Genomic DNA, 1,076,475 nt, shown 5'->3' on the forward strand with positions numbered 1-1,076,475 from the left:
ATAGATTTTCACTCCCTGTGTGTTATCATTTGTTCCTATACATTATTGACTGACTGGAATGTACAGCAGCTAAGTCTGTAAGGGGGGAGGGAACAGGGATGGACTCATCATGGTGATAATGAGACACACTGCTGTATGTCATACAGTATTTACAAGCTTTTTTGTTTTTGGTTTTCTTGCATTATCCATATTGCAGTTTGCAAAATGATGAGCTCAGCAATCTAAAAGTACCACTGGTACACTGGTATTAGTTGAGATTTAATAATAACAAAGTGAATCTGAGGCATTAGAGGGAAACACAAAAGTATCTATCTATCTATCTATCTATCTATCTATCTATCTATCTATCTATCTATCTATCTATCTATCTATCTATCTATCTATCTATCTATCTATCTATCTATCTATCTATCTATCTATCTATCTATCTATCTATCTATCTATCTATCTATCTATCTATCTATCTATCTATCTATCTATCTATCTATCTATCTATCTATAGGGGGCGTTAAAAGACCATAGACAGCAGCCGGTGTCTGCACAGTACTATACGTGTATATGTGTGTGTGTTGGCAGGGGGAAAGTGATCGTGGCAGAGCAGAGATGTAGCAGCGGAGCTCACTGGGACTCCGCAGCCTACCGTCTGTTACTTTTACCAGTAATCATCTGTCTGACATTACCGCGCAATGGGAGACGCTGGACGCAATTTTCCGTACAGTCAAACTGTATGAATGTGCCGCGCAATGCGACCGACAAGAGCAGCCTCTGGGGAGATATATTTCTGTTTCGGGACAGGATCGTTGGAGTAGCTAGTGCTAGCGCAGGCAACGACTGTGCTGGCCGCTTGGAACGTCTTCTGCGAAGATGCTGCGGTGGATACGACAGCAGCTGGTAAAAAAAACTGCTGTATATTTCTATTGACGTTAGCCTCCTTTAATTCGACTAATGTAACACGAAGTTTAACGCACGGGGAAATCTGTGTTAACTTTATTTGGCTAAATGTAACTTGCTAACCTAGCCATTTAGCTGTTGCTGATGTGTTCAAAACATTGCTGCCTGTCACGTCTTGATGACAGTCAGGTATACGTTACGTTAGCTAACAGTTGCCTTCCCAGCTAGCTGGGAGTTGGCGGTATCGCTAACTAGTTTAAACCTGTAAAACCGTAAAAGTGTCGAGTTAACATTTGTGTTATGAGTTTGATTCGAAGTTTTCTTGATTTTTAACCGCATTTGCACTATTTCCTGTTGCAAAATGTACCTGGAACTTCATTAACTGTGCACCAGCTAGATGGCTAACAACCTAGAAGTAGCTCAGGGAAGTTAACTCAACCTTTAGTGATGACATAGTACACCAACACGGAGTTGTTGGTAATGCATTTTGGTATATCAAGAGGACAAATGACTAATCTAGTTCTTGGGGTGTAAGCTTTAGCTCCCAGAGGTGTGAACTAAAGTTGACTTGCTTTAACTTTTAGAATATTCTAAAATATTCATTACCTACTGTGAATCTGGCCAAAATATTATGTTAATGTCCATGAGAACATCCGGTTTTTGTTACACACCCATTTCAAACATGGCTGTTTGGTAAAGCAATTAAAAGGGTTAGTCAGATTTTTAAAAATTGAATGAAATAACTAATTTCAACTGAAAAAAAGGTGCAAATTAGCGATCCAGGATTACTTGATAACGTTTTGATTACATTTAGGGGGGAAAAAACCGTATACCTATACACATTCATGCCTGCATGTTTTTATGTATATAAACTGATCTAAGTACTTATAAATACTGCATGTTCTCCTCTAAAGTTGCCCGTTTTGGTAGTAAATGTCCCTGATTTTGAAAACAGCAGTAATAGAAACATTTCACTGAATAAATGTTGTAGAATACACAGAGTACATTTGTAACTTGGGTCCCCATTTTTATATTGATATGTTTAGATGTATTTGACTGTATTTCACCGTGAAACAGTCTAAATCTTCACATTACCTTGTAATTGGATACATGCCTGTACAATGTAACCTAACGCAGCTCATCAACAGGTAAAGACAGCAGTGATGTTAAACCTCAATGCCAAGGAAATGAGTCTTGTCCTATTCAGATTTGAACTAATGTTGCGTGTGCAGGTGAGTCACATAGGCTCTGAGTTAAGGGATGCCTGCATATAAAACTGCTCTCACATTCAGAGTCCAGTAAATGAGTGAGTTGCGACTGGTACAGTTGGTATGTGAGCACATGTGGGGTGTATGATTGTATTTTATTTGATAAGCCACACAGAGTTAAACCACTGAAGTCACTGTAGTATTAAACTGCGTTTAATCAATGTTACAGTGGTTTTGACCTCTCACGTCTTAATCATTGTGGGTTCTCCTTGTATTTGAGATTGGGTTAGAGTTCTATCAATTCCTTGATTAGTCTCGGTACAAAAGTTTTTTCTGCTTTGAGACTCACCTTTTTTTGAACCATCACAGAGTATTTGGGTCCATTCAGACCATTAAGAAGTGGTAGCCTCCTACTAATTTGTGGTAGCTCAGCTCATTTGACCCATCCCATACAATTGACCTGCCAAGTTAATTAAAAGTGTAATTAAAAGGCGTCTTGATACACCTGGCCTAATGCAGACGTTTGTTGGAGGGCATTTGTCTGGCCTTGATACCAACTAGAAGCTAATTTACTGATATTCGGCTTTTTTCTGCAACATAGGGAGTCGAAGAGCTGTGTAGGAGTGGCAGTTTGACAGACTTTTGTCTGGTCTGTTGTCACTTACATTGCTGACATCATGCTAGAAACTTCTGCATTTACACCATCAATACGTTCTGTAATTACGGCTTATGTAACAGTAGCATCTTGGCGAACTCTCGTGACGTATTTTAATATTTAACATATTTAGCTTTTATCTTCTTCTATCTTCAGCAAAGCTCTGCATGAGATTTTAGATATAGCTATCATAGTTTCTGCTTTGTTAACAGCGCTGTTGTCAGTCTTACTGCTGTGAATCTATAGCTCGATATAAGGAGTGGGAAGTACAGGATCTCTTGTGGACATTGCTGCAGCAACCCAAATAATCCACTCTCACGAGGGAGTGAGACATCTAATAAATAACTATCCCATCCTTTATAAAAAAAGAAAGTCACTTCCTCGGTCCATAGCTCTTGACTATTTTTGCCTTGCCACATTTGGTTAAATATTGGTTTAACATAGCATGTCTGCAATTGTGCTATTACATTTTTTGTCAGCCCTGCAGTCAAAAGCAGCAATGACATCATCTGTCTACTTATTGGCATAGTCTTTATTCTTCTTTGTGAAGCAGTTTCTCTATCTTGCTGCATACTCTACATGCATCTACCTCTCTGCTTTCCCCATTCTCAGTTAGCTTATTGGTTTTGATTAAAAGCCTCTTGGTCTGTAATACAACTCTGTGTGTTGCTTTGGTTGTCTTTCATTTCATTGTTTAGAAGCAGTGATTCAACCAAGGCACTGTGGGACTTGTAGGCTATATTCAGGTAGTAATTACCTGTCTGCTTTCAAGTTGATGTGGGCATTAGAGTCAGTGGACAAAATGAAAGAGCTACAGTGCATTTACAAGTTGGCAACATTGCAACTTCTTGTCATGTGTATTTTACTTTTATTGTCATTGTTTTGCTACTTATTTACCTTTTGTAGATTATGACCAGTGTGAACTCAACAGCTGAAAAGGAAGAAGTCAGAAAATGTTTGAATTAAAAGTATGACACATGTTCTTAATATTCAGTCTTTTTATTTGCATCATTTTGATGGTCTGAAAGCTTTGATATCCATCTTCAACTCATCTGCTACCCATTAAATGCAGCAAGAGATTAGTACGAATTTAGTAAATGAAATATAACAAGAATAAAGGCTTCTACTGTTTTAGGTTTTCAGCTCAGTATCAGCTTGGTTTTCTTTCTTTCTTTTTTAAGAACATCTCAATTTTCCCATAATCTTCTGTATGCTACATCGTAACAGACTGCAGTGAATGACCTCGGCACAGTGGATCCGCTCATGTATAAGTTGATTGGCTGTTTTGGGAGTGATTTTAATGATTCAACACTCTTCAGTTAACATGTCTTATTTTTCTGTGGGTGACAGTGAACTCTGTCTCTGGTTTGTAGTCTCCGGACAAAGGTTTGGAGGATGTGGGAAATGTTCAGTCAGAGAGAATAATTGTTTGCTGTACTTCTAAAGCACAGAGATGTAGATGATGCTGCTTTGGTGGTTTGTGTAATAAGTGCATTTATCAGTCTTCTGTGGACTTTATTGATGGTTTGCATGCTTTGGGAGTTGTTTTTAGTTGCACTGTGTTTAGTCCATTGACAGCTTGTGTTTTTCTCTGATATTTTTCACGGCTTGAAGTGAAAACTAGTCTGGCTACCTGTTGAAACTAAATGCAGCTCTTTCTGTGTAACGCACAGTTGTCTTTTTATTAGCATTTTATGCAAGTATGACTAATTGAACCCTTTAAGACCTGAGATGCTATCTAAACATGGAAACTATTATAACGACATGTTGCGTCCCATCTTGATAACTAAGATGTTGTGCATGATCCGGTCAGTAAGTCATCTTAAAATCTTTTTTTTGAAAAGTCTGAAATACGTCTTCAACGTAAAAAAGGAAAACGATGTGGTCTGCAATTCTTTTGTTTATCGTGCAGTACTGAAAACGTATTTAGGTAGATACCAAGCCAGAGGTGGATGTCACTCCAGGACAGAGTTTTAATGAGTTTTCTTGGTGCTGGGATTTGGGTTGTTGCCTTATTGAAGTGTGAACTTTCGTTCAAGCCCGAGATCCTGTTCACCCTGTGTTTTTTTTTTTTTTTTCTTCCTAAGTGCCTGCTTAATTTTGTGGATTTGAGCTCATTTAAATGAGGCTGGACTCCAGTCAAACTGTAGAAATATCACACTGATCAATGTCAGTGATTTACTATTGTTTTTCTAGGTGTTTGTTTTTTAAAATCAAGTTTAACTTGATTTCTGTGTAATTGTGCCTGCTTCCTAGCAGTGTTCCAGCAGGCAGTATCAAACAGTGATGGGTTTGATGGTCTGTTAACTTATCTTTGTAAAACATCTTTCATGCTGCAGTGCGACACATTAGAAAGTTTTAACCAGAGCTTATTCATTTACTTAAAATGTGTGAGAACTTCCTTTTTCTACTGTAGCTAGGACGTGTTGCCTTTTATAAATGGTGAGATCAGTGTTGTCACAATGAGTTAAGTCTATATTTTGAAACTATGCATGTCATATGAACCATTCAGTTCTTTTGAACAGATGCAGTGTTGAATTTGCTTTGATTTTCACACTTTTGTCAAACAAGCATCACTTACTGTTATATCATAGATGTCCAAGACAGTCCTATCTATCCTAAATGCCCGCAGTACTGTTGAGAATGGGAGTATTGGTTGAAAATAGGTTGTTCAAATATACTTTATGGAATCTATCGGTGCTTCTCAATGTCAAAGACTTACCTGGATTAAGGATTAGATGTGACTTTGAAGGAAAGTACTGTGCTAATGAGAGGGCAAGCATCCTACTTTTAGTTACTCCCTACACACAACAGCTGGAAAATTGGCCTGGCTGTTAGATAGGAAGCCATGCAACAGCTATGATCTAACAGCTATTTATATTTCGAGACAGAAATTGACCATTGATACCACTTATCAGTACTGCTCATCGATCTTCTTTATCAATTCCTCGATTCTTTACCCAATATTCAAGTTCTCCACAGAGGTTTTCAGCATCTACTGCTTACTACATGAAATACCGAGGTCTACCATTGAGAAAGTGTGCAAGGCTTTCACAACAAGCTTTGTTACACCACAGTGACACTTTTTCACCCTTTCCTCAGACAGCACTTTCTCTGGTTTAGTAGCAAGTGTGAAGGAGTTTAGCTGCGCCGTCATTAGCCTGAGAGCTAACGTAAGCTCTGCCGCTAACCTCTTGGTCAACATCTGATAGAGAGCACATGAGTTTGCCAGAACCCCTTTTTACCGCAGCATGTTCAGATGTACATGTATGATGTTGATTTGCAATCTGTGTGCATCTCCAGCATCGATGAAGCAGTTAATAACCTCAGAAGTGTAGGACTCCAGTACTTTAGAAAATGGGATACCGGTTCTCAGTTTACATCCCATTTCATAATGAAAATTTTTACTTTAATGTTCTTCAGTAGAGCACATTACGATGCTAATAACTTAATGATGACAACAAAGGCATTAAAAAATGTAAATGCATACTGCTCCGACGTTGATCCATCTTCTGCCAGTGGTCTTCCAGATGCAGACAAAGGATTCTGGGAGCTGAAGATACACAAGAGTATCCAATAAACCTCACATCATGAAGGATGAAGTCCCTTCTAAGGACCTCCTGACATTAAAGTTTTCCATTGGAAAGACTTGAGGTGGTGAGGTGGAAATGCTGCCATTAAGGGCACTTCCTTGACTTCAAGATGGACCCGATGATGATGATGATGATGATTATTGTTATTATTGGTCCTGATTGTATCATATTGTCTTTTTTTTTTATTGTCACTTGTTGCGACCTTTTAAACTAAATTTAATTTATCTTTGAGCTAAGAAAAAACATCTGGCTGTAATAAATGTCAGAAGAGAGTTATAGATGCATTTGAAACTGAATGCTATTTTGAGTTTTCACCTTCTTTTTGTTCTTCTTTTGTTGTTGTTGTTTTATTTAAAGGTGTTAGCCAAGTGGATAAGAAAGTATCCGTACAAATGAAAGATCCTGATCATGTAGTTTTCTGATGACGGACACGGTGGAGTGGCCTTATGGTAGCCTTGAAAATATGGAAAACAAGGACCTTCTACAGTAGTTCTTGCATCTTTTGATAAATTCGCTCACATAAGCATGTTGACAAATTTTAACAAATGTCCTCTTATTGAGCCGTAGTTTTGGGTGTAGGCAGTTTATTTAAAAAAACAAAAAGACTGCAACTGAGAACGATGAGTGTGAGAGAGTTTTACAGACAGTCTCTGAACAGTGCTAAATGTGTGTGGGAGTGATTGATGTAGTCTCATTTAGCATAAATAACAACAAGCACCTGCTTTGACCTCTCTAGCTCAGTTGTTGGGTGGCTTGTTTCACAAAACCAGATTGAAAATGACCATAGTTGCTTGGTAATATTAAGCAGGTCTTAACATGTAAATATCTGCTATTGTTACAATAGTATGAACCTTCACATGCCAAAAATAGCCACACCTTATTTCTAAGACTGTGACCAGTCTGGTGACTCTGTTGGGTTGAATAAAACTGATCAGTGGCATCTACTTTAATCCATGCAGCATAGTATAAAGTGTAGTTTATGCTGGGTTGTTTTGTACATAACATTAGTGTTTTGCAAGCCTCTCTAGATCCAGTCTGAAATTAGCTCTGAGCCTAAAAAGACTCTTACTGTCATTAGCTTTTTTAAAATGACCATATGAATTTCTTCTTGTGCTAAAACACTTAAACAAACTTTGTTTTATCTGCCAGGCAAAATCTTTCATTCAAATGGAAACGCTTTTCTAATGACTGATGTTGAAAGGATACGTATAATATATCAGTTATCACAGTAGTTGTTGTGTAGTTGAATGATTGATTACCTGATTGACATAGATCTAAATAGTTTGTGATTGAAGGTCAGAAATGAACATTCATGAACTTTGATACATAGTTGTATTTGATTTCTTTTAAAGTATGTACTAAGAGTCGTCTTTGTAACATTTTTTCATCCTCTTTTACTTCCTTTTCTTTCCTTATTTCTACATCCTATCCTCTCATGTCTCAGGGCTTTGACCCCCCTCATCAGAGTGAGACCAGGACGGTTTATGTAGCAAACCGCTTCCCACAGCATGGCCACTACATACCTCAACGCTTTGCAGACAACAGGATCATCTCATCCAAGGTAACAAAGTTTGTTTAACCCACGTCTGGGTTGCATTTTATGATACTTTACCAGATACACTGCAATTATAAAACAAGGTTATAAAAGTTGAAAATTAGAGGTCCACAGATTTCATTGGTTGAACTAATTAACTGGCACAAATTAGGGAAATTATCAGAATGGAAAGGAATTTATAGCTGATGGTTGTGCAGGTTCTTTCAGCTAAACCAGTGTTAGACGGACACACCACTATCTTTGAATGGAGGCTGTAAACATACAGGGTAGCTTTTAGGTGCTTTCGGTAAAAGATGAGAACTATAACATTTTCCACAAGCAGTGACAGCAACTATGGCTGACAAGTCACCGAGAGAAAACTCTGCACTCATGACCTGATTTCTGGCACCATCTTGTCTTTGGTTGAAACAAATTGGTTTGGAGTGGTGATGTGGTGGGGAGAGAAGTTTCAAGCGTGGTTTGTTGATGACGAGATTGGCACGGACAAAAATCTTTTGTGTTGGTGAGAGAATTAGGAGGTCAGTTGGAAGACTAACTGGAAAACATGACCAGCAACAAGCTGCTCCCTGCCATAAACAGTGATGATTGTGATTGATGATTATTTAATCGACAGTATTTGTGTACGTATTTTCTGGACTATAAGTCGTGCGTCATGAAAAGGAAAAAAAAACATATATATAAGTAGCATTTATTTAAAAATTTATTTCACAAAATCCAAGACCTGCTTTTCAATGACCTCACGGAAACTGTTGACCTCGGCTTGGAAGTCTGCTGGCAGTTTCTGACACACCGTTGTCCGTGCTCTGATAGAGAGGAGGTTGTGTTGCATGAAGCGGCAACACCAAGAAGGCCCGCCTGCAAAGTCATTTCTATTGGTCTCCTTGGCAAGTACCGGGCGTGGAGATGTAACTGCACCGTAGACGAGCCTCTCCCGGCAGTACGTTGTTCAAGCATCCACCTGTGGCTCTGGTCATCTCGTGTTCAGCCTGCGATTAGCTTTCTTTGTTTTCCTCATCGCAGTAAGATTAACCTTTACTATTCGCCATTCTCTCACAAGTTTCTCACTCACTGCAAACTTTCTTTCTGCTGCTCGATTACCTATAATGCTCGATGGCTACAATAGGGTTTTCTTTTTGGCAGCACTTTGTTTGTGTTCAGTCTTTCTCAGTTGTCTTTAAGTTAATGTTTCAGTTAATTTTTTCAGTGGTACAGGAGCAGCATATAGTTGTCCCAAGCCCAGAGTGTCCTCTGCGGCTGTTTACTCTTTGGTTCATGTCAGTCAGTATGAATTAACATTTAAAAACATGTTCAATTCTATATATTTTGATATATAAGTCTCATCTGCCTATAATCACAGGACCAGTCTATGAAAAAAAGTGTGACTTATAGTTTGGAAAATACGGTCATAACTTACAATTTTATTTCAAGTCATGTTTGATAATATCAAAAATAAATTTGGTGTGTTTGTTCTGATTTACCTTTGAGTCACCTTTTAATGAAACTAAAGAAAGTTATTAAGACTTAACCATCAAGTGACAGTTTTCTGTGTGCATATGTTTAACTGTATGTTTTTCAAATGTAATTCCACATGTCTGGCTTTTTCATGCATATGTGTAACCTAAATAATCTTTCCTGTGCCATTGTCCTCTTCTTTTTGTTGTTTTTCTTTCTCTTTCAGTACACAATTTGGAATTTTGTCCCCAAGAATCTGTTTGAGCAATTCAGAAGGATAGCGAACTTCTATTTTCTCATCATCTTTCTTGTACAGGTAATGTAACCCACAAATGCACATAAAGAATTCCTTTTTGCAGGTACACATTCTCTTCAGTTAGATGGTGATGAGTCATCTGTGACCTCAGCTTTCCTGTACCAGACACAAGTGTGTATGCATTTGCTTCTGCATGAGTGAATGACTCATTCAATTCTAGAGACCAGAGGAGAGAAGGGTCTGCCTCAGTATTAAAACAGCATGCCCACACATTTAGTAATGCGTGTGTCTTTGCAGCCAGCCCAAAGCGTTAGGCCTTCACTATACATCAGCTGTCCTGTACTGAAGCTTGTACATTTTTCAGATTTTCAGCTGCCATTTGATGTATTTGGGACTGTGTAGTGAAGCCAAAGCAATTGACTTGACTTTGTTTGAAAAGGCTACCTTTTCACCCACTCAAGTTGTCAGTGCTGTTGAAGTCAACTTGGTCTGAAATGACAGAAAAATGGGCCTTTTTTCATCTCTACATCGTGAACACGACATTTTCTTAGATGGCCAACCTCACATGCGTCCCTAGAAAACTGTTATAAATTGTTATAAATTTGCTTGTAGAGTCCAGAAAATATTGTTTTGTTGGTTTTTGATTGGTCAGGTATTTATTTTCTTTAAAAACCAACAAAACTTACATTCAGCCATCTCACCCAAACTGAACATCATGTGAATGAAAGAAATCACATTGAGAGTCCACTTATCTATGAAGACTGCATCAGTCACATAACCCGTCGCCCTAAGTGTTTGATAGATCATTTATTTATTATTCATATTGAAAGATTTCTGTTGTCTATAGCATCTCAGCCTTGTATGCAAAGCCTGTGATTTAGCAAAAGCACCTTCAGTGATACTAGATGTGGTGCAAGCCATTGCACTGTTCATATAATCCAGGAAGTAAAAAACACTTTACTCAGTTAGAGTTGGTGATTGAGTGACACGATATAACAGTGTAAATAAAACTGCATGCTTTGGACAAGGACCTTTGCATGTCATTCACCTTCTCACTTTCTCTTCATTTCATATCTTTAACAATGACTTTGTCTGTCCAATATATGCAACTTAAATTCTTAAAAGCAATGTTTGCAAAAATGACTCGACTGTAAAACGTAAAGTGTATTTAAATTACACTGTGAGACTGTAAAACAAAGGGTTGTTTATGGAATAATTTAAGGTTAAACTTAGACATATCTGCAGGAAATGTTGCGTTTGAGACTTAATGTATTTTTCCTGTGTTTATGCATACTTGTTTATCTATTTTGTCAGCACAGCGTTAAGTTTTATTTACTGGATGTGAGGACATTTGTAGAAAGTAAGCACTTTTTGGCTCATTCTCCCTTTGTGACATGCATGCATGCAAGTTAAGCTTAACCAAGTGTTTGGACTTTAAAAAGAATAAAAGTGGTTTCGATCCGGCAGTTAACCTTTGAGGGAAGTTGTTGGGATTTCCTGTTTGACACATAAACCACAACTTCTCGTTGCTGTTTTTCTAGTTGGTTTGTAAAACAGGTCACACCCACTTTAACTCAACCCTGTTTTTTTGGTTTGTTTGGTTTTTTTTACACCGCACCTCAGATTTGGTGACATGTTGGTGTGTTTTCCTTTGCAGTTAATGATAGACACCCCGACTTCCCCAATCACCAGTGGGCTCCCTTTGTTCTTTGTGATCACAGTAACCGCTATAAAACAGGTGAGAACACAAGCGTATGAAAGCATCCTCTTAAGTGGGATAGAAATGTGGAACAAGCCTACTTTTATCATGATTGTATCATTAAAAGCTACACTTTAAACCAACTCAGTTCAGTATTCACTTGCTATGTAAGTGCTATGTAAAAATCAGAATAATTAAGTGTGTTTAGAATAACATAAGGTATAATCACTTTCTATAATCAATGAGTAGTCATGCCAGCATCGTATGTCAGTTAATAACATTGTATTAACCAGCTGTCATCTGCAGTAGTTCACAGGCTACTTGAATGGCTTTGTTTGCAGGGCTATGAGGATTGGCTGAGACACAAGGCAGACAATGAGGTGAATGGAGCTCCGGTGTTTGTGGTTCGCAGTGGAAGTCTGGTCCAGACCAGATCCAAAAACATCAGGGTAAGACTGCAAAAGCAACGCCGTGAAGGAACGTTTATCCCAGTTAGGATCCCAGTTAGGATCCCAGTTAGGATCCCAGTTAGGATGTCAGGTCCTTGTACACAGTTGCTTTGTAGACGTGTAAAACAAGTACATTATCTGGTATTTAAAAAAAGAAAAATGCTTTCAGCAATTAACTTTTAGCTTGATTGTTTAATTCCTGTTGTTTCTTTTAACACACATTTTCTAGATAAAGTTATAATGCTGTCAATAAAAGGAGCTTTGTTTGAGAAAAAAGGTTAAAGGAAACTGAGACATCTATTCTTACGATTGCAAACATGACTGGAATGTCGGTATAAATGTCACTGGTTCCTGCTCATTTTTCACATGTGTTTGTCTTACAATTATACCTGCAATCTCATTATATGTCGCATATAATCATAATGAATCTTTTCAAAGTCTAATTTGCGTGATGGAGTTCCAACTCAGGTGGGAATCTATCAGGAAATGTTTTACTGTCTGACTGGCTCACAGTTTAGGAATGATGATCATATTTCCAATTCACTGGTTGGTTGAGGAACCTGCTGCATATATATATTTCACACTCAAATAGTTTTTACAGTAACTTCAGATGGTTGTCCAGGTTTGGTGGCAGTGAGATGTTTATGGGTTTATTTTTATGTCTTGTTGCAGCCTGTTCTTGTTATGTTCTCAAATAGTGCCGATCTGAGTTAGTTCTGAGATGCTATGATTTTCTACATTCCTCTGTTTTATATTTAGTTAAACTTGTGAACCTGCAGCCTGAATTTTAGCATGAACAACTCTTGCTGCCCCCCAATGATAATGTCTCTGATGCATGATTGTCAGAGAAACTATCTCGATGATGTGTTTGCTGTAGAAAAAGGCAAATTAATCTCTCGAGCTTGAAAAGCATCGTTAATATAGTCACAGCTAGGAGTGTCATTATCAACAATGGTAAAAAAGCTTGGTGCGATGGCACAAAGACATCCATAGTGACTGCGTGTCGGTGGTAATCTTAAATGCCAGGAGAGTCTAAGTTATAATGTCTCAACTTCTAACTTATTACTCATGGAATGCATTACTCGGCTTTCAAGGAAATGTCAGTAACAAATGAAGTGTGGGTCCTGGTTTACGACTCAGAAGGAATTGACGGAATATGTTAAAACCAAAAGACAAATTAAGGCAACTAATTTTGTAGGGAGGCAATTTTCTAATGGAACTTCTGACATTTAGACCACGGTAACATTTATAGCAAAACATTCATATTTGCCAACAAATTACCAGCCTAACAGTTCCAATACTAACCTGGCTGTAAAATCTGGACTTTACTTTATTAATTTCCTGTAGTTTTTAACCCACTCTAACAGCAAGTGTAAGTGTAAATTCTCCTCTAAACCTAAAGTTGATGGTCCTTAACTTGGACAGCATTACCCTGTTTCTGCTCATCCATCTAGGTGGGGGACATTGTCCGTGTGGCTAAAGATGAGACGTTTCCAGCTGATCTGGCGTTGCTGTCGTCAGATCGTGCAGATGGTACTTGTCACATCACCACAGCGAGCCTCGATGGAGAGACCAACCTTAAGGTCTGTGTGCATGATGTTAGTCATGTTGACATTCATGCATCCTCATGTGCATGCAGTACTCAAACTTAATCCTAAGAAGACACTCAGAAAAACATAATGGTACCAGTGGTGTAAAACTTCACCGGGTACCTTTTAACCTTGCAACTGTTTGGTCTGCTGCACTACATCAAATTAAGTTTTATGACTGGTTTCACCAGTTACAGCAGTGATGGTGCACAGGAGAAGCAGGTTGGTGATATTCCGATAGCCTGGAAGGTAAGGCCAGTGGAACTCATATTAAAGCTCTATGCATGAAAAGATTCTCTTTTAGTCATTTTTAAGCGACCTATGGGGAGATGTATGCATTTATTTATTAATAGTTTAAGTTTATTTGACAGAAAATTGTGTATCTTTTATTTGATTAATGTCTGCTTTGTGTGTTTGTGCCATATATACAGTAGCAGGCAGAACTCACATACTCGCACATTCATTCTGTGTGTCCAGACTTTTGACTGATACTGTATGAGTACTCCTAAAATGTTTCTTGATTGACATGCATATGATTATATTAATTTCTGCATTAGACTCTTAGTTTGGAACTTAATTCCCCCCCACTGCACTACTCTTGAAGTCTTAAAGTTTGCATCCAGCTGTTTTTGTTAGCATTTCATATAGCATGTTTGCTTTTAGTGGTTAAGAAATATGTTGTAACTATGAGTTTGCACCTCAGTCACATCTGTCTGTGTTATGCATTTTGGAAAAATACTGTAGACTTTTACTCTCAGTGAGATTTTAAAATAATGTTTTAGCTTCCGGTATACTTTTAGAGTTTATCAATTAATAATGTAGGATTGTATTACACAATTCATGTGATGTTTGAAAAGAAGAGCAGAGCAGAAATTCAGTCGAGGTTCAGGCTTCAGTTCTTCTCTTTATTATGTTTTATGTTGCTTTAAAAACTGTTAGTGATCGTGCATTTCAGGATTTTTCCATATGTATGGTCAGATTAATTTATATCTGTTATTTTATTACTGTGATTTATATGAAGCAGTCCATTATCAGACATTCTCCCTTCTTTGTAGAAGCTTTCACCTGGCAGAAGAACCATTCATTTAATAAGTATAGCTAAAAGCTTTTAAAGCAGACCGTTTCTATTTATCGATGAGTCCTAATTTTCTTTTGGATTGAAATTCTCTCCATATTATCTCAAAAGCATCTTTGTCCCATTTAAAACAATGCTTAGTGTCCATCAGTCTTTAACCATGTGCTTTATTTGTAGACCCATTTCTCTGTGCCAGAGACATCGGTGTGTCAGTCAGTGTCCCAACTGGAGGCTCTGCTGGCTGTGGTAGAGTGTCAACAGCCAGAAGCTGACCTTTACAGGTAATCTGCATCCAGGTACACACACACACACACACACACACCTTTAGGATAAGAGCACAAAACCCACTCTGGAGTCCAGTGAAATCACACATTAGATCAGGGTTGGAAAACCTAAGTTGGAGGAGAGAAACATCGAAAACATGCAGGGCGGTGGGTCCCGAGGACCGGAGTTGAAAAACACTGCATTAGATGCATGCAACTGTGAACTATTATCAGAAATAAAGATTCTGCTTTGGAGAGCTCATCCTGAAAATATTTGTTTCTTCATTTTATTGTAATGTTTCCTTATTTCATAACTATCAAACCCTCTCTTAACAGAGAAACGGTTTTGAAAAAAATGAACGATATAATTAATGGCGAGGCTGTGTCCAGTACATGGTAGAAGTGTCTTACCAAAGGCTTAGAAGATGGATGATAATGTGAAATGGGTTCATTACCCCAACAACAGCCCCTCTTCCTCACGTCTCTTAGCTGTCTGCTTTAGGATCGATCTTGAAGCAGCCCCTCCCCCTTACAAGGTTGCTGTTTCCCTCTGTGCGTTCATTGTTGTCACTTTCCCACATTCCCTGCAGCACTGAAAATTTCTGGACGTTATTGAGGGGACATCACTGCACTTTGTACTGCTTTACCCTGTCAGTTGCCTTTTTAAAATGCTCACTTAAAAGCCATTGGTGAAAATATCTGGAGAATTCCCATTCGCAGTTTCCTTCTCGTTTATTCATGTAGAGTAAAATATTACATTACATCGTGTCCCGCCTCCTGTATAATCCAGGCTTTCTGTGTTTGTTTCCAACATGGGAATAGGTCAGAGAAACTACTCCTGCAGCGGAGGCATTAATCTAAAACACTGTCCTGTATATCTGCACAAAGCATGTATTTTACGTTCCTTTACTTAAGTGCATCTAAAAGCCTTCCTCAGATGATTGTGCAGATAATTTGATTCAGTACCCAACGGGCATGTGAACATATTGTTGGCCTTATTCAGTCCACTAAACTAAAATATTTGTGATGTCTCTCAGATTTGTAGGCCGTATAACTGTGACCCAACATGAGGAGGAGATTGTCAGGTAAGATCAGATTTATTTGTATGAATTGAATTGCACTGAATTCAAACATATTGAACACACTTTGATCTATATTTGTATTGGTTTCTCTTATTTCAGACCACTGGGTCCAGAAAACTTGCTGCTCCGAGGGGCCAGGTTGAAAAATACCAAAGAGATTTTTGGTGAGTCATTAATTTATTAATTTATTCTAACAATGGGAACTTCCCATCGAAGTGACAATGAAAGAAAAGTAAAATACAACAGCACTTAAGCTGTTGTTCAGTGGACATGGTAGTACAACAAGTTGATGGCATAGTCCCATCCAAGCTGTGACACGAACAAGCTGAGCTCAGTGGCTTTTATAGATCATTCATTATCATAGTGCTGAGGTCTGATTATTCAGATGACTCTTTCTTTAGTCTTAAAGTGCATTTATCAGCAGGTTTTTTTAAAGTGAGCCAGTGCTTAAATAATTTGTGATGTTTAAACCGTTTGCGAAGCTGCAAAAGTCTGCTATTGCTTATGAACACAACAAGGTGTCTTCGTTGGCATGACTTTAAGCATGAATCGACCAGGAGTATACTGGACAAGCCAGAAGGCTGATGTAATGTTTACACAACTGTGATATTGCAGGTGTGGCAATTTACACGGGGATGGAGTCCAAGATGGCACTCAACTACAAGTGCAAGTCCCAGAAACGCTCTGCTGTAGAGAAGTAAGTAGTTGTAGTGTTTCAGTAAGCAGAACATAAACATGGGTTTAATGACACCTTCAACATTATGTTTTCCTGATGGCAGGTCAATGAACACCTTTTTAATCATCTACCTGGTCATCTTGCTGTTCGAGGCCATCCTTAGCACCATCCTGAAGTACGCCTGGCAGGCGGAGGACAAGTGGGACGAGCCGTTCTACAACCAAAAGACTGAGCTAGAGAGAAACAGCAGTCCGGTTTGTCTGCTTTACTTTGTGTCGGAGGAATGCTTTCGGATTGTTTTCCTTTTGTTAGCCACTCGGAGCCACAGAGATGAGATTTGTTGATTTTTAGTTAACATTCCACATATTTTTCTTAATTTTTTTTTAACATCTGCAACTTAAAAATTCTTTCACTTGGCTTTCCTCACTAGATGATAAGGATCTTGTTTTCTCAAATGCAGAAGCAGATTAATGTTTAAGAGGCCTAAAGGAGAAGGACAGCTTCACTGTCTGTACATTCTGTGATAAGGTGTAAAAATGGAGAGTCTATCACTGGACCGATCTGTTGGCACAGCAGCGCTAATCAGTCCGTCTCTATGTATTAAGACACAGAGAGACAAAACAAACATAGTTGTGCTCAAGCCTTCCTGAACCCTGGAGACAGTCAAAAATACCAGCAATAGATTAGGAGCCTTCTTTTTAGATTTGGTTTAATAGGTGCTCCAGAAACCTAATAGTCCAGTCGTGTGTCACTGTGACTGCATTTCTCAACATCAGTTGTGTACATGCTCCAGGGAATAATGGTCCTTCAAAAATCTCAATTCTCTGTTTACCATAGCCTTGAAATTATTGTATCTAAGCACAATCTACTAAAAATATTCTAGCATTCCACAAACCTTTTTGTCCAAATGGTTTTTGTTTTCTTGAGTTCTTTTTTATTTCTTCATTTTTTTGCTGCATTTTGTGAGTTCGTCCAAAGTGGAACAAGTCATAAAGATGACTTTTTGTGGAAGTGATCCCTCTCTCCACACCCGTGCTCAGTCTCCTTTCCTGTCACCTAAAGTAATTAACTATTTAATAGGAATAAATCACCCTGCCTGATTTGATTTAGAAGGATAAGTGCTGAGGCTCCATCGTTCTGTGTGGCTCAGTTGTACAGCAGTGACAGGCAGCCTTAATCTTTTTATCGAGTCGCTTTTCTTTTTTCTGATTCTTTCTTACACTTTACTAATTCAAATACAAGCTATTTACGTTGGTTAGACTTCAATTTATCAGAGTTAGCTTGACCTCATACCATTCTGAGAGCCAGTTCAATAGAATTTCTCTTCTTTATCTAATTCCCCTTCAGATCTTAAAGTTCATCTCAGACTTCTTGGCATTTCTGGTCCTCTATAACTTCATCATCCCCATCTCACTCTACGTTACCGTGGAGATGCAGAAGTTCCTGGGTTCATTTTTCATTGGTTGGGATTTGGACCTGTATCACGAAGAAAGTGACCAGAAAGCTCAGGTCAACACATCTGACCTCAATGAAGAGTTGGGGCAGGTATGGAAGCGGATTGACTATACATACAAATACATTTCTTCCATATCTGTACACTAAAACTAAAGAAGTGGAACATTTGTGTCATTTATGTTTCTGTGTTGTATATAAAAATGCCGTGTACTGTAACCTTTAAAACATGCTTCTGTATGTTTGTGTTTCCTAGGTAGAGTATGTGTTTACTGATAAGACGGGTACGCTAACAGAAAATGAAATGCAGTTTCGTGAGTGTTCAGTAAATGGAACCAAATACCGGGAAGTCAATGGGAAACTGGTACCAGAGGGAATGACGGACGACTCTCCAGATGGTTCTACGGCTCACTTGGTAACTAGCATGTACAGCATACAGGCATTACATACATTTTCTTATGGCAGACATATACACACACACACTGTCTGTATACACCATACTTACATGTGCAATGTGCAATTAAAGAGGCAGAATTGGTGTATATGAACAAGTGAACACAGTGCCTTGCTTTAGGATTAAAAACGCTGTAATGATAGAGCAGGTGTGTGAATCCCAGTAAAGTCCTTTCCTATTTAAACAACCTCTGTGGCTGTTTGAGTTCACCAGGGTTCCTGATTTTACAAAGTACACCTGTGCGTATAGTTAAAACTCTGGTTCTAACAGCCTATGGTATATGCTTTTAAAATGAATGTAGTACTACAATCTTATGTTTGAAGCTTTAAAGTGGACTTTAGGTAGTGTCCAAGTGCTTGTAGTACACTTATGTGTTGCTGCAACCTGCAATTAGCTGATCCAATTTTGGCCACATCCTGCTCAACTGGTTAGGGTTAGTGGGGGCGTGGCTCCTAAAGTAACATGAACAGAGTTAGATGGTCCAATGCCACCACCATGCAGATCGCAGCAAGATGCTACTCAGATAGTGTGATTAGACTAAAGGATTAAAGCTCAGAGGGAGGGCAGTGAATATACTGCAGTTCCGTGCACACTGCTCATAGCAGGTGTAACTTTGTTTAGCACATTTCATTACACGTAAACACAGCTAACATAATAATGAATTTTACACACCGTATGTGATTTGTACCTTCACTTGTGAATCGGATAAAATGCTACGATGATACGCAGTACTTCACTTTCTGGAACAAGATTTGACTTTTTTTTTTTCTCCCCCCCTTCTTCCTTCCCTGTTGTCTGTCCACTCAGATGGGAGAGGAGTTGTTATTTCTCAAGGCAGTGTCGTTGTGTCACACTGTTCAGATCAGCTATGACCAGCCAGATTGTCTGGTTGGAGGAGGAGATCCGTTCTCCCATGCCAATGGTTTTTCTTCCAATCACATGGAATACTATGCCTCTTCACCAGATGAGAAAGCTTTAGTTGAGGCAACGAAGAGGTAAAGTAACTTTATGGTAGAAACTTACTAAAGAAACAAATGTGTTTAAAGAATAAGAATGAAGTTTTAAACAAAAATGGCCTGTGTCTTATTGTTTGAATCGTCATTATATTTATGGGTGGGCAGGAAACGTTAAAGCTTTAAAGGGGACCTCCGGTATTTTTAAACCTAGACCTTATCTCGTTCTTACCGGAGTGAATGAGCTGTGCAGCAGCCATGCGTGTCGATGAAGTGGTCCCAGTAGAGGTGTGTGTAGAAATCCCTCCGTTACTCTCCTATAGCTGCAAGTAGCCACATAACAGTAGCTATGTGTTAACCGAGCAATAGTACGCATTCGTTCAGTCATTCTTCTTAAAGTATTGGTGAAATAAAGATGGATAATGCCTTATTTAGAGGCTGCATCGTCTTTGCCCCGTTCACTCCGTCATATGCATCGCGAGTTATCTAAATAGCTTCCGAAGGACGCCGACTTTCGCCAAACTGTTCTCGGTGAGTAGATAAACGTATTTCATACGTCAGAAATAAGGTCTAGGTTTAAAGATACCAGAGTTCCCCTTTAACTAATTTAAGGTTATTGTCCACATACTTCATTGTTTAGACCCCTTTATCATTAAGACAGGAGCTCTGGATTTACTTTATTTACATTACTTGTACATTTTATGCATGAGACCTTGCTTTTGACATGATGTTAAATCCTGCTAGCTGTGCAACCTTTATTGTGTAAGGGCGATATTAAAACATTTATGGAGGTTGGACTGCTGGTCCCTTATTTCTCTTAGTGTCACTGAAATTTAGCACAAGCAGCAGTTCAGTGTCCCAGGAGTGGTTAAAAGACTCAGGCAGACCTGTGTGGAAAATGGCTTTAAAGGGGGGAATGAGATCAATAATGTTTGAGCAAATTCTGTTTCATTGGTGCAACTTGAAGGTAGCAGGAAAAGGTTAAAAGAAAACTTAACCCGGTGTCACAAACATGCAGTGGAGGATTAGTGATTCATAAATGGAAGAATGTTGTCTAAATTGTTACTGTGTTTAATTATTTATTGAAGTGATCATGGTGAGGGCTGGTATTATGAAACTTTGTTTGATGATAGATTGTCATCATTAACTGCAGTTTATGACACTATAACAGAAAAAGCCTTGTAATAACATTTGTACACCTTTAGAAAGAATAAAATTCATTTATTGACAACAACTTCTACTTACTTTTGCCTTTTAGGCTTTTTAAACAAACGCCTAAAGACAGACATACATGGCAAGATGTAATTTAAAGTGTGTTAACTCCATCCTTTAGTCAACTTTAACAAATGATAGAAAACCATGTGAAAAAATAACATTTCTATGAATGTTACTAAAACATCAGTTCAACATTCCCACAATAAGTCTTATGATTATGTCATGTCATTATGTATTTCTTTTTCTTTTGAATGTGCCGCCATTTTATCAAAGTACAAAACACACATCATAAACTAGTTAACAGTTAACTCAGTCGATTAATGATTAGTTATACTGAGGGAAACGCTATAGCTAAAAGTAAAACCTCCAAACTGGTTTGCCAAAAGTCTTTATGTTCGGTGTCTTAATAATTGTAGCTTTGGCTGTTTTGTTCAGGATTGGAGTGGCCTTCACTGGGAGCAACGGAGACACCATGGAAATAAAAACGTTTGGCAAGTTTGAAAAGTACGTGTCCCCGTGCATCACTTACCTCATAAATACTTAATGAAATGAATAAATACAAAGAAAGGTAAGTTAAGAAAGAAGGAGAAGATGTAATCCACATGGCAAATGACGAGTGAGGAAAAAGACTTTCCAAAAGAAAAAGATAAATAGATTCAAGTTAACAGGAGTGTGTTTCTTTGCCCTGAAGGTATAAACTGCTCCACGTGTTGGAGTTCGACGCTGACCGCAGGAGGATGAGTGTCATTCTACAGACTCCCTCAGGTGACATTGACTGCTCTGACCACACAGAAGTCTTTTTTCAGTTATTGGAAAGAAAAACGTTGATTTCAGCCTACACAATCAAAGTGAAGGTTAAATCGCTCGTACAGCCCATAATAATACAAGAAACTTAATTTCACATTTATGGAGTTTTGTTGAATGAGTTCAGTGAACGCCATCAGAATCATATGACTTATGGTTTGAGAAAATCTTAATGTTTTTATGATGATTTTTAAGCATTCTTAATGTTTTCTATTTGTATCTATTTGCCATTTATGCCTTCGTCTTGTTCTTGTTTTTAAGGAGGAAAAGTGCTATTTACCAAGGGTGCTGAGTCGGCCATCTTGCCTTTCACCACTAGTGGAGAGATTGAAAAAACGAGACTTCATGTTGATGAGTTTGCTCTGGTGAGGAAAGCTTTGTGACACCTCCACAGTTTTGTGTCCATAAATCCGGGAGTTCCCAGATCACTTTTTGCTCTGTTGCTCTCTGTGCCCTTAAGACTATAAATTCTTTACTATAATAGTCACACAGACACATATTCATGTTCCACTTCAAGTCATCAGACATCTGTAACCAGACATTGTTCTCTGGACTTCGTTGATTTGTAGTCTTCTTCCCTCCAGCTGGTTCTGTGAAATAAAATCTTTTTGTTTTGTATTTTCTCTACTTTTGTTCATCTTTGTGTTTTATCTCCTCATCTCTTACCCACATCCTTTTCCTTCACATTTGCTTTTTTGTTATGGCACATCTATGCTGTCTCATTTTTATCTGTATTGCTCTGACACCACCATGCTTTTTTTCTTCCTCAATCTTTTTCCTCTGTTTTCATCTGCGCCCATCTTTTTCATTCTGTTATAGAAAGGTTTGCGGACCCTGGTGGTGGCATGTCGACACTTCAGTCCAGAGGAATACATGGATGTGGACAGGCGCCTGACAGCAGCTCGCACTGCGCTGCAGCAGAGGGAGGAGAGGCTACATGAAGCCTTCGATTACATCGAGAGAGACCTGCAGCTCCTGGGAGCAACTGGGGTGGAGGACAAGTACGGACACTTGAATACGAATGAGAATATTGGTGTTTTCTCTCCTAAAACAGTTCTCTTCATATTCATAATTCATCTCTGATTGGGTATGTCAATGATGATAAGTGTAGAAGAAGCAAGATGAAGCCACTTCAGTAACATATTTAAAGTAGAGTGTGGTGACATTCTTAGCTTGCTTTCATCACAGTTCTGTTTGTACAGTCTAGATTTCCTAACCAGTGAGGTATAGTTGTTTAAACCTTGTGTCACTAATTATAGTACCGTAAATTCCAGACTATAGAGCGCACCTGAATATAAGCCGTACCTTCTAATTTTAAAAAGAAAATCCATTTTGTACTTGTATAGGCCGCACCGGATTATAAGCACATTGTAATATGAGATATTTACACAGAAAGATTTTTAAACTTTTAATTAAATGCGTATGGTAACATAACCAAATGCATACTGCAAATGCTTTTTTCCGTTCAGTACCATCCATGGTTTTAACTTAAATGCCTATGGTAACGCACAAATAGGTGGCATAAATTCTTTTTTCCGAACAGTGCCTGTAACACTGCTGGTTTAAAAAAAAGAAAAAAGACCATAGTCTACCAGGAAAAGTCATCGATCGCCTTTTTCATCTTCCTCCTGCACACTAAAACCATCAAAGTTATCTTCTTCAGAGTCTGAATTGAACTTCGTCACTCACTTCAGTCTCTTCGTTGTCGCTCTCACAATCTCATCTCATCTCAGACTGATCGCCTTTAAAAGCTGCATCATGCATTTCTTCATTTGTTTTCCATGTTGAGGGTGAGTACAAATGATCGATTTACAATGACTGAACAAACTATTCGTTAATTCTATTGGTCTAATGTTACAAGGCGAAATGTTTTTGGCGGCATGAAAAAAAAAGAAAAAAACATTAGCCACACCGTATTATAAGCCGCGGTGCTCAAAGCCTGGGAAAAAAGTAGCGGCTTATAGGCGGGAATTTACGGGAACTATTGTATTTTTTATGATCAACTACCCTTTCCCTCAGTGATGTCAGCAGAAAGACTGGATAAACATTAGCTAACATTAACATTATTTTGCTGTCATACCACCTTTCATCTGTCTTATGACCAAACATTTAATTACTAATTACATTCCAATTAGCCTCAGTTGCACTTTGGGTCATCTTATTAGAAATGGAAAAAATTCAGAGCGTGAAGCTGAACTGGATAAATGTAACTGTCCACCTGCTGCTCTCAGGTGCAGCCTCACTAAGCTGCTTCTTGTTAATTTCTGTAAACTGTTAAGTCACTGGAAAAACCTAGCATTCATTTATCTTTTTCCTTCTTATTGGATCACACAGTAAAAAACTTCTTTGCAGCTAGCTAAGTGAATATTGACTAAATTAATATGTATTGTGCCGAAAGTGTTATGTTACTAAAATTAGAACATTTTAAAACATAGAGAAGACACGTGGCTAAAACTGACATATACAGTAAAAGAGAGCCTCCAACAAATAAACAGTGGATAGTCTGAAAGGAGAGGCAGACATCTCTTCATTGAGCATCTCTGGAAATTAATGTTGCTATGTGTTTGCATCCACTCACCATCTGCTCCTCACATAAGCCTCAGTTTCTCACACTTTGTTTGTCTCTGCTCTCTCACTGCTCTATTTCTGTGTCTGAAATGAATTGCTCCCGGGGCACACATGGTCACGATCAAAGGATCTCCTCCGTTATGGAAGGGATGACTAACATTTCCCTCTGTGTTCAGTCTGAATATAAAGAGTACATTGCTGAAAGGCATGGTTATTTCAGATCATTTCAAATGTTTGTTAATCTTCTGTGGGATATAAGCTGTGGTAGGGAACTCTTCCTGGGGATTGACCTAATGCAATTCTATAGGAATCATTTGACCTCTTGCACATGCAGCATGTGTTTCAGGTGTGCTCTTGTATATATTATCTCCCCCTTTGTTTTGCTTAGACTTCAAGACAAGGTCCAGGAGACCATTGAAGCTTTGCGGCTGGCAGGCATCAAAGTGTGGGTGTTGACGGGGGACAAACACGAGACAGCAGTCAGTGTCAGCTTGTCCTGTGGCCACTTCCATAGAACCATGAACATCTTGGAGCTTCTGCAACAGTGCTCTGACAATGAATGTGCGGAGCAGCTCCGCAGACTGGCCAGAAGGTAGGTGTGTGTGTGTGTGTGTGTGTGTGTGTGTGTGAGAGATTCTCGTTTTTAAAATGGAAATATTTTGAGTTCATGAGTTTTTGTTGAATTTTAATTTAATAGTAATTAATAATAATACTTGAACCAGTTCTCCACAAATATGAAGGTTTACTGTATTTCTGTTTACTGTATAAGAAAATGTTTGTATAGTGTTGAATCTTTAAAATGCAAACTTAATGAAAACAATGCAAAGGTACATCTGTGTGTGTGTGTGTGTGTGTGTGTGTTTTAAGTAATTAAAGACTAAATTAGTCTAAGCTGGTGAAAGTCAGATCCAACTGATCCATCTTTTCATTCATTCCCAGGATAAAAGAGGACCACGTCATTCAGCACGGTTTGGTTGTCGATGGGGCCAGTTTGTCTTTAGCACTGAGGGAACACGAGAAGCTCTTCATGGAAGTTTGTAAAAACTGCTCAGCTGTTCTGTGCTGCCGCATGGCCCCACTGCAGAAAGCTAAGGTTATAAGCTGCTGCCAAATGCACACAACCTATAACACATGAGAAATGTTAAATATTGACAGATGATAAAATTCCTCACCTCAAAGAAGCATTTACTCCACGCTCATAGCTGTCATCCAATCACAATTAATATTCAACCCACCCAAATTCCACGGTGACGTCAAACCAGAGCCAAATGACATCAGCTTTGAACTTTTTCCCATACTGCAGACTACAGCTAGGTGCTCGTTCCAGCCGAGGTTATTTAGACAGTGAGTCTCTTATGACGAAGGAAGCACATCTGATAGCTTACAAACATTTCTCCTTTTGATGGGTACTCTGTGTTGATTTATGTCAAAGATTTTTCTAAACTTTCTAAATGTCCTTCAACATATCAGTTCTTTGCTCTGTTTAGGTTGTGCGTCTTTTAAAGACCTCTCCAGAAAAACCAATCACTTTAGCTATCGGGGACGGAGCCAATGATGTCAGCATGATCCAAGAAGCCCATGTGGGCATAGGTACAAACATACACTGACAGCACGGCCTTAAACTCTGCTGTGTTTGTATTCTGAATGTTCACTGTGAATGTGTGCACCTTCAGGTATCATGGGAAAGGAGGGCCGTCAAGCTGTGAGAAACAGTGACTATGCAATTGCCAGGTTCAAGTTTCTGGCAAAACTACTTCTGGTTCACGGTCACTTTTACTACATTCGAATAGCTACGCTTGTACAGTACTTTTTCTACAAGGTAAAATCATTTTCTTTCTCTATAAAAGTTAAGTGGCCATTTTGAATTGTAGAAATGGGCTTTTACATCAGCTGTTATCACGAGTGTACTCGGCTGTGTCTGCTGTTCCATGTTTTTAATGTGTCTCTCCTTCGCTGTGTCTTTTCTAGAATGTGTGTTTTATCACGCCCCAGTTTTTATACCAGTTCTTCTGTTTGTTTTCACAACAAGTAAGTCTCTTTAAATCTCCATTTCACTTACTTCTCATCTATCATTGTCATTTCTGTTTCTGCTTTTCACATGCACCATTTTACTCAATTAGCACTTTTTAAATACTGTTGATTTTCTTCCCAAAACTCATGTTGAAAGAAGTCATTGTGATATCCAGTTTGAATTCAATTTAAATGTTAGCAAATACCAGCCATCTTTTTGAGTTGCTGTCATCTGTTATATGTTACATAGCTGGAACTTTATAAGTCATTTCTAAATGATAGAAATGTCAGGTAAAGATTGTATAAGTTAATATATTACACATATTGTAAATTTTGGTTATAACTGACTAAGTTCAGACTCGCCGTCTTATTGTTTCATATTTTTATGGATAAGTTGGAGATGTCACTTCTACCCACAGTTTGGTGTTGAGTGAAATGCTGTTTCTGTCCAATCTAGACTCTGTATGACAGTGTGTACCTGACACTGTACAACATCTGCTTCACCTCGCTCCCCATCCTGGTGTACAGTTTGTTTGAACAGCTGGTTCATCCGCATGTACTGCAGAGTAAACCTGGCCTGTACAGGTAAGGCCACGTGGAATTATGCACACTTTGTTGCATAATATCATCCACTGTTAGCAGAAAGCAGCTAAGCAACTTTACTTGGCTTTGTGCTAAGTCTGACAAAGACTGATTTTTATGTAAAATGTAAGATGAGCTGTTGATATCTGAAGTCTGTTTACTTACAGTACTTATATAAGTGTTGTTCTGTTCATTTAATTAAAGCATGAATGTGTGGTTTAATAAACTATATTGATGTAGAAATTAAGCAGAACTTTGTATCATTAACAGAGATATCAGCAAGAACTCGCTGCTGTCCTTCCGGACTTTCTTGTACTGGACTCTGTTGGGCTTCTGTCACGCATTTGTCTTCTTCTTTGGATCCTACATTTTAATGGGGGAGGACACGACACTTATGGGCAATGGGCAGGTGTGTATCTGACAGAATGCACATGGTGTATGTGTTAACACCATGATTGAATCCCTAGAAACAATACTGATGAGAAAACATTTTTAAAAATCATACTTCAAAATGGTTTTGGACATGAATGGTAGGTAGCTGTGTTTTTACAGTTATTTTTGTTTGCGTGCGTTTTGTGATGATTGGTGCTACTGATTACTGGCTGTTACGTCTGTGATTTGTTTCCTTGATCTTTCTTCTTTTTGTCTGTTTCTCATTCTTTCTGTTAAACAATATAACACATTTTCTCTTTTCTGTTTCATATCTTGCCATCTCTCTTACTGTCTGAAGTTTGCCATTTCTGAATGCATTCACTTTTATTACTGTTGATTGTATTTTTTCTTCCATCTTCTGTTGATTGCGACTTTTTCCTTCTGCCTTCACGCTGTGCATGTCTTCAGATCTTGCGAGCTAACAGGCAGCTGGTAAGAGTGTGTTCTACCGTTGAATGCATGTCTCCCTAGGAGGTTAATGAGAGGACTCAAGAAGATTCATTAACATGTTTTCTGTTGAATAGGATGAACTTCAGTACTTCTGCTCAGTGATGTATTTACATATTGGCTTATTTCAGAAATGTATAGCACAAATGCAGGTTTAGCTGCTAAGTGTATTTAGAAATAACGGGTCTGATTCCTTCATTTTTGCTATTTGTGCGTTCCGTTTGCAGTTCCATTCATTTTGCCCAAATGCCATATTTGTAATTGATTTTTATTCCAATTAATTTTTCGGGGAACATTTAAAGCCTACAGGTATTCAAAAATAAATCTAAAGTTACTCTGAACTAATAGCACAAAAGCTTCAGACTGCAGATTTTAATATACATTGTAACTTGTTTATAGATAAAAATATTTGAGTAACTCCTCTGGAGGCTTACTTGCATCAGTACTTTAATGATGTAACATTTTTAATATCTTTTTGTGGACTACAAGCGACAGGTTATTTAATGAAGGACGCCCATATGATCCAAGCTACCACCCCTTGGAAGGGGGTCCACAATCTGTGTTTTCTTCACTCACGTCTTACGCTGTATGAGCGTCAGTGTTTAGACTCCAGCAGGCTTTTGAAGTGGTTGTCAACAATACTGTGCCTCCTGCAGCTTTCACTGTTTAAGTAGCATGGGAGCTCCTGAGGGTAGTAGTACAGGCTTCAATGTAGACACCATAACGCCAGACGGCTCATTAACTAGGGGCCGCTTTCTAGGTTCATAAAAGAGAGGTTCGCTCACCTTTTCTAACACTTCATTACTTTAGACGTTTGTGGTTTTGCTAAAATAGTTTAACTTAAAGTTAGAAGAACTGTGCTTAGCTTTTTTATCATCCAATGGATCAGTGGAAGTAAGCTCAGGTTGTTGGAAGTGTGCAAAAGAGGCTGATCCTCTTATCAGTTATCCTGCCACTAACAGTGCATGTGCATGTAAACAAAGCTTCTTTTTCTTTCTAGTCATAAAATCTCGTCAGCTTTTGTGTGACACTGTTGACGGCTAATAACTGCATATTGTATGTTTCTGTAGATGTTCGGGAACTGGACGTTTGGAACACTTGTCTTCACGGTCATGGTCATCACGGTCACATTAAAGGTAAATTACATTGAACATTGCTGTCAGAACCAAGCGGTTCTTTTCAGTAATGAAATAATATCATACACTTTTTCAGACAAACAAACAAGCACCACAAACAAGCACAATAACAGCCGTTATTCAGTGAGTATAAAAGAAGGGTTTGTGGAATAGACAAAAGCTCAACATCTTGCACACATCTTGAAACCCAAATACTTGGCTTAGACTTTAAATGGACCAAGATCGCATCCTCAGGTGGATACTAAAATTGTAAAAGCATGTAACACTCTGTTGCTGTTTGCATTTACTAAAAGCTGGGCAGCATGCTTGGGTCCAAAGAGCCACACTTGGTTTTCACACCAGTGTGAAATACAGTATGTTGTGAAAAGGATGATGTCAGTGGCCATTAACTGCAGAGGATTATTTGTTACAGGTTGGGGGTCAAGGCCTCTTTTATAGCACAGAAGCAGACTGATGTAGTTTATTGTTGCACCACCTGTCACTATTTTAGTGTTTTATACCTTATTGCGTGTGTCTGTGTGTGTGTTTTGTGTAATTACAGCTTGCTTTAGAGACTCATTTTTGGACGTGGATGAACCACTTTGTGACGTGGGGCTCAATTGCTTTCTATTTCATCTTCTCACTCTTTTATGGAGGCATTATTTGGTAAGTAACAGCTGTCATCTTTTGTGCATTTATTACATTATTTTTTAATAATTTCCCTTCTAAGCACTGCAGAGTGCAGCTTAGAAGAGAACAGCTCTGAAATTAGCTACTTAATTTCTAAACAATTAAATTATATGGACATTAAACATTTCAATACTGTGCAATGATAACTTCATATTTATTATACAGGGTGTAACTTAGTCTGCAGGGGTACGGAAGCAGCCTACATTGAACCTGAAAGTGTCTGAAGCACTTTTTAGTCTAATGTTTTCTGAATATATTTACTGAAGAATATTCTACAATAGTTCATGTTTTTTCCCAGGAAAGGCATTCATCTACAGCGATGCAGCTGTGTAAAGGGACTAGTGCAGTTCTCTTTTTCTTTTTTCTTTTTTTTCTTCTTCTTCTTTTTTTTTTTTGCATCTTGATGAGGCCTTGGGTGAAACAGCCAATCTTGTGACTGCAGCAAAATCACTGAGGCTTTGTTAAAATCCTCTGTAAATATCTGCCAGAAAGTTGGACCAATCAGATCAATCTTAACCACTTTATCCAGTCTGGTCAGCTTCCAGACTTGTGGGGGCCATCCTGGTGATATTGGGCCATAATTGATATTTGCAGTCTGACATCTGCACCAGTCATTAAACTCCCCCATCGGGGAGTAATAAAATCATTTGAAGAGCACAACTCCAAATGCCAGCCACACTTTAATTCAGAGTGAACGAGGCAGAATGGGTCAAGTCTGGCTGTCCAGCTCTTATGTTGTTTTTGAAGGTTTGCTCGAATGTCACAGTCGCTTTTATATGAGACGACTAATGGTGTCCACCGCTGATGACAAGCATTGAAATGGTTATCTTTCCCTTTTCTCTTGCACAATTAACTAGTGTGCTGTTTTCACTTTCTACAGGCCGTTCCTGCATACCCAGGACATGTACTTTGTCTTTGTGCAACTGCTGTCCAGCGGTTCAGCCTGGTTCGCCATCATCATCATTGTCATCACTTGTCTCTTTCCTGATGTAGTGAAGAAAGTTCTCTACAGACATCTGCAGCCCACCAGCACGCAGAAAAGTCAGGTAACGATTGAAAGAGATGCAGAAGCAAAGAAAACAAGTGGAAAGTGATGGCAAGATGTCTACAGATTGTTGCCTGGAAACATTCCTGAAGAAGCCAATTCACATTCTCACACTGATCATGTTTACATTCTCGGGCCACTGTGGGCTGGAGCTATCATTGAGCCAATGCAGCTCATAGCTGGGCCTTGAAGGCTTTTAGCCCTTTTGTATTGCCTTAAAACCCATCCACAATATACTCGCTCAGCAATTTTCATTCAATAAAAGTAAGAATTGTTCAAATGCAGACATTTTGAGGTAGATGGATGTGTCAAAAGTCTACCGTTGAACATAAAACATGATGCATACAACATAACAGATGTGTCCTAATGTTGTAGCTATATGACTTAGAATAATGTACAGTTAAGGCTCACATATCCATCTAGGATCTCTTTATATGAAGCTTTGGTCAAAATGAAGTGGCTACCACTAATTGCAGATTGTTTTTTATTTTTGTCATAGACAGACTTTCAGTTGAATCATTTTACTCTTTAGCAAGCAGGATAAATTACCGGACAAAAAGACCAAATGACAGAATCTTTATCTGATGGTAAACTCATGTCTCAGGGAGCCTCTTTGCTGATTGCACGACAATTACAGCAGACACCATTGATCTGTCTTTGTACATTATTGTTAGAGGCCAGTGTTTAGTACAATTTGTAATAACTGAAAGAAACAGTGAGCCAGTAAGTTGCTGAACTTCCTTGTTCCTAAGCGACCGGTCTAACAGTCTAAACTCACAGCTAAACCCTGCTTTTCATGCTCCTCATTCCAGAGTAGCCCTGTCTGGCCAAAGGGTATTTGTCAGGCCAGTAGCCCTGGTCGCCAGCTCTGAGGGTGCCCCCCCTCTCTTAAGTTGAACATGAAATTACCTCGCTTGCCTGCTTTTGACCCAATAGTATAAACAACCCTTTTAAGAAAATAACGTGCCTTATTTTTTTTGTGAATAGTGAAGGAATCCAGCTCAACTTTCCTGGGGTATAGAGAGACTTTCTTAAGTTGCTTTCATACGTGAACACTGGAGATGTTCAGGAGAGTGTGCCGACGACATGATCTGATCTTTGTCTGCAGTTCGCTCGATGATGCGATGGACGGGTCGTGAGGGAACGGGAATGTAGAGCAGGCAGGCAGCACATGATACAGACATCTGTTTGTGGAAATCCCTGCGTTTTCTTTACAACACGTTAAGAATAGCAGCTACGGCTCCTTATTAGGGATGGACTATGATTTCAGAGTGGAAAGTCAAAAGATAGAAGTAGATCTGCATGCATCTGTATATATCTACAATATTTTCAGCAGATTTTACTCTGGGGACTGTGTTGAAAATCCCTCACAAGAGAACCAGAGCAATTACTGTGGACATTTGCATTTGAAAAGATGTATCGTAGTTACTCTTGGTCACAGCACGGTAGTGGCCTTTTTTGGCTCGCGCTTTACAGTGTGTCTAATGGTTCCACTTTGGAAAGCAAATGTTTTCCTCTTCCCATTTGCCTTTCCTTTGTAGAAATGTACGTTTAGTGGTCTTTGAATAAGTAATGGGAATTCAATATAATTGAATGGAAGCTGATCTTCAAGATAAATCATTTTGTAAAGATGAAAGACAAAATAGAGCAAAGAACAGAAGTTAGAGAATGTATCAGAAAACAAATTCCAAAAAAGTTAATTGGAAACAGAGAAAATGAATGTATCTGCAGAATAATATCCAGAAACAGGAGGTTGTTTAGGTTTATACATTTAAATAAGCACAACCATTTAGAGGACATTAGCAATGTTATCCTTGAAGCCAGTTAAAAAAGGAAAAATCTTGATTTCTATGTCTGAGTTTTCTTAAGGTCTTTAACTCAACCATAAATCTATTGAAACTTGTTAAAATGGCAGGAAGAACCGACCACTGTTCAATTGTTAAAATGTCTTCTCTGGGCAATGTTGGATTTATTACGTATTCCGACATGTATCACAAATTATTATTTTTCCTCTAACATGAGAAGAGCCTGGAGGTAGAAATAAACTATAACGTCAAAGAAAATCAGAATCGAGACGACAGCAGAAATGGGTCTGTGTTGATTTTCAGTAGTTCACTATTTTAAGCCTCAGTGGTCATGAGTAACCCACTTAACAGGAGCGTCATGGTGTTCATGTTTACACCACATGACTTCCCCCTGATCAGTACACACACACACACACATACACACATCACCAATCAGGAGACCAGCATCGTTGCTCCGATTGGTTCATGTTTTGTTCAGGAGCTACTTTTTCATTCCTTTGGGGTGTTTGGAGATTCTGCTCTAACTTTTGTCCTGTTTTGTGAGTGTGTGTGTGTGTGTGAGAAAGTAGCCTCGGTATGAATTGTGTGTTTAAATGCGCGTACGTCTGCGTGTGAAAGCGCTGGATTTCTAACCTCTCTGTGTGTTCTTCATTCTGCCTTTTGCCCGTACTCTCCTGGTGTAGATGTATTCCAACAGAGTGGTGATAGGTGATGACTTCATCGCTCTGCAGCCTTTGTCCAGAGCCAAGAGCCAGCTGGGCAAAATTAGGTAGAGGATTTGAGATTTATTCAGCCCGGGGCAAAACATGCACCGAAAAAAATAGAGGTGGGGGGGGTCAACCAATTACAGGAGTGCTTTATCCAGAGGCACTATTTCTGTACTCAAAATCAATATTTTTAAACAAATTTTCATTCTTTAAAGAGATTTTAATTGCAACATATTGCAGAAGACTTATCATCTGAAGTAAAGGTGTTGAAATGTATAAATAAAGAACTCAATTTAATATGGTTGGTATATATTTTACCATGACAAATGTTTTAAACCTTAGTGCGTTGTATTTATTTCCTTTTGTATCACCTGTACTTGTAAAACAGAAGTCGGAATGTCTTTGACATTTTGATAGATGATCATCAAAATTTAGATTAAAATCTCATTTAGACAATCTGGCTTCTGAGAAGAGGAAATATTGCTTTAAAGGATAAGCGCTCCTGTTTATTCATTCATTCACGTTTTCTCCCAGGTCTTGACTTTCTGTAGACCTCCTCAGGCTCTTCTCCAACACTGACAGCACTTCTGAGTTGTGTGCTGTCAGTTTTGGAGCAAAACCTTTGGTTTTATGTCCGTGACTGCATGTTCTTGACAGCCAATCAGCATTCTCTGTAGTCGGGATGGGGAAAATGTAAATGTGCTTGTGGGATTGGAGATCATGCAGAAGAATGTGATGTAGAGTATTTTAGCTGCTGCATGTGTTGCACATTAGTGAGAGACATGCATGCATTCTGAGACTCACTGCATGGTGCCTTCATTACCCCACCCACTACATGAACAAGTTGATAAGGGAATGAGTGAGCGAATGTGTGTCCAGCCACATTAGAACCCTCTTTGACCTGATATTGTCTCTACCCACTGCACTCCCAAAAATGTGGAATAATGTTGGAATGTGCGGACCTAGTTTGCGGTCATTGTTTTAAAAGCACTTTTCTGAGCGGAGCATCCTTATTAGTGTGGCTGGTCAGACCTGCCTCCTTATATTTATCAGGTTTGTTCTACAGTCATACATACAGTCCTTCACTTTTAAAGTTTGACATCAGTCAGATGCATGATGCATCCTATCAAACTTCTTTATCTTCACATCATGGTGCATCCTTTTGTTGTTTGCCCAGCCAATAGTCCTCAGACTGGTTTTTACCACTTGAGGCTGCCTTCTCACCTCAGAGTTGCTCACCTGCATGGGTTCAGCAGTTTCACAGAACAAGACTGATAACTTACTCCTCTGCATGAGTGCCCCTTCAGTTGGACAAGATGGACCAGAACCATCTTCTGCAGCATGGTGCTGTCCTGTTAGAAGCATGACAAACTGCTGAGTCGTTGCACATAATTTAGAACGGGGATTTCAAAATATTGCCTTTTGATACCTGATAAAATGCCAACAACGGAAACATATTATTATGAATTATCAAAGATCATGTGAGCAAACTTTTACCACGTATAGAATTTTGTGCTACATGTGATTTCAAAGGTTATAATGCTGCATGCGTATCTTAGCAGCTATGGTACTCGGGCACTTGCATGGACATGTAAATTCATATTGATAGAAATAATATGTTGTATGTTTTTACAGTGCTTTACAGCTCTTTTAATTGCCGGTTTATATTCCACATTAAAGCTAACGAATCATACCGTTAGCCTGATTGCTACACAGAGAGGTGCCTTAAGTCAATCCTCACTGATAAAAAGATGGGACAAAATATTCCAACTATCCTCAAACTAAACAAAATGATTTGGTGCATGGATTGCATTTATTTTATCTTCTCTTGTAATGTGTACTTAATAAACTGGCTTCTGAATGTATATTTTAAGCTATAAATGATGCAGACAAAGCAGATAATTTCTCAGACTCCATCTCAATGAGGATGTACAAACTATAGAATTTCAGATCACAAGTGTGCTGTACATGGTGTTAAATACGGGTACAAAACACATTATACTAAAGGGGTCCTATGTCTTCAGTTGAAGTAATTTGTTAAAACTCGTACTGCTTTCAAAATCAAATCAATATTTGAATATCCTGTCAATGTGCTGTATGAAGTCATTTATTCAGCGCCATGTTTCCAGTACCTTTCAGTCTTTTTTTCTTCCCTTTGAGATGAGATGGAGGTAATCACAAAAGAGTCCAGAGGGCTCTCTTGGGTTCAGCTGTTGTTTGCCGACTCTGTAGCTCTGATAAATTCAGCTGCAGGTTAATTGCCTCACATGCTAATAGATTTGCTCTTACGTGCACTTCCCTCGAGAAATATTCTGAATGCCTGAAGCTTCTTTCTTTACATTTATTACTTAGTTTTACATCTACTTCTGAGCTTACCTGCCAGTGTGCTTGGTTGTCTTTTTTTCCTGCTTTTGAGGGAAATTAAAGACCTCCCTTAGTGACCTCATCAACTCAATTAAATATTCTGAAAGACTCCAGATTACCCTTCAGTCTCAAGAAGAAAGATGTTGAAATCTAAAGTAGGGGACCTTGTTCTTGTTGACATCTTGTTACTGAAGCCAGGAAGCAGAAATAATTAGCTTTGTGTGCCCAAATTTTGCACCCCACTCGGCTGCCATGTTGATAAGGTCATTTCTGAAGGGCTTTAAAATAAGACCAAAGTTGCTTTGGTTTTTATAGACTGTATGCATACATGTTGTGAGCACTGTGGTTTGAGGGTCACAGATTTTCCCCAATCAACTGGCCTCCTACACTGCCGCCGGACGGACATACTGACTGAGTGAACGCTTGCCTACTTATTGAGTAATTTGCTAGTCATTCAATTAGTAGCACTGAAAAATATATCCACTCTATGGTTGTTAAGTCTTTATGGATTCATTGGGGTAATGTAAGATATTGCCAGATGCTTGAGACAATTTCTAATTGACTCAAAATATGGATGGCAAATGGACTAGATTTAAGAAAGTTCCAAAAGATGTAGAATCAAGTCGTGATCTGAACTGGAAATTCAAATAGTCAGTTTGTTTCAGTAAACATTCTAAGAGTGAAAACCAGACTGAATGACAAAGATGGATATTTTTTTGCACTGTGTTATGATGCTTTGTCGATGTCCGGCCTACCAACAGCCTTGCCTGGTTGACCGATGGATGAGCTGTTTGATTAGCCAGCAGGGCTCACTGTAAGCATCTTGTGTTCTTCAGATGGAAGAGGGTGAGGGTTCAGTCGGCCCAGAATATGACCCTGTTAAAGCCCAGCGGAGCCCAGGGGAGGACAATTGGCACCTGCTAGCTGCTTATCCTCCCCCTGCTGCCCCCGGCCCAGACCCATGCTCCCCTAGGTAGTACCATACATGTACTTCACTCCCATTGTCCTCATTGTACTATCACTCCCCTGATTTCACCTGAGGACCAGCCAACCAACCCTCTGCACCACCCCACAGCTGCAGCAACCTGCACATGACCTTATGTTTGGTTACAACAACCTGCACCTTCAGTCATTCCCCCACGGTTGTATGCGACAGCTACTCCACTCTGCCCTTTAATTTCACATGTTAGTAATGCTGCTTCTGTGTGTCTTTCTGTCAGTATCACTTTCTATATGAATGACCTCATACTGTCCCGCCCAGTCATGATTTAACTTCATCCTTCCCTACCCTTCTATGAAATACCTCATCCTTCCCAGCCCAGATGTGACTGACACTGTCCTCCCTTACCCAACCATGATTGTGCCTGACTTTCCCTAACCCCTCACTGTTATTGATCAGGTATGGGTTCAGAGTTAAAACAAAGAGAGAATGCTGTTGGCATGCTGGCTTCATTGTCTTTGACATATTTTCATTCACCATCTGCTGTCATTTCACTCAGTGATATTTCATTGTTTGCTTGTAAGTGTTTTATGGCTCATGTCTTTTAATTTTAGCTTTCTTGTTTTTTTCTGTTATTTGCTTTCTCTACATAGTGATTGTGAGCACCATGTGTATATGCTACAGAAAATCAGAGATGAGCAAATAGTTTGATCCAGACCAGGTTACAGGTTAGAGCTTCTTAAAGATGAACTACTTTCCTTCTGCTGTTGTAAACCAACGGAATGCTCTGTTGTGCTGAATGCTATGTCTGAAGCAATGAGTCAGCCAGAGGATGACGTCACCCATAAAGCTGCCACTGAGGCCATTTTATGGCAAAGCATTGAGTTCTGGTATGCGTTTCTCAGGAAACCTAATTTTGTCGGAGAACTGTTAATCACATTTACTGGTTCAGCTCTACTGGAGGCAGGATGTAGCTTTTGCCTCGCTGTTCCAAAAGGACGAATTACTCAGATTGTCAGAAACGGTACATTTATGAAATGACCATTGAATTTGATACTTCCTCTAGATGTTAATGGGTTTGGTTTCCGTTTTAGCAGTTGATGTAATGGCTCATGGGCTTGAGCAAGCACAGATGGTGTTAGTTACTCTATGACCATACCAACATGGGACCTTTTGCACTCTGGGATACTTTACAGTCAATGGCTACAGCTTTGGCTTGACTTCCACTGCTTTGCACAGACAGTAATTCATATTCAATTTTATCAGTCAGTATTTTGCTGTGGCCAGCCAGAAACACAAGTCTGGTTCCAAGCCAATTGTGTCTCAACTTTCTGCAGCAGAGAAGCACAGCCAACATTATAAGTCAAAGTACAGTAGAATACATGGGTCAACACTAACAGTGGACAGGTCGTACCAGATTACAGGAGACTTCATGGATACATCAAATGAGAAAATTAAAAAAAAAAATTAATTTGGAAACACTTGGATACTATGGATGCTTTTAAACTCCACAGAGACTAAACTTCCCTTTCAACAGTACTAGGAAGAATCATATGTTCCTGAACCTCTGAGTAGTTCTGAATCATGTAGATCTCTTATGAAAGTCTGGTTGATCTGTCATTTTGTGCCCCTGTTTGTTTTATGAAAGAATGATACAGAGTGCACACTCCATGAGTATACATTTACTCCACTCCTTCCTGTTTCTCTTTCTGATCTGTTCTTTGTCTCCTCTCCATCACACATTGTCTTTCAGGCACTGACTTGGATCATTTTCTAGGCAGCAACTTTTTTATCCACCAATGTATCGCTTTCTCATCTGATTAGTCATAAAACACATTTTTAGCCTTACTATAGTCAAGTAGAGGATTTATTATCTTATAACCGCTTCCATATTAACACAGATAGTATTTTGTATTATTTTGACAATGTCTACATATTCTTGTTTATTTATCATTTGTATTTGTGGATATTCCAGACACTCACTTTGTCTAACTGCCAGTAGATAGAGTGGATTATCTAAGTGTAAGGACCTAAAGGAAAAGGAGTTTGGCTTCTGTTGCTTGCTCATGAATCTGATCATCTGGCCTTGGTTCAGGTTCGTAATTCCTTAACAAAGCAGATTGAACACTGAGCGATGTGGATCAGATGCAGAGTGATTCATCACGGATTTATGGACAGGCAGAGAGACCATAGCTGAGTTTTAGAGGCTTTGCAACAGATGGAGGCCTTAAAAGATCACTCTGAAATCCTTTAAAAAATGAAAGAAATAGAAAAAGGTCTCATCTTGTCTGCCTGCTTGGCACAATCATTTTGCAGTATAGATCTTGAATAGTGAGAATAATAACTCAGCTGAATAATCTTCACTTCATTTTGGATTCATCACTTTGAGCTTCTTTGCGTGTTTTCTTCATTTGTTTACAGGTGAAACACTTTATGTATTTATTTGCAACATTTCATTCCCCAGTGAAGCATGTGTTGAGTGTGTTCCCTGTTCTCCATTGTTGCTGTAACAGCATGCAGTGTGTCATCCTCTAGTTGCCCTTATCATCCTTTCACTGGAAGATGAGGCACAGATGAGACAAATGAAATGTCACTCAGGTTGTATTGGTTTTAATTTTGTTGTTTTCTTCTCTTTCTCCTTTTACTTCTTCTGTTCCTCTTTCCTTCATCTCTTTTGCCCTCTATTCTCATTTCTTTGTGATTCAACTTATCCTCCTTTGCGCCTATTCTTCACATCATCATTTTACTCGCCTTCTTTGGCTCCTCTTCTACGCTCTCACCATCTTTTCCCTCCAACAGTCTCTATCAGCCTCCCAGGCGCAGGCCCTCAGCTGTGTGGAGTCCCTGTGCTGCTACCAACATGGGCAGAGCGGCTGTTCCCGCCTGGCCCACCTCCTGGAGCAAATGACCGGGCAGTGCAAGGCCAGCGCTAGCAATTGCCACGCATCCAACCGCAGCAACAGGTGGGGAGGACGGAGACGACAAGAAACAATGATTATGAATCCTAATGAGCCCTCGCCATCTCTTGGTGTCAAAAATTTGGGCTGCAGTCCTGACTGTTATAGCCCATGATGTGACTGGCTGTGAGTCTTATCTTGTTCAGATTTGTAGTAGTTTGAACATGCGGTTTTCAGATGGTGGTTTTAGTGTTTTTGAAGAGTTACTCTGCAGATACACAGCTCAAGCATCATGGACATGTGATTTCCATCAAAGTTAATGTTGGAGGAGTCTGGATTTGGGACATTTGTTTAATCACAGGAAGGTGAGCTTTACCTCCCGTCCACATGAGTCCGAATGAGTTGAAACCAAAATCCTAAAGATGAACAACTGAAAGCATTGTGATGGCCGTGCTGTCACCGTGGTGTAAAGATGTTTGTCTGGCAGCCACGATGGGGAAGATTTTGGTTGCAGTATTTTTTTATTGAAATCCTTTCAATGCTCAGTGTCTGCGCCCAACAGATATCATGCTATGTGTTGTCTGCAGCTGACACATGCTACAAATGTATTAGCTCATGTGTCTATGTCTTGCTCAAGTGCTATGATCTGTTGTCTGTTTGTCTGCCTTTTTATCTCCTCTGTTCTCTCCTGTGATGCCGCCACAAAATCAATGTTTGGTGTCCAAATAAGAACTTAGTCTGATCAGCCAGTTTCCAAAGAAAGCTGTCTAATCTATAATGCACTTTAACAGATGACACCACAAATACGTTCAGCTGACTTGTTAGCTTTTGGTCCACCCTGTATTGTATAATACGTCCTCTTGTTTAGGGCAACTCCACTTGAGATGAGTCCAGATGGAGGTTTACAGGTTGAAGCCCTAAATAACAGCTGTAGTGAATCATGATGTGGGTGTTGCTGCAGAAAGCCACCTTTCAGGTTTAAGTCCACTTTGTGATAAAATATGATGAAACCTAAACAGTTAGGCTCTTCTCAGAAAGCTTTTTGCACGGCGCAGCTTCAGACGGGTAAGCTGGGTGCACAGTCTGTGGGCCTGCCCCGTCTGCACTTTCTGTGTTACCGTGTCTTCACCTGAAGCCCAGTGACTCTGTGGGGTCATTGATTAATTGACCCGATCAGCCCTTTCTTGCTGAGCAATCAATATTTCTCAAAACATCTCGGGACACACCATATTGATTAGATCGGTAATGAAGATGTAGCATTCTTGTTCTTTTTGTGCAAGCATTTTGCAGTGTAGCTTACACAGATTCGGGTGGTGTTAGCACGCCTGTTTGTTTGTTCGTTCATGGGTGTCTGAGATTATGTAATCATGCAGGGAAAATAAGGGATGCATTCTTTTTTGTGCCCTCGGCCCTTCTGGAGAGCTAGCTACAGACTCTGGTCAAGCAGAGGACTGTGTCATCACAGACAGTCGGAAAACAAAAATAGTCCTATAGGGACTGACTGTAATGACGTCTCTCTGTAACCACTTTTATATGTTGGTCCACAGAGAAAATAATACAATCTGTGGTATTGGATATTCATTTTAAAATTTGACTCCACCGGTGGACAGCATAAATTGTTCTGTTATTCAATATATCTCCCCTTCACTCACATTCGAGTGTGGGAAATAACAGCATTCATGGAATGATCTACTTCAGTTGCTGTCAGGGTCAGTTCACTGAAAGAAATACAAACCTTCAGGGTGAAATTGCCACTTAATGCATGATTCAATTTAGATGAATTCCTTCCTGTGGGGATGATTGATCTGTTTTCTGACCTTGGCAAAAGCAGCCAATTGGTTTCCTCGAAGGGAGGACACGGCAGCCAATTGTCTCCCCATCAGGTAAAAATAAACGGCGAATATACCATAAAATGCAGAGGTCTGCTTTTTACTGTGACCAGAACACAGAAATGGGGCTGAATCAGCAGTTACTTGTGTGTCTGTCCTCTCCTCATCTTTCTTCATATAGTCTCTATAAGCCACATAAATTTTTCAAGCCCTCTTCAAACTCTTTGGCACATCTGAAGAAATAAGCAGTCGACTACTAAGAACTGAATGAGTTGAGACTCCTCCCAATTTTGGCCTTAATGCTAGGATACTGCCGTAGGTGGAAGGGTATCCACCCATTCCTTAATTCTGTGTGTAACGACTGGAAGGAATGTATAGCAAACTTATTTAAGACTTATATAATACATGAAGTATTTATTCGATATTTATTGGAAGCCCAGCTGTAGTTGGCTGCTTGCCTTTGCCTGTTACTGCAGTGTTGAATGCTGGCCATAGCTGAATGATGGCTGGGGACACCAAAGCAACACTCACGCACGGATGTCAGGAGTTAAAAATGTTTTTCAGTATAACCAATATAGAGTGTATGCCTGTGTGTAATTGTCACACCAATGCAGCTGAGCCTCTGTCACACAAAGAGATTTTTGACACATGAATACAAAAACAACAAATGCTGTTTAAAATGGAAAATCTTGTAGACTTTAATATTTCCATTTTCAAGAAAATGGACAGAGATTCAGCTGGTGTCTTGTTCCTCCTGTTCCTGAGTCTAAGAGCCTGGTTCTGGCCCCTTTTGTTCTGGTTCTGAGAACAAAGGCTCTGCATCTTAAACCAGAGGTTGCTGGGAATTGTCTCAGAATCCTTTTCCCTGCTCTTTCCTGTATCTACTAACCTTTTTCTATTGGATCCTGAAGCCTTATATGTGCTTCTGAGAAGAGGCCAACATTGAGGGCGTGCTTGTTTTGTACCTGCTGGTGTTCCATTTGGGTGGAGTGCTCTACAGCTTTTGACTTAGAGCAGGGATGTGCACATCCGGTCCTCGAGGGCCGCTGTCCTGCAGGTTTTAGCTGTTTCCCTGCATCAACACACCTGATTCAGATCAAGGCATCATTAGCAGGCTTGTGCAGAACTTTTGAAGAGATCCATTTCATCTGAATCGGGTGTGTTGAAGTGGTGAAACACCTAAAACCTGCAGGACAGCGGCCCTCGAGGACCGGAGGTAGACATCCCTGACTTAGAGAAACTCCTGTCATCCACAAGAAGCCACAAAACAAGAACGCCCTGATTCTGTCCTGTTGCATGGGGGCTGCTGCTGCTGCCTTTGGTATTTTGTATACAGTGTTATATATTTGTTCCCCTGTCACACACTTCCCCTCCTTTGTGTCTTTGTCCTTCTGTGTCTGAAATCTGCATAACGTAGTTTGACCTTTCAGATTAATAATTCATGTGCTGTTAACATCTAGTGTGAGCTTGATCTTGTCAAAATCTGACTGTTCTGTTCTAAGTTCGTCTTTCCAAAAGTATGTTGGGTGCTGATGTCCTTTTAGCCTGTTGTAACCCAGAGACCAACGATGGTTTTAGAGCACAGATGTTTTCGTTTCACCCTTGCCTCGGTAGACAAGCTGAGCAATCGACTTATCACGTGAGGGTGCCTCCAGTCAAACCACCATTTGAGTCATGAGCCTATTTAAAGTCCCTGGGTGGCCTTGTTTTTCTGTTTACCAGGTCTTAAAACGGTTGTCTTCATCTACAAACAGTTTTGAATTAAAGGTGATTCACAGCAGAGAAGCTGACATTTAGAAATAAATGGAAAGGAAAATGTGGAAGCAGCAGTGTAGTCAAGTAAGACAGCTCTCACTTTGTAATGTTTTCAACTGCAAAACAGTTGAGCGTGTAAAAGCCTTCCAGGCGTCATGCTTCCAGTCATGTGCAGATCAGGTAGCAGTCACACTGTTTATGCTGAAGCTGGGATCTTTTTTTTCCACAGAGGTAGAGGCTCTGATCATCGGCTCTGGTTCATGTTTGATGCGAGTCGGCGCAGTGGAGGTTACTTTGCTGTGACCTCAGACAGTGGGTTCAAACAGCAGCATTTGTGTCGTGTCCAGGTTTTTCTTGTCCAACTCCAACTTTGACCAGTCAGTTTGAAAAGTGGGATCTGCACGTGGTCCATCTTTGTTAAGCTGGCTAAGCTGATAACAGGAACGGCCCGTACCTCTGTCACTTTATACTATATGCATATGTATTTAATGTGGTGGAACATAGTTCAGTATGATGCACATTTTCCTCAGAAAGATGCAAAGATATTTAAGTAGTTACGGTAACTAATCTTTAGGATGTTTATTCTACCAGCAGAAAAAAGTGGATAAATGCTGCCAATGCTTGTTAATCATGATTTTTTTTTTCCTTCTTCTAATTGTCTTCATTTATATTCATGTGTTGAGTAACTTAAGTCTCATCTCAAATCCCTGTCATGTGTGTAAAATGCAATACCAGGAAAAATAGAAACTCTGGAATCTGTCATGTTTAATAACCCATAATTCTCTCATTTTAGCAAATAAAAAGTGGGTTCTTGTTGGTTCCCTTCATTAAAAAAAAAAAGAAAAAAAGGCTTTTAAGTTAAATTCTCTTTAATGTGGACCAAACCTGATGACATCATTAGTTGAGTTAATGAGGAGAGACTTTTGATACTCATCACACTCTTCACTCATCCATCCTTCCATCTTCTCTGCTTCTACCAGCTTGGTTCTGTAGTTTGAAATCCCAAAGTTTTTTGATAGCTAGCTGAAGCTCAAACCCAGCCGTGCGTGCGTGTGCGCACACACACACACACACACACACGCACGCACGCACGCACACACAGTTAGTCTCTAACCATCAGTCACTGCTGCCTGTTTTCAGGTCTTGGAGCGACACAGAGAACTTCTCCAATGATCGCAGCATCCTGACGCTGTCGCCCATCGAGGCCACCCACTGCTGACTCCCGAGGCCACTGACTAACACACACAACTGAGAGAGGGAGAGCTACCACTCAGTTAGGAGTCATACTCACACCCCCGCCCCCATTTTGTGAATCTACTTCAGTTTAAAGTCGGTGCATTCTCAGCTGGATGCAGTCACTCATAGGATAAGGAGCTAAAGGACTCAGCTCAGTGCCGCAGGCTGCCTTACCTGTCACCTTTTTTATCAATGAGACAATAAGCTGTTTTGTTCTACATCTGAACAAACTCATTTGAAGAGTTTGAATTTACGCATCTATTTGGGATAAGGCTGAGTGAATCGATTGTTAGAAATGCTGAGAGCAGCATCGCATGGGAGCTTCAACTTTAACAAAAATGAAAGCCTTCAGCCTGGCTTGACGTCTCTGGAGCTGCAGAAGATTTATTCGGTACATAAGGAGGAAGAATCTGATTCCTGCTGCCTGCAGTGGGTCTGTAAAATAAACCCCATACCCTTAAATGGTCAGAGTTTATCTGTGACCTCGTGGAGCTTTTTTTTTTTTTTTGACCTTTCTTTGCAAATCAGTTGTCAAACATTTTTCTTGCAACTGACAAAAAGCAGACCCTAATCTAAGCAGACAGAGATTTCCGACTGGCCAAACTTTTCTCTACAAATGTCAGCTAATGTCAGTCATTAGTCCTGCTCAAAGCATGGCACTGTAAAAAATAACCCAGTTGACCAATCACACTGCAGGACTGAGCAGATTTGACAGATCCACAATCCGGCGGCATTCATGTAGCACCAGAAGCTCAGATAAGTTGGACAAGAACGTCTCAGAGGTGTCTGCGAGCAGCTAAAGCTCAACATCTCGTTGTTCTATTAAACTGCTATCTCTGAGCTGTCTGCATTGTCATTTCTCATTCCGACTGAAGGGGAGGAATCCTGGACCCCCTACAAGTTCTGCTAAGACCTACGGTACGGTAGCTGTCCCCAGAGCTTCATCTCAAATGCGGAACCAAAGGATCCAGACTGGAGTTTATAAGGAAAAATGTTTATTTTTGTGCCTGATTGTACAGAAGCTTATATTCTTAAAAAGACTTGTTTGTGCTGCTTTGTCGTCCGACTGTTCAGGCCTCCGTGTCCCTGGTGTGTTGCTCTGAAAGAGGCCAGATGTTTAAAAAAAAAAAAAAAAAAGCCATACATTTTGAAGAAGTTATATTATTAATAGTTAAGAAAGGGTACTGTGGGTAGATGCTGTGTGAACCTGTTGTTTATTTGTACTTATTCCCCTTGAATGCCTTTTCTCCATCAGCCCGATGACCAAAAGTGTCTCAGCATTACAGTCCATGATGCCCAGGGATCATTCCAAAGCGCGCAAGGCAAAAAAGTTTGTGTATTTGGTGAAACAACTTCTCTACAAATAGAATTAGAGGTAGAAACAACTGTCTATAGGCTGCTTAAAAGTAATCCCAAAGTATCGGCTAATGGTTCTGTTTCATGTCGGTGGGACAAAAATGGCTTTAATGGTGAGCAGCTTTGTGGGATCGTGGCTGGTGTATGTTGACCCAGACAGCAGAATGTTTCCATGTTCTGAAGATAAATATGTTTCACTTTCAGAGAGGAAAAGCAGAGCGTTTGCACAAGTCACATTTCAAAATCACTTTTTCCATGATCACCCATTTCCACTGAAATCATACAAGCCATGTTTTTTCCCCTGACATTGCTTTTGCCACATGTGTTTCTGCTGTTAAGGTGTGCGTGTTTGAATGTCTTAGTTTCTTTGTGTGGCAGCCATGTTGTTCGATGGCTCGTAGCGAGCTCTCAGCGGACACTTGCTGCCTGCGTCTGTCTCGGATGTTCAGTTTGTCGTCTTTTGAAAGCTCTTAGAGGAGAATCCAGAAGGTTTCTGAAGTGTAAGGTCAGATCCCTCCCGAAAGACAACCGTTTTAAACTTGACACCAACGACCACACAACACTGACCAGTACTTGCCTCATCGAAAGCAAAGTCACAGGATGTGTCTGGTATGTGGTGAAGATGTCTCTCGGCAGCTCAGAATTCATTCAGGCTGTTGGTGGAATATTTCTGTACGGTACACCTTGTTGTTCTCTGTTCACACAGGTGCAACTGACAGTGGGGGGGGTGTATTTATTATTGCTGTACTTTGTTTTGTGTTGAGCTTTTCCTACATTTCAGTGTCTGTAATCACAATGTTAGTATGTTACCTGATATTTAAGAGGTAAAGGATGCTTCCAGGTCAATCACTCCATCCAGCAGAAAGTGATCACACCGTTCTTTAGGTCTCATTAACATAAAAATGTGTTTTAATCAACCAAGATGCACCTCAGTTCTGTACTCGCATTAAGACGCATATTAGTTAATGCTTTTTAAATGAGCAGCTTATGTTAGTTACTAAATGTTAGTTTATATCTATGAAAGCAATCATATGAAGTCTTAAATAATCGTTGTCGTGCTGATTTTGGCTTTAAAGAGTTAACAGGAAACTTGAGTCAGGAACTCAGAGCTTAGAATTGAAGAGGAAGCTTAAATCTAGCATTATATGTACTGTTGGAGCCATATACAGACTGTATTAAAAAAGCAGATGTTGCCACCATGATGTTACCATAACCAGCACACCGATCAGGTGTGAATCTAGTTAATGACACCATGACTAGTGGGAAGAGTCTGCTTACTGAGCGGAAGAGGTTTGCACTTATCAATCAGCATCTGTTGGAGAGTACCACTAATTACACCCGGTGGCTGCATCCTTCTTTTCTATACAGTCTGTTTATGGAGCGTAGAGGCAGAATCTCTCAGCTGCTGTTTATTATGGTGTGTCTGAACAGTTTCTAGTCTTATTGTCGGTGCATATTAAATCCTGGAGTATTCCCTTTAATACTTTAACAAACAGCTAATGCAGCACAGTTGAAGAAATGCTGAAACCTGAATTCAGAAACTGGACTCTACAGTTTCCATCATGCAGCTCAACGGCTTCTTTTCCAACTCTATCCTTGTCTTTTTACAAGATTTCTATTAAAGAGTGGATCACCTTTTCCCCCTCTGCCTTATTTTAAAACATTCTAGTCCTAAACATATCACACGTCAGAGGAACGATCACTGTGATAATCCCTTCTGTTTTTACCTCAAATCACTGTTACAGCTTCGGCACTCTGACTAAGTCAAAGGGTTTCTCCCTTAAACAAAATCCCATTTTGATTCATTTGTGGATTTTTAAAGCATCTCTCAGCATTTTTACCCCCCTTTGTATGCATTTGCAACTGATTGTTTTAAGATATGAAAATTGTGAACCTGTCATATCCTTAATGTGGAAGGATAGAAAAGAACGGCAACAAATCTGGTGATGCTGCTTTTGTTCATAAGGACTTCATCATCTGTGTTTCTCCAACATCTTATGTGCATGGTAACCAGGCTGTGCCATCAGCTACCATGCACTGCATTCATCAGGATAGTTCCTCAGACATCTCAACATTTAGGATTATTCCAACACATCGATGCTGTGACACTGCAGAGTCTCTGCATAACTCGAGCAGATGGAAGACGAGTCCTTCCTGCCCACAGGAAGAAGTGCAGTGCTGGTGCGGATCTGATGCCCCCTTGTGCCTAATGTGGTCATATTTTATGTACAAAGAATAATAAAGTACGTGTTTAAAAGTAATGAAAAGAAATTGGGATATTTTAGAATTCTTTCAGCTCCAAATCTGACTTGGTGAGGGTCTAAAATAGAAAGTATCCTCCAGCTATTTGTCCAAACCAACAGTAAAAATACAAGTAAATACCAGAGACCGTTACATTATTTTTTACATCCATTTCCTTCTGTTCCAAACAGCCACGAGAGCAGGTGTAAGAACCAGATCCAGATTCTCTGCAGCGTCGCAGCACTGACGTCATCCGATCTGTTACTGGTGAGCAGCAAACCAGGTTTGGAAATGAGGCCTCTGGGGGTATTTCTAGAAGCAGATTACTCAACCGCATAATTCAAAAATGGTGATTTAATATTTCATCATGCATCAACCCCTGATTACCATTATGTCATCCATCAGAGGCACTATCCAGATTTAATTGGACACCTTATTAAGAGACAGTCACGCGGTTGCATCCATTAAAACCTGTCCACACGTGGTCCTGCTGTCGGAGAGACTGACCATTTATTAAACGTCATCTGTGTCCAGACCAAGGGCTAAAACTGACCTCATGATGGGTGACGGCAAACTGATTATGAGCCACTCGCCTGATATTCAGGAACTATCCTGAATGATGATTCATTAATGATTTGTGGTTGTTGAACACACACAAAAAAAAGCCTTGTTTAGAAGAAAAGTGAAAAACTTTCGGCTGCAGACGGATGACATCAGTGCAAAGAAATGCATTATCAAATAAAAGCTGACTTTATCAAATCAGCTGAACAGCCGGAGCCTCAATTAAAATGTCAGCCGATCGGTCATGTGACTCATCACCCAATAAGACACCAGATCATGTCAATGGTTTGTAATCAGTCTTCCCTCCTCACCAGTAATTTGTCCTGAAGCGGACGATACACCATCATCACTCTTTTGTCGACTGCTATCTGATGCCGTGTCACTCTGTCTGTCCTCCTCCTGTCTGTAAATCTGTCTTATAGCTAAAGAGTCTATTTACAAAATAAATACATTTTTACACATCTGGTCTTTGGAGTTCAGTCATTTAAATGCTGATGTGAGAAGTGTACGTTAACGGAGCAAATTCAGATACAGGCAGGGTGTTTTTTTCTTTTTTATTTGTTTGGTTATCGGCTGAAATACCGAAACTATAGATCACACCCCAGATAAAAGCACATTCATGTACAAAGGGAAGAGTTGGCTCCAGATGAACAAAAATGGGTTTAGAGCCACAAAGTGCTCACAGGAACAAACTAATCGAACTACGTTAGAAATAGAATTTGGGTTAAAAGCAGCAGAAACGCTGCAGCCAAAGCCAGAAAGCAAAGCCACCAAGCTGAGTGAAGAGGTTTAATAATAATGCTCGTAACACACAAATGATCAGGAGTGTCAGGTCACCACTCAGGTTGCTTTTTAGATCTCTTTACAAACAACTCATTAGAAGAATATTTTCTAAGTAAATTCTTAAGCTTAATTTTAAAAATCAATTCAAATTTCACGAGGCTGAAAATGTTACAATGCTTTAATTTAAAACGACTATAAAAACACCAAATGGGTTACTTTACTACTGATAGGATTTCCTGACATTAACACATTAGTTCACCATCATGGGTCACTGCAGCCAGCCGGGCCAAGGTCGCTCGCTGTGTGAACCGCAGCTCTGGTGGCTATTCTCCACCCCCACAACAGATATGGAAACTCAACTCTGCCGTCACTTCCTCATCTCCCACAGCCGTTGGCCAGATCAGGGGCTGCTTTCAGTAGAAGCTTCCCAAACCCTACAAAACTCTGTCACCAAGTCTTTCAGCGGAGAGAGAGAGACGCTTTTCTATGGAACAGGTGGCAGGGAAGAAGTGGAGGGTGTTTAGAGCTTCTGTGTAACCCGCTTTCACACCACATTTGAGGCTCTGTGCAGCCGCACAGCTGTTTTCAATTAATCTCATTGATTAAACCTGCAGGTGGAGCTGCCAACACGTAGAAAGCCTTACGAGAGAAGGCTGGAAAGTTGCAGATATAATATTCAGTTCACAAGTTGCCTTCAAACGCATCAGATATGACATGAGGCTGTGTATACTTCAAAAATTTATTACAGTATTTGACAGTAAGTTCAACATCAGGAAACAAACACAGACTTACAGTTTAGTCTACAAGGCCTCTGAGCACACTGTTAGTAAGAAGAGAGTGATCCAGCTCGCATGTCATCTGCGTGGTGATCATTTGTTAGACAGATTTAAACAGAAGCAAACATCTGTCCACTAAAAGCTCTCTGTGGCCGACTTTTCATCCTGCAGTCACAAAAACACTGCAGATGTGACTCCTACTTGTTAGAATCATCTGTGCTGCCACAGTACACTCCGCTCTGCTCGGACATCATGATTGGTGCACGTTTCAGATGTAAAGGGCAGTCTGGACTCAGTCTGGAATCTGGGTATAAAACCCCACCCAAAATACAAAATAGTTTTGAATGCCAAAGATAATTTCTTTTGTAAATTTAAAAAAACGTTGAGCTGCTTTAAACTTTGAGACAGAGCATTTTTAAATACCTGCAGTTTTACAGTATATACAAGCAGTAGGAGCGTTTAATACTTATCAATGCTTTGATTTACATGGTTCCATGGGGTTCAAAGAAATAAATCTAAGTCATTCTGTGGGTGAATATGTAAATACGGGTCTCTCCCACAGATCTCAGTAACGATTCGTCGTCCACAAAAAGCAAAATTCAGTCAGTTTTAGAAAATGAGGAGAAACTGCGTCACATCATCAGCACTGTGTGATAAAGCTCTTTAACTGACACTAGAGGTGCTTTTCATTTCGCTCATTTATGAGTCCCCACTTCTCCCATGACTGAGAAAAATCCCACATGTAGTTCATGTGTCTTTGCTTTGGATAGAAGCAAAAGGACCGAGGGCCTTTCCCTCCCTCATTATGAGATCAGATGCGAGGACTCTTACTGACAGGGACCGACACGCAGGAAGAACTTCAGGACCTGAAGCTCAAACGACAAAAAGATTGATTCTAGTTCTGTAATCAACATAACGCAGCACTCGATTTTTTGTTGCCTCTTAGTGCATTTAGGTACCAGCTGGGATCATTTTCATCCCATCTGTTCCAGACTGACCCAAACAAACGATTTCGGTCCCGAATGTCGGAAATATTTACTAAAAACTCAGCTCGACTCCGTCTCCCTAACACCTTCCAACTCTCTCCTAAATGTCAGTGTGCGTGTGTGTGTGTGTGGAGGTGTTTTACTGGCTGCTCCCCTCCCCCACTTCCACCTCCTCCTCTAGTTCGACCAGAGGAGCGTGGCGATTGGCCTGGGAGCCCTCGCTGAAGAAAACCTTCTTGATCACGCCTGACTTTGGCGCCCGGATCGTGTGCTGCAAAGACACAAACAAGGGACAAAGGTGAATGTGTGTGTGTGTGTGTGTGGAGTGGGGGGGCAGAACCAGCATGGGTCCCTTACCTCCATCTTCATGGCAATCATGACCATCAGCGGATCTCCTACAGCCACTTTATCTCCAGCTTTCACCAGCACCTGAACACAAACAGCAGCTGTTTGGAAACCAATGACGTGACTCCAACATAACGCAGAAGGACCCATGTTCTTTTTAATATTGTGGCTCAGTAGTCTTGATATTCTTTTAACTTGTTCGCTCTGACCTCTTCATAAGTGCTCATCACACCGGAGGTTAGGATTGGATTACCAACCAAATGTCCGGAGACCAAAAAGCTGTTCACAGTCGGTTGGAACATGCCTCCCGGATGATCCGATCATGAGTGGTAAGCCCTTAATAGGATGGATTTAATAAGCACTCAGATCAGATCACTCAGGTGCAGAAGTATTTGTATGTGTTCTGGGCCACGTTAAAGGACCTCCGTCTGACCTGATGTGGCTTCACACACGCAGCAGTTACCACTAGGATGTTTTCACACGCCTGCTTCTGGAAAAAATACGCGCTGTTAAAGGCAGCATCAAACTTAGTCAAAGATGCAGCACTAATCTGTGGAAATGTGTTGAAGGCATGGTTTATTTAGGAGCTAAACGTTTTAAAGGTGAGTTGCCTCAATGGTTACATTTTTGGCTTTGATTGTTGTTGGTGTGGATTGCACCTGCTGTGGTAAGCATATCGTACTCGCTTTGCATGGAAAGCGTTGCATGAGCTGCCACTCGTACACGGCACAGCGAAGTGTAGAACAGCTGAGGGGGTTTAGATCCACAATCTGTTTATTTCAACTCTCCTTTCTCTTACATCACATCTGTTACATAACTAAGCTTATAAAATCATTTTCATCTGAAATGTGTGACTCTAACGCAGTTACTGAATCTATCTGTACAGGAACATCCGTAAAGCTGCTGAAGTCCGGTTTGTTGCGCAGCTGACCGTGTGACACAGGCTGTACGAGCGGGTAACTTAGCTCTGATCAAAAGAGCTCCCTCAGGACGCATGTGGGGACGCATATTAAGTACCAGGTACGAACGCATTGACTTAAAGATGTCCACTGATGATCCAATCACTCTGGAAGCATATCAACACCAAATATAATCATCACCAGAGTGACCAGAGATTTTTAACTCAAAGCATTCAGAGTGCATCTTGTAGACATCACGACTCAGATAGGGAAAGCAACAGGACACATTCGTGTGTCTAAATCCCCTTGCTTCTTCTTGATTGTCTTGATATTAAGCATAGCTGCAACCTAACTTAATCCTTAAACAGAGAAATAAATGACCATTTTACCTCAAATGACCTCATATTCTAAGAACAAGGCCAAATTCACCTTCTCTATGGTTCCAGTCATGGGGGCCACAGCTCCTCCCTGAGCTCCCGACCCGCTAACACCAGCCAGATACTTTGGCACGGGAACAGACACCTCGGAGCTCCCCTCCTGCAGGAGAAATGCACAGATGTCAGAAAGTGAGGTGATAGATAGGAAACGTGCGTCAGGTTTAAGTTTGAGACATCCCACAGATCCCTGCAGACTTCAGCTTTTATCCCTGTTCTAACTGTGCTGTTCTGACCAGCTCTAAATGCAGATTAAACCACAGCTCTTTGTTTTTCTCCTTCCTTGGATGGAAATGGTAACGATCAAAAACTAATGCAAAAAGTTTCTAAACTTTACATTTACTGCAGCTTTTTTTTCCTTGAACTGTCTTCTTCTGAATTACAACTACAAGCAACATAGCCTGTGCTGCCCCACCCCCTTTACCAGTGAAGGAAAACCCAACTACTGAGTGATCTTTTGCTTAATTTTTAATGCTAAACCAGGCTAATTTGCGCTGTTCGTATTTACACAGAAAGGTGTAGAGCGGCAGGGACGTACCGTGGAGAACAGGTGCACCGTGTTGTCCAGGATCACCAGTTTGGGTCGAGACTTCACTCCATTTACTGAGCAGTGCAAGAACGAAGCTCCACCTTCCATCTCCACCTCCCCTGTTACACGGTACACTTCCTCACCCACCTGAACGGAGAGCGTTGACATGATGAATGTGATCGAGCGAAAACTAGAGCAGCATCACCTACTGATAATGACACAGATTAGACCCCTATGTGACAAATGTCTCATCAGGACTTTGGGACAGAGGTCAACTATTCTTTTTACTATTAGTACATTTAAGGAGTGCGAGTGTACGGATTGAACAAAAAAGTTTATAAAACTGGGTTTCCAGAAATGTACTTCTTTAAAACTTCTACTAAATAGTTTTTCTCCAGCTCACCTGCATACTGTAGCTGCCGTCTTTGTTATAGGTGATGACCACACTGACTTCTAGAGATAAAGACAAGATGAAATGCTTTCAAAAAAGGTTTGAGATCTAACACGGTGGAGACGGAGAGATCAGTCATCGTTATCATCATCAGCACACATACAGAGCTCTTTTTGGGCTTCACAGTTCATTAACAAAGTGTCACACACTGGATCAGCCTTTAACCTGAATGAATCCACCACATCTGCACTGCTAACGGCACCAAACCGATCCAGTTTGGTGTGTAATACCTGACGAACTGAATAATAACGCACAGGGACTGTATATGTTACCAGTTTAACCGACAGCTGGAGAATCTCTCAGATTAACAGCTTCTAACTTCATCATAGAAGTTAAAAAGCAGACAGCTTTAATCAATGATTGATCACGCAAGTCATGGTTTAGCATAAAGATTCTTCTTCCTCCAATAAATCTTAATTGATTTTCCTTCATTTAAATAAAATGGAACCCTGGTGCTCATGTTAGTGGTGGTATGCGTGTTGCTTACTCTTGTCTCCCAGCTGAAGAGTCATGTTTCTGTTAAAGTTGGTGTTGTTTCTCCAGCCACTGCTGGAGCCAAATGGGGAGAAAGGATCTGAAAATCACAAACAAATCCACGCTCAGTTTTTCATCTTAAATCTGCCCCCACACAGACTGCTATCCCCACCCCCCTCACCGGTGGCGGTCTGTGTGAACTCCTGAGTGTGTTTCCTCTCCTGGAGCACCAGGCCCAGGGCTGCCTGGCAGATGGTTGCCCCAGAGGGCGCATGCGGAGTGGGGAACAGGTCAGCGTAGTGCTGAGGGATGAAACTGGTGCTCACATTTCCAGCCTCAAACTCCGGGTGGCCCGAGAGGCTCAGCAAAAAGTCAATGTTAGTGTTCAGACCCACAATCTAAAGACATGACAGAGAAAAAAAAAGAGCCCAGAGGATGCAAGAAATGTCAGAACCAGAACAGACAGTTTCCACGTACAGTAGGAATGCATATAAAGAGTCATCTGATGTGAGTCTTACGTTGTACTGTCGTAAACAGTACCGCAGTTTCTTTAAGGCAGCACATCGGTCCTCTCCCCACACTACAAGCTTGGCGATCATTGGGTCATAATGTGCCGACACCTCGTCCCCTGTAACCAAACACACCTGTAAAGCTTCCATCATTTTTTTTACTTATAGATATATATATATATACAAGTATTCTTTATCATCTTGAGTGTTGTTCATTGTTTGTTCCCCACCTTCTCTGACTCCGGTCTCTATGCGCGTGTGTTGGTCCGCTGGAGGCGTGGACAGATGCAGCAGAGGCCCCGCCCCTGGAAGGAAGTCATTGTTTGGGTCTTCGGCGTAGATACGAGCCTCAAAAGAGTGTCCCTTTAAGATTATGTCATCCTGAAGGAGAGGGAGACGTTCCCCTGCTGCCACCTGGAGGAGAGTTTCATAGAGCATAAGCGCTTTCTTTGACTTGACTTGTGGCAGTAAAAACTCCAGGTCCCACACATATTTCTGCACTTTCAGCTGTCTCCTCTCCTCTCACCCTGAGCTGCCACTCCACAAGGTCGGTTCCAGTGATCATTTCAGAGACGGGGTGCTCCACCTGCAGCCTGGTGTTCATTTCCATGAAGTAGAAGTTGTGCTGGGCATCCATTATGAACTCCACCGTACCTGCAGGAAGACAAACAACATGATATAACTGTGTTTAGGAACAAGTCGCTGTGGAGCAACGCGTGCAGGTGAGTGAGTGCGTGTCGCACCTGCCCCGACATAGTTGACAGCTTTAGCTGCTCTGACGGCTGCCTCTCCAAGTTTCCTCCGAACTTCAGGGCTTATTCCAGGCTGAAAAAGTACACCAGGCAGTGTCATGACTGAAGTAAGACATGAGCTAATATCACCTCTGCATAAGCAAAGATCCTTTTGAACAGATAAGTCAGTCGACAGTTATTCACCCAAAAGAAACTGACCTTTAAGACATCTAAGGTTTGTTTTGACTGATGCAGTTTTAAGTCCACGCATCTCTACAACAACCACTCATCACTCACCCCTGGTGCTTCTTCTATGATCTTTTGATGTCTCCTTTGGACGCTGCAGTCCCTCTCAAACAGATACACAGCGTTACCGTGCATGTCCCCAAACACTTGCACCTCCACGTGTCTGCAGAAGATAAGAGCGATGTTTATAGACAAAATGTCATTTTTATAACAAAAAAGGTTTCACAGTTCAGCAGCTGAGCTGCCAGGCGAGTGTCGTCACACCTGGGATCCTCTACAAACTTCTCAACCAGCATGACATCATCATTGAAGGACTTCCTGGCTTCTCGTCTTGCTGACTCCAACTGCTCCAAGAAGTCTGAGTCGGACCGCGCGATACGCATTCCCTAAAAGTCCCATTATTACACATGTTATTTCAGGCTCGCAGCAGTTAGACTGTGAAAGTTATTTCAGCTTTTCCACTTCCTCCCACCTTCCCGCCTCCACCACGAACTGCCTTGATCATCACAGGGTAACCAATCTGCGCAGCCTCTGCCTGCAGCTTATCATTTGACTGGTCTTCTCCGTGGTAACCACCGATTATTGGCACCCCGGCCGCTGACATAATGTGCTTGGAAGTGCTGAGAAAGGCCACAAATGGATACAAGTAAGTTGAGACACATTATTCCTGTGACATCTATGTTGATTCCACAGTTCCTTTCTTTTTAACATAAAGAAAACCCTCTTTAGAATTTTTCACAGCTGCAAAGACATCCAGTCCTCAGCAGGTAAGGACCTGAACATGAAAATTTGAATATTTGAATATTAATGGGTGTCACCTCTTAATGCCCATGTCTCGGATTGCAGAGGAAGGAGGCCCAATGAAGATAATTCCTTCCTGTTTACATGCCTCTGCAAACTCTGTGCTTTCTGACAGAAAACCATAGCCAGGATGGACCGCCTGCACACAAAACCACAACATCAACAACAGAAGGAAAGTGGACATTTTAAGAAGCGATATAGGATATTCAGTTAAAGAAAATCCCCTTTTAGCAGGATTACTCACATGTGATCCCGAACTCTTGGCAACTTCCAAAACTTTCTCCATCGACAGGTAACTCTGCTGCGAGGGAGGAGGACCAATGTGGTAGGCTTCATCTGCCTGCAAAAACATGACAATATAAAGGCTGATAAAGCAGTTTAACATCAAGGAACCTTGTTGTGTTAATTAAAAACAGCTGAACACAGATCTGTGTGCTACACAAACAAATGATTCAGTGTCTCACCATGGCCACGTGCATGGAGTGTCTGTCTGCATCACTGTACACCGCCACAGAGCGCACGCCCATCTTCTTAGCTGTACGCATCACACGGCAGGCAATCTCTCCTCGATTGGCGATCAGCACCTTTTCGATCCTTCCTGCCCCTGCAGAATAAAGTTGTTGTTTTTTTAAAAGCTTAAAATAACAATGAGTATTTATCTCAGTCATTAATCAAATCACTATATTTATATAAAATGTGTGGATGCTGCTTTTCTCAAAAATGAATTGTATCTTGGTGGAAAATAAAACTAATACGGCTGTGACGTTAGCTTATCATAATCTTTAAAGACCTAACATTTGTTTGTTGGCATGTACGCAGATACTGGCACATCAAAAATCCAGTATCCTTCATCTTCCCTAGTCAATGTGTTTATTTGAAAAGCAATGCATTCTGGGTCAAAAGAGTAGTAAAAACATATTCATTTCACTAGAGGCAGGACTTGATGTATGTGATAATAGGTGCGATCAGCCACAATGAGTTGGACTACAGGAAAAGAAAATCACTATCTTGCATCCAAAATAATTTATTTGGCAGATAACAATTAATTGATAATGAAGACAAATTAGGTATATCAACAAGTGTTCTCCAGAAAGGAAACGAGAGTTACCCCTTCCTCTGAGTTTTAAGGACACGCCTCTCTACAAGCAATTCAGCCCTACAGATACATTATAGGAGAAACCACCGTAAAAGATTTTGACGAGAAATGGCAGGCTTTAATTTGTCATTTCTAATACAGAGCAACGATTGTTTACTCACTTCCAGAAACGAACCTCACGCCTCTTTTGGTCCATGACAGCTTTCTGAGGAGAGGAGGAAAAACATCCTCAAATGCTAAGGTGACTTTTTAGTGTCTGAGCAGATGTTAAACGATCACATTGCTGTAGTAGGGACGCTAAACCACAGTCACTATGACAGTAAACCAAGTAACCTTGTAGTGGCAGAAGTACACAAGTTGTAGCAGCCACGCTAACTGTCAGTTTGCTACCTTTATTTAACCTTGCTCACATCATATCTCATCAGTCTAGCTAACACAAAGAAGAATGTTCCAACCATGTCTGGATGCTGGATGGAGAAATATAGACATTTCGAGTAGGTAAAGAATCATGACCCAAAGCAGATTATTTACAGTCTTACATATCGGATTGGTGAGATCAAACGCAGGATAAACAGACCTGCAAACTTGGTAAGCTAACGTTAAAATTAAGCTAATAACAGATCATCGACATGGTGCAGGATTTCGCCAGATTTGACAGCCTATTTTCAGACAAAATAAACTCCTAACGCATTTATATACTCACTGTGTGAATATCCTCAAACCCTGCAAAGTTGGAAAACTCAGAATAACTGCAGCCATAGCTACCAGCTACTGAGGCTAGCGATGCTTGCTAGCAAACTGACTTCGTGACCGGTAGAGGAAGCAAAAGCGAAGGGGTAATTTCAAATACAGTATGGTTCTTTTTCAGCGGATCTAAAACACCCAGTTTAAAACAACAAAGGCAGTCTGGGCGAATAAAATGTCACACTTGAACTAAAAAGCATGCATACACTTTGTTTAATTAATTAATCTATATATTTGTTTCTTTTTTACCTCACCGAGGACTCGTAGTTGCGACAGCCAATGAGGAAGAGGGATATAGAGGCGGGGAGGGAGGTGCTGTTACCAAATAATACCAGCAGAGAGCAGTGTTTCTCCGTTAAGAATATCAGTTGATTAAAAAAGGTCCAGTCTTTTAACTTCATCTGCTAGTTTGGACTTTTAGTAAGTAAAAACAGACACAGACTATCGGAAATTGTCAAGTGTGTGCAGCAAAATTACCAAGTACAGCTATAAGTAACCTCAGTGACCTACTAAAGGTGAGGTCAGTGAAAAAGGCCAGACTGATCCTGGCAGAGCCACACCACCCACTGCATGAAGAGCTCGGGTTGCTTCCATCCAGACGCTAATACTTGCTGCCACGATGCAGGACAAATAGACTGAGCTACTCATTTATCCCCGCTTAAATGACTTATTATGATTGTGATTTAAATTATACGTGTCACGTGTGTTGTTTTAAATTTTAACTACTGACTGTGAAACTAATTGCCCCTGGATAGTAAAGATACTTGAACTTGAACATAAAAAAACTAAAATATTAGATAATATGAATAAATTCAGGTGTAAAACCACAACAGGAAGTCAGGCTTTACAGAATAATACAAGAAGCAAAATGGCCTATGATATTAACTAGACCAGAACATTAAATAGAAATCACAGACCAAAACAAATGTATTTTCATTCCACCTCCTTTTTTTAATCAAAGAGCCAATATGCAGCAAATTTGAATACAGTAACACTGAAATACAGCAAAAAATATGTACAAAGACAATTTTTAAGTTTGAGAATATTTTCCTTTGACTGTTCTTGTTAGATAAAAAACAATATATATTGCATTTAAAGCTTGAATTTAAAGAATATAACCAATAAAGAAGTCTTTAACATGTTACACGCATGTTTTTTGTAATGGTGTATAAGTTCTTTAGATGGAGTAAACCTCCAACTCGTTTCATAACCAGATCAAAGTGTCTCATATCCTTGTCTGCGGCGATCTCTGATGAACAGGAAGCTCAGTACAATGATCAAGAAGAGACCCACCACAATGGACCCGATGATGATGGGAATGACTCTCTTGTTAAAATCAGCCCAACATTCCACCTCTGCAACAAAAGACAGGAGGGCAGAAAAATGAGTAAAGACACAGTCTATTTTCTCCTTTTTCAGTCCTCTTAATCATCTCGTGACTCAACAAATGTTAAGCTCAGCCACCTGTTCCGTACTGTCCTGTTGGCACGCTGAAGGCCTGAATCTGTAGAGGAACCAGCTTGATCCTGAGCTCAGACGAAGCCAAAAGCAAATACTCTGAATTGCATTTGAAACTTTGACCATTAGCCGTCTTGAAAAGACTCTCATGGTCCAACAAACCCGAATAAGTCTTATCTGTGAGGAAAGACAGAAATAGCTACAGCATTTTCAGTGTTCTTTTTCCAGGTAAAATCTTATGTGTCTTTCTGAAATCTGCCCATGAGCTCTTACTGAAACATTCTTTGCAGACAGGCTGTGGAGATAAATGAGCAGTCAGTTTGGTGACGAAGAAATTTTTTCTCTCCTGGAGACGAAAATGCAAAAGTTGAAGCTGATTCAGAAGTCAAGACACGCAGTATCACATCCAAAGTGAACAATTTGATTCAGATGTTAGTCCAAAACAAAACATTGCCTTTGTTATATTTACAGCAGCTGAATTCTTTAGCTTGATTAGTCAGATAACAAGCAGATTCTACATGTCTTAATCAGCCTTTGTACATGCGTGATTCATGTCTTCAGTTTTCCTTTCACATCTTAAACAAACTGATATAACCTGAACAATTTTTCTACTTTTACATTACATAAACACACAAATTGTTTGTATGTATTTAGTGGGATGAGACAGATTACACCCTTTAGAGATTGGTTTATTACAGCATAACACATCCCACCATGAACAAATTACCTTCTTGAAGGTGAACTGCAGACTGGCAACATTGTCGGGCAGCGTGAGGGACAGAACAGCTGCCTCTTTGCTACAGTAACCACTGATCCTAACTCTTGATGGGTCCAAGTTGAAATACCAGGTCTTCTAAATGTGCGAGGAGAGATGTATTATTTTAATCACAAGTCGATTAGTGCACTAAATCTACACAAAACTGCTTCATTCTGTGTTCTAACAGGGTATTTTCTTTCCAGGTTTATGCTATGGGAACAGCAGTTGTAGATGTTTACTGTTTAAACTTTTGACACCTCGGAAAAAGATGCTGATGCAGACACACTATATATATAAAAAAATAAATAAAAAAACCGCTGACATACGACTCAAAGCTGAAACACACAATCAACAACGCTGACAGATGCAAACACACACAGATTGCTGAGCCAGCCGCAGCTTCTGACCTTCTTTTCGATGACAATGTACTCTGCTCCCATGGTGGTTTTGATGCACGGTGTCCCCAAAAGGTTATTCAGCATGTAGGTTCCTGCACAAAAAAGAAAACTCACACAGGCGTCTAAATGTGAAGTATTCAATGTTTTATGGAACTTACAAATCAATGTGTCATGTGTGAATTTGTATCATCAATTTGTATTTTTTTTTCCCTGAATCAGAAACTAACGAATACTGAGGGACAGACCTTTAATGTACTTAATAAACTCTGGACATGTCAAACAGCAACATGTGGTTGTCTTGGCTAAGAGACTGTGGGATTAAACAGGCGTCACATTATAAGCATTCAGGAAATGAACAAAAGTGAAAAGGTGGGGAGAGATTTTCTTTTTAACTTAAAAGTTTTGTGTTTGTATTTGCTTATACAATTTTCACAACACCAAGATGCTTCATACTGTGTGTTAAGCTGTGTGTGATTCTTTGTAGATGGAAGTTAATGACATATATCAGTGATTAAATTTACATTTTGAATTTGATTTAGGAGATACTTTTGTCCTAAGCAACTTACACGTGAGAAACAGATTTTTCTCATGGCAAGTTTATAGTTATAATAATGTAAATATATTGTATATATTACCAGAAGATTAACTGGTATAACTGGTATTGCAATGTGAGCCTTAGTTGATGTTGTTGTTTAAGTTAGTCTTGGAAGGTATTTTTTCCGTGCAACAAATTGACAACCAGTGACTGAGGGGGGTTGGGGGGGCTGGGGCCATAGGGTAGGTTTGATGATGCAGCCAAAGCCACGACACAATCTTGAATTGGAAAAATTGTTGCAAAATTTGCAGAAACAGAAATAACATATGATCAACTTCTCTTTCCAAAAAACCTTTAATTCCCAAGATATTTAAAAATATATTCCATAGGCTGTGATAGTAGCAACACTATGTGATAAAAGTGCTCCTCTCATGGTCAGACCACCCGTTTTCTTAAACCACAGTGAGCAAGAGTGCAACTGTGGGACCACTGAAGAGCACTTAACCAATGTGTGAGATAGGAAACCAGAACAGCTGTATGACACTCATGCCTCTGAACAGATAGCAGCCCAGCACTGTTATAAATAAACTGTAGTGAGAGTGGGTTGTCCAATAACCTGAAGGTTGGCAGTTTGATTTGATTGATCGGTGAACTGACAGCTGGAGGGGTGGCACTCCACCGCCTTGCCACGGCCGAGGTGCCTCTGAGCAAGTCACTGTACCCTCATGCTCCCGGGCGCATGAATGGCTGCCCACCGCTCCAGTGTATGGCATCTGTCTCTATGAGTGTGTGACCCTAAGCATATGTGTTCAACAGGTGCCAACCTGGAGTAATTTTGTGTATTTCGTGTGACAATGACTACATTTAATCTCAATTAAAAGATCTGTGAGCCCACATTTTACAAAACACAATTAGATTTTTTATTATATTCAGTGTTTGGTGACTACATTAAAAAATGACTAATCTGTTACAGGAAAAGCTGCATCCCCTTGTAGCTTTTTTAGAGATTTTTAATGACATGATCAAGTTCAGGTGATCTTTCTGATCACAATGGTTAATGTCCAAGTTATCCATAAACTTCATGTAAATACACTAACGTACGCCTACTATTGTTCAGCCTCTATGCAGATTGACTTCAAATCTCACAGCTCCTAATATGAAACATTAGTCAAACCTTCTTCAGCTTCATTAACAGATTTCATCCCTGTGAAGCTCTCTGATGAGTTTTCAGGCTGTGAAAACCAAAATGCTAAAAATTTACACCCCTATTTCAACATACTTTGGATTCATTCGTGCAGTCTATGGCCAACAAAACTGCTTATTTTGTTGCTCTGTTTGCAATAGATGTGGTCTTGTGTTTGTGTGTACCTTGTGTCGGAATGGCCTCCGAGGGTTGCAGGACGGGCCGGTAGATCTGAGCCTCGGAGGGCTGCTCAGAGTCCGACGCAGGCTGGACGGAGCTGTCATTTCCCTGGAGGTGGACACCTGGTGGAGGGTGAGACCTGTCAATCTTATGATATATTCATCAATAAGTTTTTAATGCTACATTCATAACAAATTTGAATGTAACAAAATGGAAGATTTGGTGCTGCAATGCAAGACTTGAAAAGGGATCTGTTGGCTCATTGCAAATATAACTATGGTTGAGATATCACAACAGGTTCTCTATAAACTCTGCTGCAGCTTCCCAGAGCATGCTGGAGCCTGCATGTAATTTCTTTACCCAAAGACCTAGATTTTTCTTTTACATGACTGTTGTTCAATTTGCAAGTCTTTAGTAAGAGTCCTGGCATCAATACAGTCGTAAGATTGCAAAAACAATATGATTAAACAGTATCCACAAACTAAACAAAACACAATGAAAACACAAAGGCTGCTCAAGAAGAGCCCACTTATGGATATACATTTTTAATTTACAATATGTTCACAATTATTCTTCGTCTAAAGTGGAAAGTAAGAAAATTAAGGATACAATGATGAGAGTGCGACTGTGCTTTAGTAATGAAATGTAAGGATGCATAATCCGTCTTCACTTTGAGTTCTGTTTTGAACAGTCTGTATCATCATCAAGGGAAAGATTTTGAGAAGAATATGAACTTTGTTTTCTGAGCATTTAAAAGTGATTTTAAGCTCAGAGTAGAATGTAGAACACTAGAAATGCAATCTGAAGCTCTAAGATTGCACGTGTTTTAGAGGGAAATACACTGTGAATAGAAAACAAAAGAGGTCCCAGAATAGAACCATGTGGGAAAATATTTATTAGCACTCTTATCCTTAACAACGTTAACAAGGAATATTCAACATTAGAGTACAGTCCAGACTCTTAGAGTCAGGGCCAGAAGATTAACATGTGAGCCTTAGTTGATGTTGTTGTTTAAGTTAGTCTTGGAAGGTCTTTTTTCCGTGCAACAAATTGACAACCAGTGACTGAGGGGGGTTGGGGGCGCTGGGGCCATAGGGTAGGTTTGATGATGCAGCCAAAGCCACGACACAATCTTGAATTGGAAAAACTGTTGCAAAATTTGCAGAAACAGAAATAACATATGATCAACTTCTCTTTCCAAAATACCTTTAATTCCCAAGATATTTAAGAATATATTCCATAGGCTGTGATAGTAGCAACGCTATGTGATAAAAGTGCTCCACTCATGATCAGACCACCCGTTTGCTTAAACCACAGTGAGCAAGAGTGCAACTGTGGGACCACTGAAGAGCACTTAACCAATGTGTGAGATAGGAAACCAGAACAGCTGTATGACACTTATGCCTCTGAACAGATAGCAGCGCAGCACTGTTATAAGTAAATATTACTAATTGTTGAGATTTTTAAAATATCTATAAGCCCACATTACATAAAACATATGTAATTGTTTTTTATTATATTCTGTGTACATTTAAAAAAGACTAATCTGTTACAGGAAAAGTTGCAGCCCCTTGTAGCTTTTTTTAGAGACATAAACACTGGGCAGTGAGGGTGTTGAACTGTTCACTGCAACTTTACAGAAGTCTACCTTTACACTGCAATGTTTGAAATAAAGTGGAAAGACAAACAGTGACCTGTTTCCATAGTTTAAAGTCAGTAATCTGAGATGGGTGGTGTAGAATTTGATGATCATCAAACTTACCTGGAATAAAAGCAGCCAGGAAGAAAAGAGACCATCCACTTGTGTGACCATTTAGCATCATAGTAGGAGATGAATGTAGTTGGGGGCTGCTAACAGAAAGGAAGTGCAGTAAGAGACGGCAGCTGTGGTGTGACTTGTAAATGCGAGAATACCTTAACACCTACCAGGCAGAGGAAGTAAGGGAGGCGGAGCAGCTTCCATCAGCACTGACAGCTCTGCTGGTAAAAAGTCAGTTTAACAGGGAAACCAATGACCTTCTCACCTACTGAGTCATGTGTGCATAACGGCATGGCTGTAAAATTTAGTCTAACACAATGGATTTGAATGTAAAATTTGATGCAGAATTTATTCTAGTTTAAAATACAGGAGAGACACACTGGTTTCTTACAGATCAGCTAAAATGGTTGTGTTTGAGTTTCTGAACCAAAAAAGATGATGTTGCAGTGTTTCTTGCCTCTTTTGGAAGGTTTGTTCTCATGCTTTATTTCTTCTAACCTCATGTAACTTGTTGCTGTGTGTGAGCTGCAATACAGAGGTACATTTTCTGTACTGTGTGGGCTTGAGAATCAGTTTTGATTTACTTGGGTTTTACTTAAGTATTTCTATTCAAATGTGGACACTCCTCTGTATTTAGAGTGAAACACCATCATTTTTGCAGTATTACACTTATTTGACACTTCACTTTTGATAAAACAAGCTTTAACTTTAAAGCTAAAACCTTTTTGGTTGTGACGATCGCACTTCAGCGGTCTGTACATTGTCTATGACTCTCTAAACATCGACTAATCTAATATCATTTCAAAACTTAACAAACGAAAAAACAAGATTGCAAAAGGTAATGGTGTGAGTTCTGTAAAAAAAAAAAACAAGATTTCCCATCCTCACAGGTATCATTGCATCTAAAGCTTTGTGTGATTTTTAATCCAGCAGCTTCAACAGTGACACTGAAACCTCAGCATCCATAAGGCAAATAAGCACATTATTTTAACTACATTTTGGTCTCAATTGCTGTGTTGGAACTGTTACTTGGGACTTAGATCAAAGCACACGAGTGTATCTACTAAACAAACAAAAAACAGCATGGGAAATGTGAATGGTTTTAACTTCTGCTGTCCCTGCAGATCAATCCTCAAGTTACCCATGAATATTAAGTTTGTTTAGGAGGATGGTGCTCTTGGACTGTGAAGTTCACACCAAAGATGCCCATAAAGACAGAGGGAAAAAATAAAAATAAAAAAATCAGAGAAGCACTTCAAACCAATTGAAAACATTAATTAGTAACCTCTGACATTTGGAAACGAGACACGTGTACTTATGACAAGAATTACCATTTAAAAATCTCAAAGTGAAATTAATTTGTTTTACTTGTTTAAGTCCAATAGCATCAGGAGAGTGGTGAACCCCATCTGCACCCATTAAGTTTTACCTTCTCAAGTTTAACCAATTAAAAGTGATGCGCATGTGCTACACATGCAATTCCACCAAAAGGCCAGTGGGGGGCATAAAACAGGGACACACTTTTATCCCCACATGACTGTGACAAACACCCACAGAGTGGAATATTTCTCAAATCACTTATATATATAATAAATGACAGTATACCAGAGTTCCTGCTTTGTCTGTGCAAGTGGAAGCAACACTGGTGACAGTGCAGGTTGGACAGATGTTACAATAAGCTCTAAAATCTGAGAATCATTTTGTTAACCTTTGTTGAAGTTTTAACAGGGTTTATTGTCTCTTGCATGTTGTGACCCTCAATAATTCACATGTAAACACATTAACATGATCCCAGTGTTGATTCTGGTTTATAAGTCTCACAAAATGACATATTTTGGATTTATTTGTATTCATCATTACCTGAGCGGGGCATATGTGATTTATTAACTGAAATGGAGCAGATGAGCAAATGAAGAGTGCAGAGATGTCAATGTTATTGTGTCACATCTGACCACATCTAACCTTGTTTGAGAGATGAGCTGTGGGGAAATCAAAATGGCTGAGGCTAAAGATCGACAGGGCAAAGTACCACTTAAAACACACACATGGAAAAAAAACACCAACCAAACACAACCCGGCCTGTAAAGATGCACAGAGACATGTGCTGCCACAATTATTGCCAATGAATTCCATGTTTGTGTTTTGATGTGTGAGTTGATGTGTGTCCGTGGTCTCTGAACATAATGAAGAACTTATTCGATTTTCTTTCATGTTTTCTTTGTCCCTGATACTGATATTGACTGTGCAGGTAGGAGGGCAAACAAAAGAGCAAACATTTACTCTCCTTTTACCGACTGAGCATGCTGAGCATTATTGTGTGTGTGTCCTTTGCGCCCTCCTGTCCTCTGTGTATGTGTCACCCAGTGTGTCATCATCTTTCTCAGGATTCCTTTCCACAGTTTCAGGAGAACTTCACTCATCCATTGTATAGGGAAAAGCTGTCAAGTTTTCGTTCTCTGAGCCCAGCAGGATTGATCGCTGGGATACACCTTCACAAACTGTAAGTAGCTGCTCTGTACTTATAAAAATCAGTTTCAAGTCAGAAAGTATTTTGGAGATGATTTGATTTTCGTTTGGTTATCTGTGACTGAAAGTGTTCTTCCATTGGAGTGTCATTTGTGTTTTTCTATGATTTGTAGCAAGTCAGAGCCAAGCCTCCTTTAGGACCAGACGATGAGGAGTGGAGTGAAGCTGTGTGTGCTGGGCCTGCTGTGCCTCCACACCTTTGCATTCGGGCAGGTAAGGAGAGGGGACCAGACACCATGATGTGCAATTCGATTTCTGGATTTCAAACCAAAATTGTGCACTTAGTACAGCTGAGCGATTTGGCTGCTAAGGGTTGGAGAACTGGTGAAGGTTATAGTTACATAATAACAACAGTCAAAGATCCAAGAAATCCAGCAATCCAGAACTAAACGTGGTATGGTTAACATCAGAGCAGGGCTGTAAATTCCTCTGGAGATTGGGAAAACATGTGACCCCGAGTTTTCAAGTTTCTGGTTGATTTTCTAATGAATGTCTTTCGAATTTTATCTCACCTTTCAGATATGAGACTTGCGTTGATAATAATGTAACAGCAAATAGTCAGCGCTCTCTTGAATCACAGGCATACAGCTTTATGCACTCATCTGACTTACACAGGCTGCCGATGCTTATCGGTGAAGGTTGTTAAAACTGTAGGAAGACACAACTCAGACAGTCATACAATGGATGTCTTATTTAGATTTTTGGGTGGTATTTATTGTTAAACGTCAGATAAAAATAAGTAATAAGTATACAAGTATAAGTATTAGGTAAGCTCCTGTGAAATATATCATTATATATGGCGTAAATGATCAGCTAACATCACTATTGTACGTAAGCATTTTACATTTTTAATGATTTTGTTTTTCTCGAAAGGCATATAGAGCTAAGACGTTCACTATTTTACCAATAAAAGTTTAAGAAGAGCCATTATTTTCCTGTCTTGTTGATCATTTTTAGCCCATTGGTTTATCCAGCTAACCCTTTAGGGAATCCTAATCACTTGGCTGGTTGTTAATAGTCAGAAATTGTTGTCTTCTCCTTGTCCAGGAGGCAGTGGAGGGCCAGTCTGGTGTCCTGATCTTTTGTGATGACCCCACTGTGGAGAAGGCTGTCACCAGCGCCATACGCAAGTTCAATGAGGGGTTGAGCTCCGGTCACAAGCTGGCTCTGTTTCAGATACTGTCAGCCAGGAAGGTACAGTGGTTATAAAAACAATGTGACTCTCTTCGTACCTGACCACTATCCAATTTATTTTGTTCTTTATGAGGTTGCTAAAGATTATTCAGGTTTGCAGTATTTGTTTATGCACAGCTCAGGTCGTATCAGTCAGATTGAGGTCTGGACTTTGATTGGACCATTGCAACAACTTGATTCTTTTCTTTTCCAGCCTTCCTGTTGTAGATTTGTTGTTGTGTGTGGAGGCATTGTCCTATTCCACAGCTCAGTTTCAGCCAAGCTGCATCTGTCAGACAGATGGCCTCACATTTGACTCTAGAATACTTTAGTATCCAGAGGAGTTCATGGTGGATATCAATGACTACAAGGTGCCCAGGTCCTGTGGCTGCAGAACAAGCCCAAATCACCAGCCCTCCACCACCGTGCTTGACAGTTGGTATGAGGTGTTTGTGCTGTTGTGCCAAACATCTCCACTTTGGTCTGGTCTGTGCAAAGGACATTGTTCCAGAAGTCTTGTGGTTTGTTCAGATGTAAGTTTACAAACCTAAGCTGTGCTGCCATGTTATTTTTAGAGAGAAGAGGATTTCTTTTGCAACTATTCTGCATAAGCTATATATTTTCAGTGTTTTTCTAATTGCACTGTCAGGAATTTTAACATTTAACATGCTACCTGATGCCTGCAGAGTCTGAGCTGTAGTTTTTTTTTTGGCAGTTTCTCTGAACATTGCATAGTTTGACCTTGTGGTGAACTTGCTGGGACGTCCTGTTCTGAGAAGACTGTCAGCTGTCTTGGATGTTTTCCACTAGTGAATATCTTTCTCAGTGTAGAATGACGGATGTAAAGTAGTTTGTAAATGGCCTTATTCCCCTTCCCAGATTGATGGACAGCGATAATTGTTCCTCTAAGATTATTGCGGATGTCTTTCCTCCTTGGCATTGTGTTGAAAAACACTGAACGAGATTGAGATTGAGAAACTCTTCGTGCATTTTGGCTTCGTTTTTGTTAAATAAAAAATGACATGGTGTAATTATTCATGGTTTTTTTTCATTTGAGGTTGAAGTAATCACATTTCAAGAAGTCTGAAGGACCAGATGATTTATGCTTCTGTCCTGATGTGTAAAATCTCAAACTATTAAATGATGTACTTTCTTTTATAACATGACGATGACAGTCAGCAACATTTGCGCGTAAAATTGCACAAATTGATTAGATATAATAGCATTCTAAAGTCATTCTTTAAGATGCAATTTACTTTTTTAAATAAATGAATTAGCCACTGTTACTCCTTTTAAAGTCTACATGTTTCAGTTTAGCAAACTCATGCAAACAAATGAACAAAAACCCTGGGGGACTGTGACTAAAATATTCTTGGAAAACCTTTTCTGATCCATTGATCTTTGGCACACGAATGATTAGTATGTTTGTTTGTGTTTGTGTGTGTGCATGTGTGTGTGTGTGTGTGCGCGTGTGTGTGTGTGTGCAGTCAGAAAACGGTTCAGACACTGTGTATTCGCTGGAGTTCACCACCAGGAGGAGTGATTGTCCAGCAGGGAGCAGCAAATCCTGGACAGACTGTGACTATTTGCCATATGGACAAAGGGTAACAACACTAAGATGCTTATTTTCTCCACATACATCAGTGTTTTCCATTCAGTTATGTGAAAAAATATCAAGAACAAACTACCTTAAACCCTCCAGTATAAACCTGTATAAACATTTGAAATATGACTGTCCTGTTGTTCCTCCAGAAGCCAATTTCATGCAACGCTACAGTCCACATAACAGAGACGGATACTGACACTAAACAGGTGGACTGCCTGCTTGGTGAGTGAATGAATAAACAGGATGATCTTATCAGATCTGGGGTGAATGACCTGGCTTTTAACACTAAAGGCACATGTAAAAGCAGCAGAATTATCACAGAGGGCGACGCTTACATTAAATAAATCATGTAATGTATATATATATATATATATATATATATATATATATATATATATATATATAAATAAATAAAAGAGAGCATTCTTTTAAATTGATCCCACTGTAAAAGTCTATTTTGATATCTTTCAACTTTGTTTAAGACAACAGTAGCTTATTCATACTCATTACTTCTTTTGTCCCATTGGGAATTGGCAAAGTAAGACTCTTCGCAAATAATATCTTGAGATCAGCAGTGAAATGAGCCATATCCACAGTTTATTCATGTAAGGATGGTTGAATTACAGCAGGAGTCTCTTGTGCTTCATTATGACCTTGTTTATCAAAGAAAAACCTTTTTTTTTTGTAACATAACAGTGAGTCAGTGAGGAAAATGTGCAGTTGTGGGGGCAGGAGAAACAAAGATTATGTAATATCAACACTATCTGCAAATCAGAAAAAACACAATATGAGGTTATCATTCCACAGAGGGCAGTAGCACCATGTAGACTTTAATCTGTTTGTCTCATCAGCCCCAGTGTAGCTTTACAGTAAACAGATTCAGTGTTGCACAACTTTTGAGGCCCAATTAAAAAAATTCCTTTGGAGATAAAAGGATTGTTTAACCGCTTCAGTGTCATCCATACTTAAAGAATTAAAAGTGATGTTGTTTTATCGCCTTGGGTGTGAAGAATTTAAGTAAATAGGCCGGGCGCAGCGTCAGCACTTCTCTACAGTAATGAATCTGTTATTTCCTTAGCTTTCCCCCATGCTGTGAGGCACAGCAATACAATTAGACAAGAAACAACCACACTGATTATTATTATTTTCTTTCAATCATAAATTAAATAACTTTAAATTGACACATTTGAAGTGAAGTTGGAGGTTGTTGGCTACTAGTTTTAAAAACTTTGCCACGGTTTCCATTGTGTGTTCACAGAGAGAGACTCAAAACACAGAAAGGTAGAGAGGACCGTGGCAACAAAATTACCTGACCTGGGCCGAGACTGGCTGCTTGGCGTCTCCCAGAGGCTTTTTAAATCATTTTTAAATCATGTTTTAAATCATAACCAATAGAAATAAAACAGCTTGTTTTTACATACGAAGAGCTGTGAACTGAGTTAGTCTCTTGACTTATTGTAGAATTTAGGTATTATAGATTATTATATTATAGACTTTACATTTCATCCTTCAGCTCATCCCTAGTGGCAGTCTGAGGGTTTCTGATCCTTTCCTCTTTATTCATCTCTCTCGTCTTCAGATGATTACATTGTTCCAGAGAGGGCTTCCTGTTTGGGCTGCCCTCAGGAAATCGATGAGAACTCAGAGGACCTCAAGGTTCCTCTTCTTGCCTCCATCTCCAAGTATAACTCCATCTCCAACTCGACTCACCTCTTCAACCTAAATGAAGTCGGCCATGCCACCAGACAGGTAAGGCAGGTGGTATAATAGGGGGATGATATGAAAGGGGATAATGTCAAAAACAGTTCTCTCTCCTCTATGTCCTGTATATTGGGATCTCTGTAGGTGGTTGCAGGGTTCAGGTTCAAGATGAGATTTGATATGAGGAAGACCACCTGTGCCAAGACCGAACACAAAGACCTCAACATACTCTGTGTTTCTGATGAGGAGAACGTGGTGAGTATGATTTCCAGGCTATAGAATGAGACTGAATCCAGGTTTGATAAACTCGATGAAGTTCCTGTTGTGTATTTTGCACATTGCAGGAATTTGTTAACTGTAACTCTACAGTGGATGTAGCACCATGGAGATTTGAGCAGCCAGAGGCCCATATAGCATGTGAAGAAGGTGCACTGCTTCCTGTGGTGAGTGGCTTTTCATGTAATGACCAAATATGAGTGCGTACTTTGCTTGTTTCTGAGTCTCGAGTCTTGTAGTGTAGCTCTGATGCTGCTTAGGACGTCTCCTAAACTATGTCTGTTATAAATTACTAATGTTTATTTTTGTGAGGTAAGGGATAACGAGAGGAGCTTACAGTAGTAGCTGGTCTTATCTGTGACATTTGAAGACAAACCCGCCCTGCTGTGCTTAGTTATGGTTTCTTAGCAACGATTTGACAATACCTGTTTAATGGAAAGGTTGTGGTGAAGGTGAAATCCACCTTAGAGCTCTAATAGTGTTTTTTTAATGGCCATTTGGAGGCAGAGAAACTCAAAAGTGAGCTGTTAGTCTGCACACGACAGAATTTTCCCTTTTTCCATTTCTTTTTACACACACACTGTAATTTGACTCCCGCCTATAAGTTGTAAGTAAAAACTCTAGAATAAGTGTGCAACCACAGGCGATTTAAGCCTTAAGTAATGTAGCAGGACAGTGCTGGTCACATTGCAGGAGCTGAACCTGTAACCTCTCATTGTCGAGCCACTTCTCTACATCTAAGTTATGGCTGCAAGCAATAAGTCCCAGTTTAAGGACACTCTGTGAGGGGCAGTAACACTCAGTTGAGTAGTTTCTAGCTCTACAAATTCAATAATCATGCTTATTTTTATACTCTACGTAAAATATTTCGGTCTTACTGTGAGGCGACTTTGATAGCCAGTCATATTACTAATATTGGCTTTAAAGCATCTGCATCTATTAAAAAAGCTGTCCAGGAAATAAACTGCTGATTTATTTTCTTCCTCTGATACAACTAGTGAACAACCAGTTAAAAGTATTTTTGAATCAAAAGTAATATGATATAAAAAGAAAAGTCACATGTAACATAAGATATACAAGATCTTGCTTGCAGTCTTGGAAATTTAGACTATAATAGCGAGGCAATTAAGAGCATGCAGTTCTGATCAGTGAAGTCAGGTTATTTATCCATCTACCCATTCATTTACATGTTGTTTGACTTTTCTTTAGGTTTTCTCGAGGCGTCGTCCTGCTGGCTGGTCTCCACTTAGAAACTTTATGTTTAGAGTTCCTTCCACTGACTCAACTTCCCCGTCATCTCCACCCTCACAACTCCCCTCCACGGCTGCAGTCAAAGAAGAGTCATCTGAGGAGGATACCACAGCCTCCAAACCCATCGGCTTGCCTGATGCTGATTCTGTGAATGACAACCCCTTCCACTGCCCCTCCAAGTCCTGGAAACCTTTCCAGCCGGTTCACCCCGCAGCTCCTACGAAGGCTCCCACAGAGGTGATTTCGCCACAGCCTTCTGTAGAAGGAGCCTTCCGTGATACAGACCTGGCATCTTAAATGGGCCACATTTATGCAAAAAAATCTCATTTATCTCTCAAAACAGATTTTTATTTTGACGTTTGTCTTGTTGACATTTTCAGCCCAGCCTCACCAGAAAACATGTAATTGGTACATTTGTCCACATCCCTAAGACCTAGACGTCTTGCAATCCATGATGAGAAATTATAACATATTTAGAAAAGGAAACTATTCTGGACAATGCTATCGGTACAAAGTTTAAGCCTTGTGAACCTGCAAAGTTTTGCGTTATGGACCAAATGTAGCTGTTACACGTTGTGGCGTGAGATCGGGTTGGAATTTTTTGGAGGAATTTTCTTCAGGGATGTTATCCAGATGAAATTACGAGAAAGAAAAAAAACACTTGCTAGAACAGTAATCAATGTAAGTTTTTAAAAAAAAATACAAGAAAAAAAACAAACTGTATATTCAAAAAGCAACCTACCTTTTGACCCTGGATTAAAAGCTCTTCTCTTAATTGCTTGATTTGTATTAAAAAGCCGTTTAGTTTCGATTTCCTTCGAGAAATCAAACGAGTGAGTGATTAAGTTCTCCTGAAAAGGGGAATAAGGACATTTAGCATTGTGATTCCCAGAGGAAAAAGAAAACCTCATGTTAGAAATAAACTTTTGTTCTAGTTTTATGTGTGAATTGAGATGCTTCTCCTTTTTTTTTAAATATACCATGTGCACCTACTTCCACTGAAAAATACTTAAGATTCAGAGTTAATGCTCTTTTTCCCCAGGACACAGTATTCATAAACCATTTTCACAAAATCGTAGCAGAATTTCTACAGGAATGAAAAGCCAGACTGATTAACAGTTGGACTGAAACAGTAATGCAGTAATCTTATCACTGGGGGAGATTAACAGTCCACATCCTCTACAGGAAACTAAATTCCCAGAAACTCCATTTAAAGGTATTGAAGTTAAATATGTCATCACGTTTGAAAAAAGCAGATCAAACGCTCAACCATCAAAAATGCTCTCATCCACACATCAATGTTATTAATAAAGATTTTGTAAAGAGGCCTCGAGTGCAGAGGAGACACGGGGAAAGTGAATGTTGAACAGATTTATTTGTACATCTTCATGGAACACTCAGATTACCAATCAGTCAGGGTACAAACCTTAACTCTGACCAGTGAGCCAAAACGAAACACAACATACGCTCATAAATAAAAATAAAAAATACAGGTTACTGCAAGTCAGAGTAAACTTGTCCTAGAACTACACAGAGCAAACTTAAGGCTTTGTTTTAGAAACATTTGTATGGCTGCCTAAAAAAAAATGGACAAAACTAAATGTAGCAAAAGGAATATTCAATCTTACCCAAACTCATGCAGGTAGGCTGTGACTAACAATACATTGGCCCGTTGTACATTCATTCAGTATACGGTAAGGTTCTGACAGCATGGTAAATTCTGAAAACACGTGTGACGCAGTGTAGTTTAGCTTAACAGGAATCTACAGATCATTCTGTCCATATTTCTGAGAATCTGAGACCCATAAAGAGCCTAAAATGGGATAGGAAATGAAGAATGTCCTGATTTGATACAGTGTTTTTAACAAATAATCAGTCATTTGTTTGTTATGTAACAAACGGTCTTCATTACCAGTTTCATGCAGTGAGGGACAAAATAACATGAACACCTGGCTTTTAGAACACATTTTGAACAAGAATTGTCCGATAGTCACTAAAAACAGTACACTCAGCTTCATAAAGGTAGCATTAACTGCACGGATATTGCACTGGATTGAGTTACATTTTCTGAGTGTTCATGTTTGTCAGGCTCGCTCAGCTCAGCTTGAACGGCAGGTTTCCTTCCTCTCTATTCAGTGTCATCAACAACTACGCCCGACTTTAGTAAAATAACAAACCTTTATGTATTATGTATGTTCTCTTTCTCCTGGAGATTACTAATCCATTGATTAAAGATGGATTTGTAAACGTATGCCTGTGTTGTCACTGTGACTTTCAAAAGAGAACGGATCACGTGAGCCATCAAAGCCTTTATGTCGGGGAGACAAACTTCCACGCCAGCAACAATGCCGGGGCCCGGGAGAACTTTTCAGAAAACATGCTTTGAAAAGATGTGAGATCTTACACAAACGGTTCATAATGATATATTGTAAAATGGTATTGATGCCTATGAGATACTCTGTCACATCACCGGATCCTAAAAGTTTGGACTCAAGCACAAGTCTTTCATTAGTTCACAAAGTAGTCTTTCTGAGTCTTCACTCTGAAATGTAGGATTGTAGCATCAATAACATTCATCACTGGAATCAGACACACAGCCTGTACACAATGCTTCAGCAATAGTACAACACACACACATTTTAATATCAGGGCCAGTCTCTATAAACCAGTCTCTAAAGCAACAAAATACAGCTGTGGTTCCGATTTCTTGAAATTTCAAGTAAAACATACAAAGTTTCTCAGTTTGAGCCTACGCAAAAAACTTTTCCTCTTCTCTGGCACAAATCTGCCGGGGGGGGTTGTTACAAAACATAAGGACACCATGGTCGTCACACACAGAAACATGAACACACCATGTGGGTTTTCATTGGAACCTGCCAATGAAGCTCTGCAGCCTGCACAGCAAGACAACAAATGCACATGCAAACACACTCACATCATGTGAGGAATACATGGAAAAAGATAGCACAACAGCTTTGTCACACGTTAAGCCAACCATAGAAAAGGGATCAGACTGCAACTGTACATACATACTGCTTCAAAATGTACATCACACACACTGGTTATGCTGCTTGAGAAACATGCATATTAGCCTAACTTTTTCTGTTGGACAAAAAAGGCAAAACTATGCATATCTCAACCATTTACCCCCTTTTTTCTTTATTTTTTCCCCTCGTTTGAAAGTCTGGAACAAGCGCACCTTACAGCAGGAATGCAGTTCCAAGCATGAACTTTCACAGGACTCAGTGACGCCCGTTTTGACAAAATGAGAAAAACAGTGAAAAAGCAAAGAGCTCTCAGCTCATGATCTACGATGTGTTTAGAGACTCTTTAAAAAAAAAAAAAAAGTCAGAAACACGAATAGATGAGTGCATCCAAGGTCGACTTTAGCAATTAAATACATTCAAGCCAATAACGCTGCACAAATACGACCGTACACGTGCACATCAGAACAGACCACAACTTTGGCTTCAGCTGGACTGGCAAAGCACAGACTTTCTTTTCCACTGACGGATCCACTTTCCCGCTGCTCCAGGTATCAATTTATAGCCAAATGCCTTTCTACATACACCGTGACATCACAGGGTGTTCATGAAGCTACACCGAAGCACCATTTCATGGAAAATACTACTTTATCTCCTATGCAGAGTGCACCATATGAGAAGTTCTCAGTTCAGCTGATAAGGATGTTTACGATCACCTATCAAGCTGCATTTAATACCAAAAACATCAGGCAGGCATTTCTCAAGCCACAATCCTGCGTTAACTATTAGTTAGCACTTATGCCAAATACATAAAAAAATACTCATTTTATATCAAAATTCCCTTTTTTCCTTCCTGAACAACACTAAATCATTTAGATGACTCTGGTCAAATGGTGATTAGTCATGATTGTGCTGCCCCAGGCATGCTGATGTAAAAATGTTTAAAAATCCAGCTAATGCAGATGAGTTCTATCAACTTATTTCACCTTTTTTTTTCCTGATGAAGGAGGTGGAGCGTAATCCCACATAGTTTCGGTATGGCTCTATCTTTTCTAAGCCATGCTCCCTTTAGGGCTACCCCATCAAATTTTAAGGATTTGTTCGAATCACTTTCAACTCGCATGGATCCCAAAATGCAGCAAAAATGTTAAGTTTTAGGCTTTTAAGTAAAAGATGTGGAGCATTACTTTAGTGTTAACTTGCACAAGAAAATCAGGCCCAAATAGCGCTGATCTTTTTTTTTTTTTTTGCTTTAGAAATAATCCACTAAACATCTGATAAACAAATTAAAATGCACTTTGTTCATTAGTCAGACAGGAGACAAGCTGAACTCCTCAAACCCAACGGTGTCAGAAATACAAACAATGACCAACTGTGGTCAAATCAACATTTTTCCTGAACATCGTCATACTTTTTGGCTTAATAGTCCTATCATGGTCTGCTTCCAACAATTTGCTTAGGCCAGAGTTTGTGGGGGTTAGTTTTCAGCGTTGTGGAGTGTTGTGCTGTGACGCCAAGGCATTTCATCAAGAGGAAGACATGACATTCCCCTGGGCCTCTGCTAGCCAACAAAAAGAGGCTATTATAGGCCCCGTTACTCATTTAATGTGAGACTGGAACTTTCACTCTTCCTGTACTGCATCCCAAAACAAATGGTTCTGCGTAGGGCTGCAAACAAGCCACCATGACAAAAACTAGGCTATCGATAAGGCCAAACTAGATGCTTAACTTAGAAGTGATAAAAGATAAAAACAAGGCATCAGCAGTCTAGATTTGAGTGTGAGCTTAGCTCTAATTGAGAAAAATGGAGTAACCAGCGGTAGTCTGACTGTAAGTAACACAAATGCATAAAACTCTAAACACATTTAACAAGTTTCTGAAGTTTTTTTTTCTTTGTTCAAAACTGAAATTAACCAATACATAAATAAATAAAAAAAAAAGTCATAACAAATCTGTATATCATTGTAATATTTTTAAGTGCTGTTTTCGATGGAGGGGCATCATCACCCTGAAATACATGTAAGAGTCTAACACTGCATTGTTAATGTTCCCAAAGTTGGAGTGCTGTTTCACTGAGGCCATGGGAGGCTGTGGAGCTGTGCACAACAACCCAAAAGACTTTTCTTCAGATGGGAAAACTGCGGCCAAATCATCTGTGAAGGGCAGCTTCGCAAGAATGGTGGAAGACATCATAGAAGCTCCCATAAACCAGCAACGCTCCGCTGTACATGAAAGCAACATGTGTATTACATAAAATTATTTAGACAGTTCCTTGTGCCCGCTGTCTTCTCAGCAGTGATGCAATCGAGTCAAAGTGCCGCCCTGCTATGGCCAAAGGGTTGCAGGTTCTACTTCCTGTGAGGCTACATTAATACCTTGGCAGATGCAGCTTCTTTAAGCTGTGTTGTCAAACTTGTGGTTTTCTTTTAAGAGCAGCAGCGAAAGGGACAAAATTTGTTGGTTGTTAAAATTGTTCCGGTAGGTGAGAAAAAACGAACAAAAAAGACAGTAGATGCATAGTAGCCATGGATACAAGCATCATCCAGGTAAGACCCATCTTCACAGGGTCGTGAGGAAAATGTTCTCATCAAGACCGCACAGTCAAAAAAAGAAAAAAATCCCATGAAAAGACAGAAAACCAGGAACCCTGTTTAACAAAAAAGGTGCTTCAAAAAAAAGAAAAAGAAATCTTCCATCATATTTGAGCTGTTGGTGTTCGCTGTAAAGGGCAAACTTAACTCTCTGAATGATTACGTTGTTTCTCTGAGTGAAACAAATGCTCCACGCTGGAACTGGTAGGTTTTGTTTGTGTGTGAGGTATCAGTTTAGTGCATGCTGTCTAATCGTGTGGAATATCCAGTCCATCTTGGTGGTCCACCCTCCATGGTGAGCGTCGTTCATCTGTTTCATAAAATAGTCCAACGCCTCCTGCACAACACGGAAAATAAAAACAGATGCTCAAAAGTTATCGGATTAACTGCCTGGAAGTCTTTAAAAAGGACAGAACAGAGCAAGCCTACTCACCTGCTCGCTTTTCTCCAGGGCCAGCGTCTTTCTGATGTAAGCAATGTCATCAAATGACTGCAGCTCAGGCATCCCGGAGCCCAGCATCATGGAGAACAGGTTGATGAAGAGGTTGGCGTGTTGTCGGATGGCTAGATAAGCTTTGTAGCACATCTCCTGGAACCTGGTGTGAGAAAGTTGATATGATCATAGTGAGCTAAATGTTTTCACATATATATTTAATTCACAACAACAGAAGGAAAGAAAAAATCTTTATCCAGACTTGGATAATAAATGATTTACTAAGTTCAGCCTTGAATCAAGATGGGAATCTGTAGCAGATGAAAGAAAACTCCCAGCAGGCATTAGACTTATTTGCAATCAGAAGTCAAAATGACCACGACCACCAAAATCTAATCACTTCATTCTTGAGTATTAAATTAGTAAATTTAAAATTCAGAGAAATCATACAGGAAAATGTTCCAGACAAACAGACTTTTAACCAGAATAAAGTCACATTCCAACAGCAATGAAAAAATGACAGGAATGTCTGTTGGAAAAGCCGAGTGGAGGATTCAACTGTGTTACATCCAATAAAAACTTAATGATAACAAGAGTTCCAGCTGCTTGCCGACATACGCGCAGATGTGCTCGGAAAGCTGAAGAAGCTGAACTATTGATATAACAATTTGAATAAGATACTGGTATGTATCATATATCGCCATTTGGCCTAAAAAACAGGGATATGAATCCTGGTTTGCAGCGCCACACCCTATACTGGTGCCAGGTGGCAGACAAAAAGATAAGAGAAAAGCAGTCGTAGCACCTTTCAAACTCTTTGGTCTTCGTGCACTCCTGGGATCCTTTGCTGATGACAATGAGAAAGTCTTGGGTCAGAACGAAGGGCACTCGCTCTCTCTTGTAGCCAAATTTTTTCTTCTTATGATCCAGGAAATGGCCAAAATCTATATGAAACAACTGAATGAAAGAAGAACCTGTTGCTGTTACTTGGTACTGGCTTACACCGTGACATTTTAAGTACATCGGACTGTAACATGAATAAAGCAGGCTTGCTACAGAAGCAATTTCTAGCTGAGCTGTATCTTTTGTTTTCTGAAACAGAGTCTGTAGGCTGCGGTTTGAAAAAAAAAAAAATTAACTTCTACCACTGAAACATGACGAGGAATACCAGAAAACTAATGTGTGTAAAGATAATGAACAACATAAATGTATTCAAACAGAAAACATCTGAATCTCTATCAGATCGTTCTACAGTCAAGATGATCCCTGAAGTGGATCTGAAGTGTGAGTAAACAAGTTACCTGCCCATCATCTTTGACCATAATGTTGCTGTTGTGCCTGTCTCCTATCCCCAGGATAAATGTAGCTACACAGTAGCCAGCACAGGACCTCGTGAACAAATCCACAGCCAAGTCGTACCTGCACACAGAGAAAAATATACTTAACATGTCAGTAAGCAATGATCCCATTAAGACAGGAATTTAAAAATAAATCAGGAATAAGTAACATTCAGATGAAAATAAAGAATATAAGCTGAACTACATGCAAACAGTAAATGGGCTGTAACTGTCAGGTCTTGTGTGGATAGGAACGGTCATATAATGAACATTAGCCTATAATGTCTGTAATATCAGGAGAGAACGCACATCTCCCCCTTGTTCTTGTCCTTGAGCCACTGATGCAGCGTGTTTGAGTTGAACTGCAGGGCTCCTTTCAGGCCTCCTTTACACTGGATCTGCATGATGGTGTGGGAGCTGCGAACCACCTCAATGAGACCTACGCAGTCTCCTAATGACAGACAGCCGTAGGGCAACATCCTGCAGGAACACACAAAGCACATTTGCTTAGCCTTACATGGTGAAACAAGAGTGAGCACACAAAGAAACAGACGCAGACAAATATGCAGAGAAACAGAAGCGAGATCATTACCGTAGGTCCAGTCCCTGGTTCTGCCAAATGTTTTCCATAATCTTTATAATCTGCAATGTCAGCATATCCTGGCGCAAATCTACAACACACAAACAATACGGCCAGTTAATATATCCTGGGATACTTCCAGATTAAACAGATACACAATATAAAGAGGAGTTATTGTGATTATAATGGACAACCAATCTTGACAAGAAGCACTCTAAACAGCACTTTGTGCAATCATCTGAGAGTATAAAATAAGGTACTCCACTTTGTAGAACAAATCAGGAAGAGTGAACAGTTCTTCCTGAGTAAACCGAGCCAAAGCTTTCATAGTTTCTTACTTTAAGGTGAAAAACACCTTAAGACGAGAACTCCAAACATGTGGAAGTGCATGTTGTTGCTGAAAATGAACACAAGTTAACAACAGAGTTTAATAGGAAAAGTATTACCGTCTCCATTTTTGAAGATGATCTCATTGTTCTGAAAAAGCAGCTCTGACATGATGTCAGGATTCTCCCAGTTCAGCCACAAGGGCCTCTTTGCTGACGACATGATTCTGCATTCATCTAGCCTGTGCACAAATTCAAATTGTACCAAGTTATGAGGAAACGCAAGCTTCTTTTCTCCCTCTGTGAACACAAACATTCCTAATGCCGTCTGACCTCAAGTTTCCCAGTTGATGTGCAGGGTTGAGAGGAGAGGTGAAGTTCTGCAGAGCATCCATGTAGTCGGGTCTTTTCATCTGGTCCACAAGGAACCGCATCTGGACCTGCACAACACACAGACACACAACCAAAACGATAAAAAAAACTTTGTGATGAAATGAAAGGGATGGAGTAGTAGAATAAGCAAAATAGTTTTAATAAGGAGAAATTCAGCAAGGATCCGTTTATCAGGCCATCTTAAAAACCTGTGGTTGTAGAGATGAACCTTTTCAAGCTTTGAATCATGATGAAGAAGTATCACCACACTTCATCTCACATCATGCACACTAAGTTCCTGTGCCTGTGTGTGTCTTTAACATCTTACCTTTTGTGTTTCATCCTTCTTTTCCTGTTTGAGGATGTCAGTGAGGTTGATGAGCTTCTCCATGGCCTCAGCCTGCCTGCTCAGGTGTTTGAGGTACATGCCACACGCCCTGCAGTAAGCCTCTAACAGCAGCCCAAACCTCTGACTTACAGTTTTGTTGTGCATTTCTGACCTGTGACGAAAGACAAGGATAAGAGAGAGATGTGAGATACAGGGAGTACTGACACGTTTTAATCCTTCTGGGAAGATACAGAGGAAGCCTTGATGACTCACTTGAGATGCCAGAAGAAGAAATGTCCTATCTTCTGATTGGTCAGAGCCTTTTTGAGGAGAAAACGGGCCAGTGGATTGTCAAGATACTGCTCATATTTTAATACCTAGAATGGACAAAGGAACAAGACAAAATGAGGAGGTTCATTTTCATCATTTAAGATGTTTCGCACCACAGAGTTGGCGTAAACTGAACATCAAAGACCTGCAGCATTTGTGATCGCAAGTCTTTGATTAAAGTTAACTTCAAAGGAGATTTTCATAGTTCCTATAAATGCTGGAGGAAGCGCCCCCACACCGCAGGAACTGAAGACAGAAAGAGTTCTTAGGAATCTGGTTCTTCTTCTTCTTTTTAGCTCTTTGCTAAAGGTAGGAACGCACAAATGCAGCACTGCTAGCATCTAGTAATGGACGGACTGCAAAGGCCGCACGTTGTTTAACAGATAATCGAGTGGAACTTACCTGTACAAGCTGGATCAGGTACTGGGACAGTTTATCATCAGTCAAGTATTTGTCAAGGCAACGTACAGCAAAGTGCCTGACCATGGGGTCTGGATAATTACAGTCCAACAGCTCCATGGCCTGCTCAGGACGGATCGATGGCCATTCTTTCAACAGACAGTACATCTGGGGAACAGAAAAATTATGAGTAGAAGTGCTTTAACCACAGATGACGCAAGTATTTAGACATTTTAATTGACATATGGCAAACTTTTAAAGGAACCGAAGTACCTAAATTTCAGAAGTGCAAACAGAGCAGACATATGGGTAGGCCCAGATTAGCATGATGATTGAACGATGTGAACAGGGATTTTATGGCTTTTAGATTTTCTTTTCATCCCAAAACTTTGAAATGCACAATTTTGAGGAATACAGATAAATTCTTAAAACATTACATGCATTTTAAATTTGTGGAATGAATGTTACAGGTGATAAGATCTTTCTACAACATATTTTACAGAAAGTGGCGTTACCTGCGCCACTTCATCTCTGGAGTTCCATTTGACAGCAAGAAGGATCTTGGGAAGGATCTCAGGGATGTTCATACAGTAGTGCCTGGCCCAGAAAGAAAAAGAGAAGAAGTGAAAAATCATACACATAATCTATGGCTCTACATCTAAATGTTCACAGTGTGGTTTCTTATTTGCTAACCTGTGTCTCCACAAAAAGTCTTTCTCTTGCTCAGTGATTTCTGACAGAGGGTCCCTGTTACTCAGCTGTCTTAGCTGTTCAGTGTCACTCTCTGTAAGGGCGTGATCTCTGGCCACACGATTGCTCTGAAACACAACAGAAATCAAACACTCTAAAGCTTCTAATGTAGCAATATAGTGTGTCAAACATCTAACTAGAGCAGTCATTAATAAGCTTTGAATAAAATTGTTTTTTACCCAAAGCAGCTTCATAGGTTCATCCTGATGATTAGGTCCTCGAATCTTGCTTAATTTATCATTTATTTTTGTCAAAGCCTTTGTAAGAAAATCATGAAATCTGTAGAAACGTTTTTTTTATCCTCTGCATGATAAACTACCCTCAGAAAAACACAACCATGATGCTAATTCAGATGATATCCTGACCAGAAAATTATCAAGATCAAATCATTTTCTGTAAAGCCACATGATGCTGTCATTACTCTACTTAGTTCAAAACAGCCTTCCTCAAACTTCACACACAACATGAAATATTCAACACATCATCTCACACTATTCACATTCTCTCACGTGGTAAAGTATCTTCAACTGCATGTTACATTAAAACCACAGAAGTCATGGTTCTCAAATCACACATCATCTAGAAATTTGATAAGACAGAGCATCACCTACACCATCATGAATAACTGAAGACAGTAACTAACACTGGCACAACGGAGTCACGAGCCAAGTGCCGGGAGTAACTCCCTTAAAGTTAGGTTTTATTGTAAATTATCAGTCTGACAAGTAACCATGCTACTGATCATCCTATATCCATTTTCAATCAATTCAGTGTCAGAAATAAACTGTAAAGAGCTTCACTGTTTCATTCATTTAGCGCGTTTCCAGGGACAGATAAACCATACCACACTGATCCCTCTGCTCGTTAAAGACACCAACATGGACAACCCATGCTGACCCCTCTCCTATCTTCGAAGAGAAAAATCTTTTATGTTACACCCCTGAACTTTAGTGGCATATCCCCGAAAGTTTAGTGGGTTTGAAGTTATAAAATAATGAGGAATGAGTGAAGCTTCAGTGGCTTGCCTGATTTCAGCGGTTCACAGCAGAGTAACAAATGGTTCAGATAAGCTGCTCTTAAATTGCCTTTAATGCTAAATGCAACCATACATTCACTACAGGTAATAGAATGCTGTGAATAGACATATCCAATTTTAGACGCTAATACAAGACACCAGAGATGCAAAAAAGCACTCAACTATAATTACATGAGTGGGTGTCATGCACAGCACAAATATCTGTGCTTACACTGCACCATGTGAGAGGTTGTAAATAGTATGAGATGATGTTATAAGTTATTCTTATTGTGTTAGCGTTTTAAATGAAGGGAGTGCCTGATTCATGCTATGTGGGGTGATGATAATATGTTCTCTTTACTATCACAACTAATTTAGGAAGTTGTCCAAATGGATGTATGGTCTTCAACATCACACAGTGTAGCATGCAAAATGTATCGATCCATTAACGGGTCTATTGGAAAAGGAAATTCAAACGCCATCAATAAGCTATTCTTCTCTTTTAAGTAATTCTATATAGTTTGAATTTCGGTCTATTTTATGTCAGTTTGTGAAACCGAAGCAGGCTGGTTTAAATGAAAACAAAGATACTTTTTAAAAACGCAGTAGTTATCATACCTGTCCTGAGAGGTTGTAGTTAAACCCAAGTTCCCTGGAGATAGTCCAGTTTGCATGATCTTCCACAGCATTCATATCTGGGTATTTGACAGGACTGCTAAAGTGGTCAAACTCTAGCTCAAGACATGGCGTTTCCTGGTAACACAGATTAGAAAATATATATATTTTCATATTTTTTAAACGCAGTAGCTCACAAACCAGTAAAACTCAACTTCATTAATCTAATCATTCATTTACTTTTGAGGACCATTTACCGAAATTTGAATACCTTATTGGGGTTAGATCCAGTGACCCCTATGGGATTAAGGAGGTCTTCAAGGCCATGAGGGACGGGCCAAAGGTTCAGAGCCATCTTGTTGGCCACAAGAGTGTGGGTGTAATCAAACAGGTTAATATTACCCCAAGCTAGCGGACAGTGCTCCTGAGAAAAAAACAACACACACAAATAGAGAGTAAATTATCAGATATCGCACTGACTTTTAAGGAAAAAAAGAATTCTGTAATTCTCATGGTTTCCTGAAGGTTTAAACTGATGTTTACACAAAATAAAGCTTAATGCAATATTCTTATTACTATACTCAGAGCAATAAAGAGCAAGAGTTTTTCTAAAGTAAATTCAACACACACAAGAACAAAAACACATTCTCATATAAGCTCATCTAATGACTGCAATGCTTTTTCAAATTTTTAAAAATCTTAGTTGAAACTGATCATTTAATGTTCATGCTGTCAAAACCTCTAGTTGGGTTTGGAGTGATTGCCTCCCAATCCTAAAAACAGGTTTCCTTCCTAGTTTACAGATAGATGGAAATGCTCTTATGGGGATGCTTTGTGGGTTGGTTCACAGTCATTGATAGGCTGTTTACATAGATTCTATTACGCTTTAAAAGATTTTTTATTGTGTTGTTCCTGTTTCAAAGCAATAAAATAGTTCTAATTAACTTTATGAAAGGCGAAGGCTTTTACAGTTTAAACAAGATGTTCATAACGACAGTTACATGGCTGCAATAACTGACCCTGAAAGGTTGATATATGTAAAGAAATGTGGCTTTTTATCGGTTTGACCGTCACAACTTTAATGGCATAAATCTATTTAACAGCACCAGTTCAGTCAAGGCTGCCATGTAAGCCTTCACTTCAACTTGGAAAATGTTACGAGAACATCTCAATCTTCAGAGTGAGTTTCACTGAGGAAGAGTGATGAAAACTGAAGAGGCCAGCAGACAGAGCTACATCCAGACAGCTAGTCAAAATACACCTGTTTATACCTGTCTATAGTAACACTGGAACAAAAGGCTGCTGAAGAACACAGTTTATTTCTAATTCAGATGGGGCACGAAAGAGCATCCGCTAACCTGACATCAATCTAGCATCACACAGCAGAAAACAGGACTCACCTCAGGTGTCTGTTACAATATCTATGTCTGGTATTCATTGATACACCACAAATACACACACACACACCTCTCTTCCAGCTATTCAAGGGGATGTAAATGAAAGAAAAATCCACCATAGATGTCTGTTTTTAAAGCATAAAAACCAATTACATCAAAACACAGACGGATTCAGATTTCTTTGGATTGGTGTCATTGTTTTAGTTTAATTGTTTTGAGAGAAAACACGTCGCCATCTTAACCACAAGCCGTCCACATGGCTTGTACAAGTGGAAAAGTCTATCCTGCTGGTTGTGTCCCTGTTGGTGTATTCTGCCACCCCAGTGCCCATGACTGATTAGTAATTAAACAGAGCCAAAGATGACACCACAGCTTCCATTCACCGCGGACACAAATACTCAGACTGACGCACAGAGCGAAGCGCTTTCATATGCGACACACAGGCACACCTATAACTACAAGCTCCTCCCAGATGGTTTAACACACCATCGGTGAGACACTATATGCAATCCTAATTAATTAAATGGTTTTGCTGTTATAGATTCAGTAAGAGCTCAAAGGACAAACTGGAAGCAAAGCATTTCTCTGTTTTTTAAAGCCAATTTCCTGTAAACATAAGTCACACAAGGGTGTCATTTCCCTCACTGTGTTCTATCCTACCTCCTTGGCTCCCTTTCTGCCCTTGACAGAGCAGATGGAGAGGCAGAGTCTGGCAGCTCGGGGAATGTCTGGGATGTACATGTCATAGGTGAGCCACTCATTCCACCTACAAAAAGAATAATAGAGATGCAAAGACAACTCATCAGACAAGCTTCTATATGATACAGTGAAAATCATCTAATGTGTAAACGGCTTAAAACAAATCTCCATGATAATAAACTGAAGGCTCATGAACACTAAAACAGTTCACCTTATGCTGAGCTGATCTGATTGTGTTTATAGACACAACGTTTATTCAAACGATCACTGCAAAACACATTTCAGATGTGTCGTTACCACAGTTGTTTTTCTTTTATGAGACTGTTCTCATTAACTTCTATTAGCTCAAGTGTAAGTGACAGTGAAGACAGGTTAAACTGTAATACAATACAGGAGTTTAGTGTTACTATCAGCAATAAACCGTTAACTTACCCTTCTTGCCCTGACCGTTTCATGTACATTAGGACTGCATAAATAGGACTATTTCAGTGGCATAACAAGAAAAATATAAACATTTAGTTCCATTATCAGGTACAATACTTGATTTTACTGTAATTGTCCTTAAGACTTATAAAAGGTCAGTTATTTAACGTCCACTGTGGAGATCTGTAGAAACTTTTTTTTTTCTGAAGGGCAATTATTTACCTGGGATTAGAGCAGGGTACTCTCTGAGTGTTGACATTGTCACACATTTGTTCACCTCCATGGTAAATGCCTGTTCTCACATAGATCTATAAACAGAGAGGAGATATAAAAAGAAATATATCAACACTATCAAAATATGATATCTTTAGAAATGATCTATCTTTTCTGACACCAGCCTGATAAACTGTACTGTCACACAAAGTGTTGAGTTATTTTAAGGAAGTTTAGTCACAACAACTCCAGAAAACAATCCAGCATCAACTAACAGAAATACTTCCCTTTGGTTAGGTTGTTCACACGAAATCTCAACAATCAACAATGACTGTTTGTTTCAACAGGATGTGAGGAGGTGAGAAGATGGGATATGGTGAACAACTAAAAAACAGTCAACTGATGACTTCTCCGAAACAAATCTTAGTTTTACTAAGATTCATACATTCTTCTACAGAGATTCATCTTTTGGTGAATCTTCACAAAATTAAACAATTAGTACTACAACTATATTGTTGTTTTTCTTCTTCCACCATCCATATCGACACATTATGGATTTTATAATAAATTGTGGGTTCAAGGATCTGTTGTTTAACGTGACTGATCTTAAAGCGGGTATGTTTCAGTAAGCACTGGTTGTTCCCACCTTATCTATGTCCCGTATATTCACATTAACATAGGTGGCACAAAGGATGCGTATTCGTAGAGTCCCATTGATGGTCCAAAGTGACTTAGAGGATGCCTCGCCATTCATATATGATGTTGCCGTGGAGATGCGTCGAGAGTATGACGGCATGACAAAGTTATCTGTAGGCAACTGGGTGTACAGGCTGTCTTTAGCCATTAGCATCAGGTTAGGCATCCTGCCCAGCATGATGCAACTGCGGATATACTAGAGGGAGAGACACAGAGAGGAACAGTTGGTACAAAGTCAGGGCAGGGATGATTGAGTTACACCGTGCCTAACCTGTAAGCAATGATGTCACTTGGTTATTCTCCTGCAGCTGCTGAGTGATCATAAAGAAACCAGTGCCACATGGGTAATTTTCTTACTTTGATGCAGCTCTGAGCACACAAAACTGAGTATAAATAAATGTGCCAAATGCTTTAATGAAGCAAATGTAAAACAGAGCAGCTGAAATGATGTAGGCATCTGAAGTGGAACCCCAGATACATATTAATTTAATAGTCTGGAATCACATACCCTACTTCACTTTTATAGACTTGCAGCATTTGATCAAAGTACAGATTTATGGATCACTGTGGAGACACAACTTATCCTTACTGCCTCTCTGTCTGAGATTTTTTAAGATTCTACACTCTTCATTCATGTGAGCTATCAATGGTGAGTCATTTCAATCTACGCCTGAATAACTGAACGGTATCTTACCTTATACTGGCTGATGGGATACTTTTCCAGCAGGTATTCATCACAGCCACAAACTTTGAGGATGTATTTACCCTGATACTCCTGAACACACATCTTTAGCTGCTCTGGGGACAGCAGCATGCTACGCGTCTTCTTACGAATGGCCTCTGCAATCACCTTTAGGACAAGACACATGCAGAAAGCCAACATTAGCAGTTGGAGAGGAAGTATTCATTGCTAAAAATTGTAAAAACTCCTCTAAGAGATTTAAATGTCCAAATCAAAGTGGCACAAAGAAGCTCTAATGAAAGTTGAAATACATATTTATCCCACCTGTTCAGGCACACAGTCATGGTTGATCTTCAGTGTATACTTTTGCTTGTCATTGTTCGGGGAAACAATGACCCATATTACAACAATAATCTGACCTGCAAACACAGTCAGAAAAACAAACATGGATGCTGGGAAACAAAAAAGTCAATGAAGCAAAATTTCTTGAAACAACTACATAAAAAAACACAATCCAACATTAATTACTCTACAACTTCAAGCATTGAATACATTATGGTGCTTATTTACTATTAAGTTCACACAATAGCATCAAATTGATAGCACTTCAACAGATCTACTGAACGTCATTTGTTACAGATTCTTTGCTGGGGGAAAAAAACGTAGACAGAAGCTGTTGCCTACCTTTGTCAAGTTTGCTATAGATATGTTTGGGAAGTTCCTGTGTCGATTCTATATTGGGTGGGTAAACATACAGCGCTCTGCTGTGGGGCCCACTGGCATCTCTTAGCTCCACAGAGTCTTTACAAACATTGAGGATGTTTCTCCTGAAATCCTGAACCTCAGGATCCTTCACAAGATCAAACTCACATACAGGCATACCAATGGCAAAACCTGACAAAACAGAAAGAAGACCATTCAATTTAAGTACTTATGGCACATCAACTGTAGTTGTTTTACCAGCTAAACTTAACTTGCAGATAAATGAACCGGATGTTCTCTGTTATTACTCTTTATCCATAAATAACCAACTGTTCTGGACATCGTCAAATACTGATATTGACTAAAAAAAACATCTCAGGTCTATGCAACAGTGACCATTCACAATCAGAATGAACTACTTCACTCGTGTGAAACTCCCAACCTACTGACAGCAGCGTTTTTGTAAACAGCAGAACTGACATTATTGGAGGAGGAGACCCTCTCACCAATCTCTCTGTTGAGGATCTTTTCCTCTCTGTTACCAACAGGTTCAATAACTTTGAGGAAAGGTTGGAAGAGTCGGAGGTCACACAGCCTGCGGGTCTCATCGTAGAACTCCTCCCGCTCTGCTTCCTGATGGGATGGAGGAAAAAAAACAAAAAAAAAAACATGGCATGGTCAATATTTCACTTTTTATTCGTGAGGCCGATTATTAAATTGCTACGGGAGCTGACTGTCTTTCTCCAGGTGCAAAATGGATGCTGGGAAAGGGAAAACATGTTTTTTAATGACATCAGTTTTAATGACTTCCAGCTGTAACAAAGCAGATTTGCACGTATTCTTAAAAAAATAAGAACCCTTTGCAGCGTAAAACAGTATCCGATGGCAGCTTGTTTATTTCTATTAGCAGTTTAGGCTGGAACATGAATTGCTCTCCTTTAAAAACATCTGTCTGGGGTCACTCCAGAATTCGCACCTGTGTAACACTGACAAAGATGTAGGATGTCTCCTCCTGTAAGAGGTGATGAAGAGGATATTTTCTGGCCTCCTTGAACAGCTCGTGTTTGATGGTGATCAGCGTGGCCTCACGGAGACACTCCAGAGTCAGAATCATTCCATTGGGCAGCAGGCAGTCCACCAGGATCCTGCAGAAGCACCAGTCATAATCACGTTAAAGACACAATGGTTGGGCCAATCAAATTATTGTGTTCATAGGAAAACAAACACGTGCATTTACAGAGGAATCAAGACCAACGTACCTGGGAGGCATCAAGTGGATGCCCCACAGCTCCCCTGAGGACGGCCTGGGAGGCATCTTCCTCTCAGTCTCTCAGCTCAGTTACACAATTAAGCTGCTGAGTGCAACCTGAAAGATAACAACATGTTAGAGTTATTTTTACTTTTTCTGCATAATTCACAGGCTGAATGCTCTGTTCTACTTCAGATCCAAGGGTGATGCGGATTTAAAAACAGCATGGTGTGGGATTTGATTATTGAACAAAGTTATGTGATGCTTATGTTGAGACTTGGTATGTTGTTTGCATAGTCCCGTTAAGAAGTGGGATAACTGACACACGCTGTTCAAAAATGTCAGTGTATCGTGCTGAGTGTTATGAAGAGGAGCTTACCACATGTCATTTATGCTGTGTGACAAAAAAACTTTTTATACATGTTTTCTTTATTTTCTAAAGTTTGGTAAATGACAGATATATGGTGACTTTTGGACCAGTGTGATCAGCTTTGACCAGCCATCTGCATTCATGCTGGTCAGTTTATGAATGACCCAGACTGGTTCCAGATCTCTGATTCTCTTCCCACAACTTAGTTTATTTCAGCAAAGTTTCCCCATTCAGGTGCATTTAGATCAACCAAACACGTGGTTTGTTGTGTTAGTTGTGTCATTCTTCACACTACATTTTGGGTCAGCTGTGCTCTGGCTTCAAAACCTGGGCATCTACAGTAAGTTGCAGTGGTGTGGATATCAGCTATTCTTCTGCAAAGTCTCTCCTCAAGCAAATGTCCATAGTGTTCTTCTGCTTCTTGTCTTTCTTTGGTTATTTTATTTTGGTTTTTTTCAGGCTGGCAGTGTGTAACTGACGCACTCAGTCCATGCATTACAAATGTGAAGCCTGCATGTGGTCGGTTGCACAGGGACTTGGTGAACTCTTGCGGACCAGAGAGAATGATGAAATTCAAAAAACACAGACTTTTTTTGTGTATGAGGAAACCGTGTATTTCCTTTAACACCGTCTATCTTGTCACAGTGAAATGTTTTGTTAGGAGTGTTAGGTTGTTAACCCGCCACTCTGTCTCTTTGGTAATTCACACGTCAGACAGAGGAAATTCTGCCCTGTATCAGTGTGTATTTACACAAATCATGCTCCCACAGCTCATCAGCTGAGTGACGACAGCATCGTTGGTTGGTACAGTTATTTCCGTGACTCTGGCTTGACCTTACACATATATCCTACCTCGACTCTGTTACTGCCTCCCTTGCCAGCTCAGAGGCCTATCAGTAGCAGATCAACCAGGTCGCCTCTGTATTTTCAAACATGACACCAATGCACAACGAAGGCACATCAGTCCTGGCTTGTAAGGCATGTGTGAAAAAGCCTTCTGACTGATTTACAGCTCGTTTGATATTCTGAGGCAGACGGTGGGAGAGGAGATGATGAGTGAGAAGCTACAGCCAATGAAAATGCAAAATACAGAATACAGGAAAAACACGAGCAGAATTTGGTTAAACCTTGGCGAGAGCACATGTCTTTTTGACACTTACAGCGTGAAATATCATAACAGACTAAAAAAAAGAGATACCACGAAGAGAAAACTGACACCTTTCTCAAAAAAAAATCAAGATGTGTTTAATGAAAAGGGAGAGACTCGCCTGCATGTCAGCTAGAACTACTTCATAAAGACCAGGCAAATGAGTCAGGAGTCGAGTTTGGTGGAGATTATTGAACTGGGTGACCCCCTGTCACAGATCACTCATGTAAAGTGAACTTCAAAACTCAAGATCACAGTCATCTGACGAGACTGAAATCTTGAAGTCAGAACTTGGCTTTAAAAAGTAATAAAATAATACCACAAAGAGTCTGCAGTGCTCACCAAACCTCCAAACTACCCAGATACCAATATGATGGGGTCTGTGGGAAGCAAGCTCAATCCAAAAAGTCCCCACCCCACAACCCACAGGACTGAAAAAGGACCAGAAAAGATTAGCTCATTCAGCTTTCTCTCATGCAGCACAGAGAAATGAAGAGTCTCCGGGGGCTTCAGTGACTAAACTACTTTAGACAGCCTGCTAAGGTCCAACTCTCATAAAACACAACAACACAGTGACTCAGCTAAAGATTGAGACACAGTCATGGCAAAGTGTGCGTTTGTGTAAGCTCTTAAAATGTTGTGCCTTCATTTTAATTTAATCAAATTTACGACCTTCATCAACAAGTATCAAGACATTATTAGTATTTGTAAAAGGTCCGTTTTTCTCTTATTCTCTTTTTTTTTTTCATATTTTGTTAGTGTTTATGTGTTCAAAACTAGATGCTTCTTCGTATGAATTGGAACAACTGTTTAAACTATAAAAACTGACAATGTACCACAAAGGTTTTATCAAAATGACCAGTTTAGGTAATCTGAAAGCTAAACTCACCCCTTCAAAACATCCACGACACGCACATTATTCATGTTTCTTTCATACTGATAACACTTTTATGACAGGATCCAGGAACCATAAACCTTCCTACAACAACATCTAATCTTGTCTCCTCAAGAGGAAGTCGTGTGTAAAAAAAAAAAAAAACATTTATAATGAGAATGCAAGGTAAACAGATAAGGTTCATTTCATACAAAAGTAGCACTCAAGTATGTTTAGGATGTTGTGACATCTAATGCAGATTTCTAACCAGGCAGGAACAACATCGAAGATTTACCAATACAATCATCTGAATCCCCGGTGAAATCTAACCTCATTTTCAGTGCCAGTGTAACTTTCACATCCCCTTGCTCTAGTAAACAGGTGACTTGAGACAATACCACAAGAGATACCCATGCCATGCAGAAAAGTTTAAATTTTTGGAGCATTTTAGACTCCAAGTCACTGCCACTACACCTTATTTCTTCCTAAGTAATACAAACAGGCCTAAAGGGTGTAGCTCCCAACAAAAAACCTCTGCCTAAGCCACTAAGTTTGCCCAGATGCAAATACAAAACTAAAACTAACCTGCTTAAGTATCCAAGGAGTGCCCAGTTAAAACAGTAGGATGTATAAATAGTAACAAAATAGAAGCGTAGAACCCTCTGATGGATAACTGTGCATCCAATTGAAGTTTAGAGACAAAAGTAAATAAAATAAAATAAATCAACAGTTTGAGAAATTGGCAAATACCAGTGATACTGACTATATATAAAAACAAGCTAAAAACAGAAAATCCTATGCTTGAACAAATCACCCATTGAGCAGTTCTGCGATCTGTGATCCTGATCAGGATGCAGCTAAGCACTTTAGGACAAAAGAGGGAGCTTCCTCAAAACACAGGATGTGGGGAGTGGGGAAACATTGGCCTAGACACAAGCTTTGCTTTGAGTATTGACACACAACTACACAATAGTTCTGTGGGCAGGCTGGCAAGATCAAGCATTCGCTCAATCAATACATCACATAGCTCAATTTATTTGTGGTGAACACTTTGTTTCGCCGCTTGCATCACACTGCACAATTAAAAAGTGGTTTAATCGAAACACTTGTGACAAAATGATCGAGTTACATTTTGTGAATAAAATTAGCTTGGAAAAATCAAGTGGGTTTGAACGATAACTCTGGATATAACGTGTGTTTGCTGGACTGTCAACATAATACGTGTGACTGAGGCAGAGAATGTGTGAAACATACCTTTGAGAGACACCCTCCTATTTGGATGATGGGACAGTTCCACCCTTCATGTTTCAATCCATCTTCACGCTCTCACTGAAATATGTGTTGTGAGGAGAGGAAATTAAAACCCAAACAACACCACGCACAGCCTAAACAGCAGCTGGGGTGATTCACTCTGGCTAGCAGGTTAGCTAACGATGGGGGTTTGGAAATAACAACTACACAACACAAATCCAATGAATAAAACCGTTGAATAATCTAGTTAACCACTTCACTGCCAGTCTAATCATGGCGCCCCTGTCGTTGTACAAATATATATTTGGACTAATATCCACCAGTTTAAGAATGTAGCTAAAGGCAAATGCTATGCCTGTCATCATCTCCCTGTTGGAAAACACATTCCCCAACGTACAAAACAGGGCATGCGTCGACAGAACGGTATAAATATAGCAGATTTAGCTAAATAACTTACTCATATGACTGGGCGTCAATGCTGTTTGAGGACGCTGGACTGAAATGCTATTCCTGTGCCAGTTAGCTTCCAGCTAGCCAGCCCCTCCTGTCCCCAGCGGCCGCTTGGCGGCTCCCGGCGCCGGGCAAAGCAAGCTGTTATCTGTCTGTCAGCTTCTGCGTCAGCTATCCGTTAGAGCAGCCGTTACTCCGAGCTGCCAGTAAACCCTCTTGTGTTGTGGACGTTGAGGTTTACAGATGAAGTGGACAAAAAAACAGATCAGCATGTCCGGTCAGAGAAGACTCAACCTGTGAGGATGTTGTGAGGAGCTGGTCGACCGGACAAGTAGTTACTGCGACAATGCAGCCACGCTGTCTGTCTGGGGCCCTCCTCCCTTCCTCAATATCACACAAACACACACCGACAAAGAAAGTGACTGGTGTGATATTCTAGTGTTATGAGCTGTGTTTTCCGTCAAGGTTTCAACCACAAACCACATATTTATGTTCACAAATTTACATATCATGACACCATCGCAATAAACGAGAAAAATGGTCCGAATAAAGTACAATATATTTTTCACTCTCTGTGGGCGTTGTTTTTACTCGTCTTTGTATAGCCCACGATTTTAAAAAAGGCGAGGAGGAAAATGCAGTCTTTACAGCATCATAAAAGACAGACCAGGAAACAGATATAGCGCTATTCAAATTAAATAAATGATAATATTCAAATAAATTGACTAAAATGTATTAAAACATGTGGTGTTGTGTTGGATGTAACCACATCCATCAATCAATCAAACTGTAGTTGTTTACCACTCTAGTTTACAAAAAGTAAGAAAACAATGATAATCATCACCTGATAATCATGTGGTAAGAATAAAAACAGGACACCAGTAGGAGTTAAAGAAACACTATCATTAGTATATGAGGAAACACAGAAGACTTCAGAAGTAAACATATCTGAATAAATCCATTGATAAATACGTAGTAAACAAGTAAGTTCTAAGAGTTGAGAAGAGAAAATAGTGCAGAATGTAGACATAGCCTCTAAAAAGATAATAGGTAAATAAAAAGATAAAATTGTTCTACTATAGAGACTCAAAGGCGAGATTAAAAAGCATATCTTGAGATTCCTTTTAAACATCTCCTCACTCTCAGCTGTTCTCATGTCTTCGTGGTGGTCACTGGGAAAATTTAGGAACTTGCTACCAGATAAGTCCATTCTGAAGGAAACAGGTAGCCAGTGCAGATACTGGTGTAGGAGCTGTCATGGTTTTCTGCAGCAGCGTTTTGGACTAACTGTCACTGTATCTATTTATTCATTTATTTTGAGAGACCAGAAAGAGGAGTAATCTTTTTTAAATTAAAGCACACCAATGTCTCTGTCTTGGCTCATGAGAGAAATGACTTTCAGGAAATGCTTTTCAGGTGATAAATGTACTCTTTGTAACAGATTTATTGTGGGGCTCAAAACTGAGATATGAGTCAACAATGGCGTAACATAAATTGCATGATTGATTGGCTTTAGCGCCAGGGCTCGCAGCATCAGGACAGACTATTAAGATCTCAGTTTTGCCCTGACTGAGCAGTTAAAATGTTTAAGCCATCTATAACTTGATATCTAAAAAGCAATCATAAAGGTTGCTGAGACACAGCATTACAAAGCTGCTTGTTGTCTTCATAACAATGGAAATTAATGTGGTGCCTCCTGATGACGTCTCAATCAGGAAGTGTGTAAAAAGTTTTCGACTTATGATGGAATCCCAATGAACACCACAGCTGATTTGATACTTTTTAGACATGTAGTGATTGATGTTGACAAAAATTCTCTGTCAGTGGGATATGATTCAAATGACTTAACAGTGCCAGAGTGGCTGAATTATATCCAAGAAACACTAAACAACCAGATTGTGGCTTGAAATATGACACATAAAGAAGCAGTTAGGCCCTTGCAAGTGATTAATCGCTTGACAGCTGTGAGATTAATCAGTATTAACCACTTGAAAGCAATATGTGAATACATACATATATCTTACTGTCAAGTGGTTCAATATTTAACATTAAATAACTGCAGTTCTGTAGTTAATCGAAGTTAATCACACATTTAATTTTACCTAGCAATCTATTCAAATCACGCTCAAATAAAACTTTTTGAAAGGAAAATACTGCATGCTTAGGACAAATAAGCCGTTACTACCTCAACCTTCTCCTTTAAGAAAGCTGAAGTCAGACGGTTCATTTTGTAAATGGTTGAAAAGAGAGAGGAAAAAATGGAAGTAAATAGGTGAAAATGATGAAGTCCAAAACGAGGATTGACCAGCATTCAAGAAGTTAAAGAATCTTCAAAGTGAGACACAATATGATGAGTGAAGTGACCAGTAAGATGTGCAAAATGACCACAAAAAGATGGAAAAAAGATGAGCTGGAACAGCCGAAATTAGAGGACAAGTGAAGGATATTAGAGAAAAATAAGAAACACAATAATACATAGAACAGATATAAGATGTTTAATGAAACATACCAGATGAGCACCAGCCAGGATTTACCCGTTCAAGTTGAAAACTGGGTAATACACCATATTAACAAGTCATTAAACTGTCAAATCCGTTTTATAAGTGGTGACCAGTATCGATAATATTGAAGGTACTATTCCAAAGTCATTTCGCACTTTTAGGTGGGTGTGGTCCACACAAAGGCATTGCGTGATTTCAACACAATATGTTTCTAATTAAATGTTATAAATGTACAAGAATGTGTGCTGCCAGAAGGAGATCTCAGGAGGCACAAAGTCACTGGTTGTTGTTGCAAGTTCTTCTTATTCAAATGTCTTTCCATCTGAATAATATGCACTGGATTGTAAGCCATAAAACGACCACAAGGAAATGGACAATGGTTATGAACAGTAATGACCACCATGAGATTAGGAAAATGTACAGAGGAAAAACAGCCAAAATGGATAGAAAATAATTAAACTTGGTGAAGATATGCAAAATGACCATTAGATACACATCTGGAGATACAAGGCAGCTACAAAATGTGGCTTGGGTTTGGTTGGTGGTTGTTTTGAGTATCTTAAAGACTGACTTCCTTGTTCTTTATTAAGGCAAATAGAGCCCATAGTTTTTTTATCATCTATACCTAAAACATGAGGGTTCTGCATGAGTGCTTGTACACTGATACACTATATGAGCTCAAGTATTTAGCTTTTTTCCTCTGGAATTTTGAACTGTATTTGTATTCAGTAACATGAAATGCAAGTAAAATGTAATATGATAGAAATAACAATTGTAATAAGAATAACAATAACAATAATGACGATAATAACAAGAAGAAGGATACTCGTAATTACAGGCTATTTTTGTCCCATAGCTGTAAGGTTTTATTTGTCCCATTCTATTTTTACACAACGTCAGCTGTTTTACACGCAGATTTGAGACTCATAAATTGCCAGCTCGAGTGATCTTAGTGTTCCACAGAGTTGTAACATATTTATTCAATGTGTCATTATTGCCACCCATGCAAAGAAGCAGCAGTGGCATCGGAAATGGACTGTACCAAGGAGGAAAGGGACGCTGGAGGAACCCTGCCAGCATTGAAGAGTTAAAAAGTCTGGCTTCGCGAATGGCACGATCTTTAACGATCTTCCGTGTGAGAATAGTAATAGAAGACGTTTAAAAGTTTGCGATTAAGCAGCATTCTTGTTGTCTGTCACTTTCCAGATTTCGCTCTCCTCTGGAGGTTTCCCCTCCGGTGAACGCCTCGGTGTCTGCGCGTTGGTAGGGGCTGTCATCCTGACTGACCGCCCGGTTTTTGGAGAGAAGAAGTTGGCAGAGAGATGTTCCTGCGATGATGGCGTTGCAGCTCAGGACCGGGGATGCAGCATACTATCAGAGTGCAGAATACTGCAGAAACTACTCTTCGCCTCCTGTCAGCTACGGTGACAGCAGCCATTATCTTGCACGTTTGCCAGGTAAGGAGAGGTTTGCCAACCGGGAGCCCCCTCTTTGACTGTCAGGAGTCTCATGCGCTAATGTGCAAGGATTAAGAAAATCTGACGCGAGACGATTGCAAATGGAACAGAGGAGGTTTGGTGGTGAGAGGGGTTGCCCTGGCGCTGCTGTCATACTGTAATGTCGGGTTGTGGGGTGCACCAGCCATGATTCTGCTCAGGAGCATGGATGCAGCGATGCAAAATCTGAGGCTGTCGATACTCAGATGGTCTCCTGCACCGCATGATAGCTCTATATCTCATGTTCGAAGGCTACTTCAGGTTTGTATCTGACTGTAATATGAAACAGCCCAAATGCAATGTTGTCTTCCGCCTCAAACATGACAGTCACACAGTCAAGTGGTCAGAAAATCGTTGTTGCACTGCTTGATCTTCACAGCTGACGGTGACATGAGGCACTTATACAGAAAGTGTTCCCTCATGCACCTGCGAGGTCGCTGCCAGAACGCTTTCCATGGGTTTTAGATACGTGGAACCCTACAGCTACATCCTATGGACACAATTTACAGCTGGAGAGGAATCAATTCACTTTAGAATTTACATTTTAATGAACAGTCGTTTGTCATCTTCATCCGGATTTGTCTGTCATTTTGAATAAACCGTATTGCAGTCTGATTAATCACACAATCAACAGAAAATGACGATCATGTTTTGTTCCAATAATCACTCAAGCAGTCTAACAGCTCAACATTTGTTGGAATGAGCTTTTCAAATCTTAGTGTGTAATCAGTTTAATCTATAGGCCTATTTCTATCTTACAGTCTAAACCCTAAATCAGCTTTTAAAAGATTATATCCTGATGATTACAGCTATGGATATGTTTGCTATATGCTTGTTTTTTCAGCCAGACATCTATCTGTGCAGAAGGTAGATGGCTAGAGCTGTTTTATTTTTTTCTTTTAAGTGGGGGTTGGATAATGATCAATACAGTAGTAGCAGCATAAAGCATAGGCCAAGTGACTTGTGCAGTCCTTAAAGGAGAATAACTATTACTATATGTATAAATGAATCCCTGGTAAAAAGCACTGATAACAGGATCTATTCTATAAATGATGACACAAATAAAAGATAAAAGTTCAATTTAGGTATAAAAGTGGAAGCTGTAGGCTTTGCCTCAATAACACAGTGAGAGATGTCCAAAGTACAGAGAGACAGATTTGGTTTTTGCTGTGAACTGTTCTTGTCCAGCGAAGCAGATGGAATAAGTGCAGGAGGCATGTGCTTCTCATCGCTCCATAATTGATGTGACACAACACAGAATGGCAAGAGGAACTCTAGAGAAAACGAACACTTGGCCTATTTAAAAATTCTCTGTGGAGACCATGAAATTAAAAGGCTTCGATGCGAGCATGTTTTGTTTCCGTTTCCTGAAGCTGCAAATTACAAACTCTTGAGTCAAACTCAAAAAAATCTGATGAGTGACTGATTCATGAATAGCCTATGTTCAAAAAAATTTTTTTTTCAAGCTGTGATAGGCTCTTTTGAGACTTTGAGAACAACATCAATAAACATGGGATGGATATTACAGTGCTAAAAATCTACTGGTCGCTTGCAACGATGGGCTTTGGGGTAATATTACATAAGCATGATTTTGACTTGCAAAGTTGATTCTGTTCTCTCCTAAATCCTTGGATTCAAAACAACAAATGTGTATTAATTAATCTAATTTTGACTTTGCAGTGCTGTGATAATGTGAATATGTTCTGCAGCTTTACGGACTGCACAACGTGACTACGGATATGTGTCTCTGAATAGAGGAGAAAGCTAACCTTGACCTATCTAGCACACATTAAACCTACGAGAGGCCAAAAGGGACAAAATTAGAGGACATTTTTGTTGTTTGTTTGTTGTATGTTTTAAAAGGACAAGAATTTGAAATACTCTGAGTAAAGAGAAAGCCACAGTCTGCTTATGATCATTGGCACTGATAGGCCTGTTTTGTAGCATACTATTACTGTATTCATCAGTGATTTTGGCTGCACATTTTTACAGTCTGCAGACTCATAGCTTATGATTGCTGCATATCACATTTGTTTTGCTGATTCCAGGTTTCCTCCTGATAATGCTGGCCCCAGGCCATCACTGCAAGACTCCTCACTTACTAGAAAAAGAAAATGTTTTCACAAAAGTAATAAAAAAAAGAAACACGCAGAGATGAATTCCAATTTGCAAAATGATCATTTTGACTATGTTATGAAGGATTTGGAATCCAGAACAAAAATGGGGACCAAACAAAAATGAAGAAAAAGGCTAAATGTGAATATCAATATTGACTGCTGAGTCTCAGCTTGAGTCAAGGGGTGCACATATAGGCAGCAAGATATCTCTCATTTGTGTTGTTTTCTATCATGATAATTGTGCTTTCAAAAAAGAAAACTTAATTAAACCAATAAAAACCTACATACATATCTCAAGGACTGTCTGAATACTGTCTGATGGCACTATCTTTTGAATTCTAACAGACTGACAGTAAGTGCTGCAACATGTGAACATGTTTTAAGAGTTATGCCTTGGAAAGGTGCAGCTTTATCTTACAAATGTAGGGGTTGAGGTCGTGATGATGTGTAAGTTCAGCCAAACAGAGTGTGTGAACTGCCTAGAAAATAAGATTGTAGCTCATGATTAATGTTCACTAAGACTCTAAATTTAAAGCAGAGATGTGACACTAGCAAACAGATGGAAATGTACTTCATAAGAATTAGCCCAGATACATTAGAGCAGAATAAAAAGCTAAATGAGTTTCATGAGTTTCAAAGGCCATGTGACCAAAAACTGTTGGTTCATGTTGACCTTGTTTTGTTTTTAGACACAGTATCAGCTTCACGATATTAAAGTGTAAAGTTGTTTTGAAAATACAAGACAGTTCCTAAGAGAGAAAATGAGCAGCTCAGGAAAAGAGGCACAATGACAAGATATTACCTTACAGCACCCAAATGTCCACCCATATATTTTACATTGACGCTGATATAGAATAAATGCAGTCTATCTAGTTTGATGCTTAACACAAGTTGTCTTTATGTACTGAACTGATTGATGGCTAAAGCAAAAATGGGTCACTTTCCCTGCAGTAGAGTTTCTGAAATGTTGCTGATTTAGTTGGGGATGTTAGGTTCAGATGAGGCTGCTGGTCAAAAAAGCTGTGATCAGTGGATCTGGCTCTGGATGCTGTAATTGAGATTACAGAGATTGTGTCTTCCATCAGCATTTGGGAATCTTGAACATTTGAAGAACAAAGGCCTATTTTGTAATGGTTATTGGCAACTCTGTGTCCATTTATTTGAATTATTCATGTTTATTGCAACATCAAAACTATGTTTTTTCCAGTTTTTCATCCATCTGTCATCTAAAACCTGCCATTTGTTTGGTGTATCTGAGGTGCACTCTCAGTTAATGAAAGCTGAGGACTTGTTAGAGCTGCCTTTCTTTACCTATCCACTCACTAACTCCTAGTAGCCAATATTAACCTTAATTTTTAGTGTTTACAACACAGAAATCACTGATGATACTCACTACGGAGGATACCTCCTCTAAAGGGGCTCGAAACACAGGACTGTAAAACCGTCCATGTGCAAGATATAAAAACAAAATTTTAATGCCAGTAAGTGGTGAAACTGCTGGATCTAGCACAGGGTCATCTTGCCGTTGATATGACTAATAGTAAGGTCAGTGTGTTGTCCAGCATACCTTTCTACTGAGGTCAGCCAGGCCAGGTGACAGACAGACAGCTGGACAGATTAGACAGACAGTCTGACAGCGAGCAGGAGTCAGAAACATAAACACCCCGGGGTGTTATTTTGGGTCCATGATTCACAGCCATTGGGCGTCCGATTGGATTCCAGATGAAAGATTCCAGCACAGTGCTTTTTGACACAGTTGTTGGCCTATGACTGACCTGACAATACAACCGGTTATAGACACAGACACACTCACATGCCCACCCATACACACAGTGGAGCATTAGGACCACCCAACACACACAAATCAGTGCCATTCCTAATTTTATGGCTTTCCTTCCTGTTTATACTACAGGCTACAGCACATACTCATAATCACACATTGTGTCAACTTATCCAAGTAGTCTTACTCTAGGCTGTGCAGATTTCGTTGTCACGCCCCCTATGCGTGTATATGTGATGTCCTGCATGCATGACTGCAGGCACTGCAGGCTTGGTAAGATCTTGGTGATGCCCACTGGAGTGCAAAGCTCCTCTGTCCGAGAATGTGTTTCTATTCTGTCATCTCTTCATTTCTCTCCTGCCTCAGGATTTCAAGAAATCTGTATTGTCCTTAATCACTGTACATCTGTCAACAGACAATATCGACATCATAAGTCACATTTATGATTTTCTAATCCAATGAACAGCAGATTTTTCTGTTAGAAAAAAAGGTGTTGTGTTTTTTTATACTGTGATTGTGTAGACATTTACAGCTATGTGACATTGATTAACATGTGAAATACATTTTTTTTTATTCTTCGCTTTGAGATAGACCTGCCATAATAGGTCATTCAAATTCTTGCCAATATCATGAATAATTACATTACTCATTTGGCTGAGTCTCTAAAAGGTCCTTTTTCTGACACGTTGAACATTGGTAGAATTCATATTTGCACAAAGCCTTGATGTTTAGCTCTGTGCTTTTTATGCTGAACCAGATAGGGATCACAGCCACTGTAGCTACTCTGCAAGGCTGTATTTAGGTTCAGCTGTCCTAAGAGCTAAATGATAACATCAGCATATTAAGATGCTCATGATGGAAATGTTGAAGTGCTGATCTATACAGAGTATGGCCTTTACATTGTTTATCATCTCAGTTTGCAGTCACATCTCTCTAATATTTGTTAAAAGTCAGTGGTGTCCTGAATTTACGACTATTCATTCTGAGAGGAACATGACTGTCTAAACAAGGATTCATGGCTGTCTTTGTGAAAATACAAGCTTGTGGTCTTGCTTAAAGAGAATACAGATAATCCCCAATACCAAGAGGAAACATTGTCCTGGAACTTTGAACCAAAGAAATTTCAAAATGGTTCATCCAAAAGCTGATCAAATATTTGTTATATGTTTAAACAAAAATTAGCATGATTTAAGAAAACTGAGATATGCCCTTATATTGTAGATAGTCTCTGAAACATATCTAGTTTTCATTAGTATAGTGTGGCAAAAGTCCACACAAGTAATTAAAAGTCAATGAGGCTATCAAGCCTTAATTTACAAAATACAAAAGCTGTGTTAATTCCAGATGAACTTGAATGATCACCCTGCCTCTGATGCTCACAGGTCCAGGAACCATGCTGAAGCCCCCCCTGAGTCTCTTCAGCCATCCCCAGCAGCCATTTCAACACATGGACTCTCTGCACCACTTTGGACCTCCACCAATGGTGCCTATGCAGCCTCTCGGCCCACCACCTATTGTCCCTGCTCAGGCAATTGGGCCCCCAACTATGGCTCCTCCTCAGAGTCTAGGGCCTTCTCACATAACTGCTACTCATACATTAAGGCCTCCACCTATTACCCCAACACATACCATAGCCCCCCCACCAATGACCCCAACTCAACCCCTTGGACCTCCACCAATGGCACACACTTTGGGCCCCCCACCTGTAGATCCTACACAAGCAATAGTACCTCCCACCATGGACCTCACACAACCACTAAGGCCTCCACATCTCAACCCTGCTCAGGCACTGGTTCCCCCACCTGTAGTGGCACCTGCAGCTGGCCGATTTCCCCTCCCTCCCAGTCCCTTGTCCTCACCTCCTGCTCCAGGCCCTGACCCTTCACAGATGCCCCCAAGGCCCCAAGGACCAGGTATCATCCCAGCCCCAGTTTCCAGCCTTGTCTGTGGTCCTCTTCCAGGTCAGGCAGCGCTAGCCAGCAAACATCCCCAGGATGAGGGCTCTTCCCTGGGGATGGAGGAGCAGGAGGACCCTCTGGGGCTGGAAGAACTGTGCAAACCACTGTACTGTAAACTCTGCAACGTTACGCTTAACTCCGCACAGCAGGCTCAGGCTCATTACCAGGTCAGCTTAAGTACACATTCACATATAACAAACTTGTGTAAAATATGAAGATACATAAACACAACTTATGCCTCTTTCTATTAAGGGAAAGAATCACAGTAAAAAGTTAAGAAATTTCTACGCTGGCAGTCAACAGCCGCCAGCCATCAGGATCCCAGAGGTCCTCGAGGGGGCTGGTCAGACGGCTGTCACTTCAGGATCTGGTGATGGTGATGCAGGCAGGCAGGTGAGGCCCAACTGCAGTAACTCAGTACTGACTTACCTGAATGTTAGCTGAGAATGTGGGTGTACTGCTGCTGAGGTCGCCACTGTGCTGTTAGAGGTTGTTTCCTCTGAGGAGGTGGAAGGGAACTGCAGAGCCACTCAGCTGTGGACTGTTCAGCACTGAACAGTTCGCTATTTCTTCAAATTGTCTGCATTTTTAAACAACCAATAAGGTGTTTATTTTTATCATAATTTCCTCAAACCTGAGTTAAAGCCTTATGTCAACATATAACAGCATTACAAATATGTCAAAATGTGTAACATCTACAGTTTTTCCATTTGATCCCTAATATTTCATCATCAGTGAGTGAATTCAAACTTATATTTAGACAGCTTGTAGATAAACCAGATAAGCCAATTCATTTCTCTTTCTTACTAATTTATTTTAGTGATCAGTAATTTTCTTGCTAAAAATTTTGACTTGATGGTCCTAAACATATCTCTCTCCTCTCTCAAAGTTTTTAGTCCCTAACTCCTCTCACCACAAACACTGTACTCCTTTGTCCCATGTCTGCAGGCTCTGTACAAGGGGGCGCCCCGGGTCATCTTAGCCACAGAGAACGACTATTGTAAATTGTGTGACGCCTCCTTCAGCTCACTAGCAGTTGCTCAGGCTCACTACCAAGGCAAGAACCATGCCAAGAAGCTACGACTGGCTGAGGCCCAACAGAACTCCAATAACATGTGGGTCTGGGGAGAGAAATATTTGCTGTATTGGCAGCAGTTTCCCTCCTTATTCAGCTTTATCAAAGCTTATGTCTTGCAAATGTTCACACTGACAACCTGAAGGTTCATGACAGATTTTCATCTTTGTAATTATATGTAAATAAAATACATTGTTACAATGATAAGAACAGTATGTTTGGGCCATGCTTTTGCACATTTGTTTTATTAGCTTCGTCAAGTCATCAATTAACCAAATAGTCATGCTTACATACTCATATAAGATAACTGTTCTATGCATCTTGGGGACCAACCTAAAGAGATTTTGTCTTCGCCTGTTACAGGGAAGGCAGTACTGAGGCAGCTCCAAGAAGAAACCGTAAAGATGGGAGTGAATACCGACTGGTGAAAAACCGTCGCAGCCCACAGATGCCCACTGCCATGACAGGTGAAAACGTATTTAGATAAACCTAAAGGGAGATTTTCATTCCATTCACATTTTTGTCATTGTTAAACTCAAAGTAGCAAAACAGCTTCTTCATGTGTAACCAATCAGCTCGTGTTAGCAGCTAAATATGCCACTTTTAGCAAACACAGGCAGACCAAACACAATGAAGTTTATGAAGAAATTAACTATCAGCTACCTCCGTTTCCCTGTGACACTGATCAATTCAGGTTGTTGAGTTAAACTGAATTGAATCCCAAAAGGACAGGTGTATTGTTGCAGTATAGATAAATACACAATAGTCATTAGCCATTATAACCATTCATTGTGTAAGACTACTGCTGTGGGCAGGGATGACCTCCTGTAACAGTCTTTGTTGTTGTGGAGCTGAAGAAGCCTCTGACTGAGGCCGCTGCTGTTTGATCATATCCTTTACACTGTTGTTATTGCTTTAATCAACATGAAGCTTCCTTTAAAGTTCACAACTTTGTTTGCATTTGGGTTTGGGGGTTTTCACATTTAATTTTTCTCATAAAATGTGATACATGATGTATAATGCCCCCTCTGTGTGTAAGCCTACATATTGAAGGTCAGTTTTTCCATGCAGAATGTCATGTTTAGCACCCATAGCTGACTTAGCATTAGCGAACGCCCTTGGGGCACAGAGAGAGAGAGGGGGGAGGGGGCATTTTTTTTCATCTGCTGATGTCAGTCAGTAACAACAAACAAGAAGGCACTCTTTAAGTCTTGCCTTTTCATGAGTGTAAAAAAACAACAACTAATGGGATATCTGCCACTTCATCAGTGGTTATTTTCAACGGCCTTTGATGGCTGCATTTGTTTGCTACAACAAAGGCTAACAGTGCAGAAAGAGTGAAAAACAAACCTAATTATGCGCATTCTTTACGACTTCACATACATACACATACATAAAAGTGTATGATAATATGACCCACCCTCTAAGTTGAGAAGTTAAACATTTTCCCAGTTTACTGTCTCACCTGATAGGTTTACGTGTTCTTTAATTCAGCTTGATGTTCCCCCTGTATATTATGGTCATATTTATATTTAGGCAAAAAAGTTGATTGAAGGCCCACCGCCTGTGTTGCGATCCTCAGTAATATCCACCATTCACATCACAAACAAGCAAGATAGCGACGGCGAAAGTGTCAAACTTGAAATTTCCCAATAAGGGCACACAGACAGATGGTTGATGTCTCAGTACATTAAGCTGACCAATCAAGTAGTTGGCATTTTGGAGATAACAATGAGTTTCTGAAAAAACATTTGCCAAGACGTCCTGCACAGTACAGATGATGTGTTTTTTGAACATTGATTAATGTAAACCCAAAGACCGATGGGAATGTCATTACTTTTGTGGATCTTTGGTTGTCAATTACCAAAAAGAAAGAAAACTCGGAGGACCACCAGATTGTCTACCATTCCTTCCTGAGATCTTTTTCTAACCATAGCAAAGTATTATTGTAAAAATGTTTTATTCCAGTTAGTTGGAGCAAAGGTTAAAAAACAGAAACAAACAACTCATGCTGGAGTAACAAGATACAGAACTGGAATTGGTCAATGCGAAACAATGATGAAGATCACATTTGTGCATTTTGCATGAATGTTTGCTGAGATTACAGTTACAACTAGTTAGCAACTAGTTTAGATAATCCATCTAACAGTTAAAAAAGTAGAGACCATTTGAAATGGTGTAAAAAAAAATGTATTGATCGCCAAAATTAGAAATGGTTTAATGATCAGACTTCAATGAACCTGCTGGAGCAGGTCATGCTGTAGTGAGGCACTGATGAAGGGAGGGTTAGAGCAGGACCCTGGCGTTTTGATGCTGGTGATGGATGAGCTGTGATAAGAGGAGGCAGAGACTTCTGATGAGGCCCCTCAGGCATCAGATAGAGGTGGTGAGGGGGAGGAGGTGGGTTGCACAAAAACAGGTTTGGAGGGAGAATGACAGAGCAGCTCTGCTCTGTGATTTAAAGAACCGGGATCTGACTGATTAGCTTGAGAAAACAGCATGCAAGGAGAATATTGCGCGAGAACAGTGCCATAAAAATTAAGAATGATGTATGTTTGACAGTAAGAAGTGACCAAAGTAACAGGAGGGAATACTGAACAGCAGGGAATAAACAGGCAAGAGAGAAGAAATCTTCCTTAATAAACTTATGTAAAAGCTACATTTGAAAAGACTTTCAAAATCAAAAGTCAGAAGTGAGGGAGTGAACTGAAGGACTGCGTCTGTTAAATATTTGATGGCTCTGGTTTCCTAAAAGAAAGAACTCAAAATTTTGAAAATATTTTAAGAACATTTAAGAAATCAGGATTTTATTGCAATATTCATTTGACTGAATGAATTGGTTAAACAAAAAATATATAAGAAAAATAAAAATGATTATTTCCAGCCTTTAACAAATCTTTTTGTCCTTCCTGCTGTCATAATAGATAAATCACAAGTGCCTCACCCTCTTAATTTGTAGTACTGACTCCTCTTGTCTATTTTCTTTAATTGTCCTCCCTTCAGGGCCATACTACAACCCCAGACCAAGGCAGCGCATCCCCAGGGATTTGGCCATGTGCGTGACTCCCAGTGGACAGTTCTACTGCTCCATGTGCAACTGTGGAGCTGAGCAGGAGACGGACTTCAGGCAGCACCTGGAGAGCAAGCAGCACAAAGCCAAAGTGTCGGAATTAAGATACCGCCATGAGATGGAGAACCTCGGCTACAGCTAAGAGACATATAAGGGGAGGGATGGAAAAGACAGATCTAGAGTGGGGCAGAAAAGATTGACAGAGGAAGCACACAGGGCAGTGAATGTAACACTTGCTCATGTTTGAGGAACATATTCAGTGAGAGCAATTAGCCCAAGCGGCCACCAGATCTTGTTGCAGCTCAGTTGATATACGGATGAAACATTAAATCTTGACAGGAGCATAAATATAAATGGATGGCTTTAGCTCAAGTGGTAGATCAGGTTGTCCACTAAGTTCAATTTTGACAGTTTGATCACTAGCCCCTCCTGTTTGTATATTAAAGTGTCCTTGGGCGAGACCCTAAACCCCAAGTTGCCGCCGACAGGCACACATCCTCTGCCCATCCCATCTGCTCCAACATAGGAAACTATAATTGGATTTGAAATTGGTATTATTGCTGTTTATTGAATCTGGTGCAACACACAGAAAATATTTTCAAGACACAGCTCAGACAGAAAAGGAAAATGTCTGTTTGACGCAATATCTTTTGGAATACTTTTTCTGGTCTTCTCACCTTCAAAGCTTTGAGTAGGTTTCATTCTGACTCAGGTTACAAGTGAATGCAAATGAAATGCAAAACAATCTTTGGCTTGATGGGCAGTTGGAAGAGAATCAGTGGTCATCAGAAAGCCTTGTGAAGAAGAGAGCTTATGGATGAATATGAGGCACGCAGAGAGTTAAAGCATCAAAAGAGATTGAAAAACACAGATAAACTGGTGGTCGTAGTGGAAACAACAGGAAATACTGGGTCAGAACATCTTGGAAAAACAATCGGGACAAAGGTTTTATTTTGACGGTATTTTTTCAGTCATCACTACAGGTATTTTGTACAGGCCCTGCAGCAGGCCAACTGTTGGCATATTTAGCATCTTTACAACACAACATAGGTGATAAAATTCAATGCACTACTTGCTGATAAAAAAGAAAGCACAATAAACTACATGTGGTATAGCTGTGTTATACAAATCTGGTAGTCTTAGCTGAACTCAGATCAGTCCTTTGGTGAAATTCAGGCAAAAGGCTAAGCACTGGCTAGCCTTGTTAATGCTTTTGGAGGGGAAATGGGCTATAGCTCTGGCAAGCCAGTTTGGAAACCAGTCTGTGGTGTTTTAGGTACTTTTTAAAATTTTGTGTCATCTATACATAAGCTATATAAATATTCTTAGATTACATTAAATATGTAAATATAGTGATAAACATGAATCCTACTGATCCTTTAGTTGATATTAGCCTACTTATATATTGTAAATTTCCATAATCAGTTGGATAATTATCAGGAATCTTAAACCATGTGTGCACTGACTGAATGTCTATTTATCTGCACTGTTTGTTTGTGTGGGGATTGTACTGTAGGCCCTTCACACCACCTTTGTTCATCAGTGAAGAGCTATTCCTCTGATACCATCAGCATGTGGTGAAAAGCTGCTAATTTCTTCATCTTGAGTGCATTTTCTGGAAGATAATGTGCTAGGAGAGGCTATCTCTCAAGCTCAGACTACTTTTGATGCTGGTACAAGCTGAATCTTTGTCTTGAGAAATAGCTAAACTTCAAATTAGTTTGCTAATTGCAGTGCTCCTGGAATTGTCTGGTTGTGAGACATATCGTTTGATTCTCTTGATCAACCTTGATTCCCACACGGGACATAACCAGGTTTTACTGCTGCGTGAGACGGCAGCAGCGGGGTGTATGGAACGACTCTGGATTTGCAGGCAAATGTGTTTTGTTGTTGGTCTCATCTTTGTATGACCCAGGCCCAGCTTTTTTCTCCTTTAGCCTTAAATACCAGTTATAATTTATTATATAATTTGCTTTTCTGTTCCAGTTCAGTAGGACTCAGCTGCACTCACAAGGCATTTCGAGTTTTCAGTCATTCTAAATTACTAAAAATGGGTACTGTGCCTTTAATTTTGGTTATGATCTCTACGGGATTTCAAGATGACAATGACAGTATATAATGCCCATATTTATTATATTATTATTATTGACAGAGTGATAAGTAAAGAAATGTTTCAGTATGGCTAAAACGATAATTTGTGGGTGTATTAAACTGCACTTGTGTTGACTGAAGGTAGATTCAAAAGATAAAAACCTTCACTTTTAATTTGGTTTCCCACTCTTCTCTCGAAAACAACAATTCTGCACACACAATTCGTCATCATAAAATTACTCAAAGTCCCATCGCTTACATAATTAGACGTGTTGGAGAGTGTTGAAAGCAGCATCCTGGCTTTCTCTTTTCTCGGTTTAGTTGGCTTTGGGGAGCAGCAGCTGCTCACATGTTTTATTTGTCTCGGGAGCACCAACACACCACACACATGAGTACACATAGGAGAACAGCACTGTGAGGAGAAAGTACTGTGGTGTTTGGGGGATTAAAAGACAAGAGAAAGGCAGAGACAAAGAAAGGGCAACAAAATAAAATGGTCGACTGTTTATCGGCCCGTGGGCCCGTGGGCTGTGCAGTTTAATCAAAACGGAACAATGGGAAGCTGATAGAAGAAGAGCTGTAACCAAAGCTGTGGGTGAGACAGCTAGTCAAGGAGTTTTTACGTTAGACAGAGTTACAGTCTGTTAATAGCACTCATCCCCCTCCTCCTAGAAATAACATGCTTTTGTTTCTCATGAAAGCACTGGTAGCATAACCTTTTACTGTGTTGACAGAATCCTGGATTGAAAATGAGAGTCACACTCCACTGCAGCTATTGAAAACCCTCAGCAAGAAAAACTAGGAATGGAGGAACAGAGGAATGGTGAGGATGAGGGGATCATAGGAAACTAACAAGCGATGCTCTGAAAGCCCCCTTTGGTTCTGCTCAACATGCTTACACCCTTTACAGTATCAGAAGTTTTATTTATTTATTTATTGCTTTTTGACCATTTAAAATGACTTGTAACAGTATCTATTTTGGCTCCAGCCAATATATTGGTTATGTGCAGCTTAACCAAATATTAATATTTTTTTGCAAGATTTATCTGAACAAAGTTTGACTATCCAGGAAAAACGGGCATTCAATGGATTAAAATAGATAATTTTTCATTTTCCTAAAGGTGGATGTGAATTACATGTTGCTAATTTTTAAGTGAAATATTTTAGACATTTAAAAAACAATCTTTCTTTACTAAGGGTTCCAAAGAACTCTGGCCTGTGTTGAACCCGAGCACACAATGCAGAACTTGTTTGTTTTCGGTCAAATAATGCCACGAGAGCAGAGACGAGTGTTGACTAGTTCCCATGGCAGCCTCGTCGGAAGGGCACACACGTGGATAATATTGACTCTTAATAAAGGAATGAAATTAAGAAACCACTGTGAAAACAAATGAAGCTATTCCATTACCCGTTAACAGGTATCAAACTCTGGCAATCTGCACTTGTACTTCATGTGTGGTCACTGAAATTGATTAGATTGTATAGATGCTTATAAAGACAGGATTTATTTGTCGTCTGGTCTGTTTATGTATTGAAATACTTCAAATACATGAGGTACTTCTGTTTCATTCTATGTTTTCTTGTAATAGTCTTTAGGGGTTGAGAACCGTAATATACAAATAATTCTTGGTTTTACTGTTAATAACCAATAATGTTATCTAAATGCTGATGAGTTTCAGCAGCTATAGTTATATGCTGTACTTCACTGTTTTGTTTTAAATGACAGAGAAGTGTTCCATATTGCCACTTATAAACTGTATCTGGTTTATTTCATGCATGAGTGAAGTCGTACTTGATAACTGCTGAGATGTTTCTGCTGCTGAGTGAAAATATGAGGTTTATAAGACTGGATGGTTGTTTGCGTGCTGCAGTGAATATACAGAAAGGTGCTGGAAGAAATCACAATTTTTGCACTGCATAACATGTTTATAAAGAAAGTATTCTAGCATATCTTGTTAAGTTTAAGTGAAGACTTTGCTATTTTAATGTTTACAAGGTGAGAAGTTGAAGCTGTCACGAATGTGTATCATATTTGTGATTCTGCGTGTTTATTCACATGCTGCACTGTTGGACTGAGCAAATCAGAGTAGATGGTCAATGTTGTGAGATTAGGTTTAAAAAAAAACAATGCTGTAGCCTTAGAAACAACTTCATTATATAATTTATTTGTTTATTATACTGCAGTAAAAGGTCTGACATCACTCAAAGAGATGAGAGACCTTTCCTCCCTTCTTAAGGGATTTAATAAAAAAAATCTAAATCATTTGGTTATCATTTCTCCAGATTACTCCAGTCTGGCGATTGTGAGGAATGCCACTGATATTAGACATCCATACTCAGTAGCATTTGATCATCTGGTGCTAAAATGAGGGCATGACTCTTTACATCATCAGTAAGAGCTAAAGAAGCTTTCTAAAGAAAACGGGGCCATTATCAAAACTCTACTCATTTTGATTTACCCAGATGTTGTTATTTGTTTAATTGAGATTTTTAAAGTAGCATTTCTTGGACAGTTAAACATTTCAAGAAATTAGTATTTTGCACTTTTTGGCAAAGATTTTAGTGAGAAGATAAAATTCTTATATTGTTGCCACAAATCTAGAAGATGATTAGCATAGCTCAGTGCAAAAACAATGACAAAACGGTTACTTGAACACATCAAAAACTCGCTATTGGTATTTATGTCTGTCTTGTGGCCTATTTCATGCCATTTGTAGTCTTAGGAGGAAATAACTCATGCAACTTACTTCTTAGCTGTGTCCATCATCCCAGAACATGTCCACTAAAGAAATGGTAACTTTCTCCCATAAAACCCAGAAAGGGTTAAGGTTCTTGCTCTTCCCTGCGGTAGCTGCTGAAAGCTTTAGGTCAAAACCTTTGGGAAAACCTATTTTCAGTCTACAGATAATCACAACACAAAACTATTTTCACAGAAGTGTTGAGCCAAAGTCAGGAATTTAGGCAGATGGATGTCTGCCCTGAGCCTCCCAGAGGTATACCAACTCACATTGAACTCACACTGTAAAGTGATGACTTTACTATGTAGTTTTCTGAGATTACATGTTTAGCTTTGGTGCTATACAGTATAAATAAAACACATTTTAATATGATTCAGAGTCCTTATTACTTTAGGGATTCTAGTGATTTTGTCTACAATAAAATTCTTTCTTGGATTTTGAATTAGCTCCGGCCACTCAAGCCGAGCATTTTGAGCAGACTAGGTTTTTCAGGGCCTCCCTTTGCTTCTGTTTTGACAGGAAATATGTGAATATGCAAAAGTGGGTAGTAAGTGGAACCTTCAAGAAGCTGTAGGTAGATGTTAGAATGACATTTTTCCAAATTTACATTCTTTATGTTAAGATATATTTATCATCTCCTGATTTCAGATTCAGCACACTTATAAGAGAGTTACATTAAATGCTCCAAAATGTAGTTTTTTCCTGCATTTATTGTGTCTGCTATATTGGTTTCTAGTAGTTTAACGTATTGTAAAAAAAATAAGATGGCTTATTCTTGCTTCACATAAAAGCTTGTGTATCCTGGTCTACACACTGAGTCAGTTTTGTGCACTGACAGAATTCAGGTTGTCCCTCCTCCATTTACTGTCTGCGGCCCTGAATCTTTTGCAGCGCCCCTGCAGGACATCATCTACTCCTGTAATAGATGTGAAAACCTCAGCACACTTTCAGTGCCTCTGGACAATGTTGCCAACACACCACGGACTGATTGAATGGATCCATGCACGACAGATGCTCTGATTTCTGAGGCTGTATGTGTGTTTTCTGACAGAATAATAAATGTGCAGATGAAACTGAGCTGTGTTGATGATTATTACAGTGAATCAGCATCTCAGTTGTTCTCCTCTGTTGCCGTGCTCGCACTGCTCTGGGGGAAATAAGCATTCTGTTAGCTAATGCTGTTCTTGGTTCACATAGAAAAGATGCACTGATAACCAGGCTATATCCATTATTGTTGATATTACTTCTGCCACTCCTTCAGTTTATCTGTCAGCAGGATATATCATGAGCAGATGGCCTGAAATATAATGTGCTGGCCTCAAATTTGAGCTATTAGCTTTCAGGAGTACCTATAAACTGGATTATTATAGGTGGTTCTTATGATACTCAAATCATTCATTTAAGTTGTGTGACAAAACAGCCCCCAGGTACAATTGGAGCAGAACATTTGGCAACAAGGACAAGCACTCGTTTCTTGTTGCTGTCAGTTTGTAGTTTCTGACACTGTTTCACAGCTGCGTATGCATTTAAGTCTTTCTTTGCAATGGCAGTTTTCTTTTTTCGACTCTTTACTCTTTTTGCTGGGTGACATATTTCTCATTTCAATGTAATCTTATGCTTGCATCATTCTTTTGATACATTTAGGGCCTCCAGAAGCAAAGACAAGAAAACAGCCCCAGACCATGACCTCCACCATGTAAACAGCTTTTTGACTGAAACTTCTTCATAATGTTATGAACAGTTGAAATCGCTAAGACCTTGCATTCATAGCTTTATAAGTTTTATGATAATACCATTTATGAATATCTATGAAGTTCTGCAGTCTTCACCTTTGGGAAAAAGAAACCAGAATCTACCAACTCTTTATCATGTAGTGAAATTGAGCCCAAGTCACTGTTATTTTATTGTATTTAAATTTTTCACTATATGCTTTTCTTTATATGCTGCTGCTCTTCAATAACTTTGTTATGAACATGTCGCAATAATTTGTTCAAACAAATTTGGTTAATTTACTTTTATTACCAGGAATTTTTATAGATTTGTAAATACATCTCAGAGGTGCCACTAAATGTGACTATGACCAATTCCCTCCTCAAATAACTGAAGAGACTAAAATAAAAACTTAGATTTATGCTTTCACTTCCCAGATTCTGAACTCTGAAATTCTCCCGCATAATTTGTGCCTTTAAATGCACAAATGACAGTAGAATTAACAATCTGTCACTTAGACATCAACAGACCTCAAGACACCTGAAGTTCAGTATGGACTCTAAAGTGAAACAAGGTATGCTTTTATGAAAGGAAAAGCCTGAAATCTTGACCCTTACAGTGAGGGTCTCTGTTATGCCATGATGGCATATTGTTGGCATTGGTTGGCTGAACTTGTCCCTGTATAGAGAAGACATGACAAATTTCTATCCTGATGGGACTGTTCTCTTGCAGGATGATAATGCCATAATTTCTTGCACATGATGGGTCGTGAATGGCTTGAAAGGTAAGAAACTTATGTGAATGTGCTTTGGACCTCACAGTGAAGCTGATATGTCAGCACATGGTGGCCCAGCACCTTTGGTTGTGTTTTCCTTAAATTTGTCATCCTGTCATTGTAGAGCAAATATATGTGTACACACGTTTATACATGTATACACATTTTCTCTCTCACATGAACCTCAAAGAGGCCTGACCAACACAAATACAATTCAAGCCATGGTTACGGTCCCTCAGGCCCCGTTAGGGCACTGCGGGTCAGTAAGGCAAACAGTTGTTTAGACATTTTTGAGGAAGTGATGACCTCTGTGTGGAAACTGGATCTTTCCTGGAAGAGACACAGGAACATAAGCTCACTGACTTCATATGAGAGACAGCTGTGGACTTCTGATCATGTCTCAGGCAGCCTGGGGACATGCAGCAGGGGTCTTTGTTCCACTGTTTTGACAGAACAGTCGAGGAAGGGAGGGGGAACGCTTATAAAAACAGGAAGTCAATGTGTAGGCAGATACCGAACGCCCAATAGCTACCTGAAAGCTGTTGTTTCAAGGGGGACTGAAATGTGTAAATACTGTGCAGTTCAGTAATCTGAGGCCTCTGCTGCTACTTTCTGATGTGACTTTCAATGAATAAAAACCAACCTTTCTCCTGTTTGCTTTAAAGTGACATTCAAACTTATGTCGTTTGTCTCATAGCCTCAAAATATTTCAACTGTAAGGGTATAGAACAACTAAAACTGGAGCAATTCATTAAGTGCTGCACTATAAAACCCCTTTATAGTACCCTCTTTTGAAAATACGGTATACATAGTCAACGCTAATGATATTAGCTATAACATTTTAGGGGTTTGGACCGATGGTTTTATAAAAACCGAACATTTTTTTAATGTTATCCATTACCTTGGGCAGTATTTGCTGATTTTATATATAGAAATCTGATAAAGTACTTGAGGAATTATGTCTCTATATTATCAAGGTTTGTAAGAGCACTGCTTTGGTCATTCTTGTTATTTAGTGCCATCTACAGATCATGACACAGTACAACACGCAGTATGTGACTCAAGGGATTCAGTTGAATATCTGAAATTTCTGACTGCAAAATGAGTCTCCATATTTTTTTCCTTCATCTCTGAGCCTGTTTGTAAAAGCCTGTTTATATTGTTCACAATTTCATAGAAGATTTAGTTGACTACATTCCCTCTGATGAAGTGGTGCAGTACGTAGATAAGAAACACTATCCAGGAAAAAGATTGTCTTGAAAGCATTAATAGACTATACACTGTACATTGTTTTAAAAGATGACCATCTGAGAATTTTGCGACCAGATTTCATCTTGTTTATTCAAGTGCCTTGTGTGAACACAATTGAGGACAGTTACCTAAACTTATCTCATTAATCACAGAACTCCTCACAAATGTGCACTTCAAACAGAAATGAAAGCAAGAGAGGAAGTAAAGCCCCAATAATTTAGACGGATGTAGCTAAGCCATATAGCAAGAGCCATAGCTCTGTGGAGTATGGAGCTAAGTATTTTAGCTCCCAGAAGTAATCACTTCAGGAGCTTCTTTACAAATTGTACTGTATTTGTTGGAGAAAAAAAATCATCACAATCTTTGAGTAACTGTCACAGATGTACCAACAAGTAGCTTAGTAGTAAGTAACTTTAGAAACTACTGCAGAGCCTGATTTATTGTTAGGCTGCTTCTCTCCCATTGATCAGCTTTAAAAATCTCTCCATCTAAATAACCAAAATGTGTTTTAGACCCCACTGCAGCTGCTTACCTTGTTTAAAAAGTTATTTGAAAGATAATGGCCTTGCGTCATCTCATGGTTACAGCTCAGCGCTGCGTTTGATGCGACTGATCACAGCATTCTATTGTAGACACTGGAACATGTTAGTGGATTTAAAGGAGCCATAAAGTGTCCTAAAAATCTGTTATGTTGTGAACTGGTGCTATATTACTAAGGTTGCATTTATCTACATTAAACTGGGAAAAAATAAATATACATATAATATATATATATATATATAAAAATATAATAACTGTTTCTTGTGTACAGCTCTGTTGAGATGACAGAAAAACATATGCTATTATTATAATTTCTTTAACCAACTTGAAGTTGAGTTTTATATGTATCATCAAGTGTTAAATTGTATAAAAGAAGTGTTAAAAAGTCTCCATTCTCCCCATAGCTTGAGGTAAAAGTATCTGAAGGATTACATAGATAAGCTTTGGAGGCAGTATCTGAAGTGTGGAGTCAGTCCCAGCAGAAGGGCCGATGACACTGAGTGCAATACATGTGGTTACATCCGCCATTCTTCTGCAACACAAAACACATCATCATATGTGTAAACAAAGACAGGTGAGCGTAATGCAATCAGAAACAACTGTGAACTAATTTACTGTTGAAATAAAATACCTCTATTGGGCAGAAGCAGTGAGGACAGGCCTTGGTATTGGCAGCCTTCCACTGACTATTCAGATTTGCCTCAGCAGACAGAAGTATTTTGTGGCCGTATCTGCTCATCAAAAGGCGCCGTCTCTGCTTACTGCCAGTCATATAGTCATCCAGAACAGCCTTGAGTCCCTCTGAAGCACACAGCAACATGGAACATTATATCAGACACACAGCAGCACATACACAAACTGAACATTCAACCAAGGAATGCCATATATATATATGTATAAATATACCATCTAGTAATGGTTGCAATAGCATATTACAACCAAGTCATCCCCATCCACTGCTGTAAATATATACATTGGGGTCTTCTATCATTTTGATTGTGTATCGACTCTAAAACTTTAAATCTAAGACTTTAAATTTCGACATAAGAATGATTGGTCACCCCAGCAAGAAAAGCTGTTAGTTATGCACCTTTTCTGTTGTTTCAGAATATGATCCACTCTAATAGATTTGTGAGAATAACGTAAATATTTCTTAAATTTTAGGAAGAGAAAATATAGTCTCTATTGTTTACCTCAACGATGCTTTCCAACTTAATGTCAAAGTACATTTACAGCATGCGCATTTGTTGTGTACCTTCTGATTGTGGCAGGGTTTGCAGCACATCTTCATTAATCTGCTCTGCCATCTCTTTATGACACTCGTTTGGTCCATGGTAGGTCTTTTTACAGGTGACACAGAAGGCAAAGCTGCACACAGAGCACAAAGCTGCACTGCTGGATTTATCCGCAATGACAACCGAACCGCAAGAATGTCGAGGACAGTACGTCACATCTGAGAGGAGAGAGAAAGTTGTAAGTAAGATGGATCTAAAGATATTGCTTCTAATACAAGAGAAGCCCACCTGACATGCGGTCAAGTGTAGACTGAAGAAGGAGACGATCGTATCGGCTGAATAACTTCTCCCCTACAAGGCTTTTCACCTACAAAACAGGAGATCAGAGAAGCGAGATGCATGACTTTTTACCTATTTATAATATTCTGATAAAAGTGTGTATATCTGCATAAAAGAAATATGTCCATTTCCTCACATACAATCTTCTAATGTCCTAACTCTTACTCTGAGTGTACCTGTGCAGGGGTTGGGGTCGCAGCGCAGCCTGCCTGAGGACAGGTGACACCCTGTATGTTTCCCTCTGTTATTTGGACCTGACAGAACTGCCTGAGACAGGCCTGGCAGAACATGTGACCACACTCATACAGCTGCATACACTCTGACCCAAGCCAACCCATATAGCAAATACCACAGTCAAACACTGTGGTGGCAAACACTTTCTGTTTCTGTGCTGCATCATGGATCAAAATCTGGGATAGAAGATGTTGCGATGGAGTTAAGGAGAGACCAGGTAGGTTTTGGGCTTTGTATGGATAGGTGGGCTTGATGGGTAAAGAGGCTGCTTCTTGCTCAACTGGATCTAGAGGGCTTGAGGAGCTTGAGGGAGGCAATACTACAGCTGAAGAATCCCCTTCACTTAAGACATCCTCCTCGCTAATTTCAGACTGAGTAAATGGAATAAGTTCAGATTTGCCTCTTGCTGAGAGGGGATCATCCTGGTTGTCGGACTTAAATTCAGAACTCTGAAAAGCTTTTGTATCTGGGGCATGTGCAATTTGGTTTGGTTTGGTTTGGTCAGTCTTGTAAGAATGATTCTTTGGATAATCTGCGTTTAGGCCGATCTGACTGTGGTAGGAAGTTAAATCATGTTGGTCAGCTTTGTAGGAGTCTCCATGAGAGTCGGTGGTGCTTCTGTTTGAGGCTGAAGAATTTAGTAGATTTTCTCCAGATGGTACCGGCTGATCTGGTCCACAAATATCTGACACATTAAAACACTGGTCAGACGTTGGTTCTGAATTTGGAGTGTGTTCATCATCTTTTGCTTTTGACGGCTCAGAATCTTGTTTGCTCTGGTTACATTGCAGAGTGCTGCGTTCATCAGAAGGAAGCTCCAGCAAAGTATAGATGTCCAAAAACTTCAGGGCATCTCCTTTCAGAAACTGTATCCAGGAGAAGAGCACCACAGCGCCCCCAGTGGCCTGGTAGATGTCGGCAAGCTCAGCACTGAGTGCAGTCAACTGAGGGGGAGAGTTCAAACAAACTGATGTAATCTTTAATGAGTTTCTGCAATCTGTGTCACTGTGATTGCTTCTATTATTTACCTGTGTGGGATTAAGCCAGCTGCAGGTGAGGGTGAAGGAGGGAGGAGAGGAGGAAGGATAGTCCTCAGGAAGTTCAAAGGTCAGAAGCAGTGGTGGGAGGGAGGAGACAACATACTGCCTCAATGTGTCACCTTATAGAAAGAAAAACAACGAGGTAATATAGCCAAAGCTCATCATAGAAAAACAACACACTTCTGAACTTTTTAAATAAGATAGTTTCAGGTTATGCACATACAAATAAAAACTGAAATATAATGGTGAAATGATGGTTTAGAGATAGGCTAAGGTTTCTTTTTGTACTTGTTGTAAGATTGGTTATTCTTTTATTTATGTTAAGCTATTGGAACCAGTGAAATAGAGCTAGTTGGTTTTAAACCTTTACAGATGAGATTAAGCTAGTTTGCATTGAAACAAATTTAGATACTCATAAATAGCATTCATAGCACGAAATAGAACATTTTGCGCAGGATCAAAGTATCTGTTCAATTAACGTCTACTTCATGCTATTAGTTGGCATATTTACCGTCTTTCAGAACCACAATGAAATCTGCAGGAATCTCTGCAGACACTCGGATGTCTCCGGCAGATTTCGACTCATCCCGGACAAACTCCTCGGAACTAAAAATACTCTGTAGGACGAGCAGTTCGTTTACCTGCTCCTCCAAGTCCGTATTCATCCCCCTAATTCAAGATAATCTGTAAAACACGCTTTGTCCCTTCCGAATAATTTTCCTACAGACGTAAATGGATAAATTTATTTAAACAACGCTAACTAACTATATTACCACGTTGAAAACGCTTGTTCAAATCCCAGATATCCACTATGACTGCAGTCAGCTTTCTGGTCCATATGAGTCCGTCCCTCCGCTGACGCATTAAAAGCTGCAGACTTGTATTATGTAAAGACGAAGATACGGCGGCAACCTCATTAGTGCTGCTGCTGATAATGGAAACATTATGGACAAAGGGCGTGGGCCATGTCCCAACTTTATTTATTTTCAAGCATAAGAAGGTACATTTCACGAAAACTTTCCTCACATATTAAATAGAAATCCCACTAATAATGTTACAATAGTATTAACTACTAGCTGCACTTGTACCAGATTGTTGGAACAACACAACTAATTTACTGACTGCTATTTTTCTGTGTATTCATTTAAGTAATATCTATAATTCAGCACTTATGATCAGGTGTACTGTACACATTGATTGCACACTTTTATTCTTCTTCCACCACGGAAAATAAGGTGTAGCTTGTTGTAAAAAGGGTATGACTGTACAACAACAATCACATATCTCTCCTTCAGCTTGTTTGGCACTGGGAGTGGTTTGGTGTGTGTGCTGGTAGAGGGATTTCACAGTTGCTATGAGCCAGTGGCTGTAGTTGGGTGTTGATTGAACACAGGTCCGTATGGTCTAGTCTATTTAGTCACTTGCAGCACAACACTAGTGACTTTCTCTTGTGATCTCTGTGTGCAGATGTGATGTGAATGCTGCTATCTAGACATTACATTAATTGACTAAGTAAGTCTGTTTGGCAGAGGCGTGTATGCAAGATGTAGTTTAACATGAGCAGTAACTCTTTCGCTTTTAATCTGTATGCCAAAGAATAAATGTGTTTCCCTGCTTTTGTCCAGAGTGTGGTGCCACCGGGAAGAGGATTACAGTTGAGCCAATACACCAAAAATAATCTGGTTTCACTTTTTCCCATAGGAAAGTAAATGTATCCTTGATTTAGTGTGTCATCGGTCTGATGGTGTGCTAGGAGCACAAACACCAAATGCCATTATGCTTTAGCCTGTAGTTATTACATTATATCTGGCTCTGGGTCAAATAATCTGACAGACTCGAGAAAGCAGCAACCATGTAATATCAGCAAAGAAAGCTTTGGAGATATTTGCAATTCGCAACTCATCATGTCGTATGAAAATAATCAGGCTAAATATGTGGAATACTTTCTTCATGTTTGTAATGCTAAAATCAGTGACATAATTACCAGTCCAGAACTAACAGACTGGAGAAAGGGTGAGGCAAAAATACAAGTCATTATTGTTGAGATAGGTATGTAAACAGGACCACATATGCCTAACTACAAAGTAAGAAACATTTCATTTAAGATTACAAGTTTTTTTCTTTTTTTTCCTTGAGAAACAGTAGTAAAGGTATGGGATAAATGGATGGCTAACATGTTCATTAAGAAGCTTTTAACCAGCATCTGTTTGCCTCTGCCATAGTGAACTGAGTTTTTGACTAGCTGCCAATGAAAACCTTGTTCATAAAGAGAGCTACAAGAGACCAGCTATGATTAAGAATAATAACTTCAATATCAGTTGCAGCTATGCTTTTTTTCAGGTTAACTTGGCTCTGTATGACCATATGTGCACTATCTCTGTTTTAGTGTGTGTAAACCTCTGTGTTACTGGCACTTAATTGCATTCAAATGGTGCTCAAACAGACATTATAATCTACACCACAAACATCTTCAACATTATAATCATATTTGGTTTTCAAAACGCACACTGTATGGACTATTCAGTGTGAGTTCATGTCATCTGTTCCCATGTGGGCAGCTCTCTGTCTCAACAAATCTCTGAATCGGGAAGTTTTCATATTTCTGCTTACCTATGTTTATATGTTGCAAAAAAGCCCATAATGCTATATTGACTGCTTATAATATGCGGTTCACATGAATAATAATATATATTTTTTATTGCTTTTTAAGTGCATTGCCGAGTTTAGAAAAAATTGACTACAGAATTTGTTCACTCCACTCGCTCCTTGGCTGTTAGCTTAAAGTAAAGCATTTAGATTTAGAACAGACACTCTCTGATGCAAGTCTTTCAAGTTAGATCTAGAAGAAGTGCTGCCTACACCGAGTGTACCACATATCACACCTCCTGTCCTTCTGTGACACAAAACACAAAAACAGATTTTGAAGCAGATTTGGGCCAAACATAACAGGAGCATTTAAAATTCTGTCTTAACTATTATTTGATGTGACTAATATTTTATGTGATATTTGATATGACTAAAACTTGATGTGAAAATGTGTCTTTGTGCATAAGTTTGTGTGCATGTAAACACCAGTATTTTGCAGAAGCAGTGAAGACAGGCCTTATTGACATCTATTAACTTCTTGTTGTGTTTGTAAATTTCATATTAATCTTCAAAGGGGGCAACATCACACTGTGGCTATATCTGCAGAAGATCCCGCCTCTGCTCACTGCCACTGATGTCATCATCTCAAAGAGCCCCCACACCCTCTGAAGCACACACAGCAACACACAGCGTTGCTTCAGCAACATAACAGCAGCATTCTCATAATGAATTGACTTATTCAATGTTCTTCTGTACATTTACTCTCCATTTAAACTTTAAAGGCATAGATTTATATTGAAATCACCCAAACACAACTCATTGTGAATGACTGAGTTAAATTTCTTTAGCACTGAACACAAATATTAGAAATATTCAGTCATAAATATTCATGCTTTGTTGTCTGTCTGTTGCCTCTGTGGTGGAAATTTTAGTAAGGCACAGAAACAGTTATTTCTTTTGAGGAGAAAAGCGGCTTTTAATAATAATATCTTGCAAGAGAGAACAATACAGTACAAAATACAGAGTTGCTCTGACCACTGAGGCAAAGACACTCAGTTATAATGCCCACTTGTCACATCATCCTTCCTTGGGTATAGTTGATCGTTCTTATCTAGTCTACCTTCCCTCCCCAAACAACAGTTGAAGTTTCCCAGACACAGTCATAAATATCTGCTTCATCCCTGTCCCCCTTAAAGTGCAGCTACTTCATTATAACAAGCCCACCATTGTAAAGAGGAATTGAATAAAACAGGACAGGATGGTGCCTTGCAGCTCAGTCATTTGCAGGTTATACACAGTAACACTCAATACAATGCATATAAGAATACATTTTCCATTACACCTCTTTTAGAGACTTAACGGATCACAACTAGGTCCCTCTGAGATTCCAGGGAAATTGCTTCTGGAGTTTGGGATATCAGGGAAGCTTTGGCATGCTGTTAGGTCCCTGTGAGGTGATGGTGAGAGCTGTTCAGTGTGAGCACTGGTGCTGAGGAAGGTAAACAGCTTGAGTATCAGGTGGTCACAGCTCTGCTTTTTGCAAATGGTGTCCGTCTGGCACAATCACAGGGTAGCCAAGATGCAATGTAGATCAGCATCTCTCCTGGAAATGGATGGTATGAGGTCTTCAGGTGAAAGGGGAGAGTCTATTCCAGGTGGAAGAAATCGAGTAACTTAGGGTCTTGTTCCCAAGTGACTAAAATTGGGTGCAGCTTCTGCAGTGATGTAGTAATTGTACCAAAATTAAGAGGCCATAAGAAAAAGCTGTTGATTTACCATTAAAGTCTGTGTTGCTACTCTCAACTATGGCCATAAACTTTGGCTAGTGACCAAAAGAAAAAGTGAATACGAGCAACTATAACAACTTTTAGATTTGGACAGGCCACCGTGACCCTGACATGGACGAATCAACTTAGAGAATGTTTGAAGAATGGATTTTTACACAAAGGCTCAGTAGCAACCCATTTGGACTGGTTGAAATATGATCAAAGACAGAGATAGATGTTTCATCCATTCAGCTGATGAGAACCTTTATAAAGTTTCCTGTCCTTTTACAAATGGCTCCTACCAGGTGCCGCACAGATAGCTCTGTGAAACAAACCTTAAGGTGAATGAGTTCATTCCCTTGTTGGTATTGACCACAGAATGTTATTGAAAGTTATGGAAAAGTGGAAAGTCAAACTTTATCTTACTTGTATATTAATCAACCAGAGAATATCATAGCTATGAAGACAATGAAGTAACGATAGTGTTGGTAATGTAATTTAGTTAAGAAGACAAATCCAAAAATCGACAAACATTATTGCACTATAAATACTAATCTCCAGATATAAATGTGCCAAAGGAATTTGTTTATGGCACAAACACATCACAGAGTCAACAAAAGAGCTGTTGTAAGACTGGTGTGAGGTTATATTAGGTAGATAAAACCAGCTCTTTCTATGCATGTTGATTTTTAGGACCCATCAATTGTAGCTGTAGTTTTCCTTCAGGTTGACTTGTTTCTCCAAGAGCTTCTCTGCCATGCTCGAGGGCTTTGGTGCCCTTTGAGATTTCAACATGACACTCAATCGCAGGGGCGAGGTTTTGGGTTTCATGATAGTCAAGGGCCTGGGAGTTCTTTTGGAATTAAAGGCAACACTCTTCGGGATGCCATCAGCAGATGCTGCATTGAGAGAAACAGATAGACAAAATATTCACATGTCTACAAAAGATAAAACCACATGTATGTAGAATAAATAATTAATAGACAGACACAAAACACACAAAAAAAAAGTAATTTTATAATCTAAAGTTTATTAGTGGCATTTCTGGTCTAACCTTTGGGGCTAAGCTTTGAGGGCTGGTGTTGTTTGAGCTTGCTGGGTTGTAGCTGCTGGGGGAAGAGACTCTTCTTTCCACTTAATACTCGGATACACTCTTCCTTGTGTCTCTCATCCCACGCTTTGCTTTTGCAGGCCTTGGAGCAATATGAGACCTTGTGGCAGCGGTTACAAGCAGTCAGCTTCACAAACACAGAGCGACCGCAGTGATAGCAAAACTTAAACTCTTCTTTCCTAAAAAAAGAAAAAAGAAAAAAAAGAAAATGCACACAGCTGAAAACAAAGTGCTGAAAATGTATCTTAAGAAAGTAAAAGAAAATATGAGAGCACGTTATATGAATGTGTTTGTGTACCTGTGGTTTTCTGTTTCCTCTGACATCCCATTACAGGTCGGGAGGAGCCCAATCGAGGAAATGGCTTCTGTGCCTGTATGTGCAAATCTCTGAGTTGCTGCTATTTGTTATTCACACGATTTACATATTTATTCAACAGAAAGAAACATGCTGCACTGACTATTCAATGTGAGGAGATGTCGTCTCTCTGAATTCTCTCTCTCCCTCTGGCCAGTGGTCTGTCTCAGCAGATCTCCCATCATGCTGAGCAGTTGCCGCCGTGCTTCTCTCTCTCTCTTGTTCCGGGCATTAGATGGAGCGTGGGCCACAGAAATGTCCTAAACCGTAACATAAAGGAAGGACACATCTATTTAGATGGAGGCATAAAAAAGAAATGCTCCAAGCTTTTTCTCTCACTGTAATTTATTTTCTGAGGAGTATAGATTAAACTCCTCCCGTGTCCACTAGGTTTGACAAACATGACAGGTGCAAAATAAAAGGACAAGTCAACAGAATGAGGTCCAGTGCAACACCACTACTGGCACCCAAAAGAGCAAATGTATATGATCCATATAGGTTTACACATGCATTACAGCATAAAAGATAAGCATTACTATGATTTATTGCAATTTTTAGTGTATTTACAACTGAACTGGGATGTTACCTGAGTGAAAGAGTAGTGTGCATAGTCGACTGCACTTCCAACAACATCGTTCACTTTAACTGGCATTGCGACATCTGCACCAGCCTTAGCCAACATGTCCAACTATATCACAGAAACACACAAATCAACCTCATATATTTGAATGAAACAGCAGATGTTTTGTTCTCTAAGGATCCAAGCACAGAAAAATGGAAAAAAAAACATTTGTTCTCTTGATAACTGTGACACTGACGCAACCTTTAATAGCAGGTTTTTTAATTTGGGGCAGCCAAGTACAGAGTTATGTTTGATGCATTCAAAAAGTTTAGAAATGTCTCCCCACTGTAGCCATTATTCTACAAAATAATTTGTCAATTTATGCTGACAAATTAGTTTATGGGTGCTGTGGGATCAAATATGTCTCTTTGGTATGCCTCATGCATGTTCGGCAGTATGGCAAACATATTCAGCAGCATATATTCTACTGTGAACCTGTAGTTCTGTGTGTGTACCAGTTTAATTCTGTCGCCACTGGAGCGATAGTTGATATTGACCAGGGCACAGAGAGCGCTGCCCACCCTGAAGCCCAGTTGTATGTTGGGATCAGCACCTCCATTCAACAGTTCTTCCACTGCCTGACCAAAGAAATGAGAAAGGTTCAGGACAGGGTGAGGTTTAGCACTTATGTGAATGGATGAATTTGTGTGTGCATGGGAAGTGGCTGTACCAGGTCATTGCCACTTGCTATAGCAAGGGACAAGGGTGAGTGTCCACTCCAGAGGAGGTCCGTGCTGGCTCTGTGGGAAAGTAAGAGGGCCACCACTTCACTGGCATTCTGGAAAGAAAAATTGCAATCGAGTGGCTGTTAGACAAGTCACTCTTACTGTGTGACAATGAACTTAGTAGTATAACATTCACAATTAGTTAGAATGTCCATAAATTTTCTCTTTGTCGGTGCTGATTAATTTATTACTTATGAGAAGCACATTTTACATGCAGGGAACATCAACAATCACACAGTTGTGACAGTCTTCACTGCTTTCACAATTATGTACCACACCAGGCAACATCAGTTGAGCTGTCAGTAACGGAACATTTATGTAAATTTTAAATTATTTTTCATTAATGGATCTCCACAAAAAATATAATCATTCCATCAATCAAAGTAGATTGTTTACTCAAAAGCAGTTTATAAAAGACAGCAATTCTCACTTGCTCTTAAGTAGTATCTCAAAAACAACTCTGGCTCTAAGTCAGTAACTTCACAGGTCAAAATGATGTCATGAGCTGGATTCAGTTCTCCTGATCAGTGCGTTGGTGGTCTCTTTAAAAAGTAATCCATAATAGATAAATTATATCTACATCATAGATACTAGTTCTCAAACATCCCTCCCCTGCTCTACCTTATGCTAAGTCAGGTTTTGGCTCCGTTAAGACCAAGATTGCAACATCTGAATGCTGAACTCAAAGCACTCTAATGGCAGCTTATAAACCATTAGGTGACATATGGTTTGTCATTGTGTGACAATGCGTAAACAAATTAACCAGTTACATCAGATGCAACTGATTCATTCTTTTAGCATGGTGTTTTATATGAGTGATGGTGTGTACAGCTGTGACTGTGTGCACAGTACTCACTGACCTGATGGTCACTGTGTCTCTGGCAGGCCACGTGCAAGGCTGTGCGGCCTCCCTCTTTAAGATGTGGCCTATCAATGGTGAGTTGAGTTTCCTTACCCATTAAGGAAATCTGTAAAATATCAAGACTAGCACAGTTCATTCACCAGTTCCATTACCACCAATACATTCACTACTATGGGTTCTAATACACTGTAATGTTCAAATATTTACCCACCTTATCTGGTTCATAGATCTCATCCTGATCACATGCCCGTGCGTCTGGGTCAGTGGCAGCATGCAGCAGCAGCTCTGTGATTCTTGGACCTGCGGGACCTGGAAGCTCTGCGGCCACATGCAGGGGGTACAGGCCTTTTTTCTACAAAAAGACATAACTTCTCTTTGGCTTAAAAATCCTCCTCAATAAACTATCCATTATTGACATGGAAGATACTGAAAAAAACTTTTCAGGAATTAAGGTGGAGATTTTTACCTCTGGTGGAAGACGAATGTCAGTGCGAGCGCCACACAGCAGGAGTCTCTTGACAGCCTCAGTGTCAGCTGCCATGATGGCAAGAAAGAGGATGGGCATGGGGACCCTGGCCATGTTGGGGTCAGCTCCCCGCTCCAATAACAGCTTTAATGTTTTCAAACGCACACTGGTAGGACAGACAACCCACAGAATTGACACATAAACAGGAAATATAGCACAACTACCCTCAGAATAGATAGAACACACAGCAAATAACAAAAATGGGAAAGGAGAGAAAGACAACTGACTCAGTTTTCACAGTCGCCTGTGTGTCACAGCGATGAGCAGTTTCTGTGCCACTCGGCACTTCTGCTGAGCGCCGCATCACTTCCTCTGAGACCTGGACACTATAACTGCTGACCGAGCAGGCAGAGTCAAAGGTCTGTTTTGGGGTCGGTTCTTTGTCTATTCTCTGCCACAGAGAGTAGAAAGTATATCAGAACAAGTTCCATCAAGTACCAGGTTGTGGGATCTCTGCGCTCTTCCTCTTACCTTTACTCCAGTTTCCTTCCACTGTTCACTGCCCAGTGCACTGTGGCCATCCAGCACATGAATGGAGTGCTCCAAACTAGCCACGTCCTCACTTCCTCTTCTCTCCTCTCTCTCCTTTGTGTCCTTCACATTTTCCACCAACTTCTCCTTCCGAACCATATTTTCTTTTCTGTTGTCAACAAGCTCAACATCTTCCCCATTTCTTCCACCCTTTTTTAATTCTATTTTCATATTTGTGTCTTGACTCCCTCTATTTTCCCTTGCTTGATTACATCTGCCGTCTACTTGACTTTCATCACATTTGCTCTTCTTCTCATCCTCTCTAATGCTCTGTTCTTCTTCCATCTTTTCTGTGTCCTCGCAGTCTTCATCCACTCCTTCCTTCTCTTTTCTCTCCTCCTCCCGAGAGTGTTCTGTGTCAGCAGGGGTCTCAGGTTCATAGAGACAAAGCCTGCGCCCTGTGGTCAGCTCACTGTGATGGGACACTTTACTGTCATGATGTAAGATGTGCTCAGTTAGTTCTTTAGATGTCCTGATAAATACAGTAAATTAAGAAAAATAATGTAAATTAATACATCAGGTTTTTTTTAGGCAGACTTCATAGCTACAGTGTGGTAACATATGTTGTAAGAAGTGAGAAATGCATAAATACAACATTTTAAAGACCATTTTCAGTGAGTGTGTGTCGTACATATTCAATAGTGGGGGATATCAGGTGTTCATAACAGGATATACTAGATATGCAATTTATACTGAATAATGTTTCAGAGAGATTAAGTTAACTGGAACAACTCTAATCTCCTGGTATGCCATCCTTTAACTGGTTAACCCACCCACCCATCCTAGTAAAGTGGTATTTGCAGCATTCTTACTGCTCAGAGTGGTGGCTGAAGTTTGATTGGTTCCTCGCAGTTGTGTCCAAGGTATGAGGTCCGTTGTTAAATATAGGTCTGATGGAGGTTAAATCAACTTGGCTGATCTGGGGACCTTTCCCACGTGAAGATAGAAACAACATAGCCTGACAACACATTACAGTAGCAGAAAGAAACGGTCAAAGGATCAGCAATCTCTATGGGAGCACCATCAAAACATTACATGCTAGATCAAAGCAAGGCACACAGATTCATTCCATGAGGAAAAATAAATTATTGTAAATCATTTCATTACAATTCATCAGAGAATTGTTGATATACTTCAGTCTCGACCACAGTCGTAAAGTGACTGAGAGACTTTTCATTATACAAATACCTATAAACTACATTAACCATTTTCTTACTGGAGTTTTGGTGGGTGGTTCGGTTAAAGCTGTGTGAAGAGACTGAAAAGGGTAGAAGAGGACATGGCAGACAGCCAGGGCAGACATGCCTTCACCACTCAACTTGTCAATATCAGCACCCCTATCCAACAACATGTGGATCACGTCATTATGGCAGTTTACCTGACAGAGGAACAAACAGAGCCAGCATAAAACAGTTAGAAGAACCACATCAAACTAAAACTAAATATTAATTCTACAACTTAGGATTCAGGCATTATAGAAACGTGTTATTTTCTGTTGAATAATTAAAGATCAAATAATTACAACTGAATGGAAGGAGCTAGAAAATAAAATGATCAAACATTACAGTGGCAGCTATAAGTGCAGTGTGTCCTCGTGAATCTGCTACATCAGGATGGACCGAACCGGCCTGGAGGATTTGTGACACAGCCTGGAGTTCCCCTCGAGAGCTGTGCTGGATAATCAGCTCTGAACTGACTTCCAAAGGCCCTTTAGGACCAAAACCTTCCCTGTTCAGAGAGAGAACAGCTGCCACATCCCAGCCCACATTTTCAGCCTGCAGTCTGAGAAGACAAAACACAAACAATCATGATATGTGGGTATTTTCTTGATACACTGCACTTTTTATTATTACATATTTTGTACCTGTTTTTATGTATATGAGCCTGCATTCGGGCCTGTAAGTGAAGAGTGGAGAGTGGGTCCCTTTCATAACCTTGGTGTGGATGAGCATCTGGCTCCCACAGCTCGCCATAAAAATGTTGGTCCAATTCTCTTCTTCGGCCAGGAGGGAGCGGCAAGTGGTCGCCATCTGTGGAGTAACTCTCCATGCCGGGGGGAATGATGAAACTGTCATCTGACAGCAGATCACCATCTATATTCATCTGAAGGACGCCAATAGATCTGAACTGAGTTAAGTCAAAAAGCTGACAGTATAACTGTTCATTGTAGCAGTAATTTACCTTAAAGCCTGTCCTGGTTTTTGTATGTAGACCACGAGAGGGAGACTAGAATACAGGATGAGATAAATTAAGAAATCTGATCAGTGCAGATACATTTTGTGACTTCTAACTTGCCAAATTTTCTTTCATAAACACCACATATTTTAAACAAGTCAAGTTTAAAAGTTTTCAACAATTTCAGTTCTACTTTGAGGCACAACAAATGGCACGTATTAAAAAACATAGGGCAAGCAGCATGATACATCCTAAACAGGAAGTCGGTGTGTAATGTCTTGTATTATCATAGTCTCAATATTGAGTTTTGCCATAATTGAGACCTACAACAGCATGATCAATTGCCAATCATATTTTCTTACAGACAACTTTTTATAAACTACAAATATTAGATTAAAATCACACATATTTGGGCTAACTTCTGGTTATAGTTCAATGGTTCAGAAAGGCTCTATGGGGCTTTATTTTGTCCAAACTTTTTTGGATAGTTTGTGTTTTTTGTTGTATGCAAACAGAAAAAAAATATCCACTTTAAATATGTTGGAAAGCTGAGTATCATTTTCAAGGAGATATGATTAGCAACTGTGTTTCCAATAAATATATTTTCCTGCTTGCATGTACATGTTTCTGGACCACTGGCCAACAATGACATGTTATTAAATAGAGTTATACTGAGTTTTGATTGGAATTAAACAATATCAATAGACACAATCTCCTCACATATATGCTGTATGAAAAGGATGATGTTTTCAACTATTTGCCTGTTGGTGAGACAGTGATCATCACATACCTGAGTCAGGAAGTCTGTACTGACAGAAGACTCCATGTAGGCAGCGTACTCAGGAAAGTTGTTCAGACTAAAGCCTTCTTCTACAGAGGTACACAGCCTTAGCAGACGCTCCCTGAGCCACAGACCAACATCCTGTCGCCCATCTGGATAAGTAACTACACCCGGACCAAACCTCTGGTCGGAGTGGTACAAACCCTGAAAGAATGGCAGTGCCAAGTTTTTATATATATATATACAAATGATGATCCAAAAAGCTGTCCCCAGTCCTTCCAGTTTACCTGAAAGGTGGCCCCGTCTGGAAAGATCTGTTGACCATATCCCTCCTTTCTGTTCAGGTAGAACTTGCCAATGAACTTGTGACCTGTGAGCCAGCAGTACAGTCCGTCCCCATGCTTGTAGTCTTTGTAGAAAGAGCCCTCATAATACTACACAAAGAAAGGCTTCAGTGACTTGCTTTATTTAATTCAAATAAATAAGTACATTCTCAAATGGCATATCTAACTTTTTTTCGTTTTAATATCACATTACCTCTCCATTTTTCCAGCTGTACCTTCCTTTGCCGTGTTTCAAGCCGTTGACAAATTCTCCGTCATATTTTGATCCGTCGGGCCACTCTTGAACACCGAGCCCTTCCCGTCTCTCTTCACCAACCTGTGCGACAACTTTGCCGCTGCATCGTCCGCCTGCACCCGATTTTGGGCCTCCTTCTTGCCCCGTAGTTTCCGCAACACCTTTGCAGGTTGCCGTCGGCATCGTGACCAGGTTGTATTCTCCCTTAATATGATTAATCTAAGTCTTTTTGAGTTTAACAATATATTATTTCGGGTAAATTAACCGTTAACGAATATATATACTTAGAGGAGGAAACTTCTACTATCAGAGGTCAGATTTGTGTTTTCAACTTTGCTGTCAATGTTGGTTGACATGACAACAAGTAGAGCACGAGGACGGTTTGAGTTCACCGCTCACGCATGCGCAGAATGTTTCTTTAGAATATTGTTTATTTGTATTGTTTTGGCGTATCATATATGCATAGAGTTGAAATGTCAATGTTTTGTATTAAAAAAAAGTTAAACCACTCGATTCTATCCGTTAAAAGGGATCATTTTTCCAATGTAGTTAAGACTGTTGACTTAAGACATAGTTCAAACATATACTCAGTTACTTCTGTAGAGACCAGGTTAGCTTAAAAATTAAGTCATTGTTTTGCTGATTTTCACATTAAAAGTAGTTTATTCACAATTAGGATTATCAATTTGCTTCCGTGTCAACCACCTTGTTGATCCAAACAAGCAGAAACATGCAGTTGGCACCTAGTAGAGACCCCAGACATTGAAACAGTTGCACCAACTTTCAAACTCAAAGCAGCATGGGATGATTAAATATAAATAGAAGTGAAAAATGAAAGTGGGTCATTATTACAGGGCAGGGTTATCATTGTAATTTGTAAGTGTTCCTGTATATAGGATCAGTGAACCACGACCACCTGAGTGTTTGTGTTTATGTTACCTGACCTTTTTTCCTGTAACTGACACTGCTGCACCGTGTTATGGAAGTTAAGCAGTGGAGGACTTATCAACACATAATCTGACTTGCATTCTAGTAGCATATCTTCCCTGAAATATGTTACTTGTTGTACCAAATGAATATCAAATGTAATGTTAATCTTGGAGCAGCTGCAATGGCCTTGATGCCAAGACCTCTATAACTGACTTAATGTGGTACAGGAATATACAATAGCTTTAATGAATAATCATAATAATAATTTACTCTCACAGTTTCAGCTAGAAAATATTTACCAAGTTCGGAATGTTTTCTAATAATAAATGTTTTTAATTCATTCATCACCTTTTTATTATTGATCAAATCAGAAAATATAGTAAACGTCTCTCCAATCATTTCCTCATCAGGTCAAGCCTAACCTATCTATGGTGTCTGTTCCATAATTGTATAATCTAGAACACAAAGCTCCCTCACTACTGAAAGGAATCAACTCCCCTCATAGTTTTCCTTTTGAAAGCACAGGAACTATGTATTCTGTATTGTGTATAGTCATAAGCATGTTGTTAACCATCTAAATGGCATGTAACTGGAGCACAACGTATGCATGAAAATAAGGCCAGATGTGATCTATACCACTGACCCTCATCATATCCTCCCTAAAAGTTCACCCATTGTCTATTTAGCAGCTACATGTGCAGAATGTTCGCTTGACTCGCTGCTTCCGTGGATTTGCCAACGTAATGTGTTTTTGTTTATTAGAGATTATCTTGCCTTAATATTGAATATTATGGTATTTCTGATGTAATGGGACAAGCTAACTGAGTTCTTTCACCATATTCTTTAAACAAACTATTAATCGATACAAAAATGTGTATTTAGAGTATTTCAAGCACCATTTCAGTCATCAAATGATGTAACATTATTATTGGGTATGGAGATTTGAACCACTTCATTTATTCATTTGTCAGTCGTTCAAGTCAAGGAAAATGTAAATACTTTGTTAAAAACACTCCCCAAATTACATTAAGTGTCTATAAACCGCAGTGAACAGTAACGTCAAAATCCATAGCAGGGACTCAGTGCATACAAACAATATATACATCAGCTTTGTGCTGTTTCCCACTACCACACGGTTTCTGACTCCTTCCTAGAGGCCTTTCACTTCACCTATAACATTACAAGTATTGTTCATTAAGGTTAAAGACAAGCACAAATGTTAGACATTTACATTTGACAAAATGTGATTTATATAATTAAATCTCAACACAAACACTATATATGTCATAAGAAGGCCACATTCTTACGAGGAGAAAAATCTGCTACGTGAATGAAGTTAAAAGAAGATGTGTCCTCATACCTTTTTCTATAAATGTGCACCAGGTATGAAGACATAAAGATAGATAAGCAAAAGGTAAATTCCCTTCAGTAGTCCATTTAGGAAGTTGAGTTGAGTGCACTGTGCTGAATGATATGACATGTAGGAAAATGAGAGAGTTTGAGGGGATGTTACATGGGGGGGGGGGGCAACGTTTCTCAGGCGTTGCTCCTTTCCTCGATTGTAAAGGTTTCCATCGGGCCTTTGCTCAAGGCTTTGATGTTGTTCAGAAGACTGGTGGGTGTCAGGATGTGGGAAGACCCTGGACACAAATGATTAAACACGAGGTCAAAAAATACAATTTGCTAAATTCTGACTGGCTCCTGCAGGGGGCGTAAAAAAGCCAGCAATAAAAACAGCCAATACAACTCAAAAGGAGGCTAAAAGGCCAATTAAAGCTGTTTATCAGCTGAAGTCTGGAGTAATGTAGAAGTGGTGTTAATGCTCACCTATGATGACCTCGCAGGATTTCACGGCCTGGGTGACTTCATAGGCACAGCGCATCTCAGAGTAGCTTATTCCTCCAACAACAAAGATGATGAGACGTGAGCCCGACCGGCGTTCGTCCTGAGCACTGGGTTTGTGCTTCTGGCGGGCACTGTGGCATCAGACACGTATTAAGATGAAATTTAATGGAACAAGTAGGAAAACAAGTTGTTAGCATCCTGACGTAAGAGTAGGTAGACAGATACAGATACATTTTCACACAAAAACTTACCAGCCTCTTATTGTTGTCTATAGATTCAAATTGGGATTGTCCATGTGTTTTATTATAATGAATATGACAAAAAACGTATAACTTTGAGCACAGTTGTAGCACCAGAAAATAAGGCAAAAGTGTCAGCTGCTGTTTTTTCTTGTATATGACGCTTTTGACATGAATTAAATGGGTTGAATGGAAAAAAGAGCCTATCTGAAGTATCTCTTGCAGAATTTTGCATCAGAAACTGTTTTGCACAATCACTTTAAACACCCACCTGACAGCCCCAGAGCCATTCCAGGCGGCAGGACACTCAGACAGGTGCGGCCATTCTCTGGTGTCCAGTTTGTTCTCCACGGCATCCTGACGGTAACAGAGATTGAATGTCAGTAGTTGATTACATGTTGTTACGTGTGATTCTGTCAAGTATACTACATTAGCTCCAAAAATGTTTTGCCATTAGATCCGTTTGAACAAGTTTTCACTTGAATGAAATAAAAACATGTACAAAGTAGCAAAAGTAAAGTAGAAAATCAATTCAGTCATCTAATTTCAAAGCTGAAGTCTTTATTTACTGCAACTTGAGCAAAGTAGCAAAGGAACAAACATGGCTTTATATTCCCAAACTGGAATATAAAACTAGATGTGCTTATTGAAATAGGAACAGTACAAAACTGCTGTACATGTTTATTAACTGCTGTTAACTACAAGATGCATCCATGATGTCAAAACATATTTTAAGAACAAGAAAACAATCTGCTGTGAAGCGTTACTTTGACCCAGAGGCTTTTTTAATCAAATTATATGGCTCAATATTTTCTATTTTGCAACTTTTTACTGTCACATACAGACTGAGACAGAGGAAGCAGTTTAGTTTCAGCTTATGATTTCATACAACCACACATCAATAACGTGTCTTTTCTGCTGCAAAAGGACACGCATGAAGCACATGTATAGGACAGCAGGTGCCAAGGTGGTGAAAACTGCTAAGAAATTATCTACAAGGTGACAGGAAGACACAAAAATCGAATTGTTACAAATCGCTATTTTCAATTTAAACTGGAGAGATGCAAATTCTGCTTTTTTAAAAACTGATCTCAGTTTAAATAACCAATAGCCTTGTTTTAATCTAATCATCTTCATAAGACGACCAACGTGTAGAATAACAGAACTGTGATTCAGCAGGGGAGTTTAATTAAAACTTCTCAGTTCCCCAACCACTTCTGAGAAATGAACTCAGATTTTAAATGATTTAAATGAAACAACCACCAGAAAACGTAGCCACGAGACAGAGTGAAAATGCAAATGAGAAATCTACATTTTCGACATGGATGTCTTCCTTTCATAGCTGAAGTGTTGATAAGGCTGCAGATTACATCTGCAGTGACATCCTACTGCAGTTCCTACACAAAACTATTTTTATCTTATTGTAATAATCTCTTTATGGAACCTTTTCAACGTATAATAAAAGCAATTGAGCATAAGTACCGAGGGATGTTGGAATGGAAACAGAAGGATCATCCACAGGTCTACACAAAAGTGGTGCCTTGTTGTGCTCTATAAATGCAACTGGTACATAATAACATATACACAGATGCGACACTGCCTATCAGATGACCTGAATGTGATAACCTGCTTTTGTTCTGCTGTCACAGTTCTGTTGGAGACCATTCAGAGGGGCTGTGATGGCCCACATGAAGCCGATGAGGCTTAAGCTGTTTAAATAGCACTTAACTGTAAGAGCATAAAGACGTTAACGCTGCGTGATCACACAACAGCTAATGGCATCTATTGTCAGAATTTTCTCACTGACCTCCATCACATCTTTTATAACTGGAGTCCATCTCGACAGGTTGTACTTCTCCTCCTGGGAACGATCCCGCCGGGTAGCTTTTCGAGAAAAGAAACTCGGCTGCAACCAAAAGTACAAAAAGACCATCAACATGATTAAAATAAAAAAAGAAATTACAGTGTAGAGACCCAGCCTTCAGCTACAACCACTTTTGTGAATGAAATAATCCTCTCATTTGCTCCTCTTACCGATGTGATGATGGGGACGCCCAGTTCTTTCCAGTTCAGGATAAACTCTCGCTCGTCCTCAATCTTAACATGCTGGATAAGTTTGTTTAAGTTCTCATCTGTTGTTCCTGTTTTTACACACACCACATGGTTTACTAGAGCTACAACCTTTTAATCAAATAACTGATTATGAGTGACTTTAGTCAATAAAAAAAGGTTTATCGAAATTTTGTGTTAAAGATAAAAACTGACTGAAAGGTCAGCAGGAATTGAACACATTTCATTAACAGAGGTCGGCTTGTTTTTCGTTTTACCGCTGAGGCTGAAGATGTAGAGCAGCACGGCTCTGATCTTGTCGTGGGTGCTGTATGGGTGCAGCAGTACAGGCAGCAGAGTCCTCATTGGATCTTTAACCTTCACTCCGTCCACATCTGAACCAACAGCAAGGTCCTTCACAGAAAACACAAAGCATAATTCACATCTGGTAGATTACCGTTACGGCTGACGTAGGTCAGTAGTGAGAGCTACAGAAAGGTACTCATCAAAGGAGATCATGAGGAATCAGAATCTGACATTTCAAAGTCTGTGTCCAAGTCCAAGCTGTCATACTATTAATTCTTGAAGAGAAATGTTGAAATTTCAAGAGACAGGTCACAGTGGTCACTCCTTATTTTGCATACAATTGAGATTACTTTGTGTAATTAAAGGACGTCTTTCCACCTCTTTTCCATGTCTTTCCACTTCTTTTGGGAGTTTCCACTTCTGGAAACTCACAAGAAATGGGCCTTTTAGATCTAAGACGTAGACATACTCATTAAGTGAATGTCTAACTTCTTGCCTCAAAGGTTTTCCAAAACACATTTCACAGAACTAGTTATGTAACATAACAGAAGGTTTGGAAATGGGCCGTCTTCCCATAAAATTAAATGGCTAGTAATGCCTTTTCCCATAACATCGAATGTCCCTTTCCCATAACATTGTGTGGCCAGCAAGCATAAACAATATAAATAGCAAGAGCACCATTTTGTTGGCAGACAACTCTGAGCCAGCTTCCTGACAGGTTGTGCGGACTTGTCTCTTTCTTGCAAGAAATAAATGTTTTGTGTTAATTGTATCCAGCGACTCTGAGCCTAATTTTGAGAATTTTTCTAACAGTAGGTCAAGTCAGAAAGCCAACTGCGAGCTCTGTGGACAGGTACCATCTGCACAGTGCTAAAGAATAGGCCCTTTCTGCTTGGAAAATGTTGCATATACTTGAACAAGCAGTGGTGAAAAAGACAACAGAGCGCAGACAGACCTGTTCAGCTTTGCAGAGTTTCTCCACGTTGTTGGAAAAATGTTTCATGCAGTCTTCAGCCAACTGCAGATGAATTGTTTTCTAGAATTAAGGCAGACAGAGAGAGTAGTTAAAAAATAATCAAAATATATATAATATATCTGTCTACTTTGCTGCTAAATCATGACAAAGCCATCACACATGATAACAGGCTGTGGAGACACCACACCCAACCACAACATAATGATCACCTACATCTGTAATCATCTGAAACAACTGCTGGAAGCAAATATTGTTAGCGTTTCATTTGTCCTAGAATTAATCTCAAGGCATAGTCCTTGAAGAAATTCAGTAGCAATTTCAAATCCAAGCTGAATAGATGACATTATGATAAGTGCAATTCAGGTCTTAAAGTTATTTTAAGTGGTGCCTCATACCTCTGTCACCTGCTTACGGAATGAAGGCATCTTCTTCATCATTTGGGCCAAGTTGCTGATCGTGATCTGAGGAAAAAGTAAAATCAGCGTTTGATTAAGATATGATCTTAAGTATATAGGGGATATTTAAAGATACCAGAGAAGCAGCCAAGCAGAAACACCAGTACTTTACCTTCTCATCTGGCTGTTTCTTGCTAGCAGATATTTCCTTAAGCATCTTGGGGATTTGTCTATTGTAAGAAAATAACAAGGTTAAGCTCTGAGTGACGACAAAAGAACAGGATATTGCACTCACCCGAATGTTGCACACATACTCTGAAACCTCAGCGATGTGTTTGTGCCTGAGCTTCACCCAGAGCATGTCATCCTCATTCAGCAGGGCCTGCTTCTCCGAGTCATTTTTGGACTTGTACCTGGCCACAAGTTAACCCAGATAATTAGTTTCAACTAGCATAACGACAATGTGGCGCAGTGGGGTGACTGTGTGTAATTCTGAGTACAGGAAGATGCAGAAAAAGGTTTACTTGTAGGTGTCGTTTTGGATATCAATAAGGTCGTATGCCATGGCCTGGTAGGTGAGCTCATGCAGGATTGGGCTCACGGGGTCAAAACCTCTTTCCACTATCAACAGCTGGGCTTGGGTCTTTCCCTAGAGATGGAGGGGAAATCAGAGGTAAAATACTGCATTTTATGTGAAAAATGTTTGATAATGACACGACTTTCCTCTGATTTTCTGTGATAATGCTTAACTTTTCAAACTTTTCAAATTTCGGGTGAATGAACAATTCTATCCGCTTAAGGCAATAAAAGGATGCTTTTCCTTTTCCTTTCACACAATGACATTCGTTAAGCTGTAAGAGGAAAATAACACCAGACTTCAAGGTTCCCATACTCCCAAGACTAAGACTCAGTTTGTCCTGTCAACATTCTTTGTTAAGCAGGTGTCTCACCTTCTTCTTACCGCTGTCATCCAGCTCATAATGTTTCGCCAGCTTGTAGTCGACCAGCTCAGCAAGAGTTTTGGCGTTCTCCATGTTGCTGTCTCTATTTATGATAAATTGAATTCCAAGAGTTATCACAGTGGCGTTATCACAATCCATATTGATGTTTCAGATACCAGAACTTGTTAATCCAGCAACTGTAACATAACAGACATCAAACTGACTCCTATGGTGTTTTTTAGTTGCCACTTAGAGAAAGATTTTAGTTATTTTTCATCATATTTTGATGTCAGAAACTGTCAGTCGTTTCTTGCAAGCTGTTCTGATTTGATATCAATGATTAGCTTTTTAATGGACTATTTACTTATTTATCTATGTTTCATTTTGTAGACAAATAAGAGCAACACATTTTCCAAGCTCTACATTCAAATATAATCTGCTGCCTATTAAGTTAAAATAAGAGCAAAGTGAGGTGCTTTATATAATCTTCTGCCTATTAAGTTAAAATAAGAGCAAAGTGAGGTGCTTTAAGGGGGAATGTCTGCTCCACTTAAGGTGTACACTGGACGATCAGTAAACTGTAGAATCGACCACAACCCTACCAACACCCATAAGTCTCTGACATCATTTAATGGGAGACCGGGCCTGACAATTTCCAGATTATTTTCAAAACTTGTCATTCACGATTACGATTTACAGTGCGGTCAGACAGCAAGTAATTTATTTATTTTTTTATTCTGACTGCAGCCTAAATCTCATTTTCTGCCACAGTTAGGTAACACTAGGTAAGGTGAAAGTTCTTCTCATAAAAAGCATTCTTCTGCTTTAGGGCAGTGATGTGCTGTAACCTCAGAAACTAAATCTTCTTTGGCTTACTTCTTGTATCTGACCCCTGGGTATTCGTCCAATGTAGCACAGAGTGTGACAAGCTGTTCTGCGAGTGTCTCCAGTGTCTTCTTTTTGTCCTGACTGTGAGGACTGTAGATGCTTCTGAATCCCTCTGGATTATCACATGTGAATACCTGAAATATGCACAGGAAATCATTTGTATGCAAGCATACAATGAATAGTTTTTAATCTCTGATAATATCCCCAACCTCATGACTAAAGGGAATACGCAACAAATTTTGAGAACAAGTAAGATGTTTTGTTATTTTCAAAATTTATAAAAGAACAAGTTAAGTTTAGTAGCTTGAAGCAGCCAACACTTGTGACTGATTCACTCAAGAGTATTAAGGCTTTCTCTCTGTCAGTAGCAATAACCTAGAACAAATTTTGGATTAAAAACAGGAAGTGGGACATTGTGAAACTAGAAGAACAAACTTTGCCAGCTGTAACCACTCACTTGTGCCTCTTGTGGCAGGAAGGAGATGTTAATTTCTTTGCAGACGCGTATGTACTTTGCACAGTAGAGCTTCATGTTGTTGAACAGGTCATCAGGGCAGTCTGTAGAACCAAAATAACTTTTGATTAGGTTATTTGTCTTTTTGTCTGATAATTTGTAATTAAAGTTGATTCAAGGGACAATTTTAAGTCACTTACAGTCAGTAAAATAAACATATGCTGATTTGTATTTGGGTTTGGGCTTGAAGTCATCTATAAAGGCTTGCACACACTGTGAAAACAAATTCAGATATCAAGGGAGAACTTGGCAGAAGATTAATATGCAACAAATCTGATCGTTGCAAGGTTATGATGGCAAACCTTCGAAGTTGGTGTCATGAAGTAGATTGCCTTCATTTCAGGAACAGGCTCTCTGTTTTTGTACAGGTCCTCCACAACTAAAGAAACAAAACACTCCCTTTAACAATAGCTGTGTCAAAATAATCCACATACAGATTATAATTAGTTCCAACTGATGCCTGTATTTTAAGAAAACAGTCTGGTTTTACTGTAATGGAAACCTCTCAACCTACTTGTAATTTTCTCTGCCATCAGATCGGACATTTTGCAGCATGATGAGAGGAGCTTGGTGGTAAAGGGGTCCAGAATTAATATCTGTGAAGATACATATGTAGTGATTGCACAGTTATGCAACAAAGCCTGAAAATTAAGTATTTTGTCAGTCATTGTGCATGAATAACAGGTCATCTGTAATGTCAAGCTTTTTTTGTTTATGCAGTAACAATCTTGCGGTTTCGCCCTACCTTCCATACTTCAGATTTTCTACAGTCTGTGATAATGTTGTCTTTTATTCCTGTAAGAAACACAAAGCACAACAACATGAAGAATAGGAGTAAAACCAGTAGGCATTCACGTTCATGATAATACTATTAAAAATCTGTCTTGGATATTATGCTGAAACCATAGGCTTAATATAACAGATGGACACAGTCATGAACACATTGCATAACAGTAGTCAAAACATCTCAGAACACTCAAGCAAAACCCTTTCAAAAAGCATCAAATACTCTCATGAAATAACAGGTCTACATATCTTCCCCATAACTCATAAAGGTTGCATTAGCTAGATTAAAAGAGATTATTGCTTTTCCAATCAGAGAAATTCTCTCCAACCTCGTCCTCTTGTTCAAACAAAGTTACTTCTGGCAGAAAACAAACCAATGAGATGACTGCCAAATGTGTGTAGGCATCAGTGGATAACTATTAACAGTCCATTACAAAACAAAATACACAAGAAAAAAACATTACTTCTTTCATTAAGTTTAGAGTATTTTTTTCAGAGACAGAAAATCTCCAGAATCCGCATTTGTGATTATCTTTCATTTTCAACTATTTATGCAAACAAGAGTTTATTTATTCTTATTTAAATATTCAAATTTAATAATTCAGAATACCTGTATTCTACCAAATAATTATTAATGAAAGGCAATTAAGCACTGAATAAAAAAAAAAAGTCCATAGTCACCTCTGTAAAAAACTCACTAAAAAACTTACAAACCTGCTTTTATCAAATGGTTTTATCTTTATTGTTGTGGAAATCTAAGCAAAACAGCAAAGCAATCATATTTAATTTACACATTCAAAACATTTCAGAAAACTTGTAATTTAGAAAGTAAAGGCTCTAATGCAAATAAGCAAAAAATAAATGTACTATTAGTTAAAAACGTTATCCTGGTAATATTTGTATCTTTGATCAAGTACATTTAAAGGATTAATTAGCTTTCTGGTGGGAATCAACTTTGATTTTATTTAGAAAGCTATGAGTTGTGATTTGTTATGACTACTCCAACATCAGCATTAATACTATATCCATCATAAAAACTCTCCTGTTAGACTTTATGGAGATATTAAAGATTAGCTTAGGCCAGATATATAACGTATACAACGCCTTGTGTACCACACTTTAGCGTCCTACAAAGCCATTTCGCTCTACAACGTAACTAACCAGACGAAAGTCGTTATTTGGAGCATGTTTGCGTCAGTAGTTGATCCAATTCAAACAGTGTTAGCATGCATGGATGAGGTGGAGCTACAGGCGATACAAGTGACCTCACGTAGACAACTGCCACAAAAAGTATGCTACAGAAGTCGGGAGAAGTATGGCAAACAACAAGTGTTTAGCCAAGTTTAGTCGGTCGTTGTTTACTCTATCATCTGATCCCAAGTTTGTGAACTTCCGTTGCAAAATACAGTAGAGTCAAACTGAACTTTTCGCGACACTCTCGAAATGCCAAGTCACTCAATAAGAAGTTATTAATAACAGCACGTAATTTGTAACCCAGCAACTTAATAAAAAAAGCTAAACTTTACAATGCCACGAAACGCTCTACGAAATTAACTTACTGTTCCAAACTATTCTTTTCAGCCCGTAGTCTGAACCCGCTGCCATCTTGATTTCTTTTTTTCCTCAACGCCTCTTCTTCCTGTTGGTCCGGTGTCAGTGGAGTCTGACGTCAACTGCGTCATCAAGTGTGCGACGGGGCGTGGTTGTAGTTTTTTAATACTACAGATAGAAAATGCCTTTTCTGTCCGGTAGTGCGGTAGATGGAGAAAAATTAAAGCTGTTGGTGAAAGAGATGAATATAAAAAAGACAAACAACTGGTGACTCATGGTAAGGTAGATAGATTGTAAAGCAGTTTCACTTTTAAATTCACAACTAAATATTAGAAACTAATAAAGATGTATAAATATTAGATGTTAAAAAGACGAAATGCGTTTAGTGTTTCTTCAACCATTTAGAAATAAATTTGACTCCTTACAGTGTCAAAACTTTGTCATGAACATTTTTTTTAAAAATTCTTTTAAAGATTATTCTCTTGGAATGATCAGGGTTTCTGCTGCTTTTGAGTATCTCTATTTGTATGTGAAATACATCTGAAACTCAAGTAAGGGGAAGTCCAGCTTCTTTGCCAAACCAATGTACATGGCAGATTTGGTTGCTACATCCCTGAATATATAATATCTTGCCAATAGCAACAAAGATGTTACCCTGTCATGCTACTCAACACTCACTTATCCCAAGCTGTATCTCCCTGCTTCAGTATGATTGGATATTTGCTCTTCACTAGGAGGAGCCAGATGCTGGTATTTCATCTTGCACAGACACCACGTATGATTAGAAAAAAAGGTGAAACCATCAAAGAGAAGTGTTATTAGGAATCAACCAGAAAGTGTACAACCATTAGAGGAGTGTTTCAGAGACAAACCTGAAGAATGGGTGTTATGAAGTGGCTGGGAATTTTTGTTTTGCTGAGCATATGGTCACAGGTACAGTAATGATCTTGATTTACAGAGCCTTTTCTTAAAAAAAAAATCTGGCACAAAAATAACGTTAAATGTAGTTAACATAGCATGACCAGATTAGGGTAAGTATAAAAAAAAACTTTGATTTTAAACATTTACATACAACTATTATGTCATAATACCCTCTTCTCTAAATTTACAGGCTGCAGCCCAATCAGGTACTGTACTGTATTTTTTTAAAACCATAAATGACTATGTTTTATCAAATGAGAATAAAGAAAGATAAACCACTGATTGCATAGTAAAATTCACATGTAGAAGAATGTCTGTTTAAGTATGACAAACATGTGGTATAATGATCTGTACTTTTTGCATCACTCTCATCAGATATCCAGGTATCCATCTTCTCTGCAACATCTAAGACTGTGATTCTCAGATGGACCAAATACCCCGGAGCTGCCTCATACAAGATCACTGTGGCCTTCAAAAGCTCACCAAGCAACCCCATCGCTTTTACCACATTTGGTCCAAACATAGTGATGGGCTCTATCAGCTCTCTTTCTCAAGACATGTTGTATATCTTCACTGTTGAAGCTCTGGATGCTTCTGAAGCAACACTGAGCTCTGCTTCTACTGAAACATCAACAGGTGAGGCTCTCTTTCATCCATTTTTGTACTATTTAAGCACTTGATAACATTTAACGTTTTTAATATTAATTGTTGTTAAATTCTTTTTAACCTTGTATTATTATATTCTACAAAGTTTGTGTAGTACAGTTTAGATTGCAATCTGCTGTCTTAAATATGTAGTGTATAAAAAAAATCAAATATGAAAAGTTAGGCTGGATCCAGGATAGCTAACACTGAAATGAAAATGCAAATAAATCTAAAGTTAAATATTAGAGACTGAAGTAAGCAGGTGCCAGAGGAGGACTGAGCAGAGGAGAACAAAAAGTAATTGCATTGCTCAGGCTTTATAGACTGTACTCATCAGTTATAATAGCATTTTCTTCAGTTACATCTTTGTAATTATGTTCAGTGAGTTATTTTCTAAAATGTAGCAAGAAGATTCTGTGGAAAAAGCTTGTTGAAACTTCTTGAAATAGGTGGATAACAGGGGCAAATGGTAAGAATATGGAGAACGCTCCTCCGTTAACTTTACGTGTCGTGTTGATGTGTTGTTATATCTGATGTCATCTTTGATCTGAACTGTTATGATTGTTGTAGCCCCTGATATGATGGATCCCATCACAACCGTTAAGCCGAAGGATAGCAGGACCTTGATGGCAGAGTTTACTTTGAAATCTGGGGCAACTCATTACATCATACGAGTTCAGAACACCAATGGCTTCTTCAGAGAGGACAAAGTGTTGACCTCCCCTGCTCAGATTAAGTTTCTCACCCCCTACACTGAGTACTCGCTCAGCATCATGGCAGAGAACAACATGGGCCGCAGCCAGCCATCGGCTCCTGTGACTGCAAAGACAGGTACTTTTTTTTAAATATTACAGTATCGCTATTATTTTGAAGGATTTTCACTTGTTTCATTTTCACAGCTGGGAAACAAAATACAACAGAAAAAATAACTCCGGAGGGCTGGTCTATGTGAAGAAAAGAGTCATATTTATTAAGAATCACAGAACACTGTTCTCATCACTTCCTTTTGCCCTGCAGAAGTCACTTGATCTGCTGTGCCATAGAAGGGGCACTATATACAGTTTTGTATACACAACTCATTGGTGAATATCTTGGTTTGCCTTACCCAAGAAATGCATCAGCACCCCTGAGGGGCTTCTCCTGTATCGATGGTAACTCTACCTGACCCTCTCTATCCCCAACACAAAGAGTTGACCTCATCCTTAATACACAGCTCTACACAGTTCATCTCCACCTGCTCCTCAGGGGAACATTTGATCCCGTACGAGCCAAAAAACAAAACAAAATCAGTTTGACACTTTTATTCTCACTGTTTGACATTAAAGAGCTTATATTTAAAATAGGAGCTTCATATTTCCAGAGTGGCCTTTGACACTGCAGCTCAGATCTGAGTCAAGACCAAAGTCACATACAATAGGGTTAAAGCCCCTGATGTCTTGGCTTCAAAAGTTTGTTCATTCTTTTGAGAATAATAATCAATAAATAGACAACAAACAAAGTTAAAAAAAAATCATGTTTATGTAATATTAAGCATTATCATTACAGTTTGTAAAATTAGATTAACTGTTTAACTTGTTTATCAGAAATAGGTTCTCCCCCTCCTCCACCCAATATTACATCTGATCCGTGAGGCTTTCATACCAATTCCACGTAAGAATTCAACTGTAGATGGAGCTTGTAGAGATTTTTACCACAGCCCTGTGAAGTTACACGTTTTCAGATTCTATAGAACAATTATGTTGACCTCTAAAAGTTAAACTATTGCTGTCATAATCTTTCAGATGATCTCACTTGTGTTAAAACGTGTGAAACTTTCTTTTCCTCCACAGTTCTGCCTCCTCCTCAGCTCTCCACCTCCTCTCCCAGCAACGACAGCATCGTTGTATCCTGGAGACCTGTTGCTAATGCTGTCCAATACACCTTGTCCATATACAAGTTTGGCTTCAACGATCAAGTTTCACACAACACAACCAACACCAATCTCACCATCCCTGGCCTGGATGCCGGTTCCATCTATGTCATCAAGGGTTTCGCTTGGGACCCTGAGGGCCGAAAGGGAGAGGGCAGTTTGTACACCAACCAGACAACACGTAAGGAGACACTGAGACACTTCTATGTCCGGGGCTTTATCGATGTGTTTACAATAACAAATTCTATTAAAATACAATAATATGTCCATAAAGGTGTCAGGTGATATCCTAAAAACTGCTCTAAAAAAGTTCTACCAACTGCTGTTACAATATCTGAGTTTCACTGCATATTTACAGTTGCCAAACTAATTCATCATCACAGTATTATTACAGCATTTTTAGAAATTTTGAAAATAACAACAATGATACTGTCAGTGCTTTTGGGCAAATGAATGTCAGAATGTGAGCGCAGTAAGGTTGAGTTCAACTTCAACTCGATGAAAGAACATCGGCGCTTAGTGAAAAGACAACCAGATCCACTCATGAAATTAAGATCCAGAGGGTTTTTGCTATCATTACAGAGTTAAAAAACCCAAACATTCTAATCATCTGTAAATTACTACCACAATAGTCATAGTTAATTATCTATTCATAGGTAATAAACAATACTGTTATATCACAATTAATCGATAATGATCTTAGAAGGTGCTCCATCATGATTTGCATTCACTGAAGACTGTTAGCCTTGAAAACCAAAAAAGTATTAATCAAAGAGTATTAATTCATTATTTTTTTATTGTATTATAGGAAATTGAAAACACGCTCTTATGAACACAGTAAATGTTTAAAGCAACGGAAGAGTACTGACTTACAAAAGTTTAACTTAAAGCTTCTATGTGTGGGGATTTCTGCATCAACATTAGCTTAGTTTTAAAAGGCCTAGAACAGCCACAGCCATCTAAGAAATACATGGAGGAAACAGCAATACTTTTCACAAAATGCAAAATGTATAACATAAAAAAAACAGTCTCAGAAATATGTCAAAACGGTATCAACATGTTTTCAATTTTTGTCCTTTATCGGCTTTGTCTTCACTGTATTTTATTCTTTAACCAGGACCCCCAACGCCATCTTCTGTCAATGTGTCTGTGGTGGTGAATAATAACGTGGCCGGACTTTCTGTGTCCTGGGAACTGGACACAAATGTTGATGGACCTATTGAGTATCATGTGATGAGTGACCAGAACATCACATGTAACACCACTTCCAGCTCCTGTACTCTGCCTGCAGTGGGCTGTGGAGAAGTACACACCATCCATGTTATTGCCTCAAACGATGCTGGGCCCAGCCATCCATCCAACTCTGTGACCTTCATCACCTGTGAGTAGTTGTGATATGGATATGTTGACCTGCAGGTTCTGAGATCAGATAGATACTGTTTCTCCATTTAACTGGCTAGTAGTTGCAGGGAGTTGAAGGCAAATTTCACAGTGCAGCAAGCTAAAGGGTAAGCAGTACACTGCAGTGTGAAGCCAAAGTGACAAAGCCACAGAATATTATGTTAGATCAGGCTAAAATAATGTTCAGAAACATAATGTTTCAGAAACATATATGCACCTATCTGTGATATGTAGAAATGTTATGTACCAACATTGCAGTAAGCAGACATACATAGATTCACAGCAAATACACAGATTAAGACAGCCAGACCGACTGTATCCACACATGAAATTTAGCTAAAAGCTATTGAAATTATAATGGAAAACCTCTGAGTGATTCTGATGAACAAAGATGAGTTTAAATGCAGCTGTGCGTATTTACCAGGAGAAAACAACTATTTATTTTTATTACCACATTCTCCTCAAACATGATAAAACACTAAATGAATAGTACCACTAAATACATTTACTAGCTGCTTGTTTCTGATTTCCATTGTTATCAATTTCATGATTTAAAACAACAACATACAGGAATAAAGATGCTTTAATATACAATAAAGCATTATGATATCTAGAAAAATTGAAGTAATATATATGCTTGTGGTTACTACTGACAAAGGCTTTCTTGACACATAAAAAAAGAAAAGAAAAAAAACAATACGACACTTCCAGAATATGAATATGGCTGAACTCTGCTGTGTTGTGCCGTCAGTTCCCTGCCCACCAGAGTCTCTTGTTCTTGTGGAGCCATCTGAAGGAAACTGCACACTGACATGGAACACAGTACCTTATGCTGATAGTTATGCGGCCTTCATCAAGAAGGGAGATGGCAGTGAGGAGACCTGCAACACCACTCACAACAACTGCACCTACCACTGCCAGTGTGGCTACACATACCTGATGTCTGTGTTGGCGGTCAACAGTGCAGGGGGCAGTCCTGAAGGAGAGGTTCTAAACCATACCACCGGTAAGTAGCAGCAGAGGTGGTATCTTAATGAGACTTAACAGTCATATTTGCTTATGCATGCGTTAACCTCTGTGTTGCAGTGCCCTGTTGTCCAGAGGCCGTGTCTGTGTCTGTGGTGAGCACTGATACTCTGGAGATCATGTGGGCAGCCTCACGGGGGGCCGAGCTGTACGAGACTCGGGCTGCAGACAGTTCAGAGGTCATCCTCTGTAATGACACAGCGCCGGTGTGTGCCCTCTCTGATCTCAGCTGTGACAGCACCTACAGCGTGGTGGTGACTCCTTGCAATGAAATTAGTGGATGCAACCGTGCTTGCAAAGCTCATACCAAAGATACAGGTAGAAAATCATTATACACTATCTCCTTAACATCCTGCTGCATTTTTCTCTTAAGTCATGGCTGCCTCCACTGGAGAGTCACTTTGTTTCTAATGCTATTTCCTTACCAAAATATTAAATACGGTACAAATGATTTATCTATATAGTATATTCAAAAAAGCTCAGTTCAGTACAAAAGGACTTTTACTTAATGCTTTCATCTTGTGCACATTAGCGCCCTGCATGCCCACAAATCTACTGCTGGACCAAAGAAACTCTTCCATCAGTGTCAGCTGGACAGCAAACAACAGGAATGCTACTTACACTGTGAGTGCAGACGGAGATCACAGCAAACACACCTGCACCACCACTGGAAACAGCTGTGACATAACTGAACTTCCCTGTGGCTCAACCTACGAATTCAGCGTGATCGCAACCAGCACCGCTGGCCAGAGTCTACCCAGCTACTCTGCCTCATTAGAAACAGGTGAGAATTGGATCGAATCAAATCAGGTGAAAAGTGTGACGCATGGGTCATAAATCCAAGGAAAATGGTTATCCAATCATGTAAAAGATGATAAAAATCAATGAAAAAACACGTCCAACCTTAAGGCCATGACTGCCTAAATGTTAAATTAACTTCCTTAGGTGGAGATATTTAATTGAAAGAGTTTTCTATATTCAAAGGCATAAAAATACCCCTGGAGTGTTTTCATTTTTGTGTAGCTGCAATTATTGATGTTAAATAAACCTAATGCTAACAATTTCCAACCAGTCTAATTTATTTTCTCATTTATTGAAAAGCGATGTTTAAAAGTCTGTAAATGTGAATCCACATGTATTATCTTCTTACAGAGCCGTGTTGCCCGGTGAATCTAACAGTCGATCAGGTGACTCAGGCGATGACCAACGTCTCATGGTCTCACTCTAAAGGGGCGCACTCATTCATCACCTCTCTGATGTCACCACGTGGTTATGCCCGCTGCCACACCCAGGATTCTCACTGCCTTATGGGATGCATCACCTGTGGCACGAACTACACTGTCACCATGGAGGCCTTCAGCCACAGTGGGAGCGTGTCTAACTGCACTTATCAGGGCTTCTCATCCAGTGAGTGACGTTTTCTACTGATGGTCAGGATATAACAAGCACAGTGTATACTTTATATAATAGCGTCTTTTTTGTGCATTTACTTCCAAAATTTCAGAATATGTGAGTACAATAACTTGAAATGAGGAAGAATTGATGGTAAAGCCTGGATAAAGGATAATTCATTTCAAGAAAACATGACTATTGGAATGTATTCATATTAAGTTCAAGCTGATTCTTTTTGCCACAAAATAAAAAAGATGTATTCAGTCATTTCATAAAACAATTTTTACAATCCTTATACACTAGATTTAGTTTCCTATGAGAATGTTTCAAATATTTTTGGGTTTTTGTCCCAACATGTCTTTTAAATCAAATGAACATTTTCATTCTGTAGCTATTTTTACAGTTAAAATCTTGCTAGATAAACCTTTTATACCTACAAATGTTTAAGTAAGAAAACAAATATTAGTTACATATCTGTAAAGTAGTTTAACAGTTTCCCAAAATTCCTCAGCCTTTAGTGATTTGTTTCGACCTGTTTTGAGTGACTGTATCCGACAGCATTCTTACTAAATTGTGAAAAACTGACCACAGTCTATAACCAAATATCTGCCAACATAAACACAATAACAGGTACTCTGCTAAGGAACCATTCTGAATCTATTACTCTGCTTATTGATTTAACCAGTTATGATCTGAGGGGGTGTATGAATTGACACAGTATTTAGATTTCTAAAGATATTTTGATAAAAATGAAGGCAAAACCAGTAATTTATTACATACTGTTATTAATGATAAAGCCACAACAAACACGTCACTTCATCAGAGCGTGTCTCCCATAGGTGCCTGTTGCCCGTCGGGTATCAGGCTGTACAGGATGGCCGAAAACTCCCTGAGGGTTTACTGGCGCAGCACAAGCAGCAGTCACAGCTCCATCGCAGAGATGGTGGGTAGCAGCAACAACTACACCTGCACTGCGTCTCCTGGGGAGAACAGCTGTGACGTTGACAACATCCAATGTGGGGACGTCTATCATGTAATGGTGTCCCCACTCACGCCAGAGGGCAGCAAAGTCCTGTTCTGCCCCCAAAGACTGTACTCAGGTATCACAGAGCAATCTAAAAGTTGTAAAGTCTGAACCCTTTTTTAAATTTCCATCTGGAAAATAATTTGGCTACAAATGACGACAATTAACGGAATTTTTGTGTTTCTTCCCTTTAAGTCACTTGTTCAGGGAGTAATGTTGGCACAGGTGAGTGTGTGACCTCACAGAAGTTCTAACAGCAATTTCAGATTCATTTTTAAATCCTAAATGTCTTTTCTAATGTTATTTTAATCTCTTGTTCTCCAGTGATTTACAGAGGGAAGAGGAGTGTCGACTAGCCAATGGTATGTTTTACCTAGATTTAGATTTAGAATGCAATGAGGCACCATTTACAGCTAGGTAAGAAATGTTTGGACGCCCCATGTATGAAGGCTGGGAGTTCTTGTTGAAGCAGGTGCTGAGTTGAGCTCTGACCTGTGGACTTTGCTACATGTCATCCTCCTTTTTCTGCAAGGTTTCTTGATCTCTGTGCTTTTAAAGTCCATCGGAGCCCCCAAAAATCTTAAAAAAAAAAAAGTCTTATTTTTAAAGAAATTGGTCAACAACAAAAATAAAACATGTAATTTGCTCACTGATTGTCTTCTCATCATGCAAATCCCAAAAAGTTACCAAATCCTTGGATGTTCTGTGGGTCTTTCAGAGTTTCTGCCATCGTTTAGTAAAAGCAAAAAAGACCCTTTATGTAAACACAAATGTAAGAATGTATTATACATTTATTAAGACACCATAGCTTCTTGTAGTAGTTTCTTATTCCACAGCAATTCTAAAACTCTTCAGTTCATTGTTTGAACAGACATGACTGTTTCTTGTAAATGGTAAAGTCAAAATAAAAAATCATGTGAATATTAAAGCCATTTTCACGTTTTGCCTTTATGTTCCTTGCAGATGCAACATCATCATCTTCACCCTGCATTACCCTTTCTCAACTGGATTGAAACCCCGCTCATCGTTAAATGAAGGAACTGTTAATTAAAAAACTAATCATACCATGTTGCCATGATACATAGATAAATAAATAATAACAAATGCAAAATTAAATGGTTTTTTTTAAGCACCACGAAAAACACAAGTGTCCATGTCCAAAGAGCTGATGCTAGTTTATGTACTGTGAAATTAAATCAAATGTTGATTTAGAAAAGATATGTTACAGAAAAGAGGACTTGTGTCATTAGGGCAAAGAATTGGTTGTATCCCTTAGGTATATGGTGAAAAATAATAACAATGATGAACCTCAAATTAAAAGAGAAAGATTGACAAAACAGTAGCCATGTCCCATCAGACATTTAAAATAATGTGCATACATGCTCTATCAATGTTTTTTACAAGAATGAATAAGACAGCTATCCAAAAAAGGATTTCTTTCGTAGGTTCAGCCCCAAGTAGGAGGCCTCCTGTTGATGAAGCAGTGGACACTGATCTGTGCACCTTTAAGTAACTCTTCAGTTTGCTGTTTCTGATTCTTAGGATGTATTTAAGTTTTCTGAATATGTCACAGTGTCAACCTGATACATATTTCAGTCATTAAAGAATTCCCAGCATCAATGGTTTTGTTCCGTGCTTTGTTTTGCATCCAGACATGTTATTCATGAACCAATTGACTTGAATACAAACTTAAATTAAATTATGATGTGAGTTGTTTAAATCTCATTGATTTACTTTGAAAAATACACATTTTGAAAAATAACATGTTAATGTTTAAAGTATGGTCTTTCACTGACATCCCAGTGGCCTGTGTCGCAGACACCATGAAAACCCTGGAGAGACTCATCATGGGTAAACCCCTGTTCATGGTCAGACCACTTCTGGACCCCTTTAGTTCACCTACCTGCTCAAACAAGGAGTTAATGCCATCATCATCCTGTTTAACCAAATCTATGATCACCTGGACCATCATGTGAGCACTCCAGCATATTTTAGATATCCATGATACTATTCATCCTTTTAAAAATATAGTACATTCTAACTAGTCAGAATGGTGATTAAAGATTTCTGAAATCACATTCTTATTTGTAAATATTAAACTTATAGATATATAAAACACACATTGTGCTACTTTGTGCCAGAACACTTGCTATTATATGAGTTTAAGATATCTAAAGTGACTTTCTTAACATGATCGCAGGGATAGGCTCGAACGATCAACTATACCCAAGGAAGGATGATGTGACAAGTGGGCAACATAACTGAGTGTCTTTGCCTTAATGATCAGAGCAACTCTGTATTTTGTACTGTGTTCTCTCTTGCAAGATATTATTATTAAAAGCATCTTATCTCCTCAGAAAATAACTGACTCTGTGCCTTACTAAAATTTCCACCACCACACCCACTTTTCACCCACAGTGAAAAGCCTGATTCTCCCGCTGGACTGGATACACTTAACCAAAAAGGGAAATGATGTCTATTTTTAACCTGTTGTTTGGTTCAGCTTCTTATGTAAGGGCTCTTTGTACACTGCAAAATTGAGTCCTATTGCACATGGATACAATGTACGTTGGAGTTGGCAGTAAGAGGCTGTCTTTGCTGTGTGTTTAAGTGCCTCCAGGTACCCAACTCTCCCTTCTACTCCCTCTAGTGGAAGCACAGGGGATCAGAAGTAGGAAGTCCATTGTTCCATTTAAAGTTTAAAAAATTGTTGAACTCAAATAGTAGGTTGAGCTTTACCATTGAAGTCCATCAAAGATTAGAGATAAATTTCATAAACATTTAACCACTGCTTCCATTTTAGTGTGAGTCTCTGTGGCTATTTCACAAAATGACAATTGAGACTGGAAACAACGAAATTAGACACTTTCTGTGTCTAATCCTGCTCAATCCAAGATATTTGGCAGAACCAAGTTCCTGAACAGAGATGACAAGGCAGTTAACTTCATCAATCAACAGATAAAAGACAGATGGGACGTGTGTAAAACTGCAAATGACAACCCTTTGCCAAGACAGAGACTGTGCCGTTCACATAAACAAATATGCCATTATGCACTGTTTGAAATTTTGCTTTACTTTGAAGTGTGAAAATAAAGGAATCTTGAATCAAATCTGCAGATAACATGCCCAGCAACCAGCTTGAAGAAACCTTTTTCATTGCACAGGTTTCAGTTGGCTGAAGTCCCTCAGAACATAAAAGGATTGTTTCTGGTATTATTTACAGTGAACAGTAAGGGCCAGCGATAACGATACTGTGCTCCTCTGTAGGGAATAGTTGCCATTGAAGGCTAATCCATGGGAGATGACTAAGCCAAAAAGATTGCATTTCTTTGAGACAGTTAGAATCTCTGAGATATTTTGACAACTTATGTAACATGAAGGCAAGGCAAGTTTATGTGAAGAGCACAATTTGTATACAAGGCAATTCAAAGTGCTTTACAGCTACATAAAATCACAAGAAGGCAAATAAAATAATTCCATAAAACATAATCATTAATTAATTAAATTAAAAGAAAAGATAAAATATTTTCAGTTGTCGTATGCACAGCTAAATAAACTGTTTTCAGCCTGGATTTAAACATTGTCAGAGTTGAGGCCTGTCTCACATCTCTGGAAGACTGTTCCAGATTTTAGGAGCATAAAGCTGAAATTCAGCCTCGTCTTGTTTAGTCCTGACTGTGGGCACAAGCTGGAGACCCATCCCTGAGGTTCTCAGAGTCCGAGTTGGTTCATATGGCTCTAACATGTCAGAGATGCACTTTGGCGCTAGACCATGAAGAGACTTGTACACAAGCAGAGCTGTTTTAAAGTCTATTCTCTGAGCGACAGGAAGCCAGCGCAGAGACCTGAGTGCTGAGCTAATATGGTCATATTTCCTGGTTCTAGCCAGGACTGAACAGCAGCGTTCTGGATGTACTGCAACTGTCTTACAGCTCGTTTAGAGAGCCCAGTGAGCAGGCCGTTACGGTAGTCTAACCTGCTGGAGACAAACGCATGGATTGGTCTTTCTAAGTTTGGTTCAGACACTATTCTTTTTACTCTGGCAACGTTTTTTAGATGGTAAAAAGCTGCTGATGTTATTGATTTAATGTGGCATTTAAAGTTCAGGTCTGAGTCCAATATTACCCCTACATTTCTAACCTGATTATAAGGTTTTAGAGAGAGAACATGAGGGAAACAAAAATGGCTAATAACCCTCACTTATATATGAATCCACAACCAAACCCATCATGAATGTCTAATAACTTTTCCAAAATAATTCAGTCACGTCAACATTTGCAGAGTTCTTCCAATGCTTGTGCTCCACCACAACACCAAGTTTCTCTCGTTACAAGCTGCCTGATATTTTTATGATTAATATGTAAAATAGTATATATGCAATATAGTATAATATAATGACTATAATGACTTCTGATTAGACACATTTTACTTAGTTTTTCATCAAAACAAAAGTAATATAAATATATTACTGTTTTTCTTGGGACTCTTTTTGCCTTAGAGGAGTTCTGTTTTAGGAAAGTTTTAAATGTTAAGTGAATGACTTTGACAGCTAGTAGCTCAAATTCACAGGTATTTTCTTTGACGCATAGACTGTGAATTGTGATTTCACTAAATGGCTTGCAAGCATCCATTTTGAAGTCTTGAGCTGACCATTGTCAATCACCATCTTAGCCTTGTTGTTCCCAGAAGTTACTATATTTGAACAAGTGGTTGAAGCTGCAGAAACCTGATTGAACTGAAAATATGTCTACTTACAAAGACACTGGCTCTTTGGTGAGGGGTCTGACCCTGGGCTCAGAGTTGGACTGGGCTTAAGAAATGTCTTTGAACTTTTTCACCCTGTTTGACCCACTACAATCAGCCACGTGGTTAATCCACCCCTCCTGCCCCATCCATACAAATACTCCAGCTCAATTCAGCACACCAGCTATTAAAGCCCTGCTTATAAAACAATTAATGAGTACTTTAGGTCTTTGGATCTATGGAGCTACTTAAAAATACTGAAATCTACAAAAGACCATTAGTCCTGATGGCCTGGGTATCTCTGGTCATGCTGAACCATGCCTAAACATGACACAAATAAAACACAAATAAATGAAAAGTTGTACTTGACTTAAAAAAGACTTTAGTAAAATTCAGAAAGGCTCAACTTTAATCCAAACTGAGATATTTTTAAAAACGTAATCAAAGAGATAAATGTGTGACTGAAAACTGCAAAAAGGAAAACTTGAAAATAAAAAGTAACAGAAGTGAATACTGTTTGAGGGTTCGAAATGGGTCACAAATTCTGGTCTATTGGATGAAATTCCTGTATCTAATCCATTCATCCATCTTAACTTTGTGTTTACATGGACTTTGTTACGTTTTAAAAAACTTCACCTGGCTTCCTGAAGATACATTTTTCCCACTGCTCTGAAAAGCAGGACATGTGCTGACGCATAACGAAAGTGGGTCGATAGCTTATCTCTCCCGCTTTTGTTTTTCTGTTAGGTGCTGTCCATTGGGATTTCTCTAAACAGCAAATGTGGCTATACCAAAGCTTTGCCGAACAAGACGTCACTTGATTTCTCTTTTTAGTGATCATATTCAGAAATGGTGGCTGGAGATAATCTGCTCAGAAAACAGTGTACAGCCCTCAGCTGGCGTGAGACTTGAGAAATTTCTGGGAAGGTGCATCACAAGATGCTCAGTGCTTGTGACCTGTAACACAGTCAGGACAATAAAACAGTTGCATGAAAATACAAAGAAATATCAAGGTGTTAACATCGCTTGCCCTTATTCAGCATGCTTCAAAATTGCTCTTTTGTTTCCATGGGGAAGATAAAGTTTCTTGCAAGGTTTACAGCTCATATCCACTTTCACGTTGACGTTCTTTTTTTTCTAATACTGGGAACTAGGAGGTGAACTAGGAGGTGGTAGGCCTTTATTCTTCTGTGATAAAAGATCAATTTCAGTCCAGTATGTAGCCAACTTAAAGCCACTTTACAGATTAGATTATCGAGGAGAAAATTAACCTCACTTTTCATCTATATACAGTAACAAACATCTTGAAAAGTTTATGAAAGATACATGTTGGTAACAATTTAAGCATGATGTGTTTTGTTAGTCAAGCCCATTTATAGATGAATTCCCAAGATTGCATTCCTGACTACAGTTTCAGTGGTACTTGTCTTCTTTGCTTAGACAGCCCCTCCCAAGCCTTTATGTCTGTGGGTCAGGTCATTCACTGTGTTCTCATGTATTGTTGCAAGGATGACAAAAAACTGTAAACTCATAAGTATGTGTGAAGTCACATGTCTTTAGAGTTCATGTATTTTCTGTATTTTCTCTCATGAAAAATTAAAATTAACATGAGGCCATCTGACTTAAGAGAAATAATAAAATAAGAATAATTAGATTGAATTTGTGATGTTTTGAGAGTATAGAATATGCCCTTGCTTTTAGGTTGATGTAATATGTGATATGACATGAAGGGGGAGGAGTTGTGTTAGTAGGTCAGTAAAGTCAAGTTGAATATTAACTATGACCTCTCAGGACTAAAGTTATGACATTGCTTTGATAAGAGCAGTGTTGGTCAGGCCCCTTCAGTCAGCTTGAACTGAGACACTGAGGTTTAAACTGGATATTTAATATTTGAACCCTTCAGCCTTATATCCATTCAACCATTTTTTATACCCTCTTAATCCAATTCAGGGTTGACCATGGGAGCCTATCCCAGCTGCTATTGAGTGAGAAGCAGGGTAAATGCTGGAAGGGTTGCCAGTACATCACAGGGCCACAGTGAGACAAACAACCCTGCACACTCATACTCAATTTGGTTCATAGTTTGTTTATAAGTTGGACTAATAATTTACTTCTTGAGCATTTTACAAAAGTCATTACATTCTAACTCAACTCATAAATGACAGAAAATCCAGTGCCCCAAAATATCACAATAATATTTACAGATGTAACTGAAAGTTTATAATATCAAGAGCCCTCCTGCAACTCAGGAGACCTACAAATATATCTCCATACCAGCAAGAACACTGTGATCATAATGCAGCTATGCAAACTACTTTATGTACAAAGCCTTGGACTTTACAAGGGTAATACATGAGAATGAGAGTAGCAGTTAATCCAGAAACTGTATCTTAACAGTATTTTAAATACTTACATTTTGGGGCTTCAAAGTGAATTGCACTCTACTTACTATATTCATTTTTCCAAAAAGAATGGCACAATGGTAACCATTTGCTCCACAAGCTAGATTTGACCATTTGGTGATGACACAATAAAGAAATACACATTATAAGGAATAATAATAATACACTAAATTAGGAACAGTGTCATGTTTTATAAATCTGTTACCCAAAAAATTTAGACATGTAAAATGTAATAAAACACAATGCGATGATTTGTAAATTATTCAATAATTCATTATTATCAAATTGATAATAGTCAAAAGCAACTTGTCAAATCTGACATTTTTAAAACATACAGCATGTTCAATTTGTACTTGCTACCAGCAGCATATTTCAAAAGAGTTTGTCGACCACCATGTTCCGTTGCATCTTCTTTTAAGACTTTGTGAGTTAATAAGAAGAGCAGCTGCTGAAGCTTTCAATTAGTCTCCCCATGCTTGTTTGATATATGATTTCAGTTGCTCAACAGTTGCGGACCAGTTTAGCAACAGGATTCTTTTGTTACAGAATCGTGTGGTTTGTCTTGCTGAATTGAGCAAGGACGGAAGATGGCAGGAGATGTTAAAGGGGCCTTTTTTAGATGTGAAAGTTACCCTTTTCATGGGAACTAACTCACTTTACCATTTTTATATCTTATTCTGAGATCTTTTTCTATATCCAGTCATGCTATTGACACGGTTAATCAACCTGATTGATTGTTAAATGTTACAGTAGGTGCTTTCTTGGCTTCATACATCTTCTCCTATGACACATGTGTCCCCATGTATTCTTTTTTTTAAACATGTTGCTTGCGTGTTTTAAATAAACAATGAAGTCTCTTAGTTTTAGCATTTGAAATGTAGTCAAAGTTCTAATTTCAGTCAAGTATGGATTTTTCATTATTTGCCAATTGTTTAATTTATTTATCATTTACAGTTTTCACAGTGTCATAGCTTGTTTGGCTATAAGATTATATACTTACATGTCATTTGCACTAATACATATATTCCATTATGTTTCCCAAAAAGTAATTCACATATAAAGACAAATAAAGAATGTTTTCCTGCATGAAGATGCAAACCTTAATGTACATCATGGAATTAGAGTTCTTACAAACTCAGTATGAAGAAATCAGAACAGATTACTGACACATGTGTGCACATGTCTCAGATTGAGGAGGGTGAGTATTTCAGCGTTTTCTTGACTAAGATCCGAAACTGAACTGTTGTTTGTGGCACACTTATGAAACATCCTCTTACCAGCAATATCTGAACAATTTGAAAGATGCATGATGTATTCATCAGATGAAATAATGATGAGGTTGTTTTCGAGCATCTGAAAAGGCAGTAGGTTAAATTTAAATTGACTTATCATCTCAAACAATAAGTCAATTTAAAGTTCTAATGAGTAATGTTGTTTAATCTATGTTAGGTTGCTGTCAGAAAAAGACCATAAACTGTTCAATTTTTTAAATAGTCAGAAATCATAAAAAAATATATAGACATTTGTCCTTATGGAAACTACCAGGAAAACACTTATGAAAGAAAACTACCTAATAGAGATTATGCAAACTCCATCTTAGGTAAACTCTTATCCATCCATCCTTCCTGCCCTCCATACCTCCCACCTGTTGTGTTGTTAGGGCAGCTCTGACTGCCTGGGGCTGCTGCTGGGACCGCCTATCCCCAAATGGGGAATACTGATTGGTTCCCACACAAACTGAGCTGAAGCTCAAAAGTATCCAGCACACCTTTTGTATTTGACTCCCTCGAAAACTAAACTAATTTTATTTCCTGTGTTGATGTCAAAGATGGGATTGTTGGGAGCCGTAGGCTTTTCTGTAGCTTTGGTATTGCTCGCGCAGGTAAATCTAACTTTACTTGTTAATATTTATAATACATATCAACTTCATGCTTGTGAATAATTTGTGAAACATTTAAAGCATATTATTGACTGCATTGTTTTATTTACAGATCCCTAAGTGCAATGCAGAAGGTAAGATAAGGAAGAAAGTCAATTTAAATCATGTTGAAAAATAAAAAGATAAGCATTATATATCAGTAAATATCAGTAAATATCTGTAAAACGTAAGAGGTCGCATTGGATGGAAACCAATGTGTGAGATTTGGAAAAATAAAAATAATCCTGCCATGGCATGATTGTGTAATATTACCATTTATGTATTTACTCTCTCAGAAACGTTTGATGTGTCTAAAACACAGTTCTGTGTTATGTGTTGCCATTTCTTTCAGGGTGCAAAATCTTGTCAGCAAATTCTGTAAGTGCCTCTTCAATTCTGGTGAAATGGGAGAAATATCCTGCAGCAACAAGTTATCTTTTGGACATCAGAAAGAAAAATTCTTCAGATTCTGCACCCATCATTATTATTGTATCCGGGCAAGTGACTGAGAGGACTATCCAGGGCCTATCACCAGGAACAGAGTACAATGTGACGCTCAAAGTCATTAGGTTCTACTTTATGGAGTGTGTGAATACGACTTTGGCACTCACAGGTAAATTCAACCTTCACATAACAGTGATAGTAGAAGTTATTTTTGTGTTGGATCTCTCAGAAGCATTTGTAAATATACTTAGAAATATTTGCTAAAAGTGTTCATTAAACAATTACATTTCCATCATGCGAGCTGCACCGAGAGATAGTTGATCAGAGCTGCACCTTTATGTGGAGGAATGCACAACTGTGCACAAATACACTTGTGCACTAAGGTATGTTTTGCTCTCTGCTTTTACTTTCTAGTGCCTGACACATCGCAAATTTTAAGAGGCTGGTCATCATCGAGTTCTTCAATCACTGTACAATGGAGTGAGGTACCTTCTGCACAGTACTACCTCCTGCAAGTGTACTCTCAGGCCACAGGAAACATGCTAAACTTCACATTCACCAACAATACAGCTGTGGTACAAAACCTGCAGCCCTCTTCCAACTATGACTGTTACATCTACACAGTCAACCAGGCAGGCATAGGAAGCAGAAGCAAAGTCAGGACTGTTTTGACACGTGAGTGACCACTTTCATTTTGTAAAGTAACTAGAAAACTGTGGATGCATGTTATATTGTGTCCTGTTTTTATCTGATAACAAGTGAGTCCCTAAGTCTTTCTTGTTTTCTAAATCATCCATAGATGTTCTTTCTCTTTATGATTAAAAAAGCTACATGCAGTTATGTTTTATTCTCATGACAGCAATTAAATTACTCCATATGTGAATAAAGTCTACTGAACTATTATAGAAATACAGCATGGTGACGAACTGCTCCCTTGCCTTTATCAGCAGCCATTTGGAGGAGAGGCAGGAGAAACCCTGGATAGGTTGATAGAACATCACAGGGCCAAAATCAAAACAAAAAGAAATTAAAACTTTGAAGTGTTCTGAGTGAATTTTTCACGGTTTTGAAACATTTTCATATATATCTACCTTCTCTTCTATCTCAGAACACTAGAATGAAAAGACTGATACGATTTAATAATTTACATCACAGCAATCATTGTGTGTCAAGTTTTGATATTTCCATGATCTGTTTTCAGTGGTGGTGCCGCCGGTGGGTGTTACAGCAATGCAAATTGACAAAATAACTGCCAGAGTAACGTGGCAACCGGTGGAGGATGTCCTGTTGTACCAGGTCACCATTCAGGATCTTGATGAACCCACCAACCAGCCGTCTCTATACAATGTCTCGGACACCAAGTTGGATGTTGGAGACGTCCACCCATGTTCCAACTATTTGATATCAGTGTCCTCGTTCAGCGAGTTCCTGGTGCCAAGCGAGCCCACAAACTACACATACACCACCAACAGTGAGTCAGCAGTCAAACCAATATCAATAACTTAAAGATAAGGATCTAGGTCAGCTATTCTCTCTGAGGGCTTTCTTTCAGCCATGCAGAATACGATCCTCAGGGTAAGAAGAATTCAGATGCTCTGACAACCTACTTATTGTTATGGCTCTCACGAAATACACAGACCTGAGAAAATGTCATCTAAAGGACAATGTTTTGTTCTTAGTTAAATTTTTCTAAACACGGGATACACATTTAAATGTCATTTTGGCCACTAGAGTCAGGTTTTATTATAAAATGGTACAATCAGTATTGCTTTCCAGAGTGTTTCTGATGTAGAATGCAACACCAACATATCTAATTTACTATGCTGTGCTATTTGTAGAACTGTCACCAGTTTCATCAGTATCAGTGGACTACACTTGCACCACTAACTCCGTCAGGGTGTCTTGGTTGCCTGTTTTTGGGGCCGACTCCTACATGGCAACAGCGATGGGCAAAAATGGAACACAGATGGAGTGCAGAAGCCAGAGCTCCAGCTGTCAGATCACCGGACTGAGCTGTGGTCAACACTACGAGGTGTACGTAACACCCATGTCAGACAACTGCAAGAACTCGGTCAACGCCACCAGGGCCACTTTTCAGACCGGTGAGACACAAAAAACATACATCCCAAAAATGGAAAAGAAAGTAACAATGATATCCAGTTTATCCATTTTTTTTTCAGCAGAGAATGTGTCACTCCATGATAACCATTCCCCTGAGCCAATGATCAGAACTGAGTGGATGTTTTCTGGTGTATAAACCGTAATAATCCATCTCTCTTTAAAACCTACAAGATGCTCGGTATGAGCTAGACAGAGAGCTGCCTGTTTACACCAACTAAATAGCCTGACTGAAATGATTACACCAAACGTGAACTGCCAATCAAAGTTGATAAACAGAAGAGACACCTGACCTTTCTTTAAATATGTTAAGCCATTTCTCATTTGGATTCAGTCAAAGCCTTTGTTCTGCAGTGTTAAAAATCCTAAACTCCACGTCAACAAGAGTTATTCCCTCCCGCTGACACTGCTCATCAACTGCCTCATTTGTTGTCCATGCTTTTCTTTCTTTACTTAATGGCATCAGCAAGAAACACAGGATCAAAATGTTAGCTTTGAGGTAACTTTGATATTCCCAAAACAAAGAATGAGTAGGTGTCTGGATCTTTGTCATTTTTCTACTTAGAAAGTTAGAGTTAGAAAGATGTGTTTCAGCCAGACGGTGACAAGAGATGCTGCAGAGAAGTGATGCTATCTGAAAAGTAATGCGATTTATTAACTTTAAAGCCTAATTTTAGTGGATCCTAACAAAAAAGGTTACAAGCCTATAAAAGAGCAAAATATGGACTCTCTGAAAAATGCTGAAAAATTAGGCTAAAACAAAATGTGGATATATGCTAAAATGGGTATTTCAATTAGATACTGTAACATTGTTCTCCACAGTACTTTTACAGGCATTTTCATAAGTAAAAAATGAAGACAGTAGAGGCAAAAATAGCCAAAAGACATCTTTCATTAAATCTTAGTGATATCTTACTGATAAATGATTCCATCTTTCAGCATCCACAGTTCTTCACACAAAAGTGAGTAAAATATGTCCAGTCAAAGTAGATTATGCTTGACAAAAAGACCAGTGTTACCACATCAGTAATTATTTAATCTAAGTAGAAAAAATCTGATCCCTCAGTGCCAGGCAAATGAACAATGATGTTCCTGTAAATTCTGAGAAGATGAACATTTTCACTGCTCCACCCTGGCATCTTTTTGTGCAGGCAGTTAATCCTTTCATCTCACATATCACTCCATTTTGTTTGAGAGCCTGAACGAGACTTGCTGTCCAGCCCCACCCACCTGGTCACATAGGGCACTTCTAAGCTGTTGTGACCTGAATGATACTCAATGTGTTTTAGTTAAAAATCCATATTGAATAGCTATAACATACCTGAAACTGAAACCTAAGATGATTCAATTTTGTGAGCGCGGAGACAGAAGATCCTGTTTTGGAATCATACAGCTGTTAATGAGCTGGGGACTTGTGGACTGCAGCTTAGGACAGTCACTATTAGGACACTTACACTATTTTGATTCAAAGAATGTGGAATCATTTTCCAAATTTGATCTTAGACATTAAGTTTGAAATGAAAAATCCTATTTTTGACAAATCAAATAAGATCTTTTTGAAATATACTTAAGGGCTTGCCCTGGAGTCATCAGGGAATACTTGTTTACAAGTCTAAATTTCCAAGTTTTGTTTGTTGTCCAAGTTCACTTGTCTCTTTGAATGATCTTTGAAAACTGGGACTCCCATTGAGCTCTACTATCTATATCATATTGTATTATGTTCAGTCTGCTAAGAATAGGGCCATGCTTGAAACCTGAATGGAGTGAAAAGCAACACTAGAGTGTTATCTTCAGTATCAGGGTGTTTTAACCTGAAAAGGGATGTGAGACATTTGTCTTTGATTGTGATATTTAACCTCATTTAGTTTTTTGTTTGTTTTTCTCTTTACACATCCTGTCATCCATTGATCCACCTGTCTGTACCCTACATACAGTATATGATGCATCTCACATAATTGAAATGACTGTATGGACGTCTCTTCCCCTCAGTCCCCTGCCCTCCCAGCAATCTGATGTTGTTGCGACAGTGTAGCAGTGACGTCATCGTCTTTTCATGGAATCACACAAGCAATGTGGACCACTACATGGCCAAAGCAGTCGACTCCAAGGTAGTAGTCTAAGCTTAATAGTAAGGTACTAAAGATACCCTTTCTCAAGGAAGAACTATGAGTGGAATGTACGTACTATCTTTTTGCCACTGTAAAGATATGAAGGCTATTTCTGTTACCAGCCATTTGTTTAACTTTATTCCAGTATACTTTGCTATCACACTCTAATGTGAAGTTGTGATGGTGATATTTCCTAAAGAGAACCTCGGTCTGGAGTCTTATGAAGTCTAGCTCAGACACTAACCCATGAATACATCTGTTTGGAACATGAAAAATATTTAGTTATACGGCAGTACACCTCTACCTATTCAAACCTGAATCACAATGTTTTCCTCCACCATTTTGTGATTTCTCTGTAACCAGGGAGTTGTCCAGAACTGCCTGACTCAAGACAACTCGTGTTATTTCACACATACAGTGTGTGGACGACACTATTACTTCACAGTCTACTCCATCTCAGAGGGATGCAGAAGTGAGATTAGCTCAACTGTTGATATCCGAACAGGTAAGCGAATATACATCTGTATTACAATTGTGTCGAAAAATTTACATTTGTTTATTTAGCTTTTTCTACCGAATTTGTATATAAATATATCTTCTTAAGCCTTTAGTATAGAAAAGAATATGCCCGCAGCTTTTTTATAGCTTTAGGATAGGTGTCAACTGTCATATTAGCGCCCTCTGATGGAAATCTAATCTAACTTCTTAGGTCACCCAATGATAGAGATGTCTGTTGTGTTACAAAAACCATCAGCGATAAATAGTGCTCAACCTTTATTTCACCTCTTTTTAATTCTACACATAGAACATTTGAGATTTGGTAAAACAATTTAAGGTTTTTTAATCTGTGCCCAGCACCCTGTTTGCCCACAAATCTACAAACATCAGCCAACTGTAGCACTGATGTTCTACTCAGTAAGTGGGACCATGCTGAGGGAGCCCATCGGTACACTGTAACGGCAGAAGGAAACTCTCATAACAGCAGTTACAGCTGCAGCTCACAGTCCAACAGCTGTGCTATGCCTGGTGTCCACTGTGGAGAGAGCCTGACAATCACCATTACTGCTTTTGACGATGAATGTGCCAGTCCGCAGATGTTGGGGCTTCCTGCCAAGACAGGTGAGGAAACAATGTTAGGTGTTGTATTAGCAATAAAATGTGCCACATAGAAAATCAGAGAACAGAGTTATACCTATGCACAAGATTATCATTAATGATACTTTAATGTAAACTGTCCCCTTTCTTCCAGCCCCGTGCACCCCTCAGAATGTTTCTGCTGCGAAGCAATGTGGAGCAGACTCCATCAAGGTGACCTGGAGCATGAGTAACGGAGCGCTTTTCTATGTCGCTATGGCAAAAGACAGCAAAGGCATCATTCATAGTTGTAACTCCTTTAATGTGTCCTGTGAGATCAGTGGCTTGAAGTGCAGCACAGACTACAAAGTCTATGTCATTGCTTCCAACTTCATGTGCAACAGCTCTGAGAGCGAGATGGTCACCATAGAGACAGGTACAGTGAGGAAGCTTGTTATCTTTGTTTGACTTACTTTATCTTATCCAAAAGCTGCATAGATGTGTGTTGGAAGCTGCTAACTGTGAAGACAGATACCAATCTTTTAAGAGGCAGTAAAAAAAGTCTTTAATTATATCTACATATTTGAAGTTTTTGTTTAGAAATGTCTTGCAAATGCAAAAGAAAATTTTCAAACTACACATGGATGTCGATTCTTGAATCCTGTTATTTCAGCTGCCTGCCCACCAGACAACCTCACTGCCACTCTGGATTGTGCCAACAATGAGGCTCTGATCTCATGGTATGGACAACCTTCAATGAACTCCTTCACTGCCACTATCACTGATGAAGGTCAAGGACTTCTCAGCTGCAGTTCCACTGCATCCAGCTGCAAAGTGCCGAACCTCAAATGTGGCCAGCGGTACACTGTCACTGTCAGCCACCATGATGGCATCTGCCCCAGTATGCCCTCCAAGCCCATCTACTTGGATTCTGGTAGGAACTCGCTCTGCTAAAAACATGTTATTAGTACAACATAGCTTGAACAACATTTCTTTGATCCACAGTGAAGATTTCTAATGCACTTAAATACACAAATAAAACGTTGTGTTTTTTTCTTTTTCAAACTGCAAATTTTAACATAGCTGACACAAAAAGAGTAAATCTGTAAATGTGCAGAGGTGAATAGCACTGTAGTAGCTGTTGCAACGCCACATTCCTACATACAGAATATGTGAAACATCTTCATTGTTACAAAGCCCAAAATCTGCACTTAAAGGAGAAAAAGAGACTACCAATGAACATCTTGAAATGTATTGCTTTAACTCAAAGCCAATTACCATGAAACACAGTGCCAAGATGCCTGGCAAGTAACTAATTTTAAGTTCAAACAAAGAATGAACACCTGCCTCATTTTGACCAAAGGACTGACAAATCAGAACATATTAGGCCTTTTTAAAGGAGACCTTAAAGACACAGTATACTGTGGAACCATACTTGTGCATAATATGGACAATACAGTAATTTTAAGTTGTAATACATTTTTATATATTTTCAGATAAAACAGACTAATTTCTTAGGTGCCTTCACTCAGCCTTCTTCTCTCTGTCCAGTTCCTTGTGGGCCAACCAATGTGCATGCCAACGTGGACTGTGCATCGGGTGCTGTGAACATCAGTTGGAGCGCACACAGCAATGCACAGGGCTACATCACTGTAATATCAGACAGTAACAAGCAGATGACTCACCATAACACCACAGAGTCTAAATTGAGTGTGAACTTGAAGGAGTGTGGGCAGGAGTACACCGTGAAAGTGATGTCCTTCAATGAGAGCTGTATTAGTTTTCCATCAGAATTACACTTCAAAGAAGGTAAGACAGGTGGAAGACTTTTGATTTCTCATCTGACACTTGTCTGTACACTGCATGGTGCATGGAAACTGTGTACTGATGGTACTGAATATAATTACAGTGAGAATAAAATGTAATTCCCATATATGTTGACAGTAATGGTGCAGTATAAGACTCTGCTTAGAAGATTTGTAACTTAAACAGTTAGCCTAAATGTGCTGAGCTTATCAGAGGTTTTTGCTTCCCCAGGACCATGTGTGCCCACTAATGTGGTGGCAAAGAGAAACTGTGGACAGGGATTTGTGGAGGTGACATGGCAAGCAAGCCGTGGTGCCAAAAACTACACCACAGCTGCCCTGGATGGACATGGAAATCGCTTAGAGTGTGTATCCAATGAGACATCATGCAGGCTGGAGGGCATAACATGTGGCCAGGTTTACAATATCAGTGTGGTTGCTATGGATGACAAGTGTACCAGCATGAGGAGCACCACAGAGAAACTAATGATAGGTAAAAATTGTGTGCTTTGTATCTCTCAAATATACAGTATCAATGTGCTCTCACTGTTTAACTCAAACCCTCCTCTCCAGAACCGTGCCCTCCCTCTCAGCTAACTGTCTCAGTGAACTGTACCAGCAACTCTGCCAAGTTAACCTGGAACAGCAGCCCAAATGCTGCCTCTTACACTGGCAGAGCAGTAAGCACAGATGGGCATAATGTGACCTGTGCAACAGAGCTGCAACAGGGTTGTGAGTTGGAGGGTCTACATTGTGGCAAGGAGTACACCTTCACTGTGTCAGCATCAGATGGTGACTGTCAAACGTTAGACAGCAAACCAGTCATCCATACAACTGGTGAGAACCGCCTCTGCTTTCTTCTTTCTTTCTTTTATCCCTAATCTTTACAAATCCTTGTTGGTGTCTCCCACTCCAATGCGTACTCTTCCTCTTCTTTACTCTTTATCAGAAGTAATCAATACGGTTTGTTTGTTTTTTGCCAGTCAGTCTTAATCAAAGTAACAAAGTAACACAGCCAGAGATCTTACACTGGTTGTTGCATCTCTGTGACAACAGGGCCTGAAAGCTCTGAAATCACCATATATATATTTAGTGTAAGAGAAGGCAATAAATAAGATGTTAGGATTGTATAGACAACTGAGTCTGACTCTTTGTCTTCTGTGCCAGCCCCATGTGCTGTTCAGAGTGTGATGACCACCCTAAATTGTAGTACCAACATGCTGAGCATCAGCTGGGCACCTGGCTCCATCCCAGTAAACTACAGCGCCATCGCTGTGCCTGAAAATGGCACTGCACTGCACTGTGTCACAGAGGATTCTAGCTGCAAAGTAGCTGGTTTACAATGCGGACAGCAGTACGCTGTGTCAGTGAAACCTGTCAGCAGCATGTGTGAAGGCCACAGCAGTGTCCCAGAGACTGTAAATTCAGGTATGGTTGTCAGTTCACCCATCACAGCAGATCAAAATAAAGAAAATATGGTTTCCTTCTCAAACAACTTTTAATGCCAGCATAATTTTTTTTTCTAGTTCCTTGTGTTCCCAACAATGTCCAAGGGGTTGTGGAGTGCTCCACTAACACATTGCAGGCATCCTGGGATGTAGCTGCCGGCGCTGTGTCCTATGTCTCCTCACTGAGGGGAGAAGGAGGCTTCTCTGCTTCTTGTCCCACAGCTGACAGAAACTGCCTGTTCCCTGCTCTGCAGTGTGCTCAGACATACATGTTCAGTGTGGTGGCCCTCAATGACAGGTGTAACAGCTCAGAGAGCATCATGGTCGCAGCAACAACAGGTAAGTGTAACGTGTTTAAGTAAAGCTGTCCCGTCTACATTATATTACTAACTCTCTTGGTGTTTGATGTTTTCACAGAAATGCCAACAAAGTTCAAAATATAGAATAATGTGGAGAAATGGTTGTCTTATGTCCCTATTTTTTCCTGCTTTCTTTGTTTCTTCTTATATATTACACTTTGCAATAAAATTCAGGCATTTTTTCAATTTCTGCATCATACTACAAGGACCAGTTCAATCAAACAGCATGAGGTCTACTGTTGAAAATTAAGTTATTTTTTAACCCTGTATGTTTTATGAGAATGCAAAAGATTAGAATTTAGCATAAGCTACAGTATATCAGACAAAACCGAGTATCTGCGAGAGGTAGCTTACAACAGTAAAACCAAACTTCTTTTCAATCAGTTTGTTTTGGGGCGCTTCTGGGATTCAGCATGATATTCATTGGAGCTGCGCTTTCAATGTGGTGGTATTTAAAAGAAAAGGAAAAATAGAAATAAACTAAAAAAAAAGAGTGCTTTACAGAGTTTTCTTTTACATTCATAATCTATTTCAAGTTGAAAAATAGTTAAAAGGAATCAGTTTATCAATGCTTGTTTTATTCCATCAACCTCCAGCTCCCTGTGACCCCACAAATGTGTCCGCTTCTCTAAACTGCCTCTCCGATGTGGTGACGGTGACTTGGAGTACCAGCTCTGGAGCAAATTACTACACAGTCCTCGCAGAGGCCAGGGGACATGTTGATTCCTGCAAGTCTGCTGGTACTTCCTGTGAGCTGACCCAGCTGCAGTGTGGGGAGAACTACCTGGTGACTGTACTGGCTGGGGACACAAAGTGCAACAGCTCCATACTTGCAAAAACCAATGTGACGACAGGTGAAAACTGTTTTCAGGTTTACCTGATGCAGACACGCACATGTATTATTAATATTAGTATAAACTGAGTGGATAATCCGATTGGCTCAAGAGCATAAATTTCAAATACATCCAGCAACACAAGGATTTTTCATTGAGTATGTTGTGCAAAGGTATGTTCATGTGTCCAGGTGAACCAGGATTTTATAAACATTGATGTCAAAAATCCCCTCAAACTCCCTCCTCATTACTCTCACAAATCAAGACCTTTACAAATCTAAAATTAATTTTAATTTATTTGGTTAGGTGCTAATCGTAGTGTATATTAGCCAAAATAAAACAGATAGACGCTAAATTATTAATTTATAGTTGTCTAACTTTTAAAACATAAATTATAAACCCAAATATCAACCAAAAGAGATTAATAAAGAACACCTGTATATCTAATTTTATGCCTTAAGAAGCTTTCCATACATGATAACAGCTTGATGAAGAGCTGCAGGAAGTGAAACAAGAGTGTGGTCTGATGATTCACTAGCAGTGCAGGAATTATCTTTTCTGGCAGTAAGAATGAAGTGGTTTTAATTTGAGGAAAATAAGTCAAAAATAAAACTTAAAGCAAACACAAATTGACATAGTTTTATTAATAGTTTCATGATGGTGCTGAATTGTCATTTTTAGCTTTCTTGCAAAGGAAAACAAAGAAGGAGCGATTTTTTTATTCTCAGACATCCTCTGAAATTTTGACAGGTCTGAAGACTATAGTGTGTTAAATGAACGTCTATGCGCTCCATCTTCCCGAAATATATCCTTTAAATGACATGTTTGTGTTGTTTGCCATTTATCCAGCCCCCTGCGCACCAGTGATCCAGGACCACTCACACTACTGCATCCACCACCACACCTTGGTCACTTGGGCTGAGGATGAGAATGCTGTGAGCGTGACGGTCAATGCAACATCCAGCCTTGGACACTCACTGTTCTGCAGCTCCTCCGCTAACAACAGCTGTGTTCTGGACAATCTGCTGTGTGGACACACCTACACTGTCCAAGCTTTGGCACAAGGAGTCCACTGCTCGAGCAAACCCAGTTCTGCTTTTCAGATTGTCACAGGTATGTTATAAGGTAGAGAATTTGTATTTTGTACCAAAGAAGTATCTTTTTGTGCTCTACAGGTGGTATTTTCTGTATTTTATTTTTGTTTGCAGTTATCTTGCAAAAGAAAAAAAGAAAAACAAAGCTTTTGTACTGCAGAACTAGTCAGCTTTTGTTTTACAAGTACAGCCGGGACATAGATAGGATCACATTCTCATTTCCTTTTTTGGAAATTAAAAATAGACAGAAAAAATAATCTTCTATTCATTAATGACCAAGTTTACATAAATGGTTAAAAAATGTGGAAAGTCTTCAACAGTGAGGACAGATATCATATGGTTCTGGAAAATAAGGTTAATTTTAAGTCAAAGTATTCAAGAACTGACTGTCCTGTCTTATATAGCACCCTGTACCCCTGCAAAAGTGGAGTACCAATATTCCTGTGGAACTGGCATTGCCTTCGTGAGCTGGGATGACACTCTGAGCAGGAAAAGTTTCTACGTCCATGCCCACTCTGGAAACCACTCAGTCTCCTGCAGCACCAGCCAAGGGACTGACTGCTCCCTGCCTTCGCTCGAGTGCAGTCGCAGGTATACTGTTGAGGTCATCGCTGTGGCTGACAACTGCAACAGCAGTGTGCCTGGTGTAACACACATACAGACCGGTAAGAGCAGTAGAGTCTATAAGTTGTGTTTTACAGGCGATGTGTGGGTCATCCAAAGTGTCTATGTGTTCATTCTTCTCTTTTCTAAATTTCAAATAGGTATATTGTTGATGCAGAGCTTCAGATTTTTAGAATTTGGTTTCCCCTCATGCCAGTATTGTATGAAAATCTGTTAGATTTTTAATACATAAATATATTCTATAACATAAAATTCTAAATATGACATTTGATGTTATCTTGTCATTAATTCCTCATGGTTGGCTTGTAAGCAGTTAAACGCAGTTAAATAGCAGACTGAATGGAAGAATAAAGTTTTTTGAAGCTGCAGATTTCATGTCATACTGACATTCATGAAAAAGGTCACTGGTAAGGTCATTTATATGAAGAATCCTGCAAACTGCTAGGGTATGTCATACTGTACACATAAACGTTCAGTAAAGATTATGGGTTTGTGTAATTTGTAGATATTCATGTATTTATTTAGGTATACTTCCATAAAACATTATCACTCATATGGGCTCAGTATATTATTGTCAATCTGAGAGACCATAAGGCAAATCATTCCTAAAAAAGAAAAAAAAATCTAATGTTATATTGTGTATACCTACCTATGTAGACTTAGTGGCATTTCTCCTTTTGTCTTCCCATCAGCCCCATGTCCTCCTATGAATGTCACTGCTTCCCTGTTGTGTGAAAACAACACAGCAGAGGTGAGCTGGCAACACAGTTCCGGTGCAGTGTCGTACAATGTGACTGCGGTGGGTAGAGATGGGGACCTGAAACGTTGCAGCACAAACAGCTCAAGTTGTCAGCTACCCAACATGCACTGTGCTCAGACCTATATTATTACTGTCGCCCCCTTCTCAAACCATTGCAGGGGCCATGACAGCCAACCATACACCTATATTGCAGGTAAGGACGAATCAGCAAAAAGCTCAATTAAGAGCCCGATTTTATTTTGAAAAAGTACTGATATAAGTCTATTATTTAAAAAAGAAGGCAAGAAGTGATAATACTTTAAGCGTGGTGTGTCATTCTTCTTGATAAATGTCAATGCAGTTCCTCCAGTCACTACTAAAGATGCTCTTATCTCACTTCTGATGTGTTTGTGCTCATTTTGAACTAAACTCAAATCGAATATGGAGTAACTGCATTACACATATATGCTGTTTTTTTTATATTTAAGCCCTTTCTGCACCAGCTTATTTTATCTAATTTCAGTTCATCATCTCATGTAAACAACACAGAGCTGAGATTAACGGCTTAAACTAAAGAAAACTGCTTTGTCAGTGAAACTAGAGATATAGATTACTTAATTTATCTGCATGAAAATGTAAGTCATTAAATATATTTTTCTAATTAAACAAATACTCAGTGAACATTCCTTTAGATGAGTTTGAATGTGATCATTTTGTTCACACTTGAATAACCACTCACTGGGAACACTTAAGAGAGAGGCTAATATTAAGACCTGGAAGTTTTGAACATGATGAATACTTTTCAGCATTTTCTAAACACACTTCCTTGCCTCTTTTCAATGTTTTACTTGCAGGTCCCTGCCCTCCCACAAATATCCATGCAGCTCTGCAGTGCGATGGTAACCTGGGCCACGTGACCTGGGACGCTGCCCTGTATGCAGATCTATATGTGGCCATGACTCTGCCTTCTGTCATGGATGAACATGTCCACAACTGCTCCTCTAATGGAACAAGCTGCTCCCTCACAGACCTTCACTGTGGCGAGAAACTCGCTGTCACTGTGATCACCACAGAGAGAGGCTGCCAGAGCGAACCCAGTGAACCATTCACTTTCAAAACAGGTCAGTGAGCTGAACTCAAGGAATACTTTGACCTTTTCACTTCCTTTCGAATACTGCAACACTTTAACAACAGTATTTCTTAATGATTTATCCATCCACCCGTTCTGAGAAGCAGATTGTTGTAAATCAGGAATGGCATGAAATTCTGACAGTTACTGCACAATAACTCTCTCCAACTGACTTCAAAAACACTATGGTTGTTAATCCTGATCCTGAGTTAAGAAGTTCACCTAATTTAACTCATCACAACCTAAGGCTTTTGTTTCAAAAAGCATTGGAAAACCTCAGGGTTTTCTGGAAATTTAAAGCTGTCCATTAAAACCATGTTTTTCTCAACCTCTGAACCTGTAAAGAACTTAGAAACAGGAAATCAAAACCTCTTGAGAAAATAATTGTTATTTTTTTTTAAAAGGTAAAAGCACAGTATGATTATCATGTCATAATAGGTTGAAAGAAGCCTTACAGTTTGTTTGGAATTGGTTCATTAGAAAATGTAAGATATTTTTTCCTTGTGATTAGAAGGTTATTAATAAAGCAATGATGGATAATGTTTTCTCTCTTTATGCTAAGATGTACACCAAGGAGTGTTCTCAAAAATGGTCTGTTCCTTTAAGTGGTTTGATTTATATGTGATGATTTTTAAATCAATATATGATAAAATAAAATACATATGACTTATGACTGCAAGTAATCTTACATACTCAAATTTTCTTAAAAACAAGCACGGATTATAACAACATTTAACCACAATACTACACCTGCATTTGAATGTTTAAATTATACAAAATGATCCAATTATCTCTTTGTCTTTGTGTCGCTCTCAGTAATCTGCCCTCCTACTGATGTGACTGCGATGACAACTTGCCGCAACAATGACATCACCATGAGCTGGAGCCAGAGTGCAGAAACTGGAGTTGACTACTTCATTCACTCCCAAGATGATGGTGGAGCCGATGTAAACTACACCACAACTCAGACGTTCCAAGTGATAACCGGGCTGCAGTGTGGCGAGCTGCATACGTTTGCAGTCGCTGCCAAGGACTCTGAGTGCACCAGTGTCTTCAGCAAGCAGATACAAACTGAAACAGGTTAATATCTGAGTATATTATGGTTTCTTACCAACAGAAAGAACTGTACGGTAAAAGAAGTCATTCTCCCTGTGGTTCATTGGAAAATCACGAAAAAGGACCTACATTATTTCTCGTTTTGTTAATCCAACAAACTGTTCAAAATCCAAATATATCCCATTAATGATGATATCAAATAAGAAAAAGTTTATATTTACGAAACTATTAAAAATGGAAAAAAAGTAATAATAATTTCTGCTTCATAAATTACTGAGTGACTCAGGAATCAGCAAAGTTGTTGGACATCTTTTATAAACACTTTATTTTTATATATATAGTTGATTTTTTAACTAATTGTGCAAATTCTTCCATAACATGTCATTTTTCCCAGCTTCATCTTAAAATTTGATGGATTTTCTTTCTTTTTTTTACTTCTGTAATTATTTGCTTATTTTGTCTCTCTCAGCTCCGTGCCCTCCAACCAACCTGACTGTGAAAACTGAATGTGGCACCAATTTGGCAATACTGACCTGGGCTCCAAGTACATACGCCATCTCCTACACAACTACTTTAACTGGTACCCACGGCCACGTAGTTTCTTGCACTGCCAACACAACCTCTTGCTCTATGAAGGTGGACTGTGGACACCAGTACTCAGCAGTTGTGGTTGCTTCTACTGCAACATGCAACAGTACTGCATCACCTACTTTAACTTTTTACTCAGGTAGATGACTCCTGCTTTCAGTCCTTTTTTTTTTTAACAATCAAATTAATTACTCAATCAATTAATCAATTATGTTTCCATCCAACAGCTCCCTGTCTGCCTGACCAAGTATCAGCTGAGTTGGACTGTAATGTCAACTCCTTTTTGGTGCGGTGGAGGGGGAGCATCGGCGATGTAGGCTCGTACACCGCAATCGCCATCGGCAGTGACAACACACGTGAAAGCTGTGACTCCACAAACACAGAATGCACCATCCAGAACCTAAAATGTGGCTTCCTGTACAGCATTGTTGTCACCACATCATCTGTTGACTGTGGCAGCATCGACGGCTCCGACTATCAGATGTACTCAGGTAGAAAAAACTCTCTGTGAGACGGAGATTACTGAATATTTACTAACATAACAGTGAAGTCATGGCTGTTCATGCACATTTCCACTAGTGGGAGAGGTCTTAAGAAATTAAAAGTGTGCAGAGATGGGATAGACACAGGCTTTTCAGCCTTTTTCACTACAAATCTAGCAGTGCCACTTTTTGATGTCATTAGAACATGCTGCAATAGATCAATGGATGTTACTGTAGCATCGAGTGTGCCTTAACTATAGGTCACCTGGGCAGCATGCTTTGTGAGGGATTGTTTTAACCTAAAAGAAAGTATGAGACCTTTTTATTGGTGGATGAATATGAAGCAACGTCAAACAGCTAGCCTGGCGCAGGTCATGAAATACACCAACCATCAATGCTAAATTTGCACACTTAAAATAATTGTTAGAGACCAATGGCAAAACAAGCAGTTTCACTATTGCGTCTTAGATGGCTCTTAAATAGATAATATTTCACATTTTAGATTTGTTTGTCACTTAGTTCCTAAAAGATGGTCATATAGTACCCAAGTTTACAAATGCAGGAACTGTTTCTTTCATCCCAACAAAAACTGTTAATAAAACACTATATGGTTTGACAGGTGTTTTTATATGTAACTACTACTTCAGATACTCTTCAAAGCAGACAAAGAAGTAGTAAATTAGAAATAAAACTGACATAATCCTGTGAATATCATAATAAATGCAGAACATGACTTTTTAAAGTTCCATTGTGTAAATTAATGATAGTTGTGTTTGCAGAAATGGAATTCAATATCTTAAATTGTGTGAAAATAAGAACCTTTTTGTTTTTGTTACCTTTGGATGAGCCATTCATTTCTGCAGATGGGATTGTCATTTTTATATGTTTTTAGAGGCCACTGTAGTTTTTCCCACTAGCTTGGAATTGGGGAGTGAGTATTCAATTGGTCTCAGTCCACTACTTCACAGCTGGATGTCAGTTCATCCTTCACACTGATCCTTTAAGACAATTATTTTCTCGCCATAAATAGTTGAATGTACATAAATGAGAGCAACATCCTTTATAGCAACTCTTACATCTTACTTTTGTTTATCCTCCTCTTCATCATCAGCTCCATGTAAGCCAGACAGCGTGTCGGTGAATTTGCAGTGCAGCTCTAACACGGCGTTGGTCACCTGGGGAAACTCTGGCCCAGACCAGACTCAGGTGGTGACAGCAGTGGACAGGAGAGGACTAATCACCAGCTGCAACTCCAGCAGCTCAAACTGCACCTTTGATCAGCTGAGCTGTGGGAAGACATACGTTATCAGTGTGGTTGGCCACACCAACACATGCGGCAGTGAACCAACTGTTGGTCAACAACTCATAACAGGTACTTTGTTCTTCAAAGAGGGGTCATGTACAGCTGGCTGCTTAGTATTGTTTAGTATTTCAATTACACAGCTTTTTACCAAAGATGTTTTCACAGATTTCATTACGAGTTTCGAGACTCAGCTACATTTTGGAACTTAGAAGCTCCTCCATGATATGTAATTTAAAAAGATTCTATCCATTATTTATTGAGCGTTTGATGGAGGAGCTGGGTGAGAAAAGTGGGGTGCACGCTGAACAGCTGATTAGTTTGGAGATTTGATATAGTCAATCATAGCAAAGCACTTTACAATCATGAAACATATTTGCTAATTCTTTGGAAAGATTTTTTCTCAGACCATGATCAGGTTTTTTGATAAAGAAAATTCACAAACTGTCATGAAAACAGCTTGATATTCAATGTATTAAACCAAAACTGTTTGAATATTATTAATAACGCATTTTTATGTTGAAGTTGGTGAAGGCGGAATTTAGCTTTGATTTTCCTTTTTATAGTTTTAATTTTAGCAGAACATCAGTAACATCACTGGAACAAAAAAAAAAGACCCAATACGTATGAACTGCAGCATATCACCAACCTAAAGGATGCGTGATGTGTATTCAAATAAAGAAAAAACTTCTATCTGTCCCCCACCAGCTCCATGTGTCCCCACCCACGTCACAGCACGAGTGGACTGCAACACTGGTATCACCGTGGTAACATGGGATGCCGGACTTGGCGCCACATTGTACACTGTCTATGCTCAGGGAAACCTCGGCCACAACGCTGAATGTAACAGCACTGACACCGTCTGCCACTTCCTCAGCCTAGCATGTGGGCAGGACTACAACATCACAGTGGTGGCTCGCCACGACACCTGCGTCAGTTTGGCCAGCGAGTCCATCTCTGCTACAACAGGTGAGACGATTCAACCAGATTTAAACAAATGTTGACATCTGCCTTATCTTCAGATAGACAGGAAATATTATGTCTGAAACACCTTGATCATAAGTAAAGAGAAAACATAATCAAATCCAGACACTAACAGATGTTTATATGAATGTATACGACTCCTACTCACAGACCCAAACACAGACCACACAAGATTGACTTTTTATGTATGGTAAAGATTTGTTATGAGTTGAAGAAATACATTTTTCAAACTGGCTTTAAAGAATTTGTGAATCAAGCTCACTTGTTTTTACTCCCGAGTGGATAATTTTGGTTGATTATGACAGTAAATGTAGCTATCGAATACAAAGTGAACAATAGGTAAGTAGTGCTTTTATAGGGTCCTCCTCCGAAACTAATGTGCTATGGTCCTTTAGCAAATACAGAACCAGGAAACATTACTGATTTGTGCCAGTCATATGGCATATACATTTGAAGAACATACAATAAGACTCTTATAACATATATTAGCAGAGACTCCTTTTGGGAATGCAGGATCTTCTACGGATTTGTCTCTTGGGTCCAGCTCAATGATTGATGTTTTATTTATTTTCAAGGGGATGTGTAGAGGCACAGTTATTCTGGAAGGATGTGGTTGAATGTTGAGACATGACGAGATCTTACTGGCTTTCTGTCCAGGTCCTTGTCCCCACAGTGGACTGAAGACAACACTGGACTGTGACACCAATACAGCTGTGGTGTCCTGGACTGCTGGCAGCGGCATCCTATACTATAACGCCACAGCTGATGCATTTGACATCACACACCAGCAGACCTGCTCAACAAACAGCTCCTCCTGTAATATCACTTCTCTGCGCTGTGGAGAAACTTACAAAGTCAACGTCAGGGGACAGGGCCAGAACTGCCCCAGTCCTGCTCAGGACTGGAACAGGATCCATACAGGCAGGTTCACTTTGTTTTTATATGAAGTTAAGTGGAATAACTTAAGTGGAAGACGCTAGAGCTCATGTTTTTCTTCACAGAGTTTATTGAAGATGTCAAGTTACACTTAACTTGATACTTTCTTCATTCAGCTGAATTATCAACTTTTCATATTAAATAACATTTCTCCTGCAAAGTAACAATAATAATAACAATAATAGTAATAATAAAAATCATTCCTTTAGTTTTTAGTATCAATCTCATCAGTGTACATGTTACTTTTAGCTATTATCATATATAATATAGACTATTATTGAACACTACACCTGGTATCTATGTATTAACTACACAGCATGCAAGCTGCCAATCTAGCAGCGGAGAAAAGGATTCTTATGTTGATTTGTTTGGAAAATGTTGAAATTTATTTTCCTCATCTGACTCATTACTTGCCTGTCACTCCACCAGCTCCCTGTCCTCCCACCAAGCTGAGGGTAGACTCCTCCTGTAAATCAAACAACATTTACGTGTCATGGGAGACCTCACAGGGCTCGATGTCCTACTTTGCGGTCGCTGAAAATGCACAGGGCCGCCTGTGGTCTTGCAACACCAGCAGCACCACCTGCCAGATACCTGGTCTGCTGTGTGGACAGGAGTACAAGGTTTATGTTGCTGGTGTAGATGAGAACTGTATTGGAGCCAAGAGTGAGGAGAAAATAATTCACACAGGTGAGTAGATAATCTTAAGTTATATCTTACGTTGCTATGGTTACAGTGAAAAGCAGCTTCACTACATGCATTCACAGAGGATACTGTGAAAATCGTGATTAATTCAAAAATGGACTTTAATGGCACTTCCAAGTAGTATTTATTCATTGATTTAGTTAGTTAGTTCGTTATTGTTGAGGACAGCATAAAATGGTAGTTTTTCATAAAAATGCATAGATAAAGCAGAACTAAGAAGAACCTTTTAGATGTATCTGCATCAGACATTTACATTTGCATTTACCAGATACTGTGGGAACCATTTGTATCTCCAATGGGCCCTCTTCCTCTAAGCTCGCCACATTTCTGTAGCAGCATAAAACAGACAAATCACTGGCAGGTCTTTCGTACTTTTGGTTCCAGTGTAGTTTTTCCTACATACCTAGAAGAGGAAGATCACATGGGAATGATGGGTCGGTTGTAATCTAGAACTTTGCCACTAGATATCAATAAATCCTACACAGTGGCTTCCAGAGGCCTCCAGTGTTAAAGGGAAAACACACATGGCTTTTTTGTGAATTTATGTATTCCTTTTTACTTCTATACATGTGCAGAGAAATAAGTAAACAGAGTAATGTGAATACACCATAAAGTAAGCCTAAAAGAAGGCAATTGAACTAAAACATTTTATATAAAATTATGTATTAAAGTGGGCTAATAATTTGTCATCATATGGCACCTTAGACATTCAAGCCAATTGATACATTTTTATTGTTTCATTGATAGTTTGATTTATTTTTTCTTAGTCACTCTATTACTCTTATTGAGTAGCTGTTTGAGCGTTATTTTTCCTTGCTGTTGCTATCATGATCAGAGACTAGCAGGTCACTATCTAGCTCAATAAATCCTGACCACACAGTGGCGGGACATCTTTTCTAACACCCTCTCTTTGCTCTTTCTCTCCAGCGCCATGTGAGCCAGAGAACATACAGAACCACCTTGACTGTTTGTCTGGTGTCCTCAACGTTACCTGGCAATCGACAGGTTCCTACTTACAATTTCGCACCTCTGTGGTGAGCAGCAAAGGTCACGTCAGTGTCTGCACAACAGATAAGCATCACTGCGTTGTACGTAACATGCTGTGTGAGATGGTCTACAACGTGACAGTGATGGCCCAAGATGAGGCCTGCAACAGCTCCATCAGCCCCATAAAGCGAGTTACTACAGGTAGGTGGAGGTCATAGTGCAGCTGAATACGAATAAATACAAGTTGAACTATGTCATTTTTTTGTGCTGACTGATTGTTGTTTCCCCTGTTCTTATTGTACATAACAGATGTTTTAATGAAAGTAAAGAAATAATTTTTACTTCTCTCTGATAATCATCTTTAATCTTCAACTCATCATCTCTTCTTCTACATTTCCACTTAGCTCCCTGCCCGCTCTCTTCCTTCCTTCCTGCTGTGAATTGTGACACAGGAATTGTGTCAGTCACCTGGAACAACAGCGTTCCAGGGGTTGATTACACGGTGTCTGCAGTCGACACTATTGGTGGCAGACATAACTGCAGTGGCACAAACAGTGGCTGTGATCTTAGCACTCTGGAGTGTGGGACAGAGTACAATGTCACCATCACACCATCCAGGAGCGGATGTGTGGGCAGAGACAGCCCTACAAAAATGATCAGGACAGGTAAGGATACACAGGATATTTCAGTTAAATGAAAAGGCAGAAGTTTTTCAGTTTTGCATTAGCTGCTTTATTAGATTGACATATGTATTTAACATTCTTTATTATTTCATTCTCCTAAAACCCTATTTACGTGCCGTTTAACACTGAACTTTGCATATCATCTTTTGCTAATTGTAATACTGTATCGCTCTGCTCTACTGCCACACAGTTCAGCAATTTAAATTTAAAGTCATTATTTTAACAGAAGATTTTACCCAAATTCATAGATGCCAGATCTTTAATTGGTATTCCAACCTCTGAAAATTGGAAATTTAATGGTTCAGTATTTAAGCGTTTTACACTTTAATACAGCTGCAATACTGCTACATGTTGCCTGGGAGTCCCTGACCTGCAGTCTGGGGTAGAGAAACTTCCAGGTTCTTCTTTACTACATAAACTATGTAGCATAGCTAAAAACCCTGTCACAAAGAGATGCATAAGATCAGATTTCACATAGTCCAGGTTTTACTATATTAAAGACATTTGCGAGCTGCTTAAAAGACTCCGCGAGGGGTTTGACTTTCAGATTGTGTTTGTTTTGCTTTGGCTTGAGACTTTTTAATTGCCTTGTGACAAATAGTTGGAACCCTATTATTGGATCCCTAATCATTTCTGGAGCAGAAATGCACTCCTAAAACTTTTTTTGACATTGCCATCCTCCAAAATTGATAAATGTTGCTGCCAGTTTATGGAAAAACATCCAAAGAGTACTAATTTATAATACAAATAGACTCTGTTTTGTTTTAAATTCAGATTTCTCTCCATGATCTGGGATACCAGGTGTATTTATTTCTAAAACTACCAAACTATTCATTTACCTCTACAATGGGGATCTAGACATCTATAAAATATAGTTTAAATGAAATATTCTGTACTCAGTAAGGATGTCAAAAAGATAATAAGTTTTGTATTACTACAATGTATTTGTGTGTGTGAGAACTATGTCTAACTGATTTTCTGATCTGTCTCTTGTTACCTTCAGTTCCCTGTGTACCTCATCTGTCGGACGTTGAGATCGACTGCCTGACAAACTCAGCATGGGTGATGTTTGATGATTCAGCTGGAGCTGAGGACTACATCGTTGTGGTGACAAATAGCCAGGATGACATCCAGACATTCGAGTGTAACTCCACATCAGACGGGACGTGTGCTCTGCCACCGCTGATGTGCAGCCAGAATCTCACCTTTAACCTGAAGGCACACGACCAGCAGTGCAGCAGTGCTCCCAGCAATACTGTCGCCGCTGAAACAGGTAAACGAAAAATACAAAGAAACTTCAAGAGTAAATGAAGATATTCTTCTTTTAATCACAAGAAAACAGGAAGTCACTTCAAAAAACATCACTGTGCACAGAGCACTTGTGCTCCAAGTAGACAGAAGAAAGTGTAATATATCATTTAATTATTTTCAGTAAAAGTTTCAAAAGGTCAAAAATCTGCTGATTTGTAGCTGTAAAACACACAGAACCAGAACACACAGAACCTAATCTGTGTTAGAACACAGCTCTGTCTGCTTATTTGAGCTCCTTGTTCACAAAACGTGATGTTTAGTTTGATCAGACTTCCATAATTTTTCCGAGAGGAACGTTTATTTGCAGGAAAGGTTTTGTGAGATAATTGGATTCAAACTATCCTTGTTTTTACTGAGGCAAAATGATATACTGCCCAACTTTTGTATTTTTTTGTATTTGAGTAACACGTATTAACATTTGAGTAACACTTTTAACACTTTGCAATTTACCTTCAATATAACATTTCATACCTACTCACACATCACACTTCATATTGTTACTGAATATTTGTTATTTTAAGTATTTGGTTTGAAGGTTAGTGAACAATAAGTTATATAAATCTTCCAGAGGGCTTCTCAACTAAAATGCTTGTCCTTTTCTTGTCCTCTATGTACTTGGCTTCTGTGACTATTTCTGATTCATTTAGTATCAGAAAGTAGTATCTGATTTCATCAGTATTTACGGTGCCTGAAAGAACAGCCACTGTTAGTTCAGGAGCATGATGATCTAAACACTCCTTTTTTTAATGTACCCATATTTGCATTTCTTTCCACAGCTCCCTGTCCCCCTAAGGATGTGAAGGAGTCAGTGAACTGTGACAATGGAACCATCTCGATCACCTGGTCCTCTGTTCCCGGAGCAGTAACTTACACTGCCACGCTGGAAGAGTTAACTGGAGGCACACCCAGCTGCTGCACCACATCTGGAACTGACTGTGATATCACTGATCTACCGTGTGGAGAAATGTACATCCTGCATGTCATAGCTGAGGGGCGGACCTGCAACAGCTCAGAGAGTGAAGGGCACATCACCAGGACAGGTAAGACACATACAGGACATGACACTTGTTCACACACACTCCCGTTGTGAAGCAATGAAAAGAATTGAAAACAAAGTCTGAACATTTTTAGAATCTCAGAGATAAACACAACACAATTTAAATAAGAAAAGCACAATTAATTTTTTCTCCCTCTTAGTGGCGTGTGTCCCTGAGAACCTCAAAGCGAGTCTGAGCTGCAGCAATAATGTGGCCTCCATGTCGTGGGGCTACAGCAAGGGAGGACAGCTTTACAGTGTGAGAGCAGTGAGTACCGATGGCCACGTGCACGAATGCAGGTCGCCTGACAACGAGTGTGATCTGACAGATCTGCACTGTGGAGAGCACTATACAACCACTGTGACAGCAGAGGACATAGAGTGCAAAAGCAAACCAAGTGACAGTGTTACGATCAAAACAGGTATGTTACAGACTGCTGAATTCAGAATGAACTCAATAGATCAGAAAGATACTCTTAATGTCGTCCCCCTACTGTCGATTTAAGCAAAAGCTACAATCTGCACACACACACCTACCTCCAGAGAGCTTATGAGCAGGTTTTTCTTGAGTAAAATACCACTTTGAAATCTCAAATGAAAATAATAAATTAGAAGATCCTTTTTTTGTTTCTAAGCATAGTTTGTGCCTGGCATTTGAAATGTGCTATTCAAGCAAAGAATGACTTCTGATAATAGGAAGTTCAAAAAATAAAAAGCCTTTCAATCACAGAAGTAATTATAAAGCTCAGAAGAGTGTATGACAATAACTTTTTCCCTTCAAAGAGTTTTTAACAGGCAGTGTTATCAGTCAAAATAAAACAAGTAAGGTATGTTCTAATTCTTAACTCTGTTTTTTTACAGTACCATGCACTCCTGAAAATGCCTCCTCTGTGATGGACTGTGAGGCCAACTCTCTGATTGTTTCCTGGTCTGAGAGCGCAGGAGCTGATTCCTACATCGCCACATTGCAGGACAGCACCGGTCAGAGTACAACCTGTCTGGGCTCAACAGAGCTCTCCTGCAATGTGACAGGACTCGGTTGTGGTCAGATCTACCACGTCTCTGTGGTCTCCTCTGATGGATGCTGTGACAGTCCGCCCACTCCTGTGGTTGACACACCTTCAGGTAGGACAGACTGTGTTCAGGAAGCAGGCTAGAAACAGAAATGAAGAGGAAATGAGTGTGGAGATTGAGAGAAACTAGACAGGAAAGAGCTGAACGGATACAATTAGTAAGAATGCATGTTTATTTGAAATGATCTACATTGTTTTGCTTTAACTGTGTTTCCTCTCCATCTCTCAGCCCCCTGTAAACCGAGACATGTCATGGCAGTGATGGACTGCTACATGGAGACAGCCCAGGTGTCTTGGTACCCGAGTGATGGAGCTCTGTTGTACATGGTCGTGGCCACCACAGCATCTGGCCACAATGATACCTGTGAGACCAACATGACCTCCTGTGAGCTGGAAGGGCTGACCTGTGGTCAGAGCTACTCTGTGTCTGTCAAATCTGTCGGTGAGACCTGCAGCAGCGTTGCTGAGATGACAGGAAAGCTGGTCACTGGTGAGCAACACAAAACTGCAACTGCAATTATCAAGTTTTGTCTAAATTCAAACGGTTTAAGTATTTAACAAGTTTTAAAACATCTGCATGTGATTGTCGTTTTTTATTGTGTGTGCAAACTTCTTCAACAGAGTTAACAAAAATACACTTAATTTGAGATAAAAAACACAAAATATGGAATATTTCAGAATTGTGTACAAATAATCTTTTTTAAACCTCACTGAAATACAATCATAGAATTTGTAAATAAATGTAAGAATGTTTTAATGCATTTTAAAGTTAAAGTTTGTTAACTTTAAAGTTAATGACTGTTATCAGTTTATTATAACCTCATTCAACTAGTAAAGATTTCTTTTGCAAACAGCTAAAGCAGAGTTGCAATCAACTACACCTGCAACAATCATGCTTTGAAGTCTTTCAAGGAGATCAGCTTCTTTCATTTTAAGCTATTTTGAAGTTGATTGCATGCGAAGGGAACAGCATAATTAAAATCCTTTTTCTTAGTTTAGTACAGGCTCTGGGAAGAGAACACAGGAATAAACCTTAAGGATGAGAAAAATACCTTCCCAAAATTTTTTTTTAAAAATGTTGGTCTGAAAATGTAGACATGAAAGTAACAGCTAAAGGTCTCATTTTGGCCTAGAATGAAAGACATGACTTGACTCTGAAATAAAAACCTAATTGTGGTTAATATACAGCAGCTTGTCTTGATATTCACAACATAAATACAGGACATCACCGTCTTCCAGGCAATCAGTAAGATACTCAGTAAGATCTTAGTTTTCCAGCCTGTGGCACATCGACATTTAAAAGATTTTTGGGTGCACTATTTGACAATGAAAATAATTTTACTGAATTGAAATATGTATCATTTACCCTTTCCCGCATTATTTCTTTTAGAGCCTTGCATCCCTGAACACATCACCTCTCAATACAGCGTGACAATCGGCCAGGTGCAATGGGACATGACTGCTGGTGCTGATTACTATACGGTCAAGGCAGAAACAGACCAGGGCCTCATGGTCTCCTGCACCACCAACGACACCTACTGTCCACTGTATAACATGGACTGTGGACAGATGTACAACATCACAGTCACAGCACACAACCATGTGTGTAAAGATGTGTCCCCCTCTACTGAACCAGTCACAATTATGACAGGTGTGGAAAAGATGTTGATTTCTATACTTTCCTTATCAGAGAGAGGATGTGTCTTTGCAGTGTTCATTTGAAATATCCTGTGTTCTTTTTGTGTTTCTGTATTCAGAGCCTTGCCCACCTAACAATGTGCAGACAAATGTGAACTGTCAGAGGGATCAGGGAACCGTGTCGTGGGAGGCCAGTTGGGGTGCTGTGGGCTACGTGGCACAGCTGGCCGGGCGCGACGGCCACTCACTGACCTGCCACACTAACGACACTTTCTGCAACGTAGAGGGCCTCAACTGTGGAGTCATCTACCACACCACCGTCATTGCTATTGGGGAGGCACTCAACAGCAGCAGGTCCATCACTGTCTTGCTGGTTTCAGGTAATGTGCATTCACACACTGGCTTAATTTATTCAAATATTCTGAATCCTTTTTCCAACATGTTACATCTACAGTTTTGCACTCGAGTAGTTTATTTCAAATCATAATTAAATTAAAATTTCTCTTTAACATGTGTTTTGTTGTAAGTTTTCTGAGACTGACTCAAAGTTTTTTATGCAACAAACAAAATATAAGCTTATCTATCTTGAACTGCCAGCCAGTGACAAGGAGAAGGGAACATCATTTTCACTAGTTAAGCCCAGTTTTGCCCAAACTGTTCATTTATGATATTTATCATGAGAAATTAATGAGATATTTAAGTTTAAGGCCACAAAATGATCAATCCATGAGAGGGAAGCCTGGAACGATGATCTGGAGCCACGTATGATATGTATGAAGATCTGTACATCTTTGTCATGCCTCCTCTGCTTTCTTTAGCCCCCTGTGCAGCTGGAAACGTGGCAGCTAACTTGGACTGCTTCAACAACACAGTTGAAGTGTCCTGGAGCTCAGCCAGTGGAGCCAACTCCTACATGGTAACTGCTGTAGCAACAGATGGTAATCGGGTGTCCTGTGAGACTGATGAGCTCCACTGTGACTTGACAGAGCTGCAGTGTGGTCAGATTTACAGCATCACACTCACGGCCATCAGCGAGCACTGTCAGACTGTGACACACACTGACGTTGCCTTTAGCACACGTGAGTGGAGAAACATTTCAGGAAATGTGATTGAAATTGTTACGTTATTTTGTCTTTATAAACTGAATTTGTTGTCCAGGCCCCTGTAAACCACTGCGTGTTGGAGTAGACTTGCAGTGTGGAATGAGTACAGCCAACATCTTTTGGGAGGAGAGGGACGACGTGGAGCTCTACATGGCCACTGCCACCTGCAGCACGGGAATTACTTTGCACTGCAACTCCACCAACTCCACCTGCCAGTTCTCTAATTTGAAATGTGGAGAAACCTATGAGTTCTCTGTCACTGCATACAGTAACATGTGCTACAGCGAAATCAGCAGCACTGTGGAGATTCAGACAGGTGACTGACATTACTTGATCACCTAATTGGTTGATTGAGATATTTGTGGTTTAGTTATTTAGTTAAATCTCTTCAATTTTTTCCTTGTCTATTATTATCTTCCCCATGTTCAGATATAGCTATGGATTTATTCTACTGATTAACCAAGTTCATCATCATCACAAATTCAATTGTTGTTTTAATTTTTAGTTTGTATCATTGGTCCCTCTTATCTTCTGAAGATGTTAAGATCAACTACATTAAGCTAAAAATTAATTAAACTATTCCATTTAAGTATGTTCTCAAGATATTTTTAATATTGACAGTTCATTTATTTTTATCTCCTACATCAGTGTCATTGTCATAATTAGATTAGATTCATTAGAAAATGTATCTACAATATATGCTTTTGAAACCAAATTCTGATAATCTAACTTTTAAAGTAAATATTTTTCTGTCAAGGACAAGTAGATCATCATCATGTATCAGGTATGATACTAAAAGAAACCCTTCTATTTTCAGAACCCTGCCAACCTGCTGGCCTGTCAGCCACTGGATCATGTAACAATGAGACAGTTGTGTTGGACTGGTCTGAGGCTGCGGGGGCATCAGTCTATGTGGTGACAGCCACTGGAGACCTGGGATATATCACATCTTTCCAAACAAATGACACAACCATAGAGGCTGCTTTGCCCTGTGGACAGCTGTTCAGTTTCACTGTAATAGCTCAAGATAATCGATGTGAGAGTGCTGTAAGCCTGCCTGAACTATACAAGACAAGTAGGTGTCTCTGATATTTTTGTTTACCACATATCATACCACATAGTATGTAATGAGTTGTGATTCAACAAATGACACTCTCCTAAGGTCCCTGCATCCCTGAGCACTTGCAGAGCTTCACACACTGTGAGGACACTCTGGGCTCAGTCAGCTGGGCCATGAGTGCCAGTGCAGAGTCATACTTGGCCATTGCGACTGGGCAGGACGGCCACACTCACGAGTGTGCCTCAAACACCACCAACTGCACCTGGAATGATCTGCACTGTGGAGAACTGTACACCGTTCATGTCATTGCACTTGACTACATGTGCATCAGCATGCCAAGCAACAGTACTACGATTCAGATGGGTAAAAAAGCTTTGTTAAGTTTTGTGTGGACATTTTAAAGGCCATGCATGACAAATAACTAATTCACAAGCCACAATACATTTTGCTTGATAAAGAAAACTGAAGGTTAGGTAGATGTCTACTGAGGACTTAGTGAATAAAGAAAACATGAGTGTTGCTCAAGGGTGTTATTGCAATGATAAAGGTACAATTACTAAATTGTGCACTATCTTCAAGTAATGTTTTTTTCATTATCTTGAAGTTTTTATCTTTATATATTTAAAATATATATATATATATATTTATAGAGTAGAAAATAAGATTATCAGCACAATAACTGACTGTAATAATAAACTTTTGCCCTCTCTTTTCAGCACCATGCATACCCCAGAACTTGATATCATCTCTAAACTGCTCAATGAAGGTGACTGTTTTTTTATCCATTTCTCAGTAAAGTTTCAGTAAACAATAAATAGACTTTTTTTTTTAGAACTTTAGAAAATTTCACAGGTTCTTCACAAATCTAGGGACTAAACAATATTCTTATATCTTTGTAAGGTGGGATCACTGACTTGGAATGCAAGTGAAACCGCTGAGTTTTACATTGTGACTGCAGAGACCAACAGTGGCCACAAAGTGCAGCTCAGCACCAATGAAACCTGGACTTTCATTTCTGAGTTCCTGTGTGGTCAGGAATACTTCTTGTCTGTTCAGGCGGCAGACTCAGTTTGTACAAGTCGCCCCAGTCGGCCCTTGAAACTCATGTCAGGTACATTCTTGTCGCATACCCCAAACCACTTGTTTCAAAGAAACCTATTTATTCCCTAAACATAGATGATCTAAGTGAATGTAAAAATAAATAAATGCACACAAATGCAGGTTTAAGGTAAAAATAAGTTAATTGTTATTGATTTTAAAGTTATTTTGTCTAATTTGAATGTAATTTTCTTTAATGGTTCGGGAACACCATAGAACTTTAAAATCAGAGCATTTTCAAATCTGTTCAACCTGCAATCCTACTATCTCAGAGTAAACTCCGAAACTCTTGCATAACATGACAAAAAGACAAACATAAACTGATGGATTGTGCTCAAGACTTAAAATAAAATTAGAATGCCGACATCTAACACTGATTTGAGCCCTTTTTAACCTTTAATCCATACACCTGGACACTTGTGCTTACTTTGCTTTTTCCTTTTCCACAGTAACTCTTTGGAAGTAGGTCACATACTCAGTATCATGTCCTCTTCATCTTCACTTTTCCTTACTTCCTGCAGAGCCCTGTCCACCCACAGGTGTCTCCAGCCTCATGAACTGCATCTTCAACATTGCCGTGGTGTCGTGGACTGGCTCAGCTGGGGCAGAGTTCTACACCGCCACAGTGACTGCAGAAGATGGTCAATCAAAGAGCTGCTGGTCTGACAATGAGCAGTGTGCCATGCCTAATGTCCCCTGTGGACAGAACTACACAGTGACTGTCCTCGCCTCAAACAAAATATGTGATTCTGACCCCAGTGATGCTGACATACTGCAGTCAGGTGACTATCTTATTTGCATTCTGTAAACTAATTGATAGGAAAGCAGATACAGAGCTTTTTTTCTTCTTTTTCACTCCATATTTCATGTTGTTTCTGTGCTGTGTTGCCTTTTGATTACCTTTACCCTGATTCTTCAAAGGACTAAACTTGACTTATTCAAAATAAAGGCTTTCTATTACGACAATTGTTTAGATTTTGATACTTTAAAGTTTGATAATGAAACTGTTGCTGATTCCCCATATTTTCATCCAGTTCCCTGTGTTCCCACTGATGTGGAAGTGAAGATCAACTGCTCCAAAAATCAGGCTGTTGTGTCCTGGAGTGCCAGCGATGGGGCTCTGTCTTATAAAATAACAGCTAGAAGCACACAGGGAGCCGAGTCCTTTTGTGAGACTTCAGACCTGGTGTGTACTTTGACAAACCTCACCTGTGGACACCAGTACTTCATCCAGGTGGTGGCCCAAGACGATATCTGCTCAAGTCTGCCCAGCCCAGCTATAGAGTTCCACTCAGGTAGAGCAACTGGATTTACATAAATCAACTTTGGATTTCGTGAATGTGTCACTAACTTATTTCTTTAAAATACCGAAGTATCACTACAATCAATGTTTCTTCAATCTGTGTCTCAGTTCCCTGCACACCTGACATTGGCTCAGTGATTTTGGACTGCTACACCAACTCGGCCCTCTTGGATTGGATGTTTGCTGAGGGTGCTCATCATTACATGGCGATGGCCGAGTCCTCGAACGGTCATGTTTCCACTTGCACCTCCGACTTCACCAACTGTGAGCTGCAGAACCTGCAATGTGGGCAGTCCTATAATGTATTCACTGTTGCCTCAAATGAACAGTGCAACAGTCCCCCCAGCACCAGTCTTCAGGTGGAGTCAGGTAAACACAATTCTAAAAAACGATTTGCTATACCGTACCGCTAACTCTGTCATTTTCAAAAATATGCTAATACTCACTGAAAATCTTGTTTTTTACAACAGCAAGCTGCAGAAATTTTAATCTTGGAGCTGTAACATGTACTAAAGGAGTATAACTAATATAATATAATATGATCCTGTACATCACTGTTAAGATGTCCATAGTTTTTTCTTCAATCGGGTTAGAAAGTGCTCTTTATAGTTCTGCCAACTCCATAATTCCTTTACAGATGATCCAGCATTTACATCTACAGTTACACCTATTCCATTTTCCCCGTCATTTTTCTATCAAACAGTCATAGATCAACAATATGAAATGGGTGGCTGTAAATGTCTGTCTTTATCACCATATTCTAACAATATGACATCTTTCCAACATCTCCATCTCAGTCTCTGGCTGTTCCGGTCAATACTTCATCATAACCAAAGTATTTGCAGAGACTAAAAACTACCAAACCATTGTCTCTATCACTTTGTAGCGTTTTAGAAGGTTACTGGAGTTAATCCCAGCTAACATGAGGTTATTGGCATGGTACATCGTGGACACGGTGTGAAAGTCAAATACCCAGTGAAAACTTAACCAGACACAGGGAGGGAGGGCCAGCATGTTAAACTCAGGGGACACCATCAACCACTTCTCACTTTAAGTTGATCATCAAGTTAATTGATTGAGTATTTTATGATGGCTATCAGTAGAAATGAAAACGATTGAACCTTTACATACAAAAACATTTAATATTGTCAGAAAAACATTGGACTGCAACCAGAAGAGGTCATTCAGTTATCTTTTTTAACTTGATGTCATGGTATTAAACACTTGAAAGTCAGATGAATCATTTGAAACCCAAGGTTAGAAATTGTCCTTCTTTTAAGTTATTGAAAGCCACAAGTTGTTACACTTTCCTAAATACATAGATGGTTACCAGTCCTAATCAAAAACCTCCTCCTTCCCTTTCTCCAGTGCCTTGTCCTCCTGGAGATGTTGTTCCTCTACTGGACTGCTTTAGTAACACTGCACAGGTGGAGTGGCAGATTGGTAGGGGGGCTGACTCCTACATTGTCCAGGCCTTCGGCATCGAGCAGGATGAAACTGGCTGCGAGACAGACTCACAGTCGTGTGTCCTCTCAGACCTCAAATGTGGCTTCACCTACAACATCAGTGTGATTGCCGTCAACAATGTATGTAATGTGTCAAAGAGTGACGTGAAACAGTTGCAAACAGGTGAGAAACAGGGCGAAGTTGATTCCTGGCAGCATGACAGTTGTGTTACAGATTAAGCTTCAATAAATGCTTTTGTGTGAGCAGCTAAAAATATTCTGGAAATCTATATGGAATTGTTTGTACTGTTGTACTGTCAGCTATGCAAGGCTAATATTTATTCTCCTGTGCTCTTGTAGTACCCTGTGTACCTGAACAGGTGGAGTCTCGGGTGGTTTGTGAGTCTGGTGCTGTGATGGTTTCTTGGGAGCCAAGCAAAGGGGCGTTATCCTACGCCACAGTGGCCCAGGGTAGCGCTGGCTATGCTTCAACATGCAACAGCAGTGAAACAACTTGCCAGTTAAATGACTTGCTGTGTGGCCTTAACTACACAATCACTGTCAGTGCTTCAGATGACACGTGTAGCAGTGCTGGAAGTTCTGCTGTGGAGATCAGCACAGGTAAAATAAAGATTTATTTCATCAACACAGGACTTTGAATTGGCAGCTTGTTTCAGCCTTTGCATTTTATGCGCCATATGAGAGCTCTGTTAACACTCCTGTTTACCTATACCTGCGTGTCTGTAGTACCATGTGTACCACAGAAAGTTACAGCGGAGATGGTGTGCAGCAGTGACACGGGTGTGGTGTCGTGGGAGGAAGGAGAGGGTGTATCCTCCTACAAGGTGCAAGCTTTTGGACCTGATGGTCACAAAACTGAGTGTCACAGCACTGAAACCAGCTGCGAGCTGCCCAGCATGCATTGTGGCCAGCTCTATAACCTGACAGTTACAGCTCAGGATGGACGATGTGATAACAGCCATGCATACCTCAACCTGCAGTCAGGTAAATATTACCATTTAGATTTGTTTGAATAAAGTGGGGTTTTTTTGTTTTTTCATTGTGAAAAAGTATTGTAGGTTGTGGCTGTTATGAGCTGTCAGGGCAGAATATTGATGGGGATTTTGCATTTTTTTATCATACTTTTTTGGCCCCTTATCTTACAGATTGAGAGGAATTTAGATCAGATGCATTTGGTTTCATTTGGTGGAAATAGATACTTAGAAGTGTAATAACAGAAGAATATTACTGGAAATTAAAGTAGAAGCTGTACAAAAAAACACTTCTATTTACAGAATGTACATCTCTATAAAGGCTGAATGAAAGCACTTCTGCAAGAATAATAAATCCTAAATTGAGCCTTGTCACAACTCTGGTGACAAATCAGTCAAATTGATGCAGTACATTGGAAACAATGTTTTGAACTGTTTTGTGTATTTTGTGTCAGTTTTACAATGAATTTAATCTTAGTTACAACTAACGATCAGTCAGAAATGGACTGAAATATATATGACACTGGGTTTCATAGCATTTTGCTCCATTCACATTCCCTTTACTTATTCTTTTCCAATAAATTCTTCAAACCAATTCCACCTTGTACTTATCTAATGATAGTAGGACACACTCCTTAAACATTTATGAGGGTTCAATCTGATTCACAGAAAAAAATCCCCATTAAATCTCACATATTTACTGCCAGCTAGTACAAGGTGCATTTGGAGTTAATGTAACAAAAGAGTTTTGAGAAGTTTGATGTATTAAACATATTTTTAGAGAATTATGCATTGTCAGTGTATAATTGTCGTTGCTCTCATTTACAGTATGGGCATTGTGAAAGCAACAGTTCCTCAACATTATTGTATATATTTCTCTCCCAGTTCCTTGTAGGGCGACCAGCGTCAAAGCTTCTCTACGCTGCCACTCAAACTCTGCTGCAGTCACATGGGAGCGAGCCAGCGGAGCGCTCTCTTATGTTGCAGTGGGTGTAACAGCAGATGGAAGCCACCAGGCGGAGTGTAATAACACTATGACCTTCTGTGATCTGAGCGACCTCCAATGTGGACAAACCTACAACGTGAGCCTGTTCAGCCAGGATGAGTACTGCTCCAGTGAGGAGAGCGACAAGGCCCGTGTACAGACAGGTACTGTAAAAATGTCATGGTCAAATATGATTTTGGTGTTCCTTGTTGTGTGCTCTTTAGTGTCGTGAGTGGTGTTGCTGCGTCGTTTACTTATTGAAAACTCTTTCATCCCTCAGCCCCCTGTCCTCCCCAAAATGTGGCTGTTGATGCTCAATGTGCTGAAGGTAGCATGGTTGTCTCCTGGTCTCCCAACCCTGATGCCCAGTACTTCCATGTAGCAGCAGTGAGCGACACTGGGGCGAGGCTGTACTGCAACTCCACAGGCACCCTCTGTACTTTTAACGACTTGCCATGTGGACAGCACTACAATGTCACTGTGCTGTCTGTAAGAGATGCTTGTGAGAGCAAACCAAGTATAGTGGTGGAGACTTCTTCAGGTAAATGTAAACAGTCAAACAAATGTTTGAATTAAAAATGTACACATAATAGATTTGGAGACACGATACACTTCATACATGTGTCGAGTTAGATATAGTAAAACCCGTTCTGAAAGTTCTCAATGTGTAATACATTCAGTTTAATGCATTTCAACTCTATAGACCTTCACAACTCAGAAAAAGTTTGAACCTAAACAATAATAAAATTTTCCTTAAGATAAAGACATGTCAACATCTTCAGGCTTAGATGTTAACAACTCCAATGAGAAACAGATCATTCTTCTGTTATCTGCTGTCTGAACTGTCGCTGTGGTCAGTGTTCTTGTTTACACAGGTGGCACAGGCAGTGTGATTTGTAAACTGCATATATATATAGCCATCCAGCTGAGAATTCATTATTAGGAGGATTTTTAATGCTGCCTAAGAAGAAACACACTATAATTGGTTTCTTGGTTTGAATTTTAAAAACAAATCCACAGCCCTTTCTGATTCTTTAATGGTTCAAAACTAGATATCCTCTCAGGCTGCATACTCATCCATCTGCTTGTCTCCCTCCCCAGCTCCATGTGTGCCCACGAACCCCAGCGGCCATCTGGACTGTGTGTCAAATGCTGGTTGGGTGTCCTGGGACAACTCAGCAGGAGCAACCAGCTACTTTGTGCTTGCCCAAGCAGCCAGCGGTCACAACTCCAGTTGCACTGCTTCTTCCTCGCCCTGTAGTGTCCCAGATCTGAAGTGCGGAACACTTTACACCTTCCATGTCACAGCTATCAACAAGCAGTGCAGCAGTAATCACAGCACTACCTTTGAGATTGAAACAGGTATTCAGTAAAGCTATAAAGTTGTTTGAGAGCTTATTGAAGACTTGGTAGATGGGTAGAGTGCATCATTTGACTTGGTTTTAGGTGATACTGGCAGCTGTTTAAAAAGTATTTTTGAATAATCTTGTATTTTTTAAGCTTTTTTTAAAAAAAAAATTTCCTATACTTTAGGTCCTTGTGCTCTAGAGTCCATCAGTGTAACTACAGAATGCAATAGCGACACAATCCTGGTTGAATGGGAGTCAACATTGGACACACCCCTCTACCTGGTGACAGCAGAGGCTGACGATCAAACCCAGATTTCCTGTAATAGTTCATCCGATTCATGTATCCTCCAGGATGTCCGTTGTGGCATGCACTACAGCATCATAGTATCAGCTTCCTCTGATAAGTGCAGCAGCCTCAGAAGCCCTCCAAAAAAGATTAAAACAGGTATTTTTTTAGTCCAGGAATATAGTCTGACTTGTTTGAATACACATGGAGTTTTCAGTGGGTATGTTATAGTAGTAACACTTTATTCTGTCTTATTTAGCACCATGTGTCCCAAGCAATGTGACAGTGATGCCACTATGTGAAGAGAATGGAGCTAAAGTGATGTGGGCAAACTCCATTGTGGCCTCATCCTACCAGCTGACAGCCACAGGACAGGATGGACACGTTGCAACCTGCAACACCTCAGTGAACAACTGCTCCCTGACTGGTCTTCACTGTGGTCAGACCTATGGCTTAAGCATCACTGCCAGCGGAGAAAAGTGCACCAGCAGTCCCAGCACATCATTCTTCAAAACAGGTATGGACAATGACAATCAGCTGGCGCTTTCAAATATTTTCATTATGAGAAAAATATATATGTGGTCATCTCAGACTCAAGGGACATCTACAGTATAATTCAGTTTATCCGTGGCAACACTTTCAATGGGCACACTACACTTTGGAGTACTCAGCAACTGTTTCTTTTACTTTTCATTTAAATTCCAACAACTATGATTGAAGATGATCTAGATACTCAATTTGGAAGCTGCAGACTGGCTTCAGGCCTGATTCCCTGACTGGAGTCCTTGTCTCTCTTTCCTCTCAGTGCCCTGTGCGCCCTCTGATCTTGCAGTGGATATTGACTGTCACAACAACTCTGCTGTCTTGTCTTGGAATGCCACTGAGGGTGCTGTTAAGTATTTTGGCCTCGCACAATCTATGGATGGACTCTCTCTCTATTGTGACAGCAGTAATCCTTCCTGCACATTCGACACCCTGAAGTGTGGGGACACTTACAATTTCACAGTTAAAGCCTCTGACACCATCTGCAACAGCTCTTATAGTGTACCTCTGCAGGAAGGAGCAGGTAATTATTAATTTGAAAGACAAAATAGCAGTATAGAGTTACAGAAAAACAATGTTTGCATTATATTACCTCAGTGTATATAATTTCACACAGTACTAAGTCTTGAGTGAACCCTCATTTCTTTACAATCGGTTTGCATGGAGTCAGACTTTCTTGTAATCTTTTAAAGTGGTCTTGGGCAATAGTTCCCCAGGTTCTCTGAACGTCTTTTACAGTCAGTACTTGACCATTTTTTGAGCCATTTAACACTTATCTATGAATCAGTCAAGCATAAGAAAGACTTTAAACTCAAAAGATGAAGCAGTGTTATTTCTACTCATAACAGACAACTTAGCAAAGAACCAATTTTAAATTGTGCCTTTAATATCTTTGTTACTAGCACCCTGTTGCAAAGACATAATTTGTTACCCTATTATTAGCTGCATCTATGAAAAATGCCAAAGATAACACAATTTGACATAAAGCAATGTTTTTGCACCAATAAGGGGTTTCCAAAGAGCTGTTAGCTGAAAACTTGGTATATCTTGGCAAGGTATGCAATGTCTCCAGCAAAGACCTGATACAAGAATGAATCTGGACCTTCAGTGGATCCATCTACTGTTCACTGAAGCCTCATCAGAAATGGCCTCCACGCAAGGGTGGCTGTCATAACACCATTCTTAAGGAAGAGACACAGGAAAAAAAGGCTGAGATATGCCAAATTACACAAGAACTGGACTGAAAATCAGTGGTAATGGGTCTTATGAAGTGATGAATCCTCTCTAGAGTCCAAACCTCAAAATGATTGAAGCAGTGTGGGATCATCTCTATGGAACAAAAGCATTGGGATGTCCTTCAAGAGGCCTGGTGAACTATTACTGAGCACTACTTAAAGAAATTACAAGAAAGCTTATCCAAGAGGGTTCAGACTGTGCTGAAGACTTTGTTTTTCATTTTTTCCTCTGTTTGGTTTTCCATTTATGCACATATTTCAGTAGGTCACTATATCCATGTCCAGTTTTCAAGACAGTCTATAAAGAAAAAAGGGCTGGCTCAAGACTTTTGCACAGTACTGTAAATGTAAAGAATATAAAGAAACAAGCACTAAGTGTTGTTCATAGTTCTACATAAGTGCAGCTTTATTCCGTTATTCAATTTCCAATATTACTAACTAATCTCTTCTTCTTTAGCTCCATGTCCTCCAGCTCATCTGAAGGTCCGCATGCAGAGGATAGGCCAAATGTACTGGGCCATGATATCATGGGACACGGTCATCTGTTCTGATGTCAAGTACTTGGCAGAAGTAAAGGGTCAAATCGGAAACAACCCACAAACACTGATGGCTGTCTCGTCTTACTGGCTACACAGACCGTACTTTGAGTTACCAATGCCTTGTAGCACAGCTTATAATGTGACTGTACGTTCCAAAAACTCAGCTGGAGTCAGCAACCCATCCAGTGTCTTCACCGGAGTCACAGGTATAGAAAGTTATTCGTAACATTCTTTTTTTTTTTGGGTAAAAGTGAATATACTTTAAACCTCAAATGTTAGCATTAAAAACCAGTATACAAACACTTTATTAACAGTTTTTTTTAATTGAATGTGTTTATCATTGTAATTATTAAGAAAAAAGGGATTTGTGTACTGTATGCCATAGTCTGAATTACAAAATAGTAAAGCAATATTGATGTAACTGCTGTCACAAAATATGATTCATTTGATAACTTTATTTGTCTAGATCTACAATTCAGTTTGCCTTCAACACGATGATATGAAATAACATGCAACCTAAAATTTTGCTCCTGGCTTATTCAGTCTCGGTGCATGTTTTGAACATCAAATCCCCTGTTGCTTTGTTAACAGAACTGTCTCTGTTTCTCTCATAGTCCCCTGTGCTCCACAGAGTGTGAAATATTCTGGTAACAGACAGTCAGCTGTGCTGTCCTGGGATGCATCAGTGTTTGCCACAAAGTACACGGTCTACAACATGTCAGGTGGAAGTCGTTTGAAGCTCTGCAACACCACCAAGCTCTCCTGCCAGTTGAGCAACTTCGATCCTGATGCCACTGAAGTGACAGCTAGCAATGAAGTGGGGGAAAGCAACCCCAGCCAACATATTACAGGTCAGACACAGCACTACAGTCTCCTGCCAACACAAAAAAACAAGAAAACACTCTATCCATAAAGTGGTAACAGTAAACTATGTAAATCCCGCTTTATGTTTATTCAATATAAATTCTGGACTATCGTAACATAACAAAAGTGTTTGCACTGTTGAGTCAGAACTTTGAAATGCAATCATCAAAGGTTTTGTTTTACATCACATTGGTCTACAAGCTACAAATGTAAAGAAATATTTGCATGTAATCAGAACCAGAAACCTTTCAGTTATAAGCCAAGTTATCACTAAAATTACAGTCAAGTTTTCACTTTAGGCAACAACAATGTAGCACCTGTTAAGAAGCTAAGAAGAGCTAAGAGTTAAAATGTATCACAGGAAACTAAAACACCCAATCATGACTCTTATTCTGCCTCAGGTCCAGTGGGAGCGCGAAGACGAAGAGATCTAAGGGCCACTCAAGTCTACACACATCTAATGGAAGGTAAGTGTAGTGTTTTACATGATTACAGTGATTTATAGATATGATTATTTAGCTGTTTCCTCACTTGTCTCTGTCCCTGTTAGATCTTGAGATCCCAGAAGTGTTGACTGTAACAGTGAGGAGAGGTTCCTTGTATGTGAAATGGAGGAAAGTGAAAGAAGCGACTGAGTACATACTGGTCATTGAGGAGGAGCAGAGAGAGGAGCAGGCGAGCCAGCCACCGAGAGTGAGAAGTGTGGAAGGTGACTTTTACATAGAGACTGACCTCAAACCCTGGACCACCTACTGTGTCAGAGTGGCAGCCAAGAACGCCACCAACCAAAGCAACCACTCCTGGCCAGAGTGCAGAAACACCGGTGCCTCTTAATGAAACACATGCACACATAATTAGTCACTACAATAAAGAGAGATATCATTATATGGTTTATATATTTGTCTTCTCCACTCAGTAGCATGCATCATGTTGTTACTGCTTTGATCTAAATTAACTTTAGGAGAAAGTAATCATAACTAAAATACCACAACAAGATTCTTCTGTTTGGAATGCATCTTACATGTGAGAAAGAGATTATGATCAAACTTAACAAGAGTCTTTAGATATGAATGCCTATGAATTTTAGCTTTTTATAGTGAAATTATAGCTGTCGTGGTATTGTTGAAATTATATTTATCAAATATTGCTTTATTTTTGAGATAGGTCATTAGATTCCCTGGATGATTGTCAAACCAAGAATATGTAGTGTAAAAAAGATTAAACAGATAATTTATCGAGCCATGTCTTTAAAACCATGCAGTATATTTTCTCTGCGATGTACTATGACTTTTCATTTTGTGATATACCTATTTTTAACTGTACCAGAAACAAGAGAATTAAAAGAATATGTCAAATGTTCAATGACATCTCTGTGTTAAAATGACTTTTGTGTACAACATTTACAGTATAAATCACACAGGACTATTTTGTTGGGCTAGTTGTGATAGATGCCAAAAAAATGGAGCTATAACATATCTTAATTATATATGTTTAATTTTCTGATTCTGACTATCTTAAAGCCAGCAAAGAAGGGGTTGAAAAAAATGGAAATTAAATTTGCGTCTTTGTGACAGGCTGAGGTTAACAAAGTGCTTAAATTTACCATTTAAAATGGGTTCCTTTCTAGATTTTCTGTTATTTGTAGAGACACTGGGTCTCACTTGAGTTCGGTTTCTTTTTTATGCTGTAATGATTCAGTATTAAGTGGATTAACAAACCAAAAAAACACATTCTTCCCAAATGTTCAGGTTCAAAGACTATTGAAAGTGCACAAAAAAGCAGTCTATGTAAAAAAAAAAACTCTGAAAGACCCTCAGAAAGCCTGGAGAAATAATGCTCAAGATCATTTTAAAAGATTACAAGAAAATCAGACTGTTTAGAAAGAAAATTTCAAGAAATGAGGGGTGGCATGAAATTGTTGCACAGCACTTTGGAAATGAAAAGAACAGAATTTGGTAGATTGTGAGAATAAGCAATTAACCGGGATACAAGCAAATCCATGCCTTTTGAACAACTTCAATCCCGCATTTTTATTTCTAAACATATAACAAAATTTATCTTTTGGAAAATTATAGACAAACGATAAGATAATATTAAGAATTGGTGAAGGCCTCTTCTAACAACGATTGGCTATATCAAGTTCCTGAATCTTTTCCAAAGACAATTGATATATTTTTTCTCTCATTTCATTCAACTTGATACCATTATCAATTTATTGGTCTGGACAGATAAACTCACTCTAAAAAGCAAATTTTAAAGAAAGATGTTAACAGAGCCACATGAATACAGAAAGGTCCTCTCTGCAAGGGAACCTTTCTGTATTCAGGTGTTAATGCAGAGCTGCAAATGGAAGAGCTCCCAGTTTCTGGTTTCCTGATCTGTGCCCACTTTGATTAAAAATCAAATCCATGTTAGCTGTTATAAACCTTCTCTTCCTTTGGTCTTCTTAAAACCATAGCTTTCTACAAGTCTCCTGGTTCCACAGCAGTTCTTTTAAACCTTGGTAATTAAATGTCCCTCATGTCGTAGCTTGTTTATATATATACCTTGAAGCATTAGTAAGTTTACCATATCATTTAGCTCACTTAAAATTCAGAATTCAATTGGTGAAAGTAACTTTTCCTGATGTCATGTGAACGATTTACATTCCGTGGAAGGTGGAAAATAGTCGGCCTGAGGTGGACCTACACCTCTAATCTTTCTCTCCCCTCCGAGTGCCGCTCTAATTTCGGAAACTCAAATTTAAATATCTCGTGTAAAATAACATTTGACAGGGCGACTTTCAGATGTCCAAGTTTGTATGAATGCAGCACGTAATGCTCTTTGAAAAACAGCGCCAACGCTTGATTAAAAACAGCGCCCCCTGGTGCTCGATGGGATTAATCGACGGCCATGAAAGCTAAAGATGGATCCCATTTTCAGTCCGCCACTTTACAGGCAAAGACAACAATTTGTCATCGATTTTGTCAAGAAGACCAAACCCAGAAAGGTAATTGATGTCTTAAAGAAATGTATATAAATGCACTTCAAGCTTCAATGCCCACGGCGGCTGCAGCAGCAAACTTTTTCATCAACATCACCGAGGTAGCTAACACGAAACGGATTCATTAGTTTTCTAAATAAATCAGTTGCGCTGGATGTTCACCGTGATCTGGGTATGTTTACTGGCTTGTAGGCTGAGCCACTAGTTAAACGTTTGCTATGTCCTTTCTTCCAGGTGATAGATTTGGGCTGCGGTGAGTGCAGCCTCCTCAAAAAGCTCAGGTTTCACCGTGAAATTGAACACCTGGTCGGCGTGGACATCAATGGCGCCAAAATCAAGAGAAAGATGTATGTAAAGGAAAAGTGCTGCTGAAAACTATTTCACATGGCTGAAACTAGTTTTCTTTTTTTTCACAGATGCTATTTAGGGTAAATCTGTATGTACAATATGAGAAAGGAGTTTACTTCTTTTAGGTTTAAAGTAAACAGTTCTTAAGCCTCTTTCCTTATAGGAATAGTTAACCTATTATCCAACTGTTTCCACGTGTGATAGGAAAGAACAACACTCATCATCTCTAATAACATCTCTTCCATCTTGTTTGTGAATACTGAACTAGAAAGATTAACTGATGACCAAAGCTACTCTTGACCTTTGCTTCCTCAATTACTGATTTTTGTTTGAAAGCTGCTATTCTTTTTAGATGCCTTGGAAATCCCTTGACTGTGCTTGTATGTTCATTCAGGCATGAATTAGCTCCTGTATCAACTGACTATCTCCAGCCCAGTTATGATCAACTGCGTGTTGAGATGTACCAAGGCTCGGTCACGCAAAGAGATGCTCGCCTCAGAGGATTTGATCTGGTGACCAGTATAGAGCTGTATGTGGATGTTGGACCTTTGAGACCCATTCTTCTTCAACTTCTATACTTTGTTAATCAATATTAATCTTTGCTTCTGAATGCTTTTTTTCCTTGATCACTTTGTGCCATTACCATTCACAATGTGCTTCCCCTTCGGCCGTGTACAGCATTGAACACCTCACTCTTGCTGATGTGGAGCACTTCTCTGCAGTGGTTTTCGGTTACATGACCCCAGTGACTGCTATTGTCAGCACCCCAAACTCTGAGTTCAACCCCCTTCTGCCCGGACTGTCTGGTTTCAGGCACAGTGACCACAAGTTTGAATGGAGCAGAGCGGAATTCAGATCTTGGTACATTACAAAACTTTTAATGTCATAAAAAACACTAAATTACCTCTATAAAATGTCTTTTATTGAGCATCTTTTATTGTACACATACCCCTGGATGGTGTGCCATTTGTGTTTCACCTGCGCTAATCAATTTCCATTGGCAGGTGCAGTGTGATACGTGCTGTCCCTTATCATCAATATCTATCCATGTATTTTCTATACCAGTTTAATCCAGTTCAGTAGGGCAGGAGCCTATCTCTGCTGTCATTGGGAGAGAGGTAGGGTACAACCTGGAGAAGTCGCCAGTGTACTGGCCACAGTGGCTTGGCTCATCTGAACAAAGGACTCTAGAAAACTAGTAGTATTTATGTTCCATTCATAAGTTTTTGAGGCATTGATTATGTTTTAAATTCTGCTCTGTTGGTGGTCCATTTATTGGCAGTAAGTGTCAGATCAGTATTGTTTAATGTTCAATATATAGATTTTTGAAAAAAAAAATTTGTTTAGTTATATGGCTCAAGTACTTTGCTGTTAGTTAAACAGTCTGTTTAGGTGCGATGAAGTCACTTCACAGTCTGACAGTCATTGTCATCAAATATATGCTTCATGCCCCCATCTAAGCAATGGCCAGCCACTGCAGAAACAACACGCCCTTACAGTAGGAGCAGTATATCACCAGGCACTTTCAGACCTCTGTGTCTCTCATATTTTGTTAATGCTGCATGTCTTGTTAGGGCTCTGAGAGTGTGTTTGGAGTACGGCTACGAGGTGGAGTTCACCGGTGTTGGACAAGCACCACAGGACCAGCAGCACAGCGTCGGCTTCTGTTCACAGATTGGTGTGTTTCAGCGGCTTGAGGGAAGAGACCGTTTCAGAGCTTCACTTAGCGATGATGAAGAGGATGTATTTTCATACACTTTGGTGAGTACATTTCTCTTTTTTTTTGTGTACATAATAGGTTCTTATTTCGTTTCCTGTTGGCAACGGCTTGTCTTGTCTGTTTGTTACATTAGCGCATCATGCAGCAGCTGCTGCCACATTTTGATGACAGTACGCAGTGCTCCGAACGGTGGATGTGCATGATGCACATTTAAAACTATTAAAATGTTTGTTTTAAGACAACGGGAGAGACAACGAAATAATGAGCAAAAAGGTGGAGCGCAATACGAGGGGATAGGTGGAAGCAACAGTAAAATAAGACACCGGTTATGGGTAGGGGAGGTCATAAGCTTGGGCAGGCGGTGGAGGGCTTTGAAGGTGAGGAAGAGTATCTTGAAGTTGATGCGCTGTTTAATGGGGAGCCAGTGGAGATAGCGGAGAACGGGAGTAATGTGTTCGCGGGACCTGGCATGAGTAAGGAGGCGGGCAGCAGAGTTTTGGACCAGTTGGAGTCTGGAAGGAATGGGAAGTGATGCCAGTGAGGAGGGAGTTGCAATAGTTGAGGCGGGAGGAGATGAAGGCATGGATGAGGGATTCGGCACCAGGGGGAGAGAGGCAGTGTCTGATTTTGACGATACGACGGAGGTGGAAGTAGGAGGTCTTGACAACAGAGCTGACATGCGGGTCAAAGGAGAGCGTGGGGTCCAGGGTAATGCCAAGATTGCGCGAAAGGGGGTAGGGAGTGTGGTCGAGGAGTCGATGGTGAGTGAGATGGGTCCTGTTTTATTGAGGGTGGATTTAGTGCCTAGGAGGAGGAGCTCTGTTTTGTCACTGTTGAGTTTGAGGAAGTTGTGGGTCAGCCATGTTTTTATTGTGGAGATGCAGGTTTCGATGTGGGTGAGGGGAGGGTTTTGGGTGGGTTTGGTGCTGATGTAGATATGGGTGCCATCGGTGTAACAGTGGAAGTCCAGGTTGAGTGTGCGGATGATGTGACTAAGGGGGAAGAGGTAGCAAATGAAGAGGAGGGGTCCGAGGACAGAGCCTTGAGGGACCCCTTGCTTGACTGGAGAAAGGGTGGATGTGTGGCCAGAGAGGGAGACGAACTGTTGCCTATTGTTGAGGTAGGAGGTGAGCCAGTCGAGTGCAGTGCCCTCAACACCCTGTTGGCGCAGCCTTTGAAGGAGGATGGAATGATTCACAGTGTCAAAGGCTGCGCTATGGTCCAGTAGTAACAGGATGTTCAGGGCTCCGGAGTCTGCAGAGGTTAGGAGATCATTGATGACTTTGACAAGGGCGGTTTCGGTGCTGTGAAGTGGGTGGAATCCAGACTGAAGGGGTTCATAGAGGTTGTTGGATTGGAGATGGGTGTGGAGTTGGGCAGCAACTATGCGTTCCAGGGTTTTAGAGAAAAGGTACGATGGCAGTCAGAAGTTTGAAAACAGGTGTGTTCAGACTTGGACTGGAATTGCTGTGGTCAGTAGATGCTGCTAAGCTACATGAATCTCACTCAGATTTGTCATACTTTGTAAATGTTTCTGTGGCGATTCATGTTTGAGATTCTCGGTTCTAAAATCTCGATTTGTGTCTTTCTCTTATAGCTGTACTGTATAAACTACCCCAGCCTGCGTGACAACAACACCTTGCGCAGAGTCGTTGTGAGTGAAGTGTTGTACTGGGCAGAACACATAAAGAATAAATGGATGGAAGAGAAGACTGGGAAGAAAAATGATGCCTTTAGTCTTTGCCAGACTGAGGGAGGAATGGACGAATTACACTTTGAACCGCACATGGAGATGGAGGAGAAACAGACAGGTAGTAAAATGACGTGAACACTTTGGATTGCCTTAAATTTGGTGCAGTGAGATATGCCTGTTTTAAGGTGGTTAAATTATCTGTTTGAACGCATGATGCTTTCTACTGCCACCACGTCACGAAGAGATGACTTGTCCAGTGCAGCATTGTTGGAGAGCTTTGTCTGTCAATGAGGGACCGGAGGGGGATGAGGTGCCCTGGACAAACCTGTCAAACAGGTGTGTTTCTTTAAGAATGATGATGATTCATGACACCTTATCAGAAGGTAGGGAGTCTGTTTTTGTGTGTTGTGTGGACACTTTTTCACAATCACAGTAAACTTCAACAATGACACTTACATATTTCCTTGATTTGTAGTTTTGTGTCTTGCTTGATCAAAAGTGTTTTTTTCTTTCCTGGTAGATGCGTCTCTGTACCACTAGCTGTGTTGTGGTCCTTCTGTCCGAAGATCGAAGAGTTGAGTGGAAGTCTCAGTAATCTCAGGCATCTGCTGATGGATGAACCTGGCGTCAAACTGAGTCAGGACGGTTCTTCTGTACTTGTAAAATATCAAGAACAAGGTACTCTGTAATCACTGTAATATCTTCTTAAAGAGAGCGGTATGTTTGTGTATCGTAATCTGTGATAATAAATAACTTAATGAGAAGTGCACATCTATTGCATAAAACGTCATGTATGTACTTTCTCAACCCTGGTGCTTGGAGAAGACACATTTATACAATACTGCCCAAGAGGCAACACTACCACAACGCTTGTACTGCAAGTGCATCGTAACCTGCAGTGTAGTCTTGAATACATGATGTGTAATAAGTGCCTCCCTCCCTGCATTCATGAGCTTTTGAGTTTGGTACTTGTTTGTACAAGTGTAATACCAAAGCATGCCCAGCAGATGTCACCGTTGTGGCTATAGTTTCTGTGCTAGTGACCCATTTATGGCAGAGCTGAATCTGAGGGAGAGGTAGGCATCTTCTCATTAATGCACTATGCATTGTGCCACATTTTCAGGTGGATGTATTTAGTCATGAGTACTTTTATATGGTATGGATGATGGACAGTTTTTGTGCCCATCCAAAATGCAGACGGCGTCTTTGAAAATCTCAAGTGTCGCCAAACATTTAGCTCTTGCTGCTCCAAGATGAGCCCGTAAACAGGCAGACATTCCTTGGCCTCGGCAGCATGTTAAAATGCAAACTACAATGTAAAATTAGCACATTAAGGGCTGAGATGTTCTGCTTATAGTTATGTAGAAATAATGTTTTATATCATTACAAACGGTTTCAGTCTTAACTTTAATTCAAGGGAATTAGTGAATCTTACCACTCCAACCACAGTGATTCTGTCAATTCCCCTTAGTGGCTCTACACAACTCAGCTGACTTCCATCTCATATTTCTTACCTCTTCTGCTCATCGAATGATTTTGTGGTTGTGACATTGTCCTTCATTCATTATCTCAGATCAGGAGGAAGAGGTTGAGGATTTTGAAGACAGCAATTATGCAGAGTGCTCCCATAGTGCTGAGCAAGAGGAGGACTGGGAAGTTTGATTTTGAGGTGCAGTTTTTTCAGGACAAGTAGGTGACTTGTTTAAATCTAACAAAGGGAATTAATGAAAGTGGAAACTGTTTGCTCTGGTTACTGCTGGGCAGTACGGTTTGTAAGAGCAAATTCCGCCTGCTTGCTAACTTTAAAATGTTGGATTTTCTAGTTTTGAACAATGTCTGAAGACAAAAAAAAGGAGTAAAAGTTATTTAAAACTCTACATGTAAATGGTATAATAAACCTACAGATGTGAGAGAGTGTTTCTGTTATTGTTGCACAGGTTGAATTCAGACACACTGAGCATTTTAAACTGTTTTATTCAACAGTGCCAGGTAGACATTTTCGGCATCAAGTACAGTTTTTAGGGAAGCAAATGTTGGTCAAAAGAACGAGTCTGTAACAGAGAACACTTGACCGTGTCAGAACAGGACAGAACATCACTTTACAGGAGAATACAGTTTTTTATAGACAACAACTTCACAGAAGAGAAAAAGCAACCATGTTTGTAACAACATGTTAGGTACCGAGATGAACATACCTGTGTCACACAGGTAAAACAAGTTATTTTCATTACAAAAGACCAGAAAAAAACCAACAAAAATAAACCACTTAGACATTTTGTAGCCAAAAATCATACACTTAAAACTAGGTTACTATACTGTGTGGAGAAAAGACAATTCTCCCAATAACATTTATCAAAAATATGGCACAACATCAGCAACAGAAGATTAAAAACAAAGACAGTTATATCCTATAAATATGATGTTCAATGTAGGCGTTCAAACTCAAAAACAGACGATGAACACACTGATTTGTAGTTACTTCATACATCAACATTTGTGCAGATTTCTGCTTTACATGAGAACGAAACGAGTTGAAACACTAAAAGTAGGCAAGCAAAATTGTTTCTTTCGGTGTGAAATAGATTTTTTTTCCTTTCTCTAAATTGCAGAACATATAAATAGGAAAAACCATTAAGATGTGTCCAGCTCTGCAAACACAATGTGGAAATCTGCTGAAGCAGTTATCTTTAGATGGGCACCATATCCATGCAGAAGATGGAGAACACTGACGTATAGTTAAAACAACAAACACTGACTTGTGCAGATATTGATGCAAAATGTTGATAGTTTGTCGATGAGGTATTTTATCCGACCTCTACCATGACTTACAGCAGGAGACAGAAGGTTTAAGGATGCTGTGCGGTCTGTTTTCACCAGTTATGTCTTTTTAAGCATAAACCAGTCAGGCTTCCAGGTAATAACAGCGTTTTGTGGCTAATTTGTTCTCATACAATATGCACTTAAAACTCCTAAGAAGCTAGAAATGCTTATCGACATGCAGGACACTATGAGGATTTCAAAACTCTGAATTTATGTTATCTGGAGCACTAAACAGAGACTTATCTGACCGCTTCAGTGGATAAAGGGCAATCCTCAGCTCTAACCTTTAATGTGAAGCAAGGAGATATACACACAAAAACTGCAGTATTACTCTGGACCTTCATAAATACAGGTTTGGTTGAGTGTTTTCTTCTTGGCAGTGGATCACTTAACTAGTCCTTTTCTATTCAATGCTTTTTTAAAAAAAAATTTTAAGCAAACTACAGATTATGGATCCGATGCATCATAAAGGAGCTCATCTGTTCACTGATGTAAGCTCCCCGATTAACAGGCCAGCTCACAGTGATGTAGCACAGCTGTTCAGCATAAACACACAACAGGTATACATCTGAAATGGTAGAAATCAGTCAAATACCCTTCAGTGTGAATATCCATCATAGAATCAACTATTAGCATTTACCGCCCTCTAAATGCAGAGCGCAGTGACAACAGGAAAAAAAAAAGTTTGTATAATGGACAGAGGTGACAGCTTTATATCCATTGGCTGTCCATCCTAATTGTTGTCATGCCCTCCCTTTTTCTGTGCCAGTACCAACATAATATTACTTACGGGAGCTTGTATCCCTTCACTCATCCAAGATAAAAGGAATTATGGTGACTATGAATGAAAGTGGTCATATCACACAGTGAACATAGAAGCACATACACTCACTCAAAGTCCGTTTTCACACATCAAATAGCTTCAGACTGATGTATTCGTTTAAAAATAGTCTCATCTTTAAAAACACAAACAGCTGTCAGAGTGCTAACAACAATAGCTTTTTAGCAGCTTACAGGCAAATTTTAAGTGGAACGTCCAATTTGAAAAGCAAGTCAAAAATCAACAGATAAAGGAATGTACTAAAACACTTTCTTCAGTGTAGACTTAAGCTCATTTTGACTTTGCACCCACGGAGCTCATCCTCCTGTCGCCAACAGAAGTGAGGTTATTAATATTTTAATTTCTGTTCAACTGACAGGAGGTGATGTGGGCTTTTTAATGCATTTGAGGTTCTTTGAATGATTTGATATTTATTTTCTCCTGATCTTCAGCCGGTGATGATATCTGTCCCCTTCTTGCTCCTGAAAATGTCTGAGCAGCTGCAGTGTCGTGTAGAAGATATGAACACAGGAGGGCACTACCGTAATGTGGAGGGTATCGAGAGTGATCAGACTTGATACAGCGCTGATCAGGTACTTTGTGTTCTGTAGGAATGAGGGCGAAAATGAAAACTGACTTGTTTCCATTTTGTTTTCGGACGTAATCGCCATCAGTAAGTCACAGAGGCTTTAACGCTTAATCACCACCTGCTCATATGCTCCAGCTCCAACCCTGAGAAGACAGAGAAGACTTAATTAATTGTTGTGTGTGATGATAAACCCACATATTCCAGACTATGGCTGAAGAATGATGGGAATTCCCTCTTGCACCCCACCAAGCAAGGTCCAAGACAAGACAGGTGAACATCAACAAAGAAGTGACAGTGTATTCTAAACCTAATGTAGCTTTGTTTAGCAACCATTCTAAAAAAAGATACTGAAATTATATTTAGCAGAACCTAATCGGAGAGTATGAATTATTTTATTAGCCATTATTTATTCATAGGGAGACAACAGTGCTACCACTGCATCACACCAGGGGAACAATATTACCCACTGTTCTGCATACCATTTAAGGAAAAGGGAAAACAGTATTTACACCATCTGGATTTGACTAAACAAATGATCTGGGGCTGTTTCAGTCGGTCAGGTCTATGTTCAGCACTATTATGTGGCCAAAGAATGAGGTCAGCTGACTACCTGAACATCCTGAATGACCAGCTTCTTTCACCTGATAGCACAGGCAGATGGAGTATGAGATGGTCTGAACCTTGACCCGATTGGGAATCTTTGAGATGTGCTGGAGAAGGTTTTACACATGTCTGACTCTTGGAGAAAAATCAATGCAACTCTGGATGTCAGTGAACATTGTGACATTGTTTAAGTTTATCAAAATGACATCTTGGCAAACGCTTGCTGTAATTAAAGTTAAAGGTGGTCCAACGAAATATTTGTGACTTTTTGGCCAGATTGTATTTTTTTTAATTTTATTTCAGTAATACTGAAATAAGTTATTTAATGACACAGAGTATAATGGACTGCATTTAAAGTCCCAGAGTGTAGGATTAGGGGGTTTACAGGCAGAAATGCTATATAAACTTAACATAACTGTTTTTATAAGAACAGAATTACATTAAAAAGGAATTTCAGTTAAGTTGGAATGAGTCTTTTATATCTGGATGCTGCTGGTTTTCTTCCACCGAATTCAGTGTGGATGTGCCCAGTTTTTTTTATAAAGTTTTTTTTTTTAACAGTAGTGTAGAACAATGGCTACAGAGAGGGCCTGTTGGATTTTTTTAGCAGCTATTTAGAGAAGGAAAATCCTTCATACTGTCTCTGTAAGAGTTAAAAACAAATCAGGGAGAGACTGCATGCAGTGAGATGAAGCTGCTTCAATAAAAATTGTCATTGCTGTTTATTTTTAGACCATCCCACAGACTTTGCCGCCATGGATGTGTGTGTGTGTGTGTGTGTGTGTGTGTGTGTGTGTGTGTGTGTCAGTCGACAACTGTTCAAGCTTGATGCTCACCTGGTGGGAAGGTGATGGCTTCCAAGGGCTGTACTTCCTCCTGGCCCGACAAATAGACGCAAGCCTTCCTCTGAAGTAGACAACAGTTGCAGTAACATTCAGTCAGTACACAAAGCACCCAGCCTCCTGTATAATTCCTGTTATGAGGAGCAGCCAGTTGCTAGGCAATCTAAAAATAATCGTGTATTGACAGCAATTCTCCTTTCTTAGCTTTGAGCTGGATGAAACCTTGGAAAGAAGCACAATGCCCTCTTAAAAATACACACACTGACTCAGACTAACACAATAGTATCAGCCTAATTATTGTGTTATGCAAATGAGAAGTGCACTTAGCACAGATGGTTGTATTCCACAATGGGGTTTTTTTTTTTTTTTTTACAATAAATACTGTAAGAGGCAGAGGCAACACATGATGGGGAAATATGCCAGAGAAGCTTGAGGCTCAAACCTACACAAATACCAGTTATGTAGAGGATGTTTCTCACCTTCAGTGCTGGAGTCCAGTAGGCTGGGTGTAAAATCTTGGCTCTGTAGGATTTTTTCCACAACATCGTCAGCATCAACCCTCGTATCATCCATTCTCTTTAGCTGAGACTCCATGGAGTCCTGTTTCACAGGGTGTCTGAGGGGAAAGAACCAAGGAGTTCAATGTAAACTGAAAATGCTGCTTTATTCGTGCCTCCGACATTTAATTTTGTGTGAGGAAATGTTTGTTTAGTCATCGAGCCTTAGGCTTGCATTAAATTAGACAACAATAATTTGATTAAAACATTGTTATCACGTTTTTGGAAGCATCCGTACACTTGCAACCCTGGCATTTTGTTTTGGGAGCCATGTATCTGAAAATGTGTCTTCCTGTTGAGTGAGCAGATTTGAAAGGAAACGTACCTTGTCCTAAAAGGTTATCCAGTTTCCTTGTCTTTATCTCTGCCTAGCTTCAACTTCAGATGATGCTACATTTGCCGTACCTCTGATGTGGGACAATGAACAAGGAAAATCTGACTTCTAAGTGCTTTCATCTTTTACCAGTCAGATGATGGGCATTCAGATAAAAAATTAAGTTATTGAATGCATCGGTACAGCATTGGTAACTGCCGTGACAAAAACAAGAATCTGTGAAATATTGGCCATATGAACAACAGTTCTTAATGGTGGCTACCTAAAAAAAAACAGAGGAATGGTGCAGCAGTGAAGTCCAGAGTTTATTGAGCTGATATGTGATGGAGGAATTATGACACGAGTTCAACAACTTGGGTCAACTCAACACATGCGGTGAAATTGTGCCTAAAAGAGGGATCAGTAGCCTACCAGCTGTCCCTGGTCCAAGAGATGAGGGCAAATGTATTTAGGAAGAAAAACAGTCAAGTATTTTTCAGTTTGAGATGTTGTTTGCTCTCTCATACAATAATAGGAAGCTGTACTCCAGATCTCCAAAGAGGCAGACCCTGAGGAAGAGAGCGGTGGCGTTGAGTTGTGAGGGTCACTCCGTGCTTTAATAATCTCTTTGAATGGATAATGTCTCTAGTGTTATAAATAGTGTTATTTTGTCAAAGTATGGCACAGACATTTCATCAAGGCCTCAGGAAAGTGTGTCAAATTGTGAAAAAGGGACATATTTGACGACGTGATTTCGTGTCAAGTGGGTATGTTTTATGTTTCTTCTCCAATGTTTTTGCACCGTTTATGCTGTAGAGGCAGAAACAGCTGATCATCCACGTGATCAGTCATGTGGGATGTTAGAAACCCAGATCATTTACTTGGTGAAATAGTGTAGATAGGAGTTAGTATAGCATAGAAGGGCGAACAACTAAACTGTTGCCTCGCCATGATAGGGGAAAACAGCTACCGACAGTCACCCACAAAGATTTCTTATTAACACATTCAATCCCATTTGTTTAATCCTCACAGGAATAAAAAAAAAATGAAAGGGGTATAAGTCCAATTGTCTTGTTGACACTAAAGCTTTCAGCAACCAGTAATAATTCAAGCTACTTTTATATTTACATACACATGAATGGAATCCATTTTCAATGTAAATTGTCCTGAAAATGCTTAACTTGTTTAATTTAAATGTAGTACTCAGAGTTTAAATGTGAGGCTGTAGTAACACAAGAGCTGTATGACAAGATATTTCACTACATCATAGTTTGTCCTACTTAAAATCATCCCCAGGGAATTACTTAATAAATAAAGAGCTCTTTTGACGCCACATAATGAAAAAAACATATGCTTCAGCTGCTCTGCCACACAGCTTTTACAGCTTTAGTCCCATTTGTGACTTTTGGAAACTTCAGTTTCTCATCTTAAATAAAAACAACTTGTTTTACATCTCCGTGGACTTAAATGAATTACATGGCCTAAGTATATAGCTCCATTTTTTTAGCTCCACTGCTTGCAAAACTACCCAAAGACTCACCTGTTCAGACGTTCATAGGACGAAGCACTCCGCACTGGTGTGCCTGGTGGGTCTCTCGTGGTGGCTGTGGCGACTGGGTATTCAGGCAGAGCTGGACAGGGTCTGGACTCTCGGTCCTCACTGGGCTCAGGTATGCTTCCGATGCCTGTTGAGGCGCTACCTACAGAGTGATTTCTTCGGTGGCTGAACTCTGACATGCTGGACGAGCGGGAGTGACCTGTACTGTAGCCTGAGACAGATGTGCACTGATGTTATAACCACACAAAAGATTAATCTATTCATATCTTACCTCAGGGGTGCGCTGACATTTTCAGATGAAGTTTTCCTTTCTAAAAACATTTGACCAGCGGCTCTTTTTTTTGCCATTCAGTTAATGCTGCTGATATGTCAATATCGTTCACAGTAAACCTTAAAAAATACTGCACCAGTTTTTATGGCATCTAAGGGATTTCCAGGAACTGCAACTGAGATAGATTAAAGGGCTAAACTCATTTGATATAGTTTTAATTTAATAACAGTTTTTATGAAGTAGCCTATAGAAATACTACTAAAATATAATTAGATGTCCAGCGCTGCAGATGTGATTAGTTATTCAGCAGTTGATGCTCCATTCATGTCTGCAGGAAGCCTGTGGAAGCAAGAGACATTAGATCACTGGTTCACTGCTGGAAGAGGAAACTTCCCACAAACTAATGTGAGGTTAGAATAAATCTTTATAAGAGATGCATGTGGCAGGAAGTACATTTTTAAATTCTACATGAGAGAGCTATTAGAGCTGACTGACTTAGTGCATTTCTCCATTTCCACCGATCTTTTATTTCTGTCATCTGATCGGCCTGTAATGGAAACTCAAGCCCCCAGTTTGAACTGAACTGTTTCTCCTCCACAGTCTGAGGACTTTTTGTTTCTCCAGTTTAACCTTGTACATCTCTTATTCTCCAGTACTTGATTCAGCCGGACAAAGGTTAAAAGCTTTGTGTGGCTTGGCCATCTGTTCATATATATTATTATCTGCATCTCTGGACAACAGGGGATGAGGAAAAACTTGCACAGTTTATAAAAATGTCGGATACCTCTACCTGAGAGCTTGGACTGTTGGCTGGCATAGCTTGATGTTCGGGAGTGGCCGCAGCCCCCCAGCTCGTCCGACACAACAGGGCACTTCCCTTCTCGACTCTCTCCTGGATTAGAAAGAATGGAGGGGGTGACTAAAGCTTGAAAGCTCTACAAACATCCACTGTAGTGATGGAACCTGCCAACATCTGAATAAAGAGCCTTATAGAGCTTTTATAAAACCTCCTTTCAGAGTCAAAACATCTGTTACAACAGCAGAAACAGCTCAACAAAGTAAAGAACTGTGTTATCTCTGAGGGGCCTATAGTTAGTTATAGGAAATAAATGTATACAGCTCAAACACAATCCAACTCTGCAGAACGTTTATCTTAGTAAATTCAGTCCAAGCACGGTTGTGTTACTGGTTGCCGATTTCTAGCTTATTCCTGTTAAGTGGCAACAGCTACAACTACGTCCTCACTCACCTCCCACACAGTGTTTAGCATACGAGTTAATCAGCGGGCGACTTCTGTTGGTAAGTGCGACGCCAAAATAAAGCTACTCAGAAAATAAATGAATGAAAATCGCTTGGCAGTCCTGATACAAGTCAGTCCTAGATAAAGAGAGCAGTGTGTGCAAATCACTTAAATTTGAGCCATAAATAAGATGAACACATTCTGTACCCCCCCCCCCCCCCCCCCCCCCCCCTTGGTGACACATAATGTGTGCAACTCTCACACTACAGTATATCACATCTAAAAACTACTATATCTTTTATTAACTAAATTATTTGAATATATTCAAACGAAAACTATCTACAAAATAATAATGTGCTTCTAAAAGACCAGACCTCCCATCTGAATGTGTTCTGCACACATAACAAACATGAACCTGCACATAGACAGAAAGAAGAGGTGGTGACCAATTATCATACTAACACACATCAAAACTCAACCCCCCTGAGACTGACCCGTATACAGTCCTATTTTTAACCACGAGGAAGCCAACAGATCAGAACAGATTGCGGTTCATTTTAAAGAGAGCTAGTTTAAATTATACATGAAAGAGCTCTTCTACTCTCTGAAGCTTGCAGGAAGAACAACCATTCAACATTGTGACGTGCTCACACATGAACAGACGCACGGAACAACAGAGGGAAGAGGAAAGAAGAGGTGAAACAGAGGAATGGGACAGCTGGAGGAGCAACAAACTGTGCCAGTGGGTGGACAAAAAGCTGTTCATTTAAGGATGAGAGACATGAACCAAATCCATATTTGGACAAATACACTTAAGTAGTTAAAAAAAAAAAAAAATCTTCCAAAAGGATTTTGAGCCATTAAACCCTTCTAGAGATTTACTCACATAAAACCTAATATCTATTAATATTAATCTCTTATTAAAGTACTGAACAATATTAAGTACTACTAAAAATGAGTTGCATCGCCACCTTCTGTGTATTTAGAGGGAATAGCCTCTAAAGTTTACTCAAATAAACTCTTATTTAGTTCATATTTATCATCAGCATTTTTACATGAGGTAGTATTGAATGATTCTTGACACACATTGAGCTTTCTAAACATTGCACAGTGCAGATTAACCAACCTCGCCAGATGGTTTGTTTCAGAACTCAACCGCTGTGCTAAAATGCTTTGGCCCTGAGGCTACTGATGGTAGCAAAATCCATGGATTACCAGCGTGTGAATGGCACTTTTATTTACTTATCTAATGAAACGATTTAGCAGATTCCTCTGAAAAGCAGATCATGTGCCAAATTAGGACCAACTCTTGCTGTGCATGCATAAGTGACTGGTGTCTGAATGACTGGACGTCAGTATCGCTTAACAAACATATAGAAATGTAACAAAACTCCAAATCCAGAGACAGGTCTGTCACAGCTGAAACATTATGAGCCAGGTGCTTGCAGATGTTCGGGAAAGCCTCAGAGACGATGAGGCAGAGCTGAAACAGTGTGATTGGCCTCACCAGAACAGGCTTTCTGCGAGTCTCCTCCCCTCCTCTCCTCCAGCAGGCTTTCTCCGTCACCCTGAATCCCAATCACTGTAGCTGTGGAGGGAGGTCTGATGACAGAGGACACGTGTGGCTTTAGCTTTCCAATTTTTTTAATAATTCAAATGGTTTTCAAGGAGAAAAAAAAAAAAGGTAAAGCAATAATTCATGCAATGCTGATGAAAGATTGGAAATGACTGATCTAAGAAAGGGCAGAACAAGAAATCAGAACAAGAGTAAAAATTAATTACTTTGGAGAATCTCCATATTCTTACACACGCTGAAGAGATGCAGCTTGCAGCATCAAAGATTGTCTCTCCAGTATTTTTTAGGTCAAATTGTATCCTTGGGTAAAGAAGCACTTCTCTTCCTTTACGCACAGTCTTACTGACGAGCATATTTCTGCTAGCACACAAGTCGGTCAACCATAAGCGTATTACCTTCTAGATGACATCAGCCACAGCTTTTTACATAGAAATAATTTGATTGTCTAACAGTAACCTGACCTTTGGAAGTCTGACATAGCACATTCTTTAGTTAATTGTTGACATCTTGTAGAAGCACACTCGGAACTAAAGCCATAGTTTGGCACATAATACTGTTTAATTTGGAAAATAGAAATCATAGAGAATACAATGAACTGCTGCTCATAATGTATTATTAAAGAGAAGAAGAATGGTAATTAAACTCACGTTTTGAAACAGGGATCCCCAGACATGAGCTGTGTACTGATGATAACCTGTTGAAACAAGCAGAAAACATTGTTTAACGGTTTTATTTGCAGTCAGTGTTCCAATTAGCTTGTATTCATGGTTATTTTAAAAAAAAGGAGAGGTTACACAATAGCCTGGTTTCCATTAATTAGTGAATGAAAGGGTTCGGGGTTAGATGCTGACAGTTGGGAGCAGGTGAGTTGTGTTATTTTAGGCTTTGTCAGGTCAGGTGCGGTTTCTCAAAGGTGTTTCCATTCCCCTGATGTTTACCAAGTCTTCTTCAAAACGTGTAATAACCAACTCTGGGAAGCAGAAGTTTAAGTGGGAGTTTTTCTATTTCTACTATTTCCATTTACCTTTCCATATTTGCACCGTCTAACTGCAGATAAGTGAAGCACAAGAAAATGTGCACACCATTAAGGACTGTGTAATCTTAATGGAATGAATTTTCCACTGTCTTTTTGATTATGTCATTTGATTATTTCTGACCCCAGTCCAACCAGAGGTCAGTACAACAAAGCAGATTAAACATACCAAGGGTATATATAGTAAGGCAAGTCGGACTAACTAACCTCTACAGTGGAGATCTAACAAGGTGGGACTATGGTGCTGGTTCAGCTCAGGAACTCAGCTCTTGATATGTGCACGTTCTCGTGAAAAGAGTGCAGCTGTCATCAGAACAAAAATCAAAATCATATATTTCGAGCAAGATGACAAATTAACACAGCTGCTTGAGCCAAAGCAGGAAGTTCCGCAGCTGACAGTGTGAATGCATGAATTAACAAACTGATCAATATCCCTGTGATGGCACGAGTAGATCCAAAGAATATGCAGCTGTGCATTGTGTCTACTTATAAAATATGTAGAACAGTCTGATTCTGCCAGATACAGCCTGGACAACTGAGGCTAATGAACAAGCATAAAACTAGTCAGTGGGCTTTTTGTAAATGTTGCAAACAAAGTCAATTTTCTGTCATCTAGGTTCTAAGATGCTAAACAAAAAGCGCTTCGGTTGGCCTGTGATTTTATTTAGTATTTTAAACATTTTTAAAGATGTCTGTAGATACGAATGTTCATACAGAAACGTCATTTGACACATTTTGTAAGTTTGATATGCTGCACACACACATAATGTGTGAGAGAAAAGCAAAGACATCCTTTGTATTTTCAGTGATGATTTTGATAAGTAATTTATATAAGTTGCTGATACTTAAGTCAGGTGGAACAAGCTTTAGAGTAACCGCTCTCTGTTTAGACTGCAGTTGGTAAGAGTTGGACAGAGACTCTGCATATGCTGATTTCTTATATGAAAACCCAACCAGCTCTGGAGCAGCTTAGGTTTACAGCAAAAGTTTCCATGTTGACACAACCCAGTTAGAAGCAAACTAGCTTTGTAATACTAAAAATCCAAAGCCGAACCTGAAGTTTCCCCAATAAGCCTCTAATCCTCCTTTGTTGTACAGTCCGCTGGACAACTGGGAGTCGTTGTTGTGAACAATACTAAAACTTTTGCTTGTATTCACAGCACTAAGGTGTCCTCACTGAAGTCAGGTTGTTGTGGGTGCTCCAATGTTACCTTGAGAATGGAGTTATCCTGCCGAGTATTTTTGGTATCATAGCCTTCCAGCAGACATCTGCGGGTTGTATTCCCTGAGCCGGCAAACTCTGCTAAATTCAGATCTGCAAAACCAAGCTGAAGGAGAGAGAATGACACAGGGTGAAGCTTTTTTTTGCTCCCGAAAGACTTTGTTTTTTCTTCCTGTCAGCAATATGATGATATCTGGATGCAAAAATGACAACATGCAGGGACATGAGAAGAATTCAAAATATTCTCAAGGATACCAACAAAGTTTAAAGCCAAATTTTCTTCAATGACAAGAGGATAATCTTCTGAAATGGTGATAAAAAAGGGATTTTAACAAGTCTAGAATGGGCACAAGTAGAGGTTCAGTGTGCTCAGTAAATAATCAGAGCAAGCAAAAGCATGACATGATGAGGAAACCCACAGGCACTGAAAGCCATCTGTTAGCTGCAGGCTCACAAAGCTATCGGCATGAATAAGGCTGTTTACTTTAAATCAGGGACACTTGGAGGGGTTTTTGGGGGCAATCTGGGTGTGATAAGATAAACATGTGAGAAATTACCTTTGCATATGCCTTTCCACCCTTCAGCTCCTGGGGAAAAGAAACAAACATTTCAATTATAAAGGTTATGTTAGAAATAGTTTACAAATAAAGTTAGAATAGACAGAAAACACTGAAGAAATATTTATAATTACCGTTTGTGTCCCACATTTTATTATTAAAATGTCAAATTAAATGATTAAATTACAAATTTAAAGAATCTGTTCGCTATTATTGGTGCTTTTTCAGTTGCTTTATACCTTTCTGACAGACACGCGACACACACAGGGGTCCAGTACACCTGTTCCCGCATTGGCGCTCATCTTGCAGGGGAAAGAGAACCGCTTCTTCCATCGCACACAGTTGGCCTGGACTGGCTCCCTGGGAGGGTAAAATCACAAAGAATTAGACCCCCTTTAAGCACCATGGAAGGTCAGACAGAATTTGTTGGTGAACAGGGGCTGCACGCTGGAGTCTTAAAGGCCAAATGTTGACAGAGATTTAGATAATGCTCACATTATGGCTTGACATCGAAACTATAACCCATCATATTATTTAAATGGGTAAAGTAATGTAGTTTTGCATTTGTTACCAACACAAAACTATTGCATTGGAAGTAGTACCACCACACTTGCACGCATGTAACCACACAAACTAAAACCACTTTTTTTTGCAGTGTTGGCGAACTTCATTAATATATTTCATAGTGTCTTATTACATAACAAATAAAACCTCTTAGACTGAACGGCAGCCGGATTAACATTCCCCACACCTCATAGCTGCGGGCACTGAATCCAGCTGCCAATACAAGCTTATGTGATTATCCTCCTTTTTTTCTGGGTGCTTAATACACAAGTTAATTAATTGCTGTCCTGATTTCTCCAATTGATTCTTGTCACTGATGAATTCAGGGGTTACGATGGCAGGTGTGCTGCGTATTAGCGTCCAAGTAGTGGAAAAAAAACGCACATCCTCCTCCATCTTGTGGTTAAAATAGATGTGACTTGCAGCCTGCTCTCAGTAAAAGGATGAGATGAAGTGAAAGAGAAAGACTGTGCGTGGGGAGAATTACGATACCACAGATGGCCTCTCTTTCACTGGCATCCTCTCCTCTCCCACTCACCTAACCAACTCCCATCTGTTTATAGAGCCTACACGCAGTACATTTTGCAGAACTTTGCTGGATTTAAATACTAAAAGTGTTGAGGGGCTTCAGGTTAAATGCCGCACAAAAGAAAATGATGCAACAAGTAAAAAAGAAACCATTTTTAAGGCTTTGCAACTGGAGCAGTGACGTGGAATAACAAAAAGAAAATGTTGCAGTTAAAGGCGTGTTGGGGACATGGGACTTAAACGATTTACAGGGTGAGCAGATCCTTGTTAAGACCTTTCAGATCGGCTGACTGAATATGCAGGCTTGTGTTTTGAACCACATCATTGCCTTACATAACAAATAAAAAAAAGCAGATGATGTGTGAGTAATGTTTTGCAAACGCTGACTTCATTTGAAGGTTGATGAATTTCTGAGAGTGAACTCCCAGAGTCAGAGAGGAAACTCCGAGCCAGTTGGACATTGTGTGCTTCGGGAATTCTGGCTTAAGTTCATGTGCGGTGGCTCACAGCGCTTCTCTGCGCTGCAAAATCCTATTAGTCAGTGTGAGTAAGTCTTGTTTAAAGCACAAGCAGAGGCCATCTCACTCTCATCTCTCTGCACGGTTCAGATATCTTGTTAAATTACAACTGCTCTCTACTTAAAAGGCAGCTGCAGTCAAACTTAAATGCCTACATTTAAAACAATGCAACAGAAAATACTTTGTTATTCCAATGCAGGGCTTTCCCATGCCAAGCAGCAGTGAAAAGATTAAAGCTAGATTTTGAAAGACTCAATGTGCTTCAAGGTTTATGTAATCGCAAAAGAGTAAATACATTTAAGAGAGAAAACAAAAAGCCACACACCAAAAGAGGAGGCTCACAAAGCAATGACGGCAAACTTTCCTTATAAAATAAGGATCATTATGAGCCTAAACAGAATGCATCTAATAAGAAACATCATTTTAGTATCTAGAACTTATTCTACAGTGATAAAATGATCATACTGCAAGCACCTCAGAAGCATCCCTCTGCAAACTGTCCAGCATGGATTGAGACTTTTTATTTAACAACTGTATATATTAAGCACAACAGAGGGTTTGTTGCATTAAATCAGGGTGTAGCCATCTAATCGCTACAGCCTCACTCCCAAACAATGCTTTTCCTCTGGTCCAGTGTTAGAAACCGGTCTCATTTGGACGTGACAGCTCAAAGCTGGCTCCAGAGAAGACAGACTTTGCTTGTGTCATCTTGTCATCAATAGCAACATAACCATGAATCAATTCATTCAGGGTTACACTGAATAATCGGTATGGGTAATTTCCCCTCATGGCCAAAGACTGAAATATCATCTTTCAACTCCTTGTAACAAACACTTTTACATTATGCTGTCCTGGACTATATTTCAAGTACCCCTTCATCACTTCCTCTGTTCAAAATATGCCAATTTCAATCAATTTCAGCATTGAATTACATCCACGGATACAGTTCCAACATTTTTTTTCATACATAATGTATATAATACATTTAGGTTTTATACAAGTATGAATTTACATCAACTATCACTTTAATAGATGAAAGCTGCACATTTAATGCCATTAAATTCACCATTTTTCACTCATAATTACAGCTTGTGGTAACAAGCAGTTATAATGTCAAAGGCGAACTGCATCAAACGGGATTCTCCCAATGGTCAGCCAATGGGAGAATTAATCTGTAATAAAAGTAATCAAAGCTGCAGGTTTTACTTCTATTTCTCTTCTTTAAGATTATGAGTTACAGGAGTCATTTTAACAGTTTCCTTTGAGTAAAAGTGAGCGTATCATGTATGAGCTACAGTATATTTAGTCAGGCAAAACATGTACAGTAACAGTGTTTCATATAGGAAATGGTATTCATCAGTGGCTTCAGGATCCTGCCTCAAAACACCACGATCAAAGTGAGCCCCCTCCAATTTCCCATCACAATGCATCATATCTGTTTTTTCTTAATATTGTATTGAATTTCATAGCATTCATTTACCAGAAGCTTTTATCCTAAGCAGCTTACAAGTAATGTGGGGTTCAGTGTCTTGACCATAGATAATTCAACATACTGGATACTTCTTTATTTAGAAACGTACTAATACAATTCTCATTTTGCATTTTGTTTGGTGACCTAATGAATGGTAAAAACCGTGAAACAAATTATTATTAGCTCCAGATATCATAGGTACACATTTCTGTATGCCATACCGACACAGTTGAACATTTAAAATAAGAAGAATTTGGTTGAATAAACTGAATCAGCAGAGACGGATCACAGACATAAAACTATTGAGACGGAAATGCAATTAAACACGATTGTACTTCCGTGAATTACTTTAAAATGGCTTACATTGTGCACAACTCTTGCATAAAAGTCGACGACAACACAGTCAAAGGTCTTCCAACTATTTTAGTAAAAACTTTAGGACCAAACGGTGACAAAAGCCAAGTCAAGTCTCAACTTACACACAAAGCACCATAAAGCTAAAGGAGTCATTATTTAGCTCTATGGTCGTTAATGCTAGCTTCACTAAGTACGCCTTAAATGCGAACACCAACTAATTAAAGCGATTGTGCTACTAGATCTAGTTTAACGAAGTCATGCAGAGATGCAGGCTTGAAATTAGCATCGACTGGAAGTAAAAACAAAGGTTAATATTACAATCATTATGTTACAGTTGACGAAACTAGCTTGTTTTTAACGTTAAATTTTTAGCCCCCTAGCTAAACGTTAGCGCCTAACGTTTCCAAACGAATTCAAATGACTAGTTTAACCTGCGGACTGAAGACCAACCGTAAGGTCTTCTGGCAGCATTTAGGCTAAACATCCTCACCGAGAAGACTCCTCGGAGAACCCGCCGTCCAACAGCCTGACTTTACAGAAGAGGACACCGTTCACGAAGGGGACCGACGACAGTTCATCCAGCTCAAAATCCACCCTGAACTTGAATTTCTTCTTTTTCATCATCATTAGATCCATACACAGTCTCAACGCGCTCGAGAAAATGCTCCGATGTCAAGCGTCGCTGACATTACTGCCCCATTGTGCTTTGCCTCCGATTCAATGTAGTGTTGTGTTGTGGGAGGACGGTGATGCTACGGATGACAACAAACCGTAAATGTGCGACATTAACTGGGAGACGAACGGGACCACTTCCTGTTGGTTCTTCCAAAAGAAAAACACGCTTTACGCCCATCGACATGAACTGCTGTGTTCCCGAGTGTTAAAATCTCCACTGCAACAAGTTAAAGGATCTTAAAACAATATTCATATGCTCACAAATACATTGCTTTAATCACTCCTGCTGCTCTTCTTCTACACTTTCAACCTGTCTAATGTAATAATCAACCAGTCCAATCCAACCTCCTCATTAAAGTATATTCCAAAGTTTATTTGAGGTTAATAAAGCTTCTTCATGCTTAATTCAAACAAAGTCCAAAGTTGCAGCCTGTTTTTACTCCTCAGAAAGTGTTGGCTTGCTGTGGCAGAGTATGACACAATAAGGTCCTAGTTAAAAGACTGTAATACCCAACTGACTGTACCTCATCACTTCAGCTGGAAGATCCATTTCCGATACCCGCTTAAGGGTCGCCAAGGGGCTGGAGCCCATCCCCGCTTCAGCTGGAAGAGGATTTTCAATTAACACTTTGAACAAGAGGATTGATTCTAGCAAATAAAACCTGTTCCACAGTTCTTACCCCTCGAATGTTAAATCAATACATCCTCCGAAAGAACATTAATCATTAATGATAGAAAAATCTATTTGTTGTCCCTCAAACAGGGAATCTTGCACTCTCGTAGCAGCACTATGATGCACCAAATATAGAAATAAATACAGATTATACAGGTAAGATACAAAATTACATTATCATGCACAAACACAAACATATAGAATGCAAATATTATTTTGGATATGAAATTTGCACGTAATATACAACATGTTTTTATCAAATAAAAAGTATTGTGCAGTGAATGAGAAAACTAAGGAAACAGAGCGACGACCAAGCAAACAGATTGATGGATGTAAAGCAGTTTAGTCTTTTTGGGTATTTATGTGGGAGCATAATTTGCATTATCTGATAACAGCAGGAAGCAAGAACTTGTCTTGTTTGGGGTGTAGGAGTATCAGAAAAACCTTTAACGGGAGTTATTTTTGTCTTAAATAGTTTTGCCTGAATTCATGACTGAATAGAATAAACCAAATCTGCTCAGGAAAATGTGGACATTTTAAAAAAGTGTAAATTTCTCAGAATAAAAACAATAGATCTTACTCACTAAGACATAAATCAGTATTTACTAATGTCACCTTTTGTAACTTATATACAATGCTTTAATCACTGTATTAGGAATTTCTATTTTACTACAGGCAGTGTGTTGCCAGTATTTGTCTTTCAAATATACTGGACTTGCACATTTCGTTACTCTTTTACTTATATTTACTCAACAATTTGAGAGTGTACGCTTTATACACAGTGTGGACAAATGTTTCTATTCCAACATGCCAGCCTTTTTTATTGAGCTTTACTGGCTCTACTCTTACTTTGAAGTAAGGAGTGATCAAACGGATATACAGCGATGACAACTTTAAGTGAGACGAGCTCTAAATAAAGCCCGCCTCTTCCCTTAATTGCCCCCTGGCGGTCAGACAGGACACAGCAGCGCTGATTGATCATATTACATCAAAGTGAAACCAGCTGCGGATACGTAATGTCGCCATCACGTGGTCTAGATTAATTACTGCAAGTATTTACAATTTGATCAATCATTGGTCCGTGTTAGGTTGTTTTGATGGAGACATATTTACAGAGATACTCATAATCCTGCACAATTTCATATGTGACATATGACATTATGTTTTATTAATTTATTTCTTGTTCTTTGCAGTTTAGACGAAGGATCAGGAGTTCGTAGCCTATTTATCCGCTCCTTTGGTGGTATACTTCCACATCTGGGAACCACAAATAAGTTTGAATCAGCACAAAGAACTTAACGCATAACAAAGGGGATTATTTGAGGAGGTGAAGCAGGTATTTCTTCACCTCACCTGTGAAGTTTATGAGGGTATGAGCCAAGATAAACGAGCAGCAACACTGTTGCTCACAGAGCAGTTGTGAGTGTTGCATAGAAGGGTGTGTCTCTGTAATGTGTGCGCAGTAAAAGAAGGAGGTCCTCTCCGGCGGACTGAACCGAGTCTCTCCTCCCTTCTGCTCCGTCCTGCCAGCCTACCTCATCCGCACACGATTCCCCGCAACTTTCTGTCAACCCTGTCACCGTTTACTGGCTGGATTTCACACTCCACCGACCCATAAGGATCTGCTTGGACTTTTTCTTTTAGCTGCACTGCTGAAATAATTTTGCAGTCACACGGGATTGCCACTTTGAAACCAGAAGTGCCAACCACGGGAGGCGGTTTGCTTCTTCAGCAGCGTAATTAGCCAATTTGTGTGTCTACAGGCCTCTCCGCCTTTTTTTCAGTTTAACAATGTATCCGATCGTGAGGAAGCTGTTTTTTACGGAATGTCGGTGCGCAGGAGATGCGTCGAAACCATACGAGGAGCTTTTCGCCAAGCTGGACACCAACAAGGATGGAAAAGTGGATGTGTCCGAGCTGAGGGCAGGCCTGGCTGCTATGGGCATCAAAGCCGGAAAGGGGGCTGCTCAGGTAGAGCAACACATACAGTAAACACTGAACAGAACATACAAATAACTCGCATTTCGAAACAGACAGTCACAAATATTCTTTGATATAGTGCTGATGTTTTTAGAGCAGGAAGAAGTTGCAGTTTCTCAGCATGAACCCCGAAATAGCTTAAAAGTATAGGCCTCAGTGGAGGTAAGGCAGCACATTCACTCAAGTATGGTCTATTATGAATTCGGACTCCGTAAGATAAGAGAAAGGTGACACAAAACAGTCCAAAGTACTTTATCCAAAATAACTTCATATGAAACTTCATGCATTAATATGAATAGACAAAAGTAGCCATATTTAAGCAACTGGAACCAGTAGATATTTTTTTCTCCTGATGATTCCCTGAACTGTCATTAATTATTTGTGTCAGATCTAATGGTGTTTATAGAAGTTATGGCATTTATTTGTTGGTTATAATCCAAACTCTGAAGACACAGATTCTCAGTTGAACCACATTTCAAACAGACCATAAGAATCTTGGATTGTAATGCTTTCTGAAATCTTGAAGCAGAAACAAACAGAAATAATTTTCTGCTGGAGGTTTGTGTTGATGAAGTTTGCCCAGGGGTCACTGGACAACAGATGATTAAATGACCATGTCTCAGTGCTCCCTGAAGACTGGTTTGTAGAGTTGAGCTTTCGAACACCAGCTGACGGATTCACTTCTGTGTTTATTTAGAAGCAGCCCTGAAGCTTCTCTGAATGTGCCCTGGAGCAAGGCAGTAACTCCCATTGCCTTTTTTTCTTTCTTAAATTAAGGTAAAAAAATAAACTGCCAAAAAAGAAGAAACAAAAATGAGTAGATGTAGACCGAACAGTCTTACAAGCCTTACAATAACTCTGTGTAGAACCCATCATGAGTCAGAACCTTCATTTCTGTTTGATTTTTTTTTTAATGTGTCCTAAAAATCTTGGGAAGCAAACATCTTAACAATGTAGACAACAAACAGCCCGTATTTCTCTGCAGTAACAGCAGCAGGCTAAGACTGGTACGTGGGGGGGTGAAAGGATTCTCAAGAATTTCTGAAACTGTTGCACAGTTCAAGCTGGTGAGCTCTTATTGTGACTGGGGAGCTCTTATTGTGACTGGGGAGGTGGGTTCCACCTTTGCTGATCTAATAATGCTGCATTCCTCACACTCATCAGTGAGGCTGATAACTAAGGAAGGGAGAGGCCATGTCTGTGCCTTGCCAGGTTCTGTAAAACTGGAGCTTTCCCTTTGCATGCAGTGATATAATAATGGGTAATACATGTGTACTGTGGCTGCTTTTGAGACAGCCTTATAATTCTCCTCTTAAGATTTTGATGAACCTGTATTGACTACCCGTCACAGTTTTATTTTAATTTGACAACAGATTAAATTCTCTCTTGGCCACAGAGAATCTTTACAAAATGAAGATCATCCGTATTTGCATAACACTTGACAAAAGAATAGAAAACAAACAAAAAAAAAATGAAAAGCAAAGCAGAACGTTTAGAGTCTGTATGGAAATGGAACGTGACACATAATTAATCCAAATACAAGAGGGCACAAAGAAAGAGTGTTGTGAAGAAACATATTTGCAGTTTTCTGCCACCAACTGGTAAAGTGAAGCAACTGCTGGTGGGGATGAGACAATAGAGCCCAAACCTCTCCCTTCACCCAGTGAGGAGGTCAGACACTCTGCAGCACACAAGACGAAAATGGACTGCTAATATTCTGTCTGGTCTTCTTCAGAAAATCATTTCCTCAGGAGACAAAGACCAAGACGACAGACTCGACTTTAGTGAGTTCACCAAGTACCTGAAAGAGCAAGAAAAGAAGTTGCGGCTAACCTTCAAGAGCTTGGATAAAAACAACGATGGTACAGTACCGCATTACGATTTCAAATTTACCCAAAAAGTAAAACCGATGCTGTGAGTCTCATTATCTGTGTTAACATGCTTATTCAAGTTGGGGCCGCTTTGTTTTTTTTAAAATCAACAGGTCGAGTAGACTTCATGGAGATAAAGCAGTCACTCGCTGATCTGGGACTGGAGATCAGCAAGGAGGATGCGAAGAAAATCCTTAAAAGGTATTTCAGCCAGACTTAATTTTTTTTTTAATACAGTCACGTCCTTTTCTGGGTTTCAAGCAAAAATAACTCAAACTAAAAGTGACACAAAGCTGCCTTAATGGAATTGAATAATACTTTTAATCCTAAAAGGACATGGCTTTTGCAGCATAAAGAATCAATAATTGTTATTCGTAATTATAAAATAGTGTTTGTGTGGAGGCATTGCTGTGGGCAGGAAAGAGGATTAAGCACCAGAAGTTAAAGGTGGGGACCAGTGTGAGGGACTGATAAGTAGTTTTTTTTTGAGGGCGCACATGATAAGGAGCTGTTGAGATGGAGACAGAAGCCTCGCATGAAAGAACTGCATCATCTGAGGGTGAGGAGGGCTGCACACAAACTGTTGACCAAACCGTGTTGGTTTCTTATGCAAATTTTACACAAATGAGTTTAACTGCCTTATTAAGAGTAGAGGGTTTTTCATGCATTTGTTAAAGTTGTGAAATAGAAAAATAAGAATAGGGACTGCATCCGTGACTGAAAGCACACAGTTCTGTTGGATGAAGTGCTGATGTTAAAGGATATAAGACAGATATTTTAAGACAGATAACACTTAAATGTTTTGACAACTTGTTGAGTCACAGAACCTGTGTCCCAGTCCTACTTCACTTTTAAGAGCTCTTTTGGAAGATGCTTAAACCTTTAAATAGTTTGTTTTGCCGTGAGCTGCTGTCTATTTTAGTCTACAGTTTATTTGTTGGCAAAATCAAAATACGAGGATGAAAATATTAAGTTTGACATCGGAAAGAAACCAAATGAGCTAATGAGGATACAGACTGAATATAGAAAAGGCCTTTTAGAGGTTTGGTTAATTAATTAGATGTTAAGTAGACAAATTTATCAGATCTTTTTCTATGTTAGATTAACATCAAGATAAGAATGGATTAAAATCATCCTCTGCTAAAATTTAATGGGAGGCTTTTTTGAACTATTGTCTTTATGACTTCTGACCTACTTTTTGCTTCATGTGCGCTGCATCTTTTTTGCAAATCAGTCTTGCCTTTACAAAGTGGGTCACTGGTCCTCATCCACTCGTACGGATTCCTCTGTTTAGGACTTGATGATATAATGTGAAGTTTGATAGATGAATGCTATATAAACTCTCCCTTTTATCTTTTTGAATGTTGTTTAAACTTGTTGTTGTTACTTTCTTCCTTCTCCTCTTATGATTGTCCCAACAATCACATCATGTTTATGCATTTAGCAGACGCTTTTATCCGAAGCGACTTACAGGTAGGCAGGTAGGTAAGGGTGTCTTGCCTAAGGACCCCTACAGGAGATGGAACCTTTCATGCAGGGGATTTGAACCCAGGTCTCCCACACGAAAGGTGGCAATCTATCCCAGTCTCCTGTAATGTAATAAACCAAATTGAGGAGTGACTCATTTCTTCGACCTTTGGTTAGATGCTCTTTTGTTTGAGATTCTGATAACATTTTAAAAAAACCCTGCAAAAGTCCCTCTGTTGTCTGAATGGGTCAGTGGGATGCGTCACATCGATGCTCGTCATAGCTGCAAAATCTGCATTTAAACACCACACTGTTACTAGTATATACAGACTGATATATCAACTTTCTTATTACATTACTTCAGCCTATTCAGTGCACATGTATGTGACATTTCTATGCCAGAAAATAGAAGTGCTACAAAAAAAATAAGTTTACAGATAATCCAAATTGTACCAAAAGTTGTCAAAATGTGAGAGGTACATATCTTTTGGAAGTGCTGTATCTTATCTCTGATCTAAGCTGACTCAGTGTCCAAAGAATTTCCTGGAAATCTCTCCTCTTACCAATATACCAAAGTACTTTAATTTAACAGCCATTCTAACCTTATAAAGTACTATTTTCTGGTGTGACAGCTACAAAATAAATAAACTCATAGCAACTTATTGTACACCCAAATTAGCTATTAAGTCTTCCAAGTTACTTTATTGGAATTTGTTTTCCTGTTCCACAGCATTGACGTGGATGGCACAATGACTGTGGACTGGAATGAATGGAGGGAGCATTTCCTGTTTAACCCAGCCGGCAACCTGCAGGAAATTATCCGCTACTGGAAACACACCACGGTAAGGGGAGGGCGTGTCACTGTACCTGTCCTCTAGTGTGTGTGAGAGTGAACACTGGCTATAAACGATTTTTAACATTTAAAACCCTTCTTTTGGTTAAGTAAGGCTACCATGAATGATTGATAGGTTCTCTGTATAAGGGCAAAGAGGGGCTGTTTCTATCAAAGTAATCTTGCAATCACTTACAATCTACAGTAGCATTGCTACAGTCCAAATGAGATGTGTTGAGGATGAAACATGAATGCGTCACTGTCCAATCATGGCAGGGAGAATGTCATGATGACAGTCGTTAGCTGATGCTGGATTTGTTCGAGAGCTTTGGCAGCTGATTGTCTCCTTTGAGAAAGAGGAGAGAAGAGATGGAGGCAGCAAGAAGAGAGGAGGATACTGAGGCAGCTGTCATTACTAAATAAAAATACAGTCGACACTGGAAAAGAAGCTGGAAATGACTAATTCATGGTGTTTCTCTAGATATAACAGTGTACAACTTTTCCAGTTCTAGAAATTTGATGACTATTAACTACAGAAACAAAGACATTTCCAGTTAATGGCTAATCTCTGACGTATGCTGCCTCTGTTTACTGGCTCAGCCTCGGAGGTTATATTAACTTGTGGTTTCTAAACTAAGCTGAGATGAGCTAAATTTAGTCTGACCTGCGTGTAGATTAGACCATCAATGGGATTTGGTTAGGAGGAGGAGAAAGGAAGTGAGTCTAGACCAGTTGAGAGCAAGAGAGTGGGCGCTGAGATGAGGCATCAGTAAGGCTGAGGCAGTTGTTAGTGACATCTATGGCAACTAGAGCTTCCCATCATCGCCTGTATTCAAACCTTGGGTTGCTGGCCACTCAGGATACAGCATTTGGATCTGCAGACGCTCAGTGTTTGTTTAGACTCTTTATTAGAATTGGTGTGTAGGATCCTCGTTAGTCTAAAGTGGAGTTTGGGAGGGAGATTAAACCACACTGGGATTGCATTGCACTCCGGCTTGATCAAAGGCTTGGGATGGCCATGGCTCTGCTGCAGCCTCAGCAGCAGCAGCAACTTCAACAAGCAAACTGGTTTTTCATTGACTTTGAAGAGGATGGGGGAATCTATGAGGTGGAAGTGGACATGGTAGGTCCTTGTATAGGAGTGGTTAAAGGACTGGCTGACAGAATAAACCGATAGAAAGACATGTTTTAGGTAATTTGGGTACCATATAAGCATAATATAGCCCTGGGAGTATCCTGATCAGTAGATCATCAGTTTGTCAAAAAAACAAATTGTAAGTTATCGTTGTTGAAATATCTGTTTCTATTAAGTGTGAAAAGAATATTGGTCTAATTGTTTTGGGTTTTTTTTCAACTGAGATTGGGCTCAGCAACAGTAAGCAATGGTCTGGTTTCCTATAAGCTGAAACGTATTGTGTTCATTATGTCATCACTAGCTTGTCTACAAAGAAAACCGGTGTACTAAAAACTGAAATGCTAAAAAAAACATGTTGACACCCCAAATTAAAAGCTTTTATTCATGCTTTATCTTGTGTGACTTGGGTCTGAGGATGTGTTGCTCATTGGTTGCTGTTTTAAAATGTTCTTTATGTTTAAAGTTGGCATTGGCTAATATTTATCCACATGTTCTTTAGACTGAACAGATAAAATCAAGGAGAGCATCAATATTTGAGTATTTTTTATTTATTTATTTTTTTAAACTGCATTATCTGCACTGTGCTGTGATGTAATTGATGGCTCAGCATTGACCTGTTGTTATGTAAGGTTTTGGATAAGGAGATGCTGTGTGTACTGTCCTGACAGGCGCTAAGTACAAGGTGAAGCTGTGATTATCTTTATTTGTGAAGCCTTGTTAAATAAAAGTTAATCTAATAAAAGCAGTCCAGTTGTTAACAGTTGTTTGATGTGAGATAATGCTTGTATGAAAACGCCAATTTTTGTTAAGCAGCCATATTAGAACAAACCCGTTATGTTTTGGATGAACTTGAGTCTGCATTTTCTTTTACGATTGTTGATTTGAAGAATATGTCTTTATTTTAGTGATATGACTGCACTGTATCGCTTCTAGGTTCTGGATATTGGCGACAGCCTCGCCATCCCAGATGAGTTCACAGAGGAGGAGAAGACGACCGGCTTGTGGTGGAAGCAGCTGATGGCAGGCGCCATGGCAGGTGCAGTGTCCCGAACAGGAACTGCCCCGCTGGACAGGATGAAGGTCTTCATGCAGGTAGGCCAACATTTATAATTCAGTTTGTCTTTACTTTTAGGTGCTGCTGCCTGGCCTTATTAATAATATTTATGATAATGTTTTAAATGGTCACAGGATCAGATTGGTATGGCAGTGATGATATTTGTGTTGGCAAATACTGTTAAATTCAGTAAAAACGGCTCAGATTTGAGACTTCACTATCACATTTGCAGTGGTCTTGACTTTTATATGAACACTTTTATATGAGCCCACTCTGGAAAAACAGATTTGCGTCACTTCAGCTTTCTAATGGTGCATACAAGTAGGTGTCCTTGTAAGAGCTGTGACACATGGTGCATCTTTTTTGATTTGCAGGTTCACGCTTCTAAGAGCAACAACATCAGCCTGGTGGGTGGTTTTAAGCAAATGTTAAAAGAAGGAGGAGTGACATCTCTATGGAGAGGAAATGGTGTTAATGTGTTGAAGATTGCCCCCGAAACAGCCATTAAATTCATGGCTTATGAACAGGTAAGCACATTTCACCCCTATGAATAGATTCCAGTCTGCAGCTCAGATTTTGTGTTTGGTGATTCTGAATACACGCCTAGTTTTCATGAATCTGTGTCACTCTCTCATCAGTATAAGAAGCTGCTGTCCAGTGAACCGGGGAAGATCCAAACCCATGAGAGGTTCATGGCAGGATCGCTGGCTGGAGCCACAGCACAAACCGCCATCTACCCCATGGAGGTGAGCGGAGACACGCTTTAACAATGTAAAAACACTTGGGTGTAATACTTCAAAAACACCCACAGTGTGTAGATCCTGTAAAATAGTCCATCCTTTTTCTTCTGCTAACTTGGTATGGGTTGTGGGGACAACAGTCAAAGCAGGGATGCTCAGACCTTCCTCTTCTGCACCACCACCAACAGTCCTAAGCCAGCTTAGAGACACGTTGTGGGTCTGCTCTGGGGTTTCCTCCCAGATATGTGCCCTAAATACCTCACCCGTAAAGTGTGATGGATGCATCTGAGACAGATTCCTGAACCACCTCCACTGACTCCTTTTGATGCAGAGGCGGAGCAGCTCTTCTCTGAGCTAAATGACTGTTTCTGAAGGTGAGCCCAAGCAGCCTTTGGAGGAAGCTCATTTCCACTCCGGGCATCCTTGATCTTATGCTTTTGATCACTATCTAAAGGTCATGACCAGAGATAGTAACTTCACCTTTTGACTTGGCCTTCTTTTCATCACTGCAGACTTTGACAGCCCCTGCATCACTCCAAACACCCCATTACAAAAAAAATGAAAAATAAATAAATAAATAAAAAAGTCCATAAAATCTCTAACCACTCAAAACCAACCTTTGAGTCATTAGTTGTTAGAAACCTTTTTTTTGTACATCTTCATTTCCATTACATACAGATCAGGTGCAGTTGTACGTAAAATAAAGTATTCAGAACAAAGCAGAAAAGTTGTGTGTGAGTATGGGGAAGTTAGAAATATCCAAATTGACATGAATGTAGTTCTATAAATCTAAAATGAGCATTAGCCTTATTTGTTGGAGAAATAAAAGCTTTGCTGATCACTTTTATCTCTGCAGGTGATGAAAACCCGACTGACGCTGAGGAAAACTGGACAGTACTCAGGAATGTTTGACTGTGCCAAGCAAATCCTGAAGAAGGAGGGTGTGAAGGCGTTCTACAAAGGCTACATTCCCAATATTCTGGGCATCATCCCCTATGCTGGAATAGATCTGGCAGTGTATGAAGTAAGTGATGATGAACCATGTTTGATGAATCTGAATAGTTGAAGATTTAGACAAGATGCCAGACTTTCATGTTCAGCACCATCTTCATTTCTAAATATGCATTGATTTAGTCAATACCATGCTTCTACAGTAGCACTCTTTTTGCACACACCTGTATCATCAGAGCTTGAAGAACTTCTGGCTGTCCAAATATGCCAAAGACTCTGCAAACCCAGGTATTCTGGTGCTACTGGGCTGTGGTACTATCTCCAGCACTTGTGGCCAGCTGTCCAGCTACCCTCTGGCTCTGATCCGCACCCGAATGCAGGCACAAGGTAAGAGGAACAAAATCTCTAATTGAAATGATTAATTTTGCTTAAATTCGCAGCATTTTGCTGTTCGTTATATGGTCAGGTAGATGGATTTCAGTGCTTTATGAAATAAAAATGAACTGTACACACCTACATTAAAAAAAACCTCTTCAGTGTAAGTATGCAGAAACACAAATGCACACGAAACAAAACCGCAGCTGAGACTCTCCCAATGAGCCAAAATGGAACATTTGCACACTGATATTGAGCCTTCTACTGGATCATGTTCACACCCACAGCTGATTATGTGTTAGTAAATTTTGACTTTAGATAAAACTTACTCTTGATTGTAGGCTACATCCTGCAGTTTTATGATATTAAAAGTTTTTTTTCTTTCAAACAGATGAAATTGACAGGTTGCTTCCATGATTTAGAAACTGTCATTGGTACACTTTGGTTTTAAGGTGGAAATGCTCCATCACTGTGTTGACTGCTTGTTTCACTCGTGATATAGCTTAAAGAAAACACCCATATGGACAAGTGCTCTTTCTGCAGTTAAATTCTTGGGAGTATGTTTACTTTACTCTGAACTTAACTACTATGAGCTATGAGTTTTATGTGAAGACTCTCCTTAACATTTTTACATGGAAAACTGATATGTAGCCTTTTGTCTCTCAAGTCAGTTTCACCTGAGTAAGCGTCCGCGATGAAGTGAAGAAGAGATTCTTTCCACTGAAACTCTTGAAGTTAGAATGTAAACAAACACAAACTGTGTTTCGTGTCCGACCCCATAAAAAACAAAGTTTGATTTCTATTTTACTTCTAGAGAAGTACTTTTATTGACCATCTGACATGAACTCTGTCTTCTCAGCTTCTATCGAGGGCTCGGAGCAGATGCCGATGAACCAGATGGTGAAGAAGATCCTGGAAAAGGAAGGCTTCTTTGGACTTTATCGTGGTATCCTGCCCAATTTCATGAAAGTCATACCGGCTGTCAGCATCAGCTATGTTGTGTACGAGTACATGCGATCAGGCCTGGGTATCCAGAAGTAGGCAGCAGAGCTGTATGTCTCCATGAAGAAGTGCAGCAATCTTTTTATTTCACACTTTTTTTATTATTTCATCCAGCATTTAAAGAAGTTCTTTTCCTGGAAGTCACCAAAGTCTGGCCTCAAACAAATGCACATGGAGTCACTGTAGAGTGTTTAAAGTGACAGCAGGACCTGGATAACCTACAGGGCCTCTATAAGATACAATATGACTTGAAAACCCTGCAGCGCTGACGCAGGGGTGACCAGGACATCTCTACAGGGTTTCCAAATGCTTTTTTCCAGGCTGTGTTTACAATGCACCCACGAGCTTAAAGTGTACTGTTACACTTTGGGCCAAGTGGCTTTAAATTTATGAAACACTTTAAGAGGATACTTTTTATTTGGTTTGAGTAGAAATACCATTGTTTCATATCAGAATTATATTTTGTAACAGAATGTGTCACATGTTCTTGATTTTTATCCAAAAAGCACCTTATTGTACCAGTTTTGATCCTGATGTGAAGTCCAAGCCATCACCTGTGTAAGTAATCAGACCAAAAGTTGAGAAGTCACAGTTTCACAGCTTTATGCAAGCACCCTGGACATTATGCAAGATCAAGAAGAGCAAATCTGAGGAAACTTAAAAGTGCAATACTGTGTTTACACATTAGCTGAAACGTGGAATATATTTCACCAGCTTATTCCATAAAACTTGTTGACATTGTTGCGCCTCTTCAGTTGGGCTGTTGAAAGGAGAAGAAATGTGCCTTGTTTTTTTTTCTCTCAGATGTCTGTTGACTTCTGCACCCTCCCCTTTTTCTTGCCTTTCTTTCCAACATTTGTTTAATAGATGCTGGTGTTTACATGAATAAAAAAGACATTTAAATAAAAATAAAAGGAAATTGTGAGCACGTTTTTTTTTTTTTTTTTTTTTAAATGTATTTATTTTGAATTAAGATAATTGATATTTATCTTTCAGTGGCACAATATAACTCCTGATGCTCAGTCAACGCCAATATATTCTAAACCGAGTAGACTCTATGACCTTTGTGTGTCAGATGATGGTGTGTGGTTAACCCTTGAGGATCTAAGAACGGATTACTCTAGTTTAGATGTTACATAATATCCTTTTTCCCCAGTGATAAGGTCACTCTCGACTTTAGCTGTCTGATCCCAATCGTGGAAAGGACTCTGTTACAATGGATCTGAGAATTAGTTGAGCAAAGAACCAAATCACTGCCTTACAGAAGCATAAATCCCATTTAACAACTCGAATTCTGTAGTTTGGTCAAACTGCTAGTTGTCTAGGAAAATTACATTTGTTATAGTTTAAGTGTGTATTCTCTTCTGCTTTTCTGTAAACTTAATTATCTTTGCAAATCTTCATAAAATAGACCAATTCAAAGAATTCTTGTGATCATAACATAAAATAAAATCTAGTAATTTTTATTTTATTAACAAGCTGTTAGTTTTTGTCCAATTTGTTGTTTTCCTTCAGGTTGCCATTATTGTTGTTCAACCTGTTCTATAATCGGAGGAGAATCCATTCCACTTTGTCCCAGGCCCCAATCCAATCTAATACAGTCATATCACTAAATAATTACATCCTTGACTAGGGGCAACTTCCAGTGATTGTTTTTAACATCACTGGAAACTTTTTTTCCCCCTCTCTAATATAAAAGCCTACATATTCCTGTTAACAACTCCCCCATATAGTCTTTAATAAATTGCTTTGAAGTGGAAAACAAAATTTCAGCTAAATAACCGGAAGCGTACTCTGGATGTACCTCACAGCAAAAAAGAAGAACATAATGGAATTCCACCAGTTTCTGAAAAATTTGCTGCACGTGAAATAAATGTTTATATTTTGCATTTACAGAAGTCAGTTTGTGGGATGACATATGAAGCACAACTCTGATCGAAAATCACCCACTGATGACAGGATCAAAGACAACTTCAAGTTGAATCACCCACATAAAAATGGAGGAACTTATAGAAGGAGACACATGTCAATCTCCAAAAATGTACTTTTCTGGATATAAACCATTCATTATGACGGTACCAAGCAGAGAAAAAAATGCCACAATGGTCATGATGGCACGCAGGGCTTTAAACCAGCTTGGGTAAGTTGGAAGCAGAGACAGATCATAATGCAGGGAGATCCCCAGTCCCATGATAACCATAGTGGTAGCAGGAACAATGCTGTCGCTCATCAGCATGGTCACCCAGGCTAACAGGGAGGGAACCACACTGTTGGTCAGATTTATCCAGTCGGGTTTGGCTGGGCTGCTCTCAGGAAGTGCAAATCCCCACCGAGCTCCACCCAAGAAAGAAATGATAGAAGCGGCGTAGGCTAACTGTGCATAAGCCAGCTGCGGGTAGTAGGTCTCAGTCACAGCCATGAGCAGAGTAGGGGAGACAAAGGGGATCAGCCCCGCGAACCCCAGGTACAGGGCTGGTTTGGGACCTTTCAACAAGTCCCTCATGTCATAGCGCAGCAGGTCTAGTTCTCTGGGAGGAGGTTCAGGCTGTGCTCGCTTCTTCGACCTCACAGCAGAATGGTGGAAATATCGGTTCTTCGCCACAAACAGAGCATGATGAGTCTGGGCCCTCTGGAAGAGTTCAGTGCACCTGCAGCCACAGACAGCAGGAGGTTGAACTTGTTCAGTGTATCTTTCTGAGAATGGGGGCCTGATGAAAGAGGTGCAGCTGAGGGAAGCTCCACCATCAGTCAGGGCTGATGTCCAACTTCTTTGAAGAGGACCTGCCCATTGCAAAACCTATTAAGAAAATCCAGATTAAAATGTAGTTTCAAAATGATAAACAATCAAAATATAAGCAAACAAGTATTTGGGGCTTTGAGATCCCGTGTGTGTTACCTTCTGGGTTGCAAAGGTGCTTCCTCTGAATACAACAGACAGCATCTGAAGGAAAATGGAGGTCATTTAAAGAGGAGCAAAAACACACAGAACCCCCCAAAAGGCCAATTTTCAGTGTGAAAGAAAGAAAATACTTTTTTTTTTTTTTATTCTACAAGAGATTAAATTAAATGCAATTTTCATTAATTGTAACTTCTATTGATCAGTATTACATACAGGTAATAAAAATGGTAATACAAACATATGAAATCAACGTTTGAAAAAAAATTTAAAAAACAAAAAATACGTCAGGTCCAAACGGGACTGTAAGCAGCTATAAAAATCATTCCTTTAATTATAATAGTTGTTTTAAACATCAGAGACTGAACATAAGCGGAGGCGCTACTGAAACGTCACAATTCACTGCTTACGTCAGACTGCTGAAACTCGACCGTTTGCATGATACAAAACCACATTCCTCACATTCAGACATTACCTTGCTTTAGTTAGAAATCTTCATACTTTAAGCTGTTACTCCAAACCAGGGTCAGTCAGCCAGCATTGACCTACTATTCAGCTGGTAACACATTGGTGCGCGATTTATTTCTTCCGTGTTCGTCAGAGTACAAAACTTCAGTTCCACGACCCAAAACGAGACGTATTAGGTCCCACACAGCTTTAAAAAAAGAACGTATTTTCTTTCTTTCTTGTCAGAGACTAAGGATCATCGACTCCAACCAGTTCTCACTCTCCAACTATTATAATCGTTCAATTTATAAGAAAGAAACTTAGATTTAAACCCTTCTTACCCACTTCACCCATCTTTCCAGTTTCTGCCAATCGACTCTGTGTATGTATGGATGGATAGTGGTTTGCCTCCTCATATAGTGGCACAGTAGAGCAGTACTCGATTGGTCTATTAATCCTCCCTGATTGGGTGCTTTTTTGTCAAATGTGTGGCCTTTTATTGACTGCAGCTTTCTAATGCTGCTCGAAGTGCTGCTTGGCGTCTAAAAAAAAGCGTTAGGCCGCACCAGGCAGTTTATATTAGAGACACCAGGTGGCCCCATACACTTAATAAACTTCACCATAAGGTTTTGATGGCGTTTTATATACAGCAGGCGTCGTGGAAAAGTAGAAAAGGTGTGACTCATTTGGCTATCGATAGAATATTGTACAAAAACGAACAAACAAACAGAACAAACAAAAGCAACAGCAAATCTGGTAGGTAATTCTAAGGTGGAAGATAAATGATAAATACCTTTTCTTGGACATTTATTTAATTTCAGCTTAAATCAAAGTGTGGATGAAGACTTCTTTAAGAATAACTTGATGTATTGGAGGGGTTTTCCTTAACTGAACAGTTAAATTATTCATGAAAAACAAAGGAGAGCTTTACTCTGCTGCTGAGCTTGAAGGCCCTTGATTTTTCAGCTAACTAACTTATGGTCTTCGGTTCTTGTCGGCGACAGCACAGAATGAGACTGTAGGTTCAGTCCTCAAAATTTAAAGGTCCTTCCTGTGCTTCTGGGCAATAACCAAGGGACTCCTATGATCTATATTTTTTCCAACACTTTTTGTGAGACTTCAGCTCTTTTTTTATTTATTTATTTTTTTAAATAGGTACAATACCTCTGATTTCAGTGCGTAAAACAGAACTAGAACCAATCTGACCCCAAGATGCAGTAACTAGTACTGACAGAAGTCAACACATACACACCATATTTTTTAAATCAACTTGTGAAATAGCATGGCTTACAGAAAGATCATCTTTATTAGCTCACCATCAGATCAGAATCCCAGAACAAGGCAGAACTTAACAAAAAGAAATGCAAATGTATTTTATGCAAATAGTGTGGCTTTATGATGCATGCATTCCTGTAAGATCACAACATACTAAAAAAAACAAAAACACCTCAGTTCATCCATAACACTTCTAAATAATGTGAGATATGATTGGTGGTGTGGACACCAAAGGGTCTGTCATACATAAGACTCATGCCAAGGACCAACAAGGGGGAAGCCATGAAGCTTGAGTACACAATATAAAAGTATAACCAATTAGGTTACATTTGTATAAAAGGTAGGATCTATAAATTAGAAAAATGGACTCACAAAAGAAAAGGAAAAAAAAGGAGATGCATTTTGCAAGTGGGAGATTTGTAAATACAGTGGTTAGTGTTGGAAATTTGAGATTCATTAATTTAAGTAACATTAAGATGTAATAATAATGAGAAGAAGACAGATGAGACAGTCCTCAATGTTTGCTAGAGAGTAAATCGGAAAGCCTTAAGAAGCTCTGTCATTTCTGTAATAATTTCTTCGCTGTAATCGATGAGCTGTTCCAAAAATGTAGTAATACAGCAAGATGATTGTTGTGAGAAACGAACATTGGAAGCAGAATGAATACAGGAAAGACAAATCCCTTCAGCCACAGGAGGTGCTTACACAGCTCCATCGTTCTGAAAGACAAAAATGAACATTTTCATGTGTTTGGCTGTCCAAGTTGAAAGCATTTTGTTAACGCAGACGCTAAACCTTCAGTCCACAGACAAAGTGTCAAAAGGTGATCAAAACATTCATGACATTTCAATTATTTGAAAGAACTGAGCCGTTTTTGTTGATATATCACAACTTTACGCATCAAGTCTTCGTGTTGATATTTCATAGCATTTTCTTTTTTCTTTGGTTTATCTGAATCTTCCTAATTTCATTTTCTTAATCATAATCATATGAAAATATTTACCAATTTTATTCCGTATTTGCTTGTAATATACAGCAATAAAGTAATCACCAATGTACTGTATTATCCGTTTTCTGACCATAGTGATATTGTTTAAGATTTATCGGTGGAAAAATGAATATGTGAATATATGGGAGTTGACTTCAGCTTTTCCTCCACAATATTTTGTGTTAATCTCGACTCAGTAAAAATTAATTGAACTCCTGTCAGGCTGGTTACTGACCCCACAGCAGCCACAGCAGTCTCCACACAGAGCTCCCACGATGCCGTTCACCACCTGCACTGCACATAGTGCAGTCTGGATCAAACCCATCACAAGCAGCACGGCAAACAGAGACAGATTCCAGGACACCACATTTTTTGGCTCTTGACATATATCCCAGATAGAGTGATTAGACAGGTAGTCTCTGCAGGGAGGAGAAGAGAAAGATTTTTTTTTTCAGAATTTAGACACTGAGCAAAATAGCAAATTAATCACTAAGTAGTCTACCATGACAAACTACATCACCAATTAGCTTAGATTAAAGAAGAAAAAAACAGTGAAGCTGGCACCAATGACATTAGTTTCTTAAAACATTATTTTGCGATGGACTGGCGACCTGTCCAGGGTGTACCCCGCCTTTCGCCCAATGACTGCTGGGATAGGCTCCAGTCCACCCGCTACCCGATTAACGGACTGTCGGTATAGAAAATGGATGGATGTTTAATGAGCACCAACAATATAGAGAAGGTGAATGGAATATATATCTTCCTTCTCTGTATTGTCATAGTTTGGAAATTTTAGTGAGCAATATTAGAAAACCTGTCTGAGAGGTGCACAAAAAGGCTTTGGAACCATTTCATGTTAGGTTGTGAAAAGTTTTTTCATCTGTGAATCCTCAGTTTACTGAGTCTTGTGTATTGTGTATGTCCTTTGCTGTCTTTCTACTGGCTTTTTTTGTTTATTGTCTTAAAGTTTTTTTTTCTCATATTGTATTATACTCTGAAGCACTTCTGAGAGAAATGCTGTAAGCTTGACTTACTTTTTAGCTGAAAGAAATTGCAACCCCATTATTGGTGTCTATACATACACACAAATATGTGTGCTTTAATACTTCAGATTATTTTTAGTCTCACCCATCTGAAAAGGGATAGCCCCAATCTGTTCCATTGGTGCCGTTGAAGAAACACAATGGTCCTTGGTTGATGGACACAGCAGAAATTATGACTGAGTAACCAGCACCTAAAACACCAACAGCTGCAAACAGAACTGAGCTCAGCATCTACAGAGAGTGAATGGAGAGAAGAAAACAGTCAGACATATTGGCAATCAATACATTCAACAATATCTCTAAACTTCTTAAAACAATTCAACTATTCTCTCTGTTTGATGAAACCAAGTTCAGGGTCATGAACCCGACCAACACAGATCAACTGGGATGGTGTGAATGCATGTGTTTAATCTGGCAGACTTATGTTTGCTAATTCTTCATCACGTCTACAGGTTCCTTGTTTGACCAGTGTGTGTATGTGTGTGTGTGTGTCTCTGACAGCACAATACCACCTCTGTGAAAGAAATTCACGTGGAACTCCCTTCAGGGGAAATCGCTTTTGACAGATATCAAATTCTCACTATTTGTGAGTATGTACTTGTTTTTCTGTATTCATAATGTCTAAAAATAGAGAACCCACGATAGCTTGTGGGATCTAATGTGTTTAGTGGGAACCAAATTATGGTGTTTAAATGGTCAAAACTTCGATTTAATGGTTATGGTTGAAATGAGAAATTATGGTTAGGTTTAGGGAAAGGGCTAGGGTTAGGCATTCAGCTGTGATGGTCAGGTTTGAGAGTTTTTACTCAGTGGTCCTCCTGTGAATCTTGTTAGCTGCTAAAGAGTTTGTTGTAGAAACCGAGGGGGTGCACACTACAACTCGAGACCTGGCAGCTAATTGCTGCGCAACTTATTCAAATTATTGATGTTTTAAGTGGTAGCTTTGGGGAGTGGGACTTAGGTTTAGGGCCATGGTTCTGTGACTTTAGGTTTAGAATAAGAGTTAGAATAAGGGGCCAGGGAATACATTATTCCAATGGTAAATCATTATTGAGATAGAAAAGCGAGGTTGTTTTAGTGCATGTGTGTGTTTGAATTTATGGCTGTGTAAATCATGAAAAGTGTGTACACAATGTCATGGTGTTTGTTTTCCATTACATCCTTTGGGTGATTAGGCTGTAAAGTTAACAGGTGATATGCAGTAAAACATCATCTGACAGAGATGGTTTGTACAGGGCAGCTCCAGTCTATAATACAGGCTTTTATTAATTAATTAATTCATTCTGGAAAATAGTGAAAAATATTTCCTGGTGTTGCAGAAAATTGCAACAAAGCAAAGGATATTTTCCAGCTATGATGTTCCCATATAGTTCTTACTTTTTAGACAGAATACATGACTGTAACACCAGTTAACTAGAGGGACATAATATTACAAATTATAACCATTAAAATGATATTCTAGATTGCAATTATCAAATATCATTTGAAAACATTTTTTCCAGTTTAAGCAAAACATCTAGAAGAAAAACAACCGTTTGGTGTCATGTGATCTTAATTTCTGATTGTGGCTGTATCTTACAGCTTGTTCTGTAAGAACAAATAATGCCCTTCCACAGATCAAATATTGATTTACACACTGGCTTCATTCCATTTAGTTTCTTCACTTTATGGAACCTGATTTGTCACATCTAGGGAGCTGCATCCCATGTTGCCCAGAAATTGCAAGGCTAATTGTTTGATGCTCATATATGCACCCCTTCTACGATATCCTTGTGCAAGACGTAGAACCTAAGGCACTGACTGAATACAGATGGACGTAACCACTGTGACATGATTCGTAGACTGCCATTTTGAAGCCTTGAATTCAACTTTTGACTCTCACCCTCTTGGGTCTTAACCAAAAAAAACATACAGAGGATTACTCTGAGAATCTGAGGACTTTTTGTACAATTGTTGGTCATAATAAAGCATCAAAGTCTGCAATTGTTTAAAATCCAGCAAAGGCTGTTTTGCAACAAGGTGAACCACTGAAGGTACATTTAATAAGTCTGAGTCAAATAATTTTCTTTCACTGAGACCAGCGGCTTGACCGCACTTGACCAGTCACACCCTGTTGCAAGCATGCGCCATTCAGGCCACGTTTAAGACATTATACACTCAGATGTTTTACCACTTTTGTAACTGAAGTCTACTTCTCGGTCATTAAGCTGTTTAATCTTATTTGACTTTATTGGTTGCAAAGTAGTGAATCTTGAGGCGTTACCATAAAAAAAATAAATAAATAAAAATTCTGCTGAATGATTCGGGGGACTTAGTCCAATCTGGGTTTTCATCCAACCTTTTAAAAGCAACTGCTGTAAATGATCATTTCGTTATAGTGAGATGTTGAACTGAAATGTCCCCTCACTGCAAATCTCTGCCCACAGCTTTTGTTTCCACAGCAGCCGAAGCAGTCATTGTTCTTCAGACCCAGGAACACCAGAATTGGGAAGATCATCTGTCACCCAAAAAAAAAAACAACAACAAAAAAAACACCCTGAGTTCACACATGCACAAACACACACAAAGAATTGAGCATTTTTGGATTCATTGGTTCATTTACTGTGTACAACTCTGCTCAATGCCCCACCAGGATATAACCGATTTCACCCGGATTTTCTACTTTTTCTATAAATGCAGTATCATGTTCATTTGAAGCAGACACATCAGCTTTAACCCGGTTCACACATACTTGAAATACTTTACTTTGATATATTTAGCTACACTGAAGAGATTGTCGTTTAAACCAAAAATGTTATTAGAAATGTAGAACTTTGTTTCCATCTATTTAAACGTTTTCAGAAAATGAACTCATGTAGTTATCAAGTTATCAATCTAAAATAGTTGAACCTTTAAGTTAAAGTATCTCAAATGTTAGACTACTTGTCTCAGTCATGATTTGTGTAAATGGAAACAGCATGACTTCACTTTGGATTGTTAATGAAATTGATAAATCATCCCACATTATGTCTCAAACGTTTTCCACATTTTATAGAATAAAGAAAATCAATTAATTAAGACAGAAACAGTCAGATTAAAGAAAATAAAATGCCAATAAGTTAAGAGACTATAACATCATATATTGCATATAATCATTATTTTTCTAAAACACTAACTCACCAGCACTCCTGATCCAAGAATGCCTCCAAAGTACCAGACCTGATCTGTGATGTGATCATTCTCAACAGGCTTTCCACCCGGGAAGAAGAGCAGGATGTTGCACAGCACGCAGACAATCGCCAGAGGTATCAGGGTGATGCCCAGACATTTGGCAAAGCTGCCTGAACACATTCTGACACTGATAATTCGATTGCGTCAGAGAGCAACAGCAAACTTTCCACTGAAACAGTTGAGTTATCTGAAAGATATTGTGAAGTTGATTATTAAGTCCAGTCTTTGTCCAATTCAAGCAGGCCAGGAGATGGAAATTAAGACCTGTTTGTGTAAACCCACAATTTATCTCCAACTGTAAATTCAACAATTTTTCATTACAACCGTTAAGCTTTGCTGTTTTTTTTTTAGGAAAAACCCCCCTCTGAAAATTCACTGAATGACGCCGTCTGCTTCTCCTGTTCTGAATCTGAGGGCGGACGGCTTCATTTGAGCTTTTATATCTTACCCCCGCCTCTTTCTCTGTGTGATCTCATTACCTTTTTACACCAACCACCTGTAATATGGCAGAATCTTTCACACACATACACACAAATTGCAAACACTAATGCGCATGCTTGTAGCTGAATAAAACGCACAGAGAACCATTAATATAGGAATACATACCTGTGTGTGCACACAAACCAGTGGCCAGAGTGGTTAATGTTTTACTATGTGTTTTGTGTACATGGAGACAGAAGTAAGTGACAGACGGTTGATCGATACAGCAGGACCTTCATGCTGACCAAAAGTTCAACCTCTTCATTAGTCAGGAATGTCTCGTGTACATGCTGACAAACGTGATAAAGCAATAAAATTGTCAGAAATATCACTTAGTACATTAAAAGATAATTTAACAACAACCCCACCTGGTGATTAATCACCAGTGGGTGTAACCAGAAGGCTTGTCAATAAAGGCTTAAAGTCAAAGCATTCGCAGATCACTTATCTCATTATTCATGTAGGCAGTTACAGGCTATTATTATTTTCAAGATATGTGCAATCTTTAGTGGTCATGAGAGCAAGTACATATAAAAGGGTAAAAATAGCATTGATTACAGTGACGGTTGACTTTTAAAAACAATGTTTTATGGTCCTAAAGATGATTATTCTCCAACCATCCTCAAGTAGTATTGATTTCTAACCCTAACCACGGGATGTTACTGCCCAAAGGCAACCAGAAAGTGACATGTCATTGTAATGTGCTGCGTTTGCATGCCACCAAGGCAAACAGTAAAATGGCGTCCATGTCGATGAAGGTAACGTTGATGTGTCATTGAAAGTAGGTTGTTTTGCATCTCACGTCACACAAAGGCCCAAGCCCCCCTCTATCCTATTTATGTAAACTTTGTGGTTTTTTACATTAAAGGCTTGAGAACGATGTCTTCTCTGATATGAAAATGCTCATATGAGTTGCATTTCTCTTCTGCTCCTTGAAGGGATAGTACTTTACAAGACATCATAGACAAATGACCCACATCCCCCTTTTAGTTAGGGGATTTGTACAATGACGTCTTCAGTATTGCTCTCATAAAGTGTTTGGTGTTAATGATGATTTAATGATGCATTAAGAATCTTGCTCCTGCTCCCAAGATGGCAAGTGCAAGCCATATATTTATCTCAAGTAATGTTTCTACTTTTCATGCTGCAGAAAGGAACTTCAAGGAGAGATTTATCTTTGACTGAATGAAATTGTAATCATAGCTACTTTTCACTGAACACCAAGTAACACAAGGTATTCTTCTTGCTTTTGGAAGCAGTGGAACAAGTGTCTGTAGAAACTAACTCTAGATTTAAAAACAGATGTTATTCTGCAGCAAAACGCTCTGAGCCGGGACTCGAACCAGACAACGGCTGCTTTGAAGAGCTTCAGCCTCTGCAATTGGAACATCTGCTCAACCAGTTGAACAAACGAGCACCCCATAATGTCCGTCTTTTACATGTTGTTATTACTTGTTAGTTTGTACGTACATGCCTGAAATTAAAGCATATAATCTAACAAATTTTTTGTGATAGTTTTCTGTGGAACCCTGTTCATACCTCTGACTGTAATTGTTTTCTCGATTAGCCTGCTCGTAGTTTCAAGATAAAACAGGAATGAAATGCTCAGGAACATTTCTGAAAACAATTGCCAGTGATTACAGTGTCACCACATCCACAAATGTTAAAACCCCATCGTGCAAAGATGTAAAGAAGATTAAAAATTGATGCCACCTTCTCTGGGCCCAAACTCATTTAATGTACAGGGAAGAAGTGGAAAACTGTCCTATGTTCTGACAAAATAAATTTTTTTTAATAGTTTTTGGGAATAATGGAGAGATTATGATACCATTTGTACAACATCTTTTTCAGGGAAGGCACTGGTTGTCTCAGAAAGAGATAACACTCTGTGTGCACATCTGCATTGCCCTGTAGTAGAAAAGCATGGGTGCTCAACTGGGCTGCCTGTGGTCCAAAGGTGTCACCCATTAAAAATATATGGCACATTATGAACAGAAACTACACCAGCAGAGACCTTATAAAGCAGTTGTATTATGTATGAAGCAAGAATAGGAAAACATTTTGCTTTCCAGACTACAGAGGTTGGCCTCATCAGTTTCAGAATGAGTGTTATGCTCTCAAAAAAGAGAACAAGTGAAAAGATTATGCAGTTATGCAAAATAATGACAAATGTACTCAGCCCTATTTTAACAATGAAGCATTAAATAATGTTATTATACAGTTATTTGTTAGCTATATAAAAAGGATTTGCTAATTATTTTTTCTGTCCCTGCTTCTTGGAAACACGCTTGATAGTTTCCCTGTAACCTGTACTTCTTCTTGGCACCGTTTCCAAGACTAAACGAATTTATTTATTGTTTTAGAAATTAAAACAACGATTTTATATTCCTAGAATAATAGTGTAAGCTGTATGTGGTTATTCCTCTCATAAACCTAATTCAACGTGCTTTTCAGCCGCTTTTAACCCATTTTGACCGAGACCTAAGTGAGTACATCGATGAGATCTGTGATCTCCCTCAATCTGCTGCCGTCCTTTTTGAGCCAAAATCAACCAATAACCGAAAAATCGATCTGAGGTTGAAAGTCCAGTACAGGTTAATTTTATCCCATTGTTTTGATCTGTTTCTTGCCCATAGTTGCTGGTAGTTACAACAGCATGGGCACCGACTTGACTTTCTCCTCTCGTCGGTCTCCTGTGGTGTGTTTGCACGGCTGTGTGGCGTCCAGTCAACCGTTAGCCTCGGCTGTGGGACTGGGTGAGTGTGAAAACTGTTGCCATGGAGACCTTGAACGGACGGGTAGCAAAATGTCAATCTTCTTGAAAAGTTCAACTTTTTTCTGCGCAACATTTTCATATATACTTCGTTTTATATCTTATATTTACCAGAATATTGCAATAAAAAACAACGAGACAACCTGTATCTTGTTAGCTAACTTTTTCCTGTTCCTCTTTCATCAGCTGCAGCTGGAGCTGAAAAGTCTGTCTGAGAAAGCTACAGAAAGTGTATCAAAGTAACGAGACATGACTGGACTTAAAGACATTTTATTTGCTTACTTTTCCTGTTTTTATCCTAATTCTAATGCCATAGGATTGTCAGGGTACGTGGTGCGGGAAGGAAGGATGCAGTCTAGATGCAGACTTAAAAAAAACTTGGATTTATTAACAAAAACTCACAAGGCAAGAACAAAAGACGTGGCTGAGCCGGACATAAAAAAATACTTAGTCTAACAGTCTAATAGTCTAACAAACAAGGCAAAAGAAGACTATGGATAAATAAACAATTTTTGACTGTGAGGCAAAAACCTGACCTGACAAGACTGACAAAATGTGGCATGAAAGGTAAAGTGAGGATTTTGCAATGACTGATGGAAACCTGGAAACTAAATACTGTGGGGAGGTGATTAGTGACGAGGTGCAGCTGTGGAACAGAAACAGGTGACTTGAGTGAAACTTAACGTGACAGGGGAAAAAACATGACAGAAAATAACCTAGAACCTGAAAACGTGACAAGGTTCACACATACCATAGTGCACCTTGAGGATCAACGTTACTTTTTTTTATAAGATTTTATTTCTAGGTATATTCTGATTTATTACTTGTTTTTCTAATCCAACTATTTAGATTTAAGTTTAGTTTACCATCATATACGTTTGGCATCAATTTGACAGGATTACTATGTAGTTTAAATAATTTCAGCTAGCCAAAGCTTCAAGTCAAGGGCATTTAATAATTACCTATGCTGATTGTGAAGTAAGGTGATGTTGCTGCTGAAACTGCAAATTACTGTAAAAATGCTCATACATTTCATAATATTTATATACAATAGAATCAGCATCTAAGTCTGCATGTCCTCCCATTATAGAGCTGATACTGTTGAATGTAATTTTGTTTGATTTGTGTTTATGGCTCTGAGATTTAAGATTTGTAAATATAAGTAAATGTAATGATGTAATGAACCCAGAAGCTACACCTGAGCAATTTCAAGAGATAGATTTCTAAAAAGCAGGGCTGGAAGCCAAAGTCTGTGTTATAAAGGTTGGACACCAACATACAAGATGTATTTTCTTTATTTATCAGGTATAAATTGAGGGAAAATTCAAAGATTTTTCAGCAATTTCTTCATACCTGTGCACTGGTCCTAATCCTCCTTAATCCTTTAACCAATGACATTATTTTACTGCAAAGATTTTGATATGTTATATTCTACTACTGGCTGTTCAACAAGTTTAACTATTAAATCATAGTCATACAATTAACATGGGCCATCAAATACCAAGAAACAAACCTACACCAATAGAAAACCTGAAGTTTACTGTTTAATGAATATAAGTGCATTCATAATGTTTTTGCTAGGTGAGACAATATTTTTGCTTACAATTTGATCTTTATCATATCTGTAAATGTAATAGATCAAAATATTCCTTAGAAATAGATTTTAAAGTAGGACTACTTTTGTTGAATATGAAGTTATTGACAGTCCTGGCTGCGCGTTTATTTCCAGATGTCCTAAAACGTGGCGGCAATGCTGCAGATGCTGCCGTTGCCGTAGCAGCAGCTCTTGCAGTAACTGAGCCGTGCAGCACAGGCCCTGGTGGTGATGCCTTCTGCTTGTTTTACAGCGGAGACACTGGAGAGATCAGAGGGATTAATGGCAGGTGGAGACTTTTCTGTTGCCTCTGTTTCCCTTTCTCTCATAAAGAGTCATTTTCCGAGTCTCTCTCTGTGATTTTAGCGGTCGTTCACCTCAAGCTCAAACCCTGGACTTCCTGGAAGGACGTGGTTACACTGCAGAAGCCCCTCCTTCAGCATTTGATGCTGTACATGCCACGGTGCCAGGGGCCCCAGCATGCTGGTGTGATACTGTGCAGTTGTTTGGAAGCCAAAAGGTTTGCCTCTTTATTGTCTGTATAGATCTGCATATACTGTGTGCTTTGTGTTTTATGCAACACTGAGGTAACCAATGACCCATCTAACATGATCATTTACATGGTATAAACTTGAGTGTAAACATTGCAAAAGTTACTGTGTTCACAAGCACAGATACACACAAATAGACCTGGACGGAGGAGACTTAACTTTGAATCAAGGAGATTTAAATAAGAAAAGACCTATTCCTGGGCTCTGTGGATTTTTCCTTTATTTAGTCAAAGCTTTTTAACAGCATTAACAGCATTAGATGAAGTGCTTTCTGTGGGATATGTTTTAGTGATAATCTGAATGGGTTCTTGTTGTAGAACAGCTGTGTTTTCTCTAGTTATTAATTTCTTTGACTGTCCTTTCTTAACCCGATGTTTTCCATCAAAGTTAAGGAAAAGACTTTCAATCCTGGTCTCATTCTGTTTAAATCCAGAGATTTTTTTTCCAAGCTCACGATTTATACATTATGAATCAACATAAACTGTTTTAAAACTGTCTCCGGGAGATCTGCTTGCATCGTGTCAGTTTGAAATACTCTTACTGCACTACAATCATATCAGCTGTGACATGCAAATAAATATGAATTAACCATGTTTATTCTTCACCAAAATATATTTAGAAAAATGTGCTCATTAACTTAACTTTCCAGTAAGTAGGGCGTACATTTTGACTGAAATTAGACAAATTAGAACAACTCTTAAGACTTAATTTTAAGATTTTTTTTAGTGTGTCCTCACACTTTTACAGATTGGTAACAAAAAGATGAACTGAGGGATTTTTTTCCTCTTTAGAAAACCCTCAGTGAAAATCAGTTTTAGTGTCTTTCAGTGTTTTAGACATTTCCTCTCGACACAATGACTCACCCTTCCTCCTCATCAGCATTTCCTGAAAGACACATCTATTTCCTCTGCCTGCTTTCCCAGCTGTCCTTGCAAGAGGTCCTGAGTGGGGCAGTGCAGCTAGCAGAGGTGGGGTTTCCTGTTGCGGAGGTAACAGCTCACCACTGGGCGAACTGGGTGGCTGCTCTTCGAGATGCTAGGAAGGAACTAGGTGGAGACTTGCTAATTGGCGGTCATGTGCCTAAATCTGGACAAGTATTCAAAAATGCTGCGCTTGCTCAAACCTTGAAGGTAAATCTTTAAACTGGAAGAAAAGTGAATGTGTCATGCTAGCAGCACTTGGCCATTTTTTCTGAAATCCAATTATTCAGAGCAAAGTAAAGTCTCAGCTTTAATCAAATCTAGCAGTGGCATTTTTTTATTGCAGAAGAGTATAATCTATACATCATCATATAGATCATACATGACTGTTTTGATCTTATTTTTCCAGCATTAAAAAAAAACTTATCAGAACTGGACTCAGTCTGGCCACAGCGGTGCACAACTATGCAACATTAGACAGATGGTTTTAATATAATGGTTAAAATTTTTTAATAAGATGGTCGTTGCTTACAAACGTGTAATTCAACATATCCTAAATGAGAATTTCACTTAATTGTGGAAAGAGCTCTTTTACCGTTCTGTGTTAATATTCAAATAATTTACAGTTTTAATTAGCAATAGTAGAATAAAGAGGACTCTAAAAGAGTCTCTGAGAGCTTGAGAAAATCATTTGAAACACAATTTTGATGTTGTGACGTGACAGTACAGCTTCTCACCTAAACTGAGTTAATTTGGCTCTTGTTTTTCCAAATACTCATGTTTCCTGTTTTGCCTCGATGCATAATGTTATATTTATAAAGCTAATCGCATTCTGCAGTTTCCTGCCAGTGAGAATTGTCTAGAACTGTGGCTAAGGTCACACTGACTCACACAGTGTGCATCAGTGTGTGTCACAACTGAAATATGCATTGATACATTTTCTACAGTCTTACTACAATACATCAAACACTCAGTTGTTAGTAATGTAGGAAAACAGCCAAGTACACCCATGACAGCTCTTCATATTTCCACACACACATGCGTACACACACACTCATGTTTTTGAGACAGTAAAAACAATAGGAATTACCTCAGCCTCATTTATGGGTGGTCATTCCTCAGCGATGATGATGTGGCACTTCCTTAATCACTCATTTACACACTGTGTGATTCATTTGATAACATTGATGAAAACATACAATGAGAAGTGGTAAGCCCCACCAAACACAGGATCCCTGTAGCATTACATCATACTAACCATCATATTTTAAGTTCTTTTTAAAAAGATAAAAAGAAAAAATGCCAAGACAAACTCCCCATAGTTTAATTGATTAAAGGACTGATTTATAGATTGATTGTAATACTGCTTAGACTGTAAAATGAACGGCTGTATCAACAGGAGCTTGCTGAAAATGGCAAACCGGGTTTCTACAAGGGCAGAGTGGCCCAAGCAATCGTTGACATCATCAACCAAAATGGAGGGATCATGACTTTAGATGACCTCAGTTGCCATGACAGCGAGGTCGTTACCCCCATTAGTACAGAGTACAAGGTCAGCAAGCAGACCCCTTGTCATATCTGTGTTCTAATAATGCAGCCAGCAGAGGGGATGACTCTGTTATATGTTTAGGGTGTGCGTCTGTGGGAACTTCCTCCAAACAGTCAAGGACTGGCTGCCTTGCTGTTGCTCAACATCCTGGAGAATTTTCCTCAACTCAAAGGTAACCACTGATAAATATTTCTGAACTGAAATGCACGTGCTAAGGAGAATAGACTTCAGGATACCATGAAACAAGCCACATTCACAAAGGCCCCACCATGCCCAATGGCCCAAAGAATTCCCTTTTGACATGCCATTGATGATGAACATCACAGAACACTAAGCACAAGTGGGATTTACACAGTATTACGCAGCGTGGTATAAATGCTACTTTGTGTAGTGTGTATATACAGAAATCTGAAAATCTTCTTGACTGCTTTTCTGGACGAAAAAAAAGAAAAAGGGAATTGATAATTGAAAGATTAAATGTTTAAGGAAGGGTTATGACATTTGTGTGTTAAAATATTGGCATGTGTGTGTGTTTGGCTGTGTAGCCGTAGGCCATAACAGCTCTGACTACATCCACATATTTGTGGAAGCAGTGCGGCTGGCACTAACAGATGTTCTGCGTTACCTGGGTGACCCAGCCCATGTGACCATCCCTTTGGAAACCTTACTGGACAAGAGCTACAGTCAACAGCGAGCGCAGCATATCAACATGGACAGGTGTGTGTTACTGTTTGTGTGTCTGCTGGTACCAGTGTGTACCAGGCATTCTCTGTTGACTTTAGATAGGACTGTAGACTTTTACTTCCCCTGACCTTAACGGCAATCCCTTTATGTCTCATCTCTCATACACAGGGTGTGTGGTTATATATTTTGTCAGCAATGTGTATTGAATGGTCAGTACTGTGGACTTTAGTCTTATCTGTTTTAGGACAAACTGTAAAAGTATAAAACAACATTATAATCATGCATTCATGACTACACACACACACGCACTCTGTTGCATTAAGTCTTGATGTATATTTCAATAATGTATATTACATAATATTTAGATATATTTCTCTTGTTTTGAATTTCAAAGGAGTGACTTTATATTACTGAGCCGGACAGTATATGTAAGCTTTTATTAATTTGTTGGTATCTCACTTAACCCAATCTTACTATCTGCTGTCTTCACGGTTTCCTCACAGTTTCAGTGTTAACAAATCATAATAAACAAGGTAAGTAAAAAAGGAATTTGTTAAAACAGGAAATTACAGATAAGATTTACTGCACTGCAATAATCTGCTTATTGCAAAAATAAATTAGAAGGTGCCTGGAAGGGTGTTTGAATCAAGGAAAACCCCTCATCCTTCATTTCATGTTTCTGGCAACAGTTGTTGCGTGAGATTGAAGGTTTGGACCTTATTTACCGAGTTTTGTTTTGACATAACACCAGTACTCCTCTCACTTTATCATGACTTACAATATGAAACCTGTCACATTAACTATCAACATGTTTGTGTGTGAATCTGCAGGGCCAAGGAGCGAATGGACCCCGGCCTGATGACAGGAAGTGACACAGTGTATTTCTGTGTGATAGACAGTCAGGGAAACGCATGTTCATTCGTCAACAGCACCTTTATGGGCTTTGGGACTGGGCTGGTTCCTAAGGACTGTGGATTCTCACTACAGGTCTGTGTGTGTGCATGTGAGGATGTGATCATTTTGTACCTTTTGGATTGAAAGTCTTAAGTATGTTTGTAAATCACAGAAAATACTAATAATCTGCTATTTTAAAAATACATTTTAAATGAAACTGAAATATGGTTAGACTTCAAATAGTAAGATCAGGAGACATAAATGAGAACTGTGGTCACCCCACACAAGCATTGCCAGATGTTCAGCTTCTCTCTACATGATACTCTGTAGAAGCTGTGACTAAAAGGGTAATGTTGATCCTAGTATGTAAAAATTTTCATATTATCACTGTTTTGCATGGCGACATGCTTTAAAAGAGCAGGAATGAATGGACCGCTTGTGTTTGGTAACTACAGAGATGTAATTACCTTATTGTATGTAATGAGCATTATATTCACACAGCTTTTTTTTAAATTACATAAAAACACTAAAAAATAGATAGAAAAATGTATGCTTGAAAACTTTTTGCTGTGCTGGTGAAGTCTCTTTTTCTCTCTTAGAATCGTGGTGCCAGCTTTTCTCTGCGTCGTGATCATGTTAACTGTGTTGCTGGAGGGAAGCGGCCATATCACACCATAATTCCGGCTCTCCTAACTGCCTCTGCAACCAATGCCCAAAAACCACAACTCCTAGCTGCACTTGGGGTGATGGGGGGTTTTATGCAACCACAAGGACACATCCAGGTATGCAGTCATTTATACTGACAGGCAGAGGAAGAGCATCAGGAGGGATGGAAATTTAGTAATACATTTCTGAGTTTCCCTCCACTGATCCAGCATCACTTTCATTTGTAATATGACTGAAATGGTTTTTAATCACAGATAAGCAACCAACTTGAGTATACCCTATACCCCCTGTTTCAGGCTTAACTTTACATGCGTTAACTTTATATCATGCCCATGTGTTAAGGTGCTGTTGAACATGATGGAGTTTGGAATGAATCCCCAACAAGCTCTGGATGCACCACGAGTCTTTGTGCAGTATGACAACAAAAGTATACCTGATATTCCTTATATGTATTCACTAATACACACAATTCAAACAAAGTGTTTGTATCATTTCAATGGTTAAACTGTTGAAATGATACAAAAACTTTGTACTTTGACACTCTGGTCTCACAGATTATTTGACAAATATACAAAAGAGTTAATCTGACCAATACACTTGGCTGTAGTAACGTACACTTATTACGTTATATGGCTCATATAACATGTCAAAATGTTTGTTTTCTTGACTGTAGAACATGTGTCAGTGTACATTACTACAGCCAAGTGTATTGGTCAGATTAACTCTTTTGTATATTTGTCACTTAATCTGTGAGACCAGAGTGTTGTGGAAAGAACACAGTTCATGTCCCATGAGGCGCTTTGAAAAAACTGAAAATCATACTCAATTTGGGAATGTGTCTTTGTAGCTGATCAGTGGTTGGTTAATTTGGAAGAGGGGATTGACCAGGAAGTAGCCGAGGAGCTGAAAAGACGGGGCCACAAAGTCAACTGGCCAGTCACAGGTACTTTGTTTATTTATACAAGTAACTGTTTTTAATGGCTTCATAGTATTTATAGTGATACTTTTGTGTAAAAAGAAAAGAAAACAGGAGAAACAGAAAAAAAGCAAAAAACCTTTTGCTTCAGTAATTCGTTTCAGTGGTAACAGATTTTCAACAAATACAGGTTGTCCATTTGAGTTAATGTGTCACATTAATTGTTATATTAAAAGATACAGTACAATAACTTCCACAAACAAATATTAACATTGCTAAAACAACTGGTCATAAATGAATGGTAATAGACCATAGTTTCTATAAAACGCCTGGATTCCTGTTGCAAACAGGATGTTTGTGTTTGTTCCTCTTCCCTTCCTTGAGTGAGATACAGTAGCGTGACTACTTTTCTAAAGGGTGAGAACATATTGTGTGTGTAACAGATATTAGTGATTTAATGTCTCTAAGATCTGCTCTACTCTGAATTACCTTTATTAATTTCCTAAAACCTGCACAACATTGTCATTTCTTCATAGGTGGATTTCATTTTGTGTATTGCATCTAATAACTAAGCTGCTATCATGTTCCCTATGTTGAATTAATTGTAGCTTGCTTAATTCCTTATATTAACAGTGTGCATCTTACTTGGTGCCAGAGTACCACTTTCATATCCTTGTCTGTACATGTGTCTATTTTCAGACAGTTACTGCTAAAACTATGAAACCTTTATTGCACAATGTTAACACTAGTGAGATGGGCTATTTTGTTTAACATTATAGTGCCATGCAGATAGATTACTGAACAGTTTTTTCAGCGTAGCTTTCTTTTTACACACAGGCCACCAGAGGTCTCAGTTTGGGCGGGGACAGATCATCGCAGTGGGTGATTGGTGGAATCCCAATCAGTCTGTGACTCAAGCCAATTGTCCATCCAGGGTGCTGTGGGCAGGATCAGACCCCAGAGGAGATGGTTGTGCTCAGGGATACTAGAACCACAATGATCAGATAAATCAATCAAATCAGAGAACTTTTTCTGCACTTATTTTGCTTTGATGTTTTTTTTTTTGTTTTTTTTTTACATGTAAGACAGCCACTGATTTTAATGTTGGTTGACATTTGGCAAGTTTAAAACAAAGTAAAAATCCTGTGCTTTAACAGTGACCTTGCACCTTCAAGAAGTGCCTTATTTCATCATATCATTAGTTGTTTCTGTTGCATATTACAGTTCACACATTTACTGGATGTCAATCCATAATTTATATATCAGAAGAAGAACGCGACATGAATTAAGTAATGTGATTGTTTCTCCTAAAAATTTGAGCCGATTCTAGAGATTGTTAAAAGCTTCTTAATTCTGGAGCAACAAATAGGATGATAAATGTGTTACAATACTGTCATACCAGTACTCATTCTGTTTTCAAGGAAAACAGTTAATTTCATGAATAAGTGACTCCTCAATAAGTGAGTGGTTTCATTTTTTACTCCACTAATAATGTGGTGAAAATGATTAATGTATCTCTGTTCAATTTAATTTAGCAAAACACTGTATTTGTTTCTGTTCTGTTATTGTTGGAGACTTTTAAAGCACTTGAAATCAATGGAAATATATTTCATCTTTTCACATTGACTTCACATGTTTTCAATGCCAAATAAATTTATTTGCTATAAATTGTTATTTGCTATAGATATAGTAAACTGTAGTTAAAAATAATGCTTTTAAATGTGTTTAACTTGGTCAGCTGCAGTTTGAAAAAATAAATGCTAACTAGATAAAAAGCTGTTCCTGCGAAACAGCAGCCAAGAATGCGGATGAATGGAGTTAGCTGACAATGCTAAAAAAAGCTAAAACTAGTTTAATTTCAGCAGTAAAAACTGTTGCTGAGGTCTTGGTTGAAGGAATTTGAAGTTGAAAAAGAAATAAGTGAAACGATTTGAAGCTGATTGAGAAAAGGCAGAATTGTACATTTCCTTGAAATTTTACTAAATCATTCTAAAAGAATTAAATGGAATGGATATGCCAGCTTAATTGGAACCTTAAAATAAATAATAAAAGTCCAGAAATTACATCTGAAGATGATTTCAACACAGAGATGAACAGTTCTCATGAAAAAGGTCAAAGGTTAAATGGATCACTAGAACACTGAAATGGGAAACAGAAACAGAAGAAAGAAAGAAATAGTTTAATTCAAAGCAGCTGATTTGAACAATGGGCTGGAATGAAATGGGCTCACATTTTACTTCAAGGTTGAAAGGTAATGAAGAAACCTGAAGATCCCAAAGTAGCAATTTTTATGAAAATAAAACAAAACTGTTGCTAAATGAAGGGGTGAAACATTTTGAATGTTAAAAGACAACAGTGGAATGATTTCAAGCTATTGGAAGAACTGAAGAATTGATGAAATAGTTGAAAAAATGCAGAAGGCATATAGCTGAAATTCTGTAAATGTCAGCTCTTTGGTAGTTACATTGGCTGAAAGAGGACACATTTTCCTACATTTTAAGGTATAATTGGTTTCTGTAAGTCTAACTTTATGAAAGTTACAGGAATTTGTTTGAAAAAAATAGTATCAGATAAGCTGAAAATTATCAGTGCGTCACTGTTGGCTCCCCATTCATAAAAACCAAGAAGGAGCAAAACTAAAAGTTTACGTATTTTAAAAAGTACAACCAAAAACCATAAATACCAAAATTAATAGCATAAATCCCCTGAACGAGCTGAATGTTTTGAGACTAAAATTGGTGAAATTGGTGAAAGTATGCAGAAGTGGTTAAAGAACAAAAAAACATATGGAAGAACTAAGAATAAAGAAAAACTAGAAAAAGCTGATCCTGCAAAACAGCCATGAGAATGCTGATGAAGTTGAACAGGGATAGCTGACCATGCTGAAAAAGCAGAAAAACTTTAAATTGTAGGAAAAAACAGTTGCTGAACTCTTGTTTGAAGGAAGTTGAAGTGAAATGACAACAGTGAAATGATTTCAAGCTATGCAGAAATCTTAGCCAAAAAAAGGTGAAGGAGAAGATGAAAAGAAGGGAAATGCGAATTTAGCAGAGAGTTAGTTGCTGAAGTTTCAAAAGGCCTGAAAGTTATTTTTGAAAGGAGCTGGAGCTAGATGAAGGCAGAAAACTACAGAAAAGAGAAAAATGCAAAAAGGAGTGGCAGTTGGAAGGTACTGCTGTGATTTAGAGGCTTCTAATTCAAAAAGTTAAGTTATGAAGGCTATGAAAGTCACATTGGCTGAAAGAGGACAAATTTTCCTACGTTTAATGTTAAAACTATTTCTGTGGTTTAAAGATTTTGGACACAGTTAGGTTAAAAACTTTTTTTCTGAAGAATCTTTCTGTATTCTTCCACTCTGTCAGTTGAGCCTCCACTGCACACACGGACATTCCGTCTCATTGAAATGCATTGTAAACTCAGAAATCATCACTGATTTTACTACATTATTCAAGCGTGATAGTGCAAAATTGGCAAAATATTTTAAAAAACAGCATCATTCAGTAATGGCTGAATGTCTTGTGAACATTTGAATGGTGTCTGTAGCTGAAAGTATGCTGAAGGAGTTACATTTCAAAGACGAGGAAGCATTTTTGATGATTTGAAAGCATTTACATTCATTTTCAATGAAAGGAAAATTTAATAAAAACCATAATAATTTAAAAACTATAAACGTTAAAAACACCAACAGAGCACGCATCTCCAGAAAGAGCTGGACGTTTTGTACAAAAATGGTTTAATTTGCTTAAAGTATGCTGAAGTAGTCAAATTGCAAAAAACGTACGGAAAATAGGATAATAATGCTTAAAACAGCATTCTCACAATCAGAAGGATCCTCATGTATTAAACAAACAGGACACATAAAGGGAGAAGCGCACATACAAGATATTCTGTTACAGTAAACACAGCAGCATAATTTTCACTAAAACATGAATGTGTTGGTAAACAGCTTGATAACCACGTGGACCCTATAGCTCACTGCTCAAACATTTTCCACTTAGACACAAATCTCTCAGTGTTGGACTTTGTTATGGTGTTGATCTCCTTACAGCTACAAACTTGCGCTGGTACCACCTGTTTGCACTTGTAAGGATGATAAATCCTGTCACCCAAACACATTGCGTGTTTTTTGGTATAATCTACCTTAATCAACGCAGCTCATTAGCAGAGGGCATTAATGTTAAATTCTGGCTTAATTTGCAGTTTATCTGGCTGTGTTGCGTTCCAGCAGGATTATAAAACAGCTCACAGTGAGCCGGGCCCCTGATCTTGTAAACATTTGGGAAGCACTGTTCCTCCAGAAACAATTTTCTTTTACATTAAAAAAAATATTAATTTTGTCATGCTGTTATTGTTACAGAATAGCTAGATGTTTTTTCATAAAGAGTGAATAGTCACTTGCAATGTGTTTACAGTGGAGTGGGCATCTGGGATTTCTGTCACAGTAAATGTGAAATAAAAATCCTTGCATCATTAGGAAAGACTCTGCAAACCTTTCTTTATGCACCAATACATTTTGAGGTTTGGTTTTTATGATAAATATTCAATGACGTTTGTTATATGTACACCAACAAAACATTTGCCGGATATATTTCAAGTAGTGGATAATTGAAGATTGGAAGACATCATTTGCGATTTTCTTCAGTATATTTGGATCTATTTTTCAGGGTGTCCAGACCAGACGTTATAGATCAAAAAGTGTGGTCTGTGAACAAAATCAACCCTGTTCGACTGGACATTGAATGACCCGATATTGAAGGACTGTGGTCTTTGACTTTAAGCTCCAGTTGAAGAAAAACTAAGCTGAATTTATAGAAAGAAATATGGACAAACCAGGACACCAAAAACCAACTGTGATGAACAAATCTGGAGATCAAACAGAATTACCAGGATAACAAAAGGAACAGGCTCAAGACCACTAACAACTGGGGTATAAGAAGATATGGTGAGGATCTGGCAAAGACTGAGTGAATGAAACCAAGGTGAGTATATAGTGAAGGGAACTAATGATGAAGTGACTGCAGCTGAGAGTAATTGATTGGGAAGCAGGTGTGTAAATGGAGCTGCGAACCAGACAGGAGGGATCACAGGAAACTAAGAATAATGACTGGGATAAAGACACAGGACCGAAAGTGTGAGAAAACAAGAACAAAGGACTAAGAGAGTGTTATTATAATTATTTGACAATGAAAAACACCAGAAACTAAAAAGACAACAACAGAACACAAAACTCCAGATCATGATAGTTTGACACTAAAACAGTAAAACAGACTAATCTCTGTTGAGAAGTAACTGCACGTGCTATGGAATTTATGAGTGAATTTAGTTGGAATTTTTTCAAGTTTTTCAAGGAAGGCTTTGTTCATTTTAAAAGTACAATTCCAAACAACATTCTGCAGGTATTAGAGCTCCGTGAACCACATGCTCGACCTCCGGTTAAAAAAGTTTGTCACGTTATGATGGCAGAGGAGGCCTCGATCTTTCAAATGAAATTTATCAAACAAGGATGGAAAAATATTTTACTTTCCAAACTGAGGTAATTGATATCGTCAGTTCCAAAATGCTTTAGATGTTTAATCATTAAAGAAAGATATGCAACTCAGTGATAAACGTACCCTCTTCACAACTTGATGTTTCAGATTTAGTCATTTTCAGCATTTTGAATAATGTTTTTGGCAATGATTTGAATTTACTATATGGTTTGAATATCGGAAAATTTTTGCATTCTGTTTTGGATCAGCTCTGATCTGATCTGAAAATGTTAATTGCTGGACGTTTGTATTTACACTACTACTTAACTAGTGTGTACACCATACAAACAAAAGGGATTAGGGAAAAGTGCACTATGTATTTAAACATGTTGACTAGCTGTTGTGACTGAGTCACTCAGAGGGAAATTAAGTCCTTAGAGTGCTTTGTATGGCCCTGCTGTCTAAGCGGCTGTGAGAAACACAGTCACATGCACACACACACTCACTGTTGGATTTTCTTTTTAGACTCGTGAGTGCTGTTCAGCCATTGGTCAGCCATCCTGTGAGTTCACTTCTGCACGTTTGGCGGAATCCCTCCTTGTAAGAGAAGGGGAATTTGTCATACACACTAACTTGTACACACATATAGGGCAGGCCCACGTCATTTTTTTGTTTTCTGACTCCACAGCTGCTCTGACCCTTTCCTCCGCTCTTGCGCTGCCCTCCTCAGCCCATTCTAACTCTGTCCTCTCCTCTCTGTGGTTGTGATTGTGTTTTCGGGTTAGCAATGTGTTGCTCGGTGGGTTTTGCTCGGTCCTTGGGCCTGGCTCTGCTGCCGCTGGCCCTTTGCTGTATCCTGGCCAACCTGCTGCTGCTATTTCCCATGGGGGGAATCACCTACATCGAGCAAGACCGCCTAACCATCTACATCTGGTACTTTGGTGGACTAGGAGGTGGGGGGCTATTGGTAAGTAAAAGGTTATCATAGGATTATTTTCAATATCATTCTGTATTTTTAGAGTTATACTGATCAGATTTAACTTCAGTTATTTAAAGAACATATACAAAACTTTTTTTCTGTTCATAATGGGGACAATAAATTGAGGAGGATGACTTCACACTGCACACCCACAATTTCATGTTAATACCCACTTCTTCACATTTTCTTCAAGCACAGTATGACCATTTGTTAAATATTAGGTATAAACTTTGAATATATCCAATCAGGGGTTACTATCATAGCTTTTCCTTCCGATTGTGTTAAAAAAGCCTGTTGAGTGTCTGAATTTTCTGGAATATGTATTGTTTGATCGTGTGACATGAGATTTTAGATATTTTTTAGATATGAGAATATGAAAATAAGTTGTTAATGAAAGATGTGACAGATTTACAAGTCTTTTACTCTTTTTAAACTTTCACTGTAATAGGATACTTTAGGTAAGGGTGATAGTAACTCTTTGTTCCAAATGCTAGTCATCTGTTAGTCACTGCTTTCAGTGCTTTCAGTGACTAACTATGATGAAATTCACTTTACATCTGGAACCAAATTAAAAATCAAATGAATGAGATTCTTTGAGAGGATTAAAGTCATGTGACTGAGTCTCTCCACTCAACAAGCATTGATGACAAAATCCTTTATTAGAGCTCCATGGTGCCTGCCTTATCCAATGGGGACTGTTGGTACACGCAGATACAACAGTAGCTTTGTCAAAGTGTGTGCACTGACCCTTCTCTCTATATGATTTTAACTTGCCTCTTTCTTCCACTTGAGTTGTTTAGTCAGTTTGCAGGATGAATTTTGCCTCAAAATATTGCTTATTGTTAATTGTGTCTCCTTTGACACCATTCAGTCTGAGTGAGCTTGCACTTGTTCATAGAGAACAATAGAGTGTTGTGTGAGTCCACAGTTAATCCGTCAGCTCTGCATGCTTCTGATCTGATGGGTTTATGCTCTGACTGAGCAGAAAGGAGCTGTTCTTTTAGTTTGTCTCATTGAGCAACAGAGGATAGATTGTATATTTCAGATAAAATGAACCTTGTTGACTTGTACAGAAAATGCTCACACTATGCTCTGAAAGTGACAAAAAAGTAAATCTTAAATATTCCACAATATGAAGAAGCCTAACATAGTGTGATTGGAAGCTTTTAATTTCTTTATCAATTATTTAACAGGTTTTAAATGAACAGTGCCTTGTCATTCCTGCTGTGTGGAGAGTTTTTTTCATTCAACAGTAATGAATTGTTACAGAAATGGGTGACAGTTTCAGTTTATTAAATCAGGGTGCTAAAATAATATCTATTACTATCAACTCACTTCTTTTGTTTTTACTCAGTTACTTTCTTTGTATTTCAAGGTGCTGAAAATTTACATTTATTATTTGTTTTATGAAGATAAGAGGATTTGTGATGTTTTCACTTCATAAAAAAAATAAAACTTTGAAAGTAGGTAAGTTTAGAAACGAAGGCCTATAGAATGCACCACTCTCACATAATGACTTAAATCTTTAGGTAAATAAAAACATTGCTTTTTACAGGAGGAATGCAAAGATTATAGATTATTATTGTAAAGATCTAAATATTCAAATATCTAATAATGATAATCTAAGACTTAAGTACCCTGATCTGTGTTTGTTGGAGAGGTTTTCATGCATCCATCTATCCTCATTTTAGTATTTCCTTTATCAGAGATAACATATGAGATAATTTTTTCCCTCTTTGGACTTCTTATTTCTTAAGGAAATGACAGGATGCCCAAAAGTCAAAGAGCAAACTGAACCCCTCTGAGAGAAAATCTATCTTTAGCTGACTCCCATCCTCCCCTTCATGTTTCCTCCCTCTTTTTGCCTTCTCTCTCACTTTTTCACTGTGCTCTTCTCTTTGAGTTATCAGTCTCTCTTTTAACCTCTGCTTTAGGGTGACATCCAGGATATGTAACTGTGCTCTGATGTTATTGTATCTGCAAGAGTGCAGAACCTTGAGGATTTCCGTCCTTCTGTTAGGATGTGGTTTAATGTCTATGGGAGAGAAAGATAGCAAGACAGGGGAAAGAAAAAAGGGAGAGGAAGAGAAAAGCAAAATGGTAAATATCTGAGACAAACACTTGGAAAGTGGGTATGAGGGCCAGCTGTTCTTTAGTTCAATAACTTGAAAAGATACAGTGTTGTATTTTTGGCATAATATGTGAAAACATTAAATTAAATTAAGTTGTATTTATAAAGTGTCAGTTCACATGACAATATGTACACAGACACACACACACACACACATATATATATATATGTACATATATGTATGTATATAAAAGTGTACTTAACATAAAAAACTCAAAATTCTATCTGATAGATGGAAAAATGATCTTTTAACAGGAAAACACTTACAACAGAAACAGAGTCTTGATGAGTTGGGGGAGCGGGAAGAGGAAGGAATTATTTTTTTTTTTAATTTGTAATTAGATAGATTTTAGTGACACAATCAACTGATTGGACATGTAACAACAGCCATGATCCACCAGCGGGGACTTACTTCAGGATACCTTTAAGTCAGCCTCAGCTCAACTTTGTGATTATTGTTCCAATAACAAAAGTACGTAATTGGCACATTTTAGCGTTTTGGTTTGGCTCTGAACAGTTGACACTAACAAATGCCCTGCTGTAGATTCTGAAAATATAAAGATGAACTTAAACAAGTTTGCAATATAAAACTACAAAGTATAAACCACGAGAGTTGGATTTTGATGAGAATCGAGCATCATACTTTCATCCAGCTTGTGTTGTTATTGACATTTTCCCTTTTACATCATGGATAATTTTGCTTTATGAACAATACGTAGCAGACTGTATGTTTTTTTTGAGTAAAATATGTGATTTCAAGTGCTGTATAGATAGAAATGACATGACTATAGAGCATTCAATTACTCTAGCAGCTTTCAGTAACCACCCAAACTCAAACCTCTGCACGATAACGTTTGTCCATTTCTTATTATTACGTATTATTCATTGCATTTAAGCAGCAAAAAACAAAAACAAAAAACAAACAAAAAAACAGACATAAAACTTAAAAGGAACAACAACAAAAACATAATAAATCCTGTTGCTAAGAAACTGCAGTGAAGCAATGTATCGTTATGTTCTTCCAGATGCTGATTCCAGCTGCAGTCTTTATCACGCTGGGGAAATGCAAATGCTGCTGGAATGAGAGTTTAATGGTAAGAGACTTTTCATGTACCCGATCATGTGAAAAAAGGACAACACAGACATTCTACACCAAAAAATTTTTTATACTATCTATGTATGACATTTTGTTCACAACATACAGGCCATCCTTTTTATTAAGCCGTTTCTCAACTGCTGTTTCTTGAACATATACTTATATTTACAATGCTGTTGTTTCACTACAAATAAAACATTTTTCTTTTCTCACCACTTGGAGAATAATACTCTGAAGTTGTCATTAAGCAAGACAACAATCTGTTCTTACGAGCTGGAGTGCTAATACTAATCTGGCTATGAGTATTCAACAAGGGTCCCATTGTTAGGTAACACGCCACAAAGTAAGCTTGGCTCACTCAGTTCAAGCCACATGCACAGCTGCACTTGTGTATGTTTAAGTGTGAGTGTGGCAGCTGCCTCTGTGTGTCACATAGGATAACATTCACTCATACAGACAGAATGTCACAGAGGTACACATTCACTGAGGTGTCAAAGCATGTGCTAATTCTTCTTAAAAATCTCTTTGTGTGTTGCTCCGCAGATGTGTGGGTCTGTGCTAGCAGCTGTCATTGGCCTCGTGGGTTCAGGCTACTGTTTCATCATATCAGGGTTCGCTTTAATGCAGGGTCCCCACTGCTTCACCTCGCTCGGGTGGACGAATCCCTTTGCAGACCAGGGTGGCAGGTAAGCACATACTATACTGTGGGGCCAATAGAATCATGTTGCTAAATGAGATAAATAATCAGCGAGGGCACAGTATGCTTTTGAGGTTTTTTCACCTTTTCTTCAGTATGTTTTGCTCATGTAAAACGTATCATAGTTAAAAGCTGCATTTCTACCAGAAGTTCCAGTTACTCTTAGCCTTTGGGACTTTTTTCAAGAAACTAAATCAATGCTTAAGAATAGGGTTGTCTCCTTTTTCTGTGTGGTCTAAAGTTCTGAGAAGATTGAATAAGTTATTCTGACTCTGAGCTGCACATCTGTCTGAGAAGCAGGACTGAAATACAGTTTACACAGAGACATAGAAAACCACAGTTAAAAGGAGGAGGTGCACTTCAGCTGCAGTCATACAAACTGGCAATGTGTATCGTTATGTGAAAAAACAAAGTACACCTTCTTTTAGTTTGAAGGTATTATGTTTACTTACCTTCTCTATTGCTATTAATTGCTTTTGCACTTTGGCTTAGTTTTGGTTCATGAATAATGTCACAAAGCAATATGTAATGTTTTGTTTTTCATCTGAAATTTATTTACTTAGTTTTAAGGGGGGAGGGGGGGATATCAGGGGTAAAGGAAAGAACCCTTTAAATTTCCTGTTTTTTCCAGGGAAAATTTCTGTGCTCAAAACACAGCTATAATCTGGAATCTACATCAAAAGGAGCAGCAGCACATGCTTTCGTCACAAGTCTTATTCTCTGTTTTATTACTTTGAGAGTGATTCTTTATCGATCATGTAAAATTTGTGTTTCAGGTATCTTTTGCAGCCAGAGACTTGGTCACGGTGCCTTCAGCCATCTCACATCGTAGAGTGGAACATCACTCTGCTGTGTGTGTTACTGGGCCTTGCTGTGCTGGAGTTCATCATCTGTCTCCTACAACTGGGAAATGGTTTAGTCAACGCTATTTGCCGACCCTGCTGCTATAAGCAGGAGTACAGTCTTAATGCTTAAAGAGGCACATATGCACGTAGACTGACCAACGCAGGCACACTCCACGCAAGCATGTGTGTGCATCACAAAAACAGAAAAACACACAACATATATTAACACAAACATCAATGGACATATGCATTCATGGAAGTCTGGAAACATGGACTCATCACATCACCAAGTGTACGTGTGTGAGTACAGCACAGACCTTCCACTGAGACACATACAAATGCGTTATCGTGAACATGTAACAACCATGTTAGCTATATGTAATCATTGTATTTTCAAGTTTCCTGTGAAAAGTGGCACAGTACAATTGCAGTTAACAATGACATGAGGATATTGGTGAAAGGAAGTTCAACCGGCAAATGTGAAAGAAAGAAAAACAACATCCTTGATCATTCATAGAAATTATTTAAAGTCTTCTGGATCATGGAGTTGTGATATAACAGTGTGTTAAACATAGTGCATACGCGCTGCTCTCTTTTTATTATTTCTTCATACTTTGTACAGTATTCTTAAGACCCAATAATTACACTACCATAGTCACTGCATGAGCAGAGCTCCAACACTTCATCAACATGATGGAAAAACCCCAATCAGTCACGTACAATGGCATCAAGTTATTGTTTGGCTGCTCGGAAATTACATTAGTTTTTTTTAATGCACCATCTTGTATACCCTAAAGCACACTGAAGTGTCCTGTCTGTTAAGTTTATTTGGGTGTGTTTCTACATTTGTTTGAACTTCCCGTACATTTTGTTGTCATTTTTTTCTTTGATGTCTTACGGTTGTTAGTTTTGTCTGAACGGACATTTTATATCTAGTGACTTATTTTTATAATGTGTGGTTTATTTGTGCTGCCTTAAATAAAAGATCTATTTCCATTTTATATACTCAGCGTTTGATTATCTTATTTCTACTTCTCCTCATCCAAAATGATATGTCAGACATGTTCTTAGCTGAATAACCCTAGAATCCTAGTTTCAGTGAAAGAGTGAAGCTGTGAATGTATATTTGTATGGAAACTTTACCCCTGCACTCTTTTAGAGAAGCAGACTGATGCAAATACATTATTAAAAGTTATAATTTAGTTATATTAGTTAGAATTATTATTTACTTAAGTACTTAAGTATGACAATTCTGTCCCATCTGTCTCATCATTCCAAAGACAAATGACAACACAATTAACAAAAACAGGCAACAACAGGTAAACATGGAAAACTATCATTATAAAAAAGTTGCATGCAACCATAAATATACAAGCAGAAATACCCATATGGAACATGTACTGTGTACATACTGTAGGCCCTCATAGCTCTGACTCAATTGTTTCAATTGTTTCTAAAGGTTAGTTGTTTTTTTTATATTGTCTTAACCTGTATCTTCTATCAGTAAACAGTTGAAAACTTCTTTATCCTGTGATATAATCTAAATTTTCGAGATTTCATGACTTGTGTCTTCCTATCTGTTTGGTGAAGGAAACGTGTGTTTTAAGCCAGGTCTTTTGCTAAAGTGCTGCTATTTTCAGGAAGTAACTAAAACAATACTTAGCTGAGAGATTAGCTGTGGTGAAATACATCACATGCTTCAGTTAAATGTTTTTGCAGATTTGGATGGCAGTAAAATTAAGCAGGAGATTTGTCAAAATGCAGTTTTTTTTACATAGCTGCCTGGTGTGGCATAATCAGTTTCTGGGCAATGTGCAGTGCTGGACTTTCCAGACTTGCCTGTTATTGATTTGAACCAGGTTCCAAAGTGAGTTCCAAACTGTTGCCTCTAACCTTGAGAGCCAAGCAAGTTTTTAACCACAATGTGGCGCGGGAAGGTATTTCCCTTCATTATCAAGAATAACATTGTTTTACAACTATTTTAATATTGATAAATCTATCTAAGAATAAGATTAATTCCAGATAGACACTACATATCAGTGGTTAGGAAATTATATAGTTTATTATTGATATCCAGAAACTCTACTGATTAAATTAAATGGACTGTGATACATAGGCAAAATAGCAGTCATCGTCATGGTATTTTTATCACTGGGTTAATATTTTGACCCCGTTCTATTGCTGCATATCTGCAAGCACAGAACACTGATGGAGAACATCTTCTTTATTCCAAAGAAAACATGATGTATACATCATTTGTTTTTAGGATCCTCTTTCAGTTGAACAGGTATTAGATTCAGTCAATCTAAAGCCAAGCATGGGCCCAGGAAACATTGAGTGGCTGTATTTAGAAAGACAGTGGTCCACTTTATATTTGACAGCATGAAGTCTCAAAATCTCTACCATTTAAAATAGGCAGTGGATGTTGAGGGGTTAATGTTTGGTTGTCTTTTCTTACATAAGCCCAATCTGACTATTGTACCTCTTTGTACCTTTTTGTTAGTTCAATAGCTTTTGATGTCTGTGACCCTTTCCCCCTATTGGCTAATTTTGGCTATACGTCAGCTCCAGCTTTTAAAAACACGCAGTGAGTCTTTTTGCCACACTGATTGACTAATGACTGTCAGTGGTCAACACCATCGTGTCTTCATCTTTATCATCTGCTGAATTACTGGACAGAAAATAGAAAGAACTCATCGTTGTCTCTGTTAGTTTATCACTGTACTTGTATTGAAAGAGGCAGTAGCACTATATTTTCAAAATGCGAAAACTGGAGTTGAGAGCAGTGTTACTGCTGTGCTACTCAGTAATATGTGTTTCTAGTATGAGAAGAGACTATTTTCTCAAGATAGAGGAGGTGTCTTGGAACTATGCACCAAGTGGGATGAACATCATTCAGAACCGCTCAATTCAGGATGATGAGTAAGCTCACACACCACACTGTCTTTTATATTTTTTGTCTGTGCTTAATTACTGTTAAAGCATTCAAGTATACTGTAGAATGTGGTGTCATTTCCAGGAACCCTGTTTGATTTTAATGGATCAAAGTGCTGATGAGATATGGACTCAAACTTTGGTTCTGATTAATTTTGATCGACATCTGCATGTTAAAAAAATGGAGACAAAAAATATTTTAAACCTTCATAAAATCCAATATTACAGAAGGTTTTTTCACATGGTGCCTTAAATACAGCTCAAAATTAGGCATGTAGTTTAAAAGATACATGCATGAAGGTACTTCTATATTTTAAACACTGGTAGTGCTCTTGTACTTGAAGAGCAGAGACCAAGTTGTACTCAACAAAGTTATCCTAGAACTTTCGTGACAATTAGCCAATCAGTGTTTCAAGGCCCTTGTTTTGTGATGAATCACCACTTTGGTTGCCAGTATGTTTAGATAAATACTTGTGATTGTGATTGTCCTTCTAGTTATTATGCATATGCTGGAAAGAGCTTATTAGAAAATGATAAAAACCTTGAGGGAACTAGTAAAAGTAAAGTTCACCCCCAAATAATCTTTTCCTCCTCTTAACTAAGGAAAGAAAGTCACAAGGAAAACTGGTCATAATAGTTTGTGAAACTCCTTTCTGGACAGAGATTTTAGTTTTCAAATGTTTTTTTTTCTGAGATTTCAGCCATCACATGCTGATTATTATATTCAACACAAGACATTTCTAATGCTGATATCTCCAAAACGCAGTAGCTCATACCAACACAATGTAAATAGAAACAGCCTGCATGATTAGTAGACACTTAATTTGTTTCCTTTCTGTCTGTATCTCTTTGCAGAGAAGCCTCAGTCTTTTTGGCAAAAGGCCCCCAGCGTATTGGCTCCATCTACAAGAAGGCTGTTTATAAGCAGTACAGTGACGCCACCTACAGGACAGAGGTGACAAAGCCAGCCTGGCTGGGTTACCTGGGACCTCTGTTGATGGCCGAAGAGGGAGACACAGTGTTCATTCACCTAAAAAACTCAGCATCCAGACCTTTCAGTATCCACTCACATGGGCTTAACTACAGCAAAGGCAATGAGGGTGAGAAAAAAACAAACAAACTGATGAAATATTGATGATATTTTGTTAGTTTTATGAATACATAACTCTGTGTGTGGTTTCCCACAGGAGCCCTATATCCAGATGGCACAAGTCACTTGTTGAAGAGGGATGACTCAGTAGCTCCTGGTGCAATGATGATCTATGAGTGGACCCTCCCAGAATCCCATGGCCCAGCATCTGAGGACAGTAACTGCATGACCAGGTTCTACCATTCCCACGTTTCCCCACCAAGAGATATCAACTCAGGGCTGATAGGACCCCTTCTCACCTGTAAGAAAGGTAGTCTTTAAAGCATACTATCCAGTGGAAAGGAAATTCTTTTGGAACGCTTTTCTCAGGCACTTTGGAGATATTTAACTATTTTCTTTTTTTTCCATCTTGTGACACTTCTATAATTTTAATTCACAGTGTTTTGGAGAGAAATAATTCAACAAAATAGTATGACAACTATAGTTACTGTTTCCCATGTAAATAAATGCTTGTCATAGAAAAAAATCATGTAATAAAATATGCTATGTTATTACATGAGGAAATCATTCAAGAAGAGTAAAAATAGAAATTATAATTGACTGCGAGTCAACATAGTTCAATGTTAACTTATGCCTGAATAAAAAATCATTCACGCAAATCTATAACATAGACAGAGTTAATTCTGCCTGATGATGAATTATTTCATATTAATACTTCGGGAAATGTCACTCACTGCATTTTCTTAGGTAATACAAATGTAATGGAGAAAAAACAAAAAAAAAAAAGTCTTGGGCTTTTTGGGTTTTATTAAACAAATCAAAAGCTAATCTTTGTTAGCTCAAAATGAAATATATACAATCTCTATGATTCTTTCAAATAAGGAAATATGGTTTGTAAATGCTGATCTTAGTTTAAGCTTTTTGCCAATTGTTAGCTGTGACAAGTTTAGCAGCAGCAACATAAAGATCTGTCATAACATTATAGTATTTATCTTACTTATTAACTTATTGCTTAAAAACACATTTATGATATTTGATGATTTTTTTTCAATGACTATTGACTATATTTATGATTTTAACTGCTACTAGATGTATACATGTGTCACAACATATTATTTCCACTTCTTTTACTGTGTAGGAACTCTGGATATAGATGGCGACAGGACAGCAGACTACACCTATGCTTTGTTGTTTATGGTGTCAGATGAGAACTTCAGCTGGTATCTGGATGACAACATCAGGACATACATCACCAATCCTGCCAGAGACCTGAAGGAGGATGAAGATTTCATTGAGAGTAACAAGATGCATGGTAAGGGGGGGGGGAATCATTACTTCCACACACACGCACATGTGTGTGCTTATGAATAAACAAATACACTATTTGACACTGTGTATCTGTGTTACAGGAATAAATGGTTTTCTGTATGGTAATCTACCCGGACTGAGCATGTGCCAAGGCAACAAGATCAATTGGCACATGATAGGCTTAGGAAATGAGGTAACAATAATCCTAACTATAAACCAGACTACCTGAGTCTGCAGGGACTTTTTGCAGGGAATTCAGGGGCCACAGTGAAATCATAGTGGGACGTAATTTCCTAAAGCGTGCAAAAAAACACAATGTAATCATGTAGATTGTAAATAAACCTGTTAACATAATGTTGTGCAGCCTTTAGTCTTATGTTAATATTTGCAAACTAACATTAATGATCAAATACTTGTATTTATAGGCCTTAGAGTTCAAAATAATGTGCTTCTTTAAAACTTTGTCAATTAACTTTTTTTTCCTACCTATAATCATATCAATGATGATTTGAGAAAACATATTCAAGTAAAAAAAAACAAAAACATGAAAAAATGTTGCTTGTACCTTATTTGAATTGAAAATGGGATTTATATTAACACACATAATTCTGATGCAATCTATCGACAGGTGGACATGCACTCAGTTCATTTCCATGGCCAGATCCTTACCACTCTGAACCACCACACAGACATGGTCAATCTTTTCCCAGCCTCCAGCACTACTGCTGAAATGGTGGCTGACAACCCCGGGCACTGGCTGCTAACATGCACTGTCAATGACCATCTGATGGGTGAGATCACTTACTCCAGACTCAATATAAGGCTGATCCCTCCACCAACCTGATGGAGCTTGATTCAAGACAAGAATATTGAGACCCCTTTTGCTTATATTCACAGTTTTTTGGGTCTTTTTGTTTGTGGTTGAATTTAGCTGGAATGCAGGCTCTATTTGAAATCAAGAAGTGTTTCCCCAATGTCCATAAAGCCCGGCCCCACGGTGAGCTCAGACAGTACTTCATTGCTGCTGAAGAAGAGGTCTGGGACTATGCTCCTACAGCGCCTATTGATAGGTTGGTTACTTCAGATATCCACACAGAAATGATGTCAGTTTTTCTGTTGAAATCTAACTCAACTCTTATCTGAACTTTTGACTGTGGACAGTGAGGCAAAAACATTTGTAACCAGAGGTCCAAACCGCATTGGAAGCCGTTATAAGAAGGTTCGCTATGTGGAATACACCGATAAAACCTTCACAACAAAAATGCTACGCAGCCCAGAGGAGAAACACCTTGGAATCCTGGGTAATCATACCTGGATCATTATTCTTTTTCTTGTTCTTTCGCCCAATCCCACCTTTGGAATCTTTTCTGGTTGCAGAAATAAATGAATCAGTCAAATCTCCTGCAATTCCACAAGACTCAACAGGCACTTGTACTTGAGTATTTGTTGTTAATTTAAAGTGTAGTATGTCAGCTATCATTTGAGTAATTGCTCTGACACTTTGATTACATTCAAGAAGTTTTAAATTTGACAATTGGCTTCAGTGGGACAGACGACACAGCAGGAGGGGACTACTCTCAGATTCTGTGTTAGATTTAAGGTGTTTGGAGCTTTTTTATTAGATCTAGAGACTGGTATAAGATGTACTCAGATGTTATACCTAAAAGTAGAAGAACCTGTGCATAAAAGTACTTCTAAAAGTTTCAAATTGTAGTCCAATAGAAGTATCGAATAGTAGAAAAAGAAAATACTCAATTAAAGACAACTACAGAACTTGAGCACAGATTATGGCAACATATCTGAAACTTGATATATTTTGACAGATTGTAAATGCTCCACAGACTTTTACAGCACATTTTTAGTCTTAATTTCTAGAAAGCTATGTATAAAATTGATACAATGACTCTTGTATTCTATGTGCAGTGCTTTTACTCCACAATCAGTCAATAATGAGCATATTGAGAGCAATGTGGGGTTCAGTGTCTTGCCCAAGGGCACTTTGACATGTACAAAGGCCTAACAACAAGACAACCACTCTGCTACTTTTTTGTTGTGTTGATCATCCTCTATTGTCTTGTGACGATTTCTTAATTTCCCTGATTTTGAAAACTGCTTGTTAGAACCATCTAATGGGCCTTTGACCCAAATTTTCATAACCATTTTGTGTGTGTGTCTTTGTTTGTTGGTGTGCCTCCAGGTCCTGTGCTGCATGCTGAGGAGAAAGACACAATTAACGTGGTGTTTATGAATAAAGCCAGCCGCCCTTACACAATTCAGCCACATGGAGTACAATACAGTATAGAACAAGATGGGACACTCTACTACAATGAGCTGGAAGGTTATTACATGCACAAAATACAGTGATCAGTTTACTAGATAAATCTTTATGTTTTTCTAATATCTACCACCTTTATCTGAAATCCTCACTCTTCCTTCTGTTAGAATCATATACAGAAAAGAAACTACGGGAGCTCAAGAAACAGCCGAGTAAGTTAGAATCTGCATGAAGATGACCAGTTGGAACATTTTTCATAAGATTTAGTCATTGCTTTTTTCATTAATGATAACTCTTTTTCTGTGTAATTGTATTACTGCAGGAATTGTGACTCCTCCCCCTGCTGCTCTCGTCAGACCTGGGACAGTGTACACCTATGAGTGGTCAGTACCTGTGGGTGCTGGTCCCGTACAGGGAGAGGCAGACTGTCTGACTTATCTTTACTATTCTGCGGTGAATCCTATTAAAGACACCACCTCTGGGCTTGTAGGGCCTCTTCTCATCTGTCGACCTGGATCGCTGAAAAAAGGACAACAGGTAAAGGAAGAGAGGGATTAAATCAGATAATTCACATGAAAATTACTTTTGCAAGTTGAGTCCCATTTACTGTGGCATTTTCTGTCCAAATTTTTGGGATTTGGGTGGTGAGATGGTTAGCAAAGTTGCATCACAGTGAGCAGTTTCTGTTTCCATCCTGCTGATCAGCTGTGATCTGTCTGTGTGTTATGTTCAAAGACATCCATGTTGATGGTTTTTGAATTGTCCAAAGGTGTGATCATGAAAGGATGCGCGGTGACTTGTCCATGGTGTACCCCACCTCTTTCCCAGTTCCAGTTGTGACACCCCCAAAAAATGACCCAGTTTATCGGTGAAACCCTAATTTGACAAGTTGTGCTTGTTTTGTCTCTCGTTTCATGTAGAAAAACTATAATAAAGAGTTTCACCTCATGGCCACAGTGTTTGATGAGAACCTCAGCTGGTATTTGGATGAAAATATTAGGACTTTCACCACTGCTCCCAACACTGTCAACAAGGAGGATGAAGGCTTCATGGAGAGCAACAAAATGCATGGTAGATGGAAAAGAAATGTGTCCCAAGGGAAAGAATGATGATCTGGAAAATTCTTTGAAGTGATGATATAAATAACAGTAAAAAAAATACACCAAGGATTTTGACTCTGTGACTCAGAGTTATGACCCAAGTGTTGCGATCAGTTAATATCAGAATTTAAAAGAAAAACATTAGAAAGCATCCAGTTTTTGATAGTTAGGAGCAACTGCTCTAAGCTGTACATCTGCACGTCATCAGCATAAAAATGAAAATCTATTCCATGATTAAGCCTAATTTGGCCAACAAAGATCATGTCTAGGTTTGGTTCAGTTATTCTAACCATACTTTATTAGTAATATAAATGCTCAACTGTTGCAATAATTCAAAGGTTTTTCTGATATGTTGGACCATATTTAACACAAGCCTCGCTTGTTGTATCTCTGTGACTTTCTTTTAGCCATCAATGGGTTTGCCTACAATAACCTCCCAGGCCTGACCATGTGTAAGGGGGATAAAGTCTCATGGCACCTGTCAGGGCTGGGTTCAGAGAGTGACATCGTAAGCCTTTACTTCCAGGGCAACCGCTTCCTCTACCAACAGAACAGACGAGACACCATCAGTGTTTTCCCTCACATCTCACACACTGTCACTATGGAGCCAGACAGCATGGGTATGTTTATTTTTCTCATGATGTTTTATGTCATGAAAACATGACATAAAACATCTGCAGCACACTTAGAAAGACTTTTTGAAAACATTTATTTTTAACTGATAACAGCCATGCGTGATGAGGGTGTGCATCACATGTTATAGTCAGGATACATCAAGAAAACATAATGACATGTAACAGAAAGAATAGCAAAATATATGAAGCATTAGCTCTGCTTAACTCCTACATAGAACTGGCAAGATGACTGAAAATCAGGTTAATTCATTTTTGCATTAATACTTAATACTAAAGGATATGTTACATCAAATGTAATATTTGTGTGGGTTTTAGGACAGTTTGAAGTCGGGTCTGCGACAGTGGATCATTATCGTAATGGAATGCGAGCCAACTACTTGGTGCAAAAGTGCGGTCTGTTTCAGCGTCAGGGAGAGGTTATGCTCCATTCAAAAACTTACTACATCGCTGCCATGGAAATGGACTGGGACTACTCTCCAAACCGCACCTGGGAGGCAGAGATGTTCCATGGGCATGGAGAGAAGTAATACCTACGTAACATAAAAAAAAACTGAGCTACAGTGGAAGCAGAACAGTGCCTTTTGTCATGAAACAGTTGTAAAATATTGACCTTGTTTTTAAAAAACTGAATCCATATATTTATAAAAAGTTCCTTCTGCACTTTAAACCTTATCAATGATTCAAGGTCAAATAAATAATTTCCCTCAGCGTCGTACAGTACATGAGTGTCACGCTGCAGTGTTAGTCAACACTTTAGAGTTATATTTAGAGTCATTACACCATCCTGCTTTCATGAATGTTTACAAGAGCAACATAACGTGTAATTCTGCAGATCAACTTGTCCCAGATAAGCCCAGCATTGCTTGAAGTAGTAAAGCAACAAAGCAACAAAACAGTTATCCTGGTCATTTTAAATTGGTGACTACTTTTTAAATAACAAATTATCTCCTTTTTTTTGCAGTCCTGCCCTTGTCTTTGTAGACCCAAGTGGTGGGTTTATAGGTTCTCGTTACACGAAGGTTGTCTACCGACAGTTCACTAATGACAAATTTACCAAGCAGATGGAAAGAACAGCGGATATGGAACACCTCGGCATTATGGGTGAGCTGTGAGGATAGCAGTGAAATGTGTTAGTTCATGTTTGTCAGTGCAAACTTGCTCTGACAAAAAGGAAATCAGTGTATGTGCAGTAAACATGAATGGATTAGGAAACAACAGACCCCATGGCACAAAGATGTGTGAAAGTTGGTCCTACTGTAGAAATATGATTTTGTGTCTCTAGATGTTAGAGAAATGTTGTATTATTTTATGTATCTAACATCTCTCCTTCTTTTGGCTGGTTTGTTTCTTGATTGTTTTCATTCTTAGTTTATTTTGTGGTCTAATTCAAGTTGTTTTGCATTTCTGCTTATTTTAAACAACCTGTCACATTTTATTTTTCAGTAATGTTTTTCATTTTCTTCTTCACTTAATTTCTTTTTTAAGGTGACTTATTCTGACACAGTTAGTAATAAAACTGAATCCTTTTCTTTTAGGTCCAATGATTCATGCTGATGTGGGTGACAAAGTTAATGTGGTTTTTAAGAATATGGCAACCAGGCCTTATTCTATCCACGCCCACGGTGTTAAGACAGAAAGTCCTGATGTCTACCAAACTAAACCAGGTACAGGAATGTTTTTTAGAATTGGTTTTCAGTTAGTTATCATTATATATTGTTGTATATTGTTTTCTATGTCTTTGTAAATGCTTTTGAGTCTTTAGCTGATTAAGGAAACACAAAATGACAAATTAAAGCATTTGTGGCTTTATTTTTCACAGGGTATTACCATTTAGCTTCACTGAATTGTATGCAGCTTTTTAACATATGTATGAAAGATAAAAATCCTTTAAAAAAAAAACTGTCTGTCACAGGTGAAACTCACACATATACCTGGTATGTCAACAAGAATACGGGACCGACCACGGAGCAAGAGGAGTGCTCTGTTTCTGCATATTACTCCACTGTAGATGTCGCAAAGGTACGCTGATTTAAACTAGAACAAACAAAAACCATGCGCAAGAAGTCCAGCTAACGCAAATGTTTTGTCTTTGCCTGTCAGGACCTTTACAGCGGGCTGATTGGTCCATTAGTGATCTGTCGCCGTAGCTGGGCCAGGTGAGTGTTTCTGATGTTGACGTGTTGACCGAAGACTTTAAGTGATCTTTAACTTTATAATCATTTTTCTTTAAACTTTACATGTTTTACACTGAAACACCATAACTATAACAGAACTGTGTTGATTTCAGGAGTCTTGGACTGAAAAAGGAAGTTGAAGAGTTTGCGCTGCTTTTCATGGTCTTTGATGAGAACGAAAGCTGGTAAGTTTCCACACTTCATTACAGTTACAAATGAAGCAAAGGGTTGTGTCATTGCATCCAACCATGAAACTGTTGTAGAAATTACTACATATTTGCATTATACTTGACTGAGTGCCAAAACGAAAAAAAAATTAGTTAACCTCACAGGTTCAGACCTTATTTCAGCATTTTGTCATCCTCAGAATAATATGTTGTCAATTTTGACTCCTCTATAAACACACATATTGTGCAACAGAGGTTCACAGATGATTAAAATGTGACCTTAATTTTCCTGCAGCATTTTCACTAACAAACACTGAAGACCTCTGTTTAACTTATACTCCAGGTATCTGGATAAAAATATCAAGACACACATACCCAACCCTCGTCCAAACCTGAAGGATGATGAAACCTTTATAGAGAGCAACAAGATGCATGGTGAGATAAGCAAATGCACAAATCACAAACTGCCATTTTGACTGTAGGATCCATTCATAGAAACTCCCTCAGACCAATATGTCCTGGATGTTCTTGAATAAATTAAATGAAAACCCCAGAAATTCACAAAAACTTTGTAATCCTAAAATTCTTCTTCAAATATGTTGCAGGTTTGACCTTGATCATTTTTACTATTCTTTCCAATCTTGAACAAAAACTGATTTATTTATTTTTACTGGATTGGGTTGGAATTTGTGTTGACCATCCAAAAAAAATCCCCCAAAACAGTGAACAGTTATTCCTAAAAATTGTACAGTTATCGACCAAAGAAATAAAAAATCTTTACCTTCAAGACCTATATCTCCACATGATTTAACTTTTTTTTCAACCAAACTTTCTGTGGAGCATTAATTTGGTCCTATTATATTTGTTTATTTTTTTATTTGGTTTTATTCTAAAACAAAGGAGCAATTGATATTTTTAAAGATACTTTAAGAGATTGATTCCCAAATAAACTTTATTTCCTAAGATGCTTTTTCTTACAAGACATTGCAAATAACTGAAACATGGTATATAGTCCACCACTGTTTTCTTATTCCTCACACTTTCTGCTGTAATATTACAGCCAATGGTTTTATTTAATGAGTTAACATTCCCAGTCCTGTGCAACACACCAGTTTATCATTCAGTTCAGGATCATTACACCCTGTAACAGCTTATTTATTTGTTACAAAATAGAGGTTATCTCATATGGACAAAACATTTACTTTAGTTCCTTGCGCAATGCAATTTCAAACTTTTTGGTGCTAATTTCTGATGCCATGAATTATGCAATAAGTACTTTAAAAATGTGAACCGAAAGAAAAGTTGCATCAAGACGGAGAGGTGAGCTTTTATGGAAGGATCCTAAAAGATGTTGTGCTGATATTGTCATGGCTTCTTCTTCATATAAAAAATGTATCAGCTAAACATTTCTTGACAAAGTTTATATGCTGAAATGCTTTTCTGTGTGTTTTTGTGCAGCCATAAATGGTTATGTCTATGGTAACCTGAATGGCTTGAACATGGAGGTGGGTGACAAGGTGTACTGGTACCTGATGGGAATGGGCAATGAAGTGGATATACACACTGTGCACTGGCATGGGCATAGTGTGGAATATAAGGTATATGAAACAAACAAACGAATGCTGCATAGGACGAGCCACACCATTTCTAATAGGATACAAAAATGACCCTCCATTATTCTTTTTATTCTATAGTTGGGTGGAGGTCGTCACCGTGTGGACTCATACGAACTGTTTCCAGCCATCTTCCAGGTAAAACATCAGAAACTCCACTTCAAATTGTTGAGAGAATGAGAGAATTAGTCTTTGTTTTCTCTTTATCTTTTATTTTCCACAGTATATGCTGTATTTCATCTCCTGTAATCCTCTTGAAGGCAACAAATCCAAAATAATTACAAACAAGTGATTCATGTTTTTCTCAAATACAGATGAACGTTTTAGAGACGTTGTCCCAGAGCTTTTACCAGGTTGTGTTTTCTTCTTCTTCCTTTCCAGACAGTAAAGATGCGCCCTCAGTATCCCGGCACTTGGCTGCTCCACTGTCACGTCATCGACCACATTAAAGCTGGAATGGAGACAATGTATACTGTGACTGAAAAAGGTAAGGAAGACAGGAAGACAAATTCAGACATACAGATAAAAATGTTGATGTTGAATATCTTTTTTACCCCTCTTCAACAGCAAAGAGGAACGGCTGAAAAAAGGAGGCTGAACTGCTGAGTAAAATGGATCCAGACAGAAGCAAGCAGAAACTTTAATGTTAATTTCTGTGCCTAATTAGAAGAATGCCCACGTTCGAAAAATATGTTTAAAACTGAATAGCTCCAGGCAGAAACTGAACACAGAATTAATCAGTCATTCTATATTAAAATGTGTGTTTTTAAGTATATGTTTTGATATTTTACAAATGACAGTAACAACTGCCAAACTAATATCAAATATTAATAAATAACATAAAATTTACATGAATTCTTTAGGTTTTGTCTCTGTGTTCTGCAGTGATATGTAGATGTTTTTGATCAATAATCTATCTATCTATCCATACATCCATCCATCCATCCTTGATTTGGTGTAATCATCCAGCTTTTATGTTTTGTGAGTATTTGGAACAAGCTCATCTTTTCTAAATTCTCATTATTCAAAAGAGAGATTTAAAAAGGTTGCGTGCAGCTGAGGTTGTTGTTTGTTGAGGGATAATGTTTGGAGTTGCATTGAAATAAATTATGCAGTATACAACAACAACACCAAAAACATATTTACAACGCTGTGGTTCTAATACTAAACTTCTACAGGTGTGTTCAATAAAATGCCCAAAAGACTTAAGTATGAAGTTGACAACATTTAGGCTGTAGTGTTGCTCTAATCCACCACAAGATGGCAGAAAGGGCATTTAAATGCAAGCAGGAATTTGACAGCAGTAGTTTGACCTGGCAGGTTTACAACAGTGTCAGGTTCATGTGAAGCAGCTCAGATGATGCAGATTGTGGCTGGACAATCCTATCAGGTGTGATGGTTTCATGTCCTATAACCATGTATTCAGTACATATATGGCAATGAACACAGGATATGATACAAAAAATAAACTCCAGTATTTAGTTTTCTATGAAGCTGGCTGATAAGACCCCCTGTGTATTTGTATTGATGACTGTTTTTTGGACAGATATCTGTACTGGGTCTATTTGGACATATCAACAATGTGGATAAACAAGTGAAAAGATATGTACAGGCTGGAAAAAAACTGAGGAAGCAACTTTAACTAGTTATACACAACAAGACTGATGTGAATTCTCTGGAAAATTACCTGCTCTACACACACACATTTTCTAGACTTAATACCAGCGGGTTGGACAGGTAACTTTTGTACCTAGTCAATCTAATATGCCATTTGTATGCAAGCCCAAATGCATATGTAAAAATGTGAGAAGTGTTGTGTAGAAAGAGATGTTAAACACAGAGATCACTTTGTGAGTAAGTGAAGTAAGCAAGTTAAGTGGATTTATTTAGCATCTTTATCAGATAAAAATCATAATGTGCTTCACAATAAAGGTCCTGTGATGGACTGGTGACCTGTACCCTGCCTCTCGCCCAATGACTGCTGGGATACGCTCCTGCCCCCCCACGACCCGACCGATGGATTAAGCAGCTATAGAAAATGGATGGATGGATGGATGGGCTTCACAATAAATACCAAACATGAAATGAAACCATTAAACAATAAAAAGGCAATAAAAGACATAAAAACCTGCAGACTTGATGGTCTGTATGAGGACAAAAAACTAAGACAAAATGCCAAAGCTGCTCTCAAAACAAGGTAGTTTGGTGATGCAGACACCTTAGATACACCAGTTTATTAGATACAACTCAACTCGGATTTTCTCTTCTTTAGAGTTAAATTGCCAGCAATTTAACTCTAAAGAAGAGAAAAGCCAGCAATTTAACTCCAACTGCTGGCAACTGCTGGCAACGTTGTTTGGGAAAACAATCATCACAAGAGTCGTCATATGTCATGCTATTTGTCTGGATTTGTTGTCAGACAGTTTCAGAAAGACAGAACTTCAGATGAGATTTCAGGACAGGTCACGACCTCAACTAGTCTTCACTGTAGTTATTTTTTTCTGTTTTACTTGCAACTGAATGTTTGACTTGTACCTTGTATTTTGTTGCTTGTTGTTGTTTCCTTCTTGATAGCTGTTGGTGTCATGATTCTTTTCTGTGATTTGTGGGCCATCAGATTTAAGACAAAAATAATTCTTCAAACATTCTCTGGTGTTCATGTGTGAAATCAGCTTCAATTAGGCCAGAAAACTAATGACAACATAATTTGATGACAGAGTACTGCTATCACCACTTCTTTGAAAAAAAACATATTAGATGTGCTTTGCTTGGCCACAATAAAACAAATCGAATGCATAAATCAAACATTTCATATCATTAAATGTTAAAGATTGTGTGATTTGAGTGTTCTGAGCTTCACAATGTTTTGTCATTCGATCTTTCCCATGAAAAAACATGCATCTACTCCCAATTTCCATGGACGCTGAAGTACCTTTAACTAAGTATTGTTGTTTCAGTGTCCAGGCAAGAAAAATTATTTGGTTAACATGGTTTACAGAACTCAAGTCTTAAATAAATTCAAGTCATCCCTGTTAGTTTTCTCACTGTACTTTGGTTTTGATTAAGCCTCTGTCTTGGTGCAAGTGGTCCTGACAGCACTTGCATGTGTGTACCAACAGTGTCTCTACAGTAGCGCTGAGCTCCTGTGTACAACCCCAAGTTGTTATACTTTGACAAAAAATAAGTTTAACCTATTTCTACTCAGAACAGATTGTGTTCTCTCGTCTTTTCTGATAGACTTGTGGGAAGTTTGACTTCGCTGCCTCCAAACAAGTAGGATCACATTGAATTGAGATGTACTGTTCGGAAACAAAACCTTTCCTTATTAGACTAAAGGTCGCCACATAGCCAGCACACCAAAACAACATGCATGCTGTTGTTCCAGGAGTCTATAGCTACAGAGAAAATAATTGAAAAAGCAGCTTGGTAAAACAAGCAAAGATGCAATCAGTCATTTCAGATGTTCCAGACTCAGATCATATGTTCAAAATCATTTAGAAATTACATATGCAGTTTGACAGGCTTCTGAAGTTTTTAGGAAGGTTTTTCATTGGTGAAGGAATATGAGATGAATTTTCTGATTTCACCAAATACAGAATCAAACAACAAACACACCCACAAACCTACACACATCAACTGTGTCTCTCAAACACACACTGAGGACAGCAGCCTGCAGTACTTCATTTGCTGGCAATGAAATAGAATTTAGAAGATTCAGACCATGAAATGTGGGCAGTAATAGCAGCTCTGATCTAAACATGCTCAGAATCTCAATTTTGTGGCAACAACTCTGTTCCATTCAGCCAGTGACCTGACACTGGACTACATTTTAGGGTGGCTTTCCCCCAGAATGTTGTTCTTAGTAACTGTGTTGACATAAGCTGATCAGGGCACAGCTGTCCAACTGATGCGGCTCATTTAACGCTGGAGGACAGAATTTTACAAAAAATAAGCGGTAATAAAGTTATACTAGTGGCATATAAGGTTCTGATGTTTGAATCATTATCAGTTTATTTTTTATCCTTCTATTATTGGAGTATAGAGAGGTTAATAATGACTTTATATATAAAAACCCATCATCACATGTATGTTTTTTTTTGCAGGAACACAAAAAACAAAAATACGCCTTCTCACTTCCTCTAACATCACTTGATAAAAGCAATATTGTTATCTTTTGGCAAACCAATAATTCTGCTGGTCAATGCACGAGCACCATGGGGCTCCTAAAAAATGCTGAAATTAACATATAAGTTAAATAAGGACAATTCACAGCCTAAAATAATATACACTAGATTGTACCTTTGACAGATTTAAAGTTAAGTTATCATCTCCTATGAGTATAGCTGCATGTTTTGGCCTATATAAGCATCCTTGTACATTTTGTTGAGTCTCTCTGGCAATTTACAGAAGGATGGTAAATATATTCTTGTTATGGCTCTGCCTGGACTACAGGCCTGTTTCTACTGATTGGCTGCAAGATCAGCATGTTGGAAGCAGATGGCAGGTGGTTCCTGCAGTCGAATCTCTCTCCCATCCCAGTCTCTCTAGGTAGATTTGACATAAGCTTGATAAATGAACACAGGCATAAATTCCAAAAGTAAAATGTAAAGGATTTCTAACCACAGCTCTCCTTTACCCTCGTCTTTCACACCAACAACTCTGGTTTGGCCCAGTTGAGCTCTACAGCATAGTAAGATTAAGAATTTTTAAGCACTTTTCAGTAAAATGGAAAATATTAAACAATAATGTATATGAAACTCACTATATTAATTCCTTGCTCTATTATGAGAATATAACCCCACATAGCCACATGTCAGCAAAAGAAAGTCCTTTCAGGGCTGGTATGAGTCTGGTATGAGCATTACTCGACATTCAAAAGGTATAATCACCCTCAGTGTGTTGGCTGGAGTATTTGGCCTGAAACTATTCTTCCACTGTATCTATGCTTTTGCCCTGTTTTTGTGAAAGTCAGCTGTTGTCAGTTTGAAGCTACAGTGTGCTCAAACAAGTCAAATACTCTTCCTCATTTAGCATTGGAGTCATCACCAGAATTCACATTAAATAAATATATTCAGATTGGGTCAGTATCAACCAAGGAAATGCAGAATACCATTTCTGAACACGTCGAGCCTTGAAGAAGATGGGCTACAGCAGCAGAAGACCACACTGGGTGCCATCCCTGGCAGCTAAGAACAGGAAACTGAGACGACAATTCACACAGGCTCACCAAAATTGGACAATAGAGGATTGGAAAAATGTTGCCTGGTCTGACGAGTCTCGATTATTCTCAAATATAGCTACAACATCAGTTTTTCAAGAAATACCTTGGAAGCTGTATACCTTCAAGCAGAAACTTTGAGGACATCACAATGGTTGCATTTATATGTACATACTATATTAGTAAATATTGTAACTTTATAAATTGCTTGTAGAATCAGAGAAAAATCGAGCACTCAGATCTTTGTATGAGTAAATATAGTAGCTGGAAATAGTCCCAGCGGTTGATATAGCTCAGTCATATGATAATTTGTCTGAAGAGTATCAGAAAGATAACAAGACGGACCCACAGGTCCAAGTGGTGGGACAATATACTTTCTAGATATAACAACTAAATATACACACACCTTGCCTCGTGTACACACTAGCATCACCTGCTGGTTTTCACAGACTTCACTTTCTCAGGTGCTCGGGAGGGTGGTCCTGCAGGTTACTTCTCATCTATCAAGAAGAGTTTGCCAAAGCACATGAAATACATTATACTTATTTAAAAATGTATATAACAAAACCACGTTTTTTTTGGTGCTGGTGTCCTTATTCTTTGTTCAAGTGTCCACATGCTTTTAGCTCTACGGTGAAACTTGGTATGTGGTACAGACATGTAAATGTATGAAAATGTGGCGCATCACCTTGTTCACATGGCAAGCAGTAATTCCTGGAGGATGATTGAAGATGATATAATGATATGAGTATCCCCCCAGAAGAAATGCCAGTGAAGAATTTTGAGTGTTAAGCATATTGGTGCAACAAGTCTAATTAAAAGATTAATTTTAGATAATGGCAAAAAGAGGCAACAAACAAATTGGAGAGATGAGTTTATTTTCACAGGAGTCAATGCCAGATTGCTACCACCGGGGTACATTTTTAAGGCACACAAATATTGATTAATACACTTTTCCCTTTAGGATTTAACTTTGTTATCCAGAGTTACAGTGTGGCAGAATAAGACAGAGAAGGAAATGTCTGGGGTATGCTATACTCCGGCTGGAATTTAAAACCTTCCTTTTTCTTTTTGGTTTTCGGTGCCAACTGGTCATTCTGTCTCAGCTTTAGCTGAGGATATTGATGCATGCAAACATTTCTATCTTCTGTAGTCAAATCTCCTGGTGACAGCCAGACACACAGACACACACACACACACACACAGCTGAGAAAAACAACTCTTGTGTTTCTAGATGACCTTGGGTTTGTTTGTAGCTGTCAAGCTCTGGATCAATGTGCTAAGGAATCATAGGGCTTTGCTCTTAAGATTTTTCAGCTACAATATTCAACAGACCAGGAACCCACATGGATGTGAACATGGAGCTCTTTCAATTGTCTGTTTGAGGACAGAATGGCTAAATGTTCCTTTTTTCAGTGAGTTCCGAATATTCAGACTTAAAAAACTGCTATAGATGACTATGAATCTCTCTTCAAACAGGCCAATATTAATGTAGACCCTGCTTGACAGAAGCATCACCTTGTATCTGCTCAACCCCTCATTAATCTCTGCCAGTTTCTTCAGATATAGTCACTGAGATCAATGACAAACCTCCAGCCTAACTTTGAATAATGAGGAATTCATTGTTACAAACTCTTTAAAGTTAAAAAGTCATAGTCCATTTTTGTCCATTGCACTAAGCTTTCTCAAACTCAATGGGACGTATTTGGTACAGAGGATTTGCCTCTTTAAATCCAGCAAATAAGGCGGGAATATTAGAGAGGATTTGATTAACACTGAGCCGAAGAAATGACCTGAGAGTAGATTTAGTTAAAGCAGGCTATGTGGCTGAGCCAAACGATCTGTCCCATGATTGATTTTATTCGCTCTGTAGATTGTATGTCCATCAACCTGTGTGTCTGGATAACACACTTACATGAGGATATTGAAGTTAGTCTTCTGGTTCTGTATTAGCACAATTAGCTCAAATAACTGCAATCCATTTATTTCAATAAATGCCTGTTGCATAAACTATAACTACTTTATGTGGGGACAAAACAGGCAATAATGTAATGTCACTTAATACATCTACAAAATTAATCATCAATTTCTTGAGATTCTACATGGGATGATTCAAAATGTTTCCTCTTTTCAGCCAACTGCAAATTTCCTTGAACAATAGTCTTGTTCCCATTCAAGTGATTGGAGACAAACACAAATGCCAAACATAAGTATTTTGACCCAACTGCTTTCCAAAGTCATCTTTGTGCCTAAACTTATTCAGATTTTAAACTTAACATCATTGTAAGATTTTTTTGCAGTAAGTATATGTGTTAAATTATTTCTCCTCCAAGCATCTCTTCACAAATTATGTCAACTTTTACCGATTCATTTTTCAGTTGAAATAATTTCCAACAACCCAGGTTTTTTTTGGTGGAAGACAACAACATCAACAACAACAAAAAAATACAATGCATTTGGCAAAATCCCCAGGTTGCTTTCTTAGTTGGAACTCCACAAAGACTGATGCCATCCCCGTGTTTATCACTGGCAAGAAGCAACAAAGTCCTCACTGTACGATGGAAATGACATTTAATCAGGTTTAAATGTTCATCACACAACCTTTGCATAAAGATTAAAATGACAAAGAATTTTACTTTCTGTCGAAACCATCCATGTAAACCCTTTAAAGTGCAAATATAAACTTGAAATATGACAGCAGATTAGCCTTCTATTTTCCCCAAACTAGCTGTAAATGTGTAACCTTGATCTGTTGTTAAGCAATTGATCACATGACAGAACATGTAATAGCTTTGTAACGACAGTGATAGGAATTGCCTCAATAATTACAACCTTCCCTTTTGTCCTTGGTTCATCCCTTGAGGCTCATTTTTTCAATAACACACTCATACTTTTCAGTAACAGTTGTCCTTAAATCAAGAGTAATCCATTGTGGAGGAGTATAGGGAATAATCAAAAGGTTAACTTGCCACGTGAAGCTCTGTGTTTGCTTGTCTCTTGTTTCTATCTGGGCAATCTTTTGATTTAGTTTCTTTCCAAACCACAACACAAAGACATTGTTCAAGTCTACAATACAACAACTGGCATTGAAGCCAACTTTAGTGTCACTAAGCAGTCTTGTAATACAGGCTGTCAAGCTTCTTTCTGTGCGTAATTAGCAAATGCTCCTAAAAAGAATGTCCATATGTGCTGTTGAAACCACTTTAAACACTGATGCTGATGTCTTTTTCAAAATAAGCTCTGTTACATTTGAAATATGAAGAACATTTCTTGAATTCTAACTTGAATTAATAAGAATGATAAGAATAATTTATAAAAATACTAGAAATTAACTGGCCTAAGATAATACAGTTGGACAGTACAATACACAAGTTTTTGAAAAAGCAGATGGCTGTCCCAAAGTCCCCAAATACCATTGCAGAAACCATCAGTTATGGCTCAAATTTAAACTATTGTGGAGATGTGTTTTCATGCACATTTTTGTTCTCAAGACGCTACTTCAAAATATTTCATTTAAAATGAAACAATGAATGAGATGTTACAGTGTCAAGTCTTAGCTTTAAGGAAGAATGACATATTTTCCTTTCAGTTACAAAGAACCAAAAATGTGGAGCGGAACTGACCATCTGATGTTTTGTCAAAAGGTTAACAAACATTTTATTGAGTTATTTAAGACTCTGGAGTACAGTTCTAAAAGAGTACTAATACAATTTCCCCTTTCTGCTAACTACAAACAAACTGACTGAATGAAGGATATAAAGAATTACAACATATCATATCATTGTGGTATTTTTAATCTGAATTGAAATAGATACATTTGATTCAAAGAGGCTGACATCATCTCTGTTTTTCATGTTAATGTTTTGTCAAGATCCTCTGGTTAATCTTGTTTTACTTATGTTAATTGCTTTTTGTAAGCTGCTGTTCTGTGTTTCATGATATTGGCTTTTTCCTTTTATATTGTTTTTAATCAGTTTTCCCTTGAGCGAGTCTTTGTATTCTAATTCTTTTTTTCTGTTATGGATAAGGGTTCTCTGTTGAACTTAATTTGCCTAGAAATTGTCATGTCACCACCTGTTTTCTGTTCCTCATATCACCACCTTTTTTATGTTCCTCATTTACTCACCTGCATCCACTTACCCATTCACACTTCCCAGTATACATACTATGATTATTATTTGTCATGTTTTGCATTTCATCTTCTGTCATGATCTGTGTTTCTGTTTAGTTTCCAGTTTGGCCTTGCCATTTCCTCACCTTCCTCAGTGTCTCTCTGGTCTGGTCATCAGTTCCACTCCCCTCACCTGTGTCATTGTCATCAGCTGCATTCACTCACCAATCACCCTCCTCTGTATTTAATCTCCAGGTTTGTTCAGCTTCATTGCCAGCTCTTCACCATCATCCATGCCATCATTGCACATGTTTATCAGGTTTGGGTTTGTCATAGTCAGTTTTTTTGGTATACCGGCTCAGCTGTGCTTTTTGTTTGGATCGTTTAAATAAATCAAGTTTTCAGTTGGAAATCTACATCCGGGTCCTTCCTTCACCACCACGGCACTCCCTCATTGTGACATTATTAATTTTTTGGTCCTTTGTTGATGCCCTGTTGTAATTGCCTGATTCCTATCAGTTCTGTTTGTAGTTCAGTTCCTTCTGACTGTTATGCTTTAAATTTATTTTGAGAACTTCGTGTTTGAAGTGACTTTTGTTTTGCCTTTTATAAAGTTATTAAAAGTGTTTATTATTTTATGTTTTTTTTCCATGTTTCTTCCATGTTTCTTCCATGTTTAAATCTGTACTTGGGTGCTCACCATATCACAACATGTGAGAGGTATCTTAAATATGAGTGAACACGCAGTGTAACACAAATTAATCAAACATTGAGACCTAGAATCAGTATTTGATACCAATACAAGAATACTATGGATTGCTCTCAAATTAGCCTTTTTCTTTACCTCATTTAAAAAAAACTATTCAGTGATCCACATGGAGACATGTGTATCAGCCAACAGTTTCTTAAAACATTGTTGAAATGCTGATAAGTTTTACTGAATTGTGGGGTTGGATTGTCTAATTCTTTTTTTTGTGACCACATCTAATCTATAATCTTGTATCAGAAGAGCCCACCGCATGAGCTGCTGGTTATGGTTAAACGTGTGAGAGAAATAAAAATGGATGGTGATCCATGTAGACTCTAACAGGCAACAGAAAAAGTATACACCACAGACCCAAGATACACCTCGAAGTGTTGAAGAACCAACAAGCAAGGCTAAACTTCCTGTTTTAGTCATAAAATATTTGATTTGATGTTTGTTAAACTTGCAGAAAAAAAGTAACAAACTGGATGGTTAGCCTCCAACAAGTCCTTATTCAACAGCACTGGCATCAACATATTATTCAGAGGGATGGGATAGATCAGGAGTGGCAAGCATGTGTACGTGGCTAAATTTTTGGATTAAGCAGGTTAGTTAATTGGTGGACAACCGATGAGAAGTTTCACAATTATTGAAGTAGGTATAAGATACCCATTCACCACAGCTTTAGAGTTTATGGGTGGTATCTCCCCCTCCCCCACTTCTCTTCCAAAATAAGCCTTGATGAATTCACACTTTACTTTGTAAAGAAAACCAAAACAAGAATATAACAACACCTAACATAGAAAAAAGTTAGATTGTGATTTGCAGTAGAACTAAAAACGGGAGATGCAAGTCCTTAAAAAACATTTTTCTACATCTTAAAAGACCTTAAAACAGCTCTGCTGACATTCTTTAATAAAAGAAGATAAGTCTTAGCTAACGTGAAGTAAATGCCTGTCTGTTCTGTGCTTGTCTTCTTGGTGTAACGAACCCCTTGGTGGACATATCTGCATGCCAACACATTCAAACCATCTGGCTGCTGGCATCCCCACTGGGTTAAAAGCAGTGAGATGTGCTGTTGAGCATAATACAAATTACTGTAGAGGATGTAATCATCATGCAAAGCTGATCGCAAGAGGCAAAGGGACGGTTTTGTCGGGTTGTGGATACAGTTTGTGAGCAGGTCAAGTTTCCCTGGGGTGGTTAATTAACCACACACACACATGCACACACACTCTCATATTTGTCCACCAATATCTGTTCTGTTATTGATGCTAGTCATATCCCTCCATCCATCAATGTCATGGGTTGTATATCATGAAACTGTTTAATGAAACATAAACAGATGTGGTGGTGTACAATAACATGCCTCTCTGACTTTGACAGTGAATCCTGATGGTTCGAGAGCCGAGCTGCTGCAGCTGAATGGACGGGCAATAACGTACCATAAATAAAACATAATATCTGTCAAGGACCTCCAAAAGGCTCTTTTGCTCTGAAGATATTGAGATGTAAATCATTAATTTCCCCCTCACATCAAAACCTAATTGAGACTCTTTTAAGATGTCCATTATTCATTTTTGGCAAAGCTGTGGTCAAGCTCCAGGCAGGCCGGGATCCAAAGATCAGTGTAATTCCAGTATGAGGAATGACCAAGCAATGCAGTGGACAGAAGTCATTTTCTCTCAAGGTCCTACAAATAATTATGCCACTACTTTCTCTGGCTATCCCTTCATAAGGGCTTCCTTCTAAAGCACAGTTCTATTGAGGGAAAAGTGAAGTAATACTTTCTTTCTAAGAATAATTATGGGCTCTTGAATAGATCCTGGTTTCCAATGCACTGACAGAGCAAAGTTAAGAAAAAATAAGGGTTTGTAACCTCACATGCAAGCAGCAGTGGTTTCCTGACTGAGGGTGTGGGTCACTGCAAGCATAAGTTTCTATGCAAGCCATCAAAAATTAACATAAAGGAAACATAAAACATTATAAATATACAATGGAGATCACTGGTCACATAAACATGATGTTGTAGTTACTGAATGGTCTACAAGGCCATTGTGTCCCAGTTCTGGTAATGATACCAAAATTAAAAGAATTTTGAAAAAGGTCACAAGTTAAAGCCCTATCTCCAAATTCCCACAAATCGAGAACAATCAATTGTTCATTACATTGTTGATGGTAATGAACTTAACCTATTAATGGTCTATGCTGCATATAGAGAGAATTATACAGGAAATCAACAATGGCTGGAGACGGTGCAAGGATCCCATTAAACTTACCTCTTATTTTGGACTTTAAATTTATCATTTTTACAGGAATGACTGCATGTGGAGACTCACAGAGTAGTATCAAACCTGTATGAAAAAAGAAATAACATTACACTTATGCTGGTTAGTACATACAGATGTTTTTTGAGACCTCTCTCTCTACAATTAGACAGCCCATCCATCATCATCCGTTATCTTTGGCACAAAAGTACAGGGAGAGAAATATTGTTGGTAAAACTGTTCTTAGGCTTATTTATCAAAAAGAATAATTAAACTATTTAATGTTATGCTTATGTATCCGTTTTTCTTTAGCTGCTGTAAGCCTGAGTTTGCAAGCATGCAAACATAGAAGAAGTCATGGTGATTTCCTGCCTGTGATACTACCTAGCTCAGCTGCAAGCCTTCACATCAGTGCGAATCAGATCCCAGATATCACTTTGACGGCTGCGAGCTTGACGCCACTCCTGTGCTCATTCACAATCAGCACCTATTCTGTCAGAGTAGCAGCTTCACCCCTCATTGTGTGTGGTTTTGCATTACAAAAAATTGATCAAGATGGTATGTAATAATACGCTTTAATACGACTGACCTGGAAGGATGAGCCTTCATATTAAACACATAAAGCTGATGTTGTGGAGGTTTCAGTATAATTCCCAAGCTTTGTCCTGCTAATCTTTGAGTGACTATTTTTCTGCATGGATACATTTTATCGAAGTGTCTCAGATGTAACTGACAAGAAGGGCTACTACTGTCCTACACATCCTGAAGATAATCTTAACAACTTTCTTTCACTAGTTTGAAAACCTAAAAACCTTCAACACTAAATCTCTTTTGTGCTGGTGGTGTCATACAAAAGTAGTTTAAGTAGTTTAAGTCGTAGTCTTAACAAAATCTCACAAAATGTCACTTTTTCTCCAACATATCTCAGTGGAATTCAAAATTTCACGTCTTTTGCCAGTGATAGCTCTCAATAGGAGATACTTAAGTTTATTTGTGATTATCAAATGAGTGTCTTGGTATCTGTAGTAACTGTAGTACAATCATTTATTCTCCTTGCATTTCACAGGTAATACTAGAAAGACCTGTAACTATAATAAACCGTAAAATCAAAGAATCACACAAACTGACTTGTCCATAAATTTAATCATGAAAAAAGTAAATTGTATATAGGAGTAAAAATAAAAATCCAAATAATCCTAGCTGAAATCTCAACATGACACTTTAAGGTAAAAATGAAAATGAAAATCATCTTGAAATACTAACATTATCTTGTTCACTTGCTGTATAGCACTTTCCTTAAAGAGCTCTGATGGAAGGACTAAAAATTTGAATCATTTGAATCATTGACTTCATGTGAAGTCTTTGTGAAGCTATAATTCTCTAAAGCTTGGTGATCTAAGGAGGAATGTAAGTTGTTAGGCATGAATACAAAAGCAGACATCTAAATTAAGTTATTAATAGTTCACCTAAACTTTTGCTCTGAGAGGGGCAACTTTTACTTGTAACCACTTCCTGCACACAACCCACCAGACCTAAGTCTTTCAGCTTGTCTCTGAAACAAAGAGGATTAGCTCACCTCTGTTCTCCATGATGACCACCTCCTAAAAGGGGACCAGGCTGACTCAGCTGAACTTGCCTTCCTAAGCTCTGATCGCTGCATTGCCTGACAGCAACCACTGAACATGTCATGCAGCAATACAAAAGCTTGTAGAGTTCCTCGTTAGCTTGACACACTGCAATGAGAGGCATGACCGGATTTCTCCAAAAGCAAACACCAAGCATAACGAGTCAAAGTGTATCAGACACTTGAGCATTTCCAGCCTGTATTACTTGAGACAAACACATCAGAGTGGCCAGAGGGACATACAAGGACTGTGGTAACAAACTCATGCTGAGCAGTAGCAGAAGAACAGACTCAGGGCTAATTATAGGACTGCTTAACGTGTTCTTTTTTTTTTTTACATGCATCTGATTTGTTGTCTTTAAACTTGTTGTGCTAAGTTATGTCAGACTCTTGAATGTGGACTAATACTCTTCATCTGTTTGGCCTAGTATCTAATACATGTATCACACAGATTCTATCAAATTTACTAAACAAGACACACAAAGAGGGCTTCAGAGGTCCTGCTCTTCATATGATCTTTTGTCCTGCTGTACCACTTGTATTGAACACACGGAGACAACACAAAGATACAGTCATAAATACACGGCTAACATCTTGTCCCTCATTGTCTAAATTTAAAAGTGATTGTCGCCATTTTGATTGTGCTCGACACAAACACTAATATGTATTTTTATTTCTCTCAAAACATTTATATTTGCATGATCACACCACCATTTAGATTTTTACTTGAAAATGGATTGGATATAATTTTGCACATAGTTTATTAGAATTGCTCACAGTTTATTGTTTGAATAATCATTGACTGGTGATCATTGATAGTGAATTTAATAAATTCTATTGTACTATTAAAAGACTGAGATGCAAGCCTTCACCATCTGTCTTGTTGGTGTCGTATCTGTCTAATACTGGCACAGACAAACAGTCAGACACAAGACAGATACAATTGTTCAGTTGTCAATTCCTGAGCCAGCCAGTGATAGGCTCTCATAAATTGCTTTCATAATTTGATCAACTACTGATAACTGTCCTCGGATACCACTTAAAAATGGTTAATTACGAGACATTCATAAATGCAAATCAATCACAATAAGGAAAACAGAGATACAATAAAAATTCAAGTTTTGCTTCATTGTCTACTGGACCAATCAGGGCTGAGCTTGTTGGTACTGTTTGTTTTAAAAGGATTAAAGCATAAAGCTATCAAAAGGTTTAAAAGTTAATGTTACACAAAAAACTTCCCAAAATAACATTAACACACAAATCCTAATCAATTATTGTAAAGTGCCAGTGGCAGAGTTTGATGCTATTTGCAATACAGCTCTTGTCATTGGAGATCGAAAACACTGTTGTCAGCTTAGCCACGACACACTGTATAATATTTCCTTACTAAAAGCTTATCAATTTTCAAAGGGAAGAATACATGGGATTGCAGTTGCAAGTAAGTGCCTACTGCAGAGCTATTTATTGCAGAACTATAAGAGGTCAAGCTTAAAACAGATTTATTTTTTTTGTTCTGCTTTGACCAAATGATCGAATACAACTAAGAACTGATAACTCTCTGTCTCTTGCTTGTTTTTTAAACCACATTAAACCCAAAAATTTAATTGCCTAGCTTTTGTGCAAACTTATAATAGTACTAGGCTGAAGGAGCTGGAGGAACTTTGAAGATTCAAATCCATTTTTAAAAGTAGCAAATATTTGATCACAAATACAGCTTACTTCTCTGAATATGCACATCATCTCTCTGTACACTCAAGAACAGCATAATGTATGCTATATATTCAGCTAATGTACATCCTCAACCTTCGACTGGTCAGGAGGATGGTCAGCTGTGGTCTCAGAAGAGTTAATTATAAAACCCCTAACAAACAATCTAACATAAACCTGTCAATCTGTCTGCTTGTCTTTCTGATTTGCTGCCTATCTCTCCTCCTCATTAGACGACAAGGTAACTCAAAAGGGCATAAATAAATGTAATACTAAATTCAGACTTTGTTAATAGTAAAATGTTCTTCCGCTGCAGCTGTATATTCAGATGTGTTGATGCATGGGAACGAACCCTACTGTGAGGGCTGAGCCTCTGAAAGCCTCTGTTTAAAGATATTCTGTACAATGGGGAAAAAACACACAGTTTGCCATTCTGCCCCTGTTCTCCACAGCCGTGAGTTGTGTTGCAGCCATTGCTTCACTTCATACCACTTTCTCATTTATATTCACCGAAAACATATGAGGCGGCAAAGTTTTGCTCCAAAACGCTCAAACACGAATAATTTTGTAATTTTGTTGTTCGAAGATGGAGGGTCTTTGGTGTCCTGTCTTGACAAACCAGGCATTAAGATAGCTACATGAATACTGAGGTCTTACACTACATTTGTTACATCTAGACTCAGGTACCAACTGGTGATCTTTTCTGTCCATGGAAAAGTTCCCCAGATATCCTTTACCTAAAATTAGATTTATATGTCCTGATGTATCCTCGACATCCTAATTTCTTTGGGTGTCTGAATTTCCTCTTTTTTGTGGCATCTGGCCAAGATAAATTATGAGTGCACATAGAAAGGCTAGTGTTGGAAAAATGCAATATGAGATATGAGGTAGTGCAGTAATATTCTATCAGAACAAATTCCAACTTTTAAATAACCTTTTCTTTTTTGACACAAGCCTGTTATGTGAAGTTTCTGATGAACCACAGTGGTTCTTACATGACTGATATTTTTGAGCTTCTTCCCCCTGGTTCTTTATTTGCCCACATTTTATAACCATCTTTGAGACTTACTATGATCCCTTCCAAAATCTTCTGCATAAATATGAAGACAGCAACAGATTTTCGTGTCATTCACAAGACACGAAGTGCCAAAATACCTTTTAAATTCACATTTAAATTGAAAGTGAAATTAAAGTACATTTATGTTTGAGCTTGTTTGAATAAATTGCTGCACCTACTTCCTGTTTTCCTGGCAATATAGAATAATAACTTTTATTAACAAGCTAAAAAAGCGGGGTAGTAAGAGGTTCATAAAGTAAGAATAAAAAATACAGAACTTAGTGAAGAACTAAACTTAGCATTAGAGAAACAGACAGAAGAGACGAAGAAAAGGATCTGGCACACACAAAAAAAAAACTTCAAGTATAAAAATGCTGAGGATGAGTAATGACTCAGGTGTTGTCTCATCCAATAGCGATGAGAAGTCCCCCTCTGGGTTTCTTCGCATCAAAAGCATCTGAACAAACAAAACAGCACAAGGACACACAGCAAAGATAATGCCAAGGGCAGAATGGGGTGGTAGTATGTGCATTGTACATTAAGAGAAAACAGAGGACAGAATAGATATAAAGAAACAAACAAAAATGGTGGTGTGAGCTTTGTGATTTTCAGTAATTTCAAACTGGGCTGGCATCTTTTGAATCAACTGATCTTCATTTTTTCAGGCCACACAGTATTGTTGTGGAAGGGCTGTTTGTTTTGGAGAAATTAAAACAAAAGATGAGAAAAAATGTGTGAAATGTTAATTCAGCCATTTGCTTTCTGTCTTCAATGCCGTCTCCCTTCTTGTGCATTCATCCACTTCATTAACAGTTAGTCCAGTTGATGTCTGTCATAGAGAGAAGCATAGAGGAAGTATGACAATGGTGACGGTGTGCAAATGCTGAAAATATGTGACAGTCAGACGTTCACAGAAGCTCCATATGTGCCTGACAGTTGTTTGTTGGCTTGGTGTCTAATATACTTAAAGTAATGCAGAGGTGGCAAACTAGGACCTGGTATGAAAGCAGACGTAAAGCTAATTTCAACAAAATACACAAGGGTGCAAGTCCCACAAAATATATCAGGAAGTAAAGTTTACTTGGATAATAAACATATGACAAAATTTACAATAGAATACAAAACAAAGAAAACAAAAACATGGAACAGAACAAGATCCGTAAACTATAGTACATAAATCCATCTAACTAACTTCTAGAGATCAGAATTAGCCTTTTAATAGGCTGGTAGGCTGTTCAGGGTTTTTCTGACATGTAGATGGTACCTTGCCCCACTTTATTTAGCTTTATGCTGCTAAGGAAATCTTGACCTTTTGAGGACTGAAAAAATATGGGGGTGTCTTTCAGTATGAGCTGACCTTCTGTCCCAGGTTACAAGGTAAACTGCCCATAAAATCTTTTAATGACTCATTCAACAGCAATTGTCGATCACTGACCTTTGGACTAAGGTGGTCTGGTATCAGGTACACTTATGAATCACCTTATGTTCTAACATGGTCATTGTAATGGACAATCCATCCATCCATCCATTTTCTATACCGTCAATCCGTTGGTCGGGTAGCGGGTGGGCTGGAGCCTATCCCAGCAGTCATGGGGCGAAAGGCGGGGTACACCCTGGACAGGTCGCCAGTCCATCACAGGGCCACACAGAGACAAACGAGACAAACAACCATGCACGCTCACACTCACACCTACGGACAATTTAGAGTCACCAATTAACCTAACATGCATGTTTTTGGACAGTGGGAGGAAGCCAGAGTGTAATGGACAATCCATGGCGAGTAAACAAGACACCGCTCAGATTCAACCAGTTCTCCCAGTCACGCCTCTCCAGGTCACTCCATCATTGCCATCATAGGCATTTAAATCCCCCAGAAGAACAATGGAATCTCCAGGTGACATCGCCTCCAGGACACCATCCACATACTCCAAGAAGGTAATCTGAGCTGCTGCTCAGCATGACTATGAATAATTATTGAATGAATAATTCAAAACAAAATTGTTTGGTGATTAGACTGAACACTGGGGATGAACAGAGTTAGGTGGTGGCAGACTTCGGATCAGGCTCCTTGGGTATCAGTAAGAGGAAAAAGGATGAGACGGATTGACTCAAAGTAGGAAGTAAGAAGACCATTGGACCAGAGTAGTTACCAAAGCATTAAGAATGAAGTGAGTTTGACTGTATAGGAAATCAGAGGTGATGCAGAGTAGCAGGATTTATTGTTCTATCAATGATGGCACCAAAGCGATCCCAAAGCCTGATGCTACTTCCACCATGTTTCACAGAGGGGACACGGTGTGGAAGCTGGTATACAGTTTTTCTTTCTCCAAAGATGTTTCTAATTCAAACAAAAATATATTATTCTCATCCAGTCCCCACGATGCTGTCCAAACAGTTTTCTGTCTTTTCCAGTAATTTTTGACAACCTGTAAGTGGACGACAATGTTAATTTTGGAGAGGTGTGGCTGTTCCCTTGCAGCATTATCATGCATGTCATAGTTGTTCAGTGTTCTACTGATGGTGGGCTCATGTTCATTTATGTTAGCTAATGTTAGTAAGGCGTATAATTACTTTGAAGTTACCTCAGGCTCCTTTTTGACCTTACAGACTGTCAAACACCTTGCTCTTTTGTAGCTCTTGGTTAACACTCTGGAGAGTAGTCATTCATGACACAAAGAGCATTAATGCAAATGATGTAAACTGTAACTAATTTGAGAATAAAAAGCACAAATTCCTGCATAAGTCAAGTCAGTTTGACATAACATTTTACCCTGATACTTACTTGACGGTATACTGGAGAGGAAGTTTATTTATTTTATCCATCCATCCATCCATCCATCCATTATCTGCCGCTTGTCCGAGGGTTGGGTCGCGGGGGCAGCAGCTTTAACAGAGAAACCCAGACGTCCCTGTCTATCTGTGTTTATTTATTTTAAATAAACAAAATACCCACTCCTCAGAGTGCCTGAGTGCCTGAGGGTCTCTAACTTGTAATGCTTTAGAGGTAAAAAGCCTCCATCTATACCAGTTTATTCAAGTATTTCGTCAAATGTAGGTATGACTTAGAATATGAAGCTAAACATTGGGTAGAGTAAATTCTGAAGAGCCAGACTGTAATCACGTGCATGTTTAGTCTTGCAGCTGCTGCTACTATCTTCTCCAAGTGTTCCTTGATTTAACTTTTTGGTCTTGGCGGGATTAATTTAAATAATAATAAAAAAAAAAGCTTAATCGGCATGAAAAGCTGGTGAAACAGCAGAATAGTTGGACAAATCCATGCTAAGTAGTCAAAGGGTTTGTTATCCAATTAGGATAATACTTTGTCAGTTTCTTCTTGTTTCCCTGCTTTCATGCTTATCAGAGCGTCCACTGATTAATCTGCCTGCCCACAATGAGAGTTTATCTGTGTTTTAAGGTAATTTCATATTTTGTATGAGGATACAAAGGACGAGTGGACACAACAAGTTTTGTCCTGATCAAACACAAGCACCAGGTAGATAAAATGTTTTAGAGGAATCTTAAGATCACCATATGAGCACTGTAGTTTAAAATAATTTTGTTTTACTGCTGGATCTCTTCCCGTTACATTAATATGTTATTTTTTCTTCATGTGTGGTGGTGGACCTGAACTAATATATGTTTCATTTGTATGTAAAGCTACATCTACATTTTTTTGTACAGAAGATTCATTTTGCTGTTAGAGATAGAAAAACTGATGTTTTAAACAAAAACTAATTGAAAGTAAATGTATTCAAACAATATTTTATCTTAATCAGGAGACAATAAAAACGTGAAGGAAGCATAAATCTCCTCAATTCACAAAATGTCAAGCAAATATTAAAGGCGAAGAAAATATACTTTGGTACAGTGCTACTCAGATATTCATATACTCTTTGTGAGTTTGTGGGGCAGAAATTTCATTAAAACTCTACTAATGAGCTCTGTTCTTTGAAAGAATCCGCCTCTGACATCAGCGCACTGATGTTTTCAAGTTTATTCTCATGGCCAAAAACTTGGCCCGTAATTTGACATGAAAGTGAATGTCCATGATGCACAACTTTCTTTTGAGTCCAGTGTTTGTGTTCTGACTTGCATATAAATACAAATTCAAAGACTCCATGATTGAAAGATAGAGCCAGAACAGAAAGCAGCTTTTGTACTCAACACTGATAAACTTTTTATTTAGTTTTGGGAAGAACATTTTGACCTTGTTTAAAAGATCATTATGCACCTCAGAAAAAAGCAATTTCACTGAAAAAAAGCTGAATGCAGTATTTTTAACAGCATCTCGTGATCTTCAGAAGAAGGAGCTCTTTTGGCAAAGGTCAAATACAGTAATTGATTGGATTGGGGAGCTTTCATTATATCAGCACTAATACAAAGCATGTACAAAGTACAAAGAAATTACTCTCATAGAATAATTTCACATTATCAAGTCCTCTGATATATGATATGGATGATAAGTAAAACATACATCAACAGATACTGCACAAAATTACAAAGCATTCTCTGATATAATATGTACAATACAATTTCAACAAAGCTCAGTGTAGACAGCATACTCTAACTACTGTTCAGAGAAACGCACTAACCTATTCAATAAACTCCAAGGCCTAGGTGGCTGATTCTAACTTCACCTGATCTAGCACAATAACTCTGAAGAGGGAAGGCCTTCACCTTCAGTGGATGCCTATAAATTCACAGATTAACCTCACAAGTGGTCCACACTGTTGCCTTGAAGCTTTTATTCCAAAACATTAACCAAGAGTGTGTTCTTCGTCACTGGAAATTACTCTTCTTACTGCAGCGTCTTTTCAATGGGACTCCACTTTTAGCACATTGAGCACAACAGTAAACAATGCTCACACCTCCCCACAATGCACTTCTCCTCTCATAAGGGGTGCACCATAACCTCATGAAATATGTTTATATTAACTCAAGCAGAGGAGCACATAAATTTTGGAGTCTGAAAGTTATTAAGGTGTGCAAAGTCAGGAGTATATGAGCTATGTAAAACCCTTGTGGAAAATAATAAATAGAATGGTCATAAAAAGTAAGTACAGTCAGCATTATAGTGAAATAGGAGAGACACATACTTTAAATACATTCATATACCTTATTCGTTCTATTTAAATAGATGTAAATATGTGACTAATTATACACAAGCAGATGCAAAAGGCTTTATTTTTATAGTTCACTCACACAGAGACATCTATGGTTTGTTACATGGCAAATACTCTAATTGCGGTGGACAGGAATTAACTGGGGACTTCATGTAATGCAGAAATTTATGTCCAGTAGGGATTATCCAGGACCAAAACTGAAATGTAAAATGCAAATCTAAGCTGTGTTTATGAGTTCTTCTAGTTTATTGGAACAAAATGAATTATTTGTAATTAGACTCTGGGATCCAGGATTGCTTATTGTTACAAGGTTATCATTTACTAACCTTACACCAGCAAAGGTTTTGCTGTTTTTGATCACCCAACAGAGAACTTTGACACAGGCAGACAGCAGATGTTTAGAAAGTTGGGACGTTGCTCGGCACATTTTGATAACACTGCCTGAACATGAGAAGAGCTCATGAATAGTGCATGGGATCTTATGACTTCATTAAGTGTGATATATGCAACTTTGAGTCAGCCGGCATGAAATTATGCAGTTTAATGCGACTTAAAGGAGTATTTATCATGTTCACGTCAGGGAGCTCGACTATAAGGTGTGGCTGTTAAAAGATAGAAAGTCACGAAATTAGGCTTTTTAACACAGATATGGGCCAACTGAGAGAATAAGATTTCTATAAACAAATTTGAAACTCATGGTGAAAAAATGTTGGTAAGCTTGCACTAAACATGAATGTCCAATGAAAATATATTAAATAGAGAGGAATCTTCAGCTTTTTTCCAGCGCCCTCAAGAAAAGCTCAGATGAAATATTCAATGTGGCAAATTGTATTACATGCACACCTATATATGACTTTGGATGTTGTAAATCATTGCCGAAAGTACGCTGAACACCGGATCCAGATATAATTTACACAGTACATTTGAATGCACATTGTGTGCCAATTTGAAACGGTTGATGTATTTTGCTCATCCTCAAAGTAGCTCAGTCAGTGTTCTATCAGAGCAAAACAAAACAAAAACAACCCAACTGTACAAACTGGGTAATTAAAGTTAATTTCACGCATCTGTAGTTTGTGATCCACCAGACACCGAGGCATTAATCACGATTAGTTTAGATTCTCGGATGCCCTCCACACCTATCAATCAACAGGCCACCTCTGGCCCTGATGCCAAGCTGCAGAGTGTTGTCTGCATTGCTGAATAGATCATAAGCTGTCAGCCGGCTCTCTAATGCCACTGGTGAAAGGGAAGGTGCAACAAGGACTGTCACTAACCTTTTCCTGTCCGGCAGCCACCTGTTTAAAAAGCCTTCCACTGGGAGATTGTAACTATTCAAAAGGACCACGTCCACCTGCCTCTCCGAATCTTCTTGCCAAATACTGCCATATAACTGACATTGGCCCACAAAGGATTCACCTAGCACAGGTCAGTTTGCCAAGTTACTGTCAAAAATGATAATCCTTTTTGTTAACAGCATTACCCACACCTTTTGTAAGTTTCTTTTATTCTCTCTGCCCCTGCCCATCTCATAAAGAGTCTTCACAGTACCACATTCATTAAGCATCTTAATAGTTTTATGAAAATTAAACTTTGTGATAAAATAAACTCAGAAAACAGATTTCAAGGTGATGACCTCCTTGTTTAAAGGGAGAACGGATGCTCTCAGACAGCTTGACCGTTTTGAGAAACTGACTGCACCTTCATGCTGTTAAACCATCATTTTTAGGCTAACTTGTGTTATGTAAAGAAAAAAATAAGTATATACTATGACCTTAGCTTTTTGTTTTCTTGAAAAACCTTTCTTGGTTGTTTGTATGCTGATTTTACAGAATTTTTTTCTATTTAAACTTTGAAGATGCTGGGAATTCTGTACTGGGTGAAAGGGCTATGGGACTAAGTTTGCACGTTTCTACATTTAATCTACAGGCTACAGTTAAAACAGGACATGCCTATAATTGCTTGCGGACATGCACACAAACAATTTCCATCACCACAGTCATGCAGTTCTCATTAAGGTTCTCTGATGGATTCTGCTCAGATCCTCGGAGGATGTGCTCCACTCATGCACAGTAGATCAACATTTATCAACAGAGATTTAACTCATATCCACTGCTAATCACACCTGTAGACAAGTCACAATAAATTTATGGTGGATATCCCACAAAGTTTTTATATAAGTTTGGTTCAGCTAACCACCATCACCCATTGGTTTGTGGAGTGCCATTTGAAGTCTCAGGTTTCCGATTTAGCTGTCGGCATCCTGGGTTTTTGGAGCCAGAAGTAATGTGGCTTTGACCTGTTGCCATGGCATTCACCTGTTGCTCAAAGTGGGCAAATTCCTTTTTTGCTATAAAGTTTGTCATTTAAACAGGTTGAAAATATAATATGCAGAGAAACAGTGAGAACTGAGACAAGTGGTTCTTTGTCTGCTTTTGTTTGCTTGTTCTGCGTTGAGGATAAAAGCTTATTCTCACACTGATCATTTTTACTTTTGAAATCCTCCTCTAGGGAATAAGTACCCAGTTATAAATATTACTTTTTAATCTTTTAAACTGAAACTATAACATTTTCTTAGCTAATACAAATCACATCGTGTCCTCAGTGTCAGCCTCTCACAAACAGACACATGGTGTTCAACCTTTCATAGCTCAAGTTAAATTGTTCTACAACTGCAACAAGGAGCCTAATAGATAAAGGTTTCAAGTGTGCAGTTTATAAATTAGCATTTTTTGTTCCCACTGCAACATAATGTCAAAGAAAGGACGCAGGGGACACTACCATGCTGCACAACAGGCACATTGTTTTGATCTAGCTTCACCTGTGGACTAAAACACAAACCACAAAAAAGACTTGAGTTGTACCTCACCTGGGAGCACTGCTGTAGATTAGATGGCAGACACCTGTTGTGAACATTGTGTGTTATTTTGTTCCCCATTGAGAGGGTTTGTAGAAGTCATTAAAATAGCTGCTGGGGAGTAAACTAAGTTTCTTTTGTGTTCCCTTTTGTCAGTTTCAAAAACTGCAGTGCTAAGTTTCATCATGCGGATGTGATTTTGACTGAATGTCTGTCTCTCTGCTGTAGGTCTTAGCAAACAGAAATTGCAATGTGCTTTACCTGTGGTTATGACGGTCATATTAGTTTTAACAAAGAACACTGCATAGCTATTTTTCCACTACATAAAGTATTAATACTACTCATTCTGCTTTACTGGAACCATGCTTGAGCTTCAACTTTCTACCTTGCAATTCAGCATGCTGCACAGATTGAGAAGAACAGGATAATTAATGACTTGCTGAAAATATCCCATTTTTTAATAGTCATCAGTTTTAACTTTGTACAAGTAGGTTGTACACTCATGTATGATGGGTTTTCTGCAGGCTCACTCCAGCCTGAATTGCTATTGACTACCAGGACCATCTTTTGTGTCACAAAGTCTTGTAACATTCACTTGATAACAAAACATGTCGAGAAAACGGATCTCACACAGTACTCACAGAAACAACTTCATTCTCTACAACCACTGTTACTAATACTGAAAAAGTGACATAATATACTAATACTGAAAAAGTGACATAATATAGATCTACATTTGAAATTATGGATTATTTTCAATGACGGTTAGATCTTTGTTTCAGATGTCTGAAATAACTTGCAGATTTTATGTTTATCTAAAGACACAAAGGTTTGTCTGACCAGCACAACAACTTGTAAATAGTTGTTCTCCTTGGAGATGAGATAAAGATGCATAAGAGCTGGTGCAGGCAGAAATCTGGTTAAGAATGTAATCTCAGACTTGTGTCACCAGAGATTGTGAAATTAGGATTATTTTTCCACATGTCCAATGAGTAGTAGTTCCAAAACTCAGGCTTAAAAATTGTGAAATGTTAACATTTTGGTAGGCAGTTGTTCTATTCAGGATGCTGTTGCATCATGTGATGGAAATCGTGACCATTAAGAATTAATCTATGTAGTTCCTGAAAATGTAGTTTCCTACCCTAGCCATGTGTTTCTCTAACCATATTCATTAACCAATGTAGGAAGGTGAATTGACTGTATTAAAGATTGTGCAGGATCTAAAAAGGGATCGTATCTAATCATCTGCAAGATCATTTTAAACTGTGTAATAATTGAGTAATCAAGCTCATCAGGGTTCAGGTATGTTAATTTACCCCATACATACCCTCTTAAAATGTAATGACATCACTACAGGACTTAAACAGTTGAGTGTGATTATGCCAATGAGGTTTGGACTGCACACCAGCAATGCAAAAACTTGTAAAATGAATATCAGCATGCTATAAACAAAGTTTTACTATGTATCATTTTATAAAGGTAGTTCACTGTTCGAATAAACTACATATGTAGCCTCTGCATCTACTAAAATGATGGCGCAGACAGACAAATCAGCCAGTGACTGGTTAAAGCAAAAAACTGATGATTCAGTCTGAAGATTTTATGTCATCAGCCCTTTAAAGAAACTTTGCTTTTAAACGCTTTCATGAAAAAAAGTATAATAAAAAACCACCTTGTCTCTCTTCACACAGACTTTATTAAACTGTGTGGAGGAAACACTCCTGAAATCTTCGGCAGGAGAGAAGGACGAACAGTGTATAAGAGTAGAAGGATGAGCAGCATGTATAGGTATCTGTGGAGTCCAGGAAAGCCAGTGATTACTCTTATGGTAGTAGGTATAAAAAACATATCAGTTGCAGAGACAGGAGTGTACGTCTTTTGAGAATGTGCCTGTGCGTACACAAAGGTATGCATGCATGCTATGTATTTTTTTACCTGGATGTCTACGAGCGAACTTGTGCTGTGTATATTTGCAATCAATCACCCTCTTCTGCCATCTCTCCAGGTATCAGATTTATATATGTGGCTCAGTGTTTGACAGAACAATTTATAATAAATCTGGTCCAACTGACTTTAGTTTTTTTATCTGTCCCAGTGAGTAATTTTCAGAATGCAGCCACACTCTCCAGTCTGAAGACAAGTGACACAGAGTGCTGCTATGTCGTATGCTCCAAAGATTTTCAATGCATTGTTCAGTTCTGGTGAGCGCCTGAAACAATTGGGGGGGGGGGGGGGGGGTGGTGGTGGAGCCTACCCCAGCAGTCATCAGGCAAGATACAGGGTACACCCTGGCCAGGTTACCAGTCCATTACAGGGACACACAACCACAAGGAAGCCAGAGTACCTGCAGAGAACACAGGGAGAACATGCAAACAGACAGAAAGGCCCCAACCAGGAGTTGAACCTGGAACCCTCTTGTTGTGAGGTGATGGTGCTAACCACCACACCACCATGCTGCCTGCAACAGTTATTTTATTGAAATGTAATGACTTTAGTGCCCAGAAAAAACATGAGAAACATAAGAAAAACTTAAAAATTGTGAACTATGGTTTAAGTTTGATGGATACAAAAGTAAGAGATGGAAATACAGATATGCTCAAAGATATGGAGATATGCTAAAATGATGAAGTCTCTAAAATGTCTTTGTGTTTGTTGGGTGCTTTTGAAAAAAAAGAACAAAACAGATGTTCACAATGTTACAGCATACTTTAATGAACAGAGAAAAAAGCTGATAACACGCATGACAAATGACGTGTTAAACCTGGAGGTGCCCTGATAGGCCCGATGGCTCATTTCAAGTCTTGTTCCACAACACAAAAACCCCATCTTTACTTTCTGGTCTGAATCCAGCGTCAGCTCTCCCCAAGGCCAAAGTCTCAATTTAAACTTTTGCCCTCCTTCATTCCTCACCCCGAGGCTCTCAATCAGCCTTTTCTTTACACCCCCTGCTTCCACAGTTTCATTGTTTTGTCCCAAAGTCCCAGTTTCATCTTGACCCTCAGTCTATACCTCTGGCCCCACACTTAGACTGCTCTACAGAGTGTTGTCTGAATCTCTAACCCTCTGCTTTTATTTTCCTCAAAATGTGCCCACAAAATATTTTTCAATTGACCCTTGCCATCTTGGGTCAAGCACAGAGGGCACAAGTCAAGAGGGATTATTGTGTTTGTTTGTCTCTGAACTGAGGAAAATTGTGTTGTTTGTTCTTTCTGACTTACAAAACTGTATTCATTCTCAGCTTATTTCAACATCTGAACATCCCATTGATTATATGATATTGAGAAATTGTCACATATATGTATTGTAGAGGACCAAACTGCTGAAAGGCAGGCGCAGAAAGGAAAATAACAACTTTTCTTAAAAAAAAACAAAAGTGCAGTAGTAGGAAGTCCATAAAAATGACTACTTAACTGCTTGTAGCAGGAGCACAAACACAACTTTGTGAGAGATGGCAAAATAGACAACAGAAACAAAGACATAAGTCAGGCAATGGACAAAGGAACCCAGGGAGCACTTATATCAAGCTAATGGCTAAAACAATGCAGATGTGAGAATCAAAACCTGATGTGAAAGCTGAGATCAAGCTAAACTTGGGCAAATAATACAAAATAAATTGGAAAGTTTATGTTTGTGTTTATGTCTGCTCCCTGCTGCAATGCTTTTATTTTATGTAAAGAACTTTGAATTGTTTTGTACATGAAATGTGCTATACAAATAAATTTGACTTTGACTTTAATATACAGAATATAAATCAGTTGCCAAAGTTAAAACTAGTACAAAAGTATAGAAAATACAAAGAAACGTAGAACAAAACTAAATCCATAGTTCATGGCACAAAAACAATGACCTCAACAAGAATATGTTAACAAAACATGTCCTGTTGAAAAATTAATATCATAAATTCTATGATTCTTTCATTCACTTTGGACTTGTTTTTCATGGCTTTTATGGGTAGCAGAGATTAGGACAACTGAAAAGGTTATTCAGTTTTACCTGGACATGAAAAATGGCACAGAGTGGTGCTGATAACAGGTTCATGGTTGGGGCACCTTAAGAGTATCGGCTTGCCATGATGGACAGCTGTGTCATAAAATCTAAGGGAGCTTTGTCTCTGGATTTTCTTGAATTTCACTCCAGAGTATAGATGTATCACACTGGATAGAGGAATAGAATTTTAAGCTGTGGCATATTGTGTAAATGATAGATTGAGTTTTTATGAAGCTGCACTGGTCAACAAAGAACAAATAGATAAAATAACAGGTGCTCGGTCTTCATACTCTCCCATTTGCTGCCATCTCTTCTGTGTCTTCCCCAGTTCCTTTGTTACTGAACAAAGGCTTTAATGCATGGATATGCGGAATGATATCCATTAAATTATTTTTAGCTCTAAACTGATGCGTTTTTATTTCTTAATATATGTATATATATATATATTATATAAAGCCTGTTTGAATGATTAATCAATATGTTGGTTTAATGCTTTGAAGTTGTATATTCCCTCCATACCCAAATGTTTTGGTGCCTCAATATATCAAAATAATGGGAATGCACTCAGGTCTCGTGATGCTAAATCCTGTGACTTTCTGTTCTCCTCACTCTGACTCTTGTTGGGGCCCTTATGTTGTTCCATAAATAAACATACCAGAATGATTTGAAATCATCTGCTCAGAGAGTCTTATATTGCCATAGCAGGGGAGTCAGGGAACCAACACTGAAACACACTGTGTGGATTTCAGAGATGCCACAGGCTTTGACATTACACCATTGTTTAATATTATGGGAATGAGAAGAGGATTGATGGGCAATCATTTCTGGTAGGCAGTTTGTCTGTTCTGATTCATGCAAATATTATTATTATTAATTAATGCATGAGCAATAATTTGAGTTTCACCAGATGAGCTAAATGTTTATGCTTCCTAAGTCAGTCCATCCATTTTTATGTACCCATTTCATCCCGCTGAGTGTCAAGGTGGGGCTGGAGTCGATCCCAGCTGTCATTGGTGGGGTAAACCCTGTACAGGTTACAGGGCTAACAAAGGGACAAAACTAAAACCTTGTTGCTGAAGTAACGTTACAATATACGTGAAATGCCTAATGAAAATTTAAAAAATTTCATAGTGACTTAGATTAAAAAGCATCTGTCTAATTCAACTAACACTGGGAGATGGCCAGAAGAGTTTTTAAATCTATTAGTCGTGGCAAAGCTGATAACCAGCCTGTTTGACGAATATCTGCTGGATGAAGACAGATTGGCCAAAATGACTCATAGACTTAGAATAATAGAAATCATGGTTTGGGTACAGATGTAGTTTATGATGTCAATGGTATGTTGAAATAACCAGAGGTGATACTGAGTATGTTGCCAGTCAGAAATAACTAATAATTGACAGTTTGGTGGCTGATGGGTTTTCAACTTCCTGTGTGTTACACCAAGAGTATAACTCTCGCAGAAAATGCGAACAATCACTCTTTCTTTTCTGGTCACAGTTTACAAAATAATAAAACAAAAACTTTTTTAAGTAAGACTATAGGATTGACCAAGTTGAGTCACTTAATGTTTACAGTTTGAGAAGGCGGAAATCACAATGTTCTCTGAAAATCCAGTCGTCAAAATTAACTGCTCAGTTGAAAGGGGTTGATGAGAATAGAAGCATCACATTTATCCATAATTTGACAAGATATGACTTTAGCAAAGTTTTGCTGGGGCATTATTTACAAAACAATTGCATAAATAAATTAGTTTTGGGAAAGAGCCCTACTTTACCAAGCTCCAAAATGTAAGCCCCCATCACTGGAGAATGTTTTCAATTTGTTGGGACCTACATGCATTACGCCCACTAAATTCTTATTGGTTTCCTGTTTTATTGCACAGGTTGCAGGTTTTGCATTTTCTATGCCTGTATTTAATTGAAGCAACATCTGCTTCACATTATCTGGCACTGTATAATGTCGGGGCTGTAACCACCACAATAACTTGTATGCGCCAAAGTATTTTGTATAGACACAGCCCCAACACTAGTTCAACTCCTAGGGCCCCCATCATCTTTAATCTAGCCCTGTGTATCCTACTTAAGAAATCTGTTTAGACAAGAGGTTTTTATATGATGCACATTCTGGTCAACCTACACCCTTAATTCCTTTCTGCCACAATCCTCTACCTACTCTGTTCCATAAAAAGCTAAAATGTGGAAATTTGTGCAGATATTCAGATTTGCATAAGTGCTAACACAATTCATACTGTTAGTGATATAAGTGTTCAGTACCCCTTGAATTTGTTTAATGTGAAAGCCCCCAGCTGATGTGATTGTCATTTTGCCAGTGTTAAAGCAATAAAAATAGCCTTTTCTGTTCATAAATCCATCCCACTCCTTCCTACCAGCTCACTTACAAAAGAATAAAGATAAAACATGTAATCACTAAGTTCTAATCATGCAAAAGCTTGACAATAATTCTATTGCACCATATTCATATACACATTGTGCACCATATGAGATTTTGGAGGTGATTTTGCAGTAGTTGTTGGGTGCATTATTCATAAAGCTGTCAAGCAATGTCCCTGAGGGAAATCAACAGAAAAGACAGCAAAGTGTAGCTGTGCTTGCTTTTGGTGTTTTCTTCTTCTTTTTTTCTTTTAAATCAGTGTAAATAGTAGTTAAGCCTCAGGTGGGTGGGATGTTCCAAGGCAGCTGAAAATAAATGTTATATATACATAAAATATATGATAAATTGTGCTGTACTGAAGTAAATAAATGCCCATGGATGTAGTGTATACTATCAGCCATAACATTATGGCAACCAGCTGGCCACCTATTGAGTAGGTCCTTCTCATACCGCCAAAAAGAGCTCCGACCACTCAGGGCATTGACAAAGAACATTTGACGGTGTCCTGTGTGTCTGGTATCTGGGCATTTGCAAAACTTTGCATCATGTGGGCTGTGAAATGGGGTTTCTGTGGATTGGATTAACCTCCCCCAGTTTTTGCATTCCTTGTTTAGGGGTAGGGAGGCTTCTACTGTTGAAGAGTGCTGTTGCCATGCAGGGCTGTTCTGCACCAATGTCTAGGCAGGAAGTAAATGTCAAGGTAACATCCATGTGATTGTCAAGATGCAGGTTTTCCAGCAGCTGAGACAAAACACGCACATTCATGCCAAACAACGAGGCAGGTTAGCCCAGCAGAACATTGCTCTGTAACATGATAAGCAGTGTTACTCACTTTGCCAGTCAATACTTTTAAATTCACGGCTGATGCTGAATACAAGAACTCATTAAATAGGTCTCTTACTTTTGCATAAAAAAACATTCACTGGCTGTAGAAGCTTACAATTTTTTCTGGATTTCACTTTGCATGTTTCACAGCACATTGCTCTCTCTAGCACAGCTTGCTTTTTCTCCCCTGGAGTCTTTCTGCCTTTGAATCTTTCCACCTCAAAGAAACTAAACTTTTTGTATGGTCTCAAATGCCCCTACCCACACACACACTCAAAATGTATCACCAATTATCACCTAACTAACTCTGGATCATCAAGACTTAGCATTTTCTCAGTTGTTAAGACAATATAATTATGATTTTCTATGCCAGACAAATTCTTTAAGTCATAAATGCCGGAAGATATCAATCTGAAATTCAGAATTAACACATGAGATCATTCCCTTTTGGTTCTTTTTTATTATTGAAATATATGTAGTGTATAACAACAAATCAGCATTTTTTGTCATTTAACTTAAAGTCAAACACACACTCACACATATCTATACAATAGTTGTTCACCTTGTAGGACAGAAATGTTTTTGTGCCATGAGGACCTTTGTCATTAAGAGTAGATATGTAAGAAGATAGATTTTATATTCTACTTTGATTACACAGGAAGCCAGGCAATGAGAGGCTGTGCACTCTGGCAGCATTACTCTGCTATTTCTTCATCACAATAATACTGAATCCAAGTTTGACTGACGTGAGTGTGTGTGTGATTGATGGTTCCCTAAAATTAATCTCTGGAGATTTATTGATGTGCTGATTGCTTTGACATCACTGCCAATTATTAATGTTTCAACTCAAGTCCTGCAGGTAGATAAGGAAATTTAAATCGCAAAATAGAGGGAACCTCTATAATTAAGTTTTGGCAAGAGTGAAAATCCCACCCCCCCATTCCTGCGACCCGGCCAGGTCTTTCATTATTTATATTATTATTATTAGTCTTGTTGTTAGTGTTGCTCTGCTCAGATTCATGGGAGACATGCTTCTTTCCTGCCGTTTCCATAGCGATAGCATCATGCCAGAGAAATTTATATTATACTTTTTCATTTCAGCGTGAGAAATGCCATGTGTGGCGTGTGAGCGTGAGAACTTGTTGAAATGCGTGTGAGAGCCCTGTTATAATGAAGTTTTTTGCAAACGCCTCCTATGACTTTTTCTCCAATGGGCTTCAAGAGGAGAGTTACCAGAGATTCAGCAGACATACCTTGAGAGATTCAAAATGACACGTTCAATGTCAACAAGAACATTGCTTAATGATTGTAGAAAGAGCTGCACTCACTTGGCGTTCATCAGTTGAAAACCGTCTCGTTCAATTCAAAATTTGAAGAAAACACAATTGCGCTCATTTCAACATGTTCATGCACAACACTGGTTACTCTATATTGTTCTGTTATGTTAATTCAGTTGCCCATGTTGTGGTTTAATTACCTTTTTGTCAGACTATTGAACTTGTGTTGTGCTTCAAATACTTTAACTGCCACAGAAATTTCTAGAAACTCCAAAAACCTGTTACTCTCTTCTTATCAAGATGTCCGTCATGTAGATCTATCAAATCTAGCACGGCCACTGAACTGTGCGAACTCAGGTTAAAACCTAGGGGACTGCAACAACAAACAAATCTAAACTGCAGCAATGCCACAAACCACCAAGGAGGATGTTTGAGGTGGGAGTAACAAGATGCTTTATTTTGTATGTGCATTCAACTGAACCATGGCTGAACAAGAAGCCTATTGCAAAAACAACCCTTCAACTTCACTGTGACTGTTAAGAGATCTCTTATGGCATTCAGAAAATCTTTTCAGGTGAAACTCAGTTCAAGGACTGATTATCCATGAACAGAACAATCAATAGTCCAAGAATCGGATTTTGAGGAAGAATGAGGTTGAATGATTTTTTTTGTTGAAAATTAAAAGTGCAAGGCAAAATCATTCATGGCTGAACTCTATCAGTGTTCTTGGCCCTCAATAGCAAACAGGAACTAGATGTCAATAATTACAAGGATAAATATACTCATCAGTTGGTAACACAAGTCAACATATCAAGTTTTAATCGGTTATTTGTGATTCCAAAAAAGTACAATTCATTGTGACTACTTTCAACATTAGAGATGTGTGTGGTTTAGCTATATGTTTTCAGGCACTGTTCAAACACAGCTTAACATTCAGGAACACTAATGCTATTTTCCATTAAACCTATTCCAAGTGTTTTAGAAAAAAGGCCACTTCTCGATCTGGTGTAATGTGTCATTGTTGAATTGAGGGTTTAAAGCACTGCAAACCATGAATCCATCACTGGCTCCATGGCCCTCCTGAGCTGACCTGGACATTGAACATCATCACCAATGTATAACAGAAGCAGAGACTAAATAATTACATGGTGGAGAAGTGGGGATTTGTTACACAGGCCGACAGGCTGACTCATACTGAGGATACAGTTATAAATGTTAAATGCAATTTGAAACTAATAAACGCTGACTAATTTTATTCTGTGGAGGGCAAAAATCAGTGAGACAGTGTGAATGCTGGTTATTGTAAATCCAGACCAAGGCATTAACTAGATATTTCGCTGCTGTTTAGCATGACCACTTCATGATTACGGCTGACCATATGTTAGAATTTACATTTGTAAAATTATTTGGAAATTTCAACTTTTGTCAGTTTTTTTGCAACTACCAACTAAGAGCTTTAAGCAAATTGAAAGTTTTGCACTTTATTATACTAAAGCCTGTAAAAGGCGTGCCATTTTGCTGTACCTAGATGTAAAAACTTCTCATTCATTAGAGTGTTTAATAAAGTAGGTGCCACAGGTGAATTTCTGTCTAAATCTGAACAATAAGTTTTGGTGTCAAAATCTAATGGAGTTATGAAACAGAGTGTAAATCATTGCTATAGGGATGAGAGTCACATTTGAGCTTATTTGATTTATAAAGACACATTGTTTTGATTGTATTGTTTTGATTCATTCATTTTTTAAATGTTTCTACAACACAACATTAGCTGCCATGATAGCTTAGGACGATGTCATGATGGCTGATGATTTAGCAACATTGAAATTATGACTCAATGGGAGAGGGCGAAAACCCTTGTTAAGGTGGGCAAATGGCTATTTCCTGGTTGCAATGCCTTCAAGTGTAAACTGGATTTACATCAAAACTTGCCAGAATATTGTAAAGATTTGATTGTTCCTTCATACTATTTCAATTGTTCACAGATAGTTCTAATACAAAACAATGTGCAATAGTGTCCCTTTTCCAGCTTGTTCACTGTTTTCTATTTTCAACAACGAGCTGTTAGATTCTACGCAAATAAATATTGTACCAAACAAATGATAATCTCATTAGTTGCAAACATGATTATAATGTAATGAAATTCTCTTTCTACATTATGTTTACACAACATGCTACAAGATACTTGTTACCAAAGGTTCTTTGTGTTTGTACTACTTGTGTACATGGCCAGAAAAGATTTATGTCCAAGCAATCCTTAAAAATACTGAAAAATACTGCAGTTCAAAATAAGCCTCACACTTACGTAATTATTTTTGTGATGTCAGTTGTGGCTGGTGAGCAAAGAAAAATTGAACAGAAAACTCCAGCATTTCTGCGCCTATAAAGATGTGACCCTCTCTCCTCCATGCTTATGAAAAGAGCAGGATCAGCATACACTGTGGCTACAATTCAATCTGCCTTAGATTAAATGACCAAAAATTTTTCAGCCCCTTCTGGGCCAGTCTTCTTGTACTGCTGCGCCTCCATGTCTGATCAAATGAAGCAAACAGACTCATCTTTATTAATACATTTCTTTAAGTTTAAATGTGACTGCCTCTTAAATTCAATTAGGTGACCCCACAGCTTGAATGAGATCAGTAGAGGCAGCAACGGGCACTGCAATTCATAGGAATTATGAAGTGTAACATGATGCTAAGACTTTCTTCTTTTTTGTATGGTCATAATATTTTCAAAATGTGAGAACTTTCCTGAAAATGGGTGATGATTTTATTTTCCATGGAAACTTTGTATAATAAGATGATTTGGTGCTGACTCACATCCTAGTTGTTTAATCTGACAGTGACAAGATATCATTGTCATTTAGTCCTTTTCTAATGGCATAGATGTCTGCGATTTCTATTCCAAAAGTTGAGATCTCTTAAATCAGGAGGGTATGGCAAGGGCTACTGCAAGAAATCTGCTGCAATTCTGATGAAAAATGCAAAAGCAGCTACATCATAAGGATTATCTGTGAAAAGTTGAGTTCAGCAATGTAAAGTTCAGTTCTCAGACCATTTGAAACATGGACTTCTTTAGAAAAAATACTAAAGCAGAACTCGGTCCACACCTCCACCAGCTTCAGCTACAGCAGTGACCGAATGGGAAAGAAAAACACTGTGTAATGCCTAAAGGCAACTACTTGCAGTCTGATTTCAGCTTTCTTATAAATTCAGTGCAAGCCACATTGGGCAACAGGCATCAAATGAACTTGTCCACAACATCTTGTTTGATGTGTGCACACTGTACAACAACGATACCTGCTGAATCACAGTGGGCTGCGACTATGACAAACACAGATTTTTAAGCATTCTGTTAATGTTAAGTTTCACAAAGTGACAGACTGAAAAACTGTTTCATGAGATGTATTAATTTGTTAGCTGGTTTTCTTTTTTTTTCACTCTTTTTGTCACAGTCATGGTCTTAGCGAGAGGACACAGCATATAAACAAGACTTCTCGACTTGTCTGTATGCTTGAAGTCTGATTTGATTTCTTTGTCTGAATTCCACAAGTTACATTTAGTTTGTTAGAATTCTATCTTGATTGTTCAGGTGTGTTTTGGTTTTTATACAACTGCACCAGTGTTGCAGTGAGCAACATTTCATTCTGTGCTATGTTCCTACTGGTTGGTTAGGAAACATAGATGATACAACAAACAAACTGCAGGACGATCATCCTGAATTTATCAGATATTCATCCCTTGGCTATCTTTTGTCGTAGGGCCGCTGTTGCAACCATAGCCTTGCAATTAAAACATATATATGTATGGTCTGTAAAATGTATGAGGTGCACATACTCTTACCACACATTTCTTATTCAGAAATGCCTGTTTAAGTATATGGAAAAAAGTGCAGGCATGATTTGTTTTTTTATGCATAATTTATGCATCTGGCCCTAGGACACAGGGATGTAGGAGCTGAAACTGCCAAATGAAAAATGCTTTGTTCCTTTATGCCAGTGTAATGCAACATTAAAATGTGTGCTACGTGTAGGATAGGATTAATAAACATCACATTCTGCTGCTAAAAAGAAGAGTAGGAGATGTGTACTATATGGTTTTTCCCTTTTGTTCAAATAAGAAGGTCCTATTCAAGTTTTGTGAGCAGGTGTAAAACAAGTGCCAAGGACGTTTTTTTGTCATTTTGAAACATTTTTCAAAACAACAAACCCCAGCTTTTATCATCATTCAAAACATGTGGAGGTTGAAGAGGTGAGACTGAGGTCCTCCTGACATCCTGAGAGATGAGCTGAGGTGGTAAGCGGTCTGAGGGATGAACCTCATCCCTTTGCATGCAGTTTATTAATAAAACATGAGGTGTTTAGAGACTGTGTGTCCACCAGATCACTTTTATTTATGGAGCTTTAGTCTGAATAATGCTGCTGAAGATGTAATCAGCAGAGCAGCAAATCCCAGTGATCTATGTCTGTAGTCTTATCAGGTCACTGAGGCGATGAACGCTGGCCACATAGCGACAAATGCTCCTAATTATTACTGGACATGGGGTAAACGTTGTTGTGTCAAAAAAACAACCACAGTCCTTCACCTTCATCTGCATCAAAATTTGCCATGCTGATAAGAGACAAAAGTTACATTAAAAACAGTCAATAAGAAGGTAATCTATATAAACCCTGTCTCTAAGGTAATTAGGTTGGAATTGCCTCTTATGATCTCAAATATAACCTTTGTGATATTCTGCATTGGTACTGTGTGATGGCTGCACTGAATTTGGACTTGTTGGTTATTGGAAATAAAGGAAAATGTAAATGGCACAAGTAGAAAGTATAAAAAAACATGCTGCATAAATAAACAACAAACTAAATTAGATCATTTCCATTTCAGTTTACAATGACTGGGAGGTTATCTACTGTAATTGAAGGGTGTGAGAGGAATATCAATATAATTTCTAAATGCCACAAGTTTAAATAAAGCTCAAGTGGGAAATTCTAATATAAAGTATGATATAATAAGTAATCCCTCTCAATCATATCTAATATTAATTGCACATTCTCTGTTTGCATTATTGGATTTTCTTCTTACAGTTACTGAGTTCAGGACATTTATATCTGCAATGTTGAAGCAGTGAGTGCAGGGAAACTATACAAACTGTTTGATTTTCCTTCAGAGTGTAACATCTGTAAAGCAAATCTGAAAATTGTATTATAGATTCACTGCTTTACTGAGCTGGCTGGACAAGAACATTGTACACATTTTTTTGGTCATCCCGCCCATTGTCATCCCGCCCACAGTGGTTGCTCATTAATGCGATTTTAAAGTGAATTCTGCTGGTGTAATATACTGTATGGCTGGCCAGTAAAGCTTGTGATTTGGAGAAATTCTTTGTTGGTTTTACAGCAACACCGCATCTACTGTTGAGGAGGGGAGACTGAGATACTGCTGACCTCCTGAGACATGAGCAGATTTGGTGAGCATTCAGAGGGATGACCCAAATCTGTGTGCCTGCTGAATATCAATAACAAGTGGCGTTTTGAGAGATTGTATCTGCCAGATCCCTTTTATGGAGCTTTCTCTGCACAATACTGTTAGAGATATAATCAGTGAAGAAAATTACGGGGATTTACTGACAAAATAAATATATTATATTCACCATGTGCTGAAAAACAGGAAAGGGGATATGAACACTTTGCTTTTGTCAGGCAGTTTATGATAATGAACATCAGAAAAAACATCCATCTTACCAGATGCCAAAAATGTTGTACCATATAAGGTGTATACTAAGGTCAAATGAAAAAATGATTCTGACTGTGAACACAGTTCAGAACCTTTGATGACGAACTATGAACATGACCTAGCTCAGTTTTAATCTATGAGAACTGAACTTTAAACTAGTGTTGTGAAGTGTGAACTTGCAAGACATTGGTCCTGATGCTTAAAACCTCTGGAGTGAGAGAAGGTGTACTTTCTTTTTGTCTGACTAGATGCTTTTTGGGATCAGTTATCAGCACAGGACAATGTATCTTTATTATTTCCACTTGAGGGTTCCATCAGTGGAAAAAATGTTTTTCCTCCTCTCCTGACATGCTTTGTTTAGACTTTGATTTTATCAAATGGCTCAACGCTAAAGCTATGATTGGTGGATTCTTATGATCTACACATAGATAATCTTTCACTTTTAATGATTTCTGCTCATATAAAAGAAAGAAAGAAATTCAGTGGAAAACTTCCTTCATGGTCCTGTGTAGTAAGCCATCTAAAGAGTCAGGTCAGTACATACTGATATATCTGGTTACATTTACTGTATGCTCCAACTAAATAACTAGATATGACTGTAATACCATGACAGGCAACAGAAAGCTACTTCACATCTCTTACAACAATGAAGGCCACATTCCTATTCCAGAACAATTCTCAAGAACAATTATAATAGATAGAAACTGACAACAGGGGTGTGCTGTGTCATGTGTAATCAGACATCAGGCGGTGTGGTTTCTGCCTGCAGTGCTGCAGTCTCATCAGATCACTAATCAGGAAGGAGGCTGCTGGTGATTATCTAGCCCACCTCCACAGTGGAGCAGACAACAGCAGCACACTCTTCACTTGTCTTTCTTTTACCACTGACTGCTGCTGTTTCATCTGCATGAACAAGCATTAATCAGCTCTCTTCATTCAGGTGAGAGCACACTTATTTTCAACACCACGGTTGAGACATACCTTGATTGAGCAGCATGCTTAATTCGATTATGATTCCAGTGAGCTGTGAAATGTTTTTGCCCACATTTACATGTCAGACTAGCAGACATTCTAATGGTAATTTGGCGACTTTGAATTATGCAAGCATGCAGTGCTGTACAACTGATCCAAAATTATTGAGGAAAATTAAATCAGTTGATGGCTCTGAATGATTGTATAACTATGTAAAAAAGTGTCCCAGTACAGTAAACTACAATGAGAAAGTGTAAAATAAATACAAAGCATACACTGAATACAGAGAGATCCGAGAACTACTTTGAAAGTGTCATTTGTACATGGAGACAATTTGTAGAGGATATATCAAATAAAAAGTTCCAGAGAGTGTCAACAGAAGACTCAGAATCCCTCCATCATTAACAGTCAAATAACAGACTTTCGCAGAACACGATGAAACAAGTAAATACATTTGAGGAAAAAGTAAGTGTGATGTCAGTCATCAGATATTTCTCAGCAGGTCATGAGTCATTTTTTACAGTTCACCATCCATCTGTAATTATGATTACATTGACTAACAAATACTCCCAGGAAGCCACTGATGGGATGCTTGAAATTCTCCCCTTTGATAAATAAAACATCTGGAGATCCTTAATGTAAGTATTCTCCATCATCTGATGAGGGTATGATTCTCTGCATACAAACACAGGCACAGGAGGGACAGTGCTTATTCTTCTGCAGCTTCAGGTGATGTCCATACATTTTCTATACCTGCTTAATCCAACTCAGGTTCGCAGAGGGACTGGAGTCTATCCCAGCCGTCATTGGGTGAAAGGCAGGGTTCATCTTGGACAGGTGGCCCAGTCCATCACAGGGCAACATAGAGACAAACGAGTCAAACAACCATGCATACTCACTCCTGGGGTCAATTTAGAGGCACCAATTAACCTAACATGTATATTTTTTGGCAGTGGGAGGAAGCTGAAGTACCCAGAGAGAACCCACGCATACACAGGGAAATCATGCCATTGGTTGAAAATACGATCACGATATATGCTGTTAACTGATGTAATTTCTAAGAAAAACGACTTTCATCTGCAGTTTTGCTCAGGGCACCTCTCAAAATCGTAAATAAATCAAATATTAAGAAAGCCCCGAGGAATTACAAAGATAAATTGCACAGGTATGGGGAACTTGACCATGAGGTTAAGCCAAACTAAATCACAAGGCAATTGTTCAGAGGGAAACTAATGTCCAAGAAGTTCAACAGAACTGTTTGGTCAGTGCTGATACTTCTAACTGAAAGTGGACAAAAGCTGTTGATGACAGAGCAGTTACCTTTTAAAGCGTTTAGACAATGCTCAGAGGTGTATGCACTGTCTTGCAAAGACTAGTCATCAACTCTAACCAACTGCAGCCTGAAAGGTTTAATCAGATTGAGAGAAAACCCCTGAGTGAGCATACTGGTTCTTGAATGAGTTTTCATCTGTCTGACCCCAGCTAGTACTAATCACCTCAATAAGAACTTGTTTGTCTCACTCTGAGTAGAAATGTGATGCTAATGCACATTCCATAGTGGGAAATCTTTTGAAAGTTCAATAAAATCGATCAGTGGCATATTCTGGATTTTGACAGTACTAATAATATCTGCCAGAAAACAGTAAATTATATGACTTACTGTGATTCATTTGATTCAGTGTAACTGAAATTTCCATCGTCTCTCTAAATCATGAACTGTGACAGAACCGTATCTGATCATTTCACCAAAATGCCACAATGTTCAGAAGAATGATGTTCTATTATATTACAGCCAGGACTGAACTGCTTTTTATATGTTTTGAGAATGCAGAGCCAACTGCCTGTATCCTCCTACCTGGCTCCTACCTGATATGGGCCTCAGCTTCTCCAGCAATCTTGATATATTGGCCATTATGTAAACCTTTCTCACCTGTAGTTTGGGGTAGCAGTGATTTAATGTGAGTGAATGGTCAATATGCCTCATGCTGTTTGTTTTTTTTGGTTGTTTTTAATTGGTTCTATTTGTATTGCTTACTTTGCAGACACTTTAAGTCCCATGAGCGTGTACTCACCTTCTTTGGTACAACCAAGGTGTTTGTGTTCATTTTGTTATAGCAGTATTGCTGTGCTTGTTTGATACAACCTTAATGTGTGTCTTGTGTTGAGGCATTTGGTTTCCACTGTCTGGAATAGGGCCAAGCTTAACTTAGTTTTAGTACACTTCCCAGTCCCATTAGTTTCTCTTTGTTAGACTCACAAGGACAAGGGCAGTTAAACTGTATATTTATGTTTGGATTGGCAGGGTGGTCTTTGATTTATTAACTTTCTTATATTGGAACCATATCAGTTGGCTATGTTGGCATCCAGTTTGTTCTACTAATTGCATTGATTTGTGAACACCCACAGGCCCTGATTTCAGGTGCAGTTTTTCTCGTGTTATTCTATACTTTTATTTTCTGTCACTAAATAATAAATTACTTCTTTGTGACCAATTTAATCAGTTCTCTGTTACTTCCCCCTTTCCTGTCTGAACTGGATCATAACTTATCCTTGTACCTTTTTTCTAATAGTAGGAATTATACAGAGGTTTGATGAAGTGTCCAGGGATTTATAGCTGACACATGTATTAATGTACTAATATTTAATTAAACTCCTTTAAGCTGTTTTTTGTCATTGTCCTTCTTCTCATTTAGTTCCTCAATGCCTTGCACTTTTGTCTAACATCACAATCCCAAGCTCCATGGTAGATTGGATGTTAGACACTAACCCTTGTGATATATTCATATGAAGCAGAACATACACCTTCTGTCAGTTCAATGGTTTTACATAGCAGAAGCTAATAAATCATCTGGTCCGAACCAGTCCTTAAATTAGGTAATTACAACCTCCAATGAACAACATAGGGCATTACACTATCGTCATTTATTCAAAAGAAATTAAGCCAAAAGAATAAATCACCATGTGGAAAAACTCTTCATGCTTCCATAGAAAGTAAGAGAGTAAGTAGCAGCCAGGTACTACTTATCAAATGCTTTTAATTAACATATTATCAAGTGTAACCACTTCCGTGAAAGGAGCAGTTTTGGCAGTTTGCTGGTCTGTAGTATTCAGCTGTGTGTTAACACAGTGCCAAAGATGAAAGACATGCAACGGTCTGAGAAGAGCAATTGTTGCTGCCAATCAATCTGGGAAGGGTTATAGAATACTTCCAAACAATTTGGAGTCCATCATTCTACAGTGAGACAGATTATCAACAAATGGAAAACATTCAAGATAGTTGCCAATCTTCCTCAATATTTAGTTCAAGGAGCAAATAGCTGTCGAATACATTTTGAGTCTTAGTCATGCAGCTCAGAGAACATGTAGAAGGACTGAGGCCACATTCCCAATATTTCTGTTTTACTGGAGAACATCTCAGTTGTTTATGGCAAGGTCCTGTAACATTTGGCTTCTTTGGTGATTAACCAAAGAAGCCAAATGTTACTTAAAAAAAAAACATAAATCAGAAAAACAAAAAGCAATCAGTTCTTGCAGCTCATAATTCATAGTTCTACTGTCGGGAGCTGCGTGACACCACAAACATTTCAAATCTTGGGAGATATGAGTTAGTTTTTCTCAAAAGGTTTTCATGCACAAGATCCCCACTTTTTATTTCCTCCATATGAAGCCGTCACCACTCTGGTTATTTTGCTAAAAACATTTTGTCATTCCAACAGCAACTATTGATCAAATTCATTTTTATATTGGTGGCACTCTCTTTTTTTCTGTTTTCATCTCTTAACTAAGAGAAACATGCATCACTTTATTTGTGCCAAATATATTTTCATTTTAAATTTTGGGGCTTTGGAAAGAAATTAATCAAAAAGAAAATCTGCATTTGGTAATAAATTGAAACTCAAGGATGAACCCATATGGAAATTGAAAACAAAACAAACCTCAAAAAAATTTTTGATTATTTTTTTTAGCTCCTGTCTAAATCTTGCCTGTGATTGAAATTCTTTTCAGACAACATAGTTTAAATTTGATCAAATTGTTCCGAAGGTCATAGTCCCTAACAGGGAAATTGAAATGTGTGTTAAGCAAAAACAAATCAAATGTCTGCAGAGCAAATAAGGTGACAAAAAGCTATGTTTTATGGTCTGTGCTTCTGTGACAGTTCTAGTGTTGGCTGACCACTGCAGGTGGTAGAGTACAGGCAGGAAGTTAAAATAAAAGAAAAAAAGAAAACCGTAGTCTCATTGTAAAGATTCTTTTTATTTTTGTCCCATTACAGAGAAAAAACTAAATGAGGAACATAAAAGCTTGTTGACATGAAGTTTCAGAGAGTCTTTTACTCAGGATGAACAAATACATTTTTTTGTTTTAGAAATAACAGATGGATTTAATTTGATTTTACAACTTTCCTTTGGCAGGGCCGTTTAATGAGAACCTTGCATATCAATACTTCTGTCAGCTCTTTCTGTGGTTTAATGGCTCTGAAATTTCACATTTTAAAGGTTTCAAAGGTTCATCATCCTCCTTGAAAAGTGCTTCTTATGAATTTGGCCCAAAATGATTAACTGTAACAAAGTTGACTGAGTCATCACTTCTATTCGTCATTGTTCTCTCTAATAAATAATTTGTCACATTGTCATAACCACACAAATCACCAATTAATATACATTTTTAAATATCTACATCTTCAAAGGGACGGCATTACCAACTTCTTCTATCAACATCTGCCAAAGTCCAAATAATTCAAGGGAAAAACAAAACAGAATAGATAAAATCATTTGTGGTATCCTGTAATGCACTGTTTGGTAAGTCATCTCATTCTGTTCAGTCAGGTGCTGCTGCTAAATGAAAAACTCCTTTTGGCTTTCACTGGGTGCGCTCGGAGAGTCTGCCTGGCTGCTGAAAGGGAACTCGTGGCCATCTTCAGGCTGTGCTGCTTTTACTTCTGGATTCCGATATGTACCTTTCCTGCTGCATATGAATCTTACCATAAGTGCCAAAACAGTCACTGTAACAAAAATCACCACAGCGATCACACCTAGAAGACATAAAATGCAAAATGGTTTGGGAAAAATTAAATCTTACTCACTTTATTGATTTATCTATTTTGGTAAAAACTCTCTTGCATGTCAATGGTTAAGCAGAGGGAAGTAAGCACTGCTCTGTTGCACATGTTTCGGTTTTAGATGAACAGAGATGTAGACATGATAATGTGTTTATAAGCACTGTGCCAAACGCTGCAGTCTGCAGGAAGGTGATCTCTCAGGCTTTAGAATTGCATCACTGAACTGCTGCCCGGGTTTTTTTACACTATCAACCTTTCTGTTGCAACAGCACAACTACTGCCTGCACAGTCTTTTCACAAAGACCTGGCTTTAGGCCATTACTAAATAAAGTTTTATGTAGTCTATTGTTGATACTGTATAATTCTAAAAGTGAAGACATGAAATTCGCCCAGTTGTAATTTGAAAACAATCAAATTCTATTGCAGAAAAGGAAAATCATTCATTATCATCAAGCTAAAATTTTAATGTCTGTGAAATATTGCCAACACGCTGAAACAGTTGGTGCACTGTTGCTGGTAAGGGTTAAATATGACGTCAACACATGTCTGTATATTTTACTGAGAACCGGTTCTTTGATGCTTGTTGTACCTGAGGCGTTGAAAACAAACAACACACTTAAACTCTAGAGTACATTTAGCTGCAGTGTGGTTTGACCACACATCACAGTGTTGCTGCACATGTCTAATTTGTTAACATTAGAGCTAAACTGAAAATCATGCTGTATCGCACATGCAACAAATCTGATGTGAAGTCTGCCTTCGAGTCACGTTACTGGGGACATAATTGGGGTGCAAAATCAGAAAATGTGGTGTCCCAAGAAAGATTTCTGTGGGATTATAGTGACTTCTCTGACATGTCATGAGGTTTGTAATTGACAGCTTCACGTAGACACATGCATGACTTTTTCGTTGAGGACAGTAGTGGAGCAACACTATGTCAAATGTGCTAAATAAACTGACAGGGAAGCCACGCAAATAGAATTGGCAAAGATCTGATTGAAGTTTAGTTTAGAATCACATGTCATAATTTAATTATTATTATTCTTGCTGAGTTGGAGACTGCAACTTTACCTCCAATTAGTGCTGAGTCGTTCCTGATGGTGTTAACTAATGGCTGACCTGGATCCACTGAGCCAGGTTGGTCTACAAAAAGTTGAAAAGGGAGAACGTACAAGTGTAGATGTTAAGGAGAGAAAAAAATTGTAGGAAAAGAGAGAATAAGGGAAGGACAAAGTAGAGGAGTCGGAAGGTGGAGTTAGTGTAAGAACCATTAGTAAGTGCATATAGAGCTTGTTAAAAGCCTCTACACAGCCTTAAGGACTTCCCACCAGTTGTCTGGCTAATCTCATCTGTCGCAGTGACATCAGTCAGCCAACAGAGGAGGATACTTAATGCTGAGAAGATGGGATGTTTAACCAATGAAATATAGAGTAAGATAGGATGCAAAGGCTGAGTGTGCTTCTTGTACTGTACCTGATAAGGAGTGTGTGGTTTCTGCCGCGTAGGGATCAGCGAGAGCAGAGGAAGCACAGCTTGATTGTACCAGAGGGCCAGTGACTACAACACGGCTGTCAGGATCGAGCAGAGCAGCTTTCAGAGGACTGATGGAGTTAAACTGAACACCTGACAGGCAGCCAGTGAACCCAAGAGTGGACAACCCAGACAGCTCTACATCCAATCCATCAGACTCTAAACACATCAAGAGAAACAGATAATAAGGGAAGGCACACTTGTTCTCAGTGCAATGCAATTTCAAGTTTGAAATATGGCAAGTATTAGCAGTTATCTTGAGAACAATCATCCAAACAAGATGTTATTTATCGTCTGAAGAAAATAAACCAAAACATCAATGAAAATGCTGTATCTACAGACAATTCTAAGGAGCTTGAAAGTAAATATTTGGTATGACCACCTTTACTCTTCAACATAGCCCAAATCCTCTCAGACAAGCTTTCTGGGATTTCTTTGAGTCTTCAGGAATCGTTTTCTTGAAGGACATTCCGAAGTTCTTATTTGAATGTCGGGCACCTTTTGTTCCATTAAGATGTTCCAACAATGCTTCAACTAAAATTGAGATCTGGTTCCTGGCAATGATTCATCACCTCATTAAGACCTGTTTCCACAGTCCAGTTGTTGTGTTATTTGGCATGCCTTAGCCTTTTTTTTTACCCGTTTCCCTTCCCTTGAGAGTGGAAACTCAACCCAAAAGTAGTTTAACCGGTGTAGGGCAGATTCAGCCAAGCTTTCTAAGATCTCTTTGCAGTGTTCTCTGTTCTGTTCAATAAGAAGTATTAGGAGTAGTAGCATTAGTGCAGAGCAGTGACAGAGCAACAGCTATCTCTGATCTTGATGGTACCATACTGGCCCAAAGGCCATGGATGGCAGAACTGATGACTCTTTATCCCACCAGTGGCTGTCACACTGGCTAATAGAGGCTACGAGGGAGTCTTAGGGTGTATTCTGGACAGGGTTTAACTTTGGACATTTCATGGCATTTCATGTGTCTCTTCTGCAGTTCTTTGACTTGAACGTATTTGGGACGGACTTCATTTTTCCCCAGTCGTCCATGCTAATGACTAAAAACATTTTACACAGTTTGCATTTTTGAGCCTTCTTATTGACGGTCAAAATAGGCTCCTCCATTTGTGATGATATCAGACTTACAGTCTCACTCTGTTGTTTAGTTTCTGAAAACAAATCACTTCATCCCCATATGGTTTCGCTAATGTCTCTACCTTTTTGTTTCTATAGAGCTAGCCCTACATGCAACAAACTAACGCCAACATATAAAATGCTAACTTTGAGAGTGATGAGACTGTGGACAAAGGCCGTAAATTGACAGAGGAGTACAATGAAGAAGTAACCAGCAACACTGCCAAATGCAAAGAAGTTATCGCTGTGTTAAAGATCTTTCCTTCATGAAGTAACAAAAAATTATAGGTGCATTTGCTAATGAAGGCATGGGATGCTGTCTTCAGAGTGGAAGACAGGGTATGCACTCTGTTGAGCTTGGTCCGTGCTTCCCAAGGAGATTGTGGTGGTAAGACGCATGTATGCAATAAAAATACAGAAACTCTGTGACTGTGAGTTGACTGTGGAAAATATCAGTCGAATGTGACAGGGCTGATGAATTAGAAGACCAGCCAGGGAGTTGAGGACACTGACATTTCTCATCCTAACTGACACAACTTTTTTGCATACTCTGAGAGGGAAGAGATATACCCTCTCCACCATCTGACCTGCCAGTTGCTGTCATCAGCTCAGCTGAAACTAGAGGGACCCTGGCTAGGATCAACTCAAGGAAAGCATCTTTAACATCCCTCTTAGTTAAACCATTGTCCCCAGATTCTTCAAAACCTCTACAATAACACCAGTTGCAAAAAAATCTGTTGTGTCTTGCTTGATTGATTATTGCTCTGTCCCACTGATCCCCATCGTGATGAAATGTTTTGAGTGGCTTGTCAAACCACACATCACAACCAGCATCCCTGCATCATTGAATATGCACCAGTTTGCCTGTCATACCAACTGCTCCACAGAAGATCCAATATCTACAGCACTGCACACACTACTCTTCCAGCAGTAAAATAGAGACAACTATGGTGGAATCCTGCCAATTGAATTTAGTTTTGCAAATTAAAACCATTATCACCAAGAGACTGGATGGGTTAAAAGCGGAGGAGAAATTTTGTGTATTTCATACAGTGTGTACATGACAATAAATCTAATCTTAATCTTATGGAAAAATGTCTCCCACTGGGCCTGAACCCCACCATCTGAAAAAACATCTAAAACTCAATCAAGCTGAGTTATGGTTCCCCTCGAGGCTACGGGCCTTGTCCATTGCTGTTTACATTGTTTGTTCATGACTTTGTGCCCAGACATGACGGTAATTCAATCATCAAGTTTGCAGATGATACAGTAGTGGGACTCATTCACGGAAATAAAGACTCATTGAGTAGGGAGGAAGTCAGACAACTTGATAGCTGAGAGCTGACGCAGGGACAACCTGGTGCTCAAAGCAGACAAAAGGAAAAAGATAATCATCGAGTTTCAGGGCTCATGCCCTGAGTAACATAACCCTCAGCATCAGTGACTGTGTAGAAGAGAGAGTGAAGAGCATTACGTTCCTCAGAGTACAGATTATTGACAACCTCACCAAGTCAAAGAACACCACAAGGTTAGTGAAGCAGAGTCTACAATTTCTGAGAAAATACAACAGGCTTCACTCCCCACCAGCATCCTGATGATGTTCTACAGAGGTGTAGTTGAGCATGCTGACATATTCCATCTCAGCATGGCACTCAGGCAGAACTGAGTCAGATAAAAAGTCCCTAAGGAGGATTGTTAGAACGGTATAAAAAGTCATTAGAGAGTCATTCTGAAATCCAAGTAATATTACAGAGCCACCAGAGAAATAGAGCCCTGAAAATCATTAGACTCTTCACACATTCTCCACATCCTATTGCAACTGCTGCCCTAAAAAATAGACAAAAACAAAACAAACAAACGACAAAAAAAAGCTAGAATGGCTGCATTAAATGTAGAGCCACCAGACTGCTCAACATATTCCAGTCCCAAGCTGTCAGGAGATCTCAGAGAAATGCTCTCTTGTTTTGCATGTAATTACTGTTTTGTAAAGCAAAATGACAATAAAATTTGATTTGATCACTGTTCAACAATGTTTGAGACATTGTCATTGTATTTTGTCCTAGAAACCAGAACATCATACCATTTCTACTGGATAAACTTGAGGACAAGAACTGTTAAATCAAATTATGTCTTCTCTGTACCAGCTTCCCATGCAGTGTTAATCAATGCCTGCATAGACTGCAGTAAACCAAAACCCCTAACAGCCAGAATCATAATCAAAATCTTGCCAATTTTCTTTCCTCATATCACTGTGATGGTTGACCCATTTTTCTAGGCTATCTGAGTGTAAAAATGGATGAGAATTGTAAATGATTGCATCCTATTTCTAGGTACATTTTAAACAGCATCCCAGCCTTTTTGAACATGGCCTTGTATTACTCTACACTGCACCAAGAAAAAATTATACAATTAAAAAGGTATAAACTCGGCTCAAGACTCAGATTTAACACATCCCCCTTTTCAATTTGATAAAGTTGTCATCTACTATTGACATTAAGACACATAACAAATCACTAAAGTTGATTAAGTAAGTTTGATCAGCATGTTACATATTCACACATATGGAACACTTTCGATCAGCATAGACTGACTCATTTATTCATTCTGTGTCTTTCTAATGCTTTACACAAAGAAATAGAGCTATATGCTACTGGCTCCAATGCAGAGGGGCGAAGGATGGCTGCACACTTAGGCTAGCTCAGCATGGATACACACTTAGCATGGGTGTTTGGATGGGATTTGCAAACACCCTGAAAAGCAGTGATTGGCTCTTGGTTTCCCTCCTACCCATTACCACTTGTGTCTGCACATCTCCTTCCCTGCTGCCGGGTACTTACACAGAATAATCCCTGAAAATGTATTGACATGCCTTTCAAGAACATTCAGCCACACATTTACTCTATATGGTCTCCTTTGGCTTTCATATGTCTAGTAGTGAGGAACAACATTCCAGCTTTGGTACAGCAAGAAAGCATGGAGTAACCATTAAGTATTGGATTTATTTGAAGGCCAGAGTTCAACAAGAAGATAAAAAGCAGTGCAAAGTAAGCACAAGTGAGACTTGCCTCAATTAATCCCTGCATCACACTAGCATTTTGCAGTGGGCATAGACCAAGTACTGCAGAATCTGACCGTTTGCATATAACTTGAAGGGAAATCAGCTGAACTGTTGGCTTTTGAAACTTCTTTCACTGAGTAAACGCTTGAGAGAGGGAAAAGGAATAAAGGAATTAGGTTATAAGGATTTATTCATCTTAGTGTGGAGCAAATTCTTTGAAGAAACTGCTGTTTGAATAAAAGCACTTGAGAGAAAAACACTGCCAAAACATAGAACTGATTCTGGGGATGCAGCAATACCACATTTCTTTAAATTGAGTACAAGTACAACTATTTACCTTTTAGTACCTTTTAATACAGAGTATCGATATGAGTACTAATCAAGACGATTACAGTTCTTACAATTGAACACATTTTCTTTTCTTTAGGCATATTCAACAAAAATATAACTGCACTTTGTGCATTTTAGTAATATGAAACTACTCTTAGAGCAACATATTGTTTTAACATTTTAACTTTCACAAACACATTGCAGGAAAATTAAGCTCTTGTCACTTTGGTATTGGTTCTGTACTATCGGAACATTTTAATAAATACTGAGTAAGAATACATGCACATGGTATCTGTACCAATACTGGTATCGGTATCTGTGCATCCCCAACTGATTAAAAGGAAACATGAATATCCAAAGCAAAGTTTTGATAGATGATGGCTGACAGATGATGAAAGCAATATATTTCTGAAGACAATTTGTGTTAGCTCACCTAATCAAGAACCTATCATAGAATCTAATTAATGTGTCAGTACCCCAGAAAATGTAAGAGCGAGTCCTAAATAGAATCTTAAGTAGCTACAGAAACTGTTTAAATGTCCACAATTAAACCACAATTATTCCTGCAGAGCAAAGTGATAACGCAACACATCATTGCCCATCATCAAAATTATTACCAGGGAGGAAGACATCTTTTAAAATGTAAATACGCAGTGTAGCCTGGCTGGATAGGGTGTTTTATCGGCTGCATACTCAGTCAGGCTATGAGTTTTAAATTGAATGTGATAATCAGGGCAGCAGGAAATATTTTGCCCTTGATTTATACATCTCATGACACATTCAGAGTGGGAAAAGAAAATTAAATGCAGCTGTAAGGAAAGATTATCTGGTTGTGCACTGTGCACATTTAGTCTGTTTTACATTATTGCAATATTGTTATACATTAAAGCTTAACCAGCTACTTTATGTTAAGATTTTTTCTGATTGAAGGATATCAAAGACCATCATGCAAAAAAATGTAGGCTGAACAAATAAAATAAAATATTAAAAATCCTTGAATGGGGAAATTTAAATTCAAATAAAAATATGAAATGAAGGATTGGTGTTTGTTCAGGAAGCCAGAGACAAACAGTGGCAGAATTGGCCTTGAATTCATGACCTGAATATGTCTGGCCATTCTTTCCTGGTCTATTAGTTAGGCTGATGGATGACAGGGCATACGGGGAGTGACAGTACATCAACTACCCTGCTGCCTCTCTGATGCTGATATGACTATCTGAGTCCTCTGGCTCAGCAGGGGTGGCAGCTGGGTCACATGCTAACATGGCCTGGGTCAGCAATAAAAAACTCTGAACCTAAAAACAACAACAGCACCAAGTTTCTTACATGTCAACCATGTACTGGCTGAAGTAAAATCTTATTATTATTTTTTTTTTCATGATCAGAATTGCTGTTAAAAGTTTAATATTTTTAACTCTAAAATATGTATGTAAATGCAGCTTCCAAACTTTTCTGCTTATCAGGTTTATCATCTACTGATTAGATTCAGATGCTTTCAGCATTTTCTTTTCAGGAAAACAAGGAACCATGGAGACACACAGCAGGATACAACCGGGGGAGAATAAAGTGTGAAACAATGGTTAATGAATATGATTCATATTGGGAAAGATGAAATAAATAAATACTTTGGCTTTCTTATGCTGTCATGCTAACCTTTATTTTACTGTTTCATAAGTAACTTTCAGTCAGTCTTTTATAATAGCAAACTCACATGGTGACATTTCAGGAAAAAGAAGTTATAGCAGAAAAGAGTCAGCGCAACTGTCAGAAAGTCTTTTGTCTCTTATACATCTTTTCTTCACATACATCTTTTCTGTAGGCAACGGAAGAAATTATGCTGAAAGTGAAGTGTTCCATCATGCAGATAACGATGAAATGTTCTGTTTGACTTTCTGGTTTACTTTGACCCCAGCAGCTGAGACATATGAGTTAGGTTGAATTGTGTGAGTGCTGACTCCAATCTTATAAGTAATTTGTTCCTTTCAATATCTTTTCATTAGCATACAAAGTGAAGGACCTCTTTAGAAGTTATAACAATTACAGCTGTCTGAAGCTCCACTCAGACTCAGACAAGTATAAAGATTGAATTACTCACTGCTTCAATGACAGAGATAGCACAGAAACATAAATGGTACTTTCTCAACTTCTATATATCTTTTTAAACATATGGTGCAATTTACACAAATATTCAACCCACTGTTTGAGCTTTCTGAAATGTATCTAATGTCAAATAACTGTTGCATAAGTGGGTGGCTCCTTCCTTTTCAGTTTCTAACATCTCCAGGACAAAATAGTCAATTCAATAACATTTAACGGTAAATATGGATCTCAAGTTTGTTTTGCAAAGCATCTAATCTCTTACAGAGAGTACAATTTATAAGCTGCTCTTCTCAAAATGATGAACAAAATGAGGCCCAATATCTCAGTTCTGTTATTCAAATGTGTCTGTCTATAAGTGCTGGAATCTGCTCAGAAAGACCCTCACTTACCCTGCACTCTGCCCAGAGTGAGTGATTTGATGCTGTTGAATTCCATATCAGATGTCAAGTTGAAGTCCTCTATGGCACTCTGGTCGATCTAAAACATGATTTATGTCAGACAAAGACCAATAGCAATGATAAACAGTCAAGGACAAAGTTGTTAATGTTAAGTATTTAAAAGACGGGACGTCTAGTATGTGAAGAAACTCCAACATGTTGCTGCAGCAAGGGAAGCAACATGGAAACTTAGCAAGAAGCTGAACTTTTACACCGATTTGCAGATTGAAATGCGGTACAACCCTAAAGCTGGAAACAAATTGACTTCAGAGTCTTTGTGGTGCACAGCAGCTGAGAAGAAAAGACTATGTGGAAACATTCTATAGACTCAAAATAAGTAAACAAGTGATGTACATGATGTTCGATTAGTGTAAAAAGTCACGCATATACCTGATAGAAGGACATCAAACTGTCAACCAACAGAACAGCAAGTTTACAAGGGACCATGCCTCAATCGTATTTACAAATTTTATTTCACAAGGCTGTGATGAGGGTGACAACTGCTCCTTATTCCTTCACTTGTCATCTTGAATTTTAATACTTTGGGACAGTGACTGATGTCTTCTCTCTTAACTTGATAATTTGTTGTTGCACACAAAGGTCCAGCAGGTTCAGTTGGTACCAATTTAGTTTCAGCAACACAAACTGAAATATAGTTTGTCATTTTTAAACAGTGATTATGAATGCTATTCATGAACAGTGCTGCAAACATGATTTATATAGATTGTTTTAAGGGGGAAGAATAAATGTCAGCTGACAACATTATAACACTTTTTTTCCCTTCTATCCATGCTGAAGCTCTTTTTTTGTTCTCTCTTGTATAAAGCAGACTAAATGCTACTCTAGATTTGGATTTTTAACCAAAATGAGAGCAATATTTTGATCTGGTTGGTGTCCATAACCTCACCCTTGCCCCTGACATAAGCAGTTCTTTGCTCTGGCCCTGCAAAGAGCTGTTGCATCTCACCAGTATTTGAGGCTGTGCAAAGAACTAGAGAACTAGTGCAAAACAGAAAAAAATGGTTCTAAGTTAGGCACAGACTCCAGGTTTGGTGGAAAAACCCCAAAAGATACTTAGAGTGAACCAACCAAAGGTCGCAAGACATCAACCATGCATGATCCCAGCCTCCAACATGTTAAGTCAATCTGGTGTGTAAATGAAGCAGGTTCCCAGTCAGCACTTGTGTGTCACAAGCCTGTGCTTACAAGACCACTGGTGGCATGCAAGGCAGGGACACTCCCCCAGGCTCCACAGGCCTGTCTGCTTGCTAAAAACATTTTGTGCACCGATATAGTGGACATGCACTTGGTTTTCACATGCAAGACTTCTCAGACTAATTAGGTGCAACAGATGTATCACTTGACACATATGTAATTTATCAATGTCACATTTGTTAATGTTGATAAAGCAAAGAGTAAAGCAGAGAAACACAAATTATCTTGACTACAGAAAAAAAAGATCTATAGTTTATTTAATCTAATTCTGCCAAGTTCCCAAGAACATTCATGTAATTAGGGTCAGTTATGGCTCCATAGGCAAGATGTCTACTGACACCCATCCATCCATCCGCCCATCCATCATCTGCCGCTTCTCCACCCCAGTAGAGAATATGCTTTTCACGATTTTGCTGAAATGTGATAATTTTCTGATTAATGCTGCCTGATGCTCAACAATAAGTCGAAACTGCTGCTTCTATATGTTGTAGCCCTGCAAATTACCGTTTTAACAGTGAGACATTCTGGACAGCTGTCAGTCACACATCTGGATGTAATAGCTGATGAGTAAAAGCCTGAATTAGTCTAATCTATCTTCTGTGGACTGGTTCAGGACATCCTTAATTTTCTTTGCAGGGTGTGAATGGTCATCAATTCATCTTCTGTTGAGGAAACGTGTATAAAGAGTGTTTCAGAATGCAGTGTAAAATGATATGATTGCAATGAATGTAAGTAGGCTGTATTGTGTATTTATCTTCATTTGTTGCAAGTGACTGGATCACCACATTGCAAAAAAGGAACGACCATCAGTTTCAGTTAAAGATATGACTGCAAGCATCGGTCCATAATAGTCTTTTTGTACAGGGTCTGACTGCAGACGCCTTTTAGGAAGTGTTTGAGAGGAGTGAGCAGTGGTTAGTTTACAGTCTGATGTACACTGTAGATCTTGGTGGGGCAGAATTTCAAAAGGTAAATCAAACATTGAGAAAAAAGCTTAGGTGTCCTTCCAGCATTTGGCGACAGCTCAGCAAAGTTTAATTTAAAAGACAGCCCTGACCTGTGTGAAAAAGTGTGAAATATGTGCATATTTACCTGTACAGAGACGGCAGCTGCCAGTCGCCGGATTGTCACTGTGTGTAGACGCCCATCGGCTAAATTTGTGACTCTGCTTCTTAACGGCTCAACATCTCTGTTGCTGTGCAACTTGTACCTCAATTCCAGCTCATCTTTATCAACACAAAACAACAATGCTGTCATATAAATAAAAAAAATTATCCAGTCTATGAAAAGACTGAGACTGGAAAAATGTTATTATAATCTGTTTTCTGTGACACTGACAAAACTATATACAATATATATATATATATATATATATATATATATATATATATATATATATATATATATATATATATATGTATATATATGTATATGTATATGACAAAACTGGTTTATCTTAAGTATTATTCAGCAACAATCAGATTAAAAACAATATAACTAGATACTTGTTTAATGAAAAAATCTTATAAATGAATGTAAGTCCTCACCTTGATTGTTGACAAGTAGGATCAAGTATTCATGGTAAAAAGAGCTGATATAGAGCAGCAGAGCGGGACTCTGACTGGTTCTAAAGCTCAGGGAGATGTTTTCTCCTCTCAGCGTGATATCTGAGTAGATGGATGAAGGCAGGGCGCTGCGGTTGTTGCTCAGCTCGTATGGCTCCTTGAGGATGTAGGTGATGGATGTTGTCGACTTGAATCTGGCAGAAACCTCTGAGAGATAAAAACAAAAATATCAGAGGGAGTCCTGCTGACAGGTCTTCCACAAAAATGTAGCCACTCGCAGCAACGATTCAGGTTCAAGTAGATTTAGAAATATGTGATAAAAACCATTATCACTTTTTTACCTTAGCAAACACTTAACTAACATGTCAAATTCATTCAAAATTTACACTGTTGACATGGACTACATGGACAATAGTATTTTTATAGATGATTACTGATTACACAACTGAGGAGACATGGTTTATCACAATCCTTCTCACACACCGCAGCATAGACATGACAAAAAACTTCATTCTTTTTCCAAAATCACAGATCATTACATTGGTTTAATTCTAAAATGCATAATTTAGGACCTATGAATCATTTAGACATGCTTGACGAATCTGAACACCACTTGAAACATTTGATATCAAGTGTCCAAAGAATGTTTGTATCAACCTTGTTAGCATCTGTGTAATATATATATATATATATATATACATAATATATGGGGACATAATGTTTATTAATTTAGTTTTACCACCTATAAACTAAAACTGTCGTCCAAATGTCTGATTGAGACGTGTAAACTGAATTGATTTTGTTGCTTTAACATAAGCATAACAATGTAAATTATTATTGATCATTATTCAGTTAATTTATTTAAGTTATGTGTTGGTTATTGTTATCATGGATTACAGTGATGAATAAAGAATAATTTCTTCTTTTGATATGTAGAGTGTCTTAGATTTATGATGATCGTGAGTATGTCTGCAAAAGCAAAAAGTAGAGAATTAAATTCATCAGCGCAAAGAGCGACTGTTAGCCTTTATCATCAATAGCTTTTGTTATGTCTTGGTTGTTTTTTGTATGTAGTTTTTTCCTGAACAATGTCTTAAGTGTTAAGTGTTCAAACTGTTTGAAACTGAACACAGAATAATACTTTACTGTCTGACTTTGATACATTTGGTCATAATAGGCATAAAGTCTTGGTTGGCTAGAGAAGTCCTTAGAGATAATTCTCCCTCTTAACCAGCTGTAAAGAATAGATTCATTATAATTCTCTCAAAACAAGCCTGAGGAGTCAGAGAGCAGGATAGATTGTGAGGGTCAGTAAGTGATTGTGCTGCTCTTCATCTAATAAGAAAATCTAAAGCTTTCAACATTTGAAGAAAAATGTTTGTGAAAGGATGACACTTTTTCCAGGAGCTATTGCAGAGGAGGCAATGTTCTCCATGTTATGCACCCAATTCAAAAGAGAGCCACCTTCATTGAACACAAAACTCAGACTCCACATACGTTAATAAATGACTGATAGGTTTTTCTTTTTAAATTCCCAGCAAGTGAAAGTGTTACGAATGGATTATTGTCAGTATTACTAATTGGATCACTGAATGCATTTGCCTGTGCCAGGAGTTCACATATAGGACAGCGTTACGGTGGGTATGATGTAGGTATTATTCCTCTCAGAGGTTAACTTATGTCACTCCCTGCCAATCTTTATTTGGAAAGCTTCTGAATATCATGTTAAGAGTGATATTTCAAATATAATGCAATAGAATGCTGTAGAATAGGCTACTATTAGAATAAACGTATATCAAGCTGACAGGAGAGAGATAAATTCATGTTTGAGCGCTGAAAATAAGCTCATGTAATAAAATGATTAAAAAAAGGAAGATATACACTTTTGAGGTATGCTTTCAATATTAAGAAAAGGGAAAGCAGATAGAAGTTTCCTCCCAAATGCTTGAAAAATTTTTGTTTTACTTCTAAAATAGAACTGTGGATTATTTCTGGGTCCACTGATGTTATTGAAATATTAGACAGTTTGAATAACTAAAACTGTTTCATGTTTCCTTTTCATTCTTTACACTACTAATAATTTATAGCATTTTCATTTATACGGATTTCTATATACTGTTTTATTGCCTTCTTTAGACACACATCTATACTGAATTTAATGTTGAATTAGTCTATCATCTCCGAAAAGAAAAGAAAAGAAAAAGTAAAACTTAAGAAGTAGAAGAAGCCAAATGAGCCAATCTGTCTGTCGGCAGGTGGATCTTGAAATTTCTAGTGATCTTAGTTTTGTGAAGTCATAAAAAAGAGTTAAGAGAGTGCACTTAATGGAAAAGGCGCAGATCATCAGCAAACAAGTTCGGCTCTGTGTATTCACGAGCAGAAAGTCTTCAGTGTGTCAGTGCCTGTACCTTTATGGCAGAAGGCTCCCGTGTAGGCAGAATGGCTGCAGTCACAGGAGATCCCTTGGGGTTTTTCCACACAGCGTCCCTGGTTCTGACAAAGCATGCTATAACTACTGCAGTGGCCCGGGCATCCAGGTCGGACTCCAGGGGTGATCTTTGCCCTCTCCTCCAGGTCCAGGGTGACACCGTTCAGTTGCAGAGAGCGAATGCAGCCCAAAAAGCCTTTTTGTCTGGATGCGGTGCCTCCTGCAAATTAAAATAAGAAATGTTTTAAAAATCTAAGATGATTGCTACTTTTTTTTTCTGTATGTCACAGAACACCAACTGAACACACCGTATCAACAGATCTACAGTATTTATACTGACTGAAGAAGGGTAATAGCTGGTAAATTAACATATGGCACCTTTTTTTTATTTTCTTCTAAATGCAAAATGTCACCAAAGTCATTGCAGTTTTCTTCTTATTCAGTCTCTGTAATGTCTACAAGCAAATTTTTCCTTTGCAATGAATTGTAAGTGACAGCCACATGTTTCCACAGCAGCACAACATGGCTGTGTACTCTGCAGGGCATTAATGATGAAAGATATGCTGCTTAGAACAGGTAGGGCTGTTGATTGCCCAGCTGCTTGGCTCATGAGCCATCTGGTGTCTCATATTCACTCTTTACACTGACAGGTGAGAAGGAATCTCTTTCTGTTCTCACCTGACAATTAACATTCTATTATAGCAACCTAACACACAGTTTAGCATTGGCAAAATACATTCCTCCAAGCCCGCAACGTCTCATTCATATTAATGATTAAATTTGGCAGGGTATTGCGCAAATAGATTGAGTTTGGAAAAACTTCATCCCACAAAAAAACCAACCTGCACGGGACATTTGTTTCCTTTTTCAGCAACTTGTAGAGTATAGAGAAACATTAAGATCATACCTGCTAACAAATTAAAGTAAGCATTCTCTAAACGACCGAGTAAAGATAAATCTGACAACATTGTAGAAAATCCACTCAAAGAAAATTCTATATATTGATAATATTTCAACAGAAAAAGCTAAAATGTGAAGAATCAGTAAAAAGTGCTGGTTGTGACTGTAAAAGAGGGAATATATCACAGTGCAGTCTGGGAAAAAAAGACCAACAAAAGCTTCCTGACAGATGCAACCTCTGATGAGTGAAAGAAACAAGAGACTGTCAGAGAGACATCCTGTTGTAGTCAGAAAAATCCTGCATGAAAGGAAGAATTTCAGACATTTAAACATTTCTACTTTTTCACTTCAAGAACACAAACAAACAAAGTGGAACTAAAGATGCAAAGCGCAAGGTTTTTGTACAAAAGTTCATGTGAGGGCAGCAGGGTAAAGTCATAATGAATATATACAATCGTAACCAATGTTATCTCAAGTCATTTCTTTACATTAGTTATGTCAATCAGAGTGGCACCTGAAGACAAACACTTAATAAACAGGGAGATACTTCTCCAACTCAACACTGCAGCACCTCAAATCTGCAGCCAGAGGCAGTTGTGTACATTCAAATTTGATTTGTATAATGCTGATAGAGTAAGGCACATCAAACTCATGTACAGGACATGTATTTTACTTTGTGTCTACATGTCACACCATAAATGGTCACATCAGTCACTAGAATATCCCAGTATTGTCAGTATTAGACCAACATTATTAAGAACAACATATGAAATGGTAGTTTTAATGACACAGAAGTTGGAGAAGAAGTCATACTCAGGATTGACAAGCTTAGCCAATATGACATCTTCCACATCAATGCTCTAATAGCCTATAATCTCTACATGCACATAAGACAATACAAGTAATTAACACATGCATTCTGCTTCTTTCAGAAGGCTGTGGGGACTTAAGTTACAGACAGAGAACCATTTAATGCAGCATAAAGCAGCTGTAGACAGGTTGTACAAGAATGACTCAATCAATAAATATCTCTGCAACATTCTGATTTAAGAAAATGTAGCTGATAACCATTCCCTAAAAGCATCACTATTCTTCCCTCCCACAAGTGCGGTGTACGCTTGGAATCAAACCACTGCTGCAGAGTGACTGCGGCATGCACATGAAAAAAAGTCTACAGTGCATCATTAACATAATGTCAGGGATGGAAAGACTTTTAACATTTTAGCCAAGCAAAAGCAAAATTCTTTATTTGAATATTATTGTTAAAAGGTAAACATTTAGTTCATGTTCTATGCAGCAAAATTTGTCTTTACAGGGCTGATAGGAAGGCTATACAAAAGAATTTTAGGACATTTTAAAAAAACTTTTTTCTAACCTAAAACGATAAAACTGGAAAGAAAATGAGCCTCGGCAATTACACAAAACTGAGCAACAGAAAGTGACAGGGTGGTTAAGAACACTTGTAAAAAACTTTCATGAATTTATAACCTCAGTGCCTGTTACTAGATCCTACCCTCTGGGAGGAAATATGCTGGCCGTTTTCAAAACAAACAGGGGCAGAAAACCACCTTTCTTGTGCTTCATAGCAAAAACAACCCCCAGAATTTAAAGTACCTACACAGCTTGAAAAATTGGACAAGTTAGACCGACACTTTCATATGAGTACACAAGTTCCATGCTCAAACTATGCACACATATACAAACAGATTTAACTGAAAGCATTTCAAATGTTTAGATCCTGTTCTCAAGAACTAAGTGTGATGTTTGTTGATTGTTTATCTGCCGTTTTGTCAGTACCACGAACTGATCTAAGTAAAACATAATATCAGTTGGGAACACTGAAATGTATTCTAATCAAACCACAGAAATGTGAGAACCTGACATTTCAACCGCAAAACATGTCATGCGGTTGAAATATCAGTCCCTGTGCGTAGATGAGCATGTGCCAGTGTGCTCACCTGGCGATGAATTAGATCAGTTACTTTTTAAAGATATTTACATATTAACTACTAGACAAGGCATATCCTCATCAATGACTGTATTGTAGTGAGTTAGTCTGTTCAGAACTGCGACTCCACCCATAGTTTGGTCACTTCTTGTACCTTCTGATCCCTCCAACTCAGCTACCGAAAGTGAAAATGTTCATTCAGACACACATATTTTACATTGTCAGCTGACTTTAGAAGTTCTCCTCTCTGGATAGGAGCTCTGCCCTTATGGAGCTACAGACAGTCCTGATTCTTTGCAGCTACTGTCAGTTTGGTTCCTTTATGACCTTTTATGTGTTTGGCAATGGATATGATTGAAAAATTGAGAATAATAAGAAACATGAAAAGTAATTTCATTACACCATCCATCCATCCATCCATCCATCCATCCATCCATGGCTGGAGCCTATCCCAGCGGTCATGAGGCGAGAGACGGGGTACCCCCTGGACTGGTCGCCAGTCCATCACAGTTATTACAACAACAATACATATCATTTTATTATCAAGAGTAGTTAATTCAACTTCATACTTCATACAGGGATGTGAGTGTATATGAATTAATTCAGTGGTGATAGACTAAATTGAAACAGCATGAATTTGCATCATATGAATTCAGTCAAAGCAATATAATGGCTTGCTAAGACAAACAATGGAATACCTTTTTAATTTAGCTATACACTGCAGAGCTTACATACTATAAATGGGAAAAGCTTTATTTATTTTAATATGACTTTTTCTGCAGTATCGCGACTTATGATTTAAAAGAGGGCTTGCTTCTAACCTGATGAATTAACAATAACTCTACAGGAACAGAACAGAGAATCCGAAATTGTGATATTCTGCAGTGAATCATGTCTTTATCAAACGCATAAGCACCCTTTCACAAAGCAATCTGTTTCATTTTCCCCCAAATCACATTTCCATCCTCCCATTGCTGGCAAAAAACAATCAGGACAATCCTGCTCAGAAGGGAGAAAGTCTTATAATCATGTCTTTTTAGCTGTTCAGCAAGGATTATCGGCTTAACACATCCAGGCAGTCATTTCTGCATCTCTCTGGTCTCAATATTTGTTGGTTTCCCTTCAATTTTACCAATAAACATATGTTCATAATATTTGCAAAGAGATAGAGCCTCGTAACACAAGATGGATTTTCATCCTCTCAAATTCACTTAAGATGCATGAGTGGGAGACAAATGAGTCTGTGGATGAGTTTAAGAAAGTGAAGAATTTCGGAGGAACAGAGATAAAGTTTGTTAATGATTCTAGTGAAGGCTCCCTAGAATGACAAAATAACTTTTTATTGCTGCAGAATTATGACCACACCCCTTTCAAGCACAGTGCCTCTCAGCTTTTGCTTTCAAGCTGAAGTGGACTACAAGCAGGCTTTCTAAAAGCTTAACATTATCCATTCCACAAAAAATCTTTGAAGTGTGTTTTGGGTCAGTATGCACTAAGAAGGTCCAAGTGTGTCTTGATTTAAACTCCCTTGCTGATAGGATGACATTTTGGAGATATTACGCAATCTTCCTTTCTTTAATTTACCACCTATTCACATCCACTGCCAGCAAACCAACCCCAGAGCTATTCCCACATATGTCATACTCTCTATGTAAATTTTCAACAGAACACCAAATGTGTGGTAGCCTTATGGTTGCAAGCAGTCTAAACAAATTCACAGTTTTATCTGATTCATTGAAAACTACAGTGTATACACATTTAGGGTAAATATGCAGCCATTTGTCTTTAACCACAACTATTCACTTTGACCTGTCGGTATTGACTGACCTTTTGAGATAACCACTAACATAATGTCAGCTTTAGCTTCTTCATGGGATTTGCTAAACATCAAAGACTGACAACCCTTATCTTTAAGCTGAAAAGATTTGGAAGTCCATGTGGCATCAGGTCAAACACTTACGCAGAGTTAAAGAGAGATCAAAAGAGAGTTAAAGTTAACCATAGTCTGGTCCAATGTGAAATGCAATTATTCCTGTTAGACAAGTTGAAAAGTCAAAATTTTTCTGTTGAGATGTAGGTATAGCTTTAACAAAGGCATACTGCAGATTTCATACCAACAGAACACCATTTCACATTATCTATTTGAAGAAATAATTGTTAAGATGTCAGGGACTGATTATGTCCTCAGCAAAGAAAATCATATATTTTTGCAAATGCAATGCAAAAATAAAAATGCAAAAAGAAAATGCATTCAGTATCATCAGCACTAATCATTACTGCTCTCAACGTTTAAGCACATCCGACCAGCAGGGTTATAAAAGGCCTCTCAAGATTTATTTTTTCAAACATACAGGATGTATATGTGACTGCCAGCCTGAATGGGACTTTCTGATGCAGAAGTGGAATATATACAGTACATATCTAAGTACTACCTAATAAGAATACATGGCAAAGTGTGCAGAATTTGCAATATTTAAGAACAGTATACTGATTCTAAATTGGAACCTTTTATTCTCCACATGGCCTTGGGCTGTGGGTGTTTGTGTAAGAATTCCCCTTCTTGTGTGTTTTAGACTGTGATAACATCAAAATAAGGGTACTACTCCTATACTCTTTCCATAAAGTGCCTTATGGAAAGCACCATACAAATACAGTAATGCAAACGAACTGTTACTCCATTAACCTGAAATGTAACATTACACATCCCCCAACATATTTTCACTTCATGAGTTAAATGTTTTGGAGGCATATGGAAATACTGAAACTTTTGCTCCTCACCTATAAATAACTGGCTGTTGAGCTGCAGATGAATGTGTCCGTCAGCAGGAGCTTGCTGTGTGGCAGCAGGGAAATTATCGACACGTAGAGATGCCTCCTTCACGTTTCGCTCAGCTTTCACGCTGTGCCACCGGTTATCATTCAGCGGGACGTTTGTCCCCACTCGTACTTTCAGAGGTCCATTCCCCACATCAAAAGAGAAGACGACCTCTGTAGAAGCTGATGAAGAGTAATGCAATTTAAAAACAGAAATACGCAAAAACAATTATCATAAATACAGTTTAAGAAGCACACCATGCCGAGATATGCTTTTGGCTAATAACTCTTTGGGAATCACCTTGTTGGAGCAAAACTACTATTTTAAGTCTGTCAAACAGTGTTATCGTTGGTACTTTTCATAGACTTCACAGAGCTAAACAAATGGAAACAAATTGTGTCTTTGAGGCAGGTTGTAAGTAATAAAGTACGAAAGGATAAAATTTGCTTTTGCAAAGCAGTCAGTGTCAAAGAAAAACTGAAAGATCTTCAGAAAGGCTGAAGAATTTGCCTAAGACCACTTTATATTTTGCTTCCAAGATGCCAGACTTTCTTGTAATCTTTTAAAGAAATGAGGGGTAGCTCAAGAATTTTGCAGCTTTAAAATTTCTTTCCTCTTTCTCCCACTCTGTTGTGCTTTAGCCCTGCCTCCAAAACCCCAACCTCCAGAACAACCTTTACCAACTGCAAAAGAACACTGTATCTTCCTGCCTGTACCATAAACTTTACAGTCACGGAGCACACCATAAGCTAACATGCTAAAGTTCCCAGTTTACTCTTTCACTGTACAGTTTAATAGATCCATGAAATAAAATAGGATAGTAGCATTTTGAAGTGGTTGAAGGTAACTCTAGCCGTTATCAGCATAAACTGGATTAAAGCTGTCCTCGTGTAAAAAAGATGAATGCTGTATGACCTTACGTAAACTAGGTATTGCCATCACTTCATAAATGAATTGATGAATAAATATTTTTCCATGACAGCAGATAAAAACAAAATAATTAGGCCAGACACCATACAGGCTGTCCTGTGAATTATTTGCGTGCAGTTTCCTGTGCATGGAGTAGAATGACTGATATGTCACATTATATGTATCTTTTACTTTCAAGTTCAAAAAAGTTTGTTTTCCAAATGTATTTGTATTTAATCCTTATAAGATAAAATATATATGACAAAAGATAATGATTTTTTTCCCTTTCTGGCTTCAAATTGTGCCACTTTTCTATAAAACTATTTGGTTTCATTCCTCCATAATCATATGTTGGCAGAGAGGTGAACTGACTTCCTCCCACCCGTCCATCTGTTGGCAGCATGGACAAACAGCTGGACAGAGATCTGTGATCATTTAGAGACAAGTGAGGGGCAGCAAAGAGAGACTGCAGCTACAGACTTGTATTTGTTTGTTTCTCTTTGTGTGCGTCCATCAACTGTACTGAAAACCAAGTCTCAGCACCGTTAAAAGGTCATTCAGCTGTTCATTGTCAAACATGTTTATGACTCCGTAACACCCAGTTCTTCACACACAAGAAACTCATCAGTTACAAACATTGGAAATCCCATTTCATTATCATATTCACAAGCAGTAATGAATAGGAGTGCTCACGTGCTTCGACGGTAAACAGTGTAATTTGGCTAGAATTTGCATATCTTACTTTAGTTGGCTTTTTTTTCTTTATTGGACTTTACAGAGTGAAAAAGACAAGACAAGATTACAGGTTATTCCCTGTAGCCTGAACATTAACTGTCACTGAGAGATATCAATTACTCCTACATCAGCCAACTGACACTCGCTGTTTCTTCATGTTCAATATTTGCTTTAAAATTCTGACCTGAGACTCTCTCTACTTGGTCAATATCGCAGACATAGTGACAGCATCCCAGTTTTTTCAAATTCTATTTTAAGAAGGCATTTGAAGATATAAGAATGTACAGTCAACTGTACTTTGTTGTTTAAACAATGTGTGCTAATGAAAAGCTAATCTAATGTAGATCTTTGAAGGCCTTTCTGCTGTACTGTATTGGTTACATTAAATATTTTACCTATACTGACACTTTGTAGACCAGATCTGCCCCTTAATCTATCTTTTTATTGGCTAAGCCTTAAGTACATGTAGGCATGTGACATATCATTAAACTTTCTCATTTTTTAAATATAGTAATTTTTTGTGCTGCTCATAGATTCAATTTATAAGAGCATCCTGGGGCATCTTGCTAGTGCTCTAGGAGTATTTAAGATCTGGTTGTCTCAGCATGCAGTCTATTCTTGCAATCTTGCTCCACCACACCTTTGTTTGGTTGACTTACTGTAACACTTTCAATTTTCATACATCTCATCTGGCTGCTAACATCTGTATAACACTAATGTCGTGTCTGCTTCTATGCTCTTCTGAGCCTGTGCAGATTTGCACACTATTTAGTTTAAAAACATTTGGTCATGGCTCATAACTTGTTATCATAAGTCCTACCAGCATGTACTTTATAATGATAAAGCGAGGTGAGCTGAATTCTACACTGTAGCCATTCATCCAGCATAACACTGTCTGCTTGCCTGCACTATACATTATGGGAAGAAGTTAGCTGAGTGGTTAACACCTGTGTCTGAGCGAAACATCATTCCTTTGCAGTAATGGAGAAGCTGTGCTCGTGCAGAATCGCAGGATTGCTTCAGTTATGTTAGAAGTTAAATAATCCCAATCATCTCAAGTCATGCTGGTGCAGCAATAACGTACATGCTGAGCTTTAACAATGATAAGGGTTCTTTATGGAAGAGTGGCAGCATTTGACTGACACTGTGTGTGTGTTTCCATATGATAACTGTGTGTTTGCTTGTATATTAGAGTGTGAACGTGTAAGAAATAAGAAGAAAGTGTAATAGTATGGCAGGAAAAGAAATTAACATGAAAATCATGTTCGGAGAAATAATGCACGCTTATCATTATAATTTATGTGTCACAGAAGATTTCTAGTTTTCAACAACTTCAAGAATGTTAGCTTGATTGCTGCCTTCTTTATCCAACTTACTGGCACACAATGCCATTTCTTTTTCAGATTGCTGCTATGGGAATTATGCAGCACAAATAGTTGAAACAATAAAGGCATCTGTTGTGGTCATTTGTGAAAACGTCATCCATAACGTTATTTCATGATTTAGTCAGTTAACACAGTGATTTAAAACAGTTCAATCTCACAGAGAGGTTTGACAGGTAGAAATCCCTTAAAATGAGGTTTTCCAAAGAAAAAAAAAAGAATTTGTCATTTCACATTTGTAAATTGTGCATTAAACCAAGGTTGAAAGATCTTGTATCTATGCAGTGAAATATAACTCAAAATTAAGATGAGCAGGCCAAAACTCTTCTTGTTCAGCAGATCAGCATTAAGATAAACATATTCTCATGTTGTCATTCTGTATAACCTCACGCATTAGACTGAACTAACCATAATGCTGTTACAGTCTCCCATCACCAAGTATTTGGAAGAAAACACATTTTTATAACATTGAGGCAAAACATTATTGAGTTGTCACTTACAGCTGAGTTCTATCCTTATGAAGTCCTTAATGCCCAGATTTTCAAGGAAGACCCCAGAGGAGAATGTTGTTTTAAAAAGAAAATATATGTCTGCATTCAGCTCTCCATGAAAGGTTGGGAAGTGAAGGTAGGATGTCTCTTTGTCAAAAAATGCTGCCTTCCAGAAGTTATCTGCAAGAAAGTAAAACTGAAATGTTTCTGCAAAGCTTTGCAACCTTCTTATTTTGTTCTCCAACATAAACAGCTGTAAAACTTCCCTTTTTTCAGACACTGAATCTAAAACTCTGGAAAGAAAGTTCACATAAAAAACTCATAATGATGATTACATAATGAAAATCATGTAGTAAACAAATTAAGCAACTGTTCAACTAATTATCCAAGAAAAAAGTCACAGTCCCAGCTATGTCACCTCATTTGTGTTGATTTATCTTAAGGTATTTATTTATCTACTCATTAGACTCAACGCTGTAATCATGAGCAATTAAAAAAAGTGAGTTTATCACATGAATCTACAATATATATCGTCATTACTGGTTGTTATTAAGAGCACAAGGAGGGTCATATTTTAACTGTGGGCTCTGCTAATTAGGTAGTTTAATTAGCTGCCTTTCTAAAGTTACATTAACAAAAACAAATAGTAGGAAGAAGGTTGAATAAAGATTATTGAATTATTGTAAAGTATTGATCAGTGAAACTGACTTACTGTCTCCACGACAACGGAAGGGTCCCACCTGGTAGGCTGCCTCTGACCCTGGTCGCTGGATGTCACCCAGCACCAGAGACCTGACTGGGAGGGTCTCCTTATGGGTGAGTAGCCCTGAGTCATCAGTCCTGAGGTGCATGGTGGATTAGAAAAAGAATGTCAAAGAAGAGCAGAAGGTGTATTTAGAACACTTACGCTGTCTCTCAACTGCAGTCATTTGTTCTCAGAGGGTTACTTGTGAATATGCCCACAGGAGAAAAAAAACTAAATTCAACTAAACTGTCAGCAAATTCCGTCATAATTTGCCATATGATAGGCACAAAGAATTAGTAGATCAAGGCCTTGCAATACTCTTAATATGACACAGAATTTATTAACATTTCCACAGTTTTATGTCATGGATATTTAGGGGCACAGTAGCAAGGCAGGGTACAGTACCATTTATCATAGTCAGCATCACAATTGCAGTAGTAATTTGAGTCCAGGCAGCTGTCCTGCAGACCACAAGAACACTGCTGGCTCCCAGGCAGAGCTCCACCCCAGTAGGTCTGGACTTGACCTGGACCTGGACCTCCTACCCACCAGCTGAATGGAGCACCATCTTAAACACACACACAATCATATAAAACATAACCCACTTTTTCCTTGCAGGCAGGAGTTATACTGTAAAACTCGTGAATTTCAAATTAATTCAACACAGGCAAGAAAATGAGTCATGTGAGGATGGTGATTGAGAAATGCTTGTGACATTTCGTTCTGACAGCTTTTGTTTACTTTCATACCAAATGTAAAGACAGAAGATTTATCATTTCCAGCTTTCTTCTTCTTCCTTTTCCATATAACTGTACCAACACACTCCTTTAGAATTTCAGAAAAACTCAACAACCCTGTGCCTGCCCGGCCTGAAACAAGTACAACTGCTGTTTCCCTGATAAAAATAGACAGATAATAAGAACCTACACTCTCAAGACTTCTCTCCTCCACATTCATCCTGATAAGTGGGCTTTTTAGTGCATAAAGTACTGGTTCATGGACCAAAACAAGATTGGTTACTTTCTCTCCTACCTGCATCTCCCTGAACCATTCTGTGTTGTGTGTTCTAGTCTTTATTTAAAGGGAGTATAAAAAAGACATAGAAAGGGATGCAGTTGAAGATTTACTTGAAAAAATAAGTTTAGGCTTTTAGCTACAGCAAAATGTGAAGGAGATGATACACAATGGAATTGTTATTTGTGTTTTAATTAGTACCTAAATTGACTACATAAGCAATTCACACCACTCCATTGTGGTCACAGATATAAATCTCACTCATCCAAAAAACCTTGCATAGTGAAGAAGTTGCCTGTGGCCATTTTTACTACATTTCTCCATCCACATACACACTCAACAAAAGTGTGTGAGTCCTTCTAGTCAGAGGTTTCAGGTCACTTTTTCAACTATATAAATACTTGTACTTATATCTCAATCTCAAGCTTTTTCCACAAAACTCACCCAGGGTATTGAGGAGGCGAGACCTCCTGCAGTGGTAGGATAGCTCCTGCTCACAGTGCTCTGACTGACTGATGATGGATGCAAGCTGCTCCTCCTCAGAAGAGTAGCCAAAATGGGCAAAGTATTGGTTTATTTCAGGGGAGGACTGAACTCTGGTCAGCTCTGTGTTATTGTGCTGGATCACAGTCCATGTCTCATCCTCTGGTGGAGAGGCATAGAAAGATAAAGAGTGAAGTAGTGAGGTCTTTAACAATAGTTCATACTAACAAATATCAAGAGTTTGTAAAAAATTTAAATGATTTTTACCTGTCATGTTGCAATAAACGAGCTGAGGTTTAACTGGTCCGCTGCCATCAACATCTATGTAATAGTGCCCAGAACTGTTGCCTTTGTGTTTGTATATCTCACATGACTTTTCATATGTTGCTGAGGGGGGAAACATTAAAAGAATATTAAGTACGGTATCACAAAGTCTTTAATAAATAATGACAACTATCCAAAAAACTTTAGCAATCCTAACTGATTTTCTGGAAACAAAGTTTGGGACCACTGTACTACATTTAAGTTCCCAAATCTGAGGCTAACCGGCAGAAATATATTCAGATTCAACTGACATGATGAAAAACGAAAGGTTGAATGATACACGTTCACAACAGATTACATACATTTTGAAAATACTTAACAACCTACAGAAGAAACACTGTCAGTTATTACTTGGTTAAATTTAGTCAGCCATAGCATGCATATTTGTCACAAAGCACCACCATGTGACAAGGTAGAGGATAGAAGAGACGCCATACTCTTTTGACTGGAGACATTCTATTATACTCATTATAAGCACCCAAAGCTAATAGCTGCCATGTCACAAACTGTTTCGATCATTTGTTTTCACAGAGATATCTGTTCATGTAATATGAAATTTGGTGACTGCAGAAAAATCTTTTTTTATTGTCAAAGAAGGCAATCCAAAGAGTGAGAGCACATTTGTCATATGTGAACAGCAAACTTCTATCTTACATGACAGAAAATATTCATATTCCTACACATTTTTGCTTGTGATAGACTTTTCCACTGCCAAGAAACTATAGTGCAGGTTGTTTGTTCATGTTGTTATCAATACCTATATTACATTTTGAAATGAGGTGACCTCTGGCAGTAACCTGAACAAGTGCAGATGAAAACTGCAAAGGACTATTAAGCAATAATGTAACAATTAAACAGACAGGCAAAGATATGTGAAATAAATTTGAACACAAAGGCTTTTGTTTAGTAATTTTTGCTCTAAAAAAATAGATACCATGAAAAATGAGCACATTCTTCTGAGAGTTGCTAAACTCCACTTATAGGCACATTGTGCATTTTGCTTTTCCTTTTCTTCACTTTTCCCAAGACCTTTACTTGTGAATTGGTCATGATCCAGCTCAGAGATGATCTCACCACTAGAGTATCCAAATATTTAATAAATGCCCAGCAGTATAATCAAAGCCACAGTCTTTTCAATTTCAAATTGAACTCACCTAAAACTCTGTAGGCAGTCTCAACGATGAAATCAATTTATTTGGATAGAACAAAGTGCCTTAGGACTCACTCTCCTTTTGTGTCATGGTTTCTAGTTCATGCTTAATCCCAAAACCACATTTTGTCTCTATTTCTCTTTCCCCCAAACATTTCTGACATATTTCCAAACTTTGTTCCATCAAATTATTTCCCTGATAACATATAGGAGGGAATTAAATATGAAGCCTGTTTTGTGTATTTGAAATGTGCCGACCTTTATAACAATGTTTACATGGGAAAAATATTTCAATTTTAAATTTAATTTAATTCTGCAAGGAATAAACCCTTACAAAAACTCAAATACTCTCTGTGGCATTTAGACTTTGTTCTGTTCTTCAGAAGAAGAATTTGCAGATTGAATTACTTAAAAGTTCAGCATCACTGAAAGCTATTATTTTTCTGGCTAATTTTATGTCAGAGCACAGATCTAGTTGGAGGTGAAGTTGGTTGGTATTGTTCAAAGAGCCATCTTGATGCAGCTCTACAAGACCTTTGTCAATCCACCAACTATTTCAATGATTGTTTTTGACATAAATGCAGCTGTGCATCTCCAGTGTCACCTGTGGCCAACCTCTACACAGTGGATATGAAAAGCACTAAACTCTCAACAACACCAAGCCACTGGTTCAGATATCAGGAACAACATTTGGGTTAAAATCCAGACCCAGAAGGCCACTGGACACATCAGCCCAATGAACTACAACAGCAATTTCATTGTGGGATGATGCAAAAGATTGCAAGCTGCCTTCTTTATACTGTTCTGTGCACGTTGAGGAGGACAGAAGACTCCAACACAAAGGTAGATCCACAAACCTCAACACACAGACAAATACCTGGGTCCAGATGTATGAATGATAATACACACAAAACCAAGGGTACACGTGTTTCTCCCAGATAAACTACTATTTATAAAGAAAGAATTTGGAATAAGAATCCTTTATTCTTTGGACCGTGCAAACACACATTTTTAGAGCAAATGAAGCCTGATACGATGAATTGGAAATGTAAAAAGAGGTGACATAATTTAAAATATTAAAAAAAACACACAATTTCACAGATCTTGACCAGTATGACAGTGATTTCTGATTTTGTTTCTTGTCAATAATTTCTATAATATTCTCTTGTGCGAGTGCTGTAAGTAACTGCAGTCATGCATTTGCTCGAAGGTTAGTGCGTATTGGCTGTAGAAGACCTCACTTTTGACAATTTGAAAAGAGAACAAGTATTAAGATAACTGATTTTTTTGGCATAGGATCCTGCTTCCAAGGGCTTCTTAAGAAAACAGTTAACCAGTTAAAATGTCATGATACATCTGTATAGTTACCTTCCATCTAATAATCTTCAAGCTAAGCTGCTTCCTATGTTGGTTATATGTTCATTCATTGCAGATGAAGCAGAGGTTGCTGCCTGTCTTGGTGCAACCAACTCATTTAGATCATGACCAAAAAAGTTAACCAGGAGCAGTGAAAATAAATTGTTTTATGGTTTTGGATCAGACAGCATGCACAAGTGGAGAAGAGCCATATTTTTACATGTAATAACAAAAATTAGGAAAATATTTCAAACTTATCAATCAGCCATCTAACACTGCAGTCTACTGTCCACCCCTGAGATGTCATATTCTTCCAGAAAATTAAAGCATGTGACAATAATTTTGCTGGTGCATTTTTGGAACATTACATTCCTCTTCATTCAAGGACAACACAGGTAAATATGTTAATGATGAACTCTCAGCTACACAAATTGTGGTACATGAAAAAAAAGGAAGTAATAAATAAAATAAAGAATTAAACAGGAAGAGCTGCAAAAAGTTTGGCTGCTTCTACTTAGAGATTCCAGGTTGCCTTTTATGTACAACGATCAATTAAGAATAATGGGTTTGACAATCAATAAGTTCTAATAATGTCTTCTTCTCACATTTCAAATAAATTTATACTAATAGAGAATCTCTGTCTTCACACAGTCTCTTCCCTCAGCAGTGTTGCACAACAGCCGTGCCTCTTACTCACAGTAACTATGACAGCCACTTTAAAACCTAAAATAGGCTTTTTCACGCTGATGAATAATGGTAAAGTCACCAGTGAATCAAGTGATGCAAAGTTTAGTAAATCAGTCTGCATGATTCATTTAGATAATACCCTCCATAAATTTTGTAGTCTGAAAGGGAAACTCCTTTGGATTAATTTGCAACATGCACCAACTTATGACTATGCTTCCTTAGCAAATGTCTGCAGTAATAATTTAAATACCAAAACAGAGTTTGCGACAGGTGTAAAGTGAAGTGAAGTTAAAATACAAGTCAGAATACTCTTTCATACTTTTAAAGTCTTGATGTCACCATGGCCCTTTGCTTCAGCAAAAAGCAGACCGTTACATCACTTCACAGTGAACCCAAGCCACAAAAACCTACATGACACCAAAACACATTAAAAATTAACAAAATAATAAGCTTAGTGATAGCTGACCATCTGCAGGTGTCAGGGAAAAAAAGGGACCTTTTAGGACTTTAAATTAAACAGGATTCTAATTTACTGAGCATAATGAAGTACAAGCAATATACTTGGTCTATTCCCAATTGAACACAGCTAATTAAAGTTTTGAAACAATGGCATAAAAAAAAAATCACACAAGGAAATTGAGTGTTGGGGGACATGCAGCCTCTGTCTTATTAAAGCAAGTGTAATGAAAACATGCCTGGAATATTAATAGGAACCTTATTTCATTACATTAAAAGACATAGAACTAAGATTATTTCCATTAATCCTTACTATATATATATATATATATATATATATTTGTAAACTTTTACAGAAGATGAGCTAAGAGCAAAAAATGACATATCATAACATAACATTGTTTGGTAATTCTTTAAGCATTGCTAAGTTTAGTTTCATGCAGTTCAGTCATATCATCTTTCTCTCTTCTCTCCTGCTCACACACAAACCATTTGTAAGCCTTCTTAATGCAAACAGACACACAATAAATCAATACGATCATGCATGAGAGGAAAGCTTGTCAGTTTACTGAATCGCCTACAAGTGGTTGCTACTTTTCAAACCCTTTTAGGCCTTTACATGTTGCAAAACCGAAAACCAAACTTTGATGGTAATCTTTGGGCCTACAGGTTGTGCTGCATTAAAAATGACCTAATTCTATGGAGACAATCACTGTATGGGCAAACAATATCTGTCAGATCTAAGAGCTAAGAAACTTTTTAGCTATTCAACCAGTTCCAAAGCCTTAATCTTTGATGAAATAGAGGTGCATTGGTGCAGTAACATGCACATCTATGAGGAAACCATTGATGCTTAAGAATGAGCAACATATACGACCATCCAGCCAGGGAAGACTTTGCTCATTTCAGGAAGACTGTGTTAAAACACATTCTCTTTGTGTTACAACAACAACAACAACATGGATCCATAGTACCAGAGTCCAGATACTATTCTGGCCTGCCTGCAGCCAAGATCTATTACGTAAGCATTTGGCTCATTATGAAATAAAAATACCATGAAGGGATTGTTGAACACAAGAATGTGAAATATTTCCCTTTCAAAACCACTGCAGTTGGTTCTCTCAGTATCCTCCCAAACAAAAAGTGTATTATAAAGAAAAGAGATGATGCTACGCAACAACAAACATGCAGCTATGCCAATGTTTTTTTGAAAAGGTAACAAAGAAATCCCCATTTATTTTTCCTGTTAGTTTCCTGTTAGTTAATATCTGATATGAGGTGTCATTTGGTGGCTGTTTATCTGTTTTTCTTTGTATTACATGCTTACAGGTGTGGCAGGTGGCTCCTCTGTAGCCGCTGTTGGAGCAGTTACAGTGGAAGGTGCTCCACGACTGAGTACATCTACCTCCGTGTTCACAGTGACTTGGGGAACATCTGAGAGACAAACAGAAAAGAAATACAAACAAGAAAGAGAGAGGCTTACTATCAGTAAAAGTTCTCTTAAAGTTTCTCAAGGTTGTCCATAAAAAAGGAAAATCAGTCTTCAGCACACCTGACAGTGATTATGAGGAGGTCTGTATGGGGAAACTCAGTTAAAACGCTGCATAAAAAAGAAAGTTTCAGCAATTTGTGAAAAAATTAGATTGCTGCATATTCTGAGACAAAGATAATTTGAAACATGATTTTATTGGTTTTGCATCCACAGACAAAACTCCCGTTTATAGTTAATAAAGATGGATAATTCTTTCCATTCTTAAGTTTTTTTTTTAAAGTTATGACCCACATTCTCTTCCAAGAGATTTTCCAAACATGTCTCTCACCTCCCCTCTGATCATTTTCATTCATATTCACACAGGTGTGCCTGTCATTTCTATCTTTTTTAAAAAGAATTTTGACCAACAAAAATACTCTGCTTACTTTTCTTTGTGTCATGGTTTTATATTTGGTTGTTCTGGTTTCTTTATTAGGTTTTGTTAAGTTCAGGTTGGACTTTCTGTTTTGTTTAAAGATTTGTGTGTTTTTGTGTTTCTCCAAGGTTAGTTTATATTCATTGCTTTTGAGGATATCATGAGCTTGACCCCTCAGATTTTCTGTTAAGCGTACTTTTTGTTCTTGTTCGAAATGTGCTGATTGCCACACCTGCATCTTGTTTGTTATCATTCTCCCTCAGAATTTACACAGCAGGTTTTCCTCCATTCTTTGCCAGGTCCTCATCATTGTGAAATTGACTCCCGTCTCGTTCTTAGTCCGTGTTTTGTAAAGTTTATTCCATGTTTTTGGTTTACATGTTCCAGGGTTACCTTGTGGTGGACTGTAACCTGTCCAGATCCTCTTGCCCAGTGCAGCTGGGACAGGCTTGAACCGCTCTACAGCCATCAATTAGATTAAGCAGATATAGAAAATGGATGGATGAATGGCTAGGTGGATGTTTCAGGTTGTTCTCTGCCACTACAGTGCTTTTGATTTAGTTAAAAAGTTAAAATCTTCGTTAACTAATGGTGTAAGAGTTGTGATGATGGATGCATATAATCCAGTACTGGCAACAAAACAACTGCAACAAGACTCCTTTCGGACAAAAAATAGGCATGACTTCATTCTCAGAGAAAAACCTCATTGGGTGTGAGGCATGTAAGAAATACTTAAATTGAGAGACAGACTAAATCGCATGCCAACTAATAAGTCCAGACTTCTCAGCTTTGTTTTATTCTTTGTCACTGTTTCCAAGACCCAAACAAAATGCAACCACAAGAGCAAAGAAACGCATTTCAGCTCCTGCAGTGCATCTTCTTAGACAGTGCTACTGGAGGTAAGTGTGGTGAAGCTGTAGCAATTTGAGAAACAGCTGCAAAATAGTGATTTTTAGCAATATCTAGCTGGGACCAATTTCATTTAATTAAACAATGATGAGCTACCTTGGATTTGCAGTGCAGATGCTGACATACAACACACAAAGGCGCTGTGCCAACAGTGTTATGCAAGTGTATTTTTTATTTTTTTTCCAATTGCATGAAATTGCCCATTATTGATTGATTCTTGCATTTTCAGAGGCCCAGTCCAACTTTTAAACTGTGCCCTTGAAAGATTAACAGATTAAGAAACAAATAACCACCAATGATAACAAACAGCTATAAATCTAATTAGTATTAAAACGACCCATAATAGCATTATCCATAAACAGTTTGAGTTTATTTCCCAACTTTTTTTTACTCACTTCATTTGATATTACACTGCTGTGAGCTTTACTGACATGTTGTTTTAACCTCATCAGGGCCCTTCAGCATGAAAAGCTTGGGGTGCTTGGGGTTTATATAGAAAACACTCTGACCTCAACAATCAGTGCAGGGAAATTGTACTCGCACATCCAGCAGAGATTTAAGTGTAGCGAATAGAACAATCAGGCCTTAGTTGTGTTTCTCAGTTTTTTGTAATCTTGTAGAAATTAGGCATGCTTTGGAAACCGGTCACTGCAGCTAAAAACTGCCTTACACAGGTTATAAGAGTTAAATATGTCCTGGATCTCCCACCTACACATGAGGAGAATGTAATTTGTTAGGGAGGAAAAAATCATTTCTGAACCCTCACACACCCTTCACTGTGATTAGCTGGTCCTCCTTTAAGTGCAAGTGTTGAAGATAAAAACACTCCTGTGTCCCTCAATCCATTAAAGTTGTAATCAAAAACGCTGGTAGCAAGCACTGATTGATCGATATTGTTATTATGATAATTATAGAGTAATGCTCTGTAAGGAGAATGTAAACATGAGCCTGTGAGCAGTAAGCATTATGGTCTGGAGGGCAAGAAAATCATTTATAAGCATTCTTGGGTGTTTTTTCAAAGATTGACTTGTATAAGCAATCACTTCAGGAAGAAATAAACCTAACTGTCATTAAAAACACTTAACTGTGAAATGATGTAGAGAGAAATTGTGTTTTTGATTCTCAAGTCAGAAAAAGCTCTACAACACATCAACATACATTTCTTTTCTACCCCAGGCACAAGTATTACAATATCCAAACACTTTACAAACATATTCTCAGGCTTAAAGTGACAAAATCTTCCTGAGATAAAGCGCCAAAAAGATGAAAGAGATGGCAAGATTGGGAGGATTTAGAAATTAGGAAGGGTGACTGGTGCACAATGGTGGGAGAGAGCGTCAGAAAAAAGATGGGTGAGAGGAGGTCAGACTGGGTGTCACATAGGATGGAAGGAGGGATTGAGGAAAAGAGCAGCAGAGGTGGAAACAGTGACTTGATTTTAAGTGTATTTGAACAATGAACCAGTGGAAATGAGTTCAGGAGACAACGACTACAAAGAGCAGCACAGAATTGTTCATACTGAATCTTTTCTTGCACTGCAAACTTCCTCACCTGTATCACTGCAAATCTCTTCTAATTGAAATAAACTATTATATTCTTAAACACTCATTTCAGTTAAGATGACTATTATTCCTCTGGCTGATTGAAAATATATTTTCACATCAGATGTCATACTCCTGCAGACTACAAAATGAATAGCCAGGCAACCTTAGTTGTTCATTCACCTTTTATATTTAAGTATTCTCACACTAAAGGCGCAAAACAGAACAGCATTTCAGAAAACACAATGTTTAATTTGAAGAAAATGTAGTGAAAACAGAATTAGACAGAAATGACGGTCTTAGTCAGATGCAAATGATGCAGTTCTGTTGGCTTCTTCAAACGATCCAAAGACGAACCCAACAATGAAGGTGAATGTAATTCACACTGTGTTGCAAGCTTGGATGGGAGCACCATCTTGTAAGGATTGCTCTCTTTCCATCCTACTGACTGCCATTGCTGCCTTGTTAGTTTTTGATTTGTTGGACTAAAATGGTCAAATTTAAAGAGAAATGAAGAGGCTGAAAGGATATGAAAGATGGACCTGATGGGAAGTAATGGAATCGCAATATCTGCTGATTAACAAGCTGTTATAGTGCCAAAATCTGATCCCCCACAAGTCTGACTCCCCTTTTTTGGCCTGTTTTAGTCATGTGTTGTGGACTTTATGTTAATATATTGATAATAAAGATATGATTTTATCTTGGAACTTGGACTGAAATATTATTTGAAAGATTGGTCCACTATCCTGAAGTCAGACATTTCTACATACAAAAGGTAAAGCAGGAATACAATATGTCATCAAGACAAACCCACGTGTAATGTAAACTTCGCATTCTCTACAGAGTGAAATGGTATAATTAAAATAACAATATGTTTTTGTATTTTTTGGCAGAACACTCTAATTCTGGAGCAACAACTCAAACATGAAGGATGAAAAAAAAAATTATATTTGAATTTGAATTTTAGTCCAGGAAATAAAATGTTACTTGTTATGATGGACTGGTTCTGTTCAATCACAAATAATATTCTGTCTTTACCTTTTTTATTAAGTTAATTCTGTCATTGTGTTTTGTGACATGTAAGCCCGGCCTCACCGTAAAATACATCATATGTACTTTAGTTGTATGTTGAGCAGGGCGAGGCTTAAACTAGAGATTTCTTGAGGTACGCTCCATGTATTAGTACCTTCTGCACTCACCTCTTTCCCCCCTCTGAGCTTTTTGTGGCTGAATGAACACTAAAGAGATGTGGAAAGTCAAGGAAATGCTGAACATCGACATGCTTGGGAATCAAAACTTAAATTATCTCTGTGGGGGACATAGTAAGAAAAACAAACTATACAATTTTTGAGCTTCTATTAAGGAACTGCAACATTTTACATCTTGGATCAACAGCTATTTCAAGTTCAGCATGAGATTATGTTGGAAATGCTCACTGTCTCACTTGTCTCACTTCAAAATGTGTAAAAAGCGCATTGGTCTACATCACAAAATATAGAAGTTTCACAATAAAGGCTACGATAACATGATGACTTTTCAAGGCTGAACTTTTTTTTTTTTAACATACTTACATACAGTATCTACTTCTGTTTGACTAAAAATATATTTTGCATTACAAGATGCCCTTCTAAGAAAAGGGAGTAAAAGGAGAATGCTCTTCTCGTGATGTAAATGTACAGACTGTCAAGCCACAAACCTGAGCTCGAGCCCCTTTTGGACTAAACATTTTAATCATAAATATTCCAAAGTTCTGTCATTTTTCTACTGTGCTCTTATTTGTGTTGGTTAGGTTTAGGTAAGAAGATACATGGTTATAGTTAGAAATTACCTTTTGAAGTCATGTGAAGGCTGTATATTGCAATGAGGACAAACATAGCTGTTCCATGTTCTGGAGAAAGACTGGGCTCTACATTTTTGTTTTGTTGATGTGTTTTATGAAATGTTGTTTTTTAAAATTTGTTTTACAAAATTTTCTTCAAAAAGTTTTCCAAACCTTCCCCTCCAAAGTTGCTTTTTTTCCTGTTTTGTTGTGGCTTGTTAAATGACTTTGTTCTTTGCACCTCAGGACCACCATTATTTGTGGGAGGAGTTGTAATTCAGGAGGTAGAGAGGTCATCCCTCAGTAAAAAGATTGCCTTTGATGTATCCTTGTGCAAGATACTAAATCCAAATTCTGTTTCCTGGACAGTAATACATGGCTAGGACATAGTGAGCAGCACCATAGCCCTTATTAGTAGCCAAAATCTGAAATAAATCAGGTTATACTTTTGCAAAAACTTTGTAATCTATAAATCTCCAACAGGTTTCTACAGTAGCTTTACTAACAATTTCCAATTCAGTGTGCTGGAATTCTGCACCACAAGTCCGATTACATGACTTGCTGAAACTTTCTAGCTTGGTGTGACAGTGTGCCACAAAGCAACTTTGATCACAGGGCTTGCAGGAATCCAATCTATCCCTTTTCATTTTTTGCCTGTGGCCAAAGCAACACAGGCCACCAGCTCCCCCAATCTGCACACTATACTGGACAGGTAGACCTAGATGTCCTAAATAAAGACTTCAAATGACTGCAGTCTGCTGAACAGCATGAGCGAGGTGGAGAAAGGGAGTGCATTGTCAACCTTTCAGTCTGCTCTGCACCTGCTCCTGAGTAAGCTGCCACATCTCTCTCACACATGTGCACACACACACATACACACATACAAGCACAGTATTGTGTGGTCCAAGGCCACATTGAACAACAGGCGTGTCATAAAGTCAGTGGCTGACAGACCAACAGATACAGACAGTCAGACACAGACTCACCCCCTTGGCGACCTGTGTTTCTTTTTATTTGAGAATGTGTATGTGCTCTTCGACGAGGCATATTATTAAGTTGTCAAGTGTCTGACAGAGGCAGAGGTCAGAATTACAGCCTTTTGACAGGCTCATCTATTGAGCTTGAAAACATTTAGTCTCACAAACTCACATACAATGAAGACAGAAGAAAGGTGGCATAGCAGAGTTTTGTCTGAAACACCCTTTCCCCCAAAATGTTTTCCAGATCAGATTGTTATAACAACTGTACATAACTTTGGTTTCATTAATCCCATATAAACACCAATTCCTAACTGTTTAGCAATGCCCTGTTCTGTATTCTCACCACAACTATCTTGGCTATTTGCTATTTTAAGTTAATAATAACCCAAAGAAGGAGCTGGAATGTCTGATAATCAAACCACTTAGCTGTGCATACAGTAAGCCTGGAAGGCTAGAGAGTTTAAAACGAATTGGATTAATAAATAGTAAGTTTCAAAGGGATGTGACTGTGCTACAGGAATGGATTTTCTTTTAGCATTATACCACTTTACAAAAACAGCCAGTTGGCCACTCCTGAGAGATTTTTCAGATTTATAGACATAGGTTTTATGTGTAAGTTTTATTTATAAGATTTATTACATAAATGCATGTGGAAGAATGTCTGTGGGTTTAAGCTATCCTCACCATGGGCTCATTTCCTTCAGTCAAAAACCTCAGCTGTGTGTCAGAGAGATTACACAATTTGATCTAGCAATAATCCTCAAAACTGTTACTCCCTTGGTGGTTTAGGAATATTTTATTTGTAGTTGTCTGTCCATCTAAGCACACTTTTTATTCATAAAAGCACCTGAACGAAAATGACGCACCTCTACAAAAGCAAATGTACTTAATATTGCAGTCATAATGTTTAATACATTTCCAATCCTACAAATGCAGAACCCTCTGAAAGAAACTAAAAAAAACAGACTAAATGCTTTAGTAAAGTCCTCCATAATTACCAACTAATCTACTAACTATATTAAGAACACACAGTTTCAGAATAAGTAGTGTATTGGTAATATCAATTTGCACTGAGGTTTAAACTGCTAATAATACTCAAACTAAGAAATTATAATCACAAATTTTTAAAAAACTAAACTGACAATGGAATTTTGAATCAAAACAACACAGGGAAGAAACACTTGTTAAGATATTAATGAACATAATCATCTTAATTAAAGTGAAACGTTTTTAAGTTTATTGTCTATTGTTTGTCACAAAACAATTCAACAACGGAGGAAATAATTGAGGTGGTACTAACCTGTCAATGATGCCACACATATCAATCTGCAGTTGGCTGTAGTTTCCCAGGAGTCTTTGCTGCACTTTGATCAGATCAACAAGTTGGTCATCCAGTGTGAGGAGACGCATGCATCCCTGAAACACACTGAAGGAGTTTCTGCACTCCAGAATGCCCCTCTGAGTTGGACAACCTGAGGATGGAAATGCATGACAATACTCACCCGATAGTTGTATTCACTAATATACCAAGGATTGTAGTTTGGGATGATCATCGAATAAAACACAAACTGTAATCAATTCATTGCAAAAACAAAAAACAATCAAGAAAGAAGAATCCACAAAATAGTGGCTCAAGGTAGTTCGCTAAGTTGAGCAGGTGTCCCTGAGGCTCAAAAAAGTCCTAATTACAGCAGCCTAGACCAAGTCTGTGGTACTTTGGTGCATGTCATTCCCCTCCATATGCCTGTTATTCTGTCTTCTCTCAACTGGTTACAAAGTACACTATAGAGCCCACAAAAAATATATTAGAAAATAGATTAATTTTAATCAAGTGTCTCCTTTCCTTGTGTTAAGCTTATTTTCATTCAGGAACATAAAACGTTTTTTGGATTCTAGACACTGGGCAAAATGCATCATGCATGTATGAAGAAAGCAATCCAGTCAAAAGCAAAAATCAAAGGTGGAGAAACGGAAACACAACCCTGTTCAAAAAAGAAAAAAAATGCCAAAAACGTGAAATAATTAGAAAAACAAAGTCTTTTATTAATCCAGGATGAGATGCGACATGTTGTTACAATGTTTTTTAAGGTAAGACACAAATTATTTAAACATATTTTCTAATGTGTGAAACAAACAGCATCTAAGGCACAAGGAAAGAGAGACTGCAGTGAGAGGCTGAAGCTCTTCAGCTTAACAATCTTTTCTGTAGCTCATCCCAAAAGCCTTCAAACCTCTATATGCAGACTTTTGGGTATTTTAAATGTTATAAGCAATATTTAGTGACAATTTGATAACATTCCTTGAGACTATATTTGTCATTGCAGTTGCACTTGTATCCAGTAGCTCTCTGAACACAAATCAGTAGATCAAGTTTTCATGCCAATTTTTCTTTTCTTTAGTCTGTGACTAAAGATATCAGAGTTCTAGGAGACATCCAAGCATGTGATAATGACAAAATAATCATAACTGCAAACACCGACTTAGAATTTAATTGGAGGAATGGGCAAGAAAATCATACATCTGACAGTTCAAATATTTTTGACTCTGGAAAACAGATTTTAAAGTAAAGTGCTGTAAAATTGAGATAGAGCCCAGGACTCCTCCTCAGGGCTGCTGGTGTGTAATGGCTAATCTAACTGTAAAACCATGACTGTATGTGTGACAGCCTATCTAGAATTACATTTAGCTCCTGACTGATCCTATTTCTGTGTTAGATATAATCAATACGTGGTAATAATTCATACTGTTGGGACACACAACTGCATAATTTCCAGTTATAAAACTCAGATCACACTTTGAGTGTCATTAGTAATGTGTCAGAGACAGACTTGTCTTTTGAGTTGACTGGTCTTACGTTATATATCGATGTTATGAAGGTTAACCTTATATTCAAACTGTATCCTGTCCGTTCAACCCATCTATATCATAGTGGAGCAGCTTTAAGAGTTCCTGATGAGATTTTGTTTGGACATCAAAAGGATTTTGTGGGAGACAGAGACTGAGGTGGGCATCTAATACCAAAGGCGTGAGAGTGGGCCACTCGGATTTAATAAGGTCCTTCGCTTAGAAATACAAATATCAACCAGATGGTCACATCCAACTGGGGTCATTTGCCAGAATCCTTACAATCCTGTGCAGACCATGAATGTCAGAGTAAAATGTGTGTAAGTTGACATACATTGGATAGGATACAGGATTTCTCTTAATTGTATTAAAATTTTTGTTGTGGCTTTTGGGGACCAGGACAATAAATGCCCCCCTTTATTAATAAAAAAAAAAAAAAAGGTGGCTACAAGCCTTTTCCTCACAGAGCAGTCATTCATTTGACTTCATTATATAACCATGACTGGATTTCATCTTATTCAATTATCTTGGTCTGTATGACGAGCCTTTACATAGAACTTTATCTCTTTTTGTTTATTCTCATTTATGCTCCCAGCATAGGCTGACCAAATCCCATTAATGGGCTCAATGTGTCATCCATCTGTGATTCATGCTCTAAGATTACGTTGGAGGATGATATTCTTAGGCCAAATACAGCATTTCTGCTCCGGGCAGAATTGCTCCAATTACAGTCAGCCCAAAAGGCAGAGAGTTCAGCACTTCCAAATAGTGTGAAAAAGATGATTCACTGTCCATTGTCATCTTTAATCTTAAAAGCACCAAAGAACATTTTGTATCAGTTGTCTTTAGTGCGGTGACAGTGATGAAAGAAAGAAGGTTTCAAAGTTTATAATTTTTGTTGTGCTCTGTACAGCACTTCGGCAATAAATACACTGGTCATAATCATTTAACTTTTCAGATGTAGTCAAATAAGCCAAATAAGTGTGACCTTTTCATTATATTCAGTTTTATGCAATGAATTTCCTTTGACTGCTCTGTGAAGTATTCTTAAGCAATTATATGCAATATAACACACTTTATGTGGTTGTAAATCAGTAACTGTTTGGAAATACAATGCATGAAAACAAAGTGGAACACAATATCCAACAACAATATCACATTTGTACCTCATAAAATATAGCCCAATGTTTTTTTGGGGTTATCATCAAGACTGAGGACTTTATGCTTTTATTGTCTTATGTTAGTATGTTGACACAACTGCAATTTGTCTAATGGAAGTACAAGTTTGTGGAGCATTTTTTGCTCAAACTCCTTAATAGACAATGAGGCATTTGTAGCAGGTTAATGTACTGCATAAATCTATAAACTGATAGTGAGAAGGCCACAAAAAAATGCAGACAGTAGAAGTGTAATGCATCAAGTAAGGAGAAGCAAAAAAAAGAAAAAGAAATTCAAAAGCGAGGAAAAAGAACAATCAGTTTAAAGAAGTGTCAAAGAAAAAGAGTGGGGAAGAAGAAGAGAAGTCATAGGAAAGAGGATAGTAGATGAATAGGGAACAGAGAGGCAGAGAGAACTGAGCAGTTTTATGATTTTATTTCTCTCTATGTGGTACAAAAGGAAGTGGTAGAGACAGTGATTATTACTGAAGTAACTGTATGAATTTTTACTTGCACTCAATGTCCATGTCAGCAGTTTCTTATCTTTCACATGACAATACTTAGTTTATAGAACCAAACATAAAAGAGAGGGCTTCTAGAATTTCAAGTAATGTCTTAGTAGACCTGTTTAGATAGCAAAAAGAAAAAAAATAAATAAAGCACACATTAGGCACATATTCTTTAGTTTCGTCTTACCACCAAAGAAGAGTTGACTGTTCAAGGTTAGAGGAAGTGCAATGCTGGTGTGAGCGGTGGCTCCTTTGTCTTTGTCCACTGTTATGCTCAGATGATCTTGTTTGGATTTCAGCTGTACAGAATGCCACTGACCATCATTCAGAGCTGAGCCTGAAAGAATGCACACACACACACACACACAAACGTTTCAAGATGGTGGGACAATTCCCTAGGAGTGAGCGTGACTCAAATCCCTAGAGTCACTCAATCAATCAATCACTCAATCTACCATGCACGGTGGGAAGAAGCCGGAGTACCTGAACAGAACGTGCAAACTCCACACAGAAAGCCCCCCAGCTGGGATTCAAACCAGGAACTCTATAGCCTATAAATGGACTAATGACTAATTTGTTAAACAAAGTTAATACCTGATAAGTTAAAAGCTGGATTAGTGTCATAATGTAATAATTACTTCTGAGACTATGCTGCCAGTCTCCTAAGGGGACATATCAGAGGTAAAATCCAGGCAAACAGTTTGCAGTTTGCAAATGTACTTTGCAAAGTCGCAAAGTAACTTTTTTTGTGTATAAACTGAGGAGTCCAATGCATTCAAGTCTTGTTGTGTGTCCTTTTTTAAACCTTTTGAATGGTGATGGTTGGTGTATGATTGAGCAGCTGACACATTACTATTCCCTGCATGTATGATTAAAAAAATGCTCATTCTCTTACAGAGGCAATCTCAGTTATGTAGAAATACATAAAATCTCATTCTTTAAAGCCATTTGAGTAAATGCAATTCATTAAGTTCAGCTTTCAGAGTCCTGAAAACATCTTTATATATGAAGAAAGTTACTGATACTGGGAAGCACAGATGTCTGTGTCTGAGATATCTGAAGCTGTCCTATCATGGCCATGACTGGACATACCTGTTCTGAGCTCCAGGAGTGTCCTGCCAGGTTTACTGATCCGAAGACGAAGCCTTGCCTCACTCAGGTACAGGAAGACTGAGCCTTCCTGCTGCGGGAGGTCAAAGGTCAGGAGCAGCCCTGCCTTGTTCCATGTCCTGAATTGTAGTGTTATAGAAACAAACCCTGACGGCCACGATGTTAGTCCAGGCAACTGAAGGAAGCTGCGTATGTCGGTAAACGTCACAGCGACTGAAACCGACTCAGCACACGTAAAGGTCACGTTGCCCTGTGAAAGAAGGGAGGGAAGAGTGAAGGAGAGGAAGAAATGTTTATGAAAGAGATCATAGAATATGAATATTCATCAGCTGCAGAGGCTGACTCAGTTTGACAGTATGTCACAGAGGTCTCATCAGCACATCTCAAAAAGAGGACAACTATATTACCATATTGATATTAGATTCCATTAAAAAACTGAAGCATAAGGGCCACAGAGCTTTAGCATCAACTTCACAAATCCTGATCCCTGCATCGCTTTGGGAAAGAGAAATGATGCAAATATCAATATTCTGCCTAAAAATTCTATAAAACAATTGCAAAAAAATATATATCATGCTGCCTGTGGAGGAAAATAATGATGTTATTGTTTAAAGTATTATTTAATGTAAGGGGCATAATGTATATGCATTTCTACTGTCATGTCACCATTTAGAATAATTTATACCACATAAACTTCCTTAATTTTTCCTTTTTCCATCCCTCTCAACTTGTTTTGCTTTCGGCTTTATAGCCCTAAAATGTGATAATATCAAAAGAGATTATGATGATGCTAATGATGCTGATGATGACAATGAGTGTCAAAATATGATGCAAATGATGAACATGATGAAAATAAAATTCATGACAGTAAACATTAGCATAATAAGCACACTGGAGCAGAAGAGGGAGGAGAATAAAAGAAAAATGGGTAGAGTTGCAGAAAAAGCCTGATAGGAAGAGAAGAGCTTCACAAACATCTGCATCCGATTTCATTGCTGATGGATGAAGGATTATATAAACTAACAGATATATTTATCACTATTGGACGGTGGCCAAGAGCAACAGGGGGATTTTATATGATCCTTGCGAGGTATGCATATGTGTTTTTGTAAAAGCAGCATTAATCTATGAAAAATGAAATAATCTAAAGAAACTTTCAAACCATCGATCTTTACACACTTACATAGAATGAATTTATGTACAAAACCAACAAAATGCCATTATAGTATCATCTGATCAACAAGCTGAGACATTTAGAAAAGTGATGTTTTTAACCACTTCAATCCACCACAAGCAGCCATCCAATCTCAAGTCATACTAGTTTCTAAATCAATGGTTATAAGTAGTGAGAGGGCAATGTGTCCTAAGCTGTTGTTTTCTGTCAGACAGTTATCTTGTGACATAACAGGAATTGCAACCTATGAACAGAATAAACTAAAAGCCTGTAGATGTAACTGATTAAGCATGCATTTAGACCTAACCATGCACATTAAGTCTAACCCTAACCATCTGCAGGTGATTGCAGGATAGAAAAGAAAGTGGTCGCGAGTGGGAGGAATGTAGAAAAGTGCAACGAACAAGGAAAATGCTTTGCAGTGCCATGTAATCAAAAAGTCAGACTATCAATTTGTCACATTAAAGTCTGCGAGTTAGCTCTTTCTGACATTACTTCATTTCTCCTATGACCATTTGTGACCAACATGGAAAGTTGACTACATTATGTATAAGTATGGAGACATAGCAAGTTGACATAGTAAAGAATCAAAGCAGATACAAAGCTGTATCTGTGTGAGGAATATTATTGTCAAACTGTAATGTTAAGATCTGTGGACTAATAATTCTTTCACTCTCTGTCATGAGATTGGGCTGATAGCTTAATTGATGTAATGTTCAGTTTTGAGGGACTAATCTTGTTTGTGAAAATCATGGTCACACTTTCGCTCTCTGTCATCAATGTGGATGTGTGTGAATGAAGATGTGAATGAAGCCGTGGAGATCATTAATGTAACAGTGACCAATGATTGAATGACTAAATGGTGTGAGTTTAACAGCTTGATGAAGGCTTTAATGTTATGCCTCAAAAGGATATCTCACCATAAACAGTACAGACTGACAACATTAGGTACAGTGATACAAGATAGAATCATCTCGTATGAGCTTTAGATGCAAAATATAACTTTACAATGTTCAGAAAACTTTGTTTTATAATAAGAGAAAAACAACCAACAAACATTGCTCATCCAAAATTGATCCAGAATCCAAATTTGAACTGATTCAAACTCCTAAATGTATAAAGAGAAGTTTGCAAAGCTGACTCTTGGACTTGGACTTCTATCCTCACAGAGCAGAGCAGTTTTATTCTATAAGCCTTCAGGCATCTCTGGGTTTTCCATTTGACTTTTCTGATGCAAACTGACATGTCGTTTTTAGTGAAGATGTAGGTGCTATGTTGCGTGGAAACAAACATTATCTAGGACAGTAATGTACAACCTTGAGCTGTAAACTGGCAAATATTTGTAAAACAAATCTACGTGGCTCTATGACACAGAAATGTTTCCTTTTCTTTTTGCTTACTTTTCACCTCTACAATAATTTCTTTTGTCAAATCTAACTATAAAAAAACTCATAGCAGCATGTCCCATGACTAAAATGTCAAGAAAACACAATTTGTGGAACTATTGAAGTTGTGAGTAGATAGTGATCTGCTAAAAAAGCAAAAGCTCTCCAACTTTGAACTTATATCTGTCCAAAAGCACACGTTTGTCCTTCCGATGAACTCTGATTGGCAGATTACCAAAATGATGCTCCAAAAAATGCAGAAACACAATAACTTACCACTACAGTGGCCTGTGGGCTGTTCTGTTTCGCCAGGTCTATCAGGTTCAGGTCACTATATAGCAGGTTTTCCAGGCAACCATGAAAGTTCCTGTTGGACAGAATGGGTTTCTGCAGTCCATGGCTCTGGACAGCTGCCAGACTCAGCTGCACAAGATATCAACAGTAATAATCTACAAATCACTGATTAAGACCATCAAGACCAATAAACAAACCAACCCCAGCACCATGCTAGCAGAGACTTAAAGCTCACAGTCTGGAGCAATATGTAACAATAAAATCCCATTAGCAATATAATAATGGCTGCTTATAACTATGTTAAAAGTAAAGGCACTTGCTATTTATTGGTTGGTACTACAATGGGTTAACAGAAGATATCTGTATTAAACATATCAGGGAAAAACTATTTTGCAACACTAGTCTGCTTTACAATTTTTTTTAAAAAGAATAAATATGAACATAGACTGACATGAGAAAATAAACAAAATATTCAGCTAAAAAACAATCCTGAAGACATCTCTAACTCTTTATCTTGTGTATGGCTCAAGTCACCAGTTTTGTTGAGTTTTCTTCCTCAAGATTTAGACACAAGCCTGCATATGCATATGTTACTAGCATACATATTAAAAGTTTGCATCACATTTACCTGGCAGTTAGATTAAAACATTAGACTAACATTGGCCACACAGTCCACTGTTTGAAATGGCCTTGTCTGTCTTCTCACCGTGTGAATATGCCAGTGGCTGAGTTCAGGTGGTAACTGAACTTGCTGTGTATTTTTATCCACAGTGAGGTTGAGGTGAGTGCTGAGCCGCTCCAGCTTTACAGGGTGCCAGTGCTGGTCATCAAGCAGACTACCAAGAGAAACAAGAAGCTGACCACCAGAAGATGAACTCACACCTGCAGCACATTAGGAATGAAGAGAAGAGGAAGATTACTGGCATGATGCACATTTGAAAGAGCTGTAATGTCTCCACTGATCATAGCGATCTTTTTATGAGCTCTACCTGCTAAAAATCCTTGATCTATTTGAAACATATTTGATATATATATCATATACATATTGAGTGAGCATTCCTTGTTTGCCTCCATCAAACATATTTAACAAGAACAAACTTAAAGCCTTAAAGGGTCTCTGCAATTTTACCTCTAAGGGAAGGTTTGTGTTTATGTTCAGCTGATAGAGGATAAACTAGAGATACACCAAGTAATTCATTATAAAGTGTATATTCTTCAGATAAACACACATACAGATTAATTCAAGAGAAATAACTGAAAAATGTGCTGCTAGAGACAAACGGCAATTAGCTTAGGTTTAAGTGTGGCACAAGAAGGGAAACGGCGTCCCTCTGATTATTTTACCCTCGCCTTCCTTTTTCATTATGATCTAAGCCATCCAGATCATTCCAAGTTCCATTTCAAGTTTGCATCTGTAAGATTTACCAAACAGAGTTGGGTTAAAGGTTAAAAATGTTGAGCCGTCAACAAAAGTTAAAATGAGGAAGCTTTGTAAAAGTAGGTATTGTTTAGGATCACACACAAAAAAAAAACCTGAATCCAATGTACATTTACCAGCTTGCAAAACAAGAAGAGTCTCTCAAGAGGCAGAGGGACAGTTTAAACAAAGTTGCCCAGACATCCCTTTCTTTGGCTCCCTAATAAAGCTCTTTTGGGAATGACCCAAAGTGTGTCCCAGAGTCTGTTCAAAACAACACACGTCTATTTAGGATGCCTCTTTTCCATCACTGCCTTCAGCTTGTGACCACAACAGACTGGCAGAAAGATCACATCTCTGCAGTTGCTGTGCCAACAAACTCATATTCAGCCCACAGCAGATAATTCGCCCTTTTTCAGCTGAGAAAACTGGTCTCAGACAGGCGCTAATTGTCCTCTGAGCCATATCACCCAAAGCAAAAAAGACTGACTCAGTGCACACTGCATGTCACAGTCTGATTAAGCTAACCAGGACTGCAATATCCAAGGAAAGCGAAGGTGCAGCCTGAACCTAAATGATAAGAGCGAAATCTATAACTTTTTATTTTTCAACAATATACAGTGAATTATACTTAAATAAATAAATACACATTTTTTCCCAAAAAATAGAGGAATTGAGATGGAATGGAATAACCTAATTGCTATTCGGCACAGTCATCAAAGTGGTGGTGATAATTTTGAATTTTCAAGAATGTTAAATTATTCCTTTGAATATTGTTATTGCTACTGACATTGGCAAGACATGTGGTTACAGTTTGAGTAAGTAAAATTACTGGGGGAGAAATCGACAAAGGAAGTCTTATGACAAACACTAAGAGAAACTCTTAATTTCCAATTCTGAAACGCTCTGTCCCTTCCTTACGCTCAGTGAGTCCCTTATTCATCCTCTCATTGGCTTCCTGCTTATGAAGAAGTTGTGAGGGGGAAGTATGTTAAGTTCAAAAGCTTTCAAACCTGCCTTGCTTTCATTGTCCAAGTCCACACAAGACAGCTACATGAGACTACAAAAGCCCGCTTGATCTATCCACACTCAATGGAATTATATTAAATGCTCTTTTGATGAACATTTGAACAGAAGTTTAATGTTCAAAACAGTACCCTGAGGTAGTATCACTTAATAACTAAAGTCTGCTATTCCATCCATCCATTTTCTATACCCGCTTAATCCGCCAGTTGGTCGGGTCGCAGGGGGGCTGGAGCCTATCCCAGCGGTCATTGGGCAAGAGGTGGGATACACCCTAGACAGGTCGCCAGTCCATCAGTCTGCTATTCCATTACAGATATTCCCTCAACCTCTATGTCTGTTTACTAAGGATGACAGTAACAGGTGTTATCAGGAGATACACTGCTGTAACAGTCTAATTATTCTAGCTTCAAGTTGTGCCAGTACTTTAAATAAATTTGAAACAAAGCTTTGCTACAAAAGATATGTACTTCCTCTTCTTAACCGCTTATCACCTTTAGTCAGTTACAACCCCAATTACAAAAAAACTGGGACACCGTGTAAAACGTATATACAAGGAGGATGCAATGATTTGCAAATCTCAAACCAATATTTAATTCACAAAAGAATGTAGAAAATGTATAAAATGTTCAAAGTGAGACATTTTATTATATTGAGAAAAATATTGGCTCATCTTAATTTGATGGAGAGCAACACATCTCCAAAGAAATGTTGGGACAAGGGCAACAAAAGACTTAAAAATAAAGTGGACAAAGCAAAACACCTCTCTGCACAAGGAACATAGTCGGAATATCAATATTAGAAGCTCATGATATTTTTGGTACTAAGACGGTACTACAATAAAAGCAAGAATTATTCTGTCATGGATATTACGATACAGGTTCCAAAAAAAGAAAATTGTCTGTGAACACAGTTAACTGTAAGTACATAAGTAGGTTAAAGATATCATGCAAAGAAGAAGTTATATGAGAACATGATCCACACACCCATCCATATTCTCTAGCCCAAGCTCTCCTAAAATGGAGGCAAAGAGAGGAAAACTGCTCTGTGAGGTGAACCGAAATATTAAATTCCTTTTTGAAAATTACAATAGCTGTGTTCTCTGGATTAAAGAGAACTGGCAACTGCTATTGTCACTCATGTTATCAGGTTTGTCTTTGTTATCCATGTCAGGTTTCTCACAGTTCTAGTCAGGTTTTTGTTTTGTCAAGTTTTTCATAGTTAAGTTTTGGTATACCGACTCAGCCGCGCTCTTTGTTTTGTCTGGATTGTTAAATAAATAAAGTTTTCAGTTATCTGCAGCCGAGTCCTATCTCCACCACGCCACGCACACCACCCATTCCCGACGTGACAAAAACCACATAACCTATGTTATACAACCTGGGATTGACAACTAAACCAACAAAAAAGGCCAGAATGCAATGATTTTCAAATCCAAACCTTATAGGAGCTCAGGGATATTTCTGAAAAATGAACACAGCTGGTCTCTGAAACCATACTAGTTAAACACTCTACTATGTAAAAGAAAACATGAACCAAAAACAAGAGCAAGAAACAGTGCAGCCTCTGATAGGTCTGAGGTTCATAGAACACGGACTGAGTTGAAGTGTAAAACTGTCCTGTAGTGTTGCCACTCAATTTTTGAAATTCTTTAGGCCTATCAGTTGGCTTTAGCCCTCCATTTTACAGGAGAGGTTACAATGCCCCTTTACTTTTAGGAATCAAGAAATGGGGGTTAACACACACTTAAGTTGGGTCTATGAATGCCATTTAGACGACTAGATGGCCGCTACTCCTTGGTATCCAACAGAAAGCTGATATAAGCACGTTTGTGCCTCCCTATATCCAATATATTCTATGAGGCACAGGAAGAAGAGAGTGGAAATTATCTCTAAATTGTGTAAAATTCTAAATCAAAACAGAATGAAATAGAGTCAAAGCATTTTCCTTAAAAAACTTTTCTTGTCTTCAACCAAATTAGTTAGCATTTATGTTTACATTTAGAATAATTCTGTATACATATATATATAAAAAAATAAAAAATGAAAAAAATAAATCAACCTTCTGTTTTAGGAACACTTTATTTCCTTTTTAGCATTATGTTAAGTATCAATTCAGTTAAATTAATTTAAACAATTGAGCCAAATAACTCCTCTGACTGTCGTTAAGTGTGGGTGAAATTTGTCAGTTTACATATTACTTAGATCTTAGGTTTATGGCCATGTGATGTGAGTCCACACCACTTGTGGTTTGAGACAGGCCGGGGACAGACATTTATGTTATCATTCACTTTTTCTCGCTCTATCTTCAAACATTGCTGAACAATGTTCACTTTTAAGTCTTTATCTCATTTCCACACATTATTTTAGGATACATATTGTATTGACGCAGCACTTACACAGTCAGCAGTAAGGAACCTATTACACAGCAGTGCTGTGCAGTGCAGTAAGACTATCTTCAGGTTCCTTTTAACAACCTGTAGGCTGTTTACAAGAAAAAGTCCAAACGGCTCCCTATAAATCACTTTACCGTTGCAAAATGCTTCACTTCATCTAATCACCACAGTTCATTGTCTTCTTTTTTCTTTGTCAACTGACAAATAACTCAAATGCCAAGGGGGAAGATCTAGTTAAAACTTTTGTTGTACTGTGAGATAAGCAAAACACCCGATTGTGGTGGTTTTGTTACTTAAAGACTTGAATTTTCTGCATTTATTTCTTCAGAGCGTAGCCAGCAGCCACACAGCAGGTCTTTAATACTGAAAATGGAAGGGGAAAAACTAATTTACTTAACATGCAGCTTGCCCTACATGCTCCTCTGATGCCATCCTAATTTAGTCAGCAATACTTAACAGCATTTGTCCAGAAGGTAGTGGACCAAGACACAGTAGCCCTAACTGTATTCACTGCTGTGTATTACAGCTTCCTGAAGACAGTTCACAATTTAACTAAATTATGAAGCAGCATGCGAGATCATAACAATCTGACATTTTGATAAATGTAAAGCACTGGGGATATTAGGTGGTTTTGGAAAGAGGACATAAATCTTAATGAGACAGTCAATTTATTTAAACATCTTGGGGAGCTACAGGCTGACAGAGAGGCTTTAACTTTCTCATTGTGTTTTTTTTCTTTACGTGTCTTGTCTGCTCGCTTACTGTGTGTCAGTTTCTCCGTGTCTTTTCACTGAGCCATTAATTTAAGCTAATATATGTTACCAAGAAAAAACCTCTCGGGCTGAGCTTTTCATGTTTTTGTTTTTTTGAAGCTTTACATTTCTCTGAGTCCCATTCTTAGCCATAATAAGCCACCTGTAGCTTTTTTTGTTCTTCAGTCGGCCTGTTTTTCTCATGATGTACACAGATCTCTGCTAAAACAGGAGCGGGACTGACAACATCAGGTTGCCAAATGGGAAAGATAAATAAGAAAAGTCTCAGAGAATATTTCACACTCTCCAGTGAAGATAGTACATCTAAGCCGGTGGGTATTATCTTTGCTCTCTGTTAGTTTGATCTCTCTTCACTTCACTTCTCTTCCCTTCCCTTCCCTTCTTGTCTAGTTGCCACTGACAGTGCCATTGACTGTGGAGGGACATGCTGTAGCTCAAGGTAGATACTCTGAGCTATTGATCTAAATTACACCGTCTGCAGACTGCAAACTCTGGGGAAAGTCAGAGGGAGGGAGGGAGTTGTGTGAAGTGAGAAAGAGAAGAGAACACAATTGAAAAAAAAAGCTAATAATCACCTTTGAATTAAAAAAAATCCAGTAGGGTAGAATTAGGGCAGCATATGAGAAAGGCTATCACAAATAACAATGATGACAAAGAGAAAAAATATATAGGCATATCTGCCTATATATTTTATATAAATATAGCCACATTATCAAAGCTCAATCACATCTCTTTTGTGTCACAACAAACTTTTGTTTATTTTCTTTCAAGCCTTTTTTTTCTTACAGTCTAGCTGGAAAATATAACAGATGTCAGTCAAACAATCGAAGTCAGTACAGATGAATAGACAACATAGTGCCATCAGGGAAATGATGCTCTTCCCCCACAGGAGGGAATTGGACAAAATTAGGGTTTGTATAAGACTGTATAAAGAGTAATACCAGAGGGAAATTAAGGCAACTGTAAAACCTTAGTGTAGAACTTTGGTCTTTTAATAACTAATTATAATTTCAGTTACAATCAAACACACAACTGCAAACTCAAAAATCTTGTGTATATATTACATATTTACAACCCTGTCTGAAGCCACAGCTTAAGGCACTACCCTCCAGTGGAACTCCACACTGCGGTTCTCAATGGGAGGCTTGTACATAGACCTTTGGCTGCCCCTAGGGGAAGAATGTGGTGCAAACATGCCCACCTCAACCCCCTCACGCAAACTAGCAAAGCTCTGTTAAGAACCTTTACACGTAGAGCATAGAGGGCTTTCTTTGAGGCAGTAGAAACATGTTTTAGCTCTGATGTTTGAAAAAAAAGAAAAGCTCCATTTCCCTCCTCTATTTCCATTGGAGCTCTCATGCACAGTTTTGGAAATTCAGACTATATCACAGGTTGTGGCTCTGAAGATTGTGCAGTTAAAGCTCTCCTAAAGAGATTACGGAGTGCAACCATCACCTCCGTCAGCGACATCATCAGGAGACACGTCTTAATTTCATGATCAAGCACGGTGGCAGTTTTTCATTGATGTCCCCATTCTAAACCCTGCTGGATTTGTCAGCCCAGATGTTTCAAGAGTTCTTTGCACACTAGCAGAGTTGAGCAACCTGAACTGAATAAGTGGTTAACAGAACAGTCTCTGTGATTTTGAGATAGTTTTTAATTAGCCTATGTAGTATTTTGAACTGAAATGATTTTTAAAAAGTACTCCATAGAGTAATCTAAAAGTAAAAATAGATCGACAAGTCAACAGTTTCTTCTTTATTGTCATGACAAATCTGCCAAAACAACATGCCAAAATGATTGCATGTGAACTGTTCTTTCTTTCTACAACAGCAGTAAAATCTATACAGATATTAGTAAAAAACTATATGAAAATAATACTTGATATTTTCACACAGTGACATGGGCCCAAAGTTGGGAAAACAAGGAACCCCAGGTCTCAAAACTAATATCTGTTTTAATTTATTACCAGGTCCCACAGTGGAATATCATAATGTGGCATCACATCCGACTATGTGACAGATCACATCATTGTCAAACTTTAATCTAACCTGCTCTGTCTTTCAATTTTTTTTCTTGTCTATGCAAAGTGCAGGCACTCAAGAGTCTTGACCCAGTATAGCGTATATTGCTATTTTATTTTTCATGCCACCTTCACACCTCTGCCATTGCTCTTATTAATCTATAAATAAAGGCTTCTATTGAGTGTTTTCAAAAAGAGAAAATACAGCTGCAACATGCTTGAACTGAAAGTTTTTGATAATCATGTGGTCTGACTTTGTCATATCACAGGAAAATTCATTCTTAACCTCTTCGTCAAATCTTAATGATTAAAAAAACAATATTAAATGTACAACATAGAAGTAATAATAGCAATGAACAGTATTCTTTGCTTTGAGACAGTGGGTCAGTGCTCACTTTAGGTACTTACTGGCAGCTTTCTCACCAACCCAAAGGAACTGCAATGGCCTGGTTTTCACTAGACATGGTTGCAACAAGTTCGAGGTGAGATGTCAATATCTTAGAATAAAAATGCATGCCTGGTCAATTTTTGATGGAAGCTACTTCAAGTTGTACAGAGCAGATGAAGTAAGATATGAGAGTGTTAGAGAGGATTCGTTAAATCTTTTACAAGGAAGCTCCTGAACATAGCATATATTACATCACTCCATCACCAGTAGTCCAAAATTAACAGGTCAGAGGATTTTAACTATGAATGACAGTAGCTGGTTAGTTGGAAAACACAAGGTGATGAAACCATAGACCAGTATTTGTCCCTATAGTGAAGCTTTGTCAGGGACACATTGGGGGCAAATAATGAGTCTGCATGAGAGAAGAAAAAACAAACAAAAAAAGAAAACCATTAGGTCACACATTGATTGCACTGGCACCTCTCCTGATGCAGACGTGTACTTGTTGACTACTGGAGAGAAACATTGAGGTTACATTCATATTTTTTGCTGGGAAATCTTGGGATTACATGTATATGTTGTTTCTAGAGATGTAACATAGCTACACCTTATGTGTAATTGCATTACACATAGGTTTGAAAGCTTGAAAATTCCTTGATTTCCTGATGTTTGGAACCACCATGAATGTTTACCTTGATTTCTGAACAGTTAGTTTTGTGTCTTATGAGGTCAAAGTTAGTTTTAAGAAGATTTTTAGTTCTGTTGTATTACCATAATCCTAGACCAATCATTAAGCTCCATATAAAAAATACAACCATACTGAAGAAAAATTTCTGTATAAGAGTTGTTTCGATTACATGGAAATCTTCAGCCCACACTGAAATGATGGAAAGGTTGCAAAAGTAAAGTCTACTCTAACATCCAGATGGCATGGCTTATGAGAGGTTTGCTGTATGGTGATTAATGCAACAGCTCAGCTTTACACTCGTTTATACACACACACACACACACACACATTTCCTCTAATAGCCTCCAAGGCGTTCCAGTCTTTTCAGGAAAAGGATGAAGGATTTGGATCATGTTATACTGTAGCAGCCCACTTTGATCTGTAACATTTATGCTTATGTAGGTATTATCCATTATAGATTAAAATGAATCTGAGTGAGGATGTCAAACAGTGAGAGAAATGGTGTGTGAGACAGACCTTGACTAGATTGAGAAAAACCAAGGAAACAGTCTCTGTAAGAAAAATAAAAGCATCTAAAGAAAAATGAACAAAGTAAACATGTTTCTCCAGCAAATAACTCTTTCTCCCTCAAGTTAATCTGCAACATTTCTTTAACCTGTAACTTAGTGCATTCAGTGGCAAAATCTACAAAGTCCCCAAATCCCTCAAAAATCTCATTAGTTTTCTCTGGGACACTGCCTGAGATATGGTTAAACACAAACACTGCACCGAGTTAACTGGCAAAATAGGAAGAGGCATAACTTTTCTCAAAATTGGATCAGTGGTATCTTACAAAATCACATGTGACAAACACCACACCAGCAGATGGATGAGACCAACTTGAAGCTCGCTCAATTTAATTTAAGGCACAAAATGTGCTAGATATTAAATTTAATCTATGGAGACAAGATTGAGGAAACTCTGGAGCCTGAGAGAGTGCATAATTACGCTGTACGGTTTGAGCATTTAGCTGACATTTACACAGAGCTATGAACAATGCATGAACAGGCAGACAGTGTTTGCCAAAATAACTTCTAAACCAATTAAATTCAAATACACAAAGTTTCAGAAAGCTTACAGCTGTCATGAAGAAGTTGACTGTTGCTTTTTTCCCATAAAACAAGATGTAACCTTGTGATTAGTGTATAACCTGGTTCACCACCTGACCCACAGACTGCTTGTTATCATTCACAGTGATGAAAAGGACAATCTGCTTTTGAAAGCTAGATTCATAACCCATCCATTTGTTGGGTTATATAATCTGTTATAGGGCAAGATTTGGGGTTCAGCGGTAACAGCTCCCCAGTCCAGGGCTAACACAGAAAAATACCCATGCATGCTCTCTTTTACAGTGAGCAAAAGATGTGATTTTAACATTGCATCTGTACGTAATCCCCACACTTCTCTCACCCCGAATTTAGACCACTTTTAGCCATGGTAGTATGAAAATGAATGATTTAAGGTCTGGATATGATGTTATTACGGTAGTATAAGTTGATATGGTATTATCTAAGGAATATGTGAACATTCAATCAATTTCTTCAGTAAGACCTAGAAATTTTCACTTTTACACCAAATTTAGCCTAATTTTAGCCTGGACATCTAAAGACCTTTTAGAAATCTTTCCAACCAAAAATGCCTATCTTGGCATGCATATTTGTGGACTTTGGAAGAAAGTTTAAGAAAGACCACATAGACAATTCGGGAAAAGAAGCTAAACAAGGAACATTTTGCTTTGGGGAAACAATGCATCCAAACCCCAGACCACTACACACTAATTTCATTTGAACAAACAAGCTGGAATAAAGTTTGGTTTGGTTTAAATAAAATTGTATTAACATTTATAAATTACAATTGTTGGTCAGTATGCCACAGTTTAGTTTTATCATCTACTTTTTCAAATACATTTTTTTACCATAATTCCATGTTTATCTTATTGCCACAAATAAAAGTAAAGTGTCTATGAGGATTTTTAGTTCTGCTAACAAGATGGCCAAAGAGGCAGTCTTTACACTGAATTTGACTGAATATAATTGTATTGATTTGGATTAAACTGGCTTGTAACACCTCTGGACTTAAAATGGCATACCTCCTTACTTTGTCACGTGCCTTTAGATAACTTCTTTTGCCCTCACTTCCAAAATGTGCAGCAATTTGCAAAGGGGTGCTCATTTTTGACAATGCAAAAGCACTCTAATCAGTTGCTTTTTTTTTAGCTGGGAATGCTGGAAATTACTTTTTTTAATGGCAGTAATCCTTACCTCTCTTACCAGGAAGAGTGTTCCTTTATTTAGTTTAGTCATTTTGATTGTGTATCACTGTGTTTGTGTCAATCCTGTCTACCCAGAGAAGGCTGAAATATGCCAAAAAACAGCTGTGTGGTAGAATAAAACTAAGTTTGTATAAAATGCAATACAGAAGAACTTATGGGATGTAGTGCATTCTATAAAATTGTAGTCCAGTTTGAGAGATCATTTGAAAAACTTCAAAAATGACAATTAGGTATTATGCTTTATAACTCAGAGGTCAGTGCTGTACCTTGTTGATGGTAGAGCAGCAGCTTTCCTTTCTCCAGCACAAGATTGAGGCTGTGATCTCTGTGTCCTTCAGCATGCAGCAGAGTCCCTGAATTTTTCAGGGTTTTAAACTTCAGAGAGATGACCTCCATCACTGCCCAGCTCGGCCTGACGCCCAGTCTGTAGACGAGGCTGCTGCTGCCATCAAAGCTTGCAACGTCTGAAGCTAGGGCATAGAAAAAGTGGGGGAAAAAGCTTTTTTTCTGCACACTTCACTCCTCTCATTGAATAACACACAGTTCTGTGCCAGAGGCTGATAAGAAATTTATGGTCTCAGTTCAAAAATGAAAATACAACCTGATATGATTCCGAGTCACATGATCATTTGCAACTCTTATATCAAACATTCATGGTGAGATTTATTGGCACCATTTAATTTCAAGTACAGATTTCAGAATACCTTCAAAATTAAAGGGAAATTAATCATTTTGTATAATTTTTAAATAGAATGTCCAAAGTTATTGAGCAAAAGAAAAATCACCAAATAGTGAAGAAATAATACACCCCTTACTAATAAGCAGCTACACAGCCTTTGGCAGCACCAGGCTGCTGATAGCTTCTGCCACCTTTGCTATACATTCATGCTCTTTGAATTTCCTGGTGTCCTTGAAGATTGCACCACATATCAGCTCACTCCAAGAGTTTTTAGGAGGATTTAGCTGCTGTATGTGTGTTTTAGGATGCTCTGCCACCAAAACATAATCCAAAATGCTTCGGTAGCAAAGCTACAAGACATGATTGAACCACCACCGTGTTTTACTATAGGCAGTGTGTTTTTTTCTTGAGGTCTTCATTTAATTATCTTTAACAAACTGAGGCTCCTGGTGTCCTTCCTGGTGTTATTTTATGGTATTCTTTAAAGGTTAATTTCATGGTCTATGAGTTTTTGTGCTTTGGTTTTGACTTTGTCCATCAGTTTATTGGTTTCTAATCTCATGTTATGTTAACACTTCTTCTTAGATTTACCTTTGTTTTAGTGTCATCATTATTTCAGTTTATGCCTGTTTGGTATTTAGTTAGGTTTTCTCCTGTTTCCACATTATTTTGTAGATCCTGATTATTTGTTCATCTCAGTCAATTTTACTGCTGTCCTTTTTGAGCCTGATTTCTGTTGTTGATTAACTCTCACCTGTTATTTTTTTTTAATTAGTCCCTCTGTATATAAGAAGCCCAGTTTTCCTAGTTCCAGGCTAGATCTCTGTCATTATCTTGTCTTTGCTCAGTCAGTCAGTGTGGTATGTGTCATCTTAGCTTCCCCTTTCAGGCAGTCGATCCATCTTCTGTTGTCACTTGAGTTTTGTTAATTGTTAGTTTTACAGTTCCTGTCTCTGCAGCATCCTTTGTTTCTTCTCAATAAAATCACTGTTACCTTGAACTGTCTGCCTTCAGCTTCTCCTGTAAGTCCTGTGTTTGGGGTCATTTCCCTTCCTCCCATGAATCTTGACACTTCAGAGAGCCTTTTTTTAGTGCGTAGCATATAGCATGGGCTGAAATCATCACTCCAGCTTGCTCCAGTTAATCTTGAAGCTATTGTTTTCCACAATCCACACAAACCTTCACATTTTACTCTTGATGCCACATTGTTGGAACCGTTTGTCGCTGTTGCCGTCATTATTGTAAAAACTGAATAACAAACAAGTATTTTATACTATATTTCAGTAAAAATAAAGTATGGTAAAGTATCAGTAACAATTCAAATTGTGAACAGTTTATTTTTGTTTTATTTTCACTCATTATTTAATAAAAATATTTTATTATTCGATTCAAATTGTACTCGATTGATTAATTTGAGCTTATTTGTGAAGATATCATACTTACAAGTAAGGAGCAATACTCGAGCTTCAATATGATAACAAAATAGTTATCAGTACTAAACCTGGAGTAGAGTTGTTCTTTAAAGTGAGGATTCTCAAGGAGATCGTTTAAAGAAGGAGAGTGACGCTCCTGCTCTCGTAGCATTTGGTAGTTTGTTCCACTCGTGTGGAACCACAAATTCAAACTCCCTGGATTCAGACTCTGGGGGGTACACAGTTGGTAAGAAGGGGAACAAGCCTGTTTTCTATCCATATAAATAAACAGGAAAAATTTAATTCCAGATGCATCCTCAACATCTTTAAGGAGCTAGATTTCTTTTTTTTGTTTGTTTTGTTTAAACAGAGAAAAAACAGTAGCAGCAGTTGAATGATGACAGCATACTTACTATATCTGCAGCCATAAATTTCCATTCTGAGTCCAATCCTCCCAGTGGGGTTCCAGTCCAGAGGGATCAAACGAAGATAGCGAGTGATCACTGACTGCTTCAGTTTGTACAGGACCACAGTGTCAGCGTTACTGTTACCTGGAAAAGCCTGAAACAGCACAAGTATTTTAGTTTGCTTCATTCTTTTTATACCAGAAGGAAAGAAAAACAAATTAATTACAGCTGATGAAAAAACAATTTCTGGTATATGTGCTTCAGTCAGGATCAGGGGTACTATGAATGTACTTTGTTACAATGAACATATCTGTACTCTTTAAAATGCTTTGAATATTTATGGAGAGGCTAAAAGCTTCAGTCTCTGACAGGTCTTGACTAAAAACAAACTATGCTGATAGAACCACTGAAAGATCTTTAGATAAAAATGCTGCACCATTTCTCAGTTTCATTCAAGGTCAGTATAAAGAAAAAGGCTCCTTGACCCGTTCAGTCCTGAAACAGTCCCTCTGCATTTTCAAACTTAGAGCTCACAAAGGCCATTGATCCTATCTGCTCATGTTGTCTCTGGCCCCCACCCCTTTATCCAATGATCAATAATCCTGGTCCTATTCTGTGTCCGTACCAAACCTCTCTAAAAAGACTAATGGCATCCATTTTCCCCAATCAGCTGCCTGAGGAAATCCAGGGAGACGTTCTGGTTGACAGGCACACACAGAGACACAACTGCATTAGTGTCTGTAAGGACCAAACCAACAAACAAACTCACATAAGCAAGCTAAATATATGGTCATGCGTACATATATAAAGGCATTTCCTTTCCTCGCGTGTTTCCTCCTTATTCAAGAGTGTGTGACATTGCCTGTCTGTGTTCAAGTCTGCTGAATGTGTACTGATGAGGCTTTGAGAGTAAGATTGGCTTCCCCGTTGCTGCATAATTGTGATCTCAGTGCTCTCTTCAATGCTTCGAAGGACTGAGCCGGCTGGGCAGTGGAGCGTTAAGCTCAACAAATGGCTGTTTCCTGCTGAGAAGGCTGAGGAGAACAGCATCTCATTTACTCGCCCAAGCACCTTTTGAAATATGAGTAGCCTCTGACAAGCTTTCAGCCAAGGAGAGAGAGATGGGGAGAATGAGACGATGAAGAGGAGGAGAGGATATGAGAATGAACTATAGAGCAACAGTGGCTGACAATGTATTTTCTCCATAGTAACGCTTTTTTTTTTTCCTACTTTACATACAGTGCATTGAGGTGTAGTTGAGTTTCTGTTCATGTATATCTACAAAGGAGCTGCCATTTGTCAGACAAGTTTGAAGATCTACTTTCCTATTGGATATCTACTACTTTACATCTTTGGGCTGCTAACATCCACATGTACTGAGGCATTTTTTGTACACATCAGTATGAACAACTAATGCTGTCCAGGTATTTTATTTAGGATTGGATGATGGACTTTACTGCATATGCCCACCTACCTCATGTAAACAAAGGGGATAATGGAGCATAAAACTGCATTTGTGTGTAGATGAAAGGCCAGAACATTTGTAAAGACCTGTGTCTACAAAACATTTTAACTTAATCTTTGTCTCTAGCCTAATGAAGACTTATGGTAGATTTCAGAGGGGGTTTAACATCTTATACAGTAGATTTTGTCTTTGTATATTCTTTGTATAGTTGTCTTATTTTAATCACTGAAGGGTAAAATAATGTATATAAATAGGATGAATTGATGAGTCATGATTTTGTTTTAAGGACTGTCACAGAGATAAGGTATGTATGTGCTGCATAGTCCTACCTTACTTTTACAAATTAGTGGAAAAATAAGCGCACAAAGTGCATCAGATGTGGTTTTGCACATGCATCTACAAAGGTAGGAACTAAGACAATGAGGTGGTTGGTACACACACAGATGGCTAGTTCTGCTCTGATCATTGTTGCAGCTTCCATGCTGATTAACTCTGTATTGAGCTGTTCTGTTTTGTTAACATCTGCTAAGTTACCCGACATATTCATAAATTTGTAGATCACTTGTCAGATCCTATCTAGAAGAAACAAGTGTTTCTGTGTTTTCATATGTCCATATGTATATAGCACAGATGGAATTTGATTTAATTGGCTTATAACTGGTTTATAATGTCTTGGATTATAATTGGCTGGAATCAGATTGTATTGGTAAAGCACCTTGAGATAACACTCTCTCCAAAATCCACTCCAAACGTAGACACAAAAACAGAAGGAATAATTTTGTTGGAAATGATTAGCCAGCCAGATGACTCAAATATGACTACACGTGTATGTAGAACAAGGTGTAAAAAGCTGTACTTAAGTACTTAATTTTCCACCAGGAGATGAAGGAAATTTCAGTAAGAGTCAGTTGGAAACCGTGTGACTGATTCAGTTGTGTTTGCACTGAAATTTCCATCTTCCCTGAGACACTAAGCTGCCCTGACAAATACCCGAAGCTTTAAACACATTCTGGAAACTAATCTGGATTCAACTTTCATGCTGAGAGTCACATCAACAGGTTTTTAAAATGAAAATGTTGCACCTTATTCCTGTTTAATGATTACCCTCAGAGGATGAGTTCCTTTACACTGAAACATCTTGTATCTTATCAAATTTGATTTAAAAGTTCCACATCAGGCTAATATAGTATTAGGAACCATAAACAGACATAAAGCAACTGAAGTACTGTGCGAAGTAGTCACCACAGGCCTGTCACAGCCAGCTTTGTACTGTCAAAACTGGCTTACACTGACTAAGCTGACTCGTGTTCATTCACCAATATACTTGGAGACTAGTGATGGACACCACTGCTTCAGGAATAAAGGCTGTGACATTTTCTCTGGTAGGCATTCTTTCTAACAACAGCAACAGCCTCCTGTCTGCAGAGGTTAAACTGTCTGACGGCAGCTCCGTGCCACTGTCAGAGCCCTGCCTTGGCTCCTTTTACTGCTCCGTCCACAGTAAAAGTAAAGTAAAAGGTGAAATGGTGAGCAGGCTTCCCCCTTCAGCCAGTGAACCCCCTGGGTAATCGTAATTAAGACTATTACAGTGAAAAACAATGTAATCCGATGAGAATGAATACATATTTTCCACTGGCCTGAAATTATATCAAACTATCCAAAAAATTGTGATGATGAAAAAAATAGATTTCCCACTGAACTAAATCTGTGTACCATATCATTGCACAGACGGAAGTATGAATCTGCTAACACAAGCTTGTGATTGAATAAACTGTTGTACCGTCTTCTACTGCTGAAAACCATCTTCTATTTAGCTGTAAACTTATCTTCAATAACAAGACATACAAAGAGGACCTTGTAAACTATCTATCCAGTCACATCAACTAAACCAGAGAACTGAGATGAATCCACCTCTACAGTTAACATAAGGTTGCTGGTACAAAAGATGATTGCCCCCACCTGCACCAACACCCAGCATAGGTTGACATTAATGGCACAAAAAAAGCAAAGAACAGAAGAAAAAACACCCAAAGGCAGCCTTGACCAGAGAACCATCACACTTGTGATTCTTACATTATTTTTACTATTATACATTTGCATTTTACATCAGAAAACCATCTGTGTTGAAAGAAAGACTATTATGTGTTTAATGTTAGAGCTCAGCTGAGAAGGATGCTATGTTCCTGTCTTCCTCAGCCCAGTTAAATAAAACAGTGAAGTATACAAGCCTTGTCTTATCGCTTGTCCCTACAAAGCATTTTGTATTTTTTGGATACTACTGCAAAATATTTGCTGCAAATGGATAACATTGTACCCTAACCTAAACTTTTGGTGTGCTATCTAAATAATGCTTATAAATGATACAGAAAATGTGCCAGAGATGGTGCGCTAAAAATATACAATGCTATGAGATCATGTTTGCATATTTCCTCTGTGCAGAGATACACTTGCTAATTGTTGTTAAAAAAATTAAAAAATAAATAAATTAGTTTCAACCTGAAATTAAGCACATAAAATTGAGGATTCTCCGATTAACTAGGTCATGATTGCTGAACAGAAACATTGCTGTATGTGTTTCCAATTGTATTTTATATCCTAGTGCCAATTGGTTTATTCAGTCCAACTGAAGGAAGACCTCTCCATCACCAATATCTCCACATTTCACTAACCAAAACATTCTAGATGGAGAAATGGCACTAATGAAAAAAAATGTAGAATTTATTTGGGGGTTGAGTTTTCTCTTTAACTTTGGTGAGAGTCAAGACCACAGATTCATATATATCTGTGGTCTCTAAAAGGGGGAGCTTTGAGACTTTGGTGGTGACGTGACTTTTCACTAGAGATACTATATCACTGTATAAACATAAAGATTAATTAAAATAATTCAGAAAAGGCAACCAGTGCCTGCTTGTTGTCCAGACTGTATTTCTTAAATTTATGTAGTTGACTTTTCACATCTTTGCCCACCTTGTTCCTGCACAGATGTTTTAAAGTGGTTATTTATTAGTTGCAGAGGAGTTACCCCTAAGCTGTCTTCCTGTCGGTGCTTTCTCCAGTTGTGTCCTGTGTCACTGAACATCAACAGGTAGGCCGTAAGCCAATCAGAGCTGCCATAACGGCCCTGCGTGGCAACAGCTGTAATTTGTGTTCGCCTCCCGAGATCCACCTCCAGCCACTGGTACCTGTCTGAGAGCAGAGGAGACCAGCCTCCAGCTCCTGCACAGGGGACAGAGACAAACAGTTTTAAGTTGAATCCTCTTGGTGTCAGTCTCACTAATGATGGGTTGGGACATGGAATTAGACAAGAAGTAGAAGGGTAAGTACCTAGAGGGAAATGTAAGGTAACATAATGTCCTCTGAAATGATGGAAACCTGACTGAGTGTGTGTGTGTGTGTGTGTATATGTGTATAAGTGCTAGGAAGCATGATACAGAGGCTGGCAGAAAAGATAGTGAGACTCAAGAGTGAAACCATTGAAGTAAAATGTGATTCATTACATTTTAATCTCCATGAAAGGAAACTTTAAATTTTTGATTTATCCCTTGAAGCAGACACATAGTGTGGTGTTTTTGAAAGGGAATCTATCATGTTTATCTGTCTCCAGCTCTATTTTCTTATTCTCAGAATCAGTTAGCGTAGTTTTGTATGATTTGCAGCCTATGAAGCCCCTTGGTTTATCCATACAATCCAGAAATCAGCATAATATGCTTTAAAATCATTTAAGGTCTTGTTAATTAACTATTCTACACTGATATTATTGCAGTTATCAAGCTGAAACAGTCTTTTTCACAGTGATTTGCAGAGCATGATCATGTCTCTCAGGGGTATTGTGCTCCATTTTAGTCCTGACAACAGCTGCTGCTGGAAAGGACATCCAGGAATGTAAGGGATTAACTCACAAACAAGCAAAAACACAACAAGGTTAAAATTATTTGTTTTTCATACCAATACTTTTCTATTAAAATAGACTATTAGTTTGGGGAATCTGGAAACAAGAATGTCATTTTTTTTTTTTTTTTATAAAAGAAACAACTTTTAGAAATCTTCTTTGGAATGCAAGATTAAAATTCAATACTGTGTGATATTTTATTTAGTTTGAGAAGTTCAGTGTTGTAGCTCCATCAGCAGAATAAAGATGCTTTAAAACAAAACCATGCCTCGAAATATATAATTTTTATCTATTCACTTAACAGTGGATCAACTCGATGTATCATGTTTTACATCAACATTATTCAAAGTGACAATAGATCTCTACAAATGACCAACATTAAAATCGCTTATACTGTATAATGCATAATTCTTGCCAGCTCAAGTATTTAGAGATGCCTGTGTGGATGACTCTCCATCAGTTTTGCACATCTAAACACTATTTTTGAGAATGAGACTCAATGTCTCAAAGAAATTAGCTGTATAAATAAAGCTGGAATGAGAATAAGTAAAGTTTCCTAAACAATCTCCATAAAAATTGAATCAATGATAAAAGATCACTGCATATTCTAAACTAAATCCCTGCACAGCTAATATGTTTTTATACTGAGATATTGTGACAGTGAAATCATTGAAGATTTTCTTCAGCTCATTTAAAGTTGATTGTTTTAAAGGGATTTTACATCTGCAGGTTTCAAACAGCTGTACGTTCTGATTAAAGAGGGAAATATTGAGGTTTGTAGTAAATTGTCATAGTCTGTGGAAAAGAGAAAGAAGAAAGAGGTTGCAAATGCAGGACTCAGCAGGTGGGAGACAAGCAGGAATCAGGACTAGATGTTTAATAAACCAACACCAATCCTGCGGTGGCAGGATAACCAAGAAGCTTATTAATGAAACAAAACTAGAAACAAAACTGAGGCAACAATGCAAGACAGGCTGACATGGAAAACTACAACAGGAACCAAACAAAGAAAAACCTAAACAAAGGAGAATTTATAGCAAGGGAAATAATACCACGCAAGGAGCATGTGCGGCAATCAGGAACTGAAAACTGAATGCGATGTAAACACAACCAAATACACGTGAGCAAATTTTAAAAGAAACCAAATGACAAAGTAAAACCAGAGCATAAAAAACTCTTAGACCACAACAGTAAACACTGCATGCCTTTGATGAAATGAAAATGAGATAATGAGCTGAGAATATGCTTCTGCTATAGAAATGGAGGTGGCAAACAAACTGCATTAGAAAATATGTGTGAAATGATAAGAGAAGTGGATAAGCTTGTGTTTAAAATAGGTCTTCGCACTTTTGGTTGCATTACATTGATTTAGCTTTTATCCTAACTAATTTACAAGATTTGACAATTTGTTAGACAAATAGTGTGATAAACAATTCAGTTGTCACTATTGATTTTGTTGTCAATAATTATAGTATAACACTATTGATAGTTTCAATAATTCACCCAAAACTTAGATAATAACCATTTAATGGATACAAGAGCATAAACAAAAATATGTCTATTTCCCTTTTAAGCTCTAAAAACAAATCTTCTGTCTGTAAGTCAGCCATTTCCTAACACTGAAAAACCAAAGGAAATATTATGTTATTTCAGTTTCATGTGGCTGTTTATAAACCCTTGAATAAAGGTAGTTATCGATAAACTTCGGGAAATTTCAGGATAGGCACATTTGTATATCACCTTGCACATTCCCAGGCTATGTCCCGAGCTGCAGTTTTTAATTCAGTCTTTTGGCATGTGCATCCCTTTAAAAGCTGAAATGTTGGTAGGGTATTTAAAATCGATGGCTCTGCAAAAAGTAACAAATTACAAGTATCTAAATAGCTGGATTTGAACATTGAAAGGTCTTGGTTTTGAATTAACCTCAAAAAGAATTGCAACTGAAAATAGGAAACATGCCAAATACAACCTTTAGGCTATACACAGCATTGTGCTATAACTGACCCTGTTGCACAAGATTAGCGGGTTGCTGATTGACAGAGGAGAGGTGAATTGAGCCATAAAGACACAAAGAGTTCTGCCTTAATACAGTCGCTAACCTTTGCAGTGACATTCCCAAAACTTACCTAGCTGCAATTTCATTCCTACCTTGGATGCTGCTGATATTCCCAACACAAATAAGTGTTTGTGCGTGTTTGTGTGTCTGTATGGATGTTTAATTAAAAAAATATGCTGAGTCAAGGCAAAGCAAAAACCATAATGTCAGATGGAGGGAGTTCTGTCCCACAGAGTGCACACATGCTCGCATAACAAAACAGTCAACCTAAGAGGACTTGAGATTGTCTTGTCAAGGTGATGTCATGCTGACATAAGGACTATACTAATCAATACTACAAACAGCCTGACACACAAACACAATGGACACATTCTGTACTCACATTGCATTCTATCTATCATAAAGCCTGTTTGCCGTAATACAACCGACTCTGAACTTCACTCAAGTCCTTCCACACCTCAGTGTAGTCTGACATTGTTCATGTGAAATGACAAAAATATGCTGAATAAAATAAACATTTGGGGACAATCAGAAATAGTAGTGACAGTTTATTTATGTCTCTTATGTAATTGCATTTTATGGTGTTATTCCATAACTGTAAGTACAGTGATGGAGTTAGTTGAAAAATAACTTAAAAACTTGTGAAAGTACAAAGGTCCTGCTTATATTTAGAAAATTAGGACAGAGAAAACAATAAGTGTGGGACTGATTTATAATTCTGAGATATTTTTACTGAATTTTATACTTGGATGAATAATATTCATGGGCTTTTAGAGAGGAAACATTTGCATATAAATGGCAGAGAAAATGCATAACAACATTAAAATACTGTAAAATTCTTTACAATTACAAACTTTTTCGCAAAACAAGATAAGAAACAAAAACGTGTAGCTCATTCTGCATTAACAACTGACAGCATGGTTCCCATTCCCATAACTTAATACACAATCAACTCCTTGTTTTACTTTAACTACAAAGCTTCTTTGGTGGCTCAATGTAGGGGTCAAGAGGTTTGAATACTCAATCAATTCCTTCAGTTAAGAATCTGCAAGTTAATTCAGCATTGAATTGTGTTCAAATGAGCAGATTTCTTAGTTAAGATTAAACTCCATGTTGGTCAGATGTTTACGATATTAAATCTTGTATAGATGTCACTGAATCAACATTGTATTGCAGTTGAATTTGGAAATGCCAACATTTAATCAACATCTAAATGTGGAAGACTGGTTGACTTTGAAGATGTCAGGGAAATTATTGATTTTCAAATATATGTTAGACATTTCACAAATTGGAAATATTTTCAGTGTCACTTATGAGTTTTCAATTTTCAGGCATCAATTTTCAATTATTCTCCCGAAAGACATTTAAATGTTTCAATCTCAGTTCCCTGTCTGACATATCATCAGGACGAGAATTAATGAAATGATGATGCTTTTTCAGAGAAATCAATACAAAACTCTGAGCATAAACTACTTCAAAGCAGGTTGAGTTCAGCCCATGGCTCAAAAGATGTTGTAGCAGCCGATTGTCCATGGTAAAACACGGCCATGTTAGAGTTCTGGAAGAACATAAAAACTTCCTGAAATTCTGCATTTCATTGCAAATTATCCACAAAAATCAATAAAAAGATTTAAAAAATAAATGCTCTAACCAAGGACTAACAACTGTGTCAACTCAAAATGTCTGAAAGGGAAAAAAAAATTCTCAAACAGCATCTGGAAGTGCAGATGTTTCAAACAAACAAACTTCTTCACCTACGACCCTATAATATCTTTGCTGAGGCACAGCCTTTGAAGGTTGAGGCACATGTTTGTGCAGGTTTCTTGTTGAGGGAACATGTATCGGTGGTCTCCAGAAATGTAAAAGGTCAATGTTTTAATCGTTCCTGGGTTGGCTACAATCATATTTAAAGTAAGGCTGCCAAGAAATTCCACTGATGTTTTACTGTTTTGAAAGCTTTTTCTTGCTTTCATGTTTTTGAGCAAAGTGCTATAATATTAATGAAAACAATCATTTCTAATAATTTCTCAATAAAACAACACACCAAGACATAAAAAACCGAAGTCCTTTGGGTTTGATTAAGTTTGAGGCAGTTTCTTCTCCTCCTGCTGAGCTTTCTGCTCATTATGACAGAAGCTCAAGGCCAGAGCTAATAAGTACCTCAGAAACAAACAGGGACACTGACAACACAACTGAAGAGAGCAGACACACTGACCTTTACTTATTACAGCTGAACTGGAGAGGTAAGAGGCAAAGGACACAGACAAAGGAAAGAAAAGGAGTGAAGGACTGACAAAAAAGGAGATAAACTGACATCTACAGGACTGCAGAGGAGGAAATAGGAGAAAAAATGACTGATAACACTGCTTGTTAAACTGAGAAGAAACAGATCCATAAAGGATGAGAAGAGAATGCAAACATGGAAATGTGTTCACTGTATCCAGGATGTTATCCATATACTAGTTGTTTTATCAACACAACAAAGGCTTTTTTCAATGACTGTTGGTCAGCCCTAAAGCAATAAAAAAAATTGTTTTCTCTCCTTAGCTGTCTGTAATGACACCAAAGCTTTTTCACCACTCTGAAAAGTAATTGAGGTTAAAAACAGGTCAAGAACATTGCAAATCCTCTCTGGTAGAGATTTAAATTATCACATTACCACAACAAATTAACTCATCAAGATGGGATTGAGAGGCAGTTGGTCTGACGTTGTAAAAGTTGGTTAGAGGATCATCAGTCCTAATCTGAATCTGGGTGTACTATTTCTTCAAATCTTTAAATCAAAATTTTCCAAATGATATTTAGTAAAAGCTTGCCTTTTTAAAGCCCTTTTGTTTAAACTGAACACAAAAGCCTCTTTGGCAACACAATATATAAAATGATGCAGTTACACTGTTTCATGCATGCTGTGTTGGACCACAATTTCTGATTAACACAATTCTCTGAGATACAGTGATTGGGCTAGTTTATTATTCTTTATACAAACTCCCCACAGTGGAAGGGAGTGTGCTGCCTGCGGTCTCGCTGACAGTAGAACTGATCAATTTCATCTCTTTTTGTCCACGAGATGTCAGTTTTAAGAGCCCACGTAAGACAGTACAGTCAGCTAACATGGGTTTCTGTAAAGAAAATGTGAGCTGCGACCACAGGGTCATCAGTGAAAATTAGTGTGTGCACCCAGGAGTTGGGTTTCCACGGATACTGATGAGAGCTGCTAAAACCTACAACTATCATTGAGTCATTTTACACAGGACTGAAATTAAATTAAATCAATCAATAAACACTTTCATGTTGCACTCCGCTCCAGGTCCTGGCTTGGGCCTTTCTGTGTGGAGTCTGCATGTTCTCCCCATATATGTGTGGGTTCTCTACGGGTACTCCAGCTTCCTCCCACCACTCAAAAACATGCATGTTGGGTTCATTGGTTACTCTACCTTGTCCCTAGGAGCAAGTGTGAGCGTGGATGGTTGTGTGTCGTTTGTCTCTATGTGGCCCTGTGATGAACTGGCGACCTGTCCAGGGTGTACTCTGCCTCTCGCCCAATGACAGCTGGTATAGGCTCCGGCCCCCCCACAACCCAGTCGAATCCTAATCTGAATTAAGCGGGAATAGAAAATGGATGGATGTTGCACTCAAAAGCCAGATGTTAGTGGGTTTTGTTGAACAGTGTAAAAGAAGCATAGGTTCTGTATAGCATAGAAAACCTGTAATGTAACAGTTTCTTATCTACTGGGGGTGAAACAGTATGTGTACTCATTCTGAACAGTTCAACTCAGCCTCACAGTAAAACATTAAATGGTCAGATGAATTTTATTCTATCCATTTATTTGGAATGTTATGAAATAGAAATGGATATTTTTTAAGACTGATAGAGGACATTAACTTTGGTTGTGACTAAATAAAATCCTTTTTAGCTGTTTAGATAAAATATGCATTTTAATCACTGAGCAACACGAGCCAAACACTGTTGAGTTGTATAATACTCTATAGAAGACAGACATTCTGCAGATCCTTTGTTTAATCTGTAAAGTACAAAAAGTCCTTTAATGTTTAGACAGTCACTCAAGAGCTCTGCTTAACAGTAATCTCAAAGCAAAACAAGAAACCTCAAGAAAAAATATGCATGTCATCAGAAAGTAAATGTCAGATTTTAATACCTAACAGTTGTCTATGCTTGGTGGTAAAGCAGCTTTTTTTATATTTCACATTTCAAACACAACAAGGTGGAATAAAAAAAGTACTGCAGCATGATACACAACCAGGTTAATCTGATACAAGACAATAATTAAAAATAAAGAAAATTTTCTTTTTTAAGGATTTTGGATGATATTCTTTGCAACAATTCTGCTAAACCATGAGCTTAATGACATGGTTTGGAGGTGGAGGTGAGGAAGGTGCAGACAGGGAGCTGGAGCCAGGAAGTAACTTAAACAGTTTATTTATAATAGAAATGAAAATCACAGGCAAGCTGGAAATACCAAAAAAACTAAAACAGAAGAAATATAATAAACACCTAAAGAAAATAACAAAAAAAAAAAATCAGACTGTACATTACATGACCCAGACACCCGGGAAAAACCATTGGAGGATCTGACAATGAATGACAAGAACTGGGAGACTAAATACTGTGGGGAGAGTGATTAATGAGAAGGTACAGCTGAAGATAATTAACACAGGTGAAGGGAGTGGAGCAGATGAATGGCAGGAGGGAACTGAGGAAAGGTGAGGAAATGGCAAGGCTAAACTAACTGGGATCTGGAGACTAAACAGAAAAACACAGAATCTGACACTCAAGAGCATATTTTACAAATATGTGCAAGTATGTAAAAGAAAATGTAGCTAAAATTAGCAGCATTAATCAGAACATGGTTGCTTACTGCAGACAAATGTTAAAATAAAGCTAGAAAATATGTTGTATTGTGTGCAGAATATTTAAACACTTGAAAAATGTGTTAATCTACAAGGTCAGACCTGCCCATATTCCACTGAGGGTGCACTTAGTTTACTTTTCCTCAAGTTCTCCAGTTTTCCAAAATTGAGTGCATTTCTTCAAATAAGTAAATATGTGTCATTGCTGCTAATCATACATCGATTTATTTGGGCCAACATTAAAGCATCAAAGGGGATGTTATTTTGGATGCCTCCTCCTGGCTCAGAGCTAGGACACAGGCCAAGGACACACAGTGTCAGCGATGGATTATGACTTCTTATGGCAAGATGGAACAGAAACTTAATTTCCCTGAGAAGTGAGTTTGTGCCCATCAGAAACTGAGTATTTTTAAGAAACTAAATCCTATACCTGGAACAGTCATGCAAGTCAGGAACTCTTCCATCTAAGGCTCATTTAAACAGTTTAAACCCCTATGCGCAGCAAATTAGGAGAAATAAAAATGGTTGCCATGTTTTAACCAAAGACACCTTGTCAGGACTGTAGTTAATCACAAAAAAATGTGTAAAGATTGACATGAAACTGTGATAAGACCTTAACACATCTCCAGATATTAGCATTAAAGCTATAAAACTGACACAGCCAACTTATTCTACATTAACAAACAGCTTGTTCTCAGTTCAGTTAAATATCTGACATTTCTCAGCTGAATGCATTAAAAGACTTCTGCAACACTGCGAAGCTGTGAAAGTAGTAATTCGTATGAGATGCTTTGAAATAGATACAAGACTAAGAGCTCATGCTCATCCTGAGCTGTCTGCAGCAGCTCTTCATAAGTTAAACTCTACCTAGTTAGAATGTAAGTGTACAACGTTTGTACGTTCGAATGTTTCTACTACATACAATGACAGTTTAGTCTTCAAAAATAGCCTTTTTTTTTTACCCTGTTCTCATTTCCAGGGTGTAAAATGCTGCTGTTTGGTGGTATCTCTAAAATACACACAATGCGTATGTTGGAGTTGGTGCTCTGCAACAAACCGCAACAACATCAGACTTCAACAACAAATAGAACAAATGTCAGACACAATAAACCAGTCCCTCCTGAAACAGACAGAGTTCTATCCACTTTACAAATTCACTTCAGTTTTCTCTCTGAAAATAGGACATTTATAGAGCCTTCAACACATTATTCTGTCCTCACTATTCTACAAATTCCACCACTTTGGAGTCAGTCAGTGCAGGTGTATATAATAGGTGATGCAACATTTGTCAGGACAATGTGGATCCACCAGGAGTAGTAGATGCGTGTACCACCTATATAGTGTTTCGTTAGCTAAGGTGAAAAGTTTTTCCACCTAGTGTCAGGTGAACAAAAGGGGAAGACACCAAAGGGGACATGAAGACAAAAACAGGACTGATGGGAAAAGGATACAACGCATTACAAGTGAAAAAAAAAAAAAACTCCTCCAAAGTCAACAGATCTACAAGAATGCAATAAGTCACAGATAGCCAGGCAGAAAGATATGGCACCAATATCAGGGCAAGATTTGAAATTGCATCTGTGTGAGCTTGGGGGAAATTTAAAAAGTTTCTTAGTAGATTTGACTGGGACATCTTATATAGTTCAAATATACTCCAGGTAGAGCTAAAACTGATTTTCTGAAAACCTGAGAGACAATATGCGGTTATATACTAAATGTGACTCAGCACTCCGGAAAATAGATATATTAACAATCTAGTAAATAGCTAAAAATGGCAGGTCACAGCTGCAGTCAGTCTGTTATCAGGACCTTAAAAACAGATAGAATAAATCCAGCCTTGGCATCTGACTGCAAAAGAATGAAATTAAGACCATCTCATGAAGTTGTATGCTTCTTTTCAAAGGCAAAGGGCTGCATATTTGGACTCAGACTAGAAGCAGGTTTCTAAAAATCTGTGAGGTTTGCAAAGACATTAAGAAGCAAGTGAGCTGCAATTTCATACAACGGCAATATGTCATCACACTCGTGCAGAAGACAATGCTTTCCCACCACCCTTATAGAGCCTTTTATACATCTAAAACCCTTAGTAGAATAGGAAAACAAAACAAAACAAAAAACCTGTCTTATCGTTCAAGAACATTTTAAGTAAATATTTTGGTCACACTATTGTTGGTTGCTCATTCTCAGGTTTTACTGCAGCAGCAGCCAAAAAGCTCTAAAAACCTACTGAGCACTACCTACTCTGACTACAAACGTAGACCTTTATAGTTAGAAATTAGCTCCTTAATATCCTGGAATATTTAGTTGAAGTTCTAGATATTTTCATTTGGAGTTGCTGGAGACCCAAACTAAGCTGGAGGACAGTATTTGATTTAAATTTTCATGATTGCCCAAAATAATTTCCCTCCTCCACTGATTGCCTAAATAAAATAATATGATAACATGTTTGCCATGTAGTAAGTGTAGAATGCATTATTATTTCTCCATGGTCAAATCCTGCTCTATAGGATATTAAATAAATGCAGCACATTCTCTGTTGACTTTGTTTTTCGATTAAAATTGAAATACTTGAAAGAAGGTTCATTCTTGGAACAAGATACCAAATACACAATAACAGTCATTTCTAAAAGTGTGGCGTTACCTCTTTCTGTCACATTCAGTGACCTTAACAAAAAAAATAACAACTGAAACTTACAAGCAAAGCAGCTCATAAAAGAAAAAGAAAAGAAATATTGGCATTGGGTTCCAAGTTTAGTTTTTATGTAGCAGTGTCGTCCATATCACATTCTGATATTTATAGTAAGCAGGTAACTACATTTATGTGCAAACAAGCCCTGTTCAGAAGGTTAGCACCGGAATGTCTTGGCTAGGACCACCATTGCCATGTACAAAGGGGTGACTGGTGCATATTCTGACACCAAACAAAGGAAAGAGTGGCACACAATATGATGTTGTAAGCCAGAACCCCAAGTTTTACAGTCAAATCTTCAACCTGAAAGGTGTATTTAAAAAAAGATTTTTTTTCACTGCCCAAAACTGCATTTGCATGAGAAAGATGGCATAGAAGAATGTGCCGTCATCAAAATATTTGTATTCATGTGTGCTGGCTGGTTTTCCAATATTAGCACTAAAGATTAGTGATATCTGCATTTAGAGCTACAGTTGGAGAAAGACATCAGTAATAAGCCTCAGAAAGTGGTTGACAACACATGTCTGATGACCGTATGAGAAATGTGAGGAAAAACAGAAGAACAGACTCTTCTCAGGTGACTGAAAATGTCAGTCCAGGACACAATCAAAGTCTCAGCATGAGCAGATGACCTCCTGTGATTATCACAGGAGGGCTGCAATCCATGTACCAAAATAAAACGTGACGTTCAATGCAGCCAAAACCACACACAAAACGTCTAAGTAAATTCTGAAAAAAAAGTTGTATGATCAGATAAATCATCAAATTTTAGACATTTAGGTGAGAACATGTTTGGTATTCACAAAGACATTACTATAGTGCCGGGAGCAGAAGTCTGTATGCTGTTGAGGGAATTTTTCCCACCATAAATCAATAAGTTGCTTTCGAATGTTTACCTTGAAAATTCTGGGAAGAAACCTTAAACAACAGTTTTGCCAACTCTCCATTTGGGGTTACCTGCTGTCTTTCCAAACCATTTTAAAATCCATACATGAATATGCACAATCTTATTATCATATATGCATAAATGTGACTGAACAGTTAAAGTAGACATTTGGACCACAGATAGTTTAGTTGGAGAAAAATTGGGAAAGACCCAACATAAATGTTTTCTTTCTGCCATAAATTAGCAATTATTGTCTGGTAACTGGTGGTGAGGTAGGACCCAGATGCAGCTCTTTTCCAAAAATCAAAAAGGTTTATTCCAAACAAAACAGGGAGAAAAAAAGCAAGAACAAAAGGCGCGGCAGAGACGGATTCAAAATCACTTAAACGTGGACAAAAAAGACTATGACAAACAAAATAGGACTATGATTAACTGACTATGAAATAAATACTATAAGCTATGACTAAACATAGAAACGTGACTATGGCTATGAGGCAAAACCAGCCTTATCTCTGTGGCAAAGCATGAAGGGATAGTGAGGATTCTGCGATGACTGAAAGCAAACCAGGATACTAAATACTGTGGGAGTGATAAGTGAATGAGGTGCAGCTGTGAACAATGAAGCAGGTGACGTGAGTGAACCGAACGTGACAGGGGAGAAACAAGACAAGAACATAACCTGAAAACACAAGATGATTAAACACAAACTGTGACATGAAACCTAAACTGTGACAATTATGGATATTTTTAGGTGGTAAACTAAGAGAAAGATGCAGAAGCAATTTTAAAAGAAAGCTAAGATGAGATACATTTAGCTACATTTTGAAATGACATCAGGCAAGATTTACCCATTTAATTAAATTTGTGAAGAGACTGACTACCTGAGATTAAGAGGATTTAAGTGGAGGCACTGTGCAATCTCATCAGATATGGTATTTAAGAGTGTCTTTAAATTACTACCTGAAGATGAAGAGGTGGAATATAAACATCACACAAAGATCAATTAGATTCTATGGCTTTCTCCACACTGTTAATTTAAACCTACACCCCCTGCTAATGTTATGACCCCTTTTAAAATCTAAATTGGCACTTCCAGAAAAAGATTACAAGGGAGTGATTGTATTCCAAGCCTATTTAAGCATAATTGAAGTGGTTTGAATGTCCAATTATCAGTATGGCCCTCTGAAAAACAGATTTACATGTTGAATACAGCTATTAACATTTGCCTAGAAAAGTTAAAGGCTGTCATTAACATTTGACCATAAGTTAGAATTAAGTTTAAAGGGAAAATTAAAGGGAAAAAGTCATATCCATTGATTAAATAGAGGCCAAGACTCCATTGTTATCATATTTTTCATGTACTTTGTCACAGACATAACGACTCTCCTCAGGAGGAAATCAGAATGCAGGGACCTTACAGTCTTTGTCTTTAACACGCAAAACAACTATTTCCAATGCTGCAACCTTGTTTTGGAATTCCACTCCAGTATCAGACTCACCGCATGTTGAATGGAAAAAGCAAACTCCCTGAGGACTCAGCAAAGAGCACCTGCAGCTAACCCATTAACCTCTGTGAGAGACAGGCTTTCACAGTGCAGTAAATTTTCAGCATGGCTGACCTCATTATTTTAAATTTGAAGGGTACACAATATACTACCTTGATATCAGTTTTTCAGCTGCCATAGGCGGTAGAAGTAACCTCAGTTGTTGTAATATATGTTATCTTAATTAAAAACTGAATCTGAGAGACAGGACAGAGATAATCAAACTTTAGCTTCTGTAGTTTTTAATGAACATTTTTATGTTGTATTTTCTGTGCTGTATTTCTGGTGAAACTAATGTGTAATTAATTAAATGCTTCCACTGGTGAAGTGGCTGAGCCTTTGGATAAGGTTGTTATACTATATATTGCTCCCCTTATGGTGGTCTTATTCCTTCTTAACACAGTACAGTTTAAGATGTAAGTTCTTACGGAAGGTTTTTGCATTTTTTCAACTTTTTTACCTTATTATTTTCAATCTGCATGCATTATTTCACAATGACAAACCAAAAATACATTGAAGTGTTTTGATAATTCATCAACATCTTGATCACTGGAACCCTCTGTAGCAGCTCTGGATGTCCAGTATTTGTTGGGAAAAAAACACTGATGATAAGGACAATGAGATTTTTTTAAAACTATTCATTCTCTTCAGGGATTCTTGTTCAAAGCTTCCAAACCTGTTCTTTTTAGAAAAGATCCTCCAAACCTGGCTCACCTTTCCTTCAAAGATACCTCCCATTTTTATTGGCATATCAGTGATGCTCCTTTCAGTATTGGTCCAGACTCTGGCTGAGAAATTTTAGGGCTTTCAAGGAGTTCCCCAAAGTCACTGTAGTGTTTTCTTTGAGATATGCCTTGGGTTGTTTGTCTCTGGAAATGTAAATCTTTGCGATACCTTTCTATATTTCTCTTAATCTTTATCTCTATCCTGACTTGTCTTATAGTACCTTTTGCATAAAAAGACCACCACAGATGGATGTTGCCATCAATAGGTTTGACAGTAGGGATGGGATTATTGAGTTGATAAATCATGCATGGAGGAAACTTGATACTAAGGAATAATCCAGTTATTTTTAATCAGATCAGATGATTTTGTTTCTTATGATCTGAGAAAGTTAATTTATCGAACTGATGGTTGTTGATCAGTAGGTTCTCTCATTTCCACAAAAGAATATCATCATAGGTGTCTTCTTGCTTACTTTTCTCCCCAAGGCTTTTTTCCCAATGATTACTCAGTAAATGGGTAAAGATTCTGCTGCAAAAAATTTCTTTGAGTTTCTGGTTTTTATACACTATCACATATACCACATATAGGCGATTGTCTGCCTTTCCCTAATTGTGTCCAACAAATTCTGTTATGCACAGACACACGATATATTGTAGAAGATTTACAAGGATCATTAATAAAAGTAATTTGCATGCCAGCTCAGTTGAAATAGTTATTATAATGCGATTAAGTAAACTGTGACATGCAACTGTGTAAACAATCAGTCAAATCAAATCAAATTGTATTTCTATGGCACCTTTCATACTTTAAAAGCAGCACAAAGTGGCTAAAAAAACAACAATGATAAAACATAGCAACGCTCCCACCCCCATAAATACCCAGAGAGACACAGAGACATACAGACACACACACACACACATGCAAACACAAACACACAAGCTCAGACCCACTACACCTATTTGAGAGAGACATGGCTGGGCACTGAGACCTAAGGCAAGGAAAAAGTCACCCCTGGGGGCTGACCACGCTTAGAGGACTCCCGTCCCACGACGACAGGGAGCGCCGCCACAGAAACAGCCCCGACCCGGGCAGACAAGAGGCCCCATACCAAAGTGCAGAGCCCTCCAGCCACCTGGGCCAGAGCAGTCCACAGGACAGCCGTCAGTGGACCAAGAGAAGCTCCCAGTGTGGAAACAAATAATTTAACAAATAAATAAACTGAATTCATTTTAAGATGAATTCAGAAATGTTATATAGTGTGAAAAATTACTTGATGATAAGAGCTGCCCACATCCAATCTTTATGGACTTCAACAGGGTGAAAAGAAGAGCATTTTTCATTGCTCGGCCACTTCCAGGTTTAATTAATCATTTACTTTACACAAGTGCATGGCAGTCACTTCTCCTATTCCTATTGGCTATATTCTGCATGATGCCAAACAGGGCATATACAATGAGACACAGCACTGGGAGTGGAGGAAGCGCTTTGAAGCATTATTAACAGACCACCACGTGTGAACAATCCAAACAGTACCAGTCCCCATATGGGCTGAGCAGTCAGGATAAAACTAAATGGCAGCATTGAGGGCAGAAGAAGCATATAGGGGTTCTGTAACCTCTACATCATAACTGTCTGCTTCATGTCTGAAAGATAGCTATTTCATTTTGAATATGAAACTTTAAATGGCTTTCACTTTTCACTGACCCTGTTTCCTGACAAGAGGGAGTCGGTGATGATTTAATGAGGTCAAAATCCTGAAAACCTGGCATCAGAGTGAAATAGAATGTACAGATGTGACGATGTTTCTGTTTTACAAAAAGTTAATTGAATAGACGATGGAGTGATCTCCAAAAGGCACGATGTTAAAGTGAAACGTTCTTTTAAACATTGTAATAAAAAGACTAGTACAATATTTTGATAATTTTCAGTAAAATAAGGAAATGTGACTAAAACACAAAAAGTTTAGGATTGTTACAAATCAAAGGTAAACTGCTAAAATATTTCCACTAAAGCACAGAAAAATGTTAACACAATTTTAAGGGTTTTTTCCTGTTTTCGAGGACGACTCAATATACTGCGGTGGAAGAGAAACAATTTTCTAATTCACATTAGAACTGGCAAAGGTATACATGACGTGACTCGCCTGCTGTTTCTGGTCTGAGGTAAATGACGATGAATTAACTGATCAGCATGGCAGTGACTAACTGCAAATTTTCCAGAAGTAATAACCCACATTTTAAAGTAATTTGAAGAAGAAGAAAGAACTGTTTATATTTGTCTTTCGAGGAAGTTGACAGCAGTTGTAGGTGTTTATTTCATTGAGGTTTGTTTGTTAGGAGAGCTACTTCCACTAAAAACTATCGCCCTTCAGTGAAAGTTCAAAGTCAAGGTTACTTGCTTTAAACCAGTCAGTAGGAACATGTATGCTTCACGTTTTTTTATAGGTTTTTTCAAAAGCTTCAGTGAAGGGAAACCTGTCAACAGAAGCTAAACATTGTACATGTTGAGTCCAAGTTAGGAAGATTAAGACAACTCACCACACAACCGCTTTTATGGAATGATTTAGATCTCTTTTACAAAGTTGTGTCTGTTTTATATATTTTTTCTCCCACTCTAACATGGATGAATGAACATCAACCTTTGGTTTCCAACAAGGCACATTTAGTCTCACATATGTATTGTATTCATCATAAGAACTGAATCAGATAGGCTGTGCCTGTGTTAAGCAAAGTGCCTGCATGAACTGGGGACCGTCTATACACTATCAGTCATTGCAGAACATTAATTTGACACATAATGCTTGTGTCACTGAAAAGTCAACAAATCAAGGATTTAAACTAAATAAGTTTATTCATTAGTTCATTCATGCCTAAATTAGGGACAATGTATAACAAAAGTTAAGATTTCTATAAATGTAGAAACATTTTACCAGGTTTGTCCAAACCTGCATGGAGTGTTATCATTATTTTGGGCATACTCTGCTGGGACTGGTAGAAATTGATCCATTCAGTAATTTATCCACCAAATTAATAGTCTGCATTTGTTAACAATGAAACTGTGACATTTTCTTTTACAATAAAACTTACACAGGTAAAACATTCTGCTGGGTCATCCTCTCTCCATGTTGTCTGATTTTTTTTTTTTGTGGGACTGAAAGAAAACCCAAAGTCCCTGATGATTGTCTGCTCTGGGACAACAGGCAGCCATAGAGAGCAGTAAAAATTGAAAGCTTGCAAAATGGTACCTCACAGAAGATGCAAAACAAGCCATGAGAGCTCTTCACAAAATCTGAATCGGCATCCTATAGAGAAGTCTCTTAATTTTTACTGCCGTTGGTGAATCACGACTCAATTTTATGCCTCTTTTGAGATGAAGTACAGTTTTTGATTTACTGGTCTAAAATAATTCCTAAGTATTTCTTTATGCAACACTTAATTGGCGGTAGTGCCTTTATTTGTCTCTCTACCTACTCATGTTAAAAAAAGTACACCCTCTTTCAATTCTAAGCTTTATGTATCCGGACAAAATAAGAAAAGTTAATATGGTCATTTGGTCTGGTGATCAAATTAGATAAATAAAGCTCGATGAACAACTACAAATAACATATTTCACTGTCCTGATATTTATTGAACAAAAACTAATCTGAAATGCAGAAGCAGAGCGTGAAACACTGCAGTAATTACACCTCATGACTCAGGCCTGCAAAACTTCAGTTAGCAGCAAATAATTGAAGTACCTTTCAGGTTATGAAGTCATCAGTCTCACATCGTTGCTGAGAAAGTTTGGCCCACTCTTCTTTACAACATTGCTTCAGTTAGTTGAGAGTTGTGGGCATTTGTTTATGCACTGCTCTTTTTAGGTCACACCACAGCATTTCACTCCAGCTGATTGGGCCATTGCAACTCCTTGATTCTTTCCTTCTTCAGCCTTTCTGTTGCAGATTTGTTGTTTTGATTGGGATCTTTGCTGTATTGCATTATCCAATTTCAACCAATTTCTTTTAGCTGACAAACAGTCTCATTCTACAACAGATAGCTTGGTGTACACAGGAGTTCATTGAGAACTCATTGACTTCAAGGTATCCAGGTCCTGTGGCTACAAAACAAGCTCAAGTCATCAGCTCCCCACCACTACGCTGTGTTTGTTTTTCATCGAATCTGGCACTGTCCATTATGGCCAAAAACCTCAACTTTGATCTTCTGTCCAAATGTTTTTTGCAAATTTTCTGAGCATTGCACTGTCTGACCTTGAGATGAACTTGCTGGAACATCCACTGATGGGAAGATTGGCATTTTGAATTTTTCTGCTTGTGTATGATATTTCTCACGACTGAGTAAAGGTATTCAAAGTATTTGGAAATCATCTTGATTTGTATGGAAGCAGTATGATCTTATTAGTTTTCCCACAAAACTGCTTCTGATTTTTTTTTATAAATAATAGCTTGCTGTAAGATGTCTAAACTTGCATTTCCTAAATTTCAGACCTGATTAGGAGAATCTTTTATTGTGTTCCAATCTGATCTGTAAAACCTTATTATGGCATGAAGATGTAGTTTCTTTTTCATGACTGTACATATCTACTTACATATTAGCCTTAATGTCCTTACAGCCATCATCGAGATATTTCTCAGATTTTTTTAATCTAGCTCAGTTATGCCTTTGATGAATTGGGCTCAGTGTCTTGGAGAGAGACTCAAAATCTCTCATGAACCTTGAGAAAATGCACAAATGCAATCTGTGGAGCAGAAAACACCGTATGACAAAGGCTGATATTCAGTCAAGCTATACTGCTTTTTCCTTAGTCAGTTCTGACCATTATACTTGCCTGAAGGTGCTTCTTGAAAGTTGCTGTCAACAACTGACCAAGCGCATAGAGTTTAAAGTGCCATAAAAAATTTTATGGATTGCCTTGTTCCCAACTCTCCACTGTTCATGCTTTCAAACACTGTGAAAAATGTAAAAGGGCAATGCTTTGAGGAAAAAGGGTAAAGAAGAGTGATAACCATGCAGCTTGAGCTAAAAAAAAAAAAAATTAATTTTGCCCTTTCTAGTCACACTTTAAAGGAAATAGGGAACTATTCCTGTTTCTACATCTGAATAACTTTAGAGATTATGAAAATTACACCAATGATGGATTAAAAACAACAAAAAAATAACAGTAAAGCCAACAAAGAGCCATCCTAATGCTTTCTTTGAAGATTGAGTTTGAATTTATTTATACACTGCATCTTCTTCAATTTATTATGAAACATCAGTTTATTTTAGTGCTGATGAACTAAGAATGTCCTATACTGGGTCTAAGTGCACCCAAGCTTTGGAATGAGCTGAATTTAAATGTCAGACAGGCCTCCTCGCTTCCTGTTTTTAAATCCGTTTTAAAAACGCACTTTTACTCCCTCGCCTTTAACTTGTCTGTCATTCCCTAAAAAACACTTGCAGTGAGCTTGTTTGTTCCTTTATTCTGTTTTTTTTTCTTGTTTGTCTGTTTTTTTTAAGTGATTTTGTGTTTGTGTCTTTATCCCATTTATCTTAATTTTAAACCTATTATACGTCTCAATTTAAAGCACTTAGGCTTCCCCTGTGGTTTTTTAAATGTGCTATAAAGTTGATGATGATGATAATTTAATTACTAGTCATGTGATATCCTTACATTTTCAGTGTAAGAAATTGAATGCATATTATGTATGTTTGACCATCAGCCCTGAAAATACAAGAATTTACTTTTTTGTAATGTCACTCTGGTTTACCTTTATACCTAAATACAAGTAATCCAGTGTGCAGGTTGAAAAGTCTCTCTTTAAGACAAAAAAAAAAATTCAAATTTCACCACAGCGGTGGCTCTCATTTGTGCAAGCCCGGACAGTTGTGAATGTTCTCCTTTAAATAAAACATGATCTAAATATATTAACTGCTGAAGGTGATGTGTCAAACAATAAATGCCTCCCAAATACTCCAGCTTTATGTTAAAGCACTTAACTGCTATGACAGAGATGAATTTTGAGTAATATGATAATTGCTTTTTTTTAAAAAAAATTTTTAAAATCAAATGCAGATGGGTTCGCTAACATGTAAAGCTTCCTCTCTTATCGACTCCATCATCAGCAGTTACTCACCTTCTCGTCTGTTGACTTTAGCAAAGACTGGTCCATGGCTGCTGGACAGCTGAGAGGAGCTTCTGAAGGATGATGGCGGAAGACTGGATACCAGTGGGTTGTCACATACCTCTGTTAACCAATCAGACAGCAGAACAGACAGGAATCAGTATTTAGAAATATGGAGCATTTGGAACTCACAGTGTGGACCAGTATATCAGAGAAGGTTAAAGTAAGTTTTCTCCTCTTTAAAAGGTTAAACTTGAATGATTGTGCCTGCCAAATAATATAAACTGAGGTAATTATAGGTTTGGGGTGATCCTTAAGGCCACTGTAGGAATAAGACAGTGTGGTTTCATTGGAAGAGAAAAGTCAGACAAGACCTTTTCATTCCTCACACACTTTAATGTTTATAAATGTCATAGACGAGAAATGGAGTCGAGTACGAATTCAATATGAATAAATGTCTCATGCAAAGCAAATATCTGCAGATTAATTGATGTTGCATTGCGTAAAAAAGAATGACGGATTCATTTTGAAGTGATGTAGTTTGCCTACGCAAAAACAACTTTATGGAAATAATGCATAAGTGGGGACTTCATCAGAAAACATGTTTATGTTTATGTTTATGTATTTATCAGACGCTTTTATCCAAAGCGACTTACAAATGAAGATATAACAAGCTATATAAAAAGCTAACAATAAACTACATTGAAGGAACCCACTAGTCAGACTCTGTCAGATGTGACAGAGTAGAGATAGGGTGCAGGCATAGAAGGAAGTGCAGAAAGATAAAGTGCAAAGATAGAGGGGGGTAGGGAAGTACAAGGTAAGTGCTAGAATAGGAGATGCTCTCTGAAGAGCTGGGTTTTCAAGAGTTTCTTGAAGATAGACAGGGACGCCCCTGTTCTGGTAGTGCTCGATAGGTCATTCCACCATCGTGGGACAACACATGAAAAGAGTTTGGATCGTCTTAGGCGTGGTGTAGGCACTGCTAGACGGCAATCCTGGGACGAACGGAGGGACCAAGTTGTGACATATGGGATGGGAGCCGTTCCATTAAGCACTTTGTAGGCTAACATCAGTAACTTGAATTTGATGCGGGCGGCTAAGGGTAGCCAGTGGAGTTCAATGAACATAGGGGTGACGTGTGTTCTTTTAGGCTGATCGAAGACCAGATGCGCTGCCGCGTTCTGGACCATCAGCAGAGGTTTCATAGTACAGGCTGAGAGACCAGTTAGGAGAGCATTGCAGTAGTCAAGGCGGGCGATGACCATGGCCTGCACCAGGAGTTGGGTGGCATGTATGGTCTGATCTTTCTTATGTTTGGTAATGCAAAGCGACATGAACGAGCAACCGAGGTAACGTGATCTTTGAAGGTTAGGTGGTCATCAATCATGACACCCAAGTTTCTAGCAACCTTTGATGGAGCAAGAGATAGGGATTCAGTTTGTTGGTTTGGCTGGAAAGACAAGCAGTTCAGTTTTTGGGAGGTTAGGTTGGAGGTGATGGGCTTTCATCCATGTTGACATGTCAGAGAGACAGTCTGTGATTCGTGCTGAGACCGTGTGGTCGTCAGGTGGGAATGACAGATAGAGCTGGGTATCATCAGCATAACATTGGTATTAGAAGCCATGTGATGGGATGATCTGTCCCAGTGAGTTGGTGTACATGGCAAAGAGAAGAAGTCCCAGTACTGAACCTTGGGGGACCCCTGTGGCGAGGTGGTGCGCTGCAGAATTGTGACCAAGCCAGGATACTTTGAAAGACCGACCAGTGAGGTATGATTCAAACCATGAGTCTGCTCTCCCTGTGATGCCCACGCTAGAGAGTATGGACAAAAGGATACTGTCGTTGACAGTGTCAAATGCAGCTGATAAGTCGAGCAGGATAAGTACAGACGACTTAGCTGTCGCTCTGGCTTCTTTTAAGGATTCTGTCACAGCCAACAGAGCCGTTTCGGTGGAGTGTCCACTTTTAAACCCAGATTGGTTTGGGTCAAGGAGGTTGTTATGTGAGAAGTAATCAGTGACCTGCTTAAAGACCGCCCTTTCAACGATTTTAGACAGAAATGGGAGGAGAGAGACCAGCCGATAATTCTCCACATGAGTTGGAGGTAGGGAAGGTTTCTTGAGCAGCGGTGTAACCTGAACATAAATCTTGAATTATCAAAAGAAAGAATACAAGCATGGGCATGTTAAAAGTCTTAGAATATCAATCATTCAAATAGTCTGCTGAGACATTAATTTGTATAGAGAGCTGGATGTTTACATTGTAAAATATATTGCATATTGTACGCTTTTAAATTAAAACAAAGGTCTCCTGAAAATTAGAGGTGGACACTTAGTTAATTGCCGTCAGCATCTTGTGGCACATGCTTGTGCTCCGTTTTTTCCAGTTAGTACTGATAATAGTTTTTACTCTGACAGTGGTCATATTCTCATTTATTTTCACTAGATAGTGTTCTCTTTTGCAAGTGTTCTAAGCAACTGTTATAAATAGTTGCACACTGTTGGACATTTAAGCAAGACAGCAATTTTTAAAGAAGCATCAATACATTCTTTGCTACTTCACCCTGAGCTCTCAACATTTTATCTAAGCCACACACAGCAACTTGTGCTCCAAAAAGATCTACATCCATAAAAGATTAAAATTAATTTAGAAATGCAAAGAGCATATTGCTAAATGTGTACAATAAAATAATGTGGGAATAAACAGAACATTTTAATTATGAATACATGTATTCATTCAAACATACATCATTTCTTGACATCCATATCTAATTGTTCAGTTATGTCCAGGGCTTCAGACAAGGAATGTACTTTTCTACAAACTGAGAATGAACCATAGCTTTGTATAATTGTTTTTATAGAATGAACCATTTTGATAGGATTCACAGATATATCGACCCAACATTGGTATCATCAGGTATCAACCTGTTGACGGCAATTGCCCTTTCGGCAAATAAGATACCATTTTTCCAGGTGTGTTCGGATTGTGTCGGATTGATTTGCTCTCAGACTGACAAGATTTCTTTACATTTAATTGTGCTGGGTACAAAATAATTTTGTTGGGCCTTGTAAGCTCTGAAAATTCATTCAGTTGGTTTCACGAAGGAGCACTTTGTCAATAAATACCTATAGCTCTTTAGGCAATTCACCCATTTGCACTTTAACCAACATTTTGCACTTGAAGTTTGCAGGGACTTGCACAAAGAACACAATTTAATTTATTGGAATATTCACTGAATATTCACTGAACATTTTAACAATATTTATGAAGTTCTGTCTTCCACAACCCACACAATTGCTGGTTTGATTGAGTGGCAGGTGTCTGCGAAAGAAACATCTATTAGTGTCAGGAAGTAAAATGACCATGCTTTGGTGAGACAGAGTGAATGTGTGTTGTACAACAATTGTTGGGATGCACAATGTGAGGTTGACGTTTAAATGGTCCGTTTTACCCACCAGTCTTTTCTTCTGTTCTCTCCAGGGTGTTGGAAAAATGCTCCTTTTGTGTCTGACTGACGTAAAGGTTCCAGGAGAGGCCATGGACATTATGGATGCATGCAAGCTGGAAATGTCAACTGACCATTTATATTGTTTACTGAGGCACTTATTACACAAAACCTTGATACATTTAAATACAGTAAGTAACTGTTCACTGTTGCTTGAAATTGAAATGAGGTGTTCTCTGAATTCAGTCATTTTTTTCACCTAAATACAGCAAAAATACTAGAATCAAAGTTGCACATATCCTCAACCATGCAGGCATGCAGCCATTTCAATTCAGTTTATTGTGTGCTTAAAGCTGGGACAGGTTTAAATATTCTGAAGGCTAGAAGTTTGATAGACAACCTGACATTATACTCATATTTATATTTTGTGGTTATTTAAAATCTTTGGTGTCTTGTGAGAAAAAAAAATAGAAATCCCTGTCTTCATACAATCAAATTGTTCTTGCAAAAGATTATCAATTTTAAGGCACAATCATAATAAGACTAGTCTAGTGACAAAAAAATAAAAGCTTTGTAGAGTTTGAAATATCAGTTATGGCTGAGGTATCCTATAATAAATACTGTGTTACCATGAAAGATGTGAAGGACAGACTCTAAGAGATACTGGACAGATCACACATTGCTCTATAGATGGAACCCATATCTTGAATTAGGTCTGAATGGGTTTAAAAAATAAATAAATAAATAAATAAATAAAATAAAAAAATAAAAAAATCACCTGCATATTTTATAGTTGTAATGTGAGATCAAGTGATGCATACTTTACTGTGACTCTCAAGCAGTGTTGATAGCAGGTGTAGAGCAGTAAAGAGACTCAGTCTGAGTGAGATTGAATTTGTTGCATCATCTCTGCTTGTCAATATGTCTCAACAACTGTCATACATCAGAAATTATTGTTGTGTGGTCTACAAAAAAATGCATTCAAGTAAAGCGTTTTTTAGTCTGTCTCATAAGTACTTCTATGAATGATAATGCCAGCTGGTGGCACAGACATGCATATCTCAGTAAATATTAGATAAATCAGCATGGCTTTTAGTGTCTGCCATGCAGCTTCTAAACACATCCGATCATTTTCTTGCTCACGACAAAATAAATCCTTATCATACAGATCAGCAAACACTTTTGCCATCTGGCTACTTAATATCTCTTGCAGTATTGGGATCAAAGATTCTCTAAACCAACAAAATAAAACATTTAAAGTGGTATGACTTGTAGGAAATGGTATGGATATCTGGTCTCCTGAGTGAGATAAAGTACTGTTGATAATGTGTAGATGGATGAGAATAAGTTTTAAAGTATGGTGTACAATTGTATCAGTAAAGGTAAAAAGGCTAATGATTCAGTATTGACATCAAGTGTTATTTGGGTCATGCAATTAGCTTCTTCTTTGCTTGAGCTAATAGTGTTGCCAAATCTTGTACGCATATATGCTCCTGATGAACAGAAGGGTACTGAGCCAAGTTAATTTCCCTCTGATAAGTTTGTCTGAAAAATACTAATTCAGTCTCTGAATGTTCAGAAGATGTGTGGTTCATGTAAAAGAAGTCCAACATTTCCCTCAGAGGTTGGTGGATGGAAGCATCAATTAAAATCTGTGCTTAGGTTAATGTCTCGAAATGAAATGAATAGAACCTAATGAGGAGGAGTTCGGTGAGACCATGGAGAACGACTTCTGGATGGCCTCGAAGAGATTCTGGTCCACCATCCAGCGTCTCAGGGGGGTGAAGCGGCTCATTGTCAACACTGTATGGTGGGGACGGGGCTTTGCTGACCTCAACTAGGGATGTTGTGATTCGGTGGGGGGGAATACTTTGAGGACCTCCTCAATCCTACCAACACATGCTCAGAGGAAGCAGAGTCAGAGAACTCGGAGACGGGTCCTCCCATTTCTGGGGCTGAGATTGCCGAGGTGGTCAAAAAGCTCCTCGGTGGCAAAGCCCCAGGGGTGGATGAGGTCTGTCCTGAGTTTCTCTGGATGTTGTAGGGCTGTCTTGGCTGACACGCGTCTGCAGCATTGTGTGGACATTGAGGACAGTGCCTCTGGACTGGCACATCAGGGTGGTGGTGCTCGCCCTATTTAAAGAAATTAATAAATAAAAAAAATAAATAAATTTTTTTTTAAAAAAGGAGGACCGGAGGGTGTGTTCCACCAACAGTAGGAAATCACACTCCTCAGACTCCCTGGTAAGATCTATTTGGATCTTACCAGGGAGAGATCCAGGGAGAGAAGGATCCGTTGGATAGCCAAATCTTGAATTCAGGAGGTGCAGTGTGGTTTTCGTCATGGCTGTGGAACAGTGGACCAGCTCTATACCCTCGGCAGGATATGGAGGGTGCATGGGAGTATGCCCAACCAGTCTACATGTGTTTTGTGGACTTGGAGAAAGCGTTCGACCGTGTCCCTCGGGGAGTCCTGTGGGGGGTGCTCCGGGAGTATGGAGTGCCAGACCCCTTGATAGGGGCTGTTCGGTCTCTGTATGACTGGTGTCAGAGTTTGGTCCGCATTGCCGGCAGTAAGTCGGACGTGTTTCCGGTGAGGGTTGGACTCCATCAGGGCTCCCCTTTGTCACCAATTCTGTTCATAATTTTTATGGACAGAATTTCTAGGTGCAGGCCGGACGTTGAGGGGGTCCGATTTGGCGACATCAGAATCGGGTTTCTGCTTTTTGCGGATGATGTGGTTCTGTTAGCGTCGTCGGGCCGTGACCTTCAGCTCTCACTGGAGCGATTTGCAGCCAAGTGTGAAGCGGCTGGGATGAGAATCAGCACCTCCAAATCCGAGACTATGGTCCTCAGCCAGAAAAGGGTGGAATGCTCTCTCCGGGTCGGGAATGAGATCCTTCCCCAAGTGGAGGAGTTCAAGTATCTTGGGGTCTTGTTCACGAGTGAGGGACGAATGGAGCGTGAGATTGACGGGCGGATCGGTGCAGAGCCCGCAACACTGCGGACGCTGCACCGATCCGCCCCTCGTTGTGAAGAAGGATCTGAGCCAGAACGTGAAGCACTCTATTTACTGGTCAATCTACGTTCCTACCCTCAATTATGGTCACGAGTTGTGGGTAGTGACCGAAAGAACGAGATTGCGAATACAAGTGGCCGAAATGGGCTTCCTCCGCAGGGTGTCTGGGCTCTCCCTTAGAGATAGGGTGAGAAGCTCAGTCATCCGGGAGGGGCTCGGAGTGGACCCGCTGCTCCTCTGTATCGAGAGGAGCCAGATGAGGTGGCTCATGCATCTGGTTAGGATGCCCCCTGGACGCCTCCCTGGGGAGGTGTTCTGGGCACGTCCCACTGGGAGGAGACCCCAGGGAAGACCAAGGAAACCTTGGAGAAGCTATGTCTCTCGGCTGGCCTGGGAACGCCTTGGGGTCCCCCCGGAAGAGCTGGAGGAAGTGCCCGGGGACAGGGACGTCTGGGTTTCTCTGCTGAAGTTGCTGCCCCCGTGACTCGAACCCCGGAGAAGCGGTAGATAATGGATGGATAGAACCTAATGAGAGTCTAAAGGGGGCATGTCAGTCATGAAAAATAAAAAACATGATGAGTGTAGAAAACAACTCTTTAAGTATCTCGCTATTTCTTTTATGACAAAAGCAAAAAGATTAGATTCCCATGACAACTGCAGAACTACAATTGCCAATATAGACATTGCCAACACATACATACAATGATAATATCAATATCATCATACTTTTACAGTTAAGTACAATATTTTTAGTTTTTGATAGTCTTGTTTGGTCATGATGAACACTCAAACCTTTAAGGGGAAGTGTTAACCTATGACTTTCCTCTAACAGTTGGATTTTGTTACAACATGCATTACAGTCAGTATAGTTTTTTTCAAAATTAGTAACACTCAAAGTTTCTGATTTCTTCTGTAAAAACAGACTACATTATGTTTATTTTCACTCAAATCTTGCTTCTCCATTTATAACTTTTCTTCTCTCTTCTCCTTTTATTCCCCTTTAGACTGTTGAGTCGTCCATAATCTTTACTGTTTTATGATGGTGCAAGTTCCTCTGGTAATGATTGCAGCCTGACAGCTCAACTGAAAGATACACTGCAGGGCTTGCCACTGACAATGCAATAAATGTTAGTTCCTTCTGTCCATCCCTCTGTTAACAACACAGAAGACATCCCAGTGATTCTAGAAAAACTATTCTTTGAAACAAAATTACCTACTTTCCTCTGATATGAAAGCACTGCTGCACTTTATTCAGTGCCAACTACATTAATATGAAGCTTTGTGGGATGCAGATCTAATTAGGAAATTAAATGGCCATGATAACAACTGCACTGCAGCACAGCAGAAATAAAACATCACCTTGAATCTATTTGGCTTAATTCTCATTATTTATACAAGTATGCTAGGTGCTAAACAAATAACAAAAGTATTTTAATATTATTATATAAAATTAAATATTTCTGTCTTATTCTGATTTGGAAGAATTACTGCAGGTAACATCTTCTACTAATGGATCCAATGTGGAGCTGGATGAAAGTTCCATGAAAATGTTCTCAAGTAATCATACAAATCATAGCACACATTTGTGTATGACTTAGACCTTAAGCTGACCTTTTTTATCCCAACCTTCTCCATTCTCTAAAAATGTATGTACACTTCTTTCTTCGTTATCACTGGGATTATACCCAGCAATCCTGAAAGTCTCTACTTTGTAGGCATCAGTGGCTTCATTTCCAGATCCTCAGTCAGCGGAGGCGACACTGAATTTATCTGCTCTAGAACCGTCATTCAAATACTAATGACTGTTGCTGACCCGAATCATGTCCTGAAAAGTCAGTTAAGTCTTGAGTTAATGAGGTTCTGAGATTTTATGATTCACAGCATGGTCAAACCTTTGAACTTTTTATCACAACAGGCAGCAATGAAATTAGTGAAATTAGTATTTCTGTCTCTCAAGGAATGAAGTGATCCATCTATTTACAAGAATCAATGGGTCTTTTAGGATTCATGAGATACCCTCAGGGATTTTGTAATCACAGCTATGCAATTAGATCCTTGGCAGACTGCTATTGGTTCCCCTAAGTAAGCAATTAAACACCTTTCAGGACTCACCGTTTTCTTACTATTCTTGGGTTCAAGTCCAATCTGTACAAAGCGGGCAACACTCTGAGGATTGTGTTCTTTCATTTCTCCAGTGTCTTTAACGCGTTTCTGCCTGTTCTGTTGTGTGAGAAGCTCTAGAAAATACAAGTGGATGTTTACACAGTCGCCTGAATATCTCAGTACCTGACAAACAGACCATAATTTGTGTATTTGAGCCATTTTGTTTGAACAACTGGTCAGGAGCACCAGAGCACCGCAGAGGACTGTAATCACACCATTTCTCTTAACACTAGAGTCCTGTCAACTGCAGAATTACTCCAACAACTGCAGTTGTGCGGGGTATCGGTGGACAGGAAGATAAGTACAGAAAACACAGGGGACCACTTTTTGACATGATGTGGCAACAAGACAAAGGATTGTGGATTTCATAAAGACCAATAATAACTATCCTGGGAAAAAAAGTGGAGGTGGTGTGGAACTTCAGATATCTGTGTCTTTACCTGAACAACTGTGCCACAAAGAACTGATAAAGACAGATGCCTGTGTGCTGGGGGACAGGTCTTGAGCCCCCAGAGAAAACTGCACTTTCCACAACATATACTGATAAAACAAGTGACCTTGCTTAAATTGTTACTACAAATGTGCTGCAGCAATATGTTTTGCCTCATCTCAGCCTTCCAACAGCTTGCAAGCAAACATAAAATAAATAATTCCCCAATATATACCAAAAAACTAAACTTAAGATAGCAAAATCTTTCACATAAAATTTAAGAAAGAAAGAAATGCAAATTAATGTTTTTCCTGCATCACTCCAAGCACACTGCATCAAGTATTTAAAAAAGAAAAGCTGATAAAATTAATTAATTTTCATTCTCACTGGTCATTCTTTAAGAAATAACCTTTTCATATGAATTTAGTTATTTTTAATGTTTGTCGGGCAGTTTCCATAGAACATGCTTTTCTTCAAAGAACAACATGTTCAAAAGGGTGTTACAGTAATGTCACCCTGCATGCAAAAGAGTAAGACTGAAGCAGGAGAGCACAGCTTTACTGCTAAAACTTGTGTTGCTGTGCAAAAACGAGAAGGCAAATGCACCACACAACACACACACACAAAGAAACTCCACTGATGGGTGAAATTAGAGAAGGAGTGTCACTGCATGACTTAAAGATAGAGGGCACCAGCAATAAATGTCCATACAAAGCCCTGAGCCAAACTCCTCCACATTGTGTTCACTTTTCATTTGTTCTCCTACCCCCTGCTGTCCTCTCATTTCTCTTCCTTTTTTCCCCCTCCCACAACACTGACATAAATAGTCACCTTAAACTTCTATCTCTGACGAGTAACTGGTTACGTAAAATCACAAAGAATCCTGAGCATAACTGCTGAAAATACATTTCAGTGGCTGATGATTGGCTGGTAATGGGTATATCACCAACAGCTATTAATTGCACAGAATCATCCCGACAAACATTTTAACAAAATTACACACATTTATCACTTGCACTAAAGAGCAGATGGATATTGATTGACTTGCTGGAAAACATATTCAGATATTTAGGATCTTAAGAGACAGATGAAAACAAAGCTAGCACAGAAATTTCACTGGGGAAAGCTGAGACGCTCATTCCGGCCACTCAACACAATCCCTGCAATTCCACCTGACATCCTGCAGCCCATTTCACAAATATTCCAGAGGCGTCTTCAAGCTAAAAATATACACCTAGTCCAATTTTGATAGAAGGCAGGTCAAGCTGCACAGAGTAGATAAACCAGGCAGGAAGTCAGTCACTGGAACAGCGTACAGAATCCTGTCAATTACACAAATAGGCATCCTGTGCAGACTCCCGATCACACATTACAACACTGCACCAACATGACCTGTGGCCCCAGGCCAGAGGCCCCCGGGTCAGAGGATTTTTACTGTGGATGAGAAGTTAAAATTTACAAGAGTTTGTCACAGGTATTTTTAATGAGAACAAAACCATAAAAGACAAAGTGGGGATTGTTTTATAGAACTAATGGAAAGTCTGCAACAGAAACTAGTCTGCAACAGAAACAGAAACTATAATATTTGAAATATAGCAGCCACAAAAAAAGTACTCTGTAGATGATCTGTTGAAGGGTCCATCTATCAAAATTGTGAGTGAACTTCAGCCAGTCAGATAAAGCATGCAGAGTCTAACAGGACCAGTCAGTAATGTCAGCTAAAACCCCACCGCCATAGCAATACCCGTCTTAACACAGCCAATCCATGTATAGACTCAGTTTAGTCGTTCAACACACCCTCTCACTGTATGCCTTCATTTTTACACAGCTCTGATTTTAGTAAAGGTGACAAGTGTTCAAGATTTATTAAGTCAAACATGCTACTGAAGCAGTCTTCTGTTGATTTTGTTGGAAATACGAAGAAAGTCAACACAGCAGGATAAAAAGACCACAGTATGTTGGCAGGGAAGTTGCAGAGCAACACAAGCATTCCAGTGCCAACTGGCTGTCTTTAGAATTCTACTCCAACGGGCGGAGAGTGTACCTACTAAGGTGAGGGAACAGACAACTGGACCAAACAACACTGGTAGAGAAGCGAAGAAGAACAGATGCAAACATACTGTAATTCCATATGTGGAGTCTCAGAGAAACTTAGAAGGATCTTCTCTAAACATGACATTCCAGTCCTTTTTAAAGCCAAGAACACCCCCAGACAGACTGGTTCACCCAAAGGACAAAACACCCAAATAAAAACAGTGTTGTCATGTATGCAGTGCAGTGCAGTGCAGCGAGGAGTGTGCAGACCTCTATATAGGAGAGACCAAATAACAGCTTCACAAGCGCATGGCATAACATAGAAGAGCTACCTCACCAGGTGAAAGACTCAGCAGTGCACCAACATCTCAAGGAGAAGGGACACTCTTTTGAGGACAGTAATGTACACATGCTGGACAGAAGACAGATGGTTTGAGAGAGGAGTCAGGGAAGCCATCTATGTTAAACTGGAAAAATCATCTTTGAACAGAGGAGGTGGTCTCAGGTATCACCTTCCCAGCACCTACAATACAGCATTGTCTCTCCTCCCCAGGCAGTTTCACAATCATTTACACCTTGGATCCTGTGACCAAAACTCACCCTTTCAGGCAGGTAGACAATTCAGAGGTGATAATAACTAATGACACGCACGTTGGTCAGGGGTTCAGTGACACATGACTGTAATGACCCTCTCTGCTTAAAAGCTGATGCTCCCCACCATCTAGTTTAGAACTGAAGAAGCCTTTCAGATGAGGTGAAATGTCTTCAAGATCCAAGCAGAAGTCCTGTTGATCTTATTCAAGCTCTTAAGATTTGACTTTCACTGTTCTAGAGGCATAGAACTACCGTTCTTGAGGATTTTTTGTTTTAATTTAAAATATTTGTCACTGTTTGGAAAAGGAGAAATATAACTGGATGTAGAGAAAGCGAAATACAGACAGATCCTCACAGCCAGACGCAAACATAATGTTCTTTACACAGGAAAGGACAGAGCCGTCTGTCCTTCCTGAGAAGGCTTGGGTCCTTCAACATCTGCAAAAAATGCTGCAGATGTTTTACCAGTCAGTAGTGGCCAGCGTCCTCTTCTGCGCTGTGGTTTGCTGGGGAGGCAGCAGCATGAAGAGGGACTATGCCCGACTGGTGAAGAGAGCTGGTTCGGTGGTGGGCACAGAGCTGGACTCTCTGGTGACAGTGGCAGAGAGAAGGACCCTGGACAAACAACGCCCACCACCCTCTGCACAACACCTTCATCAGGCAGAAGAGTGTGTTCAGTGGCAGACTGCTGTGTCAATCATGTTACACCAACAGACTCAAGAACTCTTTTGTCCCTCTTGCTATCAGGCTGTACAACAGCTCTCAATGATGGTACTTCTGCTACTTCTGTCACTTTACATTTGTAAATAATTTATAGTTGTACAAAATATTTTATTTCTACAGTAACTTTTTTTTTTTTTTTAAATAGTTTTTGTATAGACCCTAATGTATGTTATGTTACTTTTTGCTACTGGATGCTTGAATTTCCCTCGGGAATCAATAAAGTATCTATCTATCTAATTAAATGTGTTCAGTTAAGTTTGTTTTTGCTAATAACTGGTGCTCACAGTTTCTATGTTATTGCTGCTTTAGAAAGTGGCAGCAGAATGTCGGCAATTCTTAGACTGATAACAAGTCAGGATATAATGACGGGGCCATTTGATGAATGGGTCTTTTTTTTTTTTTTTTTTTTAAGAGATGCAAACTTCCAAAGGGAACCCAGCCTTGGGCAAACACAAATCCCCACAGGTCACAAAGGCAGATAGATGGACAGCAGTTCTGTCATTTTTATCGCTTAGGTATTTGTCCCTGAATTAATAAATCTAGATTCATCACTGGCAGCTCCAGGCATACAACACCAGTCACCACCTTTATCTAACCTTGACTTAATCTGAAACTCTTTATGACTCCATCTCATGATGAAGAATGAGGGACAGGAAGGCTTTGCAGACAACACGTCTCTCACATTTCAAATCAAATAGGATTTATTCTATTTAATGTTCTCTAAGTGCAAACCATGAGCTCAATGAAAACTAATAAACTCTCATGAGGAAGGGCTCTTCGGAAGCAGGGGGATAGGCCTAAATTTAAATAAACCTCTTTGCCAGCATCTCTTTTTTTATTTTTAAATATCAATTTAAATTAACTTATTCTGTGGACTGGGTGAGTCAAATTTTGAGCACGATGAGAAAACATGTTAAAGTGACTTCCTCATCCTCAGCTTGTTAAATGATGAAAACTCGAACAAGCCTACGGTCTCAGCCACCCAAGAGATAAAGCATTAGCCAAGCAATCCTGCTTCTGGCAATGTGATAATCAAGATGAAGACAAAAATAAATAAAAATAATCACCTATATCTAGTGAAGGTTTCATGTTGCAATATAACTGGTTAAGATTAGGCATTGAAAACCAAACAGGTAAAGTCAGGGAGGAGGAAAAAAAAAAAAAAAAAAATCATGGCTTGCGTTAAAACACACATTGTAATCATGTATCAGATTAAAATTAGCTCAACACAAAAACCATATTAGAGATGGGTAGGAGTCACAGATTTTATGAAGAGCTCCACCTTCTGGTCCTAAATGTCAGCAAGACCGTGGAGATGGTGGTTGATTATAAAAATTATAACAACAATGGTGAGGAGGTTGGTATGACAGACTAGACTGATGGACCAATCTCAATGCAGTGTACAAAACAAACAAAAAAAAAAAAAAAAAAGGATGAGAAGACTCAGATGTGCCGCAAGATGTTAATTTTGCCAGTCTGTGGTGTTGAGTGCCATCTGCTGTGCTGTTGAATGCTAGGACAGCAGGATTAAAAAGATAAATAAATAAAATAACTCAGCCCCAAGGCTGGGAATGTCATTGTTCAGAACATGAGGACACTTGAGTCTGTGAGGAAGAGAAGGACAGAGAAGAAATTGTTCTGCATCCTGTACAATCCATCCCATCCTCTGACCCACAGACGTAGCAGGGCTACTTACTTCAGTCGTGCTTTCTTATTGCTCATGTTACTGCACCCCTACTGTTCTTTAGTGGCTGAACAATCAAAATGCACTTCTGAATGTGAAGCAGCTAATTGATGAAAGTGTTTGAATGTGTGTTTGAGTGAAAGTATATTCACAGGGAAAAGAGAGATGAGTGTGATAGTGAGAGAAACATTCTGTCGTCTACTCACAACTTTGGATTAAGAATAGAGCTCCTCATTGAGCTGCAACCTTTTTATTAGATAGAATAGTCAGGGCAGAATAAGTTTTCATCCACATGGCATAAGCTCAAACTTGCATGCGTCATGCTGTGGAGAAAAGTATAACAAATAGTGCGTTGTTAAAGTAAATTTGCCCTTTTTCTGATTTTCTGATTCTCTTGCGAGCTAATACAATTTACCTAGTTAATCTGAACTCTTTATTTAATTCATTAATCTTTCTAAAAAGCTGTAATATTTCCCAAACAGCTGAGAAAAAAAAAACAACAGTACCCGTCGATGCCTACCTTCACCCTGATCATCCATATCTTTGAGCTGGTTTAGTATGGGAGTGGAAATGATCTGGTACTGTAATTACGGAAAGGAGGACAGGCGTGACATTTCATGAGCTGCTTTAACTCTGCATCTCCTGAAGCTATTCATTAAAACCTCCCTAGAGGAAACTAACAGCTCACATCTACTCAGGGACTCAATAACAGAAGGGAATCTGAGATCACATTCGTTTCAGAGACGAGTTAATGTGCCATTTTCACTGCTTACTTTTTTAAACCATCCACTTACTCAATACCCTACTTTCTTGGATTTTTTATTTTTTTTGTATTTTAAAAAAATAAATAAAAAAACTGGAGCAGAAGAAGCAGCATTCCTTTGGGAATTTTTCCAACATCTCCTTGGACAGATCAGTTTCTCTGCCCCTCTTTTGCTTTCAAGAAAATATCCAAATGCAGGAAAAGATAAATTGAAAAGGCAACTTGTGGGATTTAGCATCTCTTAACCCTCTAAGCGCCATGGTCGAAAGACAGTCATTCCACAGAGGAGGAGTACTCCTTAATAACAGCAAGCTCCTACTTGGGTTGAATTCAACCCAAGACAAGTCTCTATATGCACAAGCAGAATAGAGAATTTATTTCTTTGCTAATCTGGAGAAACAGGTCACACAGCAGATCAAAGCCATATGTTTAGTTGTGCAAAAGTGAGTGCTTTTAGGATATAGATAAGAGGACCATTTAAAACATTTTATCTGGCATTGACCAACTTTTCAACATATGAGTAACTTATTTTTAAAACCAAAGTTACGGATTTATCCACTGTGAGAATACGCAGCTTTTCTCTGCTGTCAGTTTTTGTGAACTCTTTCTTTAGCGTTTCTCAACATTGTGTAGACGGTTATGAATAACATAATAATTAGCAGATTAATTAGTAACGATTGTATTATCTTAAACATTTTAGATATTAATCTCATTCTAGCGTCAAGGAGTATCAGGAAACAATCTGTCAAAAGAATGTGCAACAATAAAGAAAACAATTAAAATCTCATTTGTTATTCTCCATCACTTAAGACTTGCATTGTATTTGGTGCCTGCTAAACACAAAGTGTGCCCCATTCTTAATCAATACCCTTTCAGCTTGCCGAGAGAAATTAACCATTAGGTTCTCCTTCAACAAAGAGAACCCTCAACACCCCACTCAGGCATCACCAGAAGCAACCGAGCTTCTCACCTTCTCCATCTGTCCCACAAGAGCCAAGCAGCAGTGAGGCGACGAGTGCAATAATCCCACTTTTACTCGCTGGTGGCATGTTGAAGCCACGGGATGTTGCAGAGTGCAATTCCGCCTGTCGGAGGATGGCTGTGCCGTCCTTCCACCTCCTCCTAGGTCCTGTTCGCTTCTCTCCTCTGCCCCTCTCCAGCTCCGCTCTGGTGCGCTGCAGTGAAGTCTGCAGCAGTTTGTAGAAGCTGGCCGGCACCCGGTGAGAAGGAAGGGTGCTGTCACACTGCCTGCTTTCTGTCAAGCGATGAAGGAGAGGGACCGGAGCAGCGAAAAGAAGCAGGAATGAGGCTGTCGCAGGTCTGAGTCCAGCACACCTCTCTCACTGAAGAAGCTCAGATATCCAGGAGTAGTTTCACAGCACGGTGCGAGCATGTGGGTATGATGCTTAACTGTTTAGGTAGCCGTCCGCTATATGTCCCGATAAAATAAAAGCAAGCAACTCCTGTAGGGTAGAAACTTTGAAATCAAACTTGAGATCAATGGGGACGTCAATGGCTAAAAACAATCAAGCAACCACAGGGTTAAAACCCATCTGAAATATTGTATGAATACTGACTTGCGTTTATCCTAACAAAGAAACTATCAACACATATTTACTAATTCAGTATTTGAATGGTCAGCGGTATGAAAACCGTCATGGATTTCCTTTGACAAGTCAAAATCTTAACAGATTGGGCTGCAACTTGCCTCAAAACTAGTTCTGACATAAAAGGATGATGGAGAGCATTTTCCTTTACCACTTAGTGCCTGGGTTATTTCCACCTCAATTAACATCCCACCATTTACTCAGTAACACCTCTAAGACAACAATGCTGTCATTTTAGGTTATTAGAGGCCATAGATAAGTAGCATGTAACCCCATATCACTTACAGTTTGTTTAGATTAAGGCTATGGAACTATTTTCTAAGAGTTAGGAAAAGATCATGGTTTGGCTTGAAATACAGCTGTTCAGAACCTTGCACATTACTTGAGTCCTCTGCCTTTTTTTTCTTCTTCCTAGCAGATGTGGCCAATAATTACCTTAAAAGAAAATCTGACATCCAGTGGTCGTGAATGTAACTGCACTTGTAAAATTGTGGTGGTGGGGGTTTAGCCCTCACCATTTTGTCTAATAGTTGCCTAGTAGTTAGATTTTTTTTTAACCTTAACCAAGTTAATTATTTTTTAGCCAGTCAGAAAGTGCCAACATTTCATGGTAATGTTTTCATGTAACTAAAATCATCCAGTAGAATTGCAATCATGGGATGATGGTCTCATAAAAAGAATGTATTTCAGCCCATGACTGTTTCCTCACCCTAATTAAATTTGGTAGTTTGTAATTTGAAAGATAGAAGCATCTATTCTGCCATTCCTCCCTATTTTATAGTTCCATTATTGACCACAAATCTGAATTTTTTCCTGGAGGAAAAAAAAAAATTGTTTCATGTTTCCAAATAAAACATAGTTTTGCTGTTGTCTGTGTCAGTACTTATGTTGAAGAATATTTTATAATAGAAAGTTATATTTTTTGCTTTAATTCTTTATAAAATACTTTTTGCAGTTAACTTAAAAAAAATGAAAACTGTAAAATGTGGGTGTAAATCAATAAAACTAAATTCCTAATAAAGTTGATCTCATTCATATAATTGCTTATTTTGTCAGATGGCTAAACAGGTCATAAACCATGACTGAGAAGCGGCCCATTAAAAGTATGTGTCAAGTCACATTCACTTAAAGCATTTTAAGACATAATGCTGTAATAAAATCCTGATGTTATAACCACAACAGCTTCTGACAAATATTCCCATACAATTGAATTAAAGATAACTATGCAGTGATTTCAGCTGTACTTACATGTACAATGACACAGAGAAATAAGTCCCAGAATGTCTTGAGTGTTTCCTCACACAGTCCACAGCTTTCAATAGCACTTCAATTCAATTCAGTTTTATTTATATAGTGCCAGATTACAACAATTGTCATCTCAAGGCACTTAAGTAATATAGTCCAATTCAAGCCAATTGGAATTCAATTCATTGTAATCATAATCCAATTAATTCATTTGGAGCCAATTCAAAAATAATATCCTAGCTAAGGAAACCAACAGATTGCACCGAAACTTGTCTTTAGTCCAATCTCCCGTCCTGAGCGTGCCTGAGGCGACTGTGGAAAGGAACGACTCCCTTTTAACAGGAAGAAACCTCTGGCAGAACCAGACTCAGGAAGGGTGGCCATCCGCCTCGACCAGCTGGGGTTTGAGAAGACAGAAAAGAGGGGGGGAAAACACCATAACACCATTCAAAGAATACCTGTTGGAACAGGGAAACACAAGTTAATAACCACAATAATGTCACATGTACATAAAATCATTTGAGAAATTAAACAGGGGGAAAAAGAGGGCAAAGTGAGGAAAGGTGTGACAGATGAGGTCCCCCAGCAGTCTAAGCCTATAGCAGCTTAACTATGGGATGTTTCAGGATTACCTGAGCCATCCCTAACTATAAGCTTTATCAAAAAGGAAAGTTTTAAGCCTAATATTAAAAGTGGAAAGGGTGTCTGCTTCCCGGACATTTACTGGCAGCTTATTCCACAAGAGAGGGGCCTGATAACTGAAGGCTCTGCCTCCCATTCTACTTTTAGAAACTCTGGGAGCAACAAGTAAACCTGCAGTTTGGGAGCTTACAATGAGATCTTTAAGACTTCTATCAATAACCAATAGAAGTTATACTGAAACAAGGACAATTGATCCAGTTTAAATAGCTCTAAAAAATTAGCTCTTGTCATTGCTCAACTCAGCTGTGCTTGTATCATGCTAATTGTCTTAATTGTCTCAAATGGCTGCACCTGTGTGCCCATTCGGATTAACGTGACATATTTCATACTTAGTTTGTTATTTCTTGCAAATCTATTGTTGGAGTAGTAACTAGCATAAGAAATTGCAGTTGTTCTGCTTATTTGTCGCAGTCACACACTTTTATTTAATTAATTAATTAACTTTTTTATTTATCTTGTTTGTTAAATTATGAATTGTGTGTCGTTTTGAATCACATGCAAGAGCATTCGTGATTGTGCTGTGGCTCTTGCCATTTCTCTGGCTTGTTTTTAGCTTGGAGTTTTCCTCCTGTGTCTGTTGCAGGGGAGTCATACTAAAAGTGATGCAAAGGTGCAAGGCTCAAGCGACATGCACAGCTCTCTGGATAACAATTACACCTGGGAATGTTAATTATCTGAAGTTTTCAGGAGCTCAGAATAAGGAATACAACGTTTCCATGGGGGTTCAAAGCCGGCCTTGTTCACTCATGTGTGGTGTATAGTATCACTGGCCTTTCATATTCCATACTGTTTTTTTCTTTCTTATGTTGTTGGTGGGAGGGATCAAAGTCAGAACTAAACTACATAGGGGTTTGTTGTCACCTCTGAAAGTGTTATAATCTTCTGCATTTCCTTATTTTCCATATAAAACCTTGAGTTTATTCTGTGGCCCTTAAACTGCTTTGTAACACTACATTTTCACCAGTTTTTACTGGACTCACTTTGGAATATGGTGACTGTTACCAACGGACTGAAAGAGCATAAATGCATGGAATCTGTGGGGTGAATTTGACGTTTTTTTAATACAATGTCTACAATTACTGGCAATGTTAAATTAATGGCCATGTTATCTTCTAAACTGGGGCTTATGTTGAAATCTCTTGCTCTTTCCTCTTAAGTTGGATGATTACCTGACTATCATCTTTCACAAGCCATTGGCAGAGTGTCTTAGCAATGATCTTCTTAATAAGACAGAGCAGGGGATTTTTGGGCACTTCTTTCTTTATCTCATTCCCCATTAGCATGTTTCATTTATGTTAGATCTAGCTTTAGTATCACTTCTCACTTGACCAAATTTTAATTTAAATATTTGAAGGCAATCAAATTCAAACTGTTAATGTTCTTTTTAAGTTGTTTCAATTACTTTCAACGAACAGTCTTAACTTGTTATTCGTGTTTATACACGTGCAAACAATCATATTTAACACTGCCACATGTGGTTGTGCCACATTGTGTGTGTACATCATGTAAACAATGGGAATGGAAAGTCCATTTGAGGCTCAAGTTTCAGGCGTAAATATTATTCATTCAAGAAAGGAGATATGTGTTCAGTATGAGCTTAAATGCTAAATGGATGATAGAAACCATTGCTCTAAGAGAGAAATACCTTGTTTTGAGGGGTCTACTGGAATTATTGCTTTGAGTGCAATACTAAGTTAAAATCCTAGCACATCTTTTTCTTTTTTTACAACCGGTTTTGTCAGAGCCAGAACCAACAAATAAAATGTATGACTGTCAGTGTAGCCTTATTTAAAGAAACTCCACTACATCTTCTTCCATCCTTCGTTCAGTTTTGCAATGTGCTTGAATGTAAATAAGCAAACAATTTTCAAGCTACAAAGAATTCATTGTGGATATATTTTGCAAAATGTACCTGAACTTTAGCAAATTTTCATCATTTAGTATTCTGCTTTGCTCCTCAACTCACTACAGCATCTCCTTTTGAATTATCTCCCCTATGGCTCCTGTACACAGCACACACTCACACACGTAGGGTTTCTGCTGCCATAATGCTGGACAGGACAAGGAAAACAAAACAAAACAAAAAATTAAGAGCTATGCTCATAAACAACCAAAGTATGATCTTTATCACATCCAGAACAGCTTTGTTTAGGAACAGAGCCCTGGTCAAATGCTAAGAGCGGTGATCATCTTTTTGTCTTTAATAAAGAACTGGGACACCTAAACAATAAGGTGAAAAAAACAACAACAAATGAGGGCTCCAAAGCCATTTCCCACATACAGAAGGAAAACAAATTAAAATAAATCTTGTACATTTGTCAGAAATAAATGGTCTGGATCATTGCATCTGTTGACAATCAATGATGGAATGAAGTTATTTCCATTTTGTCTCTGCTATTTGGTTTTTATGGGTAACTCCTTCTTTTAAATGTAGATTATGTTTTGTGTAGATCCAAACTGCAGGAAACTATTACTGACTTTTTTCTTTATTAGTCTTAAGAGCTCACAGGTGAGTTCAAATCAGCAAAGTATTAGCAGGCGTCAGTTTTGAGAGTCTTATGCCATGAAGACTTCAAATTTAATGCATGGCTCCAACTTAGGAGAAAACATGATACGTTTTATATTTCTCTGCTTTGCTGGACATTTAATTGCAATTGCAATTGCAATTATTTGCAGACATATCCATTTAATACCATGTGTGCATTGTAGTTTATTTGAACTGTTCATTCACATTTCAGCTTATATAATTCCTTTTCCTTAAATAAGTAACACAATATGGTAATACAGATTCTCCTATATGCACATAGGACAAAAGATGACACAGCAGATCTCCTCATGCAGGGAACTGTGGACAATTTGACTTTCCCTAAAAAAAAAAAGGGAATAGGCAGTCAGAAAATTAACCAGACGCATAGACAGCGCGAACTCAGGATAATGGGATGTAGAAATTAACATCTTTGGTCAAAATTTTCTTAAAAACATTTTATTTAAAAAGAAAGAAAAAAAAAAGAAAAGTAAATACAACTTGTGACAGAAAGCTTCATTCGTGTAAAGCAATAAGAAGAAAATGGCATATTTCTATTATTTCAGGTCACCTGATCCTCACAGAGACTAAAGGCCATTTGTCACCAGGTTATAACAGAGCCTTTCCAGCCTAAAGAAAAAGAAAGAGGGTATTTCTATGTTTTCCACACGTTTGGCCTGTGTTATCATTAGGCCGACAGCAGTTTTGGTAGCCATGGTAATAGTTTATGTCTTCCACTCGGTCTGTTTCCAAGTTCTGGATCCAGTGGTCCTTGAGAATTAATCCAGTCCATGGCTGAGGTTCTGTGCAGTCCAGGCTAACCACTGATGGAATTCAGTCTAAAAAGTGTTGCGTGCTTCTGTGGGTCGATGTTGCTGAGACAGCTTACCATAGCCGCCTCTGGCCGGGTCGTAATCCTGCCTGTACTCATCTCTCACCTACACAGCAACAAAACAGACCCAGAGGCAAGAGTAAACGAAAGAACTACAAATGGAAGCACACAAAGGAAACAAACAACACATTATCGAACAATGGTGCTAAGCACAATTTCAGGACTCGGAACATTTTCATGTCAAAACACACGCACGCACACACTAAATTGCTCGAAGGACTAAACTTCAGCTCAAAACAAGTCTAACAACAGATAATAATATTTGGAAAAGATAATTCGGTCATATTTAGAGAACCTTAGGCTGCACTTGTTTTTATAACAATCTGAAAATTGATTTGCTGACTTTAATGCAAGATTGTTCTACACTTTCTTAAAAGAAAGAAGAAAGCACATTTGGAAATTTAATCTCGACTTTCGATTATATGATTGATTGTGGGCAAATTGACACGATATGTTCTGAATAAATCCCCCCCCCCACCCCTCGGATAAGTGGCAGATGATGGATGGATAGATGGATGGATGTTCTGAATCCATAAACTCGAAGAAGGTCTGACTGAAACAGGAATAAAGACTCAGCCGTAGGACAGATGAGTCGCATTTTGTATAGAATTTCATTCAGCACCCATATCAGAATTAAATCTAAATTTAATCTAAAATTACAGATTTTCCATGATTTAAGACAGTCGCAGTTTTGTATGCGTTTCTTTTCAAAGAACGGTAGCTAATCATGATTTCATCATGATACCATACTTTTGTGATAAAATGCAGTGAAACAGGGTATTAAATACCTGGATGCCATTTCAGTTTGTGTCATTTCTCAGACATTCTGCATTGCTGCTCTTTATAATGTTGCCCAAAATGCTGCAGTACAGAAAATAAAAAAGCTTTTCCAATACAACAAACAGACAGGTGAGGCCGATCGTCATGCGACACGGGTTAAATTGGGCAGAGGACTACGCCTACACTCCAGTCCACTGAACCATGAAACTTTTCATTTCAGTTTGTGTTGATATTTAATAAAGTTTAATTGTGAGTTCACCTAATATGTTCTTTGTTGAGCATCTAACAGCAGACATTACAAAGTGCAGCCAGCTTAGTACCTCGACCCATATGTGTTATTAACTTTCATTTGCGTGTGTGTGACATGTTATGAACTTTTCATAAAATTCCTGCAGCGCAGCAGAATTATCATACATGCGACAAAGTGTCATAATCCTCACCTGTCCTCCAGATTTGCCGCGGCCATACTGCCGTCCCTCCTTGAAACCAGCATCCCAGTCTGTCCTGATGATCCGGTCATCCAGCCGCGTGCCGTTAACAAAGCGCATGGCATTTTCTGCATCTCCTCGTACATAATATCTGGTAGAGCATGAGTTAAAGCGCTATAAACACTTTATGATCAGTCTCATAGTAATACATGACACTTTGACAACAAACCAAACAGAAAGAAACGTTGTTGTGTTTTTCCTGTACATAAAAGTAAGGAAACCACTCGTAATTTGAGCCAGATGTTCAAAAGGATACTCTACAAAGCAGAATCCGCAGGCAGTTTTCTTGACTTTGTCCAAGCCGATGATGATGCGCTTGACATCTCCACATTTAGCAAACAGCTCATGAACCTGTTAATCAGTTGCAAAATCAACACATTCAGAGAACGGACGTCATCATTATCAAAAGGGAAAGTCTATTTCAAAAGTAAACTGTGCTAAAATTCACAGAGAGAATATGATGAAAATGAATTCCCCAAAAAGTGCAGAATGTTTAACTAATGATCTTACCTGCTCCTCAGTGGTGTAGAAGGAAAGGTTACCGACATACAAAGTGTTGCTCTGCTTCAGCAGCTTCTCTTGTTCATAGCGGTTACCCTGACACACAAGTAACATTTAAAATATGAGTAAAAACTACGAGTAACAAACTAAGAACATATTCAGCTGGACCCTTCACAACATGCGATAACATATGTAGCCAACTCAAGTGTGGAATTTAATACAAACTTAAGATTTGAAATGACTGCAACATTCTTTTGTGGGGATGGTCAGTGTGGAAATACCAGATGGGGGATTTCTACATCAAAGAAGAGACATTTAAAACAACCTTTGCCCACAAAAGCATTTTGGGGGAGTTTTCTCAGCCCCTCTTTCCACAGACCTGTGCCATAAATTTAGATAAATGCATTAATAGCTTGGTGCTAACTAAGCTGAACAAACTCCCCACCCCCCCACCCCTCCGACCATATATGGTTCAAAGTAAACAATGGTGACAGTTTGCCCTGACTCTGACTCAAGCCAGAGACAGTCGCAGCATGGAGCTCTCAAAAGGATCTCACCCAGAATCACTTTTTAACTGAATCTTGAAACTGTATTAAATGCGCTTTGTATCTTGGTACAAGTTCTTTCATGTTCTCAGTGATATCACAAGCTGCATTTTAATACCTTTTTCATGATCGTACGTGGAATGATACGGAAGATATTATTATTTTGGAAAATTACTAATCATCCTATGGAGCCACATTGCCCCCGAGTGGTTCATAGCACTGAATAGTTAAACCCAAACTAATCAACAACTTGCATATGACATGTGACATTTATATGAAATAATGCAACCAATTCTTCAGCTATTTCTTATTGTATTCTGTGTTTAACACAGGAAAATAACATTGGTTGGTTCGTTATTCATACTTCATAACTCTACAGATATCCATCTGAATTTTGAGACTCATAACCATCATGTTATGCTATGTTATGTTATGTTGTTTTTGCTGTCGTTATATCCTAAGTTTATGCTATATCTTTCCCTTTACATCTTAACAAGTTATGGTGTTTTAGAATCCTCTGAACAAATGTTTATGAGACGGAAGAATGCAGGAGTCGAATTGCTTTGAGGGAAACCTCCTTGCATGTCGCCTTACAAAATACGCCCAGGCAGACGTCACAACAGTTTCAGGCATACCATTGGCTGAAAGTGTAGCGTAGGCCTACGTCATGACCCGCCTCCGCGAATCAAACTCTGGAACCCGCGAGGAAAAGTTAGTTATTGTCCAGTTATGGCATAAGAGTTATTGCCCAGTTCGCATATGTTCTTGAATAGAACATGGACGAAATATTGAAAGAGAATATTGAAGGTCCAGATCAGTAGAGAAGATGAAGAGCAGAGAACTCTAATTGATGGAATGAGAGTCTGGTAGAGAGTCTTTGAAAATGGCAGGAGAGGAAGATGAGATGTGTGAGTCCAACAAAACGAGAATTCACGAGTAGCAACTATATGAGACTGGAATTTATTAGTTATTAATTAATAATTGATTGTTAATTTAACATACCAAAATTGTAAGATTCTGTCTTTTTCCTTCGATTGAAGGTGGTGCCCTAAAACGAGGTTAAATAAGGCTTATTCAGATAGTGAGAACTTTCGGATAAATCCTTATATCTTATCACATCACGCTACGTGTGTCCGCTACAAATATATATTGTTGGTGCCTTGTGTGCCGGCGATATATAATTTGGCTACATATAGCACCTAAACCACAAGTTCAGGTAATTCTGTGAACGACCTGAGAGCTTGATGAATATACTTATATGAACACACAAACTTACCAAACGTTAGCCTAATATTCACATCTTTAGTCAGTTAAAGGAATAATTAAGAAAAAACATGCCCTTTAACATTGTGGCCAGTTCACTCTTTTTAGATCCACTTATTGTTGTCCAAAGATGGCAGACACTTTAAACAAAGCTTTAACAGATTCATCTTATGAGTTTTGAAAGCTCAACAAATGGGGGGGGGTTAAAGCATTAGATAAATGCATCCTAGTACACCACCATCACCCACTTTAACCTGAAGAATACGCAAAGTATAAACATTTTGACAAAACAAGGCGTTCCCTGTAAAAAGGCTGAAGAGAGAAGCTATCACTTCAAGTAAATAGTAATAACATTAAATTATAAAGTCAGAAATAAATAATAATCTTCATTATCATTATTATGGAGAGTTACTATAATTATTACAACATTTATTAAAGTTGAAGAAGTACTGCAACATATTAATTTGTATAAATCTGTAACATGAGGTAAAGATTTTCAAATAAGAAGTTTATGGGTATTTAAAAAGTGGTGAGTTTTCCCACTAAGACCTGTGGCTGTTACAAGTGCAAGAACAAATAACACAACTTGTGACAGACATATGAGAGCACCACACAAAAAAAGTTTAGTTACAGTTCAAAACCTTGCAAATATGACGACATTTAGCTTTTAAAAGGCAACATTCGATAAATTCTTGGAGTAGAGCGCAGATCTGAAAAGTTATGAGTCTATCATAAAGCTGCACTGAGGCCTGATCTTGTTGCAGTTACAGTAAAGCTTTTTCTAAACAATATTTCGGATTTTCTTTCAGACAGACGGTATCCAACCAATACTGATTTTTAACAAACGGTTAACAAACTTTTAAAAAATGCCGCTTATCTGGATTCTCCATAAATCAACGGAATCAGAACAGCTAAAAACTAAATCTACTTGTTGAAACATTCAAAACTAATGATCGTAATAACTCGAGTAAATGTCAAAATTGCTTTTAACACGTTTAACCACGTAAAGTTGACCCGACGCGGCATTTGAAATTTCAGAGGTGCCTTAAAATAATACACGTTTCTTTGTATGTTGGTGCAAAATCGTACAGAGGACTACCAACGGTACACAGTCGTGTTAAGATTGTTTTAAGCAGCGGTGTCTAATATGGCAAGTGGTCAATAAATCTATTCAAAGCTCAAGCTGCCAGCTAGTCTCCCAACGCCTGCTGACTGTTAGCTAGAAGCTAACATTTCACGTTACGGTAAAACGGTTTTACGTGCTGACTGATATTAGCGTCACGTTCTTACTCACCTTAAAGTGTTGATCTCTATATTGACTTATATCGATGTAAGAATCACTGTTCAAAGCGTTCAGTTTAGCGGACATTGTGGACAAATCGTAGATAAGCGCTCTACTACTACTCAACAAAAAATGCTGAAAAACGACGAAAGTAACTTCCGGTTCATCTGTCCGTTCACTTAACTGCACCGAGTGGAAGCACTTCATTACACGGTACATGGGCTTAAACGTGCCGCCTGTCAATGCCAGAGCATGTTGATTGTGTGCTGAAGAGCTTGGTGTGCTCCGATTGCAAATTAAATTTATATATAATATATATATATATATATATATATATATATATATATAAATAAATTATATAACACATACATGAAGAATCCATGTCACATCAATAGAAGCTCACCCTATTAAAAACCTTTTTTAATTCAACATTTAGAGACTGCGAAACTCGTTACAACTGTCATTCCTTTCTTATAGTTCATACTTTTTAAAAGACAATGTAGAAGTTTATATTCCAAAGTCTTCGGCTTTCCAGTATGAGTTTATTTATATTCCAACAGCTCAAAATCATAACCAAAAACAAATAAGTTTTTTTAATTCATGGCTCATATTTTCTTCTTCTGTCAAAAAACTAAATACTACATCCATTTTAGTAATATTGGCATGTTAAACTGAATAAATCACATGACCATTAAAGTGGCTGATGTTCAAGGCTATATCTCTGTGTGTGTGTGTGTGTGTGTGTTTGAAATGTGGAGCCATCCAATTGGCTGGAGTCACACAGTCGTTATTGGCTGTTGACAAGACTGCTTCCTCTGTCTGAGGTTTCTCTCTTGTTATTAATCACACATAGTTTAGCATTCTAAATATGCCAATTAATTGATTAGTATTCATACACTATAAATTTTTTCTTATATTTGACAAATATCTTTATTACCAAACTTAGCAGATTGTTTTATTTAATCAATACCATGTGGTGGAGGTTTGTATGGACCATTATATATACTTATTGATCTCTGTTTTGAATTTATCACTTTGATGAAAAGACAAAGACTTGTTACTATTGTCAAGCAGAAGGGTAAATGTTAGAGTAAGTTTTTGTAATTTATTTGAAATTAGTAAATGCTGTGCAGTGTTTCGTATACTGGAGACATCCTTACGCCTGGCATCCAAAAATATAAAAACAATAGAATTATAATGGAAGAATAATAATTACAGACACTTAAAAGTTCACCGTGAAGTAAAAATTTTATTACCATATTTCAAATACTCAAAGTTAACAAAATCCTTGATTCTAATCAGTCTCTAGCCGAACTTCTGACTTAACAATGTAAATGATCTGTGGAATAAAGAATAAAAAAAAAAAGCAGAAAATGTGAACAGACCAGCTTACAAAGTCACAAGAAATTAAAAACAAAAGATAAACTGAAGCAGCATGGCATGATGTAGTCGTCAGCTCTCAGCAAAATCTGGACAGTCAAATCTCTTTGAGTTTAGAAGAGACATACCATCAGTTCCTGTATCAAAACCATAACCAAATACATCAAGTTATACAACAACAGTGGCTCTGCTGAGCAGTGTTAACTTGACACTCAGATTTCCATTTAAATTTTGATCAGGTCCCCACTTTATGCTGCAGCATTTCCTGGAACCTGAAACAAAGACAGGAGACCAAACATTTACATAACAGAAGGAGCAACTGTTAAAGATGTAAAAGATGTAGGATTCATTCATTAGACCAGTTTATGCAACTTTAAGGACTGATATCTTTAACTTAATCCTATATTATTGAAAACTGAGCAATCATACTTTTGGTGAAGTAATACAGCTCAGGGCACAATTTCTGCAGCAGAATTCTCAAAACAGTTTTCAGTCCGCTGATTTTTATCGTTTAGGCTGATTGCAATCTTCATCGATTGTACAGGCAACATAAGGGGAAGATCTGTGCCGCTACAACGACTACCAATCTAACTTCTAAGATTAATTTCCAGTTAAAAAAATGCTAAATTAGTTTAGGATAAAACAGCATGATCTCTATCTATTACTGAATACATACATGCATTAACACTTATTTTAGAATATTTTGCCATATATATATATAGTTTTAGAAAAAATGTATCTCTTACTGTCAAGAATAAATATTAAAAAGGTCTCATTGCCTTAATAACACTACCTCTAACAAAGCTTAGGATGTGCTTTTTCTGAGGAACTATGCACAAAGACGGTATGGAGATAAGTTCCTTACATTCAGTTAACCCTCAGGGCCTCCAATAGATTCTAACAGCATCAGGCAAGTTAAAAATAATTAATACCTTATTAAAGCTGCCTTCTCTCCCATCTCTTCTTCGTCAGAGCTCGGATCTCCTCTCGATACTCAGCAGCTCCACTTCAAAAATGAGCGTCGCTCCTCCGGGTATCTTCGGGGGAGCTCCCCGGTCTCCGTAGCCCAGCTCGGCGGGGATGACCAGCTTCCTTTTCTCGCCCTCGCACATGCCCAGCAGGCCCTGGTCCCAGCCTTTGATCACCTGGCCGGTACCCAGGGTGAAGGTGAAGGGTCGATCTCGAGGAATGCTGCTATCAAACTCGGTGCCGTCCTCCAGCTTGCCGGTGTAGTGCATGTTCAGCACGTCACCCTTGCGGGACTTGATGGGGCAGTTGTCCACTCGCTTCTTGATGCCGATCTGCAGCTTCTTCTTCTCGGCTCCGTGAACCGCTGTCGGGCTCAGAGACAGAACCGCGACCACGACCAGCAGGTACACCCGCATGACTGCAGAGTTCAACAGTTTGACGCTTTATGGGCAAAATGTTGACAATGAATCAGGGAAGTGAGCTTTAAACTGCTACCGAAAGCGGATAAGCGACCAAAACAACCGGAAGTGATTCATCAATTGGTGCCACCAGACAAAAAATCCGGAGAAAACATCTGACAATTAGTGTTGGGAACTTTGACTCTTTTGGCTGAATCGGATCATTTACTCTCGAACAGTAAATTGAACGAATCTTTGAACGAATCATTTCGTTAATTTTTCCAGCAGGTGGCGCTGTAACCCTACTGTTGGCGTTGCACAAAACGGCCACGGTTCTAAACACTTAACACTGAAGGAAACATAGTTTGCTTCAGCTGAGCTGATAAAGTACAATATACAAAATGCCACAAACAATTCAAACCATGTGAAAACCTGGGAAAGCAAATACACAATAAGGTGACTTGTGTCTGTATCCTCCCTGCCATTGTTGTTTAAAGCCCGACACTGACTCAGTAGCTGTCACGTGACAAATTAACGAACGAGAACTATCGTTCAGCCCTGTCACGTGACAGCTGGTAGAGAACAAGTGAATGTAAAACTCACATTGATTTTGACAATTAGTAACACAATTAAGTGAGAAAATGATAAATAGTGCATTTATTGTGTCTTATTATTATTATTATTATATTATTTTAAGGTAGAGTATAACACAAAATCAATATGTTGATATAATTTTCAAAAGTACCTATTCACATTATTACATTATCATTTATCTATTTACACACAACACTATACATATCTACAAGAACCGAAGACCACTAATTAATTATGATTTCATGACAAATGAATGAACGTCACAAATCAGACATCATTCATTTCCTCCTTCGTTTCTCAGTCCACAGTAGAGCCCTGTACGGGACTGTTTTCTTCACCCCGCTCCCGCTGAATTTCTGACCATTACCACCGCAACGTGTGTGTTACACTCCTGCCCGCAGCCGCAAAAATTTCAAAATTTATGCCCGCACAATAAAAGAAATGCATTGATTTTGTGTCTTCTCCCGTCCCGCAGGAGAAAACACGTCATTTTATAGGCTATTAATAAAGAGGTTCACGGACAATTGAGAAACTTCTCCAAATAGCACACTTGCCTTGCTTTGTCTTTGTGCTGTAAAGACCTTCTTTGAGCTCCCTTTCCACATCATTTATTGACATCCTGTCGATAGGCTACATCCCGATCTCACAGTGTTTTTAGCTGCCAGCAGTTGACTCGTGAACGAATCAAAACTGTTTCCTGTGCGAGGAGCCATAACCCGAGGAGTTGACTCGTGAACGAATCAAAACTGTTTCCTGTGCGAGGAGCCATAACCCGAGGAGTTGACTCGTGAACGAATCAAAACTGTTTCCTGTGCGAGGAGCAGTAACCCGAGGAGTTGACTCGTGAACGAATCAAAACTATTTCCTGTGCGAGGAGCAGTAACCCGAGGAGTTGACTCGTGAACGAATCAAAACTGTTTCCTGTGCGAAGAACGAATCAAAACTGTTTCCTGTCCTGCTGACTGAGCTTATGCAGCTGCCGCCTGTCATGTGGCGAGAGAGGGTACTGCATGGAAATGAATGAATCATTTCTGTTTCCTGTCGTGCTGACTGAGTTTATGCAGCAATCGTCTGTCATATGGGGAGGAAGGGTACTGCGTGAAAACGAACAAATCACTTACTCAGACTACTTGTTACTCCCGAGTCATATAAACGATTAGTTAATATTGAACGAATCGTTCGCGAACGACACATCACTACTGACAATAATAGAGCAGATAAACCATTACACATAAACTCCAAGATCTTTAGATCTCAAAATGTGAATAAAGCATGTTATTGCTTGTGTGATTTCAGTGTAACTATTCAAGCAATTTTCCAACCATTTGACTAGTTTATTTTCACATTAGGATTTAAATTAAGAATATCGTGTCTAAAAAAAAGTTACTTAAATTAAGTGAAACGAGTGAATGCCAACCTCATATTGGCCATCCTCATTACCCACAGCATCTTGGATCAACTGAAAGATCTTCAGGAAATTGCTTGGACAGCCAAAGTTAACTTTTAAAATGCTAAATCAAGCATTAGGTTTGGGTACATCCATCCATCCATCCATCATCTGCCGCTTATCCGGGGGTCGGGTCGCGGGGGCAGCAGCTTGAGCAGAGAAACCCAGACGTCTCTGTCCCCGGCCACTTCCTCCAGCTCTTCCGGGGGGACCCCGAGGCGTTCCCAGGCCAGCCGAGAGACATAGTCTCTCCAGCGTGTCCTGGGTCTTCCCCGGGGTCTCCTCCCAGTGGGACGTGCCCGGAACACCTCCCCAGGGAGGCGCCCAGGTGGCTCGGGCATCTGGTTAGGATGCCTCCTAACCAGATGCCCGAGCCACCTCATCTGACTCCTCTCAATGCGGAGGAGCAGCGGTTCTACTCCGAGCCCCTCCCGGATGACTGAGCTTCTCACCCTATCTCTAAGGGAGAGCCCAGACACCCTGCGGAGGAAACCCATTTCGGCCGCTTGTATTCGCGATCTTGTTCTTTCGGTCACTACCCACAACTCGTGACCATAGGTGAGGATGGGAACGTAGATTGACCAGTAAGTAGAGAGCTTCGCCTTCTGGCTCAGCTCCCTCTTCACAACGACGGGTCGGTGCAGAGCCCGCAACACTGCAGACGCCGCACCGATCCGCCCGTCAATCTCCCGCTCCATTCGTCCCTCACTCGTGAACAAGACCCCGAGATACTTGAACTCCTCCACTTGGGGAAGGATCTCATTCCCGACCCGGAGAGAGCATTCCACCCTTTTCCGGCTGAGAACCATAGTCTCGGATTTGGAGGTGCTGATTCTCATCCCAGCCGCTTCACACTTGGCTGCAAATCGCTCCAGTGAGAGCTGAAGGTCACGGCCTGACGACGCTAACAGAACCACATCATCTGCAAAAAGCAGAGACCCGATTCTGAGGTCGCCAAATCGGACACCCTCAACGCCCTGGCTGCGCCTAGAAATTCTGTCCATAAAAGTTAGGAACAGAATCGGTGACAAAGGGCAGCCCTGACGGAGTCCAACTCTCACCGGAAACGTATCCGACTTACTGCCGGCAATGCGGACCAAACTCTGGCACCGGTCATACAGAGACCGAACGGACCCTATCAAGGGGTCCGGCACTCCATATTCACGGAGCACCCCCCACAGGACTCCACGAGGGACACGGTCGAACGCTTTCTCCAAGTCCACAAAACACATGTAGACTGGTTGGGCGAACTCCCATGCACCCTCCAGGATCCTGCCGAGGGTATAGAGCTGGTCCACTGTTCCACGGCCAGGACGAAAGCCACACTGCATCTCCTGAATCCGAGGCTCGATTATCCGACGGATCCTCCTCTCCAATACCCCCGAATAGACCTTACCAGGGAGGCTGAGGAGTGTGATACCCCTATAGTTGGAACACACCCTCCGGTCCCCCTTTTTAAAGAGGGGGACCACCACCCCAATCTGCCAGTCCAGAGGCACTGTCCCCGATGTCCACGCGATGCTGCAGAGGCGTGTCAGCCAAGACAGCCCTACAACATCCAGAGCCTTGAGAAACTCAGGACGGACCTCATCCACCCCCGGGGCCTTGCCACCGAGGAGCTTTTTGACCACCTCGGCAACCTCAGCCCCAGAAATGGGAGGCCCCGTCTCCGAGCTCTCCGACTCTGCCTCTTCCGAGCACGTGTTGGTAGGATTGAGGAGTTCCTCGAAGTACTCCCCCCACCGACTCACAACATCCCTAGTTGAGGTCAGCAAAGCCCCGTCCCCACTGTAAACAGTGTTGACTGTGAGCCGCTTCCCCCCCCTGAGACGCCGGATGGTGGACCAGAATCTCTTCGAGGCCGTCCGGAAATCGTTCTCCATGGTCTCACCGAACTCCTCCCAGGCCCGAGTTTTTGGGTACACTGGTCTTAAAAGTAGGCCACGCATCATGGTAAACACAAAGCTAGCTTGTGTCAGAAGAAACAGAGCACCAAAGTGTATATTGTCTTCGGTACGAAGTGAAAAGATTAACAAAACAGACTAGAATACCAAAATAATCCAATCAGGGCTCTTTCCGATCTCACTCCAATCCAGGAGGTGGCAGTATTGCATTGTACAGCTGTTTGCCAACCGTCATCATACCGCAGAAGAAGAAACTTTTCTTCCTCTAATGTTGCGAAATTTCCGCCACTGTTATGTCATTCAACGTAAGAAACCGGTCATTTGATTCACCTCAAGTAAGTGAACTTCATGAGTATAGTTACTTTAATGTAATTTAATGTAATTAATTTACATGCTTGTATACAACAGCTGGTGAATATATATATTCAGTTAACTAACTCATGATAATTATGTTATTACAGGACTGAAATCTCCCGAGGCAACAGTTAACTGGCTAAGCTAACATAAACTGGACAAAATGATCTCGCGCATGCTAGCGTACCTCATCAACAACCTGCAAGTCGTCGAGAAGTTGGCAGAGTCGCGTCCTATTCGCAGGGCTGCCCAGATCACAGCTTATGCCATTACGAAGGCTCAGATTGTAGGTCGGGATACCTCGGAGCGGGTCCTTCGGTCACAGACGCTACGGCAGGTCCGGCATGAGACCGGCAGAGTCCCCGGCGACCTGGAAGAGATGACCAGTCGCCTCAAGAGAGTACGAGAGACATTTGTTAACGAAGTGAAGGAGGGATGGAAGGATGGCTCAAAGCAGATCAAGAAATAAGCAGATCAAAGTGACTGTTGACAATATCTTGTGAGTTTGTATGCCTTGCGTATTGGACTGAGGGAGCCAAAATGAGAAATTACGTGTAAACAGGCACTAAACACCCTGCAAATGACTACACGAGCAGAGTGGGTGGTGGTAATGTGTGGAAAGGTGTACCCGCATGCAGTAATAATCTATGGCAGTCACGGTTTTCATATTTTTAGAAACACAACAGTTGGACGTGTGCATTACGTTTTTTAGCCTATGGAAAAGGAAGAAACGTCTTGTGGTTGTGGATGGAATGAGTGCACCTCTTGAAAAAATGAAAATAAATAAATAAATCATGGCACTAATACAAACAAACTTTTAAAAATATATTTTCTCCAATGTGCAAATGTTCATCTATGACACTGATCCTGCCAAAGAGCTTGTTTTTTGGTCATAGGAAATGTACATATGTTGAGAGATGTGTATGTATATATGTGTGTATAGAAAGAATATGAATTAATCGGTTGGGTGTGACTATGAATAAATAATTTATAAAAGAGACTTATTGTATTTATTTTAAGTCATTATGTACATGACATGCATTCTGTTTAAAGATAAAACACTTTTTGTTTGTGGGCTCAGTGTCAGGGACTGACACACAAAAATACTTTGTTAATTTGCTTTCACAAAATCAAATAGGACATTAACAAAGATGGGAAAGCCATCACCTCACAATTTCTAGTGAGGTAACAACATTTTATTGCTCCCATATCTTTAGCAATAAAAGTAGATGTTAAAAGGCACAGGACAATAAAATGATCCAGCTTTTAGTTTAATTTACTATTAATTTTCAAACACCTGTGTGCATGTTAACTATTGATACTGTAAATTAGAGTTCGATTATCTTCCAGGACATAATCCAACAACACATCTGATGATTAATATCAGCTATTGTACAACTCATTTTGTTTCTCAATGTGGGGATGTGCTGCCATCTCTTATAAAATGTCTGTAATGTGAGTTTTGGACTGGTGATAAGTACATAAGTTAGTTAAGTTTACTTGGTGCTCCAGAAAATTAAATCAGAATATTAATATCTACACATTATCTTGTTGTAATATCTTGATATGTCAGATTGATTCTAAAAGTAAAACAAAACTGTTATTTTGTATTTGATTCTTGCACAGCCCTCCACATCTTACAGGAAATCAGTGGAAAAATATTCTCATTAGCATCACATGATCATTGTATTTATTCATGGTAACTGTTACAGATTTCTCTTTCTGGCCACTTCAGATATTAGAAAAATAATTCTAACTTAAACAAAGTTGAATTAATGAACTGCTGAGTTCTAATCCATAAAACACAAGCATCATTATCATATTTTCCCCGATATGCAAAATCTAATCTTTTTATTTTGAGAATAATTGATGGTGGAAACTTGCTGTCTTAAACATGTGCCAATTAAATCACAATTTAACCTTTTATAATGATAAAGGTAATACAAAAAGTTCACTACCTAATCTTAAATCAGATGATTGTGCGAAGCCTCATGTGTTTTTCGTGATGGTTTTCAGCACAGATAAAAGATGCAGGAAGAGTGACCAAAATCCAAGATTTGGTTTCAAGCCATGGTCAAGTACAGAAAGGCAGTGAGACAGGCAAGCAAACCATGCAACAGTATGCATATGTCAGGGATCCATAATCAATCTTAGCTTCTTTTTTAATTTTTTTCTTAAGAAATTTAAGCGAAGATTAAAAGAGGAAGAATATTAGCAAACTGAATGCAGGTGCAGAACAATTGGTTAAATGAACACAGATGTGGAACAAAACTAGGCAGATAGAAAAATAACTCAATTGTATGAAGACAGAACATTTCAAGCTAATAATAGTAGACAAGGCCTGATCCAGTCCTGACAATTTACTGGGTGGAGTTTTTTGTGTTCAGTGGGAGGAACGCTTGAAATGAGAGGCTAGACAAAACCATAAAATAAGTTTTTGCAGTCCTCACAGTGCAACATTTGACATTTTTTATTTTGTTTTTCAGTATGTACCTTTATGACTTTTAGAGGACATAAGAAGAATTTTACAGAACAGGCTAAAATAAAAATAAAAATACCTCTATGATGAAGTTATTCTGACATACATTAAGACGAAATGTATCTAAACTTCATCAAAAAGTTACAATTCTGCAGACGGCTAATAATGAAGGGTCACTGGGCAGAGTGGGTTCTGCTGTATATAGCTTTATTTAATTTGAAAAAGCACAGTAAGGAAGCGGTTTTATGTAGCAATACCTATGCAGACACACTGGCCTGGCAACTAAATATTAGTCACATGTTACATCATTTCACATTGAAATAAATCTCTATCAGGAAGAAGAGAAGGCATTAGTTTCTGACAGCATGAGTCAGTACATATACACTGATATGGCACCTGAACTTCATATAAAAATAAATCTCTCAACATAGGAAAATACACATCAAATCATAATTTTAACACAGGAAACAGCAACAAGCAGTAGAAGTTGCAATACGATAGAATGAGAACCAGGAGATCTGAGTTCAGGAGAGGTATTTCTGGAGTGAATTGTTTTGGGTAGAAAACGTGAGATCTAATCATTCTTTTTAATTAGTTAAAAATCTCTTTCCAAACCAAAGAGGAGTACATTTGATTTAAAGAGAATTTTAATTGAATAGATTAATTTCGAACTTACCTCTTTCATGCTAACACTAACTTATCTTTGACTTAAACTATCCAACACAGGATGTTTCCTTCAAGTTCTCCCCAAACCTGATGGAACCTGACACGTGTCAGTTTCACTCACTCCATTTCTGTACAGAATATTATGCAAAATGTGTGAAAAAAAGCAGCAAGGCAGAAAGCATGTTGTCTATCTGCCGACAAGTTAGTTTTAGCTTAAAGTAATTATTAGATTATAATAGCACACATGAAAGGTAAAAGTGTTCAATATCATCTGGCAGGCTTGATAGAATCATTTATCCTAATTCTTTTAAGTATTTGAGGAGAATACATGAAGCAGACAACCTATGGACAAACGCTCAGTCATGGGTGATACAATTCCCACACTAGTGCATATTTACGTATAAGGTCCGATTTTAGGAACACAACCCGAGGCAATAAAAGGATGTGTTAATTTTCAGTGTTCAAAGGGTAATAGACAGCAGAGAAGCTACGTGATTTCTACATTTACACAAAGCTCTTGAAAGTGAGAGAGCTTTAAAGATTTCAGGGGGAAGACTTTCTTTTCCAGATGAGGTAAACTTGATGTGAAAGAATTGCCAGTAGCTTAAGTGAAACAAGTTTTTGAGAGGCAGTGATGCTCTAAAGCAATGTAACAGGTGGCAGCATACTCACTGATATGGCAGTTCACCCTCAGTAAACAAATGGCAGCAACACCTTCCCTTTTATTCACACTGGCTGTATAGCTAACTCACATCTTTACTATAAATACAAATTGTGCTTCATATGCTTTAACGCTCACTACATTTAAATCCAAAGGTAACTCCAACATAATGTTCTCTCATATAGTAGCCTAAATGAACAAAATCAGGCAGAAGGCAGAAGGCTAAACTGCACTACAAGCTATGATGCACGATTCAACAAATCAGGATAGCTTAAAACTTAACATTAAAGCATGAAAATTGGTGACAGAAAAAGAGAAGGACAAGCAGATACGAAGTATCTGAAAGTGGAAAGAGGAAGGGAAGGGTAAATTAAATGTAGAGGAAAAATTAATTGATAAAGGATGGTGCAGAAGAGACCAGCACAAAGTTGTAGCTTTACATCAGGAAGTTGGTCAGCATGATGCTCAGCAGGGTCATCAGCAGCAGCCACACAGAAGACACCACTGTAGGAGAAGTTAGAAAATATTAGAGAGGCTATGTGTAAGACTCTGGCAGCCATTTTATGCATCAAAAATTGCCGAAGCTTCCCTTATCACTGTTCTTACTGATAGATCCTCATCGTTCATCCTTTCAGTCTGTCAAGACAACTTAATGCACCAGACACATTTTCTCGGACAAACTTTACCACAGTTAGTTATTTCACTGCTGCATTTCAGCGTTTTCAAATATTTTTGTGAGCCACAGGGGTTATTATGCTTTTAATACAATTGTTTTAGTTAAAATTTTATAGCAGTTGTTGGAATGGAAAAAAGAGACAGGTTTGCTGCCTTTGGATTGGCCACAGGGTGGCTTAATTCATAGATCAGTTTTGTGTTAAATTACCGTTACCACAAACGAAAAACGAGTGTCGAAAAATTCCCGTATCATGAGGAGGGAAGAAAGTTTGTTTAGCTTAGCTTAACCAAAGAGTGGACGTGGTGAACGGTTGGCTTTATCCAAAATGTACAAAGTACGGTGTGTCAAAAAGCTAGCTACTGATTGTAGCTCTCATATTTTCAAATATATATATATACACACATTTTTATCAGAAAAAAACTATTCCCCAAAATTGGCAAACTATTCCTTTAAGGCAGCCAAAAAACTTCTCTTAATTTTCTTATTACCTGCGCTGGATGAATTGCACTCCATGTCAACCAGTGAGTCCATGTAGCCCTGACCAAGCCACTCCTGGTAGGTTTTTCTCTCAGCAACACCCACCATGCGAATGGTGGAGTCTTTGAAGATAAGATCTGTGCCACTGTAAGCCTGAGAGTCAAACATCTTGAAACCAGCACCTATATGGCTGCCAAAATGTGCCTACAGAGTGCGGATAAATGGGCAAAGAGGGGGATCAGGGATGAAGAAAAACTGAATAAACACAAGCATGACAAACAATATTGATTTTATATACTAATTAGTCTTTGATGATCACTCATTAAACTGTGAAATTCATTTGAAAAAGTTAGGTTGCGGAGATATTAAGTTATTGTTAATCTATCATAGTAGGTATTTTTGACAGTGTAAAAAACATACATAGTCCAACAGTGAGATGCTTTTAGGCAGTCAAATATTAATTATTAGATATCAAGGCTTCCAAGCAGCACCTATAATCCTGAATCACTTAGTTTCATCCTAAAATATATTCAAAATATTAAGATAAATTTCCAATATATTTATCTTACACAGATGTCAGGTGCCGTCAGTTTGCATCCCTGTTTAAACCACAGTTCAAACATTTGAACGTTCTCACCTGTGCACGGTCCAGGAGCCCATACACAGCATGGATGTTGGTGTCTGGTCGTACCATTACAGCATGAGAAGGGACTCTGGCCAGGTTACAGTATCTGTACTGTGTGACCTCGGCTTTGGTTCCCTGGGAACAGAGCAGCTGAAAATCTCTGGACTGCAGATCTGCAGCCCATGACTCAGATGATTGACCTGAAAGCAAAGTCAGGGTATTACTGACTGAACTATCTGACACCTTTAAAAAGAAATCTTAGAGGAACTTTTCTCACCATCAGTGTTTTGAAAGACAGTTGAATGCTTGACAAAAGCCACATCTCCACTGCCACCAGCCAGACACCTGAATTAACAAATAACCAAACTCAGTGGTGTTCAAGTAACTGTCCTGCTCTCTACCTTTAACATTAGGCTTAAAACTTTCCTTTTTGACAAACCTTAGAGTTAAGGGTGGCTCAGGTGACCCTGAAACATCCCATAGTTATGCTGCTGTAGGCCTAGATTGCTGGGGGCCATGATGCACCTCTCCTCACTCTGCTCTCTTTTTTGTCTATGTGCATATTACATTATTGTTGTCATTAACTTGAGCTTCTCTTTCAGCAGGTATCCCCAGTCTGGTGTTATGGTGTTTGTTATCCCCTCTTTCCTGTCCTCTCAAACCCCAGCTGGCCAAGGTGGGTGGCCACCCTCCCTGAGCCTTTTTTCTTTCCACAGTCGCCTCGTGCATGCTCAGGATGAGAGATTGGATTGAAGAGAAGTTTCAGGGCAAATCTGTTGGTTTCCTTAGTTACCTTTTTTTAATTGGCTCTGCAGGTATGAACTGGACTAATTTGGAATTTATTGAATTGGATTTGATTGGATTACGATTGTATTACAATGAATTGGACTCTTTAAAGTGCCATGATGAGACGACATTTGTTGTGATTTTGCGCTATATAAATAAACCCGAATTTAACTGAATTGAATCTGGTAGGATCAGTATAAAACTTTCTAAGAATAATCATCAGCACAAATATGACACAGATGTAACATCAGTTTTTTTATATAAACCAGGTGTGTTACATGTAATATTATTCTGATATTTCATCAGCCTTTCCACGGTAAGCATTGCAAAGGTTCATGCATATTGCACTGTTAAGGCTGTAATTAACTGAAGAGGTTAAAACATGAGGTCACTGCAGGGAAAAATGGCTTCCTAGGTGCCATAGTGCAGCCGACGTGAATTGTTCCTCCACTGGCCCCAGGTATGATGTCCGATTCAGATCAGTGACTTTTCAATGAGAATGTGCCACACAAAATGAATAGGTTTTCTTACCCCAGTGAAATTTATCAAGAAAAAAAACTTAGTTGGGAGTTAGTTTTATTACCTGAAAGCTCCATTATATCCATCGTACAGGTCTTTTCCCTTCTCACATTTGTTCTGTCCTGAGCTGTCTCCAACACACATGTCACACAGGTTGCTGGGGAAACTGGGTTGATTGGCACCAGGTACGCAGCTCTGCTTGAAGAACTCTCCTACCGCTAAGCATTATGGGAGATAAGGAAAAGAAAGTCAGAGTGTTGAACGACAGTATAGGCTTTTAAATCAAATACATTTTAGAAGCTGTTCTGCCCAAAATACACAAGACAGTGGGATCTAAGTCCCTTTGAGGATTTTACAGATTTCAGATCAGCTCAGTGTGGGACATGTAGTTCTGGGAAAGGCTACAAGACTACAAACATAACGCTGATGTTGTAATTATCAATCAAGGACTTGAAAATTACTGTGAAGTAGCAGTACACACAAAGCAAAATCTGAATCAGGATGGTCCACAAAAGTTACTTTTCATTCTCTGCACTGCACAAATAATCAGTTTTTGTCCCAATGTACAAACTTTATGGAAATTCTCCCAATATCTCAAACTTTCTTGTTAATCAAAATCCTATTTTGTAACTGCATGCTGGCTTTCTCTGTTTGTTTGTTTTTGCCACTGTAATCTTGGGTTTCTGTGTGCATCAGAAACAAAAGTTGTCATACAAACAACATAAACAATATAAAGACAAATTTTGCAATTTTATTTAAAAAAAAATCAAATTCAATTCAATTCTGGTGAACTCACACAAAGAGATGTTTAAATTAATAAAAATACCAGCTCGCACCTCTGTGACACAACCACTCACTCATACTGACCTTGTGGTATCTGACAGTGCTGAGGACGGATCAAGCCTCTCTCCATTAGAGACGACACGGGAATGTTCCAGCCAGCCGTGCGTCCATATCCAGTGTGACAAGAGCTTTGGCCACGCAGGTCATCAAGGCTACGGATGTCAGTGCGACTCTTTTTTACCACTGCGACTGCATAGTACATGGAACCATCGCGGTCATCTAGACAGGAAAAAAGAAAGAAAAACGTGTAAGGGCTCACTGTACGTGTAGTAAAAATTGGTGAGCATATCTTGTTAGTTTTTTACCTGTATAACTCTCAGCAGCAGCAGGGACCAAGCCGTAGTCTTTGCCTGCGGTGTAGATGTAACCTCCATCCAGGGTGATGGTATCGGCCTCGTTGTTCTAAACAAATATGAAAAGAAAGATTTGGACAAGATTCAATCATTGCTAGAAAAAAATTGAATAAGGAGATATGTCATCTCATGATGTATAAACCTAACTCTGTTTTCATAGTTATACTACAGTATATATTATAACTCCTTATTAAAATAAGAAGAGGCATACAGTGGCAGAAGAGATAGCACACCACAACAGTTAAACCAGCAGTTAAACATCTGACCTTGATTCTCTTCATGCAGTCAGTAATGGAGTCCCCATAGATACAGCTGATGCTCGGAGTCAGACCTTTACTTTGGAAGGCCACACCCATATCAGCACATTTCTGCTGCTCACCACTGGACAACACACACCAACGCAGGACACTGGGGATATCTGTTACAAAGATAGAGAGATTGATAGATAGGAACTTAGTCAAATCTCACTCATCTCTGTGCCTTTCTTAGGACTGTTTCTGCAAGGCAGAAGGTCACTTCAAAAAGTTTTATCTGAACAGTAATCAATACCATATTAAATTTGATCATAAATAAATTCTAATTGTGTTTAATTCGTATGGAAAAGGTTGAAATGATGTAAATGCATTATTTTGAAAAGTTATTTTGAAAAGTTTGTTAGTGACATTTCGTAGCACTGCTTAACGAAAAAATTTACGTAAATGGTCTTGTATAGCGCTTTTCTAGTCTAACTGACCACTCAAAGCGCTTCTAACACTACATGCCACATTCACCCACTCATACAGCACGTCTTAGGATACACATAACTACGTGCTTTCTAATCATTCATACACAGATTCATACCCTGATGGATACATCAGGAGGCAACGTGGGGTTCAGGGCCCAAGGACACTTCGAAGCCAGGCTACAGTTGAACCACCGACCTTCCGATTGGTGGGCGACTGCTCTTCCTCCTGAGCTACAGAGCTGTGAATCTCAGTATTTACTTTACCATTTGTGCACAGTGAATTTTGTTCCCTCAAAGTGATTGTAATACTCTTGAAAAAAACTTGAAAATTAGACAAGAGCATCGTTACTCTTGAGATGTTAAGTTTTGAAACTGTACATAGCAGACACACTTCACCTTCAGGTTTACAATCCATGGCTTTCATAACGTTATGATAGATGCCACCCATCCATCTGTTTGGGTCTTCTGACTCAACCCCCGCAAACGTGGTAGTGGACTCAGAGAAAAGAACAGTTCCTCCTCCGTAATTTGCAGACGAGAACATGTTGAAGTTTGACTTTTCCTGCAAACAGAAGTTTCCCTTAAAACAGGCATCACAGATCTATTTTCAAAGGGAGAATGCATTATGTTACAAAATGTATTTTTTTGTATGTATGATTTTTTTTTTTGTCGTTAACTTAGAATGAAAAAGCTGGAGAAAGCAGGGTTTATTCTCTCTGGATCTCTTGTTTGTTGTTTGCAACAAAAAGCAGTTCCTCTGCTTGGCCAAACTGTTAGCCGCACACCTCACTTTTACAGATTTAAGGGATCAAGACTTAGTGGTCATCTAACCCATCAGAGAGGGTGTTTTGGGCCATTAGGATGGCTATATGCCTACTACTCCTTGATTTCCAAAAGATCAGAAGCACCTTACCTCTGCTAAATAGATAGGCAGGGCCAAGGGAAGAAAATGGGATCGGGCCAAATTCTGTAATTCATTCATACAACATAGCCCAACTTTCAAAGGAAATGTATTTCATTAGGACAGCTGGTTTTCATGCCCAGAATGTTTAAGATTAGCCAAGGGTGCAGAATTTAGCAAGCAGTGGTCCAGGGAGATAATATTTTCATGTAACACATTATTACACTGTCTGTTATAATGTGTGCTGTGATGTTATCTTGGACTCAGATGATATTTGGAAAATGAGGTTCTGCTATTCACAATGTGCAGAAACATGACCATTTGGTTCAGTGCAGTGTTCCTGATGTATGCACAGTGCTCCTGTTTGTAGGTGTTGCTACTTTGAGTTTATTTGGACGTACCTGACCTTCCTTTAACATGTTAAACACCACAGAGGGAGTGATGTCACTGCCAACCACAATGCCACGAAATGGGATGCGCACCAGGTGGCATCTATTCCATTGAGAGACAGGAGCTCTGGTGCCATCACGACATAACAGCTCATAGTCCGATGACATCAGCGCTTGTGCCCAGGCTGGGCCACGACCTGGGAAGGACATGGCTGGTTAGCTGATAAACTTGCAAGACACCCTACCTGACTTCACCTGAATAAGACACTAGATGCTACAAAGACTGATTCATTTTTGTCTGCTGTTAATCAAGACTTACCATCAGTGTTTTCCTCAATAGTTGTATGTTTGATGAAAGCCACCTGTCCTGCATCTTCAGCCAAACACCTGCAGAAACCACAGACAGAAACTGCAGATGCTGAGATTTCAAACTCACAGTATGTGCAGGATTTCACACCCGCCAAAGTTTTTTTGTTTCTCAAAAATATCCTGAATCTTTCTTCCATAAATAGGCTGCACTACATCTGTGCTTGTGTCTGAATTAGAGTCTCAACTTGTGCTTTAGGGTTCTGATAACATAATATAATCATCGTAAAAATTATTTGACAATGTGGGACAAAGGATTATTAAAATTCTTCCAGCGCAATAGATGCGTACTTCAGTTGCACTCTCATATTTGTACACCATTAATTTGTAAAATATTCTACCTACCGTTTGGTAAAAACTACTTTTAAAACGATAAAGTTCCCTGTAGTTTTCTGAGGGTTATAACTTCTCACCGCTTAAATTATGTTCCACAAACATTTTCCAAAAGGTTCTTTGAGAAACTCATAGAGAACCATGAGGAAATGTTTTGCGAATGTTTCTTAATTATCTCCTTAGATTTCATAGATACAATCATAACAAAACGTTCATCAAACATTCCCTGAAAGATCTCAAAAGGTTCCACCTAAATAAGTTAACATTAGTTAAGATAACAGGAATGTTCAAAAGTAAAAGGTTGCAGCCTTTGTTACCTTCAGAGAACATTCCCTCAGTGATCTTGGAAAGTTGTATAGCTACATACTATGAGCAGCTGCGTATTAGTTTAAAATAAAAACAGTAACCACAAAAAGTTTTCCCTAAATTGCGCAGCTAAAGGTTTTTATCTTAGTTACACAGACCCTTTGTGAAACAACATTTTATCTTTCAAGTTCTGGTTCCTCTTTCTCCTTTTCTTAAAGGTCTGTTATTTTATTTAGTTATTTTAGTAATAAAGTGCAGCATACTAAAAATACAAAGAGTAAACTTTAACTGTAACTACACTGCATATATGTCCCGTATTTAGAGCATGAATATGTCTTACCTGAAAGCTCCCTCATAGCTGAAGTACCTCTCGTTGCTGCTCATCTCACATTTGTGCTGCCCGCTATCGTCACCTTTGCATAGCTCACACAGCGACTCAGGGTCACCAGGCTGGTTAGCTCCAGGGATACAACTTGCATTGAAGAAATTTGCCACACCTGATCAAACACACATACACACACACCCATATTTATTCACGTATTTATACACATTTAAAAAAAATATATATTTTCTATTTGCAAAAGCAGGAGTGGCATTGGATTCTCGTTATATGTATATATATAATGACAATAAAGGCTATTCTATTCTATTTTACATATCCTTTATATGTATGCTAATGATTTATAATATGGAAATATACATATACTGAACTGGCTGTTTTCTCTTATAAATGCAAAATAATTTTTTTATGAATGTGATATGTGTGTAAGGGAAATGTACACGAATCCCCCAAAAATATTCTTTAAGAAACTAATTTTACTGATGTAGCTCATTGTGTCAGGTCCAACTGAGCAAACAAACTCTGTCACAATATGAAACAAAAAATTTAAATGAATTACTAGCAAATGCATTGAAATACATTGAAACCTTAAACATGTCTTTCATACCACGTGGGATGTTGCAGCCCATCACAGACATGTAGCCCTGGTCTATGAGATATCCCAGAGGCATATTCCAACCAGCAGTTCGTCCTTTTCCAGTGTGGCAGCTCCTCTTTCCTGCCAGGTTGTGGATATTGATGGCAGAGTTTGCTTTCTTCACAACAGCAACTGCATAGTAGGAGGCAGTTTCTGGGGAAATAACAGCACATTTGAAACATTGAAACCACAATTTATGGTTTGAGTTGTTGATTATGTACTTTTATCATCAAGGAATGGAAACGCGTTCTAAAAGGTCAAAGTACAGCCTGCCACTCCAGTTTTGAAATATCAAACATCCAAATATAGTGATCGCTGTTAGTGCAACAGGTGACACAACGCCAAGGTGACACTGTGCTTGTATGAATGTCCTATGAACTTATTCCTTACAGTTAACTCTGGCTAATGTGTTGTCATGATAAATATTACATGTTATCTTTTCTGATTTGAAAAAAAAAATCAAAGAGAAGTGGGAGTAACAGACTGTGATGAAGTTGTCAGATCTAGAATACTAATTTTGGACAGAAGATGTAAATCATAAAACAAGACTTCATATAAAAAAAGGATTAGAGCTGAACATGAGATCAGAGGGCTTTACTATCCTTAAAATCTTTGGTTTTGACCACATGAACTGTATTCTTAAATACAAAAAAAAAAAATTAGAACGTATACACACTTACTTATGGAGTTAAATGAGAAAACTGATAATGTTCTCATGCTTAATGAGGCTAAAGGCAATAGTATATTAGCTTGACTTTACAAAGCACATTCATTCACATAAGCTCCAGTATCATGACCTCTTTTCCTCACCAAATGTCCAGCTTTTATTTAAACAATTAAACTAAAGCTCAACTAAAGCTTTTTTATTGGTCATTCATATAGAATGAAATAAAATCAAACAAGCCTTGTCAAAACTAACTTCATACTCAAACAGATTAACTCAAAAGCTTTCTAAATATACAGTTATGGTGAATGGAAATAAAAATGTTTTAAAAAATCATCTGGTCTTCAACAGGTCTTAAAATTTGTTGAAATACAACTTTAGATGAACAACAACACATTACACAATTACACGTTACAGGAATAGCATTATTCATTGAAAAAAAACAAGGCTAAACTATATTATACTTACAAGGTTCCACCACAGCATTTCAGTTAGGTTGAGAACTGGACTTTGACTGGACCATTGCAACACCTTCATTCTTTCTTTTTTCCACTCGTCTTTTTTTTTTAACAGTCTAGAACTTAATATTTAACATGTAAACTGAAGCCTTTGGTATAGCACTGTACAGTCTTATCTTGGGAAGATGAACAACTGTCTTTAATGTTTGATTAAACATTAAAAATGCTTTTCATTTGTGAATAATCCTTGCACTCCAAATTATCTTATAATCCTTCAAAGATTCATCGGCGGTAGCAATTACTTCCCGAAGATCTTTGCTGATGTCTTCCCTCCTTGGCATGAACACACATCTGAATCCTGCAAAATCTGCATATATAGGGGTGATCACACTTGACTCTTAATTACTATGGAAGCAGTGAGAGTGAATTTAGCTTTTCACACACTGCTTCTGCATGTGTTGTTGTTCATCAGTGCTTGTATTTACTTACTTTTATAATCTGGTCCAAGACCATATGATTTTTCATTATGTCCTAATATGTGAAGTCTAATCATTTAAAAGGGTGTACTTCCGTTTTTTACCATGAATATGTATCCTTAACCCCCATACAATATAACCTACCAAACCTTGTCAAGCTAAAGTCCCTGAGAGTCAAAAGTTGGGTCTTACCCCCATTCTTTGATTCACTTGCAGCCATCTTGAAGGAAGCCGTTTTCCCTGCATTGTAGATGTCAGATGCAGACATGGACAAAGCATCAGCTTCTTTTTTCTGCAGACAAACACCAAAGGGAAAAGATCAGTGATGTTAAGAATGAGGGAGAACGTTAGAAAAAAGAATATTACATGGAATACTTTCATTAATTTCAATGCAATAGTTATTTGATTGAAATGTATGCAGTTACAAAAAGAATTGCTCAACCAATCTTCAGTGCAATGCATGACAGCATTTATAGCTGCTTCAAATCTCTATTGCCCACTCTAAAAAGGGCCTTAACAGCCTTTACTGAGCAACAAGGGCTTGAAAATGGGATTGAATTGGATGTTTTACAACAATAGAGAGCACATATCATGAAATATAACATAATTCCCAGAAACATAAATGCACATACACATTATGCAAAAACACATAATTCTAAGTCTCAGTTAAGTTCCTATTAAAATCTTTACATACACAATTATTACAAGTTAATCGACAGCTTGTTAAACAACCCAACAGAAAAATTATGTCAAGTATCTCTTCTGTATCAAGTATCTCTCTTCTGAAAAAAAAAAAAATCTCCTCCCTGATAACAAGTGGTACTGTTCTAAGGGGAGTGGATGAATGATATCGGTCAAAATGGCCTTTGGCCTCTGCGTGGCTGTGGTCTCATAAACTGCTCCAGTGCTTCTGAGATTTGTGCTTATGATTTTCTGACAGATATGAGAATTATTTGTTCTTTGTTTTTCACTCAAAAGTTGCCAAACCACCAACTCATAGCAAAAGTAAAACAGTCTCTGATTGTCCTTTTTTTTAAATAGATGCAGCCCAAATTGCACAAAACAAAATTTACATTAAGCCAGGCTTCCAGGTCATCTTCATACTTAGACATCCTATGAGAAATCTCAAAATGTGTATTTGTCATAAACAACCCAGCACACCTTGTGCTCCCTGTTAAAAGTTAATCTATTAACAACTTCAGTGCCATTTTTAATCTAGTTTATCTTATCTGTCACCTGATTGCGTGTCTGGCACTGGTATTTTATTGCCTTTTATAGTCACATGTGGTCCAAAATAATACAATTTAATGGTTTATTTCAAGCAGGCTTGAAGATTTATCTGACGTTCTTGTTATTCAAATCCCACCTGCAGTTTCTGAATGCAACCTTCGACTGTTGGCCCCTGAACGCAGCTGACGGTGGGACGGATGGAGACCTCAGTGAAAGCCTGCGACATGGCCTGACATTTCCTCTGCTCAGGGTCTGAAACGGTGCACCACCTGATGCTACTTTGGCAACACACTGTGAGAGTAAAGACAGATGTGAGACAAGATATTATTCTGTTTAACCTAGATATGAAATCTAATGCTTTAAGAAAAACAGAATTTCTGTTTCAGCACAGAAGTTCCTAACAATGATCAGAATGATCAATATTACTTGGAAAATGATGACAGCAAACCTGCAGAGTTCTCTCAAGAGGGTCATAATGCAGAGGTAATAAAAGGTCAATTAATTGTGATTATTGTGATGTTTACTGAATGTCTTCAGAAAAATACAAGTAACATTAATTATCATTTTAATTTTCTTATTTTTTGCCCAAGAAATGTTTTTCAACTCGAAAATTTCCCAGGTATATCTACACAAAATGTCTAGCTTTATGTGACTACTTGCTCTGCTGTATACGATGTCTCATATATAAAAAAGATATCAACATTAAAGAAAGCCTGTTAAAATGTTTGTTAATTTGCATTTAACTTTAAAAGTATTTCTTCTTACCAGCATGTGCTAACAGCAGTAAAGCTCCCACTGTCCTCCACATGGCCATGGCTTCGCTCCCTCTCAGTTTTAGATAGAATGGCCTCTCTGTCCCTTTCCTCCACTTTATATAATGACTCGTGTCAAAGTCCTTCTTGTATCTCCAAGATCCAAGATTAAAGATTAAAGTCCTTGCGTGATTCCCAGATGAGTCTGTTGTTTAACTGATTTACAACTCTGTCACTCTACAATATGTCTCTACAACATGTCAGTCAGGGAGTTTTTGAGGCTCAGTGTATGGTTTATGAAGTGTGTCTGCCTTGTTTACCTGGTGTGACACGTCTCTGCTGCTGCCACCTGGCTGCAGGCCAAAGCTGGTACAGAGGTGCCTTTTACAGAAAGTACTCCGCCTCTGCTGTGCTCTCACTCCTCTCCACCACTGGTGTGGTGCTTTTCCACCGTTGTGCTATATGAAAGGAGGGACTCAGGCCAATACAGTGAGGCTGTTGGTGACTGACTCACTGCTCTGGCTGCTGAGAAGAAGACAGAGACAAGGAGTCTGTGTACCTATTTACCTTGACAACTATAAGCCCATCTCTGACAACAGGAAGTGGATTTGTGTGTTTGAGTGTGTGTGGCGTGTAAGCAAAAGCTGTTAAGCTTTCTGCAGCTCAATACTTAAAACATCAAAGAATTAAAAAAAAAACCTGTGATATTGTGCATTATCAGCAGTAAGATCAAAATGAATGTATGCACATCTCATTGTTTGTTGATAGTTGGCTATTTTCTTGTCATTATACATGATATTTTCAACTTCTAAAAGAGTTTAAACAACTTCTAAAAGTCACCTGTAACTTCTTAACTAAGGGACTATAAAGTGCAGTGTTTCTTCAGTAGTGTGGCGGAGTTTTAGTACAAGAATCAAATGAGGTGCTGAAATACTACTAAGGATAAAAAGGAAATTTACGTTTAAGTTACATCATAATCAATATAAACAACAATTATTTCCCTAAAAATTATTCTTTTTCAGATACAAAAGATTGTCATCATCAAGGAGAAGCTGGGCTAGTTCTATAACTCTTTATTTTCTGTTCCTTCACAGAAACTTAACACAAATGACTCAAGAGATATGACTTTTCCATCAATGTTTTAAAGTTCCCATAGGAATAATAATATTGTAACTTCAACTTGAAATCATTTTATCTTTAACTTTAGATTGTTGTTTTTTATGGTAAACAAGTTTAAAGAGAGTTCATCCAGCTACTAGACGTATAACAGATGATTCTTACCATAATTCCTTGATTTATTTGATTCTATAATCAACACAGCTGCAACAGGTTATAAAAAAAGTTTAGGTAAAAGGTTGTTTAGAACCTGAGTATTCTGCTGTCAATATGAGAACAACTCAGGAAAAGTACTTTAGGTCAGTTAGAATAATAATAATAATAATAAAAAATACCCCATACTGGTTGATAGACAACCTGAATAAACTATAAAGCATCAGCTGAAACGATAATTCAGGAAATGAGGATACATGAGTGAGGTCATAAAATATATCTGCAACCTTTAGTTGAAACACAGGAAGGCAGCCTGGTCATAAAAACTACAATTGTGCTGATTGTTACATTTTGTTCTAGTTCAGATTTCAACGAGGAATGTTTCTGAGGATTGCTGAGAGGGGTAATAAAGACTGTGATGGCACAGTCATGCTTTCAGCCACATTTGTTCACTACCTATTGATTAAGTGAGGTGGAATCTAGCTTTTTTTTTTCATTAATTTCAGTTTTTTATTTTAGTCTCAGGATTTATCCTAAGATAAAAGTGTCCTGTTCTTTTGGATTAATCGTCTATGAGCAGCAGTTTCATATCTTAAAACAGTAAATCCAGCAGTTTTTGACAGTCTAGTCTTGTGGATATTCAGATAATCTGATACAAATAAAAATGCCACGTAGTTACTGATAAAGAGCAACATCAGTTACAAGGTGGTGTTATATTCACAGGGCACATATGTGACAGAGTAAAGAGGTGAAAGCTGAGCCGAGGTGTTATTATGGTGATATTTGTTTCTGCTGTTCTTCAAGCAAAGCTTTTCTTATTGGTCACGTACTGCAGGTCTTGCATGGTTTGGGTAATATACTTATAAAGACATTTTTACAGATTTTAGGGCAGTTTCATTTTAACAGAAATGTCTTTTTCTCTGATCCTGAGTTTGACAACCAGCCAGATTTGTTTTATGAGTTGTACCTTTGTTTACTCCGACAGTAGTTTATGGCAGGATATTTACCCCTCATTACAGGATCATGAGACACTTGAACATAAGAACCCGATGAACTGAAGGAATGTTACAATATAAACTTTGGACATGTGTCGACATCTCCTCGTAGCTTGACCTAACTTCTCATTTAATCGATTCCTCACAGCAGGTGCAAATTAGCTGTACAGTCCTAACCAGCAAGTTGTAAGGACTGTTGTGTCCAGTGTATGAAAAATGTTTTAGTTTGAATGTTTTAGAGAAGAAAATGGAACATGGAAGGCAGGAGTACTTCTTGGAATCTATTTAAAATGAGGACCTTCTTTAATTAATGCATTTTATATTGTATTGTGGAAGGTCTATGCCAGTAATGTGTGGAGGCATACAGGTTGACCATCGCATAATAAAATCAATGAATAATAATGAATGAATTAATAATAAAATAATTTCAAAAACTAAAAATACTATAAGCTTTGTGTTGTTCTCATTTTTCTGTTGCTTTGTGTGTGAATGAAGTGAATTAAATATCACATCAGGCATTAATCAACACAGAGCACTATAAACCCACAATAGAGGTGAAAGTAAAGGAAAATATATTAATATTTACAGATATAGAATATTCATACACATTCCACAAAGCAAAAAAGACCAAAAAAAAACTACAACTAAATAATAATAGTAATACTCATTATCTTTTATCATTGGTCGAGAGAGTTCAATAAATCTCAATAAAGACTTTTATTTATTCATTTTTTGTACCAAAATAGGCAGTTAGAGCAGGGATAAATATTATAATATGTCAGATATAGATCCATCTCTGTAATAGATTCTTTGCATCGGTGCTTTACTCTAACAGACAACGGCATTGTCCCCTGGCTAAAACACACATCCAGAGTCATACAAAGAGTCAGGTTCTGTCAGCTGACAAATAACACTCAACTACTGGAAACAGTCACAGATTGGAAACATGGAAAGAATTTCAGTTTAGCCCAACACTCTGTGAGGAAACATTAAAGCTTCAAAACGCACAAGTTTCTCTTCTCTGCTGGCAGAACATCCATTTTGTATGTCTCTGGTCCTCCAATCAGTTTGGAGGAGACACCTTGGGGGCTGAAGGTGGAGATGGGAAGAAGGGGATGGACAAGGTCAAAACAGTAGCTGAACTGTGCAGCACTGAAAGCGTCCTGATCGTGATTATCATCACATTTGAGTTTCGTCTGATTCATGACCTCTGCACTCGGTGTGTTAATCATTCACTGTTAGCAAGCAGAAGGTTCCCAAAGATGTCAATTCACTGCGAGATTACAAAAACACACTTGAAGATAAAATCTTTGTTGTAAATTTGTAAATTAGGTAAAAATAAATCCTCAATATAACTGTACTAAACAGTAATGTATGTGAAGCGCTGAGGTCACACATGGAACAAGTTTCATGAGTGTTTTTTGAGTGTCGAGGCTCAAATTTATGAATGTAGCATGAACACAACCTGTTGGCCAACGAGCCATGCAGTGGATGAATCGATCAAGACAGAGGATTTAACCAGCAGTGTACACTTGATGCCAATATATGTCTTTAAATACGAGACATAAAGCAAATGAGATAACTAGGAAAACCTACATTAAAACTGCTTCCTGACCTGTTTTATGATCAATGACAGAAATGTGTGATTGCCACATCAGGTCTAACAAACAGAAACACTGAGATGCTATCAGCTTCTGTTGCATAAGATGCTTTTTGGAAACCAGCCCTCATTAGTGCAACTATAGTAAGACGGAAAGCTTTAATAGTGATGCTGATGATTAACATCATGATGATGCGTTGATGAAGGAGTTGATACACAGTTATGGTGAGAGAGCTCAAATAATGTCACAGAGAGTGGAAGTAGACAGAGATGAAGGTGTGAGACAAGGAGGAAGAGTAGAAAAGAGAGGCAGAGAAGCTTATGTAAAGACTTCAGACACAGCAAATCCAGATTTCTTAAACAGAATAACTGGACCTGTATTTATCAAATTTTTGAGTATATGTTTGGTTTTAAATGAAGATAAAATAAAAAATCTTTTAACTTTATTTGCTCATTATTTTTGAGCAATTGCACCACGAGTCAGAACAGGTTGTGTAAGCCATTTATTTGCCTTTAACTTGAACATTTAATAGAATTCAAGCTACTCCTATACATTCATTTAATTGTTTACATTTACGAAGCAAACAGAAAGACTTCGAGCACACTGATGTTTTTTTTTAAATGTACATTTTATCTTTATTTTGTTTTCATGTTTCCTATTGCTCTACCTTATTTGTTTATCATGAATCTTGGAATAGTTTTTTAAATGAGGATTTTGTAAAAGGGGCAGTTTTGTCTAAATCATTGTCTTTGATGGTCTATTCCTGATTTTACTTGTGATTAATAAGGTGATTACTTAGACTTCTTCCATAGAAATAAAGTTTTAAACCATTTTAACAGTTTTATATGGTGTTTTTTTAATATAATGGGCAATTAGTGATGAATAAAAAGGGCAGTCAGGACTGTGGTTGAGTATTTCAACCTCTGAGCTGCAACAACGGTGGCTAAAAAGAAAAAGACAGGTACTTCTGCCACACTGCAGGGTGGGGCTACTCAGGGATGATGATCAGGAACAAATACTGTGAACGTATCTTGAATTTTTGTATTAACACTTGTCCTTTGAGAGCCCAAGCTCGCACAAACATAACAGCTATATATACTTTACTCTGAGTACATAGATGCTGAACTCATGACAGTCAAAAAATGTTATTTCAACAATTCAATTTATCATGCTTAACTGTCACAGTCTTGACTACAGAGTGGGCAGGGAATTATTGTTTTGGCCAGGAGGAAGTGCTGCTGGCAATTGTGAGATAAGCTAGCTAACAGTGACATATCTCTATTAGGCACTGATGTTTTTAATAACAGCCTGACAAGCTTAAGTTCTAACACAGTGCTGTAACTGGTGCAATGGAGACCAAATGGATGGCATGAAAGGATTATTATCATGGAAAAATATATAACTCTGTTGTATATAGATACGTAAATGCCAGGAGATGCTTTTTATTTCTTTATTTTTTTCACATTTGGCTGTAGCTGGGAATTAAATGTCTGATAAATCTGTCCTGATATGAAGCCTTTGTTTGGTGTAAAAGTTTTACTTTCTCAAATATAACCGTCAGAAATATGACAAATACAGGACCAGAGCAGAAAATAGTCTCCACCATCATTATGAGGTTTGTTTTAGACCCGCAAAAAAAGAACAAAGGTAATATGACACTATTTTATGTGAAAGCTATCGAGCTCAGTTTTCTATTCATGTTTTGAAGTTCTGCTTGTTATAATAACTGATAACAAGTGTCTCAGTCCCAACAATTCTTAATTGATCATTAATAATTATTTTAATGTTACATCTCTAAACAGTAGCTGCTATGTACTTTGACCTTTGATTCTAAAATGCTGGGGAACGTTATTACAATAATTACTTTCACCTCATATCTAAAGGCTGTGGACAGTAAAAAGAGGAAAGGAGGAGATGATGGGATGACATATCAGAAAAAAGATGGAAAGAAACAATAAAGAAAAGCTCTAAACAGAAACTATGCCATGAGAAAACACAGACAGACAGACAGACCGGGAATTAGATCAAGATTTTGTCCCAAAAACATGCTCTTAAAGCTACAGCGTGCAAAAGTCTGCCTTTTGGTGACGATATTATCATTACAAACCCATACATGAATGCATTACCCTTCGTTAATATGAAAACAACAACGACAACAACAATAAGAAGAACAGTAATGAAATAAATCAGATAATGGTACATGTCGCCTTGATTTGAACCACCTCCTTAAACATTAAGGAACTGAGCTGTAGGAAGATCCACCAATAGGCTGCTGGACAGACATGAGCTCCTTCCACTTCAGTATGGAGCAGTCCCAGATAGTCCCAGCCTCGTCAGCTTCATGTGCTTGTGTAAATACATGTGTGTAGCAATGCAAGAGAGAGGAAGCAGGCTGATAATAGAAAATTAGACAAGGAGGAAGTGTTGAGAGAGTGATGTATGCATGAGTATATCGTATGTGTGTGTTAATTCAAAGTCGATCCTTTGTGGGCACCCAGATGTAAGGACCAGACTGCTCCTCGATGATCTGCTTCACTTGTGAGTAAACTTCCTCTAGAGACAAACCCTGGACTATAGCTGCAAAGACACATACAGAGAGCAATGAGTGGCCTATACACGTGTTAACAAATTAAGTTTCACATTTAGTAATTATTTGATGAATACAGTTAAAAAAGTAACCGCTAAAGAGCAAAGGACTCATTTCTATAGTAATGCAACTTTAACCCAGATCACTGTTTTAAATCAAAATCAAATCAAACACTTTTTAACATTGTTTTACAAAATCCTGTCACAAACTATATAGCCCTTATGTCATAAAGACCTGAGTCAGAAAATGGATCCCTAGATCTATTTTCTGGCTCTACTACCTCTCAGGGTTTATTTGATATCCTGACAATAACAGAGAAAATTGTTCTTAATGAAAATATTCTTATCATAACTTTTAATAATGGTGGGCTGAGCAACTCTTCACACAAATTGTTACGGTTTTTGTTATTATTAGAGATGTGGTGGAAAATATTTGGAAATCTCTCCCATTAACAAAATGGTAATAATACATACTGGCCAATGGTACAGCTACAATTACTGCTTCTCTGCCCATATTCAACTGCCACATTACTCCAAACATGTATTAGTTAGGGTCTCTTTCACAGGCAGATTTTGTTAATGCTTAACCAACACACTGACAGCACTCTATATTCTTTAAGTACAGCTGTATTTACCAGCTACACACAAGATTTTGAAGCCATGTTGCTCTTGTCAACATAATTTCCCTTGCATCACCAGGTAATGCACATCCAGTATGCATATGTACTTTTACATGACTAACCGGTGAAGTACTCCGTGAACTCCTGCTCCAGTTTGACAGCTCTGTCAAAGGTCTTCCTCGCCTGCTCCTCAGTCAAACGCTTATTCATCTCTCTGCAGCAAGAGAGGCGGCAGTTGTGACAAGTTACACAGGTTCAATATATAATTTCTGACGTATTTTCCATTGCTAAAAACACTCAATAATGTCGCCAATGCACTGTAATGTTCACCAGTGGTAAAATGACTGCATTAGCATGTTCTGGTGAGTAAACAAGAAAGCACCCCAAGACAAATGGTGTAGTCAGCCATAAATGTGGTTGAGGGTAGTTATAAAATAAACAAAAATATGAAAATATACACATTTTCTATAAATAAAGAAACTATCTTATCTCTATGACTTTTGTTGGTCGTTAACAATTTGGATGAGTTTCCTCTAAGTGTCAATTTAACAACAAAGTTCTGGGGATTCTGACCAAAGGACATCCTAGCAGAGGTTTCTGAATAGCACAAGTGTGCAGCAATAAAGCTGGATCTTTTGCAGCAGCTAAAGGTAGCTGGCTTAGAGTTCAGGTTAATGTATACTGACTCCATCCAACGGTGTTTAATGGTTAAATAACAATCACACCAGTTTTACAGAGACACCTGCCTCTTATTATTAGCAGATAGGAGACTGCTTTATATTTTTTTATTTGTGTTAGCCTCACTGTTTAACTATGAACTGCATTTCCTGGCCAAAGGCATCATTTAAATATGGTCCATACTTACATATCGCCTTTCAACCTGATATAGATTCTACCAAGCACGTTACTTTGTGTTTTTCATTTACACAAAGTAATATTTGCACTCTTTATATGCAGCACTTTATATGCTACACTTTCTGTGGAGTCACACAATGATGAGTACTATGGGGTCAATGTAGGATTCTGTGTCTTGGCCAATAACACCTGGACACATGGAGGGGCAGGGATAACCTAAAACCACAGATCTTCCAACAGGAATGGACATGGTCGCCTTTAAGTTCATTCATAAAATGGAGTTTATTATGACTTAGCTTGAAACAACATCTAAGTTGTTATTTACAAAACCTTATTTAGCATGGAAATAATCTCTAAGCAAACTATAGACTTGCTGTAAAGAATTTTACTGCTGGTTATGTAACTGACAGATATGCTGGTATTATGAGGAAAAAAGGCAGGACATGCTGTTTTTTAGCTGATGTGACATTTCTTTACCACAGTTGCATAGGTTACAAATTAGATTTAAGAAACCTGTTTAATCAAGATTTCTTTTATACATTTTGGACAAGTAAACTTTGAATTGATTGATTAAAGTCCCCAGACATTTACATTTCAATGACAGCTGAACAGCCTATTGCCTTCCGATGAGGAACACAATACACTTAAAAACAAGTCGCTGAATGCACCTTGTAGTAAAATTGTATGGTTCAAATACAGGGTGCTGTCTTATCTCAGATGGTGGGGTTAATATCTCTGTCACTTACAGAATGTTGTCGACATTGCGTGGTCTAATGAAGATAGCGATGGGATGGAGGCCTGCCATCTGAAGACGTTTGATGGCATTCCCTGATACGTCCAGTATGCAGTGTTTACCCTGCGAGAGACACATGGAGTCGAACAATTAATTATCGACTCCCTATGTAGTGCTTGTCCTCTCTTTCCTGCCATGCTCTTTCCTATAATCGTCTGGTGTCTCACCTTGTCAGCGACCTCTTTGACAGACTGTATGCTAGTTCCATACAGATGGCTGTTATATTGTCCCGCCTCAATGAACTTGTGTTCCTGAATCTCTCGCTCCATAAGCTCTCTGGACGGCATGAAGTGGTAATCTCTGCCGTCCACCTCGTAGTCTCGTCGCGGCCGTGTTGTGTCTGAGGATTATATATTTCATGCAGATTCAGATAAAATGTCCTCAGGTACAACTCAGCACACACATTTGCCTGTAACATTCAGAAAAAACGTCAAAACCACAATGGTACGATATCAAATAATGGAAAGACTGTGATACTTAGGATCTGATGAATCTTGTTCCTAAATTCATTCAATGTAATACTACATTTAAGGAATTTACTGTCATTCATAGTTTTCAAAAATAAGTTTTTTTAGCTGTAAAGTATATATAAAGAATGTGAGGAAAACGAAATCAGTTTATCATGTTGTGATTCTTAATGCTCATAAAAGTGTTCTGTCATAGTCTAAAAGAAAGACTGATTAAAAGTATCCTACAAAGCCATTATGGGAGTATATTACTTTTATCAAGAAGGTTTTTTTTTTTCTGTTCAAAAGCAATCTCCTTGAAAAAGCTTAATTTGAAAAGTCCCTGCCTGTTGCTAATATGCTCTGTTGTAGCACACAAACTGTGTTTCTCACATACATATGAGCAACAAGCAGGGACTTTTCAAGTGTGAGGGGAGATTTCTGAAGGTGAACAGTACAATATCAGAGCATGACAATACGGAATCTTGTTCTCAAAAAAATACACTATTCAATGAAGAAAGTAACATTCTCCCGATAACCCTCAGTTTGATGAGTCTGCATCATAAAAATTATTTTACAGTTTTCACGCTATGTTATATCAAGGCCAAGGTTATAATGTTGCCTTCTATTCAGGTCCACTGTAATTTACAAGCTGCTCCTTTATCATAAAGGCAGAGAAACTCACGTGGGACGCAGGAGCCAAACTTATCAGGGAACTCAGAGATGAGGTCATCGTTGACTCTATCTTTCATTGGTCCAAGCACGATGACTGGCCGTGTGTAATTGACTGTAAATAGACAGAAACAGGTTGATACCCTCAGAAAGACACGTGGAAAGTAGAGTAATGCATTTTCAACACACTAACAGAAACAAATTTAGCCTTTGATATCCTTTGATAGCCTTTTATGTTTCAGTTTTTGTAGCATTGAAGGTGAGCCAATTCTATTTGTCTGAGTTACTGTTGTGTTTAAAGTTTGCAGTGATTTCCAGCTGAAGTGGTTTAAAAAAAATTAATGCAAGTTTAAAATGACGGAAAAACAGTTGTTTTAAGTCCTAAAACAATGTCCCAAAATTCAGTCAAACAACTCTGCAATGTCAGGCTCATGAACTGTTCAAAGGTTAAAAGACATGAGAAATATCTGAAAAACAGTGGTATTTAGACTTCCTAGTCAAGGTATGACAAATATGACAAAATGTCACATCGATCGGAGCAGAGATGAAGTGCAATGAGTGCTAAATTAATAATAGTAAATTAATAGCATGCAACCATTAATGAATAGTAATAGCTATGTTTTAACAACAACAAAAAAGCCACAATTGGTTCATGAGACTCCCGACAGTAAGAAATTAAAGATCAACCACTGGCACATTCAATGACAGGTTATAAAAAATAAAAGTAAAAATAAAAAGTTCATAAATAAATACATAGATAAAGATTAAAATAATAATAATAAAAAAAACTTGAACATGAATGTGATGTTGATTTTTCCCATAAAAAATTTACTTCCTTAAAATGTTTAAAAGTGCTTCTGCTGCATCCTCTGATTAGCTCCTCCCAAGAAGATTATTAGTGATTAAAATTTTGGATTAATAAATCCAGCGAAAGGCCTTGAATTCAGGTAACGTTTCTCAATTAAATTTTTCTACTTTCAGCTGATGAATTTTGAAATGGCCTTCGGGAATCACCATAGAAATGTCTGCAAAGTGAAGTCCACTGTAAATGCTGGTGTGTGGATTCTGGGTTTATACCTCCCAGGAATTACTTGAATAAATCAAACTAAATTACAAATCAGGCACTGACCTTCCTGCTGCATGACGGGTTGGTATGTGAGGAAGGTCTCCTCCTGGCCAGCTGCTTAGACAAACACAAATAACATAATTAGAGGCCCAGTGGTTGTTTTACTGACACCACACCCTTTTCTACTTTTGGATTAGACTTCTTCCAAAGCTCTGGAAATGCAGAGATAAGTAATTTACACCTGCATGCACATAAGACTACCATAACCAAGACTAACCATCACAGCACCCAAGAACACATGTGCATGTGTGTATGAAACACCCACAAGCACACACAGATTTTAAACAAAACTGAAAAAAAAAATAAAGAAGAAGTAGAGCGAGTAGCGAGAGAGAAGAGGAACAGGAGGGAGAAAGGGGGAAAGACAGATGAGGGTCTACACTTACAGGAACTATCACTATCGCTGGTGCCAGAAATGACCAGCTCTGGAAGGACAAGACAGGTCAGAGTCAGCAACACACACATACACTCACAAACACACACACTTACATTCCTTCTGTCTCAGACGAACACAGTTTCACTTAATAGAAATGAAAAAATAAAATCATCCCATCTGTCAATGTTCTTTGTTTGCTTTCAGTTGAAGGCATTGTAACCAAAAATACCAACAAAAAATGGAAAAAAAGCACACATGAACATCAAGAAGACAACAGCTAAACACATCTTCTAAGACACTGAAGCCCATCTGGAGCAGTTAGAGTGAACTTTAGTATTGTACATTTCCCGATGTAATAAAAGATTTATTAGACTTCTCTTTATACTAATTGCCCACTCCCTCCTACTCCTCCACATAGTTGTGCAGTTTTTCTGTTAGAATTTTTTAGTCTCAAGCCAAAGCTGTGACTAAACATGACAGGCTGTCTTTTTTCAGAATCGACAGCACCCCTCCATCAGCACGGTAGATGTTATACAATAATTCTCTCATACTGAATAGTTTTAGTGGAACAGAACATATTGTGTAAAACATAAAGTTAAAGGTGTTGCAAGACTTCAAGTGGCAGAAATAAAGTTCAATTTTGTACTGTGCTTGTTGATCTAATACGTGATGGACATGAGGATTTTGCTCTGCTGAACAAGAAAATCTTTCTCTAAACTGTTTCCAAAAAGTTGAAGCCACATATATGATTTAATATCACTGTATGCTGTAACACTGGGATTTATTTACTTAACTGGAACTAAAGGTACCACAATCATACCTTACAAAAGAGACTAAGAGTAAAAAACTGTAACCTTTCAGCACAAACACCATTATACTCTGTGGGTCAGGGAAGCAAAGCAAAGGATCACACTCAAACCCATCACTAATCTACAACATCTTATGAAATGAATATCTGTAGCATCCATTACTTTCAGTGAAAACTGATATGTCAACCGAGTGACTGGATGAAGAAAAGCCAAACTGAACAGGAGCTTTTCTTAATCAATACTTTCTTATTTTTCTAAACTGATATCAGTTAAAAGTAATTATCATGCCATTAAATGTTCCAAGTTTGTATAGGAGCCTGTGATAATGTGAGATTTGTGAAATAATAGTCAAGATTACATATAATGACCAGTAGGTGTCAGTGATGAAGAGGACACCTACCTTTATCATCCTGATCCTACAGAGAGACAGTGAGAGAGAGGAGAGTGTTAATTTATCATTCTGAAGAGGATCACAACATTGTGTGTGTCAGTTATCAGCAGAAACCATGCTGCATTCACACAAGCACACGCACACACACAAATACATTCACATACACACAGTGAGTGAGCAAGATTAATTGTAGTCTCAGTATGTACCAAAGGATATATGGTGTTTGTTAGTGCGTGTCTGGGTATGTGTGTTTTTGATGATTTTTAATTATCATTTCTTCATCACGCAGAGTCGCTGATTCACACAGTGTGAAGAAAACAGGAGAGTGAGAGCAAGCTGACAACACAGTGATATCAAAAGCTTGTGTTAAACTCATGTGTCAGCCTCATCATCACTTTGTGTGAGATGTAGTTAAAATTATGCCTGTAAACTCACAATGGAACTTGCTAGAGTTCAAATATACAAGTAACAAACTGCACTTTGTCTTTCATTAATAGTTATCCTACTCACACTCATATTATCTCACATAAGTGATGTCACTGACAAGTCAAATTGGATCTCTGTGGTTCATTGATGTGTTGACAAATTAACAATCAGTCAAATAACTGCACACTGAAGACTGTGCATGACATTGATTATTTGAACTCTGATTACCAACATGATACTTTTTTAAGGTCACAAATGTAAATAAGCTAATTCCCCATAATTAGAAAATAACAATTAGTTGATTCATCAGTTGAGGAACAACTAAATATCAGCAACATTTCTCTTTCACCTTTATCAGAAAGTCTCTCTGAAAAGCTTTATGCACTCCGCATCTTATATTCAAGCAAATAATTGAATTGAAAATACTAACTAATGAAATCACCATGATACAGCTACATATCTACTATAAATAGTAGTTTAAATTACCTCTGAGTACACAATACCTATATAATTCTTTAAATATGGTCGATGTAGTGTTTTCTAATTTAAAGTCTATAATTTCTTTACAAACCATCATGCTAAATAAATAAAATAAATGATCAATTGATTGATTAAACAGGGTTTAGTATCTTAAACTACTATAGTTTAGTTATATTGATTTTTAAGTAAAGTTTAGGCACAGAAGCATGCAGACAGAGGTTTGGGTGCAACCATTGACTTAATTTAAATAAATCATTGTTGATTAACTGCTTATGATAGCAACCATGACTCCTTTTGTTAACTCAAGCTCTACAACATCACAAAAAGAATTTGGGAATCCTCACATTTAAAAAGCAGAAACCAGAGGATGTCTGGCAAATGTTTTGGACACTTATTTATTTTCCCTTTTGCTTTAATTGGTATTTCCTGGCATTTCATACCAAACATCTTAAATTGATGATAAGGATGCAGAGTCAGTTGAAGTGGTTGTTAATATCCCATCTCACAGCAGGTAGTTTAGCACAGACAGAGAAATCCCACAAAAAAAACTGATTTTTGTGTGATTTATATGATTTTATGATTAATTTCTTTGATGATGTATAAAATGCACTGCAACATTCATTTCAAGGGGCGGTGGACTGAAAATTGTGTTTTATTGAGAAAACAGGTCACATACTCACCGATCTCTCCTGAGACCTTGTCACTCTGACTGTCTTTAGCCTTGACCTCTCCTTCTTCTCTGCTCTGTGAGTCACACAAACAAAAGAAATGAAGCGACATTCAGAGACAGGATGTAAACATGATCCTCAAATCTAGGAGATCAGAACTGTGAACTCAACATTATCACAAAACATCTTAAACATCTGGCACCTTGAAACTCTAGAGCTACAACCTCACTTCCAAAAAGTATTGGGAAGTTGGGTAAAATGTAAATAAAAACAGAATGCAATGAATTGAAAATTCCATCAACCAGAAACATAGAAAACACCAAATATTGAAAGTGAGGCATTGAACTACTTATAAAATATTACAACTAGAATATTAAATCATCTTGAATTTGATGGCAGCAACACCAAAAAAAAGTTGGGACAGGGCTGTTTACCATTGTGTAGCACCACCTTCTTTTTTAACAACAGCCTGAAAGTGGCAACTGAGGAGATCCATTTCTGGACCTTTAGGAGAGGAAAGTTGTCCCATTCTTATCTGATATAAAATTCTAGCAGCTCTACAGGTTTCTGTCATATTTTGCATTTCAAATGTTTTCATTTGGTGAAAGCACCAGAACTATTTTACTACAAAGCAGTTGCTCTTAGAATAAATGCAGTATGATATTTAGTCTTCCTGAAAAATGTAAGGCCTTCCATGAAAAAAAACAAGGAGCAAGTGTTGTATATAGTATATAGCTTTTCCGTGCACAAGTTGCCAGTTTTATAGGCACTAATGCACCCCCATGCATTAGGACCACTTATTTTTGTTGCCCTGTCCCAATTTCTGTGAGACATGTTGCTGCCATCAAGTCAGCATAAGCTTATATTTTTCAGGAAACAGTAAAATATCTTACTTTCAACACATGATGGTAATCAATTGCATTTGTACATGTCCCAGCTTTTTGGGAATTGAGGTTGTATTTTAACCTCACAGCGTGTGTCAGACGTGTCACATCTTTTAGGATCTAAAGAAATGTGAACTAAGCCAAAATATTACACAAAATTACTTGTTTTGATTACTTACTTTTTAAGAGTTTTGAGTTTGGATAACTTTAAGAAACACAGTGAAATTACACGTTTTTTAAACTGGCTGAAATTTTATAGACCAGATATATATCCAGATATTTTGTAACTTGACAGGAAAGAGCAAATACCATGCTCGCGACCACTAATCCATATAGGCCGTGGTAGCCATAAACAAATATAAATCAATGAAAGACGGAGACAAGGTTGAATTACTCCATGTTGCAAAACAGGGCCATGCTCCTGCTATGGAGACATGGAGTTCATTTCCTGAGTTTAAATTTAGATTAGTCACTTCGTTCTGGCTGATGACCACACGCAACAGTAGAATTTCAGTAGAATTTCTTCCACTCCATCACAATGCACATCCCTCCATGTCACTTCCCTCTGAGTCACGGATGGCAACATGACTAAATAGTCTACTCACACCCCAGAAACCTCACAACATCTGTCTGACACCTCTTCCACGGGGGAAAACAACAAGAGAAAGAGAGCTGAGAGGAAGCAATGTTTCTATATCCCCAACATAAGATTACATTTAGCAGACTCTACATAATTATGATGCTTGCATTCATAAGTAAACAAAAAAGATACTTCAATGTAAAATCTGAAATTTATGTGAAAATTAGTTGATAGTCTTAGAGTACACCAGCAACAAGGATCTGAATTTGTAGCTGTATTTAGTCAGTTCTTAGTATGCTGCACACAACTTTTCCCAGTATACATGCACATTGTTGACTGATGTATGTCTGACACTGAACTGTGTAAAAAAATAAAAGTAAAAACAAAAAGAAACATTCAAGATATTCTCCCTCTTCAACATTTTCTGTAGAAGTTAATTTAGGTATAGCTGAAATCCCTTCGGAGATGTTGCCCTTGGGTGACTTATATGGTGATTTTGTCAAATGATGCTACTATTGTGAAATTGGGATTTTATTCGAGCCTGACCATGAGTTAACACATAGCCTTAATGGGCTGATTTTAAGGCCAGAACTGTGTTTCTGAGATTGATACATTCTTTACTTACTTTTTCATTTATGTTATTTTCATTAAAACTAATTTACAGTAAAATGGCACAGATGGAGACAGCACCACAGACAATCCAAAGACAATGGACAAGAATTTATGGAGCATAAGCTAAACGACTCATGTGAAATAGATTATGTTAATGTGGATTCATGTTAACGACTATTTTAATAAGAACCAACTTAGGCCCAGAGTCCTCAGGAGGATAACAATATGTAGCCAAGACTTTTACATGGCTCTTTGAACTGCAGAAATCATGCTATCACTTTCAGATGATTAGCAGACAGATGTATGTGGTAGTGAGAGGAGTATAAGCCATGTCAGCACGTGGACAGATAGATTTGATTGCCTAAAGTTGTACAAGTTTATTTTTAATCAAAAACATAAAGGTGAATACTTAATCCCCTACTCCGATATGAAACTCTGAGAAATCTGACCTCCTGCGGCTGGGGATGACCCCAACTTCAGGGCAGTTTGGGGGCGGGGGGCTAAGGTGACGGGCAGGCCACCACTCTTCTTCGCCAGCGCTGCTCACGTGTAGGATGTCCCCGAAATGAAACGGCAAGGCCTGATTTGATGTGGTCAGATCTGCCGCACTTCCGTCATAGTCGAACAACGCCCTGAAGACAGAAGCAAACCACACATGCGGTCAAAAACTCAACTTCAGCACAGCAGTGACGCTCTCTCCTGCTGGCGGGGGCACACATAGGTTAGTCAGTCATGTAGCTACAGTGATGATGAATCAACTAAATAATGCAATATAGTAAGAAATGACACAAGACACAATTTATAAGATATCAAAAAAGAAATACATTCACGGATAATACACAAAATGTAAAAAAATTAAACAAATTCATAAAAAAAAAAAATGTGTAAATGAGCCGAAACAGATGAGGACAGCTTCCTACACTATTCATTTATGACCTTGTCTGGGTCTACGTGCCTCTCTGTACAAGCAGGCAGTTGTACATATCTGTGTGTGTGTGTGTGTCTGTCTGTCTGTTTGTGTGTTGCAGTGCACGTTTTGTGTGTGTTTGAACAGTGATATGTCTCTGTGACCACAGATTCAAACCAGTCCAGAGGGAAAAGACCTGGAAAAGTAGGCCAGCAATGTGTGTGCGTGTGTGTGTGTGTGAGCGCAACGTAACTAGAGCTGAAATAACCAGCATCCCCTAAAGTCCCTACTGCCTTCATCAATAAAACAGAATGGAGACAGAGAAGGAGGAAATGAGAGAGAATCAGACAGAGAGGTACGCAGATAGGCCTACAGAGGAGAAACACACCACCTCATGGGTTACTCAAAAGAAGGATATGAACATAAAAGAAAAAATTTGGGTGCTGGATGATAATGTGACAGACTGCATTAGACTAAACACATAGAAACCTGTGAATTACTGTAATATACAGATGCAGTCTCATAGGAATAGGATTTTTATTCAATAAAGTTTAAAGTGGTTGAGTGGGGTTGTAATAACATTCATAGCTCTTATTGATATTTATGGTGAAAGAAATCTGTGTCATAGTGCAATATTATGTGGTGTTTAAGTGCTTGTTGTGCAGGTTCGTACTTGCCTGATGGGAAAATTTGGTAATAATTAGGGGTAACAATTAATGAAAATCCTTGATTCTAAGTTAAACTGTCCAGATATCTTCCTTGTAAACTACCCTGATATTCTCCTTGTTTTATCATAAGAAATCACATGTTCTAAAATAGTAAGCTATAATAGAAAGAAAAAGGTTAGAAAATATGCTGTAAGCCTGAGTTTCCTTTGCATTAGCAGTCCAATGCATAACGTAAGCTGTCAGATATGTGCATGTATATAGTATTTTTTTCCTTTTTACTGTCACCATTTCACATAGTAATTCCCTAAAATGAGCACCACACATCCCACATGACCTTGTTTAAAGTCAACAAGGCCAAAGCCATGAACATGCAAGTCTAAATGAATTACAAACGCTCAGTGTTACAGTCAATTAAGTTTTAATCTTACAGTTTAATTCCTCTTTGAAAAGCACTGATATACAATTATCCAAGTGCGGGGACACATTTATTACTACACTGAGACACAGAAATACACTGTGACATTTCCACACACCACAAATGATTTCCTCACCAGCACTGATGAATTGTGTGCAGAATTATTAAGGCTACAGATGTAAGTGTGTCTATAATTCAATTACCTGTTTCAGTATTACAGTCATTTTAATTCCAGAGTGGGAATCTCACAGGAATTACTCCATTAAGAGAACACAATTAATTACTATAATATGTCTCTGACAGAAATACAATTACATTTTAAACAATCTTTTGTAAACATTGTGCTGGAGAGGGGATTTTTGCTCAGCCAGCAGATTACTCTCTAAACGACAGAGCGGTTCTGCTTTACACTAAAAGCACATGTAGTATTACTGCTTATGTGTGCTTTATTCCAGAAGATAAAACACATGGTGACAGAGGTAATATATTAGTGTTGTGTAATACAGAGCAGTAAAACTGAAATAGATCTCCATTCAGATGGTGTTAACAATACAGAGAGGCAGGGATACAAATAATTTACTTTAATGCTTTAACTCACTCTTAAAACAGTTTTTCTTAATTTTGGAGTCTGTAATAGAACATTACTGTTTCGCCTGTCCTTTACAAAAACACATTCAATTAGTCTGATGGCTTTCATTTTGTCTGATATCACTCTGGTTTATAAACAGAGCTACATGTTGCTGTTCACCTGTCAGATCATGAATAACTTAATTTACTTATATTTAAAGTTCATACTGAACCAATAAGGCGTTGTAAAAAGAAAGCAGTTTTTCCAAAGAGGAAAAATCTACATTCACGCTACTGAATATGTGTGATATTTATTAAGAAAGCCCAAACTTTGCTTTAATTTGGAGACTATACAAACATATAGTATCTTCTATAATTAGACTATAGATTTAGAGGAAATAACCAAAAACTGTTCAATTTAAAAATAGATTATATTCAATTAAAAAAAGCTCTTAGGCTATCTGAAAAACAAAGTTTTATTTCAAGAAGCTCATGTCCTGAAACATGCTTCAAAATCAATATCTGCATTAGGAACAGCAGCAGATATCACTTTTCAGAAAACTACAATACATAAACTCTTTAAACATGTCTCAAACTGCACTGGCGAATCGATGCATTACATCTAGTTATAATTCTTATAGAGTATAATGAAACCAGCAGGGTACAACTGACTGAGCATCAATTCTTTTGAAATGAGAACTCTTCTAGAGTTCTGAAAGAAAATCAGTCCTATTACATAAAGTACACTGCATTAAAAATAAAAAGTATGCCTAAAAATTGTACTTGATAACACATACTTTGCAGGAATCTGTTCCTCTTAAGGGGAATCTTCCTGCAGTAAAATATGCAATTACAAAGCCAAGCTACTGAGCCATGCAGTGTGTTTAAAATAGACCATCATGGTGGGAATTTAAAATGAGCCAATAGAGAAAAGAATGGAACAGGGAACAAACACATGCACACCTTCACCTTTCACACAAAGGACAATTATAGACACAGTACATACACAGAGACAGTACATACAGTATGTCACTTTGTGTCAGTGACATTTCCACTGAGGAGAGAGGAAAGGTTAACCTGTCTCATGCACATAATACAGTTGCGTATTGTACAAAAGCTCCACACATACACATATACATGCATGGACACAGCAGCAGCCCTGAGCACCAGACACCCCCTATCTGCCACACACCAACAACTACAGCTTGACCAATCAGCTGCCAGTTTGAGAGTTGCTTTTTAACGTTTTCAGTCTGATTGGTTATTTCGGGGCAATAATATATACATACAGGAACTGTTTCTCTGACAGGGATTCATCATATGGGTTTTTGGGATTACTTCATTATTCTATATTACCTTGAAATTATCCTGGTCAGATTTTGGTCAAACTTGTCATCAAGAGTCAATGTGGGAACTGATTACCTTACACAAGGTTTCATTAGTTCTGTTACACATGAAAACATCCTTAAAGGTATAACTGTACAGACCTCACACAGCTTAATGTGTTGTATTTGTCTAAAATTCATTCATTAATTTCCATTTCATTCATACAGAGATGGACATGTTTGTAGTCTCAGCGAAATTCACAAATGATTAGACTGGAATGATCAGAATATCTATCAATAATTCTTTGACAGGGTTTTATAACTTAATATAACTTAGTATAACCCCCTCCAATTTGTTTTAATTTTTTAAAAAAATTCACTAAATATTGATTGCCCAAAGTCTGACGCTTTTACTGCCACCAAGTTGATCTTCAGCTGTTCCCCATGAGTGAGCAAGCGCCAGTCACTTAAGGAGAACGGTTCATTTCTGGCCATGAACAGAGATTTCATGCACCTGGATACTGTAGTTTTCACCCGGTTTAAGTTAACCAGTGAAAGCAGAATCAAACTGGGGGGTTTATCTGTGTCCTTTTTATCTCACAAATTAGCAAGAAAATCAGATTAACCCTTAGAGCTCAACTAATTAAGCATTTCTTAAAACTTAATCTCACAAAAACTCCATTTTAGTCAGTCAGGTATCAGTGTAGTAGGATGAGCCTTGGAAAATGGGTTTACAGTTTCCAGATGCTGGGACCTTTGGCGTCTAGTTCCCTGTACAGGCTCTGACCTGTTCTGTCTTTATCAAGATGACAGTAGCTCCCAGCTGATTTAGCCTTTTCCTTTTCTATACTGGCTTAACAAACATGAAAAACAGTGAAGCCCAAGTTTTTTGCTGTTCATGTCTGACATGTTCTGTTTTACCTGTATTCAACCCAACTGAATCCATTACTCTAAGTTGCAGTTTCAGTCCGCAGGTCACAGCTGCAAAACAGTCAAAACTACTACGAGAAGTTAAGTTCTATTATCTATTGATTTCAAATGGTTTATGTTATCTGACACTTGACTTTTTGGGGGCCATCTATGCACATTTTGCTGATTCATTACTTTATCTTATTTCATGGATTTTTTTGGTGATGCTTGCTTAACAGTTAAGTTTTAAACTTTCTTCTGTGGAACAGCTACCAAACTTAATTTGAGTTGACTGGTGATTTTATGCATGCAGTTCTGATGTCTCAGCAGCCCTTGACCATTGGAATCTTGGATATATAATATAGAATATAGAAACAATTCAAGCTCCTAAGTGGACCTACCTGGAAATGTGTGTGTAAGAAAATGCAGGAGGATGAGAAAATGACATGGAAATCTTTCATGGTGAAGATATTTTTTAAAAAGTGATGTTATGTGTTTTAGATCAACGTTTTCCTCCTGTGGAATATTGTTGTTTCAAACTATTTAGAGAGAAGGGAACAGAAATAGATTCTCACTATCCACACGCCAATGTCTATTTTTATTCATTCATTTGTTCAATTTATTGTCTAAGAGAAAAGACTAGCCTTGAGGAGATGCTTTTGTACGTATTGAATTCTTCTCAAGCTCTGGAACAGGTCTCCAGTACAATTTGTCATGGTGAAACCATGAAAATTCTGTTAAACCTGAAGTTACTTTGATTATCTTCTGTCTTGTTTGCCAAGGGCTGTTAACCAAGATGGCAGCTGAGTGGCAATACTTTTGATGGATGCTATGATCTATACAGGCAAAATATGGGTTTTGTGTTTGTATTTTACACAATATCAAAATAAAGATACTAAATTTGTGGCTGTTCAAAACAATGTACCTCTGTTCTTGTTTGCGATGAGGTTGCTACACTGCATATATTCAGAAAGAGTGAATGTGTCCTCTTTTATTTTAATATGTTGCGACAGGTTGATATCATATTTTAATTTAAAAAATTTAAATAAAAACTTTTAATCAACTTTGTATATCTTCCTTAAGCCTAATGTAATATCGGTATTTTCTACCAGATGGATCTTCAAAGAGCTCCGGTGTGACCACTGTGGACCGAATGATCAAGTGTGCAATAAATATTTCAAATTAAGAGAGAACATTAAAAGTGTGGTTGGTTTGGGGTTTCAAACTTCTTCTGGGCTCCACAGATGGATACAAGGGATAGACGTGGTAATTCAGAGAAGACTGAACAACCAGAACAAGGATAAGAATGCCACAAGGACAGAAGGACACTGAGAGTTGACAGGTGATGGATGCATTTATGTGAGACAATATGATCCACATAATATCATTGCAATTTTATGTGATAACCACTCGTTCAGCTTCTCACACACACAAAATGTGAATAAGACAGCTGAGATAAGGTCTCCCAATAAACCTTCCAATACACCTTGCAATACACCTTGCAATACACTGGAAAATCTGTCTCCTCTGTTGACTGTGTGGGTGTGTATGTGTGCGTGTGTGTTTTACCTGACGTAAAGTGTGCGTTTCTGAGTGGAACGAAGCGATGTGGAGCTGGAGCTGACACTGCTGGTCATCATCTGTTCCCTCAGGTCATGGATCTTTGCCTCAAAACGACTGTACTCTACACAAGGAGACACACAAAGTGAAGAAACATTGTTAGACCCAGCAGACACTTTTTCTGTTACATATTCCTTTAAAAATAATCCAGAGGTGAAATCATTAGTTATTCATGTAAGATCTGGTTTAGGCTATTTTTAAAATCTACCTGCTGTTCCACATTAGAAGCAGCACTTTTTACACTTCAATCACCTTTGCTCAGTAGATGAAAGAGAAGAGAAGAGCATGAAAAAAAAACAGCCTTAATGATGATGGAGGTTTATTCTTAGTGATAGTCATGTTTACAACAAATTAATGTAGTGCAACAAGTACAAATTTACAACAAGTTTAATGTCTGTGTTCATAAAGGATTAACTAGCTACAAAAATTAAAGCTTTAATACATACTTCTACAAAAGCTCATGAATATATACACCCTGAGACATCAACAGATCCTCCACGGACATATTCTGAATATCAACTCCTGATCAGATCCATCTCAGTAAAAAAACATGCCATAGATTTTAACAAAAAAAACAACAACAAAATACCGCTGATGGCCACTGCTTCAAATTCACTGCTTAAATTTAAAAATATCAACTTCTCTCAGGAAATACTTACAATATATATATATATATATGTAATATTTTACAATATAAGTACAATATTTTTTCTGTGAGTTACTATGGTCTTCTTAGCTAGATTAATCCCTTCTGATCACAGAGCTGTTTGTCCTTTTCAAAAGCTATAACCCCTAACCATAGTGCACATGTGTAAACTTCTTTGCTGTTGATCACTTTTTAAACTGTAGCCTAACACTAAACTATTTAGACATCCTGGCTATATCTGCAATGTCAACTGCATTTTCATCTCTTAAGTGCATATTGTTTATTAATTGTGTCTACTCAGTGGTGACTTCTATTCCAAATTTATATTACTAATACTTTATAATACTTACTGTTTTGTATTTATCTGTGACATTTATCTGTACTTTTCCTTCATATCTTCCCTTGTAGAAAACTACTAGGCAATAAAGATAATTCTGATTCTAAAATGTTCTAAAATTCTAAAATGAACAAGTTGTTATTCAATCAGCTTTCAAGTATCACCCTCCATTTCTACCCTCTTGTCCAAATATGTTCACTTCTGTCTCCAAAAAGACCAAGATGGTTATGACCGAATGTCAAAGTCAAGGCGTCAAAAGGCAGTTCACAAACCTATGGTTCTGTTCACCTTTAGCTACAGTCAATGAATCATGCACAAACAATCACTACCAGCTCTTGACAACATATCAGACTTGTATCATCAGAACTCACGGTTTATGCTGGATATAAATTATTTATAAACACTTACTTTGAAAAGGATTATTCTGATAAAAACATGCTATGTTCATTGTCTTTTGACATGACATGATCTAAAATTATAATAATAATAATAATACTTCCAAAATAACTAAATTTCTATGCAAGAGAAGGACATTGCCACCCTTAGTCATAGTCACTTAACACTGATCATCTAATTGTTTGTCTGGTTGGACAAGACTGCTTTCAGTGGGCCAAACATTAGACCTATTTGAATCTCAGGGTAAATCTCTCAGATTCTTTTCAGCAGGCAGTCTGGAACAAGGGCATGATTGTCCTTGGTGTTAACCATGCCTTCCCTCCTTCCCTTCATCTTCCTATCCTTCCTCAGATGGCCTGCCAACAATTTGTTAAATCTGTCATGAAACTAAATGATCAAACAACTTAAAAAATCTGATGTGATTTTAGTGACATACTAAACTTATGTGACTAAGATGAGTGCTGTCATGGAGAGAAGCCATTCATGTTTGTGAGATCTGACTTTTTTTTTATGTTGTACTGAAGTTAGAAAATATGTGATTCTGAGCTGAAAAGTTCCATTAAACATGCACCATGGATTAACACAGTGACGTTCAAGTGGCTCAGCAGCGGAGTGATGCAGCACCACGATTGCAGCATTTAAAAAAAAATTCATTAAGCTTTTATTGGCTCTGTGGCTGAAATGTTACAGATGAAAGCACACAAAGTAAAAACAACTTTATCGAAAGGTGATTTCCCAAAAATGTCCTGATGTGTTTCACATTTTACCCTTGGAGATCTCAAAAGATACATAATTACACAACAAGCACTTTTGCTTCTTAAATCTGTGCATATTCACAGCTACAACAGTGAATTTTCAAACAGTACTTTCAATTTCATCACCAGAAACAACTGTAGATTTGTCTCCCTTGAATAACAAGTGGTAAGCTTAGAGTATCTGGTTGGCCAATCAGTGCAAAGTGCAATGATTTGCTCATACACTCAGCACAGCTGCCCAGTGCTTTAGGATCCTCTTGCTTATTGCAGCTAAAACACCCGAATCTCTGACCCATGTATTTTCTTGTGGTTATAAAAATGCCATTATGCGTCTTTAAGTATAAATGTTTAAATGGACTAGTAGTCTAGCTGACCACTCAAAGCACTACATGCCACATTCACTCTCACACTCATACAGCATGTCTTAGTCTATACAGCTATGTGCTTCCTACCACATTCACACACATTCATCAGTAGGCGACGTGGTGTTCAGTGTCTTGTCCAAGGACACTTTGACCAAGTGACCTGGGGAAGCTGGAGTTGAACCTCTGACCTTCTGATTAGTGAGTGACTGCTCTTTTTCCTGAGCTACAGCCACCCCCAAAATAAAAATGATGATGGAAATGCTTAAAGTGAAAAGACTAATTACAAAATGTTTTTAGCTTAAGTGCAATCATTGATTTTATGATAGCGGCTTAGTATCAGCAGATAAGGAAGAATATATACATTTAACCAGCACGTTGTGGTTTCTGTGCATTAAACTGTATCCATAATATCTGTATCCAGGGTAGCATAACTAAGAGCAGATATGTGTAATAAATCCTTACTGACTCTGCTCAACACCACACAGCTTCCCAGAAACCTCCGAACAAACCCACGGATGAAAACACTGCTGGCAAAAAGCCTGAAAAAAAACCTCTGAAGGATGTCCCTGCGCATGTGTGGTTGAGCCATTACTGTGGACTACAGAATCTAATTAACCCTGAGTAATTCAATCACACTCGAGGTACACACTGTCATGCACTCATATACTCATGCACACACACACACCACACACCAACACACACACCTGCAGTAACTCTTGAATTTTCCTCTTTCCCCTTATTTCTATTCACCCTTCCTTGAATTTCTAATGGACAGAGAACACCAAGATCTCAGCTGATTTCCCATGAAACACACTTTAATTTGACACTATGATAAAACGATTGAAATGTGCTGAACAAGCTGAATTCACCTCTGAAGTAAGTGTAACATGATCTGTAATATAATTACTTCTCAGCTATACATTTATTACAAAACAAGTGACCTTGTGCTGAAACATTATTACTTCTTTATTCCTTAAACCGTTAATACGGCATTTTGGCATATTCTATTTTGGACCAAAAATACCTATAATCCATCACAAACTGATGGATTAAAATATATCATGTTGCTGCAACATGGACCTGGATCACCAGATATGAACTTTCACATCATCAGCATCAAACTGTCTGTCAGGACATATCATCTCAATATAGCGTTATATTACATAGAGCAAGAAAGGAAAAGGAAAAAATGGAGAAGGAGGCTTAGAAAAAGACAGAATGAGTGAAATGGAAATAGGATGACAGGAGACATGAATGGCTAAATGTGATTTACCTTCGGTGTAGTGCAGTAACAGCATTTATGATCCACTGACATAAGAACTTACATGTATCAAACAATGGAAACAAAAGCAGAGAAACTGTTGAGCACTAAGTTGCTTTTCTTTTTGATCTAGAGAACAGCTGAGATGTCAGAGCTGATTAGTCCTGAGAGACAACGCCTTTGCTGACATGGATACAGCAAAAATCATTTCTGTTTAAGAAATCTGTTTAATCTTTGCATTATTTTTAGCCTTAAAAATCTTGTGATCAACCAAAGCTTGATATCTAATCACTATTGTTTCTATGTTTTCTATGTTACTTGCTTTTCAATCATTCCCAAAAAAATCCTAAGTTGCGCAATGTTTTCAGAAAATGGAATATTACCAGAGACAAGATGTTAACATGTAAATTACTTCAGCTCCCTCTCAGCTGTACTCACACACTGCTGGCAGGCAGGCAGCCTCAACGTCCACGATGTGATGCCGGCACAGTGGCTTTCGTATCAGTGTCTTGATGTGTGAGAGTGAGGTTCGATTCTCAGAGTGAATGAGGGAAAAAGTAGAGATGCTGGAGACGATCTAATGCCAGCTCCACGTTAGATTCAGCATGTGAAAGAGCCAGAGTGGAGATATGCGATTGTGTGTGTGTGGAAACAAGTGTGTGTAAGTATGGAGTTTATGTGTGGCACAGAGAGAGAGAAAAAAAAAAAGAAAACAACCCACAAACGTGCGTGTGTGAAATCAGTCCAGTTCTGCTAAGCTGCCAGAGAAACAACAGATGCTAACTCCCTCTCTCTACTACACTCCTCTCTTTCTCTATCTCTTGTTCGCTGGTGTGTTCATTTTGCTCCTCCCCCTCTTTTGACAGCAGCTTGCTGTAGGGCGGAGACACACACTCACAAATAGACACACACAGTGTTCCCTCAGGTCGCTCATGCAGGAAGCTGAGTTGATGCCAGGCTCTCCTGCCCTACTTTGGCCTTGGGAATTGCTCAACACACCACACACACACACACACACACACACACACACACACACACACACACACACACACAAACACACACCTACACAGAGCTGAGCTTGACCAAGCATTTTTAAAATTGATCTTTGGAAAGCTTAAGTAACAGCTTGATTCATATTTTCTAAATGGGTGTTGTATTCACTTTATATAGAAGCAGCAAAATAAAGACATTATCATTTACCTTCATAAGAACTTTTTCTAGTGTGCATGATTTATGTTTGCCTGTGTCTTCATCTGCTTCTATTTCTCTCCATCTCCAGCAGAGACTAGCTCAGTTTTCAACAGACATGAAACTCCCTGTGATAACACACATCATCACCACATATGAAGTTTCATATGATCAGCATTTAACGGTCTCTGTCATCACACATCAACTCAATGCAGCCTTATCAGATTAAGAGCAAGAGAGAAACGCAGAGAAGGACAAAGAAAACACAACATACCAGAGGGAGAGAGTGATGGAGAAGAGAAAAGTGAGGAGGAGACCAGGAAAAAAGAGTAGGGGGGAAGGGGTGAAGACAGAGACAAATAGCCCTGGTGCTCATATCCCTGCTCCGCTCCCCTCCCTCCTTTCCACCCCCACCCCACCTCCACTGTCCTCTCGTCTCCTCTTCTCCCCTCTCCTGTCCTCCAGTCTCCTCTCCTATACTCCCCTCTCCTCTCCTCTCCTCTCCTCTCCTCTCCTCTCCTCTCCTCTCCTCTCCTCTCCTCTCCTCTCCTCTCCTCTCCTCTCCTCTCCTCTCCTCTCCTCTCCTCTCCTCTCCTCTCCTCTCCTCTCCTCTCCTCTCCTCTCCTCTCCTCTCCTCTCCTCTCCTCTCCTCTCCTCTCCTCTCCTCTCCTTCCCTCCCTAGAGGAGCATTGTTTTTCCACTGAGCAGCTGGCCTTTTCTGCATTATGTGCAGCTTCAGTGCGAACCAAGAGAAAACCACTTGAGATTATTGGCTCACCTTTAGTGTGTGCATTGCACTGATATTTTCCATTAAGAACCTAATTTTCTCTACTCTGTTACCTGTTTACACGATGTTTACTTATGATAGCCTACTTAACTGTGGGACATTTTGAAAACACACAGAAAAAGTTAAAACTTAATAACCAGTGTGTCTATGTCCTCTGTATGTCTCTATGAGTAGATGACTATCTATAGATGATGTTCCCCCTTTTTCAGTGCTGCATGAAGGAGTATGAATCAAACATGCTTTCATGTTCTATTAGATATTTTATGTTAATGTTTGATTTAAAATGCACTTCTTTTTTTATCAGTAGAAACACTTTGTAGCAAAGTATCCACAGATCCCCAGATATCCAGGTAATTATAATTAAAATATCATAAACAGAAAGCAGCTGAGCTTCTTTTTTGGTCTTGGAGACATTTCACCTGTCGTCCAAGAGGACTCCTCTCTTCTGACAACTTTCTATGATTTGTCATCAGATCTGTCACCTGACAGATGGTTGGTGAGAGGAGCGAAGTAAATCATTCATGCACAACTTTTCGCCATCCAGATGAACAAAGAATCAGAGACAATCTCAGACCATAATAACACGTTTCTTGCTTTGTTGTACACAAACACACAATGGAAGAGGAGCAATAGTAAAAAGTAAGACCGTGTCTTTTCATCATTTAACAAATAAGGACTCTTTCAATGTAAAACTAACATTGTCTACAACAAAATTCCACAAAATATTTTAATTTTCAGATTTTTCCTGACTGAAAGCTTTTTAACTAACTTGTGCAAAAAATTATTTTTTGACTGGATACATAAACTCTCATACCTACATTTTAGAGTCATCATTTGTTCAATGGGTGAATAGATATATAAACAGGTGTGTGAATGTAAAGCCTAACTGTAAGAGAACTTTGCTTGTGAGAAGTTATTAGAACGCTTTTATGAAACTACCTGATACATTTGTAAAAACAAAAACCCGTTTTAAGTAAAAGATCTTTCACTTCGTAAGTCTCTTTTACAAATATAAAACACTCGATGCACTATGAGTTTCTTGCTCTATAAATAGCAGTGCTGGCTGAGGCTCATCTATAATTTAAACAGTACAGTATAGTAATCTATACTGGAATTGATTATCAGGTTGCAGGAGGGATGTAAGGAGAGAAGGGGACACTTTTCAATAAAATAAATATCTCAAATTAATTTGCTGAATTCAAGTAGTAATGTCAAAACTGTAAATTGTGGTTCACCTCAGGCAGTTGAGTGCCACTGGGATGAGGCGACACACTGCAAATCTCAAATCAGTGAGCTTACTGTTACCACCGACGCCTGAAATCCCCCAGATCACTTTTTGTGGGTGGTGAGTCAGACCATTACCACAGAAACCACAAACACTAGGGAGGGCAGGAGCTGACAGGAGGAGAGGAAGAAGACACACGAAGACAGAAGCCAGAACCAGGCAGGAAAAGAAAGGAAGGGACGTCAATGAAAGTATGCAGCAAATGATGCTCTAACAACTTTTTGTGTGAAAGCCCAGCAATGAAGTTGCTATTAATCTGCTGCATAATAACTGATGTACAAAACACACACAAACACACAGAAAGTTTAATAAGCAGGCTAACAGAAGTGAAGATAATCCTCTCTGCATCACCTCAGTAATACTGCTGACAGACACCGCCTCTGTGTGTGTTGTGTAGAAGTGTGTTTGTGCGCATGAAAGAGGTGTGTGCATGTGACAGTTGTGTGTAATCCCAGTGACTAATACTGCTGTGAACCAGCAGGAATTATAGACCCACATCAGGAAACTTGAAGGCACAGGAGAACATCATGCTCAAAGGTCACTACTGCAACATTTAGTCATTATTAATGAGCACTCAGATGTTCTTATGATCAGCACAAACAACAGCTGCATTGGACACTTTAGAGCTGGGAAATTATGCAGCGATGCAGAATTCTCTGTTATGTAAATAATTATAGTGAATATAGGAAATTAGCTTGAATGTATTCCAACTAGCTAGAATCTAAGCATGCTATATTCTTAAATATAAATGTATTTATATGGATTTCATTTTGCACTGTGTATAAAAGCTTTGTCATCTTAAGATGACACCTTCTTGTGATTGTAAAATGATCTTTTTTTCATAAACTGAATTCTCTTATGACTATAACATTATAAGCTTCTGGTCTGTTCAGACTGTTACTGAAAGTGGCTCATGGTGACTAATACTAGCTAACTTTAGAATAAAACTGCTGACATAACACACTGCAACTTTAAACATCTCACCTGTCAGGTAACTTGCCTTGGCTTTAAAGCAAAAGACACAGAACTGTCAGGAACTAGGTGTAAACTCAGGGTTCCATTATCCTGCAAATAAACCCTGCAATCACAAAGGAAACTTACAGCAAATGTTAATTTATACACCAAGGGCTGTTTGGGGGCTTTTCCTCTTATAAGTGCTTGAAAAAAGTTGCAACTCTACAGAGAACTGTGAGAGACTGGAGGCAAGAGAAAAAGAGATTGATATATTGAATACATTTGTCGTTTCTGCCGGACACACTGATCGTTATCTGATTGAAGTTTGTTGAACATAGTGTAAATAGCCTTGGGTATTATAAACCTTGCTATGATATGTGCTGATAAATCCAAACAGCTGTCCATGCTGCTGATGTAGAAGCTGGATTTAATTTTTTTCAGTTTCACATTTCACTTATTTTACTGTAACTTGGACCACTCAGGTGAAAAAGTAAAAAAAAAAAGCAACTGTTCAACCTCTAGTGACGAAAAAAAACTCGGAAATCATAACAGATATCTGACATTTCTGTTTGTTTCTTTAACTTGTTCTTATGAAAGTGAATAGAGACAATTATAGCAATTGCACATAACAAATGTGGTCAGCTTAAATAATTGTGATCATGTGATTTTGTGAAATTGTAACAGACATAAATATAACTCTGTTAATTAACTTGCACTGACAGCGCCAGACTCAGCTGCAACAGTTTTATTACTCGTGGGAAACTTTAGCATGTTAAAGTATTGTTGTATTTTGAACGATAATCATGATTAAAATAGTTATCATGCCCAATATAATAATAGGTTCGGGATTTTACATAACAGGAGTTCTATTAGACCAAAATTATAATCACAAATATAATATTAAATATTTGGCCAATGTGTTAGATAAAGCTGATCTATGAATACAAGAAAATAGCCAAACAGCGATGTTAGAAAGGACGACTTCATGTGTTACTCCTAATCTCTGCCATGTAAAGGGTACAGAAAAAGAGCAAAAAAAAAAAAAAAAGATGTATTGACAGATATCCGATTTCAGAACCAATAGCATTAAAAGTTATTATCAATCTTACAAACACAACAATGAGAAGGAAATAAAAGATTGACAGAGTTCACCGAGCTTTCAACACCGAGCATGTTCCACGGGTGCATTCAGAGTTGGGTAAAACTGCTTTCTTCTATGATGCTTATTATTATTATCTACAGAATGAGCTTCAAAATATCATCAACTTACAGACACTTCCTTCTTTACATACTTTCAGGGGTATTTTAAGAAATGACCCAATGTAAACTTGCTGCTGTTTTACATAATTTGGAACTGAGAACTTTTTGATTTAACTAATTTCTTTATCCCCCATTAACACCCAAATTAATACTATCCTGCATCATTTCATAATTAAAATAACATTTTAGATAGTTGCTTTATGTTAAACCTATAATGTGAAACTGTTATTATTTATCTCATGCTGCCATTTTTGACCACGACTCCTTTAAATAGGAGATATTGTATCTTAATGGGATCTAAAATAGGGTTTTCACACAAAACAGAGGACTTAAACTCAGTAAAACTCCACAGAAGTACCAAATAAAAAGACAAAGACAACACAATTGTAAAATAAGACAAAGAAAATAAATAATTAACCCTAAAAATTTTCTATTGCACTTATACTGTGCATTCTCTCATTAACAATAGGACCCAGGTACTGAAAAGGGCTGAACACCAGATGTGTTGTCTGATCAGTGTTTTCTATAAAACTGATCAACTTTGTAAGGACCATAAATCTGGCCTTAAGAAGAAGTTAACACAAGGATAATAATAATGTGTGCTTTACAGTGACAGTCCATTGTCCAGATATAATTCTTATTATTGCAGTTGGTGCGCCTTGGTTGAAATCTATTATTGTCACTAACATCTGAAGACAAAAAAACACTAATCTCTGCTGTTTGTAAAACTGTGGCTTGTGGGTTCTTATTTCCATTTGTTGTTACTCAGCTTCTTTCAGGAAATTAAAATTTGTACAATGACTTATTATACTGTGAGAACAAGATCCATTTTATCCACTCATATCTAATTGACCATGTGATGCTCTATTGTAAAGCCATTGCCCACATATGCTGAATGCGCAATAGCACTAGAATCAGAATCAGAATCTTTTGTGCACCCATTATGCCTCAAATGGCCACAGCACAGTGGACAAGACATGCTTTGCATACTCCTTAAAAAGAACGTGAAAATTAAATTATTAGGGATGTCATCTATTCCAATAGACAGACCTGGTTAAGTACATATTAATTGCCTAAAATGTTACGGGGGATGTTTGCACTTCCAATGTAACATGACAACTATTTTACACACAATCCATCTGCAGTACTAACAAACAGATGCTGTATCAGCTGAATTCAACTATTGTACTTTTTTTCTCTCAGACACACACACACACACACACATACATACACACATAGCCTTTCAGTTCTGTGCTGCATTTGGCTGCTGTGGACACCATATCTAATATAAATAACAGGAGGAGACCTGCACACACAGACAGTTTTCCTATCCTGGTGGTGGTTGTTATGAGTTGCTCTCTTATTGGCAGGAAGTGTTTGTGTGAAACAGAGGGAGCGCCGCATGTTATCGCCGCAGGAACGGGACAAACATGGACCTCAGATGCGTACACACATGCATAGTGCTGACCAAAGCACAGCATGGACAGAAGGTTTGATACACAGTTCATTCAACAGTCACTAACAAAGTCTGTGGGAGAGTCACGACTCAGATATAAAATCATTATGGGCTAATGGATTATTTTTGGAAAGCAAAGACTATAAAAATTAAGGTGAAGGGCAGTCCTTCTATGATACCTAATGAGTGAGGTCTCAGCAAGCATCCCAACACAACATTAAATAATGCCAAAGAAGAGCTGAACCAAACCAAACCAAGCCAACTCAAAAGACTCAGAGTCACCTTGGTTTTTGAATAGTTATTCGAATAGCCAAAAACATATTACTGACAGAATCGGTAGATTTATTAAATAAAACAAGGCTTAAAAGTTTGGTTTGATTCAATTTTAAAGATAATTAGAGATTATGTAATTTCATGTTGCATTTTTGTGAGCTACATGTATGCTGACAGGCTGTTTTATTATTTCAATACTATTTTTTTTACTTTAATACTTTTATACTTTTATTCTAATCCTTTAATACTAGGTTTAATTTGTGGGTAGGACACAGTCAACATTTGAATCAATGACAGAGAATGGGACTGAGAGCCTCAAATAGACATTTTGATCTTCTTAATTTTGACTTTCTTGTAACTGCCGTGAGTCAAACAAATTACAAGGGTTTGACTTCTATAAGTGAACAAGATGCAGAATTTTAAAATCCACCTTTGAGCCCTACATTCTGAGAAGCTTTGATATGTTTTTGCTGGAGTATTCCTTCAGAACATTTTAAGGGCTTACGGCGCTGTCCGTGGTGCTGATCCTACTTAACACCCAACAACAGATTCTGGAAATCCAGATCAAATTCCCTGGTGGTCCTGCTGTTATTCAAAAGCAGTGTCGGGGTGCAATAAACTTCAGGACGAACATCAGATATCAGCATCATTACATTTTTACTGTGTGCACCCTACATAACCCCAGTCCTCTCTGTACTTCCCTGCAGAGAGACAGCAGTGTATTGAAAAGACCCCTGGGTCATATTTCAGATTATACATGTGTAATACACTACTACTAGTCAGAAGGCTTAAATAACATCCATACACTTGTTTCCACTTTATCTTTTTGACACCTACGTGCTCCCAGTTGCACAGATTATGAAAGAGAGCAAAACAAATTACCATAATTATGCAGACGACACACACATTTACATTACTATATCGCCTGGAGATTATAACCCTTTTTAAGATCTCTCTGAAACCTGGGTGTCAGCTTTGACTCAGACCTAAATTTCAACAGCCACATTTATTTACAATCTTCTCAAGAATATTTCAAGAATCAAAGGACTAGTTTGTCAGTGTGATTTAGAAAATTGGTTCATGCATTTATCTTCAGCAGACTGGATTAATTTTTTATTACATGACTTTTATCTTCATTTTTTATTACAAGCCTTATCTGTGCTATATCTTAACGTCTGCATTGGTTTGTCTTGTTTTTTCTTTTTGTTTAATGTGTATTGTTTGTGCACTTTGAACAGCTCTCATTTGGAAAGTGCTATATAAACAAGGTTTTGTTTGATTAATTAAAATTCCGAGATTAGACATCTAATGAGTCACATGTCCAAACAACCAAATATTCTCACAAAGATGAGTAGCAGGAACCTTATTTTTCAATAAAAGGCTTTATTTATCTCTTAGATTAGTTACGACACAATAAATTACTCCCATACTGCTATATTACCTGTGCTTTAAAACAGATTGCAATGCTTAATAGGAACTATTTAAATACTAGTTCCTTAAAATAAACTGATCAACTATTTTGATTTGAACCTAACTTTGTCTCCTGCAATTTGAAATAGTAATCCATAAATCATGCTTGCACAACTTTTTAGAATTCATAAGCTATACATCATAACTTTTAGCTTAATGAAAGGATTTGGTCCATGTTGTACCTAAATGTACTTCCAAGACATTTGCATACTTTAGCTAATGAGAAACTATTACGTTATGACAGTGTCTAGTGCTCCTTAATGTATTTTGCCTTCTTACATATGACTTAGGCGAATATAAGTTTGACCTGCATACTAAGCCCTCATCTAAAGCTCAATTACTATGCATTATTTTATACAAGATATTCTGGTACAGACTCAAATGTTCTACTCCTACTAAGTTCTTATACAATATTTATTGCTAAAAGTTTCTCCCTCTTTTTTGAAACTCTCCACTAATGCAGTGCATGCACGATATCCTTGCCAGAGAGAACCTGATTTTTTATGACTTCAAAGCCTTTCCATATCAAGGCTATAACATACAAAGTGAAGAAACAATATGCTTCCAGCCATTCATACTTTATATAAATTCTTCAACACCTAAGGGTATTTACACAATGATTTTTGATGAGTCTAAGCACTTCAGTATTTAGCAGAAAACCTTGAATTGGCCTGAATAAATAAGACCTGAAAACAAGTGGGTCTATTTGCTTTTTCTGGAAGTAACCTTTTTTTAATTAATCTTTCCAACACACTTCTTATTTCTTTTCTAGCATTTTAAAAACTTTGCACTGCATACTAATGATGGATTATTGAAGGATTTTTATTTATTTATGTCTTCAAAAATAAAACTTCTTTAAATATCTTATGAGGTCCACTTCATTTTTACACAAACTCTTTAAGGACACGTGATCTCGTGTGTTAATCACTTGTCTTACCTATAAAATCTTCAAGCAGCTTTTCTGGAAAAAGTCTCACACAGACACATTACACGCTCATCTTCTTCCAGAAGAAACATTTCTTTAGTGAAGCAGGGATTAGTGCCGCGAATGCAGTGTTACTTTGTGTGTATGTGTGCGTGTGTGGGAACTAAGTTTAGGCCACCTCAAAAGCATCCCATTAACCGAGCCAATCAGCTTTTATAACCTGGTTTCCTTAGTTACAACCTTCTTACTCCCAGTGTACAAAGATCCAGGATGGTGCTTGTTCAGCACCATCCTGTGAGTCAGTGTGTAAAGTCTATCTTTGTGAGGACAGATTTAAATGTTACAACATTAGGCTGGAACCTCAAACATCTGTCTGAAGGCTTAGTCTTGGTTTCAGCGGTATGGTCAGGATTAGGTCTAGTCAAGCACTGATTGTGATGACTATGTTCCAATCAATAATATGTAAATATCTTAAAGGCTGGACAACATGTTATATTATAGAAGAGGACAAACACTGGTACATGCTTTTAGGACATCACTATACTGAATGACAATTCTGTTGCTTTATCTGCATTTTAAACACATTCTGACCACATCTACATTTAGTTTCTGACAGCATAATTTTTTTTCATTTTAGGGTTTTCACACAAAATAGAGGACTTAAACTCAGTAAAACTCCACAGAAGTACCAAATAAAAAGACAAAGACAACACAATCATTTAAAAAAAAAAGTTTTCTCGATGAATACATTTATCAAATATATCATGAGGAATTCGCTCATTATCATATCTTATGCACTATTTCAATACTGACACGTTTTAGGTTTTGATTCATGTCTTGTCATTTCCTATTTTATTTTAAAATACTAACTGCTCCTCTCGTTTCAGGTACCTTGCCCTTCCTCTTGTGTCAAGAGTCTGATTGTCTTCCCTGATTCCAAAGTGTTTCCAACTGTTCCCCATGGCTCCTCATGTGTTCAAATATTTTGCGTCTCCCTTGTCTTGGGCCAGTGTGTTGTAACTCATCACGTTCCTCACTCTAGCGCCTTTGTTCCACAGAAATCCATAGTCCTGAATCCTTGAGCCTGAAGTTGAGTGATCCTCCTTCAGAGCTATCTTGATTTGTAAATTATTCCATAGCCATAGTTTAGCCTTGGTAAGTTTTTCATAGTCTGTTTTGTTTCCTCCATTAAGGAGTGGTTTTTATTTCTTGCTAAATGTTTCATAGAACCTCCGATAGTGGAGTGTTGCGTCTTTGATTTATGGTTAATGTTTCATAGAGCCTCCGTTAGAAGGAGAGTTTTTGTTTCTTGTAACGTTTCATAGTACCTCTGTTTTCGAGAGAGCGTCTTTTGTTTGGTCCGCCTCAATAGCAGAGTGTGTAGAGTTTATTTGTTATCTTTTCATAGCCTTTTCTGTTTTCCTGCTAGAGTGGAGAGAGTTTTTGGTTTTGATCATTTTCATAGCTGCACCATCCTCAAATATAGTTATTGAGGCGAGTGCTTAAGGATTTTCACAGCCCCTTTGTTTTGCTCTGTCTGGAGATCCTTCGACTTGTTTACAGTGAATAAACACTCTTGTTCTGAAAATTCCCTGCATCTGTGTCCTGTGTTCAAGTGGGCCATGACAAATACTCACCCTCTGGTCGGTACTGTGCTACTATGGTAACGGTCTGTCCTGCGTTCTTCAGAGCTGCAGCTGCCTGCTCGTGTGTTGCACTGGACAGGTCCACACCATTCACCTACACAAACACACACAATTAGACCTTAGATTGAGGCAGATGAAGAGTAATATATGTATAGCATGCCTTCAAAACACATCTTAGTTGGACATTATCTCACACATGTAGCATTTTTGTACTTTGTCCTCTTCAATACATAAAGTAATCTTGTCTGCACTTGCATGCATGAATAAATAATATACTAATTCTGCTGGGACTGTCAGTGTCTTAGCAGTCTGAGGATTAAATCCAGCTTGACTCCCTGCTGTAGAAAATTAAACCCATATTTTGTTCTTGAGGAACAGAAATGACAGCTTCTACACATATACATCACCAATAAAGCTTTAACAGTCCCACACAATGCAGACTCAACACACACATCATCTGCCAGCCATTTCTGATTGCCGGCTGAATGGTAATATACAAACAAAACAATACCATTTTTAGCTTGCTGTAGACAATGCAAATCAATAAAATTATGCATTCTGCAAGAACAAATGTTGAGCTTCAGCAGAAATCTCATCGTTATTCTTGATTGTATGACTCAATGTCATTATTGTAAAGAGGCAGACAAACAAAATGTAGATGGGCTCTTGAAAAAAATAAACTGACAAAATAACTCCCTCAATGAGGTGCTATATGTAAGCTATGCAGTAATTAAAGTAAAATTGGAATCAATAATCTTAAAGGTGATGGCAATTGTGTTACAGTTCTCAGTGTACTTGACTGAGGTGTTTGCTCATACCGACAGAATGCGATCTCCCTTTCTAAGTTCTCCACAGAGATCAGCTGGACCCCCAGCAAGTATGAATGAGATGAAGATTCCCTCTCCATCCTCCCCTCCAACAATGTTGAATCCGAGACCTGTAGAGCCCCTCTGCAGCACCACTCGTCTGGGTTCCCTGGGGGCAAACACAAATCACACATTCACTGCATTAAGGTAAAGATGATGATGGAATCCTCCTTCTTTAAGCATCGATAAATCGTGCATCAATGTTTACATGTAATATGTAATAAAGGTTACAGCTCAGTGGGAGTAAAGATCATTTTCTCATTAGGATTATTTAACTTGTTCACCAGCAGATGTCAGTATTGCACTTTCTCAATTACGTAGCAGCATCGCAATTTGAGTTAATATGCACAATTGCAGGTGTAGGGCATGCCATACACTTAGAAAGATTTCATTATTTGATTCTTTTACCATTCCACACACCTTAAATGTCTTAAGGAAAAGTAAAGAAACACTGTTTCCTTACTTTTGTTACTGCTTCAGAATATCACCTTAGCCTCTGACTAAAAAGGTTCTAACTATTCATATGAAGTATTTGGCTGAATCAGCCACATGTGACATATCCACTCTGAACATTGTTCTTCATCAAGATGTGCTGGTAACTCTGGTTTTAGCACCACAGGAAACTCTGGCTTCCTTGCAGAATGCAGTGCTGCACTATATAATTATTCAGATATATAATGCTATATTAATTTGGGAAAAATAACTACTGGCAAATAATTTAGGCAAATATAAGTTAATGTGCTGGAATTTGTATTGTGGTAGAAAAGCTAAATTAGTGTATTCCTTGGTCACATATTACATAAAAAAAGTATCAAATGTGTCACCTGATGACACCAGTTTAGAAAAAAAAGAATGTAAAAATGATGCTCATTCAGTGGTCATTTATTATTATTCATCTTTTGCATGACTAATCAGAGAGAAAAAGATGAGAGAATAAAATTGGAAAAAAAAAGGAAGGGCAGACGTCAAAATGACCATCCTGCTGTCCGCCAGAAGCTTATCAGATTTATCATAATCAAAGCATCCTCATTGGCCCAAATGTCTGTGACGAAATCAGTCATATTCTGGTAACCAGGGTGATGCCAGTCAAGTGACGAGGGCTGTTATAGGCAGTAATCCCTCCATTAAAATGGATTAAAGACAGTAGAACAGCACTGAGTGTATCTGCACGTGTGTGTGTGTGTGTGAATATGTGAGTTGAGTTTTCATGCCAGGCAAACTTCACAGAGCCATCTGCCTTTTTCTGCCAAAAACACACTCATATACAAGCCGCAGCATATCAAGCAGAAAAGGACAGAGGTCAATCAGCATATATTGGGACCTCCACAACTCATATCATTGTATTCAATGGTTTTATAAAACAGCACTGAAGACCTTTTTAAGGGTCATTGAAGACCTCTGAGAAGAACATGAGACAAGCGCTGAAGGAAGGAGCAAAGAACTTTATAGAAGAAAGAAAGACTTTATACCAGGTAAACATTATCTGCCAAACTAACAAAATCTGCCTGATAAATAAACCAATTTGTTAGTGCAAAAGATAAACGTTAAAACGCAGCTTTTCAAAAGTTACCTTCAAATATTTAGTCAAACATTTGCAAACTTTATACTGAATCAGAAAAAAATGAATATAATAACTATTGAGCTCTCACCTGGTGACATCCTCATCTCCGGTCATGGTCCTGGGCAGCGGTGAGTATCGTGGTGTGGTCAGAGGGGCGGGGCTCACAGACTGGCTACCACTCATGTAGGGGCTTATATGGTTATCCTGGTGTGGGGAGTATGCTGGATGAACAAAGAACAATTTTATTTCATATATATTTCTTTTAAAAAAACAAATGGCTACTTCATTTACATCCTGAATTTGAACCATTGCTATGATAGTACTGTTTTTGGTTATGAGATTTACACTTATTGTTAGATTAATCACTGTTCCTACTGTGTCAAAACTATTGAATAAGACTTTGTAATTAAATATTTTACTTATACACTGAGATGACGAGTGCGTTATGTTTGGTTTGATAACATGTTTGAGAGCAGTGATAAATGTCAAGCTGTAAGATAAAATGCTGATTTGGAAAAATGGTGGCCGTAAGCCTATGAACCGAATTCACCTTCTCTGACATCAGAATTTTATAAAACAAATTGACAAGAGGAAGAGATTGATGTGGAACATATTTAAAATATTAACATACATATTTTTAAGCAACTTTAAATGCTTTTAAAACTCTCAGACTTTTTGTTCCAATAAATTGGACAATTAAATGGCCATAGTTTTCTGGAGAATTATATTCATAATTTCATTATTATCCAGAAAGTCTTATTTTTTTCTTATTGATTATCCCTCTGTGTCCCAACAACTTTGTTTCCAACTCTTTAAGATATTGTATCAGCATTTTAGTTACATTTGATGATATATTTATTGAGCGACATACTGTTAATACTACTTGAAAATATCTGATGTGCAGTGTGGAGTATGTGTTATTAATCTCTGCCACACTTTGATATCAATTCACAGTGTTTAGTAAATGTTTTGATTGACAATTTTCATAAAGAAACAATGGTAACACATTTTAACAAACCCTTTACCTTTAAAGGCTTGATAGAGGACATTTTACTCTGGTTGATTGTAATGATGACTGTCTGAGATTTTATGATTCATGAGTGAGTCACTCTGAAGTGGACTCTTTTCTCCACCTCACGGCTCAAGGAAAAAAATTTAGCTTTCTTCATGAGTGTGAACAAAAGTTTTAGTTTTAGTTAATAGGCATGTACTGAAGAGCTGTCAGGTTTGTACTCACAATTAGTGACATCAGGTGGAGGGAAGTTGTCGTTGATGAAAAGGGAAGTTTGTTTGGCTACACGGAGGTACACAACATCAGGAGTGGACTTCAGTGCGGCAACTGCCTCCTCATGAGTCACCTCCTCCAAACAGGAGCTATTTACCTAGAACAAAAAGTAAGTACACCATATATGTAGATGAACAGACACACACCAAACACAAGATTGATAAAATACCCGAATGCCAATACAAAAACATCATCACGCAGCTTTGTTGTGTTGCGCAAGAATGCATCAAAATGTGTGAGTTAATGAGAGGCGTTCATATTTGCAGTATATTTTGAACTGAACATCGAAGATTTTAACTGACAAATGTGAAACGAGCCCTGCTCTCTTTAGAAGAAAAAAGGATGTTCTTTAAGGATGTTCTTGATGGGTGCAAGCTCCTGTGGGGGCCACAGATTTCGCAAAGATTTCTGTACCAATAACATAACAGTAACCATGCTGTGCACACCATGATTTCATCCTGTCCTTTCTTGAGTCATACACAAAGTTTGATTTAATCTGTTTTCAGTTTCTTTTTGGTGTATGACGTGTTGATTATTTTTAAAATTTTTTCCACAAACTGCTGAAGTTACCTTTGACGTGATAATAATTGTCAGACTAAAGCATTTTTCACAGGGCCTCTGCAGGGTAATATTCTTTCATCGGGCGGGTGAACATGATCTAATAAAGTAGGCTATGCACTGAAAACATTTTATGAACTTGTTCATTTGGGGACAATGAACTAAAATCACAATTTCAAAAGGAGAATTATGAACTTGTTCAGTTTTAATCCGTGTCAACAGTTCTTATAAAGTTCTTATAAAGTGTGAAATTTCACAGTTTTTCATGGAAACTATATATATATGATTTGTGTTATGTCACGTGTGTTTTGATGCTTTTTATGAAACATCCTTATCTGTATTTCTATTTATATTGTTGTGTTAAAAAATAAATAAATAAATTGTACACAGTTTAACTACTTAATTTTACTCCTGATATGGACTATGGTCTACAGCAAATATCTGCTTTTGTGTGTACAATCAGAATCTATGATGAAAACAAGAGAGAGCGCTGAGTTGTTTCTTACAGCAACAAGTTTGTCCCCTATTTGTAGCCGTCCATCCTTGTGTGCAGCCCCTCCCTCAATGACTTTAGTCACATAGATGCTGTTGTCGCCAGGAACATGCTGGTTTCCAACACCACCTGCTATACTGAATCCTAAACCTGAAAGAAAACATCGATGGGTCAGATTTCTACTCTTTATCAAGTTACTGGAGAACATTCTTAACATGAGATATCTTCTTTTGGGTCTTTTATGGCTTGAATAGTTCCAGTTGCTCAATCATTCCTCTCGCCTCCCCGCTCAGTCATTTTATTGCACATTTGCTGCTTAAACATGTCAATTATGAGACAATTCTAGCCCACTGCTAAACATTGTACAGTTTTACTTTAAAGCATCAGCTGATACGTTAATTTCTAAAACATTTCTTAAAAAAAAATCAACACTAAACCTCATCGCCTATTCGAAATGTGAAATCCAAGGTCCTAATATAGTACCAAAACAACTAAACTATAGTATATATATATATATGTGTGTTAAAACTCAAAGACCCCAAATCAATGTGCATGTATCATTTTCTTACCTTTGGGCCCTTTGACCAGTTTGATATCCATGACTCTCTCAGCAAGGCTCCTCCTGCGTCGTATACACAATCGGACCAGACCTCCGGCCTCCTTCAGTGCCTCCACAGCCCCGCTGTGAGTTACCTCCCGAACATCCGTCTCGTTCACCCGGACTATACAGTCATTAACCCTGCACAGTAACATCACATACAGTAGAGAAATTCTTTGACTTGTAAATGGAGATAACTGAGGAGAAGCAAAACATTCTAAGTCATTTTCTGTTATTCGACCAATAAAGGGACAAAATTATAAAGAGGACACTTTTGGTAACTTTACTTTATTATGAAAAATTATTAAAAAGGTTAACGAACATTGGAGACCTCATTAATAGATGAGTAAAGTAAAATAAGACTCTATTCCGTTAAAATGCAAAACTCTTAGGAACTAGATTTTCTGTAGTAAGTCAAGTGTGATGTCATACAGGAACAAAAAACAAGTGTCTGTGTTTGTACCTGAGTCGTCCATTCTGTGCTGCTGCTCCTCCCGGTATAATCTTGGTGATGAAGATCGAGGGGTCCTCTCCAATGTGGGGGTTATCGGTGCCTCCAGCAATACTAAACCCCAGGCCTGAGTTACCCTAAACATACACACAGATACAAGGAGTGTCTGAATGCTGAAAAAATCAACATCCTCTGAGCATTATTACCGGTTTGAAAATATCACTTGTAGTGAGTGAAGCTACTTTCCGTGCAATTGCTGACAGTCTAGGATTGAATTTACAAAAGCATTGATTGTATATATCACCCAGAGGCCAGACACATTTTTTGCAGAGAGGACATATTATTCTTCTGCCAAAGTTACAAAGCTCATACTCCACACCAGAAGAAGTTATTCTCTCCCAAAGGAGACACAGCTCCTGAACTGCCTGGAATACTTGCAATCAAGACTCACTTGTCCACATCTCCATGAAACACATTTGAAATATGCCTGTCAAGTGGGTCGTTTGGCACACATAAGAAAAAAAAAAAACAATAGGCTGCTTCCTCACACTCCATGATTTTTGACGAATCATCGCAGATTTGGCCTTTAGGGAGGAGGGACTTAAAGAGACAGAAGCTAAGACAAAGTATTAAGCAGAGTATTTCAGAATGAATGAGGCAGAGATGCTTCAGCAGTGTGAAAAAAAGTTTCTGCGAGTTAGGTTACATAGGGTCCTGTTAGTCATACTGGAGTAACGTCTTCCCTTAGCTGAGTGTAATGTGTCCATAAGATGAATCCTTCTTGTTACCAAAACCTAACACATTATTAATATACTTCTATATTGCATCTAATATACCAAATAGAATTTCTCCAAATCTTAATTATCACCAAAAACCACCGACAACCTCTAAATGCTATTTGCTTACCAGCTTCATTCAATATCATCCAAATTCTTAATTCTTGGCAAACTAATAAACATAATATGAACAAATAGCATGTCCAACACATAACATATCAATCCTGTTACCTCTACACACACAGCAAACACATTATCTGAAGACATTCATTGCTTGGTGCCTCATTCACTCACTACTCATGCTCTGTCATGGGCTTCAAGCTAGAGTAATGTCTGCGCTTGTGTGTGCGTGTATGTCCATGGTGACTTTAAAGCAGATCCAGTCAAGCGGACAGAACCAGGTCACAGGAGAAAAGAGTGATGGAGAGAGACTGGGCTACAGCCTCAGGGGTAAGAGAAAGGGGAATATAATGAGAGAAGAGGGGTTTTAGAGGGCCAGGAAAGGAAAGTAGGGAAGGATGGACAAGAAATGGAGAGGACAAAGAAAGTCAGCAGAATCAGATCAATGCTCTGGCTGAGTAAGGGAAAAGAAGAATGATGCGATGATGGTCGAGGGGAAAGATAATGGAGGATTAAGACAGCTGATACAGGGCAAATGGAAGTTTTATTTCTAAATCTATGTGGCTGTAAAACCTCATCTCTTTTAAACTAACATTTTAATGGTACTATATGCCCCTTCAAAATGTTTGACTTTCTAAAAGAACATTAAAATAATCACCTTAATTCATTATGTGGCACACACGCATCTGTTCATGACAACTTTAAAGGGCGCTAATGATTCAATCAGCATCCTACTGGAGCAAACAGTGCATAAACAAACAACTGGATGTTTTAAGGGTCACACTGCAGAGCAATAATCAAGATTAAGCAACACTTTAATCTAAATATTAGCTCATAATAACTGTACAATTTTCAAATTTCAACTTTTAATTTAATTTGTAATAATAAGATAGTTAAAACTTATCTTTTCTTTTCTGCTCTTGGCAGTTCTAATTGATTTTCTTGTGATTATGTGAGTAAGTACTTCTGTAGTGTGTACAGCAGAAACATATTTTGATGGTGTGTATGCTGCAATGTTTTACCCGCTCCAGTGTGATTTCTTCATACTCATAGTCTGCTTCTGTTCCATTGACCTGTCAGAAACAGAGGAACAGGGGGAAAATAAATACCAAATACTGAAAAGATTGTAATCACTTTCACCACTTCAGTAAAAATGTATAAGTATAAGTTGCAATATACACACACATATGTATATATAGATAGATATTATTATCTGATATATATCTATCTATCTATTAGGACTGTCAAACGATTATTATTTTTTTAATCACGATTAATCAAATCTCTTCCACAGTTAACTCAGGATTAATTTCTATATTAAAAATATAGACTTAGAATCAAATAAACACAAAGACAAAATGTCTTTCATCTTTTATTTCTTCTTTTAAATGAAAAAATCCATTGTAGGCCCACTTGACATGTTCATTTCAAAAACACAGCACATAAAATGCCACAACAATCTGGTCTTAAAACTGAAGCGGTAGTAGACAACAAACGTATCAACACATCAGATTCAGAACTCTGAGCTCTTTGTGACTTTTCTCCTATTTATTAAACCAATTGCTCAAATAAATCCCTACGATCAAATAAATGAACGTGTTCATTTTTTTAAATTAATCACATCGCCATTAACGCGTTAACTGTGACAAACCTAATATATATTTTGATAAATAAATAGGCTGAAACTACTCGAGAAACTCCAATCACTCAAACAAAAAAATACGTTTTTGTTAGTTGAGTAGGATATAAATAGAAAACATAGAGCTGAGGCCTGAGCTCAAAGCACTTTTTAATTTTTTGTCCTGTATTTTTTCAAAATAGGAACATATATAAATGTATATGCCCTCAAGCACATCACATGTCCCTTTTAAACATCAGGAGGCATTTAGGAGCTTCAGGATTCAAATCTGAATGGAGACAATTATCTTTCTTAGCCAAATCAGATAATTTAAAAGTCTTATTTTTGAAAAACAGGAGGAAACACTGCTGCAAAACTCTTCCAACAGAGCCAAGAGAGGATCGCACTTTACTACAGTTTTATAATCTCTTCATTGTTTTTCTAGGATTTTTTTCACTGACTTAGTAATAGACTGTAGTTGTGGGTTTTGCATGCAGAAACCCCCCACATTTCAGACTTGTTAAATCTTCTACTCAGAACCCGATTCATAAACCAGGGAATCATTCCTTTCAAACAGTGGTAGCTTGACTGCTGAACGCACCTCTCTTATTTTACAACTTTTAGAATCGAAAAACCAGCTGAAGAGTTTTTTTTTCGTTTTTTTAAGTGACAGAGCTGCTATGTATGTGCAATATTTTGTTTATTTTTCGACTATTGATGTTGTTGTTTCAATGATTTAGAGTATTCTATTGTTAAGTTTATCTGAGAAATATGCTGTATAAGTAAACCTCACTCGCTTAATCCAAAGGCTGACATGATTATCTGATTGTTTATGCACTGATCAGGTCAGTCAAGCCACAACAAAAATCAGAAATGTGAGTTTACAACATTCATGAATGACGCACAAATCCCAAAGATTTAACTTGTAATGCGTACTTAATGATGATGCATGTCTGATGTCATATTTAAGAGCATCCCTGCTGAATTTCCCATGAGCCAATCAAAATGCTCCACCTGAACTGCCCTCACGATAAAGCATATTAACATCTACAGTACATTTTCGGACAGCATGAAAAGGGCACAGAGATAAATCTGATAAGACCATCATATATGCTGTGCTCCACCCAGTTTATAATGTTTTGTGTGTCAGATACAGCTGCTGCAGGCGAGCACTCCCACACACAAACACTGTGGTCGACTGGCATCCCAGTGGCCCGTGTAATCCGCCTGGCTGTAATCTGTGTCTCTGTGAAGTCAGATTAGTTTAGATTTTGAATTTCTGCTCTTTTAAACCGAGGACATAGCTGTCTGACAACTACCATGTACTGTACTGTGCGTCTGCGATTATAACAAAACACACTCTTTAGATTCAGACTGGGTGGCATCTGGTTATAAACTAAATCAGTTTACTGAGGGCATGATGAGAGGCAGATGTGTGTTCAAATGTGTCCCTATTTTGCATAATATTTTTGCCCTAAAGTAACCTTGGCTTTATAAGTAGTATCAGTGAACACTGATCCAGCTTAATTGTTGAAAAAAATTTTCTGCTCGTGTTTTATTTCAGTTTTAGTTCAGAAAGGAGTAATTCACAATAATTATATCACAAACTTATCCAACAACAGAACACAGGGATTCTCGCCAGCAGCTGGCTACCAGTAAGATAACATCTGGATTCATTAAATTCAAGACTGAGAGTTTTTTCAAACTAGGAAGCTAAAATGGTGTAAAAAAATAGTCAAATAGATACATAGTCTCAGTTGAAAGTTGAGGCTAATAGAAAAAAAAATAAAATCACCCCACATATTACATTATTGCTTGCACTGTTTTTAGAAAAAAAAAGATTTGTTATAAGTAAGGTGCATGATTTTAGAATCCCATAACACAATTAGAAATATATTGATTGTACTATGAAAGTGTTTTATATATTTTGCAGGAGAGGGAAACTCACAGACTTGTGTCACACCTGGGTTTCCTGTCTCTGCTGACACTGTCAAAAATTATTCTTTACAATAAAAGTATGTCAACATCTCAAGGTCTGTGATTGGTCTGTAAGGCCTGGTTGATTTTTGGGCCAACTGTATCCAGTGACTGTAATGTAAACCAATACTGATAACGTGGAGCAAATCAAATACAGGCAAAGTCATGTCTAAATTGAAGTAATACAAGAAATGAAAATGTATTTTATCAAGTGCATCTCTAGTTCCTTTAAAAAACTTTAGCTTTGATGACTGTAAAATTTATTAGAAAAATCAGAAATAAAATGTATTCAGGTTAAAACTACCACAACATTACAATGCATTCTACTTATTGATGTGTGCTCTGAGCCTCAAAAGAGGCGCTGTGGTCCACACACAGCCACTAAGATCTAATTCAATGCTTCTGTTGAATCAGTGTGAGTAAACATTTTTGTTTTTTCTCAGGAACATTCTCAAAAAAGAATTAGGGACACAAAAAATGTTGTATATCAAGAATTGGCCACTGAGAGGTTAAAGTAGGGTGTGATTTAAGCAATTAATGAAACCTTGCATCAACATCTTTGAAGCAGTACTCACATATGGCGGCGTGTCGACGCTGTCGGTGTTGACCACCACTGGAGGGGGGTTGGCCTGAAAACAAAAACAGCAGAATTATTAATGACTTTTATTCAAGTAATATTACAATGAAAAAGAAGCTCGAGAACCACCATGAGACTTAAACAGAAAGCAGAGGTTATGACTTACTCGTCTCAGGTTTTGGTACAGCATGTTGAGTACATCTGCTATGGATTACCACCATGAAGCGACTGCATACACCGCATGACATACTGCACAGCCCTTTTAGTGGACAGTACTAATGTATCACACTGCAAACCACACTATGTAACACTTTTATCAAACTCTGCTCTACTGCCATAAAGTACTCTTTGCAATTCAGTGCTGCACTACAAAGCACTCTAACACCCTTTAATGATACATTTCTAATAGAATTCTAATAGCAGAACAACGTACTGCATGATTTTATGACACTATATAATGTAACACTATCATACTGTATATGTTGACCAAACTGAATCTCTGAAATTAAGCCAACATTCTATCAGAATTTAGTACAGTGATCATCTGCAATTGATGATCTGCCATCTCTCCTCTCTCCACTGCACAGTATCTCCTATTTTCTTTTCTCTTTCACTCCTTCTCACAAGTGATTTTACTCTAAGCTTAATTTTCTCCCTGGCCTCGTTCAAGATCCCAGGCCTTCACATTTCACTGCTAAAAAAGCTAGTGCCAGAGTAGCCACCAATGACTAGCATTAAATAGTATTATTTGGTTCCTAAGCAAGCAAATAACAAACCTTACATCAGCTAATAAAGAACCCTGGGTTGCTTTTTCTCCTCATATTTGCAAGTGAAGCATAAATCTTTAGCCCTATGTCCTCTTGTCTACTTTCACTTTCTCTCCAGAAAATATTTAGTGCCTGCAAATTCACCGTCTGCAGCTCTAGTCATGTCCAACACACCAGCTTTGCATGTGCTTGTCCATTAAAAGCTCCAGCACTTGCTCTGTAGAAAAAGGTTAACAAAACAGCCCAGCTAAACCACAATCAAACAAGCTAGAAAACCAAACACTGACTTCAGAGTATGAATGCGCAACAGAGCAGCAACATCATCTATCCCCTGCACTAATCTCTTTCTCGCATCCACCCTGTTGCAGCTTTTATCTTTTCTCTCTCTCTCTCTCACACACACACACGCAATCTCACTCCATTTTTCTCTCCCACTGCCACATGTGCAACTGTCTGTCAGTCAAGCTGAGTCTATGCTTGATCCCACATGGGAAGAGAGAAGGGGTGGGGATGATGGGGTCACAGGGATTATAGGTATGGTGGGAGGAGTGAAATCTGCCTGCTCAACAGCAACAACGAGGAGGAGCAGTGCAGGGAGACAGATGCACACAAACAAAACGCACATACAGGAATAAAAAAAGGACAACAGCAGGTTGAGAGCAGAAGTGGAGAAAGGTTCAGGCAAAGAGGAGAGGCTAGAGGCTACAGTGCAATTCATGGATGCTGAGACAGTGAGGACATGCTGACAGATGCAGCTGCTATTGTCAACGTGTGTGTGTGTGCGTTACTAGAGGAAAGAGATTTAAAAGGGCTACTTACTACCAAAAACATTGTGTTTTTTCAACATCAAATAAATGTTATAGAACAACAGGCTAATGTTAGATAGTAAAGGGGTCTCAAAGTGAATAAGAATTAATTTAAGCATGAACAAAAAAAGTGTTCCAAACAGAAGGATTATTTTCTAACAGGCAATATGGTGGCAAAATTTGTATGCTTGACAGCATTTCTAGAATACAAAACTATCACATTTGAGGGAGAACAGACCAACAAAACATAACACACAACTGCATCTTAGTACAAAAAACATTCCAAAAAAGTATAATTTCATAACAGTAGAACATAGAACACAACATTTTAAAAAACACAACATAATCAATACCACAGCTTTAAAAAAACTCAGCAACAAAACATGACATTGCAGAAAAACTGACAAGAAAATAGAAAACAAGACACTGTGTGTAGTACAATGTTGGTTTCTAATAAGTTTTAGTGTGTGTATGCTTTCTAATTTCATTCTTGGTTTTATTGACGTGTTTTGGGGCTGCAGGGTGGTGTGGTCATTCGCAGTGTCTCCTGACAGCAACAGAGTTGTGGCTGGGGCATTTCTATGTGGTGTTTGCATGTATTCCCCATGCACACAAAAACATGCATGTTAGGTTAATTGGTGATTCTAAATTGACCCTTGGTGTGAGTGTGCATGGCTGTTTGCTCCTGTGTGGGCTTGTGATGGACTGGTAACCTGTCCAGGGTGTACACTTCCCTTTCGCCCAGTGGCAGCTGGGATAGGCTCCAGCCCCACAGTGACCCTGAATTGGATTAAGCGGGTATAGAAAATGGATGGTTGTTGTGTTTTGTCACATGTGTCTTTTTTCACCCTGCGGGTTCACTGTACTAATTAAATAGAGTTGTCCACAATGTGCTGAATGAAGAGCACATTGAAGAGCTTGCATCTGAGGGGTGTGCTACGGAGTAGGATTAATGGCTTAGCGAGGTATGTTGAACCTAAAGTCAGAGTTTTCACCACCATGAAGGTGGATCTCTTTTAATCTGGGTACATCACCATAGTAATTTAAGATGAAGGCATAACCTTCTCCGGAACAGTTTATGTTAATAATTTTGGATTAAATTGTCTGTGAAAAGCTCTCTCTTTTCACCATTTGTTTTTCCCAGATGATATCTCAGACAACATAATGTTAAATATACATCAGATTCACAAATAACTGCCAGAAAGTAACTTTGGAAGTTGGTTAGTGTACCCCATTTAGACGTTGATGGAAAGTTGGTGCCTCAATCACCAAACTTAATCCCAATTAAATATAAAAATAAATATATTACATCTTTTCAAACCTAGAATTAGTTAAATAGTTGAGCCACTAATGATTTTTAATCAACTAAAAATAAAACCTTCTGATCTAAGATCAATATTGAATGAACAATTAGCATGATTCTCAGCTAAGGGAAGACGTTAAATATTGATTTGTACTTTGTGGCACCAAAGAAACTTACAATGCAAAACAGGACCATGGACCGTGAAGACACAGGACACAGATGCAGGGTCGTTTCAAGGCAAGTGTGTTTATTTGCAAAACAAATTGAGGATCTCCAGACAGAGCAAAGCAAGGGGCTGTGAAATTCCTGAAGCACTCTCCTCAATAACTATATTTGAGGAGGGTGCAGCTATGAAAATAATCAAAAACAAACTCTCTCCACTCCCGGAGGACAACAGAACAGGCTATAAACGATTACAAAATAAACTCTCACTCTTTCCTATTGAGGCGGACTGAAACAAAAGATGCTCTCCCAATAAACGGGGCACTGTCAAGATAGAACATAAAACTCTCCACGAAGGGAGGTACTATATAACTTAACTCTTAAATCTAAGCACTCCTTTAACAGAGGCACAACAGGAACACTGAAAATCAAAACTCAAAATCACTCCACTAGCGGAGGAACTATGAAACTTTAACCAAACACAGGACGCAACACTCCTCTTACGGAGGTGTCTATGAAATAGTTACAAATCAAAATCACTCCAAAAATGGAGGAACAAAACAGACTATGAAAACTTACCGTGGCTAATCTATGGTTAAGGAAAAAATTACAAACAAAAGATAGCACTGTAGGAGGATCGCTCAACTACAGGCTCGTGGATTCTATGATTATGGATTCTGTGGGACGAGGACGCGAGAGTGAGACAAGGGGAGACGCAGACTATTTGAACACATGAGGAGCCATCGTGGACAGGTGGAAACACTTGGGAATTAGGGAAGACAGTCAGACACTTGACACAAGAGGAAGGGAAAGATACCTGAAACGAGAGGAGCAGTTAGTATTTAAAAATAAAACAGGAAATGACGAGACAAAACATGGATCAAAGCATAAAACGTGACATTTTCAATATTTTTACCCAATTTGTTGTCAAGACTATTCTGTATTTGTGATATCTAACACCACTTTGAAAATTTGTCAGTACATCAGAATAATCAGTCAAGAGAAATATTTCACAATTCTTTTTCTAAGACTTAGACAACATGATTGTCAGGATATTATGGGACACCAAACTAAATGCATTTGTGTACCAGATTAAGCCTTATGTGCAGCTATCAGCACAGGGATTCTGTAACTTAACATCTTAGTGACTTGATTATTATATTATTCATGGCTCTCCATTCAAACAATCTACTCTTCTTATGAATGAAATGTCAGATCATGTGTATATTTTCTACCAAAGGAAGGAAGCATATGGAAAGGAAAGCCCGACTCAACAAAGAAAAACCATAATGGCTCTCATAGTTGCCGTTACCTCTGACTGGAATTTTATGTATTGTAGAGCCAGCTAACACAAACAAGGCTTGGCAATGTTGAACTTGCATTGTAGTAAACCCTTCAGTAAACAATCATCACAATTACTATTTCATGAAAAACAAATTGAATGAAGCTATTTTTTATCACGCACTAAACACTTCCCACCCAGACAAAACCATTGCAAACTGGAGACTAGAATTTTTAATAATGAGTCACATGCAAATACTACTTTATTGCACTTACAACAGCCAACAATTATTAATTCACTTGCAGCTGCTAGATTCCCAAAATGTTGTCAATATTATTCAGTAAAAAATCTTTATCTCTTTGCTCTCTTGAAAAACAACACAAGTATCCTGACTGATTTTGCTTGTTTAAAAGAGCAAAGAATGTTTCATGAGTCATCTCAATAGATACTATAAGCTACACCTGACAGCTAGCTGTAATACTTTTTTACTATCCACATCTCCTAGTCTATTTTCTTTTTCAAACTCTGCCTGACAACCTCAACATTTTAACAGCAATATGCAAAATACACAACTTCTGTATGTATGTGTATATGTGTATGTGTGTCATTCACAAAGTGACATATCCAGCTGGTCAGTCAGCTGGTGATTCCATTGACATGCCATGTCAGACTGCACACTTATGTAACATCAATATGTGTGTGAGTGTGTGCATGTGGATCAGGTTGTGTTACATGAAAAGGCCATAAGAACAAACGTGCAAATAAACAACATCCATATCCAGACAGTGTTCTGTTGCTCTGTGCAAGTGATTTTTAGTTGTTATATAATTGCTGTTACACCAGCTTTGTTAACACTGCATTATGGCCTGGTTCAGCCCAGCACAGCTTAGGAAGAGACTATCCCTAGGTTGACTTATCAGGCAGAGACAAAGACACAAACAAGTGATTAAGTCCTTCATTCAGAGCTCTCACGCTACCATGAAGAATATAGGAGGGCTGTGTCGACTTGTTGAATGACTTGTGTGCATGTATGTGTGTGTGTGCATGTGCAGACTTGGGGGGAAATGATTTTCAGTTAGTACAGGGCGCTCTGTTCAGCTTCTACACCAACAGAAAAATAATTCAATCGCCAATTCCCACACAAATAGAGATTGTATAAATAAAAATCAAGAATCCTATAACACTGAATGATGCACAGAAGCTGTTCAGTTAAATAATCAATCAATACAGTGCAACACACATGCACACACACTCGCACAAAAGAAAATTTAAAACACACATGCAAAAAGTGAGAAACGATCACTAAACAAAACATCACGTATTTATCAGATTTCTTTTATAGTACTGCATACTAGTCTACACCTTTTAATATGTGGCTTGTGTTGAGTAGTATAAACTAGTGGGAGCACACATTCATCCAATACTTCATCCTAATATTACTACTCCTTCTGTCTTCATAATGCACAATGAAACTCCATTAGACCAATGAGTTGATAGGATGGAGCAGGACTCTAATCAAATCAGAATGGTCAGGCTAATTAGGTTAATCAGACTATCAGTACCTGCTATCTCTGATCACTCCAGCCACAGTACAGTAACTTATTAACAAACTGTTAGTAACGGGCAGCTGCTATGTTTTTCTATTCTCCTCAGCTCACCATAGTATAGATTTTATAGCACTATTACATGTGGATATATATGTTCTTTTGATGAGATCACTGCAAAGGTCAAGTTGACCACCATCACTCTCAGACTTCTATCATCATGATGTTATGATGTCCCATTTATTTCTTCCTTTATTTTGAGCCATTTCAGTAAACCTCTCATTTAGCCACAATCTCTCTTGTCTGTTTTCTATATTGCTTTCAGCATCCCTTAGAGAACAAGAGGGAGTCACATCCCACTCAAGATACTAATGTATGACAATTCAGTTGACAGCCTCGAGTGCAGCTTTCAATGGAAATCGTCAGTGAAGCACCGCAGGCTTTCTGTGCTTCACTTAAAAGGGCAGTTTGACAAATAAAATGGCAACAACACAATGACTGTCATGGCCTGTACTTCAAAAAATACCAGTATTTACAGTGAGGATAAATACTTAAAGCTTGCTTATTGCAGCCTGTGTTTTATGTGGACTTCCCTTTTCATTGAAATATTGCAAGTTAAATGGAGACTGATGTCATGATCCCTTCAGGGCCTTCTTGGTATGCCCTCACTGCAGCGGTACTTTATTCTTTCCATTTAGTGGAATTAAAGCAAATTTTTAGATGTTATGACTACAATAAAAACTAACCCATAAACACTTTAAAAACTACTGAAAGTGTGATTATCTACAGCCCTGTGATTTTCTTTCTGATGAAATTAGGAATTAATTTATATAAAGGTATTTATTTTCACCGCCCCTTAATATTCTACTACCCTTAGCTGTTTAGAAAGGCCAGCAATGAGATATCAACAGAATTTGATTAATCCAGCTGTCAACAAACTACATAGATTACAAAACAAAAGTGTTGAAAACTGTCTAAATCTGTTTGTTCAAGTTAAATGCTTAATTATCTCTGCTATGGTAAATAACACCTGTAATGCAGGCATATTAAATCACTTCTAATGTCTAAATATGCATTGTGCCCAAAATGCAGTAGATATTTCCATTTCTTGCCAACACTGTGCAGCCTTCTTCAAACGCACACACTATTTCCCCCCCTGAGCATCAGTGGCTCCAGATGGCATGCATCCATTTCAAACCTACCTGCACATGGGCCTGTATTTGTGGAAAGTGGGGTGTCAGGGGCAGATTTCGGGGTGCTGCCATTGAGTGTGCAGTCCAGATATATGTGTCATTGGGCCACAGTCTGCAACCAAATTTGCCTTTACTCTTTGTGGGACTCTTTTTCACACTGTCCCTCAGGTTGGGAAACTTCCCTCTTGAGCCCCTGGTGGTTAGGTTGGTGGGCAGTGTGCTCCACCCATAGCCACCCAGCCCTGCACACAAGGACAGCTGCGCTGAGTGGAAAGGATGGATGGACAATGACTGGGAGGCATGAGGAAGAGGAGGAGGGCAGTGGTGGTGGTGCTGATACTGCTGGTACAGTGAATGGTGACTGGGTGAATGAAGCTGCTGTTGCTGGTAAATTTGATGAGTCAAGGGTGAAGAAAGCAAGTGACTTGGCGAGGCTGGTGGATGGTACTGTTGCTGAGTATGATGCTGCAGGTGATGATGGCTTGCTGATATGTGAAGCTGGTTGTGGCTTGGTGCTAAGTGAAGCTGATGGTGGCTTGGTGATAGCTGCAGCTGGTGGTGGCTTGGAGAGTGCAGAAGGTTATTTGGTGACTGCGGCGCCAGCTGGTATGCCGGTAATGGTGCAGCTAGCTGATGACCTGGAGACGTTGGTGCTATGTGATAGTAGCTAGGAGACGGAGAAGGAAGTAGGTGTTTTGGAGAATGGCAGTTGTGTTTTGAATGGCGATGGTGCAGCGGTGAGCGTTGCATTTGGTGATTTGGTGTTTGTAACAAATTCTGGTTCTGCTTCGTCTGAGAGTGGCTCTTGCCCGACTTGGCCTTCCCTTTGCCAGATTTGCCCTTTGAGGAGCTGCTGCTGGGCTTTTTAGGGCTACAGCAAAACTCATGATTGTGGAAATAAGTGGTCATTGTGAGAAATATATATAAAAAGAGAGATCGTCCCGCTGTCTTTATTGTCTCAGTATTCCAATCTTACCACGCTGTCTTCTATACCAAGATGACAAAAGATTGCTATCCTCAGAATCACTGGTGTCCGGATAATATAGGTCAAGCCACATAAAATTAGCCAATCCTTCTCTGTAACCAGAGCAAAGTTGGTATTTTCCAGTTCAGAGTTGGTTGTATTTCTTCTCCTTGATAGATTAAAGCATCAGCTACCCCCAGAAAGCAAAGCATCCTCCTTTCGGGCGATACTCAACAGCCCTTGTCTTTGATTTCTATCCTTAAGAGCACACTGGACCTCTCGATATTTCTCAGTGTTAAGGGGTCAATGGAAAGATAAAAGTTTAGTTCCAAAGAGAAGCAGCAAAACCCCTTGGATGAGTTGATCCTCCAGTCAGTCTTCTCTCTTGGTTTGGATGTCAGATCTGTCACTCCAGTTGAAAATAGCAATCTCTCATTGGGCGATGACACTCCACTCCAGCAATTAGTCACTCCTAAAAGATTATATTACCCACCCATGTTATTGCATACAATTGCTTCAGTCAGAGATGCTTACCACGCAGAAGATATTAAAGTCCATACATTGCAAAAATTGTAAACCGTAAAAAAAAACTAAAAAACTTAATTCAGATCAGATTCCCCTATTTGATTTCCTTTAAAGATTTGTGGGGTTTTTTTTCCATCCAGAATAAATGAAGGTAGGAAACACTTAAATCCTCTTTGTCCTCCTACTTTCATCTTGTCTTATTTTGTCTCTCTTATGATAAAGTAAAACCGGCCACATCTCCATGCACAAATATTTCTCCTAGCCTCTCTCATCTTTCCATGCTGCCTCCCTTTGACAGTGGCTGCCCCTATCTGCCTCTTTCTGCCTCTATCTGCCTCTGTCGTTCCTGGACTGGCCAATTAGGGACTTCCCTGGACTCCTGCACATGACAGCAGCCAGGCATGACTAATCGATAGGCAACTAGGGACAGTGATACAACCCTCAGAGCTCACAGCCAGTGTATGTGTGCATACAATGGAGGGAGAGCTGTGATTGGTGGAGGGTAGCCGCTTTCAACAACCTTTGTCTTGTTCTTGTAAAGCATTATAAGGCATGCCGGGTGAGCTGCAAAATAGTGTTTGTGTGTGTCTCTATGCATTGGCCTATTTCCCTAAGAGACTATACCTCCATGTGAGTGTTCGCACATCCTCATGTGTTTGGCTAGCTTGTGGTTTTTTTCAGGGATTAAAACACACAAATAGGAATATGATGCCAGGTATAGTGCAGCTATCTTTCAGTAAATGGTGGCCTGATGAGGTCTCGTGAATAACAATAAAGAGGAGAAAAGTTGTACTGTATTTGATGTTTTGTTTTGAGATAAGAAAAAAAGAAGAAAATGTTCTGCGCAGTAACACCTGAGGACGGTTGCATGAGCCTGGTCTCACAAATTGTGCATGTTTTTTTAGATTTTAAAAGGAATTGTACTTCAGTGGGTTTCTTACGTGCCTTCATGATTTGAGTCATTTGCAAATGTAACAGGAGTTGTCACAGCAGTTTGGAGACACATGCCATCATACACTTTACAGAAACAGCGTTAATTGCATTCTATTGAAGTAAATAAGTCAGTGAAAGCTAGTGAAATGTCAAATGTGTATAGTACTGAGCTGGGTCACTCAGACACAGGTATGGAAAAGATGCAGTTTTTAATTTTTTTTTTTATTGAGGATTTTAGTAAAAACAGAATTGTTTTCATTAACGAAAAAGAAGCTATGTGTGGTGTGGTTATGTAGTAGTTGATTATTCAAGACACTGAAATGCATCTTCGTATGCATAAGATCAAATAAGTAAAAATTCACAACTCTAGAAAATGAATGATTCTCCTGAATGCCTGCATTTCATTGAAAGCCTCTTAAAACTTAGTGGTCTCCATTGTCTGTTTTTCAAATCTATGTAAATGAAATTGATTGACCACAAATCAATAAATTTTGTTATGTGAGAGTTTCACGGATTGCCTTGAGATACAGTTTGTGTACACTCATAAGTTGCATCAACTCTTAAAGGGTTAAATGTTAATTTTAAACTTTTAATCTTTAGTTTGATTAATTTCTATAGCAGCACAAATTTAGTGTAGCCCCTGACCATCTGTAAACCCACACAGATGATAAAACTTTCTTTTTAAATCTTACCATTTCTCAGCATTGTACAGAAATGTAGATCCATTGTACAGAATTGACATATCCCTGGTTTGTTTGTTTGCTTTGTTTTACCTGTTCAGAAGGGACCTTTATTACGGTGACCTAACAAAAATTGCAGCCTCTCAGTGAACACCTTTTCAAGACTTTGAAGAAAAGATTAAACATTAAGTCATCTGTTCATTTTGTTTAAAAATGTGGCAATGCTTGCCTTTATGTATGTTTATGTTACACAAATAGTTCAAAAGACCTTGGTACCTATAACATATTAATTATTCATCAGTTGATTGATTGATAAGTGACCATTTAGACATAAAGAAATATGACAAAAACAACTGGTATTGATTATAACAACACAGAAACAAAAGCTCAACAGGGGAAAATTTGTTTTTGTATAGCTTCTGGGTGCCTGTGGCTGATATTTAGGGAATGAACAATAGCTGCCATTTGTTTATACCTCAAGCTGGAGAGATGCACTTACTCATACCTATCTGATTATAGCTATGAGGTCCATGTTTTTATAATGTCAAGTAATATATGCCACAACTTGCCCCAAACCAAGCTGATAAGAGAAAGAGGGGCATATAGACACACGAGGCACATTAAAAAGCAGCATAAGCGTAAAAAGCTCCAAGAGATGCAGAGTGTGAGGGTGACTGAGAGAACGCTCAGTAAGTTAGTGGATATGTGTATGCATGTCAGTGTGTGCGTTCCCTGCGTAAAGTGCTCCTATCGCTGCAGGCAAACCGCTCAGTCAGGGGTGGATGAGCAGGGAGAATAGGCTGTTAGCATCACTGCGCTAAATGAAGCCAGCACTAAAACATCGAGTGAGGGTGGAGTAGGAATGGGTGGAGTATGCTGGGAAGTGAAAATAAAGGGATGGGGTTGAAAGTGAAGACAGAAACGGGGACAAGAGAGTCCACTAGGGTGCATTGGAGGGTTAGACCCAAGAGTTTTATCCCAATCTTATCAGAGAAAATCCTTTTTATAATCTATCAACCAGTTTTTAATGCCTGGTTTGAGTCCTAAAACAATATCAAATGCGTGATGAATTCAATTTGCTCTCAAATATTTTTAAGAAACACCAAAGCAGCCATGTCATATCTGCTGTAATTCCCTTTGGCATAACTGAAATATTCCATAAAGAAATACATTAGGGAATATATCTTCATGTCTTATGTGTGACTGTCTCTGATGCTGACTTTGTAACATGGTTTGCATAATAAAATCATTATTTTATGATCTGGAACAAAGTGACCTGGTTCTTCAGAAAAAAACAAAAACACCCTAATTTTCCAAGTGTTTTTTTTTTAAAAGCTCTTCTATTTCTCATTTATCTTGTGTAATGGATCAAAAAAACTAGCCCAGTTCACACACATCTTTTGGGGGAGGGGTGGGGGAGAGAGCTGATTTATAAATTCAATTCAGACAGTCCTTTCCTGTTTGGAGGTGAAAGAGTGTGCCATCTTCTTTTTGTTTTCTTATGTTGTGTTTTTACTCCTTATCTCAAAACATCATAGCATTTAATCAAACGATTTCTTATTTCTGGAGGAAGAAGAAATTTAATAGGTTAGGTCTTGGGTCTTGGCATTGGGCAAATATGAAAAGCGACAAAAGCAAGAAAGGAAAAAAAAAATAGTCCAGACACTAATATTGAAAGTTACCAGCAGGGGGCCTCAGACTCCACAGACAGATGGAGCATTGAAATGACTGTTGAGTTAAACAGTGGTCTACTGTTCCATTTGTCACCATGAGTTTTTTGTTGAAGTGGACTGACGACACTGTCACTGTTTGAGAGCCATCATAGAAAAAAGGTAGTGTGGTACTGGATAGTGTTGCTAAAGGGGAAATAATGTTTACAGAGTGTTAAATGGCTAATAACAATCTGAATAAAACAATAGAATGATTAAATTTGATCCAATTCATCATCCACAATGTAGAATGTTAGAAAATGTTATAATTCAAAACAGTTGCTTTTCTTGTTGATTGCTTGGCTACCTGGCTACTTGGTTTAATCTAATCATTCCTTTACACTTAAAACAAGGCACTTTCAGAATTTTGTTATTCTATTTCCATAATCTTTAATTGGCTGTATTACAATTTAAAAATTGCTTTCCTGTTTATTTTAAACATCCCCATTTTTCAACTATCCATGGATGCTTCTGAACCAAAATTCTTATTCTGTGTCAGCAGATAGATTGATACCATCTAAGGCTTAAATAAATGGCAAGACTGCATCTCTGCAGAGCAGAGCTGTGGTCTCCATGGATCCAGTGTGTCATGTGACATGTGAAGTTACAGCCTGAGATCTTCATTATCATATATGACACCAGCAGCCACACACAACATGGTAGAATAAATCAGCAATAATTCATAGTTAGTTAAGATCAGAGCAGCACAGGGTTGAAAGGTTGTAGCATGGTCTTGAGGGTACAACATTAATTATATTTCTAAAATTAATAGAACACCTTTGAATAATCTCAAGAAAATAAAAAGCTGCAGCAGGATGATTATAATAGCACAAGACAAATAAGTTCATGTTTGACTTTAAAATCTCCAAAATTATGTGACATCCTGAGAAAAGATCTCTGCTTCTCCAAAGCAAATTCCTGTAAAATGTTTTTATGTCTTGATGTGGCCTCACTTGCATTTCCCAATCCTAAACTTCAAATTCACAACATACCAGTGAAAGAGTATTGCATAACTGACTGTAAAAAGTTATATTTAGCCAACTATTTTATGTAGAAAGCTTAACCTCAATCCCAGTGACTGTAAGTCTTTTCAGCATTTATGTAATAGAATATTTTACGATACGAAATTAAAAGTCAAAGAGATATTCTATGACTCATGACCTGAGAGAACCCAACAATTCTGGAAAAACAAACTGCAATTGAATTCATCATGGGACTTATTTTTTTCAGTTCATATTTTTGTCCTTTCTAGTATACAACAAGTTTGTGCCTATAATTTGAGTTCAACATACTTATTACTCATTATTTCTGACCACAAAGATACAATATGAAAAACGAATGATGTGTGTAGCTGTATCCTGAGTTTTGACTCATTGCATTACTCAAGTGGATGATTTTATTTTTGCAGTTTTATTCATCGACACAAAATAGATCTTTGTGTGGAGACGTTGCTGTAATAGTCAGTTTAGTCATTAAATCAAAGCAGAACTATGTAAGAACTACTGTAAGCAGGACTATTACACTGAAAGCAGAAATGCCAGTAGTGGGGTCAAAATATTTAGAGTTGAGTCCTCATCTCTAAGAGGAACCCCCTCCTCTCACACTCATTGGTGAGCTCAGAGGGTGATTCTACTTGTGGGATGGATGGGTAAGATCACCTCCTCAGGTCAGCTCACAAAGTTCAACAATGACTGCATGGCTCCTTCACTGTGTTGTTCACACAATGATACTCTTTCCTAATCTATTTGTGTGTGTGTGTCATCCTCTGTCAATTGCACATTGTGAAATGATGAAAGCCGAGCTTGCAATCTGTTATTCTGACTGACTATTCTTCAACTGTGAGTTAGAGCATCATGCTGTAAAAGTATCTCTGTTGAGAAAATGGTCTCAGTGTCTGTTGCAGATGAGTTTACTACTCTTTATCTGGGTGCCTGCCAAGCTGGATATCCCTTCCTCCATGACTTAATTACAAACTCTGTACACAATTTGTGGAGATGACGCTTGCAGCTTTTGATTGGATGAGATTAAAGAACCTGTAGCCATTCCTGAAATACAACACAAACGTGAATTAGCTATTTAGCTACATAGGTTATTAAACTGATATGGCCAATAATTTCTATTTCAGTTTGCGTATTCATTAGATAATACAGTGGGTTATTCACTTGCTCATGTTACAGAAATAATGATCAACATATAGTGCCCAGAAATGCCAAGAATGTGTTACAACTAGTAACCCCCCTTGTCGATGCTAAAGATTTCAGGTGAAAACATTCTGTCCACATGTTTGAAAGTGAAATGAAGAAACCCATGTAATAATTTTTTAAAACGCACAACAAAAAAAGGCTACAACAATAGATTATAGGCCTCCCAAACAGCCCAGTCTGCTCTGATTGGTCTGCTGATTGGTCAAACGTAGGCTTTGGGCTTTGGGGCTTTGCAAGCCATGTCAAACATATTTAAATCTCTAATAAGAAATACTAGACAAAAATGTTTAGAAACAACAAGTCTTTCCTGTGGCAGATGCCTCTCATTCTTAGAACCATTGGTGGTGAAATCATTAATTCATGTAACAAGATGCCTGAGAAAAAACACACACAAGCACACACTATTTTGATTGACCTACAATGAAGGACAGCAATTATAGGTCAAGGGGGATGGAAACACTTAGATGTGAGAAAGTGTGCTGTTTACTGTCTTCTGTAGCAATGAAAACATGAAAGGAACATAAGATAATCGTGACTGCAAGACAAAGGTACTAATCTCATGCTTCCTGGTGATATTGCATAAACAGACATAGCTTTTGTAAAGTATAAACCTGACTAGAATAAAAAAACAATGCTTTATGAATCAAAGCTTGTCATTTTCATCACAATCATTACTTATATCCATTTATTGAAGTGGAGTCTTCCCTCTTCACCCTTTCCATAATAATCCCAGTAGGATAGATGGAGATGTCTTAATGATGTGTGCAGCTTCATTAGTTAGTGTTCTTATTAAGTGATTGTTGGTGGTCAGTGTTGATTATATCAGCATAGACAGAACAGGCTGGGAGTAGGAGACTGATGGAAAGGGAACAGAGAGAGCGTTTGTGTGGAGCAGTCTGTGTGTGCGATGTGTGTGGGAGCGAACTGATATGCATGCATCATCCCACACACAGAAAATGACGCAACACCTCACACACTCTCAGCATTATATATCCAATGGATAACTAGTTGCTACAGTGGAATGTGTGTGTGTACAAATGGGTGACAGTGTGAACAAATATATCTTAAAATTTTAAGTTTATCAGCATACACTCATCTAATCTTTCTTTTTTCATGTCTCACTCTTACACTTGCACATTCACACACACACACACACACACATCAGCATCGCAGTATCACCATGACAACAGCTGATGCCACCTGCAGCATTGGCGAGTATCAGAGGTGGAGCTCATTGGTTACAATGGGACCCATGGTCCAGACTACAAACATGTGTACTGACTCCACCCACTGATGACATCACCTCCACATCAGTACTTTTTTAAAATATAAAACATGAAGCTGTTTAGAACCTCTTGCTTTGGGATAACTTTTAAGAAAACAAACAAGACTACTCCATTGAGACATTCTCTCCACTGCAGCATACAAGGAAGTTCATATGTAGCTTTTGAACAGAACAAAGCAAACAGGCAGCGCGTGTCAATCTAGGTGTCTTGAGAGTTAGAGACAAGTCTGAACACATTTGTGTTTCCAAACCATTGCTTTCTACCTTTAAGTCGATGCCGTATTTATTCCCATGTGATGTGAGCACGGCGCAATCATGTAGGAACTAAACAGAACAATTCCTGCGCTGTTTCAAATATGACATTGGTCATTTTTGTCCTAAATCTGATGGCTATTGTCAAATGAATTGTATATCATTGCAAACAATCCACACTCCTGACTCTTGCAGCTTTGCATTTGTATGTGGCTAGGTTCTATAGTTTCTGAGTGCTCAAAAGTCTGTGGGAGGTGAAATTCACAGCCGAGGTAAGAAGGCTCACAAAAATAAAATTTGCCTCAGTTCATTACATAGTGCCCACTCAAATTTTGCAACTTAAACTGACAAAGTTTCACAGTGTGTAAGTAGACATGTGTCCAATATCTGATGGTCAGGCGCATCTAGCTATGCTATTTGCTGCAGATCCACCCTGAGTGTGATGAGGTTGAACAACAGATATAAATCAACAGGAAAAACGCACACAGTAGCATCCAATAAAACACAGGAGGAGAAGACAGTTTCCCTGGGCACGATGAGGGCAATGAGCCCTTCTATAAGAGGAACAGGATTTGTGCTGGGGAGAGTCCACTGAACTTTACCGTACAAATGTACAACAGATTCAGTTTGATGATATGACATAGAATCCAGCCAGGCAGCTAATTATTAGCAATACTTGCTTATAGCTCTTGAAACGCTGAAACCCTTCTCAAATGACGGTGGGTGAGAGGTACCCCATTTAATTGATATCTGCATAAACAGATCCATAATTTCAATATAAGAGAAAAGATTTTGGAGGTGTGAGTTTTATCATTTCAGATTGCTCTCAATTAATCTGTAATATGGGAAGCATTGACTATTATATGAAGATGTTTTAGCTTTTTTTAAATGTGTGTACATTGATATGCAATCTTAGTATGTTAATCCACTAATAACAGATGAAGCCCTGACACTGCAATGAGATTGGTCATTGCGAAACAGTGCTAAGTTATCAGACAATAACCAACTAATTCCCAGAATCTATTCCTAGGCAACATTGTCAACAACTGTACATAAATGACATTTGCAGGCTTTTTTCAAGCAAGAAGATACGTTCCTTATATTTTTATACTTTTAACTTGTGTAATTTCTTTGCTGTGATATTGAAATACAATTTTAACTCTTTCTGCAGGTGAGTTAAAATATGTACAAGATGCAAGTAGTGACACCAGCCTTACTTATTTAGATAGATGAATTATTACTACAGTATATACAGTCATGTCAAAAAGAAAGTACACTCTCTTTCAAATCTTTTCACAAAATTATTTGATTGGGTCATTATCAGGTTTTAAAATTAGTTACATATAACCTCAACAACAAAGCATGACATACCATGCCATGTAATTAATTTTACAAAAACTAAGTCTGATTGTAATTCAGAGAGTCAATGGCAGCTATATGTGAACATCTCTGTAAAAGCTTGAGTTTTAGCAGTTTGGCTGGTCTAAAGCCAATAATATTCCACTATTTTTCATCAGTGGAATATTAAAAACAGTTGCTTGTCTTCCCATGTGTGGCATCCTAGCAAGTTCACCAAAAGGTCAGACCATGCAATCCTCAGAAGAAATCCAAAAAAACTCTAGAGCTCAGACTCTGCAGGTGTCAGTTAGTGTATTAAATGCTAACTGACTGAATCTTCTCTTTGCAAAGCAGCATCTGAACAAATTGCAAGACTTCTGTAACAGGAACAATCACAATCCCAGCATTAGCAACAACTGCTCAAAAAAGGTAGACAGAATCATCAGAAAGAGGTAAAAAGAGCCTGACAACAGATGGATTAAAATGCTTGTAAATATCTGCAAATCCTTTCACTGATGGAGAGAACTATGTGATTACACTGGACTAAAGATGGTTTCTGAGCTGGCATGCACCTCTAACACCATGTTCTAAATTCTACACGCAATTTTTACATGTTACACTGGTTTACTGCAAACTCAAAGCTGCAATGCCTGAGTCCTCTGTTTCTAAAAGTACATCATTCTGTTAACCAGAGATGCTGTGGTGGCTAATCTGTCAATTTACCTCATGTTGAGGTTGCAAACATCATAAAGATGATCCACAGCATTTCAGTTAAAATGGTCGAACACTATATAAAGCATCTTAAAAAAGCACATGAGAAGTCTGCTGTGTAACCTCAAATGATGACTGACGAGCATGCCTGCTGTACAGAAAACTGTGTGGTGGATCATAACTGTTTGTCAACATGATCAGTGAGAAAGAAAATAGACAATGTTTGAAAAATTCTGGCAGTTTTTTCTTCTTTGGAAAATCTATTAATACTGCAGCCTTAAGAGAGCCATGCAAAAACAAATGTCCATAAACTTCACTGAAGTGACAGTGAAGTGTAAAGCTGAGGGAAAAAATAACATATCAGTAATAAGTTTAAGTTATTGCTCTCCAAGCTATTAAATCATGGGGTTCACTAAGTTTTTCACCCACTGTTTCTGCATTGTCGCTTAGTTTTTGTTCAATGAGCAATGACACAGTGTAATACATAATCTGTTGTTCTTCATCTAAAGTAAATTTTGCATAATTATAAGACCTTCTAAAGACCAGATGTTTTTTTTTAAATTATTATCATGTGTAGATGTGGAAAATCTGAGAATAGAAAGATGATGTACTTTCTTTTTTACTTGACTGTACCAAGTAACCTCTGAAGACTTGAAGTGAGTGTGTTACAACTGACTTGAAATTTGTTTCTGTTGGGTGGATATTTCATTATCTAAGAGAGCTAATGGGATCAGTTTTATCTTACTATCCTTATAAGTCATAAATCCTGTCTTCCTGTGTCTTAATCTCACTCTGTATCTCCCTAGCTCCCCTACTTCCCTCTCCACTCCCATTTCCTGTGACCACTAAACACCTCTTCAAGGCTTTTAGAGCCCTTCCTATGGGGCTATGATGACTTCCATACTGTACTTTACCGCTCATCAATTATAAAAGAATAAGGTGCGGAAAAGAAACAAAGGCATGTATTTTGTTGTCCACAACACAAACATTGTTAAAGATAGGAGTTAACTCATTATTTAGTTTTACAAAACTAAAGCCCTAAAACACACAAGCAATTATAACACTTCTTAGATCACTACATAGAGCATAGTTCTTGAGACAACACAATGTCTACATCTTGTCCGAAACAATAAGTAAAACTAAAATCACTTGGACTCTAATATATCTAAGGATATGTGACAATCAAGCTATTTTACTCAACTGGTTCCAATGATAGAGAAAAACAACAACAATAAGTAATGTAAACGATGACTCTGTGCTTAAACAAACCATCAAAATCAGATCTGTCCATGACCCTCCACACTTGCGGACTACATATACACAAAACACACAAAAAATGGTGTTTGTATGATTTATACTATGTAGCTCAGATCAAGTGATTGAAAATATCTTCATCTGAAAGTTGCAAAAAACCTTTGCTTCTTCCATCAACAGGGGGACACCTTGGGAAAACATTGGCCAATATGATAACTAAAAGAGGGTATATATATATATATATATATATATATATATATATATATATATATATATATATATATATAACCAACCAACAATCTTTTGTTCTTTAGTTATACCTGTCCACCAAGATCTGACAGATCTGCTAACTTGAAGCAAAATGTAATTTGAAAAAATTATAAATTGCATTTGCTTTATACTCTTTGCATATTTTAGGGAGTCATGCTGTGTTAATGTACAGGACCCTGGGGGTCTAAGAAGTGACACAAACACAATCAAAAATTCAACATCAGCATATGACAGATTTTTTTTTTCTTTTTTCATTTTACCTGAGGCTTCGGCTTAATTTTAGCTGATGCTATATTTATGGTTAATACACAGCATCAGCAGGTGGGTTGGACTCACTAATGGCAAATCACGTAACTTCACAGCAGCAGCTTCCAAATGGACTATGATTTCAAGACAGTTTGTCCTCAGAGAAAATTAGTCTCCTCAAGGAGATTTTTCTGTACAAAACCCAACTTCTTAATCTAGTTTCTTTTATTAACAAGCAAGACCCCAAACACTCTTGGAAAAGACAGGGAATACACATTAAGCGTAAACAATGTTTTTATACTAAAACATTGAGCCAGTCCTTATAAGTGTCAATACTGAGAAGAATACACCACTACACCTATGGGATATGACTGAAAGTGTAAATGTACAGGACATCTGTAAATCAAACTAGCAGTCTTTACAGTTTCCTGGACAACACATATGTTCTAACTGTTACAATAGTCTCTGTCCACAGGTTCTAAGTAATGTTGTCTATTAATGTCTATGCTCTTGCATTAGTGTGGAATTGTTCATCTAACTTATACATGCTTATGGTAATGATGATGTTACCTCTGACATACAAAGGATGGTAATAGTGAGCAAAAACTAAGGTTTTGTATTTGAATTCAATATGGATGATATTAGTTTATGTGAAATAATTGTTACATATTATTTAGTAATAAGTGGTAATAGAATTATGTTGTAAAAAATCAGAGATACCTTGTAATGAATAATGAAGACAGTGATTGTAGCAATTGTCAACATCTGGGAGGCCCCGTGTGGAGATCCTCGTGATTGAAGTAGCACCCTTGCGGGTTCTTTGTGGGTTGTTGAATTGTGTCAGTGGTTAGTCAAGCAATTATGCAAGCTGATGGCTGGAGTTTAACATATTAATGGTGAAAATACAATCATTTAAACTTTTTAGTGAATCATGTTCTGTGTTAAAAAATAGAATTTGTAGGAAGCTATTTTGTCCACCTCCATGCACTGGACAATTTATCTGACAAAAAGCAGGATTATAGTCAATCAAGGGAGTTGGTGACAGTACCATCATATAGTAAACAGATACAGCATAAGTTTTGGGTTTTATTCAATCAGTCTATTCCACTCAATAAAAGCACCACTATATCATCTATGATATGGCTCTATTGTCCATTCTCCATGGTAAATATGTATACATTGTTTAACCAACTATACTGATGTGAGCAACTGAAGTCAACACAAGCACAGTTACAACCAAGCAACATTGGTTTCATCTTGTTTCCTTGATACATACGAGACTCTTTCCACTCATACATATGTGTTTTAAAAAACAAAATATCATAAAAAAGTCTTTATTCAACTATCCCTACTGTTGTGCTCATGATTAATCTGTTCTGGCATTTGGATCTATTTGAGCAAAGAAATAAAGTAAAAAAAAGACCAAACAATCCCAAACTAATTAATCCTGGTTCTTACAGTATTAAAGAGGCAACTTCATAAATAATGACGCAATTATATATTTTTGAGGAGGTATAGTGCCTTCATTTATATTTTCTACAGCTCAGCCATTAAAAGAATTAATTTTTTGTTTGAGGAAATACAAATCTGGCCTATGGGTCATACTGTAGTGATGTCAGAAATAACTACACTCATGACAACAGAGATACCTCTGCCATTAGGTCAGGCACAAACCTTTCCATTGTAAGATTTTGATTTCAGTGTAGACTCTCAGTGTGAAGACAACTCCACTAAATGATGTCTTTGCCATGGCAACACACTGGCTCTCTGGGTCGTGTACATTTTGCCAGGGCTCATTTCCATGACAACATTATCAAAATTCTCAATCACAAACACAGAACTGTTTCAGCTTTCATTTAAAACCTTCCAGATGCCCGAAGCACATCCGTGTTTTGGCAAAGAAACTGAAACTAGATACACAAACACAGAGACATACATACAAACACAACGAAAACTCTGGTCAAGTTACATTCTTCCCGCCCTGATCCTGAACCATCCTCCAGCATAACACACACACAGTATGTGACATATGTGTTACCTGACTAGAAGCGATACAATCAGTGAAGGCACTCCTCCTGGAAAAGAATGTAAGGAGCTGCTGCCAGCGAGAGGAGGACGTGGAAGGGGAGGAGGAGGCAGGAGAGGAAGTGGAGGGGGATGAGGTATGGGGAGGTGCGAGCTCTTCTGAGGAGCCCCGCTTGGGCCCCAACTTCTGTTTGACTCCTAGCCCTGCCCCTTGACCCCCAGATCCCCCGCCTACCCTTGAGCTGCGGGGGTAAAGGGTGTTGTTGCCAAAAATATAGTTCATCGTCTCTGCTGTCTAGTCTTTCCTTTGGCAAGCTAGAGTTTATGCTGTAGACTTTCTCCACTGTTTCATTTCCAGTTTCTCCTTTGCTGCTTTGCGATTTCTTCTCTTCTTTCCAGCTCTTCAGGTGTTGCTGTGAAATGTACAGTCTGACTTCCCTTGTCTCTTAAGATTATGTTGCTTTGTAAATATCTTTATCCTCCTATCCCAGTTTTCTCTTAATGATGTATTCTTGTTTTTTTTTTCTTAATCTTTTTCAGCTCCCTCAGGGATGACAGAGCAGCTGGCAGATGGAGAGATGAAAAGAAGGAGGAGGAGCTGGAGGAAGAGGTAGAGAGTCCAGAGCAGGTAGACAGAGTCTGTTTAGTGCTGGAGCATGAGTCTTTCTGTCAGGGTCTTTGTGCATCAGTCCACCCATTAGTCCATCTGCCTGCCTGTTTTTGTTGTCCATCATCCCATTTTCTCTCTAGCCAGGCGAAATGTCCAAAATCCACATCTCTGAGAGTCCAAAATCTCCTCTCCTCAGCTCCTTTCTTGCCTCTCGCAAGAGAGACGACAGAGTGAGGGGGAGTGAGGGCCAGGCAACGGCAGGATATGAGGATTGATTATTTCAGAGAGTTCACTCTTCCTCTCCGTGTTTACCCACCCCACCTCTTTTCCCTACCTCCTTTTCTCTGAATCCAAGGAGATGACCAGTCAATCTTCTCAGTGTCACTGTGCCTACTCCCATTAAATATGGAAGGAAGAAAGGAGGGAGTGATGGGTGGCTGAAAGGATAAAAGGAGGGAGGAGGAAGGATACAGGCGAGGAAGAGAGCATCTGAAGTAGGTGGATGGTTAGAAGAATCATTCTGCAACTCTTCTGTTTCTCCTCCCCTCCCCTCTACATCTCTGTTGCTGTTCCAAGTCTAATTCTCTCTTCTCGTCCATTTCACTCAGTACACTATTCAGTCTCTTCTACACCATGTCTTTTTTTCTTTTCAACTCCTACCCACCCTGTCTCTTTCTGCCTCCCTGTCTCTGTCTGTCTTTCAGCAAATTGTCTTTTCTAGTCTTTTATTGAAGCTGCAACCCGATGCTTCTCTCTCCCTCACTGTCAGATATCATTACTGGTACAAGCCCCGCCCCCACACTCCAGTCATCCAATAATATAACACCACCACCCCTCTTTTACTCGTTATACACTCATCCTAAAACATGCATGCACCAGCAAGTGCCTGTTGCAGGTAAGGGTAGACACATGGGAACAAAAACACTGCTTCAATTTTGCACAGTAAAATAAAGTCAATGGTGATTGATGCCATGCACATAACAGGATAAATATATATGTGTGAAGCTGTGTATGAATGAGAGAGAGAGAAGAAGCAAGTAAGCAACAGATACTGAAGCATAAATGTAACAAGCATTATTCTAATGTGTGCATGTGTGTGTCTCAAAATGTATTCATCCATTTGCTGTTTTCATGTGTTTTTGTGCTTGTATTTGTGCATACGTGTGGAAAAGAGAGATCTTCTCCTGAGGCTGTTTCCAGACAGTGCAGCACCCAGCTCTCCCACACACTCAAACTCACCAACTCACTTTCTCTCACATACACACACACATAAAAGTATACACAGACGTACATGCATAGAGTGCGACTCCAGAATGGAAAACAACAGGCTGTTGCTGTGCACCAACTGAGATAAAAGAACAAAAAATAGAGGAGAGGAGAGAGATACAATAAGACTTGTAAATGCCCTAACAGCATCACTTGTTTACAGCTTAAAGGCATGCTTTAAGTTAGCGTGTGGCTCTGGCCCAAAAACAGTCAGGTTGTGTATAGGCAACTCTGACCAACCCTAAGAGAATTTACCACCTCACGACTTAAACTAAATAAACTCATAATAAGTGATATTCACTTTGAGTCATACAGCAAGGCTACATAGCTATCTTAGCCTCTCAGAGGATTAGCCACAGGTGGAGTGGGACCCCTGTCACAGCTTCTTCCTGTGTTTCCTTGGGAACAGTTTCTATGGCAACAGCTTGCAGTGGCCTAAAATACACCTGGCACTGGCTGGCTAGTGTGTTATTTTCTAATATCTGAATAGGTAAAGATTTTGTGTGCTTTTTATTTGCCTACTAATCAGAGCTGTCCCCAATATGACAGACAAATACAGCAGGCTAGATTTTCTTCAGTAGTATCTGTCTAAAATCGGCTTGAATCACCCCCTCTTTGCACTTGACTTCTGTGAAGTCACAAAATAAAAGAAACTATGACAACAAATACAAACAATCCAATAAAATCTTAAAACTGTTTCTTTTTTTTGACTCCATATACACACCACAATCACGTCAAGGTCCCTCACCATTAATTTTCCTTTAGATTTCGCTGAATGGGCAGTTACCAAACTTAAATGATTTTGATTGCAACTGTGAGGACAGCAACTCATATCAGAATTGATTGCCACAAAAAGAAAGGTTCACATTCTGTTAAGTGCAAGTTTTCAGTTGACGGTCTTGACTCTAGATTTTAAAACACAGCAATTATTGGATGACATTTTGTGCAGACATTCATAGCCCCCAGAGGATACTTCAGAGCTCTCAAGTTGCATTTCCATTCTGCTTTGTGCCAGCCCTTTAAATCTGTTTGCTTCCCCTCCTACTCTCTGTGTCCATGTTTGCTGTCTATCAATACAGCCAGATTACCAATAAATCTGCAATGATTCATATATTTATTCACATAAGTCTGAAGTTGTGAGCAAAAAGCGTCACTTTAAGACAATGTTTCAACCTGTAGTCTCTATTAAAGGAGTTCAGGACTGCTGCTCTTCTCTAGTGAAATCCTGATTTTATAACTGAAACATCATCTGACAAAATCACTGTCAAAGTAAGTTAAAGACCACATCTGTACAGCGATTTTGGCACAGTTTCCTAACATATCACAAGGACAACATTTGCATGTGCAAGGTTGTCATAAGAACTGCTGCCTTAAAATAAATTCATGACTTGAGCAGCTGTGAGGCCTGTGTGATTGTCATCCATGCCAGAATTCCCCAGTTTCTTCAGCAACTGACTTCATGAAGACCAAGTATGTGTAACTATGTGGACTGAGCTTGATGACAAATGACAACTTAATGCACCTGGATCAATCTCCATTCAGAAAAACAATATAACAAAATAATGTTTGTTTATGATCTGTGTCTTAGAATGCACAGCACATCAACATTACTTGCAATCAAATAAGCATACAAATAAAATCTGTCAATTTCAAAAAGAAGACAAGGAGTAGAAGAATAAGATGGACACCTGTTTTGGGGAGAGACAGTGACTGTCACTGAGAGGTCTTCTTGCAGAGACACACCTAAGGGGATGTAATGGGACACTGTTTTTGGACAAAAATATTTAAAAAGCCTTGTATGGTGACAAAGGCAACCAGGATTCTGATATCCTGTTTTCATGTGATTATTTTTCTTTGGTTTCCAATTTTAATTTAGCAATAAGTAGAATGTACAACAAACAAAAGTGTTTTGATAAGAGGAAGATACAATTAGCATTAATATCACAATAAACGTGAATTACAGAATGCACCCAGCTGCTTAAGCTATCACAAACATTAACTAATAACTTAGCACTCCTTCCAAATATGCTCTAAAATCCCAAAATGATGACAAATTGCAAAACTCGAGCCAGCAAAACAATAGTCCACAAACAAATGGGCGATCTCACAGTAGCGACATTTATCTTTTATATACAGTAGAAATGTATGCATGATAAGATCACAAAACTCCTCCTTTGACTTGTTCCCTTAAAATACATTTTCCAGTGTAGTCTTGGTCAAGTCTTATTTAATACAAAATTGTAATTTTATAAATTATGGTACCATTAAGAGTTAAACTGAAGAGAACAAATTACAACCACAATCCTGTCAATACCATTTAATAGTCATCTTTTATAACCAGCCTGACTGTGGCTCACCACCGTAACAAAAATACTGTACTAAGACATGTCAGCTGATACAGCAACAATGCAGTGGCACAATAACCATATCACAACCCTTAATGTACCTCTCTCTTTCACTTTTCACTCCTCTCCCTCCAGTCAAATGTCAGCCAGTGAATGCCAACTCTATAAATATTTCAGGACCAATTAAATAAAAGCACACATCATACATGTTTAATGCATGACTGCTGAGAGAGCCTAATTTTCCACTCTATCCTTTACATGCAGTCCATGGTGGTGACAGACAGTCTATCATACAAATGTCATGTTTGCTTCTTTAAAAAAGGATTTGCTCTTTTTTCTACCCTGACTGAGGGCCCAACATAGACTGAGCAATGACCTCCTTTGTGTTCAAGCTCAACTAGCTCTAGAAAGTCTGAGTCTGATAGCAAAGAAACCCAGAAACAATGCAATCATGTATGTGTAGCTAGATTCTATAATTTTCAATAAGTTCTATAGACAACCAACGGTGAAGGGTCTCTAGGTTAATTTTTGGAACAGTGGTGGTCAACCAAAAACTGAATGATAGTTGTGTACTGTTCATTTTGACAATGCATTAGCTACACTATCGCATGACTCTTCATAAATCAGCAGTAAATATTAGTTTTACATATTGTCAATATCCATAAGGAGGATGAGAGACAGTTAGAAGCACTGTAAACTAGACACCACACAGATCTATACTGTGGTCTATTCAAGCAGTTCCTGATCATTTTGGCTCCACCCCAGCCCTTCCATTAGATCCCTTTCAGATTCTGGTAAAGGACCATTTTGCAAACCTAAGGCTAGCTCTCCTGGTAAATAATGAACATGGAAAGGAATAGACGCAAAGCTTTGCAGAGCAAGCAAAGTGAAAATCACAAAAACAGAAATCCGCATGACAAATACCAGCAACATACCTTAACTGCTATTAATATCAGTCTGCTTTGATATTTGTTCAATTCACACCTGTAATGAAAACCACTTTTTCTGTCAAATATGTTGCTTATATAACTTAACTATGTGGGGAAGAATGATCACACCTTTAAAGAAAGGTTGTGCTTATTCAAGCTGCAGTTTAATTTCCTGAAAGACCTTGATACCATGTCATTCCTGATGACATCCTGTCAGCTGAAGAAATTTCAAATTTCAATCTGCTTAACACTAAAAGAGTCAAAGTACAATACTTTGACAAGTATAACACTTTAAGACCCACTGTAGGATGACACCAATGTGGCGATTTAGATGTAGTCTATACATGTGTGAATAACTATGAGCTACTCTGGGCCTCACAGCTAGTTTAAGCTAATTCAATGCTGCACTGTAGTTGAAGTAGTCATTACAGAACTTGATCTACTAAGTGGGTTCAAGCCAGTGTATATCTAGTGTATGTAAATATCCCTTTACAGCAAGTTGACTGTGCACATCAAAGCCATTCTTACATCCTATTACTGTATCAGTAAAGAGGGAGAGGAGATTGTTTTGGGATGAGTGAATTAGCTGAGTGGCAGGATGATTAACATCCAGCAACAAATCTGCACTCTGTCTCTGAATCTGTCTGCCTGTAATTCTCTCTTCATCCTATTTCTTGCCTCTCCCTGGTCCTCTCTGTCTTTTCATCATTCCTATATCTGCATTAGCTTAATGACTAAAAGCTACTAAGGTCTCTGAGTGGACTTAGTGAGTTTTGCTGTATGTGTATTAAATAAAGAGAACAAATTACTTCTTACTGCTCCATCTCATTCAGCCTCTGCAGTAGGCATAAATTTTGCTAGGGAGTTATTTAAAAGATTGGCTGTGCTGTGGTCCTTTCCATTGGTCAGACATGGTATTAATGTAACCTGGATGACCGCAAGTAGGTAGCTCTATGAATATATGTTGCTTTATAAATTTGTCACTTGAGTGACCGTCTCTGATCTACCTACACTAAAAGCAAAAATAAACACATAGCTGACATAACACGGCAGCAAACAGGACATCAGCAGGTCAACTCATGTTTGTGTAAAATCCCAAATACATAATAAATTACCTGGATGGAAATTATTTAGACATGGACATGTTTAATAGCTCCTTTGTTTACCGTCATAATGGGAATTAGGATTGAAGACGGGCAGGAGGTTCTCTGTGAGTGATACATCCTTTGAGTTTGGAAATTGTTGAAACTGCAAGAGTAGCATTCCAAGCATTAATAGACTCCTAGTCCTAGTTGAAATCCCCCTGCTTACGTGAAATTAAATCATGTCAGGTGAGCAGGTTGTCCATGAATGTGTCCAAGGACACTTACTGTAATAAGAATGTGTCCTGACCACCTCTGAATGTGACCTCAGTGATTACATCTGAATGAGTTCTCAATGGATCAAGAGGGCAGTCACACTTTACTTAGACCTTTCCTCTTGAGATCCACGTGTGATTCAATAAAACGGATTAATAAATTGATTTCAGACAGATCTGTATTTTGAAGAAACCACACTATTACCTCCTTGGCCTCTGCTGCCTCCTGCAGTTCATATCCTGCAATTACATGCAAACTGACTGGATGCAATATCAGCTCTATTTAGCTCTTATGAACACTCAAAAGACATGTGACTGGAAAGATGTTGGATAAAAATGCAATAATTTTGATAACTTGAATATATTTTTATTCAAGACTACTTGTTTTTCGTGAAGATGCAATTTGCAGAGAAACCATTTCTTCTAAAATGTCCTACATAACATCACAAAAAAAAGTACGTAAAACACAAGATACAGCATATCAACATATCCATAATCACAGCACTCACATGCTCTGCATTCACATGGTCCAGAGAATAAAAAAACGGACAATTAAAATAATGTTTTGGCTGTGGGATCAGGAGATTAGTGCAGTACAGACGAAAGTAATATGAGAATTGTTTCTTCAGTGTCCAACATGTAGGTTTTATAAATCAACAAGATAAGTTTATCACAGTAAAATTTACAATGCAATATCTGTAATTAACCTTAATGAAGAATACCATTGCAGGATTACTTTATATTCTTTCTCTAAATTAAACCATGGCATACTTTACTCATATATTCCTCCTGCTCCCCTTCCCTCCAGTTGTGTTTCTTTCCTCTAAAAATATAAACAAGTTTGAAGCTATTTTTCCTGCACGTACGATTCCCTCTGCCATCTGCTACTGAGACCTCTGGCACTTCGGCTCCAAATGCACATAGGAAAAGAGCCCTGTTTATGTTGTCTTCTGAAAACTTTGTTGACGGGAAATGCTACATGGGACACATTAAAATGTGGTGTAAAGGTATGATATCTGTGAATTTCAGCCAATACAAACACTGCAAATGAATCTCACAAAAATTAATAAATTAATGCAGAAAAACAGAATGACATGCCCAATCTAAAATTCAGCGACAAAAAACGACTGACAACGAACAGTGTATAAAAAAATTAAATAAAAATTAGACTTTAAACGCATGCGATGGGCACAGAGGCTGAATTACCTGATAGTAGGCGTGGCTTTGTGAATAGAGGGAGGAAAAAGGTGGGGCTGGGACGTCATTCAGCCTCTCTCCCTCTGGGTGAGGCCATGCCTCGTCATCAAAGGGAATCTCAGGTGATTCTACCTACAATGTACAGACAGAACTCAACATTGTGGAACACACGCACACAAACACTGCGGCGCAACAATATGTAAGGTGCACTTCGTGCTGATTACCGCACAAGTGATATTGTCCACACTGATAGACTTTTCAACATATAGCATTTCTTTCTGAAGGACACTGGTTAGAGCAAAAACTCGCTGATAATCAGTGACCATGTTATTTTACTTGTATGTGTATGGTTAATGGATTATCATGTAATGATCTAGTAATACAAAAACCTAGTATGTGTGCAACACCATTTTCCCACAAAATTGCGAAACTGTAAAAGATCTGCCCTTAAATAGTCTTACAAGTTACATTTTAAGAAAGAAAAATTAAAGAATTACAGAGAAACCTCTGTATGAAACGACAAGGTTGAAAAGTACTGAATGGTTGTAAGGTTGTAAGGCAACTGTGCATTGAAAACAATGTGGAAATCTATTTCTGAAATCACTTTGCAAAGACTCCTTAAAAGCTTTGCCAGTGAATACAGTTTGTGACTAGACCCACTGCCTCCACAAGGCAAACAAAAAACATAAACAAGACAAGGAAGGCTACCTCCCTCTCTGGGCCCAAGCTCAACTGATACCTAAAGGAAAACTGCCCTGTGGCAGAAAGACTCTAATTGTGAAATTCTTATCAGAAATCGTGGACACTGCCTTTTTGGCTGAAGTAGAGACAGAACTTGTTAACAACGCACAGTTAACAAAAGCCAGCAGCATCCTTGGAGATGTGGGGGAGCGATAGTGTGCATAGTATCACTAATCTGGACACCGATGAAGACACGATGACTGCTGAACAAAATATGAAGCTTTTGGAGTAACAAATGGTGCCATTCAGAGAATTTCTTTTTTTCAATAAATGCCTCTTTTTGCAGCAACAAAATGCCAAAATAGATTATGCACATATGTCAACTGGACTGCACTCGCAGAATGGGTGAAAAGTAATCCTTTTCAGAATAACAGAAAGTGTTGTCCTCAGTTACCACAGAATATTGTTAAAAGCATCACAATCCTCCCAACTTTTTTTTAAATGTGTCAAATTCTAATTGAAGACCCCCCCCCCCGCCAAAAAAAAAAAAGATTACTGACTTAACTGTCTATAATCTGTCAATTAACTATTTTCAATTGAACATAGAGTTATTATTATAGTATAATTATTATATGAATAATTTGCAGATAAGATTTTACACAGGTCCCAATTATTCTTTTTGAAAATGGTGTCGTACATAAGTTTGTGCTTATAAAAGAAGAGGGGCAGAGAAAGAGAGAAGGGAACATGTACATGGGGAGAGCAAGATGGTAGGTCCATCTGTCATCCAGAAGGAAGCCAGATCCAGCACCTGTGGTCACACACACACATACACATAAACATACACCATCTGGGAAGGAGGAGTTCTCAAAATAAACTGAATGCCCAAATAGCCCGGCAGCAACACACGCACACAAACACACAGTGACCACATACACAGGAGCTCTTCATCACAGACGTAACATGGACAGACAGGTGATAAGCTGTTGGAATAGATCAGTCTACAGACAGCAGTGATGATAATGATATTAATGATGCCATGGATATCTATTCCTTTTAGCTGTCTTTGTTCAGCAAGTGGGTGAAAGTGCTAAGACATGGCTATAAGTGACTAATTTTGTATTTGCAAACAAAATACAAGTGCTTTAGGCCTTCTTTAGCCTTTTCTAGATTTACACATAGATATATTAAAAGATTAATACATTATTCATTCGTGTAATGCTACACTGTCACAGTCACATTAAGAAAACACAATAATATGTATCTCGGTATATTGAGATGACAATCGCCTCTGTAACTTCAACAGAATTGTGGTGGATATAAAGAGATGAGTGGCTGATATCCTGTCACAAGGTGGAGCTACACAACAACTTTTCCCTAAATCAACACCATGAACAGCTTCTGATTTATCTGAAGCTTTCCCAGCAGACAAACTTTGAACTCGTAGTGACTGACAACTGAGTCAGTGCAGAGACACACACATGGCAACGTATAATGACTTGGAGCTGACACAGCGCAGATACACACACTCCGCAGCTCTGACTGCCAGCAATGTGCTGCGCAAATTTACCCACACAGAGATTCACGCATGCTACTACTAATAACATGAGAATAGATTTGACAAAAATAACACATAACACATGCCAGAATTGAAAAAAAAGGATGAGAGGATGAGGGAGAGGATGGTGATGATGAGACCAAAGCCGAACATGAAGAAAGGGGGAGAAGACAGAAGGAATAAGGCAGTTTTAAAATAATGGCAGTTTTAAAAATGACCTATTGCTGGTGAATTAGTGTGAGCTTCCAGAAGAAAAAAGCTGGGTTAATCAGCCTTTGATCACCCTCTTGGCTACCGTGTAATTATATGTGGTGGGAAGTAATTTGTCATTGTTAATTTGCATATTCTTCCATGATTTTGTTTTAAAGTGCCTGCCTGTATCTGATTTACCAAGAAAAAATCCTAATTCCTCAAGTAAAGCCTGCAATTCAGGATCATGAATGTAAAGCTGAGAAAAAGTCCATCAAAGAAAGATAACGTACAAATTGTGGAGCAAAATGAGGTGTGCATGTGTTCATGAATGAGTGTGCACGTGTGTGTTAGACAATCGATGAGAGACGTGCAGTCAGATATGTGACTGCTATGATCCAAGCACTAATCTGGAGACAGATACAGTCCAATAGACCAAAACAAAAAGATTATTATGCTGCACTGTGTGATTATAAATGAGTGTGTAATGACTGTGTGAGAGTGATAGAGGGGCAAAAGACTGAAAAACAAAGAAGGGGGCCAGAGAGACTCAAGCTAAGTGTAAAACAGCGATAGTAATGGGCCTCATTACTAAAAAAATGGGACAAGCAATTGGCTGAATCCCCTGTATGCACAGTTCTGCAAAAGTATTCTCCTGCTACAAAGAAAGGGTCTTTGCATGAAGGCAATTTTGGGCCAATGTCTTTGACTTCTCAGTACTTTTAAAAAAGACAATGGAAAAGTTGACTTCAATGACATCAGGTGATGGAATGAGGCCACATAACAGTCCAAATACCAAAGGAAAATCAACTGCTAAACATTCACAATATAAACTTGAGGCATATTTCAAGTACAGCTGGTTAGAGGTTTACATATAATTGTCATAGACATGAATTTTGTGGCAATATAGAGCTTTCTATGACTTTTTAAATTAATTTTAGATAAAACAATTATTGAGTTGTTCAGCTACAAAGACCAGAGGTATATCTGGAGAGGAAAAGATGAGCCACTCAACCCCAAGAACATTGTAACAACTGGCACCATCATGCTCTGGGGCTGATCTGCTGTCAGTGGAACTGGTAGATTACAGTGAATGGAATAAGAAAGAAGGATGACTACCTATAATACATCATATTAACTTCAACCCATCAGCGAGGCAGCTGAAGCTTATATACAACCAGGTGTTCCAACAGAACAACAAACTCACATCAAAACAGGCTGTTGAACGGATCATGAAAACTAACATTAAGTTTTTAGAACGTTAAATAATATAGACTGTGCTTAATGAATGGTGCTGCACCAAAAACAACAAATGTAATGAAACTCTACCCAGTCTACCAAGAAAGGTAGTCCAATACCCAGCAACACTTGTACGGAACTAAATAGTACATGTTCTTTATGTGTACTTTTCTTTTTATTCTGTATCAGTTTTGAGCCTGTGTTGATTTAAAAAAAAAAACTAAATTAATTAAAAGTGCTGCACCAAATCACATATGTTTCTTTTTCTATTCAAGATTTGTGTATTCATATATGTATATATATGTATTCATATATATATATCTATATATATATAGATATATATATATAGATATAGATATAGATATAGATATATATGTATTAGTGTATATAAATTCTAGAAGTTCAGCTTCTTTGCAATTTAAGTTTGGTTTACCACTGTTTCTGTAATACAATATCCAAACATGGCAACTAAAGAACTATACAACTATTTATGTGCATGTTTAGGCTTCTCTGACCATATGGTTAAGAAATGGAAGCTGGCAGAAATTATGTCCTTAGATAATTACTGCTGTGTTTTAACTGCCATAAACCAAAACCAGTTACACCCTTGCCTGAAGCAAAGTGCTTTGGTTGCACAGACGTAAGCAGACACAAGGCTTAAAATGTGTATATTTATACATTTAGCAGACACTTTTATCCAAAGCAACTTACATTGGTAGGCAGTCAGGGTAAGGGGGTCTTGCCTGAGGACCCCTACTGGAGGTAGTACCTTTTCATGCACAAAAGAAATGTATCACTTTATCCAACCAAACCTGGACTAATCCCTTTAAGAACGATGTTCCCTGTCACAAAGTGACTGGAAAAAACTAATTAAGAAAAACTAATCACCTCAATTCTTACTTTATACTCATATTTTGGAAACCTCAGGGCTATTTCTTTAACAATTTATTTTGAAATATTCATCAAGTGATACCATACTACTCAATAATGTGTGTATCAACATATAAGTCACTGAAAATGACTGTCTGGTCCTTAAATTCAAAGCATAACCTTTACCAAAAGAATTAACTAACTGTTTTATAGGTCAGTAGGAATATCTGGCTGCAAACACACACACATTTCTCACTTTGACACATGGACTGACAGACTGGCAGTCTCAGTGAATATGATGTAAAAGTGAGCCCTGACCGATGTGGGTGCTTTGATATACTGTTTGATATACTGGTGATGAGCCAAAGCCAAAGAGAAAGTCAGAGTAAGTTACCTGAGCAGGTGAAATGTGTGTGTGAGTGACGTATCCGTGAACGTGTTGAATCTGAGACAGCTGCCGCTCCGCCACTTGAACCAGCTCTGCCCCATGCAGGTCACCATGGCGGCCAAGAGAGCCATTCCTCCCTAGTGACCGATCCCGTTCCACGGTCCCGATGCTTCCTCTTCCTCTCTTCCAGGTCCCTCCTTCCCTCCCCAGTGTTCCTCCTTCCCTCCCTTCCCTCCCCAGTGTCCCTCCTTCCCTCCCCAGTGTTCCTCCTTCCCTCCCTTCCCTCCCTTCCCTCCCCAGTGTCACTCCATCCCTGCCAAGTGTCCCTCCATCCCTCCCAAGTGTCCCTCCATCCCTCAGCTCTCTGGTTACTCCCATTGGATGCTGATGGCAGGCGTGTTGGTGGAGTCTCGGGGCACCCGGTGATGCACCCCCTTCCTCTTCTTGATACCGATACTTCTATAGTGAGAAGGGAGGAGGTAAGGAGAGGAAACCCGGTTTCCAGGTTCAAAATAAAAAATGAAAAAATGCATATAAGGAGAAGGAAAAATGCAAGAGGATACAGGTTGGATAGATGGTTGGGAAGGTGAGATATAGGTAGTTGGGCATTAAGCAGGGGGGAAAAAAACACAAGAGAAGAGAAATGTTAGTCTTAAGGCAATTTTATAGCAGACCTAGATCAGAAATAAAGTAAGAAAAGAAGAGAGCATCATTACTGCAACCAGCCTGAAACGGTTTGGAAGAGCATGAGTGTATGTGTGCACATGCGTGTGTAATGATATATTCTATAGTACACTTTCTTTATGTAAGCTCATGGGCTGGTCCAGGTGTATACCCAGCATGGGAGTAATTGTTTCATGAGCTTCCTGTATTGCACATGCATGAATGCACCAACACACAAACACACACATACACACAGGACTTAAAACAGAAGTTTTCAGGCAAAATAAGAATCAAAACTGAACAAGGACAGTGAGTGGGAGACAAGCTTGCCTCAGGGATTGACTGTTTTACCCTCTCATCATCATCTCCCTTCTCATCATGCCTCTTTCCCTACCACATCTACCATTCTGACTCCCAATAGTCTCACTATTTCCTCTCCCTTGTCTTGTTTTCCATTCCCACAAACTCTTTTTGACTTCTATTTATATTCTTGAAAAAGTGTTACATTTTCTTTCTTAATCACTTTACTGTACAAAATACAGTGAGGGATTCAGTGAAACTGATAGGGGAGGGATGTAGGGTCTGTAGACAGCTGTGAATCAAACTAACAGCACAGCTGAGCAGCAGCCCCTTGGTGCACTGAATATAAATGGATAATTTGACCTTCCAGGAAGTAATTAGGTGGATGCAAGTAAACTAATCTCCAAGTATTTTTTCTGTTTAAATCCAAACTAATTAAGAGAGATGGTGGTGATTAAGATAAACTGATAGATTTTTAAGCTTTAAACTTTAAACTTGACTCATAGCACCGTATGAGTAACACAGTAATTTCAGCTTGTGAAACACCTCCAATTTATGGTAAATAACCTGGTGATCCATTCAATAAATTACAGGTTTTGGACTCACAGTTTGATCCTAACCCGTGGTTAAATTAAAGTGAGAATTTGCTGTAAAATGTGTGAAAAGACCGTTTAAAGGATGAATGGCTTTCACACATCAAAGGTCTGCCTTTGCACATCAACGTCATTGTATCAAACCACCACAACAGAGTGAGATCAACCAGAAGAGAGGCTTTTTGTTAAATAATCTTAAGTATCAACATTTCATGTCTAAATCCAAGAAAAGGGCACATTTTATGTACTGTATCAAGACACCCAAGTGCTGTGAAATGGAAAAAGACACTCATCTGACCACTATTTTTCTTAAAATGAATGCATTTTCTGCCTCTGATCTTTTTAGGCACTACTTTGTCTATGTGTTACATTCAAAAGTATTTAATGGCGACGTATCCAACCGAGCTTGAAATATTTTATAGTAATGCCGCATCACCTGTGATGTAATAGACCACTTTTACACCAATATTTGCTCATAAAGCACCTTTTTTGCAACCCTACTAGATGAGTTGTCTGTGTATAGATTATTATTGTGGTTTTACTTCTCTCTTCAAACTCAATGCAGACTGATTTGTATTTGACAGTTGCTTGAACCATGACAGCTGAGATTTGTGGTTAGGATAAAAAATGCACAGTAATTTTAGCCTGGAATCACTCAATGACAAGAAACTTTAGATTAAAAAGCAGAAGTCACTGGATGGTTTTTTTCCCTTTCTTTAACCTTGAAATGAAGTTTTGTCACCCACCGCATTGAGGTTTTCATCAGATTTTGTGTCACATGCTCATCTGGTTCATCAAAGGGGAGTCGTGATACATTATTAATTTGATTCATTACTAAGACATAAATGGATAGATGAGACATATACTTGGAGTAAACAGAGCCCACAGTACAGAAAAAGGTCTTAAAGATAAGAAATTAAAATAATCCAACCATTATTTCAATTTAGGGTCGCGGGGGGCTGGAGCCTATCCCAGCAGTCACTCGGGCGAAAGGCAGGGTACACCCTGGACAGGAAGCCAGTACGAACATAATAATTTACATTATATTGCAAAACTAGATCAAGTCAGAAATGAAAAGTTTCTAATTTAAGCATTACAGAGCTGAAAATACAGTAAGCAAGACTAATCTAACACCACTATCAGACAAATACAGCCTGTCGCTCAGAGATGAGATAGATTCACCTCCCCTGCAGAGAGCCAGACAGTCACACAGACAGTCCCATTAACATGACCTTCTGACCTCTCACTAGGTAGCAAATAGAGAACAAGAAAAAAATGTCTGAACATGTATTTATCAGTTCAGAAAATAAGACTCAAAAAGTCACATTCTCATGATAAAAAGGACAGTTCTCATCTTGGTTGGAATTTGCCTTAGGTTAAGAATTTAGACAATGTTGTAGGGTAACTACAGGAACGAGTTTGACGCTACATCACTAACTACACAGCCCACAGAGGTAATTAAACTTATCTCCCACGGGAGGAATTTAGAAATTTTGTGCAGTTTGTGCTGACTGAACAAACCTAGTTACTGTTTTTTGCACTTGTTATGAATAATTTGTTATAAAATCTAATGTATGATTAATTTAAAGGACTTTTTGTGTTTACACATGCACACTTTCACAACAATTCTGACAAAATGGTGTGGACTTTTATGTCCACATCATTTATAATCATAGCTTCATCAGCGTATGGGACATTGCTGCTGACTCTCAACTTGGTCAGCAATGCAAAATCTATTCTGCAAATTATGTTTGGAGGCTGGAAGTGGGCGACTGCTTTGCACAGGGGAGCACAGAACACCACAACACTTAATTTTTGTGAAATCATACAGACATCCCCCCCAGCTTCCACTGCTCCATACCTTAACCTCATTTAGGCTTGGAGTGGGTGTTAATGCAGCTCTAACAAACAGAACTGATCTGACCCATCTCACAATCTTCAGAATATAATTTCCTATTCTCCTCTCGCTATGATCTTTTCATTCACTGTCCTCTAAGTGAATGAAACTAATAAGTCAGAAGTGCCTCACAATAATGTGGAACACGGGTTGAAAAGCAGGGCACTAAGACCGTGAAAAGAAGCTGGCGCACACTGTTGTCACAACACTACATCTACTGCCCTCTGCACTCACATGTACGCGCACTCATGCGTGGAAATACTCAGCCATAATACCAATATTTGGTGTTTAATTGTCACATGGCAGAAGTACATAACTTAATGAATGAATGCATGACTGAACAGATGCCTAATATGTCTGTTTTTGCATCCCAGTGTGATGGTTGCTGCAAGGTTGACTATCAAGACCCGAGCATTCCTAATCAGCACTATGCCTGCAGATTGCCCGCTGACCACACGCACACACAAACAGAAAGACAGGCATGAACACTGTGGCTGTCATGTGTTAGTGTGTCAGCCAGTCCTGCATAGCCAGAGAAACGTGACTAGATTGGGAGCAGATTCAGCATCCTGGTACATGTGTATGTGTTAGAGTGTATGTGTGGGTGTGTGTGTGTGTGTGTGTGTGTGTGTGCGTCAGAGTAAAGCCAGGCGTTAGTCACGCTTGGTGAGATATGAAAGAGCAGGGGATCCTCTGCCGTAAGGAAATTCTCGCGCACACACACACGTGCCTTCATCTTTCCCTCTTCCTCTGCATCTTTCCATTCTCCTCATCTTTCACATCACACTTTCATCACTTTAATGCCTTATATGAAAGCAGAACAGAAACACTTATTGTCAGATAACAGCTGATGACGAGATTCATTTAGCAACACTGACAAAGTGCCAGTAACATAATTAAATTAATGGACACATTTTTTTTTGTGAAAACCTGTGTAAAAATGTTATGCCTTCTGTGCACCACTGGCCAATTTTCTGCCCAAAACATTGTATAATTTCATTGAGTTCTACAACTAAAAGAATAATTTAAGAATAAGAACAGGAAATTTATTTGAGAACCGATTAAAACAAGCAGGCTATCATATCTGAAATATTTTCATTATTTTATAACAAACAGAATGGCATAATATGTAAAATAGTGAGAATCTGGTTTAAATTAAGGTTTTTAAACTGACTTCAGGCTTTCAGCCAGTAAAGTGTCTTCAGGAAAAATACACAGACCTTTGCAGAAATAGAGGAACAGATTCATCTATTTTGAATGTGCTCAAATGTCTGACCTAGTTAAGGTGGGTTTGATTTATTTTCTCAGGCACTTAAACAGACTCAGAAATGGACATCATTGCTGGCAAGGTAAAAATGAATGTGGCTCACCCTCATGTATTTAAAATGCACTTTCCTCTTTTCTCTTTTTCATTTAGGTTTATTGTCTCTCTCCGTGTTCCCTGCATTCATATATTGTCTCTCTACGTGTTCCCGGCATTCATATATGATTTTAATCAAACTATAAAGTGTCATTTAAATCTGATCAGTTCTCATTATTATTCAGTCTGTCACTTCCATTTAAAATACTGCTGCAATTATATGTGAAATATGCTTAATGTGAAAACTGACTTAAGTAAGCTTGTGCAAAATGACTACTTGGAAAATATTTGCAAGTTATTCTGAACTAAATTTCAGCTAAAAAAAAATAGGATGCATAGGAAATTAGAAATAGCGTCATGTTAGTTTGTGTCTGTCAACTGGTCAAGTGTTAGTTTACAGTCTGTCCAGACTAATAGAATAGAATAGAAAAATGCTTTATTCATCCCCAAGTGGGGGAAATTCAATATTGAAGAGACTAAAGGAGTTAGTCGGCTTGTTAGGACCTGCTTGCTTTGATATAACCAACAGCAAACGAGTACGGTGAAACCTGACCTTTTAATAACCTTCCCTGATTTTTGCGGAAGTTTTTCCCAGGTAGACACTTTACTTTTGGTTTTAGGTCCACAGTTTACCAATATTCCAAATATTCAGTTATCAGTTTATCGGGGTGACTTCCTCTTGAGCTCATCTTTCTCTTCTCTGTTCTGTGCTAACACACACACACAGCACAGACTCCAAAACACAAGACTGATTACCTTTTGGAAAATGAGCACTCTAAATCCATGATTAGCTTGCATCATTACATGCCCATCAGGGAAAACTGATTATCGGGGGTGTAGAATTGAACCAATTTAACATTAAGGAGGAAATTACATAGATATTTGGATCTCTTGATCAAATATAATGTGTCATAAACTGGTTGATTGCCCAATTATATTATTCAAATCAGGCTGAATAAGGTTTAGCTGTAGATCCAACACACAATAAAAAAAAAATCTGTTAAGCATTGATTTAGTACAGAAATGCTATGACACATCTGAACACTCATCTCAAGAGACATCACAGTGAATTCCTGATTGCTGTACAGCTAGAAAAAGCAACAACAACAAACAAGACAAAGCCATGGATAGTGAGGAGTTTTTTCCACCACAACTCCAACACTACTCAGCATGGTAAAAGGTAATGAAGCATCCGTTGCCCAATTTTTTGCTGAAGATTTACAAACTTGCACTGTAGTCACTCACAGTGAGGGCTTTCCTGATAAAATAACGTAGAGCTGCGGTAAGAGATACCAACTAAACAGTATTTCAGAGTCAAATATGTGGCAAAATCGTATATCTAAGTAAAAATTGAAGTTTAAATGTATGATGTTTGAGGCGGCTGTAGCTCAGGAGAAAGGGTGGCTGTCTATCAATCAGAGGGTCAATGGATCGATCTCTGGCTTTCTCAGCCAGCAGGCTGATGTGTTCTTGGGCTAAACACTGAACCCCATGATGCCTCTGATGCATTCATCGACACAGGAGTGCGTGTGATAAAGGAAAAAATGCATTGTGTAGTCTGTACTAGACCTGTTACTATTTTTGCATATCAGTATTAAATAATCAAATAGATCATGTGAGTCACATTTGATCAACTCATTAGGAAAAATGACAGTTGCTTTCCTTACAAGAAGTTTGTAACTGTAAAGAACCTGATAGTGTCACCTTAATACCACAAACAAAAAAATAAAATATGTTACGGTTTAAATGTACATGCAATGACAATCCAACGCAGCTTCTTTGAATTTAAAAGAAAAATGCTGAATTACTCCCAATACTGCACTGAGTACTGCAGTATCTGAGCATGGCCCCTTTCAACAAACAAACTGATGTCAATCTGTGAATGGATCATAGTAACAAACCAACACGACTGTCTCTAAAAAATCTCTTACAGACTGCACAACTTCCTGTTATCCCCAGGATGCATTTGCTTTTCACCCTCCTCAGCTCTACTTCTGAAAGACGAAACTACTGCTCTTACTGTGATTCATTTTTACGTTGATTTGTTCTCTCTCTCTTGAGCTCCAGTATAGCAGTTGTCTCTCGGCCTGGCTATATCTAACAGGCTGTCATGGTGAGGTGATCTAATACGACAGAAGTGGAGTCCATACAGATTATTATAGCCTCTGTGCTGCACTAGACAACAGCATACCCAAGAATGCATGCACTCTCAAACAAACAAGTCCTATGGTCTTACTGTATCTTCTTATATCACACTGTAACATTTTTTATACACTAAATACTCTCCTCTCGGCTTCAAGGTTTCTTCATTCAAAAAACTCTTTTATGGTGTCTCTCTCCCCTTTCTTCAGACCAGATCAAGTTTTCACAATCCTGTTAGGTCAACTTTATAGACCCATTTATGAAGGCATTTTTGGGTTAGCTGTGTTTTTAATGACTATTCACAGATGCAGCAGAGTGCACCAACACTTCCTCTACATCAAAGGAGCAGCTCCTTAAGCACATGTGTGGAACTTAATATTTCATATGTTGATTTTCCACTCAGCAGCTTCAGAGTACTTTGCAAGATAATGCTTGTCAATTTTAGACTAAGCTCATCCGTTAAACAGAGGCTGATGTTACGTAATCAGCGAGTTAGGGTATTTGTGAGGGATATGATGGTATCTATTTAATAATGGGTTAGAGATATCATAGAGCTGGTCAGGAGGTGAAACCTTTTACAGTCATAATAGAATGATGGTGACAACCGCGACTGCTAGAATATGGCTCTACTGTATCGACAAATGTACATTTTCAATCAACACTAATTCACTGAGCGCACAAATTCTGTTGGATTATCTACCTGCTTATCCAGTTAAAAGTTGGAGGGTTTGGAGAATAGTCATGCTCCCTGTGATACCTCATCACTGTGCTTCAACCAAAGGCTAATTACACAGAAGACCAACGCTGACACAAGAGGAATGCGAGGGCTACAGGTGTCAGGCAGTGAGGACTTTGAGTCGTTGCTAGACTTAAACTTGCTCTACTTGGCGCACCTTAGTACTACACTGTTAAACTGCACTTAAGAGTAGAAACAACTACAAAAATCTCTCTAAGATAAATGAGATGAAGAATCAGGACACAGTCACAGCTTTTTTAGTGTGTTTACATTGATTTTGAAAGAGTAAAATAGTAAATGGTCCACACATTACAGCATCTATTTAACCTTGCCCAGGCTGTACGAAGTGCTTCATGTGTTTTACAGTGCTTCTTATCATATAATGGACTCTAAATTCAGTATTCAACACTTTTCCTCTACAATCACACACATATGAAACATACCAGGAGCCATGCAGGGTTTGGTGTCTTTCCAAGGACAGGTGGACGTCAGATCAAACCGCTGACTTTCCAGTTGGAAAATTACCCCTCTACCTGCACAGCCACAGCCACCCCAAATGATTTTTATTAAAGTGTAGGAAATGTCAAAAGAAGAAAGAAAGGTTTTTGGAGCAGTTAAGCGTACTACTGCCATTATAAGCAAAGAGTGAATGAAAGCAATGCAACAATGTTTGTTTCCTTGGTAGTGTTTGGATAAAACTGTATCTAACTTGATTTGTGACCCATTTGAACATTTCATTGATAAGATTCAAGTCTTGACTACTAGTTTCACATCTTATTTCGTGCAGCACAATAGCCATTGTGTAAATTGTGGTCCTGCTTCAAATTAAATAAACAATAAAACAAAGTGTGCTTCAAGGTCAGACTTTTGACGAGCCATTGCCCTTTAAACAGGCAGTTTTCTTGGTTGTTAGTCATATCCAACACTCACTCATACTCTCAAGAAACTTCCAGAGGAGTAAAATTGCAACAGCTAACTGTGACTGCATGCACTTATTATACACAGTCAATGATTATAACACGTACAGATGGAGAATGATTTCCTGTTCTATCGAAATGCCTACATAGCAAATACTTCTCATCCTTCTAAATGTTCAATAGAAACAACACAATGTAATGCAGAGACTATCGTTAATAACCAACAAGTAGGACAGATACTATGTCTTACATCATTTTCAAAGTAAATCCACAATGATTGTGATCATCGCTACGTAAAAAGTACATTGAAAAATCATCTGAGTATAATTTACAGAGCAAAAAAGAGCAGTGAAAAGAACTTCCCAAACATGATCCGCTGCTATTTTCTTTTCTTTTTTTTGTGTTTTCAAAAGGCTTGTGAATAATGAAAATGATCATTAGTTGCAGCCAAAATCCAGGAATTCTATCATAATTAATGTAAATATACAAAGGTTGTCAAACTTAATTTAAATTAATTTGACTCCAATCTTAAATTTGACCCACAAATTAATGCAGTAGTGAAAGCAAGCTTCTGCTGTGACCTGGAAACAGCTATCCATGCCTTTATTAGCTCAAGGTTAGATTACTGCAATACACTGTACATTGAACTTAGCTAAATATCTCTCCACCACCTACAACTGGTACAAAATGCTGCTGCCAGACTCCTAATTAACACCGGTAGACACGACCACATCACACCTGTACTTTACTCCCTCCACTGGCTACCTTCAAAATTTAGGATCTTTGTTATTTGTTTTCAACGCAGTTAATGGCCTTGCACCTCCCTACGTCAGTGCAGAGTGGAGAGCACTCCAGCAGAATGGAGAGCATCTACTGGAGGTTCCCCGGTCCAGGTGTAAGCAGTGGGGTGACTGATCTTTCGCAGTGGAAATTCCGAAATTTTGGAATACACTGCCCTCTGATTTACGTACCACCACTGACCTACCTCAGTTCAAAGCCAGATTAAAAACATACTTATTTAAACAGGCTTCACTGAAGCTGTGGCTCACCTTTTTGTTGTTGTCTTGTGTTATATGTGATATACTTTTAAATCAATTTCTGGAATTGTGAAGCACTTTGGTCAATCTCTGGTTGTTATAAGGTGCTATATCAATAAATGTTGATTCATTGATTGATTAATCAACAGTTACATTAAAGGAACAGAATGCAAGATAAATTATATCTAATAGTGAAGTTCCATATTGCAACCAACTGAACAAAATATCCTTACAAGTGTGTATGTGAAACCACTGTGGTCAAATAAATAAATAAAAACAGAAGAGCCTGCTGTGGAGCCAGTGTTTAGTTTGTTATTTCTGGACTGATGGAGGTACAACATGGCAGACTGCAAGGAGGCAGACCAGCATTATCATGTGTCTCATTCTAAGGCAATGAAAGCAAACTATTAACTTTCATCTGATTCAATACTAAAGAAAATGTAGTTTTGGTAGATCCCTCCAAATGCCACACAGAAGAGCTTTTAAGTGATTCATATTAAAAAATAAAGAAAAAATTAAGCATCAGGCAACACAGCTGTAACAGAGGCTCCTACAATATGAAATCAGACAGCAGAACACAAATGTACCTTTCTCTTTTGCTATCTCCACTTTTCTAAATCTAAAAACAATACATACTCACACAGATGCACACACAAACCTCCTCAGCAGCCTTCTCTCATACTCTGCTGCAGGCTACTAACTCTCACCATAGTTTACCTCAAACATAAGACCCTTAGTCATTACCCCTTTTCTTTACTATCTTAACACATTCATCATAACACTTCATCAGAGTCTTTCACTCTGTGCATTACTTTAACTCTACCCACTGCATGTCTTTCCACACTCTGTAATACTAACAAACTCACAACACAACAACACACACACAAAACTCTCTACCTACCTTGCATCCAAACATCAGAGATATGGTGTTGTTGGTGCATGCTACTTTGCAGTGGCACAACATGTGGCTAATGTTAGCTAGCTGGTCCCACACTGGGGGGCATCCTAGCCTTCATGCACACTTTTCACACACACACACCTCCACACACTCCTTCACCCTTACACACGCATGCACATGCATGTGTTCTATCAACCACGCTCCATCCCGTCCCACAATCCCCCACTCTACTAGCCCACCCCCCACCCCCCACCGCTTGGCTACAGTCCTCAGCTGTGGCAGGCCAGCGTCCTCTCCCTCACGCTCTTTATCGCTCTCATCATCATCATCATCTTCATGAGTGTAATCCTCATAGCTGGTCAGGATGCAAGGAGCAACATGGTCAGTGTCTGCCCATGCGTCAGTGTGTGTAAATGTGTGTGTCAGAATGTGTTAGCACGTGTGTGCTCAGTGTGTTGTTGTTGTTGCCAGCATCTGTGTGTCAACCTGTCTGTGTGTGCACAAATATGTGTGTGCATTTGTGTGCGTGTGTGCATATAAGTGTATGTGGTAGTCTGGATGTGTTCAGAGATGTCCTCCTCTGCAGCAGCAGCAGTCCCGGTCCTGTGTCTCCTCTGTCTCTATCTTTGTGAGTGTTTGCCTCCCTCCCTCTATTGCTGCCCTTCTCCCTCTCCCTCCCTCTCCCTCGGTTCGCTCCACTGACTCTCTCGGCCCGCCTCTCCACACCAAGATCGATGAGAGATACAAAGAAAGACACAGAAAGACCAGAAATTTGCAACCAGAGTTGGAGATTATAATGTGTCTTCCCCTGTTTCACATCTCAGACTCTCTTCCTTATGTAGAAATTGTTGTTTTTATGTATTCATACACCCCAAACCATAAAAGCAATGAAGAGGAGTGGGGAATTGCTATAGTATAATAAGTTCTAATTAAGATTGACTTGACCAAATATCAAAATGGTGGAAAAAAATAACAGTGGGAAAATACAAAAGAAAAAAACACACAATCCGAAGAAATAACTTATTATGAAATATTTCCACTCTGATCAAAATGCTTCAATAGTGGCACCTGCTGGACAGGTAGAAGGAGAAAACGTAAACAGTGAAGAGTGGTGGTGGGATGGGCAGAGAAGGGCAGACTCTTGCTGTCATCTTTAGAGTTCATCTCTCTATATCTGTTCATATACATATTTATATGGTCAAAACACATAATAGATGTTCTAATTGAGGGCATCCTCCCAAATCAATAAAATAAATAATCAAAAACTTCCATCTTGCACATAGAGCTTGTTGTAGAAGCTCTAAAGGGCTCTTGAGCAAACAACCAGAATGAATTTGAACTGAGGAGAGGTCAGCAGTGGGAAACAGCTGGGAGGTTGATGAAGAACTCTGCTCTGCTGCAGCAGCCTCAGGCCTTACTGCCTCAACTGTCCAGATGCTCAAGTAAGACAAATGTCCCAGCTGAGATTTACAAGTGTATGCATTGTGAGATTAAATATTCTACTTCCATTTATTATGATATTTAGGTTTAGATCCAAAACATCTGTAAGTGCCAATAGGAGCTGAAGTTCTAGGAACCCCAGCACAACTCCGGAAATTATTCTACTTGCACTTAGCCAAATAAAGTCTAGGTAAAGGATTCAATGAGTAAGGGTAGTTGAATACCCACTTCAGAGATGAGTGACTCATTTGTAATATGCTCTGTGAACATTAATGAGGTGGGTCACTCAGCACTGGAACTGAAAAGACTTAGCTTTTTATACTTCAGACAGTTGTCTAATTCTTGAAATAACTAAATAAGAAGGGAATTCAGAATTACCTATATTTTCATTATATACTGTATATTATATCCATAAACAAAATGTAGCAATGTGCAGTCATTTAGAAATTCAAAGATGGGAAATTCAATTGTTGCAGTGTTAATAAAAAATGTAATATTCATAAATGGAAAAAACAGAATCAGACAATAAGGACAACAACAACAAAAAAAGATTATGTATTATGTATGTATCTTAAAGGAGTCCATTCTTCTGCCACAGTCATAATAAAAGGAAAACAAGCTGTATCAAATCATTAACATGTATATCTGAATTTAATCAAATCATGAAGCAAGCAAAGATTCATAGCTGTAACTTGCATGCTGATATGTAAACTCAGTGGCAATCTGTTCTTATTTTTATCAACAGCAATTTTTGAAAATTAGCCAAATTAAAAATACATGTCTATTTTTAATCTAAATTTAGATTGCTATTAAGTAGGCAGCTAATGTAAAATCACCTGATGCTGAGTGTTAATGTTCCATCTGTGTGCTCCAGTTTTTCTAATTCACCAGACGCCACTAATGTGGAAGGAAGGAGCAGATAGAGAGAGACCCTAGAGAGGATGAGTGAGACATAAGCAATGTTATTATATCACCCTGAGTAAAAGGCCATGATACCCATACACACATATGTACACATGGTTGACTTGATAAATTGACATCTGAACTCGGCACTGCTGAGTTGGTGTCAGGAAGACCACTCTGGCACTGAGCCATTTTAAACAACAGTATGATGTTAGAGTGGAAGAAGCAGAATAAAAACAAATATGCTCAGATATTTTTGTTGCTGCGTCAGATTAGCTTTGATGCTACAGATTAAATATCTTGTTGATAGCTGCCATTCACACAAGCAAAAAAACAGCCCAACATTAAAAAAAAGAGAAAAAACAGAATAGCAGACACAGGGTTTTTGTCATGGATGTGTGCTGCCTCAGGCACTTGTGAGTACAGTCTGAGTAACAGATAAAAGAGTTTCCTCGCTTATCAGACATAAAAACACTCCACAGCAGGTTATAATACTCTGAGATAGGATTGTCCAGCTCATAGCAGGATTTATTTCACTGCAAAAACTGCAAGTGCACTTTTGTCATTTGTGTACAGTAAAATTTTAAGTGACCTTGCACATATTTGGTTGTTTCAATCCATTTTTGGAGGATGTCCCACTGTGTTGCATAAACAGCCGAGCAACCTTTTTTGCTGGATGACCCTGAAGGTTTTTACAAGAGACCTCTTTGATGGCACCCCTGCTATGTCTCTGCAAAAGCCAAATTAAAATGAGAGGGCTGTGCTTTTTTTGGTTGGACTGAACATCGCCGTGGGTGTAGGTCACTGGCAGGACATTATTTCTGTATACAGTTATCAAATGTAAAAAGGGGAATTGTGCCAGTTTTTGCAATGTATACAAAGCTTTCTAATCAGAAGCATCCAACAAACTCTTGATCCATCCTGTGTACAACACATCTAATCCTTTTTAAGATATTGTCGATTTTACAATAAAAATGTTTTGTCAAATACACTTCATATTAAAATGTACTGTTTTGGCAACATTTGATGTAAATATCAAAGAAATACTTAAACACTGTGTTAGCTTCATTCAACTCTTATGGTAAGGTCCAATTTGCCATCTCCGTAAGCATAAAACCAATATTAAAGTTCCTGTTCACCAAATAAATAAAATAGCAGACAAATCTCACATACCTGTTGAAAGACTATGTCTCTATATTTATGTACTTGTATTTGTTCTTAAGTTCTCTGTGGGCTAGTATTTGCTCTGTATAATAAGGAATACATTTTGCAGCTGTATAACCAATACGACATCATTGGAGATTACACTAAACTTCAGTAAACAGCTATCAGGAATTCCATTCCATTTCCCTTGCTCCGATTTTCTTAAAATGTCTTTTATATCTACCTTTAGTTTTTGTTTTGTTTTTTCCCCTCAGGCTAATTCTTGTGCTGTAAAAGGCCATGTAACTTTGCAGTCTTTTTTAATACGGTTTCTTACTTTTCCCTTTTTAACCGTGCATAATTACATTGTAACTAGACACAAACCGCTGCTTGGTCAAGAGCCTTTTACACCAGAAGATACTTATTTACTGATGCACACGGATCTGCTCTAAAGCTGCATATTGCCAGTTATTCATCTGATATAAGTAAAACAGTGGCTGCTACAACTATCAAATGAGAAAAACACAATTTGATAATGTTGAGTTTTCAACATGTAGCACTGATAACATAAGGAGGTTGGAGTGGGGGAGAGAGATAAACACATGGGTCCTAAGAAAGAAACTGAAGTGTGACTTTGACTTCCTTTGCTTTTCTACTGTAGTAAAGTGTTGCACATTAAAAACTTACATGATTGCTCAATAATGATAACATCTAATTACATAAACTCAAGAGTTTAACAGTTTTAATTTTTGTGAGTGCTGAGCTCAAGGGAAGGGGAGGATTTTTGGAGATAAAGGGCAGTGGAAGTCAAACAAGTCAAAGCTCACTTCAGCCAAGGCTCTTGATGCGGATGGCTGGGCCATCTGGACTGTAACACACCACACACACACACAAGCTCACAGTGCACACAGTAGTGTCGCTGTGGTTGTCTTTGCCTTCTCACCTCAACTTGAAAACAAACAACGCAGCATGAGAGAGAAGAAGACAGAGAACCAAACACCGGCTGCAATTCCATGCACAGTGATATCTTCACTACAATATATCAATCATTATGTTTACACAATTTGCATTTCGGATATACAGTTTATGTTTAACACAGCACAGTCCAATTAATGACTCATGCCAATATCATGTCCCGAAATGCCATTGTGATGCTGCACCCATCAAAAGCCTTAAATACACTCAGAACACCCAAAAGAGTGTGTTCAATATTCATGCCTCAAGTTACATTTAAAACTGGTACTCAATAAAAAGAAATTACTTTTGGAAAAAATTTCCAACTTTACACAGATAAAGAACACAGATCCATGCCTGAAGCAGTCAATTAAGTTTCCAAGTTTATACTGCCAGACAAGTTATAAACGTTATTCAGCCGAGTGCAGCCGAGACTCTTTAACAGAATACACAAACGTTCACATGTGGGACTATGTTCTATGCGATCTATCAAACAATAGGTCAAAATAAAATAACATGTTACAAGCAGATTTAAGAACAGGAAGTTATGAGTTCCTTTTTTCCTCTTTTCTTTTTACAGAAGATACCTGGGTCTTCTTCTACTCCTGCATACATGAGATTTCCTCAGGAGTGAACAATATATGTTGTAGATCTCATGAACTCGATCCAACAGGAGCTGCTATTTCTGTAATATCACCTGATGACTGACACTAAACATTACATATTGACTTCTTTCGTGAAGTTAAGTTCTGTATTTAACAAGGAAAAAAGAAGAGAAAATCAAAGACCTTAAAACGATATTCATCCAGAATAAATGTGGAAGTGGCTTCCTTAAACAGCTAAGGCTCCAGTGCCAACCTTCAGAAAGTCTTGGCTTTTGTGGTTAGCTAGCTGTCCCAAGACCAGCTGTACAGTCAGTTCCTCTGTGTTTGGCAAAGAACAGATGGATATTCTGCGATGTGTGGTAATGCAAGCACCCACACGTACACACACATATACACATACATTAAGCAGAAATGAACATTCACAGGTGTTCTGGATCAGATGGCTCAAAACAAAATAAATTTAAATGTAAAGACAACACAAAATGCCATCACAAACCAAATTTCTGGGACAAAGAAAAGAACAACAATGACAGCATACAAGAAAGAGAGAAATGACAAATGAGAGAGAGAGAAAGAGAGAGAGAGAGGATACTACCTCATGAGCCTAGCAGGCATGCACTACATGTTAACATTAGTAGGTCAGCCAGCACAGAAATAACTACACTGTGTGTATGTATGTGGTAACCTCTTACACTCCCCATCAGCCAATCACAGTGGATTCTCCATTGTGCACGCTGACCAATTAGAAAAGCCTCCATACATCAACATTTCAAATGTGATAATCTTTTACCAGTTGTGTATTCAGGTTCCACATGAGTGAATTTTCCTCCATTTATATCTGTCATCCTCTCACTTTAAAATGTACCGCCAGGACAGTCTGACTGCTGCCAAAACCTCCCAGCAAATACTGTCAGCTGTGCAGATGAAGTGCTAATGGACTATTATTTGCTAGACATTTTATGATAAAAAATACTAATTGCCATGTCAACTAATGTTATAGCTCAAGTAGCAAATATATAGGGGTTTCAAGTCCCCGTAAAAACAGTTTGGGAACCCATCATCTTGTTGTTTTGGTCATACATACAGTGCCACTATGTGGTAAAACACAGGCACAACAGCATCTGGGTCATTTTAATAAATATGCATCCATATACATATATTTAGAGTCTGAGAAAGTTTTATAAATCAGAAAGTTTAAAGATTTAACTATAATCAGTAGTCAGCTACACTTGAGAAGTACTATATAAATACAGTCTATTTACTCGCCATGTTTTATGACGCTATGTTGCGTCCTAAACAGATCTATATTACTGTTGTCTGCCAACGCCATAGCCCACATTTAACACATTTTGCAGAAACTGGATTACTTGTGCCTAAAGTAGGATCAGACAGGTCAAAAAAGTTGTAGCAGCCTCTTCAAAAAATTAACTACTTCACCAGATACTTATCTTGGCTTGACAAAAGAAGGGGCAGTATTTAGATGGTGCTGAGGTGCTCAGCATGGTTTAACACATACCAACTTTGTACAAACCACTATGGGCTGGAATAAGTCATATATATCAATAAATCCAGGAATGAGATATGTGGCGTTCATAGAGGGTTGTATATGTAAAGAGACAAAAACAAGAAAGAAATCTTACAAATCTTCATTTGTAAGTCGCTTTGGATAAAAGCATCTGCTATATGTATAAACATAAACACAGAAATAATGAAACTAATAGGGAGACACGGTGGTGGGAATAATTGATTCAGGGGGTGTTTAGGTGCTCTGGAATGGAACACCAGAACTGAATTTGGAGAAAGATTCATATCACAGTAGGAAAATAACTCCAAACACACCACAAAGCTTTGCAAGAGCAACTTGATCGGAGAGTATTCAAGTATGCTGGCTGTCCTGGATCTGTTCACCTAACCACATTAAACATTTACTGGAGAACTCTTGGGAAGGCTGACAAATCACGCTAGGATAACATGGCTACCACATTTTGTAGAGACTCATGGAACGCATGGTAGTAGAAACGCTTTGTGCAGCATTTTCAAATTTGTGTGTAGTTTTTCAGAGGATCAATCATTAAGCTGATATTATCATTTCTGACAAAAAAGAAAAATGATGATGGAATAATGCACTACATGAGCTAAACATATGCATAAAATGTCGTGCATGGGTAAACTAGCAGCAGTATAATATGTCTTTTAACCCTTTATAAGATGTACACAACACTTTTACAATATGTTCTTCTCTCTTTCATTCACACATATTAGGCCTTTATTATAATCAAACACCAGTGAGCACATCACATGCTCAAGGACACTTGGAGGGGCTGGAGATCGCACCACCAATCATGCAAATGTATAAAACAGCCACTTTTAAACAGCCACTTGCTGAATTAATGTTACTAACTTAAGATGTTTATTTCATGAGATGCAAAAAGAAAAGGATTACAACGTTAATAGAAAACTATATATGTATGTGATTTCTATTTCCCTTTTTTATATTTACACTACTGGGAACAAAATCCACAAGCACAATTTTGTGAATCTATTTTCTGCTCCTGAAGAACTAAATTGAAATTAAGTCGGTTTCCAGCTTTGTTGTCTGTACATTTCAGGGTCTTTGCATCTGTGTACAGCCTCACAAAGATTAGTCATCTGCTTAATGGGATTTGTTGCCCTGGTTGTACCCAAGCTTGACATGCACCGCAAAAATAATGTTAGCTTCCCTGCCAGTTCGATTGACCAGGACTGCAGAAAAACAAAAACAAACACTCCAAAGTTACCAGAATGGCAAACAAAGGACTAAAGAAGAGGATGTCATGAAACCCTGTCCGCTCTGTGTTTTGTGTAAATCTGAAATTCTGCCTTCCGTCACAACTAATACTAGTCTGAGTGCAAGTACATGCAAGTAGCCTTCTTTAGGACAAATGATTAATTTCAAGAGACAAAGTAAAGTCATTGTTCATATGTAGTGTAGGATAGCTAACCTGTACAGACAAGAACAGGAGTAGCTGAACAGCATAGCCTCTGCATTTAGCCTCACCCTCCTGCCCTGGACTAATTCCCCTCAGTTACTCAGCTCCTCTTGGAAGTCAGTCAGCCGCTGTGTCTCACAGCACCTCTGACACGCTTTCATGGAAATCCTTCTAAAATCTTGGTTTTTGCCACCGTACCCTCTACACATTTTGCTCTCTCTAAATTTGGTGAATTTTCCTCCTGAATACTGTAAAATGGTCTTGGCTTCATTTTGTAAAGTACTTTGAAATGTAACACTGTATGCTGTCGTAACACTGAAATGATAGGTGCATACCCACACAGGCTATTATTGGCTAAACACTCATTGCCTTACATACAATACATACACATGTAGATTTCATGTAAACACACACCAACTTTGAAACCAGATTGAAACTACAGAAATTACAAAAAATACATTTTAAAAATAGCTTTGCATCACTAACTACTCATAATAAAGGTAATGGTCTGCTTGTCATTTCTTAATAAAGATCAGTTCTTTCTACCACAACCACAAGTTTCAAAATGTAATAATAAGAATAAGTGAAAATACATTACACTGACTGAAGATGCAGAGTAGTGGTCCATTTTCACATGTAGCCCTCTTCTACTGGAAGTGAAATCAAGAGCCCAACAGACTCAGTCCTGGGACACTTAATCTTTATCTACGGGTCTCATGGAGTGAGGTAGCCTTTGACAACAGTCCGACATCGCTGTGGTAGTCCTACTCCAGGTGCACATCCCTGGGTTCTACTGTCCTGCTGCTGCTGGGGAGATTCTGTCCTTTCCTGCACTCATGCCTTTCCCATTGATTCATTTGTCAACCTTGTCCCCCCCTCAAAGTTACATCACAATGTCAGCTGGACAGTGGCACGGATGGATAGATCAATGAAATAATGTAGCATGTCATTTTCTGGCAATAATCATAAATAAGTCCACCAAAGCTGTATATGTAATGAACTCATGTGCTCGTAAACACCGACTGGCTCTCTTTTTTCCTCATTGTATCCATGTGTCTCATTTCTCCGCTTACTTCCACTTTGTCCATCCTAAAATAGCTCCACCTTTGTAAAGTCTATTAGGAGCCTAAGGTAAGCCTCTTAGGAGTGACTCTTGCTCTCTTGGTGCAGAGGAAAATAGTAACACTCAGTAAGACAAAACAACAATTGCACACACTGAAAAAACCAGGGTGGGATTTAAGACTGGCTAAAAGAGGAAAAGAGGATTGGCCAAGATGGAAAGGATACTGATATAAACTGGAACCGGTCTCCAAAAGCAGACAAACGAAACATAAACAGAATATAAATATAAATACAAATTCAGTAAATGTTTGGGGGTGGTTGTACATCATTTTGAGTTTCTTAGAGAAAATAAAAAAAGCGCTACACGGTGCATGGTGGTGTGGTGGTTAGCACTGTTGCCTCACAGCAAGAGGGTTCCTGGTTCAAATCCAGGCTGGGGTCTTTCTGTGTGGTGTTTGCATGTTCTCCTGTGATGGACTGGAGACCTACTCAGGGTGTACCCTGCCTCCTACCTCTTTGCAGTCTGAGTAGTACTGAGTAGTCTCTGCTTCCTTGTTTTAAAGGTGGAAACTCACTCAAGTTTTACATTATGTAATGGTTGTTGTTGTGGAAATGGAAATGAATTAAGGTTAAAAAAAGAGAGGATGCACAAACACATTCTACAACAGTAATCCCAGAGTCTTGACCACTGGGAACACCCTCTCTTTTTTAATCCATTACCTTAATCAGGTAAACCAGATTAGGCTTCTGAATGTGAGATGGAATCCCTGCTGTCTGTCTGTGGATGTGCCAGGATTCTTCAGCAGGGTGTACTGGAAAGATTAATTGGTTAGCAACGTATGTTGAGCCAGCCTAAGTTTTCATTATCACAAAGGTGGCCCCGTTTTAACTTGGTTAAATCCCTATGGTAGTTTATACTACACACGACAAAATCCAGGGGAGGTTATGTGAGTTTTACATCTAAATCGTCCTTCAAATGCACATTTTAATAATTCGATTCATGATGGAAAATTAACATTATATTTTATATGCTAACATGTTGAGCTGTATATTAGTAATGTCACCAAAGAAAGCTATGTAGGTACAGTATTGCAAATGGTATGTGCTACACTGCCCTATGAGTCTCTATTTATTCAGCTGTTGATGGAGAAAACCAATAAATATGTTTTCATGCTTGGTCCTAATTTGCAGCCCATTCCAGTTTGAACTGCTTGTACTACATCTAAGACCACTGAGACCAGATTTGATCATCGTATTGCCATATCTCACAGAGAATTTTAAATTGTGCCTAAAACAACCAAAAGTACATTACATTACATTACCAAACATTACCAAACTGACAAGACACTGGTCTGATAGAAGGTTCGACACTTTATTTATAGATTTTCAGATTAACTTTTAACAGAAAACAAATATTTGTATGGTGTGGTTTCTATTGCTTTGCACCCCTCATATGTTTTTGTCATATGTTAATCTAGCATCATATTGTGTTTACTTCAGTTACTGTTGGGTTAGCATGTTACAATTAGGTATAAATTGTGAATCAGAGGGTTGAAACAGTGGTTTGTTATTTCAATGAAACAACTGAAAAAAAGCAACAGTCAAACTCGCATATGTCATTATTTATGCAGAACATTATTTTCATGCAAATGCAGTGTTGCAACATAATGGGAAATACACAGCATTATAATAGCAGCATGTTAATGCTTGCCATGTTATGTATTAGAGATTAAATTGTAAATCATAACCTGCAAATCATTTCTTATATCAATGTTTTTCTAAATAAATAAATGTTCTCTGCAATACATGACACTACTTAGTCACTTCATATTTTTGGGAGTTTCTGGTGGTATGTTTGCCTGTGTCTTTAGCATGAGAACAAATTCATGTGTGGCTGTCTATGTAAAGGGCTAAAATAGTGACGATTTTACAACAGTGGTGTTACATCCCATAACTGCAGGAGAAGTCAAACAGCAAAAATTGCCAGAGTCTCGAGTGCTTCTTTAATGAGCCATGCATTTCTGAGGATTCATGTATGTGTAAAATATATGTTTTTCATTCCCTCCCTGCCTGGACACCAGTCAGTCATTCAGTCAACCAGTACATCAGTGATCTACCTGCACAGGCAGCCAGCCTTTCGACTGTGTGCGACCTGTCAGCGCAGTTTCCGGTCTCTCTGGGAGTCACATGTTGTCAGACCAACAATGTTCCACTAGAGCACTGCCTGTTTCTCTAAAATATCACATTATCGCCATTGTATTCACAAATTACAGCAAACCATCTGCCAGTTCTTTCAGCAAAAAATCAATTTCTCCACTTTACTTTCTATGAAATCTTCAGAAAAAAATTAATCATGTGAGAGAACATGGAAAAGTCAAATCTAAGTGCAAACCACTGCGCATTATGAAAAAAAATTTATAGATTATATTCTGAATACTGTAATAGATGAGTGAATTACACTTATCGTCCTGATCTGTTTTGTTCATTTGTCTCACCTTAGTAGTGAGGATACAGATGCAGTCCATCCTCACCAGTCCACCTGGCCAACTTTCAACAAAACATCTTCCAACTGTAACTTCCCCATTCTACCTCTCAGCCGCTTGTTGATGTTGGTAGCATCCTTTTGTTTTCTGCCTTTCTCCACCTCTTTCTTCATCCATCAGTCTCTCTCTGTTCTGTTTTTCAAGCCATCTCCACCTGTCCTTTCACCAGAGAAGCCAGTGTAGCCTTTTCTGCTAAAATAGAGGCCAAGTCGGAAACATGGCAGCTGTCCCGATGCAACTCCACCCGCTCTCTTGTTTCCCAGCTGCTGTCTTCGTTTTATGGCTGCTGGTTGCCACATTTTGACCTCAAAGAGAGCATGGCTCGGAATATATATACATATATATTTATATATCTGCGTATGCACGCGAAAGACACTTACACACACATAAAAAATAGGAAGCATCTAGAGACTTGTGCAGAAAGCCATACACATGGATGCCCAAGCAAACACTCACAGGCAGACGTGGATACACAAACATAAGCACACACAAAAATTCATACACTACACACACACACATAACACTCTTCACTGCTTTATCAGGTCAGGTCCCTAGTAGGAGTGGGGGGTTAGACTGAGTGAGCAGCAACAGCAGTATAGCAATGGATGCTCTACTTTTAACTTTGTGGATATCAGTGAATTAGAGCTCCAGAATGCATCTTGAAGCCTCAAACAGTGAGTGTATTTTACTCAATCAGGCAACTTCGAGATGCACAGCATTACTGCAGCTGATGTTGAATTGATCATATTACAATATAATCAGCAGGAGATTTCAGGAGGAATCAGAGTTGTCATGTTTTTGTTAGCAAAATGACCAAAATGCATCATCCTTGTTGATCTGTCAATCTGGTGTGTGTGTGTTGGTTGTTTGGTGGAATAGTAACAGAGACTACTTCAACTGGCCCATACCCCTTTTGAACATATTAACAACTGATGCAGCAGTTAGATATACAGTGCTTATTCTGATGTTAAAAGGCTATCATGGGTTTTAAAAAAACAGCAAATCACTTCCCTATTGTACTATACAGTTGCAAGAAAAAGTTACATGCTATTATTGTGTTGTTTATCAATGAAAAGCTGAGCAGCACATAAATGTTCAGCATTACCAACAACACCACTACAAGCACACAGCACAATGTAGAACCGGAAGGGTAATTGTTGTCAGATGCATATAGTGCAAAGAAAACAGCTGTTTACAAAAAGCCATACCAGCCCAATATATATGTGTTCAGTGAAAGCTTGTAGTCAAATAGCCTTAACAACAGAAAAACAACCTACTACTACCTACTACAACCTATCTACTCTGCAATAAGATCAACTCGATAAAAACATTTACATGAATCGTCTAAGCACATTCTGCACATTCTACATTCTAAGCTGATTCTACTGAACAATAAAATGTCACAGAACTAAACCGATACCCTTTCTCATATTACGTAATGCAGTATAGCCAGCTTGCACAAATAACATGTAATTCTGCCAACTGCAGCTACAAGCTTTCTCTCAATATAGAGACTCGAAATGAGACATGCAGTCACAAACATGTCCGATACCTTTTCCATGAAGAAGTAAGATCTTGAACAGAAAATCAAGAGAAAAATCAAACTGAACACCCCAAATTGTGTAAAATTAAGCTATATCAAATTCATATTTTAAACTGAGGAGCCATCATCTTGTGTAGCAGCGGTCCATCTGTATTTGCATTTGAAAGGTGTACTGTTTGAATTTACAGATATTCAAAAGTTACAAGACTGTTGTTACAGACAGCTGTAGCTAAACTAAAATTCTGCTTCTTAGCCCCAATCACTGATGGATAAGAGGACAAAAAGATGTATAACACACAAAAAGATACTATGAAGATGAAAAACCTCCACAACACCTGCAATAAACTTCCTTCCTTCCTTCAGAGAAGAACCCATCTGCTGTCACCAGCAGAGGTATTTCCTGCTGGTTTCCTAAGGCACAAACACAAAAGAATAAGAGATGTCTTACCTTGTTGGGGGTCAGTGGGCTTGTAGCTGGCCTGGAGTGGGTTGGACCATGGCTGGGGCTAGTGGTGACCTTTACTGGCCCAGGGCTTAATGGTCTGGGAACAGAAATGAGGGAGAGAGGGTGTCCGAAGTTGAACTCTGAAAACTGTCAGTTATTATTTTGTCCAACACCTAAAATTCAAATGTAGTGTTTAACTGGAAACCACAAAATTTTCCCGGAGTTGCTCTATCAACTGAGTTTGCTTAAAAAAACGATAGGTACATACTACACTTGTATATTAATGTTATCAAAGGTTACTATGAACAAAGCAATTTCTTGACATACTTTGGATGTGGTTCCTTGTTCAGGTTTGCAGGGGGACTTGTGGGGCTTTGGCCACCGAAGCTAAATCTCTCATGGCTAGGACTTGTTGGACTCTTGGTGGAAGTGACCTTATCCAATCCTGGCTCTTTACTGGTTGAAAGAGGTGTAGAAACTACGGTGGCTCCTGTGTCTATGCTGATACCTGTGCCAGTGCTGGGAGTGGTGCTGCCGGAGGTGAGTTTGTCTGGAGAGGTTGGAGACACAAGGCCTTGGATGGTGCTGGAGACAAGGGCGGAGACTGTAACCAGGTTGAGGTTAGGAGATCCAGGAAGGTTCTGCAGAGTTATGTTGGTGCTCTCTGAAGACACACCAGGGCTGGTGGCAGTGACATGTGGCTTGGTTCCATTCACTGAAACTCCAGGAGATGTTTTGTTGGGACCAGTGGGGCTTTCCACTTTGTTCACGATAAAGTCAGAAGAAGTGGCAACAGGTGGTGAGGATATTTTAGAAGTATCTGCTTCTGATGATTTAGATGCTCCAGTTTGTACAGGAGGAAGAGGAGCACGGTACTTGACTTTGGCTGGCTGTGACTGAGATGTGCTGGACTGTGTTGCTGGCGAAGATTCTTTTGTTGCAGATGGGACAGGAGGAGCAGGAGACTTGATTGACCTAGGTTTAGAGGTCAACAGCTTTGGTTTGGATGGTTCACCAGAAGCCTGGGGACTCAAGGGACCAGAGCAGGGCAGTGTCTGGACTGTGGGTTCTGCTGGCAGGTTGCTAAGGGCAGGGAGTTTCCCAGGACTGTCCTTATGGTCCACAGAACAACTTCTATCCGCCAAAATTGTCAACTCGTAGTACTCCTGGATATCTGGCAAAATATTAAAAACATGATGAATGAAGAGTTGGTGGTATATTTAGACGAGAACAAAATATCTTGCAGGGATAGATGAAATAATGCATGACTGTATATATGAAAACATTACTAAATTCACATGCAGAATAAAAGCAAGTGCAATATTTAATTGTGCATAGCATGAGTTCAAGTGGGTCAAAAAATAAAGCCATCATTTGAGCTTCTATTGACGCTGCTCATTTCTCTAAAAGGATGCTGCTCTCCCTCTGTCAGACATTCAACCTACAAGGGCACAGAGGCCCAAGAAGAGAGCCATGCTACCTCAAATAAATTATTACAGATCATTGTTAGAATCTATTGGAATGAAGGGACACAGATTAAACTATAGATCATAACTGAAACTGAGCACCTGATTAACTGAAAAAAGAAAAGTCTCTATTCTCATTTTATCAGTACAGTGGTAGATATACCTCATTAAGCAGAGCTAAAACACTGAGGACCTCTAGTGTCAATACAGTAGCCTACGCAATTTGCAGGGTAACCACTTCAAAAAGGAAAAAATAATTCCACTATCATTTCCCTTTTTAAAAGTAAACCAACAAAGCCAACAAATCAGGATGAGTGTTGTGGTCAGAGGTTTCACTTTGCATACAGAACAGATGAGAAGTTCAGCACTAAACCACACATTACAGGGAGATAGTGGGGAGAGTAAAGTGGAGAGAAGGATTAGTTTTATAAACATAACCATGAAATACAGTATCAGAAACAAACATCCAATGATAAAGTCAAACACATGTCTTCATTACAAGTAAGTATCAATAAATAGGAAAATATTCAACTACAAGTTAGAACAAAATATTGTTTAAGTATACAACTTTAACATCTGGGAAACAACACGGTCAACAGGAACTTTGGCTCATGGTCACTGAACAGTATAAACATGCATGCACTCAAGCACACACAAAACAGAGAAATGTGTGTTTCTGTAAGAACTGAAGGTGTAAATGCCAAAAGCAGGTGAAACAAGGAGCTGAACCAGTTTGTTGTCACACATACATACAACCATGTTTTTTTCCATTCATTAAGCAACCGTAACCAAGAAAACATACTTTCTAAAATTAGCAGCTCGTCTGAGGAATTTTTACACAGCTGCACAATCTCTAAATGTGTGTCCCTTTTAACAAAGAGCTCTATGTTTGCTGTGACAGTCCATGTCACACCTACATTTGTTTACTCTGATCTCCATTTTCTGGTTACCAGTCAAGTGATAGCCATCTTAAAGTAATCATAACTAAAGAAAACAAACTACACAACTCGCCTTTTCTTGTGCCAAGTCCAGCCTTCTGTCTGCAGGCCTACTGGCAAACAGATTACAGCCTTCAAGCCTTCAAATACAGTCCCAAACAGACAGTATAACTGAAAACACACTTTGACTTCCCACTGATTTTTATGACACAACACTTGTTAAAAATCAGACAAACCTACCTGCAGCAAAGCTGACACCTTATTAAGATTAAGTGACATAGGTGTGTGGTATTTTTCCATGCAGATACAGTTTTGTTAGTCTAGGTGGTCCAGAGATTGAAAAACTGCTTGTTTATTAATTAGGTTGTACTAAATCTTTAACCAAGCACAACTTTACTGATTTAAATAGCTCACCATTGCTATCATCAACAATTTCTGTTAAATATTCTTTTAATTTCTTATATATATATATATATATATATATATATATATATAACATCAATGAAGGGACAGGTTAATTAACTATAGAAATTGTCCAAAAAAAATGTTCTTACCAAGAAGAGCATTAAATAGCTGACTTTGGAAGACATTGATAACTCTGTCTAGAGACTGCTGCAGCTGGCGATCCTCCTCCACAGGGCCCTGTTTGCTCCGGCTCTGGTTCTGCTGTCTCTGGTCCAGTTTGACTCGATACTGCTGAAGCAGCTCAAGGGCTCGCTGAGCATCTTAACATGACATGTACAATATGTTACAAACATCTTTCACATCACACAAAAAAAGAATAACAAAATTCACAAAGCACTTTTGAGCAGAGTAAGGAGATTGCACTGTGCATTAACAGCCTTTCTTTGACTGGGGATTAATGAAGGTTATAGTTTCAGACATGGCATGATGTTTACCAGAGGATGGTTAATTAAAGACAGAGTGATAGCACTTGGCTCAATATAATGAGTGAGGGAACAAAGTCCTATCACTCTGTCAATAATATCATACCTCATCTCACAAGTACCAAGAATGCTTTATTTTCCTGTTTGGCTTCAGAGCTGCTTTTGGGAATTTAGCAGCAATTAAACAATCACTGTTTGTTTTACAAAAGTACATTTAGGTAAATGTTAAACAGCACACCACAAAAAAGTCATGTATAATTAAACTGGTTTTATCACAGTTATTTAAGAGTTATGTCTTAAAAATCTTTGCATTTATAAGGAAAAAGCAAATGCACTGGATTTAACTGCATTTCATCGATTAGAAACTACTATTAAATTCTGCTTTGGTGTTTTTATGTCGCCCTTTTAACAATACAGGCTTCAATAGAACGTATGGAGCAAATGAACGTGCGCATACCGGTAGTCATTCTGAACAGCTGCTCAAACCAAAAGTAATTTAATCACCCATCAAACTCTAAATGTACCAGCATTCAATTTCACACGTGCTGCTTTTCATGAATCCACATGTCAACTATGTCAGTCTAATGATTTTTTCGTATCTACAACATTTGCACAGGAAACATGTCACAGAGCACGTATCGTTCGCTGCTTTCTTTTTTGCAACTAATGATGTTCGACATTTCAAAGCAGACTAACAAATGCGCTGCTTTTACCAAATTATCAGCGAAAGCTTTTACTTCTCCGAGAGTCGCGAATGAACAATTCTAAACCTATAACTGAGCGTGTTTTGAACAAGTTTGTGCTCTTGCTTAAAGTGAAGGAGCACTTTCGAGCTGCATGTAGCAACATCAACTATTGAAGTTGTTTGGTCAAAACTGAACTTGATTCGATATAATTTCTTCAACAAAGCAAAGTATATTTAGAGAGGCGATAGGCTTACACAAAATGTATGACAGACAAACACCGGGAACAACGAAAATGTATTTCAGTTACCTTTCTGTCGCACAGGCATGCTGACACACAGTCCTGACAATGTTTGTGTTGCTGTGGCAGTGCGTGCGTTATTACAGATGTGTGCGTCTGTCCCGCGACAGCCTGCCTCCTATCTGGGACACCAAACAGTTGCCACAACAGCCAACAACAACCTGCCTTGAAGTAAAAAAAAAGTGAACTCAATAAAGTGTTAGTAAGTCAGACAAAACGACAGAAACTGCCAACCGAGAATATAAACCTCTGACACGCAACGCGTGGACACTGGATCCGGAGGTGTAGCCTACTGGTAATGCCTGATTTATTATTTCTTCTTCCTCTTCTTTTTCACTTAAAGACTGCCTTTGTTTGCCTTGTCAGACTAGTTCTCCCTTTCTTCATTCAGGTAGCTAGATGTCCAACCGGTTAGGCAGACCTGTGTGATAAACACAACACACTCACCTAAAAACATCATTAAAGCAGGTTTGAGAGGCTCCTCATAAGGAGCTTGTGTCCTGGAGGTATTGTCATGTTAAACAGCTATATTGTGTGCAGTGGATAAAAGCCTGGGCTATTCTTGGGTGTGCACTGAATCCACACCTAATCCACTCAGAGTTGGGGAAAGATTTGGGTTTACTGATAGTGATCTAACTCCTGCATTAAATAGGAGGCTTCCTTCTCCTGTTCCTACTGTTTTTGGCTCTTGCTTTCATATTATGCGTTTTTTTGTGTCGCTCATTCACACACAAAAATGTTCAAGATGAAAGGGTCCAATTGAAATGTCTCAGGTTTAATCCCAGCAGCAGTTTGGACAAGCTCATCTCTGTGTGGCATTATCATGGTAAACAGTATATTTTGTTTAGATTAAAACTGTTGTCTTGCCATGGCTCATTCAAACGGCTTAGTTTGGCCCCACCAAGGTTTACACTCCTTCTTAATTAACAGAAAACTGTGTCACTCACTTTTACATCTAACAAATTTACCTACAGCCTCCTATCAATTTAACTTCTGAGCAAAAAAAAAAAAAAACAATCAAGGAAATGGGTAATTTTGCTATTTGTCTCAGCATATCAAACAATTTTCTGTAAAAAAAAATAAAAAAACCATATCATTCCATGTCATAAATATTCAAGAAAGGATCATAAGATGCTAAATTAACAAACTGAGCACAAGAAAGGGGCTTTAAGTGACTTTGAACGTAGCATGGTTGTTGGTGCCAGACAGGCTGGTCTGAGTATTTCAGAAACTGCTGATCTACTGGGATTTTTATGCACAACCATCTCTGAGGTTTACAGAGAATGAGAAAAAGAGCAAAAATCCAGGGAGCGGTAGTTGTATGAACAAAAATGCCTTGTTGATGTGAGAGGTCAGAGTAGAATGGGCAGACTGGTTCGAGATGATAGGCATCATTGCATAGGCAACAGTAACTCAAATAACCACTGATTACAACTAAGGAATACAGGATACCATCTCATACACAAGAAGTAAGCACATGTATAAAGTTAATTCTAGGTTATTGATAAGTGACTGAAAAAAATGAAAAATAACATCTACATCTTCCAAAACTGGAGGGCCTTATATTTAAAATGAATAAATAAAAGACAAAAACTGCATTTAATTCTCAAAATAAAAAAAGGCCAAAAAAAACTAGCTGTGTATCTTACATATATGCTGGTTATACTGGTTTTTAATAACTGCAAAGCAGACAATGTGATAAATAAAGGACGCTATGGGTAATTTTTGTCATGCAGGCAGAAAAAACCTAATGTTGGTTTAAAAGAATATGCAATATGTAGTGATCATGTTCACTTAAAGTGTAAAATCCTGTCTAACCACGAACATATTGTAGTTTTTGAGTGTAAAACAAGGCTATCAGCAAAATGGTCTCCATGGTAAATTTTGCATTGTAAAATGAATGTATTTTAGCCCTTACCATGATTGTTTTCTAATCTGACCAAAGTAGTTTTGATTTCTAACACTAACCAAGTGATGCTATTACCTAAACCAAACCAAGAAGTTACAAAAACAGGTTTGTAAGGTGTTGGCGTGTTATTAACTGAATGTAACTCAGAAGTGAAAAGACAGCTTGGACATGTTGAACTTGGGTGTCCTATTTCCCTCCTGATGTTTATAGGGGTGTTACTTTAGAGGACAGTGTTAAGGGTCAAATTTATATAACTTTCAATTATCTGTAGTTTACTTCAGTAATTTTTTTTCTGATTGCTTTTTTTCCTTTTAGTCACTACATTTTAACTCAAATATTACTGGGTGAAAAGGGCAGTATCCAGGCAGGTCCCCTTTCACGGTTTTAGCGGATGGTGGCCACATGGTCAGTTGTATCTGGGATTGAACAGTCGTGTCTCTTTGTTGTCATGAGGGATTCCATACCATGATAAAAAATGGCAAACACAGCGAGTACTCAAAGTGCATTTCAGAGCCTGCTCTTTGTCAGTGTTATACAGAGTATACAGAGTATACAGAGTATATACATTGAATCAATACTTTCTACTACTTTTATCAAAGCATTTCTTCCAAGTACAAATCTATATTTGATAGGTAAAATGCTTGGTTAGCTTGTTTCGTTTGTACAGATTTTAGCTTCTCCGTAGGAGTACATTAGGTCATTCAAAAGCTACTCTACAGCGTTCAGACTTAATCTGTGCTTTGCTCCAAGCAAAAATGGCGATGAAGGTAACTGTATACAGATGCCTGAAAATACTACTTATTCAATGAAGGATGAATACACAACTGGCAAAATAAAGATAGTTCAGACGTGCAGGAGGTTAAACTTTTCACTTCTGATGCTAAGCTGAGTACATCCCAGACCTTTCTACTGGCTGAGCAGAGAGGAAAGTAGTATTGATTTTCTCATCCAACTCTGATGAACAAGTGGACTTTCACAAATGTTGCACTGTACTTTTTTTAATTTCTTTTAAGAATGGTACAACTTGCCACCTCTTTTTTTTCATTCATAGGATGCTTTATAACTTTGGTTAGAGGGTCAGTATACATCTTTTGTGCAGACCGCCATGATTGTACAAAGACAAAATTGCAAGAGTGAAGTTCTTGCATGTTGGACATATACTGTTATGTCTGTGTCTGCCTGCAGGCTAGACAGTGGAGCAGTTGTAGCATCACTTCATCAGCTTAACACACAAATGCAGGGAGCAGCTGAATGCAGGTCATAGTCTCTGGTATTGTTATTGATCTGGTCACAAGAGCTTATTGACTGTTTTGGTGGGTGCACAAAAAAGTCAGTTGCTGTGTATTTCTTACACAGACAAACACTCACTCTGATTCCAGCATAATATATGAATCAATGTGGGTAGATATTCATGCATGAATGTGTGAGTGGGTTGGTCACTCAGCAAATAAAACTCTTTTTTGTACAGTATCTAAAAGGCGGAGTAAAGAGGAGAGGAAACAAAAGGATGTTATTCGTTTGTGTGTCTCTGTGTGCGCACATGTGATGTTAAGTGCTATTGTTTATTGTCGGCCTGTTTCAAAGTAACGGTTGTTCTACAGAGGGCACTGACAGCAGGAGAACAGTGGAGCATGGTACAATTAGGTACAGAGTAAAAGGAAAAAAAATGTTAGTGATATCTTTGTCATTGTAATGAAAGCGTCTTATTATATGCTGCAGCAGAGTGGTAAATTAACAGTAGAAGTGTCTGATACCTATTAGTAATAATCCAGTTATGGGAATAGTTCTGCATGAAGTCTTGTTTGAATAAAGGTACAGATGGAGCATGGGCATAGTGTGCTTAAAAACTATTCACTCTGCAGAAAAGATTATCTATGAGAATGCTACATATTTATCATTTGTATGTAATCACTGCTGTAATCACTGCCACAAGAGGAACTTTTCTACCTGAAAGACCAGACTGTCTGTTTTGACACTGCTGTGATAATTGATTATTTGCAATGTACGTTCATCTTCTACATGTTTGGGTGTCTGCACTGACATTTCACCCATTTTGCGTATTCATGTGGAAAACTTTTGTTGTAATCTCAGCTAAAGCACAGCATGTACTTTCGGAGAGGGCTTAGAATCCATGCTGAGGGTAGTAAAATCTTTTTGTTTTCTGAAATTGTTAAAAGTCTAAGCTCAAACATCTTTTTCAAACAGCCATGAACATTAGGAAATATTAAAGAATAAGAAAGAAAAGATATATATATGGATATATCTATGTATGTTTTATATGTATATACACAAATACACACACACATACATATATATAAGTTTACACATCTGTTTGGAGACCTCTGCATTGTGTGACTGATGCTATGGAAATGATTACTGGATTGGATGGTTTTGCTGTCCATGGATGAATGAGCTCCAGTTCACTTTCCAGATTTAATTTTTATTTTTTTTCCCCCAAATCATTAATGTAGCAGTTTATTCTAAATTGTACCACCTGCCTAACATTGAGTAGGTTCTCCTCATGTAGTCTGGGTGTGGACAAAGAACATCTAATGGGAGTCCTGGAGTGTCTAGCACTGGAACTTCAGTAACAGATCCTTGAGAACCTGTGTTGGTTGTGGGGTGAGGACATTTTGACTTGCTTTTCACAGATTCCATCAGATCCAATCAAATCCAAGGACAATGGTATCTAGAAAGTTTCAAGGACAGGTGCACCCTTTATAGTCCAAGTTTTTTGAGTGCTTCCTATGTAGTTTTGCTGGAATCACTGCTGTCCTGCTTTTGTATGTGAGGGTGTGACTGTAACACTTTTTTTTTTTTGGTGGCAAGTGCCAAAGTAACATCAATGTAACATTGCACTGTAAAAAAAAAACAAAAAGAAAAAAAATATGAACATTGTCACTCACTTTATCTGACTTTGAGTTAATTAGCATATGAGCTGAGTGAGAAAAACTTGTAAGATTTATAATTTATTAAAAATCTTACAAACTTGTCTTTACTGGCTAGGTTTTGTGTCTTTTGGGTCTATGAGGCAGCTTCAGTATCAGATAAACTATCCCTTTGTGATCCAATGCTCAGATAAGAGCCAAGAAAAGATGAGATGAACGGATCAAGAGGGATGAAGAGTAGTCCAGGCTGTTAAACTAATGGACAGAGAGACAAAGGAGCATCTGTTGAGATGACGAGAGGCTCTGGTGAGCTAAATCCACAGGAAAGCAGACATGATTCTCATCTTTTTTCCTCATTCCGTTATTTTAGTTTTCTTTTGCATCCTCTCCTTGCTTCATCTCTTCATCACAGCTTTCATCAGTCTCTTACTTCCCCTTTTCATATGGTCTTTGCTCTTCTTTTTCCTTTCTCACCCCTTCATCCTTCCATCTGTTTCTTTTCCTGTCTTCCATTTTTGTACTTCCTTTCACCCCATTTGTCTTCTGTCATTTGTTTTCTTGTCCCTCTCCTTTCCACCTCCCGCTTCTTTTTCAACAAAAATATGGATAGAAGGTGAGAAAGAGAAATGTCATATTCTGCCTTCCGCCAAAAGTCCAAGTGCAATGCACCAGAGAAAGCAAACATTACCAATAGTGACATTTTTATTATTTGTACAATAGAGACTTTAATACATTATTCAAAACACTTCTTATATACTGAAAAAATGGTACGTCCCAAAGCCCAAAATGGCTCCAGTATAGTTGCTGCACAGCATTTTTTCAATTTTATACATATATTATTTTTTTGTAAAAACTGTATCTTAAATAGTATTTACAGATAGCATCTGCAAAATGCATTCTAAACACATGATATATATTATATATACTTCAGCAATTACATTTCTCCGCATCAATACTCAAACTTAAAACTGGAAGGATTTCAACTTGCATGTGCAAATAAATAAATAAATAATTATTTTAAATTGTCACTAAAGTTTGCCCAACTTATAACTCGACAGCATTTCTCTCTTCAGAGGTCAAAGTACTTTTTGTCACACAACAAAAGAAGCAGCATTCAAATTGGGTAAGTGTAGGTACTGCAGAAAGCATGAGTACATTCACAATCAATATGAGTCATTTTAAATTGGATTTCATTCACAGCTTATGTACAATGAAACTGTCCTCATTTGTTCAGCTCTTATGTTGTTTAAACACATAGAAAATGTTTTTATATTCATATACATATATATATAATATATATTCGTATGACACAAATTCACAATTACAGTAGAAATACATTTTATACAGATTTGGATAGTACATGTGGTCTCCGAGTCATACTGTGCGTACTCTCATCCATAACTTTGTTACAAGTGTCTTTATAAAATATCACAATTTTTGAGCAAAGCTAAGGTATATCAATATATTTAGAAATAATTACCTGAAACATGTAGTAAAAAATAATTATAATATCAAACTTTTCTCTGTTTTCATCATAATATCTTTGATATTTCAAACTCTAAATAGGGATGGGTGGATACCTGTAGTTCACTCTCTCAACCACAGAATTAAACTGTGCCATTTTGTGTCCTTAGTGCTGAAATAATGGAAGTCTAGAGTTCATTAGGAGAGTTGATACAAAATGGGCACATGATGTCAAGTAAAAGCAAAGGACAGTGAAGGATGTTATTTCGCTCTGAGTAAAACATCAGGTTTTATAAATAACAGAACATAACTCACTGCCATGAAAAGTCTTTAAGACGAGTCTTGCATTTACACAAATAAATCAAATAAACCTTCTTGATTTTATCTGTTGTTACTTCTGTCAAATCGATACAGTTTCTCCAGTGTGACCATCAGTCATCAGGCCAGAAACTTCCCATATCATCGAAGTCTCTACATTTGAGTACATACTTCTTTTTTCTGCTTTGTTAAATGTCTAACCTCAAATGTAATGCCACTCTTTCCGCGCCAACAGTTAAATAAGTTTCCTGACTCACTAAAACCATGTTTCTACCCTCACAACGCAGACTAAAACTGAGCCACAAAGAGGCAAAATCTTTATATTTTGAACCCGGATAAACAAAATCAAGAAATGGTAGAGGATCTACATGGTACAAAGCATCAGAAACTAGATTCTTGAAGAGTTAGGAGATGTCTAAAGGCTGGTTGTCACTGAATTAAATTAATTACTCCAGTGTAATGAAAGCAAGCTGTCATACTAATCATACAATGCCTAGAAAGACATTTTGTGACTGCTGTGAGATCAGCAGAAGACAGGACTTCAGAAGATGGCACAGAAATTATTACTGGTGTTCATTCGGGGTGTGACTGGCTTTAAAATAGATTTGTATTCTATAACCAGGCAGATATATAGAGTGGGTGTCATCATACAACAGTGCACAGGGCACACCGATTCAGAAGTGTTGTGATGTGTGGGGGCACAGAGGTTTTTATATGTATTTGCCTGTTAGTTCATGTGCATGGCAGTATGTGTGTAAACATTAGCATGACTTGCTCGATAGATGGCACTGCAGGACAAGTTAGGCTCTGCTGAGAGGCTCAATGAGCTGAGCCTCAGAAAATATTGCTTTAGCTTTTTTCAATGCAGCTGTGCAAGCAACAAGGTTTTCAAACATAAAAGTAGCAATGATGAAATATGAAAAGTGTTTTCTATACAGATAAAATAGTGGTATACTTTGGAAAATCATCCATTTGGAGAAATGATCCCTGTACGTTCACAGGGGAGAATCCAGAATATAGTTTATCAACAATAATCATAAACTTTTAGAGCTTTCTGTTCAGGCCCTACTGAGAGTGCTGCTATGGAAAACTGAGCCTCTATATATGTACACAAGGCAGAAAGTCTTAAGTTCTCGATTTCTGTACACTGGAGGAAAAAATTAACCTACAGAACAGAACAAAAGACCGTCAGAAGAATACAAAATGGGACATTAAAAAAAAAGTATAACAAAAAGGAAAATAAAGGATAAAAACTGAAACAAGAATATAAAATGGCCAAAAAACAGGAATACAATGAAGAAGAGGGAAGGTGAACAAAGGTGCTACACATACAAATAATTTAAAATCCAGAACAGACAGCAAAAAAGGCAGTGGGGAAAAGCAAAAATACCCCAAACAACAAAAACAAACTAATAAGACTGAGTAACCACAAAATCCAAACTGCAGCAGCCCTGTAGGAACTCAAAAGGATTGAGCCACTCATGGTCCGTCCAGCCATCGATCAGGTCCCTGACCTCAAGTAGACAGAGGAGCCGATATGTTTCCTATGGTACATTTGGCACTGGTATTTGCCTTTGGTCCAGCAATAGGCAAATAAATGTCTGTGTGTTCCTCTAAAAATGTAAAAAAGGCGGCTCATATTTCAGTTCCACAAGCCTCCAGTGGAGAGCAGGTGGGGTGGCATTAGATGGCGATGAGTAGAGAAGAGAAGCGATGTTGTATTTGTTCGTTTTAAAAAAAAAAAAACTATTTCTAGCGCGTGCTGCTGTCTCTCAGAACCATCAAGTCCACCGTCCGTGGGAAACTCTTCAGCAGAGAGACGGCTGTCTCGTGCTCCATGTGTAAAAAACTATGTCCATTAGCCTGCAAGGCAAACACGCAGCACAGTCAACAGCATGTGTGTGTGTGTGTGCATGTATGTGTGCTGCAGTTTTTCCAAACACATGTCTATGTGTGAGTGTTTGTGGAAGGATGGAGGGTCACTGCCATCATTATCTCAGTAACACATCACTGTTGGGGAAAAGAGAGAGAAGAGGAGGAGCTACACAGTCATGCTGTAGAAAGAGAACGGGTAAAGACAAAAAGGGCTTTTAGATGAGTTCATCCAGCTAAACTGTACATCTGTGGAGAGAATATGGAGGGGAACAGAGGGGGGAGGAAAATATGTAAGATATGAGACATGAAGGAGGGTAAATCTATTACTATAAAGCACTAAGATCTCATGTTGACAGACATGACTTTCCTGTCAGTTCAGGTTATGTTTCTAATCTTTCAAATATCCAGAAAATGCTAAGAGGGAGAGATTTTTACTTTCTGCAATTTTGTGTTCACTGATTAAATCTCACAGATTCACTGGGAGTTATTAAAATACTGGTGTTGAAACAGTGAAAAAAACCTGCATGTATCAAGACGTTATTTTATGTACGTTTTCTTATAATCCAGCCACATTTTTTCCTTACATTTACCAACCTAGTTATTCAAAGAATAACATACTCCTCAGTCAACCATAACGCAAATTGCAGCATTCAGTTAAATTCTGTGTTTAGGACATTTTGAAAGTTGTGTATATAAAGCACAGTTAGTATTGTCAGGGTTTATATACATATTAGTGGGAAAAAAGAAAGAAATAATGCTAATAATAAAAGCAAGACAGGATTATGGTCTAATTATGGAGAAAAGGCTTGTGCTATTTGCTCAAAAACATAGGTTTCAGTGCTGTGTTGTGGAATAGGTGTAATTAAGTAATTACTTAAGATTCAATGATGCTCTTTGTAGAAAATAATGAAACCCCACTTGTTAGGAGATGTAGAAACACCTTAGGATACACACTGTACTTGAAATAAGCCTCACAAACGTTAATAACTATTCTATAGTCAAGAATAGATGTTTATCAACAGTCAAAGCCACATTATGGTCTATTGAAACTATAAACTAAAAGCAAGACAGCTTATGTTTTACACAGTTTCACCCTCAGAGCTGACTGGACAGGGAGCATTCTGCTAATAGTGGGACTTGGTGATATCAGACAGACGAAAAGTTTTAGTTTACAAGAATGTTCACATACAAACTGAATGCTTAATATTCACTTGAATATTCTTTTTTCTGCTCGATTGAATTATTTTTCTAACTGGCATTTGGAAAGTTCTGACAGTGGGAATATGCACTAGACGGATTTCACCTCAGTTGTATAGGCATTACTAAGTTAATTTATTTAATCTTTTTTTTTTAATGATAGATGTCCACTTTATGTCGTCTTATATCTATCTGGTACCTATATGCAGTGAGTATTGTTTAGCCGAAGCGCCTCCAAACTGTAAACAGCATCAAATGAAAGGCGACTTGTCTGCATTGCATTATGCATTTTACTAAGAATAATAATGCAGTACAAAATCAAACACTGTTTAAGGCTTCTAAAATATTTCTGATCTTTTGCTCAAAGGTTCATGGGTGTCATCAGCTGATGATGAAAGAAAGTGTGGGGGAGCAGAGGGGAGAGGCGGTGGTTCATGCCAAATTTCTAGATGGTACACACAGCAGCAGCATATAAAGAGGGGAAATGTTAAAAGTATTTTGCACTCTTTGGTAGCAAACAGTGTGTTGATTTGTGAACAAAAACAGAGCTGCAGTTGAATAACTAGTTGCACCTTACAATTGTCAGGCAAACTGTACTTGATGGACATTAAAAGATGCTCTATTTCGTCCTGCTGAATGCCCTGCCTCAATCATTTCAAAAGATTATAGAGGATGGAGGATGGTACTGATAGTGGTCCATTTGATCATGAGTGGGAGGGTGTTTACCTGCAGTATCTTGTCTCCGGGCTGCAGGGCAGAGGCAGCAGGCCCATCATGCTGTACCCTAGTAACAAAGATACCCTATAAGTCAAAATGATACACCGTTAGGACAACACAGGGACACGATGGTTTAGAATCTTTGCCTTTCTCATGCTCAACGTAATATCCAACCCCACCCCCACAAAATAAAAAAATAAATCACATTTCTGCCACAAATGTTGTTGAGTTCTCAATTTAGAGATGAATACAAATTATTCAAAAGTCAAGCTGAAAACAAAACTGCTAATAATTCATTACGACACAACATTAGTATTTCCTGTTTACTTACAATTAGTGACAATTTTTTAAATTTCCAATAATTTTTTTCTCCCAAAAATTGTTTATGAGCTAATTTTATTGATAAGGATTTGGCACGGGATAGACACAGGATCAGAATGACAGAAATATAGATATACACTAAGTATTTAAGAAATATCAGGGTGAGAAGTTTGGGAAATAGGTAGGTAGCAGGAAGGGCAGAAGAAATCTAGTCCCCCATATTTTCCCTCAATAAACCCAAGGCAGAGATTGTAAAAACACCAACATCTTTTCATTGAGAGCTGAAAGATGTTTTTGAACATAGAAAGTGTTGGACAATGTGGCTGTGTCGACTCAACATAGTTCAGCACATGTTGCTTATATGTTGAACATACAATAGTGAGCTAAACAGATAAATGTGCCATAAAGAAATGACACTGGTTAACCAAGAACAACATGACGTTGTAGTGAGAGTGCAGCAGCACCTACACACTACAATCTGTGAGTGAATGCAGCAACAAACACATATACTGCAAGGTAGAGGTATTAGTTACGTTGCTATATGTGGCAACATTGACACTACTACAGTGAGTCTCATACATGAATACAGTAGAATAATTTGATAAACTGCCCACAAAGTGTTTAGTTTATGGCATTCAAAGCTGTGCAGATATGCAGTCATGTCATTATTTTTCTGTGGTCAGTTGAGTGTTCTTGTCAAATCTCATATGGGACTCACTGTACATTACAAATTAATTTGTTAGCAGCTGAAACAGTGTAGCATTAGTCAAAACCAAAGAACAGTTACACACTGTAAAGTGGTTGCACACAAAGCCGCAGCAGTGTGCAAAAACATTCCATCTACAAAATGTTGGATAAAATCTGCCAAATTTTGAGGTGAGGATGTAGTTTTTGCAGCTCATACAAATGTTTACCTCCAAAAGATGAAACTGGTGAATATATACCACTATATATCAGTGGCAGCTTGGTGTGCAACAACAATAGCTAACAAAAGCAGGTACAGAAAATTAAATTTAAAATGTTTGCGACCTAGATTTTACAAAACAACAACTACAAAAAAATCCATGTTCTGATCCTTAAAACCCAAAACTTCAATTCTTAAACTGGGCCGAAGAAACTAACACATCAAAGCCATGAATGTCAGTTCAGTCCATACAATAACTTAGTCTGTGACGTTTCTCACTGAGTCCTAATTAGTTAGAAGTGAAACTGATCCAGTGGCTTAGAGGGTTTCATTTAGTATTTTATGTCAATCCTAGAAGATTATTGTTCCTTTCAGGCACAAGATAATGACTTCTGGAAGGTTCTACAAAGATAATCAAAAGGGACGAACAAAGGAAACTTAAACTTAGCAACTCTTCAAAAACTTTGTTAGTACTGTATGACTGGTTCTTAGATTTTGACAGAATGTCTTAGTGTTTACATACAAAAAAATACACAGTTTTAATAATAACAAGAACAATAATAAGACATCTTCTTAACAATTTTTTACAGGTGTTATAAGATTAACAAGCTAAGCATTAAAAAAGGTATTTTGTATCTTTTAAGCCAGTTTGCAGATGCTGTAACTGTAACCACATCATACGGATCATAATTAATTGCCTTAAACATGTATGTGTATATCAAGCTAAAAGTGCCAATAACAAACTGACCACTGGAGAGAGCCACTGCACGGTGGAAAAGCCATGGCTGTAGTATTGTCTGCTCTGATGATCAAAAAATTTAGTTGCCAAGCTGTTATCAAACAAAGACCTTTTTCAGCTTTTAAGACTCAAGCTCAGTTAGGCCTTGCAGTGTCCTCTAAGACCAAATTAATCGCAGACAAATTTGTGTACAAGGTTAGACACACCCAGATAAGTTGTTATATATAAGTCAGAAAGATGATCAAACCACAAGTAAAGGCACCTGCAATAATCTGAGCTAAAACTGCTGATAAATCAGCCGTAAGATTACTACCACAGGTAAGACATGAGAGCCATAGATAACCATTTTAAATAGAGATTTCACATGCGTTTGGAAGAGTCAGAACAGGAAACCCGTTTTAACAACAGAAGAAAATAGCTGCTGCTGCTGGCACTGTAATTTCAACAGAATCAAATATTCTCCATCCAATCCAATGTAATCGTTTGAGGCCTAATAGGTAGGGTCTGAGATGTGAAAAGCGGACATACAACATTGCAATGTTCTAAAGTGAACTCTATGTTTCATTTTAAAACATTTGGGTTTAAACTTTTCATCGTTTAAACCCAAATGTTGACTCTGTGATGCGTTAGATGACATCACTGCAGATACCCAAATGATCAGCCATGAGTCACCTTCACTGTTTACCAGCCACTGCAGTATGTGACAAGAAACATTTTAATCCAAGGCAAAACATCCGTGTTCCACATTCTCCATATTCTCTACATTAACATTATATGTGTATATATATATATATATATATATATATATATATATATACATAACAAGCCCATTAATCATCTCTTATATACTGCATGTATAATGTAATTACCTTACAAACTGCTGTTTTTTGTTAGCAAAATCTTTAGAAAAACTGCTTTTCTGCATTGAATCCATCTGCTGTCTCTTTAACATAGCATTAATAATGGACAAATTGCAGCTTGTGCAAGCCTTACGTATATAAGATATGAACGATAAAATAACTGCACAAGTCAGCAACTGTATCACCAGTTGTCCGCATAAAACTCAAAGTTAAATGATGAATTGACAGTTTCTGTGTGATCAGCCCAAACCCCCACTAAAACATCACAATTTGTCACATGGGCTGTATGGAGGCTGCATGTTTAAATAACTCTTTGTCTTTTAAGTTTCTTTTAATAGATCTGCTGTCTCGTCGGTTTCTCAGTTACTCAGAATAACAGTTAAATCTGTCATACGTTCCATCCCTACATCAAAGTGTTGAACATCTAATGTCCCAGGCTAACAGCCTTCTTAAAATAGCAGCCAGAACACTGTGAGCAGCCTTGCTCCTTTAGACTGACTATAGCAGCTTGTTTCTAGGACAGACTTCCTTGTACATCAGGCCTCGGGGATCTGCAGCCCCAGCAGGCTCTCAGTGCAGGCACACACTGACAAACTCAGTCAAACTCAGAAGTAAAAATGACAAGTTTGGCTTAAACTGTGATAAGCCAAGTATATACAGGAAGTATATCATCAAATACACAAGATACATGTATAAATAAGGCATCAAAGGTCTAAAAATGATACCAAGCCAGACTCAAGCATCTTCATCTGTACCTGCATTTCAGGTTTAGTTTTAAAATTATTTGATTATCACAGTCATCTGAGCAATGATATAATAAAGTCTAAGACAAATTAATCCCATTTTACCTTGAATTTCTTCACTAATTTAAGTACAACACCTTCAGCTTTGCTGCCGTTTTCCAACAGACTGATATATACTCAAAGTTAACCAAGTCAGCTGCTGCCCCGCAGACAGAGAGACAGATAGATAGACGAAACACTGCGGTAACGAGCAGCAGTTTCCATGGCAACGCTGAGGTAAAACCGAGGAGGCTTTGATTGGCTGGCGGGCCGGGTCAGGTCGTACCATGTCGGAAGGTTTGAAGGGGTTCCCCTGGCCACTGATGCCACCAGAGATACTGAAACCAAGACCAGGGTTCTTCTCTATTCTCACACACAGCTAAAGAGGGAGGTAGGAGAGGAAAAGAAAGAAAATGATAGACAACTAAAAGTGAAATACAAAGAGTGTGAAAATTGCTTCTCATGCAAAGAGTAAATAAACACGTGGAAGGGTGCTTTCATGTGCAGAGTAACACATTTTGGCTGCTATATTGGAAATCTTAATTTCTCTGACAGTGATAACATAGCCACAGTTATCCTTCTTTTCCTGTTTGGCATAATAAGAGCCATCTCATACTAGGAGGGGGAAAACTAAACCCCTGAGAAAGAACCGCTGATGAGGCTGGTGCAAATTTCTTCATGTTTCTAAACTGGTACAGTGATCTGTGAAATAGTTCACATTTAGAATGAAACTTCAGTGGCTTTTCTGGATCTGTCACAGAACAAACTGTTGCTGTCAGGTGGCTAAATCATACTTGGATGTCCTATGTAGCTCTATATGTTGTCCCCTTTAGTTGCTTGCTTTCTGTATTGATACTAACAAAGGCCATCAAAATCTGCTTGCCAACTTCGGCATTTCGTTTCACACCATCCTGCATCTTATTCAATAAATTTGGTAAAACCTAACTGTGCCTCTCTTTGCCAATTTAATTTGTTGCTTAATTAATTAAGAGCAGACAGATTAACTTTAACTTCAAGCAACACTTGGCAGAGTTTAGTGATAAATTAACCTGAAGGCAGTTTGCATTGTCAGGTAGCTGTATTCAGTCATATATGTATTTAGCTTTTCCAGCAAAAGTACAACTGCAAACATATTTCCAATATAGCATATGGCGTGGTTGCAGCAGGCAGACAGGTGCACAGACAGACATACCTGTTCCTGGAACCCATCTGTGCTCTTCTGGCCCTTAGTCTGCAACAGGCAGCGAGCGCTCTGTGGCCGTGGGTTGGTGTGGGTCATGACAACCTGGTTGCTATGGACCATGCCTTGGTTGCCATGGTACTGGGGGTTGGTAGAGGGCAAGGAGGACTGATGGGAGGTGTGGGGATTGTACTGGGGTTGGTTCCCAGATGGGGACAGGGCCATGGGCAGGCCACCACCAGAGTAAGCCTGGCCGGGAGAGGGAAGGGCTGTGTGGAAAAAAGAAGCTGGTAGCATCAGACAATAAAATGAGCCTTCCTATGACTGATTATTGTGGGGCTTTGAGAATCAAGTCTTTTTAAATTAAAGTGGTTCCACTTGTGCACATCCCTGTGAAAAATTCAAACTACAACAAAAATAAATCTGTTCATGCACAGACAAGTCTGTTTCAGCGTCATTTTCATTTACCTTGAGACATGTTGCCTTGGTACTGGCCTGGCCCACCAGAGGGAACCACTGACAGAGACATTCCTTGCTGGTATTGTCCCCCCTTGTTCATCATCCCATCATAACCCTGCTGCCCGACCACACGATGAGGTGTAGTGGCCGAGGAGGAAGAGGAGGAAGTGACAATCATGGTGTTGTGTGACTGGTGTGAAGGGTTGTGTGAATGTCCGCTCTGTGGAAAGAGGACAGGCAGTCAGAAACGTGGCATGACAAATTATTTTGCACATCGTCATGCACATATTTACGTCATGAGTGGGATTTTTAAGAGCATCACTTTATTTCTCTCTTGTAGATTTCAAGATTCCTACCAATAAAAACAGAGACTACTTTCAAACATCTTCAGCAAAGAAGCATCTCTTTAAAAAAATAACACTACAAAGTTAAGTCAATAGTATTCTATTTTTCTGTCTGTTGGAAGAGGGTTTAAAAGTGTCAGGAAACAGCAATGAGACACTTGACAGATGAGTCAGCTCTTACCTTTTTCATCAGGTTGTCAGGTGGGACGTCCCTCCTCCCAAGTGAATAAGGAGCCCACTGGTTGCTCCCTGATACCCCCTCCTGGTCATTATCCAGCATTGCAGCCTGCTGAGAGGGGGTCTGAGAGAGACAGAGAGGGCATTACAGAGAAGAAACATTTGCCTCTAGTTAAATTCAAATACCAGCCCTTGTCTGCTTGAGTTTTTGTGGGTTATATGAGATTCTGCTCTTTAAGAATGAACAAGGCTGGAAGAGTGTTGGAAGATATTTTCACTCAGGGTGAAGTAATGTTGTAGTGTGTTAACACAAGAAACATCAGTCAACATGGACAGATGACTGATTATTTATCAACTAAACAACCAACAGACGTTATATTGTCAATCAAATACTGTTTGGTGCATGTAACAATCAGTACCAAACATTAACTTTTTTTTATTTTTTATTTATTTAAACAATGTCCTGTCCATGTAAAATGTCCTACAAGTACCCAGTTGCATGAAAAAATAAAAATTTAATAGACTTTAAGTTCTGCTAATACCTGGCATTAACTTCCATCTTTAGTGATCCAACCACAAGTGAATAGTCTAAGTATGATCGCTCAGATCACATTCGGAGGTTCACAGGAATGCATATGGCCAGATTATTCAACCAGTGTAAATGTGAATCTGTTCTTAACCACATTGATGGAGTGCCTAGTCTTTTGGAGAGTCAAAGACACTTAAAAGGAGGTAGGAGAGAGTTGACAGCAGTGTTACCCCACGGACTTTAACACAAACAAACAAAATTAGAGTCCCATCCACCCAAACACTCTCCACTAAATTTTCCCTTATTTATGGTTAGACATAAAAATACATGGTTAGATTTAGATATTAATGCAAATAAGGTTAGAATTCAGGATAAAAACCAATAACACACGATTAGTGTGTAAATCTTGATAAAATACACAGTTACAGGTTGCATCGCATTGATCGAGTGCTTCCACACACAAAACAACAGACAACAAAAAAATGATCTTTTCACAATATCTGGGCCTTAATTGAGACACTATCCTGTTTAGGACATGTGGACAAACATGCCTTTTACACGTTTTCTTGTGAGACTGGGCAATTCATATTAACTGGAAAGTAGTAGAAAAGCGGAAGAAGCCTTTTTAGTTTAAACAAAATAGATCTCATGGAAATCCCTTATTAGGCTGAATATGATGTAGACAACAATGCCCAATAACTCTGTTGTGCTGGTAACCTTGAAATGTTTCGACTCAGCTATAAAAAGCCAACACCTTATATTGCTCTTTGTTTGCCACTGAACATAAGACGTAAATTTAGGTCCTGATGAGAAAGAGTTGTGGGATGTTAATAGCAAAACTGAGGTGCCTCATTTCAGGTTCCATGCTTAAAACAGTAAATGCGTTTATTTAAATGAATAGAATTATAATAAAAATAAAGTACAAACAAACAATAGGTTGTGATAGCCGTGGTATGAAGGGGCAATCCTATGTATGCAGTAATTACAGCAGTAACCAGGGGTTTATTGTCATCAGCGGAATACTCACAGCGTTGGCAGATGGAGGAGGAGGTAGTGGCAGCCAACGGCCAGCAGGGGGCTCATGCTTAGTGTTATTGTAAAGGTTAAAGTTCAAAGTGCTGCTGCGCCCCTGGCTGTGACCCCCGCCCTGACAGAGCATGCCCAGCGTGAGCGTGTTGTGCTTTAGGACACCACTCTGATTGGAGAAGACAACATCACACGACATGGGTGAATGAAGGGGAGGGGGGAGTAGGTGGAGCCAACACCGCGAGGCCAACACAGCTCCACAAACAAATCAACAAACAACAATAACACTGATAAAACAACAACAACAGTGCAGAGTTGCTGAAAGCACAGAGAAATGTTAGCTGCTGATCGGTCAGTACACACAGAACATTGTGTAATACAAGCAACAACAAGTGGATCATTTTATTCCAACATTTGTATTTAAGTTTTCAGATGAGTAACATTTATGGCTACTTCACCAAACATGTTGCCCAAAACCTAAATCATCTTGATACCCACTATGTTTTATGGTGAAATGCTCAACTTCTGTCTTTAAAAAGATTACATATTTTAGTGCTTTCTTTTAAAAATAATCTCAAATATCCAAGCCAAGTTTTATTTTTATTTTGGTGATAAAGTACTTGTGAAAGACAAAGAAGATCTTATAATGTATTTGCCAGTTATTTTCTAAAGCTTCTTAGCGAGTGTGTGTTCCAGATCGGATGGTCCTGTGTTTTGTTACCAGTGCAAAATAATTAGTTGACATTTTGTAAAAAAATGCTAAATTGCTTTCTAGCAGTGAGTCAAATGAAAGGATTAATAGCACTCTGATGTGTGTGGGGTAGATATGAAGCTGAAGGCAGGACACAGGAGCCCTGAAAACAAGGGTTAAAGGGCAGCTGTCCACACCAAGAACAAGAGTTACAATGATAACTATAACTAGACGATTGTAACTACTACTCCAGATCAAGTGTATGGCTGAGTTCCAACCACGGACATGATGTCAATGATAGCGGCAAACACTATCATTGTTTCAGATATCACCTTCAAAGCGGTTTGAATGATTGAAAAAAAAACAAAAAAAACAAATACACTGGCGTTATGTCCTCTATTCGGTGGCACTGCAGCGATAATCATTATAATTTATGTTCTCTATAAAATGCAAATAAAAAATGTCCCTGGTTGAAGTTTCTACCGCTGTTATGATGAAGAGAACACTTCACCCAGTCTTGTTTCTTAAATCAAGGAAAAAATTGCAAATAAAAGAAATTTCCTAAAACACCTCAATGATCTGAAGAATACCTGAAAGATAACTGCCCAAAACAACACAAGTTATTTAAAGTTACACTTTTAAAATATTTAAATAATCAAAACACCTCTTAACAGTTTGAGCTATTGGGTGGATTATTTCGTATTTGGACAGAGGCTGCATGGTATTTTTACCTGACTACATTGAGCTAATGGCTAATAGCTTTATATTTGTCATAATGACATGTGAGTAGTCTCTGCAGTATCTTATTATTCAGCCTCTCCCATGAAACACGTGTTTCCTAAATTGTCTTTCTACAGTATTACTGGAGACTAGTATCAATACAGATGCTATAAACCCTTGAAAAAATCTTTATCACCTTTAAAATGGTTGTGCTGGTGATTGTGAGGATCTTGTGTTTTTTTTTAAACAAGTGATGGTAATATGAACAAATGAAATCTTATATCAAATAAGTGCTTAAATTATAACAGATTTATTGCTCTTCGGAGATTTTTCAAAAAGCCACATTAAATCAGTAAACTGGAATTATCTTGGTGACTTTTCACTTGTTTCAAAAAGATTTTTATACACGCCACAAGATCTGATTGTATATATCACAATGACTTCACCGCATTGCATTTCAGGAAATGTGATTTTCACAGCACATATCCAGTGGTGGGTGTGCAGTAGGTCAGGCTGACACAGCGACAGTGTGAAGTGGACACACATGCAGCCAGACACGAATCTGGTCAACTTTACAACACAGACTTACAAAGATACAAACAGGGGGGGCTTCTGAATGCTCTGTGCTCGTGTGTGTATGTGTGCATTTGTTTCTTATGAGAGTCCGCATTGCATCGACATACCCTGTCCAATCGTTTGGCCTCTATGTGCCTGAGAAGTTGTTGCCTCCAGTCGGCAGGCATCTTGGAGGTGATGTCTTCTGGTTTTTGTGGTACGACAGGTCTTACTTTGATGGTGTCCTCGGATGGCTTTTCAGGACAGGTTGCTAGGGCGTAGTCAGGTGGCATCTTCTCCAGGAGGGCGGCCATGGTGGGTCGAGCTGACACAGGACGGGCCTGATATAAATGGAATTAATGAGAATGCATGGAAGAAAACCACAAACTAATGCACATACAATGCAACACCTGTATGGGTGGATGGGGTTATGGACCGTAGTCTAAAGGTGGTGAGAGGTCAAATACATTTTACTCCAACCTTAACTTTGAAGATTTCGCTAAATTTAGCAAGAATAAGATTATAGCCATACATTCTCTAAATAATTTCCCTAGTTTTTAGTTTACTTTATGTGTTCTGTTTCTACATGCTGAAAGGTGCCATAGGAAGTGATTAGGTCTATCTAATCAGTATAATGCTTGACACCTTTCTGTGACTATTTTGGGAACATTTGCCTTGAGACAAACTCAGAAAATCTCGAAGGGATTATTCGTGGAAAGAGGATTGCCTTCGGATCTGCAGTGTGGCAGAACACATTCGAACAACTCTGCTTAGTCTGATGGTGCAATAACTTCAACCCAGGTAATTGGTGGAAAACATAATGATGAAATTGTTGTAATCCCAAATCCAGATACCTCTCTGACAAAGTAGGAACATTTTTCTGTGTGTTCCAGGCATTTTTCATTTTGAGTCACTACCACAACCTTTGTGGGATCAGGGATCAGACTACGGTCTCTGACAGCTGTGAACAAGACAAGCCATTCACTGAGTGAAAAAGCAATTGGCAGATTAAGTATTGATCAAATAATAACAATTTCATGTAGGTTTAACAGTTTTTAACTGTAAAATGACTCACACATTAATAGAGAATTTTATGGAACTTTATGGAGAAAGAGTGTGATGAAAAAAAAAAACATTCACAGAATTTAATGTACAGCTTACATCAGGTATCACTGACAGTCTCACCTGAGATGCTCCGTAGGTCTCGGTACTGTAGCTCCTGGCAGATAAAGGGCGGCGCTGAGTCAGGCTCTTGGTCGGATAACCAATCATGGGCTTCTTCTGCTCCTGATATGTAGGATAGTCATCATCATAGCGACCATTTCTCTTGTTGTGTATCATCTGACTTTGGTTGTCGGCCATGTTGGCAAGAGCAGAGTGGTCCATGGGGCTGGAGTAGGCAAGAGCCCGACTGTAATGAGGGGGGTCCGCCTGAGGACAGGACAAACACCATGTAAAAAAAACAGTTCCTGTAGAAAACTAGTTTGTGTTATTCCTGTATTGAAATAGCACTGCTTCAACATAAAATAATCAATGCACTGGACCATTAAACGAAAGTGATAAAGTTTTTATTTTTATTTTTGTTTAGTTTGAAGTAGCCCCAAACACTCAAATGATTTAGAAAATCCCATCTTAAATTTGTTCCAGACTCAGATTGTGTCTTAACAAAATGAATGGAAGAAAATAAATTAAATGCACATTTAAAGAATTTAATAGAAAAACCATAATATAGGTCCATCAGTGAAACAGTAGTTATCTTTAATGAACTGATAACTACAGTTTCAAGTGTTTCGGATTTGTTTGGCATCAGTAATGATGATCATCTTTTAAAAACCAGAAAATCAGAGAAGCGTTAATTGTATTTCATATTTGTATGACGAGAGTCATGGTTTTGAAAGGGTAACAGGCCATTGGTATAAAAACAAAAATATTGTTTTACTTTAACAGATATTCATCAGCTTTATTGAATCATCGTGTGTTATGGTCATTATTCATTTCCATAATATGACTAATACATACAGTTTACACAGGCTACACATACATATGCAGTATATAAATTAGCATAATTATGCTACATGGCCCTACCTGCTGTCTGAACTGAGCCTCCTGCAGCGCCTCCTGTTGGGCTTCGTGAACTCTCCGAAATAAAGCAAGCTCTGTTGAGCTCACCAAAGAATCCGCTCTCCTCAGAAACCCTGGCCTGGACCGCTGTGTTGCCATTGGCTGCTGCTGATGACTGGGCAGGCCATCCTGGTTGATTGGTGATTGAGGGAAAGAAAACATTTCCAGTGGTGGATATGCACGATACCGAGGGCTCACTAGCTCTTTGGGTAGCGTCTTTCCTGGTTGATTCAAGTAGTCCAAAGCCTTTGAGGAGTGATTTACATAATCAGGTGTGTTAGGGAACAGAGGAGGGACACGACGATCCATGGTCACCTAATGGGTTAGAATGGTTACCAGTAAATCCATGTAAAGGTTTCAGGGATATCATTTTTATTTTGCAAAACTGTTACAACTTTGACTGCTTGGTTAATTGTGAGAATTTACCCTAAAAGTGCTGCATACTCCATTTAAAGTTGATAATGTATGTATACAAACACTTTTATATCACTGCATTTAACATAGAAAATAAATAAATAAATAAAACCGGACCTGGGGGTTGTAGTTCTGGTCAAAGTGATAAGCCTTGTGTGGAATGGCGGGCTTTTGGTTCTGTCCGGACTGGTTGTGGTTGCCAGCACCTGGAAAGCCCAACTCATCATCTAACATGGGGGCAGACTGAGACCGTGCCATGCTGGTCTGCTCCATAGAACAGGGCAGCTCTTGACGATCCAAACTAGTTTGCTGCTCAATGGATGAACTATAGCTTTCCATGGGAATGCTATAGAGAGATACAATTAATTAAGTCCAGTGTTTGACAAGACATACTTTTATTTCAATGTAAAAATAGGAGCAAAATATACCTGTAAACTTTGTATGAGCCGATGTCAATCTCATCTATGCTCTGCGACTTCTTAAACTTGGATCTGGTCTCTTTCATCATCGGGGACAGGCGGTCTGAGCTCTTACTCATCACCACAGTCACCTTGTTGCCCCCGCTGACACTGAGTTGATCTTTCCTGTTCTGGTCCACCTGATTGTTGTGGTACGTCCAGCTTCCAGGCAAAGGCCCAGAACCCTGTTCCAGTCTTGCAACAGAAAACAAGGAACTATAATTCAATGATGTAGATAAAGAGTTTACACATTTGAGTCTCAAAAAACAAAATCTGTATTTTAACAACAAAAACATGTTATCAGACCGAGCCATTTTAGTTTTACTCCATAATTCATGCGGTTTCTATTCATGAATAGCTGACAAAAAGAAAAAAGGTGTCCTGCAACATCAACAGAAGTATCAATTGCTTCAATATAAAGCAGTTAGACTACTCACAGACCACGATTGAATATAAAGCTAGACTGAAATTCAAGCACTTCATTATGACATTTGAATCTATCATTTATTCCAACACTATAAAACAAAAGTAAAATAACTCATTTTGTCCCCAAATTATTAATTTTACAATTACATGAATCAGAGAAAAATTGAATCTTAAAAAACTTACTTAAAGCAGAAAGTTATCTGCTGATCAACTCGCTGCTTCACATTAACTGCCAACATAGTTTAGCTTAAACCTTTAATAAATTTTGGTTATTTGTAAAATCGCTAATTATAGATGTATAAAAATTCATATTGGAGTGCTAAATTAAATGGATGTCCAGTCATATACCTTGAGTCTAAGTCTTTGCGATCAGGGTTTGGGCTAGAGGTGGGTGTCTGGTCCAGCTTTGATGGAAACGCAGTTCTGTCTTCCAGGGGACTTGGAGTCCTGGTCCAATTCTGCCAGGGGTTCTGGGAAGTAGGTCCAGAGGATTGTGGGTCATTATCTGGGGTGGAGCGTTGGTTGCTGTGGTAGGGGAGTGTCTGGGTGTCCAGTTCCAAGGGGACTCCTACAATTCGCTCTTGCCTGAGGAGGGGGCGGCGGCCGTGTGTCGACTGGCTCCGTGGTTTGGAGCCCAGTGGTGGGTTTCCCTGACTCGTATTAGATGACTGAGGGTCTAAAGGAGACTCCTCAGCATCAAAACCTGTGTTGTCATAATGAGGGGCCTCAGACCAATCAAAAGGCTCGCTGAGTGGACGCCTATCTCCACGCTGCTGCAGGGTCCCTGATGGAGGGGTCTCTCTCTGAGATAGCAGGGGCTTGGAGTCAATAGGCTTGGGGAATGACTGGGCAAGTCTACATAGACAGAAAATATTAAGCAATTATTACACAGTGAAGAATGAGAAAACGAGCTGGATTATTCTGAAATGCCATGCTAGATTAAGATGTGTTATATATCAACATATCATAGCCAGTGGGCACAGCAAAGCTTTCTCCATGTTTCTGATGGCCTTCTGCAACAACAAGTGGGCCAATGCACATGTTTGCTTAATTAATGTTTCTGAGAATATGAACAGAAAATATCAGTGCCATCAGTCCCCAACACTGCCAGTTTGCAAATACCACATTTTAGAGTATAAACTGTGATCTGTACCCAAAGCATGTGAAAGCATATCTTTAATGTCAAAAAATACCAAAACGAGATTTCACCCTGTAGGGGCTCCTCAGAACAAAAAAGGGAATGGGAAGAGTGAAGATGAGGAAATTAGTTTTAATGTCATTGGAGATTATGTTTTTAGTGAAGAAGCAAAGTGAATGTGTTTTGTTTGGAGGCTATGTAATCATAAGAAACATAAAAGTCAAATCATCAAGGTAGAGTTGACTGAGGACGGAAAAGGAAGGAATGATCTGAATATCTTTCTAACAGTTTTTTTCTTGACTGTTACATATTTTTCTGCTTCCAGTTTCAATTTTAGTCATGTTGGAATGCTGTATTTATTAATCAATAACCAATAAATCATTTTCATTTAAAAAAGTTATAGACAAAACTTACATTGAAATGACAGGTCAGAAAATGACTTTATTTCAGATTTATTTGACAAAAGAAGTTTTAAAAATTTTTTGCAAAGTTAATTATTTAAATCAAAAATAAAATTTCTCACAAATATATTCATCAAGAATATTTGTTTTCTCCTATGTGTTGATATTTAAAAAAATTGTCAGCTGATATATCACTGTCAGAATAAAATGAAATGTAATAAATATGGTTGGCGATCTAAGATGAAATGTTTGCTGTTGTTTCAAGCGACAACGTTTCTTATAGAAGTCAAAACAGATTTTGATATGAATTTTAATGCAATATGAAATTCCATGTATGTCAGCTTTCATCATAAGAGTGCTGCAACTAGAGTAATAACTTCAGCAGAAAAAAGAAATCTCTTTTTCTCTTTTCGCTTCTTCTTATGTATCTGCGTGGAACAAAAAAACTAAAAAAAAAACACTTTTTCATATCAATCTCCGAGTCTTGGACTCAGCAGGACTCTTTGAAGATGAGGAGAAGAGAGCTGAGAAAGAATATCTTTAACAGAAGTCTGCAGCATCCTAATGAGTCTCTTTGACCTTGATTGAGCATGCAGAGAGATGAGAAAGACAGAAAAATGGAGAAGGAGAGGATGGATGGGGCAATTGGATAGATAGATGAGATAGGTGGTAGATGGAGGAGACTGAAGTAGGGGTGGGATTGAAGGTGAAAAAAAGATGATGGATAGTTGAAGAGATGGGTGGTGAGGAAACTGAATATGAAGGAGGCATGTGTACCTATTTGTCCAGTGTGTCTGAGGAGCCTGGTCCTTGGTGGGGGCCGGCAGAGCAGGGGCGTGTTGGTGCGCGTGAGAATGTGTGTGTGAGTGTGTGTTGGCGGGTGGGTTGGAGGAGCCGGAGGACCCCTGCGATGGAGAATAGTCGGAGTAGGTGGCAGAGGAACCACTGTGGTTCAGACAGTGGAGTTTATCTACATCCTCGTCTGTAGACTCTGGACAGAGACAGACACAGAGAGACAAGCAGTTGTGTTCAATGAAAATGTCACAACCTCTTCCTACTGAAAACCTCTGGAACTACTGCTGTGAAGCTTTAAACATGGCTAAAAAATACTTGATTTAAAATCCAAGATTTAGTGCCTTTCCGCAGATATTCTCTAATGCATTCTGAAAAGACATTGTTTCTAAAGATAGCGATTTATGCTTACCTTAAGATAACTAAACCCACACTGAGTGAACTTATTCAGTCGTTTTAGTTTTTATGAACAGCTGAGTGGTTTGTGAATGTCTCAGACAGACCAAACGATTCAGTTTAACATCAGTCACAATAAAAAGAGCTTTTCTGCAGTCTAGTATTAGGGAACAATTCTAAACGGTGAAAGACAATACTTATTACATGACAAATTAAAGAAAAAGGACGATACTTGTATGACTTAAATTATTAAATTTGTCAATGTATCTTTTATGTGTATCTATATATCAACTTCCCTTTCAAACCAAACAGTTATACAATCACAAAACTAATCTAAATGTACAGGAAAACTGAAAATAATTATATTTGGCAAAGCTGACTGAATGGTGCAGAGAGCGTCCTTGGTCTGCTAATCTCTTACAGCCGACCTTAGACAAAAAATTTTTTTAAACAGCTCTCTCAAACTAAAATAGCAGATCAACAAAGTGCTCAAAATTGTATTCTTTCATTTGAGGATCTTCAGAAAGATGAAGCCTTTTCCTCCAAGGAATTAATAAAAAAAAGTAATCCATTTGTTCATCATGTCCCGGTTAGACTACTGCAACTCTCTGTATCATGGATTAGATCAGTTGTCTCTTCATCGCTTACAGCTTGCACAGAATGCAGCTGTTTGTATGTTGACAGGGAGGAGGCATGATCACATCGCTTTTGTGCTTTCTTTCCTTCACTTGCTTCCGGTTGGTTTCAGGATCCAGCTTAAGATTTTGTTAAATGTTTTGAAAGCCTGAAATGCTATGATTCCATTGTACTTGTCTGAGCTGCAACACCAACATGTTCCAGTTAGAGCACTGAGGTCATCAACCCAGCTCCTCTTAGGCTTTTTTTAGGCTCAAAACCAGGAATGAATGCCTTTTCAGTGAACCAGAGCTCCTAAATTTTGGAACAGTCTGCCTCTTCATATCACAGCTGCTCAAACACTGTTAGGTTTAAGTTTAAAACCCATTTCTTTGGCTTTTAAACACAGCTGGGGCCGCCATTTATTTTTAATCTTTTCCTATCTTTTTATTCAGTTTAATTGTATTTTTTTAATTTGTTTTCAGATTTTACAACACCTTGTGCAATTTGGGTTATCATGAATGTTCCAGTACTCAAGCAAAAAGCCCCAGAGCTCCAGCACAACATCATGTAGAATACTTTAAAATGGATGCTGAATTGTTTCATAGCTCATTTGTTCAGACAAAATGTAATATATTATGTTATTAGATTATCAGAGTTTTTGCTGCTGACTTCATGTTAGTAGAAAGGGAGCTTAATAGGAGATATTTTCAGGGCAAATGATGAAAATTCTGTTTCAGCTAAAAATTAAGTCTTAGATAAGGGCTTTTGTCTTTCAGTGAAGATACAAAACATCACATTTTTAAGTTCAGTTGTAGCACTTTCACAGCATGAAATTTTGGGATAAAAATCAGGAGTTATCTTTAAATCACTTTATAAATACAAGCGTTATTAAACCAGCAGGCTCACCATTTAATCCATTTTAAATCTTGACAAAATAAAACAAACAAAATGTTTAATTTACTTCACCAGGTCCACCACTGGAAATGCACATGCACCAGAATAGAAAATCTGTTTGAGCTTTAATCATTTTGCATTTTGTTCCCTAAAAAAGAAGCAGATTACAAGATGGAGCGCTGAATTAATAAGAACTACAGTTCATCATGGGGAAGAGATAATAAACTGTGACTTTCAGAAGATGTGATTAAAGCACTAAATTATTTAGGCCTAAACAGATTTTTGATTAGACATTAAAATTAGCTTTTTATTTTTATTTTTCCTCATATGAAGCTAAGACCTTCAGGGCAAAATATGTAAAACAGGACAAACTCACACTAATTTATCTACAGTCACTGTAGAAGTTCACAGCATCCCCCCTCTCTCTCTCTGTTATGCTGAAATTAATCTGTTTGCCACTGTGACTAATTAATGTACACTATTACAATAGACCCCATAGCTCTTTACAAAAGACCACGTTATATTACTGTATGCAGCCACATGTCTCCTGATAAGTAAATGTATGTTTGACTATATGTATCTATGAAGCAGCAACTTTAAAGTATGATAAAATACCTTTCTTATCCTTCCCCAGCAGTACCACCTTTGGTTTGTACATTGGTGGCTCCACCAGTGTGGGTCTCATGTCGGAGATTCGGATGTCATTCGGAGAGCCACCCATTGAGTCCTGAAGAGAGTAGAATTAACCCACAGGTTGACAATAGGTAGGTGTAACACAGCTTTTTTTTACCTCTAGAAACATCTTAGAAAATGTTTTACTTGTTTTGGGTTAACCATTTAGATTTGACTGGTCCCTCAAATATTGAACCATATAAAAAAAACTTAATTTGGTATCATAAGATACTGAAAATCACTGCAGTTTTACGTATGTACGTGTGTGTGTTCACTATATGACGAACCTCAGAGCTCTCTGTCAAATCTTCTTTGTCTTTTCTCTTGGGAATGTCGATGCCAGAGTTATGCATTGATCCCTGATCCATTAGCTGAGATTGAGAGAAGTCCTGCATCTCTCTGTCTGTCACCTGACAAACAATTTGATTAATCGCATTATGAAATTTGCAACATTTGAACAAATAAAAAGATTAAGAGTGCATTTGATATTCTCTGCTGCCTATGTTTTAACCTAATGATCAGTGATTTCACAGCTATCGAGGCTATGTGTGAATGTGGTGATGTACTTATGTATCTGTCAATCTGGCATTGAACAAAGTTAGCTTTCCCATTGTCTTCTTAAGATACTTCTTAAATTTCTAAGAGTGTATTATTTCCTTGCAACATTAGGATTAGAAAATTGAGTGAACAAAACAATATTCTGCACTGCAGGTGCAGTTAAAGAGGCATTGTTAATGACAACCATCCTGTCTTACCCTGCGAGGCAGATGCAGTTGTTCAGATATGTTCATTTTCTTTCAACATGGCCTCAAAACCAGCATCAACTCTGTACTGCAGGATATCTTAACTAATACATGTAGCAGTGAGCATATTTGTGCAGTTTTGTACCTGCCTGTGAGTTGTGTGCCTGTATGTGTGTAAATGTTCCTTACCTCTTTGGGAGGCAGGGGCCACGGTGGTTCATACGGCTCTTTGCTGAGGTGTGTATGTTCCATGTTGGTTCCTGCTGAAGTGGCAGTGCCTGTGCTCAGCTGGTGCTGGTGTTGGTGTTGGTGCTGGTGTTGATGTTGGTGCTGGTGCTGGTGCTGATGCTGATGCTGATGCTGGTGTCCATGTCCAGCATGTACGCTTTTTCCCACAAGACTTTGCACCGACTTGACCATGTTCTTTAGGTCCTCAGGATAGGGTGTTGGGTAGCGCTTCAGGTTTATCTCCACCTACAATGAGAGAACAAAGAATGCAATAAGAGAGCAAAATAAAGATCTCAGAAAAAACCTTTATTGTTTTTGTTTCACTGCTGTGCAAATTTTTTCAGAATCACTAATTATAGTATTTTTTCTAAAATCCCAATTTGAGAAATATATTTTGACATAGATTTATGCAACTGTAATTATTTCAGCTTCATACTGATGTCATTTAAATTCTTAAACGCTCAGCTTTGTAAGGCTGATCGTTAAGATGTAGCAGACTCAAAGAAGATTTGGGTTTCAATCAAAGATAAACATTAAGGGTGGGGGAATTAATCAAGACGCAAATGTGGTGAATTCTGAGGAGATTCTCAAATTTCCAAACGCAATGTTCTACATTTTAAGTGAAAAGGTAACTTGGAAAAAGTGAAAGTGAAGCCTGAACAGCTTCTAGCATGCACAAGATGCTGAGCAAGAAATCCGACGGGGACCATCTGCATTAAAAGCTAGCTTATGAATGCACTTTGGCCTATCAGCAGTCAAACTAATAAACCACTTTACACGGAGGATGAAAAACATAAGGAGTTGCTGCCAACCAATGAACCATTAAGCCAGCAATGTCAAGGCTTCATCCAAACCCAGTAAAGACCATGCAAATTACAAACACTACTGTAACTTTAATTACCAAGGATTTGCATCTGTATGCAGTCTTAGACTGAGTCATGTTGCACACTTTAATTTAAAAATACAAAGTTAGATTTTAATGTTATTCTACTGACACACTGTTCCCCACACTCTACCACGAGAAGAAACAGAAAGTAATGCAATCATTTTAAAAAGCAGGTAGGGTACCTCTAACATGTGAAAAAGGCCACGTTACTACAGAATTTCATGTCACTGTGACTGTATTACAGACGATCTGCAGACAGATTTTTATGTGCTCCAGCAAAAGCAATAAATTAGTGAATGCATTGCTTCATGCAAAAATAAGAGGTTATTTTTGTCTTTTATTTATTATATTGTTGATGTTTAAGAAAATGCTGATGTCGGTTTAGGCATACTGCTACAAGCACTATTCTGTCTATTCTATTTGTGATTTAAATCAAAGAAATTGGAAGTAAATTAATCTTAGATTGTTACAAATACTCTGCATTGAAAGTAACAAGTACTCACAGGGATAGAGAAAAAAAAGAAAAAAAATATACATCAACCTGCATTGACATTAGTTTCTGAATCATAAAAATGTGCCTAGAGATTCCCAACCATACTAAAGATGTACCAGTGCTTCTAATGAGATTCATAAACTCCTTTAGAATCTGAACCTGAAGTCATTTAAATTGCTTTTTATGTCCAAAGTGTATATATAATGAGTTCTACATAGGAATGCGCAAGAAGAAAAAAGGGCAGTTCTTTACTTTTATTAAGGAGCCAGATTTGTCTCAGTACATTTGCTAAGTGTTTGCTCTAATGGTTCAGAGCTGGAGATGCTCCAGACACTGTCTTTACAAAAAATTAATAGGGAACCTTCCTCATACTGTAAAACCCTGTCAATTAGTTAATGAGACAGTAAGGAAAACCGACAGAAACAGCAAAAGACAAAGAGCTGACCTTGACCTTCCCAGAGTTGTCTTCCTCCTCTTTCTTGTCCTCAAAGTCAAAGGCCACAGTCATCCTCTGCTGTCTCTGCTCCTCCCACAGAGTTGGATTAAAGCTGTCACTGTCTGACTGGTAATCTGTACAAAAACATACATCAGTTATCGATGATAACGGGTTACACCCTGTATTGTACATTATCAGACAAACCCACCCTTACCAGTGCACATATTGCATATAACATGAAGTAGTGTAATAAATTACACTGGACCTAGTCAAGATGTCCCAACACAGTATTCACACATTACATGACACACACAAACTGTTTGTACCCTCATCATGCCGCGGCTGCTGAGGAAACATGTAGTTGGTCAAAACTTTCTGTTTGGTTTCTGGATGGGCTTCTGTCTGCAATGGGATCAGAGCCTTGGACTGCAAACACAGAGACAGACACGTTCATATCTGCACTCCTGTGTCCTGAGACTTTTACTGATGATATCTGTTCCCTAATTTTAACCAAACACTGTTCTTAAAAGCAAATATTTGTGCATTCTGTTTCATCATTTTTCTCTTTATGACATCTATAGTTTAGATGTTGAGCAAAGTCTATCTATTTGAAATTCTAATGTGATGTAAATATAACTAATCGTAGTTTGGAATATATGAATGGATTCAAACTTTGAGTTCCCACTTTGTTAATTAAATACAAATAAACCATTCTTTCTGAAACTTTAATAACAATTGAATGGAATTTCCATGATCGGTGTTAACAGATATAACGCATGAAAGAGCACGGTTAAATTCAGTCGGATTTTGAGGCCGAGCATGAATAAATTAGTAGCAATTTTAAATGTAAATGTAAGTCTGGGTTGCCATTTCACAAATTGCATTTGAATTTCAAATTTGTTCGTATTTTAGCAGGTAGATAACGATCAACTGATGCCATGCCTTTTGATTTAATTCAACAACGTCAATTAAACTCTAAAGATGACTTTAAAAATATCAAAATGCCCTTTTGTTGTTTTTTTTGTCACATCACAATGTTGCATAACTCTGCTTTGTACCGAGCAATTGCACAAATGCAGGGGATCTGTAATGTAATTAATTGATATAGAGCCTCAGTATAATCATGTAGAATATTAATATGAAGTGAAGCCACCTAAAAGGCACATTATCAAGTCAGTATAAAGACCTCAAAAAGGTGTACAATTGTAATCAGTTTAAACAGTTGTTTAATAAGTGAGAAATATTGTTCTCACTGTATTATTCATCCATCCACTTTTCATTGACATACCTTTTTCAATAATAAAGCAATAAGTGCGACTCAATACTCTACTGAAAAATTTAAAATATATGCCTAACAATGGAAATCTATCAGTGTGTAAATGTAATGAAATATGTTTTAAAACAACCCTGGTAATTTGATTAATGAGTGGGTGGTTTTGTGTGTTGGAGTGCTGGAGAAAAGAGAAATACCTGATTATCTGAGAGCCACAGAGCTGCCAGGTCTTTAAGCTTAGTGAAGGTAAACGGTAGATTCTTTAACCTGAGAGAGACAGAGAGAAGGAGGGAGGGGTGAGAAAGAAGAGAGAGATGTTTCATCTGCCCACGCACTGTACAGCCTGCAGAGGGTGTAACCATGGCAACACACTCACCCATTACCATGGTAACCACAGGCCGTGAGAGCAGCTACAGAATTAAAACGGCCATTCAGAAAGTGTTGCCTGCATGTGTGTGTGTGTCTATTGCAATTTCTGAATCATAGCTCAGCCTCCGCCTCTGGGCGCACGCATGTGCGCATGTGGGTGGGTGTGTGTGTCTACCTGTTGTCGCTGAGGTTAAGGACACGTAGTTTAGTCATCTGTCCAATCTCATCAGGAAGAAACTCCAGTTTGTTGGACCGCAGTGACATCACTGTCACATTCTTGCAATTACCAATCTGAGACACACACACAAACATACGATCTATCAGATCACACATGTAATTAAAACGTGAACAAGATCATGCGTCGCATTTGTAAGCACACTTCTAATACACAGTTTATCAGCAGGCTCAGAGGTGTTAAATTTACGACTTAAGATCTTCTTATGGCTTTGATTAAATTCCTGACCTTATAAACTGTAAAACCTGTATTGAACCTGTATTAAGGTTAAACTTAACTGTTAAAAAAAAGCTGAATATAGGCTGGAACCAAAGTTGCCTTACATTAAAACATCCTGCTGTAGTCTCTTATGTGTTATGACTGTAATTTTCTTTATAAAGATGGCAAAATGCATATACTAAACATAAATCTCAGTTGCATCATTTTTAGAAACTTTAAAAATCAGATTTATGATTTTTTAAGAACTATCAACTCATTAATGTTGCACAAATGAAGGTACGACTTTCAAGGATCAACTGAAGCCTGATTACAGCATTGTTAGGCCGACTGCTCACAATTTTCTCATTTTCTGTTTTCACAAGAAAACTACCAGATTGTGTCGTTGAGAAGCTGAAGGACATTAAATTCATCAAACTTAAAATGGTTGCAGATTAATTGTTCCTGGATTCATTTATTGTTTCTTTGACAACTTATTACTAATGCCAGCCCTGCAAAGTGTGAACTGCCTACCTCCCGTGGCAGCTCTGTGAGGAAGTTCTCATCAGCAGCAAAGGTCCTCAGGCTGTGCAGGTAACCGATGGTGGGAGGCAATGACTCCAGCTCATTACAACTACAGTCCAACTCCTCCAACAAAGACAGACTGCGTGACAGGAAGAGACAGCATGACAAAGAGAGAAAGGAAATAATTCTGCAAGTTACAGCCTTTCTATTACAGTCTTTGGTTAAAAAAAATAAGAACGCTGATACAGGACTTCAACAACTGTCAACAAAATCCTGTGAAAAGACTGAAACCAAGCATGAACTGATCCTATTATTCTATTTATTTGTTGTGTTGCGCTCAATTAATGTTAAAAAATATTAATTAATGTTAAGCTTTGATATGTTCCTATATTACAAACAAACAAACACTGTAGTGTATCCATAAATAAGTCCCACACACACTGTCCTGCTGTGGTAAGTACACTCCAAATATGTACAAACTCGCAGATGAAATTAGTCCCAAGCAAACATTCAATTTACTCCAGTTTAGATAACAGTTGTCAAGCTGTTTAAGGAAATGTCTGAACCATGTTTAAAACCTGTGTGTAACTAACAGACAGGTATATTTGTTGGTTAGTTTCAGGATTTCCATAGGATTTGCTGAAAATGATAAAGAAAACTTGCAACTACTATTAAGTGGAGAATGTTTTAGACAAGAAAAAGATTACCACATTGACAAATAAGTAAATAATTTAATCAACCAATCAATAGATCAGCCTATTACATTAATCTAGTCTTATTTGATTTTTCTACTCTTTGATGCCAACAATTCTTTCACTTCAATCTCAGCTTCTCCACTCCACTCTGATATACAGTAACATCTACTGTAAGCCCTTTACAGGACACCATGACCCCCCTTTGACTGCCTTCCCTGGCCTGGCATCACATTTACAGCAGACTAATGATAATGAGACAACAATTTTACATTAATGTACTGTCACTGTTAACATTGCATTAGTCTGCTATTATTATTCCCAACAGACCGGACCATCTGGACCACCATACGGTCTGACCGGAGAGGAGAAGAGAGGAGAGGAGAGGAATGGAAAGGAGTTTTGGGTCCCATATCAAGCTTTAAGGTAAGGTTATTTATTTCATCATTTCATTTGTCTGAGCAATTCTAAGCTTTACTTTCAACCAAAAAAAAATCACCTAAAGGTAAACGTATCAAATGTAACTCTTGAATAATGGTTGAAAGATTAGTTTCCATTAGCCTAAATTCTGCAACAGGTGTAAGGAAAAATAACCCGCTGACCTGTCACTTTGATTCATGGAGGATGCATGCCTTTGTATGGGTTTTTACCAGTTACTCCAGTTGCAAACCCACATAAAGTCCCACTGCATAAGCAAGCGCGTTTTAGGTAATAATAGTAAAAGCTGTTAAATGTTAATCTTTTTTAAGTAAAACAAGCAATAACTGTGATAAATAAACATTTTATCAGTTAGGCTGTTCAACAATTTATTCACAGACTGAAATTGTGTATTACTAGTTTTATACAGTATCAGATTGTATTGATACAGCAAGAGAAGTAGCATCAGCCATAAATTATACATCTGTTAAAATAAAAAAGTAACCTATTCAGGAATATAGATTTATTTCTTGTGGTAACAGAGGCATAGTAAAGGGATCATATTTATCAGGGGTAAGAAACACTTAAAACATTAAATGGGTGATAAAAGGACCTTTTAAGGGGAAGTAATAAATCTACAGGACTACTTATTAAGGCTAAAACCAGGGACGTGTTCAAAAAGACAAAAAGCTTCTATTACGTTCAGACACAATTCTTGTAAAGTGTAAAGTTGATGGAGAATATAGAGTTTAATGGCATCTGCACAGTCACATAGTGTAAGTACTTAATTATTTGAAAGTAAAAAAAATAACTAAATAATTCTCCCCAGACTGGAATTTAGTTGCTCAGTTAATATAGATTTAGTTTAGACTAAACTAACAAACTAAAAGGTTTTTTTCCCATCATTTTTCACCAATAAGCTAACAATCCTCAACTTTTTCTGCCTAATTTAAGTGTTTATCTTTTTACAACAGGAAATAATGCATCTACAGTGACTGTCTATTAACTGTGATAGCTAACAAGATGTATTATAATTAGATTACTACAATCATTTTACATGCAACCATTTTCATCTCAGTTCAGTAAGTTTTAGCTGTTCTGGGTTCAGAAAACTTTAGTGAAGGAAATGGATTTTAGTCAGATATCAATTCCAATGGAGTGGACATGAAAGAATTATGAAAACATCTTTATGTTTGCATGTAATTCAGATAACCATAAAATGATCTTGTGGTAGCAAGATTTTATTTTGGATCGCAATAGAACATCTGTCTGTCTCTGAACACACCCCGGGATCCAGGAGGCTAATGTTACTCACCCTTGCTTGGGCTTCGGACTAACGCCATGGCAACGCAGCAAACATAACACACAGAACCCCCCAAACATCAGCCAGCATAACAAAACAGCTGTTTATAGTAATAAACAAGATGAACAACAATCCACCAACAACCCAGTTAAAATCGAAGAAAAAGAAATCTGTTGAAAGAAGTTCTAAATTAAAACAAGAATTTGCTGTACATGTCTAGAGTATGACTTCAGTTTTAGTTTTTTTTTTGTGGGAGTGTATGTCAGTTCCTTACCTCCCAATGGTATGAGGCAGTGAGTTCAGCTGGTTGTCATCTACCTTCAGCGTGGTCAGCTTCTTCAGCATTCCTACATCACATGCAAACACACATATGCAAAGTTCCTGGGGAAGAAAGACACACTGTGATCTGAAACCTAAGTACCTTTTCTGTATCAAATATAATTGACCCGCCTACCTTCAGATTAATTTAGTGTGTCTCACGTTTTGCTTTAAACATTGTCATTCCTGTGCTCTGCACAGCACTAGGAAAGCATTCTGCAGTAGCCACCACACAGCTCCATCAAGGATTGATGGATTAGTTTACCGCTGGAGAAATATGCTTGATTGTAATCTTGCTGAGAGTTAAATGAGAAGATCAATACCAATCTGTTGGGTTTGTTTATCTTAGCTTTAGCTTTAGGTTGTTTAAAGAACATAACAACATAACAAATCCACCTACTATCACCTTTCCAGCTCTTAATTGCTGTTCTACATCTTGTTAATGAGCAGATATAAATTGAGGGAAGATGGCTCTCTTTTCATTTTTGGATTGAATGGTACTAACTCTGTCAGGAAGACAGAGAACGAACACATTTTACAAAATGTCAAGTTGTTACTGTGCATGTGTATATTCAAGTGCCTTTCAAAAAGAGCACAGCAGCATCACAAGCTTCATAGAAATGACAGTAAGCTACTGCTTCAATGTGTGAGTCCGTGTTTCCGTGCATGTCTGTAATGCTTGAGTGTGCACCTATAGAGTCAGGGAGATGCTGCAGCATGTTTGAGGAGAGCAGCAGGTCTTCTAAGGCCTCACAGCCAGAAATGTCCGTGTCCAATGTCTCAATACGATTCTTAGCCAAGTCCAAGTACCGCAACTGACGGAGCTTGCCTATCGACTGCAGCAAGGAGGGGGGAAGGAGAAGAGAAGGTTTAATGACAGAGTAAAGATAAATGAGTACAAGTGTGCTGGGATGTGCAGAGATTGTCATCTCAGTGATGCTCCTTGTTTTTTCTGTGCAAGCTGGAAGTCTTCTTACCCCTGGTATAGACTGTAGAGAGTTGTTATCAAGCCACAGCTCCTTTAGGTTGTGTATCTGTTCCAGCACCTCCGGCTAACAAGCAAAAAGAAGAATCCACAGACTTATATACTAAATACTTGCAAAAAGAAATCTACAATAATGTTGCTATTTACAACCCTATTTCTGAAAAAGTTGGGACGTTATGTAAAAAAATCAATTAAAACAGAATGCAACAATTTGCAAATCTTATAAACCGATCATTTATCAACAACAGAACATAAAAAAACATCAAATGCTGACATTTTCATATCATATATATGACATTTTCATATCATATAAAAAATAAAAGCTTATCTTGAATTTGATGGCAGCAACTCTAAAAAAAGGTTTAGCTCTTCTATACCAAATCATAGTTCCATAGTTGTTGTGGTTAGCACCGTGGCCTCGCAGCAAGAGGGTTCTAGGTTCAGGTTTCTTTGCATGTTCTCCCTGTGAATGCACAGGTTTTCCCTGGGTACTCCGACTTCCTCCCACCATCCAAATACCTGCATGTTAGGTTAATTGGTGTCTCTAAATTGTTCCTAGGAGGAAGCATGTGTGGTTGTTTGTCTTGTTTGTCTCTGTCTGGCGACCTGTCCAAGGTATACCCTGCCTCACGACCAATGACAGCTGGGATAGGCTCCAGCAACCCTGTGACCCTGAATTGGATTAAGCGGGTATAGAAAATGGATTGATGTTCCTTCAGTTTCTTTTTAGAAACATTCTGTTGAAACATTCCACTCCAACATTCTGTTTTCCCTGTTCCAACCTCACATCACTGTTAAAACATCAGTGTCTCAGTTCCATAGGAACATACAGGATTATTTCAGGTACAAAATTCTTAAACCCTTATGAAACAAAGATAACACTACTTTACTTTGAAATAAAGAAAAAATACTATGCTTTTATTCTGCCATTGCTCGCCTTTGGTCTTTCACACTGCCCAAACAGATGCAGTTTAGCACCATCTCAGTTTGTGCCTTCAAATAGCATGCCAACATTGTGAATCACGGTAGCGACAACAGCATCGTTGTGTAGAACCTTGTGTTCTGCCTTGCTGATTCGTCCATACAGCCAGTTTACGGTTTCTGCATCCAGTCTTGTGTGAGGTCCATAAATTTTGTCATCCTTACCAGTCAGTGAAGGTTTATTCAATCCCCCTGCGGTCAACTACATACAGCGCATACTATATATATATTGTAAGAGCGCAGACTGAGCATGCGCTTGGATCAATCTCCATTCAGAAAGAAAGAAACATACCAGACAAGAAAGGGCAGAGGAGCAACACAAATGCTGGCTCTGAGAGTATACTTTACAGAGCATTATCTGCATCTTAATCACCATCAGTGTGCTGCAGACCGATTTCATGACTGTTCATGGGAAGCTTCTTTCCAGCTGACCTAAAAAAGTAGTATCAATGGAGCTGCTTGGGCATCTGCAGAGTGACTGTTTCTCTAAGTCATACATTGTTTCTGGCTAGATGGCCCAGTACGCATGCAGATGTCAATTCAGATTTGTAAGTATCTCCACAGCTGGCTAGGAGAAAAATAAAGGTTGAACACCTATCTACCTTACAAACAGAAAGAAAACACAGCAGTCACATCCTGAATGTCTGAAAAGGGATTTATTCTCCTGAGTGGTTTAGATTCTTATGCCTCATATAACACTGTCAGGTAGTCATCTGATCAGCTTCAAGTATGTTCTGCAACATTACAACAACCTTAGCTTTTCTTTATGAAGTTCATTCATAAAGAAAACTGTTCATGGCATCACTGTTGAAAGCAGCCAAACCCTGCCACACCACTGTAGATTATAATTTCTAGTTTAATATAGTCTGCACTTCCTTACACTGTGCATATACGGTCACTGTTTTAACTTGTATATTGCAGAGGTAATTCTTCTCACCGTTTCAGAGAATTCATTGCTACCCAGATCCAGCCTTTCCAGCTGTGTCAGTCTGTGGATGGACCTGCGAGCAGAGATTTCACACAAAACAGATTCAACTTTTGTAATGCTTCAATTAAAAAGAAACACGAAATAAAAATATATCACTGATGGGCCATACCACAACTTTTTCTTCTGCTTTAAATTGGATTTAGTATGCACCAAGTACCATCATTTATATTTGAAGTTCTATATAATGTCTGCAAACTGGCAAATGCAACTAAACCTGATTAGTTTTGAAAGAGAGGAAACTACTTGAAACTCCCAACCTTTAAAATTAAGTCGGGGCTGGACATTGACTTATCTTAACGATTATAGATTTTCTACGATTTCTATAATTTCTTTACTATCTTAGACACGCTATTGCTCTGTTTTGCTCAGACAGGCTGGTTGAAAAGTAGCAGTATAATTTTCCAGGAACTTTAAAATCTCTGCAGTATCATGAAGCATCCGTGTGTGTGTGTGAATTGCAGAATCAAGATTGAAGTCTATATTTTCTTCTTACTCACATGTACACAGTCACACATATGGTAGCTTGTCTTACTTTGGCATGGTTTTCAGGTGGTTCTCTCTCAGCTCCAGGATCCGTAGTTTGGAGAGTCTTAAAACAGACGGCACATAAGCCAAAACTTAATTCCCTTTACTTGTACTCTGTCAGATGCAACAGTCATCAGAGAGAAATTCACAAAAGGCCAAATAACATAAAATAAGGAGAAATAAGTCCCATCTCATGGTTCTACTCCTGAAAACAGTCTAAATGCCTAATTTCTTAATTTGAAAAACTCCAATATCACTTATCAGCAATAGAGATGATCACGTCACCATCAACACACTTTTATTTAGGGCCTTTTTGCCCTTTTAGACTTCCATATGCAGTTTTTCACATGAAAATGAAAAACAGTGGAATCAAAAAAATATAATTAATTTAACAGAATTAAATGTATACATTTTATTGAGTCTTTCCCAGATAAAATTATAAAAAGTATAGTAATTAGTTTATCATTATAATAGCTGTAGACTTTTCGATATATGAATCCAATTTTAACATTTAATTGAAATAAAAACGTGATGAAGCATTATGTAACCCAGCCTCAGCATTATTGAAAATATTACTCTTGCCCCAAAGACAGAAATGCAGTTGGCCTTAGCATCACACTTACGCTTCTGTAAACACATCATGTAGTATAAGAAAATGCTAACTTTTAAAAAAAAAAACATTCATGTATTTATCTGGCACTGAGTAAACGTTCAATCACCAAGAGTGCAATAGGACATTACAAATGCAAATGCATTGTTTTACCTGCCAAAGTTAGCAGGCAGATACTCCAGGAAGGCATCATTTAAGAAGAGCTGGGTCAGATTCAGGAGCTGCGTAAAACCATCTGGGAGTCTGGAAAAGAGATAGTAGCACAAGCGAGTGATAGAAACAGAAGGCAACAAAACAAAACAGGAAAATATACAAAAGAAAAAAAATTGAAAATTGAACAGCTTCACTGGAATCAAATACAGGCTATCAGCCCCTGCAGAAACAGCTTACTACTGTTTGCCTGTAGATGACTCATCGGCTGAATGTACACAACACACACACAAGCACAAAAAGCCTTTCTATCTGCAGTGTTCTTTGCCTCATGACTATTACTAGATAGGAAAACAGCAATTAACTTAACACCTGATGCTTAAACAATATAAGCACTTTACAGAAGAACTTAAAAGTATGCACAAATTCTAGTGACAGGGCATAACTGAGCCAGAAAGAAAAAGATCATGATTATATGGCATGTAGGAAATATATAGCAGCCAAACTATTTACTATGAATTATTGCAATAGATTTCTTGCTCGATAGTTACAGAAATGTACACGGTGAATATTAACATGTAAAAAACAAGGTTCAGTGTTGGTGTGACAGAGAGAAATCAATTAAAATATTTGTAAACAATCCACCACATCCTGAAGTGAGACCAGGTCCAATTAATCTGATCAAAACTGATCATTTTCCTACTTTCAGAGTCGACATGAACCCGTATAAAAGTTTAATGTCCAAATTTCTGCTCAGAATAATTTGCTGAAGATTTCTAATTTTTTTTTACAACCTTTTATTTTGCCATGTTAGAAATAAAGAAACAGTCCCTGGTTCAGTTTCACACTGATAACGTGTGTGTTTCTTACTTGGTAATAGGGTTGACGCTGGCTTCTACCACAGACAGGCCTTTACAACATTTTATATTATCTGGAAACTCCTGGATTCCTGTTAGAGAGAGTCAGTCAGAGGAAATGTGGTGAGACAACATGATGACGTTTATCTGTCAGTGTTCACACAACATCAAATTTAGTCTTCATGTAGTTGCTGAACTATTATATGAAAGAAAGCTCACAAGTTTCCTGCCATTTCAAAGTATATCTTATTAAAAACATAACTGAATGTAAACAGCAAGAAAAGGAAGCATCTGGTTGGTATATGATAGATTCTTAGAGGAATTTTAGTTTTATTATTTTTATGGCGAATCTATATTCAGATCACATTTTTACCATTTTTACTGATGTCTAACTCTTTGAGATTAACCAGACTGGCGATGGTGGGAGGCAGGTTGGACAGGTCGTTATCAGGCATGCTCAGCTTCTTCAGGGCCTGGCAGTTGAAGAGTTGCTATGGGAAACCACAGGGGTGACAAGGAAAAATCAGAATCTGTGGGTAAAATCACCAGATTTTAAATAGAAAACTAAATGTAGAGAGGGTTGAGTGTTTGCTGTAGGCATGCACCACTTAATGTTGTGGAAAAGCTGGTCTATTTTTCTGCATTTTTCTATGAATGATGCAGATTTAATCTCCCCAATTCCCGCAAAGGACAAAACACATATTAGAGGGAAAGTGAAAACATTCAGACAATTGTGCTCTAAATGGAAAAAAAAATACTGTAAAACATACACAACAATGGAAGTGCATTCATACAAAGTGCTAAGAGCATCAAAATATTATAATTACCAAGAAAACACCCCAAATTCAGAGTCACATAGCAAATATGACATTTGAGCAGAGTAATGGTGCAAATCTTTAATATGTAGTGACAATATGCAATGTGCAGTTTGTTTCCTTCCAATGCTGATGATAAATCTTATGATACATACGATAAGAAAATATATTTTATTCAAGAGAACAGCATAAAGAACAACTTACTGTTAATGTTGTATTTTGGTAGCATGGCAGCCAAATCAAATGATTTTAACATCATCATTATTATGTATTTTTGCAGACTGTCAATGGAGCCGTTTTCAGACAAATGCTTTCATGATTAAAGTTGACTATAGTAAAAGCAAGTTTGAGTCAAATCAACTCACTGTTAAGAATTAACAATAAGCTATTTATTCAAAGTAATTTAATTGCTAAGTAGTTTAACTATACCATACATTTGCATAAAAAACATTTCAAGTTAACACCTTGCATGGCACCAGCATCAGATGATATAGTGCAACAGGGGAAACTATAGCTATGTATGAGTTAGTAAGCTAACATTAGCAGTATTAATAAAGCTAGCTATTTGCAACAACAAACACTATATCTGCTTTGTATGGTGGCTTAGTAATACTTTACGTGTGTGTTCAGATTGTGTGTTCAGGTCTGAGGGTTTTGTTGTGTTTAGGTTTGTAATTTTGTTCTTTGGGTTCTTGAATTGGCATGCCTTGTTTTATTATTATCTCCCTGTTAGTTTTAATTTTATTGTGATTATTGTTTGGCCTAATTTCTGTTCAGTGCCCTGGTTCTATGTTCTGGTTTGGTTTACTTCCTGTTTTATTTTGTAAAGTCTGTCTTCCCTGGTTACATCAGTTATTTTTACTCCAGAACTGTTTAATTTGGTCTTTGTTTGCTGTTTGCCATCTCACCTGTTGTTCTTTTTGCAACAATCTCCCTTAAAATATTCACATATATAATATTCTGCCTGGATTCCGTTGTTCACTGCCAGCATTTTGAATGTGATTCTCTCTCATTTCATGCTTATTCAAACAATATTTTCCTGCAGTGCCTGCCCTGTCAGTGCCTTTAGTTTACTTAACAAAAGTGTTCTTTCGTTTTGTATCCAGCTGCCACCAAGTTCTTTACCTAATAGCCTTAAAACTACAAACATGTCCTGCTTAAAAAGACAACTTTTTGTCAGTTAAATGCCAGTTTGGCCTGCCTGTCACATAGCCCTGTTAGAGTGTCTCTATCCATGCCAGCTAAATTTAGAAATCTAATTCAACATCTTTGTCATTTAAACCAGGACATGATATCAGTATATGCGATGGCCCTCTTATAAACAGCACCTGTAATTCTTTTCAGCACTACCCACAAAGGGGTTTTCAGAAAGTCCTGGGTGGCAAAGAATGCTGCTGTACAGCCAGGAATTGGCATTCTTTATCACCCTATGGCTGTTAAAACAGTGAACTCAAGTTAATCTGATCTGAAGGAATCTTTATACCCCTGAACCCTCTAGAACTTCACTGTTGTGTAACATTAATTATCTCAGGTATTGAATGTATAAACATAACGTCTTGTGATTGTCCCTTATCGCTTGGTTTTGATGTTGTAGTACTATGATTGGCATTTTTCTTAACAATTCACACAGGCCTGACCACATCTGATGGATAACTACAGCTAAACAACTAAATCAAACTACATTTAATTACCAGGAAAATAATAAAGAGGTTGAACTAAGATCTGTAAAACTATGACTGCAGAGAGTTCCTGACCATGGATGGCTCTCTCTGAGCACCCAAAGATCTTGCATTAATTGTATTTGACTGGGTAGTTTGGCTCAAACTCAAGATTGTGACTAGTGTTGTATATTTTAACAGAGAACAAAAGTTAAAATAGGTTAAAATAGTCATTCAAAGAAAGAAATGACAGAGAAAGAAGAGGTGAACATATGCACCAGAGCTACCTTGGGTAGTTCTTCAATCTGGTTAGCATCTAGGTAGAGCTCCTCCAGAGTTCTCTCAAAGCTGAAGATTTCCTTGGGGACTTGCTGAAGGCTGCAGTGGGAGTAGTCCAACACTGAGATCACCTCCTCTTCGCCACGGAAACAACGGCACGGCACCAGCCGGCCAATCAGCTTCCGTTTAGTGGTCATTTCCAGACACTGCACTGCAAGAGAAAGAAGATGAGAGAAAGGACATGACATTTAGGACATTAGATTTGTATTACAGCGCCTGCAACTGATGAGCACAAACAGGCTTCTTTTGCCTAACATAGTCAGTATTCTTGAGTAGAGCATTATTGACTGATAACAGCATGTAAATGAACAGGAAAAATCACTAAAAGATAAACCACTAAATGGCTCTGATATAACAAACTGCCACAGAAGTTAACTGTGTAGCCAGCATTAAAATTTAGAGTGGCATTTTCTCTAAAATATTCAGCAGTTAATTTGTAGCAGCAGCCATGTGAGATGCATTCATAAACATTATCAGATTTGGGTGCTTTTGATGAGTAATGAAATAAAAATACAAAGCAACACTTTAACACCTACTGAAGGAAAATTCTGAATGTGCAGAGAAAATCTGTGAGAGTTAATTTGAGTCTAAGGGTGTGAAAATGACAGCGCTCACACGACTCTGTATCCATCAGTGTTAAACTGAGACTCAGATTTGACATTTCAGTTCATCAGTAGAGACGTATCATCTCTGTTCCCTGTCATAAAGTCTGACCCTGCATCTTGAATGTATTGAGTTGGGATTGGTTCCAGCCCTTCACAGCCTTGTGGAAGATGAGCAATGACAGTTAATAAATGGTTGGCTGGAAGGATGGAGTGAGTATTTTCCAGCAGAAACTTAAAACATCTCCAAAAAAATGGCCTGCATGGAACAGCTAGATTTTTTTGCATAGCTTCAGATCTGGCTTATTCTCCAATTTTTTTTACTACGACTAGGTCATTAACAGCAATTCTTAAGAACCCCATCACATGAAACAATTGAAGCCATCATCTGTTCCGTGCATTCATTTCGTAGTTTTTTTCTACTTAGTGTTTTAGATTAGAAAAAATAAATTCTCAAAATGTATTAGCTGTATTGGCTATTCAGTCAGTCTTTTGCATCAAGTTGTCAGTTTTCAGTTTATCTATCAAAAATATATATTCTAAAAAAGGATGTAAAAATAAAAAAATATTACTGCATGGTCTAATTTATACAAAAAATGTAACAGTAGACATATCTATGTCAGAAAATTAGCCTAAAGCTATATAAATGCAGTTCATTATTCTCTATAGAATTGGTGGACAACTTTGAAATGTTAAAATCTATTTGATTTAATCCAATATCTTCTCATATACCGTCAAGAATAATTTCAAAGTGGCTCCAACATTTTCAGGTATGAAAAGCTGCAGATCGACAACCTCATTCACTTGCCTATACTTAGACTGAGTTTTTGGTTGTTGATATTATTCCTCTTACACAGTACAGTGACAGTAAGAAACCTCTTTTGAATATAAAATGTATAGAATAACATTCTCTTTCTGTGCAAAAATAGCTTTAATAGAAGCAATTATGTAAATTTGGAATTCTGCGGAAACCTCCATTGTTGTGATTCTGTGTCTATCTTCATTCATATTTCCAGTGCATTACAAACAAATAGAACAATGTTACTGCACCTGAACACAGTCTGTTCAAAAGAGGTGAATACCTGCAAACTTGGGTAGAGTTTGCATCAGATATGAAAGCTGGCTGAACCAAAATCGAGGAGGTGCATAGCATGACATGAGCACTACTCTTCAGTCTGTTATTATTTCAATCATAGTCAGAGCTCAAAAAGATCAAAGAAGAATGATCAATGTAGTTTCACAATGAAATTTAAAGTTTCTTCCATATTTGGTTTGATGAAAAGTTTCAATGTTAATTTATTTCACAGGGTTTGGAGTCAAATTCAGATATTAATTTGGAAGTGTCTTTAGTTAGTCAATCAAGTTGGAAAAATCATAAAACCCCAAAAATGTTCTGTCATCATTATTATCATCAAAAACTAGCTTTAAATTGGTCTCTTACACAAATGAAGCCACCTAACAGCCTCAGGTAAATCTTGTAACGCATTTCTTTAACTGAGGACTAGGGATTTCATCTACCATCTTCTGTACGAGGGCAGTATAGACAAGAGACAAATTTACCTCTTGAAAACAAATTTTTAGTGTTCATATGGCTATGTGAGTGCTTTTCTAAGACAGAAGACTTATTGTTCCAGCTACAGATGTTGTAGGACCAACAATAGTTCAAGAGGTTGCAATGAAGTGTAAAACTGGGGGCAGGTGGATAGTACAGCCATTCTTCACAAACCCTCAGTAACCCTGCACACAGCAACCTATGAAAACAACACTCCATTTCACAACTGCATTTAAAAAGCTACTGGCTGAATGGCATAAGTGGGCTAACCATGCAGATCTAAATTCTTGAATGAAGATTCATCTTGCAGTTTTGCCATTTCACACCCAAATGGAAACTACACCCATTCTACTGACAGCTAAAATGTTTTATTGCAAGCCCTTTCAAAAAGAATAAGGGTGAATTTTCATTTTATCAGACAATCACTGCAATTTCCTGTTTGATCCTTAGCTGTGGTGGCAAGAGGAGAGGGAGTCAAAAGAGGTACAGAGAGGAGAGAAGGAAGGGGTGAACATGAAGATGAGAAGACTCCAGAGTGCAGACAAAAGTGACATCAGGCGGTTTAGAGATAAGACCCTCAGCTTTATCTGTCTATGAACACACACAAACATGTCCAGTTCCACGTGAGACCAGATGAATTCAGATGATAGACAGAGCAATCCAGAGCATTGTAAGTACACTATGTTATCTGCCAAGGGGTTGTTGCAAACCCTGTGAAATCTGATAAAAAGGCTGCAGATCCTTCAGGACTGTTTATCTCGAAGGGCCGGACCATTAAAATCGATACATCCTTATCCACAGTGACATACAGTGAAGGTATAATGAGGCCAGCTGGGATTCACTATTTGTCTACTGTATGTACAAACCCGGCTTTTAGTGCTTTGCAGTGCACTCACACCTTAAACCTATGATGATTGCTCATGTTTAATCTGTTAACAAAGGGTTTGTTAAGCATTGAAGAATTGGGAAGGATTTAAACAACAAACAATTTTAAAAAACCTGAAGCAACTGTTATCCTATTTTTCCTTAATAAAAGAAAGAAAAAGATCACACTGAAGAAATATGACTGAAATTATTGACAGGAAATATTAATAGCTGCAGGCTTTTGTAATTCTAAACAAATCAAAACATACACTACCATTCAAAAGTTTGGGGTCACTTAGAAATGTCCTTATTTTTCAATGAAGGTAACATTAAATTAATCAGAAATACACTCTGTACATTGTTAATGTGGTCAATGACTATTCTAGGTGAAAACGTCTGTTTTTTAATGAAATATCTACATAGGTGTATAGAGGCCCATTTCCAGCAACTACCACTCCAGTCTTCTAATGGTACATTGTGTTTGCTAATTGTCTACATTTCTACTGATTACCTCAACAAATTAACAGCTTGAATGCCAAAGGTCTGCAATGCTGTAATTGCTGCAACTGGCGCATTCTTTGACGAAAGCTTGAAACGAAAGTTTGAAGAACAAAATTAATATTTCAAATGAAAATCATTATTTCTAATCTTGCCAATGTCTGGACTATATTTTCTATTAATTTTTCAACTCATTTGATAAATAAAAGTGTGAGTTTTCGTGGAAAACGTTTGAACGGTAGTGTAGATATGAATATTAGATTGCCTGAGTTATTACACCCTGGAGCTCCATTTTTGTCTTATCATTCAAGTAGAAATCCCTAAAAAAAAAGACAAAACAAAATTTCAAATAATGTATAAATTATTAAGATAAATTAAAATAATAATCTAAACATCTAAACACATAATAAACATCAGATTTAAAAAGATGATTACATGTCTTGCAGTTATGGTGTAATTTATCCTGTACAGTCATATGAAAAACCGTAACTGTATATAGTGAAGGGAAATAACAACATCAACTTTGCCTCAAAACAGACAAGACACAGATGTTTAGGGAGTACTTTCCCTGACTTGTAAAAACTGGTAAAAATGTATCTAGTTCACGGATATTTCCACCTGGAAACTGCAACCCCTGCTACCTTTACGAGCATATACTGTGATGAAAAGGCTGTGGCATCAACGGTTGAATGTCATCCCTGAAATCTCCAAATTCATTTTCAGTGGGGATGCTGACATCTGATGTATTCTGATTAAAGTAGCTTAGCTCGGGTGCATTTGTTGATGCAAATAGAAAAGCTGTAACATAGGCACAGTGATATTAGATAGAAGAAAATATAGATAGCTCGTTGACAGGTCAAGAAATTTTGCTGCTCTGCATCTCTATCAACTTATCTGCACCAAATATGCTCCTACAGAACAACGGACATTATGCATCTGACTTTTCATAATTATTTTGGGAATAATTTGTATCTTTACGTATCCAGCCATCTATAATATGTGCGCCATCTCCACTCAAATATGTGACATCAGTGTGGTTGTCCAACCAGCACCAGGACGTAAGTCAGGTGACAGACTCTGTCATAGTTATACAGCATTAGCGATCTTCTCATTGGCTGTTAAAGAAGGCATTGTTTGTTGGCTAAAAACCTACATGACTAGAAATTTGTTCAATGTGTGCAGCATTGTCAATCTTTCCGCTTTCCATTCATGAGTCAGATACCCATGTACAACCTAAATAAACCAGTAACACTGACCACAGATGATGTGACCACTTTATTTTCTTTCTCTTGAAAGGACCTTTGATTGACCGATAGTCTTTTTTTAATCCCAGTGTCTTATTTGATGACTACTTCTGGTGAAGTAACTGAATAATCACAAATGTAAAAAGATGACCCAGCGTGGTTAAACTGAAAGTAATCTGTGTCTTTAATTACTTGGCTAAATCAACAGCAAAATATAAGTTGGTTAAACAAAATCTCTTCTTATTCGCTGCTTAAAATGCATCTGCTTGATTGTGCCCTCAAAGTCTGTTGATGTAAGATCTATGCAAATATGCAAAGACAGATTAGACTAAAAATAACAGCCTCTTTGTAAAGAGAGCACTGAGAAAGAGCATTAAGCTTGCAGCATGTTGATCATGAGAATTAGGCAAGTACTACAACCGCAGGGACAGTGACAAATATTGGGAGCAAATGATTGTTTTTGTGGGTAAAAATAAGAGGCAGTCCCCTTCATGGAACCTCCAAAGACTGACACGATGCTTGATAAGAGAAGATGGACAAAGTAGACAGGATTGTTTCCTAAAATCAACCTCACAAAATGCAATCCACACAAATAGAGAAATATAAATAAGAGAGAAAATACATCAACCCAGCCAAAAAGTGTTTACCGGCAGTAAGGCACAAATCCATTCTTAGATATAATGATTTATCTTTTATGCTTCTTTGTGTATTTAGTGCTCTGGTTGATTGTGCCTGTATGAATGAATGAATGTAAGGTGGAAACTGAAGTGTGTCAAGGCTCCCAGAGTTCAACTACCCCTCAAAAAAGAAAAAAAAAGAAGAAGAAAAGAAAAGGAAAAAGTAGAGAGAATCAGAGTGAGCCGGCACCAATAGGGTAAAACTAGGGAGTGTGGTTGGCTGTGGTGGTTCTCACTGCTGCTATGGAAACAGCATGACAGAGCAGACGGACTCTGCAGAGGCAACACTACATGCACAAACTCTCAGCACGCAAACACACATTTGAATAATTTAGCTTTGTTTGTATCAGCAAAAATATTTTGACATTAAAACAGAAAACAAGAACATACACACCCTGATACTTTATCACCCACACTCATGCACACAGTCACACACCTGCAGGAGGGAAACTGGACTTAGCCATAAAAAGAAGTCCAGCTGCTTTGTATTTAAGCACTTGGGATTACCGTGATGTAAATTAAAATACCAAATGACATGTGAAAATATTCAGTGTAAAGGAGAGAAATAGCATAGTAATCTAATTAAAATACAGCCCTCAATAAAGATTCTCAAATTCAAAACAGATGCGCAACTTCAAGGCCAAAGTGAACAGCCATGGGTTTTATAGGAGATATGTGGGAGAATTTTGAAACACTCTTTGAACATTATCATTAGGCCACCGTGAAATTTCAATAAACAGCAAAAACTGATGATTTTACTTCCACTAAATCAAAACCGTAAATTGACAACCACATGACAATGAGTTACTGGTACATTAAAAATTCTGAGCTTTGCAGGTCTACCAAATTTCTTGTCACAGAAATGAAGCACCACAAATGCTAAATCCATTTCAGTCATATTCGATGGCCTCTGCAGTGAAGGAAGCATGCTTAAGATCCTTAAAAATCTTGGTGTAGGTTGGTTTTCCAGCAAGTACATCCAAACACATTACAGGGGTTCAACAGTATAGGACTAGTTTGGTGTTGGGATCTTGAGGCAAACTTTATCGAGGGAGTGGTTTTAAAGATTGATGTAGGAAGGAGGGTGTAGTGAAAATCATAAAGTGACATCATCAATAATACTAAGTTAGTTCTAACCACAGTGGTGGAGTCAACAAGTGAAGTTGAAAGAGGATTAAAGCAAGACTTCAAAGTACAAACACAAAGTAGTGAGTCTGAAATCTGGACAATTCATAGTGTTACAAACATGTTTAATACATTAAATGAAAGACGAGATAAGGCACACAATCTATGAGAATATTGTGTGAATAGTCACAATAAGTGGGAGCTTAGTTGATAGTTTTAAGTCTTCTTTCATACCAATTTATACCAATTTTGTACAGCAGGTAATGGTAATGTAATAGTAGTTAAGCCATAATTAGTCTCTCAAGGACTTTCATGATGTCGGTTCTTACTTTTTAGTCCTTCATGGCAGATGGATGAGATTCTTTAGGAATTGGAACAAGGCAGCATGTCTTCCACAGCACTGGAACTTTATTACGATTCAGACTAAGGTTGAGGAAGTACTGTAGAATTTCACATAAAAATGCTGAATTTTGTTCAGCTCAATGGCTCTGTCTTTTTTTTAACTGCTTCTGTACACATTTAGGTATAAAACAGCTACTAGATTAAAACAAGTGAACTCTTTTCATATATAATATGAACAGAAACTCAAATCTTAAACCCTTAACACTAAACCAAGCAGTCAACAACACAGTGTTGCAAGCGTGCCCCTGAATTACACCTCTACTGGTCTCTTGTCTGTTCTCTCCCCTCTGCTCTTCATTCAAGCTTGTTCTTCTGTGTTTGTAAATGTGTGTTATCTGTCCTTCAGCAGCTGCAGAGGGTGAATTCCCCAGAGTGCCATGACAGCCACCACTTCACGTGCAGCCTTGCCGTCCCCATAGTAACCGCTACCATAGAGACCATCTCCCAGGAGCTGGGTGTATTTTTATTCATTCTCTCTGTCATAAAACAGAACATTCACTCAGTGGGCGATCACTCCACATTTGGTGACACTTAATGTAGACTCAGATCTATCAGACACTTTTTAGCACCTGAATAAGCGCTTCACAGCACACTGCAGAGCTCACTCAGGCTTCTGCACGCACTCACTCACAACTAAACACTCACGCACTGTCACATGACAGCACATGAGTCAATGACAAAAAAATGAGGCACACAGACTCATTTAGTTTATGATTACTTGTGACAGTGACAATGAGAGAAAATGGAAAATTCTGTTTCACACCCCATTGCTCCAAATTGTCAAACAAATCCCTGGGCAGTGTGTGTGTCTGTGTGTGAGGCTGTGTATGTGGGAGGCAGTTCGCTAACTAGCAGCCAGGAACAGCTTGTTCTCTCTTTTGAAATTCAGTAAATAAATACAGTTACCTGTACCGACACATGCATACGAGTACATAGATAGTGTTTTTTTCTGAGCCAGCAACTTAATCATTCTGTGTGAACAGCCAGGCATTTACTTTGCAAAGACCAGCAGACAAGTTCTCCATTAAAGTGCTGTCAGGAGTCATACTGCTTGCACAGAAATAATAAAATTATATTTCAGCCATACGAAGAGGTCTATCTCTCAGTGAATAATTCCAGTAATTACCTTGATCAAATATATGTGTCACACCTCAACTATCGTAATCTACATCAGCAGCTGTCCGTCTGATTTCCTTTGGCGCTCCTCACCTTTCAACATAAAACAAACATACTTCACAATAACCATGAATAATCCCAGAACGTGGGATGAAGCCCGCTCAAGAAGGACGTCTGTTGTCTTCTCATCCTTCTTTTCGGCCCACTTTGATGTTCAACCCAAAACAAACTCACAAAACATGTGACAAGTCGTGGGCTTATTTATCATTTTCTGTCACATAACTGAAAGCTCATGTGCAGAATTTAAAAGCAGCACAAACAAAAGGGATGAAAACACCCAGAGCACCAATTACAATGTTAATTCACAAATCATCTGCTTTTTATAGAGGACATTAAGTTAAATGGGACCAAACAGCTACAAAATAGGATGCAAGTTCCTCTAAGATTGAATTGCAGTAAAGGACTGATTCAGTTTAGGTAGCTAAAAGAAGCTGACTAATGTCAGGAAAGATTGCCTTCAAAATTAACACTGAAAAGAAGGGACAAAATGAAAATCCATTTAATCTACTTCAAATTTCCTACTGTCCCGAAAAGCAGCTGCTGTCATGGAACATGACTCTATGTTTGAATGCTTCCATTTTTCTAATGACAACAGTGTCTCAAGGAATCACAACATTCTGGCTGTTTTCACACTTGCAGCCGTTCCAATTCGCCGAGTAGTGAAGCTCCAGGTGGCACGTCTGTAAAACCCAATGACCCTCTCAGCACTGACACTAAAAATAATAATTATCCAACACAAATAAACACAGAACAGCTGAGAGTTCACCTGCTTCCAAGATGTGGCAATCAGCTATGTTCAAATGCAGGAATGAACAAACACAAAAAAATCAAGTGGGTCAAACTGTTCAGGCCAAGAATTCAGCCACAGGCTGACCTGAAAAGACGCTTTCAGTGTGTTCCCAAGTAACAAAATGAAGTGCCACTATCAAAGTTAAGAACATGACTCTATGACAAATACTGATGAATAACAGACTGAAGACAGACAAACTGTGGGAATAGAGAAAAAGTGTGTAATAAAGAGAGATAAAGCAGCAGCCAGACAGAGACAGGCTGCATGACAGAGCCAAAAACTACACAGGGAGTCGCGGTGTCAGACCAGAACATATCTGGGTTACTGCAGATGAGGCCGAGATGTTTTTTACATACACTTTTGCAATATGACAGGCAACATATTTTTTTATCAATTGGCCAATCAACAAAAAAAGTAATCTTTGAAAGAGCCGGCTCTTTTTTGATAGTTCCACAGTATTGACATAGACAAGAAATGCACAGGGAGAGAAGGGCATATTCATTCCAAATCACTCTGAAACAAACCTAGAACTCTTACATAGGGTGTGTTTTAGCCACTGTGGTATCATTACTTTTTTGTTTTTGTTTATTTGTTTGGGGGGGTCAGGACTTCTCATACAGGGGGGCACATTCTCAACTCATTGAGCTGCAGGGGTGCCCCTGCAATGCATTTTTAGACATTGCAATGCTTCACAAACTGACTGAAGAGTTATGAGATCAATCTGAGGTGTTGTGAGACGATTACCAAGGAATCTTTTTCACATTGCTTTGGTGTGCATATTGTTCTGTCCTTAATTTTTTTAAGAACAAGTTTTAGCAGATAATTACAGAGGGAATAGCAAGTTATAAAAAGGGCTTACCCTAACCCATCAGCACAAAAATACTGGCGTATTGAGGGAAAGTCTCTGAAACTCTGAGTAAGGGTGGCACTTGATCTGCTTTTCAGAGGAATCTATGTTAAAGAAATAACAGCACAGTCCAAATATTTTTTTTTTACTTCAGCTGAAAGAAGCAAAAGTGTTACTGGCTGTGACATAGTTGGGACAACACTTCTCAAACCCACTATTTGTTGTGGAGATATAACTTAATTTGTTAACAGAAGACAACATTGCAGAAGAAGAAATGGAGCATCAGGGCCTACATCCTGAAAAAAAAAAAAGTTAAAATCGCATGGATATAAATCAAAACTTCAGTTCACAAAGTTTAGCATAAAATCAGAGATCTCTGAGTTGGGTCTATAATTAGGGCAAGGTGGCATATTTAGCTTATTGTTAGCTTTGATGTTAGCAGTAATGTTATATCCTCATTTGTAAGTCGCTTTGGATGAAAGCGTCTGCTAAATGCATAAACATGAATATATTTTGTATGCAGGCAACCGTATACATATAATCATATGGCCACATGAATTCAACAGAATAAACTGTGATTCAGATTGTCATCTTAAGACCTGATCAAATGTCTCAAACTTAGTATATGAATCATCATTAAAATGATTGTATAGTTGCACTCGAAGGTCATCATTAGAAACAAAAGTATAAAATATAGATTTGAACTTGTAATAAGCTACCCCCCCCCCCCCCACCCCCCCCCCCCCCCCCCCCCCACCCCTTAAAGATGAGAGTTAGTCTACACACCGGCTTGTTTCTTAATGTAGTGATGTTATTGTCAAAAGAAAAGTAACTGGCTGTTCTCAAACATTTCCAGACTGACTTATTTGGTTTTTCATTTCAAGGCTCCACTCCACCAACTGTCCTTGGTATCTGTGACTCTAACAGAAAGCAGTCTTCTGAGCATCTCCTCTCCCCCCTTTCCTTCTGTTGTCTCTCACTTTCTCCTTCCTATATCCAGGCAAGTCTTCTCTTTTTTCTCCTCTCTGTTCTTACAGGGTTGTGCTCAGTGGCCCAGTTCTTTCTGCCTGAGACGCCCCGGCATCTCTCTTTTTCTGTCTTCTCTCTTTTCCCTTTCAGGGTTCTCTCACTCTCTCAGTGCTCTTCCTCCATCTGTCTTTGTTTAACTTTTTTCTTTTCCCTATTCCTCCATCCCTCCCCCCAGCGAGACAGGAAGAGAAGTCATTTTAAACCAAGCTGTGTTCTTTCGTTTCCTCTCTAGGAGAATCTCAAATGAAATCTATTTTTGAATTCCAGGAGTTTATTCACCAGAAAGACAAACTTATCAACCTGTGTTGGAGAGTAAGAAAAATCTCCAAAGACAGTTTCTTTTTTAATTCAATTCATCATCAAATGAGGAAACTTTGTGAGAACTCAAGTTTTTTCTATTCATCATAATGGAAGTTAAAAAACAATAAAAAACCTCTCTTTTTGAATCTTAAGGTTTTATGTATCAGAACATGGTAAAAAAAAAAAAAAAGAAAATCGCCAGCTCTTAGAATTAGGTTATTATGTATTTAACAAAAATTAAGCCATAACACAGAGACAGAGTGTGGAGAACTAAGTACACCCTCATAATTCTAGGATAAGTCTGGTAAGGGTTAAAAGACAATTTCCAAACAATTCAGAGTCATCATTCTTCCGTGAGAAAGATCATGCACAAACATTCATGATAGCTGCTAATCTTCCCAAGAGTGGATGTCCAAGCAAGTTTATCCCATGGTCAGACTTTGCAATTACTCCAGGAAATTACAAAAAAACCAAGAGCTACATTTCAAATTCTACAGACCTTGGTTAGCATGTTAAATATTAAAGTTCATGACAGGACAATTAGAAAAGGCTGAACAAGTATCACTTGTACAGGTTTTATCAGGTGAAAGCCTCCTCTCTCTAAAAAGAAGATGGCAGCACAGCTTAGGTTTGCAAAGCTGCATCTAAACAAGCAAGTCTTCTGGAACAATGTCCTTTGGACTAAAGTGGTGCTGTTTGGCCACATTTCAGTAATATCAAACACAGCAAATCAAAACAAATATCTCATTTCAACTGTCAAGCATGTTGATGGCAATGTGATAAACTGGACTTGTTTTGCAGCCACAGAAACTTGTAGTCAGCGAGCTGACCATGGACTACTCTGGACACCAAAGTATTCAAGAGTCAAATGTGAGGCTGACAGCTATAGTTTGGATGAAACCGAATCATGCAACAGAACAATGATTTCACTCTAAAATGGAACGGCTATAAAAGTAAAAGAAAAAGCGTTGAAGTTTTGTAGTGACCCAGTTAAAGTCCAGACTTCAATGACTGAAATGTTGTGTTGGAACCTTGACAGAGGTGTGAATGAACAAAAGCCTGCAAACCTCACTGAACTGAGGCAACACTGTAAGAAAGTGGGCCCAAATTCCTCCACAAAGCTGTGTGAGACCGATAACCTCACACAGAAAATGATTACTTCAAATCATGAGCTATACTTCTCAGTGTAGTTTTCAGACACTGCCTCGATATGTAGTTAGACGTTGTTAAATCAGCAATGACTGCAATATAACGTGTTGGTGTTCATCTGGGGTTGTATTTACCTAATAATAAGAGGGCATATTCTTTTTTCCTGTTATCTTGTAAGACCTTGAAAGAGGGTATACTTTCTTTTTCCCAAGACTTCAGACTGAATTCCAAAATTTCTTCAAGCTTATGGTAACATTAACTAAGTTGAAGTCTGGAAGACCAAGAAAACCTCCCAAGAGCTCATAGGATCACTGGAAATGCAAATTAAAGACTCTGTTAGACTGCAAAAGACCTTCTGGAAGAATTAATAACTGAAGAGTTATTACACTGTTTTACTGTGCATCCACACTTTAAAGATGTGACCTTCAGAGGTGAAGTCATAAAAAGATAAATGAGTCCTGTTGACTGGTGAAGTTACAAAAAAGATCATATAATATAATAATATTACTCGTGTTTGTTACCGTAAATACAATGAAAGCTTCTCAACAAGTGACAATCTATCCAAAAGCAATGGTGGACTGTGTCATGTCTTGTTTTGTGTTTTTTTCTGTCATGTCTTGGGTTTTTCAGGTTTTAGGTGTATTTTTACTCAAAAGTTTTTGCCATGTTTTTCCTTGTCACGTCATTAGGTTCATTCAAGTCACCTGTCTTTGTTTTCACAGATGCACTTCATCCCCAATCACCTCCCCACAGTTTCCAGGTTCCCTCAGTCCAGCAAAATCCTCACCTCACCTTCACTCATGCCACGAGATTCATGTTTTTCAGGTATGTCAGGTCAGGTTTTGCCTCTTGTTTTTCTACAGCCATAATCTTGTTTCAGTTATTCCACAGTTTAGATTTATTGTTATCCGACTCATCCGCGCCTTTTGTTCCTTTTTGTGTTGATAAATCAAGTTTACGTTATCTGCATCTGGGTCCTACCTCATCCACGTCATGCACAACCCCCATCTTCTGACAGACTGATATTGAACCTAAATTGTCTGAAAGTCAGGAAAGTCAGGAAAGTCTGAAAGTTAGTTTTTTTTATGGACTCTGGAAAACCAGTAGTAAAGATGCTAGAAACACTGCTACAGACACAATGTAACACAATCCTGAAAAACACTTCTTTCAAATGCAGATAAAGATTTGCAATTATCAAGAAATTGTCCAATTTTCTCTGTACAAAACAACAAAAGGAATGAAAGCATTAATTAAACCAAATTAAAAACACTGGAATATTGTAAAATGAAAAGAAATTAATTTGGTGATAATAATCTTAATTAGTAATAGGTGAACTATATGCCAAGGTTGTTGATTATAATGAGTGAACATGTATACAAGCATCACCTTTCAGACAGACAGTAGAGACAAAGAGGTTTTTCAACGTAATGTCTCAACTGTTGATATCTGTAAAAGTGTCACTGTGTGTTATGGTGTCTGTGAATTTATTTGTGTATTATTTAGTTTTTTGTTTGAGGTCACCTTGCCATGCTGGTGTCCCAGCAGCTTGCCCAACAATGAGAGCCAATAAACCAGAGCAGAAAGAAGGCACACACACACACGCACAAATGGATGTCTAGTATTACAGTGTCATGTATTCACACTGTTGACCTAAAAGCTTTGAACTATTCATAGATCATACAAAGAACAGAGTGACGCTTATCATCAAGAGTTTTAGGTTAATTTGATTTCTAACATTCTAGAAACTAAATATGAACCCTGGGTCAAATACAATGTACCAGTTCCTGTTCTATCTTATTCCACATTTCTTCACAGTGCCACCTGAATATTATAGAAAATAATAAATTATCCATACATGGAGCTCTCCCACGCTAAGAGCTTTTAACAAATGGATTTTGAGCCAAAGTTTTGTGTGGCTGGTTGTTTCAGGTGAAATATAGGATAACTTCAACTCTTCAATTTGAGAAGCGACTTGTTCAACTCACAACTTACATTACCTGCCACAGGATATTCCATCTTATAAAGATTCCTTAGTCTTTTTTTAAATGGGTTTGTTTGATAAACAAATACCAAATTCATTGTAAATGTCTTGCTTTAATTTTGAATGAAAAATGAAGTTGCTAGTTAATCAGATGTTAAAAATTATAATGCTTATCATGAAATCGCCCACTGCGGGGCACTTAATTGTTCTATTTAAAAATGAATTGCATCTGTTCTACTCCATGTATCCAAATATATTTACTATATTTCATTGCAATAGATTGTTTTTTTGCAAAGAGGATACACACCCAAACATTTAGGGCAAGCGTTAGACATTTACCTTATGCCTATGGCCACCTGTTCTAAGCAGTATTCACCCTCCCTTTAGCTTTGGTTTACACCAACTTTTTATAGGTTTTATTCTGCTAAATGGTCCTCTTTATCAATTTATTACACTGAATAAGTGGTTGGCAGTCAACCAAAACATCAATGTAAATGTTGCAAGTTTTTATTTTTTTCTTGAGGTTGTCCTGGAATTCATTGCAGAGCCCTAAAACCTAGCTTTGTGGGCAGTTTTCTTTCCCTGCAATGTAATTCATGCAGATCACACAGTCCTGATTGCAGAACAGTTCACCTTCACCGAAAAAACTCTTTCTGTACACACTGTGAGACCTGCTGCTATCTGGATCAACCCCTCCATCTTTCTGTCATCTCATTTTCTTCCCTTCTCACTTGCTTTGGCCAGCAGTCAACCTCTCTTTTATACTGCCAGCCGATAGCTGTGCATGACTGTCTGCAACTCCATTCATGCGTTCACTCCATCTATCACCTGATGCTGCCTCTGTCACTCCTCCATCCTCCCCTCTCTGAATAAAAACAGATAATTTGTCCTGCTTTCTCATCTGTGCACTGATATCATTTAGTTTATGTGTTTATCATTCAAGCAATCAGATTCTATATTTACTGTTTTGCTCAAGCTCACAACTGTCTGTGATGGCTCAACTCTGCCCACATGAGCAGGAATTTCAATGTTTTGTTTTTTTTCACAACCTGCTTGAAAGCTTTCATTTGCATAAACACCCTTTAGTAAGTTTTATCCAGAAAGCTTTCTTTAACAGTCCATGTAAATTGCACATTGAGCGGTTGCCATAGTAACCGGGGACTCAATTGCCCAAAATTACCATAAAGCACTAATTAAAAAGCCCTGGCTAAGGGCACCATTTTGACAAGCTTTGTGCAACTGTGCTGAACCAGGTGAGGAGAATAAAATAGAAATGGAAGTTTCTACATAATACTACATAATGTCTGAAATGTCTGTAGACTGAATGTTAACAAAATGGATCTGAGATTAGGTGAGCTAGTACAGTAATATATGATGTAAAAAGAGCAAGTCTGGTGTTGAGAACTTCTGAGTGTGCGCAACAAACCTTGCGTACTGTGTGTCCTGGAAAAAAATCTCTGCCACAGTTTGACTGATTTTGAAAGAAGGTGGCAACCTTTTTTTAAATTATACAATTATATGCAAACCCTGGTTCTGAAGTCACAGTCAGCATGTTAAGAAGAAAACAAGAAATGAGTTTTCATTCAAATCAAATTAAAAGGGAACATTCATTCAACTGACTTACTGCTGGATTTTTAATGCAGCATACAAATTAAGCAACACAACACTACTGTCCAAATCAGTTATCATTTACGAAGGTCACTATTCACACATTAACAAACTCTCTAGTTCTGAATCTGCTACTTAATGTGAACATTGATAAAATGACCTAATTGCAACAAACTGTTGGTAATGATGTGCCACTCCATGCCGGACAATTATGAAATTGTTGATTTTCTGATGCATTGTTAAACCCTTGGTTATCATGGGGACATCTGGAATGACTTCAAACAAGATTGGATAGGTTTGGATTACTATGTTGTACATTTCATGTATAACTACTTGATTTAATTTGTGCTAAATATAGCAGAGACTGGGATGCCCATATAGCTACTTGGCTTTCTGAGCTATTAAGCTTTACATTTCTTCCCGTCTATTGGCACATGCTTTCAGCTCTCTACTGTCACAGCCTTTAGACATTACGATGACATGCATAAACCTGGGAAGATGCCATGAGCTCTAAATAAAACTATGGTAGTAGCTTTCTGGTTTTACAAGTGGAGCTAATTAGGTCCTTTAAACAGATTATTTCTGATGCTCAGTAGGGAGCAATTCATCTAAATGCCGAAAGAAGTCTGAGGTATAGAAGTCTTTTGGAAAAACATCCCTCCTTCTGACACATTCACTTACCTTTGTAAAGATTTTTCAAATGATTTTACGATCTTAAAGTTTCAAGTCTTACTTAATCCAGAATAATGTTTACTTTGTGACATAATGAAGCCATGTAAAATGAAACAGACCTAAAAGCAGGGTGTGGTTTGGGGTGAGGCTAACAAGTGGCTACAAGTGGGACTTTGTGACAGACTGTAGCTGCCTGAAATGAGGAAAAAAGAGGGAGCGGAAATAGTCTCCGAAATGTAAAATCACAGCTGACCTTCACCTGTCTCTATGTTCTCTGTATGAGCTGCAATGTCACTGGCAACATCTTGTTTTGGAGTCTTGCCTGATTTGGAAAGTTTTATATTGTCCTAGTTCACCTTACTTGGACTTCTGGTTACACCTCACTCTGATCGTCAAAATATTAAAACTGTGGCTTTAAAACGATTGTTTGAAAACCAAACACAAATCTAAAAATGTCCCAAATGTCCTTGATGAAATTTGAAAATTGGGAATTTGTGTTTTGCACATGTCAGGAGGAAGACAGCAATAATGTTTGTCAGAGGGTATAATGCAATGAAAAAGATCAGCCACAACATTAAAACTAGGCAATTAGGCAACCTAAATGGTGTCAGCACTAGCCTAGGTCAGAGCCGGCATACAAATAACTCCACAATTAAGCCAACTAAGCAGGTGGTTCAAATATTTGTCTTTGTACCACCCTATCAGTATCAGTTAGTATCAGCAGGCAGCAGATAGAGCTTGTTGCAGAGCAGAGTAACTCCACACGTCTTCCCTTTCTGGACAGGGGTAGACATGAGGAGTTGGAACAGTTAGAATGAGAAGGCAGCTTATTGAGAATACACTGGTGCAAAACCCACTAGTCACGACACAAAGCCTTAGTGGAAAATGTTTTAACACAGTGCCATCGCCACAGAGACGTGGGCTTCACAAGGTAAATTCAGGCCACTCTGTCAAGGGTGAGACACTTCACTCCCACATATCTGTGCACCATCAAACCTCCCAATCACGATTTTCAGTGCTTGAAAGGTACAGTCACTTAATTAATATATTATCACTGTAGAACACATCTCAAATTTGCTTTTATTTTCAATCTTCAAAATCCAGCATTACTTTAGATTTAATTTTCCATTTTGTTGGGTCTTGAGATATCTGATTGAATGTATTAAATACAGAAGAACTTTGTCTTTTTAACCTTCAAATACTTAATATCAGAATTGTATTTCAGTTCTACATTACAAACAGAAAATAAGAGCCAGAACTGGCTAACCACTATACAGATTTGAAGTGATTCTGATCCAGAATTTGTCAGACCTGACTGACTTTAAATCTTTTGTTGTTTTACATTTTACATTTCTAGGAAGTAACAATGCCTGATTAATTAATGAATCAAAAATATAAATCTTGATCAATCTGATTGGATTTCTGATGTGTTATACATGTCCCTAAATTTCACAATCAATAGAGACATAAAGTCAAAATCAAGAAAATGACAAATGCGGAGAAGAAGCAGAGAAGTTCCTCTTCTCTAAACTTATTTTTTCTTTGTATGGGAAAAAAAATCCAGATTACTGGTCACAAGATGAAATGTTAAAATGAAAGTGTAAATATAGAGCAGGAACGAGGTGAAAATCTCTCTTAGAAATTCATACCATATTGAGACATACTCAGTTGCTCCATTTTACACACCATACCCAAAAGATAAAAAATTATGATTCCGTGAAGTACCGAAAATGATTTAGTTCAGTTCACAGTAGAGTTAGGTACACCCATCAGTGGGCATAATTAAAATGCTAATACTGTAGGTCCTAAAAACAGGCCGTCATGCTACAGCTTCCATTCACGCAGGCATGTGAACGCCTATAGATTCCATTAGACCTGTGGGAGCTGGCCCACATATACTGATGTTCAGCATGCTACACAGAGAGAGGGATGGGGGGGTACTAGAAAAGTCTGAGAAAGACAAAGTAAATAATGCACAAACCAGCCAAGCTTCGACATTCTCCAGCTCATTCTCACTAGAAAATGTTGAGTGTGCACGTTTGTCCATATGTCATGGTTTCACAGTCCAGGGTTAAAAAAATTGATCTCGCAATTAAAAAAAATTGCGAGATCAGATTTGGTAAACAGTTGTTCTGTAGAGCAGTGTTGTGTTACATGACGGGAGCTGGGACCAGTAAGTATTAAACTGTGTACTTTTAACTTCTAACCCTGACCATTTGAGTGTGGGAGTGAAATGAAAGAAAATAAGTGTGGAAAACAGGATGGATGGGATTTGAACTTGCAAACTTTCACTTGAAAGTCGTAAATTTAAATATTAGGGCTGCATGGGAATAGATAACTGAGAAAGAGGTTTATTGTAAAACTGCAACATATTGTTTGTGGACTGACACATCATAGGTATTTCAAAATCTGTGATAACGTCACTCCATTTTCCAACACAACATCTTTTTTTTGCTTGTGAAGGCTGTCGTTGGCTTAATGTGGCTTAGTCTGGCACCTAAATCTAAATAATTAAACTCCAACTGAAATCACAATGGTTGTTCCTTTTTGTAGTCAGGGTTAGTGTCAGTACTGTTGATAATTTTCAATGTTACACTGTAGAGTTGAATAAATTTGTCCTATAGAGAAAACTTTGTACGAGAGAAAACCGCCGTCTTGTGTATCCTATAAGTGTTTGTACTATTTATTATCTTGCTGTTGATTAGCCAGTAAGCTGCCTTTTCGCTGTGGATTTCTAGTCACTAGTTCAACAAGGACCAGTGATGTGTGCTCATGTTTATAAGTTAGATAAGCACGAGCAGAAAAGCTAATGTCGGTTGTTAAGGTAATGTAGACTATGTGGCTCTTGGGTTGTATAGCACCTGCTGCCTGGTTCGGTATGATGCTATAATGCTGGCATTGATGCTTTATGAAGGATTATAAAAAAGTATGCAAAATACTAATCTCCCTTTTGGAGTCTGCCATTTTATTCCAAAAGAGGAGCAGTTTTCTGAGTAGGCTTGTGTGCTGTGGCAGACAAAATCAAAATTAACTGTGCTCGGAGGTTGACCTTCAAGCTGCCTTCTGATCTATCAGGATGTCCTATTAGAGCAGAAATGCCCTTATTGGTGGTCATAAAAACACAATTGGTAGTCCACAAATACAGAGGACCTAAAGGATCAATGGAAAAGATTTTTGAAGCTGAAAATCAAACAGTGTTGTGACAAGAAAATCATAGTCAGCAGCAGTCCCCTGTCCCTCTTGTGTCTTGCCCACATGGAATTGATATAGTAACATGCAGCTCCACACACCAAATCCTTTTCTACACATGTATGGATGGGTTCTCGCAAGAGTCCTGGGTGAAACAGTATAGTGAGCACACACACAGGCTTGTGGTCTCCCCCCAGTCACGTGTAGTTGAGCTATTAACATTCTCCACACATCAGTGCGTACAGTGAGCCTGGGGACTTTTCTCAAACATAAAGAGAAAACACTGACAAACAAAACATCCATATTTCTTCCCAGAGATAAGCTCATGAAAGGGAAGAAACATTCAGTGAAGCACTCTTCAAAATGGTTTACAAAGACGATTTAAGGGCGGGTTTTGTTTCCACAATCCTTTTACATAAGTATTATCTTCTCTATGAGACAGTGATGTCGGACATACCTGCATGGCCGCTACTACAAAACTAAAGCTTATTTGCTGCTGATATCCTTTGCTTACAGTTAAAGCTGAAAAGCAGTAATGATAAACCAATATTTTTTCTCAATCTAAAAAGAAGAGAAAATAATGAATTTTGTACAAACATGACAACACTCCATTTCTTGCTTAAAACTTTTTTTTCGTCAAATTGTTCTGTGAAGGTGGAATTCTTTGTTTAAGACATGTGTCAAACCTGTGGGTTCCTTGTTAAAATGTGTTGCTACGTTGAATGCTTTTGGATGAGGCATTTTAGCGGCAGAGATTGACTGTTTCAAATGTTCAGAAATTAATTTTTAGCACAAAGGTGAAAAGTACAATTTTGAAGAATGTTGTGGTACTATACTGTACATTCCATAAGTTATTTATTCAGAAATGTGCTTGAAATTTGCAGATTCAGGTGTCTAATGCAAATTATCATGCATTGTAACAGTTCATGATAAATTCAAATAAACGATCCCCCACATTTACAAAAAAGTGAGAAGTCAATGCATCAGTAAGTATCACAACTATGATTGACCCAGCTATAGCTGTTAGTATTCTTGAGCATTTACTTTAGTATTTTGTGGTCTATATTTTTACTCACTCAGGCAGCAGGTGGTTCCTGGAGTACCTGGGCCCAGTGTATCCAGGCTTTACAAGGCTTCTCCATTAACTTAAGTTCTGGCAATGACAACAACCCCGATGCTCCTTGTCATGTAGGTATCAATAGACCATACGATAACTTTAGTCAACTAAACTAAAAAAATGGAAAAAAATACAGGCCTTGTCTGTATAATGTGTCCTCCAATCATACCAGAACAACAAAGAAGAGGCATCATGGAAAGAAAGAGTGGATGAATTACAAATCTCAAGTAAGTAGCGAACCAGCAAATATATTATTATAAACTATAGTAAACTGGAAAGTAATTTTTCAGTCCATCAGCTCATACAATCCCCTTTACCTTAACATGACGCTTAGAATCCGTACTACTCTTAACAGACACAGCCTGCTATGATTCAGCAGGTATCTTCATCATAAAGTCAGCAGAAATAAAACTCTGTGACTCCCAGTGAACTAATAACATGTCTAAAGTCACTATGTGTTGTGAAAACAACCAATCAGAGCTGGAGGAGTCTCTAACTGCTCTTACTACCACTGCTACAGCTGACATGATTACATTTCTGCTTGTGCATGACAGGAGAGGCCCCGGAGACAGAGCCGAAGCACAACAGAGAGGGAAGGGGAGGAACTTACAAGTTGTATTTCAAAGTCTAAAAGTTCTGCTTGAAACATGATTCGTCATTTTTTTAAAAAGTTGTTAACAAACCAAATGAAAATACTTGTGTGAAGGGTCACCCATACTCCATAGCCAAAACCTGTGAAAAGAATAAACTCTACTTTATACTTTGCGATACAGATCTCACTGTTGTCAAAAATTATTTTCTTAAGTTTTTGAGTCAACGCCACATCCATTGTAATGTATCGAAAAAAAAAAAACATTTTCAGGAGGAATGAATGGACAGAGACTGAAAAGATAGACACACTGATAGAGCTGGTTTTAGAGGCACACATTATCAAAATAGCTGTTGTGGATTTTGCTATAGAAAGGATAGTGTTATAAATGCATACGCCAGTTTAGTTTTTAAGGGAGAGCCTAAACATTAAAAGGTGATTCCAGGGAAAAGGTGTCCAGTTGAGAAGATGAAATGCCAAAAAGCAGCAAACCAAAGTGAGCTCTGAGACAAAGACAATCCATCTCTCAGTCTCTTCCTGTCTGATAGGCATGACATCTGAGCTAAGACAGACAGAGCGGGACAGCAGGCACTGTCAAGATTATTCTCAGTCACTTCTGCTTTTCTTTTTTCCCTCACAGTTACCCAAAGGTTCCTCTGATGACTCTCTCTGGCATGTCACAAATTGCAGAACTCCTAAATCAAAATAAAATAGATGTTTGAGGCAGTTTATTGCAGTTTCCCATCATATAGTAATCTCTCTAGAGATGATAGTTCTGCTTTTTTTCTAACTCTCTGCTGGTCTTTCATTAATGCAGGCTGTGGTTATTTTTGCAATAGGGAAATGGTCATTATTAGAAGACTCAGTTGCCTCAAATCAACTCCATGTTAAATGCTGTGAGAGCTTGGATTAGAGGATTCTAAAGACTGCAAGAGAGGCCTAAGGGTCACTCTTTGTCTCTCTCTCTTACATTCAAGTATTCTGACATAGTGGTGGTCTTGCTCAGGCTTTTGTTCCATTAAGAGGAGACTGGGTTGCCTGGGGCAACATGAGAACATGAGGAGAGACTTAACCCTACTCCAATGTCCTAGGACACTGTCACATAACTGGCCATGATAAAAAAAAAAAGATATCTATCTATGTCTTTCTATTTATTTATTTTTTTTACTTTAAGGGTGATAGATGCATTTCATCACATGTTCATGAACTGCCTTTAATGGAGAAGTTTTAAGTTGTTGGGTTTCATAAAATGTGAAAACAATATTATAGCAAAATAGAAGGAGCACCCCCCTTACCTCCTCATTCATTTACTTATTCTTAACCATTATACAATATTTTTGGAATTTTTCATTTACTTTTTTGTCTCACATCAGAAATGTGTCACAAGTACAACAGCACAAAATGCTAGTTTTACGTTTGAGATTGCCTGCATTACATCATCTTCTTGGTATATTACTTGTGTCTCTGACAGTTTAGAGAATAGGGAAATTGATTTTTAAATGTTTTGGCATGGTAGAGCTTTTGCTCTGTTCGGGTGGTGAACATAGCTTTGCGAATGCATTGCTCATTGTTCTAGCTTTCTGTTGCCACTTGGGAAATATCAAATATATGTGGAACAACATAAATTGTAGACTGTTCTGACTGCACTGATCTGTAAAAAACATAAGTTAATATGCAAAAAAAATTATGGATGATAAAATGACTGTTAGAAATAATGCAGTGCAGCTTTTGTCATGCAGCTTCATTTAAAAAAAAAAAAAAATGTTGTCTCATCCTTCAGTGCTGCAGTGGCTGTCCATTTCCATCTGTAAAGCAACATCTGACAAGTTTCTGAATGTTAAAACAAATTGGTTTTGACTAGTTTTGAAGAACATTACCTTTTGTTATGTACATTCCCAGGCCTGAAATTACCCTCAAGCACCCACGGACTGAGACACCGCAGTTGATGATTTTGGTTTCCAGCCCCACACTGCACCGTTTTTGCTTTATTGTCGCTTGACATTTTTGTGGGCTTTTGATGGCACCTTTGTGGCCTCTTTAACATGACTAAAAAAAAAATATGTGTATGGCAGCAAATTTGCAGGGCTCACGGAGATTCTATCAATCGTGGAGTGAGTGCTGCATAAACAACCATGAAAGGGCAACCATAAATAATAAATGTTTTGATTTTTTTGCTAAAGCTAACCGAGTGGTTTTATAGGCTTGGCTCCGTCGCCTCACAACAAGAGGGTTCCTGGTTTGAATCCCAGCTGGGACCTTTCTTGCTTGTTCTCCCCATGTTCTCCCCATGTATGCATGGGTTCTCTCCGTGTACTTCAGCTTCCTCCCACAGCCCAAAAACATCTCTAAATTGACCCTAAGAGTGAGTGTGAGTGTGAGCATGGCTGGTTGTTTGTCTTATTTGTCTCTGTGTGTCCCTGAGATGGACTGGTGACCTGTCCAGGGTGTACCCCGCCTCTCGCCCAATGGCAGCTGGGATATGCTCCAGCCAAGCTCCAAATTCTGATGCGCGACTGTACTGTCTTTTCATGTTTCACCATGACCTTGTTTATGATCTATTTCAGGTAACCATGCCCAAAATAAATGCTCAGTGAGGAGCATAAAAGTAAGCCCAGGTTTAGTGTACAAAAAAATTATCTTGACACCTTTACATGTCTTTAACTTCTCGGGACATAAGAAATTTTAATAACAAGACCATAGAATTTACTGCAGCATTATCTCCCACCACACTGTAACTGAGGAAGTAGGCAACATGGTCACAAGTAAAATGCACAAACGGACACAGGTACACACACACAAAACCTTGCAGATTCAGCGGAAACACTGGGTCACACTGTGTGACACATTGGTCAAGTGTGAACCACTCAGCTACCCACACATACACAATCATACTGAGCCTATTGTGCAGTGTGAAGCACCTTGCTAAATCCTGCCAGGTTTTTTAACAACCGTGTAGTTACCTATGGCTTCTGGCAACCCTTTATTTCCACTAAATAATCAACCACCATATCATCTAAACAGCTGTTCCTAAAGTAATCTGGCAGAGAGGCTCCTATGTGAGGGTGCTGCTTAACCACTGTCCTACTTTCCACAGTCCTGAGCAGCTGCATTATCTCACACATCAAACTTAGCACATCCCAGTGACAATATCCTGCCCTAACTTCCCCCTTGTCACTAAAAGGTCATCGTGAGTATTCTTATTGCTGATATAATAAATGAGGAGATGCTTATTTGCGATACAGATTGTAAAGGTTGTATCTGTCCATTTGGTGAATCACAGTTGTGGACACTGGACACATGACTAAGATAACATTGCTGCAATGAGCATTCTGCACTTAAGGGTATAATTTTAGCTCCTGCTTATAACAAAGGAAGCACTTCATGTGTCAATCTAATAAACATAATTACAGCAATGGGTTTCAAAGGTGTTCCTCTACAACACTACAGGAATAACATCTGAATCTGGATAGATTTTCTGCCCCATGATGAAGCCTAAGCATAACACGTTGAGTATATTATACGAATAATTTAGTGGGTCAATTGATTTTCATCAAAAATAGCTTAAAAATGCTGTGTTTAAGATTCAGGACTTTGTTTAGGGCTAGGGTTAGGTTCAAATGTTCAAATCCATTGATATTCAGAAAGCAGAATAAAACAAACCATTTCGTCTTTAGAGCTTTCCACAGAAATGTTTTTAATTAATCCATTGGCTTTTGCAGAATTCTGTTAATTTCTGATACTGCAGCTGATTGTTTTTAATTTTTGTTGTTTGCTGCACTCAGCAGAATCTGACAGATCCAATCAATAATCCTAAATGTACTGAAATAACTAAGCAAATTATTATTTCCCTGTTAGACTTTCAAAGATCCATAATCTCTTCGAGCTAAATAATCATGTCGACCTAAAGAGAACAATGGAAATGATGCAACCATGGCAACACTGCCACCACGACTGTAGAAGGGACAGAAGAGATACCTCCATACCAACACATAGTGGAAGTGGAAGAAGAAAAGAAATAAATACCATTAAACCAGATAAATGAAGAAAATGTAAGGTATAAATTCATCCTTTAAGAGACCAGTTTGGAGCAGTTTCAGGCAGCCTGTGTGAATGTACAGTACAGTATGTGCCATGACGAATAGGATAATGTTTCTGTCTGTTCCTCCTCCCTCCTCCGTCGCCACTTCGCTACACCTCACTCAGCTTCTCTAAAATCTTTAAATGCTTCTTAACATCGATTTGGTGGTTTTAAGAAACTGTTGCAGAATTGCTATATGTGACTTTTATGCTTAAACATAGACAACTACTTCACATTCTTCTAGCCCAAGAGGTGACTGTAAAATGTTGTGTGAAATTAATAACAGAACGTCCACTGAAAGCTCTCAAAACTGCTTATGTAAACCTGAAGATAACAGCTGTTTTCTTTAGTTTGCAATCCTACTGATGTAGATGCTAAAACCACATCAAACTGAAGACTAACCATCTGTGTCAGATAAGTGCTCCAGATATATTCTACAGCATGTATGTCTATCAATCCATCAGTCCATAGAGCAAAGAATCATTTTGGTCATACACTGGTAAAAATATGCCTAACGTTGAACATTTTCTCTGTTAAGTTGACAAATAAATATAAATCAAACTAGACTCTCCATGCCCGTCATCATGCCACCGGCACATATGACAACAGCGATATGTCACAATCAGAGCATCGTAAGCTTCACAATCAACGTTGGAAACACACAATCACAATCCATCCTCATCATCATTACGCGCTCTGCAGATGTACTGGTATCTCTGTACCCCTTCCCTCTCTGGGTCTCTCTGCCTTGGTCCATTACCATGACGATGGGAGCCTGTTTCATGGATACAGTCACTAGGCAACCAGCAGCAGCAGGAGCAGCAGGAACAGCAGTGTCCTGTTAGATCTTTAGTGAAGCAGCAGCAAGAGCCCGAGCCAACCTTCCTTCTCTATCTGCATGCAAGTTGATTCTTTGAAGAGCAAATGTTATTGCATGTATCATGTTGTTGACCTGGAGACTGTGATAAAAAAAAAGAAAGGCTAAAATGGTTACTGTATGTGGGCAAAAAGGAAAGACGGCATGCTATGTGTCCCCTTTAAGCCTTTGTAAAATAAATATATGAATGCCAGTAAAACTTTCATCATCAAAATTTGAACAATGCCAAAAAATTCCAAAAACAATCTTTTTTTGCATTCGCTTCTCGTATGAGGTAACCATATAGGCAAAACATCTGCAACACCAACCATTGCATAAAACAATGAAAAATACAACCAATGCTGTATCTTCTCTTCTCTCTTAACTCCACCAAAACTAATCTTGCTTTAGCTACACTCTAAACTTAAGTTTAATCAATTTCAGCTTGGTTTTTATGTAATAGTTTTAGCAAACAAAAAATATGAAATGGCAGCAGTCATATATATTTTCCAAAGTGTTTGCTTTCATGGACGAATATTACTTTCAGTATCAATTCGAGGTACTCTGAAGTATTAATGTTTGTCAACATAGCAGTAGAACTCATGCTATATTAAAATCAGATAAATAAATAAATACAAAACAGTTTTACAACTGATAATATATTTTAAAAAATATATAAACTTGTCAACACCCAGCACATCTGACAGATGATGTCATCGACTGCTACTAATCCTCTGCACAAACGTTTTAGCCCAAAAAAGTGTAGAACACAGTAACAAGAAACATCAAATACAAACACAGGGAAGTATCTCTAAAGAGAAATGCAACCCACAAATTTCTCATGGGTCATGACAGAGAAATTATTTTTGTAAGCCTGTGCTGTCTTTTAAGGAATTTTCATAGCAGATTTTAAGGTACACACTAAACTTTTCTTTGGCTGAAAAGTGCTGGCAGGGCACTGCAGAACATTTTCTGTCAGTGTTTTATCAAAAAAGTGCCTGCACAAACCATATCTTGACAATATATCTCTACTTTAACTGTTGTTTTTATGATAAAACAGCAATACCTTTATGTTTGTTCTGAATTATCTATTTGTCAGTTGACTATTCTATTCGTCAAATATATTTTTTCTCTATGAGTACCAAACAAAAGATGCTTGCCCTCATATTGGCTTTAAATAAGCTTGTCACCCCGAATACGACAGCCATACTGCAACAAGGTTTAAAGTGCATGAATAATCCTTTAGAAACAGAGATAAGGTAAATATCATTGTGTACAAGAGCTACAATAGAGCCCTGTTTCAGGCTCATTTTGGCTTAAACAATGTTTAATTAGTAGGACTTAATTGTTAAGTGTTGGTGGCGCCGTATCCGGAGCACAGCATTCAATTAGACAATGAGCCCTGCAGAACATCTATGTGTACTCTGCTGTCACATATGCATTTTTTTTTTCAGTTTTGTCACCACTATATTAGTCCTATTAGTGCAGAGATTTTTAACTAAACGGGTCCGGAGTGGCTGCACAAAAAAGGCACACTGAGAAAAGATACCAGGTGTAGCACTTTTTCTCAAGGTAGCCACATGCTGCCACATTTGCCTTCTTCTCATTTGGGAATGTTGGGAAAAGATGCTGGGAAAATGTGATCTGGTCAGACTTTTTCCAAAGCTCAAGCGTGACACATTCATGCACACAATCCTCTGAACTCACATAGTTCATGGCTACAGCTACATCCGCTTCACAGAAAATGTTAATGTTAAGTTCCTGCACTGGGCAGCTGATGCTCTTTCTGCAACATAAATAGCTGTATAGCCTTCTTTCAGCTCCTCACTACACAGGATGTAACAACAAAGTATACCGTGGCTTCAGTTCCATTATACCCTCCTGAAACGCTGCCTTTAAACACCGATGGGTGACATATCATTGCCTTTTGCCATCTTGTCAGTGATAGCATTTTTACATGTTTCTGGCAAGGGACCTGCTGTGACTGACTGCACAGAACGTTGACTTTCTTGCATGTGGTGCCTCTGCCTCCTTACTTGGATGGAAGCTAGCAGGTGCTAGGTTTCCACAAACACAATATTCTCAAGTGATTAAAATCCCTTGAAAAGATTAACTTAATCACAACCACAAAATCTTACTTTCACCTACAGTGTACAGAACGCTGAAGAGACATCCCCACATGCATTGTGCTTTGATGTGTTAGGAATCAATAATTAAACACATGAATAAATAAATAAACTAAGTGTATTAACATTTTAAAACATATTAAGTAAATCAATCAATCAGTCAATTCAGTAAATTTGCTACAAAACATATTGTTGATAGCCTATATTGTGAATAAAACAACCAGTAAATTCCACTCTAAAACGTGTATTCAGAAGTATTACAGTGGCACAAATTACAAGAAAACAATAGGCAGGAATGTCTTTCTTCTTTTAAAACCCCCCATATGTTTTATATCAAATAAATCAAATTAGCAAAATAGGGGCTTATGCTGTACAAATCTCAACAAATGAAAAGGTAAAATCATTTCCCTTAAAATGTTGTGAACTATGAAAAGGACTTAATAAAGTACCTTAAAAATATAACATATTTGAGATACTAAGATTATCCAATTGATATAAACAACCTCAGTACTCACTTTACAGTCACTGAAAAGTGACACAAATATGTCAGAATGATGGCACAGCATAATATATATATATATATATATATATATATTAAATTTTTTTAAAAAAGGAGTACTTCTACATGTATAAATAATTACAGACACATGCAGATACAGACTGGGTTGCAGAGCTTTTTATGCCCAAGAGAAGACAAATTACTGTAAGTAGAGACTGCAAAGCCTTGTTGAGAAGAAGATGTATTAACAGAGCCATCTTAGGAGCAACAAAGACAAAGAAGCTTTGAAAAAAATGTTGCACTGAAGATTGTAATTAAATATTCTCTTTGATTAGAAGAGTGCCCTTAGTGCCCTGCAAGTGAGAAAGACATACATAAAGATAACTCTGGTGAACAAATTACAGCATGTATAATAACTGGAAAGATTACAGTCCAGACAATAAAAAAAAAAAAAAAAAAGGTATAAGTGCAGCAATAAACCATTTAGCCGGCTGGTTACCAATCCTGTGTCATTACAAGCTTGTAGCAAGTGTGACAGATTGATACAGCCAACTAATGGGCAAGATAGGGTAATAAGCTTCAATACCTCAGGCTGGAGGATTTAACAGGTGTGAGTATGTGATAATGTATGAAAGCATGACGCTGTGATGGCAGAACAGCTTGGGGCTACATGTCAAGACGCGAAGGTATATGACACTGCATCATATATCATCCTCATTCACACACGCACACAAACACATACACGTACACACCTCCCTCTTCCTGCAGTCATGATTGTTTCATTAGCCCATCACAGGGCTTGAGAGGCCTGAGGATAGGGGTATATAAAGAGATGCAGATTCTTTATCGAAAATAAGCAGGGAAAAAATGCTAAATTATGACATACAGTACACAACACAACAATAAAGTAGCAATGTTGATGCAAATACTGAATAGCGCCTCTCAAGTTGGGAATTAATCATATTTTTAAAGACCTATTATTTAGACCAAATATGGAGAAATGATGTCATGCCTGTTGCCCTATCAATCCTATTGACTTCAAATATAGAATTTTCATGATCAAAAGGAGGGGATTTTGAGCAGTTCGGTCGCACTTATTGTGGTTATCCATGCAAGGATGCCCACCGTTCGTGCAGTCAAAACGAGAAATACTGCAGGTATCGTTAAGTGCCTTACGTGGTAAAGTAGAGTAGTTATCCATCTGTCAGGCTGCTTGTGGCTGATCCAGTTCTTGTTTAAAAAAATACTCTTGTGGCCCCTGTGGACTCCGCAGCATCGAACAGGATCAGTCTACCGGGACAAATTGAGCCGGTATGAAACCAGGACAGGTACCCGCGCGACCAACTGCATCCTTGGTACCCCAGAGGCTAGAAAACGGATGAGATGTGCACATCTACCCGGGCAGTTTGGATCATTTCAAGATCACTCGGTAAGGTTTAAATCCAAGTCGGTTATACATGCAGATTGCACACGGCGTTCCGCTAGATCTCCTCGGTCCATGTAAAAAGAAAAAAAAAATCCAAGATGTGGGCACACCCGGAAAAGAGAGGTCAGCCTGCGGTTGTAAAAATGCCACCGGACTGGTCCGCAACAGAGGGAGACCAGCGGCGCGCTTCTGCTTCTTCTTCTCCGTAACCATAAACCCCGCTGCAGGAAAAACACATTCAGCAGGAGCGTCTCCTCCCATCTGTCCCCCGTGGAGAGAGGAGAGGGAGAAGAGAGGGAGGGAGAGTGGGGAGATGGATGGAGATGGAACCAGGGCGCCAGAGTAGGTAAGGTTGCGCGTGCGCATCAGTGTGTAACTTTATGTGTCGCAATTAAGCATTGTTATCCTGTGAGTTTACAAGAAAGAAATGAAGAAAAAGAGTGGAAATGCTATTTCATCTAATTGTGTCACAACACGGTGCGCAAGCACGCACTGTTAAAATCGAGTCGTTTGTGAGACTGATGACAGATGCCGCACTGCCTTCATCTACCTGAGAAAGATTTTTCTTTCTTTTTTTAGACAAAAATACCCCAGTCTTGATGACGGCTCATGTTTGAAATTGGATGTTTGTGTAAGTGGCTGGATGCTTGAGTTAGCTAATAATAACTTAAACGACCCACAAAACATTTCAGTTATGATCCACTCTTTAACAAAGCATCAACATACCTATAATATGGGCAATTAACCTTAATAACTCATTAGGAAAAGTGTATACTTTTGTGTTTCCAGGTTGTGAAAAGCATAGCTCTAGCTATGGCTCCTGCTCTCCCAGCTACAGACTCGCTTTGTATTTTGAGAATTTAAAGTCCGGCTTCACCAGTTAAACATTCTCTAAAAACCTTTCTGTTTACATCAAAATTGTACATTCAGTCTTTGCAAGGAAAAATTCCTATAATTTCTTTAAAATTGCTCTGGATATGACTCTACCGCTCCTCAAGAAACTTGAAGGATTTCTATAAGGTTGTATGCATAGGAAGTATCATAATGGTAATGTATCCACTTTGTTTGCTTTCAACAATTCAGGTGCAGCTAGTTCCAGGAGCCTGGCTGACTCAGAACTGGTTGCTAGGGCCGTCCAGTTCCCAGGATTAGCAGCACACAGGGGAAGCAAGTGAGAATCTACAGCACTCTGTGACCCATGCTAGTCGACCAGAACCTTGTTCGTCCGGAAGCTATAGGCTCTGCTGGGCTCCAAGCTGGCCGAAGGCCCACCAGCAATGGAAGCCATCCCTCTTATGTTAAAAATGTTAAAAACAAGATTTCTAGCTGAGGGAGACTGTAATTCATCATGAAGGTCCAACCGCTTCTCATTCCCAGCTGATGATATGGCGTAGTGTCAATTAACAGAGAACCAGTTTGGTTCCTGGTCACATACCTGCTCTGTTTGGGAACCAAATAACTGATCATCTATTGACCAATCAAACCATGTGACTACTTTTACAATCCAGTCCAGGAGGTATTTTATTTTTGCACCTGACATTTTGTTCAACATGTAATCAATATCAATACTATTGGCTGAAACAAAATTGAGAATTTCAAGGACCAAAAGTCCTTGGTCCTTAACAGCAATTTCTTTTGGTTTCCCAGCCAACCAAAGGGAAACTTGGTAACACAAAGCTGAACCTTAGAGCCTCTAACTTATCTGAAACAAATCATTTTAAAATCTTTAATAATCACACCATCACTTCAAATATCTGAATGTCCAACAAGTGTCAACATTTGTCGTATAAAAAGTGATCACATATTTAATTGAGCCACCTTATCATAGTCTTAAACAGTCTTGTGGCTGGCCGGCAGTGGCAGCAGTAATGTCCAAACAATGAGTGTTGTTTCTGAGTCTATCACGACTGCCAGAAAGTTTAAGTATTTGGCCTCAAGCCTAGGATAAATATGTCCCTCCTCTTTATCATCCTGTTGACCAACATTTCAGTGTCTATATTAAATCTGACCCTGAAAGATGGAGGTCCAAATATCAGACATGACTATTACTGTGTTGTCATTGAGGCCTTATCTCATCATTTAATTTAACATAAAAAATAGTCTGATAACAATAAGATAATAATCTGCTGCAGAATATACTTGCTATTTTGACTCTGCACACTAAGTAAATTTACCTGCTATCAGAAAATACAGGCATTTTTTGATAATGTGTGATACTAGTTCAGAGGACAACTTCTATTTTCACATTGAAAAAATTAAATGTGGAAGAATATAGTAACCACATGTGCAGTCGTCATGATAGTTGGGCTAAACTTTAGTGGGCCCTGCTGATTTTGTGCAGAACATGATGGATGTTGAGAGAGCAGCTTTATTCTAAGATCCACATGTGGCAAATTGGTGCGCATAGTCAGTAGTCATCTGATTCAGCTGCTGTTTTCATGCTTTTGACTTTGATCAGTTTATTCACACACAGTGTGAGATATTTCGATACTGTTTGCTTCTTTTAATATTACTCATTAGAGCAATGAATCCAAGTAATAGGCAGGCCTGACTTTGTTCATTCTTGACAAGTAAGAATCATCAGGTTGACAATGAGTTATTCACCAAATTATTGTATTTTAAATATATTAATTCTTGTGAGCATCCCTTCAGTTTAGAGGATTAATCTGTCATGTACTCTGTTGTCTGTCATTTGTTCATCTTTGCAGGGATCAGCAGTCACAGTTCTAAAAACTCAAAATTACATAATTCATATTTTTCAAAATCTTGTCACTCTGGTATGAGAGAAAATCATAAAAGCAGGTATGTTTAGATTCAAGACCATCAGGATTAACTGCTCAGGAGGAAAAAAATGTAGTTGTTCCTTTCTTGTTTTTGCTGCTGAGGAGCCCATAGCAGCTTCAGAGAAGCTGATCAGAGACCAACAGATTACACTGCAGTAAAAACAGAAAAATCTACTTGGGAGGCTGGTGAAGGCTATATCATTGCTTGAACCAACAACAGATCTGGTCAATGTTAAGCTCCCACAAGAAAAAGTTAAGTCTGTGGTGGGAAATGGGAATGCAAGAATTAATTGACCTATGGCAAATTATGTGGCTAACCCAGGGAACCATTAGAATACATTAAATTCCTGCTTGCTCTGTGCTATTACAATGCATTTACGATAAAGGTCTGAATATTGGCTCAATCCAAATTAAGGGGCAGACTATGGAGATGCAAACATTAGATTTTAAGTTCAGTGGTCTATTCTGAGGGTTGTTGACATCAGTGCGCTAACACCTATAACATATAATAATAGTTGCTGAAGTAGTTGTTAACAGCACTAGCTTATCATCAGCTTCTCAGTAATCTTAACTTTGTTCCTTTAATTGTTCAGGTCACACTACAGCTTCAGAAATAAACATTCCCACCACCTAACCAGCCACACAGCCAATACAGAACCAGAGGATCCTGTATTCCGGAAGTAACAAAATCAATTTTGGAAGTAGCATCAGACTCTGTTATCCTCTCCAAATACCAAATGACTGGTTGCCAGATGGCCTCAAATAAGCCCAGCTGTTCTTCTAATGTATGTAATCCTCTCCACTTCGAGAGTACTGGCAAGATCATCAAGTCACATTTTAACTTTAGGAATATCTTTAGTCCTCCACAGCATCAGTAGGTATCTCTGATGTTCAGACCTTTGTATTGCTCTCTCTATAGCTCTCCATCCCAGTTATCTGCCCAATTGGATGAGAAAATAAAGGTTTCCTTCCAAAAGGTCAGCATCACTCAGGGCGTTAGTTCAATCATCTCAAACAGTATGGGCAACGAATAGAAAGAATGACTACTGCATATGAATCAGTGATGTTGGAGGTCATTGCAACATGACGAAAGAATAAAAAATGGAAAGATTAAGTTTGATAAATACAGAATTGACCTCCGACCCCAACTCTATTACATTCTGATGTAACAGTGACACAGTATTCTTATCTGTGCCAGTTGGCAGTGCCTGGACGAAGCTCCAGTTAGTCCAGATGGCAGCACTGGGATTCTCCAAGATTGACTGAGTTTGACCACAGTCTGTGAGTAAACAGGAAGCTGGGCAGCCAGTCACTGTCTCAAACTGCAAATCATCTTTCTCGCCCAGTCTCTGCAGCTTGCATGCTGACTTGTCACATTCAGGTTTATATGGTCCAACACAGCTTCAACAACATCTCACTGCCAGGACTGAAATGGGCTTCAGATGAAAAATTCTGTAAAAATTCTTTTTAGCTCGGATAACAGTTATTGCCTGGCAACAGTTATTAAATTTAAGGAGCTTGGGGCTTTTTTATCAGATAATTTAGTTTTAAATGAAAGACCATAAAGTAAAGTAGTCTACTAGATCATTGCAGATTTGGAAAAACATATTAGAAACATCTTTTTTATTTTTTGAAAGTATGATAAGAAGGCTTGTGGGCAAGTTGATATTTATCTTTCTTTTTTGTTCATTTTTTAGAAATACAATTATGTTTATCCTGAAAATGAATGAGTCTAACAGATTCTAAGATATATCTGAAAAATGTAGAAGAATTATTGACTATTTTCAAGAAAATAATTCTCATGATTTTCCTATATGCACCTGTATGCTCTTATCTGGCTCTCTATTTGATTACAGTGATGTATTATATTACCTATATTTTATAAAAGCAATGAGGCACAAGAGGCCAGGCTTTACAGTGATCTAAAATCAATACAAAGAGATTTTACTGAGCTTCAAGTGGTATCTGTTTGTGACTGACTGCTGCTTGTGGTTACTGTGCATGATAGTAAGGTCACAACAACTAGATAAAAATACTCTTTGCTGTTGTTAGGTATAAAAGGTAGCCAACATTGTAAAATGCTGTATCTTTACCTAAATCCTGATGTTTTCCTGAGTAATTTTGATACCTTAGTGGTTTTGCGATCTCAACTTATTCAGAGAGTGCAAAGAAAATTACAGTAACTCCAAAAGGAAAACATCCATCCATTTTCTAAACCTAATTAATTTGATTCAGGGTCACAGGGCGGCTGGGGCTTATGCCAGCTGCCATCAGGCAAGAGGCAGGGGCCATCATGGGGCCAACACAGACACAAAGAACCCTGTATGCTCGTATTCAATCTGACAGTTAATTTAGAGTCAACACTTAACCGAACATGCAAGTTTTTGGGCAGTGGGATGAAGCCGGAGTACCCAGAGAAAACTTACAGAATGTTTCTGTAAGTTAGTCAGAGTTCTGCTTAAGTTTGCCCTAATCAGCAGAACCACAGTCTGGCAATACAGATCCAATACAAGAATAAAAAACTCTTCTAACTTTGACAGTCGATTGTCTGTCAAGGTTTTGGTATTTTAACACCAATGTTGAACATTACTGAGTGTGAACACATGAATGAAACTGATGCAGCTGCGTAAACTTTTGTAAGTTCATCTACAGTCATATCAAATCTTAAATATAAAATGACTCCTACAGCAACAACATTTATAAGTGTATCATCTGACACTGAACAAAGTAAGCTAAACAGACAATTACATTATATATCTTAGGTATGATAATATGACTATTAGGCTGTAGAAGTTGAATCATTTGATCGACATCTTATTTGTTTTTGAGGGAGCAAGAGTCTATGGAAATACTTGAGAAATATTATTCAGGTCTAGGCAAACTGTCTCAAAAGAGAACATAAAGTGGGCCATAAAACCACTCAGTTCGACATGTTCCCTTGATAGGTTTCACTTAACCGTTTGATGAAAGAAACTTTGTTCTTCTGTATTGATATACACGTACTTTTTACAAAAATATGTGAACAAAGCCCCTAAAAGTCAATTTTAGTCTTGTTTAGTAAATGCATTCAGGAGTGATTTTATAGCTAAATGCATTATATCTGGATGTGTCATCTTGGTTTGAGAATTGTACAATTCTGGTCAGACTAATACATTTACAAGCATTTTAAAAGTATGGTTTTGGTAAGACTAATAGAATAGTTCAGTCTTTTTTCTAGTGTCATGTAAATGCGCTTTGTGTTGAAAATTTATTTCATGAGAGCCCGGTTTTGCCCACAGGTTCTATTTCAGCCAGTTTGGATTCAGCCGATTATGCCCACAGATTTTTATTTTGGACAGATCTGGTTTAGAGAGCCAAGCTTGGATCTGTTGTGGGTCACAAGGCTGTACATACAGAGCTTGATTATTTCAGGAATCAAACTGCAGCTCCCTCCGCACCTCATGTTTAATTCCATGACTGTTATCTGAAAATAATAGTTGGGCTCGTAATTTCACCATGGCAGGATTTCCAGCTCTATAGACGGAGCACTCCTTAAACTCTGGCTCACCAGTTTAACTTACTAGATAAGTATTACTTTCGGCAGCTCTAGGTCACATCGGTACATGACTCCATATCTTGCATGCTTTATATCCTTATGAGGATCAATCTGAGAGAGAAATCATTTCTGACGAAAACAGAACATACTTTACAGGACTGTCTAAGCGTTAATGTTTGGCTCGAGGTCTAAGGTTAAATTTAGAGAAATGTTAAGGCGTGTAACACATAGCAAGTGTAACGTTTGTTTTTCAGCAATACATACAGTACATGTGTTTCAGGGAATAATAATAATTGTCAATAAATTCTATTCACATTCAGAAAGGAGCATATTTAACGCACATGCACAGACGCACGCACACACATTTCCTTCCCAGTGAGTATGAGATGGGACCCTGCAGGTAGCAGGATCTCATGCAGTGAACTGACAGTTTAGAGGAAAGCTAACAAAAAGAATTGTTATTAAATCCCTGAAACCTCAATAGATTCATTGTGTTGAAATGATCACTAGGTTAATGTTGCCAAGCAACAATACAGTTCGAGCCAGTAACAGGAGCTTTAGAGAGAATAATTTGGCAGCAAAGTTTTGCAACACTAAAATGTAATAAAGGATCGGTAATTTCAGATCTCATCCTATTATGAGGTCAGGAATATCTGACAGAAATGGCAGCATAATCAGGGTTTAAGTCATATCCAGGACATCATCTGTAGCATATAAGCCCATGAGTCTTCTCCGGCCATCTCTGACAAATATTAAGACATAAATCTACTGGGGGTAATATAATGTAAATCCCATTAAACAAACCTTGTTATGTTTTGTTCTAATGAATAATTAACATCTCAAACACAAATAAATGACAGTCTCACAGAACTGTAAGTGTGGCAATATAAAGATGTATTAGCTCTGTAAGGCTTCTAAAGCAATGGAAAAATCTATATTCAAACATAATCAGAATCAAAATGTCAGAATGACGTGACTCTTTTCCTATTTGCCATCTGTAAATGTTGGTCCATCAGTCCACAATGCTAAAAACTGTCCCATGTCCAAACCTGAATGCTGATCCCTAGTTTAAAGTGTGTCTAATTACATTTTAAGACTAAATGTGTTCAAGCAAAGTCCATACAGTGCATTACTGAAACAAATTTGTGTACTGGGAATAGAGTCTCAACAGATAGATCACAAGTTCATTAATATTTATACCACTCAAATATTTAACAGATCTAATGTATGACTCTGCAGTTTGGATGTGTTGCAGTGACTCAACAGTGGTTTCCTGATAGAAACTGAATGTTCTTTATGTGTAAAAGTATCCTAATTGTCCCAAAGAAAATCTATATAAAACTGGCCACCTGAGACAAATATGGTTCGGTAAAATGCTTAAATCACGAAATATTTAATATGAGCAGAAAACCAGAAACTTGAGAAGAGCAGGTTGTGCTTTCAAGTGAACAGTTCCAGTTTCTCTTAATCAAAGATAAATGAATAAGTATGAGATCATACTATTATTTATAGAGGCTTTAACTCAACTCCATCACATCTTTGGGGAGCAGTACAGACACACACATACACACTGTACAGTAAGCCCAGGTTTTCCTTTGAATTAGAGCCTTGTGAGCTCCTTAAGAGACAAGAGAAATGCATGAATTTCTTGAATAAGGCACATGAACAAGAACAACTGCCAGTCTCTTAGGTGATAACTTCACATCCACAAACTCCACCACTTGAACAGTAAATCAGAATTCTATCAACATGCTTTATAACCAAAATAGAACTTAAATTCATGTTAGAAAGACAAACTAATAAAGGTAAACCAATGATCATGTTATCTAAACTAACTGTGAAAAAAAACATGACCTGACAACTCTACTATATTCTTAAATATGCTTGTTTACAGATGCTTTGCTGGCTTTATAGAGCCCTAGATAACTGCTTATTTAGCCTCAAAACAGTACATACATCCATATTTTCAGCACCTCACAATGAAAATGTCTTATTTTTCAGAAATATTCTTTGAAGAAAAATATCATAAAAAGTCCCTAAATATGAGAGATTCTGGAACCATTTTTAAAGCAGTATTGCTAAAATTAATTTAGCTCATTTGTAGACATTTATTCACATTTGAAATGGCTGCACACGCTGTAGGTCGGACCAGCGTTATATACTGAGCACCGTATAATCATTGCGTCTGTTGCCACGATGATCTAAGAATATAACGGTAACTGATTAGAGTGGAACAGAGACATTAAGAGCAGAAGAGAGTCATCTTCCTGCCAAGATGAAACATCCGTGGTTGCTATGGAAACACAGTTTCATCAGTATCTGTCTATTCTTTTTTGTTTCCCTGGGGCAAAACAATGTACTTTATAACTCTGTTTTGTGCACGGCATCTGCATTGTATCCCATTACTCTTTGTATTGTAAACCTTAATATCTGATCGGTATTAGATGTTGTAAGAGATCAAGTTTCAGTCATCTCCCACTGAGATGATCAGCTGGCTGGTAGCCTGCTTGGCTGATGATGGAGAGACACGTTGCGGAAAGTTGAGGAATAAATGGGATTACGTGTTTGGTTAAAGCTGTTATTTAAACAACAAGGCACAACAGTGATACTGCACTGCATATAGTCTGTATGAGACAAAACAAGTCCCAGGCCCCACATAGATTTATTGACTAGAACTTAGTAAACATTGTGGATGTGTGAAGAGACATCTTGCTATTGGGGTTTCTAGTATGTAAAATAGCGAGGTATGAGTCAAACGGTCTTCAGAGATGTACAACGCAACCTGCCGAGTTTCCTTAACCACCTACTTTTTTTTTTTATTCAAACGACAGATTTCCTGGTTGGTTATTTTCTCTCTGAAAATCAGAATTTTTCTGTCCTCTCTGTCTCCCTCTTTTTATCCATGTCTCTATACTGCGCTGTGCCTTATATGGCTTTTTGTGAATGAGTGTTGCTAGGTAACTGGAGTGCAGTAAAGCATTGCAACTTGATTTGTGTATTTTGGGTGATTAGGAATTAAAACAATAGCTTTAAGAAGTGGATCTACGGTATCCACATGACTTACATGTATAAAAGAACAACATGTCTTTTTTTCCTTTTATATTTTGACAGAAAAATTGATCAAAGCATTGAATAATTTTTGCATCACATCAGATCTTGGTACGAAGAAAGATATTTGAATAGGTTAACTGTTTACTTGCTCCTGAGTCCATTCACAGGAAACCTAATCGCCAGGCTGATTATAATCTCCATCAAACAAGTGGACACCTTTGACAAAGACAAACACTGAAAAATATATTCTGCTTGCTGTCTTGTATCTTTTATTGTTCTCGCTATAGTGTATATTAGCCTAGCTAATATAGTATTAGCTAGGGAGTAGTGAATAACAACGGACTGCATTTATAAGGTTTGGAATTATACTTTGGATATTTGCATCTTTGTGCTTATGTCTTTGTCAAGAGGTGTTTCCACATATACGCACCAGAGATTTAGGTCTGGACTTTCTCTGCAGTTGCTGTTCATGCATGCATTTCACAGCAGATTATCTTCTGGTCATGCATTCTTACACCAAGAAAACTGTAGAGTGGTCCCTGGGCAGAGCACACGGCAGGCAGGACAGGATTTTTAAAGTATCCCGTGGAAACCACAGTACTTTACACATCAACTATTAGAGAATGATGGTTGAATAATTGGAATGCAGCACTCAGAACAGCAAGAAAATACATGAAGTGTTAGCTCTTATCAGCTCAGGATGGATTGCTGTAATTACACATGATCTCAATTTCTTCAACAAGTCAAGAGAACAACTTTAATGTGAGGTCATTGCATCTCAGCTTGCATTCATTACATTTGATCGCTGCTCTTCTTCACGCAATGCATTTTATTATTATTATAAAATATTATTAGTTTTATTATTAATCTTTTTAGAACAAGTTTCAAAAACAAGCCATTTTTGCGAAATTTTGCCCGTCATTTGGTCCCACATGATGATTTTTCCTTATGTGCCATTTTAATAGATGGATATGTTCTAATTAAACTTCTAATCTGCGTTATATTAGCTTTCATGGGGTGGCTTGGCAGCAAATTAACACTGAACATAAAAACTTGCTGAATGCATGTAGTTTCATATGGAAATATATGTTTTCATTGTAACCAAGATGGGTAAAAGATAACCACCTTTGAAAAAACTTAAGAGACAAGCAGTCTCACACCAGAATGTGCCAGCTACATTGGTCTGCAGCACAAAATAAGCCTAGACTTATTTTGACAAATAGTCACATTACAGGAAATCTATTTGTGCTGACAAAGAAGAAAGATCCATTTCGCTCAACTTTCAAAGTACAGTATTTCAATAAAACACCTGGTTAATGCGTTCAACGCAGTTGATGTGCTTAGCTGAGGGGGCAGGTCTCAGCAGCCAGTAGAGAAAGGACATTTTGATGTGATACATAGTTACATGACCAATTTTACGCAAGCCAATATGTTTTCTAAACCTTAACTTCCTCATTTCTAATCTTAACCAAGTAGTTTTTTATGTGCTATAAACAGAGCAACAACAACAACATTTTTAAGTAAAGGTACTTAGAAGCACCAGTGGTCAGAACTGGACTCAATCTCAATATGCAACAGTTGGGTTTGTCATACCATCATCCAACCCCTCCAACCTCCAAACATTGACCCATTAAATGTGATCCAACAATCAATTTATGACTATTTAACAAAATGCTGTGACACAGGTTTACTCTGAGGAAATATATTCGACTATCGGTACTATCATAGGCAAAATGTCACAAACTAATTGTATAATTATTCCATAATGGATTTAAATAGTCAATGAAGATAATAAACACAGATTTTAAAATGTACAAATTTTCTATGCATGTAAAAAAAAATCTGTATTTATTTTGGAGTGAACTTCATCCTATATGATGTATAGTCTTGGATGAAACAGCTCTCATAAAATCCACAGTCAGGAGAAATCTAACCTTATCTCCCTTGATGTTCATTTCAGTATTATGCTGATATTTCATTTTGAATCCTTCATCTGTCAATACAAATGACGTGCAGATATGGTGCATCCCTATTCCTGTCACGACTCAAGGCTTTGTCACTTCAATGCAAAAACTCTTTTTCACGATTTTGCTGCCGCAACTGATGCTTTTGTACCTTTGGAAGGAGAATCCCACTCAGGCAAAACAGAATTTCCCCAATGCCTCACTTAGTCTTCATTAGTTTACTAACCATCCAAAACAGAATCATCTTTTTATGACTGTTGTAACAGCGCTTTACTGCTGTGGAAAAGAAGACTCCCCTGGTTGGCTGTAAGGTCAAGCCAGCTGTTCACAGTGAGGACTGGTGTATTATGGATTCTGGGTAATGACAGTCATGGTCAAAGGTCAGAAATTTGTCCTGTCATCTTCCTTTAGTTTGAATTGTTTCTCCTTTTATTTGCCTTTTTTAAATTTTCCGGTTCTTGCTGCATGTCTTGTGTAATTTTTCCCCCTTCAGTCTTTTTTTCTAAGTTGCTAGCACAAAGGGTAACAAAGACATAACTAAGAGGTGTAAAATGTATTAACAGTCTTATTTTAGACTGCTTCTCAGGATTTAACTCCCCTTTTTTCTAAGATATCACCCACTGAAACAAAACTCAGTTCAGCTGAGAAGACAATGGAGGCAAGCTGTTTTTGTCTGCTCTCATTTTAAATGTTTTTGTATCATAATCTATAAAATTTCTGGTCTTTTCTCCAATTTCTCCACAATTTATCCATGTTTAATGTTTAATATGACATATGTTTAACACTCACATTAGTGCTCTGGATAGAAAGAAGCTGGTTGGTAAATTTGGGGTTTTCTTTCTCCTCCTCTCACTTTATCTCACACATTATGCCTGTAACACTCTCGCTATGCCTCCTCACTTGCGTCAGCACTTCTGCCTGCTGATGAATATATGAATGAGATTATACAGAGATATACACACACACATTTCTCCTTCACCAGCACCTAACCTGCACCACAAAAGCATGTAAACATTTTAACATTTACATTTTTGGTGATGTGATATTCTTCATGTTAAATCTTCATCGCAATCATATTTTCTTTAAAGAAATTTGCAAAGTTAAAGTTATTAAATACCAAGGCTACCTTCCAGCCAGGAGACACTCCATTTGAGTTTGATGCCTTGATTTAAACAAGTGAATTATGCAGCTAACAAGAAGTTTTTACATCAAGTAAGAATCTATTATTCAGTATTTGCAATAGAATATATTTCTAACAGACCTGAAAGGTATAATTGGCCCTTAACTCCAGGACACTGAAATAACGGATTAGAGATAAGATAGAGACTGGAAAGATGGACAGAAAGAACCAATGAAAGCTCCAAAAGAAAAAGAAAACCCTTATGTAGAGAAAAACTGTGCGATAAAGATGTATATAGGGGACCTTAAAGTTCACCCTCTCTTCTTCCTTTTCTCCTTTTCAATACCTCTCATTTCCTCTCTTTCTTTTCTCTATCAGTTTTTTTCTCATTTCACCATAGGCTCTGTTTCTATGGTGACCATATCCAAAGGAAGAAACGATACCTGAGAGTAGCTAGCGAAAAACAACTAAGGAGCAAACAGATGAAGATGGATAGAAAAGAAATAGGGTGATACCTTTATTTATAAATTCCATGTGCATAATTATACAAACGATACAACAAGTTGCCTATATGTTTTAAGTTTTTAAATGAGACAATTGTGCCTCTCTTGTCTTGATCCATTAAATATGAGGTGACAGGTAGAGAGACACGCTAGCTTGACTAAAAATTAAAGCTGAAGACGAGAAGAAACCACTCTAAAGTTCAGTTATTAACACAATATTTTTTTTTTTTTTATCTCCACTGAAGGTTAACAAACTATGTTTTTTATGGAAGTTGGAGAACAATCCTTAGTTAGCCCACTTCTTGATGTGCCGAAGTATGACTTTAAATAATTCAACTACTCCCACTTAGCTGTACACCATTTTTACAATGCAGTGAAAAAAAAACAGTTTCTTCAGAGGAAGTGCTTTAGCCTACTTTTTCAGTCATCTGTCGCATGTGTGTCTGACTTCAATAAATACAGCTCTTAACACAGGTCATGGAGTGTCTCGGTGTTGACTTACTCATTCTTCCGTTTCAGTATACATCAGTATGGAATTATCTACAATAATTATGAGTTTTGTTGACTCTGTCATATATATATATATCTTTATGTAACTTTCAGAGAGTATCATGGCCGGATTTTTACAAAACACAGTCACAGCAACTGGACGAAGGGAAGGCTAAGAGATAAGGAGTTAACTAAGGCTGCTATACTTCAATCAGATCAAGTGACTGAGGAAACACTATCCCAGTCTGTTTAATTTACAAGCGGTCTGTATCATAGGTTCGGTACCGGAAGTACAGTTTGAGCGCTTCAGGTTTCAAACACTATTTTTTTAAATACGATTTATGTAGCCTGAAGATCAACCAACGGGTCAGAAGCTGATCCCATGGCACGCCATGAAGGATAACCCCCCCATCATTTGCATAATGAATCAGAGATGCATAGAGGAATGTACAAGGAAAATATGAAAAGAGAACATGTAAATAAATGGGCTTATGGTTGAGAAAGTCCAAATTGGAAACAATTGAGAAATAAGCACATCTAAAAAATTCATGAAATTGAAAACTCAATGGTAAAGTAAACATACCGACATTAACAACAAATTTATTTCACATTCTATATAATAACTATTGTATGAATTAATTCTTAATTAAATTTTAGTTGCATTCAGCCATTTGTATATTTTTCCAGTTATTTCAGATTATGGCAGTTCCTCAATACAAGCTGCGATTCTGAAGAAGAACTGAGAGCAAGCAACATCAGTAATATTTTTGCTGCTTACATCTGAAGAACAGTCATGAGTCATGCGATCGGATCAAATTATATTGTGACTACAACACATTAAAGCTGTTCTACAGACTGTTACATTACAGCATTCAGCAAAAGTCATTCTGTCTTGGAGAAACTCTAAATTGCTTTCTTAAGTGGGATTAAGAAAGTATTTTCTCATTTGGATGTTCCTGTAACTCCCCTGAGTGAGTCATGCAGGAGTTGTTCATAAAAGCCATTAACTCTGTTCAGTTCAGCTCAGACTGAAGATTCAGTCCCATCAGATTCATTTGCTACTGCTTCAGTTACTGAGAACTGTCCCAGCTGTTCTCTGTTCCTCTTCTTTCCTCTTCAACAAAAAAGAAAATGCAATCACAAAAACGCATTACAGCAAAAATTACTCAAAGAAGCAATCTGCACACCAAGAAATACAGTTTTGGACAATTAAATGGACCGCACTTATATAACACTTTTCTAGTCTAGTTAACTTTTTACACTACAAGCCGCATTTACCCATTCACACACACACACACACAGTGATGGTTGCATCAGAGGCAATGTGGAGTTCAGTGTCTTGCCCAAAGACCTTGCAACACAAGGTAAAAGTAAAATCTCCCTCGGGAAGCAGTTCAGATATTTTCTGGATTTGTGCATCACACTCCAACTCACAGTAGAAAACGTAATTCCTATCTAACTGTCAGATAATTTTATAGCCCAACCCTACTGTCAGATACTATCACTATCAGTTTGATGTGTGGTAGAATGATCTTGGTTTGCTGGATGTGCTAGTGTTAGCACTCTTGCTATTTAGTGTATAGTCTGTTGTATAGTAATAAGGTGCTTCAAGGTTTATTGAGTACTATAGTACCGCTGTCAAAAGAGATAGACTCAACAGAAAAGAGATGTGGAGTGTAGTGAGTGGGTCACCCGTGCCCTAAAAAAAAAGGCCGGTGAGAATAGAAATATCAGTTGATGGTGTAAAAAGTGAGCTATTATACGTTATGTTGTATACATATGTTGTGTCAACTTGTTGATAAACTTTATAATTCAGCTCCGTTAAATCTGAAAATAGTAAGTCTTTTACAAAATACACTGATGTGTTGTTTCTTGATGATTTTTCATTTAAAATCAACAGAGGCTGTAGTGATCAACAGGCAACAAATCTGATGAAGAAGACTTATTTCCCTTAATGCCACTTTAAAAAAAAAAAAATCTCTACCTCCCTTGAAATTCAAATAAAAGTTTAGAAAACTTGCAATACAGCATTTAAATGTTTTAATGTTAGTTAGCAGCTAAGGAAATTTAATTGTGTATAAATGTTATCCCTAAGACTTGTGCTGTCCCACCTCTGTTGATTCCATTCATTTAAAAAAAAAAAAAAGTAAAACCATTTTAGAAAGGCCTGTTGTAATTATAATATGCTGAGAGTTTGCATGTTTTACTGATGTTTTTTTATTTTTTGTAGTTTGTGAATGTAGCTGTAATCATGTGGAACTGAGCTGCTCTTTCCCCCTTTTATAAAGCTCCCAGTACAGTTCCTTTCCTTCACCTGTGCTGTCCGTCATTAGTCTCCAGCTCAGTTGCTCCATGCCTTGAATGACATTGGTGTGTATGTGCATGTGATTACAGGAGGAAATCACACCATCAGGTTAAAAGCAGGCAGCTGTTAGTCTACAGTTCTGTCACTGTGTTGTTTTTGCTTAGATTTATTCATTTCAGTTAACGTTTTTAATACTTGCCTGACATTCAGCCTGCCAGTCCATATTAATCATCCAATAAATATACAGGTTCAAGAGCATATCAGTCTTTCCAAGAGCATGATTAGAAGTTTAGATTAGAGTGGCGCCACTCTTATCCCACATTAAGGGCACAGCTGGATTAATTCTTATCCCGGATAGAATTAAGGCTAAAAGTAGAGAGCAACAACCAGAGTGTACAAGTATATCTCCTAATAGTTCGAAAGCGCCCTTTGCAAATAGAAAAGTAAAACACTATCTCTAGTTTGTTAGCTGTAATAATGTCTTGACAAACGGCATATTTAAAATCTACAGAGGAACCATTGTCTGTCGTATTTTGCCATATACAGAAAACAAGAGACAGTGACACCATGTGTGACAACCTCACAGACCAACATCACTGCACCTGGCTGTTGTGTACCAGGAAATGGTTGAAGCACGTCTTATTCAATCACTAATGGACCTTTTTCCACAGATTAAACAAACAAGACCCAACAAGTTGTTAAGTGAGTTTTAGAGGCGTTTATATATTTGTTTTTTGCAATGTGTTGAGTTAATCTCTCTGCTGGCAAGGTTTTTGCTGATCCAGACTGACTCCATTTTTTTATTTAAACAGGTATGGGATCATTAATATACTGTATGAGTTATATCATAGATAGCTTGTTATATATAACTTATATTTTGAAACAGGGGCTGAGCGGTTGTGTGGTGGTCAGCACTGTCTCCTCACAGTAAGATCGTCTCTGTATGGCCCTGTGATGGACAGATGACTTGTCCAGGGTGTACCCTGCCTCTTTCCCTCTTTCAAAATGCTGTAAGAAGCTACAACGTACTTGGCAGTTTGGTCTGAGATGCCACCAAGTGATTTTGATAGGACCACCATTGTAAAACCATGGCCTCCTTTTCCTGACTCAGCAAACAGGGATGAGTAGGATGAGTTTCCATGACAACAACAGATAAAGAAAGCAGTGGAGATACAGAAAAGAGGAAGACAAATAAAGGACCGAGGGAGAAAAACACCACAAAATGGATAACTAACTTGCCTCATGTTTGCTCACAGAGACACCCACTGAAAAACGCACATCCACAGAACAAACGGTGTTCGCGTGACCCAAAGGTCCAACTCTAACGGCTAGAGTTTTCTTTCGTCGGGAGTCAATAATCCATTAAGGTGCACCATACTTGTACAGCAAATGTTTAATTGTAGGTTGTTAAGCTATCGAAGCAATTTGCCCTGAAGGACATGGAGGGAGAAAAATAATTGCTCATTAGTCAAAGCTACAGTACATTAATGAACTATATTGCTCATCAAATTAATTCCTTATTTTGTTATCCATCACCAAATATGGCAGTTGTCATATCACTAAAATTAAGTCTAAATATAAAGAGATCTGATTTTACATTAGTCCACCACAACCTTTGATTATTTGTGGCATATTTTAATGTGTATTGTTAAGTGGACTACTTACCGAGAATAGGGCACAAATTGAAATCACACTTAATACACATAGCAACCATTACATGACAATAATAACAGGTGAAGTAAATCAGATTCATTATTTTGTTATAATTCTGCTAAGAAACCCCACTATTGGTGCAACTCTCCTTGACAGCAGTGTCCTTGTCCAGATAGACAATGTCCGGACCGTCACCACACAACAAAAACTGCTCAGGAATACCTTGTGCAACACAACAGGAGGCCTGAAGCATTAACCCAGACTTTGCAGAACAAGACCAGTCCACATATGCCCCATCCAGCAAGCCACATGATCGAAAAGACCCCAAATACCCCCCAGAGATCCTGTGGCCACATCCCCACAATTCAGATGTTGTCATGTTTGGACGGCATTTCCCTTAACCAAAAACCTTCACTGTGCAACCCAACTAAGAAATAAATCTGAATTTTGAGACAGAACATTTTCTTTGTGCACTTGTGATCCCATTGGTAAGGTAATTTGATTTCAACCATTCAAGAAGATTAAGAAGAAAAGATTTTCCTTAATTTAAATGACCAGTAATCTCTAAATTACCTTACCTTATTGTTGTCACTGCTGTATTGTAATTGTTATCAACACTGTGGTTGTAAGTCTCTCCTGCACCTCAGAGACTCATGGAGTAAAGCCAAACTGATCTACCAGCTGCTTCTGCGGCAAGAGTTACTTCACTGTCACCTAACCTGCCTGTTTTCTTTTGCTGCTCATCACCCAATCGACAGAAATTAATTTACTCCCACAGCACACATACATGCAGTTATTGTCACAGTTTAGTCATCCAACCATCAGTAATTTTCCATTGATCCTGCTTCTGCCCCACTCAGCCTGTCAGTCACACACACCTCATCAGTTAACTCCACTCACCTGTGCACACAGCTGCCTCTCCACACATGCAATCAGCCCAGCATATAGTCACCAGCTCCACACTCTATCCTTTGCCAGATTGTTCTTTGCCATGCAAGTCTTTCCAGCGTTCTCCTGCCAGCTTTACCGGTACCGACCTCGCCTGTCCCTGATTCCCCGCTTCGTCTGCCTCCTGGTAATTCGACCCAGCCTTCTGTCCCTGACCAAGAACTTTGCCTCTCCTCTCCTGATTGCCGGTTTCTAAACCGTTTGTCTGTCTGCCAGAGTTTCAGTAAAGCCTTGAAAGTTTTACCACTGTCTTCTGACTCCTTTGTACTGCAATTGGGTCCATACACCACCCGTTACAGTTATGAGTTAAAGTACTTGTTAGCTGTCCCTTTTGTGTGTTTTGGATACGTGTTTGTGTGAAATCATTTGAGGCTGTGTTATATCTTAATGTTTGTCTTGCTTCAGTTAGAAAAAAGATTATCAGATAAGGCTGGAATGCTTTTCTTTTATTCAATGAGTATATTTGCTGATGTTGCTATGGCAGTGCTCATCTTTAAATTTAGAGGACGTAGTGACTGGATGTGGGTTGTGCTCATTTGAATGTTAAGTTCAACGGGTCCTTGTTACAAATAAAATTAGCTTCTATTGAGAGTGCATCCCAGAACAAAGCATAAAAGTATTTTGACATATTTCACATCTGCAGGCTGGATGCATGGATACAAATGCAGAGGTTTGCAGCATGAGAAGCACAGTAGTTTAATTTAGTCTCTTCCTTTGAATCTAAAAATTCTACAGAAATGCAGTGGTCCATCTGTATATTGTAAGAATTTTTGCTAAGCTAATGGTTTTCTCTTTAGGAAAAGGCTATATAATTGAAGGTAATATCAGGGTTATTAACATCATTATACCGCTACTGTACATGAGGGTTGTCACTGTCTTTGAAGTTTCAACATCCGTTTAAAGGTGATGTAACGTGTAACATCAGTAACTGATGGATTGCCTTGCGATCCATCAGAAGGCATTCTAGTTTTATTTGACATAATCAATACCATGATCAAATCTCTCAATTAAAAAAAGCCTATGTTGTTCACTTACTTCTGATGAAAATTAGGAAAATTAATGAGTAAAGCTATCAGAACAGGACAATCATGACACCAAATAACCGTGTTTGTACAAACAGTAATTTGAATTTTACACTATAAATTGTATAGTAGAGAATAACAATGAGGTTTTTATTTTATATTCAATCAGATGAATTTTTGGTATGAGGCCTATTCTACATAACTGACTTACTTTTTGTCCCTTTGGCAAAAATGTATTTCTAGTTCATTTGGTTACATTTTTCATGATATTAATTTTTTGGGTCAGTATTTTCACAGTTGCATCCAGTAAAAATTCTAATGAGCAGCTGCTGCTGTCAAGCTTCACTGACAGTAGCCACAAAGTCCCCTATCTTTGCAATGTCAGAATCAGAAATACTGACTCTGCAATTTCGGCAAATTTCTAAAGCTGACATTGCAACAATCACATCAAATTCATGCAGGTGAGCTGAGGCGAGATAATGTGCAGGATGTAAATTCTTCATCTACCATTCTTTTTTCTTCTTCACACAAGTAACTCTTATTCTTTAACACCTCCTCCCATTCCTTGTCTCAGACTCTTCACCCTCCTTCTCCCCAGTAACGGTGATAATTAAAAAGTGTCTTCCACTGACACACACAACTCCTACCTGTACTATTTGCCTTTGAGGATTAAGATGACGGTGTTAGAGGTGCAGGTCTGTATGTCAGTCACCCTGGATATCAGTAATGGGTGGAGCTTATATCCCTGGGTGATGACCAGCGGTTGGTCAGGTTCATTTTGGCCTCCTTGTAACTCCACCCACTGGGCCCCTGCAAGGCCTTATGGGTACCACACGCTGCTGAACATTTCTGTCTTGCTATCTTTGTTAAACTCCACGTCTGTCTCTGGAACTGGACTCTTTGTGTGTTATCTTCATGCAGTTTTCCTGTGTGAACAGAAAAAAAAGCAAATCAAGTTTCTGTAAAACCACTGATTATTTGAATTCCTCTCACCCCTCTACCAAGATCAGTGAAGACACCCCAAGGAACAATGTAGGCACTGTACATGACAGTTCTGCAACTTAAAGAAAAGCTTCTCACTTTACAGAACTACAACTTACAGTACATGCTTTCTGCATGATCGCCTCATGAAATTCGAAACATTTTCCAATTGGGTTTCAATTTTGAATAAAAATTACAATTACATGGAAATTACAATAATGACTTAGAATGAAGAATTTCTGTAAAGCAGTATTATCTCAGGTCTGCAAGGTAAAGACATTCAAGCTTATTTTATGGAGGGTAAACTTCCTTAAACCAAATAAATGACCAAGTTTTTCTCTTTTTCTTTCTTTTTTTGTCGCTAACAAATAATAAACCCTGGATAAGAAATGCAAATATGGATACATTGATTCACTAGGCAGTAAGTTGGTTTAATATGAGTTCATATTACAGCGAACAAATACAATGTTTAAAATAATTCCTTAGTGTTTGCTGTTACGTTTTTGGCTTATGTAATGAAGTAAAACAGGAAATATTTCCTGAAACTCTGCATATGCTTCAAGTGGGTCGCTCACCACTAAGTGCACACTGGTGTATAGTTTGGAAATCCAGGAAGAGTGATGGGTCCTAAGTGTGCCTGGATAATACCCGGTAGAGGTTTAACAGCTCCTCTAAAGTTATGTTATGCCACCACTTTATTTTTTCTATATTACCTTGAGTATTTTCATGAATATATAACATGGGTGTATTACAAAAACCTGATGATGTATTATGGGATGAGCTATTTTTAATGAGAGCATCTATGTTGTTTTTAATTGAAGAAATTCGATTAAAAAAATCTGTCACAATATTGACCGAATATATCTTTTACATTCTTACTAAACAAAGAATGCTTCGTATTTACTCTAAAACCCTCTTTTGTTTGTCACTTAAAGTGGAGAAAAAAAAACTGAAAAACTTTTGTCTCATGTCCATTACCACAATCAGTTAAGCTAACACATGAAATCACAGTGTGACAAGGCTGGGATAGTGTTTTGTCAGATCTGTGCCTGCTTTGGCAGTGATGGAATACATCAGCATTCTTCAGGAATGAGTGGGATTGCAAATGCTAATTTCTTTAATTCACACTTGCAGCTTGAGATTTCTTTCGTCAGCCATTTGCATGCACACTTTTGAAGATATCATCAAGCTTTTCTTTTATTTGTAATGCTGATACTAAAACAACAAATCTGTCAGACCAAATATCTTAGTCAGTCAAAGCAAATTTGAACATTGTCCAGATCTGTTCCTGTTAATGTGAAATATTTTCATGGCACTGGATAGAAATCTCAACAGTTTGTAGCTTTAGAAACAGTAACTTAAACTTTATAAATCACATTTAATGCCCAACAACAGCTTCCATCTTGCTGAGTTTTCTTGGAGCAGCACAAAGGGATTGAATGTGACTGCTTGTCCTCTCAACACAAACTTTGTCCAGCATTCTTCTTTGTTCACAGGCACCTGATTATTTCAAACTAAGTATCTTCAAATGAACTGTTAGTACTGCTTGGCAAAGTAAAAATTAATAATTTATTGGCAGTGAAATGAACAGTAAATCAAATTGATGAGATAACAGAAATAGCAGTAGCCTGCCTGAGTGTCAGTGTGTCTGTCCAAGCAGTCAAAATGACAGCCAATGATGTGGGTATGCCTGTTACCATAGAGATGCAGCATGGCTGCATTCAATTGTGTTAATGTATTTCATCAAGCCTGAGTCAGACAGTTAGTGGATCGAACAGGATTAGAAAAATATATTTTTGTGAATCTCTGTACTGATCTAATTAACTACCATATAGTAAATATACAGGTGCAATGTAATCAGTCAGTCTATGAATCACCATTTGAAGGTAATTGCACATTATAATCCACCGCTACTCTTAATCAATGTATCACTGTTACTGCTAACATTGGAAAAATGTGACTTTTGATTCATTTAAATTAAATTAAATGTTATTTTTATAGCATCAAATATTATATACAATAAATGTCATCTCATGGTTCTTGATGTGTGATGCAGCGCTGCTGCTTTTCTTTTTTGCTGAGGCTTAACAAGATCTAATAATAATCCGATAATATCCTCTGATGTTTGTGGAGGTTCTATTTAACTGACAAGGTGTGGCACCTTGTATAAAACCCTTAAATAAATTTAAGGTCTAAAAAGCATATTATTGTGTTGTCATTGACAAGGGCAAATAATGAGCAGAAAAGTGGAACACATTTCAAGACAAATAGGACTGACTGTCTTTGTGACTTGAATGCATTTTCTTTCTGCATTTAAATTTTTTTTTTATATTACTGACATGTTAAGCTTCACTGTTGGCAATATAAATAGTTTGATAGAAACTATAGTTGGAGACTCACATGGCTAGCATTATGAATTAAGTTCACTTTTGCGTTTACAAATTTTACAGATGCAAAAAGATCAAATTAGTTAGTTACTCCGAATACAAACCAGATTGACACCTATCGGTCAGTCTGAAAATGACAGCCACCCTTAAACCCATTATTTCTGGTTTCATATATAAAAGTGTCAATAGATTTGTTGTGCTTCTTCTATGTAACAACAGATTGAGTTGACACTTGTTTTCCCATGTATGGGATGCAGTGACATGCACGCAGGAAAAATACAAAGCATGCATCTCGAGCCTGTGCTTGTTTTAATCTTTTTAGGGGGTTTCACAGTATCATGACAAAAGCGAGAATGGCAACCCGAAGTCATTTTGTATTTAAATTCCTCCTTCTAAAGTCATGAAATGTAATGCAGTAATGTATAAAAATGTTTCATTTTTTTGTCTCAGTAAGAAAAATAATGAACAATGAAGACAAAACAGTGATAATAATATTAATAAAATAATATTAGAACATTATGCTCATCCTTATTACTGTTATTAATGTTCTTAAATATTCCATTAACACATCATAACTGACAAATACAATGAAAACAATGAATTAAGGTGTTTATTTCAGTTCAAAGTGTAAAGAATTCATATCAAAATTAGCTCCACAAGAACAAAATGACCAAAAAGCCACATTTTCGGTTTTAAACCACAGATGCCGCCAATGGGCCAAGCCATCTCACATCAGTGCTGACACTAAGGTAACTGTTATCTGGTTTTCCCATCAACAGAAAGCTTAGACAAAGTCTTTTTCTCTCTAAATACTCTGATTTCTCACTCCCCTGCCCACCCACAGTCTGCTGGCTGCTTCACCGTGTCCTTATCTGAGAAAAACAAAGTCACTGCCTCCTGTTGGATAAAGAGTTGAATTTTTCAAGGATTTTTGGAGTGATCACTGCTGGAAATTTAATGCTTTTAAAGAGCAATATACAGTATTTATTAACGCCAGATATAAATCACATCTTAGGTAAATGTTTTTACTTTTTATACAGTCACTTTTGAATGTTAGCACTAGATAAGCAACAGATATGGGTGTTTACTGTCTGTCTCGACTCTCATTTAAACTAATTCACTTTTGTTTGTCCTCCTGTTCCTCTTACACCCTCTTTCTCTCTTTCCCTCCATTCTGGCAAACAGAGTGGGAGCGAAGGGTGAATTAATAAAGGACTGAAAGTGGAGCACAACTCCCCAAGGTCCGCTTTTTCTGGGACGCTCACACAGAGGAAGACATTCAGCCACACAAACGACGACACAATCTAGAGATTCTGACACACACACACATAAATGTACGGCCTACATGGCATTATTGTGGTGGTGAAAGGAAAACTGAAGGACATGCAAAGAGATTAGAGAAACTATACATCCCATCATCTGCATACAAGTTGAAGCAAGATGAAGATGGAGGAAGGAGGATAAAAAGATAAGGAGATGGAAAAGGAAAAGGAGATGAGAAAAGTGAGGAATAGAGTGTTGTCTTATGTTCAGAAACTCACAGTGGTCTCAGATTCCTTGTGATTCCCTCGTTCATTCATTTAGTTAGCCTTTTACTTCCTCTTTCTTTTTACCTCTTTGGTCCCTTTCCTCATCTAAGATATTCCTCCAAAACCACCCCATGTTTTCTTTTTCTTTGTAAAACGATCTGTCCAGGTTGTACCCTGGCTCTCATCCTATGACAGCTGGGATAGGCTCCAGCACCCCCTCGACCCTGATTTGGATTAAATGTGTACAGAAAATAGACAGATGGATGAATGAGAATAAAAATGCTGCCTCTAGTGATCATGAGAACAACAGCGTTAACCATCAGCATTAACGTGATGATGCAGCAGTTTAGCTTAAACCATGGTCTTTTTAAATCTTGGCCTAGTTTAATGGGCTCAATACAACCAGAAATAATCAAAAGTGACAACAAAAGTTTTCATGTTGATCAACAAAATGACATTAATTAGCATGACAATGGAGTTGTAAATAGAGGTATTTTAGCCCTAAATATGATCATTTGTCTACCCGACCAGGTAGTGTTAGTGCATAAATTCAACCAGGAGGTAATAAATGGGATTTTAGCAAACTATTCTGGTTATTGTCATACAGCTGTGATGTAAATAACCCAAATGCAGGCAAACAGGCTAGAAAGCAGGCAGGTGAGGAGAAAAATTGCTTTTATCAGTAAATTATAGCAGGGACTCTAAACAAAAAAGAACTAAGCAGAGGTAGAAGAAAGAAAGTAGCATAGGGATACAACGACAAGGATCTAGTATTTGACATAGGAAACTAAAGATTCTGTGTATAAATGTACAGAGGGAGGTGATGAAAAGTACAAAAGGTGTACATGGTGGGAGCAGAATAGTCAGATAACCAACAGATTTCAAAAGAGGTGTGAAACAAATACATGAAGCAAACCTAAATGTGATGCACAAGGAAGAGGTTATTTTAGAATAATACAAGAAATGAGCAAGAAACACAAGCTTCAAATCAACAATATAGGTACAAGAAAACTATGGTAAGAGTTGTCCTAAGTAGGATATAACAAAACATGTCATCAATATAAGAAACTCAAAACCCACACAACAAAACCCATAGACCATGGCGGCTATTGCCACAGACTCTTTAAGGAATGGCATTACCCATTGGTTTGTGAAGCTCGACTTCAGCATATAACCACCACCATGATGGTCTATCTGGAGCCAGAGGTCACCATATTTTTATATGGGAAGAGAGCAGAATAGTGATCCTTGAAAACTGAGTGGACAAAAGAATTTGTAAAATTCCTAAACCATTTTCTATTTGGTATCACAGGAAGTGAATGCAGCTAATAACACCATTACAAAATTCTAAAAACTTAGCATTTGATAAGAGAGGTTGATATTTTAAATATCTTCACTGTTAGCATTTGCAAGTCAAACAGAGAATCCCTTTTCTGATGAGTTGCAAATGTACAACACATTATTAGCAATGACTGCTTTACAAACAGGAAGGAAAATATGGTCATTAATTGCTTACAACAATGACAACCTGTTAACAATTAAGCTTCTTTTAATGAGGAAAAGAAGGAAGTCTCTCAGGAGTTTCATTGCAATTCAAAGCATTGTAGTGGGCACAGTCAGACACCGGGGATCAAGCCAGCAACTTCTCAGCTACTCTCTGGATTTCCTAACAGATCTACCAGCCAGCAGGCTTGTCATCCCTCTATTAATCTAGCTTTTCCATCTTCCTGCCAATCACTTTGGTTTCCTCTCTTCTTCTGTGCATGTCAACCAAAACCATGTCAACCAAACCAAAGAAATCAAAAGAATGAATGAAACCAACTGAATAAACTGAAACAACAAGTGAATGATGAAATGCTCATGACAGGGTTACAAAAGCTACAAAAGAGAACTGTGATAGGTGAATTTTTTATTTTTCTAAACTACTGCAAAATGTTGAAACATGTTGGGACATGCTAATGATAGTAATTGAAAATAAAGATTAAAAAATAAGAGTATCAGTCAGACTCAGCAGACAACCTTGTATTAAACTTTTCGGTTAATTTGTTCTGTTGGAAGAATCACAGGAAATCTGACTTATGTCCAATGAAAGCAAAGTAACCAGCCATGTAATTTGGCTCTACGGAGTCACCACTATGGTGGTGTTGTGACATGAAGGAGGGGAGAAAAACTGAAACTAAACAGTATCACTCATTTTCCACTTAATGTCATTCAACTAACAAGAAGGGAAAATAAAAGAATAAGTTTCGATCCTTATTAAATTATTTTAGCTTCCCACAAGTAGGTTCCTTCTGCTCCTATCAGTTTTTATGTTTCTGGGAAACATCCTCATCTTGAATAAGCATTATACATTTACTTAATGATTTTTCAACAGTAGAGAAGTTTGTGAACCCTAATACTAACTTTTTAAACTTTTTTATGCACATTAATGGGCTAAAAAAGTTCACAACTCAGGTCTCCAGCCCTGCATAATTTTATTTTACAGTCGCTGGACATTTTTGAGGGCTTTTGATGGCATCTTTGTGGCACCGTTACCATGACAACAAGTTAGTGTGCAGGGCTGTACATTTACGGGGCTCACGAGGAGATTTGTTTTTATGGCAGTGGTGTTATATCCGACCACTTTTGTTTTGGACAGAATTTTTCCAATGAGAAAGACAACTATCTTAAAATTTTCTTCTGAAATTACATGGCCAGAATATTTTGATGTCTGAGTTCTCCTAAATCATCAGATATGACTGATGGTGACATGCCAGATGCATAAAGGAGGCAATGTTTGCTTTGACTTCACATAGTGGCAGACGGTGGAATAAGATGCTGCAATTCTACAGTAAATTAATGTAATCCGACATTTATTTAACAAGACAATAAAATCTACACAGAGCACAATGTTAGGGTTAAGAGAAGATTTAAGAATGACATTTTAAACATCTCTGAAATACCGTTCTCTCACACACAGGAAAACAAGCTCAACTTGATAAAGATGGACAAAAGCAAGGTAAATAGAATGGAGACAGATTTGAAATGACTGAGCAGAAAGAACGCAAGAGCAAGAAGTAGATCAAGCAGGAAAAACTATAAGAAAAAAAGTAAGAGAAAACACAGAGTCAGAGCAGGCATCAGCAAGAAGGAGCAAGGAAGAGAGCCTCTTGCAGAAGCCCAGGGGGTATCCTGCTATCCCAGAATGCTCTGCTCTAACCTACTTTGGTATTTCTGTTTCTGTCTTTGTCTCTACATCACTCTGAAAGGGCTGAGAGGGCTACAGTCATACACACCATATCTGAAAAAGTTTCTATATGTGGGAACTCTTGGGTTTCTAGCCGTATACAGACCAAATCAATAGTACCATCAGTCTGTGTAAGTGCATTTTGGGGACCCAGAACAAGTATTTCACGACAGACATTTCCTATTCTGTATGAAGTAAAACTTACTGTTTGCATGTGTCTAATTATAACTGTGTCATTACCATGAGTCAGTCAAGCTATAGCCTCTGTATCTGAGTGTTTATCTATGGGTGAATGAATGTGTCTACTGTATAAATAACTGTGTGTGAGAATGTATTGTACCAGATAAGTAGGCAATCTCACGTCAGTTCAGTAACTCTCTGTTACCATGGAAACTAATGAGGGAGTACAGAAGAGACCAGTATCTATCTATCAATCTATCTTCCCTGTAAAAGATCAACAATATGTACTACTTTGCAGCAGGATGTTTAAAAAAGTGTAGGATTAGTGTTCATCTTTCATGTTTGCTTTTATTGGCATAAAACTAATATGGCAAGTAAAGAAATAAAGAAATACAAAATATACATGTGCCCTCTGACCTCAACTGGATTCAGAAATGTGTAAGCTCAGACATGTAAGATCCTGTACATTGACTGCTCCTAAAATATATGTTTCAGCATTACACTGTGCTCAAACATAAAGCTAGAGCCATAAAATACCATCTTCAACTACAAATAAATAGGAATATTGAAATCATACGATGAGAACAAAGGTGTGGGAATGGCCCGCAAATAGTTTGGGAAAAGTGTACAAGATGAAAATGGCATATGTTAAAAAAGTGATCCCAGATTGTACACAAGTACATTGCTAGGCAATCTCTCAAACACCAGTTCACAACAAAAATCATCTCAGGGCACTTTACATAGTAAGTAAACAAGTTAAATGCAAATCAAATGAAATACAGTCCAGTTCAGTCCATATATAATCCAATTCATCATTTATACATGAGAAAGATTGTCCTCTGCCCAAATATGTCCCCATGGGGTATTTATTCATGCAGGCCAAAACAAGAATTTTCTATCAACATTCAACCAAAAGTGCACAGTTAACATGGTTAGAATGATTGATAAAGTGATAAAGAAGATATATAAATAACATGTAATATAAATCACAAATAATAAGTGACACATTATGCCCTTTCTAACAATTTGACATCACCCTTACATCAAGTAGCTGCATGCTTGCAGTACTCAGCTGATGAGCCCAAGCCTACCAGCTCGAAGAAAGCAGCATTAACAACTGAACGGAAAGTGACCATCTCTGACAAAACAGTGGAATTACATCAATTGGAACCGGAGTCAAAGGGCTACCAGAGAAGATCAACCAACAAGGTTACAAGAAGACATTGGTGAAGTGTTAGTTTCTGTATCTTTGCACAGTGGCTAAGGACATGCTGTCATGCCGGCTGTGGTAAGTTATGGTGTGTTTGTATACGTAGGCTACGTATACAAAATCAAAACCTGGGCATCCATTGTGTAATTTAATACAGCAAAACATCACAAAGCTATTCCCCCAGTCATACCAAAAAACACTCCAGCTCTATATAAAGATATACTGTAGATCATTACTCTATTTGTAGCTGTAAGTTACAGCAGATCGAACTGTAATGTTTAAGCTGGAGATGTGCACAGCATAATTCGTAGTAATGCAAATGTACTGTTAATTACTACATTTAAGCATTTTCTACATAGTAACATCATTAAATTGTACTTCCAGACCATACATATTTGTCAGAAAACACTGATAATGTGTGAGCTGTAGACAGCATTCAGTGTAACAACGAGTGGGGAGAAAACTGGTTATTTGTTAAAAACACACCTTACCAAACTGCTGACAGGTTGTCTGAATTACAGAATGTAATTGTTCAACTAGAAAGCTTCAGTTAATAAAGTAATGTGGTGACAAAGGTAATCTTTCAAAAATTAACAGCAATAACCAACAATAACTTGATGAACTTGATGTATGTCATCTTCAATTAGCCATTAGTGTTAGCTGCAGCTAAACTAAAAAAATAAATGAATAAATAAACCAGAAGAAGCTGGCTTTGTAGAGGAGATGGAGTGAAGTTAACAAGGAACATACTTTAGAAAAGAAAATCAGATTGGCTCAATAAATGAGGAATTGTTTTTTACTTGCTTGTGACTTCTGACACCCTAATATGTGCTTCCAAGAACAGAAAAATCTGTCCCCTTTAAGTTAAATGATTTACCCTCTCACATTCAGCTTCAATTCACCACCTCACCATCTATGTTGCTGAATTCCAGTGTTCATAACACTGTGCCTCTGGTCTGAAGTTTCTGTTAAGGTGTGCACATTTTGCCACCAAGTTTGTCTTAATAGACCCAAACCTTTGCAGGAAGAGGAATACTCTTCCCTGCTGCCCTAATTTGTGGCAACACGGGTTATAAATGAGCCTCTTTCAGTTCTCTGTGTAAAATTCACTGAAAGTTTCTATTCTTGGCAACATTCTTAAAAATATCACAGCTGCTACAACGAAGCACACAGTGGGAAAACTACTTAGTTATATAGCTATCACCAAACATTCATCTAATCAACACAGTGAGTAAAAAGCTTTCCTTTCCACATCATTTTGTACTATTTCACATTTCATTTTTCAGATTACATTATAGTTTGTTGTGTTCTGTATGACAGAGATTTATAAAACTGAAAATATGGAAACCTTTCATTTATCTCTTCCACACTCAAACTGCAAAACCTTCTAACTACTTGAAACACACACACATTTGTACTGTAGCATGTTTTTGTTTAACTCATTTTCCAATTATTTTGATGTAAAATTTTTTAGATGAAATGAAAATGTTAATGGGATTTTAGCCTCCACATTGAGTTCCAACAATATGTCCCTAATACAGGTGCAAGCACACTCATGACATCCAGCACTGGAATTAGGGCTCCACCTGCTGCACGCTCAGGAACAAATACACACTTGTACCTCCATCTTTGTGAAGGCTCTCTATGCCTACACGCAATCCTTCTTTCCCACTTACATTAAATTCAATCATTTTAATTAAATGCCAGACCAACTTTAACCTAAACCTGATTCACATAAAGCCTGACACCAAGTGTTAAACAACAAACGTGCCTTTCATGATATATTCCAAAGAGAGAACCAGACAACTCGTCTCCACACCGGCCGTTCATGGGCACAACAACATCGAAACACAAACAGAAACCACAGTTACATGTGAGTCCAACTATAGTTACAGCTCGATTAGGCCAGCAAACTGGATTAGCGTCCTTATGCTCCTGCTTACGAGAGCAGAGGAGATTATTTATTATTCCATCTCTGCTACATTAGGTAGTGAAATTCCACTTTATAGCTAGTTATTATTGAGCTTTTTTAGGTTGACCTTTTCATGAACTAAAAACAAACAATTTAAATAGTTACCATATAAACCAGTTAAATGGACTTAACAGCTCTGTACTTTTTGTACATCTTGTACGCTTTATATGCAAATTAATTGCACCATGTCATTAGCGGTTATGGTGTTCAAAGACACTTGAACATACATGCTCCTGAAGTGCACAAAAAACACAACCTTTGCAATACTTGATTTTTGAGCCCTGTCTTCCTTTTGTTGAATGGATGAAATGACACTGCTAATGTTTCCTTACTCTTAGGGACAACGTTAGCCTTTTCCTCTTGTGAGATTCAGCTCATTTACTTTTGGATTGACTCATCAAAGTTTATACTCAGTACCCACTCCTGGGCAAGAATCATAAATGTTAAGTTCTGCAAGGGCAACAGTGCTGAAAGCTTTTAGTAGGTTTACGTCACACAGGAAAGTTTTGCTCAAGAGAACAGATTTCCACTATACATTCACACCCATTTGTAATATCCACCTGTTGTGCATTGCATGGCTTTAGTGAAAGTGAAAAAGAGAATGACAGTCCTGCCTGGGCAGAGGGCGCTGCAGTTCTGGACTGTGACCTCATGCTAGGTGTCTATTCATATGTTCAGCGTGCTCTTAAGACCAGAAAGTCAGGCTTGCTCTAACTGAATTCTTAAAAGAAGATTTTCCTCTACACGGACCACTGTTTCAGTAGGTTTGAACTATTCAAAATCCATTCGTTTCAGATTCACTTGTCCCATCATTAATGTCCCATGTAAGTTTATTTGATAAACACAATAAAGACAATTTTTTTGTAATTTGTTTGCATTTATTTAAAATTGCACATCAATGTAAAATGTAAAACTTTAAAACAAACATGCAAATGCAGAGGCAGAGATATAGTACTTTAACTGTTAACAAATCAATATTTCAAACTAAAGCTGACAGACATATTTTGTTGTTTTCTTGTACATGGCAAGCAAAGTTATTGTTTTTCTGGAAACATGTTCTTTGTCCTGTGTAGACAGGCCCCTGAGAAAACATACTACACTAGCAGTCCCTATGCATGGTGATAATATGGGTGGTGCTCATCTGATGTTAGCACTCATAGCCTACGTACCTGTCATGATGCGACACCCTTGATGGGCTTGTTGGCATAGAGGACTGCAAGCTGCAGATATCCTCCAGCACTGCATACACCACACTTTCATCCCTTTGGATAATTCTATTCACCAGGTGTTCCTCCCTCTCATGGTGTTGCAGGTACTGCTGCTCCAACCAAGTGTTCAGTATTTGCTGAATTCTATGGAAAAGCAAGCGAGCTGCATGGGGTTCTTCATCCTCCTTGGAGGTTATATTATTGGCCCTAAAGGAAGAATAAAGCAAGGGGAAAAAAATAACAAAAATATTCTTTTTTTTTTTTAAAGTAAAATAATGAGATGCATTTTAATAACATCTATTTATTGATGGTTTTCTCACTTAAGGGCAGCTTACAGTTAAAACAAGCAAATGGAAGCAGGGAAATACAATCATTCACTTATTATTTGGACATAGGCAGAGTATGTTGAAACAAAATCAGGTATACAGGAGATACAGACCACTTATGTAGAAACTCACCTTGTAAAATCATAGTAGAGCAACTGGGATCCATCTCCAATTGAGGACTGCAACTCATCCAACAATCTTGTTTTCTTCCTTCTTCTTCTGGGCACATGCAGTGCAGGTTGGTTGCTTGAGCATATACTAGCAAAGGTAATTAGAGCTATAACCGCATTATCTGGGTGTGTTGGTCTGGTTTGAAGAAGCTCAATTTTCATAGGATTTATATATTATATAAATGTAATTCAAAAGTCTGATTTTTGTTGGACTAACAATAATTTTCTTTTCTTTTCTGCTGACACAGTTGTCAGGGCTCTCTTCCTCCTTGCTCACAGAACAAAATTATGGTTTTCTGAAAAAACAAGTGCAGTGTTGACCCCCATTATTATCTTATTCACACATAAAATCCCAGCTATGTTAAATATGAATGAATTATTCCAAGCTGCCATCTCCACATCACTCATGACTTTCCATGCTGATAAGTCTCTTGTTCAGTACTTTCTGAATATGTTCCAGTCTGTGACATTTAACTCTTCTCAGATCTCTGACCAGATCTGGACCAAGGCAGAATGTCTTCCAGAACATTTTTTTTGCACAGTTTAAAATTACATAAATAAATAACAAGGACAACAAATAATATAAAGTGCAGGGAGAGGCAAAAACCCCAGATGGGCTTATTTGAAGCCTCCAGCTATAGTTCAAATTTCATAATTATAAGGAATAGAAAATTAACACAGAGAATATCATAACTACATAAAGTAATAATGAACTGATAATATAAAAAAAAAACATGCATAACATCAACAAGTTATAATGACAGTAACAAAAATAGCAATGTAAAACAAAAAATATGAGCATGATATAAAAAATGTGTTTCATGTGTGAATTAGAATTTCAAAACAGCAGTTAAATGGGCTTTTAAACAACTTTTGAGACATTTGATAGAGAAGCAGCTCTTTGCCAGATGGGAAAAGTCATTCCATAATTTGGAAATTTGATAGCAAATTGACCCCTGCACGTAAGAAATCTTGGAGGATGAAGCTCTAAAGATTGTCTGGTTGAATAAGAATGGATCTGTGAATTAAACTTAAAATGAGTCTTAAAATGTTCTCGAAAGTTTTCATGACTTGAATATACCTTGTAAATAAAAACACATATTTGAGAGATATTGATATCATGTATAAGTATCTGGAGTTTCTGAAAAGAGGTACAGATGAGGCATGTGACTCAGATTAGGTTGCCATTCTAACAAAACATTTTTGTAGGACTAAAGTTCTGTGGAGTGTAGTAGGAAAAGTGAATGCTCCAAACTATATTACAATATGAAAGATATGGATAAATTAAACTATAATAAAGTGTAAGAAGGCACTTTCTCTTGACTTAGGCTGAGGTTGATGAGGCAGAATTCCACACAGCTGTTCAGTGCAGGTATTCAGGACCCTGGGCCTTCTTCTGGTTCAGCCTCTGACACATAGGCTTATGGGCAAGGCAGAAGATCCATGACTGAGGTGGAGGATGTGACAGGTAGGAAATGGGCACAGGTAGGCACGGGAGGAGCATGCTAAATGTTGATCTGAGCTGAACCTATTGAAATACATGTTCGTGTCCAGGCTTCCATCAGTCTGATCCTCTTTCAGCTTAAAGCTTGTGATCTTTTTCATCCCTGATCACATGTTGTACTGGAGCTTTCTTTCCTGCTTTTTTCTGTACACCTCCTTGAATTCTATGGTCTTCTTTTTCCAACTGATTAAAAAAATTCTTCAATAACGCTGATTATATTTATAATATTACTTACTTATTACTTATATTAATACATCGATTATACTGATCAAGTTTCAGGAAGATATGATAAAATCTGTAGGGGGCGTCAACAAAATCTTATGAAATTTAGGGCATGGATAGGTCTGCAAAAAAGCAATTAATTTACTAGAGGAATAATAACCTCCAGCATCTCAACAGGCCTTCGCACCACCTTAAAAATACTCAGGCATAAAAATAGATTTCTTTTGTCTAATTCAGCAAAAATAATTCTTCTGTCCAACTGTGTATCTTGAAGTGAGTCAATCAGCTTTTTCAATTTCACATCACAACTATGTAGTAAGTGGATTGACAGCTGAGCTGCAGTGTGCTCTACTGGAAACAATGGGAGGAACCAGAATGAAACCAGCGGGACTGTAAAGTATGCTGATAGAGAGCATAGGGGACAGGCAGGTTTTAAATTTACTGAATAATAATATTACCACATGGTACAGTGAAAACGTCTTGAGCCATCCCTCATTTCTTTACAGCTTGTTTCAAGGGAGCTAAACTTGTTATCTTTTAAAGTGTTCTTGAGCAATAGTTTTCCAGGCTTTCTGGGGGTTTTCTGAATAGTTTTTCTTTGAATATTGACTACTTTTTACTACTTTTCAGTCTACTCTTTTGATTGTGCGTTTCTTTCTTCTGGTTAATTATTCAAGCAGAAAAGGGAAATCTAACTAAATAAATGAACAGTAAGATGAACACTCTTTCTATCTTGGGAGAAAAATTGAAGGTGGTGGAGGACCACAGATACCTTGGAGTTCGCCTGGGCAACAGAACTCATACTGGAAATGCAACACGAAGGCTGTCTACATGAAGTGACAGAGCAGATGCATGTTCTTAAGGAAGCTTAGTTCCTTTAAATGAGTGCAGAAATGTGATATCTTTTATAACTGTGGTGGAAAGTGCTTTTTTCTTCTTAAATCAATCTGTTGGGGTAGCAGCATCAGAGTCAGTGACTCAATGAAACTAAACCAATAGTTAAAAAAAAAAAAAAAAACGGCTCTGTGTGGGGAAGAGCTCTATAGCCCCTCGAGCTGTTTGGTAAAAGAAGAATCTTATGCAAGCTTGTCATCAGAATCGACAACACTACACTCCGTCTACACACAAAGTGATCTCACAATAGTAAACACCATCTTCAATTCTGTTTCAGCAAGGACCAGTTCAGGAGGTCATTCTTGCTTACAGCAATAGCCTCACTTAATCATTCTCCACAATGACTTTGCTATAATTTTACATTTAAATTTTAATTTATTCTTTGTTTTCTTCAGTAGTTTATTCCAAAGCAATCTTGTCTCCCTTTGGGATTCATATTCTTTTAAATGTCATTTCCCCCCAGAATGCTAGGTTCACAATGTCATTGTCACATACACACACATGTATGGGGCTGCATGGTGTGTGTGGTGGATAGCACCGTCGTCTCACAGCATTGGAGTTTTTGGGGGTCAATGGGGCCTTTCTGTGTTGCGTTTGCATGTTCTCCCCGTGTATACGTGCATGTCAAAAACATTCATGTCAGGTTAATTGGGGACTCTAAATTGACGCTAGGATGTGAGTGATTGTTTGTCTCGTTTGTCTGTGTGTGGCTCTGTGATGAACTGGCGACCTGTTCAGGGTGTACCCTGCCTGCTTGACTACCATCTTTCCATTTTTGCTGGAGTGACTTCAGTTAGTCAAATGGGAGAAGGCAAATGCTTCTCTTGGAGGGATTAGATCTGGTTCAATTGAATGGAGATCATTTTAATTGTTAGTGTCATCACTAAGATTTTCCTATTCTTTTTTCTCTATGAAAATAAGTTTGGTTGAATAATATTATATTTTACCCCAATATTTATTGGTAAAATTCTAACTTTCAGTCAGAAGCTTTGCCCCTGAATTTTTTGTTTTTGTTTTCCATTTGTAGTTCAAAGATGTCAAATCACAAATGCTTAAGCTGATTTTTTTTTTTATTGAACCTTTATAATTTATCAAAAATCCAGTCAGTCTCTTCATTAGAGTAGTTAACAATCCTGCTTGGAAGACCACATGGATTATTTAATACAGTTCATACTGAATGGAGCAGACAGCAGATGGTATTCTACCGTGGACAGGCTGCCAAAAAACAAACTGATCTCTTCTCTTTTACCTCATGTCCTTCCTCTAATCCTTTGTCATTCCATCTTTATTACTTTTTCACCTTCTTCTTTGTCGAGTTTAAGATATCTTCAAAAAATATGTTTTTTTTTATCCCATTTGTTTACTTTTACTAGAGGACTCTCATTACTCTAGTAACATTTTTTTTTCGTGCATGTTCAAAATGTGTCGTCCAATGCAAACTTTCTTTACTCGCCCCACTTCACCATCTTTTCTTTAATGCTACAGTTGAAACTTAGCAATAGTAAGGTAAAATGTATTGAGTTATTCATTTCCATATGCAGTATGGGCTTTAGCATCACATACACAGGTGTAAAGGCAAAAACACTGAATATGCAATATAAAACTTGCATGAAATGTAATCTAAGAACACCTCATTAACAGTCATTTAATTTTTGGGGTTTACGATACAAATGACAGACTATGGGCCAAATTTACAACTGCTTGTACCTTTTGCAAACCTTTTCGTCCAGTTAAAAAGGACCATTTGTAGTTGTGTGGTAGAGGTGTGGACACAGTGACTTTTACTTTCGATGTGGCGATGTTTCTATAAGGAGTAGACACAGGTGTGTGCACATCAGGGCAGACCTTTAGTTTTTTGGTTAGTACTGGTATTATACGCGTGTAGAAAAATATTACATCAGCAGATGCCAAAAATGCAGTGACACACTGGTCGCTTTATGTTCACATCCTCTCTTTTCTAAACTAATAGCTGTATATTACATGTATATATTACATATGAAAGCTCCAGATGATAGAATGCAACGATAGCTGAAGAGTGAAGTCTTATGACAGTCATGTGAAAAAAAGTTAATTTATCTAAGCCAAACAACACATATTCGATATATTAACTTAACAGGTAAGCAAAGCCATGCTTATATCGCCTGTATTGTAACAAGAAACAAGCGACACCTACGTCGATCATAAATCACCAGCTCCTGATTATTAGCACCAACAGAAATGGACAATTTCATCTGTGCTGTTTGTGATTAGACACTACAGGCTGATTTGTCTTGTTTGATATATCCGGCCATATATTTATTCAATCTCTTGACCCACTTCATATAGGTCAGGGTTGTGGGGAGCTGGAACCTATTCCCAAAGACAATGGGTAAGAAGCATGCGACATCCTGGACAGGTTGCCAGCTCATCCCTGGCCTAGCACAGAGGGACGGATAACCATGCGCACTCATACTCACACTCACACCCAATTTAGAATACAAATGTAATCTAGTAGACATGTCTTTTGCCTTTGGAAGGAAACCTGAAGATTATCTGTATTATTTGATGTTAGTATTTGTACTGCTTGCAGTGCAGACTTATAATAACATGTACTTACAGGTCACCCATGCATGCTGTACATAAGAAAGTTGGCTGTCAATGTGGATAATGAAAAAATAAATCAATTTTCATGTATCTAAACTTCCAAAAAGAAGCCCATTAACATAATATTACTGAAGCACATCAGGTCAGTACTGGGGTATATATGTTTGGACTTTATCAATGGTGATGCTGTTATCACCCTGTTTAACTGGGCTGAGAAGGCTCTCAGATGACTCATTCTGTATCTAGCAAAGTCACGCAATCATGCAAACAATGACGTACATATGAAATGTTAAGAGATGTTCTGATATACCTCCTGAAGAGGCAGTTACCAACACTTGATAAGAGTAGAGACATGAAGAAAATAAGTAAGACAGAGGGCAACTGATATGTTGGTGGTCTTTGTGTGACTATTAACAATGCTATAGGCCTTTGATCCAAGCCCACTCTCCCATGTGGATTTCTGTGAGTGTGTCCATGGGCATCCTGTGTGTGGGGGCGGACAGTGAAGCGGAGTTGTCACGTTGGGCAGAACATATCTGCGTATTCATAACCAAGTATCTACAAGAGTGTATACACACTCAGGTGAACACACGTAGAAATTTACAGAGCAAAGGAAATAATATTAAGAAAGAATAATAGTGACATGCTGAGGAGAATTGCATAAAGTTGCAGGAAAGACTAGAGAGGAAGGACGACGTTAGAATGAGAGGGAGATAGAAGAAGAGAATGAGTGGTAGAGGCAGGAGACTCTGTGTGGGTTGACTTTTTCTCTCCCGGGTGCTATGGTAACCTACAGAGCTGCAGCTCATCAGAGGAGAAGAGAGAGAAAAGGAAATGAAGATAAAAAGTGAGGAAGGAGAGAGAAGGAGCAAGAAAAGCTAAAACTGAAATGGCATTCTTATGGCTGTTCATCTAACAGTCACACAACATACTTGACTCATTCCTGGACCCTACTCTCATCTTTTCCTTGTATTCAGACAAAAAGACAATTACACAAAAAGTACACTCTCATGGCAATCTCTGAAAGTATTCACTTGTTTAAACAAAACAAATCCACATTTGGATACTGCAGGTAGTGAACTGACTGATTAAGGAAGTAAACGCTGCCTGGTGAACATTATGGTTTATCTTAAAATTAGAGGCTTTTCAATTTCAAGTGTTAGGTCCCAATAGACCCAAGATAGGTCCCAATCTCATTTGTAAGCCATATGGGTTCAACGTATGTATGTATGAAATGAGCCAATTCAATATCGACACACATCACTGAAGCCATTTCTTAACCGCTGCAAATATATCTATGTAACTGTACACTGCAATATTTTCTTTCATTAATAAAACAGTTGTAATGCACAGATACCACTGAGTACCACTGACAGTAAAAGACTGTTTCACAAAGAGATAATGGGAGACAGCAACACAGTAGCATGTTCAAGTGAAAAGGATAAGAGTAAACTGGTCATCACAGCACCAGATGCTGCATTCAAGTTATGATGAGAACACGGTTTGGTATTTCATGCTTCGCTTAAGCTTTTATTTAATATTTTTCTGCAATGCTACACTAAGTGTAAAAGGAGTATCTAAAAAAAATAAATCAGTAAAACTTTACAAGGTTTATACTGTTGCATAATATAAAATAATGAGAGCTTTCCATAAAAACATTTTTGTTAATGGGAACTTTTTAACTTTTATGTATTCATGGTGTGTACTGTCCTGTTGGAAAATGCAAGTATTAAATTGAGACTCAGTATCAGCAGATACTCATTCTCAAATGACTCCGATCAATATCAGGGACAAAAATCATCCTTACTTAAAAATTAAGGATCTTTCTACTTTACAACATTAGATTTAAAGTAATGCTGGGTGTCACATCAACTATACGCATCCAACTGCATGGATAAAAAACCTTTTCAGTTTCATGAGTCACCATGAGCCCAAAATGAGGCCTGAAATGAAGAGTTATAACTGACAGAACTTAAGATTCCATCCTAGGTTTGCTCCCTTAACGTATTTGTATCAAGAAAAAGGTAAACTGGAAGAAACCATTCAGCTGAAGCAGAAACATACTAGATGCACAGCATCCTTCAGTCTTTAGTTCAAACTGAAGTTTATCAAAAGTTTTTAAAACCAAAGTCATTCATTTGGGTAAAGATGTTCCTCTTGGTGACCTTGTTGATCCAATTACTTTTTTGTGGTATTTAGTGAACTATTTGAACAACTAGGAACAAAAGTGACTTCTGGTCAAACTACCATGGAGATCAAACTTGCATGTAAGGATTTAGCTGCAAGCATCACTGGGACAAACATGGGGTGAAAATCCAATAGCATTCCACCAGCATTAAGTGTGAGTTATCACATTGAACAAGCGTCTCACAATCGTTTGCATCTTCTTGATTCTGTCTCTAACTGTAAGTGGGTTTTGGTCATTTTGTTGTCAGATAAGATTAGATGCAGAGGCACACACATAGATCAGGTGGATTTCTACCACTGCAGCTACATTTTTGGGTCTTCTGTGAAGCATTCTGTTTGCTCGATCTTCTCTACTATGTATTGATTTTGTGTGTTAAACTAATTGCAGTCACAGGTATTTCAACAATTTATAACCATGGCATACAAGAGAGTGAACACAAAGTATTTCATATTTCAGCCACTATTAACACTAATGTACTGATTTTATGCGTCTTTGTCACCTGTATCTTTATTATGATTGTGGTAGTTTCGTGCTCTAGCTGATTTGTGTGTCTTTGTGTGAATTTTGTGGATGGCTGTATGAGGGGAGTTTTGATTTTTGCATGTGTGCGTGTATGCGATTTATTTCTGTGGTTTTATCTCTAAGGTGCTTTACGTCTTTCTGCTGCCTGCCTGCAGTGTTTCCTCATGGTTAGTTTCCTTCTATGTAGTTGTCTTTTTTCAGAAGTTTTGTCACTTCTGCAAAAAGACAACAGTATTTTCTTGATGGTTTTATTGGTTTTATGTTGCGTCATGTTTTGTTAGTGCACTTATTTTGTTTGTACTTTTGTGGTCATTTTCTGCTTTGCCATTTTTTGACTGTTTGTGATACATTTCTTTCTTGGTGGTTGTTTGTGTCTTGTGTTTATTTATAGTTGTTTTAAGTAAGCAGTTTTTTTGTCTCTGGTACCAATTACCTCTGGTAATTTTGTACCATTTTGTGGTTGTTTGGTATGTCTAATTCAGGTCTTTATAGTAAACTGTGAGACTATTAGGGTTGTATTTTTGTGTTGTTTATGTCTCAATGTTCAATGTTGTTTGTCATTTTGTTGTATTAATGTGGTTGTCCAGTTGACTGATATGAAATTCTAAGTCAAACAAAACTTCATAGGCTTCTTGGTCTGAATCCAGTGGGCCTGTTCAACCATCCTTAACAGCCAACTACATATAATCATTGGATTCTGCATAATGCACAATTTTAACCACAATGGCTGACAAAAAGGCAGAAAAAAGGGGTAAATTCCTCCCCTGTCCAGGTAATTTGCCCAGAAGTACATGGGCTAAAAGAGAAGTTTTGAAAATAAGATGATAACACATTTTCTGTTGGGAAAGGGTGCAGGGATAATGCTTCCAAATGGATCAAAATTAGCATTGCAGTCAAGGAGACTCAAGAATATTTGCTCAAGAAGAGAAAGAAAAATAAATATGAGAGCCAAAATGATTCCCACAGGCTGAAATGGGTTTGTTCAAAAGACATTCTTAATCAAGAATTGATATTGAAAAAATTGGATTTTTGTAATTGTGTCTGAAATCACAGTGCTGAACACAAATGCAGTGATTCTCACTCTGATGATTGCACTGATACACAATGACAACATGTGATCTGACAGATGCTGGTTATCCGAAGCTGCAGGACAGTCAGACACATCGATTATGAACTGTAATTTCTTGATCACAGATTATGTGTGCTCACATGCTGTTCAATAATGGAAACAGCTGAAAGCTTGTAATTAGAATGAGTCATTCTCCCCAAGTCCTTCGAGATGTGTTATTATTTTAGAGACATTTTTGTGACAGAAGAATTCAACATCTCTTTTTTTTTTGCATAAACCTGACAAGCTTTGTCCAGCTTATCAGTCCCTTTTAGTCCTCCTACTCCTTTGTCTCCGCCCCCCCTGCTCATTTCTCACCGTTTCATAATCCTACTGAGAATGATGCAACTATCCAGTAACTGTAGGGACAGGCATACACGTGCAGTCTTTCTGATACCGGACTTTACTGTCTATACTGTTTATGTTAAACAGAACTTTAGGTTGATTGGTATACAGAGAATCTGTTTTTCTGTATGATTAGACATGTGATGTAGCTTGATGTCAGTCACTAATCTACACAAAGTGAAAAAAAAGGACACATTTTTGTGTCCGCTCTAATGAGCTCTAACATCAGTAAGTGAAGAACTTTCAAATGGCAGAGCCATTTTTGATATGTGACAGTGACCCTGAAATGCCAGCTGCTCAGTGCATGCATTACTTTGATTGTAATAAATTTGTTTTTCTGACAGTGATGTGTCTTTGGTGAATAAGACTGTTTGAATGCTGCATCACCATTTAAATATCAACAACAAAACATATTTCTGTATTTCTGGCAATAAATCTGCTCTGAAACTCTGTACTCACACAGCCATGTAAAGAGGTCTAATCAATGAAAACACATTGTGAAATTGTGCAATGAATAAAGGGCTAATCAAATTGTTGTGAATCTAATTGTACCAGAATTGTCCCTCTCCCTTAAAGACAACTACTCTCTGAGCTCAGCTTTCAATTAGTATAAAATCTTCAACCTCACAATTCTCCAAGAACGAGGGGGAAGATGTATTTTGTTTCTTCAAAGAATCATGCCACGTTTACACTTCAAACTGAGGAAGCTGAGCTACATTTGAATTTGTGTGATATGATATCAGCTGCTGACAGGTTTTTTTGGTCTACTGCTGGTGTCATGACAAAATTAGACATTTGAAAAATGAAACTAGAAACAAAGCATAATCAATATTTTGTTGTCACGATGAGTAAAATACTGTTAATTTGGTTATTTATGTAGTAGTTTAAATGTAGCAACAAAACAGAGCTGGAAAGTTGAAATTGTTATGTCACCAGAGTAGTTTTCTCAAATCAGGTGATACTGATAATAGCGACATTCATGGTGTCACTGTCATATTTATAATCAGGTCTGAGGTTGTGAGACATCCTTACCCACCAGGCAAATCAGCTGAAAAATATATATGTAAATAAGTAAGTAAGTGAATAAATAAATAATCAAAAAAATAAAAAAAATAAAGAAATCTGACAATATCAAAATAAGAACAATAAGAAAACATTCTCCTCAGGCAAAAGTGGAAATGAAGTTCTCTGAATATTAGAAACTGCCCTCTGATGTTCATGACACAGATTAGAGTCATATCAACTCTCATCTTTATGCCGGTGGCAATTAAACAAGCAAATGTAGCTATAGTTTGGGACATCTATTGACACGTACATGTGTTGGTATGATGTTGAAGTTTAATCTCACGGCGCTGTGTGACTATACGACTGAAAACAAGATAGGAAAAGAGATCTGATCATCTATTGTAAGTGATGCTCTGATGCTGAGATTCACCATGGCAACATGTAAATAATGTACAGCTCTTCCATTTTAACTCAGTAAAGAAAGATATATGAATATGTGACAATAACAATTTATCTGTGAAAGACAAGAGCAGCAGAAAAAAATTAACTTGCAACTGTATTTTATTCTGCATATTTTACTAATTTTAAAATTGGTAAACCTGGGTTACTTTCATGGTTGTTAAAAGGGCTTGGATCCTAATGTATATCGCTTTCAATTTTGAATTATATTTATTCAGTTGTGACCTAGAGGGACAAAGTGCTGGTGGCAGCAGAAGATTAAAATATAGATCAAATAGATATTTATAGACTTGTGGTTGTAGCTGCGAGTCTGACGCAGCAGTAATGATTGTGTGATGGGCAGTTGAAAAAGGCCTCTCGCCTTAAGTGTACATTATTTGGAAGCATGTTTACATTATACACTGCAGTTAACTAAACCCTAGCAAGAGACATCCTGAAACAAATTAAAGATAAATGCAGGTTTCATTCTAAAAGTAGGTGCATCACAACCAATCCCAACGGGGATTTGGACTATTCCTCTCATTATAAACAAATGATAGTACTCTGATATTCACTGTCATTTAAATCATAAATAAAGAAAGGAAATATACATCTTGTCAGACAGTTCCTTTGAGTTTATGGGGAGGGGAGAAGACCGAGAGAAATTCTGCACAATACAACTGTAATTCATCCAGGGGGTGTGTCTCTCACATCAAGGTTAACAAACTGCATCTTGATTGAAAATGGTTTCTGGACTCAGAATTTAAACCAGACACAATGATCTGCCAAGTTATAAATCTCTGCTTCTGTATAGCACAAGTTAACCTTGTGCACCATTTGCCTTATGCACCAAATGGTTGTTTCTCACATTGGAAGTCCTCTGTAGAAACCATTTGGAAAATAGCAGACATCTTCAAAAAATACTTCAAAGTTGACTGAATGAAGCATCTTACAATCAAAGTCACAAGCAAACTTCAACCAATCAGATGAGTAATTGTTGCGTGAGGGACCAGTCGGTAATGAACAGTTTCTTAAAACTGAGACTTCCAAGTTCAAATGGACTGTATCAAACAAAGTTCCTCCTGAGTATCTGTAACTCAGGAGGAGGGGCAGTGGAAAGCTACTCATCAGAAGGTCAGTGGTCTGATCCTTGGCTTCCCCAGTCCACATATCTTTGGCCAACGCACTGAACCCTACTTTGCCTCTCACATATTTATCAATGTGTGAATGTGTGCATGATGCAGGAAAAGCACTGCATAACATTTAGTGTTGTATGAGTGTGTGAATAAATAAGTGCAGTCCATTTGCCATTTACTATAAGTTCCCAACTCCAGATTTTTGAGTACATGCATTTTTTTCTTAATATTCACTCAAAAATAATAGGATATATTTTATTATTTTTTTTCTAAACATTGAAACTTTAGTACATATAATTAATTTGCTTTTGAAGCTTCACCTCTTCAAAACTGCATGATCAACTACCAAACTAATTCCTGTTCAGGAGATTTTTGGATGCATATATTTGTGCACAAGGTCCATTTTCTATGCCTATTTATCCTGGTGCCAATCCCAGCTGACTTTCGATGTCAGGTGAGATACACCCTGAACTTGTTTCAAGTCCATCAAAAGTCTAACACAGAGAAACAGATTATTTGTTGGAATCACCATTCATCTGAACATATATGCCTTTGGAGGAAAATGGATAACTTAGAGAAACACAGAGAACATAGAACTTCCACACGAAAAGGTTCCTAATGCGGTTCAAAGATTTAGATACTTTCTAAGATATTTTATAGCCAAACTTAATTATAAGTATAATCATAATCAGTATGTTCATTTTATATTTTGGACTCCGCAAAGATCACAAATATTCATGATATTTAGCTCAAAGTTTGTGTCATTACCCATGGTTCCTCTCCTTGTGCCTGAGTAAAGTGGGTAAAATATGATCAGGGGTTCATCCTGACTGTAGGACTGGATGATAAATTCATGAAAAAGAAAACCTACATTGGTGTGTATTTTGTTCTGATAATCAATCTGGACAAAATCACAGAGAGATGACCACTAACATAAACCCATTTGGAGCAAAGGGTGTGTATTTTATTCTTGTATTGTCTTTTTGAGGGCCACTCTCAGTGTTACTTAGAGAATAAGGACATTTTGAAGTTAATTCTTTGCAGTGCTAATGCTTTTGGATATATGCTTGTTCCTTCTTTTACATTGTGTTAACAGTGAAACCTCTAATATTTGTAACAGTAAAGTAGTAATAATCCAGATTTCTGAACAATGATTTGAATAAGATGTATCAATGTGAAAGTAGTTGCCTGATGAAGCTACAGAGAATTATGATCCGGTCCTGCCCCTTCCCTCAACAGCTTTAAAGTGAGCCTCCCCATTTTCCATCTAGTTAGTTGTCCAGCAGCAAGCAGTAATTTCAGAGAGAACACCCAATGCATACTTCATGTTGAGCTGCAAAGTGCAGACTGATAAATTGTAGCAAATAGCAGGTGAGCATAGAAATGAATTTAGGAGTTGGCAAGATATTTTACAGGGGAGACATAAAAAGAAGAGATCTAAAAGAGAATGTCAAAGTTTCATTCGCAACATGGCAAGAAACATATCTTCAGGAAATAAATTACTTGACTGGAAAGTCATTGCTGGACAAAGTGGAGGCAGGGGAATATGTCACCTGCCATAACAAGCAGCATCTACTTTTTAACAACTCATCTTTAGCTTGAAAATGAGCAGAGAGGACATTTGCATTGATCCTCTGCCCATCAGCAAGATAGCGCTACACATGGACAAGCTTTCACTTGTGGGTGTATCATGGCATCTTCCAACCAAATTTTATGATGCATTGCTGAAATAAACATAATCAATGGACTATTATTACAATATCTGTTAAATAAGTACATTTGTTTTCTTGAATAGAAGTTGTTTCATTATATGTCAATGATATCAATGATTACACCCTGCCATATACACTTTGTCATCTAGTGATTTCTAAAACCTGACTGATTCCAGCCAACCCCTCAGCCCTAGTCAGGAGATATTCTGGGGTTCAACAGGACTCAAAGTGTGATCATAGTATTACTGATGATACTGTATTTCTCAGCTGTGGGGCATCCCTGAAAATCCGTGGGCCGAGGTGAGTACCATGTACTTGTGATGATGTGGGCTCAAATGTGGCTTCTGGCCTGTCTCATCTCCCCTTTCTCTTCCTGTCTTCTTCCCTGTACTGCTGAGCATAGAGCTTAATGAAGCCGAAACAAATCCCAAAGCTTTATATCTGCAGTAGACAGAGCTGTGAAGATATTTCCACCTACGCAGGCAGGCGGACAGGCAGCTCCTGAGACCCAAACACCTCCAACTGTAGATACTGTAAATCTATGGAATAATTGATCAACTCTCACGGATATAAAACAGGAAACCTGCAGCCGCTAAAAACTGTTAGCTGACAAATTTATTCCTTAGATCAAGGTATCTGCAGTGGGGATCTGAATTCAGAGTGCATATTGATATTGAACCTGTAATCTAAAGGATAAAAGATTTTTAAGTAAGACTAGGCTATAACAGAAAACAGCTTCATGGTCCAAACTGTACTGTACTGCTAAAAGTTGTTCATGACGAACACAAAAATCTGTTGGGCTGCCATGTTGGTGTGTTGACAAGATGGAGCAGAGTTTTATGAGCAGCATGAGTCAGATAACATCAAGATGGCTGGAAGAGAGATGTCTCCTTTCAGAAGGAGGTGATATCTTGTTTTTTTTTTTTAATGCAACACTTTGGATTGGAACAATTCAAAAGCTGAATTCTCTCAATACACTTCAACTCTGCATTTATCACTAGTAAGTATAAATGCATAACTGGTAATACTGTTGAAAGCTGTTAGGTCTAAACAGGAATACAACAAGCGCCTTACTCATTAACACATCTGTTTATTTGAATTAGGCTTTGCTTTTAATTATAGAAACCTAAATGGCTAAATTACTCCTTTCTGTGGTTGACAAAAAGGAAAGATAGTTTATTGATGCAGATGCAAGAGTTTTACAGATCTGTTGAATGTGATGTATCTGTGTGTATATAGGCTTATATGCAAATGGAAAAAAAATTTATCAAAACTTCAGGATGAGTTCCATGTACGACCACAGTTACCCTGAAGGGCAACAGATTAGGTTCTATTTTTTTAATATTAAAACATCTGTGAGAAGTTGCAAAAAGGTACTTTTTGCATATGAATTTAAGGTCAAAATATCAATTCTGGAAAAACTGTAAATACTTCCTCCTCTCTAGTCCAACCCCAGTCTCACAAAGCCCAGGAGAAGAAATGAAAAAACAAATCTTTCAGCATGATTGAAAGGGTGAACAAATAAATAAATAAATGCCTTCTGCTGAAAGATTTCACACCTGAAATAAATGCATGTGAGGTGTCCTCAGGTGGTCGGTGAGAGGGCTTTTGGTGTGAGAGCAGCCGAGCAGAAAGTCCCTGATGGTGCCGACTCGAGTCCTGAGGGCAAAGAGGGGCTGGCTGTTGCCTGACCTGAGGAACCTAATGGAGGTTTTAAACAGTCCTGGTGACACAGAGGGTTGGGGCCGCACAGGCCAGCCACTTAGAGCAATATGAGCCCAATGGATGTTTTAGCCTTTGCTCTTTCATATTGTAATAAGCCATGCAGGGTAAGAAGTTTTTTCACCAGTAACCAGTGATCAACTTGTGCAAGGATCACCCGTGATGCATGTTTGGACCAAATGTGAACAGACCCACATATATACAGTCATACAGATGGACTGATTCCTCTTTAGGTTAAGAAAGAAGACAAACATACAGCAAGGAAGCTTTTCTGGAGTAGTAGGACATCATGATGCCGCACAGCCCTGACACAAGTAGAGTATAGATGAAGTGTTATGTAATTAATACTCCTCCTCTTATGCAGATACAGTAGACAAGCCTAGAAATCCTTGCCTCAGCTGTAACTGTATCCCGACTGATAGAGTTAATTTAAATCCCTCTGGCTCCTATATTCTCATATAGGGGAGCAGCTCTTGACTCAGCTAAAGCACAAGCATAACTGACTCTGTGATACAGACTTCATATATGATAGGTTTCAAAGAGTAACATCAAATCTCCTCAGCCACGCAGCATGCAGAAAATCTGTCTCCCTCTTTCACCCACACACAAATATATAATGTACAGCCAAAAGACCTCACGTTTACTTGCTGTCCAATAATCTACAATGATGACAAGGACAAGTGACGAGTAAAGCCAAGACAGCCAAGAGAAAAGTAATGTCAAGCTTTTCTTACCAACAAATCCCCTCTTATTCAGGAATCCTTCCTTTCCTCTCCCTTCAGTTGGCTTCTTCCTGTGCTCCAGCTTTCATCTCTCCAGTAAAGAGAGCAGGAGGAAAAGAGCGAAGGACTTTAAATAATTAGCATTCCACTTGCTCGTGTTTTCTCTCCGTCTCTCCTCTCTTCCAGATTTCTCCACTGTATCTCGGGGGCGAACGGGAGCATCAGTGAAACACTGTCGTGCGCTCCGCTGCAGGAGGCTGAATGTCAATCACACAGGTAGCCTAGGAAACCGCTAAGCCCGCCTCACAGCCAACCCTGATTGGTTGGTTGACAGAGAACCAGAAGTCACAAGTCCTCGCAGATCCACAGATGGGTACTGAGAGCTGTGGTGGGATCATGTAGAGAGCCAAACAAACAGTAGTGGATTGCAGTACTTGTGAACTCTCTTCCTCTCCTCTCACTCCGACTTCTGCTTTATTTTACAGTTGCTTAGCAACAGACTGGCATGAGTATATGTTGCAGAGCAGGAGGAGAGATGTGGGAGAAAAAAAAAAAAAAGAGTTCAAGTCCTCAACTCGCTCTTTCTCTGTGTGTCAGAAGTGTGGATGGATGTTAAATATTTCAGCTCTCAGCAGCATCAGAAGAAGTCTGTTTCCGTATTAGGGAGCTTGTTCCTGTTTCAGAGCAGCCTTGAAATCTAAGGGCGAAGAATTTACAGAAAGGACGTTCCCCCAGGAACTCTTAAAGTTAAAGCAGTGAATAAGTATAAAGCACAAATCAAACCGTTAGGTGTTATATGACAGCCACTTGAAGCGACTGCAGTTTGCTAATTCAAACTTTTTTTCTATAAAAAACAGCAAGCATAACCTGAGCTCTGATGTGGTAATACTCTAAATAAAAATCATAGATGATATCAAAGGCATGGATGTTTTAGTATTTCAAAGGGTTTCTTTTTTGCATGCTCACATGAATATGCACAGAGAGATGCAAGGCTGTGCTAAAAGGAAAGTGTGCAAAACATACAATGGAAAGAGAGAATATAAAACTGTTGTCCATGTCGGCACGGTGTGTAAAAATCATTTCAGCGGACAAAAAGTGTCAATTATAAATATGTCACTGTAAAGGAAAGCTATACAAACTGAAAAAAAAACCCAAAAAACTGCATGCCTGAGTGCAAATGCACACAACACTGGAAAGAAGTCACAACGGACACATGACAATGCTGAGACAGAGGTCAGATGGCAGAGTTCGTCATCTTGACGGCCTGAGGGGATAGTTTTTTTCTGACATTGTGATGTACACTGTAGACCTAAATTTAAAAAATAAAAAACAAAACAAAAAAAAAAGTTAGGCCACAAATCCACATTACTGAAACACTACCCCTATATTCTAGATACCACAAACATATTCCCTGACATGAAGCGGTTTCATCGCCCTCGCCAGACTTCTAGGAACAGAATTCTGATGAAGTTTCCATCTCCGAAAACTAGTCATACATGTACGTATCAAGTCTAAAAATACAACAAATACAAGAGTCTGATGTAAAATACCTCGGTGACAACCTAATGTCTTGGTGGGCATACATATTTGAACACTGTTGAGTGTTCAAATATGTATGCCCGTTTATGTATGCTGTTTATTCTACTAGATCCAGACTTCCATTGCACAGCTGTAGTCAGCCTCTCGCAGGGCTCACTTGAGTGTGACGAAACATCAGACACCCTGAAGATTATTATAAAATAAAATCACATAATAAACCTTCAAATGGATAGAATAAAAGCACATGTGTAGCATGTCTGTAGCTCACTAGAACTAGATGGAGTAGAGAGAAAAAAAAAGTTGACTTGTGCACAAAGCTCCCACATCTCCAACTTCACTTGCATGTTAGTATAATAGCACTCTTGGACATTTATTCACATTAATAAAATGATAATATTTAGAAACGAGGAAAGGAACCACTCAATGGAGCAAAGTTTAAAGTGAGAACCCGAAACAGACAAGAACCACTGATCTGGTGTGGGAAAATGAGTCAGTAGACACTTGACCTTTATTTCTGGAAAACGATTAAAATAACTGATGTGATGAGCAAGGAATGGGTAAATCACTTCTATCTGTACGGATTCAGAAAAAAAAGAGCCCATCATAAACTGTTGAGATCCACCTCTAATGGTCTAACCAAACAACAACAAAAAAAAAAAAAAAACGTGGAGCTGAGTTTCCTGTCGCTACCTGTTCCAAAACTAAGCGTCAGCTCGTAAAATCTACAAAGCTGGAGCTGGATGTCTTTCGGTCATATTTGCTGTACTGGAAGTGAGATTTAAGCTGGATAGATAGAAGTTGTGATGCTGACATGTCTTTTTGTGTTTACATGTGTGGAGCCAAGAAATGTAACGATGAGCCAAAGTCACCAAAAGCAGAAAACAAACCGATCATCTCCCCGGGAGATGGTGCTGCCCTGCAGAACCACACTGATGAGGCCAAACTGAACCATTGCCCCCACAGACTCATCCACGATCCTACAGCTATCAAAATGTATAATATTAAAAGAATAATTCATGAGAACTCATATGGGAAGACAGTATATTGGTATTATGATGTATGAACGAGTACATTTTTATTGTGGCATTTTATTCTCAGGGCTGACAGCACTATATGGCATTTGATAAAATATTAATGTCTGAGTATTAGTATCAGTAGTAGTATCAGTCAAGGTCAAGACACAGTCAGTTGCAGATGTCCACTGAAGAAAATCTGCCAAAACGGTCTAAAAGAAGCACAGAGGAGCACAGTATTTTTGCTCTGTCAGTCCTTTTTCTTTTTTGTCATACTGTATATCACCACAGGCACAAGATGTCAGTATATTTTGACAGCAGCAAAATAAATCAGTTTTCCTCTAGTGTGAGATGTTGGTGCGTAAATGAATCAGTTTATAAGCACGTTCTAAAGGCGAGTAGGCATCAGCTGGGTCACAGTGAGCGACTGGAGGAGATGAGAGAGCTGGCGACACTCCATGAGCACCAACTGGCCCTGATACACACTCATGTGTACTCGATGTAACACCATTATCATAAGGGACAAATGTATGTGTGAGACCTGCATATGTACAGCTATATACATGAATTTGTTGTCATATTGAAGAGACCAGGAAGATGCCCAAAAAACTTGCCAAGTGACTGCAAAGCATAACTATGGTGTTTGTCCAGGGCTGGAAACCAAAGCTGGGAACTTTGGGGTCTCAGTGCTTCAGGGCAGTTTCAGGCCCCGGAATGAGCAGAACAAAAGTCAGTGTACTTTGAAATTAGTAAGAAGCACATAGTTTTTAAGGTCCCCAAACTTCTCTCGTGTAGCTTTACGGAGTTAAAGGGAAGTTTACCATTTTTAAAACAACAGCCAGGAAATTTAGTGAGCACTGACACAGGTTCCTCTTGTTTTCCAAAAATATTGTGCATTTTAAAGGATTAATAAGTGTGTTACGGACTGAAACTGTGTTAGAAGAGTACTGCACCCTGGAACCTTTATCAATTAACCTGGGGGCCCCCAGGAGCGCTGAGAGGTGTACCCTGCCCGGTTGACATGTGCTTCCCTGTGAGATGCTACCTATACATGAGTGCTGTTGCAGACGTTAAGTAAAGTCAGTTAACCATCCAAGATGTGTGTGCATTATTAGCCATTCAAGGTTATAACAAAGTGGTTTATGACAGGTACTGTACATCGTGAACGTACGGCTGTACATTTTTGCCCAATCCCAGCCCCTCCACTTGGCCCTAGCCTTCTATTCTGCAGAGGTAAGTTGCCCTTTTCATTTTAGGCATCAAGGAGTAGTGGCCATCCAGCCATTTAAATGCCCCCCCAGTGTTATAGATAAGGGGTTCAATGACCACTGCTCCAACTGTTAAGATAAGCTATTTTTTCTATTATGATGTATTATTTGTCTTTGTGGTATATTTGTAGCAGAATAAAGTGAATTTCCATGTTTTTGGTGGATTCTGCCTGGAAGCCTTTACAGTATAAATGCCACAAGATGATCTACTTTGCTCTTTTCTTTTTTTATGTGTGAGAGGGACCTTTATGCGCCGATCGGCCATATCCACATGAGAATAAAAAGATGTATCATGACAACTTTCCTTCTGTGGATAGCCCCCTGTCGACCCAGATTATAGATACATATACACCAGCATATCTCAAAAGTCATGCATTTTAAGAAAACATAGCAAAGAGAAAAAGCAAGATTCAGCACAGAATGCCCTCAAATCCAGTTTGTTTCCATGTTAATGTTCATTAGTCTGGTTATGTGAAGGTAAATCAGGTGGGTCTGAACCAGCCACTGGGGCCAATATGACTAATTTGCAGGCAGAGGCCCAACTGCAGAGGTCAAAATTAAATACTAAGAATCGGAGTGAAAACAAAAAGAAAACATGAGGGCTTGTTCTCTCCAACCCTGTTAACACAGCTGTGCTCAGTGACTTACTCAACTCTTGCTCAGCTTGATTTTTTCCCCTCTATGGTTCATGATTATTAGAGTCTGGTCCAACAATTCTTTTCAGTAATCAGTTTCAGAACTTAAAAGACACTGAATAGAAAACAACCTGAATTGGAGAAATGTGTCTGGGGAAAGTACAAATGATGACTAATATTGTTCATTCAAACCAGAAGTAAAAAATTGAGCACAAATTACCTCATCAAACCAGATTCACATCATTGTTGCCCTTGTGTTCAGACGTGAAGCCGCCTCAGGGGAGTCCATACTGGGAGCAGCTGGTTTGGGAGCAGGAACTGGATGACTGAAGGAGGAAATCCTCAAGATCCAGCTAGTAAAAAGAGAAACACAGTAAATCTGAGAGTTGAACAGCACACAGAAGTCAGGAGTAACATATTGACATTTCTGTAATGAAATCAAACCTTTATCGAAAACGGGTTACAAGGAAAAAAAGAAAGAAAAAAAAAAGAATTAACAATCAAATACATTTCTAAAGAACAGTTCACAATAAACTAGTTCATGTTTAGACTGAGTGTAAGCTGGAAGCCCTTGAACTTGCTTACACTAAACACTGATGTACATGACCACATTTACTGAGCAGTTTTAGTCACATTGTACCCGTTTGCTCTGCAGCAGCTAAGAACGACCGACAGAGCTACTTCTGATGGACATTCTGCAGGAGGAAGAGAGGAAAAAACTCTGCATCGGTCTAATTCGAGTGTATGCACATTACACAATGTATTTTCATGCTCACAAGAAGCCTTTAAACAGGAATTTGAAAGTTCCCTGTACTGCACAGTTTTAGATGTTTCCTTCTGTCTCTGTCCAAGCCTTTGATTGCTTTAATCAATATTTGACATACATACACACACAGTACATAGAATATTTTACCTGCACATCAATGGGATCAACTTACCTTTGTTTTAGTTGAGTAAATATGTTGTGCAGAGCTGATTGTGTTTTCTTTTTGTTCTGGTACTGGAAGGGGATGAGTCTCAGAAAGAGCTGTATGCAGTTTCAGCTCTCCAATCAAAATATTAGCATCAAACTTGCTACCCTCCCGTCTTGTCCCCGCCACAAGTATCCCTTCTCTCCCCCTAGCCTCCTCACCCCTAGAAACCATGTCTTCCTGTTAGTCAAAAAGGCAGTCCCCAAGTAGGGACCTTATCTGATGATTTTAGATTTCTCATGGTGTTGAGAACATTAATTCTGCTGCAACAAAGAAATAAACCTTAAACCCAACTGATAGAGGGGTCCTGCAGAGAGTGCTCCATCATAAAGACTACATGCAGTTTACATTTTATATCTACTCTTTAGAAATAAGTCACTTAAATGTTGACCTGTGCAGATCCAGCTCTTATTCTCCCTCTCTGGAGATAGAGTTACAGGCAAAAATACCACAAGGACTGTAAGGTGGCACACTGGGGCTTCTGCGACGAGAACTCTGATCAGTGGTCTGAAAGGTCTAAAAGTGTGCAAACCATTAGTTGCATGTTCCAACCTTCAAATATTCAAGTTAGTTGTAATCTTGTGCCAACTGGAATAATCCCTGCCTCTGCAACATTCACATATCTGAGCCATCATCTGTATTCATTTCCCAGCCACAGGAGGGTGCCACTGAACAGCCCGTTAGACTCTACAAGCAATTCCCAGCTCAACTTCATACACAGAGAAGACCTAACCAGACATGCTGATAAACAGTTGAAGTTAACCACATACTTTGGTTTAAAGACTGAGGCAACATACTGAAGCAAGGTTAAACAATGCTGGGTTTACAAGGCTTTAGAAGTGTTCTGCGCAAGGTGTAACTATGGCTGATGTGCACTGCCGTAACAGTATTAGAATACATGTAAAAACTAAAATATGGCATGTACAATTGGGCAAGTGAATTTAACTTCACCCTCAGTAATCCATTATAAGAGTTAAACTGTGGTACTTTGTCAACCTGCTCTATACGCCACAGTAGTAGATCTGTCCTTCAAACGACCCATTACCCACTGACAAAGCATGCTGCAACATTAAGTGCACAAACATCCCTTTAGTTGACTTTAAATAACTTCTTAAAAGTTAAAGACATTTCATTTGGGGCAGTTGAATATGTAAGAATACAGCAGAAGCCCAGAACGGCATGAAGACAAGCCTACAGTATTGTCCAGTGTTAACAACTCGATGCTAAAAATGTTCTGGTGTCAACTGCAAATACGAAATCTAATATGGAGGCCGTGAGAGTCACTTTGAACTGCAGCCATCATTTTGCACCATTCAAAACAGAGTCCCCTAAAATAAAAACATTAGAAACTTACATTTGCAAATTCTTTATTTTTACTAAGTATACAAAACCTGACAGACAAATCTGTGAAAATGGGTCTTATTTACAGAAACAAGTGAATTGAATGATGTAAGGGACTGGACAGGCATGCTGTGCTGGTTTCACAAATCAGGAAAGAGATTAAGCCAGTCACGATGAGGATTCCACAGAGGCTGACGGGGTGGCAGGCTAGAGAAAATAAAGAAAACCCAAAAAGTTAATCACGGGGCCCAAAAAAAAAAAAAAAAAAAAAACCAAAAACTAGTAAATCCTGAAGGATTAAATTAAACCGCGTACGCAAACATTTCAAACACATTTTCCATCTGTCGCCCATTTTTAAAGTTTAAAATCCCATCCATGGCTCATTTTTGATCAAGACTTTTGATGTTGCACATTTTGACATACTGCAAAAGGACAAAGCCTAATGGAAACAGCATTCAAAACCAAGAGTCTAGTTACCTTCCTGTCTGGAGCGCAAATTAAAGACAAGGTTTCAAATAAAATGCGTTAAAGTTTGCCCCATCATGTGCAACTACTGAAATATGGCCTCAGATTAAAGGCAAGACTGAAACACTAGAAGCCACATGCAAGTGTTTATTCTGGCCATCCATCCTGCCCATCTAAATGAGCAGAATTGGAGCACAATTTCAAAGCCTGAATAAATAAGCTTGAAATAAGCAGGCCTATCACTCGCCTCCTGTGATTTTCCTTCCTGGACTTCATTGCTGTTGCTGGCACTAGAGTCACCGCTGCCATTTACTGAAGCTTCCTGTTTCGCTTGTTTAGCATCTGTGTCCTTTACTGGGCTCTCCTCTTCTGGTTTCCTCTGTAGAAATAAAACCAGGGTACAAGGGAGCAATAATGACTGAAGGCTTTTACACAACTGGCTATAATGTTACGCTTCCAGTTTAATATGAAGGAAGCAACCAAACTGACCAAATATATCAAGATCACACAATAATCAAAACTTGTTTTGTAGCACTCAATCCTGCCTCAGTCACCAAAACATGAAGTTCAACAAGTCACTTCAATCACTGCATAACTTCCAAAAGCCACAAACAAGCTGAACTGTGATGGGCAAAGTCACAACTTCCTTCAACCACAGCAGGTAAAAGCACCTCGCAGCACAGAGACAACAGGTCCAGTAAGGACTTGATTTAAATGATTGGCTTTTGCCCCATAAAGAAAATGGTAATTAACAGATTTGTCGGCCTCACCTTTTTTCTGACCAGGTGAGAGATGTCGGACACTGCTTTGGAAGATGAGGCACTCTCACATTTTTTAACTGGAATCTGAAAAATACAAGTTGTTTGACCGCCTTAGGTTTTTTTTTTTTGTAGTTGTAAAGCAATTATTTCAAACAACATTAAAGCTATGCCCTTACCTGACTGGTTGTTCCAAATGCTGCCGTTGATGATGAAGGTCCACCATTCTCACAAGGGAATGTTGAAGTGGAGGCACCACCCTGCAAGAGATTCATTTGTTCCCCAAAAGAAAGTTTTATTTATCTTCCACCTGGAATTATGGAGTATAAAATCTGACATTCCATGTTTAGACTTGAGGCGATTCCATCAGGTGTGCTTACAAGCGTTTGCTGGATGGCCTGTGAGGCAGCACTGGCTGTTCTCTGGCTTTCCTTGGCATCCTCCACTTTTTCCCTGATATCAGGCAGAAGCAGCCTTAGCTCTTCCAGCTCATTTTTCTCCTCTGCTGCACTATCAGCTCCTTCTACAGCATCTATAAGCTCCTGCAGTATAGCTACACACAAGAGACCAAATGAAGACTTGCATAAATGGCTGAGTGTAGAGTTTTAAACACTTGTTCCCATTATGAGCATTTTTCTTTTTAAAGACATGCCACCGACAATTACAGATTGTATAGCTACATGCTGTGCTGAGTTCTGAAAGCACCAGGCTGGGGGGGAAAATTCTTACCCAGACGAGCCTCAATGACTTTTATGGAGCTGTTGTAATGCTGGATGGCTTGGCTGTACTGATCCATGTAGCAAAGTGTTGTAGCAACGTGGTAATGGGTCTCGGCAAGCAGACGACTGTGAGGAGGCAAGTGCTTGAGCTGCAGGGCCAAACACTCCTGGAAGTCATCTAGAGCCTGAGGATAGTTACCTGGGGATATAACAGTCAGAGTTGGACATTGAAGACAGATTTGTCAACTCTTGACCTCGAGTGCAGCTTACCTGACTCAGCACTAACTTCTCCAAGTCTTAGATATGCCTGGGCTGCCATTAGCTGGTCTTCTTTGCCTTCTTTTCTGCAGGGATAAAAAAAAAAAAAAAAAAAAGAAAAAAGAAGTTTAGAAACCAACCTTGAACTTTCAGAATATGAGTCTTGTACAAGCCTGGCCACATCAGCACCAACAAGCTTTGAGAAATGTACATTTACCCAGTTCTGTCAACTGACAGTACCATCAAATTTTATTGGCTGTACCTTTTATAGATGACTTTGGCAACTTCCAGCATTTCCCAGGCCAACTGTAGATTCCCAACTTCCTCTTCTTCCTGAAAGATGTAGAAAACTGCATTTAATTAAAAAAAGTCTGTAGTAGTCCGAGTAGTCTGAGCAGACTTGCATATATAAGAGTTTACCTTATCTTGTCCATTTCTCTCTTCATCCTCATCATCGTCCTCGTCGTCATCATCATCTGAAATAAAAGTAAAAAAAAAAAAAAAAACTTAAATGGCAAAATTTTTTTTTTTTTTTAAATTGCTCAAGAGGGAAACTCAGAAATAAACCAAACCCAAGTGTTCCCAGAAGTGCACTTTACACCAACTCCAGTATTTCTTCCACCATCTTTAGTGACATATGGAGTGCTCAAGAAAGGCAGCATTTGTGCATCCTGTCAACACCAACAGTGCTCTATTCAAAGATCTACTACCCTCTGCGTCATCTTTTTCCTGTTCAGCCTCTGGATTGGATCCCTCATTTCTTTCACCTGGCTCATCAGTCTTCACTTCCTCAGCCTTTTCTTCTTTGAAAGTCTCTTTTCCAGGGGATTTTCCATGCAGATCTTGCACAGAAGTACTGTGGCCCTTTTCAGTTCCTCCCACTTCATCTTCCTGTACTGAATTCTTCTCCTCCCCATCCACAGGTAACTTTGAAGGTTCCTCTGAGCCAGCAACACTAAGCTCAACTGGTGCTTTTACCTCCACATTCTCTCTTTCCACCTCTGTGTCACTTGCAACATCTTTAGACTGCAGCTTTGCATCAGCATCCTCAGTCTTTTCCTCTTCTGCCATGGCATCATACACCTGCTTACGTAGCTCATCCCTAGTTTTCTCTACCCATAGAGAACACTTCTTTATAGTCTAGTTAAAATATGTTCATGCATATTTGATTACATTTCTTTACTTCTGCGTTTACAGATACTGTATTGTTTTCATTGATGGATGTATGAAATTAACAACTGCACATTTTAGATACAAAGAAAACTGTTGACTTAACCTCCAAATTCAGGCAACAACTGATTGTAATTACAGGAAAAAAAAAAAACCCACACACAACCCTCAAATCAGGCAATCTGAAAACGTAAAGCACTTTTTGTACTGACCGTCAAGGTTGTTTGCACTCTCAATATTTGGGTTGCTCGGCTGCTCCTCTTCCTCAGACTCTTCTGGGACTCCCTCCAGGGCATTACCAAGGACACTATTCTCCATCCTTAAGAAACAAAGCCAAAAGGTCAGTAAAAAAAAAAAAATTAAATTCTGCATTTGATGCAATGCGGCTTCCTACTGAAAATGTATTCATGTCCAATGTATCCATTTGAAACTTACACCTCAGATTCTTGAATGAATATTTAAAGTAAAGCCTTCAAAAGGGGAGCTAGCCAAGAAGCTCCGCCTCACTTTGTTTCATGCAGTCCATGAGCATACAATATCTTGTGAGAAATATGGTTTAAAAGGGGCCAAGTGAAATCTGGCCACACAGATGGACCCAGAAAGGACTCCACCCTAGTTTGTTGACACAAATTGAAACCTGTTCACACCATGTCTTGTTCACTACTGCTGAATCAAACTAAATAATGATTATAACAAAAATGAACATACTTGTGGTATTTATAATTTAAAAAAAAAAAACAAAAAAAAAAAAAAAAACACACCTCTAAATAGAGATCCCCAATTAATGTTTAATCTGCTTACAAACCTGGCAAGCTCCAGTAGGGACTTCCCGCATAGGAAGAAGGCCTCGCCACATTCATCTGCAGTGTCCCCATACTTTGTGGCTCTGGCAAAAAGACAAAGCAACTGTTGAGTGAAAGTCAAGGTAAAGGAATAAAATCATCAAATCACATTCCTAATGTTGTGTCAGAACTGTACTAAAAGTTCAAACCACAAATTTAAGTAAAAGTAAAACAAGTTTCAGCTCTCACCTATATAGTCAACACTGAGACCCTACAAGACAAATAAAAAGCCTACATTTCTCCAGCAGCGAATTCGTATCCTATAGCGTGTGAATCTATCAGTGACTTATCCCTACACACTCACAGCATGCCACAGGCGTCCTGGAAGACATTGACAGCAGAAACAACATCCCCCATCACTAAGTGTCTTTTCCCTGTGCCAATAAGTTTCTTTGCCTCCTCCATGACGTCAGCTGAGCTGCAAGTTAAAAAGGAAAATGTGAAGTGTTGGTTGTGAATCGGAGAAAATGTATACATGCAGAAGAGTCTTGGATACTCACCTCTCTGCTGCAGCTGACGAACACGGCTTCTCCTCCGCACTGCTAAAGTTTAAACTCAAGTCAATATAAATACAAGACCCCTGCAATCAAGACACTAAACTTTCACTGGTGACTACACGAGTTCAAAGCAATCCTTGAAGATGTGGGTAACGCCTTGTTATTGTTAGCTTGTAGTGGTTGTTAGCTAGCAAGCTTACAAGTGGGGATGATACTCACGATCATGCTTGCAGCCACCAGTATTTACCACTAATCGTTCGTTTAATTTATAGTGTGTGCCTTTGGTTACGTTGCATTATCAATATATCCGCCACTAACCGTTACAGTGCTAGGTTAGCCGTGTTATCTTGCTCAAAGCTTGCTAACCTGCTTTCCTAGTGTGCGTCGTTGTGACCAAAGTAAAACATTTCAAGCGGTTCTTACCTCACAGAGCTCGACGCGGTGGACGTTTCTTCTGGCATTTTAACAGAAAGACAGTAGAAAGACACAAAAAACAGCAGTCTGCTCTGCAGCGAACGACGTACCAACAGACCTCCTTGAACAGTCTTTGTTGGCGCGCTTAAATAGAGAAAAGGAGCTTTCTACTTCCGCTTAAGTTGGAACGCGGGAGATTGGAGTTAAAGGGACCGCAGCATTTATCATGGTGCGTTTTTGCCAATCGGGAAAAATTATCGCAATTTGAATCACGAAGTATGTATCACAAAAATAAAATTAAATACGAGAAAGAGGTGTGTAGGCCTGTAATGAGACAGATTGTGAAAATACAAACATAGCAAGACACAACCTACCACTGCAGCGTGTGGCCTCGTTGGCGCAGTAGGCAGCGCGTCAGTCTCATAATCTGAAGGTCGTGAGTTCGAGCCTCACACGGGGCACAGTTTTTTGTCAATTTTGCACTTTGTTTGATTATAAAGCCAACATATAGCACAAGCAACCAAATAAGACACCTTAAAATGCAATGAGAGATTTGAACTTGTTCAATGTATTGTATAAATTCATTAAAGCGTTTGACAACATGCACTGCATCAATACCTCTGTACGATGCTTACGTATGCGACAATTTAGGAATCTTTATCTTAAAACACACATTTATTTACAAATTAATAGTGATTTCAAACAGGTCGTCAGGGACAGTCAATATATAAACACACATATATATATATATATATCTATATATATAGATATATATGTGTGTTTATATAGTTTATGTATTCCATGGGCCAGTGGCGCAATGGATAACGCGTCTGACTACGGATCAGAAGATTCTAGGTTCGACTCCTGGCTGGCTCGTGCTTTTTAGTGACATTTGACTCTCATCACCAGTTTAGAAAATGAGCGCTAACACCAAGCCCTGCTGAAGGCTATTTAATAAGCCCAAATAAGGCAGAGCCAAAGTTGCTTTTTCCTCTTCTTTTTCTATTTAGGAAATAGTAATATTTGTCAACTAGACAACCGGTCGTTTAAAAACACTTAATGAAATGAACACCGCCTGAACCATTACAAATATGTCTCATTTTCAAGAGTCAAGCTTTCTGTTGGTTGCAGATCTTATTAGCCTATAAGAGTGCACCTGGCGAAAAGGTTAAAAGTGAATTGTTAGAAACGAAGACATAAGTCTCAAGGTCCAATATGTCCAGCAGATGGCAGCAGTAATCTACTTTGTTCCTTCTCAACATATATTAGGTTTAGTAGAAACTATTATGCTATTTGCAAAGCATTCGTTGCGTGCTATTTTTGTGAGATAACTTATGCAACGTCAATAGAAAAACAAACACGGATTGTCGCCCTGTGCCCTGGTAAATTCTGAGTAATATTAATACATTCACAATGATGTAATGACATGTTTTCCCTTATTGTGTTCCTATGTTAATTTTGATGTAGTATTAGTAGCTTAGTAGCGGCAAAGGCATTAGACATTTTGAAAGAATTGTAAGTGCACGTGTTAATTAAGTAGCCTAATTGAGGCAAAGTTAGGGAGGGGGAGTCTGAGAGGAGGGAGGAGGGCGCTGAGCCTGACAGTGGGGATCCAGACAGACTTTCTGGCTGCAGATGAAGTTTTCAGTCACACTGCACGGTGGGACTTCCAGGAATTCATATTGACAGTCCAGACTCTATCGTCCGACTGACATGTTGCGATGTTCCGCTCAGGCTTACAAAACGCGGACTTGTTTAGGGTAATTTTGTTGTGTTTTATCTTTCTACCGGAGGCTGGTTGTAGATCAGCCGATGCAGACAGCTGTCATGAGGTGAAGACCGCTTACATGATGCGCCAAATAGGCCCCGTGGAACTGGTGCCAGAAAGACCAGGAACAGGTCAGTCAGTCCCTTTGGAAATGTTACACACTATCCTGATACCATGGGAAACAAGCGTTTTAAAAATAAGATTAAAATACAAAGAGGTGGAAGGTGATTAAGCAAGCTATATTCCATGAATCACGAAATGTAAATGCAAGTCGAAACTTTTCTTCTTTACTTTTTCACTGACCTGTATTGAATTCAAGGAGCGACATCATCCTCATGATTTTTCTGGCACCTTCACGTTACTCTGTAAAACTAGATTTAAAACACAAAATGTAAGACGAGTTGTGTAATGAAAGTATATTTAAAATTGTACCTGCCTCTTTATCAGCTTCATAACTTGTGTCTTTGCCTATGTATGTATATATCTACAATTAGATGTGTTGAAATAATGCATAGAGCCATTCTGCTATTTTAGAGCCTACATTTAGTACATTTTACTGATTATTTATTATATATTATAGACTATATTATATAGTCTATAATATATATATATATATAATATATATATAGACTGCTATCCACAGATGTATTAGTAAGACTTCAAAACGTTCATGATTTTAACATTGTTGGGACTCGTTGCATTTGCATGTTTCAGACCACTGTAGCTTTGTAAACATTGGGATAATTTCCAAGAGAGGATTATCCTTGCACTGCATAGACAAATCCTGAATGGGACGAAGGGGGAGAAAGGATATTCCTGTTGAAATCGTTTACTAAAATAACCTGCAAGTTTCAGTTATAGCTATTAAAAGCACACTTGGCTTGTGGTGTTTTTAATTATCCTCTGTTCGAAATGTAAAACCTAGTTTGAGTTTTTTTCTGCTTTATGACAGTCTTCATTCACCATTTACAGGCGCAGGCAGGCATTATCTTCTGAGCGGTCGAGTTAGAGATCATCCCTCTTGGGAAATGTGATCTTTATGAGGGAACAACGACATTACTTAAGAGCCCTTGTTATGTTCATTCTTACTTATGAATTTACACAAGAAGAAATGTTAATCTTTCAGCAGGAGCATCCATATAACAGTCTTTGTTAGACATCAGCAAATAACACAAACAAATCAGTTACCAGATTGGGCACTGTAGTATTTCTTCAATGTAACTCTTATGACTGCACTGTCTGGCAGCATGTCACATGTCTGTAATTGCTTACAGCTAGATAAAAATATAGGGATCTTCTGAGTCTCTTGTGAACAAATACAGCAGAACATATGCACAATATTTGCACAAACAACACAACAAGGTCTCTTCTGCTGCCTGCCAGTAATCTGTCACACCAATAAGGAATTAGCACAGGGAGTACATTATTATTTTAAGTCATTTTTACATCTAAATCGTAGGCTGCTTTGTCACTGAACCATGCGTCTACCTTCCTCTTGAACTCATGTCAGACATTTTCATGAAATGTCCATTGAGCTGTGCTTAATGGGTGAGCACTGAATTTGGGAATATAACATATCGGAACATAAGGTCCACCTACTGTAAAATTTCTTAAGATTTCAACATGGGTGAGCATCTGTTGATCAAATTCCATATGTACAATATTTTATTATTCTTTCAGTCCAAGGAAAGATGTACTGCTACTGATATAGTAGGGAAGTAGTGGTAGTGGCTGTGGTGTAGCTAAAATATATATTGTAATAGTTCACAAAGAGGGAAGCTGCACTGTTTGCTGAGTCATGCAGACTAAGTTAGTTTCAAAGTGGTTGTTTCCAGACTTTAAGAAATAGTTTCTAAACATGAGCTTCAAAGGTGAAGTCTGGCTGTGCGCAGCTTCCATCTAACCTGTTTTCAAAAATGCAAGTGTGAAATGCAACATTGCCAATAAATAGTAACCATTTCAATAATGTATTCCATTGTTAGCAAGTAGTCCAAGGTTTGACAGACCTGGTGTTCATGTGTGCTATGTCTTTACAGTCCATTCTTCTCATCTCTCTCTCCCTTTGATCTGAGTCAGCTGCTTGTCAGCTCACACACACACACACACACACACACACACACACACAGACACGCACACACACACACGCACACACACACACAAAGAAAGAGGTGTTAGTGTAAAGTTTTGGTTACTACTCATGTCATCTTGTCTGTTCCCAAAAGGCTCACTGTACAGTTAGTTTTGTGACATCATGACAGCTTGCAATTCCCTTGATTTGACAGACTCATTAACAAAAAAAGAGTCTTTTTAGTGGTTTAGTGGTAAAATGTTTAATGGTTTTAACTACTTTCAATGGTAGTAATCACATGCAGCACTGCAGAGCCCAATTGGAAACACTGTTCCACAAAATAGCTATGGTTATTTTCAATCTTATCGAACAGGTTACCTTTGATCTTGATAATAATAAAATGGTTGAATCTAAGACTTGCTGTATAATGCAGACTTTTGACACATCCTGGATGCCGGGTGCCATTCTAACACTGATGACTGAAAACATCCATAATGTGTTGTTTACTTGACCTTATAGGGGAGTCTCTCCGAGTTTGTGCCCACCCTGGTCCCAGCTGCTGTACCAGTAAGATGGAGGACAGCTACATGGCAGCTGTCCGCAGCGAGACGCAGCAGAAGATGCGATCCTACAGCTTCGAACTTAAGTACCTGATTGCTGGACACACCAAGACTTACCAAGGTAACGGAGCGAAATGGAGTTGTAGAGGAAGAAAGGAGTCAGGATGCAAGAATACATGCACACATCAGTCCATTTTACAGATTAAGTATTAGGAACCAATGCGCACGATGACTGTCCTCAAAGGCTGACATATTATTTATTTCATTTCTAAGTATTTTTAAATTTTGTGCATTTTTTATTAGAGTTTAACTAAAACAATTTGATGACTTTTTCTTTTCAATATGTAACTAAATATAAGAAAAAGAAAACATTTATGAGATAATGTATTAAAAAACATATTGAAAAATATTCCAAGCTAACTCCAAGACAGAAAATTAGCTGCATACATGTTTTTACCAGTATAATCTTATATCAGTATTATACTATATTTATATGTTTAAGGAATTTAATTAGAATGAGTTTCCTCTAAGATTCATTACTATCAAATGTTTACTTTGTCCATTTAAAGACCCCAAACCAAAGTGGCTTTAACTGCAGTCACAATTTTGATGGTTTAACAGTTTTGTCAAGAGCCCGTGGCCCCTCTGTCATTCTCACTTTGTGTGTTCATCATGAAATAGCTAGTTTGTGTCAGGGTGGTGGTGCGAGGCCAGTTTATTTTGTGAGGCGCCGCAGTGGCTAGCCAAACAAACAACTGATGTTCGATTGAGTCTTTGAGGGAGCAAACTCTCAGAGGGAGCAGTGGAAAACTTTGTTACAACACTCGGCTCTTTTTCTCTGTCTGTCTGTCTCTGTCGCTGCGATAATCAGGTTTTGTTCTTGACCAATGAGATAGCGAGGGACGAAGAATGTTTACATTCAGTACGTATCCGCAGCAAAGTGTTGTTGCTGTGGGCAACAGCCGGTCTCTAACGGCCTGCTCTGAATAGAAGGAAGAATACTCTGCTTGTCCACTTGTCTTTCAACGCTATTCACCAGTGTGTGTGAGCAAGTGTGTGCGTGTGAGAGAGAAAGAGACTTTGTATTTGTATGTGTTTGAGTGCGTGGATGTGTGCACGCTCATGCAGTGTGGAGATTATGAGAACAGTAAAGTTGATGAAACCAAGCAGACAGACATGGCAAACATGTACCTCTCTGTTTTCTTTTTTTTTTTGACTCTCTGCTACACTGCACCCACCCCCTTCTGCTAGCTACATCTGAACACACGGGCTCAGTTTCAGCTGCTATTTATGCCCAATGGATAGCTAAACCATCCATGAGTATAATTAATGCCAAACACCCATACACAAAGAGGAGCTGAACAGGGCCAAAATTGCAGCGAGGAAGGGGAGACAAGATGAGAATTTGCTGCTTAAGCTTGAAATCTTTCTGGGTCAAACAAGGTTATTCAATCATTCAAAAAGTCACCTGACCCAAAATGGTGTAAGAATATTTCCATATTAACCCCAAGACAGATCAAAATGCTAGATGCAAATAGCTTAATATATCTGTAATTAATATAACTCTTTGAAAACACCACAGTTGTCGTGGTGCATAGGAGATATTTTGGGTTTTTGGTGTCCTTCTGAAATTATTGAACAATATCATAAAGGATAATTATAACTAAAAGCCTTTATTTAGTAATCTATCATAGTTTTGATTTCATAGGTTGTTTCTTAGTATGGAAGCAATAGGGGGAGATTCTTAATTCCTCATACTTATATGTCACATTATAATGTGACATCATGAATGTTTTACAGTTTTTTTTGTTTGGTTGAAAATAATGAAAATGAACATAAAACAGACATTTTTTACATTAATGCAAGAAAAGGCTAATTTAGTTATTTGTCACATTTCAGCAACTGGTGGTTAACGTGTTCTACACATAAAAGCATTAAAACACATAAAAGCATTAAAACACAAAAAACATTAAAACAACATTTAAAGCAAAACAGATACTGTGCTGTAAAAGTTATTAATCAAAGTCCTTCAGTGAATTTAAATCAAATAAATCAATTTATTATGACTACCAGTGCAGTATTCAACAGAAAAGTATTGAGGTTTAATCTAAAATAAACAAGAGTTGATACAGACCTGCAGTTCTCTGGAAGTTTGTTCCATAAATATGAAATACTGAAAGAAGCTTGTCCATGCCTAGTTTTAACCATGGGGACAGAAAGCTAAATTAGTTAAAGCTTTGTAAACCAAGAGCAATATTTTGAAATCAACTATATGATGGACAGAAGCCAATATAGAGACCTCATCTGGTCTTATTGATGACTAGAGAAGCAGTGTTCTGAATCAGCTGCAGCTGTCTGAGCAATTTCTTAAGCAGACCAGCTAATACACTGTTACAGTAGATCAAGTCAACTGAAATAAATGCATGGACCAGCTTTGCTAATTCACTCAGATACATCAATCCCTTAATGCTTGAAATATTCTTCAGGCGATAGGCTGACTTCATAACTCACTCAATACGGCTGTCGAAGTTCAGGTCTGAGTCCAAAATTACACGCAGTTTCTTTAATCTTACAGACTGAGGTTCAGCACTGATTTTTAACTGTATGTGAACAAATAAAACCAAAACAATTTCACAAGCAGAGAAGGAAGATTGGATTTTCTCTTTTTTCTGATTTGGATTAATCATCCCTGCAGTGAAATGAATTACACTTTCAGGACAACAATGTTCCTCAACAGCTGAGCTGAGTCTCAAAGGATCCCTTACTTAAGCACAGTGATTATGACCCACTGGAGAAACTGAGACATGCCCAGAGCGGTTGTTGTCAGGCTCTGTTTACACCCTGTGGATTACTTCAACGTGTGTGTATTTGTGTGCGTGCATGTAAATATATGTGCGTGTTTGCGTGTGTTTCTCATGGCTGTCTAAGACCCTTGTGCCCTCTCTTCCAAATCGCAGCTGTTGCCCAATCACAGAGGGTAAAGAGCTAATCACCTGACCCCATGTGGGCAGACTTTGCTATGTCACTTGATGCTGTCTTTGGGTTGCCATCGCCAGGACATGGGTATGCAAACGTGTAAAATTGAAACGCTCTGTGTTTTAATCTAAAGAGCCTCTCCATTTCTGCACTACCACCTCATCATCCAACAAGCTGCCAGCAAAAATGTTGCTGCTGCCTTTTGTAATGACAAAATTAAATGTAAAAAATAGATTCTATGAAAAGCTCAGAGTCAGGTGGCATCAGCTGTTGAAGAGAAATTTAAAGCTATTGAGACCCTAACATGAACACTGACTGACTTAGTGACTTGACTAAAGTCAAAGGTAAAAAAGGCATCTCTTGGCATGTGTGTTTTTGTGTGTGAGAGTATGCCTTTAGAATGACATCACCTTTATAAATCAGACAACTTTCTGAGATAAATGTTGTCTGTCATCATGGACATATAGCCTTGAGGGAAAGCCACTGTCCTTTTTATTAGACCCTGTCTGACATAGGAAACACAGCGGATCATGAGATTGGGCCTCTCATTATCACCTGACTAAAGATAACAGGGTAGTGAAAACGAGCTCAGGGTTGAATTAAGTTTGAGCTATTTTGGCTCGTATGCGGCAGGATAAAGTCAGTCCAAGGTCAGTTAGGGCATGAATGCATATTTGATGTGCTGCTATCAAAAAATTAAACAGTTTCACATAGTCACTGTAATTAGTACAAAGCACATGAGCAGTAAATTTAGGCATTATACAAATGTGATTACAGTTTGCCAGCAATCTCTCCCTGGTATAGGACAGGAACTAAGCGTGGTTGTTATATATATATATATATATTTACACAATCACCGTCCTTACAATGAAGACTGCAAAAATGTTTGCTAACCCTTAATATTCATGTTAGCACTTACATATTCCTGCCTATAACGTTCCTTATAAGAAAACAATGATAGTAGTTTGTTTTTAAACAATAAGGATTTTTGTCTGTCTTCTCTGTCGTTTCAGAGACATTTGAGTCGCTTGTGTCCTTCACATCCAATCTGACCAGCACTCTGTTTGACAGTTCCTACTCTTCTCTTGCATCCGACTGTCGCCCCCTTGTGTTTCAGCTTTTCAGCGAAATCAAACGCCACCTTTCTGGAGACCCTAATTCCTCTCTAGACCAAGCCGTGCGTCGCTTCTACAATGATCTCTTCCCATTGGTCTACCGCCGCCTGCTCAACCCCGGGATCGGCCACATGTCAACCCCGCCCCAATCCTCTTTTTCCAACAATCACGATGACTGTCTGCGGATGACGCGGCAGGATGTCACCCCGTTTGGACTCCATCCTCGCCTCCTTATCAGCAGCCTGTTTCGTGCGCTCAGGCCAGGTCGAGCATTGATCCGGCTGCTGACACTGGCTGGAGAGGTTGTGAATGCCACAGAGAAGGCCACGTTATCCAGAGAATGTGGGCGGGGGTTAGTGAAGATGCAGTACTGTTCCCATTGCAGAGGACTGACACTGATACGGCCCTGTACTGGACTGTGTGTCAACATTATGAGAGGATGCCTGGTAAGTCTTTGAATGTTTGACACTGTGTATATACTGATGCAATTCAATATTTGATCCTGCTTAAACAGGATGCTGTTTTTGCGTTTTCTCCCATTGCATTGTTGAATATTACTACTTCATATATTTTCTTTTAATTCCGCATGCAAACACAGTTTACAGATGTACTTTTTTATGGTTGTTTTGGAGTTGTGTTACCAATATTTTTGGTGTCCATGGTTTTCTGACATGCTTACAGGGTCTTTGATCAAACAATTGTTTTCTTTGTTTAGAAATAGGTGGAGTATAAAACCAAAAAAAAAAACTAATTGATGGGCTGTAGATGCACTTGTGGGTGCATTTCTTATTGATTAACTTTGGAATTAACTCGCTTGCTGCTCAGACATTAGGGGGGGTTTTCATCTAACACATCAGTAAAACAAATTACTGTTAACCTTCTATGACAAGCTTCTTCCCAAAAACTTGTGTAAAATGCAAATAAAAACAGAATGCAATTATCAGTTGTCATTTCTGTTTCATAATATGCAAAACTGTTTTTGAATGTATGACACATCTGGACTGCAGGAAGGCCAGTTTAGCACCCAGATTCTTACTGTGAAGCCATCATTATGTTTTTTTTATGACACTGTGTTTCTAAAATAAGTAATGCTGTCCCTAGAAAATATATACTGAAAGTAACATGGGTTGTAATCTGTGTTTGTTGTTCAGTGACAGTTTTGTTGAGTCATTGGCAGCATTTTGTCAACAATATTACCACATTAAGTTTTAGACTGTCAAACAAGAGCATTGCCAAGAGAACTGGCAGTGTCCCCCATGCATTTTATTTGTGTGCTTTGAAATTTGCTGGACAGCTCAAACAACGCACACAATAGATGAACAAAACTGGATGATAGCACGGTTTATGCTGCTTGAGAGTTTCTTGGAAAGCTAGGAAAGTGTGGCAGAAAAACAACTCCTAACATGTTTATCCTCCTCTGTGAAAAGGAAGGAACGAAAACCCAAACAGCAAAGCCAAGAAGAGGCAGAGGGAGCAACTGCATTTAAGGGAAAATGGGGTTTAATTACCCTGTTATAAAAAAATCTTTTCACTCTTATTTGTTTTTACATTCATGCCAAAGTTGCCATTTTCACCCAACACGTAATTTTGAAATATATGTAATGAACTGAACCTCACTCATCTTTAGATTACACTTGTACATTCTCATCTTTCTTTTCCTGTCTCTCTCGCCAGGTGGGTGTATCTGAGCTGGGTGCCCCCTGGGGAAGTTTGGTGGTATTGCTTCAGCGGTTAGCTGCTACTTTAGCGACCAGCAGCAACCACAACAGTTTGGAGCTTGCTCTGTTAGCAGTACGAAATCATGTAAATGATGCCATATTACACGCACAGCTGCATGGACCACGCATCACAGCCACAGTAAGCAAAAGGGATGATGATTGGTTTAGCTTGCTGTGCATTAATGTGCTCAAAAGATACATTTTAAAGAGAAACCTAGAGAGAGAGAGAGAGAGAAAAAAAACATTGAAAAGACCAAAACTACATGAGGACCAGCAGCAGATCATGAACCATAATCACTTATTGTCTATTAATAAAGTCATTTGAATTTTGGACAGATAGTGAGAAAGGCTGCAGGTTTCTTTCAGCCTGGCTGTTGGGTATCCTTACAAAAGCCTTGTACCTAGATGGGCTAAAAACAGCCTCATTCTTTAGTCAATCTGGGGTTCCCCCCAGTCTGTGTGTTCACATGAATGTGTATGTGAGTGTGAATGCAGATCTAGTGCCAGACAAAGACTGTGGTTGGCGGGACAACCGATACCCAGAATGCAGCTTGGTTCTGAGTGATGAGAAAGTTTCTGTGGCTAATCTGCGGACAAACGGACGACACACAAACACATGCATGCTTGCACACACTGCTGGAGGAAGAGATAGAGTCAGGGTCCAACTCTGAAAGAACATTGTGGACTTAGTAGAGTAGATTCCTGAGAGGTAAACAAACATACACAAGCATTATTACTCAGCTAATTTTGGCTTAAAAGAGTATACTGAATAAATGATCAAGCGTCTTACTCATCATACACATCACCAAAGGTTCACTTCTAATATTTCAACACATTCATATGACCTACGTGAGCTGTTTTGTAGAGTAACAAGTTTACTACAGCATGAATTTTAAGTAAGCAATGATGCCCAATTGGTGCTCCTGAGCTGTACCAAAAGCTAATGAGCAATCAGGCAACGCAGTAGAAGTTCGAAAGAAGTTTTTCTGTTTGTAAGAAGTTGAACTTAAATTGAGGGTGGACATCAAGCTGTGGTCTAAGACTCAGAAATCTTTCTGAGAGGATTCCATACTCCCATTTGTCTACAGAGGGACCTTCAAGAAAATTTTGCAGATTCCAGAGTGATGGATCACCGTAACTACCTCCAAAAATGTTAGAGCCAGAAGTTTACAACTGAAAGTCTCCCCGGACCTGATACATTTTGAAAACCAGCGTTGTTACTGATTAAATTGATTTTTTTTTTGCTAAAATGAGCAAAAGATAATAAGCCAAGGATTGACGATGCCATGGCTTATGTTGCAGCCAATGGCTCAAGGACTGTATCAGTAGGGTAGAGAAGAATGGATTGATTTAAAAACCAGGAAACTCTGAAAGCGATATGTTAAACTATTACAGATGAAAAGAGGATGGCTTGTACCACAACGATTATACAAAATACCTAAAACAACATCAAAAGATGCAAACAGTAGGTTTCCCTATGACTGTCGCAGTCCTTCTACCAACATACAATAGAAGAAATTTTGCTCAGTTTATCAAAGAACTCACAGAATCATTTTTAACTTTGTCTTTTGGCAATCATCTTTGATTCACTTAGCCATTCACATGAACAGAAATTTTAACCAGTTTGGGTTGCCAAAACATTTTTTAATGCCACTTTAGATCCAATTCCAGGACAATTATGTATTTTCAGTGCATACATCATTTGGAACACTTTAACTTGAGGCCATCTGATGTACATTGTCTCCCACCATACAAACTGTCTCCTCCACAGGTAGAGAAGGTGTGTGGATCCCAGGCACCTGGTCCCATGATAACGAGTGCACAGTCATACTACTTGCATACAACAACTCGCACAACTTCATTAACCTCCAAGAGGTCATCTGTGACTTCCCCTCCCCTGCTTCATCGGCGTTTGCAGTTGCAACCCCGAAAGTGAGTTACATACATCAGAAATAATCCTTTAATTCTTTTCAGAGGGGAAATTAAATTAGGCAGGTTAGTGTAGACAATATGAAATTTGATTTTAAACTTGATTATTGTTTTGTATGCGTGTTTGTCTACAGATCATTCCCTCTTAAAGGCTCGAGAGGAGACAAGAGTCGAAGCCTGAAAAAGCTGTCAAGGTGATTTTATTTTTTATGTTTTCTTAGTCAGGTATTACATCTGACACAGCCAAGAAGCATATAACAATGTCATCTTACTGATGAGCAGGAGGAAAAAGTCATGGTTGGAAGGGATTTCATGAAATCAAAGAATTCAACATGACAAGTCTAAATATGAACAAATGATATCATATGCTTATACTGTATGTTACATTAGCCGAGCTCTTATTTACAGCAACCCAAGCGTTCAGCTGTGCACAACTCTCTGGCTCTTTTAGGGAGTTTGAGGGCTCCATCCAACGGTACCAGTGGTTTTTCTCTGAGCTGCCAGAGATGCTCTGTGAAAGTGAGATGGAGGTGGAGCAGCACACATGCTGGAGCGGCCAAGATGTTGTAGAGAGGTATGTGTGTTGCAGTGTTTTTTTTAACAGAACTAACTGTGTTTAGGGGATGTATATTTTTTACTTTTAATTCAGTATATCGTTGAAGAAAATATGTCATACCCCTGTTATATGATTCTGAAACATCTAACATCCAAGTTTTTGTGTGAGAACCATTTGCCATTTAAGGATCTTACATGGTTTTAATGAGTTTCATACACACGGTATGTTGACAGCACAATGTTTTTGTCAGTTATAGTGACTTTCATGAGACTTGGTCAATAGTTGGGACTTGTTGCTGATCCAGATCATTTTCAACTGCGCTCTTGTTCCTTTCTTGTTGTTTCTTAAATAAACCTGATATCAACATGAACAGAGTTGTTGCTAAGCCTTTATTCAGCCTGATTGCATTTTCAACAACAACATTATTCGCAACAGGACTTTGTGAGCATTAAATGCTTGAATTGAGGGCTTCCATGGTCATCCTGGACTGTAAAATGTATTCTAATAGCAACATCAGAGCCACTTGAACAGCACATAGAAAGGTTTTGGGGATTTGGTTCATTACATTTTACAAGCTGAAAAATTCAGTCAGAAAACCTTCCTCAAATTTTTTAATTTTTAAAAAAAAAATTGTTTTTGAAGTTTAAAGAAGAGGATGAAAGTGCAGTGTATGTGTTTGTGTGTCTGTATGTGTGTCTGTATGTGTGTTTTGGTCCTAGTAGTTGCCAGGGTGGGGGGTGGGGAGGTGACAGGGTTGTTAAGGTTAGAGAGTTCGTTTCCAGAGTCTTTCTCATGGTGATTACATTGGCAGCTCAAACTGGTAACAAGACAAATGGGCACACACATGCGCCAACAGACACATGTTCACACAAACACACTCCAATACACACATTCCTACACAGATACTAACACGCCCCGCAATACACAAAGTATGTGTGATAATAATTGACAGCTGACATCTCACCACACATATGCTTATGTTAAACACACACACAGATACACACACTAATACAAAGAGACACAGTTCAGTGCCGTGTCAGGTGTATTCAGCTCAGTCGGGGAATCGGTTACTGTGATGGAGAAGGTTTTTCATAGATGGTCCGTCAGCCATATGAAATAGACCATGTAGCCTTGCAAGGACATCCTATACAATCACACACAGACACTTTGCTTTGTCACCATCAGAAGGCCAGTAAACGTGTTTAATGGCCTTCACCATCTTTAAGCCTCTACTGATAGTTTAAGAAAACTGGAATATGGCCCCATTGAAGGACGAATAACTGAAGAATAACTGTAGTTAGTATAAACATTTGAACATTTATTAATTATTTTATGTTCTAGAAATTAGAAAATTCTTTTTAATCTTGTTGTGTGGCTGATGCCATGGTAATAAACCTTTAAACAGCATGATACATAACATAAAAGCAGGTATGAGAAATTCGCAGAAGTATAATATAAAAATGAATTTAATAAAACAGTTAATTCTTTAGGTGATATTGGTAAATTTGTGATTTAATTCCAATGAAAAAATGATGAACACCTGATGTTTAGCCATACAAAGAGACATTACAGATACTAGGTGGCTGGATGAGTTGGAGATGTTTCTTCAAAGCGCTTCGGTTTTAAAAAAGTGGGTCAGATGTCTTAATTGTCTTTGATCAGTACAACTTACAAAGGTTTCCAGTCATTAAATCCAGAATTTTTATCTCTCATTTATGACTCATTAGACCATTAAATTCCGTTTTAAAGACCTGCTTTCATCTTTCTTTAAACATTAACCCGTTCAGAACTGAGGCACCATTTATACCAATAAAATTGTAATGGCATTGAATTCAGATTTCCTAAATCCCTAAATATTCCAAAAGAATATTCTTGCTGCAATACTAGGAACCCTCCTGTGTAGTGCCTTACTCTTGGTACAGCCTCTGCTCTTTGCTCTATAAAAGCATTTGGACACTTCTTGTTCCAGTTTAAATACCAGACCAGGAAACTACATACAGATGAGGCAATAAAACAATACATGTAGTCACCCAAATATTTAAATGAATGTCTTTAAATCCTTCTGTGTCATTGTTATGTTTCTTGAACCTGGATATGGCCAGTCATAACATACACAGATATTTCAATAAAATGACTTAGCTGCTATTCATATTTAGCATGACATGCTGTTGCTAATGGTCTGCAAACCATAATACTTAAAGTAGCACACACCACAACGTAAGCTATACACTTTGAACAAGTCGACCAGAAGGAAATTTTAGCTATGTGTCCAAACTGTGTGCAATCTACTTATCAAAAGACATGGAGCTACACAATGACAGATGTGGTCTCATTTTTCTTTAAAACATTAATCCATTCAGAACTGAGGCACCATTTAAACAATACTCTAAAACCTAAGAAAATGTCTGCAAACTTCCTCTTAAAACCTGATGGTTTTCTAAAGAATTTGACATAACTGTCACTTTGCACTAAAACATGTATTTCTTAGCATATTAAAAACTATAAATATGTAAATTGATTTTGCCCTTATGACAGTCAGTCTTTGAATAAAAGGGAAAACTTGTGTGTCTTCAAAATGCTGAAACACAAAGATAAAATCACGCAGACGTTCCAGGCTTAAAAGAGAGGTCAAATATATGTTGCATCTGGTCTTGACTGGTTAAAAACAATCATACGTTACAGGAAACACTTTGATGAAATAGGACTGAACATCGTCAGTGTCTATAGTTCACTCCTGAGAAAGAGAAATTTCTTTCTTGCATGTAAATTATTGGCGTTCAGAATTGAAGTATTCATAAATCTGCTGTTATCATCTGCTAAGTATTTGGTGAAGTTAAGCTCAAAAGGCTAGAAGAGATGTAGCCCTTGGCATGTGTTGAACTGCAGCCAGTCTGAGCCTCGCTGACCTCTTTACATCTTCTTCTCTCTTTCGTCCATCCATCCACCCATTCATTCATTAATTCAGCCATCCATTCATCTCTCCAACCTTCTATTCAGACCTCCATTCATCTTCTTCGCTCTCTGACCCACTTCACTTACAAATGTCTGTGTTGGTGAGAGTGTGTGTATCTCAGAGACACACTCGAAGGCAGTAAATGATGAGAAACACTGAGACTGGATGATGGAGGAGGGAAGTGCAGATTATACTTCAGGGTTACAAGCTGGCATGACACCATTGATGGTTATGCCTCTGTCCAGGAAACAGGCGTGAAAAATAAACCAAGCTTCAACAAACTGGAATAATGCGTCTAAAACATTCTTAATAAACTTCCACTGTCATGTGAATATAAAAGAGGTAATACAGTTTTTCATTCGGTCAGTCTTCAGATTTTGGGCACTATCAGTTCAATAAAATGTCTTTTTCCAGACAAGGGGAAATAAATACTGTTTAAAAATAGTGTTTATAAGTGAAAATACATGGATTTCTGCACTCCATATATCCACTTACACAGCACTGCCTTTTGCCAGATGTTGTAGTGTTTTGCCTTACTATTTTTTAGTGATTTAATCTTTTATTTCATGATCTAGTTTTGGAGAAAGTGAATGTATATCTTTTACTTTAGTAAAATATCAAATACCGCAAAGTAAAATTACTGCATTGAAAATGTTAGGAAAATAAGTATGAAGTATAAAAGGTGAAATAAAAAAATAAAAAAGGTGAAATAACTCAGTTCAGAGAGCTGTTCACTGTGTCTGTCATAGTAATAAATATTATATCAGGTATCATATATCATGACCCTTCATACAAAAGCTGGATAGAAGCTGGTTTGAGTGAAAGCTGAAAATAATGAGCAGTAACAAGCTATTTCCAGGGCATCAGATACAATCCTTTTGTCAAAGACCGCTGTGTCTCAAGAGATACACACAGGGCATCGTTTGAAGTCAGTTCCCAACACATCAGCTGCAGCCACATTAACCGTTAATAGCAAACACTGCAAACACCATCCCAGCAACCTTGTCTTCATAAGGTGGTTCTAAGAGGTGTTGAGGAAAGTCACAGGACATTTAAACATGAGCTTTGATTTTTGAGACCATATTGCGAAGTTCAGTTTCAAATTTTCATTGATTTGCTGTTTGCCTGTTTGATCTTAGGTAAAAGGATTAAAATTACTTTGTCAGATTTAGGCAAAGCAATTTCCTGGCTTGGTTTAGGCACTGTATTTGGTTATGATTAGGAGAAAATTGTCACCTCTTTTAAAATAAACCACACCTGAATGTTGATCTAGTCTGTCATAGTGAGAATTACACTTTGTTTCACTTTGTTTACTTGGCACAAAATAATCTGTTGTCAGATGGTACCCTTTGAATTGATTGAGGTTACCCAGGATGTCCTGACAAACCTGCTTTGTATGTTCTGTCAGAGACTTGACTGGAAACGGTGTCACAATTCCTCAGCGCCCTAAGAGATATCTTAAAAAAGCTTGTTACAAATGTCAAATTAATTGTCAAAACAATTAAGCAAATTAATCAGAAAAGCAACAAATCTTCACATTTCTTAAATCAGAGAGCAATAAGTAGCAAAAAAAGCTTTTTTAACCATTATTTAGCTGTCACAATCTGGTAGTTAAAATTGTAATGGCTGATTGGCTCCAGAAGAGGGAGGCATCATAAAACCATCGAAAGAAAGCAGACATACAGTCTGCTCTTCTAAAGACCTGCCACACCCAATGTTTTTATGTATTTTGTGCATCTTTTAATGTCTTAGAATCAGGGGAATGCCGTTAAAAGTTGGAGAAAGCATTGTCTTGGGGGGGTGAAGCTGAAAGTAGAGAATATAAAACATGAAACTTGGTGTAGTTTCTCCAGACCTATTCAAACCACAGAATAGCACCTTTATCCAATGCAACAAGAGGTACAGGTATATGCCTCAGGTGGTAGTATAATGTGTCATTGTGTTTATGTATGCATATGTGTGCGTCTGTGTATGTGTGTGTGAATGTGGGGTAAAGATATGTTTTAATGAGTCCAGGCATACAACTCTGTTTACAGCTGAGAATGTGGTTCTTATAATTACACATCCTCCTCAGATCTGATCACCAAAGCTAATATCATTTTCACCGCATTTGTTTGAAGAAGAATGATTCAAGCATGAGTCTCTGTGTGTGTTACCATTGGCAGCCCTGCAGTAACCGAGGGCAGCGGCAGAGCAGTATTGTCAGGATGGTGCTGGTGATTTATGTCTGTCCCTCTCTAGATCTTATTAAATGTCACTCACAGTCACACCTCGCTGTGTCGTTTGCAGTACAGTCTCTGCAGTATTATCATGTGGTGTCAAACACACACAGCAACCTGACTGCAGTCTGCTCAATAGCTCATTCACAGCGCTGACAGCTTCACCAGGGCAGCAGATACTGAACAAAAGAAAAAGCTTCAGAAATACAGATACTATTCATACTTTCCTCTACAGTTGAAAAAGATTTATGCATTTCCCAGATACCAATTACCGATAACTGAGCTTTAATCATTTTCTGTTACTTCAGAAAGTATTCCACTCTAAATTTTAATTTGTCATTTGATTTTCTTTGCAGTACAGAGCAGATGTGTGTTGCTTTAATTTAAGAAAGCATCCCCTTTAGAATTCTAAATAGGTGCACACAGTCCTCTCAGAACTTTGTCCCCTTTTTAGCTTTTTAAGGCCCTCAAGTTCGGTAAAAATGTATCTCTTAAAAAGGCGTCTCTTAAAGATTTCTTCAGGATGAAGAAAAAAACATCTCTCATGTTTTTTTAATTCAGCTTAAGCAGGAAAATAGATTATTTTAGAGTTACTTATCAGACAGATAATTTGATGTGCAGTCCACCCGATCCATATTGAGATGCATAACAGTTATTTACATACTTCCGCTGATATTGAGAAGGTCATGAAATATGGAATGTCTTTCTCTTAAAGAAATTAGCATTTTATATATCAAACAGAAGACTTGTGCTTTTTGCACAACCACGATTTCCCTCTGACTTATAGGAAAAGTTGTTTTCCTCCAAGTACCTGATTACAAGGATGTAATTTATAGAGATTCTGCTGCCTCCACCTTCAGGCTCTTAGATTCCATTTACCCTGAAGCCCTGAGATTCATTAGAGGAGATAATTACAATACCCAACACAGCATTTTTCATGATTAGGTCTCTTGGTTTTTGTTTAGGAGACACAACAACCCATGGTTTGTAGCTACACATAACTGTCTTGTTGGAAAATTACCATCTTGTGTCTATCTTTTTGCACGGTGGAATGATTGACTGTTTTATTGTTTGTGCACATGTGCACATGAACAGCCACTTAAGGATGCAAAAACTGTATGCCCATCTGTAGCTTCAAAGATATACATGATAACCTCATAGCTGTTCTCAGACGCATGTCACTCGTGGCAACACTGTAATTAATAAAGACAGGCACATTCCAAGTTTGAATGAACATAACAGGGGGTCTATGCCTTTTATGACACGTGTTAATGCTTTTACATGTAGCTCAATATCCTGCTATGATGTAGAATTGCTCTGTTCTGGGCATGTTGGTGCATGTGCTGTAACATAATTTCCTGTTTTTCTCAGCCCCTCTGTTATCCCAGTGATGTTAAATTCAGTTAAATGCAGAATTCCAAATATTGAATATACTGATATTAGCAGGGATTCACTTTTTGATCTTTTGCTATTGATAGCTGACAATCAAAATGTGAGCAGTTTCCATAGTGACTTTGTTTGACATGTATCCTCGGTTTATGTTGCAAACCATAAAGACATCCATGAGATATGTCTCATAAAGCAAACTTTGTCGATGCCCCAGCAGAACTATGCAGATTCAGATGACTGATTCACTTAGCGCTCTGCATTGTGACTCCCAGTTAAGATCAGAGGATTTGTGAAACATATAATCTTATTCAGCTTAAACTGAGTTCACCATACTGAGATTCAGTCACAGTATTTCCATCAGTCATTAGCTGAGTGTGTAACCTATTGGACTTGTTTTAACCACACACAAACAGATATTTAATGAAACATGAAATAAGATGACAAATGCATATGTACAAAGTATGTCCACTATATCAAGCAAGGGCAGTTCAAGGAGAAATAAATATCAAATCAGGTCCCCTAAGTTATATATTCAGTGTTACATTTACTTCTTGTAGTCATTTTATGAGCTCCAGTGCAATTTTTCTCCATAGATCTATAGATCAAAAACAAAAAATAAAGTTTTTATGTATTATGAAACATAACACTATAATTAGTAGTAACTGTTTTTTTTTCCATACTAACTCCAGGCTACTGCATATGTTGAAAATGTCAGCAGTATGATGCCTAATTGATATTATTAAATCTTGTTTCTATTGCTTCTATTTTTCAGTTGCTAGTGTGCTCCATTATTTCCCCACTGCAGCACCCCCACAGTCTAATTTTCCCAAGAGAATCTGGAGTCTCATCCTTTCCTAGTTAAAAATGCAGACACTGATCTGTTGATGTTGAATGACATTGGCTGCCAATTTCACGTAAACTTGCTGAAATCTGTTTTGGACAAAACATATCTTATACAGACAGTTCATAAACTTTTAAGACTAGATATCATAATTTACTGTCAGGCGTAATGAGGCCACACACATAAGCAGACATAGCATAATGCTAAGGCCATTAGTGCTCTGTCTGGAATAAGATCTATAAGACCTAATGTCAAGAGGAATTTGCGTATTAATACATTATCTGGGTAAAAGTAAGATCTGAGAAACATAAATAAAGAGTGAGTTATGTGCCGTGTGAGGTTTTTGGCACTCTCATCCCAGACCAGGCGGGTCACCATGGCTCCAGGATAAGGTCTTCACCACCACACCATCTTTTGGCAAGCCATTTTAGATTGATCCGTCATGTCGGTATTCTTCAGTTCCCACAATCCTTTCTCCTTGTTGTCATTGCCAGAGTGTGTTTGTATATTTGAGGGTGTGGACCGTGGCGGTTACTGAGCTGGTTGCTGATTGTATTAACTAGCAAAGCTGGTTTGGAACATGGGAAAATGTGACTCACAAACTTCTTCTCTTTTGCTTCTCACTCACTCTATATTCCTTTTGATCCACCCACCCCAACACTCCATACAAACCAAATGATGTGATGTTTGCTTTCAGCCAGATGAAGAGAGAAGCATCAACATATGAGATAATCAAATATCACTGTTGTGCTCAGTGATGCATTTTCTACTTTTGGGCTGCTCCACCCAATTAATCATTTAAAAAACATCCTTGGACATGGGTAATCACAGAAAATGTAGCAATTATTTGTATCACTAAATTGAGGTGCTCCATTTCAAGAAACATGTAACATTACACGGTAAAAAGCAGTTTTTTCAAAGAAAAGGTTTCTGCTCTTGGAATATTAATTTAGAGTTGAGGATTTATTTTACATCCTCGTTGAAAACATCAGTTGCATTAATGCTAAAACAGTTAATCTGTTTTTGATAGTATACAGTGCAAATGTCTGGAGCCACCCCTCATTTCTTTATGTTTTGCCTCCAAAAGTCAGACTTTCTTGTATTCTTTTGAAGTGGTGGTGGTTTTTCTTTGGACATTGGCTACTTTTTAAATAATTTTCAATACATTTTTTTTAATCTACAGCAGATTAACAGTTTATGGAAGTGATGTCTTTAAGAATAACCCAGCAAGGACCTGACACCCAAAAGAAAGTGTCAAAGTTTCGTCAGAACATGTTGTGTTGACATGTAACCACGGCAAACAGCAAAATGGTGTTTGATTTTCTCTGATGTGGAAAACGCTTACATTGTATTTCTCCTCTGACGCTTGTAGGGATGATACTTTATAGGAAACTATCATGTGACATATTTAAGGGTATAAACAATTAACCTACATGATTATTTATATTGGAAGAAGCGTTGTGTCTGTGGCAATGGTTTGGGATGATTGGGATGATAAAATTGAAGTCCCTTGAAGTGATGTGAACATGAAAATGTGTATGTTTAATCACATGGAATAAATTCCCCCACACACAGAGACATTATAACAAACTTTGACAGGGAAGTCTGCATGTGTATCTCATGTTCCGTCTCTCTGTAGTTATACAGGTCGTGTTGTTGGCAGCACTTTAAAAGCCCAAAGGGAAAACCCTGAGATGACGGTCCGTAATACAGATCCTGTCCTGAAGGGGGCGAAACAGAAGCTGGAGCTGCTGACGCAGGTAGATACCATTCTCACTTTGACAGAAGAATGAGAGGGTGAAACAAATGTTTGCACACACGGTTCTCACAATTTTTTAATTTTTCCAAATAAAAGAATTGTATTCAAACTCTGATGTTAGCATGATTTTCAGCCTTTGTCCCTTCAAATGATGGAAATTTCCCTAAATCCAAAAATTCACTGTTCGTGTATTGTACCTGATTCATCCAATTCATCGTCCCTCCCCATTTCATGAAATTTGAATGTAGGCCCCCATAGTACAAAATGTTTTACGTTTTTTATTTTCATTTTATGTTTTCACTTAATTTTTTCTCTTTAGATAATACAAAACCAGAGTAATTTGTGAATTAAGCTCTCAGAGCTTTAAAATTTGTGAGATTTAGAGCTGAAAAATTGAGACAACTAGCCATTAACAGAAAATATGTTTTATTAACAATTTTTTTACATTTTAGGAAGAAATTCTCAATTAACAATTGCCTCCTCACTGTATCTGCAGTAAAACCTCTAGTTGTTTTTACTAAAGAGGGGTAGCTAAAGCCATGGTTCGTGTTGTGTGTATCTGTAAGTGTAATGTGCCCCCATGTCATGTGGTTCTTAATTATATGCTATCACCTCGAGTATGAGGCACTGCTTAATCCAATAAACTTAAATGTCAGTAATAAGAAATGTTGACAACATGCAATAATAAAAGAATTAACTCAACAATTAAAATGGATTTATGCAGCCCTTTAAAAGCTCTGCAGAATATTGTAATATGGTGATATGTTTTGCACAAATGATTCATAAAATCATATGATCCCACAAAACGATAGATGAATGTTATTCATAATCATGATTCATAATTATGATTCATCATTGAAGCTGAAGACCATTTGGCCCCATAACATTTACAGTCAATCAGTTTGACAAGATAACAAACACACACGAGGAGAAATATATGATTAACTTGTCCATAAAGGACAAGGTTAGCAGTTCTTCTTGCTTTTATTACCATCAACAAAAGCCATGACAAGAACAAAACAGACATTTTGTGTTTCTCAGTTTTGTTTGATGCTCGTGTAAAAACTTTACGTCCTGCAATGTAAATCATTTTATCTGGATAGTCTGGCATTCAGTCAACATGGAAAAACACCAGGGAATAATGATCACTTTTCGCTTCCTTTGACCTTAGCTAATGGTACTTGGATATGACAGAACAGTGGATTTGTTGGGAACTATTTCATTGGTGGATTTGGTACAGTAGCAAGACTTTAGAGAGAATACATGCTCTGCCTAAAACAACATGTTGCATATGCATGGTGATTTAGATTAGGGTTAGGGTTAAGGTAAGATTTCCAGATGTCACATCCTTGCTTCTTGTTAAGCTTGACTTATGGTTACTCATTTGTATCTATTTGCATAAATGATGACAACAAATGCAGTGACAACAGAGACTGTCTTGTGTACAGTTCTCTCATAAACATTTCACCTCTGGGCAGTGATACTAAGCAAAGTGGTCCTGAACTGGAAATGTTGTACGTTACACATTTTGCTCATATAATAGAGTTATTAAAATAGTGTAAATACAGTTAGTGTTGTCTAATGGAAGAATTGATTATAAGGTTGAAAATGACAACTGAAGTTTGAAAAAAAAATCTGATAAGTTCTACTAATGTATGGAAAATCATGGGATGTGACATGATAAGTTGTATTTCTCTTCTTTATTTTTTGGTATTAGAACTATTAATCAAGTTGCATTTATACCAGGAAATATCCTGTCAGCCTTCCCAATAACATAAATGCATTCCACACATGTCCTATATAATCATTTATGAATGAGATTTCTCTGGCTCATTAATTCTGTGTAAATGTCCTGGCCCTGTATGATTTAAAGAACTTTTTTGTCTTCTCTGAATATTGAATACAGACCAAAACACACTGAAGGAAAAACCCGGTGTTGTCGGATTTACTTTTCCTTACTTTTAAGCTTTATCATGAACTAGACTGTTTTCTATTTCAAAGAGTGTTTAATCTGTCAATATTTTCTGGTAAATTGAGAGAATTCAAGTTTGTTTGTATGTTAGTACGTACATAATGTGAACTGTTATTGTTCTTTCAGTAAATAACCCATATTTACATTATCCCACAACAAGAATGAGTGGAGGATAAAAAATATGAGACAGGACGAAGCGTCTTTGGAATTAAATTTTTTTAGCTTCCATTAACCCAATTTGTATTACGTGTTGATCAGACCTTTGTACGAGTGGCTAGTGTTTCACGATGCCTTTTCCGTCTGTTGGGATTTTATTAGTGTAGCCACTAGTTTATTGTCGCAATTAAGGTTTGTACATAGTCAGCGAGTGAAAATGAGCCTAATCAAGCCTGTGGGAGCAGCCCCTCACAACAAGGGCAATACTCCCTCTTCTTGTCTCATCTACTTCAATTTATGAAGCGACAAAAGATGACAGCATGGGCAAAGGTGGCTTCATTAAAATGTTTTCACTTTGCTTGCTGCATGGGAACTTGGACATTCAGTGACGGCATTTAGTGACCCATATTTGACTGAGAGTCTATTCCCTGAATTGCAAAATAGTTGCTGAGTAAATCCTAAATAACATGTTCATGGTATTATTTTGGAGGTTTATTTGAGGAGTTTTACATGCTTTATTGTTAAAAAAAATGTAATTTCTCAAAGTGCACATTGCTGCAGCGCCTCTTGTAATCTTATGTCTGAAATGCTCTGTTTTAGCTCCGCCTTCTCTAAGGCCCCTTCTAAAAATGCCCATTTTAGTTTGATTGGTCAGCTGTCTGATTAAAAGTGTTGTTGTGTCCAAGGCAGGTGTTAAATAGCCAACCGGCAGGCATTATGCAAATGTGTCATGGCTTGTTAAAGGAAATCAAACCTGAACTCCAAAGGATTTCTTTCTGGCAGTTCAGGAGTCGTATCTTCTGCAGACCTCGAACATCTATAAAAAGCTACATGACACAATGACGCAAAGGTATTAAATATGATATAAACTTAGCTTTTGCAGAAAATAACTAATTGCCATGTGTAGATGTGGTGGGGTATGATGTTGCAGAACATATATTCTCTCACTCCATGAGTATCATAATTCAATTCATCTGTTCCATGCTGAAGCGGCCAGTTTGGCTGCATGTGCGTGGTAGTGTATGTGAGTCTCTGTCATGCAGAACAAACATGCACATTTTTCCTCTCTGAATAAACAATGTTTTCACCTGAAAAGCCTCCCACAAACAGAGAGATAAGACCAAAGGCCACACTGCTTTGATTCTCCCTAAAACACAGCTCTATCAGCTGCTCAAATGGCTCCAAGTTGTTGTTTTGGTCTGAGATTCTGCTGCTTACTGCAACACCCAGCGGTTTTCTTAGGTCATACTGAATCTTTAAAAGAACACACTGGAAAATTTCAAGTACTTTCTAACATGACTCTTTTTCATAAAATGTTACACCTTGTACTTTTGGTTTAACATAATTGATTAGCTTGTTACCGAGCAATTAATTAAAATTGCCTGTGTTAATTTTTCCTTCCTTTTTGCCTTCTTAATGAGAGTTAGATAAGAAAAGTTATACAAGTGAGATCAACATAACACATCCACTAGATATAGAACCACATGTATTTTGTCTGGTTTGCACCGAAACTGAATGAAAATGTAAAAGTTTTGATTTGGCAGCACAACGCCACTTTAAAACTTTTAGTTATACATTGTGGTTATTGTAAAACAAATAGATACACAAATTTTTAAAACTTTGTTGTTAAGTATAATCTGTAATTTCCTTAATCGTTCATTATTTACCATATTTACCTGGACATATTCATGCTTTGTTAGCAGTATAAAGTAGAAATAGGATTTTGTGCTGCACACTTTTTTTGTGCAAAAAACTACAGTCAAACTTTTGCAGAGTTTCATACTTGTAAATTTTTCGTGAAATTGTAAAAAAAAAAATGACACCAGAAAATATTAGTTCATTACCATTGTTTACTTAAAAAAAAAATTGGAAATTGTATGAACTGTTGTTCGATAATAGGTCTGAGAGATTTTATGTACATATATATATATATATATATATATATATATATATATATATATATAGACAAAACAAATAAAGAATAAGAGAAAACCTCTCACTTTCACTCACCAACTATAAGTTCTTGGCCTACCATTATTTAGACTGGACAGACTATTCCAGAGTTGGGTCTCTTCAGTAATTTTATTTGTTGGCTCGCTGGTTTCAGTGAGCTGTTTCAATGATTAAATTCTGACTTTCCACATGACTAAGAAAACACTCGTGGTGGAAACATTGGTGTAATGTATTTTTGTCCTCCCGCAGCCCTCATTTGCTGTCTCATGACATGGTGGTGGATAACCACACAGAGTCTAGTCTGTCTCCACGTCCCCTCGTACATGCTGTTATATATTAACCTTGGTTTCTATTGTTTCCATGGCTGCCAAACACCTACCGTACAGTGGAGGTTAGATGTCCCTCTGTGTGCATCCCACTTTCATGTGTCCAGCAGGGAAACATAGATGGAGAATATATGCCTATTGCTTTTAAGTACGTAGGACTTTTCGGCCTAATGTGTATATAAACATCATACATGGAAGTTGTAGTTATTTGTCTGATTTGCCACAGGTTTGTTGGCCTTATCTTTGCCTTCAGCTGGATTTTATAAATGATCCACCTTGAGTCTCAATACTCATTCATCATACCATGAACAGGCTTTTTATTCTTGAAGCTGTTCATGGGTAAAATCCTAATGACTAAGGTTTTAGGGTTCAGTAGTTTCATTCTGGGAACAAAATCTATGTGAAGCTGTTCTTTGTGAATGCAATAAAATTCTAGGACCACTGACTGAAACAAATCAAACTTTAATATTTGATTGATCACACTATCTATACGATAATCTAACTGAGCAGTAGAAAATGGGTTCATGGTGAGACAGTGTGAGCTCAATTAACCTTTAGTCTGCTCTCTATCCCATTTGTGTTTGATTTTAATTTCAATGTTTTCTCTTCTGTCAAATTTTGTGCCTTTTTCCTTTGAGTATTACTTTGGGGAATATGTTGCTGTCACTGAAGTGTTAACACATAAGCCCATACCCCTGACTTGAGCCACTGTGTGTTTGTTAGTGATTTGTTAACAAAAGCTAATTGCCCTTTGCACTCACTGTAACTCATTCTAAACCCACTGTAGTTAAATGCCCATAAAACATGTTTAGAGCCTGCAGCCATGCGAGCAGCTCTGTCAAGCTTTAAAAGGCATAACATTAGCATACAATTATGGTTGCAGACATGTTAATATTTTGCAAGTAATCTGTACCACACTGACCTTCTTAGTTTACCCTTTTTTGTATTAGGAAGCATGCAACAATAAAGACAATTTACTTTATAAATTGTATTATGTCAAACCTTCTATTTTTTAAATTATATTGACACTTGACTCAAAAGTTGTTTTTTTTTCCCAAATAGGTGCTATTATTTACTCTCCATTTATTCATTAGTTATTTGCAGGATTTTACATTTGCATTAATCAATTGACCTTTTGAATAAGCAAAAAAATAAAATGCACCAGAGAAATAGTTGAAACATTAAGAGCAGCCACATAAAGCAGCTAGGCATAAAAAAGGACCAAAATGTACCCAGAGAACATCATTGGTAGATAATAGCAGTATCGTTTCAGTGATAAAAGAAAAATCAAGTGAAGAACTCTCTCCATGAGGGCAACATATCATCCAAGTCTATTACAAATATAAGACTTCACAAGAGCAAAAATAAATTAGATTAGATGAGATTAGATTTCCTCTATTGTCCCGCAATGGGGTAATTCACACGTTACAGCAGCAAGCAAGAGACAAAAAGAGGAAAGACAACAGAGACATAGCATAGCTTTGTGATCATCCTCCTCTCTCCCACCACCTGCACTGAGACCAGGGGGGAACCCAAGACAGAGCTGGCCTTCTTGATCAGGATTCTCCATGAGGTGTAAACCATTCAGAAGCCTCAATAAGAGAAAGGTCAGCCCACTTCTGCAACAGCATTCTTTGGACTGGTGACATCAAGATCAACCTGTACCAGAATCATGGCAGGAAAAAAGAAAGGGGAGGGCTTGGAATATCCAATGACCTGAAGCATACATCACCTGCAAATTATGTGGAGGCTGTGTGATGGCATGCATGGCATCCAGTGGCATGGGGTCACTTACGGGGTCTTTATTTATGATTAGACAGAAGACAGATGAGGCCAGATTACTTCAGAGAGTATAGGGATCATTATCTGTTTAGATTCAGTCAAACTGCTGCACTGTAAATATGACTCACACACACTGCAATACCCTGATGTTTTTGAAGATAAAATCCTGGTAAAGCATCATTAAAGAGGAAACTTAGTTTTTTATACATAGGTTGAAGACTTCAGGCAGTCATTCCCTGCAGTGTATAGAAAAAAATCACGTTTTATTTATGATTATGATCATTTGTCCAGTTACATTATAGCCCTTGAATATTTGCAAGAAGATTCAACATAACAAAGAACTATAATATGGTAATTCCCCCAGTTTAGAAGCAAATAACCATAAATTAAAGCTCAGATACACCACTTGAAGCCCGTATTCATTATTAAATGTAACTTGAAGGCATTTTGATAAATAGTAAAACTAAAAACCCATTTGAAGGTCAACTAAATGATAATCTGTAGGGGTCTTAAAATGTAATTCTTATCCAACCAATAGCTTTGAAATTCTACTTAGAAGTCAGGGAATCAAAAATATCTGCAAGCTCCGTCCTTTGGTGACCACAAATGAATTCAGCAGCTTTAAAGTCTGGCTAGAAATCTAAATTTGAGGTTCCTCTTTTTTCTGCCTGAGAAGTTTACGTTTAATATGTATGGATACTGGCGTGTGTGTCTTTAATTTAGGAACTGTTAGTGGAGCTTGGCTGGGCAAGCAAAACAAGAGGAAGGGTTGAGGATGAGGACGGCGGGAGCACACAGACAGATGGAGGCAGTGGAGATGATTGTGATGATGAAGATGGCTGTGAAGCATCTGGTGAGGAGAGTGGTGAGTCACACACACATACACACACACACATAAACACAAAGAAAGGAACAAACATGAGCAAACATACACCCACACGTCGATGCATATGTGCACACATTTATGCATGTCATTTCCTTGTGCAAATAAACAGCTTTTGGATCCTACACAACACACACACTCACTGTAGTCACACAAACACACACACAATTAATTATAGAGTAAACACACATGTGATGAATTGATATTCTGGAGATCTTAAAATGCTGCAGCCTCCACATATCTTGCGCCATCAGGGAAATGCCCACAGGGAGGGATGGTACTGAGAGATGGATTCAGCTGGACGCATACACAAACATTTTTTCATCTCACTTTCTGCTGGTCTCTGCAGTTTATTTCTCCCTTTGTTGGGATTGAGGATGAACTAACAAGCAGGTCACCTCAAAAAACAAAAATGTATTGTAAAAATACATTGTAGTTATTCATTATTCTCTTGACTTATTTATAGTGCCTGTGAAAATACATAATTCATGGTGTCATATGGAGATCCAGAGAACCCCTCTGAGCCTCAATGCAATTCCAGTGAATGTTGCTAACGTATTATATCATTTAAATTGTTGAAGATAAAAGACTGCACCATATCGAGAATTGTGTCTTAATGTAACACTTCTTCTCCTATAACTAAAAAAAATTCATATTTTTCAAACTTTGACTCAATAGTCCAAATTCATGGCCGCCTCTAAGCCGCTTTCAAGCACTCTTAGAAGCCTGATCAGGAAGCTATGTCGGCAGTTTGTAATTAAGACAGTTGAGGTCTTTTTGAGAGAGCAAGTAGGATTGTTTACATCCTGTTTAACTTGTGAGGCATTACCTTATATCAAATCCTCTTCATGAAAGAGTTATCAGAGGGAAACCTGTTCTATGTTTCCATCACAAAATTCAGCACCAAAATCTTAGAGATTAATACTCAAACAAGTCTAATGCATTATGAAAAGTCCAGGGGACTTATAAAGTTAGAATAGAACTTAAACAAAATTTCACATGTAGAACACCTCTTCAACTATCAAGCATATACTTTTTTTGCCATGGCTCTCACAATCCCAAAATTTAAATATAATTAAAAAAGGTTACATGCACAGTTGAAACAATCTATGATTACAGCTCAAGTTTAGCTGTAATCATAGCTTGTTTCAAGTGTGCATGTAACCTTAAAAACTTGGCTCATTTACTGGACAACTGTACTGTCCCAGTGTACATGCATAGGTCTGATGTCTATGTCTGATGCTATGGACTGCATGAAAAATAACACTCAAGACATTCTCTGGTGATTTTGTATGATGACACTGTGGATATAAAATCAGTATTTTATAAGCACTACAAGAACAAAAAGACTCTTTGCTGAAAAGATCTTCACAAACTTTTGGTGTTTGCCAAGGGAAGTGTTACGTATTCCTGACATTTTTGCATAGATACATGTTGCTTTTATTGATATGTTGAAACTGTCAAATTTGCAAATAAAAATAACTCCCTGAAAATATTAAAGAAATATGCACTTAGACTTTTACTGCCTTTTGGAAATCAGGTGACTTTGTCAGAGATTTTTTTTATCAGAGATGTCCAAACATTTGTTTGCCACTGTATACAGCCTTATTTAAATGCGTACACTAGGAGGGTTATGGTAAGAATCCCGTTGGACAAGCTGTCAAGCTTCAAAGGTTGCTCACATAGAGCAGACTTGTCATCATCTATATGTTGTGGAAAGCTTAACTATCTGGGGCTATCTTTAGCTGGAAAAACGCATCTGACGATTAACATTATATTGTCTTATAGGAGAAGACCTCAGTGGTGATGGAACTTTCCATGACACCCAAGTGGTTTGTTACTGAGGTCTTTGTGATGCTGACCCAGGGGAATCTTTTTTCAGGTCACTTCAATGCTGTCATAATAGCATTTGTCGGCGGTTTCATCAAGATGGAAACTGTGGTGCAGCAGAACAGAAGTTTTATTGTCGGAGGTCAAGTTGTGCTTGCTTCACAGGATTGATTGTCATAATCTAGGGCTCATTCTTCCACATCATCACCTCATTACCCGTGACCTGAAGCTGTATCATCCTCATTGTCATAACACCCCAGTCATATCATCTCTGTTCCTCAAGGCAGAACCTAACAGGGTTGAAGGTTACAGCTGCATTCATTAACGCTGCAATGTCCTTGTTGGTACTGGAGTAATGAATTTACTCTTATGGTGGACTGAAGCCTGAGTGTAGCTCACTTGTTCTTTTTGATACTGCACTGTGGGTCAGTGATTCCCAATGCCAGGTCTACAAATCCAAACAAAGCCAGGGAACAGTTTCAAACAGACCAAGAAGAAAAACCCTGAATTATATAATAACTTTATAGCTGTTTTGTCAATCTATGCAGTAATTATCTTTATGTGTCTTTATGTGCTTCATATTTTTCAGACTGCTAATAACAGGATCTTAGTAAGTCACTAGTACAATATGCAGGTTTATTAATTTATCGTAAGGTTTGTGGATTTCTGCTCCACTGGCAGGTCCTTATAGTGGTTTGGGTTAATGAAGAAATCAGCTTTTTTTCTCTTCTTGGCATTTCATGTCCGTGTTCCATGTACATCGGGAAAAGCTGAGTTTCCATTGCCGTTTTTGTATATATTAATATGAATAAGAGAAGGTGAATGGAAAAGAGAAAAAAAAACTTCCACTCAGGTGTTTTTTGCCTGTTTGGAGGAATACTTCATGCACATCAGGGGACATGTAAATTATTTTGTGAATCACATCTGACCCTACAAAGATTACAATGACATGACTGAAAGTCTTTCTAGTCTAAGTCCGCAAATAGTAAACACATTAATGACCGGCATCTTCCCAGATATGGTGTATTATCCTTGATATTAACCATAGATTAAAGAAATTCCCAAACAAGAGCTCTCATTTAACTCTCATTTATCCTGATCTCAGCTCGCACAGCTCCTTGTACCAAGCGGTTTTGCAAATGAGAGCTGGACAAAGAGAAGAAACACATATAAATAATAAACTGAGCACAAAGTCCAACCTACCTGTGTATACTCATTGTATGATAGTTTGAACAGCATCATATAAGACTTTATAATTAGTTTAGTGCCAAAACCAGATGTTTTAGGGTCAAATTTGCAAAGCATCTGCTTGAAAAACAAAGACTGCATAACTGTGTGCTCTCTGGCATTGTTGATGGGCTATAATAATTTCTTCACATAAACCAAATCCAATTCTGTTGTAGTTTACTATTCTTGGGTGAGAAGACAGCTCAAAGAATCTGATTTTGGGCTATCCCAGCCATTGACAACATGTCAGATGTATCTGTGTGAACAACATGTTCAAAATGTTATATTCATTTGATGGGAGTTTTAGTGGCAAATGATACAGGTATTGTGAGCCATTCACACCTGCTACATAGACAACACGGCCCATTTAAACACCACCTGCTGCTGAATGACTCCCTTTTACAGTTGGTATTTTGATATAGCAGTGGAAAAATTAAAGACGAGGAAATGGTCCATAAGAAAAACAGCAAATCCTTTTATGTGGAAATCTTATATTCATAAACTTTTTTATGCTAATGTTTTTGTTGTTTACTTCGTTGTATTGAGCTCCATTGTTCTGAAACCACATCACTGAGCTACATCACTGTGAAATGATTTATTTTGAGTCCTGCAAACATCTGCCATCTTGATTGGGTAAATATTTTTCACAACTTCAGCAGATTTGGTTTTTGCTTATCATTCATACTGCAGATTTTAGAGTACAAGCCCCCTTTCCCACATCAGGATAAATTTTAATGCATCCAGAAACTTTTGAGATTGAATTTGTGAATATAAATCTGTGTTTCTTTTATAAGGCATCGCATTATAGCATCTCTTTGTGGTGCATTTACGTTTAAAGGTCTGTTTTCTTACTCTGTTTCACTCCATTTAACAGCTTTTAAAGTAAGGTTTTTGTATGTACATTTGTCCCCCCTCCAATGACCCAGATGTGTCACAGCTGTGAAAATCCACAACTCTTGAAGAGCCTGAAACAAGTTGATTGTCTCCTTACAGAAATAAAATAGCTGGTTGTGATTTAAGGACACATTAAGTTCAAGTCTTTCAAGCTTTCAATTCTTGAAGAAAAGAATCACAATAAAGAGTGACACAGGATGATTTTCTGCATTTCCCACTGCTTGTCAGCATTTCTATGCATATAAACAAGCTGCATATGCACTGAAGCTGAAAGAGAGATATAGGCCTAACCAGACCACACAAATCACAGCGATAGGTAGGAATAAGTCATTTATTTTTATTCATTTATACAATTTATGAATGTGCTGTACTTTAGATTTGTAGATCTAAGTTGTATTACAAGTAAAATGGCAACTATTGAATGAATGCAGACAATTCTAGTGTATTTTAATCTGTGCATCCTTTTTTATATTCTGATGACAAACTTGCTTTTCTGAATCCATATCTCGGAAAAGCGGAGCTTATTTTTTCATACGAGAGAAGAAGAACAGAAACAAAGCTCTGCTTGCGTGAGAAAGAGTGTTTGCAGGTGTGTGGATGCATGTGCAAATTGAGCTTGCTGAACCTTATGTGTAGGTTTGTGTTTATGGATATGGTACATTTAAGTCTGCAATTCCATTGGGTCTATTTTATGGAAATTGGTTTAATGTTAATGTAACTGAGATTGTTGCTTCTTGACCTATAATGTCCTCCGCATTATCAACCTATTGTTTCATTTCAGACTCAGAGCATTGAGTCTATGCTCTGTCTCTTGCTGTGGGTATAAACTGAAATGAGAAAACATAGAGGTTGTCATTAATTATCATGACATGTGGCTTTGATTGAATATTACACAGGGACAGGAAATATGTGAGAGAAGGATGTCAGACTAGAGCTGATATTAAGCTCTAATGTCTGTTTTATCTATGTGGACCATTTAATGGTGAGAAGTTATTTTTGTCATGCAGAGACAGGACACAGTCTATTATTATTTGATTTACGTCCCCACATCAAGCCAAGCTAATCTCATCCCAATGAGGGAGAATCACCTGGCAAACATTGTTCACTGATCAAAAACAAAGGAAAAACCTGCCATCCGAACATAAGACGAGTTGAAAGCACTAAGCCTAAGGTAGCTCTATTTAAGCCATTTTATTTTTATGTCTGAAAAGCTGATACTGAAATTATTCTCATACTATGATTTCACAACAGATTTTGTTTGTTATTTTGAAGGTCACTCAGAAGAAGTATATGAAATTTATACTCTAAGTTGCAACGCAAACCCAACATAGATGCATTCCTATAGGCACAAAAACTTTCATCATATATTACCTAATGCTAATGAATGCTGAAATTACTATGGAGTTTTGCATCAGCTACCAAATATACTATTATATATGTTTATGTATATGTGTTTGTGTGTATTTACTTTATATGCTTATTTTCCTGTTAGTATCACTTTTTGCTCCTCTTTCACTGTTCTTTTTTTAGCTATTTCCCTCCTTTATTTTTCTGAAATTCTCCAAGATTAAACTGATTGATTTGCTCTCCTTAAACGATGCAATCCCCTCTTCAATTCTCATCCTATCTCTGTCTCCCCTGACATGTCCACGTCGTATAAAGTCAATAATGTAAATGTAATCACAGTTTCTCACCCTCTTCTCTACATTTTGCTGCTTAGAATTACTGAACTATAATCTCTCATGTGGTAGTGGTTACAGAGATGGTGATACTATAACCCCCAGGTATCCATGAGTCACTAATGGCTGTCTGGAAAGCACCACACCTTTTCCCCAAACAGACCACAAGCTGGTTTGTCTTCCACTACATACTCGCCGATATATTCAGGAACTCTTTGTGTCTTTACCAAGTGTTTTTGATCATGTATATAAGACGATGTGTGAATGTGTACTCACAAGGGACACTCAATAGCTGTAACCATGGTAACCAGGTGTACTGTCCTCCCAGGGGTCCCTATTTGATGGCAATGAGAAGAATAAGGGAAGAAAAGAGATGGGGGATAGAGGAAGGTAGGAGGCAGGCATCAGTTGTACCATCTTTCTTGATCAAGTAACATAATGTACGATCATGTTTGTGTTACTAAGCATTCTCGCTATTTCCACTTGTAATATTGTTAGTATATGCTGCTAAGGATGAACCTGCTATAAATAATAGCTAAACAAGAAGATATTATACACAACCGAACCATTCTCCTGCTTCTATGCTTCACTCCCTCATTTCTGCCATGCTCTGCTGGTCTCTTCCCGACTTCCCTGGGGCCAAATCCACCAATCCTGTGGAAGACCTTTCTCTTTAAGATGAAATCTTAAAGGGAAAGATTAGTATTCTCCAGTCCTTAAGTGCGTTGCCCCCTCTGCCAGAGGACAGATTAATCTGCATTCTTGTACATCCACTGATGTTATTGGAGAGCCAGTAAGACCAATAAAAAGTCCAGTGAGGCTTGTAATCTTCACTGGTGACTATAAAACTTCTCAGAGCAAGCCTTTGGATTGATCAGTGCTATAAAATGAAACTGCTTTCTTTGGTGTGCATGCTCTGGAGAACATTACAGTGTAAAACATGATATGAATGCAAAGGCACTGATGTAGCTGCTTTCAGCACATAGTGAATACACAGCAGAGCTCATACACACACAACTAATCAGAGATATTTACTGTATCAGTTGGACAAAAACACCCAAACCAATGGATAACTTAACTGATAAAAGCATCCAGACTCCAATATTGCTCAGTCCTTTAGTCCTCAGTCCTTTAGTGATCTACTGTTTTATGTAAAATTGTATCAGTGAGCTACACCTTTGTAACATGTTACTTCATTAGAGAACATATTAATTGATTTTGCTGCTGTAAACATTTTCACAACGCCACTGCTTGATATAAGCCCTATTATACTTACTTCTATCGCAGTATAATTGAATGCTTTGGGAAGGTAGATAGCATCATAGAGGTGCTAGCATTGTGGTTTTGATATTTCTAAAGGATTTAAAGGTTTAGAGGATCCTTAAACCCAACCGGCAACAGTTCTGCCTGATGATATATGGTAATTGTCACATTTGAACACTGATTTTGTCTGATTCATGATGTATTACAAATAATGCTAAACATGTTGTAATCTACAGTAACTTGACAATTTTGGCACACTTTTTGCAAATGTCTTGCATCCAGTCCTGCCTATTTGAAGGAAAAGAGTAGCGATTATCCACAAGACTACATGCCAGCACATCAAAAACACTTTATTGTTAAGTGTAGATTAAGCAGCTTTACCTGGCTTATTTATAGGTGGTATTTTACTGCAGGTGCAATAATTCTCCCACTAAATGAACAACTTTAAACCACTGGTATCATAGTTTCTGGTAAAATTTTCTCCAGTTTTGAAATGCAGATAAGTAACAAGGTCTCATCAAGTGGCAACCTGAAAAATGGGGCCAGTGTGGAATTGCATTTCCTTGAATAGCCACTTTAGACTGGCTCCAAAATCTAGAGAGCCCCTTTTTTCCACGATAGACCCTTCACGTGACAATACCAATCTTTACAGGAGGAATAAGAGTATAGCTAGGTGAAAAAAAGGTGCAATTTTGCTAATTTCTCTGTTGATTACAACTGTTTTGATGATCTTTGAGGTTTTTATGTATTTTTCATAATATGGCAAGTATTCTTCCTTTAATTGCTATTTTTCATTGTGTTAACTTGCCCATGTCTCACACCTCGAGGTATGTTGATTTTAACTGGTACAAGAAACTACAAACAGAAAATCAAGCGCATAGGAGCAGAAATAGGGGGTAACGTGGGTACAGAGAGAATGAGAATCAATCATAAAGGATATGCTCACATGCTGCATGTGTGTCTGTTCAGCATTTAGCTGTGGTTAATAAGCAGTTGAGTTAAATGATAGATCCTCCGGCAAGATGCAGCTCATTAAAATATTACACATTCACTTTGCTTTCACTGTCTCTGTAATTTAGATAGAATAATGGTTGTCTGTTTTGTTCAACAAGCCCAGAGAGATAAAATAAGTGAATTTTATACAAGAAGGTACACATCACAGAATACAGCCACTGTCTGCTTACCTGCCTATCAACCTGACTGTTTGCCTTGTCCATGCCTGTCCCTCTATCTGACTCACTGTCTCCACACCTGAGTGAGTTTGCTCCTGCAGACCTGATTAGACATCATCTATGTAATAGGCCTTCTCTCTACTGGAGGCTGTTATTCCCTCGCTCAACCTTTTCAGAGAAACGTGTTGCCCTTTCTTTGTCTACCTGTACCTCCAACAACACCTTCACTGGCTAGTGTTGACGTCTTCAAAGAGTCACTCAGCCTGTTTTATCCACCTCTAATCACACACAGTGCTTCGCTGCATTCAAGCTTATGTCTTTTTTTTTTCTATTATTATTGTTCTCTTCAAAGGATTTATGATTTCACTGGAGATATGATTAACTTTGGTGTGACCTTTGAAATGCACTGAAAGCATTATCTGCTGTTATCATTTATTTGAAACACAAGCTGGATATTAAATTTAGTGCGCGTTGTAATTGCATATTAAATTTAAGACCAATTGAGAAAATGATCAGATGCCAACAAGGAAAACTCACCAGCATTTTTCCCCACATTTAGCCAGTTCACAAGTTGATTAATAAATACCAGTCTTTCGGATATTAGCCAGGTAGTTAATTGCATTATGAAGATAATTTTCTCCATAGTAATAATAGCACCATAATAATAATGTGCTATATGCCTTATTAAATGGTAAATCCTGTTAACAGACCTTTCTGGATCAATCGTATCATCTTCTGTTGGTTAAATTGTATTAAAAAAATATATACCAGTAAGATTTATTAAAAGTATAGTTTTATGTTGACATTAGCCACCAAGTAGTGATTGATTATCCATTCCTATAAAGCAGTCTATGAATCCTTGAATAAATAATTTGCCATTTCACCCAAAGATAATGGGATGTTTCAAATCAGTCCGTTCACTTCTATATAGATTGAAACTGGTATACTATTACTTTGTCAGTTAATTTTACTTGGGTATTTTTGTTCGGAAGAGCCTCTAACAGGTCATAATTTTCATTTGGAACATTTACTACAGACAGATCCCTGACAGTTTCATATATTACCACTCTCAGATTGACTTTCTTGACTGAAAAATCTTATCAGTTATCATAAGCGTGACCTTAAAATGTCGGACTGTGGGATTAAATCGTTTGTGTAAATTTATGATTTTAATTCTTACCTTTGATGGTGAATACATTTAACAGTACAGAACACTGAATAGGCTAATTTCCATCTCTCTGTGCATCTTTGTTTTTCTGTCATTGAATAATTTGATTCTGATAAGAACTTGTTGAAGGTATAATCTGCAGCAACCTTTCACCGTGCTCTTTCTGCTGTGTGTGTGTATGGTGTGAAAATGCATGTTTGTGCATTTCCTCCCTGGGGAACTGAGGCTGAAGTAATGAAATGCTCATTACTGATTCAGCTTGAAATGCTTGGGATCCATTTACACGCCTACACATACACGCACACACTAGCTATCCAGACACTTTTCAAGGTCACCTTGCATCATTTGTTTGTGTGTGTGCATGTGATTGTGTGCACATGCATGAATATCTGTTGTGTATACAAACTGGGGAGCTTGGAGAAGCTGGGGTTTAAAATAACAGTTCTCCACAGTACAGACATTTGTTATTAGATGCAATCATTAATGCACCCCATCTTTCACACTTGGTTGCACATACACTTCGTAGATAAACTGTCATGATTCTAAGGTTTTAGATAACAGAACATATCAAAAATCATCTGATCCTCACCAGATGAACAACACATGGCATTTTACACTGTCACTATCAATTTTATAAAACAAAGCAAAAACACAGATACATTGTGTTGAAATCTAAGTACAATCTTACTTCTTTCAAAGGCTGCATCTAATCAAATGCACTTCATTCACTGATCATCAGCAAGTGTGAGCACCTCTATAAAAACAGATGTTTTGGTATTTATGTGGTCTGGAGGGACGACATCATCAGTGATATTAGAGAATCAATCGGAAAAAAGGGTTATAGGGATGTTTAACAATTTGGAGTCCATCTTTCTACAGTGAGTGTGGACATCCTAAGAAGATTACCCAAAAGTCAAACTTTGCTTTGCTTACAGACACTGAAAAAAAAAGGCCAAAATGAAAATGTTTGGCCATAAAGCACAACAATACATTTGGAGACAACCAAGCACAGCGCATCAGCACAAACACCTCATACCAACTGTCAAGCACGGTGATGGAGGAGTGATGATTTAATTTGGGCTTGTAATGCAGCTAGAGAACCTGGACACGTTGCAGTCGTTGAGTTGACCATAAACTCCTTTGTCCGGCTGAAAATTAGTCATGTAACAGTACAATGATCCCAGTCACGACAGCAAATCTACAACAGTATGACTGAAAAAGAAAAGATGTCGCAATGGTCCAGACAAAATCCATATTGAAATACTGTAGAAGGAGCTTAAGTGAGCTGTGCATAAACTAATGCCCACAAACTTTATTGATTTGAGGCAACGTTGTAAAGTAGAATGGGCCAAAATTTATCCATAATGATGAGAACATTATACTGAAAATAATTACCACAAGTTATTGCAGCTAATGATGGTACTAGAAAAGACTGAGTCATAGAGTGTAGTTAGTTTTTCAAACACTACTGTGGTTTGGTTTAGTTTGAATAAACCTCTTGTAATGTGATGTTCATCTAAGGTCGTATTTACCTAATTTTAGGACCCGATGAAGACGAGACAATTTTTATTACACCCTGAGACATCAAATCTTTAAACAGGGTGTACATTCTTTATCACATAATTAGATATGTTCACCTTTGCTGTCAGTTTATCTTTAAACTTTCGCTCACTGCTTTCCAGACACTCTCCCCACTCACACAAACACGCGCACTAAGTTAATCAGTTTTGCTTGACACACAAGTCGGGATGATCAAAGCATAGCTAACGTGTTTCTGTGACACTCACTGTCTACAGACAAATATTCAGCACATACACAGCACCGTCTGCAGTTATTAGAAAGAAGCTGTGTTGTCAGTGGGGTTTTGTTTCAGATATGTGGCTGCAGGAATGGGTGAGAGATAATCGAACACAGTTATGCTGATGTTGGGGTATTGATTTTTCATGGATGGATGCTTACAGATCAGGCAGGAATGCTAAAATCAGAACATAAGAAAGGGGTGAAAAACCACAGGCAAATTGTGTTTTTGGTTGAATTTTGAGGGAGAAGATTTTTGTCTTCATCTGGAAAAGATAATGATAGTGTGCGTGTTGATGTAGAGGATGTGTTGATATAGCCCTTATTTCTTTCACTTTTGCTTACAAAGAGTCAGACTTCCTTTTGATATTTTAAACTTGAACAATAGTTCTCCAGGCTTTCTAAAGCTCTTTCAGTTTGGCTGCTGTTTTACTTAAAGTCAGTTCAGTCTTTGTACCTGACCATTGTCAGTGGACTGTGCTGTTTTTGTTTGTTAAGCCACTTAACACTGACCTATGTGTCATCCAAGATTAAAAGGACACCAAAGGATGGACAAGGGACAATTTAGCAATCTGTCCACAGACTGTTCTCTGTGGTCCTCTGCTAGTAGTAGAGTACCAGAGTTTTCATTCCGCTCAATACTGCTGTTATGGATTTGTTTTCATTGTTTGATGCATTTCAAATTATCAAAAATAAACTCTGAAATATTGTTTCAGTAAATGGAGTGTCTAGACTTACTTACTATCGTGATTTGGGACTTACTTGCAAAGCAAATCCTCATCGCATAAATGGTTATGTGATACCATACCATATGGTTGTGGTTATAAAGTTAATGTAATCAAAACCAATATGACATCCTTCCGAATAATGACAACACTGAACTGTGGTTGCGTTTATATGTGTGTGATTGTGCAAATGGAGTGTGTGTGTGTATGGGACACTTACTGTCAACCCTGAATGACACTTTCCTGCAATCCTATTCCGTTTTCATCCTATGATTTGTTAAAGTAGTTAAATTACAAGTGTGTGGTGATATGGACACACGTATCAGCTTGACTGAGAGGGGATGATGGATAATTGTCCTGATGTTTTCACCAGCCTTCCTCGTCAGTCCTCCCAGAACATGGTGACCATTTGTTTCAGTGTCAGCTCTGCTCCAGAGAGGATGCAAACTGCATGAATGGAGCCTGTTTGAGTTTATGTGCTGGATGGCACGAACAAGGCTGAAACCTTTCTGTGATATCCCTGACCTGGATGCTGCTGTCTTCATTGCAATTCATTGACAGGGTCCTTCAAATGTCACTCCTGAATTCTTATTATCGCACACACACTTACACACACCCTCATGCGTAACTCATTGCAGTAAAGGTTAAAGTACCCATATGAATGGATCCAATGACATTGTACATCACTCACCTTTAGTGTGTGTGTGAGTGTGTGTAAGTGTGTGTGTAAAAAATGTGCCCATATTTCTAACCAATCTACCATCTGAGACATGCTGGGCGATTGTTGCTAAGAGACAAACATATCAAAATTGCATATATGCAGAAATGTACATGAAGAGCAACTGGAGTGACAGATGACTCAAAATAATATTTCAGATTTTATTAAGAAATGAATTCTTCTTATTCATTTTAGTGAGAAAACCTGAACTACATGGTTCATTGTTTGGTCAGAGAACAAGAGATAAAAATGATAATGGAAGTAATACATTGTTTCTGAGCTTTGACTGTGGCAGTAGCAATCTCGCCATGATGTCTATATATTAAACTTAAGCAGTACATTAAAATAAAAATGCATCTTAAAATATTATGCAAAAAGAAAAAAAGAAATCTCTCTCTATATATATATATACATTATAATATTTATTTTGCACTTAGGTTCACTCCACCACAAAGCAGAGCTTTGTCCAGTTGACTTCTGTGTTTTCCACACCAGAGCAAAGCTGAAGGACCAACAACTTATACAGGAGAAAAAGGTTTTTACTTGTAAAAAAGAAATGTATTATTTCTATTTCCATCCCTGTCTGTCTTAAGATGTACAAGATGCACACTCAACAGGCTTCCATTTGTTTGTGCACAGTCAGGGGGAATTTTAACTTTAGTGCCTCATGTAATGATATCTATTCAAATGGATCAAATTTGTTTTCCCCATTTTTCTTCTTAACAGTGTAAGAATATACACATTCCTTAGTAAAACTGAAATATGAATTTACCTGCTTTCTCTTGTTTTACTGAGGAATAGAAAATAATAGTTGTTCCCTAGAAGGTTTTGAGCCAGATGTGACTCAAGGTTTTCAGTTCTGATTGGAACAGATGGACACAAGCAGACCACACATGCATACACACAAACACACATTTGCAAAGCAATGAACCCAGTGTCACCATATTTCTACATGCTGCTATTTGTCAAGTGAGCTTACAATAAAGGACAGATGCCTAATTGGTAAACATTCTGCTCCTAGTAAATCATCTAAATCATCAGCCCACAGTCAAAAACAAAAACACAACATGCATCTGGTATACTGATTTTCTTTATGCAGGAGAGTGTCAGTGCCTGTGTTTTGAATTTTTCATGCTTTGTGTGTGCATATTTATATAATTTAAAGGTGTTTTCCTGCTTGCTCTCTGTCTGAGATATTATGAGATATAATATCCATGTGAGTGAGTGAACATTACAAACTCACCTCATTCCTCAGCAACTCAAATGGTCTATTGTACTGCAGAACAATGTGTATTGTAATAGACAGAATCGGGTTTCTGCCCAAGCAGGTGTGTGCACGCCTGTGTGTATGTGTTTCTGCCAGTATATAAGCACACTGTGTGAGTGTTTTGCTGATAACCAAAGTAGTTTGAGAATGTCTTTGGCTTATGTTTATGTATGTGCGTGAGAGTGTGAGTGAGTGTTTTCTGCCAGCAGCAACCCCCCCCCCGTCCTAATCCACTCATTTACCTGAGTTTTTCCCAGGAGGGACAAGAACTCCTGCCGATACACACACATACATATGAAAGAAAGGAGCAGCTGGCTCATTCCAGCTGCATACCGGTTAAATGAAGCAACATTTCGCACATCTGTGTGTGCTTGTGTTTATGTATGCAAGGTAATAGTTTGTACTCTGCAAAGCTGTGGGTGGGTGGGGTGAAACCCATAAATCTTTCAGGTCTAAACAGCAACAAAACAGTCATAAATATTGTATGATTTTTTTTGTGCAATAATGAGACTAAAAATAGAAACGAATATCTTTACCCCAGGAATTAACAGAATTTTTGTTCCACCCGGTGTTATTGTTAGGGATCACAAATTCCCGGAAATGTTTTGGTTAACTTTTCTGCTCTTTCCACACTTTATTCTTTTAAAGAAAGAAAAAAGAAAGCATAGACTCAATTGGCTCAACCTATATTTTACTGTGTTCTGGACAATTTTGGGTTGCAACATTTATGCTAATGACAGCATTTAATAAATAATGTGTCAAAGCAGCACCTCCTCACTTGGTTTACTGGGAATGTAGATGTTTATTTGTGATTTAAAATGTAAGCAGTAGGAAAGAAATATATAAAAAAAGTTAGTACTTTGTTTTGTGACTTACTTGCAGTCTCTCTCACTTCCTCCTATTAGTCAGTCTGCATTAGTCAGTCTGGCAAAGGGGAACTTTGTTTTGACTTAGAAAAATCAGAATAAACATCACAAAATGTTTGCTTTCTCAGTCCGTAACTCAGGTAAAGTTTCCCCCAAATAGCAGTTCACTTTAAAACTATGTGCTTCTGACTCACACTGACTTTTGTTATCCACATTCCTGGGCCTGAAACTGTCCTAGAGCACCCAAGGGTTGATGTACCACAGATCATAACTTTTGTTCCTAACTCTGCACCATACCGTTTTGCTTTGTGAGCTTTCGATGGCAACCTTGTGGCCTATTTAACAGTCAGTGCAGTTACATGCGGGCAATCGGATCGGATTAATGGCTGAATTACAATAAGATTGAGTTATTCAGCTCATGTAACAAGCATTGCGTTTGTGCCATAACCAGCTCATCACAAATGTGGAGGGACGTAGTTCCATCTTGCTCTTCGTTCGTTTTGTTGTTGTTGATGGTGAAGAGGTCAAACGGAAGTGGCTCTATTATTATAGTTGAAATGGGTACAGCGCCACTTATCTACTGTGATATTGCATGCTTTGTGCCAGTGATTCGATTCATTCACCACCATGTAACAAAGGATAATTACCCTTGCTCAGATAAGGAGCATAACCTAACTATAGCTATAATCGAGTTAATCTCATCATGTAAACCCACTGAATATGGATATACATTTGCAATTCAAGCGGAGATTTGTTTTAATGACAGTGGTGTTACATCTTGCAACTCTGGGGAGAGCCAAAGAGTACAAGAATTAGTCAGATTCTCTCGTTACTTTAAGTGATTTTGAATTCTAACATCAAAATTCCAAGGCACAGCAAATGCAGCATAACAGCAGCTAAGTGATAGGAGGTCAAAGATTGAAGAGCTTCATCTACAAATTGTAACTGCCGGGTGTGCTTTTTAGTCTCAAATAGGTTGCAGAGATAAGATCATCTACTGTCTTATTTACAGTTATCATATTTTTGTATCACTTCAGGTGATGAGACATCCAGTGGTCGCGGTCCTAAAGTAAAGGACATGGATTCTCCTCATCACCGTCCAGTCCCTCCTCATCAACACTCACCTCCACAGGTGGGTAGAAATGCATAAAAATAGTCCAAATAGCACTTTTGTTGACATGTGATTCATGATATCAATGCCTTTGTCAATTTGTTAAAGTGACTATACAGTTTAATTAGTAGCACCATAAAACAATTCTTCACAATTCTACGTTACAGTCACACCAGCGGCCTTAGCTGAGTTTGGGTTGAAACTTTTTGAATGTCACGTTCTTGACTAACATGTCACCTAGTACTTAACAATGTCCTAAGTTAGTGCTTCATATAGCAGTTGCATGCAGTATATATTAATGGAGCTGTACAGTACGAGGTCCAGACTGTAGTGCAGAAAGTGACATGTAAATGTAATTTTGCAGTAAGTTTGCGACTTTTACAGAGAAGGGACTAGTGTCCTCTCTTACACACAGTCAGCACAGCCAGATGCTGTCGTGTTAAAGGGAAGAAGCACATTTTTAAGAGATGATATCAGTAAGCATCAAAAGTTATCTCCAGGAAGTCAGTCATCAGAAATCAGTGAAAACAATAGCTCCATATGTAATGGTTACGTCTTTCAGTATGGTAATAGTTTGAAGCGTGTAGGTGATCGATAATGCACAAGCCAGCAAATGAACTTAAAAAAATTAACAGAGAGATATTTGGAAAAGTTGGCATTTGATAAGCTTTCATGTAGCCTTAGGGACACATCTGTGGTTGTGCATCAGTGCAAAACTCTGTAAAAGTCTGTAGATTACAGTTTTAGTGATCACCTCACTCTTTATCTTCTACCTTTTGTTCTGTATAGCACCACTATTTGTGTCACCTAAACGTAATACACTTAAGTATACCTCGAAATTTTTTGTCTTTAATTCAAAAATGAAAAACCACTGTAAGAAACCCAATATTAGATACGCATGTTTACATACCTAGTTGTGTATACAACTATTTGCAGAACAAGTACGGTAAGTATAGTGGTATCATTATTTTTTTTTTTCTGTATTTTATATCCTCTGACAGGTGGCTGTTCACGACTCAGCCCACATGATGACTTTTGAACCTTTGACCTTGCTAACTCTACTGCTTCTCCTGCTGTCTCCATGGGAACCACGCTGACTATGAAGAGACAGATCTGCAGATGGACAGAGATGTAAAAGGTTGAAAGACAGCCATGTGCTGTCCATTATGTTGTGAAGTTGAATACTTGGAGCTTCAGTAAACACAGCTCAACTGATCTCTTTGGTTTTACTTTGGGTGACCTACCTGATGGGACAAGCTGCTAATTTATTACAGCTGCCAGTGCACAGTATGCATTTTTCTATTACCTGTACTGACCTCTGCATATGTTCATTTGTATTTAACTTTGATAGATAGACTGCACTACTGACTTTTATGAAGAGCTTTGTAAATACAAATATATATAAATTATATATTTATATGAAGTATTTCGGTAGATAACAATGGCTTGATGTGTATATATAGAATAATATAGAAAAAAAACTTGGACATTAATGGACATTTACTTGACAGCTAGACCTTTAAGTAAACACACCAGTACAGTAAAGGCACAAACAGAATGTTAAGGGGCCGATGATCTTAAAAAAACAGCTAGTTATCTGATACTTCTACTACTTGTAAGTCTGTGCACACTTGTCTCACATTGCAGGAGCTACCTCCACAGGACTGCATCAATGTTGTTATAATTTCAGATATGGAGGAAAAATATTTCACAAATGTATTGGGTGGCATTAAATCCAGGATGCAGCAACAGAGTCCCCACAAAAAAGAGTAGGGGGAACTTGTCTTGTTGAGTGCATAGTTAGCTTATTGAGAAATTGTTGTTTCCATAGCAAAGGGCCGTATTCCTACAGTCTGCATCCAATGAGTCACACTTGGGCAGACTGCGCCATTGACCTTATTTCCCCACTCGAACAGGCTCTTTAGTTCATGCAAGCACTGTAGTTTCTATCTCTTCAGCAAGTATGAAGTATGATGGTTTCAGAGACTGTTTAACTGTCACTTAAAAACTCTATAATCGCCGAGTTTTCTTCCAGGAAACTGTGTCCTAGGGTTATTTGTCTTTTCTTGTTCTGCAATAAATTACATAGTCTTGGTAATTGTAGGCAAAAAGACTACTTCACCTTCTCATGTAGACAAAGTTAAAGAAGCACTGCCAAGAAGGGAATAACGATGTTTCGCTCAGCAACCAAAGCAAGAAAAGATGAACCACCTAAATAACACTCTTGACTTAATAAATACATTTACAGTCAACTCTCTTTTATATGCAAAAGATTAACTGTCATGTGCATTCAAAGGCTGTCTAGTTCCAAATGCGAATATCTCATAAAATTAGATATAATAAAAGTCAACAAGTTATGGTATTGGTATTTTTCTATCCCCATGTCCATCCCCAAGCCCAGTGAAGTCAAGAGAATGAGAGACTGATTATGACACAGCTGATCCAAAAATGTGATTTAAAAATAATTCACATTAATTAAGATCAAATCCTTTCTTTAATGAGCCTCAACCCCACCAAACTGCACACAGCAGCAGGACAAAACTGGAATTAAATGCATTCAGAAGGGTGCAAATTGACCAAGTGAAGGGATCCATGTCCATCTCTGTCAATGGTTGATTGACTTATTTCTCATATGGATCACACCGTGCTACATATTTTTACTTTCTCAGATATATGAAAGATTTGTTTTCTAGTGGTTTCATATTATAGATTTTATGTTACACTTAATTTTGTTTCTCATTATGTGCTGTAATATTTTTACAAATGTATCTACTTACTTGACCTGACATAGTTTATTCATCTGAGACTGACAGATGAGACAGCTTAAGAAGTAACATTAAGAGCATTAAGAGTGCATGAATTATACGAGCAACAAATCCAAACATTATCGTTATTTTTGAATGTTCCTAAATTAGATACAATTTTGAATTGAAGCCAACCCTTACATTGTTCACATCCCAAACTAGGTGACTTGGGTGTAGACATAGTTGCAGTATAGATCACACAGACCCTAAACAGATCGTGCCAGTGCACAGTATATTGTTCTTTCTCCGTCTGCAGTAAGACCAGGGTTGGCTACTGACGGGTTTTGAAGGGAATGTTGGAACATGATAATAATATATATTTTCATATATTGTATGGGCTCATCATTTTTGTACGAAAAGGCTCATGAAATGCGGAGCATTTACAGATCTCAAAAGAAGATATCTTGTGATAATATAACTAACAATTCAGAATTACAAGTTTAGCCTGTTACAAAGTTGCGAAATCTTTGTAGTGACAGAGGTGTGAAACTTTTCACAGGACATCTGCACGAGTTTGAGCAATTTATCCTGTTCCTCGACCACTGTGCAGCCACAATTGTCATCAGTGTGTGTGTTAGGACGTTTTGGTGTGCCAGGAGCGACCTGTGCTGTGTCATTGTTAACTATAATCAATAAAGCAGCTTCCAAGTTTAACAGCTCTACTAGTTTAGTAATACTAGTTTTTATTGTTATATGTAGCATTGTGCAGAGCATCAGGATGCAACAAACAACCTGTTACCTGTGGTTTCTCTATCCACACTCCAGGAGACACAAGCAAATAAGCCTATAACTCTTAATTAAATGTGTCCTGCTACTCTGTTGTATCATCAATCACCAGTTTGATGTCCCCAATAATAAAGTCTTTTCAAGTACATTGTGTGTTTCTGTCTTATATATAAAGCACGAAAGACTGAATAGAAGATGAATGACACATGGCAGCCAAAACCAAAAGTGAAATGTGAAATGGAAAGCATCATCTGAGTCACAACTCAAACCAGCCAATTGCAGTATAAATGATCCCTCGAGCTCAACTTTATAACAAAAAATTTAATTAGAGACAATTCCACAACTGAAAGATGAAATGACAAACCTCAGCTTTATTGATGACTTGGATGAATTTTGATTGTAATTCTCAGTTAAAGAACAGCCCGATAACAATGTGCCAGTTGGCACTCATGCTATAAACCTGCTCTGAAAGTGTTCAACTCCAGCTCTGCAAAAACTGATGCAAGAGAAACAAATCACAATGATGTTGCATCCATTAAATCAGCATCATCAGTCTGCATTGAACGTGGTACACTCAGGGACCTTTGAAAAATGGCAGCACGTTCCATTGTTACAACATATACACCCTCAAATCTGACCTCCAGGGTTAACAATTAGTGATGATAATTGGCAAAAATTTTATCATTAAAAAAAAGAACCTGCAGTCCTATGATTGCGTGACCTCTTTTGTACAAATTTTACAACAGGTTTTGGGTTTTACCCACTGCAGAAGCTTTGATTTGACACAGCTTGAGACCACAGGTTTAATGAGTCATTGACACCAAAGTTCCTTTCATTGCGCTAGTAAACCCTCTTGTTTCCATTCATGTCACTTTAAAGTTATTGAAAATCTCTCACCAACTTCACATTCACAAAGTGGGAAAAAGTCAAACTCTGACTCTGTTTTCCTCGTTGCAGCATCACTTTATAGACATTGATCTGAAAATGTAGGATCACAATGTAGGATCACATTTTGCATCACTTGCATCTCCACTTGAATAGACAATAAAGTACAGTGGGTTTGAATAAGGTTTGGCTGCAGCAACCTACTTTCAAGCTTCTGCTTGAGAGGCCTAAAACATCTATTTTGACCTCTGCTTGTATCAGGTTTTTGTCATACCACACAAAAACAGCTGCTTGATATAAAACAAAGACATGTCCTGTTTGTTTTTACCTTAGCAGTGGATTTAAGGGTTGGTGCATCTATCATATCAGTGTTCTTAAACATGTTTAAACATGTACGAGACTGAAGCCATCAGGAATTTATGAATATGTTATGTGGGAACATGGTTGCAGGTCTTTGGCCCTGTGAGAGATTACTGTGATTGGATTGGCATGGTCATGGATTTGGCATAGACTGCTGTGCTGGCACAGGAAGCTGCCAGGGGATGATATGAACTAAAGACATGATTGAATGCAAATTGCCAATGAGAAGAAGGCACAGAGGGAGGGAGAGAAAGCTTGAAGGAAGAAGACAGAGGATGAGGAGTGTTCCCATTCCTCTTCTTGATGTTAATACATCTGAGTCCTGCATATATTCTAAATCAGGTAATATATTGTTGTTTAATTGTGTATTTGAATTTTATATTTTAAGATTTTTTCTTCATTACTGTTGATCTTTGTTGAACCTTTGTGTGCTGCTTTCACTACTTATATGATGCTTTTCAGCCAACAAACACTCAAGGGTCAGTAAAATCTGCTCATCTCTGAACATAAGAACACATGGACAGAAAAGCAGGAGCAAAATGGGGTTAACTATTGGTGAAAATAAAACAATATGAGCATGAACCAGGGCAAAGACAGACTGTGAGACAGGACATTTACAGGATCTTCTTTCAAAAGGCTTAAGAAGTTTCTCGGCTGAATAATATCCTTCCTCTTTGCCAGCGCTAATGAAATTAGAGCTCCAATTATTTTGAACCTATCTAAGGGTTATGATTGAGGTCTGTGCTGTTTAAATCATATGTATCATCATCAGTGTTTGCAGCCTTTAAGGCACACATTAGATTACTTACTATGGTTAAGTTGCAAAGTTCAAAACAATGTCATTGTAGTTTTAGTTATTAAAATTAGACTAGAGGCTAAAGTTATTTAGAAAGTCATACACACAAACAGTTAAATGTTATCTATAATTACACATGTAATCATGACTGTTCTTCTTTGTCCTGAAGAGATACTTCATATTGTTAGAAAACCAGTGAGATACTTCAACATCTGATCCATGTGAATGTGAACGGTCTTTTGTCTCTGAATGGTTCTAGGTGCATAAAACAAGCTTGCATATCAGTTACTGTCAGATAAACGGTGAGGGTGTGACATTATAGTCTAAATTTGGTTTGTGTGTTTAGGACTCATTTAATCCTGAAAGCTGATCGTGTTCATCGTGGTTGGCAGTCTCCTTATCCACAGTCTATAATGCCAACATCAGTGCTGTACTGTTGAAGCAATCTAGGATTGAGTGTGTTGCTCAAGGCTATTTAAACTACATTTTCTGTGTGAAAAAGCGAGCACATAATCAACATCTCCATTTTTCAGCCCTCCTAGTATTAATCAAAACCGCTGTTTTATTTATACAGCAACAAGACTGAGTACTTAATACCATGCTTGAAGCTATGTCTGAAGGTATTTAAGGTTTGAGGTCAATAAAGTACTGTATGTACATTTTGGGGATCACAAAAATTTAGACCGTTTTTCTCACAGAAGATGGATGATGCCACCTCTCATTAGACCTAAGGCCAAATGATATGAATCACACAATCCTCCAAGTTAGCAAATGTAACCTCAATCAATATATATATATATATATCTGTGTATATGTATAAATACATTATGTATGTTGTTTTTTTTCTAAAAAAAACACAAAAACAACCTTACTATGGGACATATCACAGCTCCTCTGGATGAAGAAGTCACAGAGGCACTAAGAGATGTCAGTCAATGTCGGAGCCATCCCCTGATAAATCCCCCTAATTGTGAATAAGTTCAATTCAAATGTGGTGGTTGTAGAAATAATGCGTTATTTTATCTCCTATTTCCCTCCTCTTGCTTGTAGGGGTCGTCCTTCACAGGATGTGATTACAGCTTGTATTTAAGGTGGTAAACAACTAATAATTTCTAATCATTTTTAATGGATGACAACAAGATCTGGGAAAATAAGAGACCATAATTTTAAACTCCTGTTTGCTCATGTTCGTTGTTGTTTGTTTTTGGCTACTTTGATTTATTTCCATCTAATATTTACTCTTACATTTCAGTTCTGATTAGCTTTAGAATCTAAATTCACCTAATTTGTGTCAGAAAACTAAATTAAATTTGATTAAACTTAGAGCCTTTGTTACGTTTACAGCACACTACAACACTAATGTTTACACCACAGATCTCGCATGCACTTCTGCTCATTGCCACAGAAGGTAGTTTAATGTTTGAATAATAATAGCACATTCTGATGGAGCCACAAATCCTTTTGTTGTTGCATGCTAAGTTAATAGCTCTGCAGAATTATTCTTCAATGGAAGATATGTTCGGACATGTAGCTGAGTTTCAATCTGGACCAAAGCGGCAGATGAACATGCGATTGCAGTCTTTAATTATTACTTTAACATGGCTACAAAATCTGTATCTCCTCCTGAATGTGTTCGCCTACATTTAAAGTGACTTACACTGGCCTTCTGACCTTTGATGCTAACCCAGCAGAGTTTTCAGGTTTCAGCAGGTTCACATTTAACTGGATCCCATTATCGTTTTTGGCAACGGCTGAGAGATATTATCTTGAATGACAAATGACTTGGATTGAGAGTGGCAGGTAAGCTATTCCATTTTCACTATCTGTATAATTTATTTAATATTTCTGGTTATGCAAGTACATTTATCAGGTGTCAGTCTGTATTCTTCATTGCAGATTTCTTCTCATAGCCAGAGCCCTGTAACTGCAGAAGCCATCTGGACAAATTGACAGGAGCCGAGAGTGCTAATGGTTTAAAGTCTCCTAAAAAGAAAAGATCTGTGGCTCTGACTTACTGACTTAGAAGGAAACAGAGCAAAGCAGAAAATACTTCACTGCACCACAGACTTACAGGTTGCTGTACACAGGTCGCAGCAGGTTAAGCTGCTTGATCTTTCATTATTTTACTGCCTGACATTTTCACACTTCAATGCATCACTGGCACGCACTTGAAAGTACAGAAACATAATGATCTATCTGTGTGATACCAGTAAGTCTGTGTGTGTGAGTGTGAAGAGAACGGTGCAAATCTTAGTTAGTTAAAATGGATTGAAGAACAGGGAATATTTAAGTATTAAGTCTTTTCTGTGTGGGCTTAGCTGAGGGCAGATAAAAGAGGGCTGAGAGTTAAGGTGATAAGCTGAGACTTCAATAAGATGATGAAATTGGTTAAATCTTTTGGCTAATTCAGGTGTGTGTACCAGACGTTGCTGTGCTATCCTCACATCATGTCTGAGGAAAATTAAAGTCAAAGATACAAAACTCAATAGAGACTGAGTTTGGAGGGAGTATTCCTGCAAAGTTTTATTTGTTTTAGTTAAGTAACCTGGGAATGAAATGTGCAAACAAAGCGGTTTTCAACAATGTCTGACAACATTTTGACATAACTGCCATGGTGGCCTTACCCGACACAGAAATCCTGGTGGTGTGATGTGCCAAGCAGAAAGTCAAGATGATACTTGTGCTTGTCCACAGACTATGTCAACGTTGTTTCAGTGAATGAGCAATGTGGTATGAGTTCAAACCAGTTTCTAGTATTGGAGTATTGATCTGACATGCAATAGCTTGATAAGTAAATTGAAATGTTTGTTTTGTTTTTTTGTTTGTTTTTATAAGATTCTCATCTGAAAACTGGCTGCATCAACAGATTTATAAAACAGAAAGGTGCTGCTCTTTTACTAATAACATTTAATAATATGTGGACGGCTGTGCATGTTTGTTAATTTCTCTTCACTGTTATAGACCAACTTTTTTGTCCTCAGGGCTCAGGTGGCATCTCCTTCAACGCACTGATCCTGACAGCATTTCTGCTGCCAAGATAATAAATCACTGGCTGGATTAAAACTTACCCTGAAATAACACTGTGTGTGGAGTAGAGCATGTTTTTTTGTGTGTTGGATTGTAGTTTTTGCTCAAACAATTTTACTTTGCATCAGGGTGCCTGTACGGGTTAAAAATTGTTCTAAACCAGCTAATGAAGAGATTAATATCCATGACTATAGTAAAAGTTTCCACATTTGACTTACATTGAAGATGGTATAAATATAGTTATTTATTGTTAACACTAATTTCTCCATACAACCTTGTATTTTAACATAGTAGTGATGTATAGGCTTCATGGCTCACATTTTATACTACATTTTCTTGGTGAAGTTCAAACTTGTGACACGTAGTCATACCAGGCATACCATGAGTCGATGATGGTCAGCCAAGTGTACCACGAGGCTTACTGAGACACTTTTACTAAGATGAAATGTCAGACTGTCTTATGTAATTGAAAAAGTTACAGGGGATTTTAGGCTTTGTGATCAGATACTTTTTCAAATGCTTTGAAATGTGAACTCTACATATACAGTACAGTGGCATGCATTGTTCTTTGTGCTGTGCTTCGTACAGCTATAGAAATACATTATTGCTCACTGATATTTTATGGGGCAGTTCTGAACTTTATTTCCAATCAACCTTTTGGAGATAAGAGGAAATGAGGAAAAGTTTACCTGGAATTGATTTTCTGTCAAAGGCCTCAAATGAGAACCGAACCAGGGATGTTGATGTTGTGTGAAGTTTGAGGGCACCCATACATGATTGTTGTGCATCTTGTCCTAGAATCACATATATAGCTGGAAACAACAGCTTTGATATTTCCCATTACATTTGCAAAACTCACTGCAGTGATTAGCTCCCGTTCAGCAAAAAGAGAATTAGTAAGATTGGTTGCTATTCAAGGTGTAGGATGGCGTCGAGGTCAGTGCTGAAATGGACTGTATAGCACTTTTCTAGTCTAACTGACCACTCAAAGCACTTCTAACACTACATGCCACATTCACACACACTCATACAGCACGTCTTAAGTCTACACATAACTACGGGCTTTTTAATCATTCATACACACATGCATACACCGATGGATACATCGGTAGGGGTTCAGTGTTTTGCCCAAGGATGCTTCGACATGTAGCCCGGGGAAGCCAGAGTCGAACCACCGACTGCTCTTCCTCCTGAGCTGCAGCCGCCAGATAATCAGATAATCTTTTCATAGACCTGCTTTTGTGCACCTTTGCTTTGTCACATTGAAAATGCTCTTCAGTGAATTGTTGGCTCAAAGCTGGGATCACACCACAGTCGCACCACAGGAATTTCTGTAATATTTAAATAGTCCCTGTTGAGGGCACCAACATAAACATCTTGGAACACAATATTTAATTTTAAATGAAAGATTAAAACCTGGGGTGATGAAACTTGTTGTGAACTAATCTTCTGCAGGGACATTTGAGCGGATTTAATGATTGCACATATTGCTCCACCAAATAGAAACTAGAGTTCTTTAATCTCTTATTGTCTGATATGGTACATTATGTTATCAATTAACATGCCTAACCCTGAGTCTGACCTGTGTAACATTAACGTCACTCTCACACATTTCAGCTTTGCACTCTCTGTCGCATCCAATTTATAAGTAAAGACGACTATTCCAAACCCTTTGTTGATTCAAAATCCAATAAAATACACTCCAATTCAGCTGAATTTTTGAGATAGTAAAATTTCAAGGCAACCACTGACCTTCCTGGCTAGCCTGTGGATGAGGACTGTGTTGGGGATGATTTAGGATGTCAGGACTGGAGAGCATCAGACAGCTCATCAGTCACAACCACGAGCTCCGCCAAAGAGCCAGAGGAAGGCACTGAATCTCTACCAGCCAATGACCTTTCTGCAGATATACATACTGAATCTAAGGCTGCTGAGTGGCCAGGATAGTCTACAGAACTGTTAATTGTATCTTTATTTTACCAGCCTGTCGCTGAATCGTGTATTCACTAGCAGAAAAAAAAACAAACAAACATGCTAATCTCAAATCCTGACCTCAGAATCAACTTTTCTGTGACTTCAATTTGTCTGATGTTCAGAGGCTTCGGGCCAACTGAACACTGTCAGAGAGGAATAATTCAGCTAAATCCTTTTAGCTTTGAAACTCTCTGCCAGAAAATCTCAAGTCTTTCAAGACATTTTCTGCCAAATCAAAGCCACCTTTTCTAAAAGCATTTTATAAATAAAATATATTCGATTTAGATTTTTTTTCCAATTCTCATAAAATGATGTGTGTCTGTGCTTCAGATCTATACAATAACTGCATTGTAACAGACAGGGTAGCTAATTTCTTAAAATCCCCATGGCTTTGAGGTAAACATGCCAACTTTTTAGCAGCCCACCAATCATTTTCATTGCTCATTTTCCATCTAAGCTATACACTGCTGCACTTGAATAGTATTCTGTTGCTAATGCTGTAAAACTGTTTTGTCATCAACCACATGCGTGAGGGACTCGAAAGAGAAAATATCAAATTTGCTCCATATGAAAATAAGATTAACTAAAAATTAAAAACATGGCCAAACAGGATTAAATTAAATTGATTCCAGTTAGTTTTTAAAATGTGAAACTGAGGCGAAATATAAGACAAAAATCAAAGCATAGCCTTTTAAAAGCCATAGATATCAAAACAGATTTTGTAGATATCAGTTGAGATATGTCATGTTAGCTGAAACTCTTGCTTTTCAGATCTGCAGGTGGCGTTGTTTAGCCCATGGTCCTTAAAACAAGAAGACACTCACCATGCACACATACGAAGAGAGGGAGTAAGCATCAGCAGTGCCTGCTGCGTACTTCTACCAGCAAACATTTCATCGTTCCAAAGCCTGGAAAGAGTAGAGCCGCTTTTAAACCTGCTGATTTCCATAACCATGAAGCGATAGTGTGAGTGCATAACTGCAGCAACTGTGACCTGCGCTGCACTTGCACAACACACTCTTTCTCCGTCCCGCTCTTCTTTGTCTCTTACATCTCTGCAGCTCACAGCCAGCAGCACAGAGGAGGAGGAGGAGAAGTCTCGTCTGTCTCAGAAACAGCGCGGACCGGCCGCCGCGGGCGCTTCACTCTCTTGTCCGGCTGTGTGAGTGTCTGTTAACCGGAGCTTTGTGCGCTTTGGAAGGAACACGTTACTACTTCAGTCACACTTGAAACTCTTTAGAATACACGCATATCAGCAAAATACTGAAAACAAGGATTTTTTTAAGAACTCCTGCAGGGATTTTTGTGAGCAAAAAAAACAGTATCAGAAGATGCGTCTCCTGGTGCTCCTCATTGCTGCGGCGTGTCTGTGTGCTGCACCGGGCCCGGTGCGCGGGGCGGAGAGAAGCTGCTCTGACTTGCGGCAGTTCTACACCGGAAAAGGGTTCACTTTGGCAGGGGTACCTCAGACCGAGATCTCCGGTGAGTTATTAGAAGATGGCAGGTTGAAAAATAAAGAAATTAAATAGCTTTAGTTAAGTCTGGATTTACAAATATTGTTTTAAAGAAACACGAATTACTTGGTGAAGTCCTAATTTAATTGTTGGTTATGTTTGGTGGGTCATAGCTTTTTGTGGCTTTACCTTGTTATGTGAGAATTCTTACCTCCTGGCAATTTAATATACCATGTTTATTTACATTTTTTACTTCAACAGTGCTTTAAGATATGCCTTTAAAAATCATACTTTTTCATAAGCCTCTTTAGAAAATAAAAGGTTTGTGCATTGTAAATGGTGTGAATGAGGAATCCCCACATAAAGCCAAGTTTTAGGTTACATTTACCTGCTTTGTCCCAAATGGCAGGTGTGCAGGTCATGTGTCTCATTGTGCCCATTAGTTTAACCCATCTTTACAATATTTCAACTAAGCACTCCAAGTGAGGTGTTTCCAGGCAATCCTGTACATCTCGATTAAAGTCCTTTCTAGGGCATTTGCAATGTCTATTGAGGGTAGAAAAGCAGGTGGGTGTGAGACTTCTGGAGCTATTCATCACATTTATGGTTTGATTATTTTTGCACTGTGGGTGTTTTTTTAATTGCCTTATTTGCTGTGAACTGCAAGTGGGGTGGAGGTGTATGTGTAACTTTGAAGATGCTGAAATGGCCTTTCATTTTATTTGCATAAACTAATAATTCATGTTTGCCTGGGGGACAAAGTAGTTGCAAATATAGCTCAGGAATCTCTAAACATTTCTTGTCAATCAGCAATCCAAATAGACGGAAATCATACATTTAATCAATCAGTCAATTACCCAGCCAGACTAGTAATCAGTCAGCTTGGGATCCAGTCAGTCTCACATCACACATCAAAGTCATTGTATCCATCCTCTGTCTTTGGTTGCTGCTATCCAAAAATACTGATTAAACTGTCTTGACCGGGAGGAAGATGAAATTGAGTTGTTTTCCCTCTTTACGGCAATCATTTGTTGTTCAGTGTCTCTTCTTGTTTTTCACCTATCAACGAACAGAAGGCAAGGGGCCTCGCAAAGAAGGAGGTGAATGTGAGGCGAGATTAAGGTGTGTGCTCTGTGTGAACAATCTGAAGGTCATTTCATGTTGTGTCAATGAAAGTGCTCTCGTATAGGTTTGTGAGTTATTAATGCTGCGTGTGTGTGTATGTGTGGGTGTGTGAATGAGAAAGACAGCTGCAATACAGCAGATAATAGTGAGTGGAGAGGAAAGGCAGAGAAAACGGTGAGACAGGTTAACAGAGATGGAGCAAGTGAGTCATTCAAGGTCTCTATCAGAGCCTCATGGACAACTGGAAGAGACTCAGTGTGAATCTTTCCCTCCCTTTCCATTAAAAACAAATCTTTTGTTGATAGATGAAAAACACAAGGCTTCAGTCATTTGGACCTTGATCTGCTTTCGTTATTTGAGCAAGAGTTCCCAGAACTCATTGAATCTTACATTTTGATGCTTTTAATGGCTGACAGAGAGAATTTGTTGCACTCCTGCATGTTGTAAAATACTTGGTTGACTTGTAGGTTTTTTTTTTTCGACTGTTACCAACAGCTGACAACTGAATTGAGTTTAAAAATGTCCAGATATGATGTCTCTGTCACCTCTCTGAACCTCCATAGTATGTCTCAAAACTAAAAGGCCAACTTGGTCTCATTATATAAAGTATCATGTCAAGTTATCAATTCATTATGCATCTTTATCTTGTTATCGCTGCACACCAGGGACTGTGACGGGTTGACACCCTGTTCTCTTGTTTTACCATAACCGCAACCATTTAATGTCATAAAAGAAACACGGAAAGGTTTAAATGTAAATGCATATGGATGACCTGCTACATTTGCAAGACATATTTTCAATGCTAGGACAAGTGACAATGTTGGAAGGGATGAATTCAAGAAAAGTTTCACAGAACAGAGTTGGAAACATTAAGAAATAGAAATGTTTTCACATACATGACACTGTAGCAACTCGTTCTGGCACTAAACTAAAGTAGTATTATTTTAGCTTCTATAAATATGCAATACATTTGCGATATTTGTAGTCTTCTGACTTGCCTGTAGATATTGATGAATAGTTGTTGGGATCTTAGCTCTTATGACGCAGGTATTTTAGATATATCAAAACCTAGTCAAAATTAATCTCTTCCTGTTTTTTGTGGGAAACTAGTGTTTTGCTTTCACCTTAAACTGTATGTGTGTGTCATTATAGTGGCTGTGGAGACACTCATACTGTAGCTCTGCCTACCACAGTATGTTTATATATATATGTGTACAGTCACAGAGCTTTAGAGATGAGAGGATTAGGCTAATTTTTTTTTTTTGAGGATTTACATCCTGTCCCATCAGCAATAAGTGAAGTGCAGTTGATGTAAGGGGACAAACTGAATTGTGCCCTTTTCCCATTTTTGACCATTGTTCTGTATTCTTCTTTGATTTTCATATCTTTTTGAAACTCCCCATAGAAGACATTGCTATCCTTCCATTAATCATATGATATTTTCAAAGATGGGTGTGGTCTGTGAACTCTACCAGATTGAAAAAAATACTTACTTTTCTGTGTATTTTCTGATTACTCATTAAAATGACTTATATTGTTGCTGGGATCCCTACAGTGTTGTGGGATTTTTCCAAGCCAGCATGTGTAAAGATTTGTGAAAGCCCATATTTCACACTGCATGCATTCAAAGATCAAGGCAGATATGCAGTGTGTGTGGGCATTATTAGAAAACAGTTTTAATCACATAATACTGTAATTTCGAGTGTATTAGGTTGATATTCTTGTATATAAAGCCTGCTATTTCCAGGCCTTAACAGTGGTTGACACTTTAACGGTTAACCAGACTTGTGTTTGAAAGTTGAGATTATGAATGTGATACTAAAATCTGTGTTGTATAAAGAGAAGATGCTCCAAATTCCAACTTAGTGTTTTTAAAAAGCCTATTATTTCCAGCCTTGGATCCTATCTTTTGTCCTATAGGTTTAACACAATGTAAATGCCTGAATAGAAGCTGTCTTTCTGCTGTCTACCTGTCTGTCTTTGTGCCTGCGAGGGTTTTTAACAAACATATCGTACCCTCCACCTGGTCAATAGTTAAAGACTAGCTCCTCCTATAGCATAAGTGTGTGTGTGTTTAAAAGTCAGTGAAAGCCAACACCTTCTCCAGGGAAGACACTTAGCTTCATTCACACATGCTTTGTCTGTGTGGAGCAGCACACACCCATGTGATCGAGTGACACCTTGACACAGAAGCAGACAACATAACCTGTTCAATTCATAGTAGGAAGATTTTGATACATTTCTTGGTTTCACGTGTGATTTGCGTCCTAGATATTGATGCACTATCACATTATTTAATGTTTGAATGGCAGAGGTTTACACAGTACAAATGTTTTAGGTTGAGTGAACATTAGTTTAGGATGCATTACAGGTTTGGTTATTAGTCTGTACCTAGCAATTAAACGAGCTCTGTTAGATACTGAGCTCCAAGGATGAAGTAGTACTTTGATACCATTATTTTTTTGTGAATTTTTCAACTACCTTGAGCCCAAATTTAAGATTTCTTAAATATGTGTTTTCATCTGCTGCTGTTTTGTAAGTATTGTGGTTTGGTTGCTCAAGATGAATGTCTGCTGTGACTAATTCTTCAATGAAAGAACCCATATGCTCATTTACATGTTTATAATATCATTTTTATTATATAAAGGGTTGTCTCCTTTACTGTTTGAAAAACACATGATCCCTTTTATTCTGTTCTTTTCTCACCTTTGTGTCTGAAACACAAATGTGAGCAAACATGGAATAATGAGGATTTCAAGTACTCAGTTTCTCATATTTCTGACCTGTTTTAGTCAATGCACCTAAATAAATCTAAGCTTATGACATTGAACTAACCACCTGATTTATTACTCTGATTCAGACTCGTCTCGCCTTTGTATTTTGAAGTTTACATTACTTGTGACAATCCTTTGTGTACTAAAAGGTTTCCTAAAGAGTACAGTGTTTAACTGAATCAAGTATGGATATTTTCCAGTTTAACAGATGCCAGCTCATATCTGCTCACAATGCCTGGTGTGCATTAGCGCTTATGTATGGATGTGAGGGAGGAAACTGATACTGTCCGTCATCTGTCACACATCACATGCTCACTCAGGCGTTCACAGCGCACACCACCATGTGGAACACTGAATACCCTGCACACACTTGTGTACTATCACGCAAACACCCACAGGGTCTCTCTTCCCCTCTATAATTTTGCACTCCTTCCTCTTCCTTCCTCTTTGTGTGATTCCTGGTGCCATCTCTTCATTGTTTTTCTAGACAGGCTCAGATCTATGAGTGCGGGGTTGTGTGTTTGAGACAGGACCTTGGTTGGACGTTAAAAGCAGAGCTGTGAATCTTTCATGATGTCTGATGCAGCAACATGTAATAGAGATGGAGAGACAGGCAGAGATAGAGGTGAGGTGGAGGAAGAAAGGGTGAGAGGCGAAGAAGGATGAGAGGAATGGCTGGGGCTTATGTTTTCTGTTATCTCTCCTTTATCCTTGCCTCACTAAGGGGTGCTGCTACAACTGTTTTGATACATATACTGGCTCTTGTGCTCTGTATCTGATCCTTCTGTTGTGTCGCTTATTAAAATTCTTCAAGTTTTCACATTATGCAGGAGAGCAAATACATTTTCAGGGCATAAAAGAAAAAAAACTCTTTTGAGCAACACATTTCTTATAGTAGAACTCACACCTATGAGTTGAATAAAAGCAGTATCCGTAAAAGTTAAAATGTTCATCTGCTTAAAGTTATGCTGAAATGTTTAGCTTTTTCAGCTAACAGTAGCTAATGAGGGATACCTCCAACCAAAATACCTAAATAGGTTACTTATGTTTTGGGTATTATAAGGTCGCATAACTAAATCTTTGTTCATGACTGAAACATCTACAGTTCCTAGATGTTATTCGTTTTGGTTGCAACAAGATCATCTCTGCCCTGCTCTGGAGATCCATGCTCCATTAAACCTTGATTAGCAGAAAATCTTTGTTTCTTTTCAGCGGTTACTTTTGCAATGTTGATAGAAAAACCCTTAGCATTAAGGCTAATGATAAGCAAACAAACAGAATTATGTTAGAACAGTGTTCACATTATAGCCAAATGGGTTTTACTTGGTCGTTACTGCAACAAAATGGTGATAAGATGGTGTGGTAAAAAAAAACAAAAAACTCAATGCCCATTACATGACTGATAAGTGGTGATAAAATGATTCCCAAACCCTTAATAAAGAGCCGGGAAATAAAATATTCTGGGAACATAGGACCAAAAAAAAAACAGGAGAAAAATAATTGGGGACTCTGTATAATGATCAATGTATAATCCAATATTTTCAATTAACAGAACCTGCATACATTGGCAATTATATTTGCTTGTATAATTAGGGCTGATGGCATAGACAAAAGGCCAGAAATGTGTTTGTGTAGCTCAATAAAATCATGGATCATTTGTTTTTAATAGGTATACTAAGTATGTATGTATATATATATATAACAAACCATATATTTTTTTGCACAAGCAGACATATACAATCATATGAAACATATATGAGAGTATATCATGTTGAATATTTAGCAATCTAAGGAATCTAGCAATTGATGAATCTGACTGAAAACCACAAAAACTTCACTTGTCCATTGGACAGGGGCCTGTAAATCAAAATATACCCTGACCCCAAAGCTTACCCTGCTTCACTTTAGTAAGAGATCAAGTCAGTAATGCAGTAATTTTCCCGCAGACTTCTTTTAGCATGAAATCTGTCCATGAAGCAAGGGATCAGGATTGACGGGCTACCCAGCAAACATATTATTTTCCTTTTTCATCTAAAACCAATTTTCATTGTTTAACTGTGACTATACAATTTAATTTCATGATTATCATTTAAACTTTGACAATAGTGGTCCTACTCTTTAACCTTAACCCTCATGTTATGTGCCAGTACATTACCAAACAGCCAAAGAAATATCAGGATTAAAGTCCTATATGTGCTATCAGAGGACAAGAGCCTGCCTGGTTGCTCATATTGGAGGACTTGATGGAAGCAGCGTAACTTCAATAATGCTCATTTACATTCAAGGTGTGCACCCATATTATAGAGAATGACTGTGAGCAAAGACAGAGATGATTAAATTCCTCCAGTACCAACATATAATCAAGACAAACTGATGAATGCAAAGGTCATCATATATTATAGCAGTGGTGAGTGAAGAGAAAAACAAAGAGCTAAGGGGCAAATGCACAAGCCGTTCGATGCCTTAACATCAATCTTTGCACCTAAAATCAATGTGCTACAAACCAGTATAGCTGCTCAATAACCTCTGCCTTTCTCTTCATCTGCTTCCTGCTTCTGTCTTTTCCCCAAACTCCAGTTCACACTTCTTCTCCTTGTTCCCCACCCCCATTAATGTTCACTTCCTCCTTCTTATCAGACACTATTTTTACTTTTGCGTCCTCCTCTCATCTCCCCCTCCTTCTCTCAGACAGCTGAGCGTCCATCTGTTTTCCAAATGAAAAGATGAGTTGTTTGTCTGATGTGGTGGACTCTGCGGTTGCTCGGCTGATTCATGAGTCAATGCTCTTTATATGCTTCATGGAGCTCTGTACACAGTGTGTGTGTGTGTGCATATTACATGCTGTGAATGTGTGTAAAAGTGAGAGAGATGCATTGGTACTTGTGTCAAATTTACATAAAGTGAAATCAAATTCTGCACAACTGCTTATTCTGATGCTCTCTGAAGTGATCCTACGTTAAGAGACAGTGAACAGTGTAACCACCTACAGTTTTTTACCCAAGTGTAAGAAAATGTACTGGTTCTGGCTTCTTAAATGTGAGTATGTTCTTGTTTTCTCTGTGGTAGCTAATATCTTTAGTTTGGGACAATTTCTTTCGGACAAAAGTTAATGAAAATATTTACCAAAAAAAAGTTAATTGTCATTAGCGACTGTATTTAAACAAGTTCAGCGAAGAACTAAGACTTCTTACTGAATATGAACTCTGATTAATTTAAAATGCAGGGCCTTGACCTTTATATAGAACCACAACAATACAAATACAGAAAGTGGCTCAACATGCAATTTCAAGCCTCTATTTTGCACCTTAGCTGTTGCAGCTTTTTAAATAACTTATTATAACAGTGAATAGAGAAGTGGATGAAACGTGCCAGGTGGTGGGTTCACACTGCGTTTCACTTCTCACAACCGCAATTCACCTGTCACGCATTGTGATTTGTAATTTCAGGAAAGAACATAAGCGTAGTCTCCTTTAAGGGTTACGTTCAAACACAGTGAATATAAACTGAGGTGTTATGGTATGCTGCTTTCCATTTCGCTAACCTTCTCAAACTCAGCATACTATTACAGAGCTTCTACCACTGAACATCCATTAATTTGTTGTTACAATGATTAATCATTGCAATCAAGTCTATGAAGCCAAAAGGAACAAAAGAAAAATAGTTTTAAATGTAACATTTTTCAGCAACCCCCCCAGTGAAACTTTTATTGTTTAATATCTGCCTGAGTTTGTATTCTAACCCCTTGTATTTAAATTTGTTCAATATTCAACATAATTTGAGCTGTTATTAAAGGGGAAGCCATTCACCATGTCTGCAAAATGCATCTCCTTTGTAACCTTCCAAATCTGTGTACATTAGTTTGTGGTATGGACGCAGGGAGTCTGACTGCAGCATCTTGAGGAGAATAGAAAAACTTTAAATTTAAACACAAATTTAAGTACCAATACTTGGTTGGGATGAAGCAAGATTTACATGTTGATGTGATCAGAAAGCTGCATAGTGAAACTAAACCGATTCAATGCTTGTTTATTAAAAGACGTTTCAGTTCTTCATATATTGGCCTACTTATTATTGGATAGCGTGTAGATCATTCCATAATGTTTTTAAACTATATATCATAAAGTTTAGTTCTGAAACTTGCATTAAACCAAAAAAAATTGCTATCTTTTTCTGGTTCAAGTAGATAAAGTTATCAGAAAGCTCCTTATAGAAATTTAAATATTAGAAAAATTTGTATGTGTGAACCCACCCGGGGCCTTTCTGTGTGGAATTTGCATGTTCTCCCCTTGTATGCGTGGGTTCTCTGGCCCTGTGATGGACTGGCGACCTGTCCAGGGTGTACCCCGCCTCTCGCCCGATGACCGCTGGGATAGGCTCCAGAACCCCTGCGACCTGACCAACAGATTAAGCGGGTATAGAAAATGGCTGGATGAATGGATGGATGGACGGATGGATGGATGGTATGTGTGAGGATATTTTCTTTCTATTACATGTATGTTATACATTCTTACTTAAAGATCCCATATTTTTCTCTTTTACCAGTATAAAATTTATATGCTTTAAAAAAACAGCACCATTTATTCATAAGAGTTTGAATAAGGGTCTTCAAGTCTTCAAAATCCAAGACTTCTTCTTGGATCTTGAAGACTTATTGTTACCATGACCTGGATGACTAAGAATTTTCATCAACAGCACAATTTTTCACATATCATACACACACTTGCTAAAGCACACCTTGTCGCCTTTTGTTTGAAATACTCAATTTTGACTCCTGTCTATTTAAAACCATCCTCTATAAAAGCCTAGTCTACTCTGATTGTTCAACTATTTCATCCAAAATGCTGCAGTTAAAGACCGATGTCTTTATTTGAAAAAATGAAGGTAAAGATATTTCCTGTCGTTCAACAGCTGTGTGTTGTATTGGTAAAAATAACTCTCTTCAGTGTGGCTTTGTAACATTGCTCAGAAAAACTATGAAACACACTGAAGTTTTCTTTCTTCTTTTTAAACAACCATTCGATTTTTTTGTTTTCCATTTGTGGTTTTGTATCTAAACCTTCAGCTGTCAGGAAAAAGGCTACATTTAAAACAAATATCCACAAGTCAAAAGACCTGGTTTTGTTTCTCCAGTTTTCTGCAATGTAATGACCTAATTTCACTAGAAAATGCGTGCATTTTAATCCTCCTTTTAATCAGCATATCAAATAGGCGTATGTGTGTTTTTTGCATAGGAGCATATTACATAATATTTTCCTTTGAACAATTTTATTGCTTTACTGTTATCTTGGTAAGAAAATATGAAGTGTTGTTCAATGGCACATGAACACCCACAACACTGATAGAATCGGTGGTGAAAAGTATTATCGGACGTAGATCTTATTGCGTGTGTCTGGGTGTCTACTGTACGGGTGTCCTCTACCCCTACAAGATAGAGCACAGAGACTGGGCATAAACTTCCAGTATCAAATAAGAAAGTTTATCATCTATGATACATTTGAGTTGAGTGAAACAATGATTGATTTGAAGACAAAGGAATGGATTTTAAAGGTCATGTCAAGAAGAATTAATTCTGCTGCTTCCAAGCTACATGGATCCTGTGTTTAATGAAAAGAGGATCTTGACACACATACACGGTTCGAGCAATGTGAGGGATCCATCCCTTTGTGCGTTAAGCTTTTTTATTATATGTGTTTCTGCATGCGAGACCTAAACATAGGCCTATAATTAGACCTGTTTTCATGTAAAAATCTCATCCCTGTGCACACATTCAGTGTTTGTTCTTCTCTGAGTCAGTCTCCCTCATATATTTTACCATTTTAACCTCCCAAATGTTGGTTCATATGTTATTTCTTGTTATTCTTTATTGTTATTCCATGGCATTTCTGCTTTATTATATACTTTGCTGCTGGGAGGGACACAGAAATTTGATAGAGGGTCATAACATATTGAAAGCACAGTGGGTGTCACATTAAGATGATGCACCAGGATGTCTGTATGACTTTTTAAAATGTACCACTCTTTGTGCACCAGGTCTACTGCTGCACTTACTGAGTCTTACCCTTGAGCACCATGGGAGATATAATAATGAATTTCTCTGCATAAGCTTCCAAATACAGAGAGAACTACCCCCTGTGAAGTTGAAATAGCTTCCTTGAATTTTCTTTCCTTTTCATTTAAATGCTACCATACACTTGTGTGAAAAAATAGTCATCCAGTCTTGTTACACAAAGAAGTTTAATCTATCCATGCTATAACAAACTCCATCAAAGTAGAAACTTTCTATTTGAAGTGTTGGATTTTTCACCAGAATGTCAGCTCTCCCTCATTAAAGTACAGAGTTTGGGCCTAATTTATTAACTATAGTATAACTTATAACTTTAAATTTTATACATTGAAATATTGGTGGATATATCCTTTCTCGCTTGGTAGACAAAACTGGATTTAGATAACAGACCCTATAGAAACCTGAATGACATGTAACCACCTCTTCCCATATAAAAAGTAAGGCCAAATATTTCTAAAATGGCCACTCCCATTTGCTCTGATAATGATTCACAGAATCAGTGAAGAGATGAGAAGAGATGGATTCTTTTAAATAATTCTTTCATTCATGCATACGCTTCAACCTTTGTTTAAATGTTGAGAGCCCATTGATGTTGTGTTCCCATGTTTAGTGACAGACCACAATCAGGATCTCTCCTCCTGCTCATCATAAATTGAGTACACATATTAAGAATATTGTTTGGTTACCTGGGTAACCACCTATTATGCTTAGAAGACATTTTCTGTACTTAGTACATGTACATCTTAGCAAAAATGATTCACTGCATGTCAAGCTTGTGCAGGCGTCTGCACAGATCCCCACAGATTACTGGGGTTATTATGTTTAACACCTGCATAACACTGATTTGATTTAAAATTTTCTGTCTCTAGAGGGGAGAACCTACAGGACTGTGCCGGTCTTGAACCACCCTTCATTTCTGTATATCTTTGCTTTAAATGACTCAGAATTTCTTGTAATCTTTTAAAGTGGTCTTGAGCAATAGTTCTCCAGGCTTTCTGGAGTTTCTCTTTGGATATTGGCTGCTTTCATGTTTTTTCCTTTTATTAATCCACGTAACACTGACCTATGATCAAGTCATACAATAAAAAGGCCCCTAACTTAAGGGATGAACCTGCATTGTGTCGCACACAGAACAGAAAACACATTTTAAGTTGTATCTTGAGGATCTTATATAGAGCCTGTCACATAGCCATACTTTGTTCCCATTTATTTTGTTGTATCTACAAAGATATCATGAAGATATCACATAAAAATATGTTTGTATGATTCCCGAAGAGCATTTATCTTTTTCTTTTTTTCCCCTTGTCATGTCCAGCATTATGGCAGCAGAATTGTAATCTGAGTACCATTTATGCCAAACAGATTTGCTTTATAAATGTAAAGCTCCCCTTGATGCCCATCAACTGCCTATTTATTTATTTTTGTTACAATATTTAACTTGTAATAGTGCCAAACCGGACCGGGGGACAAGGAAAGAGGAAGAGCAAAGAAGAAGAAACAGAACAGAAATAGAAAGAAAAACCAGACAACCAGCTGCTACACCTGTAAAAACAACACAGAAGACAATAAATGGTCTCTGTGGGGAAACCAGCCTTAGCGCCACCAGGAGCACCTGAAAGCAGACAAACGGAGAAAAACAAACAAACAAACAAACAAACAAAAACAAGCACAAGTAGTGGCAATCGCATACAACACAACTGTGGATATAGATGACCTCAAACCACAGGACAACACATCAACTGCGCAGCGAGCATGCTACTGGGCTAATGAGTGTGTGTGTGCGTGTGTGTGTGTGTGTGTGTGTGTGTGTAAAACTCTGTAATATATAGGTATGGTGTGCAGTGTGACCTTTTAGGGAAACCAGACAAGTGGAGGATACCAGAAGCGTCAGAGTTGTCTAAGGGGGTTCAGGCTGTGCTGAACATTGACTCCATCGCTTTAGAACTTTGCTAACTTTTTTTTTCATGAGAAGCTGTATTTCCATTTATGTTGCTCATGTTGAAAAAAAATACTGCACTTATTTTCCATTTTTATGACAATATATTAAAGAAATGAGAGGCTCAGGACTTTCACACAGAGTGTATTTTGATAATCTGAATTAAATAACTAAATAAAAAATAACTAAACACTCATTCAGTGTCTTCACTGTTCTGACTCTGAAGACTTGACCTGGAAACGACTGCTCTAAGGTTGTGACCTAATGTTCCCCCAACCACAGGGATTTGGTACCCCCCACTGATAAAGAGCTGGGATGGAGGATCTACCTCTGATGTGCCCCTATTTACCCCTTTCATCTGTATCCAAGTCTCATTCTCCACCTTGCTATCACCACCACCTGTGTCGTTGGATTAGGGCTGATGTCTAATCCGCTCCTAATCTTGGCTATTTAATCTATGTGTTAGATGCTCTTACCTCATACCATGGTTTCTAATGGATTTACTTTACCACTCACAGAAAGTATCACATATTTTCCCAGATTTGCTTCATATATGTGTCTGCCTTTGTGAAGTGGCTCTCATTTTGCCTGTGTACATGTACAGAAACTCTCATTATTGCTCAGGACTCCTTTTGATTTATTTCGGGACAAGCGATCAGCCTCCGGTTTACACGCAGCTGTAGAAAAAGGCTAATCCCTTCAGTCAGAGACAGCTGACATGACCTTTGCCTCCACCAGAATTATCCACATACTTGCACAAATGCGCACGTTCACTCAGTCAGATGCTGGCTCTTTGCAGCATGCTAACCTACCAGTTAGCACGTGTTGAGATTTTTTTGACAGACTGGGTGAATGGGAGTAAAAGTAGTCGTTAGTTTATGAGCCTTTAACTACTGCCAGAAATAACATAGAATTATGGGATTATATCATGGAGTTGGTGCCATTTGAAGACTCGCAAACACACACATACTGGGCAACAGACAGTGCTGTACTGTAGGTCTGTGGGTTATTTTCACTGCCTTCCTTTTTGTATGTCTGACTTTCTAATTGTTTGAAATAACATTTTTTCACATCTTCTCTTTTGAATTGACTCAGTTTTAAGCCCATTTGCTACAACAACTAAATATCTCTATGAGTAAGTAATTACAGTATATCAGATGTTATATTACCTTTAAAGTCTGGCAAAGTTGTGTTATCCAAAGATTGAGCAGAACAATGGGAGAGTGATTTTCATTTTACATTTTTCAGCAGATCTAACATAGCTTGATTTTATTTTTTTCCACAGTAATGAAAATATTGGTTCACCACCGTGATTATAATTTAAGAAAAATCTATCACAGAGATTGACGTTCATGTCACCTCTCAGGATGAATTTGAACTGTATCTGCTGTTATAGAAATGTATTTCTTATACTCGCAGTAAAATTGCTCAAGTTCAAGCTGTGAGACAAGCAACCTCATTGATTTTCATGTTGACCAGAACAATAGAAAAATAGCTTTGCTTGCTGCTGGAAAATTGTGTTTAGCTGCTACAAAACTACAACACAAGCAAGTTTTTAAATTAAGTGTCAGTCAATTATAACTTTACAAATCATAGGCAAGAGAAAACAGGCTACAGATTAATGAGACACTTAGAAGTCTATTATAGTTTTTGTATTTACTCTTTTCCCCCTTACTCACTCGCTGCTTATGCAGCTGTCTCCATCAATAGTTTTTCACTCCTCCTTCTTCTTTCATTTTCATTTTATTGCTTTCTCATCCCTCCATCCCCCTCTCCTCTCCCAACATTACAGCCCCTCCCTCTCTTTTTGATGGATAGTAAAAAGGTAAAAGTGTACTTTGGGAGGAAGGCCATGTGGGACATTAAATCACATACAGGTGGTCTTAAATGGTGAAGAGAGTGTGAGATGGAAACACTCACCCACATACACTTGCACGCAGACGTACCATCAGCTCCTCATTTAGGTAGCAGTAATTTGCTGCATTAAGTGACAGGGTTATTGTAAGAGGCTCATTAAGAAAGGGAAGCAGCGAATAAACGTCTGACTGAAGGGAATAAATTCAAACCACTGCACCACTTTTACTGCTCAGCAATAATCCACTTTGATGTGGTGAGTGATTGCAGAGCGAGGGCAGGCTCAGGGCGTGTGCATATGTTAAAACGAAGGCTGTTTCAGCACTGATTTTACATTTTATTTGTAGCATGATCAGAAGAAAAAGTCATTGTTTTTTCTTTGCATGTGTAACTTTTGAGTGCGCTGTAATGTGTGTTTGCATCTATCATTACAACTCCAAGGGTCAGAGGTTAGTTAATTTACAATGAGATGGCCTGTTTCCACAGTAACGCAGTGCAAGGTCACTTCCTGAGACAAACTTTCATCTCAGCAGGGGAGAAGGAAGTAAAGAGAGATGGAGGGATGCGTGGTCATTCGGGTGAAATGGAGAGATGAAAGAAATTGAACTGATTTTAGTGGAGGACTTAAAAGGAAAGCTGGATGAATGAAAGGATGTTGAGTTTCTGAGAGGGAGTCAGGCTGAGACAAGACTGGACTGAGATGGAGAGGGTTCAAATTGGTGAATCTTCCCTATCCGCTGTCTTCAGTTTCTACTATTTGGGAATATGTCTTGTTTTTCACATCCACTTACTATGCAGTCATGAAGTAAGAGTATATGTTTCTAATATATATATATTTTTTAATGAACAGTATTAGGTGAAAAAAAGAGGATGGAAAAGTCATCCAACCCAGTCTCACAGCAAAACCTAAAATAGCAACAAGTCATATATAACTTAAATGACCATATAGGTAATTTGTTAATACCCTTAAACACGGCTCAAAATGGCGTCCTGTAAAGTAATGCTGCTACAACCAAACGAGGGCAATCCGCCCAACACTTTTATTTATAGCCATTTATACTTCAGTGAGATGACTTCAAGACCAATATATAATTATGGGTTTTCGAAATACTGCATTAAAAAGACTTTGTCACTTCCCAGTTGGGTTGAAGCAATAACATTGTTAAGGGTTAGAAAAAGATCATTGCCAGGAATACATTATTTGTACAACATGACAGTCACTCTCATGGACACCATCATTACAATTAACACGCTGTTGCTCTCAAGACTGCTAAAAACAAATTGCCCATAGGGATGTATTTGGATAAATGACAGTCTGTGAAATAGTCCTGTGAACTTAATCTGTTGATGCGTGTCCACAGACCCACTGGATTCTAATTTTCTTTTGTTTTTGAACTACTTTACACAATTAGACATTGATAGAATAATGCAGTGTCAAAGTATTTTGTCAAATAGTTATGTATGAACTGCTGCTTTTAGGAAGCAAAAAAACCCAACAAATTGAGGTTGGAGGGGTTGAAGAACAGTACTACACAGACAACCATCAGGAGTCAAGATCGAGTTCTGTGTTAAACACTTGTTTTCACATAGCTTTACTTAAAAATGCCTTCAGTTACTGTTTCCTTGTGTTTTAATGATATATCGCATCAAATTATCCTTTTGTTAGATCACTGGCTGCTGAGTCTGGTGTCCTTGGCTAAACTCACTATCAAAATGTGCAGGACACATGGACCGGACATCAGGTTGAAATTCATAACTTGGAAAGTCCTGCTGGGTGGCAAAAATACTTGTTTCTATATGCACAAATGCAAAGTTTTCTGTTTTTGTAAGTATTTCACAAGTTGCCATGAGAGTGGGTTGTTTGGTGAGGTAAACTGAAAGCCAAAGACCTGTATTTATAATATATGTTATATGATATTATTACATTTCACGAGTAAGCAAAATGAACTGCTATTAAAAGTGCTTATAAGTGATTTTTGCTGAGAAAATCAAGTCTTGATTTTAAAATAATGATAGTTATGAACCATAAAAAAATTTACTTATGGAATATTTGGATTCAGTCCTTAACTGAACATGATTTTAAAACTGGATGTTGAAATGAGGATGATTAATCATACTGTAGTTTTTTTGTTTTTTGATTCGGCTCCTGGCTTTATTCTGTTAGGGACCTGTTGATGTCATCTCTAATCTCTGTGTTTCTGATTACTTGAACTCTGTCAGTAAAGGAAATACCGGTTGTCATTAACATGCCATAGTTACTGCAGAGAGGCAAGGTGACGTTGCTCAAACACTGTCTGGACTAATCTGTCTGCCTTTAGCGCCTAAAGAGGTTCATGCACTGCTGTAAATCAGGAAAAACCTCATATTTTGTATTACTGCAGCAGCAAGTCAAAAGTTAAACATGATCTCACATTGCTCAATAATTTACTTTGAAAACAAAAGAAAATACATTTATTAAAAAGAAAGATTTGTTAAAACAGGTTTATTAAACAAAGTAACCGCATCAGAAGCATTGCTGACACACGTCAATGCTGGCATCACTGTGTAGATTGCTAGTCAGATGAGCCACTTTTTGTCAAGGTGAAAGAGGTGAAAATGAACATATCAAAACTATTGAAAAAGCATCGACTTTTAACACTGAGCCAAGAAGTCAAACTAACCTGCGATGGCTGTTGTTTAGGCGGTAATTTTGTTGTTGTTCAATCCAATTATTTGATCAAATCATTCATCTGAGGGCAATTTATCAAAGTCAGGGCCTTACGGTATTCTAGATATAATTTCAACAGTGATTATGAGTTGATCTAAGAAGAATGATGCTCAATGCTGGCAGTGCTTTTGAATTATATTCCTTTGTCAGCAGCTCAAACAGGTTGAAATATATCCTAACACCTGGAAACTTGTCATTTAGTTATGCTTTACAGTGTGCTGATTCAGCCTCTGTGTATACTATCGCCACCTCTGAGAAAGATTAGTCTGCAGTGTCGGTGCGGGTTGAATGTGTGATGAAGTGCTACTGGGTGTAATTAGATTTTCACGTTTCATTTAACCTGATAGATGCCTCACCACTCTCAGATATTGCAAGCGTTTCTTGAGTTTCTCAAGTAAAACAAAATTGATCCTGTGAAGAAACTCTCAAGTTACCATGAAAGTTCAGATGTTTAGATTCTTAATTGTGATTAAAAATGTAACTAAAAATCTTTTATTTTATTTTTTATAAACATGTAGGAGAAGTTTTAGCATCATCAACTTTTTCTGAACAGTTTTGAAGACAGAAACTGTCATTTGGTGTCAAGTATCTTAATTGTATATTTTCAGAGCAGTGGTGTGTGTACACGCACATGCGTGAGTGTGTTGGACACATGATAGATAATCCTAAGTGTACATTCTCTTCAGCGTGACCTACTGCCTAAGGATATTATGACTATAAGAATATCAGTAAATGTCTTCTTGCTTCAATGTGTGTGTGTCTGTGCATTTGATGCATAAAAGCTTAGACTGAACATTTGACTATATTTTTGTGTGTACGCAATCAAATGCATTAACCAGGTTTTCTTAAATGTCCAGTGACTCTGATCCATCAAGGCCACAAGGGAAAGAGTGTGTATTTCAAGATTTGTTCTGTTAAACTTCCAGACATGGAACGGACAATGGGTCCTTTTTTCATTTAGTAGTTTTACTCCTACTCTGTATAGCCTCATTGTTATATTGCAGACATTATATACTCTTTATAGCTTTGACCAGTCAGCTAACCAGAAACTGAAAACAACTCTCTTTTATTGTTTTGTATTAATAAATAATTATCTATAAGTACTAAATTAGATAGAATACTTAGCTAGATACTTCACTGTGGTCTTTATCATCTTAAGTGCTACATAGTTCATCCCTCTGGGCTGAAAAAGTCCATTGCCTTATTCTGTACAGTTAGAAAATAGTAACTGATTCCCATGACTTATAAGAGGTTGTTTGATATTTATATATATTTTTTGTATATTTACAATACACACCACTTTGTCTGTGCAGTAAGCATGGAGATAGCAGCGATATGATTTAGTTGTCTTAACATAAAGACTTAAGTGTGTAGAGACAGTTGGCCCTTCAACAGCTCTGAAGCTCACTGTCCCTCATCTGTTTAATACTGAAAGGTATGAAAGCCAATGAGTGCATTTCCTGAAAAGCTGAAAATGAACAGACTTGAATGTAGAAATACAAATGATCCTGACAAAAACCACAGTTATATCATCTAGAAGATCTAATTTGACTTTGACTTTACTTTGAAGAATGCTAAGTCATCATATATATTCTAAGAATGTTTTTAGTAAAACACACTAGAAAAAAATAGATAAAAGTCCATCACCTGACCTGAATGAACCTAACAAATCAGTCAGGGGTTAAGCGATTTCCTAAAGAATTTAGTGTAGCAAAAACAGGTGGTAAAGAAAGCCGCAATCTGTTGCTTAACTGGTCAGCATATTGGATCACTCTCTACTTTTTCACTGTTTAGCTATTGCTACACGGTAATACACATGCCCAAAATTTCCTTTCCATGAAAGTGTGAACTTTCAGTTATCCATTAATCTCTAATTAATCCATCTTCAAAGCCTCCAATGAAATCACCAGTATCTTGCTCAGTGGTGACAAATGCCTGTAGGTATTCTAAATTATATTTTGGAGTTCTTAATTTAAAGGAAAACTATATTTAAAATGTTCTTGACTTACCCTGTGCCCTGAAAAACTAATTATGTGTCCCACACAATACTTTTGTCATATTTCAGCTTTTAACAGAGCTAATGCTCAATGTACCTGTTTTTTACAGGGTATCTGCAGTGCACTGCAGCTCTGTGCTAGCCATTTAATGAGGATTTTAAATCTATTAAGAAATATAATACAGACATAAAGGTCAATATACTGTTTGTATGTACATGTGTTATAATGTTATTTTTTTGGTGAACAAAGATGTGGATGCCATTATGGAACAAGGGACTTGTTACTAAGTATATCAACATGTAACTAACAAAAAATGTTTGTCCATAAGGATATACTGATGTTAAATTTAATTAGATAAATTACAGATTTTCAATAATTATTCACAGAATGTAATCATGTTGTAATTAATTCAAATCCGTTTCTCACGGCTACAAATGCACACAGCTATCTATTTAATTAGATATATATCAATTTATCAGCTTCAAGTCTAAGCAAAATTAATTTGTATTGTGAAAATGTCACAGTAGCTGTTAGTATGGCAACAAAAGATGCTCTCAATAGCTTTTTCCAATGAGCAATACCTGAAAAGACGCCCTGGCCAGTACACTTCATTGAAAAAAAAAAAAAAAGACACTATGTGTAAATCTATCCTAACAGCTGATCTCAATGATGCTTTTCTTTCTGTTCCCATCCTGAACTAAAATCGGTGAGATCAATCTGCTATCACTTGGAGTAGAAATAAACAACTTGTGGAGCAAAATATCTTCCCATGAATACAAAAGGGCATTTTACCAGAGGGCAAATCCCAATTATGTTGTTGTAGCCAGAAGCCAAACAAGTAAGTATCTCTGTGCCTGATTTAAAAGCCAGCAGAATGCCACCACATCACTTCCTGAAGAGATTTTAATGAATACCTAATTTAGTGTCAGAGTGAGGTAAACAGACAGCTCCTGTCTAAGTGTTTAGATAAATTCATGTATTAACAGTTTGATTGAATTAGAGTGTACTGAAATATTTACTTGGCTTGTTGAAGGTATGCCTGCATGGAAGTTTTATGAGATTTAGTTTCAGTAAATGACGAGAATACTCGTAGATCTGGGTCTGTTACAGCACACTTCCTGTCACTGCATGGCCTTGATTCAGGTCCTGTCAGCCTGTAGAGTGGTGCAAGTTACCTGTTTGTCTGCGTGGCACATGTGCTGAGGTTAGCTCACTTGTTGAGACGGGTAAAGTTATGTTTAGGCCACCACGAGGAATGTAGGAGGAAAAAAAGAGGGATGGAGCAGGCGGGTGTAACACCAAGAAGGAACAGGAGAGCCAGATGCTTTTGATGGAGGAAGGAAATAAATGGCTAAGTCCTGTCGTCTTTAAACAGCTCTCCTTGGCGACAAGGGTAGGCTGTTTTACATTTGCAGGCAAAGCCAAAAACAAGTTTAGAGTTAAATTAATTCACAAATTATGAAGTGCCAAATACCTTGCAGTAGAACAAGGTTCTTAAGTTTTATAATGCCACACTTAGCCCCAGGTGGGCTGTGAGAATTTGTGTGGGAACTTGGCCTTGTAATCACCATTAGATTTGTTTGTTCTTATAAATACAGCATAAAACCTTTCACATGACCAATACTAAAGAATTTACATACTCAGAACTCATACGAGTCTGACGAAGTGAATAAATCCTGTTCACCAAATAATAAGAATGGTTATCTGAGTTGAGAGGTAATGTTATCAGTTTGACTCCTATAGGCGCTGGTAGAATTTAACATGAGAGAGTTAAAGAATTGGTTGGAAGTTATGTGTATTATTAACAAATTACCAGTAGAATCTATGATTATAATACATTATATTGTAATATAATATAGGTAGCACTGTTAATTCTGAATCTGTATCTTCAGCACAACAAGAGGTCATTTTTTCACACTGCTTCTGTTTAATCTAGTTCATGCTCTCTGGTAAGTTTGTAAAATTCGATGTTGCTCAGATGTCACATGCTTTTAGAATGTCTTTATTCACCTTATCATTCATCACTGTAACGCTAGCATAACATTGATGCCAAATGGCTTCCTTCTCTTCTTTTTCTACTTATTTTGGAATTCACGGCAGTTGGAATAGAATATAACAACATAATTGTGCAATAAAATTTTGAATTAACAATTGTCCGCTCTAATTTTGTGTAGACTTCAAACTCTTGATTGTGTTCTTTCACTGCATCTTTCACTGCATCCATAATATCAAGTTTTCATAGCCACACTGCAATGAATCTCAGAACATAGTAATTTCCACACATATAGAGTGTGAAACGATCCCTGAACTGGCATTGGCATTAGAACAGCTCTAGAATCTGGTTCAGCTTGGTTGACATAGGCAGGTAAGGACAGCCTCTAACATGTTTTCTTCAATGCCATACTCTATTGTTTGATTGAGCACATTCTTCTGTGACATATACTGTATCTTTTCAAAAATATTAGAAGTAAACCTGCCTGAGCCATCTCTTACACTTGGTTTAGGTATGTAATGTAAAAAGTAAGTATATGTTACACCAATTCTTTATCATTTTACCTTAAAGATACATATCAAACATTTACAGTATGTTAAAATGTATTAATTTGGATATTGCCTCAAGGAAATGGAAAAAAAAGAAAAGTATTTCCATTTGTTTATCTGTAGTGAGGCTATTGAAGGGGGTTAAGACTCACTCAGAGATACAGCTTGAAAGGTTTGGTGTCATGTGAGATAACGTGAATAGAACACATTCAAAGCATCAAGGACATGCAGCATGAGCTGCCTGTAAACCACAATAGGGTGCCAGTGAATGACAAAAATTCTGGAAATCAGTTTATACTTCAGTTCTATTGCACATATTAAGAACTCCTCTCATAGAAGCATCCTTATTTCTTTTCTGAAAGAGGCCTCGGGTACAAGGGAATCCATTATGTCAGTTAGGGTCCTGTGTAGTGTTCACACCACAGGGTGTAGACTGAACAAAATATGCTACAGCCCAAGGGCAAACACAGTATGAGTAATCAGATCACCTATGTGGGCTGATTTTATTTGACCCAAATCTCCTCTCACTATATATGTCATCTCTCCTCTGTTTACGCCCTTTTTTACAGCAGGACTTTCTTCCTTTAAGGCTTTGCTTAAAAGGAGTTTCCAGCATTCCACCACTGTGAACACATGGATGCAAAAGCTTCCCCATCTCCCATCACGAATGCACATGTTTGCAAGCTTGCTTTTTAGAAACACAAATGTTAGTGTGCCACCAATGTGCTCACTTCTGTCTCTTCAAATAAATTCGGGTTTATAGCAGGATGCCAGCTGTTTCCATTACCCAGAGAGTCAAGAATGCAGTAAAACATATGTGTTTGTGGCAGATGCCTCATATCGTCTGTGATGGTAAGCAAACTAATAACTAAATGCTAACATTAGCTTTGGCACATGAGCACTTAAAGATGGCATATGCAGACTATGAGCCATGAATGCAAATGATGTTGTGGTTTTAAATCCTTGTGGAAAAATGCGTCTCAACTCTCAAGTCCTGATTTCGGAGAAGACCAATACCACATCAGAATCTTCCCAACTATCACAAAGTAGCCCAGCTTCCTGCCTCATATGTGAGTCAGCCATGGAGTATGAATGCTTAAGAGTAAATGGCTCAAGTGGGCTATAATGATTTTAGTTAAAACAACAGACATGCAGGGCTCCACGATGGTGTGGTGGTTTGCACTGTCGCCTCACAGCAACCCTACATTGGATTAAGTGAGTATGGATGGATGGGTGGACAATACACATGCAGCTTCGTTGCAGTTCTGACAGCATCTACCTGTTGTGATCCATTGCAGAGGAGATTAAAGTGGACCCAAGTGCAGACATGTTGGAGATTTTCAATCAAACCAAAGGCACTGTTAAACTGGAAATCTAAAAATACCCAAAAACTCTAAACTAACAAAAAGCAAGCACAAAGATCCATCAGCAGAATAAAACAAGGATGATACAAGGAAAGAGCGAGGAGCAAACTGATGACAAACGTGAAACCCAGAACATAGGAAAAGTAAGAAACCAAAAAATAGAGTAAAAACCAACAGATCATGACACTACCAGAATACTAACTGTTAATGGTTAAGGAATATGGTCTATTATGTACTTTATGGCTGAATATGATTGCAAAAACAAAAGAAAGAAAAGATGTATAGACTTTTTTGTTTATTTAAGTCATCTCGACAAGAGCTCTTACATTTCGTGTAAAGTCAACAAATGGAAGATTTTATCTGGACAATTCGAGCACTGATTGTGCCTTCATAGTTGTGTGACAATCTGTGCTGATAAGAAGTTTCACCTTTTTGAAATGTGTTGCTATGATCAAATTCAAATATGGTATGCATTTTTTAAAAATAAATTAAATGTGGTATTGATGCTATGTATTATGACTGTACTCACTGCAGCATCAAATATAAAGAATGGATGTACAGTAGTGGTTCTGTAGTAGACAAATTGTCAGGGCGGTGGGAGCTGTGACATTTCACAACTTAAGTGTGATGATGAAATAACATTTTTGAAAAGCTCTTTCCAACTTTGAATAATGAGACGCACTGCTCAGTAGGAAGCAGGTGGGATTAGAAGAAACAAGGAAGCGTCTCATCTAAACTCGAATGAACTGCACTTGAAACTCAAGGAATACTAACGACATGAAAGAGTATGAGTATCCTGGTTTATCTGTCAATTAAGTTGTGCTGTCCAAACATGGAATTTGAAAACCAGACTTTTGTAAAGCAAAAGTGAAAAAATCAACTTTAAAAAGAAAAACACACAAAGCAAGGTGGTACATTTGGTGCTATTTCCTGTAATACAACTGTCACTGTTTATATCTCTTCGTGTTATCACACTCCACACACACACACCCGCAAGTGCCAATGAAAGATTCATGGAACGGTGATGATGAAGGCGTCTCGTCTTCTGCTCCACTTAACATAGTGAACAAATTCTGCCCTGCAACCCACTTACACACCCCACGCATGCCCAGACATACACACTCACACACACAGCGTCAAGCCCAAGACCTGCTAAGAAGGAGGACACACAGCTCAGTGAAGCACACAGCTGTGGGGTACTTACTCACCCTTAACCTCTTCAGATGTAGGCACACAGAAAGACCTCTCGTCTGTTAAGAGACTGATGCTGCAGACTGTTCTTCAGGCTGTCTGGCAAACATGCTGAATGTGTGTCCAAGTATGTATATATGTGTGAAAAACATCTTATTTTTTGCTGTGTCTCACAGGCCTGAGAATCCCAATGTGAATAGAGTAAAAAAGAAATGAAAATGCCGAAGGCAAGACATTATCAAGCATTCGCTCTGCAGCACATCTCTGTGATCCATGCAAGTCATGATCAAGGTTTAGTTATTGGCTCGAGGAAAGTTTGCACTGTTCATTGCAGCAGAGTTTTTGTGTTGCACTGATGAACAGAACACCCTTCAAGCTAAAACATATTTTTTGGGGACTTTGTAGCTTTTTTATTCATTGAGTGGGTCAACAGTGGTTGGCATTACATAAAAAAACTTCACAACAATGTACAAAGCTGTTAACATTTGCTCATAATTTGAGACTTAACAAAAAATACTGCAATTATTTTGGAACAATCAATGTAATGCTCAGAATGGTACCACTGTGCCTACATGACACTTTGTTTTAGTTTCTGTTGGTTCCTCTACACATTTACTCAAGTAACCTTTGCTTGACCTAAACACATTATACTTGCATTTAACTAATGTCAAGTGGTAGTTCTTCTCCTTAAAGAGTAACTTAACACCTCCTGGAAATATTGTCTATGCACACGTACTGTCATTACAAGTCTTAACGCTGTAATGAAGTTATGTTCAAGTTTAATTTAGCATCTAGTAACAGCACTGTAACTTCCAAACACAGATTCATACATTTTCAGATTTTTCATTTGGAATTGTCTTATTTTTTAGTTAAATTCAAACCACTGACTTCTGCTTTCAAATTTTAACAGACTCTCACTACAGCATCACATTCACGAAACTCACAATCAGTATACAGATATTCAGACACTAGGATATAAAGTAACTTTATGGAACAAACATTGTTAGTGGACAACAACCAAAAAATAAATGTCGTTGCTATATATAAACCAAAGAGCCTATACTGTATTTCCTGTCCAGAATGCTTTTGTTGTTGGTATTATAAGTTGTGTAAAAGGGTTCTAAGAGGTAATAAATACTTTATGAAGACATGAAAGTGGCACGCAAATTCTATAAATAACCATGTAGAAAAAATAAAGTCTCCAGTATGGCAGTCCCAGCTATTGCATCATTGTGAAACCCTGCATATCAGGTTAAATTTGAGGGGCAGCAGTGTGTGAATTAGGATTTTAGAGTGGCAACAATTTATTCATTTTTTGGTCTAATTATCATTCTTTGTCAGTTGTTGTACAATTTGTCATATTTTTGCACATCCAACAGTCTGGTATGAATGTGATAGAAGACATTGCTCATGTTACTCAACAGTCTCCAAGCCTGTTCAGGAGCAATACAAAAAAATGTGTTTAATATATTTAAAAGTTACTTTTCTTTCAACTGGTTTCAGACCAGTGAAAATAGACAGTGTGAGCGGATATAGTTTCGATCAAATTTGCATCAAATTGGGAAAAATACAGTAGGGTGTTTAGTACATCATAAGATATCAACAAGCTTGTTTTCACCCTGAATTAGGGCTTTGGGAAATGCAACTCATGAATTTTATTCATGAACAACTTAATTCACAAATGTTTCCTTTAAAAAGCCTCATAAGTAGGAAACAGGAGCGGATTCAATCATTCGTATGTTTATAATACCAGTTTAAGACCAACATATAAGTTACATTCAGTTAACAATACGACAACACTTCACTGTCACTTCCTGATTGGGTTTATAAAATAACATGATTTGGTTAAAGTAAAAAATTAAATGACCTGGTTGGGGTTAGACACCATCATCGTGTGAAATAAAATACATTATTTTGACAATGCAACCATCAACTTCATGGACACCTTTTTACTGGTTGCCTTGGTTACATGAAAGTGCATGCTACTACAAAATGTTATCAAATCCTAGTTGGGTTTAGGCAATAACTTTAGAGTTGGGATATGAAAACAGTCATGGTTGGGACAGAAAATACCCATCACTCTCATGGACGCCATCTTTATGATTGACATACATTGGGGAGGACAACCTCTCTTTAACTCCTTTTTTGTTGAGGCTTACTTTGAGTTTTTGTAATTATTCAGTAACTGGCATGTAAAATCACATAGAAATATCATCGAAATGTAACCAAAGGAGTCATCCTGTGTCTCTCCCGCTGTACCAGGTGAACATCTGAGGATGTGTCCTCAGGGACCAACCTGCTGTACCAGCAACATGGAGGAGAACCTGGCCAGTCTGAGTACCCAAGAGACAGAGGGACTGATCAGAGAGGCTGGCAGGGCCCTGCAGGCTGCTTTAAACACACTCCACAGGAGCTTCGACAGTAAGTGGGGTGTGTGTTTGTGTGTGAGTGCATACAAGACACTCATTACTGCCTAAGCTCAATAGCAAAGCTTCAGAAGTGAGCCCATAGAGCATGACATTTGTATCTTGGGTATTTATGAGATTGTGTGCATGTGCTCAGTGTTCAATAGCAGCAGTGAATGTGTTTGTTGATGAGCGGAAGTTCCTGTGTGTCCTGTATGACAAGGGGACCCCTGACTGAGTGCTATAATGAGAACAGAGTCAGCCAGACACAATGAAATGTGATAAGCCAAACTCCTGATCTCGGGGGAAACACACTTGCATTCATTCGTGCACACACCCACTAACAAATAGAGGGGTGTCCCCTGGGGCAGTGGCTAGTTCAGCTAATGAGCAGTTGACCCACTGAGGAGCTGAGTCTGCAGATCACTGCACATCAGACAGAGACAGGAATGGAGGGAGGGAGGAGACTGAGAAGTGCCTCCACTAACAACAAGGGAACAGAAAAATGCAGCAAGTAAGAAAGTGTCATTATTACTGGGAAAAACGGTGAGTCAAAATATAAAAATAAAGACAGACAAATGGAGAGCAGGAGGGGGACTAGTCACTGGAAGACAAGGGCAATATTATGAGTCTCAAGGCAGCAGGCCACCTCAGTAGCAGTAATGTGGCCATCCATCTGGTTGTGGTTAGAAAAACTGGCATTGGTCCACGGCCTTTGAAGCATGAGAGTAAAGCCCAGACCATTATGCTGCAAAGACAGCTCTCTGACTGTCTTATCCTCTCAGTTTGACCTCTTGTTAATTTGTATCCATTTGACTGAAAAAAAACATAAAATAAATTCATAAAATAAAATGAATTAATGAATGAATTAATCATCCCCATGGCTGCAAGCTGATAATCTTTGCTTGGCAACAAATAAATCTGGAGGTCAGTACTAAACTGTCATGGCATTTTGCTCCACATGCGTTGGCTAGAAACTTACTTTTACTATTTACTTTACCACATTTTTTTGTTTATGTTTTTTTAATGTCTCTTACAAAATGAAATTATAGAGGACTATATAATAGAGACAGAGCAACATGCTCATAAGAATCACATCCAACACTTGGTACCACAATAAGCAATTAAGAGGAATCTAACTCAGCTGGCTACAGCTATGAAGTAAGAAATTTTCATACAATGAAAATTTTCATTCAGTATTATGTAGTCTTCTTTATCAAACTGAAACTGACCAAAATAAATGTATGGTTGTACCTGCCTAATGTTTGGATATTTGGCATAAGTAGACATGCACATGTAGACATCCCCTGATAAAGCTCTTCTATATTCAGAGCAGTATTTTGTCTCCTTGGGGTCAGTTTTACTCTCCTGATAAAAAAATTTATTTAGATTTTTTTGCCCTGTTGGTGCGGCATTCTCTGTCTCAACCCTGGTAATTACCGCCTGCTGTAATGGGCATGCCTGGTCTCCATCAGTCATATATCCTGCTGGATACATATCCCTTAGCTTCTGTGTGATCTGCGTCATGTCCTGCGGTTTGCTAATTGTAGAAAGTACCTGACCACAAACAGCTACTGGTTTCTGTTTTTAATTGAAGCTCTAGGTTTTTTGTTCCCCTTTTAAAGTCAATAAAGCCATTATATTCTGTACCCAGGCCCTGTTACACCCATGGTTTTCAATCCCTTCTTCTCAGATTGTGTAGCTTGACTGAGAGTGATGTGATGGTACATGACTAATTCAGCTCTTACTATTTACATCATTTGGGTAATTTGAATACAACATAAACATTTACATGTAAAAATAATGAACAAACAGAATGTCCGTAGCCTGTCTGTATAGTCATTGATGTCACACACACACACGGGTCATCGGTCCCTTGTTTGCATGTAAAACCATGTGATTCCAGGAAACATGTGGCTACTCTAAACCTCCAAAAGTGTATTTACAAAGTTTATATCTCAACAAAACACAGCTGCTCATTTATTACCCTAAAGATCCAGTTAGTAACCTTTGGGGTGATCTTCTTAGCAGAGAGTGTATATTAGTAATATAACTAAGACAACTCTCTTACATGCATAGAATCGTGTGAAAATAAGAATTATTATCTTTCTATTACCTTATAGCAAGCAAGTTATATCCAAAGGCAACACATTTAGCCTTCCCTGCCTCTGTTCCATGTTGCATTGCCATCTTACTACAGTAGTCCCAATTGGACACACCAAATATTGTCTGTTGAGCTGACATTTGGCCTATTCAAAATACACGACACAAACATTTACAATTGCATACTGTTACATTTGCCTGAGCACTTAAAGGGAATCTGTAATCTGTAACAAAACTAAGCTTCTTCAGTATTTATCAGGATTTGGTGACGTTTCAAACATAAAGATAAATATAAAAGCTTTGACTTGGTTACTGAATCCTCTTCCAAATGGTTGAATTTAAATCTATTAGACAGCATATTAGGGAAAGTTTGTGTTCTTGTTGTTTTAAATTATAAAGAATCATTCATCATGTGGTGAAGGAGGCATGTACGTTTTGTTTTTCTCATAGTGTTTTCTCATTTTTCCAGTTAATGTTTTATGTTTCTTTGTTTTTCTTGCAATTTGATATTTCAAAAATTCAATTCAATTCTAAACAGCAGAGACAAGAAATTGTCAGTCAGCTTAACGCATCATGTAGCTGTAGCTCAGAAGGAAGAGCAGTCGCCCATCAATCGGAAGGTCAGTGGTTTGACTCTGGCTTCCCCGGGCTACATGTCGAAGCATCCTTGGGCAAGACACTGAACCCCACATTGCCTACCGATGTATCCATTGGTGTATGGATGTGTGTATGAATGGTTAGAAAGCACGTAGTTATGCATAGCCTTGTATGAGTGTGTGTGAATGGGTGAATGTGGCATGTAGTGTTAGAAGCGCTTTGAGTGGTCAGTTAGACTAGAAAAGCGCTATACAAGTACAGTCCATTTACCATTTACCATCATGGTGATCGCCAAAAAAGCTTGTTTGGTTTCTCAGATGTTGGTAGAGAAAAGCATTTAAATTTACAGGTGGCCAGAAAAACAGCTACAAATGAATGCTTGTGTTGCTGTCTTTCTTCTGGCTATTTAAAGAGGCGTCTGTCAACTGTACTGTATGTCAGCTTCACAAAGGTGAAGGCTTCACATGATATGTCAAGCTTGCCCTTGAGTGGTTCTCCATCTTGGCTTTGTCATTCTTCACCTCCTCTAGACTATTTCACCGAGCTGCATGGTCATTCCGAGCGCTCCCTGCAGGATGTGTTGTCTCCACTCGGCTCCCTGTACTCTCAGAACACTCGTCTGTATGGGGATCTCTACACAGACCTGCGTCGGTATTATCGAGGCTCTGCTCTTAACCTGGACGAGAACCTCTCTGACTTCTGGTCTCGTCTTTTGGAGAGAACATTTAAAACCTCTACCCCCACAGATGTGAGTAAAGACATGTATTGAAAGAAACAGCCTGTCTTTTAATGTGAAATTCGTAAGGCACAGAATAAAACTGAAACTGAAAAAAAAAAAGAAATGGGTGCAACAGTGAAGCCAGATCACATCTAGGATTAGAAACACAATTTGAAAATTGTTCTGCAGGTCCTTTCAAGACCTGCTTCTTATCCTTTTCATAAAAATACACAGTGTGACAAAACGTGCACTTGCATTTTATTTTTACACCAAATGATACTCAGAAATACAATCTAATTTCCATTTGTTTGGTAGAGATGAAAAGTGTGTTTCTGTTTTAATAGCAAACAGAATGACATTTCTCCTACATTGGGTCTGCTGCTGTCATCTCTTTCTGACAGGTCAGTCTGTCAGATGATTACCTTGAATGTGTTGCTAAGCAACAGGAGACGCTTCGGCCATTTGGAGACATCCCTCGGGACATGAAGGCGAAGGTGATCAGGGCTTTTGTCACAGCCAGGTCATTCGTCCAGGGGCTGTCAGTCAGTGCAGATGTGGTCAGGAAAGTCTCACAGGTTTGTATGTGCACTTGTTACTCGTCTTGTTGGACATGAATCTTTGCAGGGTCACATTGTTGGGCCTGCCTTCTTTTTGAGGACAACACTAGAGGGCATGCAACATCAATGATTAATTACTAGGGTTAAGCAAGCAGTTATTATGGTTTGCATTCTGGAAAGCCTCCAGGACCTAAATGTAAGTCAAATAATATCCTGTGAAGTGTTGGGAAACACAAATTCCTATTTGAATGTGTGCATGAGTGTCTTATGCCTGCCTGGCTGATGCCCAGTAAAGCAGATATGATGGCTGCATGGTTGTCACCTAACTTCCAGGGAAAATGTCTCCACCCTACAAATGAGAAACACAAAGATCATCCAAATGAACACTCTATCATCAGAACAAAGCTGTCATTTGGATGGATGACAACACTGATTATTATGGTTATGATGATGTTTTTTACGGTCTCGGTGCACGTTTTCCGCAAACTGTGTCTAAGTGACGTTTTCTGTTCTTCTGTTTTTTTTCTCTTGAATATCCTTTCTCCTTAACCTTGTTTTGTGGTCATGACAATATTTTCTTTACATATTTCTAACTTTATTTATGTATACATAGTATACTACATTCCTGTACTGTTTTATCCCAATTCTGTTTTAAGCACCATTCCACTGAGTGTTAAACCTATTTTTACAGAACTTACATATGCAGAGCGTCTACTCTTTTTTTATTATTCATCCAAGATATTCCTCTGTGATTTAAAAGTTTAAATGTTTGCTGTCATTTTTCTTCTTCTTGTTCCCATGAATTTCTGATCAACACAAAGACCTGTAGAGATTCTTAAAACTTGCTCAAACTGTGTTCTACATTACTGGGTATAGCTATTATAAATCAGTCAAACCTCATTACCTCACGACAGTAAAATATCTTTGAAACTAAGTAATGCAGACCAGTCTTGGTTAATGCAACTCAGTCACTCTGCTCACTGAAAACTGGTGGGAAATCACACTGACACATTTGAGAATAGTTTGCAGAAATGTTGGAAATACATTCTTTGAGTCATGGTCAGAATTTATGCAGGCATCTTTGGTTTTTAGCATCTCTCCATCAGATCTCTGAGCAGTCATGGCAAAATAGTAGCTTTGACAGAATATGACACACATTCAAACACTAACTCTTTAGCGTTAAAAGACTCGAGATTCACTGCCATTGCCTCCTTGTTCGCCCTTTGCAGTAATGTGGCAACACTGCCCTCTACTGTCATTCTTTGTCAACTTGGAATAAAGCTACTGTAAAAGAGGAGATGGAAAGAACCAAACAGCCACTTCAGAAAGAAAGACTTTTGAGAAACACAATCCCTACATTTCCTGTAAAGAATTTGTAAATGTTTTCCTTTCACTACTCAAACTTGAGGTTTATGATTCCACCTACAACAGGTTTCTCTTGGCCCAGAGTGCTCGAAGGCCCTGATGAAGCTGGTTTACTGCCCCCACTGTCGGGGCCTGGCCTCCGTCAAACCATGCTCCAAATATTGCCGCAACGTCATGAAGGGCTGCCTGGCCAATCAAGCTGATCTGGATCCAGAGTGGCAGAACTTTATAGGTGAGACACAGAAAGGTTTTAATGAGTAGTTTCACAAGAAATCTGAAAGCTTTAAAGTTACTGTCAGAAGAATTCTGTTTATATTGATCTACACTGAATAAAACAAAGTTTGCAAAAACCATAATATTATTATTAACAAATAAGATTATCCATGTTTATAGATTGTCATTACTCCCACGATTCCTAATTCATTCAGACTGATGCGACACAGTACAGTACACGGTATTTGCAGTTGTAAAGCAGAGGTTTCTGTTCTCATTTCTCTGTTCAGATACGATGATCCAGGTGGCATCCAGTTTCAGCACAGAGCCCAGTCTTGATGTGGTTCTCTCCACCATCCCTGCTCGAATTTATGAGGCTGTCCACTACCTGCAGGAAAATATGAACATGTTCACTACTAAGGTAAGATATCTTATTTTGTCTTTATTTGTTTTGTTATGAAGTCACATGCATATTGATACTAATCTATCTACCCTTTCAACCATAACCCATCATTATAGTACTGGGGCAAAAATGTATATATTGAGGTAACTCATGCAGGGAAACCAGCATCCTTCATGTTTGTAACATTTGTTTGTGATGACATCTAGTGGACTTTTTCACTCTCAGGAATGTGAAAAGCTAAAAATGAAGCTCCTGCTGCATGTTTGTGTTTATTTTTGTCTCTGGATCTGCATCTTTGTAGGTGTACCAGACATGTGGAACTCCAGGTGAACCAGGAACAGGAAGTCCCACCCTGCATGAACAGAGGAAGCAAAGTAGCTCCCTGACTGCAATGAAATACAAACCCTCCCCAACAGCAGGGCTCAGACTGGAAATGCAGGTGCGTTTCTCAACATATATGCATGTTTTTTTAAATATTGTAATTTATATATATATAATTATGTGTGTTTTTATATTTATGTTTATTGATAAATATGAAATTCCTCATGAAAGGGGGGGGGGGTGTGCTGACAAAGAAATAATTGATTATGAGCATTTTAGTAACCTATTATTGGACTGCAAATTGACCATTTGCCATGAATAATCACTATCAGGTGTTGAGGCAGGTGGAAAGGGGGCATCTTGCGCATTAATGATGCAACCATGAAATCACCATCACACACTTTTTAATGAGACTAGATGAAAGTTTAGCAAGTGCAATAATTGAACAGCTGTTAACAGCTTTTGACCTTTTAATCAGGGTAAAGACTCTGCTGATGTATGTTCTTGTTACCATGGTTACAACACGATTTGCATTAATATTTGCAGGTAAGTGGCGTATAGAGAGTAATTATAAGATTTCCTAATGAAGAGAGCTTATGATCAACATTAGAGTCTGAGTTGATCTTATTAAATTGTGCAAAAATGTTATATAAGTTGGTTTGTTTACTTACTGCATGACTTGCTGACAACTAATGAAGAAATTAAAATTCATGAATGCTTTAGTCCTAATATACAATGAACATTTGAACGGTGATGCACTTCACCTTCCAATGATTGAAATGAGTTATAATTTCAAAAAAGAAAAAAGGAAAAAATAGTTTCATTTGGCAAGAACTTTCTTTTTTGCTTGATCTCACAAATGTAAAAAATAGTGGCTAATATTCGGGATAAAATATGTTGTTATTAAAAACATAATGAACTGTTTAGGATTTCGCATCAGATTTGGAGGATGGTATAATGCGATGATTGTGAAAAAAAAAGTGTTATTCTTTCTACTGATTGCAGGTCTCAGATCTTTCCAGTAAGCTGAGGGAAATGCGTCAATATTGGGTCGAGCTCCCTGTGGCGCTTTGCAGCAAACTGGCAGCAGGACGCAACAGTCAAGATAATTGCTGGAATGGTATTACGAAAGCCAGGTGAGAAAGAAACAATGAAAACTGTCAACAATGTGTGCATTACTGATCTAATTGATTCCAAAATTATCCAAACTAGCTGCCTATTTTCTCTGCATACTTGAATCTTTTTCAATTTAAGACTTTTTAGGTATTTATTTATTATTTATTATGATTCAACTCTAAAATGTTTTTCAGATTTGCAATAATTTTTTTGCCCCTCACAGAATTTTATAGTTTGTTTCATCTTTTTATATTTAAATTACCTCATTTTTACCTATTTATATTACCTAAACCTACTTATTAGGCTTGTTATCAATAGGGCTGGAGGGAAATTGCATGATATGCCTACAACCAAATAGTGCAATGCTCTCCCCTAAAACTTAAATCCCTAACTTTTAAATCAATGGCAGAGCGTAGAATAAAACACTCTCATGGTCAAATTTTTGTTCAGTGCAAGTTTTATCCCTGCAGCACAGAAACAGGATTCATGCCAAAGAGAAAAGTCATGTTCTTTAACTATTAAACACTGAAAAAAGAATCTGGAGAAAGGAGACTGAAGTGGGAAGGAAGAAAAATAATTCACTTGTGCTTAAGTTGCTTTACAGGCCTGCCCGTCTTGTAGAGAAATAATTTTTTGCACATTTTTCAAAACAAAGAAACACAGTGTCAGCTCTGACAAACCAAAAGTTGTACAGAATGAAAACCATCCCAAGCTGTTTAAGTGACATTTCTGATACATACACCAGTTAATAATCCCTGATGATATTCACATGTCTCAGCTCAAGCATTGAAGGCCATTCAAACACACACTCCTGTTCAGTCACCCCAAATCCATGTGGATGATTGAACAGTTTGGTGTCATATTGATGTATACATTATACAGCAACACTGCATCTCCCTTTCTGTAAAGTGGTTGGATTACGGCCAAGTAATGAGATTTATCCTGAGCAGAGCACTCTGACATATATGATATCCAAAAGGTATGAAATATAAATGTTCCTTCGTGTGTCTGAATAATGTGAAAGCGACCATGAAATATAGATGAATCACTGACTGTGTGTGACAGATTAATGAAATATGAAATTTGTCTATGCATGAGTTGCACAGAGTGGATCATTAGTGTGATGAACTGTTTAAAACTCTACAGGGACTTCTAGTTTATTTCAAGTTTATATGAATTTATTAGGATTAGGATTTGTTTCAAAGGTATATATACAATGGCTGCTCAAAATTAGTTGATGAGCTGTTAAGATCTGTGTTTTCAAAGTGCCCATGTGATGCTCTTTTATAAGTTCAAAATGTTAATTTTGGATCTACTAGAATAGCTTCACATGCTTTGTAGTTGATAAAACATCAATACACATAAAACACTTAGTAGTGTAAAAACAGGAATTAGTAATGTAAAGAAAAGAAAGGTCAGGTACTTTGAATACCTCTCTTTCCACTGTGATCTGTGTCAGTTCCACTGGACCCACACTGGCATATTGTACAGATTCGTGCCAAAGAGGTCATTACTGCTGAGACCCACCATTATTCTCCTGGATTAAAGTCCACCATGTTCATCTCTTTCTCTTCTCTTGGAATGACTTACCTGGAAAATGTTTGCCTTATTCCTGAACTTCATTGGACGGGATGCATTTATTTGAATGTATTTACGGTGGCCAACATTGCAACAACTTTAAAGGAGTAAAAGTTTGAAGAGGTACTATGTCAGTTTTACACACTAAAATCCATCCATCCATCCATTTTCTATATTCGCTTAATCCAACTGTTGGGTCGTGGGGGGGGGGGCTGGGGCCTATGCCAGCGGGCATTGGATGAGAGTACACCCAGTCCATCACAGGGCCACACAGAAACAAACAACCACACACTCACACTGACTCCTAGGGACAATTTCGAGACACCAATTAACATAACTTGCATGCTTTTGGACAGTGGGAGGAAGCCGGAGTACCCGGGGAGAACCAACACATACATTTATCAGATTTTGCAGGAGTCCCTCTTTAACTACAAAAGACTTTATATGATCTACTTCAAATATTTGCTTCCAGGGATGTTTACCTGTTCTAAAGACAGTTTAAGAATAAAAAGAATATATGTTAGTGTGGAAAATTAACTTTCCAGACTGCTTTAGCCAGTTCCTTATCTTTAGATGGGTCAGTTATATTATTCTAGTCCAACACACTCATATCGACTCAATCAAACTAATTAGTAATATTAGTAACAACAGTAATGTTGCCACCAGGTTATGACACATGTTGGATGATGGACTGAGAAAGAAAATATTTCTAAGTTACGGATCCACACCAAAAGACAGGAAGCAGATGGAAATAAAAGGCTCACACACTGTGGGGCTCAGGTCTAACCTTTTTTATTGCACCAAATCTGTGACATAACAATAACATTTCTCTTCTTCAGACAAAACTAAAATATCTAGCACCATCTTGAATATTGTGCGTCACATGGGAGGAGTCTCCAATCGTTCACAAATTTCCACAACTGTATATTTCCATAAATTCACTCACAAATATTACTGTTTATGCATAGAAACAGACGTTCTTATTTTGATTTATTTTGTGTACAAAAGCTCTATTCTTTACAGAAATACAAGTTGTGTGTGTTTTATTCCCTTTGTTTGTGTTATACTGCAATACAAAATTGATCCCAACTTTTCAGATTTTCTCTACTGTGTGATTTAGTCTCGAGATAGACAAATACAGACATTGAGCCATATGATTACCCCGCCCATCATATTTTCTCTTATGCCAGCAATTTTCTTTCATTCTCAACAAAACCATTCCAATGCCTAGATATTATCAAGGTAACTTTCTAAAAGCTCAGATATATCCAATTTGGTATTTATCACAACCCAAATGTAATGGATAATCCTCAGTCAACCAACAATCATCTGTAATCATCTGTAGCATAATGGTTCTTCTCTTCTCTAATCAGTTACCTCCCAGAGGTGATGGGTGATGGTTTGGCCAATCAGATTAACAACCCAGAAGTGGACCTCGACATCACAAAGCCAGACATGAACATCCGGCAGCAGATCATGAAACTCAAAATAATGAGTAACAGGCTAAAAAATGCACTGGATGGTAACGACGTGGACTTCCAGGATGCAAGTGGGTCTCTGCTCAGATGTATTTATTGTGAAATGTACATTTCAGTGCTAGCAATCTATATATGAGACACTGTGTAGTGTCACAAATGTGTAACTTTTGTGATGTTCTACAGGCCATAAATGCTATACAATATTCATACATTACACATACATACAACTTCTGGCAAGGTTGGAAGGGTAGTCTGAGGTAAATTATATAATTTGCTATTTATTCTTCTAGATGGCATTACATCTTACACACTGGTCCTTTTTCTTCCATTTATTCTAATCATAAATCTAACATTGACAAAATGACTTAATAGGAGCACTTAGAAAAAGCTCCCTCTTCCAAAGACAAAATCCTATTATTTTAATGAAGGTGATTTGGGTCAACACCAAAATTTAACTGATTCTTTATCTGAATCTCAAGTAAGTTTAGGGAAATTTGACCCCATAGTTTTTGTGTAATCTTGTCTACAAACAGACAAATATACTAATGGCAAAAATCACACTGTACCGCCACCTCAATCTTTTGCCTTAATGAAAGAAAAATGGTAGTTTAACAAGAGCAACTTCAACTGGGTTATTGACAATGTAGAAGGAAGAAAAAAGAATCTCCTTCCCATTACATGTTTGAAGTCAATGAATGTTTTCTATTTTCTCTCTGATAACTGTCCAGGTGATGACATCAGCGGCTCAGGAAGTGGGATGTGTGTAGGTGGTCACTGTCCTCGCAGCAGACCGGGATTGTACGCCTACGCGCCAGACAACAACCGAGTCAGAGGCACAGCCACATCTCAATCTGGCATCTGTAGCCTTCTGCTGCTGCTCCCATTGACCACCCTGCTGCTTCAGCGATGATGGACCGTCGCTGCCGCCTGTCATGCTCTGAATGTCAGAGCCGGACTGAACCATGGGAAAGGGGCTTTGGTTGGTGGAAGACTGGAGCATAACTTTGCCAAAAAATAAAAAGGACATAAATGGACGTGTTTTGTTTTTTTTTTTTTTACTAAGAGGAGCAAACAATGATGAGTCTTTATTTTACAGAGTTTGAATATGTCTTAGTTTGATTGTGATTTTATTGTCAGTTTCTGTGAATTGTTGGAGTGAAGATGGATGAAATAAGACGAAGGAGGCTTTGATGATGAAGATAATGTCTATTTAGCTCCAGTGTCCAGTCAGCAGGTGTCCTTATCTGTGGTGCATTCAACAAGACTTTTTTAAATTTTATTCCATAACTTGAGTCAAGGTTGTCTACCTTAACAAACATTGTGTACGCTGTAAATGTTTATGTACATTATTTAAAGACTGGCACCATAATAAGCCATGAATGTACAATATGATACTCTACTGGCAAAGAATGCACCATAATCTGTGTTGTAGTTGTTTGACATTATCAAATACATTCAGTAAGATTGTCTGTACTGCAGAAAAATCATCACACTTCTGAAATAAGATTTTATCTCACTTTTACTTCAAAAGAAAAAGCAAAAATGTCCACTTGTTCAGCAACTTCCCACATTTGTTAACAAGTAAGTATTTTAATGATATTTCTTACAAACAAGCACACACAAGCAGTTTCCGTAACTTCTGTTTTCTGAAGATAGAAAATTGCACAGTATTCTTACTCATCTGGTTGTAATAACCACAAAAAAGACCAAACAACAACAAAAAAATGGCAAAGAACGTTTTATAAGACAGTAGTGCAGAGAGAAGACTTGATGAATGCATGTCTTCTTTTTTAGTAACTGACAAATCACCACAGTAGCTGATGAACTGTAACCAAAGCTGAATACACTTACACTTATTCACAGCAGACAATGCCTAAAGTATGTTGAACTTGTGACAACTCCTATCAGGTTTTGTACTTAAAATGCATCAGTAGAAAAGGAAATGTTTTGAGTGTTTGTACATACAGCATACTTTCAGAATTCTGTCTACTTCTGTCCGGTGATATATTGTTTAACGTGGCATGCCTTCTTTAAGTCTGCAAGACTATACTGGTACATATGGGACTCCTGATTTACACCAATGACAGATTTGTTACATATGCACACATCACTCAATGGAATTGTGTATTAAGCTGGTTTGTTAATCATCACCAGTGTATTAAATCACACATTTCGGCCATTAAACTCTGTTTGATTGTAGCAGAGGACTTTTGACATGAGCAGTTTTATTTAATTACTGTTAAAACTGGTAAGAAATGTCTTGTGCCTTATTTTTGAGTGACCCCTGTACTTCTCAATCTTCTCATGCTCATTCTTTATGTTATTGTAAGTTCCACATCTGCTGTATCACAACTGCATTCTTATACTCTTTTTAAACCATGACTATGTCTGTTTGGTTGTCTATTTGAAACTTGGAGTTTCTTGCTCTCAGCCACCTTCAGTAGTTTGCTCCTTTGGAACTTCTTATCCTTACTTTCCACAGATGACTCTGTGCAGTATTCCAGCCACTTGGCTAAGCCGCCCAGTGGACGTTGTCTCAGTTACAAATGGCACAAACATTTTTCTGTTTTCATTGAAGATTTCCTCATATGACAGAGTTAGAAATTAGCATAACAGGTCATCTTTAAAAACAACTATTCAGCAATTTATCACCAGTTAGCTGGAGATCAATCATTTTCTCATATCTGTTTATGAAAATTAGGATTGAGTCAGTTGGAGGTAGTTTGTAGACTGGTATACTGGACTTAAAGAATATTATGACTCAAAAACAGTCAAATTTTATTTCTTACTCTTCTGTCTTTAAATACAGGTGGGTTTTGATTCTATTTAACAGAGCCAGGGTAGCCATTTCCTCCTGTTTCCAGTCTTTGCACCACAGTGACCAGAATTTCACTTTGAGAGAAAGAAAGCACATGACTTTTTCAAAATGCGTAACTACATTTCATAGCTATATCTTATATGAAGGTGTTGCTGTTGAGATCAGCATGGACACCTCCAACCTAATGCAGTTTTTGATTTTAGTATAAAAAACATGACAAAGCTAGCACTGGCAATTTAATGGTACGATGTGGTCACCAGATCCAGTCACTAACCTGTCTGATCCTTTTCACAACAGAATGATTCAGGTGCCTCATCCACTCCGCGACTCCACTCAACAACATAAAATTGGATGATTTTGCACACATTAAAAAGCCTTGTCTTGGTAGCAGCTTAACAGCTATGAATAAACATGTAGCTAATATCAAGTCTCATTTGGCTATGATGAGGGAAAACAGGGCTGACAACAACCCGGCTCCTATCAGGGGTTTGAAGTGAATCAATTATTAATTTTCCTGATGCTGATGTCTTTGAATGTGGTACAACAGAATTAAATAGAGCACACACAGGCACAGAAAGTTACCACAGACTTTAGAACTATGTAGAAAGTTTCAGTTTCTAGGGTTTACATTTAATTTCTCAGCATCATTGTTTTAGACAGTTTTGATTGAGTCAGCTTAATGCAAAACTCTCTCTGAAGTCACTCTTCTGCATAATGTGTCCTGCGATTGTATGAATGTGGAAGTTGAAGCAGAACTTGAGATTGATTTCACTGAGATGCAGGGGGACAAATCATGGCAGCCACATGCCACAGCACAGTTGATTTTTTCACCACTGTGTCTAGACATGAAGAAGATGAATCGATGCTCTGCATTGTGTCTGACCCATCTGTCCATGATCAAAGTTGGCTCACTACTTTGAGTCCCTTAGTGTAAAAGAGGTGACTCAGCTCCTCGAGTACAATTCAAAATAGTAACCTTAACTTTGGAGATGGTTTAAGTCTCTTTTCTCTGCTCATGTGGCAGCCAGTAGGTCTGTAATGAATTTCCACCTGAGGCCATAAGGTTGTTTTAACTACCTTCAACAGCTGACCTTTAAGATAAGAGGTAACTTACTGTGTCTCTCCCCACAGACACCATCAATGTGAACAGTACTCGCAGTAGAGACTCAAGCAGATGTTGTAGGGTCATAAAAGCTGAGCTTTCATGTTAAGAGATAATGAACAGATTAATAAATGAATACAAAATGCATGAATGATGCAGTGAGATTAAACGGCACAGGACAAAAAAGATGAGAAAGGACTGAAAAGCTTTCTTTTTCAGTTAAGTTTTCAAACAGCAGTTATCATTAAAACTTATGGGTAGTAGAGACAAAAAACAATCAGAGCACCATAATATTGTTTTGTGTGCATTTTCAGAAAAAGAGAAACAGACTTTTTCAGTAAATCATCTTTCAAATTTAAGTGACCAGTTCCCAAGACACTACGACAATATAGTGCCTTTACAAACTGCTTGTACTAAGAGAGATTACAGACAAATACAAATTTAATCTGTGCAGTGACTCATAAGACCTTTTAAAGCTCTATGTTTATCCCACAGAGTGATAAACACTTAAAATCATTATTATCAAGTTCATACTAAGGTCTTATGTTGTGCAGAAATGGATTTGTTTTAACCTGGTGAGAAATTAATTATGTCATAGAGTTTAGGACATGACAAATGTTTCCTCTCTAGCAGATTAGACTATTGTTCGGGTTCAGCCTTTATCAATGAGCATAATCAGAATTGTTCCACCCTAAAAGCTACTAGGAGAATATTTAGGGAAATGTCACCCAACACAGTCCTGAGATGAAGTAAGTAAAGATGAAAACACCTGTGTAGGTGTTACTCACTTAATCAGCTTCATCCCCTGCAACATAAATCCACATATTCTAGTATAGTCCTAGCTTTTTCTCTTAACACAGCAAAAGCTGTGTTTGTGTATCAAATTAATCCTGGTGTCTCTCCTGGATGGACTCTTGTTTTTTTTTATCTTTTATCCGTAGTCTTTTGCTACAAATCTGAAACAACCAAACACACATCCATGGTTTTCATTGTGCTGAAAGGAAGATCAAATTCTTTAAATTCAAATACGGTTTTTGCAGCAGTCAACATATTCAAGGACATCAGGTTCTGTTAAAAATGCACTTACTCAGTTGTGACTTACAGAGCTAAAACATCTGTTTATTCCCTGAATGTCTAGGGCATGTTTCTTCATCTCAGTAGGGACTTTTGCTTCTTTTGAGGTCTCATGCCAAGCTTTGAGCCTTAAGATCCCAAAGGTGTTGATTATTGGCCTGGGTAAATTATTTTTAACACCTCTGGCCTTAAGAAAGGTGGTCACACAAACATTAATTATAATGTGAGAAGGAGAAGCCTACAGGGGTTCTACTGAAGACGGGATGTTTTCCTTTGAGGCTCTCATAATTTATTTTTTTACTTCTCTTCTTTTATCTTTTATCATTATTGTGGTTAAGGTAAGTGCACTGTTCAGCAGTCTGTCTTGATTAAGCCTGTCATAGAAAATAACTCATCATCCTCCATGACATGATTATAAATGTGTGTAGAGATAATTATTGTAGAAAAACATATTGGTCACCTGGAGCAACAAGTTTTTATTGCCACATCATGTAACTCCATCTGCAAATATTTAGTCTGTTAATTTATCACTGATAAATGTGAATGAAAGCTTTGTAACAACTGCTCTCAAATGTTCACTACATGCATAATGTAACTTTTGTTTTCCTTTTTTGCTGATGTCCATTGCACACTGACTGTTGAAAAAGTATATTAAGTTTTATTGTAATGAAATTTCAGATCAATATTGAATGAGTTAACAACCACAGACAGTACCTTAGGGAAACAAACAAACTTGGAGAAGGATTTGTCATCGAATTTAGTCGAAAATTTAATTAATGCAACCTTATAAAACCTTATACCTTTAAAAAATACCACATTTCCTATCACATCCCATAACAGCAATAACGTGTCAACGAGTGGACAAGGACGAGCAACCACTGGGTGTCGCTGTTGTGTTACACAGACAACGTTCAGGGGCGGGGGTTGGGGGGAACATGACCATTGGGCAAGCGGCTTGGGTCAGGTGGAAAAGAATGGGTGATTGGTTTTCGAGCCGGCATCCTCTCTTCTGATTGGACAGAAAGGTGTTGGAGAAAAGAGGCTGAATAGAGGGAGAGCAGGCATCCAGCAGCAGTTTATTTCCCCTCAGACCCTACCGGTGCTTCACGCACAGACTGTGGACTGAGATGTGACTGCTCACCGGAGGAATACAGCCGGATTTTTTTTTTGTGGGATTTATTTTTTTATTTTTTTTTCGGGCAGATCATGGGAGAAGACAGGCGGGGAGCCTACGGGGCCATATCGGCCACTTGGGTTGCTTTGCTTCTCTGTGTGATTACTTCTGTGTGCGCAGTGGAAGGTAGGTGGGCATTTTCATTGTAGAGATGATGCAGGGTGAAGCCTTCAACTTAATTATGCACTTGCCGTGTTTAAAGCAGGAGGCTTCGGAAGCTGTCAGGCTAAGCTGATTTATTTGCGTAATTTTTACACACTTGGTTTAACTTTATGTGTAACTCTTCCGCTCATGGATTTTCAGAGAAACTTAGTTTTATGATGCTGTGATGTTTTCTGGGTGCTCGGGCTGTGAGTTTGGGGTTTCAAATGTGGGCTGATTGCCTTCCAGCAGTGGAATTTTCGACCAGCTGGTACCTTATTGAAGATCCTGGCTTTATAGCTGTTAATCCTTGTGCACATGTGAAGAATACATGAAAATACAGATATAGGAAAATACAGGTCATTCAATTACAGTATTGATATTCTCAATAATGATAACTTAAGCTCTGTATTTTTGTGATTTTACAGGCATAAGTCACGTCAGGGTGCTTACACACTCCTTAATGACCTTGTGATGGGAATATAATTTGTACAAATGCGTTTAGTTTCGAACATTACCACGTTTCACCCTCCTGAGTGCACTGTCACAGCTCTGTTATCACACAGGCTGCTGGAGCAGCAAAATGAATCATAATTCTATCTCACAGGTGCTCAGTGGTCCCATACTACCATCTCCCCCTCTGCTCCTCCTCCCCAACATCACCTCTTGTTCTCCCGTTGTTTCCTCAGAGGAGTCATCTCTCCTCATCTTCTTTCCAAACATCACCTTCTGCCTTTGTTGTTGCACCTCTCCAAGTATGATCTCCTGCTATTCTGAAACCATGACATACTGATGCTCCTGCTGCTCCTACATCTCCTGTTGCAGTTGTTACTGCTTCTCCTGCTGAGCATGTTACTGTTGCTCCTTGCCTCCACACATCCTGGCTTGCTCCTTTGTTTTATGTCTCTTCAAGCATCTCCAACTGATGCAGCTTCTCTCTTAGCATGTTCTGCTCATCTACAATCATCTGTTCCTAACCCTGCTCCTTTTCTTTAAGGGTGACCCCCCTTTTTATCCTGCTGCAGTCCTCATTCTCTGCTGCTTCAAACATTTTTGCTTGCTTTCCCCTCACCTGCTGGTCCTGCTGTTGTTCCTTTAAGCATCCCCCATCACTTTTGCACCTATTCACACTTATTGTCATCTTGCTACCCTTTTTCTTTCTATTTCATGAGCATGAGCTCCTAGTCCTTTTTCCATTCCTCATGAAGAATTTAATATTAGCTGCTGCTCCTTTTTAACCACCCTTTGTTGTTGGTGTACCTTTCTACCTCACATGTCACCTTTGCTCCCCCCAGCAAGCATGACCTCTTGCTTCTTTTTGCCCATTTAACCAAGCATCAACCTACATTTCAGTTTTCAAACTGTTATCTGTCCTCTTCTGCTCTCCTGCTGCATACCCTGTCAGCCTCCACTTCCATGTCATCTACCGCCTCCCTTCCTGCTGTGGCTGCTGCTGCTGTTGCTTACGGAGGCGCTAGATTAGTCTACTGCTGTGTTTTAATGGTGCGTGTAATGACGGGCCCCGTACAGAGTCTCACCCATTATGAGACATGTAAATGTGTTGAAGGGCAGCTCTATTTTGATTAAACAAAAAGCTCTTTGAGTCTGTGTGTGTTTGTGTTTGTTTGGGAGCCAGAGATGTAGGTGGTTTAGTTAGAGAGGTGAGACAATTGCTGTAGGTGTAGTGTGGGTGGTGGGTTGTTGTGGTCATGATGGCCTATTCATGGTAAGTAGGTGCCTAATTAATTGATTTATAAGATGATCGAAGCCTGTTGGCATAAAATCGACCCTGTGCAGACACAATCTGTGAAAATTCTTACACTTCCCCTCTGACTTTTAGCTGACTCTGTACTAGGCTTGTAGTAAGTTATTGTTGGCTAATTTTGGTCATTATTTCTTTATTTTTATGAGTAGCTGATTAGTTTTTGATCAACAATGTAAATGTAACTTGTCAAAAATACAAAAATCACAATATCCCAGACTGGCTGGAGTGGCTGGAATTACAGCATGGTTTGAAAATCAAACAGTAAAGTGCCAGATAAAGTATAAATCATTGCAGACCAGGCTAATTCTATTTCTAATTGACAATTTAATTAGCTCTTTAACTCAAATTATCATTAAAACTTGTGCTTAAATATCAGCACGTGCAGGGCTGCAGCCAACAGATTTTGATTTAGAAAATAATCAAAAGTGCCCGTTTAATTAGTAGAACCAAGGAAAGAGCTTCATATTTTTTGCTTCTCAAAAAGTCCCTCCACAACCCTAATATATACTCTAATAGCACTTAAGACAGTAAAAATTTGAGATGAAACATAATCTTGGAAAAGCCAGCCAACAATCAATATAAATTTGTGTCTAAAGAAGCCTGAGGAGAAATATTTTTTTAAGTAGTAGTAGTCTTATGGGTAATTGACTCTACTTTTCAGTTAATTTATGACCTCAGTAAACATTTCTGTATTCTGAGTTCATGGTCTTAATCACTAGTTATCAATCTTGTTTAGTAGAGCTCCATGATCGTTTTGTGAATTCACGGTCTGTTTAGAGTGAGATATAAGATAAAAACAAGGTTTATATTCGGAAGGGGCTACATTGTGATCACAGGCTGCTACCCAAAATGGCGATAGTCAAATCACTTCAAAATCTACACAAAACAGTGGGCAACATGGATAATATGTGATTTTTTTTTTAACAATTCCAAAGGAAGGCCTTGTAGGTCCACATGGGCAGAAGGTTGATTTATATGTTGTTATAGATTTATGCATTGAAAAACGTTTTAATTTATGTTGTTTGCTGTAGTGTTACATTTATTAATCTACTGGGATCTGGGAGAACTTGCAGAGTGTGGGTTAAAAGGGGAAAAGAGAAGAATTATAGGGAAAAAGAAGAAATGGGTGCAATCAAATTTTCCCTGTAGGTGTTACTCTTCAGGTTTTGATTAGGCCGGAAAAGTTGTATGAGGATTATGAAACTGTTTCTTCTAAAACGTCTTTGTGACAAACTCTGCAGATTTCATTGTATGAAGTCTGAGAGCAACCTTTGCAGATTTTGTTGAACAGTGGAGATACTTAAAAACTGTACAAACAACTAAACTAAACTGAAAGTAGGCCTTTAGCTGTTAGCTGTCACTTGTCGTTGTTCGATGACCTTTATATTCTCTGAGGATTTTCACCTATTCAAAAAGCCCAAAAGCAGTGCAGTATACCAGAATTTGACCCTGTTATTGTGAAAGTCAACGTCCAGTCTGACCCAGCGGATATTGCTTGGTATAAGTGCTACATATCCCAGAAACAAGCCCTGGGAGAGGTTGCAGAGTCATCTGTGTCTGCAGCCCAATGCCCAGTCAGCAGCAGTCCAATCAGCCACTGAAACTGCTGATTTGTGTCAGTGTTGAGTATGGAAGGATTGGGGAGCTAATTTAATCCTTTTTTTTTTTTTTTTGCAAGAACAGCCAGTTGAAGCCTAATTTAGAATTGAATTGAGTGGTCTTCTTATTCTTCCATTTGTGTGACGATATCTATAAGTTGTGACCTAGACTTATGATTACTTTGCACGTATTATTCTTTTTCCGACAGATGAACTATTTCAGGCCTTTTCCCAGGAACCTGACACAAACTTGCCTTTCTCCATGTGCTTTTGTGTGACATGCTAAAAGTTAAACATCATATCCTATGTGGTGGTTTTAACTGGACAAGATGTCATTTATGACGTTTCAAGTTTCTGTGTGCAACAAATGATCTCCTATCACACCCTTGTTAAGAATAGACATGCAGTTAACACACTTCCACCACACATACACATATATTTCTGTTTGTTTATTCATCAGGTAACGGGTTATCAATGTGACACACAGAAAGGCTTTTTCTCCTATGTTTTCCTCTCTAAAATGTCCCTCGAGCTAGGGGTGGGCCATATGATGATATTAAATCGTGAACGATTGCAACGTGAAGACGATCGGTAACGATCTGTCAAACTGCAGAGATCGTGGGATCGTCTGGGACACATTCTATAAATTGCAGTTCTATGCTGATGCACCGACGCACCAGATGTATTACGTCGTCAACCTGACCGACCAATCACAGCGAATGACGGGCAGTGACGCGTTTTCTCACCTGCCTCCTTGTTTGTGTGTGTAGCAGTAGCTGCATGGAGAGCCGTGGCTGAAAGCCAAACGGAGGAGTTGGCCGCTAAAAAAAATTCCACCTCCATTATATGGAATTGGTTTGGATTTTCCGAAACTGATCAAGCGCAAGCAAATGTAATTTGCAAATTTTGCACAGAAACGGTTCGCACCCCACACGACAAACCTGTTCAATCACTTGAAGAGGAACCATCCCAAACAGTATGCCGAGAGCCGAACAGCGAGGGGCCCGACGGCACCAGGCTGAGGCAGCAGCGAGCGTAAGACCACAAACAGACAACATTAACACAGGCGTTTGACCAAGGCATTCCGTATGACAAGTCAAGCAAGTGATAGAAAGAGGTAACAGAAGCAGTTACCTTTTATCTTGCAAAAGATATGGTACCAGAACGGCAGAAAAGGAGGGGTTCGAATGTCTGCTTCAAGTAGTTGACCCGCGGTATGAGCTGCCCAACCGAAAACTGCTTCTGCAACACTGTCTGTTTTTCACTTTTTCATTTAAGATTGTGATAAAATCGAAATCGTGATTTCATTTTTTTAAAAATCGTGATATGATATTTTTGCCATATCGCCCACCCCTACCTTGAGCCAGAACTCAGTTTTGAACATATATCTTCACACAACATTCAGATTTTTTCAGAAACACTTTACTTTTCTTCTTTTGTGAGGTGTTAGAAACCTTTGGTAATATTTACCTTTTCTTGAGAGGCTAAGAATCCTACCCTGTATTTTCCATCAGTGAGTGTCGTATATGACGATACACTGCTTCCCTGTCACACACTCACCGTCAAAGTTCACCGTGGTTCAGATGTTTAGTAAGATGTGGTTATTAAGTTATGTTAGAGTGAAAGTACATTCTTAACTATGAATCTGCACTCACGGGCTGTGAATTTTCACACAATGAGCTATCCCTTTCAGATACACAGGAAGAAGTTGTTGGTCTACTACTGTAAATCAGGGATGATTCAGTTCCTGAGAAAATACACTTTTTTTTTTAAATACAGCATTTCTGAACCAAATGTTTGGGTTTACAACCCTGTAATTCATTGCAGATTTAACATGTTTACAACATGTTCCGGACACTGGAGAATGGCAGATCGGGTCTCAAGTCAAATTTCCAGTAGAGCTACCCTAGACCAAGTTCTTAATCAGTAAAAATGCATGTCAATGTGTTTAAGTCACTGGAAGCCACAAATCCACTCCAATAATTAAGTCAGAAAGATGTGACTTTAAACTTAGATTTTTCCAATAAGTGGACCGCGACTCAAGGAATCAATTGTATGGCAATGTACAAACCATAACTTGTTTGTCATTGTTGACTTTACCTGCTCAATTCTTATCTGTCTTAGCTGCTTTGTTCAAAAGTCTGACATGTGTGTTCCCTTTCCAGATGTCCTACTTTGCTGTGCTCTATCAGAACAAAGCCTTTGTTCTATGTTTTACAGCTTACATACATTTATGTGCTCATCCTTTGTAAGTGCTCCATCTGTTTCTTTTGGTCTGTGCCTTTAATCATTTTTGTTAATCTTCGTTGTTAAAGATCATCAATGTGTCATTTAAAGTCATTTCAAGATATCCCTTTGTACTTTGCAAATACAACCCTCTGTAAAATGTAAATAAAAACAGAATGCAGTCATTTGCAAATCTCATAAACTAAATTTCCATTCACAACAGAACAAAGCAACATTTGTTGATGTTATACCTGTTTTAATGGCGTGCCTGAGGATCACAGGCATCCAGTCTTCCAATTTAAAGTCATGTCCCTTTCACACGGGAATGTCTCCAGATTCTCTGACTCCTTTGATCATAGTTACAGAGATACAGCTTGAGTGCTACAGTTATTTCCTAGAGACTCTACCTCTCTAAGGTGCTCCTTCTATGCTGAATGATTAGTTGTAACATGTTGCTCAGTTTCTTCTTAGAAACACTTCATTTTTTTGAGATGTGTTTTTGCCATAAATTTCCAGATGAGTTTGTGCTTTTCATTTTTTTCTATGTTCTAATGTGAACAAAATATTGATTTATACGATTTGATAACCACTAGATTCTGTTTTCATTTCTTTTTGTTCAAAGCATCCCAACCTTTATGGAATTGTGGTTGTAAACATAACATAAACTTCCATAATGCAACAAATTTAATGTTAAGACTAAATTGATGCGCAAGGTAAAGTTATCCAGAAATAAATCCATCTATGCAGAGCAAAAGATACATAAATCGTTATATCTGAATGGGAACTTCAGCTGCCAATAGTGGGACTTGCATGTGTTTCGTTTAACCAGCACATGACATGTCATTAATAAATGCTCAGTTAAAAAGACCTGCTCCTTGTTAATTTAAGAAAGACCAGACATCTTTGTAATGTTGTAAACCATAAGCAAGTCATTACAAAGTTACCAAATCTGTGCTGAATGCATCCCATACTGTTTAAATAGTGCTATAGATAAGATAAGCACAGGAGTAATATGGATGGACAAACCAGTCTACTCTTAAATAGATTATAATTCACTGAATATAGTTCTCTGATATGAAACTATAATTGGTGCTGTTAGAGAACAGAGCTTAAAGGAATGAAAGAATCTTTTGTTTTCACCTAAATTTCTCTTTTTCCTTTCATGGGGGTCCATTATACTGTCACTTCAACTAATTTGCAGCTCAAAGAATCACATCAATACTTGACTCTGTTAGACAGACACTAGTGGCACATTCCTTGAGTTGTGCTGTCTTCTGTATTGATTCTCACATGCGAGGTAAGTGTTTGCATCAATTACCCTTTGTTTCAAACAAAGGCTGAATCATTTCCTTACATTCTTGTGCTTGATGAAAATTTTTCTCAATAAAAAGTTGTTTGCGTTAACCTCAGGGAAAGAAGAGGCAGACGAAATTTCAAAATATGCAAATAATTCTTTTGTATAATAATTATTTATTAAAGCATTAAGACTGTTTGATATAGCAGAAATGTTTTCAAAGGCGGTAATGATGACAAACCACCATCAGGAGCTGTAGAAATATGTTTGTTTTGTGCATTACTGGCAAATTTCATATCAATTCAATCCAAGACTGTTGGGTTTGCTGCAACTTCCTGTTTTATATTTAAAATAGAGTTTCAGCTAACCATTCGTTGGTGTTTATGCGTTAATGTTGATTAAAACAAATGCAGTCAAATGAAATACATTATCTTTAGATCACTTGACAAATTGACCCAATTTAGAGATGAAGTAATGAAAAACACTCATCACATGTTCCTAGAGCCCAATATAAGAAAAGCAGAATAGCTTACTTTAGAAGCACCATTAGTGACTGATATGATCAATCCAAATTCAATGTTTTTACAATGTACATACATTAATATATATATATGTTTGTGTGTGTATATATTCCTATGACAGTTAATTGCCAACTAAAATTTCATAACTGTAATACCCTGCGTGGGACTGAAATTAAATGAATTAATGTGCTTCTTTTTGACTGTAATGAAGACATTTGTTCAAGATTCAAGAGTTTTATTTGTCACATACATAATCATACATAGTATAATATGCAGTGAAATTTTCTTTTTACCTGCTACCAAGAAGAAAGAAAGAAAGAAGGACAAAATTTAAATATAAATATGTCGAATAATATTAAAAAAACCTTGGCACAATAATTCCACACAAAATAAGAAAATAAGAAAAATGCTTCAGTAAAAAACTGTCGAGTGTAGGTTATTAAAATATAAGTGTAAAAATTTACAATATTAACAATATTATTGGCATTAGCATTAAGGTGTAGGTGAGTGAGATAGTCCAGTTTAAGGCTCATTGTTGAGCAGACGGATGGCCTGGGGGAAGAAGCTTTTCCTCATCCTCTCCGTGTTGGTTCTCAGGCAGTGGAACCGACGGCCTGATGGCAGCAGGGAGAAAAGTGAGTGACTGGGGTGGTGGGGCTGCCTGAGGATCTTCTCAGCTCTCGACCTGCATCGTTTGATGTAGATGTAGATGTCACACCTTTTTAACAATATTCGGACAATAATCGAGCTATGTTGTGTAGAGCAAAACGTATATGTGATTTAAGGCTTTGACTGTACTGAGGAATTGTATTTTCTGTTTTTCCACACTGCATGTTGCATACTGCAGCTTTGAGTTTTAGACCTTTATAGCTCAGCATATGATTGAACATAATGGCCCATTATTTATTTGCTGGTTGTGAGTGGGCCCTCTGCCAGGCTCCTCTGGGTTCCTGCCGTGGGCATATGGTCTCACAGATATCCATGCTGGAAATTAAGGACTGCGTCACAGTTGGAGCAAAAGGAAAGGGGAGAGGACATAACAGGTGAGACAATGCACATCAGTTATTTTGCCTCACCTTGAAAAGGTTGTGGGGGAAAAAGTGTCTCGTAAAGAATTTGAATCACTTTCTGTTTTTGATTTTAATGTTAAGTCGTGAAAATGCTGACAGTCCAGGGAAGCATTACTCTGATTATTAAGGGATGTCCCTGCTTCTTTTTCATTTTAGATTCAACATGTTGTCTGGAAGTCTGCAGTTTTAATCACCTTTTCCCAGAACCTAAAGTTGTGATGCTTAAGAATCTCAACATCACAACAATCTGTAGATAAATTATCATGCAATTTGATAGATACTGGTGTTCTCACATGACAAATTGCAATAACATTTGTGATCCCCTGACTTTCATGTCAGGGTAAAAAAGAGATAGCATACACATCCTCATCAAACTGTGCTGCAGTTTTTAGTGATGTTTTCATACAAACGTGCTTAACTAAGATGATGTTGTAAACACACCTGCTTAATAGCCACATTTTCTGCACAATGTCAAACTGAGTGCTAACATAGTAGCTATAGCACCACCGTGCTGCAGATTGTTTCTCGTTGTTTGGGGATCACTAATTAGACATAGCAGAGTTATTTACTGTAATTGCGTACAAAATAGATGTTGCAACCCTGCTGAGTTGGATTGCAATGCTGTATGACAAGAAGACCTTTCAGTGCTGTAAATTTCACTCTGTTTTCCTTCTGTTAGGCTTTAATGCAGGGTATCAGTCCAGAGACAATATCTACTGCATTCAAATATTTAAGAATAAGCCAAACTGAGTAATATTTATGAAGTCACACTATTTAGGTGAAGGAATTAGAATAGTATGCTTTAGTAATATCATAAATATCCCGACAAAGGTATAATTGAATTGTAAACTTTAGGCTTAGAAATGACACAATTTTGACAGCTGTCAAAAAGAAAAAAAATGTGCAAGAACAAGAGCTCTTGGAGAATTCTAAATGTTGATCTTGGAAGCTGGTTGTGCCATAGGTTTAGCTCTCCACCTGCTCAGTCTTCTGTTCCTCTTTGGGGTACAACCTTATCAGCTCACGCTAGGTTGATCAAGCATCTGTGCTCTTTTCTAGCAGCTTCACACTCACTCAGCTTCAACCACACTGGCCTTTCACAGCCACAGGCTTCTCTTCTGTTGGCTGCTAAGCTGGAGCAGTGGGGCATTCAGGGCTTGTGCTCAGGAACAGAAGGAGAGTGACCACAGGAAAAAGAAACTACTGTTCACATTCAACACGTGTACAAGAGTGTCGCCTTTTTGTCTAGCAAAATGTCACACACTTCCGCTGTGCATGACCTGACAGATCAGACTTTTTGTGGTTTTTTACTTGATTTTCTTTGTTTTTTTTTTGTTTTTTTTACACATCAGGGGCAAAACAAATACGATGGCATTGTGGAAAGGTGGACTTTTTTTTAAACTCAAGATGACAGCAATTATCAGAGCTAATGGAGACATCACAATAAGGTGGAGAAGGATAGAAAATCTGTCAAAGCAAGAAGGAGACATAAGTCGAGAGACAGTGGACCAGCATTTAGTTCAGTGCAGTGAGATGCATGAGGCAAAAAGCCAGTAAGTGTCAGGTCTCTCCCCCTAGGAACCATTTTAACTATTTCTTGGAAATATGAGTGGCCATTAGCAGTCTTGTAATCCAGCCAATTTTTTTTTACTTCTCCAGATTTTGAATTATATTAGTGAAACCTGCATGTTTACAAAATTAAGCAGACTATACAGTATCAAACTCTGATTGTCATGCAACGGTGTGAGCCTGCTGTTTTACACCAGCCTCCTTTGGTATCGCTGAGATGATCAGTGATCATCAATGATCATTCTTGAGGTGATAGCTTTTTAAATAATCGTGGGTTACGTAGTGGAAAAAGAAATATGAGATGCAAGAGTTGCCATACAGCTCCTGTCAGTGAACAGTCTCAATGTTGGAACTACAAATATAAAATGTACTGTGTAGATCAAGCCTCTTGCTACATGGACAATCAGATTCATATTCTTCTTATTCTTTAGTCTTGACCCAAAACCTTGTTGCATCACACACAACAATCTTTGATTATTTGTCCAAAAAAAAGAAAACTGTATTTTAGTTTTTTATTTTGCTTGATTCTCATTTTTAGCAACAACATCAGTTTACAGCATAAATGTGATTTGCTCAATATGATAATCTGTTTTAACACGAGCCTCAATCTAAACGGATCCATTTGCAGAAATATGTTGTTTTCATCTATTGCAGTTATTGTTACTGCTGGTCTTTACTGCTTTTTCTGCCAGTTGTTTTGCAAGCACTGAGTTCATTTTACTCCCTGTTGTTTAACACATAATTGCCAGATTGTCTTATGGTCTCTGTGCACTCAAGCATTCCAACCATTTTTCAGAAGTTAGTTCTCACTTTTTTTTCACTGTTATCCATCTATCAGTGTGCATTGTGGCCACCCTGTCTTCCCGAAATAACATTGATACATTAAATTAAGTGTTTTTCAAATTGCATCGTGATGATAAATGCAATTTCCAGCAAGTGTTCAGAGGAAATGGTTTTTGGAATAATGAAGTGCACTAGATGAGGGATGTGGTTTTGGTGGAAGGTTGGTGTAAACAAAGCAGGGCTGTATTACCGTATTTCACTGTTTGTGTGTAACACTCATCAACCAGCTGTAGTCAACATGACACTGGTTAGAATTAAAAAGAAATTTGGTTTTGTTCTAAACAATTCTAAAGTCGTACTTTTTACGACTTCTGACCACAACTTTGCCTTGTCTATTCTTAGAAAAGCATGTTGATGTAGCCAGTCAGCTTTTTACTCCTGATACTCTGCTTATTTCTCAAAAATCGCTAAACTTAGCTGAAATGCACATTCTTGACAAGTCAAAGGCGATGATTCAAATGACTCAAAACGATAATTTTTTAGAGTAACATTTAACAGCAATATTTACAGTATTGTTTTTTATGATGTCAAGACAGGTGAAACAAGATGGCTGCAAATATGTTGTAATGAAAAATACAAGGAGAATACCAAGAAGAAAATGATTTTTGATCTTGAGTAGGCACATTGATACAGAAACTAGTAACACAATAGTTACGAACAAGCTCTGATCCAATTAAATTATTTATGTTTTGTGAAATCTGCACTACAAGCATGACAAGCATGGCACTGCCCTGATATTTATCATGTACCATGTGCTGTGCACTGCTTCGTTCTGATTTAAATGACATTGGGGGAAAAATAGTCGGTTTGAGACACAATTTATACTTGAACACTGGCTAAGTGTACTTCAAAACACAGAAAATGAGAGAGAGCGAGACGAAGGGAAGCAGAGGTTCGCTGAGAAAGAGTGAAGATAAAGATGGATGCTGCTGTTGTATTATAGTCCTTAGGGTCGCTCCAGAGAAGACATGGGAACATCTTTTTGACAGCAGGTCAAACTCTGTGTGTGTGTGTGTGTTTGTAAATGCACTCAAGCAAAGCAATACAGTTGACTAGACCCCAGCACTTGACTTCAGTGACCCTTATGCATGCACCCACTGGCACACATTTCACACTTAGACAAACAGCATCTTCAAGGCACAGATGATGAGTGCGGCAGCGATCAAAGTGGCATGGATAACACTGCTGTGTAGTGCCTGCAAAATAAGATGAAATTTTATTCCTCTGAGGCAATTTTTCCTTAAAATTGTGTATTTTCTCTTTGTATAAACGAAATCCTTTGAAAATTTTGTCTCTGCTTCCATCCCTAAAATGTCCTCAGTAACTGATCCTCTTCAGGCTTCAACCTCAAGTAGCAAAGGGGTCAACAGTCATAAAATTCCCTTCTCAGGGCTGAATATATTTCTCACATTACTGAAATTATTTAGTAATCTTTGGTTTACCTTAACTTGCATGTGGAATATGCAAAGTCGTCCTCACTGACATGGAACATGTGACCTTTTAGCTAACTTTGTGGCCGAAGTGACACCTCTCATCTTATCCTGATCCTTTTTTATCCTGTGACTCCAAACTGATGGATTTCAGAGCCAAGTAACTGGAGATGAGGACAATTGAATGGCTTTTCTATCCATGCAATTGATTGCACAGCATCTTTCCAAAACTTTTTCTCTACTATGTAAAAGAGAAAGGATCAAAAAAGGTGTCCAGTTAAATCACAAGTTGATTCATAAACTGGATGGAAGCTGAAAATATCACTTTTATACATGTTAAAGGTTATTGGTCAGTATCAGAATGATTGACCACTTTATAGGCTGTATGGACAGCCATGGAGTAAGAAAGTCTAGAAAATGTGGATAATGAAATATTGAGTAGCAGATTAGGTATAAGAAATAACCCACTGTTACTTGTGTTAACCTATGTTTTACAGAAACTTGACTGCATGCAGTTCAAAATTACACAGTGTTAAAAGTGATACATACATCGTACATAGAACTAGTAAGATTGCCATCATAATCTTGTTAAGAAAAGCGCCAAGGTACTCAGACGTGGTGACAACATGTTGTCAGGCAGTCAGATTAATTGACAGCAATGCAGCTCTGAAAAAGGTTTTAAAACAGAATGACATGCTGTCACTGGAAGAATAAATTCTCATATATCTTTGACATGACTTTGACATTTGTAATAATACAAATAACTGACACTCCAGCTTTGGAACAGAGTCTTGCTTTACTAAAGCACCCTCAAAGCCAAAAGTGCAAATTGTAATCTAAGTTCTATTGAGTCTGATATACCTTCTATTATAACATGCAGCATACGCTGTGGACAACATGAACATAGTGCTGTTTCTGCATAGGGTCCCTCTCACCCAGTGTTGAGCCAGAAGCTACTCCCCTGTCACATTGGGGTCTATGGTATATATGTGTGTGGCTTCACATGATGCAGCTTCACACTGCGTGAGCATGTGCTCTTAGCCATTGCACATTCTAAATAGCATAAGGTATCTTACTGAGCCAGGGGATGTCTTTCTGAGGAATATCTGTCAACAGATTGACCCGCTGACAGGTTAAGACTGTCAGGGGAGATGCAGCAGAGGCCCAGTGGCATGTGGTCAGCTGATATCTCTTTTTCTTATTGTTCATTTTGATTTTCTCTAGCCATCTCTAGAGAGGCCAGAGAAGACACATGCCGACGTGTGATTAACAGATCTGTAATGGTCTGCTTTCTTAGAAAACAAATTTGATGATTAGATGACCTCTTCAATGCCAAGGAAGGAAACTCAGCTGGAAAAGATTCTTCTGGAGGGTGTGACTTATATAGTGGGGATTGTTTAGAGCTGTATACCTTTGTGGAGCTTTGTTTTTGAACAGTTATTTACAACAAATGTGCTTCAACTGTTTAATGTGTGAAGTCAGAGACTCCAAAGTCTCCAAACATGTTTGTAATTACGCATGCAAGGCAAGGAGAGTCAAATAAACAAAAATTATTGGAAAAAAATGTATATTTGCATTACAAAAAAAGGTCAGTCATGTGTTTGATAATAATGTGAGTTAATAAGATAAGAACCAATTTTACCCATTTAATAATCAAGCACTTTCAAAGGGTTTTCAAAACACAGAAATGATAAGCAGGTCCAACCGCTGTATATGGCAAATTAACTGGCTCACTGGCTGACTCTACAAAGCAGATACAATCATGAACTAATCACTTATTGTTTTTTAATAGCTGGGCTTTCTTTCCTGTTTATTCTGCACACTGACTTTGAGGTTGTTTTGATGCTGGCTTTTGACTAAAACTGTGGTACTTTTTAGGAACCTGGACCCTGATTGGTAGAATGAAAACATTGAGAGTTTCGTTCTTTCATTTGTTTGCATGTTTTTATGGTTGCCATGTAATAGTTCAATGAGTAGTCTTTCAATTTCTTCCACCACAATGCTGAGGTTATTTTTGCATTTTGTAGATTCCATTGAGCATAAAGTTGGAATAAGATGCTGTAAGAATAAACCAAACTGAGTAGAGAAGCAGAGCAGCGAGGATGGAAAGTTATGATATGTCCAGTGGAAGTAGGATGTAGAGGATTTGTTGCAAAGTCTGTTGTCTCATTGTTGAGGGAGTTGGGTGTAAGTGGTCAGAGTGTAAGGAAAATAGTGAAGGAAGTGTCAGATGAGGCAGTACGGTCCAGTCAGTGGATTTGGATTAGACGAAGCAATAGTAGCTGGGGGCCGAGCAGGGGGAGCACTTAGGGTAAACAGACTCTTGGGAGAAGCAAGGAAGAAATCCAGGGTGTATTTAGGTGGAGGGTGTGGCCCATGTGAGCCTTTAGAAACCAGGCAGCCATTTTAGGCCTGTATGGCCTTGTTTTTGCTGGCATTTGTAGTGATTTAGGACCGTTTAGGTAAGTTTTCTGCTGAAACTGCTGGTGTGTATTGTCCTGCCTCCACCTCTAGCACCCTCTTTACTTTCATTAACCCCTACCCGTACCAGTGTTTGAATCCCATTCCTACTTATCTTTACTTCTTCTATTTCTACCCCCTACCCAAACCAGGGTTTGTATCCACCCGTTATGACTGGTGTGCAGTTGGTGAGAGGCTGGGGTAGCTGGTGGTTGTGGAGAAAAAAAGATGGTTGTTGTGGTGTGAGGAGCATGGCTGGCATTAGGGGAGTGACTCTGGGACGCCAGTGACCAGTCAGTGGAGTTACATGAGTGTCATTGAATCTGATTAATGGCTAAATTACAATAAGACTAATAATAACTGAGTTATTCAGTTCATGTAGACCCCTTAATCTGACAAAAGATCGGATCGGATTGGGTTACTCACGATCGGATTAAGACCCCATGATAACTCGATCCAAATGTATGCATGTAGCTACTGACGCACGTGGTGGATTGAATTAAGCATTCTGCGCATGTTCGAGATTTTTTTTTCCCGCGATCGTCACCCGGAAATCAAAGGAGACGCTATTGCTGTTGTTGTTGATGCCATCCGAAAGAAATAACCAGCGATGGAGAATGCGCCGTTGTGCATCGCTTTTGTGCCATAATCATGCTCATCACAAACTAAATGTAGAGGGACGTAGCTTCATCTTGCTCTTCGTTTACCATCTTTCTCGAATATCTGGGTTTGTCATTGTTGGTGGTGGTGAAGAGTTCAACCGGAAGTGGCTCTATTAGCGATAGCTGAAATGGGAACAGCGCTACCTATCGTACTGCAGTATTGCATGCTTTGTGTCAGTGATTCGATTCATTCACCGCCATGTAACAAAGGATAATTACCCTTACTCAGATAAGGGGCATAACCCAACTATAGCTATGACCGAGTTAATCTCATCATGTAAACCCACTGACTGATGAAAGGTTCCCACCTGATGGCCCCAAAGACATGTTGGTCAGCACTGCTCACTTGTCTGTATTGTGATTATAGGGAATTATTCACAGTCTGGTCCACTTTTTTTTCTTTAGCACAAGTTTCTTTTGTTTACCTTGAATATAATTTGATCAAATCTGTTTTGTTTCTCTGGCTTTAAAAATGCCAAGCTATACAGTTGCTTTAGAATTTGCTAATTTAAATACCTACGTACCTAATACACATTCAGAACTTTGTGAGGAATATTTATTTATTTTTTTTACAAAATATGTATGACTGTTGGTTCAACTTGAAAGTTTAGCTGACAGTACATTAGTGATGCATTTACATTAGTATTTTTCCCTTTCTTGTTGCATTAATTCTCATTTCACTGATATAACGTAAAGAAGCTATATAGCTACTGTGGGTATAGCTACTTTCTATTTGAAGAGGTCACCATTCAGGGGAGATAAAGAGCCACAGTACACATTGTGTGTCGATGGTAGGTTTACTGTTGACACACTATATGCACTGTGGCCCTTTTCCCCTCGACTGATTTCTGTATTGCTACTGAGTCTTGTTGGAAGTCACTTAGGAAAAAAATAGTCCTTTGCCCAACCTTGACAGTCTTCCCTTGGTTTCTAAATTAATAGATTGATTTGATGAAAAATGAGGAAATTACATGTTGGCGTTTGGAGCTCATCTTTCACTTCTGACTAGCAGCTCAGACAAATGCACACGTTTCAACTGTTAAAGCCATGATGAATTTTGCTGCATAGTTTTATGATTTTGAAGCAGTCGTCACTCATTTGGTGTGTGTTGTACGCAAACACCATGTACAAGTTATCTTGATTACTACTAAACTACATGAGTACAAGTTCACTTGAAGGGCATTACTGAATTAGAGCAATAAAACATAAAAAAATGGCAAAACAACAAGATATTTAAATATGATTTGAATATAGACATTTTTTTCATATTAGCTTTTTTGAAGCACATTAATGTCTGTTTTCAAGGTGTAAGTTAACTGGTAGAGCCAAAACCATAAGTTGCATTTAGTCTTTTTCTGCCTCTGAGGGAGCTCTGTCAGATTGGAGAAAACATCTCTAATTATGTCATCACTTATCTTGGCTTTGCCTTGCAGATTACAAGTTAATACCAGAAAGCCTGCATTATTAGTTGGATTACGGTTAAGTGTCTGGAGTCTGACTCTCACAGGGGACTACAATGCAGAATATCCCAGGGACTAGCATCTGACTTTTAGACCTAAAAAGAAGTGTGTTAAACATGATTACAGTAAAGTGGTAGGTTTAGGCATCGGATGTTTTCTCTAAATAAATGACTGTAAACTTTACTGGTGAGTCAGTCACTCACATTTTAGCAGTGCTCAGACCAATACAAACATTGGGATTACACATATGAGACAGAAATGGATGCTTCTGAAAATATGTTTTTGTTAAAGCATTGACCAAATTCAACCTGTCACCTGCTCTGGTGACTTACACCTGGTGAAAAGAAACCTTAAGCATATCTGTATGGTCACTTTCTTTAAGGCCCATAGTAAAGTTGTGTTAAAGTCAAAGCATTTTGAAATCAGGTTGCATCAGAGATTACGTTTTTCTTTAATCTCTACACATGAACTCTACAAGAAAATAACAAGACGACACATATTAAAGGATTCTTAAGATTATCGTGTCTGAGGGAATGATCAGGGAAGCAGGGCATCACCTCCTGTCATTTCTCTGGATCTTACGGTGAAACAGGTTTAAACAATTTAGAACTGTTACTCAAGAATTTGCTCTGATGTTTGCAATATATTGCAGTCAGAATGCAAAAGCAGAAGGTTGAGGGAGTCTGTACTGTAACCATCCAGAGTTTTACTTCTAAAAATAAAATCTGATTTGTGGGCAGCAGTCATGAGGTTTTACACAGAATCTACAATCTACACTGGTCCTACATTCTTGTTGTGCATGAGCACAATCTAGGATGTACTCTTGCACTCGTTAAAACATGTTTCTCACTTAATATTTGGTCCACAGCACACATTCCGAATATTCAAGTGAATCTTCACCAGCATTGATACCAGCAATCCTGCATGTTAACAAGATGCAGAATCATCCTCCTCAAACTATTCTATGCAATGCATTTCTCCTCCATCATATTAATGTATCCCTCAATAAGGACATAACCTTTCATTTGTGGCTATGGATACTATATTATCTGCACACTAATGAAAGCCTCTGAGCCTTCCTTATCAATGCTGTGTACATCATTTTAACAAACGATCCAGCATGTGACAGCGTCTAATGTGGCTTCTACATTCACTCTCCCTCTAAACCCAGCATGTCACTTGTGTTAGTCACAAAGGCACAATGGATTCTGCCACAGTGACAGACTGGGTGCTTCAACCAGCACGTGTGTCTGGTAGAGTGTGTGCACATGTGCACATTTCTTTTTGTTGTGTTGGCAGTTTCATGTGAAGTTTTCTTCCAGATAAAGACAGAAAGACTTAGTTCTAAAAATACGACTCCAATATATTCCTGTTTTATTGTTGTGCCTCTCCTACTTTCTAAAAGACAAAAGGTATTTATTTTTTATTTTTCAGTGACTAGCGCACCCTGTTGTCTAAAAACTCAATGGATTGCAGTCATATTTATAGCATAGAACCTCTGCCGTGACAGTCAATCATACTTTGGCATACCACAATACATCTTATGTGTTCAAAGGTCCTGTTCTACCGAGTTGTATTGAACATATAACATTATGACAAGTCATCTAAATACAGGAACTCTACATTACAGAACCTGAAGCAGCAGCATTTCCCAACCTTCTTTTGCAGTGACAGAAATAATGGAGAAAGCAGTGGGACAGATTTAATGAGCATTTCTTTGGTTGAGATATGTAGCGGTGTTGGTCATGTCCTCCTTCATCATGCGTGATCATGACACCACACCATGGCAGTTGGGTGCAGATGCATGTTGGGAGAGGGAAAATTAGAGGAAAATGAAGAAATTTTAGAAAAAGCCAGAGAAAGAAACAAAGATGGGGTGAGAGTGACTGGATCTGAATGTGGGCTTGGCGTGTGGGGTTTTTGTTAAATGAGAAACTGACACAGATAAGTCCTGATGTGTGACAGCTTCGTTGTTCTTTTTAACACAGCCGCTCTGTGGTTCCATTCACAAAGAAACAGTGACATGTCAGCAATGAGAAAATGGCCTGATACCTCAAGAAACTGGTTACACTGGTCGAAAGGTTAAATCTGAAAAATCTGCTGCAGTGAGTACAAACATCGCTTTGTGGGTACACTTGGCCCGAAAACATTGACCGTGTGTTTCCTTCCGATGGATTGATGGACCAGTTCTGTGTGGATGCTTTTCTGGTTTACCACCTGTTGCAGTTTCCTGTTCTTGTTAGTGGCTTTTCAGGAAGCAGGCTTATATAAAGATGTTATAGAGCAGTGGTTCCCAACTGGTCTGGCTTCAGGACCCACCATCATTTGTTATAGACAAGCTGTGAACCAGGAACATTTTTAACATCTCAAATTTCTTTAATGAAAACATGTTACAGTTTGAACCTGACATAAAATAAAATATCAGTGTGCCAATAGACACAAAATTCAAGTTTAACGTTAAACAAAAGTAAACAAAAGAGTGTGATGTAGAGAGGAAAAATTCCCTTTAATACTCAAGTGGCTGCATTTTAATTCAAAATCAAAAAGTGCACTGAGGTCGTTGCCCCCTTTTGTCCTCAATATAAGAAAATCCATATTTTATGTAGTCAATGTCGTACCTGCGTTTAGCCATGGTCACTCACATATGAAAACAAACTGTAGCTTTTCTTCAATCTGTGAAATGGCGGGAGTCGATTAGCATTACAGGGTATCGTCGCCACCTACTGGTTAGGAGTGTGAATAGCATGCATTCTGAGCCCTTCAAAATTAAAGCATTTTTCTTTCCCCAGTCAGAGTCTGGCGACCCATTGAAGACGTGTCCGCGACCCACTTTTGGGTCACCACCCACCAGTTGGCAACCACTGCTATAGAGGACATATTGTATATCCGTTTTTTTCACATGATCAATAAATCTTGGTTTTTGTGAAATCTCTAGCACTGCTGTTGCTGTGAGCAAAAGGCTTGTGAGTTTAGCAGATTAAATTGACTCATGAAAGAAAACCTCAGGAGATCTGCAGAATGTATTAAAGACAGGGGTTTACTGATAAAAGCTTGCTTGAGGATAACAGATAAAATTGAATAAGTAAGTAGCGTGTTTCTCACCCTGATTTTGAATTTTATTTAATCTAACAGTTTGTATATGTTTGCAGTTCCTGGAACTCATCACATGCCCACAACAAGGCCATTTTATAGTCACAACACAGGTGCTGGAGGCTCCTCATGGTCCGACGGCAAGGATCTGTTTGCTTCTCAGCGACCTTTTGTAACACTGCTCTGACAACTTATTTTAGTGCAGGGCATAGACAGGGTCGCAGTGCCTCCTGGTTTACATATTTGACCAATGACCCACTATTCAGGGCAGTGAAAGCAGACATTCTTGGAATATGTAGCAGTTCACAGTTACTGCATGGTTTGTGTTTGTTCCTGCCTCTTCTCTCCCATTTGGTGCTGGACAGATACAGTAGGCTTATGTGAGCTTTTTGTTTTAATTAGAAATGACTACGGTACTAGAGTAGGACTGTGTTAGTGATTAAATTTGGCCTTTAAGGATAGGCAATACAAAATAATGACAAAACAATATTAGGCTGCAATGCATCGAGCAGTGATGCCTTTATTTTGTCTTCTATGCTATTCTATGATACACCACACCTCCAAAGAAAGCACAAACCAACTGTGCAAGGTTGCGGCATGTTTAATTCATTAAAGCTAAGTTGGTGGAGAGGGAGAGATGAAACAGAGTCATCTATTTATTTACATTGAAATACTTCCGAATCAGAGACCAGTGGATGCTGAGATTATTAGTGTTTTCATCACTTTATTTATTCAAAATAATTTTAAAACAAAACATTGTCAGATGTTGTCATCACTTTGTGAAACATATTGAACGTAGAAAATGTTCCATATAACTCCTCATTCATATTAGGTGTGCAGTAATATTTGACAGTACAGTAGGTGCATTTTGATGCATCTCAACAGAAAAAAACATTTGCTTTAGATATGCCTTAAATGTCTGTCAGAACGTGAACAATCTACCATCCTTCTTGAATGCATTTAAACATTTTTTACATCAGCTCTGAATCTTCATGCCATTAACTTTGCTTCTGAGCAAGGATGAAGGCTCCTAAATTACCTGTCTGATTTTAAAAAGATTAAATGTGCATTAATATGTGCAGAGCTGATGGTAGCTGAGAGCAAAAATACTTTCAGAGTGCGTTAGCTCATTTTGTAACCAGGAACTGAAGAGCAGGAGCTAAAATCCATAAGGACTGATCCAGCAACTTCAAGTAGAATTTTTTAAATAACCTCTAGATAAGCCCAGTGGTCCAACTAATAGCTTGATATTCCTCATCAGCACAAAATACTGCAGTGTTGGACATCTTTTTTCTCAAATGTGTTTTGTCTGAAGTGTATTTAATCAAATTCACAATGACTACAGTATATATTCCTACTCCTACAGATATGATACAATATATTTTGTGGTTCTGTTAAATGTTAATGAGTCATGACTTAGGGTTGTGACCACTTAATGGACGATTCACAGAGCCTGGTGCACTGTGAGAAAGTACAGTGAATGGTGCATATACAAACTAAAATGGAAAGTTCAAAGAGTGGGCATTTAAAACTTACTATAATGGAACCTGACATTTTGTTGAAGCGGAATTTCTTAACAAACCAAAGAAAATCACTGGCCATTCAGGTAAAATACCATTTAATATATCTTCAAATGGAACTCCCTTTGACTTATGGCAGTGTTGCCGTGCTTTTGTAGCAGAATTATAGTTTTGTCTGCACCTCCTTTTGTAACTTTACAGTCGTTGCATAGTTAAGTCAATTTGTGCTGATTCAATCAGTTTCTGAACTGCTGAGCAGACTCTTTTGAGTCAACGGGGTCCTCCAATTAGCCAGCACTTCAGAGAGATGTTGAATGTGGAGATTATTGGGTGAGAATTTGCAGGCTGTTTGCAGAAGCCTGAATTTGGAAGAAGAGGTCTTTGTGCATATAAAAGCAGCTCTGGGATACGTGGTGTAACGCCAAGCTTGATATTATTTAGTTAGTATATTTTCTTCATTGAATTCAGTCTAACTTCTTGATTACTTTTCCGTCAAATTCCCTGGGTAGTGCTGCATGCTTACTCGGCTTTTGAGGGGACATGTTGGTTAGAATTTTTTTCAGCTGTGTTTCCCATCCTATACCTGTTTTTGTAAATGATTTTTGAGGCATATTCATGAGTCCTGCATAGGTGGTGTTTGCGTGCGTGCGTGTGTTGGAGTGTCTGTAAGTGCACATCTGTGTCTGAAGTGCAGCCTCTTTACTGAATTGTCCTTCCTTGATTCTGTCGTTCCACTTGAATGCCTGCTTGGTCAACGACTGTCTCTGCAGGAAGCATGATGTTTCGCTCCTTCGGAGGGCTTTTAGCATGTTTAGCTTCCGTGCATGTGCACGTCTTTGTTATTTTAGTGTGCTTCCTTAACCATGGGTGTGGTGCTTTCAGCTATATCTTCTGCCTCTTAGTCAGAGGCATATGCACATCCTGTTAGCACAGCACACACATACTTTGTAAGAACACAGGTAGACATGAAGCGTTCTTGATCAGTTTTACTATCATTAACTTGTTAAATAATGCATTCAGTCAATGTTGATTGAAATACAGTGAACTATGAAGACATAATGTACAGAATACTGTCATGTGAAATAGAAAAAGCATCGTCTTTCAATTCTGAGGTAAAAATATGGTCCTTACTGAGTCTGAAAATTAGGTAAATAACTAGCTGTCTGATCAGTTTCAATATGAAGTCCATCATTCTACTCCATGAAAGATTATTCACAAATAGAAAACAGTCAAGACAGTTGTCATTCTTCCCAGCTATGGATGTCCTAGCAAGTTCACCCCAAGGTCAAACCATGCAATCCTCAGAGAAACAGCCAAACACTCAACAGCTAGACTCTACAGGCCTCAGTTAAAAACGTTAAGGTTCTTAACAGTACAATTAGAAAAAGTATGGCCTGTTTGGAGGGGTTGCCAGGAGAAAGCTACTCTAAAAAGAACATGGCAGATCACTGGTCATAAAGCACAACAGCAGATTTGTCAGACCAGTGACAAAAACGCTTGACAAAAGAATTTTAGCTTCACACACTGATTCTACATTTTGGGTTGGATTTTGTTAGAAATTTGAAATGAATAATGGCATGGTACAATATGTTGCTCATCTGGTGTGAACAGGTTTACTTTACCTCATTTTAAGAAGTGGTAAGGACCAGATGTTTTTTTTTTCTTTTTATTCTGTACTGATATGGAAACCTTGGAATTTTATGAGGATGTATTTTCTTTTTTCTTTTTCATCACTGTAGCTTGTTCAGAAAATATAAAGAAGATCAAAGTACAGAAATAACAAACTTGGACTGATAATAAAATAGATAATTCAATGCCTGTATCTAATTCTAACTTTGCTGCTAAAAAGTAGTAATTTTTTGAATCGTCACATATGCTCTCCCTCAGTTCCACTTTGGCATTTTTCCTTGCAAACTTAAAAGAAAATGTGCAAACAGGCATGCACACACACACACACGTTTGCGCGTGCACACATATAAATCAGGACTAATTGCTGTCTTTGAGCACTAGACTAATCTGGTTAGAACACACTTGCCCAATTAGCATAAGATGAACTGACCTCACTTGTTATTTGACCTCTGGTACTTATGCATCACACACACATAACGAGAGAGAGGAAAAAAGAGAATCAGGCAAAACAGTGGAATTACTTCTAATCCAGCATCTGTTATGGAAATACTTGCACCCCCCTCCCCCTTGTGGGGCACAGCAATGATTTAACAGGCTCTTTGACTGCTACAGATTTACCTGCTGTTAACTCTGCCATAAAATAGCTTTTGGCTTTGTTCAGCCGGTTGAGGGGGTGCATCTCTGTGGGGGTGGTAGGCACGCCGCGATCACATCCTCCAATGTGTCAAAAGTAATTAGGATGATCGGAGAGTATACCCTATTATGTGCAGAGGTGTGTGTGCTGTGTGCTGTTAATTAGAATGATGAGTAGACTTTAATAAGCCCAGCACAGACCATCAAATACGGTACTTCTCTCGTTTTGTTCTGATTAGACTTCTTTTCTCCTTTAAACTAAGAATTCACAGGGCATGTTTGCAGATATATGCTGCTTTATTCACTAATTTCTTCCAGTCTTGGAAGATTGCAGTCAAAATGATTAGTGAATGAATAGAATAGTCGACTGAAAGCAAGTAATAAATTACCTACGTAGTCATTTCAACCTGGAAGGTCAAATAAATTGTCAGTTAGAACAAGTTTTGTTTTTGTTCTCTGGATTAATTTAGATTTATTGATGACAATTAATTGCAGTCCCAAATGAAAAGGCAGAGAGCAGGTTTGGTGTATTTTTTGTTCTGTTTGCTTGTTTTCCGTGTTTGCATATCAGTCATCACTTGGTCATGATGCTTAAACCGAAAGCAAGAACATGAAATATGGCCTCCCAATATTTCTGGGCAAGGTGGTGCTATCAGTTTTAAAAAAAAATGTGGCTATTATAAACAAATTCTCCAGTGAATTTGCCTCAAAGTACACCTTTTACACCTAGCTTTGAAGCAAGAAGATGGTTGTGTGATGCCAATGCAGCGCCATTGTTCTGTTCTTGCAAGACATTGCTGGAAGATATGTCTTCCCAAAAAGTCTTGTGTCAACATTATGGATTTCTCTCTTTATTGCCATTTTTTTCATTCGAAACTTCAAAGACTTCTTTACTTTCCAAAGTCTGCTCACTGTAGAAATAAAAATTGTCTGTATTCTGCTGCACATCAGTTTCTTTGTTGACAACATGCCACTGAACGCACTGAAACTACAAATTAGATAGTAACACTTGTGACAGTTTGAATAAGCTTTGGTCCAAGAATTTGATAGTCGACTACATTTTTGCATGGCAAGCATTTCATTATCCAAAACGACCTTCTCTCTCCAGGGAGAGCTGAAAAATTGGGTTCTGCTGTAATTAGGCAAGCTCGCTGACACAAAAAGAAGCACCCGAGGTAGCGTAGGGATGAAAGATAGGGAGGATGAACAGAAAGGATGAATGTAGGGAGAGCGAGAGGAGGAGGGGAGCAGATAATGAAGGCAAGGTGACAGTATGAAAGAGTGCAAGAGGAGGAGTGTATGTCAAGAATCAAGCAGGGGGGGTTGTTTGCCTGCAGTCGCCTCGTGGTGTGATATCGTTGAGTGTTCTCACCGTGTTTTATTACAAAGAGTTCTGTATTAAGGTCTGTGTTATCAGCTTGCCAGCTAACTTATGTTGGCTCGAGCATCTCAGCGTGTCCTCTTGCTGTGTTGTGTCACTGTTAATTTTGCACACATTTGTTTAATTCAGCCTCAAGAAACAGAAGAGATGACGAAACCCTGTTGTGCAGAAAATGCTGATTGTAGAAAGTACTTTGAGAGTTTATTGTGAGACATAAACTGGAAAGCCATATTTGAAGCAAAGCAGAATTAATATCTATTTTAAAAAAAAATGATTGCCTTTAAATTTTCAATCCCTCTGACAGCTCGGAAACTGAACAGATCAAAGTTTAAGATAGTTCTCATTGCTTCTCGCATAGTGATGTTTCACCTTTGATATAACATATTATGGTATGAGGTTAGTGTTGCCATCTTTTCTTTTGTTCATAAAAGGCTTTGTTGTTGGGCTGTCATATCGGATACTACTTGGTTTTCCGAGACCTTTGTTGTAATTAGCCATAACATTAAAACCACTTAACTAATTGTGTTGCTCTCACCAATCAGAACAGCTTTGACTGGTGGGGAGATGGTCATTAGACCTGTGGGTGTGTCCTGTGATGTTGTTGGCACATTGGCAGTACATTGTTTTAGGCTCAGTGGGGTGCAGGGTGGGTTATCCTTTGATTAGACATCTTCCAGTGAATCCCACAGATGCAAAACAGAATTGTGGTTGGTAACTGTCACTGTCTTTATTCTGATATAGTCTTCCCACTATCCTGGTATGGTATGGCTCAATTTTATGTTTTCCATGAAAGATAGTACTGCATAACTGATACTAATTGTTTTTTCTTTAGGTTCTACATCAACGGAGGTTCCAAGCAATACAAGCCAATACTATAATGTACCATGGACTGCTATTTTGTCAGAGAAAATGTCTGCAAGTGGGCGTTAACAACAGTGTGTTTGCAACTGCACATGCACCAACGCACTACCTAATTTATGAAGTCATTTAAAAGTCCAGCATGCAATTTACAATGCAAATCACAGATTCCTCATTAGTGTGCATGGATTGGATGTTATTTGTATAAATAAATAATAATAAATGCACGAACACTCCCAAAAGATATACTCAAACTCTTCTGAACTAGAAGTCTGTCACAAACACATTTAGTGCAATAACCACTCTGTACTCCTCTATACTCCTCACTTAGGTTATTAGTTTAATTGAATAAAAGCATTTTCTAAATTAGGGAAATAATATTGTAATGAACATACACACAGGGAAGTTCTGTCTTTGTCACCACAGCGTCACACGTGAAGCTGGACAAACAAATGATAATGCCCATGTCGAGGGGTTACTGGCCGCAGCGGAAAATAAAACGTGCAGAGTTGAGCCATACTGCACCATGTAATGGTCACAGCACGGTTACCGTTTTAGCGGTTATGTGCAGCACCACTGATGGTTGATAGGGGCCGGTTCAAAACTTGTGTGACTCGAAACGAGTTATTGAAAAAGTTGATACATTCCCTGCCATGACATAGATGCCCTCCTTATGATCCATTTAAGTAGGAAATCTGCTTTTTAACAGTTTTCTGTTATGTAAAGGTCAGACTAGCACCTAGATTAACAGGATTACCTTGGTCATCATTTTGTCATATCATTATTGCCTTAGTTGATACTGTATGAACCAGATCTTATCCCCCTTTTCTCTGTGTGTGAACAGAATAGAAGACAAAGCATTGCAGAATTTATGTGAAGTGCATTTTTATGAATATGAATGGCACACATCACTGTGAGCTATGCATTAAACACATACCTATCCTCCTCTGGCAGCTCATTCTTTTCACCTCTTTCCTCCTGACGGTCTCTCTTTTTGTCCGACAGAGACAGTGATGGATACAAGGACAGCAACAGCTGAGCTTGGCTGGATATCGTTTCCTGCTAATGGGGTAAGAACAATGTGAAAATGTGTGCTACGTGTGTGTGTCTGTGTTTATGTGCAGGCAGCCATGGGGAAATCAGTTTGACTACACTTAACAGTGGTCTATTAACAAATCAGTCAAAATTCTAATTACAGGGGCAAGGTGAAAGCAATTAACCACGACTACGACAGAAAGAAAGCTTTCCAAAAGATGATAGAAATGCAGCACACCAGAGTCAGACAAATAGAAAATGTTAAATTGAGTTGAGTGGATGAGGATAGCTTTCTTGAGCTCAGCTGGCTTCTTTAAATTCCAGCTTGGCAACTAGCCGGTCACAGTGGTCTGCCATACGAGTGTGTTGTGAGGTGAGTGGCTCTAATTGTGATGAATGGTTGTCCCCGTGCAGCACAGAACAAGGCAGGGGAGAGAAACAGAAAATGAGGGAGGCAGGAAAATGGAAGAAGGCAAAAGAAAAACTTTAATTTGTGTCACGTCTTAGTAAACCCATTAATCATTTTTGCCTATTATGTTGCTTCTCCCTGTGCCTTGTCCCCTCTCATACCCCTTGCCCCTTCTTCACACAAACTTTCCCAAGTGGGAGGAGGTAAGCGGCTATGATGAGAATCTCAACACCATCAGGACATACCAGGTGTGCAACGTGTTTGAACCCAGCCAGAACAACTGGCTCCTTACCACTTACATCGACCGGCGGGCAGCACAACGCATCTATGTGGAGATCCGCTTCACTGTACGGGATTGTGCCTCCATACCAAGTGTCCTGGGCTCCTGCAAGGAGACGTTCAACCTCTATTACCTAGAAACTGATAGAACTGTGTCAGAGGGTACCAAAGGGGTGGAATACTGGGCCAATGCCCCCTTTCTAAAGGTAACTGCCCAGAAATACAAATAAGTTAACAATAACAAATGTGTTGTTAGCCATTAGTGTTGTTACAGCGTGAATTATCATTTTAAAAGTAAAATTTATCTTGGATTCTACAAAGATTGCTCCAAATGCTTATTTAAAATGTTTTGTTTTTTTAACCGAAAAAACGAACTTCCATCAGCTGGTCTGTTGGGGTTTATAAATGACTGAATTCTACTGAAAATGTAAAAATCTATATTGTCTTACTTTTTTTTTTTTTAAATTTCGATTATCTCGTTGTCGTTTCTGAGTAATAACAATATGTAGGTCATAGTTACCCAGCAATTATTGGAGTTTATTCCGGACGCATGCTTATGCTTGCCTTCTTTTATTTGCCTCCTACATCTGCCCATTTCTTCTTCTTTCACAGGTGGACACCATTGCAGCAGATGAGAGTTTCTCTCAGGTTGATTTTGGTGGCAGGCTAATGAAGGTGAACACTGAAGTTAGGAGTTTTGGGCCTCTGTCCAAAGGCAGGGGATTCCACCTGGCCTTCCAGGATCTGGGTGCTTGCATGTCCCTTCTGGCTGTTCGAGTGTTCTACAAGAAATGTCCCAGCATAGTGCAGAACTTTGCTTTTTTCCCAGAGGTATGGAGCAGAATTGAATTGAAGTGGTGGGGATTTAATCAGACTTTTTGCAACTGTTAGATAGTCTAGGATTTTTTTTCTTCTCATTTTCTGCAGACGCTGACAGGAGCAGAGTCCACCTCATTGGTCATTGCCAGAGGAAGCTGCATCCCAAATGCAGAAGAGGTCGATGTGCCCATAAAGCTCTACTGTAATGGAGATGGAGAGTGGATGGTACCCATCGGCAGCTGCAGCTGCAAGGCGGGCTATGAGCCAGACAATGGAAACGTGTGTCGAGGTAAATCTTTCTATAAAGAAAATTTTGCTGGTCTAAAATAGGTTTGTGAGAAAGAAAAGAGAAAATGAAACTCTTACATCCTGCATATACATTTCATGTTGTTTTGAAGCAAAAGCTAACAAGCGAGTGTGACAATAAATCAATATGAAACAAACATCCTGCCAATATTCAGCCACAGAAGGCATTCTATGGTAGCAATCAAAATGTCAGAGCATACAAGAGATCATGCTAAAAGCTGAAACTATACAAAGTATGTCTGCAGTTACAATCAACCGCAGTTTGATATAAACGGGTATGAACAGATTCGGGCTGACTACATTCTTCACTCAAATCCTGTATTGGTTTACAAACAATATCATAAATTTACAAATGCACTGATGTTTTCTGTTGAATAAATTCAGCACAAAATGCAAATGTTCAGTCCAAGAGAACAAAGCATAACATTACTGACAGACAGGTGGTTTCAGCTGAATAATTTCATACAAGTAAAGTGTACTTTATAGTGGATTTTTGCTCAAGGGGGCAGAACACACCACTCCATATGTTAATATTTGTTGAGACGCACTTGGATGAAAATGGTCCAGAAATAGCTCATCCCCAATATTTCTACCTTATTTCCTTCCTTTTTATATCTGGCCTCCTTCCCCATTTCCTCTCCAAAGTCGTACCCATCATTTCTTATCCTCTCCAGAGAGTCTCATCGTGTGTGTGTGTGTGTGTGTGTGTGTGTGTGTGATGCATGTACATATGGTGAAATGATAAGTGAGGCTGCTTCATCCCATGTTAATTAGTTTAGCATGTTCCAGCCATATTACTGCGCTGCAAATTAGTCCCAAACTGTCAGAGTATTAGAAAGAAAGAGCAAGTACAAATGAATAAATAAAATTCTCGCTGCCTAAGGTTTAATATGTTTAGTACATCGACTGAAATGTTTGTGTTGGTGTCAGTTTGTGCTTTGCAGAGACAACATTTCTCATCATGAATATTTGAGTAGGTTTGTTGAATTTGAACTAATCGTGACTCATGAAATCTAGTGATTAAGTCTCATATGGTTTTGTATTGTGAGACTGCTTCAGAGTTTTACAGCATCTCGTGTCACTTTCCTTATTTAAACTTTTTTTTTTTGGTGTGATGAGTTTTGTTGTCAATGTGCTCATAATATTTGAAGCAGAAACAAAGGGACTTGCATTTGAACAGCCATGTACTACAGAGTGATGTTTTACTCATTATGTTTCTATTTAATTTGTCAAGTGAATTTGATTAGCTTTTGATCTGTTGCCAGAGAGGAAATGAACATTAGACATGTCCCCATCTAGTTTGTAGTTAATGAACTAGGCTGCGTAGTGTTGTGAGAATGAGGTGGCATTTGCGTGGCTGTATTAGAAGGTTGCTAACTGGAAACTAAACCTTGAGGAAGAAGATCAAACCAAACGGAGAGATGTTTGGTCTGTAAAAATAGCAAAGAATCTCCACAGCCCTTACTTCTTGTTATTTCACTTAACAGTATCAATTAAATGTTGTCCGTTTAAATGATACATTATTTTTACTCCTGTTCATCTGCCAAATTTTTCATTAAAAAAATAAATAAATTAAAAAATCATATTTTGGTTTTAGCCAGTTCTACTGTGTGTGTGTGTGTGTGTGTGTAAGTGGCCTGCATGCGACTAAAAGGCTGCTAGATTCAGTGTCTGGGTTGCATTATTGACATATTGTCATGGAAGACAATTTAAAAATATCTTCACATTCTTCATTTTCTCACCAAAATGATATTTTATGTCATTGTTTGAGTTTACACAGACAATCAGAAAAAAGAATATTGACTTTGAGCCAATCTATTTTTGTCCATCCATCCATTTTCTATACCTTCTTAATCCAGTTTGGGGTAACAGGGCGTGTGTGGCTTTATCTACTGTCATTGGGCGAGATGCAGGAGATGCACACTCACTCCTGGGGTCAGAGAGAAGCCACACATGCACGGGGAGAACAAGCAAACTCCACACAGCAAATGCCCCAGCCAGGATTTGAACCAGAAACCCTCTCGCTGCGAGTGTACCAGTGTGCAGCCCTTTGAGCCAATCCTCTTAGGAAAAAGACAACAACTCAATAGGATATTCTTAGATTGTATGACATATCTGAGTACGTTAACCAAAGACTCAGTTGACAGTCTTGACAGTCTCTGTGATGGAATGTCTGCGTACTCCTGCTTCATGTCCTTTACTCAAAGCTTCTTGCTGAAACAGTGATTTAAGGTGTCGTGGGACAGCGCATGTCCTGTCTGTCTTCTCCAAGCTGGCATCTTTTTGGTTTGCTTTTCTGCCAATCAGCTGATAACTTCTTGGCAGGAAGCTGGACTCACTATTGGAACAGATGGTCGTCTTTTTATGTTTGTGTGAGGGTTTGAGCATGTCAAGCCACAGAGATGGTGCTTATTTTGCATCAAATAAGCATATTGTGCAAACCATCCGGCAAAACTGGCTTGTGATCAAATAACTGTGTGTGTGCGCTTGAAAGGGTAACAGAGAAAGTGTTTGTGTGTGTTAAAATTCAGCTTGTGTCTTTAAATGCATCGCACTATAAATGCTAGCTCTGCCATGAAATTTCCCCCACTGTGTCCTCCAAACAATGCCTCCAGATTTTTGCAAATCCGCAGGCTTTCAGCACAGGTACACACACACTCGCTGGTACAAGTTTTAATAATTGATTAGTTAGGGTCTGTGCCAACTTTAGACAATTGTCATCCACATGGTCACTGTGTGACTCTACACAGCTTGCAAAGGGCACTGAGGGAAACAGAGAAATAGTCTCTCTTTGTGCCTATTTAACTCTTTCAGTCCTTATTTCTATAGAACGATGTGCTTGCATTACTGTCTCCTCTAGATTTTGCCCTTTTTCTTCTTTTTACATTCCCAGAAACTAAAGCGCTTGGGATTTTGCAGCTCTTAATTTTATTTTTTGAGATCCAGAATGTCCTTAAATGTGATGCTAAAAGGGATTGTAAATAACATGAGAACACTTAAATGCAGTAGCAGAATAAATGTTTAAAAATACAAAAATGTTCTGACATAAACGGATTGTTTATCATGCTTGATTTAAATTTTTTTTATTTTAGTCCATTCCTTCTTTACAAGTGTGTGCAAAAACTCAAACCACATTCAGACTGTATATATCAAGGGTTACTAGTCAGAAATCTATAGACATTTGGACACACACGTACAGAGAGGTATCTAGGTAATAGGGAGAGGAAGCGAGACTTGTTGCCATGGTGACACGCCCCATGTGTATGAGCAAGGTTGTTGAATAAATGACCTTGGCAAGCCTGATGTGTATCTGTCCATTCAAGATGGAAAGATGGACACGCTAACACACACACGCACACACACACACACACACACACACAAGGAGGGACCAACACTCGTGCAGAGAGGCCTTCAGGGAAAGTAGGTGACAGAAAATAACAGAAAAGTAAGCTGATATGAACAGGTAGAATGGATTGGAAAAGGTGAGGAAAGTACTGTGTGTTTGTTACATTTTAGGTTGTAAGCGCCCTGTGCGACAGTTTTAAAGGACGTGGGACTTGGACGTAAAGACACAAACGGTCTGTAACCCTGTAACAGTAGTGTTTCACAGCTTTTTCTTCTTTTTCTAAACCTTGAGGTGGTGTTTATGTTTTTATTACAGTGGCAGTGTAGTGATAACAGGAAATAAATGAGACAGAGGAGCAGCAAAGCTCCTTGGCTGGTGTTCATTCAAGTTCATGGTCAGAGGCTCAAACCAACTTCTTGCACCAGAGCTTTCCAAATATGGAGGCTATTAAAATGTTTGCCCTCTCATACAGTCAGACAAAATGTTGTCTGATGGCAGTGAACTGAACTTAACTGACTCAAATGGTGCTACAGTAGGTATAAAGATGTAGGTAGAAGCTGTTACATGTTACCCTGTGCAGTTCACGCCTTATCCTTATGTCAGTTTGATTGTTGTACTTTTGATTTAGTAATTATTTACCAACAAGGTAATATTTTCATTTTGATAACATTGACAGTTATTGTCTTTATTATTGAAAACAACAGAAGTTGTTGTAATAAACAATTTTCCAAAATCTCCCCACTCGTTTCGTTCGAATAACAATTCAGACCCTAAATATCACCACTCTAATACCGATTTCAACCATCCACCCCCGGCACAGATTGATTAAACCAATGCTAAATTCGGATTTTTGATTTGTTCCATCTAAGGATTTCTTCTGACTCAAAATGAGTGATCAGTGACGTGTTAGATTTTATAGATAAATGTGCTATTATTTTTTAAGTACTGAAGTGAATTTGATAAAACGTATCAATACAGAAGGATATTAGATTATTTGATTAATTAGTATTTAATTCACATACTTAATACATAATTGCTAAAAATAGACAAAATCTTTCATTCATTATGCCAACAATCACTGGCACAGCTGAATTGCAACATTCAAATGGCTCTTTTGATGTCGGGCAACCTTTTTGCAGGTCTCTTTTGGCATTGAAACCCCTTCCTCCTCTGCATCTCAAATTCTTTCCAATTAAAATAATTCTTTACAATCACTCTTGTCTTCAATCTTTTTTTTTTTTTTTTTGTCACTGAATTTGGATGGAATTCAGGTCATGACTGAATGTTTCCCTTTTCTAATAACTTCTTAACCTCTTTGTCTGCTTTTTTCAGATTAGTGTCTTGTTAGAATTTCCAGTCCCAAATCCCAGTGATTAGCTAGAGGAAGGCTATCAATCATTCTGGACTGTAATTCCTTAAAGAAAGCTTCCTTTAAAAAAACTGAAATATCTGTAGTTTCACGGAACTCTGTGGCTCGTGCGCAACATAATATGGAGTAAAACCAGGGAACAAAGAGCAGTTTCCTTCTTTGTAAATCGTGTTGGAATAAAAATAAGAAACCAAGAAATGAAAATGTAAAATTTCAGGGGTGGCAACAAAATACATTGATATTTTTGGAATATAAAACTTACTGTTTTGCATCGTTTCCTCACTCCCATTTATTTTTTTGTCTCTTGCTTCCTCAGTTTTTACTTGATGTTTTTGTCTTTCTTTTTTTTTTTTTTTTCCTTTGTTGCCATTCCTTTTCAGTCATGATCCTTGTGCACTTTAATGTGTGCAATACTGATGATCTCCCATCCATCATTTGGATCTCGTTAAAAGGCTGCTGTCCTCCTCTGTCTGCCACCATGTAACATTTATGTAACATTTACATTTTGACCTTACAGCAGGAAAATTTCCTAGGGATAGAGTAAACCTTCATTAAAGAGAAGGGAGAAGATACATCGCAAAAGATAAATAAGAACTGAAAAAGAGAACATAAAATAAATCTCATCAGGTTTCGCTGTCTTTTGGCTGAGTTGTTTCAGTTTTATTCCTCATTTCACACATCTCTTTTTCCTTGGTTGATATTTTCTTTTTTCTAATGTTGAGATTTATTATTATTATTATTTTTTTATCTTCAAAAGAGCAGTTATGAAACCCCATGTGTGAATTAAAAATGGGCCATGTTGCATTTCAGATGTTTGACCAGCTCATGTTCTTTTTGTTTAGCAAATTTAACATCTTATATTCTATAAAAATAGTGTAATTTATAGGTAAACTTCCAGCAAATGCAGAATTGGGCTCAAAGCTTGAAATATATATGGGCTAACATGCTATTTCTAATATGCGCTGTAAATGTGTGTTTTTATAAAGCCAGTAAAGTGACATATAAGAGTATCATGGTAAAAGAGCAGATTTCCGTTCCCTGGCAGAGATTAAACTTTGTTTCGAATTAATATGTATTTCAAAAATGAAAAATGCCACAACATTTTTGCCAGACTGGCTGCAAAAACGTGGAGCTTTTTTGGAGATCAGTGACATCGAGTCATAACATAGTAGTTGGTCAATATTTATGACCTCTGCACAAAACACTTGTCTCTGCTGCCAGTGTTTCAAACTTGCTTGATGATTCCAGTCGTCGATCCAACAGCAATGTGCAACTTGTTTTAAAACAAACAAACAAAAAAAAAAGTGGAACTTAAAAATAAATGAATAAATAGTGGCTTTTGTGCAGCTGCAAACTTCAGATTACTGAAGTTAAACCATTTTCATCAGTTAAACTGTTAAAAAGTTAGGCCCATCACAGCCCCTACAGTCATTGGGACGTTTTTTTTTCCATCATTTTTAACTTGAACTTTTTCAACTTCTGTCAGTGTCGCAGAAATGCCCAATCCATTTGGATTCTCAGTTCCATTAAGAGGTTTGTCTTCTCCCTGTTGGAATGCATGTAATAAAATGGGATGTATGCAGTCTGAAGAAAAAGAATATCTCATAAGCTCAGCATAAGCCCCTGGGAAATTAATGTTGGACAAGACAGACCGACATGATTCTGGTAAAATGTTCTCATTGTGCCCATGTAGGTTTTTCCTAGTGTTCAGTCTTGCTCCCTTACTATGAAGGCCTGCTCGTTAGGTCAAGTGGAGATTCCAAATTGGCCATAAATATGTATGTAAGTGTATATAGTGGTCTTGGTCTGTGTAACCCTCATGACCTTTACAATATCAGCTGAGAATATCACACTTACCTTGAAGGTGATGCAACCAAGTTTTCTGCTCTCCTCCAAATTGATGAATTTGTGACCCTTTCGTAGAAGGGTGGGGCTCGTCTCCCTGGTAACAAAGCAAGCTGTTCTGACAGACAGGCATGAGATGAGCACAATTATGTTATACATGCTACAATCAGTGACTGGCATTTATGTTATACAAGCACATAATTTAAAGACATTATGTGTCTGTAGGATATGAGTGTCAATCTGATTGATTTATTAATTTTTTTAAGTGGATGCAGCTCATGGAAAGATGGATAGGTGAACTGTAGCTGACCCAGATAAAGGACCCAGTGAAACAAAAGTAGAGTCCCCATTGCAGACAATGGGATTTTGTGTCGCACACAAATCTAGTCAGAACAAGACCGTTTGTTACCATTCACCAAAAAATCCCCTCTGTGCCATGTCAACTTTATAGAACCAATAAAAGCTCTAATGGCATGTTTGTCTAAAACAAAGTTTACTAAATGTCTTGTAATCAAGACAAACAGAAGACCCAGAAATAGGATTCAAGAACATTCAAATTGGTTATTTTTCACTCATGTTGAGGAGGGAAAGTTATTTTTTTTGTTTTTCACTCACCTTCTCTTCTCAGCTTGTCCTCAGGGCACCTTTAAGTCATCCCAGGGGGCAGGATTGTGCCAGCAGTGCCCGCTCAACAGTCGCTCCACCATCGAAGCTGCCACCCTCTGTGGATGTCGGAACGGATATTACCGTGGAGACATGGACAAACCAGAAGACGCGTGCACCAGTGAGTCAGTCTTTCTTAACATTCCTTCCTTAACATTCTCATTACACCTTCCAGCGACACATCTAATTTTCAAGATGACCAATACATGCTTAAGGTACCAACATCTGACACATTATAGCAAATGAGAGGCTGACACCACCGACAGTCCAATATTTCATAGTTAAGTGAAAAGCCTACATTGCTTTGATTTATTATACAGCCCCTAGAATTATGTGGCTCATTCAGAGTGCTGCAACACTGCCGTCCTTGTCGGGGGATTTGGGGAGCAGTCAGTAATAATGCTGCTACATTCCTCCGGCTTCCAATTGAAGTGAATATGTGTTTATTGTGTTGAAGAGGCTATAGAGTTATGCGAGATGAAGCACTGAGTTTCAAAAGCACAGCCTCTCAGTTCCACAGAGAGCTGGAGTAAGTAGGTTGAAACATGAATCATTTTGGACTCAGACTCTGAAACTGTGTATACCCGTGTGTATTTTTGTACAAAAGGTGTTATCACAAGTGTGTTTTTGCACATCCTGGTGACCTGAATACAACTTCATGAATTGATGGACAGTCTTATTGGTTCAGTCTTCAACCTATTTTTTCTTCCTTAATTCTTCCTTTTGCATTCATGGTTTGGTTAAATTTGTCTAAAACAAACAAAAAAATAATTCTGTTCAATTTATTTCTCTTCTGCCTAATATTTACTGTGACTTTTAGACAACAGTCAAATTTGTTGGGTAACAAACTGCACTGCTTTGCAGCTGTGGCCCTGGCAACATCAGAGCTACAGCTAGTTAGATGGTGAAATCCAATTCCAATGACTGACAGCAACTTTTACAGCTTTTTAATGTACCTGACATGTTTTATTATGTTCTCTGTTATCAGAAAGACTCAGCCAAGAAATGTAATTTTAATAGTAGAGACTGCAACGCTCCCTCATATGTGAGGAATTATGAGAAGAAGCAGGTACACGGCAAAAAAAATCTTCTTCCTTAATTTATTCTTACTTTTTGCCTGATATTTTCCCTCTACAATCTTTATGTAGCATTTCATTTCCCTCGACAAATTTACCTATCCCTCCACTTACCAACTCCACTTTGGCTCTTTCAGCCTTTTGACAGGTACTTTTCAGGTCCTGTTTTGTCCTCCCGGTTACTGTCCATGGAGGCCAGGCTTTTTCACTGTCCACCCTGCTGCTACCAGATCACGTGCAGAATTTATTTACTGCACGTGTGTTCTAGTTTAAGAGATTTTCTGTTTGCCATCAGTTTGAAAATTATTTCTTAAATGTCCAAACAACCTTAAACTGATTACATCCCTTGTTTGGATGGATTTGATGTAATCAAATTTGTAATTCATGCAAAAATCACTTACCTGTATCACAGTAGTCAAGACTTGATGGTTTTAGCTTTTAAAGCTGTAGCTTCCTCATAAGCTTGTGAAGTAAACAAGAAAAGACTAATTTATTTTCACAGTGCAGTTCAACAATAAGGCAATTCAAAGTGCTTTACATAGAACATAAAAGCACTAAAAATAAATTACAGACAGAATAACTCCACTTTGGCTCTTTCAGCCTTTTGACAGGTACTTTTCAGGTCCTGTTTTGTCCTCCCGGTTACTGTCCATGGAGGCCAGGCTTTTTCACTGTCCACCCTGCTGCTACCAGATCACGTGCAGAATTTATTTACTGCACGTGTGTTCTAGTTTTTAGCTTTTAGAATACAGTCAGAAGAAAACAAGTCAGGTACTTATAAAAGTGCTGATATATTTACTCTGAAATTTTCCAGAGGGAAGTTTTCTTGTTACCTGTTATGAAGATATGGGGTTAATTAGCTATGAAAACAAAGAGGTACAGAAAAAGCCTCAACTTAGCATCAAAACAATGCTGATAGAAGAAGAAAATCAACTTTTCAAGTGAAAAGGTGGCAGAAGTCAACCCATTCATCCACAATGGCTCTGGGAATTATCATCATTTTAAATTCAAGGGCGAGAACAAACCCAATGAACAGGAAAAGTCCAAACTTTGAGAAACTAAGTGATGGAACTCAAACATAAGAAGGAGCTTCATTTTATTTATTTGTCATGAGTCCAGTCGCATATAAAATCAGATCAGTGATGCAAGCGCAAACTCTTGGTTTGTGAATAGTTATCTGACAGAAATCACTCTTTTAACATGGCTCACGGGCTGCAAAGGTACATAGATGTGGGTAGGTGTGCATGCTATGTGTGTGGGTATTCTGTATGGGTCAGATTAATGTTGTGTAAGAGTTTGGCTGCAAACAGCAGCATGGATTTGGTCTTTGTCTATTTGAAATGGTCTCTATTGAAGCAGCAATAAAACTGGAAATGTGATCTAGTCTTTTCTTCTTCTTTTCCAAATGGCCGTGTTCCTTTCATGAACTCTGCGTCTGACAGTTTGCTTTGAATTACTGCTGCTCATAGAAAGGTACAATGGAGGGAATATTTGTGTCAACACACTGCACTCACCTGAGTGTGTAATTATGAAAGCACTCTTAGCAGAAATGTTTAGTGCTTTGATTTTTGTGGTTTGGCTTTTACTGTCTGTTTGAGAACGTACACACTTATACATGTTTCACAAGGCCATCTTAGTCATTTCTTACGGCTATGATTTAGCATATGTCGGGTTTCAACTCCACTCTCCGCTCTTGTTATGCGTGCCTCACGCTGTCTGTGATGTGTTTGTACAGTCGAGGAGAAGAGCATCCGCTAGGCTTAACCTTGTGAAAACTCTGGTTGTGCTTTGAAGACTCACTTTGACACTGAGTGAAAAGAGCGAGAACCAGCAAAAGAGAAACCAAAGGACTGCTAAGAGACAGATCTTTCTGATCTGTTGGCTCGCTTTCTGTTGGAGACAGTTTTGGCTGAAGTCCAGAATTCCTTGGCATCTTTGCACGTTCTGTAGGAAGTTTGAAAAAACTGGTCGAAACGGTAAAACTCCTCCTATCATGCAGGTAATAAAAAGAAAAAGGGAAATTCAATCTTCTTTGCTGATCTTTCCAGAAAAAATGAGTTACTCTTGAGAGCTGACTTTGTCTAAGATTTGTGGAGTGTTGATGTTATTTGCCACCAAGAGTGCACGATTACGACACAGTCTGCTTTGATAGCCAACATGGAAGCGCACAGGCTGTTTTATCTGTTGCAGCCTCCAATATATTCTAACTATGATGACAATAAGCTTCTTATCAGCCTCTTATGTCTTTTGTGTGTAAAATGGAGGAACCATTACCAAAGAATTTGTTGCAAATAATTTGAGCAAATATGTCTGTCAAGTTGAACTAAAGCCTGAAATAAAAGTGCTTTTATCACAGGACACAAACTTCACTATTATTGGAAGTTTCGAAATGTGTACTTGATGATTTTTTTTCTCGCTGGTCAGACTTTTGCTTCAGGAGATAGATTAACTGCACCAGAATGATTAAAATCCAGCCAGAAAAAACGCAAACGAATAACAATACCCATCATAAGATAAATGTGGAAGTCCCTCTACAATGTCAATTAGTTTTCAAATGTTTCACTCCTCCCACACACCTTCCTCACATGCATTACGTCCATGTTGAAACCGTCAGTTTTCTTTGGGGGGGTGTTTGTTGATGTATTCAGTTAACATTTTATGATTGAAAATCTGATTTTTTTTTAAGTTGATTTCTAAATACATTTTGTCCACTTTTATCATTTAATGACAAACGCATGAATATCAGCTGAAATCTTAATTTTTTAAAATTTTTATTTTATTTTATTTAATCAAAAGGATGCTACTCAAGTCTGGTGCCATGGCCAGGTCATTATTTTCATTATTTTAATTATTTTCTCCTGTGATTTCAGTAATACTGCTTTGGATCATTATTTTGTGGCAATACCCTAGTAATTTTATTTATTTATTCTACCAGCTATCTGGAGACTGGAAGTCATATTTTCAGCCATTATGTTGTATAGTCAAAAATATTCTCGGTGCCATTTATAAATGTACTCGTAAACATCCTCTGCAGTATCGCAGCCTGATATCATCGCCCTTTCGAGCCTGTGCTGGGCTGGGATTACATATTCGCTGTGGTCGTTCTGGCCATGTGAACACTAAACATGCAGAAGCTCAAATTTCTGACGAGACAAAAAATATGTTTCCACTATTTATTGTGCTTTTCTTTCTGATCTTCAGCCAGGTTAAAGCTTGTGGTTGCATGATAAAGATTAAGAACGTTTTTTTGACGCCATTAGGTTGATATTTTGCTTGCTTCACCTGTGACAGAAACCCTTAACATTTCATGATAAGTCCTGTTCCATGTGACTGGACATAAATCTTCCTGCATCATTTTCAATCTTTATGAAGTTTCATATTCAGATTGTTTAATTTTTTTCCCATGTGGCACCACAATAAAGATATTCAAATTTGAACAGCCCAGGGCCCTAAAACTGATACATTTTTGTTGTTAAATGGACTTTTTTTTTTTTTTTTCCCCAATTATCTTTTTTCAATTTATTTTTTTAAAATCGTATTCAAACGATCATGCGTTGGTGGCACTGACTCTCCTCTCTTTATTTAGTCCTTTTAATTATCTTCTTATTCATGAAAAAAAAAACATCACGTATTAAGTTAATAGATAGATAGATAGACTACTTTATTAATCCCTTTGGGAGGTTCCCTCCGGGAAATTGAAATCTCCATCTCACTCATGCTCAGCACTGCACAGAATAAACAAAAGTGGAGAAACACCCAACACCAGCACCCGTATAAAGATAATATTAATAATATAATGAAATAGTATACAAGTAATAGTAATGAAAATAATAATAATAGTGATGCTAATAAATAAAAGTATGTATATAAATTTGAACATACAGTAGAAAGTAAGATTATTGCACACCACATAGATTATTGCACTTTTGGTTAGCCAGACTGACTGACTGCTACCCGTCCTACAGTCCCTCTGTCCTTCTGTTACCCCTCCTCCCCCTCAGTCAGTGCGGTTAAATGCGTGCCATTAGATTAATGGCTAAATTACAATAAAACTGAGTTATTCAGTTCATGCAGACACCTTAATCTGACAAGAAATTGAATCGGGTTACTTGCGATTGAATTAAGACCCAGATAACTCAATCTGCTGCCGTCGGAAAGAAACAAACAACGCGATGGAGAATGCGCCGTTGTGAATCGCGTTTGTGCCATAACCAGCTCATCACAAATGTAGAGGGATGTAGCTTCATCTTGCTCTTCGTTCGCCATCTTTCTCGAATGCCTTAGTTTTATTGTTGTTGGTGATGAAGACGTCAACCAGAAGTGGCTCTATTAGCGATAGTTGAAATGGGTACAGTGCTACCTATCGGACTGCGGTATTGCATGCTTTGTGTCATTGATTCAATTCATTCACCCTTGCTCAGATAAGGAGCATAACCCAACTATAGCTATAATCGAGTAAATCTCATCATGTAAACCCACTGAGTGAGGAGTTAAATAGTTTGATGGCACGGGGGATAAAGGAGTTCCTCAGTCTGTTGGTCCTGCACTTGGGGAGAAGCAGCCTCTTGCTGAACCGGCTTCTCTGGCTTCTCTGGCTTCTCTGGCTGCTGATGACAGTGTGCAGAGGGTGGCTGGCATTGTCCGCTATAGCCAGGAGTTTGTGTATTGTTCTCCTCTCTGCCACTGTCGCCAGAGGGTCCAGCTTCGTGCCAACCACAGAGCCGGCCCGCCTGATCAGCTTCTCCAGCCTGGAGAATTCTCCCTTTGAGGTGCTCCCTCCCCAGCACGTCACAGCGTAGGACAGGATGCTGGCGACCACAGACTGGTAGAAAATCCCTAAGAGCTTCTTGCAGATATTGAAAGATCTCAATCTCCTCAGGAAGTACATCCTGCTCTGAACCTTCTTGTACAGCTGCCTTGTGTTGCTCGTCCAGTCCAGCTTGTTGTCTAGCAACAGCCCAAGATATTTATAGGTTTTCACATCCTCCACCTCCTCCTCCTCCGCTCCTAACAGAACTGGTCTGGGACTGGGTCTGCCCTTCCCGAAATCGATGACCAGTTCCTTAGTCTGAGTTGTTGAGTTGCAGATTGTTCATGTGGCACCAGACAACAAAGTTCCTCACCAAACTCCTTTACGCCTCCTCTTCATCGTCTTTGATACACCCCATGAGTCATCTGCAAACTTCTGGATGTGACACGATCCAGAATTGTAGCAGAAGTCTGCGGTGTACAGAGTGAAGAGGATGGGGGACAGTACAGTCCCTTGTGGAGCTCCAGTGCTACTGACCACAGTGTCGGACGTGAAGTCCTTCAGCCTGTCGCTGAGATAACTGGAAATCCAGCCGACCAGTGGACTCCAGAATGCGAGTGGACCCCAGTTTTTCCTGTAGTGCAAGGGGCTGAATTGTGTTAAAGGCACTCAAAGTCCAGGAAGAGAATTCTGACGGTGCTGCTCCCATGGTCAAGATGTGAGTGGGCTCGGTGTAGGAGGTAGAGGATGGTATCCTCCACACCAACCGCTGCAACCGGTAGGCAAACTGTAGAGGGTCCTCAGCGTGCTGTACCTGAGAATTGAGGAGGTTTAGGAAGAGCCGCTCCAGAGTCTTCATCAGGTGTGACGTGAGTGCCACCGGTCAGAAGTCATTTAGCTCGCTGGGCCGGTTCTTCTTTAGAACCGAAACGATTCAAGATGTCTTCCAGAGGGTGGGCACTCTCCCGAGTTGTAGGCGCAGGTTGAAGACACGTTGTAGCGACTCCCCGAGTTCAGGTGCGCAGGTCCTGAGGAGCCAGCTGCGCCACTGCCGTGGAGGGGGATGGGGGCAGGGGACAGGTGAGGGAGAGGGGGTGGGGTGCAACGGGCTGGTCTTGGGTGGAGGGCAGGGTGGGTGGGAGAAGGGAGGGAGAGGAGGAGAGTGCTGCTATGCTGTGTGAGTGGAGGGGGGTGGGTGGAGGAACAGGCTGCAGGGAGAGTGGGGTGGAGTGGCTGAACCTATTGAAGGTGTTTAGGTCGTTGGCTCGCTCCATACCTCCCCCTCTGGGCTGGTCCTGGCTTTGTGTCCAGTGATGGTTCTAACACCTTCCCAGACGTCCCGCATGTTGTTTTCCTCCAGCTTCTGCTCCACTTTTTTTAAAAATTTATTTTCCATACTGTAGATATAATATAGTTAACTTTAATTGCAAAACTACTTTTACAATGTTTTGGTCATGTTTTTTTGTTCGCTATCGAACAAACACAAATGCATCCAGGTACATTTTACACATACAGCAGTGCTCTTTCTACACATGTTGCTTATGGAATACATCTGTATGGAAGTGATAAACTTGAATCACTTAATAAGAGAAACAGATTGTTTTCATGGATGCTTGCCACAGTTCGATTGCATTCAGCAACTTCAAATTAAGTGGCAAGGCGAGTTGATTTGTAGAGCACAAGGCAATTCAAAGTGCTTTACAGCTACATAAAATCACAGAAGGCAAATATAAACATTCCATAAAACACAAAAATAATCGTTAATTAATTAAATTAAAAACAATAGTGCAGATGAAATTCTTTCAGTTGTCGTATGCACAGCTTAATAGAACTGTTTCCAGCCTGGATTTATACATTGTCAGAGTTGAGGCCAGTCTCACATCTTCTGGAAGACTGTTCCAGATTTTAGGAGCATAAAACTGAAACATAGCCTCACCTTGTTTAGTCCTGACTCTGAGCACCAGCAGGAGACCCCTCCCTGAGGTCCGAGTTGGTTGATATGGCTCTAATATGTCAGAGATGTACTTTGGTGCTAGACCATGAAGAGACTTGTACACAAGCAGAACTGTTTTAAAGTCTATTTTTTGAGCGACAGGAAGCCAGTGCAGAGATCTGAGCGCTGGACTAATATGGTCGTATTTCCTGGTTTCCTGGTGATTGATAACTGCAGCACTTTGGCATGGCCAGTAACAGAGCAGTTAAAGAACATACTGAATAAAGACTGGAACATGCTGTTTCAGTGATCATTCCCTCTGAATTTCCTTTCATTTCTTTTGGCAGGTGTACCCTCTGCTCCTCGTAATGTGGTCTCAGTCGTGAACCAGACATCTGTGCTGCTGGAGTGGCACTCGCCACGTGACACTGGGCATCGCAATGACTTGTCATATAACATCTTGTGCCGTCGATGCTACAGCAATGAGCGGCGGTCATGCCAGCCCTGTGATGACGGCGTGATGTATGTTCCAGGCAAGCAGGCGTTGAAGGGAACGAGAGTTGAGATCAGCAAGCTGCGGGCACACACGCCATACACCTTTGATATTCAGGTTTGTTCCCAGAAAGAGAGGGGAGAAGATGCCTCTCTAAAGCTCTGTTTGGACTATGACTATATCTTGCTGTATTTAATAAAAATCTGTTATGACATTTAAAAAGGCTCTTCCCTATAAAGGTTGGGGAATTCTTAGATGACTTAAATGACAATGCAGGTGGGATCTTGCTCTTCAGTCCACCTTTTCCTGGGACATGTGCATCGCATGGGTGAAAATAACCCGACGTTAGTGTTCTACGGTTAAGCAATTCACAAGCATTTAAGTCTACAAACACTGAGTATTCGAGTTATCAAGGGGAACAGTTTTCCATTTGATTTAACCAAAATTTCGATAAACCTCCTGTCAAAGCAGCCTTGATGCTGTTAGATCTGGGTTTTTTTTCTTATTGCAAATAGCTGTCATACAATATATTCACCATAATGCTCAAGGATACTGCAGTTACATACACGCTTGCTGACATGCAGGCTTTTATGCAGAATCTGCAATTATATCTCTTAGCTCACAAGGTCACTCTGAAGTCTGTAAAGCCAGTATGAATGCAAAGCATACATCATCTGCCACTTGCCTCCTTTACCATTGAATGTTGGGGCTTTAATTAATGTCAGCTCTATCTAAATACTGACTTCAGATAATATGCAAACCAGGTATGGCTCTTTAAATACTATGGCCGATGAACTGATCCATTTTCTAGCTTCTATTGTTGGATACACGGTTCAACATTGATGGCTAAATGAACTCAAACAGTGATGTGTCGACTGTAAATTATTGATTACTATCTGATGTTGTAAAGATTAATTTCTGTTTTGTAATCCATTATTTATTTATTTATTCTTCATAATCGGATTCTGCATTACTTCAAAACATTGCAACTATTCTGAGATAATACAAATAAATTGTGGAATCAAATTTACATGTCATCATATGACATCAGCTATCCATTTCATTGTATGACCAGCAGATGAAATTCAAACACACAATGGAAGGGGAAAATGAAATAAAACTGGAAATGATAAAAAAAAAAACTGAGGTAGGGCTTGTAATAGATCATGATTAATTCAAATTTTAATTTGTTCTGACAAAAAACAGAAACAAATTAAATCACTGTCACAATTATTAACTGAGCTCGTGACAAACAACACTTGGCAGTTAATTAGGTTATCTTTAACCTAACTCAGAACCTGCTAATCGTGTCTTTATGCTGGTGAGATGAAACTGAAAATCCTAAATGTTGCAATCAAATCGGTCACATTGTTTCTGATACCAGACGAGCTAAAACTCAGCAATCTGAGGTGTAGCAAGGAAGATTCTGCACACATACTAACATTTTTTTTTTTTTTTGCTTTGGAAAGGCTTATTGAAATAGCAGAAAAAGTCTCTATCTGGAGTTTCAGCTAAGCTTTTCTTATACTTTGTTATATTGGCACATCTACTGCATTATTTCATAAAATTCTAAATCTAATCTATCTCACAACCTAAATAAATGATCTCATGGGGGGGTTCAGACCCAAGGTTGAGAATCCCTGATCTACATCATGTAACACTTTTTCTTAATGGCTGCCTTGTGGCTGGTTTTGCATGTCTGGAATGAAGCATGGGCTAAATTTTGGTATTTCATAAGAATGGTGATGAGAGATGTTGCAGTGATGTACAATCACAAAAACTTTCAACATTCAAGCATGTAAAGATATTCCGACAGACCCAGCAAACTATCATGCTCATTTATGGGATCGTAAATTTAATGGCTCTTTTAAACAAACGTGCATGTTTCTCTTCTTCCTGTACAGGCGGTCAACGGAGTGTCCAACAAGAGCCCTTACCCTGCTCAGCAGCTGTCAATCAACATTACAACCAATCAGGCTGGTGAGTTGGGAACATAAAAGTTGCTGTGCACGTGTGTGCGTTCGAGCATCTTGAGTGTGTAAGCATAGCCTGGGGCACTGTGTATTATATGTGGGAAGGATGGCTGAAGAGATAAAGGAAATTGAGCTACAGCCTTTTAATTCATAAAACATGTTATAAGCTTGTCATCCATCTGCCCTGCTTCCCCAACTACACCCCCCCATCACATACACAGCTTTCATCCCTTTCTTTTACTATTTGCCTCTACTTCCCTCTCAGCTCTTCTTTTCTCTGCTTTACCTCTCTTTACTCACCCAATGTATAATTCTCAGAGACCATAAAGAAACTGAGTTACCGTATTTCTCCATCAATACTTAATAGAGACAGACACAAGTGATATTTTCACCTCTACCTGAATTTGGATTTAAAAGCTGCTTTTCTCTGATGGAAAACACATCATTTACCTCATCTACTCCAACCAGGGACCATTGCTCGTCGAAGCGTGATCCATTTCTGCCCCAACGCTCTCAGAACACATTAGTTACCGCTGCCGGATGCAATCCTCTCTTATCCCAGAAATCTTTAAAGACTCAACAAAAACTTATTTATTTTCAGGTTGACTCCCCTGGAGGGATTTTTAAATTATGCAGTGTGTTTTGAGTGTATTTTACTGGACCCATTGGGATATAAACTCAATATACATGCAGAGAACCGTGAAAAATGTAAATGATGGAAATGTGACAAAAGACAGGTTTGCAGGTGACAGAATACTCGTGCTGTCAGTTCATGATTACAGTACTGAATAAGCACTTGGCTTTTGAAAGTATCTCAGCATTTACTGAGCATTATCAAGATATCCTGATGACTTGGCTATGTAAAATACATTTAGTCTGTTTAGCATCTAATGATTTCAAACATGTCCATATAATCTCTAACAAACTCAATTGTATTTGACTCTCTTACCTCCTTTTTTAAAAAAAAACAGTGTTCATTAAATTCAAACCAGTGTAATGCATCTTACTTTGATGCTGTATGCAGCAACAATCTTCTTGGTCTGACTCCTTCCTGTCTCCACTTAAATCATATGCAGGTAAAAATATGATGAAAACCATCTCATAACATGATCTCAGAAGAAGATACATACTTGAAATACTGTCCAGCCATTCAACAGCCAGTGGTTCCAAAAAATATGGTTAAAAATGCATTGCAGACATAACTCTTGTTTTCCCCATCACTGACAAAAGCAGTAATTTGTTTTCATGAGCCATGAAAAGGAAACATTTTTCTCCTTTGCATGCAGATAATCTTTGGTAATATGTCACACATTGCATGCTATATTTCCATATTTACGATGTTAATTCATCCCAGTGAATCTTTAAACTTCCTAATTGATTGTGTATTGTGTTTATGTGTTTTTTAACAGCTCCCTCAGTAGTTCCCATAATGCACCAAATAAGCTCAACGAGCCGCAGCTTTTCGTTGTCATGGCCACCACCCGAACAGCCCAACGGAATTATCCTCGACTACGAGATCCGATACTACGACAAGGTAGAGTGGGATGATAAATGCCTTTTGAGTGTTAGGGCAATTTGGTGTTATGGTCCCCGCCGGTAATCTGTTGAGAGTCGATAAAACAGACAAATCAATATGAACTGCATCAAAGTCATCTCATAATCTGTTCCAGAGGACTGTTACTGAAGACGAGCAACAGTCTCCCCTCCTCACAAACACATCAGTTCATGAAATCCTGAATGAGAATTAAAATGTTTGTTGAGATTGTTTCTGGGATTTATTTCCTTAGCATGTTCTGAATATGTGAAGTTCAAGTTTCTGTTTATCCGTTCTTCCTCAAGTATATGCACAGGAAGTCATGATTTATACATACATGCTTTTAACCAAAAATGCTGCAAGTGCTGCTTCTGGTCTCTGTGCTATATTTTACATTATTTTATGTGTTTAGCATCATGAGGAAAAATGTTCCATATTTCTCTAGTAATAGCACCATTACAATGATATACTTATTCTGTACATTTTGTACACACACACACACACACACATGAATTATTTGCATAAATGTAGAAATCAATAGAATCAATCCAAATGAGTTGGCATTATAAGTAGTTAAAGACATTATTGTAAGCATATTATTGTTTAGTACCTGAGTACCGTGTTGGCTGAAGTTGTTGGATTTGAACTGCCTCAGCAATAGCATTTTTCACACACTTTTACCAGCATAAATATAAAAAAATTAGATTTACAGAATACTGACTCAAACACAGGCAGAGACAACATGACAGATGTTTTTAAACCTGTTAATTCTTCATAATATACTTAAAAAAACTGATCAGCCAACAGTATGTAGTGCAGCTTTTGCATTTGTTTTCTTGCATTAATTGATTGTTTCATCCAACCTCATGTGGCAGCTGTAATACTGGTTAATGAAAATCATTACGACTGTGTTCAGGGGTTGAGAGACGAGACATGGTAATTAATTAAGGATGGCTAAAGGCAGAAACCTGTTTACATATTTCATACATTTGTAAATCATGTGATCGACGTATTTTTGCTCACACTGGTGTTACATATCTGCACATATATCATCTTTTTACAGTATTATCTTATAAGTCAGAGTTGATCGCAGAACTACAATTCACAAGTCATGGAGCCTGTAGTCATACTGACAGGGTCTTACGGTGATGGAGAGCCTCACTTTATTCAACAAATATGCACATCCATTTATTTAACTGACTACAGTGATCTGTGTACAAAACAGATGTGTCACATCAACTCAGGAAAGTTTTAAGTGATTTTTTTTATTTTTTATTTTATTTATTTATTTTATTATGAGTTTATTCCATGCACTGTTGATGAAGTCGTTTGAGATGCTATTGGATCATGAGCTACAGCATGAAATTTAAAACTGCTTAAGATCTGTAAAGGTACAGTTGTATTAACTAAAAAGTAATGTTGACACTTCAGATCAAACATACCTGAAGATTTTTCTCTGAAGACGTTATTCCGACAAACCTTTGTTTTTAATAACATACAGCTGTGCCTAACAATATCAGCAGGAAAAGTCATTGTCAGTACCATTTTCGCTGACTGTTTTTCTGTAAGATTTATATATTTGCACACATTCTGAAGGGAGGAATGCCACTCCGTTTGTAGAGGACAGGCACAATTATTGCCCTTTTATTTGCTGAGTGAGATTGTCTACAAGATTCATCTCCACTGCTTACTGTGGTCATGTTGGCTTAAAAAATCTGTGGACCTCAGTGCGTTCCTAAAGTCAGCACAGATTAGTATTACACAGATTCCTATATCTAGATAGAATCTCTTCTCCCAGAGAGACTCCAGCACTGACAGTGAAACATCTCCTCAGAAAAATAACCTTTTATACAGACCTGGATGTTTAGGATTCCTCACCTTTTTCTCTTTTTAACCCCATTTCCAACCACTTGCAGGTACATAAAGGGATAGAAAAATGCCTTTTAACCTTTCAAGTCTTTGCAAGTTTGCTTTATCCTTCCCACAAGAAGTCCAAGAGGTGCACATTTTCTGTTTTTCTTTTCTTGCCTGGGGCCAGATGAAGTTAGTCTAGACTTCACTTTCCCTATCAACATCTGCCAACTCCTCCTGGGTGATCATGAGGTTTTTTACAGCCTGATTAGATATGTAATCCTTCCAGCATGCTCAGAGTCTACCCCAAGGTTTAATGCCAAGTGAACATTCTAAGAAAATTTCCATAAGGAGGCACCCTAAAGGCAACCTTATCTACACTCCCTTCAGATGTCGGAGCTTCTTACCCTGGAGTCATCTGCAGAAAAGGCAAATACACCCTCTGTGAATGCAAACGTTTTACACTGCAGGACATGAATAAAAAATAATTCAGGTGAATACAACCTGAACAAGATGAACAACAACCCATGACATATAACATAGTACAGAAGCAGTGTGTGGAAAAAAAAATAAGCACACCCTTCCTGCTTTCATAGGAATTAACAGTAAATTGCAGTCAGGTGCAGTTAATGAAATTGACTTAATTTATCATTAGTAAGTGTGACCACCTCTATAAATGCAGATTTTTTTTTTCATAGACAACCAGTTGCTGTTGTCTATGAATTGACTCTCAGAACATGCAATGCTCAGAGAAATCAGACAAAAGCTCAGGCCTCAGTTAGTATGGAAAATGTTAAAGTTCATGACACTACAATGAGGAAAAAAACTTCTTTGGAAGGGTTCCAGAAGAAAGTCTCTTCTCTCTATAATAGAACAAAGGACCATGATGGGAACCAAAGTAGTGATGTTTGACCATGATAAACAGTAAGTTGTTTGTGCCGATATGCTGTCTTAGTTTTTGCCAATCGGTGCATACCAATTGTCAAGCATGGCAGTGAGGAGTGGTGATTTGGACTCGTTTTAAACTCGTCTGTATACCAAAGTGTTGTAGAGTCAAAGGTGAGGCGAGTAAGGATGAGGCCAACAGTCATGCTGGGTCATGCAACATTACAACAATCCCAAGCACAGTATCAAATGTTAACAGAATGGCTGAAAAAGACAAGACTTATGGTTTTGCAATGGGCCAATCAAAGTCCAGACATCGACCAGACTGAAATGTTGAGGTGAGACGGCTGTGAATGAACACCTGCAAACCTCAGTAAATGAAAGCAACTTTGTAAAGAAGAGTGGGCCCAGTTTTCTCCTCAATGTGAGAGACTGATGACCTCATGCAGAAAATGATTACTTCAGGTTACTGCGGCTTAAGGTGGCTCCACCAGTTTTCAAATCATGGGGTTTACTTAATCTTTCCCAATATGCCTCAGCATTTTGTTAGAAAGGTAATGACACAGGATGATGTGTCATATGTTGGTGTTGATATGAGGTTGTTGTTCCTTGATTTTTAAGGTCTGATAAAGATCAGCTTATTTTTATTATGTTATGATATGTTAATACTTAGAATGAAAAGAGGGTGTACTTTCTTTTTCTCGTGACCGCGTTTGTAAATTTAAACCCAGCGTCTCAAGACACTGAAAGTAAAGTCAACAATGAGTAATGAGTGACCTGAATCCTTGGACCCAGACTTGTTGACACCTAAAATGTCAAATTCCATTAAATATTATTAAATTCCCAGAGGGACATTGTATTTCTGTAGTAAGATATATTTTTGTCAATGAAACAAATCTAATAAAAATCATTTGACAAATTTTTGGAAAATGAAGCAGAGAGAGAAGCGTGGTTGAAATATTCAGAGATGAATCATGGGGTCAAACGTCCTCTCCCCTCGTCTCCGTTTTGTTCTTTCTCCCGCTCCTCGACATGTCCTCTCGTCTCCAGTTCAACAGGAGATATCCTGGCATTACTGCTCCCAGTTCCAAACGACTTTTCATTGGTAAGGTTGCACATTATTACAGATGTTAAGAAAAAAAAAAAAAAAAGGGCCAGAATTTCCATCAGAAATCATTCCACAAGCACAGCATCAAGTTTAACTTCGAAAAATGTTTAAAGAATCTGTGTTTTCACAAAAAAGCTCATTAGAAAATCTCAAGAAAATACAAAAAAATATGCTATTTATCCAGAGCTACTGCAGCAGGCTACCCCAGTGCAGTGGAAATTTAATAACACTATGCAAAATACCATTTTCTTTCAAGTGGTATTTCTCATCATGTCTGTGGACATACTTCTGTTCATCTTATTTTGTCATTACTTTGACAGACAGTAGCTCCCTCTTAGTGTCCCTTAAGTCGACAATATAATCGACACTTGAAAAAGATGCAGTTTTACTTGTGTGCTGCAAAAAAGATTCAAGTGTGCGTGCTGCTTTTTCTTTTCATTATGAACAGTACTTGAAAATGACTTTACATGTATTAAGAAAAAAGGACTTCTGCATCATTTTTACCCCCCTAGTGCAGACCATTCAAAAGTCTTGCCTCTCTGCTCTCTGTGGCCACCTGACTCCAGCTGCCTTGAAATTGTCTTAATCTGGATGAACCTAGATACTAACGAACATAAGACCTCATGGCAGAGTTGTTTGAACAAACTAGTCTGAATGTCAGACTTTGAGCACCAGTGAGAGACTCTGATTCAGGGGAAAAACATGTAGTGCCAGATTACTTTCCCATCAAAGGCTGCTCAAGCTGTACTGTAGGAAAGAACATTGTTCAAAGAAAGAAACTGTGATTGCATATGAGGTTTTTGTAATTCAGTCAATCGGAAGCAATGTGTTTTCAGCCTGAAAGTTAAATTGCTGGCGTATCTATTACCCAAAGGCAAGATGGTCCTAATCTTTTTTGAAGCTCAGCCAACAGCTTCAAAAATGCTTAAGATGGATGAAAAACGAAGAACAAAGCACCTGCAAGGGATCGTTTATATACACCAAAAATAAGTCGTAAATCCTCATCCGCAGCCCACACTTCTTTCATCATCTTCCTGTCCTTTTTATAACATATATTATTATTATTATTATCATTGATAATAAGAATAATTACAGTAGTAGTAGTAGTACTAGTAGTAATAATTGTAGTAGTATTCTTCTGATTGCTGGGCCTTGGCTAATTTTTTTTATAAAATATTTTTAATACTACTGTCATTTAGTTGTCTCTTCTATATCTCACTGGAATTATAAGCTACAAATAGAGCTACACATGTTAAACAGTCTTGACTCCTGTCAGCCATATTTTAAAATCTATCCTCTTTTGATAAAAGGAAAGATTAGGCACAGTCCTGAAGTCCATAGCTCCAGAGAAATGAGAGATTCCAATTTAGCACAATTTGACCTTGCAGCACAAGAAGGAAAACATGTCTTATTTCTATTATTATGGGTCATTGATACTTTTTAAATTCTTGTCTTAATTCTGTGAATACCTGTATTGTTTTACTGCTTGAATCGCATAAAACTTTTAAAAAAAATCCATGATTGCTCGATTTGTAAAACTAATTATTAGTATCAATTTTGCTCTCCAACATGTGTGTCGATGCCTTTGATAAATTGCATTAATCTTTTAATTCAATTAGGTAATCATTTTTGCATGGTGCTATATGCAAGAATAACCTTTTGAAATATACTTTCAATGTAATTACATAAACCTGTTTTTATTCTGAGATGTATTCAATTCAGATACGCTCATGTCTTACTCTCTCATTGAAATGCTGCTAAAACAGTCTACTGCAGATCCAGCTTCTGTTTGCATTAAAGAACCATCCTCATTACATATCTCCCTTCATCAATTATCATATTTGTACAAAGCTCATTGAGTATGCCTCCTGCCCAATTAGTGAAGTGCTTTTATGTTATTATCGGAATGCGTTACGTGAAAACTGTAGAACTCACGGCTACCTGCAGTCACTGTCGCTTCCTTTCTACCGTGACCACTATTTTCATTCAGTTCCATCGCTGACGGGTCGGAAGATGCTTGTATGACTTTTGACATTTTGAAATGCATAAAAATTGTTTTGCGATTGTTGTGAGACGGTTTGTTGCAATGAGCACATAAAATAGTCAATATTTATGCCACGAAAATGCATATACTATAATGGATTTTCAGTAAATGCACTTGCTTGCATTCAAATTACACACATGGAAGGCATGTTGTTTGGTTCCATGTTGTATTATTTTTGAAAAATGAAAACTATTGGATCATTTTATGCTGTTGAATATCAAGGACGGAATTTAATATTTATGAAAACCTCATTTCCTGATTGCAATACATGTGAAATGCCTGCACAACCCCGTGGGAAGGTGTCACATAAATAAATTTTGTGTGAATCCAGCAGAAATGCAGCATCATCATCATCCGATCTGCTGTGGCTTCAACACTTTGTGTATATGATAGCTCACCCCCATCTGTCACACACAGACTTGCAGCTCTGTCACAGAGAGCGTACAGGAGAGACATCACTCTTTCACACATGAGATGATTATTTTGTGTCTAATCTTGTCAGATCTTCGGGCTCAGGTGGAAATGCAGACCGCCAACAATCCGAAAGAACCTTTGAGCTCCACAAAAAAGCTCTTGGAACTGAAAACTCATTTTTGGCAGCTTGAGAGAGAGAGAATTGCCTTTTACCTTGTACACAGGTTTGGAGAGAGAAATTACTCCAAAAAATTCAAAAGGGAAAAGTCTGGCACTCATCCAGCTGTGCAATGGTGTCATTTCCTCACTCTGTCTGTGACATTCCCAAAGACGGGGCTACACCACTGCAGATCTGCCTATAAAAACTATTCATGAGCAAAATAACATTATTAGATCTTTTCCCAACTCTTTTGTAATTTACTATTTTTTGCAAAGCTGCTCTGCAGCACGTGGTGACTGAAACTTTTGTGAGTGTTGTGCATCAGTGCAAACCACAGGGATCCCATCTCCATGTGCGGCACCCCTCAGCACACCTTCAGTACATCCAATTCCATGCAGTGAAAGACTTAGAATAGCAGTGAGTGGAAAGAAATTGCATTCTTGCCTTTCTGAGAGTAATTAGAATGAGTGAGATGCTGTGCTCTCACTGAGATGTTGTACTGTAGCTGCTGTCTGACAGTCACAGATAAAAAAAACAAAGAAACAAAAAAAAACCCTATTTAGTCAAAATCTTTGCAGTAACTTTAGCCTTATGTGTGACTACTTTAGATTTTATATTGTCTGATATAGAAGCCCATTAAGATTCTGCATTTCTCACTATTAAGCAGTCGACCATACAAACACTAATTTTAGCTCATGGCTTTAAGTGAAGATGTCCGCTGGGAGCAGCTTGATAAGCCTACAGAAAGAGGACAGACGTTTCCAAGCAGGCAGCTGTACTGCACCTCTTCTTCGTGCGGTTTCTCCACTTTCCTCTCCTTCATCAACTCCTGCATTCCTCCCTGACCCCCTCCTCCCTCACTCCCACTCTATAGATAATGAGTTTTAACATAGTAAATTTGATATGGCAGAGGAAGGCAGGATTTTTACCCACCACTTATCTCTGGTTACCAGGCCTCCCCAGATGGGCTGGCCTCTAACCTCTTTACGCAAGCAAGCATGGAGCCAATGTCCCCACATGCCTCCAAAATTCGAGCCTCACCATATATTCAATAGCCCATTTCCATGGACACTTTCGAGTATTACTTATTCCTTCTCAATTTTCTAAATACTTTAGTTGTCAAAATTTCTGCTAGTAATTTTATTGTCCATATAATTATATATCAATCCCTAATACACAAACATGAATCAATTCTCATTTTATGACCACAACTTATCATGATAATGTTATTATAAGTCCACAGCAGAGACAACAATACATTATAAGAAATCTTATGCCATGATAATAAATAGACCCATGCAATGAATGGAGTTGATGACTGACATGGAGAAGATGGGCATTGGTTATGAATATTTATACGAAAACTCAATCATCTTTAACCCCATGTCCTCCTCTGATAACCGTCCCTCCTTTTCCTCAATCTAGCTGCAATTTTCTCCCACTCTTCTCCCTCCTGAGATGCCTTCCTCATCACCATCATCTTTCCTCCTTTTTTCCCTTTGCTTTGCTGTCGACCTACCCACCCCTCCATCCTTCATCCTCATGGCATTATTCCCTACGCCTCTTTTCATGCCATCATCACAGCCTATCTGTCGTTCTCTCTTGTCCTTTTTAAATTTTGTCTCAGTAAAACCTTGTTATCTGAAAGAAAATGATGGAAGAAAGGGAGCCGAGCTGGAGTAAAAGGAGGGCACAGATAGAGGTAAAAGGTGATAGCCTTGGGCTTATAAGATAAAATGATAAATTCCCCATGAGGACGAACAGAAGGAGAGAAGTCCACAGGCTCACCTGTCTCTGACAGTAATTGCTAATTAACTGGATTATTTCTGTTTTGTATTTGCATGGAATGGAGTAGTGAATAGGTCAAGGGGGGAGGAAGGAGATGAGGAGAAAAATTTGTGGCTAGGATTTGATATAGAGAAGTAAAAATTCAAGGCTAAAAAATTAGAAGAAAATGATAACTAACAAATTTGAACTGGAAATGTTTTAGGAAGTAGATGTTCAATGCAGAAGATTTTTTTCTTTGTTTGTACCATCCTAATGTGTATTAATGTGTCATAGGCCAAAGCAGAAAAACAAATCCCAGCTGCTTGGTGCTGTCTTCTGTAAAAATAACACCATTAGTCTTTTGTTCAAGCAGGTGTTACAACCTTGCATTCAAGTTTACAAATTGGACTGGTTCTACCTGGTCAGTATGCACATTTTCTGAAGATAAAGCTGTTACTGTTACTTGGGAATTCATGAGACCAGGACTTGGTGCAGTTGATGAGTGGTAACCAAAAAGTAAGTTGTGTACCTAATGGAAATTATACATAATGACAGGAAGGTGGAAGAAGAAGTAGAAGAAACTGAAATAACAGACACAAACCATAACATTTTCTCTTGTCATTCTTTGGAACTTTGAAATTGTGAAGATAGCAGTTGTATTGTAAATGTTGCACATTTAAAATGATCATTTGTAAAATGTAACACATCTTATTTCTACAGAAATTAGTGGTACTGTAAAGCATTCCAATTATCACTAGACCTTGTTGGAAACTGTGTTAAACTGACAGATTGTTTTGACACAAAATGATTCTTTATCAAATTAGAATTTGGGGGATGAAGACAACTGCAGCCTTTTGCTTACTGCAGGTTGGTGTAGTTGTTTTCTTGTCAGGGGAGCGATATTGTTCTTTAAATTAAATCTGTTTGCTGGCACCTGAACATTTCATTGATTTAAAATTTCCCTTATCAAAGTACAAGTTGAGTGAAACTGTTGATTTATTTGTCTGTTTTGAATCTACTATTGTAGAAACCATTCTAAGATACCAAGACATGTCAACAATAACAGTATTTCTGTAATCAGCACACTGTATTTTCTTTAAAATGTACAACATTCTTCCAAAGTTTTGCTCTGAAAAGATTGGGTCTCTGGTTAAAGTGTACCCTCTGCTGTCCACTTCCTACTAAAAATGTAGTGCCTGTTAAGGGTGTTAAGGCAATAAAGACTGAAGAGGCAGTGTTTCTTCACCACTCACCCTGCTGTATTAATTTGAAAATGTATTCAAGGTTGTGTTAGCACACAATGAATCACTGCTAGATTTGGTTTGAGATGCAACAGAGCTGTGCATAATCAGGCTTACTGTGGTGTCACGGTTTAAAAATCATGAAATTGTCATTTAATCTTTTAGCTGGATGGAAGCAGTGCTCATATGGTCTTTCTTCTGTGATACTGAAATGTAGCTTTGTCTATGTGCCGCCTCCTCAGTCCCAGTCATCTGTCCTGAACAGTTCAGTGGTCCAGAGCGATGCACCTAATGTAGTTCTGGAGAGCCTGAGGCCTGGCACTGGCTATGTGGTCCAGGTGAGAGCTCGTACTGTGGCTGGCTACGGAGCCTACAGCAAGGAGATGCTCTTCCAAACCCTCACTGACGGTGAGTGTGGTTGGCTGGAGTGTGTGGAGGTGTTTGTGACTGGGGGTTTGATGGTTGAGGAGAGAGAGTGCTTGGAGAGGGAATGCAAGAGTAAAAAGGTGTCTGTGAAGTAGACAAATTATGCCTTGTACTTTGTTTGTGTATGTGGCATATATGTGTTTGAGTGCTCACTGTCATGTAAAATGACCCATGGAATTTCTTTTTTCTGATGTGACTCACATAGTGTGCCATTTGCATTGTATACATTTCCTTTCAGAAATAAGTGAGGGTCACAGACATATGATAAATATTATATATATATGATCTCTGTTCTCAGTATGCTTTTGGATTGTGTGTGCATGTGCCTCTGCAGATGAGTACAAGTCAGAACTTGGACAGCAGCTCTCCCTGATTGCTGGCTCTTTAGTAGGTGGAGTGTGTATCGTCTCATTGGTTGCTATCGTCATCATCTGTACCAGGTAATGCACAAGAGATACATATAGATAATGCCATCACTAATGTAGATATATACATGTATTTGTTATTAGAATGTCCACAGGAGAAAATTTGTTGAAGAAAAATATTCCATCGTCCACTTTATCAAAAGCTTTCAACCATATCTGAGAGCATTTGCCATCATTTGTGCCTCAGTCAAATCATGCTTTATTTTGACGGTGTGGTAGTCGTTGCTCAGGTAGGGGCTATCTCTGAATTTGCTCCAAAAGATATAACGTGTGGTTTAAAGGGGAAAAGCACTACATATATAGTGCATATATGTAAATATAATAAGAAATGCTGCATAGGTGTATGGGTAAATCAGAACGTCATTGCAGAGTGCTTTTTAAAACTTAAATAAGGCTTTAAATGCTACAAATAAATGGGGTGCATTTCCCATTGTTACCATTACATGTGGAATTCCCTGTTATGTAATAGAAATGACCAACTCCATTTGTTGAGGGAGCATGTGAGATACAATGGCAGAGAAAGCCTAAATCAATTATTTTTCTGAAGACGGGGGTATATTTGCATGGTTGGTTAGGTTATTTGGGTTCCTGGCCAAAAATGCTCTCAACTCACAGCTGAGTCCATTGTTCAACTTGCAGGACCTTCACTGCATGTCATTCCTTTGCTCTCTTTCCTCCCATTTCTTGTGTGTCTGTTCCAAGTCTAACAAGGTAATTGCCCCACAAAGAAAGGACTTTCAGGTTCACCATGTTTGCTACCCTAGAGCTGCGTGTAGCTGCTGTTTTTTTCTGATATAAAGCACTATCCGGTCTGGAATCACTGGACAAACACCTGCTTATGTTACAACATAGCTTGTAGACTTCAGTGGAGACTGAACAGAGAGTTTGGGAAAATAAGGGTAAAAATATAAAATGCCATGAGCAGTGTTGTCTTCCAATAGGAAACTACAAGTTTTGGACACATGTGGATAGAAACTGAAAATGTAAATGATATAGTGCTACTTACAGAAATATTAGAGCAAAATGTTAATTTAATGAAATGAAAAAATCTGGACAATATGTCGAGGTCTTAGACTTCACCGTTATTATCTTTCTGTTTTCGATCTGACACCGAGTTTATCCCAGACCTTGATTTCTCTGAAGAGATCCTTTCTGTAGGTGTTCTTTGACTTGCCTCTTTTCTTCTTCTCTTTAAAGGAAAAAAGGGCTGCATTTAAATGTTAGTCTGACTGTTTTTGATAATGGCGTTCGTTGAGTTTGCCCAGTTTACATCCATCTGGTATATCTAATTTAACTTGCAGCCGAAAGTTATGTCTTTATGCACTGACCATAACTGCTGATCATGTCTGCTCAGTGGACTGCTCAGGCAGCTAATAATAAATGTTTTGCCATTCTTAGTACCATGAGGCTGCACTGATTTGCATTGGCAAAGAACATTCTTTTGTGAGCGTTTCCGTATTGCTCTGGCATGCCAGATGTTACGGAGTTGTTTAGAAAGGCTGCTGTCCCCCCTGCCTGTTCCTGCTTTTACGTCTGCATTTTTACCTCCACGTTTGTCAGGAATCTCCAATTACACACAAACTTTTCTTGAAATGTTCCATCCTCACATAAAAGCAGGAAACAGGAGCTGGTGACACAAAGTAGCAAAGAGTCGCCTATTCCTAATGAATCCCTCAAATTTTCTCAAGCTGACAGTCGAGAAAACTATTTTACCTCAGCCAAGCTGGAGAGAAGATTGGCAATTTGCAACTTTTCAAACTTTTGTGTAAAATATTTTTGACTTGTTTCCCAGAAACTCTGTGTTTGTGTTTCTGTGTGTAGAAGGAGGCAGCTGAAAGAGAGCGTGTATGGAGACAAGCTGCAACAGTACAACACAGGAGGAGGTATTGGAACAATCTTTATTCATTATAAAGAAAATGAATCAAAGGTGTTTATCTCTGAACTTTCTCTCTTTCTCCTCAGAAGTAACTCTGAGACCAGACATGTTTAGTGGTCCCACCCCCACAGTGACCTTTCCCACCCTGTCTGAGGGCCGCAGTTCACCAGGGGTCAAGATCTACATTGACCCCTTTACTTATGAAGACCCCAATGAAGCAGTCCGGGAGTTTGCCAAAGAAATTGACCCCTCCTGTGTCAAAATAGAGGAAGTCATCGGATCAGGTAGAAATTTTCATAGATTTAGAGCATTTGACCTTTTGACTTGCTCATCTTAGTTCTCATGTTTCTATACGTTTTTAAAAACCTAAACAAATGCCTAAATTCAAAATCAAGGAGTTTGTTCGATATGCTCAGTATTATTGCATTCATTTTATCTGACCTAGAGTGTCAATAGAAGAAAACAATTCTGCGTTGTGTGTCCTAAATCCTGCCTCACAAGGGAAGGTAGGAAACGTAAACCTCGGTTGATCTAAAGAGACCAGTTGTCTCCTGAAACTGCAGATCCTCAAGACAAATTTGCCACACTTTTGTGTCAGTGATGGAAAAAAAATCTGTAAACATGCAATGCCAGATTATTATTTTGCTCCTTTTTTGTCCTTTGAAGTCAGAGCTGATGTTTTATTAATGTTAAACTTTCACAGGAATAAATTAAAACCATCTTCTGCATCCTCTTTGGCTATCTACATTCTTCATGTAAAAATGTGTGATGCTTTGCGTTTTTTTTTTTCCCCGATCCTTCCAGTTTCTTAAGAAACTCAGGGTCACATAAAAATGTTTACAAAGTACTGATTAAACTGTGCATTAGCAAAACGAGAACATGTGTTCTGTCACTCACTCTTTTCTGCAACAGCAGTCTGTCACAAAGTTGGACAAAATGTGGTTCAACTCCAGACATAGACATTTAACAACCGCATAGATCAGATACAGTGAAACGTCTCTGATCTTTTATGCACATGCACTGATGTGGGCTGTAGGCTGAAGCTATTAATATTGAGTTTGGGGTACTCAATACTCAAAAGATGAATTTTTCCCCTTCATCTTTTCTCAGTGAAAATGAGTTGGATACTAAGGGCTGTTGCGTCTCACGTGAAAAGCGCGTGAGATATTGAGAATATCTAATATCGTTGTTTTATTATTAAATTTTGGGAGAGATGCGAAAGAATTTTGTGATGATAAAATGCATGCTTTTAGCTCCTTCAATTAATTGACTACCATGTTAATGGGACTGTTACCGCAGTGTAAGGGAAGGCATATACACCGTGTGAAATCTCTGTTACTGACCGGCCATAATTAATAATCTCATTCACAATCTATTACCTTTATATTACATGACAATATTTGTCTTTAACTCTACCCTGTATCAGATTGAGAAGTGTTTTTGTTTCAGATAATATACCCCTGATAACTCCTCACTTATTTAACTTAGCAGAAAAACCAATCAAACCCAAATAGCCGCTGAGCTTTGCGTGTTAAAGGTCATGAACCAGATCCAGACCCTCACCACTGTGAGTATGTGCTTTGGGCTTTGGTATGTTGAGCCACTTTGAGAGGCTTTCGGTAATCCCTCCGTTTGGTGCCTTATTCCTCTCAGGGAAGGGTTTCTTACCTCAGCCAGAGGTGATGGAGGAGGGATGGAAATGACAGGGAGGGAAGGGAAAAAATGAGCTTGTATTATATGAGACATGTCCAGACTTTGAGCCCTTCAAGGGCTAACCAACTCCCATGAAAGTAAGACTGAATCCACTGCAATTCTTCTCTTGTTTTTCCCCATCTGTATTCGTTTGATACTTCCTCCAGTCTTCAACTCTCTCTGTGATTCAGCCCCTCTGGAGTTTTAGTTTGTTTGTGTATAGAGAAATGCCAAAGAAGTGAGGGGGAAAGCAGAACAAGAGATTGCGGAGGAAAGACAACAGAAGACGAAAGCACCCTAAGGGGATAATAAAAATATCTCACTTTACTCTCTTGTTCCCTCCCTCTGAGATAACACCCTCTCTTTTCCTCTTATCCTATTACCATCTCTCAGTGTTGGACATGTCCTTCACAAAACCACTTTATTTGACTGAAGAAAAGTCATGAAACACATTAATCTATAAAAGGTAAGGTAGCAAAAAAAGGTAGAAGCAAAATGTCCCATCTGACAGCCCTTTACTCTCAGTATTTTTAGATGTACTATAGATTTAAAATAAGAATTGATGATAAACCCAGTGAATATTTCTTCAGATGCTCCACCCTTTCCTTGACCTCCTCTATTTTTGAGAAAAAGAAGTGACATGTCATCGAGATTTCATGTTTCTCACTGAAAATGACAGTTTTTTTTCCCTCATCCATTCAACCTCCCATCATTCCTCCCCTTTATTATCAGTCCTGTCTTATTTTCTTCTGTCACCCTTTATGCACCATCATCTCTCCTTCGTCTCTCATTCTCTTTCCATTCTTCTTCCTATTTTGCTCTCCATCCATCTGTGCTTCTGTTGGTTTACACCACTGACAGTAGATAGTTTTTAATGAGCAGCGAGATGTGGAGCAGAGATCACTGAGAGATGTGACGGCACGGCCTGTCATCCAATTCCCATCACTCATCCATTATTCACACAAAGTATTATCTTCAGGGTGCAAACTTTTATTTTGAAGTGCTATTCAGTTTTCATGTCTCTAAGCAGTAAACTGCTGCATTTGTTTTGATAAAAGACATTGTGTTTCCAGGACACTTTTAGTTCATTGAATTTACAACTAGTTAATTTACTTGATAGTGTAGCTAACCAGATCAAACTTGCAGTGCTCAATGAAAAAGACTTATGAACTATAGATGGAAGAAAAATGATAGAAAAATTCCACAACGTGCTTCTGGAGCAGTTTCAGTCCTACTTGGTATTGATTCTTCAAGTCTCTGGAGCCCTGTTGGAAGGCTGAAACACCATTCTTCCAAAATATATTCCCGTGTTGGTAATTTGATGATGGTGCTGGAAAGTGCACTCAAATTTATCAGTTGAAAATCCTTTAGATTACAGGTTATCCATTTTGGCTCTATATTCAACATCTAATTTGAGTGGCATGCTGTAGACCGGACATCCAGAGTACAATATTTTAACTCCCAACTATTGGAAGGAAGCACTGCACTGTGGAGTCAAAGTAGTTTCTATATGAAGAAGATTCTATCAAATAATTTTTCAAAAAACACAAGTCTCCGACAGTTAAAACCTCAGCGAATATATACATGTGTGGATCTGCCTGCTCATTGTAAACAGAATTACCCATAAAAACTGCTGAATACAGTGGGAAATGGTGTAGAAACGGTTTCTGACATTTAAACCCACTTGACACGACGAATCTGACAGGATCCAGACCTGTGTGTCTTTCTTCTTCTTCATTTCCACTTCATGTAAACAAACGTAAAACTGTGAATGCCATCCAGCACAAAGTGCATGAAATGTGTTCTGTTATCAAAGTTAGCTGGGGTTTCTTGCATTACCGCTCCTAAAGGATGGCTTTATAATCTTTTTTTCAGTGTGGCTGTTTATAAAGAAATATAAATTGTTTGACAATCCTTGGATCTTTTGAGACGAAATAGAAACTTAAATCATGGTGACTATCACGGAGACTAGAATATTTAGCAACAAGCCTAAAAGATAAATCTATTTATGGCACTGTAGAGTAAAAGATGATTACAAAATAAATGGCTGATACGTTGCTGGACTGAAATAGTCTGGCAGTTCGCTTTTAGTGCATGGCTTAAAGAGGGAATAAAGGTGCCTGTAGTGGCCCTACTGGGCGAGCCTGTGGTTTTTCACTGCCACCATAGTTTGGGTGTAAGTTGGGTTTCTTCAGTTCCTTTACTGTTTGTGCTGCCAGATGCCACTACATCCTATAAGGTTTTTTACACTTTTATGAAATGGCATACGATGTAATAAGAGAGACCAAAGCTCAATGCTTTGATGCTTCAGGAAACTGCACAGAGTTAGAAAGTGCTTTTGGTTACAGGACAAGTTGAATTACGATCTGAACCGACAGTATATACTTTGTTTCACCAGATCCAAGAGGCTCCCTTTCTTTAGCCAATATATTATATTTTAGGAAGGATGTGCGAAGCCATGCGTCTGAACAATCGTGTGACACTTTCCCTTTTATCTTGAATTTTGTTTGCCACCTTGAATATACAGCCTTTTCTCACCCCTCTGAGCACTTATTGAAGGGATACATTTTTTGTTGTTCTTTCTGTCTGCTAAGAATGTGCCCTTGAGCAAAGCCCCCAACCTCGATGTGCTCTGGCAGCACTGTTCAGATGCCATCAGAATGTAGGGAGTGTGTCTACAAACATACTGCATGGAGACGGTATTTGTGTTTAACACACGCTGCTCTTCATACTGCTGCTGCTGCAAAGAAAAATGTGGTTGTTCTCGCTCATGTTCATTTATCTTTGATATTGAAAAATTACCAAATTATTGTGGGAATACAATTATTTATTTTTCGCTTTTTATTATGTAGTGATTTATTTAAGACCTTTGAGTTCACAGTTTACAGAGAAGCTTGTGTTGTCTTCCCCGCTGAGACGCATTTTGTTGTCCGAAGAGCCCTGTCGTGTTTTTTTATTTTATTTTATAATTTTTTTTTTAAATACACTCAGTTCTATAATTTCAGCTTAATATTATGTTTTCCTTTCTCCTTTTACAGGTGAGTTTGGGGAGGTGTACAAAGGTCGCCTGAAACCTGTTGGAAAGAAGGAAATTCCTGTTGCTATCAAGACCCTGAAGGTGGGTTACTCTGAGAGGCAGAGGAGAGACTTCCTGGCTGAGGCATCAATCATGGGCCAGTTTGACCAACCAAACATTATCAGACTGGAGGGCGTGGTCACCAAAAGCAGGCCCACAATGATCATCACAGAGTTTATGGAGAACGGAGCACTTGACTCATTTCTGAGGGTAGGTAATACACATACTGCTGCATTTAAGTGTGCAGAAGATGCACATTTACTGATTCATTATTTTATTTTGTAAGAGCTAGAAGAGGTTTATTAGCTTTTAACTTTAAACTTTAAAAACTCCAACTTTACTATTCGTGCTGCACTTTTTGTCTGAAACACTATTTTAGCTTCTGTCTTTCGAAGCCTTCCCATTCAGAAAGACAGATTGTTTAAAAAATGGGGTAGAAGGCAGCTACTCATTCTTTTTTGAGAGACACCAAACTGGAAACTAGGCAGGCGTTATGCAAACATAAGTGGATAAAATAAGACGCTTGGAGTACAAACAATGTGTCAACTTTGGGCCTTTTACCTATGCACCTTTAACATGCACAACACAAATCATGACAAACGAGAGGTTAAAGAAAAACCCCAGAACATGTTATGACATTTACAGTTTTGATGGTGGACAGATACAACATAAGTCCATAAACATACGTCTTTCTAAATCTGACACCAGAGATGTTTTGGTACTGAAGGTTTGGATTGGTCGTAATAACTCCTAATGTAATGATAGTCTTTTTAAGAAAGACGTTTTCTTAAGTCTTTTAAGTTTTTATTGAAGTCTATGATTACGCCAAACATGTAACTGTATCATGTAGACTTCGAAAATACCTGTAATCGTGTTAGTCTGCCTGAAATTGTACCAAATCGAAGCTATCAAAGCTTGATCAACATAACCAGATAATGTGGTTTGGGATCCAATTAGCCCTGCTCAACTAGACTTAAATTAGCAAAGGCGCTCTGAGCATATTCCACAGCTACCGTCCTAGTTTTTAACCAAGGAATAACGGAGTATGCTGGCATACAGATGAATAAGCCAGTCACTGCAGAGAAGAATCACAAAGGGTTTACAGTCATCTTTTTGTAAAAAGTATATAGCAAAAAGGACATATACAGAGTTTTAAAGCTTTCCGATTTACCACTCCAGCTAAATTGCTTTTCCCTTGTTTTGGTCCCTGAAGAAGCCCACCACTGAAAAACTGAAAGGGATCATGTCGGCACAAAGTGTTGTCCATAATTCACCTCGCATGCATGTATAGTGGGACGAGGACAGTGGTTCAATTAAATAGTTACGGTAAATTCTAACTACTGCTCGAGTCATCGGTGTATGTAAACTTACTGAGCCGCTAAATAACCTGCTGTGTCTTTTGATTTTAATGTTTATAAAGGCTGGTGGATTGAATTTAGTGGTTTTACTTGGAATACCTAATGAACAAATAACTGAGGGTATTAAACTGCAGTATGTATATTCACACTTTACCTTCAAAATCACACGTTTCCAGTACATAAACACCCAAATAGAGCAACAGTTAAAGATAGGATGCATGGGAATTTGGAGAAATATGGAAACAACCCTCTGCTCTTCCTTTTCTCTAATTCTCTATTTCCTTCCTGTGCGCTCTCCTCCTCACACTGCCCGTCAGTATGTCAGTCTGTCCTTCTCTTTGATCCTGGCCTCCTTTTGAGACTGCTCTAAAAACAGAAAGAGAAACTCTTTGATGCCTGGTTCTCACAGCATGACCCCATTTGACTCAGAAATCATGCTATGACTCACACACACAAACACAAGGATCGATCTCACTGGTGTTGTTGTCCTGCCGTGACCATCCTGCAGGCACAAGACCTGGAGGATCAATGCGGCATGTATCTAGAAGTTGTTGGGTTTTTTTCCTGCAGAGGATTAGGTCAGAGGAGCATCAAAGGAACGATTTGATGCGTAAAGTGAACAGAAAGACACACATACACACCTTCGAGTGCAACCGTGTCAGTGGGATGTCAGCAAAGCTTACGTTTTTTTCAGAGAAACAGAAAAACAAAAGGTGAAAGTGGGAAAATAGCAAAAGAGCAAATATTTTGACATTAGTCAAAATGAGACTTATAGAATCAATAAGTTTACAATATGCTATGCTGTTTGTTCAAACATTGTAGAGCAGCTCCAGTGGAGCAGCTGCCTTGCTCAAGGTACAAGGTGTTAATGTGGGATGGTCAAAGGTTACTGTTCACAAGCTTGCTTCCAGAACCTTGAGTTAGTGAGAATGTTGGGGTCGAGTAAGTTACATTAATTATATGCTTTCTTGCTCTCGGATGATGATCACTAAAGATAAAGAAACACTAACATGGCAGTTTTGATTATTATTTGAATTATCGACACATGTGCTCACCTTGAAGACTTTTTCTGAACAAGTGATAAAAAGCTATGATAATGGAAAATAGACCTAATCCTTTCACTGTTCGTGGTTTTTCAGCAAAATGACGGACAGTTCCCAGTGATCCAGCTGGTTGGTATGCTGAGAGGCATTGCATCTGGAATGAGGTACGAACACACACAAACACTTCCACTAAGGCAATCCAATTTTGTTAAAATGAAGAAATTACTTTCTCTGAGCCCTCTGTGACTAAAAAGAAAAGTTAGATTTGATATATATTAAGAGATATATTAAGTTCTTTCATACTGATATTTCATGTCGCAATGTCCACGTGTATCAGTTGCTTGAGATATGCTTCTTCCACATCCTGCAAACTCTCCACACATTCTCACACAGACATTCACACACATGCACATTTTTCTACATATTTAGCAAAGATATTTATTCAAGTGAACAGCACTGCAACTTGTCAGCTTGGCAGCTTGAAACACTACAAACACACTCACACACCCACACAAGCAAGATCCTATCTGTTTTACTGCAGGCTGTGATAACAGGTACATATACACAAATGTTAAATCCTTTTTATTTTATTGAAGGTAGCTGGCAGTGATAACTCAAACACACACTCTAAATCCCATTACCTTTTTTTATAGTAGCCTAGCGTGTGAGGCATAAATCCTATTGATGTTGCAGGTACCTGGCGGAGATGAGCTATGTTCACCGGGACCTGGCAGCACGAAACATTCTGGTTAACAGCAACCTGGTGTGTAAGGTGTCTGATTTCGGCTTATCACGTTATTTGGAGGAGGATACCTCTGACCCAACCTACACAAGCTCACTGGTAGGAACTAACAAATGTAGGGGTCACTCACATTGCGGTCTAAATGTGGCAGTTAGCAGCATTGCAGCATTTTAGTGTTTGTTCCTTTAACCCCTTCCTCCTTTTACATCAGTTGTCAACCCTGCCTATTCTGGGTTTATTCTGCTGCTTTATACTATCTACTATCCTCAAGTTTGATATGTTGGTCATCTTTTTGGGTTTTTTTGGTTCTCGTCTTTCTTTTTTAAATAATTTGATAAGCATTTGACCTTATACAGGAGAGGAAAAAAATCTAAATCAGAGATTCTGGAACTTAGAAAATGTTCTGTTTTTACAGAATAACATTTTTGTTTTGTCATAGTAATGTGAGCAGTTGTTATGAGAAGGAAGAGCTCATCTCCACATTACTTTGTACCTCTCTGTTCTCTCCAGCTGAGTTTAACGCATGTCTGCTGCTCAACTATTCAAACTGTTAAGGGGAAAAATCAAATACCTGTGAAGGTGTTTTTTTTTTTGTCTGGAAACAGAGTTGGAGATCCCAATGGATGTGATTGACATTGTTGTGAAATCGCTGGCTTACCTGGCTAAAAAGTGATGCTCTAAGAATGAGCATTGTGTGACTGTGGGGTGTTTCCTTCGACAGATTATGTTTCATACTAGCCAGACGATCATGTAGTAACACTACATCCATTTATCCCCGACTTCAGTCATCCCTTTTGAAAAGTGGAGTTTGTTTGGTCACTCTTTTCTCTTCATTAGCAAAGAAAACTGCAGACAGTTGAGGATTCAAGTGTGTTGAACAGATGCAAATAATGAAACACCTGCTTTGTTTTCACTTAAAAAAAATTCAGGCATAGTGTCCAAAGGCTGATCTAGGAACACAGATCAGTGTTCATGTTATACATGTTCATAATGTCTTAAATCCACACTGTTCCCGTCACTGTCTTGTTAAACTTTGCGATGATATGTAAACAGAACTATTAGGTATAAGATGTTTTCTCTTTTTGAAGTCTCCATGTCTTAATTTGTATCCTTTACGTCATCCTTTTATCCTCTTTCTTTCCCTCAGGGAGGTAAAATTCCAGTGAGGTGGACAGCTCCGGAGGCAATCGCGTACAGAAAATTCACGTCAGCTTCTGATGTCTGGAGTTATGGCATTGTCACCTGGGAGGTGATGTCATACGGAGAGAGGCCTTACTGGGACATGAGCAACCAAGATGTAAGTCACCACCTGCTTGTGTGTCAGACATCAGTGAGAGCTCACAACAAGAGTGGAACTCTGTGACTGTAAGATTGTGGATGGCTGTTCTGGTGTTTGTTTGTTTCCTTTGCCGTCTCTCACAGCAGGGGGTCTGCATTTCTGAGAAAACACACAGAAAATGAGGACATTACTTTTGGTGTCACAAGTATGTTTGTTCTCTGAACATCAATTTAAAAGGTGTCAGAATTGTGGTTTCAATTACCTTCACATTATCATCAATTTGCCAGAGCATTTCTATACCGTGTTGGATTTTTGTGTTTGCATTACAATGATTTTATTAACTGCATTGAGGCTACTTTCATTCAGCCATGATTTGTGGTTAGAAATTTTCACCAATATTCACAACAACAATCTTTGTGGTTTTTATGCTTTACTCATTCTTATTCTGTGGTCTCAATTTTACTGTTAAAACCTGAAGGATTTCAAGAAAAAAACACGAAAGGAGGTTCCACAAGACTGGATTGCTGAAATTTCGGGGGGTTTCTGTTCTGAGAAAAAAGCATGACAGAGAAATTATAGTTACTTTAGATCCTAAAGTTCACTTAAAGCACTGAGACTTTAAATCCCAGTTTTTGCATTTTGAAACTTAAATATAATAGCTTTGACACACACAGGAGCTCAGGGATTTTAAAAGCATTCAGTTTATCCTGAGTGGAAACTAAAAAATATCCGAGTAAATTGTCCCGTGGAAGCACTGTGGCCCCACTGAGAACATTCAATGGTTTTTATTGCTGTGAAAATATGCTTTCAACTAAAGAGAAGAGATTTTTCAGAGCTCCACTCCGTTATCTAACCTGCTTTACACTGTGTAAACTTTTATGTGGACATTTTCTCAATAAGGTCAGCTGTCTCGCTGTTGAGGAGTTAATCAAGGGTTCCATTCCAACTATAATACACACATACATCTTTCCATGTAATGAAACTAGATTAGTCCCTTATTTTTGTCTGCAAAGCACCATTTCACTGTCTAGCATCTACATCACCATAACCGTGGCTTTCTCCTTATTTCACACGTTCTCCTCTCTCTTACCTCTGATCTCTCTCCTCCTCACTTGCAGCCTTACCCCTCTTTACCCCTCTTCCCCCGTGGTTGCTCCTGATCAACAGAATCGTCCTCAGCAGCTGGGATGACAGAATCAGTGTAATGATAGAGACGGATTTATAATGGAGCAGACTGGGGAGAGTGTTACCACTACAGCTAACGAGGGTCTGTGGGGGCATTAACTAGGCATGGAGCTGACACCCTGGGCTCACACATACCACACACACATTGAACTATACCACACATGTGCAAGCAGACATGTGTAAAGGCACACGCACGTGCGATTTCAAAGAACACGGAGCTATGAAATTGTCAGCGGAACCACTGCAGGTGCGGCGTTCGACGTGAATTAATCATGAAAGAGACCTGTGATGTTTCACCACACTTGCTGCTGTTTTGATTGACAGTGGTGCTTAGAGTGAATTTATGCATTACAAAGCCTACGAAGTGTGTCAGGGTCAAGTAGAGTTCACCTATCAAGCGGAAAAAATCCCCGGCACTGCATTAAAAGTGCTATTGTTGAAGTGCCACATTAGTTTGGCTTAAAGGTTTGCCAACGTGGACTCAAAACTTTGAATTTACAGAAACCTGAGAAAATAAACGGATTGTATTTACATAGATAAATAGCGTTATTGTTTTGGTGTGGGAATAAAAGGGTAACTCGGAGGCATGAATCTCCGGTGTTAACAGGTGGAGTTAAAACGAGGTTTACAAGGTCAATAATCACAGCACAGAGAGGTTGGGAAGTCTTAAGGGGCAAATGCTGGCAAGGAAAAGTCTAAAAGCTGGCAAAGGCTACACATAAGGCAGAAAGGGAGAGCAAGACAAAAGAGTGGAAGACTCTAGCAGTACGGTAAAATAACAACAAAAAAAAGGATTCGTCACAATGTTCAACTATATGATGGATAGAAAAAACACTACCAGATCATCTATAAGCTACATCTGAACAAGCCACGTTCATGCTGGCTGCACCCCCCACCGTATATGATGGAAAGAAACCACTGCCGACCTCCTGGTGCAAGACTCTGCATTGTATAATGCTTTGTAGACTGGTGCAAAGATCTAAAAGGCACTAAAAAGTGCAGAGCATTTTCCATGATAATTTCTCTGCAGTGTAAGGCTACTCCCAGCTTAGCACATGAAAGGACATCACGTTGTAGTTGGGAGGTTCACAGCGGAGACTAGGCCTGGCAAAGAAGTAGCCCCACTCTTTTAAATTTTTGATGCTAGTTAAAAAGTTTTAATAAATGAGCTTCAGAGGTGGTATCAGTTGTAGTTTTTCCTTTGATTTGAAGCAGTAGAAAATTATCTAATATTACATGTTGGTTGGTGGGTTGATGTATAAAACATAATCTGTTATATATTTTATAAACTGACTGACCTCATGCATGATTAGAGGTGAATGTCATTCTCATTTGAAGAAATAAAAAAATAAAAAACATTATTTGTCATCCAGGCAAACTTTGAAATTATATACTGTATGTTACTGTCTTTCATTTGCAAAGCTATCAAGCAACTGATTGGACCTTTAAAGAATGTGGAAGCCGGTGACAAGACAGATGATAGTAATTGGATTACTGATGCATGAAAGCTGCAAGACAGATATTATCTTTGACTTAACAAATAATGAACATGTTAGATGGCACATTTAAAGCCATCAGGGCACAACACATTGGGAGTTTTAAACATAATAACCATCATAATTAAAGCTACGGAGACATTTAAAAAAAATTATTTTTATCTTTCTGGCTCAGGGGGCGGAATAATTTCAGACAATAATTGCAGAACTTGATATTTAATTAATTTTTTTTAGAGCAGCAAAGGAGGTGGTTTCTTTGAGTTTGAATGTTTGTGATGTTCACAATAACACATATGACGCATTCTAAACTGTGCGACACATACCCTCTCTGAAGAAAATAAAACCTGCCTGAAAGTTTTGACAGAAAATCCTTGAAAGAGCCTCATCAATCTCAGTACCTGCACTGGCATCATGAAATCAGACTTCTCCCCTCGATATCAGAGGCTGCAGGAGACGTTGCTGCTGCTTAGAGATGAATATCTCGTTACGCTATGTGGCTGCACGCTGTGTCTGGATCAGGTTCTCAAATGGAAATTGGATCCTCTTAACTAATCCTAGTTTGTAAAAAAGGCTGATCTTGGCAAGATTGTTCTGTAAAATCCACCCATGTTAATCACTGAAATCCCCAAGGAGCTGTAAAAACTTCTTTACCCAAACAGTGTCCTTCAACCAGCCACTGGAGTATGTGAGTTAGTGCTGCATCTTTCATTCCTTTAATACCCACAACAAGCACCACAGAGCAAGTTATTGAATTTGCATCACAAGATGACGTTTCTGAAAAAACATTTTCCCCTCTTATCCATATCTCAGTTATTAAATGTTCGCTTGTTTTAAACACACCAAAAGAAAACAAAAAAACCCAGAAATCTGCAATGTTTAACCCCGTTCTTCATCTGAACACAAACAGACATTTTCAAGTTACTAGATCCTGATCTAATCCCTCCAGTAGGCAACCCCGCCCTTTGCTTCAGGGTTTCTAATACTGAACAGCACCTACCAGATTCATTATGAATATCTAATCCTCTCGTCCTGCAAACATTTGCACTCATCAACCCTCTGAGCCCAACATGACCTGCAGTCCCTGTTACAGGATGCCTCACCATAGCCCTGACATTTCTACTATTTTCCATTTGGTATTTTACAAGCAAAAGTCATTTTAAGCACAGTTACGTGACTTTAAACTGTGTTGTAGCAGTGGAGTACACTGTGGTCAAAACAAATGAATTGCCTCAGTTACATGTGCTATTCTTTTCTCAGGCTTCACCAACAAACCAAAAAGGTAGAAAAAACTGGATCTTTGGATATGTCTCCACCAAAATGTTTTGCTATAAAGGTGGTTTGTTTGTGTGTTTTCAGTGTTATCGACACTATTAAGTAATCGCAGAAAGATTAAAGGAATACTAATCGGAAGACAGCAGGGCACCTCTGTGATCCTCTTGTACTTTCATGGCTGCATTTTGCTACCCATCACTTCGATCATGAAGATTTCGCTATACTGCTATACTATACTGAGTATCTGGAGTATGACAGTTTAAAATTGAATATTTACAGAATGCAGTTCAGAGGATTTTAGACAACCAAGATGAAACTTAAAGAAAAGGACTCAGTCTCATGGTGAGAAAGTGTGTGTTTGAGAGATGGATACAGGACGGAGAAGGCGGATTAGTGATCAATTTACTGCATGCAGTGGTTTTTTTCATTTTTATTTATATGTAACTCGGTCAGAATTATGTTTCAGCCCCTTTGGACTCTGTACCTTCAAATCATCATTTGAGCCTACTGCATATTTTAGGTAATTGGAAATATTTCTGAAAAAATGTCTGCCCTTCAGTACAGAAAGAAAATGTTACCTTTTTAGATTCTCCTAACAGTACACAATAAACTCCTTCAAATTCTGTGTAATTTCCTGAGAGAAATACGGACTTCAGCTGCTTTGTTTTGTTGCAAACCTTAAACTACTTGTGTCCACTGTCTCTGAGTCTTACGGATTGGTTACTTCCTTCACTGTGTCTTCTTGTTAAAATGATCATAAGAATAAACATTTAGTATACAGTATAGCATATCATGTTTCTTCCCTGCACACGTGTCTGCAGGCTACTTACACCAAGATGTACATAAAAGGCTGTGTCCTTTCAAGATGACTGCAATCTTGATAAGTTATTTTGGTGTCAAATTGATCAAACTGTCTGATGGAACATTCAGAAGATTTCTACACTTAATATAGCAGCTGTCCCAGGCCTTTAAAAGGTCTATTACCAATCTGACCCCATCATGGCCTCTAGATGAAAATGTATTTCAGACTGAGCAGATGTACAGACGTGGTGCCAGCAACCTGGTGTGTCTGGAAATGATACAGATGAGGATGAACAAAAGCAGCAACACTGAGGACTGTAAAGCCGAAACAGTGTGTTGAAAGCTGCTGAGATGGTTTGTTGAGCTTCATCATTTTAGTCGCCAGTAATTATGATTCTCTGAAGGACTGCCATCACAAAAAAGAATTTTACACATTCAAATCACTGTAAATTTAAATAAAAGATGGACATTATGTGGAAGTCTGGGAAAGTGAAGTGATCATTTGGTTCTTTATGGGGAATAAAGTTGAAAATAGTCCTAAAACTTCAGTTTTTCCTCCTACATATTCAGAACATGTACATGTAGAATTGAATATGATAAATGGTTTGTGTTCTTCATCAACCCTATCAATAAACGTGTTTAATCAGGTTTAAAACTGGGTGCATTTTCTTAGTCTGATGTGGGAAACTGTTAACACACAGCACCATCCAGACAGTGGGTGGACCACTCTGCAGAAGAATGTTTTGTTGTGGGTCTGGGAGTACAGTACATCACAAAATTAATTTGATCTTATTTATTTTAAAATTAGCCTTTTGACAACTTACACTAGCCATTTAGTTTTTCTCAGGTAAAGTAATTACCTCAACAGAGCCCTTGAGTGGAATAAATAAATGACAGTGAACGGATCCAAAGCTTTGCAGGGGCCACGGCCATCTGTAAATGAGAGTTTACAAAAATAGAATAAGATTATACAGCCTGTACTTTTTTAGGGCAACAAAAACACTTTCCACGCCATTGCAATACAAATTAGAATTGGGAGGATGTGAAAAATATTTCTATCTGCACCAAAAAGCAAAGTACAATAAAACAGTTTCATGGTGCATCGAGTTCTGATCTCTGTAAACATCTGGATCATTGTCAGCCTGTTTGAGTAATAAGTATGAAAACATGGCACTATCAGAAAAATATGAAGTGTTAGAATTTAATTTTAGTACCCTACATTATGTCAACAGGTTAATTGGGGGCAGTCTTAGCTCAAGAGGAAGAGCAGTTATCTCCCAATCGGACATTTGCTGGGTTGATCCTGGCTTCCCTGGACCATGTGCTGAAGTGTGTAAATGTGTGTGTGTGTATGATAGAGAAATACAGTGTGTAGGCTGTAACACTGTATAGACTAAGACAATGCTTTGCAAGTGTGTGTGCGAATGAGTGAATGTGGTTTGTAGCGTAAAAGCACTTTCAGTGGTCAACTAGACCAGTAAAGCACAACAGAAATACAGTCCCTTTATCGTTTAATGTCACTTGCCTGTGATGCTTCACAACACTACCTCAGCTGATATTTCCAAAAACCAGACAAGCCCTGTCATCTCATTCAACCTTATCCGTTAACTACTCTGGTCTCTGGGGACTGAACTGGCTCTGACTCAGAAGTGTTCTGCTCGATTTGATGCCGGTTGCTCTCGTCTCTGCTGTCTGTCTCACCCATGTCACTGCCATCCAAGCAGAAGTGACAACAACAACAAAAAGTTAATCATTTTGAGGCACTTCAGTGCGCCTGCCTCAAAGGCCTTTTTGTTCACTCCTCAACTTTTCAGCACTATCTTTAAATTTTATCATTCTTTTATCCATGGCTTCATCGGCTGCAGTGTCTACAGGTTGCAATGATCCCTATCGAGAGGAACAGCCTAAAATTTGAGGTGATATTTACTTTTTATACTCTTATCCTAACCGCTAGCAACGGAGACCACAATGAATCCTTTGCTATTCAGGGGGCTGTCCAGTAGAACAGTGATGTAGGCGCAATCCTCTACAAGTACAAACATGAGAAAAGTTCAACATTCAAACACTCCCAGCCCCATCCACTACTGAGCAGACTGTCAGCACAAGCTTACCACTGCACCCACATGAGGAAAAGTGAGTGCAGTGACAATTTTATCTTTCCAAATAGCATATTTGGGTTTGGCTCCACACTTCGTCTAAATTCTGATTCTGGTGAGATTGTATGACTGAAACTTTGGTTTAATGTTAGAGATAAAGACGGTTACTACAGAATTACGATGATATTCAAAGGGCAGGGATATATATATATGCTTACTCAATCTTTGCCTATGCTGCATGATGATACTGATCAAACCCTTTTCCCTGTTCTCTGCTCCTGCTGTGAACCAGGTGATAAACGCCATAGAGCAAGATTTCAGGCTGCCAGCCCCCATGGACTGTCCAGTGGTGCTGCACCAACTGATGCTGGATTGCTGGCAGAAAGACAGGAATGCACGGCCCAAATTTCCTGATATTGTCAGCATGTTGGACAAAATGATACGCAACCCTGCGTCTCTCAAAACCGGTACCAACAACACAGTCCCCGGGTGAGCAGAGATACAAACTCATTTACATGCACAAACACCCTTTTTTCAGTCTTCCCTCTGTGTATGTGATACAGCTGATATTTTAAGTCCACCTTCTCATATCTACTCTCTGCAGTCCTACCCAACATCCCTTGTTAGACCGGGCCGCTCCAGACCTTAGCAGCGTGAGCTCAGTGGAAGACTGGCTGGCTGCACTGAAGATGACCCAGTATCGAGATTCCTTCATTGGCTCAGGCTTCACTTCTTTGCCACTCATCACACAAATCACAGCTGAGTATGTCTACCCAGTAAACTGTTTTAGTCTCTTATCAACTCGACCTGCATCTCACACTGTTCGTGCTGCCAAATCGGCATGGTTCTGGTTATGCAGCTGGTTGGCTGTGAATGCTCGTCTGTTTCATGAAATGTCTTGACTAGCTATCATATTCATTCCCATACTTTTTTAATCAATTTGTCGTGGCATACAATGCTTTATATGCTTCATGTGCAACTACATAATGTCAATTTGTCTTGGGAAAATAAATGGTGATCCACTTTTAATCTTGGTTACTCATTAGTAAATGTACCATAGGTACATTTTATCCATGATGATTGTATCAATTTGATAGTTTTGTTTTTTTTCCTGCCTAACCCTTGAACTTGCAAAATAGAAAATAATCAAGTGACTTACAAAATGTGCCACACGACAGCAGCTGACCATGGCTACCATAATCTTGTGGCAGTGGATGGCACTAGCTCTTGGTGCTTTGACTAAGACACCAGCATCAGACCTGGAGCTAGTAATGATGAGCTGCACAGTGTCTGCTCATTGCCTCTAAAATGCTTAAAATAGGTCAAACGCAGAGGGTACATTTTGCCAAAGGGAGTAATTGGGTATATTTGAAATGGTACTAGTGTAAAGAAGGTAGCTATCAGGTTGATGAGCCAGTTAACTTTATTTAAGACTCTTCATGCAGAGTGAATGGCTACCTGGGGAATTAACAGATGGACAACCTGCCTGGACTCAGATTTCTTGTGATCTTAATTTCGCTTTGCAGCACAAATTTATTACGGCATGTGTGTTTAATTAGAATTTCAAACTTCTGTTATATATATATATATATATATATATATATGCATTTAAGCAGATTCATAGATAGAAATATAGTCCTGTTAGTTGTTCATGCTGTGCTTATTCAGAATGTCAGTATTTACACTGGCTAATTTTCTGCATATGATCAACGCACTCAGATGATTTCTGAGTAAAAACCTACACACAGCAGCTAACTGTGACTCACTGATGATGCAGCCTCATTTGACTTTTTGTGTTTTCACAGAGATCTGCAAAGGATCGGGGTGTCCCTTGCTGGACACCAGAAGAAAATACTGACCAGTGTACAGTCAATGAGGCACCACATCGATGACCAGTCTCCTACTGAATCTGTGTAGGCACATTTTAGAATATTCAACCAGTGTTCAGTCTATGAACAAACATGGTGTCGTCCTACAATTCTCTTTAACCCACATACATCAGTTTTCTGCATTCAGAAATCTCAATTTCAAAATTTTACAATCATGTTGGCCATTTCTGGGAATGGACAGATTTGTCTTGCAGTCACTGGACAGACCTCTCATGCCGATTTAGCTTCTAAAGTTGGAATACCTCCTGGAATTTCATTGACATGTGATATTTGTTGAACATTAAAAAAATAAAATAAGTGACACTGTGGAAAATGCAGAACTAGTCCCTGAATTTGGGGCTACATCAAGTTTCACCCCAAAATCACTCCGAATCTGCTCAACGAGCCTTTTATTTACCAGCCTGTTTGAAAGGAGATGTTTTGTGTTTTATTTCTTTTAATTTTGTTTTTTAAGGATAATTCACGCAAACACACTACTGTGAAGAAGAAACTGGCTAAGAAGACATGTCTAGGAAGGGACACAAACTGGACCAAAAGCCTGCTTCTGAAGAAAAGATCTGCAGCATGTCGTGTTGTTAGTTCTGTGTCACGTTGGTGAAAATTGCTATAATTTGAATCCAGACATGAGTCAGCTGTTTAAATTGGACCTTTTTGAAGATCTATCTTCATATTGAAGAGTGTGTATATATTATGAAGTGGAAAGTTTATTTCCCACTTGCTTGATTACTTTAACTTTAGCCAACAGTATCTGACAGTATAATGTCATGGGAGTATTTGAGACTTTTTGTGATTTTTTTTTTCTTCCCCTCTGGCCTCATCAATGCAGACAACATAGAAAATTAAGTTTCACTGTTCTGTTTTTGTACTTTCCACATGGACACCTTTGCAAGGCCTGGCCTACATAAAGTACTTATTTTAGAAAGAACTCATGATGGATGTTGTTTTACAATCAAATGCCCTCTGAGCGAAGTTACAGAACTGGGTCTGGCAATAGAATCAGATAATAAATATTAACCAGAAGTGATGTTGTTTCAGGCGAGGATGCAAATAACTTTTATGCTTGGAGGTATCGAGGAAAAAAGCATCTTAAAGGACTTTGTGGATTGAAGCATTATCAGCTACTCAAAAGCAACTGTTGTGAACGCAGTGCAGTGTCCACTGAATCTCAAAAGGTATTTTCATCTAATCTTCTTGTGATTTAGCTGCAAATCCTAAAGCTGACAGCCATTCAAGCATTAATACAGTGCACGAACAAACCAGAAATCCAATGCTCACGTTCTGTCCATGCACAGAGCAAATCTCACTTCTGTCCAAAGTGTATGGCTGCCATCCAGATGGCAATCATCACTCTACAGCAGGCAGCCTGGCAGAGTTCTTTGCATTCATTCATTTCTTTTATTCACTGGCTGCTGGACATGTCCTTGTTGTCAGGGTCTGTTTTTAATCTCTCAAATCTAGATTGACATGTCTGATTAATAATGGTAGTGCCAATTTGTAGATGAAACTGAGTGAAGTGATCTATCCATTATCTTATCTATGGACAGGAAGCTTTTCCCACATTTGCAATATTGATTTGTGACAGAGGAAAGATCTTACAAGAAAGCAATAAAAAGTTAAATGCTTTGGGTTCAAAGGGAAATTAGCTGTTCATTTTTCACGTCAGTACTTAATTTGATGTTTATATTGCTAGTCCTCTCAAAGTGCAATATCAAGAAGGTCTGATCTCACTGCAGGCACTCTAGTGGAGAAGCACTTTTATCTTAGCACTGAGCGGATTACCAGCTGTGAAACAACAGCAGCCTCGCTCTGCCTTCAGCCCAAACCTCTGGTCATGCGTGTGCACCCACATCTCAAGGATTACCAGTCAGTAGCTGTGATTATACGTTATGGTTTTATTTATCATCGACTGCGAGCCTGGCTCACAGTGAGAGAAAGCGAGTGTTCAGTTTGCTTTCACTGCTGCAGAACACTGTTTGTGTTTGTTTCGCACCACTGCTCTCCACTGGTGGGATGCCCCGAAGTCTTTTCATTTATGAACATTGTGACATTGGGAGGTCTGTGGCCGTTTCAAACCTCCAAACATTTCTGTTTCAGTTTTTTCTGAAACTCTTCTCTGACAGCGCAATTGCATTTGTTGCCTGGCAACAGTACCTCATTGAACATTTTAATCAGGAAGTACTGAGATCAACTGGGAGCACGTCTGTTGTTCAGATGTATAATTTGTTGTAAATAGATGCCTCTGGAAAAACTGTCAGTGATGGCTCAGAGGTTTAATACAAAATGAGACAACTAGTGTGCCTAAAAGCTCATATTGAATGACACCTCAAAAAAGAAAAACAGAAGTTGTGCAGAAGAAATTAAAGTTATCATCACGGGCGGGCATCTTGCTACATTATGTAACATCTGTTGCTAAGTGTGATATGTCACTTGCTTGATTTTTCTTTCTTTGTAACAAGTTTGGAATGAGCTTTTAAAGACATTTCACATGTTACTGTGTCAGTGTTTGGGGGGAAAAAAAACAGGCAGAGATAACTGGCTGCATGTTTTAAGGATGGATGGATAGAATGACGTGTCAGAGTTTGAGCAGAAATATTCACCAGGACTTTTTACTGGACAAATCATGCACTGTGAAAAGATGAACAGTCGTAGGAGTTCATGGGAAAGGCAGGCTTGTGTTCTGAGATATTTTTAAAAAGTTAAATCCACCCTTGGTCTGTTGCCTAAAAAGTGAACATTTGTTCTGTGTTTGTGTTTAAACAAAACTGTGGCCATGCAGAGCTAAAACACTATCTGAGTACATACTCTGTTCTAATTCAGGACTAAAGTACACATTCTATTCATTTTTCTTTTTCTCCTTTTTAAGTTGTGGCAAAATTTTTTGAGGAATTTCTTTTAAAAGAACTCAAAAAATGTCAAATACTTTTTTTTTTTCTTCAAAAGAATATGTTTCCCTTAGACACTAGCTGTGTCCCAGGTTATTACTACACAACACAAAGTGTTCATACTATGGAACACCCCAAATTTCAGCATGGAGCTCCTCAAAGCTGCAAAAAAACATTTTGAACTCTATATGCAATTTGTAATTATGTCACTATTTCGGTCTATATGATGGGAAAATGTAATGTAAATGGGTTTTAGATCTATACTTACACACCGCTTTGATCACTGCTGAAATGAAAACCCCATTTCTCTGACATGCATCACTGTGTACCGCATCATTCATTCAGTACAAAGCAGTTCATTGTGCGTTGTGGTGTTCTTTTTCTTTCTCATAATACTTTTGCAAAGCCATTTTTTTTTTTTTTTCAACAACAAAAACTTTCTTGGTTTACATTCACACTTAATAGTGTGAAGTACCACAGAGCTGAAAAGATGATAAAAGATCAGATGTTTTGTTGTTTGTTTGTTTGTTGTTTTGTTGCAGTTGGACACATACCACATGCACTCGTACATTCTGCCACAAACTTTTGGTCGCAGTTAGGTCCAAATATTTCCCACTCAGCTTGAGTGTAGTGGTATGATTGCTAACTTTTGTGTGGGAGACCTGGGTTCAAATCCACTGCATGAAAGGTACTACCTCCACCAGGGGTCCTTAGGAAAGACCCCCTTACCATATCTGCCTATCTGTAAGTCTCTTTGGATAAAAGCATCTGCCAAATGCATAAACATAAACAGTGTAGATGGTTACATATTTTCCCACCTAGGCTTAAATTAGCCACATTAGCTTTGTGATGTGGCTGTTCAGTCTTCACAATCACAAGAGATTCCATTTTTCTAGGCATAAAGCTTTACCTGCATTTTCAGGCAGGTTTTAAGTGGGGGTTCAAAGAAAGAGGAGAAAAAAAAAGTTTTTAGACTTTTAAACCAGAACAGTCAAAACTGGGTTGACACACATCAACTAATAGGCTTGTTTACATGGCACAAAAAAACCCAACTAATTATTGTGTTAGACCAAAACCCAACTTTTAAAATGCATGTAAACATGTTAGTTCAACTGAAATGGTACAAAATTAAGCATATCCAAACTAGAATTTCACATCCAGATAATTTGATAATAGCTTGATTTATTCCTGCATATCTATATACTCAGCTGGACTAATATGTACTCCAAAGTTAATTATTGCACCATATAGCTGCTCTCATTCACATACATTGTGAATGCGTTTTTTCACATATATGTCAGATGACTAAACGCATCACAATTTGTGACTGACAATTAGCCCTTTAAGACTGTGTCTTAAAATTGCTTTAATGCACAGTTGCTTTCATAACATCATGAATTTGTGGGTGCAGCGTCATCTAACAAAATCACCATTTAGGTAACTTAAAGATAACGTTTGTTCAATGAACTCGGTTACACTGAATAATCTCCCACAGAGAAAGTTAGAGGTGGCAGAATGTTTTGAACGTTTTCCCATACAGTCCACAGATTTATGGCAATACTTTAGGTAATAACGCATGTATATTATGACAAGTACAGCGGTGTGGTTAAGTGGCATATTCGAACTGTGTATGAGATTGTACTGACTGAAGGCTTTTCTCATTAGAAAATATATTTTCACTCTTCTCCAGACCCTAATCATACATATGCTGTGAATCAAATAGTAAGATTAATTCACTGTCAGATTTCAAACTAATGTGGAAGTGCCAGACCACAGAGGGCCACTAGGCACAGGGTCCCAGAAATCTGTTAATGCAACCTGATCTCCTGGCAGAACATGAAATAGCTATGTAGATCAACAGCTGAAAATGTTGCAGTTCAACAAAAAGTCTCAAGATTATACAGCTGCTTATTTTCCTTACTCTTTTCCCCATTGAAATGCAGCTGAAATCTCGATTCAAAAGTATGTTGGCATTTTAAGTCTTGCTGCGTCATAACTTCTGTAACATCTCATCATTGTTGATTTAGCCACAAATGTGTAAAAGGAAGAAGGAGGTGATGGTGGAAGGTGCTAATTGATGGACTTCTATGCAAGAGATCACTATTTTACGTTTTACACAATCCTTGCACTTCTCTACTTCCTCTCACACTCACCATTGCTTCCTTTTGTACTGCATTCCCACCCATGGCAAGGATTAAGAGTTGAAAGAAGATAGTCACGGTAATGTTTAGGACTATATGTTACAATGAAAATTTTAGATCTTCTCTACATTACCATAGAAAAACAGCCACACAGAGACAAGTTCCCATGTCTCAATTTACAACTATGGATTGTGATATTAATGCGTTTTCAACAGATCTTTTGCACTACTTTCTGTGAGATCAGTCTGCTCCATAATTCACTATGGTATCATTTGCAAGGGTTACTCCCGCTGATCTGTTTTTCGCATAGTGAATATTTTGTATCCTCAGATATACATACATTTATCTTATCAGCTTTCAAGTATCAAGTGCTGAATTTGAGGCTTTAAGAGCAGTTAGAAACCAGTGAGTGACATCTCTGTGACTTTGTCCACAGTTCATTTAAAGTCTAAGACCAAGGTAAATGCTTGATTCACAAACTGACATCACTGATCGCTTTGTGTTAATTTGTTTGGATGAAGTTTGCTTATGACAGGCAGCGATAGACAGATGGTTCATCCAATCACCTGCCAAGTATTTTTTTAAAGCGTTTGCCATTTTTCTAACACTTTCATACAAACTCTTCCCAGATGGTTCCTTGTAGCAAACCATCTGGTGTGTCATTTCAGTTCAGTATTACAAACCTGTATATGCCAATCACTTCTCACACAGAAAAAAATGCAGAAGAATAAAGATGGCACTTGGCAGCCTAAGGACTGATTGGGTGTATACACCAGAGTAAGACAGAACCTCAGTGCATGTCAACTTTATTGTTGTTATTCCCTTTGCATGTAGTATGCTTGATAGACTACTTTTGAGTTTAAGAGTTGAGAAGTGTAATAACTGCTCTGTATATTGACTGGCTTGAATTCAGCACTTTAATTTCCCAGCAGTGCTTCCTGCCTTTGCTGTTGCATACAGTACCTGTGCTTCTTGGCATGTTAGTGCCACTGGCCGTAATGTGGATGACATCACTCATGCTTGTGTATGCAGGAAAACAGGAAGCCTCCCATGAAAAAGATATACGGAAACATGGATTTGGAGAACAGCTATTGTTTTAAGGTGAAGGTAAAAGAAAAGAATGTCATTGAAGTTTTTTTGTTTGTCATCTTATCTATTGGGCCATAATCATGTCACAGCATGTTACATAATGCTGTTTCAGTTTGTTGAAACTTGTTTCTCTGTATGGACAGACAGCATCTGACCAGTATGTGAACATGAGTGTGTGTGCGACCACAGCTCATCTCATTTGTTAAACTCGTTTTATGCTGCTGAAATGCGCTGCAGTAGGCTGGGATTACTGTCAGTGGAGACTATGAGGGGAAAAATGTTTCTCGATGTTCATTTCTGAATGACTGTACAAATGGCAGCTGCAGACAAAAGCCCTTCCTCTGTGATTCTGATGAACTGACACCAAAATCTGACATTTACTGCTGACGTTTTAGATTAAATCATGACACAGAGAGTACAGAAAAATAGAACTCTAAACAACAAAGCAGGCTGGCAAATGCAGGGTGACTCTCCTCCAAGTGCTTTAGGGTGGATTTTTCTTTTAATTTGATGTATATCTTAACCTGGTTAGATGGTGCTGCTTTCTCCACTCTGGTGTAATAACTACAAGTAAGGCTGGGAATGTGAGCAGGTGAATTATGAAGAGTGAAAAAGTACAGGGAATAGAAGGGACAAGGATGAGGAGGGAAGGGTAACAGAATAGGAATGGAATGGGAGGAGGAGGGGTGAGAGGCAAAGCTCATCTTGTGTTTGAATAAAAATGAGGCTGGGTGTGGAGAGATTACTCTCTTTTTGTCTTTCTCTCTCTGCTCTACCCAACCATCCTCCGTTTTCTCCTAATGCCCATAACCTGTCTGAATAACTCACTCTGCTTCCAGTCCACTTTCACACTCTTTCCTTTGAACAGTTTAAAGGTAGGCAGTCATTCTATTTTAGATGTACTCTTTTTAAAAACATTTTGAACTCAAATCTTTTGAGGATGTATTGGCACATCTTTTTCACAAAAGCCCTGGCAGTATTTTGTTGCAAAATTTTCAGGAAGATATTTACTCTCTACCTGCCATACTCCTTGTGTCCCATCAGACTAACCACAGTCCTGCTGTCACACACAATACATGCAGAGGATGTTTCCCCATTGATTTTGAACAGAGATTTACTGCTTCAACAATATAAAAACCTGCTGTTTTTCCCTTCTCTTGCCCTCTCATCCCACTGCAATGCATATATTTATTTCCAACCAACATTTCTCCTGAGCTATTGGATGGAATGCCTTGAAATTTGGTTCATGTTCCCCTTGAGATGAGTTGTAATAACTATGATGACTTCTTCAGTGTCTTCATTAGATTCAAATGTTTCTTTGATGCGATTCATGACCATATATTTGCAAAACTAATACCTTTACATCAGTCACAACTGCAATTAGTGTTTAATGCTAATTAAAAACATATTAGCATTCTTATTCCCCACATTATTAAGATAAACATTAAGTTTACCTGATCAGCAAGTCTTGTCACATTAGCAATTAGTTTAAAAGACAACTGAGCCATAGTGCCACACAAAGCCACAGACATGGCTGTCAGATTTGCATCTCTTAATACTTCTGCAGAAAAAAGGTGTTTTGACGGACATTTATCCTATAACTGTGAACATTAAAGTTTTGTTTTCCGTAGTGCAGGAACATTTGCTCCACAACTTAAGCTTTTTGAGCTTTTTATTGAATGTTTTATCACACTGACCTGAACTGAATTTCGACCTTGTCATGGTAATTTATTTTTGTTCTAATTGCTTGCCATAATTTTCAGGATGTGTGTAATGTATGTTTTTTTTTTTTTTCTTGGGAAAAAAAGAAAAAAAAACAGCTAGATAATCAGCTGTTGTCTGCCTTTTCTCTGTTTACCTACAATACTGTTTTCGGTGTAAAATACTCATATAGTCCGAGCATCCCACTGTTTAGTATTATGAAAATGTAATATAGTGTGAGTATGCGCACACATGTGCATCTTTGTGCGTGTGTGAAATATTGTGTGTGTGCTGTTCAGTGTACAGTAAAAACTGTTTGTACATTGTGCGTGTGAGTTTGTAGCTGTAACTTTCTGACTCTTACATTTACAATGCACTGTTTGTCAATAAAGAAGACTAATCAAATTGATCAGTTTTGGAAATCTGTTAACTGTTAAGCATAAGATCGTGGACAGACTAAACCTAAACTGAAACTCATGGTTTTGTTTGAGGTCAGCCTCAAAATAACTGGGCAAGTGAAGTACAGTTAAAACTCAATAACAGTATTAATTATAGATACTGAAACCTGAAAAGACATAACTAATGTTTAAAATTATGTCTTCTTAAATTACAAAGTCGATCTTAGCTTCTACTTGCGCAGGCTGAAATATAGACTATTACTGCAATTAGTTTTTTCTAAAGGAGACGTTGGGTGAACAACAGTAACATGCAGAAGAATGTGTGGGATCCCAAACAATGAGGAAATCAAGGGAGATCACAACTGGACATTCTTTATAACACTGTACAGGACACACATAGTGCAGCACTCTTTGTTGAATATTCACTGCTGCAGGCAACTTTAAGCCCTAAATTTTTCCTGATGTACTGTGTGATAAATTTCTTAGTAGATTAGGGAAGACAGCTGCATTCTGAAAAGTAATAAGAAAGGTAATAAAACTCCTTAATGAGTTCCTCTTTTATGCCAGCAGACTGAATTAATCATTTGTGGCAAAGAGTCTTTTTCTTTGTTTGTTTTATGTGAGAGCAACTCATGTTTTTGAATGCTTTCTTTGTTCATATATGTCAAACTTTACAATTTTCCAAAATGAGTTTGAATTATTTAGGCCAGAGAAATAAAGACCTTTAAAACTACTGACCTCGCAATATAATTCCCAAAAACTTACAAAACCATGAGATGCTGTAAACCGATTGAATCAATCAATTTTAAAGCTAAATTTTCCAATAGGAGACAACCATTACCTGACAGCCTATGGAGTCAGCTGCAGTGTTCTATTCAGAGTAGTCAGAGTTCATTTGAAACAGACTAAATGGCATAGGAACTACTGCAAACTGCTAATGGATGCCATGAATATATACTAAGAGTGTAACTGAAAAATATATTATGTGTCATCTGTGAGGGAAATACAACAAATACATTCTCCATCATATGAATTTGCAGAATTAATGCTTTTTTTTTCCTTCTGCATGAACGTGTCCTCGGATACACCCTAACAGATCCCATGAAAGTATCGGATTCAAACGGATATCTTCAAACAGAAGATCCATGCTATCACCACAGCTAAAATAGGTGCCAGGTATTGTCACTGATTCAATATATTACTAAGTGTGTATGTGCGGTCACAATCTCTCCTTCTGTTCCTGAGCTAGTGTTGGATAATTGCCTGAAACGTGTTTTTGCAGAACATTATGTCTTTTTCAGTGTTTTGGTAATCAATACTATCATCGAGACTGCACCATTTCTACAAATAAATCTTTTAGATATGAATAGTCAAAACTGTTCACAACTTCACAAAATGGGTTTATTGGAACTAATTCTATCATTAAAAAAAGCTACAATTTTATCATATCCAGGTAAATTAAAATGGTGCCAGTGATAGGGGATAACATGTTCAGATATGTTCACATTTATGTCATGAGGCTGGTTGCTGAATAATTTTTAAAAAGCTGGCTTTTACTAACAAAGAAAAAGAGCATCAATGGTGAGAAAACATTTTGTGAGAGCAATGTTTTAGCATACATTAAATAATTTACTTGGGAGTTTGTAGAATAAGCATTATTAGGTTTTACAAGTAGGTAAATCTCAGTGTTGTTATTAGGAAACTGATATATTAAGTCTTTTAATTTTTTTTTTTTAAAAAGATCCATGTGGGAGCAAAGTGGCAACAAAAAAAGGACCCAGTATGTATCCTTGAGGTTCTCCACAAACCCAAAAGGCTAAATATTACACCCGTCACCCTGCTCTCTTAATTTGTGTTTTATTATCAGCTTTTATCAGTTTCTTCCCAAAATGGTGCATTTACAATGTCATGAAATTTACTATAAAGAGACCACTTAATTTTTGCCAAACAGTAGCAACAGTGTTCAGAGGCAGATGTCATAGGTCATCAGCTGAGTTGAAGAAATCCCTCTTATGAGTCTATTGCAAAACGGGACTTTCCATTGTGTTGATGTTGAACTAGGCTCATTCTCAGTATGCTACACTTTCTTTTTCTTTTTTAGCCTGTTGATCCTCTACTCGTCTCAGCCTTCCTTCATTACTTGTCATGTTCAGCACTTTAGCTGAGAGCAGCTGCTACATTTCCCTCAACATGTGTGTGTTGTGGTCAGCTTCCTTTTTTGTGTTTGTAGTTTTGATTGTGGCAAACTATGGGGAGATTCACAGCATGAGAACAGTGCTGTGACATTTGTCCACAGCTTATCTGGGACACATCTGTCAGCCAGAGCATTCAGAAAGTACAATTTCAGAAAATGCATAAATAGTTTTAGTTATTATTTTACTCTTCTTCTTTTTTCCTTTTTTGGGATGAGTAGTAGGAGTTAGCAAGTTCACTTAAGTTGTTATTTGATTGTTCTTGTTCATTATTTGAATTGCATTCAAATCGGTCATCTTCTTTTAAATTTGCTTGAAAATGAAAAAAATAAAAAACTGTCTCAATAAGTCAGTATTTTAATCATAGCAGCCTGAAAATAGTGCGCCATTATGATTAAAACAACCTCACTGTCTAAAAACCAGATCTTACAACTGATTATTTATTCATCAGGATCCAATTCTATTTTTTTTTTGTTTCCACCTAATCCCAGCGATGAAAGACAGGCCATGTTGGATAATCGAGTTAAACAGAAGCCACTGAACAAGCAGAGCAGCGTGAACCAGTGTGCCTTGAGATGACAATTGTTGTAATTTGGCACTATATAAATAGAATTGAATTGAATTGAACCACAAGATTTCACCGACCACTACAACAAAGATTCTATCTCAGCTGAAGCAGGGCCTTACTTGCCTGATGTAGAGTAAGGAAAATTAATAGGTGACTAATGCTGCCCTTTTTGAAACTTCTGTTCCTCCAAACCATTTATGTCAACTTAGTGTTCAGTTGTCAAAGCTAAACTTAACAGAAGATAATACTCTGCATAATACTCTGCCTCTGAGAGTTAAGACCCAGTCTGTGTCTCATTACTATCTGTGTTTAGAGAAACAGGCCAGGTGAAGTAAATGGTGCTCATATCTTATGGATGATACCATGAGTGTTGCCTCGGCCCCCTGGCTTCCAGGGTTAATGGCTTTTAGCAGCGACAGCCTAAAGCCTGGCCAGGCGTGTTAGAGAGGGAGCAGAACACCAGGCGTGGCAGCATGACTTCATCACCAGCAGAATGAGTGAGTGACACAAGGAGGTTAAAAGAGAAAATAGAGAGGAGGAAAAATGAGAGATGAAGTTATGAAGGAGGTTCTATATGAAAGAGCTTGTTTGTGTGAGTGTCCCGCACAGTGAGTCATCTTCAAACAGTCTCACCCCAACACAAATCTGTCTTTTCTCTCCTCCCCCAACAACCTCTGGGATAAATAATTGACTCTTTTCTGACACTGGTCCACTGGTGTGAACCATTTTGCTCCACAGATTTCAGGGATGATACAACATGTCTCTTTCTTTTGGCATCTGTCCTGGTTTGTCTTTCATCTTCTATCTTTCTCTCACAGAACTCTCTGCAGGAAGCAATGATTTTCTTTTTTTTTTTAAAGGAATGAACGCTTATCTATTATTGAGCAGCAGTCAGTAGCAGTTATCTCTATCCAGTAGGCTCTAAAATAAATATGACACTCTGATGTGCAGTGATTTACACGGATCCTGAACCTCCGTTCAGGCTCTATGGTTTCTGAGTTCTACAGTTACCAGCAAAGCACAACTTTCACAAGACAAATCCTCAAAGCACCTAGGAAAATCAAAAACAAAAAAAACTTTTCTTATGAAGCAGTAGCATTTAAAAAAAAACACCCTTTGCATTGATGGCTTAACAGAAAGGGGTTGTTCAAGTGCCCTGATAGGTTTTTTAATGTTTCAAGTTGGTTCTGTTTCCCTTAAATTTAAGTTTCAGTCTCCACAGTCTGACTTCCCTCACCGAGTTTCCTGCCTCTCCAGCAGGCACACCTGCTCCTCATTAGCTAATTACTCATATTTAAACATATTCCACAGCCTGCCTTTGAAACTCTAGCCTCATTTTCTATGTTGTTTTGATGCTTTAGCTTTCCAACATTAGCTTTATTTGACAACTCTCTGCATGCCACTAATTTGTTTAGATTGAGTCTCGCTTTTGGTCAAATCTGGTTTACCTCAATATTTATCTCAATACAAAAAGAGTAAAGACCACTGAAGTCTCTGAGCCATCAGCCAAACTTGCAGTCACCATCTGCAAAAGGGAAGCAGAAAGAATAAGTTGCATGCTAGAATTGCAACTAACAAAATACTCTAACGTTCCCTCCAATCCACACTCAATTATGAGTGTTATGCTGTATTTTTGCGAACATATCACCCAAATGTGTATCGAAACTATAAGACTTGGAAACATTATGGAAGATTTTACTTTGAGTAACAGATCATTTCCTTGACAACTACCCAACAGATATGGATAGTGTCTTTGTATTCTCAGTGAAAACCATTCTTTCCATGTCATCTCTGGCTCCGAAGACCCAGGACGGTGACTCAGCGCTTCAACAGGGTAGACCACAAATCATCAAGTGAAGTCACTGTAGCTGCACCCATCTTTTGTTTACACTCTGTGGGGATAAACACCAGTCACATGTGCTTTTCTGTCTCCTTCGTATTCAAATTGAGGATTTCTCATTTTCATTTTTAATTTATTTTCTTTACCATTTTATCTAAATAAAAAAATAAAAACCCCAAACAAAGTTACTGTAGACTAAACCAGATTTAGGACCACAGGCATCGGGCTGATGCTACTGCACATGCTTCTTTTCAAAATCCAAAAATATTGATCTTTGATTGTAAAAACATGGAATATCCCTGTGAGTAGTGTCAAAGTCAGACCTTCTGTGTGTTTAATTATTATTAATTAAGGTAAAGATTTTGGCCTTTTAGTTTTTGCATCCCCTACAGGGATAACTGCTTTAATTTGTAATGATTCCCTGTGAAAGCCTCTCTCAAAGTTCATCATTTGGCTTTTAACAATTTGCTGCACTCATTAGGGTATTAAGAGCAATTCACATTTTTTACCCAATATGATATGCTGCAAAGCCGCATCACCACTTGTCAAATTCGAACCAAATTTATTTAGTTGGAGGAGAGAAACTTGGAGAAACTTTCAAGGTGTGTAGAGCAGGACATTCAAATGTATTAATAGAAAACATCTGAGAACGTCACAGAAACATAAACAGTTAAGAAAACTGTGGCAACAACAACAGCAGTGTTGTAAATTTTGGTTCAAAGTGGCACTTCACCCCAACAGGAAGAAAACACCTTGTTTAAAAAAAGAGGTTTATGGCTTTCCGGCCCTCTTGAACTGTGAACTGTTGTTGTGACATGTGACTTAAATCACTCTTGACCTCATCATGTCACAGCTGCACAGTGAGCGCTGGTCCACTGACTCACAGCAGGATCAGATGACTTCACAGAGTTAAAAGAGGGACAGATTGAATAGCTCAGATTGTAAAATATTTCCCACAGGCTGGTCTGTGTCTGTCTAAAGCTGTTCTTCCAATCATGTATTAACTTATGACCATCATCTTAATGAGCTCAGGAAGAACTGTCTCCCCCTTGCATTAGATCAAGATGAAATTAACCTTGCTGTGAGCATCTTAATTTAAGGAATTTGGGTCAAACCAAACTTTGATGCTCAGCTCTTTCTGTTTAATATGAATTTGATATTCCCCTCAAGTTACTACTGAAGATGATTCAAGGTAAGATAAACAACTTTGTCCTTACCTTGGATCCACACAAATTATTCACCAGCCTTATCAAAGTGTTGCTTGAGGTATTCTTGAGATATTGAAAATTGAAATGTGCTAGCTTACTCAATCAGTTAATGTTAAGCTACTTGTGTTGCAAAAATCTTTAAACATGTACAAAATAGATTATCACATAAATTACATGGAGCGATAAGTATCACCACTGATCATCTGCATTTTCAGAGTATTCGCTTCCTCCTTCCTCTTTCCACACCAGCTCTTCCTCCTCCAACATTATCACCCAACTTTTACCTTCCTGCCCCCTGTTTCCTGCACCCCATTGTTTTTTTTCTCTGCCCTAAAGCCTGTTAAGACTAAATTTAGCTTTCACTACTGCAGGGATCATGTGTTGCATTGCTTTCTGAGGACGCTCTCAGTGTGCATCTTTGTGGGAAGCAGCTCAGTCAAATCACATGTCTGATGGTACAAGTCTCCTAATATTTTCAAAGTTTGAACAGAAGAAAGCATGCAGAAAAGAAAGTTGCATAACAACACTGACAAAGTACAGTAATCTGTAAGAACTGCTCAAGGTTTGAATGTAAAACTAATATCACTGAGCCTAAAATTAATAAAACAATCAACTTCAGGAAGAATACTGATTCAAATCAGCTTCAGTCTTTGGGAACATGTTTACTTCCTCTCCACCTTATTGTTTTACTTCTTTGTTTTGTTCTTTTAGACTGTTCCCAAGACGTGCTGGTGTGCCATTTGTTAAAGCAGATAGAGTCAATAATTGCGTTCAAAGAATAGTGGTTGTGAGAGTAATTGCCTGTCAGGGATTAACATGTTTCGTCATAAATAGAATGTTTTTTAGCTCTAACCGTGACTTTTTTCTAAGTTATTTTCAAAAGCAAACCAGAAGGTGACATGTCTCATTGTAATATGTTTTGTTTACCTGGGTAACCAGTCAAATGGCATCTCTAACTGTAACCAACTAATGGTATTGCCTAAACCCAACTGGAAAGTGACAAAGGTGTTTTAGTAATATGTTATCATGATGATATCGTAACACGTAACGTCACACAAAATATGGTTGAAAGTGCAGCTCTTACCTGCTCTATCCATCCTTCTCCTTCCTCCTTATGAGGACTTTGTTACTTCTTAAATTAAATGCTTGAGTATGGCATCTGTTCTGATATAGAAACACTCATGTGAGTCATTTTACCTTCCGCTGCTTGATCGGCTTTACAGGAAGCCATTATGAGCTGTAAAGAGGGGTATGAACAAAAGACTTATATGACCGTTTTGGTTGAAGGACTTGATGATTTCTTTCAGTGTCTCTCATACCGATACAAACAGACTTTAAGCCTGTAGCTCAAAACAATTTCAAGATACTCAGGACATCTTTTTGTGAACAGGCTTCACCAAGCCCCAGCTGAAATAATACCAGTTGGTGTCATTAGGCTTGTTATCAACTCAGAAAGTCACATAACGTTTTCAGCCTGTGGTCACCAACGTGTTCTCGTAAAGGGGCATTTTTATTAGATCAATCACAAACATTGAGCTAGAGCTGCACAATGATTACAGTGTAACTTAAACCAAAACAAATGTGACAAATTTGTAGATATGACAAAGATGAAGAGCAACACAGTGGCTGCAAGTAAAGCCAGATGAGAGACAATGCAAAAAAGCTGCAGACAGTAGAAATGTGAATAGACTTGTCATTATTGTTGCAGTACGATGGGTTACGGGTGTAATCTTATAGCATCTAAGACTATTTTTACTCTCATCCTTTAGTTGCAAACCCAGTGGCCTTGGAAGCAAATAAAGAAACATTAAAATATTAGCATAACAATTCACACTGAGAAAATAACTTTGTTGCAAATGTCAATCTTTGTATGAGGCTTTCTTCCTCCTATTGTCAGAGAATTGAATGTTTAGTAGAATGTGTGTTTACAGGTGTTGATCTTTTATCACTGGCACAATCTGTTCCGTAGCATGTTGTTTGAAGCAATTATTATGCTATGGAACCCAGAAGTGAAGAAGTGAACAACTGTCATGAAATTGACTTAAACCTGAGATGACCTCACCTGACCATAAGCTGTCCCTGGGGTCAGTATTCAACCATTTAAATCTGATTCAATAGCTTCCCTTCTTTCTGAAATAATACTATTGCTGCTGTTAACATGTAAATTCTTATTACCACCTGTTGGATAGCTTCCATACATAATGTTCTCCTTTACACTGCAATCTATGCATTTTTTTTATTACTCTTTTCCCATTTTTTATTTTATGGTTTATTTAATTTATTTCATATGTTTTTTATCATTGATTTACACTGAACGTTATGTTTTATGTACATATTGCTTTTTTTTTTACACTATTAATTTACAATGCTCATGTCTGCTGCAGTGATTGAAATTCTTCCTATATGTGTCACATGTGGGTGGTGGCGAGGAAGGAGGACCCGGGTGCAGACACAGACCGAGAGTCAGGAGGCATAAATTAAACAAAACTATTTATGTTAAACAAAGCCGGAAATACATAACATGGAAAACAAAATCAAAATGCTGAATAACTAGAACAGACAGACCAACAAAAATAGAAACAAGGAACTAGGAGCATCATATGAGCACGTAACGGTGAGGAGGGTGATTGGTGAATGAGTGCAGCTGAGGATGAGTGAACACAGGTGAAGGGAGTGGAGCTGATGACTATACTGAAGAGAGACTGAGGAAACAAGTGAGGAAATGTCAGAACCCAAACAAGAAACAGAATGGAAAAACAAACATCGGATCATGATAATATGAGTTGTTCAGCTCAGTTTAGCCCACAGTCCTGATGTGTTTCTGTCATGTTTTTCAGCTGTCTCTGCGAGTCTGAGCATATACTGTACCATAATCAGTTCAACTATGTGCATGCACTTTATTTGCACTATAGGCAAGCATGCCCCCGTGCTTTTATGAGTTTGAGTTTGTGTTTTGCACTAAGTTCTTCCAAAACGTGGTATGACTCAGCACTGTGCCTGAATGATTTTTATGCAAATTTACAGTGATATGCTGTTCACTTTTTCTTTGTAGACATATCTTACGAAACAGCTCTGGCTCAGCTGCTGTCCAAAGATAGAGGAATCTGCATACCTGCACCCCTAAATCTCATAATTAACAAAAACAGAAACTTTTTTTTCCCATTTGTAGCTTTCTAGGTGCTCTGAACAGCTGTATCTCAGTAGTTTTGTCCTGTTTTAAGTTGGACTGATAAGTTAAGACTTTCTTCAAACCAAATTAGCTTGTAGATGTGTTATTTTTGTTAATCCAGGGTTCATCCGACACATCCTCAGTGTGCCGAGTGCAACGAACATGCAGACAGAACCTGAGTTATGTTCGGTAACTACTCTTTCTTACCAAGTGACGACTCTTGAAGCAGCCACAACAGGAAGATTTGGTATTACATGGCAGGGTTATTGTCCATTTTGTTATGTATTTTGGACGAATGTTTTCTGTTGCTGTTTGTGAAGGTAACACATTTAGTAAAAGTAAGTTAAGTAAAAAAGGATTTACTCATTTTAGAAGCATGTTTAGTGTGTAAGTAGTACATTTTTTATTGTGGAGCAACATACTGTAGTTGTTACTCAGACCGATGTGCAACAGAGTTTTTCATTGTCCTACTAGTTAGGAGAAACAACTTAAGCTTTACCATCTGTTGCACTTTTGGTCCTTTTTCTCCTGTCCATCCAAAGCTAATAGGCAAATATAAATGCTGCCCACATAGATTTTTGAGAAGGCAGATGTAAAACTGAAAAGGAAAAAGAGAAAACAGTAGCACATAACCACGTATTCCCTAGTTCCAACTCTATTTCTGCTCTTCACTCTGCAGTTTAATGAAATAATTATTGGCGATAGCTCCAATAGGAAAGTCTTGACACTGTGGCTATGTAAACGTTTTATGTCCCCATAGCCATTAACAGTAACACATTCATGCACATGCACGACACACAGTTAGCCTGCTCAGGACTGAACCTACAAGTCGAATTGATGCTGTGACCATGAGATGGAGAGAGAGGAAGTGACACAAGTTTGCAATGCCATAGCAACAGGCCACTATTGAGAAATCAGCTTCTCTTTTAATCTCTTCGTAAATCATCTTTGAAAAGACAGCTCATTGACAGTATCTGTGTGTGTGAGAAAGAGACAGGGGTGATGAAAATGAATGAATCTCCACAATAATTGTGGTCGATGTCTCCTTCCATACTTTTTCCCCTTCACACATACAAACACACATGCAACCTTCACTTCTTTCTCTTTGTCAGTGGATGGATTTTCTTTCGGTGCTGGCCTTGTCTTGTCTCTGCATGAAGCAGCATTTTGGAATAGCAATCAGCCAGCTTCATTTGGCCCCTGTCTCTCTGTGAAAGGCTGCTCTCTGCAGACATCTGGGTTTCCGTCACTGTAATGTTTATGTGGTTACTTGCTTTGTTGCAACGCAGTTGTTGGAAACTGAAGATAAAACATATAAACCAAATAGATATAAAAATCACAGACATACAATGCATTGTTAAACTTTTATTTTATTTCTAACTGTTTTTATCTTTTCCATAACACTGTGCAATTACACAATGATGAAAATGTATGATTTCTGCTTCTAGCCTCACTTTGTGTGTCAGTTGCAGGATTGTTGCATCATATTCAGTTAAATGAAGTGCTTAGCTTAGGCTGACTCAGAGTGGCACAGAAAGTTACGTAAAATCAGAATCTGTTTTAAATTCCTATTTGATTCACAATGATTACACTAACACACAGGAACTGATTGGATGTCTTTTGTTCAGCCATGTGCAAAACTTTCAAGCTAGTAGTGTTGCAGATTTTCTGTCGTGGCAAATGTGGGCTTTTTTTCACACCAACATCAATGAGTTTCAGAATGTTTCTGTCACTCTCTGTCCCCCTTTCTCTTTTTTATCTTCCTCCTCTTTAAAGTCTATTTTTCATGCAGTCTCTCTGTCTTGACGTTATGCAGAGGCCAGAGCTATACAGCTGCGGCACAGTCCCCAGCCTTGTTAATATTTCACATGGTTAGAAGCCAGAGCAGACTCTTGGTTTTTTCCCGAAAGGAAAGCTGTCTCCTCGTTTAACCTCCAGCACCCAATCTCCATACTAACCAGTCCAGGCAAGGGCTTGACAAGAGCCATGCTGATTTTTGCTGTGTGGCTTCCTGTTGTTCACTCTTTCTCCCCTCAGCACCACAAATCATATTGCTTTGCAACGTGACAGATGAATTCCCATCCAACAGTAAGACGAGCATTACCTGAACTATAACTGTTTGCCCAACAAGAGATCAAATGGAGGAGACAGTTTCCCACACAGCTAAAGATTTCCAGTTATTTTTATTTGAACTAATCATTTGGTGATGGCTTGTACTCAGTCTCAAAATGATACATCCAAAGAACTCATAACATATTTTTTATTCACTGTGTCAAATAAATCATTTATTCTTTAACACTACATACGAATGAGGCATTTCCCTCACTTTTATCTGTTCTAACTAATAAGTTGATTATTAATCAAGTCTGTACACAGATATGATTCCCGTTTTTCTGGCAATTCAAGACATCAAAACTTTAACAAAAATCCAGGAATCTGAAGAAAAACCCAGGAATCAGAAGTTGTTTATTCTGTCATTCTTTTGCATCAGGCTGTGATTTGGTTTCTCATCAATATGCTTTTCTGCCTTAGAAGAAGAGATTGATGCAGCTTAAAAAAAAACAAGCTTTAAAGCTGAAGTTTTACATTTTAGTTTATAAATTAACATGTTTTACATTCAAGCTTTTGCCGAACTAGCTTACACAAGTTAAAGCCTACCAGCTCCAAGTAAATGTCTTTATTATCATATTTCCTGCAGTTTAAATCTGGTGTGTGCTACAATGTTTCTTATATGACTGCACTGGTTGTGATCCATTTTTACCAAATAACGTCCATTTTTACTCGTAACATCTCCAAGGTTCTACCTTAAAGAGGAGTACAACCATAACAGAGATGGTGTAGGCAATGAGGATGGTAGGAAAAAAATAAAGAAAGATTATTTAAACCTTAGGAGATACAGAGATACAATCTAAAAGGAAGATGATAACAAACACAGGTTACCACAGGTGTGGATTTTTTTAATTCATTATATTGTCACTGCTAGACTCTCTGGATCTGTTCTAGGAGTGACACCAGGCTGACTGCTGCGAACCACTACAGTTTCCAGCCTAATCTGGGAGCCAGTAAACACTTTGTCTCCTGAAGCCAGAATTCAGACGAGTATACCAACACTCTCACTGGCCTGATTCTAGCAGGTTAGCTGGGATAGACTATTCCATAGACGAATGAAAATATGTTCAAATGATGATCAAATCTGTCTAAAAGCCTGTTAAATTGCTTCATTGATACTAAAGAGGAAGAGACTGATGCCGACTCCAACAAAACTAATGCACCAGAGTTTCTTATAAAGTCAGATGGTTGGCAGAGAGGCACAGATGGAAAGTCATTGTTTTGCTGTTTATCATTTTCAGAAAAACATAAGAGGAATTTTTTCAGGGAAGAAGTGAAATTTTGGTACAAACTTCCATTTTAAAAGGATTTAAGGTCTATTGTTATTAATGGGAAATGTGGTTTTAATTCAGAGAAACATTAGGAATGACATAATGAGTGTGAGTGAAGTGTTCCACAAATATAGGAAATAAATGTTTGATCTTTTTGAGGATCCAGAAGAAAAGCTATGTTTTGTGAATGTAGCTCATAGTCTGTATAAAAAGACAAAACGGGCTGTAAAAGGATAAAGTACAGCAATGTAACTATATGTAAAGAAATCGGTTATTCTTAACATGCTCTACCAAAATAGTATAATGAAGACTCCAGGGATACTGTGACCTGAACAGTAGAATAAAGGGTCAGAGGTCACAGACTACAGACGGTGCATAATGATTATCATCTCACTTTGCTTTGATTGATGCCTGTGTTGAAATTCTGTGACTCAGACGTATGTCTCCCATAGTTTCTATCAGTATCCCATCTGCTGAAAGTTACTATTTCTAGCAATCTTAGCCAACTGGGATAGTCTACCTCCAAAGCCAGGGGTCACAACATCAATGAGTGAAATTAATAAGCGTGGCGGTAGACCGTGTCATATGGGTTTACTGGCAGTTTTAAATGTGGTCCAGTTATACTTCAGCAAAAGAGGCAAAATTAGAACAATGTATAAGAAACTATACTTGTCTAACCCAGCTACTGACCTGGTCAAGCCTGTGCTTGAACTTGTTGGCCATCAGGCGAGTACATGTGTCCTAGATGACAGTTTAATGGTTGAACTCAGAGATCAGGATCAGCTTACTCTGACTGGGCATAAGTTTACAGAGGCTAGTACTCCACTGGCATTATTTTATTATAAAAGCGTTGAAATGGATCAAAGCAAGCTGACATGGCAAGTTCAGAACTTGCTCATTTTGCCCCTTTGCTAATAAAGTTGTTGCAGTTTTGAACAAGATCGCTCTGTTGTTTCTGAGACCACATAAAACTTAACTTAGGGAAACTACATAATATTATTTTGGAGTCTGCAACGTAATCCCAGTTACACATATATAGCATTTTTACAAATGCACTGCTTTCCATTAATCTAGTGGGAGATGAACATGTCAGTGTGGAGTCTGAATTATCCCACTGGTACTTTTTGTAGTATTTTGCAAGAGCAGTCCAACTAGGTCAGACCTGTCACCCATGCATACTGAACTGCTGTAGTTGCAGTAATAGGCAGACATGCATGGCAGCAGCGGGTTAATTTGACATATGATCAGCTGATTCACAGGAATCCAGCAGTTCATGTTATCAAATATATAGATATTGGTGTTGTTCACACCTTCCTCTTCCATCTGCACCAAGTTGTTTTATCACAGCCACATGAAAAAGAAAAAAAGTGTTTGAGCTGCTGCTGATGCTTCTGTTCTTTGTCTGATTAAATATACGTTTTTTTCAACTACTGCCATCCATTTTTTACACAATGCAGTATTTTTCATATCAATTATCATAGCAAAACATAATGTTGTTGTGAAAAAAACTGTAACTTTTTACAGATGTAGTGGAGAGGTTGTCCTCAGATGAAGTAAATATCACATTTTTATCAAGTTGATAACAGCTACGCCATTGTACTTAAACCTTCACGAAAACTAGTTGTTCAAAAAGCTTAAACGTATAGAAGAGTGATGTCTTCAGCTGCTTCCAACCACCCTCACAATGTTTTTTTCCAAATTATTCTTTGTCATGGCAACATGACATGTTGTTGTATGAAAATTGTGACTATATTATATCATTGTATTTTAGTGACTCTCAAACGGTACCACACTTTATGTTTTATCTAATCCTGTGCAAATGGTGCATTTGTTAATTTATATCCTTCAACCCCTCTAACCTCATGTGAGATGTTGGCTTTTAGAGATCACTGGGATGTGGTTTGATCAGAAAAGTCAGATCTAAGCCCACATTCTGACAGTAAGATGAATAGTTTGGCTTGTTCCAAACCAGCTCTGCACAATATTATACTAACAGGAAAAACTGTGAAATTGCCATGTCAAACTATCTTACATTTGCAAATTTTTGCAATGAATGACAATACATCATACAAATAAATAAATTTAGCTGACAAATGCAAGTAATATTGACAACATTTGGAACTGGTACCTGCAGCTTTTAATATATTTAGAGACATTTTTACAAGATTCTTATTTCAATAGCACACATTGAAACTTTAAACAGTTTTACATGGTAAACATCTGTTCAACTCACATCAAACATTAATATGGCCCGCTATGAACTGAAAGTAAAAATGAGGAAACTCCTTTCACCAGCTACTGTTGGAAATGACTGCACATTTTCTAAAAAATTCATTCAAATGTTTTTAAAGGTGTGGCAACACTTACTTCATCAAACTGTAGCCAAAGTGTTACAATCCCATTTTGTAGTCTTTAAAAATCTTTCATAAATCATTTTTAAAACTTCAAATAATGATCAGGTCATGGCATATTAAGCTCAGTTTATCTTGCTTTTTAAACTGTGTTGTTCCTTATCACTGTTTATCAACCAAATTAACTCACACACATCCATGTTGTAATGATGGGCCCATTGAGTTCAGATTAATACTCTCTAGCTGTGAACACACACATTAGCTGCTGCAGAAATAATCAGCCGTCACCAGAAATATGGCAGAAGTATATGAGGGTTTGTGCAGGATTTATGGCAGTCATTTAGGGAGGAGTTTACAGGAGCAGCAAAGGAAATGCTGATGAAAAATAGTCTATCAATCTGTCTGCCTTGGGTAGAATCTCAAACCCAGGAATCTGACAGTGGGAATGAAATATGTGAAATATTTCAGTGGTGAGATGCTCTGCTCTGCCAGTCCTCATTATCCAGCTCCCTTCGTCTGCCTTTTTCTTTCTCTCTTTTGTCACACTTTCTCTCCTCTGACTTTTATCCCTTCATCTGTCTGCCTTCTCTGTCTCTCATTGTCTCTTTCTCTCTCTCGTGGTGCTTTGGGGTGTTACTCAGCTTCAGACTGACCGCAGTTTTCATAACAAAGAGGGAAGGAAGTGTGGTAAAAGCTGGTTTTACTCCTTGTAACCTATTTTAGCATGAATTATGAATTTGTTTCTTTAAAGAGGACCTTCAATAGGCATTTAATCCTTTTGTTCTGGTCTTGTAATCTTTGTTGTAAAGTTGTGGGGAGTTTTTTATCTGGAAATTAATGAACACAGACCTTAAGAAGATAAAAGTTTACAACTAAATTATTTGACTGTCTAATGTAATAAATAAGACTTAAGATTTAAAATATTTTTAGAGGAAGTATCCTGGTCAAAACAAAAAGTGGTTAATGTCAGCCAGAGTTATAACAATTCACACAAAATATACCTACGATAATATATACAAAAAACATTTGCAGCCAGATTCTGCCTCTGATATGTGTCAAATTTGCTTGAAAAGTGAATAAAATCTAATAATCTATATACTATACTGAGAGCAATCATCAACTCTGTTAATATTGTTGAGATTTCATATAAATCTGGATAGTGATGCGTTTATGTATCACTGAATGTCCGGTAGAATTCAAATAAAAGTATGTTCTATGTTCTACACAATACACCTGAAAATTAAATGTGGTGTCTCCTGCTTTGGCACTAGAGTAATGCTGCATTTATAGATGAATATGCAAATAGTGAAACTTACATGTATAAGTCACAGTGGACCAGGAACGTCCTGGTTCCTAGCTTAATCTGGGCATGCCTTTAGGGTTTGCTGTAACTGAGTAAGATTAAGAGACACTCAGTAGAGCTCAAGTCACCATACACCTGAGAAAATTTATAAAAGATCATGTGAAATGTTAAAACTCATCAACTAATATTTGTGTTTTAATTCCACTAAGCAAATAATCAACTTTACAGAGTCTATGATATTGATATTGTTTCTTGTTTTGTCTAAAAAAATTAAATAAGATCAGGTTGACTGTTGTGAAGGTACAGATTAATCTCAAGGACATCTGATAGAGACAGAAGACCTTGCAGCTGAATTGCAAATGTCAAAACAAAGGGTCCGCCTCTCATCCCGATGATCGCTGGGATAGGCTCCAGGTCCTCTACGACCCAACCGATGGATTAAGCGGGTATAGAAAATGGATGGATGGATGAATTTAAAGATGGCTCTGAAACTAGAGGTGCTGAAAACAAGATAGTTTTCATCCTTTATACATACTTCTACTTTTGCATCTGGCAATGATGTTTGAATTTGAATTGAGGTTTAACTTAGTGTTTTTTGTTGTTATTTTTGTTGTTGAGGGAAGGGAAACTCCACTTAGCTTATTACAGCTGTACTCAGTCTTGGTCAAATTTGTCAACTTGCATCACTTTAGTAACAGAAGCTGCAAGTCTGCACGTGCCTGCATTGAGAGTGGAAACATTAACATTTCAGATTAATTCATTAATTCATTTATTAAACTATTTGGACTAATTTGTACGAATTGGGACTGAATGAGACAAGTGTTGATGATCATAGCAAGGGTCCAGTGGGATGGTAAAAAAAAAAAGGCCGCCTTTCATCTTTTTATCTTCTTTGTGGGTTTAAAGAAAGATGGTAGGAAAGATTCCCATGGACCTAAAAGAAGACAACTATGCTGCAATGAGAATCTGACCACACTTAACTGTGGCGTGTCTCTGCAGCATTGAAACAACAAATATTCAGTAAATGTTCTGCAAAAAGTGCTTTCGATAATTCAGATAATGCAATCTTATCCGGTTTAACACAAAGATTATCTTGTGTATTATAATAGAGATAATATAGAATACTACTTCATTATCAAGATAATATACATTATACAGTGAAATATATTTTTGTCACTGCTTGCTCACTCTCTCACTCTCTTGTTCTCATATATAGCAACATGAATCACAGTACAACTCGTTGGAAATAATTGAGAATTGCCATTAAAGTTGCAGGCACAAGGTATTGTGGGACAGAATCGTCTGCTTACTTTCAAAAAGGATGATACGGCTTCTCTTATTCTAAAGGACATCTCAAAGGAAGCAATGGAGCTCCTTTCCTTAGTATTTGGAGAAGTTAAACAGGTTTTATCATTTGCTGCTCAGATAGTTTCGGATCATTTCACCATTCAACAGGAACCGCTGAAGTCCTGGTACAGCAGGCAGGACACTGTCCATGGTGCTGAATAGAAAGTGCCATCCACAGCAGCAACAGAGCAGCACACAGGTACAGCACTCTCAAAAACGCATTTTAACACCACGTGCAAGCTTTTTGCTGACGTAATCGATCTCTTTTCTCTGGAGATGAATCCCATCCCATTTTCCAACACATGAGCCTTGTACCTGCCTGCCTGATTGGCAGTCATGCCACATATGGACCTAATTCATACACTTGCTCCTGAACAAGATGAAAGATTGTGTTTGTGCCCATAACTTGAACCAATTCCATTGTCTTTTTAAGACTTGATGCAAAGTAACTTCTTTACTAAAATAATTTTCCATACACCCCGTTCATCTGTAAGCACAAGAAAGTGTAACTTTTTGAAAGAAAAAAAACTATGAAATACTCACCTAACTACATTAATCACACACATGCATTGATATCCTCCTCCTCCAGCACTGCATCACTCATTTGCCTGTGTGTGTGTGTGTGTGTGTGTGTATGTGTGTACAGAGACACTAATGGTGAATAATGAAGACAGAATAATAAAAACACCTCTGCACTGATACAGAGATAAGAGCCTGCAAGTAGAAAATAATTACATCTATTGGGAGTCAAGAACCCCCTCAACACACACAAGAATGCACACAACAGTTGATAAATATACTAATTCCCCTGCTAGCGTTATGTATATTGGATTCAAACTGTTCTAACCAGTCATTTAATTTCAAGCCGATTTAGTTTGTGCTTAGGTGCTATATAACTACTGCTGCTGCTACTGTGGAAATTAAGAGGAAGTCTCTATGTCACCTGTGGAAGTTGATGTGTGCTGTGGTCGAGGGAATTCTTGGCTCAGGAATGCAGTGCTGTTGCTGTTGTGCCAGTTCTCTGATTCATAGACTGAGCAAAGAAATGAATCTGACCTCCCATGTACTATGAAGTAATTTGATAGTATAGAGTTCCAGTAACCAGACTTTTTAATTTGATGGGTTGGACTTTACATCACCAACTCTCCTACTGGTGCCTCCAAAATGTCAAGCTAAATAATCCCAACTGCAACGCAAAGATAAGGAATCACTCCATGCCAGGGGATAATCTCCTGATAATGTGTTGTGCAGCAGTGAGGTGTGCAGCGCAGGTAGCTTGTGGTAGTCATTTAAAAGTCCCATTACCTGGTGTGTAGACAGCCTCGGTGCTATGGGATTTTCCAAAGTATTGGTCCTGTGAGAGGGAGGGGTTACCAACACCAGTGCAACAAGGATTGCTCTTCCAGGAGTGAGTCACTTATGAGATTAGAGAGCAGAAACAGATCAGGAGCAGTGGGTTGGATGGGTTTTATTTTTATTTATAGGTTTTATTTTTCTGCTTGTCTGCCACAGGAGAAACTGCTGGTTGCTGTATTGCAGGGGTGGTGGAAAATGCACCTCAATGTCATGTTTGGGAAGCATAGTTGCTTTTTGCTTCTTTGTATGAAAAGACTAGTTGTGTTCATGAGGAGGCAAGCTGTATTTTTTCTCAGCCACAATAGATAAAAAAGTTCTTGAAGTTCTTGCAGAAAATTGTTTACATCTGTATGTAATGACACTAGAACTGGACAGACATCTAAGAATATCTGCACAGATGCCTTGAAATGGAAGTTTAATCTCTTCAGATTTTCACTGATAACCCATTTGCAAGTCTGATGCATGACCCCATCTGTTTTTCATAGCTAGATTGTGCAGGTATTGTGCTGTCCATGGAGTCATTTTAAGGAGACGCCCAGGCCAGCTCTGATTAGTGGTACCTGGACTTGTTATATACCTCCTGATTATTGCTGCATCTCTGTGTTGACTGATTTAGTTGGTCACCTGTCTCTGTATCTTTTTCATGTCATTCTCACAATCAGTCTCACAATCAGATTCTTCTGCCCTCTCGAAATGTTCAGCTATGACACAAATGTTCAGGCAGACAGACACAGCAGGCTCCATAACTGAGAAAGTTTCTGGAAATTTCTGGATCATTTTATGAACACTGTCATGCAATAAGGCAATCGGTGATCAAAGATGTGGTCTTGTGTGTCAGTGATCATGTAGGAGGTGTATTCACTGTAGTTTCACCGATGATTTCTACTTGCATTTTTCCTCAAGTATTTGTATTTCAATTATCTTAAAAGAAAATACTCCTCATCTCAACAAAAATCAAAAGGCTACAACAGTTGATACATTTTAATGATAATACAGAGAGATTTAATCATCTCTGTTGAAGACAGTTCATAGTAAGCAACAGAAAACTGTCTACAGGACAAGAAGGTGAAGGACACAAAGGAATGAGAAAAAAAAAATCCTGCTTGAGTTGTCCTTTAACATTGACCTCCATGATTGATGCAGCCTTTCTCCAAGCATCACTTTATTCCTGTAGTCTTTCAAATCAATGTAGGAGAGAGCTGGGGGGCTCTGAATGGTTGTAATCAGTTTCCAGGCCATTTTTCACAAAGCAGATTGTTCATGAAACAAAATGAGAGTGACAGGGGTCTAAGGACACTGAAGAGAGTGACAATTTGATTGGCTGCCGGGAGTCCACTGATTCCGCAAAGTTTTTGCGTGACTTTTGACAAGTTTGTTTTTCATCCACACAAGTAACTAAACTCAGCTCAACAGGGAATTAAGAGTTTTGTTGATCATTTTATTTTCTGTATGAATCAAGAGTCACTGACAGAATCTGATGAGATCTTTCACATCAGTGAAAGCTGTGTGTGTGTGTGTGTGTGTAGGTGTTTGTGCTTTTTATCTTAAGGCAGAGGAGTCACAAGCCACCAAAACAGTGAATTAGGTGAGCAAATGAAGCATCAAAATGTGAATAACATTTTTTTTAAATTCCCATTGCATTTCTGTAATTTTCTTCATCACCCTTAATCAGTCTTTAAGTCAGCTTTTACTGTTCCATTAAGCGTTTTGAAGCCTTGTTAGTATTTCACTGTGGTGTGTATTTGGGTGTTTTGGAGTAGCAGGGTACAGACTGTGCTCTGAGTCAGCAGACAAGAGTGGAACTGAATGTTAAAATGACTAAATGCTAAATGCCAGCTCAGTAATGAGAAATCGTCTGAAGCTGTCAGCGGTGGCCTGGACCAAACGCTCCAGTTTGATTAAGACTCCTATCGTCTGCGTCCCACAAACAGAAAGCAGACAGCACTCTAAAAAGGTCACATTTCCAGAAAGAGAGAAACAATTGTTCTTCTACCCAGTGGCATATTTTCATTTTAGTAGTTTGTGATGTGTTTAACAAGTTTGTGGAAGCTCTTCTGTGTGCGTTTATGTGTGTGTCAGTTTCTTTCCTGAACCTGAGAGTATTTCTAATTTCCCAGAAAAGATAAGCTGTCATCAACTCTTGTGGACTACTTTCAATCCCTAGATCCCAAAACGTTTAAAACAGCATAATACATTTTGAAATTTACCAGGTTTATAAAAGGTGGCTACCTGGTTTGTGTAATACTGTTTTCACAATCACCTGCTTTGGATTTTGGAGGAAAATGCAAAATCTCAACATTTGTTCATACATTCAAAACAATAGTTGAATTACCAGATATTTTTCAAATGTTTGCAGTGAGTTGTAAGTTTGGACAAGTCAATTTAGTGCCCGGACTCTTTCACACTGGAGTCAAACTGCTGTTATATGTGCAGAAAGTAATTTGTCATTATCTTGCTTAAAAAAACCAAGGCCTTTCCTGAAAATACTTCAGGAACTTCTAGTTGGCAGCATGTGATGCTCCAATATATGTGGATACTGTTCAGTTTAAATTGCACCAAAATGAGCACCTCAAACATCTTTTTTGTGTTAATGTCATTTCACACAATGTCATGAGTTGTAGCCACTTAAAAGGATTATTTATTGACTTTAATAAGACCCTGCTGTATTTATTTTGCTGCCAACACAAGTAGCCTCTCTCTACTGAGCGGCAAACTCTTCAGCTGCCATTGAAGCATCATTAAGGCAGAAACCTGCTGCTGGATAAAGGTGGAGGCATGCCAAGTGGCTGCCTTTTCTCTCTATGAATCTGCACATGGCCAAACATTGAGTATGGGAGTCGTGCACAGCACAATGTGTGTTAATGCAATCCCCCCCCTCACTCACACAGAAACACACACTTGCTGGCCTGATGCAGAGTTACTGCCCACCGGTGGACATGGCTCCTGTTTTTACTAATCTGGAGGATGAAACTAGCTGAAGCCCCTTCTCTCAGCCCCATTGTGTTTCTCATATGCCATTTTTATCTCTGTGTCCATGTATTTCTGTCAGTGTTTCTGCCTTGTCAAGATACTTACATGTTCAGTAGCTCCAGTAATGTATTACTCTTTGTCTGCAGAGGAAATGAGGAGCATCGATTATGTCATGTGTCAGTCTTGCAGCTGAGACAGCAAGGGAATCATACAGAATGGCAAGATATTCTTATTTAATCTTCATAATACCAGTGAATAGACAAATTATGTTGCCATGAAGCTTGTTAAACCAGCATCTCATTATGTCCTGCAATGTGACAAAGAGCAGCTGGTGCTCACTTTTGTTTACTCATCATGCGTACTAATCAAAACACTCTTTCTTCTGTCCAAACACTCTCTGGGAATTTGTCGCAAATCACGTGTCAGATATTGCAGCTATCTGAGCTTCTATAGATTCATGTCTGCACAATCTACCTGCTTAACATGTATCTACATCAATTAGGATGGGTTTAAATGTGTATTTCTTTATGTAGTTATTATACTGTAAGCTACACTGTATGAGCATACAGAGCTGCACACAGGACAGATAAAGGTAAACTGCGATTAATTTTCCAATGATTAGGTTTTTGCAATCTTTAAATGAATTAATATCATGAATTAAGTCAATCAGGGTCTCATACTTCTCTTTTTTCATGGAGAATTACCCTATATAACTCCATAAATATCAGAGACACAGAAACACATCTGTAACGTTATATTCCGTTTTACAATGAATGATTCACATTTACATTTAATGCCAATTTTTTTAGCAAGTTTAATTAAGCTTTTGGTCTTTATGACTCATTTGGCACATTTCATCAGGATCTCTATGAAATACCGACGCACAGAGAAATGGGAAAAAAAACAATTAAGAATTTTAAACGTCCATCACAAATAAAAGTATTAATGATATCCAGTTTATGTTTGTTTCATGAGTATTCCAGCAGTTTCGACATCACAGATGATGTCTCCTAGAATAAACAGACCCGTGAAAACATTATAGAAAGAAAATTTTGCATGGCTTGAAAAATTTAAAAGAAAATGTGGGACAGATGATATAAAAGTCAAATCAGCTCCCATAAATAATTCAATCTAGTGTATTAATAATGTGAATGTGGGTGTATGTGCTCAGTTTTATCGAATTATTATGTAAAAATTTGTGTAAAATGTTGTTTTTATGGCTACATGAGATAAGATAATCTCTTGTAGTCCACATGAACACATAAATAGGTTATACTTACATATTTTATGAATATCAAAAAGTTAATTGTTTTAACAAATCTGGAAGAAAAATATAAGAGCACAAAAGGGTAACATCTTCAACAAATGGATGACACTTTTCCAGTTTATCATTTGCTCGTAGTTTTCTGAATCTTTATATTAAATTATATTGAAGTGAGTATGTTTTTGTCATTTTTGTTTTGTTATGTTGGAAAATATTTGAATACTGACATAAATTTGTTACATTAGCTGTTTCTAAAAACCTGTTTAAGTCATTGGGTTTTATTGTGGCTCAAATATATTCAGGCAAATTAGCAAAGATTAAAGTTTTTCAATAGGCTATCAAAAATACTTTACATGCAACGACTGCCTGAAGTCCAGAATTTCCTTCTTTACCAGTACTTTATTGCAGCTGTTGTTGTTTTGTGGTTTTTGCCTTCAGAAATGAAAAAAATGGTTCTTTTGGGCTCGACGTTTGCAGAATATTCCACTTCTTTACTTAAAACACTCCTAGGATCCTCTCACAGCATGTCTTGGATAATTGTGCATCTGTACTGTGAATCAGATCAACTTTACTGCATTTGACAGGATTTTATCTCCCTATACTCTTCAGAATTCATCTGGCTGCCAACTAAGCAAAGCGATGGTGTTCATTAGCTGTTCCAAACCTTCTTCATACTTTTATCCACCCTCATTCTGGTATAGTTTGAGCTAAGTTTCATCCATTAAAAAATATTGATCCAGAACTGCTCCTGTTTTTTAAGATTTTTTTTGGCAAAGTCTATTCTTACGTTTATATTTTTGTGACAATGGAATTGTTTTCCTGATGGTAAACTTGGATAATGATATGCCAACCTAATGAACCCTGAAGTGTTCTTGACTTGGCAGGAAATTTTGAAAGTATTTTTCTTCCATGGATATCCAGGCTCATTTGTGTTACCAGTGCTTTCTTTTCTTTTCTTTTTGCAATTTAATAAGCCGTTGATTTGACCCCTTTCGTTCTCCTATCCTTTGCACTGAGGAGACCTTTCACAGTAAGATGTGGGTTCACAGCAACAGCATCCAAATTAAAAATCCAAACCTGAAATTAGTGTTCTGCAGCACCTGTTCCTGAAACAGCTTTTGAGTCATTTGTGTAATTACATAAGAGCTGTAATCCCTAAACACCCTCAATTTAATGCTTATAGTCTGCGCTTAAAAAAGTTAAAATTGTGATTTGAATATATATATATTTTTTTACAAATATTTCTTATAGTGCACACTTTTGTTGCATACTGCACTGAATCATCTTGCATTGTTATTTTTTAGAAAGATTCATCGAATAGATGGTGTGATGGTTAGCACACAAAGCAAGAGCATTGTGAAACCCGATGGCTGGCTGAAACCTCTCTGTATGCAGTTTGCATGTGCTCTTGTGCCTGTGTGGTTTTTCTCTCATCTAATTCTAGCTTTATCCCATAGTCCCAAGATATGTATGTTAGATTAATTGTCAATGATAATATGCATAGATGTACAAAACTACTTTTTCTGCACAAAAAGACTTCAGAGATGTCAGGATCGGGTGGTGAAGGTAGGACCCAGATGCAGACTTTCAAAGTAAACGTGGTTTATTCTAAAAAAAACAGGGCGCGGCAGAGCCGCATTAAAAAAATGCTTAGGGGTGAAATGAGTGAAAGGAAACCAGGAGACTAAATGTTGTGGAGGGAGTGATTAGTGAATGACGTGCAGCTGATGACAATGAAACAGGTGATGTGAGTGAAGCTGATGGCAGGGGAGAAACATGACAAGAACTGAATCTAAAAATGTGACAAAAACCTGAAAACATAACAAATGACCTGATAACAAGATTTAACAAAACATGAGCTGTGACAAGAGACTGTGTTGTGATAACATGTATCATCAATATATGATACAGAACCCCTGTAATTATGGTTTGTACTTGAGAGATATATTTTATTCTGCTTGATACGACTTCTCAATGATTACTCCGTCCTTATTCTGTTCTGTTTGATACCAATGATGTGCTTATATCAGCAAGACGATCATAATTTTTCTATGTTTAATTGTGTTTTTTTGCACCTTTTTTCTTGTTTCATTTGACCAGAAAACAAATGTATCATTGGACAGTGTCAGTATCCCGGCAACACACCCCCATTCTAGTTGGCACCAAGCTCTTTTATCAAAGCCGAGGAAGCTACTTTGATTTCAGACAACACACAGTCGGTAATGATGTTCTCAGAGGAGCACCCCCCTTCGAGTGATTGCAGGCCTTGTTTGTTGGTGTTGTTTCGATGCATCAGTCTCACCGCTGAATGAAGTGGACTCCTGCTGCCTCTGTTCAGCATTCAAATGATCTTCCAGTCAATTAGTCATGAAGTTGAGGGGAAACACTCAGGCAGGAAGGTTTTTTTTTTCCTTTGCCTCTGTATGACCTAAATTCCTTTCAAATAAGTTACATGCTCACCCTGACCAAAAAACAGAGTCAACAGAGCAGATGAAAAAACTCTTCCCTGCTGTTTTGAGTAGAAGTGGAGTTTACTTTTAATTTCAGATTGGGTTATTCTGGGTTGGGTTTTCTTTTTTTCTTTTCTTTTTCAAAAAGCCGAGAGTGTGAACACAAAATGCACCCTCTTGCATATGTTCACATCCCCTCACTCCCTTACAAGTGTAGAAAAACCTCATTAAGATCAAAGACTTGTTTCTCTTAATTACTCTGTCACTGAAGCCCTATCCTGCCCTCAGATACGCACACACTCACACGCACAAAACAGAAAACTAATTAGGCTGAGTTTATTTTTAAAGCTTCTTCTGAGTGGTTTTCTTCTTGTGTTGCATGTGTTCAGGATCAGAATTACCATACAACTGCTCACACATGGGCCATTTCATTAGTTGAACCTTCCTAATACTGCTTAGGGTCCCTGGAAAGGAGCCTGGATCTTAGTTACTTGTCTGAAATTATCTTTATCGCAGGGAAAATTACATGGGTTGATATTCTCCTGAAAAAAAGCCATTACAAGTTTCCTTACTGTGGCCATGAAGACAGTCAGCAAATCTTAACATTCATTTACAATAGTCTTTTGTGGCATCATTTTTATCACTAAAGACTAAAAAAACTTTAAAAAGCTGAAAGAATTTTTTTTGTTCAAATAATGGTAAAATAACGTTTAACACGTACTGATTCAAATATATTTCCCTTTAAATGACTGATTCCCTTTAAATCATTGGATGGGTGCAGTGATGTGGAAACTGGCAATGTGAAAGTGATGAAGCTATAACCCAGCAGGAATAGCTCAAATTCACCCAGGAAGAATTGAGACAGAATGAGAAAAAAAGATTTTTGACGCTTAACTTGTGCTCATTCTTCATTTGAAAAATCTTAAAGAACTGCATAGCATTTGCAGTCGTCGAGTTTTGACTAGATATTCTGTCAAAAGCTTCTGTTTAAAAAAAGAAGTGGGTTTGTGGCTCACTTTTGTCTCTCTGCATCTCTCTGTCATCGCTAAGAGTAAGAAAAGTTATCAAGGTGGTTTGAATAAAATCTGAAAATCTTGCAGAGGAACAACATTGTTGACAGCAGAGAATCAGGGTTTTGCTCACATCATAGCATTAAAACTGCTCGAATAAAAACTTTGAAAAGCATTTTCCAGAATTCAGGAGGTCTAACAGTCCTCTCGCTATTAGTACTGTACTGTTTGATACTGACCCATGGAAGGGTTTGATGAGGAAAGTAACTTGCTGGTTTAGATTGTGATGCACAGAGTCCAAAAGCAATTAGTTTCTGGGCCCCCTCTTAAACTTTTCCAAAACTATTTTGTTTTTTTATCACAGCTATCATGATTGCAGTGCTATGGAATTAGGTATTTGTCAGTGGCCTGAGAAATCAGACAACTGGATGAATCATAACTCCTTAACTACAAAGAAAGAAAGAAAAAGAATCAAAAAGACAATACTGAAATGAAGTAATTAATAAAGATAGGCTGGAACTCAGGGCTCACTGAGAAACTCACACTTAGCACATATCAGGAATCTCCTAATCATTGTTGAGGGTCGTCCAAATGGGCCCTATAGGTAACTTCCTGTCTTGCCTTGTATGCACTCTAATTCCAATTTTAAGTGGAGGTATAGTATGATTTAAAATTCTAATCAGGAAGGGTTGATGCTATTCAAATATGCTGCCACTATTTTAACTCTGCCCATATTCAGCCTGGGCACTGTTAAGAGGATTTATTTTACTGGGCCTAGATGATCATAAGGGGCTTAATGCGCTCCAAAAAATATTACTTATCTATAACACCATCATTTTCAGCATGAACACAAGGCAGGAAGGGATTTTCAATCTTTTTATTTGGTTTTCAAAGGATTATACAACATTATACATCAAAGACAAACACATGCATTTATAATTTTTCATAACAGAACAAATGCTTCTATAAAAATGTGGGCCCTAGACTAGATCAAACAAGCTAACTGTAAAACAAATAAATAGTGCAAGGGTGTTGCTCTTTTATGCATCAAAATAAAAAAAAAGACATCCTTCTCTGCCATGCTTGATCATTCTACTGACAATTTATTATGTTGAAATAGCTCAGTATTCTTAGTGCACTGAAGAAAGAGCCCTGTGTGACAGAGACATGATCAGTCTCATAACTCATAAAATGCTCACGGTAATACCAATATTTTTGGATAAATAAAAATGAAGTTACAAAGGTTGAAAACCCAAAGACAGTGCTGACATAAATGATCGCAAATATGCCACTGCATTTCAGAACATTCATCAGTGACTTGTGCCGCTTACAGCAAATCAACCTCTAAAATCTGTTGCAACAGAAATTTGGATACAGTTTTCAAATATTCTAAAGCTCAGTGATGGTGAGCCTGTACGTACTGCAGTGTCAGCTTTCCCCTCTTTGCAAGACAGGACAGGTTATTTTAGTCTGGAGCTCATCTATTTCAAGGTTAGACAAACTATGTATTCAGAAGCTTTTTCCCTTTGCACCTTTAAATTTTTTTCATTGTGTATCTGTTATCTTCTTTGCAGCTTGAACCATTCTGGCTCTTCTGCTCAGAGTTCAGTTGGTGAACAAGAGCCTTTAATATATCAGTCATTCCGACTTTAGCTCACTAGTTATCATTTCTGTTTTGCGTCATTCCAAAGTAAACTTTGGAAAGTGAACACAATCAAGTAAATGGGGTTTAAAGTTAGAAATTCAACATAACAAGGATAAAAGATATCAGGATCAGAATACTCACTTGGCCACTTATTGTTAATGTAATATGTGTTTTGAGTTACATAAAACGACTGCCAAGTAAAATACTGTATATATAACAACACAGGGTATGACGAGTAAATTTAGCTGCTAGTTTTTCTAAACATTTGTTAGTTTGGGCTCTTATTTGTAACAGTCATATGGCAGCTAAAAAGCCTAAAAAAATTCATAGAAGTAAAGTTCCTTGGTTATTACTTTACTTACCTCTGTCTACAAAAGCATGATCAAAAAAAAGAAAAAAAGATTTAAAAAATGCTGTCAATAAAATGTAAACACAGCACAGCAGCGCTAATTCATCATGCATTCATGCTTCCCCGCAGAAACCAGTAGTTTAGTCAACCTTTGTCTTTTTGGAGCCTTCAAAAAATGACCTTCAATGATTCTTTCTCTAATTCTGCTGAGAGTCTGGCTCTCATCTTTTTATATACAATACAACGCTGATGTGCCACTGAGAGGGGAAATCATGTTTGATCTAGTCTACCTCACAGCAGTCACCGCTCATCCCGAATGACATACAACAGACAAGTATAGTTTCCTGCCCGTTTTTCTTTTTGGTCCTCAAAAGCCCCTCAAAAAGCCAAAATGTGTGAATCTGATTAATCTGTCTCAAAAGCACTCCCTGGACACCAAAACAACCAAAACAAGTGTATATTCTTTTAACTTGCCAGCAAAAGCCTATCCCTTTCTCTCATTTCACAAATATGGTGCTGGTTGTGTGTGCGTGTGTGGCATGCAGATGGCACACCTGCCACTTCAAAGCTTTACCCAGATGTGGAACCATAGGGACTGGCACCACAGTGGGAGGCCCCCGCACAGTTCAGTATTGTGTTGTTGTTGTTGCGCATAATTATACATGCAGAAACACAATGGCCTCAGCTCATTACAATGCTGTAAATAATGCACTAGCCCCACATCTTCACCTGTGGTCCCCCTTTGTTGGGCCCGCCTGCAGAGGCCATTTTGTGACACGCTCCATAAAAGACTTTTGTTTTGAATTGTTAAACATAGACATGCTCTTAGCTGAAGTGTTTAAACAGACAGATGTAATATCCACATGTATAATTTGTTTTTCTTTCTAGCGACCTCGGGGAAGTATGATGACCGTCATAGTTCACTTTGCTAAAACACTTAGAGGTGTACTGGAGGTCAAGACCACATAGTTTCTTGTAACAGTAGCTAGACTAGTCTTTGCATTCAGTCAGGAGGAAGAAATGGGGCAATGAATAGCTAAATAAAATATTTCAGGTTGTTGAAAACCTATGAACACATCTTTGCAAACTCTTTAAAACTCTGTTATATGCCACTTTATGACATGCATAAAACATTATGAATTGCCAAAGCTCAAAACTCTGTAAACTTTAAGACATCTGTCGGAATTTTTAGGTGCAGTGTTTCATTGCTGACAAGAAATCCTACTGAAATGAGCTGTCCCACATCTCAACAGCTGCTGAGGCTCAGGGGTTTTGTAATATTTAGACAAATATCATCATTACCTCATTACCGTACATACACTTGTATGCACTTGAGTGCAAATGTGCCCTTACACTGATAAATTCTAAAATCAGTTGCAGAAAAGGTGAACTTATCATAGTTAAGGAGCTAAATGGGCAGTTTTGACCTTTTATTGTCACCATCTTGACTTCATAGCAAAGGAGAAGGAACCACCAATCATTTTCAGTCGTTACATATATGACATGTCATCAAGGCTGAGAGCGTTCTAGCTAGCTAAACAACTGTAGATTTTTTATGGGACATTGTAGACGTTGTAGTCATTTGGCGGATATTTCTGCACTGTAGAAGAATCAAGTGTTAAATATGGGGTCAGTGGAAAAATGTGGCGTGATGCTTAAATGTTGAAATCTAAATATCTGATTGGTGGAAAACTTCCAATCTCACACACTGCACACTAATCTCACACCCTGTACAACTAAGTGCATAGTGAAAACTGTGTTTGCAAGTGAAGACAGGATTCTGTATGTAATTGTTTTTGCAAACTTGCGTATTAACTCACCTCTAAGCTTAGATTTTTTGTTCTATTCATTGTATTTTTTCCTGCATACTCTAATTCACATGACTGTAGGTGACTTGCAAGTTCAAAACACACACTAGTGTGCACGTTTGACATGTTTATTCTGTGGTAATCTATGCACAAATGATGTTGGGAGGTGACACAGTTATCCAGCTCTGAAAGATGATTTCAATCTAACCTCCACAAACATGTCCACTAAATGCAGTATTTTAGGGAATGATAAATGAGAGAGCAATGCAATGAGTGTACACAATTATATTTCCTAAATGCTTCTTTTTCCAAATAAACAACATCATAGTTCATTTGAGCTAGCTGGGATTACAATCTGTGTATGTTTAAAAAGTAAGTGACCTGTACAGATCGCATGGATAAATGCATGAAATCTCAACAAGATTCCTCATTTTAGCAACCTAGAAAATGGAGTTTTCTGATATGTGGTTAAAATAGTGTAAAAAAAAGTGTGAATTTGTCAAATGCATGTTGACAAATAAAGCTTAAGCACAAAAAGTGAAAAAATGCTGGGAGTCACTCGGTCATCACAGCTCCCACGACTTCTCACAGAATTGTCAAAGCAGAAACGCTCCTACATGCAGCCCAGTCTCCAAGAAAATATGTTGCCTTTTTAAATTGTACATACAATATGCATGTATGTATGTGGGTATTTCATTTTTTACAGGCATGCTTACAGTGTATTACACATGCCTATTTCCTGCAGACTGAGCAGCTTTTTAACACCAAGCAATGTGTTTTTTATTTTTTTACTTTTTTTACCCTTACTCTAACCTTAACAAGATATTTAATTTTCCTGATTTAATCAGGTGGCTTTGGTTCATATGTGAAGCCACAGGGATATATAAACTATCACTATCCCAACCTGCCTCTTAACAAGACCCTGTTTTTTGGTTAACGACACTGAAAAGTGCAAATGACCACAAAGTGTCTTGTGCATGTGTCCCACAGGTTTCTTTTTAAAAAAGAAACATGAAATAGGTTGGTAAGGTATGCAGTCGCTGGTCAAATATTACAAAAACGTAAAACAAATCTCTATAGAACATAGACATAATACATATTTGTGGTTTTCATAAAAATCACATTAGATGGTACAAACATGCAACATCATGGCAAGTTTGACCAAATTATAATTACAAGCAACTGGTTATACCATTTTTATGGCTCACTCATCCTCAACATTCTTGTTTCCATGTTAAAAAACACTGAGGACATTATCAAAAGTATACTTTCAAGGCTGTGTTTACAGTGGTCATAAAAGAAAACTCATTCAGCAGTGTCACAATGACATATTTGATTATTTTAATCAGTAGTCCAGCTTGTTCCTTATTTCATGTTTGGCATCAGTAAAATGTCTCATCTCTGAATCAGAATCATGTTGAGTGATTGTGAGAGTTAATTAGGATTTCAGAGTCCTTGTTTGTCTGATAGTCTACATAGATAGACTGTCTCTTCCTTCTCATACTCTTTAGCAGTACTCCTTTACTTGCTATTTTTTAACACCACAAAACAATTCTCATTTCGGGGTTGATGAAGCTGCACAATGTGCTCCTTTCAGCAGATAATGTGGTGTGTGTGTGTGAACAGTTTTTATCCATTGATGCTTGATATCATCGGCAGACGCTACAGCACTCTGTTTCATCCCTTAAAGCATCAAACATTTTGAAGCATCCATGATTAAAGTGTGGAAATTACTATACCATCTTGTTTCTCATGCTGCTCATGTGCATCCTGACTTGGGACAATTACTTCAGTCATATTTTGGCAGATATGCTCACACATCTTAAAACGAATTTCATGTTTAGTTTTGAAATACTATCTGCAACTGTTATAGTTGAATGCTAATGTGTTCTAAATCTGGAGACGGTGTGTGTGTAAGATTGTGCATTTTGATGCATACAAGCATATGAATGTGGCAGCATATTTATAGCACTCCCATTTTGACAAGTAGAGCAGAGTTTTGATATTCATTCCATGCATAAGAATACTGTCAAGGTCTTGTCTATTCAAGTGTGGAAAATCAGACTGGAAGAAAAGTAGAGGAAGTGGAGTGACATGTAACCCACACACGCATAAACACACGTAATTTCACACAAAGACTTCATGAACACACACACACACACAGTCATGCACACATGTGCAGACACACTTTTCTTGTTTCAGTCATTCTTTGGCTGGCATTTCCTGGGGTTGCTATCTCTGCATGAGCTTTTCACACATCCTCCTTCTCTGGCTGTGAGCAACACTGATCTGATGGGCAGGGAGGCAGGGAAGGGGAGTGCAATCAGGCAGATAGCTGGTCAGAGGCAGCCAAGCAAAGAGGGGTAGTCAGAAAAAGAAACAGGCTGTGTGAGAGTGGTGCTGGGACATGAATTTCTATTTTACCCAAACCAGCTATCTTCATTCAAACATCAAAACGGGTTAAATGAAAACAGGCTCACTCCAGCTGATGTGAAAGAAAAGCTGAGGTCAAGCAAAGAAAACCTGTATTATTGAAGGCCTTGCTAGTTATTTTTGATCAAAATGAGGCATGATATTATATCTGTTGATTTACCCAAGTTAGAATTACACTGTGTGATGTAAAGCACAACTTCCAACTCTTCTGCTGTCATTTTGGACTTGAAGGCGTAGCAACACAATGTGACATAACAGCTGTATGTAATAACAGGTGGAATACACAACAGCTTAAAAATATATGGGCAGATTCAAAGACAGTAGATCAAAACATCATTATTATTATTATTATTATTATTATTATTATTATTATTATTATTATTATTATTATTATTATTATTATTATTATTACATTATTATCCAAAATGAAGTTGAAACAATCAGACTGAAAGGAAAACAAAAGACTGCTGCATGATAGTCCACCACCAGCGGCTGTCAAAAGAAGCGTCACAGCCGGGAGCCAAATAACTAAAGCGCGTGTGTAGATTCACAAAATAAAAACAGATACAGAAATGTGCCTGTGCATTATTTTCATTAGATTTATAAAGCTGTGTGTGTGTTTGGTTCTCTTTTATAAATCTGAGTCATTGTGAAACTTGCACAAACTTGATTTCTACCTCTATTCTTAGCTATGATTGGTTTCTAACAGAAAACTATGTAAATGAAAATGTAACAAGGGAGTTAGTTAAGAGCAAACTGCCCTGCAGAGGCAAAAAAGAAATGATCCCGCTTTAATCCAGCAGACGAAGTCGACCAGAGGACTGTTTTTCCACACAATATTGGTCTGTTTAATTGGCATCGGATGAACACACAGCCTGGACAGTACAGAGTTTTGCTTGGAGATGAACAGGATGGAGACACAGACATAGATAATGGTATGTTTCTTGCCTTCTTAACCAGCCCCATGGAAGCCTATGAGAAAATCAGTGCGTAACAGAGTTCCACAGCCATTATATATGACGCACAGCTATGATTACTTATAGCACCCACAGTTATTGTAATTGTGAAAAGTGGCCATGAGAAAATATATCAGAAAATTAAAAATCACTGTCAAACTGAGCAATCCCCATTAAATTATTTTCTTTTATGATACATTGCGTGGCTACTTTTTTCCATTTCCACCTCATCTCAGGGATATTTGTTATAAAAATGTGTGTACTTAAAGTCTGAAGAATATATGAGGTTTGGACATTATATATTCTTCCTTTTTTTACATTTTGTGTAGAGGAAAAGCCGTTAAGTTTTTGTGTGTATGTATCGTTTATGCATTTGCCACCAGGGCTTAACAGTTTGCTACTAGTATTATCTCGCATACAGTTGTATGTACTTTTAGAGTATGGAATATGTGACATTAATGGCAAAGATTATTAACCTTATAGTAGTTTGTCATTCAGACAGGCAGTAGGTTAATTCTATGTTACTCTTCATTATGCCTTAATATTCACATGATTGATATGGAAAGCCACAGTACATGTGCAGAACAACATCATTATCATTATCTTTCAGTTCACCACAGAGTTTCCACCACTGGTACTTGGTTGTTAGCATGTGGAAAACTTTGGCCCCCTGCAAAAATATACTTGATCCTGTTTGTTCCCAAATAATTGACAGAGACAAAAAGAGATCTGAAACATATGTAGCCAATGAATCAAGTTAAAGCAAGTTCACTGTGTCCATGTCCTGTGTCACGTAAATTTGGTCATCTGCACCGGTCCGTGGGGTCCACTGAATCCTTCAGGGTACCTCATCTTGTGCATCTGAAACTGCGTGAACTGAGCACTGTGACTACAGATATGGCTCTTGAAAGTTGAGCAAATTTGAAGACTTGGACGCTGTATTATTTGCTTTTTTGTGGTCTATTGACACCTCTCTTGCCCACATTTTCATCACCTGTTATTTAGCAGAGACCAGAGTTAAGACAAATCAGAACCTTCTTATTGAAATATTCATCCACAGTGCTAGAAATGGTCAAAAGTCTGCACGGTCCCTTACGACCTTCTTGAAGAGATGTAGTCTTTTCCATCAATCTGATGGAAAATTAATTTGTCAGCTCCATGTGTGAAGAAGCATTCTGGAGTTACAACAAATCTCAAGGCCATTTTTACAAAGTTGGACTGAGTACTATTTACATTTCTCCTTCAACACAGCACACTTTTATATGCATTCGATCACATAAATGGACTGAAAACTGAAAGTTATTTTTCTTAACTGCAAAAGACACCTTGAGTGAAAAGCCCGTCCTTGTTCAGCATATCTCCAATTGCTTCCATCCACAAGGCTGTAATGAAGAGTCATAATATGCAGCCTTGACAAAGTCTGACTCAGTAGAGACTTTTGTAAGATACTTAATATACTGATTTGCTGTCCACGTTCACATAAATGACAGTTATCCTTTGTTTTCCATTCTTATATTGTCACTTTTTTGGGCACCTCTAAATGAAGCCATTAGGAACATGAGCATGAAAGTGATCTAAGTCTGAATGATAGATGGCATCATTAATGTTACATATTTTAAATTATGTGAAATGGTGGACAGACAGTATGTACGACAGCTAACTTCTGATAATGCCAGAAAAATGTAGATGTAAAATTTAGATATCAAATCAAGAAAATCCCATAAACAAGAGCTTGAAAAGTAGCTATTTCCTGAAAGATTTAATGAAGCTGGTGTCAGTTGAATCAGTGTTGGATCATACCAGTCAGGCATAAAAACGAGCAAAGTGGTGTTTTTGAAAATGAACAATTCACACATTATTATTATGAAACAGTCTGTTGACATCTGCACAGTGGTAGTCTCCAACAAGACACATATTAAACAGAAAAAACAATATTTGATGAACATTAAAGGAAGAGAAAAAAAAGTGCTAAGTGATTTTCAAAGGCTGCGCTGAGACTATGGTGGATAGCAGTAAGATTAAAAGATTACTTTGGAGAATGTGAGAATGAAAGATAATTGGAATGGCGTGCTGCCAAGCACAGACCATGTCTGTGGTGTATAAAACAGACTGACAAAGAACAATGCAGGCGAGCAGATCGATGGTTTGTTGACAGAAAGTACAGGAAGTCTGCTGAACTATTTAAAAAAGTGCAGGACAGATTTTAAACTTAGAGGGGAGATGATTAAAGAGGAGGATGAAACGTGTTGAGAAATTTAAGAAACGTGAAGGCTTATTCTAAAAATCTCAGCTCAAAACAAAGACTGCACCTCAGACAACAGAACAGACGAACAAAGGGTTGAGAAACATGGAAGTTAAAAAAAATGGTTAGTTATCATGAACCTAAACATGGATGGTGAACACCCCCCCCCCCCACACACACACACACACACAAAGACATATTTACACACATGCACACCCACATGCCCACATTCTCACACATAAACTGACAACGCTTGCACTATTGTGCACTCCCATGTGCACACATGGATACACACAGTCTGAGACACCCAGAGCCTCCTCTGTGTGCCAGGTTCTTCCTTCAGGGGTGATTTTAAGTGCCAACATCAAAGAGGCCTGTATGGGTGTATAAATAGGCTTTAGGGCTGAAAAAGTTTTAGTTGTCATGAGTTTGATACCCAGTTGATTAGACAAGGTCATGCATTGACTCAGTGACTTCTCCCTAACCTCACATATTCTTTCACACATAAACACAGAGAAAAACATGCAACTACACACAGATGAGAACATGAAAACCCAAAAGCAGACAACAACCTGTTCACAGGTTTTCAAACACTGTGCAGCTTGTACAAGCAAACACATTTGACTATATTCAGCAGAAACATAGGCACACCCACACACACACCTGGAATTTAAAGAGCAAGTGAAGGTTATGACATTTCCAAACAGCCACAATATTACAGCCAAATCATTATTTTTTTTTTCTTTAGTGTGACTGGAACTGATGTCCAGCTGGGAAGCGGGTAGCAGGTGACTGGCTGTGAGACATCTTAGAGTTGGCCGAGTAGGTAAAATGAGGAGTGGGCAATGCATCATGAGTGCCAGAGTTTGAAATACCACACGTGGCACTTCAATCACATTCAGTGATTGAGCTTCTCTCTCATACTGTGCGTCATCATTCCAGCTCTGGGTTTCTATAATACACCCTGACATAGCAATGTTCTCGTGTTTTTTCTCCCTGTGGGTCAAACTGAAGCCCTGTGCTTTCATTTTCTTTTACTTTAATGACTGTGCAACACCTTCTAGGTCTCATAATGTCATCAAACCAGGTTTTAGTAACCCTAACCTGTGTTTCACAAAATTTTACAAAAACATTTTAGCTGCATCAAATAATGTTACTTAAACAGTTCATTCAAATAAATTCTACGAGCGAAGGTAAACTTTAGTCTTTGTCAGTTTAATTTTAGGAGTTTTAGAAGTGGACGATATCAGGGGTCTAACGATTCGGGTCTGAATTACATTTTTCAGGCATTTACTTTGATTGGGCATGATTTCAATACTTCTCACATTGACCTGTAATGTTTTTGGCAAAAGCTCTGGTAACCTGCATGAGCACATCAACCAGCAAACAAGCTGACATTGGCATATTTGAAATATTTCAAGCTATCCAGTCAGCTAGTTTTGTGGCAACAATGAAAAGCATAAAATCTACAGGTAATGTGAGAACCATCTGCAGGATCTATAAAGTTTACTCAGGATGGAGAGGAAACAAACATGCTCCCTAAACAACATGATAAAACATCTTGTTGATCTGTTGATCTTGTTGAGCTGATATAGCTAAAGACTTCTGAATGCTTCTATATATGGAACAATAAGCAAAAGGTGTCACCAGCTCACAATCTCTGTACTGTTTTTGTGACAGTAATATATGTTTGACAACAAAATTACACCAATTATATGTTTTGTTTTGTATGAGAATGGGCTTGATTAAGAAGTTACTGTAACCCAGAAACAGATTTTTAGAACTGTTGAGCAAAACAACATCTCAGAGTGCAGCACACATTGAACTTTGCTGTTACATATGCAATCCGACAATAAGTTCCTCTCCTGTAATTAAAGAACATAAATCTGAAGCTGTGATGAGCTCAGGCTCACCCAAACAGGACAGCTGAAGACTGGAGAAATGCAGCCTGCTCCCATGAATCTCTGCTTCTGTCCAGGCTGCAGATGGTAGCCCCAGAAATTGGTGTGACTTCATAAACCCAAGCAACCCTCCAAAGTGCAGACTGCTAGTGGTGGTGTAATGTTGTTGGAAATGTTTTCTTGACACTTTAGTGTCAATGAGTTTTGGTTTAAATGCAACCATATGACTTTATGGTCGCAATTTACACAAACGGCTACTTCCAGCATGTTCATGTACCATCTGCAAAAGCATTATACATGTGATGATTAAAATAGCTGGAATTGTACTTTCCCTTGAACACGATTAATAATTGTGCTTCAGATAAAACAGAAACAAATACGAAACTTAAATGTACTTTAGAGGGACTTGACACGCCCACAGGGAATGAGGGAATGATGAATTATTTTTGCTTGGTCAGACTGCTAGACAATTTAATTTCAAGAATCAAGTAACCTTGAAATGTATTTTAAAAAGGATCACAAATAATAACAAAGAAAACTATTTGCAAAGTGCAGATTAAAGTCCTACAGGCTCAAATCATTCCTTTTTTGCCAAGAGAATTCAGGCATGAAATGCATTATTAATTGCAGGCATACAAACATCAAACCTCTCATTTAAAAATATGTTATGAATCTGCCTCCCTCATTTATGGTTGCTGCAAAGAGAAGCTGAATACATGGCGGGAAAATTAGGATTCTAAAGCTGACTTCTCTATCCAGGTGAGATGACTGGGATTTGTGACCACTGCTGTAGAGAATGCCATTCAGCTGTGACAGCTTTGCTAACATGGACTCATGGCTTTACCAATTACAGTGAAATCCAATGGGTTTAGCATCAAGGTCCAAAATTTGGTCACAGATGGTGTTAGAACAGGTCTTCTCTGGTGGGGGGGGGGGGTAAACCAAAATAATTATCCCCCTTCCTACTCGTTTTTGATCCAAATGACTGTGACCTGTAAGATAATAAAGCAAGGCTGGAAGCATCATGTGAAAGAAAGAAATCACAAACATTGTAGAACGAGCGGAAGATATAATGCGAAAGAGAAGACAAATATGGTGTGTATGCAATGAAAACATGTAAGATGAAGACAAAGAGGATGATTCTTTTAACAAAAAAAACTAGCTGTCAGCCAGTAATCTTGTTCTATTCACTCACATAAAAGATGAAATGTAAATACATCGATTGAGATGCACAAAACCAAGGTAGAATAGCAAGAAAAATTGAAAGGAAAATGTCTTTTCTTTTCTTAGATGCGCCATACAGTAATGAAACTATTTTATTTCCACTCATAAGCAGTGACGCATTCCTGAAATGTGAAGAACTCTCTGAATCAGCATGTTAGACTGCATTGATTGAAATCATCCACTGAAAGTAATACTTCCTTGGAAATAACATTTAGATCATCTCAGAAAAGAACCCCAGTGAAACCACTTTAAACAGTATTTTAGACTAAGTCACATATTTTCTTCTCTTCTCTCTTCTTTTCTCTAACCCCAGGCCCATGATTGTACAATGAGAACAGCAGCAGTCCTCTCATATCTGGGCTTGGGCATCACTGCAGTGTGGCATCTCTCCGCAGCGAGCAGAAGGGGAGATTACTCCGCGCTCACATCAAAGGAGGTTTGTCTAACTTGGGTCTGGTGTTGTGCTGGTGGAGCGGGTCCTTGGAGCAGCCTCGTCGTTCTTATCTCTCCCCCACAGACTCTCTCTGCTTTCTGCTGCAATACAACTGGCTTCCAGTAACACTGATACATGAATGCATGGCTCTGCACGGTCAAATGTGCACACAGACAAACACCAGTTCACAGTCTCTTGTATTAAAACACACATTCACAAAGATACACATAACACTGAGGAAGCCTTTTTTCTTCTGATATTAGTAGAATTTGTTCTGCTGAGAGTCTCTGTCTCCCTCCTCCTGCCTCTGATGAGAGCTCAACCTGGTTCAGTGAATATTTTAAATGGATTAAATGATTATCTCGGGACAGATGCTTGAGAAGGGAACTCTCTGCGTGTGAATATGAGGTTTAATATTTTAACATCTCAAGGTGTACTTAACTAAAAACACCATCAAAGTGATTAAACCCCACATGTAATAACTAAGCAAACAGGTTTACACCAATATTTATCTCAAAGGATTTAAACTTCATGATAAATTGCAACATCTTGTGTTAAAGATTGGGTTGGGAAATACACATATTTATATATATATATCATCTCTGAAATAATAACAACATTTTCATTAAATATATACACTATATCGCCAAAAGTATTCACTCACCCATCCAAATAATTAAATTCAGGTGTTCCAATCACTTCCATGGCCACAGGTGTATAAATTCAAGTACCTCGGCATACATACAGACTGCTTCTGAAAACATTTGTGAAATAATGGGTCGCTCACAGGAGCTCAGTGAATTCCAGCGTGGTACCGTGATAGGATGCCACCTGTGCAACAAGTCCAGTGTGAAATTTTCTCACTACTAAATATTCCACAGCCAACTGTCAGTGGCATTATAACAAAGTGGAAGCGAATGGAAACGACAGCAACTCAGTCACCAAGTGGTAGCCCACGTAAAATGACAGAGCGTGGGTCAGCGGATGCTGAGGCGCAGAGGTCGCTGACTTTCTGCAGAGTCAGTCGCTACAGACCTCCGAACTTCATGTAGCCTTCAGATTAGCTCAAGAACAGTGCATAGAGAGCTTCATGGAATGGGTTTCCATGGCCGAGCAGCTGCATCCAAGCCCTACATCACTGAGTGCAATGCAAAGCGCTGGATGCAGTGGTGTAAAGCACGCCGCCACTGGACTCGTTCTCACGTTCTCTAAAGTGATATATCACGCTTCTCCATCTGGAAATCTGATGGATGAGTCTGGGTTTGTTGGTTGCCAGGAGAACGGTACTTGTCTGACTGCATTGTGTAAAACATTGGTGGAGAGAGGCCTATGATGTTGGATTGTTTTTCAGGAGCTGGGCTTGGCCCCTTAGTTCCAGTGAAAGGAACTCTGAATGCTTCAGCATACCAAGATATTTTGGACAATTTCATGCTCCCAACTTTGTGAAAAAAGTTTCCTGTTCCAACATGACTGTGCACCAGTGCACATAGCAAGGTCCATAAAGACATGGATGAGCGAGTTTGGTGTGGAAGAACTGCTGGTCTGCACAGAGTCCTGACCTCAACCCGATAGAACACCTTTGGGATGAAAAGCAGCAAACAGACCCACAGTATGATGAAACCTCCACCATGTTTTTATGTGGGTGTTCTTTTCCTTGTGTGCCTCATTTTGTCACCTCTAAACTCCAAACTTGAGTTTGCGCTCTGCATTAAAGATTATCCCACAAAAAATATTAGCCGGGAGTTTTCTTTTCTTTTCCATTATTATACTAGTTTTGCCTTTTGATTTTGCAACTGGTGTCACCTTGGTGTTTGCTTATGAAGCCCAATTTGTAAGGTTTGGTTTGGGACTGAAACCCCACCCTCCTGGCTAGATACAAAAAATAGATTTCAGCATGAAGCTGTTTTGATTTTGTGGTGCTTTTCCACAATCCGCACTAAACTACACAGGCTTCTCTAAGTGAGTATCATATCCTGATACTCTTTATAGTTTGTAAAACATCTTGACATTAGGAACTATTAAAACAGGAATTTCAATGTCTTTAGCATTTAATTTACCCTTTGGATTTGAAAAAAAATTCTTATTCTTCCAGGCAAACTGTTTAAAGCAAGTTCACATATCATTGGTTAATACAGGTAATTTAGTCAGAGGAAATTAAGGACAGCCGAGTTTAATTGGTTTTTAAAGGTAACTTTGAAGTAATTACCTCAATTCATCAAATGGGTCTTAATAAGTGTGTCTGATGTGCATTTTAGGTTTTTATTTCACATTACATTGTGCCTGTTTTTTCTGCTTCTTTTCTACTTCCAGCCCTAGAGCTGACAGAGCCCCCCCTACTTTCACATCTTAATGATGACGTTGCTCTTGCTTGTGAATGTACAAACAAACCTCTTAATACTCACCAGCATCGGTAGCTTAAGTAAACGTTATATTACTGTATTTTGAATGGCACCACTCCCTGATAACATATTGTTTGAACGCACTAAACCTGAGATTCAAATGTTGTAAACAATCTTAAGATGCCTCAGCAGCAGTAATAACCCTTTATTTTGTGAGAAAAAAACTCACATAGAGTAAAAAATAAAATAAGCAAAGCTGAACTAATTGCTTTACTTTTTATGTTTCTGCGTTAAAAGGATACTGATGATACGTTTGTGTGCAGTAGAGACAGACTGAAACAGAGATACAAGATCTGTGTGTATGTGTTTCACAGTTTGCTCTGAGCTGCAGTTACCAACATTAATCAATATAGTCATGAACAGTGGGTTCAAAGTGATTGCTCCATAAGTGTGAAACCCACAACAGACAGTCAAGACTGGTTTATTTTCACTACTTTTACAAAAACAAAGATAATCAAAACAGTGCTTACTGTGCATCCTCTTTAAAATAGATTTATCTCCGTTAATCTTTGTAAACAACTGTTGTTTCGAGCAGATTAAATAATTACCATTGCTCATTTAACACAATTAAGTAAATTAAATCAAATTAAGGTTTGCAAGGGTATTTGTTAACAATTAAAATAGAAAACTCAGACTTCAGAGGTACACAGATTTAACACAAAAAGAAGAGTAATGCTGACATAATTAACTGGGTATTGGTAAATTATTAATCCAGTTCTACCAACTGGATCAACAGATTTTCTTTCAGTACAGCATACCAAACACACAGTGACCCCTACTGGTGAATATGTTGTATTACATGCACAGAAATTGGCCTAAACTAACTCTAAAATGTAATGAGGTATCAATCAACATCTATTTGATTCACATAAGTATTGTATATACTGTACATATCTTTATATCCTACAATGACAATTTAACAACCCTAAATCTATGGTATCAATACAAGGGGAAGCAAGAATGACTGTTTTGACATTCACTCTTTTGTGTTCCTGAACCTCTGGCACATTCATTCACAAATATCTGCTATCTGCCAAGAAATAAACTTTGTCCTTGGCTCCATTTCAACATCGCTGTCCTGTTTTGATTCCAAAAGTCACTGCCTGGGTACAAGGCAAATACAAGAGAACAAACTTCATTTTAAAGCAGCTCTGCCTGTTAGCTCCTGTCCAGACCTTTGCCACCATGGATATATGCACATTTTTACTGCTATCCATACTCACTCTGCATGTGTATGGGGGAGATTTTGTACTTATGCCCATTGAACTTGCTCCTATCCCTTGTAACGATAAAGCAGTGGAGAAGCTTTCTCGTCTGGCTGTCACTTACATCAATGAGGATCGCACTGAAGGCTATAAATTTGCCCTGAACCGCATCACAAATGTCTACCTCCACGCTCAGGTCAGTACAGAGACAAATCCTAAGTGGGGTATGCTGCCTGAGGTTACTGTAAAATGCTTGCCTATCATTTGTGTGGAGGTGCTTTTTTTCTTTTCTTTTCCTTTTTGCTACTGTTCATGTAACAGTTTGCCATGGCCAGCCATAGCCAGTCTCCACATTTGATAAGATTTGTGTTTAACTTTAAATCATAGCTATGAAAACCACAAACAGATACATTTGTATGCAACCTCCGAGGATTAAAAACAACAATAAATACCTTGGTTTGCTCTTTTGCTATAACTGACAGCCACTAGCGCGTGCCGCTTTTAATGACTATAGCATTAAAACATGATTTTATGTCCTGAAATGAGAAGCTATCCCCTTTCACGCCTCATGAAAGAAGTTCTTTAGGACTGCAGTGCCTGTTAATAAAGTCCAGGGCAGTCCAGTGCCATGCTGCTCGGACAAACTGGCTTTATGAACTTCATGATGTCGTCTGATGAAGTGGTCTAACTGTGAGATAGATCACATTTTAAGAGGTTCAAATAAACTTCATGACCTTAACTGTTGGCATTTGTTTTAAGTGTTATGCTACAGATCAATACTGTTCAAAGTGTGATATGGAATCGCACAAAGATCTATAAAATTATATTTCAGGATGTACCTAAACGAAAGATGTCTGGACTCTTCTCACAAATTTAATACAATGTTGCTGCTTTGTTCAGAAACATATGTGCATTTGATAATAAAATCTGTTAACACATCCCTGTTTTAATACCTTTTTCCCCGTGACTTCTTTTTACATTGTGAACGTCAGGGCCCAGCAGGCAACGTGTATTACCTGGACTTGGATGTCCTAGAGACCAAGTGTCACACAGGCAGTCCGAAACCATGGAAACGTTGTGACATTAGACCATTCATGGAAACAGTAGGACACACGCTTACACAAACAAACACATGCTTTTTGTACTTGTCATATACCTGCGAGGATGCTTACTCACAAAGTATGCCTCACAGTGTGATAGGAGACTTTAGGAAAGTAACTTTCCATTTTGTAAGCATCTTCTTTTTTTGATTATGTATTGTTGTGGTTGTCTTTGTTGATTATAAAAAAATTCCACGGGCAGATTTTTGTCGCTGTTGTTTTTTTTATTTGATACTGAAAAACTAAACTATTTGTAGGCTCTGCAATATTTGGTCATTAGCAGGAGCAGAAATTGTGTATTCAAACTTAATTCTAAGCTCTCCACCAAAAACAGCTCTTTAACAAAGGAGCACAAACCAAAAATGCCCTCACATTGAAGACTTTGGTTCTCTCATTTTCAGGAAATGTCACTTCAGCCTCTAGCATAAAAGCTACTTTTGAAGCTTCCATTCAGGACATGATCAAATTCAGTTAGTAACAGCTCCACTAATCCATGGCCAAACTAAATAGCCTTGGGTTTTATGTCTAAACGACAAATGAAAAAATCTCAAATAGAGTGTGAGATGTGAAAAAGATTTATTTTTTTAAATGTTAACTACTTAGCACCATCTCCTACAGCAAGAGTGTTCCAGGTTCAACTCCTGACTTTGCATGTTCTCCCTGTGTATGTTTGGGTTCTCTCCGGGTACTCCGGCTTCCTCCCACCACCCAAAAACATGCATGTTAGATTAATTGGTGTCTCTAAATTGTCCCTAGGAGAGTGAGCGTGTCTGCAGTTGTTTGTCTCTATGTGGCCCTGTGATGGACTGGCGACCTGTCCAGGGTGTACCCCGCCTCTCGCCCAGTGACAGCTGGTATAGGCTCCAGCCCCCCTGCGACCCGACATTTGGTTTAAGCGAGTATAGAAAATGGATGGATGGATGTTAACTATTTATAACATGCACCTTAAGAGTACAACAATGAATCTTGCTCCAAAAAGTCTTATTGCAGCTTCAGATCTTTTAAACTGAAAAGTATTCCAACAATGCCACATTATTTTTGTCTCACACAGCTTCCTCAGGAACTGTGCCATTCGTTGAAAAATGTCTTTGGCTTTACTTGATAAAAAGAAAAAAGAGCCCTCTAGGTGTGAAGAGGTTATCAGTGATTTCTTTTTTTTTGTACCTATTAGTGTTGTCCAATATTATCAAGTCTTTGTAGAAAAGTCATTTGGATTATGCCAACCAGAAAGTTTTTGTATTTCATCACTTTTAGCAAATATCTGGAAACTGCAACACCACCATTCTGCACACACCAGAGGGATACTCCTACCTGTATAGCTACGACTGTGCTCTAGTGCCAGGTAACATCAATATACAGTCATAGTTCACACATCAGTTTGATGTATTTGCATGAAATGGCAAGGGCTCTTCCTGATTAGATTAAGAACAATTTTACAACGTGATATGATTGGATAAAAACAAAATTGAACCACAGTGTGTTATTACAGTTTATTCTTTTGTATCCTTAAATATTGCAATTGCTTAGTGCCATTAAAGGGCTATTAAAAGGAAATGTATGATTGAAAAGGCATGTCTCACTGTGGGGTGCGCAGTTTGTCACATACAGGTGTAATAACAATAATAAGGCAGCTAATTAATTACTCATCAGATACTCCTGTGTATTTCCCACTGTGACAAATCAAAAGTTGACTACGATATTGCAAATTGATTTCAGCCTGATCGCAATATATATATATATATATATATATATATATATATATATGTATATTAACATGATGCTTATTAATTATTGTCTTTCCTGCAAACCAAGAAATATTTATTTTAAAGATTCTGTCTGTTTGTGCCTTTTCTTGGGTTGAATTTTAATAGCTGTAATTTAATCATTTGCAGGCCACAAACCCCAAACACATCCTAAAAGATTTGTTTGAGTAAATGAAATATACCTAAGGGGTTCAAAGGTTGCAAATGTTTGAACACAATCTGTATTAGATGTCATTTAAATGCACAAGTTTACCAAATCCTCCTCCGGTTCCTGCAGATCCTCCAGAAAAGCTCCAACAGACCTGTCCAACATGCCCCCGCCTCCTGATTGTAGACAGCCCAGAGGCTGCGACTGCTGCTCAGATCACCCTGACATCCTACAAGAGGCAGTCCACTCTGGGTGCAGGACTTGGAGTGAAAAAGATTACTAGAGCTGCAGCACAGGTGCAGCTATGCTGCCTTAAATGCAGGCTGATTTCATGTAGCAATAACATACTGAATGCTATCGTTGTGGTAAAACTGCACTTAAGATTAATCTCTGGGTGTCCATGAGCGGACAATACAGCAGACATTAGAGCTAATGTTTGACAGATGAAAACCATTTCTGCTCATCAATAATAAAAATGTTATAGATACTCAAGACTCTGGCAAGGTTCTGAAGGATTGCTGAACATACTTTAGATCTTATTTTATTACTTGACTTAAGTTTGGGAAATTAATGAATAAATTAGCTGATCATGTGCTTATTATATTTGGATAAAAAATAAAGAAGAAAAAAAACAAACTAAAGAAGATCATTACAGCATCATCATTAAACTACACTCTATCTCCTCTGCTGATGTCAACATGTTTGTTATTACAGGACGTGCCAGTTGAAGCTGTCTTTGTGGAGTACACAGTCCAAGAGTGTCCAGAGGGATTTACAGAGAGAGGCGCCTGCCAGCACCTCAAAAGCAACACAGAGGTACTTCAGCACAAGTCTACCAGACATACTGGTCATGTACAACTGTATGATTTAATGCAAAACATGATTTTCCAATAAAGAAAATCATGTTTTTTTGGATTACATGATTGAAAGGCTAACATTATTTAATGATAATATTATCATTCAGAGATAAAATATGCCCTTAAAATGGCCAAAAAAAGGCCTTTTTGCATAAAGATGTATAATTATGTTACTCGTGCATTAAGTTCAGCCAATAACTTTACTCAATTAGAGTTAGAAAACAGTCATAGTATGGACTGCAAAACAATGATTTTACAACGTGATCGTATCTTCATGGACACCGTTTTCATACTTCACATTCAGTTGGTCTTATTAACGCTAGAGGTCACTTATTCTTCTGATGTCATTGTAGATTGTTTCAGCCTACATTTGCTAGCGCCCCATGGAAACAAATTATGACAGTCTATTGATAAAATGGCTCATCTTCCTCTCAGACTGCAGGTTTCTGTACAGGATCTGTGCATGGAAACATGAACAACCATCCTGATGTCCAGGTGTCCTGTGAGATGTTTAAAGTACAGGTACAGAGAAAATTAAGAAATGTTTATGACTGTTTAACCAGACTGGCAACATTATTAAATCAGTAAGTAAGATGCAAAGACAACTTTTACATTTAGTATGAATCACTTCTCACAGCAGTATTGTGAGTTGAATACGTAATAACAGACTTCCTGGCCTGGATTTGATTAATGTTTCAGTTTGTGTTTTGTTTCAGATTTTACAAAAGCAACTCTTGCAGTGATAATTTTAACTCGTTGAATATTTGAAACTTGTTATCTTCTATCATATTGTACATGTTGTACATGTTTTTGTCTTCAGATGTGTGTTCTGCTTGTGTGTGCTTAAATGGATCTGTGATATTTAAAATTGTATGCTTCTGTGCTGTAATTATGTTTTCCTTTTTAGAGCTGTGGTATGTAATGTGATATTGTGTGAGATTCTTTTGCAGCTAGTCAACCTGAGCTTGTTACAGCATAACTGTGATGTGGTCTGTTTGTCTGCAGAATGTGGATGTGGTCCAACCAGTGGAGCCACAGGGTCATGACCTCCCCCAAGAACCTGGGAATGATCTACAGCCTCTTCCCTCTGACCCACCATTGACAACTGCCTCGCAGCCAGTACCGTTTGAGCCTACAGCTGCCCCCATTGTGCCCTCAAACCCCCCAATTGTTGTTAATCCTTCTGCCCCTCTCTCCTCCTCTTCCAGTGAGTCTGACGAAAGTCTAGTAAATCAGCAACAGCACCAAACAATTACAAGGCCTTTTGACTCATCCTCTGAAGAAATCGGTGGTCCCGTGGCTCTGCGTCCACCCTTTAACTTCCGCTACCAAAGGCGTGACCGTAAAAAAAGACAGGCCTTGATGGAGACCTCACATCCTTCCTCTTACCACCCAATATTCCTGTCTGATTTCCCCAGTGGACCCTCTCCTTTCCGATCCTGTCCTGGTCCAGCTCGATACGCCACAGTGTAACTGGTGCTGTTCTGCATTTAAATCCATGATTTAAAGTATGATTTACCCAGTGAGATCCTGGACCAATAAATGGCTCTGACTTCGCTCACTGGAGGCTAATAATAATTTGTGCTAATGAGAGGAATGCTGTCTTATTAACTGGCCCTGAAATGACCTCTCAGCTGTACTGTAACCATGCTCCCAAAGCAACTCATACACGTATTTGGAAATGTTTTGAAATATTAAAAAAAATCATAATAAGACCACTGTGAACTATTTAAAGACAGTTTTGCTTTTGACGTTTTTAGGCTAAAGCCTTTGAACACAGGATGTGTAGACACCAGACAAGGGCAGCAAGCAGGTTGAAAGGGATCTATTGCAGTCCTAAATAACAGGAGTTAGTGTTATAAAGGAAATATATATATATATATTATATATATAATATATATAATATGACACGGTTACTCAAAAAGTAAGTCGCTTGATTTCATATAGACAAAATTTGCTTCACACAACCTGGAACCATAGACTATCTATATCTGGTGCATGTATTTTGCGCACCCGGACATGGAGAGACACTTAATCTCAAACTGGGAAATAATGTTACAGCTTATAACTAAAAGAAATGGATAAATAAGATAGTCCAAGAAAGTAGCTCACATTTAAATGAAAAAATTGTTCAAACAGCAGAAATGAGGCTTTCAAGCCAGGATCTAGCCTAAGCGAAAGACCGAAAGCGAATAAATCCAATAAGATTTTGGTTGCTGGCATATGGGTGAGAGGAGCAGAGGAGATGGAGAATGAATCAGACAGATGGGAAGCCATAGGAGTTGGACAGCTGAAGAAAATTAGGGTAACAGGTAGATGAGACACTGTGATGTGTGTCACAGTTCAAAAACATCCATTGTGATTCCAGAAAGTCACAAGTAGGCTAATTAAACAGAAATAGAGTGTTAGCAAAATACAGTATACCATATGACTTTCACAGCTCTATTATTCTTACTATTATCCCACCTAAACTGGTGACACCCATATAAAGCAACATGATTCTTTTTTAAACAAATTGTGTTTTCTAAAAGAGAAAGAAGTGTTTGGATCAGTGCTCGAGGCATGATGGAGACACTGCAGTCCTCTTTTCAAACAGTAGGTGTCACTTCTAAAAAAGAAATACTCTATGAATAGCACTAAAATCAGTCATACAAGAAGTTTAAAGTTTCTACCATTTTCATCTTTTGGTACACACATTGTAATATTAGTATTTCTTTTTTTGTTTGATTGTTTTGGTAGACTTCTGTTTGTTTGTGTGAGATCAAGCTTTTAATTAAATTCGGCGTTGTGTTTGAGTAAGTATGCATTGTTTTTGCACCAACAAGGGAACTCCCAAAGAGCTGTAAGCTGAACAATTTTAATCTGAAATGAGAAGTGATAGGCCTACAACAGACATAGTAGGTAAACAGTGAGTAACAAGTCTGACATCAGCAAGTATACTTAGAATATCATGAAAAATTAATATGATCTAAGCTGCTCCAGAAATTAAGTACCCTTGCCACAACCCAGTTATGTCAAGCCCCTGCACCAACATGGCCACAGCAGACCTTAGCCCCTCATGCTAGACTATAAAATCAACCTGCAAGTTCCCAGTACCAACCAAACCTTGCCAGACCACAGCCCAGATGCAGACCTGCCCTCTTCCTAAAGTTATCAGGCCCTATCCAGAAAATGGCCCCTAAATAAAAACTTACAAAGGAAGAAAGACAGAAATTCTAACTTACTTGTTAAGCAAGTGCTGGAAACAGAAACGAATAAGGTGCACTTCAGCAAAATTCTGTTCAACAAAAAGGAAATCAAATGGGGGATCTGAAGTAAAATGTGGATCTGTGAAAAACAGGACAAACAAAAATATCGGATGAAAACGATTGCTTCTGCCTTTTATGTGTGGAGCCATTCTTAATGAGGTGCAGTGTGTGAGGGGCAGTAAATGGGACAATATTCCTGCATCCCAGGCCAGACAATTTACATCTGCCAGAATTGTAACTCTGAAATGAGTATTACACATGGAGTATTCTTAGAAAAGGGTGTTGGTTGTTTTTATTTACTGCTATGTGTTTGTTGTTTGGATTTGTATACCGATGTTGAATTTGGTCTAGAATATGAAATGGGAAAAAGAAAAGTTGGTGTGTGTTTACTTGTTATTAATGAAATGTGACAGCTTACCTCACACCTTAACTACACCATTCCTGGCTGGATATAGAATAAGATGACTCGTGAAACCTTTCAAAAACTGATATCCCTTTTTTCACCCACTCAACTGAAGAGCACAGCTGTTCTTTTTGTTTTTTAAAATAAATCCATATATATATAAGAAACTCTGACCGCCAAGTGGAATTCCTGTAAAATCACTTCACATGCAATCTCACCAAACAAATTCATCCAAGTATGGTACAACCTAGACTTTAAAATAAATAACAAACCATTGATACTAGGTTCATGGAATTTATGCACATCTGTTTCATCAGGGGTCACTTTTACATGGTTTGCAGCATACAAGCCTCCCCATCTGTGTGTCTGCTAGGAGATGTCTAATCAGTTGATCTGTTCACCAAAGCATGGAACAACCTATAATCTTCCTTAACTGGACAGACAGACACAACATTCCAACATCACAGTGGAATCTTATAATTAATGATTATATCTCCACAGAGAGATAAATGACACTTTGAAATAATCATCTATACCATTTCATAAGCTGTGACTGAATGCAAAACAACAGTACAACAACCAGGGGTCAAGACAGGATTTGGGCTTGGCACTCAGATGTGTAGGACCATCCTCTGACCTCTCTTACCGCCAAATGTGGATTTGTTTCACCTATTAAATATGAAGCAACTGTCAAAAGCTCAGTATATCATGAAATACTGTGACACTTTGGCAGTCTATCTATGGAGTCAATTTTCATGCTCAATTGCTCTTGGATGGTCAAGTATATTCAAAGACCTTTAAGTCAGATTCAATGACCTTTAAATCAGGAGATTATGTCTGGCTGAGGCACAGCAAACCCCTCAGGTCAAGACTCAACAGTATGTCTTCATTTAAAGGACAGCTGAACTCTCTCTGATGACAAAACAATCCCTGTTTAATGGAGTGGACAGATGGTCTAAAACATAAATGAAAAAGGGTAAAATAACTATCATAATCCCCATATCTTGACATTATGTGTCTCAGTCATACTCATGTGATCAACATGCAAGATCATGGTGAGAATGATCATAAAGATTTTAATAATTAGGACTCCATAAAGGTGTCAAAACATTGTTTAAGCATAATTTATATATTGAAAAGTATAGCTTACTTTTCAGAAAACTCAAGCACGTTCATTATTACTGAGCATGTCCCTCATCACATTATTCTTTTTCTAAATATTTAGCTGTATAAGATTTTTTCTTCTTGGTGAGGATCACAGTATTTTCATCTGACTTGCCACATTTGATGATACAATGAGGTCATGAAACTTCCTTCTTTACCACAGGCAGCTGAAAAACAACATGAGCTGTGTCACACCATATGTCGGGTGGAATGTTTTGTAAAAAGCAGACATTAAAATTTTAGATTTCTTGACTTTGAACTTTACTTTTATGATATATATATGTAAAGTTACCCACAAAAAAGGCAAGTATATATTTTGATATTTCTTAGACTTAGACTAACAATTTACTGAACTACATCTATGGCTCTAACCTGTTGTCTGCTTTTTATAAGAGACCATAGATAATATCCCATTCTGCATTTACCCCCCCCCCCCCCTTTTAATTTATAATAGGTTCAAGTGCCTCATGCAGTTCATGAATACGAAAATTAATTTAGCGCATTGAAATATACCTTTTGTTTGGACTTCTTTAGGCAAAATGGAGACGTTCATTTATTTGTCCGATATATTTATCTGCATATATAAGGTGTTATTTTAAGTGTAATTCGAGCGGCAGAGGTCGGGAGAGACATTTAATTGTTACTATTACGATTACCCGTGGTAACTGCTGCTGAATTGATTGAGATTATTATCCATGCACTGCCGCTTAAAATATGACTTGATGGAGATTTACAAGTTTGCTGCCCCTCCCTAAACGCCCATAGTTAGGTCCTAAGCAAGATGTGACAAAACTTCCCATGGCTCCTGAAGGCAGCAGCCGTTGTATCGTAATTGGAGTCAGATTTTGAGTGTGAGGAGGGGCCTCGACTTCTGTTTCCCGCAAAAGTGTAGACATCTTCCTCCCAGATGGACCCGTGGGTAGTAACGCCACTGTAAGCAAGTGGAGGGAAATACTTTGTAGTTTTTGAAGACTCTGTCTCGACTGAACCATTTTTCAAAACCGTGAGACATGCTCGTGGCTTATTAACTTTGAGGTAAGTGAAATTATTTCCTGAAGTTTGGAGTCTGTCCTGTGCCGCAGTTATAGAAAACATCGGTTACTTTCGTAAATTCGCTTGATATGTTTTCTGTGAGTACGTTTCGGCCATTCGGACTGTTATCTACAGACAAAAACGCCTTCCTAGCGTAGGTATCAGTCAGACGGAGAGCTTGTCACGACATTGGTGCGAAATTGACTCATTACCAGCTTTTTAGGACAGAATTTTTCAGTCACCACGAAGACGAGCATGTGATCTGAAAACAACTTTGTGTTAGACTTGCTGTACACACTTGATGCAGAGAGCACACATTTTCAAAACTACATTATCTTACTTCCTTTCCTTTTTGCACTCGACTAATTTAGCTTGAACAGTAATTACAGAGCAGGCTGAAGTTATAGTGTCGAAGCCCAGTTTTCCACTCATATTTGCAGTGGCCTCTTTTAGCCAAAGGGTTGGGTTTAAAGTCTTTAATGGTGGTTTTTCATAAACTCTCTTCGAACGGGAAAATGGTTATCACTTCTGAGAGCATCACTTAATTGAAGAGGGATTGGTGGGGCGTATTCATATTGAAATGGTTTTGGTTTGGAGTGCCTTTTGATATGACACTATGGCAATAAAATAAGTCTCAGCTGTTAAGCAAGAGCTTCCAGTCAACAGTGGTGTTGTTGCACAATTTATTTGTAGTTACAAACAGAGTATCTCTATTCTTTATGCATAATGTTTGTCATTTCGGTGATTTAAGAAGTTAAAGCTCCTGCAGGACAACACATTGCTCAGGATCTCCTTATAATTTTACTGTATTTCAATTGATGCAATATTTGAAGTAAACAGATGACAAAAGTCCAAGCAAAAGTGGAATTTTTTTTTTTTTTTTTCCAAACTGAGCAGATTTAAGTGCCTCTTCACAAAGTTCCTGTTTGTCTTACTCATTCTTCCTCAGCTGTTGTGTGAGGCTACATGGCTGGAAATAAGGACAAACAATGCAAATGTATCTGATGTAGAAAAACGTTCTTGATGTGATCGGAGTTGTTCAAGAAATCAGCCTGTGTTTTCACAACTGGGGAACAAAAAGAATGAAAAGCATAAAGAATAGTCAAACAGTTATTTGGCATACCACCAAGAGCAAGACTGAAGCTACATGACTTTGAACTTGATCTGATTGTTGTTAGACATTGTGACTGCTTCATTTGAACAGCTAACCCTTAAGAGTTTTTGTGGGCCATGCTGTCTGGTTCACAAAGAATGATGCAGTCAGCAAAAAATCCAGGCGGTCCATTTATTGGATGAAAACAATGTTGTCATTCCCAGCCAACGGGGAGGTAAATCAGTCTAGTTCAGGTCACGGCAATGGTACGTGAAAAAAAAAAAAAAGATCAAATCTGAAAGCTCAGCGATGACGTGATGTTCAGATCTGAGTGGGAATGAGGGTTAAAACAGGTCTGTTGAAGCTCAAGTATCTGTTTTGACAGTCTTTGGAATTTGGCTTGGATAGCAATGATCCCTCTTCGACTGTCTCAAGAATGAGGCTGTTGTGGGAATTTTCTTGGCACACGGTGTAGCAGGTAAACATGTTGTGAGTGCAGCGGTGTGTACAAATGTAGTTGGAATTCAGTTCCAGTCAGCACTGTTTCAAATTCCCACCGACAGCAGGATGTCAGTACGGCACAGTTTCCCACTGCAAGCTCAATGTCCTCATTAGTGTTAACAGAATATTTTTCTATCTGCGTTACTCTTTACTAAACTTTCTAACTTTTCGAACATGAGAAATATAATTGTCACAAAGGCTGGAAGTGATCGATCGTACAGATGTTGGCTTAGACAGCATTGCTGATATTAGTGCCTTCCCGTCAGGATACTTACTTATTTTTATTTTCTGATTCATGGTGTTTGTTTTCGCTAACGCTGGGAATTTTGTCGTCCCAAACACGTGATAATGAATGTCATTGAGTGTTTGTCTTTCTCTGCAGCTCCAGTTTCAAGATAAGAGATGTGACAGAGATAGTGTGTCGGTGAATTCATGCGTAGCAGTGTTCAGTCCATCCTGATGAACAACAACATTGTTATGTGTAGATTTCTTTTTTTCAATGCCCAGTTTCACTTTGAGCTTAGCAGGTGACAGGAATTTTTAATGAGGCTCATCCTGACTGTTTTCACCCAGGCTCGTGTAAGGACCGCTGGGTTGATTGTCATGTATGGCCGCAGTCCTCTTCAGCACGCACAGGACAGGGAGCATTTACTTCACGTCCGTCAGAGGTAGGCTGTCTGTGTCTAATGGGTAACGGTGATATTGTCATGCCGTTATGTTCGGTCAAGATGAAGTGTGATAATGTGACATAAACCTTTTCCTTAAAAATATGTTGAAAATAGATCTGCATTATCTGCCAGCATATTTTCGCACAAGTAGACAGCCTTAATTCTATTGTGGATTGTAGCTAAAGTAATCCAGAGAAAAGTGAGTCAAGAGAAATAATCCTCTAATAGTAGTGACCAATATTGAGTACAGCTACCTAAAAGCATTGGAATTTAATTCGGTAGTTTTTGGAAAAAGAAAAAAGAGAAACAAAGAGCAGATTCACAGATAGTAAAATAACCGTTTTGTGTAGCCTTAATATAGAATATGTGTTATTGTGGTTGTGTTCCTGATAGTATGTTATTTACAAAGAAAATATTGATGAATAACATGAATTCACTGACATGAGGGTAATTTTCAAAAACTGTTTTCAAACTATATTCCACATTTTGTGTGTCTGTGTTTGAGAAGAAGCAAGTTTGTCTGTGGCAGCAACACGACACCTTATTTGCTAACTGTTGAATGATTCTGGGTAGACTACAGGAGGTCCTTACTAACCCCAGTGTGAATATTTCATTGGACTGAGAATAAGTGCCGGACTGCAGGCTACATTATCAAGTTTGACACTTCAAGTACCTTGTGATTGTTATATTTTTCAGATAAAGCGATTGGAAATTATGTGATAGAAGAGCTGTTTGGAATTTTACAACCATTATGTTTGACAGTGTAGAAGGACATGATATATTTATGGAAAACTTTGGTGGCATGAATTGCATCACCCCGTAGTCATTTGAAGCACTGCATGCAAGCCCTGTCAAGTTAGTGCGTCATTAACCTGTTTTCCTCTGAATGAAGCACCTAACTTACAGTGCCTGCAGGTTACTGCTACAAACTGATGATGAGGATGTTTGCTGGTCTACTTCTAAAGCCAAACTCCTTCTCTAGAAAGTGAACGGCAGGAAAGTGAATGTTTTTGGGCATACCCACAAGCAGGAAAGACAAATTACAACAGAGCAGCTGTACAAAAGCAAGGTCTGTGCTGTCGATAGCTTTTACAGCGAGGACTTTTTGAAAGTATAATAATATGTCTTCTCTATTCCATCTACACTACGGTTAGGTTATTTGCAACAATGGCCTTGTTATTTAATGAATTACACAGGGAACTGTGTGAAGGAACACGTGGCTTGCACCTGTGCTCATGGACAAACTGATGGTGAGGCAACATATTGTCTCTCCACCTACAGGGCACATTAGCCCAGACTTTTTAATTAGATCAGACAAGTGGATTTATCTGGATTGTAAACAGTTGATTTACTTGAAGCTTTGGAATAGGGATTGTGGTGTGACTTAACTTCTGGTTCCCCATATCTAATACACTAATGTGTCCCTGTGTGATTTGGCCAAGAAAATCGCTGTTATAGAAATGAATCTAATTTAAATATATGTTATCATCCAGGTAATTTATTCCAGCATTTATGACAAATCATTGATAAGATATTCATGATGCACACTGCTGAATGACTATTTCAGGAGTGTTGAGCAATTAGCCTAAGAGTTTGCTGGAGCCACTTAACATGGCTATAATTAACACTGAAGTCTGCAGTAATTGGAAGTGACACACACCATCAGGTGACTTATATATGCAGGTTACCAGTGGCTTCTTGCTAGAGAAATACAACAACTTAGCCGATTACTCTCACTTTGAGTCAGTTCTGCCTGGTAACAACCTGGTGTTAATCCTTATTCACCTGAACAAGAGGTCTCCCACGCTGGCACTTGGTCGTTAAGGTCAATGCGAACGCTGAGAGGATTAAGTCTTTTGTTTTGCTGTTACAACCTGTTGGCGGCGTGTGCATAGAGAAGACAGCGGATCCAAGGGAGATTTCTTTATTCTTAAGAAATTGGGACACAGTGGGTGTGTGCGTTATGTGTATGTACATGAAGGAAGATAAAACAAAGGGTGTTATGCAGAAAGAGTGGTGCCTTCTCCATAAAGTGATCAAGAAGATTGAAATGGCCGTCGTCTCAACCTGCCTTGAGTGCATGAAAATTGGAAAAGGCAACAGGTTTGTGAGCCTCTCTGTTGTGTATGACCTCATTATGACAGGAGTTGCGTTCTTTCCAGGGATCTTGTAAGATCCCACTGAGCTTCGTACTGTGTATGTGTCTACTTTTTTTTGGAAAACTGTCTGGAATAGATATTCTTTAAGCACAAAAAACCTTAAGTATGTTTTAATTTGTAGAGTTATGAAGTGTAAACCAAAGTTCTTCTCTGAAGTCTTTATATTAACTTTAGATTTTAAAGAAGGTGCCTGCTGAGATGAAATATTTCTTTCCACCAGCTTGTGTTTGAGTAGTTCTGCTGTGTGTAGAAAAGATAGCTTCTGAAAGGTATAAATGAATATAGCACAATATACACAATATCTATATATATATATAGTGAATCATTATTCATGAAGTGGATAGGCTTACTGTAAACTCAGTATATGCTGTGTCTCTGCTGAGAGGGGCAGGGCTTAACCCCAGCCTTGGCCAAGTATCAGCAGTTTATTCGGGATTTAGGAGACATACTTGGAGGAAATGCAATTTGTCTCTGTGTCCTAATTCTTGTTAAAAGGTCACGTTTATTATAAGATAAAAAGTTGGGTTAGAACCTCACGAATTTGAATGATTGCTGGGAAATTGCGCTAAACTGCAACAACACCAACCAGGTCACTGTTTTGGATTTTTGTTTATCAGAAAAGAGTTCAAAATTAGCTTGTAGCTTGTAGGCCCTTTTTACACTGGTAAAAAAAAAAACACTATCACCTGCTAACACCTGACTTTTGTGGTCCGGCCAAGACTTTGCTTGGCTCTCGAGCCTGCACTCCCAGAGCTAGTGGCTTCCGTGGTGAGAGAATTTCCAATAGTGTCATTGCTTCTTGTATTATGTTGTCTCTGATGTGTGTTGCTGTTCCACGGAACTGGACTTCTTCTGGGGGCGAAGGGTAAGCCAGCAGTTTGCCAAGTGCATGAACCTTTTTTGGACCATCTTGAGAACTGCTCTCTGGTTTTTTCTTTTTAAACTGGGCTTTATATACATACAGCGATAACATATTGGATGTATAAATGTGTGGTTGTGTTAGACTTCCTCATTGTGGTGTTAGCTGCTGGTGGGCACAGATGTGGGCGGGGCCAGATAAACATACACATGGAACCTCCCTCCATTCACTGAATGAAGAGGAAGAGGTAGATATTCTGAGCAATTTTAAAGGCATGAGTTTGGTTTTTCTTTTTCTAAAAGTACAGTTTGGAGGTGCCTACTTGACTTTTAAGAGGATTTATTAACTGCTGGGGTGGGACCTTGAGTGAAGGAGGGGTTATTTTTATTTGTAGTGCTGCATAGTGAATCCTTTGCAGTCATGCATGACTGGATTTGTTTTACAATCTTATGAAGATTATGAACACATCCCATGGATTCACTCACCCTTTCTTTTTATGACTCGTTATCACAGGTGATATTGTTTCCACTTTATGAGTGTTGATGTGTGTGTGTCTGTGCGTTTCTTTTGGCTGTTTGTGGTCCTGGACACATCTGCTCTAGGAAAACTGACACAAACTGGGTTTTAAGTATTATTATGTCAGCGTTTCCAGGTGTGATGTTGAGATCTACATGAAGGAAGTGCTTTAAGTGGTCTGACACATTGGCAATGAGTGTTCATCTCATCAGGTACAGCAGATTTAAGTATACTAGATTCCAGAGAGGCTTTCATGAGATCAGTGTAGATCAAAAGGGCAATTAGAGAGTAAGGGGGCATTATGTGACTTTGGAATTGTTTTTGTTTTTTTCACATAACCACTAAATAACCATGCAGTCCTGCCAATGTGAATGTGTTCATGTTTGAACGTTTTACCATTTGCTGTTGCTCAAAATGTTATGACTCAATCTCTTTCTCCAAGCCTGCGTGCCTGTGAGGTGAGAAGCAGTGCTCTCCTCAGTCACCCTAAGTTACCCTGTGCTTTCTGTCTTTGGATTTTTTATTTTTTTAAATCAAGGATTTGACACTGAAGAGGGTTCCAGGTTGGATGGATTTGATGCTATAGTATACTAAACTGACAATTAAGAGCATAAATTCAGAAGGTTTATTGGGCGAAAGGGTAATTTTTTTTTTGTTAACCATTTTAAAACCAGACATTCTTTTCAACCAGAAGAGGACCAGAGGCTGTATTCATTCTGACCTGTATTAATGGACAGTATGAGCTTTGTGATGCCATAGCATGGTGGTCTTTACGTTCATGTTATTGGCAGTTTGAAGCTTACAGACAGAGATGGAGGAGGTTGTAAAAACGGTGGTTCTTACCACTGACACATCTGAGTTTATTTTGTGCTTATGGTAAAATGTAAGGTATGCATTTTCATTCCAGAGTAATTGCAGCATTTTTAAGGCTTGGAGCTCACAACAAGCAGGAAATGCTTCATCCTATTTTTTTTTTTAGTCTGGTTTCAAAAGACTTTTTTTTTTTCTTCTTGTCATTTTCTTTTCCTCTATATGCTGTTTGTCAATCCTCTTGTGAGAAAGGATCTACTCTGAGGCATTGAAGGAGCCCATATAAACACATTTTGAGTGCTTTCTCACGTTGATTGGATGAATGCAGTTGGCTGTTATAATGGATTATCAACTACCTGACAAACAGACTAGAATTTGTGAGACTGAAGGGTTGTGTGTCTGAGAAGATGGTCAGCAGGAGAGGAGCACCGTAGTCTCACCATTTTTCTTTATTCTGTAGACCTCAGACTTCCAGTACAATTCGGTCCTGTCATCTCTTGAAATATACAGATGACTGTAATTGTTTGATGTGTCAGCAATGGACAAGAGGCTGAATACAGGGAACTGATCGGCCATTTTGTGTGATAAGGCAGCTGATAGTGGATTTTAGGGGGACCGGGAATAAGCCAAACACTCTTTCCATCCTGTAGGAAGAGGTTGAGGTGGTAAAGGATTGCAGATATCTGGGTGTTCATCTGGAGAACAGATTGAAATGGAAATGCAACACGGAGACTACTAGTAGAGCTTCCTTCAGTGTCTGTACCATAATGCTGCATGTCTTCTGAGTCTGTGGGGGGGAGTGCAGTCTGATTTACAGCCTCTGTTGAGGTAGCAGCATCAAAGCCTGTGACTCAGAAAAGAGCAAACTGATAAAGAAAGCAGGCCCTGCAGTGGGGACTGCTGTGGAGCCACTGGAGTTGATAGTGCAAAGAAAATTTCTGCACCAGCTGATGAAAAGAATGACCATTTTTGAACACCCTCATACGTAACACAGCGATCAAACAATGAAGTGAATTCAATCAGAATGTTTTTCAGCTCTGCGTCAACAAAGAATGTTACAACGGGTCATTTTGTGCTCACAGCAATAACTCTGCACGATGACCCTTTTTCTTCTTACAATGAGCAATAGCTGTTTTGATTCAAACTGCAAACTTAAGTTCCCATTTTGGGATTAATGAAACGTTATTCAGTCCTGTGTTACACCTGCTGGTAAATTCAGTGATTTATTTTAGGATATTTCTGCAGGCAAAGTAAATGGTTCTTAATTTCTTTGATTAAAGATAATTTTTTTGATAAGTTAGTTGGCAATGGGTTTTTTTTATTCTTCCATGTATGATATAGTATTTTGATATTTCCTGTTGAGTTCACTGTTACTTCTCACAAAGATTCTGTTTTACAGGATGGAGTCATCATGTCTGGATCTGGCTCTGGAAGGTGAGCGTCTCTGTAAGGCAGGTGACTATCGCGCAGGTGTGTCCTTTTTTGAGTCTGCCTTGCAGGTAGGAACAGAGGACCTTCAAATCCTCAGCGCTATCTATAGCCAACTGGGAAATGCCTACTTTCATCTTCAAGAGTATATTAAAGCTCTGGAGTACCACCGTCATGACCTCACACTTACGAGGTGAATATTTTCACAATCTGACTAATTATTTGTTGTTTTTCTATAATTGTTTTATTTTTTTTTACGCATACCCTCATAGTCCAACAAATGTATTTAGAACAAGTGCTAAAACTTTCAATCATAATTTTCTTCTCAATGATTAAACTGCCAAACTAGACTGTAGAGCATGACTGCATGCTTCTGCAACATTGTTTCCCTCTATGTTTGTATACTTAATATACTTTGTGAATCTACTGGTTTTCTTGTCTAATTGTTTCTTAATGCATTTGTTTGTAACTCCCTTGCATACTCAGGACAATTGGAGATGAACTCGGTGAAGCTAAAGCCAGTGGTAACCTTGGGAACACATTAAAGCTTTTAGGACGGTATGATGAGGCTGTGGTTTGTTGCCAAAGGCATTTGGATATCGCAAGAGCCATATCTGATAAGGTGGGCCATATTTTTCTCATATTTATAAATTACAACTTATTTGCTTTGCAGCCAGTTAACATTTTTGTTCACCAACTTTCAGAATAGTTTGCCAGCCTGCGTGCAAATGACAAAGTCTGATGTCAGTGTATTTTAAGTACATAATTACAGCTGTGGTCACCCTGGTTTCTGTGAAAATCTGCTGTGCACGCTGTAGGTTGGGCAGGCTCGGGCGCTGTATAATTTCGGAAACGTTTACCACGCCAAGGGCAAGAGCATCTGCTGGAGTGGAGCAGAGCCAGGAGAGTTTCCTGAGGAGTCCAGGATTGCTCTGAGGAAAGCTGCCCAATACTATGAGTGCGTTCGTATTCCTCGTTCCCTTGGCATATGTATTGTGTTTTATTTTAAACTGAAAGTTTTGTGGGATTCACTCGTGGTGAAGCTGGCCAAAGGCCAGGAATGCTTTTTTAAACACGTACACATAAGCAACTTGCTTTGTCATGAACATAGTTGTTCACATAATCGCCTGTGTGCTATGCGAGTTACTGGAGGAGTCCACTAGGGGGCACACCAGATAACTCAGACTGGAAAAACACGTAATGGATAGCACCCCCACTCTGTTTCTCCAACATGTCTAAAATTGTACTGATCTCTCGCCAGCTATTTTACAAGCACATTTGTCTCAGTGGCAACGATACATCGTAAAGATGCAGGTAATTGCAGACTGTCGCTGCCAACCCTGTGACCCCACATCCGACCCCTGCGCTGACCCTGCGGCTCACCTATGTATTGCAACTTGTGAACGCATGGTGTTATTTTCTGAGGACAGGGTTGCATGACACACAAAACAAACACAGAACAAGCAAGGCAGCTATCCGTAATTTAAAGCAAGTATATTTCTGGCCAAAGTTGATAACCTGTTGGTTGGATCCCCACGAAAAGGTCAAACTAGAAATGGTCTTCATGTAGTTTTAGTGTTCAGATAGAAATCTTCATACTTTCTGTTTAACTGTACATTACTTTCATGATAAATACTTCACAAATATCTGCGTTGTCTAATTTACATATTTTTATTGAAATGATAGATAAATGTGTAATTAAAATGTTCTGAAGTTTTACTAACTAACATCAATATGTAGCCATGGCAGTGTGAAACATTGTTGAACACACTGCATTCATTTTTTCACATATTTTGTTACACTTCAGTCTTTATAAGCAGATTCTCAGTTCTCATGAAGATTAACTTGTCGGTAATACATATTTAATCCTTAAAGAGAAATTATATTGTCGCAGTTTGAATAAACAATAGTCATTTGTCATTGCAAACAGTCATTGAATGAGCAGGAATGGCCTTGTGCAATGTTTTTTTTTAAGCATTGGAGCTGAGAACTGAATCTTTCGACTGAACACACTCTGTTGTTTAAGTATGGAGTTTTTCCATTATGTTCAGCAACTTGTGCAACATTCTTCATTTCGCAATCGGCTCAAGAGACTCCATAGTCGTCCTATCGTCATCCGAGCAGATAATATGGACTGAAACTCACCGATCTTCTCACAGTGGAATGTCCAGGATTACATCATCTGTTCTTAAACTCTTTTTGTTGTCATTGTCATCTGTAAAATCTGAAAGCTGGGTAGAGGAAATCAAGCATCTCTGAGCCAAACACACCTGGATAATGAGGGAGGGGTTGGAGTCCCTCCTGCATGTAAACGCTCAAATGGATTCAAATTCAAATTAATTTGGACACTCAGCACATGCTCCAAAGTTACATCAATTCCTAATAAACTTTGTCTCATTTACATATTTTTGTGTTTTTATGGAGGTATTTTCTATAGAAACTGTCTACAAGATACAAGGGTAAACATAAAATGCTGTACCTCATGCTGCCACCAGTGCTGAGCAGGTTTAGAAAAATGTTATAATCTGAAGCCTGGATAAATCGCATGGAAACAACATGAAAAGTTTGTCTTTCAGATATCATCAAAAATCAGTCTATTTTCTTATAAATAATCTTTTTTCTTTCTTTCTTTTTTTACAAAGAGCTAACCTGTCGATGGTGAAGGAGTTGGGCGACCGTGCAGCCCAAGGTCGTACTTATGGGAATCTTGGTAACGTTTACTATCTCTTGGGTGACTTTCAGACTGCAATAGCTGCACATGAAAAGGTAAGCAGCAAATTACTCAGATCAGTCATGTTTCAAGAGCTTTGTAGTGCTGGTTTTATTAATTTTTTTAGAGATTAGCATTTTATTTACATGTATTTTTTCTTAACTAGTGAAATATTACCATGAAATGCTCTCTGGCCTCAACGGGAGTAATATGTTTTTTATTGTTTGTCCCTCTGGGCAGCGGCTTCTCATTGCTAAAGAGTTTGGGGATAAGTCCGCTGAACGGAGGGCTCACTGCAATCTTGGCAATGCACACATATTCCTCAGCCAGTTTGACGCAGCTGCAAGTCACTACAAGTGAGTAAATCGGAGGTTCAATGCCAGCTTTTTCTTTTAATTAGCAGGTTATTTTTGTAAGATTTCTTTTGTCTATACTACAAAAGCAGCAATACCACGAGGGAAAATATTTATTTCCACTTGATTGTACAAGAAGAGAAATCAGATTAAACGTAAACGTTAGACAAAGGAAAATGTTTGCTACACAAGCGAAGATGAGGAGTTTTTTTCTTTTTTTGGTAATGCTATAATGTGACGCCCTTATGTGGGACTTACACAGCACGTATGATATTACACAGACATAGTTGCAGAAAAACACAATCTTTTGATCCTTGACATGAGCCTTTCCCTAATTCAGAAGTGCTTGGAAAATGAGAACAAAGAGAAGATAACTATCATTCTCCCACACCCACCGTAGACATTCTTTGACCTTCTTCTTCCACTTCTCTTTTCCCCTCAGGAGGACTCTGCAGCTGGCCAGGCTTTTAAAGGACAGAGCAGTTGAGGCTCAGGCCTGTTACAGTCTGGGCAACACCTACACACTACTGCAGGACTATGAGAGAGCCATTGATTATCACCTCAAACATCTGGTCATTGCTCAGGACCTCAACGACCGGTATACCATAAAAGGCCATTTGTTGGCAGCTTTCCTGCCAAACTGTCTTTGAAGTGTAACAAGCATGGGCCCTTTGACTGTGGGTGGCCCCTGGACAAGATTTTTGCTAAAAAAAAATTGTAGTGCTGCTATTTATGCCCATTAGACATTTAAAAATCAGGCAGAGTTGAAAGAAAGGAGTATTTAAAGGATTCAATGTGGTATTCTGACATACTTAGACTTTCTGAGTAAAAGCCAAGATGAACATTTTGGAAAATAAATATTTTTACACAGTAAGTCACTCATGTATGAAGGTTTGGTCATAAGCTTTTACAAATGAACTTTCAGATGAAGTTAGTACAGGAAGACTTACCATATTTTTTCTACATGGCAATGTAGAAAATTGAGTTTTTCTTTATAAAGTCTTTGGGAAAAGAGAGGTAAAGGATATATTGGTGATATCTCCAAATCCCCTCTGAATTGTTTCTATATCCTCACAAAAATGTTTTTATAAGTAGACATATTTATAGACAAAATGGTCGAACATATTTGTCATAAGTCCAGATGAAATATTGGTTTTAAGGGTATTGATGTATCTCCCGTCGTTTGCTGCAGTGTCTTTTCCATATATTCAACTTCAAACTGTTGAATATTAGCTGTTGTTGTGAAATAGGTGTAAACTTGGGTTAAGATCAGATGTAACACTTGTAACGTGTGAGAATGGGTAGGGCATTCATTTAAAAACTACTTTTAATGCCCTACCCATTCTCACATGACAGTTGAAGTTGCTCAGCCTGTTTAACCTTGTGTCTTGCTTCAGAGTTGGTGAAGGGAGAGCCTACTGGAGCTTAGGAAATGCCCATACAGCCCTGGGGAGTCATGAGCAGGCCATGTACTTTGCTGAGAAACATCTGGAAATTGCCAAAGAGGTGATAATAGTGTTAATAGTTTATTTCTTCACCCAAAGTCCTCTTAATAGCTTAATAACACCCCCATCTAGTGGTTGTATCGTGAACCACAGGGAGTAACTGCATGTATGAAGCCTGCTGCGTATTACAGAGTAAAAGTTTATATTAATCCCATGCCTTTTGTATTTTGTAGTCACGTGCCTGCATTAAACTTTAAATTCTGATTATCAATGATGCAGACTGGAGATAAAAGTGGTGAAGTGACAGCTCGGATGAACTTGTCAGATCTACAGCTGGTTGTAAGCCTGAAGTCAAACTCCAACATACATCATATCTTCCGCAACACTAATAACAACACTGCGATACCAGGAACCCAACCGGCTTACCTCAACCTACCAGGTAAGCAGTACTCCTCAGAGTTGTCTGCCTTACCGATTCATTCATTGTTACACATCTGAATGAGTGTAACTGCTTTCTAACATGTTGCTAAAAATGCAAAGTTGAATTATCTGTAAGTAGCTCTAAGAAAATAAAACAAAGTCCAAAGATTCATCTTCCAGCCACCAGAAAGGTCTATTTTTTGTTTTGTTTTGTTTTGATGCTTTGCGGAATAGTTTCTGCCCATATATTGAATTTCCTGTTCTTGTTTCAGGGGTCAGATCTTCATTAAGGAGGAGAGGTAGTGCCGAAAACCTGGGCATTAGTCCAAGTCCTGATAAAACTCAAAGTGGAGATTCATCTGCACATCCAGTACGTTGTTGTTACTTACAAAACACAGTATCTCACTATGATTAAAAGGGAAAAAAAGAACACCTTTGAAAGTGGTTTAACATTTATTTTTACTGTACATATCTAAATTATTTGAGAATTTGAGTAATCCAATTTATATCTGGGTTAAAAAAAAATCTGACAGCGGATCATGCGTTTTAAAATTTTTAAAAATCTTTTATGTATAGATGATTTGTGGCAACTCAGCAAGGATTCTTATGTAAAATGTCCATTTGCAATGTCCTAAAAAGTAACACTTTCCCAACAGTCTGAGAAGGCTTTTTGTGGTCAGTAACACTTTCCCAACAGTCTGAGAAGGCTTTTTGTGGTCAGTAACACTTTCCCAACAGTCTGAGAAGGCTTTTTGTGGTCAGTAACACTTTCCCAACAGTCTGAGAAGGCTTTTTGTGGTCAGTAACACTTTCCCAACAGTCTGAGAAGGCTTTTTGTGGTCAGTAACACTTTCCCAACAATCTGAGAAGGCTTTTTGTGGTCAGTAACACTTTCCCAACAATCTGAGAAGGCTTTTTGTGGTCAGTAACACTTTCCCAACAGTCTGAGAAGGCTTTTTGTGGTCAGTAACACTTTCCCAACAGTCTGAGAAGGCTTTTTGTGGTCAGTAACACTTTCCCAACAGTCTGAGAAGGCTTTTTGTGGTCAGTAACACTTTCCCAACAGTCTGAGAAGGCTTTTTGTGGTCAGTAACACTTTCCCAACAATCTGAGAAGGCTTTTTGTGGTCAGTAACACTTTCCCAACAGTCTGAGAAGGCTTTTTGTGGTCAGTAACACTTTCCCAACAGTCTGAGAAGGCTTTTTGTGGTCAGTAACACTTTCCCAACAGTCTGAGAAGGCTTTTTGTGGTCAGTAACACTTTCCCAACAATCTGAGAAGGCTTTTTGTGGTCAGTAACACTTTCCCAACAATCTGAGAAGGCTTTTTGTGGTCAGTAACACTTTCCCAACAATCTGAGAAGGCTTTTTGTGGTCATCCTGAACATCACCATCTCAGCCCTTTTTAGAATTAGAGACATTGTGATTGAACACTTTTTAACAGCTCACTGTACTCTCTGTTTTTACATAACTGGACTGATATAAATCATGGTGGCACACTACAAAATGTCCATGGATATTAGGTCATTTACATGCAACACATGTGGTGTCATATGGCCTCGTGTTTACTTTTCTTTACAGTGCGTACATCGTTGTACATTGACTTCACTTCCTGTGTCTGTGTTTCAAAACAAATAGTACAACCGTAAATTACTAACAGGAATCTGTAATAGTCAGTAATGTGTAAAGTTATTATCTGTATGAACTGTGTATGTACAGGACTTGGAGGACGATGTATTTCCTGGGTCATCAAAAAGCAACTCAATCAAGGCGTCAACAAAGCTTTTCTTTATCCACCGGCTTAAAAGTAAGAAGCAGAAGAACAGCAAATGCTCCCTGAAAGAAGAGGAAGAAAAGCTCTCTGAGCACACAGTTCCTCAGCAGGACACGTCAGCGTCTCCTAAGGTATTTGTAATTGTAAATTACTGTAGCAGATTACAACATGTAATCCCCTTAGAACATACCGAGAATCCTTGTTTATTGGCAGTGATGATTCACCTTAAAGTTGAATGTGATTAATTTATGCTGAGACAAAGCTGCATTTCCCAGTCATGATGCAGAGTAGACTTGTCGTTTCTGATTCATGTACTGTGTTCATTAACAATGTCAGACCCCTTAATTTCTACCAAATTAGATTTTTTTTTCTTTTAATTTCAATATTTTGCATTGCAAACTATAAAGTTGCCAACTTGGACTGAAACAAACTTGCACATGTTACGCATAGTTTAAGCCTACAATAGATTTATAATTTTGTAGTGAGCAAATGAAAAAATAAATATTGTTGAAAATCAAAGAAAAGAAACTGCTGTTTCATAAAGCTGCTCTGCATGAGGCTAAAACTGGCTTTTACAGACTCTGCAGCAAAGTTGAGTTTCCCTCACCAACCTTTAACATTTTCATTGTAAAATATTCATTTTGTTTGATTTAGAATTTTCATAAAATCCTCTTATTGGACCACAACAAAGAGTCGTGTAAAATATTGATAAATCATTCAATTATTTATTTGATCACTTTCCTCAACACAAAATATGTGGACGATTGACAAAACAATCATTTGTTTTATTTCAACCTCAGTGCTTTAATGGAAAGGTGCTATATAAATAAATGTTGATTGATTGATTGATAAATGAGGCCAAGAAGCCTTGGATGAGAGGTTCTTCTCTCACATGCTGTATTTGCTTACTGTTTGTGCTTTCTGTCTTGATTTATTTATTTATTTTTTAAAAATCCATTTAAAGCTTGTCAGCTGATCACTAAAATGGTTTTATTATATTTTCCTTAATTTTGTTAATCCCACTTGTCTGCCATAGCCGAGACCTCAGGACACTATCGGGGAGGACAGCTTTTTCGACCTCCTTTCTCGTTTCCAGGGCAACAGAATGGACGACCAAAGGTGTACACTGGATACCCAGAGCCATCTCCCTCCCCATCCCTCTCCCCCCTCCACCTTACCTGTAGCTGAAGGGAAATGTGAGTCAGTCCCATCTTTTGATTAGTGTTCACACCATATGTTACAGCATTATTTTCTATTCCATTCCCCATTTAGAGCTCAAAAACATGTTAAAGAAATCTGATTGTACGGAGGCATTGCCAGAACAGCCCCGATATGGTGTGAATGCAACAAGTCCACAAATTTGTGCTGTGATTGTTTTCATGTTACTAATTCTCTGGGATGTTTGTGTAACAGAAGACCTGAAGTAATAATCCACCCTCTGTCCTCCAGTACTTTAGTGAACAGAGAGGCATTTCTAGACCTTTTTCACACTCTACATGTGTTATTGTTGTATACCTCTGTAGTAACCAAAAATCCAAACTTATCACCATTGTCATATTGTTTAAAAAACAATTCTAATCAAGCCTTATCATTTTGGGTGGAATATTGCTTAAAACGTCAAAGAATTATTTTCAATTGTCAAAAAATGCCATGTAGCTGATTAAAACACAGGATTTAAAAACTTCCAGTAACTTCCCCCAATAATTTTCTGTTTCTAGCTACTTCAGTTCGCGAAACAGCATTGCAGGATCCTGGTCATTTCCTGGAGCTGCTGGCCAGCTCCCAGGCCCGTCGTCTGAACGACCAGCGAGCCAGCCTCAGCCATTTTCCTGGCTTACGTCTCAACACCTCCAACCCGCCTCATATACCCTGCACCTCCAGCACAGACTCAACGCCCACACAAGGTGACAAAATAGGCACAGAACATTTTGGTGGCATTCCCTGGTGTCACTGCCCACATGTTGACAAATACTCGTTTTTCTTCCCAGCCCTAATCTCCAGTGCAGACACCCCTCACACACCCTCCCTGTACAGCCATCTCGAGGCCAATGCTGACCAGCCTGAAGGGGATGATGTCTTCTTTGACATGCTAGTGAAGTGCCAGGTGAGAAAAAAGTCCAGTGAACATAAAAATGCGTGTCCATAGCAACTTTAACAATGTTGTATTACTTATTATTCAAACTATGGTTCTCTGAGAGCTCATTTGAGCTGGTTTGAAGGAGGTGGTAAGCAAGATTGCGAGAAGGTTGTTTCCAATAAACTGAAACAATTAAAGTTTACATAAGATTTTTCCGTGTTTACTTTGAACTGTGTCGGTTTCTTGTAACAGTGAAAAGGTCAAACGTGTAACGCTGTGATGAAAATATGAGACAAGCAAAATCGAGTTTTTTTTTCTTTCTTTTTCTTTAAAGGAAGAATTACTTAAATTGGTAGTAATGTCTAAGCTAATTTTTGCTTCCTTAATTCAACCCTGAGGATGTTTTGTTCTTGATTAATTCCAAACTGATTAAGGTTTTTTTCCAAAGTTCATTCACTTGTAATTTTAAGCCACATTGTGACCCATCCTCTAACGTCACCTGCATTATGATCTAGGGCTCCAGACTGAACGACCAGAGGTGCGCTGCTCCATCCTCTACAAATAAGGGACAGACTGTTCCAAACGAGGACTTTTTCAGTCTCATCATGCGTTCCCAGTCCAACAGGATGGAGGAGCAGAGGGTCCAGCCTCCCACTCAATCAAAACCTGGCTGACTTCCTGAAGAGATTTTGTCTCAGGAAATCATATGAAATGGCCACCATTTTTTTTTTTTATTTGAATTTCAAGTCTACATTTTTTTAATCACCCAGAAACAGTTGATTCCTCCATCAGTATGGGATACATGGAGTTCTCTAATGAATCAGGATCTCAGATGATACAAAACATTTTGATGAGAAACTTGTGAACTTGTTTTTAGATGGGTGGCCCTGTTCTGGGGAAACAGATTGACTGCATTCAGCAGTAGCCTCTGTGGCAGTGACGTCTGACTGCTCTGGAGGCTTGAATCAAGTCACATGTCCAAACTGTGGGTTGCAGTGGTTCATGTCGGACTAAATCAGTTCTGTATTACATGAGACATAGAACAAATGGATCACTGCTTTATGATGATGGACAAGGTATAGCCTTTGAGCCTAAGGTTGTGCAGTAAACTGTAACAGTGTATAGCCTGTTCTGCACACTTGAAATTGAATTCAGTCTTAAGATTGGAATATTTTTATTTGGACAGATCTCAGATCTGTCCAGCAGTGACTTATCACAGGTGGTTCAAATGGCAAATCTCCTCTGGGGAAATAAAAGGCTACATCCACTCCTACTGTGACTAGTGGAGCCATTAACAGTGTCTGCTTCCAGATATTGCTTCTGCAGATTTAGTCTCAGTTTTAAAGAGTGAAATGACATGTGGCTTGTTCTATCGCTATGAACTGAAATATTTTTCTGCATTGTAACAAAGATTTTACAGAGAATTAACTCGTGTTTGACGTTTAGCTTTTTATACCCAACACTTCTCCAGACAGTGGAGAAATAAAAGCTCATTTATTTAACATTTCAGATTATTTATTGAATCATGTTTATTATTGTGCAACACTGATGTGACATGCATAATAAAAGTGCCATTTAACATTTGTCTCACAAAAAAACCCAAAATGCATACCTATATACAAGGCTTGAAGACTCTCCAACCCACTTCTGCTAACAGTATAAAGTTCACAGTAATTAGTAGGTTATAGTTTCAAAAGTACAGCTACTGAATATCTCCTCGACTTAAGACCAGCTAAGCCTCTGAAGTCAGCCTCTCTTGTTGCTCCCTGCCTCTGGAATGAGAAGTTCCCATGAGACATGTTATGATGAGGGACATTTTAAGTGTTGACATTTCCCCCTTATGGAAATAATTACTTAACATGGAGAAGTAATCTGATTTTACCTGTTGATGCAACAGTTAAAGAAGCAGCTGTTGTTCTTGTCAAGTCTATAGACTCCAGAATTTGGCAGATCTTTACACACCGACAGGAATTTTTGCAGCTCTGATATCGGGACTCCACTCTGCTGCTGTTGCTAAGTGATGCAAATCAGAAAGTGTCATTATTTTTAACAGTGTAGGTGTGATGACATTTACATGAGCAAAGATTAAACCTTTGGAATCAGCAGTGCAGCACAGAGGTAAACATTTCAAACAAAATACAGATTTTAAATTCAGTAATACAGGATAGTGAGTTACAAGTAGTTAATGACCTCTCGTTATCATTACCTTGATTGTATCGTACGTGTCAGTGATGATTGTGATGAATAGGCTGAGGATCATGTATATAAAAAGTGACACAAACGTATAAAGGTAGACCCTGCTGAAAATCCACACCAGGCTGCTCTTCTGCTTCATGTTCTTAAAGGTGGGGAACATATCGTCTCCGTTGATCAGTGAGAAGAGACACTCTGACACGGTGTTCAAGGTCCGGAACTAAAACAAAGATAACAAATGACTTTAAATGTGTTCACATAACCATATTAAATGTAAAAACATGCTCAGCTCTCGTCACAGGTAAGCCTGTATTCTTTTGTGTTACCTTCTCGTGATATGGGCCGAGAACGATCCAGCCACAAAAACAGTAACTCAGGTAGATGATTCCAGCACAGCAGATGAAACGGATAACGTTTGGGAAAGCAGCCCTAAGTGTCAGGAGGAGAATCTGGAAGTAGCCAAAGAAAACTTGATAAATCTCAAAGGTGTACACCTTTCGTGTACTATTCTCTGGGCAAAAATACTATATATATATTCTTTCTGAGAATATTTTGAAGTTTTACTTCCCCACAAGTTGGTGCAATCATCATGGTTGAGCCCTATAAAAACCTTGTAAATCAAATTTACTCACAATGTGATGCCAAAGAACATTCTTTCAATGTTCAACGGCAGATTCTAAGTGTACTGTGTACTGTGTACACATGGTATGTTTGTGCTCTACACACTGCCAATATGTGTTTTTACTGTGCGGCGGGTGTCTCTTTATGAGGAGATTTTACAGTAATATTCAAACACTGGGCCAACTGGCCACATGAATAAAACGTTAACTGCATCATCTTTTTAGACCTGCAGTTATGAGTTTTTTTCAGAAAACCGTTAACTCCACAATAAATCTGAGCAGGACTTTGTAACGTCATTGGCTGGGAAAAAGAAAACGGCAATCATTGTCCAATAAGCTGTTCATGCAGCATGTTTGCACTGATATATTTTCCAGAGAAGGAGAGGAGCCCAAACAAGTCTGGAGTGGGTTATTTTTCTTCTGATGGAGAATAAACACGAGCATCTCAACAAGCCATTGTTGATCTTTTGCACTGGATGGATCAAAACCTATTTAACATTTCCTGTTCTATTAAGAATGTGTTCTTACATTATACTTCTTAAAGTAGCCCATATAGCGGATGACGCCAATCCAGACAAACATTGTTCCTGTGCCAAGAAAGATGCTGCACACATCGTAGCTTGTGAGGATCTACAAAAAAGGTTGCAGAGGAATTTTAGACGTACTTCTGACTGAATTGAAAGTAGGTTATAAGAGGCATTGTCGTTTACAGGAAAGCATAAATAAATCCATAAGCAGACTGTCCTTACCTTAGTCTGGATTTCTATCTTGAGGATGGAGCCTATGATGGTGAGCATGTCACTGACGATGATCAGGATGTACCAACCACTCACAAACTCCAACTTCTCCGACCATGGCACGTCTTTCCCGCAATGTTTACTGCAGTGCTGGTTGTAGTCCTGTTTATGACACGGCACAGAGCAGGTTTTAGGAACAGCCTCTGCAAGAAAATCCTCCGGATTATTTTACTGTGTAGGCATTTTATTCATACACAGGGATGCAGTGACCATGCAGTGAGAGAACTCACAAGCAAAGGAAAACAAACAACAGAGTAGAAAATGATGGGTCAAGAAATCAAGAAATGACGGGTCACTCCCACAAACAACCAGACAGGGTACGCATGATTCACAGCTGATCCTGTTTACCTTTTAAAGCTTGTGAGTTAATACAAGTATAGACTAGATGTACCCTTTAAACCTAAAACAAATACTGATGTAACAAACGTGCTGCTGCTGTTGCACCCATAATAACACAAATTTCACAAATAAACAGATCAAGTGGAGGTAATGTTTGTTGCCATTTCCACCCTTCATTGTTGATTTTAGGTGGGTGGAAAATGCTTTTTGATGCAGACTTTCCTCCACTTAAATACACAATAACCTGATGTGTATCAGATGATTAAAGCCAGAATAACCAAAATATATCCAGGTCAATTTATTTTACTCACAAACATCAGCCGAATCCCTTTGATCACCGAGCGCATACAGAGGGTGAAGGAGGTGATGCAGGTTATTACAATGAAGCAGTCGAACAACACAGTCAGATATATCTGCTTAGCAGCTGTGGAAACAGAGCATGTAAAAAGATTCTCACTCTCAGGCATCTTGAACATGGGTTTAAAGACATGCAAGCAATGCCAAACCTACAGGCCCCAGTGACTTTCCAGTCTCTACATTCATTGATGTCCACATCACTTTCAAGGTCGACCTTTATCCTGCCACTGTGAGCTTGGTTGTTGAAAGTGATCTGTGAACCAGACAGCCATGTTTAAATTAGCAGATGAAAAATACGTAAAAAGAACCACAACCTTAAAGCCGAACCTAATTAGTGAACATTCACTCTCTGGGCCTTAAAGCTGACATTAAATTATTCAAATGACTGTTTTACTTGCAAGAAAAAGCTTTTGAATAATAGGCACAAAAGTAACCATATACAGGTGCATAGTTGTAACAAATTCCAGGGACAACAGAGGATGCAGTGAAGTGATCAGATATGTCACATCACTGCTACTAACACAAAGTCTCATGTGATCCACTTTGGTTTACTGAGCCCTGAAGGGAAGTTCAGTTACATACGATGACAGTGAAGTCATAGCAGTCTGGCAGCTCTCGATGTCTCACTGTCTGTAAATTTATGGCCTTGAGAACAAATATGATCTTGATGGAGAGCAGCCTGGAAAAGAGGGAAAGAACATGAACTGACAGGGATTTTCAAACAAAATAAAACAGAAAAGCAAAAGGGTGTTGCCCTATGTCAAAAGAATCCATGTGAATAATGCTTACGGACCTTTTGAAATGCAACTCAAATTGGTGAAGTACTTCACGTGGTGATGGAGGATACATGGGATAAACTTCCAGGCACTCTGTTAGAGACAAGCCACAACATCACAGTAGGCCATTCAGGGGTGGTTTTATTCTCACTACTGTAGAGTAGTATATTGATGCCATCAACATTGTAACATAATTATTTCAATCATACTTCAAATTCCACAAAGCAGTATTCTTCTGCATTGAAATAAGCTTTGCACACTCTTCTTTTTACCACCTTCATCTGAAGTTTCTACAACAGTCTTGAGGAGTTCTCACATGAGTTGATTACAAACAGCTGGATGGATGGATAATGTGGGCTTTATTTGAGACACTGTCCGTGGTGAATTCTCAGACTGGCAAGTAATGGATTTATCTTCTGTCCCATAACTATTTGTCTGACTTTCTTTGAAGAAATCCATGTGAGAGACAGTTCTTGAAATTTGTAGATTGTCTAGCTGCTGTCTGACTGACTGTTGCCTCTCTTTACTAAACTGAGTAGGACTGACCATAACACTTACACTGCAGTATGTGAATATGACTGTTTGTTTATATACCAACACAACTGAAGAAAGATCTCAAAAAGGCAAGACATGCCACATGTTAGTTTTCACCAAGGCTCACTACATCAGTGTTGTGATGAAATGATTCATTTCCATGCCACAGTTACTTGGGTGTTTTTTTGTTTCTGTGTATTGGAAGTTCCCTTGACAAGCCCAGATTTCTGAGTGGTCAGCTCCACAGGCATGAGCAGGAACCACCCAACTTTACATAATAGATCTGCCGTGGTTTGTTTACATTAAAAGTCATGGATGTGGGACATTTAACACCATCTACAAAATGAGTTGTTTTGTTTAAACAAATTCTGGGGTTTAAGGGATGTAGCACAAGACGTGATATTAAAAAAGGCATTGAATGTGTCCACACTATGGAAAAGAAATCGTAAGAAAATTGAATGAGTTTAGGCTCTGTCAATTTAGGCTACATTTCATAATTATCATGAACCAACCCTACAAGCAGCAATCATACCTACCAGTGTCCACATGAGCATCTATTTCAAAGGTTTCAGCTCCTGGGTAGATGGTACCGTTGCGGTAAAACTCTTGACACATGGACAGCGGGGTGTAGTTACTGCCATTTTTCTCATATTCGTGATTGCCCACGGTGTTGTTGTGCAGCTGTCCATACTGAAAATCAAACAATTGAAAACAGTTGTAACAGTTAACGTTGTTTGACAGTATCGGTGTGCATAATCAAAAACTCGATGAGGTGAGGAGTGAAGAGGTAAGTCAGCCAATTAGGTGAGCTGTTTTACAACAGGTTCACACAGACATAATCAACAGCTATCTCAAAGTCCGATCCCATGTCGTGACGCGACTCGTCAGGCTTTCTGGCTTCAGAATTGTAAACCTTCAACAATAATTTACAGAAATGCAAAAGCAAAAGCAACAGATCTATGGTGTCATATGATCAAAATAAGCCATGGAGTTTCTCCTGGAAGTAAAATTCTATCACCTGTGTAATAATGTATTCGATGTGATCATAAACATCTGCCTGTCTGTAAACAGCATACGTATCCATGCCACCATCCACATAATCTTTCAAGAAAAGATGCTTGAATGTCATCAGATTTTCCTCCTTGAATGTAACAACCATCTGGTTGCTCAGCCCAAAAGACACCAACTGTGGAGAGAACAAAACATTTGATGAGGTTGGTGAAAAGACATGAGCACCAATGTTCTGGTCACATCTGAGATTGCTCAATACCTGGATTGTAATAATGGCAATTTTGACAATCTGCAGTATGAGTTTCCACGGTTTTCTTCCACGTGCATGGTATTTCTCACAGGGGTTCATGAAGTAATATTTGATCCTTCTTCTGAGGCACTCGACTTCATCCGCATCCTGCTGACACTGAGGCTGGTACTCATCCCAAGTAGGGGGATTGCTTGTATCATATGCATCATACAAGTCACTCCATGTCCCAACTGTAGACCCCTCCATGTCTACAGTTAGTGCAAAAATGTGTGATTAACTGTGCAAACATTGGGTACAAACTTGTAGTTGTACAATCACTGACTTCATTTATGGGATTAATGTACAATGATGTAATAACTTTGCTTTTTAAAGTTGTCAAAGATATGATAGTCTTTGGAATCTCATCTTGTTTATATGTTATTGTCAAGGCTTCTTGACAGCTATTGACAAAATAAAACTAAACAAACCAGGAAATGCGGGCTTATCATTGGTTTATTTTGGTTCAAGCATGAGGAAACAAAACATTTGTCACAAGTTACTCTTCTGCCTTACTATACATTAATTTATACATTGTTTAAGATACATGTTTAATTTTTACACGTCTACATTATTTATGAACATGACACATGATAGACTATTCATCAAATGACTCAGAAGTTAAAGGAACTGGTGTCAGGTGTACCTGCACATTGTTCAATAATACGCAGCAGTTTACGTTCAGAAACCTGACTGTTCCCAACCACTGCGGCAAACTATCAATTATCCATTAGGCCTATTTGTCGTGCAGGAATTAAACATCAAGTCCACGTAAAAGAAAAGAGACAATCATGGAGGAAAATATTTGTAGACATTGTACTTACCTATGTCCCCAAGCAGGTTAACCAACTTCTACTGCATCCACTCGCATTTACAACACCAACTCCGAGTCAAAATGTCGTCTTCTCAATACAAAATATTACAGAAACTGTAATAACTGGCGGTAATGTCTGAACCAATTAAAGTCGACAGGACTTCCGAAATATCTGACAGTTTCGCCAATAACTTCTCTCCGTGAAAAATCCAGGTAACTGCATAACGATTACACTTCGTCACTAAAGAACTGGGATCTGATTGGCTGGTGTGTATGTCAGTCAATATACCGACGTTTATTTCCCGCCTCTCTTGTAACCAATAGTAACCAAACAGACCAACGCTAAAACCTTCGTCAAGTGACTTCGAGAAGCAGTTCAAGCTCTGTTGTAACCCAACGGTAATATTGTTGTAATATTAATATTTTTCTGTAATCTGCGCTGTTGCCAGTGTGATTAAAACGTAAAACGATTATCTTAAATGCTTGAACTGAAGCAACTGGGTTTCTTTTGTTTCTTGAAGATGTTTCATCCCTCATCCGAAATCCGGTTTACATTAAAAACTAACAAGTACATTGTATTGTATCTTATTGTTGCAGTGAGTTTTAGACTTCTACTTCAAATTAACTTTACGCCATTTAAAAAAAAAAACTTACTTCTGTGAACAAAAGACACGTAAGAGGAAGAGAGACTTAGTACACTGGATTGCAGGGGCAGCATTGAATTATAAGAGTTGTCTGACTAAGTTTGACTTTCCTAAATCATATTGAAATTGATTCTTACCAAATTAATTTTTTAAGATGAGAGACATTTCCTCCAAAACTCTTGCAGAAAAAGCCACAACTTGGCGCATACAATTTGCTCAAAACTAGTTAAGGAAATTAAGGAACATTAAGACCTACAGGGCATTTCTCTTACCTTCCACAAGATGTCGCCACATGCATTAATAATGACTGGGACATTTCAAAGCATGCTCTACTCCCATTGTGCGTGAGTTGACACTGACAGTTAGTGAATTAAATATAAAATCGGAGACATAAAATGGTGTCGCTATTTCTAGGAATTTAGCTTCTGTTCGTTTTCTATTTTTTCCTTAGATAACTTGCCTTTCCGATTAGGAAGAATGGCGCCTAAGAAGCAAAAAAGGTCAACAAGCAGTGCAGGCAGTAAGGTGAAAGGTGAGGGTAACTGATAATTGATAATGTTTAATATTTTTGAACGTATGCATGTTTGCCTTTTTAAGATTTCTAGTATATTGTCGTGGAAACCAAAGTATAAGCTGACTGTTACTTCTCACTCAGGCCTGAAGAGTCAATCTCCTCCACTGCAAGAAAAGACTGGTAAGAGAAAATCTAATTATTCGAACGGCATTTCATAAGTTTTATTTGAGTTTACCTGGAGAAATGCTGTCTTACATTAAAGGAGGGATGCAACTAGAATAACTGAAACTCTGACATATCTTCCTCCAGAAAAACTATATGCATTCTTCAGATGTAAAATTGAGTGTACTATTGCATACCCTCTGGACATGCTCCCCACTCAGCTTTTGGTTCCTATTATCAAAGTTTGCTTTATGTTCCTTCTCTGAGTGCCTGCTTTTGGTCACATATTTTGGTTGCAAGCTGAGTACGATACATTAGGTCATATACTAAAATGTAATTATTCTGAGATTTCTTCAGTTCTGCTTTGCTCCATTTTTGCTAAGTTATTCATTTATTTAATTAATTTCTGCCTATACACTTAGCAGTTTAAGTCTAATTCATGAGCAGATCTGAAAAATATCTATTTTCTTCAGACTTTCAGACATTCCTTTGGGACTTACCTCAGCCTTAACTCAACCTGAGCCCTTCGCTTAACACACACCATGTCTTAACCCTAAAATTGAATGGTTAAGCTTGTGGGGATCAACTTTCTCTTCGTGAATTAGAAAAAAAGTTCCCATCATATGATAATGACAACATGGTGGCCTGGTTACACAAATATAAATGTATGTTTTGTTCACTCCTCATTAGGTAGCTTAAACATATCAGGAATAAGCTGATGAATACCTAGTATTCAGGCTCAAATTATGATTCTTCCAAAATATAAGCAGAGATGAATGCAAACATAGCCAAAACAATAATGTCCTGTGATTTAGTATGAATATTTCAGAGTATGCTGTCAAGCCTTGGGTAAATTAGGCAAGAAGAAGGAGGCCTAACAACTTTAAAATAACTTTCTGATGCAGCCAACAAAAGCAATTTAATTGCATTCTTGAGGGATATGGAACATTGCACATCATACTCTCTTTGTCTCCCAAGCAAATATTTCCCATGAATACAAATGCCATAGTTGATACATAACTTTGTGAAATGAAGGGTGTGAGTTTCTACTACAATGATTTGGCATGAGACCAAGTGGAAAAGGTTGACACACCCAGCTGGGAAGTGGTTACTTAAGCTGTACTTGAGCATTCCCAGCGTCCCCTCAGCAACCTTGTGGAAAGACTTTGAAGAGAGAGACCACAAGCAGGATGAAAACTATCATTATGCAGAGCTCTGTTTACTGTAGTGCTCCCTGGACTTTGCCTGATCTAAGATATGACAGAGTATACATAGACTGTTTAAGTGTTTTTTAAAAAAACTTTGGAGTGGTGATTCACAAGTGTGGTAATATAACAGTCCTGTAAAAAGGAACAGCATTCCCAAAGAGGTCAATGGACATTGCTGGTTGGCTAAGGGTTGCATTTCATCCTCTGATATCGTATCATTGTCTAACCTGTAGGGACGGGCAGGTGAATGATCAGAAGTGTTGTTGTGCCTTCCATCGGAAAAGTAGCAGGGAGAATCTGTTCCATTTTTATATTTGTCCTCATCATCTTTGTGTCTATGACTGTCAGACATTATGGATCACATAATGTCTGACAGATACAACCTGACATAAGTTTAAACTTATGTCAGGTTGTATCTATAGCTGTTTTGGCTTTTCCTACAGTCACACGGTGTGCCACTGCATTGTGTTCAAAGCTTTGTGTCATGTTGGAAAATACTGATTTTAAATGCAGGGAATAATAATCTTCTCACACTTGTATGGATGTAAATGTGGAGCCTCCTTTCTTTAGATTATCCTATATTACTTAACATAGGTCATTCTTCCACTGGTTGGCTTACTTTGATTTCTTTCTGAAGTTTCCTATGCATGCTGGATAAATCCAGTGCTGTAAATACACCAAACTGACAAACAAATGATGCTACTATTTTTCAGCAAAATAAATATGTGGGGTTTAAATTGACCTTATTCTGACCTATGGCTTTCTGTGTCTTTCTTTTTCTATTTTTTTTTTCATTTTTTTCATTTTTGTTCTCTCAATTGATTGTAAAGGTCATCCTGATGATATATCCCCCCTGGTCCTGACATCAGCCACCCAGGAGCTCTTTGGTTGCCTCGCTGATGTGGATCTCACAAAAGAGAACCCTTACAAGCTTCTGAAAAAAGATGACATCATGAAGGACATTAAGACAAGAGCCCTAATGTCTGATTTCAGCCCTGTTAAGCAGATTGTGTTGGTAAGGGGATGCAATTTCTTATGGATCACACAGATAATAGTTTCAAGAAATTATGATGATACACATATTCCAAGATACGGGCTGAACAGACTAAACAACTAGTTTAACCTAATTCTCCCTTTGTCTTATCTATATTAAGTAGATAACCACCACACATATTTTGCACATGTAGTCCCCTTCAATTATGGCTCATTACTGTGATAAGACTAGAGTCTCCTTGGGGACCCATAAAAATACTCATCTGCTTTAAGCCCTAAGTAGTATCAGCCCTCTTAACACAGGAAATGCCTTGCCTTCACTTTAGTAATGTTTGTGTGATTGTCTTTTTTATGTTTATTAAACCTAAAATAGTTGCTAGAAATCCTTATTCTTTTGCTGAAAAAAGTTCATTTTCCTCATATATATTACACTTATAATACCTTGGCTACAAAGAAAGCTGATTGTTGTGAGTTCCAAATCTTACCATTTAACAGGACTATCCAGAAGAAGAAATCTTGCTGGTCTTTGACAGAGACTTCACGTATGGTCAGAGCTTCTACTTTGTTCTGACACCAGAACTCAAGAGCAAAATACTCGAGGTAAGCAGGCAGTATTATTCTTTGAATTTCACAGATTTTATTCACATAACCTTCTTCAGTACTTACGCTTTAATATTTGTATTGAACGTACTTGCTTTTCTACTCACTTATTTTTATACAACTTCTATTGATGCTCTGCTGTATACTGTAATTTTGGAGCTATCTGGCACAGGAATTTCCTTCTAAGATAAGTTCTATCTTATCTTATCTTTATGTCAGGAAGCATGTTCATGATTTTTACCTAGAATCATTTGATGCATATTTGTCATTCAGCGTGAACAATTTGGTACTGATGTGGGGTTATTTTTAAAAAAAAATTTTTTATATATTTATTTACATAAACAATTCTGTGAAAAAATGTTTTGTATTACTTATGGAAGCCATGCTGTCATGTATCAGAGGTTGGATATAGATATCTTGCCTTCCTAGCTGTCATACTTTTATACTCCTACTCCTACCTTACCTTTCTTGAATAAGACATTCAGCTAACAGTGAATGCATGTGAAGATTTCAGGTTTTTCTATCGAACAAAATCTTACTATTGTATTTCATGGTATTTTTATGGAGCAATGTTGTAATTCTGTCTGTGTTCTTCAGCCCCCAAAGCCTGAAACACCAGAAGTGTTTGAGAATGAAGTCGATAAAACCCCAGAACCAAAGGAATGGATATGTCTTGGCAGTGAGCTGGAAATAGATGAAGAATCTGTCAAGGAGACCAGAGAAAAGGCACTGGAGTATAATAAGATACCATATATATGTGCAGTATGTCAAATTTCATGTTTTTTCTTTAATATGTGTGTTTCCTTTGCCCCTCTCTCTCTATTTTGTCTATATTGTCCTCATCAGCTGAGGTACAAATTCTCAAGAGTGCGGGGAAAGTTTGGAATGCCAGTCTGTTTTTCTGACAACAACACTGCAGATTCTAAGGATAGTTACTTGGAGTGTCCCTCCTACCAAGACAGCAGATTCAGCATCAAGCAGATGCAGAGGGACTGCATGGTACAGGCTGTTCCCAGGCTGCAGAGCAGCAGTACTCAGACAAAGTGGTACGCCAACAAATCTGTGCGCATGAAATGCCTTTGTTCAGCAGGAGGAAGGCACTCAGAGGTTTTGGTAGTCCAGTAGAATCATTTCTCCAGATCTGTTGTGAAGACTTAAAGAGAATAAATGTTTCTCATTGTGAAGAAAATGTAATATTCAATTTCTTTCTCACACATTTTCAGCTGTTCATGTCAACATACATACCAAATAGATAACTTGTTTTTATTGAGTGTTTTCATCGTAACTCTCTCTCTATCTCTTTGGTGCACCTGTGTCCATTTTACAGGAAAACTCAGAGGAATATCTTCACCCAGTACCATCCAAGAGAGTTAAGCACGGATGAAATAGAAAACATCCTCAATTCTGAGAGTCTGAAGAATTTTCTCATTACAGCGACCCCCAGGTAAAATGAATCAGTATAATGATAGATTACATCTCCTCCATCTGCTTCCCAAGGGAGAATTTAATGTAGAGGCTGAAAGTAGACCTCAGATTCACACTATAAGTCTCGGAAAACTCAAACCCATTTGTTATTAGAAACAACAGATATAATGTTCTCAAAAATATTCAGGACACTTGTGGAATCAAATCAGCATCTTAGTCCACAATCTGATTTTGTTGTAATAGGTGCTTTCTCTCTCTGGATTCTAAGTTGAGGACAAAAGCTCTATGAAAAGCTCTTTAATATCGCACCTTCCTAGACCCAAACATATTTGTTTTTGTGGTCCAGATAAGAGACAAATAACATCATGATCATTAGCCCAAATACTTATTGTAACTATAGCTACGGAGAGATACAACCAAGGAAATAGCTCATGTATACATTTACTTTTAGAAGGAGCCACAAACCAAACTGTGAATTGTATTGTAGGATCCTGCATGCCCTTCAACAGGAAGAGATTATAAATGTGTTCATTGATGACTGGAAGGCTCTGGGGACAGCTGGTGACTGGTCTGGACAGGTGTCTGAAGGTTTGGCGCTTCATCGGGCCTTCACAGACCAGAAGTATACTAAAGACAAGAAAATCAGCAGCATTAACTGGCATCCTACCATCCATGGTAAAGAGTACCATCTTGGTCAGGGAACAGATTTACCTACCAGATTATAACAGTTGATTATATAATATATATATTATATTCAAAGTAGGCATTGTATTTTAAAAAATGGACATTTAAGATCTTCTTTCAAGATGCTTTGTAGTTGGAACGTCATATGATGCATTTTTTGATGTGGCAGGTGTTATAGCTGTGGCTTTGATAGAGAAGAAGGAGGAGCAGTCCAACGAGTCCACTGTGTTCATCTCCAGTCCTGCTTTCATTGTGTTCTACTGCTTCACTGACCCCAATAATCCCAAGGTATGAAAATCAGAAAAGAGCACCATACTGTTTGAAAGTAGAGAGATATCCATTCTCACTTCATATACGTTTCAGACATGCTGTCATAAGAAATGGCTGTAAGGATGTGCTCTTTGCGGTCGTTCTACAGTATTTTATTGCTACAGGAAAATTTGAGCAGCCCTATTGATTTGACCCTCAGTCAAGAAATTTGAGCTGCTAATGTGAAGTCATATGACCTCTTCATGGTGTATATCTTCAGTGGAGTGTGTGTTATGCTTTGTTTCAGTGTTTGTTGCAGCAGTGATTAAAGTAGAAAAAGTACTTTATGGATGAGGACAGATTTAATATTGAGATGCTGTGATCCATTCATGCATTTTACCCTTTACAGTTTTAAACACATTTTCTGTAATATTTCTTTTAAGGTGAATTTACTCTTTTTGAAGATTTTTGTCATCGAGCCTGTTGAAATAAACTCAAGTGAAAACATGTGATTTTGTGGATTATATAGTAAGATGCACCTCATATTGAGAGACAAGAATAAGTAAATGTCAAGTTGGCAAGTGTCTAATACATAGAAACTTATGCTTTGAAATGAAATATTTATACCATTTTTATGTGGGATTTAATGTGCTTTTTGCAGTTGCTCCTGGAGTGCCCAGATGATATTTTTGCCTTTGAGTTCTGTCCCTCTAATCCAGAAATTATTGTAGGTGGCTGCATCAATGGCCAGGTGCTAATTTTCAATTCTACTTTACTGCCTCTGCTATCTTTTAAACTCAGCCACTTTCATAATAATTTGTTTCTTCTCATGCATCCCATATTGTATTTCCATAGAATATGTTGTTTCCTACTCTCATTCTGTTATAATAATAGATAGATAGATTTGAGTGTTATTTACTGTTGATCTCCAGTAACATACTTTATGCTCCTGATGTCTCAGGTTGTCTTATGGGACATTTCAGCGCACATCACGTACTTACAGAGGACCGAGTCAAGTCATAATAAGACCTCAGTCAAGACCAATACATTTGTAAGTACCCATATCGTATCTCTAATGTACACAATTATGTGGAGGTTGGCACCGCTGCCTCACAACCAGAGGGTTCCAGGTTGGAATCCTGGCTGGGGCCTTTCTGTGTGGAGTTTGCATGTTCTTCCCATGTATACATGGGTTCTCTGTGGGTACTCTGACTTCCTCCCACTGTCCAAAGACATGCATGTTAGGTTAATTGGTGATTCTAAATTCACCCTGTGAGTGAGTACGAGGGTGCATGGTTGTTTGTTTCAATGTGACCCTGATGAACTTGCAAACTGTCCAGGTTGTACCCTAGTGTTTGTCCAATGGCAGCTGGGATAGGCTCCAGTCACAACTCGTTCCACAAATGTTTAATATGCTGCTATCTAAAAGTCCTGTATATTGTATGAGTATATATCAGTAAATGACCCCACTACCATATAAAAACAGCCATTTAGGGTTCATATGAGCCCATCAATACAACTGAAGTGATAATTTATTTCATCAATACTGACATGACTTGGGGGGTTTCTTGTCTCGTTTAGCACCATTATACTGTAGCATGTCTTTCTTGTTTAACATTTTGCTATGTTTAAACCTATGACAATAAAGTACACAACCTACATACACAGCTGAGACAATCAGACATACAGATGTTAAGCTAATTCAGAGCCTCAGAAGAAGACCTGCACTGACAACTTCCACTTGACTGCTGTGTTGAAACAGACACATACGGTATGCCCTCATCATTCAAGCCCACATTTGCTTTGTGTGTTTTTATTGCCTCTACAGTGGAACAGCTGTCTCCATCCCTCCTCTCACCACTTTATTCTCTTTTGCTACCCCTCTCCCACCCTCTGTGCCCTCCGCCATTCTCTTTGTCCTTGTTTGCTCTTAATTCCCCAGAGTCAACAGCAACAGCTCACAAATGCCAGCTGTTACACAAGTCCTCATCCACCACCAAAGTTTGTCCTCATAGAAGATAGCATTCAAGCAAATCAGATCACTGCCCTCCCTGGTGTTTACACTGTAAACATTGGCAGTTGCATCTGCTTAAAGGGTCTATTTGGATGTTGGGTGCTGTGAAAGATGTGCTACACCTCCACTTGCTGTCTTACCAGATAGATAAATAATTAATATCATGTATGACAGCATGTGTACAGTGGTGGTGAGATGTTTTAAATCAGTCATGTAAGTTTAGGGAGAAAAATGTATACAGTATTTTGTTGATGTTAGTTGTTAGTCTTTCTAATTAGACTGAGTTGTCAGAGCTCACTTTACATATACATGCTTTGCCTTTTGTGTCTGCTGTCCCTCCAGGACCTTGATGACAACAAAGAGAATAAGACTCCTGTTGTGCGCTTCTGTGCAGTGTCTGCCTTAGAGAGCAGTCACAAAGCCCCAATCACTGATCTCCAGTGGCTGCCACCAACATTTGAGGTACTTCAGGCTGAATGGTAAAGTGGTTTGAGGGATTTAACAACTGTCTGTCTGAAACCAAACATACCCTACAACCCTCCACAAGTTTAGTGACCAAAGGTGTTTTTGTGTGCGGCCACATAGCAGTGGTTGCAGCAAAACATTACTTAATGTCTAGATCTCAAGTCTTTTATCCTATCATATGTAAACAGCGTGGCATAGTTAAACATACTGCTGCCAGTCAAGGCAGATTTTTAAACCATTTTTAATTGATTTCTTTGTTGATTTTTTTTTTTCATTAATCTAACTTAGATTAATGGCTATGTGAATGTAAATACCCATAACAGGACATGTAGGGCATTAGTGGTCAAGTTTAGTTGGGGAAAAGGCTCTGATGATAATCATGCAATTTCAGGCTATATTGACAGAGAGGCTCAAATGTGAAATTGACTATCTGATAGAAGTCAAAGTTATATTTGGTCATAAATTAATGGTCACCTTATCTCCTCACTGGCACAAAAATGTCTTCTTTTATTGCATCCTCCAGATGTTATTGCTTTTTATTTCTTTAAACAGTGATCCAGAACTATATAGTGTGAAGATACAGTTGATTGGTCTGAAATTACATTTTCTACCATGCCACTATTGTTACCACACATGAAGAAATCCAATGACAAATGTGCACAGAAAAGCTACCCTATTTTTTTATCCATAAAAAATGGTTCAATAAGTTGCTATAGTTCACAGAAAAATTCTGGGTTCCAGTTGGTGCCTATCTCTCATCCCCCTGTCGCCAACTGTGATAAATCATTTCAACCAGCTATACTTGTCAAGATAAATGAAGACGAGTAATCATCAAAGTGCCCACAGGGGAAGCATTACCTCCAGTATATTTTCAGGAGCTGTTCTCACTCCTATCAGATCTGTACAATACTGAGCTTGATAGAAACATGTTGATTTTGTAACTTTCTCTCTAACAAGGTGACCAGGGCAGGCTTGCCAGTGGAGAACGAGTTCAACATTTCTGTTCAGATTGTCACCTGCTCCCCTGACTGGTAGGTCTCACATGGAAACATGGAAGAGAATTAATTTAAAGAATTTCCAATTGCTCAGAATCTGCTAAATAACTTAGAACTTAAGATATAAAACCGATATAGTGCCACAATATCTCAATAGCTTATTGCAACATAAAAACAACATTACACTTGTTGAAAGCCACGCAACATTTTCAGGCTGAGTTGATTGTCTTTTTTCAAGTACATGGCCAATGACATAACAAAAGGATGCCAAAATAAAGCCAGATGTCTGTAGGTACTGGAATTTGTTGTATTTTAGGAAACCCAAAATTCTATATTATATTCTATATTCATACTGTGCATATTTAGATATATACTTCTGGATTAAGCATTTTGTTACCTTTTTGAATGTGACCTTTTTGTCTGTGTCTTCCTCTCCCTTAAAAGCTCAATACTCTTCTGGGATGTGAGGTTGCCTAAAGTGCTGAGCCATTCACTGTCAGGCAAGAAGCAAAATGTGGATCAAAAGACCCCAATGACAACCTGCGGTGTCCCTGAAACCTTCAAACACCTGGACAGGGCATGGAAACCACTATTTGGGGTACTGCAGTGATTAGGGGTTCATGATATGTACCACAGCTGTTGATTCAAGATCTGTGAACAATCTGCCATCAACCAAGTCTAACAAATATAAACACCATGACCAGAGCAAATACTTTTTTAACCAAGAAAAAAAACAAAAAAGATTGGTTAGTTCATCTCTTTTCCAATTCTCTACAAATGAAATTAAATATCCAAAATAATTTTGGAGAAATGTGTTACTTTCACATTGCTTTCACCCTTTTTATTTATGTATTTTTAGTCCTCTGTTGAAGTTTTTTCTTTGTATTTAAATGATTTAATTTAGTGTCTCGTGTTTATTGAAAGTTTTTCTTCTCTGTCATGTGTCAGGTTTCCTTGCCAAAGATCAATACCAGTGGAGAATATGTTCCTTTGAAGTTCAGCCTTGAGCATTACACCTGTAATGATAATGCAGGTAGGAACATGGGTGAAAGAATGAACTGTCTGAGTGTTAAGGGTTTGTTTCAATCTGTTGACCTTTTTCACTTGCATAAATGTGTACTACTCAAATTTATACGTTTTTGCCATAAATTTGAAGTGACTTTGCTGTTTGACAAAAGGCACCTCAGAAAACTTCATTAAAAGATAACTATTTATTTATTTGCCATCATCAACATTGTGAATAAGTTAAACATTTTCAAAACTGTTCCTTGGTTTGTGAGATTTGCGTCAGTACTTCATGTTTTCTTTTTAATATTTGAGATATCAGATGTGAAGAAGAAATATTCTGCCTCCCAGTAGTTCTGTGTTGTCTGAGCTACGAGTGTTTTGTGGAAGGGGTTGGATTCTTTAATGCTGCTTTGGATGGCTGAGCACAGTGATCGGTAGGGCAGGATTCATTTGGCTCTTGGATGCTCTCTTCCTGCCTGTCTCTTCTCTGCTTTGGTTTCATACCACTCGGTTAAGTGATACTTCCAAAAACAAGCCATAGTCATAGTTGCAAAGCACTGGCCTTGCTAATTGTCAGCTCTTTGCAATATGCTGTACAAACTCCTTGAGCAGTAGAGAATGATCATGTGTGTCCTGGCTGGTCAGGGCAAGAGGCCTGTCTTTGTCTGGCTAAAGGTCTCGCTCCATAAACACAGCTTTTGTGGCTGGCTGATTATAGTATTAATATGCTCACTAGCCGAGTCAATAAATCTACCAGTTTTTCAGCAGCCCTCAGGCAGAACTCTTATTAAGATTTAATGAATCCTTGTGTGATTGATATTTTGATTCCATCAAAGATTTTTTTACTTATTTTGATTGAAACTTTGCTGGTTCCCTCTGACCTCTATGTTGAGCATTTTGCGCTGTACCTTTGCTTTTCTAATGCTGGAGTCATTAAATCTGTAGTTAATGGCATACTAGAACAACACAACCCTCTCACAGTCCCACATGATTTTCCACACCAAACAGCGCTCATGGGAATAATACAACAATTGAGCATCAGTGTGCTGAGGAAAAAGGAAATCAATGTTTGTGGCTGTGCAGTATCTTTTGCCTCATATCTTTACACACATCTTAACTGGAGAAAGTGGATTCAGAAGATGTGATTGAGTAATCTGATCTGACCTTCAAAAGCCAACTTAACAGAGTGAGGCTTGATTGGGAGGGGTTGTGAAGAGATAGACCTGTACTGTCTCTGACAGACAGACTGGCTTTTGTAATGCGAAAGGATTCTACCAGCTCAGATAGCCTCAGCCATTTTTACCTTTTATCCCCTACTCCTGTTTTTTTTCCATAACTCTGACTCCTAGTTCTACTTCTCTTCACTTACCGACACCTTTTCTTAAAAAAACATTGACTGCAGCTGTCCCCACCTTCCTCCCTTTTTCCTTCTGTCATCTTATTCATAGTCAGATCACAATGTGGACTGCCCCAACGTCACTGTTCATTCTCTGTTATTTCCTTACTAAGCAGATGTTTTATAAGGCACTGGTGCTTCCCAGATTCTGTTCTTTCAGTTCTGTGTTTTCCTTTGGTATAACTGAATGTCTTGAGGACTATGTCGCCTCTTTTGAGTTGTTGAAAAAGGCCTATGAATGTTAAATAAAGTATATGATTCTGCTGTTTGAATTGGTTTCGCCATACAGAAAAAGCTTCAGAAAATGGGCATACAAAGATCATCCCAGACTACAGCCAGCTAAGGGTAACCTCAGCCAAAACACTTAAGACTCTGGAAGATGTCAATTCCAAGTTCTATGTTGGAACAGAGGTAATTTTTTCTGTCCAATAAAATCCATTTTTATTTTATACATCATTATGATAAATCTACCTTCAAATTGCCATCCTTTCACTATCTGCATATGTTTTAAAATCATCAAATTTACAACTAAATTGTTCAAGATTAAGTTGTTAGAGATAACTAAATTACTAGAATGTTCAATATCTTTTAAATTAAAAAATGAAATGTACAAGCGAATGTATATATGAAAGTACTGTAGCATGTACTTTGTTATAGTATCAAATACTGCAACAGCTCATCTGCCATGAAAATGAAGGAGATTCATGTTACATGTTCCTCTTTGTATTTTCTGCCAGGAAGGGGAGGTTGTTTACACTGACTGGAAACTAGAGAAAGACGAGTCTGGACGGCTGCACAGTAAGTACTCTGGTTTGCTGTAATAAAAGTGTATCTAAAGTAGCATAACCAGCGTATTTCTAATCGTGGCCCAGCAGTTTGATATCAATAAAGACAGCAGTAGATTGAATGATAAGATAATTATGTCAAAATTATTTTAATAACTGCTCTCACAATAAATCACTGCTTTGGTTTAGCAGGGATGCTAAATGTAATAACCATTATTGAATTCTAAAGGAGGCAGAGGGTGAACTGCTCCTTATAATTCATCGTGATTGCCTTAGAGGCAAATTCCTGTCAAATCAAAAGTCCATTTTCTCTTCCTATCGTGCTCCTCTCCCAGGTGCTAAGCCCCTTTTCTGTTTCAACGCTCATCAGTGGTTGGTGAACACAATACAAAGATCACCCTTCTTCAAAGACATTATTTTGACGATAGGAAGCTGGAACTTTGCCATTTGGAAGGAGGGAGTCACGGTAACAACACAGCTAACATCATATACTAGGCATGACTTACGTGTTGGGGGCTCTCATTAAATAACGTCAGTTTAGATTTGTAGCATGTACCACACACAACTGAATTATTCCCAAATCAAGCTGATTTAGTTTACCAACATTCTGCAAAAATGAACATACAAAGTTTTAAAATTAGGTCTTCACTTTTACATAATTCAAAATAATCATTACCAGACAAATGAATTTGATCGCACCTGAAGTAGTCTCTCTCTTTTGCACTTCTTGTAAACTTAAACATCTAGGATGGCCCCCTGGTTCTTTCGCGATACTTTGAGCAGGAGTGCACGGCAGGATGCTGGTCCTTGTCCCGACCGGCAGTTTTCTTCATTGGGAAAGAGGATGGCAGTATTGAGGTGTGGAACCTGCTGGAAAACACCAGTGAACCTGCACATGTCCATGAATACATTACCAATACCAAGATAACCTGCATCAAACCCTGGACTGCCTCCCGTGAGTTACTGGCCTCTTTGGTGCGAAACATGGTTCAGTTTAGAAGACTTGTTAATAGTTTATTTAAATGACAACAGAGGAGTTCCTGTCTTCTAGAAAATCTATAGAACTATTATCTGTGAAGGGTAGGGAGAGGTTACCCATGTATAAACAAAGAAAAATAGATTGCGTCTACAGTGTACTGTGCATGCCACATTTTTTTCAGCAGAATCTTACTGGTTTTCCTCATTTTCACTGCTGCCAGCTACAGTGGCATACATCATGCTTTTTACTGCATAGTGAATATCACTGGTTTACTTACAAATTATCATGAACAGACACTGAGCTGCATGCTTTTCCAATAAAGAAGATATTTTACTTATTTGTTGTATACCTCCAGCCAAGCAGCATTTCCTTGCTGTAACAGACGACCTTGGTGTTCTCCGTGTTTTTGAAATACCAAAGACTCTCTACATTCCTTCCAGGCATGAGGTAAGACACCTCAACCCATCCTATGTATTCACCTTAAGAACATGAGCTGTCCGAAATGAGACAAATCAGAGCTGTTTGCTTATTATGTGACATGGTAGCATTTGAATAGATGTCAGTGTATCAAACATGTGAACTGCTAACCAGTTTTTTTCCTGTGTTCATGTGCAGAGTTTAAGTATGAAGAAATACTTTGAACTGGAGAAAGACAGTTTGAAGGATTATTTGAAGAGGGAGGAACTGTGGAAAAAGGAAGCGGAAGAACACAAGAAGAAAATGGTGAGATAGGCTTTCTAATATTAAACAGAAGATGTCAATGTACAAAAATTTGTGTATAAAAGAGTCCAAGGAGTAGATGTGTTAAAAGTGTAAGGAGTTTTGTCTGACAATCGAGATTTGTATTTTACTGAATCTGACAATCCAACAAGCATACCTGCTTCGCACATCAATTGGTAAGCTGCGTAAGTGTGCTGAAATTAGAAACTATCGAGTTCAAGGGTCTGTTATTCAAGTTAAACAAAAGAACAGGCCATAGATATGGTGCCCACAAGACTGCACTCGAGGAACAATTTGTCTGGAAATGTCGGCCATTTAAGCAGCACTGGATTAGACTCTCCTGAGTTATAGACCCCTCCAGCACCTGAGCCTCCTGAGCCATGAGGCAGCTGTGGCTCAGGTGGTGAGTAGTCATCTTCCAATCAGAAGACTGATGGTCCATTCTCAAACCTTGTGGACACACCCACACACACACACACACACACACACACACACACACACAGAGACATTGCACTGCACATATTATATGATAAGCACTGAATATATGATTATTTGAATGGGCGGATGGGAAACATACGTGCATTGTAGAACCTATTTGATATCTACACTGGCAGCCATTGTGTTGATGAACAGAAAACACAGACAAATCTCTCTTCTGACCAAGTTAAAATGTGTAGCATTTCATCTTTACACTTGAAAATTTGGAGCAGGCTCTGCCCTGCTGCATTTCTGTCTTTCTGTTAGTATCTTTCCTATTCTTTTTTTCTTTGTGTTTAATTCATTCAGATTGTTATTTGATCCTGGCCACTGGGAATAGTGGAGTTATTGATAGGTTGTGCCTGGCAGTCTTTTTGCTAAATATAAAGACAAAATCTTTTAGCGGCTCAATGTTTCCATCTTAGACTGGATGGCAGCTCCAGTATATAGATAAAACTTTGTTTTGCTACAGCAATCTCATGTTGTTTTCTGTGTTTGTGCTTACTTCCTCCTTCTTCCACACCGCTATGCTTACCTACAGCCTTTTTTGCTTGACTTGTATATACCACATTCATCTTATAAATAAATATCAGTGACGACACATTGGTAATTTAATTCAGAGAACAGTGTTTAGTTCCCTTGGTAGTTTGGAATATCACATATAGTCTTGGATAAAAAGTGTACTCTAACGTTTGCAACTAATTGTTTATGACTGTTTCTTCTGTGATTTGTCTGCAGGAAACTGACATACAGATCAAGTCCCTGCAGGACAATGAAGAAATGGATATAAAGGAGTACAATGATGACCTTATGCAAGAGGAAAGCATCTTGAAGGACATGGGCTTGTGGCCAGAAGCACAGGATACCTAATATAACACGCACTGACACACAAATGCAAATAGGGCATTGTTCAAAGTAAAGACTTTTTGTTAATTTTTTTTTTTTTTAGAATTGATGCCTTTTTTCAGAGACTGTATTTCCAAGCAGTATTGTTAGATCACTTTAATAGTTGTCTTTATTGTTGTTGCTCCAATATTTGTTATTTATTTATAATATTGTTATTTACACTTATTTATTTACACTTAGAGAGTATAGATTATACTAAAATCTATTGCTATGCTACTTGTAAGTAAAACATGATAACCTTTACAAATAAAAAAAATTATTCTGACAGTGTCAGTAAGAAAGTCTAAAGGTCACCAGTGGATCATTTTCATTCACTTATCTGAGATCAAATTACTGGGTAATGCCTCCATTAGTGCCCTCATCACCACTGCTCCCCAGAGATACAGTTTGAATACTGCAATGACCCAACCCTTACAGGAAGTCATTATGTGGGTCTTTGATTTCAAGATTTAATGTTGTCAAAAACTGCCGTCAGTATGTAGATTAATTTTGGACAGTTATCTTGTGTGTTGCCAATAATCACAGACTGGTTTGTGCAACGCAAAAGTCATTAGTCACACAATTTAGGAGCAGAATTGTTTTGTTTTTATGGTGGCCAGGTCCAGTGCTGCTGACATATATTAACAAACAAGCACTTATGTTGTCTTGATCAATCATTGTACACTTTCATTATGTAGCCTCATGAATATGCAGTTATATGGCAGAAGGTTCCCTTCGTGCTGAGAAAGTACCACCTCCAAGAAGGAACAAAAGAAGACCCTACAAAGAGTGTCCGATGAACTACAGTCGGCTGCAGTTCCTTCAGTGCAGACACAAAAAGAAGGCATACTTCCTTCAGTATGTGTAAGTTCTGCAAAAAAGTCCTTGCTGTGGGAAGGTACCTCTAAACAGCTTTTTTTAAGCTAATCAAAAAACTACAATTCTTATTTTTCTAAAACAATTTTTTTTTTACACTAAAACTGCAGTTTTAGATGATATCTTACATTTTCTTGTCATCATCAGAATAGAGCAGTTGATTACTGTTCACAGCATCTGTGCTTCAACAGAAATGTGGTTTGCTTGGTCATTTTCAACACATTCAAAGTTGCAGCTCGTCACATGTTGATGCTTAGTAGAGAGCCCTTTATGTCAGATTTTCACACCAAATTCCCAAGCATGGGACTGTCCCCGAGACTGCCCTTTTAACTTCTTCTTGTTTTTGTCTTTATCTTGACTTTCAAGGTGTTTCAAGGTTTCTTTATTTTGAGTTCCTTTGCACTATTACTGTACTATGTATAATGTCATTACACATTAAAAGTACTTGGTTAAGGTTAGGAAAACATGCTTAGATGCTAAAATATACAATAAAATACATTTTATTGCTCAGAACTTCACTAATATTTTTCACATTACTGCATAACACTTGTTGAGACTTTAACATTATCAGGTCAGGAAATCCTGTATATCCAAAAGTGACGCTTTAGGGGTGCCATCTGTGTTCAAAACCAGCAGGGCAAGCTCCTACCAGTTATGAGTACAAAATGAATGATTTTCTAAATGAGATCTCCGTCAGTCACACTGTTCATAAAAACTATGAGAATATTTACAGTATATTGCAATGATATCTCTCTAGTTTTCCGATTCCATTAGCTTCTCTCCTTTACGGGGACAGAATAAGCAGTGCAACAGATCTATGGTTCCAAACTGACAGCCGGTATCCTTCCAGAAAAGAAACTGCAAAGAAGGGTGGGGTGCGGGTCAGATACTGCATAATATAGGAGCAGCTGTCTATTGCCAAGTTTTCAAACTGTGTCCAAGTTGCCTCAAAGAGAAAGGGAGAGTATGAGGGTTGAGAGAATCAATGAACAACACAAACAAATGTTAGAAGAGAGGGGGCAGGAGAGAGTGAGAGGAGAGATGTAAAACAGAGGTTTCCCCCCAGCTGAAGTGAGCTGGGGTCGACTTCACTAAGGCCATGACTCATTCACGTGGACGGCCCTGTCACGGAGTGGAGGCAGTGGAGGAGGTTGAAGAATGGGCTGATGTGAGGGTGCACAGAGACAGGCGTCCATATGGCCCCTGAGGCACCAACAAGGTCCCAGTGACAAAAGGGGCCTCTGCTCTCCAGTCATCTCCTCTTCAAACCTCTCTGGGAAATCTATTTTGCAGTCCCTCTCTCCTGTGTAGAGCCTGTCACTTTCTCCCAGGCCAGCTCAGGAATGTGCTGTCTGCAAGTCGAGGTGTGTCTTCCCACTTGCTGGTTGGTTATTATTGTAATGGCTGATGCAAAGAATGTTATGTCATTTAGTCAGCTTATACTCAGTGTACTGTAAACAGCAACATATACAGAAATGTTAGCTGCTTAAGCTCTGCTGCTCAGCACTCCTTTAATGTTTGGCACAATGGACAACAGCACAGCCATAAAACCCAATGACCCCCACTGACATGAGGGGTATTCAAGATGTCAGATTTTCCTCAGTTGACTTCTTCATCTAACGCCAAGAGATTTCCCAAACATAAAAAGAGATCTGCAACTGAGGGGGGTGTCTTTACAGAATGGGTTGCCTGCGGTTCAATTTTTATCGCCAGTTCTTCAAAGTTTTCATGCTAAATCCTGGGAAACAATGCAAGCAGGTGCTGTGTAGGAGGCGCTGTAAATCTGGCTTGGCGAATTAAGCCATCGCCTTGGCATTGTTCTGGCTGGCCCCTTGGTTGCTCCTGCTGGGGAGGGTGTTAGGTGGGGTGAGTTTTTCTGAAGGGTCTGCTTCCACAAATCTCCCAAGATGGTGGCACCCTGCACATTTTAGTACACGGTCATCCAAGTTGGACCCCAGCTGCAGAGTGGAAACATATGCAGTGCAAGGAGCTTGTTGCATGACAAAGACGAGAACTTATGTGAGAAAGTCTCAGGGAAGGAGTGTTAAATCATGTTTCTTTTTTCTTTTCCTGCTTATCAGAACAATGCATTTGTTTCTAATGTGAAGAAAAAACATTTCCTTTTCTCATTGACAAAATCAATGAATATTCCTTGAGCCTCAAAATCAGCATGAGTAATTGAATGTATCCTTATTTGAATTGCCAAGCTTTGTGTCACTGATGTAAGCTAAAAGGCCGTTTCTCGTTAGAGCCTCTGTGAGGTTGGTGGTGGGTTTCATTAGTTGACCCTCGACCTCATAAGGGATCAGGTGACCAGGACACTGCTGTGGAATGTTCCCTCTTGACTTCTTTTCATTTTCTAATTTCAAGGCTCTCAACAGTTTGGATTCCTGTCATTTTACCAGCCGCTCCCAAGATCTAGAGCAGCATGTAGCGTCACTGTTAATGTGTGTGTGTGTGTGTGTGTGGTTTCTCTTTTTTCAGTTTGAAGCCAGGAACTCAGTAAACTTGTAGGATCTGACAGCTTTCTGTCAACTAAAATGTTTGACCCCACATGTTTAAAATGTCTTTGAGGTTCAAAAGTTGGATTTAGGGTTAAGGTTAGAATTAAGGTAAGGTTAGGGCAGGGTTAGACCATTTAGTTATGATGGTGAGGGTAAGGAATAGACTTTGCATTATGTCAATGATCTAAACAAATATGCACAAATGTATGTGTGTGTGTGTGTGTGTGTGTGCAGTCCAAAGTGGAAAACATGACAATGTTATAATGACAGTAGGAAACATAAAAGCAGTAAACTAATCTTTATTTCAAGGTTATTATTCACAACTTTCAAATTAAACAAGAATATTTAGCCTTGTACTTGGCGTCCTGGACAACAGCTTAATATTCATCATGTTTTTATGATTTAATTAACATTGTGCCGTCAGGGTCATTAAACTGTGAGTCATAAATTTGTTGAAAGAATTATCAATATCTTCAGCAAGATTAATTGTCCGTCTGTCCTAATTTTTATTATCATGGGTGATTGTGCTCATGCTTTCAGCTGAATGTTTAAGGTGGTGCTCATGAAATAATTAATATCATGTAATGTCATGCATTGGTAAGAAGGTATGTTTACCACATTTACCATTTCAGTTCAACATGTTATCATCAAGTAAAGGCAAGGTCAGGTGATGCTGATGGGTGTGTTATTAATTTTGTAGAAATAATCTTGTGACAGTGGGATGTTGGGACTTTTGTCGGTAGAAAATAAGTAAATGAATGAAAAATAATAAAGAACCCAGCGAAGGGAGGAGTAATACCAAGAAAAATCCAGAATTTCCTGTCACGACCTGTGTATTGTGTTTTTTTCTGTCAGGTCTTAGTTTTGCCATTTCCTCACCTCTTTCCTCAGTTCCCTCCTGCCAGTCATCAGCTCCACTCCCTTCACTTGTGTTCAGGTATCCTCAGCTGTTCTTACTCACTAATCACTCTCCCCACAGTATTTAGTCTCCCGGCTTGTTGTCGCCATTTGTTAGATCCTCACTGTTTCTACCTCGCCTCCTGTCCGTAGTTCTTTTTCCAGTTTTAGTTAAGTCTTGTCGTTTTCTGGGTTGTCAGTATTTAGTTTTTTGTATTTCCGGCTTTGCCGTGCCCTTGTTTAAGAATAAAGTTTTACTTTTATTTCGCCTCCTGGCTCTCGCTCTGTGTCCTCACCTGGGTCCTCTTTCCTCGCCACCTTCAACCCATGATATTTCCAAGATTAAAGTAAATCATCTACAGAAGAAATAGTAAATGGTATCGAAGAGTAAAAGGGAAAATGTCAGAGAGAAAAAAGGGACATTGTCTGATTGCAGTCACTAACTTACAAAAGGCTTTAGCCTGCATGTGTGAATGGATAAATCAAATTGTGCTCACATGTCTCCCATGTCTGTTTTTTTAGGCAGTGAATCATATACTGATAAAATGAGTGCCTCAACCTGAACATCCCACACAATGGAGGCAACTACTTCAGCTAGTCAGTGAGAAGATCAAGTTGTGTGTTTGCTTCCTGTGAAAACAAACCCCCTTGCAGCACATTTCATAGACTTGGTCTAATGTCTAATTTTGTTTCTTTAATAAAAGAGGCCATAGTAGCCTGTGGTCAGCATCAAGGAGCTACCACCCCAAGCAGCAGGTGAGCTAAGTTTTACTGGTGACAGCTGGAGAGTGTTCTGCTGACAGCAGGAAGACGATAGAATACACTAAAATACCAGCTATATCACTCCACTTCCTCTGCATAGCTCAGAGTTATCTCTACACTTCATATCAGCACAGTGTTAAAGGCTGCTTGGAGGACGAACCACTACTAAAGGTGTGCCACCTGCAAGTTATCAAATCTGTGAGGCCCAAATCTTCTCATTGAGCCTAAGCACAGCTGCTGTCAAGGCCAATTTTTGGTCTCACCTTTCACATTTTTCTCTCCTATCAAGCAGAGCAAACCCTCATCCTGTCCTCAAGCTGAAAAGAGTTGCTTTATTCTGGAGGGGCAGGAGAGAGAGGGGTGATGAGCAGCTTACCTTTAGGAGGGATTAGCCTTATTAAAATGAAATAGTCTAGTCCTGAGTGACAGAGCAATGGAGGTGAAGGAGGGAAGAGGCTAGGAGGACAGAAGAGAGGGCCTACGTTGTGTGAGGCCCGGCCCCTGAGGATCTGAAGCGCCGCTCCCCTGTGTTCTCCTTCCCTCCATTCTTCACTTTCACTTCTCCCTCGCTCTTCATCTTCTCCCCCTTTTCCTCTGGTCTGCTCTCTTATCATCACCGCGGTCCAGAACAGGCAGATCTGTCAGCGCTGCGTCAAGAGATCTGCCCTCAGGCCCTCAGATGAGCTGCCAAGTACAGGGGCTGGACTGCAAGGGAACAAAAGACCCCCAAAAAACACAGAATAATGGCTGGGACCTTAGCAAAATGTGTTTAATAGTCCCTCTATTGACGGGTACTGCATTTATGGAATGTGTGCCGAGGGTCAGTGCATAAAGGTTCCCAGCTATTAGTAAGGCTTAGTTCACCCAAGGAGTGACTGTTAGTATGCATTAGATTAAATGTGCCTCTCAGTGAAAGACGATAAACACTTTGAGTATACCTTTGTAATTACAAACTAATGATTTGTAGAATATAGTAATACTTGTAACAAGATTAATTCCATTCCTAAATCAAAGTCACAGGGTACATGCAATGTTTTTGACATGTGTTATCTCTTATTCAACAATGAATGGATTTGTGACATCCATAATAATACATGATAGCACTAGAACAAATGCAACAAAAAACTGCAGGTGAGGGGGTATATATTAGGAATACATGAATGGTTAGGTGTGTCCAAACTGTCGCCTGGTAATATATAAAATTCGAAAGGGTGAAGACTTGCGGCCATACGAGTGTAGCTAGAGAAAGCCATTTTATGTCCACTTCACAAAGTGATTCATTCCTCAATATCCCCTTAATTAGATATCATGATTAAAGAGTTATGACATTTAAAACCTAAATTTCTAAAACAAATAGGAAATTACTGGCATCTGGGGCTTCATACGTAATACCTTTGGTATACTATAAAATAACTGTAGCTAAAATAATTTCTATCAACTTATTTATGCCACTGCCATTTCATTCAAGTATTTAATCATTTTAATTATTTATTTTTTAATTATTTAATTATTTTAGTAATTTTATTATTACTAATGATCATATGTTCCTGTTTTGTTTTTGTCTCTTGTACGTTCAGTTAATCTGTAACTTTGTGTTTTGCTGCTGCCTACCTAAAACAGGTCTCTCTTGCAAATGAGACCCTGGGTCTCAATGAGATTGTACCTGTATAAATAAAGGTTAATAAAAAATAAAATAATCAAACCACAGTCCTGTCTTCAGCTTGTTTAAAATGTTGCTACCAGACTCCTCATGTACTACAGAACCTTACCTTACCTCTTGAAATGTCCTCCTTTTTTAATGATTGGTTTTAATGCTTGTGAAGGGTTAGCTCTAGAGTTTATGGCTCATGTCCTGAACTCTCTGTTATTTATTTGTAATTTCTCTCTCACACACCTGGTGCCAATTCACAGTTTAGTACACCTTGAGATGTTAGGAAACATTTTCACATCTCTTGTTTAAAGGTTTTCATGGTGCACTGTGAGGTTTACACAAAACTCATCTTAAAAAAAAACAACAACACTGTGTTTGTATTAACCACAGATTACTTGTATGATTTGGATGATGATCACACAGTGCTTTACTTTAAGGTCACATTGATCATTTTGAATGTCTGCTTCAACGTCTCTACCCCAGCAAGTCCAATCCACCCAAATGTCCTTTTTTTTTGGTCAAAGTTAAGGCTTTCCAAAGATGAAAAAAGAAAATCTGAAACAAAGACTGTGTGTTGTGTGTCTGGCTGGTTGACTTACAGCTATGATAGTGACTCAAAGGTCAGCAGAGATTAAGGGAATGGATGAGAAGGAGAAGAAGACAAGAAAAGGTCTGGTTTCACATGCAGGTGGCTGTCAAGGATGTTTACCTAACGAGGTCCGTATCTCGTCTCTCCCAAATTAGAACTGAACAAAAGTTCAATTGAGTTTGCTCTGTCAGACTGCCTGATATCAAGTGGCGATCCTGACTATCCAAACATGCTCTGTGTTAATATGTCTACCTTTGTCTTCATATGGGATTTCACTCTTGCTTTTATTGGAGATTAGAGAACAGCTTTGTATGTCAAATGTGAACAAAGTACTTTTAAAATAAACACTCGTTTAGAGCCAGCTCCTGAAACTAAGTATAAAACCCTAAAATCCAGATGTTCAAAGATGGAATTTATAAAAGGTACACATAAATATTACAGATGGGGTCAATCCTTTTCCATTTAAGGCCTTGCAAAACACCTACAAATAACATTAAGACTGATGAGATCATTATTCTCAGTGTGAATGATTATGTACATTTTCAAACTGCCTGTGAAAAATTTGGTTCCATCATCACATAAACCTCAGTCTTAACAGTTTCTGAGGAAAGTAGATACGAGCATATAGACTGGGCTGTCGAGAGAAAGCAGGTATGTGTACATGGTGTACCCCTAAGCTTCCTCATACCTGCTAAGTGAAGCCGTGAAAAACATAATATGAACCTACTGTGGCAACATCAAACACGGCTGAAAACCATTTAGTGCTGAATGCCCTCCGGCTGCTTTGGCTTCTCATGCTATCTTCCACAGATTTGTATCACCACAGCCAGACCCATTCTGGTGCAGTCGTCCCAACCTTATCTTAATTCATGGCACATTGGAAAATATTCACTTCTGTCTGTGGTATAAGTTGCTTTTAGTTTGTGATGTTTTGTGCTCTGCATATTTTGCCAAATGTTTCTTTTTGGATCCATAGTGAAATTGCAGCCTTCCAGCAGAGGATTTTACTGCATGGCTAAATGCAGCTGCATCCTGGGAATGTCCCCAAAACTGAGATCAGTTATGGGAGATTCCCACAAGCCAGCTAGGGCAATTCCCCAACATATTTACAGTATCTGTACACTGCTGTGTTGCAGAGCTACCGCTGCAAAGCGGTAAATCTAAAAAAAAAAAAATCTTCCTGAAGTAAAGGTTATTTTTCCCCTTTGCTTTTCAATAAAAAGAAAAAGATAATCTTCAGAATACGTTTAAAAAATATTGTGTGTTTAAAGAGGCACAGGCTGAATACCAGAGATGTTTTTCTATAAGAACTGTCAGAAAAACAGGTGTGTGTGTGTTTTTTTATGAATGAATTCCAGGATTGTATTGTGGATGGGAGTGCAAAGATCCCAACTGAACAGTAAACATTTGCTGTTATTATTTTTTTGCCTGCACAATCAAATCTGTAAAATCCGATTTATTGTGGGACTGAAGCTTTACCACAAGAGATTACAAAAACAATAGTTACTTTGAGGAAAGATTGTAAGAGTTGGAACATTTACAGATTCACCCCTGCGCTGAACTACTGTGACTTCCTCTGTGTGGGCCGACGAGCTTATCTTACCCAACCTTGTTGAAAATGCAACTGCCGGGATCTTAAAAGGCATAACAAAAGTGCTCCAACTGCCTCATGAATGTCATGGGATGTGTCTTTTTTTCTGTCTATTTGTAGCATTTTGTTTTACTTGCTCTTGTTCGTATTCTATTGTGCTGTGGTTATCACATTGTGTTTTAAACATTTCAACTGCAACATATCTCAGGGAAGTGCATCAAAACGTAACAAGCTTGAATATATTCATATCGTGTGCTGAAACACAAATCTCATTTTGTTTTATGCATGTGGACATAAAAAAAAATAACTGCATCCAAAACCCTCACAAAAGTAGTGATTATTTGACTAAACAAGCTTCACGTTACTGTAAAGTAGTCTATCAGAATTTATATCCTTGTGAACCCAGTCATTTCTACGTTATATATATATATGTACAAAAATAGTTAAATATATGCAAATCTGAGATGACAGCTCAGTCAAAATGAAAGCAGCAACACGTGAATGTAAATCATTATACTTTATTATGACCATACATTTCTCAGGCTCAATACAAAGCACTTCTCTGTTATGTTTAGCAATGATTTCAAAGTGGCACTTTTTCTTCCAAAGGACAAAGAGGACAAGACAGAAGTAGATATTTGCTGATGCATTCGAGACCTGTCAAAAGTTACATTTAATAGGTAGTGCTCTAGATCTGTGCAGGATCAACTAACATATTCTACATGACTGTATGGCCTAAAAGAGCCTTTGCGATTATTTAATAATACAATTATTAGTATTCAAAAGGTGATTTGTTGTATCAGTAAGGATCCAAAATGAAAAAGCATTTAAAATCGTGACCTCAAGGTTCAGAATATCATTTGAATATCCAAGAGCCTCTTCAGAATACTTTATCTTTGTAGGCTCCTCAGATTTAAAGTAATCATCTCAAAGAACAGTGGTTGTTCTTTGATATAATTCACTGAATGACTCCAATAAATGAGGATTTTTGTGTTGTCTGTGGAGACAGATGGTTTGAAAGGATCCCTGCTGAAACTCAGTTTCAACAGATCCGCACAGCAGCAGTCACAGCTTCAGCACAAAGCTGCAGGATCGTGCACAAATATCACATGGAACAGCTGTGAGAAATAACACCTTGTTGTACTTTTCTAAAACAAAGGGAATGTACTTGACAAATATAACCCCTAGTTTCAGCAGGAAACTCCTTTAAATTAAATTAAAACACTTTAATGTTCAACCTGTTCACTGTCTGTTCGAACAAATAATTTAAAGAGTAATTTAAAGTTTGAAGACATCACCTGGAGTCACAAAATTTTGGATTTGAAAAAACTGCTACTCTCACATTTTATAGACCAAATCACTGTCTTCCTCTGGGTCCTTTGGAAAAAAGCTTGAACAATGCAGTCATCTGTATATCGAAGGAACAGGGGTTTGAACAAATGAGCATACATTACAAAATAGTCTTATTTTACACATAAATATGAAACACAAAGGCAGATGAGACAGTGCCTTGTTTTTCAGTAAAGCTTTTGACCATGCAACGTTCAGTACCTTTAAAAAACAAACACCAAAAGTCATGAACACAGCTTAGTCCACCAGAGACACAAAACAATGTCAAATATATACACAATATAACAAAAATAACAATATCACTTTTCTGCAAGAGCACAATTTTATCATATATTTTACAGCTAAAGTTGTACCATTAGTTCAGCACATTAAGATGCGTACAGGTAGCTCAAAGGGAGATAAGCAACTATTGCTACAATTCAACACTACGAGGTCATTGGAAGTATTTAAATATGCCATTGCAATATAAGTTGTAAAAATAATATACTCCGAATACATTTATATAATTATATACATATACATATAGGTTAAATACTGATCAACCTGAATCCCTGGATTGCTGAAAACGTCCTTTGTTGCTTTAGGCAGCTAGCTAAGTCATACTAACTGGGTGAGGTCTCCGCTGCTCAAAAATTTGCTTCACATTGTCTTTTTCACTGTTTTCATGAAGATGAAGATTGGGAAAAGCAGAAAGGCAATTTATTTTTTGTTATGAACTTTAGCTTATGTTTTCTGCTGTAGATAAAGAAGACCAATGCCTCGTCCACATAAGCTTATTTTAGCCAAGGAGAAAGAGCACATGCTTAATAACAAAACTAGGAATTTTTGTTTAATCTTGGACAGAGCAAAACTAACCGTTCCTCCAGATTCAGCTCTTCATGCTAAGCTAAGAAAAGCTGGGTAAAGCTAATTGTCCTGCGACTCTAGCTTATAATTATTAACAGACAAGATCGGCTTCAATATTTATATCTAACTCTGAAGTAGAAAGTGAATTTTCCTAAATGCCACATGAAACACGTTTTCTGTTTAACTGCCCACCTAATCACACATGTGCCTGCCATAACTAAACTGTCTAAACTACGAAAAACTTTGCACAATGTAATTAAAAAAGATTTTCATTGAGAGGATGTTTCAGATGCGGCTGTTTATCACTTTATTCAGACCACAACCAGAATAATTCTTATTGCATGAACTATAACAACAATCTAAAACACTACCTGTCTAATAAGTGCATTATTGTTGTACAATATTTAGTGTTTTATACCTTAATAGGAAAGCTCTCTGCTGCCTTGAAAAGGAAATCCATCCTAAAACAAAATGTTCATGTTTCTCCAACAATCTTGGTTTGCTTTAGTCACACTTTTACATGCTTAGAACAGATAGTAAAATATAGCAGCTCTTGAATACAATACTCCTACTATTCAGAGTAGAAGAATCTAAATTTGTTTGTGTGTGTGTTAAAGGGCCTCTCAGCCAAAGCACTCTATGTTCTAAAACAGAAGCATGTCTGTCCCGCTCCCAAATTCAAGTCCCTACACTTACTCCTTAGTATGTCCAAAAATGTTTAAATGTGCCAATATTCAGCCCAAACTGGCCCAGTATGACAACCATTACAGGGCAGGACTGGTTCACATTTGGTGAGCCACTACTACAAAGCACAGATTTTTGATTGGCTCCATTCAGCTGCTCAGACCAGGGCTGCTTTGACTGTGGAACTGGTAGAATGATTTTGTCATTATTTCATTTAAACTTTTTTGCTGAACATCGATTCTTAATTTTCATTTATATTTAAATTGTATCCCAGATTTTTTACTTCAAGAAGCCTTTTACAAGCGTCCTCTGAAAGCACAGAAGTATTTTACCGTCACACTGTTCACTTTTAAAATGTTGTACCTGGTAACAATTAAATACATGCAACTTTTAAGTGAAAACGACTCTCAATAATATCATAAATGTTATTATATTGGTTGCATCGAGCTCATAGGAGGTGATGCATTTTATTTCAGGGTGGACTTTCCTCATGACGTAACACCTTCACACAATTAAGGCACCTTTTAAACCCCTGAGGGGTCAATGGGTTCTTCTAATAAGAAGAGAAGCAACCATAACAACATGGAACATAGAACTTGACCAAGACAAACTAACAACAACATAAAGTAGACAGCCAACAAAGTAAAGAAAAAAATATTACGGAATGTCCATGGGTAAGGTACAAACACCAGAAGTGCCGTTTCATTTCTTCTCATCTCATCTTGTTGGTTTAGTTTCCACAGCAGCACCACGTGCTATGCTGCCATGGTGACGTCACAGGATCTCAGAGGAAACACTGTGGCTGTGTTCAGAAGCCCCTAAAGAAGGTCTGCTCCAAACCTAATCAGGCTTTAAGAGTGTGTGAATGGATATGTGTGTCTGTGTGTCAGCACACGAGTCAGTATCCAACATTGAGCTTGTTCTTGTTGAGCTCCCTCTCCAGGTTTCCTATCAGCGTGTCGATGCTCTCCTGCAGATCTCTGAGGTTCACCCTGTTGCTTAGCACAGGGCTGATGTCCTGGATCTTCATGTAGGCCTGATAGGTGTGCTCTTTAGGCAGTCGAGGTGGCAGGATGTGATCACAAACCCTCTCCTCTGCCTCCTCCTCTTCTAAAGGCTGTATGCTGTTTAAACCCTCATTATCTCCTTCCCTCTCCTCCTCATTTTCACCCTCATCGTCCTCCCTCACCACATCATCTCTCTGAAGTTGCTCCTGCTCAGCAGGATCAGACACAGGACTTGGGGCGTCCTCCGGCATGTCTTCCTCGGCTGTGTCCTCCTGCTTTTCGTGGACCTCCTCAGCGGCCTCTGTATCCTCAGAGGGCACATCGTCATAGTCCGCCTCGTCTTTACTGGGAGGAAGCAGTATTTCAGAGGGGAAGTAACTCTCACCACAACCACTCCAGTCTCCAGCGTAGCGGTTGCTTGGGCTATCCAGACGTCCTGGTTTGGGCCGCAGAACGCCCGCCATCTCTGCTTCAGAGAGGTTTAAGACCTGGGGGCGCTCTTTTCTCCGTCTAAGAGGAGGAGCTGACAGCAGGTCAGACGAGACTGGACCCATAGAGGCTGTTGGGGGCTGAGAGGAGGACTGGACGTGCGGGTCTACAACTGAAGGAAAACAGACATAAGAATGACTAAGTTAATGAGATACAACAGGAAGGACGATTTCAACTAAAATATCAGCAGCATCTGTTTGCACAAATTACAAAAAAACCCTCATATTTTCTCATTTAACTTTTGTGGCTTCTGCTGTAGGATTGAGCATGTAGCATGGAGAGAGCAAGAGGCCTAACTTTAACGACATGATCCGGAATTTGTGTTAACACTTTGTAGTAACTCAATTAAACAAAACTTTATTTAGTAATGTTACCTATTAGCTTTGAATTTTGGCACAAGGTCATAAGTTTATGCAATATTTCACTACTACTGATCTAACAGTAGTAGTCAACTGATATAAATCCAATGAATAACTACATAAATCATTATCAGACTATATAAAAGCAAACCCAGAGCTTGTGCAAGGCCAGGTACACATGAATATTGGTGACATTACTTGCCTTCAACCCAGTAAAATGAATGCAAATGTAATTCAGCTTGTGGCACTTACATCATTCGGAAACAGCTTCTCTTTCCAGAAACACAGAACACTCCGTTCATTGTTTTCAATAGGATTATGTCCTCACTGGAAAGTAGTCCCAGTTAAAATTGTTCACTGGTTTATGCATTATCATAAGAAACTACAGTATTGCTTATTGAAAGAATAAAACATTGCTGTCAGTGCCAAGAATCAAAACCCTATTCATCTCCAGTGTATTTGTTGTGAAGGCAGATATAGTGAAATGTGAGGAAAAAGCAAAAAATGATCCACAGAGCTGGATACCACTGAGAAAATATGTTGCTTTGTAATTCATGAACAGACATAGTTAATCATACCGTGAATAGAGAAAGCCTTCTTTAGGAGAAGCATACCAACGCAGAAGCATGCGGATGTCACACATTTTGTTGCCATTCATTTGTAGTGTTTGTTAACAACTGCTAACTAAGCCAAACTTAAAAATTAACCAAACTTAAAGCCTTCTGGATGTTATGAAAGAATCATCTGACTGCACCATGAAAAGGAACAGTGAGCACTCCAACACAGTCAGCACAGTCCAGTTACCTGTCTGCCTTTATCTCTGAGTACCTACACTTGTTGGCACCGCTAGCTCTCCCTTACTGGACCAGAAAGGAACAGAAACACAGTTAGAGCTATAAATCAAGGTTAGGGGTGCAAAATAAAAGAACACTACATTTCACAAAAAAGATGATCTGTAGATGCATTGTTTTTATCAAAATTTTTTAAATGGTTTCAAAGCAGACACGATGATGAATGATCAACTATGTTGGATCCAGTTCAGTCATCACACTGACTGTTGCTGATGTGGAGTTTATGTGCAGCGGCTGCACACTTGACAGCACTCCTCAAGCTACAGACTTGAGCAATTATCACTTAAAATAAACAGAAATTATCCTCCTTTGAGAGACACTGTTATTTAATTTCAGACATGATTCACTGATGACATGAACAAAGTTGTTAGATGTCAGCAGAAGAAATGGAGGCGGAAAACTTGAAAAAATATTACCCCGTATTTCACTATTTGAGTGGATTTAAAAAAAAAAAAATTTTCAAAGATAAATAAACATTTTGAGCATTTGTTACAAAATGATGATAGACTTTCATTCATCCCTTTTTCAGAAAAAAATATAAATAAAAACAGGTGCAATCATTTCCAAATCCTTTCAACCCTATACGTAATACTAGAAAGACAACACATCAAATGCGGGAACTGATGAAAAAACAAAAGGGTTTTTTTTGTATTAGACACCAGCAACATGTCTAAAAAAACATTTGGACGAGGGATACCACTGTATTACAGCACCTCACTATTTCCCTCTTTCTCTTTGCAGATGAATGTGGGAACTGCTACAGCTTGAAAGCTAAATGTTTCCCATCCTTGCTTTAGATGGAATTTTCACAGTTTATTGTTTGGTGCATCGTTTTGTTTCATAACGGGACACATGTTTTCAGTGGGTGACATCTTTGGACTGCAGGCAGGACAGTTTAGCACGGAGACTGTGTTTTACAGAGTCATTCTGTTGTGTGGTTGGGCATGATCTTACTGAAATATTCACTTAAAAACCTGTATTTTCTGGATGGCAGCACATCTTGCTCCAAAAACTATATCTATTCTTCAGCAATACTTTTCACAGGTGGGTAGTTATCCGTGTCATGGTTACTGATACACCAGTATATCACACACTGTTCAAAATGGAAACAAATTAGTTTTGAATCTTTCATTTTTAACATCATACAACTTTTACAACTCTGTCCCAGATTTTTTAATCTTGATCATCAAATTCAAAATGAGCAGATATTTTTCAAAGAAATACTGACTTTTCTCTATTTCAGTTGACAATATTTTGTCTTAATTATTTTCAAATAAAAATATTCAATTCTTATTTTACACAGTGTCCCAAACTTTTCAAAGCAAGGTCATGGGTTCCTGTGTCCTCCTGATATTTAGTCTGACGGACACGATGATTCATTCACCCTGTCGGTGAGTTTCAGAAGAAAATCATGCCAAAATTAACCCAACGAACCTGGACTTCCAATGCTGTGACCATGATAGGGCAAGTAAATTTCAAAAGTATACACACTGCACAACACAAACACATGTTATTAAGTTCCTGTCGTTCAGCCATCTGCTCACACACAGTTAGGAACCTTCTTAATACACATTCAACACACAGCAGTCTTTCAGCATCTTCAACATTAGTGCTTCCTCACTCTTCCTGCAAATAGTGTCAGTGTTTTTCCGCCAACACTCCTCTGATGTCCTTGCACTTGTCCAAAGACCTGCAGAGCTGAGGCCTGAGCAACAATGCCTCAGAGGGTTTGGTATGTGTGTGTGAGAGGCGTGAAGTGTCGGCTGAAAATATCCCATAACGATTGTGAAATGTTAGGTTGAGGCTCTGGGGGCTGAGGGGTAAGGTTAAGCCTGGAATGTCTTTAATTATAGTCAAGGCGCCCTACACTCTGCACTGGGGACGACCGAACGAAGGTGCTGCTGAGGGTGTAAACAAAAACTTGAACGTGGAATTAAAGCTTTGTCCTTACTAGCAGTAGTCAGGTGACATCAGATGCAGGCAAGGAAGCAGAAATACTTTAAAGAATTCCTTTAGACCACAGCTTGCTCCTATCTTCCCATATGACTTTAAATTTTGAGGCTCAACTAAACATGAGGTGAGAATCTGGTTAATTATGCAGGTTAAAAGGAATAGCTTTGAGGATTTTCTTTCAGGGATAAAGTCTGTGGTAAGTGAAAAAGATTGGAAAGATTTTTCACACTGCAGCATGTGGGTGCATTTTGAAAAATGAGACATGCTTACAAGAATTTCATTGCATCAGAAAAAAAGACATTACAGAAAGTTTTGAATATGTGTAAACCTAGAATTATAAAAAAAGACCCACAAAGAAAATGTATTTAATTTAGAATTAATCTAATTCAACTGTGTTCAGAATAGAAAAACTGCCAAATCATTAACCTGGAAGATAAAAAGAGATCAAATAATTTGCTGTAACAAATACAAATTTAACACTGCCTGCAGCTCTTGTCATCACTCTTAACTGTAGAGTGAATAATCTTTGGTTTCCTTCATATTTTACACTGATGAGACAGCTGCAGCTGGCAGAGACAGCTGTGCAGGCAGACAGATGATCTGCTCATAGAGAACCAGGTACTGAGGATCTCTCCTTGGCAAATGATTTATCACAGGACAAGAAGGGCCACGCCTGTAAGATTTGGTTTACATTTGGGCTTACTGGTTGGCTCTGATTGGCTTAGCCCACCACGATGAAGCACTTTTGAAGAGTGTCATGTCAAAGGACCCAACAGATGGTGGCCAGCATCTATCAGCTACACTCGTGCAAGGGTAAAACCTCAAGGATCAAAGCAGCCCAACCCTGTAGCAGTCCTTTGTAGAGCAGAACCGCAGAGCTGGAACTGATTTGTAAGACTGTTATATAAAGAGGGCGCAAGTGACTAGACTATAAATTAGATGTTCTTTAAAGCTGTCTGACCTGTTGTAATGTTTTTAGAATAAGAAAAAAAAGATTCACCTGGCCAGAGTTGCAGCAGGTAGTGAAGAACTTCAATGTGTTTTTTGAAGTGTAGCGCGCTTGCCAGCTCCTCAGAGTCGATGAAGACACGGTTGGTGTGACAGGACGCATCCTGACGCTGGCTGAGCAGCACTGGGCCGAAGCACACTGCCAGGTTCTGACACGTCATCTTGTTCACTTCTTGGTAGGACGCCACCAGCTTCAAATGATCCAAAAGTTTCCGCAAAGTCATCTGATGCCAACATTCATGCGAGCACAGACCAATAAGACATGTTATTATTATGATTAGTAGTTGCAGTAGTACCACTGGCAGCAGCAAAGTAACACAGCCATAAAACGCCATTTGTTATATCAGGAATGGAAGCAAACACAGATTCTAAAATCGTTTTTCATTGATTTTAAAATCAGTAATACAGTGCTGTATATTTCGTTTTGGCATTCTAACTCTTTGCTTGGAAAACATAAACTGCTTTAGAATTTTTATTACATATGAGAAAAACAACACATTTTTGCACAAAAGCATTGCAGTGTTCTGTATATCTGAGACTGCATACCTCTTTTGCAAAGCAGGACACTAGGCGTATATCTTCAGTGTTACATGATCTTAAATTTCCTCCCACTTGAAGCTACTACTCTACTTTTGAGTAGAGCTGAAACAGTTAACTAGCTGAGCAAATGTACCGTAGTGTACTGTATTGGCCGTTATTAGTAAGGTTCATGACCAAGCATTTGTCAGACTTTAGTTTTCACTTATTGTCAACTATTATCAAACCTACAGTGAGTCAGTGAGAATTACACATGTGCAAGCTTTGCAGACTACAAGGCACTACTAATTATTGGCTAAAGCAAAAACCTACGTAATGTTCGTTAAACAGCAGCTATCTGTAGCATTATCATGATTTCCATAACCGTAATTATCTATGCCACAATTAGCCCTTTCATCGGCTGCATCTGCTTCATGAGGACTTTAAGAACCAACAGAGAATATGCACTTATTTCCTCACCCTCTCCACCTCTGGCAGCTTTTCCAGCAGGCTCACAGTGTGCTCTGAATCAGCTTGATCATTTTCGCACCCTGCTGCTCCCATCTTCAGAGGCCTTGTGGCCATACACTCCAGCACGGCCTCATAGAGCTGCTTGGTGATCAGTGGATAAGGCAGCTCACGCAGGTAGTCCTTTAGTACCCCTGAGGATTCAGAGAAAAAAGGTGGCAAGGCATGAAAATTACAGCTGAATAGCAGCTAAATTAGGATTGCAAGGTGATGTTTGAAGTTGCTAAAAGTTGACCCATATCATTTACTTTTTCCACAACTGAATTGAGAAATATGTACTTTAATACATGACAAATCACTAACAAGACATCTTAATGAGGTGCTGTCATTGAAAAATAAAAAGCTTTTCTTTTCCCTTTAGTTAAAACCACTGAACCTGTCGCACTTTTTTGGCTTCAGATTGAGGTTTCATTGTCTCCTGGGGTGATCCTGTAGTGTCTGCCAAGACACCTGATTGAGTGGGGTGTGACTCAGCTGCCAAAAGTGTTGGGGGGCATGGTGTCTGTAACGGCGCGTTCGCACCTGTGACTTTGGCCTCCATTAGTTCAGACAAAAGCAACAAAAAAGACGAGAAACCCTGTCTGTCTCCACCGAGCCCCTGAAATATCACTGACATCAAAGACGAAAGGGGGGAATAAAAAAAGAAAGGGTCTTGGCTGTGTGACAGCTCTTTGTGGTGAGTGTCTGCTCCATTTTCCCTCTGCATGAAATTGGATCAGTTTTCAGAGAAGGCTGGGGGCTGAGTAATTAGCAATATTGGTTGTGCTCCAAAGTAACACACACCTTATGCTCACGAAGTGTAACAAGAGATGACCCCAATTCCATCAAAGTTCACACACTGTAAAAACCTAAATTCAAATTAATGCAGCCATTTGCAAAAAATTCACACCATACATGTCCTTAAAAATAGCACAAGGACAACTAATCGAATCATTTGAAAGAACCTTTTTTTTTCTCTTTTAATGCACATCGCAGCTTTTCACTGAACATACAATATGCAGAACAAGACCAGGGTGTCAATAATTGGAGTAACGCTTTTACTGATAGTGTGATCTTTTACTATCTTAAAAGTAACAGTAATTTAACAAAACTGTTATGAAACACTGACAACAGCTCAAAGAATAACACTTATTCTCAGAATACACTCAAACGCAACTAATGCGTCACAAACACTGTGTCAGAATGCATGCTGGGGAGGTCCTCCCCAGATATTCCACACTACACACTACAAAATACTCACACCTCAAAACAATTCAGGCTTAAGTAACACGGCTGCATATCAGAAGAGCATCCCAAAGAAAGTGTGCTAACAGGGTTTTTTGCTACAAGCTGTTGCTATGTTTCCAACCTTTTATTTTTAGATGACTAAAAACTCAGATTTCAGGTAGAATATGTGATTGTTCATCTGTATTAGGAGTGCTAACAAGGCCCACTCCATTCACATGCATTTCATCCTGTAACGTTAGCTTTATGATTTACTTTATATTTTCTCCAAACATTTCAAAATCAGCTGAACAAAAGAGAAATATTTACCCCAAACAGAAATAGCTTGACGCTCACTACTGCTTTCTTAGGGTATGAGTTTCTTAATAGTCTCCCAAACTCTACTGAGTTAAAATACAACATTTAGAGGTTTCTTTTGAAGGAATGCCCCACAGCAGCAAGTGCATGAACAAAAAGAACTGGTGACATAATAAGAAGATAATAAGATAACAGCAGAGCACAACCAAGTCAATTACCAGTTAATCTGCAGCTAACTTGTTGCCCATTAACTAATGAGGATAATTGGAAACAGATTAGTAACATAACTGGGTTTAAAAAGAGCATATCAGAGAGCCTTTCAAAGTAAAGATGGGGGGATGTGCTGGATGTGCTTTCAAAACTAAATCATTTGGGACTTTCCTCTCCTATTTTCCTCTCCTATACTGCACAAAGAATTTCTGCTTAAAAGAAAAGCAATATTGAATGGCTGTAATCTTCATCATTATTGAGGCTTTAGCTTTTAGAGAAGCATGTGCTGCCCTCATACCAACTTTTTTAAAACATGCTGCCGCCGTCTTGTTTAAAATAAGCATATATTTTTTCAAAAACAAAATAAAAAATCTGTTTTTGTCTAAATGATTTGTTAGGGATTGCATTTTGTTATCACTTACATGTCACACAGTCAAAAAACAAGCCAACAGATGAGACGTGTTAATATGTCGTACATCATCTGTTCGTAAACATTCCCAAACCAGGGACACAAGCTGATTCTGACTATGGCGCTGCAAATAGAAGCTCGAATTGTATCACCTCTATGCTGCTGGATTCCCTCTCAATGACCCTTGACGGCTTTCTTCTTTGGTTTTTGCCTTCTATTTACAGCGATCTACAATGTGATTCTCTCTTAATCCACTGGCATCTCTTTAGGCACACCTTAATTTGCTAACTTTAATCCCAGGCTCCTTTTTAAAGCAGTCTGAGGCTTAATGCTTTTCAGTCTATTTCTAACTGCATTGTGGGTCCATCATCAGTCTGTATTTTGAGAATGTAATGACACATATGGTTCCTGTCTTTCTTTTTAACAACTAGGCAGAAATAACACTTAATCAATTTCAGTGTTGCATTGCATAGTCTCAGATTAGCATTGTATCAGCATTCAGCACAAGCAAAAACTTGACAGCTGTATAAATTAGTCACTGTAACACCTTTAGTGTTACACCTACAAATAAAACCCATCAGCGTGTTAGCAGTGCAACTGCATATTGTTAGCATACGTTTTAACAAGTCCCCAAGGTAGGGTACAGGGTGTTGATCCATTTCTGGTATGTCTTGTTTAGTTAATTAAAATTAAAGAATCTTTTTTTTTTACAAATTAAAATGCTATTGATTTCTATCCTCTACTGTATGCCTCTGTCTTCTAGATTGTAAATGCAAAATATTTGGAATTTTGCCTTTTCATTATGTTTTGATTAGACAGTATGGTAAATATTCCATCTATTCATCCATTTTCTATAACCGCTTAATACAATCTAGGGTGCGGGGGACAAGAGTCATAATAAGCTTGTTTTATTATTGGAAAACATACTGGACGCCAGTCCATCACAGGACCACACAACCATCCACGCACACACTCACTTCTAGGGACAATTGAGAATCCCCAATAAACATAACATGCATGTTTTTTGTGTGGTGGGAGGAAGCCGGAGTAAAGGTAAATATTCAAGTATGAAAATGACAACCATCACCTTAACCTAAAACTGCGACTTTGTTTACTTTTTAAGCTTGTCCACAACTTTTATTTGAGTTTGACGTTCAACACTTCTAACACCAACAGACACACACATACACAATATTTTATGCATTCCCAAAACAGCCAGTGGAAAAACAACATATACCAAAACAAGCACATTTCTTATCAGCCCCCCAATCTCAGGTAGACCAATGCAGTGGCAGCTACCTGGGAGCAGTGTCAAGACAAACAAGCACTTGAAACTTCATTGAGTGTTTCTGCAGTTAACTTTCCCCCGGTGCTCTGTCAACCAGCATGGCTGTTTCCTTTTGTTTATAGCTCTGATTCACAACAACGAATGCCTCTGTTATCATCTATCTTAGTCAGGTGGGATATGAATCTATATACTAGGATATATGAATGAGCATTCGATAACAGAACATCTAATAATAAAGGGATTCTGATTCTGATAAAAACAAGACACACTCACTCTCCTTAAGGTCTTCCAAGATGTGCTGATTTCCAAAGCAGATAACACAGAAATGCTTACCTCCAGTTTCCCACTGGTAGTTTCTATGGAAACTTTACTCAGATAATAATAATAAGCTTGTTTTATTATTGGAAAACATACTGGAAGCAAAAATGACCCATATGTTCAATCCTTATCTCTCTGCAAGTTCAACCTTTTTTTTTTAATTTTGTAAAGAAAGTATGCAAATATGTGGTACCACAAGAGTTGTTTTCCCTTTAAAATGGAAACTCATGTATGGTACACCCTCTGACCTTCCCTGTGCTGTGAGGTAGACTCAACAACAGCACAACTGTTTCACGTTAGCTCTGCTTAACAACCCTAAACAATGTCCTTTTTCCTCCTGCATGCAATTTCTCCAAACACCACACACGTGTTCAGACTCTCTCTATTTCAATAATTTGAAAAAAAGTCAGAGCATGTTTGTGTACGTGCATGTGCACATGTAGTTATGTTTGACTGAAGTGGGCAGGATACAGCATCCAGGTAAATCATTAGCTCTCTGCGAGTCAGTGTTGTGTTTATTTTTGTGTCTTAACCCTTGTTGGTGCCTGATCAACGTGCGCACACACACACACATTGAGACACACATATGCATACTAACAGACAAGGTCAGGGCCTCAGGGGTGAACAGGCGTGCCTCCCCTGCAGGTGCTTCACCTTTTCACAGCTAAGTTGACAACAAACACCCACTGAGTGTCTTTTCTCTCACATTTAAACTGTCAGGGTTTAGCACATATCAGCACTATAAATACATTAAGTATTTGCCTATATGTTTGTGTAATAGAGAAATGATTAAATAAATCTAGAAATCCCAATGAAATTAGCAATACAGACAACTTAAACCTTTAAAATACTACTCCAAAACATGTAATAGAGCTACAGATGGTAGCAGATTAAGTCTTTCTTTACTCAATGCAAACTATTTTAATGTTCCAAATGTGCCACCAAACACTACAAGACGCACAACGCACTGGGCCATGGCTCCACCTTTGACCTCTTGTTCAAACAAAGCGGAGGGTCACTCCTCTTGTCAGTGCTGCAGTCAGTGCCTCGCCTGGAGAACAAACAGGGGTTTGTTCTTCGTCCTGCCCCCTCCCTGCTGTCCTGCACACCCCCAAAGCACTGGGGGGGGGGCATTGGATATTGCATACGTTATTGCCTTGTCCAGTGGCACAGTAAAGTTTTACACAGTGGTTACTTCAACATTTTCACAGCTCAAAATGAGTAAACCCCACAGATCTAAATCTGGAAACAGTAACACTCTCATGCCACGAGTGGATTCATCACAGACATATTTGCAGGTCACTTTTCAATTCCTGCCCTGGAGTTTAAGAAATATACTGACACCGATGGAGGCCTGCAGCTCTTTGTGACGTGCTTGCCTGCTTCACTGGCCGGCCCAGGGTTCAGCTAATCCCCCATGCGTGAGCCAAATACCATCTGTGTTTGTTCGGCAACAAAGGGGGCACTTGTTAATGACTTTCCATGTCTTCACTGGAGTACTGCCGAGGGTGGGGAGCAAAGTAGGGAAGTAGGCTGTGGAAAAGACGAGTCAGGCAAAACTCTAATCAATAATTATGCAGAGCCCTCAACCAGCAGGGCTGGGACATACTGGTTTCATCATCAGAGGACAAATACCTGAGCTGGTTTCTCTTCACTGGTTCATTTTGAAAGTGTTGGTTTTTTTCACATTTCAAAAAGGGTGAGGTGAGGACTTAACTGCTATTTCTTGACACTAAAATGTCTTCTAAAGCTATTTTAAACATTGAGTCTTTGAGCATTTATTGAACAGTCCTACACAGGCAGCCCTCATCATGTCAGAGTAGTGAGATAAGTCTTGATTACTATCTCTAATAACTTACTCTTGTCTTCAGACAAGAGTAATTGTGTCATTGTAAAGCTTTTGGATCTCAGTGCAGGTTTTGATGTCGTCGACCACTATATTCTTCTAAAATGTCAATGAGGGGTGAAGTTGGCTGTAAGGATACTGTCCTTCAGTGTTTTACCTATTATTTAACAGACAGGCCATTCCATGTTGAAATTAGAGATTTCTCATCAACAACCCCTGTCATTTGTGGAGTTCCTCTAGGATCTACTCTGGAGCCAATGTTATGTACAATACAATACAATGTTATGCTTTTCTCAGGCTCCTTCTTCCAACTCACTAAACTGGTATGCCGATGATAAACAAACTTATCTGCCAGTAAACCCTTAGGAGTCCACATGTGCTCTGAGGAGGTGAAATGCTGGAAGACTAACACATGTCTTCAGTTAAATGATAGGAAGTCTGAGGCAGTTATTTTTGCCATTGTCTTTTAATCATCAGATGCCAACAAGAATTTTTAATTCTTGATCCTCTTTGATTTTCATGTTTGATTCTGATCTGAAATTTGACAAACAAATAAACTCTGGGGCAGAAGTTTTTTGTTTTTTAATTTAAAATCAATGAAAAGCAGCTCCAAAGCTGGGTAATACCTTTCCACTTTTGAAGCATTCCACAATTATTAAATATGCCTTGATAGTCTCTGGCTTGTAACTCCATTTAACATGCTTTGTTCAAATCTATTTTATTTGCATTTGACAATGTATGGATCTAATAGGATGCATATCTAGCATCTAATGTTATTACTGGGTTTTATTAAATTCTATTCAGGTTCATTTTCCTTTTACTTGCTACACATCTGTCTCTGCTTCTTTGTTATGTTTTACTTATTAATGTTGAGCACAGCGCTTAAGTATGCTGGGATATTATGAATAAACTTTATTTTCAATCTGCTATTCTGATCATGTTTTTATCTATTTAAGCAAAATCACAACACAAAGGGCAACTGAGATGCATCATGATACAGAGAAACTCTCAATCTTTTTATATTTACCAAATACTGCACAGATCCTTCAGATTAGCTGCTCCTGTCAAAATGTGATGCTAACATGAAACTCTGAAGTAACTCTCTAAAGAAGTAGTCCAGCATACTGTGAATAGTTATCAGTGTCGCGTGTGTTGCTGCTTTTAACGACAGTCTGTTGACACACTTGTACACATAGAGTGTAAAGAACATTTACCCAGCAGAGCAGAAAGAGTAGCTGCTGATTACAACCTGGTGAAGATAATGTTGTTTTTATGTTACGCTGCTCATGTTGATAACACCTTTGTGAGGAGGATTGTGACATGAAACAAAGGACTGTGATTTGAAACAATGTAGGTCCACGTACCAGGCATGTTTTGCAAGCTTTAGGTTGAACTTTGACCCCTTGAATAATCCCTTTCACTGCCTCAACTTTTAAATTAGCCACGTGACACAGAACTCTGAGCTCATTCATCTGCTGTTCACTTATTGACCTCCAGGCTGACTCCACACTTTGGAGGTTCCTGTTTTACTTCAACTTTAAATTCAAATTGGGACATAATGTACATTCTTTTTTTTTCTTTTTTCTTGGTGTCAGCTGTGAATGTCAAACATGGTGAGCAGCTTTGCTGACATCTCATTTCCTTTTCACTGGTTACATTTGATGAAGTGACTCTTTATCCTATCTTTATCCTATCTCCATAATTATATGTCAAATGCATCAAATCTCCACATCTCTCTGTCCTCCTCCACACACCAAGGCCTATCTTCAACAGCAACACGCTTGGCAAAGCAAATGTAGGCAGCAAGCAAAAACCAACAAAACTCGCTGGTGCTGGCCCTTTTTTCAAACCCGCTCAGCTGTTAACTGTGTTCTTTGCCCTGCCATGCAAATGCATGTGGATCAAAGCAGGCATGATAGGATGACGCCTATATGGGGCCTCTTACCAAAACAAACAGAAGCTCCTACAATGCCCAGAGGTTTCCATGCTCTTCCTCCTTTTGTTGGAGAAAAAAAATCATGACCCAAGTCATTTTCTACAACTTTGCCAGCCCCCTCTTTTGTGAAACTCAAGCACTGTTCAAGTCAATGACACAGCTGTTTTCCTCTTTTTGGTTACGCTGTGAGATGTGTTCTCAATTTCTTAATTTCAAATTAACCAAGCAGAAAGTAGCAGAAATCCATAGGAACCTGAGTGGCATTTTAAATGAGCTGCTTTGACTGTTTTCAGACAATCACCCAATTTCAGAATGAGCTGATTGACAATGGAAATCCTCTGACCTGACTACAGCTTGGAGGGGACAGTGCAAAGCATGTCTCAATCACAAACCTGAGGGAGCGAGAATGACCTGAATGTACAGCATGGTCTGGTCTTTGTGTGTGTGTGTGTGTGTGTGTGTGTGTGTGTGTGGGCCTTCCCCTCTGGCATTGATCTATACGCTGACTGCTGGAATGCTTTTATTTCAAAAAGTACACACATACACACACTCGAAAGCGTGCACATGCATTGGCCTATCTGCAGCAGTCACACCAGTTTGTACATGTCATTTAATTGATTGGATCAATAATAAACTCAGAGTCCAATAAAGCAAGGCCCCATTTGTTTTGTTAGTTCAGTAGATGCACTGCATAGCTTCTCTTTCTTAATTCAGTCAGTCTTTACTGCAGAGCTTTTAGTTAATTCTGCTCCCTTTTATTTTGTCATTTTTATTCTGTGTCTGTTTTGAAAGTGAAAATTCTTTCTCTCTAGTTTTGCCTATGCAGTAAGTTTAATTGCCATCATAATAGATTCCAATGATTCATGAATGTGGGCTTTCCCTTGCACAAAACGTTTAAAAAATGCTCCACAAACGTATCAGTGACTTTAATTGTTGTAGCAGATCAAATCTATTAAAACTAGATAAAATCAGTTACGAAATAATCAATTCCAAAATTCCAAAAACATCAGTATCGCTGACTGATATTTGGTCTTTGATTAACAGTTTTGATAAGGCGGGAGGAAAAATGCCAGCTTTGGTGACATTTTTCAAACCTCACTCTGGCCTAGTGATCTGGATGAGGAAATTCAACCATATCACACATCTCAAGGAATGTAATGGAGCTCATGGTTGTTGAGTTTGGTCTTACAGTTATTGAGCTGTTACTGGTTGAATTCAAGGATTCCTTTCACATGCATGTTTTCTTTTCTTTTTCTTTTTTCTTTTTTTAAGAGCCTGAGGCTTTAGACTAAGTGTATTCAAGAAGGTTTTTTTTTTTCCAGACAAACAAAAGGACACAAACACTCTCTGGAAAAGCCATGAACCTTAACAAGCATCTCCTCATGAAGAGCTATAAACAGCAACTCATTCAGATTATGTGCACTATTACAGTCTTGTGTTCTGTGTTACAGGTTATCAGGTTACCTGTGATGACATTGATGTCAGGATAGGTGTTTTCACACAACTCCACAGCGTAGCTGTCTCTCTCAAACGCCTCACGTAGCTCCTTCTTTACCGCCGCAGAACCACACAAACGGTAAAGTCCCACCACCTGGAATCACACACACACACACACACACACACGTCGGTCAAATAATCAAAGAAGCAATTTCCAGCCAGGTTGACATTTTGATAACCCTTTTGATCAAGTTCTTCATCTGCATTCCGACATTGTGCTGGAAAGAACCCAAAAGTACTTTTACACACAGACCTTACATGTCTGCTTTATTTCTGACTGAGACGTTGGAAAATATGAAGACGCTGGACTTAAAAAACAAGAAAATTAACATAGATTGAAAGTATAAGATGAAACAAAGATTATACATTCTTACTCAAATTTCATGCTTTTATCAATAAAATATCCCATGCAATTTGAAAGAGCTTTTATCAATAAGTGTAAGGTGAATGAATGAATTAAAATGTCAGTTAATTCCTGATATAATAATGCTTTTACTTACAGACACTTTATTCTACAATACCTTATACTGTGATCTCTGATGCCTATGTCCTTTTATCATAACTTCCCTCCAGATTCTTATCATGATTATGGAAATTTACATTCTATAAATCAAGGGTTTGAGAATAAAAAGTGCCACACGTATTTTGTCAAGTCCTAAAAGACACTTTTAGGAAACTGAAACTGACCACCAGGCCACCAGGTGTCTCTTCTAAGGTAATACAGACTTGAGAAAGATTTTAAGTATTAAGTAAAACTAGGTCCTGCTGAACAACTGCAGTGGCCATGGTCACAAGTACTAGGCAGGAATTGTGACATTGTCACATTAAGACTGCTTGTAACTGGCAGTTATTGTCAATGCATTCCAATAATGCTGCTCGTTTTGTATAAATTCTCAATTTATTACCGTAGTGTAGTTTGACAGTATTACCATCCACATAAGTGAACGACTGTGCTGTGATTTTGAAGATAAATCAGAGAAAAATAAGCGTTAAAATTCCTCCAATCTTAACTCACATAGACCACAATCTCCTCGTGAACAACAAGAATACTGTGCATGTGCAAGCAGCTAATAGGTGCTGCTACTTCTTTGCTGCTGACTGAGTTGTAGCAGAGAGAGGTGCAGCAGCAGAGGAACCTTCCTCCTGCAGGGCAGTACTGCGGATATTTGCCCTAATAGCAGCTAGATTTGTCACTAAATGCTTCAAATGAAAGTTGCTGAGGGGTCTAAAAGTAGCTATATCTGTCCACAAAATCACAAAAGTGGCACTGGCTGCTACGCTTGATGCAAACAGAGACATTTTTCCAGCTTAGCAAAACCATTTTTTCTCTCCCCACTGAGGCCAAGTGCTTGCTGAAAAGAAATTGGGTTTCTCTTCACATTAAGTGCCCCGAGATGACTTCTGTTGTGAATTGGCCCTCGACAAGCAAAACTGTGTATTGCAAATACACACTAAAACAAGCAATGTTGTAAAAATGAACAATGCAGAGGTCAGATACGACGGTGGCGCCTTTGAAACAACCTTGTTTATTGTTGATAGATGAAAGCACAATTTTAATGTTTCAATAAATTACGAAAAATAAGGTTTTGGGATTCTTTCTAGCACATTTCATGATAGTCAGGGCTGAACGCACAAGAAGCATATTTCTCCTTTACAATAGTTCACTACATGTTTGCAGTCAGGAATGCAACCCCATTAAAAATATGCAATAATTATTCCTCGAAGTTTGCTGTACAGCAAAGCTAACAGCAAGTCAGCAAACTGACACAGTAATGTGAGTTACACCGTACTATCTCTCTAAGCTGTGTTAGTGTTATCTTACATTAGGCCTCATGAGTATAGAGTGGCTGTTTAAAAAGTTTTCAAAAGTTTCAGTCTAGGCACATGCTGCAGGGCATTAAAAACTTGAACGAGTGGATTTTCATGAAAAGTGAAAACGGTAACATGTTCTCAGAGGTCTGATAAAAGTGTCACATCTTTTTGACTGAATGGATAAACAGCAACCCCTCGAAAAACCCAGGTGACAGCTGAGCATTAGAGATGAAAGCAATAAACCATTTATGCTTCTTTACCTAAGCTTCCAGCGTGTGACCTCAAGGAACTTGAGACATTTGATAAGTGAAACTCAGCACCGCTGCTCGCCTTGTTATGTTGGGATTAGGCCTGGCTTCAGACATACCATAATTTCTCCTACATGTGTCTGTCTGGTATGTGGCATAGCAGACCAACTGGTGTGGTTTCCCCGGTAACGTGTTAAGTCAGTGGGCTGTGAATGGCGGGTCTAGTCCGGTTCCACACAAACACGCTCGTGCGCACACACTGCCGGCCTTTCCGGGCTCCAGTGTAGGAGCACTGTAATGTCTCCCTCTCCAACCAAACCCAGTGTTTGTGAGCTCTCCTTGTCAAGTTGAGCAGCATTTTCTAAACCTCACATGAGGGAGAGAGGAAGACAGATTAGGCAGGGATTTGGCTTTGTGTGCGAGTAAACAGAAGTCACTGGGCACAATGAACAACAAGTCCATTCAGAAAAAAAAAGAGTCTCTCTCTTTGAGAGGGAGCTGAGTGCAGGCGGGGAACAGCTGTTAGCAAAAAGAGGGCTTGCACTTATGCACTGCGGCTGCCGGGCAACACAACAGGCAGCACCAGCCAAGACCTATTTGTGGCATAAAGCAGGCACAATGACCTCTGAACAAAATGAGCTGAACTGGAAAGTGGATGCTGCTCAATGATGTGATGTATTTTCTTGCTCTGAGGTCACTAGCGAGACTTAACAGAAACTAAAGAAGAGAAAATAAAATAAAGAAAGGTATCTATGAAGACACTAATGTTATTGAGCGCTTGACCAGATTGGAAAATAAATATTTGCTCATCTTCATGGAAAAATGAGATAGAGAGAGAGAACTTCCCCAGCAGGATTTGTGCTTCCCTATAAATTCAGAGTACATACACTTATTACGTCGCCTTGTGATTGGACTGGTAACCCATCCAGGGTGTACCCTGCCTCTGGCCCAATGGCAGCTAGGATGGGCTGCAGCCCTCACACGACCCTGAATTGGATTATGCAGGTATATAAAAATGGATGTAGACACTTATTACAGGTGATTATCTGTACAAACCCGCTCGAAGAGTATTGTAAACAAGAACAAAATCAGAAATGGAGGTCATCCCTATACTTCTACATTGATAATTATTTGTAGACCATGAAAGTCATAAAATTATGCACCAGCTGCAGCAATACTGATGCAGACAGCAAACATTATTGCATAAGTGTGCAGCTTATGACCCAGCAACAAAGCGAAAATGGAGGTAGAAGGGACGGTGGAAGAGACCGTGGGATCTTTGTTCTAGAAACACAACATGGCTGTGTGACCGTTAGTTTCACTTTGACCATAATGGTTCAAGTCTCTTGCGAATCCCAAGAGAGGATAATTTGTTCAAATGTCCCTCTAATTAATATTTGCGTACATTAAGGCACCAAAGCCATTTGGTTAGGATAAGTAAAAGATTGTGGTTTGGCTTTAATTTCAGCCTCTCCAGAACATAGAGGTTATTTTTTTTCTTTTCTGGACGTCTGGACTGAAACATGTATCAGTGTAATTAGAGCAGCTGGAGAACCATGTTCCAGCTAGTCAGTGTCACAGCTGGGACTGATGGCAGTGTAAAGCTATAGTTAAGCTGTGAGTAAGATTTGTTAGTGTCTTAAAGAAACTGACAATAAGGTTGCGAAAGAGTGAAAATAAAAAACTAATTCTAACATCGAGCTTTAAACAGTGCTTTAGAACTTCTTTACTATTGTGTCGTCTGTAGTTAAAAGACTGTGAAGACCTCTGCAAAGCCAGGCAGGGTGTCTTCTACATACTGATTTCAGCCACAAAACATTTTAAATCCATCAGCCTGTATGTGGACAGGTAACACCCTCTTCCTATCATATTTATTTCACAAACTTGAAGCTTTTCTGTCCTAATACCACAACTTTGTCACTTTCCATGTAATATGCTACATATATAAGTACTGTAGCATTAATTAGAATAGCCCTGTACTGTTTGAAGAGACATCCATCGCAGGGTGGTAAAAAGACAGAGGCCAGCAACATCACTTATTCAAAGTCAAAATAGAGCTGCAGTCTGAAAGTAAGCCTGTGTAGTTTGTGTAGTTGTTTTCAACACATACAAATATCTTAGAACACAAATCATGTATGACAAGTATGTAAGTAACAAGGATTTCTTCTTTTTGAAAATGTCTCATTTTAATGGGCTCTGAGTCCCGACATACCTCACTCCAGTGTCTGACACAGACATCGTCTGCAGTCTTTTCAAAACACCCACAATCATCCAGCGTCTTAAAAGCTTGGAATAGCCCCGAGGACATGCAATTCTCTGAGACTGAAAGCGAGTCCCCATAAAAGATCCACACAATCATTTGTGAATCCGCATTGCAACACGCCTGGCCTTGCAAGCTCTGGTGGAACAACCCGCAAATTCCACTTGGATCTGGTGACGACCCAGTCCTATACCCTGTGTGCCTGCAACTTGGAGCAGTCCTTACACTTGATCTCAGACTGATAACAAAGTCTACTCTGCATATCTGTTTTGAAAAAAGGCTACAAAAAAAATGCTGGGAGGGACAAACATCTCCGACCAAAGACAGTAGGAGAGAAACAAAGACCACAGCACAGAAAGACAGGCAATGGACAACTAAGCTGAAAGGAACTAAAACCAGATTACACCGTATTGACTGGTAAGAATTACAGCTAGCTAGTGAAAAGGCTCGTATGGCGAGATTGGCTGCACAGTTACAGATATTAAAACCTTCAAAATTCCAGAAATATGAGAAATACTCCAACTTAGCAGTGCACAATAGACCAAAAGTTTAAAATGACCAAATTTAAATCAATGTAACGAGGGATGTATTTTTACTTCCTTGTGAAAAGTCAAAGACTACTTTACCAACAATGCAGTCAACCATCAGCAGTTTAGTCAGCACTTCAGATGTGTAACATTAGTATGTTCAGCAAACTGGCTGTTCACTTGCAGCAGAGATGAGGCACCTGTTTGGCACAGTATTCAAAAACAGTACTGCCTGTTATATTCATCTTCCTCTCCTCTTATTGTCTCTCTTGGCCTGTATCCATCAAACAAAAGGAAAAGCCAGGAAATACATCTTTAATAGATGTTTTAAACAATAATTGGTTGGGACCCCAGTCGTACGCACTATCCATGATAGCTGAACTTTAAATCGTAACAACAAAATTAAACAAATTACAATTATACTTGCGGTTACTATTTTGATTACACGGGTGGCATAGGGTGAGTCTTATTTGATTGACAGGCTATTTGGAGAAGCCAAATGTTTATCTATTGGCCAGGCACCCACAGCTCCTAGCATGCCACCCTTCACTACCCCCTACCGAAAAGTAATCAGTCAAGAACAGAGCTCAGACACTTTTACAGCCACTGTCTGAGCTCTAATTAGGAGGTATGTGGCTGACTCTCACTCCATCTAAGTACTGGGCTACCAGGCTTCAAACAAAAGAGACAAAACAGGAAATGACAACATGATCCAGGAGAGCGTCTCACTCCTATGTCTTCCCTGCCACATCAGTCCCTCAACTCTAAGAGTCTTTCTCATCTGTGAAAAGAAAGCCAGTCGCCGCATGGGATGGAAGAAACTCTGTGACATCGTGAAGTGTGCTATATCTCCCCGATCCTTTCAATCAAACATTTTGCATCATTACTCGCTGCAAGGTGAACAAAAAAAACACATTATATAATTGTATCCTACCAGCCTCCTTTTCAAACAAAATCCATTCTGTTTTTAATTTACAGAACAGGATTAAACTGGTGCTGGTTAGCACCGTCGCCTCACAGCGAGAGGGTTCCAGGTTCAACTCCCGGCTGGGGCCTTTCTGTGTGGAGTTTGCATGTTCTCCCTGTGTATGCGTGGGTTCTCTCCAGGTACTCTGGCTTCCTCCCACCGTCCAAAAACATGCATGTTTGGTTTATTGGTGACTCTAAAATTGCCCTTAGGAGTAAGTGTGAGCGTGCATGGTTGTTTGTCTCGTTTGTCTCTGTGTGGCCCTGTGATGGACTGGCAACCTGTTCAGGATGTACCTCGCCTCTCACCCGATGACTGCTGGGATAGGCTCCAAGCCCCCCGCGACCCGACCAATGGATTTAGCGGGTATAGAAAATGGATGGATGGATGGAGGATTAAACTGGCTTTCATAATAGACTGTATATAAAAGATGGACATAGGCAGAGTGATATCACTCACTGGTTGTTGGACCACTGTTTTGTGGATTCAAGTTTGTCAATTGGCCAATGCTTTTTGAGTTTTTCAAACCAGACAAAACATGCAATAAATAAATTTGAGGACATAAAGAAACAATGCACATTCACACAGTATCTGCCACAGCACTCTCATGTCACTCCACCTTATTGTGATTTCAATGAGTAAGGCATATAAAAATTCAGTCGTCATTAGAAATGAATGACAAACATGACAAATCAGCTACAGAGATGTCCTTATAACAGTCTGTAAACATATTTTTCTGTACAGTTGAACATTTTATCATGGTGGTCTGTGGGGACTGACTCATGTTTGGAGTTGGCCTCAAATGACAATTTGAACCGAACCTGCACAGTGACTTTATCGTTCAGCCCCTGAAGTTTCTGCTTGGCTTTTGTCTACAGATATCAATCTAAAGTACACTATACACCTGCAACAACAAAGTAATCTATTTTTGTTCACATAGAGGAAAGTAGTCAAACATGTAACTTGGATTTAACTTTGTATATGCAAGGGTTTTTTGTTTGACTGATTTCACTGTAAATTAAACTGTATTATGAACTGTTGAATACTATGTCTTTGAACTTAGATCAAAATGGCTCCCTTTTCTGAATACTTCAAGAACATAATCTGTTATTTAAAAAAAACGAATAACTAATTATCAAAAAATAGGTCATAGAGACATAAGAGGAAATGAAAAACTGCAACGCTAATCATGATGGAAAAAGAATATTAATCAAAGTTTAAACTCTACAGACACACTCACCTGGCAGCCTCTCTTCTCGATCTCATTAATGCACTTGCTTATGAGCAGCGGCACCATCAGTCCCGTGTTCTCCCTCTCCACCACCCGCCACGCCTCCACACCAAACACCTGCGGCTCCCTGTCGCCGCCTGGCCCGCCGTCCAGCGAGTTCTGCCACTGCTCCATCAGGCTCAGCTTGACGTAGATGAGCCCCCGTGGCTCCAGCTTCACCGCCAGCTGGTGGGAACGTATCACCCTGAAGAGCGTGGGCAACACCACCGTGCCATGGCAGCAGACACGGTTGCGTTTTGGTGTGGGCTCCCAGCTGAACACCACCAGCTTCAGGTGCTGAGCGTTCTCAAGCTCGATGTTGAAGGTGTGGTCCATATCCAGGAAAGTTGTTCGACATGTGAGGAGAGCGGTTCGTGCTTTATTAACTGAGTCCACCTGGATGGCGCAGTAAACATCTCGAGAGTCTATGCGTGGAGGTTTGAGGTCCTCTGCACCGTAAAAATGAAGACTCATAAGTCCAGAAATGTACTGGCTGCACTTGGGCTGCTCGTTGAAGCTGTAATGACGGAAAGCATCAATATCCAGCTCTGTGCCGTTGAGTCTGGAGCTTCCAACTCCTCCCTCCATCTCCTTGCCTTTCCCTCCCTTGCCCTCTGCAGAGCTGTGTTTTCCAGATTTGGCCACCAGCTCCGGTGAGTCGCCATCGCTGAGGTAGCCGCCTTTACTGGCGGACTTTGAACTGCCGTTACTTTTCTTTTTACTGAAGCTGTGCTGTGTGGACACACTACTGTCCAGGTGGTAGCGTGAAATTACGTTACGGCTCGCCTGCCCGCCTCCTGATGAGGCTAATCGAGTGGGCCCTGAAGTCTGAGGGACAGGCTCTGACCCACTGCCATTGACCCGGGGAGAATGGGCTCTGGGCTCTAACTGACTGCTTCCATTGGTGCTGTTATTGTTACTTTGGGTCCCCTTGACACTGAGTTTCCGACTAAGCTCGGGGAGCTTCTTCATCTTCATGGAGATCTTCCTAACAGTGCGTGGGGACTTGATCTTGTCGGGGAAGGACCAGTTGATGGAGCTGCTCTTCTTGGTTGGGTTTGGGCTGGAGGGAGGGGAGAAGCTGACAGCGTTGGGGAGGTCAAGACCATCTAGAAAGGAAAAAACAGGGCAAAAGAAACACACATTTTGAATAATGATTTTTTTACTGGCAGACACTTAGTGGAAATGTTTAAACAGCTTTTTGCGGCAATGTTAGGCAGAAAAAAAGAAAGAAAATGTCAATAAACAAATTAATACCACCTGTCATCAAGTGTTTAACGTCAATATAATCAACAGTTTTGCAAGACTATATGCCGTATTCCTGTGATATAATGAACCCACAAGATGTCCAGATAGACAGGAAAAAGGAGATTAAAGTCACAAGAAAGGTGTACAGGAACCATAACTTACAGTCTGTCAGAGAAGTTTAACATCTTCACAGCACATTTTGAAGTGCTTACATTTACATGCAACCCAGTAATCCAGTGATAGATACATTATGTAGGCAATGCTTTGTATAAACACTTCAGCCATGTATAATATAGACAATGCCTATATATGTAAACCCAGACAGTATTTAAGATAATTAACAGCTTAAAAGAAAAAGGGTTTGAAATGAAAAAGGTTAAAGTTCTCCAGAGTTCTCTTTGCTGAAGTAGTCCTTTTTTGCAGCTCCTGTAAAAACAGCAGTTTTTAAGCAGGGAAATGCCTCTCTGGAGGCACCAATTTCTTCAAGGCTCAGCTACAGTTACTCAGTCATCATACATGCTGAAAAATATCCATTTGATGTGAACCTTGTAGGCAGCTCCACAAGATGTCTCTTGAAATTTCAGCATCCATAGTTCCATGCAGCAGTGACAGTTTTTGTTTAGTCTACAGGACTGAAACTGTGGCCTTCACCATGACGGGCTACATCCATGTAATTTCAACAGGTCGTTCTCGATTAAATTTTTATTTCGGCCATTTTGAAGCTAAGTGACCACCAAACACTTACACATTATCAGTTACTACAGCTAACAAGGGCAATGGTTTAGCAAAGAGTTACCATTTTAATGACTTTTTATCATTAATGCCCAGATAATGTCAGTCCAGTCTACTCTTAGTTTAGTTTTGCGCTCCTAAAGGGGAATTGCCTTGCTCCTTAAGCTGCTAAATGTTCCACTAACATTAGTTGCAAGGTTTCCTGCATGGCTAACAAAATTTTTTTATACTTTAGAGAGGCTACCTCACAACACCGGTCATGGAAGATGTGGGTGGGAATACATAACTCAGTAAGAAGAATCTGTTTTCTTGATCAGATATTAAAGAAGACACTAAAATCCCAGACTGGGGAGTTACTCACATGATCAATGTATTCATTGCTTGTATTGATTTTTGATCTACTTTTCCAACTGCAAATGTATTTATCGACTTATCAATTTAAAAGAATTAGTTTCAAAATTGTGATTTCATCCAAGAGAGAACATTCAGTGAGCAATAAAATGTGGAAAGGAAGCCTGACCCTGCCAACATCACCAGCTATTTTCAGAAGGGACCTGCTGTGCTATTCTTGGGCGAGGTTCTGGAGAGTGAAAAGACGATGGTGCAACAGGATGGAGAGAAGGATAAGATGGGGGGCAGGATCAGGGCAGGGTGTAGCCAAAAGATGAGGGACAAAGGCACCCCTTGTACAGGCACTCAAGAGGTCTGGACGGTCGACTGGAAGGCTGGCAAGCTGGCTGGTGAACGTACAAATGAACACGGCTGTTCTCTCACATTCCTCATCAAACCACGTTTGGCCTCCTTTTAGCCAAGCTGAGTGGCCTTCCCTGTTACGGCTTCCTGCCAGTTATAGACACAGAGGCGCTATGAGAAAATGGGTGGAGGGCACTGGAGGAGCAAATTTACCAAATAACATCTGCGTAGAGTTTGGGTACACAAAGAACTCTGGTCTGAACTGAACCTTGTTTCAGGACTGAAACAAGGTTTCCAGGAGTGAAATTCTTGAGAATACATGAACTATCGCTAACTGATTTCGAGCTCTTTAATAAACTGAGAATCAAATTAAGTCACAAAAAGGAAACATAAAAAACACATTAAAGAAACTGTAAATAACCGGAGGGGATCATTTACATTTACAGTAACTACAAAACAGGTCATAATTCATTAGTGGTGTCTATCTAATCCTGAAAATACATGTCAGAACAAGACATTTCTATAACTTATTTATTCAGTATCACTCTGTCATCATGTTATCTATGATTCTGTGATTTAACAAACTGTCTTTTCTAAAATTGTAAATCTCAAGTTATAGTAAAAAAGAATAATTTAACTCTATTTGACTCTATTGTCTGTGATAAAGGATATTTCAGTTAATGGCTTATTACATTTGAACTTTGATGCCAATACAATGCTGGATGACTAAATAGATTACTGAAACAAAAATTGAACTGACATCAAATATTGGATTGCTAAGACATACTAGTATCTTAGTTTGACAACGTAAGTATGCTTTAACCTTTTTTTTAAATGAAAAATGGATTGTAAGCTAACAAATCCGACACATTAAGTTATTTATTTTCCAAAAAAGTGCAAGTAAGGTGGGAACTAAGTTAAGAAAGTACTTCTGTCCTTGAAAAAGAACATATATTCTCTTTTTATGAGTTAAATAAAAAATATGTTGACTGGTGACCTGTTCAGGGTGTACTCTCGCCCAATGACAGATGGAATGACGTGGAATTGGAGTAACCGAGTATAGAAAATTGGATGGATAGATGGATATTTTTCAGTGACTGTACTGTATCTTATCAAAAATGTGTGGCATTAAACCAACCTAAATCCTTAATATCACTCTGTTTAAGTACGTAATGCTAAAAAAGTGTGTGTTATTCGATCACTTATCACAGATTCTGCCACAAATCATCATCCCAACAGTAAAAAATGTTAATTCTGAATATTATTGCCCCATGGAAATGACAAAATTTAAAAAAAGAAAAATTTTTTCCTTTGTTTTCTTCTCAGTGTGAACATTAAAGGGTTCAAAGCAAACCTTCCGAAGCAGATTATTTCATCATTACAGGATGACATAAGGCAGAAGAGAAGAAAGACGAGCCAAGTTTTTTTCAACTAACATTAAAGCTTATTTATGCTCCTGATGTTATCCCACTTACTGGATTTCTTGAATTCAACAACCCTTTGAGGCAGATCTGCCTCTGACAAAGTTAATGACTGTTGCATCGTTAATGATTGTGGCTGTGCACACACACATTTTCACAAACGTGGGTCCTCTGTAGCCTTTAGCCTTGTGGCAGCAGCCAGTAGAGTAAGGTGATACCTCATGAGCTGAGGTGCAGGGGTGATGGTTTGACACCCAACCCTCCAGGGCCATGTTCTGGGGTCAGAAGGGCAAAAGGTCTGCATTCCACTGGGTGACACCTGAGCCTGGTAAATGTGTCCACCCCCAACACTTAAACATGCACGTGCACACACCATATTACTGTTACACAAAGAGAGAATGCATGTAAATATGCCTTCATAAAGAAGAACACACATGCACCCCCTGACTCTGCCACCCCCTCAGGCACCCGGCCAGTGACAACTCCTAACAAAGGGCAGGAATTTATGACACTGGCTTTTCACAGTGCTGGCACCAGACAGGTGCAGAAGGGAGGTGTGATATCCTTATTAAATATTTGTTTCTATGATCCTCTATCAGGCCACCAATAGCCCCTCAAGCCAACACAAACATGGAAATAATAGCCAAATAATCTGAGCTGTCATCCGATAAAACTCATATTAGGTGCCTGCTCTTCAAGAATCTGAGTGTGTGTCTCGGTGTGTGTGTGCGTGAGAGAGAGCAAAAACAAGGCTGAGCAAACTCTGATAAGCCTTGGAGGGAGACAATAATCTGCTGTTACTGATTGGCCCTGTAAAACCACTTGTATGTCTGTGTACGCACAAGCATGTCGGCCAAATGTGTGTTAAATGTAGAAACAGAAAGCACCAGGGTGTGCTGACAAACAAGGGGAGAGTAAATAAAAGTGTGAATGGCATGCTTGTCCTGCAGTTTCCTCACTCGGTCAACAGGACCCAGCCTTGAGCTGCAGTCTCTCCTGTTTACTCTAAATCATTTGGTACTGGAAGGGTCTTTAGGGGCTGCAGGAGCCCAGCCGTTTCATTACAATAGCTACAAAAAACCCTGCTAATATATCTGAGAATGGAGTACTTCCCTCTAGCATAACATGGCGTACTGCCAAAGTGCTCCTCCTGAACTCTCATACTGCTGCTGGCATTTCTGCCCTGCTTTAACTCCACCAACAGAGTGTCTGCTAATTCTGGTCAGCCTGCAGCCTGGCCTCACTGCACTGTCATGACTCAAACACCACCACCCTGGTAATAATAATGGACAACAGTCTCACTCCAACTTCCTCGCTGCAATAAATATCATCCTATCAGTAATACGATTCAGCAAAGAATTTATTGCCAGAGGCATTTCTTGGAATAACAGAGCTAAAGCAACCGTTAATAGAAAATTAATAGAATAGCAATATAAATTTTGAAAAAATCTTAAAATATAATATCATGTTTATCAAACGTCCTTGAAGCTGTTTGCTAAATCAGAATGAAATTAAATTTGTTATGTAGTGCTTTCAAAGAAAACTTAAATGTAATCTGTGTTTTCAGCTCAACACGCTGATTGATCAATCAGAGTGGACATTTGTAAAGTTGGGAATAAAATTTGTACAGCATAGTCAGGTAAAGCAGAGTAACAGGCCACTCAGTTACAACCAGGTGCTGACATGTGAGACGAAGCACTGCAGGTCAGGCAGGAATCAGTTTTCCAATCATCAGTTGGACATACGTTGAGACAATGCTGTCTGCGTGGGGTTGAAGGTTGTAGATTGAAATAAACCATCTGTATCTCTGTGGCTGCACGGTGGTGTTGTAGCACTATTACCTCCTGGCAAGAAGGTTCCCTGTTTAGATCTCAGCTGGGGCCTCTCTATGTGAGGTTTGCATGTTCTGCCTGCGCATGCGTGGGGTTCTTTCAGTGTACAACAACTTTCTCCCACAGTCCAAAAAATGCATGTTATTGGAGTAAAAGGTTAGGTCAACTGGGGATTCTAAATTGGTTGCAGAAGTGTTTGTGAGTCTGTATGGTTGTCTGGCTCATTTGTCTCTGTGTTTGCCCTGTAAAAGACTGGGAACCTGTCCACTGTGTACCATGCCTCTATACCAGCTATGATAAGAGCTGGTCAAATGCTCTAAAAGCAAATTAAATGACCTTCTATCCCCTGTGTGGCAAAAAGAAATACCAGGCCATCCTTTATAAAAACAGAAAATAAAAGAATTCTGTCCGGTCATAACATTCAGAGCAACATCCAAATGTTTTGGATGAACATGAAGGTGAGTGTGAGCAACCTTTGAGAACCAAATATACCAGAGCAAACATGCATCACAGCAGTCAGATTCTCCCTAAATCCTTACAAACTCCATTGCCCAGTGACATTTTCCTTAAGGGTTAAGAAAACACATTGATGTTTTGGGAGGGTTTTTCAAATGTGAGAATGTGAGGTAAACATTTCATTGGCTCTGTTTCAACCGTGGTATGCTTTTTTCTTTCATAGTTCTTATGCAGGGAGACAAAAGCAAATGCTATGTAAGCTAACCTGGTGTAACTATCAGGTGTAAAATGTGACCTTAAATACATTTATGGCTTGTAATTGTACAGAACGAAAGATTATGCCTTTGTGGGCCTTCTACAGCTGTGATGACATTTTGAACAGACCAGAGAAAAAAATGCTGTGAGAAAACTACGTGACCTGAACTTCACATTTAACATTAAGTTGAGGAATCTGTTTTAAAGTGCTGCTCACACAGTGTTGCTGCTCGGAGTTGTTGGCCTCCTCCAGACTCAACCACGCTGTCGTCAACCAAGATTAGGTTCCAGGTTTGAACTCAGAATCTTGAACTCCCTGTAACTTTATCACCCCAGGCCGATTCTCATATGCCACAGCCAGTGTGATCAAAACAACTCCCAGAAATAGCTTTTATCCCCTTTTGAGCACTGGCCAAGTCAGATTCCCCAAACAGGCTCTAAAGAGAACAAGAGATTGGGAACACACTGCTGAGCTCACCACCCCCAAAGTCCATCAATCATTATAGTCCATACAAATAGAGCATTGAGATGGACAAAAAGTCAGTCAATAGGCAGCACACGAGGAGTCTGGAGTGTATCCGGTGAGGGAAAAAGAAGCAGAGGAAAACAGAGGAAAACTATAGTCACAGAGAGTCATCTATATCTACACTGCTTCATTAATTCAGCAGATGCTCTTATTCATGGTCAGTCAATGATAAGCCTGTTAAATTTTTTGTCCTACAGATAAAATGGGGCTTGTATGGGCTCAATTTCATGGAGAATGAGAGACAAGACAGAAAAGATGGGATGAGAATAGTGAAATGCAATGCTTTGGCTGCACTCTTTGTTTTAAAGACTTTCCAAAGACTGAATCAAAAGCCATGACTCCTCAGGTATGTAGGTGCATTTAGAAAATATGGAGAGGCAACCCATTATGAGGCATTCTCAATGTTGCTAACAACAAACTCATGTGAGCTTTAGTACCGTACATCATTTTTGCAAACTTTGTATTCATATGCAAATATTCAATAGGAAACAAGACAACCAAAATTCTGAGAGAACTTTTTCGCTCCTTGAAAGAAATTCCTGAGAAAAAAAGTTTTGTGTACTTTGAACTTAAATGAGGCTAATAAGTTGATAACTAACAGGGAGAAGAAAACGTTTTAAAATTCAAAAGCCTAAAAACATCTATGCATGTCTAAGCACATTTGACATGCATTTACTGAAGTCAAACTTTTTGGAACATCAGTGTGATCTTTTAAAGGAGCTGCTTTGGACCTTTGTTTTTCCTCTCTAACATCTTTACAGTAAATATGAAAATAGTCTGTTTGTTAGCTTAGCTTAGTATATCAAAATGACAGGAAACCTTAATAGACTGCCAGCTCTGCCAAAAAAATCTAATAAAATTACCAATACCTGTAAAAATAGCTGTTCCTACAGTTTCCAGTCTTTCTGCTACCAGATGGTCCAGTTTCATATTACTGTGCAGATATGAGTGCTATAAATCTGGATGCAGCATGTGGAACAACAGATACTTTTGGATAATTTTGCGTTATAAGAAACAATAACATTATTTCACATTTAAAAGACACCACAAAGTGTCTTAATGTTAATAACTGTCTCATGGGCTTAAAAACCCATGAGACAGTATTTTAGTTTGAGTTTAAACAGGGCAAGACAAGACAGCCGTTTTTTTTTAATGCCAAAAACATGCAAAAAGCCTTGATTCTGTAAGTGAAGGATGGGACAGTAAGCCTAAACTGACAGCCCACAGCAGGTTGCTGTCCTATTCATTGCTGCCCACCATCCCCCAACACTCCTCACTAGTTTGAAAAGGAGTGTCATTCTGCAGTCAACACAAACTCTGTTAACATTAACCCTAATGCACACAGTCAATTCTGGAGGTAGAGGCGGTTTATAACTAAAGCTGAAGGCAACACTGTTTATTGTGGATACAGTGGACACTGCGGTTCACTTTGCTCCAAACAACCAGTAATGAGTGTTGATGACACGTAGCCGGGCCAGTTGCTCTTTTTTGGTGCAGTGGAGTGTGGGATGGCGTCACCAAACCCACAGGAATCAATTGCAAAGTCAACATACAGCAGGGAGGGAGGCAGTTCCGGAGTAGGAGGTAAAAGGATTTCACAGCAAAGAGCCACACTATCACAGACCTGCTACTGGCTGACATGGAAAACAGATTTTTATTACAGGATGTAAATGAGGCAAGTCTCTGAATCGTAGAAAGCTGAGAGAAAATGAATGAAGTCTGAAATAACTAGACACCTCTGAAAAATATTTTTCTGCTCAGAATAGCTGAAAAAAGATTTCCTCTCTTTAAAACCTGCTGAACAAGCAACTCCAACCTTCAGTTATGATCACTCATATGCTTACCCTGCATGAAAGATATGAGAAAATTTCACCTGGACTGTGAAATAGGTCTGTAACCTCTCAAATGGTACGCCTAGAAATAGAATGAATTTAATTAGCTCTGTGCTGCATGATTAGTGCCTTTCCTGGGCCGGTACAATGCGACTCATTCGGGACTGGTTTAATCCTAATCCTACACGGAAAGTTTTATTGAGCCACTCGTGATGTCAGAGAGAGCCAGGAGTTTGAAGCCAGTCAATGAGGACAAAGAAGTGTATAAGCTGCCAATCAAAATACGTTCTGGTCAAGGGTAGATTTGTTTTCGGAGTAATGCACAGTTTTTCACTGAGACTGTATGCAGAATACAGCGTCACCTCACATCATTGTTTTAAAACATTGAAAAATGACAGTTTCAAGAAGTTTGACGTCTCAGTTGCTGTCGTTTCAACTCTTAGAGGCTGGAGCCTCTGTGATGAAAAGTTATGACTGAATTCAGTTCAAGCCCTCGTTTCTGCTGTAAAACTGCTGCTGTGAACATAACAGCTCAAGTATTAACCAAAGTATTCAGGCGGGCTTTGTGCTCATACAACTTGAAATGGCTGTTGCGTGCTACAGAAAAGTGTTGTAATTATAGGTTCACCTCAAGATGTGCCAAATGGCTCAAACTACCATGTTGCCACATCACAGAGAACAAAAAGTCGGAAGTTGGGGAAAAAAGACAGAGCCTATTGAGAGACAGGCAGGCGTGTGCTGGCTGTCATCATTCGGTCGTTGCTATCAGGCATACAGGTAAATAAGAAAGTGAGATGATAGCTCTACAATTCATTTCTGTGAGTTCTGCTTAAACTCTACAGGTCAGGAATCTGTTATGAAACTTCTGTGCTGTTTTAATGAGCCTAAAGAGAGAGGACTTCTAGCTCAATTCGGACAAAAGCCCTGAAGATAAAGCAATTGACAAAGATCACAGCCTTTTGTGTGAGCTGAATTTACAAGTAAATGGATATTCTTTCCTCTCAGAGATGCCACTTCAGAATTCCCTCTATCTAGTGTCTGAGGTTAACCCATGAGGGGTGCTGATTTAGAGGGATATGATTAGACAGGCGTGACAGGAGACTATATCTGTCTGTCCTGGAAGACCAATCCATGCTCTGTTGCTCCTCACAACATTTTTGAAATTGCGTTTCTCACTTAAAGATATAAAAGGGGCTTAGAAGGAAAAAATGTGTGTTATGGCTTTTTAAAAACTAACACTTGTGGGTAGAGCTAAATAAGCCTGTTGATTGGAACTGTTGTCAACACTGGCTGTAAGCAGTGTTCAAGGTATGCACGACCACAAAAATCTGCTGAGAGTGACTGACATAAACAAACAATCAACCAAGCCCAATTTAATAAGGAGAAAGAGCGAATGACAACGTAGACAAAAAAGCAGGAGACACAAACTTTTTTTTTCTCACCTGTTGGTCTGCTCGTAGGAGGGCCCCCCTCCTCCTGGGGTTTGCACGCGAGCATCTGTCTGTGCAGATGTAGTGCCTCTATGGAATGTGCAGTATTCCCCTGACTCACATCCCCTGAACCACTGCAGAGGCTTTCCACAAGTGCCTCTGGCCCAACTCCGCTGGATCCCTCCGGGGCCCTGCTGGCCTGACCAACATCCCCTCCTCTGCTCAGCCTCCTCTGGGGCTCAAGTCGAGGTGGGACGAGTAGCCGAACAGAGGGTCGGCGAGAAGGCTCAGGTTCGTCATCCTCTGGAATCGGGTTGTACCAAATCTCTCCCTCATCGTCTGCATCGTTCTCTTCAGCTGGGTCCATGCTCCGAGGATGAGGTGACACCTTCCTTAGACCAACACTCACCTAAAGCAAGAAATACAGAGACACGGTTAAAACCACAGCAACCACTGTTTCTTTTTCCAGTTTTTGTGTACACATGGTCATTTTCTACCATGTCAAGCCGTTGTATCTGTTTTTGGTCTTAAACCAACACGGAGCCAACAGGCTGCTGGCTGCAGAGTCATTTAAAAGCATCCTCCAAACTACCAAACTCCTTGTAAGGACAAGCTAACCTGAGGCAACTGCAGGCGGACTGGCCGTGGCAGTGCTCCCCCAGCGGGTCTCAGGTGGTCCAGGGAGGGACTGGGAGGAGGAGGTGGTTGAGTGCCCTCTTCTTCAACTCCCAGCATTCCCTGCAGCTCCTCCTTGGTACAGTGATTCTTTGCCTGGGAGCTCTGCTGCAGCCAGTTGCGCTTCTTGGAAACAGTGATGGTGGTGAGCTGCGGCCTCCATGATGAAGGCTCGTTCAGTCTGCTCACCTCTCGGCCATTAGCGCAGGGGGTATGGACATTCTCTATGAAAGCTGAAGGAGCAGTGGAGAGAAAGAAACTGTGACCGGTACAGCATTGTGGAAGGCAAAACTGGTATCATTTTGTTGTTCTAAAAAAAGCAGCTAATCATCATTTTGATCATCTTAATTTAAGTGATCATTAATGTGAACTGAAATACAGAAACTGGTTTAATCTAAGGCAACCCATGTCGTGACAAGTTGAAGAAAACATCTGTATCAAGAAACCACAAGCATGGAAGTAATGAATAATGCCTTCCGGTTTTCTAAGTTTTTCCTTTTAAATCTGTTTTCTCTCTTATCTGTCTTTTAGTCACAAAAAGCTTGTCTCAGCTTTGTCTTATTTGATTGATGCTTTTTTATTACTTTTGGAAGGACATCATCACTGAGTTGTTAAATGACATTACCACAACCCCCACCAGCACCATGTCCCCTTTCACCTCAGTGGCATCCCATTTTATATCAGCTTCAGAATGTGGGCTCCAAATTCAATAGGGAAACTGAGGGTTTTAGCCCAACATATCTTCCATTGAAGCAGCTTGAGAAAAAGGACAAGAAACCATTGACAAGACAGCTGAGAAAATAAAAAAGAAAGGGGGAGACTGGTGATAAGTGCAGTCATGATAATATGTGCAGTAAGTTAAAAAGTAAGAGATATACTGACATGTATGGTCACTTAATGTCCAAAATAAAGACACAGAAGACTTACTGCTTGGTTTTAACTGTCAGTTTCTTTTAGGTAGCAGATGCAGACAGATAAAAACAACCATGTGCATGTGTGTGACAGGGAGAGTGTGGTGCTAAGGTCTTGCTCTAACTTGTACAGACTGTTTTGTTCCTCACCAGCTTTCAGACGAGCTCCTCCACAAGCTATAATGACAACTTATCCTCTCCTTAAGGAAATACATTTTCACACATGTTGGGCCATCCAGCAAATTACAGACCTGGGGATATTTTCACTTTGCAGTTCCAGTATATGCATGAGTGATTGTGATCCAAAAAAATGTGAAAGAATCAGAATAAATCCCAGTGTTTGTATTCTAGCATTTAGAATGCCAAGAGGCCTGACACAGAACTGGGGTAAAGATTTAAAGAACTTCTACTCAGATTGAGATATTTTCTTTTCTACTTGGCTGCTTTTAATGACAAAAGCCTGAAAATGACCCAAGAACAGAGAAGGGATCAACGTCTTGAGGTCAAAAGCCTCTCTAAACAGTGACTCACAGCTTTCCTGTGATCTTAAACTTAAAAATCAGCTCTATCAGTGTTCCACCATTCACACTATAACAACAATACAAAGTCTAATTAAACTGATTTTGTTTGGGATACCACTCCCTTGCATCCCTGTTTAAGATGTTTGCTAGTATGCAGTAAAAATCAGCTCAAAGGCTTTCCTAATGTGAACCGTTTAAAAACAACCTTGTCTTCTGCTTCCTTTGAGTTTAATAATAACTTCTCTGTTTGGTTTAATTTACAGAGGATTTCCAGTCAGAATCATGTTTGCCTGACCTGAACAGCGGCATGTTTGCATTAGCCTGGATTAGAGCTGTTTGAGGGCCTGGAGCTCAGTACATTTAGAATGTGCCATTTGCAGAGAGCAGGCAGAAACCTACAATATTTCTGGTGGTTTATTGAGTCCCATGAGTTACTGTGTGGGCTGGAGCTGCCAGGCTGTAATAATCTGCTCTGGTTTGTTTCCATCTGTACTGGCCTGGCAGTGCCATGTAACTCTTTTTTAAACAATGAACAAGCAGTCTCTTTACTTAAATCATAAAAGGAGATACCTACAGTAAGTACAGCACAATAGAAAATATGTTTTCTTTGCAAACTAGTCCACAAGAGATTTGTCTTACAAAAGAAATGTAACACTAACTACAGTAATTACTGACATTTAAAGGACACTGGATTTAAAGGTTGTGCAAAGACAGCAAGTTAAAAAGCCTTTTTAAAAATCTTTTTGGCCTAATTTTTCTAAAATTCACTGGGGAGGCATGAGGATTAAAGTAAGCTGCAGGTAACAGTCGATGTTTGGTTCAATAAAGCAAGATATCAGCTCGGAGGATAATTCTGGGAGAGAGTAACAACTGCAAAAACAAAAATAAGTAGAGAGAGGAGAGATGGTACGACACGGAGCTGATGTCAACATGCCGTCTTCTTGAAGGGGTCTTTCATAACTGGAAACGGAAGCGTGTTCTGACAAGAACAGCATTCCAGACCACAGCTCCACATTTCCAGCCTCACTGCTGTCTCCCTCCAGTGTCACACTCCTTCACGGGAGCAACAGCTTCGCAAACAAACATCAGACCACCGGTTGGGCTTAAACAGTGAGTTTTTGTCCCTCTTTACTCCTGTCAAATATCAAAGCATTTATACACTCTCATGCTCCTCTGAGCCGTTCATGGCAGCAAGTCATTTTTGCAGAGCACAATATTGAAGCTGATGAAAAACAGACAATGGAATTTCCTGGTCTGCCTTCTTAGAAATAAGCCTTAAATAAGAAAAATTAGTGGGACTAAACGTGTAACTAAAATACATGATCAAAAAGACATTTTTAGGACAAACAGAGAGAAAAAGCAGAACATTTAAGAGGTTAAAAACTGTATCTATGCAAGAAAAATTTGGAAACTTGTGGATGGTGTAAAAAAAAAAAAATTAATTAATTCAGCTGATCCTTTCATTTCAGAAGGAGTATTCTAAAAATAATCATGATACTTAAGTATTACAACCAAAGTTGGGCAAAACGTCCAAACAGCCTGCAGCGAATGCCTAATATGTACAAAATCCGGGAAATTGCAAACGCCTGAAACAAAAGCCAATAAGTTCACAGGAGACAAGTACGGAATGTGATCATAACATCACACAATGTAAAAAGGGAAATAAATTATTTGTTCTCAATCACAGAACCAGTGACTCAACAATATTTTGGAAAATCATTCAAATTAGTTTGTTCATTTTGGGCATGATTTACTGTGACCTGCATCTGCAACGGTTCAGTCTATCTTCACATTCTTTCTGTTGGCATCTAGGCCTTTAACTAGACTGAGCACAAAAGTAGACTAAGTCCATTATAATTTTCACACTGGAGCTAACACAGTCTGTCTGTGCCATCGTGGTGTTTAGGACAACTCACACCGCTGACATGAAGGTAACAGATGGCCAGAGCACATAACAAAGGGCTCCACATCTTTGTGAGAAGATAAAAAGAAGAAGAGATAGAGGGAGAGGGGTACAGTGATGGCTGTTATAGTTTGTAAAGTTATCAAGAAAAAAAAACTTGGACTGGTGTGGACCTGTGCCATATGAGCCTGAGAGTAAACCCAGTTATATTCATCTGTAAATCCTGTGAGTGGTTGAATCTTCTTCTCTGCTGAAACAACAGACTTCATCCACTTTCCCATAGGCTTCTAGTTTCTTTCCCAAATTCCCTTTTCTTCATAGAGGCTCCTCTTTTGATAAGAGCAAAACACACACCAGCTAGTTTTCCCCACCATACAGACAAAACTTTGTTGTATATAGTTTCTGAGTCCCCTTCAGAGGGAATCTTTTGCTGTGTGCCATACATCCCCGTTGACACTCATTCATATGCTAATGAGGATTCTCAGTGTAGATTTTTCTTTTTACACCAGGGCAGGGATGGGATCGCTCGGGGTTACATCACATGTCAACACTTGCATCCCACTGAGGCATCCTGGCAGCGCTGCTTATAATGCTATCACCACTTCATTCTCAAAATGTTGGCTTGAAACCCAAATTCTTTTCCGTGTTGCAGCTCTTTTGTCCTGAGTAAATGAGTCGGTTTGAAATAAAATTTGAAAAAGGCACTTGGACACACAGCATGGACCAATTAGGCCTTAAACACTGGAATAACTAAAAGTGAAACTAGCTTTGAAAAATAAAATAAAAAAACTCTACAGTCCATGAAATTTCTTCATGATATCGCTAAGCAATAATCAGTAACAGTCTAGTTGCCCCACTCTTTGCACACACCATCAGGTGACTCACACATCTTGTAAAACCATCCTAGTGTAAACCCTGATGCCTCAAGTTTCTCCTTCATCACATGATCTGTCTTTAGAGCGACTATCCTCCATAAATCTGTTCAGGTACAGACACAAAAGACATGACAAATCATTGTACCTCCACCCTCAGTCGTGTGTTTATGTGAAAAAGGGAAAAACATAACTAACTCAGCAGCTAAGCAACAAAGTTTTTGGCACCATGCAGAAACCAAATGCCACAGGATTCTGGCAGGATTTGACAGCAGTATTACATTACACCTGCACTCGCAACTCAAGCTTGAATCCACTAAATCAGCAAGAATTAATGTAATCAAAATGTTGAGCAATATTGCATAAAGTTAACCCCTACAATCTTTACCTTCATGTTGGGCATGTTTTTAAAAGGATTGGCTGCACAGCTAGGGAAATAATATTGGGTGTCAAACAAGAAATATTCAAACATGCAACTCTCCATAAAACTACATAAAAGATGTTAAATAAAAGATGCTCTGAATAGGATATCCAATATGTGCTTTTCATATGCAAGGAAGTCTAAACAGGGTGGGACTTGGAAAGACCCATTCTACCACAGAAGATTCCTTATCTTTGAGAAGTTGCTAAGAAGTGACTCTTTAGATCTCTCCATTTCTGGTAAATCTGGCTCAGTCTCAACATGAAGCTTGATTAACACATCACTCCTGAGTTCAGGTCTGGCCAGAATATGACGCCTGGGTAATGCATGCCTGCTAGCACGCACACTGCTTCAGTACACCGAAACACAACAGAACTCAATATTCTCTACCTGCAAATACAAACATGTATATACACAGTGGAGATGTGCATATGCACCCTCAGCTGCACAATGTCCCTCACATGCACGTAATGACAGATACCCAGTACTGATATATTGTTTTATAAACAGTGAAGGACAAATTAGGACAGAAAGAAATTTGCTCCAGTATAAAAAAAAGTCTACTATGACAATACAGTGAAGTTTATCTTCCTTAAAACATACAAGGGGAAGAGGATGTCTATTTTAAAGGGCTGGAAAGGTCTAAGCATTGCTCAAATCAAGAGTGACCCATAAACTCAATGAGGAGGTTTAACCCAAAGCATTCAGTGAAGCTTTTGAAAGCTTTTAAAAAAAATGTTAAATGGCTCTTTGTAAGGTGCTGAGAGGCCCACAGTGGCAAACTAAGCCAAGGTCTGACCTTAATAAATACTTAATCACCCTTCATTTTGTTCAGTCATGGTGAAGAATTAAGTGACACAACGCAAACAAGTTAAACAACAGGAAGGGCATCTAAAAAACTCAATACAAAGTCCCTTTAAAATGCAAGATACCACAGAAAATGACTGGGGAGAAACCCCCCCCCCCTTAAACAAACACACACACACACACACTACCACAGAAAATTAGAGCAGTTGTGTCTCTCCTGCTTTGGATTCCTCTGGCTACAGCTGTGGAAAAGTTCTGTGGGGATGGGGAGAAGAGGAAAAGCTGAGCAAAATGGGGAAAAAATGAGAAAGAGAATTAAGGGACGCATGGAAACACATTTCTACCAGGCTCTGACTTTATTTCAACCAAAAGGCAGGAAGAGGCAGAACTGAAAAGTTGGAGTTGTAATAGGCCAACACTGGCAAGAAGTTCAATAAGATGCCCTCTGCCACCAACATCAGATCCCTCTAATTCTTGGAGTTCAGCACCCTGACAGTCAGTTTACCACACTGAATGGATCATCTGCCATGTGTGAAGCCTTTTACTATGTCAGAGCAACTCACAAGCATGCTTGTACTCACATATATGCATGTTCCCCAACTATTACAAAACTACTGAAGGAAAAACTGGTGCTATCACAATGGATGGTGAGATTTTGATCCATAAAGTGAGCCTATTTCCATATTCTATATAACAAATGTCAAAATTAAAGTTTAGATAAGATCTACTGTCTGTTACAGTTAAATCAAGTCAGAATGGCTGAAACTCACATTTAATTTCATAACATTATATCCAAAGCTTCTAAAATGTTTCTATCTCCATCCTTGAGCCAACATAGATGATAAATCCATGAATTTCAACTTCCACATGTGCAAAATAATCAGTCTGCTGAAAAAAAATGTCAGTGACTATTTTTCCCACCGTGTACGTTTCATCTCTCATAATATACCATCTGGGCATTAAAGTTTTGTTAAAAAAACCTAAATAGACCCAATGCACCACATAGATGATAATAACAAGTCATATGTTACCATCACTGGTTTCAAGTTACAGATGTTTTCATAATTTTACCCCTCATCACAAACAGAACACCAAAACACAAGCAGGACAGAATGTTGGACAATTGTTTCCATACACACACCCCACCACCAACACCACAAAGAAAGCTCTAAAAGAAAAGTGAGTTAGTTGTTACTGAACTACACTGTGAGTAATCCCATTTACGGCCTGATGTGCTATTAATTTTGTGTTAAAATGCACCTAAATTAGTGAAAGATAGAACCCGCCACCAGTTAGAGTATCATAAAAGGAAAGCAAGAGGTCTGAGGTGTCTCGTCCCTTTGCTTTGCATCCAGAGGAGGAGGAGTGCAGAGTGGACCGCCACCAGATGGAGTTTACTATGAGTGGAGGAGGATGACAATAATCAGAAGGGAGGAAGAAGGGTGAGAGGTCTCTGATTTAGAGGATCCCCTGGAGCTGAGGCGATACCGTGTAGCCTTCCTACCTGGCTGCTGCTGTTGTAGTGACTTGATTGTAGGTGACTTGGGCTTGAAAGATTTACTGTCTTGGCTGGATATCAGGACTCCTGGTTTACATCCTGCAAGGTTAGCCTGAGGGCAGGTCCAGTTCTGGCTCTGGACATGACCACGGGGCAAAGATGAGCCCTCAATGCGCTGCTTCATCTCAGACGACAGTAGGCGACCCTTGTGCATCCACTCTTGCATCTTGTTGACAGTAACACCATGAGCTTTGTTGACCGCATAGGCCACCTGTGTGCAGGCTTCAGTCAGCTTCTTCTTACTGTCCTGACCCTGATATGTTGCTGCCTCAGTATTGCTGTCTGAGGAGCCTGTGAGGCTGTTGACTGAGCCGCTGCTCTCATTGAGGTGCATGCTATTGTCTTCCTCACCCCCAGCATCTTGTTGCAGCTCCTCACAGCTGATGGCACTGCAAAGAACCTGTGGTCCAAATACCTCACCTGCTAGTGTAGTGTCAGCAACTTCAGCCTTATTTGTCTCTGTAGCTTCATTATCATCACATACGTCTGTAATCTGCATTCCAGGTGCTTGAATACAGGCTGAGGGTCTGCCTTGATATCTAATTGCTCCATCGCTAGCAGAGCGCAGCAATGTGGATTTTTTGGTCACTGACAGGTTGACCATGCTCTTACTGTTGAGCCTTGCCTGTGACTGTAAACTTCCAGAGAGGCAAAGCAGAACTGAGTCAGTGTCTGACACCTGTTGAGGGCTGTGGTCACCTACTGAAGACCATGAGTCACTGTCCATGTTTTTGACAGACAACCTAGAGCACAGACTGTCCCTGGAGTGACTACTACAGGAGGAAGTGGCTTGCTGCTCAGCTAAACCCCCATTAATCTGCTGGACATCAAGATTGATGTCATTCATAGCATTGATAAGAAGATAATAAGCCTCTTGCAGTTGGTTCCTAAGCCTGTCTGTTTCCTCGGCACTGTTACTGTTATCAATCTGCCCTTTATCCGAACCAGGTTCTGCTACCTCTGCTCTATCATCATCCGTTTTTGGTGTAACTGTTTCATAAAAAGGCAGGATTTCATTATCATAATAATCATCATCTTCACTTTCTACAGGATATCTTAGTGTCCCCTCTGTGCCGCACAGAGATGTCATTTTAAGGTTGCAAATTTGTAACTCTGTCGGGAAAAAAGTTGGGCTCTGAGGACCGCCTGCCGTCCTTTTAATGTCCCCTGCATTGTCAGGCCCATAACTTTCAATACTTCTGATTAACAGGTTTTCTTCAGTTTTTCTTGACATGCAGTTTGGATAGACAAGTGCTGCGCAATTTGGCGAATTTGTCTCCAAAGATGGGCCGCTGTCAAAACTCCAGTTGTCGTTATTTTCCTGTACAGCTACAACAGTGCCTGCCATGTGCCGGGAATACTCTCGGTCTCTGTGCTGTGTCCCTTCACTATCAGAGGCAGTAACCCGACCCTCGTCTTGGTTATTGACCCGTGAATGCACGTGTACCTGCGTTTGGAATAAAACATGATTTGAATTGTCCCCAAACCCGATTGAATCTCCAACCCTGCATTGCCTCGGGACAGACACGATGTGTTTTCTCTGAACATGCGGTCGCCCGAGCGGGATCCCCTCCGTGATTTTGTCAGCGGATCTGCTCCCCTTGGGGCTCCTGTCTTTCTCCCTTGACGCGATTCCCTCAAACTGCACGTTTCTTTGAAGTGGGACCCCCAGGAGCTCCTCATTAAGGCGAACCCTGCCCCCGCAGCTCGGCTCCAGGGTACGTGATCCAGTCAGCTCTGCTGCGCGACTCTCTGAGACTATTATAACCCCCTCTGTTTCCACCGTCGCTCCCTCAACATAATTCTCGTATGTACTCATTCTTTCTGTCGTGAAATCCAGCCCTGTGAGAAAAACTACCGGACGAGGTATGTCGGAGTCTCGCTGCGGTTGCAAAACTTTTTCTTTACCTTCTCGGCCCCCATTCGCCGCAGCAGCAGAGCCGTATCCACCGCCGAGCGTCGCTCCTTTCTTGGACTTCTTCCCCCGGAGTTTCGCTAATAGAGTCCTCCGCAGAGGATCAGCCATTCCTTTCCTTTGCCCCCAACTTATTCCTCCCGGTGTCTTTCAGCACACTGGCTCCAGAAGGGAAGAACCGAGCGGGTTCTCCTCGCTCAAAGCTCGCCGAGCGGACGGGGTCCTCTCCATTCTCCGCTGTCACATCCACACTGTCGCCCCACTAAAACACTCCTGACTCACTTTGCACAATTGCACCACCTCTCTCTCTGCACTGCACATACTTTTTCCTCCCTCCTTTTTATTTTCCCTCCTCTCTAGCGCCTCTCCTGAATGTACAGCTCAGATACTTGGAATATTTTTGGTTCTAACTTCAGAGACTCTGAGCAATCATTAAGCAAACTGCACCAGAGCTTAAATATGTTCAGTTTGACTGTGTATGGTCAGGATAGAGAAAACTGATTTAATAAATGAAGTCACCCGGTAGCCTAGTATCACTTATAATAACACAGAATACTAACTGAGCATTATGCATTAGGGACACCAGTAGGTAGAGCGCTTTTATCATTTAATTCATTGATTGATCAGTCAATTTAATAAAAAATATAAATTAGTTAGTTTCGGTTAATCTGACAAACTTTGAGAAATTAAGTTATTTGGTCTTTAAATGAAAGGAGTGGCTACTAGGGTGATTTCAGCAATTGTTTTAGCATAGTAAAAACAAATTCTCCACTAAGATGTTTACGGTGGTAGTCAGTGTTGAAGAAGCCTTTTTTTAGTTGATCGGTACTGTTCTTGCTCCACTTTATGAATTTAAAAGTGAGGAACTTTGGGTTGACAAGGAAAAAGAAAAAAAAAGACCAAATATGTTGAGAGGATGTAGAAGTAAAGAATATGTAGTTATACTTATTAATGTTTCATGTCTTAAGCTTTAGTAAAGCATCTACTAACATACTACTCAGATATGTTAATTAGCCTCTCACCCTCCCTCTCTGTTGTGCTTCAGTATTAAAGTCCCTCCCTGCAGAGAAAACTGTCAGGTATGCATCCAAGACTCATCCTAATGTTTATTGGCTATATATCTGTAGGTCAGTGCAATTCTTTGGTAATTCATCAAGACCAAGAAAGAGGCTGCCTAGTGCTACGTCAGAGTTAGCTTGCAAACAGCAAGCTGGCATCATAGAATCTGCTGAGTAACAACAGCATAGCTGGTAAGAGCATCACACAACAAAGCACTGCTTCCCACCAAACAGATGCCTTTTTGGCATTAAAGGTGTGCGTGGTCTAAGGAAAGCAAATCGGAAACAAGTTTTGAAAAGCCCTAAAAGGGAAACTTGAATTAAACTAATTTCCAGTCACTTGCTTAAGGCAGATAAAATAGTCTGCTTGGTGTGATTGGAGCGTGGCGGTATAGGCTCCATTCCTTGTGGTTCCTTGTGGTTTCCAAACAAGAAACAGAAAAAAAACAACAGCTGTGGTGGATATCCACAAGACGAAAAATAGAGAATTCTTTTTGGAAATATCTGGGACGTTATATCTGAGAAGACACTGGTAAGTCACATGAGTTTACTGTTTGCTGGCTCAGACTCGAAACAACTGGTGATTCACCCTTAATTTTAGCTAAGATAAAAAAAAAAGTTGTGTTCATACCCCTATATTAAGGCTTTTTCAAAACAGACAAAACCACCTCGAGAGAGTATATAAACTTCTTTGCGCTTTAGTGTTTTCAATTTCAGCTGTTTCAATTAACCTTTTCTTACAAATCAAAAATGACTACGCAAACCCATCTTGTGATTACCCCCACTTCTGTTTCAGAGGTACATAAACTTGTTCTTCACTTCTTATAAATAAGGGTGGCTCCATATATTGTGAGAAAGCCTTCTTCTCTGGAACACACATGTATGTTTATCTTTTATGCTCAATGTTTGGAACAAAACCATGATTTGGGAAGCAGGTGACAGTATGTGAAATGCAGATATAGTTACTCCACTAAAATTCAACACATATTTGTCCCTGAAATGTGAATTAAATTCAGTTGGGGAGCAGTGAGCCACGACTTCAAATTACCACCTTCACTAGTAGCTGTGAAGGCATTTCCGCAAACAGCGCGAGAACAATCCTCATCTCGGGGGGAAAATGCGCTTAACCCTCTGCTGGGAGAGAGAAAGAGAAAAATGTCCATCTCGGTGGGAAACAATAACGTGTATGGTCATTAAGTACCCACACGACATCATCATTTACTCTTTCCACATGATAATGATTTCATCTGTCATGATGAATTAGTCATCGTGTTTGTTCATTTTCATTATTACACATACAAAGGCTATCTTTTATCCCCCTTAATGACAACACCAACCTAAAAGCATAGCCTGCCTAATGATGGATCACTGCCGATTACTGGAGTGACACTTTTATCTGGAGTGTATCTTGAGTAATCCTCTCTTTTTTGACCTTGCATCTAACCCCTGTCCCTGCCTGTAGCACAGCTCCTGGCTTTAAGAACGTCTGAGACAGCAGAGAAAGGAATGAAACATACTTCACTTGAACCTTAAGCTGTTTGTTTGCTCTTGCCTCTACTAGGAATGTGAAAGAGGATGATCTGCTGAAAAGCTGCAGTGTGTGAATGAGTGCACATGTGTCCAGTATACCTCTCCCTGTAAGACACACATATACTCAAATAGCTACGCACGTACACTCTCTGACTGTATCTGAATCCATTATAAGCCTCCTTTCATAACTGTGCCTCTGTTTTCAAGAGTACATTATCTACCCATGATTGAGGGCATTTTTGTTTTGGTAGAGTCATTCATTGACAGGGCCCCTACAACCACCCCCACATCACCACCACCACCCTCAGTAAAACACGATAAGCATCTGTTATTGCCCTGCAGGAGCCATGTAGGCCCTGACGCCTTGTCCTGCCTCCCCGACTGACTGACTAGACCCTGTCTGGGCAGTTATTCACAGGTCAAAACCTGCAGGCTGCATAGTGTGTGTTTGTGTGTTAAAGAAAAGAAAAGGGAAAGCAGTAGATGAGGGGGGGTAGGGGATAAGAGGATAAATGGAGCGGGAAGAATCCATAACTTTGGACTCTGCAGAGGTACTATTAATGCAATTCACACACTGAAGATATCTTGCACTTTTTAAAATGTTGTTCTTCTGAAGAGATGGCGATACAGCAACAGCTAAATGTTACAATTCATCAAAAGTTAGAGATAGACAGGCAAATCTATCTAGTCTAATGAGAAAGAGTATAGTCAAAAGTATCCAGTACTTGTTCCTAAAACTTCAAGTTCAACAAATAAACCAGACAGATGTATTAATATTTGAAAAGGCAGTGAATTTTGGGTGTATTAAATTATTTAAACCATTTTTCTCTGTTACTAAAAATAAAACCAGTGCAAAAAGAAAAAAAATTGCATCTACAAAGATTTTATGGGTAGATAACCTTTTTCTTAGTGGTCAGGCTTCAACATCAAAACACTCATTAAATTGTAATGAATTGCTAATTATCATCAAATAATGTAATACATAGACCACTGACAAAAGGCGCTCCAATGTCTTTGGTATCAGTTTTGATACCGTGATTTAAAATTTATCATTGAGGCGCACTGTTACAGTGGGGGACATTTGTATTCATTAAAATGTATACAAGCAATGGCAATTATCTAAAGTCAATACAACATGTATCCTCCTGCTGCTGTAACTACTCATTAGAGAAGAAAAATGTGCAGTAAATGCACTGCTGAAAAAAATCCCCAATAAATGCAGTATTTCCTTATTTTTGAACAGAGTCTATAGTTTCCTGTCTGGTTTGGTAATTATTTAGCCCTATTGAAACAAGCAGTGCACCACAAGTATAAGAGAAGGCATCAGTGGACAAACACATTCATTCAATTACTGGATTTGATGACATGAAGAAAAATATATAAGCCTCATCCATGACTTCACAACAGACTTCCAGTTTAGTCTTGTGAGGTGATAAATGAACAATGCAGTAGAAATGGTTAAGCTTGTCTCTTTTTTCTTTCCTTTTTTCCCCCCGTCCATCAGTCATTTGTACTCTTTGTGAAGGCAGTAGCAGAACATCTGCTTGGCTGGCCCCCTTTCAGATGGCCTGGTCAGAGAGTGTACAAGCAAGAAAACTAAGTGCGTGCCCGTGTGAGAAAGGGAGAGACAGAAAGAGGAACATAAAAGGAATCAGTGTACACGTGTGTATGTGCATGCACAGTTGCATGTGCATGTGAGTGTGTTGGGATTCAGGGTTTTGCAGCTGTTGGGGCTCTCCTCCTGATGGCTGCCCATTGTTCCCTCTCTCTGTGTCCCAGCTTGTTTATGGGTCTTACTTTTTCTTTTTTTTTTCCCTCAAAGCACACGGCAACTAAATTTATGCCCGTGGACACAAGCCTTTCTTAGGATATAAATTAGGTTGGAGGATCCTTGTCAGAGTAGTTTTGCCAACAGCCTTCAGCTGAAAGTTCCACAGAGTGACATTCTTATCATTCACTTACATTTTACAACTGAAAGAAAATGTAAAGCAAACTCCTGTTGTGCCTAATTTGCCTTGTATCCACAGTAATGTAATAACTGTTAATGTACCTGTTTGAACAATAGATTCTAAAGTTGTTTTCCTTAAGCGATAAAACATCTATAAATTTAACTTCCATACAGTTTATGGCAAAAAAATACACAGCTGAATGTCCAGAAGTTGATCAGTGTCAGGGCGGAAAGCAATTACTATAGTAAATAGTCACTAAAACTAAAATCCTTCTCTGAGCTGCTGAATTTAGTTTAACGGGGGCTGTAAACAGAGAAACATTATAACAAACCACTCAATCAAATAGTTTATGATCTGTTATGCCAGGAAGGACACTTGTCAAAGTAAAGATTGTGAACATTATAAAATAGACATACTGAAGTGGATCTAAGCTGCAACTAGTGACCGTTTTGATTGTTGGGTAACACTTAATTACGTTTAGCTAAAAAAGAAAAAGAAGTTAATCATGGCCAATATGTTAATACTACCTTTCAAATATTTAATAGAGATGGAAGCATGACAATGATAAAAACAGCATATTATTGGTTCAATGACTTCAATGAGCATTTGAAAGTGCATCAGACCTCACTCTGCATCTGTTCTGTAAGTTTTCTGTCCAACATAACTCACTGTATTGGTAAACCACAGGACAAGGGTCAAGACAAAAAAATTCACACTGATTGTGTATCCTCCCTTTCTGACCAGTTAGTTGGGTACAACAGACAGATTTAGACACACACAGAGCCTGGGCTGTCTTTGTGTCTGCTTCATATCTTTATCAAGAGACAACCTCTGACATGTTTATTGGGACAGGAGATCAGACTTCATGTCCGGCACTACTGTTCTCTATCATCTGAGAACTAAGAGGGTACGATCCTTTCTCTGAGAACATGACCTCTGTGTTATCATGTTCCTATTGTCTGTGTGAAAAATCATTCTCTATGCATCATCCTACTTTTAGGTTTTCAACTATGTTGGCTTTTTTGTGGTTGTAGCCACTGAATGTATTCAGATGAAAGTGCTTGAAAGTTTCCATTGCTGCAGGCAGATCCACAACATGTCTAACATTTAGACAAAAACAGACAGATGCAAAACAAAGTCTTAATTCTTCTTTGGCTTACATTGAACACAACCTTTTGTAATTTTCTCTTTATTTCTGTGTGTTGCTACTGTATAATCATCACTTTGTCTAAACTCAAAGCCTAACGTGCGTCACAGATGTTCTTGGATGACATAGAGAAATGGAGCTCTTGAGGGCTTTAAGGAAAAGGGAATGCTTGGAAATATTCAGCTTCAATCAGTGGCTGGTACCACATTAGTGCAGTTTGACCATCATATGGAAATTTCCACCCCTCACTCAATATGAGACCAAGAGGGAGGAACCAGGCCTGCTCTCAACATAAAGCGGTAATTTCAGCAATTTAACATGAATCTATAATATTACGTAAAGATACTATACTTCTGATCTGAAATTAAATCACAAATGTAGGGTTGGATGGATATATTTGCTTCCTGCTCCAGAGAATTTTTCTTTTCTGCTGAACATCTGTTTCACACGCTCAGCCAGATTTCTGGTGTGAAAAGCAACTGTTTGCCTCAAGAAAACAGCCAAGAATGAGGGAAGCCGTGGAGGAGTTGACATGGAACCAGCATCCTACACCAGTGAAGAGGGTGGAAATGAATTCCAATACATTGAATGGATGGAAATATCTGTCTGGCCACCTCTTTGGTCCAAGCAACTGTTTTGTCTGAAAATTGCTGGGCTGATCATTTCAAAATTTTGCTACAGATACTGAAAATACATAAATGACACATTGTACTGATATTTTGTTCCCCTGGCTCTTCATTTAGCACCATCAGGTCAAAACAACTTTTGTCAATGTCTGAATAACTGCAACTCTCATCAGCTCGACTTGTTCTTTTTTTCTTCTTTTTTTTTGAAGCATGCTAACCTAAGATGACAAGCTTTGTTATATTTGGTTTGAAATAACCAAAGTGTGTAGGCCTGAAACTGTTGTCAAAGGCATATTGTTATTGTTGATGCTTTTGTAATTAAAGAAAATGGAAGAAAAAGTGGCTGCTATATTGTCTCTGGGTGCCCCGCTGCACAAGACTGCAGCCAGAACAAAATTTGCATACAAGCTGTAACATTGTGCTGATTTTGTGACAATGTCCGATGTCAAATAGTAGCAGCTGTTGGCAGGCAGCTGAGTAAAAGTCCCTGAATACTCAGTGGCCATCACAAGGTCTTGACCTTCCAGTAAATGTGTCAGTGTCATAAAAGAAGACTGTGACTGACATTTTTCATAGCCCTAAGAGGACCAGGAAACAGCCATCAGTTATTGGAAATCTCTTGTAATTAAGTTAAAAAGTCCCAATAGCTTTTAATCTGTTTAAGTGACCGCAACCTTATAGACATATTTTAAAAACGAGAATTTGTTTAAGTGAACTTATCAGATTTTTCTTATTTTTTTTTTTACATTTCCAACTACTTTCATGTTTTTTCCTAAGAGTAACAGGAATAAAATGTTCTCTTTTTAACAGAAAGATAAGGTCAGCCATGTGTAACATCCAGTCGGATGAAAAATTGCTTTCCTCTGGTAACAGGATCTCTATTACACAAAGGGGCTACAGTCAAAGAATGCAACAGATACCATATCAAAGACAATAACAATTCAACACCGCAAACACACAGCTCGAAGAACAGGGTATTACAAACCACCCATCTGGGAAATTTCCAGCTACGAGACTGACAACGAGATGATTAATTCTCACGGTGACCTCGCTGGCCATTGCTCACGCAGTCAGTCCAGAGAGAAGAGTTATTTGTTCGTAAATATGAGTGATAAAAATCAGTCTGCTGCTGCCGTTGTGCTGGACCAGGTACACGTTTCAGACAAGGCCAGGCACATACCTGGAGGCTGGAATTTTATCTGAAGCACATTTACCACCACTTCATGTCAACCAACGATGACAGATAAGACAGGAATTCCTCTGATCACTAAACTGTTTCAAAGTGGAAACTTTTTCAATACTCCTAAAACCATTATATTTACTCAAGCAGCCACAAAAATGTGAAGAATGTGAATATGTTTATTGCATTATCTGGATAATAATGACTTCATAATTTCTAAGATGTGGTTTTCGGTGAGCTTAGTATTTTTATAGCTCATTTTATCATTCAAAACAAACACTTTTTTGAAAAATGACAAAAAACAAAACATTTCTCCACCAAAACTTTTATTGCATGAGTTGTATATCATAATTTCACTGAAGACGGAAGAAAGAAAAGTATACATCCATTTATATTGAATGAGCAGACTTGCTAGAAGAAATAAAAAGCTCCATAAAACTATATAAACTTCCAATAATGTTCTATAATACTGAACACAAAGGGAGTTTATTTTGTTGATTTCCACAAAACAGAAAACAGTCTTTATCCATCAAGTATCTCAACAGAACTGACATGAGAAACTTCCAAACTGAAACACCAAACATACATGAAGCTCTGGACTGCAATTTGAGAGCCTACTTTACGTCAAACATGGAGGGAGCGCTGGAGCAGTTAAAGTGTGACACCTGGTGTCCATACGAAGGAAGAACAAGTGGCTTTTTAATTTCAACAGATTTGCAACTATTTTATGCATTTGTTTAAAAGACAGTCATGGGACACACACACATGCACACACACAGTCATATTACGATAGTGAAAGGGGACTCAATATATTACAAGACAAACCACGAAAGCCAAACATCACAGTGATATCCTATCTCTACTGGAGGCAAAGCCAACTAACCTGGCTTTCTGTTCGATCCGTCACAGCAGGTTAAACCCACAAATCCAAATACTTAAGTTGTTATGGCTTTCATTGCTATTGTTTCTTGAGAATTTATTCATCAGCTTCTTTGCAAAGTCCCAGTAAATCAAATCAGGGAAATCGCACGTAAAAACAAGTCCTTTCATGACATTGTTTAGTTCGTTGGCCATCTTACAGAACTGTGGCCAGTAATTTAGATCAATGTCTTTCTGAAGAGGGCAATTGTGTAAAACTATAGAAGAAAGACCATAAAACATCAGAATTTTACATTAACTTCTGACAACAAGATTCTTCTATTTTACAAATGTATTTTAAACACAATATTTGAAAACAAAATAAACAAATTATAGGATGTCAACATATTGATAAAATGACCCTGTATGTTTGTGGCATACCAAATTTCTGCTGATGGCAAATTCTCAAATGATAAACTGCTTGTGCTTCAGTCAGCGTTTTGCCTGAGGATCCTTTTCTCCTCCTCTACAAAGTTCTTGTCAGAGGTGGCTTGTCCCAAGTCCCTCTTCCTCTTCTCCTTCTGCTGGAAGGTCTCCACTCTGCGTTTCTTGGCAGAGAGATCAGCCTTTTCTGACTCTTCATCTGATTGCAGGAGAAGAAGTTGGTTGTGTCGGGGGTTTTGAGGAGGCATAGAGGGAGAGTGGAAAATGGTGGCTTTTAAAATATTCGTTAGGAAACAATTGAAATGTAACAACAAAGTTCTACTACGAAACAAGTGCAAATTGTTTTTTGAGTTGGCGCTTTTGTGCTATAATTAAATGGCTCCAGACATCTTTCTTCCTCCAGCATGGATGGAATGAAAAAGTGCAAGATAAAACTGTCCAATGCCCTCACAGTCTTCTTGCTTACCACAAATTAGAGCACACAAAACCAGACCATTCTGAGTGCTTCGGTTTAATTTGCTCTTGTGGAATGTCTCTGGTCCTTCTCCCATTCAAATAGAATTTTATACAGGCTCAGTCACAACATTTATCAGATATCGGCCACTGAAATTATAAGACGCAGAGAAGTGCCACTGAGGCACACTGCTGGGCGTGCAGGTGTCCTTTGCAGCTCTGATTTGTTAAGGGTCTCTGCCTATTGAGAACGCCCCATGAACAACAAAAACAGAGGTTCTAGATCAATTTACATTAGTGCACTTCTCTGGTCATGGTCAGCTAACTTTTTTGTCACTTCATCTGGCAAATTTCTTACATACAATGTCTTAATAAATAATATATGCACACAAAAATGTCAGTGTTTATCACAGTTTGAATTGTAGAATATTATAAAAACACTAATGCAGTACGAGCAGTAACAAGACCCGGGTTCGATTCCCAGCGATTCCCCCATGCATATGGCAGCTGTCAGTGGATTACTTAAATCTTTCTGTCAGTATAAGTGACAAACTGTGGTTACCCTGCAGAACTAACCTGAGTCAGAGGGTTGCTCCTCTGCTGGCAAGAATCGGGCTTTGCCAGAGTATGACTGCGGTGCATCTTCACCGTTGTCCTCGTAGACATTGGACCACTTGATTGCCATGTCCATTCCTGGAGGTGGTCCCCTCTTCCTCTCCGGCTCTGCAGTGTAACTCTCAGGAGGTGGCACAGCATTCGTCTTCCATGGCTTAAATTCTCGAGTAGGCTTCAAGAAACAGAAAAAATAAATAAATTAAGTTAATTCACAAGATGGAAAACCTGCCCGAAACAAATATGCATGGATGCCTCATCTCTTTCTGTTAATAGAGAGAAGAGAATAAATGACAGCACAAAGTCTGAGGAAAGTACTGCACAGTGGTCCCAGCTCATCTCCATACAAGGTGTCATATAGTGACGACACTGCTGTGGAGGATTTCAAATATCTTACTTCTCACTGAGAAAAAAAAGTGTGAAAGGATACAGATAAAATGAAAAATGAGTGGAAACAAAGTTTTGCAGTAATCCAGAGCTACACGATGAGCCATATCACCAGTAATCAGAGCAGCTGGGACCATTGGTACTGTTTGAACTGTGCAAAGAATGTAAATGCAAATGCAAAGACCTGCCGCCGTTCTTCCCTTATATCCATTTTTGAGGCATTGTGATGGTTTAAGGAACATGTTATGGGCATTTTTAGGTGGTCTGGGATATTTCAATGTTAATTGTTTCCATTGGTTATGAATAGGAAGAGTCAAAAGCATCCCACAGCGACAAGAAGTCATGCAGATAAAGATTTTTTTTTTGACACAGACCCAGTGTGGTTATGAAGGCTGCATTACACTGAGCTCTTAACAGCTGCATCTACCGAAGACCTCCAATAACGGTAGTTTTAACACATTATCATGAGTGCTGGTCCAATCCAGACTTCTCCAGTGACATGTCTAAGATCACCATAGTGTGTTCTTCACTTGTAAGAGACTCTGAATAGAATCCGCAACTCCAAATTGATGAAAAATAGCAATGTTACAATCCCCCCTTACAAACACCTGCCATTAAAGCATGACATAAGAGTTCTCAGGTGTTGCTAATAACGTGCTGATTGTAGCTGTGTCTGTGGATGATTCGCATAACGAAATCTGGTGGCTGCTTGCCAGATTAACGGTGTGAAATCTAATTTTTGTCTGTCTTTTCAGCCCCAGGAATATCAATCGTCGTCGCCTTTTACGTCGCCATCCCATTTCTTACCTCTTCGGGAGCTTTGACCGTCAGACTGTCCCAGTCGATCTGCTTGTTCAACGGGTTATAGAGAAAAGTGGGTTTGGACACGGAGCTGAACACTTCGTCAGGTCTGGGTAAAGGAGCCCCGCCGGTTGTTTGCTTGCCCGCCTGTTGGGAGGACTGTGCTCCGCTTCCATGAGCTTCTGACTCCGATTTCTTTTTTCGACCGTCTCCCTCCTCCTCCGAGCTACTGTCGCTCAAATCGTCATAACTGGAAAAGAAACCTAAAGAGCCCAATTTCTTTTCTTCTGTCATTTTGCAGGAATTGCGAGTTATACGACGAGGGAGAACCCGCTCAGCTTAAAGTGTTTGGGAAACTGAGAAAAAAACGCTGAACCAGAATATACACCTCCGAGCACTACTCCATTTTGAAAAAGCCTCCAAAACAGTCGTAAAGCTGTAAATTAGTGTCGTGACGACTGCCGTAAAGCGACTAAAACGGAAAGCTCTCGTTGATATTTCTTTGTGCTTTTTATGTGCTTTTTTTAAAAAAAAATCTTAATTGTAAGGTTACTTTCTCTCTGTTAAATTGATAACTTCTACTGCTTCCATATTATTCATCACTGGGGAAAGTTGTTTAGCATCCTTCTAGGAACATGTGCCTACAGCTTATTTGAGTATGCCACATATTTTCTCCTTTCTTTCCAGAAATTGAAACCACTAATTATCTCTACTTCACTGAAAATAAAAACATCTGAACAAAAGACCGGCCAGACTAAAGCTTCTGCTTAGCCTGCCAAAAAGATACAGAGTCCAGAATTTCCATACAAAATTATAATTTAGATTTTTCAGATGACCAGGCTATTTTCCCTTTTGCCCTCTGTGCATCTCAAACAGGCTCAAGTATAAAGTTGGCGGCTGTTTGAAAAATAATGGCTGTTTTTTTTCTTTGGATGGTATTGGGTTTAAATTGATTTCAGCCCCAGTACATATGGATTTGTCATCATGGGAAGCATTACTTGGCATCCTCAAGGATATATACATTTCAACATTTATTATTTAATCCTTTTTCAGGGTAAAAGGTATTCAAATCTACATTCTTGACTGCTTCCATACACATCAGCATGGCCTCTCCCTATCACCTCTGCTATTTCAAGTGCCCAGAGTCAAAGAACAAAGCAATAAATCAGATGATAGGACCCTATTTCCCATTTGGTTCACAGAGGTTACATTGCAAAGAACTTGAGAACCAGGTGTTCTGTATCTGCTGTATCCTGTGGAAAAGCAAGCTAGATGCACGGGGTTCCTCGTCCTCCTTGATGATGATATTATTGGAACTCTTTGAACTCTCTATAGAGAAGACAAAAAAAATACTCAAATCCAAATGCTATTTCACATTAGGAGCTGAACAAGCCTCAAACTGATCACACTCCATTGTTTCAACACTGTGTTATTAAGAGGATGTTCTTTATGTTCACCAACCTGTGCAGCATTCTTCTTTTAACCATCATCCCCAGGGGTTCCACAGCAGTCCACAGTACAGAGCCAGCCTTCTTTATCAGTTTCTTCAGTTTGTCTGAGTCTTCCAGTTGAGGCTGATGCTGCTGCACCAACAGATGGCTGCAAAGCAGACTGTACTCATTTAAAATGAGGTGATTGTCCCCACACCATGCCACAAAGTGGTTGACCAGTTCCCTGCACTCAGCCTCTTATCCATCACTGATACACTAGAAAAAACGCAAAAAAAATCCCTGTGGTCCTCCTGACCACCTTCGCAGACACATTGACTACCTTACATATTGTTGTCTGTTTATAAGTTAGTCAATAATCTAAGTGGTTGTGGTGGCATCCACATGGATTTTCTTTTATAGCTTCTTACATAGCGGTGCAGGCTGAATTGTATTAAAAGCACTGGATAAATCAAAGAGTGTGATCTTCAATGTGCTGCCTGCTTTGTCTAGATAAGAGTGGGCTCACTGAAGCGGGTAGATAGTGGCATCATCAACACCAACTTCAAGACGATGAGCAAACTGTAGAGGATCCTGGATAATACACAAATGATTTATAATGACTTTTGGCCATGTTGTCATGGACATACCCTCCATCAGAAAGTCACAGTTTTCTAAATGAAGAATCACAAACTTTTTATGTGTTGTCTGACCACATTTGAAGTTGTTCTAGCGGACAAGGTCATGGTAATAAATCCACACGGTTATGGAGAAGGCAGAGATTACAAACAGGTGGATCAATTCAGGCTTGTTAGTTCTGAGTCACATACCTATACATCATATTTGTTGTAGTTACGCTCTCTGGCCACTAGAGGGAAACAAAAATCTCATACCATATTCACAAACATGAAACGAGACCAGAAAACATTCCAATCTTAGATGAAGTTGGAGTGTAAAGTCTGACACAACGTCAAACAAGTGCATCTGAATGCATCTATTTTCTCCCACAGTATGCTTAAGCAGGGAGTACAACCAAATTAAATATCATAATAAATATAACGCAAATACTGTATACCCTGTTATTAAATCAAAATAAGAATAAAGCGACAAACTTTGTTCACCGACTAAGTTGTTTTCCTTTTTAACACAGAGATATATTAGCTCATAGTTCAGTGTCAAAATATTACTTTGCATGCGTGTTGGATACGAAAGCATACGATACTATCCAAATGCATGGTCTTCAGCATGCACAGAAGGGTTCTCTCCTTATGTGCAGGAGAAGTGTTTGAAGTAAATCAAAGCAGGAAAAGTCGCTGACATGTTTTCACCACATGAGTGCAGTATAATCTCACCAATAGAAGAATGAGCGGTTCCAAAAAAAAGTACAAAGGAGCTAATCTCAAGCAGTGATAAATAATTGTTCACCCAGTCTTTGTCATCATAAAATGTTGTTTATGGCATCACAACCTTTCCTTCTAAAATAACCTTTCTTTTCTTTCCAATAGGCTTAATAAACCATGTTTACAACTTAAAGATGTTGTGTGTTGCACAGATTTTACCTCGAGCTAAACCTATCCCCCAAACCTCCAAATCCACAACTTCGACCACCTGCTTATTCTAAAAAGTTAAGACCTCCCTCTTCTCTCAGCCCTTCCTCTGATGATTAAGAGGCATTTTGGGAACCTCAAGTCTGTTTAGGGTTTTCTGGAGTCAGCTAGACTAAGAGGTGCCAGGCTTTGCCCTCATGCACAGGTCAAACACCTACTGCAGTGCTTATACTAGACAAGGTAGCATAAATCTACCAGATATACTACCCACAGTTTTACCCCCAATCATTAATCTCTGACTCTTCAACTCTCTGTGCTAAATAATAACAATTCAGATGCTTTGAACGAGATGCTTTGCCATTTTAAGTGCTGTTGGGGTTAAATATAGATAACAGATTTACTAAGAGTCAAATCCTTACAAACCCATGGGTGAAAGAACATGTGCAGGGGGATTTGTCAGTTTTTCTCCGTATGTGCATAAGAAATGTATTGTAGCAGTAGTAGAAGCACCAGTAGTTGTCATAACTGCAATAAAATAAATAATCACTGAATTATTACATGATATTTACACAACCACAGACAGGAAGATGTGACAATAATCACCATTTCATGATATTAAACCTCTGATTAGTTAGAACTGTGATTTTACACTGATCACAATCCTTGACTGTCAAGTCAAATGTGTCTATTTTGTTCTGAACTTGAAATTTGAGATGTGCTACTATTTTTCACCTCCAAGACTTTGCAGATTTAGTTGTTTTGGCTGGAAGACATTCACCTGGTCTGAGGAAACAGCTTAAGCCTTAATGAACATGTGAAAATAGATGTGAAGATGTGAAGATTACATCCTCTGTCTAAAATTATATATTTTCTTTAGTTTTAGCTCTACTGCTGGGATAGGCTCCAGCCCACCCGCTACAGGATTAACAGATTGACGGTATAGAAAATGGATGGATGGATAGTTTTAGCTCTGACACGCTAAGTGTCTAAATTATTTGACCGAAAAAAATATTCTACAAATTTCCCTCTATAGTTTCAATTCTACTAATTTCAAAAAGCTTTAAAAACGTTTAATAGATTTGTCTAGTCAATCTTCCACATACTGTACATTGGCTTTCTAGCTTTGCCCATCTGCTGCACATTGAGAAAATAAATAATCCAGTGAATAAAGAGACATTTTGTTCTCAGCTTCAAGACAAATGTAGCATACCAAGAATGTGAATATAGTTAAAATGCTTTTTTTTTTTTTGTCTTTCATTTTTAGGAGACACCAGCACCAACTAGAACCACAGACTTTCTGAAGTACGCATGTTTGCAGCTTTTCTAATCATATTCCTGGCTTTTGATCATCTTAAAGATGCATGTACTCTAAAACTTATTAAGTAGAATTAATGTTGTCCTGTAGCTGGTTCAATCAGTCCTTTCTCTTGCACATTTTTTTTTCCCTTTAAGATCCCAACCGTGCCTGACCTTGATGTGAGAAATTCCACAAGGAGTTGAAAAGCCACACCTCTCAATGTCTCTGTTTAATCTCACCATTCATAATATCTTGAATGTCTCTCTCTTTTTGAAAATTAAAAAAGAAATTCTATATTCACATGCTTAGCTCAGGTCGGAACATATCTTTGTTAGCGCAGCAGTGGGAGGTTTTCCTTGATCTCTGCTTCTCTTTAACCTGCAAACTTCAGGAAAAATATTCCCTGAAAGAAATTAGCTAACATTCATATATTTTCAAGCCTTTTCTTATATACTTTATTGTATCACCTTTAGGTTGCATTGAATGCAAATTGAGTGATTCTGAGCACAGTATGGATTTTACTTGTAATTCTGCTTATCTGCCAGGTAATTAAGCCCATTGTCACCATCTTCAGGTTACTAGAAAACCCTGGAGGATGAACAAAGTCATTTGGAGATGAACCCATAAAACCAAGATGTTTCTTTGTATCTACATAACCTCATTTGCAATTGACTGACTGATATGGCTGATACTGATTGACATGTATAGAATAAGTCATAGTAATAGCTTTGGTCTCGATCTCTACTTTTACCTTAAATCAACCTAAATAGAAAATAACTAGAAGAGAAACAGTGGCAACATCTGGTTGATGCCACTGACCTTTGACGTAAAGCACCATTGATGTAGTGGGATGACATAGATGTTAGAATAGTGACCTTAAAAAGGTTAATGGATAGACCAGACACATCAGATCATGGCCTATATTCAGTGCACATGGTTCCTTTTTTTCCGGGGTTAAAAAAAAATGGCACATCTGTTTTAGTCGGATGTCAAGACAAGACACTCATGTTTAGACATGCATTTTTACAGTCATACATGCTAAGTATATTCTTAGATTTGTAGATTTTGCGTATGCATTACTTCTTTCCACCTTGTTTAGCTTACTTTTCTCTCTTTTCTTTGTTTTCTATGCTTTTATTTCCATTCCTTTGCCACCTGCTTTTGTATCTGCAGCTCCTTATCTCACACTGGCGTACATACATAGCCTCTACCATTATGTTTTCACTGGTCACTTAACACTCAGTGCAATTTCAAACTGGAGAGGTGGCATTCTTCGGCTCATTACATTAACTCAAGGATCTGTTTGCACTGCAGCCTGTCGGGGCTCGTGGCTGGAGGCCGGAACAGGATTCTACCGATGTGGCAAGATGAGTGAAAGAGCAAGAAGGAGGGTACATTTTTTTTTTTTAAAAGTAGAGGAGACGAAGGGCTTGTTCAGTGAAGGTGTGGGAGATCTGGGTCAAAAGGACAGTCAGCGGGCGAGTGGGGTGGGTGATGGGGGTGATCATCCTCATCACATGTTCCACGGTGTCCTGCAGTGTGCATGGCTGTGGACTAAACACACACACAGCAAACTCAACCCCATGCCCTTCCTGATGCTTTGATTTTCTTTGCTCTCCCTCCTCTAAAACCCTTCACCCTCCAGAAAATACACACACACACGTACACACGCTCACTACTTTATTTTTAGGTGGTTAGCATACATATTTGCAAGTCTGCGGGGAAGGAGTGTGGAATATGAGTAGCAGGTCATTTTTATACATCTTTACATGCTAAGATTGGTGTCAGAATGACAAATGTTTCTGTATGAGGTAACCACAATGTCAGATATTGATTGTTTCCATGTTCTACTACTTTAGAACAGGCAAGAAAAAACTCCACATGAAGAAAAGCCTGACTTTACCTCAAAAAATCCCAAATATTTATCATCTCAGCTGCATTCGCAGCTTGTCAACATTTAGAGCATGTTCTGCATCAATCTGTTTCATTGTTGTGGGGTTTTTTTGTTGTCAACACTTTAATGCTGACGTTGTGCCTTTCATTGCAGTTTTAAATCTGTTCAGTTCTTCTTTCTATAGCCAGCAGTGCTCCACATCTTTTGGCCTTTGGCTCTTGATTTTTCTTGTTAGATTCTTGTGTGGGTCTCAATTTTTTCTGAGAAGATGGGTGAAAGTGGTGAAAGAAAAGTCACATTCAATCCTATATTTTTATCCTGTACGAGATATTAAACAGACACACAAAGGAATAAAAATAATCAGGAAAGAGAGTTCCTATATTTCTACAAATGAGATTCAAGGCTGTCTGCAAAGCATATCGGTCACCCCATTGAAAAGCCTCTCAGTCTGTATGTTCTGCACATGTCACCAAAGAATGCTTTGAGCTGAGGCCAGCAACATCTACTTTTCAACTGCTTAATTCAGATGGCCCCATTTGTTTCTGTCTGCCAATCACATCTACAAACAGGAGAGGAGAAGAGTACCGAGGGTGGATAGAAGACAACTGCACATAAAGTAGATCTGAGACCAGAGAAATATCTGTGTTGATTCCTATGATTTTTAAAGTCAAACAGACAGTGTCTGAAAACTGAAGTTTTCATGTTTAGAGTAAAAAAACAAAATTCGACACTGAGTAAAATCTATATCAGTGAATACCTCAGATTCAGTGCTCTCAGGTTTGTAGCTCATACAGATACATCAGTCGTAACTTAACTGTCAAATCTAAGGAACTGCTTTAAATATGCGAATACCAAAAATAAGATTTTCCCTTTATGAGGATACAAGGGCTGTGTGCCAGAAAATAAGACAGTGGTATGCTCTGTCTGGTCTCTTGATTTGCATCTGTAAAGAACTAGATTAACTGTATTTCCATTATCATGATCCACTTTTTTTAACTACAAGGGCATCTGCATGCCCCAAGATGACAGCAAAGAAAATAAAAAAGGGAGTACATCAAGAGAACATGATGAGAATGGCAGAATTTAAACAACTGACATGAGGGTTTTCACAGAATTTTAATTCAAATAAGTTTCCTTCAGTGCCAATTATTTATGTCATCTTATAGCATTTATTATTGTAAGTCCAAATACTTTGTCATTATAGAGAGCAACTCAGTGCTTCTCTTTAAGCAGAACAAAGAGAGGTTGTCTGAAAAAAAGCCTAAAGCTAACCAGAGAAAGGGAGGGGATTCTGTTCAGGACAGCATATAGAGAGAAAGATGAGCATTAAGAAACAACAAACATGATCAGTGAACATAGTAATCAGGTCAGCCACAGATGAGAAATATGTTGCTCCACAGCCTGGGATGTATGCTGAAATGAACGAGAAGAGAGAAACCAGAGAGGAAAGAGCAAAAAACCTTGATATTTACTAAGTTAATGGCAGGCTCATGTCATCCTAGGAGGTCCTCCAACAGTCTGGGCCCCCAGCAACATAATTGTGGGATGGTTAAGGATCACATGAGCAGCACTATCTATATCAAAAAAGGAGTATTTTAAGCCTAATCCTAAAAGTAGACTTCATAGCTGAAGTCTCTGCCTCTCATTCTGTGACTGGATACTCTAGGAATCACAAATAAGCCTGCACTCTGAGCAAAGTGCTCTGTTTACATTATATGGTATCATGACATCGTAACAATGGAGTTGAGGGCTTTATATGGGAGAAGGAAAGTTTTTTTTAACTCTCTTCTGGATTTTATTGGGTGCCAGTGAAAAGAAGATAGAATTGGAGAAGTATGATCTCTGTGTCTAATTCCCGTCAGAACACTAGCTGCAGCATTTTGAATCAGCTTTTTCAGACAAATCCTGATAATATGGTACAATAATCTTGTGAAGGAGTAAAACAAAAAATACATTGACTAGTTTTTCTGCAGTACTCTAAGATGGGATGCTTTGGCAAGATTACGAAGGCGAAAATAATGTAATATTGCATTCAGCCATCTCACCATACTAGTGTGTGTTGCACCATAGACCACTGTTGCTTTGGTAGTTTGGGCTGTCTTGTTTGCATATGTAACAAGTGCTTCTGTCCTGACATTTTCTATACCAGCTTTATCCTGCTTAGAGTCATGGGGGGAAAATCAGCTTATCCCTGCAGTCATTGGGCAAGAGGCAGCATACACCCTCGGCAGGTCGCCAATGTGTCACAGGGCCATTGACAAGTGCTTCACACTTGAAATCTGTTTTAAATAAAGAACAATAACTTGAAATGTCTAATCTAGATTTATCATAAACCGAAGTTCTGAATTACATCTAAACATACGGTGCAAAGTACAACAGAGTGTTTTGATCTTCACAACTTAGCATTTATCCATTTTCCAAAAATTCCAAAACTTGTCATTATTCTCAACAAAGGATCTAGAACACTGCAGTACAAAACTCTTCCTTTTCTGCCTTACTGAGTTTGTCATGGCCTCCTGCACTAGCAGGGGCTCTGTTTTTGTCTTCTCTGCCATTCATTGTGCTGCCTTGCAGGTCCTGGTAGGCGCAGTTAATCAGTGCCATTGAGAACACCTGGCCAGTTCTCCCAGCAGCTTTTTATTAAACTGTTGCAAACTAATCAGCCCCACCTCACCCAACTGCTGCCACCACGTTTTGTATGGTTGGCACAGGGCTGCATTTGTTTTGGTTTTATGCTTTCCAACACACAACCAACTCTATTTCACACTTATCCATCAGCTGACACACTGATAAAACTGATATATAAATCCCATAACTCTCGGTGTTGTTTTGCATCTTTTCTCATTTCTAAAAATAACTTTGCAATCATGTTTCAGTCAAAATGTTCCAGTCTCCCTCCTGTTTTCCATGGCTCCAGCCAGGTCATGACATTTTATATTTGCTCTCAGCTTGTGGTGGCTGAAACAAAAATTAGGCTTTAACTGACATTTTGATAATAATCTAAATGGGTCTGGCTAGCTGTTAGCCCATTTTTGTCCTTTATGTTAAGCTAAGCAACCAGCCGCTTACTGTAACTTCAGATTTTAAACTCTCACTCTGTGCATTTATCATAGATCATAGTTTTTTTTATAATCTCTTTATACCTTAAAATAATCTGGATGTTGCCCAACAACAATGCATTACATGTCTGGTTATAAAAAAAAACATGTCACTATCACTTGGCAGCTTGACTATGTTAGAAAACAGCTGATAGTGTGTTCTTGATCATTCTGAATTGTTTATCCCAGCCCGCAAGGTGATGGCATTGGTTCATTTGGTTTGAAAGACTGACTATCTAAGCCATTGTGTTGGCTACTTATTCAGCTTGCTGTGTACCCAGTCAAATCTATTGATTTGTTGTCTTGGAGTGTGTGTATTTATATCTGTACAAATACACATTATACAAGACACACACAAAAAGACAAAGAGGCATGTTTTCGGTCTTAAGAAGAGACTGACTCCTCCATAGTAGGTTTAAGGGGTAGTGGTGGATCAACACACTCAACTTTGACCTAGTTAACCATGGTTTGTTGTCAGCATGACATTGATGGCACTATCATTTTTGTTCTGTCCAACCTCATCAAGATAGTATTTTGGCTTTCTATACAAGAAAAAATTCCTCAAATCTACCACATATTAAAATGATCTATTTTATAGGTTGTTATAGTAACCCTATCTATAAAATGACAGAAAACTTATTTTTGTCAGAAAACATTGAAAAAGAAATTAATTTCTTTGAATAGCATGCTTATTTTAATGATAAAGCCGTGATGTGTGCCTCAGAAAAGGCCCTAACTCTGGAACAAGCTGAGCAACAGGTGAAACCTGACCTTGAGCTAAAGCAAAGCTCACAGATCTCTATATCTGGGTTTAGCATCACCATTCAGTTAACTTACAGACAACTTCTGCACAGGGATTTGATTATATTTGTATGAATGATGATCACCTATGGAGAAAGTTAGAAGCACTGTCATGTCCACTGTCATGAAGTTGTCACAGAGTTGAACATAACTTGATTCCTCTTGTATGGAACAAGGACGGGGAGCCATTTAAATGGCCAAGTCGAAATGTTCCAATAGCCCAACTCAGCTGTGCATGTTATCATGCAGAAAGTCAAGTATTTGGAGAGGCATTGTTAGTATATGAGGATAACGGGACATAGGTGTGTCATATAAAGTTCTTAGGTGTTTCGCCTTAATGTGTTGACGGCACGGTGGCCTCTGGTGGTCGACTTCGGTAATAAACTTTTTATTTTGCTGAGGGTTGATTGGTCTGATCTATTCTACCTGATGACTCGCTCTTAGCTACTAAAATCCTGACGTAAGACAAATCACTGTCTTCTGAGCTTTCCTACCCAGGAACTGTGTTCCATTTATTTGTATTAGTTGAATTTAAATGTTGCTTGTTTTCAGTTTGCACGGTAAAACACTGGTACTTATATTTATCCACTGTTGCAGTGGAAGTCAGTTATACCACTGAGTTGACTAATTTCCACTCCCCATAATTCAAACAGTTGATTTGTTATTTCAATTTGATCAAGTTTGGGTTAATAAAAATTATAATTTATTCATTTTGATGCATGCTGTGTCTCCTTTTCATTGTCACGATTTTAAGCAAGGTCATAACAATAATAGCTATACAAAACCAAATTGAAGAGGATGATGTGTACAGTACTCACTGTAACAAAACAGGACTTTTGACTCTGTGATGTGATAGCACATGTGTCATCAATCGTTTTTTCTGCAAGAAAGTTATTAAATTTGTTCCCACAATGTCAAAATAGCTTTTCAAGCACTTATTCTTCTGCTTATGTACTGTTTAAATACAGCTTGCTTTCTGTGCTGTCTGTTCCTATGCCAGTGCTGTCCTGCTGTAGGTCTTCTGTGTGATGGGGCATGTACAAAAAGGATTGAGGGCACATTTCACACCTTGGGGGCAGCTTGGTGGGGGGTTAGCAATGGTTTGATGTACAGGGTGCACCTGGCTGAGAGCTGAGGTTCCCCAGCCTCCCTGATATAGTCATGGTTTACAGATCAAAGGAGTAATCCCTGCTCTATCCAATCACACACTCCTCCTTTGCCGTCTTCTCCTTGAAGTCCTCAAAATGTTTAATCTGTCTAGTTTGGTGTTTGACAGTCAACAAAGTGCTCTCCGTGAAACACTCTTCTCCCTCACTCTTGTACATATGCTTGATTTTGCTTGAATTTTACCTGTTTCCCCTGATGGCCATGGTGAACCCTGAAGCCCTAACTGTGGGATTTTCTGACTCATTAGCTCTGCTAAGTCATGTGGAGCAGCCTGCAGATTCCTTCCAGCCAAGTTCATCAACACAGCCAATGGCTCCAACTGTGAGGTGATAAGAGAATGGAGGTTCCAGCCATTACACCCTGCTGTGACTTTGTTTAGTGTGAAATGAGATGAGAAGGAGGAGGAAAAAGTGGAGCAGTGAAGAGAAGATAGGAGTGCTAACTAAGGCTAGCAGACGGGTTGGTGATATGCTCAGATTTGGGCAGTAGGGCAGCATTGCACCTTAATGAAGCATAGCGTATTTAACACAGTTCAGTGGAGTAGTTGCAGGAGTGTTAATGCTTGTCAATTATGTGGCTGCTCATCTTTGCAACAGGTGTTTATTTGACCCTGGGTCTAATGTGCAGACGGTGTCCCGTTGACCAAGACTGTAGAAAGGATGATGAAGAATAACATGTAAAGGACACTTTTCACACTGACATTCTCAAAGTGTTTATGGCTGACCTGAACTGTCGAAGCAGGATGATGGTTCTCATCACATGTTCTGGGACATTTGCAAGTTGGATAGTAAAAAAAAGTTCTGAATTACCAAGCCAGATACCACTGTATCTTAAAGATCCCAATAATTTCCCAACAGAGCATCTTGTTCTCAGACAACAGACATACTTGTGGTTCCCATAGTTTCTAAAAGCTAAATGGGAATTCAAGCTTTTAGTTATCAGGTCCCTCTCTTTTGGAACCAGCTGCCAGGATTGGCTTGAGTAGCATATTCCATATACATATATCGCTACCTTTAAGAAAAGGCCTACATCTTTCCTTTTTATTAAAGCTTAGGTAGGGATGGCTCAGGTGACCCTTAACTATTCCTATCAGTTATGCTGCTATAGGCCTAGACATGATGCACTGAGCATCTTCCCTCATTGTGCTCTTTTTACTCTGCATGTACATAAATGTAATTATTTTTGGAATTTAATTGTATTTCTCTTTCTCAGTCAGTCCCCCTTGCCTTGCTTTATGGTGTTTGTTGATCCCTCTGTTCTGTTCTCTCAGACCCCAAACAGTCAAGTAAGTTAGCCATTTTTCCTGGGTGTGGTTCTGCTGGAAGTTTCTTCCTGTTTATTTTAAAAACCAAAACAAAAAAAAACATGAATCATGACACTAATTACTTTTCCGTCATGTTGTGATTTAATTTGTCTAAGTAAGTTATTTTTCTCCCTCACTACTCTCTCACTCTTTCTGTTATTACAACTTTAACTTGCAACACGTAAGGAAACTAAGGGTACAATTTGCACGTTGGTGCCCCTGTCCGAACATGCAACATAACATGACTTAACATTCTCTTTTAGCCTTTCTCAACACCAACATTTTGGGATGCAGTGGGAAAATCACAGAAATTAAATAGCCCCTTACACACAGTATCTTACAGACTGAGCTGTTGTGTGTTTATTGCATCTAACCATTCTGTGTGTAAGGCGTGGAGACAGAATAGGAGGGTATTGTCATTACGCCTTTGAGTTGTTAGTTGAGGTAGTCAAAGAACAAAAAGTGTATGCAGAGGAGGAGTCAATTTCTCTCTGGCAGAAATTGGTCTTTTTTAGTATTTTCCATACAAGCATTGCCAGCCAGTCCAGTTCTAATCCTAACACTGATCCTAACAAATAATCCTTTCCTATACACTATACAGGACGGAGGGGGCTGGATTTCAGCACTACACTGGCAAGACAGAAACAGCCTTTGTTTTTGACAGACAAAACTCATTAATCACAAATCCAGAGCAGGTTGCTGCCAGGAAAGCTTTAACAAAAATTAGTTTAGGCATTTAAACAAATAAACATACTGTTATTGCTCAAGCGTAACATTATATACTATAATGTATTCAGCTGGGTGACAAATAAAAGGAAAAATTTAATTATTTGACCTATACCTTGAATGAATCTGGTGGCTTTGTTATACTGTGGAAGGCATTTTGTTGACATGTTTCAGAACCACGTCTCATTGAACAGGGAAGATCGATGATTGATTACTGTGATCCATTAATGAAACATTTCTGTCCTGATGGGAGTGCTTTCTTACATGGTCGTACTGACCTCAATATATAAGCATGGAGTGGTCAGAATAAAATAAGATGTGAATCGTTTGGTATGATCTTCATGGTCACCAGATTACGAACCAATTAAATCTCTATGTGAAATTTTTGAATAATGTGTCTGCACATATAGAGTTGCTATTTTTCAACAAGCTTTTTTTTGTTAGTGTGTGTGTTTATGATAATCCAAAATGCATATAAAGTCTATGTGTTTGAAAATACCCATCATTATGTGGACAAATTCTTTGACAATGCTCTACACCATATTTAAAACGCCAAGTGAGGGAATATATTTTGGAATCATGGTGTTCCGTACTTCCAGGAGATTTTGATCTTATCAAAGCTATGACAAGTTGCACTGAAGCCATTTAAGATGCATATGGCAGCACAGTGGCTGAGACACTTGTATTAGCTCCTTCTTTAATTGTGTAATTGTGTAAGCACTTCTAATGTGCTTGGCCAGTCGATTTCATGATTTTGTTATGTTCCAGCTGATTGAATAATTGTCAAATCTTAAAAGAAAATCTATTTTTTTCCTGTCAGGATTGAAAATATTTATCTATCTTTCTGTGAAACATGCATGTTAAACACATATGAGAAAACAGGTCAGTCACATGTTTCTTTGTTTAACCCATATGAAGATGAAGTTTAACAGGGTCCCTCTGTTGGGCATTTGAAGGAAGGACTCAGAGAAGCTTGTTAAAGACTCCTCTCTCCAGCAGGACGTGGTCCAACATCTATGTTACTACACAGAATACACCTTACAAATCAGTACAGCTTTTGTGGAACGGGCATTTGGGGGCTTGGTGCTGATGTAAGTGTTTCATACAGTAAGTAGCAGCTGTATCAAATTCCACACTGATTTAGTTGAGCTCTTGCTTTTTCTTTTTGGCTGAGCTCACTGGACTCAGATCAAATCAGAGTCAAGTTGAGTTTAAAAACCATAACCAATTTGTGAACTGGGTCAAAACAGTGAAAACGTTAAATATCTTCCAACTATTAGGAATATGTAACAGTTTCCTGATTTGTTTCACCCATTCCTAGGCCTAGTAATTCCTAGGACTAGTAATCAGTAAGAACAAGTTGCTGGAGTATCTGGGATGATGTCATGGTTACTTGTTTTAAACAGCATGAGCAACATAAAACACATCCAGGAAATCAGTGTTAAGTTATTAACTCCAGGTATCAAGACTATGGCTTTTTTTTTTAACTTTTCTTTTGTTTATTTTTTCTTCTACTTAAGATTTATTTGCAACCCATTACAACTTTAAAGACAGTAATCTTGTTTCATTTAGGTGCTTTCCCTACAATTTAGCTTTCATTTCCCCTGTGCTGTCCAAAGAGAATGCAGTCAGTGTGTAAAACCACCAGCAGGCAACATGCAGAGCACAGATAATAGTTGGATGCCTTCACTGGCAAAGGCTGCTCAGTTGAAGAAAATTGTTTGCAGATTGCTGTCTTGATCAACAAAAAGTTTCCACTTAAATCCCTTTTGGACTTAATCTCTGACTTCATGTAATTTTGCTTTCAGTGTGGCCACGCTGAGATCGAATAAATGAATTTATCTTTACTATGGCTCTATGTGTCCTGTCAAAGAAGACCATCCATCCATTTTCTATACCCGCTTAATCCAACTCAGGGTCGCTGGGGAAGGTGGAGCCTTTTTCAGCTGTCATTTGGCAAGATGCAGGGTACATTCTGGACAGGTTGCCAGTCCATCACAAGGCCACACAGAGACAAATGAGACAAACAACTATGCATGCTCACACTCATTCCTAGGGTCAATTTTAGAGTCCAAGGAAATTATTATCACCAAATTATTTCAGTTTTGGTGTTTTCTATTTCTTTTTTTCGCACATTCCTGCACCTTTGAACAGAAACAACTTGGCTTTTTGTTAGGTTGAAGCATAAAAAAAGCACTTTGAGTGCTCAACTAGACTATAAAATGACTATGTAAGTACAGTCCATTTATTTATTTATTTATTTTATTTAGTTAAACTATCTGACTCTGGGCAAGAGGCTGAGTGTATCAAGCTCTGCTTTAGGCCTTTCTTAAAACTTGTTGGATCCCCTACAAATGCAGTTGCCAAACAATGCTATGTCTTAATTCAGGAAAAGTCTACTTTTAGATTGACTTTCACTCTGCACACCACTAAATTGTTTTGAGTTGTCAGACAAGAGTTGCTGGACTGTATGAAGTACAATTTGTATGTAAAGTTGCAAAGATACTGATGGTACATTTTTTACAGTAAAACCAATCAACTTATCAAAGGGACATTTATTATGTCATTTTTTACAGTAAAACCAATCAACTTATCAAAGGGACATTTATTATGTCTCTTTGTATATTTCATGATATAACATAATCATATCTGACATAACCACAGTCTTGGTATGTTAATGTTTGGGTTTCCATGGTGTCCAGTGTCCAGCAGAGCCAGCCAGATTAAAACAGTCTGGAAGTCATGCTGTTGTTGACCTCAGGTTTGCTTCAGTCTGGACAATTTGGACAACTTTGTTCACATTCAGATTTGCAGTATAACATGTTCCCAGAAAATATTCCAGTTGTTTTAATCGTGGCAATTGTTGGAGAAAGAACTACACCATATCTCATCAAATGAAAACAGTGTGTCCCAGTGGGTCACAAGCACTGAGCAGTTTATCAAGTCTTGAATGGCCCAGCTGTGTCTTCTTTGCAAACATTTGAGAATCACCTTGGGGTGCCTGTCATGCCTGTTATGTTAAATAATTCCAGTCATGCATTCAGCTATTCCTTTGTCAATAATGCAAAGAACAGAGTCATCAAAAGAGTCATCTGGGCATGCAGTTAACCAACATCCTCCATTCAGTCTTCAGTTTCCTTTCATAAAGGAATGCATTATCTGTGCTCCCCATAGAAACAGACATCTAGAAACCTTTCAGTAGTTCATATATCTCAGTCAAAATATATCTACCAACAATAAACTATGCAAAAAAATGAAAAAAGGTCCTGTTTTTAAAACAAAACACTTGGAACTTACTAGAAAATAGAAAACTGATTTATTGCAGATTTATACACATTTGTTACGTCAAACTTTTGGGAGCAGAGCAATACAGATTAAGAACATACCAAATAAAACCATTAATGAGTGTAAGCAATATCAATATATTATCGGTCCTTTGCTTTAAATGGATTTGCTTATGATAAAAATATCATTTTAACATCTTTGATTAATTCTATTAATCTACAATCTTTGCTTTTATGCATATCTAGTAATTGCAGGACTGTCTGATAAGATTTGACATGACTTGCTAGAATTGCTTATGTAGCCCTCATCCACTAACACAAAAACCTAGGACTTACCATGTCCAGAACATGCAACTACAATTGCATGCAAATCAGATGTCAACACAGACTTAATAGTGTAAAAATGTATTCACGTTTAAATGAAATGCTTCTCGATTCACCTTAGCATGGAACTGTGACCATGTTCCACTTATCATCTCTTTCATCAGTGAACATGTCACAAGCTTCATTTTAGTTTAGGGAAACTGTAGGAATAAAGTACTTCTAGACAGTTAAGTCACACTATAGAATTCAAGAAGTGACCTGAGACTGTTCTCTTTCGTGGTCTATGTAATGCTGCTCCTGGCCTGGACACCATACACATATGAGGTAATGACAATTAAGTCATTTGCTGCAGGGCAGCCATACTAAAGCTGTAACACTGATAGCAAACACATGAGCTAGCGGTGATTGTCCATCTGTGACCGCCGCCCGGCTTTTTAACCTGTGCTCTGGCTGACAGGTGGTACAGCTTTGGCTCAGCAGACATTGAGGCTTTTGGGCAGGAAGTCTGGGCTATTTTTGCCTTGCTGACAGTAGAGTTTGACGTGGGACAGCTGATGAATGGACAGCTATCTCAGCTTCAACCAAATCTTACATGTAGGGAACAAAAAGTATTTACCTCACACAGTATTATTCTGGGGGAAGTTTACTGTAAAATATATTTCTATTACTTTTATTGGGTTACTTTTGTACCTTCCATGCACAGATTATTAATATTTTTATGCTAATGATTAAATAATTATCTGCGTGAAATGTGAAAACAATCATTTGGTGTCAAACACAGATAATCATAACCTAACCACTCTGGTGCTCTCAGTCACTTTGGGTGTGTTAGTCCGTTCGCAGTATGTTTTCTTTGATCTGCCAGCAATGGATAAAAAATTGGTATTATCTACAACATCTAAAGTGTAGAACAGTGTTTCCCAATCCTGGTCATCAAGGCACACTGCCCTGCATGTTTCCATGTTTCTCTGCCCCAGAACACCTGATTCAATGAATGGATGGGTGAGGTCTTTAAGCTCTGCAGAAGGCTGAGGATGACCCATCCATTTGAATGGAACAGGGAAACATGGAAAGCATGCAGGGCGGTGTGCCTTGAGGACCATGATTGGGAAACACTGGTGTAGAAGGTGGGATCAAACCAACAGCCTTTTGATTCAAGGATGACCACATCCTGAGCAACAAACAGAAAATTCTTTAAACCTGTGTTTTTACTTTTCTTTTCTTTTCTGAGTGACAAAATCCAAAATTTTAGATTCAAACAAATATCATAACAGTAAGGAATCTATTTCCCCAATTTTGTCTCAGATGTTGATCACTGTCGACTTTTTGCTCATTGTCTTCATCTCCTCCTCCTTGATGATGTTATTGTGAAAGCAGTGAAGCGCAGCAGGTCCCCTGTATACTGACCCCCACTCCACCCCCCACCTCCCCTACCACACACACACAGACACACATGCACTCACATTGAAACAGGGGGGCAATCTTGTGTGTAGTTGTAGTTGGCAGAACACATTGTTTTTGTGTGCTTGTTCTCCCATGAAATATATAGTCTGTTTTTCATTGTTTTTGTTTGAAGTACTGAGTGGATGCATTTGGGCCTTGCAAGGAATCTGCAAGGCGGCAGTTTCACACACAGGTAAAGACTAAAGGAGAGGAGAGCTTCGCCTCAGGAGGCATTATCAGGAGGCATTATACAAGCCAACAACAGCTATAGAAATAAAGATCCTAATCGCTGTTTATGTAAGAACATTTTTTTTTAAATTAAGATCTTCTAAAATGATTTGTCTCTATGTTCCTGGAGCTTATTCATTTGGAGAACCAAACATGAAGTGTATATTCATAGAAAATCATTTTTACTTAAAAGCAACTTACCTTTTGATTATCTTGGCTTTTCCTTAATCACAATCCTTACAACTAAGTCAAAATCAGAGAAAATTCAAAAACCACAGAGAAAAGAATTTAACAGACTGGGAAGTTTCTGTTTTGCAAAGCTCAAATAAGTGTCTTGAGGAAGAAAACAAGCGGTTATCTTAAATCGAGAGATGGGCAAGTTGATGTGAGGGCAGTTTTTTTTTTAGCAAATGTTAGGAAAATGATGATGTGTCTCATCCTGAACCACCTCCTAAAAGGTGGTTCATAATTATATGATGAGTGATAGTGGACAGATGAGCAGACGGCTAGTTGGGGGTTGACCTGTGAGGTAAAGCAGGCCTATGGTCAGAGCAGACATGTGAAATATTTCTGTCCCTCTTAAAGTGCGGGAGAGGCAGCAGCGAGTTGGTGTGAAGTCTTTTCTGGGTTGGAAACTTCCACCCATGAACGAAGGGCATGTTTTGCCGAATACAGCTTCCAGTAACACCACGGTCACTATTGTACGGTTCTGTCCCCTGTTGTCACTCTAGCGCCTGAGCCTTCTCCTCTTACAACTTCTGTCTGTCTGAAACTGTACACAGTAACAAACACAATCTGCTTTTACAGTATACTATAAAGGGTTAGGGGTAGGGAAATATCAGTTAGTTTTAGTATGATGTTTGTAAACCGTACTCCATATCCTTCCAAATATTTTTTTTGTGGAAGCGTTTCCCGATTCATGAAGCATATCACATTTTGCAGCATGTCTACTTGTTTAGTCCTGAGCTGTCGAGACTTATGTGAAAGAATTGCTACTGCTCTCTGATCTGTTCAGTAAATAAAAATTTACTAACAGCAGGCAGCTAACTTTTCTTAGTGCACAGATTGGAAACAGACTATAATTGCTGGGCTGGCTTTATGTAAAGGTGATTGAATCTGCCCTCCAACACCTCTAAAGTTTACAGACCCTCAATTAACATTCTTTAGCATGTTATATCTCCTTACATGTCCAAATAGTTTTCTTTGCCAAGGCAACAGTCTTTTCATTCGTATGGGGAATTATGTACAAAACTGCTTCTTTATGCATGTTAAGCCATTCTGGATGCTGATGAAAGCTTCATACTTCTATACAGAAAAAAAAGTGATATCAGTCGTCTCATCTAATTCATGGCGACAGAAGGTATTTCCCTGAATGTCAAATGCAGAAATTATGCAGTGAGGTGTAATAATATCTGCCACAAATAGGATCTGGACACATGATGGATGAGAGACAATCCACAAGGTAACATTTCATTGACTGGGACTCTATCATGATTATTCAACACATTATTCTCGCATAAAGAATATCATCATCAGCACTGGCTTCACTTCACACAGAGAATATATCGGATCAGATCAGACTTACTAACAGCTTAATGGTATGACTCAAGATAAGAACAAACTTGCCTTTCAAGCTGTCCTCTCAACCCTCCTAACAAATTTAATGGGATTTTGTATGAAAAACATGGTAGTTAGCAAGCATAAAGCCTCTCTCTGTTCCACAGCCAGTTCCTCAGAAAATTCATGCCAGATAGAGGATCAGCTCCAGAGATGAAAGTGAGGTCAAGGTGGCTTTTTCCTCCTCCTCCCTAAATCAGGCTTCTTCTCTGGCAACTCTTCTCCTCTTCCCAACCTTAGCCAGAACTCCCGAAAATTAGGGGTGATGTTGATGTAGAGAAACTTTATTTACAAGTTTTCTCCAAAACTGGATAGGATTGTCTAAATAAATGCATTCTATCCAGCACCACATTAGTTGAGATTATGCTGTTGTATCACTTTATAATGTCTTTGTGAAGAAAACAGATTTTTGTTTGCAACTTGTGCACACTTGACACAAAGCGGTGCATGATGTTTTTTTTGTTTTGTTTTTTACTGCAGGACTGAAAACATTATCAGGACTGACAAGAAAGAAGAAGCAATGTAATGAAGGTGTACTAGGGCAGGTGGTCATATATCTTCAATAATGAAGAACGTAAAGGTTAGACAGAATGAGATCTTCTTATCTCATGGGCAGTAAGAAAAACCCTGAAATCTCTAATTTACAAAAGTATTTAAGACTCACTCTTGATCATATTTTTCTGTTTGCTTCATCTGTTGTGAGGACTGAAGCTGATCTGTAGAAAACTGGTGTGTTTAGACATAGTTTAGAGAGAGAGGCATTTGTGTATATCCTCCTTTCAATTTACACCTCTTATCAGGATGAAAACAAGAAATATTTGTCCATGGAGATCTCTGAATATCGCCATGATAAACCTCTGGTGAGATCAAGGCAAGATCAAGGCAAGATCAAGGTAGTATAAAACCACCTCTAAATCTTTGATTGTCCCAAGAACAACATTTAAAATTTTTAATCACCAGGTCTATTAATAGATGTTGTTGTCTGGACAAATTAAGCAGACAAGTTTGAGCTTTAGATGAGCTCTGCAGAGATCTGAAAACCTGCCAGAAGGATGACCATCTCAGCAGCGTTTTACAAATCTGACCTTGGTGGAACAGCTGGACAGAAGCTACTTTTAAGTAAAACACACTTGATAGCTGCTTGGAGTGGCTTGCCAAACTATATCTGAAGGACTTTAGAAACATAAGGAAAAACTCTCTCTGATCTGAAATATCAAGGACACATCTTTTTGTATAGATCTCCAAAATCTATGTCTACTAAACAACTAGAACAATCTTACTATGGGGGTTAAATCTCAGTAACAGTGAATGGTCAGAATTAAAGAAGAATGAGCAAGGAATAATACACCTTGAACAAAACCTACTTAACAGTGCAACAACTGCAGGGGTTTACCCATCATGAGGTCATCTGTGGAGAGACTTGTAGATCGCAGCGAACAAACTCTCCATCCAAACTGATAGAGATCCAAAGGCTCTGCTAGTAAGAATAGACTAAACTGCCAAGTACCAGGTGTGGAAACCCTGTAGAGACTTTGATGACTATAAGCTGTAACATTATGAAAATCCAAACTAAAGAGTCCATTCAGTGAAGCCACCTCCCTTCAAATTTCTTCTGGACATAACATTTGTTTAACTTGGAGATTACACAGTTTCCCTATCACCCTAAGGATGTAAAAGCCATCTGAAATCTTTTGATGAGCTCTAAAAGAATAGCAAGTGATTTCAGAGCCACCTAGAAGCCGGAGAGGATCGTTGATTACTTCCACAGTAAAACCATAGAGGTTTTTATTCATACTTCCTTGCTCTTGCAAGCCCTGTGATGAACTGGCACACTGGATACTCTGTCAAGGGTGTATCCCGCCTCTCCCCAAATGACAGTTGGAATAGGCCCCAGCCCACCCACGATCCTGAATTGGATTAAGCGGGTATAGAAAATGGATGGATGGATGCTCTTGCAAGATATCTATTTCTGTTGGGGTATTATCAAATTCAAGTACAGACACTGCACTGGGTTTCTTATGGAAACTGTTCGGAAAAACATAAATTATTAAACTTGAGTAATTTATGATCCTGCAACACGGGATTTTGGTTGCATTTGGATGCCATGAGTTTTCAAAAGTTTACAAATGAGGTTGTTTTTGTGGGCTGGGCTGATGTCTGCGCAAAATGTGCAAAACTAATTGCAGACCCATAAGCCCCTCTGTTGGTGTCGCCATACAATTAGAATTGAGAGAGCGACCTCCTTTTGGAGATTTCTTTGCAACAGAAAACAATATAAAAAAGTGTCACGCTTAATTAATGATGTAAGACTTAATCTGTTTTCTAAGAGTGAAAATCATGTTTTGGGAAACTGTTCAAATGAACCATCAAGGAACCAGGCATTGTTTCAAGAGTCATAACTGTAAAATCCATCCATAGTTCTTAAGGGATTTACAACTAAATGAAATGCCAAAGAAGAAGCACCTCCCCGTGCAGTGTGTGTGTTCCTCCACTGTGCCCCTCTCCACCCCCACAGAGACTTTCACTTTCCCTGCACACTCCTAAACTTCCTTTCTGCCTAAACACCCCCTTCACCCTGGACTCCCCTGGCCCCTCTCTCCCCACTTTCTCATGATTCCTTAAGCACTCTAAACCACCACATTGCATACTAATTTAAACACACACGTGCCCTTAGATGAAGTATTGTTTCAGCTATCAAGAGCTCTGTATTTCACCATCTGTTAAGCAGTCTCCCATCTGTTGCCCACCCTCTCCCTGCTCGGCAAAATAACAGCCCTACGAGTTGGTGACACGCACACAAGACAGACTTTACACAGGGCCATGTCTGCTAATTAGAGACAGAGGCAAGTTCAGGATCTTGTCAGTCTGCAGGTAGTCAGTCGTCAGCTTGGTCATACAGACACACGCCAACCCTCCCCCAGCCACATTCATGGTAAATGCTCTCTGATGACATGTTTACCTAATGAGACACACTTAACCTCCCATTTCTACTGCATTATGTTGAGAAGTATTTGCTCTGAGAGGGAGCCCCCCCAAAAAAATCCACTTATCTTGAGTCTTTTAGCTTGTTACAAGACAATGTTTATTTTACACTCAACAACTGACATAGTTTCTCCTCTTGCTGTTTCTTCTTTTCTGTTTAATGAGCTTGGCTGACTTTTTGCTTTTGGTCCTGTGTGGCTGCAAGTCACCACACTCTCCACATTTACAAGCTGTAACTGTATTATGAAATGTCAGCCTGAAAGACAATATGCACTCCAACCAGCACATTTGGATCCAGGCCTACCAATAGGAAGCTTTGGAGCTTAAATCTCTGAAGAGACAGGAGTGTGCAGGCAATGATATGTACTGTAGATGCAGCTGTTAGGACTGGGGCCAGCAACAATGCTGTGTCCAAATGTACAGACTCCATCACACTGCCAGCTGAAGCTGAATGTATTTTTTACATATGAAACATATGAAACAGGATCAGAAAAAGCTGTTTTGATAAGACAACAAATGTCAAAGCTATAAATATTTTCTTAATTCTTTTATGAGCTACTGTATATTACAATATTAAAACGATAGGTGAGAACGGACAAAATGCTTGTACACTGTGTAACACTCGGTCATATGGAAAGACTTTGTCTGTAATCACATGCTGCTGTAATCAGAATCATATCTGACCTTTGTGTTCTTCTTAAACACTGCCAGCATCTAAGAGCGCTGGTCTGTATTGTGATTCACAGTTAATTACGCAACACTTACAGGCCATTTCACTGGATGTGCTATGAAAAAGCAGGATGGGAAATACCACATATGTCAGGAGGAAGGTCAACGTAAGCCCTTCAGCTTTTGCCCATTTCTCACTGTAGAAATCTGAGAGATAATCTGATTCTTATTATCAGACAGCAGTCACTACCTGGGCCCATGTGTCTTGTTGCTCTGTGCACACTGGAGTGATTAGTGCACATCTGGACATGAGAAAAAAAAGAGACAGTTCGTCTTGAAAAGTTTGCTGTCAATCTCTGCATATTTGTGATGATATAATACAGTAAAAAAGTTTATAGGACTTCTTGACTGCAAGAGAAGCCGCAACTTTATCAAGGTTTCATTTTTTTATTTGTCTTTACTGGTCAGCAAATGGAAAATGCTTTACTTTTCTAAGAGAGATAATTTTTTTAAGCTTTGCCAATTCTGTGCAACAAAATAATCATGCAACTGATTTATTCAAGATGTTGATTCTTTTCAGAGAATTAACATCACAACAGTTTTGTTTCCAGGAAGTAGAAGAAAACATCTGGCTGAAGCATTGCTGTCCCTGAGATGCTGGCTGATGACAAAGCCAGAGAGAAAGAGTGCCTCATGTGCATGAGCTTCCTCCTAGCAGTCAACTGTCTTTGATGAAGAGGAGTTTGACCCACTGCTGCAGACATATACAGACCTTGTAGCACAAAGAGCCTCTAATACTTTGTATCCAGGCACAAAAAACTCTTTATCAATGTCAGCGTTTATACAGGCTGGCAGTCTCGCTTGAAGTTTCCATATCACTTTGACCTGTTTCACATTACTCCATTTTTGGGTATTACTTCTACATTACTTTTCTGTAACTGCCTTTTTCTTTTTTTTTTTTGCTTATTCAATTCAGTTCAGTTTTGTTTATGTAATGCCAAATCACCAAAAAATGTTTTCTCTTTTAGCTGATTTTTATGTTGAGAAACATTGTGAGTTCCATTTCAGGGCATTGCAACTCTTCACTGAAACTGTAATTTTGCTAATCTTTATGTTGAGAAACCTTATGAGTTTCACCTGGGATTCGAGACAGGAACTGCTCTGTCTCTTAGCAGCATCCCCCCTCTTCCCTAAACTGCAAACCATATGGATTGCCTCTTCCTCCAGTCTAAACTGAGCCTACCTAAAGGAGGATGCTGGGGTGCTGGGGGAAGGGGGAGTGGTCTTAGGCTGGGGACCCATAGAGATGTGTTTTGTTGGAAGCAGGTTAGAGCAAGGTTGTTTGGAAAAATCAGTGTTGCAGATAAAAGAAAGAAAGTGTATACATTTTGGAGGAACTGCTGGAGT

General features: G+C 38.4%; 35 protein-coding genes and 2 non-coding genes across 71 annotated transcripts; 18 read left to right on the forward strand and 19 right to left on the reverse strand.

The window, feature by feature from the left end:
* Positions 1 to 576: 576 nt before the first annotated feature.
* atp11b (ATPase phospholipid transporting 11B) lies at positions 577 to 48,362 on the forward strand. Of its 4 annotated transcripts, XR_011916916.1 has the most exons (31): positions 577 to 891; positions 7,792 to 7,908; positions 9,581 to 9,670; positions 11,268 to 11,348; positions 11,651 to 11,758; positions 13,213 to 13,341; positions 14,600 to 14,703; positions 15,723 to 15,770; positions 15,867 to 15,931; positions 16,383 to 16,464; positions 16,547 to 16,697; positions 17,791 to 17,988; positions 18,152 to 18,310; positions 19,157 to 19,344; positions 20,953 to 21,021; positions 21,209 to 21,282; positions 21,583 to 21,686; positions 22,141 to 22,322; positions 24,278 to 24,481; positions 24,829 to 24,982; positions 25,377 to 25,479; positions 25,563 to 25,708; positions 25,858 to 25,917; positions 26,357 to 26,484; positions 26,752 to 26,890; positions 28,431 to 28,496; positions 29,038 to 29,141; positions 30,046 to 30,211; positions 32,699 to 32,784; positions 38,826 to 38,989; positions 43,648 to 43,735. XR_011916916.1 is itself a non-coding variant. In XM_072388997.1 (30 exons), exons 1-30 carry the CDS (start codon positions 865 to 867, stop codon positions 43,724 to 43,726), a joined length of 3,489 nt encoding a protein of 1,162 aa, XP_072245098.1. In that variant the 5' UTR covers positions 577 to 864; the 3' UTR covers positions 43,727 to 48,362. The 4 variants fall into 4 exon arrangements, 3 of the variants coding, with proteins under 3 accessions (XP_072245098.1, XP_072245099.1, XP_072245100.1); XM_072388997.1 differs by lacking the exon at positions 32,699 to 32,784 and having other exon boundaries at positions 43,648 to 48,362; XM_072388998.1 differs by lacking the exons at positions 38,826 to 38,989; positions 43,648 to 43,735 and adding an exon at positions 35,923 to 36,066.
* A 1,542-nt stretch (positions 48,363 to 49,904) lies between these two features.
* On the reverse strand, positions 49,905 to 57,934 carry mccc1 (methylcrotonyl-CoA carboxylase subunit). Its single transcript, XM_072389000.1, has 19 exons — positions 57,665 to 57,934; positions 57,123 to 57,166; positions 56,330 to 56,469; positions 56,110 to 56,205; positions 55,883 to 56,004; positions 55,537 to 55,684; positions 55,329 to 55,450; positions 55,116 to 55,227; positions 54,831 to 54,912; positions 54,614 to 54,741; positions 54,318 to 54,501; positions 54,097 to 54,206; positions 53,760 to 53,976; positions 53,592 to 53,678; positions 53,057 to 53,106; positions 52,663 to 52,800; positions 52,120 to 52,227; positions 50,804 to 50,875; positions 49,905 to 50,717 (listed from the first exon to the last, which is right to left on the reverse strand). Exons 1-19 carry the CDS (start codon positions 57,718 to 57,720, stop codon positions 50,586 to 50,588), a joined length of 2,148 nt encoding a protein of 715 aa, XP_072245101.1. The 5' UTR covers positions 57,721 to 57,934; the 3' UTR covers positions 49,905 to 50,585.
* A 614-nt stretch (positions 57,935 to 58,548) lies between these two features.
* On the reverse strand, positions 58,549 to 64,110 carry lamp3 (lysosomal associated membrane protein 3). The gene is made up of 7 exons (XM_072388657.1): positions 63,979 to 64,110; positions 62,222 to 62,338; positions 60,328 to 60,410; positions 59,891 to 60,016; positions 59,437 to 59,509; positions 59,170 to 59,340; positions 58,549 to 59,060 (listed from the first exon to the last, which is right to left on the reverse strand). The coding sequence occupies exons 1-7, from the start codon at positions 64,037 to 64,039 to the stop codon at positions 58,921 to 58,923; spliced, it is 771 nt and encodes a 256-aa protein (XP_072244758.1). The 5' UTR covers positions 64,040 to 64,110; the 3' UTR covers positions 58,549 to 58,920.
* Positions 64,111 to 66,307: 2,197 nt separating this feature from the next.
* On the forward strand, positions 66,308 to 73,448 carry kng1 (kininogen 1). The gene is made up of 9 exons (XM_072389007.1): positions 66,308 to 66,475; positions 66,615 to 66,714; positions 67,549 to 67,695; positions 69,162 to 69,278; positions 69,427 to 69,502; positions 70,860 to 71,029; positions 71,126 to 71,236; positions 71,326 to 71,424; positions 72,467 to 73,448. The coding sequence occupies exons 2-9, from the start codon at positions 66,649 to 66,651 to the stop codon at positions 72,803 to 72,805; spliced, it is 1,125 nt and encodes a 374-aa protein (XP_072245108.1). The 5' UTR covers positions 66,308 to 66,475; positions 66,615 to 66,648; the 3' UTR covers positions 72,806 to 73,448.
* Positions 73,449 to 73,554: 106 nt separating this feature from the next.
* Positions 73,555 to 95,089, reverse strand: LOC140311598 (phosphatidylinositol 4,5-bisphosphate 3-kinase catalytic subunit alpha isoform-like). The gene is made up of 26 exons (XM_072389004.1): positions 94,729 to 95,089; positions 94,275 to 94,349; positions 90,640 to 90,746; positions 90,357 to 90,525; positions 89,887 to 90,013; positions 89,363 to 89,572; positions 89,003 to 89,097; positions 88,691 to 88,846; positions 87,947 to 88,192; positions 87,310 to 87,395; positions 86,626 to 86,731; positions 84,840 to 84,992; positions 84,572 to 84,706; positions 82,882 to 83,006; positions 82,704 to 82,785; positions 82,192 to 82,356; positions 81,733 to 81,836; positions 81,460 to 81,631; positions 81,093 to 81,199; positions 80,880 to 81,001; positions 80,446 to 80,524; positions 80,163 to 80,333; positions 79,818 to 79,935; positions 79,322 to 79,473; positions 78,517 to 78,679; positions 73,555 to 78,420 (listed from the first exon to the last, which is right to left on the reverse strand). The coding sequence occupies exons 3-26, from the start codon at positions 90,693 to 90,695 to the stop codon at positions 78,313 to 78,315; spliced, it is 3,207 nt and encodes a 1,068-aa protein (XP_072245105.1). The 5' UTR covers positions 90,696 to 90,746; positions 94,275 to 94,349; positions 94,729 to 95,089; the 3' UTR covers positions 73,555 to 78,312.
* A 3,456-nt stretch (positions 95,090 to 98,545) lies between these two features.
* On the forward strand, positions 98,546 to 114,609 carry zmat3 (zinc finger, matrin-type 3). Of its 2 annotated transcripts, none has more exons than XM_072389001.1 (6): positions 98,546 to 98,679; positions 103,998 to 104,740; positions 104,826 to 104,966; positions 105,522 to 105,688; positions 106,012 to 106,115; positions 108,652 to 114,609. In XM_072389001.1, the coding sequence occupies exons 1-6, from the start codon at positions 98,556 to 98,558 to the stop codon at positions 108,858 to 108,860; spliced, it is 1,488 nt and encodes a 495-aa protein (XP_072245102.1). In that variant the 5' UTR covers positions 98,546 to 98,555; the 3' UTR covers positions 108,861 to 114,609. The 2 variants fall into 2 exon arrangements, with proteins under 2 accessions (XP_072245102.1, XP_072245103.1); XM_072389002.1 differs by lacking the exon at positions 98,546 to 98,679 and adding an exon at positions 98,700 to 98,979.
* A 3,564-nt stretch (positions 114,610 to 118,173) lies between these two features.
* LOC140311265 (E3 ubiquitin-protein ligase RNF14-like) lies at positions 118,174 to 121,473 on the reverse strand. Its single transcript, XM_072388658.1, has 8 exons — positions 121,183 to 121,473; positions 120,660 to 120,790; positions 120,216 to 120,575; positions 119,574 to 120,137; positions 119,347 to 119,425; positions 119,079 to 119,276; positions 118,455 to 118,624; positions 118,174 to 118,355 (listed from the first exon to the last, which is right to left on the reverse strand). Exons 1-8 carry the CDS (start codon positions 121,334 to 121,336, stop codon positions 118,293 to 118,295), a joined length of 1,719 nt encoding a protein of 572 aa, XP_072244759.1. The 5' UTR covers positions 121,337 to 121,473; the 3' UTR covers positions 118,174 to 118,292.
* Positions 121,474 to 125,261: 3,788 nt separating this feature from the next.
* ankmy1 (ankyrin repeat and MYND domain containing 1) lies at positions 125,262 to 133,488 on the reverse strand. Its single transcript, XM_072388777.1, has 20 exons — positions 133,249 to 133,488; positions 132,999 to 133,145; positions 132,721 to 132,915; positions 131,937 to 131,981; positions 131,620 to 131,858; positions 131,321 to 131,537; positions 130,972 to 131,133; positions 130,568 to 130,713; positions 129,696 to 130,227; positions 129,452 to 129,615; positions 129,165 to 129,330; positions 128,910 to 129,050; positions 128,697 to 128,804; positions 127,782 to 127,889; positions 127,567 to 127,689; positions 127,076 to 127,177; positions 126,593 to 126,749; positions 126,433 to 126,505; positions 126,078 to 126,313; positions 125,262 to 125,922 (listed from the first exon to the last, which is right to left on the reverse strand). The coding sequence occupies exons 1-20, from the start codon at positions 133,471 to 133,473 to the stop codon at positions 125,723 to 125,725; spliced, it is 3,486 nt and encodes a 1,161-aa protein (XP_072244878.1). The 5' UTR covers positions 133,474 to 133,488; the 3' UTR covers positions 125,262 to 125,722.
* Positions 133,489 to 135,153: 1,665 nt separating this feature from the next.
* stxbp3 (syntaxin binding protein 3) lies at positions 135,154 to 144,812 on the reverse strand. The gene is made up of 19 exons (XM_072389003.1): positions 144,719 to 144,812; positions 143,119 to 143,168; positions 142,888 to 142,969; positions 142,676 to 142,752; positions 142,514 to 142,586; positions 142,317 to 142,417; positions 141,848 to 141,993; positions 140,981 to 141,074; positions 140,555 to 140,679; positions 140,345 to 140,443; positions 140,203 to 140,260; positions 140,031 to 140,096; positions 139,615 to 139,695; positions 138,632 to 138,767; positions 138,339 to 138,445; positions 138,112 to 138,210; positions 136,576 to 136,661; positions 136,048 to 136,196; positions 135,154 to 135,860 (listed from the first exon to the last, which is right to left on the reverse strand). The coding sequence occupies exons 1-19, from the start codon at positions 144,762 to 144,764 to the stop codon at positions 135,757 to 135,759; spliced, it is 1,779 nt and encodes a 592-aa protein (XP_072245104.1). The 5' UTR covers positions 144,765 to 144,812; the 3' UTR covers positions 135,154 to 135,756.
* An 821-nt stretch (positions 144,813 to 145,633) lies between these two features.
* LOC140311405 (fibronectin type III domain-containing protein 7-like) lies at positions 145,634 to 153,384 on the forward strand. Its single transcript, XM_072388778.1, has 12 exons — positions 145,634 to 145,643; positions 146,007 to 146,267; positions 146,847 to 147,107; positions 148,106 to 148,366; positions 149,303 to 149,566; positions 150,338 to 150,592; positions 150,673 to 150,930; positions 151,145 to 151,396; positions 151,765 to 152,019; positions 152,844 to 153,104; positions 153,224 to 153,253; positions 153,353 to 153,384. Exons 1-12 carry the CDS (start codon positions 145,634 to 145,636, stop codon positions 153,382 to 153,384), a joined length of 2,400 nt encoding a protein of 799 aa, XP_072244879.1.
* Positions 153,385 to 204,352: 50,968 nt separating this feature from the next.
* henmt1 (HEN methyltransferase 1) lies at positions 204,353 to 209,867 on the forward strand. Its single transcript, XM_072388779.1, has 8 exons — positions 204,353 to 204,436; positions 204,665 to 204,777; positions 205,173 to 205,307; positions 205,457 to 205,639; positions 206,353 to 206,539; positions 208,096 to 208,322; positions 208,712 to 208,869; positions 209,765 to 209,867. The coding sequence occupies exons 1-8, from the start codon at positions 204,353 to 204,355 to the stop codon at positions 209,851 to 209,853; spliced, it is 1,176 nt and encodes a 391-aa protein (XP_072244880.1). The 3' UTR covers positions 209,854 to 209,867.
* Positions 209,868 to 210,145: 278 nt separating this feature from the next.
* On the reverse strand, positions 210,146 to 226,388 carry fam102bb (family with sequence similarity 102 member Bb). 2 transcript variants are annotated; one of them, XM_072389006.1, is made up of 11 exons: positions 226,121 to 226,388; positions 222,432 to 222,552; positions 222,193 to 222,222; positions 221,625 to 221,741; positions 220,028 to 220,074; positions 219,312 to 219,406; positions 217,355 to 217,456; positions 216,276 to 216,504; positions 214,345 to 214,481; positions 213,860 to 213,929; positions 210,146 to 212,563 (listed from the first exon to the last, which is right to left on the reverse strand). In XM_072389006.1, the coding sequence occupies exons 1-11, from the start codon at positions 226,264 to 226,266 to the stop codon at positions 212,521 to 212,523; spliced, it is 1,137 nt and encodes a 378-aa protein (XP_072245107.1). In that variant the 5' UTR covers positions 226,267 to 226,388; the 3' UTR covers positions 210,146 to 212,520. The 2 variants fall into 2 exon arrangements, with proteins under 2 accessions (XP_072245107.1, XP_072245106.1); XM_072389005.1 differs by having other exon boundaries at positions 217,349 to 217,456.
* Positions 226,389 to 228,457: 2,069 nt separating this feature from the next.
* slc25a24 (solute carrier family 25 member 24) lies at positions 228,458 to 238,666 on the forward strand. Its single transcript, XM_072389008.1, has 10 exons — positions 228,458 to 228,949; positions 230,694 to 230,820; positions 230,943 to 231,030; positions 233,027 to 233,138; positions 235,197 to 235,355; positions 235,692 to 235,844; positions 235,956 to 236,063; positions 236,914 to 237,081; positions 237,245 to 237,395; positions 238,243 to 238,666. Exons 1-10 carry the CDS (start codon positions 228,770 to 228,772, stop codon positions 238,422 to 238,424), a joined length of 1,428 nt encoding a protein of 475 aa, XP_072245109.1. The 5' UTR covers positions 228,458 to 228,769; the 3' UTR covers positions 238,425 to 238,666.
* Positions 238,667 to 238,860: 194 nt separating this feature from the next.
* LOC140311603 (transmembrane protein 69-like) lies at positions 238,861 to 241,888 on the reverse strand. The gene is made up of 3 exons (XM_072389009.1): positions 241,757 to 241,888; positions 241,282 to 241,326; positions 238,861 to 241,182 (listed from the first exon to the last, which is right to left on the reverse strand). The coding sequence occupies exons 2-3, from the start codon at positions 241,324 to 241,326 to the stop codon at positions 240,412 to 240,414; spliced, it is 816 nt and encodes a 271-aa protein (XP_072245110.1). The 5' UTR covers positions 241,757 to 241,888; the 3' UTR covers positions 238,861 to 240,411.
* A 633-nt stretch (positions 241,889 to 242,521) lies between these two features.
* Positions 242,522 to 248,658, reverse strand: tm4sf4 (transmembrane 4 L six family member 4). The gene is made up of 6 exons (XM_072389010.1): positions 248,509 to 248,658; positions 248,194 to 248,431; positions 247,442 to 247,531; positions 245,120 to 245,265; positions 244,227 to 244,410; positions 242,522 to 243,722 (listed from the first exon to the last, which is right to left on the reverse strand). Exons 2-6 carry the CDS (start codon positions 248,362 to 248,364, stop codon positions 243,705 to 243,707), a joined length of 609 nt encoding a protein of 202 aa, XP_072245111.1. The 5' UTR covers positions 248,365 to 248,431; positions 248,509 to 248,658; the 3' UTR covers positions 242,522 to 243,704.
* A 2,612-nt stretch (positions 248,659 to 251,270) lies between these two features.
* LOC140311605 (glutathione hydrolase-like YwrD proenzyme) lies at positions 251,271 to 260,900 on the forward strand. Of its 2 annotated transcripts, XM_072389011.1 has the most exons (12): positions 251,271 to 251,480; positions 253,227 to 253,380; positions 253,458 to 253,611; positions 254,566 to 254,772; positions 255,962 to 256,114; positions 256,193 to 256,283; positions 256,657 to 256,828; positions 257,626 to 257,782; positions 258,289 to 258,471; positions 258,698 to 258,782; positions 259,203 to 259,298; positions 260,109 to 260,900. In XM_072389011.1, the coding sequence occupies exons 1-12, from the start codon at positions 251,381 to 251,383 to the stop codon at positions 260,258 to 260,260; spliced, it is 1,704 nt and encodes a 567-aa protein (XP_072245112.1). In that variant the 5' UTR covers positions 251,271 to 251,380; the 3' UTR covers positions 260,261 to 260,900. The 2 variants fall into 2 exon arrangements, with proteins under 2 accessions (XP_072245112.1, XP_072245113.1); XM_072389012.1 differs by lacking the exon at positions 255,962 to 256,114.
* Positions 260,901 to 265,309: 4,409 nt separating this feature from the next.
* Positions 265,310 to 271,488, forward strand: tm4sf18 (transmembrane 4 L six family member 18). Its single transcript, XM_072389013.1, has 4 exons — positions 265,310 to 265,706; positions 268,875 to 268,943; positions 269,489 to 269,631; positions 270,419 to 271,488. The coding sequence occupies exons 1-4, from the start codon at positions 265,527 to 265,529 to the stop codon at positions 270,615 to 270,617; spliced, it is 591 nt and encodes a 196-aa protein (XP_072245114.1). The 5' UTR covers positions 265,310 to 265,526; the 3' UTR covers positions 270,618 to 271,488.
* Positions 271,489 to 273,074: 1,586 nt separating this feature from the next.
* cp (ceruloplasmin) lies at positions 273,075 to 715,573 on the forward strand. Of its 2 annotated transcripts, XM_072389045.1 has the most exons (24): positions 273,076 to 273,409; positions 274,277 to 274,521; positions 274,609 to 274,821; positions 275,650 to 275,823; positions 275,921 to 276,012; positions 276,448 to 276,610; positions 276,751 to 276,889; positions 276,981 to 277,120; positions 278,017 to 278,157; positions 278,262 to 278,306; positions 278,417 to 278,631; positions 279,015 to 279,165; positions 279,602 to 279,814; positions 280,145 to 280,352; positions 280,791 to 280,930; positions 281,365 to 281,493; positions 281,742 to 281,848; positions 281,930 to 281,985; positions 282,117 to 282,188; positions 282,514 to 282,605; positions 283,629 to 283,768; positions 283,865 to 283,921; positions 284,165 to 284,270; positions 284,351 to 284,608. In XM_072389045.1, exons 1-24 carry the CDS (start codon positions 273,249 to 273,251, stop codon positions 284,365 to 284,367), a joined length of 3,216 nt encoding a protein of 1,071 aa, XP_072245146.1. In that variant the 5' UTR covers positions 273,076 to 273,248; the 3' UTR covers positions 284,368 to 284,608. The 2 variants fall into 2 exon arrangements, with proteins under 2 accessions (XP_072245147.1, XP_072245146.1); XM_072389046.1 differs by lacking the exons at positions 282,514 to 282,605; positions 283,629 to 283,768; positions 283,865 to 283,921; positions 284,165 to 284,270; positions 284,351 to 284,608 and adding an exon at positions 715,560 to 715,573 and having other exon boundaries at positions 273,075 to 273,409; positions 282,117 to 282,211.
* Positions 327,943 to 427,379, reverse strand: LOC140311609 (contactin-associated protein-like 4). The gene is made up of 24 exons (XM_072389015.1): positions 427,110 to 427,379; positions 411,294 to 411,404; positions 391,545 to 391,738; positions 387,064 to 387,211; positions 384,826 to 385,029; positions 374,248 to 374,423; positions 373,524 to 373,670; positions 370,671 to 370,938; positions 369,766 to 369,915; positions 366,369 to 366,540; positions 359,240 to 359,346; positions 354,207 to 354,326; positions 353,901 to 354,101; positions 352,848 to 353,010; positions 352,410 to 352,537; positions 351,707 to 351,877; positions 348,144 to 348,362; positions 342,498 to 342,737; positions 340,072 to 340,296; positions 339,617 to 339,750; positions 337,262 to 337,349; positions 330,206 to 330,421; positions 329,804 to 329,875; positions 327,943 to 328,705 (listed from the first exon to the last, which is right to left on the reverse strand). Exons 1-24 carry the CDS (start codon positions 427,186 to 427,188, stop codon positions 328,509 to 328,511), a joined length of 3,930 nt encoding a protein of 1,309 aa, XP_072245116.1. The 5' UTR covers positions 427,189 to 427,379; the 3' UTR covers positions 327,943 to 328,508.
* ncbp2 (nuclear cap binding protein subunit 2) lies at positions 432,354 to 438,129 on the reverse strand. The gene is made up of 5 exons (XM_072389014.1): positions 437,981 to 438,129; positions 434,888 to 434,974; positions 434,634 to 434,728; positions 434,330 to 434,468; positions 432,354 to 433,155 (listed from the first exon to the last, which is right to left on the reverse strand). Exons 1-5 carry the CDS (start codon positions 438,053 to 438,055, stop codon positions 433,057 to 433,059), a joined length of 495 nt encoding a protein of 164 aa, XP_072245115.1. The 5' UTR covers positions 438,056 to 438,129; the 3' UTR covers positions 432,354 to 433,056.
* On the reverse strand, positions 439,191 to 440,862 carry fkbp2 (FKBP prolyl isomerase 2). Its single transcript, XM_072389044.1, has 2 exons — positions 440,281 to 440,862; positions 439,191 to 439,620 (listed from the first exon to the last, which is right to left on the reverse strand). Exon 1 carries the CDS (start codon positions 440,731 to 440,733, stop codon positions 440,317 to 440,319), a length of 417 nt encoding a protein of 138 aa, XP_072245145.1. The 5' UTR covers positions 440,734 to 440,862; the 3' UTR covers positions 439,191 to 439,620; positions 440,281 to 440,316.
* Positions 444,918 to 446,005, forward strand: LOC140311266 (protein NCBP2AS2-like). The gene is made up of 2 exons (XM_072388659.1): positions 444,918 to 444,995; positions 445,122 to 446,005. The coding sequence occupies exon 2, from the start codon at positions 445,178 to 445,180 to the stop codon at positions 445,481 to 445,483; it is 306 nt and encodes a 101-aa protein (XP_072244760.1). The 5' UTR covers positions 444,918 to 444,995; positions 445,122 to 445,177; the 3' UTR covers positions 445,484 to 446,005.
* Positions 447,091 to 465,004, reverse strand: meltf (melanotransferrin). Its single transcript, XM_072389023.1, has 16 exons — positions 460,689 to 465,004; positions 460,060 to 460,214; positions 458,886 to 458,985; positions 457,066 to 457,248; positions 456,459 to 456,615; positions 455,433 to 455,500; positions 455,126 to 455,310; positions 454,220 to 454,385; positions 453,366 to 453,517; positions 453,052 to 453,148; positions 452,771 to 452,965; positions 451,968 to 452,121; positions 450,876 to 450,943; positions 450,611 to 450,798; positions 449,985 to 450,177; positions 447,091 to 449,324 (listed from the first exon to the last, which is right to left on the reverse strand). The coding sequence occupies exons 1-16, from the start codon at positions 460,735 to 460,737 to the stop codon at positions 449,257 to 449,259; spliced, it is 2,178 nt and encodes a 725-aa protein (XP_072245124.1). The 5' UTR covers positions 460,738 to 465,004; the 3' UTR covers positions 447,091 to 449,256.
* On the reverse strand, positions 465,098 to 571,859 carry LOC140311610 (discs large homolog 1-like protein). 7 transcript variants are annotated; one of them, XM_072389017.1, is made up of 25 exons: positions 571,676 to 571,859; positions 570,350 to 570,520; positions 567,719 to 568,565; positions 567,395 to 567,488; positions 538,326 to 538,448; positions 509,158 to 509,211; positions 506,010 to 506,060; positions 504,104 to 504,228; positions 503,612 to 503,781; positions 503,056 to 503,192; positions 501,944 to 502,088; positions 500,795 to 500,927; positions 499,098 to 499,254; positions 498,271 to 498,373; positions 483,225 to 483,339; positions 477,314 to 477,496; positions 474,801 to 474,864; positions 473,224 to 473,239; positions 472,025 to 472,063; positions 471,642 to 471,692; positions 470,526 to 470,627; positions 469,562 to 469,734; positions 469,348 to 469,457; positions 467,869 to 467,960; positions 465,098 to 467,117 (listed from the first exon to the last, which is right to left on the reverse strand). In XM_072389017.1, the coding sequence occupies exons 1-25, from the start codon at positions 571,692 to 571,694 to the stop codon at positions 467,011 to 467,013; spliced, it is 3,381 nt and encodes a 1,126-aa protein (XP_072245118.1). In that variant the 5' UTR covers positions 571,695 to 571,859; the 3' UTR covers positions 465,098 to 467,010. The 7 variants fall into 7 exon arrangements, with proteins under 7 accessions (XP_072245118.1, XP_072245117.1, XP_072245119.1 ...); XM_072389016.1 differs by having other exon boundaries at positions 471,642 to 471,695; XM_072389018.1 differs by lacking the exon at positions 472,025 to 472,063 and having other exon boundaries at positions 471,642 to 471,695.
* lrrc7 (leucine rich repeat containing 7) lies at positions 576,603 to 694,954 on the reverse strand. Of its 15 annotated transcripts, XM_072389026.1 has the most exons (34): positions 694,744 to 694,954; positions 666,089 to 666,367; positions 615,621 to 615,823; positions 613,234 to 613,351; positions 612,874 to 612,952; positions 612,007 to 612,096; positions 611,251 to 611,307; positions 610,668 to 610,731; positions 608,742 to 608,816; positions 608,456 to 608,600; positions 607,721 to 607,793; positions 607,459 to 607,476; positions 605,044 to 605,173; positions 604,255 to 604,370; positions 603,908 to 603,977; positions 602,764 to 602,863; positions 602,447 to 602,571; positions 600,584 to 600,868; positions 599,939 to 600,061; positions 599,595 to 599,706; positions 597,057 to 597,270; positions 595,089 to 595,595; positions 594,285 to 594,509; positions 593,974 to 594,202; positions 593,407 to 593,757; positions 592,507 to 592,752; positions 591,450 to 591,662; positions 589,357 to 589,524; positions 587,805 to 587,924; positions 587,289 to 587,499; positions 586,833 to 587,089; positions 585,927 to 586,019; positions 582,044 to 582,118; positions 576,603 to 580,108 (listed from the first exon to the last, which is right to left on the reverse strand). In XM_072389026.1, exons 3-34 carry the CDS (start codon positions 615,807 to 615,809, stop codon positions 579,998 to 580,000), a joined length of 4,989 nt encoding a protein of 1,662 aa, XP_072245127.1. In that variant the 5' UTR covers positions 615,810 to 615,823; positions 666,089 to 666,367; positions 694,744 to 694,954; the 3' UTR covers positions 576,603 to 579,997. The 15 variants fall into 15 exon arrangements, with proteins under 15 accessions (XP_072245127.1, XP_072245128.1, XP_072245125.1 ...); XM_072389027.1 differs by lacking the exon at positions 666,089 to 666,367; XM_072389024.1 differs by lacking the exons at positions 666,089 to 666,367; positions 694,744 to 694,954 and adding an exon at positions 645,819 to 646,308.
* Positions 701,541 to 706,815, reverse strand: nasp (nuclear autoantigenic sperm protein (histone-binding)). 5 transcript variants are annotated; one of them, XM_072389043.1, is made up of 15 exons: positions 706,631 to 706,815; positions 706,211 to 706,249; positions 706,015 to 706,128; positions 705,674 to 705,754; positions 705,081 to 705,187; positions 704,406 to 704,810; positions 704,119 to 704,174; positions 703,961 to 704,031; positions 703,711 to 703,784; positions 703,451 to 703,639; positions 703,102 to 703,274; positions 702,901 to 702,981; positions 702,734 to 702,808; positions 702,211 to 702,342; positions 701,541 to 701,705 (listed from the first exon to the last, which is right to left on the reverse strand). In XM_072389043.1, the coding sequence occupies exons 1-15, from the start codon at positions 706,666 to 706,668 to the stop codon at positions 701,667 to 701,669; spliced, it is 1,674 nt and encodes a 557-aa protein (XP_072245144.1). In that variant the 5' UTR covers positions 706,669 to 706,815; the 3' UTR covers positions 701,541 to 701,666. The 5 variants fall into 5 exon arrangements, with proteins under 5 accessions (XP_072245144.1, XP_072245141.1, XP_072245142.1 ...); XM_072389040.1 differs by lacking the exon at positions 704,406 to 704,810 and having other exon boundaries at positions 706,631 to 706,808; XM_072389041.1 differs by lacking the exon at positions 704,406 to 704,810 and having other exon boundaries at positions 704,119 to 704,163; positions 705,088 to 705,187; positions 706,211 to 706,252; positions 706,631 to 706,808.
* On the forward strand, positions 707,010 to 707,082 carry trnam-cau (transfer RNA methionine (anticodon CAU)). Its single transcript has one exon. It is a non-coding gene; the product is annotated as a tRNA-Met (tRNA).
* On the forward strand, positions 707,425 to 707,497 carry trnar-acg (transfer RNA arginine (anticodon ACG)). Its single transcript has one exon. It is a non-coding gene; the product is annotated as a tRNA-Arg (tRNA).
* Positions 708,258 to 754,919, forward strand: LOC140311619 (glypican-5-like). The gene is made up of 11 exons (XM_072389047.1): positions 708,258 to 708,520; positions 710,977 to 711,138; positions 715,007 to 715,554; positions 716,783 to 716,965; positions 718,598 to 718,758; positions 718,890 to 718,949; positions 719,207 to 719,329; positions 728,353 to 728,473; positions 735,385 to 735,526; positions 751,188 to 751,282; positions 752,263 to 754,919. The coding sequence occupies exons 1-11, from the start codon at positions 708,343 to 708,345 to the stop codon at positions 752,356 to 752,358; spliced, it is 1,869 nt and encodes a 622-aa protein (XP_072245148.1). The 5' UTR covers positions 708,258 to 708,342; the 3' UTR covers positions 752,359 to 754,919.
* Positions 754,920 to 762,673: 7,754 nt separating this feature from the next.
* On the forward strand, positions 762,674 to 802,097 carry gpc1a (glypican 1a). Its single transcript, XM_072389048.1, has 10 exons — positions 762,674 to 763,315; positions 789,103 to 789,261; positions 792,476 to 792,693; positions 793,065 to 793,238; positions 794,652 to 794,817; positions 795,089 to 795,219; positions 795,503 to 795,640; positions 796,528 to 796,658; positions 799,590 to 799,765; positions 800,423 to 802,097. Exons 1-10 carry the CDS (start codon positions 763,165 to 763,167, stop codon positions 800,602 to 800,604), a joined length of 1,626 nt encoding a protein of 541 aa, XP_072245149.1. The 5' UTR covers positions 762,674 to 763,164; the 3' UTR covers positions 800,605 to 802,097.
* A 3,615-nt stretch (positions 802,098 to 805,712) lies between these two features.
* On the forward strand, positions 805,713 to 892,170 carry LOC140311621 (ephrin type-B receptor 1-like). The gene is made up of 20 exons (XM_072389049.1): positions 805,713 to 805,988; positions 833,018 to 833,082; positions 833,651 to 833,941; positions 834,348 to 834,566; positions 834,663 to 834,843; positions 842,049 to 842,204; positions 850,190 to 850,452; positions 852,240 to 852,315; positions 853,718 to 853,842; positions 863,555 to 863,720; positions 864,073 to 864,178; positions 865,985 to 866,046; positions 866,126 to 866,323; positions 870,770 to 871,017; positions 873,305 to 873,372; positions 873,902 to 874,049; positions 875,098 to 875,247; positions 882,372 to 882,568; positions 882,684 to 882,842; positions 883,885 to 892,170. The coding sequence occupies exons 1-20, from the start codon at positions 805,895 to 805,897 to the stop codon at positions 883,994 to 883,996; spliced, it is 3,084 nt and encodes a 1,027-aa protein (XP_072245150.1). The 5' UTR covers positions 805,713 to 805,894; the 3' UTR covers positions 883,997 to 892,170.
* A 2,932-nt stretch (positions 892,171 to 895,102) lies between these two features.
* cunh1orf52 (chromosome unknown C1orf52 homolog) lies at positions 895,103 to 1,051,689 on the reverse strand. 2 transcript variants are annotated; one of them, XR_011916917.1, is made up of 4 exons: positions 1,051,268 to 1,051,689; positions 1,050,038 to 1,050,248; positions 1,048,282 to 1,049,207; positions 895,103 to 895,117 (listed from the first exon to the last, which is right to left on the reverse strand). XR_011916917.1 is itself a non-coding variant. In XM_072389055.1 (3 exons), the coding sequence occupies exons 1-3, from the start codon at positions 1,051,553 to 1,051,555 to the stop codon at positions 1,049,053 to 1,049,055; spliced, it is 654 nt and encodes a 217-aa protein (XP_072245156.1). In that variant the 5' UTR covers positions 1,051,556 to 1,051,689; the 3' UTR covers positions 1,048,016 to 1,049,052. The 2 variants fall into 2 exon arrangements, 1 of the variants encoding a protein (XP_072245156.1); XM_072389055.1 differs by lacking the exon at positions 895,103 to 895,117 and having other exon boundaries at positions 1,048,016 to 1,049,207.
* LOC140311623 (fetuin-B) lies at positions 935,079 to 940,611 on the forward strand. Its single transcript, XM_072389050.1, has 7 exons — positions 935,079 to 935,378; positions 936,175 to 936,285; positions 937,537 to 937,624; positions 938,323 to 938,489; positions 938,908 to 939,009; positions 939,486 to 939,572; positions 940,056 to 940,611. The coding sequence occupies exons 1-7, from the start codon at positions 935,163 to 935,165 to the stop codon at positions 940,521 to 940,523; spliced, it is 1,239 nt and encodes a 412-aa protein (XP_072245151.1). The 5' UTR covers positions 935,079 to 935,162; the 3' UTR covers positions 940,524 to 940,611.
* On the forward strand, positions 946,447 to 963,305 carry LOC140311624 (G-protein-signaling modulator 2-like). 2 transcript variants are annotated; one of them, XM_072389052.1, is made up of 16 exons: positions 946,447 to 946,468; positions 947,065 to 947,159; positions 952,903 to 953,124; positions 953,418 to 953,553; positions 953,750 to 953,889; positions 955,574 to 955,697; positions 955,882 to 955,997; positions 956,437 to 956,592; positions 957,392 to 957,500; positions 957,719 to 957,878; positions 958,132 to 958,229; positions 959,577 to 959,762; positions 960,668 to 960,827; positions 961,350 to 961,535; positions 961,620 to 961,735; positions 962,224 to 963,305. In XM_072389052.1, exons 2-16 carry the CDS (start codon positions 947,095 to 947,097, stop codon positions 962,380 to 962,382), a joined length of 2,133 nt encoding a protein of 710 aa, XP_072245153.1. In that variant the 5' UTR covers positions 946,447 to 946,468; positions 947,065 to 947,094; the 3' UTR covers positions 962,383 to 963,305. The 2 variants fall into 2 exon arrangements, with proteins under 2 accessions (XP_072245153.1, XP_072245152.1); XM_072389051.1 differs by lacking the exon at positions 946,447 to 946,468 and having other exon boundaries at positions 946,670 to 947,159.
* Positions 963,391 to 968,831, reverse strand: mcoln3b (mucolipin TRP cation channel 3b). The gene is made up of 13 exons (XM_072388780.1): positions 968,595 to 968,831; positions 968,343 to 968,510; positions 967,861 to 968,014; positions 966,808 to 966,883; positions 966,597 to 966,693; positions 966,168 to 966,267; positions 965,969 to 966,081; positions 965,271 to 965,420; positions 965,050 to 965,151; positions 964,228 to 964,350; positions 963,915 to 964,121; positions 963,591 to 963,721; positions 963,391 to 963,480 (listed from the first exon to the last, which is right to left on the reverse strand). The coding sequence occupies exons 1-13, from the start codon at positions 968,829 to 968,831 to the stop codon at positions 963,441 to 963,443; spliced, it is 1,698 nt and encodes a 565-aa protein (XP_072244881.1). The 3' UTR covers positions 963,391 to 963,440.
* On the forward strand, positions 972,129 to 985,623 carry dnai3 (dynein axonemal intermediate chain 3). The gene is made up of 21 exons (XM_072388781.1): positions 972,129 to 972,141; positions 972,794 to 972,978; positions 973,452 to 973,556; positions 974,154 to 974,282; positions 974,403 to 974,602; positions 974,884 to 975,000; positions 975,469 to 975,656; positions 975,835 to 975,953; positions 976,576 to 976,665; positions 976,876 to 976,965; positions 978,271 to 978,390; positions 979,351 to 979,424; positions 979,833 to 979,986; positions 980,337 to 980,421; positions 982,082 to 982,203; positions 982,530 to 982,590; positions 982,913 to 983,043; positions 983,325 to 983,532; positions 983,912 to 984,003; positions 984,172 to 984,279; positions 985,492 to 985,623. Exons 1-21 carry the CDS (start codon positions 972,129 to 972,131, stop codon positions 985,621 to 985,623), a joined length of 2,523 nt encoding a protein of 840 aa, XP_072244882.1.
* syde2 (synapse defective 1, Rho GTPase, homolog 2 (C. elegans)) lies at positions 995,011 to 1,040,504 on the reverse strand. Of its 2 annotated transcripts, none has more exons than XM_072389053.1 (8): positions 1,038,248 to 1,040,504; positions 1,031,252 to 1,031,541; positions 1,030,646 to 1,031,042; positions 1,020,179 to 1,021,317; positions 1,013,092 to 1,013,218; positions 1,004,052 to 1,004,233; positions 1,003,048 to 1,003,279; positions 995,011 to 998,996 (listed from the first exon to the last, which is right to left on the reverse strand). In XM_072389053.1, exons 1-8 carry the CDS (start codon positions 1,040,325 to 1,040,327, stop codon positions 998,287 to 998,289), a joined length of 5,157 nt encoding a protein of 1,718 aa, XP_072245154.1. In that variant the 5' UTR covers positions 1,040,328 to 1,040,504; the 3' UTR covers positions 995,011 to 998,286. The 2 variants fall into 2 exon arrangements, with proteins under 2 accessions (XP_072245154.1, XP_072245155.1); XM_072389054.1 differs by having other exon boundaries at positions 1,040,210 to 1,040,500.
* Positions 1,051,690 to 1,076,475: the final 24,786 nt, after the last annotated feature.

This window comes from Leuresthes tenuis, unplaced genomic scaffold (genome assembly GCF_036924035.1).
Source record: "Leuresthes tenuis unplaced genomic scaffold, fLeuTen1.0.hap1 SCAF_7, whole genome shotgun sequence".
In the NCBI taxonomy this organism is placed as follows: Eukaryota; Metazoa; Chordata; class Actinopteri; order Atheriniformes; family Atherinopsidae; genus Leuresthes; species Leuresthes tenuis.

Bases quoted from the DNA above. Each gene is read 5' to 3' on its own strand.
- atp11b (XM_072388997.1), top strand. From the start codon at position 865: ATGCTGCGGTGGATACGACAGCAGCTG. The intron at 15,771-15,866 runs GTAAGATCAGAT...CTCTTATTTCAG, and splicing joins CATGAGGAGGAGATTGTCAG to ACCACTGGGTCCAGAAAACT. The intron at 17,989-18,151 runs GTATGGAAGCGG...TGTGTTTCCTAG, and splicing joins TCAATGAAGAGTTGGGGCAG to GTAGAGTATGTGTTTACTGA.
- mccc1 (XM_072389000.1), bottom strand. From the start codon at position 57,720: ATGGCTGCAGTTATTCTGAGTTTTCCAACTTTGCAGGGTTTGAGGATA. The intron at 53,107-53,591 runs GTAAGCAACACG...CTTTATCTCTAG, and splicing joins TCTTCAGCTGGGAGACAAGA to AAGTCAGTGTGGTCATCACC. The intron at 52,801-53,056 runs GTGAGCTGGAGA...CTCTCCGTTCAG, and splicing joins ACGGCAGCTACAGTATGCAG to GTGGGTGAGGAAGTGTACCG.
- lamp3 (XM_072388657.1), bottom strand. From the start codon at position 64,039: ATGATGCTAAATGGTCACACAAGTGGATGGTCTCTTTTCTTCCTGGCT. The intron at 60,411-62,221 runs GTACACACAAAC...TTTTTTGTGCAG, and splicing joins GGAGGCCATTCCGACACAAG to GAACCTACATGCTGAATAAC. The intron at 60,017-60,327 runs GTCAGAAGCTGC...TCGCACATTTAG, and splicing joins ACATTGTCATCGAAAAGAAG to AAGACCTGGTATTTCAACTT.
- kng1 (XM_072389007.1), top strand. From the start codon at position 66,649: ATGAGGAGTGGAGTGAAGCTGTGTGTGCTGGGCCTGCTGTGCCTCCAC. The intron at 66,715-67,548 runs GTAAGGAGAGGG...CTCCTTGTCCAG, and splicing joins ACACCTTTGCATTCGGGCAG to GAGGCAGTGGAGGGCCAGTC. The intron at 71,237-71,325 runs GTGAGTATGATT...TGCACATTGCAG, and splicing joins TTTCTGATGAGGAGAACGTG to GAATTTGTTAACTGTAACTC.
- LOC140311598 (XM_072389004.1), bottom strand. From the start codon at position 90,695: ATGCCTCCCAGGCCGTCCTCAGGGGAGCTGTGGGGCATCCACTTGATG. The intron at 84,993-86,625 runs GTAGGATAGAAC...TTTTTTTCTCAG, and splicing joins GCAGAAAGGGAGCCAAGGAG to GAGCACTGTCCGCTAGCTTG. The intron at 81,837-82,191 runs GTAAGTTCCACT...TGTCCATTCTAG, and splicing joins ACCTGATCCAGCTTGTACAG to GTATTAAAATATGAGCAGTA.
- zmat3 (XM_072389001.1), top strand. From the start codon at position 98,556: ATGATGGCGTTGCAGCTCAGGACCGGGGATGCAGCATACTATCAGAGT. The intron at 98,680-103,997 runs GTAAGGAGAGGT...TGATGCTCACAG, and splicing joins TTATCTTGCACGTTTGCCAG to GTCCAGGAACCATGCTGAAG. The intron at 104,967-105,521 runs GTGAGGCCCAAC...CCATGTCTGCAG, and splicing joins ATGGTGATGCAGGCAGGCAG to GCTCTGTACAAGGGGGCGCC.
- LOC140311265 (XM_072388658.1), bottom strand. From the start codon at position 121,336: ATGAATACGGACTTGGAGGAGCAGGTAAACGAACTGCTCGTCCTACAG. The intron at 120,138-120,215 runs GCTGACCAACAT...CATTCTTACAAG, and splicing joins CTCATGGAGACTCCTACAAA to ACTGACCAAACCAAACCAAA. The intron at 118,356-118,454 runs GTATTTTATTTC...TTTGTGTTGCAG, and splicing joins ACTGCTTCTGCCCAATAGAG to AAGAATGGCGGATGTAACCA.
- ankmy1 (XM_072388777.1), bottom strand. From the start codon at position 133,473: ATGCCGACGGCAACCTGCAAAGGTGTTGCGGAAACTACGGGGCAAGAA. The intron at 131,859-131,936 runs GTAAATTACTGC...GGCGTCCTTCAG, and splicing joins AAACCAGGACAGGCTTTAAG to ATGAATATAGATGGTGATCT. The intron at 130,714-130,971 runs GTAAGAAAATGG...ATGTGTTGTCAG, and splicing joins AACCACCCACCAAAACTCCA to GCTATGTTGTTTCTATCTTC.
- stxbp3 (XM_072389003.1), bottom strand. From the start codon at position 144,764: ATGGCAGCGGGTTCAGACTACGGGCTGAAAAGAATAGTTTGGAACA. The intron at 140,261-140,344 runs GTATGTGTGCAA...TTCTTACAATAG, and splicing joins CACATCGCTGAGGTTTCAGA to ACAAATCCCCAAGATGCTTA. The intron at 140,097-140,202 runs GTAAAGTACTGG...CTTTTTCCTCAG, and splicing joins AGAAACAGCCAGATGAGAAG to ATCACGATCAGCAACTTGGC.
- LOC140311405 (XM_072388778.1), top strand. The intron at 149,567-150,337 runs GTGAGTAGTTGT...TTGTGCCGTCAG, and splicing joins CTCTGTGACCTTCATCACCT to TTCCCTGCCCACCAGAGTCT. The intron at 152,020-152,843 runs GTGAGTGACGTT...TGTCTCCCATAG, and splicing joins TTATCAGGGCTTCTCATCCA to GTGCCTGTTGCCCGTCGGGT.
- henmt1 (XM_072388779.1), top strand. From the start codon at position 204,353: ATGGATCCCATTTTCAGTCCGCCACTTTACAGGCAAAGACAACAATTT. The intron at 205,640-206,352 runs GTACATTACAAA...ATGTCTTGTTAG, and splicing joins AGAGCGGAATTCAGATCTTG to GGCTCTGAGAGTGTGTTTGG. The intron at 208,323-208,711 runs GTGAACACTTTG...CTTTCCTGGTAG, and splicing joins CAGACAGGTAGTAAAATGAC to ATGCGTCTCTGTACCACTAG.
- fam102bb (XM_072389005.1), bottom strand. From the start codon at position 226,266: ATGGATCTAATGATGATGAAAAAGAAGAAATTCAAGTTCAGGGTGGAT. The intron at 216,505-217,348 runs GTATCCGACATT...CATCTGTCTCAG, and splicing joins GTCCAAGCTCTCAGGTAGAG to GCTACAGTACAGGTCACTCC. The intron at 212,564-213,859 runs GTGAGCATCAAG...CTGTCTTCTCAG, and splicing joins AGCCATCACCTTCCCACCAG to GGTTGGAGCTGGAGCATATG.
- slc25a24 (XM_072389008.1), top strand. From the start codon at position 228,770: ATGTATCCGATCGTGAGGAAGCTGTTTTTTACGGAATGTCGGTGCGCA. The intron at 233,139-235,196 runs GTAAGGGGAGGG...TATCGCTTCTAG, and splicing joins GCTACTGGAAACACACCACG to GTTCTGGATATTGGCGACAG. The intron at 236,064-236,913 runs GTGAGCGGAGAC...TTATCTCTGCAG, and splicing joins CCGCCATCTACCCCATGGAG to GTGATGAAAACCCGACTGAC.
- LOC140311603 (XM_072389009.1), bottom strand. From the start codon at position 241,326: ATGCTGTCTGTTGTATTCAGAGGAAGCACCTTTGCAACCCAGAAG. The intron at 241,183-241,281 runs GTAACACACACG...TTTTCTTAATAG, and splicing joins GCACCTTTGCAACCCAGAAG to GTTTTGCAATGGGCAGGTCC.
- tm4sf4 (XM_072389010.1), bottom strand. From the start codon at position 248,364: ATGTGTTCAGGCAGCTTTGCCAAATGTCTGGGCATCACCCTGATACCT. The intron at 245,266-247,441 runs GTGAGGGGACAT...CACTCTCTGTAG, and splicing joins GCTGTGGGCAGAGATTTGCA to ATGCTGAGCTCAGTTCTGTT. The intron at 244,411-245,119 runs GTGAGACTAAAA...TCCTCCCTGCAG, and splicing joins GGCTATCCCTTTTCAGATGG to AGACTACCTGTCTAATCACT.
- LOC140311605 (XM_072389011.1), top strand. From the start codon at position 251,381: ATGGGCACCGACTTGACTTTCTCCTCTCGTCGGTCTCCTGTGGTGTGT. The intron at 251,481-253,226 runs GTGAGTGTGAAA...GTTTATTTCCAG, and splicing joins AGCCTCGGCTGTGGGACTGG to ATGTCCTAAAACGTGGCGGC. The intron at 253,612-254,565 runs GTTTGCCTCTTT...CTGCTTTCCCAG, and splicing joins AGTTGTTTGGAAGCCAAAAG to CTGTCCTTGCAAGAGGTCCT.
- tm4sf18 (XM_072389013.1), top strand. From the start codon at position 265,527: ATGTGTTGCTCGGTGGGTTTTGCTCGGTCCTTGGGCCTGGCTCTGCTG. The intron at 268,944-269,488 runs GTAAGAGACTTT...GTTGCTCCGCAG, and splicing joins GCTGGAATGAGAGTTTAATG to ATGTGTGGGTCTGTGCTAGC. The intron at 269,632-270,418 runs GTAAGCACATAC...TTTGTGTTTCAG, and splicing joins TTTGCAGACCAGGGTGGCAG to GTATCTTTTGCAGCCAGAGA.
- cp (XM_072389045.1), top strand. From the start codon at position 273,249: ATGCGAAAACTGGAGTTGAGAGCAGTGTTACTGCTGTGCTACTCAGTA. The intron at 277,121-278,016 runs GTAATCATACCT...GTGTGCCTCCAG, and splicing joins GAAACACCTTGGAATCCTGG to GTCCTGTGCTGCATGCTGAG. The intron at 279,166-279,601 runs GTAGATGGAAAA...ACTTTCTTTTAG, and splicing joins GGAGAGCAACAAAATGCATG to CCATCAATGGGTTTGCCTAC.
- LOC140311609 (XM_072389015.1), bottom strand. From the start codon at position 427,188: ATGCCACCAGCGAGTAAAAGTGGGATTATTGCACTCGTCGCCTCACTG. The intron at 411,405-427,109 runs GTGAGAAGCTCG...ATTGGTTAACAG, and splicing joins TTGTGGGACAGATGGAGAAG to AGGTATGTGACAACCCACTG. The intron at 369,916-370,670 runs GTATGTCCAGTC...GCATTCTTTCAG, and splicing joins ACTCCTGGAGCTCAGAACAG to GCTCAGCTCTGAATGATGGT.
- ncbp2 (XM_072389014.1), bottom strand. From the start codon at position 438,055: ATGTCCGCTAAACTGAACGCTTTGAACAGTGATTCTTACATCGATATA. The intron at 434,729-434,887 runs GTAAGATCATTA...ACTGATTAACAG, and splicing joins TCTACACCACTGAGGAGCAG to GTTCATGAGCTGTTTGCTAA. The intron at 433,156-434,329 runs GTGAGGATTATG...GTTGCTGTGTAG, and splicing joins GCGGCAAATCTGGAGGACAG to GTGAGAGATGAGTACAGGCA.
- fkbp2 (XM_072389044.1), bottom strand. From the start codon at position 440,733: ATGCGGGTGTACCTGCTGGTCGTGGTCGCGGTTCTGTCTCTGAGCCCG.
- LOC140311266 (XM_072388659.1), top strand. From the start codon at position 445,178: ATGATCTCGCGCATGCTAGCGTACCTCATCAACAACCTGCAAGTCGTC.
- meltf (XM_072389023.1), bottom strand. From the start codon at position 460,737: ATGGCCATGTGGAGGACAGTGGGAGCTTTACTGCTGTTAGCACATGCT. The intron at 450,944-451,967 runs GTAATAAAACTA...TTGTTAATTCAG, and splicing joins GGATATAATGGAGCTTTCAG to GTGTCTGGCTGGTGGCAGTG. The intron at 450,178-450,610 runs GTGAGAACGTTC...CGCACTCTGTAG, and splicing joins GGCTCCTGGACCGTGCACAG to GCACATTTTGGCAGCCATAT.
- LOC140311610 (XM_072389016.1), bottom strand. The intron at 567,489-567,718 runs GTATGTCAAGAA...TTCTGTTCCCAG, and splicing joins AACAAGGAACCACATCCAAA to ACCATTAAGCCCTGGGCCAG. The intron at 498,374-499,097 runs GTATGAGCAAAC...GTGTTTGTGTAG, and splicing joins AGGGAGATCGCATTCTGTCG to GTGAATGGTGTGGACCTGTC.
- lrrc7 (XM_072389024.1), bottom strand. From the start codon at position 645,843: ATGGATAACTACTCTACTTTACCAC. The intron at 611,308-612,006 runs GTAAAACAATGC...GTCTGTTTTAAG, and splicing joins CTGCCTGCTAACTTTGGCAG to ACTCTCCAAACTACGGATCC. The intron at 595,596-597,056 runs GTACACATGCCT...CTGTCTATGTAG, and splicing joins CAGACACACTGGACAAATAG to ACTTGCCCAGTCATTCCCCA.
- nasp (XM_072389043.1), bottom strand. From the start codon at position 706,668: ATGCCAGAAGAAACGTCCACCGCGTCGAGCTCTGTGAG. The intron at 705,755-706,014 runs GTGAGTGTGTAG...TCTTTTTGCCAG, and splicing joins CAGGACGCCTGTGGCATGCT to AGCCACAAAGTATGGGGACA. The intron at 703,785-703,960 runs GTACAGCCAATA...TTATCCCTGCAG, and splicing joins GCCAAAGTCATCTATAAAAG to AAAAGAAGGCAAAGAAGACC.
- LOC140311619 (XM_072389047.1), top strand. From the start codon at position 708,343: ATGTTCCGCTCAGGCTTACAAAACGCGGACTTGTTTAGGGTAATTTTG. The intron at 708,521-710,976 runs GTCAGTCAGTCC...TTGACCTTATAG, and splicing joins GCCAGAAAGACCAGGAACAG to GGGAGTCTCTCCGAGTTTGT. The intron at 719,330-728,352 runs GTATGTGTGTTG...GTCTCTCTGTAG, and splicing joins GGCCAAGATGTTGTAGAGAG to TTATACAGGTCGTGTTGTTG.
- gpc1a (XM_072389048.1), top strand. From the start codon at position 763,165: ATGCGTCTCCTGGTGCTCCTCATTGCTGCGGCGTGTCTGTGTGCTGCA. The intron at 795,220-795,502 runs GTAAGATATCTT...GCATCTTTGTAG, and splicing joins TGAACATGTTCACTACTAAG to GTGTACCAGACATGTGGAAC. The intron at 795,641-796,527 runs GTGCGTTTCTCA...TACTGATTGCAG, and splicing joins GGCTCAGACTGGAAATGCAG to GTCTCAGATCTTTCCAGTAA.
- LOC140311621 (XM_072389049.1), top strand. From the start codon at position 805,895: ATGGGAGAAGACAGGCGGGGAGCCTACGGGGCCATATCGGCCACTTGG. The intron at 863,721-864,072 runs GTGAGTGTGGTT...GTGCCTCTGCAG, and splicing joins CTTCCAAACCCTCACTGACG to ATGAGTACAAGTCAGAACTT. The intron at 882,569-882,683 runs GTGAGCAGAGAT...TACTCTCTGCAG, and splicing joins ACCAACAACACAGTCCCCGG to TCCTACCCAACATCCCTTGT.
- LOC140311623 (XM_072389050.1), top strand. From the start codon at position 935,163: ATGGATATATGCACATTTTTACTGCTATCCATACTCACTCTGCATGTG. The intron at 935,379-936,174 runs GTCAGTACAGAG...TGTGAACGTCAG, and splicing joins ATGTCTACCTCCACGCTCAG to GGCCCAGCAGGCAACGTGTA. The intron at 939,010-939,485 runs GTACTTCAGCAC...TCTTCCTCTCAG, and splicing joins ACCTCAAAAGCAACACAGAG to ACTGCAGGTTTCTGTACAGG.
- LOC140311624 (XM_072389051.1), top strand. From the start codon at position 947,035: ATGAGGCTCATCCTGACTGTTTTCACCCAGGCTCGTGTAAGGACCGCT. The intron at 953,125-953,417 runs GTGAATATTTTC...TTGCATACTCAG, and splicing joins CATGACCTCACACTTACGAG to GACAATTGGAGATGAACTCG. The intron at 953,554-953,749 runs GTGGGCCATATT...TGCACGCTGTAG, and splicing joins CAAGAGCCATATCTGATAAG to GTTGGGCAGGCTCGGGCGCT.
- mcoln3b (XM_072388780.1), bottom strand. From the start codon at position 968,831: ATGGAGGGGTCTACAGTTGGGACATGGAGTGACTTGTATGATGCATAT. The intron at 965,152-965,270 runs GTAAGGACAGTC...CCTTTTTTGTAG, and splicing joins AGATAGAAATCCAGACTAAG to ATCCTCACAAGCTACGATGT. The intron at 963,481-963,590 runs GTAAAATCAGAT...TTCTCATTCCAG, and splicing joins TTTAACTGTTGCATCAACAG to AGGCAGGGAGCAACAAGAGA.
- dnai3 (XM_072388781.1), top strand. The intron at 976,966-978,270 runs GTAAGTACCCAT...CTGTCCCTCCAG, and splicing joins CAGTCAAGACCAATACATTT to GACCTTGATGACAACAAAGA. The intron at 980,422-982,081 runs GTAGGAACATGG...TTCGCCATACAG, and splicing joins CACCTGTAATGATAATGCAG to AAAAAGCTTCAGAAAATGGG.
- syde2 (XM_072389053.1), bottom strand. From the start codon at position 1,040,327: ATGGCTGATCCTCTGCGGAGGACTCTATTAGCGAAACTCCGGGGGAAG. The intron at 1,013,219-1,020,178 runs GTGAGTGTGTCT...GTGTGATTCCAG, and splicing joins TCGAGAAGAGAGGCTGCCAG to GTGGTGGGACTTTACCGTTT. The intron at 998,997-1,003,047 runs GTGAATCTTTTT...GTTTTCCTTCAG, and splicing joins CCTGCTGCAACTCTGGCCAG to TTGTAGACCCGCACGTCCAG.
- cunh1orf52 (XM_072389055.1), bottom strand. From the start codon at position 1,051,555: ATGACAGAAGAAAAGAAATTGGGCTCTTTAGGTTTCTTTTCCAGTTAT. The intron at 1,050,249-1,051,267 runs GTAAGAAATGGG...TGTTTCTTGAAG, and splicing joins CGGTCAAAGCTCCCGAAGAG to CCTACTCGAGAATTTAAGCC. The intron at 1,049,208-1,050,037 runs GTTAGTTCTGCA...TCCTGCAATCAG, and splicing joins GGAGCAACCCTCTGACTCAG to ATGAAGAGTCAGAAAAGGCT.